This window comes from Bubalus bubalis, chromosome 8 (genome assembly GCF_019923935.1).
Source record: "Bubalus bubalis isolate 160015118507 breed Murrah chromosome 8, NDDB_SH_1, whole genome shotgun sequence".
NCBI classification, from domain to species: Eukaryota; Metazoa; Chordata; class Mammalia; order Artiodactyla; family Bovidae; genus Bubalus; species Bubalus bubalis.
The window spans coordinates 55,262,768-56,396,726 of record NC_059164.1 but is presented as its reverse complement, the minus strand read 5'-3'; the positions used below and the strand labels follow the sequence as shown (position 1 = coordinate 56,396,726).

Genomic DNA, 1,133,959 nt, shown 5'->3' with positions numbered 1-1,133,959 from the left:
TTGTTTCTACTAAAGTGGGCACAGGAAAAGGAATAATCCAGAACAAGTGGTTTACTTTGGAGAAACTGGAATTTCATACCTAAGCTTTTGCCATCAAATGACAAACTCTAAACTGGGTTATTAAAACCTTCAAAGAAAGTGGAACTTGCAATTACGTTTTCCATTTATTCTCTTTCTGGATACTGACAAGCTGATCTGTGCAAATCATTCAATATAAATCAAAGGACAAGACACTGGTACTTTGGGTTCAAAACTAATTCTAAAGATTTAAAAACCTACTCGGAGACTTAGATGAACCTGATAGCTAGAACTTCGAGAATCTCCTGAGTCTTCCCAGGTGGCTCAGAGATTTAAGAATCCAACTGCCAGTGCAGGAGACACGGATTCAGTCTTTGGGTGGGGAAGAGCCCCTGTAGAAGGAAAGGGGCAACCCACTCCAGTATTCCTGCCTGGGAAGTCCCATGGACAGAGGAGCTTGGCGGGCTAACAGTCCATAGGGCCACAAAGAGTTGGACACCACTTACCAACTAAGCAACAACCACAAATTAAGTAGATGGAGTTCCTGGCAACCAGGAGCTGACAGTCTGGAATGGAATGTATGTGGACAAACAAGACAAGTATGTGTGATTTTTATTATAATGGCATGTAATTACACATACAAAAAGAGTTGCTAAGTCTGACCTGTCACTAAGAGTCATCAAATGTACTTAAGAAACTGAAGCGATGGTACCCATGAACCTATTTGCAGGGCAGGAATAGAGATGCAGACATACACAACAGCCCTGTGGACAAGGAGGAAGGCAAGGGTGGATGAACTGAGAATGTAGCACTGACACGTGTACACTACCATGTGTAAATCAGATAGCTAGTGAGCCTCTGTATAGCACAGGGAGCTCAGATAGGTGCTCTGTGATGACCTAGAGGGGTGGTGTGGGGGTTAGGGTAGATGTGGGGTCAGAGGGAGGCTCAAGAGATTAGGGATATACATATATACTTACTTGGCTGATGTACATTGTCATCTGGTAGAAATCAACACAATATTGTAAAGCAAATATCCTCCAATTAAAAATATATTTAAAAATAAAGTATGAATACGAAATTCTAAAAAAGAAGCTGAGGTAGTCTGAAAACGTTATGGTATACTGTTTAACTCCAACTATCTGACACTCTGGAAAAGGAGAAACAGTGGAGACAGTCAAATGATCTGTGGTTGACAAGGGTTATGATGGAAGAGGGTACGAATAGGCAGAGCACAGAGGATGTTTAGGGCAGTGAAAATATTCTGTATGATATCAAGGTGATGCATGTCCTCATACATTAGTCAAACCCCATGAATGGATAACACCAAGAGTGAACCTGTTGTAAACTGCAGACTGGGTGATAGTGATGTGTCATTGTGGGTTCCTCAGCTGTAACAAATGTACCATTTGGGTGCTGAGATGTTGATAGTTGAGGCGGCTGTGCAGGTGTGGGGTCTCTGTAGTTTCTGCTTAATTTTGCTATGAACATAAAACTGGTCTTTAAAAAAGAAATAGACTTTTAAAGAAAAAGAAGATGGGGTAAAGCCTCAGAACATCCCATATTCTTCAAATTCATTGGTTAAATTCCAAACTGGATATTTGGCTTCCTATGTGGAGTTGGAGCCTGGTAGGCTGTAGTCCATGGGGTCGCTAAGAGTCGGACACGACTGAGTGACTTCACTTTCACTTTTCACTTTCATGTATTGGAGAAGGCAATGGCAACCCACTCCAGTGTTCTTGCTTGGAGAATCCCAGGGACGGGGGAGCCTGGTGGGCTGCCTTCTATGGGGTCGCACAGAGTCGGAAACGACTGAAGCGACTTAGCTTAGCTTATTCATACATACTTACAATTAGTAAGCAAAGAGTGCAAGATATCATAGAATAAATGTTTTTGAAATTCTCTCTTTACATTCTTAAAAATGAGGACTTTAAAGAGCTTTTGTTTGTGCTGGTTACATATGTCCCTACTTACTGTATTAAAAATTAACATAGAAAGTGTAGATATATGTTTATTAACTCATTTTTAAGATAATAAACCCATTGTGCTTACCCCAAAGAATATTTTTTAATGGTGACTACATTAAAAAAAAAAAAATAGTGAGAAAAATGGGTTTCTTCACATTTTTTGCAAGTCGGTTTACTCTGTTATGACAGAGCTGGAAGCTCACTTTGATTCTGCATTCAGTCTGTTGTGATATGTTGTAATAGCTAAGATATTATGGAGAAAACTGGCCCTCAATCAAACTCCTGGTTGAAAAATGAAGGACTTTGCAAATCCTGTAAAAGGGTCTCAAAAAACCCCAAGGGTCCTCAGACCTCACTTTGAAAATTGCTGCTAGATAGCATTTTGCATTTCATTGACTTGAATATCATGCATTCCCACACCAGAGTTTACTAATACCTGAAATTATAGCCCTTCACATATTCCACGTTAAAACTCGAACTTGACGGCTAACGTCAAACCCATCCAATTTCTGAAAGTTTTTTCAAGGCTTTTACTATAGCAACTCTGATGAAATTGATATTCTTTTTGTGTACATATAAAAACATTTGCAATTTCATGTATATCCTTCATTACAAACATTTTGGGGAAATTTTTAATATAAATTGTGCCATTTGGAAAAATGAAACCTTGGTATATGGTTATTAACCAATTTAGGTATACTTATAATGAACAATGCACAACTTTTACATAAGTAATATAAAAGTGAGCTTAAAATAAAAATAAAATAGGCAATTACAGTTTTATTTATTACCTAAATAAATACTAGGTTCTAAAGTTATTGCCTTGGAATAAAACTTTATATGTATAAACTTTCATTTTTACTACAAATGAAATAACTTAAGTGATCTATTGTGGATTTTTAATACAATTTCCAACTAAAAGGCACCTGGGCCACTCAGAAGAGTGTCTGATTTCAGCTCTGGGGAAGATACATACATAAATGTCTTGTGATACAAACTAAGGAATCCATTCATAATAAATAAGTGTGTCACAAGGTGACTGACCAAAATCAAAGGGTCTCTTTGGCTAAAGATGGGACAATCAAAAAAAGTAATAAATACTGTTGTTTGAAACACATTTAATCATGCTTCAAAGGAGGGAGACAAAAATTAAAAAACAAACAAAATTCACTAGACACTATTTCAAGTAACTAGAGCACACACCACTTATTCTAAAATTGTCAATTAAAAGAATTAGAACTTTCACTGTCTTTCTTGATTTAATTGTAATTCAGAAAACCAAACTGTTGTTGAGGGTAAGTTGTTTTTTTACAATATATGAAAGAAATTTCCAGAATTGGAAGGACCTAACAACATGGTTGTCTGTGGAGGCCTTACAAATAGCTGAGAAAAGAAGAGAAGCTAAAGGCAAAGGAGAAAAGGAAAGATATACCCATTTGAATGCAGAGTTCCAAAGAATAGCAAGGAGAGATAAGAAAGCCTTCCTTAGTGATCAATGCAAAGAAATAGAGGAAAACAATAGAATGGGAAAGACTAGAGATCTCTTCAAGAAAATTAGAGATACCAGGAGAACATTTCATGCAAAGATGGGCACAGTAAAGGACAGAAATGGAATGGAACTAACAGAAGCAGAAGATATTAAGAAGATGTGGCAAGAACACAGAAGAACTATACAAAAAAGATCTTCATGACCTGGATACCACAATGGTGTGATCACTCACCTAGAGCCAGACAATCTGGAATGTGAAGTGAAGTGGGCCTTAGGAAGCATCACTACAAACAAAGCTAGTGGAAGTGATGGAATTCCAGTTGAGCTATTTCAAATCCTAAAAGATGATGCTGTGAAAGTGCCGCACTCAGTATGCCAGCAAATTTGGAAAACTCAGCAGTGGCCACAGGACTGGGAAAGGTCAGCTTTCATTCCAGTCCCAAAGAAAGGCAATGCCAAAGAATGTTCAAACTACCACACAATTGCACTCATCTCACACGCTAGCAAAGTAATGCTCAAAATTCTCCAACCAGGCTTCAGCAGTATGTGAACCGTGAACTTCCAGATGTTCAAGATGGATTTAGAAGAGGCAGAGGAACCAGAGATCAAATTGCCAACATCTGTTGGATCACAGAAAAAGCAAGAGAATTCCAGAAAAACATCTACTTCTGCTTTATTGATTACGCCAAAGCCTTTGACTGTGTGGATCACAACAAACTGTGGAAAATTCTTCACGAGATAGGGATACCAGACCACTTTACCTGCCTCCTGAGAAATCTGTATGCAGGTCAAGAAGCAACAGTTAGAACTGGACATGGAACAACAGGGTGGTTCCAAATCGGGAATGGAGTATGTCAGTGCTGTATATTGCCACCCTGCTCATTTAACTTATATGCAGAGTACATCATGCTAAATGCCAGGCTGGATGAAGCACAAGCTGAAATCAAGATTGCTGGGAGAAATATCAATAACCTCAGATATGCAGATGACACCACCTTAATGGCAGAAAGCAAAGAAGAAGTAAAGAGCCTGTTGATGAAAATAAAAGGGGAGAGTGAAAAAGTTGGCTTAAAACTCAGCATTCAGAAAACTAAGATCATGGCATCCAGTCCCGTCACTTCATGGCAAATAGGTGGGGAAACAATGGAAACAGTGAGAGACTTTATTTTGGGGGGCTCCAAAATCACTGCAGATGGTGACTGCAGCCAAGAAATTAAAAGACCCTTGCTCCTTGGAAGAAAAGCTATGACAAACCTAGACAGCATATTAAAAAGCAGAGATATCATTTTGCCAACAAACGTCCATATAGTCAAAGCTATTGTTTATCCAATAGTCATGTATGGATGTGAGAATTTGACTATAAAGAAAGCTGAGTGCTGAAGAATTGATGCTTTTGAACTGTGGTGTTGGAGAAGACTCTTGAGAGTCCCTTGGACTGCAAGGAGATCCAACCAGTCAATCCTAAAGAAAATCAGTCTTGAATATTCATTGGAAGGACTGATGATGAAGCTGAAACTCCGATACTTTGGCCACCTGATGCAAAGAGCTGACTCATTGGAAAAGACCCTGATGCTGGGAAAGATTGAAGGCGGGAGGAGAAGGGGATGACAGAGGATGAGATGGCTGAATGGCATCACCGACTTGATAGACATGAGTTTGAGTAGGCTCTGGGAGTTGGTGATGGACAGGGAAGCCTGGCATGCTTCAGTCCATGGGGTCACAAAGAGTCGGACATGACTGAGTGACTGAACTGAACAATCCTTCATGAAACAAATGATTTAGGCAACAATCATCAATAGATAGTCCAATGTATTAGAAATAAATCTCATATCTTAATTATTTAAAACAATATCAATTTCAAAAATCAAAGCAAGCAGACAAAATAAAAATAAAGGTGCTTATATATAATGTTAATGTGCTATAATACCCAATTTCAAGATTCTTTTAGACACACTCAACAATTCAAAGGGAGTCAATGGAAAATAAAATTTTCTACATCTAGAATATTTGTTACAAAACAAAGATCAAGATCATCAGGGCAGTTTATGTTTTCTGTACTTTTGTTTATTTGTTTTGAGAATGATAACTGAAATGTTCATTTTTTAGTCAGCTTCATTGGGTGTTTATTTAGTGTTAATTTTCTCTTCTTAATTTTTTTCTATTATGAGGTAGAGATCATTATTATATGTTATTCAAATATATACTCTTTGCATTTTTTTGTCTTTTTATTAATAAATTAATTTGCTTATTTAATTTTTAGCTGCACCGGGTCTTGGTTGCTGCATGCATGGTTTCTCTGGTTTTAGCAAGCAGGGGCTGCTATTCTTTGAGGTGTGCGGGCTTCTCATTGTAATAGCTTCTCTTGTGGTGGCTTGCAGGCTCTAGGACGCCTGGGTTCAGTAGTTGTGGTGCATGGCCTTAGTTGCTCCTTGGCATGTGTTATCTTCCCACACCAGGGATCAAACCCATTTCCCCTGTATTGACAGGTAGCTTCTTAACCACTGGGCCATCATGGAAACCCCACATTTTTTCTCTTTATTTTTACAGAAAACCTCTGAAACTTTTAGAATAATCCTGTTAGTAAAAAGTGATACACTGCTTATTATTATGGTCACTCATCATTATCTAAAAACACGTAAATACAATAAAAAATTCATAATAATTTATGATTCCTGGAATTCCTGTTTTTTCTTAATCATAAAGTTATCTGTTGGGAATTTGAAATCACTGTAAAAATGTGAATGCACAGCCTGATGGCCTTATTAACAAAGTCTTTTTTTTTTTTGTCAATGATGTAGACCTTAATCAAAATTTTTTTCTCTCTCCAACTCGTATATCCAAACCTGGTCATTGTAGGCACTCTGATGGAGGGAAATCTTGACATATACTTAAACAACCTGAGAATGTTCAGCCTTTAGAAGAAAATGGCTTAGGTGAGAATTTGATAGCTATCTTCATAAACTTCAAGGGCTGTCCTGAACAAGAGAAACTGCATTTATTCTGTTAGACTCAAGAGGATAGAATTAGGATAAACGAGAGGAGTTATAGGGAAGAAAATTTTGATTTTGTAAATATATATATATATATATTTATAGAAGTTTTCTAACAACCAGAGAACTCTGAAAAGAGAACAGATTGCCTCAAGAAATAGCTATTTCCTGTCAAGGAAAAAGGCTGGACAACCATTTATGGGGGATATTATTAAAGAGACTCTTAAAAGTTTGTGATTCTTTCTGACTCTGTTATCTCATTTTATTCTCTTCATGAGATACATAAGATAAGTGTTAAAATTGTCATTTATGGTTAAGAATAATGAAATTCAGAGAGTTGTGTTGGTTAGGATACTTGGTAAATTGTAAAAGCAACTTGACCTAGCCTAAGCAAAACTGCAGGACGGTGTAAGTCGGAGTGCTATTTCTGAGAACCCAAGGCTGTGCTATTGTCACCCTGCTTGTTTACCTTCTATGCAGAGTACATCATGCGAAATGCTGGGCTGGATAAATCACAAGCTGGAATCAAGAATGCTGCATGAAATACCAGTGACCTCAGATATGCAGATGATACCACAATAATGGTAGAGAAACTAAAGAGCCTCTTGATGACAGTGAAAGAGGAGAATGAAAAAGCTGGCTTAAAACTCAACATTCAAAAAACTAGGATGGTGGCATCTGGTCCCATCACTTCATGGCAAATAGATGGGGAAAAAATGGGAACAGTGAAAGACTTTATTTTCTTGCACTTGAAAATCACTGCAGACAGGGACTGCAGCCATGAAATTAAAAGATTTTTGCTCTTTGGAAGAAAAGCTATGAGAAACCTAGACAGCATGTTAAAAAGCAGAGACATCACTTTACTGACAAAGATCCTTATAATCAAAGCCATGGTTTTTCCAATAGTCACGTACAGATGTGAGAGTTGGACCGTAAAGAAGGCAGAGCACTGAAGAATTGATGCTTTTGAACTGCGATGCCAGAGAAGACCCTTGAGAGTCCCTTGGAGAGCAAGGAGAGCAAACCAGTCAATCCTAAAGGAAATCAACCTGAACATTCATTGGAAGCACTGATGCTGAAGCTGACATTACAGGGTTACCTGATGCAAAGAGCCGACTCATTGAAAAAGACCCTAATGCTGGGAAAGATTGAGGGCAGGAAGAGAAGGGGGTGACAGAGAACAAGATGATTAGGTGGCATCACCAACTCAATGGACATGAGTTTGAGCAAGCTCTGGGAGTGATGAAGGACAGGGAAGCCTGGGGTGCTGCAGTCCATGGGGTCAAAGAGTCGAACACGATTTGCCAACTAAACAACGAGGGTAGTATAATGCAGCTAGGGACCAAAGCCAACAGAACTTTCTCTATGTCTCAACTCTGAGTCTCTGTATAAATTGCTTTGTTCTCTTTTTCTACAGATACATTTTCTGTGCCTCCCAGCCACATGGTAGGTAGAAATTCCACGCCTCCCTAGTTTACATCTCTGTCATTCAAGAGAACAGCCCAGAATGACTGACTGCCTCAATTATTTTGAACTTTATGGTACCAATTCATCACATTGTTCTCCCTTCTGATTCCTGTGCCAATTGATAAATAACCACAGTAAAACTGGATTGGATAATGTGACTTGAACTTGGGGCACAGATGGAGTTTTTCTGCAGCTTTCCTTTCAATTGAACTCACTTGGTAAAAGGCAGATCCTCTTGTCTGAAACTTTGAATTTGCAACAAGTGATACAAACATTTTGGAATTTTTTTTCTATAATTGTGGCACCAATGACCCTAGCATCTAGTTCTCTGTGGCAGTAGTTCCAGGAGCAGCTTCCAATCTCTGGTGTTACAGTCATGACTGCAGGCCAATGACAGCAGTTACATGTTACCCAGATTCTTTCTGCAGCATGACTTTGACTGTCCTGCTATGCTCGCCTTTAGTTGTTGCTCATTTTCTCCCAAGCCCAGTTTTTCAGGTCTTCTTGGGGATTCTGTGAACATTCCTAAATTCTCGCAATAATTATTTTTTATTTTCAAATATCCCAGAGCCGTTTTGTGTTGTTTACAACTAAGAACTTGCCTGTCTTACAATCAGCTATACCGATTGGTCAAACTTGTAGAGGAAACCTGATTGTCAGAGATTCACCCCATCAATGACAAGACCAATTCCCAGGAAAGAAAGGATCACCAAATACCCCCAAATAAGCAACTTTGGGCATAAATATTCAGTGAGTTGTTAAGGACGATAGAGGAGATTAATATCAGGAACCTAAAAAAAAAAAGTCTTAGCAATCACCATTTAGTTCATTCTTTTATCCCTGTTACCCTTGACTTGTAAATTAATAATTAGTAGGGGAAACTAGGGTTTTTGAATAGAAAGACCAACATAAGCAATTTTAGAGTCTCAACAGTTTACTCTTCCACCAAACTTAGAAAACAATGTAGAAGAAGGCTGAATTCAATTCGACAACTTAATTCTTTCAAACTAACTTGTCACTTAATTAAATTTTGTGTGCATCAACCCACTCCAGTGTTCTTGCCTGGAGAATCCCTGGGATGGAAGAGCCTGGTGGGCTGCCGTCTATGGGGTCGCACAGAGTTGGACACGACTGAAGCGACTTAGCAGCAGCAGCAGCAGCAGTACTAAGTCACTTCAGTCATGTCAGACTTTGGGACCCTATGGACTGTAGTCCATCAGGCTCCTCTGTTCCTGGGCAAGAATATTGGAGTGGGTTGCCATGCCCTCTTCCAGGGGGTCTTCCCAACCCAGGGATCTAACCAGTATCTCTTAGGTCTCCTGCATTGGCAGCAGCTTCTTTATCACTAGCACCACCTGGGAAGCCCCGCTTAAACTTTATTGTTTCTTTAAACTGTGTAAGCATAGCCTAAACTCTACTGTGCTAACATGGGAATAAAGGAATGAATTACTGTTTAAACACAAGTTTAATTGAAAATTGTGTTTAAAGTATTCGAATACTTTCCATCATGTAATATAAAATAAAACTGTGTGGTCTATCTATTTTTAGTGACCTATTTGATTTCTGTGAGGGAGATAATTTTTGAAATTGGGCAAAATTAAAAAGAAAGGGAAATAATGATTTGAATTATTAGTCCCAAATAAGATTTATTATTTGTATTTTCCTTATACATAACTAAGATTACATTAAAAATTCAAAATATGAAACACAAAGATTATTGAGCATAAATAATTAAAATTAATTAGAGTCTTAAACTGAGAACTCCTAGACTCCCGAGGATGTGGAGACTATTAGAAGTCTGTAAAGATTTCTCCTCTTCTTCCATTAGGAATAGCAGGAACAGATCATAAGAGTTAATGTTTAAATGCTTAAGAATGTGGGTTTCAATATTTTTGGAAACACCAAGCAGTCTTTTCTAAATTAATTGACAAGTGATTGTGTACTTGCAATACAGACTGGCTTTTTTGTGGTAATAAGCCACATAATATCTGTCTGAGAGATAAGCTATGAGAGAATTGTGAAAGAAACAGGAAGTATAATAGTAATCAAGTGTAGATTCTTGAGACAGCAATTGTATAAACTTCAGTGTTGAGAACTGATACATTTTACTCTTCACTTCATGGTTGGGAAGTATCTGTAATTCAGCTTCCAAATAAGAGAGACAAAGAGGTGTACTACACTCCTATGGAATTATATTCTGTTGAAACTTAAAGTGATCTTCGTGTATTAGTTAGCCAATGCTGAATAACAAGCCATCTTAAAACTCACTGGCTCAAAACAACAAACATATATGTCTGTTAATCTCTGTGGATTAGCTGGGGGTTGATCATCTAGTCTGGGCTCAACTGAGCTAATTCCATTCCATGTGTTTCTCATTCTCCTTGGATCACAGACAAAATAATAATAGTGTTTTTTAAAAAGTGCCACTTGAAGTCTTACTGTGCGCCAGATTTTGTGCTAGAAACACTTAAAAGTGTTACCTCTTTTACTCTTCATAAAAACATTGTGAAGGAAGTTGGATTTTTCCCACTCTTTTTTGGTTCTACAGTTCTTCCAGACTACTTTGTAGCCATTTTAGGGCCTAAAGCATTGCCCTCCACTGAAACCCAAAGATCTATGAGGAGCTTCAAGCTGTGACTAGACTCCCAGTAGACTCATCAAAGCTTAACCTAGCCTTGACCCTGGAGTCTCCATCAGTGAAAACTCCCAGAATGTTCTAGCTGCCTCTCAACCTGTCTCTGTTAAAGAAACTTAGTAAGTTGACTTTCAACGCTAGTAGCAAATTGCCTTCTATTCTACCAGAATATCCACCTCAACAGAGTGGACACGAACTTGGTGAAGGCATACTACGTAGAAGGAAAAGTGTGAGAGGGTTGTTAACTGCTCAGGGAGAAAAAAATAACCCACTATGAAGTAGATACTTTTTTTTTTTTTTTTTAATTTTACAGATAAAGGAACTAAAAAGAAGCTTTTTTAAGGTCATGAAATTAATGTATGATGGACTTGGAATACACAAATAGGTCTGCCTGACATCAAACTTCTTGTTCTTAACCACTCTGCTTTCTTCTGCCTCATGAAATAAATTGCTCCATTTTCAAATAGCCCTAACAATAAAAAGTTGCTCTTTTATATTCAGTGAAATTATTTTCCCTGTAACTTTAAGTTATAGATCTTAATTTGGTCCTTGAACACAGACTCATGCTGTTTTTCAGGCACTTTTACTGTATCATCTAATTTAAATAATACAGTAGAAGTGCCTGAAAAACAGCATGTGTTCAATAAAAATTAATTTAAATCATCCCCACAGTAGACGTAACAGTCATTGGTAAAATACTCATTGAGGCAGGGCCAGCACCAATTGTAGTCTCACACAGTTTGCACTTGTTCAGTTTATTCAGAAAGCTATAAGAAAATAATAACCTCCAGATATTTATATGTTTAACTCAGATAAACAGACAAACTGTTTCTACAACTTTTCCTTAATCTACTAGCTGAGTGACCTTGTCCAAAAGAGAAATGACTCCTAGATTTGATAAGCAACAGACAATTAGAATGCTTTGGCAGAGTGGAGAGGGAAAGAAGGTGAAATGACATTAAATAATGCTTCTTAAAATTAATAAATGTTTATCTGATTAATAGGTAAATATGCAATATTGACTTTCTTTATAAATGTTGACTTTATTAGTGGAAAAAATGGAATTTGTTCAAAGGTAAAACATAGCTTACATTAAAAATTTACTTAAAGCCACAAGGGGACTAAATACATAATCAGGATTGAAAAAGAGGTTGTTCAAGGATGATTTTCAAAAATGGTAAAATACAAATACAAAGTGAACATATGTTTAAGATTTTATTGAACTCATTAATTAATAAGGGCGATCTTGGGTGGCCTTAGCTTGCAAAGGGCTTGAAGTGGGATTTCGGTTTCCAGCCAGAGATTGAAGTCAGGCCGCAGCAGCTAGAGTGCTGAATCCTAGCTACTAGACTAGTGACCAGAGACGAGGCTTTGGCACATCAGCTTTATAGTAACACATTCCCACAGAGATGTAAAGTAGTGAAATAAGTGTTTATTATGAAGGAAAAGAGTGTAAGTGGATAGACATACAAGCAGGCCCAGAGAGAGCCATGCCCTCCTGGTAGTTTGAATTACTTATATGGGCATTTCTTCCAGGTTTCCTTTGGTTAGTCATCTCGTTTTGCTGGTTCTCAGTCTGCATTTGGTTTATCTCTGGGTCCTCCTGTATTTGCATGGACATCTCTTAGCTAAGATGGATTCTAGTGAAGAGGCCTATGGGTAGGTTGACATCACTCCCTTTTGACCTCCAACAACCCTCTCTGGGAATCTATAGTTGGAAAGACCTCCGTGACTTCCAGAATGAGAAATATGTGGTCTCTGTCTTTTATCTGGGTGGGGCTCAGCTCCACTCTAGTTCCTGCTATTATCTTCATCTTGGAGTATCTATCCATAGGGAACAAATTCCAGCTGCTCAGTCTAGGGCCCATCTATCTCCTTCCTCAAAGGAACCAGTAAGCTATTGCAGCCAGTTCAAAAAAGAATCAAAACAGACATATGGAAGGCAATTAGGAATCCTGAAGTAAATTTGCTAATAGATGCAAAACATAGAGATTCTATGAGCACTAAATTATAATGCTGGAATCATCTTTTCTATAGACAGGAACTCAGTTATGTCTCTATGACAAATTATTAACAAGAATAATCAGTCAGTTTTCTATAATATCCTGACTTATAAAATAGCTAAATCAAAGACAGTTCAAAGCACAGGCCCCAAGAAGATCAGATAACCTAAAGGGAGAGCCAGGTGATGTCAAACATTTCATTGAAAGGACACCAAGTAATCATGTCCATTTCAAAATCTTTAACAATTTTTCCTAATGGAGTTTCCTAACAGGACATGAAGGAGAAAAATTGGGAAAATCTTGGGTTAAATGAAAACTTGCATGCATGCATGCTTAGTCATTTAGTCATATCTGACTCTTTGCAATCCCATGGATTGTAGCCTACATAGCTCCTCTGTCCATGGATTTTCCCAGGCAAGAATACTGGAGTGGGTTGCCATTTCCTACTCCAGGGGATCTTCCCAATTCATGTCTCCTGCATTGGCAGGCAGATTCTTTACCACTGCACCAACCAGGAACCCCCAAATGAAAATTTACAATGCTTGAACTATTTTATATTTTTTAAAAAGACATATGACCATTTATAAGAGATGGAATAATCCAGAAAAATCATAAAATTACTTTTTAAATTTTTCTTTGTCACATTCTTCAAATAAACCTGGTTACTCACTAAGGTCAGATGCGAACTGGAAAAAAGAGAAAGATAAGGAAATTAATAAATTCTATTCATGTGCCTTCTCATTCATCTCCCACAAATTATATTTTAAAATAATAATTTATAATATTTTATATGTCTAGATGATCACTGACAAGCTGAAGCATTCCCTGATCTTGTCATGTTAAAAGATGATTGGTTGGAATTCAAAAATGGACAAAGAAAGTATTAAAATGGCCAATAGGCCCATAAAAAGATGTTTAACACCCCTAGTTATTAGGGAAATACAATTAAAAACCTCAATGAGATACTGTTTCATACCTGTTAGAATGGCTGTTATCAAAAAGCAGAAAATAACAGGTGTTGGTGTTGATGAGGTTGTAGTTCATTTGCTTAGTCATGTCCAACTCTTTGCAACCCCATGTACTGCAGCACACAAGGCTTCACTGGCCTTTACTATCTCCCAGACTTTGCTCACACTCATGTCCATTGAGTCAATGATGACATCCAACCATCTCATCCTCTGTTGCCCACTTCCCCTGCCCTAAATCTTTCCCAGCATAAGGTTCTTTTCTAATGAGTCAGTTCTTCACATCAGGCGGCCAAAGTATTTGAACTTCAGCATCAGTCCTTCCAATGAATATTCAGGGTTGATTTTTGTTGAGGATTGACTGGTTGGATCTCCTTGCTGTCCAAGGCACTTTCAAGAGTCTTTCAAGGGACTTTCAAGAGTCTTCTCTATCACCACAGTTTGAAAGCATCAATTCTTCAGTGTTCAGCCTTCTTTATGGTTAAACTGTCAGATCTGTACATGAGTATGGAGGCTAACAAACTGGACCCTGTATGCTTTGCTGAAGGGAATAGTAAGCCACCATAGAAAACAATATAGTGATTCCTCAAAGTTAAACATATGATCCAGCCATTCTACTTCCAGGAGTATACCCAAAAGACTGGAAAGTGGGAGCTGAAACAAATACTTGCATGCCAGTGTTCACAGGAATTGTCAACTAAAGGAAAAAAGCACAATGCAAGAGTTGTGGGTTTCAGTTTTATTCAAGGACCTTACTGAGGACTATAGCCTGGGAAACAATCTCTCAGCACTGAGGTAATGATCTTAAGATTATATATATATATATACATGTACATATATATACAGGCTTCCCAAGTGGCGCTAGTGGTAAAGAGCCTGCCTGCCAATGCAAGAGACATAAGAAATGCAGGTTTAATTCCTAAATTGGGAAGATCCCCTGGAGAGAGGAATGGCAAACCACTCCAGTATTCTTGCCTGGAGAATCCCATGGACAGAGGACCTTTATGGGCTACAGACCCTACCATAGGTTGCAAAGAGTTGGACATGACTAAAGCGACTTGGTATGCACACATATATGTATTACATAGATATATGTATATATCCAGTTATATCACTTTGGTTATAGAATGCTTGCAGTCAAGCATAAATCTCAGTAAAAGCTTACTGCTTGTCATGAGGATCAGGTACTTCAGTTAATGATTTTAGTGCTGTTCTGTGTATGCAAAGAGTTAAGAATCTGAGTTCGTTAAAATTTTTTCCAGATATATCTATAACTATCTAAGGGGTCTATTTTTCCAAAGCATGGAGTGCCTTACCTGTTTTCCATCCTGAATTTCTTTTAGGGTTTACTGTCAGTCAGCTAACATAGTGGCTAATGACTTGAAATTCCTATCCTCATAGAACTGGATAGTGAGCCATATTATTTGTTTTACACTGCATTATTTACAATAGTCAAAAAATAGAAATAATCCAAGTGCCCATCAACATAAGAATTAATTAACAAAATGTGGTTTATAGGGGAGGGAAATTTTCCTTTCACCTTTGTAGTCTCTGTGGCTGGGCCTATGAATTAAACTGACAGAACAGCTCAACAGGAGAAAAACATACAAATGTTATCTAATATTTTTCCATGTACACAGGAAATATTCAAAAGGAAAATGAAGACATTAGGTTCCAAAACTTGCATACCTTTTTAGACAAAGAATGAGAAATTGTGCAGGTGTGACAAGACATAGGGCTTTGGGTCAGGGGCAAAAAATTATGGGACAGCAACTTGAAATATATGAGGGAAACTAATGGAAGTTCTTTTAATAGGTTTGTTTTATTTTAGCAGAATTTGTACAGATCCATTTCAGTGTAGGCTCCCAATTTTGTGATAAAAGCATTCTTCTCTTCCTAGTACAGAGATGGCACCCCTCTAATGGGAAATTTTATGATCCGATTTTAAGTAGAAAAAGGAAGATCAGAGATCTCTTCCTGGGACTTCCCTGGTGGTCCAGTGGTTAAAGACTCCACACTTTCACTGCAGGAGACACAGGTTTGATCCCAGGTCAGGGAACTAAGATCCTGCATGACCAGTGGCGCAGCCAAAAAAAAAAAAAAAGGCAAAACAAAAGAGAGGGTCCTTCCTGCAGCTATTGCTTTTCTCAAGTGCTTTCAGCTCAAAATAATTAATGTGCCACAACGGCATATATTGTGGTGGCATGTTCTGTACCCTTTCAGTATGTAGATATTACAGAGGAGGAGCACTTTTCCTTCTACCCTTTTAGGGTTTTTAGCAATCTAATGAGCAAACTGACATAAGACAGAGTCACAGGAGAAAACCAGTTTAATTTTGTACATACAGGACTACTTAAAAATATAAGACCCCAAAAGGTAGTCGGGCAATAGAGGCTTATAAGCCATCCAGAGCTAAGGAATAGGATAGGGTCCTGGGTCTTCAAAGGGGAGGAAAGTGATTCCCAGGACAGTAAGAAGGGTGGATGTTTGGTGATTAGATGTTTGCCCTGCCATACAGATAGGTCATCCAAATACAAAGTTATCTTTGGTGATAGTGCTCTCTCTGAGCCAAGCCCCCTATCTAATTTCTTACAGATATTTAATAGGAAAGTTAAAAAAATTGTTTCCTAGGTTTTTGGGGCTTTAATTATCTTCAGCTCAAAATAACCCACATGCCAAAGTGATACATTTTGGGAAGGCTCATCTTGAACCCTTTCAGTACAATGAAATATCATTCAGCCTTAAAAAGTAATAAAATTCTGATACGTCATATAATCTGGATGAACCTTTGAAACATTGTGCTAAGTAGAATAAGTGAAGTACTGTAAGATTCCACTTACATGAAGTATCTAGAATTGGCAAATGTCTAAAAAGAGAAAGAATAGAGGTTTCCAAAAACTCAGGAGTGTGGAGAATGGGGTTATTGCCTAATAATGATGTGGTTCAGGACTCACTACTCTAAAATATGGCAACTTGCCATATTGAATATGAATATTCCTTTCAAGCTGAAGGAATCTGAGGATGACATGTGTAAGAAGGACTTTCTGACCTTCCCCTGAAGCAAGTTTTAAGACCCCTATGTGAGAGGTACCATTCCTATATCTGGAGAAAAGTCTCATCTCTAAGGAGAAGGGCACTGGGAAGAATCTGAACTAACTGGCCTTGCTAGATTCCCCCAGTTTACCATACTTGGCTCACCTTTGTCCTCTCACATCTTCCCACAGCTTTTCCCTCTTTCTTACATCTGGTATGAGAACACTAAAGATTAACCATTTCTTTGGGTCTTCATTTCCTTATGAAGTCTCCCAAGTCACATAAAACTTGCATAAAATCAATTTGTATGTTCTTCTCCTATTAATCTGTCTTTGTCAGTTTAATTTTCAGACCCATCCAGGGACCCTAAGAGGGTAGAGGAAAACTTTTTTCCTCCCCTACAATAGGCACAGAGTTTCTGTTGGGGATGATGAAAAGGTTCTAGAGAGAAACAATGGTGGTAGTTGCACAATGATGTGAACGTACTTAATGCCCCTGAATTGTACATGTTTAAAAGGTTAGAATGGTAAATTTTCAACATATATATTAGTGCACACACACCAAAGAAAATCACTAGTTGGAAGTCAAGCAGGTTTCAAAGTTCTTTCAGAGCTCCAGACATTCCAAATTGTCTTCCTTTTTTTCTTCTCATTAAGTTAAATAATTGTTAAGCATTTGTTGAGAACTTTTGTACCAAACACTGTGCTATGCACAGCAGAAAATTCAAAATAAGACATCTTTCTTTTCGTGAAATCCATCATTTAGTTTTCTTAAATTGAGATTAAGGGAAAGCTGTTCAATTTTTTATACAGTTTTGTGTTCTTTGTTGGGAAAGGCTTGTTAATAGGTGTGTGAAGGGGAAAAAATTTCTTTTACAAATAAATAATTAAACAAAGTTAAATGGATTTATTTTAAACAAGGGACTTCTTTAATATGCTAATGTGTATTTTGAATCTCCTAGACTGGGACGTAGTAAATGGCCCTCCTAAACTTATTTGATAAGGAATTCTTTGTTTTCTTGAAGTCCCATTAATTAACATCTCCCTTGTACTGCGCCTGCAGAAGCTGAGCTACAGATGTACCAGCTATGTGGGGGATTCTCTTTATGTGGGGCTCAATATGTGATGCAAGCTGTAATTATGATACAAATGTGCAGTTTATTTTATCCCTAAGTGTTCTAGCATGTGTACATGATGATTTTTAACATTTTTTAAAAATTAAAAACATAGATTAAATGTTAAATAGAGACAATAAAAGTAATTTTCTAAAGTAATTTCTTATTTCAACTGAGAGTTCTCTATCTCCTTTAGATGACTTTTAGAATTCTTTTTAAAAAGTTATTTCCATTTTGGAAAGAAAGACTTGCTAATGGAGATTTTGCAGAAAATGGGATGCTGGCTTTGTGGTCTGTAACTTTTAAACATTTTTACTTTTAGAAAAATAAAGCACCAATTCTCATTTTTTTTCCTTGATAAAAGTATTTCTACTAAGGTGTATTCCAATCAACAGCTATAGGACCTGTGATATTATCTATGCCTTTGGATAATTGCACTATATTTTGCAGCTCATTTAATCCATCATTTAAAATACATCTCCTTTTCCCATTACTAGACTTGGACTTCAAGTCATAACCTGCAACAATATACTCTCATTTTCTACATATTCTCTAATTTTGTACAATTTCTTCACAATTAATCATGGTGGAGCAATTTAAGTGCAATTAGTATCTGATTAAAGTCAAAGATACAGCAAATCTGAGCCCATTTCATGTTTATAAAATATTGAGTGAATGCACTAGGATATTCAAATAATTGCATGGGCATTGCAAAGGGATCGAGATGATGAAGCTGTCAAGATCAAATATTTGGCTGTCAGGTAGAAGGCCATTGTGATGGCGTGAAATGTTTATCATTGAAGGATAAAAGTCTACACTCAGCATGGGAAAGAGGAGTTAGCTGTGTAAATGCACAGTAGATGGAAGTGCAAGTTATCTGCAAGTCGCACATTTTAAAGCTAGGGGCTTCCTGAAATAGAGCATGACAATCCTATATGGGTTCAAGGATTAAAATCCTACTGGATGACTACAGACGCCTTCATGGAGGAGGATACATTTGGGCTGGATTCTGAGGGATCAACAGGAGTCCCCCCAATTATTCCAGATGGACGAAAGAGGCTGAGATATGGGAAAATACACAGGTGACGCTAGTGGTAAAGAACCCAATGCAGGAGACCTAAGAGACACAGGTTCAATTCCTGGGTCGGGAAGATCCCCTGTAGGAGGGCATGGCAACCCACTTCTGTATTCTTGTCTGGAGAATCCTGTGGACAGAAGAGCTTAGCTACAGAGGGCTACAGTCCATAGAGTTGCAGAGTCAGACAAGACTGCAGCAACTTATCACACAGGCAAGCACGCACTAAGAAAGTCATCTGGTGATGCTAAGGCTAGAGCAAATGAGAGATATGGAAGTAAATGAGACTAGAAAACAATAGATTAAGGCCAGATCATTAATGCTGACAATTTTAGACTTTATTCTCTAAGTAATTGGGAGCTGAGGAACGTTTCTGAGCAGAGGGCATGATCTGTGTTGCAGAACAATTACTCTGGTGGACCCACAGGGAACAGATGAGACTTGAATGAGGCAGTGGGGCTGGGAGGCTAATGAGGATGTTATAATTGTCTACCGAAAAATGATGAAGACTTGATTGAATGGAAAGGAAGCAATGAATAGGAGATTTCAAAAAGAAAATTGACTGAGCTTGGTGAGCAAATCAATTAGAAATGAATTTGTATGCAAAAAACAGAATTTCTGCTGTATAGGGCTTAACACATAGGCACTTATTTTACTCAAGAAAATGCAGGTGGCTGCAGGTGTTTGTGCAGAAGCTTGCCAATATCTGGGAAATTCTCAGTTCCCTTGGTTTCTGCCCCATGCTGCTGAACGACCCTCTGTTTCACAGCCAACTTTAGGTGTCATGGGCCAGAGGCTTTCTCACTTGTCAGCCTCAAACTGCAGTGAAAGCTGAGGAAGTTAAGGACTGGAGGGTCTTGGTTACCTAGGAGTGACCATGGTCCATAGCCAGGAGCTGATCACAATGTCTTTCTGGAAAAAGAAAAAAGTAGCATGGAACAAATAGGCAATGAATATTAGGTGGACAATTAACAGAATTTGCCCCAGTGACTAATTGGATATGGGGGTTTTGAGGATTGAATTGTGTTTCCCTAAAATTTCTTTTCACCAGAACCTGAGAATATGGCTTTACTTAGAAATAGATCCTTTGCAAAAATAAATAATGTAAGGACTGTGATGAGAACTTACTAGATTAGGATGAGCCCTGTGTACAATGAGAGTGTCATTGTAAATGTCAGAGATAAAGCCAGACACTAGTTAAAGTGATAAGGACAGGCTTTAATCAGTAACAAACCATCACAATAGGGAAGAGGCTCCTTTATAAATGAATTCAACTTCAACTTGTGCAGGGGTGACTGTATTAAAGAATAAAAGAGTTGGGAAAGAGAAAGGAGAAAGGTGGGGCATTGAGCAGCAGCCAGGAAGTGGAAATTTATGAAAAGTGGGAAGCAGGGGGAGGGAGGTTTGGTCCATGTGAAATCCATCTGCGTTTGTTGTTGTTGTTCAGTCACTCAGTTGTGTCTAACTCTTTGTGACCCCATGGACTGCAGCATGCCAGGCTTCCCTGTCATTCAACATCTTCTGGAGCTTACTGAAACTCATACCCATTGAGTGAATGATACCATCAACCATCTCAGCCTCTGTCACCCCCTTCTCCTGCCTTCAGTCTTTGCCAGCATTAGTGTCTTTCCTAATGAGTCAGCTCTTCAAATAAAGTGGCCAAAGTATTGGAGCTTCAGCTTCAGCATCAGTCCTTCCAATGAATATTCAGGGTTGACTGGTTTGATCTCCTTGCAGTCCAAGGGACTCTCAAGAGTCTTCTCCAACACCACAGTTCAAAAGTATCAATTCTTCGGTGCTCAGCTTTCTTTATAGTTCAACTCTCGCATCCATACATAAGTACTGGAAAAACCATAGCTTTAACTAGATGGACCTTTGTTGGCAAAGTGATGTCTCTGCTTTTAATATGCTGTCTAGGTTGTTCATAGCTTTTCTTCCAAGGAGCAAGTGTCTTTTAACTTCATGGCTGCAGTCACCATCTGGTGTGATTTTGGAGCCCGGAAAAATAAAGTGTCTGACTGTTTCCATTGTTTCCCCATCATTTGCCATGAAGTTTCAGGACCAGATGCCATGATCTTCATTTTATGAATCTTGAGTTTTAAGCCAGCTTTTTCACTCTCCTCTCACTTTCATCAAAAAGCTCTTTACTTCCTCTTCACTTTCTGTCATAAGGATGGTGTCATCTGCATATCTGAAGCTATTGGTATGTCTCCCTGCAATCTTGATTCCAGTTTGTGATTCATCCAGCGTGGCATTTCACATTATATATACTCTGCATAAAAGTTAAATAAGCAGGGTGACAGTATACAGCCTTGACCTATTTCTTTGCCAATTTTGAACCAGTCCATTGTTCCATGCCAAGTTCTAACTGTTGCTTCTTGACCTGCATACAGATTTCTCAGGAGGCAGGTCAGGTGTTCTGGTATTCCCATCTCTTTCAGAATTTTCCAGTTTGCTGTGATCCATACAGTCAAAGGCTTTAGCGTAGTCAATGAAGCAGAAGTAGTTGTTTTTCTGGAACTCTCTTGCCTTTTCTTTGATCCAACAGACATTGGCAATTTGACCTCTGGTTTCTCTGCCTCTTCTAAATCCAGCTTGAACATCAGGAAGTTCTCAGTTCACGTACTGTTTAACCCTAGCTTAGAGAATTTTGAGCATCACTTTGCTAGCGTGTGAGATGAGTGCAATTGTGCACTAGTTTGAACATTCTTTGGCATTGTCTTTCTTTGGAATTAGAATTAAAACTGACCTCTTCCAGTCCTGTGGCCACTGCTGAGTTTTCCAAATTTGCTAACATACTGAATGCAGCACTTTCACAACATCATCTTTTAGGATTTGAAATAGCTCAGCTGGAATTCTATCACCTCGACTAGCTTTGTTTGCAGTGATGCTTCTTAAGGCCAACTTAACTTCACTTTCCAGGATACCTGGCTCTAGATGAGCCATCACACCATTGTGATTATCTGGGTCATTAAGATCTTTTTGTATAGTTCTGTGTATTCTTGCCACCTCTTCTTAATATCTTCTGCTTCTGTTAGGTCCATACCATTTTTGTCCTTTATTGTGTCCATCTTTGCATGAAATATTCACTTGGAATCTCTATTTTTCTTGAAGAGATCTCTAGTCTTTCCCATTCTATTGTTTTCCTCTATCTTTCTCTGGATTTGTTAACTGTCACTTATCAGAGTTAGGCTCCTACCCTCACACAGAGATGGGAAGATAAGCCTATCATTAGGTGCTGCTGAAGCAAACAGGATGTCACCTAGAGCCAGGCATCCTGGAATGTGAAGTCAAGTGGGCCTGAGGAAGCATCACTATGAACAAAGCTAGTGGAGGTGATGGAATTCCAGTTGAGCTATTTCAAATCCTAAAAGATGACGCTGTGAAAGTGCTGCACTCAATATGCCAGCAAATTTGGAAAACTCAGCAGTGGCCACAGGACTGGAAAAGGGCAGTTTTCATTCCAATCCCAAAGAAAGGCAATGCCAAAGAATACTCAAACTACTGCACAATTGCACTCATCTCACATGCTAGGAAAGTAATGCTCAAAATTCTCCAAGCAAGTCTTCAGCAATACATGAACTGTGAACTTCCAGATGTTCAAGCTGGTTTTAGAAAAGGCAGAGGAACCAGAGATCAAATTGCCAACACCCGCTGGATCATCGAAAAAGCAAGAGAGTTCCAGAAAAACATCTATTTCTGCTTTATTGACTACATCAAAGCCTTTGACTGTGTAGATCACAATAAACTGTGGAAAATTCTGAAAGAGATGGACATACCAGACCACCTGACCTGCTCCTTGAGAAACCTGTATGCAGGTCAGGAAGCAACAGTTAGAACTGGACATGGAACAACAGACTGGTTCCAAATAGGAAAGGAGTACATCAAGGCTGTATATTGTCACCCTGCTTATTTAACTTATATGCAGAGTACATCATGAAAAACACTGGGCTAGAAGAAGCACAAGCTGGAATCAAGATTGTCGGGAGAAATATCAATAACCTCAGATATGCAGATGACACCACCCTTATGGCAGAAAGTGAAGAGGAACTAAAAAGCCTCTTGATGAAAGTGAAAGAGGAGAGTGAAAAAGTTGGCTTAAAGCTCAACATTCAGAAAACGAAGATCATGGCATCTGGGCCCATCACTTCATGGGAAATAGTTGGGGAAACAGGGGAAACAGTGGAAACAGTGTCAGACTTCTTTTTTCTGGGCTCCAAAATCACTCCAGATGGTGATTGCAGCCCTGAAATTAAAAGACGCTTGCATAGGATATATATTTAATATCCTAGATAGCATATTAAAAGCAAGAGACATTACTTTGTCAACAAAGGTCCGTCTAGTCAAGGCTATAGTTTTTCCAGTAGTCATGTATGATTGTGAGAGTTGGACTATAAAGAAGGCTGCATACAGAACTGATGCTTTTGAACTGTGGTGTTGGAGAAGACTCTTGAGAGTCCCTTGGACTTCAAGGAGATCCGAGTAGTCCATCCTAAGGGAAATCAGTCCTGGGTGTTCATTGGAAGGGCTGATGTTGAAGCTGAAGCTCCAATACTTTGGCCACCTGATGTGAAGAGCTGACTCATTTGAAAAGACCCTGATGCTGGGAAAGGTTGAGGGCAGGAGGAGAAGGGGACAACAGAGGATGAGATGGTTGGACAAGACTCAATGGACAAGAGTTTGGGTAAACTCCGGGAGTTGGTGATGGACAAGGAGGCCTGGTAGGCTGCGGTTCAATGGGGTCGCAGAGAGTCGGACATGACTGAGCAACTGAACTGAACTGAACTGAAGCAAACAGGAAGTTCTTTGGACAGCCTTGAGTTTAGGAGGGTGGACGAGTCATCCTAGGAATTTGACCTTGAACTGTTAGAAACCACACTAGTGTTTCTTCAAGTCTTTGTGTGTAGATGGAAAAGTGAAAGTGAAAGTTGCTCAGTCCTGTGCAAGTCTTTGTGTCCCCAAGGACTACAAAGTCCATGGAATTCTCCAGGCCAGAATACTGGGAGTGGTTAGCCTTTCCCTTCTCCAGGGGAATCTTCCCAACCTAGGGATCAAACCCAGGTCTTCCACATTGCAAATGGTTTCTTTACCAGCTGAGCCACAAGGGAAACCCAAGAACACTGGAGTGGGTAGCCTATCCCTTCTCCAGCAGATCTTCCCAACCCAGGAATTGAACCAGGGCATCCTGTATTTTAAGTGGATTCTTTACCAACTGAGCTATCAGGGAAGCCCAGATGGGAAGGGAGAATGTACAAAATCAATTGCTGAGTCAGCAGTTTTAATAGACCAAGGCTAAGGCCTCGTCAAGTAGAGGGCTTAGAGGAGCCTGAGCAGAGTTTGGTAAAAGGAGAGAATGGTTGTCATAAATAGAAAGTGGAAAAGGCCATGTGAAGATGAAGGCAGAGATCGGAGTTATGCTCCCCAAAATCAAAGAACACCAGGGGCCATCAGAAGAGACAAGAGGCAAAATAAAATCCTCCCCTAGAACATTTGGAAGGAGCGTGGTGCTGCCATTTTGATTTTTAATTTCTGGCCTCTTAAACTCTGAGAAAATCAGTTTCTGTTTTCTAACGACCTAGTTTGTGGCAAATTTTCCCAGCAGCTCTAGGAAACTAATATACACTTGAAGGAGAGGGAGACACTTTGAACCTTAGGAGTCTGGGAGGACATTACTACCGTGGCTTGACATGTTGCCTACAAGACATCTGGGAAATATTAATAAGGAGATGAGAATAAGAATTAATAAGGAGATGGCAGGGTTTGGGATTATGGATTTAGGCTTGAAGAGTGAATAATAATGAGACTTCTGGGGAAAGAAAAGTAAATTTCATCAAACAATAGTGTACAACTTAGACCATAATTGTAGTGCTTAATTGCCCACTTCAACACAGTTGTTTCCCTCCCATTTCCAAATTCTATTTCTGTGTGGTGGGGTGGAGAGAAAGCTAGCATCGTTGAAGGTTAATGAAATCTAGCTTATAAGAACCAACCAATTTCCACAAGTTTGGAAGCAGTCATTAGCAAAGCTTTAATTTCCCATTTGCCTTAGTAGCAAATTTAGCGGCCCTTTCTAAACTTCACCATGGATTGCTATCTCTATTAGTTGTTTTTTTTTTTTTTTAATAAGAAAACACCACCATAGTGTTGTTGCATCTGCAGTGTTCATAATATAATTCGTTTATATTTCTAGTATTGTATTTATCCCAATGCATTGTAATTATCATTCTGTCTCCCCCTCTAAATTGTGAGTTTGTTGAGAGCAATGATCCATATTTGTATCTCAATTACCTAACACAGAATTCAGCACTTAAATAATTTGTGTAATACTTGTTGCATCTATTGCAGTAACAATAGAAGCTAAGGGCCAGGCTCTGGAGCTAGATCACCTAGGATAAATTTTGGCTCTTACATATTATCTTTGTGACCTTGAGCAGATTACTTAACCTCTCTGTGCCTCAGTTTCCTCATTGTAATCTGGAATAACAATAAGACCCTCTGCATTAAAATTGTTGTGATGATTAGTAGGTACTCAGTACATGATCAAGATCCACAAATATGCTATTAGATTATTATGTAGAATAAAGCCTTCGGACATTCCATACTGCAATCCAAAGTAGGCCTTCCTTATTTTATTATTTTTTTATATCTTCCTATTTCCTTCATGACAGTATTATAATCTTTAGTTTAACTTACTTGTCTGCTAACAAATCGCATGAAGGCAAGAACCTTGTCTGTATAGTTTTCCACCCAATCCATGCTTAACACCTCATCTGCATACAGAAGAAACTAGTAACAGTTTGTTAAAGAAGTAAAATTGATGAATGTTCCATTTCATTCAATGATCTTTGAATGATCATTGATGACTCATCTGTAATGTTTAGTTGAAATCATTCTCACATAGCTAACATTTGTCTACTGAAAAAAAATTCACAGTCTTAAAGTTGAGAGGTCTATTTTATTCCACAGACAAAACTGAGGACTTACGCCTAGGACACAGTGTCTCAGAAACTCTAAGGGACTCTTCTGAAGGGGCAGAAACTAGGACATACAGAAGGTTTTGCAACAAAGACCAGGTAGTTGAAACGTCAAAAGAAGGAAAGAAAGTGAAATCGCTCATTCATGCCCAACTCTTTGTGACTCCATGAACCAGGTTTCTCCGTTTATGGGATTTTCCAGGTAAGAATACTGGATTGGGTTGCCATTTCCTTCTCCAGGGGATCTTCCCCACCCAGGGATCGAACCAGATCTCCTGCATTGCAGGAAACGTCAAAAGATTACTGTTAATTAAAGAATACCAGATATCTTAAGTTAAGGAATTGAGTCCTTTTCTGTATTTGAGGACATGCAAAGTCTGGCCTTAGTGAAATCAACCCTTTGAAATGTGCCTCAGCTATCTGGGGTCAGAATCCTGTGCTCAAATTGAAGACAGGCTTCATCCTGAGTCTCTTCAGGGTATATCATCAGAGGTGGCTGCAGTGACTGACTGATAGATAGAGGTCCAAGTCCAGTCTCCATCCTGAGTTCCCTCGGGGTGCACCATCAGGGTGACTGTAATGTGATGGCTTGACGGTGGCAACACACTTTGTTTACTGATAGTTCACACGCTGAAATTCCTTCTAACTTGAAATTCAAAGGAAAGTAATATGACAACAATAGGCCTTCAGCCAGCTCTGAGAAAGAAGGACTTCCTATTATTTCTAGGACCAACTACCTGAAAATAGGATAATATATCATTACAGGCATATGCTCATTTTATCTCCTATTTCTGCCCTTCAGGGCAGTTTTTGACATTGGAATAACTAACAATAATATCATGTTTTAGAGAAAGAATGATCACTCTCTTGTGAGAAGATTCAAGACAGGTTCAGGGGAGCAAAAATTGCCACCCCAAAATGTCTTGTTGGCATACAGATTATTTCCAGCTGAAAACAATGCCCAGGAGACTCAGGAAGAAACTTTGGCTTTCTCCTGGATGCCTAGAAGAATATAGATAGAAGACTTGTTCCCGGAAGGGAGCTGTCACCATAGAAAACTATAGTGTGAACTAAGTGTACAGACTATAGTCCTCAGTAAGATCCCGAATAACACTTAACTCAAAACTCTTACATTGTATGTTTTCCTATAGTTGACACTATGCAGCTGCTACTGCTAAGTCGCTTCAGTCATGTCCCACTCTGTGAAACCCCATAGACAGAAGCCCACCAGGCTCTCCTGTCCCTGGGATTCTCCAGGCAAGAACACGAGTGGGTTGCCCTTTCCTTCTCCAATGCATGAAAGTGAAAAGTGAAAGGGAAGTCGCTCAGTCGTGTCCGACTCTTAGCTACCCCATGGACTACAGCCTACCAGGCTCTTCCATCCATGGGATTTTCCAGGCAAGAGTACTGGAGTGGGGTGCCATTGCCTTCTCCGAACACTACGCAGGGTACCTGCCAAATATTGCAACTTAGCATATTAGTTATTTTTATCTGTTGAAATTTGAAAAAAAGCCATATAAAGGAAGGACTTTTTTACTTCCCCTGAAGCAGGTCATAAAACATTCAATGAGAAGTGCCCTCCCTATACCTGGAGGAAAGGAATATCCTAATCTCTAAAGATAGAGGGCCACAGGGAAGAATCCAAGTGCACAGTCCCTATCCCACCCCCATGGTCCCTCTTACTATACAGCTCATTCATACTCTTTATCTCATTGTGTCTTTCCAGAACTTTCCACTCTTCATCAAATCTAGCATAAAAACACTCAGGTTTAACCATTCTTTGAGTTTCCTTATGAAGCCTCTTGTGTCACATAAAACTTACATTTAATAGATTGCCATGTTTTTCTCTTGCTAATCTTCCTTTTGTTATAGGGTTTCCAACAGAGAACTTAAAAAAGTAAAGGAAAAAGATATTCTTCCTCCCCTCCACTGGAATAAAGTTTATGCGAATTTCCTTTTTTTTTAATATGATTCATATAGAGGGGAATTCAATGATGAAGAGTCAGCTGTTTTTAAAATTGATCCCTCTGTTGGGATGCTAAAAGGATTTGGAAAATAAAAACTAATAGAATCTTTACAATATTAAAAGTTTTCAAATCAAAATGTAAGCTAGTCTTATTTACCGTAAAGCCTGTCTCATTGCTTTGTTCTGCCATCCTTCTATACATTTGCCCGGAGAGGACAACAAACAAAGGATGAATATGTAAACATTTTAATCATTTCTAACTTGCCATCTGTGACAATTCATGGTACTGAAATCAGAAAGGATGGGATCACTTTTCCATTTCTTTAAGGTCACCAAGGACAGACAAGCTCAGGACATACTGTATTTGTCAGAAGCAAAAGAGATGACTAGGGAGATGGCAATGACAAATCTGTTCTAGGCTTAGCTCATTTTACTGAAGAATGTGTGTCCCCTTCTGACATTTATCAAAAGAAATTCAATTTTATAAAAAGAAGGATGTCAAATAATAGTACATAGCTAACACTCATTCTGCAGCTGTCAGAAGGCCAGATGGGGGCAAAAAGGAAAAGGGTAGATGGAAGAAAAAGTCATGCTGGCAAGAAACAGAAAGCCAAACAGGGTGAAAGGTCAGTTCTAATATGCTTACAGGCTTGAATACATTTCTAATTAAGTCACATAGCTTTGAGACCCATATTAGTGCCTACTTCACATTTTGGAACACTGTTTTTCATTTTCTACAGATACAAGGAATGACACAAAGTAAAGGTTTTGTGTCTGTGTGTGTATTTTTGTTTTTTGTTGTTCTTGTTTTATGTTTTTTTTTTTTTTTTTTTCTTCTACATCAGGGAAGAAAGCTAATGAAACCTGGTAAAATCCCACAGCACCAGGTACAATGAAATGTACCCCGTGGGCAGGCAATCTATATTTCTTACAGTGATGATGATGATTTTTCTTTGGCAGGAAAGGATATTATGGGTCAAAGAATAAAACCAAACGTTGAGACAGAGGTAGTAGAAAAAAAGAAGTCAGGTTAAGATCAAAGGAGGGGATTCTATTAGGAGACTAATGATGAAGCTGACAAAATACTGTAACAAGTGAGTGTTTTTACCATACTGCATAAAAATATTGGATTAAGCTACAAATTAAATCTCTTTCTCAGTAAGGGGTTTCTGCAGGACAGAAGCAATTAGGCCGCTGTCTAGTGAAGACAGGAAACTTGATTAACAGATCCAAAAAGACAGCGTAGGGAAGATGGGTTTAACACCAGGAGGTGAAACACCAACTGTTATGCAAATTGACTTTTCTCAAAATGTTGGATAATTTCAATCAAGGACTGAAATACACTTTTTTTTTTTTTAAACATCACTGTTCTCTGGCCTTAAACTCTACAATGCAGTTTCTTATTAAATAACTGCTACTGATGCATGCGTCACAGTCAAATTCCTGAGGTGGGTACTGAGACACTGCAAAACATTTCACCATAAAACTGATTTTTGCTTCTTTTCCAAATTTTCAAACATTCAAGGTGTTCTAGCTAAGGATGGCTGAGCAAGCAGCTTGTGGGACACTAGCTGTGAAGTGTTTGTGTCTAACCTTTTTGAGTCCCGTACTCTCTGTAAGGTACCTATTTGGTGCAGTCCAAGCCAACTTGTTCTTGTTTAGAATAAGGACTCTAAGGAGTGGCTACCATTTGGTAATGACAAAATACTTGTGTGTATTTCTCCCACAGATAAGACATTGTGCTAAAGCCAGAGACTGCTACTGCTACTGCTAAGTCGCTTCAGTCATGTCCAAATCTGTGCGACCCCATAGACGGCAGCCCACCAGACTCTCCTGTCCCTGGGATTCTCCAGGCAAGAACACTGGAGTAGGTTGCCATTGCCTTCTCCATTGTGTGAAAGTGAAAAGTGAAAGTGAAGTCGCTCAGTCATGTCCGACAGGCAGTCCCACGGACTGCAGGCTACCAGGCTCCTCCATCCATGGGATTTTCTAGGCAAGAGTACTGGAGTGGCTTGCCATTGCCTTCTCCAAAAGCCAGAGACAGGACACCAGAAATCCAGGAAACATTGTAACTATTTATTCTTCATTCTCAAATTTGTATTTACTGTCCTAGAGATTTTCAAATTCAAAGTCCTAAAAGTATGCAGAATATTTAAAAATGTATCTGTAATCGAGTATTTTTCCTTGAACAAAAATAAATCAGGCTCCGCAGCACATAAACCAGATCTTTCTATTTCTTCTTGGAAGATGTTGAGAAGAATTAAAATCATGTAGATGATCTTCTACGTGGAATTAATATAGTCATCTTCATACATATTATTACCAGCAAAGTTTTCAAGGTTTAAATTTTTTCATGAGACTGGCCACACACATTTGCATAAATCCTTTGATCCAGGGAATATGATCAAATCAACTAAATAAGTTAACATACCAACTTTTAACTCTTCACATCAAGGGTTGTCAAACTATTTCTCTGAAGTACCAGATAGTAAATGTGTTTGCCTTTGCATTCCAGACAGCCTCTCACAAGTACTCAGCTTTGTTCTGTAGAGACACAAAAGCAGCCAGAGGACTCTGCAGAATTAAACGGGCTTGGCTGTGTTCCAATACAGTGTTATTTACAATAACAGGCAATGAACTTTGGCCTGCAAGCCACAGTTTGCTGACTCATGCTTTATATCATTTTATCCCCTTCATTTCTTTTAATTTATCCTCTATCACGATGTCACAGCCTCGTACTGAAAATGCAGCAAAGCTGTGGCTACAGACCAATCATTGTAAACAAAGATTGCAGGGGAGGGGGAATGTGAAAATTTGTTTTAAAAATATGTACTAAATTAGTAATAGAATATACACTGAAAAACATTAGAGTTAATAGTCCTTTCCCCACCCTGCTGCTTGAGAGATCTTTCTAAAATGCAAATTTGATCTGGGAACTCTCTAGCTTAAAATGTTTTACCTGCAGCAGACAGCCAGCTCTTTAGCTTGTCACAATCGTCTCATCCCATGGCTGACCCTGTTTTCCTCCCAACTTCATCTCTTGCTATGTCTTCTTCTCACATTCTGTGCTCCAGCTACACGGAGGGAATCATAATTTCCATAGTGCTATGTGCATTCTGGCCTTCCAACACATGCACTGCTATTCACTGTGCTTGAAACCTATTAACAACACTGACCTTGCTAACTCCTTGAGGACTGAACTCGGGTGTCTCAGGTGACTTTTACTCCCAGCCTGTGCTATCAGAAGGTGACTATTTCCTTGTCTATTGACCCTGATAAATATTAAATTCTTGAAAGTTGAAACTGCATTTTTAAAAGCATGATGCCTAGCAATGGAGAACAATCCATAAGTAATTATTCAATCAATCAATCAGTCAATTAAATGAGCTTTCTGGGTCCCTCCACTTCATCCTATAAATATAATTGTTCCTAACAATAAGCAATCTCTTTTCTTTAGCATACCATCTATAAATGATACACAAACAACTAATAGAGAAATGAAAAAAAATTAGTTCAAGCAGTAATTTATATCCTATAAGCAGGGGGAAGTGTTGATAAAGTCAATTTGCATGCTTGCTTTAGCAGCACATATGCTAAAATCTGAATGATACAGAGATTAGCATGGTCCCTGTGAAAGGATAACCTACATGGGAAAAGAATCTGAAAAAGAACATATATATATATGTATGAAGTATGATGTGTTAGTTGTTCATTCGTGTCCAACTCTTTGCAGCTTCATGGACTGTAGCCTGCCAGGCTTCTCTATCCATGAAATTCTCCAGGCAAGACTACTGGTGTGGGTAGCCATTCCCTTGTCCAGGGGATCTTCCTGACCCAGGGATCAAACTTGGGTCTCCTGCATTGCAAGCAAATTCTTTACCATCTGAGCCAGCAGAGAAGCCCCAGATATATGTATATGTACAACTAAATCACTTTGTTGTACACCTGAAACTAATACAACATTGTAAATCAACTATACCTCAATATAAAATAAATTTTTTAAAACCGCTTTGCATTTACCACATAAGTAGGAATCTTTTCTCAACTGCTAATCATAAGAGAGCCAGGTTTTATATGAAGAGCAATTAAACATTTATAGGATCTACAGGAGACATGAACAGATGCTATTTAAAGACATCCAGAAGAAAAGACTACAGAAAAAATAAATTTGTGTTTCAGTGGGAAACTATGCATTAGACTTTAGCCTTTCATAATCTTTGCACTATTTTACAACTTTTATAATTGATGCACATGCACATTCTGTCTGGTCTGGAAGAGTTTCAATTGACCTCCCTCCATTCCTTTTTGTGCTGTGCTGTGCTAAGTTGCTTCAGTTCACTTCAGATCAGTCACTCAATCATGTCCGACTCTTTGCAACCACATGAATCACAGCACACCAGGCCTCCCTGTCCATCACCAACTCCCGGTGTTCATTCAAACTCACGTCCATCAAGTCGGTGATGCCATCCAGCTATCTCATCCTCTGTCGTCCCCTTCTCCTCCTGCCCCTTTAATCCCTCCCAGCATCAGAATCTTTTCCAATGAGTCAACTCTTTGCATGAGGTGGACAAAGTACTAGAGTTTCAGCTTTAGCATCATTCCTTCCAAAGAACACCCAGGGCTGATCTCCTTTAGAATGGACTGGTTGGATCTCCTTGCAGTCCAAGGGACTCTCAAGAGTCTTCTCCAACACCACAGTTCAAAAGCATCAATTCTTCGGCCAAGTTGCTTCAGTTGTGTCAAATTCTTTATGACCCCTAAGGTCAGTAGCCCGCCAGGCTGCTCTGTCCATGGGATTCTCTAGGCAAGAATACTGGAGTGGGTTGCCATGCCCTCCTTTCATTCCTTTTTACTTCATAGAAATTAGTGCCTTTTGACTTTTCCTATAAGCCAGTTACACCAACTACCTGATTCCCTCACTGAATGAGTAAAATAAAATCTTCAACACATGCTCACTTTAAAATCCTTATGAGAGTCATGATTTTACCTTTTCCAAAAAAATTATCTTTTAACAGTTTTGGAGGTTCCACTGAGATGCTCAGTGGATTTAGGCATCAGAGCCAGGAAAATTGCATAAGGAGAGAAGTGCACTCCATGGGCAACTTAGGCCCAGGTTAGTCTTCTCTTGGCTTCCAAAGGTAAACCCAAAATGGCAATAAAACTTTGCTTCCTCTGTGCTTTTCTAATTTTAAGTTGCCTCTCTACCAGTTTTACGTTTTGTGTTTGGATTTTGGGGGGTCAATACGTTCTTTCCCAGTAGTTGTTAGAAATTTGACTTCATGACCTGATCATTGATGATCTCTGTAAATGAAGTAATAATTAATAGAGAACCCAGATAACCAAGAGAAAGCAGAGAATCTGGCATGTGAGTCTTTTCTGTTTGTCTGTTTTGATACCTAATCAATTAAGAATTTTATGTCCATTCGTGAATTTTTTATTTCTGTGTTTACTCTTGACCCATGACTAAAATTTCAGATAGATGCTATAAGCTTTCTCCCTTTCTCTTTGTATATCTGTATGTCGCTATAATTTAGAAAGGCTTTTACCTCATATGTGAGGAGCCTGATGCGCTATGGTCCATAGGGTTGCAAAGAGTCAGACACTACTGAAGTGATTTAGCATGCAAAATTCTCAGAAAATAGGGAAATTGAAGTTCTCTTACTTTCAGTGTGGCAGATTTAAAAAGTATTCAGCTCAGAAATGTTTTAAGAGTTCACTTTCAAATAATTTAGTTAATGAGACAAGTTTAATATTACTGGTTTTATTTTTTGAAAGTGATGTCATCTATGATTTGTCATTATTAAGTAAAATACATAAGTATAGATGTTTACTTTACTTGAATATGTACTACCTAATCTTAAATAGATTCACTAATTAAATAAACTTACATTACTTCTACTTAATGTTTAAGATTATGAAAAACATAAATTTGTGTTTACCCAGATTAAATTATTATTCCAATAAATTTATGTCAATAATAATTATGTTTTGTCATATGTCAGATCAAAGATAATTTCTAAGAACTGTAGGTAACTTAAAACCTTGGAACGACAGTAACTTGAGTTAATTAATGGACATTCATTGGATAATTACTATAGCAGTATCTTAAGACAGTAAGATAAAATACTGAAATACTAATTATTAATCATAATTTCAAGTTAACATCCATTTCCTTCTTATTTTTATGAATCTGTCTCTTGAGTCGGTAATGAATGTGCTCATTTTTGCCCCTTGAGAAGCAAATATAAATGATGTGTGTGGTTCTAGAAAGCTGCGTTAGGTATGTTCATGGCCTCTGCAAATGTACTACAGAATGCTGGTGTGTGACAGACAATTATTCACTCCCCAATTTTTTTCTGTGAAATAGAAGTTAGCTGCTTTGGGTAAAAGTAATAACTGCTATATGGTTTACAGTATACTTAGGAGTCATAGCTTCAGAGAAATGCAGCTATGTATATACTATCATTTGGAGAGAAAAAGAGTAATTCTTTCCCAAAGGAGCTGGGCCTATGTGTTCTCCAACCCTCTCTGGGGTTCTCAAGCTTCTTGAGAACCCCAGATAATTAAAACTGTCTTTGAGATTTTCCAGAGGGCTCTTTTAAAGTCACAAAGATTTGTTCCTTCACCTTATAAAAAGAGACATGCAATAAAAAAAATTAGGTTTATTTGATATGCTATTGTTGATGAGTTATGTAAAAAGAGCCCTCAAATCAGAAAAGATGGTTAGCTTAATCTAGGTTAAATTTGTATGAGTGTAAGCTTGTTAATACAAACACTTCAGAAATTGAAATATAAATGTGGCATTTCTGGAGATTTGCTTATTCCCTCACTGTCAATAACATATTTCCATTTATCAGAGTCCTGGTGTGACTCTGCTTACTATCAGACAACAACAATGTAGAGTTATCATATAACTTATATAAGTTATATATATCATTATATAACTCTACAACAATGTAGGGTTATAATTTTAGCTATAATTTTTTATATACCAGTTTTATTGAGATATAATTCACATTCCGGACAATTCAACCATTTAAAGTGTATAATTCAGTGGTTCTTGGTATATTATACAACCATCAACACAGTCCATTTTAAAATAATTTTATCACCTTTAAACATTGTGTTGTAGTTGTTCAGTCACTAAGTCCTGTCCAACTTTTTGCGACCTCATAGACTACAGCACAGCAGGCTTCCCTGTCCTGCACTATCTCCTGGAGTTTGCTTATACTCATGTCCATTGAATTAGTGCTATTATCTAACCATCTGATCCTCTGCCACGCCCTGCTTTTGCCCTCAATCTTTCCCATCATCAGGGTCTTTTCCAATAAGTCAGCTCTTTGCATCACGTAATCAAAGTATTGGAGCTTCAGCTTCAGCATCAGTCCTTCCAATGAATATCCAGGGTTGATTTCCTTTAGGATTGACTGGTTTCATCCCCTTGCTGTCCAATTAGGTCTCAAGAGTCTTCTCCAGCACCACAATTTGAAAGCCCATTAACAATAATTCCCCATTTGCCTGCAACTCACCAACCCAGATTTGCCTATTCTGGACATTTCATATAAATAGAATCTTATAATATGTGATCTTTTGTAATTGATTTCTTCCTCTTAGTATCCATATTGTAAAATGTACCAACATTTCATTCCTTGTTATTGTCAGTTGTTACGCTGTATGAATATAACACACTTTACTTATCCATTCATCAGTTTGTGGGCACTTGGTGTGGTTATTTTATTTTTTGAATGCTGCTATAAATAGTTATAGGCTTCCCTGGTGGCTCAGATGGTAAAGTGTCTGCCTACAATGTGGGAGCCCTGGGTTTGATCCCTGGGTTGGGAGGATCCTCTGGAGTAAGAAATGGCAACCCACTCCAGTACTCTTGCCTGGAAAATCCCATGGATGGAGGAGCGTGGTAGGCTATAGTCCATGGAGTCACAGAGTCGGACACGACTGAGCGACTTCACTTTCACTTTTCACTTTCATGCATTGGAGAAGGAAAGGGCAACCCACTCCAGTGTTCTTGCCTGGAGAATCCCAGGGACAGCGGAGCCTGGTGGGCTGCCGTCTATGGGGTCACACAGAGTCGGACACGACCGAAGTGACTTAACAGCAACAGCAACAGCATAGATAAATATTAGAGATCCGAGTTTATATGTGGACATATGTTTTCACTTCTCTTGAATATATACCTTAAAGTAGAATTGCTAGGTTATATGGTAACTCTGTGTTTAACTGTCTTTATGATAACTGTATGTTTACCTGACAGACTGTTTTCCAGAGTGGTGGCTGTACCATTTTACATTACATACAGCTGTGTATGAGGATTCCAATTTCTCTACATCTTTGTCAATAGTTTCTGTCTTTTTGATTTTAGCCATCCTGCTGCTGCCGCTAGTCGCTTCAGTCGTGTCCGACTTTGTGCGACCCTATGGACTACAGCCTGTCAGGCTCCTCTGTCCATGGGATTCTGTCAGCAGGAGTACTAGAGTGGGTTGCCATTACCTCCATAGCAGGTAAAATCTTCCTGGATCAGGGATTGAACTCACCATATCCCATACATTAGCAGGCAGACTTGTAACCACTGGACCACTAGGGAAGTCCTTGAGAAATCTCCTCCAGGGGATCTTCCGGGCCCAGGGATCAAACCTGGGTCTCCTGCATTGCAGGCAGATTCTTTACCCCTGAGCCACCAAGGAAGTATCACTCTGTGATTTTGATTTACGCTTCCCTGATGGGTAATGATGTTGTGCATCTTTTCATCTGTTTATTGGCCGTTCTTATATCTTTTTTTTTTTTTTTTTGGCTCTTCTGGGTCTTTGTTGCTGTACGTGGGCTTTCTTTGGTTGCAGTGAGTGGTGCTGCTCTCTAGTTGCAGTGCTTTGGCTTCTCGTTGCAGTGGCTGCTTTCATTTTGGAGCATGCGCTCTAGAGGAGAAGTCAATGACACCCCACTCCAGTGCTCTTGCCTGGAAAGTCCCATGGACGGAGAAGCCTGGTGGGCTGCAGTCCATGGGGTCGCTAAGAGTCAGACACGACTGAGCAACTTCACTTTCACGCATTGGAGAAGGAAATGGCAACTCACTCCAGTGTTCTTGCCTGGAGAATCCCAGGGACGGGGGAGCCTGGTGGGCTGCCGTCTATGGGTCGCACAGAGTCGGACACGACTGAAGCGACTTAGCAGCAGCAGCATGCGCTCTAGACATGCAGGCTCAGTAATTGCTGCACACAGGCTCAGTGCTTTGGTGTACAGGCTTAGTTGCTCCATAGCAGGTAAAATCTTCCTGGATCAGGGATTGAACTCACCATATCCCATACATTAGCAGGCAGACTTGTAACCACTGGACCACTAGGGAAGTCCTTGAGAAATCTTTTTACAAATCCTTTGCCCATTTAAAAATTTGAGATACTTATCTTTTTATTATTGAATTGTAAGATTTCTTTGTGTAGTCTAGATACAAGTTCTTTATCAGATATACGTTTTGCTAACATATTCTCCCATTCCGTGGGTTGTCTTTTCATTTTCTTAATGGTGTCCTTTGAAGCACAATTGTGATGAGGCCCAACTCACCTAATGTTTTTTTGTCACGTGTATTTATGATGTTTTATCTAGGAAGCCTTTGCCTAACCCAAGGTTGCAAAGGTTTACCTCCTATATTTTGTTCCAAGAGTTTTATTGTTTTAGCTCTTATATTTAGGTCTATGTTCTATTTTGAATTAATTTTGTGTATAATATAAGAAAAGCATCCAACCTGATTGTTTTGTGTGTGGTTATTCAGTTGTTATATTTGAGAATGATGATAATTTAGTCAAGCATGACATGTACTTTTAAGCAAGTAACATTTTAGGCTTTACAAGCAAATGCTTACAAACCCTCCTGGGTACACTGGACTGACACTTTCACAGGATTCCCAGCCTTCCAGGTAAGTGTGGTAATTTACCTCCTGGTAGGCTCAAGAATCTTAGAATATTTGGGAGAACTGGAAAAGAGAGGAATTTTTCCACATTTCTAGGAAATGCAGGTGAAATCTAGGAGTGAGCTCTTACTTTAGTCTCCTAATCTCAGAATAGCACATGTCAAGAAGCTTTTAAAAGTCCATTCTGAAATTACTTATGAAAACTTACATTAAAGCAGATTTCAAAAGGCCTGCAGGGTGAAGAAGTAGTCTTATTGCCTCTGTATACTACCAGGGCAAATCTACTAAGACCAATCTTATTTTTGTAATCAAGAATAATCTTTTGAGATTATTTTTGATCAAAAGGGAAAATGCTGTAGAAAAAAAGTGTGTTTCAATGTAAAACTATACCATTATATGCATATACCTTAGCTTTCTGTATTAACACATGCCAGCCTTTCATAGTCTTTGAGCTATTTTACAACTTTTAAAAAATTGATAGACAATTATGTTCTGTTTTGTTTGATAGAGTTTCAATTGACTTCGTCTCTCAGGAAAAAAAAAAACACTTTTTCCTCCATTTGCTATTCCATTCCTTTACTCTACATAGATTGGTGCCTTTTGACTTTTCTTGGAACTAATATAACATTTGCCAGGATTCCTCATCAGATGAGTAAAGTAAAATCTTTAACACATGTTCATTTGTATATCTTCATGAGAGTCATGATTTTTACTTTTTTAAAAAAATTTATCTTCTAATAATATATTTCAGAATGGGATGGAGATAAAATCAAGTAAGAGAGAAAAGGACAATCAAAATGTATAGGTTTTGAATGTGTCTTATTTGAACAGTGTATAGATAGTATGCAAAGCCTCAAGGAGGTTGACCTTTACCAAAGTGATAAAACCAGAAAATGAGGGTGACATAAAGATAAAGGATAAACAATAATTAGGGCTTCACTGGTAACCCAGCTGGTAAAGAATCCACGTGCAAAGCAGGAGACCCTGTTTTGATTCTTGGCTTGGGAAGATCCCCTGGAGAAGGGATAGGTTACCCACTCACATTTTCTTGGGCTTCCCTGGTGGCTCAGATGGTAAAGAATCTGCCTGTAATGCAGGATACCTGGGTTAGATCCCTGGGTTGGGAAGATCCCTGGAGGACGGCATCGCAGCCCACTCCAGTATTCTTGCCTGGATAATCCCCATGGACAGAGGAGCCTGGCGGGCCACAGTCCATGGGGTCACCAAGAGTCAGACACAAGTGACTAAGTGCAGCACAGCACAAACAATAAGTAAAGAAAAGGGTTTTTTTTTTTTTTTTTTCCCACCAGGTTGAGACCTCTGGTAAAGATGTTACAATGACCAAAACCACATGAATGAATGTTCAATCCCATAATAGTCTCAAACTTCTAAATAAAAAAACCAAGAACTACCTTTTCTTATCTAAGAGAATGGCCAAAATTTAAAAGTGATACTGTCCAGAGCAAGTAAGGGGTGGCAGGAATAGGTTTGTTGTTGTTTAGTCGTTCAGTCATATCCGACTCTTTTGTGACCCCATGGACTGTAGCCCACCAGGCTCCTCCATCCATGGAATTCTCCAGGCAAGAATACTAGAGTGATTTGCCATTCTCTTCTCCAGGGGAATCTTCCCAGCCCAGGGATCAAACCCGGGTCTCCTGCACTGGCAGGTAGATTCTTTATCATTGAGCCACCTGGGAAGCCTAGCAGGAATAGGTACACTTCTGCTTTGTAAGTAAGTTATAAACTCTTTATGTGACTGTTTAGTAATATTTGTTAAAAACTTGCCTGGAAAATGCCATGGACAGAGGAGCCTGGCAGGCTACAGTCCATGGGGTTGCAAAGAGCTAGACATGACTTAGAAACTGAGCATGCACACACGTACCTTTTAACCCAGCAACTCTACTTTTAGATATTTAATCAGTTAAAGACTGGCAAAAGTATATGATAATATATATTCAGGACATTTATTTCTAGTAATGTTATAATAGAAAATTTCTGGAACACTCTCCATTTCCATCAATAAGGGGTTACTTCAGAACAGAGTACATATAATAATGTAGTTTGTAAAAATTATATGGCAGAAAGTGAAGAGGAACTCAAAAGCCTCTTGATGAAAGTGAAAGTGGAGAGTGAAAAAGTTGGCTTAAAGCTCAACATTCAGAAAACGAAGATCATGGCATCCGGTCCCACCACTTCATAGGAAATAGATGGGGAAACAGTGGAAACAGTGTCAGACTTTATTTTTCTGGGCTCCAAAATCACTGCAGATGGTGACTGCAGCCATGAAATTAAGGTGCTTACTCCTTGGAAGGAAAGTTATGACCAACCTAGATAGCATATTCAAAAGCAGAGACATTACTTTGCCAACAAAGGTTCATCTAATCAAGGCTATGGTTTTTCCAGTGGTCATGTATGGGTGTGAGAGTTGGACTGTGAAGAAGGCTGAGCGCCCAAGAATTGATGCTTTTGAACTGTGGTGTTGGAGAAGACTCTTGAGAGTCCCTTGGACTACAAGGATATCCAACCAGTCCATTCTGAAGGAGATCAGCCCTGGGATTTCTTTGGAAGGAATGATGCTAAAGCTGAAACTCCAGTACTTTGGCCACCTCATGCGAAGAGTTGACTCATTGGAAAAGACTCTGATGCTGGGAGGGATTGGGGGCAAGAGGAGAAGGGGACGACAGAGGATGAGATGGCTGGATGGCATCACTGACTCAATGGACGTGAGTCTGAGTGAACTCTGGGAGTTGATGATGGACAGGGAGGCCTGGCGTGCTGAGATTCATGGGGTCACAAAGAGTTGGACACGACTGAGCGACTGATCTGATCTGATCTGGTGTGTATGTATATATATATATATATATATATATAAAGTAGTTATCTTAGAGAGCTGCAACTAGGGAAGTCCACTACACATTTTCTGTTTATATGTTTGTATTACTTTTGTAACATCCAAAAATAATGTAGTGAAAATTTAACTGTAGGAGAATCCAAGCTTTTAAACTTGAGGCAGTATCTTTTCCGCTATTATGTAATGGACCATATCATACAAATTAGCTCATCTTTTCAATGCTTCATTGGAAGCTTATCAGCAGGAATGGGGAGGGTTGTACAACAGCTTTCTGAAATTGACCTACACGGAATGAAGAGAGGTCATTACTCTCAGAGGATTTTTCTGTGCATGTGCACAATACTCAGACTAGGATTTAATAAAGATCCATACACCCTGCCCAAACCAGTCATACCGTTTACTTTAACCAACTCCTTGTCTTTGGGCAAATAACCATGAGGAGTTTACCTAAATGATTTTGAATAACTTATGGACTATGGAATGTATGTATGTGTATGTGTATATATATGTGTGTATGTGCTGTGCTCAGTCACTCAGTCGTGTCCAACTCTTTGCACCCCATGAACTGTAGCCCACCAGGCTCCTCTGTCCATGGAATTCTCTAGGCAAGAACACTGGAGTGGGTTGTCATTTCCTACTCCACATATGTGTGTGTGTATATATATATATACACACACGCATATTTTTAAAATTAAAAATGACTAGTTGTCTTTTGACTGTAGTACCCAGTGAAGAACTAAGTTGCTGGAAGATGAATTAATGCCAAAAAATCTGAATATGCATTATGTAAATAATCACTTCCAAGTGAATATAATACAGATAGAATCAATATATCTTAAAAAGTTATTGGTGGAGTTAATTGATTGATTTCAAAGTGCATATACTCCCAATTTCAAAACAGGCTAATTTGAAGCTGACCCTTCAGTAGATACATAACATAATATCACTTTAAGAATTTAGATCGTAAGTTACACTAAAGTGCTATAGGAAATAGATTTGGTCAGGCAACCAAACCAATGTCACGGTTCAGTAACCATAAATACCATGGCAAATAATAGTAATTAACATTTACCATAGCCTCAGTGCATTGAAATTACTTCTGTCAGTTATACATCTGAGCAACCCAGTGACATAGGTTATGATTATCCTGGTTTAACAGGAGGTAACTAGGGGCACAGGATGAGAAAATGATTGATTCCAGATAATCAGTATGCAGATCAATCTTCTGGAGGACAGCTCCATATGTATTGATTTTGCAAAGCCATATTTTGGAGCCTTCTACTTATTGAAAAGAATTTTAGCGAAATAAATCAAACACAGACAGGTATAAGTCCCTCAACAAGGCTGTATATGTAAAAGAAATAACATAATAGACTTAACCAGGTTCCATTCCAAATTTGTTTGTTTGTTCAATATGTATAGTTTCCAACTGTTTTCTATTTACATTTAAGCTACAACAACAGACAATAGGAATATTGTGAAATAAAAAGCATGCGACCAGACTGTTTAAACTTCTTGTCAATGGTGGTGTGTAACTTTGTCATCTGTGGTTAATTCTCACATTGCTCAGGACTGGGCTCTGAACATAGTAACCAGTGAATCCTACTGACAGATCAAGATTACAGTAGGTCACAAAGGGATATTGGAGACTATTTCCCAGGAGGTGCTCAACAAATATTTATCTGTTGTATTATCTTCTGTGGAGGCCACAGAAGCTACGCCAATAATAGGTGGCACTTTCAGGACAATAATTCTTAAGAAAAAAAAAAGTTTCGTTTTTTTCCCCTTCATGGTTGGTTATCTAAATAGTTAAATATAGCCTCTTTTGCTATGGTACTTGTCCACCACCCTCCCCCTTAGAGAAACTGATTTCTGAATAATTTCTCTTGTACATGCATTTTAAAGGTGTGTAATTAACTGGTAACAGGTTGTTAGGTAGCTGATGAGGTGTGAACCAGTCACTAATTTGTTTTCTTTATTTACAACTTTCCTTGCACTTGAAGATGACAGCGCGGTGTTTTTCATTCCCTGCTTACTTCACCGGATTAAAAAGTGATTTGTGAAGCCATTTTTAATTCCTCAAATTCCATTAAAAAGGAATATCCAGGGGAGTCTTAATCAAGACATAATAGGCACTAAAATGTGATCACACAACAGCACTTCTAATGTGGCCCTATCAGCTAAAATGTTAAGGGATTGCCTCCAGTTAAGTGAATTCAGCCCTAACATCGACCTACAACTTCTGGAATAACCCTTATGCATTTGGCACTGGCTTTGTTGCGAATGTTTGCAGCTAACATGCTTCATTGTTTTAGAATTTATCACACGATCCACAGGGACAATTTGTTACAAAAGTATTATTATTGTATTATCACCAAAATAGTTTGCTTTTCCCTTCAAATTGCCTTGCCTTCTATTCAATATTAGATTTTTAAAAATCAGTTTGGGAAGAAATTAAAATAGAAACATAATGGAATGAGAATTGCTAAAAATACAAGGCTGAAATATTGAAAATGCAGCTAAAACAGAAATAGCTAAGTGTAGAGTCAGTAGGTAACCAAAAAAGGTAATTTGGGACCAGGGAGAATATTGTTATTAGATAACTTTGAAAATAAATAAGAATAAAAACTCTGTCCTGGCCTTTAAAAAAATATAACCAGAAAAGAAGTTATAGAATATGTGAAAACATATGTCCAAAATACCCGTAAGCCTTGGATAGACAGTTAACCAACATGCAACAAAGCATAGATGTTAGTTAAATGGTAACATTCCCTGTTTTACTTGTCAAAGCTACATCAATATTTCCATCTAGAACACTGTAACTTTCAGGATCTATTTCTAGATGCTGCTATGTCCTGGGGGCATCAACTCCAGAAGCTGCTATGGTGATCACTTTTGTATGATATCAACAGCCAATGTTTTTTGAGTTTTTGATTTATAGCAGGCATTTGTGGTTTTTTATCTTTTTTTAAAAAAATTATAAAACATTTTATTTGACCAAATATATTCAAAATATCATTGGTTTAACTTATGCTAATATAAAATTATTAATAAGTTATTTTACATTGTTTTCCAACTAAATCTTTGAAATCCAATATGAGTTAACACTCATATTGTTAACTGACCTCATTTCAAGTGGACAGCAGCACAGTATTACAGAGTGTCTTAGTGGCTCCCAGCAGGAGATGGTCCCCTGGCCAGCTACCTAAAACAACCCAGCTGCTCTCCTACCACATTACTTATTAATATTTTGTTCTCTTTACAGCCCTCACTAATACCTCAAATTATCTTATTTCCTTGTGTATTCTTTGTCCCTTAAGACAAGGACTCACCTTGAATGGTGCCCGGAACAGCATAGGCTCTCATAAGTGCTCAATGTACACTGTCCCATCTCCTCCAGAAGGGGACAACAGAGGATGAGATGGTTGAATGGCATCACAGACTCAGTGGACATGAGTTTGAACAAGCTCTGGGAGTTGGTGATGGACAGGGAAGCCTGGAGTGCTGCAGTCTATGGGATGGCAAGGACTTGGACACAACTGAGGGACTGAACTGAACTGAACTGTACACTGTCCCTGACTGAATCCATGTTCGGTCAGGCCCCTGGATCCCCTTACCCCCCTGGAGCTGCTCCTTGGCACACGTGGCCCACCCCCCTCCCTTCTTTCTCCAGGTCCATTTCCAGAGTATGGATCATGGAGCTCGTGTAGTGGAGCTCTGCCAGAAGACCTACCGTGACTTCCTGTAGGCTCTGCATTAAGTTCTTTATGGTATTAATTCATTGAATCTCCCCAGTGACCCCATGGATAGTACCTTAGGATGCTTATTTTATAGATGCAGGAACTAGGGCACAGTTTTACAGTTAAAAGTAACTTGCCTAAGGTTACAGAGTGTTGGGGAAATATAATTAAAATGAAATCTGCCGACCAAGAAAATCTTCCCATAGAGGTTAGAAGAGAAAGAAAACAGTTTTATTATCGAATAAGCATCAAACCAGAATGTGATGCACATCACAGGCAATCTGCTAACAAAGACAGAGCAGGTCTTATCTTTTTTACCCCTTTTTTGTAGTCAAACAGATACAACCATGACATACATGTTCTCAAGATAAATAATAGCTAGTCCTCAAGTAAGAGGCCTAGATAGTTTCTTTTGTGACACATAATTCATCTTAGATGTATCTAGGGATACTTAGATGTACATTGGGATGACCATCCATATTAACTAATTGATTTTATTCAAAGGAAACACAAACCTCTTATATTTTTATGACAGGAGAGTTTTGCAACTTGGAGCAAAGTGCCTAAATAAGGCATGCTTGCACCTTTCACAGAAATAAGGAGATAGTGGTGCTATCTCTCTCTTTTTTTTTAAATTTCATATTATTTTTCATTTATTGCCAAAACTTTGCACATGATGTTATCTTATATATTTATTTTCTTAAATTTTTATCGGAGTATAGTTACCTTATTATATTAGTTTCTGCTGTGCAGCAAAGTGAATCAGCTATACATATACATATAACCCCTCTTTTTTGGACTTCCTTCCCATTTAGGTCACCACAGAGCACTGGGTAGAGTTCCCTGTGCTATCCAGGAGGAACTCATTAGTTATATATCTTATACATAGTATAAATATATGTGTGAGCCTCATTTTCCTAATCCATCCCACTCCATCCCCCCCTTTTGGTGTGCTATCACTTAATATTTACATTTCACATGGATGACTCCTGGTCCTTCAGAAAGGATTACTAGATTGCAAAGCTGACAAAAAGCATCAGTTCAGTTCGGTCTCTCAGCATGTCTGACTCTTTGAGACCCCATGAATCGCAGCACTCCAGGCCTCCCTGTCCATCACCAACTCCCAGGGTTCACCCAGACTCACGTCCATCAAGTCAGTGATGCCATCCAGCCATCTCATCCTCCGTTGTCCCCTTCTCCTCCTGCCCCCAATCCCTCCCAGTATCAGAGTCTTTTCCAATGAGTCAACTCTTCGCATGAGGTGGCCAAAGTAGTTTTCAAAAAGATTTTTATATATTTCAAATAGAGGAGAAAGTACTTGTGATTAAAAGTTTTCTAAAGTAAATGCCTTAAAAAGAAGAGATGAGAAAAATTTATTATTTTTAAGTGGAAGAATTAAGTCTCTTATTTTTAATTTTTATTTGTCCTTTTAATAGCTAGTATGTAGTAGAATTAGAGGTCAAGCCCAGTTAGTGTGGTGTTAAAGTCCTTTTTTAAAATTATGTATTATACTGCCTCTATAAACTTCCTACTTGAGAGGAAATGGGCTGAGATAACTCATACATTCCTTCAATGGCTTTTTATTGAGCATCTACTATGTATTAGGCATTTTGCTAGGAATTAAGAATGTAATTATGGATAAAACAGGTGAGAGTTTTATCCTCATGAAACTTAGGTGGAGAGACCTATATTAAACAAGTAGTTTTCCAAATAAAACAAAATTATGGAAATTGAGAAGAATGAAAACTATGAGGTGTTTTGAAAGCATCTGACAGAATTTGAGCTAGCCTAGGTGGTCTGGAAGGCTGTTTAAGTTCAAAATGGAAAGTTTGATGAAGAGGAAAGGAAGACAATAAAGAGTTGATTTGAAGTTTGGAGTATTAAATAGTTTGGGAAGAATAAGATGAACAAGTAAGTATGCTCTAATCATTGAACACTTATTCTGCCAGAGTGAAACAACTCTTGATACAAAATATCATGTCCTTGTCTTTGATTGATTACACTGTTTTACAGCTTATAGAGAAAGCAGTTAAATTGTAGAAAATGAAAAAGGATAACAACACAAATGTTTCTTGTCCATAATATTGCAAGTGATTTTTTTTCATTAAAATCCAAATAAATTTTGTCTGGTAGAGTTACAGTTGATTTCCACCCAAAATATTACATTTTACTGCCCTATAAAATATCGTGTTTCCCAGGTGGTAAAAATCCGCCTGCCAATGGAAAAGGGGCAGGAATTACAGATTCAGTCCCTGGGTTGGGAAGATCCCCTAGAAAAAGGAATGGCAACCCACTCCAGTATTCCTGCCTAGGAATTCCCATGGACAGAGGAGGCTGGTGGGCTATAGAGTCCATGGGGTTGCAAAAGAGTTACACACAACTGAGTGACTGAGCACAACCACACATAGAATATTAACCAATTTGTATTTGTTGACAAGTTCATTTCAGAATTTCTGGTAGCCTCTATGTGTCTGTACTTTAAAAAAATGTTTGAGCTGGTTTTAACATCTTACTAGTTCCTTTCCCAATCAATGAGTTAAAATATTTGACATGTATTCATTGTGTATTTACACTTATAATTCTACCTTTTTGAAAATTATAATTTAGCAAGTGTTGGTGTAAAGTTTGATATCATAAATTCAGGCAAGGGCTCTTCCTGGTTTGACAATGAAAAAAATAACCTATGGAAACCACCTAACTCAGATGGAATCTGAACCCAACCAAAACCCAGACTGGGGCTCGAACCCACTGTTTTTTAGTTAAAAATCACACACTTGGTCTCAGGACTTAATGAAGCTCAGGTTATGTCTCACTACAGAAGGAATTCAGCTAGAGGCAAAATGATAGGAAGGGGATTTATTTAGAGACATACGTATTCCATAGACAGAATAACATCTGTGTCAAATAACACAGAATAACACAGAATGTCATCTGTGTCAAAAGACAAGAGTGGCCCTGGGAGAAGCACACTCTACAGACAGAGTGGGCCATCTCAGAAGGCGAGAGCCCCCAGTAAACGGGGTGGTTAGTTTTTTATGGGCTGGATAATTTTATAGGCTAATAAGTGGGACTTCCCTGGTAGCTCAGCTGGTAAAGAATCCACCTGCAATGCAGGAGACCCTAGTTCAATTCCTGGGTCGGGAAGATCCTCTGGAGAAGGGATAGGCTATCCACTCCAATATTCTTAGGCTTCCCTGGTAGCTCCAATGGTAAAGAATCCTCCTACAATGTGGGAGAACTGGATTTGATCCCTGAGTTTGGAAGATGCCCTGGAGGAGGGCATGGCAACCCACTCCCAGTGTTCTTGCCTGGAGAATCCCCATGAACAGAGGAGCCTGGCAGGCTACAGTCCATAGGGTCACAAAGAGTCGGACATGAGACACTGAGCAACTAAGCAGGACACAGCAATGAGTGAGAATATTATTCCAACTATTTTGGAGGAGGGCTGGAGATTTCCAGGAATTGGGCCACTGACCACATTTTGCACTTTTATGTTCAGCCTTAGAACTGTCAAGTTGCTAGTGGATATGTCATTTAGCATGCTAATATATTACAGTGAGCATATAATGAGGCTCAAGGCTTATTGGGAGTCAAATCTTCCACCATCTTGTGCCTAACTGGTTCTAACCAGTTATGTCATATCCTCAACAGCTATGTCCTTCTTGAAAAGGTTGTGCCCTGCCTCCTCTCCTGTTTCACTGTGACCATATTTTCATTATACGCCTCTGTGTAGATGTCACATGAAATGTACATCAATCCTTTAACCCTCCCCCTCAAAATGCTACTCCAGGAGCTTTTTCTTTAACCCTAAAGAAATTCTAAATTTAACATGACTCAAGGCGGTGGTGGGGAGGGGGGTGAACAAATAAACCAGAAAGAAAAAAATAAGCCATACAAAAAATAAGGAGCAGACATGGTACATATCAATGTATCAGCTGGAATTCTCCAAGTTGTACCTCTGCTCTCTCTAGGAAAAGACATTTTTCTTAACTTTTTATTTTATACAGGAGCTTAGCCAATTAACAATTTTGTGATAGTTTCAGGTGAACAGCAAAGGGACTCAGACATACATATACATGTATCTGTTCTCCCCTGAACTACTTTCCCATCCAGACCACCACACTGAGCAGAGTTCCCTGTGCTATACAGTAGGTCCTTGTTGGTTATCCATTTTAAATCTAGCAGTGTGTACATGTCCATCCCAATCTCCCTAATATTGCTTCCCCTCATCCTTCCCCCCAGCAACCATAAATTCATTTTGTAAGTGTGTAAAGTTTGTTTCTGTTCTGTAAATAAGTTCATTTGTATCATTTTTTTTTTAAGATTCTCCATGTACAGGATGTCATATGATATTTCCTCTTCTCTGTCTGACTGACTTTATTCACTGTGTCAATCTCTAGGTCCATCCAGTTCAGTTTCAATTCAGCGCTCATTCGTGTCCAACTCTTTGTGACCCCATGAACTGCAGCACGCCAGGCCTCCCTGTCCATCACCAACTCCCAGAGTCCACCCAAACCCATGTCCATTGAGTTGGTGATGCCATCCAGCCATCTCATCCTCTGTCATCCCTTCCTCCTCCTGCCCTCAATCTTTCCCAGCATCAGGGTCTTTCCATCCATGTTGCTTCAAATAGCATTATTTCATTCTTTTTAATGGCTGAATAATATCCCATTGCATATATATACCACATCTTTATCTATGCCTCTGTTGATAGACATTTAGGTTGCCTTCATGGGAAAAGACACGCTTGGCTCTATCATCTGGAGAATATTGTTGTATGGGTTGTGGCAGGAGTTTTGCTTATTTTTGTTCTCTGTTGTTAGGAAAGCCTAGTCTATCGGATGGGTCTATATTCGATGGCTAACTCCACACCTCCAGGTTGATGTGAAGGTGTAGGCATTTGTCTCTTACTAAATGGAAAGTGTACCTCAAAACGTTGGCCTGCCTGTGCTATCCTAATTCTTAGCATTGAAATCAATCCTATTTTTAAAAGGTAATCTTGTTTTAAATTAAATGGATTCCACGTTGGACATACTTGAGTATAAATTAATTACTAACAAGCCCCAGTAACTTTCTTGAGGTCACGAGGCTCTTTTTCTGCCTCCACACAAGTCCTCCACCAAGGCAATCATCATGATTATTGTTCCCTTTGCCAATTTTCAATGGGGACCAGCAGTGGAAGCCAAAGATACCCCTCTCTTATCACACCCATGAAGATACATCTTTTAGGGGGGGTGTGTTTTGGATGTGATTTTTAAAAACTGTTGTCCCCCCAATCTGATATGTTTTGCCAGCAAATGAATCCCACTCTTAAGAATTTCTAATCTATAAGAATAAAACCCAAGAGAGTGGATGTATGGAACTGAGGGGGTGGAAACAGTGTGAAGAGAGGGGAGGGGGTTTAAAGATGGAGTGTTGCTCAGAGAGGGTAAGCCTGGACAGGACATCCAAACGTAGGAGGCTCGGTGGTCCCTGGAACCCGGGAGACGGAGAGCATGTGGAGAGAGAAGGCCTGTCGAGCATCCACAACCTAGTGAACCCACTTTACACTTTCAGCCTGAGCTGGCCGGGTTCATTCACGATTAGGAGAAGCATATTCTGTGGACTTACATGGAGAAGAAATCCGTGTCTTCCTGCATCTGCAAGTTTTCCTGAAAAGGAGAGTCTGTAGCCTCCTCAGACTCAGACTTCAGACTCTGAGACTTCTCAGCCTTCACAGACTGCCAGTGGGGTCAGTGGCTCAAAATAGTCTCAGCCATTTTTCTCATTAATGTGTTCTTTCAATACCATTTTCTTTTCTTATCGCCTCCTCTCTAAAAACTTTTCCAATTTACTCTTCTGAGAGAACTTTATATCTTTGTGGCTATTCGATACTGTCCTTACATGCACTTCTTATGAAATCTGTCTTGGTTTGCAGGGACTTGGAAAGAATGGGATACCTGGAGAAAAATTGCCACAAACTAAGATACAGCTCAGGACAAGAGCCCTACTTCAGTTTAGAATATGGTGCTGGACTTGTTGACAGTATCAACGATACATTTAAAATCTGCAAAACACTTTACCAACACACCCACCAGCTTTTGTCCAAATGCCAAAGAAGAAAATAACAAAATGCCTTTCACAGAAAGGCATTATAAACACGATGGCGTTCAGCCCTGTTGCCATTTATTTCAGGCTGCTCAATGTTAAACCCTATTCATCTTCTTCTAGGAAGGGGCATTAGTAAATTGCATCAAAATGATTCCAGACTATCAGTCAGACTGGTTGGCCTGAACTCTCAGAGCAGTTAGACAAGTGATCATCTGCAATGTTATGGTGGCTTCTTATTATTTATTATGTCAGCCACGGGGGGAAAAGTGCCCAGAGATTTGCATTCACAGCAGTATGTGATCACATCTCCTCTTGTATGAAGAATTTCAAGAGGAAGATGATCACCTTGAAGTGCTTGATTGTAAGAAAAAGGTGCGTGTCTGTCATTAGTCGCTCATAATTGTTTTGGGTTAATTTTCTGCTGCAGGTGTTTTTAAGCATTCTGCTTCACATTATTCCAGATGTGTAGTTTCAGATTTTAGTGGAAACAACACAATTCAAAGCACATTCAAAGTATTTTAGTGACTAGAGAGCAATTTTAAATTCTGTTTACCTATGCTTTTTAGAAATGCTAGAAAAAAGTAATTATTCTCTGACAGACTGTTTCACATTCTGTCAAGAATGCTCAAGAAGAAAGGGCAGTTTCTTCTCATTTGTTTCTAAACAATCAAATAACGACTGTTCACTTATTTTGCTGTCTAGTCTATATATACATATTTATATACATAGTATTATGTGTGTGTGTGTGTGTGTGCGCGCGTGCGTGTGCATGCTTAGTCACTTTAATTGTCTTCAGTGGATTCTTTGCGACCCTATGGACCGTAGCTTGCCAGGCTCCTCTGTTCATGGAATTCTCCAGGCAAGAATACTGGAGTTCCCATGCCCTCCTCCAAGGGATCTTCCTGACCCAAGGATTGAACAGCATTTCCTGTGTCTCCTGCATTACAGGCAGATTCTTTACCCACCGAGCCACCTGGGAAGCCCATACCCATGTGTATATATGGCTAAAAATGTGAATGCTTTTAGATATCTACCATTTCAAATGTTTAATTAACCATGTACATCATCAGATATAAATCTTACTTGTGAATATAACAAATGTCCATTATTTAGGTTCTTTAGTCTGTTGATATCTTTGCTTTATTGACTGGTTGCTACAATTTGAAGAACATTTAAGGATGTAAGGTACCTGTGGATGGGAGGCAATTAAATTTCTCCTCTCTAGTATTGCATGAACTGTTTCAGGCTACAAGAATCCCATTTGCTAGATTACCTTTTCTAATAGACTTCCCAGTACCCTAGAACCAAGGTTAGTTACATTTCAAGGAGTGAATGAGAACACTGAAGAGTATTGTTAGAAGTCTAAAAATCAATCAAGAAAGCACTCACCTATGAGTTGACAGGTTCAAAAGACATTTGAGTTCAGCCCGAGCTTGCTGGTAAGAAGCCAGTAAATTGCTCTCTTTCAAGAAGGTTATGATTTTTTTTTTCCCCAGGATAATTTGATATGGTGTAGTAAATTACTCTCTATTTTAAAAAGTAGAACTCTTCAACTAAAGTTCCTTTGAGTAACAGTCTAAAAGTGAAGTTAGTGGCCTTCCAGACACCCCCTATCTACCTTCAAAGGAGGACCTGCTGTATGGACTCTGACCAGAGTTGATGAGACTCGGAGGAAATTTCTAGTAAACTGCTACATTATTCCCTTAAACTGTCAGAAAGTGAAGTCGCTCAGTTGTATCATTTGCTACCCCGTGGACTGTAGGCTGCCAGGCTCCTCTATCTATGGGATTTTCCAGGCAAGAATACTGGAGTGGGCTGCCATTTCCTTCTCCAGGGGATCTTCCCAACCCAGGGATCGAACCTGGGTCTCCCACATTGTAGGCAGACGCTTTTACTGTCTGAGCCACCAGGTAAGTCCTTAAACTGTCACGGGAATCTTAAATTCAAATTCATGAAAAACCAGAGCCTGCAGAGGGCATCCTAGGAAAACTAGCAGAGGCCAGAGAAAGTGGTTTCTCTGAAACCACTCAGAGAAACCTCAGAGGTTTCTTACCAGAGCCAGTGCCCCCAAATATCTATATGTAATGTGTAACCATGAAAGGAAATAAAAGTTCACATTGTCCCTCCCTTTCCAAACCAAAACCCATTGGTCATTGATCTTCCTGTCCTTGGAATAGCTATTCCTTTCTTCCTGTCTTATTTTACATTCTAGGTCCCTGGCTTTGCTTTCTGCCTCCCTGGGCCATGCAAGTTTTCAGTTCTTTCTATTGGCTGCCCTTTGAGAGCAACGCTAGATCTTGCAAAAAAATTATATATTTTGCACCCTTTTGGGAGATACCTCCTGAATCCAAGAGATTGTTTAATATTGCCAGAAATAATCATTGCTTGTCCCAGCAGAGACCTGACAAGATATTAGAAGAGATTTAATAACTCTATAACCATGACTTAAGCCAAATTGAAAACATATTCAGAGGCTGATAGAAAAAGAAGTTTTTTGGCCATCTCCACTTAGCTGAATGAAACAAGAGGGAAACATTCCAATATAGGTTGATGAGTGTGTCAGTCCTTTAGCACCAAGGCAATAACCCAGTTCTTTGCAGTATTGAGGTCAACTGTCCTTATTGGTGGAGAAGGCAATGGCACCCCACTCCAGTACTCTCGCCTGGAAAATCCCATGGACGGAGGAGCCTGGTAGGCTGCAGTCCATGGGGTTGCTGGGAGTCGGACATGACTGAACGACTTCACTTTCACTTTTCACTTTCATGCATTGGAGAAGGAAAGGGCAACCCACTCCTGTGTTCTTGCCTGGAGACTCCCAGGGATGGGGGAGCCTGGTGGGCTGCCGTCTCTGGGGTCGCACAGAGTCAGACATGACTGAAGCGACTTAGCAGCAGCAGCAGCAGCAGTCCTTATTGGGATAAAGAATCTGTCTGCCCGTGTAGGAGTTGTAAGAGATGCAGCTTCAATCCCTGGATTGGGAAGATTCCCTAGAGGAGGGCATGGCAGCCCACTCCAGTATTCTTGCCTGGAGAATTTCATGGACAGTGGAGGAGCTAGACGGGCTACAGTCCATAGGGTCGCAAAAAGTCAGACACCACTGAAGTGACTTAGCATGCGTGCACAAAGAAATCAAGGTACATCCCAGGCAGAGCTGCTTGTTGAAGGTGGCCTTGGGGAAGAGATCTCTAAGCGTTGTGGGGAAGATAAAGGCTGGTTACCCTGGAAAAGGGCTGGCTTGTGCCCCTTTTTTCTCTACAGCTATGACATTTGTGCAATGCCTTGAAGGATCAACTGGGTTATACATGGCAGACTTTTCTACTTGTCCCCAGGACTCCAAAATATGTCACCAAAGATGGAATTAAGTGGAACTAGCTGATCAGGATTTACAACTCCCTACAAATCCGGCTGGCTCTTTTTGTGCTGTCGGCTGTGTTTTGCTAAGTCAGTTTTCTGGCAGATAAGAAGCATGAGAATCTGACTACTGTGTTTGCCAACAGATTTACTGTCTTACTTTTGACCACAGGACTTACAAACATCCTCCAGGCCAGAGAAATGGCAAACACAGCATGAATCATAAAGCACAGCATCAATGCAGGCCCTCCCCATAGTCTTGTGTATCCCACTTTACATAATAGCATGTTTTAAAAAGTCTGAAGACAGCAACACTCTTGTAAATCAAATCATACTCTGCTATTGACTTTCTGTTTTATAAGATATACATTCCTACAGAGCATAAATCTTGACTTCAAAAACATTGTGAAAATTCATATTTTTAGCTGAAAAATAAAATTTTATAATGAGAGAATAGCATTAGATAGTTAAATATGATTTAAATATAATTGCTATACCTAATGAAAAAGTGGTTATTGTCAGTGAAGAACAGAATACTGCTGCTGCTGCTGCTGCTGCTGCTAAGTCACTTCAATCGTGTCCGACTCTGTGTGACCCCATAGACGGCAGCCCACCAGGCTCCCCCATCCCTGGGATTCTCCAGGCAAGAACACTGGAGTGGGTTGCCCTTTCCTTCTCCAATGCATGAAAGTGAAAAGTGAAAGCGAAGACGCCCAGTCGTATCCGACTCTCAGCGACCCCATGGACTGCAGCCTACCAGGCTCCTCTGTCCATGGGATTTTCCAGGCAAGAGTACTGGAGTGAATAGAACACTAATCATTTTTAAAAGTTCTCAAAGAACAATTTTTCAAAGTGTACACTTGTCTGTTTTTAAAAATAGGTTAGTTTCCTTCCAGTAACCTTTAAACTACAAGTAATAATGGCCAACAATAAAAATCTCAAACCAAACAAAATGACAGATAGCTCCCAACCTCCAGTAGCATTTGCTGTGTGCAAAGCACCATATTAAGAGATCTACATGGATTATCTAACTTTATCCTCACAGCAACTGACTGTTATTATTACTACTGGTGAAGATGTCTTAGATATACAGAGGTATGAATGTGAAGTATTAATTAGTTGCTCTGCAGTTGTTCTCAGAGTATATTGCTCAGACTGCCTGTGCCAGAATCATTTGCAGTGAAGTGAAGTTGCTCAGTCGTGTCCAACTCTTTGCAACCCCATGGACTGTAGCCTACCAGGCTTCTCTGTCCATGGGATTTTTCAGGCAAGAGTACCAGAGTGGGTTGCTATTTCCTTCTCCAGGGGATCTTTCCGACCCATAATCATTTGAAACCCTTAATAAAATTTTATTTTTTTAGACTCCCAACATACAGAGATTTGACTTCAGAGGTTTGAGGTGGGAATCTGGAATTTGTTTTTTAAGAAGCACTTCAGGTGATTCTGGTGCACAATAAAGTTTGAGAATCACTTGAGAATATTCACTGTTTTTAATTGGGATATAATTGCTTTACAAGTTGTATAACTCTCTTGATTTACAGTGAAGGTGAATCAGCCATATGCATACATATATTCCCTCCCTCTTGGACTGCCCTCCCACCCTGCCCCCATCCCACCTCTCTAGGTCATCACAGACCACAGAGCTGAGCTTTCTGTGCTTTACAGCAAGTTCCAACTAGCTGTCTATTTCACGCATGGTAGTGTATTTATGGGTCTTCTCTGGTAGCTCAGCTGGTAAAGAATCTGCCTGCAATGCAGGAGACCCCGGTTCAATTCTGGGTTGGGAAGATCCCCTGGAGAAGGCATAAGCTACCCACTCCATTATTCTTGCCTGAAGAATCCCCATGGACAGGACAGCCTGGCGGGCTACAGTCCATGAGGTCACAAAAGCACAACACAGCACAGTGTACATATGTTAATTCCATTCTCACAGTTTGCTGAACCCTCCTGCCCTGCCACCCTGTCCACAGATGAACTTATTTCCAAGACAGGAATAGAGAATATTCATTTTCAATGTAATTTTCATACCTACTTTTAATACAGGGACATATAAAAAAGGAAAAATGACACATAACACTACTCTTGTTATAAAAATTAAAATGTGCATTAAAAATTCCAGCAAAATAGAAAATTAGAGGTAATATATTCCTCTTTGCCACACTCTTCATCACCAGCACCCCTCCAAAACACATAAATACTCCTGATCCTCCAAATAGCCATATCAAGTTTCTTGTTAATCTCCAGAAAAATGTTGCCATCTATATGTGTATCCTTTATATTATGCCCAGAAACTGAATCATACTATGTTTTCTGTTCTCCATCTTTTTAATATATAACTCAAACTCTCTATAGAGCATATAAAGTTCTACTTCATTCTTTTAAACTGCTGCACAGTATTTCATTACTATATGCATTAAGGTTTAACACATTTTATCTATTTAATACATTTTATCTATCTATCTATTTTATTATTGTAAACAACATTGTCTGAATATTATAGATGATACATATTTATATAATGTTGACTGTGTTGTCTCTTTCAAACTGTAAATCTGGTATTAAAATTACCCAGGTAGAGACTTCTATGTTTTCAAAGCTTTAGATTCCTCTTTTAATCTCATTTCTGCTAGAGTGAAAATAAACATTTTTAGCAAGGATTGTTGTTGTTCAGTCACTGAGTCCGACTCTTCACGACCCCATGGACTGCAGCATGCCAGGTTTCCCTGACCTTCACTATCATCAGAGTTTGTGCAAACTTTATGATACCATCCAACCATCTCTTCCTCTGTTGCCCCCTTCTCCTGCCCTCTGTCTTTACCAGAATCAGAGTCTTTTGCAATGAATCAGCTCTTCATACCAGGTGACCTAAGTATTGGAACTTCACTTTCAGCAACAGTCCTTCCTATAAATATTCAGGGTTGATTTCCTTTAGGATTGACTGGTTTGATCTCCTTGCTGTCCAAGGGGCTCTCTAGCGTCTTCAGCACCACAGTTTGAAAGCATCAGTTCTTTGGCACTCAGCCTTCTTTATGGTCCAACTCTCACATCTGTACATGACTGCTGGAAAAACCATTGCTTTGACTATATGGACCTTTGTTGGCCAAGTGATATCTCTGCTTTTTAATATGCTATCTAGGTTTGTCATAGCTTTCCTCCAAGAAGCCAGTGTCTTTTAATTTCATGGCTGCAGTCACCATCTGCAGTGATTTTGGAGCCCAAGAAAATAAAATCTGCCACTGCTTTCATTTTTCCCCATCTATTTGCCATGAAGTGATGGAACTAGATGCCGTGATCTTAGTTTTTTGAATGCTGAGTTTTAAGCCAGCTTGTTTACTCTCCTCTTTCACCTTCATCAAGAGGCTTTTTAGTTCCTCTTTGTTTTCTGCCATAAAGGTGGAGTCATCTGCCTATCTTAAGTTGTTGATATTTCTGCCAGCAATCTTGGTTCCAGCTTGTGATTCATATAGCCTGGCATTTCATGTGATGTACTCTGCATATAAGTTAAATAAGCTGCTTGACAATACACAAGCAAAGATGGTTCATGTTAAAGAAGTTAGTGTTTTATTTGAGTGATTTATTTAAAGTTAATTACACTTAATTGTAGAAACACATAATCCAACACAGTCACAAATGTGTTTATGTAGAAACTCATAACAGGGCCACAAATGCAAAAGAAATAATCAAATAAATTGGAATATGGCAAAATGGAAGAAAACAGAGCTAACTCTTATTAAAACTATAAGACTACAGGATTAAAAAAGCCCCAGAAAGGAAAACTTAAGTCAGTAACATTATGAAGAGTAAGACTATTTAAGCAGTACTGATGGTTTCAAACATACATAATAACTAGTGAAAGATAAATGTATTCATTTGTTCAATAAACATTTGTTGTTAAGCACTGTGCAGAGTTTGAGGCTATTCAGTGGGAAAGATATAGGTCCTACCCTCAAAGAGTTTAATGTCTAAGGAAATACAGATACAAAAAAAAAAAAAATCAATTGCTTTTTTTAAAAAATGAAAAAACAGTGTTCCTTAGAAAGTCAATGATGTTTTCAGAGGAGGGATTTCCACATGGCATACAGGAAGAAACATGTATAGTCATTAAGGATTATAACAGCAGGGCAGTTAAAAATCAAAGCATACTTCTGAATAACTAACAAACCACAGAAGAAATCAAAAAAGAAATCAAAACATGCATAGAAACGACTGAAAATGAAAACACAACAACCCAAAACCTATGGGGTTTCAGTAAAACCAGTGCTAAGGGGAAGGTTCATAGCAATACAAGCCTACCTCGAGAAACAGGAGAGAAATCAAATAAATAACCTAACTGTACACCTAAAGCAACTAAAAAAAAGAAGAAATGAAGCACCCCAGGGTTAGTAGAAGGAAAGAAATCATAAAAATTAGGGCAGAAATAAATGTTCAGTTCAGTTCAGTCGCTCAGTCATGTCTGACTCTTTGCAACCCCATGAACTGCAGCACACCAGGCCTCCCTGTCCATCACCAACTCCCGGAGTCCACCCAAACCCATGTCCATCAAATTGGTGATGCCATCCAACCATCTCATCCTCTGTCATCCCCTTTGCATCCTGCCCTCAATCTTTCCCAGCATCAGGGTCTTTTCAAATGAGTCAGCTCTTCGCATCAGGTGGCCAAAGTATGGGAATTTCAGCTTCAACATCAGTCCTTCCAATGAACACCCAGGACTGATCTCCTTTCAGTTCAGTTCTGTTCAGTTGCTCAGTTGTGTCCGACTCTTTGTGACCCCATGAATCGCAGCATGCCAGGCCTCCCTGTCCATCACCAACTCCCCAAGTTCACTCAAACTCATGTCCATTGAGTCGGTGATGCCATCCAGCCATCTCATCCTCTGTCGTCCCCTTTTCCTCCTGCCCCCAATCCCTCCCAGCATCAGAGTCTTTTCCAATGAGTCAACTCTTCGCATGAGGTGGCCAAAGTATTGGAGTTTCAGCTTTAGCATCATTCCTTCCAAAGAACACATGAAATAAATGAAATAGAAACAAAGGAAACCATAGCTAAAATCAACAAAGCTAAAAGCTGGTTCTTTGAGAAGATAAATAAAATAGACAAACCATTAGCCAGACTCATCAAGAAAAAAGGGAAAAGAATCAAATCAACAAAATTAGAAATGAAAATGGAGAAATCACAATAGACAACACAGAAATACAAAAGATCATAAGAGACTACTATCAGCAACTATATGCCAATAAAATGGACAACTTGGAAGAAATGGACAAATTCTTTAAAAAAGTATAACTTTCCAAAACCAAACCAGGAAGAAATAGAAAATATTAACAGACCCATCAAAAGCACAGAAATAGAAACTGTAATAAAAAATCTCCCAACAAACAAAAGCCCAGGGCCAGATGGTTTCACAGCTGAATTCTACCAAAATTTAGAGAAGAGCTAACACCTATCTTACGCTCTTCCAGAAAATTGCTGAGGAAGGTAAACTTCCAAACACATTCTATGAGGCTACCATCACCCTAGTACCAAAACCAGGCAAAATGCCACAAAAAAAAAAAGAAAGAAAGAAAGAAAACTACAGGTCAATATCACTGATGAACATAGATGCAAAAATACTCAACAAAATTCTAGCAAACAGAATCCAACAACATATTTAAAAAGATCATACATCATAACCAAGTGGGATTTATCACAGGGATGTAAGTATTCTTCAACATTTGCAAATTAATCAATGTGATACACCACATTAACAAATGAAAGATAAAAAAACATGATTATCTCAATAGATGCAGAGAAAGCCTTTGACAAAATTCAACATCCATTTATGATTAAAAAAAAAAAAAAAAACCCTCCAGAAAGCAGGCATAGAAGGAACATATCTCAACATAATAAAGCCATATATGATAAACCCACAGCAAACATTATCCTCAATAGTGAAAAATTGAAAGCATTTCCCCTAAAGGAACAAGACAAGGGAAACCCTTGGAAAGCCCACTCTCATCACTACTATTCAACATAGTCTTGGAAGTTTTACCTACAGCAGTCAGAGAAGATAAAGAAATAAAAGGAATCCAGATTGGAAAAGAAGTAAAACTCTCACTGTTTGCAGATGACATGATCCTCTACATAGAAAACCCTAAAGATACCATCAGAAAATTACTAGAGCTAATCAATGAATAGCCAAATAGGAAAAGAAGTACGTCAAGGCTGTATATTGTCACCCTGCTTATTTAACTTATATGCAGAGTACATTATGAAAAATCTGGGCTGGAAGAAGCACAAGCTGGAATCAAGATTGCTGGGAGAAATATCAATAACCTCAGATATGCAGATGACACCACCCTTATGGCAGAAAGTGAAGAGGAATTAAAAAGCCTCTTGATGAAAGTGAAAGTGGAGAGTGAAAAGGTTAGCTTAAAGCTCAACATTCAGAAAACAAAGATCATGATATCTGGTCCCATCACTTCATGGAAAATAGATGGAGAAACAGTGGAAACAGTGTCAGACTTTATTTTTTGGGCTCCAAAATCACTGCAGATGGTGATTACAGCCATGAAATTAAAAGATGCTTACTCCTTGGAAGGAAAGTTGTGACCAACCTAGATAGCATATTCAAAAGTAGAGACATTACTTTGCCAACAAAGGTTCGTCTAGTCAAGGCTATGGTTTTTCCTGTGGTCATGTATGGATGTGAGAGTTGAACTGTGAAGAAGGCTGAGTGCCGAAGAATTGATGCTTTTGAACTGTGGTGTTGGAGAAGACTCTTGAGAGTCCCTTGGACATCAAGGAGATCCAACCAGTCCATTCTGAAGGAGATCAGCCCTGGGATTTCTTTGGAAGGAATGATGTTAAAGCTGAAACTCCAGTACTTTGGCCACCTCATGCGAAGAGTTGACTCATTGGAAAAGACTCTGATGCTGGGAGGGATTGGGGGCAGGAGGAGAAGAGGACGACAGAGGATGAGATGGCTGGATGGCCTCACCGACTTGATGGGCCTGAGTCTGAGTGAACTCTTGGAGTTGGTGATGGACAGGGAGGCCTGGTTTGCTGCAATTCATGGGGTCACAAAGAGTCAGACATGACTGAGCAAATGAACTGACTGAACTGAATCAATGCATATAGTAAAGTTGCAGGATAAAAAATTAATATACAGAATTCCCTTGCATACTTATACACTAACAATGAGAAAATAGAAAGAGAAACCAAGGAAACAATCCCATTCACCATTGCAATGAAAAGAATAAAATACTTAGGAATAAATCTACCTAAAGAAACAAAAGACCTATATATAGAAACTATAAAACACTGTTGATAGAAATCAAAGATGACACAAATAGATGGAGAAATATACCATGTTCATGGATCAGAAGAATCAATATAGTGAAAATGAGTATACTACCAAAAGCAATCTATAGATTCAATGCAATCCCTATCAAGCTACCAGCGGTATTTTTCAGAGAACTAGAACAAATAATTTCACAATTTGTATGGAAATACCAAAAGCCTCAAATAGCCAAAGCAATCTTGAGAAAGAAGAAAGAAGAACTGGAGGAATTGACCTGCCTGACTTCAGACTATACTACAAAGCTACAGTCATCAAGACAGTATGGTACTGGCACAAAGACAGAAATACAGATGAATGGATCAAAATAGGAAACACGGAGGTAAATCCATGCACCTATGAACACCTTTTCTTTGACAAACAGGCAAAAATATACAATGGAGAAAAGACAATCTCTTTCACAAGTGGTGCTGGAAAAACTGATCAACCGCCTGTAAAAGAATGAAACTAGAACAGTTTCTAACACCATACACAAAAATAAACTCAAAATGGATTAAAGATCTAAATGTAAGACCAGAAACTATAAAACTCCCAGAGGAAAATATTGGCAAAACACTCACTGACATAAATCACAGCAAGATCCTCTATGACCCACCTCCCATAGTAATGGAAATAAAAGAAAAAATAAACAAATTAAACTTAAAAGCTTTTGCACAGCGAAGGATACTATAAGCAAGGGGGAAAGACAGCCTTCAGAATGGGAGAAAATAATAACAAATGAAGCAACTGACAAAGAATTAATCTCAAAAATAAACCAGCAACTCCTGCAGCTCAATTCCAGAAAAATAAACGATGCAATAAAAAAATGGGCCAAAGAACTAAACAGGCATTTCTGCAAAGAAGACATGCAGATGGCTAACAAACACATGAAAAGATGCTCAACATCACTCATTATCAGAGAAATGCAAATCAAAACCACAGGGAGGTACCATCTCACACGGGTAAGAATGGCGGCTATCAAAAAGTCTACAAACAATAAATGCTGGAGAGGGTTCAGAGAAAAAGGAGCCCTCTTACACTTTTGGTGGGAATGCAAACTAGTACAGCCACTATGGAGAACAGTGTGGAGATTCCTTAAAAAACTGGAAATAGAACTGCCATACAACCCAGCAATCCAACTGCTGAGCATACACACTGAGGAAACCAGAATTGAAAGAGACATATGTAACCCAATGTTCATCATAGCACTCTTTACAATAGCTAGGACACAGAAGCAACCTAGATGTCCATCGGCTGACGAATGGATAAGAAAGCTGTGGTACGTATACACAATGGAATATGACTCAGCTATTTAAAAGAGCACATTTGAATGTGCTCTTTTATACAGTGCGAAGTAAGTCAGAAAGAAAAACACCAATACAGTATAGTAATGCATATATATGTAATTTAGAAAGATGGTAATGATGACCCTATATGTGAGACAGTGAACAAGACACAGATACAAAGAACAGACTTTTGGACTCTGTTGGGAGAAGACAAGGGTGGGATGATTTGAGAGAATAACACTGAAACATGTATTTTACCATATGTGAAATAAATCACCAATTCAAATTTGATGCATGAAACAGGGCACTCAAAGCTGGTGCACTGGGACAACACAGAGGGATTGAATAGGGATGGAGGTGGGAAGGGAGTTCGGGATAGGAGACACATGTACACCCGTAGCTGATTCATGTCAATGTATGGCAAAAACCACCACAATTTAGTAAAGTAATTAGCCTCCAATTAAAATAAATAAATTAATTTTAAAAATAAATAAAAAGAAATTAAGTTTTAGAAAATTCTATTCATCCTTTTAAAGCCAAACTGAAATGCCACCAGCATTACAAAGCCTTCTCCAATACAGCAGCCAAAATAAACCCTCCTCTAACATTCATGGACAGGGCAGTGTAGTTGGAGGTATGGTGGAGTGTGTTGATCTATATCTGTGTCTTGGTCACCGACACTGACTTCACATATAGGTTTAAACATCTGACCACTTCTTTGTGTTTTTTTGTGGCCATGCCAGAACTTTTACATATTGATATACTTTTTCCTCACTTACTTTCCTTTTATTTATACTTTTTCTTACTATTGGGCCATTGTGTTAAAAGTTTAAGAATTTCGTGTATAAATAGGTTATATTATCCATAAGTTTTCAATGTATGCAGGGGATATTACATATTCTTTTTTATTAGGTTGGTGCAAATGTAATTGATGTTTCAGACTGTGGATTTTAAATCATTATCCAGTGAACCAGTGAAGTTGCTCAGTTGTGTCTGACTCTTTGCGATCCCATGGATTATAGCCTACCAAGGCTCCCCCATCCATGGAATTTTCCAGGCAAGACTACTGGAGTGGGTTGCCATTTCTTTCTCCAGGGGATCTTCCTGACCCAGGAATCAAACCCAGGTCTCCTGCATTGCAGGCAGACGCTTTACCATCTGAGCCACTAAGCTCAAACACATCTGTATTAATCAAAACAAGAACCATTACAATCAACACATTTTTGCCAATGAGAAATAAATTTATTTATTCTTGTAGCATGAAAATCTGTGCTTTTGGATGTGATGAACTCTTGGAAAGCATTTTCTGCCTCCTGCTGGTTGTGGAAGCATTATTCCTGCAAAAAGTTGTTGAGATGCTTGAAGAAGTGGTAGTGGATTGGCTAGCGATCAGGTGAATATGGAGGATGAGGCAAAATTTTGTAGTCCAATTCCTTCAATTTTGAAGCATTGGTTTTGTGATGTGTGGTCAGGCATTGTTGTGGAGAAGACTTGGGCCCTTTTTGTTGACCAATGCCAGCTGCAGATGTAGTTTTCAATGATTTGCTGAGCATATTTCTCAAATGTAATGGTCTCATCGAGATTCAGAAAGCAGTAGTGGATCACACTGGCAGCAGACCACCAAACAGTGGCCGTGACCATTGTTGGGTGCAAGTTTGGCTTTGGACAGTGCTTTGGAATGTCTTCTCAGTCCAACTGCTGAGCTGGTCATCACTTTTTGTCACAAGTAACAATCTGATTGAGAAATGATTTGTGCAGAAAAAGAGAAATGACACTTCAAATGGATGACTTTTTTTGGTTTTCAGTCAGCTCATGAGGTACCCACTTATCAGGCTTTTTTATCTTTCCAATTTGCTTCACATCATAGAGGACAAGAGAATGATAGATGTTGAGTTCTTTGGCAACTTCTTGTGTAACAGGATAAGCTTTGATGATCCTCTCAGTTGGTTGATGTCAACTTTTGATGGCCAACTACTAGGCTCCTCACCTTCAAAGTTTTCATTTCCTTTGCAGAACTTCTTGAACCACCTCTGCCCTGTACATTTGTTATCAGTTCCTGGATGAAATGCATTGTTGATGCTATGAGTTGTCTCCACTGCTTTATGACCCATTTTGAACTCAAGAAAATAATTTGAATTTGCTTTTTGTCTAATATCATTTCCATAGTCTAAAATAAATAAAAAATAAACAGCAAATAACAAGTCATTAGCATTAAAATGATGTATAATATAAGCACATTTATTAAGAATTGTATTCCAATATCAAATGACAAATTTCAACAATGTAAAACTGCAACTACTTTTGCACTAACCAGGAGGAAAAGGGGACAACAGAGGATGAGATGGCTGGATGGCATCACCGACTGGATGAACGTGAGTTTGGGTTAACTGCGGGAGATGGTGATGGACAGGGAGGCCTGGCGTGCTGCGGTTCATGGGGTCACAAAGAGTCGGACATGACTGAGCAAGTGAACTGAACTGAACTGAACATTGTAAAAAGAATGTGTTGGGTCCTGATAAAGCTGAGAACATCTGAAAGAGATTCTGAAAAGATCTGTTCTGCTTTCATTAACTTCTAGTTCAAAGAATGATACTACCAGATACCATTTGCCCAAGCCAGAAATTGTGGCAACATCATTAAATTCCTCCTTCTCCCTGTCTCTCAATCTGATCAGTTGTTAAGACTTACTGGTTCCATCTCCATACCTAACGTCACAATTGCTGTAGCTCATCAGAGTCTCCTTATCTGTGAACGAGATTATTTCAATTCCACCCAATTTCCTGAAGATCTGATTATGCAACATTCTCATTGAAAATCCTTGGCTGTTCCCTATTGCACATAGTATAAATACTCAGCTCCTGAGTGTGACAAGTAAGACCTTTCATGATCTAATAGCACCTTCCTACCTAGTGTCATCTCCTATCTAGTCTCATCTCCTCTCACTCCTACAGTTCTCTCCTTGAACTTTCCACTTCAGCAGTATGAACTACATTTTGATTTTTTTCCCTTTGTAAGTATTTTATTTTTAAAAAATTTATTTTAATTGGAGAATACTTACTTTACAATATTGTGGTGGTTTTTGCCATACATTCACATGAATCAGCCATGGGTATACATGTGTTCCCCATCCCGACCCTCCCTCCCACCTCCCTCACCATCCATTCCCTCAGGGTCATCCCAGTGCACCAACCCTGGGCACCCTGTCTCATGCATCTAACCTGGACTGGTGATCTATTTCACATATGATAATATACATGTTTCAATGCTATTCGCTCAAATCATCCCACCCTCGCCTTCTCCCACATAGTCCAAAAGTCTGTTCTTTATATTTGTGTCTCTTTGGCTGTTTTGCATATAGAGTCATCATTACCATCTTTCTAAACTCCATATATATGCGCTGCCTCTTGAGAAACCTATATGCAGGTCAGGAAGCAACAGTTAGAACTGGACATGGAACAACAGACTGGTTCCAAATAGGAAAAGGAGTATGTCAAGGCTGTATATTGTCACCCTGCTTATTTAACTTATATGCAGAATACATCATGAGAAATGCTGGGCTGGAAGAAGCACAAGCTGGAATCAAGATTGCCGGGAGAAATATCAATAACCTCAGACATGCAGATGACACCACCCTTATGGCAGAAAGTGAAGAGGAACTAAAAAGCCTCTTGATGAAAGTGAAAGTGGAGAGTGAAAAAGTTGGCTTAAAGCTCAACATTCAGAAAACGAAGATCATGGCATCCGGTCCCATCACTTCATAGGAAATAGATGGGGAAACAGTGGAAACAGTGTCAGACTTTATTTTTTTGGGTTCCAAGATCACTGCAGATGGTGATTGCAGCCATGAAATTAAAAGATGCTTACTCCTTGGAAGGAAAGTTATGACCAACCTAGATAGCATATTAAAAAGCAGAGACATTACTTTTCCAACAAAGGTCCGTCTAGTCAAGGCTATGGTTTTTCCAGTAGTCATATATGGATGTGAGAGTTGGACTGTGAAGAAAGCTGAGCACCGAAGAATTGATGCTTTTGAATTGTGGTGTTGGAGAAGACTCTTGAGAGGAAGGAGATCCAACCAGTCCATTCTAAAGGATATCAGTCTTGGGTGTTCTTTGGAAGGAATGATGCTAAAGCTGAAACTCCAATACTTTGGCCACCTCATGTGAAGAGTTGACTCATTGGAAAAGACCCTGATGCTGGGAGGGATTAGGGGCAGGAGGAAAAGGGGACGACAGAGGATGAGATGCTTGATGGCATCACCGACTCAATGGATGTGAGTTTGAGTGAACTCTGGGAGTCAGTGATGGGCAGGGAGGCCTGGCGTGCTGTGATTCATGGGGTCCCAAAGAGTCGGACATGACTGAGCGACTGAACTGACTAACTAATGCGTTAATATACTGTATTGGTGTTTTTCTTTCTGACTTACTTTACTCTGTATAATAGGCTCCAGTTTCATCCACCTCATTAGAACTGGTTCAAATGCATTCTTTTTAATAGCTGAGTAATATTCCATTGTGTATATGTACCACGGCTTTCTATCCATTTGTCAGCCGATGGGGTATTAAGTCTCCCCCTACTATTGTGTTACTGTTAATTTATCCTTTCATACTTGTTAGCATTTGCTTTACATATTGAAGTGCTCCTATGTTGGGTGCATATGTATTTATAATTGTTATATATTCTTCATGGATTGATCCTTTGATCATTATGTAGCATCCTTCTTTATATCTTTTCATTGCCTTTATGTTCATCTATTTTATCTGATATGAGTATTGCTACTCCTGCTTTCTTTTGGTCTCCAATTGCGTGAACTATCTTTTTTAAGCCCTTCACTTTCAGTCTGTATGTGTCCCTTGGTTTGAGGTGGGTCTCTTTTAGACAGCATATTTAGGGGTCTTGTTTTTGTATCTATTCAGCCAGTCTTTGTCTTTTGGTTGGGGCATTCAACCCATTTACATTTAAGGTAATTACTAATAAGTATGATCCTATTGCCATTTACTTTGTTGTTTGGGTTCAAGTTTATAAACCTTTTCTTTATTTCTTGTCTAGAGAAGATCCTTTGGCATTTGTTGAAGAGCTGGTCTGGTGGTGCTGAATTCTCTCAGCCTTTGGTTGTCTGTAAAGCTTTTGATTTCTCCTTCATATTTGAATAAGATCCTTGCTGGGTATAGTAATATGGGTTGTAGGTTTTTCCCTTTCATCACTTTAAGTATGTCCTGCCATTCCCGTCTGGCCTGAAGAGTTTCTATTGAAAGATCAACTATTATCCTTATGGGGATCCCCTTGTGTGTTATTTGCTGCTTTTAATATTTGCTCTTTGTGTTTGATCTTCATTAGTTAGTTTGATTAATATGTGTCTAGGGGTGTTTCACCTTGGGTTTATCCTGTTTGGGACTCTCTGGGTTTTTTGGACTTGGGTGGCTATTTCCTTCCCCATTTAAGGGAAGTTTTCAACTATTATTTCCTCAAGTATTTTCTCATGCCCTTTCTTTTTGTCTTTTTCTTCTGGGACTCCTATGATTCAAATGTTGGGGCATTTAACATTGTCCCAGATGTATCTGAGGTTGTCCTTATTCCTTTTAATTCTTTTTTCTTTTTTCCTGTCTGCTTCATTTATTTCCACCATTCTATCTTTCACCTCACTTATCCTGTCTTCTGCCTCAGTTATTCTACTGTTGGTTCCCTCAGCTTTTCTACTGTTGGTACAATAACTAAAGTTATTGCATTATTCATTATTGATTGACTCGTCTTTATTTCTTCTCGATCCTTGTTAAACATTTCTTGCATCTTCTCAATCCTTGTCTCTAGTCTATTTATCTGTAACTCCATTTTGTTTTTAAGATTTTGGAACATCTTTACTATCATTATTTTGAATTATTTTTCAGGTAGACTCCCTATCTCTTCCTCTTTGGTTTGGTTTGGTGGGCATTTATCATGTTTCATTACCTGCTGAATATTTCTCTGCCTTTTCATTTTGTTTAGATTGCTGTGTTTGGGGTGCCCTTTCTGTAGGCTGGAAGTTTGTGGTTCCTCTTTATTGTGGAGCCTGCTCCCTGTGGGTGGGGTTGGACTAGTGACTTGTCAAGGTTTCCTGGTTAGGGGTGCTTGCATCTGTGTTCTGGTGGGTGGAGCTGGGTCTCTTCTGTCTGAAGTGCAATGAGTTGTCCAGTAGTGGGTTTTGGGGTGTTTATGGGTTTGGCATGTCTTTGGGTAGCCTATCTTTTAATGCTCAGGGCCATGTTCCTGCTTTGCTGGAGAATTATCATGGTATGTCTTGCTCTGGAACTTCTTGGCTCTTGGGTGGAGCTTGGGTTCAGTATAGGTATGGAGGCTTTTGGATGAGCTCTTCTCTATTAATGTTCCCTGGAGTCAGGAGTTCTCTGATGTTCTCAGGTTTTGAAGTTAAGTCTCCTGCCTCTGGCTTTCAGTCTTATTGTTACAGTAGCCTCAAGATTTCGCCATCCATACAGCACAGGTGATAAAACATCTAGGTTAATGGTGAAACAACTCTCCACAGTGAGGGACACCCAGAGAGGTTCACAGAGTTACATGGAGAAGAGGTGAGAGAGGAGGGGGATAGAGGTGACCAGGAAGAGAAGAGGGTGAGTCAAAAGAGGAGAGAGCAGTCTAGCCAGTAATCAGTTTCCTAAGTGTTCTCCACAGCCTGGAACACCCAGAGAGATTCACAGAGTTATGTAGAGAAGAGAAGGGGGAGGGAGGAGATAGAGGTGACCTGGGGGAGAAAGTGAAAAGTGAAAGTGAAGTCACTCAGTCATGTCCAACTCTTTGTGATCCCATGGACTGTAGCCTACCAGGCTTCTCTGTCCATGGGATTTTCCAGGCAAGAGTACTGGAGTGGGTTGCCATTTCCTTCTCCAGGGGATCTTCCCAACTCAGGTATTGAACCTAGGTCTCCTGCATTGCAGGCAGACACTTTACCCTCTGAGCCACCAGGGAATCCCTGGGGGAGAAGAGGGAGAGTCAAAATGAGAGAGAGCAATCAAGCCAGTAGTCTCACCCCTAAGTGAAAATGGGTACTGAACATTAGATTCTTAAAGGTACAAAATTGATAACAAATACAAAAAGCAAAGATTAAAAATCTAGAATAGAGGTTAGACTCTCAAAAATACAACATTAAAATACAAAACAAAATCAATCACAAAAATTATAATATATATATATGAAAATTGCTTTAAAAATAGGGTCTTTCTTTTTCAAGGTAATGCTGCTGCTGCTGCTGCTAAGTCGCTTCAGTCATGTCCGACTCTGTGCAACCCCATAGACGACAGCCCACCAGGCTCCCCCATCCCTGGGATTCTCCAGGCAAGAACACTGGAGTAGGTTGCCATTGCTTTCTCCATTTCAAGGTAATATTAGGTTATAAAAATGAAAATTAAAGGAGTAATAAAGAACTAAATTTTTAAAAAATTAAAAAGTAACAATAGTAAAAATGTATCTAGGAATTTCTCTGGAGCTGTTGTGGGCAGTGTGGGGTCAGTTCAATTTCAGATATTTCCTTGTTCCGGCTTGTACTTGTTCTCAAGATCTATAGGTCCCCTCTAATGCTTAGTCAATGTAAACTACAGGGTTTTAATCTGTTGCACCTGTCACTTCCAGAGTGATTCCCTCTTTATTTATTTTGACTTCCTCTGTTTGCACGTCTCTTCAGTGTCTAATTTCTGCCCTGACACAAGCGGGCGAAGGTGGTCACTTATTTAGGATCACTTGTTCAGTTGTGTTGTGTGGAGGGAGGGACACTGCAAACAAATATCGCTGCCATGTGGGGAGTGCTCCTGGTATATGGCCCACACTGGGTTTGCCCCAGCTCGCTGGTGTGTGCTTTCCAGGTCAACACTGCTCAGGTGCTCTGCAGGAGCACCATCCAGGGCGGGCCCTGCATTTCATGCACTTCCCAGGTCTAAGCCACTCAGGTTCAGGTTCTCAGGTACTCCACAAGGGCACAGACTCGGTCAGGCGTGCATTTTTTGCCCTTCCCAGGTCTGAGCAGTTCAGGTGACCAGGTGCTTGGCGAGTGCACTGTCCCGGTGGACCGTGTGTCTTAATCACCTCCCCGGTCCCGGCTGCTCGGTTTCCTGGGTGCGCTGTGACAGCACCGTCTCAGCTCTGCCACGTGTCTCCTCTGGGAAGCTGACCTCAGGCTGCTACGTCCTGGCAGATGTCAACTGTCCAGGATCCCAGGAAGATGTGGTTAGCAACTGGGAGCCTGCTCACAGTTTGGTGGAGAATGCTGGTCTAGGGTTGAGATTGCAGCAACCGCGTGCCTTCAGCTTCTGGCTGTCGCTCGCCTGCCTCTCTGCCTCCAGCGTGGGGCAGGGGCCAGTATGTAGCCGGTTAGCTCTCCTTCGGTATTCACTCAATCCTTTGTTCTGTGAGCGGGCCAGGCTGCGCATTAGATCCTTTCACAGGAAAGTTCTCTCTCTCTTTTTTTCCCCTCTCTGGCGATCCCACAGTTTGGGTTGCTATCTCACGTTATCTCCCTCGGATTGTCCTCAGGGCATTCAGACCCGGTCCTTACCCTAAGCACCAATGTTGCAGCCGCGCCTCCCTGTTCAGCCTCCCCTGGCTGGTGTCAGAAGCAAGCATCTGGGCTGCTCCTCTGCTGGCAGTTGTGATTAGGTGAGTATTCTGTGGTTTGTTTGTTTTTTTCTCCCAGTTATGTTGCCCCCTGAGATTCCAAACTCCCCACAAACCCACCTGTGAGAGTGTTTCCTCCTTCACGACTCTCTCCCCAGGGTGGGTTTTCAGCCCTAACTTTTTTGTTTATGTTTTTGTCTTTTATATTTTGTACTACCTCCTTCTGAAGAGAATGGGCTGCCTTTCTGGGTGCTGGTGTCCTTCGTGAGCATTCAGAAGTTGTTTTGTGGAAGTTGCTCAGCATTCAAATGATTTTTTGATGAATTTGTGGGGGAGAAAGTGGTCTCCCAACCTGTTTCTCTGCCATCATGGGACTGCCCTCTGAACAGAATTTTGAAATAAATAAATAGAAGAAGAAGAAGAAAAGAGCATTCCCAATACAGAGAAGAGTACAAAGAAGGCATGAAAGAGGAGAATACAGGGTGATCTTTGGCTTTGAAGGCTGAGTGACAAATTGATACTTTCAAATTATAGTGCTAGAGAAGACTCTTCAGAGTTCCTTGGACAGCAAAGTCACCAAACCAGTCAATCCTAAAGGAAATCAACTCTGAATATTCGTTGGAAGGACTAATCCTGAAGATGAAGCTCCAATACTTTGGCCACCTGATGTGAAGAGATGAATCACTGGAAAAGACTGTGATGCTGGGGAAAATGAAAGGCAAAAGAAGGGGGCAGCAAGGGATGAGATGGTTGGATGGCATCACTGACTCAATGGACATGAATTTGAGCAAACTCCAGGAGATAGTGAAGGACAGGGAAGCCTGGCAAGCTGCAGTCCATGGGGTCACAAAGAGTTGGACACAACTGAGCAACTGAACAAAAACAACAATGACAGAAACCCCACAGAGCTGGTTTATGAAGCAGCAGAGTATGTTCTGGTCAGTTCAAAGCATTTAGACTCTAATAATCTTGGTCAAACTTTATCTTGCTTTGGTAAGTTATTTGCATTAGTCAGCAGCTTGAATAATTTTATTTTCCCATAAATATTAAACAGATCATCTTTAAGCTAGCCCTGGCCCAAATGATCTCAAATTCCAAAGTGCTGAAGTATAAATTAATGAGATTTTATTGTCCAAATTGATAAAGTTACATTAAAGAGAGTTTGAAGGTAATGAGTGAATATAAAAATAGATTTCTTGTCTTTTCATATAATGTCAGGCTTGAAAGGATCAAATGAGGTATTTTGTACTTTTTCTTCTGGATAGTAATTCTGAGAAGTGGACATTTATGACCTCTGCTGCAATGATGTCAAGAAAAGAGAAAACAAAACAAACAAACAACAACAACAATAACAACAACAAAACAGGTAGGGGATAAGTAAAAGCTTGAGAGAAGAGAATAAATTCTGTTAAATTACTTCCTAAGAGGGCCCATGTTAACATTCTATCATTTAAATCATAGTTTCCTTTTTAAAATATAAAGATGTACTACATAATAATACCTAACAGTTCTAAGACATTTGTTAATTATCCTTACTAGAAGACAATAAAATATAAATTCCATTCAGGCAATATTCTTCTCAGAATAATTAACGTCTCTCTTTTTTTATTATTTTATGTTATTTTTTGCCTGAAATGTCCCATTAGGCTTTCAAAGCCTTACCCACCTTGTCTTCAGACATTCATTTGGCTGAGGAGTCAGCCGACAGAAAACAGGAATAGAACCCTCAGCCTAGTTCCACACATTTTAAGTCTCATAAATAATTGAGATAAATGGATGGTTGCTAGGCTGCAGTTGATTTCATCCTATCCCATTATAATGTAATTTAGGTTTGTTTAGGCTTTTTTTTTTTCTTTTCCTTTTTTGTAATCCTTCAGGAGCAAAGATTTTGGTGATTGAACTGCTATACATGATAGTACCTATTCTAAGGCAAAGGCTTTGAGGTGTTTCATGTCATTTCTTCTCATATCTCTGAGAAAAGAATGTAAAGAAATCCAGTGCTAGCCCCAGCAATGACAAAGTTAAAGAGAATGAGAATGTTGTTGCTGTTCAGTCACTAAATCATGTCCGACTCTTTGCAACCCCAAACTCCTCTGTCCGTGGGATTTCTCAGGTAAGAATACTGGAGTGTGTTGCCATTTCCTTCTCCAGGAGATCTTCCTGATGCAGAGACCAAACCCAGGTCTCCTGCTTTGGCAGGTATTCTTTACCACTGAGCCACCAGGGAAGCCCTGAAACTTGTTCTCCTTGGTCCCAGAGTGACTTTTAACTTCAAGACACTCAGAGCTGAGGGCCCCAAACTCAGTTAAATCAGCTCCTCAGGTGGAAATCAATACATGAAGGGAGTCAAACCTGAAACATGGTAGCACCGTGTACTTCAGCCCAGGAACATCAGGTAGGTTCTAATTTTAGATGGCAACTCTGATTGGTGGTAGGTATATAGAGCAGGGGCCTGCAAACTATGTCCAACAAACCACTGGACTACAGCCCATAGGCCAGATCCAGCCAGCCACCCATTGCTTGTAAATGTTTTGTTGAAACACAGCCATGTTCATTCATTCCTTATTGTCTGTGACTGTTTTCACCCTACAGGGACAGAGCTGAGTAGTTACAACAAAAACTGCATGGTAAGAAAAGCCTGAAATATATACTGTCTAGTTTGTTACAGAAAATGTTTGGTGATTCCTGGTCTGGAGTATTATGTTGGGAAGACTGCTGTCTGGAGTATTATGCTGGGAAGGCCTCAACTAGTCCTAGAAGGAAAGAATGCTAAGATTGATTTTTTCTGTCTGCTATGTTCATGGGGGAGGAGTGCCATATATTTTATCAAGCCTGCCCTGTGCCCTGCCCAGAAGGCAGAATATCATGATGGGAGGCATGAGATGGAAAAGAATAGTGCTGTGCTAAGTCACTTCAGTTGTATCCAACTCTTTGCTACCCTGTGGACTGTAGCCCACCAGGCTCCTCTGTCCATGGGATTCTCCAGGCTAGAATACTGGAGTGGGTTGCCATGCCCTCCTCCAGGCGATGTCCCAACCCAGGGATCAAACCTGCCTCTCTTATGTCTCCTGCATTGGCAGGCAGGTTCTTTACCACTAGTGCCTCCCAGGAAGCCCATGGAGAAGAGTTGCTTCGGCATCAAATCCAGAGCCTAATGATCTCCACCTGAAATAGGAGGATATTGAATAATAAGTCAGAAGACTTGGTAGCAAGGAAGCAGGAAGTGGTGTCAGGAAAAAGATGACTCCTCATGAGGATGATAGAAAACTTAGAAAATCAAGCCTATCGTTCAAAATATAAGTGCACTGAGTTTAGTTTTCTATACTATGGATTGAATTATACTTATTGGTGATACAGAAAATTTGGAGGAAATCTCTCTGAGTTTATTTAGGGAAAGGAAACAAAGCAGAGTGATAAGAATTCACCTTGCTTGAAAAAGCATGACTGCCTCCTTCCCGTGTGCCATCTTTCACAAGCACACACACACTCACACCCTTAGTCCTCCTCATCTCACAAAGCTGGCTGATTTCATTCAAATAAGGACACTTTGCCCTGAGATTCTGCAGTCAGAAGTGGAATATAAAGACAACCATTCTCTAGTGGCCAGTACTTATTTGTTTGAAATGACCTTAAACATAAAAAGCCTCTTGATGAAGGTGAAAGAGGAGAGTGAAGAAGCTGGCTTAAAACTCAACATTCACAAAACTAAGATCATGGCATCCAGTCCCATCACTTCATGGCAAATAGATGGGGAAACAGTGGAAACAGTGGCAGACTTTATTTTCTTGGGCTCCAAAATCACTGTGGATGGTGACTGCAGCCATGAAATTAAAAGATGCTTCCTCCTTGGAAGAAGAGCCTTGACAAACCTAGACAATGTATTAAAAAGCAGAGACATCACTTGGCTGACAAAGGGCCATATAGTCAAAGCTATGGTTTTTCCAGCAGTCATGTACAGATGTGAGAGTTGGACAGGACCATAAAGAAGCCTGAACTCCAAAGAACTGATGCTTTTGAACCACAGTGCCACAGTCCATGGGGTCGCAAAGAGTTGGACATGAGTTATTGACTAAACAATAACAATCAACAATAGGACTTGTGAATGGACAAAAGGAATCTTTTCACTACTCCTGGGTCTGAAGGGCTTATTTCTGTACTGCATAGAGTCAGAATAGAAATCTGACAGTCTAAAAGTGTCTGAAGATTTTTAAAACATTGTATTAGGGATGCTTGCAGTTGACATGCAAAAACTTCCGGTAAGATACAAACAATCTATTGATTGGCAAATTAATAAATAAGAGGTGTTGGATAGTCACCTACATATCTTTAGGAAGCAACCAGGAAAGTAAGTTTAATTTCTTTCTTTGACACATTGACAAAGGAAGAGTAATAGATATCATATATCTAGACTTCAGTGAGGCTTTTGCTACCATATCACCTGACATTTCTTTTCAACAAGCTGGTAATACATAGCTTGGCTCACAGTGTTGTCAAGTGGCTGAAGAGTTGCAATCAAAGAGGAGCTATCAGTGACTTCTTGTCATCCTGAGGACATTTATCAAGTAGTGTCCATCCATAAGGGTTAGTTGAGAGCCAGAGTCATCCACAGGGTGATGGAAGGGAACATAAGTTCAATAAATTTGCTGATAACACCAATCTGGAGCAGGCTTTTACACCTGGCAAGAGAGGAACAGTTTTCAATGACCTTGATTAAGTCGGGCTGGTAGAATGGAACAATCTCAAAGCCAGGATGCCAGGCCAAGACACAGTGGGCAGATTTTCTATGCAGGAGGGTTTATGGCATGTTGCAGTAAATGGCAGCACTGTTTTGTTTCCAAAATTTTCTAAGGCACTATAATTAATTAACAACTCTCCATGATGCCAAGTGGTTTAGAGCTACTTTTATTGTACTAGTTTTCTAATGGGCAAAATGGAAACTCAAAGACATGTCTCACCATATTCTTTATTTTTAATGTATATACTTTTAATTGAAGGATAATTGCTTTACAATATTGCATTGGCTTCTGCCATACATACATCAACATGAATCTCACCATATTCTTTTAAAATTTAATTAACTCCTAGAAAATGCCTGACAGATTTGTTGTTGTTGTTGTTTAGTCACTAAGTTATGTCAGAGTCTTTGTGACTCCATGGACTGTAGCCCAGCAGGCTCCTCTGTCCATGGGATTTCCCAGGCAAGAATACTGGACTGGTTGCCATTTCCTTCTCCAGGGAATCCTCCCAACCCAGGGATAGAAGCCACATCTCCTGCATTGTCAGGTGGATTATTTACCACTGAGCCACCAGGGAGATATTGGATGCAAGATGTTAGTTTCCCTCTTCCTCCTTGTTTTCCTATCCTTGTTAGAGTATAACCAGCAGCGGGAAGGGAAAGCTTAGAATTGATACAGAAAAGTTAAAAAGGATCTTCCTAGAAACATAAATACTGGCACTGAACCTAAAAATGCCCTCTGGTGTCCCCTTAACACTATCTTAACCATCAAGTAGAATACTTTTTCAAAGATTATTCAAAATTATATGAGTAGTTGTAAGAATTTTAAGACATTTACCTTCAGCGGTTATAGGAATCAGAGAATTATTGCTTGTTTTGCTTTATGGATCTTACAAAAACTTAGTATCGTTCATATAGTGGATACTCAACAGGTACTTGTTTTATGTTCCTTGTAAGTTGTCAGAGAAATTATTTTTTAAAAATCAGTGAGTGAGTGAGTGAGTGAGTGAAGTCGCTCAGTCTTGTCTGACTCTTTGCGACCCCATGGACTGTAGCCCACCAGGCTCCTCCGTCCATGGGATTCTCCAGGCAAGAATATTGGAGTGGGTTGCCATTTCCTTCTCCATGCTGCTTCATCACTTCAGTCGTGCCCGACTCTGTGCGACCCCATAGACGGCAGCCCACCAGGCTCCCCCATCCCTGGGATTTTCCAGGCAAGAACACTGGAGTGGGTTGCCATTTCCTTCTCCAGTGCATGAAAGTGAAAAGTGAAAGTGAAGTCGCTCAGTCGTGTCTGACTCTGAGCGACCCCATGGACTGCAGCCCACCAAGCTCCTCCATCCATGGGATTGTCCAGGCAAGAGTACTGGAGTGGGGTGCCAGTGCCTTCTCTGTCCTTCTCCATGGTACCCCATAAATATTGGCTTTCATCAGCCTCAGTAGCTGTAAAGTGGGGATCATTAGGTATCTACTTTCTAGGGCTACAAAGAGGACTTACAAGAAATAACACTTTTAATGAGATGATGTGGTTACCATCAATGAAAACCAGTGCTTAATAGTAATTCCAAAGCAGGTGTTCCTAATACCTTTGGGGATTAGACTTTTCTTTGAGAATGGAGGACTGGTAACAAGAGCCAGTGCGGTACCTAGAACACAGTTTTACTCATAAATTATTTTTGTCCATTTAAAAATTTATTTTATTCAAGTATAGTTGATTTACAGTGCTGTGTTAACTTCTATTGCACAACAAAGTGATACAGTTATACATATATATATATACACACTCTTTTTTTGTATTATTTTCCATTATGGTTTGTCATAGGATGTTGAATGTAGTTACCTGTGTTATATAGTGGAACTTGTTGTTTATACATTCTCTATATAGTAGTTTTCATCTGCTAACCCCAAACTCCCACTCCATCCCTCCCCGCAGATCTCCTCTGCCTCAACAACTGCATCTATTCTCTATGTGAGTCCGTTTTTAAATAACTTCATTTGTGTCATATTTCAGATTTCACATATAAGTGGTATTATATGGTGCTTGTCTTTCTCTTTTTGACTTTCTTCACTTAGGATGATAATCTCAAGGTCCATCCATGTTGCTGGAAATGGCATTATTTCATTGTTTTTTTATGGCTGAGCAGTATTCCATTGTATGTATGTGCCACGTGTCTATCCATTCATCTGTCAACAAACATTTAGGTTGTTTCCATGCCTTGGCTATCATGAATCATGCTGCTATATTTCAATCTTTATTGCTATAAAAAGATAGCCTGCTTGAATTTCATAAAGACAGATCAGTGGCACACCACTTAGATTTCCAGGGCAGAATGAACTTATCTTTGGTCAATATCTGTATTAAATGACAGTCGTGCTTGAAGGCTCAGCCGTTACTAGAGCAAAATTATTAGCCATCAGGAAGGGACTGCTAACAGGACCACTCATAAGTTCTTACCTAGGCTGAGATAGAAATTTAAGATTGTATTCCCATTAATAATGATTCTGAACAGACCCTGGTGCCTATAGCAGTGGAAGGGCAGCAGGCTAGGCAGTGAGAAAGCTGGAAGATGTTCTTGGCCAACTTTTTTCCAAAATAAACTCAAAGATGTTCTGTTATAAACACCTTCTTCTTGTGGAGGATAAGATAGTCTGCTGCTTCCAATTCCTTAAATTAAACTGAAGAAAATAGAGAACCACTGTCAAAAAAGAAAGTTTCTGGCATTTAACATCTCTTCCCCCGTCTTCACTCTCTGCCTATTGCTTTTACATTATGAAATAAACTGGCCAGTCAAAAGAGAGTCTCCCCACTCTCCAAACCTCAAAACTGAAGAGTCATCTAAGTTTTTATCTATACTCTTCTCCTCTAAGTCATTCTTGAATAGACTCTGATTAGGTTTTTCTTTTCTCTACTATACTCAAGCTCCTGTTAGCAGGACTCTGATAAACCTCCACATTGGTAAATCCAGTCACTAAGTCTCAGTCCTCATTACATTTGACCTGTCTGTTGATCATGTTCTTTATTTGGAACACTTCCTTCACTTGTCCTCCAAGACCTCACTTTCTATGGCTTTTTCTTCTACATCACTGGCTGCTCCTTCTTAGTCTCTTTACCTTGACACAGCTCCTCTTCTGACCTTTAAATCCTGGAGTGTCCCAAGACTTTGATCTCAGACTTCTCCTTGTTTCTATGTTTACCCTCTGGAGTATTTCATCCAATCTCATGAACTTGATAAACCACCTCAGTTCAGTTCAGTTCAGTCGCTCAGTCATGTCCGACTCTTTGCGACCCCATGAATCACAGCGCTCCAGGCCTCCCTGTCCATCACCAACTCCCGGAGTTCACTCAGACTCACGTCCATCGAGTCAGTGATGCCATCCAGCCATCTCATCCTCTGTCATCCCCTTCTCCTCCTGTCCCCGATCCCTCCCAGCATCAGAGTCTTTTCCAATGAGTCAACTCTTCGTATGATGTGGCCAAAGTATTGGAGTTTCAGCTTTAGCATCATTTCTTCCAAAGAAATCCCAGAGCTGATCTCCTTCAGAATGGACTGGTTGGATCTCCTTGCAGCCCAAGAGACTCTCAAGAGTCCACTAACAATTCCTGAATACATACCTTGGGCAGAGATCTCACCCCTGAATTCCACACTAAAATATCTAGCTGCTTTCTTGACCTTTCTGCTTAATTGTCTGATTGACACCTCAAGTGCAACATGTCCAAAACCAGTTCCTTAATTCACTCCCCTGTGTACACCCTCCATTTTTCCTCTCCCAGATTTTTTCATCTGAATAAAGTCAATTCCATTCTTCTACTTGTTCAAGACAAGAAACATGGGTCATCCTTGACTCCCCTCTTTCTTTTTCTGTTCTTCCAGCTCCACTTTTGAAAGATATCTAACTCTACTGTTCCATTAACCTTCATTTCCTGGTAGGATTATTGCTCTTCCACCATTTCTCTCCCTAACCTTTGCATGTACTGCCGGGGTCCAGCCCCAGCTGAGCCAGGGTATTCGAAGGAGAGACGGCATAGGCGAGGGTCAGGAAACAACTGCTTAATTAAACTTTAATTAAGGATATAAAGAGTAATAGAATAAGGATAGCTCAGTGAGGAAATTCAGTGGAGAAAAGAGGCTGAAATAAGGATAGCTCAGTGAGGAAATTCAGTGGAGAAAAGAGGCTGAGTAGCTTGGTTTACACGGGAGACCAATAAAACTTCAAGACAAGAAGTTTGCACCACTTACGTAGGCCGCAGGCGTCCTTCCGTTCTCCCGAAGGAGAGGAGACACTGAGGCCTCCCAGGTCGGATCTTAGAAGCCCAGGCATAATTAGCAAGCATGGTGGGTTCCGCGCTCCAGATGGAGACTCAGCCAGAATTTGGGAGAGAGAGTGATATGGGGAGACCAAGTTTCAGTGAACAAGGCCCGCACTTTATTTTCCAAAGTAGTTTTAATACCTTAAGTTATGCATAGAGGATAATGGGGGAAGGGGTAGAGTCATGCAGCAAGCCAGGCTTTCTTCCTGCAAACTTATCATATGCAAAAGTTCAGGTGATTGACATCATCTTCTGGCCCGGAGGCCTGTTAACATTTTAAGAAACTTATTTTTCTCTAAAGGTGATTATTCCAAAGTCAGGCACCAGCCTCCAAAAAAGCATTGGACAAAGCTGCATTTTACATTTCTATACACCCATTATATCAATCAATACACTGCCAAGGACACAGTAGGTAAGGAGTATGGAGACTTAGCAGCAAATATTGGCCCAACAAGTGAAAAACCCTTCACCAATACAATTTCTAATCAATCTTTTAACTACTCAAAGGAATCTGTGTTTAGGCAGTTTAGAACATCTCCTGCCTCTCACAGTTGGGAGGCTCTGAACAATCACATGTGGCTGGAAAAACCTATTCAGGCAGGCTAGAGGATTTCCAAAGGAGTTTTTAGGTTGAAACACTGTCACACCCAGGAATTATTAACTGGAGCTGTAAGCTAACTCTTTTTTCAGAGAGAGGTAGTGGGGACAGCCCCCTGTAAAGTCAGAGGTGTAGGTGAAAGCACAAAGCAGAAAGTAGGCAGACTCTGGTTTGGGGTGTAGATGCTCGAGAATTTCCAGGGGGACTCCTGAGGCTCGATCCCGCCTTTGCGTATGCCGAGCCTCCTTCCTCATGACCTTTGTCATGGGCGGAGTTCCTCACGCTGGCTCCCAGCAGTGATAGAATTCCAGTTGAGCTATTCCAGATCCTGAAAGATGATGCTGTGGAAAGTGCTGCACTCAATATGCAATATGCACTCAATATGCAATATGCACTCAATATGCAATATGCTGGCTCCCGGCAATGTACTCTATATACACACACACTCTAGTCTCTAGAGGAGCCTAAGGGAGCCTGCTAAAGCTTAAGTTCGATTATGCAAAGCTTCTGCTCACAACCTTCCCTTTGTTTTCCACTTCCTTCCAAACAAAATCTTTAGTCTTCTTTATGACCTCCAAGGCCCTCCATGGTCAAGTCCTGGGAACTCCTGGCTTCATCTCCTACCATGCTCCCCTGCTCACTCCTCTTCAGACCCACTGCCTTCCTTGTGTTTCCCTAATTCCCTGGACACATTTCTGCCCCACAGCCCTTTCCTTTGGTGCTTTCTGTGCTGGGATCTTCTCCCCCTCATGACTCTCTTTCACTTCATTTAGATTTCTGCTAAAACGTCACTTACTCCAAACACTTGATATAAAATCCCTCAGACTCACCTTATCTCCTCACTCTCCACCCTAAAGCAGGGTGACCATTTTAGCTTAATTCTTTGCATTTATCATCACCTGACTAATATAAATTTGTTTCCTTCTATCTCCTTCCACTAGGATATGAACTCCATGAAAGCAAGGATTTGGGCCTCTTTATCCTTTACTTTGTGGCTTCCTGGGTGGCTCAGTGGTAAAGAATCTGCCTGCCAATGCAGGAGACATATGTTTGATCCTTGGATTGGAAAGATCCCCTGGAGAAGGAAATGGCAACCTACTTTAGTATTCTTGGCTGGAAAATCCCGTGGACAGAGTAGCCTGGAGGCTACAATCCATGGAATCGCAAAGAGTTGGACATGACTTAGTGACTAAATAGTAACAACAACATCTTCCATTTTATCCTCAACATTTAGAACAGTGCTTTGCATGAAATAGGTATTGTCACATAAGTACTGCCTAGGACAGTTACTCATAGCTACAACCTGTGCTTCAGGAGATTGAACTGAAACTAGGACTAGTTGGGATACTTTAAAAAAATAATTCTATAACACTCAAATTTGTCTTTAGAATAATTCTGCAAAATAAGTGTGAATTCTTGGCCAAGACTTTTATTGTGGGTGTTACTTCTATTAAGACATAAAAAAATGGCTTTGGTAGTATATTCATTAGGGTTATCCAAAAAACAGAACCAACAGATCTGTGTGTGTGTGTGTGTGTGTGTGTGTGTGTGTAGAGAGAGAGAGACTTATTTTAAGGAATTGGCTCATATGATTGTGGAAGCTTGGCAAAGTAGGCTGGAAACTGAGGGAAGAGTTGTAGTTTGTGTTTCAAGGCAGTCTGCTGGCACAATTTTTTCTTTCTCAGGAGAGATCAGGCTTTGTTTTATTAAGGCTCGATTTTTTGTTGAGGTCTTCCCACATTACAGAGGGCAATGTGCTTTACCCAAAGTCCACCAGCTTTATTGTTAATCCCACACCCAGACACACACACAAAACTTTCACAGAAATATTTGACCAAAATCTAGGCCCAGCAAGTCGACATCACAGCTCTATAAAATTAGACCTCAGAGGTAAGTTATTCCATATATATATATATACATTGGCTTTGCCTCCTTTGTCTCTTCAATTATCTATAAGCTCCCTGGGCACATTGATTTTCAGGAGAGCAGGTGATTGATAGATGAATACAGCTCTCTTAACAGATTGACACCAGTAGCTCCAATTTCATATTTCTATTTGTTCACATGGATCCCTGATAAACTGTAATTCAGGCATCAGCTGAGGTCATCCTGCCCTTTCAAATTTAAATAAAATTGGTCTAAGTCTCTTTGTTCTGCCCTGTGGGAAAGCTAATGCTTTCCCTAGTATTTTCACGAAGGTCTTAGAGCTCACGTCTCTATGGATGCATCTGCTCTGAGTTCTCACTTCTGCTAACCTCTCAGTGTCACTTTTGTCTGGCCCCCATCCTCGCCTCTTCTCCACTTTTCTCTGCTAAGTGCTGACCCAGATGTGGATGATAGCCCCATTTCCTTCTTGAGAAAAGCACATAGATGGGGAACTAGTCTTTATCAAAGATTTGGGGAAAGGGTGGTTAAACCCCAACAAGGCAAGCAACTTTAAATCTACACAGCTCTAGCATCCAGCATAGCTTTCTCCTCTTTTATCTCCTACCCCCATCTTTGCTTCCTTCCATTCTCTGCTTTCCCTCACCACCAAATTTCTATTATTTCTTATAGATCACACCCTCAGGGGGCCTTATCTTCCCTCTGAGAGTGCTCTTTCAGTGTGTAGTCTTAAGTCAACAACAGCAACACTGCTTAAGGGCCGGGGCCAGCTGTTAAATGAGTTTTTCCATCTATATTTGAAAAGGTGACATGGAAAGTTCCAAATCCAAATCTACTTCTGTCTCTGAACTTGGATCTTCATGCACCAAAATACTAAAGACTTCCTGCAGTTTTTTTGCAATTTTATCCTTCCCCTGATTCTGCAATAAGCATTACCTTTTAAAAATTGAATGTGCTTTGCAGAATTCTACCTTTATACTCTTATAAGCAGATCATGGTGTAGACTCTTTGTAAGCTGAGAAGTAGTTAATGTATCTGAGCTGATTTATAGACAGACTTTTATTACAGTTATTACCTATTCTACTGTAATAGTTCTCTGCTTACATTATTTAAATCATTCTATATCCAGAATACTAGAAAGCAGAGTCTCAGTATTGAATTAGAAAATTTCAGAAACATCAAATTATAAAGTAAAGATGTTTGAATTTAAACATGCCTCAGTAAGTAAGTGCTCACTGTTTGGGTACCTCCAGCAGTATCACTAGCAATTGTTTATCAGTAAATCCCAAGACCTTAGTCTAATAGTTGCTCAAAATAGCTCTTTCTCATTGGAGTAAAAAGTGCATTGTGTAAAGTTAAAAATGGTGGAACATCTGGATCCAGGTGGAACTTTCAGTTTCTCAGAGAATCCATTCCCTTTATTTTGGCAAAAAAAAAAAAAAAAAAAAAAAAGCATTTAAGTGTTTGTGCACCAAACACTGTGTTAAGATATATATGAATTAAATAATTCACTTGTCATCACCACCCCATGAGGTAACTATTTTTATCTATATTTCAGATATGAAAATACTGAGGTTTGAGAAAGTTTAGTGACTTGTCCAAGATCATGAGATGCTGCCACCCTCAGGTGTATCAGAGAAGCGTGGTACACCCAGACCAGGTAATGGGGGCTAGTTTAATGAAGGATCTGCTTGTTGAGGTGTGGGCAGGGACAGGCAGAATCAGCGATGGGAAAGATGACCACCCCAAGGCCTCCAAGGCCGAGAGCAGGGAGCACTCCCTGCAACCAGGAGAGACCCGCAGCCACAGGAGAGGGGGTATCCAATAGACGCTGTCATCTTAGGGAGAGGAAAGCAGATACTGCCACATTGAGGCCCAAAAGAGCGAACACTGACAGAGTATACTCTGAACTCTTCAAGCCCTCTGATCTGCTAGTCACTAGCAGATAGTGCATCCTTTTGTTCAAACTCAACCCTAAGGTAGAGGGCAAAGGCACCTGTGAGGTACAGCTCATAAAGGTGAAACTTTTTTAAGAGTAGAAATGTAATGAATGTAAACCCTTCTTCCTCTTGGATTGCGCATCATGACTTTCTCAACACATGATCTAAAAATCCCCAGGTTGTATTGTTGAGAGAAGGTCTACAGCTTTGTCACCAAGGCAACGGGGCATTCATCAGGCTGTGTGTGATTTGGAGTGTAAATCTCTAACAGTAACAGCTGATGAGAGTAGACAGCAGTCATCCTGTAAGCTCTCGATTACCTGTGTTTTGGTAAAACAGGAGCACTAGGAGACTGTGTTATGTTCTTTAAACTGAATGCTGTGGCCCCACTTCATGCTTTGAAATCTTAACTTCCAGTGTGATGATAATCAGAGGTGGGGCCTTTGGGAGGTAAGTAGCTATGAGGGTGAAGTCCTCACGAATGGGGTTAATAACCTTATGAAAAGACAGGAGAGAGCGTGCTTCTTCTATGAGAAATTGGCAGTCTGAAACCCAGGAGAGGGCTCTCACTAGAATTTGTCCAAGCTGGCACAGTTATCTCAGACTTTTAGCCTTCAGATAACTGTGAAATCCTAGCTTGGCATACTTCTGTACAGAGGCCTGTGGTCAGCAGCATAAATGCCCCCTAAAGATGCCCACATTTTACTCCCAAACCTGTGAATGTTTCTCACATGGCAATAGGGACTCAGCAGGTATGATTAACGTTAAGGACCTGGAGGTGTGGAGATTAGTCTGAGTTATCCATGTGAGGCCAATGTACTCGACCAAGTCTTTAAAAGCAGAGAAACATGCTCAGCTGTGGGAAACCAGAGAAATAGCAGTAGGAGGGTGTCTTGAATCACTCTTGCTGGTTTGAAAAATGGAGGGAGGAGGCCGGGAGCTGAGGAACATGGGAAGACACTGGAAAAGGTAAGATAAGAAATTCTATTCCCGAGCCCCCTCTTGCCAGCACCTTGATTTTAGCCCAGTGACAATTATTTCGGATTTATGGTCTACAGAACTGTAAGATAGTAAGTTTGTACTGTTTTAAGTGGCTATGGTTGGTTGTTAGGCCAGAAATAGAAAAGTAATACAAGGCCCTTGATCTTTTTGTTTTGGGTTAGGAAATAAGCTTCTCGGTACATACATTTCTGGATGTGTGTTGACTGACGCCAAGATTTCAAAAGCTCCACACGTTAATCTTTAAGCATCGATTGGAAATATTCAAATTCTAGGGTAGAAGCTGTTTTCAATTGCATACCAGCATCACTTGAGAGTAGGTTGATGATTCACACTGTTGTTGTTGTTTTTTTTTAATATCTACCTCATCATTAGAAAATGTTTCATTTTGTGTGTAAGACAATCAGGGAGGGTAGTCTTTGAGAAATGGTCCCAGAACTAAGAGCCTAACTCCTGGCCACAGGTAAATAGAAGAGCCAAACTCCAAAAAAAACACCAACTGAACCTCAAGGTCGTTGATATACAGCACATCATTTGAGCACCAAAGTCATTGCTGGGTTGCACACACTCATGTCTATGGGTGTTCAATCTGTGTTCACCATAGAGGTAATCATCTGATGAATGTGTGCGCTTAGTCGCTCAGTCGTGTCTGACTCTTGGCGGCTCCATGGACTGTAGCCCACCAGGCTCCTTTGTCCATGGAATTCTCTAGGCAAGAATACTGGAGTGGGTTGCCATTTCCTTCTTCAGGGAATCTTCCTGACTGAGGGATTGAACCCATGTCTCCTGCATTGCAGGCGGTCTGTCACATTGCAGGCAGATTCTTTACCGCTGAACTACCAGGGAAGCCAATAAAACGCTGCTGCTGCTAAGTCGCTTCAGTTGTGTCCAACTCTGTGAGACCCCATAGACGGCAGCCCACCAGGCTCCCCTGTCCCTAGGAGTCTCCAGGCAAGAATACTGGAGTGAGTTGCCGTTTCCTTCTCCAATGCATGAAAGTGAAAAGTGAAAATGAAGTTGCTCAGTCGTGTGAGTCTTTGCGACCCCATGGACTGCAGCCTACCAGGCTCCTCCGTCCATGGGATTCTCCAGGCAAAAGTACTAGAGTGGGTTGCCATTGCCTACTCCGAATAAAACGCTAGTGCTCCTCAGATACCAGAATATTCTAATTGCTTTATGGAGCCACATGGGAAGTGTAAAGTGAGCTGTTTAAGCCTAAGACACCAGTGTCTGAGAGGTAAAACAGGTAAGAGGTTTGGGAAGGCCCGAATTATCCAGGTATGAACCTCAGTTTTTCTTGTTTTGATGTATACATGAATGTAACTCTCAGACCTTCCAGTGTACTGAAGGTAGGAGCCAAGAGAAGTTCATTCTAGTGTTGCAGCAACTACAGGATCTCCAAAGCACAATTCACACCACAGAACGAAGCTTATTTCCAGATTCTTCCCTCCTATTCGCAGGTGACACCACCTGAAAGGATGAGAGTCTGCTTTGATATTAGGCTCCCTTTGTTGTTTTTGCTTCAGACCTGATTTCTGAGTTTGAAGTTCAAGGGTTTTAGATGAAAAGAATTTTCAGGTTCATTAAGGGGTAGAGGGAGGGTCACGACACAGGAGCACCTGTTTCCAATCTAACAGAGGGGCTGCACGCTGAGGGGCTGATTAGACAAAGGCCAGGGAAAGAAAACAAAAAAATTGGCTGTAGTGGGATGGGGGATCCAAGTTTCACTGTGGTTGACAACTGTTTGTTTCAGGTTTGTAATCAGTTTCCCAAGGGAGAAAGAAGTGTTTCACTCTTCCCCCAAGATTGTTGTATACCCATCAGGGCCAAAAGGAGGATCCTGCAGAGAGACAGAGCAAGGACACACAACGTCACTCTCTGTACCTTTGTATCTGGCTGTTCTTCCGTATCCTTTATCATATCCTTTAAACCCGTAAATGTAAGCAAGTGTCTCCCTGAGTTCTGTGCATCATTATAGCAAATTATTGAATCTGAGAATGAAGTTGTGAGGATCACCGATTGGTAGGTGAGTTGAATAGTATGCAGGCTCCCAGGTGGTGCAGTGGTAAGGAATCCACCTGGAATTCAGGAATTCCCAGATTCAATCCCTGGGTTGGGAAGATCCCCTGGAGAAGGAAATGGCAATCCACTCCAGTATTCTTGCCTGGAGATCTCATGGACAGAGGAGCCTGGCAGGCTACAGTACATGGGGTTGCAAAAGAATTGGACATGATTTAGTGACTAAACAGCAACAATCTAAATGGAATCACACAAAGTAAACCTGTTAAGATGGGCTTTTTTCCATTAGCATAGTGATCTTGATGTCCATCTAGGTTTTTGCATGTATCGGTAGTTCATGCCTTATTACTGAGTAGCATTCCACTGTATGGATCTAACATTTTGTTTGACTGTTACCTCTTGAAATTGTATTCTGAGTTATTACCGTTTTGGCGCTATTAAAAATACTGTTGTGAACACTGATGTACAGGCTTTTGCATGAAATAAGTTTTTGTTAATCTGGGATAAATGCCAAGAGTGTTATTGCTGTGAAATTTACTCTTTGATTCAATTCAATGTCTAAATCACAAAAACACAGAATTTAAAAAAAAAAAACAAACCACTTCAGTTTCTGCAAAAAGATATGATTATTTAATTTCTTTTACAAACAAGTTTTTCTCCAGGTTTATTGAGGTATATTTCACAAGTGAAATAAGGCTTTTAAAGTGTACAATGTGAGGAATTGATGTATCTGATAAATGTATACACTGCGAAAGAATTCCTCCATCAGGTCAATTAATACATCCCTCAATACACATATTTACTTTGTTGAAAATATTTAAGTTCTTCTCTCTTCACAAAGTTCAATTAAATAATAGTGTTAATGACTATAGTCACCACGTGATACATTACAGCCTCAGACCTGATTTATTTTATAGCTATATAACTGAAAATTTGTACCCATTTGCAAACCTCTGCCTATTTCTCCCATCCACCAACCCCTGGCAAGCACTTTTATACTGTAAACTTGAGTTTGACTTTCTTTGAGATTTCATAAATGTGACCCCATTTGGCATTCTTTGCCTGGTCTATTTCACTTTGTGTAATAGCCACCAGCTTTGTCTATGATGTCACAAATGAGAGGATTTCTTTTTATAACTGAATAATATTCAGCTATTATATATGTAAATATTTGTATATTCACATATATGTATATACACATACATACATATATGTGTGCCACATTTTCTTGATTCATTTGTCAGTTGCCATGCACTAAGGTTGTTTCCATACCTTGTCTATTGTGAATAATGCTGCTATGAACATGGATGTGCAGATAGCTTTTTGAGATGATTTCACTTCCTTGGGATATATACCCAGAAATGGAATTGCTGGGATCATACAGTAGTTCTAGATAAAATTTCTTCAGGAAACTCCATACTGTTTTCCATAATGACTGTACTAGTTTACATTCCTACCAACAGTGTACAAGGGCTTCCTTTTCTCTACAGCCTGGCTTTATCATTTTTTGATAATTGACAGCCTAACAGGTATAAGGGGATGTCACCTTGGTTTTATTCTGCATTTCCTTGATAATTAGCAACGTTGAGCACTTTTTCATGTACCTATTGGCTACCTGTATATTTTCTTTAGAAAAATGTCTATTCAGATCCTTTGTCCATTTTTAAATTGAATTACTTGTCTTTTTACTATTGAACTGTATTCCTTACACATTTTGGATGTTAACTCCTTATCAGATATGTGGTTTGAATTTTTTATTGACATAACTCTTGAGAGTCCCTTGGACTGCAAGGAGATCCAACCAGTCCATTCTGAAGGAGATCAGCCCTGGGATTTCTTTGGAAGGAATGATGCTAAAGCTGAAACTCCAGTACTTTGGCCACCTCATGTGAAGAGTTGACTCATTGGAAAAGACTCTGATGCTGGGAGGGATTGGGGGCAGGAGGAGAAGGGGACGACAGAGGATGAGATGGCTGAATGGCATCACTGACTAGATGGACGTGAGTCTGGGTGAACTCCGGGAGTTGGTGATGAACAGGGAGGCCTGGCGTGCTGCGATTCATGGGGTCGCAAAGAGTCGGACACGACTGAGCTGATCTGATCTGATAATTGCTTTACAATATTGTGTTTGTTTCTGCTGTACAATGAAATGAATCAGTTATATGTATACAAACATCCCCTCTCTCTTGGGTCTCCATCCTACCCCATCCCCCATACTACTCACTGGGGTCACCACAGACATTGAGTAGAGTTTCCTGTGCCATACAGCATATTCCCACTGGTGTCTGTTTTAACTATTCTATGCCAATCCCAATATCCCCATTCATCCCCCTTCTCCCCCAACCTGTGTCCACATATCTGTTCTCTGTCTGCCTCTCTGTTGCTGCCCTGCAAATAAATTTATCTGTACCATTTTTTAGATTCCACATATATGTGCTAATATACAATATTTGTTTTTCTCTTTCTGACTTACTCCACACTGTATCACAGTCTCTAGGTCCATCCACTCTCTACAAAAGACCCAATCTCATTCCTTTTAATGGCTGAGTAATATTCCATTGTGTATACGTACCACCACATCTTTATACATTCATCTGTCAATGGACATTTAGATTGCTTCCATGTCCTGGCTACTGTAAATACTGCTGCAGTGAACATTGGGGTGCATGTGTCTGTTTGAATTAGGATTTTCTTTGGCTATATACCCAGTAGAGGAATTGCTGTGTCATATGTTCTATTTTTAGATTTTTTAGGGAACCACCATACCGTTTTCCATAGAGTCTGTCAGTGTACATTCCTACCAACAGTGCAAGAGGGTCCCCTTTTCTCCATACACTCTCCAGTATTTATTGTTTGTAGATTTTTTGATGGCGGCCATTCTGACCATGCAAGGTGATACCTCTTTGTAGTTTTTTTTTTTTTCTCTTTGTAGTTTTTTAAAAATTATTTTAATTGGAGGCTAATTACTTTACAATATTGTAGTGGTTTTTGCCAAACATCAACATGAATCAGCCATGGGTGCACATGTGTTCCCCATCCAGAACCCCCATCCCATCCCCCAGGGTCATCCCAGTGCACCAGCCCTGAGCACTCTGTCTCCTGCATCAAACCTGGACCGGCGATCTGCTTCACATATGATAATATACCCGTTTCAACGCTACCCTCTCAGATCATCCCACCCTCACCTTCTTCCACAGAGCCCAAGACTATTCTTTACATCTCTGTCTCTTTTGCTGTCTCACATATAGGGTCATCGTTACCATCTTTCTAATTTCCATATTGCATTTCTCTAACGATTAATGATGTTGAGCATCTTTTTATGTGTTTGTTGACCATCTGTATATGTCTTCTTTGGAGAAATGTCTATTTAGGTCTTCTGCCCATTTTTCATTGGGTTGTTTGTTTTTTTGGATATTTGGTTACATGAGCTGTTTGTATTATTTTGGAGATTAATCTTTATTATTTGCTTTGTTTGCAAATATTTTCTCCCATTCTGAGGGTTGTCTTCTCGTCTTACTTATGGTTTCTTTTGCTATGCAAAAGCTTTTAAGTATAATTAGGTCTGTTTGTTTTATTTCTGTTTTTATTTTCTTTAGAAGGTGGGTCAAAAAAGATTTTGATTCAATTTATGTCAAAAAGTGTTCTTACTGTGTTTTTCTCTGAGTTTTATAGTGTCTGGTCTTACATTCAGGTCTTTAATCCATTTTGAATTTATTTTTGTGTATGGTGTTAGGGAGTTTTCTAATTTCTTTCTTTTACCTTAGCTGTCCAATAACCCTTAATGAAGAGGCTTTCTCCATTGTACATTCTCACCTTCTCTGTTATAGATTAGTTGGTCATATGTGCATAGGTTTATCTCTGGGTTTGCTATTGGAAATATTTTCTTCCATTTCTTGGTCGTATATTCATTTTTTTGATGGTTTCCTTTGCTGGGCAGAAACTTTTAAATCTGATGTAGTCCTACTTTGGTGATTTTGCTTTTGTAGACTTTGCTTTTTTTTTAACTTTTTTCTACTTTTGGCTGTGCTGGGTCTTTTTTGTGGTGTGAGGGCTTCTTGTTGCAGTGTTGTTGAGGAGCACAGGCTCGAGACACATGGGCATCCGTTGTGGCACACAAGCTTCAGTTGTTGTAGCACGCTGGCTCAGCAGTTGCAGCTCACGGGCTCTAGGATGTGAGCTCAGTGGTTTGTGGCACATGGGCTCCGTTGCTCCTCAGCACATGGAATATTCTGGAACTAGGGATTGAATCTGTGCACCCTGCATTGGCAGGTGGATTCTTATCCACTGTGCCACTAAGGAAGCCCTGACCATCTATACCTGCGGTTATTTCTGGGCTCTCTATCCTAGTCCATTGGTCTGTGTGTCGGTTTTGATGCCAGTACTATGCTGTTTTGATCACTGTGTGTGTGTGTTAGTCACTCAGTTGTGTCTGACTCTTTGCAACTCCGTGGACTGTTACCCACCAGGTTCCTCCGTCCATAGGATTCTCCAGGCAAGAGTACTGGAGAACTGTGTAGCTATTCCCTTCTCCAAGGGGTCCTCCCGACCCCGGGACGGAACCCAGGTCTCCCACATTACACGCAAACGCTTTACCATCTGAGCCACCATCACGGTAGCTTTGTAAAGTAGAAACCAATGTGTGATACCTTTAGCTTTGTTCCTCATTCTCAGTATTCCTCCAGCTATTTTGATTCTTTTGTGATTCCATACAAGTTTTAGAATTGTTTTGTTTATTTCTGTGAAAAATACCGATGGAATTTTGATAGCAATTGCATTGAATCTGTAGCTGGCTTTGAGTATATGGACATTTTAGCACTATTAATTATTCCACTCCACCAGCACAGAACATCTTTTCATTTACTTTTGTCTTCTTCAATTTCTTTCATCATTTATAATTTTCATAGCACAGATATTTTACCTCTTTGGTTAAATTTATTCATAGGTATTGTTTTGGATGCTACTGTAAATGGAATTGTTTTCTTCTCTTTCTGTTCGGTGGTGGTATATAGAATTGCAAGTGATGTTAAATTGATGTGGTGTTCAGCAATTTTATTAAATTGATTAGTTCTGACAGGTTTTTTTTCGCATTGTCTTTTGAGTTTTCTGATTAAATCTCATGTAATCTGCAAATAGAGACAATTTTACTTTTTCTTTTCCCATTTGAGTGCCTTTTATTTCCTTATCTTGCCTAATTGCTCTGGCTGAGACTCCCAGTGCTATACTGAATAAAAGTGATGAGAGTGGTTACCTTGACCTTGTTACTTGTCTTGAAAGTTTTCAGCATTTTATCATTAAGTATAATGTTAGCCATGGATTGATATACGGTCTTTACTATGTTGTATTAAGTTCCTCTATACCCAGTTTATTGAGAGTTTTTATCATCAGTGAATGTTAAATTTTGTCAAATGCTTTTTCTGCATCTATTGAGAGGATTATATGACTTTTATCCTTTGTTATGTTGATATGATATATCACATTTATTGATTTTCAGATGCTGAGTCATCCTTGCATTCTCCGGAATAAATCATGGTGTATGGTTCTTTTAATGTATTGTTGAATTCAGCTCACCAGTATTTGTTGAGGATTTTTGCATGGTCAAATGTGACCAGAGCTTCCACTTGAAAACAAAGTTAGGAATAGGTGTGCATGATACATCTAGGGTAGGTATATTTAAATTTCAAGTATTAATTATTTTTTAAAAATTAGGCCTGACACTTTTTACATTTGTCCTAGGGTCAAGTTAGCAATGATATTTGTTTTAAAATCATGCGCCACAGTAAAAAAAAAAAAAAAAAGTGATGGTAAGATACTATTTAGCTTTCCCTTTCACAATTTTTGCTATATATGTGAAAGTAGCTCTTTAAAACAACTCAGAGTTTAAACATAATTTATAAAGCTCTAAATCACTACTATAAACTGGATAACATTATTGCTTGTCATGAGTAAAATATAAATGCAAATAAAGACTGTTGTTAAATTCCAGCTGGTTACCATTACTTCCCAATTTTTTTTTTTGGTTGTTGGAGATATTATCAGTACCAGAAAGATTTTAAAGATTTAATAACACCAAACTGAGACTTGGTGAAAATTAAAAGAATTTTGAATATTAAGAAAACTGAAAAAGAATAGAAAAAACATTTCCTTATAATAGTTCAACATATACATAATGCAGTTGCTGTGGTACCACCTAAAACCACCAGAAGTATCAAACAGCTGTGAAGCAACTAATATTGCATATCTTCCTCCACTAAGATTCATGTAGAAAATCTGACTTATGAGAAGATTTAGCTATGGAATAGGAGTAAAAAAATTCTTTATTTCACTAAAAGCTAACCTAGATAACATCTTTGGGATCATCCCAGTTGATCTGTTTTGCAGTATTTCTGCAAACATTTGTATTGTGTATCTCTTGATCCGTTGACCTAGATCTTACCACAGCATCTGCCTTCTACTCTTAGAAGCTAAGTTCATCCTTTGCAAAACTTCTTTGGCTCAATAAGATATCTAAGTACCCAAGCCTGGAGCATCATCCTGGGGGTGGCGAGCAAAACCTGAGGTGTGCACTAGGTGATGCTCCCAGGATTACACATCAGCAGGAACACACCTTGACCTCAAAGGTGAGAAGAGATCCAAACCCAGGCAGTCCTTCCCTACCACTGGCCAATGTGTCAAGCCAACAACCAGGTACTTGCAACATGAGAAAGATGGAAATCACAAGGCATCATGACAAGTGCAAAAACTTTCAAAGCTTTGAACAGCAGACTTTTGTAAGAATTGATCACATTATCATTACCCTGCAGGGAAAGCTTGGCAGATTCACCTCATTCCTGATGAGCCCTGCAGTTGCTCCCCAAGGTACATTAACCAGTGCTGCAGGTAGCAATCACTTGAGGACTTTTAAATGCCCACAGCCAGCCTCATTCCTAAGTACTGTGTTTTAATTGGTGTGTAGTAGTTACAGATGTATTTACAAAGAGCTCCCTAAATGGTTGTGAGGTGCAGTCAGGGTTGAGAGCCAAGAAGACCTCCTCCTCAGCAGACAGTGTCCACCCGTGGAACTTGAGCAGCAGTCAAGGACCCTGGACTGGATGAGGGATGGGAGGGTGAAGCAGGCACCTCCAGGGTTAGATGCCAAGAGTGTGCTGGTGGTTGCAGCAGGCCAGCTGTGCTGTCTACCGGGAAATAGGCAGCCTAGATTTCTGGGCCAGAGATTATCACTGTAATAACTGGTAAAATAACATTAGAAAGAAAATGGCTTTTAAAAATTCCCATGAAAAGTTTACCTTAGGTTAATAAATTAAAGATCTATTTGTTTAACTTGAAGCATCTTGATCTCTGCAGTTCACATCTCATGACTGGAAAGAGTCATCGGTTTACCTAGTTAGTACCATCTTTTCTTCATTTTTTCAATGTGCCTAGTTTTTTTTGTGATTTTGTTTATTTTCTTTCTTTGTTTTTTAATATTTTATCTGAAGTATAGTTGATTTACAATATGTGTTAGTATTAGGTGTACAGCAAAGAGATTCAGATATATATATCCTTTTTCTGACTTTTTTCTACATATAGGTTATTACCTACAGGTAGATTCTTGTTTAATTGCCTGTTGCTTTAAGCTAAGGTTATATGTGGACTTTTGAAGGTGGGATGAGATCCATGTTATCTAGAAGCAGACACTTCTCCGGCTATACTCTGTGTAATTTCTCATTTTCAAATGGCTGGTTACATAAAGTGGTGCTACTCAAACAGTATTTATGAATGAAACAGGGTAGGTAGAACATTGAATTTCAGCTGATTTCAAACATTTATTTAATAAAAAAGTATCATTTATTCAGATTCATAGGTTAAAAATAAGTAAAATGACTTGATAGAGTCACCCCCATCTTCCTTTGTTAGTGCCAGCAGAGGCATCATAGTGTCATTTGAAATTCTGGCAGGATCTGCACATCCTCTCCTCCCACAGGTTAGAGCTCCATGTGCTGATTCTGAGTGACAGGAACAAATGTCATTCCAATCACCCTCTCTGCAGGAGGAGGACTCCTGGGTGTGATGCTGGTCTTCTCCCTTGCTGGGGTATTGCAAAGCTTAATTAATGTTTGCAAAACACTTGGAGGACCTTCTATAGAAATCACTATGTAACTGCAAAAAATTACTGTGAGGGAAAATGCTAGTAAAATTTACTGGGAGAGGAAGGGAGTTTAACTGGTAAATCTTATGCTTTGCTTTGAAAATTATGTCAGACAGAAGCAAATCGATTTTATAAGCACCCAGGAATAAAGGGAGTTATCAAGAATAGTGGTCTATAAATTCAAGGTATTAAGTGTCATGGCTCAGTTTAATTTTGTTTAAATTCATAATATTAGTACAAACCTAACCACCTCCATTAAAACCATTTGTTACAGAGATTAAGATCTGCTGTTTATTTGTTCTGTCTTCTAAAAGAGCCCTTGTGCATGAAGATCTTTAGTTTTCTGTGAAGCTGAACCAGGAAACACACCCCAACCACCAAGATCATAATTGGATTTACTTTGAGGTCTTCCCTTCTCCACATATCTTTTGAATGCCTGTCAGTGCTGCCTATTTGTGTTTGATTACTTCTTGGGAAACTTCAGCAACATCATAAGCATTTTATTAGTTTTTTTGGAAACAGAACATCTGAGCTGAACTTGTTTATCTAGTAACACAATTTCATAACCATATAACTCGTAGTGGTTTCTCTACCTCCTGCCCCACCTCCCCCCCCAACCCCGTCCAGTCTGTCTTATGGTATGAGGTTAAGTACGAGGTTAATCTTATCTATTGATTCTCATTTCAGGGCTTTATGGATTAAATAGAATAATTATTTGAGCTAATTCATAGAAGCCAAGGTTTGCAAACCCTTGTTACTGTGTGGCTCAGGGCTTGAATGGCCAGATGCTGAGCAGCCAAATTCAGAACTGTGCTTTCTCGTGGGTCCAAAGCCAAGTCAGCTTACACCCCAACCTGCAGGAGCTACAGTCTAGGTCCCAAGGGCTATCCCTTGTCCAGGCTGTGAGACAACACCCCAACTGTTAGGACAGCAGATGGGCTGCTGCAGCAATGCAGGATTTACCAACATCTTTCTTTACCCAGGAAGAGCTGCTGATCCAAGACATTGCTAGAATGGATTGGAAGCTGTGACCAGGAATGAAATGGAGGGGACTGAAAAGATTAAGGTTCTCCAAGAGAACAGGCAAAAATATGGTAATGATTTAGTTAGGTCTCAGGTATGAACAAGTCTCAAGGTAAGAGGTAGGAACTGGACCCCTGGTCGTCAAACTAAGGCATGATGCTTGGACTGGGATCCAGAGAACACAGGGATGACGTCAAAGATGAAAGTGTTGCCAAACTGAACTTCATTCTGCTTGCCTGCCTCATTGTGAAGCTGATTTATGGACACCAGGTTATAGTGGAGGAAACTACAGTGTTTGCTGCAGGTACCAAGCAAGGAGAATAGCAGCTCATATTCAAAAGACCCAAGCTCTTTGGCCTTCAAGGAAGGCTTTTTAAAGGTAACCTTAGGGCTGAGGGGTACATGGTTGGTGGTGAAGCAACAGAGTGGTATTCCAGGAATCTTGATAATCAACCTTCTGGTTCCAACCAGTCTGGGGTTTATGTTTGTGGTCAGCATGTAGCCACCATCCTCCACCTGGGCCACTGTCTTAGTTTCTCAGAACAACTCAAAGATATGAGTCAGATTGTTGGGTATGTTCTTTGAGGAAAGCTAGGATTGTCTTCTTGCTGATCTAGTATAATTACTTCTCTTGAGAAAAAGGTTAATCATAAACTCTGTAGGGAGTTCAGTTTTAGAGGGAACTCAGGCTTCCCCTGTGGCTTAGCTGGTAAAGAATCCATCTGCAATGTGGGAGACCTGGGTTCAATCCCTGGGTTGGGAAGATCCCCTGGAGAAGGGAAATGTCACCCACTCCAGTATTCTGGCCTGGAGAATTCCATGGACTGTATAATTCATGGGGTTGCAAAGAGTCAGACACAACTGAGTGACTTTCACTTTCTTTTCAGTTTCAAAAGCAAGGAACAGGGTACAGAGGCAAGTTTTTCTCAGAGGGCAAGTGGCGACAGCTGACTTGTGTATACCATTGTTCTACAGCACTCATCTGATCAGGTCTCACTTCTGCTTACGAACCTTGAGTACCTCTGTTCCCGGTGAATTTGGGTTCTTGATGTCTCATCACAGCAACAGTTCAGTGAGAGAGAAAGTTATAGGTAAGAAGTGGATTTATTTAAAGAGAAACACACACCACAAGCATACTGTGGGCCATCTTACAAGGTGAGAGAGAGGCCCAAAATATGGTATGGTTAATTTTTATGGGCTAAGTAATTTTACAGGCTAATTAGTGGGTGAATTATTCCAATTATTTTGGGGAAGGGGTGGAGATTTCCAGGAATTGGGCCACCATCCATTTTATGGTCTTTGGTTGGCCTTGGAACTGTCATGGTGCTTGTGGGTGTGTCATTTAGCATACTAATGTATTACAGTTAGTGTATAATGAGTTTCAAGGTCCACCGGAGGTCAAATCTTCCACTATCTTGAATCTAATTGGTTCCAAGCAGTTTTTGTTATGTCCTTTGGATATGTCATTCTTTTAAAGGTTGAATCCTGCACCCTTCCCTCTTGATTATCCTCTTTATCTAATCCTTTTAAGGATTAGATAGGATCTATCTTTATCCTTTTATCTAATAATTATCCCTATTATCTTGATTATCTTCACCTTGATTATCCTCTGTGGTACAACCAGGACTTCAAATCTGACAATCCTGACTTTATCATGGCTTCCCAGGTGGTGCAATGGTAAAAAAAAAAAGTCTGCCTGCCAATGCAGGAGATGTGATTCAATCCCTAGGTCAGGAAGATTCTCTGGAGAAGGAAATGGCAACCAATTCCAGTGGGCTTCCCTCATAGCTCAGTTGATAAAGAATCCACCTGCAATGCAGGAGATCCTGGTTTGATTCCTGGGTCAGGAAGATCCCCTGGAGAAGGTAAGGCTACCCACTCCAGTATTCTGGCCTGGAGAATTCCATGGGCTGTATAGTCCATGGGGTCGCAAAGAGTCAGGCACGCCTGAGCAACTTTCACTTTCACCAGTTGTCTTGCCTGGACAATTCCATAGACAGAAGAGCCTGATGGGCTACAGTCCATGGGGTCACAAAGGGTTGGACATGACTGAGTGCATACATGCACACACACACACACACCACATATGCTACAAGACGCAGCAGTGGTAGAGAAACCAGCCTTCTATTCTTGTGATCCCTCTGTGCTCTGAGAAAAGACTCACTGAGGGACCAGCCTGACCTTGCCTGTTCCCAGATAAGACCCACCATTCCTCAGTGACTTGCCTGTTTTATAAAACCTTCAGTTTTCTTCCTTTCTGAGACTGTCCTCATTAATGAATGTTCTCTCTATTGCAGTTGCCTGAATAAATCATTTCCTTAACTGCTGGATGCATTTTCTTTCACAAGTCCAAACTCCTTAGAAGTTCCCAGAAGGCCCTTCATAGTCCAAGTCCAGACTCCCCTTTTGCTACTTTTCCAACAAGCCTAATCTCCAGCTCCATAGTCTACTTGCATCTGACTATTAGCACCATGTTCTCCTGGGTCTCTCTGCATAAGCTACACCATCTGTGCAGAACTCCTTGCCCACCTCATCTTCCAGCTAGTCCCATAGCATTGCTTAGGACTGAAATGAGCTCTTCCCTTCTTTTGGAAATCTTCCTCGACCCCCTCCACAACTCAGTATTTTGTTTACCTACATCAGAGTACTTACCACACTATTTTGGGCATACTGGGTTACAAGTCCTCCATTTACTTACCTTAAAATGGATAAAACACTATTAGACTCAGATATGTAGTGGCTGATGAGAAACAACTCTGTAAATGTTTGCTGGAAAAAAATCTGCCTGATTAATGATCACAGGTTTAAAGTGGAATGGCTATGACAGTAACCACCTCTGTGCTGTTTATGTGAGAATGAGCATTTCTGCTGCTCTGATTTGATTGACTTCTCACCCAGATGAGAAACCCTAATTAAATGTCAAAAGGGACTAACTTGCAAAGCATGAATTGTCTTTTAATTAAAGGGAGGAAACAATTGAATTAAATGACCTGATAATTATTTAAAGTGACCATGCTGAATCTTGAGACTCATCCTCAACCCTGGATTAGAGCTGGGGGGCAGGCATATAATGTCAAAAGCAGGGTCGCATGAAGGAAACCTTGGACTACCTGAATGAGAAGGTCCTTCCCTACATTCTTGTCTCTTTTACCTTCTTTCTCCTTCATATTTTAGTTTACTCCTTGCCAAATTATAGTCATTACCACAGAGGATGTACTGTAAAAATTTCTTCCATTCTTATGTCCCATTAATATTTTTTGTGGCTCGTGTCTTTTCTTAATGCACACAAAAGGCAAATTTGAGGTGACTACCTTAAACTAACCAATATTACTTGTCGTGAGCCAAAAGTCACCCCCAAAATATATAACATATCCTAGGTTTCTAGCCTGCCAAGAAATCTGCTCCACCCTGATAGAGCAGAAAAATTCAAATAGGGCCCCTCCCTAGGGTCCTGACTGCCTCTAGAGATTTCTCCCCTTGATTATCTTCTTTGGATGTGGTGAAAGGTTGTGTTTTGAAATTATCATTCAGGTCCTATCTAAAGCCAGGTAGCTAACAAGTCTGGGGAAGCAGTAAAGAATCTGCCTACCTGTGCAGGAGACTCGGGTTTGATCTCTGGGTTGGGAAGATCTCCTAGAGAAGGAAATGTCAACCCACTCCAATATTCTTGCCTGGGAAATCCTATGGAGAGGAACCTGTTGGCCCACAGTCCAAGGAGTCCCAAAAGTCAGAAATGACTTAGCAACTAAAACAACTAACAAGTCTCCATTTTAAGGCAAGGCAAGAAAAATTTAAACATAAAATTTTTCTGTTTTGACCTCTGCCCTCACCCCCAGTATGCATTGGGCATCTGCATTATGTGCTAACCAGACAGACCTTCTCAGTAGTAGAAATATCTGCTTAACCATGAACATCAGTTTTTTCTCCTTCTGGGGCCAATTCCTTAGGAGATAACATTCCTTTTTTAATTATGTAAGGGGTTAATGATGACCCACCACTCGCACTGCATGTGCAGACATCTTTGAACTCTATGTGCAATGCTAATATATCATTCCCCTTCAGTTCAGTTGCTCCATCATGTCTGACTCTTTGTGACCCCTTGAACTGCAGCACACCAGGCCTTCCTGTCCATCACTGACTCCCGGAGTCCACCCAAACCTATGTCCATTGTGTTGGTAATGCCATCCAACAGTCTCATCCTCTTTCGTCCTCTTCTCCTGCCCTCAATCTTTCCCAGCATCAAGATCTTTTCAAATGAGTCAGCTCTTTGCATCAGGTGGCCAAAGTATTGGAGTTTCAGCCTCAGCATCACTCCCTCCAATGAACACCTAGGACTGATCTCCTTTAGGAGGGACTGGTTGGATCTCCTTGTAGTTCAAGGGACTCTCTCTCTTTTTTTTTTTTTTTAATTTAATTTTATTTTTTAACTTTACAATATTGTATTGGTTTTGTCATATATCAAAATGAATCTGCCACAGGTATACATGTGTTCCCCACCCTGAACCCTCCTCCCTCCCCATACCATCCCTCTGGGTCGTCCCAGTGCACCAGCCCCAAGCATCCAGTATCGTGCATCGAACCTGGACTGGCGACTCATTTCATATATGATATATATATTTCAATGCCATTCTCCCAAATCATCCCACCCTCTCCTTCTCCCACAGAGTCCAAAAGACTGTTCTATACATCAGTGTCTCTTTTGCTGTCTCATATACACGGTTCAGAGAAGGCAATGGCACCCCACTCCAGTACTTTTGCCTAGAAAATCCCATGGACGGAGGAACCTGGTAGGCTGCAGTCCATGGGGTCGCTAGAGTCGGACACGACTGAGCGACTTCACTTTCACTTTTCACTTTCATGCATTGGAGAAGGAAATGGCAACCCACTCCAGTGTTCTTGCCTAGAGAATCCCAGGGATGGGAGGCCTGGTGGGCTGCCGTCTGTGGGGTCACACAGAGTCGGACATGACTGAAGTGACACAGCAGCAGCAGCAGCAGCATACACGGTTATTGTTACCATCTTTCTAAATTCCATATGCATGCGTTAGTATACTGTATTGGTGTTTTTCTTCCTGGCTTACTTCACTCTGTATAATAGGCTCCAGTTTCATCCACCTCATTAGAACTGATTCAAATGTATTCTTTGTAATGGCTGAGTAATACTCCATTGTATATATGTACCACTGCTTTCTTATCCATTCATCTGCTGATGGACATCTAGGTTGCTTCCATGTCCTGGCTATTATAAACAGTGCTGCGATGAACATAGGGGTACATGTGTCTCTTTCTATTCTGGTTTCCTCAGTGTGTATGCCCAGGAGTGGGATTGCTGGATCATAAGGCAGTTCTATTTCCAGTTTTTTAAGGAATCTCCACACTGTTCTCCATAGTGGCTGTACTAGTTTGCATTCCCACCAACAGTGTAAGAGGGTTCCCTTTTCTCTGCACCCTCTCCAGCATTAAGTACTTGTAGACTTTTGGATCGCAGCCATTCTGACTGGCACGAAATGGTACCTCATAGTGGTTTTGATTTGCATTTCTCTGATAATGAGTGATGTTGAGCATCTTTTCATGTGTTTGTTAGCCATCTGTATGTCTTCTTTGGAGAAATGTCTATTTAGTTCTTTGGCCCATTTTTTGATTGGGTCATTTATTTTTCTGGAGTTGAGCTATAGGAGTTGCTTGTATATTTTTGAGATTAGTTGTTTGTCAGTTGCTTCATTTGCTATTATTTTCTCCCATTCTGAAGGCTGCCTTTTCACCTTGCTTATAGTTTCCTTTGTTGTGCAGAAGCTTTTAAGATTAATTAGGTCCCATTTGTTTATTTTTGCTTTTATTTCCAATATTCTGGGAGGTGGGTCATAGAGGATCCTGCTGTGATGTATGTCAGAGAGTGTTTTGCGTATGTTCTCCTCTAGGAGTTTTATAATTTCTGGTCTTATGTTTAGATCTTTAATCCATTTTGAGTTTATTTTTATGTATGGTGTTAGAAAGTGTTCTAGTTTCATTCTTTAACAAGTGGTTGACCAGATTTCCCAGCACCACTTGTTAAAGAGATTGTCTTTAATCCATTGTATATTCTTGCCTCCTTTGTCAAAGATAAGGAGTCCATATGTGTGTGGATTTATCTCTGGGCTTTCTATTTTGTTCCATTGATCTATATTTCTGTCTTTGTGCCAGTACCATACTGTCTTGATGACTGTGGCTTTGTAGTAGAGCATGAAGTCAGGCAGGTTGATTCCTCCAGTTCCATTCTTCTTTCTCAAGATAGCTTTGGCTATTCGAGGTTTTTTGTATTTCCATACAAATTGTGAAATTATTTGTTCTAGCTCTGTGAAGAATACCGTGGGTAGCTTGATAGGGATTGCATTGAATCTATAAATTGCTTTGGGTAGTATACTCATTTTCACTATATTGATTCTTCCGATCCATGAACATGGTATATTTCTCCATCTATTAGTGTCCTCTTTGATTTCTTTCACCAGTGTTTTATATATATAGGTTTATATATATATAGTTTTCTATATATGCTATGCTATGCTAAGTCGCTTCAGTCGCGTCCGACTCTGTGCAACCCCATAGACGGCAGCCCACCAGGCTCTGCTGTCCCTGGGATTCTCCAAGCAAGAATACTGGAGTGGGTTGCCATTTCCTTCTCCAATGCATGAAAGTGAAAAGTGAAAGTGAAGTCGCTCAGTCGTGTCCGACTCTTAGCGACCCCATGGACTGCAGCCTACCAGGCTCCTCCGTGCATGGGATTTTCCAGGCAAGAGTACTGGAGTGGGATGCCATTGCCTTCTCCATTTCTATATATAGGAATATATCTACCTAAAGAAACTAAAGACCTTTCTATATATAGGTCTTTAGTTTCTTTAGGTAGATATATTCCTAAGTATTTTATTCTTTTCGTTGCAATGGTGAATGGAATTGTTTCCTTAATTTCTCTTTCTGTTTTCTCATTATTAGTGTATAGGAATGCAAGGGATTTCTGTGTGTTGATTTTATATCCTGCAACTTTACTATAGTCATTGATTAGTTCTAGTAATTTTCTGGTGGATTCTTTAGGGTTTTCTATGTAGAGGATCATGTCATCTGCAAACAGTGAGAGTTTTACTTCTTTTCCAATTTGGATTCCTTTTATTTCTTTTTCTGCTCTGATTGCTGTGGCCAAAACTTCCAAAACTATGTTGAATACTAATGGTGAAAGTGGACACCCTTGTCTTGTTCCTGACTTTAGAGGAAATGCTTTCAATTTTTCACCATTGAGGATAATGTTTGCTGTGGGTTTGTCATATGTAGCTTTTATTATGTTGAGGTATGTTCCTTCTATTCCTGCTTTCTGGAGAGTTTTTATCATAAATGGATGTTGAATTTTGTCAAAGGCTTTCTCTGCATCTATTGAGATAATCATATGGTTTTTAATTTTCAATTTGTTAATGTGGTGTATTACGTTGATTGATTTGCAGATATTGAAGAATCCTTGCATCCCTGGGATAAAGCCCACTTGGTCATGGTGTATGATATTTTTAATGTGTTGTTGGATTCTGATTGCTAGAATTTTGTTAAGGATTTTTGCATCTATGTTCATCAGTGATATTGGCCTGTAGTTTTCTTTTTTTGTGGCATCTTTGTCAGGTTTTGGTATTAGGGTGATGGTGGCCTCCTAGAATGAGTTTGGAAGTTTACCTTCTTCTGCAATTTTCTGGAAGAGTTTGAGTAGGATAGGCATTAGCTCTTCTCTAAATTTTTGGTAGAATTCAGCTGTGAAGCCGTCTGGACCTGGGCTTTTGTTTGCTGGAAGATTTTTGATTACAGTTTCAATTTCCGTGCTTGTGATGGGTCTGTTAAGATTTTCTATTTCTTCCTGGTCGAGTTTTGGAAAGTTGTACTTTTTTAAGAATTTGTCCATTTCTTCCACGTTGTCCATTTTATTGGCATATAATTGCTGATAGTAGTCTCTTATGATCCTTTGTATTTCTGTGTTGTCTGTTGTGATCTCTCCATTTTCATTTCTGATTTTATTGATTTGACTTTTCTCCCTTTGTTTCTTGATGAGTCTGGCTGATGGTTTGTCAATTTTATTTATCCTTTCCAAGAACCAGCTTTTGGCTTTGTTGATTTTTTGCTATGGTCTCTTTTGTTTCTTTTGCATTTATTTCTGTCCTAATTTTTAAGATTTCTTTCCTTCTACTAACTCTGGGGTTCTTCATTTCTTCCTTTTCTAGTTGCTTTAGGTGTAGAGTTAGGTTATTTATTTGACTTTTTTCTTGTTTCTTGAGGTATGCCTGTATTGCTATGAACTTTCCCCTTAGGACTGCTTTTACTGTATCCCACAGGTTTTAGGTTGTTGTGTTTTCATTTTCATTAGTTTCTGTGCAAATTTTGATTTCTTTTTTGATTTCTTCTGTGATTTGTTGGTTATTCAGCAGCGTGTTGTTCAGCCTCCATATGTTGGGATTTTTAATAGTTTTTCTCCTGTAATTGAGATCTATTCTTACTGCATTGTGGTCAGAAAAGATGCTTGGAATGATTTCAATTTTTCTGAATTTACCAAGGCTAGATTTATGGCCCAGCATGTAATCTATCCTGGAGAAGGTTCCATGTGCGCTTGAGAAAAAGGTGAAATTCATTGTTTTGGGATGAAATGTCCTATAGATATCAATTAGGTCTAACTGGTCTATTGTATCATTTAAAGTTTGTGTTTCCTTGTTAATTTTCTGTTTAGTTGATCTTTCCATAGGTGTGAGTGGGGTATTAAAGTCTCCCACTATTATTGTGTTATTGTTAATTTCTCCTTCCATACTTGTTAGCATTTGTCTTACATATTGCGGTGCTCCCGTGTTGGGTGCATATATATTTATAATTGTTATATCTTCTTCTTGGATTGATCCTTTGATCATTATGTAGTGACCATCTTTGTCTCTTTTCACAGCCTTTGTTTTAAAGTCTATTTTATCTGATATGAGTATTGCTACTCCTGCTTTCTTTTGGTCCCTATTTGCATGGAAAATCTTTTTCCAGCCCTTCACTTTCAGTCTGTATGTGTCCCCTGTTTTGAGGTGGGTCTCTTGTAGACAACATATGTAGGGGTCTTGTTTTTGTATCCATTCGGCCAGTCTTTGTCTTTTGGTTGGGGCATTCAACCCATTTACATTTAAGGTAATTATTGATAAGTATGATCCCGTTGCCATTTACTTTATTGTTTTGGGTTCGAATTTATACACCATTTTTGTGTTTCCTGTCTAGAGAATATCCTTTAGTATTTGTTGGAGAGCTGGTTTGGTGGTGCTGAATTCTCTGAGCTTTTGCTTGTCTGTAAAGCTTTGGATTTCTCCTTCATATTTGAATGAGATCCTTGCTGGGTACAATAATCTGGGCTGTAGGTTATTTTCTTTCATCACTTTAAGTATGTCTTGCCATTCCCTCCTGGCTTGAAGAGTTTCTATTGAAAGATCAGCTGTTATCCTTATGGGAATTCCCTTGTGTGTTATTTGTTGTTTTCCCCTTTCTGCTTTTAATATTTGTTCTTTGTGTTTGATCTTTGTTAATTTGATTAATATGTGTCTTGGGGTGTTTCGCCTTGGGTTTATCCTGTTTGGGACTCTCTGGGTTCTTGGACTTGGGTGATTATTTCCTTCCCCATTTTAGGGAAGTTTTCAACTATTATCTCCTCAAGTATTTTTTCATGATCTTTCTTTTTGTCGTCTTCTTCTGGGACCCCTATGATTAGAATGTTGTAGCATTTAATATTGTCCTGGAGGTCTCTGAGATTGTCCTCATTTCTTTTAATTCGTTTTTCTTTTTTCCTCTCTGATTCATTTATTTCTACCATTCTATCTTCTAATTCACTAATCCTATCTTCTGCCTCTGTTATTCTACTATTTGTTGCCTCCAGAGTGTTTTTTATCTCATTTATTGCATTATTCATTATATATTGATTCTTTTTTATTTCTTCTAGGTTCTTGTTAAAACTTTTCTTGCATCTTCTCAATCCTTGCCTCCAGGCTATTTATCTGTGATTCCACTTTGATTTCAAGATTTTGGATCAATTTCACTATCATTATTTGGAATTCTTTATCAGGTAGATTCCCTATCTCTTCCTCTTTTGTTTGGTTTGGTGGGCATTTATCCTGTTCCTTTACCTGCTGGGTATTCCTCTGTCTCTTCATCTTGTTTAAATTGCTGAGTTTGGGGTGTCCTTTCTGTATTCTGGCAGTTTGTGGAGTTCTCTTTATTGTGGCATTTCCTCACTGTGTGTGGGTTTGTACAGGTGGCTTGTCAAGGTTTCTTGGTTAGGGAAGCTTGTGTCGGTGTTCTGGTGGGTGGAGCTGTATTTCTTCTCTCTGGAGTGCAATGAAGTGTCCATTAATGAGTTATGAGATGTCTGTGGTTTTGGGGTGACTTTGGGCAGCCTGTATCTTGGAGCTCAGGGCTGTGTTCCTGTGTTGCTGGAGAATTTGCTTGGTATGTCTTGCCCTGGAACGTGTTGGCCCTTGTGTGGTGCTTGGTTTCAGTGTCAGTATGAAGACGTTTGATGAGCTTCTGTCAATTAATGTTCCCTGGAGTCAGGAGTTCCCTGGAGTCAGGGTTTGGACTTAAGCCTCCTACTTCCAGTTATCGGTCTTATTTTTACAGTAGTTTCAAAACTTCTCCTTCTATACAGCACCATTGATAAAACATCTAGGTTAAAGATGAAAAGTTTCTCCACCGTGAGGGTCACCCAGAGAGGTTCACAGCGTTACATGGAGAAGAGAAGAGGGAGGAGGGAGTTAGAGGTGACCCAAATGAGATGAGGTGGAATCAATAGAGGAGAGAGTGAGCTAGCCAGTAATCACTTCCTTATGTGCACTCCACAACTGGACTGCTCAGAGATGTTCACGGTTATACAGAGAAGAGAAGGAGGAGGAAGGAGACAGAGGTGGCCAGGAGGATAAAAGGGGGGAATGAAAAGGAGGGAGGCAGATCCAGCCAGTAATCAGTTCCCTAAGTGTTCTCCACTGTCCGGAACCCACAGAAATTCAGAGTTGGGTAGAGTAGAGAGGGGTTAGGGAGGAGACACAGGCGACCTGGTGGAGAAAAAGGAGAGTCCAAAGTGGGAGACAGCAGTCAAGCCAGTAATCTCACTCCCTAGTAAAAAATGGGTCCTGAAGATTGGGTTCTTAAAGGTACAAAATTGGTAACAAATACATAAAGGCAAAAATTAAAAATCTAGAGTAGAGTTTGGAATTTCAAAAATACAATGTTAAAAGAAGAAGGAAAAGAAAGAGAGAAAAAGAAAAAAAAGTCACAAAAATTATAAAGAAAATATAGGTACAAAATTGATAAATACCAAAAAGCATAAATTAAAAATCTAGAGTAGAGTTTGGAATTTCAAAAATACAATGTTAAAGAAAAGAAGGAAAAAAAAAAACAAAACAAAAACAAGGTCGCAAAAATTATAAAAAATATATATATGAAGTTTGCATTAAAAAAATAGGGTTTTTTTTTTTTGCAAAGTAATAGTAGGTTATAAAAGTGAAAATTAAAGGAGTAATAGAGGACTTAAAATTTTTTTAAATTAAAAAAATAAAGAATGATCCTAAAAATAGTAAAAATATATCTAGGACTTTCTCTGGTTTTGTTGTGGGTATTGTGGGGTCAGTTCATTTTCGGCTAGTTCCTTGGTCCGACTTATATTTCTCAAGATCTATAGGCCCCTTCCTATGAAGTTGGTACTAACCACAGGGTTTTAATCTATTGCCTGTAGCTTCCAAGGCGGTTCCCTCTGTTATAGCTTCTTCTGTTTGCTGGTCTCTTCAGTGTCTGGTTTCCACCCTGACACAAAGGGGATGGTGGTGGACACTTTTTTTTTTTTTTTTTTAGGCTCACTTGTTCAGTCGCGCTGTGGGGAGGGAGGGACGCTGCAAACAAATAACACTGGCGTGCACTCGCAGTGCCTCAGCCACACTGGGTCTGCCCCACTCACGGCACGTGTAGCCTCCCTGCCCACACTGCTCAGGCTCTAGGTTGCTCCACCAGGAACCATCCGTGGCTGGCCCTGGACTTCTTGCAGCTCCCAGGTCTAAGCCGCTCAGGTTCAGGCACTCGGGTAGTCCTCAGAGGCGCAGACTTGGTTGGGCCTGCGTTTTGTGCCCTTCCCAGGTCCGAGCAGCTTAGGTGATGAGGTGTTTGGCCAGCGCGGTTGCTGCGACTTATCGCCTCCCCGCAGCTCGGTTATCTAGGTGTACAACCGGTGCACCTTCTCAGGCGGATGTTGACCGTCCAGACCCCCAAGAAGTTTTAGTTAGCAAAGAAGCCTGCTTACAGTTTTGTAGATAATGTCTCTCTGGGGCTGCGATTGCCCCTTTCCGGCTCTGGCTGCCTGTCACCAGAGGGGGATGGTCTGCAGCCGGCTATCTCTGTTTAGTCCTTTGTTCCGTGCGCAGGCCTGGCGGTGTCTTCGGTTAGGGCTGGCTTTTCGCGTAGTAGATATCCCACAGTCTGGTTTGCTAGCCCAAATTATTTCGCTCAGATAGCGCTCGGGGTATTCAGGCCAGATCCTTACTCTAAGCGATGCAGCCCGCGCCGCGCCTCCCTGCCCAGCCCCCACTTGCTAGTGGCATATGCAGGCGTGTGCGCTGCTTCTCCACTGGGGGAGTTACCGTAGGGCTCGTAATCTGCGGGTTTTAATTGTTTGTTTATTTTTCCTCCCTGTTATGTTGCCCTCTGTGCTTCCAAGGCTCCACACAGATTCGGCAGTGAGAAGGTTTCCTGGTGTTTGGAAACTTCTCTTTTTTAAGACTCCCTTCCTGGGATGGAGCTCTGTCCCTCCCTCTTCTGTCTCTTGTTTTGTCTTTTATATTTTTTCCTACCTCCTTTCGAAGACATGGGTTGCTTTTATGGGTGCCTGATGTCCTCTGCCAGCATTCAGAAGTTGTGGAATTTACTCGGCGTTTAAATGTTCTTTTGATGAATTTGTGGGCAAGAAAGTGTTCTCCCCGTCCTATTTCTCCACTATCTTAGCTCCTCCCCCCAAGGGACTCTCAAGAGTCTTCTCCAACACCACAGTTCAAAAGCATCAATTCTTCGGCACTCAGCTTTCTTTATAGTCCAACTCTTACATCCATACATGACCACTGGAAAAACCATAGCCTTGACTAGACGGACCTTTGTTGGCAAAATAATGTCTCTGCTTTTGAATATGCTATCTAGGTTGGTTATAACTTTCCTTCCAAGGAGTAAGCGTCTTTTAATTTCATGGCTGCAGTCAACATCCACAGTGATTTTGAAGCCCAGAAAAATAAAGTCAGCCACTGTTTCCCCATCTATTGCCCATGAAGTGATGGGACTGGATGCCATGATCTTCGTTTTGTGAATGTTGAGCTTTAAGCCAACTTTTTCACTCTCCACTTTCACTTTCATCAAGAGGCTTTTGAGTTCCTCTTCACTTTCTGCCATAAGTGTGGTGTCATCTGCATATCTGAGGTTATTGATATTTCTCCTGGCAATCTTGATTCCAGCTTGTGTTTCTTCCAGCCCAGCATTTCTCATGATGAACTCTGCATATAAGTTAAATAAATAGGGTGACAATATACAGCCTTGACGTACTCCTTTTCCTATTTGGAACCAGTCTGTTGTTCCATGTCCAGTTCTAACTGTTGCTTCCTGACCTGCATATAGGTTTCTCAAGAGGCAGGTCAGGTGGTCTGGTATTCCCATCTCTTTCAGAATTTTCCACAGTTTATTGTGATCCACACAGTCAAAGGCTTTGGCATAGTCAATAAAGCAGAAATAGATGTTTTTCTGGAACTCTCTTGCTTTTTTGATGATCCAGCGAGATGGCAATTGATTTAGAACAGACTGGTCAGATGACTTAGGGCAGGCGTGGCATGGTGGGGAGGAGACTGAGTCTCACCTAATGGAAGTTCTTAGCTTAAATACTTGATTATGACTTACTTATGTTACTAACTTCATTACCTGTATTCTGCCTACTTTACCAGATTGTTTCTTCTAGATTTGTCTGTGCTGGGTCTTCATTGCTGCATAGACTTTTCTCTAGTTCCATCAAGTGGGGGCTACTGTCTAGTTGCAGTGCATGAGCTTCTCCTTGAAGTGGCTTCTCCCATCACAGAACACAGGCTCTAGAGTGTGCAAGCTCCAGTAGTTGTGGCACTTATTGCTCCCGAGCTCCAGAGCGCAGGCTCAATAGTTGTGGAGATGGGCTTAGTTGCTCTGCAGCATGTGGAATCTTCCCAGATCAGGGATCGAACCAGTATCTCCTGCATTGGCAGGCATATTCTTTACCACTGAGCCACCAGGGAAGCCCTAGATCATTTCTTGAATTACTAAACATGTGACTGAAACTCGGATCAAATTAATGATTAGGTGACTTGAAACAATTGACCAACTATGTAGTTCTATTAGATCAATGATTGTAATAGTGTAACTCTAGATATGGGAGGAAGCAGCTAAAGGGAACCACTTCTTGGACCATAACAGACTAATAAGACAAGTGGTCAAAAGGCTTTTGGCTCCTCTTAACAGAGTCTAGTACATTAATAGCTAATTGAGGCGCCTATCAGTGAAATCCTTGCCTGATGTGGGAATGAGCATTCCCAGCACTGTGGGACAAATTAGTCATGAAATGCCTCCCAAATTTTGGTTGGATAAAAAGGGAAAGGGTTGTGGCATAATGTTGCCCACAATTCAGTTCTACAAGAACCAAGCCATTAGCCACTTAGCCACTGTAGTCATTGACCTACATCACATCCTGCAAGGAATTCAGGGCAAAGATCAGGATGAAGCACTCTGTGCTCTAGGAAAATTGGAAGAATGGGGCTTCAGATAGTCAGATGTTTTCAGAAGCTACTTTTAATGAATTTGAATTCTTGTATCTTCAGTTCAGTTCAGTCGCTCAGTCGTGTCCGACTCTTTGGAGCCCCATGAATCGCAGCACACCAGGCATCCCTGTCCATCACCAACTCCCGGAGTTCACTGAGACCCACATCCATCGAGTCAGTGATGCCATCCAGCCATCTCATCCTCTGCCGTCCCCATCTCCTCCTGCCCCCAATCCATCCCAGCATCAGAGTCTTTTCCAGTGAGTCAACTCTTCGCATGAGGTGGCCAAAGTACTGGAGTTTCAGCTTCAGCATCATTCCCTCCAAAGAAATCCCAGGGCTGATCTCCTTCAGAATGGACTGGTGGGATCTCCTTGCCTGTATCTTAGAAACCACTAATCCTTTAGGGTATCTATTTCTAACGGCTTACAGCAACCTTCTACTGAAACGTGTATTTCATTGGCTGTCCTCCTTTGCCAAAATCACATATATACTGACCTCCCCCTTTGCCTTTTCAGTTCAGTTCTCAGAACTCTGAGAGACTGTCTTCCAAGTTATAACCTTTAGTTTGGCTTGAATAAAAATGCCCATTTTTTTCTTGATATCAACTATTAATTTTTATTGACACCATTGGTCATGCACCACTACTGATACGTGTACCACACTTTGGATTACATCGCTGGAGTTTTCAGCATCGAAACAGATAACAACCTTGTTGCTATCTGTGTCAAGTAGGAATTCCTGATTGTTTTTCATTTTTGTGCCTGGAACAATTTTGATTAATATCTTCCCTATTTTACTTTCCAACACTTTTAACTACTTCATCTGTGTTGCTCTGGCCCCTCCTTGTGCGCGCATGCTCAGTAACTTCAGCCGTTTCTGACTCTGTGTGACCCCATGGACTCCTCTGTCCATGAGATACTCTGGGCAAGAATACTGGAGCTGGTTTCCACGCCCAGATCTTCCCAACCCAGAGATCGATCCCACATCTCTTGCGTCTCCTATACTGGCAGGTGCGTTTGTTACCACTAGCACCACCTAGGAAGTGGGCCCTTCTTCATGTCCCTTTAAAACTCATGCTGTTAGAGTTTGGAGCTGACATTTGTTGTTGTTTAGTCACTAAGTCGGAGAAGGCAATGGCACCCCACTCCAGTACTCTTGCCTGGAAAATCCCACAGACAGAGGAGCTTGGTGGGCTGCAGTCCATGGGGTTGCTAAGAGTCAGACACAACTAAGCAACTTCACTTTCACTTTTCACTTTCATGCACTGCAGAAGGAAATGGCAACCCACTCCAGTGTTCTTGCCTGGAGAATCCCAGGGACAGGAGCCTGGTGGGCTGCCATCTATGGGGTCGCACAGAGTTGGACATGACTGAAGTGACTTAGCAGCAGCAGTCGCTAAGTCATGTCAATGAGCAAGTGCCTATTTTAAGGTAATTTACATGGTATATCTCTATTAATCTTCATAACAAACTTGAGAAATAAGTCTCATCCCTGTTCTAGAGATGCTGTGAAAATTCTGCTGTCCTATATAGAGCTAAGGATTTAACTGGCCCCGTTGGTTCACCCCTACTGGTGCTGCCTTGAGAATGAGTTGGAATTTTTTCAGTAGTCACCTCATGGCTGAGGATCACAGTCTTCAAGGACCATGGCCTTGAAGTTTCTGCTTGCTATATTCCAGGTGATAAAATCAAATCAGTATGCCCCTAGCTATTTTTCATTTTGGGATCACTATGACCATTTCATTCAGAGATGGCAGATAGGTTTCATCTGAATGTCAATGTTAAAACACAAGCAGAAGCTCTGCATTGGAACAGTTTCAAGGTTTCTCAGGAAAAGAATTAATTAGAAATATCTTCCATGGGTTCTGGAGCAGGGCGTGGCAGCACAAGTACCATGCATTTGTGATGCTTGCTGTAATCTTTTCTGGAAATACATCTGTGCTCAGTTGTTCCCAGTTGGCATTTGCATGCTATTTCCACAGTTTATTTATAATATAAAGTTGCTTTTTGGTTTCATATTATTTATTGGGCCACCCAAGTTTTAAAATTTAAATTCAATTTTGTGAAGGTGCTGACAAACCTTATTATTTCTCTCTTTACATAACCCAGTATTATCTACCTACCTAAGGTGATACAACATAAACTAATACAAATACCTAAGAGGGAGCAGCAATATGCCACCCCCCCAAAAAAAGTGCCACTTTTGACATATGGACTGTTTTGAGCTAAAGGCAATTAAGACCCAGCAAACTCAAGAAAAGTCTCTCTGCCTCTCTCAGTTGCCTAAAAGAATTTGTATAGAGGGCCTGGACCAGGACAAGCGTAACTTTTTTGTCAGAAGACCCCTCTGCAGACTTCCCTGGTTGTCCAGTGGTTAAGATTCTGAGCTTCCACTGCATGGTTTGGTCCCTGGTCAGGGAACTAAGATCCCAAATGCAACAGAAAAATAAAGATTTATTTATTTATTTTTAAAGAGAAAGCCTCACCTGCATGTCATGTCATACAGCTGTTTCCCTCACATCTGCTCTGGACATCTGCCTGTGATTTGCCTTCCTTTCCTTTGAAGCCCCAGGCTCCTCTCCCATCCTTTAGCTCAGATGAACATGAGCATCAGTTGCCTGGCTGACTTTGAATCTGATGTTTTGATAGGACTCCAGGATGTTCAAATTTTATTTTTCTTCTGTGAATCCATCTTATGTTGGTTTAATGATTAAGCCAGCCAAAGAATATAGAGGGTGTTGGAAGGAAGAAATTTTCCTCTGCCCTTCTAGGTTCTTCTTGCTGATATGAATTAAATAGATGTGAGGCAAATTAACAGGAAAAAAACAAACTGAAGCTTAATAACATGTTTACATGGGAGAGACTCATGATAACTGAGTAATTCAGCAAAACCGCTAAAGCTCTCACTTTGAATATCACCCTTAGCTACAGACGAAGGGCTTCCCAAGCAGCGGAGTGTTAAAGAACCCGCCTGCCAATGCAGGAGACACAAGAGATGTGGGTTTGATCCCTGAGTCAGGAAGATCCCTTGGAGTAGGAAATGGCAACCCACTCCAGTATTCTTGCCTAGAAAATTTCACAGAGAAATCTGACAGACTACAGTCCATGGTGCCTCAGAGTCAGACACAACTGAGCAGCTAAGCACACACAGCTATGGACAAGGGATGTTGAACATGGGTAGTCAGTCAGAGAAGTTACCAGGAAAAGCACAGTTAATAAGGGTAAATTTGTTATGCAGGTTTAAGTCCTGGCCTTCTCCATCTTTAAGCTCCTAATGAGACACCCTTACAAATGGAGATTTCTCATATGAGTGTAATTGTTTCTTATAAAACAGTAACTCCTACACGGTTATCAGTTTATCCTATGTCTGCTTATTTCTTAGAAAATAACCAGCTTAAAATATGCCAAAGAAATATTTTGGAATGGCAAATTTTGCTCCCCTATGAATGGAAAAAGGGAAGGTTTTCCTGCTTTACATGCATCATGGAAACAGCCACTAGAATTGTCTGTCTCCGTGAGATTTTATAATCTGCTAAAAATAAATTTCACAAAGTATATATTAGGCTTTGTCAATTTTTGTAATTGTGATTCCTAAATCCAAAATTGTTTACCTCTGAATTAAACAAGTCTGAAACCTACATGCATGTCTGGAAGCAACAGTTAGAACTGGACATGGAACTACAGACTGGTTCCAAATAGGAAAAGGAGTATGTCAAGGCTGTATATTGTCACCCTGCTTATTTAACTTATACGCAGAGTACATCATGAGAAATGCTGGGCTGGAAGAAGCACAAGTTGGAATCAAGATTGCCGGGAGAAATAGCAATACCCTCAGATATGCAGATGACACCACTCTTATGGCAGAAAGTGAAGAGGAACTAAAAAGCCTCTGGATGAAAGTGAAAGAGGAGAGTGAAAAAGTTGGCTTAAAGCTCAATATTCAGAAAACGAAGATTATGGCATCTGGTCCCATCACTTCATGGGAAATAGATGGGGAAACAGTGGAAATATTGTCAGACTTCATTTTTTGGGGCTCCAAAATCACTGCGGATGGTGATTGCAGCCATGAAATTAAAACACGCTTACTCCCTGGAAGGAAAGTTATAACCAACCTAGATAGCATATTCAAAAGCAGAGACATTACCTTGCCAACAAAGGTCTGTCTAGTCAGGCTATGGTTTTTCCAATAGTCATGTATGGATGTGAGAGTTGGACTGTGAAGAAAGCTGAGCGCCGAAGAATTGATGCTTTTGAACTGTGGTGTTGGAGAAGACTCTTGAGAGTCCCTTGGACTGCAAGGAGATCCAACCAGTCCATTCTAAAGGAGATCAGTCCTGGGTGGTCTTTGGAAGGAATGATGCTAAAGCTGAAACTCCAGTACTTTGGCCACCTCATGCGAAGAGTTGACTCATTGGAAAAGACTCTGATGCTGGGAGGGATTGGGGGCAGGAGGAAAAGGGGACGACAGAGGATAAGATTGCTGGATGGCATCACCAACTCGATGGACGTGAGTCTGAGTGAACTTTGGGACTTGGTGATGGACAGGCCTGGCGTGCTGCAATTCGTGGGGTCACAAAGAGTCGGACACGACTGAGCAACTGAACTGAAAATAAAATGGATTACATAATTCATTTCTGATTTCATAGATCAAGTTTTTTCCATTTGAAGAGCAGTTTAAATGTTCAAAAACAACTTTGGTTGTTTAACAAGAGATTTACCATTTAAATTGTTAACTTGGATTCAATAAAAGTGATTTTGAAAATTTATGGTTTTTAAGGTACCAAACTATCATTTTTCTTTCTTTATATACTTAAGGAGACCTCAGATAACTAGTTGGCAAATAGATTTCCAATGAGTATCTGAAAAGGTCATATTTTCTAATATTCAGACAAAATTCTTTTCCCTGATATAATTGTTGATATAAGCAAGGAATATGTATGGCAGAAAGGGAGTGGAAACATACACTTATTATTATGGCTAAATTTAAAACTGGTAGCTTGTGTTCTAGAGAGGGGAAGGCATAGGTGATTTTTCCCTATAAAAACTCTTACTCATAATTTAAGAGAATGAAGTTCTAAGAAGTATTTCATCTTTGAGTTATTCATAATTAGAATATTCTAAGCTTAGAATTTGCATACTGATTCGTAGTAAAAAGAAAAAAAAAAAAAAGTTGGTCCTGAAAACTAAAATTACCTGCTCTGAATTAGAGTATTTTCTGGGAGAGTTTTGCCTCTCTATTCCCCCAACCAAAGGCAGATGAAATAAGAGCAAGCAGAGTCATATGGCAGTCTCAAGAGAAAATTCATTTTAATTGCATTGATCTTACTTCATAAGGTTAAATACAATTGTTCCCCAAGTTATATATCATTTTTATTGAGGTTAATGTTGAGTCAAGATCTAATTTCAGCAGCTCCTTAAAGTTATTTGAACTATTTCCTCCAGCTACATGATGATACTTATTGTTCATTTGAAATTCCAATTCACGACATCTTATTCCATTCATGTGTAGTTGGATACGCTTTTGTGTTTCGAAATAAGAGTATGTGCTAGTCAAGCAAAGAAACTGAAGAGGACTTCAATTTCTGAACTATGGTCAAATTGATAACATAAAATAAGTTTGTGGTGGTTTAGAAAGCTTTTACAATCTGGCCTCACGTTGTTTGACACTGTTCCCACTAAGAGGGGACGTCTATACCCCTCTCATGGAATTTGGGTAGGTTTTGAAGATTTCAACAACAGAGTTCAGCAGAAGTAACACTGAATGCTCCATGAAAACTACAAAACTTGTTTGCTGGCAAACTGGTTGTGGTTGTTGTTCATTCCCTCAATCATGTCCAACTCTGCTATCCCATGGATTACAGTACACCAGTCTTCCCTGTCTTTCACTATCTCCCAGAATTTACTCAGATCCATGTCCATTGAGTTGATGATGCCATCCAACCATCTCATCTGTCACCCCCTTTTCCTGCCCTCAGTCTTCCCCAGCATCAGGGTCTTTTCCAGTGACCCAGGTCTTCGCCTCAGGTGGTCAAAGTATTGGAGTTTCAGGTTCAGTATCAGTCCTTCCAAGGTATATTCAGTGCTGATTTCCTTGAGGATTGACTGGTTTGATCTCCATGCTGTCCAAGGGACTCTCAACAGTCTTCACCAGCATCACAATTCAAAAACATTAATTCATTGACGCTTAGCCTTCTTTATGGTCCAACTCTCACATCTGTACATGACTACTGGAAAAACCATAGCTTTGACTATTCAGACCTTTGTCAGCCAAGTGATGTCTCTGTTTTTTAATATGCTGTCTAGGTTTGTCATAGCTTTTCTTCCAAGGAGGAAGTGTCTTTTAATTTCATGGCTACAGTCACCATCCACAGTGATTTTGGAGCCCAAGAAAATAAAGTGTCACTATTTCCATTTTTCCCCACATCTATTTGCTATGAAGTGATGGGACTGGATGCCATGATCTTAGTTTTTTAAATGTTGAGTTTTAAGCCAGCTTTTTCACTCTTATCTTCATCAAGAGGCTCTTGAGCTCCTCTTAGGTTTCTGCCATTAGGGTAGTATCTGCATATCTGAGGTTATTGATATTTCTCACAGCAGCAGTGTTGATTCCAGCTTGATCTTCATCCAGCCCAGCATTTCACATGATGTACTCTGTATATAAGTTAAATAAGTAGGGTGACAGTATACAGCCTTGGCATACTCCTTTCCCAATTTTGAACCAGTCTGTCATTCCATGTCCAGTTCTAATGTTGCTTCTTGACCTGCATACAGGTTTCTTAGCATGCAGGTAAGGTGGTCTGGTATTTCCATCTCTTTCAGAATTTTTCCACAGAGATTCCTTAAAAAACTGGAAATAGAACTGCCATATGACCCAGCAATCCCACTGCTGGGCATACACATCGAGAAAACCAGAATTGAAAGAGACACGTGTACCCCAATATTCATCACAGCACTGTTTATAATAGCCAGGACATGGAAGCAACCTATATGTCCATCAGCAGACGAATGGATAAAAAAGCTGTGCTATATATACACAATGGAGTATTACTCAGCCATTAAAAAGAATACATTTGAATCAGTTCTAATGAGGTGGATGAAACTGGAGCCTATTATACAGAATGAAGTAAGCCAGAAAGAAAAACACCAGTGCAGTATACTAACACATATATATAGAATTTAGAAAGATGATAACGATAACCCTGTATGCGAGACAGCAAAAGAGACACAGATGTATAGAACAGTCGTTTGGACTCTGTGGGAGAGAGTGAGGGTGTGATGATTTGGGAGTATGGCATTGAAATGTGTATAATATCATATGTGAAACAAATCGCCAGTCCAGGTTCAATGCATGATACCGGATGCTCAGGGCTGGTGCACTGGGATGACCCAGAGGGATGGTATGGGGAGGGAGGAGGGAGGGGGGTTCAGGATGGGGAACACATGTACACCTGTGGCAGATTCATGTTGATGTATGGCAAAACCAATACAATATTGTAAAGTAATTAGCCTCCAATTAAATAAATTTATATCAAAAAAAAAAAAAAAAAAAAGAATTTTCCACAGCTTGCTGTGATCCACACAGTCAAAGGCTTTAGAGTAGTCAATGAAGCAGATGTTTTTTCTGGAACTCTCACTTTTTCTATGATCCACTGGATGTTGGCAATTTGATCTCTGCTTGCTCTGCCTTTTCTAAACTCAGATTGTACATCTGAAGTTCTCAGTTCACACACTGCTGAAGCCTAGCTTGAAGGATTTTGAACATTACCTTGCTAGCATGTGAAAGAAGCACAATTGTCTGGTAGTTTGAACATTCTTTGGCACTGCCTTTCTTTGGGATTGGCATGAAAACTGACTTTTTCCAGTCCTGTGGCAACTGCTGGATTTTCCAAATTTGCCAACATATTGAGTGCAGCCTTTTAACAGCATCATCTTTTAGAATTTTAAATAGCTCACCTAGAATTCCATCACCTCCACTAGCTTTGTTTATATTAATGCTTCCTAAGGCTCACTTGACTTTACACTCCAGGATGTCTGGCTCTAGGTGAGTGATTACACCATCCTGGTTATCCTGTTCATGAAGAACTTTTTTATGCAATTCTTCTCTGCATTCTCAACACCTCTTCTTAGTCTCTTCTGCCTCTGTTATGTCCTTTATTGTGCCCATCCTTACATGAAATATTCCCTTGATATCTCTAGTTTTCTTGAAGAGATCTCTAGTCTTTCCCATTCTCTTATTTTCCTCTACTTCTTTGAATTGTTCATTGGGACTCTGAATTCTGTTGGGTATATCTTCCCTTTCTCCCCTGCTTTTTGCTTCTCTTCTTTCCTCAGCTATTTGTAAAGCCTCTTCAGACAAACACTTTTCCTTCTTGCATTTCTTTTTCTTTGGGATGGTTTTGGTTGCTGCCTCCCATACAATGTTACAAACCTCTGTCCATAGTTCTTCAGGCACTCTGTCTACCAGATCTAGTTCCTTGAATCTATTCATCACCTCCACTGTATAATCATAAGGGATTTGATTTAGATCATACCTGAATGGCCTAGTGGTTTTCCCTACTTTCTTCAATTTTAGTCTAAATTTTGTAATAAGTTCATGATCTGAGCCACAGTCGACTCCTGGTCTTGTTTTTGCTGACTGTATAGAACTTCTCGATCTTTGGCTGCAAAGAATATAATCAATCTAATTTTGGTATTAACCATTTGGAGATGTCTGTGTGTAGAGTCACCTCTTGTGTTGTTGGAAAAGGGTGTTTGCAGTGACCAATGTATCCTCTTGACAAAACTATTAGCCTTTGTCCTGCTCCATTCTGTACTCCAAGGCCAAACTTGCCTATTATTCCAGGTATCTCTTGACTTCCTACTTCTATATTCCAATCCCCTATGATAAAAGGATGTATTTTTTTGGTGTCTGTTTTAGAAGATCTTGCAGGTCTTAGAACTGTTCAACTTCAGCTTCTTTGGCATTAGTGGTTGGAGCATAGACTTGGATTACTGTGATGTTGAATGGTTTGCCTTGGAAAGGAAGAGAGATCATTCTGTCATTTTTGAGATTGTACCCAAGTACTGCATTTCAGACTCTTGCTGTTTATGAGGGCTACTCCATTTCTTCTAAGGGATTCTTGCCCACAGTAGTAGATATAATGATCATTGAATTAAATTCCCCCATTCCCATCCATGGCTATTTTAGTTCACTGATTCCTAAGATGTTGATGTTCCCTCTTGCCATCTCCTGCTTGACTATGTCCAATTTACCTTGATTCATGGAGCTAACATTTCAAGTTCCTATGCAATATTAATTACTCTTTACAGCATTGGATGTTACTTTCACCATCAGACATATCCACAGCTTAGCCTCATTTCTGCTTTGGTCCAGCTGCTTCATTATTTCTGGAGCTATTAGTCATTGCCCTCTGGTCTTTCCCAGTAGCATATTGGACACCTTCCAACCTGGGGGGGCTCATCTTCTGGTGTCATATCTTTTTATCTTTTCATATTGTTCATGGGGTTCTCTCGGCAAGAATACTATAGTGGTTTTCCCGTTCCCTCCTCCAGTAGACCATGTTTTGTTAGAACTCTACACTATGACCTGTCCATCTTGGGTGGTCCTGCACGGCATGACTCATGGCTTCGTTGAGTTATGCAAGCCCCGGTGCCACAAGGTTGTGATCCATTAAGTGGCTTATTTATTAGTTCCCCTCTTTTTGATCAAGAGTATCACAGTAATTCTAGACTTGTCATACCTTGATATGTTTGCTATATAGGGGGCAGTTAGCATGTCTCTTTAGTTCACAGGTTTTTAAATCAGGAGAAGTCATATCCTAGGAACTACACCCCGGGAGTCTCATCTACATCCAGACCTGATTTTGATAGCTAGACCTCAAACCTAAACTTGTAAAATCATGGGACTTTTGGGAGTTCTTGATAGAGAGTGAGTATGTTTTGTATGTCGTAAGAATTAAAGTATATTTACATATGTAAATATTTACATATTTATGGCCACTGGGTCAATTCGTAGAGGTTGAAAAGCTTAGACACAAATTCTTTGACACTGTTCTCTTTAAATGGTGAGGTGCTGTAGACTCCCCCAATCCACGAGCACCATTATCTTTTCATTTCTTGCGTCGTCTTCAGTTTCTTTCATTAATGTCTTAACATTTTTGGCGTATAGATCTTTCACCTAGTTGGTTAAATTTATTCCTAAGTATTTTGCTATTTTTGATGCAGTTGTAAGGGGAGTTGCTTTGTTTTTTTTCTTCTTTGGATAATTTATTGTTAATTAAAGAAATATAACTTATTTTTGTATACTGATTTTTTTAAAAACAATTTATGTGTTTTTGGCTGTGTGGGCTTAGTTGCTGCGAGGCATGTGGGATCTTCTAGACCAGGGATTAAACCCATGTCCTCTGCATTGGCAGGTGGATTCTTAACCATTGAACCACCAGGGAATCCCTGTATATTGATTTTGAAATCTTTAAGTTTACTGAATTTGATTATGAGTTCTAACAGTTTTTTTGGTGGAAGTTTTAGGATTTTCTATAAAAGATTATTTCATATGCAAATAGAGAAATTGTACTTCTTCCTGATTACTTGCATGCCTTTTCTTTCTGTTTTTTGGCTGCAGGGGTTGATTGTTCTGGGTGGAACTTCCAGCACTGTTCTGAAAGCTTTTAAGATTTTGCTATTGAGCATAGTGTTTTAACCATAGAGCATCTGGTATAATGTAGGCTTCTCACATATAGCCTTTGTTATGTTGAAGTGGGCTTCCTGGTGGCTCAGAAAGTAAAGAATCTGCCTACAATGCAGGAGACCTGGATTCAGTTCCTGGGTTGGGAAGATCCCTGGAGAAGGGAATAACTACCCACTCCTGTTGAAGCATGTTCTTTGTAGACCCAATTTGAGAGTTTTTATCATGAATCGATGTTTACTTTTGTTAAATGCCTTTTCTTAATCTATTGAGGTGATTGTGCTTTTTATTTTTCATTCTGTTAAGTGATATACCTCGCTGATTGATTTGCACATGTTGAACCATCCTTGTATCCCAGGGGTGAATCCCACTTGATCACAGTATATAATTATTTTAATGGGCTGTTGATTTTGGTTTACTAGTATTCTGACAAGAACTTTTTTGGTCTATATTGATCAGAAATATTGGCCTATAGTTTTCTTTTCTTGCAGTGTTCTTATCTGGCTTTAGTATCAGGGTAATGCCAGCCGCATAAAATGAGTTTGGGAGTGTTCCCTCCTCTTGCATTTTTTTTTCTTTTTCTTTTGGTGTGATTTGGGAGAAATTGGATTTAATTCTTCTAAAATTGTTGGATATAATTCACCAATGAAAAAATTTGTCCTGAGTGTCCTTTTATGACTAGTTTATTTCATTTAGCATGATATCCTCAGTTTGGTTCAAATCATAGCATATGACAATATTTCCTTTTTTAATGTAATTACATATAATTTCCATTTTATGTAAAAACCACATGATTCCACTTATATGGGGTATCTAAAACAGTTGAAATTGGAGAAACAGAAAATAGAATTGTGATTGCAAGGGGCTGAGGGAAGGAGGATATGGGAAGTTGCTGTTCAGTGAGTTTAGAATTTCAGGCACATAAGATGAAAATTTGGCCTTGGAGTATGGAATGAAGCAGGGCAAAGCCTAATAGGGTTTTGCCAAAAAAATGCACTGGTCATAGCAAACACCCTCTTCCAACAACACAAGAGAAGACTCTACACATGGACATCACCAGATGGTCAACACCAAAATCAGATTGATTATATTCTTTGCAGCCAAAGATGGAGAAGCTCTATACAGTCAGCAAAAACAAGACAGGGAGCTGACTGTGGCTCAGATCATGAACTCCTTATTGCCAAATTCAGACTTAAATTGAAGAAAGTAGGGAAAACCACTAGACCATTCAGGTATGACCTAAATCGAATCCCTTATGATTATACAGTGGAAGTGAGAAATAGATTTAAGGGACTAGATCTGATAGACAGAGTGCCTGATGAACTATGGACAGAGGTTCATGACACTGTACAGGAGACAGGGATCAAGACCATCCCCATGGAAAATAAATGCAAAAAAGCAAAATGACTGTCTGAGGAGGCTTACAAATAGCTGTGAAAAGAAGAGAAGTGAAAAGCAAAGGAGAAAAGGAAAGATATAAGCATCTGAATGTAGAGTTCCAAAGAATAGCAAGGAGAGATAAGAAAGCCTTCCTCAGTGATCAATGCAAAGAAATAGAGGAAAACAACAGAATGGGAAACACTAGAGATCTCTTCAAGAAAATTAGAGATACCAAGGGAACATTTCATGCAAGATGGGCTCATTATTTATTATTATTATATTGGACAGAAACGGTATGGACCTAACAGAAGCAGAAGATATTAAGAAGAGGTGGCAAGAATACACAGAAAAACTGTACTAAAAAGAGCTTCATGACCCAGATAATCAGGATGGTGTGATCACTCACTTAGAGCCAGACATCCTGGAATGTGAAGTCAAGTGGGCCTTAGAAAGCATTACTATGAACAAAGCTAGGGGAGGTGATGGAATTCCAGTGGAGCTATTTCAAATCGTGGAAGATGATGCTGTGAAAGTGCTGCACTCAATATGCCAGCAAATTTGGAAAACTCAGCAGTGGCCACAGGACTGGAAAATGTCAATTTTCACTCCAACCCCAAAGAAAGGCAATGCCAAAAAATGCTCAAACTACCGCACAATTGCACTCATCTCACATGCTAGGAAAGTAATGCTCCAAATTCTCCAAGCCAAGCTTCAGCAATATGTGAACTGTGAACTTCCAGATGTTCAAGCTGGTTTTAGAAAAGGCAGAGGAACCAGAGATCAAATTGCCAACATCCGCTGGATCATGGAAAAAGCAAGAGAGTTCCAGAAAAACATCTATTTCTGCTTTATTGACTACGCCAGAGCTTTTGACTGTGTGGATCACAATAAACTGTGGAAAATTCTGAAAGAGATGGGAATACCAGACAACTTGGCCTGCCTCTTGAGAAACCTATATGCAGGTCAGGAAGCAACAGTTAGAACTGGACATGGAACAACAGACTGGTTCCAAATAGGGAAAGGAGTACGTCAAGGCTGTATATTGTCACCCTGCTTATTTAACTTACATGCAGAGTACATCATGAGAAATGCTGGGCTGGAAGAACCACAAGCTGGAATCAAGATTGCCGGGAAAAATGTCAATAACTTCAGATATGTAGATGACACCACCCTTATGGCTGAAAGTGAAGAGGAACAAAAGAACCTCTTGATGAAAGTGGAAGTGGGGAGTGAAAAAGTTGGATTAAAGCTCAGCATTCAGAAAACAAAGATCATGGCATCTGGTCCCATCACTTCATGGGAAATAGATGGGGAAACAGTGGCTGACTTTATTTTGGGGGGCTCCAAAATCACTGCAGATGGTGATTGCAGCCATGAAATTAAAAGATGCTTACTCCTTGGAAGGAAAGTTATGACCAACCTAGATAGCATATTCAAAAGCAGAGATATTACCTTGCCAACAAAGATCCATCTAGTCAAGGCTATGGTTTTCCCAGTGGTCATGTATGGATGTGAGAGTTGGACTGTGAAGAAATCTGAGTGCCAAAGAATTGATGCTTTTGAACTGTGGTGTTGGAGAAGACTCTTGAGAGTCCCTTGGACTGCAAGGAGATCCAACCAGTCCATTCTAAAGGAGATCAGTCCTGGGTGTTCATTGGAAGGACTAATGTTGAAGCTGAAACTCCAGTACTTTGGCCACCTGATGCGAAGAGTTGACTCATTGGAAAAGACCTTGATGCTGGGAAGGATTGGGGGCAGGAGAAGAAGGGGACGACAGAGGATGAGAGGGCTGGATGGCATCACCAACTCTATGGACATGAGTTTGAGTGAACTCCGGGAGTTGGTGATGGACAGGGAGGCCTGGCGTGCTGCGATTCATGGGGTCACAAAGAGTCGGACACGACTGAACAACTAAAGTGAACTGAACTGAAGATTAAAAAGTTCTACAGGTCTGTTGTGCAACATTGAGCTTATAGTTAATATTCTGTACTCTTAACAAATTTTTAAGAGTAGATCTCATGTATTTTTACCACAATAAAAATAAACACATTATTAAATCATATCAGTACATTAAAAAATCATTAAGACACTCTAAGGTGTTTATATGTCTGGAGTCCAGTTTTTTGTAGATAATGGTCTCAAAATGTGCCCAACTGTATATGTATAACCCTCACAGAGCTTACAGGAACCTCACTTTGGTTCTGAGCACACTGTGGAGGAGATAACTGCTAGAGCTTATCTCAGAGTATTAAGGGGTCCTGGATCCATCGCCCACAGAATGTTTGGAGGAATGTATAATCTGGCACCAACCAGACTAAGATGTATTTAAACACATGAAGAGTTGTCTTTGGGCACAGAGACACTTGTTTCCTAAAGAATCAGTGGGCTAAGATTCAGCAAAAAAGCCTTCAGTTCAGTTGCTCAGTTGTGTCCAACTCTTTGCGACCCCATGAATCGCAGCACGCCAGGCCTTCCTGTCCATTACCAACTCCCGGAGTTCACTCAGACTCACGTCCATCGAGTTGGTGATGCCATCCAGCCATCTTATCCTCTGTCGTCCCCTTTTCCTCCTGCCCTCAATCCCTCCCAGCATCAGGGTCTTTTCCAATGAGTCAACTCTTCACATGAGGCGGCCAAAGTACTGGAGTTTCAGCTTTAGCATCATTCCATCCAAAGAAGTGCCCCAAAACTTCTCAATAAGAGAATACAATGTTTCATGAGGGGGTGAGATGAGCCAAGTAGCAGCTGTGTGGCCATCTGCTAGGAAAATCATAGGAAAGTCCCTTCCTGGTCTGAAACTCATTGACTCAGTGACAACACTTATCAATTACATTAACAAATTATTCTGTGTTAAGCACTGAAGTTTCAACAAGGACTCCCTCTATTTATTCTCTACTATGTGATGAATATTAGCTGTGACTCAGAACTTGGTAAAAAATGTCAAAACCTTCTTTAGAGACCTCTATGCACATTGACATGGTGCCCTGACACTCTGGCTTTCTGGCCTCTGCAGTTGGGGCCATGTAACCTCCTGCTTGGAGAACTGGGCTCTTGTGTCTGTGAATCAAAAAAATAAAAATTATTGCAAACCAGCATAGGAACCATGTAGAATTTCTCTTAAATTATAGCAGAGCTGTCTCACAAAATCCAAGGCAGGGAGTGTAGTCAAGTCTGAGGGAATCCAGACTGGGAGAGCCATCAGCAGCCATTCTGTTTCTCTCCAAGGCTTTGTCTGTCTCGCTGTATATCTCAATCTCTGGCCACGTGGTCCTTTTATACCTGTAATCAGCCCACTAGCTTCATGCTTCTGTCTGCAGATGAGTTATCTTGGCCTTTCCACATACAGTGCTGCCTCAAAGGTCTATATGCAGGCTTAAAGCCATGTCCAGATTTCTAAACTTCTGACAAAGGGTTTTGATTGGCTGAGCTTGGTCAGGTGTCCATACCTGCTCTGGATGCTCATCAGTGTGTGGTATATATGTGGTCTGGGGTTTGTCTCTATAGATAGAAGTTAGATCTCAGAGAATACAGCAGTTAATGAACAGAGCAGATACCTAAATGATAGGTTTTATCACAGTACTTGGTACATAGTAACTGCTAAATAAATGTTAAATTTAGATTAACTACATAGGATATAATTACAATTTTATAGACAACAAAAAAGTTGACCTGAGATAGGGATTCTGTATGGAGTGAACTAGGCTCATATATTAACTATGTAACTGGAAATTTATGGAATTCAAATTTGTGTCTCAGTCATAGAGAAGATTTATGGTTGCCAAGGTGGGGAAGGTTGGATCAGGAGCTTGGAGTTAGCAGATACAAACTAGTATATACATGCGTGTGTTGGTGTGTATGTGCTAAGTCACTTCAGTCATGTCCAACTCTTTGCAGCCCAATGGACTGTAGCCCGCCCTCTGTCCATGGGATTCTCCAGGCAATAATACTGGAGTGGGATGCCATACCCTTCTCCAGGGGATTTTCCCGACCCAAGGATTGAACCCACATCACTTGTGGCTCCTGCATTGCAGGCAGATTCTTTATCACTGAGTCACTGGGGGAAGTATATACGTCGGTTGGATAAACAACAAGTTCCTACTGTATAGCATAGAAAACCATATTCAATATCCTGTGATAAACTGTAATGGAAAAGAATATGCAAAAGAATGTGTATATATGTATATAATTGAATCACTTTGCTGTACAGCAGAAGTTAGCACAACACTGTAAATCAACTACACGTCAATGAAAAAAAACTGTCTAGCAAAGTTTCAATTTATAATATCACAGACTTCCAAGGTCACTATTAACAAGTCAAGTTTGTGATTTTTAAACTCGGTAATGTCAGAGATCTATTATAATTTTCTCCTAAATATCCCACTTATAGAACAGAAAAAGTCAAGAGTTCAATATGCAGTTCCTAATATATAACATTAATTTTTGGTTAAATATGATAGAGCTAAGCTACTTCCTTGAATGTTTCAAGTTTGTTCCCACATAATGACCAAAAAAATATAGTTTAAAAGCAAGAAGAAGAATTGCTGAGTATATTATATTTTTAAAGTCATTTTTGGAAAGTATTAGATAAACTTCAATATTTTACTTAAAATCATCTATCACTTCTCAGTGAAATTTTCATTGGGAATATCAAAACTATCCCAATGGGGTTAAAACAGGCCCAGAGGCTGAGAAATTTGCTTTACAATAAAATATAATCTACAGAGCTTGAAAGTCTGAGTTGATGTGATTCTCTTTTTATATGACAAAGCCAATTATAGGCATATCTACTTCCTGCTTGCTGAGAGATAATTTAAGCTAACATTATTTCATATAATATTATTTGGGAACTAAATACTTTATTTCTTAGGTAAGTAAAACTGTATTTGACTTCAAAGGGAGTTTCGCCCATCTTAGAAACTGGATCATGTTTCTAGGCATATTACCCTTATATGATCTCCTGTTTCTTTCTTCTTTTTAGTTCCTTGATGTCTGAAAATTCTGGTGGATGGTGTATTAATGGATAGGTGCAACTCCCATGTTAGTTTGTATTAATGTCTCTCCACTTTGTCACAACTGCCTAGTTTTTAAGAAAAAATTTGTTGGTGTACTCCTGAAAAAATGGACATCGTAATAGATATAATTAAAAAATATACCAATATGTATTTAAAATATTAGGGTATGTGTTACATAAGCAACTATAAAGTCCACAGCATTGGCAGAATGAACAGGAAAAAAATGCATATATTCTGGTTTTGCTCTATTGCACTAATAAATTACTTTTGAAATGCATGTAAGAGGGTAGAGAAGCCATACCAAAGGGTTGAATTTCACCAGAACTGATGAAATGCATTTCTTTGGCTCTTGGAATTCCTTTCAAATGAAAATTCTTAATCAGTCTTCCTTGCTTCTTTGAAGAGAGACCAGGTATCAAGCTTTCTCTCTTAGCAAGTAAGGTTAATTTTACTCAATAGATTTAATGCAAATTGATATTTTAGGTGAAGGTATCTAAAATAAAGGTCAAGACAATGCCCCAAACTGAATTTGGTTTCAAAGGGCAAATAGAAATTCCAGACTCATTTGTTTTCATCAATATTTTGCTGTACCCACAATGCATATCAAAATCAAATTCAGTCCCAACAGAGAAGTTTGACCATAGCTCTCTGATTTATAATGGTACCTGACTGTAAAATCAAAATATATCCATATGACAAGCATTTTCCATCCCATCCCATCCCCCTCCCTGCTGTCAGGCATCACTTCACTCCTGTTGGGGGGATGTAATGCCAAGCTCTGTTATTTGAGTTGTTTTCTTAATTAATTGAGATTATGTGATCATAACAAAGATTTGGCAGCAGTGGCTAGAACAGACTTATTAATGAGGATCCATTATGACCAGGTGGACTTTTTGACAGCTGATTTTTACCTGACAATGTGTATAAAGCCTTTAATTAGATAAATATAGCTAACAAGCTGACCTCACCATCTGCTGTCATTTCTCTTCCTGGGTAGAGCATTTCATCCATTGCCTATGAAATGTTAACCCTTTTCAGTGGAGGCCCTTTCAAACAGCCCTGCACAGACCTTACAATTTATCTCTCAGTATAGTCTGTGGTTCCATACGTCTCAACCTGTTTATGGCTGCCTAACCAGAAAACAATTTTCCAAAATCAGTTGGTGGAAATCTAAACAATTCCCTTCTAGCTCCAAAACCAAGGGAGTAAATGAAGCCCCTTTCTCTTTTATCCAGTCAATAAATCACTGCACATCAAAGAATTCTGAGGCTTGAAGTGCTTTCTTTGTTGCGGTGGCTGATGATAGGGTATAATAACGGCAGTGAGACAAGTAAACAGGCAGAGTAGTAGTCCTGTCGTACCCAATTTGAATCCTTTTCAGGACTGAGCTGTTCCTTTCCTCAGCCACTAGGAGTTGGGGAGAGTTGACTCACAGATGTGTCCTCTCCCTTTCCCCAGGAACTGCACTTGGTCAAAGGGAAATGCCTCGCACTGTTACATAACCTCTGCTCCAGAGTTCTCAGTGGGATTAGGTCAGGGTCTTTGGCAGGAGCATCTTCGTTCAACTTCTCCCTCTGTCTAATCTTGCTTTCTTTACTCCTTACTACTGTGTTCCTGAGTTCCTCAATAAAATCCTGTACCAAAATCTCTTTCTCAGAGGTTGTTTCCTGGACACTCAAGTTATAGCACCCAGTTAGGTCACAAGACCTTGCTTGCAGACAAATGTTGGACTTGGACCATTCTGATTTTGTTTGCCATAAGACTTTCTCCACATTTCTTTGTCTCTTTCCTGTGGGCAGGAGGGATTGTGTCTTTATTGTATGTTTCATTATGGACACACAGTGGTGATGGCTGCATGTTATCTGGATTCACATATATTCTCAATGCATCACTCATCCCAGGTACAAGTTAAGGATTTCAAGGGCACAAATCGACTTTGGAATGCCTCCTGTTTACAGCTTGCCCATTTCTATGGAGCATCCCTTTATTTCCTCCCTCAAATGATCATCCACTCGAACTCCTAGCAGCTCTCCTAAGCTATAGTTTTGCTCCCAATATAATGTGTGTACTTTGTGTACTTAAGGGTTCAGTTTTGGGGTGAAACTAAACCTAAGATGCTTCTAAGATATTCAAGAAGAGATTTCAAGTAAGCTATTTGATCAAGCAGTAGTGAAATTGGAGAAGGAATGATGTTAGCCTAACAGCACTGTATGAAACCGTGGGGATGGGGAGAGGATTTTCTAGGGGGAGAGGAAGGAGAGAGAAGAGAACTTATGATGAGCTTGAAAACTCATTCTTGAGGGCCTGGCAGAGGGTGAAAGGAATGAAAAGGCGACTGAGAAAAAGGAGCTTCACAGAGAAAACTAGGAGGGTGTGGTATTCTGGGAGCCAGAGTACTTCAAGAGGGCTGGTATGGTCAACTGAGGGTCTTTTAAGCAACAACTTTATTGAGAAATAATTCACATACCATGAAGTTTACACTTTTAAAGTATATAGCTCAGTGACTTAAGCATCTATTGTTTGTTGTTTTAGTCACTAAGTTCTGTCCGACTCATTTGCAACCCCATGGACCCCACCAGACTCCTCTGTCCATGGGATTTCCCAAGTAAGGATCCTGGAATGGGTTGCCATTTCCTTCTCTAGGGGATCTTTCCAACCTGAGGATCAAACTCGTGTCTCCTACAGGCGGGCAGATTCTTTGCCACTGAGCCTCCTGGGAAACCCTAACCATCTATTGCCACTAATTCCAGAATAGTTGGTCCCCTTAAAACCTGAATGGGCCTAATCTGGATATTCTATGTCAGGGGAATCATAAATTATGTTGTCATTTGTGATTAGCTTCATGCACATATGTTTTCAAGATTCATCAAGTTGTGTAGCATTATCAATACCTTATTCTTGTTTATTGCCAAATAATATTTTATCATATAAATATACCACACTTTGTTTATCTGTTATTCATCAGTTGATGAACATTTGAGTTGTTTGACTTTTTGGCTATTATGAATAATGCTGCTAGGATCATTTATATAGAAGTTTTTGTGTGCATATGTCTTCAGATCTCTCGCATATATTTGGAAGTGGAATTGCTAAGTCATACAGTAGCTCTAGTTTAACTCTTTGAGGAATGGCTAGATTGTTTTCCAAAATGGTTTCACTATTTTATATTATAGTATTTTACTCTCTTCAGCAGAAATGAATGAGGGCCCCAATTTCTCCACATTCTCATCAGCATTTGTCATTGTCCATCATTTTGATTATGGCTTTTCTAGTCTATGTGAAGGTTTGATTTGCATTTCTCTGAGGATTATGGATGTTGGGTATCTTTACATGCGCTAGTTGGTCAATTGTCAGTTTTCTTTGGAGAAATCCTGTGCTAGATTTTTTTTTAAGTCTTTATTGAATTTGTTACAATACTGCTTCTTTTTATGTTTGGGTTTTTTTGGCCAAGAGGCACGTGGGATCTTACCTCCCTGATCAGGGATAGAACCCACACTCCTTGTTTAGTTCAGTTCAGTCACTCAGTCGTGTCTGACTCTTTGCAGCATGCCAGGCTTGCCTGTCCATCACCAACTCCCAGAGCTTACTAAAACTCATGTCCATTGAGTCGGGGATACCATCCAACTATCTCACCCTCTGTCGTCCCCTTCTCCTCCCACCTTCAATCTTTACCAGCATCAGGGTCTTTTCCAATGAGTCAGTTCTTCACATCAGGTGGCCAGAGTACTGGAGTTTCAGCTTCAGCATCAGTCCTTCCAATGAATATTCAGGGCTAATTTCCTTTAGGATGGATGTGTTGGATCTCCTTGCTGTCCAAGGGACTCTCGAGAGTCTTCTCCACAGTTCTTCACTGTGCTTCTTCACCACAGTTCAAAAGCATCAATTCTTCGGCACTCAGCTTTCTTTATAGTCCAATTCTCACATCCATACATGACTACTGAGAAAACCATAGCTTTGACTAGATGGACCTATGTCGGCAAAGTAATGTCTCTGCTTTTTAATATGCTGTTTAGGTTAGTCATAGCTTTCCTTCCAAAGAGTAAGCATCTTTTAATTTCATGGCTGCAGTCACCATCTGCAATGATTTTGGAGCCCAAGAAAATAAAGTCTGCCACTGTTTCCCCATCTATTTGCCATGAAGTGATGAGACTGGATGCCATGATCTTAGTTTTCTGAATGTTGAGCTTTAAGCAAACTTTTTCACTCTCCTCTTTCACTTTCATCAAGAAGCTCTTTAGTTCTTTTTGCTTTCTGCCATAAGGGTGGTGTCATCTGCATATCTGAGGTTATTGATATTTCTCCCGGCAATCTTGATTCCAGCTTGTGCTTCTTCCAGTCCAGCACTTCTCATGATGTACTCTGCTTATAAGTTAAATAAGCAGGGTGTCAATATACAGCCTTGACATACTCCTTTCCCGATTTGGAACCACTCCTTGTACTGAAAGGCAGAGTCTTAACTAGTGTACCACCAGGGACATCCCCTTTGCTAGATTTTTAATTGGAGTATCTGTCTCTTATAATTGAGTTGTAAGAATTCTTTATATATTCTGGATACAAGTCCCTTACCAAACATATGATTTGCAAATATTTTCTCTCATTCTGTGGGCTGTCTTTTCACTTTCTTAGTGATGCCCTTTGAAGCATAAAGTTTTTAATTTTGATAAAGTCCAAGTTTATTTTTATTTTTTTTATTTTTTTTTAAATTTTATTTTATTTTTAGACTTTACATAACTGTATTAGTTTTGCCAAATTCAAGTTTATTTTTAATTTAGATGCTCCCGCTTTAAGTGTCATGGTCAACTGTATTTTGCCTGCTGGGAGAGATCAGGTAAAGTGAAGATAAAGAAATATCCACAGGTTTGGCAACAAAGAAGTCATTTGTGACCTTGGAGGGTTTGTAAAATGTTGTGGTTGGGCTCCTGAACTAAATTGTGAGGGACAATGGAGAACTCCTAAGGCAACTCATTGTCTTGAAGTCCATGGGGTATAAGAGGAAACAGTCTCCACTTGAGAGAGCTGCAACTTACAAGGGAGACATCTCAAAGGTATCACTTTTCAGTTAAGACAGGAAGTTAAAGGAATGTTCAGGAAAGAGATTAAAAACATTGTTTATCAGTACTGGGAAGTTAGAGAACACAGGGACGGGTTGGGGACTGGGGTGTGATTAGTAGATTGGGCCACTTGAGAGGAAGTCTGAACTGAATTCTAAATTGATCCTTTGTCTTTACATCACTAGAGCAAGACTCAAAATCCTGAGGTGATCTATCCAGGCCTCTTTCTGCTGGGGAGCATAAAGAGATAAGGTCTACCACTGTTGGCTTATATGATGGAAAATTGAACACTGCCTCCTACCAATACTACCCACAGTGGAGGCATCCTCCAGTTGGGAATGGAGATTGGTTTCTAGGTTGTTATTTCTCTCCAAACAGAAAATACACTACATAAACTTGTTCAATTTTTTGTATCTACTTTAAAAGAATGTTTTAGATAACATCTTCTTGACTAAGTGACAGATTCAATATCAAGTCAAATTCACATAGAAATATCTGCTTTGCCGTCACTTTTAACTATATGTTTGGTCTAGATGGTTTGAGGTATGAATTAAATCTGCCTAGATTTTGAGGGGAGAATGTAATCTTCAAAAGTATTTTTAAGGCATCATATATTCCTGGAGTTAAAGTATTTTCAACCCATGCACACACACTTAAAAAGACTCATTGAAAATAATCTTTCCTGTATATGTAAAAATATGCTAAGCATCTGCTTTGATTTATCCCATTCTACCTATGGCTGCTTGCTGCAGTATAAAAATCCAACAAGAAGCCTTTGGCAAACACAATTTAATTTTACTGACACACTTTCATCAATTCTCTAATTTAAATTCTACATGTGTTAGTTAGGGTTTAGTCTAAGCTGCTTAAATTCTGTGGATTAAGTTTGATTTTTTTTCCCCTTTCTCCCCACATAATAATCTAAATGTTCAAGGATGGGTAAATGGCTCTACTCCATGGCTAGTAATCTTTGCTTTCAGCGTGTGGTTTCCATCTCCAGGCCCAAGGCCCCTGCTATAGTTCATCCCATTTCCAACTGACAGTAAGGAGGAAAGGCTGTGGACCAGGGCAAACAGCTTGTATTTTTTTTTTTTAATTAATTATTTATTTTAATTGGAGGCTAATTATTTTACAATATTGTAGTGGTTTTTGCCATACATTGACATGAATCAGCCATGGGTGAATATTTGTCCTCCATCCTGAAGCCCCCTCCCACCTCCCTTCCCATCCCATCCCTTAGGGTCGTCCCAGTGCACCATCCCTGAGCGCCCTGTCTCATGCATCAAACCTGGACTGGCGATCTATTTCACATAGGGTAATACACATGTTTCAACAGCTTGTCTTTACATTAGAGTTGCCTCAGAATTTGCATACATCATTTATGATCATATCCCATTGGCCTGAATTTAGTCACATGGCCACTCCTGGTTGAAAAGAAGGCTGGGAAAAGTCTTTGCCATGAGTTCAGCTAAAACAAACAAGTTCTAGCCCTCAAGGAAGAAGGAAAAAATGGATACTAGTTTAGCAATGTCCACCAAATCAGGGGACAGCTAAAGTGTGAGAGTTTACCAGTTTTTTTCACAGCTCAATCTGTTGCAATAAAGCGCAGAGAGGAATGTCTTGTTGAACAAGAAACCTCTTCCTGTCTGTTCTTTAGAGGGAAAAAGCAATTAAACATTAGAGTCGAGAGCATGGGAACTATCTTGGTTAAAAACTCAAGCTTTGTTGTGTATTGGTTTTGAGACTTTGAGTAAATAATTTTGCTCTTCTGTGCTTTATTTTCTCATACGGATAATGGTGATGAAACATGCTTGGCACAGTGTCCAGGTTGTAGAAAGCATTCAATTTATATTAGTTTGTATTTTAGCAGCCACTAGGGGTAATTAATTGCTTTTAAGCTAACATTTATTGTTATTAAAACATCCTGAAATTGTTTGTATTAATATGCACATTTATGAACATGTATTAGGCTCCTAATAATTGGTAAATGAATGGATAATAAGTCAGTAAGGCCAGGAAACAGGTCAAAGTAATGACAGGGCTTTCTTTTCAGAGTCTGTCTTCTGAACAGACTCAGGGAGTGTGGTCTGGTTGTAATTGATAAGGAAAATAGGAGTCTTTAATTCTTTCCAGCCGCTGCCTTGTCTGATTAACACCATGATTTATGACTGTAGTTCCATGGGGGGAAAAATGATCTCAGCATTTAAGCTCGTAATTCCAAATGTGACACAGATGACCTGGACACCACTCACAGCAGAAAATAGGAAAGTAGCTTAATGTAAAGTCCAGTCTTTGAGGCCTTTTGTGGCTATCTTTGCTACTCAGGATCCACTCAGGCCTGACGGGCCCAACAACCTGTTTTGTTTTTTTAAAAAAAGCAGTATTTTTATTTTATTTATTTTTGACTGTACTGGGTCTTCATTGCTACACTCAGGCTTTCTCCAGTTGTGGCAAGCAGGGCTACTCTCTAGTTGCAGCACACGAGCTTCTCATTTTGGTGGTTTCTCTTGTTGCATAGCACAGGCCCTAAAGCATGGGCTCAGTAGTTGTGATGCACAGGCTTAACTACCTTGAGGCATGTGGAATCTTCCCAAATCAGGGATCAAACCCATGTCTCCTTCATTGGCAGGTGGACTCTTAACCACTGAACCACCAGGGAAGTCCCCACCACCTGGTTTTAATGCATATGTGTGGTTGACCAGATGTTGTTGGAATCATTATATCTGACGGCGTTCCCAAGGCACTAAAATGATGCCTATTTTTTTCATTTGTCTTAAAATAAGGAAACAAAAATTTTCATCTTTTTGTTGCTATTTCTAGTAGAATATCAACATTTGGGGGAGTCATATTTGAAGTGATGACTAGTCAGTGAAAAAGTGCTGGAGCATGAAGAATAGCTCAAGAAAAGATGGTACAGGGAACGTCCAAATTGCCACCTAGAAGCTAAAAATACGGATGAAGGGGCTCATTTAGGACAAGTTCATGAAGAACAATATCTCTGAGGTTGCATCTCCATGGGTTTGAGTCAATAAATGTTCATTTAATTCACTGTCAGTTCCTCGGAGATAGAAGTGTTGGGAAACTTGGCTCCTTTCTACCGAAGAAGAGTTTTTGAGTAATATCAAACAGGGATCTTGGAGTCCAAAGCTTCTTGTGATGAATCTATTGAGGTGTTATAATGAAACCTCCCAAATGTAGGTTAAAGTCTAGAGAAGGCTATTTTACAGTGTGGGTCAATGAGTGAACCAGGAGACTCCACCTCATCCCCTCTTCACCCCCTTGCTTGAGCTTGCCTGCTAAGTTTCTTTAGTCATGTCCAACTCTTTGTGACCCTGTGGATTGTAGCCCACCAGGCTTCTCTGCCCATGGGATTCTCTGAGCAAGAGTACTGGAGTGGGTTGCCATCTCCTCCTCCAGGGGATCTTCCTGAATCAGGGATGGAACCCACATCTCCTATATCTCATGCACTGGCAGGCAGATTCTTTACCATGAGCCATCTGGGAGGCCCCCCTCACCCCTACCCTGCAGAAATTGAGTCTATAGAACAGGAGGAATAATTCAGTGTTTTGACTAATGGAAAATAAAACATCTCTAAAGACATGAGCTGGATAGTAAATGGCAACTCACTCCAGTATTCTTGCCTGGAGAATTCCATGGAGAGAGGAGCCTGGTAGGCTACAGTCAATGGGTTGCAAAGAGTCAGACATGACTGAGTGACTAACACTTCACAACACAAAGACATAAGCAATAGTATATTGGGGGTAGAAATTTATATTAGCCTACAAATAATAAAGTATTCCAAAGAAGAATGCATCAGTGACTATTAGACCAATCTACATAAACATTAGGATTATATTCTGTGCTGTATTTTGATTTTTACTTTCATTTTCCTTTAACATCAACCACTCACTTCCACTGTAGCCTATGGACTGCTGATCCCCCAGAACTTCTCTGAAATAATCCCCAATACCCTACTCTTGACCCAACACTTCTCCTTCCAGCTCTCACTCATTCCAACATCTCTTCTTTGGCTTTATCCAAACCTCTAGTCACATTCCTCCAAGTCTGTTCAGATCAGATCAGATCAGATCAGTCGCATCAGTCGTGTCCAACTCTTTGCAACCCCATGAATTGCAGCATGCCAGGCCTCCCTGTCCATCACCAACTCCTGGAGTTCACTCAGACTCATGTCCATTGAGTCAGTGATGCCATCCAGCCATCTCATCCTCTGTCGTCCCCTTCTCCTCTTGCCCCCAATCCCTCCCAGCATCAGAGTCTTTTCCAATGAGTCAACTCTTCGCATCAGGTGGCCAAAGTACTGGAGTTTCAGCTTTAGCATCATTCCTTCCAAAGAAATCCCAGGGCTCATCTCCTTCAGAATGGACTGGTTGGATCTCCCTGCAGTCCAAGGGACTCTCAAGAGTCTTCTCCAACACCACACTTCAAAAGCATAAATTCTTCTGTGCTCAGCCTTCTTCACAGTCCAACTCTCACATCCATACATGACCACCAGAAAAACCATAGCCTTGACTAGACGAACCTTTGTTGGCAAAGTAATGTCTCTGCTTTTCAATATGCTATCTAGGTTGGTCATAACTTTCCTTCCAAGGAGTAAGCGTCTTTTAATTTCATGGCTGCAGTCACCATCTGCAGTGATTTTGGAGCCCAGAAAAATAAAGTCTGACACCGTTTCCACTGTTTCCCCATCCATTTCCCATGAAGTGATGGGACCGGATGCCATGATCTTTGTTTTCTGAATGTTGAGCTTTAAGCAAACTTTTTCACTCTCCACTTTCACCTTCATCAAGGGGCTTTTTAGTTCCTCTTCACTTTCTGCCATAAAGGTGGTCATCTGCATATCTGAGGGTATTGCTATTTCTCCCGGCAATCTTGATTCCAGCTTGTGTTTCTTCCAGTCCAGCGTTTCTCATGATGTACTCTGCATATAAGTTAAATAAACAGGGTGACAATATACAGCCTGGACGTACTTCTTTTCCTATTTGGAACCAGTCTGTTGTTCCAAGTCTTTTAGACCCTCACAAATTTTACTCCCTTCCCTGTATGACCCAACCTAGTTGATCCATTGCTTTATGTGTGTCTTTGGTCTTTCATGCCCCACTTTACCCCATAGTTCAACTATGATGAACTAATATGAAGGCAACTTTCATCTGCCCTCCTGGGAGTTAGGCCTTGAGCACTAAGTACTCCTGGAGAAAGTTACAAAATTGCACCAACTGATGCCATCACAAAATCATGATTTCTAATCTCAGCAGGCCCTCCACTACCTGATAATTCTTATATATGTTTAGTAACACACATATAAGTGTTTAGTGATGTCCTTTCTCTCAGCAAATAATTCTCCTTCTGCTACATGGATAAAACAGGACCACTAGTAGTGAGTTCTATAAATTCTTACTACATCTCTTTAAAAAACAAAACTGTTCGAGTCATCATCAAGAGTCTGAAATGAAGAGGCATCCCCCTCTTTACCTACTCTCTGAGTCCCTTCATATCTTCAAAAACATCTCCACCTACCCTATGTGTGTATGTATCAGGGGCTCAGTCAAGTCCATCTCTTTGTGACCCCATAGACTGTGGCCCGCCAGGCTCCTCTGTCCATGGAATTCTCCAGGCAAGAATACTGGAGTGGATTGCCTTTCCCTTCTCCAGGGCATCTTCCCAACCCAGGGACTGAACCTGGGTCTCCCGCATTGCAGGCAGATTCTTTACTGTCTGAGCCATTTGGGAAGCCTATCTTATAGGTCAGCTTCCCTACAGGTGACCTACCCTATAGGTCAACTATTTCTCTCCCAGATGCATCCTATTATTTCTGTTACAGATAGAATTTTGTCCTTCCTGTTTCTCCACTTTTCTGGCTTTAGTGAGATTGCCCTTACTGAAAACCCCAAAAGGAGCCCCTAGCTGGTCTTTCTGCCTCCTCCATTCTTTGCTTCTCCCAGTCTGTCCTCCTCAACTCTGTAAACTGGCACAACAATCTTTCTAAAACATAGATCTGAACATGCTTTTGTCCTGCTTAAAATCTGTTAGAGGCTCCTTTAAACCACTAGAAAAAAGTCCAAGATGCCTGGCATGGCAAACCATGCTTTTTGTAACTTTGTCCTTGCCCACCTCTTTAGCTCCATTTCTCTACGCTCAGTTTATTTCTAGGTGTTCCTAAAATTAGAGCCCACTTACCATCCCCGGAACACTCTTGCTTGCTCCCAGGTCTCTGCTTGTGCAAATTTCTCCCCCTGGAATGTCTTTTCCCTGCCATGTCATTCTTGGTAGTTTTTCAAGTCTTTGAATAAGGGAGCCCAACTCTGTGTTCTCTTCTGTCCCAGTTTACCCCAGAACCCCTCACTCTAAGTTAAATGCCTGAACACTACCATAACAGCCTCCTCATAATTCTTTTATAATCCTTATCATGCCTTATTTTTTATTCATCATTTTAGCTAGTTATGTTTTATAGAAGTAAATTAACCATAGATAAATTGAAAATAGATATAAGAAAAAAAGGAAAACCCAAACCTAAAATTCTTCTACCAAGATTTAGTCAATATTAAATTTTGGGCATACACCTAGACTATATTTCTAAGTGTTATATATAAATAATTATTTGATAATGGGTTTATATAGAGTATTATACTTGAAAACTTTTTTTCTATGATAAAGATTTTGAGTTAGCAGTGCTGTAAATATATTACAATGTCAGAAATATACATACATATCATAATTTTAATAGCTGCAGAGAATTAGTGTATACATATTTTATTAAAGCTATTCTGTACTGTTAGCCATTTAGAATATTTCAGATTCTTTATTATGATCAGTGTTATTCATAGAATATCTCAGTATTTTTTCTTATCAGTGTTGTTTATGATCATAGTTTTTTATTATCAGTATGATTATACTGATAAATATATACTATAAATACTATATATATGCTATAAATATAGTATAAATATATACTATAAATATTTGTGTACATTTATGATAAGGGCATTTTCTTAAACTTTTAGAAGTTCAATTTCTGGATGAAGGAGAATTTTAGAGTGTGCTGGTAATTATTTGTCCAATAGCAGAATCACCGTGTGTTTAAGTATTGGTATATTTCTCTTCCTTCCCATCAGGGTAGAGACTCCTACAAGCTAGAAACAGTTTTGTTATTTTCTTTGTCCCCAGGACCACACTTGGACGTATCACTGCCTCACATTGAACATGTCAGATTCATGTCATCAGGCTGATTACCTTTGTCTAGGAATAAGGAAACACAACACAGATCAGGATCATCAGCCCCAGACAAGCTTAATTCCAGTGTTTTCATGAAAATAAATCAAACCCAACAGCAAGAGAAACAGGGTATTTGAACCTATGCTTTTTGTGTATTCTTAATTTTTTATTTTATACTGGAGTATAGCTGATTAACAATGTTGTGACCGTTACATGTGCACAGCAAAGTCATTCAGCCATACACATCCATGTATCCATTCTCCTCCAAATGCCTCTCCCATCCAGGCTGCCACATAACATTGAGCAGAGTTCCAGGTGCTATACAGTAGGTCCTTGTTGGTTATCCATTTTAAATATAGCAGTGTGTACATGTTGATCTCAAACTCCCTAACTATCTCTTCCCCTCAACCCTTCCCCATGGTAACCATAAGTTCTGGAGCTATGTTTTGAATGGGATGTATATCACGTAAAGTCTGCATTTATGGGCTGTGTCACTCATTTGGTGATTAATCACTTGTTCATGCTCTTCATGGCACTTCTTGTGATTTTTTTTTTTTACTAGTTAATATAAATACCTCCACTTTTTTCTTAATAAATTCCTGTAAAATGGGTATGATTATACTTTCTTGTATGTCTAGAAGTTTGTGCTCTTAGTAGGCCCTCAGTAAATATTTTTAATCACCCCAATAAATCTAATCTTGACCATGAAACTGCTAGGGGGAAGGGAGGGACATGGGCCCCATTCTGCTAATGTTTTCCATCCCTCATAAAGGACCAAGTGAAAAAATGAACTGCTGCATATTAAGTGGCTTCAGTCATGTCCGACTCTGCGACCCTATGGACCAAATCCACCAGACTCCTCTGTCTATGGGATTGTCCAGGCAAGAATGCTGGAGCGGGTTGCCAAGCTCTCCTTTAGGGCATCTTTCCAACCCAGCTATCAACCAAATCTCTTACATCTCCTGCATTGGCAGGCGAGTTCTTTACCACCTGGGAAGCCCTAACTGCCTTCCACACTCATTAAATATAGCTGGAGGTGCTCTCTACTCCGGAGAAGGCACTGGCAACCCACTCCAGTACTCTTGCCTGGAAACTCCCATGGATGGAGGAGCCTGTAGGCTGCAGTCCATGAGGGTCGGACACGACTGAGCGACTTCACTTTCACTTTTCACTTTCATGCATTGGAGAAGGCAATGGCAACCCACTCCAGTGTTCTTGCCTGGAGAATCCCAGGGACAGGGGAGCCTGGTGGGCTGCCATCTATGGGGTCGCACAGAGTTGGACACGACTGACGTGACTTAGCAGCTCCCTACTCAGTGTCATTCATGGGTGGTAATGAGTGGATGATCTTGCCTGAGACAGCTGGTTGGCGTTGCTAAGAGTCATATAGGAGGTCAAGGACCATTTCAACGTTCAAATAAATGCATACTTTCTGTTGCCACCCAGCCTCCACCCTTCAGCCTATTAGTTTTTTTAGCACTATGTTCTTAATATTTTATGCATCTGACTTGAACAAATTTTCTGAATAACAGTCTTCCACCAGTTTAAGGAATATAAGAATGTTCTTTCAAAGGCAGTAGCAGGAATATGGGAGAAAAACGAAATCAGTCTCTGGCAGCCATTACCCACTCACCAGGTTGCTGCTGCTGCTGCTAAATCGCTTCAGTCATGTCCAACTCTGTGCGACCCCATAGACGGCAGCCCACCAGGCTCCGCCGTCCCTGGGATTCTCCAGGTAAGAACACTGGAGTGGGTTGCCATTTCCTTCTCCAGTGCATCAAAGTGAAGTCACTCAGTCGCGACCCCATGGACTTCAGCCCACCAGGCTCCTCCGTCCATGGGATTTTCCAGGCAAGAGTACTGGAGTGGGTTGCCATTGCCTTCTCCACTCACCAGGTTACTCAACTACTTTTGACTGGGATTCTGTAGCAGTCAAGCATTCAGGGTTCAAAATGAACCCCAGGCTTAGCCTAGAAAGGCTTTGAAATCACAGCTAAACATGATGAAATAGAGAGGAAGGAGTAAACCAGGTTGAAACTTACTACATGACATAAAATTAGTATTAAGAAACTACATCTCATTAAATATGTGAGGCTAAAGTGATAACTAATCAGCTCATTTCTGTACATTTTGACTCTATTTTTTAATTTTTAAAATTGAAGTATAGTTGATTTACAATGTTGTGTTAATCTCTGCTATACGGTAAAGTGATTCTGTTATATATACATTCTTTAAATATTCTTTTCCATTTTGATTTATCTTCAGATATTGAATATAGTTTTCTATGCTATACAGTAGTACCTTGTTTATCCATTCTATAATAAAAGCTTACATCTGCTAACCCTGTCATCTCACTCCATGCCCTCCCTCCTCCTTGGCAACTATCAGCCTGTTCTCTGTGTCTGTGATTCTGTTTCTGTTTCATAGATAGGTTCATTTGTGTCCTATTTTATATTCCACATAAAAGTGATTATCATATGGTATTTATCTTTCTCTTTCTGACTACACTTAGAATGATAATCTCTAGTTCATCCTTTAGACTCTTGGATTAGGAAAATTAAAGGTAGTTTCTGCATCTGTCCCATCTTTTTTTCATCAAGAGTAATGGAATCTCCAGGCCCTGGGCTCCTACCTACACCCATGTGATGCTCCATTCAGAGAGCTGGGCTTCTGAGAGAGTCAGTTCCTAGGCAGGTTGTTAAGAAGTCTGGGGTCCTCAAGGAGGAGAAAGGGGTCTGGAATTGTCAAGGAGGAGAAAAGGACAAACATCTTTTTTTCCCTCTACTTTCCTTAGTCTTAGTCACATAAAACATTTCACTCTTTAAGCCTGGATATGATGATTACACAACAAGCAACTCATTTTAAACTCTGTACTAAGGATTATATAACAACAATGTATCCTACTTGAGGACAGTTTCTCCTTCCTGAAAACCTTCTGGCTAATCCTGTTATTTTAAAATGCAAATTATGGGAGTGGGTCTAGTAAGATCCTTGAGACATTCTTTTAATTTACTGTAATAACTAATTGAAAAAGTACATAACTCCCTTGCTAACACTAGCAAGGGGGGCATTCTCTGTCCCCCTTCTGATGTCTATGTCAGAAGCTTTCTCTGTCCCTTTTTATACTTTAATAAAACTCTGCTATACAAAATCTCTTGAGTGATCAAGCCTGGTCTCTGGTCCCCAGGTTAAATCATCATCTTTAGAGATCACAAATCCTACACTGTTCATCATAAACTATCACTTTCACCTCCACTCCTCTTATCCTGATCCCCAGCCTTTGAGGTTTCATGAAGCAGCACAATGGGAAAATGGGGAACAGGAACAAGGGTATTAACTTTTAGTTGTGCAAGTAAAGATATTGGGGGAAAACCCCTCATCTACCACCACTAACAGTTCAAAAACAGAACACTGGAGCACCCTAGATAAAGGTCACACAAAGGAAGGTTTTTCCCAAGTTACAACAATTGGACATTTAAGCCAATATACTGATATCATGGGGCTTCCCAGGTGGTGCAGTAGTAAAGAATGCACCTGCCAATGCCGGAAATGCGGGAGACGCCAGTTCGGTCCCTGGGTCTGGAAGATCCCCTGGAGGAAGACATGGCAGCCCACTCCAGTATTCTCACCTGGAGAATTCCATGGACAGAGGAGCCTGGTGGGCTGCAGTCCATGAGGTTGCAAAGAGTCGACTGAGCACATATGTTATCGATATAATATTGTTCTTATTTTTTTCATTTTACAAAAACTGTGAAAACTTTATCATGGAAAAACAATAGAATTTGAGAAACTCCGTTAGCCCACACCTGCATGCCTGCCACTTTTCCCAGCCATAATCCTCAACATGCTCTCTTTCAGTTTCCAGTCTGCAGTTCTCTCCTGCTCCCCTCCCCAGGTACTTTGCCTCCTCTGCTTACACTCATCCATTTTCTTAATCCCATGGAGCACTGATTCCATTGTGGGCCAGTACCCATTTTCTTGCCTCTTACCTCTATTTCTGCCCAGTTCTCTCCTTTAAATTACGTTCCAGATGCCCTGATTACACTCCATTTCCAGGGGTTCCCAGCATTACTGAGTAGGAGGAATCAGTCTACCTCACTCAATTCCAGGAGACTGAAGAACTTGACCAGATCCAGGCCTGGGGCTGCTCCTGCTTCTCCTGGTCCCAGTGGATTTTCCCACTTCTAGATAATACTCTAAGTCAGTTGTTCCTTGGCCTTCTTTTCTAATTCTTTGAAACTTTATATGTGTGTGTGTGTGTGTGTATATATATATATATATATATATACACGCACATACACACACATTGTTTTGTTCAGTCACTCAATTGTGTCCGAAACTTTGTGACCCCATGGATGGCAGCTTGCCAGGCTTCCCTGTCCTTCACCACCTCCTGGAGTTTGCTCAGACTCATGTCCATTGAGTCGATGATACCATCCAACCATCTCATCCTTTGTCGTCCCCTTCTCCTGCTGCCTTCAATCTTTCTCAGCATCAGGGTCTTTTCTAATGAGTCAGCTCTTCGCCTCAGGTGGCCAAAGTATTGGAGCTTCAGCATCCAGGGTATGAATATTCAGGGTTGATTTCCTTGAGGATTGTCTGGTTTGATCTCCTGTCTGTTTAAGGGACTCTTAGAGAGTCTTCTCCAACACCGCAGTTGGAAGGCATCAATTCTTCAGCACTCAGCTTTTTTTATTGTCTAGCTCTCACATCTGTACATGACTACTGGGAAAACCATAGCTTTGACTAGATGGACCTATGAGGCAAAGTAATGCCTCTGCTTTTTAATATGCTGTGTAAGTTTGTCATAGCTTTTCTTCCAAGGAGCAAGTGTCTTTTAATTTCATGGCTGCAGTCACCGTCCACCGTGATTTTGGAGCCTAAGAAAATAAAGTCTGTCACTGTTTCCATTGTTTCCCCATCTATTTGCCATGAAGAGATGGGACCAGATGCCATGATATTCATTTTTGAATGCTGAGTTTTAAGCCAGCTTTTTCACTCTCCTCTTTTACCTTCATCAAGAGACTCTTTAATTCCTCTTCACTTTCTGCCATAAGGGTGGTGTTATCTGCCTATCTTGTAAAACTATGTGTTCATAAATTTAAAAAATTTAAAGTAAATACATCTTGTCACCCATAATTTCACTTCTTAAAACAACTATTACTATTATCACTTTGGTATATTTTTTAAAGTATGCAACTTTAAAAACACTGGTATAATCATAGTTTGCATATACATTATATTTTTCTTTTATATTGGAGTATAGCTAACAATGTTGTGTTAGTCTTACATGTACAGTAGAGTGATTCAGTTATACATATACATGTATCTATTCTTTATCAAATTCTCTTCCCATTTAGGTTATGAGAGTATTGAGCAGAGTTCCCTGTGCTATACAATAGATCCTTATTGGTTTTCTATTTTAAATATAGCAGTGTGTACATGTCAATCCCAAACTCTCAATCTATCCCTTCCCCACAACTAATCCCTGCTGGTAACCTTAAATTCATTCACTAAGCCTGAGTCTGTTTCTATTTTGTAAATAAGTTCATTTGTATCATTTTTTTTTGAAGATTCTGCTTTTAAGTGATACCACATGGTATTTGTCTTCCTCTGTCTGACTTTTTTTTTTAGTATGATAATCTCTAGGTCCATTCATATTTCTGGAAATAGCATTATTTCCTTCTTTTAAATTACATATTCCACCGTATATGTGTACTGCATGTTCTTTATCCATTCTTCTGTCCATTGATATTTAGGTTGTTTCCATGTCTGGGCTATTTTAAACAGTAGTGCTGCTATGAACCCTGGAGTTATGCATCATTATGAATTACAGTTTGCTCTGGATATATGCCCAGGACTAGGATTGCTGGGTCATCTGGCAGTCTATTTTTAGTTTTCTAAGGCATCTCCATACTGTTCTCCATGGTGGCTGCACCAATTTACATTCCCAGCAACAGTGTAGAAGAGTTCCCTTTTCTCCAAAAAAGAATTCTCTTTTTTCCAGATTTTATTATTTGTAGACTTTTTGATGATATCCACTCTGACTGATATGAGGTGATATCTCATTGTAGTTTTGATTTGCATCTCTGTAATAATGAGAGAGATTGAGCATCTTTTCATACAATTGTTGGCCATCTGTATGACTTCTCTGGAGAAATGTCTATGTAGGTCCCATAGGTCTTCTGCCCATTTTTTGATTGGGTTGTTTGGGGTATTTTTCTGATATTGAGCTACATGAGCAATTTGTAAATTTTGTCAATCACATTGATTGCAAATATTTTCTCACGTTCTGAGGGTTGTCTTTTTCATTTTGTTTATGGTTTCCTTTGTTGTGCAAAAGCTGTTGATTTTAATTAGGTTCCATTTGTTTATTTTTATTTCTATTTCCATTACTCTAGGAGATGGATGGAAAAAGATAGGCTGTGATTTATGTCAGAGTGTTCTGCTTATATTGTTCTCTAGAATTTCATAGTATTCAGTAGTACATTTAGGTCTTTAATCTATTTTGAGTTTATTTTTGATATGGTGTTAAAGTATCTTCTACTTTCTTCTTTTACATATAGTTGTCCAGTTATCTCAGCACCATTTAGTGAAGAAACTGTCTTTTCTCTATTATATAGTCTTGCCTTCTTTGTTGTAGTTTAATGGGCCGTAGGTGAATGGGTTTATTTCTAGGCTTTCTATCCTTTCCCAATTGATCTATATTTCTGTTTTTGTGCCAGTACCATACTGTTTTGATGATTGTAGCTTTACTGTATAGTGTGAAGTCATGGAACCTGATTCCTCCAGTTCTATTTTCTTTGTTAAGATTACTTTGATTATTAAAGGTCTTTTGTGTTTCCATACAAATTTTAAGAATTTTTTTTTTGTTGTTCTCTGAAAAATGCCATTGATAATTTGATAGGAATTGCATTGAATCTGTAGATCGCCTTGGGTAATACAGTCATTTTGACAATACTGATTCTTCAGCCCAAGAACATAGTATATCTTTCTGTTTGCATCATCTCCAATTTCTTTCATCAGCATCTCATAGTTTTTGGAGTACAGGTCTTTTGCTTCATTAGGTAAATTTATTCCTAAGTATTTTCCTCTCTTTGATGCAATGGTAAATGGGGTTGTTTTTTAAATTTATCTTTCTGATCTTTCATTGGTAGTTTATAGAAATCCAACAGACTTCTGGGTATTTATTTTGTATCCTGCAACTTTACCAAAGTCATTAATGAGGTCTAGTAGTTTTCTGGTAGCATCTTAGGATTTTCTGTGTATGTGTGCATGCCAAGTCATTTCAGTCTAGTTCAACTCTTTGCGACCCTATGAACTATAGCCCACTGGGCTCCTCAGTCTATGGGATTCTCCAGGCAAAGATACTGGAGTGGATTGCCATGCCCTTCTCCAGGAGATCTTCCTGATGCAGGGATCAAACCCACATCTGTTACATCTCCTTCATTGCCAAGTGGGTTCATTACCACTAGCACCACCTGGGAAGCCCCTTTCTATGTATCAGTTCAGTTCAGTTGCTCAGTTGTGTCTGACTCTTTGCAACCCCATGAATCATAGCACCCCAGGCCTCCCTTCTGGCACCAACTCCCGGAGTTCACTCAAACTCATATCCATCGAGTTGGTGATGCCATCCAGCCATCTCATCCTCTGTCGTCCCCTTTCCTCCTGCCCCCAATCCCTCCCAGCATCAGAGTCTTTTCCAATGAGTCAACTCTTTGCATCAGGTGGCCAAAGTACTGGAGTTTCAGCTTTAGCATCATTCCTTCAAAAAAACACCCAGGACTGATCTTCTTTAGAATGGACTGGACTCTCAAGAGTCTTCTCCAACACCACAGTTCAAAAGCATCAATTCTTCAGCACTCAGCTTTCTTCACAGTCCAAGTCTCACATCTATATATGACTACTGGAAAAACCATAGCCTTGACTAGATGGACCTTTGTTGGTAAAGTAATGTCTCTGCTTTTGAATATGCTATCTAGGTTGGTCATAACTTTCCTTCCAGGGAGTAAGCATCTTTTAATTTAATGGCTGCAATCAGCATCTGCAGTTATTTTGGAGCACAAAAAAATAAAGTCTGACTCTGTTTCCTGTAATTTACAAACAGTGACAATTTTATTTCTTATTTTCCAATTTGAATTTCTTGTATTTTTATTCTCTGATTGTCATGGCTAGGACTTCCAAAACTATGCTGAATAAAAGTGGCAAGAGTGGAATCCATGTCTTGTTCCTGATCTTAGAGAAAATGCTTTCAGCTTTTCCACCATTGAGTATGATATTAACTGTGGGTTTGTCATATATGTCCTTTATTATGTTGAGGTGTGTTCCCTCTTTGCTCACTTCCTGGAGAGTTTTTATCATAAATGGGTGTGGAACTTTGTCAGACAGTTTTTCTGTGTTTATTGAGATGATCATACGGTTTTTATTCTTGAATTTGTTAATATGGTGTGTCACACTGATTGATTTGAAGATATTAAAAAATATTTGCCTCCCTGGGATAAACCCCACTTGATCATGAAGTATGATCCTTTTCATGTATTGCTGGGTTCAGTTTTCTAGAATTTTGTTGATGATTTTTGCATCTGTGTTCTTTAGTGATATTGGCCTATAGCTTTCTTTCTTTCTTTTTTGTGTGATATCTTTGTTTTTGGTGTCAAAAATGATGGTGGCCTCATAGAATGAGTCTGGGAATATTCTTTCCTCAGGAGTTTTCTGGAACAGTTTCAGAAGGATATACATTAACTCTTCTCTAAATGTTTGATAGAATTCACCTGGGAAGCCATTTGAATCTGAACTTACGTTTATTGTGATTTTTAAAATCAGTTTCATTTTCAGTGCTTCTGATTGGTTTGTTCATATTTTCTAAGTCTTCCTGGTTCAGTTTTGGGAGATTGTGCCTTTCTAAGAATTAGTCCATTCCTTCTAGTTTGTCTAGTTTATTGGCATATACTTGCTTGTAGTAGTCTCTTATGATCCTTTGTATTCTGTAGTGTCCTCTGTAACTTTTTTCTCATTTCTAATTTTATTGACTTGAGCCCTCTCCCTCTTTTTCTTGATGAGTCTGGCTAAAGGCTTATCAATTTTGATAATCTTTTAAAGAATCTCCCTGCAATGTGGGAGAACTGGGTTTGATTCCTAGGTTGGGAACATTCCCTGGAGAAGGGAATGGCTACCCACTACACTATTCCTACCTGGAGAATTCTATGGACAGAGGAGTCTAATGAGCTATAGTCCATGGGGTAACAGTTGGATGTGATTAATACTTTTTCAAAGAACAAGCTTTTAGTTTCATTGATCTTTTCTATTGTTTACTTCATTTCTATTTATTTCTGTTCTGATCCTTATGATTTCTTTCCTTCTGCTAACTTGGGTTTTACTTTCTTTCTCTGGTTGCTTTAGGTATAAGGTTAGGTTGTTTGAGATTTTTCTTTCTGAAATAAGATTGTATTGCTATAAACTTCTCTCAGAACTATTTTTGCTGTATGCCATAGGATTTAGATCTTAGTGCTTTCATTTGTCTGTAGATATTTTTTACTTATTCTTTGATTTCTTCAGTGATTGGTTTCTCACTAGCATATTGTTTAGCCTCCATGTGTTTGTGTATGTGTGTGTGTGTGTGTGTGTTTTTCCCAGTTTTTTTGCTGATATTTGGTTTCTAATATCTCTTAAGTGTTGTGGTTGGAAAAGATGCTTGATATAATTTCAATTTTCTCTAATTTACTGAGGCTCACTCTGTGGCCCAGCAAAGACCCTGGAGAATGTTACATGTGCACTTGAGAAGATAGTGTATTCTGCTGCTTTTGGATAGAATGCCCTATAAATAGCAATTAAGTTCATCTGGTCTAATGTGTCATTTAAGGCTTGCGTTTCCTTATTGATTTTCTGTCTGGATGATCTCTCCACTGATGAAAATAGGGTGTTAAAATTTCTCCACTTTTATTGTGTTACTGTTGATTTCTCCCTTTATGGCTATTAGTATTTGCCTTATATTGAAGTGGTTCTATGTTGGATGCATATACATTTAAAATTGTTCTATCTTCTTTTTAAAAACTTCTAATTTTTTATTTGGATGCACCAGGTCTTAGTTGCAGTATGCAGGGTCTTCGATCTTCATTGAGGCATGCAGGATTTTTTAGTTGCAACATTGGACTTTCAGGTGCAGCATGTGGGATCTAGTTTCTCAACCAGGGATGGAACCAAGTCCCCTTGCACTGAGTGCAGAGTCTTAGCCACTGGACCACCAGGGAAGTCCCATTATATGATTACATCTTGGATTGATCTCTTGATCATTATGTAGTGTTCTTCTTTATCTCATCTTTTTAAAATCTATTTTATCTGCTATGAGTATTGCTACTCCAGCTTTCTTTTGATTTCCATTTGCACAGAATACATTTTCACATCCCCTCACTTTCAGTTGATATGTGCCCCTAGATCTGAAGTTGGTTTGGTATAGATAGCACATGTCCGGGTCTTGCTTTTGTGTCCATTCAGCCAGTCTATATCTTTTAATTGGAGCATTTAATCTGTTTACATTTAAAGTAGTTATAGATATGTATTTTTATTGCCATTTTTGTAATGGTTTTGAAGTGTCTTTTCTTCCCTTCCTCCTTTGATCTCTTTTCTCATGATTTGATGACTAATTTTAGTGTTGTCTTTGGATTCCTTTTTCTTTTTTGTGTGTATATCTATCGTAGACTTTTGGTTTGCCTCAAGGTTTTAATATAGCAGTCTAGATATAAACAAGATTGTTTTTGCTTGCTGGTCTTTTAATTTCAAATGCATTTCCAATATCCTGTATTTATGTTCTTCTCATCTCAAAAATTGCTGGCTTTGATATAATATTTGTGTGCAGATGATTTCCTACTTTTACTGTATGTTTGCCTTTACTGGTAAGCTTTTCCATTCATAATTTTCTTATTTTTAGTTGTGGCTTTTTCTTTACAGAAGTTCCTTGAGCATTGGTTGTAAAGCTGGTCTGGTGGTGCTGAATTCTCTTAGCCTTTACTTATCTGTAAAGCTTTTGCTTTCTCCTTTGAATCTGAATGGGAGCCTTGCTGGGTAGAATATTCTTGGTTGTAGTTTTTCCCCTTTCATCACTTTGAATATTTCACACCACTCCCTTCTGGCCTGTAGAATTTCTGCTGAGAAATCAGCTGATAATCTTATGGGAGTTGCCTTGAATGTCATTTCTTGCTTTTCCCTTATTGCTTATGACATTTAATCTTTAATTTTTCTTAATTTCATTATGTGTCTTGTGATTTTTCTCCTTGGGTTTATACTGCCTGGGACTCTGTGCTGTTTTGGACTTGGATGACTGTTGCCTTTCCCATGTTAGGAAAGTTTTCAGTTATTCTCTCTTCAAATATCTTCTCAAGTCCTTCCTCTTCCTATTCTTCTTCTGAGACCCATATAATGTGAATGTTGGTGTACATTTAATATTGTCCCAAGGTCTCTTAGACTGTCCTCATTTCTTTCATTCTTTTTTCTCTATTCTGCCCCACAGCGATGATTGCCACTATTCTGTCTTCAGTTCACTCATCCATTTTCCTGCCTCAGTTATTCTGGTATTGATACTGTATAGTGTACTTTCCATTTCAGTTATTGTATTGTTCATCTCAGTAACTTCTTTAGTTGTTCTATGTCATTGTTATACATGTCTTGTATCGTCTCAATCTGTGCCTCCATTCTTTTTCTGAGATCTTGGATCATCATTACTCTGAATTCCTTTTGAGATAGATCACCTATCTCAACCTAGCTGTTCTTGGAGAAGGAAATGGCAACCCACTCCAGTATTCTTGCCTGGAAAATCCTATGGACTGAGGAGCCTGGTAGTCTACAGTCCACGGGGTCACAAAGAGTCGGACATGACTAAGTGAATTTGTATTGTATTGTATTGTTCTTCTAGAGTTTTATCTAGTTCCTTCATCTGGGATATACTCCACTAACATCTCATTTTATCAGACTTTCTGTGACTGTGGTTACTGTTCTGCAGGCCATACAATTATAGTTCTTTGTGCTTCCTCTGTCTGCCCCTTAGTGGATGAGGCTGTCTAAGAGGCTTGTGCAAGTTTCCTGGTGGGAGGAACTGGTACCTGCCTACTCATGAGTGGAGGTGGGTCTTGTTCCACTGGTGGGCAGGACTGCATCAAGAGGTGCATTTATCAGGCAGTTGTTTACTGCAGCCTGTCTGCTGATGGGGGGGCTGTGTTCCCACCCTATTGGTTGTTTGTCCTGAGGCATCCCAGCACTGGAGCCTACAGGCTGTTTTTGTTGTCCAGTCGCTCAGTCATGTCTGACTCTTTGTGACCCCATAGAATGCAGCATGCCAGGTTTCCCTGTCCTTTACCATCTCTCGGAGCTTGCTCATGTCCATTGAGTTGGTGATGCCATCCAGCCATCTCATCCTTTGTCATCCCCTTCTCCTTCTGTACTTTGGCCACCTGATATGAAGAACTGACTTCTTGGAAAAGACCCTGTTGCTGGGAAAGATTGAAGGCAGAAGGAGAAGGGGATGACAGAGGGATGAGGTGGTTGGATGGCATCACCAACTCGATGGACATGAGTTTGAGCAAACTCCAGCAGTCAGTGATGGACAGGGAATCCTGGCATGCTGCAGTCTATGGGTCACAAAGAGTTGGACATAACTGAGTAACTGAACTAAACTCTCCTCCTGTCTTCATCTTCCCCAGCATCAGGGTCTTTTTTTAACGATTCAGCTCTTCGCATCAGGTGGACCAAGTATTGGAGCTACAGCATCAGTCCTTCCAATGGATATTCAGGGTTGATTTCATTTAGGATTGATTGGTTAATCCTCTTGCAGTCCAAGGGACTCTCAGGAATCTTCTCCAATACCACAGTTCAAAAGCATCAGTTCTTTGGCACTCAGCCTTCTTTATGGTCCAACTCTCAGATACATACATGACTACTGGAAAAACCATAGCTTTGACTGTATGAACCTTGTCAGTAAAGTAATGTCTCTGCTTTTTAATATGCTGTCTAGGTCGGTAATAATTTTTCTTCTAAGGAGCAAACATCTTTTAATTTTGTAGCGGCAGTCACCAGCTGCAGTGATTATGGAGCCCAAGAAAATAAAGTCTGTCACTGTTTCCATTGTTTCCCCATCTATTTGCCATGAAGTGATGGGACCAGATGCAATGATCTTAGTTTTTTGAATGTTGACTTTTAAGCCAGGTTTTCCCTCTCCTCTTTCACCTTCATCAGGAGGCTCTTTAGTTCCTCTTCACTTTCTGCCATAGCATGGCATTATCTGCATATCTGAGGTTATTGATATTTCTCCCAGCAATCTTGATTCCAGCTTGTGCTTCATCCAGCCTAGCATTTCACATAATGTACTCTGCATACAAGTTAAATAAGCTGGGTGACAATATACAGCCTTGACACACTCCTTTTCCAATTTGGAACCAGTCTGTTGTTTTATGTCTGATTCTAACTGTTGCGTCTTGATCTGTATACAGGTTTCACAGGAGGCAGGTAAGGTGGTCTGGTGTTCCCATCTCTTGAAGAATTTTCCACAGTTTGTTGTAATCGATACAGTACAAGTCTTTAGCGTAGTCAATGAAGCAGAAATAGATGCATTTTTGGAATTCCCTTGTTTTTTCTATGATCCAACAGATGTTGGCAATTTGATCTCAGGTTCTTCTGCCTTTTCTAATTCCATGTTGATCATCTTGAAGTTCTTGGCTCATGTACTATTGAAGCCTAGCATGGAGAATTTGAGCATTACTTTGCTAGCATGTGAAATGAGTGCAACTGTGCAGTAGTTTGAACAGTCTTTGGCAGTGCCTTTCTTTGGGATTGGAATGAAAATTCAACTTTTGCAGTCCTGTGACCACTGCTGAGTTTTCCAAATTTTCTGGCATATTGGGTGCAGAACTTTGTGATCTGGGATTTGATTTAGGTCATTCCTGAATGGCCTAATGGTTTTCCCTACTTTCTTCAATTTCAGTCTGAATTTGGCAATAAGAAGTTCATGATCTGAGCCACAGTCAGCTCCAGGTCTTGTTTTTGCTGACTGTATAGAGCTTCTTTATCTTTGGTGCCAAAAATAAAATCAGTCTGATTTCGTTATTGATCATCTGGTGATGTCCATGTGTAGGGTCATCTCTTGTGTTGTTGGAAGAGGGTGTTTGCTATTTCCAGTACATTCTCTTGGCAAAACTCTGTTGGCCTTTGCCATGCTTAATTTTTGTACACCACAGTTAAACTTGCCTGCTACTCCAGGTATCTCTCTTGGCTTCCTACTTTTGCATCTAGTCCCCTATGATGAAAAAAACATCTTTTTTTGGTGTTCTAGAAGGTCTTGTAGATCTTCCTAGAACCGTTCAACTTCAGCTTCTTCAGCATTACTGGTTGGGGCATAGACTTGGATTACTGTGATGTTGAATGGTTTGCCTTGGAAATGAACAGAGATGATTCTGTTGTTTTTGAGACTGCATCCAAGTACTGCATTTTGGACTCTTTTGTTGACTATGAGGGCCACTTCATTTCTTCTAAGGGATTCTTGCCCACAGTAGTAGAAATAATGGTCATCTGAATTAAATTCCCCCATTCCTGTCCATGTCCATTTTAGTTCACTGATTCCTACGATGTTGATGTTCACTCTTGCCATCTCCTGCTTGACCATGTCCAATTTACCTTGATTCATGGACCTAACATTTCAGGTTCCTATGCAATACTGTTCTTTATAGCATCAGACTTTACTTTTACCACCAGACACATCCACAGCTGGGCGTTGTTTCAGCTTTGGCTCAGCCTCTTCATTCCTTCTGGAATTATTTCTCCACTCTTCTCCAGTAGCATATTGGGCACTACCAATCTGGGAAGTTCATCTTTCAGTGTCCTATCTTTTTGCCTTTTCATACTGTTCATGAGGTTCTCAAGGCAAGAATACTGAAGTGGTTTGACATTCTCTTCTCCAGTGGACCACATTTTGTCAAAACTCTCCACCATGACCCATCCATCTTGGGCAGCCCCATATGGCATGGCTCATAGTTTCACTGAGCTAGACAAGGCTGTGATCCATGTGATCAGTTGATTAGTTTTCTGTGATTGCTGTTTTCATTCTGTCTGCCCTCTGATGGATGAGAATAAGAAGCTTGTGGAAGCTTCTTGATGGGAGGGACTGATTTTGGGGAAAACAGGATCTTGCTCTGGTGAGTGAGGGCATGCTCAGTAAATCTTTCATCCAATTTTCTGCTGATGGGTTGGGCTGTGTTCCCTCCCTATAGTTTGGCCTGAGGCCAAACAGTGGTAGGGGTAATAGCTATAGTGGACACCACCTTCAAATGCTTATGCCAGTATGTCACGGCTGACATGTTGTAGAGGACTGTTGTAGTCAGTGCCCCTGACCCTGAAGCAGGCCACTGTCAACTCACACCTTCACCAGAGAGTCCAGGACTCAACCGGCAAGTCTGGCTCCGTCTCTTTTAGGGTCACTGCTCCTTTCCCCTGGGTCCTGGTGTGCGCAAGGTTTTGTTGTGCCCTTCAAGAGTCTGTTTCCCCAGTCCTGTGGAAGTTCTGTAATCAAATCCCACTAGCTTTCAAAGTCAAATTCCCTAGGGGTTCTCAGTCCCTTTGCCTGATCCCCAGGTTGGGAAGTCTGCTGTGGGCCCTAGAAGTTTTGCAGCAGCAGGGACATATCTTGGTGAGACAGGCTGTTGGGCGGGGCCGTGTTTGGTGAGAAAACAGCAGCCTCCAGGAGTGCTCATGCCACCTTCAAATGGACTTGCCAGAACTTGCCAGAACTTTCCAGAACTGCCACTGCCAGTGTACTTGTCCATATATTGAGCCACCACTGCCCCTTCCTCTGTAGGAGAGCTCGCAGTATTAGCAGATATGTCTGATCCAATCTCTTGTGCAGTCACTTGCTTTTTTCCTTGGGTCCTGGTCTGCCCAAGATTCTGTGTGTGTCCTCCAAGAGTGGAGTTTCTGTTTCACCTAGTCCTGTGGAATTCCTGCAATTAAACCTCACTGGTCTTCAAAATTAGGTTCTCCGGGGACTCCTCATCTAGTTGCCTGGGAAGCCTGATGTGGGAGGCAGAACTTTCACTCCTCTGGTAGAACTTCTGCGGTATAACTGTTTTCCACTTTATAGTTGCCACCTAGAATGTATGGAACTTGATCTTACTGTGATTGTGCCCCTCCTGCTTTCTCTTGTGGCTTCTTCTTTGGCTTTGGATGTAAGGTATCTTTTTTTTTTTTTTTTTTTTTTGTCTGAAGGCTCCAGCATTTTTGTTGTTGGTGGTGGTTGGTGGTTATTTAGCAGTTTGTTGTGATTTTGGTGTTTGTGTTAGAAGAAATCACTCACGTTCTTTTAGTTTGCCATCTTGTCTCCTCTACCTCACCACCAATGTGCATATACTTTAAATCTTTTTTTCCTGCACTTTAAACACTATTAGTTTTTACCTCCTTGTTGTGCTTGTGTGCTTATTTGCTCAGTTATGTCCAACTCTTTGTGACCTCATGGTGTGTAGCCCACAACACTCCTCTGTCCGTGGAATTTTCTAGGCAAGAATACTTAAGCGGATTGCCATTTCTTACTCCAGGGGATCATCCCAACTCAGGGATTGAACCCAGGTCTTCTGCATTGCAGGCAGATTCTTTATCTTCTGAGCCACCTGGGAAGCCTTTCTTCCTTGTTACCTGACCTCAAATACATGTTTTAAAATAGCATATAACATTCTTTTGATTATATTTTATGTAACCATCTCCTTTAAAGTCCTAGAAATGACATTTCTAGGACTTTAATTTTTTGCCTGTTGCTTCTCCATATAACCATATTGCATTTTGAATTATTATTTTCTCATACATTTCCAGTAATGAATTATGGTTCAAAGGACATGATCATTTTTTAGATTTTGGATCTATTCTACCAAATTGCATTTCAAAAAGGTTATGCTTGGGATTTGGGGGAGAATGCTGCTACTGCTAAGTCACCAGTTGTGTCTGACTCTGTGCGACCCCATAGACGGCAGCCCACCAGGCTCCCCAGTCCCTGGGAATCTCCAGGCAAGAACACTGGAGTCGGTTGCCATTTCCTTCTCCAGTGCATGAAAGTGAAAAGTGAAAGTAAAGTAGCTCAGTTGTGTCCGACTCTTAGCGACCTCATGGACTGCAGCCCACCAGGCTCCTCCGTCCATGGGATTTTCCAGGCAAGAGTACTGGAGTGGGAAGCCATTGCCTTCTCCACTATTGTGCGGGAGAATGGATACATGTATATGTATGGCTGAGTCTCTTCTCTGTTCACCTGAAAGTATAACAACAGTCTTAATCAGCTATACCCCAATACAAAATAAAAAATTTAAATAAAATTACCAAAAAAAAGTTATCCTAATTTAGTGCCACTAACTGTATCATTGAGGACAACTTGTCACCATAGTCTTCCCAGAACTGGGTGCTATTATTTTATACATATAGCTAATTTCATAAGCAACAAATGTTACTTCATTGTTTCCATTTTTCTTTGATTAGTAGTTCAGTTAATTATTTTACCATATGTTTATGGTTCATCTTTTGTAAATGATCTATTTATTTGCCTGTTGGCATATTTTCTCCTCTCCTTTCTAATACCTCTTAACAGTCTTAGTACTTTTTAAAATCAATTTAGATGAATTCTTTACAAGGATATTAATACTGTCATATTTGGATAAAATTTTTTTTTAGTCTGTTTGCTCTTACATCTTGGCTATATTTTTCTTTGACTTATATATAAGTTTTGAAATTTAATGCCAACTTATAAATTCTTAAGCTCAGACAGTTGCCTGACCAAGGAGAAAAAAAAAAAGAGGGGAAAGTTATCTGAAGTTGGTAAACATTTACTTATATTTGTTCTTATCTTCAGACCTAGTCATCAAGATCAGTTGCTTTAAGTAGATCAAAGGTCAGATTCCCCTCACTTCCTCATCGATAAAGAAAGATTCAGAGGGAGATGAAGTGGGATCAACTCAAGGGTAGAAAACTTAATCCCAATGAAGGGGTTTCTTCCTTTTCTGGTTTTGCAACAAAGATTTGGATGAGTTGTGGGTGGTGAGGCAAGAGGTTGAGGTATAGTGAGGGAATGAACAATGGCTGTACCAGGAGACCCTCTGCCAAATTTCATTTCAGGCTTGAAGTTCTAATGCTCACCATTTTTTACCTTAAAAAAAAATTATTTGTTAATAACCTAATTTTCTCCCTCTTGAAGGGAAATAACATGGGACTGCTGGCTGTTGTTCCCAAGTCAGTCACACTAAGACCTGAGTGTTTTCTCGGGATGAGAAAATTCATGTTGTTGACGTGAAAGGAACTTGTGAACTGTTGATGTGTGCAGTGTTCTTTTCAGACATGCCTAAAAATTTTATCTATTGGCTGCTTCACGCTGCTACTAAAAAACAAGGAGGACTCAGCCCCTTAAAAATAATTGCAAATGACTTAGTGGACAGGCTTAAGTCATGATTGGAATTACAATGTTTGTATTACTGCCAATCGCTTCTCCCAGAGGAGTTTTATATGGGTCCAAACTCCTCCCCTTTACTCCCTATAACCTGTCGCACCCATGCTTTTGAAGTAGAAATCTTCTGGCAAGCTCTATATGTGTTTCTCAAAGAGTTCCAAATCCAGGTCTGCTTTGAATTTGGAAGGAAAAAAAAAAAACAAGAGAAGTGAAGCCAGTGTGGTGAACATTGTAGAAACCATTTAAAAAAAAATCTCTTAAAATAGGCAAATAGTTGTTTAAACCACTGTGAAAAACAGGAATGTCCTGCAGCCATTATTTCACTCTACAGAAGGCATTATTTTCAAGTTATTTCTTAATTTTTGCTTTTATATCTAGATTTAAAAAACATCTTAAATTGCTACTTTTTGATTGTCTTTAAATTTTAGGCATTTCTGATTGACATCCCTATATGAGAGAATTTGTTATTCTCCACATACATGTCATGGCCGATTAGTTCAGTTGGTTAGAGCGTGGTGCTAATAATGCCAAGGTTGCGGGTTTGATCCCCCTGCAGGTCAGGGGAACTTTTCCTTCTTACCACTCAAGGTGGTTACACATTTAGGTTTCCCTGATAGCTCAGTTGATAAAGAATCCGTCTGCAATGCAGGAGACCTTGGTTTGATCCCTGGGTTGGGAAGATCTGCTGAAGAAGGGATAGGCTACCGACTCCAGTATTCTTGGGCTTCCCTTGTGGCTCAGCTGGTAAAGAATCGGCATGCAATGCAGGAAGAACCCACCTGCAATGTGGGAGACCTGGGTTTGATCCCTGGGTTGGGAAGAGCCCCTGGAGAAGGGAAAGGCTACCCACTCCAGTATTCTGGCTTGGAGAATTCCATGGACTGTATAGTCCATGGGATTGCAAAGAGTCAGAGACGACTGAACAAGTTTGGCTCACTTTCACCACATACACACATCTTCCTTACCCTCATCTTTCCAATATAATTTGGAGTTACAATTTTACATTTCCAAGACTATGTAAATATGCAGAGGTGACTCCTTGGTATACTATAATTACATTTACTTATTTAAACATTTTTCTGTCCTCTCTGGAGTTTTTCCTTTCCCTTTGACTTGCATAGATTTCTAGGTACTTCTCTCAACCACCCCTCAACTGTCTTACAAAAGTTTCATCTCCTGTCAGTAAGTTGAAACACATCCAGCATTTCATCAGCCTCATCTTCTTGGGACATTTCACATGGCTGTTCAGTGTCCTCACTTCTAGGTCTTTGGCTTCTTCACTGGTTGTGAATGATGCAGGGGGGCAGGGTGGGGGGAGGTGCAAGGGTGGGGCGGTAAACTGGATAAGAGATGGTACTTGTGTTCAGAATGTTGGGGATTTTCTAGTATTCCATATAAATAGAGGATCTAAAGTGCCTTCTCTGGGATGAAGTATTTTCAGTAGGTGATATACTTAAGTGTTAGTGCCTGTTACTCTAATTTTGTCTTCTCTCTCCTTTTCTTTATAGATATCAACTTCCTTATACACAATTCTGTAAAATACTTAATTAGTGGAGTAATATTTTCTCAAATTTTAGGTAAAGCAGCAATATTTTCTTCCCACATAGCAAAAAATAATGGCATTGCTATCCAACCTTGGAAAAATATTGCTGGTGGCATTAAAATTGTTACAATACTTTTGAGAAATAATTTGCCAATATGCAAGATAACAACAAAAATCATCCTTCCCTTGCCTTTGCAATTTTAGTCTTGGATTCCATGTTAAGGAATTAATCTAAAACATGGAAAAAGCTGTATGTGCCAATGGTATTATTTGCATTGGTGAAAAACTGGAAATAATATCACGTCCATTAATAGGGGAATGGCTAAGTAAATGGTGGGAATATATACTTTGCTTTTTATGTACATGTAAAAATATGAAAATACTTACTGTACGGTAACATTAAACAACAACAACAAACTGAGTAGTCTGTCCAGTACCCTGTGACTATGACTCTGTTAAACATACACGTTGAAAAATGAAACCATCTACTCCATACCATTTACATGAACGTGACCTCCATATTCCAGCATTTGCTGGTATAACTTTACTCTTCCAGGAGTCTTTTTGCCGGGTAAATAACTTTATTTTTACGATGTAATTTGTCAATAGACTCATCAAGTTGTCAATAGAAATTATCAACTAACAGTTATGTCCTAAGACTGCTGTTTCTTACCAATCCTCAATAATTATATCGTGATCTGTACCCAGTCTTAAGCCCTGCTCCTTCAAAAGATCTACCTTAAACAAAACTCCAGAATTTCAGTAAAATCTGATCTTGCCCTTGCCCTTCTGAGATACTGCCAAAGCTCTGTTGAAGTGACGGTCTCTGTTATTTCAGTGGGCAGTGAACTCAGCCCTGTATTGTCGATAAATTACGTTGTGATACTTATGTTGGGATACATAATTATATAATTATGTTGGGGAACCAGAACTTAATGTAGGGAAAGTGTGTAATATATGCATAGAGAAAAGACAAAAGGAATATGTAAAAATAATAGTTATACTAGGGGACTGTCAAATTTTCAAGTTTTTTTTAATGGTATTATGTAATGAGGACAAGGTTTATTTCAGTTAATAACTAAGAAGACATTCTGGTAGAGCTATCTTTTAATGTGTAAAGATCAAATAAGGGCAAAGCTGTGTAACTTGTTATTTTCTTTGTTGTATTTTGTAGAACAATCAATATTAATCCAGAGAGAAGACTACTAGAGAAAGAAGCTATTCTTATTGTAATTAAGCTTGTAGAATCAAAACACTTGTGGATTCAGTGGTGATGAAAATGTTCCCCAAATGCTCTAAAATCACTTAATGTTGAGAAATAATCAGGAAGACATTGACAATGACCTTTAAGTGAGTTTTGGTACTTAATGCAACAGAGGCTTTAGCCAGTGGTTTGCTTAGCACTGAGTGACATAAATGTTGTAAATCTAACACAGCATAGATACAGCTCACAAAATTAAAAGCCAGGCTTTATTAGCAAATTTGGTAGTCCATGGACTTTGCAGTGTTAAATATATTTCCTGTCATTTTACGAACATCAGGGAGAAAGCAGGCATGCAGATAGTTTGTGCAGCTGGCAAAAGCAGCACTCAACTATTTCTTTTGTACATTTGGCAGTTATTTACACAGCTTCTGTTCAAGTAAGGATATGCTTATGACTGGAATAAAGACAGAAATACCAAGATTAATCAGGTACTTTTATTTAATATTTACCGTTCGCAGCAACCAACATGAACATCTGGGCTAACAGAATCTCTTGAAATGTTCTGCTATATAGCTGCTTCAGAAATACACGCACATGATCGACTGTTCATTGCCCCAATTTTGTTTTTTTAAAAATGGATTCAAGAGCAAATAACACTGATTTACACTGTGCCCAAGCACTAGTCAAGAAATCTATTAAATTACAGAAGAAAAGGAAATCAGAGCTTTGTTATCTTAAGCATGTCACCTTATTTAAATGGAAGGAAGGCTTTACTTCTTTAAAGCAACAGAAATATGTATCTTCCTATATATATAGATATATATATATATATACTTAAGGATGTGATTACAAACACAAAGTGTTATCATCAAAAGCAAAAGCTAGTTCAAGACATTTTCAATTGAAAAACTTGAAAGATACAAAGCTAAAATTCATGTTCCTTTTCTCTATTAAGAATACTTTCACTAAACATAAATATTTTAACATATATTAATTTTTCTGACATTCAAAACTGTAGTCAATATGGCAGAATTATTGTTAAAAGCACATATGTACAAATATTCTTTTTCCATACATAAAGTATTTGGCATAATTATAACAATCATACTGCATCCACAACAGTTTGCTTTTATTTTTAATTTTTTTTACATGTAATGGTATCTCTTATTAAAATTAACCAGTTATGTACAAAAATACTTGAACATTTATTATAGAAAACCTCTATAACCAGTCTCAACAGCATATACCTGCTGAATGGTTTCGAAGGGAATATAAAAAAGTGGTCACTGCCTTCTGGGTAAGCTATCAACAAAAACAAACACAGCTAAACTAAAATGAGCTTCCCAACAAAAGAGGGAAAATATTCAACAGTATGATTTAAAATACGGTTCATATCTATTGTCAGTTGAGTGTTATAAACAGTCAGTAAAGAAAACAAGATACAAAATACATTACTACATACAAGGTGCTTTTCTCTCTTCACACGCCTATGACTGCGGCATTAGCATCCCTGTCTAGATCTAAGATGCTACGTTCAAGCTAGAGCAGTCTACAGCCATCCTCCTCCAACAAAAGGACAACAGGATTAGTTCAGAAGACAAGCCCCACTGGTAACAATGGAGTTGTGAGGAATTTCTTATTTTGTGCAGGACTGAAAGTTAATGCCCTTGCCTTTTGAAAGTCCTTTTGCCATTTAATCATGCTAATATATTTTCTCTACTTTTTTTCTTCATTTACTCTATCGATTTAATACTGTCCTGTATTGATTCCTGAATTCTTGTTAATGGGACACATTAATTTGTGCCTACTTAATACACGAACATCTCTTCTTCAATGACAAATTGGGTAGCGGAAATTATCTAAGGAAGCACAAGATTCAAGTAAACATTTCTCCTGGGGTCTTTTGCTTCATCAACCTGATTGGAACTCTGGAAGTAAATTGCACCTTGAAAAGAAATACAGTAGATATCATGGTGTCAGGGTACTAAACGGTTTACCAACCAACTGGTAGAGTAGCTTCTGAAGAATGTAGACAGCAGTCAAGGTCAAAAGCAACCTTAAAGACGTATCTTTCAAGAACAAAACCGCTTCCAGTTCCAATCCTTGCAACTCCTTTAGTGTGTATCTCACTAGCCTGCTTTAACTTTTAATTATGGTGATATGCATTCATTTGTCTGTTGATAGAAAGAGTCAGAAATCTCACCTTATTTACAGAAGTCTTCTAAAGTAAGGACCACTGCCTCAGGATGTGCACTGACTTAATAAGCTTTCATGAAGTATCAAGTATTCAGTAAAAAGTATACAACATTATCACGCCTCGTATTGTTCGACAATATTTTACTGGTTGAGATTAAACTATGTAAAAAAAAAGTGAACATAAAAAGATACAAAAGAAGGCTTTATCACTATTTATCACTTTCAAACGAGAAACGGTGTAATGAAATTCAGCCATACTTGGGACATCTGGCGTTGGGGATCAGTAACTTTTAATATTGTGCAACATTCTATTAAGCGAGTTTAAATTCCATTCATCTAAAGACAAATCTGAGTTAAGTTATTAAAGTGCCTACACTAAAGATGTCTTTTCACCATACCTCTTAATGTCTTGTAAACGGCAAAGAATGCGTCGCAGGGAAATAGAAAAGGGACTTATAACTGGGAGACTTTTCGGGGCAGGGGCCTGGGCCGCGGGCCGGGGTCCGTCCTCCTGGTCCCGTTCTCCAGGTGGCCCGACCGCGCCGCCAGGGGCTTGGGGGGCAAGGCGGGCGGCTCGGCGGTGACGGGGATGGAGAGGCTGTGAGGTAGCGGCACGGGGCGCCGCAGAGTCCGCTCGTACACGCTGTACGGCGGCGGCGTCTTGCTCTCCTTGCGCACCGGCTCCTCCGACCCGCCGCCGTAGCCCGGCCCCGACCCCATCGGCGCCACAGACGGTTCATTCACCTGATTTTCGAAGCCTGAGGTCTCTGATGTGCTACACCGGCTGAGGGACGAAATCCCACTGCTGTAGCTGCCCGACAGCACGGGGGAGTTGGAGATGAGTCCTGGGGAGTGGTACTCCACGGGAGAGGGGGTGAAGGACTGCACGGAGCCCTGTGCGGAGGGGAAACGGCAGAGTGTTCAGCGAAAGGGTGATGAGCTCTGCTGTGTCCCCCATCAAAACCCAGAGTCTGAAGCCTCTCTCCTACACCCTTGGGGAAGGCATGGCAGGCCCTGCCCTGGAGACTTCTGAGCTCCTGCCAGACTCAAAAGCTTAAGCCTCGGGTTGGCAGCCCTCAGGCTATGTAGCCTGAGAGACCAGACGTTTCATCTGCAGTGTTTTTAAAAGCCTCAGTTGTTAATTTTGTAAAATAGGACGGTTTCCCACCAAATGTGCATTTCTTTAAGCACTGGAAGTTCTAACAACAGGGCTCACTTGCTCTTTCGGTAGAGAAGCTCTTGTTGCTGAGCAGGAGCTGGCCCTTTAGATGGGGCCTGAATCCGCCCGTTACCCACCGTTACCACATCACACAGAGGCCTCATTTGTTAACTGTCTCTTCTCACTGGCAGCAAGATCTGTACTTCCCTTTGGGCTTCCCTGGTGGCTGAGAGGGTAAAGAATCTGCCTGCAATGCAGGAGACCTGGGTTCCATCTCCGGGTGGGCAAGAGCCCCTGGAGAAGGAAGTGGCAACCCACTCCAGTACTCTTGCCTGGGAAATCCCATGGACAGAGGAGCCTGGCGGGCTACAGTCCATGGAATGACAAGAGAGTCAGACACGGCTGAGTGACACATACACACACATTCTCTCTCCCGCCTCTTTCTCCCTCTCCCCTAACAGCGCTCTGTGAACAGAGGGTTCTACTGGGAGATACTGCATCCTATGTACTCCTTGAGTCCATTCAGAGCCTATTAGCTCATTAAAGTCTGACAATAACGGAACCTCAACGATTTTGTTCAGCCCAGTGTTTGCTAAACTTATTTCACCACAGACCCTTTTTTTTTTTTTTCCCCTCATTTATCACATAATGGCCTATAAAACCAAGAAATGTTATCCTAGACTAATTTTACCTTGGTCTCTCTTTTTAAACACGAGAATTCTGGTAGACACAAATCCTTTCATTTATCAGGAGCCTCAGATCAAGAATGGCCAATTAAAAGATCCAAATTCACTGGTGTTTTTTGTTAAAAGTTAGACCTCAAGTGCAAAATAGGGCAGGTAAGCTGAGTCTTCTCCACGGGTTAATTCCCTCATTTAATTGCTGAAAAACACTCTTAAAATTGACTTTTCTGCATTCTAAGCACAGCAAGAGAAGGGGACGATGGAGGATGAGATGGTTGGATGGCATCACCGACTTGATGGACATGAGTTTGAGCAAGCTTTGGGAGTTGTAGATGGACAAGGAAGCCTGGCGTGCTGCAGTCCATGGGGTTGCAGAGTCAGACACAACTGAGTGAGTGAACCGAACTGAAGCACAGCAAAGCCAGTAACTTGGTAGCACTACGCCCTCTAATGTCACCAGAGTTACAACACAATGTTTCATCTTTTCAAAGCCTGATTTGTAGATACTGCTACAAGGCTACCTATGGCCAGCAAGAACACAGGCAGGTCTGTGGAAAAAAGAGTATATACCACTTTGCTAACTATTTGGTGGCTACTTGAATGTTTTCAACTCTTTGATCCTATTATTAAAAAATAATTCCTAATTTTATCTGATTACTAATTTGCAAATCAAGTTAAAAAATGCATATGTGAATCCCATAGCAACATGTGGGGTTCTTTGCTAGTAAGGGGAAATGTAACAATGTGGAAACACCATGTTGCTTTGTTTCCATCACATTAAGATAACAGTCTGTGGCTCCCAGGGTGAATGCGGTCTCATGCACTTTATGCTTAACAGCTGCATGGCAGTATGACAACCAAACCAGCAGATAATTTGCACCCACTAGCAAATTGTGACATCAGAAATGTCGGCAATGCAAATCACGCTTAAAAAATTTTTTTTTTGCAATTTTCTCCACTGCAAGGCGGGTGGGGGAGGGGAGGTTTCCTTCCAGAGTCTCCATTTCTACCAGCAACAATCCTGAGTACCACAGATGCACAGGATCACAATCTGCCCCTATGTGTTTGCAGAAGCTGATTTCTCTTTTTCTTTTACATTAGTTAGAAATGTCTCATCAACAAAAAGGAAACAGAGCATGCACATCCTAAATCATTCAGGTACAAATCATTCTTTCCGCAGTCGCAGTCACTTCATATTTAAGCCTCTGGTGTAGCAGCTCTGAACACCTACCTCTGAATGCACCAATAATCCTTGCAGCCAGCCTGATTCAATTTGGATAGAGACTAAATATTATTCTTTACCTTCATGAGGAATTTTGTATGTTTAAGAGATGTTAACTAGCCTATGTCTTCATATTAAATGTCTGACCTTTAAAGCTCTCCAGTTTGTTTCCCCGAGATTTTAAAATTCATTTTACTGTCTTGTTTTTCATGATCAAGTATGTATCTCTACTGTAAATGAAAGCCTTGCTATAATATCTTAAAAGAGAAAAAGTTTTGGGTTTGGCCTTTTCAAAATGAGTGAGACTGATGAAAAAGGCACTTGAGAATATTTAGTAGATCTTGATTATTTTATAACTTAAGTGTTTGTTTTTGATGTGCCTTAAACTAAAAGATAAGGCTGAAAATGTCGTAGAAGATACCTAGGGACCATTTCTTTCTCATTCAGTGTATATTCTCACTCTAGTTTGTACATTCTCATTGCCACCATTTGGAGAAAAAGGCTACTAATGTGAAATGAAATGGCAGACTCCCCAAAGGGAAAGTCTAATGTTTTCTTGCCCATCTTCCTCTCCCCCTTCTATGTTCTCTGCCTGGTCTTTGTAGATGAAAGCACCTCATTGATGTAACAGAGGAAAAAGTAGCAAGGAGCCAATTTCTAGCTCCCATCTAAACAAGAGCCTGTACCTTCAGTGGAGATCGCCCAGCAGGCGAGGGGGATACTGACGCCGTGTGTCTTGCTGGTGAAGCTGTGAAGAGAGAGAGAGATCATTTCAGTTCAGAAAACCAGATAGCTGACTACCTGAAAAAGCCCTCTGTGTGTACAAACCCATACGGATGATCCAGTGCACAAGGATCTAGGCAAGGGGGAGGGGCGTGGGTGGAGAGTCTAAATGGTGCCCACCCAAAATGGATTCCCCACAAAGAATGGCAGCTCCAAGACATGGGTAATCAGGGAAAAGTCACCAGAGCATGCATGATGGTTTAACCAGCTGACTGGTCCAGTGTCCTTTCCACTTCCTCAAAGCCCAGATGCTTCTCTGCCCCTTGGTCTATTTCAAAAGGTGCTTTTACGCGTGAGGTGCCAGGGAGCAGGCTTTGGGCTGAGCAAGAATGGAAAGACCCAGGTCACCCAGACAGCTCAGAATAGGTCCCTGGGAATGTACTGACATCAGTCTCCCCTTTCGCCACCCCCACCCCCCGCAATATTCCTGAAATTGACAGAAAACCCTTGGCCACATCCATATAAAAGGTAAGAAGTTTTCCATTTTTCTCCCAAATGTCTGTACTTGGGTCTTCCTTTATCTCTAGGAGGTGATACCCTATGGATGTCATCATTAAGGTAAGAAGAACCCTCTCTTTGTTTCTCCACCAGATTTTCAAGCCCTACACCTGGGACAAGGCCAGTGTGATGACACTGCTGTGTGTGCACTTGCGGACCAGATCCGGCTCTCTAAAGCGTGACCACACATGCCACAGCCAGCCATGACACTGTCAACCCGTGAGTATAAGACCAATTTCCCAGGTCTGCCTACAGAGTTTTCAGCGGGCTCAGGGGTTGCTGCTGCAACCCCTGCCATCCTCCCAGCTGCCAACCTCCCAGCTGTCACAGTGGGGTTTGCAGCTGATAAGAAAACTACAGAAAGGCCGAAGGGGAGAGAGACAGTTACAGATCCCGCCAACAGTGACCACACGGGATGACATGAGGGCAGACCATGACAGCAATCAGTGCAGAAGGGAAAGCAGCACTGCCAGGGTAACTGGGGAGAGCTACGGCCACCTGCGTGCTCTGGGTCTAAGGGACTAGGGAGAGTGGCTGGGCCCGCCCTCGGGGTTGTGCAGATCCATTGTGCGTGCCAGGGCACGCTGTCAGCACGTGCCATGTTCCATCGCCAGTTAGTGCTCCTAGCCCATCAGTTGTGGGGGTCGAGTATAGCATAAGAGCATGGACGTCTAGAGAAGCACAGCTTGATTGGGAAATGGTATCTTTATTGTCTGGGACCCTCTTCCTCTCAACTTAGGCATTCCCTGACTCCATCACTGTGGACTACCCAGCAGCCCCTGCACCCACTGCATGTTTAGAGTGATGTTTCTCCGGAAAAGACCTAAAATAGTTCTATCCCTGTCCTTGCCTACAAGGTAGAATTAGCCTAGGAACCTAAATACCATGAATATTATTGTCCCTTAGAAAACACTTTTCAAGTCTCCAACTTTATGGACACAACCGGGTTTAAACTGGAGGTCGCCTCAATGTACAAACATCATGAATAAAACACCAAGCACTGGTTGGTGAGTTTTAAACTTCCATGGTCACACTGACCTAGCAATGCATATTATCAAGTAAGGCTACAGTTATTTCTTGTTCTGTTTGAAGGTCTCACATGTTTTTCCAAATCTACTGGCAACTTCTAGCTTTGGAAAGTAAAAAACAAACTGGGTAGCACACAGTTTATTTTAAAAAAAGAGTCATTTTTCTTTTTTCGGTAAAAAAAAAAAAAAAAAAAAAAGGCAGCTAGAAAGATGTTAAAATGCAGCAAACGAAACATGGATGATCCATCCAGAAAAATCCATGAAAAACACAGCGTCATATTTTCTCATGCCTTTAGGCTAGTTGTATTTGTAAAGCTTCAAGACGACTCTAAATATAGGCGAAGTGTTGGAAAAGCTCTCGCCATCAACAGGATACAGTTAGTAAAGTGCAACAGCCTCCCTTAAAAACTGCCCTCATATGCAGGTCATCCAGCAATGGCTTGTTCAAGAGGAAAGGAGGCCCATTACTGTTATAAACTCAGAAAGGAAGTTTCTTGAGAATAATTTTCAGTGGTTCTCAAAATTTAGAAAGGTTTGGTAAAACACAGATTCTAGAGCTTTGGCCCAGATAATTTATCTGATTCAGCCGGTCTGCTGCTTAAACCACCTCCCTAGGAGATGCAGAGCCTTGAATGAAGCCTTATGAGAAAGATGACCGTGGAATACAGTCTTGTCTAAGCAGTAGGTGCAAGGTACTGGTTAGTTGTTCTCCACAAGCCTACCCAAATCACAGTCAATCCTATTCAGGGACAACCTGAAGCTGGGGCATCAGTCCTGCAGAAAGTGGCTGGAGTTAGCAGAGGTTGATAAGAATGAGGTGATTCAAGCGAAGGATAGAGAAAATGCTAGTGGTTCAGCAAGGTTAGGGTGCCCCCCCCCCCAATTCTGAGGATGATACCTAGGAGAAGAATGTTCTACAGTTTAGGAATGGTGCCCTCGTGGACTTAGTGTAACAAGAGTTGAGGAAAAAGAGGGAACATAGCAGATGAATTCTGTAGCTACTACTAAGGTTTTTACCTTGGACACACCAAATGCCTACCTTTCTGAGGAATTCAGGTCGGAGTAGTCAATAAAAGTTATTTTTATAAAAATTACTGTTAAATGCTTCAAATACCCACCAGTCTGTGTGGGTCGTGGAGGGACGGGGGGAGAGATAAGCTTCCCACCATCTGCCATGTTCTTGGCTTCCTTCCCACTGTCCAGGCTCCAGCTGCTAGGGGTGGGGTTCACAGCTGGAAGGGAATAACACAGCTAAAATCACATGGTCTACGTCACCCTGCGAGCACTCAATCTTAGAAGTCAGAAATATCCAGAATGAAAACATCAGCTGGATTACAAATAATAAGGAAACTTCCTAAATGCGAACCCTTTATTTAATTGCCCATCTCACAATTATAGTTGACATTTCATTGAGTGATAGCATGTCTCTCTTTTTCCCTCAAGCAGTCAGAACTACACATCTTGACAAAAGAGTGTAGAAACTTGAGATTTACAAATATGTTTAGATGCTGGATAACAGATGGAAGATGTAGTCATTCGACTATTTTAAAACGTGATTTTTAGTGGAATTTTCTGGGCAAATAGCACCCTAAAAGGGGGAAGGCATGGACGCTAATATCTCCACTGCCTGGCAGAATTACTGGCAAGGAATAGCCATACCACACCATCCTGCTGGCCCTTGTTCCTCAAGTCAAAGGGCTACAGTGGAGAACGTCCTAAAAAAATAATTTGGAATGCTGACAGTTTCATTCCTTTTTTGTAATCTACCTGCTCCACACTTCAGTAAGATGCTGAAATATGGAACAACCCCCTTAGGAACAAGGGCAAGACATACAAGGTTATAAATAGCTGCTCTGAGGGGAGGTTTACAAAATCAAGCCTTTAGAGAGCCAGTCTCTTGCTCACTGAGCAGACACTGTCACCTGGTGGACATAGCCAGAATTTCAACATTCCATGATTATATTAACCACTTTAATTGGATGGAACCACCACTTGTAAAAAACATTTCTTCTGGTCCTTTAAAAGGTGCTTTGTGGGTTTTCTTTGGTAGAAGAGGTGAGAAAACGATCACAATTCTAAGTTATCCAGACAAAGATCAATATTTGACTTGTAGCTGTAAAGCAAAATGTGTGTTTTAAAATAATTTAGGCTACAGTCTTGCTGATTCCTATCTCCCGAGGAAAGTTTTAATGTATTGGTGTACTCAAATGACAGTGCAGTCGAGATCTTAATGGGGACAATTAAAATGCACTTTACAGAGATATGTCATTAGTGACTTAATTTGCTGGCTCGGGGACTGCTCTGATTTTTGAGGCTGACTCCGGAAGGTGAACGAGTGCCTTGCTGTTAGCCCCCATCCCCCTAGCTGAGGAAGTCACAATTAATCCGCTCTTCTTCCTCGGCTGTGTTGCACAGACCCATGCTAATTGGCTATTAACTGCTATGCATATGTTGGTTTCTCATTTTCCATGTGACCTTGCAGCAGAGCACACTCCATTATGCACTGGGTCGCAAATTTTCAGTAGCATCTGAGTCACCCATGAGCAACAGATGAGCTGACTGAATGAGCTTGCTAAGGCAGACACAAAGTGGGACCGAGGATCCATCTGGGAAGGTGCTTACTTTCCTCACATTGAACAAGTAGCCTAATTGGCCACTTTGTTTCAGGTAGCACAGGGATTGCCTCCCTGACTCACTGAATGACACCAAAAGTCATTAAACAGGAGTCCCTACCTTGCTCAGATTCTGCTGTTAAATCCTACAAGAAAACAGTTTGTGAAGAATGTATTAGAAATAACTGTCTTCCATCTATCCCCTAAAGACAAGATCAGTCCTGACCATTAAAGGTCTGCACATCTGCCTTCCACAGGGACACAGGGGCGGCTGGAGGAAATGAAGCCAGAACACACTGTTACACATTCCACGACTGCCGCAGACGCTGGCTTCATACCCACCTTTCTCAGGAGCAGAAAGATTGGGGTCACTGCGTGGCAAGGCTCCATCTCCAATGTGATTAAACAGCAGCCTCTGGAAAGGCACAAGAATCTATTTTTATGAGATCTTCTAGAAAACGAGATGATTATTTTATTACCAAATGGTGTATGCTAGTGCTCAGTCATGTCCGACTCTCTGCGACCCTCTGGACCCACCAGGCTCTTCTGTTCATGGAATTTTCCAGGCAAGAATGCTGGAGTGTGTTACCATTCCCTACTCCAGGGAGTCTTCCCAACCCAGGGATCTAACCCTCAGCTCTTGTGTCTCCTGCATTGGCAGGTGGGTTCTTTACTTCTAGTGACACCTGGGAAGTCCTTACTGAACCTTTTGTTTTTAAAAAATGTTTCATATGCCAAAATAAGCCATATAAAACATTACTGGCTTAACATTGTTGATGATTGGCTTATCATTACTGAATTATTGTTCAATAATGACTCAATTATATTTAAGGGAAAAAAAGGAGAAGACCCTTAGGTGTTAAACAGTGTTTCTAAATGGTGTTTTAAAAGTCGATGCTGCTAAGTCACTTCAGTCGTGTCCGACGCTGTGCGACCCCATAGATGGCAGACCACCAGGCTCCCCCGTCCCTGGGATTCTCCAGGCAAGAACACTGGAGTGGGTTGCCATTTCCTTCTCCAATGCATGAAAGTGAAAAGTGAAAGGGAAGTTGCTCAGTCGTGTCCAACTCTTAGCGACCCCATGGACTGCGGCCCAGCAGGCTCCTCTGTCCATGGGATTTTCCAGGCAAGAGTACTGGAGTGGGGTGCCATTGCCTTCTCCGTTAAAAGTCTATATAGGATTTCAAATATTGGGTTGGCCAAAAAGTTCATTTGGGTTTTTCCATACCATCCTCAAATGAACTTTTTGGCCAACCCAATACAACTGGCAAATAAATTTTTCTAACAAAATATGGAAAAAATAAACAATAAGTAGCAGTTAAGCTACAGTGCTCTTTATAAATACAAATGCTAGACTGGCAATATAAAATGTAAGTAAGAAAGAAGAAATATTAGCTCAAAAAATCTCTAGTCAATGAACTTTACATTTTAAATCCTAGATTAGGTTAAAACATATGAAATGGTTATAGTATGTTGCAATTTTTAACCCACAAAAATGCCAGTTTTACATAGTTCTACCTAATATATTAAACAAAAGGCACCAAGTCCTCAAAAGTAGATACACCAGAGGAATGTGTATTATGGAAATTTTGGCAACACACACTGCTTCAAATTTTACCAAAAGCAGAAAACTTGAGAGGCTAATGAGGAAGTCTTTCAGAGTCCCCCACGCTGGTGACCTGCTCTCCAGGAGCAGAGGGAACAAACTGAAAGTCGTGACAAGGGGAAATTAAACCAGTCAGGTGGTTCAGGAAAATGCACTCGGGTACAGTTTCTACAACACGTCAGTGCTGTGCGGATGGGGTATCCTGGAACTTTTGGGAAGATCACACAATCAGCAAAGAGAAACCAATCCAGACAAATCCCCCTCATTCTCATCCATTTCCAGATGCAACTACAGCCTTCTGCCAGGATGGTGTGAAAAAACAGAAAATGAGCTGGAGGATAAATAACGATTATTCTCTGCTCCTGAGTTATCCACAAATAATCAATAAAATGCAGGGCTCCATAGGCATCTTTACCTTTGAAACCCCGCCTCAAAGTGCTTAAAGGGCCGAGAGGGTCAAAACGTTGGCCCTGTAGTCGCTGAGGCTGAGAGAGATCACTGCAGAGCAGGTCTGAGTTGGGTGGAGAGGGCTGCGGGGAGGCCCCAGGGTTTAGCCACTCCCTCCTCAGTGCATTTAAGAACAGCAGATGCAAAAAGACACGCTCTTCACTCTTGGATACCTCGGTAAGCCATCCGTGGCAGCCATGCTTCTCCTCAAGGATCTTTGGCTAATGTAAGAAGTTCCTTCAAATTTCTGCTACAGACACAGGCAAGCAGACCCAGGTGGTGCCAGTGGTAAAGAACCTGCCTGCCAATGCAGGAGGCGTAAGAGATACGAGTTCAAACCCTGGGTTGGGAAGATCCCCTGGAGGAGGGCATGGTAACCCACTCCAGTATTCTTCTTGCCTAGAGAATCCCACAGACAGAGGAGCCTGGTGGGCTCCTGTCCATGGGATCACAAAGAATCAGACATGACTGAAGCGACCTAACATGAAGTACAAGGAGTTCCTCCAAATTTCTGCTACAGACACATGCAGACAGACACCCCCACCCCTAACTCATTCACCCATGACCTCTCTTAATGTTCAAGTGGCAGCAACAAAATAGATAGAAGTGGGAAAAATCATTTCCCAATTCTCTCTCAGCTTTACTGCTCAGGCAACCACCAGGTATCCACGTCAGATTTGACAGTTCACACAGAAATTCCTAACAACAGGCTTGGGGCCGAGGTGGACTTCATCCAGCTGGACTTGTCAACACGGCCCATCTGGTGGTCTCTGGCAGCTACCATGACTTTCTGCAGCCCTGTAAGTAACATCCAGACTTTTCCTTGTTTCCTAGAATTTCCATCCCACAAACACTACCTGAGAAGGTTCTACAGGTGTCGGATAGATGGCACTGCATGGCCGCTCTCTTGGGGACAGGCAAGAGTTTTCTCTGGAATGTTTGTGTTTGTCAGACAACAAAGGAGAAGCTGAGAAGAGATGGAAAGAGAGGCTCGTCAGGGTGGGGGTGAGCTGGGATCATTTGGAGGAGAAAGCCTGAGCCTACGGGAGGCTGGAAGGTCCTCTGGGCACCCTCAGTCACCCCACACCTTGGCACTGACCTCTGGCACTCGAGGGAGCAGAACTTGTCACATTAGGCGAGGCGGAGTGAGTAGAACTCAAGCTTGAGGTAGATGGACTTGGCTGGAAAACACAAGAGCTGTTATCAGACAGGGCTTAAAGGCTGCAGACTACACTGATACATTTGAAACAAAATCACTTTTTTTTTTTTTTCAAAGTAGCAAAAAAAAAAAAAAAAAAAAAAGCCCATTAAGAATTACGGAAAAATCTCACTAACTCAGACCAGTAAGGATGCCTGTCTGAATTAATTTTAAAAACTGAGATTTTTTGACACCTGCCAAAGGAATGCCTTTGTGTTCAATTCAGCTCCATACAGCCTATGACTAAAGACCAGTCAGCAGCGGCTCCCTGACTAAAAGCACGAGCAGAAAGGCTCCCAGCCTCCGGCAGGTAAACAGGTGAGTGCCTCTAAACGGCAGAGAACATGCCTGTGCTTTTTCTCCAACGTATGTTCAACGCGTGAATTTGGCAATATGTATTATGCCCCCTTTCCAAAGACAGAGGTGAGGAAAATTTCAGCTGAGTCTTACCGAGTGATTATCGATGTCCTATTAGCTGTATCTAAACACAAATTTTTGTTGCAAGAGTTACACTGACATTTAAATCCCTAAAAACCTCTATTTTTCTTTAGTAAACAGTTTTTTATCATGGGAAATTTCCAACATATGCCTAAGTAGAGAAATCTTAGAATGGGCCCCTAAACCATATCTTCTTAAAGAAAAGAACAAAACACTTAGCAACGCTAAGAGGTAGCTGGTCGGTGGTGACAAGCTCCAGGACACCCGACTGAAGACCTGACTCAGAGGCAGAGCTCCAAGTTCCCCTCGTAGGGCCTGGCCAGGCTTGCCCACCGCTGGCTCAGGTCTTCCTCGAGTGGCCGGGGCAGCTTTGAGAGAATCAGCTTTGCAGACTCCAGGGACCAATAAAGCAATACAGGTGTGTAAAGGTTTGTCCTTAGGTCAAATTCTCGCTCGTAGGTCTGTTCCTAAGCACAGCAGAGTGAATGGAAACACTCATGATTGAGACAGAAAGGGAATAAACAGGACCAGACAAAAAGAAAACAGCTGATCAAGTACCTGCATGTTAAAGACTTCATCAGAGCTTTCTGATTGCCCTGTAATATTGCTTACTTCAGCAGACGCTTGTGAGGACAATGAGGAGGAAGAGTATCGGTTGACAGCTGGGTAACTTAATGGGCTGTTTTCAGGGAGAAAAAGACATGGTCGTTAACTCAGTCTCTACATTGCACTTTATCACATGCTGGCATGGTATAAAAACCAAAGGGAAAAAAATATATATACATCCCATTTTGTCGCCTCCCATTTGCCTCAATGTGATCAAACGTCTGAGTTTATTTCTCATGCTGTTGCTGTTTTACCAGTGGCAGATGTCTGCAGCTGCCTCTAGGGTTACTTATTTCATTAAGAAACCGCGTATTTGACAAATTGTGCCATAAAGAACGAGAGAATCGTTCCGGATCATCTTGTGGGAATGCCAAATTGTCAGATAATTCAGAATATGACTTACCTGCGTCGAGGAATTACCCTGGTACCATCTGGGCTCATGGAAGCAGGTGCTGAGTTTCTACACACACGAGGGCTTCCATTAGGAAAATGGACTGGACTGGCTTGTATACAAGCGGAGAATTCCTAAACAGGTAGTAAAGAAAATATTTCAGAATTGTAATGGTAAGGGCAGAATCACTCAAGAGGTGCTATGCTATACTAGTGCATTCTGATGGTCATAAAACCTTTATATAGGCGCTTAGGAATGTAAGTCATTAAGCCTTCCCTCATTTACTTTTTTGTTTTCATGAAAGTTAAGTGTGGCAAACCGAAGTCAGTGCAATTTTAATATTTGAGGGCTCTCGGGTAAAATTTTGGTGCAGTTTGGCAGACACACCAAAAGATGTCACTGTTGTATATTTCATGGTCCCTCTAACAAAAAGCAAATGGTAGAGGTCAGACTGCCCCCTGGTGGACCCTTTATGTACATACCTGGATCCCCAAGCTGGACTTCATCACAAAGAACTGGTCGACCAGCTTCTTGTGAAGAGGTCTCATATCCTGAGGCACAAACTTCTCGTGCACAGCCAAGCCAAATTCCAAAATCTGTGCCTTGAGAGTAACAGAAGGAAAAAAATCCACATCAGTGAGTACCGCCTTAAGTGCCTGCTGGGGATTCAAGCATGGTGCCCTGCATTTTGCATACATTACTGTTAACCTCCCCATCTGACAAGATAGGAGCAATCCTTAGTTTACTGCGGAGGACACTGAGGATCAGAAAATTCTGCATGCGCAGATGTAGCAAATGGACTTGTGGACACAGTTGGGGCAGGAGAGGATGGGATGGGTTGAGAGGGTAGCATTGACATACATTATAATGCCCTGTGTAAACAGCTAGCTAGTGGGGAGTGCTCTATAACACAGGGAGCTCAGCTCAGTGCTCTGTAATGACCTAGAGGGCTGGGAGGGAGAATCAAGAGGGAGGGGACATATGTGCACATATGGCAGATTCACGCTGCTGTAACTAACACAACACTGTAAAGCAATTAAACATAATTTTAAAAAAGAAAAAAAAATTCGGCATGTACTAAAGGACAAATGGGAATCTGAACTTAAGTCTGATTCCGAGTTAACTGTCCTACTACCCCAAGTTTCTTTCCCATGTATTTTCAATCCATAACAACAACCATATTAAACAGTTAAGCGTCCCTTTGGCCCCTTCCTGCACTTCTCAGGAGGGGGCAAAGGATGGGGGCTCCCTGTTAGTAGGGTCAGATGGTTCTCCCCTTAGTGATAAAGAACCTGCCAGCCAATGCAGGAGATATAAGAGACACAGGTTCAATCCCTGGCTCGGGACGATCCCCTGGAGGAGGGCATGGCAATCCACTCCAGTATTCTTGCCTGGAGAATCCCATGGACAGAGGAGCCAGTCGGACATGACTGAAGTGACTTAGCATGCACCACGTGGCACTCCCCAAGAGACCTCTTTTCTGGATGGCACTCTCGGCCATGTTCCCCTTCTCTGTCCCATGGGTTCCTCTGTCCCTACCCCTCCCTCTCTCAGATTTTCAGAACCTGTCAGGGAGGAAGGAACAAATGAGAGGGTATTCTGTAACAGTTGCTATGCTGCTTGTTTTTGTTAAAAAATATTATTCTTGTTCACTTATTATAATGCAAAAAAGAACAGTTCCTATTTTCAAAAAAGGTTTCCTGCTCTGAGAACCTAAACCGAGATGAATGTAAACATTCACATTTCCTTTGTACAGCTAGGTCAAAAGTGCTTAATTCCTTTGATGGGAGTAGCAGACATCTTTTACATTTAAAAAAATGCCCCACGCTACAGTGGTCAAAGGGACAAATTTCAGAGGCTGAGAGGAAAACAAATCACACATCACTACTAGACGGTCCTTTATCTTTAAAGCCCATGATGGTTCAAGTTTGAAAGCTTCAGGCCAGACATGAGTGGCTCGGCGGGAGTGAGAGCATCCAGTACCTTCCTAAGGGTCAGAATTGTGACAACTTTGCCTGTAATATTTGCATAAGGATAAAAACACCTTGAAATAAATGTCAAGTGAAGGATGTCTGAGGCACAAAGGGCAAGCCCGGTCTCTGTGGGGAGGGAAGAAGGATGGATTTGAGTCTAAGGGCAGAGCCCTCGGTCCTCTGCATCTTGGACACTGGCTGCGAAGGGCCCGGCCTTTTGTCCAGGTAATGCTGCAGGTTGGATTCTCCTGGAGGTAGGCTTCGGCATGGACATTGGGATGTTTGTTGGGGAGTATCCCTGGGATCACTGCCTGTAGGAGGGAGGGGCAGAGCGGGACTTGACCAAAAAGGAAACCGAACCTGCATGGCATCCTGAAAGCCTTTGCTGACCCCAAGGCAGCTCTGGATCTTGAATGATCTGTCACGGTTGCACTGTGTGTGCAACTGGCCAGGCTGGGCCTCTCCTTCCCGGTTACTGGATGCAGGTCATCCAGGAAGGTAGGGATATTAGGCTAGGTGACACTCTGCAGCAGAGGCAATGCTGGAGGATCTGAGAGGCTAAGGTGTCTTCCAGCAGGTCCTTTCTGGAAGGAGCCCTGGGGCTGTGCACCTCCAAGTCTACTAGACAGATCTCTGAACCACTTCCCAGAGGATCATCCCTCTCCAGCCCTGCAAAGACATGTAACTCGCCCAAGGTCACAAGGCTATAATGTGCACGACTTGATAGGATCTAATGCTTCCTAGGCCACAGCTCTTTCCACAGGGTCCCATGATGCAGACAAAAAACAAAGCTTCCTCAATCTTTTTCTTGAGAGACTTCTTCAGTCAGTTCAGTCACTCAGTTGTGTCTGACTCTTTGTGACCCCATGAACTGCAGGACGCCAGGCCTCCCTGTCCATCACCAACTCCCAGAGCCTACTCAAACTCATGTCCCTTGAGTTGGTGATGCCATCCAATCATCTCATCCTTTGTCGTCCCCTTCTCCTCCTGCCTTTAATCTTTCCCAGCATCAGGGTCTTTTCAAATGAGTCAGTCTGGACTGATTTTCTTTTGGATGAACTGGTTGGATCTCCTTGCAGTCCAAGGGACTCTCAAGAGTCTTCTTCAACACCACAGTTCAAAAGCTCAGCTTTCTTTATAGTCCAACTCTCACATCCATACATGACTACTGGAAAAACCATAGCTTTGACTATATAGACCTATGCCAGCAAAGTAATGTCTCTGTTTTTTAATATGCTGTCTAGGTTGGTCATAGCTTTTCTTCCAAGGAGTAAATGTCTTTTCATTTCATGGCTGAAGTCACCATCTGCAGTGACTTTCAAGCCCAAGAAAATAAAGTCTGCCACTATTTCCATTGTTTCCCCATCTATTTGCCATGAAGTGATGGGACCAGATGCCATGATCTTCATTTTCTGAATGTTGAGCTTTAAGCCGACTTTTTCACTCTCCTCTTTCACTTTCATCAAGAGGCTCTTTAATTCTTCTTCACTTTCTGCCATAAGGGTGGTATCATCTGCATATCTGAGGTTATTGATATTTCTCCCAGCTTGTGCTTCATCCAGCCTGGCATTTAGCATGATGTACTTTGCATATAAGTTAAATAAGCAGGGTGACAATATACAACCTTGACTTACTGCTTTTCCTATTTGGAACCAGTCTGTTCCATGTCCAGTTCTAACTGTTGCTTCTTCACCTGCATACAGATTTCTCAAGAGGCAGATCAGGTGGTCTGATATTCTGATCTGTTTAAAAATTTTCCACAGTTTGTTGTGATCCACATAGTCAAAGGCTTTGGCATGGTCAATAAAGCAGAAGTAGATATTTTTCTGGATCAGATCAGTCGCTCAGTCATGTCTGACTCTGTGACCCCCATGAATCGCAGCACGCCAGGCCTCCCTGCCCATCACTAACTCCCGGAGTTCACTGAGACTCACGTCCATTAAGTCAGTGATGCCATCCAGCCATCTCATCCTCTGTCGTCCCCTTCTCCTCCTGCCCCCAATCCCTCCCAGTATCAGAGTCTTTTCCAATGAGTCAACTCTTCGCATGAGGTGGCCAAAGTACTGGAGTTTCAGCTTCAGCATCATTCCTTCCAAAGAAATCCCAGGGCTGATCTCCTTCAGAATGGACTGGTTGGATCTCCTTGCAGTCCAAGGGACTCTCAAGAGTGTTCTTCAACACCACAGTTCAAAAGCATCAATTCTTCAGCTTTTTCTGGAACTCTTTTGCTTTTTCGATAATCCAACGGATGTTGGCAATTTGATCTCTGGTTCCTCTGCCTTTTCTAAATCCAGCTTGAACATCTGGAAGTTCACATTCATGTATTGTTGAAGCCTGTCTTGGAGAATTTTGAGCATTACTTTACTAATGTGTGAGATGAGTGCAATTGTGTGGTAGTTTGAGCATTCTTTAGCATTGCCTTTCTTAGGGATTGGAATGAAAACTGATCTTTTCCAGTCCTGTGGCCACTGCTGAGTTTTCCAAATTTGCTGGAATATTGAGAGGCTTTCTAACCCTTTTGATTTTAACTTGAGGGAAAGAGTTCAGTCAGACTGAATACAGCAGGTAAGAATCCTGGGGTGAGACAAACCATTCACAAGAGAATTAAAAATCAACAAAGGCTAAAGGCATTCCATAATCCTAAGTACTTGATGACCTAAGATGCTCACTTCATTTCAAGCATCTACATCAACCCTAGGGCCACAATGAGGATTTAACTTTTCCTCTATTTCCTTGCAGGTCAGCTTCAAGTAATCCCTCTTTTCCAGAAGCTGTCCAACTGACTCTTCCACCCACGGTCCTGGTCCACGGCCACTTCTCTCCCTTCAGTATCAATTTTGTGGACTAAGCCTACAGAGCATAAAATACGGACTAAAACCAGATACAGCCTCATCATTTCCTAGTCCATGCTTTGTTTCCTAGAACATACTTTATTAATTTGGCATCATCAAATGGAAAGAAATGCTTCTGTCACATTTTATCATATGTATTCCATTTTTCATAGATATAAAATGTTTCCTATTCATTTCCTATTGAACCCAGCCTCTCCACCATAATATCTCCCATAATGTATCTCATGTTTGAAAATGGTTTTCAAACCATTTTCAGGCCAGGAGCTATCAACAGGGGAAGAGAAAGCAACAGATTATTTACCCTAGTTCTTCATATTTGATGGAACCAAAGAAATAAAAGCCAACTGTGCTTCTGTAGAATTGAAGATGATGAGACTGTATCTAGTTCTGTCTATGTCATATGATCTACAGGCTTTGTCTACACAGTGTGATACTGTTTTAAAGCAAAGGGTATTATTGATTGCCCACTTCCTTAGTCTAACATTTAAGTACGAATCTCATTCATTCATTTACTGAATCATTCATGTTAAGTTGGCCTGAACTTATATGATCCCAAAATCTTGAGTGAAAAGTTGGCATCAAGTCTTTGGGGACAGAGCATTCAAAGAATGTTCCAAGGGGTGACATGTTTGCTATAAGGGGCTGCCATAGTCTATTAATTTTTTTGTTCCCCCCACTCCTACCCCACATCTAGGTGGGAAGAAAAAGTAGAAATTAGCAAGTCAGGATATATCACAACTGAATCTGTAACCGGTGACTGCTAGATCACTGACATATGGGGCTGGCCAAAAAAGGTTTTTTGACACAGCTTATGGAACAATACGGACAAACATTTTGGCCAACCCAGAGAAAACCATGTAGATGGGACCCTGGGCAGGCAAGCACATGTGTGCATGGAAGAGGGAGAAGACTTCTGCCCCCCTTACCTGCTCAAGCATCAGCTCTCTTAACCGTGCAATTTTCTCTCCATCTTCAGGGTGACTTAAGATATATTCTTTGACAAAGAATGCCTGGTAAGAAGAAGGAAAGTTTACTTCAAGAGGGTTACAAAGGAAGTAGAAGACACACTTATTATTTCTAAGGCTTCTTTAAAGAAATGACTCCATTATCCACCACTTTTGGGGGTTGGATGGAATGATTCAAAGTATGGCAGCTGGTCAGAGGGAATATAAGGAGGTGATTGTTAACAGGAAATCAGAGATTGCATGAACTTTGTATCTTTGGTAAAACAGATAGCAAATCTAAATCCATAAGCTTTTATGACATCATGTTGTTGTTCAGTCGCTCAGTCGTGTCTGACTCTCTGTGACTCCATGGAATGCAGCACGCCAGGCCTCCCTGTCCTTCACTGTCTCCCAGACTTTGCCCAAGTTGTGCTAAAGAATGTTCAAACTACCGGACAATTGAGCTCACTTCCCATGCTAGTAAGGTTATGTTCAAAATCCTTCAAGCTAAGTTTCAGCAGTACTTGAATCAAGAACCTCCAGATTTACAAGCTGGGTTTAACAAAGGAAGAGAAACCAGAGATCAGATTGCCAACATTTGTTGGATCATAGAGAAAGCAAGGGAATTCCAGAAAAACATCTGCTTATGACATGCTATCTTAAAATAAATTGCCTAAAGACTCAGAATGATCAAATAAGATTAGATTCTTTTATGTCCAAGAATCACTCTTTACTCAGGGAAATGGGTTTAGGTAGCCATTTATTAAACAATTGTGATATCTTCACTACTTTTATTCAAGAAAACACACACACACACACTTTTAACCTCAAAATATCACCTTCTGGGAAACACAGTCAGTGTGCATCCCCAGTGATTATACATTTGCTCTATTAAGCAAAGAAATCTGGTTGTATTGATTGTAGCCCTATGTCAGCAGGCTGATGTATGTGCATATCTTGATAAAAGACTTCTGAAAACTTAAGAAATCACAAATGTAAACTTTCACACAACAATACCAAATCCTTACCTCTTGATACCTGGAAACTCCACCATTAACCGCAGCATCTATAACTCCATTCAGGCACATGGTTAGGGGATTAATATTCTGCATCTGTCTTGTCTGACACTGACTAATCAGAGTCTTCAGCTGCTGATTCTTATTCTCCAGCACTTCAATGGCATTTTCCAGAGGACTCATTTCTACCTGAGAACAAATGAGCATAAATATATATTGGATTTTGTGACATTGAAGAAGAAAGACAAAGTAGATAATCCACATTCTGAATTATCTGTGCTCCCCTCAATATCTCTACCAGGGGCCATCAGTATAGAACAGACAAGGATATAGAAGACAAATAAGCTGTTTGTAAGCCCTGGGAAGAGAAGGTGATTATATTCACTGTCTGAAATGTGGTTCGAATAATCAGCAATCACCGATTATACATTAGCACTAAAACAGTTAATTTAATCCTTGAAACAAAATTCAAGCCTATGTATTTTACAATTTATTTTTTATTTTCTTTTGAAGGCTAAATATTCAAGGACCCTTCATATTCTTAGCATCTTTCTAGATACTTAATGCAAAGTACCACAGGAGATAACAAATGCATTTACAGATCCTCTGATGTCAAGGAGATTTCAGCCCAGTTGGGAAGATGGGACATATGCCTATATGGACCCCACATGCATACATAACAGCACCATAAGGTGGCACAGGATGGCACACAGTTGTGAGTTATAGAAAATAAGATAATCAGATATGCCGCAGGATCTATTTGTTCCAGGAGAGCCAAATAGAGTCATAGCGACTTTTCCATTCTGAGTTTTAATGGGAGACTCATTGTGAAAATGATGATACTGCTCTTCAAAGGTACAGCACTGTGACTGATACTGACATTGACATGCTCTTTGAAGAGAAGGTCTGCCAAGCTCTCATCTGTATAATAATCTAAGCTTAAGGATTATTAAGGAAGGGAAATTATTATCGGTTAAGGAAATAGTTTCTAAAGGTCACCTGAATCATCTTAAACCAACACTGAAAAGTACTAGAATGATTTGACTATGTCAAAATTCAGAATGTACATTTATCAAAAGACATTATGTAAGAGGACAGATAAACCAGAAAGTAGGAGAAGATATTTGTAACATGTAAAAATCATCAGTCTATGTCCAGAATATATAAAGAACTCTTATAAGCCATTTAGAGAAAGGCAAACAGCCCACTTAAATATGGACAAAAAACAAGCCATTTTATGAAGGAAGAAACCCAAATGACCAATAGACATAAGAAAAGTGTCAAACTGCATTTTTGATCTAAGAAGTGAAAACTAACAGCACACTGATATACTACTAAGCACTCAGCAGAACGGCAAAATAAGTATGACAGTAGCAAATGAAGTGAGAATGTGAGGAACTGAGTCTCTTAACTCCTGCTGTTGAATGTTCAAATCGGTTTCATCACTTTGGGATTATTTATTAAAGATGAAGATATCTATATATTTTGTGAGCCAGAAATTCTACTCCTAGGCATATATCTGAGGAGAAGTGGAGTAGAAGATCTGTATACATGTGTACTAGGAAACATGTACAAAATATTCATACTCATCTCCAAAACCTGTACATTCATCAAAAAAAGAATGCATAAACGTATGGAGGTATACAATGGAATAGTACACAACAGTGAAAACAAGTCACGTGTAATAACGTGGACTAATCTTGTAAATAATACTGACAGATGCAGTTATGCTAGAATATATACAGAATCACATTATTCCACAGGTGTACTTCTTTTTATTGTACTTTGCTGTACTGTGCTTCACAGATACTGTGTTTTTCATAAACTGAAACCCTCCATTGAGTCAGTCTATTGGGATCATTTTTTTCAACAGCATTTGCTCACTTCATGCTCTGTGCCACACTTTGTTAATTCTCACAATATTTTACACTTTTTCATTACTGTATTTGTCATGGTGATCTGTGATCAGTGGTCTTTGATGTTACTATTATAACTGATGTGGCATTTTTTTAGGAATAAAGTTCACATTCTTGAAGGTATACACTTTTTTAAGACAACGCTATTACATACTTAATACACTATAGTATAATGTGAACATCACTTTTACATACACTGGGACATCAACTAATCCGTGTGACTTGCTTTATTGTGGTAGTCTGAAGCTGAACTTGCACCATCTCCAGGATATGCCTTATAAAGTTTTAAACCACGTAAACTAAACTGACTTGTTTAAAGAGACATATATAGGTAATAAACAAAGCAAGAGAATGGGCACCATAAAAGCTATGATATGGGAGGGAGCGGTACACGAGGCCAGCAGGGTGCTACTGCCAATATGCCGTTTCTGAGCGGCGGTAAACAGGGTTTTATTTTCCAATTATTTATGACATTAAACTTTGAGATTACAAACGCTAACTCACAAAGAAGTCTGAGAGTTCTGATGAACTGAAAGTTAAAAAGTCAACAAAACCTCTTGGAAACAGAAAGTAGAACAGTGGTTGCCAGATGCTGGGGGATGGGGGAAAAGGGAAATGGCTGTTCAATGGATATTGCACAACAATGTGCATATAGTTAATACCACTGTATTATACATTTAAAAACAGTTATGATGGTGACTTGTATGTATTTTTGATCACAATTTTTAAAAAATTCATGCTTACCCTTTAAATGTTAGTAATATGAAGACATTTTACAAGTAAGCAAAATAAAATACAGTAAATACAGACAAACAATAACCTAGGAAAATACTTCCAACATATATTTCAGATGAATTATCAATATATCTCAAATACTGATGAAAACTATACAAAGAATATAATCAGTGCATTCACCAAAAAGTGAGTTAATATACGAAACATACCATCTTCACCAGCACTCAACAAATGCCAAAAAAAGCCAACCCTACTGTGACCACTTTTGGCCTAATATCTGGAAATTTTAAAATAATATACAGCACTCTGTGTTGAGAATGGTTATTCCCAAGAACAGTTATCTCCTCCAGACAGGGCATAAATTGATACATGCCATTGCTGATCCATGAGTCACTATTACTGATTATATGTTGCTGAAATTATTCTAAGGTGACGGTTAAAGAAGTGCATAAAGAATACTGCGTAGAAATGTTTATCAATAAATTATTTTCCATTGGTCCCAGATTGTGATCTTTAATTACTATCCACCACTGTAAAGAATCAGGAATCATAGGAGAAATGGTCGCTTTCAGGTCTGGGGCAAGATTGCACAAGTGAGTCTGGACTACCCAGACAGCAAGGAAGGCTTGTTAAAGCAGCTGGGCTGGCCGGCTGTCAATTCACTCTCCTTACTGGAGGGATGTCCTTGGGGAACAGGAAAGAAAGCAGGTGACTGAAACTTCAATATAGACTAACTTGTCAATTAAAGCTTCAATATAGACTAAGAGGAAGAGATGGTATCTATGGAATGCCCCTAGCAGAAGTCCCCAGCTACAAGATTGCTTACAGTAAATAAACCCAGAGTCCCTCAGGCATGCTTCACTAGAGAATGTCCCAGAGCAGTTTGACAACTCTCTGGAGTATAAATTGGAATGTTTCACAATTTAAATTTTATGATTCAAATGTGCCCTCTGTATGAGGAACTCTGTGAACTTCCCTTAGAGACTATGTCTCCAGATCTGAATTATTAGTGATACGGGAAAGAAGGACATGGAGGACAAAACTTGAGGTCTCAGATATCTCGCTGCTTCACCCCAGCCTCTTAACTGCCTAAAAGTTGTCAGTAAAGTTTGATGCTGATTCCTATGCTTGATTTGACAACTGGCCTGTGTATTACTTCAGTGACAAAGACAACTTGGATACTGTCAAAAGGACTGAAGAGCCAACCTGAAAATGCTTTCAATGGGCAAAATGGAACAATGTGAAAAGTAATGAGTAATAATTGCAGTGGATTGAAACAAAACAAATATGTTTAAATCCATGATGCTAAACAAAACTATCAAAATAAAACCCTCTTTGGTCACATTTATAGGGTGTTGTAAGTACTCTTGCCTGGAGAATCCCATGGACGGAGGAGCCTGGTAGGCTGTAGTCCATGGGGTCGCTAAGAGTTGGACACGACTGAGCGGCTTCACTTTCACTTTTCACTTTCCTTCATTGGAGAAGGAAATGGCCTCCCACTCCAGTGTTCTTGCCTAGAGAATCCGGGGGATGGGGGAGCCTGGTGGGCTGCTGTCTATGGGTTCGCACAGAGTCGGACATGAGTGAAGTGACTTAGAAGTAGTAGTAGTGGGTGTTAAGTCGCTTCAGTCATGTCCAACTCTCTATGACCCTAAGGACTGTAGCCCACCAGGTTCCTCTGTCCACGGGATTCTCCAAGCAAGAATACTGGAGCGGGTTGCCATGCCCTCCTCCAGGGGATCTTCCTGATCCAGGGATTGAATCCACATCTCTTATGTCCTCTGCATTGACAAGCAGGTTCTTAACCACTGGTGCCACCTGGGAAGCCCTTATAGGGTGTTAGGAAACCAAATTATTATTTTGAAAATTGGTAAATCAAAGGAAAGAAAAAAGTATTAGACTTCCTTTCCCATACCTTAGGGTAATCAGATTGTCGATGAAGGGATATTTCTCTTTATAGAAGTATTCTAATCAATAAATGAAAGAATGATAAAATATCACCCTTTTGTAACCTCTACTAGATTCCTGGACAGGGGCAATGATCAGTGCTGCTTGCCAACCACAGCATATAACACCTGAGAAGTAGTCTTGCAAAAAATAAAAAACAAAAAAACATTTTATTAAGCTTTTAGATCTAGCTGTCAATTTACCAAAAAATATAGGAACAAAGAAACATTAAGTGATCTCACTGATTCATAGTCTGCAAAATCCAGACTCAAGGAAACACTTCAGGATAAACAACCTGATTTCTTCAACAAAAGAGCTGCAAGGAAAAAATAATTTGGGGGAACCTATAGATCAAATGAGATCTAGGAGGTATTTCAACCAATGTGAATATGTGGCCCTTATCTGGGTCCAGGTTCAAAAAACAAATGACAAAAACAAACAAAAACCTATAAAATTAGAGAATTGTGAATAAATTGGATATTTTATGGTCAAGGAATTACTGTTAAAATTTTTAGATGGAAAATGTAAAGACAATAATGGTACTGTGTTTATGTTTCTGATAAATACACAGACTGAAATATTCTTATATAGTGTCTAGGACTGATTTCCAAACAATCCAGTGTAAAAGGGAATGGAGGGAGTTGTAGACACAAAATCGGCCTTTTTGATAACTGTTGAAGTAAAATAATGGGTAACTAGGTTTATTATATCTTGTCTCTATTTTTACATGACATAACTTTAGTTTTAAAAAGGAGACTGGCTGCTGTGTACAGAAGTGGCTGCAGCAGGGGGAGGCCAGAAAGGCAGAAGCAGGTGACCTCTTAGGAAACTACTCAGAAATCAGGCACTAGATGTATGGCAAAAACCACCACAATGTCCAAGAGTAATTAGCCTCCAATTAAAATAAATTAAAAAAAGGAATCAGGCACTGGATGTATGGCAAAAACCACCACAATGTCCAAGAGTAATTAGCCTCCAATTAAAATAAATTAAAAAAAGAAATCAGGCACTGGATGTATGGCAAAAACCACCACAATGTCCAAAAGTAATTAGCCTCCAATTAAATAAATTTAAAAAAGAAATCAGGTACCACTGGATATATGGCAAAACCACCACAATGTCCTAAAGTAATTAGCCTCCAATTAAAATAAATAAATTTAAAAAAGAAATCAGGCACTGGATGTATGGCAGAACTCACCGCAATGTCCTAAAGTAATTAGCCTCCAATTAAAATAAATAAATTAAAAAGAGAAATCAGGCACTGGATGTATGGCAAAACCCACCATAATATCCTAAAGTAATTAGCCTCCTATTAAAATAAATAAATTAAAAAAAGAAATCAGGCACTGGATGTATGGCAAAACCACCACAATGTCCTAAAGTAATTAGCCTCCAATTAAAATAAATAAATTTAAAAAAGAAATCAGGCACTGGATGTATGGCAAAAACCACCATAATATCCTAAAGTAATTAGCCTCCAATTAAAATAAATTAAAATTTAAAAAGAGATCAGGCAGTAGATGGCGCTATCAGAAGGGAGATGAGCAAGGCTCAGATGCTGGGTAATTTGGAAAGTACCTAGAGCCACACAACTTTCTGATGGATCTGATGTGAAGTATGATAACATTCTCTCTCAGTGGGTAAAGAATCCACCTGCAGTGCAGGAGACACAGGTGGGTTCAATCCCTGGTGGAGGAAAATGACAACCCATTCCAGTATTCTTGAAAAATCCCAAGGACAGAGGAGCCTGGAGGGCCACAGTCCCTGAGGTCACAGTCAGATACAGCTGAGCGACTAAGCACACACATGATAATATTGGGGCTTCCCAGGTGGCACTCGTGGTAAAGAACGCTCCTGTCAGTGCAGGAGTCATAGGAGATGCAAGTTTGACCCCTGGGTGGGGAAGATCCCTTGGAGGAGAGCATGGCAACCTATTTCAGTACTCATGCCTGGAGAATCCCATGGACAGAAGAGCCTGGCAGGCTATAGTACATAGGATCACAAAGAGTCAGATACGACTGAAGCGACTTAGCGTAGCACACAGCACATAAGAATACTGTCATTATCGTTAAGGCTTAGAAATACCATTATTTGTGCACTCTATTTTATAGCTTTTTCACCATGTTTAAAATGTTTTAAATAAGCTTATTTTTAATCAAAAATATTTTGTTTTAAAAACAATTACTGAGGAAACAGTAGTTCAAAGAGGCTTATCATCTTTGAAAGAATGGGATAATATGTTCAATAATGTTCCGGGGTTATGATTTACAGAATAAAGGCCCATTATCTCATCTGAAATCTTTGCTGCTAGATGTTTCAGAACTCAGAATTTTTCTGACTTCAGAAAGGTAACATAGCACATATAGTATATTACACCATCCTCAGGCAGGGTCTGAAGACGTTTCCTTTAATCAAATGTGTTAATATTTCTGTAGTAAAGTATATGAGTAGTCAAACTAAGTGAGATAAAGATCATAAATGGTCTTAGATTGGGTTAGGTATATTAACTGAATTTTGGAGTCAAACTTATAAACACATCTTTTGGTATTCAGAATCATTTAGAGTTTGGTAAGGTCCAAAAGGAATTTTAATTCACTGTGGCACATATGTCTTGAGTGCCCCAATCATCAGGACCTTCTACACTGGCAATTAAAGCAGGAAATCAACAACATGAATAGAAGGTGGGGATATGCCAGGCAGCAGGAATAAGAGAAAGACACGAGGTTGTCAGAAGTGGGCTGTGTTCAGGAAAAAAACAGCCCAGTTGGATTTGTTCTGTTTGACAGAGTCTAAGATTGCATATTCTAATAAAGTAGGCAGCTGCTGTTTGAAAGGCTGTGTTTAGTAACTCTCCCTTAATCACTATCAGCATGCTGCTTTTTATTAGCGGGCTGTGTGTGTGTGTGTGTGTGTGTGTGTGTATAATATTTCTAAGGTTAGGAACACTGGTAAGACTTCACAGAATTTACCTCTCTGGGTAGTAAGTAGTTGACAAGGCTCTCTGTATCATTAATGCAGCAAGGATGACTAAGAACATTCCTGTGGTTTGGGCCCATGCCATTCAGCAGGAAGCAAAACATTAAGACTTTCTGAGCAATGAACTCAGCAGCCTCTTCCACAGGAGGCCACAGGGTCCACCACGGAAGCAACCAACTCTGTGGACCTTTGATTCAGACTTGACAAGAACATACCCACACTGGTGTAATCTGCTGAATGGAGTGCAGTTTGTTAAGAGAGCTGTATGAATTTTTTAGCCTTGCAAAATGAAAATGCCATTAAACCCCTAGTGTGATTGAACAGAATAAGCTGAGGGTCGTTTCGATGCTTAGAGACTGCAGGTAGGACAAGCCATTCTTGGAAGACAATTTGGGTGGGATCTGCTCTTATGGATTCACTGACAGTGTGGGCTTGTTACCTAAAAAAGGAAGGGGCTACATTACATCTTCACAATTGGCACATTTTTCCATCAGGACTGTGGCAAAGGGCTGGCCCCTGACATAATGGATATGCCAGGGGTGGGAGGGGGGATTCTTGGGGGCATAGGTCTGTGGCTGACAGCAAGGGGCTGGGGCCTTGATAACCGTTGGGGAGGGGTTCTCACTCCAGACATGGCTGCCTTCCACAAATGCTCTCTCCCTTCCCACAGCAGGGGGAATGTTTTACAACCGAAGGCTCTTGGGTTCTGCAAGGAGATCCAACCAGTCCCTCCTAAAGGAAATCAGTCCTGAATATTCATTGGAAGGACTGCTGTTAAAGCTGAAACTCCAATAGTTTGGCCACCTGATGGGAAGAACTTACTCATTAGAAAAGACCCTGATGCTCAGAAAGATTGAAGGTGGGAGAAGAAGGGGACGACAGAGGATGAGATGTTTGGATGTATCACTGACTCAACGGACATGAGTTTGAGTAAATTCTGGGCACTGGTGATGGACAGGGAGGCCTGGCATGCTGCAATCCATGGGGTCACAAGGAGTCAGACACGACTGAGTGACTGAGCTGAACTGAACTGCTCTTTGGCTGCTGGGATTTCCACATTCTCAATGACACCCACTGATCGCCCCACTGGTGCTCAGGGAGAACAGCACAGCGGCACCCTTCTACTGTGGATGGGTACAGCATGGACCTACTGTGTTTCAGATACTGTGCTGGGCTTGACACTGGCCTCACACCGCTTATAAGGCTACAAGGAAAAAATATACCTAGCTTTGGAGTCAGAAAAATCTGGGTTTGAGTTTATGCTTTTTCAGTACCTTGCTACGGGATCTGTGGCAAAGGCTTTTAACCTCTTGTCAAAACTTGTGAAAAGAGGGGTAAGAATATGTACCTTGGACACAGAGAAATGAGAACCACAGCATACTGTTGGTGGGAATGTAAATTGGTTCAGTCACCTTAGACAATAGGATGGAAGTTCCTCAAAAAACTAAAAACAGAATTACCATGTAATCCAGCAATCCTATTCCTGGTTATACAGCGAAAAAAAATGAAAATACTAATTCAAAAAGATACACGCACCTCAATGTTCATAGCAGCATTCTGTACAACAGCCAAGATATGCAAACAACCTAAGTGTCCATCCACAGATAAATGGATAGAGAAGATAGAGGTGATGTATATAATTGCGTATATATACACACACAATGGAATATTACTCAGCCATAGAAAAGAATTAAATTGTATTATTTGCAACAATGTAGATGAACCTAGAGGGTATTATACTTAGTGAAATAAGTCAAAGAAAGATAAACACTCTTTGTTATCACTTACATGTGAAATCCAAAAATAAATGCAAATAACAAAACAAAAATGAATACATACCTTGTAGCTTTGACATGGTGATCAAATAAGATAATGTAGATAACTTTCTCCCACTGAAGATAAACACTGAAGGTCTCATAGCTAGAGTGGTTAGGGGAGCTGGAATTCCAGTTTCTCTAACTCAAGGGCCTAAGGTGTTGACATGCTGCATTCAGAGCTATTTTGGAGGGATCACTCGGGCTGGCTGGGCTAGGCCAATGGGTCCCCTTCCAGCTTTCATCATAGCAGTCAACATCACAAACTTCACTAACTTACTAGGAGTGTTTCCAGGAACTCGGAGTCCAAAGCAGAAGCAGTGAATACATGGCCTGACTCCAGGTGAACAACTGTGCTGAGCAAGTATCAATACTTGAGAGTAAGCTCTGATCCTTACCACTTCACGCTTCTCCACTTCAAACCAGCGGGAGATTCCAGGTAAACTCTGCACCAAGTAGAGTGATGTTCTTTCCACCCAGAGACTCTATGAAATGCAAAACAAATTAATTTGTTACCAAGTTCCCAAGTTACCTTCTTTCCAGTTACTGAGCAATGACTAATGTTTGCCATTCAATTTTACCAAGTTTTCAGTCTTTGTCAGCTTTTCTTTAGTATTCATTCCAGTCCTTCAGCAATCTCCTTGCACTCAGGAAGCTATCTCAGTAAGACATGCTATTTCATTGTATATAATCTGAAACTTTTTTCTGTGCAGAATACATGATATACTTCAGACAATAATCTTAAAAATGTAAAAACAGGTCATCACATTCTTTCTTTTTTCTCTAAATTTCTAATTTAAAGTTTCTCCACTCCTCAAGGGGGTCTAGCCATTTTTACTTAGAATGGAATATAGTATCGGCTAATCATGAGATTAGACAGAATCCTCAAGAAGGAAAGGGCTTTAGGAATCTCATAGCCTAATCTTTCTGTATTAAAGATGAAAGACATTAGCCCTCCAAAAGGCATGTGTACTGTGCTTAGCCTTGTCTGACTCTTTGTGACCCTATGGGCTGTAGCCCATCAGGCACCTCTGTCCACGGGGATTCTCCAGGCAAGAATACTGAAGTGGGTAGCCTATTTTCCAGGGGATCTTCCTGACCCACGAATCGAACTGGGGTCTCCTGCATTATAGGCAGATTCTTTACCAGCTGAGCTACCAGGGAAGCCCAAGAGGCATGTGACCTGCTCAAAGCTACATTCTCATCACCTGTACTGCCAGCCCCAGGACCCCTGCACTAGAATGTCTGGCTCCCCCATGGCTACAGTTACTGTGCCATCTGCACTGCTGTGATCCAGGAGGATCTGTACTTAGAGCTGGGCCTCCCTCTGACCAGGATGAGCACCCCCATGACACATGAAATCACAGGTGCCTTTGGTAAGAGCTGCTGTTGACAATAGGTCTCTCTTTCGTCAGCAGGCTTCTGCATTTCTGCTTCATGTTTCCTGGTTAAACAAAGTGTATTCCCATGTGTAGTAAACCTGACAAAGTTCCCGAAACTCTGCCATTCAACAACAACAACAACAACAAATCAAAGGATTTCTCTGTGCCGGCCAAGATCTAATGAGATGAATATGGCAGCAGCCCTGTGACAGGTGGCTAGAGCACTCTGCTGGTGATGAGGGGCGAAGCAGATCAAGAAGGGCTCAGGGGGCTTCCCTGGCGTCTCAGTGGAAAAGAATCTGCCTGCCAATGCAGGAGACATAGGTTCGATCCCTGATCCGGGAAGATGCCACATGCTGAGGAGCAACTTATCACGTGTGCGACAACTCTTCAGCCTGTGTTCCAGAGCTGGGGAACCCCAACTACTGAGCCCACATGCTCTAGACTGTGTTCTGCAACAAGAGAAGCCACCACAATGAGAAGCCTGAGCACCACAACTAGAGAGTAGCCCCGCTTGCTGCAATTAGAGAAAAGCCTGAGTGGCAATGAAGACCCAGCATAGATTTTAAAAAAAAGAAGAAGGGCTCAGGGAGAAGAGAGAGGAACAGTCCAGGTGCTGGGGGAAAATAGGAGGAAGCAGGCACACAAGGCATCCTGTGGGAGGAGGATTGTGCTGCATGGAGGAGGCGACACGTGAGCGGAATTTTGAAGAGTGAGTAGGAGTTTGCCAGGCGGAGAGCGGGGGAGGCGGTGCAGGCAGCAGGAAGCAGAGACGCAAGCGGCTTGTGAAAGGGCATGGCAGGAGATGGAGGGAGGGCTCTGTGCTGCCAGAGCTGATAGAGTGGGTGAGTGGGCTGCAGCAGAGATGAGGCTTCTGAAAGGGCAGTTTGGAGACAGATGCTGAGGGCTGTGAGCACAGGAAAAAGGAGCCAGATTTATTATTTTTTTTAAGGAGGGTTGCTACACCATTGATAAATATTGAAAGTGATGGCCAAAAGGAAATGTGGTGCAGCAGAAAAAGCAATGGAGAAGGCATCAGAAGATGTGCATTCTAGTGCAGGGTCTGGGGTATTGAGAATGCCATTCTGAGCAAGTCACCTGCCTGATTCTGGGCGACCTTGGACTTTCTATCTACTGGAAACTTGCAATGAAAACTATATTATACACTAATGATCTTTAACCAGTTTTGGAAGGCAGAAAGAAAAATTATCCAGAGGGATTAGAAAATGGTCATGGACCTTTTCAGTAACGTCATAGCGTTATTTTCCAGTGGTTTCCTGGCCTTGAGGTTTAACCCATCAATGTCCTTGACCAAAGGACTGCTTTGCTCGGTCTCATCGTAACACTGCAAAACTACCCAGCTTTCCCTCTGATCACTTGGCTGTGAGTGATTCTGGAGTTACTGTGAGGAGCACCAGGGACTGAAACTTAGGCAGGAATGACAAGCGAGTTCTCATCAATCACAGCTGATAGTATTAGAAGAACATTTCCCAGCTTCCCTGATAGCTCACTTGGTAAATGCAATGCAGGAGACCCCGGTTCGATTCCGGGGTCAGGAAGATCCCCTGGAGAAGGGATAGGCTACCCACCCCAGTATTTTGGGGTTTTCCTGGTGGCTCAGCTGGTAAAGAATCCGCCTGCAATGTGGGACACCTGGGTTCAATCCCTGGGTTGGGAAGATCCCCTGGAGAAGGGAAAGACTACCCATTCTAGTATTCTGGCCTGGAGAATTCCATGGACTGTATAGTCCATGGGGTCGCAAAGAGTCGGACATGCTGAGTGACTTTCACTTCACTGCAATGAAAGAAGCTAAGCCCAGTCATCCAGGATCCTACATTTATTTTACATTTTTGTGCTTGGAGGGAGATACTGGGGATCTGTATGGTCTCACTTTGTCACTGTTATCAAGGGAAGGGCAGATTATAATTTATCTGTGGAACAATTTCACCCCTTTCCCCCAGTAGGGCTGTGAGAAACCTTGCTCTTTCTGGCTGAGAGAACTAGCAAGGCTTATCAGAACTGAGGATGGAAAACTCAACCCATGCAAAGAATCTATGGTTGGTCCTCTCAGATGTCTGAGTTACACATCATTCTATCGAGAAAAAGCAGCAAAAGATAGCACAGTCTCTCTCACTGGGCCAGGAGCCTCCCCAGTGGTTCTATCTCAGAATCACCTGTTCCTTCAGTATCCTTTACTCATGCCAGTCTCCCGTATCTGAGAATAAATACCTGAGGTTCCCACAGTTGGTTCAACATGAATGAATGGAGGACTGAGCTGAACCCTGAGATCTCAAAAACTGGACAGACGACCACTGCCATTAGAGTCATCATAAACTTCAGGGCCTCCTCTGTGACCCAAGGAGTCAGAATTCCCAGGCCAAGAAATCTGCTTGGTTAGAAAACAACTCATGTCACCCTGATAAGTGGTAGAGTTTAAGAATAATTAGACCACCTTCTAGTTGTATCACCTGACTCTGTCTTGAGTAAATACTTAACAAGCATCTTGATAAAAAAAAGCTATTTGAGGAAACCATGTACCATAAGAATTGCTCAGTACCTTGAATTCATTCTCTTTATCTTTCGTGCCTTTGTGAAATGGTCTGTCGTAGCGGAATTTCCAGATGTGATTCACTTTATAGAAACTTTTGATGTTGTCTGGAACACCTTCTCTCTGAAGGACCTCCTGGCTTTCTGGGATGGGAGTCACGGCGTATATCTGCAAATCTAGGATTCAAGAGTCAAGGAGGGAACCTGATTTGGCAGACTCCCTGGGGCATCTGGCTTGACCTGAGCTATGGCAGAAAGAAAGGGATGGTGAATAAGCGAGTGTTTCTACTGGGGTAAAATCAAAACTGCCAAGAAGGTACCAGGAACTCAGTTCATAGCAAATCACTTCTCAAACTACTCACTTCTCAAAGCCTTAAATAAATCACTTCTCAAAGCCTTAAACTAGCTTCACATAGGTCATTTTGACAAAGTACCAGTTTGAAATTTCTATTTCCTGTGAATTCATTTATCATAGATTTTTTTTGGGGAGTGGGGGTAGGTTTGAATGGCTTGGATCCTAGGTACTAAGGATTGTATTCATTTTAACCCTTGTTTATGAGGCTCTGATCTTTAGTGCATGTATGGTCCTTTTAAAATGTGTTTGTAAAATAATGTATAAATACCTATACAACCAAAGACAGCAACCAGTACTGATAGTAACTCATATGTTCCCTGTCTCTAGCCTTCGCACATTTGAGGTATCCACTCTCCCAAACCTTGTATTGCATAAGCAGAGTGTTTAGTTATAGTTGGTATTTTTGAAAACTACATTAAAGGGGTATTATATTTACTTATAAATTTACCATCTTTTCTTCTCATTCAAAGAAAGATAGCAAAATCTTTTCCCTTAAGTAATTGCTTGCTTCTGGTACATTTAAGTTTCTACATTGGAATGGTATCCATAATTTTCAGGGGGGAATTTCTGATCTTCTTAAAATTGTCAATTTCAGGAAGAAAGAACAATTCATAAAGGAGTGCTGGAGTGAAGTTCCTTTGTCTCTAATGCCTGTGTAATTTCAGTTGAGTTGTTTATGTTTGTACAATGGGAGTGTCAATTACACGACAATTGTTAAATGCTGTCCGGAATGCCATGGCTAAGAGTCCCTGAAAGATACAGGGCTACCTCTTCTTCTTCCCTTCCATCCAGAATAAAAATATCAAGGGAAAACTGAGTAAGTGATATATGTCAATAAACATAATGCTATCATTTCCTTGAACTGAAGTAGTTTCTACAGGGTGTGTGTATGCGTGTGCGCACACGGGCACACTCAGTTGCATCTGACTCTTTGAGACCCCATGGACTGTAACCCAATAGGCTCCTCGGTCCATGGAATTCCCTGGGCAAGAATACTTGAGTGGGTTGCCATTTCCTTCTCCAGGGGATCTTCCCGATTCAGGAATTGAACCCACATCTCATGCAGTGGCAGGTGGATTCTTTACCAATGAGCCACCTGGGAAGCCCATTTCTACAGGGGATGCCAGAGGAAAATTATTCTGGGGGAAATCCCTAAAAAGGAACTTTAAAAGCAGGGTTGAGATATAGAAAAGCTGCAACTAAAAGGAAAAAAAAAATTCTCTTAACAGAATCCTTAAGGGATTTCTTTTCATTATGTCTCATGACATTATGAGAATATCTAGCATAATTCTGTTTGGAAGGAGCTAGGCTAAAATTAAGATGATGAGAAAGAAGGAGAATGAGAACAGGGCTACTGACAAGGGGCCAGTGCTTGAAGCACCTGAACAGAAACACTCTGCAGCCAAAGGCCAGCGGGACCTAGTCAGAATCTGGCCTTTCTAGGTGTGGATACACTGAGCTTCTGCCTGGAAGATGGTCTCATCGGGTTGGTTGGCATGCTGCATGGCGATGGCGTGGGGGAACTCGTTCAGCATTCTCTGCTGGAAGGCCTCCAGTCTTTCGTAGTCATGCCCTCGACACACAAACTCTTTATTCTGGAGGTAAAATCAGAAAAAGAAACGTTAGGACGGTGTAATTGAGTGCAGTCACTACAGAGAGAAGCCAAAATATGCAACACTGGCAGTAACTAAGCACAGACCCAACATCAATAGAATATAACCAAAAAAACCACACCGGAACAGTCGAGAATTTGTACGAATATTAAAAATAGAGGGCAAAGGTCAGAAGCATCACTCTCTATTGCTTCTAGTAAGTTCCACAGCATGCCTCACTCTTCCAGGTTCACCTGCATGAGGTGCAAAGGGGTGTCTGATTCTCAGAGCACCAAAGTACAAAACAAAGCAATCGTGTTCCCTCCAAATGTTAGTGAACACATGTTACAGAGTATTTTAAAAACTCTATAACAAAGTTAAGTGGGCAAATTCTCAATTTGGAAGAAAGCAAAGTAAGCACAATCCCTAAAAATACATTTTATGCATCCTTTCTATAAAGGTCACAGAGATCGGTCTTAACCCTTTCACTCCTCGATCCTTCCATGGAGAGGAAGGCCAAGCCGCCTGCACGCCAGCTCTCAGCAGGGCTGCTGCCGCAAGCATCCCTGCCACCCCTGACTCCGCTCAGCGTCCTGTAGCCAGGACCTCTGTTAACTGACTAAAGCCAAGATTGGGGACTTTTAAGGTCTTGCTAAATGTTGGACAAATTTTTGTCTGTTTCTGGTTTGTTTTTACAATACATGTAAATATTCTGTTAGTTAGGACTCTCTCATTCAGGTAAAAAAGGTGAAGGTTATCCTTGATGGAGGCCACAGAGCTGGCAGAATGGGAACCTTCTCAACAAGTACCTTCACGATCTGGTTATCGATGTGGAACAACTGTTCCTGACAGTTTAAAATGAAAGTATTAGTCACTCAGTCATGTCCTACTCTATGCGACCCCATGGACTGTAGCCCGCCAGCCTCCTGTATTCTCACCTGGAATTCTTCAGGTGAGACTACAGAAATGGGTTGCCATTCCCTTCCCAGGGGGTATTCCTGGCCCAGGGATCGAACCCAAATCCAGTGCAGGCGGATTCTTGACTGCCATGAGCCACCAGGGAAGTTTAATGATTGTCTAATGACAATGAAATTATAATTGTTAAGCACAGCCAGCACATACCTTATTTAACCCAAAGAAACTTGAGAGGCTGTCCCCCACCCCCATTTTGTAGCTGGGAACTGAGGATCAAGATCATTACATACTTGTCCACATGTATGAGATTTAAGCTCAGGTCTGGGTCCAAGGCCTTAGCTCCCACTGTTCTGAACGTGGCCTGGTACATAGAAAAACTCCTAAGAGCTACAGAGACCAAGAAAGATTGTGGGATAAGATGCCCTGAAGATCTTTAAGGAGTAAAGTGCTTCGTGGTCTGGGGAGTTAAGGCCCAATGATCTCAGCAGTTCTCAGCTCTGGGAGGTTTCTGTGCTTGCACCAAATGCACGGAGGAAGCACTCTGGGCCAGAGTGAGGAAGTTAGAAACCACTCTGGGAAAGGGGCTCAGGGTTGCAGCTGAGAAAAAGCAGCTGCAGGCAGAGGAACCAAGCAGCAGAACTGAGCTCTGAGAACCTGCCACAATGCCCCACGAGTCACTCAATAAACCAATAAACCCCTGAAAAACACAAGCTTAAGACAGACTCCTTAGGAATCAGGATTGCCCTCCCCACAAACAATCCTATATTTAAAATTTCTTGATTGAAGTCATACCTTCTGATGCTTTGTTATTTTATTTTGCTCAAAATATATTCAACAAGGACCTACTGTATAGCAAAGGGAACTCTACTCACTACTCTGTAATAACCTATATGGGAAGAAAATCTAAAAAAGAATAGATACATGTATCAGTTCAGTTCATTTGCTCAGTCATGTCAACTCTTTGCGACCCCATGGACTGCAGCATGCCAGGCCTCCCTGTCCATCACCAACTCCCGGAGTTTACTCAAACTCATGTCCATTGAGTCGGTGATGCCATCCAACATCTCATCCTCTGTCGTCTCCTTCTCCTCTCGCCTTCAATCTTACCCATTTCAGGGTCTTTTCAAAAGAGTCAGCTCTTTACATCAGGCGGCCAAAGTATTAGAGTTTTAGCTTCAACATCAGTCCTTCCAATGAACACCCAGGACTGATCTCCTTTAGGATGGACTGGTTTGATCTCCTTGCAGTCCAAGAGACTCTCAAGAGTCTTCTCCAACACCACAGTTCAAAAGCATCAATTCTTTGGTGCTCAGCTTTCTTTATAGTCCAACTCGGAGAAAGACTGGCCAAAGAGGCCTTGTGATTGCCAGCCTCATCCATACATGACTACTGGAAAACCATAGCTTTGACTAGACGGATTGTTGGCAAAGTAACGTCTCTGCTTTTTAATATGCTGTCTAGGTTAGCCATAGCTTTTCTTCCAAGGAGCAAGCACCTTTTAATTTCATGGCTGCAGTCACCATCTGCAGTGATTTTGGAGCCCCCCAAAATAAAGTCTGTCACTGTTTCCATTGTTTCCCCATCTATTTGCCATGAAATGATGGGACCAGATGCCATGATCTTTGTTTTCTGAATGCTGAGTTTTAAGTCAACCTTTTTACTCCCTTGTTTCACTTTCATCAAGAGGTTCTTTAGTTCTTTGCTTTCTGCCATAGGGTGGTGTCATCTGCATATCTGAGGTTATTGATATTTCTCCCAGCAATCTTGATTCCAGCTTCTCCTTCATCCAGCCCAGCATTTCTCATGATGTACTCTGCATATAAGTTAAATAAGCAGGGTGACAATATACAGCCTTGATGTACTCCTTTTCCTATTTGGAACCAGTCTGTTGTTCCCTGTCTAGTTCTAACTGTTGCTTCCTGACCTGCATGCAGATTTCTCAAGAGGCAGGTCAGGTTGTCTGGTATTCCTATCTCTTTCAGAATTTTCCACAGTTTGTTGTGATCCACACAAAGGCTTTGGCATAGTCAATAAAGCAGAAGTAGATGTTTTTCTGCTGTCAATGGGGTCGCACAGAGTTGGACATGACTGAAGTGACTTAGCAGCAGATGTTTTTCTAGAACTCTTGTGCTTTTTTGATGATCCAGCAGATGTTGGCAATTTGATCTCTGCTTCCTCTGCCTTTTCTAAATCCAGCTTGAACATCTGGATGTTCACGGTTCACATACTGTTGAAGCCTGGCTTGGAGAATTTTGAACATTACTTTACTAGCGTGTGAGATGAGTGCAATTGTGCCGTAGTTTGAGCATTCTTTGGCATTGCCTTTCTTTGGGATTGGAATGAAAACTGACGTTTTCCCGTCCTGTGGCCACCACTGAGTTTTCCATATTTGCTGGCATATTGAGTGCAGCACTTTCACAGTATCATCTTTCAGGATTTGAAACAGCTCAACTGGAATTCCATCACCTCCACTAGTTTTGTTTGTAGTGATGCTTCTTAACGCCCACTTGACTTTGCATTCCAGGATGTCTGGCTATAGGTGAGTGATCACATCATTGTGATTATCTGGCTTGTGTAGATCTTTTTTGCATAGTTCTTCAGTGTATTCTTGCCACCTCTTCTTAATATCTTCTGTTTCAGTTAGGCCCATACCATTTCTTTCCTTTATTGAGCCCATCTTTGCATGAAATATTCCCTTGGTATCTCTAATTTTCTTGAAGAGATCTCTGCTGCTGCTGCTGCTAAGTCGCTTCAGTCATGTCTGACTCTGTGTGACCCCATAGACGGGCAGCCCACCAGGCTCCGCCGTCCCTGGGATTCTCCAGGCAAGAACACTGGAGTGGGTTGCCATTTCCTTCTCCAATGCATGAAAGTAAAAAGTAAAAGTAAAGTCACTCAGTCGTGTCTGACTCTTAGCGACCCCATGGACTGCAGCCTACCAGGCTCCTCTGTCCATGGGATTTTCCAGGCAAGAATACTGGAGTTGTGTAAAGAGATCTCTAGTCTTTCCCATTCCATTGTTTTCCTCTATTTCTTTGCACTGATCACTGAGGAAGGCTTTCTTATCTCTCCTTGCTATTCTCTGAAACTCTGCATTCAAATGGGTATATCTTTCCTTTTCTCCTTTGCCTTTCACGTCTCTTCTTTTCTCAGCTATTTGTAAGGCCTCCTCAGACAGCCATCTTGCCTTTTTGCATTTCTTTTTCTTGGGGATGGTCTTGATCACTGCCTCCTGTACAATGTCATGAACCTCTGTCCATAGTTCTTCAAGCACTCTGTCTATCAGATCTAATCCCTTGAATCTATTTCTCATTTCCATTGTATAACCGTAAGGGATTTGATTTAGGTCATACCTGAATGGTCTAGTGGTTTTTCCTTACTTTCTTCAATTTAAGTCTGAATTTGGCAATAAGGAGTTCATGATCTGAGCCACAGATACATGTATACATGTAACTGAGTTGCTTTGCTGTATACCTGACACTAACACAACATTGTAAATCAACTATACTCAATATAAAATAAAAAAATTTAAATATAAATTTCCTTGATAAAATAATACATATCTTCTTGCATATTACTGAAGTCCCCAAATAAGTATCTGAAAACTGAAACAGTTCTAAAGCAATGCTTATATGTCACAACAGTTTGTAAAATTAGGGGAATGCCTCTAAGTGTAAGGTCATTCAAAGGTAGTAAGAAATCATTTTGGAATAAACATAAATTTGGGGACTAATATTTGAGTTATGGAGAAATAAAAAGGAGATAAGCTTTCTTTCCATCAATTATTTTTTAAAACCATAGTTTTGAGATATAGTTCACAAGCCATAAAATTTACCCTTTTATAGTATGCAATTCAGTTGTTTTTGGTATATTCACAGAGTTGTGCAACTATCAGCATTATATAATTTTCATTACTGCAAAAAGAAATTTGTACCCATTAGCAGTCACTCCCCAGCTCCCCCTCCCCTTGGCACCTGGCTAATCTACTTTCGGTTTCCATGGATTTACCTATTCTGGACATTTCATATAAATGGAATTGCATAACATGTGGCTGTTTGTAACTGGCTTCTTTCACTTAACATAATATTATCAAGGTTCACTCATTTTGTAGCATTATCAGTACTTCATTCCTTTCTTATTGCTGAATATTCTATTGTATAGCTATGCCATATTTTGTGTATCCATTCATCAGTGGATGGACATTTGGACTGTTTCTACTTTTAGGCAATTGTGCATAATGCTGCTGTGCACACTCATGTACATGTCTTTGTGTGGCTCTGGATGCTGGGAAAGATTGAGGGCAAGAGAAGGGGGCAACAGACAATGAGATGGTTGTATGACATCACTGACTCAACAGACATGGGTTTGAACAAACTTCAGGAGTTGTTGAAGGACAGGGAAGCATAGTATGCTACAGTCCATGGGGTCACAAACAGTTGGACAGGACTTGGTGACTGAACAACAATTTGTTAATAGTTAATTTTTAAAATTGTCTTTCTTTAAAAAGGAAATATATACCTATGGGATAAAAAATTCCCAAATAGTATAAGCATACAATAAAAAGTAAATATCTTTCCCATTCTTGACCTCAGTCATCCTCCTCAGACAAATCACTATTCAAAGATATTTTATGCATTTAAACACTGTCAATAAAGAACTCATTTTCCATGAGGGTAAAAAAAGCTACCTCAATAACACAAACATATCAATTTATTTGAGCTTCAAAAATTCTCTGGAAATTGATCACACAGTGAAAGGAAATTTTTAAAGTTGATATTTGTTTTTAAATCAAAGAACAGACTAGATAGAACCTGATCTCTTAAAAAGTCTAGTCCTGTGATTCCAAAGGGTGCAGTGCCATTTAGAAACCAACAGAGGGTGACGCTTCTCTTTCATTTAGAAGGAAATGCCATTTATTTCTAGAAAAGCTGTTTTCAAAAGGAAGATGATATATTTATTGGTCTATTCCAATTGATATATTAACAAAATTCATTTTATTAGCTGATACATCTCCTAATTTGCCAAATTTCCTTTAAAATTACGGCTCCTAAACTACTTCTGACTTTTAAAAATCTTCACACTTTTAATTACCACTAATCACACATACATGATAGAGTTCTAGGGTACTTTATAATACACTTGTTAGCTGAATTCAGAATTTGATAAGGGCTACAATACAACTTTTATGGGCTGCTTTCTCTATTAAAAATATTAAAAATCATACTGTATGACTCATTTGGTATAAAGACAAATAATATCAATAATAACCTAATGTACAATATACACCATTAAATAACAATCTAGTGTAGAGTATACACTATGGGATTCCCTGATGGCTCAACAGATAAAGAATCTGTCTGCAATGCAGGAGATGCAGGAGACGCAGGTTCAATCCCTGGGTTGAGAAGATCTCCTGGAGGAGGAAATGGCAACCTACTCCAGTATTCTTGTCTGAAAAATTCCATGGACAGAGGAGCCTGGCAGGCTACAGTCCAGATTAGATAGAACTGTCCATGGGGTCGCAAACAATCGGGCATGATAGTGTGCACTCATACCCATAATATACACTATAATATGTATTTTAACATTTTCTTTAAGCTGAAAGCTCACTGCTTTCTTCTGATTTTTAAAAGAAAACAGTTTTATGAACCATCTAAGAATATTATGGCCCCTAAGCACTGTATCTACTGTGCATAATGGATCAGGTAGCCCATTCCATTCTGTTTTATGGAATAAAACAGAATCATTGCATTATTTTGAACCAAGAGAGGAAGGGGTGGTCTGCAGCATGAGAATCATGTCTGGGCCCTACTGTGGGGTCTCCAGCCCTCTGCGCTGCTCACAGCTCCAGAATGTCCCTCCTTCTCCTCAGAACTTGCACCCAGACCCTGCACTCTGCAGGAGGTGGCTGATGACAGCCCAGGACCAGTGTGTCCACTTTCAAGACACAGTCTTTCAAATTCAGCAAGTGTTCTGAATTTGCCAGTAGTTTCGATTTGGAATCAAGCTTTTCTCTGTCTGCAGGAAGGTCCATCTGCAGAGCCGACAATGTATGTGGATCCTCCTTAACTCAGCAAAGAGATTTTATACCTAGGTCTGTAGTACCCAAATACATGGTTATTTCAATCAGTTAGATGACTGATTTGTTATTTGAGCATTTGTTTTATGCAATACTAAGTGAATCTTTGCCTATGGTGTTTAGGTATTTTATACATACATACACACACACATACACACACATGTATCTTCATTCTGAAAGGCAGATACATTAACGATTATTAAAGAAGCAATGAAGTCAAATGTTTCTCCTCTCTGTCCTCCTTCAAGTACCCCCATCCTGTATCTATTCATAGGTACCAACAGCTGCTACTGCTGCTAAATCACTTCAGTCCTATCTGACTCTGTGTGACCCCATAGACGGCAGCCCATCAGGCTCCCGCGTCCCTGGGATTCTCCAGGCAAGAACACTGGAGTGGGTTGCCATTTCCTTCTCCAATGCATGGAAGTGAAAAGTGAAAGTGAAATCGCTCAGTCGTGTCCGACCCTCAGCAATCCCATGGACTGCAGCCTTCCAGGCTCCTCTGTCCATGGGATTTTCCAGGCAAAAGTACTGGAGTGGGGTGCCATTGCCTTCTCCGACCAACAGCTAAAGGAAGATATTTAAGATTTAAAGTTTGTAATGAATTCACTCAATGTTACAAATTATTCCTGTCACTCCTCCTTAGTTGATGGAAAAGGTGCATTCTCGTCCTTACCAATGCTTTTGAAAGTGAAAGTGAAGTCGCTCAGTGTGTCCGACTCTTTGCGACCCCATGGACTGTAGCCTCCCAGGCTCCTCTGTCCATGGGATTTTCCAGGCAATAGTCCTGGAACGGATTGCCATTTCCTTCTCCAGGGGATTTTCCCAACCCAGGGATCAAACCCGGGTCTCCCACATTGTAGGCAGACGCTTTACCGTCTGAGCCACCACACTAATTTTAGGTGAGTATAAATGAGATGTTACAAACTGAAATGTTACGTAAGTTATTTCAGCACATAAGAGACCTGGCCGAATGCGAACAATGGTAAGAATGGAGTCAAATATTTTATTATCTGGTAGGTACCTTGGAAAGTCTCGAAAATTTCCCTTTGTAGAAATAGTTTCTACTAGCAATAAGTTGAATCTCTTTGTTGGGTGGCATTTATCTTGTCAAAGTCAGCTAGGACAAACAATGGTCCTCTGGAGCCTGGAGGCAGAGTTTCCACAAGATGTGAAACTATCGTGTTTTCTGCGGTCTGCAACTCCCAGGCCCTATAGCACCCGCCATTTTTCTCTAAGACTCACTCTATGGAAATTGCAGGCTGAACAGAAGAAATGCTACCAATTATACAAGGGAAACAACTGTAATTGCCAAAGATTGCTCCTAGAATATAATAAGCTTTGAAATGTAGGAAGAAAATTCAACTGATTGTTTGAAATCTTGGGAAATTATTCAGAACAAGGCATTCTATATGAGTATGATGTTTGCAAACTAAAAAGAGAATCTCATGATGTTATTACCTGCCTTAAAAGGAAAATATATCATTCATATCTTAGTTTGCTTGATTGCGATATCTATATTGGAAGCATGAAAGCAAATCAAGTAGTATATTACTTACTCTCAAGAAAAATGGAAACTTTTTCCCATAAAATCCAACTCTGAAGAACTCTGGTTCAAGACGTTGCTGGTCCATAATTTTGTCATACAAAGAGGCCTCCATCATCTAGCAAAGAACAGGGGGCGTTTTAATCATTTTATCTCATCTTTTAGCTCCACCACTTTATAGAAGAGGCTATTTCTTCTATTAAAATAAAGAGAATGTCACTTTAGTTCCATTTGCAGAAAAGAAGGTTGACTCCTTTTCTATGCTTTAAGGCAGAGATCAGCAAACTTACTCTGTAAATGGCCAGACAATAAATATTTCAGACCTTACAAGTCACCTAGTCCCTGTCATAACTACTCAATTCTTTGAGGTCCATAGGCTTCAGTTTCCTGACCTCTGCTTTAAAGGATCGAGTATATTACTACATGTTCTCACCAGAGGAAATGATTTCTATGCACATAGTCTATCAAAATATTTTCTTCACAATAAAAATTAACATGAACTCTTAAAGGCAAAATCTTTCTGGAGAATTCTTGTACTCACCTAAGCATTCAGTTCTCCTAGGTCATGGTAATTCAGGACATCTGGAAGATGTAACCTTGTACAGGTTGAACGGGGATAAACCAACAAACCAAACGGGGCCCATAGTGCAAGTGTTGTGGGGGCTGAAGGCTGTTAAGTGTCTTTGATGAGGTTGGAAGCATGAAGTACATAAAGATTATGGTTTTCCATTCATGGTATTATCATCCCCAGGGTTTCCAGAGAAAGACTAATATTGCAATTGAAAATATCTCCCCTTTCTCCGCCCCCAGTAACAGCACCCAAAAGAGCACTTGGCATGAAGTGCAAAGCTTTGAGTTTATAAAAATCTTAGTGACTATGGCACCCAAGGGCCCTCACAGGTAAACACTGTAACCTCGCTTCTGTTCCGGGGACAGGATGCAAAGAGAAGCACAGGGACATTTTTATATGAAACTGCAGTGCCTGCCAAAGCCAGCATGATGGGCTGAAGTTAAAACAAGGCTTTTCCTCCTTGGTTTTCCTGTTAGGAGAAATATCGATGAACTCCTGACATGAAATAGTACACTCAAAGTACAGGGCTGGCTCCTGCCAGAGGAAGAAGTTATTTGTGGTATAAGGGATACTGGGTTGTTAAAGGTTTATGAGTATTATCTCTTATATTACTACCTTGGAATGAAAAGGCAATATCATAATTTTTAAAAATATATATGTATGTACATATGTATATATAATCTGATGATCCTGTTTTAGAAGCCCTGAAGAGCTTAAATGTAACAAGATGATACAAAATGTTTGACCTGACAAGAATAAGGATGTGGAGTACCAGAGGGACTTGCTTGAACCTTCAAGAAGAGAAGGTACTGAATTGGCCAAAGTTCATTTGAGTTTTTCTATGATGCTTCGCAAGAACCCAAGCGAACTTTTTGGCTACCTCAATATAAAAGATTTGGATTAGGGACACAGAATATTAAACTCCTTGAGCTCTTGGGTACTAAGACCTTGGTTTCAGTTTTAGCAAATAAAAACATTTCTGAAGCTAAAAAGATTTGATACCTTCAGAAGTTAACCCCCAAATCTTTCAAAATGCGTCAGCTAGCCATTTCTCCTATTTTACTGCATGATTATGGGACTAAGGATGGAATATTACTGAGCTTTGTGTGTGAGTGACAAGCTCTTCCAACAAAAAGTATTAATCCTGGGTTAAATGTTATATTTCAGATGTAGTGTTTAGAATAGATCAACAGCTTACGTTTTGCATATTAATCAAAAGCATCACACAGGTCAACATGCTATTTCTCTGGATAAATAGAGGAGTATGCTTCAGAGGAAAGGTATCTTTCAAAAGCTTTCTACAAGACACATCAAGACGATCACAAAGTTGACTTCCTAGCACCATGTGGGGAAGTTAATCTACAAAAGGATTCCATAACCTGATTAGGATGCATGCAGGTACCTTACCCTCATCTTGCTCAGGTTTCTGTAATCATAGTAACTCTCGTACTGCTCTGCAATCTTCCGGCACAAGATGATGCCATTCTCCCAACACTGCGGACAAATGAATAACATAAATGTTAACAATCTCATGGCATTTACTAATTTCCACCCAGAGGTCAAGAGGGGACCGCTCTCAGATGATCAAGCCTTACTTCTTAACCTTTAAAACCGACCCTTAATAGTACCACTGCAATTTTAAGCATGAAAATAGCATGTAATTAACAAGTTCATTATTTAAAATATTTCGAGAGTTGAAAGTGATAACCTACAAATCATTAACATATGGTGCAAAAACAACATTTCCTGGTATCATCTCAAAACTATTATCCTGAAGATGTGGTGTACACACACACACATATACACTACAATATTAGTCAACCATCAAAAAGAATGAAATAATGCCATTTGTAGCAACATGGGTGGACCTAAAGACTATCATGCTAAGTGAAGTAAGTCAAGGAAAGATAAACACCATATGATATCACTTATATGGAATCTAAAATACAACCCATATCAACACATCTATGAGACAAAAACATACTCACAGACATGGAAAACAGACATGTGGTTGCCAAGCAGGGGTAGGGAAGGAATGGATGGATGGATTGGGAGTTTGGGATTAACAGTTGCAAACTAGTATATATAGGATGAATAAACAACAAGGTCCTATTGTGTGACACAGGGAACTATATCCAACATCCTGTGACAAACCGAAATGGAAAAGAATATGAAAAAGAATATATATATGTACAGATGAGTCACTTTGCTGCACAGAAGAAATTAACACAACATTGTAAATCACTACACTTCAATAAAATGAAAAAAAAAGTAATAATTTATAGTTAAAAATAAACAAAACGATCATGCTGAAATAACTGCAATTCCACAATGGCCAAGGAGATGAATGAGCAGCCCCTCAGGGCTGGGATATGCGGAACTGCCACTGACCCCTAAGGTCCAATTATCCACAGCTGGCTCAGTGGATTCCTTGTTGGCCCAAGCGTACTTGTAAACTGCAAGGGTCTAAGCCAGCTGGTTACTCTCAGCAGAAATGCAGAACTTCTTTGATCTAGCTCAGGTGTCTGCGAATTTTCCCACCAAACAGTAAATGCCTGAGGTGTTGTGGGCCATACAACCTTTGTCACCACTGCCATTAAACTATGAAAACATCCGCAGACACGCATGAGCTTGGCTGTGTTACAATAAAACTTTATTGACAACTGAAATATGAATTTCATATAATTTTCACAGGCCAAATACCATTCTTCTTTTTAGTTCTTTTGAGCATTTAAAAATGTAAAAGTGAGTCTTAGTTTGCGGGCTGAACTGAAACAGGCAGTGAACTGTTTGACCCATGGGCCATAGTCTCCAAGTCCTCATAAAGCACAGACTGCTGGGAATGGGCCAAGAGAGGTTCTATAACAGCTTATCTTACAGGTGGAAAGTTTACTGCAGGAGGACACAGAGGCATTTCTTTGCTATTAACGTAATGAACGGTATGTCAGTGTAGTTAGATAAATAATAGAAGAGGATAGCAAAGAAGCAATTCCCTTGCATCAAATTTTTAGGAGTACCCAATTATGTTTTATAAAAGAATGACAGCCACTGGGTGTATTTTCATTTCCTGTTTAACCTTGGAACTTTGAAAGATATATTTAAATCTAAGACATGTATCACCAAAGCATCCAAGTGTTCAAATCAACTGGGGTCAGATTCACGTTTTTTTTCAAGAGCATTGCAAACCCCTGAAGAGGGAGCAGGTGGCAGGGAGGTGACATGCTGAATTGCTTTATTAGCTCAGGGAGGTTTTCAATACCCCATGGCAACTCTGAGTATATGACGGGATGTCATAAAATTCTGTAAATAAATTTGGTTTCATTTATTTCATCTTAAAAAAAGTGGACTGGGACAGATTACTATGTGCCAATTTGGGGAGGTAGGGGAGGTGTGATAGTGGTTTTTCAGATAATAAAATGCCTGGATGTTGAAACCTCTAGATGAGGGTCTCTCAAGATGGGATTCAAGTTCATACACACTGGAATTTTCTGGAGTCCTTATTAAAATTGCAGAACCCCCTGGTGCAAGCCAGACCTACTTAATCAGAATTTGCAGGAGTGGGGCCTGGGAATCTTAATTTCAGTCAACTCTCAGGAGTTAATGCACACTGAAAATTTGAGGGCCCCTGCTTGAAGAGGTGGCCATCAATGAACTAGAAATTAAGGAGATGTGACAGTCACCTTGGGAAAGGACACAGGTGACTGGGGCTACTTACCTTGCCTCTGTCAAAGTTCTGGATGATGGCGAGGTGCAGGTGCTCCTTGCGCTGCCATTCCGTTTGCATGGGGTAGGTCAGGAATTCCCGGAGGGGCCGGTCAGACCATTCCAGCAGCTCATCATATAACAACAGCGTATATGCAGCCTCTGAAAGATAAGTGGGAAGCTGATGATCGAGACAGGACCCCAGTGCAGCTGGTTCAGGACAAGCTGGATTAAGTATTTTTTTTCTGAATTTCACGATACTGAAGAACACATGTCCAGGACACATGCAACGGAAGGTGAATGAATGAGAAGCACCCTGGGAGATGGAATTACTGGAAACTTGTGTTTGATCTTTTGGTTCTCTTTATTTTCTCTTTCTCTCCTTCCCGTCTATTCCCCCCCACCCCCACCCCCTACTGTTCATATGTACTGGCATAATAAAAATGTTAAGGATAGCTCTGTAGCTGGTTCAAAATGTAGGGGAGACATGCTTTCGTTTGCTACATAGGTTCACTGGTAAATCCCTTAGCAGGGGACTATGGGTAGTTTCCATAGGGCATGCTTTGTTGTTGTTCAGTCACTTAGTCATCTTCAACCCTTTGTGACCACATGGACTGCAGCACGCCAGGCTTCCCTGTCCTTCACCATCTCCTGGTGTTTGCTCACATTCATGTTCATTGAATCGGTGATGCCATCCAACCATCTCGTTCTCTGTCACCCCCTTCTCCTCCTGCCATCAATCTTTCCCAGCATCAGATTCTTTTCCAGTGAGTCAGCTCTTCACATCAGATGGCCAAAGTACTGAAGCTTCAACATCAGTCCTTCCAATGAATACTCAGGATTAATTTCCTTTAGGATTGACTGGTTTGATCTCCTTGCTGTCCAAGGGACTCTCAAGAGTCTTCTCCAACTCTACAGTTTAAAAGCATCAATTCTTCAATGCTCAGCCTTCTACATGGTCCAACTCTTACTTCCATACATGACTACTGGAAAAACCATAGCTTTGACTATATGGATCTTTGTTGGCAAAAAAGGGCATGCTTAAGAAACAAAAAATGATAGCTCAATTCTCTTGGCTAATAAAAGGCTGAAAAATGTGAAAGTGATACTGCAAGTCCCCTATATACAAATGAGTTCTGTTCTGCGAGTGTGTTCTTAAGTGTTATTTGTTCATAAGTCCACAAAGTTAGCCTAGGTACCCAACAAACACAATCAGCTTTATAGTGCTGTACTGTAATAGGTTTATAATACTTTTCACACAAATAATACATTAAAAAAACACAAAAAAAATAAAGAAAACATCTTTAAAGTGCAGTACCTTGAAAGTACAGTAGTATGGTACAACAGCTGGCACACAGGGGCTGGCATCGAGTGAACAGGCAAGAAAAGTTACTCACTGGAGAAGGGAGAGGAGGTGGGAGATGGCAGAGCTGAAGGATCGTCAGCAATAGGAGACGGAGGGCAAGCTGCCATTTCACTCACGTTGACATTGATGGAACACATGTTCACATCTTTGAAAGTTCGTATGTAGGGGACTTATTGTATATGTGTGTAGGGGTATCACAGTACAGACAGAATTTAGAAGGGGAAAAGCTAGAGAAGAGTTCAGAGAAGAAAACCTTTTAAAATCTATTAATAGCCAACAGAGAAAGGACCAGAAAGGGTAAAAGTATTGGATAAGAAGAGTGTGTATGTGTGTGAGTGTGAGAGAGAGAGAACAAACTGTGTGGGCTATGTACTCTGACACCCCCTCTGGCTGGCCCCACAAATCCTCAGTGATGGTTACTAAAGTCATGACATGTTTGGTGCAGGGGGAATTTCCTGGGGAAACATGTAAAGGGATGACATTCTATACATGTGTATAGAAACGGTGACCCACAGGCTTAAGCATGGTTGACGGGTAATGTATTTAATAGGATACTTGCCATTCTGCAGGTCTCTTCTTTTCCTGAACCATAAATATGGCCAAATACATCAAGAATGGGAACCAGAATTCACTGTCCCTGATGAAAGACTATAATAATTTTTTTCTCCTGACATTATAACAGCCAACTTACTTACTAAACTGAATAAAATGATAAAACCCTTATGTTAGGTATCCATTTACCTACCATCCCCACACATGTCTGAAAAGACAGAGTAGTAACTTTTATTTATTTATTTTTCTTTTTTTTTTCTTCTTTTCTACTGATTTTATTTATTTTTATTTATTTTATTTTATTTAACTTTACAATATTGTATTGGTTTTGCCGTATATCAAAATGAATCTGCCACAGGTATACATGTGTTCCCCAGCCTGAACCCTCCTCCCACCTCCCTCCCCATACCATCCCTCTGGGTCATCCCAGTGCACCAGCCCCAAGCATCCAGTACCGTGCATCGAACGTGGACTGGCAACTCATTTCATATATGATATTATACATATTTCAATGCCATTCTCCCAAATCATCCCACCCTCTCCCTCTCCCACAGAGTCCAAAAGACTGTTCTATACATCAGTGTCTCTTTTGCTGTCTCGTATACAGGGTTATTGTTACCATCTTTCTAAATTCCATATATATGCATTAGTATACTGTATTGGTGTTTTTCTTTCTGGCTTACTTCACTCTGTATAATAGGCTCCAGTTTCATCCACCTCATTAGAACTGATTCAAATGTATTCTTTGTAATGGCTGAGTAATACTCCGTTGTGTATATGTACCACTGCTTTCTTATCCATTCATCTGCTGATGGACATCTAGGTTGCTTCCATGTCCTGGCTATTATAAACAGTGCTGTGATGAACATTGGGGTACATGTGTCTCTTTCTATTCTGGTTTCCCAAGTGTGTATGCCCAGGAGTGGGATTGCTGGATCATAAGGCAGTTCTATTTCCAGTTTTTTAAGGAATCTCCATACTGTTCTCCATAGTGGCTGTACTAGTCTGCATTCCCACCAACAGTGTAAGAGGGTTCCCTTTTCTCCACACCCTCTCCAGCATTTATTGCTTGTAGACTTTTGGATCGCAGCCATTCTGACTGGCGTGAAATGGTACCTCATAGTGGTTTTGATTTGCATTTCTCTGATAATGAGTGATGTTGAGCATCTTTTCATGTGTTTGTTAGCCATCTGTATGTCTTCTTTGGAGAAATGTCTATTTAGTTCTTTGGCCCATTTTTTGATTGGGTCATTTAGTTTTCTGGAATTGAGCTGTAGGAGTTGCTTGTATATTTTTGAGATTAGTTGTTTGTCTGTTGCTTCATTTGCTATTATTTTCTCCCATTCTGAAGGCTGTCTTTTCACCTTGCTTATAGTTTCCTTTGTTGTGCAGAAGCTTTTAATTTTAATTAGGTCCCATTTGTTTATTTTCGCTTTTATTTCCAATATTCTGGGAGGTGGGTCATAGAGGATCCTGCTGTGATGTATGTCGGAGAGTGTTTTGCTTATGTTCTCCTCTAGGAGTTTTATAATTTCTGGTCTTACATTTAGATCTTTAATCCATTTTGAGTTTCTTTTTGTGTATGGTGTTAGAAAGTGCTCTAGTTTCATTCTTTTACAAGTGGTTGACCAGATTTCCCAGCACCACTTGTTAAAGAGATTATATTCTTGCCTCCTTTATCAAAGATAAGGTGTCCATATGTGCGTGGATTTATCTCTGGGCTTTCTATTTTGTTCCATTGATCTATATTTCTATCTTTGTGCCAGTACCATACTGTCTTGATGACTGTGGCTTTGTAGTAGAGCCTGAAGTCAGGCAGGTTGATTCCTCCAGTTCCATTCTTCTTTCTCAAGATCGCTTTGGCTATTCGAGGTTTTTTGTATTTCCATACAAATTGTGGAATTATTTGTTCTAGCTCTGTGAAGAATACCATTGGTAGCTTGATAGGGATTGCATTGAATCTATAAATTGCTTTGGGTAGTATACTCATTTTCACTATATTGATTCTTCCAATCCATGAAAAGACACAGTAGTAACTTTTAATACAATATCCATAAATGGTAATTCTTTTTCTTCACTTATTTGCTTTAAGGATAACTACACATATGGCTCCTAAGTAACACGTTACGTTCCAGTACTATAAGAAAGGCCTGGGTCCCCATCACTATTCTCTTGTCTTTTAAGTGTAGAAGTCCTGTAAGGCACAGGTTCTGGCTGTGTTTTCCTCTTTAATTACCTTTGGTGAGCTCAACCTAGTAACTTCAATGATTGCAGCAAAACTTTTCATCACCCACCAGCAGTCTCTTATTCCCCAGCATTCAGTGTGCAAGCTGTTACTAACACAAGTTTTCTTTAATGCAAATGATCACATTGCTCCCATGATTAAAACTAGTCAATGATTCTCAGTAACTATTAACAATAGAATGAATTTGGACTTCCTAAAGTGACACAGAACGCTGCCCATGATCTGGTCCGTCCACTCACATTTCCCCAATGTCCCCACTTATGACGGGTAAGAAGGAGACTGCTACTGTGAGCCTGCTACTGTCTCCCTAAAAAGCCTCCAGCCCCTCGACCCCATCATCACTTTTGCTGAATGCAACATGATGCATCCTGATCCAGAGGCGGCTGCCTGTCAGGGACACAGGCGCCTTCCACTGCATGGACACAGGCCCTTTCCTGGGGTGAGATGGACGGAGTGAATGTCTGCTGGAGGGTGTCAATTAATCGGTGGATGTAGAAGCAGCCAAATCTGCCATGATGTGGGTTGCCATGGAAGACTGCTTCACAGGGTTAGACAGATGATGATGATAACAAGATCATCAGAGCTGTGCTATATCTGAACAGCGTCCTCATTTTCCCTGAGGCCTCCTGAGATCACTTCCTAATCTTTAATTACCCACATACCCTTATAATGACAAGCATCTAAGAAAACCCCAAGGGCATCTTTGTTTTTCTGTCCACTCTTGCTCCTGTCACCTGAACAAACTAAGATTCCTCTCCCTTATCACACCAACTGACACCTGGGGTCCTTCACAGCCTGTTCCTTCAAGCCTTTAGCTGCTGAATAATTCCTATTTTCTCTTAATGACACAGCTCCAAAATGATCATCTTTGCCTCTCAGATTTCTCTTGTATCTCCCTGAGCTTTCAAAAAATATCCTTGAGACTAACCATGACACAGTGTAAAGGTGGAATAGTGAGTGGGGAGGCCAGAGGGAACCCCTTCCCACATCTCAGCTGCCCACAGGGAGGGACCGAAAAGGCAATGAAGGTGAAATTTACACAGAGAGAAAGTAGAGTGGTGGTGCCAGAGATGAGGGGAGGGGAAAATGGGAAGTTACTGTTTAATGTGTACAGGGTTTCAGATTGGGTGGATGAGAAGGTTCTGGAGACAGATGGTGGGGATGGTGGCCCAACAACATGGATGCACTTAATGGCCACTGAAGTGCACACTGAAAAATGGGTAAGATGGCAAATTTTATTTTATGTACATTTTGCCACAATAAATAAAATGAAAAAAGTGGGGAGTAATGAAGTGTTTCTAATCTTGTAAACTGCTGTTCAAGTAACGTTTGCCCTGGGAACGTCCAAGGGATGGCGGGAAGGTCGGGTGTGGGTGACCTGCCCCTGAGAAGGGCGGAAAAAGAAGTAACCACTGGTGGGCTTTTTTGTACAGTTCTTCTGTGTATTCTTGCCACCTAATCTCTTCTGCTTCTGTTAGGTCCTTGCTGTTTCTGTCATTTACTGTATACATCTTTGCATGAAATGTTCCCTTGGTATCTCCAATTTTCTTCAGGAGATCTCTAGTCTTTCCCATTCTATTGTTTTCCTCTATTTCTTTGCATTATTCACTTAAGAAGGTTTTCTTATCTCTCCTTGCTATTCCCTGGATCTCTGCATGGCAGAAAGTGAAGAGAAACTAAAGAGCCTGTTGATGAAGGTGAAAGAGGAGAGGGAAAAGGCTGGCTTAAAACTCAACATTCAAAAAACTAAGATCAAAGCATCCGGTCCCATCACTTCATGGTACAGAGATGGGGAAAAAGTGGAAACAGTGGCAGATTTTATGTTCTTGGGCTCCAAAACCACTGCAGATGGAGACTGTAGCCATGAAATTAAAACATGCTTGCTCCTTGGATGAAAAGCTATGACATCCAAGACATCCAAAACCTAGACAGTGTGTTAAAAAGCAGAGACATCACTTTGCTGACAAGGGTCTGTTTAGTCAAAGCTATGGTTTTTCCAGTAGTCATGTATGGATGTGACAGTTGGAGCATACAGAAGGCTGAGTATCAAAGAATCGATGCTTTCAAACTGTGGTGCTAGAGAAGACTCTTGAGAGTCCCTTGGACAGCAAGGAGATCAAACCAGTCAATCTTAAAGGAAATCAACCCTGAATATTCACTGGAAGGACTGATGCTGAAACTGAAGCTTCAATACTTTGGCCATCAGATGTGAAGAGGTGACTCACTGGGAAAGAACCTCATGCTGGGAAAGACTGATGGCAGGAGGAGAAGGCAGTGGACAGACGAGATAGTTGGATGGCATCATCAACTCAATGGACATGAATTTTGAGCAAACTCCAGGAGACAATGAAAAATAGGGAAGCCTGGCGTGCTTCAGTCCATGGGGTCTCAAAGAGTCAGACATGACTTAGTGAATGAACAACAACTGGCAGGCCAGCAGAGCAAGCTGACAGATGACCGAAGGGTGATGTGGGGAGGTGTGAAAACAAGTTACACCTGGAACAGAATTTGATTCCAGAAGATAACAATGTATATCAGGGGTAAACGGTGTGTGTGAAGGAAACTGCAGAAAATTTTCATTAAAGGAAACGTATGCCTCTGAGGTGTCAGCAACAGACTACTGAGGTTTCTGGAACACATCAGCATATCGAAGATGTTTTATCACAATATGTTGCATGTTTATTCCTATGTATCTTTAGAAGACTGCATTGCATACTGAAAAGAGAAAGATGACTCACATCCAAAATTACAAACAATGTTTTTAAAAGTGTTTATAATTTTGAACAAAAGGCCATCATCACATAATTAAATATATGGGCCATCTCATTCCATCATTTTGAGAATTGTACAGGGAAGGTATCAATATGCAGAAAGAAGTAACACAGGATAAATGTGGAGATGAATCGTGCAATGGAGGGCATTGTCACAGAGGGCTGGAAAGGATTAAGCCATAAGAAACAAATCCTGTAAAGACAGAAGTTTTTCCATCAATTCCACTTTCTCCAAGACCCAAAAAAATGAGGACAGAGGAGAAATGAGCAAAATGTTATACGGGAAAAGAACTTATTTCTTATGACTTTGGGGAATATAAAAACTCCAAGCTCAGTAAATAAATTAAAAAAAAAGATTTACACGTTTTCAAAATATAAGGCGACAGATTTGGAGTTTCAGAAAACCAAAATATATCCGTTACATATCTGCAAGAGCTTGTCCTCACTTCCCTCTCTCATTTCTTCTTCTTTTTTTTTAATGGGCTTCAAAATAAAGCAAGTCTACTAGATTGTTTTCACAGATTAAAAAAAAACAGGTTCACCATTTTCCTAATATTAGCTACAAACTACTTTAAAATGACTACTTAAACTTCTAGACAACAGAGTCAGCTAAAAAAGTCTTAGTTTATTTAATCAAAACTATCAGGACATCTGTGTGAAGAGATACCGGGGCTTCCTTGGTGATTAAGGAATTAACAATATTAAAGGAGAAAAATCTGCTCTTGGGGTGTTAAAATCTGAATGCATTCTTAGTAATGCATTTATTTAAATCTCACAGCACTAGGCATTAATCTAAGAACTGAGAAGACTAAGGAGAAAATATCATCTCTGTCCTCAAGGAATTTACCTTCAACTAAAGATCTCTCAACCTACCTACCTCCCTACTTATCAACACACACACACACATTTGTTATATAACTATGAATAAAATGATATGATAAGTACTTGAATGGAAATCTGCAAAAACTGCAATGGGAAAAGAGTAGAAAACATTAATTCAGCCCAAAGCTGGGGGTGCGAGCTCATGGAGTTGGTGAGGGAGAGAGAAGGAAGATAAAGACTTCATGGAAAAGATGATATAGGAGCTGGCTCTGAAGGATAAGAAGAAGGAACACAGTATTAGAGGTAAACAAGAATACATTAGGCTGAATGGACAGGTGTTGTTTCAATTATGATGGGCCTTGAATAAAGACTTTGAGCTTTACTTTGCAGAAGACATGAATTGACAGAGTTACATCTAGAGAAGCGGGTGACAAAGTTTTCTCAAAGGATCAGACAGTCAATAATTTAGGCTTATAGGACATACAGTCTTTGTTGCAACTACTCAACTATGCCATTTGAGTGCTATAGCAACCATATACAATATGTAATTAAGTGGGTGTGGCTGGAGTTTCAATAAAACATTCTTTAAAAAATCAAATGACAGGGCTGCAGGTTGAAGTTTACTGATCCCTGCTCTAGAGAATAACTTGGGATAGTTAAGAAGCAGTCCAAGAGAGAGACGATGAAGGCCTGATTGAGGCAGTGAAATTGGAAACAATAAGAGAGGATATGGCTTTCATTTTTAGGAATCAGAACCAATAGCACCTCATGAATGAGAGGTATCAAAGGTATCATAAAGGTCTCCAGTCTGAGTCAAGAACTGGGAACTTTTAACTTTTAAGTGGTGCTCTTAGCTGATATAGTGGAACTGTAGCTAAAGGCATGCTTAAATCCTGGGAACATGAGCATCACTTCAGAAAGTGTTCCTTTACTCTTTCAAAGCTGGGGGAGGAACCAAGATTCAGGAGTTCCTTGGAAGAACAGTGTGCCCAAAGACTAAGATTTGTAATTTCGAGATCCAATTAAAGGGTTTTCATTCTGGTTAAGATGTAGTATGCACGTTTTAGTTGTATTTTTCTCACTGATTCACCTAAAAACCCAAGACAGAATGTATAAAGCAACTATTGGAGAATTCTGAAAAGTAAACGAGAAGGCAGACAGAACAGGAAAATCAATACTTAAAGGAGGATGACAGAGTAGTGAGCTCCTTGTTTTTACTTTTTTTGCCTTTTGTATCTCCAGGCTTAGCCTTCTCTGTTTCCTGTAACTTCAAATGGAAAACAGACAGAAAAAGCTCCTTTAGTCAGAGAACTGGGAGAAGCACCCTCTGTGGGATGGGTACTTTCTATTCTTCTGGTCCACTCTGAGTCCCAGGAACAAAGCTGCAAACCCGCACTGTGGCGTCAGGGGCAGTCACGGTGGGGCAGTAGTGGCTTCCTCTTTTCTCTTTTCTTTCACTGCTTTCCCTCTACCAGGGAGGCTGACTCATAGTAGCTCATAGTGTGGAGGATCAAGTCTTGGCTCTGAGTACTCGGGCTCTGATTAAGCAAGAGTCTCAGGAAAAGGAGCCCTTGGGAGATGGTAAGAGTGAGAAAGATCAGAGAGAACAAGGAGATGGAGAAAGGAATTTTTAAATTATGTGTATGTCTTCCTGGGCTCACCCTTAAGCTGTACATGTATAGAATGAATCAGAATCAACCTAACAAAGATTCTGATAAATGAACTATGGTAGAGATAACTGCCCATGTCCCAGGCTCTCCCCAGGTGGCACACAAGCAGGAAAGACCACAAAAGTGTAGCAAAGGCTTTGAAAACTAAACTGACCTTCAAAAGGTAACTCAGGACTTTAGGTCTGAACTTAGCTGGATTGATTTTTTGAATATTTTAAGAAAACCCAGAATCTCACAATATTCAAAATGTCTGGGATACAATCCAAAATTACTTGACATTCAGAGAACCAGGAACACTAAATAAATCTCAAAGGGAAAAAGCAATTAACAGATGCCAACTCTAAGATGATTCAGTTTTTGAAATTATAGGCAAATACTATGAAACAGCTATTATAACCGTGTTACTTGAAGTAAAAGTGAACACTCGTGAAATGAGAAAATACAAATTTTTGCAAAACCACTGAAGCTATTAAAAATAGCTAAATAAACTTAGACAAATAATAAAAAAGTAAAAAAATTAAAACTTCACTGGAAGACCTCAGTAGTTGAATGGAAATGATAAAGAAGAGCCAATGGACTTGAAAATAGATAAATGGAAATTATCCAATCTGAAAAACAGAAAGAATAAAAAAATTGAAACAAAAAACCCCAAAACAGCACCCCAGGAAATTATAGAACAATACCAAATGGTCTAACATCCATAAAACTGGAGTCCCAAAACAGAGAATCAGTGCAGAAAATATATTTGAAGAAATAATGCCTGAAAGTTTCCCAAATTTGGTGAAAGAAATGTTGAGAGATCCAAGAGGCTCAGCAAACCCAACCAGGATAGATTTAAAAAAAACACCATGCCAATATATATACCATAATTGAAGTGCTGAAAACCAAAGACAGAGTCTTAAAGGCAACCAGAGAAAATTACACATTACCTCCAGGGAACAATTGAAATGACTACAGCTCTCACCAAAAACAATGGAGGCCAGAAGAAAATAAAGTTTTAAAGTACTGATACAAAGACACTGTCCAACTGTATCCAGCAAACATTTCCTTCAGGGATGAAGGTAAAATAAAGATGAAGGACAACTAAGAGTTCTTCACTACTAGATCTGTTCTAAAAGAAATACTGTAACAAGTTCTGGAGGTTGAATGAAAATGTTAACAGAGGAAAACTGAGAATTTCATGAGTGAACAAAGAGCAACAGGAATGGTAAATATCTGAGTAAATATAATAGATAATTTTTATCCTCTTAAATTCTTTAAAATAGGTATGACTTAAAAATTATGACATTACCTGATGGAATTTTTCAATGTACATACATATATGCTTATGACTATTACAATGTACAGTGGGGAGGTTGTAAAGTTCCTATATTTAACTTGAAGTGGTGAAATACTAACTCTAAATAGACTGTGAAAAGCTAGTTGTGTATTTTATAAACCACTCAAAAACCAAGCCCAAAACCAACCCCTAAAAAACTATGCCGAGATATAGTAAAGAAAAAACAACATATATATTCCAGTTCTAAATTCCAATTTTAAAAGGAGAAATGGTTGAGTCTTTGGCTGTAGTTTAAAAGACAGAGGAATTATTATGTTTAATATAACAGTGACCAGCCCACTTCCCCCAACCCAAGTCAAAAGACAAAATTACCTGTGAAATTCTGTGCTTTGACGTGCAGATCATAGAGTTTGTGGATGTAGCGTATATACATCTCTTCCTTGTTCAGTTCAGTCTTATAGAAGTTCTAAGAGAAAAAAAAAGAGTACAACTATGGATAATTTCTCAACGGTTAGGTTGGCAAGTATGTACCCTTTACTCTGCTTGAACTTTCATGTCTTGAACCAAGAAAATAGACAAATTTTTCTATATAAATGTCTTACAAAATTAAGTAAGGGACACAGTTATATATATATATATATATATATTTTTTTTTTTTTTTTTACATTTCTTTCCTTTTATTTTGGCTGTGCCGCATGGCATGTGGAATCTTAGTCCCCTGACTAAGGATAGAACCCACACACCCTGCATTGTTAGGGCAGTCTCAACCTTTGGACTGCCAGTCAAGTGCAAAACACAGTTATATATCTTTAATTCAACACTGTCTGTATTAAAAATTACCTATCAACAACTAGATAGGCTGGTAACTCCTGGGGCGATGTTATTACCACTGATTCACATTTCTTTTGCTACTGTCTATTGTTTTTTGGTTAAGTTTAACTGCCAATGAACTAGTCTAAAAATTCAACTAAAATATTAAAAAGATATAAGATATTAACCTATTTATTACATTTGATCACCGATAGTCAAAGGATATTTTCTTTCATCTTAAAATTATTTTATGGTGAATTAAAGGTTTCCAGTTTATGACTACAACATAAAGGGATTTGTAAGAGATTTTATTTCAAATTATTGTTACAAGGGTATGCTTACTGAAAATATTTGGTTTATGAAAACAAAGTATCTGGATCTTATTTAAACTTCTCTAAAATGTTTTAACATTCATCATCAAAAACTCAACTTTGACTTAACACATTATGCTGTCATTTTAAATGTTTACTTTACAGGCCTCCACATCTATTTCTTTATCATATTAGAAAGTATGTTAGTCCTCACTGAACTTAGTAAACATAGGAGTAAAAGTGTAAGAAGTTGGAATCCAGCAAAAGCGTGATGCTGTGAGGCTCTGTATAAGGCTCTTTGAGCGAGCAGATCACTGCAGATATTATGAAATCTCTGCTTCCAGCCATCTGAACTACTACCATTACTATCGCTATTATTTTGACAGATGCTACTTGGTGTGTAGAATGAAAAATGAATAGTGATGGGGAGACAAATCTGTTGACTTGAAGGAGTAACAGGTTTTTCTAGGGTGAAAGGCCAGGAATTTTAAACATTTTTAAAGTTGATTAGCTAGAGAGGGCTTTGGTTACGGACCAAACTAGCCAGTGTGGCTGCTTAACTGTACTTGGGCATGAAGCCTGAGGGCCTCCTGTCAATGTACTTTGTGGCCACTATCTAATAGGTATCCATTCTTCCATATGAGGACTCATCTAACTTCAAGAAGCTGACATGTAGTTGAACGCATTATAAAAAGATTATTTCCTCCAATTTATGCCATTATCCTTCCCCTTTCCTCTTGTGTCCTATATACCTTGGGTGGCACTAATCTTGAGTGGCTTCCCAGGTGGCACTAATGGTAAAGAACCCACCTGCCAATGCAGGAGACATAATAGACCTGGGTTCAGTTCGTGGGTTGGAAAGATCTCCAAGAAGAGGGCACAGCACCCTACTCCAGTATTCTTGCCTGGAGAATCCCATGGACAGAGGAGTTGGTAGGCTACAGTGTCCTGTAGATCTTAGCATTCTTTAAAAAGCTAGTAAACAATGCTCTTCACATCTCTCTTATTATAATCAAAATAATTTTAATCATCAAGAACTATTGTACCATAAACATAAATCTAACCACTCAATAGCAGACCTTTACATTATTAAGCAATGTTTTTTTTCCAATAGCTTTCTGGTAAGAAGCAAATTTCTTTGGGAACAAAAGAAGTGATCATTCTGTAAATAAATAATAGGTCTTTAAAAAAAAAGAAGAAAGAAAGAAAAATCTCTCAGTCAGCAGATGAGTCGCTTTCATGTATGTCTGGCAAAACTAGTGACAGAGAGAACAAAACAATAATTGATTTCCTAGTTTTAGTCATGTCAAAGATTACACATTTTTACCAGTCTAATAGTACCGTTTAACTCAGAGCTTGTAGAGAAAGTCAGAGTTCCTCTGAAGACAATCTGGAATTGATCTTTCCAAAGAGTTAAGAAAAATCTCCAGGAGGAAGTGAGTGATTAAAGAGAAGCATATTGCAGCTAGAAAACATCAAAAAACTTTCCATATGGAGTATAAGCTAAAAAGATCAGCTTCAGAGTTCTATATTCGGTCCTTTAATAATAAGTATTCCTGTGCTAGTTGAAATTAAAACAGTGTTCAAAGTGTTAGCATTTCCTATAAGGACTATTCTTGGTCAGTGCAAAACTAACAAGCTAGATTCTTTGTCTCATGTGAACACTGATGGGGGCCACTGATTTTATTGTCTCTGGCTTATTCCTACTGGGAAACTAGAGTAAACACGTTTAGGTCAGAATATTCAGTCTTTCATCTGAGGAAATGATATCTTCTGTTTATACCAGTTGAGGAAATGGACCCAGAGTCTACATTTAAGAGTGTACCTCTCAAGGTCACAGAGGGCGCTGTGAAAGCAGATGGAGACAATGGAAGATGAGTCCTTCATGAAAAGGTAAAGGCTTTCCTTTGAGGTTATTTATGAGATTTCAGGCTTGGAGCTGGGGGAGAGCCAGGATTAAGGAGACAGACTGAGAAAACCTGAAGATTATACAGCACTTGGCTTTTTTCCTCAAATATTGACGTACAAGCAGAGACATGGAAGGAGATCAGGCTGAGGACCTTGACCATGGCCAAAGGCTGGCAAACAGTGGGGAAAGCACAGAAAGGAAATTTAGAAGTGGGAATGACTGTGCTCAAGGTTAGACATTAAGTGCTAAGGGGAGAGGTAATGGGCTGACCTCATGAGCTTGGCCTGACGGCCTGCAGGTTACTATTGGGTCTGATAATAAAAATTATGGAAGAAACTGCATAAAAAAATTATGGAAGATACTGCATAAAAAAATTATGGAAGAAACTAGCTTGGCCTGATAGCCTGCAGGTTACTAGTGGATCTGATGATAAAAATTATGGAGAAACTCTATAACAAGAGGTGGCCTGACAAAAGATGCTCAGGTCTCACTATTTTTAGCAACTGGTATCAGAGGTGGGATGTAACAATTAAATGCAAAAATGAGAAGGAAGTGGTGGGTGTGGTTAAAAAAAAAGGATAAAGTCATATACTCAGAGATGAACAGTATAGCGAGAAAAGAAATTAAGGAAAAAGATAGTCCTAAGAAAGTAAAAATTCTGAGCTCTGAAGAGGGACTGTAAGGGGGAATAAACAAAACAAACAAAACAAATCTGTAATCAATGAGCTAAGACAAGACAGAATCAGGTTGGGGAAAAAACAAAATTTTAAGGTGCAGGCAAATAGAGAACAAAAAGGCATGGATGTAAGAGACTCGTGGATCAGAGTAAGAATTAGAATTGATTGTGCAAATACTTAGGATAGATGATGAGGTGTATCTATTCTGCAAAATAAGAAAAAGGAACCATGATATGCACAAATTTAGAACCAAAAGCAGTCACAGAGTATTGTATTTTAAATGTGATCAATGTAAATTATTAAAAGCATCAATTTATCCTACACCAAAATTTGAAAAAGGAATGTAAACGTATAGTCCTTCTTTTGCTCTGTAGTGAGAATACCATTCTATTTGATAATTAGTTATGAGAACTTTCAGGGTAAACTTTGTGTTCCCAGAACTGTTCTGCTATAGCCTATTATCCTTACGATATTGATTTTTGTTTTCCAAAATTTCTTGTTTGGATGAGAAACTATATGGTTATCCCAGTTATAGTCCAAACCTTAACCACAGATGGCTTTAATTTGCAAAGAAGCTATAGAGTGAAAATATGTGCGTTAAACAGGAAACTGTCATTTGTTCAGAAAGGAACATTAATGTTTATTAAAATCTAGAATAAATATAAGCAGGGTAGAAAGGAACTGTTTACACAGAATTGAAAAGACCTTTTTCCAGGGACATCATCTTTTTTTCCTAGGAGAGCAACAAAGGACTCCAGGGCAGAAAAACAATACAACAGGGAGAAGCTGGCATCACTGTGGGATCTTACAGTGGGTACTTTCTGCAACACTCGGGAGCTGAGAATTCTCTAGCATTTAATTCAAACTAAAGCAAAGAACACTTCTAAACTCTTCTAAGAAACATTCAGACACACTGCAGTGGCAAAACAAACAAAATACAGTATTTCTGAGAAAAAGCAAACATTAGAATGCAAGGAGGAAAAGGGAAATCATTGACTAACCAGGAGGCTCACGGTGCAGCCAATCTTTTTGCCATCTACCTCGCCCATTTTCATGCAGTCCCTAAAAACAAGAAGAAAGAGTCAGAATTCAGAACTTCCTTCCTAAGGGCAAACACAGTTTGTTCTTTTAGGGGAAAGAAAGAAACTGTCAGAGACTAGAGGCTATTTGTAAGTTGCTTTGGATCAAGGAGGCCAGAGCCCCAAGAGGCTTGGGTTGAGGGGGCTGGTCAGACCCTCCCTGAGCACCAACGTGGCTGTAGATTTCACTTCCAGGTGGGCTGTGCCCTCTCTCAATAGAGAGGGGCTAAGGAAGAGGAGTTATGGTGTAAAAGTAAACAGTAAAAGTAACAGTAAAAGGTGTGTCATAATACACCTTTTATTGGGCTGAAAAGGAGCCGGTAAGCCTGGCCATCAGCAGTAACAGTGAGGCTTTTTTTCTTAAAATACCATGCATTTAAGTGGGATGACCTGCTTCAACAGTTTAGATCACTTCAAAATCAAAAAATCATGTCTCTGAAAGGTAATGGTGTGAGTTTCATTCCCTCTCTCCTTCTATAAGAAAGCAGCATGGTTATACAATTCTGTTACACCACCGTTACACTAAAATGAATGGGTCTATTGGTTCTAATGGGTGAGTTTCAAAAACAGCAACAAAAGATTTCTTTAATAACAGGACTCTTTCAATTTACTAAAACTTTAAAAGAACTGCTGAAGAACCCAGAACAAAACATTAAAAAGGGAAAAACAAACAAAGAAGAAACTGAGCTAGCTAGTTAAAAGTCTGCTATTTTACTGCACAAGGTTCCATGGTCTGATTATCAGTTCTTTGAGTGATTAACTCAAGTGCAACTGTATTCTAACTCTTCGACTTCCTAACTGGAGCGCAGTGTATCTGAGAAACAGGGGCTTACCTGTAATCTAACAACCTCTCCATCAGCCGAGTTACAGTGGCGATTAAGGAAACGCCACTTTCTCTCCATGTTTCCCGCTCAATTTTCTTTAGTAGACTGGAAAAGAAAGAATCCAGGGCATTTTCAACATTTATTTTTATCAGTCACCATGACAACCATTTTACTTTCATCAGTACCTTAAATGCCTTAGCAACCACCGCAACATCTCACAAGTAGCACAATGCAAACAATGTCTTACCTAGGATAGGGACCAAAGAGTGGAATTCTAATCCAGGAAGCATTGACAAAGCAAATTGATTTTCAGATTATCCAAGTCATCAAATACGAACACATGCATATAAATCATACTTTCAAAATATGCAAGCCCCTCACAGCTCAAAGACATTGTTTCTTAGCTTCTCTCTTCCACTAATATTAGAGGCTTGTGCCTCCCCACAACAAACAACACTGAGAAAAGCAAAAACAGGAGTGCCTCAAAGTTTACTTTTAAGTAAGATCTTGCTTTAGTCACACAAAAATGTTTTCCTACCTCTCGGTGGAATGCATCTTCATCCAAGCAATTTTACTGCAATGCAACTGCTACAGGAAAATCCTTGTACAGACGGTATGACGTTTTGCGTTTTTTTCCTTTCACTTAACATTTGCCCACTCAATACATATTGTACTATCTGTGCACTCACTCAACAGTTTCATTCATTTTGTCATTAATCACCAAGGATTTTCTATGTGGTTGTTACAGCAGATTGATGACAAGTACCGAACCACATCTCTCCTCCTACATTTTCCCCCTAATCTTAAGCACCTTGGAGCAGAGGCACTGCTATGTCAACACAAAACAATAACAATCATAATCATTAGGATCTCTTTTTACTTTCACTCCCACCTCTAGGCAAATTAACCATATACTTGGCAAAAGCCCTTTAAGATTGAACTTTCCCCAAAAGAAAAAAAGAAAGAACATAGGCATAACAACATGAGGCTACTCTGTCCTCCTAATGATGATTATTTCTAAAATCTTGTTTCCCTCTTATCCTAGTTTCACGAATAACAGAGAGAGAAGACATTTTTTTTTTTCACAAGTACCATCTCAGACTAGCCTGTACTGTGCTTAGTAGGAAAAGAAGATAATTTGTCAAAGTTTTCTTTTTTTTTTTGGTCTTTGGGTATGTTCTCTCTCAATTGTCCTTCCTGCTCCCCCCACCTTCTTTTTGCCATTGCCATTCCAATGCCCAGTCTTCTGTCTTGGCTCCTCATCTGGTGCCTAGACATCCCTGATCATTTGTTTTTCTGGCTTATTCTGAACTGCTTCCTAAACTAAGGAGGGAGAGGAAGGGAGAGGGAACACAGGAAGGGATGGAGCCTGCCCTGACTAATCCCCCAGGGAAAAGTCCCCTACTTTGTTCTAAATGCGTTTTCTTAAAAAAAAAAAAAAAAAAAAAACCTCTGAAAAGCACCTGTTTCAAGCTTAAATGCCAAATTGGTATTGAACCAAGTACGCAAATGAAACTCTGCCTGCCAAAGCAAGGCAGGATGATGGAGAAATCTTCCCAAGTGACAGCCCACACCTCATATACTTTAGAGGCTGAAAAACACAGAACTCAAGTTAAGTAATAATTCTAAAAATAAATGGGAGACTTCTTTTATAGGCATGAGCTTCACTAACTTGCATAGCCTCTGGATGCAGTCAGAAATCAGAGCTACAGAATCCTCTTGTGAAAAGAAGCACAGCTCTGCAGAGCCTGCTGCCTTGACTAACCTGAGACTCAAATTATCAGGACCAAGCCTAGAACCCAATTCATCTGCTTTCTTGCCCAGGATTATTCCTTTTGTGGGGAAGCTGGCCCTCCAAGCTTACTTGATACACCTGGACAAGGAGAGGCTATCAGGCAAGAAGAGTCTAGATAACATGGGTGACACTGGTCTATAATTTGGTCTATAATCATGCCAGTGTGTCCATGCTGAGTACACAGGGAACTCATCTAGTAACAGTGAAAGTTTTCTACTTTTCTTTTTTTAGGCAAGAAGATGATGAATGGTTGCTACATAAACTAATGCACTAACTTTACATACATGTCACAAGAGCATAAATGATGCATCATTTCTTTATAACTTTTTTAAACCATTTAAAAAAACTGAAGTACAGTTAATTTACAATGTTGTTAGTTTCAAGGGTACAGAAAAATGATTCAGATACGTATATATACATATATATCTCCCTTTTTTTCTTTTCTATTATAGATTATTACAAGATATTGAATATAGCTCTCTGTGCTATACAATAGGTCCTTGCTGTTTATATATAGAAGTTCGTCTATGTTAATCCCAAACTCCTAATTTATCTCCCCACTACTCACTTCCTGGCTCCAAGGTGACTTTTTATTGCTAATGATAGGCAATTGGACTCCATGACAATGAGAAGCAACATAAATAACATCCTGCAGGACTATATACTTGCTCATTAGGCTTTTCCCCTCTGACAGAATGAAGGGTACAGAATTTGACCCTCAGTCTACATTTCTCTGTCTCGTAATAGGATTGTGTGGAGGCCAATGCTTTATATACATAGGTAGCTCAGATGGTAAAGCATCTGCCTGCAATGTAGGAGACCTGGGTTTGATCCCTGGGTCAGGAAGATCCCCTGGAGAAGAGAATGGCAACCTACTCCAGTATTCTTGCGTGGAGAATGCCAAGGACAGAGGAGCCTGGCGGGCTACAGTCTACGGGGTCGCAAAGAGTCGGACACGACTGAGCAACTTTCACTTCACTTCTTCACTTCAAATATGTGTGTGTGTGTGTGTGTGTGTGTGGGTATACAAAGCTCTATGAAATGATTTGGAGCCTTACTGAATTATTCAGAGCAACATACAATAAAGCACAGTGGAGGACTGAGGTGGAGGGTACATCTTCGGGAAATGCCCTTTATAAGCCCCGAGGCTGTCAGTGCTCTCACTGTGTGCTCCAACAGCACAGTCACTGATGCACCCTCAGCCTCAGAAGACCACCAAGCACAGGGAGATGCTCAATAAATGAGGCTGAATGAGTCAATGAAGTGGATGCTGGGAAGCAGAACTTCATTCTGATGCCTTATTCTGCATATCTCATGGGCAACAATGATCCACAATTTCAGCATTATCAAAACCAATAAATCCTGACTCTCATTTATTTCAAAAAGATGTAGTATGGGAAAATGAGGATAACATGAGGGTCAGGGAAAGATGAGTTCTTAGGAAGGACTGTACTATATAAATTTACAGTTTCATTCTAAGGAGGCTATTTTGGCAAGCATATACCGCATTTTCAGGAAGCGGTGAGCTACTTTCAGCTTCTGAACAAATTTTAAGAAGTTTTAGACATGAATTACAGACAGAAAATGAAAATCTGTACCACAATGGCATGTGTTCCCAATTCATAATGTGTGCAATGACACAGTGTGATTACCCTAATTCTTTGTGATTTCTATTGCCAAAAAAGCATTTTATTGTTTCCTGAAATATAGTTGGATTTTCCCTTTCTTTTCTGAGCCCAGGTAGTAATGACATTTAATTATCACTTTAGATTTTATTTATTCTCATGCTGATCATAAAAGTATGAAAGAGAAACATTTATAGTAAGATTTCTAGTGATATGCTAAAAAATCAAGAAAAGAATAAAAATCTCCAGTGAATGAATCAGGGACCTTAAAATAGTCCTAATTATAGAGGCTTAATATTTTAATTATTGGTTTGATTTTAATGTCAAGGTACATCTTCTATTTCAAGGCCATATTTACACACAAGCAGTCCAAATTGCATGCTCTCAGGCCTTTATTAAAGTAGATAAGAGGCACTACAGAGCTATGTGAGTGCTTATTAATCTTGTGAATTTATTATAAATAATTAATCACAAATCTCAAGAGATTCATTTCACCGAGTGCTTTCTCATTTTAGTTCTTTGTTCAAACCAAAGACTAGTAACGGAATTGAGAGTGGTTTTCAAAAGTAATTTATTATACTGGATGAGGTTTTAATCAGAATTCTTGCTAAACTCCAGCTGTCATGAAAGACAGATGCTTTGTACACTAGAATGAATGAGGGCTTGATGAATAATTATTAAAAGTTCCAGTTTAATTACAGTATCAGAAGAAAATGCCATTGTTCAGGATTCAGTACAAAGAATATATTTTATCAGGTACCACCACCACAAGAGATCTGTATACTCCTTCTTGGCTTTTCCCTTCAATATAATTTTCTTAAAAGCGTCAAGAATGATTTTAAATCAGGCAAGTTTAAATCTATCAACCATTAATAATACTTTTCAACCCTATATATTAATATATCTACTGCTCTAAATTTATGATCATAAACGAATTACAGAGTTTTCTATCTGGCTATCAGTGCTAAAGCAGTAGTATTTAGTTTTAGATTTACTTGGTTGTAAATACAAGGAAAAGCATATTTTGTAATAGAAAAATATATTGCTAAATTGTTTCTGCACTTCTGAAAGACCTGCAAACATTTCCCAAGCACAATCAGCTGGTTCTTCCTTCAAAAAGAAGCACTTCATAAGTATAAAAGGTTAGACAATGACTAAGAGCCTTAGAAAGCTGTAGAGAAAACAAGTGCTAGAATTAAAATCCTAAAGCACTGAAACCTTCTTATGTATTGTCTGTGGCCATTTTACACAGTGAATGACTACTCAGTACAGGCACTTCATCCTGGGACAGTGATCACAGTCTTACCTTAGTAAGGAAACCTCAAGTCTCCTTACAACACTCCATTACTTCTTTATCCTCCTTACAAATCCTAATCACAGAATCTACTAGAAATTATTTGCTTCTGTGATATTCTAGTAAGAAACATTTAGGAAGCAATTAATAATGCTGAATGAGCAATAAGTATTGCTGAATTAAATCAAGCGCTGAAGAACAGATGCCAACTAGGTTAATTTTCCTACCAGCGAATCAGCCAAGGACATCTTGGAAAGCATTGCACACAAACACAACAATCACACCTCTATTTTGTTTTCCTCTCCCACTATCTACCCAATTGAAAATAATTATCTTGCAGCCCCAATTTTAAAATAATTAGTCATGAAAAGAGTCAGATTTGTTATGTAACACTTGTAACCTGTCCTAATCAGAGATTAACACAAGGAGATATGTCTAATCATCAGCATAATAAGATCCATTCACCAGAGTTAAGCAATGATCCTTTATTTCACACTCCACAAAGACAAAGCACTCTGGGGAGACCCAAGCTGTCTTTGCAGCTCTCAGCTGCTTAGCACTGACACCCAAATCCCCCAAAAAGAATCAACTGGAGATACACATGTTACTCACATACTGTTGAAGAGCTCACGGTAGGTTTCATCACCTTTGCCTTCGGACATCAGGCTGTCCAGTTTGTCAATGAGCTTGGCTTCCACCTGAAACAGACCCAAATGTTACTCCTTTTCTTTCCTTCTCACGAGAAGGATTTTCTAGGCACATGGAAACATATTTATTTCTGCAAGGGAAAAAGCCACAGTAAATTTAGTGAATTTATCAGCTGTGGTTAACCGAAGACACCCTTTTGGAATTCTAGGGGGCCAATTTAGATGCAGGAACATGACTTCAAACTCCCGGTGGGGTAGTGTGTGCTGCCGCGAAAGACTTCTATTTGTTGATTCAAACACAAATGCCTGCAGCCCAGCTTAAATGTTTGAATTCTTTTTTTAGGAGCTGTAAAAACTGGCAAGTCTTTTTTGTTTTTTGCAAATCATGATACACACACACACACACACACACACATACATACATATAAGAACATCAGCAAACTACTATATCCACAAACATTCAGTTAAATCTTTGATGTGTTTTGTATCTATTTTCTTTCTCAAAACAGTTTGAGGTTGCACTAAATCTTTGCTGAAGTTGAGAATTTGTCCTAACCATGTACAGATGGTATTCTAAGTCAGCAATCGGCAGCATGAGACAGAAAGGACATATTTCCTGAAAACTGTAGTCAAAACATTTATATTTTCAAGAACATAAATCCTTTAGGACTTCAGTATCAGGAAGGCAGAAATAAATATCCCATCATCTCTTGGAGACAGCAGAGGGGACAGAAAAGGAAGAATTTCTGCAAGGCCAGAGAGTTAACAACTAGGGGTATGGAGGGATATCTGACTTTGTCAAAGGACTGAGCACAATTATTTCCTTTGAATCAAATTTCAATAAATGGGTAAAGAGATAAGGGAAGAGAAGTGGGTTTTCCCCAATATAATTTTTAAATAGGCTTTCATTCACGTATTGACACTCCTGAAAATAAATGAAGGTCTTGATACAGATGAAATGCCATGCTTGTTCTGTGTATGCATCCAGCTTGTTCGTACAGTTGACAATCATTTCTAAGACTTGAGAAGGACTCATAGGGAGAAGCAAGAAGCTTCCTTAATGCAGCAGAGTGCATACAGGTGAGTGCCATGACGGTGTGAATAGCTGGCCTGCTGTCTCCAATAGGAGTGACTTGCCCTGGCAAAGGCAGTTGATTTCTGCTATGAGATCTGGTTTTGGAATAAGAACAAGTGTCTTTCCAAAACTGGAGCCTGTGTCAAAGAGATCCTGTGTCAAAGAGAAATGATAGGCTCATGCTCATATTCTTGGAATTTCCTTTACAACAATTTTGACTGCTTTTCTCTTTAAATTAATTCTCAGCACTTCAAGCAAAGAGCAATAAAACATACTGTGCATCAAATGTTCAAAGCTAAGCCATTCACCAAATACAATGTGCAGACAATTGAGAGGTCAGCAATTTTAGGAATCATTAACCTTCTGATTCCTCTGTGTTGTGTCCAGCTGGGAGCAAATAAAGTTTCTGCTAGCTCTTAAACACAGACCTAGAAAATCACAGGATTTTTTTTTTTTTTTTTTTAGCTGAAAGGGAATGAAATGTTTTTTCCAGGGCTTCTCAGAGATTCAGGGAGACACAGTCCCAGAATGGTGTCCGAGGCTATGTATTCAGCTTGGAAGTAGGCAGCCTAGGTTGAAATCTGGTTCAGAGCTCATTCCTCAACTCGGAGCATCTCTGAGACACCACACTCACCTCTGAGGGAACTGAGACTCTTCTGACTGCTCTGAGAGCACATCCACCTACCTGTTTAAAATTGCCGCTCCGCCTCTGCTCCCAGTCCATCATATCGTGGAAAATAGGAATCATGACATTGCGGAGATCTGGCTGGGGTATCAAGGTTACTTCCAGGAAGGGGCCAATCAGGGCAGGAATGAAATGAAGCTTGTGCTCTCCTAAAATGAATGAAATATTTACCTTTCTGTAGATTTAGTTTTGGAGAAGGAAATGGCAACCCACTCCAGTGTTCTTGCCTGGAGAATCCCAGGGACGGGGGAGCCTGGTGGGCTGCCATCTATGGGGTCACACAGAGTCGGACACGACTGAAGTGACTTAGCAGCAGCAGCAGATTTAGTTTTAATAAGATTTCAGAAAATCATTGTTATACAACTTATTTAAAACTTGTGTCACAAGAACACGATCGATTATAGTTGTCTCAAGCAAGAAAATATTTCTCTAAGCAGCTATACAAACAGATTTCCATGTGTTAGTATTTCTGCATCATTTTTAATTAAAAAAAAAAAAAACCTAGGGATTTACCTTTTCACAGTTTACAAAAAGCCGTAAGATACAATTAAATATTATATAAATCATCAGGAATTGGTTGTGTATACTACTGCACATTCACACATTAAAATTCTTATGCAGTTATTAAAAATGAGGTTGAAGAAAAACACAGATGAAGTTTTTCAATATAATTAATTGTAAAAGCAAAGTACCACACAGTATGCAAAGGTGTAAAGTTTAAAAATAAAATAAAATTAAAAAAAAAAAATAAATAAAAAAAAGAATATATATATATATATATATGATAGTCTACAAGGTTATATCCCCTAATAGTAAGCACATTGGTTATCTCTGGGTGATAATATTACTGGTGACTTTTATATATGAAAAAGGTGGTTCCTATCTTCATTATGTAATTTGTCTTCCTTCTTTACATAATAAACATAACAGCCTAAGTAAAATATAAACATTGGCCCAAACAACAACAAACAGAACAATTTTCTGAAAAGACTACAGTGTAATAATAGTGAATTCAAAATGGTATTTAGCAAGTCCTGAAGAGTATACTGTGGACTCTGTGGGAGAGGGAGAGGGTGGGATGATTTGGCAGAATGGCATTGAAACATGTATAATATCATATATGAAACGAGTCGCCAGTCCCGGTTCGATGCACTATACTGGATGCTTGGGGCTGGTGCACTGGGACGACCCAGAAGGATGGTATGGGGAGGGAGGAGGGAGGAGGGTTCAGGATGGGGAACACGTGTATACCTGTGGTGGATTCATGCTTATATATGGCAAAACCAACACAATATTGTAAAGTTAAAAAAAAAAAAGTATACTGGGGATAATTCAGAGCAAAGGAAAGTGGAGGGTGGGGTGGACACAGATGATTTTGTCTAGCACATATGTGTTGAGTTCAGTCTATTACCCTAGTCATCCATGTTAAATCTCAGAGAGTTTCTATTTTTATAATAAACTGCACATTATGGAAAATGTACAATGCACATTTCATGCATGCACATTACATGCACAGCCTTTTGCATTATGGACGAAAGCATACGATACTGGGAGGCTGAGCAGAAGAGAGCTGGCTTCATGAAAAAGGATCATTTCCCTCTTATTAATTTTTCCATCTTTGATCTTTTTTTGTAAGTGTTGAATACACACAAAATCTTGCTGTTTAGACTTACTTGCCAATTTTGGAATTAAATATCTTCACATTAATTATCATTTTCTCTATTTTGTTTCTGTAGCAGAAGGCCTGAAGGTGAACACAGACTTGAACAGACATAAATCCAGGATGCAAACATACAATTTAAACTTGTACTGACTTTAGAGGGATTTTTAAAGGAAGGAGAACATGAAGAAGAGAATTTGGAAAGAAAAGGAAAATGATGGATGGGCAAACCCAAGTAGGTGTTGTGAAGTCACTGTTTTTTGTGACTGCAAACGCCTTGGGATATTTCTGACGTCTTCAGAAAGTGGTTCTCATCCTTTGTACTCAACATGGGATGATAACAGGATACAACTGTCAGGCCCCTCTGTATCTGAAAGTCCCTGTACATCAGTGATGCCACATGGTCCTTTCCTCTTTTCTTCATGTTCCATTGAAAGTAACTTCACAGTTTCTTATCATCTCTAAATTACTTATATATCAAGGCATCCATTACATGTGAGGAGGAAATGTGGCTTGTAATTCTTTTTGCTTTCCTAACTTTATTCTTGACCTGGGTAATATTTTATCTTTTCCAAGGAACTACTTAGTTTTCCTCTTCAGAGCAAGAACATGTCCCTCTTATTCATCAAAAGAAATGTCATTATTAATCTGCCCTTGTATATTTTCCTCCAAAAGAATGAATACTTCCAAGACCAACAAACTCAGTGTGGCAGAATATACAAAAACATCAATTCATGGTCTTCTCCCTGCACTTTCCCCATCCTCCCAACATACTCATTTAGAGCAGGTAACTAGCAGCCAGCATTTGCAATTCCTTTCTGTAGTTATTTTTGTCAGGGCAGAATGCAGAGCAACCTGAACTCAATCACTCTTCCTGTCATTTGCAAAAGTCTAAACCCACTCACTGCTTCTTCAAGATGTTCTGGCAAGCGAGGGGAAGAAAGAGAAAAGAGGAAAGGAGATTTCTGCAGAGATGAAGGCTGGCAAGTCTTGAGATCAGCCAGCCTTACTCTTATCTCTGCCCCTGCCCCAGGAAATGGCTGCAGGGCTTCAGAGTCTAGCCACAGGTGCTCTGCTTCTGTAGAGCCACGGACTGAAGGGACTCTGTACACAGGACAAGGGCCACCCTGGCATGTGACTAATAACCAAGAGGACCTTTCTGCTTCCTTGACACTGTGTAAGACACCAATCCTTTGCACACTTTTGGGGTGTGCATGGGGTGAGGGGGATGAGTGAAGCAGCAAATATAGAATAAAATGAAAACTCCTGCCAGCCAGATAGTCTTCCCACAGCTGCTATGGTGGAATGATATTCAGAACTGCTCCATTACAGAATTTTTATTTTTAATCTTCCCTGAGCCTGCCATCCTTTGACCTCCTAGCAAAGAACATCATTAGCATGCACTTAGTTTATTTACCACTATTTCTTTGAGCATCCATGAATCTTTTTAAAAACTCTCTTCCATTTATAAGCATTTTACAACACAATTTTCTCTTTTAAAATTCTCTTACTATGAAAAATCTCAAATGTACACAGAATTACAAAGAACAGTAAGATAAATCCCCACATTCCCATCATCTAGCTTCAATAATTATCAATTTTTTCTTTGCCAATTTTGTTTCACTTACCAACCCAACTATTTTTTCACTGGGAAATTTTAAACCACGTCAGAGACATCATAACATTCTACTTGTATAAACATCAGTTAGCATCTTTCACAGGCAGGTCATTTTATAAATACAGGACCACAATACCTTTATTACATCTTTAAAAAAGGCAGACAGTAATTCTTCAAATTAATCTAAAACCAGTCTATATTAAAAATTTCCAGATTGTCTTAAAACATGTAATTTACAGTTGGCTTCTTTCAATCACAATCCAAACAAAATACATATAGTATTTTGTAGCCTGATTTTCTATGACAGTAGAGAAACCATGTTGTTGTTTAGTTGCTAAGTTGTGTCCAACTCTTTTGTGACCCTATGAACTGTAGCCTGGTAGGCTCCTTTGTCCATGGGATTTCTCAGGCAAGAATACTGGAGTCATTTCCTAGGACTTTCCTGATAGTTCAGTTGGTAGAGAATCTGCCTGCAATGCGGGAGACATTGGTTCAATTTCTGGTTTGGGAAGATCCGCTGGAGAAGGGATAGGCTACCCACTCCAGTATTCTTGGTCTTCCCTTGTGGCTCAGCTGGTAAAGAATCTGCTTGCAATGTGGGAGACCTGGGTTCGATCCCTGGAAGTGAAAGGCTACTCGTTCCAGTATTCTGGCCTGGAATTTCACGGACTATAGTCCATGGAGTCACAGAGTGGACATGACTGAGTGACTTTCACTTTCTCCAGGGGGGTCTTCCCCACCCAGGGACTGACCCTGTGTCGTCTGCATTGGAAGGCAGATCCTTTACCACTGAGCAACCAGGGAAGCCATACCCACATTTAAATTATTGTGCAGACTGTATGAGGCTAGCCTTCTTTACTGAGAACACACTCTGGAAACAAAGAATCTGTGCAACTGTACAAGTTTTCCACCACAGAAAATTTTACTCTTGCCCAATCCACCATGCAAAATCTTGAGCTATGTATAGCAGCAGGAAAATAAACTTCACTTAGATTATTTCTTTTTAAATCACAGATTTAGTATACTTTTCCCATCTCTAATTGTCAGCCACATGGTCTTGTTTTGAAGTATTTAGGGCACCTGCTAGTTGGGCTGCTGGAGTTGTATATTTATGCACACATAGCAGCCTGTTAGGGAAGTATTGATTTTTCTACAGCAGTTACAAGACGCTGTGTTTGCAAATGTGGAAGAGGAGCCCACTTTATATTTAGTAAGGATATTAGTTCAACTAAAAATAGAAAGAAAAAACTTAACCTTGCAGCATGATGAATGGCAAAGGTGGGACACAGCAGCAGAGAATAACCTCTTTCTTTGTAGACTACTCTTGCAAGTATAGGTACAAATAAATAAAATTGAGGGGATTTGATGCTTTGCTCACTTTCACTTTTTATGGAGGTAACACTGGCTTATAAATTTTATAAATTTCATGTGTACAACACTATATTTTGACTTCTGTATACACTACAGCATGCTCATTACCAAAAATTTAGTTTCCATCCATCATCGAACGGTTGACCACTTTACTTATTTCACCCTCTTCTATCTCCTTTCAGAGGCCAGATGGAAGAAGCAAGACCTACAGCTCCACACCCTCCAGAATGAAAACCACAATCACAGAAAGCTAACCAAAATGATCATATGGATGACAGCTTTGTGTAACTCAATGAAGCTATGAGCCATGCAGGTCCACCCAAGACAGACATGTCATGGTGGAGAGTTCTGACAAAACGTGGTCCACTGGAGAAGGGAATGGCAAATCACTCAAGTATTCTTGTTTCAAGAACCCCATGAACAGTATGAAAAGGCAAAATGATATGATACTAGAAGATGAGCCCACCAGGTCAGTAGATGTCCAATATGCTACTGGAGAAGAGTGGAGAAATAGCTTCAGAAAGAATGAAAAGCCTGGCCCAAAGTGGAAATGATGCTCAGCTGTGGATGTGTCTGGTAGTGAAAGTAAAGTCCAATGCTGTAAAGAACAGTATTGGATAGGAACCTGAAATGTTAGGCCCATGAATCAAGGTAAACTGGACGTGAGACGGCATTCAAGCAGGAGATGGCATTTTAGGAATCAGTGAACTAAAATGGATGGGAATGAGTGAATTTAATTCAGATGACCATAATATCTTCTAGTGAGCAAGAATCCCTTAGAAAAGGAGTAGCCCTCATAGTCAACCTAAGAGTAGAAAATTCAGTACTTGGGAGCAATCGCAAAAAAGACAGAATAATCTTAGTTCATTTCCAAGGCAAATATCACAGCAACCCAAGTCTATGCCCCAACTACCAATGCCGAAGAAGCTGAAGCTGTAGTTCTTCTTCTTAGTTCTATGAAGAACTAAGATCTTCTATAACACAAAAAAGAGATGTTCTTTTAATCACAGGGGACTCAAATGCAAAAGTAGGAAGTAAAGAGATGTCTGGAGTAACAGGCAAGTTTCACCTTGGAGTACAAAATGAAGCAGGGTAAAAGTTAACAGAGGTTGCCAAGATAACACACTGGTCATAGCAAATACCCTTTTTCAACAACACAAGAGATGACTCTACACATGGACATCACCAGATGGTCAATATGGAAATGAGATTGATTACATTCTTTGCAGCTGAAGATGGAGAAGCTCTCTACAGTCAAAAACAAGACCTGAAGCTGACTGTGGCTCAGGTCATGAGCTCCTTATTGCCAAATTCAGGCTTAAATTGAAGTAGGGAAACCGACTAGGCCATTCAGGTATGACCTAAATCAAATCCCTTATGATTTTACAGTGCAGTTGAAAACCAGATTCAAGAGATTAGATCTAGTAGACAAAGTGCCTGAAGAACTATAGAAAGAGGTTAGTAACACTGTATAGGAGGTGGTGACCCAAAAGCATCCCAAAGGAAAAGAATTGCAAGAAGGCAAAATAGTTGTTTGAAGAGATCTTTTAAATAGCTGAGAAAAGAAGAGAAGTGAAAGGCAAAGGAGAAAGGGAAAGATATACACAACTGAATGCAGAGTTCCAGAGAATAGCAAGGAGAGATAAGAAAGCCTTCCTAAGTGAACAATGCAAGAAGTAGAGGAAAACAATAGAATGGGAAAGATTAGAGTATTGTTCAAGAAAATTGGAGATATCAAGGGAACATTTCATGCAAGGATAGGCACAATAAAGGACAGAAATGGCAAGGATCTAACAGAAGCAGAAGAAATTAAGAAGTGGCAAGAATACACAGAAGAACTGTACATAAAGGTCTTAATGATCTGGATAACCATGATGGTGTGGTCAGTCACCTTGAGCCAGACATCCTGGAGTTGTGAAGTCAAGCGGACCTTAGGAAGCATTACTAAGAAATGAGCTAGTGGAGGTGATGAAATTCCAGCTGAGCTATTTCAAAATCCCAAAAGATGATGATGCTGTGAAAGTGCTATACTCAATATATCAGCAAATTTGGAAAACCCAGCAGTGGCCACAGGACTGGAAAAAGTCAGTTTTCATTCCAATCCCAAAGGGCAATGCCAAAGAATATTCAAACTACTATACAATTGCACTCCTTTCACATGCTAGTAAGGTAATGTTCAAAATCCTTCAAGCTAGACTTCAGCAGTACGTGAACCAAGAACTTCCAGATGTACAAGCTGGATTTAGAAAAGGCAGAGGAACCAGAGATCAAATTGCCAACATCCATTGGATCATAAACATCGCAGAAAATTCTAGGAAAATATCTACTTCTGCTTCATTGACTATGGTAAAGCCTTTGACTGTGTAGATTACAACAAACTGTGGAAAATTCTTAAAGAGATGGGAATACCAGACCACCTTACCTGCCTCCTGAGAAATCTGTATGCAGGTCAAGAAGCAACAGTTAGAATCGGACATGGAACAATGAATTGGTTCAAAACTGGGAAAGGAGTACATCAAGGCTATATATTGTTACTGTGCTTATTTAACTTACAGACAGAGTACATCATGCAAAATGCCAGGCCGGGTAAAGCACAAGCTGGAATCAAGATTGCCGAGAAAAATATCAACAACCTCACATATGCAGATGATAGCACTTAAATGGCAGAAAGTGAAGAGGAACTAAAGAGCCTCTTGATGAGGGTGAAAGAGGAGAGTGAAATGCTGGCTTGCAACTCAACATTCAAAAAACTAAGATCATGGCATCCAGGCCCATTGCTTCATGACAAATATTAATAAAAGGGGAAAAAGTGGAAGCAGTGACAGATTTTATTTTTTTGGGCTCCAGAATCACTGCAGATGGTGACTGAAGCCATGAAATTAAAAGACGCTCTGTGGAAGAAAAGTTATGATAAAACTAGACAGCATATTAAAAAGCAGAGACATCACTTTGCCGACAAAGGTCCATATAGTCAAAGCTATAATTTTTCCAATTGTTATGTACGGATGTGAGAGTTGGACCATAAAGAAGGCTGAGGGTCGAAGAATTTGATGCTTTCAAACTGTGATGCTGGAAAAGACTCTTGAGGGTCCCTTGGACAGCAAGGGGATTAAGCCATTCAGTCCTAAAGGAAATCAACCCTGAATATTCATTGGAATATTCACTGAAGCTGAAGCTCCAATACTCTGGCCACCTGATGCAAAGAGCCGACTCAATGAAAAAGACCATGATGCTGGGAAAGATTGATGGAAGGAAGAGAAGGTGGTGACAGAGGATGAGATGGCTGGATGGCATCACCGACTCAATGGACATGGGTTTGAGCAAACTCCAGGAGAATGTGAAAGATAAGGCAGCCTGGTGTGCTGCAGTCCATGGGGTCTCAAAGAGTTGTACATGACTTAGGGATGGAACAACAATAGCAACTTCCCTTCCCATCTGGTAGCCACTAATCCATTCTCTACATGCTTATTTTGTTTCACTTTGTTTGTTCATTTATTTACTTTTAATATTCTTCATGAGTGAAATCATATGGTAAGTGTCATTGCCTGATTTATTTCACTTAGCATAATACCCTCTCAGTTTCAGTTTCAGTGAAAGTCACTCAGTTGTGTCCGACTCTTTGTTGACACCATGGACTATACAGTCCATGGAATTTTCCATGCTAGAATACTGGAGTGGATAGCCATTCCCTTCTTGAGGGGTTCTTCCCAAAGCAGAGATTGAACCCAGGTCTCCTGCATTGCAGGCGTATTCTTTACCATCTGAGCCATCACGGACACCCATAATACCCTCTGGGTTGTCAAAAATGACAATATTTCACCTTTCCTATGACAGAGTAGTATTCTGTTGTATGTATATCCAATCTCTTGACCCATTCATCTGTTAATAGAGAGTTAGGTTGTTTCCATATCTTGGCTACAATAAAAAATGCTGCAATGAATATAGAGGTGCATATATCTGTACAAATTAATTTTTTGGTACTCTTTGGATATCCAGAAGTGGAATTGCTTGGTCACATGGTAGATCTAATCTTAATTTTTTGAGGACTCTCCATACTTTTTCCATAGTGGCTGCACCAGTTTACCAAATTTATCAATTTATCAATGTAAATTGGTGCAGCCACTACAGAAAATTACCACCAACAGTATATGATGGTTCCACTTCTTTCACATCCTGTTCAGTACTATTACTTCTTATCTTTTTGATAACAGCCATTCTAATGGGCATGAGATCATATCTCATTGTGGTTTTGATTGACATTTCCCTAATAATTAGTGATGTTAAACATCTTTTCATGTGCCTGCTGGCCATCTGCACGTCTCCTTTGAAAATATGTCTATTCAGATTCTCAGCTCATTTTTTAATCATTTGTTGTGGTTGAGTTGTATGAGTGCTAAGTTGCTCAGTCGTTTCCAACTCTTTGTGACCCCATGGATTGTAGCCCGCCAGGCTCCTCTGTCCCTGGAATTCTCCAGGAAGAATACTACAGTGGGGTAGCCACCCCCTTTTCCAGGGGATCTTCCCGACCCAGGGATCAAACCTGTGTCTCCTGCATTGGCAGGGCAGATTCTTTATCACTGTGCCACCTGGGATGCCCCATATATTTGGATAATAACCTCTTACGGCACCCCACTCCAGTATGCTTGCCTGGAAAATCCCATGGATGGAGGGGCCTGGTGGGCTGAAGTCCATGGGGTTGCTAGGAATCAGACATGATGGAGCGACTTCACTTTATTTTTTCACTTTCATACATTGGAGAAGGAAATGGCAACCTACTCCAGTGTTCTTGCCTGGAGAATCCCAGGGACGGGGGAGCCTGGTGGGCTGCTGTCTATGGGGTCGCACAGAGTTGGACATGACTGAAGTGACTTAGCAGCAGCAGCAGCATTGGATATATGATTTGCAAATATCTTCTCCCATTCAGTAGGTAGTTTGTTGTTTTGTTGATTGTTTCCTTTGCTGTGCAGACATTTCTAAGTTTTATTTAATCCCATTTGTTTATATTTGCTTGTGTTTCCCTTGCCTAAGTAGACATACTCTGGACGATATTGCTAAGACTGATATAAAAGACTGTACTGACTATGTTTTCTTTTTAGGGTTTTATAGTTTCAGATCTTACATTCAAGTCTTTAATCCATTTTAAATTTTTGTGTATGGTATAAAATGAAAACCTTTAATTATCTGAATAAATTCTCCTTTAGCAAGAAAAACATTCAATATTACACATTTTTAGGCAATCCAAATTCTAATGTATATTGATATTCTTAAGTAACATGCTGACTTAAGCCATATGAGGGGTGTTAAAATAGTACCCTGAATACTTAATTTTTCTTAACATTTTTGTAAAAATATACGTTGGAAAAGAGGTTTTCACATTTCTAAACAGTCTCCAATTCCAGTGGTTGTATGGCAGCAATGACCTTTAAAATTCACCTCATGTTTTGGAAGGCTGACCACAACTCTAGGGAAATAATGCAGAAACTAAAGAATGAAGTGAAAATGTACACACACCTTATACTTGAACTATGTTATGCTGGGAATTTGCACTTGATTATAATGAGCCTTTTGTAACAGAGCGCTAGAGCTAGACTTTAGGGTTGGAAAAACAAAGAAAGGCTAGAGTGCTGTCTACAGCAGTGCTTTTCAATCTTTAGCCAAGTGCCTAAGAATCTCCTGGAGAACTTGGAAAAACTCAAGACTGTTGTGCCTCCTCTCAGGGGTTCTCAGAGACTTTGTTTCAGTGGTCTTGAGAGGAGCCAAAGAATCTGCATTTCTTACAAGCTTCCAGGTGATGCTGTTTACTGAGTGCCCTTGTGGTTGTTTAGTTGCTAAGTTGTGACTCTTTGCAATCCCATGCACTGCAGCCTACCAGGCTCCACTGCCCATGAGATTCTCTAGACAAGAATACTGGAGTGGACTGCCATTTCCTTCCCCTGGGTATCTTCCCAACCCAGGGATTGAACCCACATTTCCTGTTTGGCAGTGGGGATTCTTTATCACTGAGCCACCTGGGACCACTGTTCTAAAGAGCACTGACATCATAATACATGGGGATCAGCATGCTTTAGAGATTTTTTTTACATTGTTCAGGTTTCTGAGGAGAACAAAACCCAGAGAGGTAGACATACTTTTGTTAAAGTCAAAATAGAGGAGAAAAGTTTATGAAGCAAACAATGACATCTTTAATGCAACAAAAGGTACCAGTTTTATTTAGCAGGTCATGGGCCTAAGGGCACAGGTATGCAGGCTTAGAGAAAGCTTTGTGTGGAAATAACCACACATGGCTGTGCTAAGATTTATCTAGAAGAACTCAAGTGAACCTGTACAGGTCTTATCATTTGAGCTCTGACTAGAGCTTAAGCCACAACTGTATTTCAATGTAGCCTTCTTTGGAAAACTCTTTGCTAAATTAATGCCAAAAGCAATAGGGACATTCCAAGGGTCTTGATCTGTTTTTGAAAAGCAAAGACACAAAGAATCCATGAAACATGAAGACTGAGAGGAGGTGTTCTTCATATAAGACAAATTGAGGTTATTTTTCAGTTGAATCTAAACATATTTCATGGGCTTCTCTGGCTGGTTTTAGATAGTTGGAGGTTGCTTTCAAGTGGTAACTTGTTTTTTTTTTTTTTCCCCCTGAAATTATCAGTTAGCATCGAACACTGGGCTCAATTATATATAACAAGGTTTCTTCAAATTGCCCTGTATGTATTCTACATTTGAGAGGTATCTTGGTCAAAAATCACTTCTGTAACATGAATTGAAGTAAAATGATAAGGGTTCTATTTCCAGTTACAGAAAACAAATTTTGTCATTTTCAAGTTGTGTTTGGATAAGTCCAAGAGAACATACACTTTCAGGTCATTATATATTCAGTTCAAATAGGTCCATCACTTTAATAAATCACAAGGAAGAATTACAATAGTAAATGAATGCTATGAACTTAGGGCTTCCTGGATGGCTCAGCGGTAAAGAATGCCTGCAATGCAGGAGATGTGGGTTCAATCCCTGGGTGGGAAAGATCCCCTGGAGTAGGAAATGGCAACCCACTCCAGTATTCCTGCCTGAAAAATCTCAGGGACAGAGGGGCCTGGTGGGCTACAGTCCAAAGGGTGGAAAAGAATGGGACACAACTGAGCAACTAAGCAGAGCAGAGCTATAAACATGCATATTAACATGTCGAATTAAGTAAGTTATGACTTTCTATAAAAAAACCCAATGCCAATGAGATTTTAAAACAATGTTTCTTCTAAATATTATTCTTTTTTATGCAACCAGATCTGTGTCATCAATTTGCTGGATAATATGCTCTATCTGCTGTGGCAGATTAACAAAACTGGATCTAATTGTTTCTTAGCAACTACAGATGCTTTAAAATCCTTTGGCTATAGTTTTTATGATATAGGTCATTGGTTTCAAGATTTTAAGAGTACAGATGCTCAAGTCAATGTTTCATGAAGCTTATTTTAAATTCGTTATGATTCACAGCCTCAATTCAGAGTTCTAGAGATTCTGAGTTGCTATAATTCCAAATTCTAAAAGGTTAGCTCATTGCAGGTCGTACTGGAATAATGCTAGATTATAAAATTTGTCATTCAATGAAACACACAAAAGAAAGGTGATTTTTCAGATAGATACCAATTTGAAGAATCAGTTGTAGCCTTATTCAATGCCAAAGTGTCACTTAGTCTCTCTAGACTTCTTTATTGAATCAGACATTTGGTTTCAAATGCTGTCAGTGGTAAACTGTCCATCTTCATTTGTTTCCTTACAAGAACAGTGATAAGCTATAAAACAGGAGGTGGCTTCTGTTTTCACCACTTACCTAGGTTTTGCCACATGCTGAAAATTTCACAACCCATTGTTACCCGCATGTCACCATATCTGAAATAGAACAAAAATCAAACCTGATACAAAGGCTCCAGAAAAAAGAAGTTATCTGTGTCTTTTTAGGACACAATCTATCATTCTGAATTAAAAGATAACATGTTCTTAATTGAAAATGTTTAATGTACACATCTTTTACTGAGGTATAACTGACATAATATCATATTGCCTTTAGGTATACAACATAATAATTTGAATATTTGTATATATTGCAAAATTGTCACCACAGTAAGTCCAGTTAATATCCATACCATAACTAGTTACAATGTTTTTTCTTTTGATGAAAACTTTCAAGATGCACTTTCAATATGCAATGCAGTATTATTAACTAGAATCACAGTGTTGTATGTACATTATATCCATTCATTTTATAACTACAAATTTTTACAATGTATTAATACATGTCTTGATGCCTCTAATTCAAATTCACATATTAACCCTTGAGTGAAACATATTTGTCTCATAAGTTTTGGCTCCTATAGTATTTTTGAATCCTGAAAGACTGAGGACAAAGATTTCTAAATAAGCTCAAAATAGTGAAATTCCCAGAAAAGTTGCTTGTTATCCTCTTGGTCATTGCCCCTCCACTTTGATTTCTAGTTATGGAGATCAGATTTATTAATCACTCGAACTGAAATACTTTTTAAAAGGCACAACATTTGATTTGCCTCATATTCTTACCCAATTATACACTGGTACTTACTTTTCTAATACCTTTTTCTTTTTGGAAGGTGTAAACATCTCTAACTGCAGACACAACTGGTTTATAAAAATGACCGCAAGGTAAAAGTAGGAATCCCAGATCTACAATGAGAATGACATATTTAAATACTATGGGGTTACAAAAATATTTACAGGTGAAGTGACAAGATATCTTGGATTTGCTTCAAAAGCGCTAAGTGGATGGGGGGAGAGTTGCAATAAGATGGGCCATGAGTTGATAGTAGCTGTACCTGGGTATGGGTACATGAGGGATTCATCATACTATTCTCTTTACTTCTATACATCTGTGAAATTTCCTATAACAAAGAAGCAAACAAACTAGATACTATTTTTATATTGCTGTATCCCAAGTTTCCTGGGCTCTCTGGTAAATGCTAAGTGGTAGATACTTCATTTCTCTCATAACATGTCTGTCTGCCTCCAAGGAGGCTGAGGCATAAGCTGGATACCTTTATTTCAGTGTGATTTCATTTTGGAACCCTTTTTAATGTAGGACTCAAAAAAAAAAAGAAAGAAAGATACATACACTCTTTTGGATATGCTAATTGATTTAAATTCAGAGAGTACATAAAAATTCCCCACCCAGACAAATCTTCTAAGTTCTCTTACACCAAAAATGCATTAGAAAGAGATCAAAATAAAATTTCCAGAAATAAATGTAACCAAAAACATGGAGGACATAGGGAAAGAAATGACTTTTCTATTGACATCATGTAAAATTAAAGATTAATATGAGAAACCTTATAAAGAATTAATATATTTTATATATAAAGAGTGTTCACAAATTAAAAAGAATATAAAACTCTAAGTATTATGATGAACAAAAGAACAGATATCTCACAAAACATGAATTTTAGTCAATAATTAGTCAATAACTAATATAGTTAATGATTAATAACCAATGAATAATTAATAACATAACTAGTGAGAAATGTGGGCTTCCCCTTGGCTCAGATGGTAAAGAATCTGCCTGCAATACAAGAGACCAGGGTTCTATCCCTGGGTTGGGAAGGTCCCCTGGAGAAGGAAATGGCAACCCACTCCAGTATCCTTCCCTGGAAAATCCCATGGACAGAGGAACCTGGCAGGCTACAGTCCATGGGGTGGCAAAGAGTCAGACATGACTGAGCGACTTTACTTCATCTCAGTGAGAAATGTAAATAGAGCAAAAAATTGTTCCCCTTATCAAATTGCCCCCCAAAATGGTCTCCTCTAGTACTGGTGTACACCTAGGCAATCAAATATAATTGTTACAACCTTTAACTCAACATTTTCCTTTATAAATATTTATCCAAAGAAACAATTAGGAATATAAGTCAAATTTTATTTTGTAAGAAATACATAAAAAGAGCAATTTATGAGAATAAAACAGTAGAAACAAACTGAATATTAAAAAGTAATGTGGTGATTATGAAATTTTGATATTTTATTATAAAGTATAAAGCCATTTATTACGCAACCATTAAAATTCCGCTGGTTTCTACTATGCTTTTGGTATTTTCTAGTTCTCTGATAAGGAAATTTTATTGAATGTTTAGTATAAAAGATGTTATTTTTAAAAGAATGGGAAATTAAGATGTCGAAAACATAAAACACCACTAAGAAGGGAAACCAGGATAGGCACTGCCCATCTTTATTTACCATTTTTCATTCTCTATTTAAAAAATGGTATACGGAGAATTCTTAGAGACCCCGGCATATCATATTACATTACAAACTTACAGAGAGATCTGCCCTAAAGAATCTTACTAATTTTTCATTTTTTTTCTTTTCACTAGTTCATTCTAAAATATAAGAAGATAGAGATCTAAAGGAACTAACCAGTTTACTTTGTAAATACGCTCTTTACATAAACTCTATTTTAAAATATGCTTTAAAACATTATGCACTAAGTTCTTTTTGTCTTGCAGGGGATTAAAAAGAAAAAAAATCAAAATTTACAGTAATAGTAAAGCACATTCTTTCCTCTTAAGCACTATGATTTCGACCAGGTTGATGAACATAGTTATAGACCTAACTTATTCGCAAATAGAATGAAGAACTCTTAACATTATTCATAATTGAAACTAATATGCTCCAAGATTAATTTGAGGTAGCCAGAATAACTTTATTTTCTTATTACTAAGAGAAAGAAAATTCATGAGGAAATTTCTTGAGGGACAACGTAAAACCTTTTAGCTCAAGCAAGATAGTCATCTAAATGGATACTGACCTTATAATCAAAGTTTTCATTTAAGAAGTTCTTCCGAAGTGCATCTGACAGGTACAGAACTGTTGTAATAATGACGCTAGTGATAAAAAAAGAATACATTTTAAGTTGAAAACGTCACATTAGTGAAAACCATTTATTAGGCAAGAATAAAGTAATTAAGACAAAAGAAAACCTCTTCAGTAAACCTGTGGAACAATATTAGTTAATTCATATTAGAAATAAAAAAGAGGACACCCAGAAAAAAAAGTAAAAGAATCTATCACTGAAATGATATGCAGAAAAATCTATAAATTCATATGACTCAGAATTATATTGTCTTGATGTTTTACAATATTTAAATTTCTAAACAAAGCAAAAACTTTTCAATAAATTTACAATAGTCTATATTTTATTAACACGGACGAAAGTATAAAAACTTATAAAATACAGCAAAAGAGAGAGAGCCCAAAGATGAAATGGGCAGGCTAAAGCAATGGATTATATTGAGTATTTATTTGACCATCTTCTCTCTGCTCTCCCCTATTTAAGGTGTTAGTGGGCATGTAAGAGCTATGGGAGTCAGATTCCCTCTCCATGGTGACAAGATTGCCACTAAAGAAACCATTACAGACTGTGAAATTGTCTATATCCTAGTACTAAGCTGTGTGAAACTGACAGTGTTATAGCACTTTAGAGAAAGGGGCATCTCTGGGCTGGAGAATTAGGGAAAGCCGGTAAGAGAGGCCACATACAGTCATCTGTATCCTGCTAGGGAGATTAAAAAAGGATTTAGTAAGCTTCCTTGGTCAACTCTTGAGTTAAGCAATTTGTTCAAAATCTGCTCCTTTTTACGGCTACAAGAACATATGTTCAAAACTGAATGCAATTCCAATTGGCTCATTTAGTATCAGATAACAGCATTTATTGAAACAAGATAGGTCACTCCCCAAACCACCAGAAACAAAGCACCAATTTATAAATGATTGATATTTAAAACCTCTTTGGCCTTTCCTAAGATGCATGCATAAGGAAGTCTTTGTGATGTGATGAGGCCCTAGTTCTCATTACAGGACTTGTAATTGAAGGATGTAATTGTATGACCCTAGGTAAAATAACATGAAACAAAACAAAACACCTCATCAACCTCACACCTTGGTTATCCTACTGGTAAAATAGAGATTAAAAGAATATTTACTCATTAGAAGAATATTTATAGTTTTTGAAGAACATAAATGTTCATTATTGCAATCTATTGGAAAAGTCACTATTATAGTCTCCCTGTGGGGCAGGAGATGAATAACGAGGCTAAGGAATGGATAGTTGAATATGGAAGCTCAAGTTAACAACTTATTGACAGAGATATTAATACATCTTCTGTCACCTGTTATTGACTGGAGATGTTTCAGCATTCACTTACATAACAAATTGCTGGCCACAGGCATTAGCTTCTGCCAAAACCCCCAGTCAATAATGTGTTAAGAAGAAGAAAGAGAAGAAAGCCACCATTTTCTTGGGTACTTGCTCTACCATGAGCCAGCACTGTGTTACATTCACGTGCCTTTTAATATGTCATTTACCCCTTCCAATGAACCATCCTATGAAAGTCAAGCATAGGTAAAGCCTATGAGATTGAGAAGTCCTATGGTTTCTTCTGTCGCCCAAATGGCAGATATCAACAGTGAATTCCACATCAAAGAGACAAATCACATATATCAGAACAGTATAAAGTGACAACTGTCTATAGACACTGATGAAATCCATGCTGGTAACTGATTAAGTTTCTAAAGTAGTTCATTCAAATCTTGCTATATAAAACTAAAGCTTAATTATCAGAAAATGGAACGCTATCAGGCAAGAAACGGGCTCCTTGTCCAGCACCTATTGCATTGTTGGGCTTCTAAGTTGAAAGAAGAAAATTTTGCATCCTTAACAAAAGTTTTCCTTCAATAGTCAATGAAGAAACATACACAGAACCACGATACGTTTTGAGTTTCACATCAAAACGACCTTCTGGCCCGCAACTCTAGCTTGGACTGTTGTTCAGAACCAGTAACCTCTAGTGTTAGTAAAACATGACATATCTGAGATTTGGATTATTGGGCCCAATGCTGTGGAAAGGAGCCAACAAACTCAATCTTCCAAGTGCGATGATTCCTTGGCAAAGACTACTCATTTGTAATTTATATGCCAGATCCCAAACACATGAACAAAATCCACAGCTTCTTGAACAGCACTTGCTGGTAAACAAGGAGTCTCTCTGGCTTTATGAAGAACCTGTGAGCCTCTCAAGCTGACGGCTTACTGGAATCACTGGGGAGCTTTAAAAAACACAGATGTCTGGATCACACCCCAGAGATTTAATAATTGGACTGGGGTGCAATGTGGACCTCAGGATCAGTAAAGCTCCCAGGTGATTCCTATGTACACCCAGAGCTGAGAACCACTGCTCTAGACAAACCTTTTTAAAAGTTAGACAAACTTCCATGGGTACCTGGTGATCAGTTAAGATGTATATCATGATTCAGCAGGCTTGGGATAGGGCTAAAGTTCTGCATTTCTTACAAGCTCCAGGAAATGTTCACACTGTTGATTCACAATCCAACTTTTGAAGAGCAAGGCTCTGGAGAGGTCCAAGTCAGAAACACATTCCAAACAACACTGCTTTACATTCTCCTGCCTTTGAGAATTTTAGGCCAATGACTGCCGTGGCTCTTTAACAGGACATTCATCCTTGCTCTACACTGAACATCTCATCCTCTTACCAAGGGTGCTTTATCATCAGGCATAAGAAGTACAGGGCACAGGCCTTTTCAGGGGCTTTGGAAAGTACTGCATATGTTTGTTAGTCACTCGGTCATGTTCGACTCTGTGCAACCACATGTACTGTAGCCTGCCAGACTTCTCTGTCCATGAGATTTTCCAGGTAAGAATACTGGAGTGGGTTGCCATTTCCTTCTCCAGGGGATCTTCCCGACCCAGGGATCGAACCTGCGTCTCTTGCATTGCAGGAAGATTCTTTACAGTCTCAGTCATCAGGGAAGCCTGGCAATTTATTACATAGGCCAATACTTTAAAAAACAAAATGTAAAAACTGCTTTTCATTTTGGCATGCGGCAGGTAGTATGATGAGGGATAAGACCTTCAAAAATATGACTTCCCAGGGCTAAAAAGATCTTAAAATGACTATTTCAATTGCTTTTCATTTATGCTTATAATATTCAGCCCAAGTCACAGAGGCAGCTCCCAGAGCTTTTTATGCCTCAGCACTAAGACAGTTTCCTGGCATACAGGCCCTCAATCAGCTAAAAAGGCACATATATATTATGGCTCCTTCACTGTGGTGGAAACCTGTAGTGTTTAAGGATTTTTCTTTACTTGTTCTAATTTACCCAAAACCATGTGGCTCCTTTGGTTTTATTCTTTTACTCATGACTCAGTTTCTGAATATGTGGACTTTACAAATTTCAGGGCTCCAATTCAATAGCCAAGAAAGGTTTGCAATCTGTTACTACAAATGGTCAAAATACTGGTGTCTGCCATAGTAATGCAACCATAAGGATCACTTTTGACAACCCTAATCTATGGCACAGCATGATAAATGTATACATAAAAGAGAAACTAGCAGACAGGAAAGCAAAGCTCTTTCTTCAAGTTTTCCAGCTGCCACCTCATTTCTGGCATTTAGAAAGTATTTTTATGCAATGCCATCCTCCCTAGAGAAACCTCATCGTATAAACTGTCCTTTTGAAAACTACTTTAACCTGATAATCTGCTCAAGCAAAAGCCCATCTCCATAAATTATAAATGGACTGAATATTTTGGATTCCAATATCCAGTTTTTGGATAAATTGGGCATCAACAAGGTTAATGTCTGTGCACTGAAAAACTAAGGAGATCTAAACTTGGAGGATGACAAATTCCCTATAAGCTGGAGGGTTAAGAGGGCAGATCAAAATCCTGGATGGCCATCAGGGAAACTGACCTAAGCTGCTGCTGCTGCTGCTGCTGCTAAGTCGCTTCAGTCATGTCCGACTCTGTGCGACCCCAGAGACGGCAGCCCACCAGGCTCCTTTGTCCCTGGGATTCTCCAGGCAAGAGTACTGGAGTTAGCTGCCATTGCCTTATCCGTGGCCTAAGCTAGTGGTCCTCAAATGTCAGTACATGAGTAGTACCTGAAAGATACATGAGGCTTTAGGGTCTCACCAGAGGCTATGGCTTGGCAAGATCACGCCAGGGCTCAGCCACGTGATTCTGATGCACATGATCATTCATTTTGAGGTCTGGTGTTAGAGATGGAAAAGAAGATGATGAGAGCTGGAACTTGGTGAGCAATGATATTTGGGAAATTAGTCTATGGTAAACACTGCATCACCAAGGGCCTAGCCCAGTAAGTGTTTGCTGAATGACTGTAGTTTCAAACCAGTATTTAAATCTATGGTTTGTGATAATTATTTGCTGTACTAGGTATTTCTAAAGTGTAAGCCTTGTAGAACTTTTTATACTTTTCTATAGCTATTTTTTTTAAATAAACTTTTTCTAAGAACAGTTTTAGGCTTACAGAATTATTGCAAAGATAATACAGAGAGTTTCTGTATACGTCATACCCAGTTTCCCTTATTATTAACATCTATTATTGGTATGGTACATTTATCACTGTAAAGGAACCAATACTGTTTCTATGCATATTTTGAAGACGAGACTGAGATTAAGAAAGGCAAAGTTGATGGTGAAAGCCACTCCAAGTGGAGGTCACAGAATAAGCCAAAACAGGAAGGCAGGAAAAGAAGTGATTCTGCTTTTAGTCAGGGAGGTATGTAGTGTGGGTGAGGTCAAAAGAATCAACAAAGATTCTTGCAATGGAAGGATTTTTAAAATCCCATGACCTTCTCCTCTGGGCAGTGTTGGTACAAAATCACTCATGTGGCAACAGCCTCAGTTTTTGTTTGTTTGTTTGTTTGGCCTATTAGACTTAGATCCTAATGAACTCTTGCCTTTCCTCATGTATTCATTCTACCAACTCCTCACACCTCACCAGGAGATGGGGACAATTATTTTGTAAATATTTGCTTTAACTCTGGAAGTATGGCATATTTCTCTTAGTAATAAAGTTTTTGGTAAAAATCACTATCTTCCCCACGCCCCACCACAGTAAAGTTTTTAAAGATAATGACCCTAATAGAAAAACCCCACCGTCAACAAAAAGCAATAGTAATTATTTTTCAATGGGTCTTCAACAGACAATGGGCTTCCCTGGTGGCTCAGATGATAAAGAATCTGCCTGCAAGGCAGGAGACCCTGGCTCAATCCCTGGGTTGGGAAGAACATCTGGAGAAGGGAATGGTTACCTTCTCCAGTATTCTTGCCTGGAAAATTCCATGGACAGAGGAGCCTGGCAGACCTCAGGCTTCCCTGGTGGCTCAGATGGTAAAGAATTTGCCTGCAATGCAGGAGATCTGGTTCAATCCCCAGGTGGGGAAGATCCCCTGGAAAAGGGAATGGTAACCACTTCAGTATTCTTGCTTGGAAAATTCCATGGACAGAGGAGGCTGAAGGGCTGCAGTCCACGGGGTTGAAAAAGAGTTGGTCATGACCGAGGGACTAACACATTCAAGTTCTCACTTTCAAAAGATCATCTACTCTAACATAAAACTTTTCATAGTCAGCGTCACATACTTTGTCTTCCTTCCTGTTACAACGGATCAACACTCCTAGCTAAAGCCAAGCTTCCTGGTGGGTACTTTATCAGTGCTATCCTAAGTGTGGTGAGCTTCCTTCATTGAGAACGTCTCACCACAAAAAACAATGTCAATGGAACTAAACTGTATGCTTAGGCAGCTGACCTAATTTCCACTGCAAGTTGACAGCAGACAGTGCTACCTTCAGGAAAGGTGTTCTCAGACAGGCACGATGAGAAATCCTGTACTTGATCCCACCCCTACTGGCTTACCCAAGGACACTGTTTCTTCACTTAGGCCTGTTTTCTTTAGCACTATCAATATTTCTTTTTTCTGTGCCCTTCCTATCTGTAAACCAACATGCATAATATTCCATATTCAGAAATGAATCTTAGCATTCATATCTCCTTCCAGATATAGCCACATTTCTCTGCTCCTTCTTACAGCAAAATCTTCTAAAGAGCTGATAATTATTGCTTTCATTTTTTCAATTCCCATCTGCTCTCGAATTCACTCTGATGACTTTCATCTCTACCACTCCACTGAAACAGCACTTGTCAAGGTCACCAGTATCTGCATCCCACTGCCAAAACCCAGGGATAGTTGTCAGTCTTCATCCTCCAACCTCCCAGAAGCTCTTTACTGCCTTCCTTTATGAAATATTTCCCTCGTATGGTTGATATTATGCCCTTCTGGTTCTCATCTTACTTCATAGGCTACTCCTTTTCCATCTCTGTTGCTAGTGGCTTCCAAACATCTTGACCTTGGGAGGTGGGCATGTCGCAGGGCCCAGTCTTAAGTAGGCTTCTCTTTTCAATCTGTAGTTTCCTCTAGAGTGCTCTGATTCAGTTTGATGACTTCAAATACTACCCAATGCCAAGGACCTCAAATGTATTAGCATGTCACTGGTCTTAACTTCTCTGAGCTCCATATAAGCATGTCCAGCCTCTTTTCTTACATCTCCACTTCGGTGTCTAACAGCATCTCAAATTTCTGCTCAATAAAGGATCCCTCACCTCTCCCATTCCTCTCTGTATCTTCCATTTAAGTGAATGCTACCACCATTTGTCCTTCTATTGAGGCCACAATTCTAAGAGCCATCTTCAAACTTTTTTCTTTCCTGCCCACATCCAGACATCTGCAAGTCTTGTTATCTGTTTTCAAACAGGGGCTCTGTATCAACCCAGGGAGGTGGGGTGGGGAGGGAGATGGGGGAGAAATTTCAAAAGGGAGGGGATATATGTATAACTATGGCTGATTCATGTTGAGGTTTGACAGAAAACAACAAAATTCTGTAAAGCAATTATCCTTCAATAAACAAATAAATAAATAATTTAAAAAAAAATTGACCTTCCCACTACCTTCACTGCAATCCACCTGTTCAAGTCCTCATCATATCTTACCCAGATTGCTGTATTAAGCTCCTAACTGGTCTTTCCTGGTTTCTCCCTTGTCTCTTTACCCCCTAATATCTGGACCTTGTCTTCTTCCAACCTCATTTTTACTGGTTCCTTCCCTCCTGGCATTTCCTCCACACAGTCTTCCAGATCCTTGAATGTGCCATCTGATCATGCTATTCCTGCTGATAAGAAGCCTTCCTTTGCTGTCTACCTATTAACTCCTGCTACAGATTTCAGCTCGTTTCACTCCTTCATAAAAACTCCTCCTATTCCAGTCCAGAACAAAGTTCCTTTTACAGCCCCCCTCTCAGAACTGTGCTTTTTATCATGAGGACATTTATTTTACAGATTAGGCACTAGAAAATATTTACTCAATGAAGGAGTCAGTGAAGGAATGGATGACCTTCCCTAAGACTCTGATTCCATAAATCACTTATTTGCTATATATGTCTCATTTGAACATAAACTGGTGAAGGTAAATCAGCTAAACAATTCAGTGTTTGGTGGGAAAACACATACACACACACACAAAAGTAAATGTTTGAAGCCAACATGCAGAGAAGATAAACAAAATAAGGGTCTGAAATTTTAACTGCAGGGCTAGGGAATTTTTACTTTCCTCACTAAGCAAATCTTGAAAATATGTATAAAGCTGTGACTTTATTTTTGTACTGTATTTTGCAATGTGTATGGAAGAGGGTGGAGAGAAGCCTGTCTCAAAGTGTCCTGTATTTTTGGTACTCAATTTTCATCTTCCTTATGTTCCTTCTTTCTCAGATTGAGCAGTTGTCCTCATGTGAAACATCTACCAAGAACTTACAGTGGCCAGGCACAATTAAGCTTTGCAGGCAAGCAGAAGTCAACTTTCTTATCCTTGGGAAATTCAGCCTGAACACACAACGTGAGACATTCAGGTAGAAAAAAACAAAAGACCATACTAACAGCCAGGTATTTGTAAGTCATGGCTTTTGGTAGGACCTCACATAATGCAGAGAAGCTCCAGGATTTGGGACAGGACAGTTTAAAGATAGCATTTAACTGCCTTGAAAACACTGGAAGAAAGGACCAACATATAAAAGAACACATACTTTGTGGGATGAGCTATTCAGTTGAGTTCAAGTCTAGGTGATGATGACTTCTGGGCCAGTTACCAGCAATTTGACATGTATCAAGCATGCAAGTGGGTAGTAAAAGTGGAAGTTTAGGTGAAAATGCCTCTTTGAGGGGCACTTCTCAAATATTTCTCTAAGAAAGTTAGTGTCATGGAAGAAAAGGTGGTCAACTTCAGGGACCTAGATCTGGCTTCTGAAACTTGCTTCTATACAATTTAACAAAGTAAAACCTTTTAATTTCTGGTGTGGGCTCTTTAACATATTTAAAATATCTTTCAGAGATTTATTTCTCTATCAGTACAATTGATGTTTATATTTTTTAACAGATAAGACACAAATAGCTGAAGGTTTATTTCTGAACGTTCAGTTCAGTTGCTCAGTCATGTCCAACTCTTTGCGAGCCCATGGACTGCAGCACGCCAGGCCTCCCTGTCCATCGCCATCTCCTGGAGTTCACTCAAACTCATGTCCATTGAGTTGGTGATGCCATCCAACCATCTCATCCTCTGTTGTTCCCTTCTCCTCCCACCTTCAATCTTTCCCAGCATCAGGGTCTTTTCAAATGAGTCAGTTCTTCCTATCAGGTGGACAAAGTATTGGAGTTTCAGCATCAGCATCAGTCCTTCCAATGAATATTCAGGACTGACTTCCTTTAGGATGGACTGGTTGGATCTCCTTGCAGTCCAAGGGACTCTCAAGAGTCTTCACCAACACCACAGTTCAAAAGCATCAATTCTTCAGTGCTCAGCTTTATAGTCCAACTCTCACATCCATACATGACTACTGGAAAAACCACTATCACACAAGAAAGATCCCACATGCTTTCAAGGTTTGAATGGGAAATGACTATGACAGTTAAATGAGGAGAGGAGAGGAAACTGAACAGCAGAAATTAGGGGGTCTATTCCAACTTGGCAGGTGGTTCACAGGCTGTGGAGTCCTGTCTATGAATTAGGTTGGATATACCACAGCCAGACATCACCAGGGGAAAAGTAGTGCCAGATTCCTATCAGCACTGACTTGGGTGTCAATGGAATGATGGTACTGCATTCAGCAAAGTCTTACGACCTTTTTCTTAGACTTGCTATGGCACTAATCTTTGGTTTAAACACATTACACAGAGCTCATCTCTAACAGAACCATGCTCCTATTTAGCTACCATTATGGATGGCAATCTTGAACATTATAAGTTTACTCAAAAACAGAATCTGACTTCTAAGTCTGCTCCCCACTCACATGACCATAAAGTCTTGCCAAGTGTAGTAGAGATTTTTAGGTGGCGGCTGAGTGAGATGGCATTTCCTATCATAAGCCACATGATTGTCATGGTTTTCAGAAGCTCAACCACCACCTTTGTACAAAAGAAACAAAATGTTAAATTCACTTTCAGTCTGAATGTCTGCCACTGGAAATTCTAATTCAAGTCAAAATATCCCTGTGCACACAGGGCAGGCAGGATGACCAAACAATGATGCTGTACGATGATGATGTCAACAGCACAGACCCCTTCCTGTGCTGGCTCCCTGGACCACTCAACACCCTCTCCAGGTACCCAGAATACTTGCTGTTTGGTAATGAGGCCAGAAACATGACCAGTGGCTCCCACTTAAACCTGTAGCATCTGGACATCCAGATGAAGAGATATTTGATTCTACTCACAGATATCAAACTAAATATGCTAAACTCTAAAGAGAGCTATTTCAGGATTCTCAATTAGTCTTCAAAATGGAAAAGCTGTTTCTGTACTTATGTAAAATATAATATGCCATATTATACAATTTGTTACTTCACAAAGTTTTTAACACAGCATTTTCACACCTCCTCGTCTCTAAATGTGTACTGCAGCAGAAGCCACATTAGGCATCTCTAATCAACATCAAAGCCTATCTTCCTGGGGCTCTTACCTTCATCATATTTGGGTACCTGGGAAGGACAAATGGTGTTTTTGACCCATGAACAGATACCTGAAGAAGCCAACCTTCACCCCGAGCATGAGAGTTTAGGGGATGGAAGAAGAGGAGGAAGGAGAGGCAGGCAAATGTGGACTGGAAGGAAAGGATGCTTATGAAATAGGGTAAATTATAAGTGTGGAGATAAAGATCAAGCCACTTTCCTAAAAACAAACAAAACAAAACAAACAAACAAAAAAAAAACCCACTTCATCTTCATTTCAAATCCTGAGATAATAGAGGCCAAAAGTGTGAGAGCAGATAAACCCATGATGCTGTGCCCTCCAGGAATAGCTCCTGGAATAGAAGGCCGTTCTGACTATCCCTTACTCTCCTTCCCTGGTTCCTACTCATTCAACTATTGACCTCAGGTCATTTTACTTTTCCCCCCAATATGCTTAATATAAGCTAATTTTGTCAACATCAGTAACTCCCCAAATGTCTCTATCTCTTCCTGAACTTCCTTCAGAGCACTATTTTCAGCCTTCTGTTGGTCACATCACTCAGGCATGTAAAAGGAACTTCAATCTTCACCTGCCTAACTCAGGGATCCTATTTTATTCCCAGTGCTCAGCACATGGGAGATGCTGAGTGTATTCTCTGAGTTCAAATGAGTTAAGAAAGATCAGAAATGACTCAAGGGTCCAGAAACAAAGCTGGTATTAAATAACCTGTGGTACATCTAGTCAATGGAATATCATACAGCTACAAAAGAAAAAGAAACCATAAATGAATGAGGGACTTTCTACATATTGATTTGGAAAGATTGCCAGGATTTTTATGTAAAAGAAAGATTTGCAGGACAATTCATTTATTCTGCTACCTGCTAAGCTCTGCATAAAGGAACAGTGGAAGGACATGCAAGAAACAAATAAAAGTGGTTATTGCAGGCTGGGAGTAGGGGTAAATAAAGTAGGTGGGAGAGGGACTTCTCAAGGCATACTCTGTTACACAGTTTGATTTTTGAGCTATGTTAACATACTACCTGTTTAAAACAAATAGTAATGATTAGGAAAAGCAAGCAAGCAAAGAAACAAAACAAGTGAGACAAGTTGACTCAGAAGCAAAGAAAAAGAACTCCAGGATTTGGATGTTTCAAATTTGAGATAAAAGTGAATGTATCATTTCATATTCTCCTCTTCCCATATTCAATGAGTTGCAATTATCATCAATGTAAATGTCTTACTTGTTAGCCACCAAGCGCATGACAGTCCAGTCCTTTGGAAACATCTCTGGGCGTATCAATATTCGGAACACAGTAAATATCTGCAGCAGGAAATCCTTGGGTAAGGAGGAAAGAGACCATTTTACTGAGTTACTGTAATTGTTCACACACACACACAGAGCTATTGTTACCATTTCTAAAGCACTTACAGAGAAAGGAGCCCTACTCAATACTTTACCCAGGAGAAAAAATCATCTTTCCCATTCTCAGTGCCCACTTGATTTGCTACCCTTCCCAAACGTTCCTCCTTTCTCTTTCTCATGCATAGTGGAAATGACTCTTTGTTTTTCTCCACAAGCTCTAAACATTTAGGTTTGAGAAATAAAACAGAAAACTACTAACAGATTAGCAGGGAAATGTATTTTCTTTCTTCTATTATAGTGTCCTAAACTTCAGAACTTTTCAGTTCAAGAGAATTGCAAAGGGTCTTAGTTCAATTATGCTTTCCTTTAAGTGGGTGTTAGAATTTAGAAAGCTATGCTCATTGAAAAGCATCTTAGGCAAAAATCCATGTTTCTTAAAGGGCATTCTAAAAATGCAGGATTAATGGGACGCATGCAGGTTTATAGAATCTGAAGGTCCTAGGAAGAATAAATAGAGAGAGGGGTGTGTATGAAGCTGAGCCCAGTGACAAGTCCTTAGAAACTAAGAGTATGTCAAGGTATTCTTCACAAAGATGCCATACTAGGGGGCACTGGTATTTATGGAGATGGTATCTTTAAGCCGAGCACCTGGAAACACTCTTGACAAAAAGCTATTGTCAGACATAGAAATATAATTTCTTAAAACATTGTAAGAAACAGACCCAAAGTGCTGGAGCACATTATACTTAATAAGAACTCAAGAAGCTAACACACTGCAGGTAATGAGTGAAATGGAGCTTGCCCTATTCAAAAAGAGACAGGCTCAATCTAATTACGATTTAGATTTGTTAACTAGAAAACTTAGAGATAGTTTTGTAACTTAATTACTGTTAGGAAAATATATTTCACAATTTCACTGAAGGTAACAGTATGGTGTTGCTCAGAAAAACACCCCAAATATAAGAGTTTTACTTATCAAACCTAACAACACATTAGGTTAAACATGTAAGCCACTTGAAATTAAGATTATCATTGTCACCCATACCATCAGTAGACAGAAAGATCCTAAAAAGCTAGAAACACGTGGGAGCTGTGTGTGTGTGTTTACATATTCTAACAGCTTTCATCAAACCCATAAATATTTTGACAAGGATTTAATTTAGCTTCTTTGGCATCAGCACACATACACTGATGTGTAGTCCATGCCATATGGAAACATGCCCACTAGGTCATCTGTCTTTAAATGGTGAGACAGACCCTTCCTGTGTTGGCAGAATTACCACAGTTTCCCAAACATATTCTCCTTCAGGTCAGATAATTCTGGGCAACTCCCATTCTAGCCCTCCGTTGGGATAGGGGTCATTAGCACACCAAAACTGTGAGAAGCTCTTTTTAATGCATTTCTAAAACTTTTTTCAGTTTTCCTGTTGATTCTTCTGCGTTTTGCAGACACAAACACATATAACCCTTGCAAAAACTGTTTGCATTTACCTTTCGAAGTGCTATACCTCACTTTACTTTTCTGTCTTGATGTATTTGCTTAGATAGATATTTAAGAAAAATCCTGAAGGTGGGGAGTCACTTGTTTTTCATAGTTTACAAGTACTTTCGTTGGGAGAATGAAATGGCAGCCCACTCCAGTATTCTTGCCTGGAGAATCCCATGGACTGAGGATTCAGGTGGACTATAGTCCATCGGGTCACAAGGAGTCAGATACTACTGAAGCAACTTAGCACACATGCGCTTGTGTGTGTGTGCGTGCACCCTCAGTTGCTAAGTCATGACTGACTGTGACCCCATGAACTGTAGCCCAAATGGCTCCTCTCTCCATGGACTTTTCCAGGCAAAAAAACTGGAGTGGATTACCATTTCCTTCTCTAGTGGATCTTCCTGACCCAGGGATTGAATCCACATCTCTTGTTGCATCTCCTGTATTGGCAGGTGGAATCTTTACCACTGTAGGTTCAAAAATGCTGATGTTTCATCTTTTCTCCTCTAATCATTAAACAGAATTGGAAATTGGAGGCAGCACCCCTCACAGTAGGGAATAGGAAAGAGGGATGTCTGTTGCACAGAGGAAAAAAGAATGGCTGAATAATTGGCTACAGGAGGCAAGATATCTATCTTCAGGGCTAGGAAATTTGACTGCTGTTTTGTAGTGCAGGGGACAAAGACTAAGTTATTCCAGGTGTAGGACTGGCGACATACAACCTGTTTCTGTACCATCTTATTTTCCTATTCCCATTTATCTCATAAAATAAAAGGTGTGGCAGCATGGGGCCTTGGGCCAGAGCCTACAAACTGACATCAACCTTTATTTCCCTGAAGAAAACCTCTCACTACCTCAAGTAGCTTTTTAAGCTTCATCTACCTTTGTGGAACCAAACACATTCATTTGTAGAAATCTTATAATGAAAAATAAAAGAACATTATACTGATATCAGAAAATCTAGATTTTAATCCTGCCTCTGTCATTAACAAACTCAATGACCTAGATAATTTATTTAACCTCTCTGGAGCTGAACTCTGAGGCTTTATAATGCGAGGGATTGGGCTTTCCTGGTGACTCAGATGGTAAAATGGAGAAGGAAATGGCAACCCACTTCAGTATTCTTGCCTAGATAATCCGGTGGACAGGGGAGCCTGGTGGGCTGCTGTACATGGGGTTGCACAGGGTTGGAAATGACTGAAGCAACTTAGCATGCATGCATGCATTGGAGAAGGAAATGGCAGCCCACTCCAGTGTTTTTGCTTGGAGAATCCCAGGGACTGCGGAGCCTGATGGGCTGCTGTCTATGGGGTTGCACAGAGTCGGACACGACTGAAGCAACTTAGCAGCAGCAGCAGAGGGTAAAAAAAAAATCTGCCTGCAATGCATGACCCAGGTTCAATCCCTGGATTGGGAAGATCCTCTGGAGAAGGGAATGGCTACCCACTCTAGTATTCTTGTCTGGAGAATTCCATGGACAGAGGAGCATAGTAGACGACAGTCCATGGAGTCTCAAAGAGTCAGACATGATTGAGTGACTAACACTTTAAAGTCTCTTGTAGTTAGAAGAGAATAAAAATAATTAACACGGTCACTCATCTATTCATGCAGCATGCAGAACTTTTTATATTTCTGAACTGTAGGTTAATGTCTCACTGGATGGTAACACAAGCACATTCACTGTGGTACTTACACGGGTTCAGCAAGTATTCTTGTCAATTGCCTTGTCACAGGTTACATTTCAAAATCAGTTTCAATATTTTAAAGCACCAAGACCTGAATGTGAGGCTCAACATCCCATCGCTCTCCAAATGCAAGGGTATTTCCTTGTCTGTTCTAAGGACTTTTCACTAAACAAGAATGTCTGCACAGATAAGTGAAGTTATTTTGTGCATATGAACAATGAGTAACAGGTTCTTTTTAATATTTAAAAAAAGAACACTGTTGCAATCATACTCTGGTTTGGATAGCACACAGAAATAAGTGTTTCATATGCCATTATTTTAAAATTGGCAGCCTGGCAGCAGTTTATTTTTTGTTTGTTAACTTCAAATAGCACAACATAGTTATTTAATTGCATTGCTGGTTATTATTCAAATAAGGGATCAAAATTTAAAAAAAAATAGGGAGGTGTTATTTCACAGCAATAGTTGTTTTTTTTTTTTTTTTTTTTTTTTTTGCAGTGCAAGAGGTTCAAAGAAGAAGGTTCAGGTGAAAACCTTCACAAACAATAAAAAGTCTCAAATTCAAATAGAAAAGAAAGCAGAAGTAATTGCTATGGTGTTAGATAATCATTAACATTTATTCATTCATAAATATTGGGTGCTTTGATATGTGCTAGGCACTGTAAAAGAGGCTGGGGACACCTAGTGGGATAAAATATATTCTTTCATTTATTCATGCAAGAATATGTACACAGTACCTGCAACAGGCCACACCACAATGAGTGAGCTGAACGTGACCTCTGCCTTCCTCAAACTCAGTTTTGTGGGAGAGATGAGTGCTCATCTATTTAAAGATGTGCTACAAACTAGGATAAATCTGTGGGCCAGCTATTTCACTGCTTCCCTGATAGCTCAGATGGTAGATGACAGTCCATGGAGTCTCAAAGAGTTAGACATGTCTGAGTGACTAACAATTTAAAGTCTATTGTAGTTAGAAAAGACTAAAAATAATTAATATGGTCATTAATTGCAGTGACCATATTGCAAGTCATTACAATTGACCTGCATTGCAGACTTGCAATGCGAAGAACTGGGTTCGATCCCTGGGTCAGGAATATCCCCTAGAGAAGGAAATGGCAACCCACTCCAGTATTCTTGCCTGGAAAATCCCATGGACGGAGGAGCTTGGCAGGCTACACTCCATGGGGTCCCAAAGAGTCTAACAGGACTGAGAGACTAACACTTTCACAGGTATTTCACGCCAAGGAAAGGGAACCTCCCAGCCCCAGAGGCAAAACAGAACACAAGCTCACCCAGGCTGCAAAAGGAAGCGCTCAGAAATGGGGCGGGTAGGTGTATCAGTTCAGTTCAGTTGCTCAGTAATGTCCGACTCTTTGCAACCCCCATGGACTGCAGCACGCAAGGCCTCCATGTCCATCACCAACTCCCAGAGTTGACTCAAACTCATGTCCATTGAGTTGGTAATGCCATCCAACCATCTCATCCTCTGTCATTTCCTTCTCCTCCCGCCTTCAATCTTTCCCAGCATCAAGGTCTTTTCTAATGAGTCAGTTCTTCGTATCAGGTGGACAAAGTATTGGAGTTTCAGCTGCAGCATCAGTCCTTCCAATGAATATTCAGGACTGATCTCCTTTAGGATAGACGGGTTGGACCTCACTGCTGTCCAAGGGACTCTCAAAAGTCTTCTCCAACACCACAGTTCAAAAGCATCAATTCTTCGGTGCTCAGCTTTCTTTATAGTCCAACTATCACATCCATACATGACCACTGGAAAAACCATAGCTTTGGCTAGATGGACCTTTGTTGGCGAAGGAATGTCTTTGCTTTTTAATATGCTATTTAGGTTGGTCATAACTTTTTTTCCAAGGAGCAAGCATCTTTTAATTTCATGGCTGCAGTCACCATCTGCAGTGATTCTGGAGCCCAAAAAAATAAAATCTGTCACTGTTTCCACTGTTTCCCCATCTATTTGCCATGAAGTGATGGGGCCAGGTGCCATGATCTTAGTTTTTTGAATGCTGAGTTTTAAGCCAACTTTTTCACTCTCCTCTTGTACTTTCATCAGGAGGCTCTATAGTTCTCTTTCTGCCATAAGGGTGGTGTCATCTGCATATCTGAGACTATTGATATTTCTCCCGGCAATCTTGATTCCAGCTTGTGCTTCTTCCAGTCCAGCATATCTCATGATGTACTCTGCATATAAGTTAAGTAAGCAGGGTGACAATACTTGACATACTCCTTTCCCGATTTGGAACCAGTCTGTTGTTCCATGTCCAATTCTAACTGTTGCTTCTTCACCTGCATACAGATTTCTCAGGAGGCAGGTCAGGTGGTCTGATATTCCCATCTCTCGAAGAATTTTCCACAGTTTGTTGTGATCCACATAGTCAAAGGCTTTGGCATAGTCAATAAAGCAGAAGTAGATGGTTTTCTGGAACTCTTGTGCTTTTTCAATGATCCAACGGATGTTGGCAGTTTGATCTCTGCTTCCTCTGCCTTTTTTAAATCCAGCTTGAACATCTGGAAGTTCACGGTTCACATACTGTTGAAGCCTGGCTTGGAGAATTTTGAGCCTTACTTTACTAGAGTGTGAGATAAGTGCAATTGTGTGGTAATTTGAACATTCTTTGGCATCACCTTTGGGATTGGAATGAAAACTGACCTTTTCCAATCCTGTGGCCACTGCTGAGTTTTCCAAATTTGCTGGCATATTGAGTATAGCACTTTCACAGCATCATCTTTTAGGATTTGAAATGGCTCAACTGGAATAAGAAAAAGGTTGTACAGCTTTCTTTGTAGTGATGCTTCCTAAGGCCCACTTGACTTTGCATTCCAGGATGTCTGGCTATAGGTGAGTGATCACACCATCATGATTATCTGGGTCCTGAAGACCTTTTTTGTATAGTTCTTCTGTGTATTCTTGCCACCTCCTATTAATATCTTCTGCTTCTGTTAGGTCCATACCATTTCCGTCATTTATTGAGCCCATCTTTGCATGAAAAGTTCCCTTGATATCTCTAATTTTCTTGAAGAGATCTCTAGTCTTTCCCATTCTATTGTTTTCCTCTATTTCTTTGCATTGATCACTGAGGAAGGCTTTCTTATCTCTCCTTGCTATTCTTTGGAACTCTGCAATCAAATGGGTATATCTTTCCTTTTCTCCTTTGCCTTTTGCTTCTCTTCTTTTCATAGCTATTTGTAAGCCCTCCTCAGATAATCATTTTGCCTTTTTTGCATTTCTTTTTCTTGGGGATTATCTTGATCCCTACCTCCTGTAGAAGGTTCCAAACCTCCTCCATCCATAGTTCTTTAGGCACTCTATCAGATCTAATCCCTCGAATGAATCTACTTGTCACTTCCACTGTATAGTCATAAGAGATTTGACTTAGATCTCTCATTAGATCTGAATGGTCTGGTGGTTTTCCCTACTTTCTTCAACTTAAGTCTGAATTTGGCAATAAGGAGTTCATGATCTGAGGCACAGTCAGCTCCCAGCTTTGTTTTTGCTGACTATATAGAGCTTCTCCATCTTTGGCTGCAAAGAATATAATTAATCTGATTTCAGTATTGATCATCTGATGATGTCCATGTATAGAGTCTTCTCTTGTGTTGTTGGAAGAGAGTGTTTGCTATATCCAGTGTGTTCTCTTGGCAAAACTCTGTTAGCCTTTGCCCTGCTTCATTCTGTACTCCAAGACCAAATTAGTCTGTTACTCCAGATATTTCCTGACTTCCTACTTTTGCATACCAGTCCCCTATAATGAAAAGGACATCTTTTTTGGTGTTAGTTCTAGAAGGTCTTGTAGGTCTTCCCAGAAGCATTCAACTTTAGCTTCTTCAGCATTATTGGTCAGGGCATAGACTTGGATTACTGTGTTATTGAATGGTTTGTCTTGGAAATGAACAGAGATCATTCTGCCGTTTCTGAGATTGCATCCAAGTACTGCATTTTGGACTCTTTTGTTGACTATGATGGCTACTCCATTTCTTCTAAGGGATTCTTGCCCACAGTAGTAGATATAATGGTAGGTGGGTAGAGATACATAAAAGATGGATAGATAAACAGGATACTAACAATAACTATGGACCAAAGATAAATAAGCAAATAAAAAGACAAATGAATCGCCTACCTTTTCCCTGGTAAGCAGTTTGGAAATTCACCCTGAAGACAATGTAGAGACACTGAGGGACTTTATACATACATGTAAGAAGATCACACTCCTGTTTCATAAAGATTTTCTGACTACAATATACAACTCAATGTTTTGTGTTTAAATATACGATGGTATCAGAACAACACAAGATAGAAATCAGTTGTATATGAAACAGAATTGGTGAGGCACAGAAGAAGGCCTTTGGAGATCATGAAACCTCAGTTAAGAAATCTGGGGGAAAAGGCCTCACGAGGTACTGGACAGCCTGGGACACTGTCTCCTCATGTAAATGGGACAGTGCCTTCTATGTACACATTGCTGACAAAGGTCCGTATAGTGAAAGCTATGGCTTTTCCAGTAGTCACATACGGATGTGAGAGCTGGACCATAAAGAAGGCTGAGCACTGAAGAACTGATGCTTTCGAAATGTGGTTCTGGAGAAGACTCTTGAGAGTCCCTTGGACAGCAGGGAGATCAAACCAGTCAATCCTAAAGGAAATCAACCCTGAATATTCATTAGAAGGACTGAGGCTGAAGCTCCAATGCTTTGGCCAGCTCTTGCAAAGAGCCCTGATGCTGGAAAAGACTGAAGGCAAAAGGAGAAAAGAGTGGCAGAGGATAAGATGGTTAGATAGCATCAGTGACTCAATGGAAATGAATTTGAGTAATTTCTCTCCAGAAGACAGTGAAGGACACGGGAGCCTGGTGCACTGCTGTCCGTGGGCTAACAGAGTTAGACACAACTCAGTGCCTGGACAATAACAACATGATTCGACTATAGCCAAATGTTATTTTAAAAATATGCCACAGATTTCAAACATGTGACACCGTTGATTCAGGGTCTGAACTCAATTAAAGAGTGTTAATCAAAATTATCACATTGAAATTTATATCCTTACAGTTTACTAAGTAGATTATGCAAAAATAACTTCCAAATGGTCCTCAAGCTTCAAGAACTATACAATTTTTTTTGTAATAAAATAAAGACTATAAGTTGAAATAACTTCATGGAAAAAGATGGCTTCTGAAGCGATCAGACATTTATTATGAGGGTTGATTCACTCAATAAAGATTTAATGCTTAGGACACAGAGTCCTTACACTCAGAGAGCTCACAGTCATCAAGAATACAAGAAAACAAATGTACATGTTCTCACAGAGAGGGACTGTGGTCTGTGAAGCCTTCATTTTTAAAAAGTGACATCTGGGGCTTCCCTGGTAGCTCAGTGGTAAAGAATCACCTGCCAGTGCAGGAGACGTGGGTTTGATCCCTAATTCGGGACGACCCCACATGCTACAGAGCAACTAAGCCCATGCCCCACAGCTACAACTATTCAGCCTATGCTCTAGAACCCGGGAACTACAACTACCGAGCCCACAGTGCCCTAGAGCCCGTGCTCCACAAGAGACGCCACTGCACTGAGAAGCCCACACACCGCAGCTGGAGAGGAGGCCCCGCTCACTGCAAGTAGAGAAAAAGCCCACACAGCAATGAAGACCCAGAACACTGTAAACTAAATTTTTTTTTTAAATGACTCCTGAGCCAGATTTAAAGCAGAAGGTGAAACAGGAATTTAAAATTATCTATACAGTTTATGATGAATATACAAGTAATCACAGTAATCTTAAGTGACAGCAATGAAAGGTGTTTGGGAAGGGATGGAGGACAGTGAGGGTGGAAGGAAGATTGAGAATAAGGAAGATGATCAGGAGACTGGGTTTTGTCCTGCAGATAATGTTAAGGCCTCAGAGTTTTATAGATGGCTTGAGACTTGATCAGATATGACTGTTGGAAGCTGCTGCTGCTGCTAAGTCACTTCAGTCATGTCCGACTCTGTGCGACCCCATAGATGGCAGCCCACCAGGCTCCCCTGTCCCTGGGATTCTCCAGGCAGGAACACTGGAGTGGGTTGCCATTTCCTTCTCCAATGCATGAAAGTGAAAAGTGAAAGTGAAGTCGCTCAGTCGTGTCCGACTCTTCACGACCCCATGGACGGCAGCCCACCAGGCTCCTCCGTCCATGGGACTTTCCAGGCAAGAGTACTGGAGTGGGGTGCCACTGCCTTCTCTGCTGTTGGAAGCTAGTGGGCTAATATAAGGGAGACAATGAAAGGTAATAATAGTACTGTATCTAACTTTCAGAACATGTATACTCTCAAGCTTAAGGCAAGATCCTCACAGCTCTATATGAAAAGTCATAATCAACAAAAAACAGGAGTTTTACTGCCCTCTATATACATAAAATGTCAGGGATATGGACAAAACTTTAGCCCCAGTAGAAGGTGGGTGTATTACAAAGGGTGGGTTATAATATAACATTACTGACTATAGAAGGAAAAAACTCTAATCACTGCTTAGTTTTTGCTTTTGTTCATTTCTAAAATAATGGCAGGTTCCAGAGAAGGAAAGAAACAATACAGAGGCGCAGCACCGAGGGCCACGCTCCTGCACACTTCAGCTGACCTTGACTCACACACAAGGGCCCGAAGAGCAGGGAGAAGAAACAGCCTACTGTTCACGATGCTAGAAGCAACTCTGAGTCACTCTGCCAACACCCAAGCTCTCCAAGCAAGAATGGAGTTCAAACACGCAAGGCTTAGCAGATACTTGAGAACTACACACTTTCAACAATCATTTTGATTTACAGACTCATGGGGAACGGCTAGGCCAAATCTCTCTTTGAACTGATAAGAAGAAGAAAAAAAAATAATGAACAACCAAAACAGTAATTTGAAAATCTCAGTATATAATTTGTCAGCACCAAATAAGATTTAGAATGTGTATATCCCATGATCCAACAGTTCAAATTCCAGAAATTCATTCTACAGCAATAAGGGTGAAAGTCAATGGAGATCTATGTATTGACATTAAGATATACATGGCAGGATCCCTTCTTTATATTAATATATACATATGTATATTTTTGATAGAAGGTAGTTATTTCATTTTTTAAATCTTTTTATTGTAGTTAATTTACAATGTCATGTTAGTTTCAGGTGTGCATTGTATATACATACCACAACTTTATGCATTCCTCCATTGATAGACATTTAGGTTGCTTCCATAACTTGACTATTGTAAATAGTGCGGCTATGAAATTGGAGTGCATTGTAGCTTTTCAAATTAGAATTTTGTCTAGATACATGGCCAGGATTAAGATTACAGGACAATATGGTAGCTCTGTTTTTAGTTTTGTAAGGAATCTATACTGTTCTCCATAATAGCGTTCCAATTTACATTCCCATGAAGGATTCTTTCTAATGGAAAAAGTCATAAACATACTGAATGCTCACCAAAAGGGGAATAATTAAGTGTGGAACATTATGTAATGATATTCAGAAAAATGAATGATGCAGTGGGCTATATAATGTCCATGATACATTATTGTGTGAAGAGAAGTGCAACCCATATGAATAATATGATCCATAGGCATGTGGATGCAGCAAAGAAAACAGTCTACGAAGATACACCCTGAGGATGTCGATAAAGGACAGAAAAGGTATGGACCTAACAGAAGCAGAAGATATTAAGAAGAGATGGCAAGAATACACAGAAGAACTGTACAAAAAAGAGCTTCACGACCCAGATAATCACGATGGTGTGATCACTGACCTAGAGCCAGACATCCTGGAATGTGAAGTCAAGTGAGCCTTAGAAAGCATCACTACAAACAAAGCTAGTGGAGGTGATGGAATTCCAGTTGAGCTATTCCAAATCGTGAAAGATGATGCTGTGAAAGTGCTGCACTCAATATGCCAGCAAATTTGGAAAACTCAGCAGTGGCCACAGGACTGGAAAAGGTCAGTTTTCATTCCAATCCCAAAGAAATGCAATGCCAAAGAATGCTCACACTACTGCACAATTGCACTCATCTCACACGCTAGTAAAATAATGCTCAAAAATCTCCAAGCCAGGCTTCAGCAATATGTGAACCGTGAACTTCCAGATGTTCAAGCTGGTTTTAGAAAAGGCAGAGGAACCAGAGATCAAATTGCCAACATCCGCTGGATCATGGAAAAAGCAAGAGAGTTCCAGAAAAGCATCTATTTCTGCTTTATTGACTATGCCAAAGAGTTTGACTGTGTGGATCACAATAAACTGTGGAAAATTCTGAAAGAGATGGGAATACCAGACCACATGATCTGCCTCTTGAGAAATGTGTATGCAGGTCAGGAAGCAACAGTTAGAACTGGACATGAAACAACAGACTGGTTCCAAATAGGAAAAGGAGTTCGTCAAGGCTGTATACTGTCACCCTGTTTATTTAACTTCTATGCAGAGTACATCATGAGAAATGCTGGACTGGAAGAAACACAAGCTGGGATCAAGATTGCCGGGAGAAATATCAATCACCTCAGATATGCAGATGACACCACCCTTATGGCAGAAAGTGAAGAGGAACTCAAAAGCCTCTTGATGAAAGTGAAAGTGGAGAGTGAAAAAGTGGGCTTAAAGCTCAACATTCAGAAAACGAAGATCATAGCCTCCGGTCCCATCACTTCATGGGAAATAGATGGGGAAACAGTGGAAACACTGTCAGACTTTATTTTTCTGGGCTCCAAAATCACTGCAGATGGTGACTGCAGCCATGAAATTAAAAGACGCTTACTCCTTGGAAGGAAAGTTATGACCAACCTAGATAGCATATTCAAAAGCAGAGACATTACTTTGCCAACAAAGGTCCATCTAGTCAAGGCTATGGTTTTTCCTGTGGTCATGTACAGTTGTGAGAGTTGGACTGTGAAGAAGGCTGAGCGCCGAAGAATTGATGCTTTTGAACTATGGTGTTGGAGAAGACTCTTGAGAGTCCCTTGGACTGCAAGGAGATCCAACCAGTCCATTCTGAAGGAGATGAGCCTTGGGATTTCTTTGGAAGGAATGATGCTAAAGCTGAAACTCCAGTACTTTGGCCACCTCATGCGAAGAGTTGACTCATTGGAAAAGACTCTGATGCTGGGAGGGATTGGGGGCAGGAGGAGAAGGGGACGACAGAGGATGAGATGGCTGGATGGCATCACTGACTCGATGGACGTGAGTCTGAGTGAACTCCGGGAGTTGGTGATAGACAGGGAGGCCTGGCGTTCTGCGATTCATGGGGTCGCAAAAAGTGGACACGACTGAGCGACTGATCTGATCTGATCTGATCTGTGTTAACAGTAGTTACCTCTGGGGATTAGAATACATATGTGTGAAGGAAAAGAAGATATATGCTTTAATACTTTTAACTGGTAGGGTTATTGGGATTTTCAGTGTCTAATTCCAGTATCAGCTATGATTTTTCATTAATCACTCTAGAAAGTTAGCAGAGAGATCACTTTGTTGACAAAGGTCCGTATAGTCAAAACTATGGTTTTTCATTAGTCATGTATGGATGTGAGAGTTGGACCGTAAAGAAAGCTGAGTGCTAAAGAATTGATGGTTTTGAACTGTGGTGTTGGAGAAGACTCTTGAAAGTCCCTTGCACTGAAAGGAGATCAAACCCATCAATCCTAAAGGAAATCAGTCCTGAAGATTCATTGGAAGGACTGATGCTGAAGCTCTAATACTTTGGCCACCTGATGTGAAGAGCAGACTCACTGGAAAAGACCCTGATGCTGGGAAAAATTGAGGGCAAGAGGAGAAAGGGGCAACAGAGGATAAGATGGTGGGATGGCATCATTGACTCAATAGACATGAGTTTTAGCAAACTCAGGGAGATAGTGATAGAGAAGCCTCGCATGCCACAGTTTATGGGGTTGCAAAGAATTGGACATGACTTAGAGACTGAACAACAACAATGAGGCTTTATCTTTCCTTACTGATATTCCTTATTTATTCAATTTCTAACCTAACCAAAAAAAAAAAATCTCCCCAAACTCTCCCTCTGCTACTTTGGTGTTTTCAGACACCTGAAATTCACGACTAGAACTAGCTCATTTCTTTTAAAGAGGTGATAAAGGAAAAGGTTATACAATTTTAGATCAAAGATTTTGAGTTATGAAAGTATGGGGGAAAGTTGAGTTTTGCTGACTAAGCCAAGAGCTGGGACATTAATAGAATTCCTAGCCCTCCCAGTTTCTTGGGAATGAAACAGTATCAATCTTCACTGCAGGGGTTGAGGAAATGAGACTCTGCAAGCAAAGAATTTAGCACTGCATCTGGTTCATGGCTGTGAGGGTGAGGGTGAGGTAAGGAGGGACTCCATAACTATTAGCCATCATCACTGTTGTTTATATTAATACATTTCACACACATTTATAACTGAGTGATTTAGATGCCCTAATAACATAAAGGCATTAACAGAGATTGTTTTATTAGCCTTGATATCCCAGACATCTAGTCAAGGTGCTCAACAAACATTTATTGAGTCAACTGACTGACACAATAAAGTGATAATAGTACCTGCCTCGGAGAAGGCAATGGCACCCCACTCTAGTACTCTTGCCTGGAAAATCCCATGGATGGAGGAGCCTGGTGGGCTGCAGTCCATGGGGTCGCCAAGAGTCGGACACGACTGAGTGACTTCACATTCACTTTTCACTTTCATGCACTGGAGAAGGCAATGGCACCCCACTCTAGTACTCTTGCCTGGAAAATCCCATGGATGGAGGAGCCTGGTGGGCTGCAGTCCATGGGGTCGCCAAGAGTTGGACACGACTGAGCGACTTCACTTTCACTTTTCACTTTCATGCACTGGAGAAGGCAATGGCACTCCACTCCAGTACTCTTGCCTGGAAAATCCCATGGATGGAGGAGCCTGCTGGGCTACAGTCCATGGGGTCACACAGAGTCGCACACGACTGAAGCAACTTAGCAGCAGCAGCAGTGCCTACCTCATGGGGTTCTTTTCTGGATTAAATGAGTCAGTGCTAATCAACCTCTTAGAACAGGGCTGTGTATGTATTGAGTTGGCAAAAAAGTTTGCTCAGGTTTCCATAAGATTCAGTTCCATGAGACTAAATGTTTGCTTTTTGAGGTCCTCAGTTCCTTTATGAGAATACAAAGCCCACCGTCCTCTTAAGACTTTTGGTTTGAGGATCCATTTGGCAGCAAAACCAAACTACTTAGAAGGTCTTTATGTATTCCACCTAAAGTGAATATTTTGTTTAGCTGCAGAAGCACTGAGGTGTTTGATTATTCAGTGGACCCTTGACATTATGGGTTTGGGCAGTGCAGATTCACTTATACAGATTTTTTTCAATAGTTCAGTTCAATTCAGTTCTGTGCAGCTGCTCAGTCAGGTCCGACTCTTTGCGAGCCCACAGATTCCAGCACGCCAGGCTTCCTTGTCCATCACCAACTCCCAGAACTTGCTCAAACTCATGTCCATTGAGTTGGTGATGCCATCCAACCATCTCATCCTCTGTTGTCCCCGTCTCCTCCCACCTTCAGTCTTTCCCAGCATCAGGGTCTTTTCAAATGAGTCAGTTCTTTGCATCAGGTGGCCAAAGTGTTGGAGTTTCAGCTTTTCAATAGTAAATACCCCAATACTGCACAATCGTAGCTGGTTGAATCAGTGTATGTGGAGCTATAGATACAGAGGAAACACAGGTAGGAACCACATACACAGAGGACTGACCATAGGTTCCATGTGGGTTTTCAATTGCACATTGTTCAAGGGTCAAACTGTAGTTGCTACTGCTAGTACTCCTGGAGATGCTATAGGTGATACTACACAGTGCATGTGCCACATTATCTTATGGAATAGCAAACATTCTGATTTCTGCAATACATGTGGTATGAGGACTCTAGTTAAGGGACTGTGGACCACTGCAATCATCTTTGGAAAGTCTTGTAACATAGGTTTCAGTAGCATGAATATAAATATCTGACTTTGAAGAAAATTGAGAACATGAAAAACGTATATGCTAAAAGGTGGCATCTGAATTTTTAAAATACAGATGAAAACCAGATGACTAATTAGCCTTTCATAAGATAAATGCCTCCAGCCTGCCTTCACTCTAGTTATTTCCCTTCCAGTCTTACATTGGGCAAGGCGTAAGATTAATTGGGTCCCTCCTGCTGCTTTCTTAGGGACTTTCCCTGGTGAATTAGCACCTTTTTATTTTTATGTCTCCCTTTCTACCAGCTCTGATTATTAATATTTCAACATGTTTAAGCTTTCTCCATGACAAATATTCCTATAATAGCCCAAGTTCTCCTTCAGTAGACACCTTATACTCCTCTTGAAATACAGTTTACATCCACTACATCTTTTTCTTTTTTAATCCCTCAGTCTATGACACTTTGGCTTTCCACTCTTACCAATGCATTGAAAATGCTCATCAAGTTTACCAAATATCCAATAATTCCATAGTGCATCCAGATTGGTTTTTCTTAATATAAATGTGACCACGTCTGTCCCTTTTTAAAACCCTCCATAGTTTTCCAATGTCTTCATAATAAAGTCTATATATATTCAGAGAGGCTTATGTTTTACAACTCTCTTCTAAACTTCACAGTCAGTCCATCAATTCACAGATGCTGCCTGAATACCGACAATGTGTTAGGCAAGTTCTGAGCTTGAGGACACAGCAGTGAATCAGCAATAGTTTCAGACATCAAGAAGCTTATATAACCTAGTAGCTAGGAGTTGGGATATATATAAACAAAAATATTCCAGATGCTAGTAACTATTAATAATGGTAGAATGGCAGATGTGGTATATCAGGATATCTGGGTAACATTACAGCTGAAAGAAGGGGGTGGCAGAGGATGAGATGCTTAGATAGGCATCACCAACTCAATGGACATGAATCTGAGCAAACTCCAGGAGAGAGTGAAGGACAGAGGAGCCTGGTGTGCTGCAGCCCATTGGGTCACAAAGAGTCAGACACAGCTTCGCCACTGAGCAACAACATAGTTGAGAGAGCTGAATGTCTTAGCCAAACATGGCCAGCGCACTCCTACTCAGTTTTCAGCCAAGACTTCCTTTGGCAAGTTTTCCTCTAGCCTTGAGTTTGGGCTGGCTGCAATTCCTAGATGCTCCGAAGCACTGTGTGTTAACTCTATGTCTTCACCACTCTCATTTGCCTATGTCACTGCCATTACCTGTTTGATTCCACCCCCAGCAGGAACTGGCCTTTTTATTGCTGGTTACATAACAACACTGATAGCATTTGGTATGCCTGAATTGCTCAATCTATATTTCCTAAAGGACAGATGAAGTAATATCAGTAATTAATTTTCCTGATATTAGAGTCCAGTTTTGTTTTGTTTTTAGGGCCAACTATTTTGAAGAGGGACATTTGTCTTGTGAAAAAGTATGTGGCTGACCGAAGGAAAAGTCACATGAAACATTCCACTCATTATTTTCATTTGCTTTATTATTGTTATCATGAATATTAAAGCATAAAACTCAATACCTAGATTAAACAATTCATTTTTGGCTTATGCTTTTCCACTTTTTTTTTTAATTCCTAGGCTCTGTGAAAATACATAATCTTTTCCTATGTGAATTTTGAAATACGAAGTTATAAACTTTGTAAAACCTAGTGATTCCTCAGCTGTGTTAAATATTCAACTTGTGATGATAGTTCATAACTGCACAATTATTTTCCTTTTTAATCACATGGATTTCTGTATGTAGAGTAGATAAGCTCTAAGATCCATCTATCCATTTTAAATTATAACCTCAAGATTAAATATTAATACAAGCATGAAAAACATGATATTTTCAGGCTTGGACATATGCTAATCAACTGTCAAATAGATTATACCTGCCCAAATCTATTCTTTGTTTCATATGACTCAGCTTGTAAACTGATCCAAGGTAACTGAAAAATTCATCTGAGATCATACAACTTTTAAAAGTCAAACAGAAGTGATCCTTATGCACTGTCTATATTGAAACTATAAATATTGCTCTAAGACACCATTGTTCAGTCACTAAGTCATGTCCAACTATCTGTGACCCCATGGACTGCAGCACGTCACACTTCCCTGTTCTTCACTGAGTTTGCTCAAACTCATGTTCAATGAATCAGTGATACCATCCATTCATCTCATCCTCTATTGCATCCTTCTCCTCTTGCCCTCAATCTTTCCTAGCATCGGGGTCTTTTACAATGAGTCGGCTCTTTGCATCAGGTGGCCAAAGTTTTGAAGCTTCAACTTCAGCACCAGTCCTTCCAATGAGTATTCAGGACTGATTTCCTTTAGGATTCACTGGTTTGATCTCCCTGCTGTCCAAGGGACTCTCAAGAGTCTTCTCCAGCACCACAGTTCAGAAGCATCAATTCTTCAGCGCTCAGTCTTTTTTATGGTCCAACTTTCACATCTATACATGACTACTGGAAAAACCATAGCTTTGACTATATGGACCTTTGTCGGCAGTGATCTCTCTATTCTTTAATACACTGTCTAGGTTTGCCATAGTTTTTCTTCCAAGGAGCAAGCATCTTTTAATTTCATGGCTGCAGTCCCTATCTGCAGTGATTCTGGTGCCCCAAAATATGAACTCTGACACTGCTTCCACTTTTTCCCTATCCATTGACACCACGAAGGCTTTTAATCATGGAATTCTTACAGTGTAACTATATCCACTGTCTTATAATTTTTCATCCCTCAGTGATAGAGACAGAGGAGGGAAATTAAATAGCTTGGGAATCTCACTAGAGGATTAAAGACAAACAGAATTTTAAGAGGGTTTGTGAGACTGTTATAGGCTACTCACTCAAAAAAAGACAGTAACCTAGCAACAATCTGTACCACCTTTAAGGAAGATCAGGTGCATTCAAGTGAAAGACACACTCGACTTGTGAACAAGTCGTGATAGTTAAAACACAAGACAATAGATATGTTACACGAAGTCAGGAAGTTAATGGTCTTTGAAGAGCAGCATTTCTGTATGTAGTCAAGACAGGAATACAGGTAAAAGGGGAAAGAAACTATTTGAAAGAGGATATTATACCAAAATCTGAGATGAATTACTATATTTTAGTATATGTTAACACCCTTTTGCTGGAGAAGGCAATGACAACCCACTCCAGTACTCTTGCCTGGAAAATACCATGGACTGAGGAGCCTGGTAGGCTGCAGTCCCTGGGGTCGCTGTGAGTCGGACACGACTGAGTGGCTTCACTTTCACTTTTCACTTTCCTGCATTGGAGAAGGAAATGGCAACCCACTTCAGTGTTCTTGCCTGGAGAATCCCAGGGACAGTGGAGCCTGGTGGGCTGCCATCTATGGGGTCACACAGAGTCGGACATGACTGAAGAGACTTAGCAGCAGCAGCAGCAACACCCTTTTGCTAATCTACATGTGACTTAAACAGTGCCATGACAGTCTCAGACCACACGGGGTTCAAAGGCAGAACTGATGATGTAAAACCTTTATATCTACCCCCAAATGAGGAAGAAGGTAGTCTTTTCCCCACTTTTTCTTTGATTACAAAAAATGAGCCCTCTTTGTTCTCGGGGTTGCACTCTTGCTGGCCCACTTGTATCTTTCACAAGCGTCTTATGCTAATGAACTCACTGTTTGCCTATCACTTTGCCTCTTGCTGAATTCTTTCTGTGACAAAACAAAAGAACCTGAGCTTCAGTAAGTTCAGGTGAGAAGGTGAGCAGTTTCAATAGGAAAGACGGGTTTTGAGTCCCCTCCTAAGTCAAAGATTGTGGGTTCAAGTCCCATCTGAGAAGGAGGGTGGTTTCACCAGCACTAGAGAAACCCTTCCATTTTGATGGTGTATGTATAAAGCTGTCTGGAAACTGAAGCAATGGTAGAGAAATAAACATAATTAATGACAGATCATTCCTATGACTGAGGACAATCAACTTCTAAGATTTTAGTGAACAAAGGAAGCATTGTTGTTGTTTAGTTGCCATCTGTATACAACTCTTTGTGACCCCATGGACTGCAGCACACCAGGAAGCCTTAAAGGAAGGAAGCATTAAGGTTCCCTAAATCTTAGCAAAGATCAGACTTTTACAAACCAGACATCAATATTTCCTATTTAATGTTAGGCTGTCAGAGTAGCATAGCATAGTGATTAGACTACAGCCTATAGAGAATATCAAATATAAACTCTGCCTCCCTAGTCAGAATGTCGTAGCCAGAATTTCTCACTGTGGCTTTAGCAGGATGAAATCAGCTAAAATACATTCTCCCTTATTTTATATTAAGGTTATTTCTATTAAGATAATATATCCTCCTTTATTTTCTATTAAGGCAACATTACCACTACTAGACAGTCTATTTGATTTTGTCTCATTAGTTTTGCTACTCTATTTCTAGGTTACTTTATTGGACTTTGATGATAGGTGTTTCAAACCTTATATGCTTATCCAAAATAAGAGTTAATTTCTTGGCTTGGGTACAGAAATCTTAAAGAGTCAATTTACAGAAGAGCAAATCTGTGGATAAATCTGATAAACAGAATTTAATGGAATCAGATAAAGCAATGGTCAAAAAATTATCTGAATGATGATAAATAAGAAAAAGAGAAACTAAAAAGACATACTAAAGAACACCGTATAATGTCACTTACCCTTAGTTCTTCTTTTGTATTGAAACTATCAAGAAGCTGCTGATAATGTCTATCTGTCATTTGCCGTAATAGGGACAGGAGACAAGCAACAAACTCCCCCTAATGAAAAAAAAGATCAAGCATATTTTTTTAGCAAGACATAAAACAACATCAACAACTTACTTTCAACTCTCAAAGTGCTCTCAAATAGAACACTTAAAGAAAAAAACCCACTATGATCCAAATTTACCCCATGATATTGTCTTAATCTAAATTAACCATGATATTACAGTCAAAATTTCTCCCTGTGATGATGATCATTTACTTGGTACACAAGCATTTTATAATTTAGAGAGAGAGAGTGTGTGTGTGTGTGTTTAACTTAGGTGGAAGCTTTTCAGTAGGGCAGTAACTACATACACTTAAAGAAGGTGAGGCAATGAGGCCTCTGACTATTTATTAAGCATTTACTGTGCCTTGGTTCATTGTATCATTTAAGCCTCTTAATCAGTGCTATAAGGTAGGGAATATAATACTAATTTCTCTTTCTTTTTTTTAATTGAAGTATAGTTGATTACAATGTTGTGTTAATTTCTGCTGTACAGCACAGGGAATACTAATTGAAAGAAAGTAAAATATAGGTTTGGTGGGCTAAAAAGAAATTGGCAGAATTGGAGTTATTTCCAGCTTTTTATACTCCAAGCTCTTCCTATAACTTCCTGCTCAATATTTGAACTCCTATGATCTTCTCCAGCTCTTTAGAGGGCCTATCAGCTAACTTGCTGGGTGTAGAGAAAGCCATACACTGCATAATGTTGGTTTCAATCTCCTTTTAAGACCAGTTAATTTTTAAAAATTTTATTGAAATATAGTTGATTTACAATGTATTAACTTCTGTTGTACAGCAAAGTGATTGTTATATATGCCCTTTTTCATATTATTTTCCATTATGGCTTATCACAGGATATTGAAGATAGACCACTGTGCTATACAGGAGGACAATTTGTTTTTCCATCCTGTATATACTAGTTTGTACCCACTAACCCCAAATTCCCAATCCATCCCCCCCCCTTTTACCCCCACTTCCCTCATCAACCACAAGTCTAAGAACAGTTAAAGTTAATTGTGATTCTTTTGTGCTTGGGTGCTATGCAACTGACTCCTATAAAATCCAAATCTTAAAAATTAATAATGAAAAGGAAAAAAAATGTATAGCATCCATAGATTTGAGGAGTTATAAAATTGTTATCAGGCTTTCCTGGTGACTCAGAGGGAAAAGAATCTGCCCACCAAAGCAGGAGACACAGGAGATGTGGGTGGGTTAGATCCCTTGGTTAGGAAGATCCACTGGAGAAGGAAATGGCAACACACTCCAGCACTCTTGCCTGGAAAATCCAATGGGCAGAGGAGATCAGAGGGCTTCAGTCCATGGGGTCACAAAGAGTCAGACACAACTGAGTGTCTGAGCACACATACACACACACAAAATCATTATTGCTGACGCATTTCTAACTTAAAATATTGGTTTTCAATGAAACTTTTGCTCAGCAAAGAATTTACCTACTTTTAAGTACAATAGGAAAAGGAGTAAGTCAAGGCTGTATATTGTCACCCTGCTTATTTAACTTGTATGCAGAGTACATCATGAGAAACACAGGGCTGGAAGAAGCACAAGCTGGAATCAAGACTGCCGGGAGAAATATCAATAACCTCAGATATGCAGATGACACCACCCTTATGGCAGAAAGTGAAGAGGAACTCATAAGCCTCTTGATGAAAGTGAAAGAGGAGAGTGAAAAAGTTGGCTTAAAGCTCAACATTCAGAAAATGAAGATCATGGCATCTGGTCCCATCACTTCATGGCAAATAGATGGGGAAAGAGTGGAAACAGTGTCAGACTTTTTTTTGGGGGGCTCCCAAATCACTGCAGATGGTGATTGCGGCCATGAAATTAAAAGACGCTTACTCCTTGGAAGGAAAGTTATGACCAACCTAGATAGAATATTCAAAAGCAGAGACATTACTTTGCCAACAAAGGTCCGTCTAGTCAAGGCTATGGTTTTTCCAGTGGTCATGTATGGATGTGAGAGTTGGACTGTGAAGAAAGCTGAGCACCAAACAATTGATGCTTTTGAACTGTAGTGTTGGAGAAGACTCTTGAGAGTCCCTTGGACGGCAAGAAGATACAACCAGTCCATCCCAAAGGAGATCAGTCCTGGGTGTTCTTTGGAAGGACTGATGCTAAAGCTGAAATTCCAATGCTTTGTCCACCTGATATGAAGAACTAACTCATTAGAAAAGACCCTGAAGCTGGGAAAGATTGAAGGTGGGAGGAGAAGGGGATGACAGAGGATGAAATGGCTGGATGGCATCACCGACTCGATGGACATGAGTTTGAGTAAACTCCGGGAGTTGGTGATGGACAGGGAGGCCTGGTGTGCTGCGATTCATGGGGTCTCAAAGAGTCGGACACGACTGCACAACTGAACTGAACTTAACTGAAGTACATTTAAAACAGTATAAGCACAATAAGAGAGGTAACCAGTGGTAAGTGAATGTGGATTTAGAGAAATGCAGTTTAATTGGGAATTGGATTATTTGAGTTTTCATGGGAAAATATTATAGACTCATATGTACAACTTGAGACTAAAAGCTCAGAGAAGTGGGATTTACCAATAGCAGTAGCTAAGTCAAGACAGTCAAAGCCACCAGGCTATGGGAGGCCCAAGGATGCTACTTTACGGCCATGTTAGTGGTAAAGAATCCACCTGCCAATGCAGGTGATGCAAGAGATGCAGTTTAATCCCTGGGTTGGGAAGATCCCCTGGAGGAGGATATGGCAACCCACTCCAGTATTCTTAACTGGAAAATTCCATGGATGGAGGAGCCTAGTGGACTATAGACCACTGGCTTGCAAGAGTCAGACATGACTGAGAGACTGAGTGCATGCACACACACACACACGTGTGCATGCGCGCACACACGCACACACACACAGTATCAAGAGATGCAAGTTGACTCCTTGCATGTGTATAATAATTTGCAACACACAGATATGACAAATTAATATTTCTACACATTTTTTAGGACAAATATTTAAGAGCTCACCAGTATGGGCTAGCAGAAATACTCTCTAAGCTCAATATATTACTTTGTTAATGTCTGCACTTTTTAGCTGCTTTTATGTCTCAACCTGAAAACACAAATCTATTTTTCATTCAATTTTTGAAAACACAAATCTATTTTTCATTCAGTTTTTCATTTTCGGTTTTTCTACACCTTAACCACACTATCTCCAATGTATCTATGAGATTAACATTCTTAGACTATTTATTTCAACATACATTCTGTCTATGAATAGTGATATATCTTAAGTGACATTATTTTTAATGATTTTAGTAAATCATAAAAATTACTCAAAAATGAGAAGATTTTCATTAAATCTTTACAGTCACTGTACTAAGAGAATCTCTCTCTGAATCTGTATTATTGACTATTTATCTCTGTCACATCTGGTTTAGGCCCAATGCAAACAACTTGTCATGCTAATCTCTCATCCTGGCACATTTAAGACATGTTGTCAATTCCAATATCTACCTTACAATGTCATTTTATTTATTCACTTCATCAGTTTAGGAACATTTAACCCTGTTAAAAGGCAGAGATGTCCAATATTTCACTGACATATTTTTCACCTGTAATTTTAAAAGACTTTAAGTGTCTGCATGAAAGCTGTAGACTCATAATTTGTTAAAAATAAAAAATTACTGTCGGCCAAGGTTCAATTCATATTAATGTTGGAATTTAAGTAAAAATCACCTTTAGCAAGAACTCCACGCCACAGAGGTTGCATGCATATTACAACTAGATTGAGTATAATGGCCATTTCCACTAATACCTGGGAATACGGTTAGTAGATGGCTATAAGGTCTTCAAGAAACCTTCCATTATATATACCCAAATTTCCCCCAGAATTCGCCTTATAGAATTCTGTCTTCTTCTTCCCTCAAACACAGTCCATAGCACACAAAAACTTTAGACAAATGTAGAGCTATGCCTTAGACATGGCTCCTGCTGAACTGAGTCACACTCACTATGAATGGTGCTGAACAGAACTATGTACACAGATGCCTTTACCAACTGGAAGGAACTCTGGAGTCCAATAGATGCGGGGGTGAACACATGGCCATATATGCCTCTTTATAAAATCTGCTTCCATGTACAATGAGACGTTTGAAAGGAACTGATTACAATGGTGCTCTGCCCTCCCCCAACTCCCCTCAACTAGTGAGAGTATTTTAAAGCTTAAACAGCAGTTGGTAGAAGAACAAGAAGTACAACCCATTTAGGTGGTAAAAATAAGGCTACTGTTATCTGGAATTGTGACAGGAGTGGAAGCCAGTCGCCCTGTTGGTGTTACCAGGAGACAGGGTGACAGATGTGGCACTGACAGAGAGCTGAAACACGTCACCATGACACACGGTGGCCCGGCTTTTACCCACAGCATGTCCGCTTATAGTGGGCACTTTTTATGTAAAGACAGAAAGGTGCTCAGGGTAGGACTGCCATGGAAAAACTCCCTATTCAGAGAGCCTGTTCTCTAATTCAGAAAGAGGAAGAAATTAGGACTTCAGTGCCCAGAGAAATAACCTTGCCAATGATCAGAACCTATTTCTCACCTTAGAATTAGTTAAAAAGTAAGTAGCTCTTTTAGGGGCTTTCCTGGTGGCTCAGCAGTAAAAATCTGCCTGCCCATGCAGTAGATGCAGATTCAATCCCTGGGCCAGGAAAATCCCCTGGAGAAGGAAACAGCAACCCATTACGGTATTCTTGCCTGGGAAATCCCAAGGACAGAGGACCTGGAGGGCTACAGTCCATTGGGTCATGAGTTGGACACGACTTAGCAACTAAACAGCAATAATAAACAACAATAAAGCAGCGCTTAAAGGAAACTGCCTTCAGCAGGAAGCCCCTTTTCCTTGTCACTTTAGCAGAGATACACTATAACTAACTTTTAAACCAGGCACCCTCATGTTCTACTCATCCCCAGCCCAATACAGCTTTCAAATCTTTTAATCACACAATACTTTGCCTAACTTGTCCATTCTTTCTGTAGATCAAAGAAGTAGAAATGAAGAATAAGTAATGAACAAATGACCATATCTCTTCTCTAGCTTTCCCTTCAGTAATCTGAACAAAATGTGTGATCAAACTGTATGAACAAGATAACATCTAGAGGACGATCACAAGGGTTGGACAAGTCTGCACACAGTTGAAGAATGGTGGTGATTCTGACACCCTATCTCCATGATGAACTGAGGTTACTTCCTTGTTTCTTTTAAAAGCTTTTGTTGCTGAGCAGAATCTTTGGAGGTGGTTTTGGGGAATGCTGAGTTCACCATCTCCCCAGATGGCTGGCATTTTGATTAAAGGCATCTTTCTTTTCTACCATTTGTGAATGTGTAATTGATCTTGTAAACGGGAAGCAGCCGAACTTGATTCATTCAATAACAACAACAACATAGGTATTACTTCTACAATAATAATAATATTAGGGACTGGTGTTGCTACTACAATTACTAATGGCTAAAATGTACTGATAGTGCTTAAACACTTCTATAGATTTGATGAAACCCTCAAACTCACGTTGAGATAAGTACAATTACTTTCTCTATTTTAAAGGCAATTAAACAGAAGTTTGCCCAGAGCATGCACAGCTAATCAAAGGGCAGAGTAGGATTCAGACCAGGTCTGCTTGGGGATTCAAAAAAAAAAAAAAAAAAAAAACTATCTTGAAGCATAAAATCTATAAATCCAAGATACCAAACTATTTAAATGCATATTCCTTGCAAACTTCATCCCATATACCCAGAGTTTGGTTTGGTACATGGCAAGGGCCACAAAACAGCTATGGTGGGAAGGGTTTCACTTTATGTGATTTTCCTAAAATTGTAGCAAACCGGACAAACCCCCTGTCTGCCCAAACCCACCCATGAGCATCACTCACTGCTTTCTCAAGTCTCTTAATTTGCACTGATTATTATACTGTGAGGAGTTCTCAGGTGACTCAGTGGTAAAGAATGCACCTGCCAAGGAGGAGACACAGGTTCGATCCCTGGGTGGGGAAGATCCCCTGGAGGAGGAAATGGCAACCCACTCCAGTATTCTTTCTGGGGAAATCCTATGCACAAAGGAGCCTAGAGGGCTACAGTCCAAGGGGTTGCAAAGAGTCAGAAACAACTGAGCAACTAAACTACAGCATTACGCTGTGAAGACCTACAGGTCATGCATGGCCCAGAAAAATTTGACAGCTTCAACCCTGTTGATAGATACAAAGCAGTTTGACAAAGAGTTTTAGCTTTTGATCTTGGGCAGTCTTTGACCACATGGAGCATTTCCTGTGATTTTGTTTGCTCGGCTATTATAATTTTAGGACTGTGTTGGAGTTGTATTGCCAGGAAGCAGTTGAAATGTCACCAGCAAAACCAAAACGAAGGAGACTTTCTTCTGCTTTGGGGAAGTTGGAGTATATATGCTTTTTCCAATTCCATCTGCCAAGTACAACAAAAACCCCTCCATTATATATAAAACAAACAAGATGACTCTGGAAAGTGGAAAGAGAACAGGCCTGCTAGAGACCTCAGACCCAAGAAAGGACAGGGTGCTGCGTTCTCTGGGTTTTCTTTTTGCCTCCTATATCCTGCTCCTGGAGTTGAAGAAGCTGGCCTCCTTGAAATAACAGTAATTGCAACAATCTCCCTAACTACCCCCGCTACCCTCGCCTCTGCTCGGCATCTCCCAGAAAGCTTGCTCTCTTAAGCCAAAGCACCAGGAAAGGGTAAGTTTAACAAGACAAAACTTTTAGCAGTCACTTCTCCTGTAGCTCAACATCACAAAAATCTGGCTGTTTTCAAACCTGCAAGAGCCAAATGGGGAGTCCAGATTTCCCTCTTTACAAGGCTGTGATGGGATACCCCAACATCTGTCTCCAGAACGAAGAGTCAAATAGGGGGCAGGTATTTTCATGACCACTCATCTGTGTCAGTGAAGCCAAGGTAAGGAGCCTGGATTTCTGCCTCCAACTGCCCATCGTGAGTTGGCATCCTAACCCTTTCCTTGCTAAGTAGTGTCACATAAAGCCATGTGAAACAGAAGGTTTAAATAAGATCCAGAGTCTTATAATACAAAAATGTCCAGATTTCAACTGAAGATCACTCATCATACAAAAACCCAAGAAGATCTCAAACTGAATGAAAAACGACAAGAGATGTCAACACTGAGATAATAGAGATGTTAAAATTATCTGACACAATGAATATAAAAATCAACTCAAAATGGTTCACAGAGTTTAATGTGACATATAAAACTATAATACTTTTAGCAAAAGAGAAAAAAAACCTAGGAGATAACCTTCAGAATATAGGGCTAGACAAAAAGAGTTCTTAAACTTGACATCAAAAGCATGATCCATCAAAGGAAAAACTGATAAACTGGACTTCATCAAAATTAAAAACTTTTGCTCTACAACAAAAAGACCCTGTTAAAACGATGAAAAAACAAGCTACACAGTGGGATAAAATATTTGTAAATGACATATTCAACCAAGGACAGCAATCCAATTAGAAAAAGGAGAAAAGACATAAAAAGACATTCCACTGAAAGCAATATATAGATGGCAAAAAGTATGTGAAAAGATGTTTGGCCTCATTAATCACTAGGGAAATGCAAGTCAAAACCACGATAAGATACCACTACCCACCTATCAGAGTGTCCCCATCCTTCCCCACTCCCCAAAGTGACAACACTAAATGCTTATGAGGTTCTGAGAAATTGGGTCATTCATGATACACTGCATATATGAGAATGTGAAGTTATACACCCATTATGGAAATAGGTAAGGCCATTTATTAAACACCAAAATAGGCTACTACCATACAATCCAGCAACCATACTCCTGGGAGTATTTATCCTAGAGAGATGAAGAAGTATGCTTACATAAAAACTTGCATGCAAATGTCTATAGTAGCTTTGTTAGTAACAGCCAAATTCTGGAAACAACCATGATGGCTTCTGGTATAGCATATCTATAGCACATCCACACCATGAAAATGACTGAGTAAGAAAAAGGAACAGATATATAGATTTATATATATGTATATATACACATACACATTGACCTGGATGAATTTCTAGAGGATTAAGCTGAGTTAAAAAAAAAAAAAAAAGCCAATCACAAAAGTTATGTACTGTATGGTTCTACTTGTATTACATTCTTTTTAAAATTTTTTTAAAAATCATAGTCTATTTATAATGTTGTACCAATTCTCTGTTGTACAGCAAAGTGACTCAAGTACAGCATTCTTAAAATGACAAAGTAACAAGAAAAGGAGAACAAATTTTGTGGTTGACAGGCTTAAGGAGGAGGTGAAGATGGGAGAGAATTGAGTTTGGCTATAAAAGGGCAAGATAGGGGATTCTTGGGGTGGTGGAATCTTCTGCATCTTGACTGCATTACTGTCGATATCCTAGTTGTGATACTGTGCTATAGTTCTGAAAGATGTTACTATTAGGGAAACTGGAAAAAAGGTACATGGAATATCTGTATTATTTTTCACAATTGCATGTGACTCAAATTATCACAAAATAAAAATTTCAAAAAAACATGAGAAGACAGAACAAAAAAATTCAAAACAAACTCCCGCAAACTTTCAAACCCACAATGATCTCCAGTGGTTTTAAGAAAAAACAACATATTTTGAGCATTTACCATGGACCAAAGAGTTGCCAAATATACAAAGCTGACCCTATGAGGTAGGTGGCATTTTACACATGAAATTCCACCAGATCATGAGAAATTAATAGCTTGCTCTTCTTTTCTTTAATGAGGTAGTACAACTATTACATATATTAGGAAGTTTTTTCATACAATCTTTAACCTTTGTTTGTTAAAAGAAATTGAGTAACTTTACTTTCCAAACCCAGAGCTTGGCAGGAAGAACAAGGTAAATCTCAGCTCTGAAAGCAGAGAAAATAAAATGCCATACAAGATGGCCATCCTTAAGGCATTCAACCCTGGCAGGACAGCCAGGGTGGGCTTTCTTTTTTGTTGTTTGTTGTTTAGTCCCTAAGTCCTGCCCAACTCTTTTGCGACACCATGGTCTGTACCCCACTCTGTCCATGGGACTTCCCAGATAAGAATACTGCAGTGGGTTGCTGTTTCCTCCTCCAGGGGATCTTCCTGACCCAGGAATTGAACCTGCACCTCCTGGATTGCCAGGTGGGGTTTTTACTACTGAGACACCTGGGAAACCCTCTATTTCTTTAAGTAAAAGAAAAAAATATTATCTTCATCAGGAGTTAGGCAAACATTTTATGATAGTGGTTCTAAGTGCACGATTTGTAAAAATAATAGCAAAAGGCCGTCATTTTGGTTAATAACCATGAAAACTATAGCATCCACTCCCATTTCTGCAAGTGGTGTTTAGAAGAATGTTCTGAATCAGACCTTAAAAAAAAAAAGCCCACACTGGTCAACTGAATGTGAGTTTCAAATGTGAAAATTTATGTACCCATCCATCCACCTATATATCTCTCTCTCTACACACACACATATAAATATATATACAAATAAACTATCACATAAATTATGGCTTAATATTTATAACTCATGTTACATTAGATCCATAAAATAGTGGAGCTTGAAGATATCTCAAAATCACCAAGTCAAACTTCCACAATTTATAGCTGAGGAAACTGAACTCCCCCACCAACCTGCCACCAAATTAAGATCCTTACTAGCCATAGCAAAAAATTCACAATCAAAACTTAGGACCCTTGACTGCTATTGGTCTGTTTCACTGTTCTAACTTTCTCAAGCAATTTGATGAGTGAAAAGAGAATGGATAGTTATCAAGGAGACTGAGGATAAAGAGCCACAGATTAACTTGAATTGGGCAAAATGGGGGAAAAAAAAAAACTGGGCCAATTTGGGCTTTCTGCAATTAGAAAAATCTTAATCCAAGATCTTTTAACAAATATGCATCTTATTCCCATCCCCTGGTAAAACGAAGGTAAACTTACATACATTTGAAATGAACACAGATCATCTCCCAAATTCAGATTCCCCAGATTCTTACAGCAACCCACCCTCAAAGCAACTGAGGCTTTAACAACCACAACTCTGCAGTTTTACGCCATGGCCTTACCGTGACATCCTGGAACTGAAGCCTCATGGTGGAGCCAGATGGCTGCGGACGACTGGTGATCTCCAAGATGGTTCTCAGCAGGATGTCCAGCAGGCTGGCCACTATCACATCTATTTCCTCCAGCACAGATTTTTCCTAAAGGAAAAAGAAATAATGTGCTCAGGAAATTGTGGCCTAAAACAAGAGTCCTAACAAAGGACTTGAGCTCGTCAGTCCTGGACCTCCCCTAATTTATCTATGTGAATGACCTTTCACAGAAAACAAAAGGCACAGAGATGTTAACACCTTACCCAAGAGTATGTGACTCCGCAGTGCAGTGGGAACCTGGGATGCAAGTAAAAAGGTGGGGTGATGGTCTGGAACATACCCCAAACTAATTCGGAATATCAGCTATGCCACTAACATGGTGTGTGTCTCTCTGTGAGTTAAGTTTGCCTCTCTGGGCCTGACAGTTCACTAAACATCCCTCTTGGTTTTAAGGGTTTGTAATCCTTTGATTTCAGATTGTGTTTACATTTATTCTTCTCATCACTGGAGTTGCATGGGTCATTTTCCAAAACTCCTAAGTGTAAATAACTATTCCTATAAAGTGATTTTTCAGTTCAGTTCAGTTCAGTCGCTCAGTCGTGTCCAACTCTTTGCGACTCCATGGATTGCAGCACGCCAGGCCTCCTTGTCCATCACTAACTCCCGGAGTTCACTCAAACTCATGTCCATCGAGTCAGTGATGCCATCCAGCCATCTCATCCTCTGTCATCCCCTTCTCCCACCTTCAATCTTTCCAGTATCAGGGTCTTTTCAAATGAATCAGTTCTTCACATCAGGTGGCCAAAGTACTGGAGTTTCAGCTTTAGCATCAGTCCTTCCAAAGAACACCCAAGACTGATCTCCTTTAGAATGGACTGGTTGGATCTCCTTGCAGTCCAAAGGACTCTCAAGAGTCTTCTCCAACACCACAGTTCAAAAGCATCAATTGTTTGGTGCTCAGCTTTCTTCACAGTCCAACTCTCATATCTATACATGACCACTGGAAAAACCATAGCCTTGACTAGATGGACCTTTGTTGGCAAAGTAATGTCTCTGCTTTTGAATATGCTATCTAGGTTCCTTCCAAGAAGTAAGCGTCTTTTAATTTCATGGCGGCAGTCACCATCTGCAGTGATTTTGGAGCCCCCAAAAATAAAGTCTGACACTGTTTCCACTGTTTCCCCATCTATTTCCCAAGAATGTAAAGATTAGCAAACAGCATTCAGTCTGAATGAATGATGTTAGTTACAGACTGGACTTAATGTTAGTGGCCGTGGTGGGACTGCTCTCCCAAAGCAAAATGAATACTATCTAAGCCCCAGAACTTGAGAGAGAGCAAAATTTTAGTTCTTATTATACCTGCACCAGACAAAGGACTATGGTGACAAATGCTTTGTGTAGCAAGAAGATTACTTTTGAAAAGAAAACTTTTAGAAAGTATGAGTTTGAAGGACCCTTTTGGCTGGGATTTTATGATAAACTTTCTTACACTGGAAAGAAAACTACTAAAGATTCCCCCCCAAAACAGAGTTTCTGCTCTGACTTCCTTATCAGATAAGTGCAAAAATTGACCAAAACTTCAACAATGGAATGGGAGGAAAAAAAATCATCTCTACTAACACCTGACATTTTTGGTTTTCTGCAGTAACCTTTTAAACTTACTTCTCACTCTCAGCAATGAGAGTTAGCAAAAACATTCTCACTAGGCATGGTATGCTGCTGCTGCTGCTAAGTCGCTTCAGTCGTGTCCGACTCTGTGCGACCCCATAGACGGCAGCCCACCAGGCTCCCCCGTCCCTGGGATTCTGCAGGCAAGAATACTGGAGTGGGTTGCCATTTCCTTCTCCAATGCATGAAAGTGAAAAGTCAAAGTGAAATCGCTCAGTCGTGTCCGACTCTTAGCGACTCCATGGACTGCAGCCTACCAGGCTTCTCCATCCATAGGATTTTCCAGGCAAGAGTACTGGAGTGGGGTGCCATATAGCTGTACTTTAATGAATTGGGTGTGTAAAAAGCAATGGTCCCTCCTATGCAGGTATCTCACACCATACTTTCAGACACAGAGTTTCTGGCCTTTTTCTCTCAAGGGCCAACTCTGTTCCCACCAAAGAACCGATGCTTTTGAAATGCAGTGCTGAAGAAGACTCTTAAGAGTCCTTTGGACAGCAAGGAGATCAAACTAGTCAACCTAAAGGAAATCAACCCTGAATACTCATTGGAAGGACTGACGCTAAAGCTGAAGCTCCAATACTTTGGCCACCTGATGCAAAGAGCCAACTCATTGGAAAAGACCCCGATGCTGGGAAAGATTGAAGGCAGGAGGAGAAGAGGGTGACAGAGGATGAGACTGTTAGATAAGCATCACTGACTCAATGGACATGAGTCTGAGCAAACTCCGGACGATGGTGAAGGACAGAGGAGCCTGGTGTGCTGCAGTCCATGGGGTCACAAAGAGTTGGACATGATTTAGCAACTGAGCAACAACAACTGTTTCCACACTACTGGAGTCCTATGTCCAAGACTTCTACTGGAAGCACATGCCAGCTGACTGCGGAGCTCTTCAGAAGGTGATCGTAACTCCGAGGGAACAAAAATGGGGAAACGATAGCATGCTAGTAAGTGGGAGGCAGAGAAACAGGGATCCCAACATTCACTGCCAATCCTGCTTTGTAGAAGTTGTTACGGATGAGGCTGTGCAGTAAACAGGTGCAAACTGATGGAACTAAACTAGGACATCCTTCACACATGGACTTCACATCATGGACTCTGAACCATGAGCATGCAGGGGGTTACCCCCGTTTATAAGCAAGCATGCAATTTTTCTGTTGACACTGCATCGTCTAATACAAACTGCAATTCCTCAAGAGTCAGGAACATTGACAGGAATTCCCAGAGCCATGACAATGAAGTGATCAGTAACGGTTGTGGTGCAAGATACCACCAGGCCCATGGGCCTCTCTTTAGCTTTCACTATCTGCACAGGGCTTGGCCCAAAGCCTGTGGCCGAGCTCTGATCATCATCATCCAGTCTTTCACTGAATGGGCCCAAACAGACTGTCTTTGCAAGCAATAATTTATTCCTGCCACAGAGCATTTATCAAGATTAAAGACACATGTGGGAGGATTTGAGATTTCTAATTTTTCTCATTGGGTATTCAGTTCTTTCTTGAAATACAAGTTTAAGACATGCAGGTTATTTGGGGCTACAGCCATCCTACAAGGTTAAAAAAAAAAAAATTCCTTTAGAAGAAAAGTAAAAAGTCCAACACAGATGGACATGAAAGCAAGAGTCTCAAAGGATGATTCTTTGGTGTGCTTTCTCAGAAGACTTAACATTTTCTTTCCAGAAGCCATCTGATGGGCACTATATCCTATCACCTGTGTTTACTTACTGAGCTGTTTTTCTTGATGAGACAAAATACGTTGCTAAGGATCCGTGCACACATGATCAGGTCCTTCTGCTCTTGCAAGTGCATGTGGAGGTGATGTAACACGACAGGTAAGAGAATGTACCGGGAATCTGGAGGGAGAAGAAGTATTAGTGTCATATTTAACAGGCCCACGCAAACCTCGTGCAAATCCTTATCTACTCTTTAATTTTAATTGCTAAATTATTAACACATATAGTTAGAAAAGTACTCGTTCTACATAGTTGATACTGAAAAACAGTAGTCGCTTCTCCAACCCATGACTACTGGCCTTTCACTCTTTTATTGAAACAGGTTTTGTTTGTTTGTTTGTTTATTTGTTTTTACTACCAAATACCTAAATAGCATGCTTTTCTTGCTATCTCCAGACTTTTCATTGAGATGGATCATCGACTCACTTCCTATTATGGTAGATGAGAATTTAGTTTTTTGTTTTGTTTTTTAACCTCTTTTTCTTCTCTCCAGCCTCTTAAAAGAGTTATATCACAATTTCTGGCTAAATTAACACTTTGCATTTCCTGCTATTCTGATTTCCAACCCTTTCTCCATGATCAGATTTTTGTTTTATTTTTGTTTTTCTTTCTGAAAGCTTTCAGGAAATTATTCCTTGTAATTCAAAACTTCGCGATCATATACTTTGTTATGGCTCTTAAAATCTATAAACTCTTTAGTTCTGGGAACTTGCCTTGAATTATTTCTAGTATTATTTCCTTCCTGCTACTGCTAGTTCTTCTCTCCTCTGTCTGGAACTTTGACTACATTCATGTCATGAATATCTTAAACTATCTTCTACTTTTCTTGAATATTTTTTCATATTTTTGATCTCTAACTTGTCATAAGTATTTGAAATAGTAAGGTGATAAGTAATCTAAAAATTGACTTATATGCAGTATATATTCCAATATTTTGAAAAAGTAACAGTGAATATGCCTATTTTCCTGAAGGTTTATTTTTCAATGTGATGTCATTAACACAAAATTATTGCCTATCTTGGGCCCATAATGGGAATTTTATTTATAGGATGTGCCCACTTGCAAATACCCCAGCCCACCTTGCTTGGTTTTCTAAAAGATGTCATCTGTGAAACAATTCAAATGAATTAATTTTGGTTTATAAAAATCCATGTGTCTTATAGACAGCTTGTATAAGCTATAATCCCACCTTACTCATTCAAGGGAAAATGGATAAGCTAAATAACTCTATACCTATTAAAGAAACTCAACTTGCTATTAGCAGCATACAAGGAAAATTCCAGACCCAGGTAGCTTCTATGAGTTCTATGAAGCAATACGTAGAAGAAAGCATATCAAATATACATAAATCCTCCCAGAAAATAGAACAGGGAATACAATTAACTCATTTTATGAGGCCAGCATTATCTATGCCAAAATCAGTCAAAGACATTTTAAGACAAAACTACAGATTTGCTATCTCTCATCAACATAGATGCAAAAATTCTTATAAAATTTTAGCATAACACACATACAGTGATTAAATAGGTTTATCCTGGGAATGAATGATCGTTTTAACATTTGAAAGTCAATCAATCAATGTGATTCACTATATTAGCAGATGTATGAAATGTGAAAAATTCAGCATCCATAAATGATAAAAGGTGATAATTAAAGAATAATAGATAGTTTTCTCAAGTTTAGATAAAGGGCCTTGATGAAATACCTACTGTTAGCTAACATAATAGTAAAAGATTGAATGCTTTGTCTTTAAGATCAAAAATAAAGCAAGGAAGGCCAATTTCACCAATTCAACACTGTACTGGATTCCTAGCCAGTACGATAAGGTATATCCATAAGGGAAAAAATGTATGATCCTGTATGCTAATAAAAATTTTAAGTATTCACAATTCGGAAAGCGCCTTTATTGGTGTTTGCCTGACTTCTCTTGTTGTCTTCTTGATTTCTTTCAGTAGTGAGGTTGGCAGTTATATTTCTTTTAATGCCTGCCACCGGGCTACCAACACAGTGAGGTGCGGCCTGAGGTTTACCATCAAAACAAACCACATAAGTCACAGTCATGCTTCACTTTCAGAAAATGAACACAAAGGGTTAAAATCCAGTAGAACTCATTGCAGGCTTCCTTGCAACAGGAAGCCTTACCAGGGACTTCATTGAAACTGAAAGTGAAAGTCACTCTGTTCTGTCAGACTCTTTGCGATCCCATGGACTGTACTCCAAGCCGAAATACTGGAGTGGGTAGCCTTTCCCTTCTCCAGCTGATCTTCCCGATACAGGAATGGAACCGGGGTCTCCTGCATTGCAGGCGGATTCCTTACCAGTTGAGTCACCATGGAAGCCCAAGAATACTGGAATGGGTAGCCTATTCCTTCTCCCGGGGATCTTCTCAACCCAGGAATCAAACCAAGGTCTCCTGCATTGCAGGTGGATTCTTTACCAGCTGAGCTACCAGGGAAGCCCAATACTTATTTATAAAACAATTACTTGACAAAAAGAACCAAGAAAAGGAAACTGAAAGCTTAAATGACAGGAGTCACTGCCTAGTGATGCTTAATTAGAAAGGAAGATAAAGCTTGTCTGATATGTTCCTGCAGCCAGTGGGATTTGATTTCTAAAAATTCAATTTGCAATCAACTGTTAAGGAAATCTCTACTGCCAAAATGTAAGGCAGACAAATAATTGGTGTGTGGTGCCTGTGAAAATAAATGTATGAGTTGCCTGAAGATTTGCTGCTTCTCCATTACTAGGGCAATATTACCAATGCACATGATAGAATCGAGGGGTAAATGCCAAACGAACTGACTGGTTAAAATGCTAATTCTTATCTTTAAAACAAAACTCCTGGAGTCATCAAGAAGGCTCAAAGGAAAAAAGAAAAAGGCTCAAAGGAAAAACAAAACCCAGACTTGAACATACAGTAAGTTTCTAAACAGTAGAATCTGTTATGCAGGTTCTGTCCTTGAAAGGGTCAAAACACTGAGATTCAGATTCTCAGATAAAGCTCACTGTATGGTGTGTCTTTTTATTTTGTCTGTACACACTTGAAGAGATAAGCCAGCTCCCATTAGCAATTTCCAATAGGTGTGGGGCTAGGAAGAGGAAGCAGCAGCTAAGAAATGCTGATAAACTTCCTCCTTGATGTTAATTTCCAGGAAAGTTCTCATCTTTGTTCCTCTAGCAACAAAGCTTTAGACAATCATCCTTGTAGTCCTCTGTCCCCAAGTGAATGAGGGCTGTGAGTCCTTTAGGGGCATGCAGGGTTTCCAGCCACTCTCCACCAACTGTCTCAGTACAGGCTGGACACCAGCACGACACCCAAGCAGCTGCTCCATGGCAGCCTCAGGACGCGGAGATGGTACCCCAGGTGGGCAAGGGGTCCGGCTGTGGCACAGCTCTGAATGGAGCAGAGCTGCTGGCTGCAGGGAAGCACCAGCAGAACAAAAAGCCCTGAAATCAGAGCTGGTTTAGGCCTTTGTGATCCAAGATACCAGGAAATGAACTGCTAATGTCACAGACATCAACAGAACCTGCAAACTAGCCCTTCAGTCACTGGTGGACAGAAAACGCTCAGAATGGACAGGACTGATGATGATTTAGGGGCTTCCTGTCATGCACACAAAGTCAGTACCACACAGGTAGACAACAGCCCAGGGCTAGGGATGATCTCTGTGTGGCCCAGGTTTCTTATAGAGTGGTTTCAATCTCCCACCCTTAAAGCAAAATATTAAGGAATGCAGAGGAACCAGAGATCAAACACCAGCATACGCTGGATCATGGAGAAAGCAAGGGAGTTAAAGAAAAACATCTACTGCTGCTTCATGACTATGCTAAAGCCTTTGAGTGTGTAGATCACAACCAACTGTGGAAAATTCTTAAAAAGACGGGAGTTACTAGACCACCTTACCTGTCTCCTGAGAAATGTGTATACAAGTCAAGAAGCAAGTTAGAACCTGGCACAGAACAACTGACTGGTTCAAAATTATGAAAGGAATATGACAAGGCTGTATATTGTCACCCTGCTTATTTAACTCATATGTAGAGCACATCATGAGAAATGCTGGACTGGATGAAGCACAAGCTGGAATCAAGATGGCCAGAAGAAATATCAATGACCTATATGCAGATGATACCACTCTAATGGCAGAAAGTGAAGAGCAACTAAAGAACCTCTTGATGAAGGTGAAAGAGGAGAGTGGAAAAGCTGGCTTAAAACTCAACATTCAGAAAATTAAGATCACTGCATCCACTCTCATCACTTCATGGCAAATAGAAGGGGAAAAGCGGGGAAGCAGTGACAGATTTTCTCTTCCTGGGCTCCCAAATCACTGTAGACAGTGACTGCAGCCATGAAATTAAGACACTTGCCCCTTGAAAGAAAAGCTATGACAAACTTAGACAGCATATTAAAAAACAGAGACATTACTTTGCTGACAAAGCTATGTTTTTTCCAGTAGTCATGTATGGATATGTGAGTGCTGAAGAATTGATACTTTTGAACTGTGGTGTTGGAGAAGACTCTTGAGAGTGCCTTGGAGTGCAAGGAGATTAAACCAGTCATTCCTAAAGGAAATCAGTCCTGAATATTCACTGGAAGGACGGATGCTGAAGCTGAAACTCTAATAATTTGGCCACCTGATGCAAAGAACTGACTCATTTGAAAAGATCCTGATGCTGGGAAAGATTGAAGGAAGGATGAGAAGGGGATGACAGAGGATGAGATGGTTGGATGGCATCACTGACTAAATGGATATGAGTTTGAGTAAACTCCAGGAGTTGGTGATGGACCGGCCTGGCGTGCTGCAGTCCATGGGGACGCAAAGAGTTGGACACGACTGAGCGACTGAACAACAATTCCTGCTCCATCCTGATCCTGGTCATGACCTAGTACATAGCATTCATGAAGCATCTATCAAGTGTCTATTATGCACCAGGCACTGTTATGGAAGCTAGAGATAAAACTGTCTTCAAGATAAATAGAACCCATGTTATTTTAGGCTCTTCTTCTGGGATGAGGGGGGGAGAGACAGACTTGAAACAACTAAATCACCAATTCTTCAGTTATTACAGATGCATTAAGTTATCCAAGAAGTAAAAAGCCAAAGAATGAGACTGATGATGGGATGGGTGAGGCAGATAAGAGATTTCTTGAGAAAATGAGAGTTCAACTGAATCCTGAAGGGTAAAGATGGGTCAACTTGGTTCAGAAAGGAACAGGAGAAAGTCGGTTCCAAGTAGAGTGAAGTAACACTGAGACGGGACCAGGCAGGTGGGCAGGGCACTATCATTGTACTTTGAGGGGAAAAAGAGCATTCTTCATTCTTGCAACTCCATGTATCTTTACAAGGCCTGTCTGCTACAGTGTAAGCTGTGGTTAATAGAAAAGCTGTGAGCAAGTGGCATTTTCTAATGTGAAAGAAATTTAATTACAGTGCAAGAAAAGTCAATACTCAACTAGGCTTTACCTAAAGTTCAAAGAAAAGCTACAGGCACTCATCAATTGTAGTAAGATTTTATTCTTCAAGTCGTCAAATTAATAGATATACCATCACACATCCTTTTTTTATATTGTGGCCTAAAACGAGGGGGTAGGATGGACAGGTAGAGGCATTCGTTCCTAGAATAAACTTTAAAAACAGTCTTATGGGGACTTTCCTGTGGTGGTACAGTTGGCTAAAACTCCACGGTCTCAGTGCAGGAGGCCCAAGTTTGATCCCTGCTCAGGGAACTAGATCTCACATGCCACAACTGAGACCCAGTGCAGCCAAATATTAAAAATAACAACAACAAAGATGTCCTTAAAAAACAGTCTTATAGTCCACCTTCCTCCCTTTCTCCTTTACTTTTTCACTGCAGCCATCAAGTCCACAAAAGAGCTAATAGGGAACTGGGGAGTTTCTGGCAAAAGGAAAAAACAATGACTTCGGGGTACTTTCTTACGAAATCCCTGAGATGCCTGGCTTTTCAGTCTGTGGGAATAGGAGGTAGCACCAGCACGTTTCTCATCACTACACGCTCCGTGCATTTATGCTCACCTCTATTATCTACACTGTGGTTTGCCTGAGAAACTGCTCAATTACCCCGAAGTAAAAACATGTATGACCTTATCTTAGCAAGCAAATAGCTCGGGAATGACCGCAGACCTCTGCTGAACAAGTCAAGCACCAAGCGATGGGGCCCAGTGAAAATGGAGACAAAACCACAGTCCTCCAGAGCCTGCCCTGTGGTCTGAGAAGACTCAACATCCACCTTCTCATTCCCACAGCTTCACCTGCCTCTCAGCCCCCATTCTCCATGCTTCTGCCTCCCCCTGCCTCAACCTCCATCCTTCAAATCTGCTCTTTACTCATGGCAAGCTGTCTTCTCCAACATCACTGAGACCTTTTCCTGGCCTTCAAAAAACAGGAAGAATAGAATTGTGGGGAGAAAAGGAAAAGTGAGCAGCTCAACTTTTATACCTTAAATAAGCCTGCCTGGACCCCGGATGATTTAGATGTGGAACAACAAGCTGCTTAAATTTCAAATCTGAGCGAAGTCTTTCAGGTCTGATCAGCTACCCTAGACTCTCACCTTGCGGGACTCTACCTGGCTGTAGAATGTCTCCAGCCCTGAGGCTGCCCCTGCCCCTTAACTCAAGATGGCCTGAACCTTCCTACCACGTTTTTGTTGTTCCCTTCTGTGGTGTTGACCTTGTATGCCCCTCTTTGCCTTCTGTGAGTGTTAATTTCTAAGGTAAGCTCAACTGGAAGTATTCTGCAGCCATACTGCTTCCTTTGCATATCTCCTCCACTTTTTTTCTCTTTGGGGTTTGCACTGGTTAATTTTATATGTCAATTTGTGCCATGGGAGCTCAGGTATTTGGTTAAATGCTATCTTTGGTGTGCCAGTGCATTTCTGGATAGGAATTATGTGTGATGTAGGCTAAGTAAAGCAGGCTGTCCTCCCCAACATGGGTGGGCCTCACCTAATCCGTTGAAGCTCTGAATACAAGAAAAGGTGGAGTAAAGAAGAGTTTACTCTCTCTGCCTGTCATTCAGGTGAGATATCCACCTTTTCCTGCCTTCAGATTTAGACTGGAATTTATGCAAACACCTCTCCTGGTTTTTAGGCCTTGGAACTCAGACTGGAACTATGTCACCTACTTTGAATCTCCAGCTTGCTAACTGAAGATTTTGGGACTTCTCAGCCTCCATAAACACATAAGACAATTCCTTACAATAAATCTACACACACACACACACACACACACACACACACAATTTTTTCTCTGGAGAAGCCTAATATAGGATTCTAGTACAAAGAAAATTTTCAGAACTTTCTATCTCTCCTAAGGAGCTTGTAACATGTACAGTCTTGTTCTCCAAAATATTTTGAAATCTATTTTCTTAAAGCATGGGCTGACTGTACTCTGTACGCCTTTCTGGCTAAAATGAATGCCCCAGAAAATGAGATCACTTTCTCAGATCCTTCTCACTTCTCTATCACTAACCAGTTCATCTTTGTTGATCAGAATTCAGCTCAGAGTAGCAATTATCTCTGCCATACTCAGTGTTCTGAGCAATGCACCTGTCATTAAGGCCATCAAGAATTAAATACTTTGTCTTCAGCTGAATACATAGCCAGTTGATACCATGTAATGTACTTATCCCTATTTTATTTTCTCTGTTCAGATTTATAATTTTAATCAGCAAAGTGTCATTTGTAACTTCCATCTGGCCAAGATGTGTGTACTCATATAACTGTAGGACTTCATGTTCCATTTATTTTACTTCCAACAAGTAAATAAAATTCAGACTCCTGAGTGTTTTTGCCTTTCATATATGGAGCTACCATCACACTGCTTTTAAACTGTTCGTTTTACCCCTATGTAGTAGGCAGAATAAATTGTTCCCCTCAAAGACATCTACATCTTAATTCTCAGAACCTGTATATATGTTATGTGAATAGATTATGTTAAAGAGATTTTTCGGAAATGATTAAAATAAGGATGCTGAGCTGGGGAGATCATCCTGAATTATCTAGGTGGGACCCATGTAAACATAGAGGTCCTTACAAGTGAAAGCAGCTAGACAGAGTCAGAGATGTGAAGATGCTAGACTGCTGGCTTTAAAGATGAAGGAGGCAGGAATGTAGGCAGCCTCTAGAAGCTGTCAGAGGCAAGAAAACAAATTATTCCCTAGACACTACACAAAGGAATGTTGCTCCATCCACACCCTGATTTTAGGCCAGTGAGAAGCCTTTTGGACTTCTGCCCTACAGAAATGTAACATAAGAAATTTGAGTTACATTAATCCACTAAGTTTGTAGTAATCGCTGTGGTACCAGCAGGAAACTAACAGGTCAAAGTTTATCTATAACATGAATCTGATTTCGCCATAGTTTGGTGATGCTCTTCATGGTTTTTCCTTGTTGTTGTTGTTATGGTTCCTGGGTAATTTTTTTTTTTACCACTAGTGCCACCTGGGAAGCTCAGCGAGTCACTAAACAGCAAGCTAATCCCATCTTTCTGGGGGCAATGATGGAAGTCAGGCCTCTTACTAGCATCTGTGCATGTGCCTCAGTGTGTTCCATTGATCAGGAGTCACTTTGTTTCTCAGAAGTTTATGTTTCCCATAATTACCCTCCACGAGGAGTGTCCCACAGAACAAATGAAGCAGGCTTCCCCCCCCCTCCTCCTTCCACATCACTAAGCCCCAGCACTGGCTCCAAGTCTCTCCTCTAGGTCACGAGCACAGCCCTTTCAGGGTCCACGTTCCCTGGGTCTCTTGAGTCCTTCTATTCTGGCCCCAGTAAACAATCTCACCACCTCCCACAGAGACCCAGTATGATTTCTCTACCACCTCTTGGGCATCAGTAATCAACAGGGAACTGAGTCCACAGACAGAACACATCTCCCAGGGGCAATAACGAACAAAAATAATTTCCTTACATTTAGAAATGGTTTTCATTTATCTATGTTGCTCTTTTTGTGTCAGACTTTAACCCAACAAAGAATCATCTAGCCAGTAAGAGAGAAATATGGTAAAAATCACCAATTCCTCTGATAGAATAAACTCTTCTTAGTTTGGTAATTGATATTGACAGAACTGATATTCTAGTCAAATTTGGATGTCTAGTTGGGACCATCATCCTTTCTACTTCATACCGCCTATTCTTCGCCCTCAGTTCAGTTCAGTTCAGTTGCTCAGTCGTGTCTGACTCTTTGAGACCCCATGAATTGCAGCTCGCCAGGCCTCCCTGTCCATCACCAACACCCGGAGTTCACTCAAACTCATGTCCATCGAGTCGTGATGCCATCCAGCCATCTCATCCTCTGTCGTCCCCTTCTCCTCCTGCCCCCAATCCCTCCCAGCATCAGAGTCTTTTCCAATGAGTCAACTCTTCGCATGAGGTGGCCAAAGTACTGGAGTTTCAGCTTTATCATCATTCCTTCCAAAGAACACCCAGGGCTGATCTCCTTTAGAATGGACTCAAGGAAGCCCTAATCATCGCAGCAGAACCCTAGGGCTCTGAGGGGGACAGTCTGAAAACTACTATAAGAAGCATCTTTCTTTCCAGGATGAGATGTGTTTTCATGGGGAGAAATCAGAAGGCTGAAGCCTCTTTCACACTGAAACATTGTTATCTCAGAAAAAAATCAGAAACATACTAACAGTCTATCAACAGGAGAAAAGGTAAATTAACCACAATATACAAATATTCATTGGACTACTATATAACAGTAAAAAAGAACAAGAGCTATATCTAATAGCATGGAAGAATTAAAAAGTGCAATATTAATCAAAAAGAAGCACTCTACAGAATGACATTCAATATAATATTATATAAAAATTAAAGGATGAAAAAATTTTGAAAAGGTAAAAAATGGTATGTTTTTATAGCTACAGAATAAAGGCATAGAAAACAGAACCGAATCTGATAGTGGAAACATATATGAAGGAAGTGAGTATATACAAGAGGGCCTATTTCTATAATGACAAATCTCTTAAAAGATCTAAAGTAAATATCTCCCATTGCTGAGATTTATTATGCTCTAGTCTAGTTTCTATGTTTAAAGCATTTCACAATAAAATAATGAAAAAAAGGTTTCTTAACTATATTTTAGAACTATTTCAAAAATACAACACACACATACATGTATTCATGGGAAAAGAGATTTCTCAAAAATAATTTTTAAAAGTTTTTGATTCAGTGATAATGATGGAAACTTTTTAAAATAAAATTTAAAATGAGACTGGCATTTTATTATTTAAAAAAAAAAAAAAAAAAAACTAGAGGAAAACAAGATGTGCTTCCCTCATAGCTCAGTCAGTAAAGCATCTGCCTGCAATGCAGGAGACTCGGGTTCGATTCCTGGGTCGGGAAGATCCCCTGGAGAAAGAAATGGCAACCCAGTCCAGTAAATTCTTGCCTGGAAAATCCCATGGACAGAGGAGGCTGGAAGGCTACCATCCATTGGGTTGCAAAAGTCAGACACAACTTAGTGACTAAACCAAAAAAAATTATGACAAAATCAACTTAGCAAGTAGTCACTTGCTATTAGGATAAAATATATAAAAAATGACAACACACTGAAACTTTCACCCAGTTTCAGAACACAAATTGATGGAAAACTTTGAAGGACAAATGAGATAAACAAACAAGGATTATAGCAGGTTCCTGTAAGCATCTCTGAAAAGAAAAATTTTCAATTTTGTTGAACGTTAAAAGAAAAAAAAATCTACAGCAAGGAAAAAAGCATGCCCTACACTAAAACTTGTTGTGATCTGAATTAACAATTTAATTATTAGGATTTTCATTCTTTCCAGAAATAAAGTTTTAAGAGCCATACTTTTGTGTCTGACTATTTGATAAACTTATTCTCCCATCCAAATACACAATGCTTCTGAGAAAGAAGTTTTTAGTTTCCTTTTTGAATTGCTTCTGCTGACCTATGACTAGAAAATGTAAGTAATGGCTTTCTAGAGACACTGTTTCATCTGAGAGACCCAACACCTTACCTGGGTTGGTATAGAGCTGGCTTTCCACGGTCTTGCCAATGCACTGCAGTTTAACGGCCTGCAGGGCGTCATCCACGTGCACGATGGTCGGCAGACTGCCCAGGGTGTCCTGGACCAAGTTGGCCACCTCCCGGACGTCAAAGAGCTTCAACAGCTCCGAATACACAGCTGGGAAGGAGCTCAGAAACACAGCCTTTAAAAGAAGAAATTTAAGTCAATTCCCAGATATGCCCTGAAAAATCAGCTATAAAAATGTCAGTGAGTTTAAGACTGTGACAAATATTTTTAAATGGTAGGAAATAGAATGTCAAACGCTTCTGCTACCTAAATCTAAAAAGACTAAAAGGGCAAAATTTAGGGGAAAAAGGTATACCAAAACGGAGCAATTTTTCAAAATATGCAAAGGTACAACATAGTAAAAACTGGGAAATCCTGTAAAACCACTGACATTAGCAAAGTGATGGACAAAACCCCCACAGATTCAGCAGAAGGCAGCGTGATCAAATGGAAGGAATACTCAGCCAAGACCTGGATTGTAATTATTTATGTTTCATTCTTTTTGGAGAAGGTTTCTGAAGTGCTCATTTAAATCTCATTTACCTTTAAGAAGCCAAACACATTAATTCCCTAAAACACGCAATTTATGATTAAAGAAAAAACATAGGACGTCAGAAAGCATCAGAAGACCTAGATTATATGTAGGACTAGCTTGACTTCTAATCAATTCTGTGACCTTGGGCAAGTCATTTTAATCCCCTAGGTTTCAGCTTCATCACTTGTAAAATGCCAAGATCATTAGAATAATCCCTCAGGTTACTTCAAGATCTAATGAAAATCCAAAACTGTGTGTATTAAGAACAATATTGTTTACACAAATGAAGAAACCTGATCATTATTTTTTTAAAGAAAAAAAAAAAAATAGATGCTAACTTCAAACCCTGAAGGGCATACTTTAAAAATTGGGCTAAGACTGTACATCAAAACAAACTCAGCCTTTTGAAATTCCACAAAAAGAGGGCAGTGGAAAGAAAAATTGATCAACCACCTGGTGGAGGAAGAGGTACATGTTTCTAATATGCTGACATTCAATGGCTGTCGGATTTACCAATGAGATCTGACACCAGCAGAAAGTGGGTCAAGTCTACATATGCTGATGATTCAAGCACAGAATCAAATTCAAATTTGTGGACTTTGGTATCTACCTATATAACAGCAGCAGAAATATGTTGAAGAGCCAAGACCTGTTTCTGATGTCAGAACCATCAGAATGCTCAAGGTGCTAGGGTCAACAGCTATGTTCTCCCTTTGATTTTTAAAAATTATAGATCTACTTGAATGCTTTTAAAATTAATAACCTGATATTTTTTGGTAAAGACTATATTTATATAACCTTCATTTTACTCTGCAAAGAACTGAGTCATAAGATGAAGTTTAAAAAAATTAAATGAGGCCAGCTTTCTGATCACTAAAAAGTCACCTAACTTGATGTTCCTCATAAATCCCTTAATGTATGTGTCAATTCTTTATTTATACCTCTTTATTTCAAAAAGATATTTGTGCCTGCAGTGTAAGATGCAATTATTAAAAAGGATAAATAAAAAAGGACCTTGTGATGAGGGCAGAAAGATATTTGCACAGGTATCTAAGCTAAAGATTTTTACTGCAAATAAAAACACGATATTGTTTTGATCTTCCTGGTATCCAAGACAAAAAGAGAAAAGATAATTAATAGGAATTTGCGGCAGGGTCTCAGGGCTCAATGCCTTCCACCATTCTTCTTTTCTTGGGGTTCCCAGGGTAGAGAGCTGTCCTTGGAATGGACTACAGACAGCTGAGTTAGCCTTCTGTCCTGCTCCCAAGGACAGAATTATTAGCAGGCTGGGCTTAGGCCAGGATGACCAAATGAACCACCTAGCAGTGAAGCAACTTAGCAGCAGCAGCAGCAGCAGCAGTATCAGCTCTACAGAGCAGCTGTCTACTGATCCAACTGGAAGGATTGCTGGGATGGCCTATTCTGCCTCCAGGAGACAGAATTTGCTGAGTTGTAACTCACATGGAAAAAATCCAAAATGGAGCAAGGAAACTGGGATTTTTGTGTTTAAGGCAAGAATCTGGACCAATGGCTATCCTTGGCTCTGGACACAGTAGGCAGAGTTCCAAGATGATCTCCAAGAAATTTGTCCCCTGATGCTGTTCCCACACAGAAGTGTTCTCTGACACGTGGGGGAACTCAGAGATCTGAAGCATGAGAAAGATTTGATAAACTGTGCCTGGCTTTGAGGATCGGAGGGGCCATGCACCAAGGAATGTGAGTGGTCTCCAGGAGCTAAGAGCACCCAGCTCCTTCTCCACCTCTGGTTGACAGCCAGCAAGGAAATGGGACTCTCACCCATAAGGAAACTGATTCCTGTCCAAAGTCTGAAAGATCAAGAAGGTGAATTCCTCCCGAGAGCCTCCAGATAAGCCATCAAAGCCAATCCCCTGCTTTTGGTTACAGGAGACCCTAAGCCAAAAATCCGACCATGTCTTTTTGATCTACAGAATCTGACCTGATAAATGGGTTTCACCTAACACCATCATGGTCATTTATTGTGCAGTGACAGTAACCTAACATATTGGATCAATCAGATTAGTGACACCTTCCATCTTAGAAGAGACAGCTATGAAAGTGTGGGGTCAAAGGGGGACTTGGAATGGGAAAAAGTGTTTAAAATTCTCCTTCCTCCCAAAATATAGAGGGAGGAAGGAGAATTCCTCTTTGCTTAATGAAGAAAACTAGCCACTTCTTTATATAAATTTTCTCTTAGCATCAAACTAAAAAACTATGTACACATTTTATATATTATCTCCTGATAAAAAGCTAACAGTCAAAAAATAAGAATCAAATATGATTCTTTGAAGGTGCGAAAATTTCACTATTTAAAAAAAAAATATTTTAATTTTTCTTTGGCCATGCCCCAAGGCTTTTGGGATCTTACTTCCCCAAACCAGGGATACAACCTACACCCCCTGCATTGGAAGGTGAAGTCTTAACCACTGCACATCCAGGGAAGTCCCATTTGCTTCACTATCCTGATGGAGGGGTAGAATTTAGAGAATCAAGAGCAGTTGGAGGTTAAATATAGAAAAGGAAGCTGCTCTATATCATGGCTGTACCTCAGAGCCCAAATCTCTCAGAGAGACGGCTAGGATTCAGTGTAACGTAACTAAGGTAAAAGAATGTTTCTCTAACTTTAAAGAAGGAAAAAAATCTCAGGAGTCCATAGCAAGACATTCTTATTTGAGAAACCATGACTTAAGGTTACTCTTGAGAGTAGGAGAATATTTTTCAGTTGTGAATTAGGTACGTTGTATCCTTGATAGAGGTTTTTCTTTTTTTTTTTAAAGAAAAATCTCAAAATGAAAACTGAAATTTTTAACAGTTTTTATAAAAGTAGTGAACTTCTGAGAATTTTGATCTAAAGGAAAATATGGTTAGCCTGTTGGAATATCCTTTTCAAATATCACCAGCTGATAAGTAAGGTTTGATTAGTTGGCAACTTGACATTGAGATCTCTGGCAAGTCTCCTAAAGTTCAGTGATTGTACCATTGACAAGAGAAGCCAAAATGATATTAAAAGAGCCTGTATCCTTACCCAGGGGCTTCCCCGGTGGCTCAGTGGTAAAAGAATCCACCTGCAATTCAGGAGACGCGGGTTTGATCCCTGCGTTGGGAAGATCCCCTGGAGAAGGAAATGGTAACCCACTCCAGTATTTTTGCCTGGAAAATCCCATGGACAGAGCAGCCTGGTAGGCTATAGTCTGTGGGGTCGCAGAAGACTCGGACATGACTTAGTGACTAAACAACAACATCCTTACCCAGATGGAAGGTAAGTCCACCTCTGCAAAGAAGAAAGTAACAAGAACAGCTCCCAAATAGTCAGAAAAACACGGCATTGTTATTGGAGGGGGGTTGTACATTTCTAGTGTTTTGCCTTTATATATAATGCCTTCCAAATGGCAAAAGACACCAAGTTACAACAATACTCCTAGGGATCTAATCTCCCAATATCCCGTTTTGTATCCAAATTCACAGTGATTGTAAGTCTCAAGTCTCCAGGGGAGTGTAATAAGGAAGTTGCTTCTCCATCTGACAGGTTTTTAAATCAAGTTATTAAAATTAAACAGGTACAAGAAGTATTAAGAAAGTGTAGAGAAAGATATTCAGAATGATCTCTCAGCACAATGACCTCTCAGCACACTATTTGAAAAGTAGATAGATCCTGTTCTTAAACAAAACACGAGAGCTACTCCTGGTAATATACTTTGGCAGCAACCGCTGAGCACTGGTGATAGAAAATAACTCCCAGGATGATTAGGGCCAACTGAAAACAAAACAACATGCAGTTTAGCCGAGACCAGGACAATGAGCCTCAAGTGCATGGATTAAAATAGAGTACGTGGGAATTCTCTGGTGGTCCAGTGGTTAGGACTCACCAGTCTCATTCCTGGGATTGGGTTCCATCCCTGGTTGGGAAACTGCTCACACAGTGTACCAAAAGAAAAAAAAAAAAGGCAGGCTTGGGGAAAACAACTGCAGCAGATTGCTGCTTTTGTTGCTCAAAGCAACACTCTCTGTGACCCCACGGACTGCAGCACATCAGGCTTCTCTGTCCTCCACTATCTTCTGGAGTTTGCTCAAACTCATGTCCATTGAGCCAGTGATGCCATCCAACCATCTCATCCTCTGTCGCCCCCTTCTCCTCCTGCCCTCTGCTGCTGCTAAGTTGCTTCAGTCGTGTCCTACTCTGTGTGACCCCATAGACAGCAGCCAACTAGGCTCCCCCGTCCCTGGGATTCTCCAGGCAAGAACACTGAAGTGGGTTGCCATTTCCTTCTCCCCCTCCTGCCCTCAGTCTTGCCCAAATCAGGGTCTTTTCCAATGAGTCTGCTCTTCACATCAGGTGGCCAAAAGACTGGAGCTTCAGCATCAGTCCTTCCAGTAGCAGACTAGCTAGAGAAAAATTCCTCCCCACAGGTGACATTGACAGGGTGTCTCCAATCATCAGCGTGAGTTCTAGAAACTGGAATGGAGGCCGATGCAAAACCCCATTCAGGGTGACAACAGTCCAAAGAAAGACATTACCACCTTTTGCTCTGCTGGTGCTAGAAGCTGGGGGGCTTTTTAAAAGGCTATTCCAAGTCAGTTAAGCTACAAATATAACCTGGAGCTATAAAATGCTGATGGAGAAAACATTCACTTAGGCGGCTAGGTAAAAATAAATGAATTGGACTCATTTTTTCCTCTATTCAGCAGAGATGAAAAAACAATTACCTGTGATTGAGATAATGCTCCAGATCCTTTGCTTTCTTGTGAAAGAAAAAAACGAACTGACATGAGCAGTTCCTGAATGCAGCAGCGAAATTCCTCCTCATTCTGTCCTCCGGTGGCAAGGGAAAACAGCCTTCGAGACTGAACAATATACTTAAAAATATATTCTTGGGCCTTAAAACAAAATTTTTAAAATGTTAGTTTCAAAGAAAATCAAAGGTATTTATTAACAATGACACTACACAAAACTATAGTATATCATTAGACTTTTAAATTATTGATTGAAGTACTAAGGCCCTGTGCAATTTTTGAATAGTATTTACTCATAGCAAAAGAGCTGTTTTTCTCTAATACCTAATGAGAGGAAAAGTATAGATAATTTTTAAATTCTATCTAATTCTTAACGTTAAATGTTTTTGATCCTCAGATGATTTTTTTTTAATACAATTAACAAAGATATGGTGGTCTGTTTTTCAAAAATAATTCTGCTTTGCTGGTAGGTTCTCTCGCCACTTGCATTTTACCTTCAATCAGTCCCAAATGACAAATTTATAATGAGCAAAATGCTTGTTTTTTAGAATGTACACCTATTTACTTTTATCTACTGACATCAAATACTATGTACTCAATTACAGAAATCAAAAGGCTGCCAAGGCTGTTACTGCACAATCCTCTTAAGAATCTATTGACAGATGGGAGGTAGGAGAGGGGTTCAGGATGTGGGGGACACATGCATATCTGTGGCCGATTCATGATGATGTATGGCAAAAACCATCAAAATATTGCAAAGTAATTGCCCTCCAATTAAAATCAATTAATTAATTTAAAAAAGAATCTATTGGTAGATTCTTTACAAACATGTTGCAAGAAAGGTATCAACATCTTCATATATACAGAGCTTGTAGGGCCCAGAGATATGTGCAGTGTTAAACCATGAGACACTGTAAAACCTTAGGTTTCCTCATTATGATTCCTGCTAAGCCATCCTCCAGGCAAGAATACTGGATTAGGTTGCCATGCCCTCCTCCAGGGGATCTTCCCAACCAAGGGATTGAAGCCAGGTCTCCCACATTGCAGGTGGATTCTTTGCCATCTGAGCCACTAGGGAAGCCCATGAATACTGGAGTGGGTAACCTATCCCTTCTTCAGGGGATCTTCCCAATCCAGGAATTGAACTGGGGTCTCCTGCATTGCAGATGGATTCTTTACCAGCAGACCTACCAGGGAAGCCCTTAAAATGTAAGACAAATGGTTCTCAGATGGTCTCTGTCAGTGGTAGAAGCAAGAACAGGGAACTTCTAAGCTTAACTGCTCATCTGCAGTCTTGTCTTCTCCACCCTTCCTTCTAGATTTCAAGTGTTCAGAGCCTGGAGGACTAAGGATTTAATGCTAGGGAGGTTCCAGTGAGTCTGGCAAAGTTCTTTTCAAATCTCATCATCTCTGGAGCAGCCACAAACTGATTAAGATCACTGAATTGGAATGTCAGTGATTAATAATCAGCAATTACTGCCTGTGTTGAGGAAACCAATTTGCTTAGGCATCACCACGCAGCAGCACTGTTGGGCTACGATGTGCTATCCACAGCGTGTCATTACCTTCAGCACCTCCTGGATGTGCTCTTGTCTCTCCGCTTCTGTGATCCGGTCCACATACCACTTGAGTACTTTGATGAGATCTCTAAAATACAGGGGAAATGTGCAGAAGGTACAGTTGGTCTCATTCTCAATTAGAAGCCAACAAATCACATGCTTATTTTTATCACAAGGAGGCATTTTCCATCAGTTCTCATGTTTCTGTCAAACTGTTATATTATGATAATTTTACAAAGTCTGCATATCACCATCATTACCCCTTTTTTGAAGCTGAAGAGAGAAACAACATTTCCTCCCAGCAAGATTCCTTTCAATCTGGACATATTCCATGAGTCCTGCCGCTTCTGGCCATGCTTCCAACGGGTGAACACAAATATCAGAAGAAAGGCCAGGGGAGTGTCTGAATCTGACTGCCATGGTCGATCTCAGACAACTGCTAATTAGGATTTCCTCCCCAGTGAAATCCTAATTTGGATAAAATATTTAGCTGGAGGCAAAATAAGGTGTGGGGAAGGATGAAGATACCATCTCCTCATTTCAAATCACACCCCATGGACTTAACAAGCCAATTCTCTGACCTGTGGGAAGAATGAGGCTTACCATCAGAGCATGTCCTAGCAATTTCCAGAAAAGCCAAGTTTTATTTTTTCCAAGTAATTTCTGGAAGTTTTATTGTTTTAAGAAACAAAAATGGAATTAACCTCCACGCCTCAAATTCTCAAGATTGCAGTCACGTGACCTTTAACAATGGCCAGTTCTTGGTGTCTAGAAAACAGCAATTTTTAAAAATTTTCTCTGTCCGAGGAGAACTCATGGTTGTTTCAGTCAGTATATGCTGATGGGAACACTACTTTTGAGGATGAGTGGTTATGATTCTGGCCCAAGAAGATTCCATGGGCCTTATTTGTCTTATTAGAACTGATTAGCTGCATTCCTGGCTAATCTGAGACATTACACCACTGTTTTCTAGTTTCCAGAGACAGTGTCACTTGGAACAGTGACCCCTCACACCAGGGCCCAAACTGTTAGGTCAAGGGCAAAACTATCCTTGCTCAAACATTTCACCCTCTGAAAAGCTCATGTCGGTAGAAGGTCAAGTCTTGCAAAAATGACTCCATTCACTTAAACATCAGAGGTGTAAATCTTACCAAGCTACGGAAGCAAATAACCAAAGGAACTGGATGAAATGCTTACCTGGTTACCTACTATCTTTTATACAGCACACAGATGGGGGAAAAGGGCAAAGCCCTGATTCCAAGCTCCTTTAACACACTTCTGGGAATAGATGACTGCGTGCACATGCCCAAAGGTGAGATAAGTTTTTATCTTATACATATAAGATAAGATAATAACATATAAGATAAAAACCTTGGCAGCTGCTGTATAACATAGGGAGCTCAGCTCAGTGCTCTGTGATGACCTGGGGTGGGATGGGGGGTGGTGTTGGGAGGCTAGGGAGAGGATTTATGTATACATATAGCTGATTCACATTGTTGTACAGCAGAAACTAATACAACATTGAAAAGCAATTATCCCCTAATTTAAAAAAAAAAACAATTATAAACTAAAAAAAACTGGCAGAATAGCAATAACAGCAGTGGACTGGGGAGATGGAACTTTGGGGTACATTTCAGGGCTGTATTTAAGCAGGCCCATGACCAGGAAGATGTCACCCATAGGACAGAAAGAGAGGAGTTGTTATCTTCTAGGCTACATGTAGGCAGGTACCAGCTACAGCATGTCATTATTCATTCACTTTTAGTCTTGCTTATCTTATCTGAGTGGATAAGAAAGGAGCAGCGGTTAAAATGGCAGCTGGTAACAAAGGATAGAGCCTAATAACTGAACCCCTTGCATCCATGGGCCAGCTCTTCATACGATCAGCACAAAGCTTAGTGTCTGGCATGCAGGAGGCACTCAATAAATATTAACAAATGAATGAACAAAGGACTTTAAAATGGTATGATGGCAAAGGCTGTTTTCCCATTATATTTCTTTCTTAAAGACATCTAGAATTACCAAGGAGTGTGATGATTAAATGGGGCTCTTGACTGTCAAAATGAAATAACCAGGTATTTTAGACTACAGAAGATCAAGTGAAACAGAGGCAAAAAGAAAACATTATATTTTAGGTTTCAGGACTAGAACTCAGGAAGTTCTCCCCCCGACCCAACCTTTTAAAATCAAAATAAGTTTCAGCCATCAAAAAAAGATGTGTGAAAAAGGGAGATACTGTCTCAAGAGACACTTGAGTAGCTGTGCTTCATTTCTTCCTACATTCTCTTTTAAATTTTCCTATATAGCTGGTTCTGCTTTAAAAAGTTCAAAAGAAACTGTTTCTAAACCAACTACAAGATAAAGGACCTTACCTGTATGCAAGTGCCCCAGCAAAATGACTCTCAATGTAAGTGTCCATTACAGGTTTAAAATGATGAAATTTGCTATCTTGCAGCAAATTGATTATGTGAACCTAAAACAAAACAAAACAGAGTTTTACAAAACTGAATGCAAACCAAGACTTTTTTGGCAGGGGGAGTGGGACGGTTTCTTTTGTTTGTTTGTTTGTTTGGTTTTGATTTGGGAAGGTTTCCTTTCAAGTGAGCTCATTCTATTAAGTGCACATTCCTAAAACAGTCTTATGAAAGTCAATATTTAAAGACAAAATTAAGGTATAAAGTTAATTTAAACTCACCAATGAATCAAACACTTTAGACCCATATTTTTGGGAATTTTCATCTAAAATTCCAAATAAGGTATCCAGTGTATCTTGCAGAAACTGTTAGATAAAGAAGTAAAAGCATAAATAAAATATCCTCTGTCTTTCCCCTCTAAGTATTCTTTATCCCACAAATTTCTAAGAGAAGGATAACAGGATGCATTTACCTTTACTATCTCGGAGCCATCAATTTCTTTTAATTTAGAGAGACAGCCTGTGATCTTGTCTGGGTGGGTTCTCCATTTCAAAAGATCAAGCATATCACCTGTCCAAACAGAAAAGGAAGATTAGTTGCCTTGATAGAGAACAGGCTCTCACAGGAAAGCGTTCTAACTGGTAAACAGTGAATTCTTAAATATGTTGCCACGTGGTCACCCAAACTGCAGGCTCCCCCAGACTCCAACTAACCCTCTAAGATGGCATTTATTACAGTGTGTTCTCTTTTTCCCTTCCCAGTGCTCTTGACTGACAAACTCTTGCTTATCCTTCAGTTCTCAGGCTACTTGTATTTGCCCAAAGACTGTAAACTCCAAGAGAAAAAAACCACATTGAGCTCGGCCCTAACTTAGTGCTAGCACTGGAACAGAGCAGGCACACAGCAGGCAGTTGGTAAGTACTGCTTGGAGAATTTTCTGCCTCCTCCAATTAAACTGGGAGATTCTTGAGGGCTGGGAACCCACTTGATTCACTTTTCTGCTCCCAAGTCATAGCACTCTGCCAAGTAACCAATTCCATTTGGCAATGAAGGTCTTCTTGACAATGTGACCCAAACCTGGCATGACTAGAAGGTTCCTGCACAATGATGCCAAGCCATGCCATGCCAAGTTGCTTCAATCGGGTCCGACTCTTTGCAACACTATTGACTGCAGCCCACCAGGCTCCTCTGGCCATGGAATTCTCTAGGCTAGAATACTGGATTGGGTTGTCATGCCCTCCTCCAGAAGATCTTCCTGACCCAGGGATCGAACCTGTGTCTCCTGCATTGGCAGATGGGTTTTAACCACTGAGACACCTGGGAAACCATACAATGATGACAAGTCCAGTCAACTGTGAGACCAGCAAATGAGCCCTTGGACCTGACAGGGCCAATTCCTAGACTCTGTGACCATCTTCCACCCTAGACTCTGGGCAAGAGCAGGTCTCAGCTCTTCAATTCCCTTTTCTTTCTGACCTGACAACATGTGAGCCCTGTGTCCAGCAGAGTCCTCAGGGAACCTCCTCACTGGTGAGGGAATAAATCCTTTCCTCCTCCTTCCTGGGCAGAAGCTCCTGCACATGGTGCCCATCTTCACTGGTCTCCAAAGGGAACAAGGAGTCAGTGGCATCGGAGGCCAATGACAGCAGTAACAACTGACAAGGCTCATGGAAGCAGGACGTGCCCAGGGCAGGGGAACCTGGCAGGGCTATTCTCCTGGTGCCAGTGGGGCTGAGACACTAGAGAAGCCAGGAGAGGTTTTCTGCTTCAAAGCACTTGTTTCAGGCGAAACTTGAATGGGACTTGCCAAGAAGCAAGAAAGACAAAAAAAAAAAAAAAAAAAAAAGCAAACACCAAACACAATAACAAATAATCCAAAAAAATCAAGGAAGTAGTTATGATGAGAAAGAAAACATGACATAGTAAATAAAGATCCCTAGGTCAGGAAGATCCCTTGGAGAAGGAAATGGCTATCCACTCCAGTACCCTTGCCTGTAGAATCCTATGGACAGAGGAGCCTGGTGGGCTGCAGTCCATAGCATTGGAAACAATGGAGCATCTAACACACACAGTAAATAAAGAGAAAAAACATAAGACTCTCAAGAGGAAATAGAAGCAACTTCCACCAAAGCCAATTTCAAAGGAAAAACCACAAAGGAACCAAAAGTAGGAAACTTAGCACTAAATAGGAACGTTTTTCTATAACAAATAGGGGGAAGAGGAGGAGGAGGATTTAGACTTAGAAAAATGAGGGAATTTTTCAAAAACTGACATTGAAAAAGAAATTTATGATTATTTTCCTAGCAGAAAACCCTGAAAATGTTGAACATTCACATCTAACTCAGATGCCCTGGAGGTATGATTGAAACATTTTAAAATATGATTGGTTATATTTAGATGAGAGAGTCTATAGGGTGAGACCAGCTGACCAAAGAAAGTTCTCCAGGATTCTCCTGGTCTGCTTGCTGGCCCGCTCGGACTTCCCACATCTAGCTTCAGGGTGCCTGCCGCCTTCTCTGGCAGCCCCTCTTTTACAATTTGCGCTACCATTTACTTCCCACTCCCCCTCCCATCCAGCTCTGTCCCCTCCTTCTCTCTCTCTGCCCTTTAGAATGAGGTCTTTGCAGGAGCGTTCAATGTGAGGGGTGGACCCTGTGCAGAGGAAGAAGGAGGCTCTACAGGCTGCAAAGTGGCATCAGTAGAGGACAAGGAATAGGACTGTCATCAGCAGAGCCGGATAGCAGATGACAGCGGTCTGGGATGGGGCGCTTCATCTTTCCTGCAAGAAGTCTGAGGAATTGTTAGACTGCTCCCATTGGAGCCAAAAGGAGAATAATGTGTTATACTTTGTCCATCTGGACACAATTAATCATGTATGCCATGTACTCAGAATCAAGTCAAAATTATCATCTCTTAGGTCTTTATTTTAGCCATTTGAAGATACATCAGTTGCAAATTTGCAGCTAGGACCTATTACTGAAAATGAGAATTTTATACATTCCATTCAACTATCATTTAAGTGTGTACTGACTGTATGCCTGATCTGCCAAGAGCTATAAAATAGGTGGATGACCTGACCCCTACTTTTTTTTTTTTTAAACCACAATCTCAGGAAGAGACTGAAGAAACTACCCATTACTGAGGGGAGAAGGAGATATGGAGCAGTCGGTATTGGCACAAATGTTAGACTGAATTTAAGCATTGTTTTCATTTTTTCTTAATGTTTTAAAAAGTTCTTTTTAACAGTCCAAGAAAGCTAACAAACAAGTAAAGTGATTCCTTTTCTGATCCCCATTTTTAAGAAACTTAAAATATTTCCTTGATCTGGCAATCACAGACGTCCAGTCCAGCCAGTGCATTAGCCTCATTATGCTATCTAAGAATGACACTGGAACACACAGAACGTGTGTAGACAGACACACTTTAGAAATCCTGAAATGCAAATCTGCTCTAGGAAACTGTCCTAGAGACCACATCACTTACTAAATGCCCAATTGTAATGGAAATGGGATTTGTATATTTTCCAAGTCGAGTAAAATGAATACAAAAAAAATTTAATTCCAATTTGGAAGTGGATTACTTCTACACAGAGACATGTGTCTAGCATGAAAATTTCAGAAAAAAGAACTTCCTTCCTTCCTTTGTCCCATGTCTTTAAACACACTATTCATTTCCTGCCTCATTTTGAGCTGTCCAACATTGACAAGGTTAATCAAAGTCACAATGGTAATTAAGCACTTATTAGTCTTCAATAATGTGTCAAGTGTTGCTTTCTATATAGCGAGATGTTTAATGACTTCGTGAATAGTTTATTTACTTGAAAAATGTTCTCTGCTTTTACAGAGCAGCAGCTTCTAGTTATCAGGATTTGTTTCCCTCTGTCTTATGTTCACATTTCTGTCTAATAGCCTAAACCCTAGAACTAGAAATAATTAAGCAGGCAGGGCCAAATGTTTTCATGGCAGAGAATCTATTGTTAGGCTTATATCTTTGGAAGAATAATGGCCCCCAAAGATGTCCATATTCTAACCCATGGATTTATCTTAACTGACAAAAGAGTTTTACAGGTGTGATTAAGTTAAAGATTTTTTAAATGGGGTATTATCCTGGATGATTTGGTGGAAGCACTCTCATCACAGGGGTCCTTAAAAGATGGAAGATGATCAGAGTCAGAAAGATCGAATATGCTTTGTTGCTGTCTTAGAAGATGGAGAAAGGGGCCTGTAGCCAGGGAATACAGGTGCTTCCTAGGAGCTAGAAAAGGTAAATAAAGGGATTCCCTCCTAGAGATTTCAAGAGGGAATGTGGCCCTGCTGACACCTTGATTTTAGCCCGGGAATAAGACTGCAGACTTTCTACCTCCAAAATTATAAGATAATAAATTATTGTTGTTTTAAGCCAATAAGTTTATAGTAATTACTACAGCAGTAACTGACAACTAATACTGGCTGAAAATAATCTAATGGAGGCAGAGAGTTAAATACGAATCAGATTCTTTAGAGACACACAACTCATCCATGGATTCATCCAGGATGAATGAAAATAACACCTAAGGGAGTCAAAAACGTTGATTTTATTATTTTCACAACCTCTATGGGGTTAGACTCTTCTCACAAAAAAAAAATGCCTGAGATTTGGTAAATGCTGTTTAGTCATAATAGAATTCTGTCAATGAAGGTTTTATTTACGTAAGATCATTAACCATTGAATACTGATAGTCTGATGTAATAACTTAATTTGGCAATAGCTACCTTCAATCAAACTTACTAAAAATAAACTACATAGTTTATTTTTAGAAATATGTCTCCAAAAATACCTCTGGAAGGGGATAAATGAAACCCAATATAAATGTAAAAAAAATAATTTGCCAAGGTCCTATATAAATACAGTAGCACTGTTTGACAAATTGGATGGTATCATTAAAAGTGGTCATTATAATAACGCCAAAATTTGCTTCTTTTCTCATTCCATGTTCTGAGAAAAGATATGTATTTCTTACTATATGGCACAGAAGAAACAACTAATAACACTTTAAAAAGTTTAAGCACAGGAGCATTTTTCTTGCCTAACAATACAGAGCCCTGATTTACTATGATTTGGCTTCAGATTTTTGACTTTACATGGGTACAAAAGTGATATGATATCATTTAGAAACTATACTTCAATTTTTGAGTTCAGATATTTTCCTGGGTTAGCTACATGCAGTACAACAGCCTCCTATGATGCTGAGCATTGAGCCTCAGATGCCAGACAGCCAAGTGATCATAAAGGTAAAGAAGCAATATGGTTATTAATACAACCATTCTGTTTTTCACTCTCAGTACAGTATCCAATAAGTTATGCAAGACATTCAACATTTTATTATAAAATAGGCTCTGTGTTAGAGAATTTTGCCCAGGTGGAAGCTACTGTAAGTGTTCTGAGCTTGTTTAGTGTAGGCTGGGCCAAGCTGTATGACACAGAAGAAAGAACTTCTTTTCTTAGATGTTTTGTGGTCGTGGTGGTATGTGCATGCTCAGTCATGTCTGACTCTTTGCAACCCTATGGACTGTAGCCCACCAGGTTCCTCTGTCCATGGAATTCTCCAGGCAAGAATACTAGAGTGAGTTGCCAGTTCCTGCTACAAGGGATCTTCCTGATTCAGGGATCGAACCTGCATCTTCAGCATTGCAGACAGATTCTTTGCCGTCTGAGCCACCTGGGAAGCCCCATGATGCTTTGTAGGTTAGGTGTAATAAATGCATATTCTACTTATCTTATTCAAGTTACCATGGGCTTATCAAAAGAATGTAACCCAATCCTAAAGTCAAGGAAGAGACATACCTTATTATAAAGTGATTGTCTTCAACAGAATGAGACTAATTTTATTATATGGCATTCAGGATGCTTTCCAGAAGCCTTACATGGCAACCATGAAGAATTCAAAAATATTTAATTTACTTCCTTCATTACAGACAATGCTTTCAGAACAATTTGCCAAGGAGAAAAGCTTGCTTTCTTAATCATAACTTTCTAAACAATCACTGACATAAAAAGTAATGCTAGAATAGAAAAGTAATATCCATCTAATTAAACAGAAAACAGCATTTACTCTGAAGCCTGCAATTAACACAGTTTATGAAGCAAGAGAGATTAAGGTGGTGGTAATCTTTGCCTTTTTTTTTTTTTTTTTAAGCAGCTGGGTTTTGATGGTTTATTTGAGGACTTGAGTATTGGGTTCCAATACCAGGATACTTCTGTAGTCCTTAAACTATACACATTTAGCTGTTCGTTGGGTCACAATTACTTTTATTTTATTAAAAACCACAAACAGAAGGATCAACAACAATTTTTCTAGTGCAAAGTTCTTAAATATAAAACTGATGTTTACAGAATATCCAACTAAAATTCACATGAGTACTTAAATACAGGGGCTTTCAAATAAACCAGTATTATACATTACCGTTTTGTGTGAGTTTTGTGGAACAGAGAAAAGATGTTATCCAAAAAGACTCCTTTGTGGCCTTCATGGCTTGATTATTATTCCCAAGGAGAATGCCCTTGGAAAAAGGAAGTTTGAGGTAGCGGGTAGTATCCTGAAGATTTGTGTTTTCTTCACACTGTAAAAAAATATTTTAAAAAATGGAAGGGGAGAGGTAAGAGACCTCTTGAGAATTATTAAGCATAATATCCATTTCTAGTTTTTAAGAACTGGGAAATATTCCAAATATCATTACAAACAGAATTTGGCTTTTAAGTAAAATGCAACAAAAATGTCTAAGAGGAATAACTCACTTATTTTGGATGCAGACCCATTTGGGTTTGAATTCTATCTCTGTTACTTCCCACACAAGTAACTGTATCAAGTTATTCAGCCTCTTATGATTTCCGTTTTCTATCTCTATGACCTCACTGTGCTGCCAAACAAATTAGATTACATGAGGCCTTTACATAGAGTCTGATACATTGGAAGTGCTCAAGAAATCATACTGCAGTGACCATAGCATATTTAAAAATCTTTTAACTGGAGGATAATTGCTTTACAATGTCGGGTTGGTTTCTGTCATACAATGCGAATCAACCATAACTATATATATACATATATATCTACACACACACATATCCCCCCCATCTTGAGTCTCCCTCCCACCACCACCCCTCATCCCACAACCATAGCATTTTAAAAAAGTGCTTAAATTATTCCCACATCTCCTCTGAGGTAGATATTAAACAACTCCTTACTTTGAAAACAGGCAATTAAAGGACTCTGTATTTCATGATAATCTAATAATCCTACTATGGTGAGAAATCCCTACAGAAAATGTCAGCAACAAATGTAAAAGAAATTATAGGTTTTAAAAATACAGTTTCATATTCCTAGTGTAATTCTTTCTTTAGTCGAGGGTTGTCGCTAAATGCTAAAATCAGCAGGAAAATTGTTGATGAGCAAATGAACATTCAACGCTATCACACAGATTCCCTCCTACTGGCAAGGGGACAAATATAACTGCACGTCAGGGGATTGGGCTGTCGGCCCTCTGATGCAGGGCAACGAAAACAACACATCATCCTCGCAATGCATTCCTCCCAAAGCTGTGGAGCCTGAATGGGTGACACCGACAGATTCAGCTTCTACTTCACAGAAAATACAAAGGACAGGGCAACATGCCGAATGCTATGGGGAAGCAACCAGACAAACCCAGAAGGTGGCACTTTCTGTAGGATGCCCGTCTTTGACTCCCCAAGTCAAGTTTTGTGGGGTAAAAAAAACAGGATTACTCTAGATTAAATAATACTTAAGAGATATGTAAGAGCCAGATACAATATAATGGCCCCGGATTTGGACAAACTTGCTGAAAAGGATTTTCTTTTGGAATTGATACATTGACTAAATTCTAGATGAGATAAAAAAAAATTGGAAAAGTCATTAACTGGCAAAAGTAAATAAAAAAATAATAAGGTCCTATTGTATAGCACAGGAAACTATATTCAATATCTTGCAATAAACCATAATGGAAAAGAATATTAAAAAAAGCATGTCTATTACATGTGTATCACTGAGTTACTTTGCTGTATAGCAGCGATTGGCACAACATTGTAAATAAACTATACCTCAATAAAAAAATAAAAAATACATATAATGAAGCAACCGAGATATCCTTCAGTACATGAATAGATAAATGTGGTACATCCAGAAACCAGAAGACCATTTCAGTGCTAAAAATAAATGAGCTACCAAGCCATAAAAAGACATGGAGGAAACAATGCATATCACTAAGTGAAAGAAGCCAATCTGAAAAGTCTACAAACTCCATGATTCCAACTATGTAATATTCTAGCAAGTGCAGAACTATGAAGACAGTTAAAAAAAAAAAAATTAGTGGTTTCCAGAGGTTGGGAGTAGGAGAAAGGATGAACAGACAGACCACAGAAGATTTTTCTAGGGCAGTATGATATTATGATGATAGATACATGTCACTATACATTTGTCCAAATCCACAGAATACACAAAAACAAGAGTGAAACCTAGGGTTTCCCTGGTAGCTCAGTGGTATAGAATCCATCTGCCAAAGCAGGAGACATGGGTTCGATCCCTGATCTGGGAAGATCCCACATGCTGTGGAGCAATTAAGCCCGTGTGCCACAACAACTGAGCCTGTGTTCTAGCGGCCAGGAGCCACAACTACTGAGCCCACGTGCCTCAGCCACTGAAGCCTGTGCGCCCTAGAGCCTGTGCTCTGCAACAAGAGAAGCCACCATGATGGGAAGCCTGAGCATAACTAGAGAATGTCCCTCACTCTCTGTGAGTAGAGAAAAGCCTGCACAGCAGCAAAGACCCAGCACAGCCAAAAATCAAGAAAAATAAAATTATACATAAAAAAAGAGTGAACCCTAGTAAACTAAGGGCTTTGGGTAATGATGATGTGTCAATGCAGATTCAACCTTGGTTAAAATAAATATGCACCATTCTGGTGAATGATGCTGACAATGGAGGAAGCTACACATATGCCGGGGCAGAGGGTGGAAGGGAAGTCTCTATCCTTTACTCTCAACTTTATTGTATACTAAGCTACTCTTTTAAAAGTCTACTAAAATAAATAACATCATCTGGGTAAAAAAAAGTTCATACAGAAGAACCTCCAGAAAGATATACCCTAAGGGGTAACATCATCATATACCCTAATAGTTAACATCATCTGAGCAATCAGAATACGGTGTTTTTATTTTTGTTTATCTATATACTGTTTCTGTAATGAAGGTGACTTTAAATTAAAATTTTGAGAAAAATATATTGCAACAGATATAGAATCAGTATAGCTTACCTTATTTTGAACTAAATAAGTTTAGTTATGCTAAACTTAGTATTTAGTTTAACTAAATAACTAAATTTAGGAACTTTATTGTTTTTAATGTATATATTTATTTTTAAGGCTAGTGTCTTGGGAACAGGTAGGAAATTAAGCACAGAACCCCTTTGGTATTCTAGGCTAATCTGTGTGATTTACAAACATTTTTAAATACTAAATCTTTAAGAAAGACAACTCTAATAAGCTTAGAGAAACAAAATCAGAATATTACAAGATGTTCTTCCCGGCACACCTGCCCAGTAACAGGAGGACCGATAAACACAAGAAACTCTCTTCTCACGTTATGGCTCCAAATGCTTCGGCAAGATATTTCATTTAGACAGAAGAATGCATATATAGTTTAGACATAATTATAACGTGAACACTTCAGATGCTTTCCTGAATAAAAAGTGCTTAGCAATGTAAAGTTCTGGAGCCTGGGGTCACCATCCCCTCTCCTCAGTCTTATTCTGGTATCAGGGCTTGGAGCACAGCATCCTACACTGGCCCTATTTTTTTCTGCCTGGATCTTGTTTGTAGGGTCAGTAACACGCTCTGGTCCCATCTCCAGCGTGACCTGTATTCTGTATGTTGAACCACTCCTTCCTATTAAAACTGAAGCTTCATACAAACCCAGTCCAGACACCATCCAGTTATTTCCAGGTTTCTTCCCCAGCAGCTGGAGCGTGCCCTGGTCTGGTATGCTCTATCTGTGTACAGAAATCCTAAACTATAGATTGCTTTCTTATCCCCATCCCCACAAATGACTGCCTGGTTCTTGAAGACTTCTGGAAACCTCTTAGAATGTCTGCTTGCTGAACCCCTGTAGCTCAACCTGCAGTCAAGGATCAACCACTTCTGTGATTGAAGATGCGCTGGCCGTGTTCTGCCCATAGGGGGCACTGTGAATAGACACCGTGGCTGCCTTTACAGGGGGCAGTCACTGTGGCCAGGTGAGCACCACCTATTATAGTTCACTGCACTTCTCCCCCAGCCTAGGGGCAAGACCTCAGCATCGGAGTCTCTCTGATTTCGAGCTGTGACATCTTGATACCTTCTTACAGCTGAACTCTATCACCGTTACTCAACACAAAATACAGTAGCTAATACAAACATTACTCTGGACACAGAAGTTAAGACCTTCCTTCCACCAATAATACCAGTGTGTTTTTTGTTATGTGTTGTGTGTATGTTGGTGCTGGTGTGGGGAGGAAGTGGGGAGGATGGGCAGGAATTCTACCTATTAATTTAGTAAAGAAAAGTACATAATAACTCTTTGGTCTCTATGAACTTTTTGCTTTAGTATTTACTGTATTATAATATTTACTAATACTAGGTGTTCAAAATAGATTTTTTTTTTTTTTTTTGGTCCAGTAGGAGTCAAAATCATATGTTAGGTATGGGGTTAGAGTTTAAATCTATTTCCAAAGAACTTAAGTGGCCTGCAGAGAAAATCTCACAGCCTGCCTTTTCTTGTCCTCTGAGGTTTTTCAGCATGCATCCTCAACACATCACACAGCACTAGAGATTTTAAAGGCAATCCAAGCAACCGTCATTCTGTTGATGTTGTTCAGTTGCTAAGTCATGTGCTAAGTTGTGTCTGACTCTTTGCGACCCCATGGTCTGCATTTACATTTATTTACATGCATTTGCCATCATTTACAAAGGCTTACTAAATGTCAGGCTAAGCACTCTGCATGTGTTTTTTTTACTCTGATAATAATCCTATGAGGCAGAACATCATAACCTGAGGAGCTTATGTGATTTGCTCAATATTACAATGTTAGTAAGAATCAGAGACAAGATGTGAACCAAAGTTCATGCTCACAACTACTATACAAAATAGCAGTCGTGACTACAGTGACTCTTCCACTGTTGTTTTAACCAGGTTTTGAGTTTTGCTGTAACAAATTTAAAATTAACACATAACATATTGAATGGTAGGTATGGTTAAGAAAGATCACCCCCAAGATTTCATTTTTCACACACACAAAGTATGTTTGTGGGAAACACCCTGGGAGAGAGCTTAGAGTGGTCTTTGGAGCTGAAATACTTTCATACCTAACAAGCCTATGAGTCCTACAGTGAAATGGCTGGTCTGTGTTCTGAAACCACCCAGGGAGCAAAAGGGATCACGTGATCTGGATGCAGTGGGGAGGAGAAGCACATAGGAGCAGAGAAGGCATGTCACGGGAGCCTAGGAACACAACAGATGAGTCAGAGATAATTTGTTCATTCACTGGATGAAACAGAAAAAAAATGAGACTGAAGAGCAGTGAAGACTAGAAACAGGTTCCAGAAGATAGGCCTGTAGGCACGGCAGATGTTGCAAAGGGTTAAGCCAAAAAGGTTGTCCAGACTCTCTAGAGGAAATGCTCAGCTCACCAGCAGAAGCCAGGGAGTAAGAAAGAGTCAGCCGTGAATTTCTCGAGCATTCTTCTGCCAAGTTAGGAGAAGAGTCGGACTGTGAGGAGGAGTCTGAACAAGGGTACGGATGGCAGAGAATAAATGGGTAGGAGCAATCTTCCCCCAGGTGAAGGGCTAAAAGTCAAGGAAGTCACAGAAATGAAGCTGGTAAAGTACAGCATGGAAATATCAGTGCAAAAGAGTTGTGGCTGGATGTCTGAATGCCTGTGAATCTGAACAGTAAAAAACTGCAGTTTTGCACAAAACTACATCACTGTGTTTTTTGATGGATGGTTTTGTCACCACAGTAAAACGCAGTTACATCCCTAAACCAATGAGTAGTTAAATACAGATCACTTGCATTCTGGGGAATACCTGTAATGCAACTATTTTTGTTTTAGCACAGGGATGATTTTTTTTCATTAAATCCAGTGTGGGCACGGAACAAGGCAACATGGATATTAGAATAAGAAGAAATATCCACCCCTCCTCTTGCAGCAGACACAGACAAGCAAAAGTCTTGCTGGTATTATGTCAGATGGGGGAGACAGACAGAGAGATGTGGGAACGATTAATTGAGCCATTTTTCTAGGAGAGACAAGGCCAAATGACTACAACCCCCTGAGGTTGCACCTGGATAATGGGAACAAAACAATGTCACTGTCACAGAAAAGGACAATTCTGTGTTTGCTTTGATAGGGTGGGATCTGTGCAAGTCATTGTAAAATGGCATGAAGTTAATTTATTACAAATTAGAGAAGAAGGAGATGAAAGCCAGCCTGCTGCTTTACTTGAGATTGAAATCAGATCTGACAGGAGGGATGGACTCCCTATTACTAAAGAAGAGTTATAACAAGGGCTCTGTGGCAGCAGTAGTAGCCTCTGTCTTCTTTGAGATGATATAACCTGGCTCACAATCTATTTCTTTGCCCAGAATTAAAATCAGTTGGTGGAGCAGTGAATTGTGCATCACACCCCAGGCCACTTTTTGCCCAGTCTTGAGCACAAGAAAGAGATGCAGTGGTCAGCCACCGACAGTCATCCAGAAAAGTGATAGGTGCAAAAATGCAAGCTATATAATTGAGAGAAAAAAACAAGAAATTTCTTCAGATATTAACTGGTACAGAGATTCATAGTATATTAATAAAATTAAGGGGCCTGTAAGTTTCAGGATGTAGAGAATTAAATTAAAAGCTATAGTAAGTTAGACAATCCATTTGAAACTACTGCCAGTTAATTGAACCAGATTTATCAACAGCTGTGGCAGAAAAACAACTTCTTCTGGGGATCCTTTCAACATGACTCATCATTCTTAATGTCAGTATTAAACATGTATTAAAATTCTACTATTTGAGTCTTTTAATTCAGTATAAAGAATGTAACATGGAAGTAAAAACTGTACCTGTACATGAGGGCATTACATGTCTGACCTCTGCACTCATTTGTTAAGACTGATGACAAAGCAGCAGTAAAGACCCCTGGATTTTAGCTCCACCAGGGAAGTAGAGAAAACTCTGTGGGGGGAAAAGGCTATTTGACTTCAGTCATAAAGACTAAGAGGCTTGCCAGGCAAGGGACAGAAAGACAGGTTATACAGAAGAAACAAAACATATAAAGACACTGGGGGAGAAAAACACATATATAAGATGATGAAGATATGGCAACTAAATGCAATGTGGGTTCTAGACTGGATCCAAGAAGAGAAAAATAAAAGTACTGGAAAAATGTGTAACATCCAAATAAGTTTTGTGTTAACAGTATTCTACTGAGGTTAATTTAGTTTCAATAAATGTTCTGTGGTTATGTAAGATGCTAACATAAGGAGAAGTTGGGTGAAGGGTATATGGGAATTTTCTGTACTATTTTTGAAACTCTTATCTAACTGAAAAAACAACTGTTTTAAAAAAATACAGGTGTAGCCAGACAACTATATGTAGTTGAGTGTGGCTAAATGATGTGATTTTTTTTTTTAGGACCAAAAAAGCCTTGGGACTACTCTGAACTTCTTAAAGGAGGAAAACTCGGGCTGATTCTGATATCTGTCTCTGGTTCAAATTTCTTAAAGAACCACCAAGGAGGAGGCAGTGACTGGTCATGAAACCAAGTGTTTAGATGGTGAGGTAAAGTGTGAGCAGTCAAGAAAAACTGAAGGTTTCAATTCACCACAGGAGAGGATGGAGATGGAATAAAAAAATTCAGTTCTGGACAAGCCAAGTTAAGAGGTATCTCTGGCAGATCCCACTGAAGATGCTCAGTAGGCTGGTAAAAGCCCTGAACTACAAACCCAGATCTGGACATCATCAGCAGAGACATAGCAAATTAACCCACAGAAGTGGGTGAGATGGTTCCAGAGTGTAGAAGACACAGATAGAGTCCAAAGATTAGATCCATGATAACACCAACATTTAAGATGCAGATAAGATGCACACTAGTATATACAGGAAGGATAAACAACAAAGTCCTACTGTATAGCACAGGGAACTATACTCAACATACTGTGATAAGACATAATGGAAAAGAATATGAAAAAGAAGATATATGTGTATAGCTGAGTCATTTTGCAGTATAGCAGTAATTAACACAATGTTTCTAAGTTAACTATACTTCACTAGGGGATTCCCAGATGGCACTAGTGGTAAGAATCCATCTACCAATGCAGGAGACAAGAGACAGAGGTTCATCCCTGAGACACAAGAGATGCAGGTTCGATCCCTGGGGTGGCAAGATCTTCTGCAGCAGGGAATGGCAACCTACTGCGTTAGTCTTGCATGGGAAATTTCATGCAAAGAGCCTGGCAGGCTACAGTTAATGGGGCCACAAAGAGTTGGACATGACTGAGTGACTGAGCACATGCAACAAAAACATACTTTACTAAATAATTTTTTTTTTTTAATACAGATAAGAGAGAAGAGTACTCAAAGGAGTAGAAGGATCAGACTCAGGAGAACACTGTCAGACCACGAAATGTGGGATTTTCAAGAAGGGCAATCAATAGTATTACACATCATAGGGAAGTCAAGTAAGGGAAGATTTAGGAAGTGTCTAGAAGGTTGGCCAGTGTAGGTGCTAGTGACCTTGAGGGGAAAACTTCATTTGAGCTTCGAGGACAGAAAGTAGCCCAAGGGACAAATGGGATGGAGGGAAGTAGAGACAGTGAGTGAAGACCAGCCTTTCCTGCAGGTGGCTTACATGGGACAGGAAGAAACAGTGTGGTAGCTATTACAATGTAGTTTGTCTTTAAAGAAAAAGGGCTAGTAGAAGGAAAGAAATTATAAAAATTAGGGTAGAAATAAATGCAAAAGAAACAAAAGAGACCATAGCAAAAATCAACAAAGCTAAAAGCTGGTTCTTTGAAAAGATAAATAAAATTGACAAACCATTAGCCAGACTCATCAAGAAACAAAGGGAAAAGAATCAAATCAACAAAATTAGAAATGAAAATGGAGAAATCACAACAGACAACACAGAAATACAAAGGATAAGAGACTACTATCAGCAACTATATGCCAATAAAATGGACAACTTAGAAGAAACAGACAAATTTTTAGAAAAGTATAACTTTCCAAAACTGAACCAGGAAGAAATAGAATATCTTAACAGACCCATCACAAGCACAGAAATCGAAACTGTAATCAGAAATCTTTCAGCAAACAAAAGCCCAGGACCAGAGGGCTTCACAGCTGAATTCTACCCAAAATTTAGAGAAGAGTAAACACCTATCCTACTCAAACTCTTCCGGAAAATTGCAGAGGAAGGTAAACTGCCAAACTCATTCTATGAGGCCACCATCACCCTAATACCTAAACCTGACAAAGATGCCACAAAAAAAGAAAACTACAGGCCAATATCACTGATGAACATAGATGCAAAAATCCTTAACAACATTCTAGCAATCAGAATCCAACAACACATTAAAAAGATCACACACCATGGCCAAGTGGGCTTTATCCCAGGGATGCAAGGATTCTTCAATATCTGCAAATCAATCAATGTAATACACCACACACATTAACAAATTGAAAGATAAAAAACATGATTATCTCAATAGATGCAGAGAAGGTCTTTGACAAAATTCAACATCCATTTATGATAAAAACCCTCCAGAAAGCAGGAATAGAAAGAACATACTTCAACATAATAAAAGCTATATATGACAAACCCACAGCAAACATTATTCTCAATGGTGAAAAATTGAAAGCATTTCCCCTAATTTCAGGAACAAAAAAAGGGTGCCCACTCCCACCACTACTATTCAACATAGTTTTGGAAGCTTTAGCCACAGCAATCAGAGAAGAAAAAGAAATAAAAGGAATCCAGATTTGAAAAGAAGTAGTAAAACTCTCACCGTTTGCAGATGACATGATCCTCTACATAGAAAACCCTAAAGACTCCACCAGAAAATTACTAGAGCTAATCAATGAATATAGTAAAGTTGCAGAATATAAAATTAACACACAGAAATCCCTTGCATACCTATACACTAACAATGAGAAAACAGAAAGAGAAATTAAGGAAACAATCCCATTCACCATTGCAATGAGAAGAATAAAATACTTAGGAGTAAATCTACCTAAAGAAACAATAGACCTATATATAGAAAACTATAAAACACTGATGAAAGAAATCAAAGAGGACACAAATAGATGGAGAAATATACCATGTTCATGAATTGGAAGAATCAATATAGTGAAAATGAGTATACCACCTAAAGGAATCTATAGATTCAATGCAATCCCTATCAAGCTACCAACAGTATTTTTCAGAGAACTAGAACAAATAATTTCACAATTTGTAAGGAGATATAAAAAAACCTCGAATAGTCAAAGTAATATTGAGAAAGAAGAATGGAACTGGAGGAATCAGCCTGCCTGACTTCATGCTCTACTATAAAGCCACAGTCGTCAAGACAGCATGGTACTGGCACAAAGACAGAAATATAGATCAATGGAACAAAATAGAAAGCCCAGAGATAAATCCATGCACCTATGGACACCTTATCTTTGACAAAGGAGGCAAGAATATACACTGGAAAAAAGACAATCTCTTTAACAAGTGGTGCTGGGAAAACTAGTCAACCACTTGTAAAAGAATGAAACTAGAACACTTTCTAACACTATACACAAAAATAAACTCAAAATGGATTAAAAATCTAAATGTAAGACCAGAAACTATAAAACTCCTAGAGGAAAACATAGGCAAAACACTCTGACAAAAATCACAGCAGGATCCTCTATGACCCACCTCCCAGAGTAATGGAAATAAAAGCAAAAATAAACAAATGGGACCTAATTAAACCTAAAAGCTTTTGCACAACGAAAGAAAATATAAGCAAGGTGAAAAGACAGCCTTCAGAATGGGAGAAAATAATAGCAAACAAAGCAAGTGAAAAAGAATTAATCTCAAAAATATACAAGCAACTCCTGCAGCTCAATTCCAGAAAAATAAATGACCAAATCAAAAAATGGGACAAAGACCTAAACAGACATTTCTCCAAAGAAGACATACAGATGGAAAAAACTGGAAATAGAACTGCCATATGACCCAGCAATCCCACTGCTGGGCATACACACTGAGGAAACCAGAATTGAAAGAGACACGTGTACCCCAATGTTCATCGCAGCACTGTTTATAATAGCCAGGACATGGAAGCAACCTAGATGTCCATCGGCAGATGAATGGATAAGCTCTGGTACATATGCACAATGGTATATTACTCACCCATTAAAAAGAATACATTTGAATCAGTTCTAATGAGGTAGATGAAACTGGAGGCTATTATACAGAGTGAAATAAGTCAGAACGAAAAACACCAATACAGTATACTAATGCATATATATATGGAATTTAGAAAGATGGTAACGATGACCCTATATGTGAGACAGCAAAAGAGACACAGATATATAGAACAGTCTTTTGGACTCTGTGGGAGAAGATGAGGATGGGATGATTTGAGAGACCAGCACTGAAACATGTATGTTATCATATGTGAAACAGATTGCCAGTCCAGGTTCGATGCATGAGACAAGGTGCTCAGGGCTGGTGCACTGGGATCACCCTGAGGGATGGGATGGAGAGGGAGGTGGGAGGGGGTTCAGGATGGGTGACACGTGTACAACCATGGCTGATTCATGTCAATGTATGGCAAAACCCACTACAATATTGTAAAGTTATTAGCCTCCAATTAAAATAAATAAAAGAAAAAGGCTTTAGAGTGTTAAAAATCTGATAACACTGCCAGAAGAGAGGAAACAAGAGGGAATGCTAACAGAAGCAAGCTAAGGGGAGCCAGGAGAAGAGGAAGATCCTGAGAGAAGCAGGTGGAAGCATTAGCCTTGAAGGGAAGGAGTCTTGCCCCACCCCTGAGACAGGAAGCAGGAAGGAAAGGAAGGAGGCAGATAAGTGTGCAGGTGGCAGAGGAGAGAACACATGGATTTAAGGAAGTTCCTGTCTGATGGTTTATGTTTTCTCTGTTAAGGACAGGGGAAGTAGTGAGGCAGGCAGAATGGTAAAGTCTTGTCAGTAGTTGTTATGAGGATTAAGAAGGGAACTATGGACAGAGGTTTGTAACCCCATACAGGAGTGGGTGACCAAACCATCCCCAAGGAAAAGACATGCAAGAAGACAAAGTGGTTGTCTAAGGAAGCTTTACAAATAGCTAAGGAAAAAAGAGAAACAAAAGTCAAGGGACAGAGGGAAAGATATGCCCAAATGAATGCAGAGTTCCAGAGAATAGCAAGGAGAGATAAGAAAGACTTCTTAAATGAACAATGCAAAGAAATAGAAGAAAACAATAGAATGGGAAAGACTAGAGATCTCTTCAAGAAAATTGGAGACAACAAGGGAACATGTCATGCAAGGATGAGCATGATAAAGGACAGAAACAGCAAGGACCTAACAGAAGCAGAAGCGATTAAGAAGAGGTGGCAAGAATACACAGAAGAACTATACAAAAAAGTCTTAATGACCCAGATAATTTTGATAGTATGGTCACTCAAATAGAACCAGACATCCTGGAGTGTGAAGTCAAGTAGGCCTTAGGAAGCATTACTCTGAACAAGTTAGTGGAGGGGATGGATTTCCAGCTAAGCTACTTCAAATCCTAAAAGATGATGCCATTAAAGTGTTGCACTCAACATATCAGCAAATTTGGAAAACCCATCAGTGGCCACAGGACTGGAAAAGGTCGGTTTTCATTCCAGTTCCAAAGAAGGGCAGTGCTAAAGAATGTTCAAACTACTGTACAACTGCACTCATTTCATATACTAGCAAAGTAATGCTCAAAATCCTTCAAGCTAGGCTTCAACAGTATGTGCACTGAGAACTTCCAGGTATACAAGCTGGATTTAGAAAAGGCAGAGGAAGCAGAGATCAAATTGCCAACATTAGTTGGATCACAGAAAAAGCATCTACTTCTGCTTCACTGACTATGCTAAAGCCTTTGACTGTGTGGATCACAACAAACTGCAGAAAAATTCTTAAAGAGATGGGAATACCAGACCACCTTACCTGTCTCCTGAGAAATCTGTATGCAGGTCAAGACACAAACTTAGAACTAGATGTAGAACAACAGACTGGTTCAAAACTGGGAAAGGAGTACATCGAGGCTGTATATTGTCACTCTGCATCATATGAAATGCCAGGTTGGATAAATCATAAGGTGCAATCAAGATTGCTGGGAGAAATATCAATAACCTCAGACATGCAGATGATATCACTTCACTGGCAGAAAGTGAAGAGGAACTAAAGATCCTCTCGATGAAGGTAAAGGAGGAGAGTGAAAAAGCTGACTTGAAACTCAACATTCAAAAAACTAAGATTATGGCATCTGGTGCCATCACTTCATGGCAAACCGAAAGGGAAAAAGTGGAAGCAGTGACAGATTTGGTTTTCTTGGGCTCCAAATCACTTCGGACAGTGACTGCAGCCATGAAATGAAAAGACACTTGCTCCCTGAAAGGAAAGCTATGACAAACCTAGAGAGCATATTAAAAAAGCACAGACATCTCTGCTGACATAAAGAGTTGGACCATAAAGAAGGCTCAGTGCTGAAGAATTGATGCCTTCAAAATAGGGTATTGGAGCAGACTCTTGAGAGTCCCTTAGACAGCAAGGAGATCAAACCAGTCAATCCTAAAGGAAATCAACCCTGAATAATCACTGGAAGGACTGTTGCTAAAGCTGAAGTTCCATTACTTTGGCCACCTGATGCGAAGAGCCAACTCATTGGAAAACGCTCTGAGGCTGGGAAAAGACTGAAGGCAAAAGGAGAAGAGGGCGACAGAGGATGAGATGGTTAGATAGCATCACGGAATCAATGGAATTTGAGCAAACTCTGGGAGATAGTGGAGGACAGAGGAGCCTGGTGTGCTCAATCTATGTGGTCACAAAGATTTGGACATGATTTAGTGACTGAACAACAGAGACAGTAACCAGGACAGGTAGAAAGTTGCCATGTTGTATGGAATAAGCCTTATAGAGAGAGGGCATGGAAACTCTACAAAAGGATGGAGAATGGTATCTTTACATGCACTGGGGCATTTAAAGAGATCTAGAGTCAGGACACTGAACATGAGGCTTCAGAAGAGGAGCTTTCTCTACTTCAGAGGCCACACAGGAAGCTCTCTCATCAGGAGAGCCAGAGATCAGCAAAGGCAGAGATTTTAAAAGATTGTGTAATAGTATTAATTACTGAGAATGAAAGCACTTGCTGCCCATCACATTAGTAGCCTTCAGGGCTGAGACCAAGTCCACTTATTAAGTTATCTTAGCTTTTTTTCCTTTCTTTTTCTTTGCCTGATTTAGTTTGTGCTGGACTGTGTTAGTCGCTCAGTCATGTCCGACTCTTTGCCACTCCACGGACTATAGCCTGCCAGGCTTCTCTGTCCACGGAATACTCCAGGCAAGAATACTGGAGTAGATTGCCATTCCCTTCTCCAAAGGAACTTCCCAACCCAGAGATCAAACCCTGGTCTCCTGCCTTGCAGGCAGATTCTTTACCATTTGAGCTACAGGGAAGTCTGGTTTGGCTTACTTTTATGCTAAATTTACCAGGCTATTTACATTTTAATTTAATTTTGCAGGTGTATGCTACCTAATTTCTCTCATAGTCTGTAACAAAACAAGGGTCATGTGACCAGTGCTCCTATGCCTAAGCCCAGGGGGGACAGATATGTTTTGTGCTTGTCTAAGATTTATTGCTCATGATTATGGGGTGTCCTTGTGGGGTTCCCTTGTGACTCAGCTGGTAAAGAATCTGCCTGCAATGCAGGAGACCTGGGTTCAATCCCTGGGTTGGAAAGATTCCATGGAGAAGGGAAAGGCTACTTGCCGGGAGCCAGCACGGGAGTCCCTGCCCATAACAAGGTTATGTGGGAGAGTTCTGGTGGGCAAGGCGAGCCAGAATTCAAGGGGTGCCCCTCTGGGCCTGCCTGAGCGTCTACCCCAAAACCAGAGTCTGCCTGCCTTACTGCTTTGTGCTCTCACCTATACCTCTGACTTTATGGGGGGCTGTCCCCCACCACCATCTCCCTCTCTGAAAAAGAGTTAACTTACAGCTCCAGTTAATAAAGTTCCTGGGCACAACAAGAGTGTTTTAGTTCACAAACCCCTCAGATGGCTCTCTAACTTGCCTGACAGGTTTACCCGGACTCCTACAGCTATGCATACGATTGTTTACAGTCTCCCAACCACGAGAGGCACAGGAAGCTTAAGATATTCAAATAGTATAGAGCCTCTCGGAGAGTTAGAAATTGTCAGAATAGAACTAGTAGAATATTTCATTGTTGAGCCAATGCTTGCTGCCAAGTTTCCACATCCCCTGTATTGTATCCTTGGAAGTGTATTAATTAATATAGTTGGTATGTAGAAAAAATAAGTAGTGGCCTTGGTGTTAACAACTTTAGACCCTTAAGGTAATAAATTCTTTCCTTTGTTGTAAACCCACTGCACCTCTGCCCTATAGGAATGCAACTTTAACACCTTCAGAGGATGGCGCCAAACTTTAAAATAATTACTCTTAGAGAAAATAAGTCTTATGGTTGACAAACCTTTGTTAGAGTCATAAAATGTTAGCAGGCCTTCTGGCCAGAAGATGATGTAAATCACCTAAACCATTTGTATATGATACGTTTGCAGAAAAGAAACCCTGGTTTCGATAAGGATCAAAGACTGCTGACTTTGCATGATTTCACACCCCCTATTATCCTCTATGTGCAACTTAGGGTATAAAAGCCCCTGTTGAAAATAACGGAGAATAAAGCTATGGGCCTTGCTCACTGAAGCTTGGTCTCCCCATGTCATTCTTTCTCTCACCTCCTGGCTGAATTCCCATCTGGAGTGTGGAGGCTCGTCAAGCCTACTAATCTTGACTGGACTTCTAAGATCTGACCAGGGAGGCCTTAGTGTCTCCTCTCCTTCAGGAGAACAGGAGGACGCCTGCGTCTCCTACGTAGGCCTACGTAGGTGACACAAACTCCTTGTCTTGGAGTTTTATTGGTTTTCCACGTAAACCAAATTATTCAGCCTCTTTTCTCCACTGAATTTTCTCACTGAGCTATCCCTATTTAACCACTCTTTATATCTCTAATTAATACTTAATTAAGCTATCGCTATTCTAATCGCTGACGCCGTCATCTTGAGGGAATCCCTGGATCCAACCGGGGCTGGGCCCCGGCAGCTACTCATTCCAGTATCCTGGCCTGGAGAATTCCTTGGACTGTGTCATCCAGGGGGTTGCAAAGAGTTGGACATGACTGAGCGACTTTCACTTACAGGGGTGTCTCTTTCAGAATTGTTGGAGAAGTATGTAGAGTTTTCTGCACAGCAAGATGGGTGGCAAACCTATCAGTCTATTAAATTTTTCAGCCTCCTGTCATTTTTTCATTTTACTTATAAATACAAACATCATATAGGAAAGGATAAGTGGAAAGTAACTCAATCTGAGAAATTCACCTCAAAGATGGTAACTAGTGCAGAGAGGCTGTGCTGGACTTCTAGGGACCAGGTGGGAAACTGGAGTATAGCACAAGAAACTGAAACATTGCAGGGAAAAAACGAGACACAAAGCATTTATGAACAAATTTCTAGGGAGCAAAAGTGATGAATTCATCAAAGACTCTTGCAATCTAGGCCATACATTAAACTAATCCCTTTCCAACCAGGATACATGATCATGCTCTATTTAGCTGATTTCTTATCTGGCCCTTCTCTTGCTCAGAAGCAATAAATCCCACCCTAAGGAATCAGATTCTCTACTAAGTAAATCCCCAGTCTGGCTGAGTTGGGTCACTTGAGTCATAGTGGTGTTAATCAACATAATGAATTTGCAAACCCAATTTCTTTAAAAGTAGACTATATTATTACTTGTTTATCTATACATACAAACTAGACCCAAGAGTATTTAAGCATGTACTTCAAAGAAATAAAAATCCTTCACTAGAATAGTTAAGAATGGAAACTTGAGTACAGTTAATAAACTTCCTACCCTTTTTTGGACCTTCATATTATTATCCTTAACAGACTTGACTCTTGGAAAATGAATTTTCTTAAGCTTATTATTTCAATCTCTTTTCTTAACTTTGCTTTCCAGCAGGTAGCTGGCAATGAGTAGCCAAAAATATCTCTACAAATTTAAGGAAGACAACAAACCTAGAAGAATGCAGCAAAATAACAAAACTTAGCAAGACTAAATGCTGTTACAATCAACTTAGGAAGTCCAAAGACAAGTTTTGGACTTAGCCATCAACAACTTGGAGATATGACTGATGTCCTCAGAGGTGAAAAGGGGCCCTGGAAGCACAAAATCTTTAATGATGACTAATCAAGTTCTTTCACTTCCCTTTCTAAAGCTATAATATTTGGATTTTTGTAGATTTCAGAGGTTATCTCCATGGAGTACCACTGCAAACATACTATCAATTATGTAAAGGTGAAAATGACTCTGAAAGGGAGCTTTGCCCTCAGAATTCTTTAGCTCCTGCCCTAAAGGATGAGTCCAGGTTCTTGCCAGACCACTGACTGATAACAACTTTGTCACAATGATTTCCTTAAAACACACTCAGAAGTCCAGTCACTGTCACAAGGGGAAATTATTATCATAATTTTAGGCCCAAATTAGGCTATTAAACAATTTTCAACATACCACTTTTTTTTTTTTTTCCTTAGTTCACTGCAGAAATGAATCTTCTAAACCAGAACCTTACATGAGGAGGAAAGTAGATTTTATATATCCTACTATGAGGGATTCCCTGGTGGCTCAGATGGTAAAGAGTCTGCCTGCAATGTGGGAGACTGGGTTTGATCCCTGGGTTGGGAAGATCCCCTGGAGAAGGAAATAGCAACCCACTCTGGGAAAATCCCATGGACAGAGAAGCCTAGCAGGCTACAGTCCATATGATCTTATAAATAAATCAGTTTTAAACTTTATGTAGCTAAATTTATACATTTGGGGTGTACCTAATTTCTAACATTGAAGAGGCATCATGAGAAAGGCCCTCCTTCCCTTAACTTTCTAAAAATGTTCATTCATATTATAAAGGCTCTTACAGTTTTATTTTTTACATTTAATTGGAATTTGCTTTGGTATAAGAAGCAAGGCAGGAATCCAGAGTTTAACTTTTCCCTGCAGCACCTATTGTGGCCATCTCAATTATCTCAACATCACTTATTAAATGGACTATTTTTTTACCCAGTAATTTGAAATCTATTCCTCTTCTTAGCTTCCTTTTTTGTTCAAATTTTTAAATTAATAAATTCAAGCCTGTAATTGTCAGTAGGCTGTGAGACTGCCCATCATGGCAGAGGAAGAATAACATTATGCTCATAATATCATTTTATAATCATAACCCACAAGTGCCCTTAAGTAGAAATTGAACTTCTTGGCTCAGTACTATGAAAAAGAAAACCATGGCATCAACTAGATGAAAAACAAAAGATGTTATGCTTGGCAGGTATTCCAGTTCTCTTTAAGCAACACTGAATAATCCTAATCATAAGACTCAGTTACTTAGGGTTGTTCTGCAGAGCTAATGCTTCCTCATGGGTCTACACAACGTAGGCCTGCCCCGCATGAGATGATCTACAGATACCATCCTGAGCCTCCTTTGTGATGGAGGGAGATCACTGGGAAGAGCTGCTCTTTACACTGTTGATGCTCAAATAAATTTTCTTACGCTTTCTGTATCAGAATTCTGTGTATTCATTGAAAATTTGTTTAAGGGCTTGAGATGATTCAAAGCTCCACTTTTGAGAAAAATGGTGGTTCTGTCCAAGGCATCCTGACAGACCCCAGGTAATGGAGTAGAATGAGCCTATGCCTGGGAACCAATACCAGTTGGATGCTAAATGCTCACACGGAGAAGCAAGCCTTGCTACCTGTCCTCCCGGCATTTTAAGCACATTGGTATCTCTAATCAGCAACTAAGAGTCTTAATATTATTTATACTTCTTTAGAGGAAGTCAACCCAGACTTGACTGGAAAGTTAGTACCTGCCACCCAAAAACACCCTCCAATCCACAGGTGAGACAGCCTACATTGTGAAATGTCATGTACGCTCAGTCGTGTCTGACTCTCTTCGATCCCATGGACTGTAGCTCACCAGGCTCCTCTGTCCATGGGATTTTCCAGGCAAGAATACTAGAGTGGGTTGCCATTTCCTCCTCCAGGGGATTTTCCTGACCCAGGGATCAAACCCACGTTTCTTGCATCTCCTATATTTGTGGGTGGATCCTTTACCACTGTGCCACTTGGAAAGCCTTGTGACATGTCATAAAGAAGTGATTTATTCTTCTAAATATTATTAGGAAGTTAATAATTACCTTAGCCCTGCCTTTTCTGTGTGAAGATTTAATGGTACACAGAGTCAAGATCACAAACATTCACATCAAGTGCCACTTATGTCTTTTGGAAAACTGTAGCTGAAGACACAGCCTGTTATATTACCCATCTCACATAAAGGGGCCACAGACCTTTATTTATATAAATAGATCATCTCACATGTCTAGTGCATTTAGCTCCTCTGTGTGCCTCAGTGTTACTCTACTTGAAAATATTTATTCTCTGTATTTTAACATCACAAATTCCTTTAAGTCACTTTTGAAGTCTACAGAATGTATGTGTCAGAAATGGCGGAACTTTAATGGTCTTATTCACCACTATATTCCCAGTTGCTAGAAGAATGTCTGCCCCATGGTCTGTGGTAGTCAATGTGCTGAACAAACAACCAGAAAATAAATGATTCAAGAAATATGCACATACATATCAATGCACAAACAAAAATTACCCGGTGTCTTATGCATGAACACTCATTTTACCAGCAATAATCCAAATGTAAAGAAAGTCTCTGTCATATCCTTCCTTCACTCAGTGTATCTTCACTGCACATCTGCCACATGCCAGAACCCCTCTGACTCAGCTGCTGCTCCTGAAGGGCTCCTAAACCTACCATGGTGAGTTGAGGGGTCATCAGACAACCATCTGACAATGTAATGAGGACAATGGTAAGAGATTTGTGCAGATACCTGGAGAACTCATGGATGGGCACATAGTCAGCTGGGAACACAGAGAGTAGGAACTAGGGTGTGGGGACTGTTTTCCCAAGGTTCTGGCCCAGGTGAGCCTCTGCAGATGAGGAGGAGCCAACTGTTGGGAGACAGGGGAAGCATGACTGCAGGAATGTCACGTGGAGCTGGGGGGAACCAGCAGGTAGGAAGTGACTGGAGCATTAGGTAGAGGACTGGAAATGGGATGATGAGGCATAAGGGCGGAGAAGGCAATGGCAACCCACTCCAGTACTCTTGCCTGGAAAATCCCATGGATGGAGGAGCCTTGTAGGCTGCAGTCCATGGGGTCGCTAAGGGTCAGACACGACTGAGCGACTTCACTTTCACTTTTCACTTTCACACATTGGAGAAGGAAATGGCAACCCACTCCAGTGTTCTTGACTGGAGATGGGGGAGCCTGGTGGGCTGCCGTCTATGGGGTTGCACAGAGTCGGACATGACTGAAGCGACTTAGCAGCAGCAGCAGAGGCATAAGGGAGAAGGCAGCCCGACATACCTGAAAGCCTGCCATTTCCACTGTTGGCAATGGGAAGCTTTTCCATGGGTTGAAGTCAGGCAGGGGCCTGGTAAGATTTGCACCTTAGACAGGTCACCCTAATGGCTGACTGGAAAATGAACTAAAGGGAGAGAAGGCCCAGGGAGGCAGGACTAGTGAGCCCAGGTGAGAGCTGACAAGAGCCTGGAAGAGTGTGTGGTTACAGAAATAGAGAAATGCAAAGGAGAAAGATTTTGTAGAAAATCATATACTTTAGTGCTTGATTTCATAGTTGCAACTGCTTCTGTTCTATATTTCATTATTACTAGTATTCTCTGATAATTCCTAAGGATCTCTTGTTAGGTGCATTTTCTTTTTATTGCCTACTACACTATATTTTTTTTCCCCAAATCTTTGCATGCCAATTCTTATGGCAAAAAATAGAGTAACAACCACTGAAGTTGTCATAACAAGGAACAGCTACTTACTTCTCCCTTGCTTTGTGAGAGCAGCAAATAAGACAAACAGAAAGGTGACCTTGCAAAATCTGCTTCTGGGGTACACAGATAAGAAAGCAAGTACTGGGAATATTTTAAAAATATTAATATATTAAAATATTAAAAACCTTATTTGTAAGGTTTATCTAATCCTATCACAGCCATGGATAGGATTTCAAGGTCACCCTATAGACTTAACCAAATACCGTTATTTCAATTAAGTTTAAAAAAAATCTTTAAAATACGTGTCAGAATATGATAGAATCTAGAGATACTACTCTCAAAAATGCACTCTCTCTGCCAGCAATCATCCAAAAGAGTATCTTTGCAGTCCGTTTCTTCTCTTTTCCAGAGTGAGGATAAGACTGTGAGTTAGTACTTCTGCCCTGTTTTTCACAACTACCCCAACCTCTGACTGATGTTACCTTATGCACAATGAGCTCATGTGTGCCATCTGGAAGTGTCCTACCATCTTCCTGCATCAGGGGAACAAAGGAGAATCCAAACAATTTCTTCTCTCCTTTCTCCTTTGCTGTAGAAGGGGGAAAAAAAAAAGAATCAGTTATTTCAGTGTATGCTTACACACTGTGTTCAGACACACAGATTGGGGACATGAGTGATCATGAAGAAATAGAACACTCCCCACCCCTCACCCCACACACACATCCGCACCCTTTATACAATGAAGAGCAGCTCTTATGATGGGACTTCTGTCTACAGTGGCCACCCTCTAACCCCATAGTCCTGCCTCATAACCATAAGTTATATTCCTTGACTAATTTTCTTCAAGGGATTCACTATTTGAAATTATGTGTTTTGTTTGTTTGTTTTTTGAAGTTGTAGATTTCCTGTTTCTTCTCCTCACAACCCAACCTCCACCCCTTCTCATAAGCACCACAGAGGGCAAGATACTTGTCTGCTTTATTTTACTCTATGCTTGGTATCTCAAAGAATGCCAAGAACATAGTAGGTTCCCAACAAATGTATGGAACATAAATGAATGAGTGAATGAATGAACTCTCCCTACAGCCACATGTATAAACAGAGACCTCTGAAAGCCACCTCCTTGGAATCAGGCACACAGACAAACACAAACTGCAATCAATAGTTGATAAGAGCTTACTGCAGTAGTATTTGTGTGCCAGAAATGAGGCAATGAGGTTTTCCGATGAAAACCCAACTGAATTACAATGGCTAGAACAAGGGTCATTGGCAACTGTTTACAGATAAGGAAACTGAGAGGTCTATCACAATGTTACCTGCTCCAGACCTCTTGTGTGCCATTCTAGTACTTTCCACCCAGCTTCAGCTTCTCCAAAAATGAAGACCGTAAGAAAGAGAATCTGGTTTGTTCAACTGGACTCTGCCCTTGTATTTAGACGTGCAGAGGAGTTGCAGGCTGGCAGCCGTCATGCGCTGGCCTGTTATTCTTGCCTACACAACTGCGGAAGTGGCGGTTTTACTTGACAGAAAAATCCAGCTTTGGGATACAGTAAGCCCCATGCTAGAGGAGTCAGATATGGAAATCCTGAGGATCGGACAAGAGACTCTAATAATAAACACATTATCCCCTTCCAATTGTTTCTGGCATTTAACCACAGGGATGTGGAACCCTGTGCACAGAGTAATTTTAGCTGGCTGGCTTAGGTTCCTAGCATGAGGGCAGCCCTGAATTGTGATTACAGTGAAGGATTTTCTTTTTAAATCATTAATTTCAAGCCTAGAGAGAAAATGGGGAAATACCAACAGTCTTCAAACAAAAGTCACAGCAAAGATCTCTGGAAAGAGATTTATAAGTCAGTGAGTGTGCTGGGTATGGAACTTGTGATTTAGAGGGCAAGACTTATTTAGAAATAATTTCTTAAGTTGCTTTGACTGTCTTTTTGGTGTGGTTTTCGGTATTCAATTTGGAAAGATAAAAAAAAAATTCCAAGATGCATAAAATTAGCAAAGGTAAGGAACAAAGCAATAGCTTCCCTAAATTTGCCCTTGGTTATAAAATAAAAATAAATACCAAGTAAAGTTTAAAGTACATAGCCTTTTTTCCTAAGCTATTAGATCAGGATTAATGAACTAAATAGACTATTATGTATAATATGTATAATACAATCCCCTTTTATTAATAAAACCCCTGAATCTATGGATTCCACCTCTTGACTTTGCAATATGTTTCTTCTTGTAGCTCAACTTGAACAATTCTGCCCCCTGGGACCTCCAATATATCAACTCACCACTCCTTACCCCTTCACTCCCACCTCCCATTTCTATGGCCCATCATTCTAATCACCTCAGTGAAAATACCCTCAACACTCCCCCTTCCACATGTCCACTCATAACACTATACCTTGGCAGAATCCAATTTGTGGCTTATTCTATGCCTAACCTAAGCTTAATTAACGCACACTAATAGTACTTTGGCCACCTCATGCAAAGAGTTGACTCATTGGAAAAGACTCTGATGCTGGGAGGGATTGGGGGCAGGAGGAAAAGGGGACGGCAGAGGATGAGATGGCTGGATGGCATCACTGACTCGATGGACGTGAGTCTGAGTGAACTCCTGGAGTTGGTGATGGACAGGGAGGCCTGGCGTGCTGCGATTCATGGGGTTGCAAAGAGTTGGACACGACTAAGCGACTGAACTGAACTGAACTACAAAAGCATCCTGGGACAGGCAAACTTTCGTTTACCTAATCGGCAGACTCCTCTACTTTTCTGGACAATAATTTCATCCATTCTCCTTGTCTCTCAAGCCTCTAATACCCTGATACTTTCACTTTCAGCTCATGGAGAGAGAACTCCTTCACACCCTCGCATCCACCTATCACTCACCTGCATCTGCCCTCCTAGCCCGGAACTGCCCACGCTCCCACCCAAGGCTAATTTTTATCCTTGAGTCCTAGGTCCTGTGCTCCTTCCCCAACTCAAGAACACTGCTCCTACAGGTGTCCCCACTCTCTACATCATCAGGTTTTCCTCTCTACTGAATTATCTCTCCCAAACAAACATACTTTAAAAGTTCCATTTAAAAAAACAAACAACAGCAAAAACTTCCTATGACCTACTTGTTCTATAGCAACTATCTCACATCTCTGCTCACCAGTATTTCTTATAGCAAAGCTTCTTAAAAGATCTGTCTGTACTCACTGCCTGTCCTTCCTTTTCTCCATCTTACTCTTTGACTCCAGTCAGCTTTCAACTCCACAAATCCAAGAGAACCACCTGTCAGGTTCAATGACTTCCATGATGCCAAATCAGGAGATCATTTCTTGGTCCTTATTTTATTTATCACTGGCACCTGACACATGATCAATCCCCTTATGAAAAGCTTTCTTCATTTAGTCTCCTAGGTTCTATTTTTCCTTGATTCTCCTTCAACCTCACTGGCTATTCCTTTTTAATCTACTTAATGATTACTTCTCACTCTCCCCAAATCTAAATGTGTCAATGACCCAAGGATCCATCCTTGGACTTCCCTTTGCTATCTAAACTTTTTACGTAGACATCTCGTCCAGTCTCCTGGCTTTGAAAACCGTGGATATCTGTGATATGCTGGAGCTAACCTGTACTGGTTCACAAAACTGACAATATGTATCTTCCCTCAACTACAAGATCAGTGATGTCATGTTGGCAGCTTGAAATTGACCATGGTGGGAGTATTTACCCCATGGAAATCAGCAAATGCTATAATTTAGGGCTTCCCCTCCCCTCTCCATCACTCTGAGTGCAGGTTAAATATTTACAGCACACCAATGAACTACATGTTCTCATTATCAAGTTTAAGTCTCCAGCTTGGATCTCATTCAACTGTCTACTTGATGTCTTGAATATCTAATAGACTTCTCAGACTTAGCATATTTAAAATGGAATGTTTGATTTTTTCTCTCCAAACAGATTCTTCCTGTTGTCTTCCCCACTTCATTAAATGACCCCTTCACTCTGAGACCAAAATCTTGAGATCAACCTTGAATTTTCTCCTCCCTTCACATCCAATCTGTCAATAAATCTGTATAAAAGAATCAAACCACTTAAATCTCGTACTTGGAATTCTGCAAAAGACTCCTGAATGGCTTTTCTGTTCCCATCTGGCCCACCTACAATCTATCATCCATACAGTGGGCAGACTTAACTTCAATCTAAAATCTCTAATGCTTCTTTATCACTCCAAATAAAGTCCAAAGTCCTCCTTCCCATGACCTAAAACACAACAGAGGATCTGGTTCTGCTGCTCCCTCTCTGGTTCTCATGTCCAACTCTCTCACTTGCTCATTCTGGCCTCCTTGCTATTCCTGTAAAGTGCCAATCATGTTTGAGAATGCACAGTGATATAGATATATACAAATCAAATATGAATCTGAGCCAATCAGAGGCTTTCCTGGTAACTTCACATGCCTAGGAAAGTTCCCGAGGGTTCCCTTGAGCTGTCTAAGGGCTGGATCAGCTCCTGGCTGAAAAGACAGCACATGGGTCAGGGGTGCCTAAGACCACACAAGCCAGTCAGGCCTTTAATAATGCATCTCCTCTTTCTGTGTAGTCTTCCTAGGCTGTAAAAGTGATGAATTGATTTTTATGAAAGTGATCATCTTAAAAAAAACCTTGTAGATTTCTACAGCTACTTTGTTTCCTCCTTCTTTTTCATCTCTTTCCATAGAGGTTATGGGTTTTTTGAGAATGGCACCATTTACCTCCCAGGATTCCATTCACCTCCATTTCTTTCTCATGGAGGTCTCTGGTTTGTGACACACTTTCTACAGACTATGCCACACTGTTGTTTCAGCTTAGTAAGCAGTACCCAACATAACAAGGCCACGGAGACACTCCATCCACTTACTGGAACAATGCCGAAACTCGAAGCGGATGTGTGCACCCCTGAATTTATCCACGGGGATAGGAAGTTTCAGCAGCTCGGACCACCTGGGGCTGTTGTTATGATAAAGCACAAAGGAGTGGTACTCGCTAGCCGGTGGCTCTCCAGAGCCGAAGGATATAAAATCCTGACAAAGGAAACATGCAGGTTAAAGACAGCTTCATTTCAAGATGATTTTGGAAGGAGCAGAACAATTGCTTTGCTGTGTCTGTGTGCTCCCAAAACAGCACTTAATGTGAAATTACTTCCTCAGTCCTCTTCGGGGCTGTTCTGCACCTGCTTCTGCGGGCAGGCTGTGTTTGGTTCATCCTGAGGCTGGTCTCCCAGGGCCTAATTGCTCAAAGGTGGACCTCGGTGACACATGCTAGCTGAGCAACTGCGTGCCCAACTTGGAGTCAACTACAAAGCAAAATTCTCAACCAGCCACAGCCAAAAGCCTTCTGTGCCTTCCTATAAAACTCAGTAAGCCCCGGGGCTCCCATGAAATACTTCTTCCACAAAGGAATCTGATATGATCACCCCGATTAGCAATACTCTAATCTCCACGTCCTATTTTGGTCATAATGAAAATATGTAGGATTAAATATGGGCTCAGACACTAAAGAATGCCTGCAATGTGGGAAACCTGGGTTCAATCCCTGGCTAGGGAAGATCTCCTGGAGAAGGAGATGGCCACCCATTCCAGTATTCTTGCCTGGAGAATCCCATGGACCGAAGAGCCTGGAGAGCTACAGTCCATGGGGTCGCAAAGAGTCAGACATGACTGAGCAACTAAAAAAAAACCCAACTCCACAAAGAAAAAGTATACCTCTCCAAAACTATAACAGATGAAAGGGAAAAAAATGAAATGGGATAAAAATGCAGAATTTAAGGAGTAGCTGCTATGAGGATGTTTTTGACATGATTAATTAAACAAACTGAAAGCTTATTTCCCATCTTTTCATGATTAAAAACAAACAAACAAATTACATGGGGGTGGAGAAGAAAAATAAGATTGAAAATACTGCAAATCATAAGTTAACTGACTGCACTAAAGATGAACCCAAGGCAAGGATGTGAAATTGTTTTACCAAAAAGAATTCAGCATTAACGTACCTTCAGGGTCTGGCCACTACTCTCTACAATGAACATCGTAACTTCCACGTTTCTGGCCACACTTTTTCCTCCTTTCTCAAATTCTCCCCTTTCTATAGTGATATATAAATCATTCCGCATTTCACCTAGCAGAAGAAGAAAATTGAAACGGCATTATATATATAGTAGGAAGTATAATAGAGTGCTCTATCAAGGAAAAGTTTAGTTCATAAAAAATAGTGTTAGAGCATACAACATACAATATTTATACTTCTATAATAAGATCCTCACCCTTACTGCCAACATCCAAGGAAAGCCAAGGCCAGCCTCTGCTAGCTTGAAATTAGCAATACTGAAAACATACATTTAGAAGGGAAATAAAGGACCTGGGTAGAAAGGTGCTGTTCAGTTTTACCATTTTTCAACATTTCCTTCATTTCATTTATGAGGTGTGATTACAGAATGACAGCTGAGCAGGGGTGGTTCAAAGCAACTAGTCTCAATACTTTATAGTCAAGGCACTTACAGAAGAAGAAATACTTAAGTGGAAGAAAATGATAGGACTGCAAAGGGTACAGTTACAATTTCAATCTTCTAAATTTCATGGACGAAATGATCTCACCCCTGGAAGAATCCAGATTAGTGCTTTACAAACACAGATGTAGAATAATTCAGTCATACAGAGACATTTGGCTTAATATTTCTTGCCATCAAGCTATAAAACAAATGAGAAAGGCCCTGGATTCAAACTGACTTAGTCTATGTACACATATATCATCTATTGTTTTTTCTCCATTGGCTATTTATGAAACTTGAATGCTTTTTCATTTTGCCCCTTTCTTACTACTGCAAGGAAAAAAAAAATAGAAATTGTATGCCAACTGGCAAAGAGAGGCAAACACGCTTGACAACCTGCTTTTATTTCTCCTGTAAGAATTAAATTAGGGGTAGGCAATAAGTGGATACGGACATGAGAAGTAAGTCAACAACGTGTGACTAGAAAGTTTTTGAAGGTAAATACTGGCGAGGTCAGCAAGGTTGAATGTACTTTTACTTAACACCGCTTCCAAACATTTGAACACTCAAAAGCAATACTGCTTTGTTCTAATTAAAAAAAAAAAACACCTCTCCTTAAGAAAGCAAATCACCAAAAGGAACAATAACCATACAAATGTACCCACATTTGGGAAATTTATCAAACTTTCTGACCAAAATGTATATAAGAAAGTACCCGAGCTTTCAAAACTATGGGGGAATACCAGTGTGCATGGCCACCTTCCTCCACAAAGGGGGACTTTGAATAGAGCATCATTTGCAAATGACCTTGCCTGACCAGGAAACAGATGGGCCACAAAAGGGAGACACTGAGTAAGTTCTAAAAAAGATGAAATCTCACGCCCTCTTTAGAAAGTGTATGTAAGGAATACATTAATGGAAACAACTGATACAGTGGTCTCTGTCTTATGAATTTCTTAGTTCTCTCATGTAGCTCCTACAACCAACTTGAGAAGGCAATGAACTTGGAACTCCAGGAGAAAAGCAACATATTTCAACACACACATTTGCATGCTCTGAAAGTTTTCTGGTTTAACCATCTCAATTTTTTTAAAAAATTAGGAAATTATCCCACAAATTTCACAAATTCTCTACAGTTTTATAACCTGATTCATTTAATTACTATATATTTATCATTAAGTTTCTATATATTTATATATATATATATATTCATACATACACACATACATTCTCAACACTATTTATTTTAACAATTCCAATGCAGAATATAAGCTCACCAACTATGTCTTCCAAATTCACCAGTTTCAACTCAAAACAGGCCTGCAGTGCTAATGGTCTGCACATGTGCTATTTCAACAACTGTCTGAGGGGAAATTCTTGACAATACTGTTCCCATGAACAGATTTGCCAGGTAAAAAAACAATACAAAAATCAAGGTACTTTAGAACACACACCCCCCACACAGCAGTAGGAAAATTCCTTTGCTTCTGGAGTAGGTGACATATGAGTGGTTGAGGTGACACACAGCCTATAGAACACACACTGATTAACGGGAAGTGTAGCTACAGGGGCTTTTACCTTAGAAATTTCTCATAATGAGTGATCAGCCTGTCCAAACCACATGGGGATTAACTGTCCTGGAAATGAAGAGTAAGTGCTTCTTGGGAGGGGGACTTCCAACACTCATCTATTGGCAGGGCCAGTAATTCTGGCTTAAGCAAAGTGGAGGGAGGGAGGTCTGCAAGACAACCTGTTTCTCGCTGTGTGCAGGCTGGGCCCTGCAGAGCAACAGGGATGGAGGGAGAGTAAAATACCACCAGGGCCACGAAATTCTTTCTCCATGTATTCATTTAGCAAATAGACTGTGAGCACCTACTATGTGTCAGATGTTATCTTAAGTCCAGCAGACTCAGCAATGGACAAAGCAAAAATGCCTTCGCAGCAGAGCTTAGAGTCTAGTAGGAAAAGATTTTGAACAAAGAAGTAAAACACAGAGCACCCTGAATAATGCTAAGAGCTATGGATCAAAGTGAGACAGAGAAGGGGACAGGGTGCTGAATGAGGCAGAGAGGCTGTCCCATGAGAGAAGCCCTCACTAAGAGGATGAGACATCTGTGGAAGCGAGGCTGTCTTTCCAAAGGGAGGTTTCATATGGCCTTCGCTTCCCAAATGGACCCCTGCAGCTGGGTTAGCTTATAACTGAGCTGGATTCTTCTCTCTTTTCTGAGTTCAAATAAGCCTAAAGAATGTAGGGTCTCGGGAAGACTGGAATAAGGAGATCTGGATTCCAACTTTCCCTGCCACTGTCTCCTGTCTGTGACATTAGTCTAGACAGGGCAAGATAAACCTTGGGCCTCACGTGTCTGTGTCACTCAAGTGGGAGGTGGTAAAGGCAGGGGTAGGGGTGGGAGAGCCAGTAGCAGGGACAAGATTGCTTTGTTATGTTTCCTTTTCTGTAGAATTTCTAGAATACAACACATTCATAAATAAAAACACCTTATACACACATTGTACTTTTCTGTTCTTTAACTGCCACTGTCCCTGAAACCCTCTTTATCTTCCCCCAAACTTTTTTTTAAAATTTTTATTTCGCAAAGTTTTTAGACTAAAGTAAGATTTCTCTGAAAAGAGAAAACATGACAAGAACATTTCTCCTGGATGACATTCTACATGCGTCCACCCCCCTCAGCAATCCATAGCTTGCTGTGTTCTAATACTGCAAGGTGCTATGTTTTGCCAAAATATGTTGAAGGATAAAGTTGAAACAAGTGTTAATTAAAGTCAATACACTTGAGGTTGACTCTAGAGAAAGCCAACCTAAAGGAAACTAATAAGCCCAAATGATGTTAAGAAAGCAAATCCTGGGTAATTAAGAGAGAAATCATAAGGTGGGCATGAAATGGAGTCATAGCACCAATCATGAAAAGCTACTTGCCTGACAATGTTTATTAACACCTTGCACCTCTTAAATTTATTACTCTGTAAATTTGACGCGCTTGACACTTTCCTCTGTTTCACAGGCCCTGTTTCACTGGGAAGCCTTCAAAATATCACTGTAGATGACATAAAGATAAGGCCACAGAAGTAGGAACAAATTCAAAAAGAGTTCAGTAACTACAATCAAATGGGGTTGATTTGTGGCTTATCCTCAATGGGCAACAGGCTTTTATCAGTTCTGTAAACCTGGATTCTGTCCTATGAATGCCTTGGATAAAGTCACAGAGGACAAGCTCATCACATCAAGTAAAACACTGTCCCCAGCCATAGGGGCTAGTCCAGTGCCTCTTCTGTGCTAGAAAATTATTGTCACTTCTGAAGCTGGAAAATAAAAGTTTCCGTACTTCTTAAAAACAAAAGACTATATGTAAATGACTATAGCATTTTTGTGAACTTAGATTATGATGATGGTGCTTAGTAGTAGATAGACAGACAGTAGTCAGGTACTTTGCCAAATGCTGTAAGTAGAATATCTCATTAAATCCTCACATAAACCTTATAACAAGGTCCTATTATTTCCATTTCACAGATGAGGAAACTGAAGTACAGAGATTAAGAAACATGTCCAATGTATTACCAGTATCTCTGTTTACCCATGAAAATGTAATTCAACAGGTAAGAACATTCATCAAATAAGCTAGCGTAATTCAGCCTTTGCCTCCAAAAGACCAATGCCCTAAATAAGGGAGATATTAGTCCCACCCTAATTGGCCAGACCAGTTGTCAAGCAATGATTTCATTTCTAGGAATGAGACAGAACATGTATGCTTCAGACCATAAACAACACAGAGAAGGCAGTCATCAGTGGAGAGATGAGGGTGACAAGAAGTTAACTGAACTTTGAAATGTTGAGGTTACAAGCAGAAAAACTCAACCCAGTGGACAGAAGGTAAAAGGAAACTAGTTCAACATGAAAAGTCATTTGGAGAGATGACATGAGATGTGATGATGTGATCTTGGCCATTTAAGTACTCAAGTACAGCCAGGAAACCATCCCCTAGGACCCGAGGAAGAAATTCATGCACTGGACATGTAGCTGAGCTGGATGGCCCTTTGTGTGTGTAGCAGGCACTTCCTTACCTCCCCAAAGATGTCCAGGTCCTAATCCCATGAACCTGTGAATATGTTACCTTACATGACAAAAGGGGTTTTACAGACATGATTAAGTTGAGACTCTTATGATGGGAAAATTTTCTTTGATTATGAGAATGGGCTCAATTTAATTTCAAAGATCCTTATAAGAGGGAGGCAAAAAGTCAGAGTCAGAGAAGGAGATACGATGAGAGAATTGGAGGTTGAATGATGTGGGGCCATGAGCCAAGGAGTACAGGCCACCTCCAGGAGCTAGAAAAGGCAAGGAAATGGATTCTCCTTCAGAATCATCAGAAGAAATACAGCCCTGCTGATTCTGGGATATTAGCCCAGAGAGACCCGTGCAAATTTCTCACCCCCAGAACTGTAGTCCATTTGCATTGTTTTAAGCCACTCCATTTGTGCTGATCTGTTACAGCAGCCATAGGAAATGAATACAATATGCCATGCACACTTAAACTTCCATCACCTCAGGACATCTTCAAGGAGGGGACAGAGCAAGGGGCAAGGGCAAGCTTCCCAGGTAATTGAAATCAAAGCAAACCACATACAAGGAAAATTTATGCATGGGATGAAAAATTAACTTTGGATTTCTCACATGGAGTATGCTTGAGTAAAACATACCTGGTGCTCTTGTTTCTGTTTTATTTTAAAAGAGTACTCTGAGATGTTGAACTTTTGAGGGGGTAGATTTTTAATTTTTTTTTAATTTAAATTTATTTATTTTAATTGGAGGCTAATTAGTTTACAATATTGGAGGCTAATTAGTTGTTTTTGATGACTATCAAACAAGCACTGGCAAATGAGCAACAGCAGTCATGAGGGGCTTTCCAGGCAGTGGTGCAGAGAAAAAGGAGCAGGAACAGGGTGCCCTTTACACTCTAGGACCACACATGCATCTCTGATAGTAGCAGTTGGGGAAAGTCCTACACCCACAGGCAGTGGGGCATGTCAGCTTCCTAATCTGGGGGCACCAGCTCTCTCCTTGGTCACTGTGGCATTCGTTGGTTAAGAGACCACCATACCCTTGGTAAGGGCATGATCAGGGGGTTCAGATTTAAAAAGGCCAGTTGCAACTGTGTGATGTAGAGGTCCATGACTTGGCCTGGGGGGTGGTGAATTTTAGTTAGATTTAGGATATATTTTTTAGAGAAGACCAAGTCAAGTAGGTTCCTACCTCTTTCTCTAAAAGAATGATTATTTGAGGCAATTCCATCTGGTGATGTACATATCTCTTCCAGTAAGTGGTAAATAATACTAATAATATATATATATATATATATATATATTTTTAAAAGAATAAAACTATATATCTTCTTAAATGGGAGGCAAATATACCTACAACATTTTTCATTCCCCAGTCTTATAAATCATTATCTAGTCAACTTTGACCAAATAGAAGCTTGACTTACCTGAACTATTGCCTAAAAAACAAAAAGGAGGCTTACTTTTGAAGACACTTGGAAAATAAACTTAAATCTTGAAATCACTATCACAGCTACTATTGCTAGCAACCATTTGAAACATAGGCTCTGTTAATAATTTTTAGCAAGGTCTTCTAGTCTCCAAATCTCAACCCTACATGGCCCCATCATTCTACGACTTCCCCATAATTCCTTGTAGGATTAGGAACTTTAAAGATGTATTAAAAGTGAATGCATTGGAAGGTATTAATTAGAGTGGCTCAGTAGCAATGCAAGAGACACAGGAGATGTGGGTTTGATCCCTAGGTCAGGAAGATCCCCTGGAGGAGGAAATGGCAACCCACTCCAGTATTCTTGCCTGAAGAATCTCATGGACAGAAGAGCCAGGTGGGCTACAGTCCATGGGGTCGCAAAGAGTTGGATGCAACTGAGCCACTGAGCACACACACACAACAAACAGGGACAGTTTTACTGGTTGTTATGTGAGAATCCATGGACAGAGGAGCCTGCTGGGCTACAGTCCATGGGGTTGCAAAGAGTTGGACATGACTAAGCGACTCACACACACACACACACACACACACACACACACACGAGAATGAGTCTCCAGGAGAGTGTGTACAGGTAGGGAAGATAAAGTATGCAGACCAGGATGACTCCATAAACTCAGAATAAGAGTGGACCCTTACGGTGGGAGAAGGGCATGGCCTGATCGCCCATGACATGCCTGACACATCAGCCGACTTTGTTCCAAAATGTCTGGTGGGTGGAAAATTACTCCTTCCTGATATTCAGCAAAGGTTCAAGCTCTGCTTGTACAGTCTGTTAAGACATTTAGGGCTTGGCTATTCAATCCTGTAATCACTGCCACACGTGGCAACTGAATCCTTGAAATGGGACTTGGCTGAAAAGAGATGTGCTGTAAAGTATAACAGTTACCAGCCTTCAAAGACTTAAGTTGAAATAGTGTAAAACAACTCATTACAAAATATTTATATGGACTATCTATTAAAAGGATATTTTGGATGCATTGTGTTAAATAAAATATACTGTTAAAATTAATTTCATCTCTTTCTTCCTACCTTTTTTTCAAGTGGTTACTGGAAAAGTTAAAGGTACATTTGTGGCTTGTATTGTATTTCTATTGGAGAGCACTGATTGAAACATTTTCAGCGCCCTCCCTCTCATAAGCTCAGAGACCAGACCATGGAACTTTCTGCAGGGTTATTTGGTTTGTAGGTGGCAGTAATGGAGCTTCACAGAGGGAAAATTTTCTTCTCTGGAAGTTCGGTAGGGCTAAGAAATAAAGTGCTGAATGACTGACCCTTAGTAACAGAGGACTTCGTGACAAGGCAAAAACAGAGGGGCAGGTTGCCTCTTTATACCAGATGACATTCCAGAGATCAACCCGTGTAAAAGACAGACTAAGAGATGAATCTCTATTTCCATGTTTTTCCCATTCCAAAAAGAGTTTGGCATTGATGACATTCTGTGACCCTCAAGAAAAGTTGTGTGTATGTTCCCATTAGTGTCTGGACCACAGATAATTCATTCTGCAGAAAGGCAGTGACTAAGTTAATGAAGGTCCTGTAGGTATAAACACATGCCTCACCCATCCTGACCTCTATCAGAACACAAATTAACCCTGGAGGACAAGTCTAGAGAAAGGGAAAAAAAAAAAATCACATTAGCAGACTGTCGGTACAACACTGGGATCAGAAATGCTGTTCATATACGTTTTTCTCATGGAAAACTCAGCTCAAATTTTCATCAAAGCCACGAGTGAGAGAGTGTAAATTAATCAGCAAGTCATAATTCTGAAAATAAAGAAAAACAAAACAACGACTGTTATGTTTGCCAATGTAAAACATTCCATTGAGTTGTAAAGTTGCTTTCTTTTCAGCTGTTTAAGTTTATACACACATCTCTCCTTTCTTCATCCAATTTGTAAGACTCAGAAGCCAAAGAAGAAGAAAAAAATGGAAGAAAAAGAAAGTGCTTTAAAAAAAATCTCTTGCAGTCTCAGGCACTACAGACATGTGTCTGGGAAGATTGAGTCCCTGGTCAGCATCACGTGGTGCAGGGAAGGGAAAGAAGCAAGCCTGATTCCACAGTAAGTTCATTTCCATCATTAAAGCCAGACAAGAGCTGCGTGAGCACAGCACATCCCAGACAATTATTCAGCCAGTGAAGTGTCATGTTGCTTAATATTTTTTCCATTTCTCAATGATACTGCTCGGAGACCAAGCTGAGGAATTCTTCCAGCAGCTGGCTGCATTCTGTTCTAAAATATGTTTTTTATATTCGATTTACCCATCAATTTGCTTCCCAGTGGGATGAAATTTTTTTCTTTTCTGCTGAAGAGGAAATACTAGCTATTTATAGCAACTGAAGGAAATAATGAATGGTTCCAAGAGCCAATGGATAACATGCCATCAAGTAAACAGTGCTATAAACAGTCATTTTTGACAATAGTAACAGGAGATGCTCAGGCAGAGTGGGTCTTTAAGCTGGGTCAGGTCATCTCAGGAAACTTCCCAGGCTGTTCTCTTAGCCCTCCCTGCGTGAGTGATTTCCATCAGGAGATCAAATGTCATAGCGATCAATGCCGGTCAGTTTCTGCAACATGTTAGGTCTTTATGGATAACAAGCCCACCACTAACTCTTACAGCTGTAACAGGGGCCTCGTCTGAAGCAATATTCATGGTTCGCTTTTTACACATGGGATTTAAACAGCGACTTAAAGGATCTTGTTTCTAAAAATATTGTCAACAATTTGAGACTGTTTGGTTTTTCTATTTTTTTGCTCGGTTGTGTAGGGTAGAATGCAGAACCCTACGAAAGACTATTACTTGGCATTTACTTTGATAGTGTGAGTATCCTTAATCTCTACCCTTTTCACTCGGAAACACTTTTTGGGATTTTCCTTTGGAGTCTCCTTTGGTTGCTAATATAGATCTGATGTACATATACAAATAGAACTAAAAATACATATGGTATTTGCATACGGCTGCTTAGTACATACATATATACTTCTGGTGGAAAATCCTCCAAGAAAGGCTAACCATTGCTTAATAAATGTTCTTATCAAAACTTGTAAGGATTTCCCCTAAGTGACTTCAATAATACTTCCCACCAAAGGGTAAAATATTTTCTGAATTCAACTTCAGTTTTCCTTCTTATTATGGTCATAATGAAAAGCAGGCATGGCCCCCACAAGTTATCCATCCTGATGTGAAAAAAATGTAAAGATTAAAAAAAAAAAGAATTAAGTATTTCAATTTATTCTTTAGCACAGCCCATTTGAACTCTTTGAAGCTGACAGTTTGAAAACTTTCTCAAGTGCCAAAAGGAGACAAAACAGCCATATTTCATCATGTGGTTCATTCTGAGTCACTTACCAGGCATAATAATATTAGAAAAACCCAACTTCCTGGTGATGGATACTCCATGAGAAAATACTGATGAGTATTCCCTTCTGATTTGTTCAATGTCTCCATGCAAGAGTTGTAAAGAAACAGCTAAACCTAAATTAAATGAGACCAGAATTAAAAACAGAAGGATAGAAATAGCATGAACAGAAACTGAAATTGTTTCAACAAGTCCAAATCTATGGTATCATTGTTTTAAACTAAAGATTAACATTTAGACAAAATTAACAGAGTCTATAAGACAAATATCTAGAGAACACTTTTCCAACTTGACCACCTTAGTTTATCCACTTATAAAGAAGGTCCCTAGAAGCTGGAAAAAACTTGAACAGAACACTAAGAAGAGGAAGTTTGGCTGCTAGTCCCAACACCCACTTCTCCATTCCCTGCCTGACAGAAACACCCTTGCACCAAACTCATCCTTGCAAATGGCAGGGGCATTTCAGCCCTGGAAGACACTGAACTTAAAATGGGAGTTCTAATTTCTTAAAAACTCTATAAAGTCTGTAAATAATTTCTTATCAAATATCATATAGATGAGCACAAATCTAAAGACATTAAAATTCAAGGATTTTAAGGATATCCATAGAGCTGTTTCTTTCTTTTCTTTTTTTTTTTTAAGTAAGAAAGGTCATTAAAATGAAACCAACATTGTATTCTTAATATTATATATGGTACAAACTAATAATCACATTATTTTCCACCAAGCATATATAACAAAATGCAGGCCATTTAGATAAACAAAAGGAAATTTAGTCAGTAAAACGGTAAAAATTATTTTTTTTGTTACCCCAATTATAGTGACATGACCACAGTAGAATATATTCAAGACACTGAATGACACATTTTTCATACCTCATTTTTCCAAACCTCAGGCAAGAGCTAGAGAAAAAAAAATTAATGTCTTATCTTTTTTAATGTTTCCCTATTTTCAACATGCTGCTTCTCTTTTAGTTCCCTATTCCTTTTTCCATCTATTATTTTTAAACTAAGAAAAAAAAGTCCATCACTTACATTAGTGATAGAAAATGAAACCAGTCAAAGGTGACTTATATTTAAAAAAAAACTTTCAAGCATCATTAACCTGAACTCAAAATGAATGTGGATGATGGAATCAAGAGGATGATCAAACCGTACTCTAAAAATCCTCCATCTACATTCTGATCACCTTTTTCACTCAATAACACCCTTACTATTGTGCCACTTGTCATTCCCAATTCCTAACACACAGCACTACAAAGCTAATTGCCAACATACACCATAAGCCTGGCAACAATCAGGCTGGGATGAAACAAATGTAAGATATTTGCCATTCATCTAGATTAGGATCTTTCTTTCACTCCCCTTCAGCAATAAGAAGCAACAATAAAAGCAGTGCTCTGTTGGAAAAGCATTATGCTCAGAGAGAAGATGAAGCCTTTCCTGGGGTGCAAGCCAAACCAGGATGAGGCATACCGAAGGGGCAGTGACATAAGCAAAGAAGGCCAGGATGCGGCTGCGTCACCGTGTCTTCTGGTGTGTGGATCTAATAGAATGTTGGTGTTGGAAAGTTGCTTTGAGAATTAGATTAAATCTGGCAGGCACTCAGGAACTTTAATTAAATCTTCATCTTATTTTTACCTAACTATCTTTTAGCTCACTCCCCACCCTCACCCCACATGAGCTGGGTGACTGAGGCGATAAAATGGAGGCACATCAGCCCTCTGAAAGCCACATGGACTGAAGCAGGGGAGAATGAGCAGCCTGGATGGTTTGATGGTGACAACTTTGATGTGGTACCATTGGCTCCTTTTAAAACCCAGAGGCAGGCGAACGAAGATAAACTAACAGATGTTATAATCCATCTGTCTCAGCAGCTATTTCTTCTTGACTCACGCTCTCCACTACCCCCACCTCATTACTGGTGTCTCTGTTCTCCTCCTACTTCTGTCCTTTTGCCTTCAAAACATTCACCCACACTGTCACCATCATCATGAACATCATCAGGGTCTGGTATTTGTACAATAGCAGTGTGTGCCAGATAGGGTATGTAATAACAGTCCCTCCTGCTGGGTAGAACACTGTTGCAGTCCTGGGGTACTATCAGCAATGCTTTCAAATAGAGAATCACATGCACTAAATCCCTGAGGTCCTGTGATGTTTTGCAAGAGCAGGTCATTTTATTAGAAATTCTCATCAAAGGACCTGATCAGAGATACTAGCAACCTTATATGGTATGTATAAAGTAAGAAGAGAAAAGAGAAAAGAACTAAACAATAATGAAAAACAGATCCTGCAATTCAGGATAGAGGTTGTAGGAAGGGAAAGTGACCAGGATTCTTGTTTGGCTCTACTGGAGCCAGAATTCATTTAACCATCAGTGAATTTATATATATATATAGTTCCCAGGTGGCTCAGTGGTAAAGAATCTGCCTGCAATGCAGGAGCCACAGGAAATGCAGGTTCTATCCCTGGGCTGGGAAGATCCTCTGGAGGAGGACATGGCAACCCACTCCACTATCCCTGCCTGGAGAATCCCATGGACAGAGGAGTCTGGTGGGCTACAGTTCAAGGGTTGCAAAGAGTTGGACACAACTGATGAGACTTAGCACTCCTATGTCTGTGTGAGAGTGTGTGTGTGTGTGTGCTGAAAGGATAGACAATGAGAAAATAAAGGCATTCAATCAATGTGAATGTTAAAGACAATTGAACATAGGAAATAGAGAAAAAATATGTTTTCACGGAAGACATAGATGTAAGCATGAACAAAAAAAATGCCTCAATGTTCTCCAGACAGCCAGAGTCATAGAGATGAGAGAATGCAAGAGGATAGAGAGGATCCACGTAGGAGACAATGAACAGAAAGGAGCCAATGAGGCAATGAGGAAGTGAGGAGGGAAAATAAATAGTATGGAGAAAAATAGTACAAAATAGTATGGAGGAAAAAAGAAAACCAGACATTCTAGAGTTGGATGCATTCTAACATTTGGTTAGAAGATATAGCAGTCTGAAGGTTTAGAAAGACACAGATGAAAGCCCAGGATAATGATTTCATTTGTTTGGCCAATTGATATCAATTTGCAGGGAGGGCAAGGTATTGTTGAAGTGACCCAATTTCTTCAGTATGAAGAACTCACAGAGAATTAAGAACTAGGAAGGTCAGGTGGGCCAAGAGCTTGACCACAGTGTACTTGGCTCTTCCCAAATAATCTATTTAATTTCCATAAAAAATCACAACGCATAACAAATAAACTTCAAAGAGTGGGAAGTCAAAGAAACATGATATAATAGTGAATCCACAAGGACCAGCCCACCAAGAGCCATAGCAATATTATTTATTTTTCAATCAGGGAAACTCCTGATCCTGTTCTTCTAGTGGTTCTTAATTATGCTGACTACAATGAACAGGTTGGACAAATGACTCACTAGATAATAAGAAATTCTGTATTAACATAAAGAAAATATTCTTCACTATAAAGGGGAGACTTATCAAATATTCACCTATTCTGATGACCTGAGGATTCATCCTCTTCTTTCAGAAGAGTAGCTCAAGATGTAAGGCATGTTCACAGAGCAGTATTTTCTTCCTATTCTCTTTCTTATTAGATCACTTTACTATCCTCACCTTACCCGTCTCTCTAGAGCTTCAGATCAGATCAGATCAGTCGCTCAGTCATGTCCAACTCTTTGCGACCCCATGCATCGCAGCACGCCAGGCCTCCCTGTCCATCACCAACTCCCGGAGTTCACTCAGACTCACGTCCATTGAGTCAGTGATGCCATCCAGCCATCTCATCCCCTGTTGTCCCCTTCTCCTCCTGCCCCCAATCCCTCCCAGCGTCAGAGTCTTTTCCAATGAGTCAACTCTTCGCATGAGGTGGCCAAAGTACTGGAGTTTCAGCTTTAGCATCATTCCTTCCAAAGAAATCCCAGGGCTGATCTCCTTCAGAATGGACTGGTTGGATCTCCTTGCAGTCCAAGGGACTCTCAAGAGTCTTCTCCAACACCACAGTTCAAAACCATCAGTTCTTTGGTGCTCAACTTTCTTTATAGTCCAACTCTCACATCCATACATGACTATTGGATAAACCGTAGCTTTGACTAGACAGACCTTTGTTGGCAAAGTAATGTCTGATTTTTAATATGCTGTCTAGGTTGGTCACAGCTTTTCTTCCAAGGAACAAGTGCCTTTTAATGTCATGGCTGCAGTCACCATCTACAATGATTTTGGAGCCCAAGAAAATAAAATCTGTCACTGTTTCCATTGTTTCTCCATCTATTTGCCATGGAGTGATGGGAACAGATGCCGTAATCTTAGTATTTTTAATGTTGAGTTGTAAGCCAGCTTTTTCACTCTCCTTTTTCACTTTCATCAAGAGGCTCTTTAGTTCCTCTTGATTAGATTAGAGATGCTTAATATTTTTTGATGAATGGATTAAAAAACTCTCCCTGTTCATTGCTTCCTATTTTCTTTTTCATTATGAACCCATTTTTCTACCTTTTATTTAGTCTTTTCCTGATAGTTTATTATCTAAACTTCTAGCAAACATGGTTTAGGGAATACACAAGTGATGCTTAGAAATGAGTCCTCTAATACTGGGCTTGAAAGAACTGTTCTCTGTTTTAAAAAGGTGATGAGAGGAGATGATTCCCCAATGAGACAGAAAAATCTAAGCTTAAACCAATGAATTTAAATTAACTCAGCAGTTTGGAAAAATCCATAGCAATGAAATCCAGGGTAAGTACCCAGTCCCAGGGGAGGAGCCTGAAAAAAGGAAATGTATAATCGTTCCACACTATCATGTTCACTCCCACAGTTCATGGGATTCCTGTGAATAAAGCAACACCCACTGAAAATGGGCCACAGTAAAATGACAACAGCAACCATCCATCATAAAATAATCAGCAATGAGGGAAAGGGAGCAGATATAACAAATCATGTCTTGACTTCCATGGAATACTTAAAACTTAAACTTCCAAATGTCAGGACCTATGTACACACCCTTCCTTCCTGTGGGAGCACCGACTGGAGTGTTTACCCCTCCAGTTTGGACCTCCCTGGCACCCAACTCCAGTACTCTTGCCTGGAGAATCCCATGGACGGAGAAGCCTGGTGGGCTGCAGTCCATGGGGTCGCTAAGGGTGGGACACGACTGAGCGGCTTCACTTTCACTTTTATGCATTGGAGGAGGAAATGGCAACCCACTCCAGTGTTCTTGCCTGGAGAATCCCAGGGACAGGGGAGCCTGGTGGCTTGTCATCTATGGGGTTGCACGGAGTCAGACACGACTGAAGCAACTTAGCAGCAGCAGCATACAAGTCATCAGGGCTTCCCTCATAGCTCAGTTGGTAAAGAATCTGCCTGCAATGCAGGAGACCAGGGTTCGATTCCTGAGTCCAGGAGATCCTCTGGAGAAGGAAATGGCAACCCACTCCAGAACTCTCACCTGGAGAATCCCATGGACAGAGGAGCCTGGCAGGCTACAGTCCATGGGATCGCAAGAGTCCGATACAACTTAGCCACTGAACCACCAGTACCACCATACAAGTCAGCAAGACGTCCCTTCCTTTCTCTGAAGCTTTGTTTTCTATTTCTTACCACATTTTGGTTATAATTTATTCATCATTTTTATGTGTTTGTAGTTGAAGAGAAAATTACAAAAGGCAGTCTACCATGTTTCAAAAGCCAATTTATTTAAAAATCTTTGCAATCCCTATTGTCTCCCAATAACACAAGCAGTCTGTGAAGAATATAGACTAGTGTGCCTTCAATGCACAATTAAATTGTAAATGGGTAAGTTAATTAAGCGAGCAAAAATTTACTCTATTTATATAGTATTTAAGAACTAGCAATCTCACAAATATTTAATTCAAAGACTGCCCTTTGCTTCAAAAAATTTACAAATGTGCCAAATTAAAGTATGAAATAAAATCATAATAGATTAAGTAACTGACTTAAAAGATGCAACAAGTACGTGACACCACACAATTAACATTTTTCTTTTTAATTCTGATTTTCTATACAAGCACAGAAGAAAAATGGTAGCATATTAAAGTATATTTTCTGCAAATACATATGCTAAAAACATCTGAGCTAAGAATAGATATGATAATAGTGCAAAAATATCATCACAAGTGGGGTATCCAAAGATCACATTACAAACCCAAACTAATAACAAACAAATTTCTGAAGTGACCTATAGGGGAGGAAACGAAGAACATAGTTGGCATATATCTATTAATCCTGAGTCATTTAATTTTCTCACTTAGAAATCTCATGAAGTTTTATGATCAAACTGAAATGGTCTTTTCTTTTCATTTTCAGCATTTAAAAACATCCACATGCTAAGAGAAGGCGAAAAAACTTGCTTCATTTACTTTTTCTCGAAATAAAGTGTGGCAAAGAGAGAACCATGAATTAGGTTTTTATCTCAATACAGCCAGAATACTGTAAAATTAAAAGAAACTCATTTTGGAGGATAAGACTAATTGAACAAGCTTAAAAGATTTGAAAAAAAAATATCATCATATATAACATAGCAAAATCTAAATGAAAGAAGGCAGGGAATAATTTATCAAAGGAGGAGTCTTATTTATTTATTTTTTTTTAGAATGGAGTAAAGAGAAGACATAAAATACAGCAGGGAGTTGTGAGCAAAGACAGAAAAACATAGAATGGGTAAAAGAAATGCCTTTGCCTGGTTTTGTTTTGAAATCACTAAGGTCTTCTGGTTCCTAGCAAAATTACTGAAGGCTATATCACTAGTTGAGAAACCCATATGCAGGTCAGGAAGCAACAGTTAGAACTGGACATGGAACAACAGACTGGTTCCAAATAGGAAAAAGAGTACGTCAAGGCTGTATATTGTCACCCTGTTTATTTAACTTATATGCAGAGTACATCAGGAGAAATGCTGGGCTGGAAGAAGCACAAGCTGGAATCAAGATTGCTGGAGAAATATCAATAACCTCAGATATGCAGATGACACCACCCTTACGGCAGAAAGTGAAGAGGAACTAAAAAGCCTCTTGATTAAAGTGAAAGAGAAGAGTGAAAAAGTTGGCTTAAAGCTCAACATTCAGAAAACGAAGATCATGGCATCTGGTCCCATCACTTCATGGGAAGTAGATGGGGAAACAGTGGAAACAGTGGCTGGCTTTATTTTTTGAGGCTCCAAAATCACTGCAGATGGTGATTGCAGTCATGAAATTAAAAGACGCTTACTCCTTGGAAGGAAAGTTATGACCAACCTAGATAGCATATTCAAAAGCAGAGACATTACTTTGCCAACAGAGGTTCGTCTAGTCAAGGCTATGGTTTTTCCTGTGGTCATGTGTGGATGTGAGAGTTGGACTATAAAGAAAGCTGAGTGCCGAAGAATTGATGCTTTTGAACTGTGGTGTTGGAGAAGACTCTTGAGAATCCCTTGGACTGCAAGGAGATCCAACCAGTCCATTCTGAAGGAGATCAGTCCTGGGTGTTCTTTGGAAGGAATGATGCTAAAGCTGAAACTCCAGTACTTTGGCCACCTCATGCAAAGAGTTGACTCATTGGAAAAGACTCTGATGCTGGGAGGGATTGGGGGCAGGAGGAGAAGGGGACGACAGAGGATGAGATGTCCATCGGCATCACCGACTTGATGGACCTGAGTTTGGATGAACTCCGGGAGTTGGTGATGGACAGGGAGGCCTGGAGTGCTGCAATTCATGGGGTTACAGAGTCGAACACGACTGAGCGACTGAACTGAAGTGATATCAATAGTTCAATTTCTAATACTGTCATAAAGGCATACATTTCTGAGGTATGAACATTTACAGTACCATAACTCTATGTGGCTACTTATTCCAAAATCCAAAGAAGGGTATATTGGGTTGAAGGTGGAATGTAGGGGGAGACATGAAAGAGAGGCTGGGCCAGAGACTGAAAGCCTGCCTTACAAACTGCACAGGAAGGAGTTAAGCTGGCATCACAAGTGATGAACTGATAAAACTTGAAATGGGAAATGAGATACAGAACAAGTTTTTATATGACAAAGAGGATTCTGGCAGTACAACAAAAGAAGACTTGGCAGGATACAAATTATGGCTAAATTTAACAGTCTAGGTGAGAACTAAGGAGAGATTAAAATTAATATCATTGGTTATCATAGAGGATAGGCATGAACGTCAACGATTGTTTTGAGCACACAGAGACTGTGAAAGTAAACCTATATCTGAAACCAGTTTCTTCCACTCAGTCTCCAATTTCTTCTTTTTTCCACTCTTATGAATTAATACTGCAATCCTGAATCTACAGGTTTCAAACTTTTCAAAAATCTCTGACATCTGTCTTTAATGTCTTCAATAACCTGTCCCAGGTTTTATTCCAAAATGACCATCCAAGCTGCTGTTTATCTTGTTAATGTGGCAAAATTCATCAAAAATCTCATATTCTTCCTTAATAATCCCATTTCTAAGGCTTTATTTTAAAGTCATATTCTGAAATACAGGAGATGTTCTTCACATTATTACTTACAAATGTGAAAAAACTTGAAACCATTTGAGTCCAACAAGCAGGGTTGGATACTGAAATTAGGGCCTTAAATCTCAAAGCTAGAAAAGATAATGCAACCTCCTTAGATTTCAGTAAATTATTTTTTATTTTTAATGTTTTCCTATTTGGTACTAGGAAACCAAAGAAACAAACTTAAGGCAAACATCTGATAACTGTGTCTTTGATTCATTCATGAAATAGATGCTATTTGTTAGTCATTAAAGAATTGGGCATTTTAAAATTTAACTAGATTAAAAAAAATTTTAAGTAATACATGCATATGTCAAACTGTACTAAACGTTCTGTTATGGAAGGAAATGTACTTCCTTACCTCAATTACTGAGTTCTGTTTACTAGAATTAATCCATGTTTAACAACTTCTTGAGTATCCTACCATAATTTTTCTTTTTTAACTGTGATAATTGTCATAAAGCAATCAAACCAGAAGTTGAGATAAAAATAATAAAAGATAAATGGTTTTAGAAGTCATTTCTGAAAGAGTAACATTCAAGCTTGGAAAGAGAAACAAATGGCAATGCAAAAAATGGGGAGACAGTGCTCCAGACAGAGGAAAGAGCATGTGTAAAGATCCTGCAACAGAAAAGAGCTTGGGGTGATGGAGAAGATGGAAGAAGGCCACTGTGTCTGAGCAGAGTCAAATGAGGTTGCAGGGGAGACCAGAAGATAAGCAGCAGTCATGGAAGCCATGATTCATTACTTTTATTCTAAATGCAACAAGGGGATGCCTCCTGGTGGCTGAGATGGCAGTCTACCTGCAATGCAGGAGACTGGGGTTCAGTCCCTGGGTCCAGAAGATCCTCTGGAGAAGGAAATGGCTACTCACTCCAGTCTTTTTGCCTGGGAAATCCCATGGACAGAAGAGCCTGGTGGGCTCAAAGAGTCAGACATGACTGAGCGACTAACACTTAACACAAATGCAACAAGAAGTCATCGGAGAATTTTAAATAAAGGAAACATGATTCAATTTGTGTTTTAAGAAAGTATTCTTAGTGTTGTCTGGAAAATGGGATCAGAAAGAGGAAGAGTAAAACTGAGGAGTCATTGAGCTTCCTGGACGTGAACATCAGCTTTTTATCAAATCTGTAAAGTTTTTTGTCAATATTTATTTTTAATATGTTTTCTGCTCCTTTCTCTCTCTCCTTTCCTTTTGGTACTCTCATTTTATATGTTGGTGAGCTTGGTGGAATTTTTCTGAGGTTCTGTTCCTTTTCTTTCAGTCTTTTCTGAGAAAAAAAAATCCCCCCCCCCCCCATGTCCACAGTTTTCAAGAGTTCCTATAGGTTTAAATTCCTGCAGAGTGTTTCAAATAAAGCCATTTTCTTTCAGGAGAGCTTCTTTTTATAAACTGCCTCTTCCCTGGGCCAAATCTATGATCCACTGCTCCAGAACTGGAGGTGGGTACAGCAGTCCATTCTTTAGAGTGACACCCCTGCTTTATGTGGCGAAAGCTAGGCTGGAGCAGTAACCTCTGGTCTCCTTGTGTGGAATCTCCAGCCAATGAGTGAGCTGGAGCAAGGGCAATTGATGCCTCAGTATTCTCAACTCTCTGTGTCTGGGACAGAGCCTCTGCCTTAGAGTGGCAGCCAGATGGTAGTAGGGAGACCCCAACCTCTGAGCCACTTCTGCCAGGAATGTAGCCTGTGCAACTCACAATTAATGGAGGTGAGAGACACTGGAGGCTTTCACTTCTTGATAAGATACAGTATCCCTTGACTGAGAGCTGAAAGGAGCAGCAGTCCTACCCTCTTGGCCACAAAGCACCCAGAGCAGAACTTCCATCATGATGAGTAAGGCCAGGTGGAAGGGAAGAAGTCGACCGTAACACAAGCGGCACAAACTCTCTCTGTTCTCACCAAGATTTAATATTATTCTTTTTTTTTAAGCAATTCTTATTGGAGTATAGTTACTTTACAATGTTGTATTAGTTTTTGCTGTACAGCAAATTGAACCAAGAGATATACATATAGTATATCTATCAGAGTAAAACTGATGAGTCATTGAGCTTCCTGGATGTGAACATCAGCTTTTTATCATAGATATACTATACGTATATCTACATCTCCTCTTTTCTGGATTTCCTTACCATTTAGGTCACCACAGAGCACTGTGTAGTTCCCTGAGCTCTATAGTAAGTTCCAGTATTTTATACATAGTATCAATAGTGTATATATGTCAATTCCAATCTCCCAATTCATCCCACACCCCCTTCTTTCCTTGGTATTCATACATTTGTTCTCTACATCTGTATCTCTATTTTAGCTTTGCAAATAAGTTAATCTGTACCATTTCTGGATTCCACTTTTAAGTGATGTTATAGGATATTAATTTTTCTATTTCTGATTTACTTCACTCTGTATCTGAGTCTCTAGGTTCAGCCATGTCTCTGCAAATGGCACAGTTTTGCTCCTTTTTATGGATGAGCAATATTCTGTTGTGTATACGTACCACATCTTCTTTATCTGTTTCTCTGTTGATGGACATTTAGGTTGCTTCCTTGTCCTGGCTATTGTAAATAGTGCTGCAGTGAGTACTGGGGCGCATGTATCGTTTTGAATGATGGTTTTCTCCCGGTATACGCCCAGGGGTGGGATTGCTGGGTCATATGGTAACTCTATTTTTAGTTTTTTAAGGAAACTCCAAACTGTTCTCCATAGTGGATGTTATCAGTTTATATTCCTACCAACAGTGTAACAGGGTACCTTTCAAAATCCATACCCTCTCCAGCAATTTTTGTTTGTAGATTTTTTTTGTTAATGGCCATTCTTACTGGTATTTTGATTTGCATTTATCTAATACTTAGTGATGTTGAGCATCTTTTCATATGCTTTTTGGCCATCTGCATGTTTCCTTTGGAGAAGTGTCTAGGTCTTCCATCCACTTTTAACTGGGTTGTTTATTTTTTTGATATTGAGCTGCATGTGTTGTTTGTGTCTTTTAAAAATTAATTTCTTGTTAGTTGCTTCATTTAAAAGTATTTTCTCATATTCTGAGGGTTTTCACCTTGTTTATAGTTTCCTTTGTTGTGTAAAAGCTTTTAAGTTTAATTATGTCCCATTTGTTTACTTTTGTTTTAATTTTTTAAATTAAGTATTAAATTTTATTCTTCAGTAAGTATTTCTTCATTTGCTGTATGTGCTCAAGAAAATTTTCAGACTTTAATGCTTTTTTAAAAATATGATTATTACTAGTTATAGTTTGGAGTGAGTCCATGCAGCGCCTTATGCTGCCATTCTGGGGCAAGACTCTGAAAACATTATTTCTTGACAGTACTTGCATACTTTGTGTTTGGTAGGCAGGGGCCAAAGGGTAAAATCTAATTGTCAGGATTTCTCAACATGAATGATAATTACTAACATCATCTGGTGTCAGAAAAACTTCCTAAAGGTGATTATCATTAGATCCTTCCATAAATTCACCTTCAGTAAAATCTATTAATTTCTGAAATCCTAAGACCTCATTATTATCAGAGCAAGAATTTTCACTTCTATTCCCTTCTTTGTGCTTAATTTACAAAATCCATCATCTGAGTTTTGCTTTGGATCCTACAGTATTTTATGTTGTGTCTATAAGTTAGTAAATTGACTTTTAAAATAAAACACCAGAAGCATAACTTTCAGGGATACATCCTGGTTGCATCAAGCAGTAAAACCCTGACAGGATCCGGCGAGGTGTTCACACAGCTAAGTCAGCCACAGAGTCTCAGGGCCTCTGGAACACAGGGAAGAAAGGAAGCCAAATGTCTGCTAGGAGTGGTGTCCCGTGAGGCAACACTGTTGGAAAGTGAGTCAGCTGAGGAAAACCAAGAAGCATTAGGAGGAGATTAGAGTGTAGAAATGGACCAGGTTCAGTTCAGTTCAGTTCAGTCGCTCAGTCATGTCTGACTTTGTGACCCCGTGGACTGCAGCACGCCAGGCCTCCCTGTCCATCACCAACTCCTGGAGTTAACTCAAACTCATGTCCATTGAGTTGGTGATGCCATCCAACCATCGCATCCTCTGTCACCCCCTTCTCCTCCTGCCTTCAATCCCTCCTAGCATCAGGGTCTTTTCAAATGAGTCCGTTCTTCACATGAGGTGGCCAAAGTATTAGAGTTTCAGCCTCAGCATCAGTCCTTCCAATGAATATTCAGGACAGATTTCCTTTAGGATGGATTGGTTGTATCTCCTCACAGTCCAAGGGACTCTCAAGAGTCTTCTCCAACACCACAGTTCAAAAGCATCAATTCTTTGGCATTCAGCTTTCTTTATAGTCCAACTCTCACATCCATACCGGACCACTGGATAAACCATAGCTTGGACAAGGTTAGATGAAGAATTAAAATGGGAGCCATGACAGCACTGCAGGCCCTCTGAAATGTGTGTTCACTGCATGACTGAGGACGCTGAGCTGCTCAAAGCCTCCCACCAGCAAGACCACATTACCCGAAGGACACATATTCTTTAATGTTTCCATACTGAAAACTAGACACTTATGTCTTTAATGCTGCAAAGCTCAAATCTCCTCTTTCAGATACACTTTCAAAGCCATATAAAGTAAACAATAAAAAAAAAAAATCACTCCTCTTTCTAAAGGGTCATATCTTGATTTCTGACTTTCAGCTTGTATTATTCAATTTGTGAATAAGGAAGCTAACAGCAATAGGTATAAACTGTCTGATGAAATAAAAATTCGTATTTCAAGGCAAGACAAGAAAATTTTAAATATAAAATTTTTCTATGCCTTTTTGGGCCTTTCTCCCCTCCTGCATGCCTTGTGCATCTGTATTACAATGTATTAATCAAACCTCCCCAATGGCAGAAACACCCGATCAACCATAAATTAGATCAGTTTTTCTTCTTGCAGTGCCAGTCATGTAACTCCTTGGAAGATAACATTCTTAATCCTGTAATCCTTCTTAATCCTGTAAGGTACCAACCACTCACCTTATATGTCAACTTTATGTACAGTGCCAATATACCATTTCTTTTAAAGACAGCAACTGGTGCAGAACAGACCACTCAGATAATCTGGGCTGAACCTAATTGAAATTCTTAGTGTAAATACTCACTTATGACCTGATTAATGTTACTAGCTATACTACTTGTTGGGCCTCCCAGGTAGCTCAGTGGGTAAAGAATCTGCCTGCAATGCAGGAGACACAGGAGACTAGGGTTCAATCCCTGAGTTGGGAAGAACCCCTGGAGAAAGGCATGGCAACCCACTCCAGTGTTCTTGCCTGGAGAATCCACGGACAGAGGAGCCTGGCGGACTACAGTCCATAGGGTTGCAAAGTCAGACACGACTGAAGCGACTGAGCACACATACAACTTGTATTTTCCCTATTTTACAAGATTATTATTTCTTGATCACCAAGTGGATGACTGAGCTAATAATTAGGAGACTTGAAACAACTGACCAAATATATAATCCCATTAAGACCAATGATTTTAAGAGTATAATCTAGATACCAGAACAAACAACAAGAAGGAACCATTCCCTAGAGCATAAGAGAGTAATAAGGCAGGTGGCTGAGAAGTTTTGGTTACTGTGAACAGGACTTAGTCCAGAAATAGCACACTGAGTGGCCCAATAACAAAAGCCTTGCCTGTCCTGGGAATGAGCATTCCTAGCTCAATAGGACAAATTGGTCATAAAATGCCTCCAAAACCTTGCTCAAAATTAAGACTGAAAGGGAAAAAAATAAAGCATGGTACCCATCATCCAGTTACATAAGAATCAAGTGACTGCAACTCTTGACTTACAGTACAGGGCAAAGATCAGGATGAGGTACTTGTGCTCGGGGAAGACTGGCAGAACTGGTCCTCACAGATTATTTTCAGGAGAAAATTTTGTGAACCCAGTTTCCTGCATCTTCCCATACTTAGAAAAGCACCAATAACTAAGGTATCTATACCTCAAGAGTGGCAGTAACCTTCTACAAAGATGTTTGATTGCATATACCCCTTTGTCTAGATCACATGTACACTGTTCCCTCCATCCCCCAACCTTTACTTCTTCAGACAGGTCTCAGAGCTCTATGAGAGATGGTCTCCTGGGTTACAATTCTCAGGTTGGCCCAAAGAAAATTTTCCATTTTTTTGGTAGTATGACATAGTCTGTTTCTTTAATTTATTATTAATTAGAAGATCATTATTTTATAATATTGTGCTTGTTTCTGCCATACAACATCATCATTTCTCTTTTAGATTACTATGAATTAATTTTTTGTTGACGTATTTTAAGTCTGGTGTGTGTGTGTTAGTCGCTCAGTCGTGTCTGACTCTTTGTGAACCCGTGGACTGTAGCCCACCAGGCTCCTCTGTCCATTGGATTCTCCAGGCAAGAATACTGGAGTGGGTAGCCATTTCCTTCTCCAGGATTTAAGTCGTAAAGGATGCAACTCTAAAGGAGGAGGAACAACAGGCTGACCTTCAAAAAATCATTACCCTGATATATCTGCATAGTAACACTATCCATTGGGATGCTGACTTCCTAACAGGTAAAAGGTATGAGAAATATGGGTACAAAATCTCGTGATTTTAACTGCTAGCCCACAGATCTGCTATTTCCAAGTATTGGGAAGGCTTTTATGTTTTTCTTAAAGAAGTGGTTAGCCCATGGCTAACAGTTATTGAGAAAATATGATTGAAATAACACATAATAAGTCATGGAATATCAAACTAAGGCATATAAGCAACATCTGGAATTGTTTAGTTTCATCAAGTCTTAACCAGAAAAGAAATTTATTGACCAGAAATGAAAGACAAAGACCATTGGCATATAGTGGAAGCTATAATTGTAGGAGTGGATGAGACTTTTCAGAGGGAATTAACATTTTTTAACAAAGAACTTTCACCTTAAAGTTTCCATACTTATTTTTAAAGGCAAACACTGAGGATTAGGTTAACGGATAAAAGGTTGTTTATCTGCTTTGTATTGTAACTATTACTACTTATTGGTAATTTTTTCAAAGCACACAGTAAGCCACTGGATAAAAACAACTTTTTAAAAGTATATATAGAGCATGGCATAAATGAGTGTATGTAATATCTGATGTATTTAATTTATTGAAATACTTGTTATAAACTACATTTTTTTCTATGTTGTGTATTTTTTCCTATGCAGTAAAGAAGGTAAGATGGTTGGATGGCATCATTGATTCAAGGGACATGAGTTTAAGCAAACTCTAGAAAATAGAGAAGGACAGGGAAACCTGGCATGCTGCAGTTCATGGGGTTGCAAATTTGGACATGACTGAGTGACTGAACAGAAATATCTAAATTGGCAAAATATAAGTAATTTAGACAATAAAACAAAGCTCTAATCACTACTTCCATTACCTTATAATTTGAGTTTGTGTTTGTGTTTTTTTTAAGTACTACATGAAGTTTTACAAATACCTTCAGTAGGTAGGTTTGGTCACTAAGTCATGTCCTACTCCTGTGACCCCATGGACTGTAGTCCGCCAGGCTCCTCTATCCGTGGGATTCTCCAGGCAAGAATACTGGAGTGGGTTGCCATACCCTTCTCCAGGGGATCTTCCTGACAGGCATCCTGCACTGCAGGCAGACTCTTTACCAACTAAGCCACCAGAGAAGCATATTTTAATATATTTTGAACTCTATCTTTTTTCTTCACTGTCATGAAAAGAAAATGGCTTAAAGGAATCTAAAAAGATATGACAACTGCATGCAATACAGCCTGAGTTCCTTTTGTTATAAAGGACATTGAGAAAATTGTCAAAATCTGAATAAGATCTACAGATTAGGTAAGACAATTGTATCAATGTTCACTTTCTGATTTTGATTACTGTACTGTGGTTATGTTGCCATGTTCTGCGTAAGTAGAGATAAAGAGGAACAATTCCTATAATTTGTTCTGAAACAGTTCAGGTGGGAAAAAACATATGTAAGTGTGATATATATGCATGTACATATACATGTATATGTGTGTATGTATAAACATCAGGGGCATTAATTCAATCCTTAAGAATTACACCAATTCAGTAATAGCAAATTACTATCTATAGAGAGAGACTATATAAGATACACACAAATATATATATATATATATAACACACAAATATATATATATGAATAAAGTGCCTGTGTGTGTGTGCATGTGTAGCGAGAAATAAAGCAAGAGAAGGATAATGCAAATATAGCGAAATGTTAAACTTTGAGAAGTTACATATTTGTTGCACTATTCTTAAAACTTTTCTGAAAGCAAAATTATTTCAAAGCTAAAAACTCAAAAAGAATAAAAATAAAGCATGATTTAATACTTGTGTGTGTGAGCTCAGTAATGTCTGACTCTCTGTGAACTTAACGGGCTGTATCCTGCCAGGCTCCTCTACCCATGGAATATTCCCAGAAAGAATAGTGGAGTGGGTTGCCATTTCCTCCTCCAAGGGATCATTTAGACCCAGGGATCGAACCTAGGTCTCTCGAATCTCCTGCATTACAGGCAGATTCTTTTACCCCTGAGCCCCCAGGGGTGCCTTCGTTTAATAATTAGGAAATTCCAAAAGTGAGCCAAAAGGTCATATACTATATGTCTAGCCAATAGGTGGTGCCAATGAGTACCAGTTTTCTTTAAACAATATTAGAAAGCAAAGTTTCTAAGTGCAGTGTTTAAAAGTCAGGAGTACTGACACAATCTTTAAGAATTACACCAGTTCAATACTATTGAATTAAACAACTACCTGTCTATGTGAGGACAGGATGCTCAACTCCCCCAGATACAGTCTAACTCTCTCAAAAGCCTCCTTTCACCTCAGTTAAATGAAGAACACCATTTACTTTCTGCACAGAATTAAAGTGCCCTCCTTGTACAAGTAAGTGGGCTTCTTATCTAGGTAATTCTGAAGGAGTTTCACCTTCTGTGGGGATTAAAATGTATAACCGGCAGGAATGCAATCACAGTGCTTATCTGGCTAAGGGAAAAAGCAGATTGTAAAACTGACCTGATTAGCAAATATGATTTCTTCTAGTTGTAAGTTACATGTACAAACTACAGGAAATAGGATTTCATAAACACATAGATAATATGAAAAGATTCTGACATTTCTCTTAGGACATACTGAACAGGAGCCAAGGATTTTTACACAAGTTATTTCAAATAATAGAACTGAATGTGTCTCAGGAAATCATATTGGCTCAGTCTTATTTCACATTCCTAGAATTCAACTCCTAATGTCTATCAGAGGTGACGTTAATAATAACCATTTGCTCAACAAACTTCAACCAGGCTAATTCTAATGACTATTTTTAGAAGTTCAAATTCTCACAATATGATTTTTGGATTTAAAAATTCTCGCAGAGTACAACTTTGGAAATTTTGAATTACTACAATGAACTAAATCTAACCATACAGACATGTTAATTCAATTATATTTTTACCTTTAAAAGTTAAATGGATCACCTGAGATTTTCTTCCAGTTTCTAAACCCAATAAAGATAGTGGTTAATGTACCTTAGCAACACAGGTCTTAGGTTAGAGGGGGAGAAAAAACCTAGTTATCTAGACAACTCCTTTTACCTACTAAATAGACAAGATTACAACTCCAAAAGATAGAAGCACATCAATGAAGCATAAAAGGCCTGAAAATTAGGTGGTAGAATTTGATTCTAAAACTAATTTCAAAGTTATTCTTTTTTTCTCTTTTTAGTATAATGACCAAGGAACAGCAGGAGGAAAGCAGGGACTAAAACAACACTTTATTGAGTGAATTTAATTCTCTTGAAAACATTTGACTGCACTGCTTCCATTTAATCAACTACTCCATGGTCCAAGGAGAAAAAGTCAACATTTCACTGTGATAATTTAATCATGAGGCATCCCAATTTCCAACTTCAATTTCCTATACTCTTGTTTCCCCCTTAAGTACGCTATCAGATGCCTCCCTTTCAATAGTAAAGCCAAACAGCTCCTAAAACTTTATCCATTATTTTTATAATTGCCTTCCCTCAAGACAGGTGACAACAGAACAATGTTTCACTCTACAAGAAGAGTGGAAACTTAAATGGAAAGAAAGAGTAAAGAGTTCATTTACTAATTTTTAAAAGTTTCTGTCTGAGCTTTTTCTCTCTGCAGCAGTATTTTGGCATGACAAGGCTTAGGGCTGGGATTGCCTTTGCTGTGAGAGAGCTAGAAGGGACCAGAAGGAGACCAAAGGAATAGAAGGTGAATTGATGCTGGCTGGGTACAGCTGGCTGGGACTCAGGCTTGAAAGGAGGGGGAAGGCGAGGAGTGGGCTGTAAGGATAGGAGGGCAGGCAGGGCTTTGCAGCTAAAGCCAAGCCTGAAGAGTATATATTCAGCTATCTAGGAATCTCAGCATCAAGACAGGGGGCAAAATGCAGGATTGATTCTGCCAAAGCAGAGAAACCCTGCTAGGCAGGGTTGTATGGTAAAATGGTTTCTTTTACTCTTTCCAAAGATGCAACAAGTAGTTTTTCATTTCAGTACAATGGATGTAAACACAACAGGTAACACCCACTGAGCATCACTTCAGTCAGGACAATGATAAATTCAAAGGATCCAACAACAGAAGAATTGTAAGGCACACTGGAAAGAGCAAAGACCTGGGAGTTGACAAGGAGTTTGGAAACAAGTATATTGGAACAGATCAACACACTTTGCTTAGTCAACACTGCATCTGTGATCGTAAGGAGGGAAGGGACTACATGGGAAAAATCAGGTCAGGGTTAGTTTTATATTTCTTTATTCACATAGGAGGAAAATGCAAGCAAATTAAAAGTAATGGGACTCTGGGAGAGAAAGAAAAAGATACACAATGGCTACAAACTTCTCCACCCAAAGTTAGTGGGCAGAAGCAAAGGAGTAAGGCATAATGAATGTGAGGCATCAAAAGAGCTCAAAAAGGAAATTCTTTAAATCGAGTCTAGAGCAGCACTGCCTAATAGAACTATGAATATGAGCCACCTATGGGGCTAGTAACCACTTAAAAAATAGAAACAAAATTAACTTTTGTAATATACTATGTTTAGACCAATATATCCACAATGTTACCTTTGAACATATAATCAATGTAAAAATTATTAAAGGGCTGTTTCATATTCATTATATATGTATCAAGTCTTCAAAATCAAGTATGTATTTTACAAGCACTACACACTTTAATGACATCCCCAGTGGCTCAGCAGTAAAGAAATCGCCTGCAGTGCAGGAGACCCAGGAGACACGGGTTCAATCCCTGGGTCAGGAAGATCCCCTGGAGAAGGAAACGGCAACCCAATCCAGTATTCATGCTACAAAAATCTCATGGACACAGGAGCCTGGCGGGCTACAGTCCATAGGGTCGCAAAGAGTCGGACACAACTAATCGACTGAGCATGCATGCTCACACTTCAATCCCAGTGCTATACCAACCTCATGTCTAAGGCTCAATAGCCACAGGTGGCTGGTACCTATCAAGGTGGACAGCACAGGTACAAAATATATTTAATGATAAACAATAATCCATGGCATCAAGAAATACCAAAAAGTCTGTCACAAGTAATGAATTTGGTTAGAAGTTTGTCAATGAATTTGGCAAGAAAAGTTTTAAAAAAAACACTAGGCCTACCATCTTACTGAAAGTACATTTAAAATAAATCGCTTGGTCTTTACACAATAAGTGCTATTTCAATTCTTTCACAGAAAAATTGAAGACAAGTGTACACAGCAGTTTCTGAGGTATTCTTCTTATTTCAAGTTATATTCACGACTAAAATCTCCTGGTCCTTCAGAGACCTTTAATAGCAAGTGCAAGTATTTTGTTTATTTAGTGGTAGATGGAAGATTTTGTGCGGATCAAAGGAAGCCAAGTTCCCTCCTTTGCTCTTGGGAAACTGAAGAGAAAACTGACCTCACCATTCTTTACAGACTGAAGTGCTGCCACATGAATTAGCTGCGAATATTTATGGCTCTCAAGTGACCAAACCACAGAGATTCTGTCTGCAGTTACTTTGTGGGTTGTTTTGGGCTGGTGATGTGGGATCGTCATATGCAAAGGGTCCTCTGTTCATGGGATTCTCCAGGCAAGAATACTGCAGTGGGTAACCGTTCCCTTCCCCAAGGGATCTTCCCGACCCAGGGATCAAACCCTGCAGGGTCTCCTGCACTGTAGACAGATTCTTTATTGTCTGAGCAACAGTAGAATCTGCCTGCAATGCGAGAGACCTATGTTCGATCCCGGGATCAGGATGATCCCCTGGAGAACGGAATGGCAACCCACTCTAGTAATCTTGCCTGGACAATTTCATGGACACAGGAGCCTGGTGGGCTACAGTCCATGGGATTGCAAAGAATTGGACACAACTGAGTGACTAACGTTTTCACTTGGCCTGGTGAGATGTACACAGGTCTGAAGAAAAGGTGGTCTAAATTTAAATTCAGGTTCTTTTAATTGCCAGGCAAGTTGGACTATAACACAACCATCTATATTCAGGGTACTTTAAAGATCAGCCATAAAAAGCAATGCATTCAGTTCAAATACCAGTTGATTTAGAAGTTTATTTAATTAAGGCACACAACTTCATAGTTTATTCTGCTTCAACGTGGGTTTGAAGGTGGGACAGGAATAATATTCACCATGTTTTTGTATAACTGATCAAACTTAAAGATGTCATTCAATATAGTATACAACCTACATATGCTATAGTGTAAGTCTAGTATATTACTAGTGTAAGAGTATGCGCCACCTGATATATGCTTCTCTGGTAGCTCAGCTGGTAAATAATCTGCCTGCAATGCAGGAGACCCTGGTTCGATTCCTGGATTGGGAAGATCCCCTGGAGAAAGTAAACATTACCCACTTCAGTATTCTGGGCTGGAGAATTCCATGAACTGTACAGTCCATGGGGTCTCAAAGAGTCGGACACAACTGAGTGATTTAAACCACTCAGTGATTTAAACTACTTGTATTATATATAATTTATAATGCTATATTATATTACAGTTCCTGCCGGATAGCATGTATATGCTTTTCTCTATATAATACTACAGCTATAGGCAGAGAAGCATGTTTTTCTTGGACCTTATTGACAAAAATTTCTGTTCATCAAACCCATTCCACACAACTGTCATGAATCGACGCATATTTGTCATTTGGTTTTCAGCAATCAGCAACAACCTGGAGATCCCAAGACTAGAGAAAAAACTCAGATACTCTACCTTGACTCAAACCAGAAAAGAATATATCTTTTAGAGTTATAGCTATAAACCTATCATAGAATAAGGCGATATACCAGCATGTTGACCGAGCACTTTTAGGGAGTGAGTAGAGAGAAAAACAAAGGGCTGAAAATTTTCTTCTTTACAGACAAATAAAACAAAGCAACCTAAATGAAAAGTGTAGGGAGTCAGACAGACCCATATACTCACCTGCATTGGAGCCAGTCAAATTATAACGTGCATTCAACTTCTTGATGATATTCTCGTGGATTTGGTACCACTCACTCTCTGTATTACACCTGTGAAATCATGGCCACTCTGTTAAGCTTTGATGACGCATGAGGTGACTTTCCTACACACCTGCCCCTTTTCATATAACCACTATAATGTACTTCCTTAAACCTCCCTGCAGTTCTCAACACAGAGAACATGGCTTGGCTTAGCTGCCCCAAGATAGGCAGGAATGACCGTATCTGGTAATGCATGACCAACTACTTCATGAAGTGCCTGAGATGAACAATTCAGGTTATGAGAAGCTCAGAGAACAATGCATGCAGTGGAAGGAAGTATAGGCTAAGATCCTGACTCCCTGGATTTGGATCCTCACTATTAACTGAGCTATGTTCTTTGGGTGAGTTACTTATTCTGTGCCTTGATCTGTTCGTTTGTGAAATGGGGGTAATATACTAGAACACTGAACAAGCTTGGGTTTAGGATAATCCCTGCATAAAGTAAACACTCAGTAAATGTTATTTCTCGTTATTGAATCTCCACCTATTATATCATGACCAAGTTGGCTAGCATCAAAATGCAACTGAGGTTAACACAACCTGCACTGGCAAAAACCTGGTGGGATTTACTGAAGGGTAATTAAGGTAACTCTTCCAGACTTTCTACTTCTAGGCCAAAAGGCGTTTCTCCATCTCTCACTCTGACAGCCATCTGACCTTAGTCTTTCAGCTCTTGTCTTTCACCAGCTCATGCTAGAGTTCACCTAGGAGACTCTGAAGATTCTTGAGAACTGGATCTGGGACTGGTAGATACCTGTGTTCCCCTCAGTACTTTGAACACTGTAGGTGCTTAAAGAAAATACTGGCTACATGAATGACTGAATGGATATCCCTCTGACTGTTACTCCTGATGATTTGTTATATCTGGGTCTGCTCTATTCTTACTGCTGAGACTGCCCCAGTTAGGCTGGGGAGACCCTCCCTCATCTGAATGTGTTTGTAAATTCACTACTATCTTTCACTAGCAACAAAGGCTCCCTCCCAAGGGTCCTGACAATCAAAGATTCTATAACTATCAATCAAAATAGTCCACCCTATAGTGACTTCCTCCTTGTGATCTCATCTGTAGCCAATAATTCACAATGTGCTTACATATTTATTTATTTCACCGCCATAAGCTTTTCCAGGATGAACTGGATGGAGGCTATTTTTGAACCAGTTAATGGTAGGATAGCAAATAAGAGCACTGACGCTGCTGCTGCTGCTGCTGCTGCTGCTGCTAAGTCGCTTCAGTCGTGTCCGACTCTGTGCGACCCCATAGACGGCAGCCCACCCGTCCCTGGGATTCTCCAGGCAAGAACACTGGAGTGGGTTGCCATTTCCTTCTCCAACGCAGGAAAGTGAAAAGTGAAAGTGAAGTTGCTCAGTCGTGTCCGACTCTTAGCGACCCCATGGACTGCAGCCTACCAGGCTCCTCCGTCCATGGGATTTTCCAGGCAGGAGTACTGGAGTGGGGTGCCATTGCCTTCTCCACACTGACACTGAGAAGGCTGGAAAATTAAGGTGAAATAAAACCATTCCACTTGTCCAGCTATAAGATACCAAATTGCCACTTAGTAGCCCTTGCTCCTAGTTTTCTTAGTTCAGCTCAGTGGGGAAGGAAGAAAGATAGCTTGCTTCCTATTAAATAGTTAAGGGACTCTAGAATTCATGCTTTTAACCTACAAAACTCCAAATAAAATAAAAGCTCCTAAAGTATGTGACTGAAGTATCTTCCAGGCTCAGACGAGGTATTTCTTGCTATTCTCTGTTTGAGTTCCAGTTTGGTCTAAGGATTTGGTCACCTTAACAAATAGAAATTTCTTCCAAATTGTTTCTAACAGTCACTCCTCTAAAATGTTTTAATAAAGTCTAGCTTCTTTTTCATCTACAATAACTGTTTTGACTGCCTAGCTTTCATCCTGGAATGGATTCATAAACTGCTGATCTGTAATTTTTAAGGGATCTCTCTTGCATCAAGAATAACCCCAAACCTTATTTGATATTTATGAAAAAACAGACAATAACTACAAAGAGCAGTACAACTTAATTTTAGGAGAATGAGTATCTCCCACAGAACTGGAATTCATGGGTCTTCCTTGGCTGGTTGCATAATCAAGAGGGATGCAAGCAACTCCAGGTCCCCCAGTTTTCCCACTGACAAGATAAATCTAACATTTCCTATGCATACCTAGAAAGATCACTCAAAGAAACAAAGAGATTGAATTTGTGAGAAATTTTAGTTTTTCTTAAAAAGCAAGGTCACCTAACAGCATCATTGTCACATCACTAGACGGTGGTGTGAAATAACACCCTGAAACGTACGACCTGGTAACATGAGAGCTCAGGTTCTGAGTTAGGCAGTCCTGACTTCACAGCTGGTTCCTGTTCTGATTAGTCAGGTGATTTGGGGTGCTATTTAGCCTCTCTGTCCCCTTATGTGGAAAACAAAGCCAACAGCGTCTGCTTCATGAGTTTGTCATGAAAATAAAGTGACATGACACATGCAAAGTGCTTATTAACATGGTTCCTTGCACACAGTAAGCACAAAGTAAATGGTGGCTATTATCATTAGTATTGTTGCAATTAAACTATGTTTCACAATCACCAGTAAAATTTAGAAAGGGGATTATACTGGATTTAAGCTCCACCATGGGCTGGCAGGCATCACTGACTCGATGGACATGAGTTTGAGTGAACTCTGGGGGTTGGTAATGGACAGGGAGGCCTGGCGTGCTGCAATTCATGGGGTCGCAAAGAGTCAGACACGACTGAATGACTGAACTGAACTGACTGAACTGATGGGATAAAAGAGCAGCATGCTTTACTACCCAGTAGTATCACCAAAAGTTTTCAAGTTTAATATCAAGGTCACAGATTTTATCACTCTTAGAAGAGACAAAGAGAGTTTCTAGTCCTAAACCACAGCCTGTAAGTGAATCTTTGTCAACTGATCAGCAAACATGTGGTGCAGGTCCCAGGGCCTCCGGGTAGAAGATGGATAAATCCAAGAAATCCTGCAGCTGTTGTCCAAAAAGCAACCTGAGGTATACGTCCCACAGGTAGTGGGCCACGTGGGTCCCCTCCACATATGGAAAAACCATTGGCACACACTGCAACAGCCGGAACAGATAACAAAAGCAAGCTCACTCACAGAGGAGGTCAGCAGTGTGGTCCTCAAATCAGGAATGCGGATCCCAGATCCCCCATCCCCCAGTGCATCTGCTCTGAGGATGTCACTGTGCGTCATCCCTCCATTGTCAGACCTGTGGGCAGGTGCTCAGGGAGGGGCAATCGAAAACCATGTGCCTTTTTAAAAACTTAGGATGTGGAGTACATTAAGTGGATTTTCTTCGTGGAATGTTCAAACTGAACTGTATCTGCTGCCACTGACCCTCAAAAGATGCATAAACCACGTTCTGAGGATCTTATTTGGAAATAGGGTTTTTACACAGATAATCAAGTTAAAATTAGGCTGTTTAGGGTGGGTCCTAACCCAGTATAACTAACTAGGCCCATATAAAAAGGGGAAATGTGCTTACAGAAACAGATACACACACCTGGAGAAAGTCATGTATGATGAAGGCATACATCAGGTCATGCATCTACAGGACATCAGAAACCGGGAGAGAGAAGCAGGGAACAGAATCCCCCTCACGGCCCTCAGAAAGAATCAGCATAGCCAACACTGCGATCTGGGAACTGTGGCTTCCATTACAGTGAGACCATAAATGTCTGGCTTAAGCCTCCCTGTTTATGGTGCTTTGTTAGGGAAGCCCACAAATGGGCTTCCCTGGTGACTCAGTCAGTAAAGAATCCTCCTGCTATGCAGGAGACCTGGGTTCCATTTTTGAGAAGATCCCCTGAAGGAGGAAATGGCAACCCACTCCAGTATTCTTGCCTGGGAAATCTCATGGACAGAGGACCCTGGCGGAATATAGTCCATGGGGTTGCAAAGCATCAGATATGACTTAGCGACGAAGCCACCACATAATAAACTAATAATACATAAAGTAAGAGGGGAATCACCCAATCTGAACTTCCTTTTTCTTAATTATAATTAATTTATGTTAAAAACTATTTCCATTTTCCAAGAACAAATGAACTTTCTGAGGGTAAAGATATAACAGGTTTTAAATTCTTGGGAGGTATTCTATGCAGGGGATGGTCCATCCAGTGGGTAAGCTATCTATTCTTTTTGGTTCTCAATTTCATAATCCTCCGAAAGGCAAATGACGATTTGTAGGCTCAATTGTAGTAGGCCTAGAGATGATTAAGTTTTTGAGGAATGGCTTAAACTCTGTGCATCCCTGGCTCTTCCATTACCCACAGAAAGCAGGATTCACCACATAAGATCCCCATGTACCCCCATGCCCACCCCAGCCCACATCATGTGCAAGCTTCTTACATGTACACTTTCAGAATGAGGTCATCTTTCGTCTCTCCAGTCAGCAGGTCAGCAATGCTAAGAACTGCACAGCCAAAGGGTCGCCGGTACTGGACACTGCAGGCATTCTTTTTTTCTCCTGCCCCCATTCGACCTGTTCAATTAAAAAGCACACCTCGTTCAAGGAGCCATTTGATTAATCCAGCTTAAGACGAGACACATACAGCTTTAACATAAGCCATATGAAATGTAATGGGTGGTGGTAAAGACACAGATTTGGAGCAACCGTTGCCTCCATTCTGAACTCTCCCCTCAGACCACATAGTTGTGTGACCCTGGGCATGCAGTGCAAACTCTGGCCATTGGCTGTTACCTATAAAACATGAAGACTGAAGCTGAGCCCAGGTGTGGGTACCCTTACCGAAGCATTCATGAAGGCACCCCAGGAGAATCGCATCCAAAAAGGCAGTAGGGGTGCCTATTTCATTTTCTACTTGTAAGATTCTCCATATTTCAAAAAGTGATTTCAAACATTTCACCTCTGAAAAGAAGTGATTTGAGATTACGTGACGGTATAGCAAGTAAGCACAGGTGAGCAAATGAGCATGTTTTCCCGACTCAGTATGCAGGCTGAGATCTCCAGGGATCCTTTTTTATCTCTGACATGGTTTCTACTTGTTTAAATTGTTAGGCATTTCAAAATCTGTGGTTGAGATACTGTTTTAATTTATTGTTGCATTTAATTACCAACGGGTTATTTTGAAAACTGAAAGCAAAAAGCACACTGGAGCTGTAACATAACAAGTTAACGGGAGGAGAAATAATGAAAAAAGTCTGCCAGTCTGTTTCCAGATGCTAGGGAACAGATCTGTACGTTGTTTCCATCTGACTGAAGTCCTCCTACAGCATGTCTGCATGGCTCTAGTACTTTCCAAATCCAATGTTAAATAGAAAAATAGGAAGGAATGGCAGTATTCAATTTGGCTTTCATTCTTCAGTAATAAAGGAAAATTGCCCCTCTGATATATCAACTTCAGAGTAATATTTATAAATAGAAGCTGGAATACCACTTAATGGTGGTAAAAACCACAGAAAAAAAAAACAAAAAAAAGAAGAGGACTTCCGAAATAATGAAAAGGATTTTTCCCTTTTGAAGTCCCTTTTGAATAATTAATGTATGACAGCCTTGGAATGTACTTTCTTGGATGATGTTTCATTTTTATTGATATATTACTAATATATTGATTAACAGGCCTAAGGATAATAAGAATGCTGATTTACAATGAAATCATGTACTAGACTCAACACTATAAAGAGAGTTGAGAGGACTCCTCTGAGATCAGGGGCCGGTGTTTACTATGTGACATGCATGGGTTTGGAGAGTCATTAGGTATTACCATATAGGTACAGGGTTTCCCAGGTGGTGCAGTGGTAAAGAATTCACCTGCTAATGTAGGAGACGCAAGAAATGTGGGTACGATCCCTGGGTCGGAAAGATCCCCAGGAGGAGGAAATGGCAACCCACTCCAGTATTCTTGCCTGGAGACTCCCATGGGCAGAGGAGCCTGGCGGGCTGCAGTCCATGGGGTTGCAGAGTCAGCTACAACTGAGAGCACATACAGGCAGCACAGGGGCTCACGTAGGTACAGGCTTATTAGCAGGGTGAGTTCGTAAACCTGACAACTGGGAATTCAAGAATAGTAAGCAAAGCAAGGACAATAAATGTAATGCAGGCTGTAGTAGGACTAACAATTATTAGGGCAAAGGTTGTTCCTCCAATTACATGAATTAGGAGGTGTCCAGCTGTAATATTAGCTGTTAGCTGTTAGTCATATAGCTAGGGCTTCTGGTTGGGTAATATGCAAATAGTTTCAATAATTACAAATATACTGGTAGGAGGAATGGGTATTCCCTATGGTAGAAAATACATTAGAGATGCTTAAGTTTTATGGTGAAAGCCTATAATGATTGTTCATGATAAAAAAGGGATAAATATACCTAAAATTATGAAAACTTGTGTAGTGGGTATAAACAAATGTGGTAAAAGACCAACTAAGTTTGTTGGGCTGATAAATAAGCAATATAAGTATTTCTGTTCAGGCCTGCCCTTTATAGTTATGAATGGCCATTATCTGTTTTGTTGCAAGTTGAACCAATCACTGCTAAATAGAAATCATGCAGTTATTTATGAATCTAGTGTGGGGAAACTATTTATCTTTATTTCCTCCCCTTCTTTCCGATCAAAGACGAGGCCTCAAATTCCAGGGCAGGTGCTGTTACTCCAGCTCTCGGCAGCCAGTGCAGGTCAGTGCGCCCTTTTCTTATTAAGTCTATACAAGGAATAATCTAGAAAAAGTTCTTACTCTTTTTAGAATAATTTTTCTACTTGCCCCTGATAGACAAGGATCTTCCACTCCTTTATTTCACTGAAGCAGATTAAATCTTAACTTTTCTGAGTTTCTTACCTTCATTATTACTGGACTGATCATCAGGCAAGTTTTTGCAGTAATGTCAATATAGAATTAATTCGATCAAAGCTTAGGGAAGGAAGGTAGGTAATTTAGGATTCAACATTCATTCTGATGACTTAATGATCATAAATAGCTTAGTAAAATATACAGCCACTAATCAAATGCCAGGTATTTGAAAGGCAGCCCAGTGATGGGTAATATTATGCAGTCGTTTCCTCAGCGGTATCCTGGGAGTGAAGGACAGAGATACCCAGCCCATGGGCAAGCAAGACATGTGATCATTTTCTACCACCAAAAGCCTGTAGATACTTTTCTAAAAGTTCTGAAAGCTAAAGTGGTTTACTTTTTATCTCAACCTTGTAGAAGATTATGTTCAAATTGTATCCATGTTTACATGAAGATATCCAAAATCACATTTTACATTAACAATTGCTGTGACAAATTTGAATAAATTTTTTAAAGACCAAAAAGAATTCCATAAACTGCACCCCTGCCATCCTGGGCACAAACAGAGGCTCTATCTCATAAACACACAGAAACATACATTACAACTTTGCCAGTTTTAAAGACTTTTTCCAATTTCTACACCCCATACTCATGTATAAAAAGAAAATTAAAACAAAACCAAAGACAGTTTACTTATTTATTTATTTCTACTGCCCCTCAAATATGAAAAGAAGATAAAATTAAATGGGTTTTTCAGAACAGACTTTTATGAGGAAAAAATGCTTAGAAAATCTTTGTTGAAACAACGTTTTATAGTCTCTCTCAATGCAAAATGGGGTCATCGTGTGTATAAAATAAAAAACCATAAAAAAAAAAAATCACCATGCGGGACTGCATGGTGAGATATCACTATTCTGCAAAAGTTTTCCTCAGCAAGTCGTGTAACAGTGAGGAAGGAGAAGCCAGTTCTCAGTATCAGTTGGTTAGCTTTCCTAGAGAAATGACTTAGGTTCCACCATGTATTTCCTCTGCCATAAAATGCCTGCTTTTAGAGGTCTTACATGCGTAAACCTAGTGACCATATTTTGGCTTTGATATGCAAGGGCATCATAGAACACTGAAAGTGTGTTCTGCAAGAGGTTAGTAAGTGTTACATTATATTAAGTGTTTCCACAGTCAAATCAAATCTGGAGAGAGCTAGGGTCAATAAAGTTAGAGAAGCAATTTTATTCTTCCCTGTAGGATTTCTCAAAACTCTTTAATAAGCTGATGAAATTATACAAGTAAAAAATACATATACAGCATTCAATTTTCCATAGTCTTTTTCTTCTAGCACCTTGTGTAATAATGTTCTGCAGCCTTCCACACTTTGGGAAATGCCAGTTGGTGTAAAGTTTTCATAAATGTGTAGAAAATCCAGCTCCTAAAAGTTTAATGTATGCTGTTAACAGAAATTAGAATTTGAGTAGACAAATACCAAGTGTATGAATCCAATATTTTTAGAAAGTCCAATAAAACAAAATGAAATGCAGCAAACTAACTAATGACTTATATGGAGAGAGAACAAACTCTATTTATGGCGGTGTGAGAGTCTGGGGAGACCAGAATCCCAAATTCTGCGAATATGGGATTCAGATCTTGCTTGGACTTCTTTTTGATCCAGACAGCACATAAATCACAAGTACACAGAAACCTCTCGGCAATTCTCCCCGTCATGCTCCTATCACACCACGTGTCACACCTACCGATTCGGATGATGTGCACAGTGATATAGATGTCCTTTCTGAGCTCGCTGCTACCCAAATCCTACCAAAAAACAAAGTCTGGTCATTGTAGAACTCATCCTTTAGGCAGAAACACTTGAAGGGATAGCACATTGTTTTAACAAATAACAGAAGAAAGACAAATATGAGCATTCTTGGATTTTTTGGGGCAGAAGCACATAATTCAAATCCTGTTCTAAAAATACCACTGTGATCAACTTTACTGTAAGCCTACAGATGTCAAATAAGACTTAAAAAAGAAAACCCATTCTTTTTTCAGTCTTCAGCTCACTCATTCTTTAAATATTTCTTAAATACATACTAAATACCACGTGCCACTCTGAGCCCTGTCACACTGGGCTTCAGCCATAAAGAACAGGCTCTCATACACACTGAAGGGACAAAGGTGTGACTATGAAAGCTGGCATTCAGATTTCAGGGCATTATTGTAATTTACACTCTTCCCTGGTGGCTCAGACAGCAAACAATCTCCTGCAATGCAGGAGATCCGGGTTTGATCCTTGTGTCTGGAGGATCCCCTGGAGGAGCAAATGGCAACCTACTCCAGTATTCTTGCCTAGGAAATCCCATGGACAGTGGAGCCTGACAGGCAAAGAGTCAGACACCACTGAGCAACTAACACTTTCATACCACTTTCACTGTAATTTGTGTGTTATTTACAAAGTTTCAGCAAATCTACTATGTTCCCTCATAATAACTTACGTCTCTTAAATAAGATAAAGTACTTAAGAAAGAATCTGCCTCCTTGATAAAACAAGATCCACTTACCACGAAGAGAGAGCAGTGTCGTTCTGGTTTATCTGGGGCTTTGGGAAGCCCGTTTCTATTTAGCCTCAAGAAAAATCTCTCGCTACAAGAGAAAAGAAGTTGAATATTTTTAGAATTAATTAATATTTAAGGACTCATCACCTTTCTAGCTGCTCTTTGTCCTAAAGGTTAAACTCAAAATTTTTTAGGCTTTTCACTGATATCAAAACTGTGTATATAAATTAGAAGAGTACCCAAGACAGTAAACATTTGCTTCACTTCTGACAAAGCTGGCAAAGCAGAATGTGCAAAAGCAGAAAACATACATATGCAAACAAACAAAAAAATTAACTTTTATAAAGTTTCCATATCCATGAAATCATCACTATTACTTTAAAAAGTAGAAACAAGGACACTAAAAGGAAAAAATCTGACTTAACATGTTCTGTGTATTTGTACCTAAGATTATTTTTCATGCTTTGCATCACAGTATTTACTTCACATCATACATGAACATTATTCCGAGTGCTAACAATCCATTAGAAGGCTTAGTATTTTATGCTCTTTGTATACCTGTGGCGGATTCATTTTGATATTTGGCAAATCTAATACAGTTATGTAAGTTTAAAAATAAAATAAAATTAAAAAAAAAATAATAAAGCAACTATACTCCAGTAAAAGTTAAAATTAAAAAAAAAAAAAAAAAAAAAAAAAACCTAATCCAAAACACAAAAAGAGAGACCAGGTAGTGAAACCTGAATATTCTTTGGTCCACAAAGGAATAGAAGACCTCACAATGCCTGCAGAACTTGCAATTCAAATTGCAGCAACACCTGGATTTAAATACAAATAATGCTGCTGATCAGCCACTAATTCAAGTCATTTCAAGGTAATGTGTTACAATATTTATATTAAAAAATAAAATAAAATAAGTATCACCTCTGCCCCCACATTAGTGTACCAGCTACCACAAGCTTCTGAATTTTAATATCCTGGTGCCCAGTATAGAATCAAATGGCTGGCTGCCTCAGGCAGAGAACACACAGCTAAAATCTCCAAAATGTGAAATTAGCAAATGGCTAGCCTTGGTCAGTAGCTTCCTTCAGTCTAGGGGTCAAGCTGAGAAAGGGAGAGTAAGGCATTAGGAAGGCTCAGACCCTTCCAAGTCTCCATGCATATTCATCACTTGGTTCTTGCCATAAATAATGGCGCTGTCTTCCAAACTCTCCCTTCTCCCCATAGGGGGAGAAATGAGAACCTTAATCAGATCTCTAAGGAAGCATATGGTTTTAAATTTATGGCTGTTTTGGAACATTTTTATTCTTTTGCCATCTAAATCAAGGCAGATATATTTAACAGATTCAACTACCTGGCTCACCCTGCCCTTTTTTAATGCCTATCCCTGATCTTCCACACAACAAAGGGCAAGCAATACACATGTCTATGGGGTCACTTCCTGCACCTATTACCTATCTGTTATTCCACAGAGCAGTGGCTGATGAGATCTGATGAGGAAAATATAACTTGCTGCAAGGATTCTCAAATGAAGCATACAAAGTTCCCATATAATTCTGAGGCAGAGGCTGGAAATGACAGATTCTACCAAGACTGCAGAGTTAAATTAATCTTATTCAATTGTCATTTACTATAATTCATAGCAAAGGACTGCAAGCTCACCTCAGAGTGGAAGAATATTCACTATTATTTCAAATTTAAGATGTACTAAAAGGAAATGTACAAAAATTCATCTTGGGGAAACATGAATTACACTTTAAAATAATCATACACTAGGTAATACTATTTCTTTAAGAAAATACTATTGTCTGTTTGAGAATGGGCACTCTGCTAAGGACTTTACATGGATTAACCCCTTTTATCCTCACAATGCCCTTGGGAAGTTGGTACTCTTATTATGTCATTTTATAGTTGGGAAAACTAAGAAATAGTAAATAGTTTTGTCCAAGATCACAGAGCTGATGTGTGACTGAGTAGGAATTCTATGCCACATAATACCTACCTTCATTTGAATGCTATAAAATAAATTCTTTCTCTGCTTCATAGAATAACTGAGCATATTTACAGAACATTGAGATACAGAAGAAGTCATTTATCTGTAAGGGACACCCACTGACTCAGTGAAGCCTGGTCCTAACTCTCTCCATACTCTTTCTGGGCTAAACTTGATTTAGTAGGTTTCAAAGCCATCCCTGGTTTGAAAGTGTTCTTTCGTAATTTTTTTAATGAAGTATTCTTAGAAAAGTGATTTTGGAAATACATTTTACTAAACAAATGTGAAGCTTCAGAAAGATTTAAGTATTTGGTTTTAGTTGGTCAAAACTCCTGAAGTTTAAGACCAATATTTGGTTTTGCTTCTTGGTCAGCATCTACTGACGTATTTATTGATTATAATTTAGCCCAAAATGAAAGCAGTGTGATCATTTTCCCCTCCTCTGATTATAGGCAGCATGCTCTATTCTATATTTTTGAGGTGCATTTATGTTTGAGACTCCTCTTTATCCAGACGAAAACATTTGAAACAAATGCCACTTTATCTTCTGAAGGATCAGTCAAAATGATAAATAACAATAATATTAATTACAAAAGTCAATACAGCATTCCAGATATTGAGACCTTAACTTTAATGTTGATATAAAATACTATTTTATATTCACAAATTTTATCAATATTTTGGTGAAATGTTTTCTAAAGCATTCCATTTCAGGGATTCCTTTTGCCCTGTCACTATTTTAATTTCACTAGTCTAGACAGAATCCTGATTATGCAAGTATTATATCATATCCTGTTTCAGAAAGAATATCAATATTTACTTAATATCCCTTAACTTAAGCATGCCTTCAGTCTAAAAATAGACTGAAGATGGGTAATACGGAGAAAAAAGTCATGTGCAATTTTCTTAAAACACAGACTTCTAAGAGGGGGAAAAACTCTCTTATGGTCAATTAAACAAAATCTTTTTTATTCATCTGGTGACAAGTTGTTGGCATACAAATTCAATTTCTTTCAGCTTTGGTGATAGAGCAACCACTTAATTGGCAAATGGTTTCAGAAGAAAAAAAAAGAACTATAGCAACACATTTCAGAATCTTTGAATTACAAATAAATACCCACCCACATGCTCACCAGGTGGTATTAGTGTTAAAGAACCTGTCACCCATCTGCATGAGACGTGGGTTCAGTCTTTGGGTCCGGAATATCCCCTGGAGGAGGGCATAGTAACTCTCTCCAGTTTTCTTGCCTGGAGAATCCCATGGACACAGTTCAGTTCAGTTCAGTCACTCAGTCGTGTCCGACTCTTTGCGACCCCATGAATCGCAGCATGCCAGGCCTCCCTATCCATCACCAACTCCCGGAGTTCACCCAGACTCACGTCCATCGAGTCAGTGACGCCATCCAGCCATCTCATCCTCTGTCGTCCCCTTCTCCTCCTGCCCCCAATCCCTCCCAGCATCAGAGTCTTTCCCAATGAGTCAACTCTTCACATGAGGTGGCCAAAGTACTGGAGTTTCAGCTTTAGCATCATTCCTTCCAAAGAAATCCCAGGGCTCATCTCCTTCAGAATGGAACGGTTGGACCTCCTTGCAGTCCAAGGGACTCTCAAGAGTCTTCTCCAACACCACAGTTCAAAAGCATCAATTCTTTGGTGCTCAGCTTTCTTCACAGTCCAACTCTCACATCCATGCATGACCACAGGAAAAACCATAGCCTTGGCTAGATGGACCTTTGTTGGCAAAGTAATGTCTGTTTTTGAATATGCTATCTAGGTTGGTCATAACTTTCCTTCCAAGGAGTAAGTGTCTTTTAATTTCATGGCTGCAGTCACTATCTGCAGTGATTTTGGAGCCCAAAAAAATAAAGTCTGACACTGTTTCCACTGTTTCCCCATGGACACAGGAGGTGACAAAGAGTCAGACAGGACTGAGTGATAAACACTTTCACGCTTTCACACACTCACACACATTTGGAGAATGCCAATATGCTGCCTTTAAGGCCAGGGAAGAAACTAAATAAGTCAATGACATTCCACCATGGCACATCTTCTAAAATTCTCTCAAAAACTTTTGTGGCCACCCACAAAGATATTTTCAACTTTCAACCGTTGAGTCAAAGAGTGGCAACTCTGATCAGAAAACAAAATTAGTCTTTGTCAATTTAAAAAGTGTCCTATTACCAGCCTGGAAGAGAAGGGGAGGTTGGGAGAGAATGGATACATGTATATGTATGGCTGAGTCCCTCTGCTGTCTACCTGCAACTACCACAATATTGTTAATTGGCTATACTCCAAGAAAATAAAAAGTTTAAAAACAAAGCAAAAAAAGTGTTCTATTATAAGATGTGCATACTTACTATTTCCATTCCCAGATATCAGCTAATGATTTGGTACCTTCTAGATATTTAAAGACAGAACAAATACAATCTTTTAGGAAAAAAATACAAATTATTGGGTAGCAACGTTCGCTGTCTTCCATATAACATCTTTTACACTTCATGGCAGCGAAATACATGAAATTCTCCAGGGACATATCAATCAATGGCACCTTACCATCAGATGTGAGAGTCACCTAATTAACTTCAAGACCACTCTAGATTTTAGTCCATGCCATGTAACTCTGTCCACCATGCACATTCTAGGTCTTTATTATAACAACTATATTGTAATGGAAGTATCTATGGTGACATATTTTCAAATGGGAATGCTTCCTTCGTCATCATCAAACAATGAATTAGCACATAGAACACTTTCAGCAACACTGAAGAAATGGGATTTGATATTATTACCAGCAGAGAAAAATCATCATTTGACTTCCCCTTACAGTGCTGTGTGCTCCCAGAGGAAATTTCACTGCCAGAGAAATTTAGTGTCCACCTGAATTCCTTGTGTGAGTCATTATGAATCATTGTGTGATAAATCAACAAGAGTAAATTGTGTCTTTGGAAATAAAGAATGAAAAATCACAATTATTTCTTATTTATAACGTGCCTTCTTCTAAAAAGGATTTGAGAAAACCAAGATAGTGAAGTAACGGTGGGCACATTCATTCCCAGATATCCCGGGGAAAAATAGTACAACTCAAAATACACCCCATCCTGGTGTACATACCCTTCCTTTACACAGATTTTTCTCTAAGTTTCACAATCACCCTATAAGGGAGGAGCCCCTCCCATCCCCATTTTACAAATGAGAAAGCTGGAGCTTGGAGATAATGGGTAAGTTGGCCAAAGTTGCACGGTCAGTCAAGGGTGGAGCCAGGAAATTAATTTCCAGGGTCTGATTCCAAAGTCTCAGGTCTTAACCACAAAGCTATCTTCATAAGAACAGAACACCTCATAACAGACACAAAAAGAGCAAGTCTAACCATATCATGTGAACCCAGGGTTTTTATTGTGAATATGTACAATAAAATAAAAAAATAATTATTAAAAAACTCATGAAGCCAGACAAAAATAAAGCAAGCCACAAACTTATCTGTATTTAGGGAGTTTATTTCAACAGCATAGTTGGTAGAAAAGTTCTTACCAATGATGCAAATAACGTGGGTGGCACAGTAGAGATCTGAAGACCCTAATGGCTTCTCTTCTCAGCAGGATAAGATGCTCCTATCTTCCCTCTCCTCCTTCTAACACACAGAAGCAGCTGTCCTTCTAATGGCCCTACCTAGGGTCTTGGAGGCCTTCTGGACAGATGTGGGAGGGTCCTCCCAGCTTTCTGAGTCATCATATCAAGTGGCTCTCTGATACAGCATTCCTAGGACAATCATTTGATTTCATAGAGCAATGTACCCATAGTTAGGGATGACCAGCATCAAGGACATTTTTGTATTTCTCTATATGGATTTTTGTTTATAACTCTATAGGTCCCCTCTCATAAGAAGCAATGTACCTAGAGTTAGGAATGCCTAGTAGTTTAATGTTTGTGAAAGTTACACAATGTATAGCTACCTAGTGGTTTAATGTTTGTGAAAGTTACACAACATATACTTTATCCAGTAATTTATGATGATAATATATTGAGGTTGAAGTCTGATTAATCCACAAAAATTGCAAAGAATACTTTCAAAATCATTTTGGACAGTTAAAACACTGAAATAAATTGATGTTCTCCAAAAGCAACAGTAACAAAAGAGAGAAAACTTGGATGGTTGTGTTCTGGTACACAAACTGGAAAAAGAACTATCTGGTTCTGTTGTGCTTATACTTTATAGAGGGCTTCCCTGGTGACTCAGCAGTAGAGAATCCACCTGCGATGCAGGAGACACAGGTGTCATTCCTGGGTCGGGAAGAGCCCTGGAGGAGGTCACAGCAGTGCACTCCAGTATTCTTGCCTGGAGAATCCCATGGACAGAGGTGCCTGCCAGGCTACAGTCCATGGGGTTGCACAGAGTCAGATACAACTGAAGCAACTTAGCACACAGGCATGCATATTTTATAAAACAGCTGTACCAAAAAAATACCCCATGTAGCATCTTTGAAAGAACCAAGTTCCTTATCTTAAATGTAACTGTGCTGTGTGTGAGGAAAATTACTATTTATTGTACACTGAGTAGTCATGCAGGGAGATGCGCCAAGAGCCAAGGAGGAAACATTCAGAGCAAGAAGATGGAAGGAGAAGAGGAAGGGGAAAGGCTCTGCTGAGTTGACTCTAGGGCCTCTCCCCAAAAGGCCATGGTATACGATAGATGTTGATCTCCGTGCTTCTATTTCACTGTTTATCCGGCATTTTCTCAAATGCTTTCTGATTGACTAATATTGTAAGCTGCTTCCAATAACCTGCGCAGGAAACTGTTACTATGTTCTTTCCTAGGACAATGGCAAAGGACAACCCAAGGAGCATTCTAAATAGTCACAGTACCAGAAGCTGGTACTGTCACTGACCAGGCAAGATACTCTAGCAAAGTGAGAGGAAAGTGCGCTAGCTGCCCTGGGGTGGCCACTGGACCAAAAGTTTCAGTGTTCACCATGGCACAGAAGAAGGGACTCTCGTCCAGGCCATCTGGTAACATGGGTGTGCACAACATTCCCCTGGGGAGCTGTAGAAAGCCCAGGTCCCAGCCTAGGGATCCTGACTTACTGTACTATGGATGTAAAAGCTCCTTGAATGTTTAAAAGCACAGTCACAGTTAACCGCCACAGTTTTGACCCAAATGCTTAAGCCCTAATGAGTCAGAATTGCTGACTGTCCTTTATGACCATCACATACACCAGGAAACAGGCAACACATGCTTGATATGTTCAGGTCAATGACTTCTCCCCTTTCATCTCCCAACATATGATGGATGCAAACAAAGTGTTTCCTTGTCAATAAATAAAACCTCAAGCAAGTCTTCCTAGAAAAAGCTATTAATATGCTTTCTAATTTTAAAAGTAAAGCAACACATGGGTCAGAGCTCTTCTGACTAAAGGGAAATGAAACAAGAAGCATCACTGATACCAGGATTTCCACAGTAGTTTACGTAAAGAGCAGACAGATTCTGAGTTTTCTTTTTTAATATTACTGTTCAAACCCAGATTCACTTGACAAATATTTGAAGTTGAAGGACTAAGCAATTAACTAAAAGGATGCTTTGTAAGGACAATAAAGGATTTTGCTTTAGTTAAACAATGAAAGGGAAGATAATTTTTTAAACTACAGCCAATGCTGAACATCAAGCTGATTCTTTCTTACTACTTAGAATGACTTAAAACCATTTCATGTTTTTGTTTTTGTTTTTCCAGAGTATAAAGCTAGTTGAATCAGAACTCTTTTTAGGAAGGTAAAACTCAAAAAAGGAGTGCAGTTTAAAGTTACAAATAAGTGATGTACAGACCAGCTGCAGACCAGTATACAGACCAATGAATGAAAGAAAAGATTTGGATCAACTGTTGATTGGACAAAACCCATAATGGCAATAAGTTCTAAAAAGTTGATGTTCTAAAAATCCCATTGTTGAATTCAAGTAAAATCCTTAGAAACAGTTTAACTGTGCAACTGAGCAACTCAGGAAAATACTTGCTTGTGTCTATCTCTAGAGAACTCATTAAGAATTTCACTAGAAAAAAGTTCCTCAGAGAGGTAACTAAAAGTAGGTGATGAGGCGATCTGGTCAACAGAACCAGGGACTGTGAAATAAGAAAGCCTGTTTATAGGCAGAATGTCTTATGCTTATTCCTGGAATTTTCATTAATTTGATTATGGTAAACACTGTATCTGTGACATTTCGTGAGGGAGGAATTGCTCTGATTTATATACAGTAATTATTTTGACCTTTCTAACAATGGTTCTTTGTTAGGCAAAGTATCTATAATAAGGAATCTTGAAAGTAAAGCAAACCTGAGCTCTTTATAACTACTCTGGGTTGAAGCATGCAGTTCTTTGCAAAGGTAAAGGAAACCTTTATGAAAACAGAATAAATAATGAAAATCCAAGTAATTCAAGCCCTGCAAAATCAGTAAGTAAAATGTCTTTCATACATCTATCATCTCAAAAATATGTCCTAAGTTTTAAAATGAAATAAGCCAAAATCAAATGTCCCTTTCAACAGCTCACTGATACTGACAGATTCTTTATATTCATTACAACTTTAAAAAATGAAAATGTATGGTGGTCACCAAAGGAGAAAGGAATAGGGGAAGGGGGGATAAATTAGGAGTATAGGATTAACAGATGTATACCACTATATATAAAAATAGATAAATAATAAAGATTTGCTACAAAGCACAGGGAACTATAATAATCTATAATGGAAAAGAATCTGAGAAAAATATATGTATGTCTATAATGGAATCAATTTGCTGTACATCTGAAACTAATACAATGTTGTAAATCAACTACAATCAAAAAATTATCAACTATACTTCATCATTAAATACTATTTATTAACTAGATGATGCATGCAATAGGACTTTCTAAAGGTCAAACGCTTTTTCTTTTTAACCAGGGAGCTACAAGGCCTCTACATTGATATGCAAATATTCATGTGTATGAGAATAAGTACATTATTTTCTGAAGAGCTCTTCAGTGTTCATAAGTTGGAAAATGCATTGAGAAGTTTAGGAAGCACTGCTCTAGACACCACAAGTATTTTTTGTAAAATGAAAACAGCATATTGATTACCATGGACAGAGAAACTCTAGCGTTTAAAAATAATTCTTGACTTCAAGCTTAATAGTCTTTCGAAGAACAACAGAATGTAAGTTTTGGGAGGGCAAGAATTTTTAAATTTTTTATTCATTGATGTGTCCCCAGTGTCCAGATCAGTGCCTGGCTCTGAGAAGGAGACCAGTAGTTGTTTGCTGAATGAATGAAGATCAGTGATTCAACAACAATAGCAGGTAATCTCTGATGCTCAACAGAAATAAAAAGATGCAGTCTCTGTTTAGCTTTTTTGTCAAAGATCTCCAAATGGAAGTACTTAGGAGAAGATAATACACAGATTTTCCTCAGTTTATAGGGTTATGTCCTGATAAACCCACTCAGCTTCAACAGAGTACTATAGCTCACATGGCTAGCCCAGGGAAAGATCAAAATCCCAAGTACAGTTTCCAGTGAATGTTCATTGCTTTAACGTTCATCACTGTAAAGTCAAAAAAACCCTATTGAAACACTGTAAGTCAAGGACAGTCTATAAACTTATCTGCCAGCTTTTATTTACTTTTTTTTTTTTTAGAACAGATTTTGCAAATGCTCCCATAGATGCTCCCATAGAGACATATCTAAGAGCAAAGCTCTGATTCACACAAGCGCGCATGAAAGAAAACGATCGGCTTTTCTGATGCACTCAACCTTGAGTTCTCTCTCTTATCAAGAAGCACATCCTCACTGCAATGGAAGGAAAACAGCAAAAATTAAGACAATAACGACATGATCTTTTCATACTTTGCCTCAACAATAGTGAGAGATTTGTAAATTACTTTCAATGGCAACCCACTCCAGTATCCTTCCCTGGAAAATCTCATGGACTGAGGATGGAGGAGCCTGGTGGGCTGCAGTCCATTAGGTTACAGAGTCGGGCACGACTGAGTGTCTAACACATTAACTGCATTAAGGCCCAGCCTGTGTAGGGCATTCTGCAAGGTTCTGGGAACAGAAAGATAACAAGAGGGTATCCTTACCTTCAAAAAAGGAACTAACTAGGGCCATATCATGAACAATTCTATTGTTGGTGTTGAATCACTTACAAAACAAATGTCAGTGAAGAGCAAAGAAGTCCTGGCAAGGTGGGTTGCTCTGTGTAAGCATGATTTAGTTGGTAGCGAATTTAGGGAAACTAAATTAATCTGAATTCCCTCTAGGCAGCAGACACAGGGCAGAGGAGGAAAGACACAGCTGATCAGAATCCTGGTGAAAAGAATACCAATCTGGTCATCCTTTAAAACACAGAAATGTGGGTTAAATCTGATCAATTTCTAAAACATTGCACAAAGTACCATGAGTCAAATAGGCTGCACAGTGTCTGGAGCTAAAGGGAATGAGAAAGTCAGTCTAAACCCACTTAGTCTATGAGTTTTCAGTTTTCTACCCCTTAAAATTCCAGTCACTTTTTCTTATAATAACATAATAATTTACAATTTCAGAAATAACTGGAATTGTGTGGCTCTTAAAATGCTACAGAGAAAAACAGTGGATCACTTGTTCTTGCAGCATGAACATAGTTATTTGTTTCTTTTAATTTACATCCTCCTCCTGGCTCATTTCTGAAAATCTCTCCTATTAACATCATTATACCTCTAAAGCAATACTTTTTTGTATGCAACATAATGTAACCAAAGAATCTGATTAACTTCGAAGTGACAACAATCTCAATTTTTGTGCACCTGCTGGAAGAATCAAATGATGGAAAAGATGTGGGAGAGTGGAAAGCACTCATGCCTTTAAACAGGAGGCCCGAGGGAAGGTCACTGTGGGGTCAGTGATGTACAGACACCCACAGAGAAATCTGTGCCAGCTCGTCTAGACACAGCAGGAAGCATGCTGGGCCGTATGGAATGGTTGATGTTGCCACAATCCAAAGAGGACCTCTGAACGCCTTCTTCTATTTCTGTTCTCAGTCATGCTCCCTGCATGCATGGCCAGTCAGAAAATTTCCCCTCCATTACTGCTTTACTTTGGAGAGGTTACAATTTCCAGTTAATTTTATAACACAAAACTATAAAAAGAGATCTACACCAACCCTCCTTCTACATTCCAAACAACAAATGCTCCTAATTTATGTAAAAACATAGATGCTGAATTTGTGTGATCACACTATAGTAAGTTGTAAATGAGGTATGAAATGAGAAATTCTAGCACAGTGCTCGAAGAATTAAAAAATCACATGTGCTCTCTTAACTGTGTTATGTACTATAATATAGACACAAAAACATTAGCATTTTTTCTAAGAGTGGACTAAATAACTATTCTCTCCAACAGCTGTAAGGCCTTGAAAAAATTTTCCAGTACATAAGTCTTTTCAAAAGAAGCCTGAGTTCTTTAATTTTCTCTCAAAAATGAAAGACTTTTAGATCGTGTCAGCCTCTGAAGAGACCAACTGGAAGTTATGGTTGTAATTTCTTTAATTCTCTCCTCATTATGCTAGATTCCCATTCTCAGTTTTATCCAAATGTGATGTGTCAGGCTCCAGCTCTACCACCTGATAGCTCTTTCCTGAGCACACCTGGCAAAAAGTAGCTAACTCGGGAGCCAGGAGTCACCACCAATTTCAGACATCTCTCTTGCAGGGGCCTTCCTGAACTCGGCAAGTATTCATCAGTAACTCACTTCCTATCACATTTTTGCTCAAAGGCCACTGACCTTGTTTGTGCAATTCACTTTCAGCCCTGAACTCCCTTTCCTTCTCTTTTCTGCTCTCCAACAGCAGCTCATTTTGTTCCTCCACTTTTCTTATAAAAGGTCAAGGCCACAGACCCATGCCCTCTTTTCCATTTCAACATCTGAAACCCATTTCACTGCCCTCCCTTCCTCCCACATTAGTAGAAGCAGCAACCTTCCTCTTTCTCAAAATAAATTTCTTCAAGTGTGTCCTGCATCCCTTCTGCCATCTGCTCCAGAAGTCACCAGTGAGTCTCCAGCAGCGTCTCATGCTACTGGCATCCCACTGCTACTTCTATGACTGTAAGACAAGTGAATGAATGAACAAGGACGTGGCGAGAGGTAACACGCTATTCACGTACCTGTAGAAAGTCCTCACCTTTGGGAGGACAAACCTCTATTATTATTATTTTTAAAATTTATTTTATTGAAATACAATTGATTTATGATGTGTTAATTTCTGCTGTATAAGCAAAGTGCTAGGTTATCCATATATATATGTATATATATACATACATTCTTTTTCATGTTCTTTTCCACTATGCTTTATCACAGTATACTGAATTTAGTTCCCTGTGCTATATAGGAGGACCTTGTTGTTTTGGACAAACCTCTATTAATTCAGAGTTTCTGGGAACCTGGTCCTTATATAGACATAGGATTTTGCTTAAGCACATAAGGTATTTCCTCTCACAGAACATTCATCTTCTAAAAGTCGCCTATTTTCTTGTATATATGAGTCAGACTTTACACTTTAAAGACAATATTACTATAATATATTTGTTACTATAATACTGAATGTCCTAGACCTTCAGAAAACATTCCTGTTAAGTTCTGCCAAATACAATATCAAAAATATTATTGTCAGTTCATAGGAACCCAGGAATATTATTCCAAGCAGAATGGAATCCAAACCATGTATGGGGTTAACGGCTAGATCAGATTAATACATCTATCATCTTTCAAAGAAACTGAAAAAAAGGACTGCCTTCAATGCTTTACTGTTTGTATGCATAAAAAATTGATAATTTTAAGGAGGTAATTCATTGATCAAACACACTATATGCTAAAAGGTAAACCAAGCACCCACAGATCCTATATCATAGGAAATTTACACCATTCAATTCTGCCACACTGCTCCACCTATTTCTCTTTGTTCCTTCTTTCTTTACTCTTCTTTCTCCCTTTCTTCCTTCTCCCTTTTTTCTTTCTTTTTTTTCTGTTGTTAAAGTATTTAAAAAAAAAAATCATATCCCTGGATGCCATTCCACATGTTTACTAGTCTCTCTAAATCTTACGCAACTATAATAACATACACCTTAAAAATTAATAATAATTCCTTAAAATATATGACTTCTTTAAGAATTCAAGACCAAATACCACATATCATTTCTGGTTATGTTAAAGTGCATTTCCTAGCTTTTTGTTTTGTTTTACATCATCATCATCATAGCTTATAATTACTGACCAATGACCCAGTATCAAGCATTAGTCTAAGAAAAGTATATGCATTAACTCATGTAATCCTAAAACAATTCCATGAGATAAGTACTATTCTTATCCTCACTAGCAGACAAATAACAGCCATAAGAGACATGAACTCATTCGCTGAGGCTGATGGAGCTACTGAATGACAGTGGTGGGTCCTCTGACTATAGAGTCTGACCATTTATGTACTACAGAATGGTACCTATAAGACATGATATACATCTTGAGTATGGAGAGTATTTCAGATATATTTCATGATCCAGAATTGGGTCATGTAAAAAAAAAAAAATCTGCGAGCTACGACATGGAAGCAACCTAGATGTTCATCAACAGATGAGTGGATAAAGAAGTTATGGTGTGTGTGTGTGTGTGTGTGTGTATAATGGAATATTACTCAGCCATAAAACGGAAAGCATTTGAGTCACTTCTAGTGAGGTGGATGAAACTAGGGCCTATTAAGCAGAATGAAATTAGAAAGAGAAAAAGAAATATCATACATTAACACACATATATATATATCGGAGAAGGCAATGGCACCCCACTCTAGTACTCTTGCCTGGAAAACCCCATGGACAGAGGAGCCTGGTAGGCTGTAGTCCATAGGGTCGCTAAGAGTAGGACATGACTGAGGGACTTCACTTTCACTTTTCACTTTCATGCACTGGAGAAGAAAATGGCAACCTACTCCAGTATTCTTGCCTGGAGAATCCCAGGGACAGGGGAGCCTGGTCGGCTGCCGTTTATGGGGTCGCACCGAGTTGGACACGACTGAAGCAACATAGCAGCAGCAGCAGCAACACATATATATGGAATCTAGAAAGATGGTACTGATGAACCTATTTGCAGGGCAGCAATGCAGACGCAGACATAGAGAAGACTTGCGGACATAGCTGGGGAAGGAGAGGGTTGGGACAAATTGAGAGAGTAGCATGGAAACATATACATTTAACAGATAGCAAGTGGGGAATTTGCTGTATGACTCAGGGATCTCAAACCAGTGCTCTGTGTCAAACTAGAGGGGTGGGGTGGGAGGTAGGAGGGAGGCTCAAGAGGATGGGGACATATCTACCTCTAGGCTGTTGATGTATGGCAGAAAACAACACCATAGTGTAAAGCAATTATCCTCCAATTAAAAATAAAAGAAATCTGTGCCTCACCAATAATATTCACCACTTTTTCTTAAATGACAGACTTGAGTACACCAAAAAAGAAGTTAGTTTTAGGCAATATAAAATTCATACAAAAATGAAGCATTTAATGAAAATGGAGAGTTTAACTGTGTGATGGTAGAAAAAAACATAAAACTTCAGTCAAGTAAGTGAGTAAGGCACCAGCGAGAAAGTCAACTTTATTTGAACTTAATTACTATGAAAAGACTTTTTGTATTTAATCACCAGGATAAGGCTTTTTTAGAAGCACTACTCTGCTGCTATTTTCTCAAATAAAAGCCCACGCCAGCAGTTTGCACAGACAAGCAGAACTATAATAAGCTGAGAACCCATTGGCGGCACTTAGTGGTAGGAATGTTAGTCGCTCAGTTGTGCCCAACTCTCTGCAATCCCATGGAGAGGAGCCTGCTAGGCTCCTCTCCATGGGATTCTGCAGACAAGATTAGTAGAGTGGGTTGCCCTTCTCTAGGGGATCTTCCCAACCCAGGGATCAAACCTAGGTCTCCTACATTGAGGACGGATTCTTCACCACCTGAGCCACGAGGGAGGCCCTGGTGGCACTTAGGTCATATTAAATATATTCTCTGATAAGAATGAAATACAGTAACTGATGAGCCCTAAAACTTAGAATACAGCAGTAACCAAAGTAGCAAAACTTATATGGGAAATAGTCAACAAAAGGACTATATCATTTTCACTGGCCCATGTAACTTACACTCTGTTGTAGATTAACTGACATATTAATGTGTAAATAGGGCTTCCCTAGTGGCTCAGATGGGCAAAGTCAACTGAAAGCCTTCTGAAAGGATTCATCATTCAAGAGGCCATTAAGAACACTTGTGCTTCATGGGAAGATGTCCAAATAACATTAACAGGAGCTTGGAAGAAGTTGATCCAATCCTTATGGGTGAGTTTGAGGAATTCAGAACCTCAGTGGAGACAGTAATTGTACATGTGGTAGCAATAGCAAGAGAAATGGAATTAGAAGTGGAGCCTGAAGATGTGACTAAATTGCCACAATCTCACATTTAAACCTTGAATGGATGAGAAGTTGCTTCTTAAGGATGAGCAAAAGTGGTTTCTTGAGATGAAATCCACTTCTGATGAAGATGCTGTGAAGATGGTTGAAATGATAACAAAGGATCTAGAATATGATATAAATGTAGTTGATAAGGAGGAGTTTGAAAGGGTTGACTCCCATTTTGGAAAGAAGCTCTGCTGTGGGTAAAAGGCTATAAAACAGCATTGCATGCTGTAGAGAGATCAATCATGTAAAAAAAAAGAGTCAACAAATAGAGCAAATTTCACTGCTGTCTTAGCTGAAGAAATTGCCACAGCCACCCAAGCCTTCACTAACCACCATCCAGATCAATCAGGAGCCATCAATATCAAAGCAAGATAGTTCAGTTCAGTCGGTCAGTCCTGTCCAACTCTTTTGTGACCCCATGAATCGCAGCATGCCAGGCCTCCCTGTCCATCACCAACTCCCGGAGTTCACTCAGACTCATGTCCATCGAGTCAGTGATGCCATCCAACCATCTCATCCTCTGTCGTCCCCTTCTCCTTCTGCCCCCAATCCCTCCCAGCATCAGAGTCTTTTCCAATGAGTCAATTCTTCGCATGAGGTGGCCAAAATATTGGAGTTTCAGCTTTAGCATCATTCCTTCCAAAGAAATCCCAGGGCTGATCTCCTTCAGAATGGACTGGTTGGATCTCCTTGCAGTCCAAGGGACTCTCAAGAGTCTTCTCCAACACCACAGTTCAAAAGCATCAATTCTTCGGCGCTCAGCTTTCTTCACAGTCCAACTCTCACTTCCATACATGACCACAGGAAAAACCATAGCCTTGACTAGATGGACCTTTGTTGGCAAAGTAATGTCTTTGCTTCTTAATATGCTATCTAGGTTCATCATAACTTTCCTTCCAAGGAAAGTCTTTTAATTTCATGGCTGCAATCACCATCTGCAGTGATTTTGGAGCCCCAAAAAATAAAGTCTGACACTGTTTCCACTCTTTCCCCATCTACTTCCCATGAAGTGATGGGACCAGATGCCATGATCTTCGTTTTCTGAATGTTGAGCTTTAAGCCAACTTTTTCACTCTCCCATTTCACTTTCAACAAGAGGCTTTTTAGTTCCTCTTCACTTTCTGCCATAAGGGTGGTGTCATCTGCATATCTGAGGTGATTGATATTTCTCCCGGCAATCTTGATTCCAGCTTGTGCTTCTTCCAGCCCAGCGTTTCTCATGATGTACTCTGCATAGAAGTTAAATAAGCAGGGTGACAATATACAGCCTTGACGTACTCCTTTTCCTATTTGGGACCAGTCTGTTGTTCCATGTCCAGTTCTAACTGTTGCTTCCTGACCTGCATACAGGTTTCTCAAGAGGCAGGTCAGGTGGTCTGCGATTCCCATCTCTTTCAGAATTTTCCACAGTTTATTGTGATCCACACAGTCAAAGGCTTTGGCATAGTCAATCAGGCAGAAATAGATGTTTTTCTGGAACTCTCTAGCTTTTTCCATGAGCTAGCGGATGTTGGCAATTTGATCTCTGGTTCCTCTGCCTTTTCTAAAACCAGCTTGAACATCTGGAAGTTCACAGTTCACATATTGCTGAAGCCTGGCTTGGAGAATTTTGAGCATTACTTTACTAGCGTGTGAGATGAGTGCAATTGTGTGGTAGTTTGAGCATTCTTTGGCATTGCCTTTCTTTGGGATTGGAATGAAAACTGACCTTTTCCAGTCCTGTGGCCACTGCTGGGTTTTCCAAATTTGCTGGCATATTGAGTGTAGCACTTTCACAGCATCATCTTTCACGAGAGTTGGACTGTGAAGAAGGCTGAGTGCCGAAGAATTGATACTTTTGAACTGTGGTGTTGGAGAAGACTCTTGAGAGTCCCTTGGACTGCAAGGAGATCCAACCAGAGGGCAGACTTTGGGGCCACATGGCTGGCCTGCCACTCTGCTTCACCTCTTACCAGTTTGGTAAACTCAGGCAAGTTTCCTGACCTTTCTGTGCCTGACTTCCTCACCTATACAATGAGTGCATACAATATATTTCAAGTATTTAAAACAAATTCTGGCAGACGTGCTTAATAAAATGCTGGCTGTTTGATTCTTAGAGGAAAGAAGTTAAATGAATAAATTCTAGCCAGTTGTCTGCCTTATGAAAGGAATAAACGTATTTCTTTGCTAATCAAACCTCTACGGGCTTTGTACATGTTGGACACAACTGAGCGACTTCACTTTCACTTTTCACTTTCCTGCATTGGAAAAGGAAATGGAAACCCACTCCAGTGTTCTTGCCTGGAGAATCCCAGGGACGGGGGAGCCTGGTGGGCTGCCGTCTATGGGGTCGCACAGAGTTGGACACGACTGAAGCGACATAGCAGCAGCAGCAGCATTCCCTGAATTATACCACCTTTTGCCTACTAAATTTCATTGTTTGGATTGGACTTCAAATGCTGAAAAAGAAAGAAAAATCATGATCCAGTCTCTTCAGCAAATAAATTATAAGCAATCTAAAAGAGAGAGAGGGCAAGGAAACTACATATGAAAGGTGACCCGTGAAACTTATCAACCATGCAATGGGTGGACTTTATTTGGGTCTCATGAATTACAAATTCCTTATTTAGAATCAGTAAAACAATAATCATCGGTCAATAGCAGAACAGAATACTGACCAAAAACAGATATTTGATGATGTTAAGGGAATATTTATTTGGGGGTGTGGCAGGGAAAGACAGTGAAGCCTGGTGTGCTGCAGTCAATGAGGTTGCAAAGGGTCGGACATGACTTAGTGACTGAACGACAAGAATTTTTTTAGAGTTTTTTCTTTTTTTTTTCAGATAGGTGTACCCTGAAATATTTACATATGAAAATTTGATCTCAGGGATTTGCCTCTGTATAAGCTGGGAGCAAAGAGGAGGACTGGAAAAATATGTGCTGAGTCGATCACTGTTGTCACTGGTGGTGGGTCTGTCTGTGAAGCTTTATGACACTATTCTACTTTTTAATACATCTGAAATTTTTGAACGTAAGAAGTTTTAAAAAAAAAGTATGAGTTGCTCTTCAAATTCTCACACATCCATTGCTTTCTCTAAACCTCATCTGTTATAGGTGATAGTGATGTTATTTACCTCATTGTTTCTAAGATTACATGCCAGAGCACACTGGAGGGTTTATCTTACAGCCTGCCACGTGGTAAACCTGCAAATGTAACTCAAGGAAGTGAGAAGCAGTTATAATCTCTGTATGTATGCAAATCAAGAAATGAAAAAAATATACTGTTATACTTGAAGGAGAAAAACTGCTAACGAGAAAAAAATAACCCACACATCTCACACTGCATTCGCTGTTGGGCATAAGAAGAAATACAACAATGCCTCAAATATCTTATTTTGGCTTTACACTACCTTTTTCTGAGAAGATGCAACTATTTTGCAATGCTCAGCTCTGCCAGGAGCAATGAAGGAAACAAGACTTGTCACCAGTTTCAAGATGAAGAACAAGACAGAGGTTAAGTGAAAGGGTCAGGGTAGCAGCATTCAACTGCAGAGACAAGAATCAAGCCTGTCCTCAGATCTGTGCATCCCAAGGTCTCTTCAAAAGGTAAGTATGAATCCAAGCTACTCATAGCAAGGTTTTGAACACTCCCTAAAAGAATAATCACCACCATCTGAAACTTCAGAAAGTTAAGAAAAGAAATCTGAGATCCTTCCAAACACCTAGTAATTATGTGTTTTCATTCTTCCTCATTCTTTTGTCAATCAGCTTCATAGAGATGATGAGTTTGAGAGCTGGGAGCCCATGGCCAAATTCATCAAGTGGAAGCAGGAGAGAGAGATTCAGGCTTGATTTCTCCTAGGGTCATTCTATATCATGTGTGTCACAGAGGGAAATGGAGGCTAGAGAGAGAGGGGAAGCAGGAGGGGAGTGGTAGAGGGAGGAAGGGGTAAGATGGAGAGAGCGGAAGCCTGGAGGGTGGAAGAGGGAGTCAGGCACAAATATAGCCCAATCACATCACAGGCCCAGCTCCCAGGCAGAACCTATGAACCACTGAAACAGTATTTTGGAAATTCTGCATCCAGGTTTTTTTCTTGCTTTCACCAAGTAAACAGGAATAAAAGAGGAGGAACTCTGTCAATCAAAGCCTGAAGGAACATTTCAGAAAATCTCAAAATGTTTATAACAAGACAAAACTGAAAGACAAGCTAATATTAATCTTCAGATCAGATCAGTCGCTCAGTCGTGTCCGACTTTTAGCGACCGCATGAATCGCAGCACGCCAGGCCTCCCTGTCCATCACCAACTCTCGGAGTTCACTCAGACTCATGTCCATCGAGTCAGTGACGCCATCCAGCCATCTCATCCTCTGTCATCCCCTTCTCCTCCTGCCCCCAATCCCTCCCAGCATCAGAGTCTTTCCCAATGAGTCAACTCTTCGCATGAGGTGGCCAAAGTACTGGAGTTTCAGCTTTAGCATCATTCCTTCCAAAGAAATCCCAGGGCTCATCTCCTTCAGAATGGACTGGTTGGATCTCCTTGCAGTCCAAGGGACTCTCAAGAGTCTTCTCCAACACCACAGTTCAAAAGCATCAATTCTTCGGCGCTCAGCCTTCTTCACAGTCCAACTCTCACATCCATACATGACCACAGGAAAAACCATAGCCTTGACTAGACGAACCTTTGTTGGCAAAGTAATGTCTCTGCTTTTGAATATGCTATCTAGGTTCATCATAACTTTCCTTCCAAGGAGTAAGCGTCTTTTAATTTTATGGCTGCAGTCACCATCTGCAGTGATTTTGGAGCCCAGAAAAATAAAGCCTGACACTGTTTCCACTGTTTCCCCATCTATTTCCCATGAAGTGATGGGACCAGATGCCATGATCTTCGTTTTCTGAATGTTGAGCTTTAAGCCAACTTTTTCACTCTCCACTTTCACCTTCATCAAGAGGCTTTTGAGTTCCTCTTCACTTTCTGCCATAAGGGTGGTGTCATCTGCATATCTGAGGTGATTGATATTTCTCCCGGCAATCTTGATTCCAGCTTGTGCTTCTTCCAGCCCAGCGTTTCTCATGATGTACTCTGCATAGAAGTTAAATAAACAGGGTGACAATATACAGCCTTGACATACTCCTTTTCCTATTTGGGACCAGTCTGTTGTTCCACGTCCAGTTTTAACTGTTGCTTCCTGACCTGCATACAAATTTCTCAAGAGGCAGATCAGGTGGTCTGGTATTCCCATCTCTTTCAGAATTTTCCACAGTTTATTGTGATTCACACAGTCAAAGGCTTTGGCATAGTCAATCAGGCAGAAATAGATGTTTTTCTGGAATTCTCTTGCTTTTTCCATGATCCAGCGGATGTTGGCAATTTGATCTCTGGTTCCTCTGCCTTTTCTAAAACCAGCTTGAACATCTGGAAGTTCACGGTTCACATACTGCTGAAGCCTAACTTGGAGAATTTTGAGCATTACTTTACTAGCGTGTGAGATGAGTGCAATTGTGCGGTAGTTTGAGCATTCTTTGGCATTGCCTTTCTTTGGGATTGGAATGAAAACTGACCTTTTCCAGTCCTGTGGCCACTGCTGGGTTTTCCAAATTTGCTGGCATAATGAGTGCAGCACTTTCACAGCATCATCTTTCAGGATTTGGAATAGCTCAACTGGAATTCTATCACCTCCACTAGCTTTGTTCGTAGTGATGCTTTCTAAGGCCCTCTTGACTTCACATGAAAATATTAATCTTAGGTCAATGCCTTTTGAAAATTACTGGCAAAGGGGAATGTATATTCCTCAAAAACTTTAGCTGAATGGGAATGAGCAAAAGCGTGACCTCCTTTCTCCATTTTACATTCCATACAGTTCATTAAATATTTTTAGAGACCATACATGACACAGACAATGTTACAAAGCCATTGGTTAAATTACACTACCTGGAAACCAAGCTTTCTAATACACTTAAATGTGTAAGCAGGTATTATCTCTAAGGAATCTTTCACACCTCTAAAGTCAGTGCTAACCTGTAACATGAATCCTTTTTTCAGGCCTTTATCTTCCCTTTTTAGTGGTGTTGATTTGGGAAGGGGAAAGGGTCTTTTAACTCACTGACTCATTTCCTGCAACAGTGTATAAAGTAGATTTGAAACTGTATTCCCATCATTACTTCCACACCTCATAAATCTTGCACTTGCTGTATAAGCCAACACCTTTAAGCTATATGGACACAGTTCACTGTTAGGAAGTAGAAAGTATACTTTCTAGCAGGCAATGAATAACATATAACCTAATTCAAAGATTTTATGGCTATAATTGCATTAAAAATAAACTTCACATAGATTTCCTTAAAAAAAGATTTTCTTTTTACCAGAAAAGAAATACTCCAGGATTAGTTTGTGTTTATAAAATAATATGCAGCTCATTGTTGCCTAAAACTGTCAACACTTATTTTAGTATTATTTTTTAAAGTGTGGTACAGTTGGATCATTATGTGTGATTTGTGGTATAATTTTAATTCTAATTTCAAATTAAAATTTTTTCATGTAAAAGATGGTGTGGATTGTGCTCAACTTTAACACTAAAAAATTTTTACACATAAAGAAGTCTCAAAAAAGGTTAAGACTTCTGGATAACAACCAAAACATCCATTGTAAGTTTTTCTTAAATACTGAAAACTTGCCATAAGAGAACTACAACAGGTAAAACAGAGAAAGAAAAAAGTGTATGTGAAAACTGTTTATTATTTCCTACCTCTGAAACTCTAATGGAAAGGTTTCCAAGTATTTAGTTTTGCCTCAATATCATTTGATGTAAACAGTGTAAGAATAATTTAACTGTTTACTGAAAATTTGAAAAATACAATGTATTGACCTTGAGATGCAAATGAACTTCAGGGTTTAGAGATATTATGTCTTTTTTTGCATTATCAACACAAAACAACTCAAATAACAGACCTGCTATCAATGACATATTTTCATTTAATAATAATTATGGTCCTATGGCCTTTTTGAGTTTTTCAAAACAAACCTTTTCATGCCTCATCTCATTTAATTTTCAGGGAAACCTCTAGAAGGTAGGCAGCTTAGAAATTCATAAAGTTCTAGAGATGAGACAATAGGCTGATAGAGTAAAAGTGTATAAGGTCACACATCCCAAAGTTTGCCAGATGCAAATACCCACCACTCCACCATTAAGAAATTCAAGTCATACCTCCACATGCATTTACCTGATTGGCCGATTCTCTTTACTGTCAAACAGTGAAAAGATGACCTCAAGCTCCTCTCCCAGGTTGGAACACATGAGACTCTTCATCTGCACAAAGAGGTGGTGACTGCTGGCCTGCACTGGGGTATCTTTCTTCCGATGTCGATGCTCCATCTGCATGACACCCACCCAAAAACAAGATCAGCGTGGACCGAGGGAAACAACAGACCCCAACAAACTAGTTAGCTATGGTGTGATCATAACGTCCTGTGCTATTTTTTTGGCAGTGGATTTGGTATCCAGTTGGATGTTAAATTCCCAATTTTCTTTCAACGTCTACTGAAGTCTGCAGACCATCAAGAATCCTGCTTTAAGAAGATTTGTTTCTTAATTATTAACATTAAAATGATACCAACTCACAGACAGCATGAAATGCAAAGGATTCTACTGGTCCCTTGTCAACTCCCAGAGTGAGAACAAATTATTGGTCATCTTTTAAAACATCAGACTAAATTAAAACTCTAACTGATCATTTCACTGATGGGAGCTAAACAATGTAGCTATGATTTCACTTTTCTCATAATTAACAGTTCTTTTAAATTATACTAAGTTTTGGTAGTTTTCCAAGACAGGCAGTGGCAAATGATATTCAATCATTAAAAAAGAAAATGCTTCTAACCTGATGTGGAGATACAGGGAGGCAGACCTACAAAACTCAGTGAGTGTCTAAAGGCAGGAATAGTCTCTGTGTCCATCTCTAGTTTCTCTTTTAATACAGCTAGCCTGGGCTACACATGAGAGGTGGGACCAGAAGTAAGAGTTCCCACATGCTAAGGAAGGAAAGGAATCACCCAGGGTTCCAGGGGTGAGAACATGGAAATGATCATTTATTAGCATGTTTGTTATGTGTCTATAACATGCCCAGCACTGGGAATGCGATGATGGGTAAACACAGAAATAGCGTATGCCCTTGTGGAGCTTTTCTACTAGGGGCAACACCTATCAACAAAACTGTCCCACACGCAGATAGAAAACTGCAACTATGATGAATGGAGGATCTGACTTGTGTCTGAGCAGTCAGAGAAGGCATCTTGGGAAAGCAACACTTTAACTAAGAGCTAAAGGGTGAGAAGGAATTATGAACCATCTAGATAGTGCTTCTCAAATTACCTGCAGACAAGGACCAGGCTGTTTTCCCCTCTAATCTACTGCAGGTTAATATTTTCATAAAATACAATCAAAATGTCATGGCAATGTCAAAACGTCATAAAGACTTCTGTACATTTACTCACCATTTTTCTACTTGGATCAGTTACAAACAGTTCATGATTCAGCCAGCTCTTGGACCACACTGAGCAGAACTGGCCCAGGGTGAGAGCACAGGGAAAACATAGAAAGGCGGTGTACTAACAGAACAGCTGCTAAGACCGGGATGATTACTGCTTTCATAACAGACTACTAAAGAGGGCACTTCTTGTGGATCACTTGACAATTGAAAGAAAGGAAGGAAGAGAAAAAGAAAGAGGGAAAGAAAAAGCTTGGTGCTTAACTCCAAAGGAGTCATATCTTTGCTTGAAGTTAAGGTACAAAACTCTATGTCTACCTCAGCCACCTTTTAATGTTTCTAAGTATAGTTCAAAAACTAATGACTAACTAACCAAGATTTGAATGCAAAAAATGCTATTTACATTTACAGTTATAAATGCAACAACATAAAATCACCAGAATTTTTTTTATGCTTTTATCATTTAATCTGAACCACTTGAAAAGTAAGTAGCTTAAAAAATGCAATTAATATATCTATAATTGTTGTATACTCAACAGGTACACTGAGCACGCCTCTGTAAAAGTGAGGAGTAAGTGCATTTTATTTTAAAGTGGAAGTCAACATTGTGGTATGTGTTGGCCATAATTACCAGAAAAAGCTTCCTGGAGAGAAAAAGAGCGTAATTCTTTTTTCTATGATGGTTGCTCTATTTTTCACTTTAAATATTCTTTATAACAGGGCAAAGGAAGCATCATACATTCATAAAACTCCATCTCTTTAGTTTCTCAAGTAGTTTTTATTTTCTGAAATTGCTAATTTATTTACTGATTTACTTAAAAGTTCAGGGTAACAAAGCACCAACTTCTATGAAGAAATGAGTAACTACTCAAGGTTAGAGCTGGAAAAACAGATATAAGAACTAGGAGATGTCTGGTCTTCACTTCAAACAGTGCAAAGTTCCCAGCATCCATCATGACATTCACTAAACACTGAACGGAAGAATTAGCTCCCTTACTCATGCAGAGAATCCAATATATCTAGATCAGTGGTTCTCAACCTTGGCTGCACTTTAGAATCACCAAGAGAGCTTTTAAAAAATACTTATGTCCAGGTCTTATCCCAGAACAATTAAATTAGAATTTCCAGGGGGTGGGGGTCCAGAGAGGAGAAGTTTTAAAAGCTCCCCAGGTGATTCTAATGTGCAGTGAGGGCTGAGAATCACTGATTGAGATCACGCGAAGAGAGACGCAAATCCTAGCAGATTGAAAAATGTATTGTTACAGCTTTTGTATAATTACTGCCTTGAAACATTTGGTCTCTGAAATTACCTCTCTTCCCTCACCTATAATGTTTCCAAGCCTGAGATGGATTTGAACTTGAGTAGGTTATGAGGACTTGTTTATCTTTTTGGTAATTTACTACTTTGGGGAAGTGCTAAAAATATCTCTGTGAAGATATTATTGCAACAGCAAAATGAAAAAGGTAAGTCCATACTTCAAGAGCTATGATTTGATAGTTATAACACACAGACAAAGCTCTGTCTCTGAAATAGACAAATCTATCCCTGAAATAATTTATGGTTACAAAGGCACTTAGCAGTTACTCTAAATGTACTTACATTTTAACTAGACCTTTGGGGAAAGAAAGAGATGTATTCCAAAGACTTAATAAAGTGATACAAATTTTTGATCCTTACCAATGCATCAATTACTGGGTGAACTGTCTGTATATACCAGGGTTCTTATCTTCAGCACTACTGATAATTGGGGCTGGTTCTTTCTGTGTTGTGAGAGCTTTTTGGGATGTTTACCATCTTCTGGCATGTACCCACCAGATGCCAGTAGCACCTCTCCTGACCCCCTGCTCCACACCATCCCCAATTGTGACAATCAAAACTTGTCTACAGACATTGCCAAATGTACTCTATGTTCGACAACCACTGGCCTACCCACTAAGGATCACACAGCAAGCTGCTAACGTGATCTTACAAAAACAAAGAAAGTTTCCTAAAAAGATTCTCCTTATGCACAAATTAACTAGAGAATCTGGCCAATAAGGTCCTCTTTATGTGCCGAAGGATCGAGCTCTGGTCATTGGCAGTAAACCAAGTGGACATATGTTAACACTGTGAGGCTTAGCACATTTCACTGCTTAGATGAACACAATTAGGTGAGAAAGATCTGCTAACAAGGCTATCAAAAAACCGAAAACAAGACTTTCTTTTTTTTTCTAATGATGCAATATGGAGTTAGTAAGATGCAAATACCTGTGTTTCAAATATGACATGGCAAAGATAGAGCAAAAGAAGAGAAGTAGCAACAATTAATCCAACATCCTGTGTTGGGGCATTTTACCTCCATGACAGGATCCTTGATGCATGAGTGACAATAAATCACTACCCCACCCCCAGCCACACGGGATTTGGTGGTGGTGCCTGCCCACTCTCCTAGGTGAAGTCAGCACGGTCAGTCATGTTTACATAGAGAAAAGGGCCAGTGCTACAGACAACCTGATTACTGCTGTGCCAGGACATAAACAGGAACTCGAAGCTGCCTTAGAGAAAAAACATGTCCTTCTGAAGTTTATAATTATTTGAGGTTTCCTGGAGTATTGTCTTTACTTAAACAGTAAAATGCAAAGGAGGGGGAGAATCCCAATTTCATTTAAAATCACAATGTTTCTGACAAATGAAGACTGTGGACTAAGTTCTGAGCTATAAAAAAAAAAAAAAATCCTTATCATCTGGCAGTCATCACAGCCCAGATGAGACCCCAGAATCCCATCAACATAACACTCCCAGCAGCCACAACTAAGAAATTGGAATGTCCAAAGAGACGAAATAAATTTCTCATCCTATAGATGACATTAAGTAAAAAGCAGATAGATAAAATTACATACATACAAAATCAAACTTGGGAAAATAAAACATATTTTTGTCAGATACTGTTAGTCGGTTATCAAATATCTGACATCCCTAACTATATATGGGGATGTGATCATGCCCTAGCCAAAGAAATATAACGGCAAGTATTGTGTGGGGTTTCCAAAAGGGCTCATAAAGTAGCTGAGTCAACTGAAAGAAATCATTCTCCTTCCCACTGTTGGAGAGCAATGTAACAGCTAGAGTTCTTGCAGCCATGTTGTACTATGAAGCATCCTGGATAAAGGATCCTTTTTTTGCTTCTGACATCATGAATCCACAAACAAGCCCAAGACCTGCTGCCTGGGCTTGTATACTGTCAAAGAGAAATAAATTTCTATCATGTCTAAGCTTTTATTATTTATTTCATTGAACGCGGTCAAATCTAATTTTAAGAAGTAGCATAGTAAAATTCACTCAGTCATGTCTGACTCTCTGTGACCCCATGGCCTATACAGTCCATGGAATTCTCTTCTCCAGGAGATCTTCCCAGTCCAGGGATCAATCCCAGCCTCGTGCATTGCAGGCTGATTCTTTACTAGCTGAGCCACCAGGGAAGCCCAAGAATACTGGAGTGGGTAGCCTATCCCTTCTCCAGTGGATCTTCCCAACCCAGGAAACGGGGTCTCCTGCACTGCAGGTGGGTTCTTTACCAGCTGAGCTACCAGGGAAGCCCTAAAGACACAGCATGTAAGGTAATAATTATTCTTGCCACCATGCCTCTCTAACAAGGATGAAATAAAGATGAGAAAAGAATGAAGACTGACTGAATGCTTAGGTGCTTTGCAAATATTATCTAACAAGGAAAGGCAGTTCACATACATGTCTTATTTAATCTCCCAAACAAACATGATAAGAATGATTTCTCCATTTAATAAACGAAGAAACTGAAGCGCTGAAACATTGAGCAATAAGTCCAAGATCAGAGAGCTGGTAGAAGGAAGAGATGAAATTCAAATCTAGTTTTTTTGATCTACAGCCATGGTCTTCTCATAATATCATAATGACTTCAAAACCATTAAGTGATTGCTTATTGAGTGCAAAGCACTGTACGAGATGATTTCAGATGTAACAAAGGGAGGTAAGACATGGTGCTCACTCTGAAGAAACTTCAGACTGATTGAGCAATTAAAACAAAAATGAGAGACAAAATTTGATACCCAATAGTTAAATAAACTATAATAAAAATATCCCATTAGAGGATGTATCTGACAAATTCTAGTGATTTTGTTATATATACATATATATATATATATACACACACACATAAGCTAAGAGTTAGTGATGACTTTAAACTTTACTTTTAATCATCTCTGCCCTCCTCCCTCCAACCACTCTTTAACTGTGTTTTTGCTCTGTGCTTGACACTCCACTTAGCACTAATATCACAGAAGGGTGCAGCATGAAACACCACTCTCAAGAAGCTCAATGTAAAGGAAATTATACACAGAAAAAGAATTTATTCCAACTGACATAATGAGCGTTAAATAGTATGAACATATTGATGACAAAGGAAAAAAAACTGAATGTGGTATTAAAAATCACTTTCTCAAATCAGACATATGCATACTGGATTTATGAATTATTTTTTTTTCATGTTTTTCAGATAATCTCAGGTCAAGAATAATCTGCGATTCTATGAAGAATGTTATAAATTTGGAAAGTTACCTCCAAAGAGGCAGGATCTTCCAAAAAAGGAATCTAGTGTTGACCACAGCCATTCCTCCTTGGAACATTATGGAAAGATACAGCAGTAACTAGAGCAAAGCAAAATTACACCCGGGATGATGACTGAATGTCTTTCCAGCCACAATTTTCTTTGATTTGACGTTTTAAAAGAGCTTAGTGAATAACAGGGACTTCCCTGGTGGCTCAGTTGGTAAAGAACCCATCTGCAATGAATAAGACCCAGGTCTGATCCCTGGGTCAGGAAGACCATAGAGAGGAAATAGCAACCCATTCCAGTATTCTTACCTGGGCCATCCCATGGACAGAAGAGCCCTGGCAGACTATAGAGCCTGGGGTTGCAAGAGTGAAAGATGACAGCGACTGAAACATCACCCCACCAAGGAATAACAAGAGATTAGGTAAACTGTATACAAATATTAAGAATAGGAGGCAAAATACAAGACAGATGGATCATTCAGGGAACCTAGATGCCAAGTAAATAACTAGACTGTAACCTATCATGTAACTAGGTAAAAACTCAAGTCATGGGTGATGTCGTGGTGGGCGATATGACCAAATATCTTATGATTAGTAATAAGCTTCAGTACTTAGAAATGGTCTTGGAGAGATGGGAGCTAAGACCAGCATTTGGAGACCAAGGAGGAGACACTTTCAGGAGTCTGTGCATGTAGTGATAAGATGGGAGGGAAGGGAGCTAACACGCTGATGAGCACTAACTGGAAACACAACAATGTCTTGATACACAACAGATAAATATACAACTTGTGAGCATTTCACTAATCCAGGCAAAGTACAAAGATTTAGGAAAAGAACTTAAAACTTCTTTGGCTTTACTTCCTAGTGCCTGGGACTTGAGGGCTCAGTAGGAATGTCAGGTAATTCTGAGACAGGTAAATTATCTCAGTTTTGTACTTGGGGCAGGGTCACCTCAGCTCTCAATTCTCTTTACTTGCTCCAGATTAAACCTGGAACATCCTGTTCTTACAAAATCAAGAGAGTATGAAAAGTGTCATGGAAACCACAAAATTAGCAGTGAGACTGCGAGCCACAGATTCCTATACCTACCAATCGGTAGAGCTCAGTAATGCTGATGTCCTCTGGATCCACCATCGCATACTCTTTCCTAGGCACCAGGTCCAGTCCCAGTTGTCTAGGGAACAAATTGCAAATGTTTGGAAGAAAAGTCACCTCAACAGAATATATTTAAAATAATTATCTGTACTGTATCACTCTAAAAAAAATTCAATACATCACCCTTTGTGCTTCTCTCACCCAAACTTTTTACCTTATATTAACCCTTTATGGTGCTCGGACTAAGTAAGGAGGCTGAACACTGGGTATAACTTGAGAAACAGAAGATTACAAAGGCAAGGAAACAGGGATGGGGAGGGGATGGGCCGGCCCTCTTGGTGCAGCGCTTTTGGCACTGGGGGCCTTGATTCTACAGAGTGGGGAGCCTTTAGCACCCTGCAAACTATTACCACAGAAACCCTTCCTCATTGTGCTGGCCTGGAAACTAGACATAGACATCATTTTGTTCTAGATCACAGAGTTGAGGAGAGGGAAGCCTGGCCTTGAGGATTTGACCTGGCAGCAGGGGTTGGTTTTATGTTAACACAGTCACTGAACTGCTCTGGGATATCAGGAAGGAAGAATGAATTGATTCTCCCTCCACTATCATCATCACAGGAAAGTCAGAGGACAGCACAGGGCTCTATGGAGAATGGAGAAGCTGCCATTGTTGTAACTCTGTTTGAGGCTTTCAGGCAAGAACACTTCTTCTGAAGGCTCTGATAGGGAATGAGATGACTATCTCCTCCTCCTCCCAAGCTTCCTCCACTTTTTTTTTCCCCTTTAAGTAAGAAAACTATATTTAAAGGAATACAGTAAATGCACAATCTGTAAACTGTAAGACATTTTAAATAAGTTGTCAAAGAAAGCAAAATCAGACCTCTGAAAATTCATGAATTTGATGATCTAAATAAATTATATTGCTCATTTTTATACATCCCATGTTTTACCAACTTACCATAAATTAGCCATAGAATTGCCCAAAGCATAAGCTGGAACTTACATGAGTCAAAACTGAGCCATGATTGAGTCATAATTAATGTTTTCCCCTCTTTTCCCTTCCTTATGTCATTATCTTCCTTCCTAAAACTGAAAAAGTATCATCTTCTTGCCTGCTCTGTATTTCTAAGCTATTTTTGATAAGCTAACTTCATCCAACTTTCTTCCTATTTACAAACTAGTCTTTTAAAGGAGGACTGGCATGATGACTAAGAGCCAACATGATTCAGAGAACCAAGTTTTTTTCAAAACAAAAAGGAAAAACATTCAAAAACATTCAAAACATGAAAGATGGCCAGCCTAGGTCATGGTCAAACAGTCTTCAGATCTACCCCTCAAAGGGCCACCCCATCACACACAGTGAGACTGGAGGCTCCCTGCACATGGCTGGCATATCCCATCTCTCAGGAAGTGCTCCGTGCTGTGAATCACAGTGGTCTGGAGTGGACAGGGCCTTAGATCTCTTCTGGCTCAACTTATTCCTTTGACAAGCGACAAGCGAAGAAACTGAAGTCAAGGAGGACTCAGGAATTTGCCTCACATCTTAAAAGAGGAGAGTTCCCAGTTCAGTGTCTTGCTGTATTCCACTCCTGCCCTTGATTCCCCACAAGGAATGAATCTCCCCGAGATTAATGAATTAGGGCTGCTCTCTTGACTGTCTATAAAAGGATGAATGGCACAGCTCACTCGGCAAAATAACAGAAGGACTCTGGACAAGATAGAGGTTTAAAATGTGTTATATACTTCACTCCTGTAGTATATGTCTTAGCAGGAATCAAAACTGCCTTCTGATAAAGTGATGTCCTACACTTAAAGGAAGCATTACTCTTGATTCCAAATTGGTTTTTCCAGATTCAGTAAGGGGCAAAATCATCTGTCGTATCTTCTTTACTGCCTTCTTCTTTCCTATCAGCTTTTCTTTTTTTCTGTTGCTCTAAGATGCTCTGATCAACACAGGATCACAATAAACTGTGTGGATCACATTAAATTGTGGAAAATTCTGAAACAGATGGGAATACCAGACCACCTGATCTGCCTCTTGAGAAACCTGTAAGCAGGTTAGAAAGCAACAGTTAGAACTGGACATCAAACAACAACTGGTTCCAAATAGGAAAAGGAGTACGTCAAGGCTATATATTGTCACCCTGCTTATTTAACTTATATGCAGAGTACATCATGAGAAACACTGGGCTGGAAGAAGCACAAGCTGGAATCAAGATTGCTGGGAGAAATATCAATAACCTCAGATATGCAGATGACACCACTCTTATGGCAGAAAGTGAAGAGGAACTAAAGAGCCTGCTGATGAAAGTGAAAGAGGAGAGTGAAAAAGTTGGCTTAAAGCTCAACATTCAGAAAACTGAATCATGGCATCATGATTCTGGTCCCATCACTTCATGGGAAATAGATGGGGAAACAGTGGAAAGAGTGTCAGACTTTATCTTTTGGGGCTCCAAAATCACTGCAGATGGTGAATGCAGCCATGAAATGAAAAAACACTTACTCCTTGGAAGGAAAGTTTTGACCAACCTAGACAGCATATTAAAAAGACGAGACATTACTTTGTCAATAAAAGTCCATCTAGTCAAGGCTATGGTTTTTCCAGTGGTCATATATGGATGTGAGAGCTGGACTATAAAGAAAGCTGAGCGCCGAAGAATTGGTGCTTTTGAACTCTGGTGTTGGAGAAGACTCTTGAGAGTCTCTTGGACTGCAGGGAGATCCAACCAGTCCATCCTAAAGGAGATCAGTCCTGGGTGTTCATTGGGAGGACTGATGTTGAAGCTGAAACTCCAGTATTTTGGCCATCTCATGCGAAGAGTTGACTCATTGGAAAAGACCCTGATGCTGGGAGGGATTGGGTGCAGAAGGAGAAGGGGACGACAGAGGATGAGATGGCTGGACGGCATCACCGACTGGATGGATATGGGTTTGTGTAAACTCCAGGAGTTGGTGATGGACAGGGAGGCCTGGCTTGCTGCGGTTCATGGAGTTGCAAAGAGTCGGACACGACTGAGCAACTGAACTGAAGATGCTCTGAAGGTCCAAACAGTGAATGGGGACTTGGGGAGAGAGGGAGGCCATGACCTTATAGGATACCGAGGGACCACTTATCTTCCTACACTTGAGCCCACATAAGCCTAACATCATAGTCTAAGTTGGCTTATTCTAATTTCTCACCAATATATTAACATTCATATTTAGCACAATATCAGCCTCGGTCACTGCTTTAAGTGACTAGATTTTGTATTTAAAGTACTTGGTTAGTATTTTAGATTAGTCAGTTATGTCTTTTTTCTTTTTTTTTAAGAGCAAATCCTGGTCAAGATCAGCTTTTTATCAAGTTTTCCCAAGCAGCTCCTCAAAAGACACTAACATATATGCACAGGCAGAATTGGGGCAGTAAGGAAAGCCACCCCTCACCCTTTCCCCACCACCACCCAGGATACCTGTCCCTAAGACTTTTAACAGAAGCTATCTCCCTCCACATAACATCAACAATCTATTACCACAACAGCAAAGAGGGATGTATTTAGAAAGAAAAACACATGTCAAACCTAAAGCCTTTTTGAAACAAGATGTACTCTCAGTGTGGAGAAAGAAATGGCAATCCACTCCAGTATTCTTGCCTGGAAAAGTCCATGGACAGGGAAGCCTGGTGGGCTTCAGTCCATGGGGTTGCAAAGAGTCGGACACAACTGAGCACAGTAGTAGAACTCTCAGTGGAAGTCATGTATCTGACTGACCCCAGAGAACATTTTGTATTTCCTGAGCACATGCACACTGTCAGACCACACAGGGCAGTTGAGAACTGACAACATCCTGGGACCCACACCAGCCCTAGAAGATGTGGTTGTCAGCTCTATCAGTGACAGTCTGCACTAAGCCCCCCAAAGGAGAAAACTGGAAAAGCTTCCTCTGGTGTTTTCCAGAGATACAAGCACACGGTGGCTCACACCTCTGTTGCAGTCACACCCTCATGTGCACCCACCGGAGCTTGTCCCTGCGGTGGCGGGTACTCACTCGTTGCCCCAGTCCAGGCGGGCGGTGATGTGGCGCTTCACGTCTTTCATCCGGTCATGGGTGAGGTGCCCCACCAACACCTGCCGCCGCAGATCCAGGATTTCATTCATGATATGCCACAGGCGGTGGAAGAGATCACCTTCGTTTCTCTAGGAAACACGCAAATGCGGAGATTCAGTGGTCAGACACCGGACATGGGGTAACCACAGAGGAGCAGAGGGCGGGGCCCGTTTACCCTCTATGTGCTGGGCCCTCTGAAGACAGACTGCATTAACTCTCACTTCCCTACACCCTTTCATCCTGTTTCACAATGCTGCCCTCCTGCTCAAGAATCCAAATCCAACTTCGCTTCTCAGGCTCCCCAAAGCACACATCATGTCACAAGATCCTGATGACATCTCCACACCTGAGTTTGGCCTGATCTCTGACTTTACATTCTCTACTTCCCTTTCCACCTCAAATCCTCTCTTTCTTTGCTGCTGCTAAGTCACTTCAGTCGTGTCCGACTCTGTGAGACCCCAGAGATGGCAGCCCACCAGGCTCCCCCGTCCCTGGGATTCTCCAGGCAAGAACACGGGAGTGGGTTGCCATTTCTTTCTCCAATGCAGGAAAGTGAAAAGTGAAAGTGAAGTCACTCAGTCGTGTCTGACTCTTTGCAACCCCATGGACTGCAGCCTACCAGGCTCCCCCGTCCATGGGATTTTCCAGGCAAGAGTACTGGAGTGGGGTGCAATTGCCTTCTCCGTCTCTTTCTTTAGCTTCATCCAATTCTACTGTCCTTCAAGGGTACAGCTGACTTCCAACTGCCTCAGGAAATCGTCCCTGACAGCTCTTGCTCACATGCTTTTCTCCCTTCTCTGAAGTACGGCTGCATGTAATGAAAGCCAATTCAAAGGAAAATCTTATTTTTGAATTACTTCTTGTGTGTTGGTCTTGATGCTTTACTGTTTCCCATCAGAAGCTGGGTACATAAAGGACTCTAACGCTCGTTCATTGATAAATTTTCACTGCTACCATCTGGCCAGTATTTAGACTTTAAAAAAATGTTTTCTTTCTTACTTATTAAATTTTCGTGTAAATTCAAGCTAACCTCTTGTGAAATTCATTAAGCGAGGACGATTAGTTGGAAAGATTGGTTCAACTCCTGGCTTCAAATCTTGGTTTTCCCACTTAACTAGTTTTATAGGCTTTGAGTATGGCTTTTGTCATCTGTGAAACACGCACATGGAAGGTTATTAGAGATAACATTTGTGAAGAGAGCCAGATAAGACAGTGATAAAGAGCACAGACTTGAAACACGAACTACCTCACTCGGCATTCTAATTTGGCCCTTCACTGGCTAAAAACCTGTGGCAATGTATCAACCTCATGGAGCTTGTTTTCCTATCTGCAGAGTGGCTATCATAGGACTTATCTCATAGGCTTGTTATGAAGATTGATGACTTCATATATTAAAACTCTGAACGATGTTTGAACCACAATAAATACCATGTAAGTATCAGGTGTTACTAGTGGTGTTATCATTACACTTTTGATCCAGAATAAACTTATAAACTTAAATCCAGATCCTTTTATAAATACTGAATCTTTATCAAAATCTAGGTGTATGTCTCTTACCCACAGATATTTAGGGTAAGCCTTTGGTAAGTATTTCACCTTTCATTAACTCTTCATCTTTCTTAAGCAGAAGCTATGCTTTCACTTTCTATGAAAACTATTAATAGGCTATATGAATAATGGTATGAAAATATTGAGATTATCATTTACCAGAAGTCCTCTACAGAGATAAGCTGCCAAAAATATAAAATTCTGTCTAATCATAAAATTAATTTTTTTTTATTATTTTACAATATTGTATTGGTTTTGCCATACATCATCATGCATCCGCCACAGGTGTACACGTGTTCCCCATCCTGAACCCCGCTCCCACCTCCCTCCCCATTTCATCCCTCTGGGTCATAACATTCTTTAGGGAAAAAAAAAAAAAGTGGAGATGGATCTTCTGCTTCATTGATGCTTGGTGACTGGAAGTGTTTTGGGGAACTGAGTAGGTTAGACAATGTGCCAGTTGAGCAAGAAACATTCTCCATGACACCATCCCTGATCCTCTGAGCTAGACATAATCTTGCTCTCAATTCCTATAGCACTCTCTTGAGCCTGTTCTTCTACGACCTCTCACTTTTTCCTCATGTTATACACTCCCATACAAGTCATTACAAGAGTGCTATAATGCAATACTACTGTAAGTCACTGGTCAATGCCTGTGTTCTTCACCTGATGTGAGCTCCAACCACAGTGGCTGAGACTGCCCTGTGTAGTCCCAGCAGCTGGAGAATGAAGGAATAAACACCTTGATTTAAAGGAGCTTTGGGCTTCCCTGGTGGCTCAGAGGTTAAAGCGTCTGCCTGCAATGCAGGAGACCTAAGTTCGATCCCTGGGTAGGGAAGATCTCCTGGAGAAGGAAATGGCAACCCACTCCAGTATTCTTGTCTGGAGAATCCCATGGACAGAGGAGCTTGGTGGGCTATAGTCCAAGGGGTTGCAAAGAGTTGGACATGACTGAGCGACTAACAGTTTCACTTTCTTTCTTTTTTTTTTAAATTTTATTTTATTTTTAAACTTTACAAAATTGTATTAGTTTTGCCAAATATCAAAATGAATCCACCACAGGTATACATGTGTTCCCCATCCTGAACCCTCCTCCCTCCTCCCTCCCCGTACCATCCCTCTGGGTCGTCCCAGTGCACTAGCCCCAAGCATCCAGTATCGTGCATTGAACCTGGACTGGCAACTCGTTTCATACATGATATTTTACATGTTTCAATGCCATTCTCCCAAATCTCCCCGCCCTCTCCCTCTCCCACAGAGTCCATAAGACTTTTCTATACATCAGTGTCTCTTTTGCTGTCTCGTACACAGGGTTATTGTTATCATCTTTCTAAATTCCATATATATGCGTTAGTATACTGTATTGGTGTTTTTCTTTCTGGCTTACTTCACTCTGTATAATAGGCTCCAGTTTCATCCACCTCATTAGAACTGATTCAAATGTATTCTTTTTAATGGCTGAGTAATACTCCATTGTGTATATGTACCACTGCTTTCTTATCCATTCATCTGCTGATGGACATCTAGGTTGCTTCCATGTCCTGGCTATTATAAACAGTGCTGCGATGAACATTGGGGTACACATGTCTCTTTCCCTTCTGGTTTCCTCAGTGTGTATGCCCAGCAGTGGGATTGCTGGATCATAAGGCAGTTCTATTTCCAGTTTTTTAAGGAATCTCCACACTGTTCTCCATAGTGGCTGTACTAGTTTGCATTCCCACCAACAGTGTAAGAGGGTTCCCTTTTCTCCACACCCTCTCCAGCATTTATTACTTGTAGACTTTTGGATCGCAGCCATTCTGACTGGCGTGAAATGGTACCTCATAGTGGTTTTGATCTGCATTTCTCTGATAATGAGTGATGTTGAACATCTTTTCATGTGTTTGTTAGCCATCTGTATGTTTTCTTTGGTGAAATGTCTATTTAGTTCTTTGGCCCATACACAGACACACAAATCAGATCAGATCAGTCGCTCAGTTGTGTCCAACTCTTTGCGACCCCATGAATCGCAGCACGCCAGGCCTCCCTGTCTATCACGAACTCCTGGAGTTCACTGAGACTCATGTCCATCGAGACAGTGATGCCATCCAGCCATCTCATCTTCTGTCGTCCCCTTCTCCTCCTGCCCTCAATCCCTCCCAGGATCAGAGTCTTTCCCAATGAGTCAACTCTTCGCATGAGGTGGCCAAAGTACTGGAGTTTCAGCTTCAGCATCATTCCTTCCAAAGAAATCCCAGGGCTCATCTCCTTCAGAATGGACTGGTTGGATCTCCTTGCAGTCCAAGGGACTCTCAAGAGTCTTCTCCAACACCACAGTTCAAAAGCCTCAATTCTTCGGCGCTCAGCCTTCTTCACAGTCCAACTCTCACATCCATACATGACCACAGGAAAAACCATAGCCTTGACTAGACGAACCTTTGTTGGCAAAGTAATGTCTCTGCTTTTGAACATGCTATCTAGGTTGGTCATAACTTGTCTTCCAAGGAGTAAGCGTCTTTTAATTTCATGGCTGCAGTCACCATCTGTAGTGATTTTGGAGCCCAGAAAAATAAAGTCTGACACTGTTTCCACTGTTTCCCCATCTATTTCCCATGAAGTGGTGGGACCGGATGCCATGATCTTCGTTTTCTGAATGTTGAGCTTTAAGCCAACTTTTTCACTCTCCACTTCCACCTTCATCAAGAGGCTTTTGAGTTCCTCTTCACTTTCTGCCATAAGGGTGGTGTCATCTGCATATCTGAGGTGATTCTCCCGGCAATCTTGACTCCAGTTTGTGTTTCTTCCAGTCCAGCGTTTCTCACGATGTACTCTGCATAGAAGTTAAATAAACAGGGTGACAATATACAGACTTGACGTACTCCTTTTCCTATTTGGAACCAGTCTGTTGTTCCATGTCCAGTTCTAAGTGTTTCTTCCTGACCTGCATACAAATTTCTCAAGAGGCAGATCAGGTGGTCTGGTATTCCCATCTCTTTCAGAATTTTCCACAGTTTATTGTGATCCACACAGTCAAACTCTTTGGCATAGTCAATAAAGCAGAAATAGATGTTTTTCTGGAACTCTCTTGCTTTTTCTATGATCCAGCATATGTTGGCAATTTGATCTCTGGTTCCTCTGCCTTTTCTAAAACCAGCTTCAACATCAGGAAGTTCATGGTTCTCATATTGCTGAAGCCTGGCTTGGAGAATTTTGAGCATTACTTTACTAGCGTGTGAGATGAGTGCAATTGTGCAGTAATTTGAGCATTCTTTGGCATTGCCTTTCTTTGGGATTGGAATGAAAACTGACCTTTTCCAGTCCTGTGGCCACTGCTGAGTTTTCCAAATTTGCTGGCATATTGAGTGCAGCACTTTCACAGCATCATCTTTCAGGATTTGGAATAAATAGCTCAACTGGAATTCCATCACCTCCACTAGCTTTGTTCGTAGTGATGCTTTCTAAGGCCCACTTGACTTCACATTCCAGGATGTCTGGCTCTAGGTCAGTGATCACACCATCGTGATTATCTGGGTCATGAAGATCTTTTTTGTACAGTTCTTCTGTGTATTCTTGCTGTCTCTTCTTAATATCTTCTGCTTCTGTTAGGTCCATACTTCAATTAAAAATTAATTAAAAAATTGAAACTCAAAAGAAACTTGAGGAACTCCATGGGCAGAAGGAAGAGTCCACTCAAGTAGTCAAAGAAATTACTTACCTAAGGAAGATATAATACAAGCCAAATCTCATGTGGCAGGGAGACAGCCAACTCCTGCTTAACATGACCACCAACCACCATGTGAAGGGCACCTGTCTTGCTTTTGGGGAAGTTGTTCTGATGTTGTCCAGAGGGATGGGCTTGATTTCCTAATAATGTCACCTCTAGCACTTAAGTTCAAGAGCACATTGAGCTGAGAAGAAGTTGGATTTACAAAAAGAAAAACCAGTCGGTCTGCTCTCCCTTTCAGAAAGGGGTAGCCAGAACAGTGACATACTGCAGCACCCTCCCCACTAATGCACGAAAACAGTACATAACTGTTTTGATAGCTAGTCAGAAAATGATGCCTCTTTAAAAACTAGATGTTAAAAAAATGGATAGTTATGAAGACTTCAGGAAACATGAAAAATGCTTTTAATTTAATGTTCAATGAAAGAGGCAGGGTACAATATTAAACACTTAAAATAGAAAAATACATGAACATTTTTACAATATATCAGAAAACTTCTGCAGCATTTATCTACAAAAAATGAACTATAAGTATTTTAGCGTTGTAGAGAATGAGCAAGTTCTGATTTGCCTCAAGATGGAAATAATATAAATTTTGGAGCAGCAGACAATTTACAGCCAGGTTTTCCTACTTAGCTTGTGACCCTAGATAGATTATCTCTGATGAGATTTGAGAATAAAAACTACCTGGTAAAGATGCATGGAAGAGAGCTGTGCAATACCCTGCCGAAGGCCTGCACAAAGGTACTTGGGAGAAGATGACCTGTATTTCACCTACAGTTTTAGTTGTTACTGCTATTTTATTAAGTGATACTTTAAAGGACATTATTTAGACCATGATCAATGTACTGAAAAAAGCAAATAGCACTTCTTGAGCATCTACCATGTGTTTTTTTTTTAATCCTAAATGTTCTACGTTATATTAAGATAAAGTATATCTCATATACTGGTTACCACTGACAACATATGAGTAGCTCATCAAACACCTTCCAGTGGAGACGCTAGGTGCCTTAAAGCTGTTAGGGAAGACCATGGACAGCATCCCGATACACTTATGCATGATGAACTTGAACCAAAACATTTATATTAAGAAAAGAAAAACCAAAAGGTCCAACAGACCCAAGCCAGCCAAATTCTCAAGGTTAAAAATCTAGTATCTCCAGGTTAAATTTTATATTGGTTCCTAAGAGAACTATTATTCTAGTCTTCAAAGAAACTTTGAAATAATCATTTATCTCCATCACTCAGGATGGTAGAAGGTGAGGAAGTTACTCTAAGAGCTTACAACACGTAGATTTTCAAGCCAATCAAGTAGTCCCCAAAATAGATGCTCGCAGCCTCAAAAGCAGGTAAAAATAGCTAGATAAGGCAGAATTAAGAGGAATTCAACTTTGATCCTCACTGGCAGCTACATAAAAGGGAAAGTGCTCATGCTTTAGCTCAATTAATGGTTCATACTTACACGGTCATTATCTTTATGGTGGGTATTTAGGATGCAGCGATTTGCACATTTCAGTTTTAATTTTCATCTTAATGTCATGCAATATTAAGTGAAGTAATACTTGGATTTTATTCTTTCCAAGACAAATGTTTAAAATCTAAGACGGAGATCTGCATTTCCTTTGTACTCTCCCAGCCCAGAGCCCGAGTTCAGTTATCCTGACAGCGCATTTACTGCACCCCAGCAAAGCCTAGATGCCACGTTTCATGTAACATCATCTTGTGGATTTTAGTAGTGAGCCCTAAAGCCACCAGCTCCAGGAGGGCATGGTCAGAGAAATCCAACATCAAATGGGTTTTTATTAGTGACTTTTAAAGATTTTCTTGCCTCAATGAAATATTCTATTGCATTTTCTATGGAGCGGAAAATAAAAATGGTCATTCTTTGTCCATGTCCCTCACTAATTTGGATTCTTCTCTTTGACAGGCTATTTCAAATCATGTTGTCAGGATAAGTACACCTTTGTATTTTGAGCACATCCCTTCAAATGACTAAGCTGTTCTCTAAATTCCTTTGAAAATCAAAGAAGAAATAAACTCATCTTTCCCCAAACATCACCCCCAATTCCCCAGACAGTGGATCAGTGAGGATGCTAGATTTCCATGTGAATCCCAGCTTAGTCATAGTCATTTTTCAACTGCTTGGCCTCCAGTAAGTACTTCCCTCTCATTTTCTTCATTTGTAAGCTAGGGATGATCATAGTCTTTATTTCCTTGAGTGGTTGTAAGGCTTAAATAAGATACTACATATAGAATAGTTCTTACAGGGTTTGCAACACAGAAGGTTCTCAGTAAGTATAATATGTAAATAGGTACGTGTTTGTGTGAGTGCTAAGTTGCTTCAATCATGTTCGACTCTTTGTGACCCTATGAACTGCCAGGCTCCTCTGTCCATGGAATTCTTTAGGCAAGAATACTGGAGTGGATTGCCACGCCCTCCTCCAGGGGATCTTTCTGACACAGGGATCGAACCTGCAACTTTTATGTCTCCTGCACTGGCAAGCAGGTTCTTTACCACTAGCACCACCTGGAAAGCCATATATATACGTATATACCCAAAACACTGACTCCTTTTTTTCCCAAGAAACATTCCTTTCTCTTGTAGTTCTAGAATCTTCTCATTGATTCTAAATAGACTATCATTTTTAGTATACCTGAGCAATGTACAGAGAATTAGAATATAATTGAATGTCATCATTATGAAAATTATATTGAAAAATAAGCTTCTCTGTGACAATTAAAATTATTCAGAAAGCCTAAATCTAGGTTCCATGTAAATTATCCTATTTGATTAGATGCCAGGAAAGTAATTTTTTACTTTCATGCAGCTTGAAAAAGAACTTACAAAATCCATGCTGGATGGACACAGGGATAAAAATCAGACTATGTTGTATTAAGCTCTCTATCCCTGATTCCCAGAGGAGTGGGAGTGACTTACAGCAGGTGCTCAGATAGTAGTTGACACTCACCCCTGTTAGGTATTTCTTGAAACAATTCTCTACTGAAAAAATGATGCCATTAAAAAGTTACGTACCACATAGAGTTGTTTCCACATAGTTCCCCAGTCTCTTAATGTTGATGTCATTTCTGTGATCACAGAGTCTTCAGTGGGAATAACCATTTCAAATTGTCTGTGAAATTGAACAACAAGTATATATGCAAATGACATAGACAGTAATCTTCTTTTAAATATTCTAAAAGACCAACTAGGAGAGGAAGCTGCCTAGTTATTTTTGGTTCTGCAAACAGAAACCAGGATCTGAATATGAACTCGTGTGAGGAATGTGATGTGCGTTATGGCAGGACAACAGCAGAATGGCCAGCCATTCCCCTGGATCAAAGTTTAAGCAGTGTGGTGGAGCGACACTACCAGCGAGGTTGTGCGCCAGGCACAGTTGGATCTCTGAACAGCCACTCACTTAAATTCTCCAAGCCCAAAAGTCCTTGTATGTAACCTGAGGTTACCAGGCCATCTAGACTGTGAGATGGCTCTTGCCTTCCAAGCGCTATGGCCATTGGGCTCAAAGAAAGTGAAAGGCTCATTCAATGATCAGGATATGATGGCTGCAAACATCCAAACTCACTCAGTATTATAAACAACTCGACACTGAGGTACTGACTGAATACTCACTTGATCTCATTAACACCTCATTTTTATTACTTCCAAACAGGACCATGAAAAATGATTACTGGTATCAGTAATGTTGTCATGCATCTCAGAAGTTATAAAGGATTTAAGACATCACAGGTATTTGAATATCCATTGCAGAATGCTCCTCTCCATGATTAGGGCAATATATTCCTTCTATTTCTTTTCTATGTGTCAGAAACTATACTTGGAAAATAGTCATACCAATATTAGCAGGGTATCTATGGTGGTCCTGATGTTGAGAATATATATAAGGAGATGGAGAGAAAAAACCAGATTGAATTTGTCTTCTGCATCCTATCTTTGACATACAATAATCTTTATTTTTTCATTTCTCATTTCTTTTTTCTAAATTCTTCATTTTTGTGCAGGTTAAAATGGGTAAGTGCCTTTAATTCTACTTCCCAAAAGAATGCTAATTGACTTTACTGAGGGGGATTATCTTCTTCATTTGAGTATCTTTTTCTAAGGACAATATTCAGTGTTCAGTGGACACTGAACCAGGTTATGCAGATGATTAAGGGAAATTTTTATTTCTTATCATGAGGCTATTAACTGTTATGTGTTCCTTCTTGATGTTAAGTCCAAAGTGTACATAATTGTCTTTTGTAAAGTTTTCTCGGCAAGTATGGAAATTAAAATCTTGCCTTGATTTCTTCACCAACAAAGCCTCATTTCATACTGCTGCTAAAATACCCTATGAATATTTTACTTCTTTCTAGAGCTTAAACATAGCTGAAGATGTAAAACCAGAAATAAAAGTAAACAGTAATATATGAACTTTGACATATACAGAACCTTTTATCAAGTCTACATAATTGACATTTTCAAATGGTAGTGCATTTATTTTGCTTTTCAAGCAGCTGTTGCAATTTAAATGATGAGTATTTGGAGACAGACATTATAAAATGATAGAATGCAAAGTCTGGGCAGGAACAATGAATTCCCAAGAAAACTCAACAACCTACTTAACATTTAAAAACTGACATGACCACAGCAAGAATTAAACAACAAAGAAGTGACCTCACCATTCACAAACTATAATTAAAGGACCCCCACCCCGCACCCCCATCAGTTTTGCACTGCTCTGAGACCCAGGAAAGAATATCAAGGCAATTTAGTCTGTGGGAAGTTGGTCTGGGGTTTGCTCAACCAAAATGTACATTTTTAAGAAGCACAAAATTGCCATTTTAGGTGAGGCAGCTGTTTCCTCTTAATTATACCAAAATCAACATTCAAACGGTCTGGCATAAGTAGCTGCCCCTGAAATTATATTCTGTTGAGTTATTCTGAGATGTACATTGCAGTTGTTTCGTCCTGGTGGGCCATCAGTCTGCTAATCCCCTTAAAATAAGACAGGCAACATCAAAAGCCTAAAGAGATTGCTCTCTTGGAAAGCAATCATCTGGCAATAGGTATTCTCGAATGTTTTCAGGTTAAAGTTTTTCTTCCAGTTAACGTCCTAGAACCTAAAGTCTCCATCAATTCTAACTTTTTTTTATTTAAGAAAATAAACTTTGGTTCTATCCTGAAGTTCTCTTGCTGTATAATGCTTATCATGCCCTGTGTCAGGCGTCGAACCTACACCAAGTCTTAAACTAACAGGACCAAATTTTGAGACAATATTATCCATCTTTAAACTTCCTCAGAATCAAGGGAGCCAGATATTCACCAGTTACTGACTAGGACAAACAAACAAGGTCCTTATTTCAATTAAAACTCTGTCCCACCACAACACATTTTCAGAGAGAGAGGACTTAAACTACACAAGTGATGCTTGACATCATCTTTGCTAGCATGCTGTCTATTTTCTCTTCCTCAGTCTGCATGTAGGATGGGAGAAGGGTGGCTCTCTGCTCTGGAGGGTTTTTGGGATCGGGGTTGGGTTTGGGGCAAAGGCAGCAAAGAGACTGGCTGCAGGGGTTGGCCCAGGTGGATCCTTTAAGGGACAGGGTAGGAAGACCCAGATCACTAGGCCAGAAAGGTCAGAACAAAGAGTAAGCGTGTGTTTTCTGGACGGTCCCTTGGTTTACTTGAGGAGGGCTGGATAGACACTGGTTGGAGAACTCCAAAAGGACTGATAACTCTGCTTGACTCATTTCTGGTGGGTTATATCTGCACAACATTTCTGAAGGACACACATTTATTAAAAGAGTAATAGTAGTGGCAATTATTAGTATTAGAAATATATTTTCAATCTAATATTTTAAGTACTTACTACTACTACTACTATCAAAAAAGGTCTTAATGACTGGGATAACCATGACAGTATCATCACTCACCTAAAGTCAGACATCCTGGAATGTGAAGTCAAGTGGGCCTTAGGAAGTATTACTACAAGAAAAGCTAGTAGAGATGATAGAATTCCAGTTGAGCTATTTCAAATCCTAAAAGATGATGCTGTTAGAGTGCTGCACTTAATATGTTAGCAAATTTGGAAAACTCAGCAGTAGCCACAGGACTGGAAATGGTCAGTTTTCATTCAAAACCAAAAGAAGGGCAGTGGCAAAGAATGTTCAAACTACCAGACAATTGCACTTATTTTACATGCTAGTAAGGTTATACTCAAAATCCTTCAAGCTAGGCTTCAGTATTATGTGCATTGAGAACTTCCAGATGTACAAGATCGGTTTAGAAAAGGCAGAGGAACAAGAGATCAAATTGTCAACATTCATTGGATCACAGAGAAAGCAAGGCAATTCCAGAAAAACATCTTCTGCCTCACTGATTACACTAAAGCCTTTGACTGTGTGGATCACAGCAAACTGTGGAAAATTCTTCAAGAGATGGGAATACCAGACCACCTTACCTGTCTCCTGAGAAACCTATATGCAGGTCAAGAAGCAACAGTTAGAACCCGACACAGAAAAATGGACTGGTTCAAAATTGGGAAAAGAGTACGTTAAGGATGTATATTGTCACCCTGCTTGTTTAACTTATATGCAAAGTACATCAAGCGAAATGCCAGGCTGGATGAGTCACAAGCTGGAATCAAGCCTGCCAGGAGAAATATCAACAACCTCAGATATGTAGATGATACCATTCTAATGGAAGAAAGTGAGGAGGAACTAAAGAGTTTCTTGATAAGAGTGAAAGAGGAGAATGAAAACTCTGGCCTAAAACTCAACACTGGTCCATCACTTCATGGCAAATAGATGTGGAAAAACTGCAAACAGTGACAGATTATATTTTGGGGGCTCCAAAATCACAGCAGACAGTGACTGGACCCAATAAAAGATGCTTGATCCTTGGAAGGAAAGTTGTGACAAACTTAGACAGTGTATTAAAAAGCAGAGATGTCACTTTGCCAACAGAAGTCAAAGCTGTGGTTTTTCCAGTAGTGATGTATGGTTGTGAGAGCTGGACCATAAAGAAAACTGAGCATTGAAGAACTGATGCTTTGGAATTGTGGTGATGGAGAAGACTCTTGAGAGTCCCTTGGACTACAAGGAGATCAGACCAGTCAATCTTAAGGGAAATCAACCCTGAATATTCATTGGAAGGACTGATGCTGAAGTTCAGCATCAGCTGAAGCTCCAATACTTTGGCTACTTGATGCCAAGAGACAACTCATGGGAAAAGACCCTAATTCTGGGCGAGATTGAAGACAAAAGGAGAAGGGGTTGGCAGAGGATGAGATGGTTGGATAGCATCACCCACTCAATGGACATGAATTTGAGCAAACTCTGGGAGATTGTGGGAGACAGAGGAGCCTGGTGTGCTGCAGTTCATGGGGTTGCAAAGAGTCAGACAGGACTTAGCGACTGAACAATAACAATAACACACAAGGACATGTTTTTAAGCCCAATTAGGAAAATAATGGCAGACTCAGCTACTTATGATCAGTAGTGAATCTAGGAAATTCCTGGGTTGAGATATGACTCAGCATCTGATGGCTATGACTGCTTGCTTCCCTACACAACAGGAAACCAAGAAGAACCAAATCCTTTTGTTTAAGATTAGGTAGATTCCACAATTTCCAGGCAATGAGAGACCTCCAGTGCCCTAGATTGTACTGCTGTCCAACATACAGATGTGGTTCTTTCATTTTCTCCACAAACTGCCTTAATGTCATCTGTCTTTTATCTAACAACACAAACAATGCCAAGAATTGATTCATTTTTTCAAGACAATAAGTCTTTCAAATTCCAAAATAGGCAATGATTGTATGAAAACTCTCCATCAATAAAATTTATTTCTTACCCTTTGTTCTTTACACAGGCATTTTTCAAGTGAACGTAGCTGGAAGGAAATATACCCTGGAAGAGAAAATGTGAAGGTTATGTCTATTACAGCAGAAAAAATTTCATAAGTCATATATATAAAATATCACCACACAACCATAACAATACCAGGAAGATGAAATCTCTAACACATTCTCTAGGTGAAATCTATTGTAGCTTAGAACCAGTCATTTTATTTTGAATATTTATCAGTTTACAAATTTAGAGATACTTTAAAATAAATATAATCAAAACATTAAATCCCACTCAAAAATATATTCTATATATAACAGAAATTATTTTTATTTTCAAGAGTTCTATATGGAAAGCACGTTAAATAAATTTTTTTAATATTGCAGTTTTGAAAAAAGGGGTTTTAGTTTTCTTCTTTTGGTTGTAGTTCTTTTTCTTCTCTTCAAACTACTCATGTGTCTATTTGAAAATACATACTAAAAAAATACCACTACTACGAATTTAGAAACAGTATGTATATTACATGTTTAGGAATGATCCTTAATGAAAACATAGCAGCAAAGCATCCCCGGGCTGCCATTCTGATGGAACAAAAATTAAACAAAAGAAGACAAGCCAGCTTAAAGCTCTTTATTGTAGGGAAAGGCTAGGGCAAGGAAATGGTTCCTTTGTTCTAAATGAGAAATTGAAAAAAAAAATTTAAAAAAGAGCAATTTTATTATCCATTAAATGACAATATTCTCTGAATGATTTTTTATGTACAATTAAACGGAAAATTCAATTAAATATTTAGGAAAAACAAATGTCATTTGAATACATTATCACCACTGTGGGTCCAAGGATAACATAAAATTTAACTAGCAAGCTCTGTATATACAACAGTAGTAAATAGGCATAGGTTTAAAAAAAAAAAAAAAACACCATTTTTTTCCTTTGGAATTTAAATTTACCTCAATATGGTAGGAACAGCAAATTACAGTAATTATTGGAATTAACAAGAAGTCAGAAATTGAAGTTCTTTAGAAGAGAAATAGAAGCAAAAAATCTTAACACTTTTTAAAGTATGTTCTAAATGAAAAATATTGAAGTTACATATGCATGTGCCTGCAGATGTCCAAAAATAACTTTAAATGAGAGCTAAAGTATAGACTCTCCTTTAGAATGACCTAAAATAAATGAAATAAATTAATTAACACAGTTGGATGATCCAGGAAAACAGGTATACTGAAACAGAAATGCAGGCAAAATAGATTAGATAACTTATATTTTGGAAATAAGAAATGACACATTTTCTTATCTACAATCCTTAGAAAACCAGAATTAAACCAAAAAATGAACATGGCATGTAAGAAAATATTAGTGAATGTGGGTAGCATGGGTAAAGATGGGAAGATAGGAACAAAGTTGAAAAATATAGAAGTAAGGATTAGTGTTAACATCATAAACTACACAAAGGAAAGGAAAAGAAAATTCATATTACTTCCTACTATAATTCCTTAGGATTTATATAAATATATAACTGATAATGAGTCAGGTTTTGTCTGGAATGGTAAGAAAGATGGACTCTTTATAATTTGATTTTCCCACATTTCACCTCCTCACACCTAAAGGGACTCAGAACATACCTAAAATAAACCACTCTCCACATTAACTTTTACAAATGATATCACAGAAAACAAAGATTAAATACCTCTGTTCATTATTTCTTTTGGAATATATATTTCTGCTGCCTGAATTTTAATTTAGCTCTCTGCAAAACTCACTTCAAAAAGATTTTGTTTATATATAATGAGCTTATTAAGGTCTTCTCAGTATAAATTTCAAGAGCTAAACAGGATTATCATTTGAATAGTGTGTCTTAAGTATAATCCAAGTTCAAAGGAATTTCCAAAATTATGAAAATCTGTATTGCCATTTAGTATTTCAACTAAGAGTCCCAACTGTAATTTCAATTGTATAATGAAATAAAGTAAATTAACTGTTTTTCTTAAAAATCCCATAATTACAGTTAAAAGCAATTATTTTTACCTTGATATTTGGGTTTTTTAAGGCAAATCCTCTGTACCAGCCTGTGGAGAAATAATCATGGTCATATTTCAATAATTACAAGACTTTGAAGAAATGATTAGAAATCAATGTATCCTTTGCTGACAGAATTTTACCTTACATGAAGATATTCTAGGTATAAACATGTGGGAGTTGGAAGTAGGCTAGACTATAAAAGTCAAGTGACTACAAGTTTAAGTCTTCTATCAATAAAATCATTTAAAAATTGTATTGGAAATATACATAAAAAATACAAACATGCATAATGGAAGTAAAGGTTTGGGAATCAGAGTACTGGGCTTAAATTCTGGTTTTACTATCAATAAGTATTAGCTGTTGAATCTTGGGCAAGTTAAGTGACCTCTCTGAGCTTAGTTTCATTCCATTTTATAAAATGTCACACTATATCTCAAAGAAATTTAAGAATCTACACAAGATTTAATATAGTTCCAAACTGTCTTTGCCTGAATACAAAGCCCTGACTCTACCACCAAAGACCAGTGCTTAGCCAGCAATTCTGTACTGAGCTCACACATCGTCTACCATCTTGGGTAAGGATCAGTCTGATAGCATAAGAAGAAAGAAACCAGGTCTCATCCACTTAGAGCATTAATGGCATGCTTTCATCCAGACAATGTCCCATTAACTGATTCACCATAATTTTTATTCGCAGAATGTCTACTACTTAACCTCCAAAGTGACTCAATCAGTTTTACAGCACCGTCCTTAAGGGGGAACATAACTTTTTAGAGTTTAAAACAATTACAGGGTATACATATATATATGAATTTATATAGCTAATATACGTGTGCTGTGTGTGTGCTCAGTTGGTTAGTTGTGTCTGACTCTTTGTGACCCCATGGACTGTAGCCCTCCAGATTCCTCTGTTCATGGAATTTTCCAAGAAAGAATACTTGAGTGGGTTACCATTTTTCACTCCAGGAAGCTAATATACAGCTTCCTATAAATGTATTCTTTTCAACTTATTGTTTCTTCAACTATAGTAACCATTTTGCTTATTAGAAGAAAGTATTTTATCATAAAACCAATGTTCTATTGAATTGAATCTTTTTGATTAATTGAACTTTTAGAAAGAAGTATTTGAGTTTTGTATTTAAATATTTTTGTTCCTCATAAGTTTTCTTAAAAAAACATTTTATAAAACATCATTTTATAATCAGCCTGGAAAAAGTAGAATGAATTAAGAATTGCAATCTCTATAATGTCAGGATTTATTAGATTTCTCAAAGACATCCACCCAAGAAATATATCTATTCTTAAACAATTATTTTAACAGTAACCAAAACTTCTTGAGAATTGCAGAAATGTCACAGTGAGGTTCCTGTCCAACTACACCATACAGAAAGGTTTTTACATTACAAAACAGCTCCCATTAGCTGAGACGTATATTTTCACCCATTCATAACAGATTTTATATTTATCTGTAAACGAAGTGGAAACAGACAAACTATATCTGGCAATGACAGAGAAAAATCTTATATTTTTAAATATATCAGTGACACTGGACAAAATAAATGTCCATGTATTACCACCATTTAATGACAGGCTCTAAATAAAAGTAATAGTTCTATTTGGGAAAACACGATTTTATCAATAATGAACCTTAATATGATAGAGTCTTACCATATTATAAATTCCTAATAAGGACAATGTATTGAGAGGAAAACCATATCTTTGGATATGCTGATGGGACTTTACAATATGGCCATTTCGTTAAGAAAAAAAAGAGTAGTCATTTTATCTGGGATCTTTTTAAGGACTAGCATTTAAGGATGTTTTGTTACAAGGAACAGAAGCATTTGAGAACATAGTAGGTTGATTTAATGAGGTACCTCTTATATAAATTAATCATACAAGTTCACTTAACATTTCAAATGGAGTAAATAATTTCAGTCCAAATTTGGGGGAGGTGCGGAGGAAGAGGTTACAGAACTAGAGCAGAGTTGGCCAGGGCAGGAGTCCCACCCCAAGGAATCTGGTTACCCAACTTTGGTTAAAGCATTTCTGCTCTGGACCTCTGTTTCCTTCTGTCCTGGGGAGCCCACCAGACACTTGACATTCCAAGAAAGGCCTTCGAGTTTGGCCCTGAGTCATGAACTCTCATAAATTCAACAGTCTCAATTGCATCTAGCGAATATAAATAAATAATATTAGGAAAAAATATAATCAGCTTAAAAATACCAAACAATGTTTTCCCATAAGCCAAATATTGAACATGCAAGAAAATAGTTTTGTAAAAAATGGTTCACTGTGACTAAGGGGAAAATCCTAGAGATTAATAGAAGTATGAAAAGAATCTGTAAATTTTATGAGCTGCCCAATGCTGAGGAGATTGTTTACCCAACTGCAATCAATACTAGTCTACTTACCATCACACTTCTCCAGGATCTGAACTGTATCTCCAATTTCTAATGACAGACCATATGGCACAGTTCCTCGAAAACTGGCAATGACTGTAAGAAACGACACAGAATATATGGAGATAGTCATGTCAGTTATGGCCAGTTATATTGCTTACTATTGCATGTTACTGATCAGGAAAAACGAACGTGAGCAGGAAATACACACTGATAGTTGGAACTGGCTGTCATATTTTAACGTGACACATTTTGGGAGAAAACCAAAGTTTACATACTTTGCTAACTGTTTGGTCAAACAAGTGTTATTAACACAAATTTCAAAGGTGTGATAGTTACTAAGATAGTAGACAAAATATCAACATCACCAATAACATACGTAAGCAAAGATACTGCCTGAAGAGCTGCGCCAGGAGTGTCCCTCTACCTCACTGCTACAATCACTCCCCATTCAGAAGCCCATCCCATGGTAGTGACTCAATAAATATGTGTTCAATAATAGATGAGGACCATATGTCTTACTTATTAATAAGCTTGGTTGACCTTTCTGCTATGCTGTCTTCGGGATATTTCTTTTCCATACACCGTAAGGTCCTCAAGAGAAGGGACTGTGTCCTCACTACTCACTGCTCACTACTGTGCCCTCAGGGTCTAGCCCAGCACACGGTGTTAAAGCAGTCTTCTTCTCCGTAGTAATCAATGGTAATGATTACTTCTCTCCCCTGGGTCTAAACACATGGCCAAAATGACAATTCCCACATGCCTTAGCTCTCAGATAATTTGAACTGGGGGAAAAGGGGGCACACAGGGAGGAGTCACCGTTTAGCCTTACCTAATGTTTACAGACTGACTGGTTTCTGAAACACGGTGCGGGGCTGGCAGGACTAGGATATAATACCAGAGATTAACCATCCCTAGGCTGCAGTCCATGGGGTCGCTGAGGGTCGGACACGACTGAGCGACTTCACTTTCACTTTTCACTTTCATGTATTGGAGAAGGAAATGGGAACCCACTCCAGTGTTCTTGCCTGGAGAATCCCAGGGATGGGGGAGCCTGGTGGGCTGCCTTCTATGGGGTCGCACAGAGTTGGACACGACTGAAGTGACTTAGCAGCAGCAGCAGCAGCAGGCAATTTGAGGGGTTAAGAGAGAATGAAGGACAGAGATTTTTCCCAAGAAATTAACACCTGAGTCATAAGAGAGACAAGGCTAGAAAATAAAGAAAAGGACCTCAACACACAGAAAGAGAAGACCCATTTCCTATTAAATATTTCACATGCTGAAATCATCTTGCAAGTCACATCCAAAAAATGATAGTAGATGCTTCGACTGCCTGATTTTTAAAAGCTCCCAACTTTGGAAGTGAATTTTATAATTCTCTCTCTTTCAGATCGAATCTTTCAGTGAGATTTAGAAACAACACCAATCCCCCAAATAAATTATTGTTACTGCTATGAATGTATTTTAAAAGCCTGGAGGAACACATGAATCTGTCAAAAATCAAAACATGTCAATAAGTAATGGGCTTTCAGAGAAGTCTAAAGCCATTTTATGATCTTAAAACAAAATTAGCAGTAGCAATCAAAACACAGGACAGAAAACAGATAAAAATAACTACACAGTAACCAAGTTAAAACATTTTAGATAAGCACTAATCCATGATGTCATTTTCTAACTATAACCATAAATACCCTATGACCTCATGTTGATAGCCTCAACAGTGTTTGCTTGAAAAATAATCAAAGGTCTGTATCTTGACAGATTACTTCAAATAACTTTCAGGGACCTCTTCTTAAAAGGAATCAACAACCAAATAGACAGTAGATTGAGTACAATTTAAGACTCCAAGGCAAACTTACCCTCAGAATTGCCTTTTTACACTCATGAAGTTACCTTAACCTCTCACAACCCTAGAGGTTCAACCCTGCACTACTGATGCTTCTCTTAGAGGTCTAAGTGTGGGTGCCCTCACTCAGCTCTGGGTATAGCTCTGACCACTCACGAATGCCCATGTTAACTCCCAGGCAGCCAGGAATACCTCCCCTACGGCTGGTGGCTCTCGCCTGCCCCATCACCTTCTTAAACATGGCGGTCCCACTCACTAGCTTCCCTCTTCACCACCCCTCCAGGCCTCAGCCCTTCACCTCACTGCTCTGAAACTGCTCTCTCCCCACTGTCACCACCTTCACATCACCTTTCAGGAGGCCATCCTCTCTTCCACTACTTCTCTCATACCTTCCAGCCTTCTACTGTAGATCTACTTTCTTAGCCCTCTTTTTAAAAATTTACTTATTTTCGATTGGAGGATAATTGCTTTACAATATTGTGTTGGTTTACGCCATACATCAGCATGAATCAGCCATAGGTATATATATGTGCCTTCCCTCTTGAACCTTCCTCCTACCTTCCTCCCCATCCCTTCCCTCTATGCGGTCACACAGCAAATTTTCACTATCTATTTTACCTAAGATAATGTATATTTTCCATGTTACTCTCTTAATTCGTCCCACCCTGTCCTTCCCCTACAGCATCTACAAGTCTCTTCTCTATGTCTGCATCTTTACTGCAGCCCTGCTAATAGGTTCATCAATACCATCTTTCTATACTTCATATATATGCATTAATATCCGAGTTAACTTTCTTCTTAAATGTTGATGTCAAACAGGCTAGGTGTAGGGACTTCCCTGGCGGTCCAGTGGTTAAGACTTCAAGATTGAACTGCAGGGAACACGAGTTCCATCCCTGGTTGGAGAACTAAGACCCCACATGCTGAGTGGCCAAAAACAGACAAACAAAAAGGCTGGGTGTAGGAAAAGAACATCAAACTTGGTATCATGAGATGTGGGTTTGATTATTAGCTGTGTGATTCGGTGCAAGATACTAATCTCTCAGAGTCTCCATTACCTCGTCAGGAAAATGGGGTCAATGATAAAGAAACTGCAAAAGGTAGTAAAGGATTAAATAAGGCTTCTCAGAGCAGACTTTCTTGATATACATCCTCTCACCCCAATTCCATATGCTCATAGCACTATATACCACTTAACCAGCCTCCCTGATTTGTGCAAGTTTTGGAAGGATGTCTCCTGCAACAGACTGAAAATTCCATGCATATAAGGACTAGGTTGGTTTCAGTTCCCAGTTGTCTATATAACTCAGTATAGAGCCTGGCACACAAATTGCGCTCAGTAAATAATCACTGAGGGAATGAATGAGGGCAGAGCCATTACTGTTAAGAGTTCTGGTCTTAGGCAGTCAGGTTCCTTTATTATGGGCAATTCTATTTTAAGAGGGCACACAAAATTCTAAGAACCAAACTATATTACCTGTGAAAACTCATTCTTTCACAGAAAATGTTTAACATTGGGATGACAGGTTGTCTGGGTCATAACTGTGCATCATCTCATTTCTTACCCTAGGAGCCTATGTGGGTGAATTCTGACTTCACTCTTCACCTATATAATATCTGATAACTATTAAAGGTGAGCTATTATGTTCTTCAGTCTCATTGAGCTTCAGATGCCTCCGCTATAAAAGAAGGAGTTGAACAAGGTGAACTGAAAGGTCCCTGCCAGCCTGCAATTCTGAGTCTGGAAGAAGTCTTTCAGCTCAGCACTGACAGGGTATAATATATAACTGAAGCACTCTGTCCCCAAACCAGCCTTGCTTCAGTTTTAGTCACTGCCTGAGTTCTGAAAGAATGGACATTGGTCCCCACCGTCTGATAAAGCAGAAGGGAAGGTCTGCTCTCAGCATCTCCTACAAAGTCCTTTACCACTGCGCTCCCGTTACTTTCCAGGCTCCCATCCCACCTACCTCTCCACACAATGCCCTCCAAACTACCATATCCAAATCTTCATCAAGCTCTTTCATGCAGAAGTCAGTGCCTTTATGCGTATTATCCCCCTTGGGGGCAGTTGCCTTCCCCACCTCTTCCACACAGGGAACTACAAAGTAGCCTGAGTTGAAGGTATAGCTCTAAGGTTATTTCCTGATGCTACCCTTTCTCTTTCCCCATCCTTGGACCCAAATGAAATCAATTATTCTTTTATCTATGCTCCAAGGGTACTATGACCATATCTTAAATAGCGCAAGGTATTACATACACTTGACTTATCTTTGTCTTTCTACTTGAAAACTTGAATTGTTTTGAATTCATCTTCCATACACCAGCATAGGATTATGTTAGTGCATGAACAGAGAATGAATAAACATGTGGAATGAATGAATGAAGCCATTGAAAAATGGTACCCAAGTTTTAACAGAGCCAGAGAATGTCAAGGGCACCTCTCATAACTTAAAATGTCAGAAATATATTAAACCATATATCGTATTGGAGAGTAACACTTTTTTAAGATATAGTTCAAAGCAGGACTTTGATCTTTACCTTCTAAAATGGCTAGCCATTTCCAGTCTTTGAATTACACAAGTAATTCCACCTTGCAATGTACTAAGCTCATGAATGGATGGATAAATGCTATTCTATTTATGCTTCAGGTTATGCAATTGAAAGGGGAAGGCAGTTCTAGGCCAAAGAGCAAAAGATTTGAAAATATGATTGACTCATGTTTACTAATGGTAGCATATAGGGTATCATAAAGGAAGGAAAACTGGTTTCACAAAGCAAAGATTCAAAGAAAACTCAGTTATTCATGAAATCTCAATCTGCATTTCTATCAAATGCACTTGAAACATATGGAATGCTTAGATTCCTCTCTGGATACAACTTTTCAAGTAAGCCCCCAAATCCTCCAAGCATTTTTGCATGAAACAAGTCTACAGTTGAAAATTCATCTTGCCACCAGTTGTTATAAAGTAGCTTCAAATGAAAGTCTTCTCGTCCTATATTTCCAGGGGCATCCCAATAATATTTGGGTTTACTGAACATGACCACATACTGTCTTGATTCCCTTGTTTATTTTCTTATAAATTGAAAAAGAGCTACAGAAAAGATCATAGAGAATGAATGCTTCATGGAGCTGGAAATACAAAGGTTCAATGCTATTGTTTCAGTCCTAAGGATCCTGAGAGTACAGTTTTAAACAGACATAAAAACTACTGTACGGTATTGTTCTCATCTCTGCCCATTTGCGACTATGCAGAAATTTATTTGGATTAATAAACATGTATATAAACATAGCTTATGTTCCAGTCTTTTAAAATTATATGTGGGGAATTCCTTGGCAGTACAATAGCACTCCATGCTTCTAATGCATGGGGCACAGGTTCGATCCCTGGTCAGGGAACTAAGATCCTGCATGCCACACCCCTTCCCCCAAAAAAACTAGCTAAAATTATGTGTGTAAACTGAAAGTGTTAATTAAATGTATAGCTTAAGCATCTTGAAAATCAGAAACAGTTGCCTCTTACCACATATTATTCCTTTACATAATATCAGTTTAGTATCTAGTGACTTTACTAAAAATTAAATGGTTTTGAAAAGCATCCTATCTATAACTCACCAGTGTTTTCTATGAAGACAGTGAAGAAAAGCAAAATTGTGCTGTGAAGCAGGAACTTATTTCTCAGTTTCAGTGACATTGCTTGCTCTTGTAAAGAACAAATTCATACTTTAAAACTTTTAAACTTAGTATGGAGCAATTCAATCACAGAGTTGTGACTTTTAAAAGCAAAAACAGAAACAAATTATAAAAACTACTAGGAGACAATCATGAAGCTCTACATCACAGATGATACCATATTCATCATCATGATCAAAATAATATTGATGATGATGCTACACACCACAATTCAAGTCAAGCCTGGCAAACGCTGCCCTTGCCCTTTATGGGTTGACAATCTAAGACGAATGGAACATAATGTGGGGAAAAAAAATAATGAAATATTTTGTTCCTTGTGACACAAAGGAAGTAAACTCATCCCTCAAAGTCAAAGTTTTGGCTTCATCTTTCTGATAAAAGGATTTCCAACTCAGAAACAGGTTGTGGTCTGAAAGGTCACTTGGAAGTTATTTACAACACAGAGCACGATGGATGCTATTGTTCTCGAGTTCTGAGACTATCCCATGGAATCCCATTTAACACAAAATAAATGAAACTCCTGTTTTTCACAACAGAAATGAGCTATGACTGCACCAGAAATTAAATAAACATTTTTATGGGAGTAGCTGTAAAATTCTGAATGCTGGTACTTGAAGCATGTCAACAACAGTGAGAAGACAGTGACAAAAGCAGGGCTTTGTAAAGGAACTCGGAGGACATTTACAACCGGGTCTTTCCATGTTCACGTGCATTTCATACTGTATTTCACTCTGGTTTGTCACCAATGTATATCGACATTCAGGTTTATCAGCTTTATGAGTATCATTGTGTGTGTTTGGGGCACACACAAATGGAAAAAAGCGGGGAGGAAAGGGTAGAATTTCTGAAGGGTCAGAAGATTTTTTTTTTGGATAAGAGCTGGAGGACACAGTGAAAAGGGAAAGAGGATTAAGCAGAACTAAATTCTTTTTCAGGGATTTTACTTCATAACGTAGGAAACAGCGGAAGAAGAGGACAAGGGGTCATCACCTCTGCACATGCACAAAATTCTCCTGTAGGGAAAGATAAAATATGATGGGGAAATCCAAGTTAATAGTCTTATCAAAGACACCACCTTATTTTTTAAAGAGCTGTCTGGATAGGCCTTGAGGGAAGATGAAATAGAAGTCATCTGGAGATTTCCATTGGTATGATCACAAGTGCAGGATAGAACTGTCTTTGTCCTGTAGCGCCTTAACATCTTCCCCCTCCATGAGATGAAGATAAGAGCAAAGGGGTCATTTCTACCTTCAAGGGACTCCCAGCTGGCCATCAGTATGACAGCAGGCCATGGGAGCAGGCGGTCTAGAAAGACTGGAGAAAAATTTCAAAGGAAATGTGGGAGGGGGAAATGGGATGCCTGCTCCTGAATATGGCTTTGATACTGAAAATGAACTCCATAGGAAAATCAAAGGAAGCCTCACTATGCTCCATCTTCTCGTCCTCATAATTGCCATGCATTTGAGATCAGTTCCATTCTGTCTATGCAGGCAGGCCTGTGGGGCAGACATATGCACATCGACCAACAGGACTCCATTCTTATGCCACAGGTACCATGGTCAGGCCTTCAGACAGGTCACAGGACTCTCTCGGGTCTGACTTTGAAAAATCAGAAGTGCGTGGAATAAAATGTATTCATTTCTGACATTTGACAAGTGCTACTTGAAAATACACTGCTGTCCTTGACTGTTAAGAGGACATTTCTACCAACTGCAGAACTCCATTCTGCTTGAACCACTGCCCTCTGGACTCCAGGAAAACATAAAGTAAGGTCGTGGGTTCGGCCACACCAAGACTCCTCTTCAGAGATGGATGGCATTTTCTCCCAGCTGCAGAGAGCATGCGTGCGGGCAGTCAAGGGGCAGCCTTCTACGGTTGCCTCAGCTGAAAAGAGTGACTTGCCTGAGGCCATGTCCTCTTCCCAGGTGGCCTGCGCCCAGTGACTATGAGGGCCAGGCCCCCCTGCTGCAACTCTGAAGGGCCGCTCCAGCTGAAGCTGACAAAGGCTGTCCCTGGGCCAGCATCACGGGTCATGTGCTCTCTCTGCCCAGTTGTACTTCTCCCCTGCTCCTTCCACTGGTGTGACACCCAAGAACACTCTCTGATACACACCCTGCAAGCTCATCTCTGCATCTCAGAGTCTGCTTTCTGGGGAGGCCAACCTGCTCCAAGCTTACAGTGTCCTGTGTTCAGAACTGACTTCTTGCCAGATTCATTTTCAAGGGAGAAGGAAAGCAGCCTTGTTGAAATACTATCTGGTGGTTTTGCTAAGTTCTTTGTTTATTATTTCTGATCTTCTATGATGGGGGTGTTTCTATTCCCATTTTAGAGATAGAGAAGAGGAAAGAGGCCAACAAGGGAACGAATGAACATCAGGAGGCACTGCTCCACACAAAGATTTATTTGAAGATACTGTCACTGTGGCAGGAAAGGAACCCGTTTTTATTCCCCAAAGAGTCATAAACATACTCTTCCCCTTGGTTTTAATGTTGCAAAGGCACTTTCCTAAGTGGCTACAAGAACAACTGAAGGTCAAACAGTAAAATTCTGAACTGATGACTGCATCCACCCATCAGTACTTCTAAAAACAACTTTCAGATGATAGAAAAGGTTATGGTTTTGGTCAGCTGCCAGTCAAAAGGAGCATCTTGGAAAACACAGAGTTTAAACTATTATCTCAGAAGTATCTTAGCCCCAAGGAAAAGGAGACAATATTGAAAGCTCACAGTACTGCTTTTTGGGGGGGGTGGGGGTGGGGGGAGCGCAATATGGGTAATCTTAGGAGCTGACCAGGGATTGAATCTGTTCCTCTTGCACTGGAAGTGCAGAGTCTTGGCCCCTGGATCACCAGGGAGGTCCCCTAAGGGGACAATGCTGAATAGGGAAATGAAGGACCTGGGTTTAGCTCCACTACTTACGAATCATGCAGTCTTGAGTCCTACTATGTGCAGGCAGAAGGACATTACCTGCCCAGACTAGCTCCCAGAAATGTCATGAGGATCAAACAAATGTATGAGAACTGGATTTGTAATCCTATAAATGTAAGTAAATACAGGCTATTCTTTTTTTCATAGTCCCTGTTAACTGGAAGCTTGGAGACTAGTTCTGAATCTGTAACAGACAAAAATAACGTTTCCGTTCACAATCATTAAATCAAAAAGCCTTGCTTCGTTTTGTGATTACAGATTCTCAGAAACCACTATTAACAAGTTAAACTTGGAAAGATTCAGGTTCAACTGCTTCAGAGGGGAAAGAGGGCTGGTACTATTGCTTTTTCTGATAAAACAGGAAAGCATCTTTGGCAAATGAGACAGATTAAAAAAAAAAAAAGGTAACAGAGTTAAGATTTTCCTAAAGTGCTGAAGCAGAGACAGGAAGGGAAGAAGATTCAGCTTTTAATACACACTCTGCCAAACAGTGCATTATTTGTCCTAGGAATACCAGACAGCATCAGGAGTAAAAATTACAATGCAGACTTCATGCCACAGAAAATAATAACTGCTTTCCCCACACTCCAAGGGAAAAGTTTTCACTAAGAAGTAAAATACCATTTCCCAAGCCGACATATTAAATCTATCACCAAATATTTGGTTTTAAAATATATATATATAAAATGTATAGACATGTATATAAATAGTTACATAAAATATATTTCCTTTCCCAATGTGAGATGGTTAATGCTAAAATTATATCCTTTAAAAGAATTTTTGAAACATACAATTTTCAACACTTTTTTTTATACTTAATATTTTGCTGTAAGGGAAGAAAAAAAAACAAAACCCTGTTACATCTTTCTGTGCTCTGTTCTGATTTCTCTTTCCAAGTGCTACTCAAAGTCACAAAATGGCACATAAGAACTCAAGTGGTACATCTGGGCCTAGCCATCTAGCCATCTCACCCTCTCCCCCTGCACCAGAGGGACTCACAGGTCACCCCCAAATGTGTGTGCTTAGTCGCTCAGTTTGTGGCCAACTCTTTGTGACCCCATGGACTGTAGCCCACTAGGGTCCTCTGTTCAGGAGAATTCTCCAGGCAAGAATACTGGAGTAAGTTGCCATGCCCTCCTCCAGGCAATTTTCCCAAGCAGGGATTGAATCCAGGTCTCCCGCATTGCAGGTGAATTCTTTACCAGCTGAGCTACCTCCAAATGGGGAGAGGTCAATATGTTCTCACAGTCTCTTCTAATGTTCTCTCCCACTTAACAGTCAGTTCTGTCTCATTTGGTTATTTGTCTGGCTCACACAATAAAGCACTCTAATTTTTTCTTCCACTGCTGCTGCGGCTGCTAAGTCGCTTCAGTCGTGTCCGACTCTGTGTGACCCCATAGACGGCAGCCCACCTGGCTCCCCCGTCCCTGGGATTCTCCAGGCAAGAACACTGGAGTGGGTTGCCATTTCCTTCTCCAATGCATGAAAGTGAAAAGTGAAAGTGAAGTCGCTCAGTCGTATACGACTCTTCGTGACCCCATGGACTGCAGCCCACAAGGATCCTCCGCCCATGGGATTTTCCAGGCAGGAGTGCTGGAGTGGGGTGCCATTGTTTTCTTCCACAGGATTTTCTTTTTTCAACTTGAATTTGACTTCCATTCCCAATACTCACCTCTCAAGAGGTCCACTGGGATATTACCTGCAAACCATGTAACTTCCACCAGACGAGAACCAATCCCATGTTCTTATACTTTATTACTCCCTCTTCTCCTTTGATGAATAAGCCAATTTCCAATTTTGAACAAACACTAGTTCTGACTTGTTTTGACCACTGAAAACAAGTCAAAAGCAATTTCTCTAGAAAATGGGAAGCCAGTGAACAGGTCAACGGAGAAAAGGAACAAAGTTCACAGTTCTCTAAGAATCTGGTGCCTCCATACTTTTCTAATCTCAGCCTTTACAAACCAGAGTCAACAGTCACACTGAACCTCTTAGCTGGGTCTTAGCAAGTGCTGTAAATGCTTTTCACTATAGTCAGGATCCCCTTTTGCCTGTTTCCAACAGATTTTCTTCAAATCACCTCCAGCCTCCTTGACTCCATGGTACCCCTCCCATTTACATCTCTCTAACACTTGAGAAACCTCTATGCAGGTCAGGAAGCAACAGTTAGAACTGGACATGGAACAACACACTGGTTCCAAATAGGAAAAGGAGTACGTCAAGGCTGTATATTGTCACCCTGCTTATTTAACTTCTATGCAGAGTACATCATGAGAAACACTGGGCTGGAAGAAGCACAAGCTGGAATCAAGATTGCCAGGAGAAATATCAATAACCTCAGATATGCAGATGACACCATCCTTATGGCAGAAAGTGAAGAGGAACTCAAAAGCCTCTTGATGAAAGTGAAGAGGAGAGTGAAAAAGTTGGCTTAAAGCTCAACATTCAGAAAATGAAGATCATGGCATCTGGTCCCATCACTTCATGGGAAATAGATGGGGAAACAGTGGAAACAGTGTCAGACTTTATCTTTTTGGGCTCCAAAATCACTGCAGATGGTGACTGCAGCCATGAAATTAAAAGATGCTTACTCCTTGGAAGACAAGTTATGACCAACCTAGATAGCATATTAAAAAGCAGAGACATTATTTTGCCAACAAAGGTCTGTCTAGTCAAGGCTCTGGTTTTTCCAGTAGTCATGTATGGATGTGAGAGTTGGACTGTGAAGAAAGCTGAGTGCCGAAGAATTGATGCTTTTGAACTGTGGTGTTGGAGAAGACTCTTGAGAGTCCCTTGGACTGCAAGGAGATCCAACCAGTCCATTCTGAAGGAGATCAGTCCTGGGTGTTCTTTGGAAGGACTGATGCTAAAGCTGAAACTCCAGAACTTTGGCCACCTCATGCGAAGAGTTGACTCATTGGGAAAGACTCTGATGCTGGGATGAATTGGGGGCAGGAGGAGAAGGGGACGACAGAAGATGAGATGGCTGGATGGCATCACCGACTCAATGCACATTAATCTGAGTGAACTCCGGGAGTTGGTGATGGACAGGGAGGCCTGGAGTGCTGCAATTCATGGGGTCACAAAGAGTCAGACATGACTGAGTAACTGAACTGAACTGACTAAACACTTAACTATATCCAGCATCTCTAGGTTTGAGATCCCCTTAAGTTCCCAACACCACCAAGTGGCTACTCAATAAACACTGATCAAAGTAACATGTGTACAGTTTACTCCTTCATTCACCTTCTATGTGCCAGCACTGTGGCTGGTACTGGAAAGACAATGGTGAAGGAAACACTTTACATCTGCTTCCCTTGTGGTTCAGATGGTAAAGAATCTGCCTGCAATGAGGGAGAGCTGGCTTCGATCCTTGGGTTGTGAAGATCCACTGGAGGAGGGAAAGGCTACCCACTCCAGTATTCTGGCCTGGGAGAATTCCATGGACTGTATAGCCCATGGGGTCACAAAGAGTCAGACACGACTGAGCGACTTTCACTTCACTTCACCTAGTTCACAAGTTACGAGAAAGAATGTTTTCCACATCTTTTCGTTCCTAAAAAATTCAACACCGAATTTTATATTTCCAGTGATTTTTTAATTGTAAAATTGTTTTTATACAAAACCAGCACATTTATAATTCTATCATTCTTGTGTGGGAGAAAAAATTAAGTCTATTGTCCATTTTCTTAACTTTCAATTTTTAAATTGCAGATTTATATTAAAAAAAAAAAAACCTATGAAAAGGGACAACCCAGAGGGATGGTATGGGGAGGGAGGAGGGAGGAGGGTTCAGGATGGGGAACACATGTATACCTGTGGCGGATTCATTTGGATATTGGGCAAAACCAATACAATATTGTAAAGTTTAAAATAAAATAAAATTTAAAAAAAAAAACTATGAAAATAGTATAAAATTGATTCAGCCTTCACTTAGTTTCAGAAAATGTTAAGATAGTAAATAAAGCACACTTGCCAAACCCAGGGCTTCCCTCATAGCTCAGTTCGTAAAGAATCTGCCTGCAATGCAGGAGACCCCAGTTTGATTCCTGGGTTGGGAAGATCCCCTGGAGAAGGCATAGGCTACCCACTCCAGTATTCTTGGGCTTCCCTTGTGGCTCAGCTGGTAAAAGAATCTGCCTGCAATGCAGGAGACCTGGGTTTGATCCCTGGGTTGGGAAGATCCCCTGGAGAAGGGAAAGGCTACCCACTCCATTATTCTGGCCTAGAGAATTCCATGGGCTGTATAGTTCGTGGGGTCGCAAAGAGCTGAACACGAGTAAGTGCCTTTCACTTTCACTTTCTTCCACTTGCCAAAACCAAGAAATTAATGTTGATATAATATTCTTAACTATCTTACAGCTTGTATGCAGATTTTACCAACTGTCCGACCAATGTCCTTTGGTTAAGGGTTCAATCTTGGATTCCACATTACATTCAGTTGCTTTATTTCTTTAGTATTCTCTCATTTGACAGGTTCTCAGTCTTTGTCTTTCATGACCTTGATGCTTTCCAGAATACTGTCCAATTATTTTGCAGAAAGTCTCTGAATTTAGTTTTGTCCGATGTTTCCTCCTGATTAAGTGTAGGATATGTAATTTTGGCAAGAATACCACAGAAGTGATGCCGTGTATCTGCTCGGTGTACCTTATCAGAAGATATACGATGGCAATGTGTCTCATTGCTGGTGATGTTAACCTCGATCACTTGGTTAAGGTGGTTTCTCCACTGTAGAGTTACTACTTTTTTCTTTGCAGTTAACTATAGTGTCTTGTGGGGACATACTTTAAGACTATGCAAATATACCATTTTTTTTCCATCATATTTTATAGCATCCATTGATGATTCTTGCCTGGAACCCTAGCAAATTTAACTCTGGTGTTTTTTCATAGGGTTATCCAGACACAACTGGTTTATTTCAATTGCAGGTAAAACCTATAATGGGTCCTTGTTGAAGCTGGCACAATATCCTGACTTCAGCCACGATGCCTTGATTTCCTAAGCAGAAAGCGTAGAACTAACACCACTATCACCACAGGTATTCTTGACATGACCTACTCATCGTATCAAAAAAATCTCAACCATAACATTTCATTCATTTCAGAAAATGAACAGAATTAACATTTTTGCTTAATTTTCAGTATACTACTTGGTCTCCTTAAGTACTTCTTTCTTAACCAAAGAATGGATATGTGCATTTGGTAAAAGATAGCTTTTGAACTATTTCAGCCAATATTTTCAAGAAAGATTGAATGGGCTTGTCACTAACTATAATCATTCACAGGTTTGAATTAAGCTTTTCAGTCTTTACTTATAGGTCACTGATAGGGAATTGTGGGAAAATCTTCAATTTCTTTTATTTCAGTGAGAGAATCTAGTCTTCTGTGACGGCTAATTTTATGTGTCAACTTGACTGGGACATAGGGTGCCCAGATAAAGCATTATTTCTGGGTGTGCCTGTGAGGGTGTTTCTGGAAGAGATGAGCATTTGAATAGGTGGACTGAGTAAAGTAGACTGCCTTTCCCAAGATGGGTAAACATCACCCAACCTGCTAGAGGGCCTGCATACAACAAAAAGGTAGGAGGAGGAACTGGATCTCTCTGCTTGTTTGAGCTGGGACCTCAAACTTTTCTCATCCTGCCTAGGACTTAAGTCATTGGCCCTCCCGTTCTCACAACGACATCACTGGCTTTCCTGGGTCTCTGCTGCTATAATCATGAGATAATTCTTTATAGGAAGTCATATACATACATAAATATATCCATATACATATGCACATGTATATGTATGTATCTGTATATATGTATGTATCTTATAGGCACTTCCCTGGTGGCTCAGATGGTAAAGAATCTGTCTGCAATGCAGGAGACACAGGCTTGATCCCTGGATCAGGAAGATCCCCTAGAGAAGAGAATGCCTACCCACTCCAGAATTCTTACCTGGAAAATTCCATGGACAGAGGAGCCTGGAAGGCTACAGTTCATGGGTTTGCAAGAGGGTCAGACACAATTGAGTGACTAAACAATATCACATATGTATTCTCTGGAGAATCCTGACCTAATACACCCTCCTAATGACTGTGTACAATAATACTGATTTTACACTAAAGTCTTAGGTTCCCAACAGTTCCTTAAGTTATTGATTCTGGGATACTACATTAGAACTGATTATAAAAATCTTACTTAAACTAAGACATTGACTACAAACCAGAATGTCTAACTTATAAGTGATTTGTGTTTCGAAAATTTTATAAAATTGGTTATTTAAAATGAATGGATTCTCAAGCTACCATGTAATAGTCTATTTGATTGATGAAGCAACTGAAACAATCATTCCACATGCAATGAAACTTCAGGGATGGGAGGGGTTTATAATCCGGGAGACGCACTATGTGCAGAGGTGGAGAGGTACTAGTTAATGTGGAGAGAGAAGGTATACTCTTAATTCCTTCCCAGTACCATAATGCTCATCCTGGACTCCTATAAAACCCCATGCACGGGGAGCACCACCATACTTCAACTCTGTGGTGACCTGGTGATCCATCTACACCCCTCAGCTCCCTCAATACAGACTATAATTATGAATCCATCTTGGCCTTCCTTCATTATTTCCTTTTCTCCAGGGAAACACAGCTGTATTAGAATATCTCACTCAACCTCTCTCCCACCCCTATCCACAGGGCAGACCCAGTAGCCATCTGACCAGTGAAACAGGAAGGAGTGAACATCCAAGTCCTCCGGAATCTGGCAAGAGCCCAGCCCAAACATTCTTTAGACTCAGAGTATTAGAACTGAAAGGACTTTACAGGAGTAATGACATCATTATATATGTGGTATTTGTAAACCTGGTACTCATGTGGCTTATATTATCCAGGAAATTCACTGAACCCTGCTATTTCTACTTTATAAATTCTCCATGAAATCTTTCTGCTTCCCCTCAATGACTATTTTTAAAATTAAAAGATATTAAGAAAAGAAATGCTGCCCATTTATCATTGAGATTTTAATGATAAGTTAAGCCAAAACTCATGAAACTGTAATAGCCAAATCAGGGAACCAGGATAAAAACTGAACATTACCGACTCAGCACTTATCAATTATAAATGAACTTTTAAATCCTTCCTTGGGGTTTTTAGAGGGTGTCATATTCTCTGGGGATCATGCCCTCTGATCTTTGACTCTTCCAATTTTATGAACTAATGAAGCAGTTGCTTCCCACGTCTTTCTTCTCACTGTAAATTTCAGCTAACTATTGGTCCCAGGTGTTGTCTACAGTAATTGAAATCTGCACTCTTTGTTAGCAAATTGATGCGCTATTGAAAAGAAACTTAAAAACTACCTACCCCCTTAAACAGACTTCTTTTTTTTTTTTTTTTTTAATACAGATTCAAAATCACTGTGCTTGGTTAAAATCTTTGTAATTATTTGTCCTTTCTCCCCTCTACAATGAAAGTTGCCAAGAAAATTGTTTTCCAAACTATCTTCAAAAACAGACAACAGGTCTGGTGTTAGGGCCAAACCCAGACATTCATTTCACAATATGTTAATTAGGAGCAATCCATCTATTGCGATTCTTTGGTTTGAAGGATAATTCTGCATTTGTTTTTATTTTTCTGAGCACCACTGGAGGTGACTGAGTTTGCTCGTGAACTAAATCTGACAATGTGAATGCCCTTGAGGTTACGTACAAAGTGAGTGACTTTAATATTCCAGCCAGCACGGACTGAAATAACAAATGCCCAAAGATGATAAGATTAAAAATAGAAAAACATTTCAAACAACATAGAAATTTCTATTTTTTGAAAGATAACTCTAATTCCCCAAAATAACCTCAATATAAAAAAATTAAATTGAAAATGTGATGGATTCTTCCACAGGTATGTGGGAATTTGAGGATAATTCCATTTAACAAAGAAAAATGAGGAGGTCAAATTCCTAAGCTTACTAGAGAAGTATATCTACATGAAATATACATATTAGAAAGTATGGCTATTTCTTCTTTTATTCATGACTATAATTAAAAGTATCTTATTTTAGAACTTCTGGGAATAGTCATATGTTTTATAAAGCATTGACAATTTACTGAAAGTTTCACTATTACTAATAAATGTAGGTGAGTGTAATGATTCTTAAAGTTAAAAAGCTATATATTGCATTTTCATTTATATAAATGAATAATTTAGCTATTTCTAATATAAATACATTGCTCTAAAGCTGATCAGGACCCTCATAGGCTATCAAGACCCCAATAATAATATGCTTAAAAATCTTGAATCTATCAACTTCTTATAACATTCAAATACAAAAGTATAAATGAATAAATAAATGTTCTTGCCATCTCTCTTAACTCTAGTTCTGACAGCCGAGTGAAATATTAGCAAAAGATACTTTTTCAAAGATTTTTCAATCATTGAGTTTTAAGATCTTTGTGTTCCAAATATTTGTGCATTTAAACATTTTCAGTGAATCCAGAGTAGTATGTCTACCTAAAAGAAAACCCAGTTTAAGAAATTCTACACTTTTCTGTGAGTTCTTCCTAAAAACATTCACAACAAGGTCAACTTTTTTTGTTTATTTGTATATATAGGAGAAATTTGTAGTTCTAAATTATTTCATGCCACGAAATTTCAATTTACAATTAGAACTACATAGTTAAAAATAATAAACCTTACAGGGAAAAACTTCCCTACACTGTATTTGAAGCTGTGTGACAGATGTCTTAGGTTTCCTCAATCATCTCATCCCTGCCACCTGCCCCAATTCTGACAGACACTTATAGTAAGCAAATAGAACATATTAACCAAAATCTCATCAAAATAGGTAAAGTGGATCTTTTCTTACCTCCATCAAGCTAATATTTTCATTCTTTGCCATAAGATTGAAACTTTTTTAGTTCCTGACACGTGCAGAAAAAATAAATCATCCTGTCAGTTTCCCAAAGACTAGTGAGGTCCTGCTAGAAGTAACATATGTCAAGTTACTTAATGTGCATGCATCTCAAAGCCCCAAGGTGAAAAAGTTCAGCTTCATACAATTCCCCAGATATGGCAGGTCCTCCTGTTTGTTAAGAAACAAAAAACCATCTCTGATGCCCTTCATTTAGTCTGCAGCTTGCACCTACTGGCCTTATGAAAAACAAACATCTGATTTACATTTGTTTCTTGGAAAATGAATACATATCAATCATTTATGGAAAACAAGTCTTTGGCTTAAATGATCAAACCTGCGGTATCCCAAATCCGAGGGCCTTATAAGATCATATGGCATAGAAATGGGTTTTGTTTTCTATGCCAAAAAACCACTGGTAGCCCACAAGTAAAAACTTTAAAAATGTAATGAACAGGCAAAAGCTGGGCAGGAGGGTTAGGGAGCTAGAAATAATGACAGGGTGTGGTAGCTTCTAATCACAACGGCCTGGCTCAAGGTGAACATTCTCTCTGGAGATCAGTTCCTAAAGACTTTCAGGATCTACACAATAGTGTAGTTTAAAATTCTTAAGGAATTCGCTGGTTTCCCAGTGGTTAGGACTCCTCCACACTCTCACTATCGAGCATCCAGGTTCAATCCCTGGCTGGGGAATTAAAATTCCACATGTCATGCTGGGCAGCTAAAAGGGAAAACTATAAAAAGAGTTTATATAGTGAAACTAAAAAAAAAAAAAAAAATCCTGTGAGCTGCAACTAACACCCAATGCAGCCATATAAATAAATAAATATTTTAAAATAATAAAATTGAAAGTAAAAAAATAAAACTTGCCATCGACTCATATAATCAAAAAGAGAACTTTCCTCACTCTGTATTTCTGCTCTCTCTACTCTCCACTCCTGCTACTCAAACAGAATACTGTCATTGATAAGTTTCAACATCCAGGAATCTGGGAGGGTGGTTCTTGGATTTACCAGCCCACACTGGATTCTCTAGCCGAACAATATGTTTACATATTATCATTTGTATTTTTCTTTCCCAGTAATTTCCTTTTTTTCCTTCCCAGTAATTTCCTGTGCTCCTTAGCCCTCCTCCCACCGAGGCAGCTGAATTGTTTCTTGGGGACAACAAAACAAAGGAGACATGCTCTGTCTTCCACTTCCCAAACAGACATGGCTCATTTCCCAGTCAATAGTTGTGAAAGTCAAGGCTTCCGTTTGCCAAGGCTTTCATTAACAAGGGCCTGGCTTTACTGGGAGAAGTGTACTCTAAATTCCTAAGGCTGTCCTTTAAATATCTAAATTAGAATCTAGAGATCTCAGAGTTCTGCTATAAACCACAGAGCATGAAAGATGCAGGATGGTTTCCCAATATGGAAGGAGAAAATCTCTACCAATCTAGGAAGGGAGAGAAGGGGGAGAGGGAAGAAAGAGTTATTTGGGGTGTTGTACACAAGCATAGCTCCTGCTTGGTATCCAGGACCCAGGAATGGGGAAAAAGGTTGAATAGATTCCCTGATGAAATCTGGAAATTGCAAAGCAAAGTGGTCTGTGTTCCCTGCTCTGTGGTACTTTGCAAAGGTACCACAATAAGAACACTAACCAAAGTATAACAGAAATGATAGCTGCTATGAGTTGGATCTAAATACGGTAACCTTCCTCCCTCCCCTCAAAACGATCTCTCCCAGTTCAGAGGACAGTAGCAGGCAACTGAGAACACAAAATCACATTCCTGCCAGGAATCCAGAGTCAAAAGCCCAGAGTCTGCATTGAATGAAGTCTGCAAACTGAGGCCTGAAGGGTCCACAGCATCTGCTAGACCTAAGGTGGAGGCTTAGTGAGGATGGGAAATGGCCCATCACCATGTCCCACCCCTGGCCCAGCCCTGACCCATCACCATGTCCCAAACATGGATGGTACACAGAGGGCAAGGGCCAATACCCAAAGTCACTGTAATTTTTCTCCTCTAAATTATTTTGGCCCAGAAATCAGCCCTTTTGATTTAGCATGAAAGAAAATCAATCAGCTGCTAGAATGAGTATCATGAGCTTCAGAGTATGGACTTCAGCAAACCTATCCTGTTAGTTCAAAATATCCCTTGTTAGTTCTTGGCCATGTGGTATAAAGGTGTGGTAAACCCCAGAAACATGGGATCTTATAGACACCTAAGACAAGACACCTGTCTTCAAAGTGCCTATACCTTGGTAAAGAAAAAGGGCAGATACAAATGAAAAATAGGTAAAAAAGCAATCCTGTCAATCCTTTGACCAGCTTATTAGAAAAAGAAAGAAGGAGTGTGTGAATATCATACATGGTTCTCTGGTATAAACTGAATTAAAAAAAAAAACTCCCTAGGCTACTTGGCAGTTCAGGAGGAAGTGTAATATCTTCCATCAGGCAAGTTACACTGATCCAACTCTGTGAGTCTGAGTGGCAGCTTAAGCATTTTTATCATCTGCAAAGGATCTCATCATCATTTCCATAAATTCACCCACATCTACTCAGTAAGCTACTTTCCCTGCATCTTTTCACAGCTTCTTTAAAATCTGTGTCTTTTCATTGACTTACTGCACAGACTGCTCTGGTCTAAAACTTCCTTGAACAATTCTAGAACTGTTCCTATCTGCCAAACACAGCTATGCAAAAATGGACCACAGCTCTTCTTCACAGGTGTACTGCCAAGCACCTTCTCCCTGATTTCCTAGTTTAAATAAGCCAGTTGGTCCCCACCACCCACAGACTACAGGATGGGCATCTGGAACAGTCTTCAGAAAGCCTAACATCATGTTTAGGGCATATAAAATGTGGTTTTTATAAAATATTCACTTGATTATTTAAGCTAATTAATATCAAAAAGGTAAACTGAGAAAGACCACATGTTAACAGCAGGAATGCAATTTCCTTGGTGCTAGTCTGTATCATGATGATGTGAGAAACACCTAGAATGGAAAGTTTTACCCTTCCCTCTCCACATGCAATCTCCTTTATCCCCACCTGGGTTTCCCCCAGAGGAAGCTATGGTATGAGCTTAGAATCAGTAAATGTTTATTAAAGATCTACCATAGACTGAGCACTGCTCTCCGTACCGAGCCAGGAAAAAGTGAAAGTGAAAGTCACTCAGTTGTGTCTGACTCTTTGCGACCCTATGGACTATACAGTCCACGGAATTCCCCAGGCCAGAATACTGGAGTGGGTAGCCTTTCCCTTCTCTAGGGGATCTTCCCAACCCAGGTCTTCCACACTGCAAGAAGATTCTTTACCAGCTGAGCCGCAAGGGTAGCCCTTCCCTCTACTGAGCCAGCAGCATCCACAAATGCACTGTAATGACTCCTCTCAGCAATTCTCTGCAATAGCTACTTCTATCTCTTCCTCATAGAGGAGGAAGGCTGGGCTTAGACAAGGGAAGTCATTTGCTTAAGGTCACAAAGCTCGAAAGTGGTACCTAGGAGAGTTCAAACCTCATTTGGCTGATGGATGTCCCAGCTGCAATTGCTGTTGCTTGAGTAGAGAACAGGTACCACAGCCATGGTGAAGAACACCATTGGACTTCTGCATAGATGAGGCTGTATATTGTCACCCTGCTTATTTAACTTATATGCAGAGTACATCATGAGAAACGCTGGGCTGGAAGAAGCACAAGATGGAATCAAGATTGCCGGGAGAAATATCAATAATCTCAGATATGCAGATGACACCACCTTTATGGCAGAAAGCAAAGAAGAACTAAAGAGCCTCTTGATGAAAGTGAAAGAGGAGAGTCAAAAAGTTAGCTTAAAACTCAACATTCAGAAAACTAAGATCATGGCATCTGGTCCCATCACTTCATAGCAAATAGATGGGGAAACAATGGAAACAGTGAGAGACTATTTGTTTGGGCTCCAAAATGACTGCAGATTGTGACTACAGCCATGAAATTAAAAGCCGCTTACTCCTTGGAAGAAAAGCTATGACCAACCTAGACAGCATATTAAAAAGCAGAGACATCACTTTGCCAGCAAAGGTCCATCTAGTCAAAGCTATGGTTTTTCTAGTAGTCATGTGTGGATGTGAGAGTTGGACCATAAAGAAAGCTGAGCACTGAAGAATTGTTGCTTTTGAACCATGGTGTTGTAGAAGACTTGAGAGTCCCTTGGCCTGGAAGGAGATAGAACCAGTCAGTCATAAAGGAAATCAGTCCTGAATATATTCATTGGAAGTACTGATGCTAAAGCTGACACTCCAGTACTTTGGCCACCTGATGTGAAGAACCGACTCATTGGAAAAGACCCTGATGCTGGGAAAGATTGAAGGTGGGAGAAGGGGACAACAGAGGATGAGATGGTTGGATGGAACCACCAATGCGATGGACATGAGTTTAAGTAGGCTCCGGGAGCTGGTAATGGACAGAGAAGCCTAGCATGCTGTAGTCCATGGGGTTGCAAAGAGTTGGACACAACTCAGCTATTGAACTGAACTGATAGATGAGCTCAAATCCTATTTCTGCTACTTATTCACCAAATGCCCTCATCAAGCTATCTTTCTTACTGTGCCTTGGTTTCCTCAAAAAGTGAGGTGATAACAGTATCTGCCTCACAGGGTCATATGTCTGTGGAGAACAGGGAAGGACTCAGCACAGTGACCAGTATACATGTGCAGTCAGTACCTGTGAGCTGTGACCATTTACCCTTCTACCACCATGACTACCATCCCCTGGCTAGTAGTAACACCAAGGAATGTTTCCTTGATAAAATACTTCCAGTACGTCCTTCATTTCCCACCTGTGATTTACTGGCTATAATTTTCTATTAAAAATAAGCACACTAAGTTAAAGGTCCATAAATTGTCCCAGAAATAAAGTACAACTTCTAATCTCAGGGAAGCCTTTTCTAAGGAGCCATCCTAATGGGACTTCCAGAGTTACTGCAAGAAGTGAGGAAGGCATGTGGAAGTAGCAACCCAGAAGCTGACAGGTACTATGACACAGTGTTAAGTTTCTGCAGGGCACATGGCAAAGGCCTCTGTTTCCCACCTAAAGATTTGGCATCGACTCCCATTCAGGTTGTAAAGAGCATCAAAGAAAATCAGGCAAGGATACGGGACAAAGCTGCATTTCGCACTCATCCAGATACATCACCTGCTTCTCACGGGTCAAAAATCTCAGTAACAAAACTATTTAGATAACATCATGCCTTCTCATTCCAATAACAGAGATTTTAGGTTATTGTGCTTACTATTTTTAAAATCAGTAACTGCAAAGGCTTTTTTCTCCCCCTAAACTTTGTCCTTCGAATCAAACTAGAATTTTCCTAGAATACTAATGAGAGAGAGATGGGCATTTTGTACTCCATCCCCTTAAAGATGGTTGTGTGCATTATGTCTGCAACTTGAAAATCTACAAAGAAAATCCTCAACTTGTCAATTCATTATATGCCTTTGAGGAATTAACAAAAATAAGTCTCAAAGACAGGCTTATTCTTTAATTTACATTCTAGTTCTTTTCATGTCATTACAAAATAAAACTTTGATATTTAGTGTTGCTAGCTGCTAGCCAGGAGACCAAGTGATACCAACACATAAAAATATTTCTTTTCTTTGGTTTGTTAGCCATGTGCTGGTCAATAGATTTCCCTCTTAAGCTGCTTTGCTTATGCCCTTCAGAGTCAAGAAAATATTTATCATGTACACTTTGGTTCATCTTCAAGAAAGATTGCTTATGTGCATGTCTTTTAGAAGACATGATCAAGGATACAATGCTTTCAATGTTCTAATTTTAAAAAAGCTTCATAAAAATAATCAATTTGCCCTAAAAACTTAATAAGTATATAATTCACATGTTTCCAGAGACCTTTGTCGGCCTCCTGGCTTTATACATCATCTAAAGGCTAATGATTCCCACACTGATCTATCTACATGGGACCTTCTGGAATACCAGATTATTATATTCAACTTTTTGCTTGGTTTCTCCATTAAACTGAACTCTTCATCTCTCCTTCCCACATGACCTAGCTCCACACTCCAAAGCCTGTTCTACTCTCAGCCATCCATCTCAGGAAATAGGACTGCCATCTCCCAGCTGCTCAAGCTCAAACCTAAAAGTCATCCTTGTCTCTCTTCTCTTACACCCTTTAACCAACCCATCAACAAATCCTGTCCTCTACTTATAAAGCATATATCGAGCATGGTCACTTGTTACCCTCTCTAACAATAACTACCATCATCTCTAACCTGAATTATTACATTCAGTCTCCTAAAACCCTCACAGCTTCCAAAACCTTGACTTTCAAATAGTGAATTCACCACACTGCAGCCAGACTGATTTTTCTAAAACTGAAGATAGATCATGCCATGTCTCTGTGCAAAATAAACACAACCTCTTCCTCGACTGTCCATTGACATTGGTTATTTTCATCTATTTTGCTCTTCTGATCGGTGCTGCCATCAAGACCTGTATTTTTAGCCATGCATAATGTCAAATTAGCAAAGTGATACAAAATCTTTCACAAAATTAGCAAAGTGATACAACTCCTTCCTTAGTATTTCATGCTACTAAACACATTTACAAAATAACCAAATTTCCAAGTTTAGAAACTTGGTTTACATAACACAGCTGGTCACTGAGAAAGCACTAATCAACAGAAATACAGAAGATCAACCTTAAGTACTCACTGATGATAGTACAGATGTCTTCCAAATGCTGACACAGCCAAATCCTCGACATTCACTCAGCACCACCCATATGTTGGCACTGTGCTGGGGGCGAGGGAGCCAGCCAAGTTTTGTTTTTGTTGTTGTTTTTTTTTTTTAAAGCTGCTGTTTCTACCTTACCCTCACTGAGTTCCCTAAGCTCTCACAGAGCTTCCAATTCAGCTCTATTCTATGCACATGAACTCATCACCAGCTCAGAGACACCCTGGGCGAAGACAAGGATGAAAAACAGATCCAGCTTCTGATCTAAATTGTGGATGGTAGCCACACACTGTTTAGAGCTGTTTTGAATACGTCTTGGCCTTTCTGTCTCAGTTCTAACTGCTGAGTTATCAGACCAGCCAAGGAGAGGACAACCTACTCTCCCAGGACGATCCACTCCTTTTTCGGCCATCCGTATGCTCCCTTCTGCCTCAGTACCTCAGACGCTGCCCCCATTCCAGTGACAGTGTAATCTATCCCCAGCTGAGCTAATCAGGTCTCTCGCCCACAAAACCCTTCGATGACCTCCCTGTAACTGCCAAGATAACATTCTCATCGTCAGTGACCTGGCCCCACTGCCTACCTTACTTGAGGACCTCCTCTCTCATCATCCTTTATCTTCCATCAGTTCCTTGTAGTTCTGCTCACTCATGGTGCTGTTTCTTAACTCTTACTGGCTCATGTGGGCCCTGGTGCTGGGAACAGCCTTCAGCTTTTCACTGCCTGTTTCATTCTAAATCATTTCAAATTCAGCAGAGTGTTACCTCCACCCAGGCAGCCTCCCCTGCCCACTCCTGTACACCGGCAGAGCTATCTCCTCATTTGCTTAGGCTTGACAACCAAATAGGTGACTGCACAGACAAGAAATGGATTCCCATCTTCCTAGAATGCTGTGAAAACATACTACTTTTCCAAGAGCGAAAGCACTTTGTTGGCCGAGTCCAGGCCAGAGGGTGTGTCCAAAGGATCAATCAGTGTATGTCTGAAAACTTCTACCCCACTGTTCCTAACACAGACCAATTTCATCTCACTAGTAGGGGCTCAGCATTTCTTGGCTGCATTGCAATTGCCTGATTATACCTTTAAAAGATCTAGTTAACCTCTTCTTTTAAAGAATCAGCACATGGCTGAAATCAAGCGGGAACAATTTTAACCCAGAAGGAAAGCTTTCTGCAAGAACCTGGATCAAGTGAAATGAAAACTTGGAGAAGAATGAACATCTCTAATGACCCTCTGCACAGCGAGTCACAGCAGCACTCTGAGTCTAATTGCCTCCCCAGGCTCCTTTAGTCCATTTCTCTCTCAGCATGGACAACACACATTTCACACTGAATCATACCACAACTCTAATCATTTAAAAATAATAATGCTAGAGCTAGCATTTTCCGACTGACTACCCAAAATGTAAATCAGATACCGAGCCAGGCTGTTCCGGCGATATTATGATACAAAGGTATGGATACATTCTGAGTTTTTCCTCCTTTCTCTAAGCACCCAGCTCCTTTCAGCTGCCCTTGAAGGATCTGTCACTGAGCTCAGAAATGTTTCTTCTCATTCCTTAGTTCTGTGTCCCATCACTGTACCCACAAGATTCAAACCAAATCCGGTAACTTAATCGTGAATGCACAACTACAGAAAGGCTAACCAGTTGCTCCTGGGGGCAGAGGCACTTCAACCATAACCTCTCAGCTGAAGGACACCCACCTACTCTCCCATTTGACCACATCTGACTTCCTGGGCACCCACAGGAGCCTTTTGGACCTCTCAAATTATGTAGCATAGGACCTCTTCTTTCATAGGGAGTTCTGGATATAAATCTGCTCTATCAAAATGAAAATCCTAAGCAGCCTTAAGGGTCAAGAATGGGGAAATATAGTTCATAAAATGTCACCATTTATTTTCCTCCCAGGACAAATGGTTAGTGCTGGCAACATCTCCTGCGAAGTCAAACTGACATTGGATGAGAACACTTATTAACCCCTGAACTTCCATGCTAATGTGATGGACAAAACTTGTCACTTGGGTTTGGATAATCTAAAATGTCAGCCAGCAGTCACTCTTGAACTTAGGTGGAAATTCATTAGTTCTAACAGACAGCAGTGTTAATGAAGACGGTAACTGTATTCAATGGGTGGTTTATTTGCCAGTGTCCATGGAAAGAGATACTCTGATGGATGAATTTGATCCCATGGAATCCTTGGAAGTACAAGAGTAAACTACTGAAGCATTACAGAAGAAATTATTTGTGGTATGGTTGAACCTAAACAGGATCACAAGTCATTGTTTCTCTAAACATGTCTGACAATTAAATAGCCATAATATTTCAAAAAAGATCCAAATGTCTAAAGCACCGAAAAATATAACTTTCTGGTTCAAAACAACTATTTGGTTTCTTAATATAAGCAAACCAGTTAAGTGTGCAAACCACTACATCTGTAGGAAAAACTGTACTGAGAGCAAAGTCAAGAACTTTGCTACTGGTGTGCTGTGTCTCTCATTTAAATGCTGGTTTCACATTCATAGTGATCAACCCAAAGTACCTGCACCCTGGTTTTATAGAAAGCAGGTATGATGCCCTTTAAACCTAAACTAGCAGTTGGGCATGCAACAGCAAGTTCTACAGTATCTATTTCCTAAGGAAAACACACATCAAGATGGTGAAGAGGCCGGCCTGAAAGCTCAGGTTGGGTGTGAACAGCAAATCTTCACATCTGCAATACACATATCCCACTGTACAAACACAATCACCATCCAAAGTCAACCACAGAGAAAACACTTGGCAGTGCTAATGCTGCCTCAACTAATACAGCTAAGTAATGGATTCACACTTCCAAGTGTATCTAAACCACAATGAAATTACAAAAATCATGAAACAGTAAGATAGGAAAAGGAGTATGTCAAGGCTGTATATTGTCACCCTGCTTATTGAACTTATACGCAGAGTACATCATGAGAAACGCTGGGCTGGAAGAAGCACAAGCTGGAATCAAGATTGCCGGGAGAAATATCAACAACCTCAGATATGCAGATGACACCATCCTTATGGCAGAAAGTGAAGAACTAAAGAACCTCTTGATGAAAGTGAAAGAGGAGAGTAAAAAAGTTGGCTTAAAGCTCAACATTCAGGAAACGAAGATCATGGCATCTGGTCCCATGACTTCATGGCAAATAGATGGGGAAACAGTGGAAACAGTGTCAGACTTTATTTTTCTGGGCTCCAAAATCACTGCAGATGGTGACTGCAGCCATGAAATTAAAAGACGCTTACTTCTTGGAAGGAAAGTTATGACCAGCCTAGATAGCATATTCAAAAGCAGAGACATTACTTTGCCAACAAAGGTCCGTCTAGTCAAGGCTATGGTTTTTTCAGTGGTCATGTATGGATGTGAGAGTTGGACTATAAAGAAAGCTGAGTGCTGAAGAATTGATGCTTTTGAACTGTGGTGTTGGAGAAGACTCTTGAGAGTCCCTTGGACTGCAAGGAGATCCAACCAGTCCATCCTAAAGGAGATCAGTCCTGGGTGTTCACTGGAAGGACTGATGTGGAAGCTGAAACTCCAATACTTTGGCCACCTCATGCAAAGAGCTGACTCATTGGAAAAGACCCTGATGCTGGGAAAGACTGAGGGCAGGAGGAGAAGGGGATGACAGAGGATGAGATGGTTGGATGGCATCACCGACTCAATGGACATGAGTTTGGGTAAACTCCGGGAGTTGGTGATGGACAGGGCGGCCTGGAGTGCTGCAGTCCATGGGTTCTGCACAACTGAGAGAGTCGGACACGACTGAGCGACTGAACTGAGCTGAACTATAGATGCAAGATGGCTGGAGGGAACACACTTGCACCACGTGAGCCTCAATTTTTCTAATCACTCTACATGGCACCTGTAGTTTAAAGGGGATAACTCCGCCCAGCCCACCAACGAACCGAAATTAACAGATTCTTTGCTCCGACTTTAGCAAGAGCTGATGAGAAAGAATATCTTTCATTCTTTAGGGACTTGGAGCTCTAAGAGTCGTGAAAGGCTAGAGCCACATGGAAAGAGCTGCTAGAAACATAAGTGTTGCTAGAGGGATGAAGAGAGCTCTGATGATACAGTGACCTCCTGGATCTAGTAGTTGCTGTTACAAAAGTTAGCACTTAAGATTTCTCAGTTTAATGAATGTTTTTTAAGTTCATTTGGGGGTTTGATGCTTTGTAACTAAGAGTACTGGGCATATACCATGGCAAATACTCAGAGAGGGATGCAATGAGAGACAAGGGATGGAGTTTTATAAGGCAGAAGTCACTGATGTGTATTCTCTTATGACTTAAAGTTCATCATGGTAAACCATGATGTGTCGGTGCCCTTCATTTAGTGCCACTATACCAGAATAGAGTGGAGGGGGAAAGAGCAGGACTATAGAATGAGTAGCAGAGGCACTATACAACCATGGTCATTACTAATAACAACTAGGCTACAAAATCAGAGCTACCAGCAACCATGAAAAAGCACGATACTGGATCCATGGATGCTGAAACAGGAGCTGGTTCAGATCCTGTCTTAGTCAGTTTGGGCTGCTCTACCAAAGTGCCATAGGGACTGGGTGGCTTATAAGCAATAGAAATTTACTTCTCACAGTTCTGGAGGCTGAAAGTCTGAGATCAGAGTGTTAGAATTATCTTCCTGGTTTGCAGATGGCCAACCTCTCACTGAATCCTTACATGGTGAAAAGATAGTCAGCTAGCTCTGGGAATAAGGGCACTAATCTCATTCATGAGGATTCCACTGTCATGACCTAATTACCTCCCAAAGGCCTCAACCTCGAAATATCATCATACTGGGGTTAGATTTCACCAGACAAGTTTGGAGGGAACACAAAGATTCAGCAAGTAAGATCCCCAGCAAGTAAGGTTAGCCTTCAACTCAATTCATTGTTGACTCAACTAAGACATCCTCCATTCAGTCAGTCAATGGATTCCCTTTCTCGTCTGCTTCTCTTCAATGCAGCTGGAGTATCACTCTCCCGCCTCCTTAAGGTTAGATGCCAGAGAGTTTTTTCTTCCTTTAGGAAACCTTAATTCCATTCTCTACTTCAGTTCTCTTCCCTTGTCCTTCTCTCCCTGCCTCCCTCCCTCTCTTCATTCTCTCTCATCTATCCTTCTTCACATCAGCTTTATTTTGTCAAAGATTAAATCTTCTTACAAACTTCTCAAAAAAGAAAACCAGGCCCGGTTTTTTTATAAGCTTTCAGAGTGTGTCCTGCTTTCTAAGCTTTAATCATGTTGGAACCTCTTACTTCACTCCTCACCCTCCTCCTTTCCCTCTCTTGAGCTGTAACTCATGGACTGACTTTGTTTCAAAGAGAATTTGCTATGTGTGGTTCATCATTTCCAGCCTCTTCAAATTAATCTCATTGCTACAGGGTGATTTCCTGCTTTACTCCAAGAACATTTTTTAAACCATTAGATTAACCCTTGAAAAATACAGACTTCTGAGTAAAAATGCTGACAAACCAAAATTAAAGTGAGGTGAACACATCATTAAAATGTCTCCAGTCAAAATACCAAAAGACACATGCAGGGTACATTAGAAACTCAACTCAACCATATCAAATGATATTGCTTCCTGAGAGGCAAAACACAAAGCATGTCTACCAAAAAAAGAAGGCAGTGGGTTTGCATGACAAGCCTGGCCATTATCTCCATAGGAACAAGGCTGGAAAACACAAAGCACAATTGCTGAATCCACTGCAGTCTGCAGCATGCAACTCACCAGAATTTTTAATCTTGTCAGAAGACCCTTAAGTAGGTCACAGCAAGCTTAAAAAATTTTGACAGCAAACAAAGTGTGATGGGTGACAATGTGTACATCATCTTGAAGGGAAAGTCAGTATTTTGTTATTCAGACCAAACCTCAGCAACATTAAAATTATTAAATATTTAGGAAGAGCATGTACAAAAATATCTACTCCAACAGAAACTGAAAGACTATTACACTGTCTTAAACTAAAATATTTGCTAACTAATTAGGCTTAAAGTGCTGTTTACCTAAAATTGGAAATTCTAAGTGAATGGCTAGAAACATCAAATACAATTAAGAAGTGACCTATGCAAGTGAGTTGATTAAATAAAACTAAATCTTTAATTTCTTACTAGGGTGACATCTCATGTAATTACTGTCCTTGGCACTTTCATGTCTGGGGCTGCTTGCTTTGTTCTTTTATAAAAATTTTTATTGGAGTATAGTTGCTTTAGAATGTTGTGTTAGTTTCCACCATACAGCAAAGTGAAGCAGCTATACATATAGTCCCTCTTTTTTGGATTCTTAAAAATGGCTTTTTGCTGTTTTGGTATTCATCGCAAGGCACCAAAGCATTGAGAAAGACCTGACTTAATCTGAATTCCTCCCTACGTGATCCTGTGTTGCAGCTGAATTCCTCTGAGGTATGTGAATACCATATAAAATAGTAAATAAGGAAGTGGCTGAAAGGCAGACTAGATTTCATCCCATTGCACTGTGACCCTACCTTAGTTACTTTTGTCTCATTTCACCCTCATGTAGCACACTCATCTAAAAAGGGAAGATGGATAGGGAAGGGAGGAAAAACAATGTCCAGTCATCCCTCAGTACCTGTGGGGGACTGGTCCCAGGACTTCTTGCAAATACCAAAACTTGAGGATGCTCAAATCCCTTCTGTAAAGTGGAGTAGTCCAGCTGACCATCTGTATCCACGGCAGGTTGAATCCACAGATGTGGAAGCCATGGATATAGAGGGTCTACTGCATCACCTTTTATTTGTAGCATCAAATTAACATTTAAGTATTAACTAATTTTCTCCAACATACTTTTACTTTCCATAAGAAGAATACATTCCAACTTCTGAGACGAATTTTTTTTTATTACAACATCCTGAGTTAATAAAACACTCATTTATTTAGCTAACAAATGTAAATAAAATAAAACTCACTGGAATCACCTCTGACTTCAATCACTAAATGTATCTTTTTTCAGCTATAAGAAATCTGAACAAACAATCCAATGAGACATAAAGGTATATTTTACCTTTTAATTTTAATTTTTAATTAAAATAATTGCAAATGTTTCTGAAAAGTTCAATATAAAGTAAATAACTCCAAAAGAAATACAGTATCCTAACAGACAGATAAAAGAGAATTTAAAAATAGGCCAAACTCCTTTACCTTTCTAGACTAGAAAAAAATTTGCTAACAAAAGCAAATATAAAAAAATGACTATTTCTCTTGTTAGCTATTGTTTGAAACCTGAATGTGCTAAGTCGCTTCAGCCGTATCCGACTCTTCGCAATCCTATCTGCTTGTAGCCCACGAGGCTCCTCTGTCCACGGGATTCTCCAAGCAAGAATACAGGAGTGGGTTGCCATTTCCTACTCCAGGGGATCTTCCTGACCCAGGGATCAAACCTGAGTCTTCTGCACTGCAGGGAAGTTCTTTACCATCTGAGCTATCAGCAAAGCCCCAACAGGAAGATGAAAAAGCCTAAAACTTCAAATTTATAAATGGAGTTTCAATGCTCCCAACCCCATCCCTTAAAACAAAAGAAAGCCAGACAAAAAAACCCTCTTTGGGAGGGTAGAGGTAAATGTCTTTTATTCTGAAGGCACATACTATGTCCTACTAACAAGTTTGGCATTTTCAAGGTGTGCCTTAAAATTCTTCCTGAAATTTGCCTATAATGCTTTCTCATCTTCATTCAAAACTTCAAACCTTCCCCTCTTTCAGGCTGTATCACTGCAGCATTATTCTCCTGACCTTATCAGAAGTCCCCAAGATTGGGCTTCTCTTTCAACTCTACCAGTTATGACTATTGGATCAACTTTAGAGGATACACATTTCTTTAAGCAGTTCTGCAAACAACATGGACACAGACCCAGTGCTAGATTACAAAGTACATACTCATTGTGCCAAGTAACACAGTCCTTGGAAATATGAATCACTACTTCACTATTGGGAGATAATCTTCTTTATACTTTTAAAGAAATAATCTTAGGAGAACAAGGAAGCTCAACTTAAAACCTGTATCAGCATTAATGTTTCAGTGTTAAATATAGTGCTCAGTCTGGAAATATCCCTAGAAATATAAGTCTTAAATGATAGCATCTCAATGGACAAATCCTGCAATAAAGGAGACCATTTTCAATTCATGGGCTAATCTAGTATGCTTTTGATTGGATTTTGGTTACAAGCCCTCTCTCAAAGCTCTATTTTTTATTTAAGTGCCTAATATTTCCTCCTGCATACATGTATGGGAAAGAGAAAGCAAGAGAGATCCATGTTTGTTTTTTGGTGAGGGAGAAGAGAATGAGCAAAGAGAGAATCTATAATGATGAATCATTTGACCAGCTTTACTTTATAATGAACTGGGTAAAATGTTAGTCACTCAGTTGTATCTGACTCTTTGCAGCCCCATGGACTGTAGACCACCAGGCTCCTCTGTCCATGGAATTCTCCAGGCAAGAACACTCGAGTGGATTGCCATTACCTTCTCCAGGGATCGAACCCAGGTCTCCTGCAATGCAGGCAGATTCTTTACCGTCTGAACCACCAGAGAAGCCCGAACTGGGTAACAGCAGTAGAATCAAACAGGATTACTGAATCTATTTCCTCAAAGGGCTAAGTGGAAATTTTAAAATATCTTTTTAAAGTAACTAAACAAGGAAAGGAAATGATGCATGTGCCTGCCATCTTTTGAAAAGTGCAGCTGAGAGATGGAGCAAGACTCTGAGCACTGCATCCAGCATGGCCCTGAGTCCTGTTCGCATATTCTGCCTCAGAAGTGGTGTTGAGGAAAAGAATAATCTGATGAAACTCGGAACATTCTTACTCAAATGCTCTCAATTGGCGAGAAGCTGACTTGGAATTAGAAGTCTTAAAGGAAAAAAAAAAAAATCCATGAAACTAGAGTCCTGTACTTCGTCAAGTGCCCCAGGCTAGCCACATCCCAGGATTCTAAGGAGAACTGGGGTCAAGCTGAACCAGCTGCAGCTATATGGAGTGGACAGGGGCCTAGAATATTTAAAAATTAGTGGAAAAGAAAGTTGATCCAGATAGGGTGACCAACCTTCCTTGAGACTGAGAGGGTTTCCTGGGACATGTGACTTACAGTGTGAAATTGGGGAAAGTCCTGGAGACAGCATGATGGTTAGTCATACTAGATCCAGGTCCTCCAGCAAAGACTGTACTCATCTCCAGGGGCATTCTCCTCACTCTTCCACCCTTGGGTTATGAGTACTGCAGTGAAACTGACAGCAAGCCCTCAAACTGGAGGCAGGGATTTAGAAGATAATTTAGTCCCAGGCAAAGCAGAAACAAGATCAAGTAAATTCACTTCTATTTGATCAGAACAAACAGATGATGTGGAGAGTGGCCTCTATCATGCATGAGTGACAAGAAATAAGAACGATTATAAAACTCTGCTAAAACAAAAATGCAAAAAACGGATCCAGCATGGGAACAACAGATGTGGAACTAAGACTGTAAGGAACATAACCCTAGAAACAGACAACTCTCAGTGAGTGTTTTGCATTCTATTAAAAACTTCCTAAGACTATGAATTCTATAAAACAAGGACTCAAAGACTAGAAGAATCAAAGACAGAACAAAAGTTGAAAATGAAAGGAAAATTATCGATATACAGAAATGCACACAAAACCACAGTATTATGTACTTAATAAACCAATTAGAAACATCAAGGAGAAGAAGAGAAGAAAAGCCAACTAATGGCCCAGAGTAAAGGTTAGAGATAATCACACTGAATGAGGCAAAACAAAGGAATAAAGGGACCTAGAGAGGAGGTGATACATGGAGACTCTAGGTAAGAAAATTAAGGATGATTGTTGTTCCTGAAGTAACACACACAGGAAAGAGAAAAGAAGGGTTTGTATTTAAAAAGTAGAGGCTTACAACACACTCGCCCCAAAGCTCTTCAAATAAAGAACTGAAACTGTAAATCAAAAGGACATTCTTAGGCCAGGGAAAATTTATACACAGTAAAAAAAAAAAAAAAAAATCAAGCAATAGCTTCAGTTATTGAATATAAGAATTAAACATTTTTCAGATACCAAGTATGAAAAAACCAAGTCATCTACTAGAGGGAGAAAGAAAACAAAACTAGGCTGACTACAGACATCATCACAGTAATATTCAATGTTGAAGACAGTGTAGCGTCTAAAGACAGGCCATGTCTTAACCGAGGAAGCTGAAGAATATTAGATCCAGCTAATTGACAGTTCAAGTATAAAAGCAAATGGCAAACATTTGAAAACTCAAGAAACAGGATATCCATGTGTCTTCCTTTAGAATAAACAAACCCAAAAAACTGCTTGACCATAAAATCTGGATAAACAAGAGATGAATCCAAATAAAGAATTCAGAAATGGAAAAACTGTGGCAAAAGGACCCATGGTTCTATTTAAATATAGAACTAAGACTAAACAACTAGGGCATTATGATTGCAAATCAGAGTATGAATGTTGTGAAGCCTGAAAAAAGCAAAACTAATATAAGCAACATAAGGGCAGGTGGGAGGAAGAATAAGTTTGTTAATTCCTCTTGTTTCTGAGCAGAAAGACAATCCATAACAGCTCAGAGGTTTAAATTGAGTTTGTTTTTTCAAACGTTTAAGTTGAGACTTAATTATATACAATAAAGTATACAGCTCTTAGGTGTATAGTTTGATGGGTTTTGACAAATATATACATTCATTTAACCAATATCCCAATTATCATAAAGAATACTGACATCATCCTAGAAACTTCCTTTCTAGTCTATACTCCATTCATCTTATAGCAACCCCTCTTCTAATTTCTATCACGAGAAACAGTTGTACATGTTCTAGGACATAATATAAATGGGTTTATAGAATATGTACTCTTTCGCGTCTGTCTTCTTGGCTCAACACAATGTCTATGAGTCATTCATGTTGTTGCATCTTAACTATGAATGAATGTGAAATGACTATTCTTGCATGAATCTTTTTGTGGACATGGGGTTTCATTTGGGGGAGAAAATTACAGTGGAATTACCAGATCCTCAGATAGAGGTATATTTAATTTTATAAGAAATACTTTCCCATAGGGTCTATACCATGTCACATTCCTAAGAATGTAAGAATAAAGAATCCCAGCTGTTCCACATCCCCGTATCTGTGAAAGTGAAAGTGTTAGTTGCTCAGTCATGTCCGACTTTTTGCATTCCCATCCATCATGATCTCCATCCATGGAATTCTCCAGGCAAGAATACTGGAGTGGGTTGCCATTCCCTTTTCCAGGGGATCCTCCCAACCCCGGGATCGAACCCAGGTCTCCTGCACTGCAAGGCAAATTCTTTACTGTCTGAGCCACCAGGGAAGTCCATGTCCCCATATAAACTTTGTATTTTCTGTATTTTTTATTTCAGCCACTCTAATGGTGCACAGTGGTAAGACTATGATGGCTCCAATCTCCTAATGGTCCTTCTTAACTCTTTGAATTACCTTGGACGCATTATCTTAGATATTAATGATTTTTAAATAAAGAAACTTAATCAGAAGTTCAAAAATTCCTCATTTCACTTCATTGAATATAATGCTTTAACTTTTAAAATAACATGTACACACACTATTATAAAATTATTTGTGCCCGTCTACCTATATCCAGTCATTCATCCTTCTATTTATAAATTTTCAGATGCTGACATTCCCCAAATGATAACAGTTTATTTCTGGCAGGTAAGACTTCGAGGTGATTTGTAACTGTCTTCTTTATATTTTTCTATATTTCTTGAATTTTAGGAAAATGAGCACATCTCCTATTTTAGAAAAATTGTAAAGCTGTTTTCTGTTTTAGTGGGGACTGGACACCATATAAAGTCACATAGAGGAAGATACGGATATGAAATCTAAATATTTTTGAAAAAATAATTAACAAACATATCAACAGGTCATCTCTATTCTGAGGACTTTGATTCTTCAAAAACTTTGTAAAGAGGAGCAAAAGGAGAGGCCTAGTAGTGATGAATACTAATGTCATCTTGCCACAAAAATGAATGAGGACTGAAGATCAACAGGTCAAGCGAGGTCGAGAACAAACAGCTTGGAAGTGGCAGAACCGTCACACCAGTGCCATGGCTGGCTGGGGAGCTTCAGCTGCACTCAGCACAGGGTACACCCTACACCGTCACTGAGTATGTGTCCTGAAAATCAACACCAGTAGGACCATGCTTCTCCCCCAGCTGGCAAAGTAACAGAAATATAAAATCCAAGTAGAAGTGGATAATCCTCAATCAGAGGTGTAAGTCAAACCCTGTCTGGTTATATGGATAGGACCTAACTTTTAGCTAGAGCTAACCAGCTAGAGCTGATTTCAACCCTTGCTCCTTAATTATCAGCTCTAATGTTTTGTGACTATGAAGAGGATCATGTCTGTTTCACTCAGTAGAAACTTATTAGAAAACCAGCATATTGGACCGAAGTCACTACCTTCTGGACCAAAGAACTGATGCATGAAGTTCACTCACACAGAGGTGTTCACATGACTTAAGATGGGTCCTTGGCTTCTGAGCAATGGTTTAGTCTCTTCACAACAGAGTAAATAACAGGAAAGGGATTTAAACGAGGGAGTCAGAACACAAAAGTAGGAGTGTTTACATTCACATACCATAATATATTGTACGATTTCAGGCTTAGTGAATATCCAAGCTTCCCCAGAATCATCATCCATATTTAAACACAGACTTCAAATGCATTCCACTCTTAAGAATAAGTGATGTTAGAATTATCTCCAGCTCTTACATTATTATTTCACTGGAAATATATTTACTGATTACCCACAGTGTGAGGAACCCTGCCACAATGCCTGCTGATAAAGCTGAATTATCAAGCACTTACTGTGCAATGAAGAAAACTGAAGGTTATAGAGGATTTCATTTGGGAGCCTTAGAAATGCATAAATCTAGTTATAAGCTATTATCCATTTCTTTTTTTCTTTATTTCTTCTTCTTAAGTAATTGCCTACTTGAAATCTTCTGGCTTTTATATTATTATACCTATCTTTTTTTTTAAAAAAAAAAAAAGGCTTGATTGTCACTGTTGAGTAAAAATCTAGTTAGCCTCGCAAAGAGATGACTGGACTTGCTGGATTTCACATCTGTGGGTGAAAGGAGACTTCAAACCTACGTTTTCTCACTCTCAATCGTGTGCTCTTTCCACTAACCATTTAGTCCTAGTTATCATCAACATCTTACTTTGGCCACATGTCATTCATGTTTTCCAAAAAACTGCACCGGCCTGGGGCAGCAGAGATCTAGACATGAAGGCACTCCAGATGACAGGGTGTTAAGACAACTGGTTTCCACAACCCCTTCTTGTCTGATGCCTGTGGGCTTCAGGGACATTCCCAACTGCAAAGGTCTCATCTTGGGATAATTGGGAAGCTTCTAGAAAGTGGCACTTGAAGAGGTTTCATCATCTGAATATTTTAATCTATCCTTAAAGTAACTCTGAAAAGATGGATATAGGAAGCAAAGCTTTCTCTTTCTGAAGGATTCCCCAATTTCCAAAGAGCTGAAGACCTGCCCTAGGGCAACCTCTGCACAGACCTGTGGACTAGATCAGATGTCTCCTGTTTCACCTGCACTGTGTTTTCAAACAATTATGACTACTATCAAAATTTGAGAATTAGGAGTCTTTCATAAATAAATTAATTTTAGCTTTTCTTGAAAAATGAGAAAATCCAGTTAATCAGAGTCCTTATTTCCCATACTAACAATGTAATTTGATTTAAATAAAAGCTGGCCTCTTTAGATGAGAAAACAGCCTCTGAATATCCCTAGTACTTACCCCTGGCCATATCTACTCATGCCTGGCACCAATAAACATTTGAATTTTCAGTCTCCACTACAAATCAAGTGCATTCCACTGGTAACTGCCTTATTCATTCTGCATATATTTTCATTAATAAAATGTGAATGACTCAGGCACAGCCTCAAGCCATCTTATATGTAGCTCACTGGTTGGGAAAATAAAGACTCTTCACATATGTATGCTGACCCAATTTAAAACTGGGTCAAAATACTTTACAGAGAAAATTTAATCAATATGAAAGAACAATAAGTGATTAAGTGGAAATCCTTCAACAGGATTCTCAAATGATCAAGATTAAATCTCTAGCTTCCATATTATCAAATCTTATCTACTGATTAGAATACTAAATAGAAAGGCTTTCATACTGAATGACAAAAATATGGGAAATGATGCCACAGGTAGACTCTGCACTTTTGCTTTAAAATGTCCAATAATAGGGGTTCGATGAAATAATTCATAATGTCCACACAGAAGGATACTAGCATTAAGAATGATGTTATACAGAAGGAAATTTAACTACATGAAAAACTGACCAAGATGTTGATAGCTTATGGTGAACAGTGTTGGATTCATGATCTCCGAAGATTTAGCTTCTTCAGGACCAGGGACCAGGCTTGATCACTCAAGAGCTTTTGTGTAGCAGAGTTTTATTAAAGTGAAAAGGGACAGAGAAAGTTTCTGACACAGACATCAGAAGGCGGACAGAGGGTGCCTCCCCTGCTAGTTTTGGAGGCTGTTTTAAGTCTGTTAGAAAGTTATTAATCAGTGAGACACCTCAAGGCTTGAAGGAGTTTCACCAGGCCCCCTCCCACAATATGCATTGTTGAAATAGGATGGCATGAGGTGTGTCATCCCCCAGCCATAAACAACTGATATGAATACTCGTTTGTTGAGTTATTATTAGCCCAAGGTTTGAGAAAAGGAAAAAAGTTAGCTTAGCAATCATTTTGAAGAAAGGCAAATTCCAAAGCACATACAGTTTCATTAACCTAGCTTAAGAAAAACATTTCCATAAGAAAAACGCATTGGTTAGCTCAAGGTTTGAGAAAAGTTAAGTTCAGGTGGAACCAGGTGTCATCACAGCAACACAGAATTTTAAGAGACACTTGCAGCCTGTTTCCTCCGTTTGGAGACCCCTGGCCTTCCTGCCGTATCATTGTATCATTCAATGAAAGGATCACATTCTAAAATAGTATGTTTAGTGTAACTCCTTTTAAAAAATGTATAAATTATACATACATGCATTAAGAATGTACAGTTATATATATGAGACTCTATAAACATGCAATTAAAAAGACAGAAAGTACATATAATGTCTAAAGTAGTTATCTCTGGGTGATGGACTTGGAAGTAATTATTGTTTTTCGATTTTTTTTTTTTTTACATTTTTAACAATAACTAAATATTATTCTTTAGTAAGGCAGTGATAAACATACCAGTTCAGACTGAGATGCAGCCCTAAGTTGAAACCATTAGTTGAGGCATCTTATGAACTATTTTCCTTGGGTTTAACAGGAAAACAGTGATGAACACTGCTAATAAAAATCCTTCCAGAGTTTCTAGTACCCATCTATTGTGACAGGAAGGTCACAGAATGCCCAATTATTATCTCTCAGGAGAGGTAAGGTCGTGAGGTGTAGCTGTCAAAGTAGATAAGAATACACAAGTATAGGAGTTAAAAAATATATTTCCCCTGACCTCAAGGTAATGGGGAAGAAAAGAAAATGAGGTCATAGTGTATTTCCATATTAGTCAGCATTCTTCTATCCAATCACAATCTTGAACAAATTTTACGTATCAAAATATGATATAACTCAATGAACAGACAAATTTCAGATGAAAGCAGGGTCACCAACAAATCCACCATTCAATGGATAATGAACAATTTTGAAAATGATTGCAGTTAATTACTTTGACTCATAAAACTACTATATAACAACAGACCTGGGCATAAAACCTCCAGTCTTCAAATTGTAAACTTGATACTGTTTCTACTCTATCACTCTGCCTGTTGGTTCATTTCACCATAAGGTTAACACAGGACTATAGAGACTTTTCAGTTAGGGTTCCTGTGCTGCTATTAACTCTTATTTTGGCAAATACACTCCATTTGTAAGTTTCCTTTAAGGAGAAAACTGACATGATATCCATGATCCCTCCAGCCCTAGAATTCTATGATTTGACAGCAGACAGAACATATTTGCTTGGGCCCCAGACTGACCCTTTTTACTTCTGGAGAGTCAAGCGGTACACGCATTGGTTTAACAGCACCAGTCTGTGGGTTTATAGGGGTGCAGCTGTCAAAGTAAATGTTCTCCAGTCCATAACAGGATGAAAGTCCATAACCAGCTGCAAGGTGATAAAGAGTGATCATCTCCGAGGATGTTAACTTATCATTTTAGTGACTCCCCAACTCTGCTCACTGGAACAGATATCACTGCAGTCCAGAGTAGTCAACGATGGGGAGATATTATTCTCATGCTTTATGTGCCTTGGGACAGGAAGATCAGGCCAATATATGAAGAAGGATACTGGACTACAGACCAGAAAGAATCAGGCAGTTAGCAAACATGACTGGTAAAACTCATATCCAAGACAGCAAAGACTAATAAAATCTATAGTTATATGAGAAAAGACTAGGCCAGTATGTGCTGAGTGATAATTCCTTGAATATCACATGACAAGAATTAGAGCTAATACATCAGGGTTGGGGAGGGGAAGGTAGTAGATAATGCACATGCCACACAAAATTACATCTTTGCTGTTCAACTGCTTGCTATAGGAATAACCGATTATCCACGGGCAATAATAACTCTATTCACTCACCTTACCTGACAATCAGCATGTCAGGCAAAAGAGGAAAATAAACAGACATCATTACCTACCCAATGAAACAGAAAGAGACTTTCACATGTCTTGACCAAAATGATGTCATTAAATCTCTTTTATAATCAAAAAGAACCTAATCAATAATCTCATCATTCCCTCTGAAAAACTTAACACTTTCACTAACAATCATAATCAATTCTTCTACATTGAAGAGACTGCTATAAATCAATTCTTAACCACAAAGGATGGGAGCCTTAAAAACAGGAGCTTACTTGTTTTGATCCATATACAATGATGCATTGATAACATAAAAACACACCAGTGAGAAATTACAGTGTAGATAACCAAGACATTGTTTAAAATGCTAAAGGCTAGATTAAGATCTCTATTAAAAAGAAATCCATAAAAGCCATCAATGGAGAGAATAAGGTATCACAGAATCATGAATCTTTAATGAAGAGGCAGATAAGCCACTCTCACAGAATACAGTCAATTAAAAGAACAAAATGATGCAAAAGAGCAGAGTTTGTTTCCAACTAATTACCAGCACCAGGAGATTCAAATGTCAGCAAGAGAACAAACTTGGATAGAAAGGATATGAGAATATCTGACTGCAATAGGGTTTATATGTAGTATTTGAATATTCCCAGATACCTAGCCAATTCTGGGTCTCCCAGAAGTTGTAGTGAAAGTGCTTAGCTTCCACTCTAAAATTAGTTATTATTATTACTGCTGCTGCAGCTTCACTTGAATAGCACTAACAATCTAAAAGATATTGTTTGAAGTGCTATATATATATATATATATATATACCCTGTCAATTAATCTTCCCATTTACTCTATGAGGTAAGTACTATTATTGATCACATTTACAGATATGGAAATTGAAGTGCAAAGAAACTAGGTTATTTATCTAAGGTCACACACAGGGTGAGTGAGAGATCCAGGATTAGAACCGTAGGAAATTTGCTCCAGAATCTGCGCTCTTCAACACTGCCCAACACCTCTGCTACCATCCTCAGCTTTTATGTTAGTGGAGCTCCACCTATTCTATTACTACGGCAACATGGATGGTGAGCTGTGCACTGAGATGGAAGTAGTACTGATGATGGGTTGAGTGACATGGCTGCCACCAACATCCTGTGTGTCCTTGGGCATCGCATTCTACTTTTCCAGCTTTAAAGTCTTCATTTGAAAAAAATATGTTCTGTGTTAGATAATGCTAAATAGTATTTCTTTACTGCTCAGAAATATACATGAATTTTGTTTCTTCTCCTTTCATTATAATATGCCATAAGACATTTATACCTCTTAGCTCCAACTCCTCCCTTCACTTTACATCCATATAGTCAAGTACCTACTTGATATCTGCATTTATGTCTAACCTGTGTATTAAACATACCAGGTCCAAAATCACATTCTTTCTTCCTACCCCCTCCTCCAAAACCCCTCATTCCATCCTAGTTTCAAACTCTATACTAAACAGAATTCTATCAGCTGTAAAGACCAAAAACATTAGAACCATCCTTGATTCCTTTCCTTTTCCACACCCTACAACCAACCCTTCGGCAAACCCAAGTATGCGTCCTTCTAAATATATCCTGAATTCTACAGAATTCTATCAGCTGTAAAGACCAAAAACATTAGAACCATCCTTGATTCCTTTCCTTTTCCACACCCTACAACCAACCCTTCGGCAAACCCAAGTATGCGTCCTTCTAAATATATCCTGAAGTCTTAAACTGACCACTCTCACAACATAACTAACCCCACCTGAGCCAGAGCTTGCGGTACTCTCTCACCTGGACTAGTGTTTCAATAGCGTCTCATGGCCCCCCACCACCCGCAAAGCTCCTTCCCTTGTTTCACAGGACAGCAATGGGCCAGATTCCTTCTAACACCCAAGTTCCTCAGATCTCTCCTATACACTGAATCCTTCCCATCTCACTCACATTCTTCCCACCACGGTAACGGTAATAAAAGTCAGGTGATCTGGCTCCTCCCCCTACCCCTTCTCTGGGCGGAGCGAACTTTGCGCCATTCTCCCCTGCTCATTCCACCGGCCACTCCACTCTCTCTGTGATTCTACAATCCATGTCAAGCACACGTTCTTTTTCTAGTTTTTATACTGCCTCTGTCTAGAACACTTTCCTCACATGACTGCATGATTATGTTAATTTTTTTAAGGTTTCTGCTCAAATGTCATTTTACAAAAAAGACTTTCCTAACCAGTGGACAATATAGACCTTTCCCTTTGTTAAGAACTATCTCTTTACATTAATTCACTTTTATAGCATTTACTAAATAACCCCATCCCAGCAACCCCTCATTGTTACCTCCATGAGACAGGGAATTGTTTCCTGCTATGAACACACAGACTGTGATAGTATCTGACAAACAGCAGATTCTCAATACATACTTATTAAACAAACAAACAAACCAGTAAGTGATTATTACAACGTGGTATAACAATCATTTGACACTAAACGTCCTTGGCTGAGGACTAGGATTAAGTCTTTTTATCCATATGGACCCAAAACTCAGCACTTACCTGAAAGATAATAATTGCTCAGTAATATCTGTCAAACAAGCAAGGGCATTTTCCTCCTGAAACATATGAACTCCTTTCTATGACATGTTAAGGGGTTTCTGTCATAGTTTAGTCGGTAAAGAATCTGCCAGCAATGCAGGAGACCTGGGTTCGATTCCTGGGTGGGGAAGATTCTCTCGGGAAGGAAATGGCAACCCACTCCAGTATTCCTGGAGAATCCCATAGACAGAGGAACCTGGCAGGCTATACTCCATGGGATGGCAAGAGTCAGACACGACTTAGTGACTAAACCACCACCACCACATGACATGTTAATAACTAGTAGATTTAAAAGCCATGCCCCTAAATCTGATAGGCTGGTGAAAGTTTGCCATTTTGTTCAAGACAGCACTGTTGACTCCCTCCCACACACACAAAAAATCCTAACATATATCAAAGGTACTGCCCTTAAGAAGGATATCATTTAAAAGATGAGAGAATATATGTCAACTGCCATTTGGCACAAAAAAATATATATTAAAATGTATGCTTCATGATGTGAAGAAAAATAATAGTACATTTTCATGGAACAAAAAGCAAGCAAATTCCCCTTAGCTATCATTTATCATTCATAAGTTTATATTCATGGCATATTGAACAACTGCTTAGGGAAATCATTGCTCAGTACCCTGTTTCTTGCATAACAACTGTATTTAACAAAAAAACGGACAAACTTGTCAACAGAAAACCTGCATCTGATTTGAGCTTTTTTCTTTGCTGGATATATGTCTAATTTGTTAGATTCTGGGAGCTTTTATTAGTACTAGTGGAAAAAGTAATCCTGGCCAATTATACCTTAAAATTGACACAAGACAATATAAAAGGCAATAAACAATCAAACCCATGTAAGCAATCATCATCTGTACAACCTTTGAATTAACAAAAAGAACATCCATCAGGGAGCAATGGATACCAGTTAGCCTTTGTTCAAACCCGGGGCTCGTGCCAAAGAACCAAGTTTCTCGTTTGTCCCAGCTAGAGATATTTAAGAAAATTCAGACAGTAGAAAAAATCAATTCAGGGAAATTGTACCCTTGTAATAAAGGATGCATGCATGCATGTATGCTAAGTCGCTTCAGTCATGTCTGACTCTTTGCGACCCTATGGACTGTAGCCTGCCAGGCTCCTATTGAACCCACACCTCTTATGTGTCTTGTATTGGCAGGCAAGTTCTTTACCACTAATGCCACCTGGGAAGCCCCATAATAAAGGATAAGGGCCAGGAATAAAGAAGTAAAAAACAAGGGAAAGGAAAATAGTCTCCCAGAAAGCTGACAAATGGGAAAAGAAAAAAAAAAATCCTTCAGTGAAAATTTACATCTAATACTTCAGTCTCCAACTGAGATGGAGTAATAGGAACTAGATATAATCTTCCACCTGAAACAACCAAAAAACTGAATAAAATCTATGTAACAATAGTTTTTAATACAATGGACATGAGACATCAAAGGACAGTGATCCCTGAGAGATGAGACACACATGGGGTTTCCCAGTTTTCTGCCCTGAAAGACAGTCCAGGCCATAGAGCCCTGAGAGGAAGCCCGGATGGAGTCCAGCAGACTCCTTGAGTTGAGGAAATAGAGTTGGGGGTCTGGGAGATCAAGGAAGCTTACAGAAGAAGAGAGGACAGAGTTACAAAGAGAAAGAACTGCACAGGTCTGCAGAAGGTCTACCTCGAGTACTTAGGAGAAGACCGATCAGTGCAGGCATGTGAGGAAACCACATGAGTGTGGGGCGGGGCAGGAATCACCCTGAGGGATTAGAAGAAATAGCGTCTGGAACTCACACAAGACCTGTTCCCAACAGTCAGACTGGAAATCCTCATAATTCATGGGATATTAAGTACAGAAGGGTTTTGCCTCAGTATTGGGACCAAATATTTACACACCTAACAACTGATCTTCAAAATGAATCTAAGTCAGATGGGCTGGAAAGAGGATGGGCTTGGAGACTTAGAGACTTAAATCTGAATATTAGTCATACCACTGCTAATTTTATGATCCAGGGCAAGTGATTAAAACCCCTCATGAGCATCATTACTTTATCTATACTAATGACAACCTCAAACCGACCTATTTTAAGGATTTAGGAGGATTTGTCTCAACACTTAGCATGTCTGATAAAGAGCAGGATCTCAGAACTGGTTGTTCTCACTTCCTTTTGCAAAATCTATTGTAGCATTCCTTCTAAAATAAGAGATTCGCCATCATAAACAAAATCTGGCATTTTCTCCCAGAATTTAAAGATTTTCTCCTAAAAGTCTTTAAAGTATTGGTCATCTTTGGATCAGTCTTGTTTTGTTTAAATTTTATGGGCAGCCTCCTGCTGAGATAAGAGGCAAGTGGACCAGTAGGGGGTAGCTGTGTTCCCATAAATGCCAAAGTCACTGGATTTATTCCCTGACTTGAAATGAACTGTTCCCTGGTGGCTCAGACAATGAAAAATCTGCCTGCAATTCAGAAAACCTGGGTTCAATCCCTGGGCCAGGAAGATCCCCTGGAGTAAGAAATGGCTACCCACTCCATTATTCTTGCCTGGAGAATCCCATGGACAGAGGAGCCTGGTGGGCTATAGTCCATGGGGTCACAGAGTCCAACATGACTGAAGTGAGTTAGCACGTCATCTGCATAGGTTATAGAACATTATACTTATGCAGAAAAAAATACTTTTCAGTATTGAATTCAAATTTTTCTTCCACATTGTCAAACAACTATCTATGTAGAAAATGAAAAGTAGCCATTATTATCAATGACTTACAAAAGTAGTCATGATAGTCCTTTCTTAAACAAAAGTCAAATAAATTCACTGGGAAGTTATTTAAAAAAAAAAACCAACAACAGATAGCTCCAGCTTGTAGTGCAAATTTCCTCTTTTACCATTAACTTTCACAATAAGGACACTGCTGATTGAAATAAACTCTGATTTTTCACTGATTTAAAGTCTACATAAGATTTCAACTCATCAACACAAATTATGATTGCCAAATATTACTAAAATGCAAATTCTGAACCAAAAATATCTATGGGCTGTTTTATGTTTAGCTCAGTATTTCACAATTAATAATTTCTGATTCAGTAATATACAGATGAATCAGTGATTTGTGAAAATTCTTTGCAGCTTTGCAATATGGCCTCAGTTCAGTTCAGTTCAGTTGCTCAGTCGTGTCCGACTCCTTGCGACCCCATGAATCGCAGCACGCCAGGCCTCCCTGTCCATCACCAATTCCCGGAGTCTACTCAAACTCATGTCCATCGAGTCAGTGATGCCATCCAGCCATCTCATCCTCTGTCGTCCCCTTCTCCTCCTGCCCCGGGTATTAATTCTAAGAGTAAAATACAGCCATTGCTCAATTTTTTTTTTTTTTTAAGACAGTATCAGGTACACATATTAGTGCTATATAATACTACATACAATACTAACCTCACACTAATATCAACTGGTAGTACGATAAAAAAAAAATAAGGTTTAGGGAGTTGTGGCAATGGAATAGAAAAATGAGGGTGGACAGGGATTGTAATGAAAAGTTTCAGGAATGTGTTGGGAATTCGTCAAGGCTTTGGGGGTGGAAGGTTAAAAAACTCTCAGAGAGGATGTGGTACAACATTTCAGCAGCAGGATTTATTCATATGATGGAGAGAAAATTTAGTGGCACCAGATTACAAAAAACCTTGAAGTTTCTGCATACACATTGGTTATACTTTTCAGGTAGGGAAGTATCCATGACACTAAATTACAGATTCTTTTCAAATGACCTCTTTTATTGAGGAAAAGAGGAGCCAGGAAGAGTGAAGGAGGAATTAGGAGATGAATAAGTAGGCTCAACACCTTCTGCTGTTAATTTCTGAAATAAGAGATCTAAAAATGATCGCATTTTCAGAGAAGCCATTAACAGGTCAGAAAAAGATCAGAGAAAAGAATGATATTTTGCAACAATAAAAAGTTTAATTTGCACCTGGCTGCAAATATTTTTTCAATAAAAATTTGAGAATATGAAGGAGAGAACCTCTAGAGTTGTTCAAATGATACTGTATTATTATGTGAGATGATTTGATAGCATTATGAAAAATATTAAGGCATTTTTCAAAAAGGCAAAAAAAGAAAATGCTTATATCTTCCCAAGGTTATTCCAATTTATTTTTCAGAAGCCTCGCTTTTAATTAAAACCTTAAAAAGGTCAATCTAGATAGCTCCCTATATATTCATATCTGTATTTATGGGTCTATGTTCATATTTATCTTTATGTATATATACAGAAGGAAATGGCAACCCACTCCAGTATCCTAGCCTGAAGAATTCCATGGATGGAGGAGCCTGGTAGGCTATAGTCCACGGGGGTCACAAAGAGTTGGACACGACTGAACTATTTCACTTTCATATATACAGACTTTTAATTTTATTCAAGTATAATTGATCTACAAGGTTAATTTCTGCTTTATAGCAAAGTGATTCAGTTACACACATATATGAGACAGGTAATTTTTTATAAATAAGTACCTGCTCAGTCACTAAATCATGTCTGATTCTTTGTGACCCCATGGACTGTACCTCTCCTGGCTCCTCTGTTCATGGAATTTTCCAGGCAAGACTATATGTATGTATGTATATGCTAAGTCACTTCAGTTGTGTCTGACTCCTTGAGACCCGATGGACCATAGCCCACCAGGCTATTCTGTCCATGGGATTCTCCAGGCAAGAATACTGAAAGGGGTTGCCATCCCTCCTAAAGGGGATCTTCCCAACCCAGGGATTGAGCTCACATTTCCTATGTCTCCTGCATTGGCAAGTGGGTTCTTTACCACTAGCACCACCTGGGAAACCACTTAGATGTGTGTGTGTGTGTGTATACATATATACATAATACATATATTTAAGCTATCTTTTAACATCCAGATTTCAACACTCCTCTTAGAGAAAACTCTATAAATATGTGTTGCATTCAGTAGAATTTTAAACTTTCAACATTCTTTCCTATTCCCCCCCTTTTTCCTCCTTTTGGGGCATATATGGTATTACAGATTCCCATGCTAGATTTCTTTGAAACCAATTACAAAGTTACGTTATTTCCATACTGGATCATCAGGCCTGTGTTGGGTTAGAGTTGTTTCCAAACATATCAATTTACCATCTGTATTTCCACTTTCTGTCATGATGCCCTACACCCAGCCCCAGACTATTACATAACAAGTTCTGCTGTTTCCCACTCACCCACCAGCAATAATGGCTATAGCATCCTCACAGCAGCCACTAGACTTTGAACACCTACTCCCTCCCACCACTCCCGTTTAGTATGTCCATTTAGTGATTCCACTCTCCTCTCTGATATTATTAAGCTCTTTGCTCTTCTTCTCACTCTCATGTTACAGTTTTACAAACTAAAGCTCAATGAAAGTTGCATAATTTATACCACATATAAGGCTCGTCTGTTTTAGAATCACTTAATAGAACGCACACATATGATTCCAATTTCTTGCTCTGCTTTCCATATCACCAAACTGACAGTTTAAAGGCCAAGAGAAAAGCCAGTTAAATACTATAGTCTCCTCCACCCCGAGTTTATTCATCTAAATTATTATTATTTCCAAGGACTCATATATAAAAAAGATTCAATTCTCTTTATTCAAAACCTGGAGCTAATAAAAGCACTCATTCTTACTGGCCAGCCATCATTCTGGAGAGGCAATAGCAGTCCATAAACCTTACTAATTATAGTACAATATTTGGCCACATGCAAGACCCCAGGGTGCTATTTATATTCTACTCCTCAGATCAAGTTCAAGGGTTTGAAGTTCAAGGGAAGGGCAAGCAAGGTGGCACACTCAGACTTCACTGCTACAGACCATATCACAAAGCAAGTAAGCACACCCCTGTTCACCTTATGACTTGACACATGTGCATATCTTTAAAGGGGTTTTTCTGTAAGGGAAAAAAATTATTCGACTTATTTCCTCCCTACTCCAATCTCTTGTTTTTCAAAAGTTTAAGAAGTAACTCTGCCCTCTCTCATGAGAAAGCCCCAATAATTAGTACAACCCAAGGGGGTATCCAGCTTAATTGCAAAGTGACACAGACATTGCAACAACAACCAAAAAAGGCTCTTTCCAAACACTTGACAATACTCAATTTATGCTATAAAATAGGAGGATTTGTCTCCATGGCTTATTTAGAATTTCACTTGCTTTCTCTCCCAATGGTATGTGTGCAATAACTAGATCTTGCAAAACCAGTTAGGTCTGTCAGAACCTGAAGGAGAGAGGTCCCAGGGAAAGGAAATGTAAGCTATATCATCATCACCACACCATGAATCAATCCCTCAGGCTGGAACCTGACCCAAACACCTGGGGAAAAGAGGAGTAATGAAAGATGAATCGCAAGTGAAGAGGAGAGCTGGTCAGGAGGAGGCAATGGTGGCTAGAGGGGCCAACCACAGCTGTGCAGGAGCTCAGCCTGGAAGCTTCTCCAGATCCTCCTGTGTGTGAGGTCTCAAGGCCTCTTAGGAAGCACTCCTGCAATGGGACCAATGAACAAATTAAAGCATTCAGGAAGGGGACATTCAGAACTACCTCCATTTCTGGGCCAGGCAGCAAAATAATGACTCCTGCATCCTGTTTGGGACTACAAAACCTTTAATTCCTCAGATAAGACTCATTTAATATCACTTTCCAATTTCAAAATAACGAACTCTATCATTACACACCTTGATAAATCTCCATTTGTCCCTACCACAACTGACCTCAATTTCCAGAGAACACAATCTTCATTCTCCAAGTAATCCCAGCATGAAACCCCTGATCAAAAACCACACAGAAGTCAGGACTGTATTAACTGTTAACTTAGAAAGAGAACCTGGATGTTCTTTTCTAAACTAGCCTCTGAACTTGACAACAGATCTACAAAATAAAGAAATAAAGATGATTTATTTACCATTTCTTACAGAGAAAAAAGATTTTTTATGTAACATCAGATTTACCTGTCTCTACTCTCAAAGCAAGTCTAAATCATTCACTGCATTTTGAATTCACTTACATTTATTTAGAACTTTCCTTCCAAATATATTAAGGTTGATTTTTGAATAACAATAAAATAGGGCATATTTTTAGAGCCCTTGTACTTATTCCAAAAGAGATTAAAGTAATTTAAGCTATAGACACACACACAATATAATGGGAATTTAAAATTTAACTTGTTTAATGCAAAAATAAAATGTAAATTAAATATGGAGCAAAGGAAAATAAAGGCAAGAAAGCAAGATAAAGCCAGGAGTAGGCCTGGTGTCAAGAATGTATCCCATGCATTTCCATACACTGCAAGATACAACAGATGGAACTGAACACCATACCAGGCTCAACACAAAAGATGGAGCTGGTGCTAAGCTCTTCCTAAAGGAAGGCAAAGAGGGAAATGGGATCACTGATAAGAATCTCGGGATCCAGGAGAGAAAAACGAAGAGACAGCAAAGGAGAAGTACAGAGAGATCTGATACTAAGATTAGACAGAAGTCTTTCCTAATTATCGTGAGTCAAACTGTGCTCTGCTAGCTCTGCCTGGGAGCGAGGAAGGGGCAGGTGGGAAAGGAACGAGGCAGGTGAGGGCAGATGAGTTCCCAGTCCTTCAATGCTGCTGCCCCAAGAAGAGCAGCTCTGGGTGTTTTTACATAATTGGCCTTTGTGCAAGAAGTTATTGATGGGAGGAAGAAGTTAGGTGGCTCTACTTTAAATAATAAATTTACAACCGCTGATAGAGTCAGGTCCACAAGATGAGCCACTGGGGAACAGGAGAACAAATGAGGATTTCTGTGTGTGTATATACTATATATGTATATATAATATATAATTTTTTTACCTTAAAAATAAAGGACCTTAAAAAACTAGGAAGAGAATTATAATATGACCCAACAATCCCACTACTGGACATATACCCTGAGAAAACCATAACTGAAAGAGATACATGTACCCCAATGTTCGTTGCAGCATTTTTTTACAATAGCTAGGACATGAAAGCAACCTAGATGTCCATCAACAGATGAATGGATAACGAAGTCGTGGTACATATATACAACAGAATATTACTCAGCTATAAAAAAAAAAAAGAACTCATTCGAGTCAGTCCTAATGAGGTGGATGAACCTAAAGCCTATTATATACAGAGTGAAGGAAGTCAGAGAGACAAATATTGCATACGAACACATGTGTATGGAATCTAGAAAGATGGTGCTGATGAACCTATTTGCAGGGCAGAAATGGAGACACAGGCACAGAAAACAGACTTGTGGACAGAGTGGTAGAAGAGGGTGGGATTAACTGAGAGAATAGTATGGAAATATACACACTACTATATGTAAAATAGAAACCAAGCGGGAATTTGCTCTGTGACACAGGAAGCTCAACCCAGTATTCTGTGACAACCTAGAAGGCTGGGATAGGGTGGGAAATGGGAGGGGGGTTCAGGAGAGAGGGGTCATGTGTATACCTGTGGCTGATTCATGTCGACACATGGCAGAAATCAACACAATGCTGTAAAGCAATTACCCTCCAATTAAAAAAAAATGTAATCCCAAAATAAAAATAAAGGAAGCTCTCCTAAAGTCTCATATTTGAGCTTTCCCTGGTGCATTCCCTAAATCACATGCTACTGGAACTGTGAGGTGTGGCATGAAAAAAGGGGGTTCGCCCAGAGGAAAGAATCCACACAGTTTTTTGTTCCCAGCATATGGTGAAAACTGCAATGCACCTGGGCCTGGCTAAGCAGATTTATAAATAAGATTACATCAGTTGAACTGAACTCATTTACAAATGTGCAAGTGGCTTAAAAAGATTCCTGCAAAGAAAACATGGATTAAGGTTAGCACTAATATAAGCACATGCAAACAGACAGAAAATGGACCTTTCTACGGATTTAGCTTAATCAGCCATATGTTATAGGTAGAAATTGAAGATCCAATCAGATCTGAACATAAGAAGGCAAAATCAGATTATGTAACACAGGCTGGAATCAGTATTTATAAACTAACCTTCAAATATCTATATCAAAAGAAGTAAGCTTAGGTTAAAAATAATGAAGCATATTTAACTGCATTGCTATCACTAAAATTATATGAATTTGTTACCTGATTAAAAAGACTTTATAATATTGATAATAAATAACACAGTTTATCTTATGTGTTTTTGGAAGAGCTTTATGCTCTGCTTAATAAGAATATATAGTACATAGGTATAATTTGTAAATTAAAACACATATCCTGTGAGTGTAGACACCAATTTTCTATTAGTGGAATTTCACTAATATAGGAGATACTGTATGAATTATATTCAACAGAAATGTTTGAACAGTGTTTGGATAGATCCTTGAAGAGAAATAAGTCCGGTAGCAGTGACAGCACCTTATCTTTGCATTCCCCCTTTTTATTCCTCTATCTTCACCTCTGCCATGGCAAATGTTATTTTACAATATATGGTCTAGGCAATTCCTTTGTTTTTAATAAATCATTAAAACCTCTGTTATAAGGAACAGCAAGCATCACCTCCTCTACTGCTGGAGGTTTCAAAAGCAGTATGAAGTGATAACAATGTTATATGCCTAAATTATTTTCGTAGTATGAATTACCCTAGCCTAATTCACATTAAATTTCATTTGTGACCTTTCATCTAAGCCACGCTGCTTGATTAGAATCTCTGGTATGTCTTTCCAACCCTTTCAAATGGTTGCTATCCTGAATGGGGTTCCATAAACTAAATTTGTCACCTGATCCCTGTTTCATTAACTCAATCATGAACACATTCAATATTGAGTCCCTTGGGCAAAGCCCTCATGTAACCAGTTCTCAGATCTTCAGTCAGGCAAGAGCCTTGATTATAGGCTTGTCTGCTGTCTCAGAGGAAACAGGGACAGATAATAAGCACAAAGACAACAGAGTAAAGCAGGAGAGAAGAACGGGAGAGAGGAGAAAAGGAAAAAAGTGAACTCTAGAAGTAGGCTCCATGGGGATACACTGACAAAAGTCAAAGCCTGATTCCTCTTCCTTTTCTCACATCTCTGAGGCTCCCACTATAAAACTGGGAAATGAGAGTGAGGAGCTCTGGTTCAGACAGGAGAGAAAGCTCTTCCTAAGTCATAGGTTAAAACTGAAAGAAAACCTTATTTGGGTTAAAGATGAAAATCTAACCTGAGGCCATCAGGGGTTCCTTATCTACTGTGGCCTAAATTTCAGAATCTGAAATTTAGATTCAGAAGTTGGACCTTCTTCAGAACCACTCATGGCATTCTTAGGCAAATCAAATCACAATAATATTCTTATATACATGTGACAATTTCACAGTCACAAAATTATACTACATTTCAGAATTTTTTCACTTCAGTGAAAACCATCCTGACCAAACTTAGGAGCCTATTCTCTTTCACATATCAAGTCAAGATGTGATGATAACAAGCATCTTGCATTTACCTTCAATTTCATTTAACAGCAAAAGTGATATACAATTATTTTATCAACTCATGATATAATTGATCAAAGAGAATTCTAGACATGCAGCCCTGACTAACCAACCCTGTTTCCTTAAAGAAGTGTCCACACTGGATTTATCAGCAATAGCCCACTAAAGCAAGACTTTTTTGATTAATATAAAAATTAATTTAAGATAAACATGGACATAGCCAAAGAAAAAGGATGAAAGCCATGGGATGCAGATACAGTTACAGAGATGAGGATATGAACACTTTTGCATGGCTGTGTCCAAAACTTGGAGAAATCCTCCTTTTCAGACACTTGGATTTACAATACTAAACTCCCCTGCAGTGCAGTGCAGACAACCACTCGCAACTGCTGCTGTCAAGGTCTACGCCAACTCAGAAGAAGAAAGAGAATGTATTTAAGAAGTTAATAAACTTTTTTCTTGAAAATTAAAATGAAGAATTTAACTTTTAAGAGAAAGCCTTAGAAAAATTCTTGGTTGTAACAGAAAGAATTAAGATCATTTCCAAGGTGGTGACTAAAAGGAGCACCACATTCAACTCAGCAGCTTCACAGGCTTGACATCAAGCCCACTAGCAGGTTTCACCGTTAGGCAGAGAGAAAACACACGTGCCAAGCACTGCCAACTCCACCAGAGAGACGACTTCATCTCCAACTCCTTTAAGGAGAATTCCAGAGAAAAAGAATAAAAGAGTTTTCCTCCTTGATTTTTAATCCATTTAGAGGTTAAATGTACGACCTAAAAGGAAAAGAATGGCCCGAATTCACAAGATTATGAGGTCATTGAGATGATAATCTCTTATGTCCCACTTTACCACTTGTTCTCTCTTTTGCGTTCCTTCATTTCACACACAGAGATACTTTCCAATATAAAAGGGAAAGGATGGAGTTAAAAACTGCTCACCTCCCCCAACCCATCTGTGCATGACTTTCCTACAAAGACAAGATCACACACATGTAGATCACCATTTCCAATAATCACCACTTTGGGTGGATGTGTACAGGCCCTGGAGAGAAGGGATCGCTGTGCACCCTCTGAAAAGCAGCTGCATGCTGTCCCAGCTGGCTTCCCCAGCACCCGGAGGACTGCAGACATGGGTCACACCAACAGGCAGTGGTAGAATTAAGCCTCAGAGACATTCACAGTCACAGGGACTGAGAGCCACACTAGAAAAGCCTGTCCCAAAGTGCCAGGCTTCTGGTTCACGAGGTAGCTCAAGACAGATGCCCAGAAGCCAGGATGCAGACAAGGCTTTTCCTTCAACGGAGCTTACTTAGCCCTGAGCCTGCTACACACCAGCCTTGCTATCACCTGCAATCAATCCCACTATCCCTATTCACTATCCCATCCTTCCGCGTGATACAGAACGGGGGGTTAGCACACACAGCAAAGTCTTTCTAAGTTCTCTCTGGCCACTTAAAATGTCTTCAAGATAAACACACCAAAGTCTTGCTTGAAAAAGAATCATCAGTGTAACTGTGATTTGTAGTAGCCTTTCCCAAATTTTATTTTGTGGAAATAACTTCTCTGGGAAAATGTTAATAATGTTACACACACACACAAGTGTATACGGTTTTTTTTAATGTTAAGAGATTCTTTTGCTGGAGAGCTTCCCAGTGTCTTTGTTATGATAATTTTCACTGGGAATTTCCCAGGGAAGAATAAAGTGGTGATAGTGGCCGTGATGGAAATGTTTACTGAGTGCTTCAACAAAAGCCAGAGCAGCAGCATCTAATTTTTTTTTTTTTAATTTTTTTTAACATAAATTAGCTTATTTAATTCTCAAAACACACCTATGAGTAAGTAAAATTGTACAGTATAAAGACAAGGAAACAGACTCAGAGAGATCATCATAACACAGCTAGGAAGGAGCAGATCAGAAATCTGAATCCAGATCTGGCTGAAGAGTACTGCTTGCCATCCATCCATCCATCCATTCATTCATTCACACAGTGAGCTAGGAAGTATTTACTATTAGTAAATATTAGTTAGGATACTCCTGATATGTATTTCTCTCCAATAATAACGTTGATAATTATGACATCTATCCTCCTACCAACCTCATATTTTTGTAAATGTCCAACTTGCATGAAAAAGCTTGAAAAAAAAGACTCAATGAATATCCACTCCTCCTGTGAAATTTACTTTGTGTAAAGCAAAGTAAGTTTCAAAGAGGAAAAGAACATAAGGAAATCATGGAAGTGGGAAAATGCATTATAAACATTCATAAGACTTTCTGAAGGGGCAGTTCTGTCTCCAATAAAAGCAAGGCTAATTTTTCAAATCTTATATTTTATACCAAAGTAAAGGCAGTTGTCAATACGTGAATGAATATTCAGCTCCTTAAACAGCACCTCTTTATGAATATATTGTCAGGATCATTAAGATGTGCTAATATACCTTTATTGCTGCTCTATCCCCAGCACCAAAAATGGTGATAGCTCGAGCTGACATTAAACAATTCTATTTGAAAACGAGTGCATAAACAGAAGTATACATCCTGTGAGTTTTACTGTGTCCTCCCTGATGGGACCACAGTGCTCATCATCTTGACCTCATGCATATACTCAGGTTCAGCTGGACATTTCCACACAGATGCTCTCCCTTCCTCCCTTCCCACCAAGGACAGAGAAGTTATAAGCAGAAAACTCAGTAATAATGAGAGTCCACCTCAAAGTCACAAAGTATGAAAAATTCCCCAGTTTAAAATAAATCACCATTAAGCAAAAACATCTACAATACCTTCCACTCTGACCAAACTGGAAGAAAACTCTCTTGAAACTGAAAGCTATGGTTCTGAAAGGCCTGGAGAATACTTAGCCTACATTTACTACCTGCCAGCCTTTCTCCACAACCTCCTATCCCCCTTCACTCCTGCAGGATACAATCATAAACATGAAAAGCATTTTAACCAATGGGATGCTTAAGGTCTCTTCACCTCTTATCTTCTACTTGATGCTCTTTTTATCTCACTTGCACCCTCCCAAAGATGAATAGACAATGAATACAGACTCTGCTTGTGTTCTACAGTTTTGCCAGGGTAGGATTGGGAGACTTACATTACAATGTGAGCATATCTTGATTTGTTTGTTTTGGCCACGCCACATGGCTTACGGGATCTTAGTTCCCTGATCAGGGATCAAACCTGGGTCCCAGCAGTGAAAGTGCCGAGTCCTAACCACTGGACTGCCATGGAATTCCCATTGTAAGCAGAAAAGAGGATAGTGAGAAGGACATTAGTGGGCATCTAAACTCTTGTTCTTTCCTGTTTTTTCCCCAAAGAGGAAGGGGCTATCTTTGACAGTTCCCCATCCTGTGAATCCTCCCTTGTGAACAGAAGGTGTAGCCGTGAGAACAGGCTCTGTCACTCACACGTGAGATTTGATTCGGCAGTGAACTATGTGAGAGAAGAGCCAGGCCCAGGACACCCTCAGTGCTGGGACAGGTGATGCAGAGGTGTGAGGACAGGAGTCACACGTGTAGCAGCTTCACGGGTCGCGGCAGAGGTGGTGTGGTTAGGAGGCTGGCGGCAATGGCAGCTCGCTCGTCAGGCTAGTCCCGTGGGGTGGTTCTAGGAAATGTTCATGGAAATGTAGCCTGGAGCGTGTTTCTGCATCTTTTCAGAGAGTCTGTAAGCCAGCTAATATCCCATAACAAATCCCATTTAAACCAGCTGGGGCGGATTCTATTATCTGCATCAGAGAACTCTAGCAGATGCAGAACTCTGTGCAAATGAAAGGTTTTGAAGCTGCAAAATATCCCGGTAAGTGGAGCAAAAATTTCATAAGCCAGTTCCACACCACTTAGCACAGCTCCATCGACATGAGAGGTTGTAAGGACACTAAGCCAGTCTCTCTTTTGCTTATGGTTCTTTCAATCCAAAAAGTAATACAGCTTTCTCTCTTGGTGAGAAAACAGGTGTTTTGTCTTGTTAGACAGCTCCTATTATGATGGGGGACTGTCAAGTACAAGAAGGCAGCTCGTGTGGGCTGAACTGTCACAAAATAGAGCTTCTGGCCAAAGATCAAAAAAAAAAAAAGAACATTAAAAGGTCCATGGCACTCCCACGTGATAAAACTTCAGGTGTCCAACTTCTGTTCAAGGACAGAACAAACATAAACAGTGGCCATTCACATCTGACACTGAAAGCAAATGGCCCAGAAGGTCACTCTGGTTGTTTCCAGACGGTAAGTTCATGGGTGATTTCGTACCCTTTCCTTTTACCTCTCTTTTAAAAAATGTTACACAATGAATATTATTACATTTATAATCAGGAAAACTAATCATATTAGTTAAGAAATAATCCTATTCCTAGAATCGAACTGGAAAGTACCATGACACCAAGTAAACAAAACACACTGGCAGTCCAATGTCAAGGGCCTGCCAAGGAAGGCCATGGAGACAGTGCATCCGACTCGCTGAAGGGCTGGCCAGAGCAATGCCAGGCATCCTAAGAGGGGTAGGGGGCAGGAGCGTGGGTATGAGTTAGCTGGGGAGGTGTTCCCAGAGGAGGTTCAACTTCAGCTAAGTTGTAAAGGAATGGAAAATATACTGGGCAAAAAAAGTAAGTCTCGTACATGCTCATGGAGTGATAACTGGAGGGCTAAAAAAAAAAAAAAGAAAGAAAAAAAATGTGTAAATGACATGGTAAAGCACTGGGCCTGCTGCTTGCTGCAGAGAGGCATTCATTTCTTGCAGGAAACAGGCAGGGACCGGTTTCCTGCCGGCCCTCCTAGAGTTGATAGCTTTGACTGGCCTCTAGCACCTACACGGAAGAGGAAACTCCCCAGAGCAGCAGAGAGGTACAAAACATGCCTTCAAAGCCCGGCCTTTGAAATCCCCAGGAACTCTGACATCCTTGTCATGTGACTGCCACGGAGAGCCACAGCAGACACCTATCAGATGAAGTCTGGCTATCTGCTGGCAGGCGCAGCTTCTTTATTTACATTTTTTGTGGAAGATACTGAATGACTTTACAGGGTGACCACATTCCATCTCGCCTATTACTCACTGTGCTTAGAGTATTCATCTCGAAGCAGGTATGTAATTATATAGAGAGTCAAGAAAATTATGCATGGCCACACAATAGGGAAAGGGAAAATGGATTGAAGGAAAATATAATAAACACCAGATCACTTAGTTCCTGCATAGTAAGTGGTTCCTATTTGTTTCATTGCTACTGGGAATGGTACTAAGAAGACTAGGCTGTTGTGTTCACAACCTAGCATTACCAGTTAGTAACAGACGTGTAACTTCGCTCCAAACAAGCCCTCGAGGTCAGTTTCTTCAACTATAAAATAGAAAAAATGTCTTATATCCCTCATCAGTTCACTGAAATGATCAAATGATTGATTCTAAAGGATCCTGTAATGGTTCTGAAGGTTCTCTTTTTCTAGACTGTTCTGGATCAGAAGAGGTAAATTAATACAGTGATTTAGAGCACTGGCTTTGGGTGTAAATTCCAGCTCCATCCCTCTGGGTATGTGAATGTGGACAAGTTATTAACCTCTCTCTAAGCCTCAGTTTCCTCATCTGTAAGACAGAGATAATAATATCTATCCCATAGGTTTATTATGAAATTAAAAAAAAATAATACACACAAAGTGTTTAGCACAGTTTCAGACACATTACAAATACAAATTATTATAAATAATGATAACTTTTGTCTTGAGCAAGGATCAGCCTATTATGTAACCTAAAGAAAAGCATGCCATCCCATATTGAAACTTTCAGTAATCTCCCCACTGGCTGGAGGGAGTCTCACCTTTCTAGAGACAGAGGTGGTATCCTATTCATTTCTATATCCCTGGGCATCTCCCACAGGGCCCTGCACTTGGGGGCTGTCCACACTTGCATTCAATTAATGGTCCCAAATCCTTCTTGTGGATCCAGAGACCCTCTGATAGGAAGTGGGATCTCTGTCTCACTGGATTACCCCCAAGTGGTTCACCAGGGAATCACTTCTTTAACGAGCTACCATGAAAGTACCCAAGTGAAACAGTTCAAAACAACAAAAAAGAGCAATATTAATGAATGATCTCATTAGGATGATTTCCCAACTTTCATCTCTCATCCTTCCATGTTAACAAATTAGCCTCCTTCAGAGTAGTAATAAATGTGCCTGCCACTTAAAACGCACTGTGAGAGCCTTGAATTAACACTGACTGGCTATTCTGAGCACCCAAATGATTACCTGTTGCCTGACATGAGTACTGCCAGACAGCGAATAAAACAAACAATGACCTTAGGTCACCGGCTGGATGCAGCCTCAATGCTTTTCTTCTAAGACTCAATGCTTTTCTTCTGAGAAGAATAAGTTAACTTTGGCCCTGTAGGCTAAATATAACTCTCACACCTTTGCTCTTCTCATTTGGCAGTCATATGATCAACAGTAAGAGTAACTTCTTTAAATCTCAATTCTGCCTCTTGTTGGAAGATTTTGAGAAAAGGGCTTAAGTTCTCCAATTCTCAGTTTGCTTATTTATTTATGCTGCTGCTGCTGCTAAGTCACTTGAGTCGTGTCCGACTCTGTGCGACCCCATAGAGGGCAGCCACCAGGCTCCCCGTCCCTGGGATTCTTCAGGCAAGAACACTGGAGTGGTTTGCCATTTCCTTCTTCAATAATATTGGAGAAGGAAATGGCAACCATATTTATTTATAATAGGGAGGAAATAGGACCTACCAGTCTCCTAAGAAGAGAAGAGCGAGCTACCTATCTCTCCTTCCATCTCGTGAAGACACAGCAAGAAAAGCCCCCTCCAAGATCGCTGACCATGCCAGCACCCAGATCTCAGACTACCAGCCTCCAGAACTGATAGAAATAAATGCTTATTGCTTAAGCCATCAGTCTACGGTCATTTGTTACAGCAGCCCAGACTAAGACATGACTATTGTTGGCAGTCGTGGTGGTGGAAGAGAAGGATGTGCCAAGATAGACATGGTTGGGGTCACAGCACAGATGAAGAGCACCCAGTTCACTGGGGGGACACAAAAAAGACTTCCTGGAAAAGGAAGGTATCGCCGATTCAATGGACATGAACTTGGGAAAACTCCGGGAGATGGTGAGGGACAGGGAGGCTTGGTGTGCTGCAGTCCATGGGGCCACAAAGAGTCAGGCATGACTTGGCAACTGAACAACAAAAAGAGAAGTAGTCAAACAGACAGAGACGAGGGAACATGAAAGATGTCAAACCGAAGATGGCATTTGCCCACAGGTTCATTTTACTCTGAAGATTGGGAGAGGATGTAGCTGGATGGTCCACACTTGGGTGAATTTTTCTTTGAGCAGCAGCCACTGCTCATCTTAGGCAGGAAAGTGCTTAGAGTGAAGCACTGGAGCAGAAGATGCTTCATTCTACAGAATTTCTTGCAAACAAATCAGTGTTTGGGGTTACATGACAGACAGAAAGACAATTTGTTTTACAAAGCTATTCTGCTTTCTAAAATAATAGCGTGGGTGATAATATGATTTTACCACAGCCCACAGTAGGACTCTCCTCCCAAAAATCTGACATTTTTATTCATGTCTGACACGGGCATCTTACACCATCTTTTTTTTTTTTTTCCTCCTCTTCTTAACCATTATTACTTAGTTCTCCTTCATTTTATCTTCCTCCCAACTAGCAGTTTTAAGTATTTTTGGATGAGGAACTTCTACCTTTTGTATTAATATTTTCCACAACCCCTGCCTGGCAGAGTGTACTACACATGTGAGAAGGATCAATAAGTGCTAACTAAAAGAAGAATTTTTTTAGCATCCTTATTAAGGATAGTTTGAAATTTCAATGACTCTACCAGATTTAAGTTATAAATCTTTATGGCTCCACCACCTGAAGGCAAGAACACTTTTTTTAATTATAGTTCTATTACTTCTCTAACTGGAATGAACTCAAGAATGATTCTATTTCAATAGGAATGTTATATAAACTGACAAAGTGTTACATTCTCAGAGCAGTCTTCAATCTTTGCAAAGGAATGCAAGTATAATCCTCTTAAATATTTTCTAACCTTTGAATTTATTATTATTCACAATTACCTGCCAAATACTTACCTTCTTACTTGCGTGTCCTTGCCCTTAGCATGGAAAATTAAAAAGTACACTAGCTTTACAAAAATGTACCAGGAGCAATATTCAACACTGTTAGAAATAAAGCTGGAAGGAAACTGCCATCTGAGCCTTGTCAAAGAAAGAGGAGCCTTATTTGACATTTTCAGTTAAAAAGATTAGACTGATGAAACCCCAAATTACTCCTCTTTTTATATGTTTAAGATTTTAGTGGAATTTTCTTGACTCTCTTAAATTCATGTGAAATACATACCCCTTCATCCTGCTGAACTCACTTTTCTAAAAACTGTTGGGAAAATTCATCCCTGAGTCATAACCTGCTAAATGACATAGAGACTAGGAACCCACAATACCTTCAGGTCTTTTTCTCAATGGCTCTAACCAAAGAGCTCCCATTTCCAGTTGGAAAGCTCTAATAAACCTTAACAGTTATATGAACTCAGAAAGTACAAAGTGCTCACAGATTTACTATCTCTTTAGAAATTCTCCTGTGTTACAAAAGAAAGAAAGAAAAAAAGAAAGAAACTATCCATGACCAGATTATCAGCTTGCAAAATAAAATAACAGGCAGGCAGTCAACAATTTGCATTTCACTGAATCTCTACTGAACACGCCCGCAACCAAATACGGATGCTAGGCCCTTGTGATCCAGGTTCACTTATCAGAAACCTTAGCATAAGACATATCATGTGATTCAGTATGTTTCCAGGCTTCGCCAACGTGGATTAAATATCAAGTATTACTAACCTTCCCAACAGATAAGGATCAATGTTAATATCTCTGCACCAACATGTAAGAATATCATATCAACAATTTAGATTAGGTTTTACTGTCAAATAAGTAGATGGAGATTTTACAGGGATTTGGGGATGACAGGTAAATGATACACTAGTAATACTCCTGTATCAAGAAGCTCATGGTCAGGTAAAGATGACAATAGTTATTTATCCCTTGAGTCAGTTAAAAGCCATTACCCATTAGCTCCAAGTTCACCCGTCTATGCTCTGTTCTGGGATGCTAGGTTCAGCAAACCCCATTTCTGCTTTGCCAGATGCTGGCTCTTCTGCCTTCCACAGGGACATCCTGGGAGACTAGAAGACCAGGGAGGGAGAAGCGACACACTTCTTTTGGTGGGTGGATGTTCCCACGTGACCTCCTGTCTGTTGGCAGTTCCTGTGATTATCATCCAGGCAACACTTCTTCCCCTGGGCAATGGCCAGTCCCTCCAGCAGCACTGGGATCCAGTTGGCTGGATTCCACACATCAGCAGAGCAAGCCACAGCCAGAGATCGCAGCAGAAGCTAGCTCCATGCTGGATCCTGGCCCACAGGGACTCTCAAGCCAGGGCACCACCTTCACCTCAGGTTGATTTCAGTTCTGCTGTTGTTGCTGTTCGGTCACTCAGACATGTCCGACTCTTTGCGACACCATGGACTGTAGCACGCCAGGCTTCTCTGTCCCTCACCATCTCCCGGAGTTCGCCCAAGTTCATGTCCAGTGAATCGGTGATGCCATCCAACCATCTCATCCTCTGTTGGCCTCTTCTCCTTCTGCTTTCAGTCTTTCCCAGCTTCAAGGTCTCTTCCAATGAATGGGCTATAGGGCCCTACAATTCTGTAGGGTCCTTCTTCAAGCTTCTAAGTTTCAGTAACCTAACCTCTTCTTGCCACTAGCCCCCCACCCCACCCAGAAGTTTCTCAGGTAACACAGTTATACAAGTTAACAATCCTTTATATTAAAGTATCTCTGTTCAGGTAATTAGTGTGGTTACTGTAGCTGATTGGACTCCTGCTGACATGCAACCCCAGAGGTGCTATAATAAATCTGGAAACGCAGATTATGAAACAAAATATTGTAACAGTGGGGCCAGGGAAATAGTCTGAAGAGCTAATTGTTGAACTAGAACCTTACAAGACAAGAAGGAATTCACCCAGTAGAAAATGGGGGAAGGGACATTCTGATAGAACAGAAGCAACCACACAGCAAAGGCAGAGCCTTTGTGAGCAGGGCTCACAGAATTTTTGCAGGGGAGGGGAAGGAGGCAAAGGTGGAGACAGACCTTTTGCTTGTGCTCAGAAATGTTTGCTGGAGACAACAGAGAGTTGTCGGAGACTCACATGCAGTTTCCTGCTGTTTGGCACAGTGCTGATGGTAGTGTAGAGGGCAGCTTGCAGGGGAGTGCAGCACAGAAGAGAACTCGGAGATCAGTTAGACAGCTTAATGCTAAGATAGTCTCTCCTCTAAAAATGCATATAATTTAGCAGGAAATTCAGACACAGCTCATTAAATACTATAATTAAATATAACTAGATCCCAAATATTGAGCCATACTCATTGGCAGCAAACAATGGAATTTTAGTCCACTTCAAAAAGTGGTGTGACAACTTTAATTTCTGAACTAAAGATTTTCATCAAAAAGTACTTCCACATAGATCCAACCCCCCTCCCACATACACACAAAACCACGATGAAACTTGTGATTATGCAAATATTAGTGGGGCTAAACTTTGCCTTAATTAAGGAAGGAAGAGAGGGAGGAAAGGAGAATAGTTCCCTAGAAAAACAAACACATGGTATAATGGGAATAAATTCTTCCAGTCCAAAAGAAGCACCCAAATAAATGCAGTGACTACCGATCTCTTAATTTTCTTTGTACTCTTGTAGCACTTACAATTTTAATACAATTATCATTGACTTGTTTCCTTGCATTATCTGTTATTTTATATTCTCTCAAATGGTAACCCATTCCAGTATTCTTGCCTGGAAAATCCCATGGACCGAGAAGCCTGGTAGGCTACAGGCCACGGGGTCACAAAGTGTGGGACACGACTGAGTGACTTCACTTTCACTCTCAAGTTAGATCATAAAGTTACTTTGTCAAGAGAAAGAATCACATGTGACATTTTTGCTATATTCTCCTAGAGTCTTTCACAGTGAATAAAAAGTCCTAAAGTATTTTTTGTTGATATGTATACTAAACATATTTTCAGATATAGGTTTAAAGAACTCTTTAACAAGTGGAATGTGAAATTATGTTTTTAGAATAATTCTCAGCAGTTTGAATAGTGTGATTTATTTACTTTTGCATTCCCTGGAAACAAGCATAACTTTTTGCTCATAGTAGGCATGCAATAAATATTTTCTGATTTGAGTTGTCTGAGAGTCAAGGGTCATTAAAATATTTTGAAATCTAATTCTTCATTAGTTTAGGATCTGGCCAACCAGAGTTAACAATGACAAACTGAATTTGGCAAAAATAGTTAAAATTTTTGGAACTCATTTTCATATTAAATAGGTTATTTAAAAGAAAAAAACAGATAAGGAAAGCTTAGGACACATTGGCACACTCCCACAGATTATTTGATGATCAAAGACATCTGGCTTCTTTGATTATTTATGGAATTCTACCCTAAGTATCACTTGATAACTCCAAAATATGTTTTGCAATATTTGGACACTCTCCAGGCGGCTGGTTTAATTTACATTTCCCCAAACACTCATCCTATTAGGAAGCTTGATTATTATTTCTTTATGGTTACAATTAAGTCCTAAATTCTAAGCAAAGTGTGTTCAGAGTTTTATGAAACAAAATGAAATTTTTAAAATTTCATTTTTAATTTAAAATTGAAATTAAGCTTTGAGCCACTCAGTTTGTCATTAAATCTCATTTTTCTTTGTATGATGTAGAGAAGAACTAAGCTTTACATAGAATTTCACTTTTTCAGGAAAAAATACTACATTTAATCAAGATATAATTAAATACACTAGTTCTTAAAGATTGACAAGTACAAGTATTATTTCCAACAGCATACAACAAAACAGTATAGGTTGGAGATTCTTTTCTCCAAGAGATCTGTTAAACATAAACGTCAAGGTGATTATGGTAAGTAGACTACTTAGACATGTTTACTTTTATTCAATGTGATGCCAAATGAGAAAAAGGCAGAAAAAAGTCAGTAGGACTAGGAAAGAGCAATTGAATGCCAACCAATATTCAACAGATGAGGTTAATGTCTGTCAGTAGTCAGAAGTTAGAAATTCAAACACAGTATACTTTTCTGACCAAAGTAACCTTTGGAATAAATCTTTTCCTCATCCCCAACATGAATGATTACAGAATAAATTAAATTATACAAAAAGGAAAATGCTACAAGTTAGCCAAATATCCTACTAGCCAAAAAAAATGCAACATATTTGGCTCCCTATGAACATTCAGAACAAAAATGCAATAGTATTCACATCTACACAGTGGGAAAAATAAACCACATAAAAGGAAACCAAATTAGAACATGCTTTATTTTTTACTTCTTATAGTATAAAAATATTTTAGAAGTTCCCTGGCAGTCTAGTAGTTAGGACTCCACACTTCAAATACTAGGGACACAGGTTCAATCCCTAGTTGGGAAACTAAGATCCCACAGGTTGTAGGGTACAGTCAAAAAGAAAAAAAAAAAAAAATTTTTAATGTTTATAGAAGACAGCAAGTCTTTTTGATAATAATTGTGTACAAAACAGAAAATTATAAATTTTAAAGTACATGGTAATGCCATGTACTTAAGAATGATGGAATAAGTATTTTGAAAAAGTCTTTCACTAATAAATCATTTATAAGCATTCTATAATGAGTTGCAGTACCATGTATTATGAAATCTTACTTTAAACCATGGTATGTAACAGACGGCCTTGGAAAGAGCGCTGATCATTGATATATAGATATAGATATAGATTTCTGTATATGTTGTTGTCGTTGTTGTTCAGTCCCTAAGTGATGTCTGACTCTGCAATGCTGTGGACTGCAGCACACCAGGCTCCTCTGTTCTCCACTATCTCCTGGAGCTTGCTCAAATTCATGTTCACTGAGTTAGCTGTGCTATCTAAATATTTTTTAACATGCAGTTTTGTCTAAAATAATATGGCAACATTTTATGCTGAATGTTGATACTAGAAAGCGTGAAGTAATATTTATAATTTTCTGCAAAGTTTTCTCAAATTCTTATAAAACACTATTCATTTTAATACTCTGGGGAAGTAAACACTATAATCAGTAAACTTAAAGGGTAAAGGGTAGCAAAGAAATGTCAAAGCAGTCCCAGAAGAAGAATAAACATCAATTATGCTGTGGTAACCCACTCCAGTGTTCTTGCCTGGAGAATCCCAGGGATGGGGGAGCCTGGTGGGCTGCCATCTGTGGGGTCGCACAGAGTCGGACATGACTAAAGCGACTTAGCAGCAGCAGCAGCAGGTATTCATGACAAGTACAAGGCAAAGTGAGTAAAATTCTGACTACTTTATTTATTGAACATTTTCATAGATGCTACACTTTATTGATAAAGCTGGCAAATATATAAAATTGTTCTCTACTAAATGGGTGTTGGTAGATGGATTAATTGAAAATATATACATTTATCAAATTCTTTTTAGAATTTTAGGGTTATCAGTGTATGAAAATAATTTTGTCTCCTTTTTTTAATTAAGTGACAATTAATTGGCACCTAAGTTAGAACTTTCCTTAAACAAAAAGTGCCTTTTATTTCACATTCTACCCTACTTTTCTCAATATATTCTGCCCCCAGCTACAACTCACACCACTTGTTCAGTCACTCAGCCAAGTCCAACTCTTTTACAACCCCATGAACTATAGCCCATCAGGCTCCTCTATCCATGGAATTTCCCAGCAAGGATACTACAATGGGTTGCCATTTCCTTCAGGGGATATTCCCTACCGAGGAATTGAACCCTTGTCTTCTTCATTGGCAGCAGGTTCTTCAGTGCTGAGCCACTAAGGAAGCCCATCTAATACCACTAGAGATGTCCTATTTCCTTACATGAAACAGAAATAGCCTATAATCGCCCAGAAAAATACTTTTTCCTATTATTAACTCTCCAACACTTTGATTACTATGAGTAAAGTACTATGAGTAACAGTTTCATTATTTTGTGAGAACCTTTACAGCTGCAAATAGGGCACAGAATGACATAGTGATTTCAGGATAGCATATCTGACTAGACTGGATTGATGGCTATTATGAAAGGAAAGTGATTTATTATGAGTTTGTGAGACTATAAGGGAGAAAAATGCTGTAACACAGCTCCAACCTTCTTCCCCAAAGACAATAGAGTCAAACAGAACAGATACACTGATGTCACTCTTTAGGATGTCTACATAAGCTGGCTGGAAAGACAGGCAGAGACTACAGGTGGTCTAGGTGAGGAAGAGCTCAGAGGAGCTCATGCATCTTACACGTCCTTTCCCTTGAAATCTGGGTCTCTGTTTTAAACACGTATCATTACTACCATTATGTATATTACAAAGGATTACACAAGATGGTATCAGGGGCTCCTCTGATGGCTCAGCAGTAAAGAATCTGTCTGCCAATGCAGGAGATACAGGTTCGATCCCCGATGCGGGAGGATCACACTTGCTGCAGAACAAAGCCTGTGTGCACAAGCACCACAACTAGACAGAAACCCCGGCTCGCCGACTAGAGGAAAGCCCACAGAGCAGTGACGACCCCGCACAGCCAAAAATAAATAAATAAATAATTTAAAGATGATGTCAGGCAGGAAGAATGAGGTACAACAAAGTATTTCCTAACAATTATACAAATAAGTGTACAAACTGAGGGAGACTTGCCTTACTTGCATTTTGTGTAGATAGAGATCCTAGAAGTTTTACCTGACTAAAAGTTCAGTCTGAGGCAATGGTGTCATGTGGAAGTGCATTTGCCACAAAAAAAAACAAACAATCTCCCATAATGCTTGGGCCACTATCTGAACTCCAGCATTCTGTACAGAGGCGATTAAAACCCCCGCTGTACTCTGCCTGTAAGTTATATTACCTGCGAACTAGATTTTAAAATTTTGGCCATAACATATTCAAGGGCACTGGCAAACTGCAGCAAGCCTAGAGCTGAGGAAAAACAGAAAGGAGTCTAGAGACATTGTCCTACAAGGTATGACAGAAGTAAATGAAAACTCAAAGACCATAAAAGAGAAAATAATTCAAGAGTTGACAGAGAGATGTGGCCTTGGTTAAGCCAATTAACATCTTTGCGCTTTAGTTACCAATCTGTAAGACAGAAATCACAAAAGCACCTATTTCACAAGGCTGTTGTGAAGATTAAATAAACTAAAACAAACACTAGAATAGTAGCTTGCACATAATTCATCTCATTAATATAGTGCCATCATTAATAACATCATCTTCATTTTTTTCTATAACCTCCAGAGGGCAGAATTAGTAGCAATGGGGAAACATTAAAGGAAAACAAATATTGACTGGATATTAGCCATAAATCCTGCTTTGCTGTTTTGAGGATTCCATTCCATCTCTTCAATTTAATTTAATCAAGTTGCAGTCACTTCAGCTTTTAAATGCCCATGCCTCCTTGGTTATCTAAGTTAAATTTCTATCAGAAGAACTAAATTTAGATAAATTGCTTCTATAAAGATTATTTACATTTCAAACAATACTCTAACTTATCTAGTAATTAAATATAGATCATTAAACATTTTTTAAAAGTTGGATTTGCATATAAAATACAGAGTGAAAGTCATTCAATCGTGTCCAACTCTTTATGACCCTAGGGACTATACAGTCCATGGAATTTGTCCAGCCAGAATACTGGAGTGGGTAAATGTTCCCTTCTCCAGGGGATCTTACCAACCCAGGGATCAAACCCAGGTCTCCCACATTGCAGGCAGATTTTTACCAGCTGAACAACAAGGGAAGCCCATAAAATACAGAATGCTCAAATAATTATGAATTTCATAAAAATGACAAATATGTTTTTAGTATAAGAAGGTCCTGCAAATTCCATGAACACACTTTAGCTTAAAAAAATTTTAAATAAAAAATTTCATCATATAACTGAAATTAAAATTTAACTCGGTGATTTGTACATTTATTTGCTAAATCTGGCAAAGGTTTCAAAGGGTCAATGTTAACAAAACTCAGTCACTGAAAAAAAAATTTTTTTACCAAGTTTTTTGAAGATCCTTTAACAATTTAGATGTTTTCTAACATGGATAGGGAAACATTATGTATTTACCACTTTGTGTTTAACACTATTTAGGAAAAATTTCCTTCCTGACACATCCTTTAGTCATATCTCAGATTTCTGGTGCGAGCTGAAATTGCTCAAGAGGAGGGTAGGATCAGCCATCTACTTGTGGCAACTTGCAAGAACATCACTTCCCACTTGGCTATAGGAATACAGACCTTGTGGTCAATTTCTGTTTTCACCTCCGTTAGACAAAGATAACACAGTTCCTCTGCTACAACTATATTTACACAAACAACGTACCCAAATATTTGAAAATGACCATTGTCAAAGAACACAGCTTCTATCATCTTCCTCAGGCTCTATCAATAGAGCAGTAACAAAAGTGCTGAGACGTGAAAGGGAGTGGGGTACTGTAAAAAGCCTACAAAAGAAGAAGTGAAACAGGAAGAAGGAACCCCAACTCAGAAGAATGCAAGTCCAGAGGATAATTCAAGGAAGCAGTGAGGTTTGGAGGAGCCAGGCAGAATGTGGGCAAGCTGTATTTATATGACTCAGTTTCGATTTGACTGCTGCTTCTCAAAGTTGTAGGGAACAAACTAGACAGTCCATACAAATTATTCTGCACACTACAAAATCTTTAGGACACGCTGCTCATCATGGTCACGAATCAAGATGACTTGAACCCAGGGCTCAAAGTGAGGGTAGATGTCTAAGAAGTCTGAGAGGGAAAGTGCCCACAGAATTCCTGCAGGACAGACCAGGTAGACAAAGAACATGGCAAGAATGACCTGCAAGTGGGACTCTTCCTGGTAGTTCCCTTGAAGGAAGCTATTATATCTTCATACATTCATGGTCTTTGATATTTATTTGTATCTATTTTATCAGCTCCCTCAAATGTTTTACAAATTGTAATAGGAAGAAAAAACAAAAGACAAAATCTTTGTAGTTCCAAATTCCTAACACAGTACTCCACACACAGCTGACGTTTAATACACGTCTATTAAATTAAACGATTAACCGTCATTCCCTTTAGAGGACTAAGAAAGATGGTAACTAAACTTGAGACTCAAGAATGAAAAGAGGGAAAACTACATGAAGTACCATAATTCAAAAGGTCAAGACCAAAGGAAGCGGATCACAGGGTAATGGGGCACATGGCATCGTGCTCATGGGTGCATCCTCAAAGCGGGCCTAGACTTGAGTTAGAGCCCTACTCTGCTTCTTACCAGCTACGTGACAAACTGCTGATCCTCTCTGCACCTCCAAACCCTGGGTGCGTCCAATGGATGTTGGAGGAATACTTACCAAAGAGTTGTGGGAATTAATGAGATTCCTGACACATGTAGAGTCCTTAAAACAGTGCCCAGCATGGAATAAACCCACAATAAATGTTAAGAGAAATAGTAATAAAATATTTAAAAAGGAAAACCTTTTTAAAAACCTTTGTCATGCCTGGGATGAGAGAAAATCTATGTCAAGAGAACCATGCCTTGTGGGATCCTGAATACATGATATTTTACCCTGAAATTCTCATAAATCATGATGTCAACGGTGGTTGTAACAGCCATCACTACATCCTCATCTGTGGATCTGGAAGAACCCTCGAGGTAGGGTTTGGTTAATTCCACAGGAGAGTCCTGGACAGAAGAATGGCTAGAAACAGGGGCAGTGGTTTCTGTGGTACAAAATCTACCTTAAAAAAAAATTTTTTTTTTTCTTATCTCTACCGAGGGATGACAAGATTGCAAATCCCTCAGCAGGCTGGGATTTCCCATCAAGTCCAGCATCAAAGTAGTTTATTACAAAATTCTTTTTTCTTCCTATAAGAAACTGAAAGGCCAAAGGAGACTGTATTGTTAAATTAAACCCTTAGCTAACATACACAGGGAGGCACTTGTGGAAGTGGCAACTCCACTTCCCTCTCCCACTTAGAATACATAACATTTACTACATTTAAGGCTTTACACACACACACACACACACACAAGTCAGAGAGGACTCAAAGGGAGAGAAAAATACTAGCCACCAACTACTGAGACATTTCATATCACACATTACTATGATGTTGGCAGTGCTTTCCTTGTGCCTGAAAAATACACAATCTTGTAAACATGGTAAAATCCTACCCATGTGATTTAGTTAAAAATAAGCCTTGAATTAAGAAAATATGATTTACTGTGGAACATATTTAAGTAAAAAATTCTACTACTTTTAATTCATTATGGAGATTGTGAATTTAAAGTCCTTTCGGTCTGCTTTGTGAACAGATTAAGCACATTGAAAATTAGCACTAATTATAATTAGCATTGATCATACCTCCAAATAAATGTTCTAATTTTTATAATGTACTTTTTTAAAGTAGGTTCAAAACATTAATTTTTTTTTTAAATGCCTTTCTCCACTGATTGCACTAAGGTAAAGTAAATTTCAATGCATCGTAGGCAAAATGATTAGAAATCAGGAGAATTTTGAACTAATAGGATTTTAAAATAGTTGAAAATAACTTTATTTGCTATTTGATTGCTACCACAATTCTTCAAGCTTTCACTTTGATCATCTCCACTGGCTATACTTACAAGCACCCAGAGACTAGGCAATTTGCCCCTGCTGTTCTGTGAGTTGGTTGAAAATATAAGATTAGAACCTGAAAGTCTAGAGTTACTAGTATAGTGCATGACCCAGTTACTATAAGAAAATGAATTAACTTCTGTTTCCTAGCAGTTTACTTTTACATATTGAGTTACCCTCTTACTCCCAGAAGTCAAATTTCTGGCAACATCAAGGATTCTTTTTAGAACAAATTGTATACAGAAAAGTAAAGGAAAAGTTTGCCAAGTACCCAAAACAGCCATGAAAATGCTTCACTTCCCAGGAGAAGGCCTGAAATCCTCATACAGAATTTATTTATCCTTACCTAAAAATGTTTCTTAAAAGACTTGTTTATCTGTGGTTCAAAATAAGCAGGTTGAAAGTAGTACTGATGTCTGAGCAACTAAAGGTACAAATAATAATTGTACATAAAGTAAAGCCATGTTAGATAATCATATCAATGACTCTGGTTAGTATGATCAAATACATTGGTGTTTAGCAAACTCTTTCCTTTCCCACATTTATGAAAGAGGTGTACTTCTCTGTGTTGCTGATGTTAGGTTCAGTATGTGACCTACTTTGACCAATGGAATGGAATCAGATGGATACAAGAAGAGACTTGAAATGTGCTTGCACCCTTGGACTAGCTCCATTGTATCTCTTCCATCACTGTAAGAAAAGCTTTCCTTGGTTTGCTGCCCCTACATACTGGACCCCATAACCAAGCCCAATCCACAGTGAGAATGCAAGGTCAGATAGGCTTGCAATATAACCTACTAGAAAAATCCCTAGCCAATCCCTCAGCATCTGGGGAAATGAGAATGAATGAAAATCATTTTAAGCCATTGAGTTGTGGGATTATTTGTTACACAGCAATAGCTGTCTGATGCAGACATAAAGAAAACTTTAAGAGATGTTTCAACTGTCTCTGCTTAAGGCAGTTACATTTTTAGTAAAATTTTTATCAGGAGCTATTAAAGTATTTTTAAAGTTTAGCATTTGAAGAGAGTAACTTTCAACTGAATGGAAAATTCATTTATATGAAAGCATCCCCAAGCCACTACTTAACAACATAATACATAGTTCTTATGAGCTGTGTGTCCAGAAAAAGAAAACGAGCACTTTCTTTAAATAAAGTCTGCTTAGCTTTGCTGAACTGTTGTCCTGGATCCAGAGTTATTATACTTCCATCTGAGATTTCACACTGATGGTAAGAAATAGTCACATGATGCTGTGGACTGAGTAAACAAATCAACCACACAGGAAACTTCAAGGCCTGCATAGTGAAAATGAAAGAAAACCCTTGCTTTCTCAAAAAATCCTGTTTCACAACTGCACGGCATGAAGTAAAAAATTGAGACGTAATGCCAGAATCCCATGGATATGACTTGCTGCCATTTTGATGTTACCAACCACTTACTGGGCATTTCCTGTGCATGGCAGGCCTTTGTACTGGGTGTTTTACTGTTATTACTTCAAGTAAATCATACAGCCACTCTAAGAGGTCTGTATTATTACCATCAGCACTTTAGAGAACTGGAAAAACAGAAACGTAGAGTATGAATAACGTGACCAAGCTGTAGAGCCAGGAAGTGGTCAGGGGATTTGGAGCCAGTATGTCTTACTACAGACCAGTGCCCTTACTCATACCCTGTTGTATGAGAAAACAGTTCCAGAATCATTTTAACATCAGAACCTGCCATAGAAATCTTACGACAAAGCTACCTTCCAACCTTTCTCCTCAAAAAGAAGATCTAACACAGTGACATCTAGAGAAGTACTTGATTGCTCCCTCTCAACCCCCGAATGCCTACTTGTTGTCAGATACTCAACATGCCCACAGATATATTTCCAGCACCCTTTAGAAATCAGTAAACAGGATAAGATTTGATCCATTCTTGATCAAAGATTGATAAGATTGTGTCAAAAAGACACAGGGGTCAAAGTGGCCTAAGACAAGGCAATTTGAAGAAAAAGAATAATGACTGCAGTAGATAACCAAGGTCTAAAAATGTATGAGTTCATAATAATACTTACAGGAAAGATTTCATTTCTCTTTACTACAGGTTGCAAGGATACAAATTTATTACCCTCCAAATTTATAAACATGGAAAAAGAATCAAGCATTTATCTTGTCTCTTTTGTGCAAACTGTATGTCAAGGTACTCAAACAGGGGGAAATCCTTTTTATATGAGAATTCAGTCAATAAATGTAGAAGACATGACAGAATTAGAAAAATCAGCATTATCTAATTTCAAAGAGAAAGAATGGATCTAGGCAATGATTATCAATGGATACTACATTCAACCAATACATTGGCCACTTGATGCGAAGAGCTGACTCATTTGAAAAGACCCTGATGCTGGGAAAGATTGAGGGCAGGAGGAGAAGGGGACAACAGAGGATGAGATGGTTGGATGGCATCACCGACTCAATGGACACGAGTTTGGGTAAACTCCAGGAGTTGGTGATGGACAGGGAGGCCTAGTGTGCTGCAGTCCATGGGATCGCAAAGAGTCGGACATGACTGAGCGACTGAACTGAACTGAACATTTATCAGGTGAGAGGAGAATCAAGCTGACACGTCCTGATTGAGTAACCCTGAGTAAAGCCAATGAAGGAGGGACAGTCAGACAGCAAGTTCTTGTTGAAGGAAGGTAAAGGCACACAGCACCAATTATGAGATATTTTTCCCAAAGTAAACAAACAAGGCTGAATCTAATCACATCTCTAGGCCTAATATTCAATTTACAGCAAATACAGGTTGTAGAGGAACCAGTGAAAGATTGATACACCATGAGAAAGCCACCAGCTAAATCCGCAATATGGACATCTGAATCTACACATGAGCTCATTTTGAAATTATTTATTTCAGATCAGGACTTGAACCCATGTGCTGGGACTTGAACTCAGCCAAATCCTTGCTTGGGACTCTAACCAATGTGGCTGGGACTCAAGCCCAGTCAAAACCCATGGTCTTTCTCCAATTGAGATCAAAGATCTGGTTTCAGAACCTAATGAAGCTCAGGTTCTTGATGTCTCATCGCGGAAAGAATTCAGTGTGAGACAAAGTGATAGGTAAGAAGTGGATTTATTCAGAGAGAAACATTCCCCACAGAGTATGGGCCATCACAGAGGGCTACAGCAGTGGCCCTAAAATGTGGCGTGGTAAGTTTTTATTTTTATGGGCTGGGTAATTTCATAGGCTAATGAGTGGGAGGATTATTCCAACTATTTTGGGGAAAGAGTGCAGATTTCCAGGAATTGGGCCACTGCCCACTTTCTGGTCTTTTGAAGGTGCCTTGGAACTGTCATTGTGCCTCTGGGTGTGTCATTTAGCTTGTTGATTGAGGATCAAAGTCTAGTTCAAGTTCACTTGTCTGCACCTTGGACCCATTTGATTCTAATTGGTTTATGGCATGTCCTTGAGTTATGTCACTCTTTCAAAGTGACATATGCCCTGCCCTCTTCCTTCCTGTTTCAATTTTGCCAATAAGTCAAAAGTAGGAGGGGGAAAAACCAGAATAGCTGGGAAAGAAGGACAATAATAAAACAAAAGATTTAAGAGACCAAATAATCACTTCAAAATGTAGACTCTGTTCAGATCCTGATTTGAGAGAGAGGTAAGGGAGCAAACTATAAAACATATCCCTTCTCAGGCAGCATTAGTGGTAAAGAACCCACCTGCCAATTCAGAGACATAAGAGACACAAGATCCCTGGGTTGGGAAGAATCCCTGGAGGAGGTATTCTTGCCTGGAGAATCCCATGGACAGAGGCAGGCTACAGTCCATGGGGTTGCAGAGTCAGACATGCAAAAAAACTGAAAAAACTGAAAAAACTTAGCATGCACGCATAGGCTGACTCTTATATTAATCCTTGGTATTAATATTCATTCTATTAGGTATGATGAAATAATAATTACTTTTTAAAAAAACAATCCTCAGTTAGAAGTACACACTGAAGACTTTTGAGGTAAAATGACATAATATCTAAGATTTGCCTTAAAGTACTCCAGAAACAGGAAAAATAAAAGGACATGATGTCATGGTATATAAGATGTAAGATTAGCAAACTGTAGCTAATCCTTGAAGTTCAGAAAATACATGAAGATATATTATACTACTACTTCAAATTGTTATGCTAAAATAATGCATAAAAGGAAAAAAAACAACGAACACATGACAGCTAAAACTCTTTTAGTTCTAGGGACTGTTAGTCATGTTTCACTTAGTGTTTACTTGCCTCTCTGGTCTTATTCTTTGTCTTCAAAATTATCAGTTTAGTTCAGCCACTCAGTCATGTCCAACTCTTTGCAACACCATGGACTGCAGCATACCAGGCTACCCATCCATCACCAACTCCCAGAGCTTACTCAAACTCATGTCCATCGAGTCGGTGACACCATCCAACCATCTCATCCTCTGTCATCCCCTTCTCCTTCTGCCTTCAATTTTTCCCAGCATCAGGGTCTACTCCAAGGAGTCAGTTCTTTGCATCATCAGGTTGCCAAAGTATTGGAGTTTCAGCTTCAGCATCAGTCCTTCCAATGAATATTCAGGACTGATTTCCTTTAGGATGGACTGGTTGGATCTCCTTGCAGTCCAAGGGACTCTCAAGAGTCTTCTCCAACACCACAGTTCAAAAGCATTAATTCTTCGGCGCTCAGCTTTCTTTATAGTTCAACTCTCACATCCATACATGACTACTGGAAAAACCATAGTTTTGACTAGACAGACCTTTGTTGGCAAACGAATGTCTCTGCTTTTTAATATGCTGTCTGGGTTGGTCATAGCTTCTCTTCCAAGGAGCAGGCATCTTTTAATTTCATGGCTGCAGTCGCCATCTGCAATGATTTTGGAGCCCCCAAAAATAAATTCTCTCATTGTTTCCATTGTTTCCTCATCTATTTGCCATGAAGTGATGGGACTGGATGCCATGATCTAGGTTTTTTGAATGTTGACTTTTAGGCCAGCTTTTACACTCTCCTCTTTCACTTTCATCAAGAGGCTCATCAGTTCCTTTTCACTTTCTACCATAAGGTGGTGTCATCTGCATATCTGAGGCTATTGATATTTCTCCCAGCAATCTTGATTCCAGCTTGTGCTTCATCCAGCCTGGCATTTTGCATGATGTACTCTTGCTTGCTTGCTAAGTCACTTCAGTCGTGTCCGACTCTGTGCAACCCCATGGACTGCAGCCTACCAGGCTCCTCCATCCATGGGATTTTCCAGGCAAGAGACCTGGAGTGGGCTGTCATTGCCTTCTCCACATATAAGTTAAATAAGCAGGGTGACAATGTACAGCCTTGACGTACTCCTTTCCCAATTTGAAACCGTCTGTTGTTACATTTCCAGTTCTAACTGCTGCTTCTTGACCTGCATACAGATTTTGCAGGAGAAATTTTCAAAATTTTATATAATTTTTTATAATTATAAAAATTATAATTTTTATAATTTTCAAAAGTATAGTTTTGTATTAAATAACTAAGTTTGAGAGAAATGTTTCCTCAAACAAGAGTCAGTGAAACAAAAATTAAAAAGAAATAGAACTGAGAGCATGAAAATTCATTCACTTAATAAATATTTGAGTCCCTATTTGACTTCTCATGAGTCCAGGGGGAAATCTGTGGAAGAGACATAGGTTCCTCTCGTTAAAATAGTGGTTGCTAAAAATCTGGCAAATATCAGCTGCTCCCTTAGGGTCAGGAATAAGGATGTGGTAATAGATGCAATTTCCTAAATCAACTTTATAAAACTTAACTCCAGAGTCATATCAAACTGATTCTGACAGGGATTTATGCTGAGCCCAGGCCATTCTGCACCAGCTCATTAAATGTTAACTGTGAATCAAGTGTGTGCGAGCAACCTAAGAAGCTCAGTCATCTCTGACTCTGCGATTACACAGACTGTAGCCCACCAGGCTCTTCTATCCATAGGATTCTCCAGGCAAGAATACTGGAGTGGTTGCCATTTCTTCCTCAAAGGGATCTTATTGACCTGGGGATCAAACCTGGGTCTCCTGCATTGGTAGGTGGATTCTTCACCACTGCATCACCTGGGAAGTCCTTGAACAAAGCACATGCAGAGCTAAATAGTATCCAAAGACCAGAATGGGGATTTATCACAGTTCACATGGTCAGGAGTACCAGGGAGAGGAAAGCAAAAATGCTCAGGAAGACTGGAACATTCCACCATTACCACCACCGCCTCCACCCCCAGAGGAAAAAACAATTCAAGACAGACAGGATTTCAATGAGGAACACTGTATGCTAAACCCAGAGCAAAAAGGAAGAAGAGTCAGAAAAACAAAGAGGAAATTCTTCGGATTATCAGTTCTACATTTTGTGGTGCAGACAAGACAGCTGACCACACCAGGGCTGTGGTAAAGGATTCCATGTTTGACATTTCAAGATGCCAGTTTAGACCACTTTAGTCTCCAACATTAATCTCTCTTTTTCGATGGCAGAGTTCATTCGGTGTCCTACACTGAAGGATCATGTTAACTGCGGCAGGATAACCTCCTATTAACAGCACACATTTGGAGCCGGATGGCTTGAGACTGTATCCTAGCTTTGCCACCTAGTTGCTCTCTGACCTTAGAAAACTTCCTTAACCTCGCTAAGCCTGTTTCCTCATCTATAAAATGGAAATAACACTAGTACCTAGGGTGTGACATTTAAGGTCTGATTAAATAACATGTTTAAAGAGCTTACAGTAAGTGCTTGTTATTATACAGTGTCTATGTAAAAGACACTCTAGATTTTGAAGATTTGATTCTTAAAAAAAAGAATGTAGAGTATCTAAATTTTTATGTGTTTACATATAGAAATAATATTTTGAACATATGGGGTTAAATAAAATAGTATCAGAATTAATTTCACTTTTACTTCTATCACTTTTTAAACTTTTTAGTGTAGCTACTAAGACATTTAAAATAATATATGTGACTGGCATTCTACTGGACAGGACTGCTCTAGAAGGTTGATCTTTGAAACCAGAGATCCATCATCTCTCCCCCTATCCAGAGCTGCAAATTAGGTTTACGAATATCTGTGTATATATGGTCAATAACATAATCTCCACACATTCCACAGTCCTGTAAAGAACAATGATTTCCTTAGGTCTTTCTTCACCAAGAGAAGGCTCTGCCCATCTATAAGCCTTCGGCTGACAATGTACATGCTCCTGAGATCTGAAATGAATGCTGGTCCCTAACTGACACCTAGGATCTTTCCTGCACCTTCCGAAGGCATCAAGAGTTGAAAAGCATTAAGCCTATAAAGTCCATTTCATAAGCTTGTTATCTTTTTCTGAGTATCATCAGAGCAACCTAACCAGCCTTATCTCCCTACTCCCCATTTGCTTACATCAGCAAGCCATTCTATCCTAGGTGGGATGCTCACAATGACTTACAGAAAAACCAAATCTGAGCACTTCGCAAGCAAACTGCCAAAGCAGGGGTCCCCAGCTTCCGGGATCTAATGCCTGATGATCTGAGGTGAAGCTGATGTAATAATAATAGAAATAAAGTGCACAATAAGTGGAAAGTGCTTGAATCATCCTGAACCCATCTCCCCCTCCCCCAGGCCATAGAAAAACTGTCTTCCTCGAAACTTGTCCCTGGTGCCGAAAAGGTTGGGACTGATATACTAGAGGTTTCTGGGTATATCCTTCTAGAGTCAGGCCCACTCTCAGCTCTGCTCTCTAACACCCTACATCTTCACCAAGGCTGCTTGTGCAGTAACTTTGTTTAATCAATGAAGATGCCAGGGACTGCCATGAATTATTTTTTACCTGACTAACATACTGCAAATATTCTTATTCTGCCTCATGCTCATCTACCATGGAAGATGTGGGCTACAGCGGTCTGTCACATGCAAGGAAATAAATGAACATTCACTGAGGGCTTATCACGTATAAAACACTATTCTGAGTTATCACATTTTATTTTTCAGTCCCCTCAACAACTCTCTGAGATATGTTTACTTACACTTTCCCACAGATGAAGATGTTAAAATTCAATTATATGCCCACAAAACAGCTCCCTATAGCTCTGACTTGTGCATACTTTTGCTGTTAAAGATCAGAGACCTCTAGCCAAGGAAGCGACAGCCTGTCTCCACCTGAACAGGAAGAACCTGGGCTCTGGCTTGTCCTTGGACCTGCACAAGGACTTCAGCCCCAAGCATCCAGTGTCTTCAAAGCAACATGATGAAAGCACTCAGGTGAAAAACACTTTCTCCAAAGGCTACTGCAGTGTGAGACAACTAAAGATGGCCTGGCCTCAAAGAGATGGAGATTTGCATTAAACTTCCCTTCCTTTTCTTTTTTAACATGCCTGGCAGGCAGCAGTAGATCAGAAAGCCATAATCACGATTCCAGTTTTGAAACCGCACTGTCCTCCTTCCCCAAGAAGATGGAATAAAACACACAGCCAGCAGGCTCTGGGTACCAGTAAATTACACCCCACACCTCTGGATGTCAGAGGGGTGTTGCTCTCAGCAGGCATGTGGGAGAAGTGGGGACAGAATGCTGAAATCTGTACCAGCCCAGAAACTGAAGGTGCCCTAAGGAATCAGACCCCAGTTTACCAACAAAAGATTTACCTTTTCTATCCTTCACATATCGGTGTCATTATGGAAGATTTCACATACTGGTGTCATTATGAAAGATTTGAACACATATGGAGATAATTATATCAGGAAGCAGAAAAGAAAGTAGCCCAAACGCAGTGGAGGGGTGTCACAGAATTCTTAAAGAGGCAGACAGTTCCCCTGCGGCTTGAAAGAATACAAGTGGGTACATTATTACCCAGAAATCGTCTAATGGTCACCTGATCACAAATAAACATGAAGGCATTCTTGTCCTGTGTGCTGTCTCTCAATGCCCCTTCTATTTCCTATTACCCCACAAATCGCTATTCTTATTAATGCTATAATTAATTCTCTCTGGGCAACAAACCTGTTAAAAATATCATTTAAGCTGGTCTGCAAACCATCATTAATATTCTCATCACAAAAATACCTATGACTTAATACTACAGCCAGAATTAAAAGTCATCACGTGTTTCAAAAAGGGAAAAAGACAATTATATTAATATTCTCTCTGAAGTTAGTGATGACTGTGCCCCTGATTGATTCATGTGGGCCAACAATTCTAAGAAGCAGGACCCTTTTCTCTGCTTTAACACATTCCTGCAGTAGAGTGGGCAGTCAGCAAAGATGTGGTTTCTTTTAAATGAGAGATGCTTTATAAGCAAAATTACCTTTCTATAAGGAAACTCTTATTACTATATCATTTCAAAGATTAGTGCAAAAGATCCAGTGATTTTGATCCTTATTTTTAAGAAACAGAATGCCCCATACCCCATCTAATATGCAATTAACTTTATAAAACTTGCCTTTAAAAAATTCTATTGAAATATGAGGTTAAGGAATTGAGCCATCAGGATTATTGATTCTTATAAAAAAAAATAGTGACAGTCTATGATATAGGAAAAATAAAAGGAAAAAACTGTTGAAAATGGTTATTTTTAAAATCTAGAAACTGTAAATTTAGTTTCTATCTTGAAAAAACATACTGAGCCTAGATATAAGACCATTTGATTTACCTGGAGCAGGCAGAAAAATGTACTTAAAGTGACAGATGATTAGAAAATATTTATATTATAATGAACATTAATAGGACTTTTCAAAAGCACATTCATGCCATCTTTCTCTCAAAAATATTATAATTTATTTAATTCCACCAAGATAATAAACTTCTTTCTTCAAAAATATTGGTCTATCATAGGTTAAACTAACAGCCATCACAAGGGGAAAAAATGCAGTTATATCAGATCAGGGCTCAGGGATCAGCCACAGGGAATTCTCTCTGTGACATGGTGGCAAGCTATACAAATGAAAAGGGAATATGAGAAACAGAGCTGAAATACAGCTTTGTAAATTACACCAGCTTGGTTGTGACTAACTTAGCAGAAAGAAATACGACAACTATCTATAAAAATAAAAAATACATGTAGGGATTAAAAATATATACATTATATACTATATACATTATAATTATATACATTAAAAACTATATACATTATAATAATAGAAATTATCTTATATACATTATATTTAATAGAAAATGACAAAAGCAGAACCAAAAAAGTTCTAAAATTGACAACTGATCAACTCTTAAGGCTTATATTTCAATGATTATAACAGAGACTATCATTAATTTTTAAAAATTTTCCCATTTAACTCCTTTCTTAATTTTATTATTTAATTGAAAGATAATTTCTTTACAGAATTGTGTTGGTTTCTGCCAAACATCAACATGAATCAGCCATAGGTATCACTAATTTTTGAATAGCAATAAAATGACTTACAATCCTGAAAAAAAAATTTCTCTATTTTACTTACCATTGATCAGCCTTTCAAATGTAGAGTGCTAAATTAGGCTTTTTTATTTTATACAGAACATGGACAAGCTGGAGTCAAAGAAAGGCAATATACTGTGTTGAGAGGGTAATGCTGAATCATGGAGACACGGATAAAGACATTCAGTTGCTGCTGCTGCTGCTAAGTCGCTTCAGTCGTGTCCGACTCTGTGCGACCCCATAGACGGCAGCCCACCAGGCTCCCCCGTCCCTGGGATTCTCCAGGCAAGAACACTGGAGTGGGTTGCCATTTCCTTCTCCACATTCAGTTGCTAAAAGAAAATAAAAGACTTGAAAAGGAAGAAATAGGGAATGGTTGTTCAATTGTTGTAAGAAATACTTAGTTTAGATTTACTTGAAAATCAAAGGAGAAATGGTGAACAGGACATAAAAGGAAGTTAAATCTCAAAGTTTTAATATATTAAAGAGACAATATGTAATTAAGTGTCCCATGACATTTCTTAAAGTTGTTTAACTCTATGAATCCTATGGACAGAGAATTCAGCAAACATTTCATAGAAGTCTTCTTTCTCCTATTGGTTATAGTGATAACTCTCTCAAAGAATGGTTTCATTCTTTCCAAAACATGTATGCTGATTTGAAACTCTTTCATAAAAGTTAACTGAGGTAGAGGGACAAAAATAAAAGCAAAAAATCTTAAGAAACAATAAAACATTTCAACAAATTCCCTTAAGAACACTGAATAAGCAAGTTTCATGAATTTAGGTGTATCCAGAACTGAAAAAGCATGGGTATAATTAGGCCTTTCTGAAGCAAATTCTACAATTATATAAAATTGTGTGTGGGCTATATTTTTAGGCCATTCCTTTACTAATCATGTATCATGAACCAATTTTATTTTCTTCTCTCAACTGATAATGTGGCTCTCAAGAAGTTGAGATCAGGTCTCACTAATCTCTCTGTCAAAATACAAAGCATTGCCTGACATCCAGCTGGTGTTCAAAAAACGTTTCTTCAGCCAAAATGAATTCTCATACCTTTGAATTCCACACAGGAGCCACGACAGTGTTAAATGTCAGTGAGGTGCTCTACAGTGAGTGAGATATGGTTCTGGCCAAACTCAAAGACCAAGATGTAGCTGACTAGTAAATATCCCAGTGAGAAGAACAGAAAAACACAAGCCAAGCCAGCATGACATGGGCAACTGGATGTTCCAGCTTTGGACCACAAGGTACAGCCCTGAGAAATATAGGAACAGAGAGTCAACTGGTTGCAACAGAGAAGTAAACCGTCTGTGTAAAAGAGGCATAGTAGCAGGGGTTTAGGGGCAAGATTCAGTCATTAAGGGGTCTATCTATAAAAAGCAGGGCACCAATACAGAATAAATGCAATGCATATCTGACAGAACACACCAAGGCAGGGTATAGGAATGAACACAGGACCTGGTAACCACAGCTAAAGCCAACTCTCATTCAAATGAAAAAAAGAAGCAGCTTACTCAATAGAACCCAAGTGAGCCAATCAAAAGAAAACAAGTGGTAGAAGAATACTGGTCCTAAGTCATTAAAATGAGGGTTTTTAGATTCTGGGGGCTAGGAAAAGGGTTATTTTCAGATCCAGGGAAAGTCTAAACATACTAAAATGTTTTAAAAGCTCTAGGGTTAGGGACTTTCCTGGTGATCCAGTGGCTAAGACTCCAGGTTCCCAACGCAGAGGGCCTGGGTTCTATCCCTGGTCAGGGAACTAGATCCCAAATGCTGCAACTACGACCCGATGCAGCCAAATGAATAAATAAATAAAGCTCTAGGTTAATGTGCAAAATAGAGAGCAGTGGGAAGCACAGGAAGCGCAGCTCAGTGCTCTGTGATGACCTAGATGAGTGGGACGGGGGTTGGTGGGAGAGAGGCACATGAGGGAGGGGACATATGTCTATTTCTAGCTGAACCATGTTGTTTACAGCAGAAAGTAACACAACATTTTAAGGCAATTATCTTCCAGTTAAAATTTTAAAATTTTTTTTAAATTTAAAAGAAAAATAAGCTCTAGATAAAGGGATGAGGATTCAGGTTGTTTCACAAGCCTTCTGTAGACTAAACTTATGTTTTGAACATTTTTTAAAATATCAACATGGTACACTTAGCCACACATATTTCTGGAGATTTATAGAAGTGAACATATAAACAGAACTCTTAAGAAGTTGTGGGTCTATAAATTCAAGGCCAACTGGTATTCCCTAAATTGAGAACAACGTATTAATAATATTCCTGTCATTAGGCCAAGATGCAGAAGGGACTGCTAAATGTCAGAATGCCAGACTAACTCACAGTTCTAACAGAGTTAGGACACCAGGGGTTTGCCCATAGGAAGCTGAAAAGTTTTGGTGACAAAGGATTCCACAGTGTATTAGAGCATGGAAATTTTGTTATATAATCAGAGCTTTAAATACGCCATACAAATAATACACTCTTTGAGGAAATGCTTTCCTTCTCTTCTGCCTTTATCTCAAATGGTTTCATCCTGCACAATGATCAGACACTGCTCACATGTAAGTAAATACCAAAATTAAAAGTCATAAGTGCTAAGGACTTCCTTCATGGTCCAGTGGCTAAGACTTCACACTCCCATTGCAGGGGCCCAGGTTCGATCCCTGGTCAGGGACTTAGATCCCACATGCTGCAAATAAGACCCAGCACAGCCAAATAAATAAAAATAAAAGTAAAAAGTAAATACTTTTTATAAGTCATAAGTGCTAAAAAATGCAAAGATAATCCACATTCCTCTACTCATATTCTCTAAAATATAAACTACCACTAAAGGAGATTTTATTTCTTATTCTATAAATTATATAATTTTATAGTTAAATTATATAATTTCCTTTAGCAGTGAATAGTTTAATATATACATAATACAATGTGAAAAAAGATCTAGACCCAAATTAACATATACTGAACTTTAAATAATCCAAGAAATATTTGTACAACACTAAAAAGTGCAGAACAAATTTAAATTTCTAAAACTTGCTATCACTATGTACAATCTAGAATGGCAAATAAAAGTCCACATAAATAGCAGACATTAGCCCTGATAACCACGTCTGTAGTAGGATCCTCCACACACAAGCCTCTCTTTAATAAGAGCCCCTTATTCTCTTTAACAGGAAGAAAAAGTTTATTGTATTCCTAAACACAATTGATAATTTGTATTTACTTGTTTGTTTACTCATCCAATGCCTGTCTCCAGGACTTCACTGTCTGTTCCATGAGGTCAGGGAAGGTGACAGTTCTGTTTACCACTAAGCAACTATCCTAGCACGTGGTAGGTATTCATTAAAATTGATAGATTGATTGGCTGAATCTGTGAGTAAACACTACTTTCTTTTAGGTTGACAGATCTTATATAGACACAGCAATCAGAAAAACGTGCCTTTCAAATCAACCAAGTACAAAGAAACCCCATAATGTGTATGCACAAGAAAAGTAACAGATACAATTAAATAGACAACTAGCTAGATGTGGACACAACAGCAGATAAAACTACTCCCTCACCCACATTTACAAATATATTTAGAGGAATTGAGTACATTAATATATTCCTAGTGACATAACTGTTGGCAAGACTTAAAAATCAATGAAAAAATAATGAACAGGTTTTGTTTCTGTAGATTTATTATAAAAATTAAATACTGATAAATATTTGCAAACAAGGACTCCAAATAGTATTTTATCCTTTTAATTCTAGGTTATTATAATTTTACAATCAGATCTTTATTTTTAGACTCCATGGAATAGTATAACAAAAATAAACTCTGGCAGTGAAAATGAGTCGTGTTTCAAACCTACATATGCCAGCTATCATACCTCCTTCCAACTGTGAATAAGGAATATTACATTATGCATGAAGTATTTAATAGAATGTTTTGATATAGTTACAATTCAGGTATTGTTAACTATGTAAAGCACTTGTTAGAAGTATGAGGGTCTCCAGGGAAGTGAACGTGGTGTGTTTTATGGAAGGATCGGATGAAGGAACACACAAAGTGAAAAGATTTCACTTTCGGCATCACTTCTAAAGATGAGAACTGTTAAGTCAGCAATCCACCAAAAAAAAAAAAAATCTACTAAGAATTAACAAGCAATTTTATCACAAGCAGACAGTGCTTAGGTATAAATTCAGCTCCATTATCCCATCCCAATGTAATATCATGTTGATTTACTATATATTTCACATGCTAGTTAGAAATTCATCTATAAAATAGATCTCAAAATGTCTTTTGAATTAAGACAATGATGACCCTACCTACGTCATAGCTCTGGTCTCCAGAGGGGTGAAATATGTGCTATCAAGTAGGAAGGCTTGATTTTTGCATGCGGTTGCTTAGCATCAAGTACTTTTATGTCAAAAGACAAATGGCACCAATAAAACAGCTTATTTCAAAGGCTACCAATCAGCCCTAGAAAAGTCATGACCCACTGCCAACTTCCTGGAGCAATTCTCAGTTGAATTTGATATTTATTGTTGTTATGATTCTCCACACAATGAATCCCTCAGAACCCCTGTCCCTTGGTAAATTTAACTCCAATACTTCACTTTCCAGCTATAACTTTTTTTCCTTTCACCTACTGGTAAATCTACTCATTTTCCTTTTGTCTTCAAATAGAACTGCAGTTCATTCCTGAACGTCTACATTTTATGCCCACTGACTAATTTCTCCTAATCTTGTGTGTGTATGTGTGCATGTGTGTGCGCACATGCATGTGCACGCACGCGCACGCAGTGGGCTGCTGATGCTCTGGAGGTCTTTTCTCAGACTCACATCCTCCACCACCTCCCCCAACAGAACAGATCTGTCTTTCTCCTCGCAACCTCCCCAACAGTTCTTGTCCTACTTCCCAATTCTGAATGCTCCTCGTTCTGCAACTGATATATCTGTACCCCACTGCCAGTCTGAGTTTCTGAGGACAGGATATATACTCAACCACAACACCTAATTAATAGCAGGTCTCAGTAAGTGCAAGATTGTGAGCAAGTGGCTGAGACACTGAGAAGTAGGTGAGAAAGAAAGAGAAGCTAGAAACATTGCAAGTTCTGAAAGCAGGCACAGCACAGCGGTTAAGAAGAAAAACTCCAGAACAAACTGCCAAGGTTCAAATCCCAGCCCAGCCATCTTCTAGTCCTCAGGAAAAGTACCTAGCCAGTGAATGTCACGAGGAACACCTGAGTTAATATACGTTAAACACTTACAAAAGTGCCTTTAAGGATTTTAAACATGCTACATGCTGGAAATTAACACAGTGGATTAGCCCTTTAAGAATTCTAGTTTCCCTAAGCTAATAAAATCTTTTAAGTTATTAGTAAAAATCACAAGTTCAAAAATTTTTTACAGGTTTCTTATTGAAAGGAAGCAAACCCACAGATGCTTAGACCTCTGCCTCTGGTAATGCCGATTCGTGCACTCCTGAGTTCACACGTGAAAACCAAGAAGTCACTTAAAATATAAACAAAATTAACTCCAGTTACATGAAACACTCCATTTTTTAAACTTATCAATTATACTCATTTTCTCCACACTACTATAGAACAATAACACATCATTAGCTTTTCTAATTCTCAGATTGGTGGCGGTGGTGGTGGTTTAGTCGCTAAGTCGTGTCCGACTCTTGCGACCCCATGCACTGTAGCCTGCCAGGCCCCTCTGTTCATGGGATTCTCCAGGCAAGAACACTGCAGTATGTTGCCATTTCCTTCTCCAGGGCATCTTCCTGACCCAGGAATCGAACCAGAGTCTCCTGCATTGCAGACAGATTCTTTACCAACTGAGCTACAAGCCCCCCATATTTGGGGAGCAAATGGGAAGTAAAGAACAAGGTGGAATTTTTCTAACAAGACTAAGATGCAAAAGTACTGAAAAATGAATGGGAACTTGAGTCCAGAGAAGTCAAAAATCACAAATTCAAATCTCCTTCCCACCTGTTGAATCTCAGCCCCAGACCCCTGAGAGGCAATAAGAAAGCCCAAAGGACCACCTCATAAACTGGGCAGGCGCGTGTGCTCAGTCACTCAGTTGTGTCTGTTTGCAAGCCCATGAATTGTAGCCTGCCAGGCTCCTCTCACCATGGACTTCTCCAAGCAATAAGACTGGGGTGGGTCATCATGCTTTCTCCAGAGGATCTTTCCAACTCGGGGATTAAACCTACGTCTCCTACGTTGCAGGTGTATTCTTTACCCATTGAGTCACCGCCTGGTCAGAAGACTTATTTAGTCAAGGGAATCAGAGCTGCAGAATATTTGATTATGGCCCTTAGTCTTGGTGTACGATAAATTGATGAAAAACAGTCTGTCTACAGGATTTTTTTTAAAAAAGGATAAACTCATGAGTGCTCTTGTCCTAAGAACAGCCCTAAACAATCATTCCCTTCTTCTTTTTTCTTTTAGATATAAGCTTATTTTATTTTTTGGCCACTCTGTGCACATTCAGGATCTTAACTCCTTGACCAGGGATCAAACCTGTGCCCCCTACAATGGAAGCTGAGTCAACCACTGCCACTGAGTCAACCACTAAGAAAGTCCCAGTTCCCTTGATCTGAGACCAAGGACGCAGTCCTGCTTATCCCTGTGGGACAGGACACAAGGCCAACTTCTCAGAGGTAGACCCATCTTATTAGCCTGAGCTTTAGGACAAGACAAGGAGAATACACCCAAGTTCCTATGCCCCAACTGCAACTCTCTTCTCCCTTCTGAGGCCAGTGCTTCAGGGAAGGCTCTTTAGAAAGTCTAGGTCTGAATCTTTTCCTGGTACTGTGGCCATTAGAGAACACAGGGTAGGTGGGTTAATGCCTTCTCAGTCTTATAATGGTACTTTCATAACTGATGTGTTATTGCTACTGTGTGTTCTGGGATATGAATCATAACACACAGCAATTATTACTGAATTACTTTCAAGTACACCACTGAAACAGAATGCCTCATTAACCAGCCCTGCTCTCTCCATCAGCAAACTAATCATTTAAAGAGGGAGGGCACTCTAAGACGAAGGGGGGGGGAAACGCCCAACTCAGAACCTTTACAGCTTCTTTGCACGTAATTGTAGACCAAGACTTGGGAAGCCTAGCTCTCTGATTGCAAAGGAAGCACCAAATCTCAAAATTATCCTTGGCTGCTAACAAACCCAGAGAATCAGTCATCAGAAGGAATCTGCTTTATCCTTCCTTCCCATATTGGACACCATGATGTAGAATGGACAGGTAGAAAATACCATTTTTTAGGAGAAAAATATCCAAATCACCTCCGTATTTTAAATTTGTGCTAAAGAATATAGTAAGAATATTAAAAGTATAAGGCAGAAAGGTTCAAAGTGCTTATAATCTGGGACAGGTGAGAGGAAAAATGGAAGAATAGACTAAAAAGTAAATTTGGAAAAAATATAAGATACTGTATGATTAACCCAATGTGAAATGGTGTGATATATCAATAATAAGCAGTAAAGGGAATCAACCAAGCATGAGATCAGTAATGTATGGAGGATGATAGTTTCAAGAATAATAATTATGACACAAGAAAAAGGTTAAAGCCTCATTTTAGGTGATTATCTAGAGAGTATTAGTTTAATAATCTACTGGTATCATTAAAGAAATAAGAAAAGACCATCAGAAACATGTCAGAGACCATATTGAGGAATATTGAGGATGTCATTCTGTGTTTGTATCTTGGAAGAAAAACTCCTAATCCCTGTTATCTAGTAAAATGATCTGAAACACGCTCAAGTTAACACACAGTTGACAGATCCTGTTAATCTTCCTTATTTACCAGTTTTTAGTTATTTTCAACTTTTCTCTAAATAAACAATGGAAAATTATAACAAAAAACATAGCAATCATTTTAAGGAAACAAATTTAAAAATTAGTGTGAAAATCTAAAACTCTCCTAAAATAAAGAAGTAGACATAAAGCATGAGGAAAGCTGAGTAATGAGTACACGGGACTTCTCTATATTGTTTTCAAAACTTCTTACAAGTGAATAATTATACAAATATAATTTTTTTTTTAATCAGGAGAACAAAATCAAAATCCAAACATGATAATTATATGAGTTGACCTGAGTAACCATGATGAAGTTTCAAATTTGGTTCTAAGCTTCTTTGAAGCAAAGGCATAAAACCTGCAAACATTAAGAGAAATTCCTTATAAGAATCTTTATGGCTACATGAAGGATGGGAAGGCACATAATGGGCAACGGACTCCACAGCAGATTCCACTGGGTGGCTCCTCATTGATTATTCACTGGTCTGAATGATTATGCTGTCCCTCCCCTGTCCCCTGTAAATTCATACCTTGGATCCTAACTCCCAGCATAACTGTATTAAGAGATGACTAGGTCATGAGAGCAAAGCCCTAATGGCTGGGATTGCACATGTGAGTGCTAAGTCCCTTCAGTCGTGTCGGACTCTTTGTGACTCCATGGACAGTAGACTTCCAGATTCCTCTGTCCGTGGATTTTCCGGGCAAGAATACTGGAGTGGGTTGCCATGCCCTCCTCCAGGGGAATCTTCCCAACCCAGGGATCGAACCCATGTCTTCTGCAACTCCAGCGTTGGCAGGCAGGTTCTTTACCACTAGCGCCACCTGGGAAGCCCAATGACTGGGATTAGTGCCCTTATAAAAGAAGTCTGAGAAAGCACACCTGCCTCCTTCCACATTGTGAAGACACAGCGAGAAGAGGGTCTTTTATTATCCAGAAAGTGGGCCTTGATCAGACACCCAATCTGCCAGCACCTTAATCATGGATCTCCCAGCCTCCAGAACTGTAAGCAATTAATGTCTGTTGTTTATAAACCATCCCATTTGTGGGATTTTTGTAATAGCAGCCTGATCAGACTAAGACATGTATACAGTCTTCAGCAAGAGAAGAGAGCAGCATGACATTCAGGTTCAGCTCAGGGAGGTGGCAATGCAATCTACAGGGACCTGGTAACTTGGGGCATGAATGGATACAAGTCTTCAGGCAAACCTGAACCTAAAAGCCCCCTCCTCCAGATAAAAGCTGTCAGAAAGGCTGAGGGCACACTCTAATCTACACCCAGAGATTGATATTTCAAACCTCTGATGAGGACAACTCTATAAACACACAGAAGATCAGACTAGCAGAAAGCAGAGCAGGACCTTGCAAATCAAATTGAGAAACTGAACCAGACCTTTCCAAACAAAGCATGCACCCAGAGGTGGAGTGCTGAGGAGGCTGTGGGCTAAACAAGACATTTTCTTGCACAGCAGCAAAGATTCTCCCCTGACACACAGAGACGTATTTGACATCCCCCACACATTGGAGAACGGCAGAAATGCTTTGAACCTTATGGATTTTTCAAATGGGAATAACCACTTTCTTAACATAACCAATGATAACTTCAGAAACATTCCTAAGGAACATCTAATTCTGAGTAGCTAGGCTTGCTGATGAATCCTTTGATGTCACCAGCCCCAGAAAGCTGAGTGAATTGGCTTGTTACACCCAAGCATTATTTAACATTTGCCAATCGAACACAGAGAATGACTGCCAAAGGCAATGAAGATTCATGTGTGGATTTAAAAGGTAGATGTATTAAGTTCTGTCTTGACCTCTATTTTCACCTTGAGTTTATAAGACTGAAAGAAGGTATATAAGTATTACTTAAGTCTGAAGGAAGAAGAGTAACATAGCATTCTGGCAATGTTTAGTTTTTATAAATTACTTGGCAACATTCAGCTAAATCCATCAAGAAACTTTAAGTACCCTGTTTTGGCCATAGATCATTTCCATGAAAGTATAATAATAACATTAAATTTCTGAAGACTTTATTTAATTAAATTTAAATCCAGCAGATCCTTATTGACTATTTATTATGTATGAGGCATTATATTAAAATTCAGTAAGTCCATTTGTACAAGGCCCTACCTTAGACTTCAAATCCCTCACAATTTAACCAGGGAAAGGAAAGAGGAGAAGACATGTAATGTATAAGGAGTCACTGTTTTGGACTGAACTGTTCCCACCCCCCCACCCCCACCACCAAATTCATATACTGAAGTTCTAAGCCCAGGACTTTAGAATATGGCTGTATTTGGAGACAAGGCCTTCAGGAGGTCAATTAAAGTTAAATGAGGTCATGTGTGGGGTACCCTACCCAACCTGACTGGTGTCCTTCTGAGAGGAGGAAGACATCCCAGGATGCAAGGGAGATGCATTCACAGCAAAAGTGACCACGTGAGGACACAAAGGGAACTCTGCAAGTCAGAGGAACAGGCTTCAGGAGAAATCAACCCTGCTGACACCCTTGATCTAGGACTTCTGGCCTCCAGAACTGTGAGAAAATAAATTTCTGTAGTTTAAGTCACCCAGCGTGTGGTATTCAGTTATGGTCACTCTAGCAGACTAACAGAGCCACTCTGAAGGGGGAGGTAATGATACATACCGTAAGAGGAAAGTGAACTTTTACTTAACTAAAGGAATCAGGAGAGGCTTCATGGAAGCTCATGGGATGGATGGGTGAAATTATGAAACATAAAGGGGCGGGAAGCGTGGGGGGAAAAGAGTCACTCCAGGAATAAACCATGATTCCAGGGTAGCAAAGAGGCCATTTAGAAAGCGGCCAGTTGCCCAGTTTGGTGACATTCTAATTTCCTGTGGGCAAGGAAGTGAGACCCTATTAAAGGCATACTTTAGCAAAGGGCTTTGAATGTCAGCATGAGGAATGTATTCTAAATTTGGTAGAGGCAGGGCTGCACATATAAGAAATAAACTGTCGATTATATAGCCCTAAGTGCAACAGGAAGGATTATTTCTGAATATGAAGAAGAGTCTTATATACAGCAGTGAAGTTAATAAAGTTTCTCAGTTTTTCTTTTTCAAAACATACACGCACTAAACTTTCAAGTTTAAATTTATTACAAATAGTCTAAAATTAGAGTAATACAAACATTTCTGGGATTACATCCTTAGATAGACATTGATATTATTTCACTGCAAGCTCATCTGAATTCTGAAGAGCTTGCAAAAATAAATGTTACTCTCTAAAAAAGGATACTAACCCGAAGACTAAATACATATTCATTACATAATCTGTTAGGTGTCACACACAACACTGGAGTGATACATATTTTTCTAGGAAACTGAATAGAAAAAAAAAATGACTGAACTAAATAAACCCGTCATGAGAAGCATGCTAAGTTTGATAGTACAAGGAGACACACTCCTCCTGGATTGAAATTTTCACCTCAATTAAGAAATGAGAAGGTGTAATACTTTACACCATTAACTGAACTATTTATTATCACACCATTGAGGATACTCTTAGATCACTCTCCTGGCAATGAGACATTTATTTATACTCCCTTAATTTGCCGACTCCAGTGAAACTCAGATAATTAAAAGGGTAGTTAAGACTCAGGTCATTAGAAGAACATTGGCCAAACACAAGAAGTTTCCGGTGGTACCAAAACAAACTAAAAACCCACTTCAGGAGCTGACCTTTCCTCATATCCTTTCTATTTATTACAGACAAATATCAAAATACCCATACGGTTGCATTCCAGTGGGAGGAGAAACCCAACAACTGCTAAATCGCATCCATGGATATGAATGCTATAATCCCACTTCATAGGGATTTAAGCTCGTAGAATGTAGGGAAATTCAATCTGCAGCAAATAACACCAGCCACCTTTTCTCTGCATGCTGCCAGGAACCAGGGATGTAAAGTTAACCAACCTCTTCCAGTATCTGGCCCACTTTTATTTATTGGAGGAGGAGAAAAGGAGAAAGAAAAAAAAAAAAAACCAATCATTATACCATTTCTAATAACTGATGTGAGAAGAAAGGGCTTTGCTATTCTTCAGGGATCTCTCTCAGAAAGAGAAGTTTCCTTCACTGAGGAGAAAGAAATGACCTCCCTTCCACATGGTAACACTGCACTGGCATGGCCAGGAGGCTGTGGCTCCTCACGTGCAGCAAAGGGACAGACGCAGTGCCCAAGGACGCTGTGGCACGGGCTCCCAAATGCCCTCTCGGGCCCCTCCCCAAGCAACACACACACACACACACACACACACACACACGTGAACAACAGGGGACTCCTTGCCAACTTCCAAACAGACAAGATGAAAGATCTTTGCTGATCAGGTTTCCTTCCTCCAGGTAGGATTAAGGAGGAGGCAACATTGAGGTGGCAAGCCACTGGCCAATTCAATTCCTCCATAGTCCCAAATGAGACCCAGAGAACGAAAAAAAAAAAAATATATGGTAAGCTTAAAATATAAAAAGCAAGACTGTTCTCTTGAAGAAAATGCTATATAAAGTCAGGCAATGCAACTCTCACACAACCAGCTTTCATTACAGAAACTTCTGGGCTACCTGCTCTCTCAAGGTAAAACTATTGAACTAAAAATAAGATTGTATTGATTTTTAGGGATATTGTATCTCAGAAGAAAAGGAAAGTCCTCAGGTGTTAAGAAACTTTAGAGGGAGGCTGGTTATGGAACAAAAGCTACACATTTGTGAGCGACCAAGGTGCATTTCTATATATAGCAATATTTTTCTGTTAAGCTGCAGTAAAAATCATCTTTGAATGCAGTATTTGTATCCAAAAGCAAAGTCATTTGCAGATGGGTGCCCAGAAAAGTCAAAGGATGGCAAAATGTGAAAACGAGCCTCCAAATCTCTTGAAGCATTTTTTTTTCATCAAACTGTAATATATTAACTTAACAGATTTCTTTCCAATAAAGGCTTAAAAAAAAATCAAATACCAGAAAACCTTGTCTTAAAACACTGTTAACATTTGTAGAACTCCATTAGGATTAAAATAAAATTCTAAGGCAAAGAGTATTTCATAAAATTGTGCAGAGGGATGTGCCTCTCTCCACCTACACGCCTCACTCTGCGGATTGAATTCATAGTGATACAGGTCTGCTACCCACCCATCCAGCTCAGAGCTTGAGGCTTCAAAGACAGGACTAGATAATTGTATTTCAAGAAACTAAATAAAATAGGATATGAAATATTTATGTGTTATTACCCCTGTATCTCCTACCCCTGTAGGAGAAGGCGGCAGCAGAGAATGAGATAGTTGGATGGCATCACCAACTCATTGGATATGAGTTTGAGCAAACTCCAGGAGATAGTGAAAGACAGGGAAACCTGGCGTGCTGCAGGTTGCACAGAGTTGAACACGACTTAGGGGCTGAACAGCAACAACCCCTGTATCAGGTCCCAGACACTGGGCCTTTCTAGGGAAGAGCGACATGGCAGACAGATCTTCAGGCTACCTCCATCAGCAGACGAAGCAGAGCAAAGGCCGAATCTGGCAAGCATCATGCATAGTGGGGTCATCCAGAAATCTCTCAGCTAAGACAGCAGTCCTGTTTGCAGAGGCAACCTGGTCCCTGGTTGGGTGACTTGCTGATTATAGCCTTTTCAGATCAGGCACTCCCCATTCCCATCCTTTAGACACTCTCACAACAGACCCAAAATCCATGCTCAGGGAAATCGGACATGTATTCAGCTGGAGGGTGCTCGCAGTTCACATGCTGCAGGAGGAGCCTGTCCTCTAGAGTCCATGCAACTCCCCTTCCACAGTGAAATGCAGCTGTCTGCGTCTTCCCCATTCAGAATGCACCTGAACCTCAGCAAGGAGAAGTCCCACGTATGTCCCATCTATTGCTCTCCTCCAAGCTCCCCTCACCTTTCCAATACCCACACTCAGGTCTTCACACAGCAGAGAGCTGGATGTGCAGGTGACTCACATGAGAAAAGGGTGCAGCCTTTTCTGAAAAGCACCCACAACAGGTAGCATCACCTGGGCTCAAGAAGAGTTGGCCCTTTCAGCTCTTCACATCTGGACTCTTGGTCCTGCCTCAGCAGCTAGTTCTTGACAGCATTCAAATACACCAGATGACACTGAGGAAGGGATGCAAACTTCCTAGGGAAGAATGGACCCACTTCAAGGGTTCCAGATAGTCTAGGAAGGTCTTGAGGTGTGAGCAGTGAACACGCAGACATTCCCTTGTGAGGTTCCAGGGAGAATGGATACACATGTATCTATGGCTGAGTCCCTTCACTGTTCACCTGAAACTATCACAATATTGTTAATCAGCTATACGCCAACACAAAACAAAAAGTTAAAAAAAAAAAAAGACACTCCCTTATGTGGGGAGGGGATAAGGGATTGCTTTAGCTCCAAGTATTTCTGCCTGCCTGTCCTCAGGCCATAAGTGGGACTCCTGGTCTCAAAGCTGTTTACATCAGGCTGAGAAAAACACTGTAATTATACAAACTGGTGAAAATCATTAATTTACATTGACATCAGTTACTATACATAGAACTTCTGCCTGTGTGGGGCATTTTTGCTAGTCATTTGTTATCTTGTTTTAATTCCAACTAGTAATTTCTATTTTATATAGTTAGACATCTTCTGCAACTTTCCACTGAATAGTTTTTAATGTTTATGAAGTTTTTATTCATAAAACTTGTCACTCCATAACACTTCAGTTACCATCCTTGGCTTTTGCTCTCAGAATGCCTGTAACTAGGACCCTGAACTGCAGAGGTCCTGCTTCTACGTGTAAGGGTTAGGGCTGAAATTTCTGTACTGGACAGGGTATGACCTGCCTGTCTAACCTCGGATCACTAGCTATTTTAATTAAGTATAGACTTCTTCAATGGCACCCCACTCCAGTACACTTGCCTGGAAAAGCCCATGGATGGAGGAGCCTGGTGGGCTGCCCTCCATGGGGTTGCTACGAGTCGGACACGACTGAGCGACTTCACTTTCACTTTTCACTTTCCTGCATTGGAAAAGGAAATGGCAACCCACTCCAGTGTTCTTGCCTGGAGAATCCCAGGGACGGGGGAGCCTGGTAGGCTGCCGTCTATGGGGTCGCGCAGAGTCGGACACGACTGAAGTGACTTAGCAGTGGCATAGACTTCTTCATTCATAAAGAAAAGATGAGTAGTCTACATGGTTTACATAATCCTCAGAAGAGTCTCCAAGGGCCTCTACGTTGCTCCTCAGCCTCAACGCGGAAAAGGATTTTTCCACATTCATCAAGAAGATTCCTCCATGTAAACTGTGAGTGACTGGATTTTGCTAAAGATTTCACAGAGAGAGGTGCCAGAGTGTTTATACCCACACAACCACACCAAGCCTTGTAGGCAGAGCTCGTCTCAAAATTTTCTTTTCAGCCTCTGGACGCCAGTCTACGGTCTCATCGCCTTTCCATGAGAGGTCTTTGATCCTCATTGGCTTTTGTGCCCCCTTGGGGACATTTTCAGGGACCTTTCCATCTCTCCCATTTTCCTATACAGAAAAACTTGGTTCTAATCCAGTTTCTACCTCTTATCTTGTACCCTTCACCTAGCACTTAACACCGTCTTCGAGGCCATAATGGGCTATCGCTGTGAGAGAGCTGATTCTATGCTCAGCAAACCACAGACTTCCCACAACTAGGATCCTTGAAAGGCGGAGATGTTATTACCAAAAGGAAAATTAAAAATTACAACTACTGAATATCCAATAAAAAACCAAGCTTGCAAATTAAAAAACAAAAAGCAAAAAATTATGTCAGAGGCTATGGTGAAAGAAGACATGATTAGGGAATTCCTGAGGCAAAGTGGGGTGCAGGCCACTTTGAGCAATTTATAATCCAGAGAGCTCTGTCCTGAGTTCTCAAATACACGGACTAGTACCTGAGACCAGGAAGACAGGTCCCAAGTGAGCAGAAGCACCAGAAGAACTGGGGCCCTGGTGAAAACAACTGTACAGAGAAGGCAGCTAGGCAAAATCCAGTGGCTCTCACAATGAGGTCAGGAGCCCCAAGTGCGCTAACTTTTGGAACCATACAAGACTTCTTAAAAAAGCAACAGAAAAGAAAATCATGATTATTAAGAAAAGGGGAAAAAAAAAACTTGGGAAAATGAATTTCTCTGTATCATAATGCCATCCCCAAACAGAAAAGCTTCATTAAGTTTAGCTTCATGTCAAAAGATCTGATAAAGGATTAAGACAATTTTATATCAGGATCCAGCCAAAAGCAGAATATCATTCTCCTTTAGCCTCCCCGCCTCCCCACCAGCTCCCTTGGTTGACTCTTATTTCTCATTAAAAGGACTAATGCTAAGTCCATCAGGTCAAAACATCTGTGCAGTTTTTTTGGCTTTTTGACTGATCATGCCTCATGCAAGGGCCAAATCCTGCAAATTTGACCTACCTCATAATGCTCTTCGAATGAAGGCATGAATACATGAGCCATCTCAGTTAAGCCCTCATGACAGATTCACTCCCAATGACTAATACTGGAAAATCTTGGTTCACTTAAGAGAAACAGAGCTTCCAAATGCTGATACATCTCATCATACAATAGCAAGATATCACAACTCTCATCAGAAAAGTTTTAAAGTATTGGTACACAAGTGTGCACTGGCAGATAAAAATCTTTGAAATTCTCATTTTTGCTCAAGAGGGCAAATTGTCTCATTGGCAGTAACTGCTGTCTTGAAGTGACAGACCCATGTCGTTCACTTCCAAGAAGATGTCTGCCAAATACTCAAGACTGCATGACTACAATATGTTGATTTGTCTTCCACGTAAAAAGGCTGTTTCCTGGGGGGGGGGGGGGAAGCAGCCAGTACAGTCTTCAGCTCAAACATTTGAGTGAATGCTTTTCCTCCTCAAGACAACCAATATTGTCTGCATGCAGCAGAAGTGCTTTAGGAGTGCTTCCTCTATTGCTGCACGGACTATTAAAAAGATGTGAACCTGAGGTTTGAGATTTTTACTGCTCCATCAAGGATATTCTTAAGTGAAACTGAAACCTCTTCTGTAGGTGCACAGAAATGAAAAAGAAAAATGAAGACTACAGCTCGGTGCCATGGCCTTGATTTGTGCTAAGGCACCAAAAGTTGTCCTGGCATGGCTTTTGCACCTGACAGTATAAATGTCAAATCCAGTTAAAAAGGCAAATAACATCTTAGTATGATGAAAATAGCTTTGTCTTGGCAGACCCTCCCCCAGAAAAGTCCCCCTGCAGATTTCACCTTTCAAATGCGTTCCTTACAGGTCTTCCTGTCTCTAGTGAGTTATACAGCAGATCATTTTTATCTCAAAATGCTGCCACAGTCACCTATCTAAAGCACAGATATCTCTTCCTCCCTTCTACATCAAAATCATCTGAGTCCTTCCCACTGACAACAAAACTAACTGCAGATTCCCACATGTACATGAAAGATATCCAATGAGGTTGTTTAAGCTGCTTTTCCTGCCTGACTCCTCCATCTCTTGCATTTATATTCTCTTGTCTAGTCAAACAAAACTTACGTTCTTCCCAGTTGGGCATTTATTTGCTTCTTTAATTTCCTCTGCCCAGAACGCAGCTGTCAATATCCCACTGTTACTTAAACCTGTGGTCCTCACCTCCGCTGCATGTGAGAATCCCACGGGAGATTCAGCGAGTTTGATTTAATTTGAATAGGGCCAGGCCTGAGGATAGGTGCTTTTTAGAGCTTCCTAGGTGACATCCAGTTGAGATCCAATGAGTCCACCTTATATGCTAGTGCCTGAAAGGAAAGCGTTTCAGATTCCTCCAGAAGCACAGGTGCACTTTTGGGGGGATACCTGAAGCCATCTGTTGTCATCTCCTCTGTAGAGCATCTCATTTCTGTCTTGTAATCTAGCTCTTGTTCTGTTTATCTCACCTCCCTGCTAAGCTGCACAATCCTTTGAGACAGCACCTCACCGCACTCCTTGCTGTGTCCCCTGCAGTGACGAGCACAGAGCTCTGCCCAGGACACAGATTCAAGACATAAAGTTTACCATTTTCACTATTTTAAAGCATGCAATTCAGTAGCACAAAGTATAATCACAATGCTGTTGCACCATCACCACTCTCTAGTTCCAGAATGTTCTCCTCACCCCAAATGGAAACCCCACCTCCATTAGCAATCATTCCCCATAACCCTGTCTCTCCCAGCCCCTGGCAACCACTCATTTGCTGTCTCTATGGATTATATATAGATAGAGTATGGAAGCCAATGTGTGTTTATCTATATACAGTTGACCTTTGAACAACATGAGTTTGAACTGTACTGGTCCACTTACATGTAGATTTTTTTTTTCAGTAGTAAATACAATACTACACGACCACTGGCAGTTGAATCCACAGATGAGGAGCCTTGGATACAGAGGCCCCACAGATACAAAGGACCAACTATAAATTCTATGTGGATTTTCGACTATGTGCAAGGTTGGAGCCCCAACTCCCACATGATTCAAAGGTAAATTGTGTATTTTATGTATCTTCATATGTGTATGAAGTGTGTGTGTGTATGAGTGCTCAGTCGAGTCTGAGTCTGTGTGACCCCATGGACTGTAGCCCACCAGGCTCCTCTGTCCATGGAATTCTCCAGACAAGAATACTGGAGTGGGTCGCCATTTCCTTCTCTAGGGGATCTTTCCAACACAGGGATCAAACCTTGTCTCTTTGGTCTTCTGCACTGGCAGGCAGGTTCTTTACCAGCTGAGCCACCAGGGAAGCCCATATCTCCATATGATATATGATAAATATATACAAGCATTGATGTTATATATCAGAGTTCCCACAGCCTTCCTTCCATCACTTCACAGTGACTCCCACACTGTAGCTCTCTGAAGCCCACCTTCACAGTCAAACTTCAGGTCTTTGCAGTGCCATATTTTTGCAGTAATTATGTATGTCTTAACTGCTCAACATGTGCAAAACATACTCCCATTTTTATTTGGTTCCTATCTTTATTAAAAAAAAAAGTGTCATTGATTACATTTTTGCATGTTGGGTCCCAACTTTCCTCATAAGTGCTGTGGGTTTTGTTATGCAATTTTGTGCAGCATGGTGATTTGTTAAAATTCAAGAGTTGCATTATAGCAGAACTGACTGGATGACTTTTAATTCCAAGTAGAAGCTTGGGTCAAAGACCAAGCTTTCATGACCTGCATCTTCCTTTGAGTCAATCCTGGATATACAAACAAAGATGTCAATGCACTCATTAAAAGCCTCTCTCCATTCAATTCTCTTTGAAACTTATTCTCACACCATCGTAAGTATAATAGGAATGGCCTTCTACTCCACAGTCAGAAAAATCCATGCAAGATTTCCTGCACAAGATGCGGTGCTGTTGTGTAAGAAAACTCTCTTCGCACTTACCAAATCATCCCCATTTTCCACAAAAATCTCTGCTTGCCAATTTCTTGTTTACAAATGAACGATACCAGAACCACGGACACAAAATTTAAAACATCGTTTCTCTGAAAATCCCTGGAGCTTACTTATACTATACTCAATTTTCTCCATCTTAAAGTTTAAAGAATTTATGGGAATTATTGAGTAAGTTATTGTCACAATGAAAAAGACTGAACTGAACTACTTCAAGTGAAAATCAGAGATGCAAGATGACAATCAGAGATTTCAGATTAATTTGGGAAGCCCATTTTGGCCTCTTACTGTACCCAAATATTCCACTTAGTTGAAATTAATTAATACTTCACCTAAAAGTAAAATAGGACTTCCCTGGTAGTCCAGAGATTAAGACTCCTGCTCCCACTGCAGGGGCTGAAAGTTCGATCCCTGGTTGGGGAACTAAGATCCCACGTGCTGCACAGCCAACAAAAAAAGGTAGAGTAAAAAATACTCATTGGCTCTACATTATATATATAGCAATAATTGCCCCCAAAGCTGTCCTCCTGGACTTTATAGTCAGGTGGCCACTAAAACTTCACTGCTTACTGTGATTCCCCCTCCTACGTCCCCCTTCTCTGTAATACAGCCTGTGGGGCTAAAACTATCTTCTCTCACTCCTCGAAACCCAGTCCAGGGACTATCTTCAACCTATGAATCAAACAGGCCTATTTGGAAAACACAGAAAGTGGCAAGGAGGGAAGGAAGCTCTGGCAATTGTCACTCCTCTACTCCACCCCTCCTGCTACTTCCCAAACTACATCTGCTGGGTACATGGAGCCGCAGCCCAACTGCTTCAATGTCTACCCAGTAGATGCATGGAATCTTCATTTCCCCCTCAATGTTGAGGTGTCTTTCCTCTGAAATCTAAATGTTCAGTGTCCACAGATAGCTCTTATATGTCTTCATCTTTTTCTAATGACCTTGTGCATCTTAAAATGAGATTAATGGACTTCCCTGGTGTTCCAGTGGTTATAACCCTGTGCTTCCGATGCAAGAGGTGCAGTTTGACTCCTGGTCAGGGAACTAAGATTCCACATGCAGAGAAGTGCAGCTAAGGAAATAAAAACAAATTGTAAGAATTAAAAAAAAAAAGAGTTCTCATATCTTTTCCTTTGGGAGATTTGGTTGTGTTGTTTCAAAATTCCCCAGTGGTTAACCAGTCCACTGGTTAAGACTCCAAGCTCCCAGTGCAGGGGGCATGGGTTTGATCCCTGGTCAGGGAACTAAGATCACACATGCCACTTGGTACAGTCCAAATGAGAGAGAGACAGAGACAGGTTGGGGCCAGAGCTAGTCACTCTTATTAGCTGCCTGTTTCCAACCATTCCAATTCCAATATAGAAACATCCATAGACAACAGACAAGGAGTTAATGTCAGTCCATCAAGGCCCCAGTACAGGAGACAGGAATATCCACTTCAAGACAAGAAGTGGAAACCATTGCAGAAAAGCAGAGGAGAAAAAAAGTCAGAGGAAGACAGGGCACTGAATGAATGGCAGAATCCCAAAGGCTTTGCCAGAAGCCCCCTCCCCACCACCGCCAAGCCCAGGCAGTGGGTGGAGGGGTGCAGGAGAGGTTAGAAATGCCTGCCCTGTGGAGTGAACAGTCCCTAGCCCTCCAAAGTGAAAAAACCAGCACTGTTTCAGGATCTCACTAGGGTTTTAAGATCTACGGTGCTATTGACACTAGGATGCCTCAGGCACATCAAGGTTGGCCCACGAACCTAATACTGATCAGAACACAGATTACTATTATTATCTATAGTAATGTGTGTGCCAACTCCATTCAACTGCATCCTAAATGAATTTTGGAAACACAGCACTTTCATGAAGAAGCAGTCAGGATGCTGACAAAGCGTGGGCTCTCAAGTCAGACAGCATGTGCAGTGTCGAGCTCCACGCTCTGTGGCCTTGGTCTCAGGCAGTCAGCCCACAAAGGCTGCATCAGTGAACTAGCAGCACTCACAGATTGAGCCCTACTGTACGCCAGACACCATGCTAGGTATTTTATGTATGTTCTATCCTCGTAATAACACTGCAAGATTCAGTAACTTGTCCAACATCACAAATGTAGAAAATGGCAAAGCTGAGATTTGAACCTAGGGCAGCCCGACTGCAAATCTCATGCCTCCTTCCTGTCTCAAATAACATTTCTACATTATATATGATAGATTATATTTCTACATTATATATGATAAGTATGTATGATAGATATCATGATATATGACATATGATACTCGTCTGTCAGTGAAGAGTCTCTAACTTTCAAGCAGTCTTCGTCCTTCTGGGGGCAGGAGTAGAACTTCCTCCTGTGATTAGATTCAATGAGGTCCCCTCTGGGTTCGGCTGAGCACAGAGTCCTAGCACTGCTTAAAGAGGTCCACTCATACTCTCCACTGATAAAATATTTAGTGATATTTCCTACAAATCCATGGGGACAGCAGTTCTTTTTGACCGCTTCATGCTCTCACAGTTACAAACCTCTTGGCATTAGGTTCGATTCCCTTGAACTTTCAGAGCCTTCTCACTTCTATTATCTCATCAGCCTCGTCGAGGAACCCCCAACCACTCCGCAACATAAGAGAGAACAACATCACAGTTTGAAGACCTTCACTGTTCACAAATTATATTGCATTTGCACATTTCAGGAGAGAAGAACTCCAGGCAGGAAGACTCAGAGACCAATATGTAGATACTTTAATCTGTAAGTCCCCTCTTAATGGCTGCCTTTCATTCCTCTACATGAGGCATGCGGTTTTGACCCCATCCATCCACTGAGACTGTTCTCATCAAAGTCGCTGATGATGTTCTGGTGCAAAATGATAACTGAACTTATTTAATATAGAGAAAGTTACCTTGTATCTGAATATATAGTATAAAAGTTCTCCAACACAACTATACTTCGATCAGTTTCTCCATCAACTTCTTTTAGTATACGATTTACACTTATTCTTGAGTGCGAAAAATGCAGCAAATAATATTAATTAAATTGTTTTGTTGGATATTGTCACATTTGACTCTTTCTTGCTACTGCTAACAGATCCTATCTTTTTATTTTTAATTTTGATAGGTCATATTTGTCTAATTGTGGCAAAAAACACAATGGAAAATTGACCATCTTTAACCATTTTTAAGTGTCAGTTCAATGTGTGAAGTATATTCATATTGTTGTGAAGCAGGCCTCCAGGACTTGTTATCCTGCAAATCTGAAACTCTATACCCAGTAGAGAGCAAATCCTCATTCCCTCTTCCTACCCTCTGCCCCCTGGAAACCACAATTCTACTTTCCAGTTCTATGAATTTCATTACTTAAGAGTTGAGTCATTATGTTTTAAGACTGTATCTTACAAATAGTATTTAGTTGAATATTTTAAAACCCAATCTGAGTCTTTACCTTCTAGTGTTTAGCCCAAATATATTTACTGAAACGACAGATATGTTTGCATTTATTTTTTATATTTTATTGAATTCTTTTTGTGTGTTTCTGTGCTATGTACTTTATCTTCCACTTCATTATAAAGACTAGGTTTTTGCCTGCTTTTATCTATTTTAGTATTTTGGAAGTTGAACTCTATTTTTATTTTACTGGTGGCTATCTTTAAGTTCTCAAATACATCTAAACCCTTTATTCCTCTGATGATGAAATCAAGAGCAAGATCTCTTGCCATTCTCTCACAGGCAGGGATAGGAAATTTACCATCATCATCAACAGAGTGGCCTAAAGGGATGGGCTTTGTAAAAAGTACCACAAACAAACTTTTGGCCAAAAGGCAAAATAAAGGTCTAGTTACTAAACTTAGTTTCCATTAATCATTTCTATAATTCAAGCATCTGGAGTTTTAGCTATTAAAATAGGAAACCTCTTATCCCTATATAGAAAAGGAAATAATTTAATACATTATTCCACCAACCATATCAACTATTTAATAAATTGTCTACCATTTACCCGAGAAATATTAATGGTAAACTGTACATTCTTAATCAAGCATGGCCTTGAACTATCTTCTTACTATGTCCTTCTGTTAGAACTCAAGTCACACAAACTAATTTTCATTCTTGCCTAAATCAGCTGTAACAGGAAGGAAGTGAAGTGACAGTCGCTCGGTCGTGTCCAATTCATTTCAACTCCATGGACTACATAGTCCATGGAATTCTAAAGGCCAGAATACTGGGATGGGTAGCCGTTCCCGTCTCCAGGAGATCTTCCCGACACAGGGATCAAACCCAGGTCTCCCAGATTGCAGGTGGATTCTTTACCATCTGAGCCACAACGAAAGCCAAATAGGGAAGAAAAATCTGCTTCAAAACTAAAGAATATATTCTACATTCTGATGGAAGGACTCGTATCTATATAGAAGGAATTTGTCTAGAAGTAACAGAAGAGGCATCCACAGTTAAGTGGCATCCCTACTCCTCTGTCCTGTACTAATTATAATCAGGACTTTACCATAAGAATAGGGTATTCATTTTCCTGATCATGGAGAAAACATTCTAGATGATATCAAAACACAACATTCCCTGTAATTTAGTTTTATGTGTAACAATCAGATAAGTGAGAGAAGTGGTTAACCTGGACACATTTTGTCATTTTCATTTAAATAAGAAATGAATTAGCTGCTGTAGTCCACCTGTGACCTTTCAGTCACATTAAAGGACACTCCACCAGAGTGACCCTTCTTTTGGCCAAGGTCCAAACCCCAGCTCTATTTCTCTTTTCTCCAGTTTAACAGAGGGAAGATAATAGTTTGAAAACAAAATAACAATAAAAGAAGGAAGGTCTAGCTGGCCACGTGACTTGGGAAACCTCATTTCTCATTTTAAAAATGAGAATAATATCACCAACTACTTCATAAAATCATTTTAAGACTAAAATAAAATAATGTATTATCAACCACCTAGCATGGTGCCTGGCCTCTAACAGGTATTCATTAAATATTGTTTCTCAAAAAAAATAAACCCTTGGTCAATTTCCTTGTTTATAAAGACAAATCCACATTCATTAAGGCAATACATTCATAGATATATTCCATGTATAGTTTACATTCTTTTTATTAAAATCACTTCCCTAAATATAACCTTGATGTACTCCTTTCCTGATTTGGAACCAGTCTGTTCTTCCATGTCCAGTTCTAACTGTTGCTTCTTGACCTGCATACAGATTTCTCAGGAGGCAGGTTGGGTGGTCTGGTATTCCCATATCTTGACAAATTTTCTACAGTTTGTGGTGATCCACACAGTCAAAGGCTTTGGAGTAGTCAATAAAGCAGAAGTAGATGTTTTTCTGGAACTCCCGTGCTTTTTAGATGATCCAACAGGTGTTGGCAATTTGATCTCTGGTTCCTCTGCATATCCTAAATCCAACTTGAACATCTAGAAGTTCAAGTTTACGTACTGTTGAAGAATAGCTTGGAGAATTTTGAGTGTTACTTTGTTAGCGTGTGAGATGAGTGCCACTGTGCAGTAGTTTGAGCATTCTTTGGCATTGCCTTTCTTTGGGATTGAGATGAAAACTGACCTTTCCCAGTCCTGTGGCCACTGCTGAGTTTTCCAAATTTGCTGGCATATTGAGGGCAGCATTTTCACAGCATCATCTTCTAGGATTTGAAATAGCTCAACTGGAATTCCATCACCTCTACTAACTTTTTTCATAGTGATGCTTCTTAAGGCCCACTTGACTTTGTATTCCAGGATGTCTGGCTCTAGGTCAGTGATCACACCATCGTGGTTATCTAGGTCATGAAGATCTTTTTTGTATAGTTCTTCTGTGTATTCTTGCCACCTCTTCTTAATATCTTCTGTTTCTGTTAGGTCCATACCATTTCTGTCCTTTATTGTGCCCATCTTTGCATGAAATGTTCCCTTGGTATCTCTAATTTTCTTGAAGAGATCTCTAGTCTTTCCCATTCTATTGTTTTCCTCTATTTCTTTGCATTGAATGCTGAGGAAGGCTTTCTTATCTCTTTGCTATTCTTTGGAACTCTGCATTCAAATGGGTTTATCTTTCCTTTTCTCCTTTGCCTTTCGCTTCTCTTTTTTTCTCAGCTATTTGTAAGGCCTCCTCAGAAAATCATTTTGCCTCATTGCATTTCTTTTTCTTGTGGATGGTCTTGATCACTGCCTCCTGTACAATGTCATGAGCCTCTGTTTATAGTTCTTCAGGCAGTCTGTCTATCAGATCTAATCCCTTGGATGTATTTGTCACTTCCACTGTGTAATCATAAGGGATTTGATAGGTCATACCTGAATGGTCTAGTGGTTTTCCCTACTTTCTTCAATTTAAGTCTGAATTTGGCAATAAGGAGTTCATGATTTGAGCCACAGTCAGCTCCCGGTCTTATTTTTGCTCACTGTATATAGCTTCTCCATCTTTGGCTGCAAAGAATATAATCAATCTAATTTCAGTATTGACCATCTGGTGATGTCCATGTGTAGAGTTTCTCTTGTGTTGTTGGAAGAGGGTGTTTACTATGACCAGTGCATTCTCTTGGCAAAACTCTGTTAGCCTTTGACCTGCTTCATTTTGTACTCCAAGGCCAAATGTGCCTATTACTCCAGGTATCTCTTGACTTCCAACTTTTGCATTCCCATCCCCTATATTGAAAAGGACATCTCTTTTGAGTGTTAGTTCTAGAAGGTCTTGTAGGACTTCATAGAACCTTTCAACTTCAGCTTCTTCACCATTACTGGTCAGGGCATAGACTTGGATTACTGTGATACTGAATAGTTTGCCTTGGAAATGAACAGAGATCATTCTGTCATTTTTGAGACTGCATCCAAGTACTGGATTTCAGACTCTTGTTTACTATTATGGCTACTCCATTTCTTCTAAGGGATTCTTGCCCACAGTAGTAGATATAATGGTCACCTGAGTTAAATTCACTCATTCCAGTCCATTTTAGTTCACTGATTCCTAAAATGTCAATGTTCACTCTTGCCATTTCCTGTTTGACCACTTCTAATTTGCCTTGGTTAATGGACCTAACTTTCCAGGTTCCTAAGCAATTTTGCTCTTTATAGCATCAGGCTTTATTTCCATCACCAGTCCCATCCACAACTGGGTACTGTCTTTGCTTTGGCTCTGTCTCTTCATTCTTTCTGGAGTTATTTCTCCACTGATCTCCAGTAGCATATTGGGCTCCTACTGACCTGGGGAGTTCATCTTTCAGTGTCTCGTCTTTTTGCCTTTTCATGCTGTTCATAGGGTTCTCAAGGCAAGAATACTGAAGTGGTTTGCCATTCCCTTCTCCAGGGGACCACGTTTTGTCAGAATCCACCATAACCGGTCTGTCTTGGGTGGCCCTACAAGGCATGGCTCATAGTTTCATTGAGTTAGACAAGGCTGTGGTCCATGTGATCAGTTTGGTTAGTTTTCTGTGATTGTGGTTTTCATTCCGTCTGCCCTCTAATGGATGAAGACTCGATGGTTAAGAACCAACTCGATGGACATGAGTTTGAATAAGCTCGGGAGTTGGTGATGGACAGGGTGGACACAACTGAGCAACTGAACTGAACTGAAATACAACCTGTTGAATCTTTTAAAAGATAGGCTCCACTTCAACCTATTAGTGTACTAACAAGTGATACGAAATGAACGGACATAGATGAAACATTCATATAAAAAATGAGTTTCACTTCCCAAGTATAAAAAGCTCTTACGGAAATTTCCTATGTGAGCATAGCCCAAAAGCACTGAGTTAAACCAGGTCTCCCTGTAAAAACAATTAACCTAAAAGCCCACAGCTCCACCAAGTTTGAAATTAAAAACAAGCCTGAATTATATATTTTAAAGGTTATGTGCCTGATGAAGAGATGGGTGAGTTCACTCTCAGGTGATTGTAATATCTAGTACTTTCTACAATATCTTTATGATCTAAATTACAGTGTGTGGGGAAAATCATATGCTTTAGAAACAATGCCTCCCTGCCTCCCCCCGCAACAGGATGACCCAAAGCCTTCTCTATCATGTCATTTAGAGCAATTATCCTGCCTCTCAAAAATCCAAACCAGCTATTTAAAAAATACTAAGGTTAGTTGGATTCCTTCTTTCTGAAATGTGAGGTGATCTTGTGTGTGTGGTTGCTTCCACTGACCTCTATACAAAGCTTAAGAGTACTTCCTAGTGGAGCTGGCTCCTAATGAATGCAGCGAGTGTACCTGCCACTTCAGCTACACAACATGGTGCAGAAAATTGTATTTGAAAAAGCAGCTGACGCCAACAAAGAGGTATAGGTTAATGATGAGTGCACTAGAGACAGACTGTCTAGGTTCAAATTCCAGCTTCCCAAGACATGTGCCTGTGACCTTTGTCAAGTTCACTAATTTCTCTATGCCTCAGTTTCCCTTATCTGAAACTAAGTATTATAAGAATACCTAGCCATGGATTTGCTGTAAAGTTTAAATGAGACAGGTAATCCCCACTCATCAAGCATGGCATCACACTCAATATGTTATCAATAAACAGAAGGCTCATCACACTATTCTGATTATAAAGAATTATCAATGAATTTTTGTCTCTTCTGGAAAACTAGAGCTACTGAAAATATTAGCCATTTCTATTCACCATAAAAACTAATCCAAAAGGCACCAAAATCCTCAGAGACACAGAATCTCTGAGCACCTACCATAATCCAGAAAAACAGCCTATTATCATGCTAAATCCTCCCAATAGGCCAGTGAATTAGGTATTATCATCTCCAAATTAAAGATGAAGCTAAAACTCAGATAAATAATCACAGCTAAAATGGAGGAAGAGCTGTGAGTTAAACACCATCTCCTTCACTCCCATATCTATATCCACACATGAGATCAGGTTGTTCCCCTTGGTGTCTGATACTAACATATCTCACTGAATGTGTGCCAATGAAAACACTGAAGAACGGCAACAAAATAAACCAATATTGCATAACCAATAAGTATGTGCACATGTATCTTTGTTAAGAAAGCCTGAACTATGGCTCATGTATTTAAAGCAGCATTCAATTAGACAAATAGCACCATAAACACAAAATTTAGGTAGTCTCTTAATATGTCTCGGCAAGGGAAGATCCAGTACCATCTTCCTCCAGTCTTACAAGATTCAGAATCCCATACCCAGATGTTTTCTCAGTGTTCCATTACTACCACCTTGAAAACTGAGCCCTCTCAGACATTGCTAGTGAAAATTTAAAATGGTTTAGTCACTGTGGAAAGCAGTTAGACAGTTTCTTATAAAACTAAATATGGATTTACAATATGACCTAGCAACTATACTCTTGAGCATTTATCCCAGAGAAATAAAATTTGTGTGCACACAAAAACTTGTATATGAACACTCGTTGCACCTTTATTCATTATAGCCCCTAACTAGAAACAACCCGACTGTTCTTCAAGGGATGAATACTTAAACAAACTCAGATACAACCATACTACAGATCAGTACTGTTCAATAAATAGGGATGAACTTATTGATACATGCAACAATTTGTGTGGACCTTAAGGCATTATTCGTAGTTTAAAAAAAAGCCGATCTCAAAAAGTCATATACAGTATAATTTTAATTAGATACCATCTTCAAAATGACTAAATTATAGAGATGGAGAACAGAAAAGTAGTTACCAGAGGCCAGGAACAGTGGAGTGATCGGTGAATGTATAAAGGAATAGCTTAGGGAAGGTCCTTTATGGTGATGAACAGTTCATATTATGATTATGGAGGTGGTGACATGAATCTATGCATAGGATTAAACTGCACAGAAATACATACATATATACACACTAGAGCATGTACAGACTGAACAAGGCACGTGCCAATGTCCATGTTCTGGTGTCGATACTGTATGACAGCTACAAAAGATGTCATCATTGAGGGAGATGGGTGAGGGGAACACAGGCCTCTTCACGTACCAGTAACTTTCAATGAGTCCATAATTATAACTAATTCCAGAGTAAAAGTAAAAAAACAAAAAACCAAGCAGTTTTTTAGCTTATCCTTATATGGAACCTTCTAAACAGCCTGAGCAACAATCTTCCCTTCATGAGGCTGCGATTGTTCCAAAACTCTTAACACTAGCAGCAGCCTGGAGACTAGAATCCATGTCAACTAACTCACCATCCAATTCTCCATCACAGCTTTTATAAGGGAAGACAATGAAAACACAAACGTATTAACACAGCCATCACAGTAATACTGTTAGTTACTCAGTTGTGTCTGACTCTTTGCAACCCTATGGACTGTAGCCCTCCAGGCTCCTCTGTGCATGGAATTCTCCAGGCAAGAATACTGGAGTGGGTAGCCATTCCCTTCTCCAGGGGATCTTCCCAACCCAGGGATCGAACCTGGGTCTCCTGAATTGCAGGAAGATTCTTTACTGTATGAGCCACCAGGGAAGCCCAACATAGCCATAGGCTCTGGCTTTCAGTAATGCCATTCCCTCAGTGTCCAATGCTTGGGAATCTTCACCCAAAGGAACAAGGCCATGAATACATCTAGACTTGGAAGCAATCGACTCTGCCTGAAAAGGTCAGGAGAGACTTCTTCCAAGATGGGAAACTGGAGCTGAGTTTGAAGGTTAAGAAGAACGTCACCTGGCAGAACTGGAAAGAAAGAGCATTCCAGGAAGTGACAGGCCTGGGACAACACCTCAGATTTAGAAGGCTGCAAGGAAGGGGGAAGAGGGTGTGACAAAGGTGCAACGTAGCCGTGGGAAGAAAGGGGCAGAAGGTCTTAAAAGCCCATAGTGCCGTGTTAAGAGCAGAAAGTTTTCAAGTTCAAGGTTACATATCCACCATAAACCACTGAGGACAGGAGGTCTCTTAACACTTCTCTTTTATTTTGTTTAAGATACTTACATAATACTTCTTTTCCTCACATGTGTATTTTCTGCTAGTTAATATAAACAAGATATCATGGTTCTAACAATTCTCCCAATAATTATGATAATGTGATGCTTTGTCAGTTTGTCTTCTGACTAAGCAAAGCAAGTAGATTCTTTTGGGGAAGTAAAATTAAGCCAAGGAGGAAAGATATCAAAATCACCACCCCAAATTATGCACTAAAGCTAATCTCATTAACATATTCCATGCATGTTTATTTTTAATCCAATCTTACCTTTTCTCAAAGCTTGTTTATTCTCTAAAAATAAATATAAGCTATGTTTTAAGTTAGTAAACTGGAAAAAAATAAAATGTTCAGGGGGTGAGTAAAAATACAGAGGAATCCTGCCACAAGGAACCCATAATTCTTGATTTAAATTTAACAGCTTTGTTCACTGTGGCAGTAAAGTATTAACGGCATTGCAAAGTTGAATTCACATGGGCAGTAATTCACAATCTCTGGAACAGAGTCTTTATTTTATGTCAAGTCATTACATCAGTAAAAGTTACCAAAAATAAACCCATTTGACTTTCAGCATTTTAGACAATAAATAGAGTCTTTTCTCCCAATGTCAAGTTAGCTTTGAAATATGCAGGCTTATTAACAGTGAAAATCTCCATGACATCAAAGAAATGGTACACCCTATCTCATAAATATATCTCATAACTAACAAATATGATTCTGTTTGTGAGGTGTCTTCTGTTCTTTGAATTAACCTAAAACCCCAAGTATGAAATACACGCTTTGTGCCGAATGAGGTCAGCTCTATGTTCAGCGCTTTAGATTGTTTTCAAATGTGCTTTGGCCCAGAATGGATCAATCACTCTGCAATGACCATAGCATAGGGTACACAAAGTTGTGGGATACCCCATCTACCTGGGGAGGGCAGAAGGAGGCAAGCAATTCTAGGGGATACAAGGATGCCACTTAAAGGTCAAACATCAGGGTGGGTCATTCACCTACAAGAAGTACTTAATGCACCAGCCCCCACCCCCCAGCTTATAAGAAAGGAAGGAACCAACTACCTTCACATCTAATAAACCATGGACTTAATTAGGAATAAGTCTTATTCCTTTTGTGCTTCCCTCGTGGCTCAAACAGTAAAGAATCTGCATGCAATGCAGGAGACTTGGGTTCGATCCCTGGGTCAGGAAGATTCCCTGGAGAAGGGAATGGCTACCCACTCCAGTATTCCTGCCTGGAGAATCCCATAGACAGAGGATCCTGTCAAGCTACAGTCCATGGGGTCACATAGTTGGACTCATCTGAACAACTAACAGCTGGAGTCTTATGTCTTTTCATGTTCTCAGTCCCTACAATGCTGCTCAATATGCTTTTGGACTAAATGAGTGACTGAATGGATGCATTGGTGCAATGCAAAAAACAGTTAAAAGATGGTACAATGCATTATTAACTCACTTATTTTTTTGTTATCAAAATTTATCAGGTGCTTGTTATGAGCCAAACCGCATGCCAGCTAATAAGAAAGAGACAATAGGAGACAGCAGATAGATGACAGCAGGGAAAAAATAGGACCAAACAGAGAAGAAAGGGAAAAGGATTAAGGCTGGTCCTAACAAATGTCATGATTTCAAACTGATACACTGGTTCCGGGACAGAAGGAGATACTTTTAAAATTCTGTCCCTGGAAAGAGATTGATGTCCTGTGGGGAGAATAGGCAATGTCTAAAGGCCGAAGACTAACTCACATACAACAGGCCTTCATCATCACTGTGAGGCTGAAAGCTTTAAAAATCTCATTTCAGAAGTATTTATTAATCCTGCACAAAAGCTCAGATGAAAGGGATGTGCGGAGGGGGCCTGGCAGTTTCTCAGAATCAGTGGATTCTCGTGGTGTCTGGTTTAAGACTCTCACTTAGATAGGATCCCTTACCCCATGTAAATTGGCCCCCTACTTCAGAGCCAGGGGTCATTTTCTCTGTGGTCAGTTTGTCTTAACCACAGGGATTCTTAAAGAGGCTTAAGCCACACAATTTCAAAGGCACGGTTTTGCTTCAATTTCGGTTTTGCTTCAAATTTGGTTCAACACAGTCAAAGAACAGATTACCATCCCAAAAGGATTTTGAGCTATCATGAACAAAAGAATGGAACTTAACCAGGAAAAACCTGGGGGGAAAACAGGACATTTGGTCATCCCAGCCTGGTGGCAGCTCGCACAAAGGATGCAACGTTAAAAATAGAATCAACAAACATTCACGTGGAGATGGTATCTAGAAACAGGACAAAGACTGATGGCATCCCTCCCCTGAAAGGACCTTGAAGGAGGAAGCTAGAGACACAGGCATGCATGCACACAGCAAGACATTTGGAGAAATGTTTCAGAGATAAAAAAAAAAAAAAAAAAAAAAGCCCTTGGTTTTGCTATTTCACCTACATTCAATATCCCTGGTTACAGAGTAGGAGGGAGCATGGGACAAAGAGAGGTTATTAAAGGATAAATAGACTATTCTCTGGTCTCAGGGACATTTACTCCTGATTTATACTGCTCTTTGGGCACTTGGCCCCACAGTTTGCAGACCCATTCTCCTTGCAGGGTTCATTAAGCACAGAGGCCCATACAAACCAGTCCTTTTTCTCTATCAGAAGTTCTGAATTTCACTCCCAAGTTTCAACTGACAATGGATGGAAGTGAAATGGATGAATTCAGACATTTAGTATTCAGGTTCCCTAGGATTTAGAATCCCAAATTTCAGAATCACCACATACCCTTAAATCTCAAAAGAATCATCGACATCTCTAATACTGATATACCCCTGAGATTTAATCTTCTTTCTGTTAAATGGTAAAGTAATTAGAATAGGAAAAAGGAGTCCAGAATGGCGGAGGCTAAAAGACAAGGAAGGGAAAAGCCCGTGAAAATAGAACAAAGGAGGGTCTGAGGACCGGAGTGAGGACCTCAGGTAGAACAAACAGCACTCCTGGCTCCTCTTCTTCTATGCTTTTTCCTCCCCCTGGGCCTGCCCTATGTAAATTGGGCTAGCCAGGAGTGCTGTTTGTTCCACCCGAGGTCCTCACTCCAGTCCTCGGACCTTCTTTTGTTCTATTTTCATGGGCTTTTCCCTTCCTTGTCTTTTAGCCACCACCATTCAGGACTCCTTTTCCCTATTCTACCTACCTAACAATTCCAACCTAATTCCCATAATACAGACATAGGTCACACCTCTTTCTATCTGAAGTGTTGCAGGAGGGTGAGGATGATACAGCCCTGTGTGTACCTGTGGGAGCCAGTGAGCCTCCAACACACAGGAGCATGTCTAGAAAGAAACCAGAATAGAAGCCGGGACTGATGGAGGCAGAACATCATCTTATCATTCCATGAATGTTTATGTCATGAGTCTTCTCAAACTTCCTCAAATAAATAAGCCAGGTTTTCTTGTTTAATCTTTTAATTGGGCCTTTATTTTACATCTCTTTGCCTGAATGAAGGATACTCTAAAAAGGCTGCCTGAATATACACTTATAAAGGACAAAGACTGCTTTTTTTGGAAAAGCACTATATACAAGCAGGTGTTTATTACTCTGAATCGGTGGTTCTTGAACTGTGAGTTGTGTCTCATTTACGGTTCCTAAAATGGCTCGTGAAATTGACTTTTTGAATGGAATAAAATGCAAGGGAATGAAATAGAATGGAAAGGAAAATATTAGAATGTATCACATAATGTCAGGCTATTATTTGGTGAAACTTTTACTATAGTGCTGACCCAAGACTTAGTTTTTAAAATAAAAAACAACTACTTTGGATGATGTCAAACTGCTCTTGCATTTTGAAAAATATAACGTACTATTGATAGGATTCACATTACTCTGAATTTCTCACTCCATTACAATGCTTCAGAATCATTTCAGCTATAATTAGACAAGTCTCAAATCCTTCACAGTTTAGTCTCAAGATAAAGAAAACTAATAAACTGGGTTGCGGCTTTACAACCACATTCCTGTCCCTGAGGCATGGACCAGCAAATGGAAGAAGGTGTAAATCCACCATCCAAACCATCAAGATCCTGTATCTCTTAAAGCAATCTGTTCCAAAGACATGGCATCCTGACCCCATGAACTGTGGGACAGACCCAATGAACCACAGAAGGGTTTTTACTAATATTTTTAAATGACTTAAAAAAATTATAATAGATAAAATATCTAAGACCAGAAAAATAAAGTAAGTGTACTCTAAATACTCTAAAATATGTATATCAAGTATGTTTCAAAAATCTCCATGTGTATTATGTTTTTAGTAAGAAAAATGCCTGACCTATGATTCAATCAGGCATCTCTGAATATCAGTAATATTTCATGATAAAAAAAATTTACTTCCATAATTTTCTTAATCAGTATTTATCCTTGATTGCTGCAAAACTTATTTCATCCTTATAACATACATACACAAATAAACTTTAAATAAAAATACAATATTTAATAAATTCCTTTCTGTATAATTCACTCTTTCTACATCTTTAAATCAACTTTGCTTTAATGAAGGCATAATTATTCTAATTGGAGCTCTTTAAATTGATCCTTTTACATTGCTAAATTAAAAGTCAGTGTATTTTTCAAGTAAGTATGATTCAAGCTTATTGATAAAGGTCATGGACTAAACATTTAAAGTCATTTAAAAATCGCTAAAAGCATGCAAGTAAAAGGCTTATTATTAGCTACTTAAGCTTTTCCTTCCTCTCCTTCTTTACGTTTTTGTCAGAACTAGGGCATTAAGATATCCCTATCTATCTATCCATACATCTCTCCATCTAGCAATTAATCGTCTTTCTTTCTTTATACTTCCCTAAAGTGAAGTGAAGTCACGCAGTCGTGTCCGACTCTTTGCGACCCCATGGACTATAGCCCACCAGGCTCCTCAGTCCATGGGATTTTCCAGGCATGAATACTGGAGTGGGTTGCCATTTCGTTCTCCAGGGGATCTTCCCAACCCAGGGATCGAACCTGGGTCTCCTGCATTGTAGGCAGACGCTTTACCATCTGAGCTACCAGGGAAGCACACATACTTCCCTGACATAGTACCATATATACAGTAGGTACTGGAGAAAAAAATTTCTGAATTGAAAGATTGTAAAAGACATTAAATTTATTCTAACATTAATTACAGCCTAACTTATTTATTAATTTTATCCCCTAAAGCAAGTTCTTTCTACCTCTACAACCTATCCTCTTTAATCAATAGGAAGCCATCAATCCAAGCATTGACTATTATATCCTCTCAATTGACAGCTTGCTGCCTTGATTAAGCTGCATGAAGACTATTATTCAAGGAATTCAAGAGCATAGAAAAAAGAAATTCAACCATCAGAAATATTACAAACAAAAAACCCTTCTAACTCTCTTTTCTAAATGTTCTATAAAATTCCAGTCATTCCTCTCATCAAAAAAGTAAATCACTCCAGAATAATGGAAAACTGAATTTTGTTGTTTTCCCAGGAATATCTGAAAGACCAGTTGAAAAGACCAACGGGTACAGAAAATAATGTAAAACATCAACTATCCCTATCAATTCCCTTCCACATTCATCTTAATTACAGGCAATCTTCCCCCAAATAATCATCTAAATCTACAGCCGAAAGGAGAAAACCAAGTGTTAGACAGCAGTTAAAAGTAATCATATTTTTCTCTTGTGTCATACACCATTGCCACAGGTATAAAGCGGAATTATTCTGACCAATTTCCAAAGATGTCACTGTAAATTAAACATACTCACAAAAGTTTTTATCTCATTGTGGTTTCAAATCAATAGTTTACAAAATTTCAAAGTTCTGAAGAAACTGAGAACAGAATAAATAAAACCTGTTTTATGTTATACATTTAAAAAAAATATATATATAGAAACTATGAAGAATAGCAACACAGAAAAAGCCATTATCTACTTGTAGATTTTTCTTTGTGGTTTATTTCACGTCTCCAATCCCAGGCTGGCTTGTAAATCACTCAGCCTAAAATCATGGCACAATTCCCACTCCCACAGACAAGTACAATGCACTGAGGGAACACAAAATAATTTTTATTAGTTTAATCCAGACACTTATGAAAAGATAAGCCTGCTATGAAATGCCGTAGTAATTTATTCACTTATTCACATATGCATGTAACACCAGCTATGTGTCGAGCCCTCTGCTGGAGGATGACGTGGGGGAGGAGATGTGCCTCCACCCCTCCAAGTTTATAATCAGGTGGTAGAAAAAGGACCAGATACAAATAACCAGAGGTCAAGGTCAAATGCTGTAAATAGCACTACAATGAAATAAACAAGATTCTCTAGGAGGCAAGAAGGGGCCAATTATCCCCCGTTTATGTGATCAGGCAGGTTTTTTTTTTTTTTGCAGTAGAACACATTTAGAATGGGTTTTTAAGGATGAAGAGGATTTTGAAAAGCAGAGATGGATGGATAATTTGAAAAATGAGAAGAGAATGCTGACACTCCTCAGAGGCCTGGTATATATGCTAACACCAGGCTCTGAGCTTGTATGTATGGTATCTCATAATCCTATTTCAATGGGGAAGGACAACAGGATTCAGTTACAGGATCTGAGAAGAAGCAAAAAGGCAGGCAAGGTGAGATGAATAATAAGTAAAGAATATCTCCAGTGTTAATAAGCCAAAAAGTCTGAACTTCAGCAGAAAGAAAAATGGAACTCAGTACTTCAGTTCCCTCATCTGTATAATGGGCCTAACAGCTATACCTGCCTTGCAGGCTTTTCATATGATCAGTGCATGGAATAACATACATAAAATCTTTTATACAGTGTTTGGCACATAATCAACACTCAGTTCAGTGTTAGCCACCAGCATCATTTACCCCTAGACTAAATAATTTCCTCCCTACCATCATCCTCCAAATCACATGGTTTCTAAGACACTTGCCCACTTCTTGGTCTACTCCAACCTGCCAACATCCTCCTAAGATATGGTTTATCCAAAAAGGAACCAACATACTCTCAGTAGTTTGGCTGGAATATGATACGGAAGGACAATTACTGCCTGTACTCTCAACAATGAATAGAGAGAACAGGCTATGGTCCCTTTGATAGAACTAATGTAGAATGACCAGGAGAGAATCTGCAGATGAAATGTTACAATTTAAACATTCAGGTAACACGCGTAGAGATCAAGGATGAATACTACAAGGGCAGAATACCATAAAGACAGAGGCCATGAGTGGTCACTGACTCCAAATAGCTCAGAGAAACTCATTATATGTCCAGATTCTGAGAGAAGCCACTCGAAGCATTCCTGGCCATACCCGGCTCCACCAAAACTGCCTACCCTACCCTGGCAGCAGCAGCAGCTCCTGTAACCAACCGATACACATTCAAAACCAGGGCCTCAGGGATTCAGAAAACAACCGCAAATGGCAATGGAGTCTAGTTACCTCTAATTAACAAAGAAGCTACCTCTTGCATGTAAAGTAGGAAGCATGAAAATAACCCCCAAAAGGTGTGATTCCTTTGAATAAAACCATTATGAGCCCCCAAAGCAAGGCAGTCTGTCACAGGAAAAAAGAGGTACTACTTCCAGTGATCCCAATAATCCCAATAGAAGTAACCATTAATCCCAATAGCAGGCACTCCCATCATTTCTTTATGCAACACTGTCATCAGAAGTATCGTTTTTGAAATATTAAGGACAACCTGTGGTAAGACCCAGCTTAGGAAAAGGACAGAGCTAAGTTAACCTTAAAATATGGGAGAAGGCAATTTCATTTTATCTAACCTAAAATGAGAGGGAAAAGGAAAACTATCAAATTAAATTCAGCAGCAGGCTGATAATTCTGTAGCCTGGTGTGACAAAACGGTACGTGCTTTACAGGTTAACAGTGATAATTAAAAGTTTTCGGGGGGAGGGTGTGTGGAATCAAAGCCATACAATTAAGAGAACCAATAAAGATATGCTGAAAGGATAGTCAAGTCATTGATGAGGAGGAACAAAGAAATAGCAGAGTCAGGTGGCTTGAAGAGAGAAGAGACACCGCTGAGAGAGCAATTGATGGCTAGACCATGCAGCTCACCACGGAATAAAGAGAGGATGTTAGTTACGGGAAAAGTAAGAATCAAGGGACTGTGAGAGTTTCCAACAAGGCTCCAACCAAACTTAAAAGTTTCTCCCAAGGAACAGTTTACAGAGCAAGGAAAATTTTTAGAGTATCTCTAGGTTTTAGTTACTGTCCCATTCAACCTCCTTGGGGTTAAGTAGAGGAAGACACGGCCCAAGTGACCTGCCTAAAGGCTGCCAAGTTAAGGTACTACCTGAGCAGAGATTGGACATCCAGCTCCCAAATCCAAATTCACTGCCCTTCCTTCCTAATGACCTTGTCCAAGAATAAAAATTAATACAGCTAGAATTCTCTTAAGAAAAAATCAAAGCTAATCTTCATGGTTCTAATGAAGGATACAAGTAGAAGATTAGTTGGAATAACAACCCAGTCACTTCAAGGCTCTATGATCTGCCCTTAAACAGGAAGCTCTAAAAAGGAGAAATATTGGCACCTCTACTGGTCACCTGTAAGATACTGTCCTTCATGCCAAGCAGCCACTGTCCAGATTGCACCCAGAGCCCACGATCTCAGCTCTTATATGCTTGCTCCTCAGCATGTTAGTATGTCCCACACAGAACATACTCTTTGAGATTAAAGCTCTGAGGCTGAACTCCTGGGGTTTTTGCATCATTCCTGAAGATTATTTTTGGATCTTCTAGCCAGTCTATTTTTTCTCAGAAATAAAACATAAATATTCAGGATTTTAAGTTGTCATAAATTAGCACAAAACACACAGAAATAGAGTCTTAGGGCTTTATTCAAACTCCCTATTCACCTATTCTCCACAAATGAAAAACTAAGCTTAGAATCATCCTGACTGATGCTTTACAAGAAATAGTAATGCAGAGACAGACATACATGGAAGATTGTTTTTGCCTTGTGTTTCAGCTTCTCCTTAGCAGCTGCGGAAAATCTCTAGGAAACAAAGAAGGTTTTGAGAGGATTCCCTTTGAGTTCTGCTGGCAGCCTTCCAATGCACAAAGCCACACAGAGGCTAACAATAGAGACAGGTATTCAGAACCTGCATTAATACCTGACCTGAAGCAGGAACAGCACACACCTATACACCTGGTTTACAGGAGGCTCTACAACTGGTGTAGAAATCTAGTTCTTCTTACACATCCTGTCTTCCTCCAAAACTCCTCTAAGCATCTGCAATAGTCTCTACCCTGAATGCCAGAGCCAGTACTGACAAACCCAGGATCTCCATTACACCCTGCCTGGAGGAAGCATCCTGCGTCATTGATCACAGCATTCAGCCTCTTAGATCCCAACTCAGACACAGCAGCTTTATTTGCAAAGCTCAAGGTTCTCAGAGTTTTTTACGTTCAGCTCCTCCAAAAAAATCCTAAATGCCACCACTATCCTTTACTATAAAGAACAGAAAAAAGGCTATAGGTACCACATAGATATCATAAGATTGCTCCAAAAAACATAAACTGGGATGGTTTGTTTTATGTGTCCACTTGGTTAAGCTATGGTATCCAGTTATCCAATCAAATACTAATCTAATCAAAACTAACTGCTCTGAAGATATTTTATGGATATGGTGACACCTATAACATGCTGACTTTAAGACAATTATTCTAGATCATGTGGGTGGGGCCTCATCCAACCATTAGGAAGGCCTTAACAAAAACACTGAGGTCCTGAAGAAATTCTGCCTCGAGACTTGCAGCATCAATTCTCGTCCAAGGGTTTCCTTATATATAGAGAGAGATAACATAAATACAAACACAGATATAAAAATCTCCTACCAGTTCAAGTTCTCTGGAAAGCCCCATTGCTGATATATAATCCAGTTCCGTATTTGTATCACTGCAAACCCATTCAAATCAATTGTAAACTCAAATGTTGATGGGAGGCCAAGGAGGTAACATCACTGGGAAGAAGTGAGTGGTAGACATCAGATAGCAATACACAGGCTGCCTTAGTGCCTGGAAGACATGAGGAAGTTGCTGGGAATTGCACTGAACGGTGGATACGTCTATCTACAGGAGACAGCAGTGCTGCCAGGCTGCAATGGGGAATCAGTGCCAGTAGATGTTCCATTTGTTAAAGAGAAGCCAGAAATCCATACTTTTAAAAGTTAACCCCCCACCCCAATCAAATTTAAAGCATCCTATAATCCAATCCTTCAGAGATCAAATAAAACAAGTCTGTGACCCAGAAGAGAGAGAAGGAAAACTGGCTCTACAGATTCTACATACATTAATTCATTCAGTCTTGAAAACATTGTCATAAGCAGGTACTCAGTTCAGTTCATTTCAGTCGCTCAGTTGTGTCCGACTCTTTGAGACCCCATGAATCGCAGCACCCCAGGCCTCCCTGTCCATCACCAACTCCCGGAGTTCACTCAAACTCATGTCCATCGAGTCGGTGATGCCATCCAGCCATCTCATCCTCTGTCGTCCCCTTCTCTTCCTGCCCCCAATCCCTCCCAGCATCAGAGTCTTTTCCAATGAATCAACTCTTCGCATGAGGTGGCCAAAGTACTGGAGTTTCAGCTTTAGCATCAGTCCTTCCAATCAACACCCAGGACTGATCTCCTTTAGGATGGACTGGTTGAATCTCCTGTACTACTATTAGGCTATTTTTGCAGATGAGGAAAGTGAAGCATGGTCACATGATTAATAAGTGGGGCGGCCAGGATGTCAATTCTGGCAGAAGCCACAGACAATTTTGCTTACCTTTTGTCTACAGTTCTCATCCTGAAGAGCTTGAAACTCTGACTTTTCATTTCTGGATGTTATAATAGGCTCATAAGGACAGCCATAGAAACTTTACAAGTGGAGAAAATGTGACACAGAAAACTAAAGACGTATTGAAGGGTTCACCCAAGTAGTCAAGCCAATAATTAAATAGATGCCTCTCTCCTCTGCCTTTCAACTCAGAAGGTACACCATTCTCAGGGAAGCTAATCACTATTGCATTTCTAATGAATGGCCTGGCTGGGCTTTTGTATTATTATAATTTACCAAGTTTTAAATTAAACATTTTAGTCACCGAGAAACAGTCAGTAGAAAACATAGTAACCCCAGAGTGTCCACCACTTAGTTTAAAAAATTAAATGCCACAAGTACACAAGAAAGCTCACCAGTATTTTTTTAACCACTTACAGAAGAAACCAGAATCCGAATTTTGTATCATCTACTTGTATGTGGCAGTGTTGACACTATTACTTCACATGCAAGTACAGAATGCAATACTACTTTGCATGCTTTCAAGCCTGAAGAAAATGGCACCATAAGGTATATATACTCTTCGGCAACTTGTTTTTATTTTCTCACTGTGATGCATTTGACATTTATTTCTCTCTATACTGTGTAACATTCCATTGTATGACAATAACACAGGTTATATATCCATTTGTTTGTTATTAGATATCTAGTTCACATTACGCACAAGGCAACAAAACACGTTCTTACACGTGTCTTCTTGTGGACAAGAGGTGACAATCTACTACGGTCATGAGTCAGATACATTAGGAATTCTGTATAATTTAGCAATTCTCCTGTAATTCTAAAATTAATTCAAAATAAAGTTTTGCTTTGTTTTTTTTAAGAACATTTTCTTGAGGCCACTCAAAGGAATCCTTCCATATGACTGCAAAGCTTTATGTTAAATATCAAACACAGATGAGGCCTCCACAGTCAGTGGGCACAAAGAGGCTGCCTCCTCAGCACCCAAGCCCAGAAATGTCACAATCCACCATGTGAACGTGGCTGCTTAGAACGCCTCAAATATCTGAGCTTACATACGGTCAAGTATGTTAAGTAAAATCAAAGCAATTCCTTGCATATTTATGAACCAAGACAGGAAGAAGCTATTTAAATTGAAAAGATAGCAAAGACTCACTAGAGTCAAAAAGCCTCTCAAGCTATAGCACCTCTCTATATGTTATGACTTGTCTTTTTCGTAGGGTAAAACTGAATCTAAGATTTAATTCTATGCATTCGAGGCACATCTAAAAGTTTGAGGCCCCTTAAAGTATGAAACAGGAAAAAAACTCTCTGAGTTCAAACATTTCTTCCTTCTCTTCTTATTCTTTCCAAGAGGGCAGATTCCTTGTGCTATGAGAAAATCGTGTTTACGTAAAGGTTCAGAGTGTGGGACTGACAAGAGCTAATGCACCAAATCCAAGCCCAGCCGCCTCCCCTAGGAAGCCTGCCAGGACTAACCTCATCCGAACCACATCACTCAGCTCCCCTTCTCTCCCTTCGGACTTGCACATTTTCTTTGGCCTCAATCACTTAGTACTTGTGGATGTTTTGATTGGGATCATCCGTAAGTTCCTGTTATGTTGTTTTGTCTTCCTACATAGATTGTAAACTTCTTGAGGCATTATGTCAGTCCACCAACAAGGGCAATTGCCAAAATATAGCAGAAAGAAGCTGAACTGGAAACTAGGAGAATGTTTAGTTTCCAGTAAGATCTCTGCAGCCACAGCCTAAGGATGTTATCATCTTTGGGGAGATTTAGATTCTTCAAACTCTTTCTTCAGTTTCTGAGACTATTGCTTCCCATTAGATTCTATTTATAGATCATCCATTCATTTCACTTTCTTCTACTGACAGTTTATTACATGCAAGATACAGGAACCCTGGGAGATTTAATCTTTGCCAATAAGAAACAAATGATTTTACTTTGCTACCTCCCCAAATATAAGTAGCTCACTATTAACCAAAGATTACTTAATAAATGTTCATTCAAGCATCCAAGTGATGAAGCCAGTGGCTGGGGAATAACAAAGCTCAGCAGATCCTTTATCTAAAGGGTGTTTTCTCTATCTAGCCTCCTCAATCGTGGCCCACACTTGGGAACAGTTTGACATTTTAGCACCATATGGCTCAGCGAGGATCCAAAGGCCACACTAAAACCTGCCAGGCCGCCTGGCATTTCCCACACTTGCCCATGCAGGCGGCAGCAGGCACCCAGCTCACAGCTGCAGCCTGAGTCAGGTCTGGGGGGACTGGGGGGCCCTAGCAGATGCCAGGTCAGCAACAGCCAGAGCAGCAGCCACAGAGTTTTGTGGTTCAGCACCACAATGCCAAAACTCATAATCCAATGCCCATTTGCCCAGATTTCTGGCACAGCTGTGAAAATACCCTGGTGGTTTTGGAACCATGTGTCTTTTCGTCAGAGGAATCTCATAATCGCACCCTATGCCAGAATGCCATCTCTCTGAAGCACACCACGGTACACTCACTCTCCAAGAGATGCTTGCCAATATCAAGGAACCTACTGGGACTATCAGGATAGACAAAGAACCAAGATGTGAAGAGGGTTCCCACCCCATAACAACCTCCTTTTCTGAAAGCCTGAGCTTCATCATCAGAGATTTGTTTCCTACTAGATTATAAAACACCTTTTGCTTGTTAAAATTTCAAAAAGTGCTATACTTTGTAAGTTATAAATTCAGACCTCTTCTTGTGCCTCTGTAAGAGCAGCTTGCTCTGTGATGAAACAATATTTATGTTGTGAGAAGGAGCCATGTAGGAGCCAAGGCAGGGATGGGGCACCTCGCAGGGGATCAAGGTTGTAGGTGTCAGAGGGGAGGGAAGGAGCAGCAGGAAAACAGTACAGGAAAGGGCGGGTGTAAACGGAAGACTCTACTCAAGGGTTGTAATGAGGGTGTTTTATAAACCTAAGTGTTAAGGATCAGGCTGTGATCAAGGAACCATGTCCCTAGGCAATGCTTTGCTCTAACTGGCCATGTCTCATTTTTCCAGGCCTTAAAATCTCTCTTAAACAACACACACAGGCACATATACATGCACTAATAAACTCCTATCCTAGACCTGAGATTGGTTCAGCTCACATAAAACCGACTACATGCAAGCATATGCTTTTCAGGAATAGGGCCTCAGGGCTTGCGATACTGCAATATTATATATTAAGAGATACAACAGAAGTCTTCTCGGTTTATAGTACCAAAACTGGCTATTCAGAGGATGAGAAATTCCAGAGAGACTTAGCATTCCTTACTTAGTAACAGCTAATCTATATAAAAAACTAACACAGTCATTAAACAAGATTTTTATACTTCTTCAGGCTCACCTAATTTCATCCTTCTCTCTAGTAAGCTCTGCATTCTACTAGACACACATGCACTCCAGGGATGATTTTAGAAACATGATTTGCATGGAAATGTTTATTTTCATCTGACTTAGACTCTAAAGTCAGAAGTCTAGGTCACAGCAGCCAAGTCAAAAAATTAAAACAAAGCAAAGCAGGGGCATGAGAGCAAGTATACAAAAATAAGACAATCTATTATTTGACATCACTCAAAAGCAGAGACATTACTTTGCCAACAAAGGTCCGTCTAGTCAAGGCTATGGTTTTTCCTGTGGTCATGTATGGATGTGAGAGTTGGACTGTGAAGAAGGCTGAGTGCCGAAGAATTGATGCTTTTGAACTGTGGTGTTGGAGAAGACTCTTGAGAGTCCCTTGGACTGCAAGGAGATCCAACCAGTCCATTCTGAAAGAGATTAGCCCTGGGATTTCTTTGGAGGGAATGATGCTGAAGCTAAAACTCCAGTACTTTGGCCACCTCATGCGAAGAGCTGACTCATTGGAAAAGACTCTGATGCTGGGAGGGATTGGGGGCAGGAGGAGAAGGGGACGCCAGAGGATGAGATGGCTGGATGGCATCACTGACTCGATGGACTTGAGTCTGAGTGAACTCCGGGAGTTGGTGATGGACAGGGAGGCCTGGCGTGCTGAGATTTATGGGGTCGCAAAGAGTCAGACATGACTGAGCGACTAAACTGAACTGAACTGAAGTTCTTTTAAACTGCATACTTCATTAGAACATGCTCAAATGTTTATTTCCAATATAGAAAGTGAAATAACTGGAAGATACAATATTCTAACAGGATAAAACATGGTCCCCACAGTGAGTGGCCCATGTAACAAATCTGAAGATCTGACATCTAAAGTCACAATGTGGCAGTATTTATCAAACACTAACAACATCCATCAGTTTTTGCAGCAGGAACCCAAGGTGACATTACAGAGGAACTCAGCTTTGGGAAGCAGCTGGATATTAAATGCTTTGCAAGAAAGATTTTGTAAAATCAGCCCTTTCTATGGCTGGCACAAGGAGGAGTTTTGAAATCTCCAACACAGAGCTACAGAAGACCCCAGAGCTTGGTCATCCTACAAGGGTTTACCAAGCCCTTCCTTAACAAAGAGCCAAAAGTTGATCCCTTTCCTTTTTGGCTACCCCAACTTCAGGAGTGCCAAACAAAAGGCAGGAATTTCAAGATCTGAACCTGGACTCTGCTATTACTAGAATAAACATTTTTTAATTCCCCAGAATTAATTTTTATGCATAACCATTTATAGATACATCAATCAGTACATGCATGTCACTTTACATTCTGGCCTCATCCACTTGACCAGTAACTTTTATCTTTTGGCTTCACAAAGACTCGACATTCTTATTGTTACTGGAGATTCTGCCTAAAAATACGTTCTTTTGGAATGACTTTCTACCCATTTCCATGCCCAACACTTCCAAACACCCTCAAAGGTAAAAGTCATCAGTTTGCCTATTAGGCTGCAGTCCATGGGGTCGCTAGAGTCGGACACGACTGAGCCACTTCACTTTCACTTTTCACTTTCATGCATTGGAGAAGGAAATGGCAACCCACTCCAGTGTTCTTGCCTGGAGAATCCCTGGGACGGGGAAGCCTGATGGGCTGCCATCTATGGGGTAGCACAGAGTCGGACATGACTGAAGCGACTTAGCAGCAGCAGCAGTATAAAATCTGACAAAAACACATCAGCTAAACAATGTGAACTAAAATAAGGGAGTTATCTGGGAGGTAAGGGAGACTTCACAGAAAAGCCTTGAGTCACAGAAGCTCTAAACTGAATTTAACTACTTGTAGTTACAGGTGAAGAATCCACCCTTAACTACACAGGAACAGTCCCCAGGAGCAAATGTGGATTTGGACAAGGAGAAGTTTCCATCAGGAGTCGACTGGAAGGCCTTAGTTTAATTACCTCTCCATCTTCTCATTCCACCCAGCTTCTTACTTTCCCACCTCATCTCACAGCCCCCACCAGCTCTCCTCTCGGGCCTCCTACCATCCCTTTGCACAAGCACACTCTCACTCTCCCTCCTCCGCACTCCCATGGCTAAATGTGCTCTGCTTGCTGTGTCTTGCTTTCAGCATCCAGCTTTCCAATGAACTGTCATGAATCAACATCTTTCACTAGAAATTTCTGTAGACAGTACTGTCCTATAGCAGCAGAAGAGCTAAAGAAAGTCTGCTCTTTTAAGACACATAAACCGCAGACAAAACCAAAGAAGCTTCGTCGCCAGAGTCAAGAATACAGAACAGATTCTAGCGATGCAATTGATGCTGAACTTCTCAAAAGTCTGTCTCTCTGCTCTCCAGAGTGCAGGCAGAGGGGTGCGGTGCAGAAAAAAACAGAAGCATGGCAAAGAATCAGAACCAACAGAGAGCAGGGTTCCTACTTTTGTTTGCCCTAGAACTCTTTGGCAATCTGGTGAAGTCTAGAGATCACTTCTCAGAATAATCTTTTTAAAAGCATAAAAACATAGGACTTAAAAAGGAACACAACTGCACTGAAAGACAGTGATAAAATTATTTTACAAAAGCAAATTCTGATACAGCTGCCTTCTTGCTTCTCTATTACAACACTGACTATCAGGATGTAGTGGCATATTTCATAAGTACTATAATTCAAAGGCTAAATGCTACTGTGATTTGTTGCCTACATTCATATTTAAAAGGAAATGCTAGATTTCACTTGGGGATTAGAGAAAATGAAGAATTTTTTTCTTTTCCCATCCAGGTTTAGAGAGTCAGAATTCTATCCATGGGCTCCCTGGTTAAGAGCCCCTGCCACAGTTAATTCTTCCCAGATCCTAACTTAAAGAATGACCTCCAAGTTCATGTCGATGCAAATCCAATGCCACATTCAATTCAGCCACAATTTGGCACACAACCACTGGACAAAAAGATGGAACATTAGCTCGTGTTGTGTGAATACAGTGGAGCCCCTGGAGCCCTGAAGTGCGATTCCTGGGAACTAAAGTGGACGACTCTGGCCAATGAGTATGCTGGTCCTTCCTTCAACAGGTAGGTGCACCATTTCCCTTATTCCTAGACATTAATTTTGAACTTTCCAACTGAAGATACATAAACACATCTATGTGGACTCTTGTATCACTGTTTCCTAGTCAAAGACAATAGCATCTTTTTAACTGAAACATTAAGTAAAAGCTTTATGGGGGGGGGGGGCGGGCAAGGGGAATGCAGTATTAAGTACATCCATGGATCTTGAGATGCATACAGTTTCCAGACATTACAGTATAGTGGGAGGGGTAGAATGCCTCAGACTTAGAACTGAATAAAAAAAGACTGTAAGTGATTTTGTTATTCTGAGTATGCCAAATAGTTGTGCTTAGGCTGAAGATACTTGAGAAGTGAAATGTTACATAAAGTCTCAAAGTATTAGGCAACAGATTTTATGAATTCATGGAATCTATTTAACCAATGCTTATTCATATTTTAGTCTTATACAGAAATATGCCAACCAATCAGCTCAGCAAATACCCATTATTATCATTTTCAGTATTTAATATTTAAAAGAAGCTTATATAATGCCAGGTATTATTCTAAACACTTCATAAACATTAACACAATTAATTTTCAAGACAAGCCTATGAGATGGTAGATAACATCCCCATCTTACAGATGAAGAAACTGAGGCACACAGAGGTTGAATGATTGGCTCAGATTCATACAGCTACTAGGGCTTCCCAAGTGGCCCAGTGGTAAAGAATCCGCCTGCCAAAGCAAGGAGACACAAGAGTCGCAGGTTTGATCCCAGAGTCGGGAAGATCCCCTGGAAGAGGAAATGGCAGCCCACTCCAGTATTCCTCGCTGGAAAATCCCACTGGACAGAAGAGCCTGGAGGGCTACGGCCCCCTTGGCTGCAAAGAGTCGGAAACGACTGAGCACACATGCGCACATGCAGCTACTAAGTTGCAGAACTCTGTTTGAACCCAGGCAGTATGGCTGCAGGATCCACAGTCTCAACTATGCTCCATGGCTTTGTCTTGCTCAATTCCTGATTACTGGAACAACATCTTCTCATTTCTTTTTCTCACATTTTATGAAGTGCTATTTGCTAACACATCTCTTTCTGGCATGTGGATAAAGAGACTCCCCATGGAAATTTTTCATGCCAGTCAACAGGGACTTTTGATTCTTTAACATCTGTGGAGTAAACGATGGTGCAGCTATAGGATCAGTCCCAGGCTCTGGAAGACAGAGTCATTGCCATCCCTTTGTCATTACCAATTCTTGGTTTCCCACTTGAATATATCACTATTTCTATGCTCAAGCATTGAGCCCACAGGCTGATATAAGTCCAGGACTAAGGAAAAAAATGCAGAACAATCATGTTTTCAGTAATTGGGCCTTTCAGAGTACCGATTCAGAGCACACATGATAACTTTCCTGTTATCACTCACATGCCAACATGGGTCTGATAACTTCTCTATGTATGAAAATACAGGGTCTTAAAAGCTTCCCATGTAGGTCAACTGGTAAAGAATACACCTGCAATGCAGGAGACCCCAGTTTGATTCCTGGGTCGGAAAGATCCACTGGAGAAGGGATAGTCTACCCACTCCAGCATTCTTGGGCTTCCCTCATGGCTCAGCTGGTAAAGAATCCACCTGCAATGCGGGAGACCTGGGTTTGATCCCTGGGTTGGGAAGATTCCTTGGAGAAGGTAACAGCTACCTACTCCAGTATTCTGGCCTGGAGAAGTCCATGGACTGTACAGTCCATGGGGTCATAAAGAGTCGGACATGACTGAGCAACTTTCACTTTCAAAGCTTCTATAGAAAAGAAAACATCTTACAAAGAAAATTAGAAGAAAAGAACATTATAAAAAGTATACAGAGCTTTCTATTTTGCAGAAAATAAGACTATCAAAGAACAGAACTTCCTTCATCAACAGGAGAACCGAAGTTCACATACACTCAGAACAGAAGGTTCATCTCATATTCGAAGATATCATTTCTGAAGTTCCTGTTTCCTGGATTCAGTGTATCTGGAAGAAGGATGAAAAATATTGGTACAGAAAACAGAAATAGAATAGAATTTGGCCAAGCCACCAGATCTGCTTGGCAAGTACCCAAAGACATAAGACATGCCCTAAGGGCAGCCCCCAGAGATGTCTGGGTCAGGTTCAGCGGCATGTGCTGGGTGCATCTTCCGGGAGAACGGGAAGAGGCAGTGGCTGCTGACACTCAACTGCGCATTGCCGGTGGGCCAAGTGCTGCACATGCGCACTATCTAATTCTCTCAAAAGCGCTGCTGTCCACCACTTACAAAACAAACAGCTGATTTCTTAATTTGCCTAAAATAACAAAACTAGTTAAGAGCCTACGCCTGGATTTGAACCTAAGTGGGAATCCAAAGCTTTCAAATACTTCCTTGCCCGAGGAATTTCTACTCCTAAGATTGGAAGACTACCTTTTTAATCAAGCATCTCCCAAAATGACCACAGCATATTGTAATTGCAGTGATAAGTGCATAAAACCATGCAAATGTTTTATTATAGTTGGCAGAAATATCAAAGAACAAATTACCCAACAACCAGGTAGTTTATAGGTAAATAGTTCCAATGTTCTCAATTATCTTTATTTCAAGAATGAGTCTTTTTTAATAGATACACAAAACAAACTTATAGTTACCAGAGGGGATAGTGGGGGTGGGCATGGGGGGTGGGTAGGGAATAAAATACGAGTTTGGGATTAACATACATACACTGCTGCTGCTGCTTCTAAGTCGCTTCAGTTGTGTCCGACTCTGTGCAACCCCATAGACGGCAGCCCACCAGGCTCCCCCATCCCTGGGATCAAATAAACAACAAGGACCTACTATATGGTGAGCCATATGCAATGTCTTATAATAACCTATAGTGGAAAAAAATCGGAGTCATTTTGTTGTACACCTGAAAATAACACAACATTATAAATTAATTTCATTTTTTTAATTGTTCAAAACAGAATGAGACTTTCCGAGAAGTGTAAATCAAACCAATGAGATATCACCTCACACCTGTCAGAATGGCTATTATCAAAAATTCTACAAAAAACAAATGCTGGAGAGGATGTGGGGAAAAAAAGGAAGCTCTCAAGCACTGTTGGTAAGAATGTAAACTGGTGCAGGCACTATGTAAAATAGCATGGACATTCCTCAAACTAAAAACAGAACTATCACAGGACCCAGCAATTCAACTCCTGGGTATATATCTGGAAAAAACAAAAACCCTAATTGAAAAAGATATATACATCCCAATATTCATAGAAGCACTATTTGCAACATATAGAAGCAACCCAAGTGCCCAACAACAGACAAATAGAGTAAGATGTGGTATAGTAATACAGTGGAATACTACTCAGCCATAAAAAAGAATGAAATACTGTCCTCGAAGCAACATAGATGGACCTAGAGAACATTATGCTTAGTGTAACAAATCAGACAAATCTGAGTATCATTTATATGTGGAATATAAAAAAATACAAATGAATGTATGTGTAAAGCAGAAACAGACTCAGAGGGATAGAAAACAGACCTGCTGTTACCAAAAGGGAGAGGGAAGCAAGGAGGGACAAATTAGGGGTATGGGATTAATAGATACACACTATGATATATAAAACAGATAAGCAGCAAGGGTATTCTGTATATACAGTGCAGAGAATTATAGCAGTTATCTAATAAAAGCCTGTAACAGAGTATAGGAAGAAAGAAAAGGGAGGAAGGGACAAAGAAAAGGAAGAATTTTTCTTCATCAATACTAGTTTCAGGTTTTTGAGTTCCCAACTGTCAGCCTCCACCCCATCCTTAGAGATCAGCCCTCATAGAGTCCTGTACTGAACCATTTCCTTCAAAAAAGAAACAAAGCCGAGTATTTCAATAGCAAGTCAGTCCCCCTCCCACATGGAAATCTCCTGATGTAGCCTCATTTTCACTCACAGACCTTCCCCACTTTCCCATCATCTGTTCAGCTCAGCAACTGCTCATCCCTTGAGTCTAGTTTCTGATACACCTCCAAGTTCTCTGCTCTGGCATGTCTCATGGCCCTCAGCAGCAGCGTGACTTAACAAACCCCATCCCCAACCTCCCCAGGGCCTTCAAAGTCCACCCTGGGACCAACAGTACCTTCTCGGGGCTTCCATATGTTCAGATGCCAATTCCTAGTCACCTCCTTCTAAAACATTAGTAAGACTAACACCATCTTCACAACGTAATTACAACACGTCGCCTGGCACCAGCCAGACTGGGGATGCTGAAAACCTTAAGAAAGCATATCTTCAAGATTGGTCTTCCAGAGTTATCAAGTGGAGACTGGGAAACCAGTCCTATATCTAAAGAAATATAAAGTGGCACTCAACTACACAGGGAGTAACTTAATTCTGGGTACTTTTCTTATACCTTGGAGACAGTTCCTAGGAGAGATGATGCAACAGCCATGTCTGAAGCAGTTTTACAACAGTCAAGATCTGCACTTAGAGCCAGGTCAGCTGAGTAGCTGAAGCCTGGGGCTGTGGTATATGAACCTGAGCAAGTGGCCCATACTCAGCAGCCACGTTAATTTCTTGCAGGCTCAGTTTCCTCACGGGTACAATGGCAACAATAATAATACCTACCTTATAGGACAACAGTGAGCAAATAAAATAACGCATGTTAGGTACTTGACACATCACTTACTGCGCTCATCGCCAAATTGTGTCCAACTCTTCGGGATGCCATGAAATGAAGACCACCAGGTTCCTCTGTCCATAGGATTCTCCGCAAGAATACTGGAGTGGGTTATCATTGCCTTCTCCAGGGGATCTTCCCAACCCAAGGATCAAATCCCCGTCTCCTGCATTGGCAGGTAGATTCTTTACCACTGAGCCACCAAGGAAGCCCCTATTACTTACTAGCAGTAGTTTTTTTTTTTTTTTTTTTTTTAAAGAGTAACTCAGTAGCATACACACTTCACCACAACTTTCACACAGCCAGGGTAAGAGACGGTTGCAAGACTGATTTAACTTTTAGTTAAATGGGAAAGCAGGCACATTCGAGACGCAGACGGACACCCCTGTGTGTGGAGCTCTTCATCAACACACACCTCTGAGTTATGCACAGTAGTGGAGCATCTTTTCCCAAATCTCACTTTTATGTTGAGGTTAAATTCAGCAAACATAAGCTTCTTTTATTGTGGGCCTCTAAATGCTTCTCTCACAGAGAGCTCTGCTATTTTTGCTTTTATCAAATGCATATCTTTTTTCAATAAGAGAAAAGTTCAAAAAACTGCAGACATGTGGTTGAACATAAAGGTTTCTATGACCCAACCACCTACACAAATTTGATCATGAAGAAAAGAACTTGTGTGTGGCTGTAGATTGAGCTTGATAAGAAGAAAGCAGTCACACACAAATGCAGATTGTAGAATACTTTTAACTACAGCAAAAACTGCTGCTGATTTATTACAAAACAAACTCCAACTAATTTCAGCTAATATGCAATAAGCTGATGCCTAGTTGAATTTGAGACAGAGGGAAAAACTAGAATCCATTCAGAGATGTACAAATGAATGCTATTTTTACAAATGCTCTATTTACCTAAAGGCACATGTTCAACTTTAAGTTTAGAAGACCTCAAGAAAAAAATAACTCTTCCATTTACTATGTAAGTAACAATCTCAGAAAATGGACAATTAGACCATTGCATGACAGAGAATATTAGCATTTAACAAACTCGTCTAAAAATATAAGCACTAAATACTTTTAGCACAGCTGGCTTCTGAAGACTTCAATATTAACAAACAGACTTAATATTCTTGATTTACTACAGATTTTTTCCATCAAGTGAAATAGTCATGAGGATGATAATTGGGCCCACATGCCTCCCAAGGACACAGTTCTGTGGTGTGATGGGGAGAAAGTCACAGAGCCCCACAGGACAGCCGTGCATACTGCAAGTCTTAGCCTGCAGTATTGGAAAGATTTTGTTTCCGCAATTCAACTAAAAATAAACAAATGGGGGTATGCACAGTCTCAGTGTCCCCATCACAGATTTTAAACCAGAAAAAACTCACCAGTTACTCAAAACGTACCAAAGATTGACTCTTAAGAGTATTTTTACAGTTTACATCCATCAAGCTGAAGGACATATCTTGAATAGCAAAAAATGAAACCATTAACATTTATTCAAACTAAGGTGCTATGAGAGTAAATGTATAGTCTATGATGTAAAGAGAATGTAAACATATTTTTATGTTAAGTCATTTCAATAACATGTCACCAATAGGATCAGTGTTCACACAGGATACTGGTGTCAGTTTCAACAGTAATTCAAGGACTACAGTTTGGAATGGAAGATGGGAAATATCTATATAAAGTTATCTTTATACATGAACATTATTTTACAATAAATTGCGTTTACATTTTCAGGATTTTGCATAATAAATTCTCGCATTATGCTTGTGCTACCACCAATATGTGGCTTCCCTGGTGGCTGAGCAGTGAAGAATCCGCCTGCCGATGCAAGAGACGCAGGTTCAATCCCTGGGGGAGGAAGATCCCCTGGACATGGAAACAGCAACCCACTCAGTATTCTTGGAGAAGGCAATGGCACCCCACTTCAGTACTCTTGACTGGGAAATCCCATGGATGGAGGAGCCTGGTAGGCTGCAGTCCACGGGGTCGCGAAGAGTCTGACACGACTGAGTGACTTCACTTTTACTTTTCACTTTCCTGCACTGGAGAAGGAAACGGCAATCCACTCCAGTATGCTTGCCTGGAGAATCCCAGGAACGGGAGCCTGGTGGGCCACTGTCTCTGGGGTCACACAGAGTCGGACACGACTGACGTGACTTAGCAGCAGCATTTTTGCCTGGGAAATCCCATGGACAGAGGAGCCTGGCGGGCTACAGTCTTTAGGGCTGCAAAGAGCTGGACACGACTAACCGACTAAATGGCAAGAACAATCACCACTATGTACTGTCTTGTTGAGCTTTTAAGGAATTCTCTGTACAACACAGGAAAAATAGTGTGAATCAATAAAATGAGACCATTTCAAAATTACATTTAATGAAAAGGCAGAAAAAAATTTTTAAACCATAGAGCTAGTTTTTAGCAAAACTTTGGACACATAAACAGGCAACACTAAATTTAGATCAGCATCCACCAGTTGCTGAATTTTTATTTGTTTCAGATTGTAAGTTAAAGCTCCTAAGAAGGGAGATGATTCCTACACTGAGAAGTCAGAAATAACCAAAATAGATGATAGTCATTTGTAAGTTATACTATAAAAATGAATAGGCAATTACCAACTTATCAATGTATGTTATCAGCTGTGTAAAATTTACCTCTGAGTTTTTCAGAGCATCTCCAGATTCTAGCAAATATTGGGGTGGCCAAAAAATTCTTCCAGGTTTTTCTGGAAACAGTTATAGGAAAACCCAAGTGAAATTTTTGGCCAACCCAGTATGTTTCTCCTTCAGCTAAACCATATTATGGGTTAATTTAGTTTGGTGGACCATTCTGGGAACAAATCCATTATTTATAACATTATTTCAACTGGAAAATTAATTGCCAGTTCCAATATAGAATGTGGGATATGTGTGAAGGACACATTGTCCTCGCAAAATAAAGAGATCACCCTCCAATTTCTACCAACTGCAGTTACTGAATCAACAAGTGATGTGCACAAGGCATCATACGAGGTACTTTGGGGGACCAAAAGCAATAATATTTCAGTAGAATCAGCCTTCAGTTTAAAAGCTAGCAATAATAAAAACAAACCATTGAGACAGAGGTGACAAACTTCCTGTCAAAATACTCTAATGACGTAGCAAATTTTTAATATTGTTTTAGGTGAAAAAAAATAAGTAATCTTTAAATGACACCATACCCAGAGAAACTGTAGGTTTGAAAGTTACAAACATCACTAATCAAGACCGTGCTACCTTCCCAGCTAAGAGCAACATCTCCATTCTGCTTAGATCTTGTTTGAATGACTCCTTTTTCTTTGCCCTGGGTTTCTGAAATAAAGAATACTGTGAAATTCTACAATGATGTTCTACATTTGTCACAACATCCTTCTAGGCCTTACCAGTGAAAGTATTAGATAACTTCTCCCTTTCATGAATAAAGATGGCAGCTGATACACAGAGTACTGTCTACTACATATCAAGACAACTGTTCTCTGCTATAGATGTGCTAAGACGGAGACTGGTATTTATTCCTCCATGAGATAAAGACTCTCTCATTTCCCAGGAAGGCTGGCTCAGAGTGAACAAGTTCATAAAGTGAAGACAGCTCATGGAGTCCATGGCATCAGGACTCCTCCTCCCCAAACAAAGCATTTTTCATCACATCATCATTATCACTATTGACCCTCTCTCAAGAACAAGGTCTGTCATTGAAAGTGCACACCAGAGACGTGAAACAAGCGTGCCCTTAAGGAGAGCTGGGCCTCATGCAAAACCTTGATGTTCTTTAGATTCAAAAAGGATTTAGAAAAAAAGGATACAAGACACAATGCCACACTGACATTTGGAAAGAACCGGTAATTTCCCAAGGACTACCATCATTTCATTTGAGATTCCAATGATTCTGACAAGCAAGGCAGACATTACTATCCCAATTTATTGATGAAGAAACAGATAAGGAAACTGATAAACTTCAGAAGGTTAAATGACTTCTCAGAGATCCACAGTAAAGCATTTTTTCTTTTATAGGACACTGTCTCAGTCGTTAAAATGATGTTTTTTACTGAACTACTTTAAAAAACCATAATAATAAAATATATACACATTAGGTTAAAAACTCCTTTTATGTATCCCCGTCCCCAAAAAGTCCTTTAAAAAGTCTATTTTCCCTGTGCCATAAAAATTTCCTGAGGAGAATGCTAAGGATTTTGGTATTCATCAGAATATATTCTAAATTTCAATTCTGACTAATTTCTCCCCATTCTGGTTTATCCTTCTCCAAATGAATTAAGACCTTGCGGTAAGGAAATATTAAACAGATGTAAAAGAATAATTTGTAGCTGGGAGATACATCTTGGCACTTACCAGGCAAAGAAACAAATCATTACTCTTCTATGCCTGACCTATTCAAGATAACAAACGCTCTTTGGGTAATATTCCACATATACTAGTATCATGATTCTGCTGCAATCACCAACCAATGGGTTATGCAAGCCCTCTCCTCTCTTCAGTCAAGAGGCTCTAGACTGTGGACAATGTGGATTGTTGTTGCTGTTTAGTCACTCAGTGGTGTCCAACTCTTTTGGGACGCCTTGGACCATAGCCCTCTAGGCTCCCCTCTCCATGGGATTTCCCAGGCAAGAAAACTGAAGTGGGTTGCCATTTCTTCCTCCAAGGGATCTTCCTGACCCAGGGATCAGACCTGCATCTCCCGCATTGCAGGCAGATTCTTAACCACAGAGCTACCTGGAAAGCCCAGACTATGGGGATTGCAGAGTTCAAAAAGATAGGAGAGTGCATGAGTGGCTAAGAGTAAGTAGAACTCAAGAGTTCCAATAGTATTTCTAGGTGTATTAGTAATGCTACCAACGAAGATAGTGGATGGGCACTTTAAAGAACTCTTCCAGAAGCAGCTTCCGGGCCAGCCCTGTCCAACAGGACTTCCTGCAACAGGGACGTGCTCTATATCTGCACTATCCCATGTGGTACTCTCGAGCAACACATGACTACTAAACACTTGAAATATGACTGCTGCTGCTGCTGCTAAGTCACGTCAGTCGTGTCCGACTCTGTGCGACCCCAGAGACGGCAGCCCACCAGGCTCCCCCATCCCTGGGATTCTCCAGGCAAGAACACTGGAGTGGGTTGCCATTTCCTTCTCCAATGCAGGAAAGTGAAAGGTGAAAGTGAAGTCATTCAGTCGTGTCCGACTTTTAGCGACCCCATGGACTGCAGCCTACCAGGCTCCTCCATCCATGGGATTTTCCAGGCAAGAGTAGTGGAGTGGGGTGCCATTGCCTTCTCCACTAGTGCAGCAGAAAAATACATTTTCAATTTTACATAAATTTACTTAAATCTAAAGACCAACATATAAACAGCCCAAGTCGAGAGCAATGACATTTCTCCACGCAGGAACCTCAGCACAGTTTGTTTCACAGAACTCAGACCGCAAGGCACCTGGGTGTAATGAAAACAGCATGGGATTTGGAAGCTGACAGACTAGGGTCCGTAACAAGCTGTAAGTTTACTTAATATTGAGTCTCAGCTCCTATATCTCTATGGTGCAGATCTCAACATCCATTTCTCAGGATGAGTGAGAGGGAAGGGCTTCCCTCCCACTAAGTCTAGCACACAAAATAGTCTGTAAAACAATAGTCCCTCTCCCCTACCATTCTACCCTATCTCCTTAATCCAAAAGAACTGTACACTTGGAACCTACCAGGCAATTATGAGCTAGAATTTCATGAGCAATCAGAAAAAAAAAAAAAAGAAAAAAACACCTGAGCTTCTTAGAAGTAAGGTAAGGAAGGAAAAAGAAAATCACACCTGGCTAACATTTTTTAACTTGGCAAAAAATTTTACAGCAACAAAGAATTATAAACTGTACTCATTTTTCAATATTTGGTTAATTATAAGTGTACTTTATTTATGGGCTGGAAAGCTAAAGCATGTTCCTCTCTTATCTCACAAAGCATAACATTCTATAACAGAAATGATAAAAACCACATAATGTTGTTTCAACATTACTTTATATGATACAGTGTTCACAAGAAGCAGATTGGAAATTCCCTCATATCCGTGTAAAGGGATGAGCTATCCAGCATTTCTCTAGTGTTAAATGTTTGAATGATTGTAAAGTGGATAGAGTTCAAGAGGAACTACTGATATCCTTAACTGTATACCTGATCTTAGTGATTATTAAATGGAGAAGGCAATGGCATCCCACTCCAGTGCTCTTGGCTGGAAAATCCCATGGACGGAGGAGCCTGGTAGGCTGCAGTCCATGGGGTCGCTAAGAGTCATACACGACTTCACTTTCACTTTCACTTTTCACTTTCCTGCATTGGAGAAGGAAATGGCAACCCACTCCAGTGTTCTTGCCTGGAGAATCCCAGGGACAGGGGAGCCTGGTGGGCTGCTGTCTCTGGGGTCGCACAGAGTTGGACACGACTGAAGCGACTTAGCAGCAGCAGCAGCAGCGATTATTAAAAGACTATTTATACACACAAACATTATTCACAATATTCCATGTGGTTTTATTTGCAATGAATAATGTGGACAACAACTTTAGCATTCCTTTCCAGTGGAATTATGTAAGTAAGCAGAGACACATTCATTCAATGGAATTTCATGTAGTCATGAAGAGTTTATAATGAGAGGTGTATAGTATAATAAATAAGATTATAAAATTCCATACAGCATGTCTTGCCATGCTGTCATTCCAGTCGTGTCTGACTCTTTGTGGCCCCATGGACTGTAGCCCACCAAGCTCCTCTGTCCATGGGATTTTTCAGGCAAGAATAGTGGAGTAGGTTGACATTTCCTCCTCCAGGGGATCTTCCCAACCCAGGGAACAAACCCACATATTCTGCATTCCAGGCAGATTTCTTACTACTGAGCCACTGGAGGAGCCCATATACAGCATAATTCTTTAAATTAAAAATATATATGGAAAATTAAATTTAAATTAAATTAAAAATATATACAGAAAGGTGAAGAAATTAATATTAATAAAATTAATAATAATAATAGAAATTAATAATAATAAAAATAACAGTTTCATTAAAAGTTGGAGCAACATATAATTTTCCCCTCACACTTCTCTCCTGTCTTCCTAGATTTCAGTAATGAGTATGTATGACTTTGAGGGTGGGTGGTGGGGCACAAACGCTTTTAAAGTTATTCACTGTGTTGGAGCCCGAATCATCTCTGTTTCCCATCATTTGAAAGCAGTTCACTATACGGGGGAAAGACAAGAGCTCAAACCACAATACCTCAAATGTTTTTTGGCCACCGGCAGCCTGGCAACCAGGCAACGAGAGTGATTACAGAGTGCTCAGCCCACACCCTCCCTGTGGCCACCACTGGCGACAGCATCTTCTCCTCCGTGCCCTGAATGATGGCATAGCAGGTTCTGCACAAGCTGCTGGCTTGCTCCCCAGAGATAGGAACATTTTAAGGGGGAAGAAATAGCCTCCAGTAGCAACGACACACCTAAGTAACCTGCTTGAAAGGTCTTCATAGGGTCCCAAACTTTCTTTTTAAATGAGCTCTGTGGTCTAATCATTTTTGGAATAACTATTTGGAGGAAAACCACGGCAACAGCTCAGAGAATGGAGCTGCTAACCCAGACTGGGTTGCTGAGGAATACCTGGTTATGGAACTTACATGTAAACAGAAGTTAAACAGGCAAAGAAAGGGTGGGGTGTTCCAGATGGAGGAACAGTTACGAGATGTCACAGGACTCTCAAAACCAGGGGAGTAGCTTCAGCTAAAGCTAAGGTCCAAGGCATGTGCTGAAAAGCCTAAGAGGGGAACCTGGAAATGCAGACACTGTCTAGGTCATGAGAACATCCTGCATGTCAGTTTCATGAATTTGGAGATGATCCTATCCAATTAGTGACTGATTTGAAAGGGTGTGATGATTTGCAGCTAAGAACTATCCCATCCCTTTGCTGCAGTCAGGAGGATGAACTGGGTGAGTGGAGAGCCTGCTGAGAGGCAGGACATGTTGGTTGTGACTGCAATAGTTTAAGAAAGAGATAAGCCTTAAGCTAAACAAACAAATGTGGGGATAAGAAAAGAAGGGCAGATTTCAGAGATATCTCAATAGTAGAATCCACAGGATTTGATGAACTGATAGAAGAGGAGGAGGGAGAAAGGAAGGAATTCAAGTCCATAGGATTCCTAACTAAGCTCCTCTGTGCCACAAACTGCTTTTCTAGTGTGGTAAGGCCAAGCAATGCTTCTCAGAATGTTTTTAAGTGCATGAAATAAAACACACAGAATTAAAAGAAACTAATAACATCTTAGGAAGCATTATTACAAACAAAGCTAATGAAGGTAATGGAATTCCAGCTGAGCTATTTGAAATTCTAAAAGTTGATGCTGTTAAAGTGCTACACTCAATATGCCAGCAAATTTAGAAAACTCAGCAATGGCCACAGGACTGGAAAATGTCAGTTTTCATTCCAATCCCAAAGAATGGCACTGCCAAAGAATATTCAAACTATGGCACAACTGCGCTTATTTCACATGCTAGCAAGGTCATGCTCAAAATCCTTTAAGTTAGGCTTCAACAATATGGGAACTGAGAACTTTCAGATGTACAAGCTGGATTTAGAAAAGGCAGAGTAATCAGAGATTAAATTGCCGATATCTGCTGGATCATAAAAAACAAGACAATTTCAGAAAAACATCTACTTGTCTTCATTGACTACACTAAAGCCTTTGACTGTGTGGATCACAACAAACTGTGGAAAATTCTTAAAAGAGATGGAAATATCAGACCATCTTACCTGCCTCCTGAGAAACCTGTATGCACATCAGGAAGCAACAGTTAGAACCAGACATGGAACAACAGACTGGTTCCAAATTGGGAAAGGAGTACATCAAGGCTGTATAGTGTCACCCTGCTTATTTAACTTATATGTAGAGTATATCACATGAAATGCCAGGCTGGATGGATCACAAGCTAGAATTAAGATTGACAGGAGAAATATCAATAACCTCAGATATGCAGATGACACCACCCTTATGGCAGAAAGCAAAGAGAAACAAAAGAGCCCTTGATGAATGTGAAAGAGGAGAGTGAAAAAGCTGGCTTAAAACTCAACATTCAGAAAACTAAGATCACAGCATCCAGTTTCATCACTTCATGGCAAACAGATGGGGAAAAAATAGAAACAGTGGCAGATTTTATTTCCTTGGGCTCCAAATCACTGTGGATGGTGACTGCCACCATGAAATTAAAAGATGCTTGCTCCTAGAAAGAAAAGTTATGACAAACCTAGTCAGTGTTATTAAAAAGTAAAGACATTACTTTGCCAACAAAGGTCCATCTAGTCAAGGCTATGGTTTTTCCAGTAGTCATGCACGGATGTGAGAGTTGGCCCATAAAGAAAGCTGAGTGCCGAAGAATTGATGCTTTTGAACTGTGGTGTTGGAGAAGACTCTTGAGTGTTCCTTGGACTGCAAGGAGATCCAACCAGTCCATCCTAAAGGAAATCAGTCCTGAATATTCATTGGAAGGACTGATGCCAAAGCTGAAGCTCCAATACTTTGGTGACCTGATGCGAAGAGCAGACTCATCAGAAAAGACCCTAGAAAGACTCATTAGACCCTAACAGACTACGAAAAGATGCTACGAAAGACTGAGGGCAGAAGAGGCAGACAGAGGATGAGATGGATGGATGGCATCACTGACTCATTGGACATCGAGTTTGAGCAATCTCCAGGGGACAGGGAAGGACAAGGAAGCCCAGCATGCTGCAGTCTATGGGGTAGCAAAGAGTTGGACACGACTTAGTGACTGAACAACAATAATACCAAAATACATTTCTCCCCATGGAAGCCCTAAGAGCCTATGGCTTTCAACCTTTAGTTCATCTCAGAATCACTAGGAAGGCTTGTTTAAACAGTTGTTGTTGCTCCTCTGTCTGTGGGATTTTCCAGGCAAAAACAGTGGAATGGGTTGCCATTTCCTTCTCCAGGGGATCGTCTGGACCCAGGGATCAAACCCACATGTCCTGCATTGGCAGGCGGGTTCTTTGCCACTGAGCCACCCGAGAAGCCCAGAACAGACTGCTGACTAAATAAGATACAAGGGTATAGTGTACAACACAGGAAACATAGCCAATATTTTATAACTATAAATGGATATACCTTTTAAAAATTGTGAACTACTAGTCTGTATACTTGTTTGAGTACGCACACACACACACTTGAAAATTATAAAATATCATACATCAACTACATCTCAATTAAGAAATAAAACAGATTTCCAGACCCCCACCTCCAAGTTTCCATGATGCTGATGATGCTGGTCTGGGGAACACACTTAGAAACCATTTACCAGGGTGTTACCCAGCTTTCTGGCTAGAAACATAAGGGGACTAGTACCACTGATATGCTTGCTTCCTTCTCCATCCCCAGAGCCTACAGCTTGGTGTACGTGCATGCTATGTCGCTAAGGATGTGCAATCATTTCCGAGTCTTTGCGACCCCATGGAGGTGTAGCCTGCCTAGCTCCCCTGTCCATGGGATTCTCCAGGCAAGAATCCTGGAGTGGCTGCCACTGTATGAATTCAATAAGTACTCTGTGAACAAATGAAGCAGCAATACAGATATAATAGTGAATTTAGTGCTTAATATTTGGCTAGGTTATAGCTTCATTTTTTTTAATGCTTTTTCTGTAATCCTTGGAAGTCCTGAAGACAATGGATTACACTGTTTTGATCCAATTTACAAGTCTTGATTCAAGTCCTTACAAGAATCAGAAAATGACCTTCAAGTTGCCAGTTATATTCCTCTATATATAAGATAAATACTTACAGGCATGCATTTACATTTTAAAATATTACTTGGGCAATTGGTAAAAATGCTGAATCCTCTTCATTCATATACAAGGAATCTCTCTCTTATTAAGGCATACAGTGTCAAACACTGAAAATTTCAAAGAAACTATCAGTTTTAATAAACTCAGCACAGTTCAAAGAACTGTCCATAGAGAGATTTTAGGGAATCTTTTGTAATAAATAACTAAAAACTATTTTCACTTAGCATTTCAATAGTTTAGTTATAACTGGATGTTTCTCTAGCTCCTGACAGTGCTTTAAAAAATCTTTTCTTTCCATAATATTTTCAGTATTCCTGCTCCATTCTCATTTACTATAACCACAGTGTAAAGTTTACACTAAAGGTAAGATTTAGCACAGATTCCCCTAAGTTACTATAAGCCAACTAAAAGAACCCAACTATTGAAGTCCACACGTATTCAGGAGGCCTGCCCGGCACTGGTTGCTATGGAGATTGCAAAAGCCAAAGAGAAAGCCAAATTTAGCTCTGGGAGTAGCCTTACCAAATCCCTTTGGTATTCTACCTATGGGGATATCTCCACAAACACATCCATCTCAGAAATATGTTATCTTCCCTTGGAAAGAAGCACTGGGACCTTTCCAAGTCCACTTGTGTGTTTTAAGTTGCTTCAGTTGTATCCAACTCTATGGACTGTAGCTGCCAGACTCCTCTGGCCATGTGATTCCCTAGGCGAGAATACTGCACTGGAGTGCCTTGTCCTCCTTCAGGGCATCTTCTGGACGGAAGGATTGAACCTACTTCTGTTAAGTCTCCTGCACTGGCAGGCAGGTTCTTTATCATTAGCACCACCTGGGAAGCCCTTCCAGGCCCACACCATTATACAAATTATACAGCCCCACCCCCATCACTTGCCTGGAGTTGTGTTATTTTTTTCCTTCATAATCCGGCTCAAACCTGAATTTCTTTGCCCCTAGCTCCCATCACCCCTGTTCACCGGTCTGTCAGGCAGGCCTCTATAGCTGTCCCTCATCTTTCTCCCCCTCCCCAGAAGCTGCCTGCTGCACTCCCACCACAAAGCCTTTACCACATTACCCTCTCTTCCTCAGACACATTCCTGCCCCAAGCAAGATTCTAGATCTGGCAACAGAGGTCCTCTGTCATTTGATCCCAACCTGAGTTCCCGACTAAGTTCCTTCCTGCTTCTCCAAACAAACTCTTCACTCCAGCCAAATTGTTCTGCTTCCTCTGATCAAAACACGCCTTTTGGCACTTCAAGTAAGAAAAAAACAAGAATATTTATGCTGGGAAATTACCGCACAGTCATTACGTCAATGTGGTAAATAAGAATACTGGTTTGCTTATTAATCTAGAATACATGCTCACAGCACACACCTGGAGGGTGGAGACCCTGAAAGGGTGACGCGATCATGACTTGTGAGGGATTCCTGTCTGAGCTTCAGTGCTAGAATCATGTAAGCCAAGGGTGTCTTCTTCAACAGTAATGAGAGCAACAGCTCTTAGTAAGCCAACACCCTGTGCCTGGTATTTAATTCACATGGCAACCCTGAGAAGTAGGGAGAAGGCAAGAAGTATCAACCCCATTTTAAGAGGCAGAAACAGAGGTTTTAAAAATAACAGGTAGCCCATTAAAGATCACACCACTCCAGGGTAGGATGGGCTTCATACTCAGGTCTGTGACTTAAAAGAAAACTTATCAGAGTTACACTGGGTGGGAGAGTTTCTGGTGATTTTTATGTTTTTGATAGTTTCCTGTCAAATTTTCAAATTTTATACAATAAACTTTCATTATCTTTTAGAATCTAAAAAAAAAAAAAATGCCATTTGCTTCCATGTTTCTTTTGCTCGGTTTCCTCTCTGACAATGATACCCTGCATCTAGGGAAGTCTTACTCATCTACTGAGATATAGCACATGTATGACCCCTGCTACCCCAGGAGCCTTCCTTATCCCAATAAACAATCCCCTCCCCACTTTCTACAGACTAAACTGTCACTATTTCAGATAACTGTACATACTCTTCTTGGAGTGACTGTAAGCTTCTGCACGATTGTGTATCACACTTCCCAACACCTGCCCATCTGTCCACCACAGCACACTTGCACTCAGAGCAATGCTCCATAAATAACCTGACTTCGGGGACCATGTCTCTGGGTCTCAGTACATCTGCAAACTAGGCTCCTATGGTACCTCTCTAAGGGCTTTTGAATACCAAATGAGATAACAAAATGTTTCTTTGGAAAACACTCTATAAGTTGAATGCAAAGGACAACACCACTGGGGAGACAAAGGTGCTTTCACAAAATATCAGAGACCCAAACAAGGCAGCAGGCTCTCAAGCTTGATGGTATCGGATGCCACAGGAATTCCAAGACAGCAAGGACTGCTCCAGGCACCAGAGGATTCCCGAGGAAAGTCTTCCCTAGAGAGGAGGCTCTGAGGCCAGCCCTGAGGGAGGTGCAGGATCTCTATTAACAAACAGAAGAGGAGCAGCTAAGACGGAGGAAGCCTACAAAGCCTGCCCAGTCTCCCTGAAAGATCTTCATCTCCTAGAAAGTCACCAAGAATCTGTACTCAGCAGTCAGAGGTTACCTGGAAATCTTGGGGAAAGTGCTGGGTGGTCTCCTTCAACAGGCACCACTCCTTCCCCAGCAAGAGGTCAGCGGACACCGTAGAAAAGGAAACACAATGTTCCTTCAGCGGGAACAACGATAAATTTGTTAAACCTTAGCATTCTATACACTTATCTTTGTAAATGACTAGTACTTGGCCATGGTTTCCATTAAAGGATAAATTTGTTAAACTTTAGCATTCTATACACTTATCTTTCTAAATGACTAGTACTTGGCCATGGTCTCTATTAAAGCACCTATCATCCCATTCCTGCGTTCCACAACTTTTTCCTGAGAATGCAGGCTTAGCAAATATTTTCATGGGCTAGCATGGACTCTGGATTCTATGAAGCAGGACCTCAGGCCCACCATCAGAATCACCACTGTGATCCTGCGATTCCTCTGACATAGGCATGTAACTAATATTTGCAGGGGGGACAGAAAGAATTTCCAACTAAAGTGAGTCATAGGATTTTAACAATTAAAAAATAGCTTTGAAAGCAGATGTACAGAAAAGGCCAACCAGTGTCAAATTTCCTTTTTTTTCCTTTCCTGTTTTGTCTACCAAGTGATAGCTAGTCTCCAAAAGTACCCCATACAGAAATATTTCTAGAATATTTGTGTAACATGCTTATCACTACTAATAAAAATTTAACATATGAGAAGGCTAAGAAAACACTCCTGTGGACTACTGAATTTGCTGTACTTGTTTAGAAAACTGACACATATGTCTGCTGCAGAATCCTAAACAAAAGAAACCAGTTTCTTGCACTTCACCACGTAACCTGGTGGCGAACAGCACAAAACAGTCTGGGCACACAGTAACAGGAAGGAAAGCTAAATACATCTTTCATGCCCAGCATGGAAAATCTAATGGAGGGCTACATTTCCGATAAATTCTAATTAGACAAGAAAGGGAAATAAAAGGATTCTGCTTTGATCCTGGGATCTGTCTTAATCTTAGCATCAACCTGTATAACAAGAAAGCAGCTTATTAATTCTGCATTCCTATTTCACACAGCAAAGCCTTTTAGGGTAAAACAAAATGCAGTCCATGTTGACTGTCTAGAAAGACTGGGTTAATTTATGTGATGTTAGGGATGCCTTATTTATGGAAAGGAGGTAGGTTAAGCTCTCCGGGGGATAACAACTTCAGCTCTGGAAGGGTCTCTCTGGACCACTTAAGCAGTATCAATAGTTCACTTACGACATTTACACATCTTGGTTAATGTGGCATAACAAAACTGGAGGGACTTTGTGCCAAACTGATTTTTTCCTCTGTGACTGTAAGAAACGGATGACAAAAGCCTTCATCCTGAGCATGCTAACTAAAGAGTATAGTATACTGAACTCATAGTTGCTACGCCCACCCAGATTGGTTTCAACTCTCCTCTTAAGATTGGGAGAGTGGAAAGAGGATACATCATTTCTACTGTAGTGGTTAAAAAGTGCATTGAAAAAAAGGCTTATTTTCCATCATACTATATGTAATAAAGTTTGGCTAAAAATTATGATTAATTTTTTTATTTTTATTTTTTTTACTGCATCACAATTTTTATTTTGCATGTTCCCAAAGAGAGTAAGTAACTCTAAATAGGGTGAAACCTTATGTATCTGGCATCAAGAGAGTAGAGCTCTAGAGGAGTGGTTTCCTGAATAACAAACACTCTGCCATTCACTTGCCTGGAGTGGAAGTGTCTCTCCTGCCAGCACTCTTCCCCTCGGCCTCCCCTCCTCCATTCGGCCTGGCCTGGCTGGACTGTCACTCATGGTATCCAGGCCTCCTGGTAGCATGTGATCCAAACTGGATCAATCACAGCCAACAACTCCTGGACAGAGTGGCACATCAAGAAGTAGGCATGAGACGGAAACAGTATCTGCACTCTTTCACTTAATTTTGTGTAGAGTCATTGAGAGGAAAAGGGTTTGTTTTCTCTTTTATCTAAAAACCCCAACCTTGTAGATCTGGAGCAAAACCAACAGAAAGAACCCTAAGAAATTCCACTTAACCTTCTGGGTACTGCTTTGCCCCCAAGTCAGCCAGGCCTTTGAATGACTCTTTACATGATCAATATTTTCCAGATGGGTTTTTAGGACTTGCAACTAAAAGAATTGCAATTCAATGTCCAGACTTTATCTGATTTAAAGTTTACCTGATATTACAGGAAAACTTCCCAAAATAAGCTGCATGCTTCTTAGTTTAAGGAAGTAAGCCATAGTATACATAATTTAACCTTTTCTTATTGATCTAGTCAGTTAAATGGTAATGTATGTTCTCAAGCACTACTGAATTATCCAGGTATACCTGACTTCACTAACTAGGTCAATACTGCTTTGTATCAGATTTCTGGGTATATTACATTTTAAGCAACATAACACTGCCTGAGTGAGTGGGGACCAGATGTGAATCTGTCCTCCCTTGCAGTTGCCTCTACTGCCACAACCCAAGACAACAGACCATGCACAGACCAGAAACCATTTACTAAAGGAGAATAAATTAAGACATGCCAAGCTAGTTGTGAATGACTAATCACACCCCGTCCTTTGTCACACATGGGACAGAGCTTCACAAGTTACAAGACAGACAAACAATAAGATGGGGAGGTGGGGAGAGGCAGGAAGTACATGCTACACAAATACAGCCACTCTCACAAAGCCCAACCCCATGCTCCTCATTCTGCCCTGCCCCCCAACCCCATTCCACTGTTTCTCTATGCACAACACACACCACCACACCACTGCCCAGACTAGGCTTAATTTCTCAACTTCCCAAGGATAACTTCCCAGAATTGGTCTAGCTCTTCTTTTTGAGCTAGATGGACATCCTGCTAACGTCACCCAAATTCAGCTGATGGATGGTAGTCTCTGATTTGTGTGTCCATTCTGGACACAATTAGAGGTAGCCAAAGAAATTCTTTTTACTTACTACTTCATTGTTTATTTAATAATTTATTTGACTTCCCTGGTGGCTCAGATGGTAAAGCATCTGCCTACAGGGCGGGAGACCCAGGTTTGGTCCCTGGGTCAGAAGATCCCCTGGAGAAGGAAATAGCAACCCACTCCAGTACTCTTGCCTGGAAAATCCCACGGATGGAGAAGCCTGGTAGGCTACAGTCCATAGGGTTGCAACGAGTTGGACACGACTGAGCGACTTCACTTTCTTTAACAAACATTAACATAGAATTTAGCAGAAATAAGGCATACTTTTCTAAGCACTTTACACATATTCATTAATTTAGTACTCATAATAAACCAATGAGGGAAGTACAATTATTTTCCCATTGTGCAGATGAGAAAACTGAGGCATACAGAATAACTGCCCCAAGTTTGACAATAAGTAAGTGGATCTGAGATGAGGCTGTCTTGGGAGAAGAATCTATACTGTTAATCACTATGTCACAGAAATTTTCAAAATGAGGACTGCATGAAGCTGGGCATGCACATATTCCAAATGACTTTAATATACATTCATCTACCCATTCATCATTCATTCAAATGTTCTGAGCATCTATTATGTGCAAGACACATTTTAGTCTCTGAGGAGATAATAATGAACAAAACACACAAAGACCTTGCCTTGAGGAGTTTATATCTGATCCTATTAAGATTTCCCTGCTCATCTCTATCACTTACAAAGCAAACAGTGTTTTTATACATAATTTTATTCTTGTTATATAGTCTATATATTGCCATATTAATAGTACTCATCTGATAGACTTTATAAAAACTGAATAACAATAATCAGAGCTATTGCTCTTTAACCTATCTGGATCACTTATTCACTCTGTGTCAGGAACTGTACTAAACATGCATTCTTTCATTTGTACATATACCTCAAGCCTATGTGCTCTATCTAAAGTTCAAAGATGGATATCTCATCTACCCAATCTTGCAATGGTCCTGAGAGCTTATATTATGCTCATTATTTACAACTGAAATTTTCAAAACCCTTCCATAGCATTAAGCGTGTCCCACAGTGTGTTAAGGGCATTGCATGTCTTACTTCATTTAATATTCATGGCCATCCTGAGGTGGATACTATTACTCCTTTATACAGATGAGGAAGCGAAGGCTCAAAAACCTAGTAAGTGGCAAAGCCATAATACAAACCAGGTTCTGCTTGAGCTCCACTACAGACTATTGGAAGAATATTACCCATTGTGACAGACACATTATTACAACCTCACAGGATAAAGAAGTATCTGTAAAGAAGTAAAGAAATCTTTATCTTTCTAAACACTAACATCAGTATAAACTGCCTAATTAATAATAAATACTAATACTAATGATTAGAGATTAATTCGTAGAAATGCAAAAAAGCAAAATGGATGTCTGAGGAGGCCTTACAAATAACTGTGAAAAGAAGAGAAGCGAAAAGCAAAGGAGAAAAGGAAAGATATATCCATCTGAATATAGAAGGAGTTCCAAAGAATAGCAAGGAGGGATAAGAAAACCTTCCTCAGTGATCAATGCAAAGAAATAGAGGAAAACATTAGAATGGGAAAGACTAGAGCTCTCTTCATGAAAATTAGGGATACCAAGGGAAGAGTTCGTGCAAAGATGGGCTCAATAAAGGATGGAAATGGTATGGGCCTAACAGAAGCAGAAGATATTAAGAAGAAGTGGCAAGATAACAAAGAAGAATTATACAAGAAAGATCTTCATGACCCAGATAATGAGTGTGATAATCATCAGTGTGAGTGTGATCACTCACTCAGAGCCAGACATCCTGGAAGGCAAAGTCAAGTGGGCCTTAGGAAGCATCACTACAAACAAAGCTAGTGGAGGTGATGGAACTCCAGTTGATCTATTTAAAATCCTAAAAGATGATGCTGTGAAAGTGCCGACCTCAATATGCCAGCAAATTTGGAAAACTCAGCAATGACCACAGGACTGGGAAAGGTCAGTTTTCATTCCAATCCCAAAGAAAGGCAATGCCAAAGAATGCTCAAACTATCGCACAATTGCACTCATCTCACACGCTAGTAAAGTAATGCTCAAAATTCTCCAAGCCAGGCTTCAGCAATACATGAACCATGAACTACCAGATGTTCAAGCTGGTTTAAGAAAAAAGCAGAGGAACCAGAGATGAAATTGCCAGCATCCACTGGATCATCAAAAAAGCAAGAGAGTTCTAGAGAAACATCTATTTCTGCTTTATTGACTATGCCAAAGCTTTTGACTGTGTGGATCACAATAAACTGTGGAAAATTCTGAAAGAGATGAGAATACTAGACCATCTGAGCTGCCTCTCAGAAATCTATAAGCAGGTCAGGAAGCAACAGTTAGAACTGGACATGGAAAAACAGACTGGTTCCAAACAGGAAAAGGAGTACATCAAGGCTGTATATTGTCACCCTGCTTATTTAACTTATATGCTGAGTACATCATGAGAAACACTGGGCTGGAAGAAGCACAAGCTGGAATAAAGACTGCCGGGAGAAATATCAATAACCTCAGATATGCAGATACCACCACCCTTATGGCAGACAGTGAAGAAGAACTAAAGAGCCTCTTAATGAAAATGAGAGTCAAAAAGTTTGGTTAAAGCTCAACATTCAGAAAACTAAGATCATGGCATCCAGTCCCATCACTTCATGGCAAATCGATGTGGAAACAGTGGCAGACTTTATTTTGGGGGGCTCCAAAATCACTGCTGGAATCAAGATTGCTGGGAGAGATATCAATAACCTCAGATATGCAGATGACACCACCCTTATGGCAGAAAGTGAAGAGGAACTCAAAAGCCTCTTGATGAAAGTGAAAGAGGAGAGTGAAAAAGTGGGCTTAAAGCTCAACATTCAGAAAACTAAGATCATGACATCTGGTCCCATCATTTCATGGGACATAGATGGGGAAACAGTGGAAACAGCAACAGACTTTATTTTTGGAGGCTCCAAAATCACTGCAGATGGTGATTGCAACTATGAAATTAAAAGACGCTTACTCCTTGGAAGGAAAGTTATGACCAACCTAGATAGCATATTCAAAAAAAGAGACATTACTTTGCCAACAAAGGTCCGTCGAGTCAAGGCTATGATTTTTCCAGTGGTCATGTATGGATGTGAGAGTTGGACTGTGAAGAAAGCTGAGCCCCGAAGAATTGATGCTTTTGAACTGTGGTGCTGGAGAAGACTCTTGAGAGTCCCTTGAACTGCAAGGAGATCCAACCAGTCCATCCTAAAGGAGACCAGTCTTGGGTGTTCATTGGAAGGACTCATGCTGAGGCTGAAACTCCAATACTTTGGCCACCACATGAGAACACTTGACTCATTGGAAAAGACCCTGATGCTGGGAGGGATTGGGGGCAGGAGGAGAAGGGGACGACAGAGGATGAGATGGCTGGATGGCATCACTGACTCGATGCACAGGAGTTTGGGTGAACTCCGGGAGTTGGTGATGGACAGGGAGGCCTGGCATGCTGCGATTCATGGGGTCGCAAAGAGTGGGACACGACTGAGTGACTGAACTGAACTGAAAATCACTGCAAATGATGACTGCAGCCATGAAATTAAAAGACGCTTGCTCCTTGGAAGAAAAATTATGACCAACCTAGATAGCATATTAAAAAGCAGAGACATTACTTTGCCAACAAAGGTCCATCTAGTCAAGGCTATGGTTTTTCCAGTAGCCATGTATGGATGTGAGAGTTGGACTACAAAGAAAGCTGAGCGCCAAAGAATTGATGCTTTTGAACTGTGGTGTTGCAGAAGACTCTTGAAAGTCCCTTGGACTGCAAGGAGATCCAACCAGTCCATCGTAAAGAAAATCAGTCCTGAATATTCATTGGAAGGACTTATGTTGAAGCTGAAACTCCAATACTTTGGCCACCTGATGCGAAGAGCTGACTCATTTGAAAAAACCCTGATGCTGGGAAAAATTGAAGGCTGGAGGAGAAGGGGACAACAGAGGATGAGACGGTTGGATGGAATCACTCACTCAGTGGACATGAGTTTGAGTAAACTCCAGGAGCTGGTGATGGACATGGAGGCCTGGTGTGCTGCAGTCCATGGGGTGGCCAAGAGTTGGACATGACTGAGTGACTGAACTGAACTGAATATTAATATTAAGCAGACCATTAATTTGGACTTCAATCTATGAATAGAAACAAAAATTGTCCACTATATGGTCTATAAAGTGGATTGCTTTCTTTGGGTGACAAATTCCAGTATGAGATTATACATAATAATGAGTAATTATTAATGTAACATAATGGAGAGGATATAGATAAAATGGAACTCTCCCACACTGTTGGTGGGCTGTAAATCAGTGCAACGACTGTGGGAAACAGTGTACAGGCTTCTCAAAAAATTAAAAATGGACTGCCATATAATCCAGCAATTCCACTCCTGGCAATATATCTGGAAAAAAGAAACAAAAACACTAATTCAAAACCATAATGTTCCTAATGTTCATAACAGCATTATTTACAATTGCCAAGATATGAAAACAACACAAGTGTCCTCAGTAGATTATTAATAAATAAAGATGTGGTACATATATACAATGGAATATTACTCAGCCATAAAAAGAATGAGATTTTGCCATTTGCAACCACATGGATGAACTTGAAGTGAAATAAGTCAGCAAAAGACAAATACTATATATTACTTATATGTGGAATCTATACAACTAGCAAATATAACAAAAAAGAAGCAGACTCACAGATAGAATGAACGAGTGGTTACCTGTGAGGAGAGGTAAGGGGGAAGGGCAATACAGGGGTACAGGATTAAGAGGTACAAGCTATTAGGTATAAAATGAGCTACAACAACAAACTGTGCAACACAGGAAATACAGCCAATACTTTAACTATAAGTAGAGTATAACCTTTAAAAATTATAAATCACTCTACAGTACACCTGTTAAGTTGCATAATATTATATAGCAACTATACACCAATTTTTAAAAATTCTTCTGTTTTCAATAAAGGCAATAGCAATGAAAATCATTAAATATTTAAAGTAATTTGTTTTAGGTCCTAATAGCTGTTTGGAAGAATAAATTCTGATAATTATAAATGTTTCAATTCTCATTAATGAAATCCACTGCATATTTATTGAGGCAGGGGTAAGAGAGATATATGTGAAAGGATGTATAATTTTCAAGGTTCCCATCAGACACATCTCCAGTAGTTCTCAACTACAAAAGAATTCATCAGTGGACAAAATTTCTTTCAGTCAAATGGCCTATAGCTGGACCAATGTGCTGGGGTCTCAATTAAGAGTTGTTATTCTTTAGGAAACAAAACCAGGAACAGTGATCAACCTTTTACTTCCCTTTTCCAAGTTCTTCCAAGGAATTTTTTTGGAAACTGATGTTGATGCCAGAAGAAGAACAAACAACATACATTTGCAAGTGAAACAGAAAAACAGAAGCAGGTGGTCAAGTAGCTAAACCGGCAACGCATCTAGCCAGAGCTGGATGGCCTGAATTCAGCCTTGACTGAGGTCACCAGCGACTGCCCAATGCACAGCTGCACAGCGGCCAGTCCTTCCTGTACAAGAAAATGCTTGTGAAAGACAAGAAAAGAGATGTCCAAGAAAATACACATGAACACAGAATCTGTTAGTGCCATATGACCATTAGAAAATCAGCCCACTGGTTTACAATGCTCATGGCTACAAGAGGAACAGCAAAGATACCAAAAACTTTTGGTGGAGATGGGTCATGTATATTCAGAGAATGTAAGGTATCAATCATCAAAACTGTCCATCTCTCCACCCCTCACTCTTGGTGATCATCCTTTATAAAGTTCATGGTTCATTTTACATGCTCTAGGACTCTGTACTGTTAAGTTAATCACCGGTTCACACGTAAACGTGAGAAATTTCACTACCCACTCTAGGCCTTGATTGTTTTTTCAGGAAAAAAAAAAAAGACATACAACTGACCTCTGAACAATAGGAATTCAAACTTTACAGGTTCACTTCTATGCAGATTTTTTTTCAACTGTAAATACTACAGTACTATATGATCTGCAGTTGGTTAAATCAGAGAATTTGGAATGGTGGATACAGAGGAACAAATATAAGTTACCTTTGGATTTTCTATTGCACAGAAGGTTGTCATGCCTACCTCCCGCATGGTCCAAGGGCCAACTGTACTAGGCTAAATAATCTCTAAGGCTTGTTCAAGCCTTTTCATTTCATCATTATAAAATTAAAACATCTTGACTTTCTTCTATGCCACCAAATTCTTCACCAGCTCCTGTCCTCTTCACTCTCCATGACTCTAGATAACAACTGTCCTACATGTTAAAACCTGTTGACTAAGATGCATAATACAGTCATGATCGGGGTTCACTCAAATTAAAATCTGAAGACCATACCACACTTCTTAATCACTGAATTCATCACACATTACATATTCTGGCAGAAAAACTCTATTCTTCACGAGTATTTGAAAATAATCTCTGTTTGGAAGAAAAGCTATCTGGCATTTGCTAGTAAAAGAAAAAATCAAGTATTAACCAAGTTTTAAATATAACATCTTTGATCCGTCTTAGGAAAAGTCCCCAAAGTAGCTCATCATTTTTGGACAAACTGCCAGCTCATATACAAAATGTTCCTCTATAAACCCAGTTAAGTAATACAAGGAATTAGGGAAGGTAAGCGCTGACCATGGCTGATGAAAAAAATAATTTTTAATTCTACTTGCAGCTCTATTTGTAAACCACTGAAGAAGAAAATCAGGTACATCTGTGTCCCCGTTTGGGTCAGAAGTCCATGAAAATCTGCAAGTTAAGCATGGTGATCTGAAAAGAACCCAGCAGCCTGGGTGGTCCTTCGTAGGAAGATACCTACACACACATTTATGTTATCACTATCACTCTGAAGCCACAGTTTTCTAAGTAAAATAGTTGCAACACAACTTGAAGGATGAAATTTTATACACTGAAATTAAGATGCCTCTTAGGAAAAGCTCATTTAAGTCTCTGAAGGATTAAAGGGAGAATTTTACGACCCAAATATTTGATCTTTTAGAAGAAGCACTTTCTATGGGGGAAGATTATCAACTCTTCTGTGGTTGACTCCACGAAGAAATTTGTGAAAAATATGACAATAGCTAAGGGACATAGAATTAGGCAAGTAAGTCTAAATGATGCATGTGTGGACCATTCAAGGCCTTTCCCTTATAGCCTTGGATGAGAGACTTTTGGCCCCTATTCCAAAGTACCAATCAAGACTGGGAAAAGCAGAAATTTTTATTTCTCAACTGCATAATGGTCATAGCTGATAAGACAGCAAGCAGATAGAACACCTCTGTGCTTCACCAGCTGAAATGTAAGGAACTGACAGGTGCCTGCACTGGGTGGGCTTACCTGTAACAGGCACCCAGGAGAGGTTATATTAATCTTAACAGGTGAGCAACTCAACTAGATGCCACGAAGTCTATCAGCACTTTCTTCCTAAAGCAGAGGTTCTTAGTTCTCTAAGGCCACTGATTAATATACAATCACTATTAGTTCAATTATTACAGTCTCCATCTTCATACGCAAAGCCCACAGCAAACTGCAAGGAAGAAGTGCTGCAAAAAGCAACAAAGAAAATTACAAGTGATAATCCAATAACAAAACAGGAAAGGAGTAAAGTAAAAGCAAGGAAAACATTCAAAAATCATGTATTTGGGTTACTTATTATAGTAACAAACGCTGCAGAACAAGAATTGCTTTCATAAATAATCATGACCTTGATTAGTTACACAAAAGGTCAAGCTACATTCAAAATGTCTAAGAGGGAAAGGATAATTAACATGTTTTACAAAAATTTTCTTAAGAAATATTTTTAATTAGGGTGCTAAAGGGAAAACCTTAGGTATCCAGAAAGTCTGATAAAATGCTTTAACCTAAGAAATGTTAAAGCCCACAGCTCCCTATGAATAATTATCAAGATATTGAGACATGCAGAAATGTTGTCAGCTATTGCCTCAGAGGACAGAATACTCAGAAGCAGTACCATATGTGCTAAAAAGGGTGTTTTTCCAGCACAATGCTCCAGTCAATTCCACCTTTCAACCACTGCCATGCATTTCAAATGTGATTTATCAATGTGAGAAATCTCTATTGTCACAGAACCAAAAAAAAGGCTAAAGTGACATGAACATGGATTTGACCCACTTTCACTAAATACCCACACCCCCAGGGGCTTCCCCAGCAGTCTAGTGGTTAAGATTCTGCCTTCCACTGCAGAGGGTGTGGGTTCAATCCCTGGTCAGGGAACTAAGGTCACACACGCAGGACACAGCCAAAAATAAATAAATAAAAATTATTAAAAATAAAAAAAAATACCCTCATTGCCACACTCTACTTTCTAATTCTAAATGTTAGAAAGCTTTCACAAACAGTCCTGATCCTCCTTCACAGCCACTATTTTAGGATCATGCTTCAATGGCATAAGCTTCCACATTTCATATAACATTGGCAAAGCTGAATGGCTCACTTCTGATATTAATTTTCCCTTTAAATGGAAAAATAATCTAGTTCCTCTAAGAAATAACTAATGAATACCATTTAAATTTGCTTGAGAGAACAGACTAGCTATTGAAAAGAAAAACTAAGTCAGTGATGGCAATGAGAAAGTATTCTGACCATGTCATATTTTATTTCACTAAATATCCATAAAAACAAGTGTTTTTTTTTCTTTTTATACTTAATAGGTATTTTCTTTATCTTTAATAATAGACTGTTTGATAACATGGAAAATCACATAATGTTAAAAAGATGTAAGTTATAAAGCACAATAATGTCAAAAAACACAATGAACAGACCACAAGATCCAGGATCTGGAGCTTTATCAAAACTCTGCATCCATCCAGGTATACCTCTCCCAGATCCCTGCCTCCTAAGATGATTCATTCACATCCACATAGAAATGTTCCTGTATTATCATATTCGGAAAATACACTACCAAATGGGCTTCCCAGGTGGTGCTGGGGTAAAGAACCTGCCTGCTGCCAAGGCAAGATACCTAAGAGACTTGGGTCCAATCCTTGGGTCGGGAAGAAATCCTGGAGGAGGGCATGGCAACCCACTCCAGTATTCATGTCTGGAGAATCCCATGGACAGAGGAACCTGGTGGGCTAGAGTCCACTGGGCTGCAAAGAGTCAGACATGACTGAAGCAACTTAGCATGCACACCCACATACTACCCTGCTTTATTCACTTGCTTGGCTGTCATGAAAAAATACCACAGACTGTATGCACGCCTTAAAATACAGAAACTTATTTTCTCACAGTTCTGAATGCTGGAAGTCCAAGGTCAACACAGTTAGTGGGAAGAGCTGGGTTCCTCTAAGGCCTCTCTCTTTGGCTTGCAGACAGCCACCTTCTTACTGGATCTTCACATACTGTCCCTCTGTGCACACAAGCTACTGGAGTCACTCTGTATATCCCAATTTCCTTTTCTAACAAGGACACCAAGCAGACCGGATTACTACCCACTCTAAGGCTTCATTTAAATTAACCATCTCTTTCAAGGCCCTATCTCCAAAGACAGTTACATGCTGAGGTACTGGGAATTAGGGCTTCAACATATAAACTTGGCGGTGGGGTGTGCAGGGTGGGGACACAATTCATCCCATTGTTGTTGTTGCTTAGTTTGCGAAGTCATGTCTGACTTTTTTTTTTTCATGTCTAACTTTTTGCAGTCCCATGGGCTGCAGCATGCCAGGCTTGCCTGTCCTTCACTGTTTCCCAGAGTTTGCTCAAACTCATGTTCATTGAGTAGGTGATGCTATATCCAACCATCTCATCCTCTGTCATGCCTTTTTCCTCCTCCTTCATTCCTGTTATCACTGACCAAATGAAATTCAAAGCAAATATTCCAATACGTTTCTGGTGCTGTGTATCTCAGGATTCTTCATAGCCGTGTAAGGAAATAGTCCATCTAGAAAGCCAATATTCATTTAGCCACAAGAAAGGCCCTCAAAAACGAGAAATACTTCCAGAATAATAAAAATGTATCTCGTCTTTGTGGGCTTACTATAGTGTGCCAGCCTCTCTCTTCTGGTCCTACAGTAGTTCCCTGTAAGAAGAGAATTTTGACCAAATCACTTGAGATCTATCCTCTATCTCTGACAGAAACAAACCTTTAGAAGCATACAATCTCAAATAAAGGCCAGATAATGCCATTTCCAGCATATGAAGAGAACAAGTGACTTTTAGTTACTGTTAGTGTTAGAGGTAAAAATCAGGACAATTGCTCCTTCCAAAGCCAGACTATACAAATCAACTAAAATTACAGTAATTCACATTTTCAAGTGTTTATTTTCTGCAACAGAGATAAATTCATTAGCTTGCACTCTATTGTTAAGTAGAAGAACCATACTACCAAAAAGTACATATTACACAATCCTGTTACTAGAAAGACTATATCAAATACAAAAATAAAAAATATAAAATACATGAAGGATAGACTTTAAAAAATAACAGTAAGTTAGTCCTGGTAGTGAGAATATATATAAATTTCGATTCCTTTTCTTGACTTTTTGATAGCTCCACATTTTCAACCAGGAAGTATAAAATCTTATTTTTTGCTATGGATGTGCTGGTAAAAGTGACAGTCTACTGTCCTGAAGGACCCTCATGGGCAGACCTTAGCCACAGTCTCAGATCCAAACAAAATCAAGAAAGAAGGAACTAGAAGAAGCTTAATCACCTCCTGTGACTGTTTCATGACAACAAGTCTGATCAGATGGATATTTATCATTTCACTGATACCAAAGACATCTGGCATGTCAACAGCTCAAAGGCCAACCAATGATTACCCAGAATCCAATGTAATCCCTCTGACATTCTATACATTTACCTGATTAATTTAGTGTCGGATTTTTATGGGATTTCTGTTCAAAAACCAGGGAGGAAACAAACCGCTAAAAAGCATTATCTCCCTTGTGCACTGGGTAAGAAAGAAACAGTCAAAGACATGATGTCCCCCCTCCTCAATTTATAATTACTTTTCCATGTTTCCACACAACGGTTTTAAGTCAAGGAAAGGAGGGAAATGTCACTTCTGGACAATAGCCCTTGTTGTACTAAATTATTTTCCATGGTCTCTTTCTAAAGACAGCTGTTTTGTAGGTAGCAGGTCCTCTTATCCTGGTTCCCTAAGGAATCATCTCCTAAAGAGATTAATAACAGAGCCAGCCAGAGGAGGCTCTGAAGCCTGCACTGCTCTTTTAAAGACAGGCAGCACTTAGTTCAAAAGGGTTCCACTGGGATCCAGTCTGGCTTTCCAGATAGTTATTAGTTGGGCAATATTTAGGAATCACCGGCTCCCAAAAGCTACCACACACACTGAATACACCACAAAGACCTGCCAGAGACCCAGGTCATGGCTGTATCAGCCAAGAGAAAGCCTGGAAATTCCTGAGGACAGGCGCTGGCCCAGCACAATGCCACAGCAAGACATTTTCACTAGAAATTCCAAGTGGAAAATGGCCTCCAAGAAAGTTACCTAAGCAAATGTTACATCCAATAATACCGTGACCAAAGTAAGTCTAGAAGAGAGCAAGCAGGTATCTGTGCAAGCTGACAGCAGGGGGACTGGGCCTCCAGGAGCAAGAATGGCAGGTAACTCACAGGACATCTCAGAGAGGACGGCTCTGGCCTTCCCAGCACAGGCTATCCCCTCCACTGTGCCTTTACCCACCTCCCCTCCTCTACACCAATTCCCTCCCCATTCGTCAACCCTGTTCTGCTCTGCTCTGGCCTGCCAGGTTTGGTGTGGAGCATGGCCAGGACCATGTCATCTGCAGACTCTCAATCTTGACCATCAGAAGTCCCTCCACTTTTCAGTTGGCTAGGAGAGACTGTGAGATCCCATCAGACGTTAGTATATGGCCCGAGATGGTCCCTATCGTCTAAGAACGTCTAAGAACATGTGGCAGAAACTGCCACATGTGCACACATTGAATGGAAGAGACTGCGATGGTCCTTGAATCACACTCTGCCTTTCCTAGCTTGATCTGTTCTCCCCCAGTGACCTTAAAGACACACAAACTCCTCCAAATCACTGCTTAAGGGTCAGCTGCGGGCATTCCATCACAGAAAGGTACGTGTGTGCCGCCTTGCACACAATCACAAACTCACCGACTTTTACTTCTAGTATAAGGACCCCCAAAACTTTCTCTTTACCATCACACCATATAATCACACACAGAGACACATACAGACATATCCATATATATACGAAAGACAGCTTGATTTTAAGGAATAAAGGTAGGCTCTTAAATAATACAATAATAATAATTATCATTACTAGTTTAATTTAAAGTTCTCACCACCTCTTCAGGATAGTAAACAATGCTTCTCCCGGTACCTTTCTTCATGTGACCCCAGAGGGCTTCAGAGATGCGTAACATCTCCTGATTTTAAGGCTCTGTCACTTTCATATTGTATTAATATTCTAGGATGACAAGCACCTAGTTCTCACTAGATCTCAGTGTTTTCCAGAAAGTTTTTGCTTGCCTGTCTGCTAAAAGAACTACAACCACGTTTCCCCTTGCACACATTTAAATTGACACCTAAGTTTTTTCGTCTGAAATTTCAACAGTTTGAAAGAATTAAATTTCCAATGCATCATACAATGCATCTGAAAATTAAGTATGATTCTTTAAAATGTATCCAACTTAAAACACCAGAGCCATTTGATGTCTATTATTATTCATATACAAACTGAAAAGCTCTTGTATAGCAAAACTTTTCATTGTTCCTTATTCCCTTTGAATTTATATGTCCATTCCAGTATCCTCAAAGAATTTTATCTTAACATAAAATATTTCTAACATTTGAAGATTTTGTTAGTCATTCTATCAAATATCTCTGCAAATTAAGGATGTATAATATGTATATGCATAATTTACAGAAAATGTCATATATATGTAAATCTTATGATCTCAAGAAACTTTAAAAATTTACATATAAATATTTTATGGTCACAGGATCTTTAAATTTCCATACATAAAAATGTAAACATGAGTATCTAAATTTCCTGTAACCATAAGAGGCTCATTTTTTCACCTGAATTGATGTGCATTATTTATTAGTTATATACAACTAATACCATAAACATTACAATTTTATAAATGATTATTAAAATACAAATCAGTTATTAGAAATGCATCAATTAATGAGATGAGTTACTTCTTCCAGTTAAATTAAGCATCTATAGACGAATATGGCTAAAATGAGACAAAATTCAGCATAAATTTTATTCCTATCTGCCTCTTCCTCTTTTTTAATATAAAAGCTGAGAAAATTTGTTTACACAAATAACTACATGGAAATTCAAATTTGTCATGATAATTTTCCTCAATAGTTTGAATTGCTTCTGGGACATAGGCCAAAAATAATCTCTGGGTGATCTATCATCAAAATTTTTTTTAATGATCAACTGACAACTCAATTAAGTCCTTTTTCAATTTATGGAAAATAAAGGATTGGACACCACCTGAATTGCAAAAGTATTTGTTATCCTGTCATTAGAGTCGTTAATTTTCATCAACACCAACACCACTACTTCTTCAATCATCCCTTTGTCTGAAATTCAGGAGTCTGGAACTCTGAGTCAGAGGACTGCCTGGTAAGACTAGAGATGTGAGAGACTGGCCAGAGACAGAAGACTTATTTGAGAAGGGAGTGGGAGGAAAAGGAGACTACAAGTACTACAAGAACATTTATAAAAGGTGAGATCTAAAAACAGATTCCCTGAAGTCCACTCACACTCATCACCACATCATACTCATCACAAGTCTATAGGTCCGTGAACCCCTGTCTGAAGATCTCCTCTGACCCTGCTATGTTCTGTTTTGTTCTGATTTCATGGATAACACAGGGTTGGGAGTCTTGTCCTTCCCTCCTACAGTAATCCAATTCTGTCTGTCACCTCTCATTTTACCCTCCCATTACTAACAATACAAAAATTTCAATTTCCGTTTATTAGGAAAAAAAAACAAAACTCATACAAACAATGCAAAATCAGTCTCTTACAAACAAAGATTTGGCTTTTTCAGAATCAAAACAGAAAAATCTGTATTGTGCACAAACCTGCCAATTACTGTATTTTAATTATAGCCCTTTTTACCCCCCTGGAGTCTTCTAACCACCAAGTCCTGCTCAGTAACAATGTTGTAGCTGCCTCATTATAGTAAGCTGTCTCCTGAGTATCTACTTCTTTAACCAAATACATTTGCTCTGAAAGCACAGTGCTCACTGCTGATGCTACACTTAAGACAAAAGCAAGTTTAGTGACTTGTTTGTGTTTAATGAAATTACTGCACAGATGCTGATCATCTAAGTGTGAGAAGCGTGATATACCACTCTGCATCAAGACCTTGGGTAAGGTCATCCTTTTGGGACCTAGGTTATAGAAACAGTGAGGTAGGATAAGGGTGGAAGGGAAAAGAATTTTCTTGCCAACCAACTTCTAATTCCAGTCAGACGATTCACAGCCAATTAAGCTTCAGGGCACACAATTACAGCAGACCAAGTAGTTAGGCAGAGAAACTGGGAATCTGTGTTGTCCCTAAAACGTGGTTCCTGTCTTGCAGTTATAGACATCAGCCACAATCAGGACACACTGGGGAATGTGTCACGAGTTTATGCTCAGTTATCACACAACCCAGAGTGCAAATTACTGTACCTGTGTGTCCTTGGTCAAGCAACCCTTCCAAATCTCATATAGCTCTCCTGAAATATGTGTCTGTGTGTTCAGTTATTAAATTAAATCCAACTCTATGACCCCATGGACTGCAGCCCACCAGGCTGCTCTGTCCATGGGATTCTCCAGGCAAGAATACTGGAGTGGGTTGCCATTTCCTCCTCAAGGGGATCTTCCCCACCCAGGGAATGAACCCACATCTCCTGCACTACAGGCGTATTCTTTACCACTGAGCACCGGGGCTCCCCCTCCTGAAATATAGCGATGATATTAACAGCACCTACTTCACAACGTTATTGTGAGAAGCAGACAAGCTAATAATCCACTTAGAAGCACTTAACCCAGTACATGACAAATGGAATTGTTCCTTATACCAGTAGCTATTGTTATTAATGAAAATACTCCTACACATGTGCAAACCAATTTCTCTTAAAATCAATTCCTAGATGATATGTCAAGTACAATATGGGAATACTGATTTTTTCCCACAGAAATTTGAAATAAGCCTTTTCATAAGGTTAAAAAAAAAAAAAAAAAAAGAGTTGCCCTTTGGGGGAAATCCAAATCAACATGACATGTGAAGTGAAGTGAAGTCACTCAGTCGTGTCCGACTCTGCGACCCCATGGACTACAGCCTACCAGGCTCCTCCGTCCATGGAATTTTCCAGGCAAGAATACTGGAGTGGGTTGCCATTTCCTTCTCCAGGGGATCTTCCCGACTCAGGGATTGAACCCGGGTCCCCCGCATTGCAGGCAGATGCTTTATCATCTGAGCCACCAGGTAAGCCCATGACATGAGGTATGCTTAAAATAAAAAACACCTGCTTTGCAGAAATGCTGTTCTTCATGCTGTGGGGGCACCAAGGGCAGTCTCTTGGGCATGACTGGCCACCAGCCGTCACCTGCTTAGCATAAGCTGTATACAACACATCCTATGACATTCATCCCCTGGTACTTTCAATCATGGTAAAACAGCTGTGGGACCATGGTCAACCCAATAAACAAACTGTTTTCAATGACCACTATCAGGATTAGGACAATCTCAAAATGCTTATTGATACCAGAAGCATTCTCTCATTCCTAAGATCTTCCTGACGGCTGTTTCTGGTCTCCTTCTTCTTTATCATAGCTACAGATGAAATCAACACAGTGTTATAGCGGTACTAGTACTAAAACTTGCAGTGTTTTCACTGTAAGCTGTAAGGAGGAGTCTGGCCACATCACTTGCCTATGTACTTATGAAGTGAAGCGTAAGGTGTACCTTTCTGCTTACTTAACTGTGAATGGTCCTAAGTCATTCTAGAATATAAATAAAGAGCTTTCCCAGAAGAGAGTTAAGGAGGGGAGAAGATGAGACATTAGCAAGGGAATGAGGGCGCTGTGAGAGAATTCAGCGGCCTCAGTGCCCTGATCTCCCAGCCGCACGTATTCAAAAGATGCACGTAACAAAACTTTTCAACTTCTCTGCTTCTAGCCTCCACAATTTAGCCAGAAACAGAAACATCTTCCAGAAGGAAGTGCAGAGAAACACTAGGAAAAGAGCTGAATTGGGAATATACCTTCTCCTCCTATCAGTCTGCAAGCACCAGACACACACACCACACACACGAGTCCCAGCCTACAAAGCAGCTGCCTGAACTACAAAGACAGAGCCATCATTTTGTTGCTGCTAGCAGCTAGTCATGTGGAAATGACTGGTTTGCATGCTTTGAAAAAAAGTGAGGCAAAGAATAAAAATAATATTTTTATCCATCACACTTCCCTTCAATGGTCCCTTTCATTCTCAGTTCAGAAGCACAGAAGAGTTCGAACACAGAATATATGTGCAAAGGACTGTAGGCTACTAAACTAGGGGTTTGTGTAAGATCTCACTACACATACCAATTCACAAGAAATCAGGACAATATTTATTATAAAGGTTACCTGTAAGATGCAGCAACTTCAGACATAAAATGAACCTATGATGATTAAAAAAAAAAAGAAGAAAAAAAATTTGAATTGTGTGTGCCTGTAGCCAACTTCTCAAAAGTGAAAAGTACCCAAAAAGTTAGAATGCTTATTTAGGAATAGAAATAGACACAGAGGTGACCACAAGAGAAAAGATTCTATGTAAACTCTCTAAAAACCCTCCCTTATAGATATTGAGCAATACAGGGTTAATGTACCATTATTCATTACAGAGTTTCAGCAAAACACCCAACACAAAGAGTTTTCTTTTAAACCAAGATACAAACATAAAAAACCTGAAATGAAGATGCTTGGCACTCAAAGAATCCCTTCAAGAACACAACTGCTTCAAAAGGAACTTTTTCTAGAATCACTATTTGATTTTTAACTGACACAAACAAGGGAACCTTGAAACCCTTTCTTCCCCATCTTACAGATACCTAGCTTAATTAGCAATATGGAAACAAAACTGGCAGTTCTACCGTCTAGATTTAGGAGATTAGGACAGCTTTATTGAAAAGCCTCAAAATCAGGAATGTGCCAATGAAACAGGTATCTGAAATGTGTGATGAATATTAAACTTACACTGGTATCACTTTAGCTTAAGCATAAACACTTTCAATTTAGACTCTTCCCATTATTCGCACTTCTGGTAAGTAGTTAGGAAACTGACAAGCTGTCAATCCAGTTTTAAAAGGCAAGGGGAGGGGCACAAATCAGTTTCTTGTTCTGTAGCAAGTTCAAAAGTCTAAATTTAAAAGAATATGACTAGCAAACAAAATTCCAAAATGAAAACTAAAATTTGAGAACTTGAAGGTCAACCTGAGCAGCTGTCAGCATGACAGACCCGGAGTTCATTAGGCAGAAAATGGACCAGACGAGAAACAGCACCCACTGAGCCCAAGGCTGGGCAGCACAGAACACAGCAAGGAAGAACCCAGCTTAGCCAACCCTGAACCCCCTGGTGGCTACCAAACCTCTTCCTTCTCAAATCAACTCAAACGATCAGAGACCTAGAGGCACAGCACGCTCTGATACACAAAATCCCCTTCTTTCTTCAGCAAACAATCTAGTACCCCATAGAACACAATCTGGGATCCGTCCAGCATATCAGAAAAAAATTCTGCTCTTCCAGCCTTGAGATTTAAAGTGAGCTGATCCTGTGAGGCCAAAGATTTCCAAAAGGGAATCTGAGGGCATGTAGTTAAAGGCGCTGGTCTTTCCTTAGAAAACGCTCAGAGAAGAAAAGAGACGGAGATAAAAACACAAGCTGGAGAGACACTTACGGAGCTTTCTCAATTCCACGATGACAGAGTAAGCTTCCTGCCAGTTTGTGTGAGACACTGCCTCAATCATGACATCCTTCTTTCAAGTAGCTGGGGTCCCCACAGTGCCACCCAGGACTTTGTGGCTTCTCACTGCTTCTCTGCTTTCAAGGGAGGGGCTGGCAAAGGGGGCTGAAGTACAGACTCCCTAATCGATAACTGCCTTGCCCTAGTCTAGGAAGCATTCCCTGGCTGTGAAGCTGCAAAGGTGGTTTTCCTAAAGTAGGTGAAAATGATATGTTATAGCTGCACTTTAAAAGAATGGAAGATATTTCTTAATAACACAGGGAGTTTCTGTATAACTTACACTTAACTATTCTTGAGCAAGTGAATCCTACATGACAGGGTAAGCTAAAAGATCACCAAAGTCAAACATGACTGATTTTGCTCACCTGGTGTACTGACATCACTTTTATAGACTAATATAATACTAGTGATAATATCCAATGTCAGCACGGGAAAAGCAAAGCAGGTTGGTGGAAATATAAATGGTAGAGGTTGGGGGGAATATAATTTGTCAAGATAAATTATAAAAAGTTTTAAATGTGCGTCCCTTTTGACAAAGCAATTATACTTCCAAGAATATTTTCTACAGAGATATTCATATATGTATAACTACATGAGTGCATATAGTTGCATATTAATATAAAAGCAGACTCTTTGAGGCAGTATTGTTTAGAAGAACATAGTCCAGGAAACCACAAAAAGAGGTTTAAATTATCACACAATCCGAATGTGGAGTGAAAGTGTTAATTGCTCAGTCGTGTCCAGATCTTTGCAACCCCATGGACTGTAGCCTGCCAGGCTGTTTTGTGCAAGGAATTCTCCAGGCAAGAATATTGGAGTGGGTAGCCATTCCCTTTTCCAGGGGATCTTCCCAACCCAGGGATCAAACCCAGGTCTCCTGCACTGCAGGCAAATTCTTTACTGTCTGAACCACCAGGGAAGCCCAGTATGGAACAGTATGCAACTATTAAAAAGACTCACAATTAACTATTATTATTATTGTGAATTAATTATTCCCAATAACCAAGGTATGAAAACAACTAAAATGTACATTGAGCGATGAATGGAAAGGAAAAGTGGTATATGCATACAACGAACATTCAGTCTTAAAAAAGGAAGAAATCCCTGCCATTTGTAACTGTAATATGGATGGACCTAGAAGACATTATGCTAAATGAAATAAGTCAGACACAGAAAGAAATACCCTGCATGATTTCATTTATATTTTGGATCTAAAATATTCAAACACGTAGAGCAAAGAGTAGAACGGTGGTTTCCAGGGACTAAACAAAAGAAAGAATGGGGAAACAGGAAGCATGATTACAGGGTTGAAATGAATGGGAACCTCTACCTTTGTATCACCAACGTTTGGCACTTTTTGAATTTGATACCATATGTTGTCAAATATATTTAAGAGCATGCATTATGGAGCCATGCCACCTGGCTTCAAATACCAATTTTATACCCTTGTTCTGAATAATCTTAGACAAGTTACCTGATCTCTGTGCCTCAGTTTCTTGAGCTAAAAAATGTTACGAACAGCACACATCCCATAGGTTGTTCTCACACACAAACAATGCTTATAACAGTATAGGCACATAGTGAGCCTCAAATTTAAGGATTATAGTTATGATTATTATAAATTTTAAAATATATTAGTTTATAAAACAGCTAGATTTATAATGTATACTTACATGAACAGAGGTGATCTTTTTTAAGCCACAGAAAATAATGTGATCACATTTTTTAAAATATACACACCAATAGAACAGAAAAGGATCTGATGCTCCACCCCAAACCATTAGCAATGATAGCTTCTAAAAAGGAAAGCAGAGAAAAAGGTCAAGGGAGACTTCAGCTTCATAATTTACATTCTTCAGTACTATTAAACTTGTAATCATAAGCAGGTGAGAGAAACAAAATTTAGATCTCACAGAGCATCAAAACCTCATTCCATTAAGGCAACTAAAGGAGCAGATATATGTATATGTATGTATATACACTCACAGTATCCCTTTCATCCACTGGAGAAATAGAGGAAGCCGGTCAAACCAATGGAGATCAAAATGTCAGCTTTTGACATTTACGACCACAGGGAAGGATACAATTGAGTGTGTAGACCTTTGGCTCACTACCAAGGCAGAGCAAACAAGACCTAGAACAGCAGACGCAGACCACAATGAGAACACAACTGTGCCCTCTGGGGTTGTGCAACAGGACCACCAATGGACTACACAATGGCCTCGTTCAAATGAGCAAAAGGAACTGCTTGGGTCCCAGCACAGCCGGCAGGGCCCAGCGGAGCACTGGCTGGCTTCCAAATGCCACTTGCCCCCATTATGCAGTACACAAACCACCTTACTCTACACAGGACCCGGCTGACACTCCCCTAGATTGAGTTTAGGTCAGGAACATGCAGGCCTCCAGCAACATCACTAAGCTCACAAACCAGAAGGCAGATCCCCCAGGGACAGGAAGGATTGAGCCAGGGCACTCTGGTCCCCAGGCTCACACTGGCCGACCAACTGCCAATCAAACCAGGCAGGGAAGGAAGGAGAGAAGGGGCAAAGAAGGAAGAGACTGTTATATTAGTGGAGTTCTCCACTTGGGAACAGGAAGAAAATAAGTGCTTGCTCTTAACAAATATACTGGCAACATAAGGTATTAGAATTTTATAAATCAGAATAGCAATTAAACATGGAAACTAGAAACAGCATAAGAAATTTCAAACATAAAAGAGTAATGGAACAAGTATTCCAGACCCTACTAATAACCTACAAGCTGTGGACTTTGACTTTTGTGTCTTAAGAAACAGTAGACATATTCACTGACTTGTGACCTTATGAGATGAAGCCTATGAGGGCTTTGCAAAGAGTAAGTACATCATAGGCATTTGAGACAGGAGAGTTCTTTCTTCTAAAGGCTTGTACCATCCCTGGCCCTGTCCAGTGAAAGTCACCAGGACTTCTCAAATACTTGTCAAAAACAACACATTTCCAAACACCCTTGGGAGTAGGGGTAGTGGATGAGTGTTGAGAGTCACTGATCTAAACTGGAATAAGGCAACATGTCAGCTACATGTTGCAGTTTTAAGATGATGATAATTTATATAGAAGTCGCCTATGTGTAGCTCCCCAGTCATTCCACACACACCTTTAGCTTCTTTGCCTTTACTTATACCATTTCCTTATTTAGGGAAGTCTTCCCATATTTCTTCTTCCCCCTTACCTCCTACAATTCCTTCAACTCTATTCAGATACCACCTTCTCCAGGACACTTGCCTGCCCTGACAGAAGCGGCCCTTCCCCTGGACATACCTGCCTCTCCCAGGACCACAATCAGTGATCACTTCTCTGCCTTGTCCATGCAGATTTGAGCCCCTTGGAGTTCGCTGTTCATCTCTGGAATCACAGCACAGTGCACACGTCTAGTGCGTGTACCTAACACATATTGAATGGAGAAGTCAATTTCCTGGGGTCCAAAATCCCTCCCCTCTTCCATGTTAATACAGCACCAGCACAGCACCTGGCAAAAGAAGACCTTGTAAATCAGTGACTATCCCAAGAATATAGTTAATTGGGTGACCATCACTTGCTAATACATCGGGGCAGGATCAGGCTATTTCAAACCTTCCTTCCCTCCCTCCCTCCCTGCATCATCAGTGGGCACTTTCTGTGGGTGCTGCTCGAGGCAATTTCTTCACAGTGCAATGTACTTTCCACCACAGCCTCATACAGGAGCATTATGCAGGAAACACTAGCATCTGGGCTAACGCCAACTGATTCGAGGTTTAATAAAGCATGTGCTCCAGCTTGTCTCTCATTTCTCCCTTTCTCTTTTTTTTTTTTCTTTTTTTTTTTTGGAGACAAAAGGTGCAAGCTACTATCTTTGTTTTGGCTCATTCCAGGCAATATGTCACTGACCCTTCTTATCTACACCCAGCTGATTCTTGGAGATTAGCTGGTGATTCCTTCCTGATAGTAGATCTCTGTTCCTATGGTCACATGCCTTGGACACTGGCTCCTGGAACTGTGAGCCAAGTCTTTCCCAAGGGACCTTTAGAAGTCTTTCTTCTTCAGAAACACCTGGGTGACCCCTACACCACCCCCTTGGGCCTTGTGGAGGGTCTTGAGAGAAGCAGATATGGATGGTATCATAAGCAATTACTTTAACTAGTGCGGACTTCCATCTTGAACACAGGGTCATTCGTCCATAATAATGTTTGTAAAGGCCTTTATGATGTACACAGCTTCACAAGAATGATCTCACCTGATCATGATAATTACCCCATGAATAAGCAAGGATGGTATTACTACCCTTGTTTACAGAGCAAGACACTAAACCTTCCCATTAGTTTCCCTTAAAAGGACCCTTAACACGCTATTTTTTTTTTTTTAAATGACATGGACCGTAAAAATGATAAAGAATCCATTTGCATACTCAGTCATGTCCAGCACTTTGCAATTCCATGGACTGTAGCCCACCAGGCTCCTCTGCCCATGGGACTTTTCAGGCAAGAATACTGGAGTGGGTTGCCATCTCCTCCTCCAGGGGATCTTCCCAACTCAGGGATCGAATCTGTCTCCTGCGTCTTCCACCTAGGCAGGCGGATTCTTTACCACTGAGCCACCTAGCAAGCCCAAAGAATCTATGACTGCTACTGCTAAGTCACTTCAGTCGTGTCCGACTCTGTGAGACCCCCTAGACAGCAGCCCACTAGGCTCCTCTGTCCCTGGGATTCTCCAGGCAAGAATACTGGAGTGGGTTGCCATTTCCTTCTCCAGCGCATGAAAGTGAAAAGTGAAAGTAAAGTCGCTCAGTCATGCCCAACTCTTCGCGACCCCATGGACTGCAGCCCACTAGGGTCCTCCGTCCATGGGATTTTCCAGGCAAGAGTACTGGAGTGGGGTGCCATTGCCTTCTCTGAAACAGGTCACCAATAATACTGTACTACAGAGTAGGCAGGATATACATCACTTGCAGCATGGTGCTGAGGTTGGTCTGTGGATGCAGCAGCAAAGTACAGGCTTCACGCTGGTGTTTTCATCTAAAGATGGTGGCCACTCATCAAGATCTGGTTGGATCTACTGTCTGGACACACATATGCACAAAGCATGTGGTAGATGGTCAAAATTACACAGAGGTGGAAAATAAGTATTCAGAGAAATAAACTGAGATAGTTCTTCAAATGAACAGTAAGTAGATCTGGGCTGTCTTGACCAATGAAATTTGATTTATGCTCCACTGGTCACTTCATCTGCTGTGCCTTCACCATCTCATTCTTAAAAGAGGAGTAGCTCTCTCCTAGCCGCCTTATAGGAGGATAAAAAGATCTAAAAGGACAAGTGAGAAAGCACTGTAAATAGTTAAAAGCCCCACAAAAATAAAACAGGCTATTACTATTTTATACACAGGGAAGTTAGGATGTAAGCAGTCAAGTCACATTCTATCAGGCCCAAAGAATTCACAAGGGAATCCAAACATGGGTCACCCTCAGACAGCTATCTGGGGTAAAAGTCACTTGAAATGAAAGAGGCGCTCAGCCTGACTGCAATACTTGCACAATGATTTATAATTAGTTTCCCCTCATACTGCCCAGATCCCCCTGACCCAACCCAAAGGTCCAGCAGGTCTCCACTGTTATGCACTTCTACTTTCCTAATCTGCCTTTCCCGCATTATGACGGCACAGTCCTAAACTGCCTTTCTTAGGTGGTACCTAGTCTTTTACACATCCCCTGGCAAATGGCGACTACCACAAGGTGGGAGATTACCTGCCACCATTGGCAGCAGTTGAGGGAAGGGGTCACTTTGATGCAGGGGCCATCTAACCTGCGCACTTAGGGATGCTCCAACCCCAGGCTCCTGCAAACACTCCCTAAGTGTCTGAGTCTCAGTCCACACTTCTGTTGAGCCCTGTGACAGTGATGGGCTGAGTTGGGCTGGAGAAGCTCTCTAGGACATCAAGGGAGCTCTCAAGGGGAACTGATGGTCAAGGGCCCAATCCAATGCAAAGATTTCAAAGTCACAAGCTGTCCAACCATTAGCCTTAGCTCTGTGTCAGTAGCCACCTACACCCCTTTATCCCAAGGGACCTGCCTGTTGCAAAAAATAAAAAAGTACAATTAAATGCTGCAATAATAACTACGCCTTTTGTCAACAGTTTAACTTGAGGGTAATTGACACCCTCCAGTCCCACACTACAACCCCCAACACAAAACAAAACAAATGAGCAAAAAGACCTGACTGGAGAGACACTAACACTATGGAAAAGGCATGACAGCAAATTACAGTTCCATACCTCTTTTGAGATCGTGGGCTGGTTCTGTCACATTTCTGTGCCTCAGTTTCTCATTTATAAAAAAAAAAAAAAAACAATAATAACAGCATCCACATCATGCACTTGTCAGGAGCATGAAATAAAATATCATGCAGATAACCTGGGCAGGGTGCCTGACACAATGTTCACTATTATTATAACAGCAAGGTACCGCCTGTAATCAACTATATCATCACAAAATATTGTTGCATCAACAATTTGACACCAAATTAACATTAGTATTTGAGGAGGAAATATAAATATAAGAAATGTCCCATGGTGCTTAATGAGACACTCAAAAAAAAAAAGGAAGTTTGCAGTATTTGAACATGATGTTCACCAAATATATCATAATAATTTTCCCTCTTGGAGATATTAAAGACACCAAAATGGTTAGTACCTTCTTTAAAGTACAGCAAGAATTCTGTGAAGGGGGAGAGAAACTCCAGGGACATATAGAAGAAGCTGCTTACATTAGAGAAACAGAAATCTTCCAGCAAAAATGCTATTATTGTATTAAAAAGGAGGGGGGGAGAAGGCAGAGGGTCTCTAATTACACTTTTTTTTAACAGATACTAATGTTTGTTTCTCTTTTTTAAAAAAGCTAATACAAGTTAATATTGATGCCTAAAGAAAAAAGTTATATTTTTAAAAGCTAAACATGAGACAAACTAGCATTTGTCAATTACCCTTTTCTTTTAAATCCTGTTTAAAATGTGCAATGTGCAATTGCCCAAGTAAATTTTAAGTATGCCAAAACACTGAGAAATTACAAAACTCAATACCAAAATAATTCATGTGTTACAACCATAATTACTTCTATACTAAGAAAATTATTATCCTCATAAGAAAATTCTGGCAAATTGCTTCAAACATTGCCCTTCTGAGTGCATCTAGGAGGAATAAAAGGAAAATTCAGAATTCAGTCATTTTGATGTCCCCATGCCTAAGAAGACGTTGTCTATGTCAATTGGCTACATGCAGTCATTTTAAATGTCTGTGTAACAGTCACATTTCCTTGGTTTGGGAGGTCTTTCCTCCCCTCCCCCATTTTCATTTTCACAGATGTTTCCGCGGAATACAAAACAAAGGAACGCTTTCTTCTTCTGTTTCTGTGCCCTCTGCCTTTTTGTAAGTCTTTGTCTGATCTACTGCAGAGAGCTACGGCCAGAAAGGAAATGGGAAGAGAAAGTGGGGGAAGGAGGGTTTGGTTCTGCCCTCAGAAGCCACCATTTCTCAGGTGGAAAATAAGACTGTCATGCCACGATGACATTTTGCCGTGTGTCACAATGATTAATAGTCCTAATTTTTTCCAATTAGGGAAGTAATCGCAACCAGTCGGTGGAATCTGACCAATTTTACATAGTGTGATCTTTGAGTGCTATAATTTCAATGTAGAATAAGATCTAAGGTGATTCTTTTCCTTTTGACAGCTAAGTGTAATATTGTATTTCCATCCCTGAGTTCCTTTTTCATATCTAAAAAAGAAAAGAAGCTTTTCAGAAATAAATTATTTCCAAATCTGACCTCCTTCACCAATCTGCTCTCTATGAATTGGTACACTGCAATTCAAAAAGGGAGTATGGAGTTTAGTATATTCAAATGAGTATGTTAATAAACCTGGCAATGCCTTAGTAGGGACAGAAAGACTTAGGGGAATAGAGTGCTTTTATATGATACTTATAAACACTTGCCAAATTCACAGGACCAAATTCCACAGAGAACTGCCCAAGAGCATAAAAAAACCACAAGGCTGCACAGACAGTAAATTGTCTGGCAGAAGAGACCACTACAAAGAGTAAGTATCTCATATACTTCACCTTCAGTTACCTAAACACAAACCAAAACATTTCAGATACAGAATATTCCAGACAGTTCCACTGATATCTCGTCAAATGACGGGCCAAGAAAATGAACTTAAAATGAATTTCAAGCAAACTTGAAAACCACCTCATCCAATTCTATAATTTTAGAGGCCCGAAGAGAGAAATGCTTTCCTACGGTTCAGACAATTATTATGAAGGAACCAAAATTAGAACCCTAAGCTCTTACTTCCATAAGACAAACTTATAAGTACATAATTTATAGCGTGATGGTATCAAATGGTTTTTCAGACATGCAGAGCTTTATTACATCAATACAAATGGTGCAAACTGTGCCACATGGCAAATGTGCTCTGGAAAATGCAATAGTTCCACGACAATTCCTAACCCCAAACCAGATTTCTCTCTACCACCAATCAAAGCAGAAAGAGGTGAGCTCATCAGGAGAATTCTGACAGGAGTTATGAAGCCTGTTGTAACTGAAATTTACCTGTAATACTCCAGTCTCATGTCAAGGCATTCTGCTGTGTCAATGGTTTTCAAATTTTGGTTTTCAGAGTAAAGTTTTCCTGTTTTTGTTTTTTTTTTTTTCTTTAAATGAGCTCTTAAATAGAACCTCAACAGCTAACATCAATAAAATCAGCATTTTATCGTAATAAGTTTATATTTTCAAATATTTATCTGCTCAGTAGGGCTCTCCAGGTGGCGCAGTTGGTAATGAATCCACCTGCCAATGTAGGAGACACAAGAGACACAGATTTGATCCCTGGGTCGGGAAGATACCCTGGAGTAGGAAACAGCAACCCCCTCCAGTGTTCCTGCCTGGAAAATTTCATAGACAGAGGAGCCTGGTGGGCTACAGTCGATGGGACCACAAAGGGTTGGACATGACTGAGCACGCATGCACAAACACACATCAAATCAGTCAGTGAGGACACTGATCAGGGTTCCTATGAGCCCATATCACTCCACTATGCAGATCAGAAAGAGGACATCGCTCCTTCCCAGCTGAGACTTTCCCAAACCCAGACACCTTGTACAGGGCACATTCTGCAATACAACACATGGGACATGACAGATGGCTTCTAATAAAAAGTTCTAATGAATAAGGCTTATCCCATGAAGACAAAAATTTTAAATAGGAAGTTATAAATGATAACTGTAGTCTCTCTCTTCAACATGCCACATATCTCTATATTTCGTTTCTGTTGCACAGTAGAGTGAAAAATGATGTTTCTTGCCAATGGCTAGTTGCATATTTGATAGCAGTTTTGTTTCTGTCTTTTGATAGTAGCTTGCCTTGCCTTGCAATCTCAGGATGCTCTTATTCTGAAAAAGCAGAGGTGGGAAATTTTTGTTGCAAAGTTGAATCACTTAGCAGTTAGAAAAGCACCCCAAACTTGGAAGAAGCACTAAGAATGTCTAAGATACACAGTTCACCAGAGAATTGTCTACAGTTGACTGGAACATGGTGACCAGAGCATGTAAAAAACAGATATGCCTGAGCATCTTCTGGTATTTAAGTGTAATCCAAGCCATGTTACCATGACAACTGGACTTATAAACACTCTTGAAAATTTAGACTTGTCCATACTGACTCAAAGGTTTCCCTGATGGCTTAGATGGTAAAGACTCTCCTGCAATGCAGGATCCTTGGGTTAGGAAGATCCCCTGGAGAAGGAAATGGCAACCCACTCCAGTAATCTTGCCTGGAGAATTCCATTGACAAAGGAGCCTGGAAGGCTACAGTCCATGGGGTTGCAAAGAATCAGGCATGACTGAGCAACTATCACTCACATAGTGACTCAAATAAAATTTATTTTTATAATTTATCATAAATTACAATTTATTACAGTAAGAACAGAAAATACAACAGGAAGAAAAATCCAGTCCTATCTTCATGGAGTTCATGGTTAGAAGTAGGTTTCTTTATGAAATAGCACTCACAACTTTCTGGTTTTTATTCTCCATCTGGATTTTTGGATGGCAATTTTATATGGTCACAGAACAAACAGAACTATGCCGGCCCCATGCTTCAGAATTTCTGTAGGTAATTTTAAATACTTTTGACAAATTCTGTCACTTCTCTGGCAGTTACTTATCTCCTCTGGATCAGCCCTGTAGGATGTAGGGGGCAGGCCATGATTAGTCTATTTGACCTCTTTTCCTCAGAGCCTTGTTTATACACTCTGGACAACCTGACAGATAAACTCAGCAAGAAACTACAACACGCTGAGCTTAGTTTTCTCCCTCCTCCAAGGAATTCACTGGCTACGGTCTCAAGGACTGTGTCCCCATTACATTCACAGGTTGAAATCCTAATGGCCAATGTGATGGTATTAGAAGGCAAGGCCTTTGGGAGGTGCTTAGGTCATAAAGACCCTGTCCTTGTGAATGGGATTAGTGCTCTTGTAAAAGAGACCCCAGAGAGCTCCCTGATCCCTTCCACCATGTGAGGAGACATTGAGAAGTCCGCAAGCCCAAAGAGGGCCTTCGCCAGAACCCGGCCAGGTGAGCACCCTGACTGTAGATTCCCAGGCTTGAGAACTATGAAAAATCAATTGCTGGTGTTTATAAGCCACCCAGTCAGCAGTATTTTGCTGGAGCAGCCTGAATGGACTAGAAAACCATTTATTCATTGATTCACCACTTACTGAGCCTGCTAAAAGCTGCTGCTGCTGCTGCTAAGTCACTTCAGTTGTGTCCGACTCTGTGCGACCCCATAGATGGCAGCCCACCAGGCCCCGCCGTCCCTGGGATTCTCCAGGCAAGAACATTGGAGTGGCTCTGTGCTACCCCCCAGGGAATCAAATGGACAGAACAGCACCGAGGGCTTCCCCAGCCTGTAGCAGGGGTAGATGGCTTCAAACGATAGTAACAAGAGCCCTGGAAGAGGGCTCACAGATGTGGAATAAAGAACGGTTTTCATTTCTGCCAGAAGGAGTCAGATGTAGGAGCTTTTAGAGAAGAGACACCCCAGTTAGGTTTTCCAGGTAAAGATCCGAAGGAGGATGGACCAGCCAGGCTGAGTGCAAGCCAACTGCAGAGACCAAGAGTCCAGACGCAGCTCGGCACCTCCGAAAATCTCTACCTAGTTCCCTAGCATGGAGCTCAGGGTGCAGGAGAAAGAAATGCCCAGTACAGGACTGGACAGCAGCTGGGGGTCAGTTCAGGAAGGGCCTGACGCGCATTTGACTTTGGACTCTATCCTGACTGCACAGGAAACATTACAGGTATTTGTTTTTGTGTTTCCAAATGAAGTACAACAAATTTGGCCTAGAGAAAAGATCATTCGCGGTTAAAATGCAAGGCATGTGCTAGAGAAAGAAGGGACTACAAGTAGGCGACAAATGAGGAGGCTATGGCAGTAGTCCACACAAGGGGTGCCTACCCAGCACACCCAGCTTACTCATGGCATTTGATCCTCAGCCCAGCAGGACGAGGCTTCTCTGAGCGTGGATGGGGCCCAGGTCCATGCAAGGCAAGAGCTTCCCATATCAGAACCACCAGCCTCAAAGACTAGGGTTTCCATGGCTGTTCCAATCAATGCTGATCAGCCCTCCCTCCCAGCTAGCTCTCTTTCTTCGAGTCCCACCATCACTGAGAACTTGCATTTTACTCCAGAGTTCTTCCTTGGTCCTGGTTACACTTGGCCAAGGTCCATCCTCACTCACAGATGCACACTTTTACTTCCTTCCTATCATGCAGCCTTGTTTGGTGCTTGGCTCTTGGCCCCCATATTTTCCCCAAACCTTCTGGTACCCAGCCATTTCCTGACCCACTGCAAGGCCCCTCCAGCACAACTGGGATCCACATGCCCCACCCACAGGCAGGCAGCACAGCAGTACATGAGGGGCTGACCATGACCACCAGAGGCTAAGGCTGAAGTGAAAAGACAATGCAGATACTTACTTCATATAATACTGGAAGCCAGCATCTTATACAACAAGTAAGGTATAGTGAGCAATTTCTTCATCACTGTCCACAGAACCCAAAGCCAGGGGCTAGCCCTCCAGATTCTGACCACAGGCCTCTCTGCGAGAGGCCACAGGCTTCAGACTTGGACTATGTATCCAAATTTCAGTCAGTCACCTTGAACAAATACTTGCCCCTCTAGGTTTGCTAAGGCTTCAGTGTGCATACATGGCACCAATCACACAGGCCTAACCGCTGGAAAACTTGCATCTTGAGGCTGGATTTTCCTTTGCCTACCCACTCTTCCTGGTAACACAGATGATGCAGAATCCACCTGCAATGCAGGAGACCTGGGTTTGATCCCTGGGTTGGGAAGATCCCCTGGAGAAGAACATGGCAACCCACTCCGGTATTCTGGCCTGGAGAATTCCATGCACAGAGGAGCCTGGCAGGCTACAGCCCATGGGGTCACAAAGAGTCGGACAAGACTGAGTGACTAAGCTGGACACAGTACCCACTCTTAGTTAATACTGAATCCATCTTCCTTCCTCTGCCCAGTCTTAGAAGGAAATCACAAAAAAAGACAACCCATTGTCCAAGATACTTAACATTGTTTAGGTGACAAGAATGAGTCCAAGGTTGGGGGAGGGGAAAGTGGAAATTACCCAGTAGGAAGAGGAAGAAGGTTTTCCAGCTATTTAAAGTACAGCTCCACTCAGGTGTTTATACTGGACAGTCTCAGCAGCTGGTGACTCATTGTGTAGGGAGTATCTTAAAATGAACCTTCTATTCTTCTGGATAAGTTCTGAGTTATCCAGGATATGAGACACTCCCTCCTCGGGGCTATTTCCTAAGGCTCACAAGTGAATAGCATCACCATTTTGAGTCCTTATCTTCCTTTTAAAGCTTGAGGGAAAATATCTCTTAAGCTTCACACTAATTTCTCTCTGATATATTTATATACTGCCTTACTAAGCCCACCTGGGGCTTCCCAGGTGGTCCTAGTGATAAAGAATCAGCCTGCCAGTGCAAAAGATGCAAGAGACGTGGGATCGATCCCTGAGTTGAGAAGATCCCCTGGAATAGGAAATGGCAAGGCACTCAAGTATTTATGCATGGAAAATTCCATGGACAGAGGAGCCTGGAAGGCTACAGTCCATGGGGTCGCAAAGAGTTGGACACGAATGAGTGACTGAGCATGGAGCATTACCAAGTAAATAATAAAAAAAAGATAACACCTACCTTGAAAAAAATGTTTTATGAAAACTAAATAGAAAACCAAGAAATATTTCTTGCTTCGTCATTTGTCCAGGGACTCAGTTCTATACCTATTCATATGCCCCCATAAAGTTAGCACAATGCCTTATAGACAGCAGGCACACACAATAAATTTTTCCATCAATGTGTCACAGGATATGCCTTTATATTTATCATCACTAAAGAAAAAAAAAATGTGACAAACTCTTAACAGGATGTAGTATCTGCAATCAGGAAACACATACTTAAGGACAGAAAATGGAAAAAAAAATTATCTAATATTATTTATTCCCTTTAGGGACTTGGTATGTACTATATCCAGGCAGGCCTTTCAAAAACAAAGTACACTTGAAGTGATGTCTCCAACCAAATTTCAATATAGTAAAACTTCAACAACCTGTTCTAAGTGCTAACCCAGACAGTTAAACTTATTGACCTGAGTTTTTCATAAATAATTATAGCAGGGAGAAATGACTCATTTCAAGACCCTACTTTTACTGGTTTCTTTGAAAGAACCCAAGGTGATTTAATGACTTAAGATGCTATGAGCAACTCTACATAAATGCCATTATTCAAATAAACACATTCCTGCAGTTACTGGTAGATAAACATCATCAAAAAGTGACTCAATTAACTCTGTGCTTCCAAGGGCAGACTAAGGGAGTTAGACCTCAGACCACAGAAAAGGGCTACAGCGATGACATGTCTTACACAGAGGTCCAGGATTCTGCTTCTATTTTCTTTGTTCCCTCTTCCTACAGTGCCTAAAACTGCTCTAAGCCATTCTATTAGCTCAGGCTGCCATAGTAAGATACCATAACCTGGGTGGCTCAACAGCAAAAATTTATTTTCTCGCAGTTGTGGAGGCTGTAAGTCCTAGATCAAGGTCCAGCCTGGTCAATTTCTGGTGAGGGCTCTTTCTCTGGCTCACAGATAGTCTCCTTCTTACTATTTCCTCACATGCTTTTTCTTAGGTACATGCATGCTTGAATTCCTGGAGAGAGCTAGCAAGCTCTCTAGGGTCTCTTTTTATAATGACAGTGATCCAATTAGAACAGGGCTCCACCCTCATGATTCATTCAACCTTAATTACATCCTTTCTTCAAATACAACCAGGCTGGGTGTTAGAGTTTCAACATAAGAATTCTGGAGAGACACAAATATTCAAACCTAGACAGCATATTAAAAAGCAGAGACATTACTTTGCCTACAAAGGTCCGTATAGTCAAAACTATGGTTTTCCAGCAGTCATGTATGGATGTGAGAGCTGGACAATAAAAAAGGCTGAGGGCCGAAGAACTGATGCCTTCAAACTGCGATGCTGGAGAAGACTATTGAGAGTCCCTTGGACTGCAAGGAGATCAAACCAGTCAATCCTAAAGGAAATCAATCCTGAATATTTATTGGAAGGACTGATGCTGAAGTTGAAGCTCCAATACTTTGGCCACCTGATGTGAAGAGCCAACTCACTGGAAAAGACCCTGATGCTAGGAAAGATTGAGGGCAGGAGGAGAAGGGGACGGCAGAAGACAGGATGGCTGGATGGCATCACCAACTCATGGACATGAGTTTGAGCAAACTCTAGGAGACGGTGAAGGACAGGAAGCCTGGCATGATGCAGTCCATGGGGTCACAAAGAGTCAGACACGACTGAGCGATTGAACAACAAACATCTAGTCCATAACACCCATAAAGAAGCAATTATCCCCCATAATGGCTAAATAAAACCTCTTCAAGTTCTTGACCCTCTACATTGATCAATTTCTCTTGCATAAATTATCCCAAGACTCACATTCTCACTGGAGAGAGTTTATAGGACAATGGTAAGTGAGCAGTGATATCAACATTCATCTTCTAAACAAACACTTCTTGGAAAGAACAGTATTTTTTATCTTGGACGAATTTGTTTGAAGCTCTTTCTCAAAGAGGAATTGGGGCTCTTTTCCAAAATTTGTATCCCACAGCCATCTGATAACACCATTCTGTGAGTACTGGGAAAAAAACAAAGCGGCGACATCACAAGTAATCAAGCAGGTTATAGCAAGGAAAGCCATTTGGAAACTTTTTTTTTTTCCCCACTTTGAAACAGAAAAATTTTCAGACATTAAGTGACAAACTAAATTCAGGCCTTCCAGACTCAATTTCCACCAATCTAACCTCTAATCCTGAGAGGAAAACTCTATATAGGAAATAATGCTCAGCTTATAAAAGAGTTTATATAATTATTTCTGATTACAAAAGAAATTCATGTTAACTTTTAAATTATTAAAAAGTAGAAAGTCTAAAAAAAAAAATGCCACCCCTCAATGGTAACAATTGGTTGTAATAACACTGCAATATGTAACTTTGTATCCCAATTCTTCACTTCTTGAATTTTCTCATTTTAAAACTAATTAGCATATTTTTTATATAATTTATACATAATATTTCCTCTTCTAACTTGAGGCCAAGAACGTAAATGGTTGGTTTTCTGAATCAATTTATATAAACTATGAATGGGAATATTAAATGAAATGTAGGATGCAATTAATACAAATATGATTTTCCTGGGAGAAAAAATTGAGGAAGGGGCTAAGGGCTAACTTTTACCCTTATGCGAAGTTTTTATAGGAACCCTCATACCTTGTTGTTAGTGTTCATCATCCACATTTCTGGAGAAAACTCTCAGACATTTTTCTTCTTTTGGCTCTTTACAGAACTGCTTATGCATGTTTGGATTTTCTTATTTCGTTGAGAGCCTGGCTAAACCCTGAGCTTATTATGGAAGCCCCCCCAGATCTTCAACCCATTCTGGACATCCTTCGAGAAAGGCCAAGGCTTCCTCCTCTTCCCAAGATAGTAAGTACTGTTTTCTCCAGGACCTGCGTTAGGGCTATTTTTAGTTGCCTCACACAAATTCAGGCTTCTCAGGTGGCTCAGCGGTAAAGAATCCACCTGCAGTGCAAAAGACACAGGAAGACACAGGTTCGATCCCTGGGTGAGGAAGATCCCCTGGAGGAAGAAACGGGAACCCACTCCAGTACTCTTGCCTGGGAAATCCCAAGGACATAGGAGCCTGGCAGGCTATAGTCTGTGGGTGGCAAAACAGTAGGGCACTACTGAGCGACTAAACAACAACAACATACAAATATATGCCCACGGCCCCGAACACGTTCACCCCTGGTGACCAAGGCAGAGATGATCTTTTACATTCTGGAGAAAAAAAACACCTAATCTCTGCATTTCTGCTTAAAGATTTCAGGGAGACATGTTTAGAGAAATAACTTTCCTGTAGTCCAGTGGTTAAGACTCTACACTTCCAAAGCAGGGGTAACAAGTTTGAATCCTCGTCAGGAAACTAAGATCCCAAATGCTGTGCAGCACAGCCAAAAAAACAAAACAATAATAGATTACCTTTATTTTAAAAATGCCCAATTAACACTAACATAAAATGGAACAATAAATTGCTTGGTTTAAGAAAACAGTTCACAACTTGGGGGAGGAATGGTTATCAAATTCACCCAAGAAGACATGCAAATTTCATAACCAGAAGGGTTCTCACCAGCCTCGATCCCACTAACTTCCCCTTTCTGGCACACACACAGGGGTCATGAATGGGGGTGGAAAACAAATACACATGTGTGACTGGCAATTTCCCAAAGCCTTCTATGTCAATGTTATGCTTTCTCTCTTCTTCCCCAGCTGAGAAGCAGCCATGTTTTAGTTCATTACAGAGTGACAGATGCCTGTTTCTGGATTTAGTTGCTTTTCTTCTTCGATAGGGACACAAATGTGATCCTGACTGATGCAACCTGAGTCTTGAACCTTCCTGCGATACCAAAGCCAGGGCTAAACATAAAGGAGTATGTTCAGTCCCACTTACAAGTCTTCCTTCCTGGAAGAGGTGCACAGCTCCAATCCAAGTTCTCAGTGATAAGCCATCCTGTACCATGAAAAACTGTTGGTTGCTAAGTCGTGTCCAACTCTTTGCAACTCCACAGACTGCCAGGTTCCTCTGTCCCTGGAATTCTCCAGGCATTGCAGGCAAATTCTTTACCATCTGAGCCACCAGGGAAGCCCTCCATCCTGTACCATGTGTGAAAGTATAGTCGTTCAGCCGTGGCTGACTCTTTGCAACCCTATGGACTGTAGCCCACCAGGCTCCTCTATCCATGGAATTCTCCAGGCAAGAGTACTGGAGTGGGTAGCCATTCCCTTCTCCAGAGGATCTTCCTGACCCAGGGATCGAACCCAGGTCTTATGCATTGTAAGTGGATTCTTTATGGTCTGAGCCACCAAGGAAACTGCACCATGGTTTACAGCAATTAAGATGAGATTATCTCTTATTCCATTACTTCTTCCTCTGTACCCAACAGACTGCAAGCAAAACTATCGATATAATATCCAGCATGCTTTGTTGCTTCAGTACTTCATAGGTGCCCATGAAATCACACTTTGTATGAAGGCCACAGTATACCTGTCAAAGCCAGAACGATGTTCTCAAAGACTCTTTCCACCCACCCACCTTCCTGTCCCAGCTGTTTCTACACATGGTCATCTCTCATACAAAGATGAGATGGAATGAGAGGGACTAGAGATACCTCAGGTGGTGAAGGACACACTCCATGTTGAAGGTATTGACCTGGCCTCAAACTTGGTGATGGTAGAGAGGAGCAATGGGTCTTCCTGCCCAGGTCACTGAGGTCCCTGAAGCTTCTCTGTTAAGGAGGGAAAGCAGAGGGAAGCCACCAACTGGTTTTCACAACGTAGTTGCACCTGCCTTGGAGAAACTGCTCCTGAATTTGGCAGTTGGTTTTCTGTCAGACTTCATTTCTAATATCATTAATGTCTGCCTCTTTGTGTACATCTATCAGTATTTCAGTGGGAGGTTATGACAGGCTACATTAGGAAAAAGGAACATAAAGCTATCTTAAGCTGGAATCCCTCAGTTCAAATCACATATTTTTTTCAGGAGTACAGTGATGTAACTTTAAGAATTCTAAATCTGACCTTGTGGTTCCTAAGATATATTACATATTTACCACACACACATACACACACAGTCTGTAGGCACAAATACAGTGCTTTGGGTATCTGAGCATTTTCCCATTTCCAGATGTGTGTATACACTTAGATGCTGTTTGAGGGATATATAAATCATGTTTGTTGAAATACTGTTTGTGGTTTCTGTTTTTCAACATCCTGCTGGGGAAATCTCACAAACATGCAAAATCTGGCATGAGACATTTGCTTCAGAAAGAACTGTCAGAGAAACAGAAGTAACTTATGCCTTAACCAGGCAATGCACCAATGGGAAGCAAGAAAAAACCATGAAATCTAGCTTCCTACCAACTCAACGTGACAGCTAATCGTTCTTATTTTATAGTCCCCAGATATCCGTATTAATAAAGTGCTTCGAGATGACTGCTCTTGGAAAATTCAGGCTCTATCACTTTAAAACTTAGACAAGCAGACTACTTAATCAAAATCAATACAATTAATAAAGTGGAACGCTTCCGTTATCACACCTAAATCAAATGACTCTCTAATCATGCTCTTTAGTCTATAACCTCTCTCCTATTCCTGTCTATGCAGATATCGCCACCTGAATGTTTGATGGGGATGGCCAAGTCTAGGAAGCCAAACAAAATTTTTAATCCTATGCTATAAACCAGCCCCATCTGCAAAAACGTCTCTTTTGTTGAATGGCACCTATGTTCAGCCGGGGCTTCCCTGGTGGCTCAGTGGTAAAGAACTCATCTGCCAATGCAGGAGACTCAGGTTCAATCCCTGGGTCGGGAAGATACCCTGGAGAAAGAAATGGCAAGTTGCCCACTTCAGTATTCTTGCCTGGGAAACTCGATGGACCCAGGAGCCTGGCGGGTTATAGTTCACTGGGTCACATGAGAGTTGGACACAACTTGGCAACTAAACAACAACAATCTATGTTCCCCAACTTGTCCAAGCCAGAAATCAGGAAGACATCCGAAACTTCTTCCTTCCCCTAACTCCTCACATTCAATGATACGCCCTATTTTTCCATCTTCCAAACATCTTAGATTTATCCACATTCCACCATGGAGGACTGCTCACCTGGTTCAGGAACTTATCTCTTAACCTCATCTACTGCAATAATCTTTCTTAGATCACCTTTATGTCACCTCCATCATCCAGAAGCAACAATGTGCATGCTTTAAAGGTGCATAATGTTCATATTTCCAACCAGGAGGAATTTTTCAAAAAAGAATTTGATGGTAATCTTTATATTCTAACAATTCTCACCTGTGCTTAATTGTTGACTACATCTTCTCTATATGCTACACATTAACTACCATCTTCTCTATAATGCTATGCATTTTATGGAATTTCAATCACTATCCTTGTTTCATTTATTTTGTCACCTGACACTAGGTACATGGAATGTATTTTTTTTTTTAAACATGGACCATTTTGAAAATTGTTACTGAATTTGTTGAAATATTGTTTATGTTTTGGCTGCAAGGCATGTGGGATCTTTGCTCCCTGACCAGGGATGGAACCTGTATCCCCAGGATAGGAAGGCTAGGTCTTAACCCCTGCACTGCCTGAGAGGTCTCCTGGAATGTATTTTAGAAATAGCATTATTTATGGAAGTCTTTCATTTTATGACTATAAGTATTCTGCTGTGCTGATAATCAAAAGTGATTCAACTATTCCTATATTGGAACTGATATTGTTTCACAGACCACATGGCAAAGAATAACTGTGCATAAAGTGTTTTGCCACTATTGATTTTTTTTTCATGTAGACCTTGAGGGGTGGAATTACTGATTCAAACTCCTGTTTTTGACCATCATGTTAGGCAACACAGCAGAGTGGCTAAGAAAGCACACGCTAAGACTTTTGAGGTTCCAATCCTAGTTCCACCACTTCCTGCATGACCTTAGACAACTTACTTAACCTCTCTATGACTCAGTTTCCTGTAAAATGAATGAAAACTGAACCTTCTCTTATGGAGCTGTCACGAGGATTAGACAGAAAACGCATGACAAGCTCTCAGAACAAAGCTTGGTGAAAAGCAAGTGCTCCACAAAGCCTATTTTACATATTTATACACACACACACACACACACACACACACATATACATACACCTTCATTTCCAAAAGGATTACGTTAATATTTAACACAACCAGTAGAATACTGCATATCAGTTTTACTGCAACTCTGTCACCAAAAGGCATTAACACTATTTTTGGTAATTCTTACTTAGTAAATATCCAGTGTATCTTAGCACACATTTTTTTTTAAATGCCAAAGAGTAAAACAGTTGTTCCTTAAGTACATTTATAGTGCTTAAATAAAAATAGCTTGGGGGACATTACTTATTTATTCTTTAGTACTCTGACCAAATAAGCTTACCAGTTTATGTTTTTAAGAAAACAAGTTACATGAGTTGCCTTGTTTCTTCTAATAATGATCAGCAATACATAAAAGGATGGAAAAGAATGATGTGGGTGACCCTTCAATTGGCAAGAAATTAATAGCTCATTAGATTCATTCTTCTGCTATAGTGGCCAGAGATCATTGTCAAAGGAAATTATATATATAAAAATCCAAAATTGGTCATTATGCAGTTGATCCCAGCCCTTGTCAAAAAGACCCTAGCAGAAAGACACACATAACCTGAAAGAAACAATTTATGCAATGTATGTGATGGTTTTGGATACTTGTTCCATAGTTAATGAGAAATATTATATAAAAAGACAAACTTTGATTTATATTAGAAGAAAAAAGTATGATTAAAGTCTAAGTTTAAATACAAATACATATTTGTCAAAAAACAACAACATAATGAATGAACTTAACTAGAAACCCAACAAGGCCTAAATTCCAGTGCTTCCTGTATCACAAATGAGGTAACTAGGGCAGTGCTATTCAAACTATCAGTGAGGACCCACTGAGTCATTAAGTAAAGTAAGTGACAATCTTTTTAAGTTTATAAATAAATTTATTTTATGCGGCATACCTGACATACAACATTCTATTAGTTTCAGGTGTACAACATAATGATTTGGGTGCTGTATGTATTTTTTAAATGAAAAAGAACAGGAGGTCACAGAAAGTATGAATAAATACTGTTTCACTTATATGTGTGTAGGGTGGTCCTGGGTGGTGCTGGTGTCAGGAAATGAAATGAATTTCCTATTATGGATGACAGTTAAACAATATCAAAATTCAAGAGTATCTCATTTTACTATGCTTCACAGATACTGCATTTTTTACAAATTGAAAGTGTGTAGCAACAACCTTGCATTGTCAGATGATGGCTTGCGATTTCTCTTTTTATTTATTTATTTATTTGTTGTTTTTCTTTTTAAATTAAGGCATATACCTAGTTTTTAAAACATAACACTATTGCACTCTTAAAAGACTACAATATAGTGTAAACATAACCTATTTGCACTAGGAAACCAAAAAATTTGTGTGATTCACTCTATCATGATAATTTGCTTCATTGCAATGGTCTAGAACCAAAACTGCAATATCTCAAACGCATGCCTGTAAGTCATTTAATCTCTGTGAAGTTGTTTCCTCATCTCTTAAATGGAAAGTATTCTACCTCAGAGAGTAGATTCAAATAAAATAATTTCACATCTTTTTAACTATAAAACATTGCATTAATATGTTAAGGTTATAGCATTATGGCTGGGTTCCTTAGAGTTAGTTTAATGCTTCTCTGCTGTATAAGTTCACAACATAAAATCACTATGCTAGAACTTAGACATACTGTATCAAAGATAATTCTGCAAATGTAGTCTCCTGAAAAAAATGGAGCTAGAGACAGGAAATCCTTAAGTTTTTGGAAATTGTTATAATCTCCGTTGTAGTTCTGACTATACAGCCTCTGGGGAAAAAAATAAGACTAAAGAAGAAAGGCAGTATCTCAGTGTCACTGTGGGGCCTTATGAAAGAATCATCACTTATGAGAATGACCAAAAGGGGGATATGTTTACAGGCTGTTCCCAGAGGAGGCCAGATCATGAATGTAAGCTGCCATCTCACTGTCTGCACAGTCCTTCAGTGATACTTTACTTGCAGGTATAAATCACTGCTCTTTGCTTCCCACTGAAAGTTTAGAATCCTGTGCCAGTCTCTAAATGCCACAAACAATTCCAGGCAGCACATCTTTATCTAGCTACACATGTTATCTGCACACATCATGGTACCACAAGATAAGAAACATCTCTCAAGACTGCCAGCTAACAAAATTGAAAACAGCTAAGACCAAAGGTACACCCCCTCATAACTCTTCCACACAGGCTACCAATAAAGCACGCTTCTGAAGGAAAAGACATTCTAAAGATCCTGAGTAAATAAGAGATGGTACCTCTCCCCATAAAAATAGAAAGGACTTTTAAAAGGAACAGAATTCCTACTTTACTATTGTTTAGTTACTAAGTCATGACCAACTCTTTTGTGACCCCATGGACTGTAGCCCACCAGGCTCCTCTGGGATTTCCAGGCAAGAATACTGGAGTGGGTTGCCATTTCCTTCTCTAGGGGATCTTCCCAACCCAGGGATCAAACCCACATCTGCTGCTTGGCAGGTAGATTCTTTACCACTGAGCCAACTAGGAAGCCTGAATTCCTACTTAGATGATTTTAAAAACCACTTTAGGATAAGTTGAAGACAGGAATGTTTGTGAAGACTCAGTGATATGGGTATGATGACACTTCATTTTTTAAATGATATCTGTGACCTTCAGATCAGTTTGTTCTGAGTTTTGTTTCCTGTAAGCCTTAGGGATTTTTTTGCACTGATCAATCCAGCCAACATTACCCCTCTAAGCCTAACCGGGTTCACAAATGTAAAACATCTGGCCCGGTTGAGAGGCTCAGTTTGTAGCTCACAAAGGCTCACGGGCTCACCTGGGAATGCTGCACGCATGCCTGCTGAGCAAATGAATGTAGAAACAGATCTGCAATGGCCCTAACTTTCTCTGTGACTAATTCCCATCACTTTAAGGAAGGAGGGGACGGGGACTGTGACAGATGAGGATGTATAGAAGGCAGATAGTGTGAGGAAAGTTGTCAGGCGGTGATCAAGAATGTTTTAGTCACTGCCCATGGAGTTCCTCCTAGAGAGAGAGAATCAAACAGCCTGAATCAGCTTGGTTCTGGCAGCCTGCCAGGTAGCTTTTGCTTACCTGTGATCTTAGTTGAAAACCATGTGGGATGTGTCACAGCAAAAGTGCCTTTCTCATAACAATCTCAACACAATGGAAATATCTTCCTAACCAAAGGACACACTTGTTTGGAAGAACTCCACCGAATTAATACTGAGAAGAACCTTGGATATTCTTCGACTGTGTGTTGAGACCCTGGAAGGTTAGGTGACTTACCTTAGGTCACACAACTGGCAGCAAGCACTGTCTTGACTAAGACCAAGAGCTAAACAGACTCTCCCAAGATAAAATATGTCTACAATTGTGCCTATTAACACGCTTTCAAAGAGACAAGGTTCCTTACTACTCAGAACTTTAGTTAAATCACTATACCTGTCTACTACCCTAGAACACTTAGATATATGACTAAGTATGCATTGTTTTAAGACCATTCATCAATTAAATGGATGGGATAGTGCCCACACATCAGGTTTGAAAAGGAATTCCTATCTCTGATACATCTTACTACAGGTATGAAATTTAAGTAATTTTATCCATATTTATAGTATGTTGCTTGAGACTGAAACAATAATATATAAAGATACACAATTCTCTCATAAATAATGAGAGATACGTATGTTAGAAATATACAATGTGCATGGAAACTTCAAGCATTCAAACTTACAAAGACAGATTTATATCAAAGAATAAGGAAATTGATTTACTACTACACCTGATATCAGCAAAACATCTGTGCCCATAAAATAAATTTGAGTACTTATAAAAAACTAGAAAGAAAAGCACATACAGTAACCAAGTTTATAAAAAAAAAACAAAAACAAAAACGTAGAGCATGTGTGTTTTAGTTGTTCAGTATAAGCAGCTACAAATAGTCCTTTATGTGGTGAGAAATAAAGTCCACATAAGAATCCCTGCAAAATTTTCACCACACACACACATGTAACAGATGGAGTCTAAAAACCAGCTAAGCATTTCATAAGCCAAATGCTCAAAAATTAATAATATAAGGTGGTAACAATCCTGTATTATATTGCATACATGAGCACAACAGATCCCCACCCTCTGCTTTCACCTCTCATCTCATCCCACCTTTCTCCAAACGTGTGCTCACCCATCTACATCCCCTACTCTGCAACCAAATCACAACCACCCAAAGGCGAGGTGTCTGCTGCAGCCCAAAACACTTGACTGATAACATCCGGTTTGCCATTCCAGGAAATCCCAGAGCATGTTTTAATCCTCTGCCCACAGCTTGCAAAAGAAAAACGAGAGAGGATCTAATCGATACCAGCACCCCAGCTGTGACCTGGCACATAAAGAAATCAAGAAAATAAATCCCATCCATAATCTGTATAATTTAACACTTGGAAGAAAGCAACATCTGGGATCAACTCCAAGCGGGACAGTGCTTCTGGCCATGTCTGTGCTTCCTGCACTGAGTGCTAAGCCGGTGACAAGGGGACACTCCACGTCCTCAACACTTCAGCAAAAACAATGTCTCCTCCTAATAAGAAGTAATCTACACCCAAAAATGAGGCAGGTGAAGAGAAGGAAACATCTACTCCTTGCCAGTTGAGCACCTGATAAAGGCTCCCCTTACATTTCAAAGACAGGGAAAACTGGAACTCCTTCCCAAAGGTGGGTCCTGGGCAAACTATTGTCTTGCTGACCAGTCGAAATCCAAAATGAAAGCTCATATAATACAGGGGAATGACTTTGTTTAATCATACAGCCCTTTCAGGACACTCCAAAGTCCTATCCCCAGATGAAGTTGGGGGGGGGGGTGGAATCCTCTGTAATTATGACTCCCTCGAAAGGCTTTCCAGATTTTTTAAATTACAGGAAAATGAACATAAGCAGATACCTACATATCATCTAAATCACTAGATCTACACCCAATTTTTAAAAAAGTAAACCAATAACCAGGACAGGGCATTATAGGAAACTATATATTATGTTTCCTTAATACTATATATTAAGTATTATATCATAATACTTTCTCTGTCAAACCTTCTGAGAGGTTACAATTGCATTTGGCTGCTTCAGGCTTGTCAGAGAGCCTTCCTTTTTAATAGTCGCAACCTAAAAGGAGTAACTGTCAAGGGGCGACCCAGCTGAAATCAAACAACAAAAACGAGAACTGTAATCCGCCTGAAATGGGAGGAGGGAAAGGAAGGGAGACTCCTGTATTCATCCGTCAATATTAATGTCCTTTGTTGTTCACCTTTACACAGAACAGCGAGCGCTACCCTGCTCCTTTTCCTCCTAAAGGAAAAGGATAGTGTCAGGGTAGTCTTTCCTAAAAGCTGTCTCGTTGCCTCGAAGATCCAAGCTTTCGGAGTCTCTCTCCCCATTAACACTCCACAGCTGTCCTCCAGCACCACCCCCACCATGAGCAGAGAGGGTGGTCAGAAGTAAAAACATTGCTGAAATACCCGTTCCCCTCCAAAGACCAAAGAGCAGAGCGGCGCAGATGTTGAAATTTACTAACCCCCGCCCCACCGCCTCTCCGAGCGCGCACACACACACCGGGTAACCCGGGATGGGAGGGAGGAGGAAGGCTCGGGCCGGACTGTCAGAGCGGCTCTTCTAAGGACGGTGCCACATTCCGCACTCCGGGAATGTGGAAGGCAGAGGGAAGGTTCTGCGCCTCCCTTCTGTTTTGGGGATGTTCTCTCTGCGCGACTGTTGTCTCCCTCTCCACCCTGGGAAGTCGTTGCAGCCCTTGCCATCTTTAAGGTAAAGGAGAAGGAGGGAGAGGAAAGCCGTCCGTTCTCTTCTTCCAACTTGACACACACACGCCCGGTAGCCACTCCAAACTCCGCAGGCAGAGCCCGCAGCAGGCGGGCTGGCCGCGCGCTCCCTGCAGCCGTCCCGGCGCTCCCTCCGGGAGCCCGTGCCTAGAGCTCCCATCCGGCGTTGAGGGGCGAGACCCCGACGCGCAACCCTCTGCCAGGAGGTGGCTGAGCAAAGCCCCTAACCCGCAGCGCGATGCCAGAATTAGGCATTTGCAGCCGGGCTGAGAAAGAGGGGCACGGGGGCAAGGACGCGAAATTCGCACTCGCTCGGACTAGGACAAGAGCAGAATAAAAGTTCGCCCCGCGGAGACTCACCCACGCCGTATTTCTCGTGCTCCGTAGGTATCCACATGGCTAAACAGGGGTCCGGGGTCTTCAGGCTTTGTAATCCCCGCGCCCCTTCTCCGGCTCACAACAATGCACAGCTCCCGAGTAGTGGCTGCAGCGCTGGAGCCCCGCGGCTCCGCGCGGGCTGCGGTCGCTGGGCAGGGTCTGCGCTGTAGGCTCCCGAGCCCAGCGTTGACACCGCGCGGCCGAGGCTGCGCCGCCCGCCGCTCTCCCGGCGGTGGCTGCTCAGAGTCCTCCGACGCGCTCCCGGGAACCCGGAGGCGCAGTCATTGTTCTGATTCACTGAACTAAGCGAACACGCCGGGGCACTCTCCGGCGCACCCCCGCCCGTCAGCGCCTCTTCTAGCCCTCCCTGCCGAGCGCCCCGCAGCACGCTGGGAACTGTAGTTCTGCAACAGCTCCATCCCGGAAGGAGGAGGGGAGTTAGCTGCTAGGGGCGGGACTACGTCCCGCTCGCCACGTTCTATTGGTCCAGATCGTGACGGCACGGAGTGGGCGTGGAGGAAGAGCCGCGTCAGTGGGGAATTCGCTTCCAATCGCGTTTCCATTGGTCCCGCGCCTGTTCTGCGGCCCTCTTTTTTTTTTTTTTTTTTTCCTCAGCCGAGTAATGGCTGCTCCCAAGACCCAGGGGGCTGCTACCCAAGGGGAGGAGGACAGTGATAGCAACCGTGGTGGAGCCGGAGGTGTCAGTCATGAGGGTGAGTACGGTGCCTCTGAGGTGCAAATGGTTTTTTGTCTTCGTTTCTTTCCAACCTGGAATACAGCTGACTGCTGGACGGACCTCAGCTCCGTCCAGCCACTTGCGCGCGAAGGGGCCACGGGTGGGGCCCCGCGGGACAGGAGGGGGTGAGAGGAAGCTACTTACTGGAGACTGTCTGGAAGGGAAGAGAAAATGGGATGAAATGGCCTTATCCGCAGCCAGGGAAGTTCCCTGGGTTCTGTCCTACGTTTGGAGCTCCCACCTTTACTCTCGCTGCCGAGTGGGCGTGGGTCAAGGTTTGCGCGTGTGTGATTGTAACTCTGGAATTAGCTGTCTTCTTTCCTCGCCAGTAGTCTACCCTCGCCTCGGTTTGCTTGGTTTGGCCTCGGGAGATAGGTTTTATTTGGGTTCGGGCGGATTATCATTTGCAGACTGGTTGGTCACTCTACAGATATTTCTCAGTTGTTGGCTGGAGCAGCCTCTGAAGGGAAAGTCTGTATGACTCTCACAGCTTCTTCCCCTGTCAACTGCCCCGGGCGTTCTCTAGGATTGAACGTAGAGCCTGGAAGATCTTCCCAAACTCTGGGTCCTTAGAGCAATAGGAAAGGAAATGGTAATTTGTAGTCATGGCTTCAAAGAAAGTCATCACAGCTACTTTGGCTTTGCTTGACTTTCCGGTTGTCTTCTGACCCAGTATAGAGAGCAAATTTGAAAGCTACGGAAGAGGTTATCTTTAGAATCCCTAGCCCTTTTCTTTTGTTCTTCTATCCATCTATCATCTATCCATTTATCAATGAGTCCTATCCGACTCTTTGCATCCCCATGGACTGCAGCACTCGGGGCTTCCCTGTCTTTCACTGTTTGCCTGAGTTTGCTCAAACACATGTCCATTGAGTCATTGATGCCATCCAACCATCTCATACTTTGTCGCCCCCTTCTCCTCATGCCCTCGGTCTTTCCCAGCATTAGGGGCTTTTGCAGTGAGTCAGCTCTTTGCATCAGGTGACCGAAGTATTGGAACTTCAGCATCAGTCCTTCCAATGAATATTTTGGGTTGATTTCCTTTAGGATTGACTGGTTTGATCTGCTTGCAGTCCAAGGGACTCTCAAGGGTCTTCTCCAGTTCCACAGTTTGAAAGTATCAATTCTTTGACCCTCAGCCTTCTTTATGCTCACATCCATACATGACTACTGGAAAAACCATAGACAGACCTTTGTCAGTAAAGTGATGTCTCTGCTTTTTAATACACTGTCTAGTTTGTCATAGTTGTATCCTTATAGTCTGTGTATCACCAACATGTGTATCCCTTCTCTTTTGGTCTGATACATAATTTTTAACATAGCTAGTTATCTTTTTCCTTTTGATTTTTTTTTTGTTTGTTTGTTTGGCCACACCGTGCAGCTTGCAGGGGCTTAGTTCCTTGACCAGGGACCCAGTCTAGGTCTGCTGCAGTGGAAACTCTGCCCTCTGCAGAGTCTTATCCACTGGACTGCCAGGGAAGTCTGTTGATGTTTTTTCAGTTAGGTCAGTTTATTTCTCTTCCTAGTTTCTTGTCTTGTCACACCAAAAACTTAGAGTGCTAGACTAAAGGGTACAGAATAACAGACAAGTTACAGTTCAGTTTGGCTCAAGCAGACAGATCTTTTATTAGACAGACACTCCTAAAACATGGGAGCAGACTGACTCCAAGGGAGCTCTCCTCTTCCTTCCTGTTGATCCTGTTTGATGTCCCACTTTTATACTTCCATGCTCTTCCTTTTGCCTATGGTGTGTGCAAAGTAGAACTTGTACCCACCACCAGTCCATGAACGGGAATACAAATGGGCATATACTCAAGGCAGATTGACAATTGTAAGTTATGTAACAGCAGGCTATGTTGTTTATGTCTTCTCACAATTCAGTCTGTTATGATTAGATGTAGAATGTTCATGAGCCCTTACTGGGCTCCTAAGTGCCTAAGGTTACTTGGAGAAGCCCCTTGTTTATTTTGTATCCACTCACTGTGTGCCTAGGGCACATGAGCAAGAGTTGAAAAGTCTCTGGTTATTTTGTAGCATATCTATGAGCTCCAGCTTGCATCCCTTTCAGCCAGGCCTCCCCTGTTGCTCATGTCCAACTTCCTAACATAACAAATGTGGTTTGAGGCTTAAATTTGGTTCTTCATCCTTGTCATTGTTTTTTTGTTGTTGTTGTTAATTTTTTGGTTTGTGCTTTCATGGTTAAATTGACATTTAGTCTTAAATTTTTGTCTTAGCACAGAGTTAGTGCTACTTCTTCCCACTTCAATGAAACCCCTAGTTCTGAAATTATTTCAGTACCTCTTTGGAGAAATTTTTAGTAAGCTCCATTCTTAAATATTGTATTATATTCATACCCTAAACAGTTCATTTTGGGATATGCCACATAGTCAACTCTTATCTTTGGAGAAGGCAATGGCACACCACTCCAGTACTCTTGCCTGGAGAATCCCATGGACAGAGGAGCCTGGTAGGCTGCGATCCATGGGGTCACTGAGGGTCAGACATGACTGAGCAGCTTCACTTTCACTTTCCACTTTCATGCATTGGAGAAGGAAATGGCAACCCACTCCAGTGTTCTTGCCTGGAGAATCCCAGGGATGGGGGAGCCTGGTGGGCTGCCATCTCTGGGGTTGCACAGGGTTGGACACAACTGAAGCGACTTAGCAGCAGCCCTTATCTTATAGTAACATACTAAAGATTTTCCAGATTCTCAAACTTCCAAAAGGCTACCTGTTTAACATTTGAAGGTGGAATCTTTGGTAAATTTATCTCACAAAGTAACTCATAAAAAAGAAAATTGGGTATGCCTTTCAAAAGCATTGTGTAACTTTTAAGTACATTAGTCTTTTTAAAATTATAAAACTTTTAATCATCAAGAGTTCAAACCATTCAGAGGTGTGTAAGGTAAAAAAATCAAAGTTCCTGCACCATACACAGTCTCAGTCCCAAAGTAACAATTCTTGGGGGTTTGGTAAGTATTCTTTTCAATAAATTTTATGTATGACACGCATCTGTATGGTTTTGATTTCTTTTGAATAAAAAAGGATCATTCAGTGTAAGCTTAAAGATCTGCCACCTTCTTTCTTCCAGTGTTCTATTATAGACATTCTTCCGTGTCAATACATCTGCTGCTTCACTGTTTTTAAGAACTGTGCCCGTAGTATTCCATGATATGAATGCACCATATGTTAACCATTCCTCTGTTAATGAACATGTAAGTGTAGCTTTAGTTTTTCACTAATGTAGTGAACAGCTCTACATACGTATCCACTGTCCACTGGATGTGTGTGTGTGTGTATATATATATATATATGTATATATATATATATATATATATATATATATATATATATATTGAGAAATTAGGTCAAAGGTGACACATGTTTATAATTGTGATAGATGTCAGATTTTCCCCTTCAATGGTGAGTAGACATTCCCACCAGTAATAATATGAGTATCCTTTTCTCCCAGGGATGGGGGGAGCCTGGTGGGGTGCCGTCTATGGGGTCCCACAGAGTCGGACACGACCAAAGTGACTTAGCAGCAGCATCCTTTTCTCCAGATCCTTACAAAACTGTGATGACCATCATTAATTCAGGATCAATGTTTAGATGACTATTAGAGTGAATTGAGTATCTGATGGAAAGCATAATTTTCAGTTCAGTTCAGTCGCTCAGTCGTGTCTGACTCTTTGCAACCCCATGAATTGCAGCACGCCAGGCCTCCCTGTCCATCACCAACTCCTGGAGTTCACTCAGACTCACATCCATCGAGTCAGTGATGCCATCCAGCCATCTCATCCTCTGTCGTCCCCTTCTCCTCCTGCCCCCAATCCCTCCCAGCATCAGAGTCTTTTCCAATGAGTCAACTCTTCACATGAGGTGGCCAAAGTACTGGAGTTTCAGCTTTAGCATCATTCCTTCCAAAGAAATCCCAGGACTGATCTCCTTCAGAATGGACTGGTTGGATCTCCTTGCAGTCCAAGGGACTCTCAAGAGTCTTCTCCAACACCACAGTTCAAAAGCATCAATTCTTCGGTGCTCAGCCTTCTTCACAGTCCAACTCTCACATCCATACATGACCACTGGAAAAAACCATAGCCTTGACTAGACGAACCTTTGTTGGCAAAGTCATGTCTCTGCTTTTGAATATGCTATCTAGTTTGGTCATAACTTTCCTTCCAAGGAGTAAGCGTCTTTTAATTTCATGGCTGCACTCACCATCTGCAGTGATTTTGGAGCCCCCAAAAATAAAGTCTGACACTGTTTCCACTGTTTCCCCATCTATTTCCCATGAAGTGATGGGACCAGATGCCATGATCTTCGTTTTCTGAATGTTGAGCTTTAAGCCAACTTTTTCACTCTCCACTTTCACTTTTATCAAGAGGCTTTTGAGTTCCTCTTCACTTTCTGCCATAAGGGTGGTGTCATCTGCATATCTGAGGTTATTGATATTTCTCCCGGCAATCTTGATTCCAGCTTGTGCTTCTTCCAGCCCAGCGTTTCTCATGATGTACTCTGCATATAAGTTAAATAAGCAGGGTGACAGTATACAGCCTTGACGTACTCCTTTTCCTATTTGGAACCAGTGTGTTGTTCCATGTCCAGTTCTAACTGTTGCTTCCTGACCTGCATACAGATTTTAGATTCCAGTTTATTTTCAACGAAAGTATTGAGCAGTGAATTTGCTATCTGTACCAGAAAAGAATTCTTCACCCTGATTCAGAACTGCCCAGTAGTCCTACTAATGGTTGGTTTTTAGGTCATAAAGTAAAGCTGTCATTAAAAATTCCTTTGATAACCCATGTATCATGTGACTTTATCCACATTCTTTTCAAAGTCTATGAAGTGTCATACAAATTTTGGGTGAAACTACAGATGTTAAAAGTATGCATATTCATATTTTTTGTTAAGCAGCCAGTTCGGTTATCAATTATGTCTTTCCCTGTAAAAATCTTTAATTTCTTGAAAACTGTCTCTTGTAAGAGGTTTCCCTCTAATTCTAATTAAAATGTCAATCTGTGTGTTTAATATTCTGGGGCAGAAGGGACTATGGAGTCTTTTTATAGAAACCCTAGCAATTGTGCAAGATTTCTGCTGGACTGAGTCGCTTTGTGGTGTGCAGGCAGGTGTGACACCTTCCACACCTTCTGTGTGCCAGACTCCATCTTCCTTCAGGGAATCCTCTGATCGTACACACCACCACCTTCCAAACATTCAAACAGTGACTAGGACTTCATGTTTTTCCCTAAAACTGGGAACAGATAATAAATAGACTCAACATTTGTCACATTTGGGGAGGTTACTGGGGAAATTTTTCTAATGGTGGTGATTTCTTCTGACAGTTAAACTGTGCTTTCATATTGTAGCATTCTGATAGAGTCAACTTTTTTCCCTACAAATGCATGCCCAGGAGATGATGATCAGGATAATGCTTCTTTGGACTTACGATGCATATCCCCCAAGCTCCAAACTTTGCTTTTGGGACCAAAACCATGTCTTTTGTTTTTGTCTGCTTGACCCTGTTCTTGTCACCTTGTCAGTGTTTAATAAATGTTTGACCAGAACTGAATTCTAGCCTGGATGATTGCAAAACCTTCATATTGATCTCACTGATTCTTGATTTTGCTGTTCTTAATCCACCTTCCAAAACTCAAATGTATTCATGGATCTTCACTTCACATCTTCAGTGTAACTCTAACGCATTGCATTTAAGGTTCTTAATCCACGCTTCCAGCCTCATCGTCAGACACCCTGCTTCCCTTCCCAAATCTCCATTATCACACTTAACATATAATTATTTGTTGGCAATTTTGTCTACACCAGTAGACTGTGAACTTCTTGAGGGTAAGAGGTGTCTTATTTTATTTTTATACATCCAGTGCTTAATCAGAACTGTGTGTAGTAAACATTCTATAGCAATTTGATGATTAGAATCTGTTTGAAATTCATCCAAAGTGCTTAAAATGACTGCTGTTTTAAGCAGAGGAATTGAAGAAGAATAAAAAACTGTAGATGTTGTGTGCTTGTGAAAGTTATACATACTAATTGGAAAGTGTAGAATATCATCATGAAGTGTCAACTTGGTCAGAGATAATCACAGTTAGCATTTTGGCATAGTTTTTCAGTCTTTTTTTAGGTGAAGGGTTAGTTTTTAGATAATGATTAAATTTTTGAAAGCATGCTTCGGATCTCTCCTTTATAACCTTGAACTCATAACTGAGTGAACTACTACACAAACCTTGAAATCTGTCTTCCAGTATCTGTGTGGCTGTTACCCAGTTTTCCACAGGTTGTCATCTTTCAGAATTAAGGCTTAAGTCCAGTCTCATATATTTGACATGACAGTGGAAGGAAGACTAGAGCCTATCTTGGAAAAACTGTATTTAAATTTCAATTCTGACATTTAGTAGCTGTGTATGGTAGATTTATTGCACATTTGCTACATTTATGAAAACATAGCTGTAATACCTACCTTGCAGAGTTTGTGATTATTTCATTGAATTTTATATTTATGAAAGACTGATATACTTCCTTTTATAAGTTGGAAATCAGTAAACATCAGTTGAATTTAAAGATATGCCTAATTGAACTGTAAAACTGCCTATTCTGATTCACTTAGAAGCAATCCAAATTATGGTGTAACCAAGGGGAAGCTTAGGAATGTAGTGGTGATAACTGCTTAGGCTGCCCATGCATTCTTAGGGCTTGTCAGAGTGTCTGTTGGTGCTCTGTACTGGTATTGCAACTATGTGCTCTGAAGGCCTTTTGTATTATCTTCTATACCCTTTCTCAGCTCTGCCCAGTGCTGCCCCCTCATACCCAGCTCCCAGCTCTTCACACATACACCACCCACATTTAGACTCATGGGCAAGAAGCTCAAATAACCTTACTTACACAGATGGCCTGGAAAGTACAGGCCAGAGGGTGTGAAGGAAGAAAAAGAATTATAGCTGCTAGGTTTGATGTAAGGTTCTGAAGGGGCCTTCTTTAGAACATCCTTTGTTTTCCTTTAAAATGTACATAGGACCCAACTTGTAGGCTATTAAGAGGAGATATTATAATAATGATAATGCTGATGGTAGCTAACATTTGTTGAGCAGTCATTGTGCCAAGTACTGTTTCAAATGCTTTTGGAGATCTTATTTTGTCTCACAGCATCCCTGGGATAGATATTCATATTATCCCCTTTTTATTTACAAAGGAGGAAACTGGTGCAAAGAGCAACTGGCACAAGGTCACACAGTAACTGAAAGAGAACTTTTAGTCCAATTACTATTAGAAAGATGTCTCATAGTAACTAAATTCCACTGGATGAGGTCTGAAACAGACTTTCCTGAAACATAAATTTGTTCTAAAGCTTGTGTTACTATAGAAAAGCAACATAGTATGAGTTCAGTTCAGTTCAGTCCAGTCCCATCCGACTCTCTGCAACCCCACAAACCGCAGCACGCCAGGCCTTCGTGTCCATCACCAATTCCCGGAGTCTACCCAAACCCATGTCCATCGAGTCGGTAATGCCATCCAACCATCTTATCCTCTGTCGTCCCCTTCTCATCCTGCCCTCAATCTTTCCCAGCATTAGGGTCTTTTCAAATGAGTCAGTTCTTTGCATCAGGTGGCCGAAGTACTGGCGTTTCAGCTTCAACATCAGTCCTTCCAATGAACACTCAGGACTGATCTCCTTTAGGATAGACTGGTTGGATCTCCTTGCAGTCCAAGGGACTCTCAAGAGTCTTCTCCAACACCACAGTTCAAAAGCATCAATTCTTTGGTGCTCAGCTTTCTTTATAGTTCAATTCTCACATCCATACGTGACCACTGGAAAAACCATAGCCTTGACTAGACGGACCTTTGTTGGCAGAGTAATGTCTCTGCTTTTTAATATGCTGTCTAGGTTGGTCATAACAACTTAGGATCAAATCCTGGTTACTTAACCAGCCACAGGCAAGTTAAACAGCCTCTGATCTTCAGTTTCTCACCTATGAACAATGGGTGCTAATCATGTCTGTCTTGCTGGAATAGTAAAACAGTTAATGAAATGATGGGTATAATTCCTGGTCTTCAATAAATGGTGACTTTTATTTCAGTCATAGGTTCAGGAACACCTCCAGCATGTGTGCCAGTGGTGGTACAGGTGCTGATTTTGAGTGCTACAATTTTAATGTCTCTTTTTCATTTTATGACCAGGTTTCTAGTAAGGAATTTGGTCAGTCCTTGTAGTATCAGACACTGAGTTAATCTACACTTCTTATTATACTGACATAGATATTGCATTCATGCAGAAGAATAGCTCCAGCCTTCACAACACATACACATATACAACCCAGCTTGAAACACTGAAGATGATATTGACCAGACTGATAATAAAAATCATATTAATACTTTCTTGATGCTCATCACTGTTTGATACCTGAAAACTCTTTCCTCTCCAGTTGGAAAGATGAGCTGAAGGAAAAGTCTTTCCCTAAAGGACTTTCTGCCAGGGTTCAAAGAGTTCATTTAAAAGGGAAGCGAGCAGAGGTAAAGAGAATCAGTTAATGTATGCCAAAAACTATAAAATAAAACTGATTCTGTAAAAAATAAAATAGAAAAATAAAAATCATACTTTGTTCTATACATAAATTCATGAGCATTTAATAAGAAGTGTACCTAAACTGTCCTTCCAGCCATTGAATCTTTAAATACCTCTATTAACTGTTCATGGGGAACTTGGCCACAAACTGGGGTTCAGTTTTGCTGTGATTTATTTAATAAACTTATGAGACCTAATGGATTGTCATTTCACTGACAGTGCCTTGAAGAATTGCCATCTCTTGCTGAAACAAGTGTGTTGTATTGATTTCATTGACCCAAGGGTGAGCAGGGCAGCTTTTTCCAGAAGTGATGGATTTGACTGATCAGTCTTCTGCCTTTCTTTACATCTCAGCCAATGGTCTTTGTGACCAGTGTCATTTATGTGTAAAATAGCCAACTGGAATTGGGTGCTATCTTCAGGAACCAAGCAAAGTTTCTAGTATTAAACAGGACTTAAACCTTTGCTTCATCAAGAGTACAGAGGGAGATTAGGGGGGTTCAACAATAAATGGTAGAATATTTTAAGTATTAATAATATAATCTAATATGGGATAATTTGGGGCTTTCTTTATGTGTAATATATTTAAATTAATACATTGAGTAAAAATATGTGGAAGGAAAACCTGGATTAAGAGTTAGAAATCTGGGCTTTGATCCTGAATTTGCTGCTTTGTCACAGTGTGAACTTGGGGGGAAAAAAATCATTTAACCTCTCTGAGCCTCAATCTCATAAAAATGCTGCAGGTTAATTACCTTACTGATATTATTGGAAGGTTGAGTGAGGCATTATATGTGAAAGCACTCTGTAAGCTTTGATACACTATGAAGATAGAGATGAATGATGTTGATGAAGATACATCACAAGAGGCAATTGTGAGTCTTTGGAATTGGATAAGCTGGATTCCAAAGTATTTGTGAATTAAAACCTGTGTGACCTTTAACAAGTCATGTGACCTCCCTGTTAATCATCACAACTGCTGCTACTACTGCTGCAGTCTGGAGGTAGAACTTTAAAATGATTACAGGCTAATTAACATTAGAGTTTGAATCAAGATGTATCCCTGATTTTATTATAATGCCTTTGAGGACAGGGACTGTCACGTATAGCTTTGAATCACCTCATCTTCTGGGACAGTGCTGTGGTGTGATGGCATTTGCTGTTGGATGGGTTGTGACTGTTGGTCAGCTCCATGTTTGGTGCTGTATGGCGGCACAAATGAAGAAGAACCCCTGGCCTTATCTTTGAGGATGTTTCAGTGCAGTAGGTGGGGCTCTACATTCATATTTTACCAGAGCTAATTGGAAAGTCCTTTCTGTTTCCATATTGTACTCTGGGAAGAATTGGAAACATTTGAATCTGCAATTTGTATTCATTGACTGAGGAGCTGAGCAGAATAAAGCTTTTGAACGCGGTTATTTTTAAAAGAAAGGAAATGCATGCTCCATCTCCTGGTTTCCCTAACACTGTCCTTATTTCGTGGTTTTTTTTTCCTAAACTGAAAGATGAACCCTCCCCCAAGTAATTACTGAGGCCCTGCCTTTAACAATTTTTTTAGTGGTTTTATTCAAAACTTCAATTTGTTTTTTAAGAGAAGGACTTCAGAATTGTAATTGTGATTATTTATTTAACACAGTCTTTCTGTTATGTAACAAGCTGCTATTGACCAGTAATAGCCAATTAGAAAAGAAAATAATCTTGTACCACAAATCGTAATTACCATTATAAAGCAAATAATAGCAGGAACTGTTGCTGAACAGTAACATAACATCAATCAAGCTATCTTTGCTAAAGCACCATACAACTAATTTTCACAAATGGAGGAGGGAAGAGGAAAGTGAAAAAGAGTCTGAAAGCTTATTGGAAGTGCTTACATACTAGTTGATGGATGACTTTTGAAAGCTTTATAAATATGCATCCTCATGAAGGAAAGTAATGCTGTAATCTACTGGGACTTTGAGTTATTTTTCCAGCATCAGTGATCATAGACTATATTGTTTGGTGGTGAGTTCACAAGGAGTCAAAAGATCTGGGTTTTAATCCCTCTTCTGCTTCTGACTGGCTCTGTGGTTTTAGAGAAGTTATTTGCACTCATATTTAAGATTTCCTGGTATGTAAATGGGGGAATTCTTTACGTTAGCATTCTTTGAACTGATCATCCGTACATCCACAAAAGAAAGAGAAGGTAGACTTAACATCTAGGGAGCCTAATTATACATTAATTCTAGAGTCTGTGTAGAAAGAATATATATATATATATATATATATATATATATATATATGGATTTTCCCTTAGGAATTAGATACACATTAGTTGCACATGTTGATGTTACTAATCACATGTATCAAGTTAGAAAATTGGTGCAGAGCCACAGGCAACAGGTAACTTCTAGAGTCTCTTAATCCAAGAGATTATGGATGGATCATTATGACATGTCTCATCTTACCCCATCCCCTCTCCTTTCCATATTTTAATAAATGATGCAAATCTGAAAGGGCTTTGATAGAACTGAGAATTAGTTCATTCAAAAAATTGTATTAAGCATCTACTGTGTGCAAGCTTCTGTATTTTAGATGTGGTAGAATACAAAGATAGAAAGAAGATAAGTCTTGCAGTCCAGGGTTTTATGGCCTAATAGGGAAGATAATGAGGCATAAGTACCTGTATTACAAAGTAGAAAGTGTTAAGGACCATCAGAGTGATCAGGATAGAGTTAAGCAAGAAAGAGATTGTACCCAGCAGGTGGTGCTGGGCCTTGAAGTTGAGTAGGATTTGAACATGCAGAAATAAGGCAAGGCATCCTAGGCTTAGGCAAAGGGAGGGAACAGTGAAAAACTAAAGGCATCTGCATCAGGTAACAACTCATTTCATTTTGCCCCGGGAAAATGTTAGGTAAATGGAACAGTGAAAAGAGTTTTGAACAGTTTGAAGCAGATGATGTGGTTTCAAATGTTAGATCCTTACTCAGCAGACTTGAGGAAAGGAAATGGTAAGATCAAACTTTAATCAGATAAAGATGTACTGAAGAGGGAAAGTTGAGTCAGGAGGCATTGGTATGTGCCAGAGAGAGAGATGCTGAAGACAAGGGTGTGTGTTCAGTCGTGTCTGGCTCTTTGCAGCCCCATGGACTGTAACCTGCCAGGTTCCTCTGTCCATGGAATTTTCCAGATAAGAATACTGGAATGGGTTGCCATTACTAGACTTTAATTATATGCTCTCTTTAATAAAGTCAGGTGATCCATCAGTCCTGTAAGGAAATTCCTGAGATTTGAAAGACATTCCAGGACAAAGCAGGCTGTGTATGGAGATTCTTTCTTTGACAGGTTGGGGTTTGCTTGGGCTCTATCATAAGGAAGTTCCGGAGAGGGTAGACAGAGAACTCCATAATGATGACAAAACAGGCATCAGAGTACAGACAGGTAGAAAGTCTGGTATCTGGTAGTGTTAAAGAAAACCAGAGCTGGACAGTAAAGTAGTAAAAAACAGATTTTATTCAGCAGTTATTGGAATGGAAGGGAAGAGACCACAGTATAGAACTGGACTCAATTCTTAGTTTAAAGAAAGGTAGGGATTTTTAGACAAGGAACAGGTTTGGTAGGATAGGTGATAGAAAATTACTAATAGGAAACATTAGGGCCATTCTGGTGTAATGGAGCAAAGGGTCCATGCACCTGTGGTGCAGAAAGCCAAACTCTTGAACAGCAAGAGTTTGCAGCAAAGTCAGGATTTATCTCCGGGCTCCAAGCAAGAGAAACAAGCCTCAGAAACGCTCCAACTTGGTCTTGGAGTTAGGGGTTTTTTAAAGGGGAAGAAGAAAGAAGCTGGTTGTGACATTTCTGTGACATTTATTAATCGTAGTTTTGGGAGATAGGATGTCTCTGGTTTACAGTTCTCTGGCCAGGTGATTCATGGCTCCGGGGGTCTGTTAGCTCATCTTGCCCTGGGGAAAGAACCTGAGTTTGTATGTTAATGACAATATCAACAACAGCAATTTTAGTCACCTGACTCTGGTTGTTTAGTGTTCAGTTAGCACAGGATTGAGGTCAGAGGGGACACAAAAGGGAATCAGTTTTCAGATAGAGAGGTTAATCATAAACTCAGCAGGGCAACTGCATTTTAGGAGGACACAGTTTCACCGGTTATGCAGACTCAACAAGATTCTTGCCACGGGCCTGTCAGGGTAGTAAGGTATCACCTGAAGGATAGTAGAGACAGAGGAACCCCATCAGAGATGGAGAATGGGGGATTCTCTTCAGACTGACTTACCAGGATTCTTGCTAAAACCTGTCTATGCCGGTCTAGCATGGCCTGATCAAGACAAAGATTCAAAAGAACCTGACTATAAAGTTTGGTCAAGAAGAGAGTCTTTGTTAGTAACAGGAACACACCCACAAGAAAACTGGACTTGAGAGAGACAGGATTCAAGTCAGTTAAAAAGCCTTAGAGAAACAGGTTTAGAGGGACACTTATTCTGGGTGACGTATCAAATCAGACAGTTTACAGAATCAGGACAGCAGGTTCAAGGCTCAGTTACTAACTAAAAAAGGTATACAAGTTGAGGCTTCGTTCTAAGAAATTAGTCACATGCCCAGTGACTAGCATCCCAGACCCAGATGGAGATGAAGCCAAAAAGACTGAGTTGGTTTAGAGCCACTGGCTCAAGGTGGTCCCTGCTGGAGCAGAGCCAAACTGTTGGTGTAGGGCCCCTGCCATGCTGACTGGCAGTGCCGGCGGGGCCCTAGCTCCAGGCAGCTCATTACAGTTGCCCATCTGGCCACTGAACTCCTAACCCTGCACTCATTAATCCTGAATAATCAGCCAGTTGTAATATAATTCTCAAGTATAAGGTGATAATAGCCTTTCTTTTTCATGACCCCTGGAGTACATGGGTATTTGATGCCACAGAGAAAGATTCCTGTTTTGGATCTTTTTCCTTTTGAAACATCTTAAGAGTTTTTTGACAAAACAGATGAAAATTCTATTGTTAATAAGGTATTTTTAAGTATCAGTTGTTATTGTTGTTTCCATAAATAGAGCGCAGTTTGGTTTTACTTTCATTTAATGAAACTCAGAGTACATCCAACCATATAGATTTACATGTTCTTAGAGTCTAAATGAATTTAAAAATGAATTAAACCTGTAAGTAATGGACAAAAAAGAACTTCATTTCTTTGACATCATACTTTGAGATACATTCATAGAAAATTGTGTTCTTGTTTTGGTTCATCTGTGTGATAGAAGTAGGTAGGACTGATGTGAATTTAGTATGCTATCTATGTTTTTAGGGATAATATTTCAGGACTCCATTGATTTCTAAGGTGGAAAAAGTATTTTAGCCAAAGAGACTTTCATGTGCAAATACTGAGTTAAATAGAATCTCAAAGCATTCTTCAGGACTTTTTAGCCTACAAATTTTTGTGGCTGTTAAAGAGGTAAATGTTACATTACAGTTTCCCAAATATTTAACTGCACTATCTTTTTCTCAAATAGCACCTATTAACATTTAATGAAACCCTAGTGTTCCGTGGAATTGGATTTGGCAAATGCTAATCAGGGTCATCTCCTCCATAAACTGATCATATTTATTGAGAGCTTAGACACCCTCAGTAGTTCCATCTGTAAACATCTTCAAGAAGAGATTGTTCACCCTGTTTCTATAATAACAGCTATAACCATTGTTGTTCATTTTATAGCTTTCTTGTTTTACTTCAGGCCCTTAGTGGAGAAGAAATAAGTGTAGAGTGTTAAACACAGGGTAAAAACAGTAAATACAGCTATTTGTTCTATCTCAGAGAGATGTGACATCCTCTAAGGAGCATTCCTCCCCGCCATCCCCACCACCCCACCCCACCCCCATATTCAGAAAGCCAAAATTCTTTTGAAAACGTTCCAGGAAGCATTGAAATAAATATTTGTATAAACAAAACCTACCCACTTTAGCACAATATGAGAACTTCTCAAATTTTCTTTTGTTTATTTTAGTGTCCTACTCTTAGTATATTTGAATTAAGATTTGAATATTGAGCGATATTAAAGGAAATTGTTCCTAAGTAACCAATCTCTGATCTACTGTTCCAGAGCACTCAAGCCTATGCTTTTTATTAAACCAGGTAACCATAGCTATTTAATGCATTATTTAAGGTTATAAAATTTTAATTTACATTCTCCTATCAAGTTTCATCAACTTCAAGAATGTAGGTTGGTTGCAGTTTTCTTCATTGCCTGTGTTTGGCATCATTGTCAGAAATGTCAGAGTTTCTGAATTACTGTTTATAATGAAATGATGAATCCAGACATCTCTTTGATGTAAAAATCCACAGCTAGTGTGATGCAGAGGAATTTTTTATTGAAAGTTTTTTTTTTTAACAACTTAGAAATGATTCATGGGGCCATTGTTATTCACTTCTAGTTAGCAGTATTCAGAGCCAACTGGCAAGTCTCCATTTCCTCAGGATTCTCACTTTTAAATGTGGTTTCAAAGTAAACTGATTTAGGCAAGCAGTGTGTAAGTGAAACAACTGGATTGCTCTTTTGTCACCTTTTCTAAAAATTATGTGTTTGCTGGCCTTTTTGATAGTATATTAATCAGATTCTGAATTCACCTTATTTATAGATATCAAAAATTATTAGAATGTTATCAATATTTGCTGATCTTCGGACCCTTCTGTGAAATGCACACATACTTGTGGAAACTCAAACACATTTTCATATACTTATGGGCAACATTTTTTATGTTATATCCTTCATAAGTTACACTTCATAAATATTATAATCCTCATTATAAATATATACCTCCTCCGTTTTTCTTTCTGGGCTATTCATACTCATTTTTCAAATCTTAGCTGAAGTGTCACTTTTTATGTGAAGCTTTTCTTGAACCATAGTGTGAATTAGCTAGACACTTCTTTGTAGCTTTAATCATATTACACTTTATAATTATCTAGGAGAATCCCATTACCTGCTTGTAGAGAGAAAAATTTTAATGCTAGTAGTTCCATTGATATATATTATGTTCATTTTCAAGGGCTGCCTGTAACAGATCACACAAACAGGGTGGTTGAAAGCAGCAGAAGTTGATTCTGTCTCAGTTCTGCAGGCCAGAAGGCAAAAATCAAAACGTCAGCAGTGTCACACTCCCTCTTCTCTAGAGGAGAAGCCATTCCTTGCCTCTCTCAGCTTCTGATGGCACAGGGCATTCCTCGACTTGTGGCAGCATAGCTGCAGTGCCTGCCTCCGTCTTTAGCCTGTCTGAGAGGTCAGGTAGGCTTCACGAGGAGGTGTGACATAGGCAGGGGTCTTTGCCGGGTGGGGTGGGTCTTCTTAATAGTGGAAGCTGCATGAGAAAAGGCATGGAGAACCCATACACCTGCATATTATCAAAGCCTGAGATAACACGGTAGAGGAGGAGACAAGGCTAGAAAGGGCACAATGGCTGTATTAAAAAGGAGTTTCTGGGCCATGCAAAAGAACTTGGGTTAACTCCTACATGATGAGGAGTGCTTTAAGGGTGACAAACATGAATCAGATTTTCTGGAGAGGAATAGCCTTGGGACAGTTCTAATGTAAAGATGAATACAGACTTCAGAGGCTCTTGTGAGACTAGCACATTCCTCGTGTAGTCCATACTGGGTGCCGAGCTAAGTGTGCTTGTGCATGCTGCTCAGTTGTGTCCTAGTCGTTGTGACTCCATGGACTGTAGCCCTCCAGGCTCCTCTGTCCTTGGGATTTCTCAGGCAAGAATATTGGAGTGGGTTGCCATTTCCTTCTCCAGAAGATCTTCCCTCTCCAAGGATTGACCCTGCATTTCCTACGTGGGCAGGTGGATTCTTTACCACTGAGCCACCAAATAAGTCTCTCTAAACCATCAAGATTGCTGGGAGAAATATCAATAACCTCAGATATGCAGATGACACCACCCTTATGGCAGAAAGTGAAGAGGAACTCAAAAGCCTCTTGATGAAAGTGAAAGTGGAGAGTGAAAAAGTTGGCTTAAAGCTCAACATTCAGAAAACAAAGATCATGGCATCTGGTCCCATCACTTCATGGGAAATAGATGGGGAAACAGCGGAAACAGTGTCAGACTTTATTTTTCTGGGCTCCAAAATCACTGCAGATGGTGAGTGCAGCCATGAAATTAAAAGATGCTTACTCCTTGGAAGGAAAGTTATGACCGACCTAGATAGCATATTCAAAAGCAGAGATATTACTTTGCCAACAGAGGTCCATCTAGTCAAGGCTATGGTTTTTCCAGTGGTCATGTATGGATGTGAGAGTTGGACTATGAAGAAAGCTGAGCGCTGAAGAATTGATGCTTTTGAACTGTGGTGTTGGAGAAGACTCTTGAGTGTCCCTTGGACTGCAAGGAGATCCACCCAGTCCATCCTATAGGAGACCAGTCCTGGGTGTTCATTGGAAGGACTGATGCTGAGGCTGAAACTCCAATACTTTGGCCACCTCATGAGAACACTTGACTCATTGGAAAAGACCCTGATGCTGGGAGGGATTGGGGGCAGGAGGAGAAGGGGACGACAGAGGATTAGATGGCTGGATGGCATCACCGACTCAATGGACATGAGTTTGGGTGGACTCCAGGAGTTAGTGATGGACAGGGAGGCCTGGCGTGCAGCGATTCATGGGGTTGCAGAGTCGGACACAACTGAGCGACTGAACTGAAACCATCATATAACCTTCCAGTCACAAACCAGCTATAATTTCTCTCCGCCTATAGGAAAAATCCCAAAATGAAAGAATATTTTTATTCAGGACTCCTCATGGCCTGGCCCCACTAATTTAATATGCTGCTTCTCAACCATGGGGATAGCTGTGAGTTTTCTTTTTCTCCCTTGTTTGTAACCACATTTCAGGTGTGAGTCCCACATTAGATGATTAAGAGGCAGAGATGGAAGAGTAAAGCCTGCTCATGAAGCACTCACTAGACTCTGTCATATGGAAATCTACACTTTTAAATTGTATTTTCTAGATGAAAGTATATTTTTGAAGTTGTGTTTTTATTATTTCTATGATTTTTTTCTTTTCTCAGAAAAGTAGATATATTTTCCATAATTAAAAATGAGCATATACCCCTGAAATTTTTGCTTTGATCCATGTCAAGTTTTGCCAAATACTCCTAATTAAGCTCCAGAGTTTTATACAGATTGTCTAAGAATTTTCAACCAAGACCTCACATCATTTGAGAGAGAAGATGATTATGTATCTTAAAAATTGTGCCTGTGTGTGTATATGTAAAAAAAAAAAAATGTTGATGTGTTAATTGGAGTGAAGTTTAGTCTGATTAACCCAAATGGGGAAATGCTACTTTGTTGCTGTAAATTTTCTCTTATTGAAAACTTACATACATATGTAATGCAAATCCTTAGCTCTGATTAAGCACAGCTGATAAGTCCAAAGTCATCCTTTCAGAGGTATTTAGTCTTCTACTGTAATACTTCTTTTTAGTGATAAGCTGCATTTTGTGTGTGTGTGTGTGTGTGTGAGAGAGAGAGAGAGTAATCCAGTTACTTCTGAAGTGTCTAATGAATGCCATCTGTTCCTAAAGATAGACTGCAATTTTTCATATTGCTTTTTTGTGCTTCCATTTCCACATTCCCCTGTTTTTCCATTTTGATAATTTATTGTTGTAGAGATTACTTCATTGTCCATAAATGTCCTTTACTGTTTTTAACATGAACGACATCTTTTTTTATTTCTGAAGTAAGGAAACATCAGCATGGTACTGTTTTATATCGTGTATTAGGATCAAGTCACCTGTAAGACTTTACTAATTAAAAGAATCTTTTGGTTGATCTTTTGGCTTATCTTATGTATTCCTTCTTAATATCAGTTGCATTTGCTTGAAATCAGTAATTTGTGGGAGAGGAGTTTAATCTTCTATTTCAGAAAAACAGACAAGATAGTAGTTTCCACTTCATTAAGAGAGAAGATTGGTATCAATTTAAAATATTCTGCTATTTTCTCTAATTCTCTTAGTGAAAATGGAGTAGTATCCAGGGACTGACACCCCCTTCACCTAAAAAAGGGTTTTTTCCCCCTTAAACTATAGTGTTTTCAAAGCCTTTGTCCCATAAATGTAGTATATTAAAGACTAGGTAGATTATTTTAGAAGTGAATAATGAGATCTGGGGAATCAAGATAGAGATTTCAAGTCAATATAATTGGAATTAAAGTCTCAGGGGAAGACAACATGAACTGAAGGAAAAAGGAACAAGGTATCAACTAGACAATAGAAGAAACTTTGTGAAATCAAATAAGATATGTTTCTTTGGAGAATAAAAACAAAGCATCCTGTCTGGAATAGTTTATAGATTAACACGTAAATTCATGTAGGATGATGTTCTGAATTTTCAAGTGTTCCTCTGCAGTACCTACTTTAAGTTGATTTGCCTTCTTTGAATTAATTTGAAAGCCAGATTACAAATAAAGTATTGAGAATTGAGCCCACTTCTCTGAAGTTACTGTAAGTGTAGACATATGTGTGCACAAATGATCCACAGCTAGTTGATGATAGTCTAGGCATTGTAAGGGATGGGTAAGAGTTGAAACTGCTTGCTGTCTGGCATATCCTCTCCTCAAGATCCCCTTGAGTCCTGAATCTGAGTAATAATAGCAGTTTTGTTGTTAGAGAGGTTGTGTATCATATGCTTTATGCAGTGTCCAAAGCAAGAGTCTAGTGATGCATTTCTTACCCCATCATCCTCACAACACTAAATTTTTGGCTGTAGCCATTGGAGTACCATGTAATCTTGAGAGTGATGGCGGGTGGTTCCAAAACCTAAGGTTACTTTTCCCTTCCATTATCGCTGCATATTTTGAGAAATTTTGTCATCTTCATACCAGTCTAACCTTAACTCATAGTCTCTTTGCCTAGAATCTCTTTTCCCTGACATTCTACTTTATGTTGTGTAGTCAATAAGTTGTGTCTGACTCTTTGCGACCCTATGGACTATAGCCCACCAAGGTCCTCTGTCCATGGGATTTTCCAGGCAAAAATACTGGAGTAGGTTGACATTTCCTCCTCCAGGGGATCTTCCCTACCCAGGAATCAAACCCAAGTCTCCTACCTTGCAGGTGGATTCTTTACTGCTGAACCACCTAGGAATCCCTTTCTGCTTTATAACCCTACTTATTCCTCAAGGCCAGTTTAGATAGCACCTTCACCTTTTCAATGAAATGTTCCTGTTGACTGCTTGCCGCTGCACAAAAGGTAACCCAGCATTTTCTTTTCTTAGTGTTTTATTTCCAGCATCAGTTTCTGATTTCAGCTCCCATTTTGGGATTGTGACTTTAATACATTCTGCTCCAGTATTTTATGTTCAGATGCTCAGTCAGTGATATCAGCATTACACCTGACATAACACTGGCCACTTGGATGGTATTAGACATGTGTCTCCTGTATGTTCAGGTCTGAAGCTGAGGCACCATTGAATTCATCTTCTTTCTCCTGCCTTTTACTATTGGAAGCTACTGTCCTTGCAGAGTCAGGGCACTGAGTGTCCTCCACAGTCCTCCCCATGTTGTTAGCAGGTCATATTTTCCGGAACATCATTCCATGCTTGATTTCGTTGTATCACTTCAGCTACATTTAGAAGATAAGCAAGTTACTGAGTAAAAATTGCAAGTCATACTTTTAGCAAGCAGTGCTGTCATTGGAACCCCCAAATCTGTTTACTCTTAGTGCATTACCATTCAGTTCAGTTCAGTTCAGTTCAGTCTCTCAGTCGTGTCCGACTCTTCGCAACCCCATGAATCACAGCTCGCCAGGCCTCCCTGTCCATCACCAACTCCCGGAGTTCACCCATTATACCAAAACATATATTCTCTCATGTTATCATTTTAATATCTCTGTTTGAATGGATAGCATTTTTAGGTAATTTCTGTGTATGGTACAAAGAAGTGGCCCAGCTTTTTCCTTTTGCATGTGGACATCCAGGCGTTCCAGCACCATTTGTTGAAAAGACTGTTGTTTCCCCAACTGAATTATCTTGGCATCCTTGTCAAAAATCAGTTGATTATAAATTCTGAGGATAAATTTATGAACTCTCAGTTCTCTTCCATTGACCTGTATTGATCTTTTTTTATGCTAGTACCACCCTGTCTTAATTACTGTAGCCTTTTAGAAAGTTTTGAAATCAATTAAATGTGAGACACTCAACTTTGTTTTTCTGTTTCAAGATTTTTTTAACTTACCTGTTGATTTTTTAGCATTTGAGAGCAAAAGAATGACAGATACCAGCAGTGGTAACCCTTTGTTTTACCATAAAATAATCTCTTGAAATCTCTTCATAATGGGCTATTTTCAGGTGCTGTTCTTTAATTACACTAGACCCAGGTAATAATTTGGGGTAGATGGTGTCTGAGCCTTTCTGGGCTTTAGTTTCTTCTTATTAGATATTGAGTCCATTAGACAGTCTTGCATCCCCCGGTAGTCTTTCAAAATGTAGGGTCGATAATTTCTTACTTCCTTCTGTAGTGAATAGGTAAATAAAATATAGATAAGAAAGAGGATTTCCTGGGAGTCAGTATTATTGGAGCACCCAGGTTGTACAATTGAAGTAAGTATTAGAATGAAAAGCTTAAATGGTTTGAGTGCTTTGGTAAATAGCTTTTTTGATCCTGAAAATTCTACATATCTTTTCACTAACAATCACTGACTTTCCATGTTTAAAATTAAGCACAGTCTAATAGTTTAAACTAGAACCCAAATGACACTTTTAGAAACATTTATACTATAAAACCCTGGTAGCTTAGATGGTAAAGCAGCATCTCCCTATAATGTGGGAGACCCGGGTTCGATCCCTGGGTCAGGAAGATACCCTGGAGAAAGAAACGGCAACCCACTCCAGTATTCATGTGTGGAAAATCCCATGGACCGAGGAGCCTGGTAGGCTATAATCCATGGGGTCGCAAAGAGTCAGACACGACTGAACGACTTCTGTGTGTGTGTATACTATAAAAGGAGGTCTGTCTGTGCAAATAAGATATAGTTCCTGTGACAGTGAATGCATTATTAAACCTGATTAAAACATATATTTATATTTCTTTGTCACCTATATTTCTCATAACAGGCATTCTTCTAGGCTCAGTGTAACCTATTGAGGTTTGAAGTCGTTTTTTTCTGTTGTAATTTTAGATCATGATATACCTTTCTTCATCAGGTTGGTATATTCTGGTACAGGTGACTTTAACTTCTTTAGAATTAAAACAAAACTTATTAGATATGAATTTTTATATAGAGAGAGGTACATTTTCTTTAACCAGATGGTTTTTAAAAGTAAATATTAAATATTCTGTAATATATCTTTCTGATAAGATACCTGAAAATGTCTATGTTTATGAAGTCAGTTAGATGCCTAATTGTATTAACTATCTAGGTTAAAATTTATGGTCTTGTGATCAGTTGATATGTTTCTTAAAACATTAATTTACATTTTCTCCATGCATTAAATATAATTTTTATAATTTAGTAGTTTAAGGCATAATAATATAGAATTATTTGTGTGATTAGAAAAAATTTTCAAAAGGCAGTTATGACCAGTTGAACTGTAATGTGTTGTATACACTGCTAATCTAAGAAAAGAAGCACAAATTCTGTTATTTTATTTCACTTTGAATACCTGGTTACTGGCATACAGGAGCTCAGATTATGTCCATTGAACATTTATTTCTGTTTACAATGTTCAAAAAAATTCTTTTTCTCAATCATGTTCTTTTTAACTAACTTTCTGTTCAGGAACTTAATTCCTCTTCTTAGCTTTCTGATGGGTTTGTGACTACTTTTCTCCCAGTCATTTTTCCTCATAGTTTCTTCAGGTCCTCATTTTCTCTTTTCAGTTGTCCCTTCACATCCACCCCAAGCCACTGACAGCTGTTAACTCATACATTGCTTTGGGATCCACAGCTCTGAGGTCTAGTGCAGCTGGGTGAAGATGAGAAAGACTGTGAGCTAAAGTTTCAACCAACCTTTTCACACGGGTTGAAAGTGAAAGAAGGAAAAGTAAAGAAGGAAGAACAGGCAGAGGAAAGGAAGTGAAGAACAACGTGGGCTCTTTGTGGTTGTGACCTCTTAGACCTTGTCCTGATGTTCTTTCCATACCATTCCAAGGGAGATGCTCCATTCACAGTTGGTTTGCTATGATTGCCATAATACAGTACCAACTGGATACCTTAAACAGGAGAAATTTGTCATCTCAAAGTTCTGGAAGGTTCTAGGACCCACAACAGATTTCCCAACCTGGCGATCCAGCAGAGGGACTGAGAACCCCCAGGGAATTTGACTTTGGAGGGCAGTGGATTTGATTAGAGAACTTCCACAGAACTGGGGAAACAGACTCTTGGAGGGCACAAACAAAACCTTGTGCGCACCAGGAGCCGGGAGAAAGGAGCAGTGTCCCCACAAGAGACTGAGCCAGACTTGCCTGTGTCTGTCCAAGAGTCTCCAGCAAAGGTGTGGGTTGACAGTGGCCTGCTGTGGGGTCAGGGCATTGAATACAACAGTGCAGTCATAAATCCTTTTGAAGGAGATCTCCATTACTGTCATTACACCTACCATAGTTTGGCCCCTGGCCAAACAACAGGAAGGGAACACAGCCACACACATCAACAGAAAATTGGATTAAAGATTTACTGAGCATCCCTGCCCTCTCCCCTCCCCTCCCCCCCACCTCAGAAACAAACCCAGATTCCCCCACAGTCACTCTCTCCCATCAGGAAACTTCCATAAGCCTCTTATCCTTCTCCATCAGAGGGCAGACAGAATGAAAACCACAGTCACAGTAAAGTAACCAAGCTGATCACATGGATCACAACCTTGCCTAACTCAATGAAACTATGAGCCATGCTATGTAGGGCCACCCAAGACAGACGGGTCATGGTGGAGAGTTCTGACAAAACGTGGTCCACTGGAGAAGGAAATGGCAAACCACTTCAGTACCCTTTCTTTCAGAACCCCATGAACAGTAAGAAAAGGCAAAAAGATATGACACTAAAAGATGAACTCCCCAGGTCGGTTAGGTGCATAATATGCTATGGGAGAAGAGTGGAGAAATAACTCCAGAAAGAATAACAAGACGGAGCCAAAGTAAAAAGAACACTCAGTGGTGGATGTGACTGGTGATGGAAGTAAAGTCTAATGCTGTGAAGAACAATAATGCATAGGTACCTGGAATGTTAAGTCCATGAATCAAGGTAAATTGGAAGTGGTCAAGCGGATGGAAAGAGGGAACATCGAGATTTTAGGAAGCAGTGAACTAAAATGGACCAGAATGGGCAAATTTAACTCAGATGACCATTTTATCTACTACTGTGGGCAAGGATCCCTTAGAAGAAATGGAGTAGCCATCATGGTGAACAAGAGTCCAAAATGCAGAACTTGGGCACAATCTCAAAAATGACAGAATGACCTCTGTTCGTTTCCTAGGTAAACTATTCAGTATCACAGTAATCCAAGCCTGTGCCCTAACCACTAGTGCCGAAGAAGCTGAAGTTGAGTGGTTCTATGATGACCTAGAAGACCTGCTACAACTAACACCAAAAAAGATGTCATTCTTATCATAGTGGACAGGAATGCATAAGTAGGAAGTCAAGAGATACCTGGAAAAACAGATAACTTTGGCCTTGGAGTGCAAAATGAAGCAGAGCAAAGGTTAACAGAGTTTGCTAAGAGAATGCAGTGGTTATAGCAAACACCCTCTTCTAACAATACAAGAGACGACTCTACACATGGACGTCACCAGATGGTCAATACTGAAATCAGATTGATTCTATTCTTTGCAGCCAAAGATGGAGAAGCTCTACACAGTCAGCAAAAATAAGACCACAAGCTGACTGTGGCTCAGACCATGAACTCCTTAATGCCAAATTCAGACTAAAATTTAAGAAAGTAGGGAAAACCACTAGACCACTTAGGTATGACCTAAATCAAATCCCTTACGATTATACAGTGGAAGTGAGAAATAGATTCAGTGGGTTATATCTGATAGACAGAGTTCCTGAAGGACTATAGATGGAGGTTTCTGACATGGTACAGGAGGCAGTGATCAAGACCATACCCAAGAAAAAGAAATGCAGCAAGGCAAAATGGTTGTCTAAAGAGGCCTTACAAATAGCTGAGAAAAGAAGAGAAGCAAAAGGCGAAGGAGAAAAGGAAAGATATACCCATCTGAATTCAGAGTTCCAAAGAATAGCAGAGAGATAAGAAAGCCTTTCTCAGTGATCAGTGCAAAGAAATAGAGGAAAACAATAGAATGGGAAAGACTAGAGATCTCTTCAAGAAAATTAGAGATACCAAGGGAACATTTCATGCAAAGATGGGTACAGTAAAGGACAGAAATTGTATGGACCCAACAGAAGCAGAAGATATTAAGAAGAGGTGGCAAGAATACACAGAAGAACTATACAAAAAAGATCTTCATGACCCAGATAATCACAAAGGTATGATCACTCACCTTTAGCCAGACATCCTGGATTGCCAAGTCAAGTAGGCCTTAGGAAGCATCACTATGAACGAAGCTAGTGGAGGTGATGGAATTCCAGTTGAGCTCTTTCAAATCCCAAAAGATGATGCTGTGACAGTGCTACACTCAATATGCAGCAAATTTGGAAAACTCAGCAGTGGCCACAGGACTGGGAAAGGTCAGTTTTCATTCCAATCCCAAAGGGAGGCAATCCCAAAGAATGCTCAAACTGTTGCACTCATCTCACACGCTAGCAAAGTAATGCTGAAAATTCTCCAGGCGAAGCTTCAGCAGTATGTGAACTGTGAACTTCCAGATGTTCAAGGTGAATTTAGAAAAGGCAGAGAAACCAGAGATCAAATTGCCAACATCTGCTGGATCATAGGAAAAGCAAGAGAGTTCCAGAAAAATATCTGCTTTTGCTTTATTGACTACGCCAAAACCTTTGACTGTGCGGATCACAACAATTAGGAAAATTTTTCGGGAGAATGGAATACCAGACCACCTTACCTGCCTCCTGAGAAATTTCTATGCAGGTCAAGAAGCAACATTAGAACCAGACATGGAACAACGGACTGGTTCCAAATTGGGAAAGGAGTATGTCAAGGCTGTATATTGTCACCCTGCTTATTTAACTTATATGCTGAGTACATCATATAAAATGCTGGGCTGGATGAAGCACAAGCCAGAATCAAGGTTGCAGGGAGAAATATCAGTAACCTCAGATATGCATGTGACACCACCCTTATGACAGAAAGCCATAAGAAGAATTAAAGAGTCTCTTTATGATAGTGAAAGGGGGGAGTGGAAAAGGTGGTTTAAAACTTTCAACTTAAAAAATTCAAAAACTAAGGTCATGGCATCCAGTCCCATCACTTCATGGCAAATAGATGGGGAAACAATGGAAACAGTGACAGACTATTTTCTTGGGCTCCAAAATCACTGCAGATAGTGATTGCAGCAATGAAATGTCCCTTTGAAAGAAAAGCTATGACCAACCTCGACAGCATAGTAAAAAGAAGAGACATTACTTTACTGACAAAGGTTCTTCTAGTCAAAGATATGTTTTTTCCAATAGTCACTTATGGGTGTGAGAGTTGGATCATAAAGAAAGCTGAGCACTGAAGAGTTGATGCTTTTGACCTGTAGTGTTGGAGAAGAGTCTTGAGTGTCCCTTGGACTGCAAGGAGATCCAACCAGTCAATCGTAAAGAAATCAGTCCTGAATATTCATTCATTGGAAGGACTGATTCTGAAGCTCCAGTACTTTAGCCAGCTGATGTGAAGAACTGACTCATTGAAAAAGTCCCTGATGCTGGGAAAGATTGAAGGCGGGAGGAGAAAGGGACAACAGAGGATGAGATGGTTGGATGGCATCACCAGCTCGATGGACAAGAGTTTGAGCAAGCTCCAGGAGTTGGTGATGGACAGGGAAGCCTGGCATGCTGCAGCCCATGGGGTCTTACTGGCCATCTTTTCATTCCTTGGCTTGTAGGTACATCATCTGTGCCATCACCTTCACATTGTATTCTGTGTTTGTGTGTGGCTTTCTCTGTGTCCAAATATCCCATTTCTATAAGGATACCTGTCATGTTGGGATTATGACCTCTAATGACTCATTTGAACTTAATTCTGAAAGACTCTTTTCAAATAAGGTCAGATTCTGAACTATACTAGGGACTAGGACTTAAATGTGTCTTTTTGAGAGAACACAATTCAACCCATAACTTTGGACATCTTATAAGTTCCATGCCCAGAACATCCTACATCAAGACACTCACCTTCTTTGATAAGCAGTTTCCACAATGGAAGGAGGTTCAGGGCAAGTATCATTAGGAAATCAGTGACCCTTGGGATTTCCCTGGTGGTCCAGTGGTTAAGAATCCACCCTCAGGCTGGGGATGTTGGTTTAATCCCTAGTGGGGGAACTAAGATCCCATATGCTGTGAGGCAACTAGACCCATGTGCTACAATTAGAGAAGCCCAAACACCACAGCAAAGACCCAGCACAGCCAAAAAATAAAATTAGTGGACCCTGATTGTTTATGCATCATAGTTTGCCTGTGGTTTAAAAGGACGTTTACAGTAGAATGTTAGGCTTCACTCAGTTTTAGCAAACAAAAATGCCAGTCTCCATGGAAGTTTCTCCCCCGTTTTCTGTTTCAAATTTTAGTTCTTTGATTTTAGAAACGAATTTATACTACTAAATTCTTAATTATGTTTGTACAACAAAGAACCAAGATTTATCATATCTCAAATTTGATGTTGAATGCCTAGTAACGTAGACTTCAAATAAACCTCCTCTTGGAACTTCTCTATTACAGCATCTCATGTGAAGACTTCAAGATATCATATTCACCTCCGTGAACGTTCCTTGTCAAAATACCTGCCTGTCACCTCCCTTCACAAGACACCACTCAGTAGACCATCTTGGGCTTTACCTGTTTAGAGTCCTGCTCTCCTCTCTAACTTCCTCAAGGACAAAATCAATGTTCATTCATTGTTCTGTTCCCAATAATTAGCCCAGTTCCTGAAACATTCTGTGTAGGTGCTTCAGAAGTACTCTTTAGTTGATTTGCTTCTCTGTGCACTCACTCACCAATTCTGCAAACCTGAAATGCTGAATATCTTTAGTGTCTTACTGGATCTCATGGTCAGGATGTTATTCATATTGACACTATACTTAAATGAAAAGGCCTAAACACTTTTGAGGAGTATGCTTCATCATTACTTTTCAGATAAGAAAACAGAGCTGGAAAGTTTCAAATGTTTTGTCTGAGGTCATTGGCAGAGAACATTGCAGGTCCCTAGATTCTAGGCTTGTTATCCCACCTGACTTCAGGAAACAGGCAGTTAGAGACACTCTGGGCATATATATACATATGAGAGTGTGTGCATGCTCAGTCATGTCTGACTCTTTGTGACCCCATGGACTGTAGCCCTCCAGGCTCCTCTGTCCATGAGATTTCCCAGGCAAGAATACTGGAGTGGATTGCCATTTCCTCCTCCAGGGAATCTTCCTGACCCAGGGATCAAACCTGTTTCTCTTGTGCCCCCTGCACTGGCAGGCGGATTCTTTACCACTGAGCCACCTGGGAAGCCCCTAGGTATGTGTAATGTACTCTTTTGCCAGGAAAGAGTTTTTTTTTTCTCTTCTCAGTGACTCAAGAAAACCACAGCTCTACTCCTGTACTAGACACAGGAACAGTACCATGCTGTCCTGCTCTCTTCATTCACCCTTTTAGGAAATGCTTAAAGAACAGCAGGGCCCTATGGTGACAAAGACACTTTATTCTCAGCTCAGTGTTCCACTTGGCAGCCTTGTCTTTCTTCTCCTTAATTGCAATAAGCTAACCTCTTGCATCTCAAATGTCGTCGTAATCCAAAGGAAATAACCAAAGTGAATGTTTTGTTGTACATTCCTTAACTAATGAGGTAAGAGAAACATAAGGAATGGGTCTTAGCAGTGCATGTAGTTTAGGAAAATGTAGTAATTTGTATTTTTGTGCATCAGTGTACAAAAATTTTTGTAAACCCAAAAGGCATGAATAGAGTTAGTAAGTATATGTCCCAAAACTGATCCAGTGCCACAAATTGCTAATTTAGGTGGCTTGATTTAATAGGCGTTGAAAAACCTCCATTCCACAAAAATCTCTCTTCTTTTCTGCTGATATTTAAAACATCATGTCTTTATCAGTCCATTGCTTTGCATTATACCCTACCTTCTGTGAAGCATTGATTTTAAAAATCTGACATATTCATTGCAGAGAGGCAAAACATCGTGTCACTCACCTCAGTAGAGGTCAGCTCAGCATGAATTTTACCAGTTCATTTACAAAATGAATTTTAAAATGAGTCAGTCAACAAAATGGACTCCTTTTGCTCATTGCTGAGCTGAGCACACTGGGGAAAAAAACTTATTGTAAGGAGCTTCCGGTATAATTTATGAGACAAAACATATATACATGAAACAAAAATGCCAGTAATAATATTTTATTGAATAACAAATGATTTGGTACATTAGAGAGATGTGTTTCTCAAACTTTATCCTTAAGCAGTAGAACTATTTTCCAAATTATCTTACACAAAATCCCAATATATAAAACCTCTGAAAGTTGGGCTTCTTTAGTTAGAGAGAGTTGGAGGAAGCCAAAGGAGCCATCTGCTCCAGGTGTCTTTCATCCCTGAAGGGATTCCTTGGCATCTAAGGCATTTGGGATCACAAAAGTCATTAAATTTAAGACTTCCCTGGTGGCTCAGTGGTGAAGAATCTGCCTGCCAGTGCAGGAAACATGGGGTCAATCCCTGATTTGGGAAGATCCCACATGCCACAGAGCATCTAAGCCTGTACACCACAACTATTGGGCCTGTGCTCTAGAGCCCGCAGGCACAACTGCTGAGCTCATGCGCCACAACTACTGAAGCCCTTGCGCCCTCGACCCCATGTTCTACAGCAAGAGAAGCCACTGCTGCAGAAGGCCTCATCCTGCAGCTAGAGAGTAGGCCCAGATGCCCAGAACCAAAGAAAAGTACATGCAGCAACGAAGACCCAGCACAGCCAAAAATAAATAAATAAATAATGGTTTTTTGTTGTTTTTTTTTAAAGAAATCATTAAATTTAGCACACAAACATGGGGTGAGTTGACAAGAAGGGAAAATACACTCTGGGTCTGACAAGGAGCGGAAAATCCCAAGTAGGAATTCCTCCTCAAGTTGTTGTAAAAAAAAGACATAGTCAGTATGATGGACAGTGAGAAAAAAACTGGGTTAAGGTAGATAGGTAGACATTAGGTCTAAGCTGAAAAGGCAGGCATAAAAGTTGAGATTTGTTGAGAAAGAAAATAGGGAGGCACTAGAACTTAATCTCAGAGAAGGCGATGGCACCCCACTCCAATACTCTCGCCTGGAAAATCTCGTGGACGGAGAAGCCCGGTGAGCAGTCCATGGGGTCGCGAAGAGTCGGGCACGACTGAGCGACTTCACTTTCACTTTTCACTTTCATGCATTGGAGAAGGAAATGGCAACCCACTCCAATGTTCTTGCCTGGAGAATCCCAGGGACAGAGGAGCCTAGTGGGCTGCCGTCTATGGGGTTGCACAGTCGGACACGACTGAAATGACGCAGCAGCAGCAGCAGGGCTTAATCTTAGGAACTGATGAAATGAAAGCAGACTTGAAGAGGGAAGATTGGTAGCAGGTGCAAGATGGTTTAGAAACCGAATTGATTCTTATTCTCAAGTTATTCCTTCCTCTCTGTCTCAAGTTCTTCTTCCTCTCTTCCTCTTAGTTTCATTAGTTGAGAAACTGCAAGCAGCCCATCCACCTATCCTCCCCGCTTCTCCATCCACAGAGTATGTGTGGTCCCTGCCTGAGCCTTCTGTTTCCCATTCTGTGCAAAGGTGAATCTAACTGAACAGAATGTGCATCCTTTCCACATAGCCCCTAGCCTTGGGGTCATCATGCCTAACCGATGCCCAGTAAACCCCATAATGCCACTTTCCTTTCCTCTTTAGATTTTATTTCCTTCCCTGAATTCTGCATCTTCTGAAATCGGAAAGATTTGTATGTGAATCTTTATAGATCTCCTTATTAAAGGAGAATTTATACCTTAATTTACATAAGTGCAGGAAAATGGGCGATATGACTTGACTGTTTTCTCAGAAATGTTTTTTTTTTAATTCAACAATTCCCTCTTTTCATTTTCTTGTGTACTGATGATTCCTCGCCAGTTGGTCCCCATAGCAACACTGGATAATGCTAATGAAACTGCAACATCTTAAGCTCTCTCCCACAGAGCATCTCTGTTAAAATAGCCATGAAACACGGTTGCATTTATTATTTTCTTTGCTTAAAAGAAATTGCTATTTTGGAATCTTTCCCATGATCAAGGCTTAACTTGCTAAACTTTCTGGCTTGAATTGGAGCCTCTGATTTAGAGAAGATTTTTCGAAGGTGATAAACCACAATTGGAATACCACTTCCTCCCCGCCACATTCATGCCCCATGTTGGTGTATGGTGGTGGTTCTCAAAATGTGTTTCCCCAGCAGCAGCAGCATCTGGGCATGTGTTAGAAATGCAAATCACTTGCCACATACCTTTTGAATCAGCTACTCACGATGGAGCCCAGTGCTCTGTTTTTATATATAATAGTTTATTTACTATTTATTTGGCTGTGCTGGATCTTCATTGCTGCGAGGGCTTGTGACAAGTGTCTAGTTGTGACAAGTGAGGGCCTCACTCTAGTTGCAGTTTGGGGGCTTTTCATTGCTGTGGCTTCTCTTGTTGCAGAACACAGCCTCTGGGCCTCATGGGCTCAGTAGTTGCAGTTCCTGGGCTCTAGAGCATAGGCTTAATAGTTTGTGGCACATGGGCTTCATTGCTCCTCAGCTTGTTGGATCTTCCTGGAACAGGGATCGATCCCATGTCTCCTGCTTCGGCAGGTGGATTCTTTACCACTGAGCCACCAGGAACCCCTAATACTGTTTTAAGAAGTCCTCCAAGTGATTTGGATGCACACTGAAGTTTGAGAACCACTGGTGTAAAGTATAAATAGAACTGTAGTAGGCAACAGCATCACATCCAGTTTGCTGGATTTTGCTAACACAGTTAGAAATTATTTTACTTTTTGTTTCTTAGAGCACCCAAATTTGTTTATACTATGAAACATTGGCTGAATATCAATTTTTGTTAAGATAAAATATGACAGTGGAGAGTGTAATTGATTTTAGCTCCTGAAAATAAATGTTTTGTGATCCTTATTTATCCATTATTAACAGGCATTTTAAAAAGCTAATTAATTGCCAGTAAGTCTATGACAATAGGTAATGGCTCAGACCATAAAAGCATGTGGTGGTTTTTGTTTTTTGTTTCTGTTCCTTATGTGAAGATGCTGACACATATCTTCCTTTTTGAAAGGAGTGCAATTGATCCTTGAACAACACCATGGTTAGGAACTCTGACCCTCCACACAGCTGTAAATATGAATATAACCAAATTCACAACTCCACATCTGCAAATTCAACCAACTGCAGATTACATAGTGCTGTAGTATTTACTATGGAAAAAATCCACATATAAGTGGACCTGTACAGGTCAAACTCGTGCTGTTCCAGGGTCAACTGTATCTTAAATAGTGCCTTTTCTGCTTATACTAATTCATCCTTTATATGCAGAAACACACCAAAAGCAGGCAGTAAAAGCAAGAATCTTTGGGAGGCATGATTTAGAGAACAAAAGGTAGAAATCAGATGGAACAGAGAAGTGCAAAAAGGACAAGTTTATTTTGTTATATAAAGTTTTAAGAGGCAGAAAAACCTCAAAATATAGATATCCAGGCAGAAGTTTGAGCTGGAGACAGGCACTCTGAAAGTTAAGGTATTTTAAGCTGATGGTTATCACAGAGCTGAACCATTTGTATACCAGGATGTTGGAATGAGACCTGAGGAAGTTGTACTTGTTGGTGATTAGGTCCAGTCTAAAAGCCAGACTGTCAGGCATTAAAAAATGAGCCAAACGGGGTTCAGAAACCAAGATAAGTAAGATTCCCCTGGTTGGGAATCCAGAGGTTGATCCAACCAAACATTACAAACAGAGGGATTCTTAACAGCACCTGGCACTTGCTCCTTCCTCTTGATCACCACTGTCCTAATTCAAACCCTCTCTGTATCTCACCAAGACTGTTGCTATTGCTTCCATATTGGGGTCAGATCCCTGAGTATTAATAATATTCATCAGAATTCATTCATCATATTCATTAGTCAATTCAGTTGCTCAGTCGCATCCAATACTTTGCAACTGCAGCACGCCGCTTCCCTGTCCATCACCAACTCCCAGAGCTTGCTCAGATTCATGGCCATCAAGCTGGTGATGCCATCCAACCATCTCATCCTCTCTCTGCCCCTTCTCCTGCCTTCAGTCTTTCCCAGCATCAGGGTCTTCTCCAGTGAGTTAGTTCTTCACATCAGGTAGCCAAAGTATTGGCACTTCAGCATCAGTCCTTCCAGTGGATGAATATTCAGGACTGATTTCCTTTAAGATTGACTGGTTTGATCTCCTTGCAGTCCAGGGGACTCTCAAGACTCTTCTCCAACACCACAGATCAAAAACATTGATTCTTCAGTGCTCAGCCTTTTTTATGGTCCAGCTCTCACATCCATAAATGACTACTGGAAAAACCATAGCTTTGACTAGACGGACTTTTATCAGTAATGTCTCTGCTTGTTAGTATGCTGTCTAAGTTTGTCATAGCTTTTCTTCCAAGGAGCAAGCGTCTTTTAATTTCATGGCTGAAGTCACCATCTGCAATGATTTTAGAACCCAAGAAAATAAAATCTGTCACTGTTTCCATTGTTTTTCCATCTATTTGCCATGAAGCGATGGGACCGGATGTCATGATCTTCATTTTTTGACTGTTGAGTTTTAAGCCAGGTTTTTCAGTCTCTTCTTTCACTTTCATCAAGAGGCTCTTTAGTTCTTCTTCACTATCTGCCATAAAGGTCGTGTCATCTGCATTATCTGAGGTTATTGATATTTCCCCCAGCAATCTTGATTCTGGCTTATGCTTCACCCAGCCCGGCATTTTGCATGATGTAATCTGCATATAAGTTAAATAAACAGGGTGACAATATAGAGCCTTGATGTACTCCTTTGCCAACTTTGAACCAGTCCATTGTTCCATGTCTGGTTCTAACTGTTGCTTCTTGGCCTGCATAAGGTTTCTCAGGAGGCAGGTAAGGTGGTCTGCTACTCCAATCTCTTTAAGAATTTTCCACAGTTGTTGTGATCCACACAGTCAAAGGCTTTAGTGTAGTCCATGAAGCAGAAATGGATGTTTTTCTGAAATTCTCTTGCCTTTTCTGTGATCCAACAAATAGTAATATTCATAGTCCCCTGAATATCCTGTCTCTGCCTTTCTTACTCCTCGAAGTGCCTATGGCCACCATGTTCTCTCCAGCTAGGTGCGCTTCTCTCTGTTACTCATATTTGCCCTTAAGCTCTTAGTTCAAACAATGAACTTCTTCAACTTTGATTGACAGACTTAGGTGCTCTTTGTACCCTGTATTTTTCCCTGTACTTATACTTACCATTATTTATAACAGATGCACACATTTTGTAATTGTGTCTCTGCTTGTACTTTGGTAGCTGGATCCATGCTTTCATCTCTCTAATCCTTTCTCTTGGCTTGGTGTCTAGACTGTAGATTTTCAATAAATATTTTTGAAGTAAATAAGAGATTTTTACCTACTATAGGCATGGCAAACAGATTTTGGATTTTCTGAAATAATTCTAATTTGAAGTTTTTTTGTCCTTTTCTGTCAACTAGTCCAACTCCAGCTGTTTCAGTAACCCCAGATTTATCTCCTAAATGTCTTACATGCAGATATCACAAAAATCCTTTAAATAAAATTACATTATACCAGGGATCTGGAAAGATGGAAGAAATGGAAGTATATATTAGGCATTTAAGAAAATCTCCAGGGAAGTCAGTCCATTAGTGAAATCTGAAAGTGGGAGTTTAGAATAGGATGTTTCTTCTGTGCTTTTTTGAGGTGTTTAATTAATATAATTCTTGGACTGAATTGGTCAAGCCTTATAGAAAACCGCTTCTGTTCTTTCCTGTCATTGCATTTCCATGTTATTCCAAAATTCAAAGTACTAAGGGAATGTGGTTGGAATTGAGAAATAAAAAGAAATTCCAGATTCTTTCCATGGGTAACAGATTGTAGTGCCCTTTAATTTACCAACAGCATCTCAGAAAACAATATGATGTTTTGTTTAAGAATCTTTGCCAGATTTCTGAAGATTATTATGTTGAGTATTTTTCCAAAGGGCTTGCATATATCACTGACTGCAAACATCATGTCTTGATGGCTGTCAACAATAAACACTCATATTTTTACCTACTAATTCCATTCAGATATTTCTAAATAGCTTTCCTTGTTTTGTTTTTTTGTTGCCATAGTTATTCTTGCTTCAGCCTCTTTGATGATCATTCAGTTAATCAAATGAATACTCACTTAGCATCTACTGTATGCTGGGCACTGGGCTGGGGGATGGAACCAGTTTTAAAGTGGGAGAAATAGACTTTAGTGGCATTTCGTCTCTCCATATCATAATTTGTGGCTTCAGATCTTTGGTGAAGAGAACTGGGTATAAAATAAGTATGTATAGCAGAACCCAGGCCACAAATTCGGTGAAATTCAAGGGGCCGCCAGATAACAGAAATGATGGAAGCGGGTAGAAAATATCACTCTAAATTACTGCTGTCTTCAGCATGATTTTGGAGTAATAGGGAATGGTGAAGATCATGGCAGGTGGGAACGTGCCTCCCCTACCTGAGGAAGCAGCCGTCCAGATCTGAATTACTGACATGTGGAAATGGACTCCCAGTGTTGTCAGCATCTGAAATTATTATATTTAATGTGTAATGTACTCTTTCAGTTTTAATGGTGGTAGCTAACTGATACTAAAATACTGTACATATCAAGTAAAATATATCAGATGGGTAGATTTGGCATGAGGCTGTTAGTGTATAGACTCTGAGAATCTGAGCTTCCTGTGAATAAACTGCATGAATTTTAACATCTAATTTGAATACACAGCAGCCTTTTTTTCCCCCCTTCCTTGTTAGAATTACCAGATTAAGCAAATGAAGATAAAGGTTGCTGACCAGTTTTATTTTCAGTTCAGATAACCAACTGATAACATTTTTATTATGTACCCCAAACATTACTTAGCATATACTCGGCAATATCATGCAGTATTTGGAACATACTTATATTAAATCAGTATTCGTTGTATATCTGAAATTTGAATTTAACTGGGCATTCTGTATTTTATCTGACAACCCTATTCTTACTGCTGTCTCCTGTTTTGAATTTAAATTTGCCAGATAAATGACCTATTGGTGAAATATTTAATCATTTTTCCTATTCATTAATAATTAAATAATTAAATTTTTAATTTTTATTAAATGATGACTCAGTGTAAGCTGGGCATACCTTCAAATAGGAATGGGGTTTTTTTGTTTCTTTGTATTGTTTTTAAATTTGGCTGTCTAATGGGGAAACCTTCTTATTTAGCTGTTATATTTAAACTTCTAAAAATGTTTTTTATAACGTTTTACTGTTTTGGCACAAAAATAGTAATTCTTTCTGTAGTTCCAGTGAATATTTTTATCTATTTTTATCCCCATGTTACCAGCTTGCCTTTATGACCTTAAAAAAAAAAAGAAAGAAAAACAAGCTATATCTTTGTAAATGTCCTTTCCATGTTAGCACATTGATTTTTATTTTAATCTTTGAAAAGCTAAGTTCTGAGCACTTTGCTTCAGTAGTATTCTCCCTGATGCCCACATCACTTTGCAATGCTTTTGTACTTTTTGAGATTCTCCTATTCTTCCCTTCGTGATATTAACCATCTGTATTAATGAGATAATAAACCAGGCTTGTTGCTAATGAATTGATTCATTCAACTGCTAGATTTAATTAGAAAGACATTTAGCATGCCAGCAGATGTTCTGGTTTTGTTTAATTGTCCCCAAATACAATAAAATAAAATACAATGAATTTTTTTGCTTTTGCCTAAATTAAGCCAAATTAAGATTTGTTATTCTATCATGTATTATAAGGGACTAAATGATGGAGTTTTGTTACCATTGTATTCCAAATATCAGAAGGAAAATCAGTTTCCTTCTAAAAAACACTCACCTAACTCTAATTAGCACAAGAGTAAAGTTGAGGAGTGAAGAATATCTGGACCCTCAAAACTGTATAAAAGAAACTAAGCCAGAGATACATCCCAAAGTTATTTTTTCCCCCAGTACTTTGATAGGGGGTGTATCTTCTAAATTATTAACCATTAAAAAAGTTACTTAAGGACTATAATTCTGGAGACACTATCTAGTGAAGTTTTTTAATTGCTTGCTTTTCATAGTTTTGAGTGCAATCTTCAGTGAGACTTTTATTTTTAAAAAAGAGAAAAAGGAAAAGGCAACGTTTTAGGAGAGATTTTGTTGTTCAGGGCTTTTATTAGAGAAATTGGCAGTGAAAGTTTTGAATATGTTAGTGCATGCCCAAAATCTCAGACAAACCGAGCAGTCCTCACTTTGGGCCTTCAGCCTCTAGCATGCCCTTCCTAGAAAAGAAATTAAAGGATTCTATGCAGTATCCCAGATATCAAGTCAATCAGTCAGTTCAGTCGCTCAGTCGTGTCCGACTCCTTGCGACCCCATGAACTGCAGCACACCAGGCTTCCCTATCCATCACCAACTCCCGGAGTTCAGCCAAACCCATGTCCATTGAGTCCGTGATCCCATCCAGCCATCTCTTCCTCTGTCGTCCCCTTCTCCTGCCCTCAGTCTTTCCCAGCATCAGGGTCTTTTCAAATGAGTCAGCTCTTCCCATGAGGTGGCCAAAGTATTAGAGTTTCAGTTTCAACATCAGTCCTTCCAATGAACACCCAGGACTGATCTTTAGGATGAACTGGTTGGATCTCCTTGTAGTCCAGGGGACTCTCAAGAGTCTTCTCCAACACCACAGTTCAAAAGCATCAATTGTTCAGTGCTCAGCTTTCTTTATAGATGCTGTGAATTAAGCATTACTCAGACACAGGGTAAATTACAAATATATTAGGGGAAAAAAAATCTTAAAGTATCAAATGATAAGTTCATTCGTCTTGGGCACATAGGGGCATAAAGGCTTGCCATGGTAGTTAAAGAGAAAGAGGAAGAAGACAAGAGTAATTCCTTTCACCCTTCTAGCTTAGCTTTCTTTGCTTCTATTTTTTGTTTGGTAGTCCTTTTTGTTTAAAAATATGTATATTTTTAAAATTAAGGATCATAGTATGAATATGGGTTTGTTCAGTTTCTTCCTGAGTATTTTCCCATCCCACTAAATCTCTCAAAACACATTTTTTGATGACTTGCTTTGTTTCTGTAATTCATTTAGTCATTCTCTTATTGTTGGACATTAGGTTGGTTTTTTTTTTTTCTATCATTAAAACCAAAAGGTATTCTTTAGTAAACCTTCCAATCCTGCTTTTACACAGCTGTTATTTCTAGGAAGCAGTTAGCCTTAGTTCAGTTCAGTTCAGTCACTCAGTTGTCTCTGACTCTTTGCGACCCTATGAATCGCAGCACGCCAGGCCTCCCTGTCCATCACCAACTCCCGGAGTTCACTCAAACTCACATCCTTCGAGTCGGTGATGCCATCCAGCCATCTCATCCTCTGTCGTCCCCTTCTCCTCCTGCCCCCAATCCCTCCCAGCATCAGGGTCTTTTCCAATGAATCAACTCTTCGCATGAGGTGGCCAAAGTATTGGAGTTTCAGCTTTAGCATCAGTCCTTCCAAAGAACAACCAGGAGTGATCTCCTTTAGGATGGACTGGTTGGATCTCCTTGCAGTCCAAGGGACTCTCAAGAGTCTTCTCCAACACCACAGTTTAAAAGCATCAATTCTTCGGCACTCAGCTTTCTTCACAGTCCAACTCTCATATCCATACATGACTACTGGAAAAACCATAGCCTTGACTCGACGGACCTTTGTTGGCAAAGTAATGTGTCTGCTTTTGCATATGCTCTCTAGGTCGGTCATAACTTTCCTTCCAAGGAGTAAGCGTCTTTTAATTTCATGGCTGCACTCACCATCTGCAGTGATTTTGGAGCCCCAAAAAAATAAAGTCTGACACTGTTTCCACTGTTTCCCCATCTGTTTCCCATAGAAGTGATAGGACCAGATGCCATGATCTTAGCTTTCTGAATGTTGAGCTTTAAGCCAACTTTTTCACTGTCCTCTTTAACTTTAATCAGAGGCTTTTGAGTTCCTCTTCACTTTCTGCCATAAGGGTGGTGTCATCTGCGTATCTGAGGTTATTAATATTTCTCCCGGCAATCTTGATTCCAGCTTGTGCTTCTTCCAGCCCAGCATTTCTCATGATGTACTCTGCATATAAGTTAAATAAGCAGGGTGACAATATACAGCCTTGACGTACTCCTTTTCCTATTTGGAACCAGTCTGTTGTTCCATGTGCAGTTCTAACTGTTGCTTTCTGACCTGCATATAGGCTTCTCAAGAGGCATGTCAGGTGATCTGGTATTCCCGTCTCTTTCAGAATTTTCCACAGTTTCTTGTGATCCACACAGTCAAAGGCTTTGGCATAGTCAATAAAGCAGAAATAGATGTTTTTCTGGAACTCTCTTGCTTTTTCCATGATCCAGCGGATGTTGGCAATTTGATCTCTGGCTCCTCTGCCTTTTCTAAAACCAGCTTGAACATCTGGAAGTTCACGGTTCACGTACTGCTGAAGCCTGGCTTGGAGAATTTTGAGCATTACTTTACTAGCGTGTGAGATGAGTGCAATTGTGCGGTAGTTTGAGCATTCTTTGGCACTGCCTTTCTTTGGGATTGGAATGAAAACTGACCTTTTCCAGTCCTGTGGCCACTGCTGAGTTTTCCAAATTTACTGTCATGTTGAGTGCAGCACTTTCACAGCATTGTGTGCTGGTTAAATTTTAATATTCACATTACATTTCAGAGTGTAAGGAATGCAATAGTTTTCAAAAACTAGGGCAAGAAGAGAATGAAATCAGGGTTGGCTAGGCAGAGAGCAAAGGTTATGGAACAGAAAGTTGTGCCTTCTGGTTGCTGTACCATCCCAACCTCTGTGATGAATAGTTAGAGCATAGATGATTGCCTTTTTCTTCATCTGAGGTTTACTTCTTACAGATTTGCAGTATTTTTCTTTTAGTTTTAACTGTTCTTCCAAGGTAGGATTGTTAATATCATTCACATACAACCATGGAAGCGTATGTGAGAAATGGATTAGGCCCTGTGATGGTAGGCTGCCATAACCCCTAATAACAGTCTCTACGCAGAACTTGCCTCAGTGTTTCTCCTACATAGAAGGTTGCTCAGGCAGATTGAGATAATTCCAACCAGTATAAAACTTGAGGCATTAAGTAGCTTCATGAATTTTGAGTGTCTTTCTGGGAACAGCATTAGAGTATTTGAATTCCATGCTGAGCCTCCCCTATATATATTATGGTGTTGTCTGCTTCAGCCAGGTACTTGGGTGGTTGGAATGAAGGTTCAGCTTTGACATTTGCCTTCAAAAGTAGTCATAATGTACCTGGAGACCAACTGTATCTCATTTCACAATTCATGAAGTCTGTTTTGGGCTTCCCTGGTGGCTCAGTCCTCTTGAGAGAAGATGAGCAGCACTGGGCCCACTCACCCCTCCCTTTTTTGTTCCCCACTTTGGTTATGTGTTGTTACTTTCAGAATTGCACTTTTTTCACCTTGTCATAGTAGCTGCCAAAGTGTGTTTTTATAAACATGGGGTTCTATAGCACTGGCTTCCTGGGGCAGAGGAAAGAAAGAAATGTGTGTTGTACAAAATAAGTATGTTCATATGTTTAATAAAATAGTTCTATTATTGGAAAAAAAAAAAAGAATCCACCTGCAATCCCGGAGACCAGTATTGGATCCCTGGGTTGCAGAGATCCCCTGGAGAAGGGAACAGTTTCCCTCATAGCTCAACCGGTAAAGAATCTGCCTGCAATGCAGGAGACCCTGGTTCGATTCCTGGGCTGGGAAGATCCTCTGGAGAAGGAAATGGCCACCCACTCCAGTATTCTCACCTGGAGAATCCCATGAACAGAGAAGCCTGGCAGGTGCATTCCATGGGATCACAAGAGTCTGACATGACTTAGCGACTAAACCACCACCACCCACTCCAGTATTCTGTCCTGGAGAATTCTGTGGACAGAGGAGCCTGGTGGGCTACGGTCCATGGGGTCGCAGAGTCAGACACGACTGAGTGACTTTCACTTTCACTTTACTTTCAAAGTCTCTTTTACCTAAGAGCCAACAATTAGGTTTTCTGCTTATTAAAAACAAACAAACAAAAAAATGAGAGGATGCTAAATAAATTTGCTAAATTCCGTAAAGAGTTAATGAATGGCATTTTATATGCCTAGCTGTGTCTACTTTTTTATTGTATTTTTGACTTTTCAGATCGAGAATGGTGATTATATTTAACCCTTGAACAGCAGGGTTTTGAACAAGGAGAATCTATTTACACCTGGATTTTTTTCCCGTAGATACAGTAGTACTGCATGATCCACAGTGGCTGCTGTTGCTGTGGAACCACAGAGGAGTGCCTGCTGTAAGGTTAATGCGGATTTTCAGCTGCAAGGAGCTTGGTGCTCCCCACCCCTGCCTTGTTCCAGGGTCAACTGTACTTCATTTGGACCCTGATTTCATGCTTTTTCTGGGAGAAAAGAATGATAATTTGTATGGAAGGTGGAAACAAAAATCTCATTTTCTAGTGTTAACCTCTCCCCTAATTTATTTTTGTGCTTCTTGTATGAATTTTACCAGTAACATTTGGTCCCAAATCCTTACATTCTTTAACCTTCATGGTCCCTTTAGAATTGTGTTTTTATGAGTTTCTTCGTAATCTGCTCTCCATTAAAAGACACCAGTGGTCATTTGTTTAATCCTCTTGAATATCAAAGCCTTTAGTCAAAGCTTTTGTGTCATTGTGTTTGCTATTACTTGAATATTCTGTAATAAAAGACTTTCTTAAAGCAAGGTGACCTGAACTACACTTTGTTCCAAATAAAGTTATTTCATTTTTAGGTAACATCCTTTGACTTATACCAAGGCAATAAACATTTTTAAAATCTACTTAGTTTTTTAAGCACTGTGGTGGTAGAGTCTTATCCTCTACTAAACATTTATTCTTTTGTTCAGGGTCTTGTAGCATATGAGTACCAAGGGTGTATTCATTTCCTGTAGAATTTGGTGTTCTCTAATCATATTTCTCTACAATGAATCCTGTACACTGCTTTCAGCCTCAGTTGAGTTCAGTTGCTCAGTCGTGCCTGACTCTTTGCAACCCTATAGACTGCAGCACACCAGGCTTCCCTGTCCATCGCTGACTCCCGGAGCTTGCTTTCAGCCTGCCTGCATTTAATAGCTCTCCTCCTTCCAACAATCTGCCCCTTTAGTTTTCCGGCCTTAGTAGATTTTATCTCTCTAAATGTTCTGTCTTCCAAATTACTGAGATGTTTTAAAAAGCAATTGAATTTAAAAAGATTGTTATTGAGCCATGTGTATAGACTGCTTGCCCACGTTTATGGATTGTAAAATGGTCAAGCTACTGGCCAGGAATTTTCAGCTTTATATTAAAGCTCAGAAACAAAGCCAAGGGGAGAACAGTATAGGGAATGTTGTCATTAAAAAGAGAACTTTGGAGTTAAAGTTCCCATGGCAGATATTATTTTTAGTTTCAATTTTTTGGGTTTTTTTCCTTTTTGTCTATTTGCCTTAAATATTTTTTATCTATGAAAAAATTACTTCATGTGATTTATTTTCTGCACTAATATGTTAAAAGCTTAATAAGTTAATTAAAAAGCTTAATGAGTTAATTATATTAATAAGCATCATTTAATGACATAAAAAATTTGTTCCATGGAATTATCTCTCAATGTTTTGTAAACAATATAGATGATTGTCTGTTTTTAAAAATATACTTTGTCTTATTACTACAAAAGTATGCTGTTATTCATATTTAGAAACTCTTCAAAGCTTGTTATTTTAAGTTTGTTTCAGTTAAAAATATGGATACTGTTGCTTGTAAATGTTGATGACTAGTACTGCCTAACTTCAATAGGGACTTTGCCATTCACGGTGTCCATAAAAAGATAATAAAAATAGAAAGGAGCAATAATAAGCCATTATATGCTGTATTTAAATAACAATATTTCTATGGTCATGAAAGGAAAGAGGGTGTCGAGCTCTCTCCATTATAGTCCAAATATTAGGATATTTGTTCAAGGAAAGTATAATGACTCCAAGGTAAGGTTCTGGAATCGGACTGCCTGGCTTCCAATCCTCTGCATAACCCTTTGGTCAAGGAGGTCATTACTTAATCTCTGAATCTAAAAGCTGGATTTATTGTTGCTGGTCTTGAAAGGCATAGTCTTTCTGACAAAGCAGAGTGCTGATCATATTTTGGGTTTGGGGAACCATGGTGATCAGAGACTGTTGGACTCTCAGAAGCAGTACTGGAGGGGGTGTTGGTAGACCTTTAGCTACAGCAGTAGAGACATCGAATGAGGCTGCTGCCTGTTAAGTAATTTTCAGAAGTATGGTAATGGATTGAGTTGTCACTGACCCATTCGGAGGAGTTTAAAACTGTGATTCTCTTACTAAAAAAAATAAATAAATAATAATAAGACTGCCTTGCTTATAGAACATTTTCTGATAATTATATCAGAGATTGTGTATGAACTTCCTAGCCTAATGCCTAATAGAAACAACCCATCATCTTCATCAATCTGGCCTTAAAGAGAATAAAGGCCTTAAACTATAAAAGCCCAGCTTTAGACCATTAGATCGTCATATTGGGGCAGTGCAGCACCTCTAATTTGCCTCATTCCCCAGAGTTGCATAGTACATGATGTTCATTTTCATTTTTATGTGTGCTTAATACACGACTTTACACTGTCAGCATTTTATGCAGTGTTTATTTCACCTTTAAACAGATATCATTTGCTTTCTACACTAGCAGGCTTTTTGTGGATTTGGTTTTAGATGATTCTAGTCCTAACTACTCTTAGAGAAAAACTGAATTACTTTTCTAATCCAAACATTGTTATGACACAGCAAGCTCTCCCCACCTTCCTCTCTAGTCTAATTTTTTAAACTATATGTCTTGCTTACACCTTAATGGATCCTCCAAAGCAATGTAAGCATTTCACTAGAAGATTTTGTGGTGTCAGGTCAGTAGGCCTTTGGTTCTTAAATTGCATCACCTGTTAAAACAGGTTGCTTGTTAAAACACAGGTCTCTGGCCCCCATCCCTAGAATTTCTGATTCAGTAGGTCTTGGACGGGAGCCCAATGATTTGCATTTCTAGCAAGTTTTCAGGTGATGCTGATGCTCCTAGTCCAGGACCACACTTCGAGAACTAATGCTCTAGGCATTGGTACATGATTGGTCCTTAGACCCCAGTTATCACTGGTCATAAACACAAGATTGTTTATACCAGCCACTCAAACTCAGTGATTTAACTTGTGTTAAGTAATTATTTATAATAACTTTAGATCAGTTGAAAGCGGTAATTGCTCTTGGTTAGTGGCTAACAATCAATGAAAGTATTGCAGAAATGTCTTCAGGCTTGAGAGAATGGGACAAAGGCAGAAATAATTTTTTTTAAGCAAATTTTTTAGTAAGATTAAAAAAAAAAAAAAAAACAACCAGCAACCCTGACTTTAGTAAAATGCAGGGTGCTTCCTCTGGGCCCTAGCTGGAGTCCAGTTGAGAGAAACATTTGAGGAAAGGCTGTATCTGTAAGCAGGAATAAGTCACCCTTATAATATGGCCCTACCTGTGGGGCCATGTTTCCCTAGAGAGGAAACAGCTAGAGATTGTTGACTGTCTTTCCTGACTCTCTTCATATCAGAATAAAAGAAAGGAATCAAGTTTATGTTCAGAGTCAAGCAGTATGATGTCTAATTCCCTCTGCTGATGTCACCTTTTATTAGCTAGGGACCATAGTACTCTTGCCTGGCAAATCCCATGGATGGAGGAGCCTGGTAGGCTGCAGTCCATGGGGTCGCTAGGAGTCGGACGCGACTGAGTGACTTCACTTTCATGCATTGGAGAAGGAAATGGCAACCCACTCCAGTGTTCTTGCCTGGAGAATCCCAGGGATGGAAGAGCCTGGTGGGCTGTCGTCTCTGGGGTCGCACAGAGTCGGACATGACTGAAGCGACTTAACAGCAGCATACTTTCTTTGCCAACTCCTTAATAAAAGATATAAATGATCCACACTAAAATATTGGTACCCTTTGACCTAGAAATTCTGCTTCTCATTAATAATTTTTATTAATCCTAAGAAAATTATTGTTTTAAAAAGGGCAGGGATTTAGTTACACTTATATTCACTGATTTTTTTTTTTATAATAGCAAGAAATCTGTGAACTGTTATGTTCCAAGGTTAGAATACCCTTGTTATTCTAAGTGATTTTATACAAGACTATTTAGTGGTATGGAAAGTTCCTTACGGCATATTAAGTGGAGGAAAAAAACATGTATGAGGAAAGTATTTTGGGGATTTTTACAATTAGGGTTAGGGTTAAGGTTATATGCTGAGATATATATTAAGAAAAATCATTATAATGTTAATTGTGCTTATTTCTGAATGGTTTTGCTTAAATGTTCTACAGTGTACTCATTTTTGTTGTCTGGAAATTTTGTTTTAGAAATATATATGACAAACTATTTTAGTGAGAATTTTAATCAAAATATTACACCAGTCAACGAAGAAGTAAATAAAATAGCTGAGAGTACTTTCTTACATTTTGTTTTGAATAAGAAGGAAAGGTGAAAGTTGCAGAACAATTCTGGATGCTTCTCTGTAGGGAAGAAAGCTCAGCTTTGTCAGAGCAGAGAGTGCAGAATGAAGCTACTGGAGGCAATCATGTTGTTGACTCTGCTCTGTCAGCCTTTAAATGGTAAAAACAAATGGAAACTGTGAGTAGTATTGTCATCTTACTACAGGGAAAGGCAACTCTGCCTATTATCAACATTTCTGCATTTATTTTTTTAATTCTTAAGATGACAGTATAGTTACTATCTGGCCAGTGGATCACTAACAATGGTCCAGGCTTATCATTGGCTATAAAATCACAAACCAAGAAATGATGACTTTTTTGGACAGTGGGTAAGAGTTACAGTAACTTCTGAAATATCCAGTAAGATATTTGAAGACCTCACCAGTGTATTATAACAAACTGACTTTTGAAAATAATTATAAGGCTTAGGTTTGTTGAGCACTAAAAACCCCATTGAAAGCTCTAAAGTTTTACTGTACTCCTAAAACAATTGCTTACCAGAAATAGCAGTGCCAATAATGTGTTTTGTAAAATATCCCTTGGCTATTTATAGGTATAGGTCTTCTCTTCGGGAACTATTGATGTCACACATATGTTCGATTTTGAAGAACTCATTCTTATAATCCCTTAATACACCAGAACAGTGTATTTATCTTAATAAATGTAGAACTCGATAAATGTAGAACTCTTTAATATCAATGAACTTTCTACACTTTATTTTTTTTAATAAGAATTTCTTCAACCCAATGGCTTTCATCTGGATGAGTGGTTTACAAAGCTTCCCAAATTATTATAACACTATCCCCTTCCCCCGCTGTAAAGTACACGTTTGGAACACAGCAGAAGTGACAGCTGGTAGTGAAATTCAGAGTGAAGCACCTTTCTGCTCTGTGATAGATTGCTTTGACCACTGCTATATCCTCTTATAGTCGTAAGTATATTGGATGTGTTAAACAGAATTATTATCCCATTAACTTATTTTATACAACCCAAATAACTTATTTTGCCTTTTCTGTTTTAATTAGTAGGTATTGTGCATGATCAATATTCAGTATTCAGTGGAGTGCTGGGACTTGGAAAACCTCATGTCTTTTGATGCTGTTCAGTTCAGTTCATTCTCTCAGTCGTGTCTGACTTTCTTTGTTACCCCATGGACTGCAGCACTCCAGGCCTCCCTATCCATCACCGATTCCCAGAGCTTGCTCAAACTCATGTCCATAGAGTTGGTAATGGCATCCAACCATCTCATTCTCTGTCATCCACTTCTCCTGCCTTCAATCTTTCCCAGCATCAGGGTCTTTTCCAAACAGTCAGTTCTTCGCATCAGGTGGCCAAAGTATTGGAGATTCAGCTTTAGCATCAGTCCTTCCAATTTGATGCTGATCTTATCTTTATTGATTTTATCAATCAAATATTTCCCTATCGTGTTTTAAGTCTTATTTCATATGTGCTTTAAAGCTTTATAGAGTCAGATCTGAGAACGAAAAGAGGTTGAGGAATGGAGGGAAGAGAGCAAGGGCAATGAACAGCCCTTTTAATAATTGCTAACATGTGACTTGGTTTGCTGGCTGTTTGCAGTGTTTTTGTTTTTGTTTTTTAATCTCTTGCCTGCTTCCAAAAGATCTCTTCATTTTTTTCCCCCCTTTCCTGTTTTTCCATTCTTTTTTGTAGTGAAGCTCTCACTGGTAGGGAATATCTGCTGACTGGAAGAGGACTGGGAGGTCTGAGTCATCAGATCTGAGAAGCATAGGGGGAAACAGGGTGTTCTCTACTATTGATGTCTCATTCCACGAAGGGATCTGAGGCCACTGCATTTTCAAAATAATAGTGGTGGCAGCTTGTTCCATTGGAGACCTTACCCAAGATTTCCCAGCATGCTCCCTCTGATAATTGAAATTCTCAAGCAAGTGGAGCTCAGCATCTCCTTTCATGGAGAAAGCTGAAGTTTTGTTAACTCTGGCTCAATGTAAGACCCATCCAAATGATTCTGAATGGTTTTGAGTGGATTTCTGAAAAGTCTAAGGTACCTCATGACAATTTGGTATGAAGGTGAGTTTATCTGTATGGTCCTTAAGGATTTACAGTGTGTTTCTTTTCTGTCTTTTTCTGTTGTTTTTGTATAGAGTTTTATCCCACATAGAATCATGTGGTGAAAACTTGAAATTTGAAGTAATTTTATAACACAGGAATTACAAAGAGTAATTTATAGAACATTGCTTCTGAACTTTCTTTTTTTTTTTTTTGCATGTCCAAATTAAAATCCATAGTGGATTTTGTGGAATGATGTAGCTTCAGATCAAAGTAAATCATACCAAAACTAGGGGTGGGCTGCAATTTTGTCAGTATATATAACTCTTTCCATGGGTTGCTTATTTTGAATTGCCGTCAGTTTTTTAAAGGTAATTATTGTATATCTATTTCAGGTGGTTTAGATAAACATTTAGTGAGGTTTCATTGATTTGCCACTTAATGACTTCAAATGCATGGTCACTTGAGCACTTTGTTTTAATCTAGATTTCTTGAGAGGTTTCTTCACTTTTAAGACTCTGCACCTCTTTGATATTCCATGTGTCAGTGCCCTGAATCTTACAGACTGGGACTCTTGAGTGACACCTGCTGTCTTTCTCTATCTAGTATTTTTCCCTCAGAATGGCAATTTTATATCTAGATTTGGGGGGAATAAATCCATTCCAGTAAAATTAGTTATAAAGCTTGTCCTGGTAAGACAAGTACTATTTTGTCACTGTTCTGCAGAATAAAACTGGAACTGCACTGGGGAAGGACAAAGCCTCCTTATTGACTTGGCTATAACGTGATGCAGAAACTGTTATGATGGCCAGTCACTTGACATAATGAGCATTGGCCTCTACAAGAAGGCTTGTTGTAATACTTTACTAGGGAGACAAGATTTAAAGTAGAAAAAAGCTTTTAGGTCACAGTTTTCTTATCCCTAAAGTGGAGTTTTGATTCTACGTCCTCACTAGCTATAAGCTGAGATGTGCTATAGCAGAAGCACTTTTTCTCTGTGTGGAGTAATATGATTCCCTAGCCCACGGGTCCTTTTATTAAGGGTTTTTCTAAAAGCTGAGCTATATTGTCACTAGATGCCCTCCTCTGTCCCAGTGTGAAATAGTGACAGTCGCTCAGTTGTGTCCAACTCTTTGCAACCCCATGGACTATACATATACAGTCCAAGGAATTCTCCAGACCAGAATACTGGAGTTGGTAGCCTTTCCCTTATCTAGGGGATCTTCCCAACCCAGGGGTCAAACCCAGGTCTCCCGCATTGCAGGTGGATGCCCTACCAGCTGAGCCAGGAGGGAAGCCCTAAAAATACTTTGTTATGTACAAGCAACAAAGGTGCTTCTACTGTAGTAACCTTATATGCATTCCTGAAAAACTTTGCATTCTACTGAAGCATGCAGTACAAATAGCCTTTGTTGGGGGTGGAGGCTTGGAGATAAGGGTAAGGATAGATGACTCAAAACCAACAGAACTTTGTAAACCAGAGCAGTCCTAATAAAAAGAGCAGCATGGTTAAGTCTCCACTGGGTTTACATTCAGAATCACAGTCCAGTTAATTCTGTCATTGAACATGGGAATTCGCACTGCCTCCTTCAAACTGCAGCTCCTTGGAGACATTTGCTCCTAAAGAAGATCAATTTTATCAAAATTAAATATGCGACTCAGTGTGTAGACATCTATCAATCAGGTATTTTGTTTTAAGACTTTTTTTAAGAACAGTTTGAGATTCACAGCAAAATCAAGAGGTACAGAGGTTTCTCATATACTCCTTACCCCAATACACGAATAGCTTTTCCCATTATCAACATTATTCACCAGAATGGTACTTTTTTTTTTTTTAACCAAGTATGAACGTACATTGGGGACTTCCCTGGTAACTCAGATGGTAAAGCGTCTGCGTATAGTGCGGGAGACCCGAGTTCAATCCCTGGGTCGGGAAGATCCCCTGGAGAAGGAAATGGCAACCCACTGTAGTATTCTTGCCTGGAAAATCCCATGGATGGTGGAACCTGATAGGCTGCAGTCCATGGGGTCTCTCAAAGCCCATTGTTTATTTTGGACTACATAGTTCACCCTTGGTGTTGTACATTCTAAGGGTTTGGACAAATGTGTAATGGCATATATCCACTATTATAATATCATACAGAGTATTTTCACTGCTCTAAAAATCATCTCAGTTCAATTCGGTTCAGTCGCTCAGTCGTCTCCATGAATCGCAGCATGCCAGGCCTCCCTGTCCATCACCAACTCCCGGAGTTCACTCAGACTCACGTCCATCGAGTCAGTGATGCCATCCAGCCATCTCCTCCTCTGTCGTCCCCTTCTCTTCCTGCCCCCAATCCCTCCCAGCATCAGAGTCTTCCTATGTTCTACATAATCATCTGTTCCCACCCCCATCCCAGCTACCACTGATCTTTTCATGGTCTCCATAGTTTTGCCTTTCCAAAATGTCATGTAGTTAGAATCATACACTATGCAGCGTTTTTAGATTGGCTTCTTTCACTTACTCATATGCATTTACGATTGTTTCGTGTATTTTTATGTCTCGATAGCTCATTTATTTTTTAGTGCTGAATAATATTCCATTTTCTGGATTGTACAAAGATTGATTTATCCACTTGCCTACTGAAGGACATCTTGGTTGCTTCCAAGTTTTAGCGATTATGCTTAAAGCTGCTGTAAACTGTGCAGATTTTGGTGTGGACATCAGTTTTCAACTCCTTTGGATAAACACCAAGCAATACGATTGCTGGATTGTGTGGTAAAGTATGTTTAGTTTTGTAAGAAACTGTCACACAGTCTTCCAAACTAACCATAGCATTTGGTGTTCCAGCCAGCAATGAATGAGAGTTCCTGCTGCTCCATATCCTCACCAGCATTTGGTGTGTTCATTGTCTTGGCCATTCTAATAGCTGTATAGTGGAATCTTGTTTTAATTTGCATTTACCTGGAACCATATGAATTAGAGCATCTCTTCACATGCTTATTTGCCTTCTGTATATCTTCTTTGATGTCTGTTAATGTCTTCAGCCTCATATAATATTGTGAATTAACTATACTTCAATGAAAAAATTAAATGAAAAAGTAATAAAAATCCTCAGCCCATTTTCTAACCAGGCTGTTTGTTATCTTGTTCAGTTATAAGAGTTTTTGTATATTTTTGGATAACAGTCCTTTATCGGGTATATCTTTTTCAAATCTTTTCTCCTAGTCTGTGGCTCAGCTTCAGCTTCTTATTTTATTGATACTGTCTTTTTCAGATTGGAAGTTTTTAATTTTAATGAAGTTCAGCTTATCAGTTATCTTTCATGGATCCTTTCTTTAGTGTTGTCTCTAAAAAGGCATTATAATGGTCATCAAGGTTTTCTCCTCCGTTATTATTGACTTTAAAATGAGCAACATAAAAGCTGTAAGTCTGGTTTATTCAGTTTCTTACTAAGGACTGTTGCCCGGAAGACAGCCTCTCAGCTCTGAGAAACCTTTCCAAAGAGGTAAACAAGGACATATATTTATGATTTTGGCAAAGGTGATATATACAACTAAGCACTCCTCTTGGTAGAAGGTTGCTGCTAATCATGAGGTGTAGATATATTAGTTAATGGTTTTAGTGCTTTTCTAAGTATAGGAAGATACGAGAATCCAGGTTCATTTAAAAAAACTTTCTCCTGAAAATATCTCACTATCTGAAGGCCTGTTCTGCCAGTTTTCCCAGAACAGAGTGCCTTTTTCCTGATCTCCCTGAACTCCTTTCAGGGTGTGTTGAAAGTTAGCAACCATGGTGGCTAATTACTCAGTCCTTATAGAGCTGGATAGCCAGTGGCATCTTTAGTTAGCATTGTTGTCTAAGAGTTTTACAATTTTGTGTTTTGCAATTAGATCTTTGATCCATTTTAAGTTAAATTTTTTCAAGGTTGTAAGGTCTGTGCCTAGTTTCTTTCTGGTTTTTTGTTGTTTTTTTGTTTTTGTTTTTTTTTTTTTTTTTGGCCTGTGAATGTCCATTTGTTCCATACCATTTGTTGAAAATATTCTCTTTGTCAGTCAGGTGTTTTTTAAATACAGGAAGAAAAGTCATTGCACCTTGCTCATCTGCATTATCAGCTACCTTGAATAGCTTGACTTAATGGAAAGAGTAGCAGTCTTGAAGCCCCTGCTTGCTATAAGGAAGAACTTAACTAGAATTCTCAGGAGTTTTGTTAAAGATTGTTATATATTGCTCAGACTTTCTTTAAATAATGAGAAAGCATGCTGTGAGTTCTTCAAATCATTATTTTGCTGGGAAAAAAATACACATGAGCTAATACAACTTTTGTGTTAAGCTGACATTATTCTTCAGTTTATCCAATGTGTATGAGCAGGTTTCCCCCATCCCTGTAGCTCAAATGGTAGAGAATCTGACTGCAATGCAGGAGACCAGGGTTCGATCCCTGGGTGGGGAAGATCCTCTGGAGAAGGGAATGGCAAGTCACTCCAGTATTCTTGCCTGGAGAATCCCATAGACAGAGGAGCCTGTCGGGCTACAGTCTTTGGGGTTGCTAAGAGTTGGACACCACTGAGTGACTAACACACACATGAGCAGGTTTATATTAAAGAAACATATTGTAATGACTTTAATTTGATTACCTTTCATAAATACAGTACTTTCTTTCTTTGTGCTCTTGTGCTTCGTCGGTCAGTAGTGTCCGACTCTTTGCGACCCCATGGGCTGTAGCCTGCCAGGCTATGTCCATGGGGATTCTCCAGACATGAATACTGGAGTGGGTTGCCATGCCCTCCTCCAGGGAATCTTCCCAACCCAAAGATCGAACCCACGTCTCCTGCATTGCAGGCGGATTCTTTACCATCTGAGCAGCCAAGGAAGCCCTTTCTCTCTTTAGTCAGCTTATTATCTACAAAATATAATTTTATCTATCACAAAATAGCCCTTCTAAAACCTATAGAAAAGATGTTGTTTTTCTAAAAACCAGAAATCATTTTTTAATCTTCCTCCATAAAATGTCTGTCATTTTACTCTTATACTAAATTATGAAGTCATAGAATTGATCATAACAGGTTTTCCTTATAACAGTACTTTGTGGATGTACATAAAACATGTCCCACTTACCATAGAGTGATTGCGTTAGAATGTCTGTGTGAAAAACAGCATGTTCCCAAAGCTCCCTAGGTGAGTTATAGGTACTGTCAGGTTTGAGAATCACTACCTGAAAATAGAAATAGTTAAAGGTATTTATTAAGTATCATTTTTAGTAAAGTTGCATTTGGACATCACAAGGAAGCCAGCACTAGTCAGATTAACTGCTGGCAAAAGTCTGTATTTGCTGTTGCATGAGTAATTTGCAACATGTACAACCTTATGTTGACTACCTTCCACCTATTTTAGAGATACAAAATTTATATCATTTTTTGAATTAATTTTTGTAATTATGAGGTAAACCATGGGAAAATAGTACTATATTGAAATTCTAAGACTAAAATCTGTTGTGTGTTTTATTGTCCAGCAGTTTTTTATTTCCCCTTTTTTTGTATTGGAAGTCAAGTGATTTTTGTGATACAGTCACATTAGAGAAGATTATTTTGTATTGTGGAGGTAGGATTATACTAAACTGCACTGAAGATACAAGAGCGGTTGTCAGTGGACAAGTAAATTAAGAATTATTTCCTTTAATTGTCCTGAAATAAAATGATCGGATCTCAAGTGTTTTGCTGAAGCTTTTTAAGAGACTACTCATAAGTATGTTGTTCTAAAAGCAGCAGCTCCAGATAAGGTGTAGAAAAAGGATTTGTTAAAGACCTCAGAGTAAGACCAAACAACTACCCAAGCAGGCTGGCGAGTGACTGGAGCCAAGAAATGCATGCAGGGCTTCGGCATTTCACTTGGTGGATACAGGCTGCCTTGGCATTACGCTTCGTTCTTTTCTCTCCTCTGGTTCTTTGGACATTCTAGGTTGTGTGAGATGTATCTGAACATGACCAGCCTCCCTGGTGGAAAAGATACGAGTTCCTTGAAGGCACAGCCGCTCTTCATTTGCTCCCCAGCATCTAGCACAGCCTTTTGCCTGAAAGTGGGCTTGAGGGAAAAATTACTTTCTAGAAAAATATTTTTATAAAACTGAATGATACAGTGACTATCAGCTAAGACTTTGCCTAACTTTTGGAAAGTTTCTATTTCAATATCAGGGCTTTAGAGGCAATCTGTTATTATTTTTTATCCTCATATTCTTCAGAGCCTCATTATTACAGAGCTGCTTTATTGCTTAGAAGGCTGTTATAAAGAGGTCTTTTACTATTTCTACAATTAAAATCTGTCAGACGGAATCTCAGCTGATTTATCCAGTGTCAAATAATCTAGTAAGTACTACCATAGCCAAGGTCCACTGTATTAATAATAGATTTTCTTCTAAAGGAGTTAGAATAAATTAGTAGTTGTTACCTTTAACAGATCACCCAAAGATCAAAAAAGAATTAACAGATTTTCTTAGTTTTACAGTTTGTCATTGTATTTAGTATTAAAAATAGCAAAGTTGCTTGTCAAAAGAGCAGAGAACATATTCAGTTAACATGTTCTTTTCTCCACATGAAAAATCCATTCAGCACACGTACTGATTTGAAACTACTGCTTGTCTTTATTCTACATTATTAATATGTTTGGGACATAAGCCAAATAAAGAAATGTATCCGTAGAACTGTTAACAACACATTTCATTAAGTGAAAGGAAAAAACCTTAATTTTTTCAGGGAAATAATTGACATCTGATATATACATACATATATATGTATATAAGAGTGAAGAAGTAAAATGTTCTAAAACAAGAATTTGAATCAGTGGTATGTGGTGCTTTTGAGAAGTTCCTATTTCTTAATGTACTTTTCTTTGCCTAAAAATATTTTTAGCTTGTTCTGTAAACAAAACTATTTATTGTACTAACAAATTATTTATATTGATGAATTAAGACACCAGACATTAAAATTAAAAGATGACATAGCTCTTTAATTTTTTAAATAGAAATATATTAGTTCCATAACTCAGAAAAAAGTATAATTCTATCAAAAACACTAATTATACTTGATAAAGAAATATCAGATAGGTATTTACAATTTTCAAGTTGCCAACCCGTTTCATTAAAATATTGACTAGAATATTAATTCCAAGGTAATTGCCTGTCAAATCAAATCAGTTAAATTAGGTTAAACCCAACTTCTGTGGATGCACTGTGAAATCTCCACTGGACACCACTTGTTTAGAAAGCATAAGGTAGGCAGATAACCATCAGGTGTTTATGAGTCAGAATTTACCCTTCCTTCTTTTCCATCTTTTCCCTCCATGTGTGCATGCTACCTGCTAAGTCGCTTCAGTGGTGTGACTCTGCGACCCTATGGACTGTAGCCAGCCAGGCTTCTCTGTCCATGGGATTCTCCAGGCAAGAATACTGGAGTGGACTGCCATGACCATCTCCAAGGGATCTCCCTGACCCAGGGATTGAACACATGTCTCCTGCGGCCCCTGCACTGCAGGCAGATTCTTTACCGCTTCAGTAAATAAGAGTATTCACCAGTTAGCTTTGTTTCTCCGTTCATGCCAAAAAGTCTTGTTTATCAGTGTCTTTTGTTATATTGGTCTTCTGTCAGGATCATCAGCATTGTTTGAAATAGGTTATCCTGGTTAACTAAGTTTTCCATTAACTGAGGTGAAATTTTTAATACCTTTTTTATTTCCAGATTTATAGTCCCAAATCCCCCATGTCTGCCTCTTGCCTACTACTGCCTTCTACTGGTGGGAGGGAGATAAACTTGAAGACATAATTCCTATTTGTTGCATTACTTAGAATGAAATACACACACACCAGAGCCTTGAATTCTACTTACACACACATATGCACATACACACCAGAGCCTTGAATTCTACTTACACACACATATGCACACACACACACCAGAGCCTTGAATTCTACTTACACACACACATGCACACACACACAGCCTTGAATTCTACTTGGAATCCCAGCACTTCTATCAGATAAAAACTTATAGTAGTTTATATTGAAATACTCCAAGGTATCTTTGATGGTATACAGTCAGAGCAGTAGAGGATGTGAGATATCAGTGATATGAGGTAGCATTTAAAGTAATAACACAGAGTATGGTTTTTTAACCTTTCATTCCAACTCCTTTTGGATTTGAAATCTCTCCTTGCCAATAAAGTTTAGCATTAGAGAAAATATTTCTGTTGAAATGAATATACTTAACCATATGTGTTTTAAAGTACATTTTTAACAGTAGAAATCTTGTCTGGCTTAAAATCTACAAATAATCATTTATCATATTAATAAGAAAGGATTTATTTTTATCCATTTACTTTCTCTTCCTAGGATTTATTTCCCTCTGAAATGTCACGAACTTATATTTCAAACAGCTGTTGCTTTCACATTATTGTTACTATTGCATTATTAAAGTAGACACTACTAATTCCTCTTTATGGAATGGATTAAGATAAGAATGAATCATGTATAAACCAGGCAAGTAATCGATCGCCAAGAAAGCTGCCTGAGAAAGGAGACTTAATCACAGTTCACCATGAAGTAGTTCTGAAAGTACAAATTTGTATCATGAAAATGAGGCACCAGCCAACATTTTGGATTCTGCACAGCCTTCATATTACAGGAATGCAAAGGAGCTTAATATCATCTCATGAGTTGTAATCTGAGCAGGAAATCAAGCCATTTCTGCAGCCACTAATCTACTACATGGTACAAGTCTTTTTGCCCCTTTGGTTAAGTTTATTCCTACATATTGTGTTCTTTTTTGATGCTATTATAAATTGAATTGCTTGATTTTCCTTTTCAGAAAATTCATTGCTGGTATATAGAAGAAACACAACTGATTTTTGTATGTTGATTATGTGTCCTGCAACTTTGCTGAATTTGTTTATTAGTTCTAAGCAATTTTTTCTGTGTGAGTAACCTTTATAATATTCTACATTCAAGATTATGTAATCTGCAAACATCACTTCTTTTCTTATTTGGATGCCATTTTTGTTTCTTGTTTGTTTCTGACCTAGTTTCTAGGACTTCCAGTATTATATTAAATATAAATGTCAAGAGTGGGCATCCTTAATTTGTTCCTCATCTTAGCGTGAAAGCATTCAGTTTTCACAATGATTATATATGATGTTCACTATGAGCTTTTTATATATGGCCTTTATTATGTTAAGGTAATCATCTTTTTTTTTAAAGGTAAGCTCCTTTTTTTTCTAGTTTATTGAGTTTTTATCATGAAAGGATGTTGAATTCTGTCAGTGCTTTTTTTCGTCTATTGAGATGGTCCTGTGATTCAGAGCTTTCGTTCTGTTAATGTGGTATATACCACACTGATTGATTTTCATATGCTTAACCATTCTTGCATCCCAAGGATAAATTCCATTCAGTTATAATGTGTGATCCTTTTAATGTCCTCTTGAATTTGGCTTGCTAGTATTTTGTTGGAAATTTTTGCATCTTTACACATTAAGGATATTAGGCTGTAGTTTTCTTGTAGTGTCTTTGTCTAGCTTTGGTATCAAAGTAATGCTGACCTCATAAAATGAGTTTGGAAGTGTTCCTTCCTCTTCAGTATTTTGGAGAAGTTTGAAGATTGGCACTAATTCTATAAGTGTTTTATAGAATTCTTCTGTGAAGCCAAAAGGAACACCTGAGCTTTTCTTTGTTTTTCCTTACCAATTCAATCTCCTTATAGTTATAGATTTTCTGCTTCTTTGTGATTAAGTTTTGGTACATTGTATGTTTCTAGGAATGTATTCATTTCTTCTAGGTTATCCAATTTGTTGGAGTATAATTATTCATGGTACCCTCGAATGATCCTTTGTATTTCTGTGTTATCAGTTATAGTATCTCCCTCTTTCATTCCTAATTTTGAGTTTATCTTTTCAAAACACCAACTCTTAATTTTGTTGACTTTTTTCTATACTTTTTCCTATTCTCTTAATCTCTATTCTCTATTTCATTTATTTCATTATTTCACTCATTTATTTCCCTTCTGTCCACTTGAAGCTTGGTTTGTTCTTCTTTGACTAGTTCCTTGAATTACAGTTTGTTAATGTGAGATCTTCCTTTTAACATACATGTTTACCAATATAAACTTCCCTGTAAATACTGGTTTTGCTGCATCCCACAAATGTTTGTATCTTCTGTTTTCATTTTGTTAGGACTTGCTTTGTGACCTAGTACATTATGTTGCTTCCCTGATTAAAGACTTTCAGGATCTACTCACAACTTTCAAATTAAATATAAATCTTTGGCTTGGCATTAAGGTTCATCAGCACGTGATCTGCCTACTTTTACAGCCTTTTTTTAATGAGACTCGAGCACTAATTGAACTATTTGGACTTTTAAACAACCTATGTGTACTTGCTGAAATTCTTTACCTTGGAATCCTCTATGAAGACACCCCTTTATTTCTCCAGATTTATTTTTTCATCCCTATCCTTAGCCCTTGATGTATATGATCAACCTCACTTATAATTGTTGTATAGTTGTCTCATATTTTCTTCTAGACTAACAACTTTTCATGGTAGGGGTTTTTACTAAAGACCTTTGTGTTTCTTAGACAATCTAGAATATGCCTTATGCATAATAGGCATTCAATTTTTAAATGGTAAGTTTAATCAAAATTTTTTATCTCAGGTAGCAAGACTTAGTGACTGAGTTAAAATGAGCTTGCTTTACTTCTTTCTTAATTTTATCTGTCACAGTCACATTTAGGAACTCAGCAGATAGCATATTTTTATTTAAGAAATTTTCAATGTTAAAGATTGGGGTAAATAAATGCATTCGTAATCTCTCATTCTTTTGTATATTTTCTTTCAAACCTTGCAGTTGTGTTTGAATGTATGTACATGTATGCTTGTATATGTGTGAGGAATTGTTTGCAATTTATTGTGGATTAGGCTCTTTTCAGATAATATCAAACATGTTTGTCAATATCTCTCCATTGTTTTCATAATTGCCAGTTAGCAAATTCATAGTGTTATGCGGCACAGATTTGCTATGTATTATGGAACAATTTCCATTTGCATGACATTTAGGTTGTTTCTATTACTTTACTTTATAGATGATGCTATAATAAAGTTTTCATAGCTTTTTGCCTGTTAAATTAGCTCCTTAAATTTTCAAGTATGGATTTATTAAATTTCAGGGTTGAATGTGCTGTTAACTTTTTCATACCAGAGGACGGATCAGACCTTCCACCGGTATCGATGTGTCTACTAATCCAGCGCAGCCTCATCAGCTGTCCCGGTGTGCTGCTGAGGCTATGCGACAGTGACGGTTTACATCTGTCCCCACACACACTCCCACTCTTAGTAGGAGTTTAGTAAATTGATCTTTTAAATATTGGGCCTCATTACTTTACAAAATGAATTATTAGCCCCAGGGTAGTTAAATAAATATCTTAATTATACCCTTATTCTGAGCTTTATAGATTAATTATAGTTAAATCCTAGACCCCATCTTTGCAGTTTTCCAAATGCATCTGCAGGGGAGCCACTCATGGAAATCAAAGAACTGACTTGTTTAGAAGTAGAAGGCCATTTTGTAGTGTAATTTTACTTTTAAGAATTTAGAAATCAATAAACCTTGGAGTTTAATTTTTTCAGAATAAAATCAACACATAACCAATGAATTGATTAGGCATTTAAATCCTCTGGAAAGACATGGTTTCTTCAGATCAAAAGCTTAGAGAACAAGCCTGAAAATATTGTCCAGGCTTGTTAAAATATGTAAGTAAACTATAATCAAAGGCTTCCCAGGTGGCTAAGACAGTTCATAAACTGCCTGCAAATGTAGGAGACATGGGTTCAACCCCTGGGTCAGAAAGATTCCCTGGAGGAGGAAATAGCAACTCACCCCAGTATTCTTACCTGGACAGTATTCTTGTCCATGGAAATCCCATGGACAGAGGAGCCTGGCAGGCTACAGTCCATGAGGTTGCAAAAGAGTTGAACACAGCTGAGTGACTGAGCATGCATGTAAGCTATAATCAAATAAATTACACTAATATCTATAAAGAACAAATGTAAAGAAAATGTTTACATAGGAAACTAGGAGTTTATAGCATTTTCAGAATTAAAACAGCAAACACACAAAAAAATACCTATCTCAATATCCCAGTTTTTATGTCCCTCTGGAACTAACACCCCCAAAAGATGTCCTTTTCATTATAGGGGACGGGAATGTAAAAGTAGGAAGTCAAGAAATACCTGGAGTAACAGGCAAATTTGGCCTTGGAGTACAGAATAAAGCAGGTCAAAGGCTAAAAAAGTTTTGCCAAGAGAAAGTGAAAGTGAAGTTGCTCAGTAGTGTTCGACTCTTTGCAACCCCGTGCATGGACTGTAGCCTGCCAGGCTCCCCCATCCATGGGATTCTCCAGGCAAGAATACTGGAGTGGGTTGCCATTTCCTTCTCCAGGGGATCTTCCCGACCCAGGGATCAAATCCAGGTCTCCCACATTGCAGGCAGATGCTTTAACCTCTGAGCCAAGAGAATGCGCTGGTAATAGTAAACACCCTCTTCCAACAACACAAGAGAAGACTCTACACATGGACATCACCTGATGGTCAATACTGAAATCAGATTGATTATATTCTTTGCAGCCAAAGATGGAGAAGCTCTCTACAGTCAACAAAAACAGGACCAGGAGCTGACTGTGGCTCAGATCATGAACTCCTTATTGCCAAATTCAGACTTAAATTGAAGAAAGTGGGGAAAACCACTAGACCACGCAGGTGTGACCTATCAAATCCGTTCTGATTATACAGTGGAAGTGAGAAATAGATTTAAGGGATTAGATCTGATAGACAGTGCCTGAAGGACTATGGACGGAGGTTCATGACATTGTACGGGAGGCAGCAATCAAGACCATCCCCAAGAAAAAGAACTGCAAAAAGGCAAAATGGTTGTCTGAGGAGGCCTTATAAATAGCTGCGAAAAGAAGAGAAGCGAAAGGCAAAGGTGAAAAGGAAAGATACACCCATTTGCATGCAGAGTTCCAAAGAACAGCAAGGACAGATAAGAAGGCCTTCCTCAGTGATCAATGCAAAGAAATACACGAAAACAATAGAAAGGGGAAGACTAGAGATCTCTTCAAGAAAATTAGAGATACCAAGGGAACATTTCATGCAAAGATGGGTACAATAAAGGACAGAAATGGTATGGACCTAATAGAAGCAGAAGACATTAAGAAGAGGTGGCAAGAATACACAGAACTATACAAAAAAGATCTTCATGATCCAGATAATCACAATGGTGTGATCACTCACCTAGAACCAGACATCCTGGAATGCGAAGTCAAGTGCGCCTTAGGAAGCATCACTATGAACAAAGCTGGTAGAGGTGATGGAATTCCAATTGAGCTATTTCAAATCCTAAAAGATGATGCTGTGAAAGTGCTGCACTCAATATGCCAGCAAATTTGGAGAACTCACCAGTGGCCACAGGACCAGGAAAGGTCAATTTTCATTCCAATCCCAAAGAAAGGCAATGCCAAAGAGTGCCCAAACTACCACACAATTGCACTCATCTCACACACTAATAAAGTAATGCTCAAAATTCTCCAAGCCAGGCTTCAACAGTACGTGAACCCTGAACTTCCAGATGTTCCAGCTGGTTTTAGAAAAAAGCAGAGGAACCAGAGATCAAATTGCCAACATCTGCTGGATCATCAAAAAAACAAGAGAGTTCCAGATAAATATCTATTTCTGCTTTATTGACTATGCCAAAGCCTTTGAGTGTATGGATTACAATAAACTGTGGAAAATTCTGAAAGAAATGGGAATACCAGATCACCTGACATGCCTCTTGGAGAAACCTATATGCACGTCAGGAAGCAACAGTTAGAACTGGACATGGAACAACAGACTGGTTCCAAATAGGAAAAGGAGTACGTCAAGGCTGTATATTGTCACCCTGCTTATTTAACTTATATACAGAGTACATCATGAGAAACGCTGGACTGGAAGAAACACAAACTGGAATCAAAATTGCTGGAGAAATATCAATAAGCTCAGATATGCAGATGACACCACCCTTATGGCAGAAAGTGAAGAAGAACTAAAAAGCCTCTTGATGAAAGAGGAGAGTGAAAAAGTTGGCTTAAAGCTCAACATTCAGAAAACGAAGATCATGGCATCCGGTCCCATCATTTCATGGCAGATAGATGGGGAAACAATGGAAACGGTGACAGACTTTATTTTGGGGGGGCTCCAAAATCACTGCAGATGGTGACTGCAGCCATAAAATTAAAAGATGCTTACTCCTTGAAAGAAAAGTTACAACCAACCTAGATAGCATATTAAAAAGCAGAGACATTACTTTGCCAACAAAGGTCCGTCAAAGTCATGTGTGGATGTGAGAGTTGGACTATAAAGAAAGCTGAGCGCCAAAGAATTGATGCTTTTGAACTGTGGTGTTAGAGAAGACTATTGAGAGTCCCTTCAGCTGCAAGGAGATCCAGCCCATCCAACCTAAATGAAATCAGTCCTGAATATTCATTGGAAGGACTGATGCTGAAGCTCCAATACTTTTACCACCTGATGTGAAGAACTGATTCATTGGAAAAGACCCTGATGCTGGGAAAGATTGAAGGCAGGAGAAGGGGATGACAGAGGATGAGATGGTTGGATGGCATCACCGACTCAATGGACATGAGTTTGAGTAAACTCCGGGAGTTTGTAATGGACAGGGATGCCTGGCGTCCTGCAGTCTGTAGGGTTGCAGAGAGTCAGACACAACTAAGCGACTCAACTGAACTGAACTGATCAGTTAATTAGATGATCATATGAGAGTAGGAACTAAACCAGTTTTATCTGGATTGAGTATATCACCAAATTACTGCTTTTTTTGTTTTGTTTTCAGTTTCACTAATAGTGTGGTGATACTGGAGCTTCCCTGGTGGCTGAGATAGTAAAGAAGCTGCCTGCAATGCAGGAGACCTGGGTTCAATCTCTGGGTCAGGAAAATCCCCTGGCGAAGGGCATGACTACTTAGAGTTTGCAAAAGCAGGTTTCAGGGATTTCTTAAAGGGGAAATGATATGTGGGGTATACTGCAGGTCCTTACAAAGGAATGCTGGAAAAGTTATCAATTATTTGTTGACTTGGGCTTTTATTCTCTCATTAGACTTAAGACCGACAGAAACCTCAGTCATCTTATTTTTTCTTCCAAGTACCAGCAGCCAACTGTTTGTTTGGCAGTAATGATATATTGTAAAGTCTAGGACTACCCCTCCTAGCACTTAGGTATGTTGTAAATTCGTGACTGCTTTGTTCCCTGGATAGAACCTTGCCACTCAAAGTGTGGTTTATGGATGGATGAGTGGGCTGACATCATCTGAGAACTGAGACATGCAGAATTTTAAGCCTATCTGCCTCCTGGTTCTATTTTGTTAATTCATGTCCTCCAAGAAGCACACGCCAAGATGGGATTTGACATCTTAAGAGATGTGTTAGGGAAGACGCCAAAGGGAAAAAGGAGAAGTAGGTCTGACCTGTGTGAAGGAAAGAGCTAAGGGAGGATTGTGTAGGATCTAAGAGTTTAGCACAGTACTAAGCAATTTTCTGGCAAGCCAAGGGAGAGTCCTCCAGCCAGTGTTAGAACTAGTAAGGCAGAAGTTCCATCTCTCACAGGAATGAGTCTGCCTTCCTATTTGTGCTGCCTCCAGTCATTTACTGAGAGCACTGTATGGAAAGCTCTGCTTCAGTGGAAGTGGGATTTCAGAGCACAGCACTGAGACCTTCTTTCAATTACGGTCATAGCAGCCAGAGATCTCATTGGCACGTTTCCCTGGCCATGACACCTTCTGAATCAGGTGCATCAACAAAATCTCCAGGTGACTATGTGCACATTAAACTTTGAGAAGCACTATTCTAGAATAATAATTTGACACTTTGAGGATGTTACCCGCAGTCAATAAAATTGTTTATGATCGGCATAGCATCTCCTCAAAAATGCAGTTCTTTGGGGATAGTATTTTTCACAGTTCATTTGAACAGAGTTGCTGTTCAAAGTGAGAACTAGAGCAGATAATTTGTTGTTAATTTGTAACAAATGTGTGAAGCCAATTTGGGGCCAAAGCAGAATTTCCAAGATGCTTTGCCTGCTTGCTGAAGGGAGCTAGATACAATTTACTTCCTCTGGCCTTTTAGAGTTTAAGGTTCTTGTAACAAAGAATTATATATTTCTGCTTCTGTTCTCTTTTTACCACTTGGTAAGATATAAATATGATTCTTATGGTGACTGCTGGAAATAAACTGTTAGGAAAATCTTATTGAGTTGCCTCTGCTGATACAGGGCTTAGTATTTGAGGGGCTCACTTCAATCATACTAATTTACATAAACTATTTACTTTTTTTTTACAATTTGCATTACTAATTTACATGAAAAATCGAGTACTTTTTAAATCACTAATTAAAGATAAAATACTTTTACTACACTCAATAGTATTTTTGGTGATCTTGGAATTCAATGTAATTTTTATGTCATTATTTGTTAATTAGTAGTGGGCTGTTGCCCCAAGGGCGACAGCACTGAAGATCTGGCTATAAATAAAGTTGGACTACTCTCAGTCTTGGGCAGAGAAAGTTCCTCTAAAGACAGACAGCCACAGGTGTTCCCTAAAATAGAATTTACCTAGAAACTGAGTTAAAGGTGTAAGAACCTCTGGTCCACTATCAGCAAACACTTGTCAAATGTAATCTATGTTTCAGGCACTATATAATTACAACAGAGACCTGGAAATCAGTAAGACTTAGTCCTCAACCTTGAAGAATTCACAGAGTACCCTAGTGGCAGAAATATACCTGAAAACAATTAATTACAGCAGAGATATTTGCTGTTGTTGAGCATAGAGAGATGGAATAGGTCAAGCAGCTGGGGAGCTGGCAGACACAAAGAATGGTACAAATGCATCACATGAGAAACTAGTAATGCTGTCTTTGTGCACCAGGCCTGTCAGAAATATCTAAAATTCTGAGCAGATCACCTGAGCTATCTAAAACTTAACTTATTACCATCCCTCTCACAAAATAGGGCTTCCCTGGTGGCTCAACTGGTAAAGAATCCACCTGCAATGCGGGAGACCTGGGTTCCATCCCTGGGTTGGGAAGATCCCCTAGAGAAGGGAAAGGCTAGCCACTCCAGTATTCTGGCCTAGAGAATTCCATGGACTGTATAGTCCACGGGGTTACAAAGAGTCGGACATGACTGAGCGACTTTCACTTTTCAGTAAATAAAAATCCTGCTTCTTTACATGTATTCATAGAATTGTGACTGGTACCCCTATTCATACAGCCTTTTCAGACAGAAACCTGAGAGGCTTCCTCATGTCCTTCTGCTTTACTCCCTGTGGCCAACATTACTCAGGAACTCTCAGTTTAATCTTCAGAGCCTCTTCTCTGTTCCTCCCTTCTGAGCACTGCCTCAGACAAGCTCTTAAACTTGAACATCTGCAGTAGTCTTCCCACTGGTTAGTCTCCCCCATCTTCAGACATGACCTCTTTCCAATCCATTCTCCCCTTATCAGTTTAAAACAGGAGTGGCCCTTCTTCCTGTAGGAAAAGGCCTAAACGCCTTAAGGAGTTAGGTATAGGTTGAGAGATCAAAAAAAGATCTTAATGACCCAGATAACCACAGTGGTGTGATCACTCACCTAGAGCCAGACATCCTGGAGTGTGAAATCAAATGGGCCTTAAGAAGCATCACTATGAACAAAGCTAGTGGAGGTGATGGAATTCCAGCTGGGCTATTTCAAATCCTGAAAGATGATGCTGTGCAAGTGCTGCCTTCAATATGCCAGCAAATTTGGAAAACTCACCAGTGGCCACAGGACTGGGAAAGGTCAGGTTTCATTCCAATCCCAAAGAAGGGCAATGCCAAGGAATGTTCAAACTATTGCACAATTGCACTTATTTCACATGCTAGCAAGGTCATGCTCAAAATTCTCCAAGTCAGGCTTCAGCAATACGTGAACCAAGAACTTCCAGATGTTCAAGCTGGATTTAGAAAAGGCAGGGGAACCAGAGATCAAATTGCCAACATCCATTGGATCATAGAAAAAGCCAACACATTAGAAAAGACCCTGACACTGGGAAAGATAGAAGGTAGGAGCAGAAGGGGATGAGAGAGGATGAGATGATTGGGTGGCATCACCGACTCAATGGACATGAGTTTCAGCAAGCTCCAGGAGATGGTGAAGGACAGGGAAACCTAGACGTGCTGCAGTCCATGGGGTCGCAGAGTCAGATGCAACAGAACAACATGGGTTGAGAGTGCTACTAATGCTTGAGGGCCAAACTGCTTGGATTCAAATCCTGGCTCTACCGTTTACTAGCTGTCTAGGGCAAGTCACTTAGCCTCTCAGTGACTAAGTTTCCTCAACTGTAGTATAGATGTAGAAACTGACTCTCTGTCATAGGATTATTGAGGGGGTTAATTGACTCAATACTGTACCTGTAAAGTGCTTAGGAGTGCCTGGCACGAAGTCAATACACTGCTTGATGGTGGGTACTCATGGTAGGATAATAGTACACAGAGAACGTGCCAGGTAAATAAAGATGACCAGTACTCCCCTTGTCTTCCAGAGACTAACAATCTGAAGGCAAACAAATTAGGTCTTATGATCAATGTTGTCAGAATTTGAGCACAATCCTAAATGATCAGGGAATAAGGAGAAATTTATTAACTCTTGTAATCTAAAATTGTTCTGTTAAGTTTTTTTTGTTTTCCGGATACATAGTAAGTCAACTTCCCAAATACAACTTCAGTTCAGTTCAGTTCAGTCGCTCAGTCGTGTCTGACTCTTTGTGACCCCGTGAATCGCAGCACGCCAGGCCTCCCTGTTCATCACCAACTCCCAGAGTTCCCTCAGACTCACGTCCATCGAGTCAGTGATGCCATCCAGCCATCTCATCCTCTGTTGTCCCCTTCTCCTCCTGCCCCCAATCCTTCCCAGCATCAGAGTCTTTTCCAATGAGTCAACTCTTCGCATGAGGTGGCCAAAGTACTGGAGTTTCAGCTTTAGCATCATTCCTTCCAAAGAACACCCAGGACTGATCTTCTTTAGAATGGAGTGTCTCTCAAACCACACGTTCCTCATACATAAAATTTGAAGACTCATGATTTTGTTCCTGTATACACTTACAGTGACAATAAGCAACTGGTTCTAGTACGTGTGAACATTTAGGTCCAATAGTTTGAAAAAAAGAGAAACTGGCATTGAACGCATATACAAAAGGGAAGACACATGATCCACAGACGAATAGTAGAGAGTTTGCAGTAAAGCCTCAGGAAGTAATAACAGTGGTAGAGCTACCGCTGTAGTTATCTGTAGTTAACCGTAGAGATGACTGGTTGAAAAAGATCCTGATGCTGGGCAAGACTGAAGGCAGAAGGAGAAGGGGACGACAGAGGATGAGATGGTCGGATAGCATCACCGACTCGATGGACATGAGTTTGAGCAAGCTCTGGGAGTTGGTGATGGACAGGGAAACCTGGCATGCTGCAGTCCATGGGGCCATGAAGAGTCGGACCAGACTGAGCAACCGGATTGAACTGAGTGATAACTGTACCCACTGGTTTTTGAAGTGTGTGGGCTGCTGAGGTTTGAGAGTTGCTGGTGAAGGTGATATGAGGGAGATTGCAGGACACTGGGAGAATATATGTAAATTCAGTATGTCTTATAAGTACATATGAATTCAAAACTGAACACAGAGTTTGAAGAAGAAATACAGATTGAGGAATTGCCTTTTGATGTTAGAGGCAGAAGAATATACTGTTTGAATTTGGGTTCAAATTACTAGTTCAGTTCAGTCGCTCAGTCGTGTCTGACTCTTTGTGACCACATGGACTGCAGCACGCCAGGCATCCTTGTCCCTCACAAACTCCTGGAGTTTACTCAAACTCATGTCCATTGAGTCGGTGATGCCATCCAACCATCTAATCCTCTGTCGTCCCCTTCTCTTCCTGCCTTCAATCTTTCCCAGGATCAGGGTCTTTTCCAGTGAGTCAGCTCTTCACATCAGGTGGCCAAAGTATTGGAGTTTCAGCTTCAACATCAGTCCTTCCAATGAACACTCAGGACTGATCTTTAGGATGTACTGGTGGGATCTCCTTGTAGTCCAACGGACTCTCAAGAGTCTTCTTCAACACCACAGTTCAAAAGCATCAATTCTTCGGCACTCAGCTTTCTTTATAGTCCAACTCTCACATCCATACGTAACTACTGGAATAACCATAGCTTTGACTAGATGGACCTTTGTTGGCAAAGTAATGTCTCTACTTTTTAATATGCTGTCTTGGTTGGTCGTAGCTTTCCTTCCAAAAAGCAAGCATCTTTTAATTTCATGGCTGAAGTCACCATCTGCAGTGATTTTGGAGCCCAAAAAAATAAAGTCTGCCACTGTTTCCATTGTTTCTCCATCTATTTGCTACGAAGTGATGGGACTGGATGCCATGATCTTAGTTTTCTGAATTTTGAGCTTTAAGCCAACTTTTTTACTCTCCTCTTTCACTTTCATCAAGAGGTTCTTCAGTTCTTTGCTTTCTCCCATTAGGATGGTGTCATCAGCGTATCTGAGGTTATTGGTATTTCTCCAGCAATCTTGATTCCAGCTTGTGCTTCATCCAGCCCAGTGATTCTCATGATGTACTCTGCATATAAGTTAAATAAGCACAGTGACCATATACAGCCTTGACATACTCCTTTTCCTATTTGGAACCAGTGTGTTGTTCCATGTCCAGTTCTAACTGTGCTTCCTGACCTGCATACAGATTTCTCAAGAGGCAGGTCAGATGGTCTGGTATTCCCATCTCTTCAAGAATTTTCCACAGTTTATTGTGATCCACACAGTTAAAGGTTTTGGCACAATCAATAAAATGAAAGTAGATGTTTTTTCTGAAACTCTCTTGCTTTTTTGCTGATCCAGCAGATGATGGCAATTTGATCTTTGGTTCCTCTGCCTTTTTAAAACCAGCTTGAACATCTGGAAGTTCATGGCTCACATATTGCTGAAGCCTGACTTGGAGAATTTTGAGCATTAGTGTACTAGCATGTGAGATGAGTGCAATTGTGAGGTAGTTTGAGCATTCTTTGGCATTGCCTTTCTTTGGGATTGGAATGAAACCTGACCTTTCCCAGTCCTGTGGCCACTGGTGAGTTTTCCAAATTTGCTGGCATATTGAAGGCAGCACTTGCACAGCATCATCTTTCAGGATTTGAAATAGCCCAGCTGGAATTCCATCACCTCCACTAGCTTTGTTCATAGTGATGCTTCTTAAGGCCCATTTGATTTCACACTCCAGGATGTCTGGCTCTAGGTGAGTGATCACACCACTGTGGTTATCTGGGTCATTAAGATCTTTTTTTGATCTCTCAACCTATACCTAACTCCTTAAGGCATTTAGGCCTTTTCCTACAGGAAGAAGGGCCACTCCTGTTTTAAACTGATAAGGGGAGAATGGATTGGAAAGAGGTCATGTCTGAAGATGGGGGAGACTAACCAGTGGGAAGACTACTGCAGATGTTCAAGTTTAAGAGCTTGTCTGAGGCAGTGCTCAGAAGGGAGGAACAGAGAAGAGGCTCTGAAGATTAAACTGAGAGTTCCTGAGTAATGTTGGCCACAGGGAGTAAAGCAGAAGGACATGAGGAAGCCTCTCAGGTTTCTGTCTGAAAAGGCTGTATGAATAGGGGTACCAGTCACAATTCTATGAATACATGTAAAGAATGCATGTACAGTTCTTCTGTGTAATCTTGCCACGTCTTCTTAATATCTTCTGCTTCTGTTGGGTCCATACTATTTCTGTCCTTGATGGAGCCCATGTTTGCATGAAATGTTCCCTTGGTATCTCTGATTTTCTTGAAGAGATCCCTAGTCTTTCCCATTGTGTTGTTTCCTCTATTTCTTTGCATTGATCGCTGAAGAAGGCTTTCTTATCTCTTCTTGCTATTCTTTGGAACTCTGCATTCAAATGGGTATATCTTTCCTTTTCTCCTTTGCTTTTCACTTGTCCTTTTCACAGCTATTTGTAAGGCTTAGACCATTTACTAACACTGTGATTTGGGGAAATTATTTAATTTTTTAAGTCTGAGTTCTCATCTGAAAGATGGGGGTTGTGATAATACTAATCCAAAAAGGAAGTTAGGATTGTGAAAGTTCTCTAAACACTTTGCTGGTAATTTACAAATAGCAAACATCTAGTAAGGTTAGTTCTTGCTGTTGGTGGTGATTATTAATATATTGTTTCTTTTCTTCCATTAAGATAAGTGAATTTACAGATATTTCAGTCAAATTTAGGAGAAGAGCATCTTCCTAGATGGCAGGTTATTGTCTACTTAGAATATGCTGCCTTTTGTTATCTTATTCTAGGGAACGTAAAATATAGTTGAGTTTCATAAGCATATCCCTATCTCTTTCCTCACCTATTTTTCACGTGCAGGTTTAAGTTCCTACAGAATTTAACATGTAACTGAAAAATATATCCTACAACTAAAGAGCTATAGAATTCCGGAAATCCTTGATTTCATTACCTAATTTATGAATGTAATAATTGGTAACATGCCAGTTTTACTAATAATGCTTTTAAAGGGCTGAAACATTTTTCATATTCTCCCTATTGTCATATGTACCCTGTTTTCTCTTTCTTGATATTTAATAATTTTATGTAACTAAAATAAACAGTTTGATTTAGTATCCTCTATTATGAGTGATGTGTTAGAGGACATTCCTTACAGGACACTTTCCCGAAGCTCACTTAAACTCCTCTGTCCCATGCTCCCATAAGCGCTGTACATTCCCTGCTTCCCTCCCTCCCTGCCTCCTCTTCTCTCTCCCTCCCTATCTCCCCATCTCTCTCTTTCCCTCTCTCTCTCTATCCTTTTAACTTTTCTGCCCTTTAGCCTTGATGGTAAGAATAGTATCATGCAGCATCAAACAGGAAACAGCCAGCACTCAGTAGATATTCAGCTAGGTTTTGTTGAGTGAGTGAATGAATGCTGCCCTCTTGCATCATTTATCCAGTTCTGAGACCGGGGTCAGCAGTGTACCAGTAACTGATCAATTAGTTATTCATTTAAAAAGGCATTTAGGAATAAGGTAAAGTAAAATAAAAAATAAATAAAATTTAACATAGAATTAAATAGTAACCTAATTCCAGAGACTGCTGTCTGTGAAACAGCTGTCTTTCTAAAGTCTAAAGCTGTCTTTCTAAAGCCCTTCTTCAAATGCCAAATGCCTTCCACTAGTTACCTGGTTGCTAACTACTCAGTAGTGTGCCTGCAGTGACAGGTTCAGTCTAGAAGACTGAAGAGAAATCGTGATAAAACTCTCTAATTCAAGGCCCTTAATTCAGAGCTATAGCTCTTAAACACCTCAACTCTTAAAGATTCTGTAGGTGATGTTAGGGAAAGGAATAATGTAGACATGAAAAAGGTTCATCATGTATGTCTAGTGATTGAGCATTCATCTCTTTGTTCACAAGAACTTGAATTATGATATACAACTGTGTAATAAGCAAATGATAGACATAAATCAAATCACAAATTGCCACCTGGGCCACCCAGCACATGCTGTGTCAACCCAATGTGAGACTTACCTTCTTCTCACTTGACAGATAATCAGAGACAGGAAAAAGTTTGCAGGTGCAACAGGAAGCAGCTAAAAAGATTGTCCTGGCATCACCTGTAGCCTCAGTATATACCATTTACCTCCCAGTGTCATGACTCTCGGCCATAGGTCGCATTTGAGACTTAGAACCTTAACCCAGCATGCTGCAGCCTAGCCCTCAGGTCCCCCTAGAGTTGCTGCCATTGGCCACTGTCCAAGAATGAGGTTGCACAGCTGTCCTGACAAATGAGTTTCCCCCATTCAAGCCAGCAAATGGAGAGTTTGAGCTGCTTTGTAATACTCCTTGCCTCTGGGTTGCAGAAGCTGTTTAACATGTAATAAAGTATCTTGCTCTCTGGTACTGTGTATTTTCTTTTAGAAATTATGTAAACATCTTTAGGATCCTTTTAATGCAGGAGGCGAGAAATCATCCATCTAAAGGGAGTTGATTTCAGCTTTTTTCCTCTTTCTTTTTGTCTCTCCCAGACACTAAGGATTATATCCTGGAGCCGCTTTCTCTGCCAGAAAGTCCAGGTGGCACCACCAGCTTAGAAGGTTCTCCATCTGTGCCTTGTATTTTCTGTGAAGAACATTTTCCTGTGGTTGAACAAGACAAACTTCTGAAACACATGATTATTGAACATAAGATTGTCATAGCTGATGTCAAGTTGGTTGCTGATTTCCGAAGGTAAATTTTGTTTTCATCCATAGAAGAATTAGGTTTACTAACTTAATTATTCCTGTAAAAATATGAAAATTCATACTCTTTTTCAGGTTTCAACTTAGCCTTTTTTCAACTTTGAGCTTATTTGCATTCTTGAGCAAGTTCTATTTGAAAATGTTACATACTGTTGTATTTCTACAAATTCTGGAAGCAGATCAACTTTCTAAAGGGTTGATAATACTCCCTGTACCACATCTCATGAAATTTTTGGCATTGTTGGTCTCTATCAGAATGATGTCCTTTTTATATTTCAGGATACACACATTCTCCAGCTAAGTGAGTTCTTCCTGACAGCCCAAAATAAACTTGGTAAAAAAACAAAAAAAAATTTTTTTAAGCCACCCAAAGGGAGGTTTGGGGGAAATGGGGATCTTGAATCTTAAGTGTTATGATAAAGTTGAAAATCAGAAAAAGACTGAGTCTTTCAACAACCCATAGGGGTATAAGGGTATAAAAGGAGACAGCAGCTAAGATCAGTGACTGAGGTGCTTAGAGGAAGAGGGTGAGGAAGATGAAGAGAAGATAGGTGTGAGTGGTTGAGTAACTGCCAACACTGGACATGGTGAGAAATGTAGGAACCTAACCTGTATAGCTGGATCCTGAAGTGAGCTAGACTCACTAATTCTAGACCGATTCTCAGAAGTGATTGTCTAAGAGACATGCCTTCTCTGAAGCAGGTATAATGGAGTAGTTATGTGTAGGTCATTATTAGTTGAAAACACCTTGCAAACAATATGGTGGTAGTTAACTAGCTTAGTATAGTTACTGAAAGCACACATTTTGGTGTATCTGGTAAAGTCCCATTTTGAGATGTTCTGCATCTCAAACATTAGAATAGCCTAATTCTATTAGAATTAGGCTACAGAGCATTAGAGTAGCCCAGATATTGTAATATCCTTGCATCTAAATATCTGATATCCTTCTGATATCATCTGATATCAGATATCCTTCATACCCAATAAATAGTGGCCAACTTTTTAAGTATATTTTGATTACAAAAGATATATTTGAAGTCTTAGTTTTTTGCAACTAGAGCTTAAGTTTTCAATAGGCATTTGTTGCTGACCTGAAGATCTAATTATGGTTTGTAAAATTTGTTTTGAGAAATTTTCATTTCAGATTCTAAGTACTCTAAACTTCTAGAGTAACAGTTTGTTTTTTAAGGACAAATAACCACAGTGCCCACAGGGGTAATATTAGCTATTCTGTAGCCCTTTTGTCCTTCTCAACTGCATAGCACCTTTTCTGAATGTCTGCTGTGTGCCTCCTGTGTGGTGGCTGCTTTTATCCACTTAGCATTGCCACTCAGCACTTAAGTAGACTTGGGGCTGTATGCTTAGGGGGCATAGAAAGGTATATGAACAATATATGTCACCAGCTCCTAGAATGAGCTTTTTTTTTTTTTGGCCACACCATGAAACACTTGTGGGAATCTTTGTTCCCTGACTAGAGGTCAAACCTGGGCCCCCTGCAGTGGGAGCATACAGTCCTAACCACTAAACCAGCAAGGAATTTCCTAGAATAAGCTGATCTTTACAAGCTTTACAAGCTTTTACAGTGGAAAAAAAGTGCTTCTCATTTTCATCCATTGTTCTTTGTTTTCAATTAAAATATTTTTATGTGTATGTATGTATGTATGTATATACGTGTGTGTGTGTGTGTATGTGTTTTGGGAGTTTTCTCTTACATGATACAAAGTTGCTGCTGCTGCTAAGTCGCTTCAGTCGTGTCCTACTCTGTGCAACCCCAGAGACGGCAGCCCACCAGGCTTCCCCGTCCCTGGGATTCTCCAGGCAGGAACACTGGAGTGGGTTGCCATTTCCTTCTCCAATGCATAAAAGTGAAAAGTGAAAGTGAAGTCGCTCAGTCGTGTCCAACTCTAGCGACCCCATGGACTGCAGCCCACATGTAGTCAGATCTGTTGATTTTGTTTTAGTCACTTCTTAAGCTAGAGAGCTTTGAATTGTTTACTTATTCAAATAACCATTGATAGGAGTATCAGCTAAGTAATGCTTTTCTAAATTTTGTATCACTTGGCTTTTCTTTGATGTAAAACTATATTTCTTTACTCTTTTGTGTGATATAAATGCAAATTCTCCCTCAGAAATTGCAGAAAAATGTGATGATCAGTGATAATTGAGTAATGCTGAATTTTTCTTTCTTTTCTAAAATCTGTAAGGAATGTCTGAATCAGAGTTTGTATTTTATCCTTTGTACTTAATGTAAGATAGCTGAGTGGCTATATTTGTTCTAATCAATCTCTCTTTTTATCATTGTTGTCAATCTTATCTGTATGTGGGCAGGAAAATCAAATTATTTGCTAGGTCTCAGGGCTTAAGAGTTAACAATCAAATGTTATGATCAATCACATTCTAAATGCAACTATGTAATAAAATGGATGCTTTAATTAAAAAGAAAAAGATGCTTGTCTGATAGAAGTGCTTTCTAAATAAAATATGTAGTTAGCGTGTACTTTAAATTTGGAAATCTAGATTTTCCTTGTTAATTATTCTAATTAAATTAGTTGCATTCTCAGGAAGTAAAAACATGATTAATTCAAACTGACCAGGAATGTATATGAATAAACTTTAATACCTTTTAAAATATTCAGTCTCCTTTAGGTACTACCTGCCTACTGTTTAAGTAAACTAAAAATTCCTCTCCAAAACAGTACAAGCATTGACTACTATGATCAGAATTAAACTGGAATCTTTTCAGCATTATATGACTTTTTCTTAACAGTTATTGAGGGGAGGAAGGGACAGTGAGAAGTTCAATTGGCATGAATTAATTCACTCAGAACTGCTTTATAGGTTGAATAATTATTATATGTAATAATTATTATATATGCTTCTCAGAGAAGAGTTGTTGCTTCTGAGTACAATAAGTAATAAAGATGATAAATAGATAAGAGATGCATTTACCTCATCCTTTGTAAGAAATAAGCTCTAAAGTTTCATGTGGAATATATTTAACATTTTCTTTATTGGAACAAAGTAACAGTAAAACTTTCCAAGAGCAAATAAACAAAATCTCTCCTTTGATCCATTTATTAACATAGCTATTTATATAAGCTATTTGCTAGCTTTATTCAGTAGATAAAATTTTTCCAGAAGAAAAATGTTAACTCCTAATTCTTTGCTCCTTTCTATATTAGATTCCACTCATTCCATGCTACTTAATTAACAGCTATATCTCAAATCTTTATGCTTCTGTCAGTATCACACCAGTTACAATGGGGAGTTGGACAGGGAAGATGATATTACTACAAAGATTTCTGGTTAGACATGATTAAAATTCTTTGAAAGAAAGTATTTGCTGATGACCAAATAATTACTTTTATGGCTTTTTAATAAAATATGAAATGCTGTGACAACTATCCTCCAAATAAAGGGTTCATACCACATATTATTTCTGGGCTTCCTTTATGTATTGGGTGGCTGCAACTGTAGCTTAACTAAAGAAGTAGGAAAAAAATGAAGAAGTATTAAATGATTTCTTAACATGGAACAATAAGTTTTAGTGGGTAGAAAAAAATGCCACAAATGCATGTGTTGAACATCTGCTATCTTTAAGACATGTCTCGGTTGAAGACAATTTATCTGAATGTTGTTACCAACCACAGGAAAATGGATATATTGACACTTCTTAATTCTGTGGTAAACTAAAAGTACTATTATGTGAAAACTGTGATTCATCTTAAATCTAGACTTAGGTCAAAATTTGTTGTAGTTCAGAGCTGTTCATTTAGTATACCATAAGGTATGATAATGTATTTAATTTACATGGTAGTTTATGATAATATTTCACTTTTGTAGCATGGCTTTTTTCATTTGATGTTGGTGTCGCCCAACCTTTGATCAGGAGGAGACCACTCAAATGACAACTTTGTGTCTATTGGACTGACCTCTTACCTGCATTATTCTCTTTTCCTCAGAACTGCCTAACAACATCTCAGAGATGTTTCTAGAGATGGTGTCTAAAAAACATCCTTTCCAGAATTCATAACTACTTGTTCATGGAGCAATAAAATAACTTTTAATGAATGGAAAGGCCTCTAGACTGTGAGCATATAACATTTTCTCTCCCTTCACCCCATGGGAAGCCTTAACAATTTGAGGAGCATAACTGAGGTTCTGTCAGACAGGCTCTCTCCATGATTTTAAGTCAGCTGCTGTTAGTTATCATGTCCCTTGTGCCTACCACATTGAGGTAAACAGTGATACAAAGCAAATGTGTGACGTGAGGCTTCTCTTAAAAGACCGTGGAGAATAGGAGTGAACATGGAAGTCCTTGGAGACTCAGAGCCATTGACTTTTGGGATCAGGACTTCAGAAGAATTAGTGCCACTGTAGGGTCTCTCTTGAGGTCTTCCCTGGTGGCTCAGTGGGTAAAGAATCTGCCTGCAGTGCAGGAGACCAGGGTTCAGTCCCTGGGTTCAGAAGATCCCCTGGAGAAGGAAATGGCAGCTCACTCCAGTATTCTTGCCTGGAGAATCTCTTGGATAGAAGAGCCTGGTGGGCTACAGTCCATGGGGTCGTGAGGAGTCAGACACAGCTGAGTGACTTTCACTTCATTTCAGAGTCTCTCTTGCCTAGTCAAGCAGTTCCAATTTCACAGCCCCAAACAGCTGGTGGTGTCAGCTTTCAGTACCTACACAGGAGGTTAGGAGCAGTTCAGATCAAGAGCTGCTTTTAGGTAGTATGCTTTTCAGAAAGGGAAGACCTTCCCCCTCCCTTCAGACTTCATTTCTGTACTTTGGTTTTGCCCTGTCAAAAACTTTTTCCATGGGCTCTAAGGAAGTTGAGTCTCTCCATGGTCTCTGAGGAAATTCTTCAACTATCCATTACAACTATTCATATAAACCTAGAGGCTTTCTCCTGCTTTCTTGTTCTGAGGTTCTTATGTAGATTGGCCCTCAAGTGACAAGAGAGTCATGATGTTGTAGAAGACTTAAGATTTGGAGACAACAGATCCCAATTGGAAAGGTCACGGTTGTGTGACCTTGGGCGGGTAGGGTCTCAGTAACAGTAGCAGCTCATAGTTCTCATCCTCTGATCACTCTCCTCTTCCCCCACCTCAGGCACCTGTGTGTGCCTTCTGACACTACTAATACAACTGTTGTAACTTGCTCATTACACGTTTGGTGAAACGTTATCATTGTTTTTGTTGTTGTTTTGGATGCCAGGATTTCTTTGGAATAAACAAATTCTTTATTACTCTAGTTTTATCTAAATATGTTATTTTTCCTTATAATAATAGCTGCCATTTATTAAACACCCAGAAGGTGGGTGCTGCTTTACATGTATCATCCTATTTAATTATCAACAATCCATTTTGCAAATGAGTAAGCCAAGTTTCAGAAGTTTTAAAAAACCTTTCAGTTCAGACTCATATCTCTAAAGGCAAAGGCCCTGCTTCTCTATTCACTGCTGCCTGCGGGGCTGGTGTAATCAGTTAATAAAACATCAACTGTGAGGGTTTGACCATAGGTTTAATCTGAAAAGCTAAACTACTTCTAGCTCACGATTTGTGCAGGTAAGAGACTCGTATTGTGTTGACTCTGTTACAGAATTGGTCAATGACAGTTCACAGGACAGTCTCATCACTAGTATCTGCTCTTATCTAGTCATCAGCTTCATGCAGTTATCATTGCCTTTTAACAAACTGTAGGCTAATGGGCTGGTGACTATTCTGTTTTCCCCAGAGGCTATCATCCACTTCAGTGGAATAGTAATCAAGAGTGATGAACCTCTCCTTGATGTATTCTAGTGGTAGCCATGAGGGAGCTCCAGATAAAACATGACTCTTCTATTTTTTAAAGTCAGTTATCTCAGCACCTGGTCCTGCTGTATGAATTTGATTAATCATGAAAATAGATGTCTGTGTATTTCAGTTTGGAAGAACGATCCATCTTCTATTCCTGACATCTCTAATGGACGTTCTCTTGTGGTCCTTCATCCATGTCACCACTCTGCAATAGAAAATATACTAAGGGAAGAATAAGAAAAGTGTCTGGGAATGTCCCTTTTATTCTCTTAAGTCTTCTCTTGCCTTTTATTTCTCTTTCCCCTGGAGAGGGAAAAAAAGCAACTAGTGGGAAATGGAAAGGAGGAAAATGAGAGGAACTATGTAGGATAACTGGGAAGTGGAAGGTTGCTGAAGCTGGCCAGGATGGCAAAGGAAACAATATGTCTGCCTTTTATAGGTGCTTTTCCTCTTTCTGTGTACTTCAATGGATCTGAAAGGCTTTCTGCTCTGATACTTCTAATGTGGAGGCCAGTAAGCTAGCCATAGTGTCGTAGTTCATTATTTATACTATTTATGGTTTGAGGATGAGCTGGAGCCTAAGATACATCATTTTCAGATCTCTTAAAATAAGGTCTAGCACTGTTTTATAAGGAAAGGGTTCTCCCCCTTCTTACCCATCCAGGTTGATAGCATGGTTATACATGAGAAAAATGAACTAAAGCATGTGGTTCTGTTGTTACACATTATTCTTTTACTTCTTTTACTTGTATATTCTATTCATGGTATTGTCATCCATTTATATTTTATATAAGCTCATGTCATGGTTCTCTCTTTCTCTCAGACCTCTCTCCCAGCACATGTTTTTTCTAATATATAATGTATGTCCTTTCTATAGGGGACTGTAGGTTTGGGAAATTAAGGACAGAATAAAAAAGAGCTGAAATACTAGGGGTTGGAGACTACTTAGAGAACTTAGAGGAATCTTTAGATACTCTTCTATCTCTTTAAAACATTTAGTGGGGACCTACTGTATGCAGAACACCACTTAGTGCTGTATCAGGCCATTTAAATGTATTCTTTCTGTGTACTTGATCTGTTTCACTAAGTTCCATCTCTTTCACAGGTTTTGGTTCTTTGTTGTAAGGTTCTTTTTTTTATCCATCGACCATGTATTCTGATAAATAGTCAACTATATATTCAACTTTTCCATCTCCTTTCTCCTCCATGAAGGAGATCACATTCTCTTCTTTGTATAATTTGATAAATGGGATTGCAATTGTCAGTGTAAATCTTTTTAGGTAAATGGAAAGATGAACAGTTTGTTGAATCCTGTTATCTTTCTCCCTCTTTCATCAAATGACACAGGTCTGGGTATTATGCTTTGCTTTTAAATTTAGCCAGTATCCTTCTTATAACTCAGCTCATTAGATACAGGAATTGTAAGCTTGGCTATTTTTCAAAAAGGTAAATTTCCCTCCTTTCAGATTCAGCATGGGCAATATGGAATTGTTCTATCTTGTTAGATAGATATTGAATTTAGACAGACCTTTTGTTGCATTGTCATCATGATCTCTTTTTTTGATGTATAAGGTAAACACCTAACTTTGAGTTTGTTGGAAAATGTGTGATGAAGCCTTTTTAATCATTGTTGCATTTTAAATTCACATAAACATAGATGTGATTTTCAAAAAAAACTTCATTATTACATAAAAGTAATTCATTTTAGTTTTCCTGTATATCTGTTTATTGAATTTGCAGATGGTAAAATGTAATCATTTTCATGCCCTTACAGGGTAATGTTATTTCATTAAATATTTCATGGTTCTACAGTGCTCTGCTGCCTTTCTATTTGCACATTTTCTAGCAGTTTTCAGTCAACATTTGATTTGTTGCTTTAAGATAATTAAATGTTCTTATAAAATCCTATCATTCTCAAGTAAGTAGTTCATTGCCTCTTCTCACTGTTCTTTCTTTATGATTGTTCTAAGGTACATTTTATATTGGAGGAAAAGGTTCACTGAACAGCCCATTACAGATTTTTGTAGTGTGATAAGAATCAATTCTACAGCTCCATCTGGTAAGTGTACATCTTGACTACCATCTTTCCCCTGCAATCCAAAAATTCAAATGAATAATCTTTCTTTAGTTGTAATTCTCTAAAATAATAGCTAAAATTAAATTGTTCTGTTTATATTTTCTAATAACTTCAATGAAGCTAAAACAGAACTATATCCCAGAAGGATTTTTTTTAAGAAATAAAAATTTTTTTAAAAGTAAAAAATAACATTTCTCATTTATTTTTCTCATATCTCAACAGAAGAACAAGACAATTATTTTTTGTTATGTGATGTTTTACCAGAAGATAGAATTCTTAGAGAAGAACTTCAAAAGCAGAGACTGGTAAGTAGTAAGAATTATTTTAAACAATGAAGAGTATGTTGGAAATACAGAATCATTTTTGTTATTGTTCTTTTTGTTTTTATTTTGGAAACTTTCAAACATACACAAAAAAAGAGATAATGCATAAAGATCTTAAAACAGAAAAAGTGTACACTTGATTGAAGATTAAAGCATTTCATGTTAAAAATGCAGAGAGAATTTTTGGCTTTGTTTTGCTTCCTGGATTATCTTTAAAATAACAACAGAGCTTACACATTTTAGTGTAATTTTAGTTGCCTGACACATGCTAGGGTTCAGCAGTCATGGAAAAATGCCCTCAGCTAAAATTGAGTTGAATTGATTAACTTTTTTTCACCCACTGGAATGTGCTATGCAAGAGCACTTCTTTTATTACTCTTTATGAATTAAGCATATAGTTTGATGGTAATACCCTTTCTCATTTTCAGCCTTAACAATAAGTACACTAATTTGAAAATCTCAGTATCTTTTCAAAAGATAACAGCATATACAATTGTGAAAATTTTCATTTTCAGAAGTTGAATAGAAATTGATTAATTTTTTGAAGCTACTAATTTTATTTAAAAGTATCCAATTTTCCATTATTTATCAGTAAATCTCAACTATTACTTGAAAATGACTGGCTCTTTTTTTCTTTTTTTAGTATTTACTGAAGTGTTTCCTGTATCTCTGGACTTGGGTAGATACGTTGTAAGAGAAAGTTATGATTTCAGTATTTCTGCTAAATCCTCAAGAGATCTAAGAGGAAAATAATTTCTGTCTACTAAAGTCATAAGATTTGAGAAAGTCCCCTGAAGCACATTATATTTTGTAAACATCCCAGCTGTTTATTTCTCCCATAAGCAGAGATGGTATTGTTGGATATTGATTTATATATAAGAAAAATTATGCTTTTCCTGTAGCAACAAACCCAGTGAAGAAAGAGGACTTCTGTTCTTTCCATGTAATATATAAGAAATCTGCAGAATCAGGATAAATTCGCTATCATTTTATGAATTTTGTTTGGTAGTACTTATTCACAATTTTTTATTTCCATGAATTTTTTCACTCTTACAATGGTCTTAAGAATAATCAGCTGTCATAATCCTAGTACACCTATAGGTTTTTTTATAAGAACTTAAACTGTACTACTTCAGCAGTTACTGTTACTCAGTACACAGAATCTTTGCTGTATGCCTGTAGATAGATTCAAGTTTCCAGAAATATGTGCATCTATAAAACTGAGATAACCTTTTAAGACTCTGACACCAGCTTCAGCATATGGGCTCTTTCCTCACACCACCAAACAATTCTCTGACACCAGCTGGATATTCTGTTGATACAATACAACTCAATCCTGACATTGTCTATCCAAAGATAGCATCAGATGCCACAGGTTAAGGGCTCAGACCTGAAAGACTGACATCCACTTCATATGTTGTTCAGTCCCTCAGTTGATGCCTTGCGACCCCATGGACTGCAGCATACCAGGCTTCCCTGTCCTTCACCATCTTGCTCAAACTCATATCCATTGTTCTCTAGGTTTGTCATAGCTTTTCTTCCAGGAAGCAAATGTCTTTTAATTTCATGGCTGCAGTCACTATCTGCAGTGATTTTGGAGTCCAAGAAAATAAAATCTGTCACTGTTTCCATTGTTTCCCCATCTATTTGCTGTGAAGTGATGGGACCAGATGCCATGATCTTCGTTTTTTGAATGTTGAGTTTTAAGCCAGCTTTTTCACTCTCCTCTTTCACTTTCATCAACAGGCTCTTTAGTTCTTCTTTGCTTTCTGCCATAAGGGTTATGTCATCTGCATAGCTGAGGTTTTCTGATATTTCTCCTGACAGTCTTGATTCCAGCTTGTGTTTCATCAAGCCCAACATTTCTCATGATGTACTCTGCATTTAAGTTAAATAAGCAAGGTGACAATATACGGCCTTGACGTACTCCTTTTCCTATTTGGGACCAGTCTGTTGTTCCATGTTTGGTTCTAACTTGCTCCTTGACCTGCATACAGGTTTCTCAGGAGGCAGGTCAGGTGGTCTGGTATTCCCATCTCTTGAAGAATTTTCCACAGTTTGTTGTGATCCACACAGTCAAAGGCTTTAGCATAGTCAGTGAAGCAGAAGTAGTTGTTTTTCTGGAATTCTCTTGCTTTTTCTATGATACAACGGATGCTGGAAATTTGATCTCTGGTTCCTCTCTCTGCCTTTTCTCAATTCAGCTTGAACATCTGGGAGTTCTCGGTTCACATACTGTTGAAGCCTAGCTTGGAGAATTTTGAGCATTCCTTTGCTGGCATGTGAAATGACTGTAATTGTACGGTGGTTTGAACATTCTTTATGTATCTACTTCATATACCATTCACAAATCAAGGTTGTTCCCTGTACTTCTGACCAACTGGCTATAAACCTCTATAAAATGGTTCTGACGACCACCCACCTTCCTTGGTTTTGGTTCACAGAACTCAGGAAGCTAGTTTACTCACTAGATTACTGGTAATGATACAAAGCATGCTAATGAATGTGGACTGACATCCAGATGAAAAGATACTTAGGGAGATACCAAAGAAGCTCTGTCCCCATGAAATCTGAGGCCCACCAAGGCAGCATGTCCAGGTGGCTCAGTGGTAAAGAATCTGCCTGCAGTTCAGGAGATGTGAGTTCAATCCCTGGGTCAGGAAGATCCCCCTGGAGAAACTGGCAACTCATGCCTGCATTCTTGCCAGGAAAATCTTGTGGACAGAGGAGCCTGATGGGCTACAGTCCTTGTGGTGGCAAAGTGCTGGACATGACTGAGCGACTGAGCAAGCACACGTGCAAGGCAGCATGTAGACATGTTCTGATTCATCAACCTGGAGGCTCTCTGAACCATGTCCTTTTGGGTTTTTCTGGTAGGCTTCCCAGGTAGTGCTTGGGTTTTTATAAAAACCTCATTAAATACTAGGCGTGATTGATTAAATTATTGGCCATTGAGGGCTATGAAGTTCCAACCTTCAAAATCACATGGTAGGCCTTCATCCTTAAGTTGCCTATGTGCTCTCCAAAAGTCAGTTCATTAACATAACAAGAAACACTATAGCTCTCAACACTTAGGAAACTCCCAGCATTTTAGGAGCTAAGTGCCAGAAGTGGGGACTAAAGCCAAATACATATTTCTTATGACAAATCACAACATCCCTTCTTTTTAGCAACTTTATACTCTGACAAATTGGTAAATTTGATGAAAGTGAGCATTATGGCAGCTTAAAAGAGAAAAAATGATGAAGTCAATTCATACATACTTGGATATTCACTGAATTCCAACTTAACTATATGTTTATACAAGGTGTAATTCATGTCATAAGAGAGTGTAGTATCTAGAGAAATAAAGGCAAATGTGTTATCTCAGGAATGGAGATAATGATAGAACATAGGGCTTGTGAAGATGAAGTGAGATAATGCATGTAATATACTTACCACAGTACCTGTTAGGTAGAAAGCGCTCAGTAAATGTTGCCTGTAGTACAAATAACAATAATACTGGGACTTCCCTGGAGCTCCAGTGGTTAAGACTTCATGCTCCCAATGCAGGGGGCATGGGTTTGATCCCTGGTGGGGGAACTAAGGTCCCACATGCCTCACAGCGTTGGTGTGGCCAAAAAAAAGAAAAAAATACAATAATATTGTGTCTTAACAGTGAGATTGATTTGGATATTTGAAGAGTTGTAGAAAAAGAAGGAAAAGGCATGTGGATCTATACTGTTGTTGTTCAGTCGCTCCATCATGTCTGACTCTTTGCAGCCCCATGGACTGCAACACACCAGGCTTCCCTGTCCTTCCCTGTCTCCTGGAGTTTGCTCAGACTTATGTCCATTGAGTCAGTGATGCCATCCAACCATCTCATACCGTTGCCCCCTTTTCCTTCTACTGTCAGTCTTTCCCAGCATCAGGGTCTTTTCAGTGAGTTGACTTTTTGCATCAGGTGGCCAAAGTATTGGAACTTCAGTTTCAGCATCAATCCTTCCAATAAATATTCAGTGTTGATTTCCTTTAGGATTGACTAGTTTGATCCCCTTGCTGACCAAGGGATTCTCAAGAGTATTCTCTAGCACCACAGTTTGAAAGCATCGGTTCTTTGGCACTCAACCTTTTCTATGGTCTAGCTCTCACATCCATACATGACTACTGGAAAAACCAAAGCTTGACTATATAGACCTTTGTTGGCAAAGTGATGTTTCTGCTTTTTAATACTCTTTCTAGGTTTGTCATAACTTTTCTTCCAAGGAGCAAGTGTCTTTTAATTCTAAGACTGCAGTTACTGTCTGCAGTGATTTTGGAGCCCAAGAAAATAAAGTCTGTCACTTTGGAAATTGGCAATGACAACAGGATGTCTTTTAGGTATAACAAGCTCTACAAATCAGTAACAGACATTTCCAGAAAGAAACCCAAATGATCAAATGAAAACTTTCAACCAAAGCAATAATACACCTTTTTCCTTCTATCAAGTTAACAAGATTTGAGAAGAGTAACAGTAAATGGTGGTAAGGATGTTAAAAGACAAGCACTTTTTTAACCACTTTAAATAGTGTGCATTGGTATACTATACCTGAAAGGTGCTTAAATGTAGTTTAAACCCATTAACTTGCTTTATGGTAATGGGTATATAATCCATTCTGTATTTGAATGATCTCAACTCAGTGTCAGTAGGGTCTCAAGTCCATGAGAGAGGACCCTCAAACCAGAGCGGCATTTGCCCTCCTGATTTGCATTAGTGATGACTTGCATTGGTATCATTCATCTGGGCTCTCTCATTTGGAACTCTAAAGAAAGGATTTAGTGTAAATACCTTTGTATGATTTGCTCTTAGTTCAAAATGGCTTTGTAATTTCTTTGAGGCAGGAATTATGTCTTGTATTTAAATATCCTTCAGTAATACTCACTATACTGCTAAGTTCATGTTAGTATTTTTTACAAACTTCATTTTTTTTTTAAATTGTTTCTGAACAAGTAACAGAGGTATATAGAGTCTAAATGATCCACCTTTTTCCATTTGCTTCTAGACCTCACTGGTTCCTTGTGACATTTATAAGATTTGTCTGTGTTCCTAGGTTTGTTTGGTTTTTTTTAAGGGCTTGACTCCTACTTTACATTTATTTGAACTTTTTCATGTACACTCTGAAGGGAGAATGACAGAACTAGGAAAGATTTTTGAAGGTTTGAAGAGCTTGTACCCCTTCCTCCCTTTAGCTTCCTTCTTTAAAAATATTCCCTTGATCTCATCATTCTGTCTTAATCTCTTCCAGTAATCCTTTCCCCTCTTTTGTTTTAAATGGGTAAGTTTTCCAAGGTCCCTGTATGCAGGCTTATAAATACCACTGCTATGTTGATGGCTTAAATTTTGGTGCTGCCACAGAAATAGGCGGTCAGAGTCAATATCCATTGATTGAGTTCATCTCCAGCTTTCTTGCTGGCTTACCTCTAAATGCCAATTCTAACTTCCGATTTGTTGAACTTTTCCATATGAATCAATGGTACCTTAATTTTAATGTGCCTAAAACTGACTTTGTTTTTATCTAAACCAGAATTTGCAGTTTGCTTGTTTTCCTCTTCTTACATAATGGTACCACCATTTCCCTGGTCACTCAGTTTGGAAATTTCTGAAATTATCTTTAACTCATTTGCACACCTCAGTCATTTGTCAAGTCCTGTCAGTTCCAACTCTGAGTCCTGTATCCATACTTTTCTTTGTGCTCCTGGTGCCTTTTATGTTACCTTGTAAATGGAATCACCTCTCTAATCAATTGGCATTGCCTTTAGAAGTTTAATATTAAAACACATAGTAGATCACTTTATCCTCCTAAAACTTGCAGTAGTCTTTTTCACCTACATATTCTTAAGCTTTTCTGGGCTCAAACTACATTTCCAGTATCTTTCTCCAGTTTTTTTTTTGTTTCATTTACCCAGGGTCCAGTTTATTCATTCATTTATTTAATATTTATCTTGCACCAGACCCCGTTCCAAATGCTGTTGACACAGCAGTGGGTGAGATAAGCCACAGCCCCTACTCTTTTAGAGACTGCACTCTAGTGAAAACACTCGTATCTCACAGTTACTTGTATGTTAGGTGCTTTCAGGAATATGCTTCATCAATCAGGAATGCCAGCCCCACCTGTGTAAATAACATACCCCTCAAGACATTGCTCAAATACCACACTTTCCACAAAAACTTCCTGATGCTGCCAGTCAGAATTAATAACCTTTTCTAAACTCTATTAATAACAGTATTTTACTTGGCTTTTCAATTATAGTTATTTAAAAACCTTTCTTCCCTACTGGATTAGATGCCTCTTTAATGGTTGAGACTGTCAGGTTCAGTTTTATATTTTCTCTGAGCCTTGTTCATAAAGTATTAACTTAAGTTTGATCCTGAAGTATTGGTGTGGTATTTCTATAGTGCCATATATTCAGATCTCCTGGATTAAAGGAAGAGAGGTAAAATAGCTGAGGCAGACATACTTAATCATGGCATACACTTTTCACTTAAGCATAAAAAAAAATAATACTAGTATTTTTACATTTGCCCACAGTAGAAGATAAATGACACTCATAAGTTCTCAGGGCAAGATATAACTTTTAATTAAATTGGGATGAGGGGAAACATCCATTTAGCTGCATCAAAGTGGATTTTTTTTTTTTTTTGTCGCTATTATAAATGTCAGCCTGAGAGGTCATTCATGACAACTATAAATATTTTATGAAAAATTTAATCTATATAACAATTTGTTCCTCTGGAGAGAAACAGTTTTTTTGTTGTGGTTGTTTTTAATGCTACTTCATATATCCCACCTCCCCCACCCCACAGTAAAACAGCAAAATGAAATTATATATCCCCACTAAAATTTTTCTCCCTTGTGCCACTTTTCATTATAGATTTCAGAGATTTTTAATAAAGCATCAAATTATATCAGTGACTTTAAAGTAAAATATATTTTTACCTTTCTTGCATAATTCCTAGCTTTGTAGCATAAATTTTATAATTGCATCTAGAGTAACTTTCCCAAATATAAGATGTTTCCCATTGACTATAACATTATTATTAACAATGCAACAGAGATGAAGTTAGCTTGAGTGCCCTTTGAGTGATATTAACCTTTATTTTAGTTAATGTTTTCATTTAGGAAACAAATATAAGCACAGTCTGAAACAATACTAAACTGAATCCTAAAGTTTACCACTTTGAACTTCAACAAGAACTTAAAATTTACATGGCAATTTGTACATCCATTGGCTCTGTGAGATCACTAAGGCAATACCATAATCTCTGTTTAGATGGAAAAACAAGTTTGAAGATACGAGGAGATGTGCTCAAGGCCTCAGTTCTGTTCTGTATTAAGTAGGAATGAAAGAGCTCAAGCTCCTGTTTTCCAACCCCAAGCACCATTCTTTACCAGGATCCTTTATCAAATTGGAACTTCCTTCTATAAGCAAATGTAACATTTTAAAAATAGCCAGTTTTTAGAATTAATAAAAGTGGATGAACAGGGAAATAAATAGTAGTATTCTGTTTCCATTGCTAAGATTTTTTTTCATCTAATTTCTTGTTATCTTAGGTCAGTGGTAAATAGAAATTCTAATTTCTTTCAGCATAAGCTACTTATGGCCTTCCCCAGTGGCCCAGCAGTAAAGAGTGTGCCTGCAATGCAGGAAACTCAAGTTCAGTCCCTGGGTCAGGAAGATCCCTGGAGGAAGGCATGGCAACCCACTCTTATATTCTTACCTGGAGAATCCCATGGACAGAGGAGCCTGGCGGGCTACAGTCCACAAGGTCGAAAAGAGTCAGACATGACTGAAGTGACTGAGCACAAGCAAAAAGCTGCTTATATTTTCTTTTAAAACTCGAAGATAATGTGTTTTTTAAATTTCTTCTATCTTAGGGTATACCTGACCCTGAGTTTAGCCAGTAAAATACTTTCTTAGGTAGATAATACTATACTGATTCAGGCTGATAGCCTCTCTCTTCTTTAGTGTAAAGGCAAGTACGTATTTCACAGTTTCCCATAGCACCTTTCAATTGTTTTGAAGTCTGTCTTTTCTTGCCTAGGTAGGGTAGAGTCCCTTATATCTTTAATGCAAATAGAAATTAAGAAACTTCTCTAGCAGTCCAGTGGCTATGACTTCACCTTCCAGTGCAGAGGGTCTGGGTTCATTCCCTAGTTAGGCAGCTAAGATCCCATACACCTCATGGCCAAAAATCCAAAACAGAAAACAGAAACAATATTGTAACAGATTAATTAAAAATCTTTTAAACGAAAGTTTCATTAAGAAATGTAGTTAATCCAAGTAGTATATACAATAAGAAATAAAGTCTTGAATTTTTAAGCGATTTAATTAATTAAGAAAAAAAAATTGGGCTTTTCTAGGTCTCATGTGTTTAACTCTTGCAATTTTTTGTTCTGTAGTTCAACTTCACTTTTTTTTCATTGTGATGATCTGTTCCATGTAAATGGTTCCATGTAAAAGCTGTATAATTTTTTTTCTCTTCTAGTTAGTTTTTTAAAGATGTTCTCACTGTCCTGTCTCTTCCCTACTCTTCAAAAGCCACCTCATGGAGATTCAAAGTAGGAGAAAAATACTGACAGTGTGTCCTGTGTACCAAACAGATGGTTATTGCCTTCATCTTTGCAGTTTCAAAAAGGGTGGGAGGTACTGATATCTTTCAAAAAGGTGACATATTAGTCAGATCAGATCTCATGGATTTGGAGGAGTGTGTATCATCATCCAGTTAAGAAATTTTTCCCTGGCTTTTTTGTTTTACTGTCTTCATTTAGTCATTGACGTGCATTTTCTTAATCATTTAAAACATCTTGATATTGCCATAAACTTAACTTTTCACCATCTCAAAATGCAGAGAACACTGGATTTTTACATTTAAGAAACTGTATTGTTTCTTTGATAATCCTTGTTTTAATGCAGTTATTCCTGCCTTTACCTGCAGAGATGTGTTTTTAAGTATATTGCATGAGTTACATTGCTAACATAAACTCTAATGCTTACATCATCAGATTCTGGCAGGCAGGTTAGTCTTTCCCAGGGTTATCTAGCAATTTTTGACACTTAAGAGAGCAATTCTTTGGTAAAAAGTAGCTTTTTACTTTACCCCAGGTCAGAGAGTTTCTAAAATATTTAAGTTACAGGCAGATTCTGTCCTGAAAGTGGTTGAAACAGGACATCAATATCATATATAAAATTTGTCCATGTTTCCATTTTACTTCGTTATGTACTTGTCCCCTAATCCTTATATTATTAATGTTACTGAGCTTTTTATACTTTAATTTTCCCATTTTGAGAGTTAGATAAAATAAAGGGTATGATAGAAAAAAAATATGCTTTTACTATAAGTCTTTGAGTACTCATGTGTCCAGTTCACATAACTCTAGTATTAAAACTTGCCGATACTTTCAAATTTATTTAAAATAAAAATCCAGCCTCCTTACCAAGATCTCAAAGGGTGGTACCTGTTTCCCTCACCCACTCTCTTTGCTCACTGTGTCCCATCACTCTGGCCATGTCTCTGTTCCTCAGATACAGGAAGCTCCAGCCAGCACCACTTACTATTTATTCTACTTGGATTGCTCTTCTCTAAAATCTCATGGCTTTTCTGAAGGGAAAGGAAGAGATTTTGGAGATGGTTGTATCTGAGATAAGCTTTTAAAATGGATCTATAGGTTAATGAATGCCTTTGGAATGCTTCTGGAACATAAAGATATTTAGAGTAATTCAAATGGATGACTGGAGTGATTTAAGAAAAATTGCCTTCTGTGGATCATTGATTTAGCTACCAGTTACAGTGTGGATACTAAAAACTTATGTTGACTGGTTAATTTACTGAAGTCTTTTTTCAGTGGGTAGGAAAAATTTAAACCTATTCTGAATTTGAAATTATGAACAAGAAGAAGTCATAGGTTGCAATGCCCAGTGTAAAACCAAATGTTTAGTTAACTTTTAAGAAATCTTGGCTGAATAAATGGCCTGTGTTTTAGCCAGTTGAAGTGTCCATGTCACCTGTTTTCACCAAAAAATAGATCTATCCATGTTATTTTCAAATCGTTTACTCTGGTTGGTATGGGGGATGAAGAATAAGAAGTAGGCAGCAGACTTCTTTGATTGCTTTCTTTATTACCAGCAATGGCTGACATACCATTCTTCATACCTTGATGTCTCATACCATTCTTCATACCTTGATGTCTGTTCCCCAAAGGAGTGCCAATCCAGAATCCCCAGTGCAGTGCTTGGAAGTAGCAAATGTTCCCACTCTTTAAGAGCAAAGGCTTCTCAGGGTTCCATATGTGTATCAAGGGCTTTGTCATTTGGTATGCCATCTGGGTTTTGGTATTGGAAACAAGTTACTTCAGAAGAAAGCTAGTGACTCATTTGTATTAACAGTACAGACATTTTTCTGCATCTGCCTCAAAAGAATTTTTATTAGTTTTCTTTTAAGCCTCCATTTTGTTGACCATCTACTGCTTCATTTTTTACCCTGAACTTCAATCAGTAGCTGAAAGCATAAACAAATTCTAAACTGTTCCAGGATTTATTCTTCTTCAAGGTATCTCCTCCTCAAAGATTCCCAAACACTCATGTTTTATCCATTTTTATGGATAAATATTTTATCCAAATGTTTTATCCATTTTTCTTGTGAGGATCTTTCATAATCCCAGCATGTAAGCAAAAAGTGAATATACTGTGGACCTTTACTGGGCCCTGGTGTGCACAATGGGCTGAGGCTGGTGCTGCAGATCTCCTCCATCTGCCTTCTTTCCTTGCTGTTCCATCAGCTTCTGGCTACACCTGCCCCAATTTTAAAAAGACAGACCTTCATCTCTGTAAATTTTAAGCATTGTAAGTTTTTTTTATTTTATATTTAAATCCTTTTATACCAACATACATGCCCATAACTTTCTTGAATGTTCTAAGAAAAATGCACTGTCAGACTTGCTTAAAAACTTCCAAGTTAGAATCTTCCGGGTCTGACTTCATATCCAGCTCTTATACCACAAAACACTCTTGTACACTCAGAAAGAACTCAGTAATACTCTAGTTTTACTTCTTAGTATCCCTGCCCCTATCTGCCAGCAGTGCAGACCTCTGCTTTGTATCAGTGTGGTACAGCGGTCCCTCCCCCAGCCAGCAGCTAAAGAACTGATGGAAACTAGCAAGGTCCCAGGAAGCAAGCAGATTTGAAAACAAAGGCCAGAAGCGGAGTTTTAATAAAGTATTCAGACAGTAATTTGAATAGAGCATTTATGTGACAAAAACAGAACTGTTAAGCAACAGGGAACTAAACATTTTTCATACAAAGTTAAAAGCACATTGTATTTTCTTCCTGACTACTTGCCCAATCCTCATCTCTTCAAGAGAGACAAGCTTCATCTAAATTATTTCATCTGATTGATGATTGTCATTTAGAACTTTATTGCTACTTCTGTTTCAGGTATTCCTTTGAAAAAGGTGTATGGATTCATTAAATATTCTAATATATTATCTGCAGATTATAAGGTAAAATCAAGCATGTTATCTGCAGATACTTTTTAAGTTGACTTGTCTTTATACTTAGAAATGTCTCTTAATAGTAGGCTTCCCTGGTGACTCAGATGGTAAAGAATCTGCCTGCAATGCAGAAGACTCATGTTTGATCCCTGGGTTGGGAAGATCCCCTGGAGAAGGAAATGGCAAACCACTCCAGTATTCTTGCCTGGAGAATTCCATGGACAGAGGAGCCTGGCAAGCTATAATCCATGGGGGCACAAACAGTCAAACATGACTGAGTGACTATCACACCATGGAAGGGCCATTGTTCATGTGTCTTTGCCCTACTGCCAGGGTTTCTCCTGAGATCTTGATGGAAGCCTGTGGAAAAGACCTGGATCCCCTTGTGTCCAGGACTCCCAGGGCTCTTTAAAATTTCAGCTCTTTTCTTCTTTCTTGCCCTTTTCATCTCTTGTTCTGCCAAAGGTGAAATAGTTCCTGTATCCCTGCCTCTCTTCAGAGAGTTTGTCACCTTTTGGAATTCAGTTTGTTTGGTTGCCTTTTGACTTCAGCTTTCTTGGAGTCAAAGTAAGTTGTGCAGGGTTTTTGTTTAGGGTTTGTCTTTTTTTTTTTTTTAATCCAACTTTCTTTCATTGTAAGGATGTTCTCTTGTGGCTTTCCTCATCCTAAGCAGAGTGAAATTCTTCCTCCCTCTGCAGTATTCTTGCCTGGAGAATCCCAGGGACGGGGAAGCCTGGTGGGCTGCCGTCTATGGGGTCGCACAGAGTCGGACACGACTGAAGCGACTTAGCAGCAGCAGCAGCTGCTTTATTTTAATTAATATCTAAGTGATTCAGTTCAGTTCACTTCAGTTGCTCAGTCGTGTCGACTCTGCGACCCCATGGACTGCAGTACACTAGGCTTCCCTGTCCATCACTAACTCCCAGAACCTACTCAAACTCATGTCCATCACATCAGTGGTGCCATCCAACCATCTCATCCTCTGTCATCCCCTTCTCCTCCCGCCTTCAATCTTTTTCAGCATCATGGTCTTTTCCAGTGAGTCGGTTCTTCGCATCAGGTGGTCAAAGTATTGGAGTTTCAGCTTCAGCATCAGTCCTTCCAATGAATGTTCAGGACTGATTTCCTTTAGGATTGACTGGTTTGATCTTCTTGCAGTAAGGGACTCTCCACTGTCTTCTGCAACACCACAGTGCAAAAGTATCAATTCTAAGTGATTAAATGCCACTTTTGGTTAAAGTAGATGCTTCTCCTTTTTCATATAATTCAGAAAGATATGCACACATATGTATTTGTCTACTAAAAGAGACAATTGGCCTTACTAACTAGTTGTCATGAATAAATTCCAAAACCTATTATTGTTTAATATCTAATCTTGGCCTTTTGACATAGTTATCAGTGAATATTAGATTAGTAAATTACTATGTTTAATGTACCTTGGTATACATTTTGCTGGAAGTTTGTCATTGGAGGATGTGCCAACAAATTATGTCACTCATTGGCAGGTGTTCTTTGGGTACATTCCTGACAGCCCCCAACTTACCCCCCCACCAAAATCAGGGCTGGGCAACTGGTGACACCTTCTTTAAACTTTAATCTGTGTTAAACATTGTGACCATGATAAATGAAGTACAACTTTGGAGGCTAGTAGTTGGTATTGGGGGGTGAGATGGGGAATAAAAATGATTTTTCTTAGGGGACTCTTTTTTTATCTAGTGTGTGGCTGTCTCCTTGAGTCATTTTTGACAAAGAATTAAATGACTTCCCACTGTCAACTCCTGTTCATGTTTAGGACTCTGCAGCTTTTATAAGACAGAGTCAACTCAGATGTCTCCCAGTTGCCTTCTAAGGCCAGTGGCTGTGCATCCAAGTCAGAGCTTAGAAAAACAACAGTCAAGCTACTTGACTGGAAGGACAAAGTTGAGAATATTATCAACCAATATTTATAAAAGCCATGTTCAGGGAAAATTTTTTTGAGGAAGGTCACAGTTTTTCTAGGAAGTCTTAAACTGTCAACCTCCATTCAGAAGGAAACAGCTATCTATTGTACCCCTCTGCATTGCTACCCCTCTGCATTGCTCTCACTAAGTTTCGGGATATGCTTTGGCATGAGAGCTGGCTTTGGAGAATCAATATGAGACACAGTCTATCTTGTTTGGTCTATTTGTTCTAAGTATATGGACTTCACTGTAGCTCAAAAGGTAGAAGAACCTGCCTGTGATGCAGGAGACCAGGGTTCAGTCTCTGGGTTGGGAAGTTCTTCTGGAGAAGGGAATGGCAATCCATTCCAGTATTCTTGCCTGGGGATTTCCATGGACAGAGAAGGCTGGTGGGCTACAGTCCATGGGGTCACAAAGAGTCAGACACGACTGAGCGACTAACACACACACACATTCTAAGTATATTGCCCATTCTATCACATAATATACTTACTATTAATGGCTTCTGACTTCCCAGAGTTAGGCCAGACTTCACAAGACTATCCTTTCTTCAAACAGCAGCCACAATTGCGGGGTCCGTAAGCTGCCTTCACTTCTGACCAGCTGACTGCAAATTCAAGAGGTTCCCACTATGCCCCCTCAGGTTCATTAGTGTGCTATAATAACTCACAAAGCTCAGAAAAGCCTACATTTATGATTACAGATTTTATTGTAGAAATAAGTCCAAATCAGAACCAGCCAGAGAGAGATATAGGATGAGGTCTGGGAGAACCCAAAACGCAAAGCTTTCATCATCCCCAGGGATGTATTGCTCTTCTGATGCATCAGTGTATAGCAATGCACACAGTATTATATTATAACAATACACACTCAGGAAACCTTACCTGAGCTTTGGTGTCTAGAGTTTTTGCTGAAACTCCATTAAGTTTGATTGATTGACTCACTGACCACATGATTGAACTCAAACTCCCATTCCCCTCCCCTTCCTGAAGTCAGGCTGATGTCCTGTGGTTCAAACCCTAGCCAACTGACCACATGTTGGTCTTTGAACATGGCAGTCCCCATCCTGGAGCTATCTCATTAGCGTAAACTATCAGGTGATGTCAAAAGGCCCACGAGGAGTAACAAAGACACTCCAAACACTCAAGGAATTCCAGGGCTTTATAGGTTGTCGCCTAGGAACAGGGGACAAAGCCAGCAAAATTCTTTGTTACATGAACTCCTGTCCAACTGTTTCCCTTTTCTAAGAAAGCCAATAGCCAAATTTGAAGCCCCTAGAGGTTTGAATGTGTGGATGTACATTTATATTTCTTCTTTTTTTTATCTTCAATTTGTGTGTCCATCCACCCTAATTTTTTCTTTCTTCCTTTACTAATTTTCTACTATGTTGTTTTATAACCACTTGAAATACTTAAGAAAACAAGATGGAGGTGTAAATTAAATAATCCCAGATACCTCAGAGATAATCCATGGTTCTAGAAATGGAAAGCAGGAGGAATAAGGAGTTCTGCTGCCTTTCTGTGGAGCCTTTGGGCCGCTGTTCTAACTTTGGTAGGGAGATTTGTGGTGTTCTGTATGGGAGGAACGCAGCTAGGCCCCTGGACTGAGAATTCCTAGCAGGTTCTGACATGCTGCTGCCTCTAAGCTGGTTGGGAGGGAACCTTAGAAGTGTGCTCTTTTCTCTCATAGTCACTTGTGTAGCCATTCAGCCAGGAAACTATTACGAATCTAATATATCAGTATCTATGAAATGTTTTCGATATCGTATGAATAACATTAACCTTAGTTTTACTTCCTTATGTTAATACAAGCTGTTTCCATTGGATTTGTCATTTAAGCATCAGTTTTTTCTTTCCTGTATATAAATACTTAACCTAAATGGACATTTTCTAAATTGCTTTTTCCCAAATTGGCTGATTTTTATAATGTCCAAAGTAACTCACAAATTTCATTTTCTACCTACATGTCAGTCCCCTATGACTATGTTGCATGCCATCTGCTATGTCTGCCGTTTCATTGATGTTTCCTCTTATTCAGGTTATGAATAAAGATGCAACACTATGTGCTGACCCCTTTGCTACCATTCTTGACATTTTAAACCAATTACACAAACATACAGCTTGTTATTATGACTCTTTGCTTAATACATCAGTTGATGTTGTATTCTTACAACTATGATTCTTATCCAAGCCTATTTTGTAATGAAAATTTTATCTGATTTCATCAGCCACTTTGAGCAGTTCAAACAGATAACATCTGTGACATTCTCTTCATCCCTCTATTCTATAAATCCATGAATAAAATCTAGTATATCTACCTAGTATGGGACTTTTTTAGAAAAAATAAAAGCACAAAAATGGTGGCTTGGATGTGCCATCAAAGATGTCATAGAAAGCATCTTTGTGATGCTTTCTATGGATTGTCTCCAAAAATTATATTTTTGTTTGTAAATGACTTCAAACGTAGCTATCATTAATCCTAACCAATACCAATCTTACCAAAGGAAGAAAGGAAAAAAGGAAGGAAGGGCAGGAGGAAAGGGAAAAAAAAGAAAAAAAGTTGTTCTTATTTGTCACAAGTGTCTTCCACTGAGTTTCTTCCTCACTAATACTTCATCAGCAGTGCTCAACATGTATGCTACAGAATAAAGAAATACAGAATCCTTAAAGCTCTGTATTGTTTTATCTCATCATACCAAGTTAGCAGCAATGGAAATAAGGGTGGAGGGGCATAGTGGTGACGTGGCTGTCTTTCACCTAGATTTTTGCTAACCATTCAAGAGGTCTGTGTAAGTAGAGCTCATTGGAAGCTGAGCACTTCCATTCAACAGTATTGTCCATATACTTTAGAAGACCATTATTGAGTTGGGAAAAACTTCCCTTTTCCAGACAGCAGAGTTGAGGTACCAGGCTGTTTAGTTATTTTGTGGTTTATGATTCAGAGGGTGGGGGAATTGGGTGGGGAGAGAGGGATTTGGAGGCAGAGCACCTAACAAACAAGTGAAATGTGTGAACCTAGGAAGGTCTTGGTGGGAGCTGGGGAAGAGATGAGCAGTTAAAGACATACTTGAGGCAGTTGAAGAAATCTAAGTATTACCCAGGTGTTAGGCACTTTGTTTGGAATTGTTGATTTTCTTAGATACAATGATAGTAGCACTGTGGTTGTATATAGGAGAATGCCCTTATTTTCACTAGAAGAATGCTGAAGTATTTAGGAGAGAAGTTGTGAAGTCTGCAGCTTTGTTGCTTTCAAATGGTTCAGCAAAGCAAGAGGTGTTTAGTGCTAAATACATATGTGTGTATGGTGTGTGGGAGGGGAGGAGAGAGAGAGAAGCTGTGGCAAAATGTGAACAGTTATTGAGTATAGATACTGGTGATGGACAGAGGGGCCTGACATGCTGCGGTTCATGGGGTTGCAAAGACTCGGACACAACTGAGCAACTGAACTGAACTGAACTGATTTGGTATACAGATGTGCATTGTACTAGTCTTTCAACTTTCCTGCTTGTGAAATTTTTCACAATTAAAAAAATAAGTAAAAGAGACAGTGACCGAGTTACCTGACTTGAGTAGCTTCCAGGTTTACTATTTGGTGTTCTTGACATAACTGTCAGCAGAGCCAATTTCAACAAATAAATAACTGTCTCCTTAATTTGCTGAATTGATAACAAGATGAGGAAAGCTATTATAGACATAATAGTTATGGAATTAAAATAATTTCTTTTTCATCTTCACATGATTTATGTATAAGTAAAATTTGATTACGGAGAAGGCAATGGCACCCTACTCCAGTACTCTTGCCTGGAAAATCCCATGGACGGAGGAGCCTGGTAGGCTGCAGTCCATGGGGTTGCTAACAGTCGGACACGAATGAGCGACTTCACTTTCACTTTTCACTTTCATGCTTTGGAGAAGGAAATGGCAACCCACTCCAGTGTTCTTACCTGGAGAATCCCAGGGACGGGGGAGCCTGGTGGGCTTCCATCTATGGGGTCGCACAGAGTCAGACACGATTGAAGCGACTTAGCGGCAGCAGCAGCAGCAAAATTTGATTAAAAGTATATCAATATATATTTGGTGTATATATTAAGAAATAATAATTTCCTATTTGTTTAATAATATACAGACAGACAATTCATAGAGTAGGCTTTATTAGAGTGGATAAGAGGGAAAGCATGTTGCCATTATTTTATTTCTTAATATATTTAAAGAATAAAACAAAAACAATTACATTCTACTTCAGTATACTTAGATTCTGTAATTGTTGGATTTATCATTCTAGTTCATTTCCATATCTTGACTTGCATCTCCTGTTTTTCTCAAAAAGTCATCTTAGTGACAAACATGTAATTATGCTTTTCAGATATATACTTATTAAAGGGCTTCCCTGTGTTTTGCTGAGAGTTTTCACTTTCATTGTAGGTTCAAAGGATTTGTTAACAAAATAAGTCACTCATTATGTACAAATAAATAATACCAATATTTATTAGAGAATTATCTAGCTTACTTGCAATATACTAACATTAAAAGAAAAAAGGGAATAGAAACAACAGAGGATATATATCACGGAGTTGGGTGTTGACCAACATCCAGACTTAAGTAGGTGCAGCACGGAAATCCTGTGCTACAGCACACCTGGAGTCCCAGTTGGGAAAGGGTCCCAAGCACTGCATCCGCTCTGTGGGTGAAACTTCAGAAGTTTGGGGTTCCCGGTTGTAATCTTAGGATGCAAACTGATAATATCATCAATCTGTGAGCAAATTGCAGCTCTTGTTTCATTATAATGCTATTTGCTCTATCCTGTAAAACTTGAGTGTTAAGCCTGGGGCTTGGTTGGCCAAACCCCCTCCAGGGGCTCAACAGTCCCAAGATTTGTCCCATATCTTATCTATGGTGCCGCAAGGCTTACACTCACATCAGGGCATTGTCCAGGCAGCTTAGAAGCAAGGTCAGAGGCCTGCTGTGCTTTGTCTCTTAAGACTAAACAAGCCATGATCTTAGTTTTCTGAATGTTGAGCTTTAAGCCAACTTTTTCACTCTTCTCTTTCACTTTCATCAAGAGGTTCTTTAGTTCTTCTTCACTTTCTGCCATAAGTGTGATTTCATATGCGTTTCTGAGGTTTTTGATATTTCTCCCGGCAATCTTGATTCCAGCTTGTGTTTCTTCCAGTCCAGCGTTTCTCATGATGTACTCTGCATATAAGTTAAATAAATAGAGGGACAATATACAGCCTTGACGTACTCCTTTTCCTATTTGGAATCAGTCTGTTGTTCCATGTCCATTTCTAATTATTGCTTTCTGACCTGCATAGAGATTTCTCAGGAGGCAGGTCAGGGGGTTTGGTATTCCCATCTCTTTCAGAATTTTCCATAGTTAATTGTGATCTACGCAGTCAAAGGCTTTGGCTTAGTCAATAAAGCAGCAGCAGATGTTTTTCTGGAACTCTCTTGCTTTTTCAATGATCCAGCGGATGTTGGCAATTTGATCTCTGGTTCCTCTGCCTTTTCTAAAACCAGCTTGAACATCTGGAAGTTCACGGTTCACGTGCTGTTGAAGCCTGGCTTGGAGAATTTTGAGCATTACTTTACTCTGTGTGAGATGAGTGCAATTGTGCGGTAGTTTGAGCATTCTTTGGCACGGCCCTTCTTTGGAATTGGAATGAAAACTGACCTTTTCCAGTCTTGTGGCCACTGGTGAGTTTTCCAAATTTGCTGGCATATTGAGTGCAGTAGTTTCATAGCATCATCTTTTAGGATTTGGAATGGCTCAACTGGAATTCCATCACCTCCACTAGTTTTGTTCGTAGTGATGCACCTAAGGCTCACTTGACTTCACATTCCAGAATGTCTGGCTCTAGATGAGTGATCACACCATCATAATTATCTGGGTTAAAATAAACTGGGTACACAGTTTTTCTGTGTTCTTGCCACCTCTTTATAGCCTATATGAAATGCTAATAAGAATTGGCATAAGAAGTGCCAGTCTTTTATGAGTAAGAGATAATCAAGTGTTTTATGAACTCCTCTCCTTTGAGAATTTTATTTTGATTTTCAAGAGAGTATTCAGATCTGTAGTGTGTTTGTTGTTGCACCAGGGGTATAAACTTAGTTATCTTGTGTTTTTAAGACTCTATTGTAATAAGTTGTGCATAAAGGAGCTCATATTCTGTTAGTAGAGATGGTTGGAAGCTCAAGGATGCAAATAGAACAGAGCAGTTTTAGCTACTTGCCATTAAAAAGTGGCTTCTTGCTTTACTGCCCTGTCTATTCCATGCTCCTTCTAATTCACCAAAATGCAAATGAGGCTCTCCTAAGAGGAGTCTTGCCTGGAAAATCCCATGGACGGAGGAGCCTGGTAGGCTGCAGTCCATGGGGTCGCTAAGAGTCGGATACAACTGAGCGACTTAACTTTCACTGTTCACTTTAATGCACTGGAGAAGGAAATGGCAACCCACTCCAGTGTTCTTGCCTTGAGAATCCCAGGGACGGGGGAGCCTGGTGGGCTACCGTCTGTGGGGTCGCACAGAGTCAGACACGACTGAAGCGACTTAGCAGCAGCAGCAGCAAGAAGAAGTTACACACAGCTTCAGGTGTCTACCCTTAGGTTGTATCAATTAGGGTCAACTGATAAAACTTAAATTTGGCCAGAGTAAACTGTAGATGGCTTGGTATCACTGTGGTTTAAACTCAGAAATGTGTTATGTTTGTGCTAATCAAAACCAGGGAAATGTTCAGTAAGATATTTCTTTAGCCAACTTTGGGTTATATTATCACCAGCCTGAGAAATAAGAGCCAGAATGATGATTTTAATAAATGTGTACTGGTCTCATAGTCCAAAAACAGGAGCAGGCCAAGAAAGTATTGCTCAGCCTTACTGCACGGTGTTTAAAGTGATCTTTATCAAGAGCATTATCTGTTGGTTTTTTGTTTTGCTGCTAACATAGTTGTAAATATAGGGCTCTGAGATGTGTTTTCTCTCTTTTAGTTAAGCTATACATGTTTATCAAGGTTCGCTTTTCCTTTAATTTGACTTTTACTGTCACTTTCAGTTTTTATGTAAGATTCACTTAAAAAGCAATAATTAAAATTTTCTGATACATCAACTTTACTCCCTTTGTTTCTTTTGCTTTTACCTATCCACCTGCCACCAACAGAAAGCCCTAAGCTTCATGAAGTAAAAAGTGTTCTTTTATATTTGCTGTGTGCCTGTAGTGTTGAGCAGGGTCTCTCCATTCTGTATGTCAAGAGTTCCAACATACTGAGTCCAGTGCTATGACTTCTAGAATCCCCATTAAGCTTCACAGCCCCTGGAACTCCCCTATCAGGCCTCACAGAGTCTTCTCCTATACATTGGTTGTGGTGGTGGTTTAGTCACTCACTTGTGTCCAACCCTTTCGATCCCATGGACTATAGCCCACCAGGTTTCTCTGCTCATGAATTTCCCAGGCAGGATACTGGAGTGGGTTACTGTTTCCTTCTCCAGGGGCTCTTCCCAACCCCAGGATCAAACCCATGTCTCCTGCATTGCAGCAGATCCTTTACCACTGAGCCACCAGGGATTACCCCTATATGTACAGAGCTCAGTATTTGGACAAAGATACAAAGAATCCCAGTCCAGGTTTCTTGAGCTCCTCTAAAGCTTCTTCTCTCTAGTACCTTGTCCCACAAATTTCTCTTGCTTTTAAAGTATGCTAAATGCCAGTCTTTTTTTTTTCTTCTTTTCTTTTTTCTTCTCCACCAACTGAGGTAGACACATACCCTTCATTTGGGTTTAACTTCCCTTTGTTGTGATTTGGAAAATACTACCCAACAGAAAACTGGCAATGTATTATTTATTTTTACTCATCCATCAAAGTGCTATTATCCATTTTCTGAAAACAGATACAATATATGAAGCAACTTGTTTTATAATAGTTTACAGGGGAAGGGGAAGTCCAGTATCCATTATTTTCATCATGACTGAAAGCAGAAGTTGATTAAATTGATTTTTTTTTTTTCTTCAGTGGATTAATATTTCTAAATGTTTGGTGATAGATTTCCAGAAGTACCAATGAAATTTATTAAGCTTCTAGATACTAGCTCCTTTTTAGGCTGTCCTACAAATATTTATAGAATCAGTAATGGACTTTATGAAGTTCCTATTTTGAGCTTCATGTTACAAGGGTAGCTGGAGAGTAGTATGCAGATGTAAAATAAGAACAGCATAAAACACTCTCTTTTAATTTCAAAGAGTTTTCATATCCATTCAGAAAATAAAGCAAGCAAAAGAGATGATGGTAAAGCAATTTACCAATCATAGGGGAAGTGAGGTCAGATGACCTCCTTAGTTACCAGGAGACCAGTAAAGGGGCACGCCCCTCACTATCCCTTTGATAACAACAATCACTAGCTGGGGCCTGAGGCTTGTGTGTAGGAATGTGTTATGTGTTGTTATTATTCAGTCACTCAGTCATATCCCACACTTTGCGACCCCCATGGACTGCAGCACGCTAGGCTTCCCTGTCCTTCACCACCTCCCAGAGCTTGCTCAAACTCATGTGCATTGAGTCGGTGATACCATCCAACCATCTCATCCTCTGTCACCTACTTCTCCTGCCTTCAATCTTTCCCAACATCAGGGTCTTTTCAAATGAATGGGCTCTTCACATCAGGTGGCCAAAGTGTTGGAGCTTCAGCATCAGTCCTTCCAATGAATATTCAGTGTTGATTTCCTTTAGGATTTGACTTGTTTGATCTCCTTTTAGTCCAAGAGACTCTCAAGAGTCTTCTCCAACACCACAGTTCAAAAGCATCAATTCTTCGGCACTCAGCCTTCTTTATGGTCCGTCTTGTACATAAGATAGAGGTGAAGCAGGGACTGGTTAGGCAGGGGATGTACAGAGAGCAGGAGAACAGCCATCTTGAGTGGCCTGACCATACATGTGTGCAATCTGAATTCTTTACACAAATTTCTGATCTTATCCTGTAAACAATGCTGTGAGGTAGTATTTTCATCTTAAATTGAGAAAACTAAGTATTATAGAGGTTAAATAAAATATCAAGTACAAGTGAGTTGTAATTGTTGTTCAGTCGCTAAGTGGTGTCCAACTCCTTGCAACCCCATGGGGTACAGCACATCAGGCTTCAAATCTAGTTCTGTTCAATGTTTCAGAGTCTGAACTCTTTAACTATTGTACTGTAGTTCAGAGCTGACTACATGGCAGAAATAGGAATGAGCTTGGATCTTAAAGAACAGTTAATATTTATAAGAATGAAAAAGCAAAGAGAAATAAAATCACCTCAAGGAAAAGCAATGTATAGAACCACCTTGACTAGAATAGGATGTTACTGGTGCATATTTTAAATTATATGAATTGGAAAGTAACAAGATAATTATACATGAAAATAATTCTTTTTTTTTTTTTATGAAAATAATTCTAAGAGTTTTTTCTACCTGCCAAAGAGAGGGTGAATATGGTAGAAAAAAGGATTAAAATCAGGCAGACCCTCTAGGAGACTTACTCATAGTAATCTCATAATGACTGACTAAAGATTGGATTCAGGGTGATGGCATTGGGATTGGAGAGAAGTAACATGAAAGACAGATCAAGTAAAAAACATTGATCAGAACTTGATTACAAACTAAACTGAGAATTTCAGAAAGGAGCACATTTTTACTTTTGGAAGAGAGTGAGATTGGGAGATGACTGATAAAGATAGGAGAAAGGACAAAGTCGGGAAAGGATGGTAAGACCCTGTTGACTTTGTTTCCTGCATAGCTATCCAAATACTATGTTGTCCGGCATTTAACTGTATGGACTTGAAATTTAGGTACCAGAACAGGAATGCAGAAATTTGAAATATCATCAGTGTTCATTTACTTCCTTTGTGCCTCTCTCCAGTTTCCTCCCAACCAGACCATGACATTTTTCACTAGCTAGCTATGCATTTATTATAGATAACATAATGTATCTGTTTTTCCTTTACAGAAAGAAATTCTGGAGCAACAGCAACAAGAACGAAATGATAACAGCTTTCATGGCATTTGTATGTTTTGCAATGAGGAGTTCCTCGGAAACAGGTAGCTGTTGTATATGTATGTAAATGTTACTGTTTTTCATCTGAAAACTTATCAAAATGCTGACAGTGGGTGTTTTAATCTTATATAGATTAAGTTACATGCATTGGCTCAGTCCCCTTTCATATATCCACAGTAATTTTTTTTTAAATGTACCAAACATCAAAGATGGAATGTAGTTGCTCTAAGCAAAGTAGGGGAATAAATTTTTTTAAAAGCCAGAAATAGATTTCTGCTTAATGTTGTAGGGCTTTTTAAAATCCGTTGACAGGCCAAGACCATGTGCAACAGATGTGCCCTTCTGTATTAACTTGTAAACTCTAAACCTTCAGCAGCTTTTGGTGTTTTATTTTTAAACATTAAAAATGATAAAGATCTAAGGGGGAAAATAAATGGGGAATTGGTAATTCTGTCACCAACCCCAACTAGCCTAAAACCAACTGATTATACTCTGATTCAGTTCTAAAACTAATCACATAGAGTTAGCATCAGACTCCACTGGAGAAGGGATAGGCTACCCACTCCAGTATTCTTGGGCTTCCCTTGTGGCTCAGGTGGTAAAGAATCCGCCTGCAATGCATGAGACCTGGGTTCGATCCCTGGGTTGGGAAGATCCCCTGGAGAAGGAAAAGGCTACCCACTCCAGTATTCTCGCCTGGAGAATTCCATGGACTATATACTCCATGGGGTTGCAAAGAGTTGGACACAACTGAGCGACTTTCACTTCACTTCACTTCACTGTGGGTTTAAGGGCATCATCCCCTACAATACTGCCCCCTCTTTAGATACCACACAAGTTCAGAAATTCCCTTGGACAGCTGCACTTTTGACCAACTGGCTACAAATTCAGGGATTTCCACCAATAATTTGCTTAGGTTCATTAATTCACTAGAATGATTCACAAAACTCAGAAAAGTGTTAGCCATAAAAGATACAGATCAGGAACAGTCAGATTAAGAGACACATAGAGCTGGATCTGGATGGGTCCTAAACACAGAACTTCTGTGCCTTCTCAAAGAATCAGAATCTATCACCTCCTGGCACGTCAACCAAGAATCTTCACTGAGTTTTGGTATCCAGAATTTTTACATGCTTCATTATGTGAGCATACTTAATTTAATTATGGAACTTAGTCTCTAGACCCTCTCTCCTCTCTGGAGGTCAGGGTGGCTCTGGGTCCCTAAACTTTGATCACTTAGTTATTTAGTCTTTATGGCAATTAACCCCTGTTCTGAAACATTCTAGAAGCCTACCACAAGTTACTTTATTGGTATAACAAATTCCAAGGGTTTTTGGAGTTCAGTGCCTGGAACCAAAGACAAAGACCAGACAAATTTCTTTTTATACAACAGTAATATTTACAAGTGTACATTAAATACAAGTCATGAAGTTGTAACCTCTAGGAAATGGGAATAGTTTTAATGACAACATAGAGTGGACAATCATTCTGCTGCCCACTTGAAGGAAAGCAGTCTTTAGTTTAAAAAAAAATGGCTAAGCACAGTATCCGACATTGTTGTCTGAAAAACATTGAAAAGGAGAGGGTAACTATTTGTTTGAATTTAGAAAAGGGTTTGGATGAAGCATCAATGTTGAAAACACCAGTTATGAAGATTTGATACTCATATAGATCAGTTAGCATAGAGGAAAACCTATGCCAAGGCCAGTCATTATGCTTTTAACACTGTCTATTTCAAAGAGATTTATGGGGATGGCAGTGAGGACCAGCTATCTATCAAAAAGTTTACCAAGCACTGCTACTTCCTTTTAACATGTTATTTCTGATTTAACATTAAGACTATGATTAACCCAGTGAGGAGCCATGTGACTATTATTAGGAATCTCTAGTATTAAAAATCTACAAATATTTTTGTTTTCTATAGCTTAAGTTTTTTTGATAAATGTAGATACTGACATGATTTGAAATATATATCCATATAGTAAACTCAGGGATACATGGGTATCAGGATATAATGAGTGAAAGTTTGATAGAGAAAGGCAGTCAGCCTGTTGCAGAGACAGAAGTTTGCTTTATCTTGCACCATACAACTGAGTGCATGTGCATGCGTGGGTGCTCACTCTTCTCCGACTCTTTGCAACCCCATGGACTGTAGCCTGCCAGGCTCCTCTGTCCATGGAATTTACCAGGCAAGAATACTGGAGTGGGCTGCCATTTCCTACTCCAGGGGATCTTCCCAACTCAGGGATCAAACCTGCGTCTCCTGCGTCTTCTCCATCGGTAGGCAGATTCTTTATCACTGCACCACTTGTCACAGCTTTAACCAATGATAAAGAAAAGCAATGTCTTATTTTTATAAAATGTCCCCTTTCCTTCTGCAGCTCTTGTTTATGAAAAGTCTGTTTATAATGAAAGATCGACAATATAACCTGATTCCAGCCATGCATGATATTAGCAATGTTTGGGGATTATATTTGTGTTCTTCCAGCCTGGGCATAAAAACAATAGAAAAACATATGGCGTGGATAATGGTCAAGGATAGAAAAATGAGGACATTCTTGCTATCCTGTGTTAATGTTTATTGTAGTGTCATTACTGATGAGATGGGATTTACTTACACCGTTTTTCTGTTTATTTATTAAGTTTTTAAAAATTTCTTTCCTCCATTACTGCCTTCTTTTTTGGTGAGTAGACATTTTCTAGGGCACCATTTCAATTCCCTTGTTACTTTTACCTTATTTTTTGAGTTATTTTCTAGTGGTCTACTCACGATCCACTATAATTCACTGGAGATTACAACTGACATTTTAACTTAAAACAGTTGAACTCAGATTAATACCAGTGTAATTTCAACAAAACACAGAAAAATTTGCTCCAAAATGGCTTGCTCCTCCCCCGCTCCTTTGTGCTATTATTGTCACATAAATTACATCTTTATACATAATAAGCTGATTAACATGTCTTTAAAATTTTTGTTTCATGCAGTTATTTTTATATCAGATATGGGAAGAAAAGATTTATAAGCAAAAATTCATTTACACTGCCTTTTATATTTGACTATGTGACTACCTTTACCGGTGCTTATTTTTTTAATGTATATTTGAATTACTATCTAGCATTATTTTATTTTATCCCAAAGGATTTGTTTTAGTTTCATATTGGGCAAGTCCTTTAACAATGAATTTGCTCAGGTTTTCTTATCTGGGAATGTCTTGATTTCATCTTCATTTTTTCTCTTGGTATGGGTCTCTAATTTATTCTACATGAAGTTTATCGGGCTTCTTCAATGTTTCAGTTAATGTTTTCCATCAAATTTGGGGAATTTTTAGCTGTTATTTCTTCAAATATTATTTCTGCCCCTATCCTTTTTGCTTTTGGGGAATCCTATTATACATAGATTGGTAGATGTAATAATCTCTGAGGCTCAATTTAATTTTCGGCATTGTTTCTTCTTCTGTTCTGCAGACTGAAAAATCTCAGTTGATCTTCAAGTTCATTGATTCTTTGTTCTCCAGTTCAAATTTTCTTTTGCGCCCTTCTAGTGAATTTTTCATTTCAGTTACTATACATTTCATCTCCAGAATTTGTATGTTTTGTTGAATTTCTATCTTTTTATTAGTATTCCCATTTTGGTAAGGGTATCCTTCTTATACCTTTTTTTGATTATTTAGTCATGGTTTTCTTTAGTTCTTTGCACATATTTTTATAATCGAATTTATCTTATGATCTTTGTCTGTTATGTCCAACATTTGGGCTTACTCAGAAATAGTGACAGTTTCTTTTGACTACTTTCTTTTCATATGGTAGGCCATAGTTTCTTTTCTTTGCATGTCTTGTTTGTTGAAAACTCAACATTTTAAATAATGTGATAACTACAGAAATTAAATTTGTCCCCTACCCAAACAGAGTTTTTGTTGTTGCTATTTGTGTATTTAGTGAGTTTCCTGAACTAATTCTCTAAAGCATGTATTCTTTGTCAAGTATGGCTGCTGAACATATCTACTCAGCTCAGTGTTCAATAATGATATGGCAGCGAGCCTTGAGAAAACATATCTTCTTTCCTTTGCCAAGGAGTTCTGTGTTTGGCTTGGGACCTATCTTCAGTGCTCCATCAGTTTACAGCTCTGCCTTAACCTTCACTTCCTGCTTGTATAGAGTCTCAGAGTCAGTCACTGGTAAGAGATTAGGGTCTTCTCAGGCATTTCTTTGGGATGCACACAGCCCTGCACATGTGTGTTTCTAGATCCTTAGAAGTCAATCCCCTATAATCATCTCATTCCCCAGATTTTCCTTTTAAGTTTTGTGACCAACCTTTCATTTATCCCAACTGATACTGCTTCAGGCAAACTGCATTGTTTAACTATGTAGGGAAACCTTTATTCCTACAGTGAAACAAGGGAGAAATATTTGAGAAAGGAAAAATGCATTGGCTTAGCTCCCGTCTCCTAACTTATGGACCCTAGATATCAAGCCTTTAGGTCCCAGAGAAATTGAGAGCAGTAATCTCCCATAAGTACATTCAGTACAACTCTTAAAAGTGAGAGATCCTAATGCCACACAGACTAGGGTGAAGTAATTCTTAATCCTCCTAATCCATTCATAGGCCTTGAACCAGCTGTTAATGATTGCTGAATCCTTCCAGGTACAATATAGGGTCTGGATCTAGAGGCACTGAACTCTGCCCCAGCACAGCCTTGAGGTTAGGGGAAGCTCTCCAACCGTCTGCCTCACAGCCTGCCACTCACCCATCCCAATCCCTGCAAGAGGACCCCACCTCTGCTTCTGCCTGGACCCTTCCACAGCCTGGGCTTCATGCCTGGAACCCCTGGAAAAGTCCAGCTCTGTCTGGGCTGTCCCTGGGGGATCCCCTTACAGGCCCAAAAGGTACTGTGGAGTAGTCCAGCACATGCTAGTTTTATTCAAATTTGTCTACAATACTTAAGTGGTTGGACAAATGGACATATGAACTATGAGATTCATAAATGTGTCTATTATATAGTAAAGAAAAAAGTCAAATATTTTCATGAAGGTGGATGCTATATTTCACTTTCTGAAGAGAAAAAAAAAAAAAAAACAATGAAAGCAATTTGGGGCCAGCTCCAGTACTCTTGCCTGGAAAATCCCATGGACGGAGGAGCCTGGTGGGCTGCAGTCCATGAGGTCGCGGAGAGTTGGACACAACTGAGCAACTTCACTTTCACTTTTCACTTTCATGCATTGGAGAAGCAAATGGCAACCCACTCCAGAGTTCTTGCCTGGAGAATCCTGGGGACGGGGGAGCCTGGTGGGCTGCCGTCCATGGGGTCGCACAGAGTCGGACACGACTGAAGCGCCTTAGCAGCAGCAGCAGCATGGGTCTAAACAAGTTAGAAAAAATAAACTGTGTAATGTCACTGTACATAGTCTGTCATTGGTATGTGTACTAATAAGTCCCCCAAAACTGTCACCTTTGTTTTATGAACTAAATTTGTGGCAAACACCCAAAGTATATAGTTTACACATAAGATTTTTTCTGTGTAAAAGTTACATTATATTACATAAATTAAAATTTTCCTTCTATACATGCACGGACCAAAAAGATGGTCATTGTGTATGCAAGTTATCATAACCCTTACATGAAATTAGATATGTGAACTGTGGATTCCAGTTTTGCATCCAGTGATAAGCTAACTAAATGTCTGTGATCCTGGGTTATATTTGTTTATATATTTCTCTTGAGCAGTTGTTTCTTCCTCATTAATTGGAAGAGTAGGCAAAGCACATTTATTTAATAGTTTAAAGGACAGATACTCAGTTCACCTCCTGCTCAGTGGCAGATTGTGGAACAAATTTGGACTCCCTTTAAAGAACTGATATGCTTGCTTACATGCATATTATAACACAGACTTCCCTGGTGGCTCAGTGGTAAAAAAATACACCTGCCGATGCAGGAGACACAGGTTCCATCCCTGAGTTGGGAGGATTCCCTTTAGAAGGAAATGCCAACCCACACTGGTATTCTTGTCTGGAAAATCCCATGGACCGAGGATCCTGGTGGGCTACAGTCCATGGGAATAGCAAAGAGTCAGACATGACTTAGCGACCAAACTTCATAAGGTATTAACTCTTTCGTAGCCCAAATGTGTGTCGCCATGTTTAACCTTTGCTTGTCTTCTAATTAGTATTGTTATCATTATATAAATGATACTCCTGACCTGATTTGTTCCTAGATGAGTTATAAATAATGCAGATTGCTCAAATTTCTTCCTAGATCTGTTCTTTTGAACCACATGGCCAGAGAACATGCTTTCAACATTGGATTGCCAGACAACATTGTAAACTGCAATGAATTTCTGTGTACATTACAGAAAAAGCTTGACAAGTAAGTACATTTTTCTGAAACACAACCTAAAGCTATCTTAATCTTGGACTCCACTGTGAATTTTTAAAAATTAATAGTCACAAGTAATTAAAGAAATAGAATTTTCTCATTTCTCATGTTGGAGGAGTTCACATTTTGTATTACAGTCTTTATTTTGTGTAGATCATATTGCCTTTTAGTCACCTTTAAATATAAATGTCATATGTAGCAAACAATGTATATACCACTGTAAGGTATGTTATATAGGGTATGAAATATATACTTACCAGCATAAGAAAGAGAATGTTATTATGTCCCTTGAGTCTCCCTTTGTTCTCTTCCTCGTTAGTATCTCCCTGAGTAACTACTATTCTTCACTTTGGATTCCTAATTTCTATACTTCTCTCTATAATTATTCTACACATTTAGTAAAGTCAAATCCCTAGATACTATTCAACTTTAGGTGAAACATAGCATCCTGCTTGTATTTTTTTAACTTTAGTGTTAATTTACATTTATATATCATAACACTCCACTTTTCTTGAGGTTATATTCTGGCTGTTTAACTTGTAGAAATAGAATAAAATTCTCTACATTACCAAAATGTCTTTCAAAAATCTGTTCACTCTTCTTTCTAAGAAAGGGCTCAAGATTTTACTCTCAAACCCTAGTTTTATTCACTTAAATATAGTACTAATGAATATGGTGTCTCAGCCCACATTTGGAGCAATAACATTGAGCAAGAAATACCCATTCTAAAATTCTAAATTCAAATTCTGGTATCAACAGTACATTAAAACAAGTCTCTTCACTCTTTTAATGAATGATCCTTCATTTATAAAATAATACCAGGTGTGTTCTCTAGCAAGACTAGCAGTAATCAATATCCTTAATTTATTTCCCATAAATTGTTTACTATAAAAGAATATAGTTACTTCTGTGGCATAAAAAATAATTGAGATGTTGTTTGGTAAAGATGGAAAAGAATTCAAAAATAGCAACAAAAACTTATTTCAGTCATTTTGTTGTCAAACCCAAGTTCATGTGCTCAACACACAGTGAGACCAAGCAAACCAAAACATCAGTTTAACACAGAAAGGTTTATTGCAAGGGCCACACAAGGAAAACAGGTGGCTCATGCTCAGAAGACCAGAACTCCCTAATGGGTTTCAGGGAAGCAATTTTTTTATTTATTTAGTTTTTAATTGAAGGATAATTGCTTTACAGAATTTTGTTGGTTTCTGCCAAACATCAGTCATAGGTATATGTATGTCCCCTCCCTCTTGAACCCTCCTCCTATCTCCTTCCCCAGCCCACCCCTCTAGATAGTCACAGAGCCCCTGTTTGAGTTCCCTGAGTCATATTGCAAATTCCCCCTGGCTCTCTATTTCACATATGGTAATATAAGTTTCCAAGTGACTCTCTCCATACATTTCACCTTCTCCTTCCTTCTCCCTCCCACCACCCCATGTCCATAAATCTGTTCTCTGTGTTTGATCAGCTTATGTACAATTCTCTGATTGATTGATGTTGAGGTAACAGGGCGGTGTCACAAGGGTTAACATTATCAATCCTCAGGTTCCAGTAGATCTGGAGCCCACATGCACATGGTCATCAGGAACTTCAAGAAGGAACTAAAGATTGCATGACTGCCATATGGCTGATTTACTATTCAAATTCATGCAAGTTCTCCTGACCCAACTGCTGTTTTTGTCACTACATGTTCCTATCTTGTCAGCCATTAATTCTTGAGATGGACTTTTGTGACTCAGAGAAGGCCTGGAAGGCTGCAACTTTTCTGCAGGCAAGAGGCAGGCAGAGGACATGGTGGAACGGTTGTGTCCTGGGAATGCCCCATAGTGTCCTGCTTGGTTATAATTTTAGTGTTTTTATGAATTCTTTGTGACTAGAAAGTAGAACTCTTATGACTGTTGGGTAAAAGTTCCAGGCAGTATCAACTTAGTTCAGCTTAGTATGAGAAAAGACATTGCTAGTAATCTGTTTGAAATTGGTCATTACGTCCTCATTAGGTAATGATTCCCAGTTAGGGGAAATACTCTAGCAGAAGGAACATGTGAATGATAAGATAATAAAAGTAGTGCTTACTGTGTGCCATGAATATGCTAGATATTTTATTCATATATATATAAATAAAGCATGGTTTAAATGTGTTCATATATTGTTCATATTTTGTGTAAATTATTCTCATGGTTATGAATTTATATGTATACATTGTCATAAGTATTCTCTAAAATGTAGGTGTTATCTTCAGGTTAGAGATCAGAAAATGAGTGGTAACAGAGATAACAAGTAACTTGACCAAGTCCCACAGCTGGAGTTAGGAGTTAGACCCTGCAAACCAGGTCACAGGATTTGCCAAATCACAGACTACTCATTACACTCAGTGGAAGCAACCAGTGCTAGGTATCATTATAATTATTTGAAGAACATACCTTCATTTTCATTTTTAGAATAGATAATTCCATTAGTAAAGCACCAAAATCAATTTGGGTAATTGATATCTTTATCTTAGTTTTAACTAAATAGCCAAGTTGGTCAGTATAGCCAACTACAAAATAAACCACAACACACATCCTCTAAAGCCAAATGAATAAAGTGAGAGGGATTCCAAAAAGGATATTACATCCCATTTGAAAACTCTATGAGACCTAAAAAATGAGTAAATTTTAAGACCCAGTAATAATAATAAAGGTCTACTGCAACAGCTATTCAAGGGTCTTATTTAATCTCGGTGTTTGTGTCTTTCTTGTAGCTTGCAGTGCTTGTATTGTGAGAAGACCTTCAGGGACAAAAATACACTTAAAGATCATATGAGGAAAAAACAGCATCGTCGGATCAATCCTAAGAACAGAGAATATGACCGATTTTATGTCATCAATTATTTGGTAAAGCTTTCTTTTCTGTTCATAATTTAAAATTTGATTGCCTGTCTACAAACATCAAATGTGGTTGAGGAATACTTTCAAGCAATGGTTAGTTTACAAAAGGTAATGTGATTTGATTTGTCTCTGATTTGCCAGGTGTTTATATAGTAAAAGGTTGTGTCTCTAGAACTCGTAGGGATCTTGCTCAAATAAATAAATGTAAAACATCTGGATAGCCACACATTGCCCCCCATTTACTGTCTGTTACCTTGAGCACAGGGACTTCTATATTCTATATACTGTTGTATTCTGTATACTATATGTATGTATGTATGTTAGTTGCTTAGTCGTGTCTGACTCTTTGCAACCCCATAGACTGTAGCCCACCAGGCCCCTCCGTCCATGGGATTCTCCAGGCAAGAACACTGGAGTGGGTTTCCATTTCCTTCTCCAAAAGGAACTATAGAAAGAAAGAAAGTGAAGTCACTCAGTCGTGTCCAGCTCTTTGCGACCCCATGGACTGTACCCTACCATGCTCCCCCATCCATGGAATTTACCAGGCAAGAGTACTGGAGTGGGTTGGCATTTCCTTCTCCAGTATACTATATACTTCTGTATATATTAATGCAGGGACTTCTATATTCTTTTCTAAAAACATTGTTGTCTGGGTGTGCTGGGTGCTGTGCTAGATAATCGTTTATAGTCTCTTCACTCATTCCCTTTTCCCCCATTAAAATATCTTCGCCTTTCTTTCCCACAAAAAAAAAAAAAAATATATATATATATATATATATATATAAAACTAGTAGGATGAATTGATGGGGTTATCATGTCAAGGATTTTAAATATTTTGTAAACTCTCCTTGCCCAGAAACCTCTGTACCATTTACTGGCCTCTGGAGATTACAGTCCTTTTTGTGTAAGGAGAGGTATTCAGTTGGAGGCAAATTTCCTTCTCTTTAGGTGCATTTGGAAATTTAAAAAGAGATTTTTGATTGACACACTGACTGGAGAGTGCTACCGGTCCTGCCCCCAGTCTGCTGATCTTTATTTTACATATACATAGCAAAGGAAGGAAACTCTTGTGGGAAGAGAGACCCTTTCCAGGGGCCCAAGAGTGGGCTCTTGTCTAACACTTGGAAATGAACTGTCCAAGGAGATTCTTGTGCTGACAAAGCAAGAGACTTTATTAAGAAGGGGCACCAGGGGGAGAGCAGCAAAGGGAACCCAGGAGAACTGCTCTGCCACATGGCTCACAGTTTCAGGTTTTATGGTAAGTGGTTTAGTTTCCTGGTTGTCTGTGGCCAATCATTTTGATTCATGGTTATTCCTGGTGGTGCGCACATCTCTCAGCTCAAATGGATTTCAGCAGGAAGGATTCTGGGAAGTTAGTAGGACATATGGACTGGCATCTCCTCTCTCCTTTTGACCTTTCCTGAATTCTCCCAGTTGGTGGTAACTTGTTAGTTCCACATTACTTCCCAGGACCTCCTGTTGTATGATAACTCATGCAAAGTGGTTGTTACCGTGCCTGTCTAGGATTGGCTGTTTCAGTCAGTGGTTCTCTAACAAAACTACTCATGACAAGAGAAGGAGTTAAGTAATTCTGCATTGGAATTGAAAGAAAGATGAGGAGTTCCAGTTCTGACAGCTTTCTAAAGCAAATAGAAAGTGTTTTTTGCTCTTAATTTGAAAGAATTTTTATCCAAGTCCATTGGCCACAAAAGGCATAATTGATAATAATGAGCCATTTTATCTATTGGACAGAAAGCATATTCTGAATTATGTTGGAAGTCTCTGCTTTAGGATAAAATTTTTGGCTGTTCTAACTAATCCTTAGCATATTAAAATAAAATTCCCCTTGAGAAATAAGTTTAGCATGTGTTTAAAGATTGTCTCTGAAAGGTTGCCGTGGTTTGCTACAAATGTTTTACAACCAACTAAAGGTAAAGGCACCCTTTGAGTCTTTCAATCTTCTCGTGAAACCACTCAGTCATTAATTCCTAGAGCAAACGCTACTTCAGGGCCCAGCCCAATCCAACAGGGAATGGGCTTCAGTGTTAGCTCTAAGAAATATTCAGCTACTGCAGGAAGCCATGGAAGCAATTTAATGTACTTCCTTTTGGGGCTCTTTTAAGCTAATAGTCAAGAGCTTAGGATTAGCAGAACATTGTATATAGCTGGAGGTGTTTATCTTTTAGAGGAGACTTCAGAGAAACTGCTCACTCAGATTCTGCTGGCACTTTTAGAAAAGTTCGATACGGGCATCAAATAGTGCGACTGTGAAAACTGGAATTATCCGTGAGGACCAGCTGGCTCTAGATGAGTGTGCTGGATTGTACTGCCCACGGAGAGCCCAGATTTCATGTGGGATGAATCGTGGCTTGAAAGAAGTACTTCAAGAGAATGTAAAGGCTTTAATAACATATAAAATGAAAATTAAATCACTTCGGGGTAATATTGATAGATTTTTTTTAAGGCTTTTGGTGGGGGGGTGTTAACTTTTTATTTGGGGAATAACTGGTTAACAATGTTGTCATAGTTTCAGGTGGACAGCAAAGAGACTCAGCTGTACGTCGTGTATACATATCCATTCTCCCTGGTTTGGTTTTAATTAGCAGCTTTTTAGTACCTACTATGTGCCAGGTACAGGCTTCCCAGGTGGTGCTAGTAAAGAGGTAAAGAACCCTCTTGCAAATGCAGGAGACGTAAGTGATCCAGGTTCAGTCCTGGAGTCAGGAAAATCCCCTAGAGGAGGGCTTGGCAACCCACTCCAGTATTCTTGCTTGGAGAATTCTACTGACAGAGGAGCCTGGCGGGGCTGAGTCCCATAGGATCGCAAAGAGTAGGATGTGACTGAAGCAACTTAGCACTCATGCACAGATGTGCCAGGTACTGTCTTAGGTATTTGTATTAAGTCATTTACTCTTAACCACACCCCTGTGACACAGGTTTTGTCATTATCCTCTTTTATAGATTAGGTAACTAGAGCATAGAGAAGTTGAGTAATTTTCCCAGCGTCACATAGCTAAAGCTTTCTGCATCAGTTTCCTTCCATTTTTCCTCAGTTTTTACAATTAAAATAGTACCAGTACCCACCTCTTATACTTTGTGTTGGTTTGGGGATTTGGTCAGTTAATGGTGATAAATTCTTAATGATCTACACACATACACACCCTTTGCCTATTATTTTTTATACCAAAGTAGAAGATGACCCATGGTCAAGGTAAAGCTGACTTTAAGGGCTCTAACCCACAACCCTAGCCATCTTAGCTCTCTATGCTTTTCCATTGAGGCCAAATACAATAAAGTGTTTTGTTTCTGGATTTTTTTATTTTGTTTGTTTTTTTCCTTCTTTGACCACACTACACAGCTTATGGGATCTTAGTTCCCCAACCAAGGATTGAACCCATACCCTCGGCAATGAAAGCTTGGAGTCCTAACCACTGAACTTCCAGGGAAGCCATAGGAAAGATTTGTTTTAAAAAACTTAAAAAGTGTTGTGATGCCTTGTTGTTGTTGCTCAGTCACTCAGTTGTGTCCGACTCTTTGCAACCCCATGGACTGCAGCATGCCAGGCTTCCCGGTCCTTCACTATCTCCCAGAATTTGCTCAAACTCATGTCCATTTAGTCAGTGATGCCATCCAACCACCTCATCCTTTGTCATCCCCATATCCTCCGTCATCCCTGTATTCTCCTTCCCCCAATCTTTCTCAGCATCCAAGTCTTTCCCAGTGAGTCAGCTCTTCGTATCAGGTGGCCAAAGTATTGGAGTTTCAGCTTCAGCATCAGTCCTTCCAATGAATATTCAGGGTTGATTTCCTTTAGGATTGACTGGTTTGATCTCTTTGCTGTCCAAGGGACTCTCAAGAGTCTTCTCCAGCACCACAGTTTGAAATCATTATTAATTCTTCAACACTCAGCCTTCTTTGTGGTCCAACTCTCATGACCACTGGAAAATCCATAGCTTTGACTATATGGACCTTTGTCAGCAAAGTGATGTCTCTGCTTTCTAATACACTGTCTAGGTTTGTCATAGCTTGGAAATGATTTAAACTTAGCTTTGGAAAGAATTGAAAAAGCTAATAACATCTCTAAAGATGTACCAGTGCCTTAAGCTAGAGGAGTGCTTATCAGAAGTATCAATCTTAACAGTGTTCTTGGAATATTATAAATCAAGGTATAAAAAATATGTAGGCTAAACAGATTTTTTTAAACTGTTCCAAATATTAATAGTGTATAGTTAGAGAAAAATGAGGGCCAATGGTTTTTCATTTTAGTTTTCTTTTAGACTTCATTAATGAAAATACTTATTATCAAGACTAAACTATTCTAAAAGTTTAATTAAACAGTAAATACATTGTTTGTTTTTTCTTAAGGACTTTAAAGAGCAAGACAATTTTTTATTGTTATTTTATAAATTTTTGGCTGCGCTACCCAGCTTGCAAAATCTTAGTTCCCCAACGAGGGATCAAACTCAGGCCCTCAGCAGTGGAAGCTCATAGTCCAAAACACTAGACCACCAGGGAGTTCCTGCTTTATTTTTTTTAAGGATTAACAAGAAGAAAAACAGAAATGAGAGACATTCATCGTTTATTTCTCTGAGGGAAAAAGCTGATATGAGTGCGTGGATGTGGGCAAAAGATTGAATTGTTGTTTTAGTAGCTAGTGTCTGCACATCCATTTCTCACATCCTCTTTCTTTCAGAAGAAATTTCATTGACTTCATACATTCTATAAATTTTTGAGTGCTTTCCAGGTACCAGATGCTGGTGGAACAGAAAGAAAAATATGGCAGAACAGCTACTACTTTCAAGGAACTTAGAGATTGGTGTGAGAACCAGATGTGTAAGCGCATTAATTTCAACACTTTGTAATGGTGTGTACAGAATTAATGTTTTGACCTCTCCTGTAGTAGATCTATGTGGTAATTGAGTCATGCACCCACAGTGTCCCACTTTGGAACAGAATTTTCAGACCAGCAGTAATGGAAGCATCCAGGGTATTCCTGGCAAGATACACTCTGAGAGTCATAAAAGGTGGGAGATCAATAAACGATGTCCTGATCCCTGGTCAGGACAAGGAGGCTGTTAAGGGTCCCTTTTGGGCTCAGTAAATTGATAGATTCCATCTTCTTTCTTGGGAGAAATAATTTGCCTGTTTAATAACTCATATCAGTTTTTTAATACTGATAGACTTGCAAATAAAATATATTAAAGGTCTTTTGCATAATCTAAATTATCTGCTTAGAGTTTGTGCTTTGTTTTCTCACAAACAGAAGGGTTCAATGGATTGGGGGTTGGGGGGGGGAACAGCTGAAGGGACAAGGTCCCAGGCAGTTTCACGTTCAAATACTCTTGCCTCAGAGGGCAGCAGACTGCTTGACATGATCTTCAAGGCTTCAGCTACATGTTCTGTAGGCGCTCATGGCTCAAGGCCTGAGCTTTACTAAAGGGAAGTATTTTTGCAGTGGCATAGAAAAGAAATGCAAAAAAGCAAAATGGCTGTCTGGGGAGGCCTTACAAATAGCTGTGAAAAGAAGAGAAGCGAAAAGCAAAGGAGAAAAGGAAAGATATAAACATCTGAATGCAGAGTTCCAAAGAATAGCAAGAAGAGATAAGAAAGCCTTCTTCAGTGATCAATGCAAAGAAATAGAGGAAAACAACAGAATGGGAAAGACTAGGGATCTCTTCAAGAAAATCAGAGATACCAAAGGAACATTTCATGCAAAGATGAGCTCGATAAAGGACAGAAATGGTATGGACCTAACAGAAGCAGAAGATATTAAGAAGAGATGGCAAGAATACACAGAAGAACTGTACAAAAAAGATCTTCACGACCCAGATAATCACGATGGTGTGATCACTGACCTAGAGCCAGACATCCTGGAATGTGAAGTCAAGTGGGCCTTAGAAAGCATCACTACGAACAAAGCTAGTGGAGGTGATGGAATTCCAGTTGAGCTATTTATTCCAAATCCTGAAAGATGATGCTGTGAAAGTGCTGCACTCAATATGCCAGCAAATTTGGAAAACTCAGCAGTGGCCACAGGACTGGAAAAGGTCAGTTTTCATTCCCATCCCAAAGAAAGGCAATGCCAAAGAATGCTCAAACTACTGCACAATTGCACTCATCTCACACGCTAGTAAAGTAATGCTCAAAATTCTCCAAGCCAGGCTTCAGCAATATGTAAACCATGAACTTCCAGATGCTCAAGCTGGTTTTAGAAAAGGCAGAGGAACCAGAGATCAAATTGCCAACATCTGCTGGATCATGGAAAAAGCAAGAGAGTTCCATAAAAACATCTATTTCTGCTTTATTGACTATGCCAAAGCCTTTGACTGTGTGGATCACAATAAACTGTGGAAAATTCTGAAAGAGATGGGAATACCAGAGCACCTGACCTGCCTCTTGAGAAATTTGTATGCAGGTCAGGAAGCAACTGTTAGAACTGGACATGGAACAAGAGACTGGTTCCAAATAGGAAAAGGAGTTTGTCAAGGCTGTATATTGTCACCCTGTTTATTTAACTTCTATGCAGAGTACATCATGAGAAACACTGGACTGGAAGAAACACAAACTGGAATCAAGGTTGCTGGGAGAAATATCAATAACCTCAGATATGCAGATGACATCACCCTTATGGCAGAAAAGTGAAGAGGAACTCAAAAGCCTCTTGATGGAAGTAAAAGTGGAGAGTGAAAAAGTTGGCTTAAAGCTCAACATTCAGAAAACGAAGATCATGGCATCCGGTCCCACCACTTCATGGGAAATAGATGGGGAAACAGTGGAAACAGTGTCAGACTTTATTTTTCTGGGCTCCAAAATCACTGCAGATAGTGACTGCAGCCATGAAATTAAAAGACGCTTACTCCTTGGAAGGAAAGTTATGACCAGCCTAGATAGCATATTGAAAAGCAGAGACATTACTTTGCCAACAAAGGTTCGTCTAATCAAGGCTATGGTTTTTCCTGTGGTCATGTATGGATGTGAGTGTTGGACTGTGAAGAAGGCCGAGTGCCGAAGAATTGATGCTTTTGATCTGTGGTGTTGGAGAAGACTCTTGAGAGTCCCTTGGACTGCAAGGAGATCCAACCAGTCCATTCTGAAGGAGATCAGCCCTGGGATTTCTTTGGAAGGAATGATGCTAAAGCTGAAACTCCAGTACTTTGACCACCTCATGCGAAGAGTTGATTCATTGGAAAAGACTCTGATGCTGGGAGGGATTGGGGGCAAGAGGAGAAGGGGATGACAGAGGATGAGATGGATGGATGGCATCACTGACTCGATGGATGTGAGTCTGAGTGAACTCCGGGAGTTGGTGATGGACAGGGAGGCCTGGCGTGCTGTGATTCATGCGGTTGCAAAGAGTCGGACACGACTGAGCGACTGATCTGATTATCATTTTTTTGATTTAAATTTTTTTAGTTTTAAAATATACAAACCCATCTGTAACAAAAAATTGTTGTTGTTTAGTCACTGAGTCATGTCCAGCTCTTTGTGACCCCATGGACTGTAGCCCACCAGGCTTCTCTGTCCATGGGATTTCCCAAGCAGGAATACTGGGATGGATTGCCATTTCCTTCTCCAGGGGATCTTCCCAACCCAGGGATCAAACTCACGTCTCCTGCATTGGCAGGCAGATTCTTTACTGTTGAGCCACCAGGGAAGCCCCAACAAAAGTAGGTTCTTAACCTATTTTTCAGTTTTGTTATAATTCTCTCTACTGTAATTATTTACATTTAAAACACTGTATGTGTTTCTGATGGATTTTTTTGTGTGTAAGCATATGTAAGTCTGTGAGTTTCAGGGATGAAAGGGTGCTGGGTGAAAGGGACCTTTTTCCCCACCCTCTCATTGATCATAAGCCATCTGATGCAGAGGTTTGAGGAGGTGTTCTGAACATCTATACTGACATGCCTTCCCAACTTTGTTTTTGTGTGTGTGTGTGTGTTCTTCTCTTTCCTGATATGATTCATTAGTAGGCATAGTGTCTTAATCAGAGACTAAATTTTTTTTTCTCTTTGTGTCTTGTTCTTATAATAAATCATACATTTAACTGTACCAAGGCAGAGCACTCTAGGAAAGTCACATTCAAATTACTTGTTTCCTATTATACTAACGAACACAGAGTTCCATTTTGTTCTCAAGCGGTAAATGGTTAGTGCTGTATTGCCTAGATAAATCCCTGTGTTGTGCTTAATACTGAGAAAGCTGTAAAGTAATGCTTTGACTTTGGAAGTTTGACAGTGAAAGATATTTTTCATCATTTTGGGCTCAAAACATTTATTGATAAGTAACATTTTCATTGTTGAATGGTAATACCCCAAATGACCCATCCTTGAGTAATATCTTGCAGCAGTGGCCTTCAGTCTGTGTCCACAGAGACCAACCAATGCATAAAAGATTTAATTCATCACCAAAAATTCCATCTAATAAGAATCCTGTTGGCAATGGTGAGGCCATTCTTATTGTTCATAATGATGCTTAGACACTTCATGACGACTCTGGGAAGTCCATTATGGAGTCCAAATTAACTGTCTCTAATGACGTTATGGTAAATCTCTGTGTGTCTGAGTTTATGCATCATTTAGCTGATAGATAATGACAGCTGCAAAACCTCTCATTAAGTTGATGAATGATAGATGTTCTTTTTTCTCTAAATCATAATGGCTCTTGTAGTCCTTTGTGTTTAGTTAAATGAATACCTTCCTTAAGAAAATGTTTCTAACTGAGAGTAAATTCTGGTAATGTTTTTCTAAATAAAGGATATAAAACAGGGGTATCTGTATTATATCAGGTGAGGTTGGACTTGACAGTTACCATAGTTTAACTGCTTGGAAAAGTGCCCAGTAATATTTCTCTGTATCCCTCTTTAATGCAGTGTCTGCTTTTGCACGGCACAGTGGGAAGATTGAGTAGAGAGAGAAGAAAGGCCAAGAGAAAGAAAGAAATGACTCAAGGGAGAAAAGAGACATGGTTGGGCCAAAAGAAAGCATTCCTGCTCATCACTGCATTAAGTTTTGCTGAAACTATGACTAAATTTGTCTGACATAGCCCTGCAAAGTGGAACTCATCCATGAACTGTAAGAGATAAAAGGGATTTGAGTATATATTTGAGTACCAACTATTACTTGGTACCATGTGATTTTTATACATTAACTATTTACTCAACATGCACAAAAGTTTTGAAGTAAGATCTAAATTGGCATCACATTTTTTAGATGTTTTCAGTTACAGTTCAACTCAAAAAGATAATTTCTAGTACCCACTGTGTGCCCGACTCTGGAAATATAACAGTGAACAAAACCCATGTCTTCACAGACATTCTAGTGTGGAAAACAGAAAATAAGAAATCAGATCCACAAAATGATTTCAGGGTATGATCAATGCTTTGAAGAAAAATAAAGCGTCCTAGCAGAATAAAAAGTAACTTGAAAGAGGGGTGTTTTAGACAGTGTTCAGAAAAAGCAGTGGTAACGTTCAGGATGACGGAACCACGTCAGGATATGTGAGGCGAACGATGCCAACAAGTGTAGAAGTAACCAGGTGAAAGTCGGTTTGCTGTGTTCAAGCAGGAACCAAAGAGTGGTCTGACCAGAGCCAGCTAAGCATGAGGAAAAAGTGCTGGAACACAGTGATAGAGAGGGAGCCTGGCAGACCATGGAGGCCTTATAAGCCATGGGAAGACCTCTGCATTTTGTTTTGAGTATGAGAAGCCCTGGGAGGGGTTAGACAAACAGTGAGGTACCCTGTAGAAAGTTCACTATGGCTGCTGTCTGGGAAATAGACTTTTGGGAACCTCAAATAGAAACAGAGTCCAGCTAGGAGAGTCTCTCTCAAAAGATATTAGTGGTTTTTCTAAAAGATCCCTAAGAGATTCCTGTGTACATCCAGGGCTGAGAAATGCTAATTTACATTTAACAGAAAAGAATCTGACTGAAAGGTTATCTCTGCTTCTCTGAAAAAGAAAAGCATATTAAAATGTTATTAAACATTATTACATGCTTTTCAAATGTTTGATTTAGGATATATCTGAAATCCTAACCATTTAGGATATATCCTAAATCCTAAACTTTGAGTTAGAATATATCATTTCTTACCCTGAAATAACAACTTTACTATATTCTGCTTTTATTGTTTTAAAACCATTTTCGTTTAGGTACTGTCTTGTTTTGTTTTGAGTTCAGTGTCTACTTTCTCTTTCCTCTCCCCTCTTCCCCCTTCACCTCCCCTCTTTATCTCTAATCCCTCTGTTCTTCCTTCAAAGGAACTTGGAAAATCATGGGAAGAAGTTCAACTAGAAGATGATCGGGAGTTGCTAGAGCATCAAGAAGAGTAAGACTTATTATTGATGGTACTTAATCACAGTATTTTAAGAGAAGGAAAATAGTTATTTATTTTGATTTTAAGTTACCATTCTGAAAAGACAGAATAAAAAGAAAGAGAACCCTTTCTGTAAGCCATGTGTCCTTTCATGTAATATAGCCAAAACTTGAAATCAAAATAACTTTTGATACTTCATACCAGTCAGAATGGCCATCATCAGAAAGTCTGCAAATAATAAATGCTGAAGAAAATGTGGAGAAAAGGGTACCCTACTACACTTTTGATGAGAATGTAAATTGGTACAGCTACTATGGAGAACATTATGTAGGTTCCTTAAAAAACTAAAAGTAGAGCTAGCATATGATCCAGCAATCCCTCTCATGCACATATGTCTGGAAAAGATGAAAACTCTAATTTGAAAATATACATGTACCCCAATGTTCATAGCGGCACTATTTACAGTAACCAAAAGATGGAAGCAACCTAAATGTCCTTGGACAGATGAATGGATAAAGAAGATACGGTATACAAACAGTGGAATATTACTCAATCATAAAAAAGAATGATATAATGATATGCCATTTGCAACAACAGATGGACTGAGAGATTATTATACTAAATAAAGTAAGTCAGAGAAAAACAGATACCACTTGATATCACTTATATGTGGAATCTAAAGGTATGATACAAATGAATTTATTTACAAAATAAAAATAAACTAACAGACATAGAAAACAAATTTATCTTTACTAAAAGGGAAAGGGGGTGGTAAATTTAGGAGTTTGCTATTAATAGATATACACTCCCATATACAAAATAGATAAACAACAAGGTTCTACTGTATAACATGGGAGATTGTAGACAATATCTTGTAATAGCCTTTAATGGAAAAGAATCTGATTAAAAAAACATTTTTTATCAAATATTTTATTAAAAACATATGCTTATTAAATGATTTTATATATATATACACAAATATATACATATATAACTGAATATATACATATAACTGAATCACTTTGCTACATAGCTGAAACTAACACAACATTGTAAATCAACTATGCTGCTGCTGCTGTCACTTCAGTCGTGTCCGACTCTGTGCGACCCCATAGACGGCAGCCCACCCGGCTCCCCCATCCCTGGGATTCTCCAGGCAAGAACACTGCAATGGGTTGCCATTTCCTTCTCCAATGCATGAACGTGAAAAGTGAAAGTGAAGTCGCTCAGTCGTGTCCGACCCTCAGCGACCGCATGGACTGCAGCCTACCAGGCTCCTCCATCCATGGGATTTTCCAGGCAAGAGTACTGGAGTGGGGTGCCATTGACTATACTTCAATAAAATTAATGATAATATCAAAATAAGTTTGACATAATTAAAACAACTGTTATTCCAACTAAATAGTGTTTTGCTACTACAACTGATCGTTGAACACACAGGTAATATATAATTCAGAAAAAATATACTCCAGAATTCTTTACTCGTTAGTTCATTGATCCCTAGACCTTAAACTGATATGATATTTGAACTCTCCATGCTCCTTACTGTTGGAAAAGAGAACATAACAACTAAATTGAGGTTAACTTTGTTCTGTGTTCATCCCATTGATGACTAACTTAAAACATTCACAGCTTCTTTGCTTGAAATTATAAGCTCGAGAAGTATTCTTTTCAACCTAAAAGAATTCCCCATTATTCATCTTCCTCTCACTCAAAGCTGTTCAGCCTTTTGTCTCTCCTGGGATTTTGCTTCTCCTGGTTTAGCAGTGACAAGAAGTTGACAGTATCTCAAAAAATAAATGCAAGGAAGGGAGAAAGTGGTAAAAAGGCCCTGTATGCTTTTTGATATCTGCCATCAAATTTAACACTTGCCCCATTTAAAATGATCTGTATTTCCCACATGAAAGGTACAAGGTTGCCTTTTTAAAATACGCCATTTTTCATGCAGAAACACACTCTGGGCACTGACTGCACCTCACAGCTGCGCACTTAGTGGCTGCAGTTAATGAGAGCATCCCATCTCCTGATATGTCTTCTCTGCAAATTAAGGCTGGCTGTCTCAGAAAGACATGGTGCTGATTTTGTAGTGAAATAGCTGCTCAGAAAGAGAGGCAAATATAAGAAAATAGAGCAGCACCTGTTTGCTATTTATATTAATTCCATGGTGCTACTTTGAATTTCAAAAATTGTATCAAAAAGTCATAATATAATATGACAGTCTTTACAGAAATGCCAGAGTTGAAAGAGACTGGCAGGGTTTCTTAGGGAGCAGAAAGTAATACCAGGTCATTGTTCAGTATATCCTTGAAGCTCCATGTTTGCCATTTTATTTTTAACACAGTGACTGGTCTGATTGGGAAGAACACCCTGTGTCTGCTGTCTGCCTATTTTGTGAAAAGCAAGCAGAAACAATTGAGAAATTATGTGTCCACATGGAGGTGAGATACTTTGATTCATTTGACATTTGTTTTGTTGTTCGGACAGGGAGAAGTTGATGATTACTGCAACTTCATCATCTTATACCTTTGTCTCTTGATTATTTTCCCCTTCCTTAAAGTGCTGTAAGCAAAATGGGAGTCAGGGAGGGTCCATCAAACAGAAGCAGAACTAGGGGCAGTTAAGTGGAATTCACTGAACCTGGGTGAACTGTTAGTTTGGTATTTCACAGACCACTGATGCCATCCCACCTCTGAGATGTTTACGAGATAGTTCTGCCTTAACCTGTAGGATCTGCAACCACAATTAACAATACCCGGGATGTGGACAGTTTCTGAGTCTTTTTCCCGGTGCTTTCCGTGCTGGTGAACAAGGAGAGCAGGAAAAGAGAAAGTTGCCTTTTACAGAGCCCTTGGGAGGGATGGAGGTGGAGAGGGCACAGGGTGTGGTTTTACAACTCCCTCAGTTACCAGGATTTGAAGAGAAGAAATTTGAGGACATTACCAGTTTGTGTTTTCTCTTCTGCGTGCTATTCTTTTGTTATATTGGGAGCTGAGTTGAGTATAATAGAAAAATATTGCTGGATTATTCTGATGTGCCCTCTCTCCCATCCCCCTCACTCAGCTCTGCAGCAGTGGAGCAGACTCTCCTGTTTGACCCACCTTCATTCTCATTCATAAAAACTGTTCTTAGTTCAGTAAAACTAGGACTTGGAAGGTGTTCAAAAGGCTATGGGCATTTACTCAAGAGGAAGGAGAATCATTTTGTCTGAAGCAGGTTGTCACTAGTACGTATGTATAGTTTCCAGTCTTAAATATCCTAATCTCATAATATCCTAGTCTCTTTGAATTGAAAGGTGCCTTAGTCCCTCTATCCTGTGTAAGAATTCCCTTTGCAGGATCCTTGACTGGTGTCCTCAACCTCTGCTGAGTCACTTTCAGTGATAACATATCATGGAATTCTTAATTATCCTGCCTGTGGTGCTACACAGAATGCCTTCACAGAGAGTTAGATGGTCTTTATTCTCTGTAAGCTTGTAAGTTGAAGCATTTACCCAGATGGGCGATTGCAGGAATGGAACAGAATAAAAATAAGCTTGTGCATCGTAAAAGTCAAAAGACATGTAATTTGTGGGAAGATATGAGTGAGGAGAAACTTGCAGGTTTAAACACCATATTTGACAGTATAAAAGGAAAAGCAGAATATTTAAAATTACCTATCTACTTGTGAAGCAAAGGACCTATAGTCATAATTCTAGTCCAGACACAGAGTATAGTAGGGCTACATTTACCTAGAGACTGAGGACTCTTGTCAGACTGCAGAGTGCATACAGAGTAAATGATAAAAACTGGAGATACAAGCTGTGAACAACTAAAATGTTTTAATTGATTGACATGACTTGTTTGGACTGTGCTATATAAAGCAATTAGATGTAGATTTTGAAGACTTTGAAAACAGATGATGAACTGAGATTGAGTTCTGCAGTGTTCAAACTCCTGTGAATAAGCTGTCTGTTTATACTTTCATCCTGAAAGATTAAATAATGTATATGCTCACAGATACATTCATTCCTTTTTTTAGGATGCACATGAATTTGATCTCCTCAAAATAAAGTCAGAACTTGGTAAGTTTGATTCGGAAATTGTTTTCCATGATACTGCTTTTTTTCATACACTATCCCGTGAACGATGCCTGTGTTCTGCAGTTGTGATTGGAGAGTGTACAAGCCAAAATGTGTCTCTCCACAGATGGTCTCAATGGGACTGCCTGAAACAGTGATTCACAGTCTGAACTATAATATTCAAATATGGTTTTGATTTATAGGTCTTTTTCCTACATATATGATGTCAAATAAAACAGGGCTTCCCAGGTGGCGCTAGTGGTAAGAACCTGCTTATCGGTGCAGGAGACATAAAGAGACGTGACTTCAATCCCTGGGTCCGGAAAATCCCCTGGAGGAGGGCTTACAAGTTAATGATTAATTTCTATCGTAAAGTGTAGGGGGCTAGTGGAAAAAAGCATGGATTTTGAAGTCAGACTGGAGTTCACAGTCCAGCTCCAGCACTTACTAGCTGTGTGACATTGGGCCTCAGCTCAGCAGAATGTTATAGAGAATGAATAGTGTATAAAAGACACCTACTGCCCTGCTTGGTAGTGTTGCTTGAGTGTTTATTATAGATGTACTCAAGTAGATCACCATGATAGAAAAATTAGTGTCATGAAGATGTAAAGTACTGACTTGCTAATATATCCAAGACCATAAAAAGCTCAATGCTGCTGCTGCTGCTGCTGCTAAGTCACTTCAGTCGTGTCCGACTCTGTGCGACCCCAGAGATGGCAGCCCACCAGGCTCCCCGGTCACTGGGATTCTCCAGGCAAGAACACTGGAGTGGGTTGCCATTTCTTTCTCCAATGCAGGAAAGTGAAAAGTGAAAGTGAAGTCGCTCCGTCGTGTCCAACCCTCAGCGACCCCATGGACTGCAGCCTACCAGGCTCCTCCATCCATGAGATTTTCCAGGCAAGAGTACTGGAGTGGGGTGCCATTGCCTTCTCCGAAAAAGCTCAATGCCCACCCCTCAACTCACCAGCTACTTTCCTAGACTCTTGAAAGTGTTACTTTACTTTATTGCTCTTATACACATGTATATGTGTTGTGTATGTAATAGGTTAATAGTCAAGAACATGGGCTGTGGAGCAAACAGCCTGGTGTCAAATCCTGGCTCTACCACTTACTGGCTATGCAGCCTTGGACAGCTTCCTGATGTATAATGTGGATATGGTAACACCTATGTGGTAGGGTGTTACGGAGATTAAATGTATTAATGCATGAAAAGTGATTAGAGCAGTGCCTGGTACATAAGCACTATATAAGTACTGGCTGTTATTATTTTCTGTCTGTGCTTTAAATCTGCACTGCCTCTTCAGGTTGGTTAATAAAGAGAAGTGATTCTTTAAAAAAAAAAAAAAATTTCAACAGTGTAAAAATGGGTCTGACCAGTTGTCTGATGATTCTGTATACTATCATTTTCAGGATTAAATTTCTATCAGCAAGTGAAATTGGTCAATTTCATTCGGAGGCAGATTCACCAGTGTAGATGCTATGGCTGCCATGAGAAGTTCAGGTCCAAAGCAGACTTAAGGACTCATATGGAAGAAGCGAAACATACTGCGCTGCTTCCTGAAAAACAGATATGGGATCAACCACAGTGAGTTCTGCTCAACCAGACATATATTTCTTTGCTCCTTCTCCATTTTCTCATCCATTTATTTAATTCCTTTAAACTTAAAGATAAATGCAAGTCTATTGTAAAAAGTAAAAATCTTCAAAAACCTTGGTTTTAAAATAATCTCCCTGTTACAGATGTAATCAACTACTTCAAATTTTATGGTGTAGTGATATGGATAGCTATAGATAGATATAGAAATATAGATTTTTAAGTTATATTTTGTTAAGAAAGTATTTTAAAGCATCTTCTATATCCACTACACATCTATTGCATCATTTTTAATGGTTGCCAAATATTCCATTGTATGGATGTTACCCTAATTTGCTAGATGTTTAGGATTTTTATGTTTTGCTCTTCTAAATAGATGCATATGCCTACATTTTTGCACACTTACATAATTATTTCATTTAGATAAACTCATCTACTAGGGCTACTACTAGGGCTTTTGATGCATGTTTTGCATCCTGGTGCTTTTAAAAACATCAAGCATTTGTTCTTCTAGTATGTACCTGTTGAGATGGTCGCAGACTCCCAGGTATCCTTTGCCAGTCTCACCTTCTGAGACAGTTCTCTAATCACTCTGGATAATCTCAGTTGAGGGAACCTCTGGGAGGTTGTGGGGTTCCAGCTCCAGAGAGATTCCTCTGTTCTCTAAATCAGAGCCCCCAGGAGTCTAGGCAAAAAGCTCTAGTTTTTCCTCTTTAGAAAATTCCAGATTTATGAGAGGCAGAGTCAGCCCTGGACTAACCTGAGACCCAGTTCCTATAATTCTTCTTATACAAGTCAAAACCTTTATATTTCAGAACTAACTCCACAGTGTGTCCAGAGAAGGAACCAGAGTAATAGACTTAAAATTCTATAGATGTTTTTAATTTTTTTAATTTATAATGAAGAAAATAGTGATGATTAGACTGGGGGAGGCGGGGGACTCCACACATGGAAACAGTTGTTTTTATTGGATATTTGAAGGAGTAGTGTGTGAAAGAGTAACTGTATTTGAACTTTGCTATCCCTAGGGGAGAACTGAAACCTTTGAATAGAAATGAGAGGAATGTCGTTTTTAGCTTTATATAAGGAGGTTTAAATTGATAGCTAGAGCTGCCTAATAGTAGAGTAGGCTGCCTTTTAAGATAGTATCTTGTTATGTTAAATATCAAGCAAAGGCTGAAATGCCAGCTAACAAAGATACTAGTAAGACTGATGTCAGCCAATAAAGGTCAAAGTAAAATTAATTCAGAAGTTCTCTCCTTTACAGCCTTTGCAAAATGTAGTTGAAACTGTTGGCAAAGAAACCCAGCAAAATTGTAGTACCGTGTACATTCAACTGCTGAGAAATTTTCTAGATAATCTATAGTTTTGGTTGTTCAGTCTATTTGTGGTTGTTTTCAGGTATTACTTTCCAACTTATGAAAATGACACTCTGCTATGTACACTGTCTGACAGTGAAAGTGACCTGACAGCTCAGGAACAAAATGGAAATATTGCCATCATTAGTGAAGATACATCTAAACTGCATGCTTTGAAACAAAGCAGCATTTTGAACCAGTTGCTACTACATGAGTCCTTGAAAAACTAGAAGAAACTGCCACAGAAGCAATGTTTCATGTTTTCTCCTGTGAGACAGACACGAAAGAATACTTTAAAGTTGAACGTCAGCAAAGGATTAGTCCTTGGTAAAATAAAACTTTTAAAAAATGATTTTTTTCCACAAGTAAAGTAGAAACTAAATAAAATGAAGGCTTTTTGTATTTGGGCTCTGAAGTTTTATTATGTAATCATTGTAACTCATATTTATCTATAATAAGGAAGACATATAAATCAAAAAGAAATGAAATGTTCCAATTATTTATACACCTGATTTCAACCAGTAGTTTCAGTCTCTTCCCCACAGACTTTCTTCATCCAACAAGTCACAAAATTTGATGGATGTGTACTTTTTGTACTCCACTGGGTCAGCTGTAAATGTAGTGACCAGCAGAGGAGCCACAGAAGAGAGGAACAGTGGGCAAAATCCTGGACAGTGCACACGCTGGACACTATTTTGGAATAATCAAGATCTGACTATATTACTATTATTGCTTTCCACTTAGAGTTACTAAACTGAAACTCCTTAAAAATGGACTTCAAGACAACTTCACTTTCCCCTACAGTGTGTACATGGCTAACAGATAAGTATCATTTTTTTATAAACATGACCACAATACCATTATAACATTTAAATAAAATTAGCAATAACTTCCTAATATCATATGTTTTCCATTGCCCCTAGTTGAAAAGTGTGTTTCGTCTCCTGCATCTAGTGCTGTCAGTCTGATGCACCATTATAAAGTTCACCATCAAACCATTTTAGTGTCCATTGGTATATATTATCTAGAATATTTTTTTAGGGCTTGCAAAATGGTAATTTTCTAATTCCATCATTTCTTTACCAGTGGGTTCTTTACAACGTGGGTGCTCGAGAGCACTGGAATCTGAAGTTCTAGTTTTCTTTTTTAATTTATTTTTTAATTGGAGGAAAATTGCTTTACAATATTGTGTTGGTTTCTACCATACAGCAACTCAAATCAGCCATAATTATACATACATCCCCTCTCTCGGGAGCCTCCCTCCCCTTCCCCCACCCCTCTAGGTTATCACAGAGCACCAAACTGACAGCAGCTTCCTACCAGCTATCCATTTTACACATGATCGTGTTTATGTCAGTGCTACTTTTTCCATTTTCCCACCCTCTCCTTCCCCCACTGTGTCTACGAGTCCATTCTCTACATCTGTGTCTCCATGCTGAAGTTCTAGTTTTCAGTTATTAATGCCAACTTATGTAGGCATTCCCCCAAGACTAATCTTGAAGTTGTATGGTATGACTGTGCAGAATCTCAAGACTAATCTCCCACCATGTGATCCAAAATTGACTAGAATTGTAAATTATATGAACTCTGGCCAAGGCCCCGTGTAGGCACCCATAACAAGGCTTTTCATTGAAAATCAGCAAACAATAAATAGAAGCCCTTATTGAACGAAAAAACTATCTAAGTTAAAGACACAGGTTGTTTTAAATAAAACAAAAGTCAGGCTTCTCTGGTGGTCCAGTGGTTAAGAATTCTCCATGTAACGCAAGGGACACCAGTTCAATCCCTAGTCCCAGAAGATCCCACATGCAGTGGAACAACTAAGCCCATGGGCCACAACTACTGAGCCTGCACTCTAAAGCCTGCAAATTGCATCCACTGAGCCCACATCCTGCAGCTACTTAAGCAAGAGCGCCTAGAACCTGTGCTCTGAAACAAGAGAAGCCACTGCAGTGAGAAGCCCGTGCACCACGATAAAGAAGAGCCCCCACTCGCCACAACTAGAGAAAGCCCGCACACAGCAACAAAGACCCAGCACAGCCACAAAATTAATAAATAAATCTTTTTAAAAAAGAAAAAAGGTCAAGAAGGTAATTATCCTGTGCCTGGAAACTTGGGTCTCTAGAAACCAGATTTGTTTGTGAAATCAAGGAATGTCTGGAGTGTTCCTAGAATGTGCTTCAGTCTCAGGACAGGAACAATGACAGGATGAGAACAAATAAATGAAGGATAATTTGGCTTTAGAAGGAGAAACCTTTTTTGGAGATAAAGTTGAGATCTTACAGAACAGATTCAATACACATTAACAGAAAAGTGAAATTGAAGGACAGACCATCAATGTCTGTCCTGTACTTGAAGGGACACTATACTGTACTTGAAGTTTCATTCATTTAAGAGGTTATTTCTTAAATTGGTAGATATTTGGTGGGACCATCTGGAACATAAGGACAGAAACAATTAACTTAGTTCCAAGGAAATTGAATAAGAATATAAGCAAAGTCTCAGTGAACTGTACCAACTGTCCCAGAGGGAGCACGTAGCACAGATATAGGCCACTACTGGGCAGAGTGCTCTATTAGAGCTACGCAGAGCATCCTTGGAAAGAACCCCTAGGGAACTGTGCCTTCAAGACTGGACAGTGGTGCCAAATGTACCTGAACGTCTGGACCATTTGAGAGAACAGCGGGCCAATGCAAGTAAACTATTCACGGGATTATTAAAGGAGTTTCCAGATGTCACTATAATTATACATGGCCTTAGTGCTGCCTGTGCCCAGAGGGAGCACACCTGAGAAATTTTGAGAATTAAGACTCTAAATGAAGGCAACAAGAAAGGTGAAACATAGTAGGAGAGAGTGACCAGGACAATGATAAATGAAATACAACCCTGAATTGGCATTAGCCCAGTCAAAAAATCCATGCTGAATATCTAACTTGGAAAAGTGAGAGTGCCCAAGGTTTTTTTGAACAATGATTGCCTTTGAGCAGACCAGAATCTAGTAACTTATCTCTCAGAACAAAAGACTCCATTAGACAAAATCTAGGTGAGAAAGGTAACACTGTCTGGGCCAGAAAGGAGACTTAAGTTTTCTAAAAAATAAAAGGGAAGCATCAGATCCAACAAATACTATTAGCCTATATGTGTTAGGGAAGGAAAGGGATCAACTTAAGAAATAAGTTATACTGTGACAAACTGAGCTGTTCCTCCTAGAAAGCTGTAGTGAGGAAATCAAGCACTAGGACATATCCACTATTGCTGGAAAAGGCAGAGCAGAGAGGAATACTGCTGGAGGCCTGGACCAGTCAAAAGCAGGGGAAGTTCTGGTGTGCTGAGGAGGCTGGCCAGAGGTATGTGTCCTCACCACCGCTCTTAGTCTGGTAGTCCAGTTCCCTCTAGTATTTATTTATTTGTAGTCATAATACTTCCCTGGTAGCTCAGATGGTAAACAATCTATCTGCAATGAGGGAGACCTGGGTTTGATCCCTGTTAGATCCAAGTAAGATCTCCTGGAAAAGTGAATGGCAACCCTCTCCAGTATGCTTGCTTGCCTGGAGAATTCGGTGCACAGAGGAGCCTGGTGAGCTACAGAGTTGCAAAGAGTTGGACACAACTAAGCTACGTGGACAAAGGAGCCTGGCAAGCTGCAGGGACACAGAGAGTCAGACACAACTAAGTGACTTTCACTTTCCTTTTCACTTAACAATAATAGTAATGTTTGGTTGGATACATGGCTGCCTAGAATGAAGACTGCATTTCTCAGCCTCTCTTGCAATACAGAGTATTGGCGTCCTTGTTCTATTGTATTTTGCTATATTAGACTTCTCTGATGGCTCAGACAGTAAAGTGTCTGCCTATGATGCGGGAGACCTGGGTTCGATCCCTGGGTTGGGAAGATCCCCTGGAGAAGGAAATGGCAACCCACTCCAGTACTTTTGCCTGGAGAATCCTATGGATGGATAAGCCTGATAGGCTACAGTCCATGGGGTTGCAAAGAGTTGGACACGACTGAGTGACTTCACTTACTGCATTTATCAAATACTGCATTTTCTACAAATTGATGTTCATGGCAGTCCTGCATCAATCAAGTTTATCAGCTCCATTTGTCCAACAGCATTTGCTCACTTCATGTCTCTCCCATTTTGGTAATGCTCACAGTATTTCAAACTTTTTCATTATTATTGTACTTGTTATGGTGATCTGTGATCATTGATCTTTGATGTTTCTGTTGTCATTGTTTTGGGATGCCATGAGCACACCAAAACAGCCCATCTCTCTCTTCAGGCCTCCCTATTCCCTTTTACACAATGTTGAACATAGGCCAATGAGTAGCCCTCTAGTGGCCTCTAAGTGTTCAAGTAAGAGTCACATGTCTCTCACTTTAAATCAAAAACTAGAAATTATTAAGCTTAGTGAGGAAGGCACTTTGGAAGGTGAAATAGAAAAGCTAGGCCTGCCAAACAGCCAAATTGTGACCACAAAGGAAAAGTTCTTGAAGGAGATGAAAAGTGCTACTCCAGTGAACACATGCATGATAAGGCAGAACAGCCTTACTGCTGATACACGGAAAATTTTAATGGTCTGGATAGAAGATCAAACAAGCCACAATATTCCATGAAGCTAAAGCCTGATCCACATCAAGGCCCTAACTCTCTTCAGTTCTCTGAAAACTTGAGAGAGGAGAGGAACGTGCAGATGAGAAGTTTGAAACTGCCAGAGGGGGTGGTTGATGAAGTTTAAAGAAAGAAGCCATCTTCATCACATCAAAGTGCAAGGTGAAGCAGCGAGTGCTGATGTAGAAGCTGCTGCAAGGTATCCAGAAGATCTAGCTAAGATAATTTACCAAGGTGACTATTCCAAACAACCGATTTGAGTGTAGACAGAGCAGCCTTGTATTGGAAGAAGATGGCATCCAGGACTTTCATAGCTGGAGGACAGATGTCAATGCCTGGCTTCAGGCCTTCAAAGAACAAATTGACTCTCCTGTTTGGGCTAATGCATCAGGTGACTTTAAGTTAAAGCCGGTGCACATTTACCATTCTGAAAATTGTGGGGTTCTTAAGAATTATGCAAAGTCTACTCTACCTGTGCTCTGTAAATGGAACAAAAAGCCTGTGTGACAGCGCAACTGTTTTACAACATGTTTGACTATTTTGAGCCCACTCTTTAGATCTGCCTAGAAATAAAGATTCCTTTCAAAATATTAGTGTTTATTGACAATACACCTGGTCACCTGAGAGCTCTGATGGAGATGTGCAACCGGATCAGTGTTTTGATGTCTGCTAACCCAGTATGCATTCTGCAGCCCATAGATCAGAGTCATTTCAAGTCTAATTTTTAACAAATGCATTTTCTAAGACTCTAGCTGCTAAAGATAGTGATTCTTCTAATGGATCTGGGCAAAGCCAGTTGAATCCTTCTGGAAGGAATTCAACATTCTAGATACCACTAAGAGTATTTGTGATTTCTGGGAAGAGGTCAAAGTATCAACATTAACAGGAGATTGAGAGAAGATTCCAATCCTCGTGGATGACTAAGGAGTTCAGGACTTCAGTGGAGGAGATAACTGCATATGTGGTAGAAATAGCAACATAACTAGAATTGGAAGACTGAACTGCCGCAACCTCATATAAAACATGAATGCAAGAGAAGTTGCTCCTTAAGGATGAGCAATGAAAGTTGTGTCTTGAGATAGAGTCTGTTCCTGGTGCAAATTCTGTGAAGATTGTTGAAATGACAACAGAGGATTTACAATATTACATAAACTTAGTTCATAAAGCAGCAGCAGGGCTCAAGTGGATTGACTCCAATTTTGAAATAAATTCTATGTAATAGGTTAATTCTATGGATAAAATGCTATCTATGGAGTTGCACAGAGTCGGACACGACTGAAGCGACTTAGCAGCAGCAAACAGCATTTTATGCTGCAGAGAAAGCATTCGTGAAAGGAGGAGTCAGTCATGAGTCAAACTTCATTGTCCTATTTCAAGCCAGCCCAACTTTAAACAGCCATCACCCTAATCAGTCAGTACCGTCAATATCAAGGTAAGACCTTCCACCAGCAAAAAGATTATGACTCACAGATGATGGTTAGCATTTTTTAGCAGTATTTTTAAATATCTGAAACTAATCCTAATACACCTAGAAATTCAAGCTGCAGAAATGTCAACAACAGCTTTAGGTCAGGAGCCTGCTGAGGACATTTTCCAGCTGAAACAAACTGCGGGGAATGAAGGAAAAGCTCCCCTTACATGGGAGGCTTCACACGCCCAAGTGATTCCACAGCAAAAGGCAATGGTAGGAGCCACTGTGTCATTATTTAAAGCCCAGATTCCATGGATCAGGGAATGTTGGGGACAAAGGGTTGAAAGGGGAAATGGAAGTTAAGGGGTGTTAAGAGTCAAGGTGGGAAAGAAAGATCTCACAACAGACTCATGAGTGGCCTTCCCATCATTGCTATTTCTAAACTTTGCAAGAATGCAAAAATTATGGGGAATAAAATAAAATCTTCTTTACCCTCTTAGGTTCTCTGGCTGGGTCTGCACAATAGTCTGATAACAGACATATTAAAATGAGAAAAGACCTACAAGTTTCTTTGATGTTACAGGTTTTACATGATGAGGGAGTTTCCCAGAAAGAGAAAATTCACAAAGAAACAGCTTAAACTTGGAGGTTTTATATCATTTGAACAAAAGGTTACATTTAAAAAGTGTCAAGGGTGCATGGCTAGCTCAGTCAGTAGGGCATGATACTCTTAGAAATGCGAAGACAAATGGAAAGGACTTGGGAGCTTCTAGGGGCAGCAAACTGTAGGAAGGCAAATATATGGGAAACCAATGGTAGCTAACTAACCTAGTTAGTAAGGTTCGCTTGTGTAGACTCATGGGGCCAGCCTGTCTCCTGTATTACTGGAAGTTGTCATTCTTTTTCTGGTATGGACAGTGAGGGGCTGGCACTGGGATGGGGAAACCTTCACATAGAAATTTGTGATACCGTTTTTCACAAGATAGGAGACAGCAAAGAGCTCATATTGTGCCTGCTTTTGCTCAGTTGCCTTCAGCTCAAAATAATCCTTATGCCAGAGGGCATATATTGGGATGGTGTATTCTGACCTCCTACAGTCTCATATGTCACCCTGAGAGAAATATCTGTTGATTCTTCCCATGGGATTGGCAAAATATGTTGCCAGCTTTAACTTCTTGAGGGAGTTTCCTCCCAGTTCAGTTTGTTTACAGATCAAGGATTTCAGATAACTTACACAGATGGACTAGCATCCTGTGAAGCCCAAATCAAGATGACACTGAGTCTCATTTATGAAAAGTGCAAAGTTCTGGAAGCATCACTTTGTCTTGATAACTACTTGAAGGTCTTGGTATTGATTTTTTTCCTATTGTTTCATTTTGTTGGTGTTGAGTGCTTTGATGATACTCCTTAAAAAGTGAGGTATAATGTAAATGTGGTGTTTAACTTCTGAGACTCTGAAAAAAGCCACACTGGTGGTTCTAATGAGACCCTGGCCAAGCTGCTGAAAGAACCACATATATGAAGAAACCCTCTGGTCCACAATGAGCAGAATTAGGGACTTCTCTGGCAGTCCAGTGGTTAAGACTTCAATTCCACTGTGGAGGGCACGGGTTTGAACCCTGATTGGGGAACTAAGATCCTACATGCTGCCTGGCACAACCGGGGGCAGGGAGGGGGGGTGGCAGGCAAGAATTAGAAACTGGGAAGGATGAATTTTAGGCTAATGCCTTTTAGCTTTAACTCAAGCAGAAAAGAGAATCTAATCTTAGAACTCTGATTTCTCCCTGGGAAGTTCACAATGGTAGAGGGGTTGTATTTAAATTGGGAACATCAGTATTTTACTGGAATGCATGCATGCGTGCTAAGTCACTTCAGTTGTATCCGACTCTGTGTGACCCCGTAGATGGCAGCCCACCAGGCTCCCCTGTCCCTGGGATTCTCCAGGCAAGAACACTGGAGTGGGTTGCCATTGCCTTCTCCAATGCATGAAAGTGAAAAGTGAAAGTGAAGTCACTCAGTCATGCCTGACTTTTCGAGACCCCATGGACCGTAGCCTATCAGGCTCCTCCGTCCATGGGATTTTCCAGGCAAGAGTACTGGAGTGCGTTGCCATTGCCTTCTCCATGTTACTGGAGTATTTTCTCCTAAAACATCTTTATAATGTTATGTAATCTCCTGGCAGAACCTCTGATAGACTGTCCTAAACAACATCAGTTCAGTTCAGCCACTCAGTCGTGTCTGACTCTTTGCGACCCCATGAATCGCAGCACGCCAGGTCTCCCTGTCCATCACCGACTCCTGGAGTTCACTCGAACTGTTAGATATAATTCAGAATGAGAAGTGAAATGGGGAACTTTCAACTGGGTTCAGCATGGCCTATGATTACTTCAGTCACTAAATTGCCTTTTTGGGGCTATAGCTACACTTTTCACCACCAGGACCAGGAGAACACACAAAGAAAGTGTAGTGGCCATTTGGGTGGAAAGGGTGGGGGTATGCTTATGGTGGGGGCTACACTGTCATCATATTAAAAGATGATCTCCTGCAGGGGAGCCAGTCACATTCTCAGTCGGCCCAGAGTGTAATGGTTAAACCCAGGGAGCTAAGAGGATAAAAACCTGAGGAATGTTGGAAGGAGGGAACTCCTTTCCCCTAGCATCTTGTTTCTATGAGGAAAGGAATCCATTACAATAACATTCTGGGTTTCTTTCTGGCCCCACTCATTCCTATAAGGGAGGAATGAATTTTCTAACGGGAAATTTGGAGAATAGGAGCTCGGCATGTGTGACGCAGCCCCTTCCTCCTCCTTTTTCTCTTTGGGATCTGTCTCTGCAGAGAAAACACATCCTGTTCTGCTCCTCCTTTCTGCAGACTTCAGAGTAGCAGGCTCTGCCAGGGCAGTTGGAGTCCTTCAGCTGTCCAACACTATGACCTTGTGCGTAAGACTGCCCAGCTTTGGGGTTCAATGTTAGAAAACTCACTTGCCCACAGCTGTAAGCCATGTTTTTGAATATCATCTTTATTAGCAATAATGGTGATATTTCATCTCCACCTGCTTAACTCATGTTTCAGCTGGCTCTTCTGTAAGGTACAGTCTCTCAGCAAATGGTAGGTGTGGCCAGGATTACTAGAAAACTACCTCTCAGAGAATTAGCACTAAATACACTAAGTCCCAGTAATCAGGAGACAAAGTAGACTTAGTTCCATTCAGGACTAAGGCTGAGCATTAAAGCCCTGGAATGCTGGCTGCATGTATACTTTTTGAAAAGCCTTTGGAACTAAAGTCTTAGGCTAAGTCCCACCAGAAACAGACCTTAAGAATTTGAGGACAGGTGGTCAATTTGAGAGGTAAACCCAGGAAATACCAGTTCAGGAAGTGAAAAATAAAATGGAAGCAACACAAAACAGTGCATTAATGAAGTTTCTGCTATGGGAACAGGGCTTAGCCTTACTGAGTACCTCTGAGAAATTGCATAGAACACTTGTTAGAGTTGCCTCCCACCTACCAGCACCACCAAGTGGCAAAAAGCTGGGGATATTTGTCCACCAACTCCACTGGTCATAGGCTGAGCCTTGCACATAGGTCTGGTGCCCTCAGGAGACTGGAGAACACCCTCACCCAAAGTCGGAAGAAGCTGTAATACAAAAGGGCCTGAACAGTAACTGCTACAACTACAGATGCTGTATTATCACAAAAGTAAATGTTTTGTGTAGACCTTAGCAGTCCTCACAGCTTCTCCATATTGACCTTCAAAACAGTGTTGTGAGGTATCTAGTCAGGAACTTGGATCCTAAACAGGAGTAAAAAGAGGTCAAGATAACTGAAGATCAGAGAGATGGAGCGAAGCACAACAAAGAAATCCATGACAAAATAATATATGGAAATTCAAAATGAGACAAAGCCAAGTTCCGAACTTCTTTAATGAATGAAGGAGTAGGAATTGTTTTTGAGAGGATGGAGTCGGACTTGAATGAGAACAAGAGTAAATACTTTGCTGAATTTATATGTAGAATTAACATACCAGTCCACTTCTATCAAGGGCATAAAATCGCAGCTATTGTTTGCTTAGTCTGCAAAAATAGCCACCCTACATCCTTGAAGTTTAATCCAACTATTTCTGTATGCTTTAGATGATGGATAGCTAAAGGATTAAACCAGGAGCTGTAGTTGAACTTTTATGCCTTATAATTGATACTTTGAAAAGCTAAAGCACGTTCAATTCCTGAGGATAGCAATTTGCAGGATTGAATGGCATTGCAAGCGTGTTAATTCAAACTGAAAACATTCAGCTAAATTAATATTAATCTCACAGTGTTCTAATATTCAAGTGAAGCTGTGTCCTTTGGGCTTGTAAAATTAGACTACAAAAAAACATTTTTGAGGATATTTTCAGTCACTTGGATACACGGTGAGCACACAGTTTTACTAAATCAAACTAGTAAAACCATGTAGATTACGATTTTTGAAAACATTAGAAGAACAAAAGAATGTGCTGTGGTAAATTGTAAATAGTAAAAAAAAAAAAAGGAAGAGAAAGTGAAAGACAAATCAAAAAATAAAAATCATTAATTGCTTACTCTCACAAAAGGCAACTCACTTCAATGCCTCTGTTGCTGACTACAAAGATGAAGTCCAAACCAGTAGCCATGCCATTGGGATTGACCCCGGCCCTAGCTTCAAGGGATTCCTGCTTGGGGTAAGAATGTCACTGCAGAGATTGGGTTGTGCAGAGAGGGGCACAGCAAAGGCCTGCCCATCATGACTGGTGCAGGTTGACACAGAGTGAAGGTGAGGAGTTCTGTTATGCTGCTTAGGGAAGCTAGACCATCCCTTTCCTTTTGTTGAAAAGACACCTGTACCCTGGTTGCTGCCAAAACCACCTTTCAACCTTGAGAGAAACTAGCCCAAAGACTGTCAAGAGAAGGGCGAAGAAGAGAATTCCTGAGAAATTAAACCAGACCCCTCACCTCAAGGTCCCCTGGACTTTTCAGTTCCTTGGGTCAATAAATCCTCTTTGTTATTTAAATCCTCAAAGTGGATTTTCTATTTCATACAGAGAGAGCTTCCCATCAAACGTGGAGGCAAGTCAACTTCTTACACGATCTCCAAAGCCCTCAAGAGTTTCACCTCCACCCTCCTTTCATGTCACTCTCCTGTGCCCGCTACTCTCCAGGCAACCGGGCCTCCTGTTCACTGAACCGACATCGCTTTTCCTACTTTGGTGTTGTCAGCTCGTATTCTCTCCATCTGTATGCTGTTGCCCCAGCTCTTTAACATTAGTGTCTCCTCAACATTCCACCCTCACTTTGACCTGCCGCACCTCCTGGCCCAGCCCACTTTCTATCCCTGCACTAACTTGTCTGAGGCCAGTGCGGTTTCAGCAACCCCATAAGAGAAGCAGAGGGGGACAGTCACACTGTGAGTTGGAAATAGTCTTGGGTGCAACAGGCAAATATTGTATTTGATCTCCTTCCACTGTCACCTCTTGGAAGAAATTATACAGTAGATTTGTGGGGATATCAAGTTTTTCTAGACTTCCCTGGTGGCTCAGCAGTAAAGAATCCTCCTGCCAACACAGGAGACATGGATTCCCTTGGAGAAGAGAATGGAAACCTACTCCAGTATTCTTGCCTGGAGAATCCCATGGACAGAGGAGCCTGGTGGGCTACAGTCCATAGGGTAGCAAAGAGTCAGACATGACTGAGTGACTAAACAAGTTTTTCTGGATTTAAAATGGAATACAAGAGGCTGCTCCCCAGGAGACTAAAGCCGGACTGCACTTTGCTGCTGGCTATGTGGGTGGAGAAGGTCTCAGGCTGAGAGCTGGTGGAGGTAGGGCACAAAGAGAAGGTGAGAGGAGAGACAGCAGCAAGACAGTAAAGATGAGGGAAGCTGCAGGGGTCAGAGAGGGCAGACTGTCCAGTGCAGAGAGAGTTGAAGAGGACTCTGAGGATATTTTGATGAACAATGCAAGCTGTCTTCCTTAAAAACATTCCTTGGGAAACAGAAAATAGCTTAGAGGTCACCAGGGGTTGCGAAGGGGGAATGGGAGTTACTGTTTGACGATTATAGAGTTTCTGTTCAGTGTAAGGGAAAAGTTCTGGAAATAGACTGTGGTGGTGTTGCACAACATGTGAATTTAATTAATGCCATTTAAAATGTCAAAATGGTCAATTGCATGTTAGGCATATTTTACCAGTTTTCCAAAAAAATACCAAAAAAGAATAAATTTTTTAAAAAAAAGAAAGAAAAACTAGCTAATTGTGTAAAAGATGAACTGGAGTAGGTCCGGCTTACGAAGGAGCATAGCAAATTAATCTGATCGGAAGGTGACGAGAACTTCAATTAGGATAGTGAAAGTCAGAGAGAAAGGTTGAAAACGGAATGGTCAGGATCAAATGCGTCTGGTTTTGGACCCTGCTGAGTTTGGGGGTGTATGGTGGATACTGCCCAACTCCCTGCTTCAGGACTAAGGGCTGCCCTGAGTGCAGGTTGATAAGAGCCCACAGCTGCAGCTCTTCTGGGCATTGTCGTTGGCCAAATGGTGTTGTATTATACAAGGGGTAGTGGAAACTTTGGAGGAAATGGTTTCTACCAGAAGGAGGGAGTGGTGGACAAAGAAGGCAATCTGCGAGTCTCCTTTGGATTTGGCAGCATGGAAGTCCGTGGTGAGTTTGGAAGGAGGAGTTTGTGCAGAAGGACAAGGTCTGGATCACAGCAGGATGGAGGCCACGTGGGAGGCAACAAGGATGAGCTGGGCCTGCATCTGGAAGGAAGGGTAGGAATTAGGGGCAGGGAAAGACCTGCCAGGCAGGAAAACAGTGTGAGCCAGGGAACCTAGGCTGGGGAATCACTCAGGTTAAGTAGAGGAAGTCAGGGGAAGGCAGGAGGGATGGCTAGAGAGGTGGGTAATACCAGACATGGCTATGGGGTTTTAGCAGAATTAACCAGGCTGTCTCCACACATATGCCTGAGTTCCAGAAACTGTCCTCTGGTGGGCACTGGGCATTCTCTCCCTAGCGTGACCCTGACCATTCATGCCGGGTGAATGTTTGACTACAGTCCCTTGGACTCCATGTTTATGAATGCAGGCATAATACATTTTCTGAAGTGAAAGAGTTTATTTCTGTTGTGTGTGTGTGTGCATGCTCAGTTGCATCTGACTCTTATGACACCATGGACTGTAGCCTGCCAGGCTCCTCTGGAATTTTTCAGGTAAGAATACTGGAGTGGGTTGCCATTTCCTACTCCAAGGGATCTTCCCAACCCAGGGATCGAACTTCCATCTCTATGTCTCCTGCATTGGCAGGCAAATTCTTTACCGCTGTACCACCTCAGGAAGTATTTAATACATCTACCAAATTGCATCCATTACAGCTTCTGCCACTGTAAATTTTCTTTTGTGACCATTGTTTTTATCAAATCTAATTACCCTTAACAAATATTTACAGACCTAAATTTTATCAAGGCAATTTGGTCTTTTTGAAAATCTCTAACAAATTGTACAATGTGACATTTTAACCATCATCAGTTCTATTTTGAGATTATTCTCTCTAATAAAATTCATTAAGACTAGGAAAAGAATATTCCTTGATGAAAATTTGTTGTCAAGGCTTCTGGAGTTGATCTGTTTTCTTTTTGGATGTACCAGGCAAAACCTGGACCCAAGAAAGCCTCATGGTAGTCCAGTTACAAAGGGATAAAAGAAATTTCAGCGTGATACTTAATATTTCCTGTTATCAATGAAATTCCAAGGCACTAATTAAAGAGTTCTTTTAACTCTCCATGCCCCTGCCTTACAATCAATGAATGATTTAAGCCCTGGCGAGAATCTGGCTTATTAATTTAAAAGATAGCTTTCATCTTTGTACATTCTTCTTTCCCTCAGAAAATGACAATATAGTTATTTAAATCTCCCTTGAAACCAATGACAATATTAATCATGTTTTTTAAATGCCTTGGTTAGTGAAATTCTTTCAGTAGCATGTTATTACCCCAGCCATTGAAGTAACCTGGGTTAAATTATAAAAGCAAGCTCTCACCATGGTACGTATAATAAGCAGACTTTCTTTTAACAAGTGCCCTAGCAGTTTTGAGTCCAAAAGCCTATGAACCAGGCTTTGTAAACACAGCATATTATTAGTAGAGGCTCTTGAGTCAGAAGATCCTGGGTTCAAATCTTGCCTCTGACATTGATCAGCCGCAGAACCTTTAAAAAGTGAACTTTAACTTCTCACAGCTGCAATTTTCTCCTTTGTGAGATGGGCATCTTACAAATAACAATGGCTATCTCGTAAGTTTGTAAGCTGGTGCTTAGCACCATAATAATAATGGCTGCCTCATAAGTTTGTAAGATCATGCTTAGCACATAGGAAAGGTTTAATAAATATTAACTTTTGTTATGATGGATTTATTCCTAAATCCTGTGGGAGGCACCAGGAAAGTTCCTAAGGGTGTGGTGGCCATCGCCCTGTGGCGTTTGTCATCCCTCTTACAAAGAGCCTTTGTCTGAGCACAGCCCCTCCCATTTATCACTCCCTCCTTTGTGTTGTCTTTCTCAAATTCTTTTCCTCTTCAAAGCTGTCCTTGATGTTCTTTCTAACTTGATTTCATCAATATAAAAATACTCACAGACATGGGCACTCATGATACTACTACTCTCTGTACTTATGAATATGTTAGAACTTTTCCCTAAGAAAAAATGTTTTAAAAATCATTATTCATTTGGGCTGCTCCACACACACCTTCCCTAAGGATGGTTCTGACTAATATCACATGAAATGTACACCTGGGCAATAAATTTCAGGCACCATCTCTGGAACTCCTACCACGTGTGAATCACTGGAGAGCTGCTACCACAGCAACATGTACAGGTGTAAGGCTTAGTCATGGCCCTAGCATGGTCCTCTGTGAAGAGCATCAACCATCCCAGTACATACAATGCTAATTTGTCACAGCTGTGGGAGTTGGTTTTTCCAGGCAGACTGTGATCTCACTGCTGGGATAATCCAGTTGTCAAAGCCCTGTCTGGGGACCTGGGGCTCTGGAGCCAAATCTCTAACTCCCATCAAGATTCCCCACAGACAAAACTAGATTATAGAAATAAGGTAAAAGAATGGAGATAGATGATAATGATAATAATATTCATTATTAGTAGTGGGAAAGAAATTTAAAGCACTGCCTGAATTTCCACAGCTCAGTATCAACATTTTGTAAAAAGGTGCAAGATCACTGCCTCCACTTTCTTATGTGTATTTCAGAAATAATAGAACCTATCTCATATGGGTGTCACAAGAAGTAAATAAGGTTGTATTTCTAAAGTGCATCCCCTAATTCCCACAAAATATCAATGGCATTTTTTGCATAAATGGAAAAACTCTATCATAAAATGTATATGGAATCTCAAGCAACCCAAATAGCCAAAGTAATCTTGGAAAAGAACAAGATTGGAGATCTCACACTTCCTGATTTCAGGCCATATCACAAAATTATGGTAATCAAAGCAGTGTGGTGGTAGCATAAAGACACACAGGTGTTAGCTCATAAGTCATAGAGTTTCCACCATGTAGGAGGCATTTAATAAATGTGCTATCATCATCTTCATCACCATGAATCCTGGTTATAATTACCCATTTTTCTCCCAGCCTCCTCCATATTCTGAATATTGATGTCAGTCATTTAATTCAGATTCCTTCCTTTACTTCTTTATAGACGGAGTCTGCCAAGTTTTGACTAAGTATAAGGAGAAATGTGACTTAGGTAGGGATTAAATGAGGAAGAACAGGTTCCAGTCTCATTACGCCACAAGGAGTCAACCTGACAGAATCTTCTCTACCTTCCAGGGTTTTGATGGAGGTGAAAGAGGAGTGAAAAAGCTGACTGAAAACTCAACATTCAAAAAGCTAAGATAATTGCATCCAGTCCCACCCCTTCATGGCAAATGGGTGGGGAAAAAATGGAAGCAGTGACAAACATTATTTTCTTGGGCTCCAGATTCACTGCAGATGATGACTGTAGCCATGAAATTAAAAGTTGCTTGCTCCTTGGAAGGAAAGCTATGACAAAGAATGCATTAAAAAGCAGAGACATCACTTTGCCAACAAAAGTCTGTATAGTCAAAACTATAGTTTTTCCAGTAGTCATGTATGGATGTGAGAGTTGAACTATAAAGAAGGCTGAGCATCAAAGAATTGATGCTTTCAAACTGTGGTGCTGGAGAAGATGCTTGAGAGTCTTTTGAGCTACAAGGAGATCAAACCAGTCAATCCTAAAGGATTGAATATTCACTGGAAGCTCTGATGCTGAAGCTGAAGCTCCAATACTTTGGCCACCTGATCCGAAGACCTGGCTTATTGGAAAAGACCTGGATGCTGGGAAGGACTGAGGGCAAGAGGAGAAAAGGGGGCGTCAGAGGATAAGATGGTTGGATGACATCATTGACACAACGGACAGGAGTTTGAGCAAACTCCAGGAGATAGTGAAAGACGGGATGCCTGGCATGCTGCAGTCCATGGGGTCACAGAGTCAGACAGCCAGTCAGTCAGTTCAGTCACTCGGTCATGTCCGACTCTTTGTGAGTTGGACAAGTATTAGAGCTTCAGCTTCAGCTTCAGCATCAGTCCTTCCAATGAATATTCAGGACTGATTTCCTTTAGGATTGACTGGTTGGATCTCCTTGCAGTCCAAGGGACTCTCAAGAGTTTTCTCCAACACCACAGTTCAAAAACATGAATTCTTCAGCACTCAGCTTTCTTTATGGTCCAACTCTCAAATCCATCCCTAACTACTGGAAAAACCAAAGCTTTGACTAGACAGACCTTTGTCGGCAAAGTAAGGGGTCTGCTTTTTAATACAAATAAGCAACTGAACAACAACAAAAGGGTTCTGAGTAGAAATAAAGGAGCTGTCTTTGTCCCACAACTGGCAGTTACTGGATGCTGGTCAGCAAGTCTAAAGGCAAAGCCATAGCTCACACAAAGCCAACTATGGAACCTTGGGCCCTGTTAATAACTTACACAGAATCTTCAGTGTATGTATGGCCAAATGGTATTTGTATTCTTGAATGCCACACTTCTGGGTACATTCTCAATATCTGACAGCACAGAGTCTAAAACAAACAGTCTAAAGGAGAATTTCATTGTGTAGGTAATTTCAGAGCATCCTTGAGGTCAAGAAATAAAATGTTGGCCAGATAGCTCAGAGGTCAAGATCTGGGCAAGTGTTTTTCACTGCCTCCAGCTACAACTACTCCTGGTGTTCAGAAAGGCTTAACAAGAATCAGGACAATTTCTGAGTGTTTACCAGCAGCTGCCAGAATTGTGAGTTGACATTCTCTTAGAGCAACATTTTTTTTTAATTTTTTAATTACGGGATAGTTGGTTTAAAATATTGTGTCAGTTTCAGGGGTACAGCACAGAGAGCAACATTATTTGGTGTCCTGGGTGGAAGCTGTTTTCTTTTTTCTTCCCTGAAATAATAGCTACAATTTAAATATCATCAACGGTAATGATCAAATTTGAGTTTCATTTTATGTTGCAAAATTTGTTAGTCCCAGCTTACTCTACTCATGCCATTGTAAATCTACTACTGCTGACTTTTATTTAAAGGTCTTTGTGTGGGAGATGGTTTTTCTTCAACTCTATTTGTTACCAGGAGATAATTATATATTCATCAACCTATACACAGGTATAACTCTTACACACACAGTCAAGGAAGGACTGTCAGGCGTCCTTCTCCATCACATGCTGCGCATTCCATCACAGGTGGATTCTATCAGAGTTTCCCTTCTCTTGTGTCTCAAGCACCACCAAGGCAGTTGGTGACTGCTCTCACACTCACACACTACAGCAGGGAGCTGTCACCTTACTGGGTACCTGGATCCTTGGTATTTGCAGCTGTATACTGGGGACCCCAGGGCAACCTGAGCTTTCCAAGGAATTTACATAATAAAGGGAGAGTTTTCTGTTTTCCCAGGAATTGGGTCATAATGAAAATCAGGCCACTAGTGTACCCCCCTCATACCTTCCATGGAATCGTGGGTTGATAAGCATTTAGGCACCAGCCGCAGGCGTGCACACCTCGGGACTTCAGTGCACATGAATTCAGGATGTCTGAGAGAACACGAAACATCAGGGACTGGGTCTGTGCTACAGTCTCAATTGGAGATTAGGAACCTGGGGTCCCTGAACTTTCCCCAGTGGCTCTCTGAATATGAATGGGAAAAATGATATCTTTATTGCCATTAACCTTAGTCATAAAGTCAAATTTAGTACTTCCTTCCACTGTGAATATAGGCAACAAATCACAGTAGAATTAGCAGTGCTTTTGAGCATAGAAATCACAGGTACATTCATATCACATCCAGCTGTCACAGACATCTCAAAATGCCATTTACATTCATTACTAATTCAATAGTTACTTTACCCACCACTGGATCTTGTTGTTGAATGCATTCATAATGATGCACATATATTACAGTATATTAACTTTCATTAGTATTTTTATGACTACATTTAACATATGTGGTTTCCTCTGTATGTAATTTTATTTGCAGTGTGTCTCCAGGTGTCCAGAAAACTCTGGAAGAAGACTGGCCCCTGGAAGAAATGATCAGTAGCCCAAGGACTTCTGGTCACAGCACTGTGCAGAGATCTTCCAGTGTTCTTCAGAAGGCCATCCTGTCTCCATGAGTCATAACCAGGGCTGTTGTTCCCAGTACATCAGTGAGCATCAGGAAAATATTAAATGCTCCTTAACTGGTTAGTGAATAGGCACTGGTCTGAGCTCTCCGAGTGCCCTTCCACCTCTCCAGACACCCTGGCTGCAGGAATCCCTGGTGAGTACTAAAGCAGAACAGGCTTTGAACCAGCTAAGTCTTCTGCTGCCTGAGGTCGTCCTGCATTTCCCCCCCACCCCATCCACCTCCCACCATTACTGCCAGAGCTATCAGACTCCAACCCTCCTGGAAGAGGGACTGTTATCTTGCAGGGAAACAAGCCCAGTACCCACCTGACCACCCCAAGGCTGCAGCGTCCTGCTTGCCTTGCCTTTTGCACGGCCTCTTTGGGCCCATAGCGTTGAAGTATTTTGACTATCCTCCTAGTCACAGTCACACTCCCCTGCCCCTACATCTCTGCCACTTTCACAAGGGAGATATGAATTTGTACTTGCTGACATGTTGTGTGAAGGGCCCCAAGGTCCCACTTCTCTATATTTTTCTAAAAATTCTACCACTGGATGAACCCAATGAAATTCACAAGAACGACAGTGTTGCACTGGAAAAGACCCTGACGCCGGGAAAGATTGAAGGCAAAGGGAGAAGGAGGCAGCCGAGGATGAGATGGTTAGATAGCATCACTGACTCAATGGAAATGAATTTGAGCAAATTCCAGGAGATAGTGAAGGACGGGGGAGCCTGGTGTGCTGCAGTCCATGAGGTTGCAAAGAATCAGACAATAACAATGTTGCCCGGAAGGGGAGGCAGCTTGTAGGGGAGGCAGCTCACAGGTGCTCTGCCTCTACCCTGTCCGCTGTCATTCACTGAACTAAACCCTGAACTGGGGCTCAAGCCCTGTGTGGTCCTTGGAGGACTGAGGCCCCAGCGTTCTCCTTGGCTCTGAGCACATATCTACAGATGACCTTCACTAAGATCTAGACTCAGATTTCTGAGTGAAAATGGCTAAATAGCAGCTCTCCATTACCACCTATGGGGCTTCCCAGGTGGTGCAGTGGTAACGGATTCGTCTGCCAATGCAGGAGAGGCAAGAGACATGGGTTTGATCCCTGGTTGGGAAGATCCCTGAAGTAGGAAATGGCAACCCACTCCAATATTCTTGCTGCCTGGAGAATTCCATGGACATGGACAGAGGAGCCTGGCGGACTGCGGTCCACAGTGTTGCAAAAAGCCAGACACAGTTGAGCACAAGCACCTGACCACCACCTATATGACACCTCACACACCAAAATAAGGGCCTTTTCCTAACTCACAGCTCTCACATAGGTAGGTAGATAGCTTCATTATTGCTTTAAAGTAAGGAAATTAACACAAAACTTTGGAAATTTCTCTACTGATCCAAGAATGTCCCATTCAAACATTTTGTTCACAGGCTGGTATATTATTTCAGACCCTAAATGGTGAACAATGCCTTTTGGATGTGCGGATCTCTGTGGTGAGCTGCTGAGCTGTTGCTAAGGCAGCCTGGCTTGAGTGTCAGCTGGGAGTGGCTTTCCGGCTGCTCCAGTGGGCCGGGCACTCAAAGTCAAAATAGCTGAGTGGATTTTCTCTCTGTCGTTTCCAAGCTGCGTGCCCCTGGGGAACCACTTGGGTTTCCAAGCCTCAGCTATGTATCTAACCCAAAGTTGGTGTGGGGTTTAAAGGAATGTAAAAGGCCCAGCCCATGGCTAGCATATAATAAAGACTCAGTCATTTGTTATTTTTGTTATCTTGGACTGAACCAAGGGGTTGCATGCAGCCAACAGTCTGTTTGGAAGGGTAGAGGGAGGGCTCAACTTTGTTATTATATCATTGTTGCCTGAAATTCTTCATTATAGAGGCATTCTTGAGGCTAATAACTTTTTTAAAATGCAAATAGCTCTAGGGTTTACTTCATTAAGCAATTAGCTGTCACTGTCACTGAAAGGATATGTGTGATTGGGACAAAAATATAACCTGCGATTGTCCACAGCTTCCCCTCCTCTGGAGACTGGCAGTGAATGAGGCGAAATATGCTTTCAAAGAGAGAGAGGATGAGGGGGAGGGGCAGGTCCATAGTCCTGGATCCCCAGGGGTTCCTGCCAGGTAGGCCTGAAGTCTGGGGCCCACTTTCCACTGTGCAGCCTGAGGAGGAAGAAAGTGCTTTGGGGAAGCACTAAAAAGAGAAAACTTGAGGCAGTTAAAGTTTAGAAGAAAGTTGGTGGGAGAAGGGGGACAGGGACTGTGATGTACCACTGCTGTGGTCGACATAATTCGTATTCCAGGTCAGGTGCTCCAGGAGCAGGACTAAGATGGAGTCTGCGCTATGAAGACTAACCAGTCGGTACATCTGGGAAAAGCGTAAAAAGGTCTTTCATTTGATGATTATTTTGCACCCTAGAGATTGGGACCCCATCCTGTCAGAGTAATGCCAATGACCATACTTCAGCTGTGCCCTCAACCGACCGTTTTGAGGCTTTCTCGTGTGGGCAACTTCTGAGAGATGTGGAATGTGCTGCAGCCTGCGGAGCCCATGGTCCTGGGCCCACTCTTGCTCTTCTGCTGGGATGTGGTCCCACAGTCTGATGTGATGTTGTATGGGATCTCATACCAGTGGATCAAACACTCTGTAAGCCCTTAAGATAGTGGTCATGACTGAGGCCTACAGATGGAAAAGGCAAATCTGTATCCAAAATACGTGTATATTCTTGAAGTGCTGGTTTGTCTAGGTTTGAGGGGGCCCAGTATAGTCAATTCTTTACAAGTTGGCCACTTGGTCTCTTCAAGGAATGGTGTCATATTGGGGGCTGGCTCATTGCTGGTCTCTGTTCAACAATGGTAATTATTAGCCTTAGGCCCTTCTCTTTCCACTCAAAAGGGGTGACCAGTACAAAGATTTATCTTGCTAAGTGAGAGTCCATACTTCTGGCCCTTGAAGCACCTCCATCTTTGCCTCTGTGGCCAGAAGGGCTTCTCACATCACAGCCTGAACCTGCTCTAGAGCCCTTTCCCGTTTTGCAGTCCTCAAAATCCAGCAGCCAATCACCTCACTCGGTACATGAGCCATGAAACTATCATTAGCTGTAGAAAACAACAGCTTCAGAATCCAGACAGGCCTACCAGGCATTGTGCATCCTTCTTCATGGTAGATGGTAAAAGATGCATAATTTGTCTTTCCCCTAGAAGGGGATTACAGCATAACCCTGACCACTGAGCTATAAATGTAGCAGGCCCCTATATATTCAGAGTTTTATCTCCCATCTCCTGGAACATCTGTGAAGGTATTACCAAGGCCTCTAGCCTGTTGGTCACCTCTTGCTTGTCTGGCCTAATCAACATAATGCCCATAATGTAATTCGTAATTGTCATGTTCTGAGGAATACCAGGATAGTACAGAGATCTCCTATAATATATCTATGTAATATATACAAAAGAGGGCAGAAGTTTACATAGCTCTAGGGTAAAACTAAAAATGTATATTGTCCATTTGATATGAATGTGAACTGTTTTTGACACGCCCCCCCCCCTTTTTAACAACAACAAAAAATCCCTAACTTTATTTAGCCTGGTATTTCCCAAACCTAGTGGCTCATGGAAACTTCTGCATACTTTGTGGGATAGTCCACAGGATACCAGTTTGGGAAGTGCTATGGGGTAAGGTTCTGAAAGTGGAGGAAGGGGTCTCCAGGAGAAGCTAAGTGGCAGGATTGAGCCACGGCAAGATTCCAGTGCCAAGAGAGGAGGAAAGGAAGCAGCTGAAATGCCGGGGCTAAGGGCCCCAGAGCATAAGGAAAAGGCAAACGGGAGAGAGCAAGGGCAGGGTGGATAGAGAAGGGCAAGGAGCTGTTTGGATGCAGAGAGGAGAAAGGAGGTAGCGGCAACTCTGAGCATTCACATCTGGGGAGAGAGGAAAGGAGAGAGAAAAAAGGGGGTGAGGAGCAGAGGATATCCCTCACTCTGCACATTAATTTGTGAATGAGGGGGTCTAAAACCTGTGGCTTTCCCAAGTGGGAGCTGATCACCTTTCTTGGCTGTGATAGAAAAGTCATTCACCATGTCAAGACCACAGGACATATTCCTGAGGCCATGTTACTTTCTTAAGCAAAGATAGTGGCTGTAATTTAGGCTCCTATGTGGTCGTGCTTTTTGTGGTCTAGCAGGAGTCAGCAAACCTGAGCCTGAGAGTCACATCTGCCTGTTTTGTATATTAAATTTATTTTATTTAAAAAATATATTACTGTGTTTTTTGGGAATCCAGCCACATTTACAAATTGTCTATAGTTGCTTTCATTCTGCTGCTGCTAAGTCGCTTCAGTCATGTCCGACTCTGTGCGACCCCATAGACGGCAGCCCACCAGGCTCCCCTGTCCCTGAGATTCTCAAGGCAAGAACACTGGAGTGGGTTGCCATTTCCTTCTCCAATGCATGAAAGTGAAAAGTGAAAGCGAAGTCGTTCAGTCTGTCCGACTCCTGGCGACCCCATGGACTGCAACCTACCAGGCTCCTCCATCCATGGGATTTTCCAGGCAAGAGTACTGGAGTGGGTTGCCATTTCCTTCTCCAATGCATGAAAGTGAAAAGTGAAAGCGAAGTCGCTCAGTCTGTCCGACTCCTAGCGACCCCATGGACTGCAGCCTACCAGGCTCCTCCATCCATGGGATTTTCCAGGCAAGAGTACTGGAGTAGGGTGCCATTGCCTTCTCTGGCTTTCATGCTACAACAGTAGAATTGAGTAATTGAAACAGGAATTCTATGACCAGCAAAATCTAAATGTTTATTATCCTTATCTTTATGGAGAAAGTTCATTGACCCCTGGTCTACAGTATCTTCCAGGCTCCATCTTGTTTCTTCAGTGCCTGGATTAGCAAATTAGATGGAGATATTTTGGGAACCACCACCCCTGCATCTTTTTTATCGTTAAGAGTGACACTAATCTCTACTAATCTCTACTTTTTCTCCCAGGATGCAGAATCACTGTCTTTAAGGGAGAAGGGGTTCAAGAGCCTTCCACATGGCCTTTCCCATGACAGCTCTTAACCCTGCAGGCCGAGGACTTGATGTGGGAGTTACACCAATTGCCAAGTATGTCGATCTAATTGTACATTAGGTGAGAGGGGAACAGAGCACAGGGTGGGTTCATGGACACAGTAGGCCACCAAGCCAGGACTTGGCTAGGATTTCATCTGTTATCTAGGCTTCATATCATGTCTCTGAACCAGGGGCCTGTGGTGATGCTTCAAATCTCTGGATAAGCATCTCCGCAAATCTTGTTCCAGCAGTCCTTGAAATGTCCAGGAATTCCCCTTTGCAGTTATCTGAGCAAATGCCACATGATACCTTGAAGGGGGAAAGGTTTCTGTATTGTCTTCTCAGGTGGGGAGCTGGAGGGGTGATAGCTACTAATAGTGTAGGTGAACAGCTTCTCTAAGTCTGCAGGCTCAGCAAGTTCAGAGGAGTCTGAAAGTCAAAAGCTCAGGGACCTTGATTGGATATTAAAGCCTCCTGAATTTGGCCCTTGGCTTTCTCCACCCTCCTAGAGATGAGAGCTTCTTCATATACACTTAAAGAAGCCCTCTGGCTTCCATTCCTAGCTTTCGGTTGCCTCTTACTGTCCTTCAATGTTCATTATCTTTCTGTAGCGCATCACTGACTCGTAGCTATCACTAGCGATCACATCAATACTCTTATCCATGTACCTGCTCTTTTCTCCATACATCTCAAATGCCTGATAAATCATTCTAGCTGGTACCTTCCCTTCTACCCGTACATGCTCCCAATTCACCACAGGTGAAAGTTTTAACAGTTAGGCCATCACCTTACCCCAGAGCTGTGTTCCTCCTACCAGTAACTGGTGTCCTCACCACCTGCCCGAGGTAACTGATAACTGCTCCAGAACCCCATCTTATTGCCTACTTTGTCAGACTACTCCTGGTACAAACTCATATAGCTTGGGTTCTCTGGAACTGGATGCTGAGATGGGTGTAAGATGTTTATTAGGAATCAACACCTGTGAAGGGAGGATGAAGGAAACAGTATTGGGCAGAGATTGAAGCTGAACTATAATGCAGACTCAACAGAGCTTTGGCCAGTTTGGCAAGGAACTGTGGAGCGAATGTTCTCTGCCAGACCAGAATGAATGTGCCTTTAAATCTCCAATTTGCTCAGTCAGAGAACGTGGGCTGCCTTGGAAAGGGAGAGAACTCAGGAGAAGCAGCTCCTTGCAGCTGACTGCACCACATGTTCCTCCTTCTACTCCCAGCTGGGAGGAAAGTCCTTCCTTCCTTCAGAGGGGTTTGGACCATGTGTCTGTGTGTCTACCCCAACTCCTTTTTTGAGAAATCAAGGAAAGAACTTGAGTTATTGTAAAATGATGTTTGGGGTTGTTAATCTGCATTTCTTGAGTGTGGCACCCCTCAGAGACTTCAAGGATAAAGCATAATGGCTGAGGAATTATGAAAGAATCAGTGCTCTAGAGTTTGGGCAACAGCAGTTTGTAGGAATGAAGAGAGACATTGCCTGGGAAAGGCACTGGGTTCTTGACAGAAGACCCAGTTAGGAAGGAGAGGGAATAAAAGGGAATAGGAGGATCCAGGAGTCAGAATCTGCCTATCTTACAAGAGTGTCTTGTGTTAAAAAAAAAAAAACAAACAGATAAAAACAAGGGTGAATGAGGGTGGGGAGCAATGGGAACCCTCATATATTGCTGATGGGCTGTAAAATGGTATAGTTGCTTTGGGAAAGAGTGTGCATTTCTTCAAAAGGTTAAATATAGAAATAATGAATGACCCCAAAATTCCCCTCTGTGTCAAACCCAAGGGAAATGAAAATGTTATGTCCACACAAAAAATTGCACATGACTGTTTATAGCAGCGTTGTTAATAATAGTCAAAAAATGGAAACAACCCAGATGTCAATCAGTTGCTGAATGGATAAACAGAATGTGATATGCATTAGAACATTTTTCAGTGATCAAAAGGAGTTAAGTACGGATACATGCTACAGTGTGGATGAACCTTGAAGACATCATGCAAAGTGAAAGAAGCCAGTCACAAAAGACCACATATTCCATGATTGTGTTTATATGAAATGTCCAGAAGAGGAAATCTATGGAAACAGAGAGGAGATAAGTGGTTTCCAGGAGATGAGGGAAAGAGAAATAAGAAGAGGCTGTTATCGGGTACAAGGTTTCTTTTGGGGTGATGAAAATGTTCTAAAATTCATTTTGGCAGTTTCACAATTCTGAGAAAATACTAAAAACCATTGAGTTGTGTGCTTTAAATGGGTAAATCATGTGGTATGTGAATTATTTCTCAATAAAGCTTTAAAATAAGGAAAGATTTCAGTCAAAAAAAGATAGCTTTGCATTGACCGACCAGAGCTGTCTCTGAAAGGTGTTGCTGGTTGTGAGAATGTGGTATATTTTATATCAGTTTTTAGGTTTGGATTTCTAAGATTATTCTTCCAACATTCGACATTTTTTGAAGGTAAGCATCAGGAATTTGAGCAAACGGTTGCAGAGGTTAGTGGTGTCTGACAGATGTTTGTGATTGTGGCATTTGCAGCCAAGCTTCCCATGGGCATGAGGAGAAACTTTCCTATATACCGTAGCCAAGGATTGTGCAGCTCCCTAACACCAGAGACACCTGAGATAATCCATTCCCCTACCCATCCGCCCATCCATTTATTCACCCACCTACCCACCTACCCATCCATCTGCCCACCAATCCATCCATTCATCCATCCATCCACCCATTCATCCATTCAGTTACTAGTACCTACTGTGTGTTAGACTGTGTGTAATTATTGGAAACACAGTGAAGAATCCTGTAGTTACCAACTTTATCCTTAAGCTTAGAGTATAGTGGTAAGGAAAGCAGATAAACAGATCATTGCAATACAGTCTACTTCACATGCTGTAAGAGGTGAACATAGGAGTTATGAATAAAAATAGGTCCACCTTGATAATCAGCCCTCTCAGTGCTCACCTTATACAATCATCTTCCTATACAGATGAACTCCTTTAACTTTCCCTTTTCCTCTTACTCCTTAATAACCATTTCCCCTTACTTTAAGATATATCCTGTTAGTGAGAAATCAGAGTATCAAATTTTAACTGTATATATTAATAAAGTACTCTTGGGATGTTATAATTTTGTATCAAATCCTTGCTGATATAAATAGATGACTGTAGTGTCAAAATCACAGTCACATGGATGTTCAGGAAAAATTGTAGCAAGAAATCCAAGTTTATTGAAATAATTGGATTAATTGCCTTCCCTTCTGTGGCTTGGGGTTTTTCTCCCCCTAACAGCTCTCTTTAGAGAAAGTTTTATCGTCTAGCTCTCTGCATCTGTCTCTATCTGTCTTAGATGGCTGGTATGGGTTTTCCTACATGCTTCTGATGGTTCTGTGAAATTGTTTGCCATTACGTCCTCAGCTCTGTCATGGTTTGAGATACTTTGAAAGAAGAGTGGTTCATTGCTGACTGCATTTTGTTGACCACATCCTCACTTGTGTCAATTTACTTCAGAGTTCCTTTTTTACCATCTTATCAGTCTTGAGATTTTAAGTTTTATGGACACTTTGCCATAATTTATTTTGATGTATATAGTCTCCCAATTTTTTAAAAAATTTATTTATCATTTATTTATTTTTGGCTGCACTGGCTTTTTGTTGCTGCAGGCAGGCTGTCTCTACTCATGGTGAGCAGGCTTCTCATTGCTGCAGCATCTCCTGTTGCAGAGCATAGGCTCTAGGGCCCTCAGGCTTGGTAGCTGTGGTACTCGGGCTTAGTTGCCCCAAGGCATGTGGAATCTTGCCCAACTAGGGATCAAACCCTGGGTCCCCTGCATTGACAGGTGAATTCTTAACCACTAGACCACCAGGGAAGTCCTTTAGTTTCCCAACTTAGAAGAAACCAGTGGTAGTCATACTTCAGAAAGATCTGGGCAAATTCTGAGATTTTGAGTCCTTTGAAGTAGGGCACTGAAGGAGGTGTGCTATTTCTAGTTTTCTTTGTAATATCTCAGCATTGAAAATCCAAAAATGAAAAGAATTTTAAAAATACTATATAGATATAAATGGGGCTTCCCCAGTGGCTCAGCAGTGAAGAATCCACCTGCAATGCAAGAACCACAGGAGACATGGGTTTGATCCCTGGGTCACAAAGATTCCCCTGGAGGAGGGCATGGAAACCCACTCCAGTACTCCTGCCTGGAGAATCCCCATGGACAGAGGAGCCTGGCAGGCTACAGTCCATAGGGTCACAAAGAGTCGGGCATGACTTAAGTTACTTAGCTCGCATATAGATATAAATATCACTTTGAGAGATGATTAAAAGGGCAACTGAGTGCTATTGATTTATCAGTCTGTCAGTTTGTTCAGTCGCTCAGTCACGTCCGACTCTTTGTGATCCCATGGACTGCAGCACACCAGGCTTCCATGTCCATCACCAACTCCCAGAGCCTACTCAAACTCATGTCCATTGAGTCGGTGATGCCATACAACCATCTCATCCTCTGTCATCCTCTTCTCCTCCCGCCCTCAATCTTTCCCAGCAACAGGGTCTTTTCCAAATGAGTCGGTTCTTCACGTCAGGTGGCAAAAGTATTGGAGTTTCAGCGTTAACATCAGTCCTTCCAATGAATATTCAGGACTGATTTCCTTTAGGATGGACTGGTTGGATCTCCTTGCAGTCCAAGAGACTCTCAAGAGTCTTCTCCAGCACCACAGTTCAAAAGCATCAATTCTTTGGCACTGAGCTTCCTTTATAGTCCAACAAATGACTACTGGAAAAACCATCGCTTTGACTAGATGGACCTTTGTTGGTAAAGTAATGTCTCTGCTTTTTAATATGCTGTCTAGGTTGGTCATAGCTTTTATTCCAAGGAGCAAGCATCTTTTAATTTCACGGCTGCAGTCACCATCTGCAGTGATTTTGGAGCCCCAAAAATAAAGTCTCTCACTGTTTCCATTGTTTCCCCATCTGTTTGCTGTAAAGTGATGGGACCAGATGCCATGATCTTAGTTTTTTGAATCTTGAGCTTTAAGCCAACTACTCTCCTCTTTCACTTTTATCAAGAGGCTCTTTAGTTCTTCTTTGCTTTCTGCCATAAAAGTGGTGTCATCTGAGTATCTGAGGTTATTGATATTTCTCCCTGCAATCTTGATTCCAGGTTGTGTGTGCTTCACCCAGCCTGGCATTTCACATGATGTACTCTGCATTAATAGGACAAATTTAAATATTTCATAATAATTTTTACAATAAGGATGCTGTTATAATGCTTGAATATGATATCTAAATTTCAGTGTGTTTCCAATCTAAGTATTGCTTTAAAAATTATCTACAGTTCCAGTGTTTCAGCCTCAGCAGGGCAGTTTCCTCAAACTGAAACTAATTAAGGAAAAAACTTTAATTACTCAATAATGATTTACTAATTTAACACACTGTCTATAGAACTAAAAATATGCAAAAATCTTGATTACAACTACATTAGTGGTTTTATTGAAATGAAGGCCAAAAAAAAGTGTGACATAAATACAAAACACATTGTGTATTATGTACATCATTATCGTATTACTCTTCAAACATCACGAAACCATCAATGGACCACCCTTATTTATCTTTTTTTGTCATTAAGAAACTTATTTTTCAAGGTAGGAGAAGAGAACATATTTTATTTAACAGTTTGTTAGTTTGATTTATGGCTTCTATATCGTGTATGGCCCTACCCTGAACAAGCCTGATCTCTTTGTGTAACTTCTACGTGTTTTGACTTAAGAGTCTGTGGGCCTCCATTTCTGCTCTTGGCCCAGATTCCACAAATGCTTGAGGGAAACCTACCCCACCCCCTATTTCTTAGGAAAAAAAACAACACAATGTTCATGACTTTAACTTTTTTTTTTTTTTTTTTTTTTTAGAAAAGGGCAGGGACTTCCCTGGCAGCCCAGTGGTTAAGACTTCACACTTCCAGTGCAGGGGTCTTGGTGTTCCATCTCTGGATGGGACACTAAGACCCCACTTGCTGTGGAGCACAGCCAAAAAATGTTAAAAGTGAAAAAAAAAGAACAGCTCAAACATTGAAAAAATCTACCTCTCCCATCCACCTCATTCCTACCTCTGCCTGCAAACCCTTTCCTGCATAACCATGTTTTTTAATTTCTTGTATTTTGTACACAAATAAAATCATATGTAAATATGGCTTCTTATCTGCTCCCCAAGTGTTAGCATGCTATGTACATCACTCTTTTCCTACTTAATATTGAAGACATGTTGGAAATCTTTCCATATTAGCATACAGGGAAGTTTCTCAATCTCTGTAAACAGCTGTATAGCATCCATTAGTTGAATGTACTGCATATTATTATTTAGTCCCATGTTAATAAGGACATTTGATTTATTTCATAACTGTTACTATGATAAACAAAACTACATTGAGTAAAATTCTACACTTACCATTTTTGCTTGTTTGTCTGCAAGTAAATCTGTGGGAAAAGAATGACAGGAAGTGGGATCGCAGCATTAAGAGGAACAGCAATGTTTCTCTATAGTGACCTTAGAGGTGAGTGAGTTCTTCATTGTTCAAGAGTGTCCTTCTTCTGGTAGCATGGTCACCATTGCCGTTCTTTCTCTACTAAATGCCAGCAACACCCTCTCATCTCAGAGGTTAGCTGGTGTGTGCCTTCTCACCTTTCTGACTTTCTCTGAGCAGCTATCTACCAAATGTGTCCATGGAACATTTATAGGGAATTGAGTTATGATATATCCTTTTAATAAAATATCATTTGTCCTATTAAACCTTCTTGTATGCTAGGCCCTGTTCTGAGTACTTTACATTTAATATGCCTTTGATCTTCATAACACTCCTATGAGATAGACAGTGTTGTTACATTTCACAGATGTAACCAAAACTATAGTTACAGTAGTTGATTGAACAGTGCATGAAATATGTAACATCTTGATCTCATACTTAGATATTACTGATTATAATCCAGTATAGTCAGCTCTTTTAAATTATCCATTATTACTATTTATTTGGGGAGAAGGAAATGGCAACACACTCTAGTACTCTTGCCTGGAAAATTCCATGGATGGAGGAGCCTGGTAGGCTACAGTCTATGGGGTCGCAAAGAGTTGGACACGACTGAACGACTTCACTTTCTTTCTTTCTATAGTTCCTTTTGGAGAAGGAAATGGCAACCCACTCTAGTGTTCTTGCCTGTAGACTCCCATGGACAGAGGGGCCTGCTGGGGCTGTGGTCTATCGGGTTGCAGAGAGTCGGACACGACTAAGCAACTAACACACGCTATTTATTTGGGCCAGAAGAAAGCATCCTCTGAGGTTTTTGGCTCTATGCCTAAACATTTTAGTGTGGATGATAAAATTATGCCAAATTCTATAGTAATATATATATATATGTATGTACAGACACATATATGTGCACACACACATATTTTTAAGGATTTCCTCCTTGTATGAGGCAAATGTTCTACTTTATCAACCTGTTAGTGAAACTGTTCATTTTGGTAGGAAAACATGAAGTACATGAGGTTTAATAAGTAGTTTCTAGAAAGCCGTATGGCTGTTGTTGTGTAACTGTTACTACAAGATTGTTATTGCTCAATTAGCTCACTGCAGAGGAGTCTTCTGCTGAGACTGCCATGGATGGCTGTCTGCATTGGATGGTTTGTCTCCTTAGCTGTAGGAGGAACCCAGCAGTTCCCTCTGGGGGCTCACCTTGGGGACGTTGCTGTACTATGCTCTAAGGAAGCATCTCAGGTGTGATTAATCTCTTTTAGACTGGTTGAAAATGAATTTCCATAGCCTAATTTGGAAAAAGAAAACGCCTTTTTTCTTGTTGATAACCTCAGAAACAACTCTTAAATATGCAGAAGTATAACCACTTTCTTGAGTAGTTTGAAACCGGGTGAAAAAATCCCTTTTGATGGTAGCTCTCTCTCATTCAAGCAACCCCTCTCTTGTCTTTTGCCTCAGACCCAGCCCTTAGTTTTGTGTTTGCTGCTGCTGCTAAGTTGCTTCAGTCGTGTCCAACTCTGTGCGACCCCATGGACTGCAGCCTACCAGGCTTCTCCGTCCATGGGATTCTCCAGGCAAGAACACTGGAGTGAGTTGTTCAGCACAGTTCTATAATAGCTATTTCTTGCTATTTGCCTTGGTATACAGTATTGAGCTTTCTTACCTTTTTCCCAGCACCAATACACTGTAATTTATTTAGTTTATGTTTAAGATAACACTTATTTGCTTTGTAAAACCCAATTATAAAAATAAAAGGTACTCAGAATAAAAAACATGGGGACCAAAGACTCAAAGACTCAAAAATACAAATCACCTCTACTCCCTCCAAGAGATGCCTGTTGTTCACATAGGAACATGAGCTGTGATTGAATTATACATAGCTGTACTTGACATTTTTTAATTAACATAATGCTCTTTTACTGCTTCTCTTTGGAAAATACATTTAAAAATAGAGAAAAGTTTCAGACACCTTGAAAGTTCTGAAGAGTGATAACATGTTTGAGGAGCAAGTACTTTTTCAGTTAGTTTCCTAATTAAACATTTTGCTTTCTTCATTAAGGCCCTTGTTCAAGCAGCAGAAAACTAACTCTTGCTAAATTAAGCAAAAGATGTTCTACCAGAAGAATATAGCAGTCTCATGAGATTGAAGAGAAGCTGAAGAACAAGACTTTTTTTTTAGCCAGACTGTGCGGCATGCAGGATCTTAGTTCCCTGACCAGATATGGAATCCACACCCCCTGCTGTAGAAGTGCAGTTTTAACCACTGGACTGCCAGGGAAGTCCCCAACAGGGCTTATAAAAAACAGGGATTTGGCAGTCCTGGCCTGGCCTTCCTTACTTGTTTGCCCATCTTTCCTCAAAAATCAAAGTACCATGAGAAAGTGTTTTTTTTTCTTTTGTTTTCTTTCACTGAATTTAAGTCATATAAAACTAGTTGGGAGAATTCCCGAGGTCCAGTGGTGAGTCTTGTAGCTTTTGCTGTCAGGCCCTGGGTTTATTCCCTGACTGGGGAACTAAGATCCCTCAAGCCCTGTGGTACAGCCAAAAGAAAAGAAAAGGAAAAAAAAAAAAAAAACAAAAAAAAACAACCCTCAAAACTAGCTGGCCTTGGTGATAGACTGACTATGGGTGGGGATGGAAAGGAGTCAGGAATGACCTCCAGGTTTCTGGCTTCCATAAATATATTGCTAATGGAGGATGAAAGAAGACCAGGCTGGCTGTATCTTAAGAGGGGTTAGATGCATGGCTTGGTTGGGGACATGCTGAATTTGAAGTGCCTTGAGACATCAAAAGATGTGAAGTAGGCAACTGGATACATGGGTTGTGCCACCGCTTTTCTATCTGCATCTCCAGCCTCCTCTCCACACTGCCTGCTGTCCTGGGAGGCTCACCTGCAGCAAACAAGTCCCTTTGCTTTTGGCTTTAGGTTGGGTTAGTTCAATGGGGAGAAATTGCAGAGGATCAAAGGAGGAAAAGGAGTGAGGCAGGTCTTTATTTTCCTGGTTCTTCCCTGCAGAGTTGCCAGCTGACTGCAACCCTGAACCAAATGTCATTGCTCTTCTCAGACAGCCTCATCCACCAAGCCCTTTCTCTCTAGGGTCCAGTAGTGCTCTTGCTTGTTTCAGAATACTGTGCTACTTCCAGTAATTTTCCTATGTTCTGTCCACCTACTCAAATTGCACCAATCTGAGGGTGCAATTTGAGTGATACTCTCATTTCCAGGGTCCTGGCTGATACATATGTTGTTATTTATTTACTAAGTTGTGTTCAACTCTTTGTGATCCTGTGGACTGCAGCATACCAGGCTTCCCTGTCCTTTATGATCTGCTGGTGTTTGCTCAAATTCATGTCCATTGAGTCAGTGATGCCATCTAACCAACTCATCCTCTTTTGCCCCCTCTCCTTTTGCCTTCAATCTTTCCCAGCATCCGGGTCTTTTCCAATGAGTCAGGTCTTCGCATCAGGTGGCCAAGTACTGGGGCTTCAGCTTTAGCATCAGTCCTTCCAATGAATATTCAGGGTTGATTTCCTTTAGGATTGACTGCTTTGATCTCCTTCTAGTTCAAAGGACTCTGACACTTCTTCTCTAGCACCACAGTTCAGAAGCATCTGTTCTTTGGCACTCAGCCTTCTTTATGGTTCAATTCTTATATTCGTACATGACTACTGGAAAAACCATAGCTTTGATTATATGGACTTTTGTTGGCAAAACGATGTCTCTGCTTTTTAATACATTCTCTAGGTTTGTCATAGTTTTCCTTCCAAGGATCAAGCAGTTTTTAATTTCATGGCTTCAGTCACCATCTGCAGCAATTTTGGAGACCAATAAAATAAAATCTGTTACTGGTTCCACTTTTCCCCCATCTGTTTCCCATGAAGTGATGGGACCAGATGCCATGATCTTGGTTTTTTGAATGTTGAGATTTAAGCCAGCTTTTTCATTCTCCTCTCGCACCTTCATCAAGAGGCTCTTTAGTTCCTCTTTACTTTCTGCCATTAGGGTGGTATCATGTGCATATCAGAGGTTGTTGATATTTCTCCCAGCAGTCTTGATTTCAGCTTGTGAATCATCCAACCTGGCATTTCACATGATGTACTCTGCATATAAATTAAATAAACAGAGTGACAGTGTACAGCCTTGTTGCACTCCTTTCCCAATTTGGAACCAGTCAGTTGTTCCACGTCTGGTTCTAACTGTTGCTTCTTAACCTGCATACAGGTTTCTTAGGAGACAGGTAAGGTGGTCTGGTACACCAATTTCTTTAAGAACTTTCCACAATTTGTTGTGGTCCACATAGTCAAAGGCTTTAGTGTAGTCAATGAAGCAGAAGTAGCTGTTTTTCTGATATTCCCTTGCTTTCTCCATGATACAACTAAGGTTAGCAATTTGATCTCTGGTCCCTCTGTCTTTTCTAAACCCAGGTTGTACATCTGGGTTGTACTGCTGAAGCCTAGCTTGAAGAATTTTGAGCATAACCTTGCTAGCATGTGGTGTTTCCCCAGTGGCTCAGCTGTAAAGAATCCACCTGCAATGCAGGAGACACAGGTTCGATCCCTGGGTTGGGAAGATCCCCCGGAGAAGGAAATGGTAACCCACTCCAGTATTCTTGCCTGGGAAATCCTATGGACTGAGGAGCCTGGCAGGCTACAGTTCATATTGTAGGTCTTCACAGAACCAGTCAACTTCAGCTTCTTCGGGATCGGTGGTTGGGGCATAGACTTGGATCACTGTGATGTTGAATGGTTTGCCTTGGAAACAAACTGAGATCTTCTGTCATTTCTGAGGTTGCACCCAAGTACTGCATTTCAGATTCTTTTGTTGACTGCAAGGGCTACTCCATTTCTTCTAAGGGATTATTGCCCACAGTAGTAGATATAATGGCTTTCTGAATTAAATTTGCCCGTTCCCATCCATTTTAGTTCATTGATTCCTAAGATGTCAATATTCAGTCTTGTCATCTCCTGCTTGACTTCATCCAATTTACCTTGATTCATGGATCTAACATTCCAGGTTCCTATGCAATATTGTTCTTTATAGCATCAGACTTTATTTCACCACCAGACACATCCACAACTGAGTGTTGTTTCTGCTTTTGCCCAGCTGCTTCATTCTTTCTGGAGCTGTTAGTAAATGCCCTCTGCTCTTCCCCAGAAGCATCTTGGACACCTTCCAACCTGGGGGGCTCATCTTCTAGTGTCATACCTTTTTGCCTTTTCATACAGTTCATGGGGTTCTCCAGGCAAGAATACTGGTTTGCCATTTTCTCCTCCAGTTGACCACGTTTTGTCAGAACTCTTCAGTATGACCTGTCTGTCTTGGGTGGCCCTGCATGATGGCTCATAGCTTCATTGAGTTACACACATCCCTTCACCATGACAAACAAGGCTGTGATCCATGAAGGGAAATAGATGTGTACAGAACTCACAGCACAGGTGTAAGGCTGGAGATGTATTTTGTGAATCACCCGTTTTTAAAAATAACAGAAACTGATGTGGATTACATTAAATTCTTTTGTGGGGAAGTGTAGTCAAGAAGTGGAGAGTGTTTAGGACTGAGCTTTAAGAAATTCTGTCTTGCCTCTCACTGAAACAGGGCAGTGGAAAGAAGAACCTGATGAACAGAGACTCCAGGGACCACCCTGGGAGGGAGGCACCAAGTCTTGACCATCCACCGTGGCATCACACAGCAAAAGAGAAGAAATTCACTAAAGGGAAGTCAGAATGACATTAAAATGGTAGAATGAATGCTTGGAGGCTGGATGCAACACACCTATATACACCTATACAACCGTTATGCAAACATACCTACATAAGTTTATTGAAATGGAATACACATATTTTTGGTCTGTCAACAAGATTAATTCTGTTGTGTGAGTGGCAGAAAATCCAAAATGGTAATAATATAAACAAGATAATTTATCACTCTATTATGTAAACAAAGTTTGGAGGTAACTCAGGGCTGTTTTAGATAGTACTCATGGTGTAGGGATCAAGCTTCCTTTATCTTGTGATTCCACCATCCTCCTAGTACAAGTTCTACCTCATGGTTCAGGATGGCTACTTGTGGTTCAGTCGTCTTGTCTGCATTCTAGTCAGCAGGACATTTTTCAGATATTGCACACAACACATGTCTCATTGGCCAGAACTTGGATATATGACCATATCTACTGGTGAGCTACTGAGAAATAGCTTTGCTTCAAATGACCATGTGCCTAGCTTAAAACCAAGAGTTCTAATATAAATCAAGTAGGCTGGGACTTCCCTGGTAGTACAGTGGATACGAATCTGCCTGCCAACCCTGGGGACACAGTTTCCATCCCTGGTCTGGGAAGATTCCACATGCCATGGAGCATGCATCACACCCACTGAGCCTGCGTGCTGCCACTACTGAAACCTGTGTACCTAGAGCCTGTGCTCCACAACAGGGGAAGCCGCCGCAGTGAGAAGCCAGTGACTGCAAGGAGAAGTGGCCCCTGCTGGCCACAAGTAGAGAAAGCCCACACAGAGCAACAAAGACCCAGTGAAACCAAAAATAAAATAATAAATAAATAAATGATTTTTTTTAAAAAGGAAATGGAGAATGGAAATTGGAACACCACTAGTGGTCTTTGCCAAACATGTTATTTTACAATGTATTTTCATTTTCATTCAAAAATTGTCCCACTTTTGATGACTCTTGCCAGCTATAGTTATTGTATAATATTCTTCCATGTAGGTACTATGTCTTCTAATCCAAAACACCCATGAAAAACATTAGATAACATCAAGGATCCAATATATGGCTAGTACAGCTTAAGAAGATTTTTTAAACTAACTTGGCTTGTCCACATATCTTACTACATTAGCTGTAGTAGTGAACATCTTTCAGCTAAGTGCAGCCTGGCTGCAAAAGCATGCCTCCTGAAGCTAGTTCTGACTGTAGAATTTTTAAATTCATGGGCACATTTTACACCCTGCTTTAGGCAGATGTTAACATGCACATGTTACCCCTGGCTACACATCAGTTTCTAGACAGGAATAAACTACCCATTGCTTCTTTTTCTAGGAGGCATATGATGCTGTGGTGAATGGGGCCATAAATTTCTGCAGGAGATGGAAATCCCACAGTAAGCACTCATTACCATGTCTTTGGACTGCCTTTTCCCATAACAAATATGGTCAATTTTGTTTATGGGGATGGTAGGGAAGGTAGTCATTGGCTCAAAGAATTTGGCTCTTTAAGTCAGAGTAAAGCAAACAACAATTTTCTTATGCAATGTGGAATAGAAACTGTTTCAAAGTCCAGCCAAGTGTAGATTGGGAAGGTAATAAGGTAGCAAGATTTTTCTCATTACAGTGGGTCTATTTACTTCTTATGTAGGCATTTCATGGCTTAAGGGATCAACAACAATCTGTGGCAAATTGTCTTCAAATTCTAGAGTTATCAAACCCTGTCTTGCTGCTGCTGCTGCTAAGTCGCTTCAGTCGTGTCCGACTCTGCGGCCCCAGAGACGGCAGCCCACCAGGCTCCCCTGTCCTTGGGATTCTCCAGGCAAGAACACTGGAGTGGGTTGCCATTTCCTTCTCCAATGCAGGAAAGTGAAAAGTGAAAGTGAAGTCGCTCAGTCGTGTCCGACTCTAGCAACCCCATGGACTACAGCCTACCAGGCTCCTCCATCCATGGGATTTTCCAGGCAAGAGTACTGGAGTGGGGTGCCAACATGGCAAAGAATGTAGCATGGTGAAAGAGGCTTGTAATAAAAACAGTATTTAGTACATAAGAATTTTGGTAAGAAGCAAATGAAACTATGAATGACAAATACCATTATCAACTTTAGACTGCTCCACCAGTATTATTTTAATCATCTTCTTGTGTCATGGCTCCAGCCCCAATGTTATTATTTAGCCAGCAGGAGTTAACATGTATTAGTCTGATATAATTATTAGGTCCCAGAGAGTTCTAGGTTATTAGTCCCAAAGGTGCTATCTTAACCAGATGGCCAAAAGGTTGTGTGCAGCTCTGTTCAGTGGGAGAATTGGTGAGTCATCATGTAATTCTACCCGTTTGTGTGGGTAGAAAGTTGTTTAATTTGAACCTAGCATCAGCAATTACAGATATCTCTGGAACATTTTTAAAAGAACCTAATAATTCTCTAAGATTATAAAACAGTAACAAAAGTTGGATAATACCAGTGTTACTTTGGTTCCTGGTAAGTTCTGTCTTCTTACAACTTTGCTCATTGGTGACAATAGTTGAATAGATTATGGAGCCTAATTATCATTGACTTTGTATCTCCATGTAATAGCTTGCCACATGCTGACTTGCTAACCAATCCATGATAATACCATTGTACACAGAGTAACAAGTAGAATGATTTCCCCATATGTTACGTAGAAAGGATCTTCAGAATTTTTTTATGAATAAAACAGTGAAACTGCTGATAACTGTCTTAGTTATCTTCTGTTGTATAATAAGTCACCCCAATCCTAAGAGACTTCAAAGTATTCTTGTGGGTCAGGAATCCGAGCATAGCATGGTTGCTTGCCTCCAGGTCTGTCAGGAGTTTACAATCAACTGTCAGCTGGGGTTGTGATCTCATCTAACAGCTCAGCTGGGGGTAGTGCTGGGGTCCACCCTAAAGCTCACTCACGTGGTCATCGGCAGGCCTGAGTCACCTGTCATTAGGGCCTTTCCATGGGGCTGCCTCATGACATGGAAACTGGCTTTTCATGGGGCCAATGAGAGAGAGAGAGAACCAGAAGCTAGTCTTTTATAATTTAATCCCCAGAGTAGCATGTTATCCCTTCTGCCATATTTCATTCATTAGAAGTGAGCCAATAAATCCAGTCCATAGCACTGGGAGGGAGTAAACAAGGGCATGAATATTAGCTAGTGGGAATCATTAGGGATTATCATAGAGGCTTCTTACAACAATGGCACTGGAGTTTTATAATTTTGAAATAATTATTTGGCAGATGGTCTTCAGTTTAATAAATTATTTTGTTTTTACATAGTAGCTAATGTTGAATATTTGTTAATGAAGTGAGGTTAGATATCTGCTGATAATTTCCTAGAATGTGCTTAATGTCAGCTCAAGTTTTATGATCTACTTGGAGGCACTGAGCCTGTAAAATCTACATAGTAGTTTTTATAGGTTCATTACAGTTCATCTAGTAAATTCTCTTTCAGTAAATTAATTAGTAAACTAATTTCTATGCCTCCCATTTTGTAATATTTATTTTTTTAATTGAAGGATAATTGCTTTACAGAATTGTGTTGGTTTCTGCCAAACATTAACCTGAATCAGCCTTAGGTATACATATGTCCCCTCCCTCTGGAACCTCCCTCCCACCTGCCTCCCCATCCCACCCTCTATGTTGTTACAGAGCCCAGGTTTGAGTTCCCTGAGTCATATAGCAAATTCCTATTGTATGCCTCCCATTTTTTAAAAACTAATGAGCAGAAAGTATATTTTACATGGTAAGAATTTGGGTTATTGTATATTTGGCATGACTGGGCTAAATGTTACTCATGATTTCTAAACATAAAACAAATGTGTGTGTGTGTGTGTGTGCATTCATGACTTGAATCTCTAGGTGCTTATATCAATTAGCAGAAGATACATTATGATAAAATCAACCAATATCATTTTCTTTTTGCCTGAAGAACTTTATTTAATATTTCTTTTAATACAGGTCCTCTAGCAATGAATTTTCTCAGTTTTTATTTATCTAATGTTTTCTTTGAGTAAAGCATTCTAGCATGACAATTTTCTTTCAGTATTTTAAAGATATTGTACCAGACTCTTCTGGCCTGCATGGTTTCTGATGAAAAGTTTGCTGTCATTCTTATCTTTGTTCTCTGTACATAGTGTTTCAAATTTTTCTGGCATTTTTTTAAATGTATATTCTGCCTGGAGTTTGTTGAGATGTTCAGATCTGTGGACTATAGTTTTCATCAAATTTGGAAAAATTTTGGCCATTATATCTTCAAATATCTCTCCTCCCCCTTCCTTCTGAAACTCCAACTACACGTTCATTGGACTCCTTGATGTTGCTGACAGTCACTGATACTCTGTGTGTGCACAAGTATGTTTATCTTTTTTATCTCCGATTCATGGATAAGTTTTCTATTGCTGTATAACAAACGACCACCAACTTTGAGGCCTAAAATAACACTGACTTATTAACTCACAGTTCTGTAGGTCAGAAGTCTGGCATAGTATATGTCTGGATTCTTTGCTCAAGATCTCACATGATTGAAATCAAGGTGTTAACTGGGGATGAGGTTCTCATCTGAGGCTAGCATCCTCTTCCAAGCTCACCGGTTGTTGACAAAATTCATTTTCTTGGGGCTGTAGAATTGAGGTCCCCATTTCCTTGCTGCTTCTCCGCTCGTTGCTGGTCTTTGCAAGTGGAGGCTGCCCACATTCCTTACCACATAGGCTTCTCCATTGTCAAGCCAGCAGTAGTACTTTGGATATTTCTCCTGCTTTTGATCCCTTACTTCCTCTTTGTGACTATCCAGAGAAGCTCTATGCTTTCAAAGGCCTCTCATCCTCAGGTCAGACCCACCTGGATGATCTCTCTTTTTTTAACATCATCTGTATCCTCATGCTTAGTCACTCAGCCGTGTGTAACTCTTTATGACCCCAGGGACTACATCCCACCAGGCTCCTCTGTCCATGGGATTCCCCAGGCAAGAATACTGGAATGGGTTGCCATTTTCTACTCCAGGGGTTCTTCCCAATCCAGGGATTGAACCCGCATCTCCTGCACTGGCAGACAGATTCTTTACCGCTGAGCCTCCTGGGAAGCCCCATCTGTATCCTAGAATATAACAATCACCAGAGTGGAATCCATAATATTCATTGTCTTGTGGATTATATTACATGCACATACACAAGACACAAAATCTTTGGGAACAGTTTAGAATTCTGCCTAGCACAGATAGTTTTACTGCTGTTTCTTCAACTTTAGTTATCTTGTCTTCTGCAGCATCATTCTTGTAATCAGTCTCATTTAGTATATGTTCCAATCAGACATTGTATTTTTTATCTCTAAAAGCACCACTTAGGTCATTTAAAAATCTTCCATTTCTTTCCTTGTAATGGTCATGGTTTCCTCTACCTTCTTGATAAGAGACCACATTTATAAAAACTGTTTCAGCATCTTTGCTAATTCCACCATTTTCTTCATTTCTGGCTCTATGGTTTTTTAATAAAAATTTCTCTTGGTTATAGATAATATTGCATGCTTCTTTGCATGCATGGTGATTTATGGTTAGATATTGGACACTGTGAATTTTACATTTTTGAATGTTTGGTTATACTGTATATTTTAAATTGTGTTGGATTTTGTTTTGGCACACAGTTAAGTTACTTGGAGTCAGTTGGATTCTTTCAACTTTTTGCCTTTAAGCTTTGTCAGGGCAAATCCAGATTTGCTTTCAGTCAGGAAATAACTTAGCCTTCCTGCTAAGGTGGTACACTCTTGATGATTCTTCTTAATGCCCTATGTATGAAAAACTTTTCCACTCAGGCTTGTACAGCAGAAACCATTCCTAGCTCTGTGAGAGCACAGGGAATTGTTATGCCTTCTCATTTTCAGTGGGTCTTTTCCTTGCCTTGGGTAATTTCCTTTCACACAAGAGGACAGTAGAACTCACCCAAATACTTGAGGGTATTTGTAGAGTTCCAGAGCTCTCTCTTTCTCAGCAACTCCCTTCTTTCTGGTAATTTGTCTTGAAAATTCTACTTGCCTTGGCCAATATCTGCTTTTCAGCTCAAGAAGACTTCTGGGATCTGTTTGGGTTCCCGTTTTTACTTTTTTCTGTACTGCAGCCTGGAAATTACCTCCAGGTAGTATGGTACAATTGTACGGCTGACCTTGTTTATTTCCTTTCTTTCAGAGGTCATGGATCTGCTCTGCCTGTTCTCCAATGTGTGAAAATAGTTGTTTCATATATTTTTTCCATTTTTTCTACCTATTTAAGATGAGAGAATAAATATGGTCCCTGTTATTCCATCTTGGCTTGTAGTGGAATATTTATGATGAAACCAAAATAAATATAGAATTTTACTTTTAAGAACTTTTAGAGTATAGCATGATCTTCATTTTAGGTCTAATTGAACTGTAATTAGTCTGCCTTTCAAATATAAAGCCTGGACTAAGTATTAGGATGCAGTTGCTTCTCTGTGTCTTGAATAGTGAGTTCACATAGGAAGAAGGTATTCAGGAGGTTTTTGAAAGAGTAGGAGAATGTTAAGAAGAACATGGAAGAAGATACAGTGTCAAGGAAACTGTTGGATTGGCTGGGTTCTTTGATTCAGCAAGTATTCCCTGAACAAACATTTTTGTGGAGTCCCTCTTATCCTGGCTTTCCCACCGGCTGGAGCAAGCCAAGGATCAAGTGCAGCCCCGTATGGCTAGGACCTTTGGACTCCCAGGTGCTTCCTCTCTATGTGCTCAGGAACAGCTGTGACTGCCTCCCTCTTTTCGTCCTTTGGATGCCATTGTTAAAAGTCAGCACCATCCTTAGATCCAGGCGAGATGGTTTTCTGTCCTGAGCCCTGTGCTTTCAACATCTGTATTTCACAGATACAGAAAACATAAGTTTATTAAAAACACACAATATCCTGTCACTGGGATCCAGAGCTCAGCTCTGATGTAGTACTGTGTGTAACATCATACATCTACTCTCATGCTATTCAGGACCCAGGGAAACACTTATCCACAACTCGTGCCCAGAGTGCTTTTAGGCAACAGGTGATGGCATCTGGGTGTCCTGAGAGTCTGTGTTTGATTATAGTAGATGTTAGAGATCAGTGCTGCTTTGGCATGAGGATTTGAGTAGCAGAGATGTGTAGTAAAGAGAAGACAGATTAACTGTTGAGTACCTCCTCTCAGATAACTTGAATGTAATAGGTTCTCGCACAGGGAAATATCATTTTCCAGTTGTGCTGAGTGCTCATGTCCTTGCTTTTCCTCATGTTCCAATCTGTGGTTCCAGAGCATAGTTTACAGCAATTGCATATGGTAGCCAAGAAATAGTTTGCAGGATTTATTCGTATTGTTTTAAAATTTGTTTATATGTAGGCCTAAATGTAACATGAGTAAAATGCAATGCCAGTTCTTTACACTGTTGACTAAATGGTTACTAAACACTAGAACATTGTGCCAGTTTGAGTCTTGCAGGAAGCAAATGCCAATTCAGAGTCGGGAGTGCAAGAGATTTATTTGGGGAGATGCCTGTGGAAGGCACAGGGAAGAGGGAGCAGGAGTGGGCAGGAAAAGCCTTTGGACCACCAAGTAGATCTAATACCTGTGAAAGGAGACAGGAAAATAAGGAAATTTGGGTAGAAAGTCTCAGACTTCAGTACAGCTCAGAGAAAATCTTGACCAGCCCAATAAAAAGTAAATTTTAGTTTTACCTGAGCCCTTGTTCCTAGTGGACTTGCCTGGTGGCTCCGATGGTAAAGCATCTGCCTACAATGTGGGAGACCCGGATTCAATCCCTGGGTCAGGAAGATCCCCTGGAGAAGGAAATGGCACCCCACTCCAGTACTCCTGCCTGGAAAATCCCATGGACAGAAGAGCCTGGTAGGCTACAGTCCATGGGGTCTGTAAGAGTCGGATACGACTGAGCAACTTTCTTTCTTTTGTTCCTACAAACATTAAGATCTGTGGAGTTTCCATTTCTCTCAGAGCTAAACCTCTTTGCCTGGCCTGTTTTTTTATGCCCACTTTGTTGTTTCAGAAATCTGATTCTTAACTTTAACTTGTCCCAATTCATTTAAAATGTGCCAGAGCCCCTTATCCTGGCCCAGGCTGTGTCAGATGGATAGAAGGAGGGGCAAAATGGGAGGAATCAAATCTCATGGCAGTGGGGGCAGGGGTGGCGGGAAGAATGAAAAGACTGGTAGTATTTGGTGTAAATTTTGCCAAGATTGAAACTAGGAAGGAAGAGTGAATGTTATAAGGCAGGAAAAACATATTGTCTTCAGAGAAATTGAACACTGAACTTAATGACAGCCCACAACTGATATAGTGAACTTTTTATCTTAAAGAGAAAAGTAGTGTAACGGAGAAGGAAATGGCAGCCCACTCCAGTGTTCTTGCCTGGAGAATCCCAGGGACGGGGGAGCCTGGTGGGCTGACGTCTATGGGGGTCACACAGAGTCGGACACGACTGAAGTGACTTAGCAGCACTTAGCAGCAGTGTAACGGATCCACTCTTAAGACACATTTGCAAGTGTTGTTTTAAGGTGTCAAACAAATCAGTGCATGCTAAAAAATATTAATAAGAAACCTTGAGCTCATTCTCAAGATTTGCGTCAAATTAGACCCACCTGGCTCTGTTACTGTTTTCAAAAGGCTAAATGCTTGGCAGACAGTCTAGGTATTTGCGGAAATTTTAGAATTGCATATATTAGAGCAAACTGGTTGTCTCCAGAAAGTGGCTCTTATTGGGAGCACTGAATTACTATGTTACTGTGCGAATGAATACAAAATAATGGGTGCAGCATCCAGATGGCAGCCCTTACAAACTGTTTGCCTTTGGAATAGTCACTTGACCTCTCTGTGCCTTGGATTCCTCATCCGTAGCAGAGGGATAATGATAGCCTTATCTCCTTTAGACTACGGTGATGATGAAATGAAATTATACATGTGAATAAAACACTAGAATGGGCCCTGGCACCTACCAACCTTTCAATAAGTATTGTTTATAATGATTGTTTCTTTATCCATCTGTATTTGCTCCCTTCCATGGATTAATTATACTTCTAAGCTAAGCTGGCTGCCTTGCAATATGTGTTCATTAGAAGAGTGTTGAGTGGATCCGTTCAAACTTATCACCTCTACAAATTACTAAAATAAAACAGCTCGAGGATCCTGTGATAATAGCAGTAGATCACCCTTGCAGCAAAAGATGAGGTGGACGAGGGTGCATCGTGCATTTAAATCACTGCCATCAATCCACCACAGAAGTTTTGAAATGATTCTTCTAAAGGGCATAAAAAAAAAGTTTCTTTTTCATGCCTGTTCTTGACATATGCTACAGATGCTATGAAAAACAAGGACAAGAAGTGGGAGGTAAGAGTTCTTAGATGAGATTTAAGATATTACTTGCCAAAGAGTTTTGGTCTGGATTTCTTATATTTCAAAATTGTGTTCCACAGGTCTCCATAGCGACATCTTGAAGTCGACTGAGTGGCTGATGAGAAAAACACATGGTTCTCTCTGACACTCTAGGGCCTCCGCTCTGCTACTATCCACCATTCACCCCAAAAACCAAGGAGCCACGGGACCAGAAATCTATATATTCCTTTGGAATTCTCAATTGGTAATAGCAACAGGGAATATGGGAATTTGCAGGCCTTGAAAGTAACTTGAAATCATTAAATCGAATTCTTTTTGACCTGGTTAGATTTGCTAAGATTTCTTTCTTCCATTCTGGCTGACCTCACTATGGATTAGAAACCATAATCTCTCCCATTTTTCCCCAGGATTCAATTCTGAATATTTTTCCTTCTTGAGATGCAGACCTTGGAGGACTAGACTTAAGATATGCAAGTCCATCCTTGCTAGCTTCTCAGCCCACCTTTGAGTTCCATGTCTGAAGAATTATTCTCTCCTCAACACTGGACATTTCAAGGGAGAGGGAGCTTGCCAGGAGGGAATGGCCTCATCCATTATGTCTGAGGATAACCCTCTCTCTGAGAAGACAGCTTAGGGGAGCACAAAGGTTCCTAAGACAAATTTCACCACCTCCAACACTCACAGAGGGTGGTGTGCCGTTTGGAAACACTGCCACCGTGAGACAGGCCTCAGCTCTGAAAATGCAACTCTTCAGTCTCTTCCAGGCTCAGCATCCTGGGTTCCATCCACTTGCTCATTTATCAAGGCTTGGAATTTTCTCCCTCTTCTCTTCACAATTCTTAAATTGCTTTGGGGCCACTTGCCTCTAAAAGTGAGGCCTCTGGAATGAAATCCTTGACTCCAGGTGTGTTGTGACAGAGCCAGGTAGATAAATGATAACCAGTGAGGCAGATTATTTCAGCTCAGGAAGCTTGCAGAGAAATCCTAGACTATAGACTATATTCAGTAAGTACTTTTGTCTGTTCTTAGAATGGTTAAGGTGTCCAGGCAACCATTTTCATCTTCCTGCTTTGAAGTTCCAGGAAGAACTTGACTCACCTACTATAAGCCTCTCACATTTCTTTTTCTCTATCCTGGCTGCGCTGGGTCTTAGCTGTGGTGCTAAGTTATGGGCTCTTAGTTGCCACATGTGGGCTCTTAGTTGCGGCATGCAGAGCCTAGTTCCCTGACCAGAGATTGAACCCGGGCCCCCTGCATTGGAAACACTAGCCTCTCTTATTAAAAAATTTCCCCATCTCCCCCAAATCCTGCGTAAGAATCCAAACACTTTGTGCTATAGGAAAACTGACAGAACTGGCCCCCAGGTAATAAGATATTTTCAGGAGAAATTTTTTATGAACCTGGATTCTTACATCTTCCTATACTTAGAAAAGCACTAAAGCATTCAAAAGAAATCTGTTTCTCATGACTAGTAACAACATTCTGCCGAGATACATGCTTGGTTGCACATACCCTCTTCACCAAAATCACATTTATACCAACCTCCCCCCTTGTTATTGGAATATAGTTGATTTACAATGCTGTATAAGTTTCAGGTGTATGACAAAGTGATTCATTTATAACATACATATTTATATATGCATTCCTTTTCAGATTCTTCTCCTGTAAAGGTTATTACAGAATATAGAATAGAGTTCCCTCTGCTATACACTAGGTTCTTGTTGTTTATCTGTTTTATATATAGTGGTGTGTATATCTTAATCCCAAGCTCCTACTAATGTATTCCTCCTCCCAATAGTAATTTTTCATTGACCTATACTCTTAATATTTTTCTAATTTTCTGCAAGTATGCCAAATTTCAGTAGACAAGTCTGTTTGAACATTTATCTTGCATTGACAGTGACAACTTCAGTGGAGTTGTTGCTCAGCTACAACCTCTGACAAGCTTAGGAATCCACACACGCATGTGGGGAGTGTCATTAGCCACACGAGGACATGCCACATGGTTTCTGTAAAGCCGTGGTGAGCGTACTTATGTGACCTAGGGGTTCATTTGCAATCACCATTAACCAAAATAATGAGGCCACGTCTGCATACCCTGGAGGGTCTAACAGAAGAGTTAGAGGTTTTAAAGGGCTGCAAGTGAAAGAATTCCAGCTGCTAAAAGGCTTATGATTTGATAATGAGAATGCAGGGGTATTTGTAGGGTTTTTTTTGTTTGTTTGTTTTGTAACTTCAGACTCGTTAGGGTTTTTAGAGCCAAGATGTATATGAACTCTTGTTGAAATCAAAAAGAGTCAGTTGGACTGAAAAGTAAGCTAGGTGACTGAAGGGCACTTCAGTCACCTATAGAAATAGGTACTTTTGTGTATATATACTCATGTTTGCCTTATGGCTTAAATACCAAGGATAGTGACAAATAGGTAAGACCATTTATATCTTGCCCCTCATTATCACTCAAATCACTCCCTGGTAGAAAGTGTCTTACTCAAACAGAAATAAAAACTTCCCTTTGGGGATATGATTCTGTGTTTCTAGGTATTAGCAATGGTCTCATCAATTGTCCTATAAATCCTTTAGCCCATCTTGACTATTCTGGGTACCAGTGGCAGTACCATGCTTTGATTGAATATCTCTGCCTTAACCTAGAATACTTCTTTATCTCGTTTGGATGACCGTGAAGGTCACGCCATGTCCTTGCTGTCTTTGGGTGTTTCCTTTTAAAGAAAGATGGTTAGAGAAAGTGACCTTCTGATACACTCCTCATGGTTTAACATGAGGCACCCTAGCTGTTTTCTGTGAAATAAGCAACTTTCCCAAACAATGACACTTATTCATCATTAAGGCTTTCACAGGGAGGTAAAAGCACCCTTTCAAGTTAAAAATAGGTTAACCAAATTTGCCGACTGCTCATTTTAGTGTACTGTATTACTGTGCAATTTGAAAGGTAGACAGTCTCGTGGCTTACAGCAAAGAATTTGCTTGAAGGTTACAGATTTTTTGATGGGTTATAAATGGGATTTCACTCACAGGGGCAAATCTCTCTTGTAATCCTGAAGGCATTATTTTTTAAAACTGCACAGTTACTTTATGCACAATAGTTTTGACATTTTATCAGCATGCAATTAAAATCCCTTTGTCTAAGGTTCTGGCTCTCAACTCTTGAATAGATAGGAGCCAGAATGAACTGTGTTACGCGTTTCAGAAAGAAGAAAGAAATTAATCTGACAACTGGTGCGATTCCATCCTCAAAAGGGAGTGAGCAGCGCAGTGCTGCTCTCTGTCGGGCCGCTGTGGAAACATACAGGATGCATTTTGTTTGTCCGCCAAGAAAGTCTTCCCAAGGAAGTGTCTCCAGTCACTTCCCTGGAAATAGGCTGGCTGATTATTCAACACAGAGACTTTTCTTTCAGCCAAAGGACAAGAGAAACCCAGTAAGCTAAGTAATAGAGCAGAAAACAAAATATGTTAAAACTCCTCTGCTGGGAACTGAATGCTTCTATCTCCCCAAATTCATATGTTGAAGCCCTAATCCCCAGTGTGATGATATATGGAATGGAGTCACTGGCAAATAATTAGCTTATGAAGGCACAGCCCTCGTGAATGGGATTAATGCCTTTATGAAACAACTGCTCTCACCTATATTGTAAATCAGCTGTTTATTTCATGCGTGTATGCTCAGTCATGTCTGACTCTTTGCAACTCCTTGGACTGTATAGCCTTCCAGGCCCCTCTGTCCATGGGATTTTCCTGGCAAGAATACTGGAGTGGGTAGCCATTCTGTTCTCCAGGTGATTTTCCCGATGAAGGGATCAAACCCAGGTCTCCTGCATTGGCCGGCAGGTTCTTTACCACTGAGCCACGTGGGAATCCCCAAATCAACTATATTCCAATATAAAATAAAAATTCTTTTTACATGTTCTTTTTGCATGGATTTAAATGATCACGAGATTTTTCTCCTTTATTCTGTTAATGTGGTGTAGCACATTTATTGATTTGTAATTGTTGATTCATCATTGCGTCCTAGTGATAAGCCACACTTTGTCATGGAGTATGATCCTTTTATAATGCTGTTGAATTAGGTTTGTAAGTATTTTGTTGAGGATTTCTCATTCAGTTGGTACTGTGATCTTAGACTTCCCAGCCTCTAGAACTGTTAGAAATAAACGTGATCTGGTCCTGGCCAATGAAATATAAGAGCAAGTCAAGGGATGGGGGAAGTGTTTTTCCTCCCTGAGAAGAACAAGAGATGCAGGAGAAGAAAGCTACATTTGCCTTTTCATCCCTCCCTGCTTATAGAGCTGGTATGTGAGGCTGGTCTGCCTGGGACCTGGCAGACATCTGGAGACAAGCAGGTTTTAATTCTCTGGATGAAACCACTGAACTGCCAACCACCCTGGAAAAGCAATTCTGAACTTCTTGTTCCTTATGGTTTAAGCTCCCTTTGGTTGACTCTTCTGTTCATTAGCACTGAGTATGTTTCAGCCAATACAGATGGTCTAAAGTATGGGCAGGAGATAATGCTTCCTTACTCCACAGCCTACAGGAGTATTGGAACTAGCTGACCTACCTTCTGTTAATTGTCTTCGTTGCTACATTGATTGTTCAATGACCTAAGAGCCCCAAGGATCATGGCTCAGTAAGACTCAGGGATGTGTAGAAGCAGGCTGTATCTCCAAGCTGAAGCTGACTTCTGAAATGTGGTTTGAACAGCACCAAAATCCTCCACTCAGCATATAAAATAAAATAAAATGAATGTCCTTATATCCTGCTTTCAGGTTTGAAAGTCTATTGGTAGAGATTTATTTTCTCAGGGTCTTGTCTTCATGCTGCTGCTGCTGCTGCTAAGTCGCTTCAGTCGTGTCCAACTCTGTGTGACCCCATAGACGGCAGCCCACCAGGCTCCACCGTCCCTGGGATTCTCCAGGCAAGAACACTAGAGTGGGTTGCCATTTCCTTCTCCAATGCATAAAAGTGAAAAGTGAAAGTGAAGTTGCTCAGTCGTGTCCGACTCTTTGTGACCCCATGGACTGCAGCCTACCAAGCTCCTCCATCCATGGGATTTTCCAGGCAAGAGTACTGGAGTGGGTTGCCATTGCCTACTCCGTTGTCTTCATGAGTCTTTTCTTAAATTACACATTTTCCTGTACAGAGACTAGTATCTTACACTCTTATTAGCTCACATGTTAACTGAGATGGGGAAACAGAAGGCAGGGACAAAATGAACAGTATTTTAGGATCTACGAGTTGGTTAGGATCTTTGAGATCACCTGCTCTCATACTTTTCCTTTCATAGATGAAAAATTATGTGGACCAGAGAGGTTCGGTGGTTTACCCAGTTAATCTCCACCTTAGAGCCAGAACCCTGGTTTCTAGGCTTCCAGTCTGGGGGATTTTATACTCTCCTGCCATCCTCAAATTAACTGTGTGAATGGCACACTGGCACATTTTAAACACCTGGAGGAACTTTGCTGCAATTTCTATATGTGGGTCTGGAGTCTGTGGGTTTAAAACTTCATTTGAATAGGAAAGATTGTTTTTGCAGCATGAGAAGAGCTGATGGACCCTGGAGGGAGCAGACATGTAGCCGGTGGCCTCAAGAGTTTGCTGAGGTCCAAGCCTGCTCTTGCTCTCTATCTACTGGAAAGGGCAGTTCTCACTAGTTGTGCCTCCATTTTTACTTAGCTGGTAGATTAAACAGGTTTGTTTTTAATAAACAACCCATTTAACATTTTGACATTTGTTAGCCCATTTTACCAAACATGTTGTATTGACAATAGCATTAAGTTCTTCAGAGATATCTGTTTCTGAGACTTATCATATTAATCACTGCTATGTATGTTTATTGAAGTTTTAGAGCCTTTATGGGATCTTCAGACAAGAGTGTTTCTCAAAATGTTAGGTCATATTATTCAGACATATTCTTATATTTTTGTCAAGCATTTAAGGATCTATAAAGAAATGCATGTACCATTTAAAGAAAGTGTGACTTTCAATTTTAAAACAGCAAGAATTTGTTGAAACATCAACAGTAATCAATCTCTGCTTTAGACATGCAGTTTTTAAATATATTATTTTTCAAAATGGCTACATTTGTGATTATTTTTGTTGTTTGCTTTTGCAAAGACATACCTATCTACAGTCCTTCAATTCCTAACATTTATAAAACCATAAATTCTGGAACAATTTCTGTGTTCTCTTGCCCTCTGCTGGCTAAATTGAGACGTTTTTTGGAAACACATCCATCAGATACCTTATGATCACCAATGTACACCCTCTGACCTGTTCAGTTTTAGGTCCATTTGGCAAAAGTCTCCTTAATCTTTATGCCAGAGGTAAGAATCTACCTTGAGGCTCCATTTCTCATCAAGATACCCATGACCTGATGGTTCCAGCTCAGGACACATGTCCATTCTCAACCATCTTTCTTATTTACCTCTGCATCCTTTGATTAGCACCTTATTGTATACTGGACTATTCCTGACTTGTCTCTACTGCATAATTTAACAGATATATCAGTGTGTAAATATAAGCTGTATCATTCTGTCTTGGTTATTAATTGCTTGGTGTTTGTCTTGTTTTCTGAGTGTGACTGTCAGTTCTCTAGGCCTTCATCCCCATCAACTGAATTTAGAAGAGGCCTCAGTCATGGAAATCAAGCCTTCACACATACCCTAGACTTGCCTGGAGTGATGCAGGAACCCTCATTCTGGCTGTGACCTGCCTTCCTGGGCATCCCCCAGTCTCCTTGCACTGGTCAAGATGGACCACGCACACTTGGGTAAGATCAGCCCTTTCCTGGAGAGCTCAGTGGAGGAGCGTGAACCGGCTCACCATCTTAGACCTGATTCCCCCCTCTCTCCTGCTGGTGGTGAACCCCAGCTAATATTATTTAGGTTCTTACGTTCTGCTACCCTGCTACTCTCTCTTCTCTTCTACCCAGTTCTCACAAGTCTGATGTTCTGGGGTAAACTCTGAGAGACTGCTACTCTGGATTTCTACTTTCCTATTTACATCTAAATTAAAATTTGCATTCTTCTGTCTCCTAGTTATTCTGAAGGTACAAGCTTTTCTCTCTCTCTGTATTAATCTGTATCTTTTTTTCCCCCAGCAGGAGGGTATGTGAGTAGGTTTGAATTTGGGTGGCTGGCATTATTTTCCTATGGGAAAGCTGCAGAAGTTCTCTTTTGATTTCTTCTTTTTTGTTGCGTGTGGTTTTCTCGGTGAGCTGAGTGAGAATAGGGGAGGAGAGAAAGAGAGAGTGTGAATAGCTGTCTAGAGGAGCAGGAGGCTGAAAGGCAGGACAGTGTGACTGCCCATGAGCACAAAGGTACCGCTTGAGGTTTGTGGTAATAAATGTAAAGTAAGACCAGTCAGTATGATCATGGGCTTTTCTCCAACCACGTTCAGTTCAGCTGCATCCTGTTGTGGTTTTGCCAAATGAGTACAAAGAAATGTGCAAACAGATAGGAGGAAAACTTCAAAGCTCTCCTGTGAAGGACAAAAGTAGAGTTGAACAAACAGGGAGACACACCATGTTCTCGGATCAAACAGCACAGTGCCAGATGCCAGTTCTCCTCAAGCTAATATGAACATTTATGATGACTCTGTTAAAAGTGACCTTTCCCCACTTACCCCCCCACACTGGAATCAGAAAAGCTGATTTCGAACAAGAAAACTCAGGAAAACTCTGAAAAAAAAGAAAAGCACACTGGACAAAAGATATGAACAATCTGTTCAAAAAAGGAAAAAAAAAACAAAAAACAGAAAATGTCCCGTATGTATCTAAACAGCTGCTTAATCTTGCTTGTATTAACAGAAAATTGAATTATAACTGTTTTAAAATATAAATGTTCACCTATCTGACTGGCAAAACTCAAAACGTTTGATAGTACCCTCTGTGGGTGAGGCTGTGGAGAAACAGGCATTCTCATAATTGCTGGGAGTCCAAAATGGTCCACCCTCTATGGAAAGTAATTGGGACGGCAGAGCCTGCTGGGCTGCCGTCTATGGGGTTGCACAGAGTCGGACACGGCTGAAGTGACTTAGCGGCAATACAGCTGCACATGCATTTGCCTGTTGACTTAGCAGTTCTATTTTTAAGAATCCCTATAAATTCATGACTAGTGCAGAGACTTGTTCATTTTGACATTGTTTTTATAATTGCAAAAGATTATAAACAATCCAAATATCCACCAATAGAGAACTCATTACATAAAAAATAGAAAAGCTGTTTAAAAAAATGGCTCTATATTTAGGAGCTTGCTTTTGCAAGATTCAGCACCAAGATTAGATAAGTAAATAACAGGTATAGAGCCCTACCTTTTGTATAAGGAAATAAAAATGTTTGCTTATTTTTGCCCAAAACAAAGGTCATGGAATAAATCAAAAATTAGTAGATAAGAAAGAAAAGAAAACAGTAGATGGCTCTCAGAAAGTTAGTAAATATGATTTCCTAGAAGGAGCAGGAGAAAGGGACAAAGAAGACAGAGGAGGAAGTTACACTTCTCTAAATATAGTGAACAGTGGAAACAGCTTACAAATGTTAAAACTAATAATAAAATAAAACGAAAGAGGAAAATAAAAGTAAACCCTAACATTGAAAATAAATAAATTTCATGTGAATAACTGATTGAAGGACCATGTATGTTTCCTTGTTGAGCGTCCACTTGTGAGCTTTCCTGGTAAGGCTTCCTCTTCATACTCTAACCATGGAAAGCTGTGGAATTTGTACAGCTTGCCTCAATTTACTGGTTGCTTTCTGTTGTCTATCTTTTCCTACTGAATAGTCAGCTCCATTGGGTGGGGGTTGGTATTTGTTTTGTTCACTGATGATCCAAACAGCTCACACAGTGTCTGGCATATGGTAAGAACTCAATAAATATTTGTTGAATGAATTAAGCACTTTGTGGGCAATGAAGCCATTTCTTTCTCTCACTCTCTTTTTTAAAAAAATTGAAGTTTAATAAAGACCTAGGGTATAGCACAGGGAACTCTAGGAGTATTGTGAAATGGCCTATATGGGAAAAGAATCTAAAAAAGAGTGGATATATTTATATGTATCACTGACTTACTTTGCTGTACACCTGAAACTAAGATAACATTGTAAATCAACTATATTCCAACTTTTTAAAGACAAAGAATTTAAAAAATTTTTAAGTAAAAGCATAGAAAATTGAAGTATAGATACTTTATAGTGTTGTATTAGTTTCAGGTATACAGCAAAGTGATTCAGTTTGTGTGTGTGTATATATATATGTATTCTTTATATATATGTATTTTTTCAGATTCTTTTCCATTATAGGATAAGATATCAAATATAATTTCTTGTGTTTTACAGTAGTTCCTTATTTCCCCTCTGTTTTATATATAGTAGTCAGTTCAGTCACTCAGTCGTGTCCAACTCTTTGCGACCCCATGAATCGCAGCACACCAGGCCTCCCTGTCCATCACCAACTCCCGGAGTTCACTCAAACTCATGTCCATCGAGTTGGTGGTGCCATCCAGCCATCTCATCCTCTGTCATCCCCCTCTCCTCCTGCCCCCAATCCCTCCCAGCATCAGAGTCTTTTCCAATGAGCCAACTCTTCGCATGAGGTGGCCAAATTATTGGAGTTTCAGCTTTAGCATCAGTCCTTCCAATGAACACCCAGGACTGATCTCTTTTAGGATGGACTGGTTGGATCTCCTTGCAGTCCAAGGGACTCTCAAGAGTCTTCTCCATCACCACAGTTCAAAAGCATCAATTCTTCGGCACTCAGCTTTCTTCACAGTCCAACTCTCACATCCATACATGACCACTGGAAAAACCATAGCCTTGACTAGATGGACCTTTGTTGGCAAAGAAATGTCTCTGCTTTTTAATATGCTGTCTATGTTGGTCATAACTTTCCTTCCAAGGAGTAAGCGTCTTTTAATTTCATGGCTGCAATCACCATCTGTAGTGATTCTGGAGCCCAAAAAAATAAAGTCTGACACTGTTTCCACTGTTTCCCCATCTATTTGCCATGAAGTGATGGGACCAGATGCCATGATCTTAGTTTTCTGAATGTTGAGCTTTAAGCCAACTTTTTCACTATTCTCTTTCACTTTCATCAAGAGGCCTTTTAGTTCCTCTTCACTTTCTGCCATAAGGGTGGTGTCACCTGCATATCTGAGGTTATTGATATTTCCCCAGGCAATCTTGATTCCAGCTTGTGCTTCTTCCAGCCCAGCATTTCTCATGATGTACTCTTCATATACGTTAAATAAGCAGGGTGACAATATACAGCCTTGACGTACTCCTTTCCCGATTGGGAACCAGTCTGTTGTTCCAGGTCCAATTCTAACTGTTGTTTCTTAACCTGCATACAGGTTTCTCAAGAGGCAGGTCAGGTGGTCTGGTATTCCCATCTGTTTTAGAATTTTCCACAGTTTATTGTGATCCACACAGTCAAAGGCTTTGCATAATCAATAAAGCAGAAATAGATGTTTTTCTGGAACTCTCTTGCTTTTTCAGTGATCCAGTGGATGCTGGCAATTTGATCTCTGGTTCCTCTACCTTTTCTAAAACCAGCTTGAACATCAGGAAGTTCACGGTTCACGTATTGCTGAAGACTGACTTGGAGAATTTTGAGCATTACTTCACTGGCATGTCAGATGAGTGCAATTGTGCGGTAGTTGGAGCATTCTTTGGCATTGCTTTTCTTTGGGATTGGAATGAAAACTGACCTTTTCCAGTCCCGTGGCCACTGCTGAGTTTTCCAAATTTGCTGGCATATTGAGTGCAGCACTTACCCAGCATCATCTTTCAGGATTTGAAATAGCTCAACTGGTATTCCATCACCTCCACTAGCTTTGTTCATAGTGATGCTTCCTAAGGCCCACTTGACTTCACATTCCAGGATGTCTGGCTCTAGGTCAGTGATCACCCCATCGTGATCATCTGGGTCATGAAGATCTTTTTTGTACAGTTCTTCTGTGTATTCTTGCCACTTCTTCTTAATATCTTCTGCTTCTGTTAGGTCCATACCATTTCTGTTCTTTATCGAGCCCATCTTTGCATGAAATGTTCCCTTGGTATCTCTAATTTTCTTGATGAGATCTCTAGTCTTTCCCATTCTATTGTTTTCCTCTATTTCTTTGCATTGACCACTAAGGAAGGCTTTCTTATGTCTTCTTGCTATTCTTTGGAACTCTGCATTCAGATGCTTATATCTTTCCTTTTCTACTTTGCTTTTCACTTTTCTTCTTTCACAGCTATATGTAAGGCCTCCTTAGATAGCCATTTTGCTTTTTTGCATTTGTTTTCCATGAGGATGGTCTTGCTCCCTGTCTCCTGTACAATGTCATGAGCCTCTGTCCATAGTTCATCAGGCACTTTGTCTATCAGATCTAGTCCCTTAAATCTATTTCTCACTTCCACTGTATAATCATAAGGGATTTGATTTAGGTCATACCTGAATGGTCTAGTGGTTTTCCCTACTTGCTTCAATTTAAGTCTGAATTTGGCAATAAGGAGTTCATGATCTGAGCCACAGTCAGCTCCCGGTCTTGGTTTTGCTGACTGTATAGAGCTTCTCCATCTTTGGCTGCAAAGAATATAATCAATCTGATTTCGGTGTTGACCATCTGGTGATGTCCATGTATAGAGTCTTCTCTTGTGTTGTCGGAAGAGGGTGTTTGCTATGACCAGTGAATTCTGTTGGCAAAACTCTATTAGTCTTTGCCCTGCTTCATTCTGTACTCCAAGGCCAAATTGGCCTGTTACTCCGGGTGTTTCTTGACTTCCTATTTTTGCATTCCAGTCCTCTATAATGAAAAGGACATCTTTTTTGGGTGTTAGTTCTAATAGGTCTTGTAGGTCTTCACAGAACCGTTCAACTTCAGCTTCTTCAGTGTTACTGGTTGGGGCATAGGCTTGGATTACCATATTGAATGGTTTGCCTTGGAAATGAACAGAGATCATTCTGTCGTGTTTGAGATTGGATCCAAGTACTGCATTTTGGACTCTTTGGTTGACCATGATGGCTACTCCATTTCTTCTAAGGGATTCCCACGCTGGCTGCGATGGACTGCGCAGAAGCATGGCCGAGAGGAGCTACCCCTCGCTCAAGGTCAGGGGCGGCAATCGAGAATGCCAGGCTGCGACGGCACAGGAGCGGCCTAGAGGAGCTACCCCACATCCCAGGTCAGGGGCAGCAGCTGAGACTACCTACCCCATGTCCGAGTTCAGGGGCGGCAGCCGAGATGAGCTACCCCACGCCCGAGGTCAGGGGTGGCGGCCAAGAGGAGCGACCCCACGTCCAAGGAGTGGTGGCTGCGGGGGCACAGGAGGGCCAAGAGGAGCTACTCCATGTTCAATGTCAGGAGGGGTGGCTGTGAGGAGATGGCCCTCCTCCAAGGTAAGGAGCAGCGGCTGCGCTTTGCTGGAACAGCCCTGAAGAGATACCCCACGTCCAAGGTAAGAGAAACCCAAGTAAGATGGTAGGTGTTGCAAGAGGGCATCAGAGGGCAGACACACTGAAACCATAATCACAGAAAACTAGCCAATCTGATCACACGGACCATAGCCTTGTCTAACTCAATGAAACTAAGCCATGCCCGTGGGGCAACCCAAGATGAGCGGGTCATGGTGGAGAGGTCTGACAGAATGTGGTCCACAGGAGAAGGGAATGGCAATTCCCTTGAGTATTCTTGCCTTGAGAACCCCATGAACAGTATATAGTAGTATGTATATATTAATCCAAGACTCCTAATTTATTCCCCACCCCCCAGCTATCCCCTTTGGTAACCACAAGTTTGTTTTCTACGTCTGTAAGTCTATTTCTGTTTTGTAAATAAGTTCATTTAAATCATTTTTTAATATTGCACATATTAGTGATATCATATGATATTTGTCTTTCTCTGTATGACTTCACTTAATAAGATAATCTCTAGGTCCATCCATGCTGCTGCAAATGAAAGAAGCTGTTTCTTGGATGTTCTTTCTTTAATGCTCCAAAGCTAGTAGCAGGCTAGTACAGGAATTGCTAAATAAATATTTTTGTCTGAGCCCAGATGATTTTAGCATATTTCTGTCTCCAACTATACTTCTGTCCTCATTGTTGTTATTCATGTCTGGCCAATAGCCCAGGACCCCATCACTGGGGCTTTATCTGCAGCTGGCAGTCCCTAGCAGCCACGACATTGCCCAGCTTCGTGCTGTGTGACTGTGGCCCAAACTGCTAACGATTTACTCTTTCTCCTTTTGTGTACAAGCTTCCAGCTGAGCTGCTTTGCAGATATTTCAGAAGTATGTCTCCAATTCTTTCTAGTCAGCTTTAATGACCGGCAGTGAATGTTTGGGATTTAGAAATGTCTCTCTTTTTCAAATGGCATTATACAAATGAAGAAATTTCTTTCAGTAGGTCATATTCCATAATAAGCTCGATAGATCAAACTCTCACTAAGAATAGCATCAACCTTCCTACATTCCTCTCATCATTTCATTCTCTCTGTAAAATTCACTAGCAGGCTTCAGTTTGGAGTCCACTTCTTAGAAAATTTTGCTCTGGGAGTGATTTGAACTAACTTGGATTTGAATTAATTTATCTTCTTGGGGCTCAGTTTCCACAATTTCAGCAACACCTATGTTTCCAAGTTGCTGGAAATGCAAGCAAATATTTATGTCAGTCTTCTAGCACAGCGCCTGTTCTTGGCTGAAGAGTGTTGTTAATAAAAACAGGCCTCCTATTCCCACTAAAGATTGTAGGAAAAAGGGATTGGAAGGAAATATCAGTATATCAAAATGTGGACAGTTATTACTGTGGGGTGTTGAGATTATTGTGCTTTTTATCTTGGCGATTTAAACTTTCCTGGGCTTGTCATATCTTGTTAAATGATTATATAGTAGTTTTATAATCAGAAAATGTTAATAAAATGATCATTTTTATAACCTTTAACAGTTAACATTTTTTTCTCTTTCCATTTTTTATAATCAGAAAATGTTAATAAAATGATCATTTTTATAACCTTTAACAGTTAAAATTTTTTTCTCTTTCCATGATTCTGTCCCATTTCTCAATAATTCACAACAAAAAATCCAACTAACTAAATGAATTCATGTTGGTTCATTTCATTAACAACCAAAAGAATTGATATGAACACACCAACCAGGACCCGAAGAAAAATCAGCCTGCAAACAAATGTGAATAAGAATGAAAACTGAGGACTTGATCTTTGGCACAAGTGTTGGAGTAAATCAGAACTTGTAGGACCTAGTGAGCAGATGACAAGTCTTTACTAGGTTGGTGCAAATGTAATTGCAGTTTTGAACTGTGAATTTTAAATCATTATAACTAGGCTCAAACACATCTTTATTAATCAAATTAGGAACCAATGCAGTCAACACATTTTTGCCAACAAGAAATAAGTTTGTTTATTCCTGTAGTGTAAAAATCTATGCTTTGGGATTCAGTGAACTCTTGGAAAGCATTTTTTTTCCTCCTGCTGATTGTGGAAGCATTTTACCTGCAAAAAGTTGTCAAGATGTTTGAAGAAGTGGTAGTTGGATGGCAAGAGCTTGGGTGAATATGGCAGATGAGGCAAAATTTTGTAGCCCAATTCGTCCAACTTTTGAAGCATTGGTTATGTGACGTGTGGTCAGGCACGTCGTGGAGAAGAATTGGGCCCTTTCTGTTGACCAATGCCAGCTGCAGGTCTTGCAGTTTTTGATGCCTTCTGTTGAGCATGCTTCTCAGATGTAATGGTTTTGCTGGGATTCAGAAAGCTGTAGTGGATCAGACAGGCAGCAGACCACCAAACAGGGACCATGACCTTTTTTTTGGTACAAGTTTGGCCTTGGGAAGTGCTTTGGAGCTTCTTGTTGGTCCAACCACTTAGCTGGTCATCGCTTTTCACCACAAGTCACAATCTGATTGAGAAATGGTTTGTTGTTGTAAGAGAAGATGACATTTCAAAAAGATGATTTTTTTTTATTTTCAGTCAGCTCCTGAGGCACCCACTTATCAAGCTTTTTCACCTTTCCAACTTGGTCCAAATGCCAAATGACCATAGAATGGTCAACATGGAGTTCTTCAGTGACTTTTCATATAGTTTTAAGAGAATCATATATTTTTAAACAGAATCAGCTTCAGTGATCCTCTCAGTTGTCAATTCCCAATGGTAAGCCGCTGCACTCCTCATCTTCAAGGCTCTTGTCTCCTTTGCAAAACCTCTTGAACCACCACTGCACTGCATGTTTGTTCACAGTTGCTGGGCCAAATGCGTTGATGTCGCGAGTTTTCTCTGCTGCTTTATGATTCATTTTGAGCTTGAATAAGAAAATTGCTCAAATTTGCCTTTTGTCTAACATCATTTCCTATTCATTGGAAGGACTGATGCTGAAGCTGAAACTCCAATATGCGAAGAACTGACTCACTGGAAAAGACCCTGAAGCTGGAAAAGATTGAAGGCGGGAGGAGAAGGGGACGACAGAGGATGAGATGGTTGGATGGCATCACTGACTCGATGGACATGAGTTGGAGTAAGCTCTGGGAGTTGGTGATGGACAGGGAAGCCTGGCATGCTGCAGTCCATGGGGTCACAAAGAGTCAGACATGGCTGAGTGACTGAACTGAACTGATTTCCCTAGCCTAAATAAATATAAAATAAACAGCAAGTAATAAGTCATCAGCAAAAGAAAAAAAAAACCATAAAGTAAGAAATGTGCATTAAAATGATGTATAACATAACCACATTTATTTAAGAATGTATTCTTGTAGCAAATGGCAAAGTTCAACAATGCAAAACCATGATTACTTTCGCACCAAAATAATATTTCTTTATTTATGGCTGTGCTGGGTCTTCATTGCTGTGCAGGCTTTTCTCTAGTTGAGGCAAATGGGGGCAGTCCTCTAGTTGTGATGTGCAGGCTTCTCATTGCAGTGGCTTCTCCTGTGGAGCATGGCCTCTAGGGAGCATGGACTTAAGTAGCGCAGCACGGGCTCAGCAGTTGCAGCTTCTGAGCTTCAGAGCACAGGTTCAGTAGCTGTGGCTCATGGGTGTACATGACCCATGGCATGTGGGATCTTTCCGGACCAGGGATCAAACCCATGTCCCCTGCATTGGCAGGCAGATTCTTTACCAGTGGGCCACCAGGGAAGCCTGTAAGTTTTTTAAAGTGCTGGCTAACAGAGTGGCCTCCATGAGCCAGAGAGTAGAATTGGGGGTGCATGTCTCCTGTGGAGAGCTGCACCCTCTCTTTGCTGGGAAGGGATCCTCTTCAGTGGCCCTTCTGTAGGGTCATGCATGGAGCAGCCAGGCTGGAAGCCCTCCCCCTTGCTACAGCCACCCTTGGTGGTCAGTTTGGAGAAAGATGTCATGGCCAGGTTGTGCATATCCCCACAACCAGATGGCTGTGTTTGCATCACTGGGTGGGGGGAGGTGGCTGAGGTTACTTATCAGAGATTGGAACTCAAGAGGGAAGGAAGTGGCTGAATTGGTGGCTGCTGCTCTTTGGACTGCCGGCCACTCCCACCTCCTGTCACTTGCAGGGGCTGTGGTCAGGGTTGCAAGAGGAGCAGTGGGGACAGAGGAGGCCTTTGTGACCACTCAGACCTTGTGCATGAGACTTCAAACCACTCCACATTTCACAACTGAGGAAATAGGAAGTGAGGGCTTAGAAGGGAGTGTGGGGCTGGCAGCTGTACACTCAGGACTTCAAAGGGCAGGTATTTTTGTCAACACAGGTTCTCCGGTTAGTGAAGATGCTGAAATGCATTTCCTGTGTGGCTCTATTTTAATAGGGTGTTGATCAGCTCGCTAACTCTGGACATTTGCAGCCTGATTCAGAGGTTTGCAGCCTGAAAATCAGAACCAACCATTCATCTCACAGTCCTACTGCATAAAACAAGGGTCAATTAGTTACCAACACTGATATTTATTATAGGAGAATTTATAACAGAGAAGAGATGACAAGCCACCTCCATAACTCTGGCAGCACCCTCAGACTGCACAGATCAGATTAGGAAATTCATCATAGAAATAGATGAGTAGTTGCACTCATCTATCTTCTGCAAAACACATCTAATTTTTTCCCTTTCCTTCATTTTCATCCATTTCCACTATGAGCAAGTTTTTAAATTTGTTTCCCCCTTTCCCCATTCAGCTCTTTTTAAAAAAGAACCTGAACAATGTTCCCAGGAAGAAAGCACCTTTCTCTGCCCAGAGCCTCCCCTGATTAGCAGGTGGAAAATCCCAGGTAAGAGCACCAGCACATTTGGCTGTAGCTCAAGAACTGAGGTTGGGAAGTTCATGCCCATGGAAGGAAAATAACCAGTTGGATCAGTGGGCAAGAGATGAGAACATAAATAGACCTGAGACAAAGAAAAGGTCAGCTGTAAGTGGGTCAGGAGATCAGAGTGGACAAGTAGGCTCTGGAAGGGACTGCCATAGAGAATTTCAGTTCCCACCTCACCCTGGGGGCTGGATGACTCAGCATTTCCTATTATTACTATTATTAAGGCCAACCTCAGAGGCCCTAGCAAGGCTGACTGCTGTTAAAACTGGACTGTTCTCCTTCTGGCCTCTGGTTCATTCTAGGTAAATGTAGTAGAAGGCTGATCCAGAAGGGCTGTGTAATTCATCCTGATGTTTAATGCTCTTTTATTCTTTTTTTTTTTTTTTAAATCTTCACTCAATAGCCCAAACTGGTCAGGGTTTGCGTGGGCTGACATCAGCTGCTTTATCTGGTCACATTGTCACCTAATGCTGCTAAGTCACTTCAGTCGTGTCCGACTCTGTGTGACCCCATAGATGGCAGCCCACCAGGCTCCCCTGTCCCTGGGATTCTCCAGGCAAGAACACTGGGTTCTCCAGGCAAGGGGTGGGTTGCCATTTCCTTCTCCAATGCATGAAAGTGAAAAGTGAAAGTGAAGTCGCTCAGTCGTGTCCGACTCTTAGCGACCCCATGGACTGCAGCCTACCAGGCTCCTCCGTCCATGGGATTTTCCAGGCAAGAGTACTGGAGTGGGGTGCCATTGCCTTCTCCGAATAAGTAACCTTTATTCGTGATTGCCAGGTGCTGACATTTCATGAAGACTTGACAGAAACATCCCTTTTAATTCTCAGAAGCAGGCCACAAGGTAGGTGTTATTATCTGCATTTGCAGATGAGAAAGCTGAGACTTAGAGATGTTCATTGCTCAAGGACTCAGAGTCCAACTTGAGCCTTTTCACTTAAGTCTGTGCTCTTCACCTGTACCCTCTACCGCCTGGCAGAGATTAGAAATGGTTTACTGAGCTTAAACACAAATCAGAGGGTGATCCTGGGCAGGAAGCGTGGAGAAAATGAAAAGCACACAGCAGGCCAGGAATGTGACAAGAAGAGAAGGATAGAGGGAGGGAAGCACGTGCTACTGGTGGAAAATCAGGGTGGGAAAACCACTGCTCCTTTGTGGGCACATAAGGTCCTCCCTAGAGGTTTGTTTAGCTTGCTAACATGTCTTCAAGATGGACAGGTTCTGTTATCTTCACTTTTCATGTATGTGTTCCATGGACTTATTACCTAGACGATCGCTATTCTTCCAGCCACCAAGGGACCGATGTGTATTCAGTGTGACTGGAGAGGCATCTCTCATACTGTCACTCCATCTCCTACCCTCCCTGGAAATTTCACTCTTCAAGTAACTGGGTCAGGCTGAAGAGGCTGGGCATTGTCTTCAGAAGGTTATTGTTGAAATGTACATTTTTCCTTCAAAGTCAAGCTCCGTGAAAGCAAGGATTTTGTCTTGCTTGCCTTACATCCCTAGGAACGTAGAAAATGATCTTTATAAATGGAATTAAGAATGTATAAATAAATGAATGAAAGACATGTACAGGAGGCAGAGTGCCCCTGAAAGCCTTTGCTGATCCATTCACTTTGCAAAGTAGAAAATGGGGAGGAATGGGTTGCAGGGAACATGTTAAGGGGAGGTGTGGTGGGGTAGGATTAGGGATGGGAAACTGGATCTTGGGGCCTTAGGGCAGGAGACATTGGAGAGCTGGTGGGAAGTGTCACGTCCCCAACCCACCTCCTCTCCACTTCAATATCAAGGCCTCTGTACTGTCCTCTCCCCTTTCCTGCATTTTCAGGAACAGAGTCTTGATTTACCAAAACTTAAATCATTAGTTTTAATTCTTCTCCAGCATTTTTATGAGCATAGATATTCCTCCTTCAAGAAAAACAAAACAAAGATGAAACCTGGTTTCACTCTGTAGTTCTTTCTAAGACATCACCCTAAGAAAACCATTGACATCATATCATTCTTCTCCTCAAAAGCTTTGTCATCTTGTCAACAGCCTTTTGCCAAATTAACATTTTTACCTTGAGGCTACCTTTTACCTCCTTTCTCGGAAATGCTCTCCAAATGTTTATAGTTTCAAACATCCCTGTCTGCCAAAGGAAGCTTTGGCCCCTTATGACCTACCTACTGTAGAGCTGCTTTCGTTGCAATTACAGTTGGCCCTTGAACAACATGGGGGTTAACCCATATACAACTTATGGTCAGCTCTCCATCCTCAACTTCTCAGCATCTGCATATTCAACCAACCACTGACAGGGTGGCACTGCAGTGTTTACTACTGAAAAATACCCTGTATAAGTGGACCCACACAGCTCAGTCCCAGTGTTCAAGGGCCAACTGTATCCTGTTGAACTTTGTTTACTAGCAATCTTCTTGCTTTATTTTTATACCAGTTGTGGCTTTTCTATCTTAAACATGTGTGCGATCTCTGACTTGGCGCTTCAGTGGTGACTGGTTTTGGGACTGTCTCATACCCACAGAAAGCCTCTGGTATAAGCAGACATCACTGTATATATTATGGCCCTGGTGTACAGCCAACATGTGATGACACTTTAAAATTCTGATTTTTGATACTATTAAGTCAAAAGACAGTTTGTATTTTAGAATGTTCATTCTGGGCTATAAAGCCTTGCACGTTAGTTATTCAGTCGTCCCAATATCTGGAATATGACATTCTGTCAACTGCAGTCACAGAGCTGTCCCGGACCATCCTCTCATCTGAAAGAAGAGTTGTCATTTTTTGCTGCATTGCCGCCTGATGAATGGCTTTGCAGGATTGTTCTGCTATCTGAGCAGCTCCTACTCCAGGTATGAAAAATCTAATTTCACTCCCTAGGCCTTTTTCCCATAATGTCCCTTCTGCTTCAACAGATTCCACTCAGACACATTAAAATGGGACTCATAATATCGATTTATTATCTTAGCAATCTCAGTAAACAGGGCAGTCTCATTGTTTTTTTTTTTCTTCAGAGATAAGGCAGGCCTAGCATCTTCCTTAAAAGAACATACTGTATGGCCTCATGTTACAAAAATTGTAGCTTGGTTCAAATTCCCACTGATAGTCCTTCAGTTTTTCTTGTAAGGAGATAACTTATTATGGAGAAATGGTGTTACATAAATAAAATAAAGCTAGAATGTTAATATTAGGAGACAGTTCTGAACTTGGAAGCACAGTGCTGATGTTACATACTGAATTTTTCTTATCTCCTCCTTCTCAGCATCTTCATACTACTTCTCTCTGTCTCTCTGTTACATGTTGGCATATACAAATCGAAGGTGTGATGCAGCTGATAGTACCTGCAGAAGTCGAGGGCCTTCTCTTGGATAAAGAGATTTGGGTCTGCCCATCGTAATTCCACAATAGGAATTTTGAACCAAACAAAAAATTCTGATTCTAAGTGACATAGAATGGATGCAACCTAGGGCTGCAGGACTTGGGAGCCCAATTCTTTTTTGGGAAAATACTGTTTGTTATATTGTGATTCTCTTCTGTAGCCCTAGCCTTCTTATCTTTGAGGCTTTGTATATGGATGGTCGGAGTAAATTAAGCAGGAAGTGAAGTCTGGTAGCAGCCTAGGAAGGTAGTTATGAGACGAGAGAGGTGACCTGCTGAGAGCTGAGCCTGGCTTCCTGCTGCTCCCTGAGAACAGACAGTGGCCAGTGCAGAGGTGGGAGCAGGCAAGTAGTCCTCAAGGATTCTCAGAGGTACCTGGAAGAATAACCTGGAAAAAGATAAACTTCCTTTTTGTTAAACGTGGCATGAGCTCTGACCTTATTGGCCTTGGAAGACTAGCAAGGTCTCTGAGCTCTGACTTGCCCAGAATAAACCCTGCTGAACCCATGTCCAGGAATGGGGCCATTTCCCACCTCCCTTCCACACACCCACTCACTCCTAGCTGCCTTTCATGCCATTTCTGTCTCTTCCGATGGGGACTGCCCAAGTGAGAGGAGAAACCTTGAAGTATATTATATAAAGGGAGCAAGGAGAGTGTCAAAGACTCATGTCGAAGACTCATCTGTTTGCAGCTTGGTACCCCCAGAAGTGGCCCTGGGCACTGGAAGCCTGATGTCTGAAATCGAGGGTTCTCCCAGCATCCTGTTTCATACAGGTCAGCACCATGTTTCTCAGCTAATTGATACAGACACCTCTGCCCCACCCCCCACCCCCTGCCATCACCCGGAGGCCAGTATGAGTGGAAGGGCTATTTCTCAGAGCTCCTTCAACTCAGTGTTTTACATCATTATTCCTTGAGATGGATGGAACTTGTTAGGTTCATTTCTTTCTTTCGTCGTTCTTTCTTCTCCTCTTCTTCCCACCTTCTCTCTGCCCTCCCTTCTTTCCTTCCTGCATCCTTGGTCCTAGGAAGTTTTCTGCCCAGTATCTTTCAAGCAATGTTGCTGCTCCTCCCAGTGCCCTGTGTACCCTGCAGTGGCTAGAAACGCTCCCACCATTAGACTTAAGAAGCATACAAGGAGTCAAGGAAGCTCAAGTCTAGGCCTCAAGGTTACTGCTTAGATCTTTTTGCCTAGAAACGATTATATGAAGACATAAAACGTTTTAACTCTATGTCCTACTATTTATTTTGAATTAAAAATCTCAATATATAGATATGTGAAATTCATGTTGATAACTCAGCATAACAGCCTTGGACTTTTCCCTCCTCTTTGATCAGTAGTACTCTGATATGGTTTATGGAGTCTGCTTTCCTACCGTGGAGAACAAGGATGATGTGTGTTGATTTGGAATGCTTAGGTGAGATCACCTGGGAGCCAAGTTACAGATGACGTGTAATCATTTATCTTTAGACTCCCAGCTTTGATTTATCTGTCCTCCACCCATTCCTCATCTTGCACTAATGGGATTGTAGTATCCAGGGCAGTAGAAAATGCCCTTGTCCTGACATCCACACTTTGTGTTTCTATACTATCTGTATTTGTGACAAAAGTCATTGAGGCTATCTCCTTTTGCCTAAATATTAATAGGTAGGAGCAGAAAGGTCCCAGTTATGAAAGCAGTATTTGGAAAAAAAGACTGATTCTGTTCATTATGCTCTTTTTGGAATCTCTCTTTTTTAGCAGAGGTGGTGGGTGGGGCAGGGGTGGTGGTGGTGGGGGGGAACCTGTGCTGCACAGCATGTGGGATCTTATTTCACCAACCAGTGATTGAACCTGTTCCCTCTGCAGTGGAAGTGCGGAGTCTCAACCACTGGACTGCCAGGGAATTCCCTGGAACCTCTTTTTGACATGGAAATTCCCATCATCTGTGATCTCAGATTCTTGGAAAGCAAGCATGGCCATGTTCTGTCGCTGACATAGATGCATTTGTTCCTAAATATTTTATCCATTTTGGTGTTTTCCACATCCTTAGTGCTCCATAAATAGTTATTAAACACATGATTCTTGCTGCCAGTATCAGTGTTGCTTTGGAGATATTAGTTTAATAGTAGAAGGTATTAGTCATTGGCCGGTCATACAACCTCCTCTTACAATGTCCTCTTATTGCCTCTTCCTGTAATTACATGATAAATACATGGGTGTGGGTGTTCATAGCATTGTTTTTTGCTCATAGCATTTTAAAAAATGATTTTATTTATTTATCTTTGGCTGTTCTGGGTCTTCGTTGGTGTGCGGGCTTTTCTCTAGTAGTGATAAGTGGGGCTACTTGTTGCCGTGGCTTCTCGTGTGTGGAGCATGCGCTTTAGAGCATGAGGGCTTCGGTACTTGCGGTTCCTGGGCTCCGGAGGACAGGCTCAACAGCTGCGGCGCACAGGCTTAGCTGCTCTGAGGCATGTGGGATCTTCCTGGATCAGGGATCAAACTGGTGTCTCCTGCATTGGCAGGCAGATTCTTTACCACTGAGATACCTGGAAAGCCTGCTCATAGCATTTTTAATCCAATTTTTTCATATCCATTTGAGAATCAAAAGTCAGTTATTGTGGCCTACTTTTTACCAGGCACCGCAACCATGACTAGCACTTTATATATACATTCTTTGTAACTTTTACAGTAGTGTTGTAAGGAATGACCTTCATTTTTTCATTCATTCGTTGGTCCATTCAGCAAATGCTAGCTTCTGTGTTAGAAGGTAAAGACATCAGTCAATGAGACAGAAAAAAAAAAAAAAATCTAACATTCACAATGCTTTGAAACTGAAACTTAGAGAAGTGGCTTGTAGTTAGGGGACACACCAAACGACAAGCTGGGATTTGAATCTGTCCAGTCCCAAAACTCTTGCTGCCTCCAAAAAATAGTGTTAGTCGGTTACAAAGAACCCAAGAGCCAGTCATTCACAGCTTCATTTGTTTTCAAGCCTTCAGACCAATCTCATATGTTCAGTGTCATTATCTCCACTTCACAGGTGAGGAAATAGGACTTGGAGATGCTGAATAACTTACTCATAATCTTGCAGACAGACGGTTCCTGGGCCATGCTGCTTCTATTTGTCCTCTCTGCTGCCTGTGTAGCAGAGAAGGTTCACAGGCGCTGCCCAGCAGGAGTTTGCAGGACAGCAGAGCATTACAACACAAAGTAGAATGGAATAAGGCCACAAGAAGAGTATAAACAAAGGGCTGTGGGATTGAGCAGGGGTTATTTTAGTCTAAGGAGTACTTGAAAACAGAGGACAAGGAAAAGCGCTCTGTTTACAATTTACAAGGTATCATATTTCAAGCAGGAAATAACATAGTATTCTAAGTAAAAACATAATAAATAGGAGTTAGAATTATTTTACTTCTCTTTTTTGCCTAGTAAGTGTATTCATTATATAAAATTTATTGAGTGGCTGACTGGGTATAGTACTGTAAGAACAATTCATTTTCAGAGATGTTAAATTGCTAAAATAATGTGGATCTTAAAATCAATTCATTTTATTTATTTTTTTTAGTAAGAGTATGTCTTGGTCTGTGTTCAGATGTTTTAAGTAGAGAAAGTAGAGAAGGGTCATAACATATTTTCACTTTCACTGGGGTCCCAGCAGGGCTGTGTACAGTTGTATGATTTGTGTACTACACAAAGGTACGCAGCTGGATAAAGAGGGTACTGAAATCTAGTCTGCATTTCCCGTGCCCAGCAATGCTCCCCAACACAAGACTGCCTCCTTCCCAAAAGGAAGGTGCCTTTTAAAATTTTGTACGAGTAAGAAAAGATTGTTTATGGGTTTGCAGTGACCCTGGGTCCCACAGCAAGAGCAATAATAATGGTAAGGTAGCACCCAGGGTTGAAGGTGCTTAATATGATGTTTTTTTATCTTCCTACTGTAGACTTTAAAATACCATAGGAGTTTATTACATTCTAAATTAAATTTAAGATTAACTTAGTAATTAAGTAATAACCAAAAACATTGTAAAATCTGTTAATGAAAAATTTTATTGATTCCATGTTATTACATAAAACCAAATTGTAATGTGGGATAAAATGAAACAACTTTAATTCTCAACTACATAATATTTTTGCATGTAATTTCAGAGATTTCACAGACCATCTAAAGCCCATTTTGGACCACAGATTAGCATACCTATATTATGGTACTGAATGATTCAAAAAGAATTGACAATATAGTGTGTTTATGGTATTTGTTTATAGCAAATATAAACCTGTAGTTGAAACCTAATACTTTCCCTATGGCTAAACACTCAAGACGTCACCACAGTATGTATATTTACTGGTTACTGAGTCATCCATTTTGGAAGTGTTTAATTCTTTTTGAAACCCTCTTCTCATTTAACAACTTCCTCAGAGAAAGTGCCTAGATTTGGGTGCTATTGTGCCATGAATACATACTTATTGTGGCTCACGTTGCAAGGTGCCTTTTATAGGCTGGATTAATGGTGAACAGAGTAATTTGAATTTATTGGATGACAATAATTTTACTTTAGATTTCAATAAGTGATGGTGGTATTACCTCCCCACTCCAGCACTCCCTCAAAATCAGATCCACAGATCCAGAGTGTCTCTGAAAGGTTCAGAGTTGTCATAGTGACCATGAAATTACGAGCAACTCCAGGGCTCATTCTCATAGAAAGGCAAGTTTCCCAGGACAATGAGTCATTATTGAAGCCGAGAATGCCTCTAAATGGCTCCCTTATTAGACCAGTCAGTGTGAGACTGTAGAACATCCATCTGGCAGTGTGGTTATCATCACTAGCCAGAGGCTGGCTTCCACATCACAGACTATGTCATGAAACTGTCATGTTAAGTGTTTATTTTCCTGGCCAAATGTCATTTTTAAGAACTATTTCATCAAAGAGTTTGCTGAAAGGAGACTGACTTGGGATTTTTATCATAAGCCAGATGAAATCTGCTGTGGGTGGATGGGGTACATGTGTGTTAAGTCACTTCAGTCGCATCCAACTCTTTAAGACCCTATGGACCATAGCCTGCCAGGCTCCTCTGTCCATGGGATTCTTCAGGCAAGAAAACTGAAGTGGGTTGCATGCCTTCCTTTAGGGGATCTTCTCAACCCAGGGATCAAACCTGAGTCTCCTGCATTAGCAGGCAGATACTTTACCACTGAGCTAGCAAAGAAGCCCAGTTTAGAAACTAGCTTTTTATAAAGTTTCAATTGGTTTTTATTAATATGAACATTCATATTTAAATGTGCCACTGATTTTGAAATGTTTATATATTTTGTGCGTGCGTGGTCTGTTGTGTCCAACTCTTTGCGACCCCATGGACTGTAGCCCACCAGGTTCCTTGGTCCATGTGATTTCCCAGGCAAGAATACTGGAGTGGATTGCCATCCCCTTCTCCAGGGGATCTTCCCAAGCCAGGGCTCAATCTCCTGCATTGGCAGGTGATTTCTTTAACACTGAGCCTTCTGGGAATCCCTTTATTTATTTTACTCTCTATCAATATTTTTCTTTTTAAAGGTATCAAATAACGATGACTGATTAGACCCATTTTCTTAAATTTTTCCTTTGTCAAAAATGGGAATATTTATTCAAAGAAGACATGACTGCTAGGTGCAGGAAATGCAGTATGAGATGAGCAGGGCACATGGCAAGCATTTTGCTTCCCTGCCTGGAACAGCAGGGATAACGTGACTGCAGGAGGGGATTTTTATGTTGGAGATATTCACTATTGATGAATCAGCGGGTGGCTATTTTCCTTACCTTATACATTGAGGATCCAAATGTGTTTGTTGAAATTTTACTCATTCACAAAGTATTCAGTGAGTGTGTCGTCTGTGTCAGTCATAGAATTGGGTGGTTGGGATACGAAGATAAATAGGAGTCTCTGTGTGCTGAGTCCTAGGTCATCCATGCTTCCAGTACAGGCAAAGGTTGATGTGAGAACATGAAGAAGGCAAGAATCAGTTTTAGCTACAGGGTGGCTGTGAAGTCTGAAAATGAAGATATATTATTAAATAAAAAAAAGATATATTATTTCATCCTGAATGGTAATATAAGTTCAATTCAGTTCAGTTGCTCAGTCGGGTCTGCTCTTTGTGACCCCATGGACTGCAGCATGCCAGGCCTCCCTGTCCATCACCAACTCCTGGAGTTTACTTAACTCATGACTATTGAGTCAGTGATGCCATCCAACCATCTCATCCAATTTTTTCATTCTTCTTTCACTTTCGTAAAGAGGCTCTTTAGTTCTTCACTTTCTGCCATAAGGGTGGTATCTTCTGCATTTCTGAGATTATTGATATTTCTCCTGGCAATCTTGATTCCAGCTTGTGCTTCTTCCAGCCCAGCATTTCTCATGATGTACTCTGCATAGAAGTTAAATAGCAGGGTGATAATATACAGCCTTGACGTACTCCTTTTCCTATTTGGAACCCGGCTGTTGTTCCATGTCCAGTTCTACCTGTTGCTTCCTGACCTGCATGCAGATTTCTCAAGAGGCAGATCAGGTGGTCTGGTATTCCCATCTCTTTCAGAATTTTCCAGTTTATTGTGATCCACACAGTTAAAGGCTTTGGCATAGTCAATACAGCAGAAATAGATGTTTTTTTCTGGAACTCTCTTGCTTTTTTGATGATTCAGAGGATGTTGGCAATTTGATCTCTGGTTCCTCTGCCTTTTCTAAAGCCAGCTTGTACATCTGAAAGTTCACGGTTCATGTACTGTTGAAGCCTGGCTTGGAGAATTTTGAGCATTACTTTACTAGCGTGTCAGATGAGTGCAATTGTGCGGTAGTTTGAGCATTCTTTGGCATTGCCTTTTTTTGGGATTGGAATGAAAACTGACCTTTTCCAGTCCTGTGGCCACTGCCGAGTTTTCCAAATTTGCTGGCATATTGAGGGCAGCATTTCACAGTATCATCTTCCAGGATTTGAAATAGCTCAACTGGAATTCCATCACCTCCACTAGCTTTGTTCGTAGTGATGCTTTCTAAGGCCCACTTGACTTCACATTCCAGGATGTCTGGCTCTAGGTGAGTGATCACACCATCATGATTATCTGGGTCATGAAGATCTTTTTTGTACAGTACTTCTGTGTATTCTTACCACCTCTTCTTAATATCTTCTGCATCTGTTAGGTCCATACCATTTCTGTCCTTTATCGAGCCCATCTTTGCATGCAGTGTTCTGTTGGTATCTCTAATTTTCTTGAAAAGATCTCTAGTCTTTCCCATTCCATTGTTTTCCTCTATTTCTTTGCACTGATCGCTGAGGAAGGCTTTCTTATCTCTCCTTGCTATTCTTTGGAATTCTGCATTCAGATGGGTATATCTTTCCTTTTCTCCTTTGCTTTTTGCTACTCTTCTTTTCAAAGCTATTTTTAAGGCCTCCCCAGACAACCATTTTTCTTTTTTTGTATTTCTTTTTCTTGGGGATGGTCTTGCTCCCTGACTCCTGTACAATGTCACGAACCTCTGTCCATAGTTCATCAGGCACTCTGTCTATCGGATCTAGTCTCTTAAATCTCTTTCTCACTTCCACTCTATAATCATAGGGGATTTGATTTAGGTCATACCTCAATGGTCTAGTGGTTTTTCCTGCTGCTGCTGCTGCTGCTAAGTCACTTCAGTCATGTCTGACTCTGTGCGACCCCATAGACGGCAGCCCACCAGGCTCCTCTGTCCCTGGGATTCTCCAGGCAAGAACACTGAAGTGGGTTGCCATTTCCTTCTCCAATTCATGAAAGTTAAAAGTGAAAGTGAAGTCACTCAGTCATGTCTGACTCTTCGCGACCCCATGGACTGCAGTCTACTAGGTTCCTCCGTCCATGGGATTTTCCAGGCAAGAGTACTGGAGTGGGTTGCCATTGCCTTCTCCTGTGGTTTTCCCTACTTTCTTCAATTTAAGTCTGAATTTGGCAATAAGAAGTTCATGATATGAGCCACAGTCAGCTCCCAGTCTTATTTTTGCTGATTGTATAGAGCTTCTCCTTTGCATCTTTGGCTGCAAAGAATATAATCAATCTGAATTCGGTGTTGACCATCTGGTGATGTCCATGTGTAGAGTCTTCTTTTGTGTTGTTGGAAGATGGTGTTTGCTATGACCAGTGCATTCTCTTGGCAAAACTCTATTAGCCTTTGCCCTGCTTCATTCTGTACTCCAAGGCCAAATTTGCCTGTTACTCCAGATGTTTCTTGACTTCCTGCTTTTGCATTCCAGTCCCCTATAATGAAAAGGACATCTTTTTTTATGTGTTAGTTCTAGAAGGTCTTGTAGGACTTCATAGAACTGTTCAACTTCAGCTTCTTCAGCATTACTGGTTGGGACATAGACTTAGATTACTGTGATATTGAATGGTTTGCCTTGGAAATGAACAGACATCATGCTGTCATGTTTGAGATTGGATTCCAAGTACTGCATTTTGGACTCTTTTGTTGACTATGATGGCTACTCCATTTCTTCTAAGGGAATTTTGCCCACAGTAGTAGATATAATGGTCATCTGAGTTAAATTCACCTATTCCAGTCCATTTTAGTTCTCTGATTCCTAAAATGTTGATGTTCACTCTTCCCATCTCTTGTTTGACCACTTCCAATTTGCCTTGATTCATGGACCTAACAATCCAGGTTCCTATGCAATATTACTCTTTATATCTGTGGACCTTGCTTCTATCACCAGTCACATCCACAACTGGGTGTTGTTTTTGCTTTGGCTCTGTCTCTTCATTCTTTCTGGAGTTGTTTCTCCACTGATCTCCAGTAGCATATTGGGCACCTACCAGCCTGGGGAGTTCATCTTTCAGTGTCCTATCTTTTTGCCTTTTCATACTGTTCATGGGGTTCTCAAGGCAAGAATACTGAAGTGGTTTTCCATTCCCTTCTCCAGTGGACCACATTTTGTCAGAACTCTCCACCATGACCCATCTGTCTTGGGTGGCCCTACAAGGCATGGCTCATAGTTTCATTGAGTTAGACAAGGCTGTGGTCCATGTGATTAGATTGGTTAGTTTCCTGTGATTGTGGTTTTCAGTCTGTCTGCCCTCTGATGGAGAAGGATAAGAGGCTTATGGAAGCTTCCTGATGGGATAGACTGACTCAGGGGGAAACTGGGTCTTGTTCTGATGGGAGGAGCCTGCTCATTAAATCTTTAATCCAATTTTCTGTTGATGGGTGGAGCTGTTTTCCCTCCCTGCTATCTACCTGGGGCCAAACTATGGTGGATGAAGATAATGAAGATAATGGTGACCTCCCTGAAAAGATCCCATGCATGTACTGCTACACTCAGTGCCCCCAACCCTGCAGCAGGCCACCACTGACCCACACCTCTGCCAGAGACTCCCAGACACCCACAGGAAAGTCTGTGGAGTCATTGCTCCTTTCTCCTGGGTCCTGGTGCACAAGGTTCTATAATACAAACAGACCATTTATTATGTATTTGCCTGTGTTTTCAGACGTGCTGGCTATCTGTAAGAAGGTCAGGAAAGACTTTAAAGAAAAGATAGTTGACTAGGGTCTTGAATATCAAAAGTTCACTGGGTTTGGGGAAAGGGATTGGGAAGACATTCATGGTTGAAGGAAAAGTGTATTTGGGGGAACTGTGAATGATCTTGTTTTGCTGGAGTGTAGAAGATGAGACAGAATACATGGGTAGGAGGCAGATTTCAGAGGTTTTGGAAACCATTCTAAAGAGTATGGATTTTACACTACAGGCAGGCAGGAGCCAGTGAAGGGTGACAAGCCAGGCAGTAACATGGTTGTTCAATCAAAAAGTATTTATGGCATGTCCACTACTTTTTAGACCAGTGCCAGGTGCTGTGCTACAAGGATGAATTAGATACAAGAAACTCAAAATGTATTAAAGAAAACTATAAGCAAGTTAGTGCAATGGAAGTCATGGATTTACTGAAATGATATCATTATTATTATATTTATTGGGGTTTCCCTTGTGGCTCAGCTGGTGAAGAATCTGCCTGCAATGTGGGAGACCTGGGTTCAATCCCTGGGTTGTGAAGATACCCTGGTGAAGGGAAAGGCTACCCACTCCAGTATTCTGGCCTGGACTTTCACTTTCACTTACTAAGTTCCAGGCTTGTACTGAGTGCTAAAATGTATTGTCTGATTTAATTTTCCCAATAACCCCCAAAACACTAAGGCTTAGTGCTATTTTATAGAAACTGAAGTACAGAAATTTGGTATAATTTGCCTCAGGTAAGTGGTGGAGCCAGGGTTCAAATCCTAATGGTCTGACTCCAGAAAATGCCCTTTTTACCACTAAGGGCTATGCTGCCTCCCCATGACAGAAACCTCTCTGATTTCTAAGAGTACTAGGGGCCACATGAGCCATTCTGCAGAAACAGAAGTAGGATCTGGAAAATCTTCATGAAGATAGTGATGGGATTTCTCTTATGGAAGATCACTCTGTCCACTTGGAGCTGAGCAAGACCAGCAGCAAGAAGGTGATTTAGGAGGTGGGTTAACAGTTGGCAGTTATCAGTGAGAATGAGGGTAGGCTTCTCACTTGGATATCAAGGTGGATAGTGGAGCCCTTAACCATGATTTATAATGCCAAAGGAGAAACAGGTGTCAGGTAGGGGCAGAGTAGGTGTGTACATTTTTAATTTGTTGAATATGTGGAGTTTGTGGGGGCGGTAAATGTCAGTAAAAGTCAGTGACTGGATACACAGTATTAGAATTTAGAAGAAATATCAAAGCTAGATATTACATTGGGTGTCATCTTTGAAGATTTAAAAACTAACAAATTTGTTAATTGATGGTATCTAATGAATCCCAGGGATGGGGGAGCCTGGTAGACTGCCGTCTATGGGGTCGCACAGAGTCGGACATGACTGAAGCGACTTAGCAGCAGCAGCAGCAGTGTCAAATCAGAGCTATTGATTCTATCTAAAAAATTGGGGCAAATATAACAAATGGATAATATCACTAAAAAGTAAACAGTAGAGCTGGAAAAATGTGCCACCCCATTTTAAAGAAAACATGTAGGCAGGTCTTCTAGCTTCTGATGTGAAAAAAAATGGTATTGTAGCTCTGTGCATACCTTTGGGCGAGGAACACCAGGGATGGGGAGAAGCTGGATTAAGATATAAGAGGTAGAACCTCAGAGAACAAGAGTAGGGAAAGAACATTACTGAATGTTGCCTTAAGCAGAGGGAGAGCACAAAAGTATAAAAGATGTTGGTTTGCTTCCTATTTTGAGAGCTCATTGATCAGCCTGAGGCTTCTTAAAATGCATGCTGAAAACCAGAACTAGGAGACAAAAGGCAAATTTGCATGGATGCATGAATGGAAATAATTTGAGACTAGAAGATACCCCCTATATAAAAAGTCTGGGCTATTGAAATCAGGCCAACAAAAAAAATAATCTTGAAAGAAATTACAGTTATAACCTATATGTTTAGAATTAAATTAACCCTATTATCATGTGGGTAGAGTACATTTTATTCCTTTGGTCTTTAGAATATAGAGAGGGCATCATTGCCCATCCATCATGGCAGTCCTTGTTTAGAAGGAAGACTACGATTCATGAATCATCAACCTAAGCATAATGAAAGTTAGCTACCTGGGATACCAGTGACAGAAAAATTGATTCCTCCCATTGAAAGATGTTTCAGTTACAAAAATTCTGATGCCAATTAGCAATAGCAACAAATGACCCTATTAAGAACATTAAGGGAAATACAAACTCTTAATGAGGAATGCCAAAGATGGAGAAAGAAAAGGATACTGGGGGGAAAAGCCCATAAAACACTTGTACATGATAATGGTGGGGGTGGAGGAAAGGAAATTCTCCAAAGAAAGTTTTAACAGGGTGTTCTTGGACAGAATTCTGTGGAGGCGGCATGAAGTGGGCAGTGGCACTGTGTTGGTACATTCTCTGAACAAAACAGCAGATGACAGGAGTGAGGATTTCAAAGACATTTTCTCTCTTAAAGCATATGGGAGTTTTAAGGGTTGTAGGGGAAGAGTTGGGGGATTATTTTTATTCAACTCACTTTTAAACACATATAAGAATGTTAGAAATTGCCAAATGCTACCATCTTTTTAAGGGGATGATTAGATATAACATATCAGTTGGGATACTTTCAGCCCCAAGTCACAGAAATCTCCCGTTAAAATTGACTGAAATATTGAGGGACTTTATTATCTCACATAATGTGTGGTATAGGGGTGGTAGGTGGTGCCAGTTGCTGAGTGATTTGGTGAATGATTCAAAAATCTCATACAGGTTCTCTCAGGGAACTCAGACTGGGGCTTTGTAACTAGAGTGGTGGGATAGTGATGGAGACAGGAGGGAAGTTTAAGAGGGAGGGGACACAGGTATACCTATGGCTGATTCATGTTGGTGTTTGGCAGAAACCAACACAATACTGTGAAGCAGTCATCCTTCAGTTAAAAATAAATAAACTTATTTTTAAAAAGTCTCACAGGTTCTTTAATCCTTTCCTTTGGCCATTCCTTGGGGCTTCCCGGGTAGCTCAGTTGGTAAAGAATCTGCCTGCAATGCAGGAGACCCTGGTTTGATTCCTGGGTCGGGAAGATCCGCTGGAGAAGGGATAGGCTACCCACTCCAGTATTTTTGGGCTTCCCTGGTGGCTCAGCTGGTAAAGAATCTGCCTGCAATGGGGGAGACCTAGGTTCGATCCCTGGGTTGGGAAGATCCCCTGGAGAAGGGAAAGGCTACCCACTCCAGTATTGTGGCCTGTAGAACTCCATGGACTGTACAGTCACAAAGAGTCGGACACAACTGAGCGACTTTCACTTTCACTTTTGCCATTCCTGGATGTTAACTTTCTATGCCCTCATGGTCACAAATGACAGCATTCAAAGAAAGAGAAAACCATCTTTGCATTTGCATTTCTCTTGGAAAATCCTTCTGTAAAACCCCTCACCACTTAGACCTCACTGACTAGAATTATGTCTAAGTGTCTAAGACTAAACCAACCATTTGTAAGAGGAATCAATCACGGGATCAATGATGACCCAACTCCTGGGGCTGAGGCCGGGTTCAGCCTTTCCTGAAGCACCTGGCTACTCACAGTAGGTGGGCAGTCTGGACAAAACTGGACTTTTGTGAATGTGGGAGGGTCACCTAGTTTTGGGATAGGCAATCAATGATGTCTCGTACAAAGTAATTGCAAAAGCCTTTCTTGAATGGAATGAAAAAATATTAAATGTTTCTTATTAATAAAGTTTGGTCTTTTAGTTTGTGTTCAGTGGCCAGTTTTGTCTTATTTTTGGTAAAATAATTAAAATGATAATTTTAGATTTAATATTATTTCAGTGTGATAAACCTAGTATGGTCAGTTTAGTTTGGCTTAAGTTTTTTAAAATAGCTTTTCAGAATTCTTTTGGCTGGATTGGTTCACAGTAAATATCACTGATGATGAATGAAATTTGGCAGTTCACTCATTCTCCATAATTTAGAAAAATGCTAACATGCCTCCAAAGTGTTGGAGAATCTGTTCCTACTTCCTACTGCTTTTCATCTGAGACTAAAAGATAGGCTTTGCAAATCCCACTTGCCACTACCTGGACAGTTTCCTGGATTTCCCAGAGACACTAGACTCAAGAAAACAGGAGGAGTGCCAAGAAGAATTATCAGTTACTCTGGCTTGTAACTGACTAGACCTAACTTAAGCAAAAAGAAAGAGTTTATATTTTAACAGTTCAGGGTTGTATCTTGGAACCCAGAGCAGGAATTCAGTTGAGTCTTTGGAAGTTCTGCTGTCTAGAAGTGGAGGACCACTGGGAGCTGGGCTGTTCGATCTCTTGTCTCTACTTCTTGTTATAATCCTACTTCATTCTTTTCTTTCTGCAAATGCTTTAATGTTTTTTCATGTCTGTAGTGGGCAGATGAGAGTCACTTTTTACTGCTTGATATGACTTCACCTCTGCTTAAAAGACTAGTTCAGACCTTCAGTGTCTCTCAGTTCTGATTCAACTGTGGCTTAGATGAAGCATCTCATTCAAGGTCACCCAACTAGGAAGCAGTAGAAAAGGCATTTTGACTGTAGGTCTGTTTGGATCTAAAACTTGGTGACCTTACAACAAAATATGCGAGCACTAGTGAGATTTTGGGGAACAGTGCTTGATAGCTTGTTGACTCCATCCATTTGTGTTTAGAGATGAACCTGATTTGGGGGCTTGGTACAGTTGTTCTTCTCACTGCCTCTGTCAACTCCAAGCCAAAAGAGCTTCCCTTCCCATCATTAGAGGAGTCACTTCTTTCTTTGACTTAACACAAAAGAGTATCTCATCATTACAGAGTAGCTGACAGTTTCCAAAGACCACATAATAATCTCCTTTTATTTTACAACAGTCCAGTGATGTAGTATTCTGGAATTATTTACTCCCACTTACAGATAAGGAAATGGAGGCTCACAGAGGCAAGGTGATTTGCTGTAGTAGAAAGACTGAATTCCCTAGGGAGTTGGACTAGTTGCTTAGAAGACGGAGCTCCTTGGTCATGTCCCTGGGGGACCCAAGTGGGCAGAGAGGGCAGGACAGCCACCGGTCACCTGGTGCTGAGCTCTCTTGCTAGACTGGGGACCCATGAGGCCAGATACTTTGTTCTCACTCACCTCTTAGTTCTCAGGTTCTAGCACAGTATTTGGTACCTAGCAGATTCTTGATGTGGAGAAGGCAATGGCACCCCACTCCAGTACTCTTGCCTGGAAAATCCCATGGACGGAGGAGCCTGGTAGGCTGCAGTCCATGGGGTTGCTAAGGGTCGGACACGACTGAGCGACTTCACTTTCACTTTTCACTTTCACGCATTGGAGAAGGAAATGGCAACCCACTCCAGTGTTCTTGCCTGGAGAATCCCAGGGATGGGGGAGCCTGGTGGGCTGCCGTCTATGGGGTCGCACAGAGTCGGACACGACTGAAGTGACTTAGCAGTAGCAGTAGCAGCAGATTCTTGATGAATGTTTGTTGAAGGAATATGAGACTTTTCTAAAAATGATTAACTATTCAATATTTGAATGAACTGCCTTGAAAAGTTCGGTGATTCCTAGCACTGGCAGAGTTTAAGATGGATAAATATCTGCTTGCTAATTTTTAAAAACTTTTTTATTTTGTGTTGGGGTATAGCTGATTAACAATGTTATGATAGTTTAAGGTGAACAGCAAAGGGATTCAGCCATACATATCCATGTATCCATCTCCCCCAAATGCCCCTCCCACTCAGGCTGCCACATAACACTGAGCAGAGTTCCATGTGCTATACAGTAGGTCCCTGTTGGTTATCCACTTTAAATATCGCATTGTGTACACGTTCATCCCAAACTCCCTAACTATCCCTTCCCCTCTGTCTTTCCTCCTAGCAACCATAAGTTCGTTTTCTAAGTCTGTGAGTCTGTTTCTCTTTTGCAAATAAGTTCATTTGTATCATTTCTTTTTAGATTCCATATGGAAGGGATGTAATACAGTATTTCTCTTTCTCTGTGTGACTTACTTCACTCAGTATGACAATTACTAGGTCCATTAATTTTGCTACAGATGTCATTAATTCATTCTTTTCAATATCTAAGCAATATGCTGCTGCTGCTGCTGCTAAGTCGCTTCAGTCGTGTCCGACTCTGTGCGACCCCATAGACGGCAGCCCACCAGGCTCCCCCGTCCCTGGGATTCTCTAAGCAATATTCCATTGTATAAATGTACCACATCTTCTTCATCCATTCTCTGTCAGTAGATATTTAGATTGCTTCCATGTCTTGGCTGTTGTAAACATTGTTGCAATGAATATTGGGGTGCATGTATCTTTTTGGATCATGTTTTTCTCCAGATATATGTCCTGGAGTGGGATCACAGGGTCATACAGTGGCTCTATTTTTAGTTTTCTAAGGAACTTCTATACTGTTCTCATAGTGGTCTGTTTGCTAATTTTCAGTTCAGTTCAGTTCAGTCCCTCAGTTGTGTCCGACTCTTTGCGACCCCATGAATCACAGCACTCCAGGACTCCCTGTCCATCAACAACTCCCGGAGTTTACCCAAACTCATGTGCATCAAGTTGGTGATGCCATCCAGCCATCTCATCCTCCATCGTCCCCTTCTCCTCCTGCCCCCAATCCCTCCCAGCATCAGGGTCTTTTCCAATGAGTCAACTCTTCGCATGAGGTGGCCTAAGTATTGGAGTTTCAGCTTTAGCATCAGTCCTTCCAAAGAAATCCCAGGACTAATCTCCTTTAGGATGGACTGGTTGGATCTCCTTCCAGTCCAAGGGACTCTCAAGAGTCTTCTCCAACACCACAGTTCAAAAGCATCAATTCTTCAGCACTCAGCTTTCTTCACAGTCCAATCCTCACATCCATACATGACTACTGGAAAAACCATAGCCTTGACTAGATGGACCTTTGTTGGCAAAGTAATGTCTCTGCTTTTCAATATGCCATCTAGGTTGATCATAACTTTCCTTCCAAGGAGTAAGCGTCTTTTAATTTCATGGTTGCAATCACCATCTGCAGTGATTTTGGAGCCCCAAAAAATAAAGTCTGACAGTGTTTCCACTGTTTCCCCATCTATTTCCCATGAAGTGATGGCACCAGATGTCGTGATCTTCATTTTCTGAATGTTGAGCTTTAAGCCAACTTTTTCACTCTTCTCTTTCACTTTCATCAAGAGGCTTTTAGTTCCTCTTCGCTTTCTGCCATAAGGGTGGTGTCACCTGCATATCTGAGGTTATTGATATTTCTCCCGGCAAACTTGATTCCAGCTTGTGCTTCTTCCAGCCCAGCATTTCTCATGATGTACTCTGCATATAAGTTAAATAAGCAGGAGAAAAGGAAACATATAAGTATCTGAATGCAGAGTTCCAAAGAATAGCAAGGAGAGATAAGAAAGCCTTCCTCAGCGATCAGTGCAAAGAAATAGAGGAAAACAACAGAATGGGAAAGACTAGAGATCTCGTCAAGAAAATTAGAGATACCAACGGAACATTGCATGCAAAGATGGGCTCGATAAAGGACAGAAATGGTATGGACCTAATAGAAGCAGAAGACATTAAGAAGAGGTGGCAAGAATACACAGAAGAACTGTACAAAAAAGATCTTCACGACCAAGATAATCACGACAGTGTATCACTCACCTAGAGCCAGACATCCTGGAATGTGAAGTCAAGTGGGCCTTATAAAGCATCACTATGAACAAAGCTAGTGGAGGTGATGGAATTCCAGTTGAGCTGTTTCAAATCCTGAAAGATGATGCTGTGAAAGTGCTGCACTCAATATGCCAGCAAATTTGGAAAACTCAGCAGTGGCCACAGGACTGGAAAAGGTCAGTTTTCATTCCAATCCCAAAGAAAGGCAATGCCAAAGAATGCTCAAACTACCGCACAATTGCACCCATCTGACACGCTAGTAAAGTAATGCTCAAAATTCTCCAAGTCAGTCTTCAGCAGTACATGAAGCAAGAACTTCCAGGTGTTCAAGCTGGTTTTAGAAAAGGCAGAGGAACCAGAGATCAAATTGCCAACATCTGCTGGATCATCGAAAAAACAAGAGAGTTCCAGAAAAACTTTACTGATTTATTGACTATGCCAAAGCCTTTGACTGTGTGGATCACAATAAACTGTGGAAAATTTTGAAAGAGATGGGAATACCAGACCACCTGACCTGCCTCTTGAGAAACCTATATGCAGGTCAGGAAGCAACAGTTAGAACTGGACATGGAACAAAAGCCGGGTTCCAAATAGGAAAAGGAGTATGTCAAGGCTGTATACTGCTAATTTTAAAGGCTAACATTTATTGAGCATTTATTACGTGCTGGGCACTGGGTTAAGTGTTCTACATGTATCATTTCATGTATTCCTCACTCCATTCCCCTGAAACAGTTTCTATTATTAAACAAAGGCATAGTGAAGTGAAATGACTTGCTCAGGAATCCATTGCAAGTTGTGTGGCCAGGGTTTGAAACCCTGAAAGACTAGTTAGAGATCTGAATCTTAGTCATGTTGTCCAAGTGTTTCTAGATGAGACAGGACTTCGAAGTAGATCACCTCTTAAATCTTTTTCAACCTGGAGATTCTCTGATATTTTGGCCAGAAGGTTGGTGCTACCACATACAGGGAAAGCAGAGAAGGAGAACTGGTTGTATAAGGATAGAGGGATTGGTAAAGGGCAAATTGATTTTGATTTTTTTGGTATGAATGTCAGAGGATATCCAAATGAAAAAGTCCAACAGTATCTTTATCTTGAAAGAAAAGATAATTCATATGTGTGCTGTTGCCATGAAAAGCTCTTCAAGTACAAGATATCATAAAAATTACTGCCTTGTTGTACATATGATGTTACTTATAGCTCACAGTACTCCTCTAACACAGCCTTACACTGTATTATGGATAATACCATAGCTTTGAGAGATAAGCAACAGTATCTTTTTAGAAAAAGACAATTGAACTTACTCTTACTGTCCTTTATTTGTCAGACATTTCATTAAATTGAAATGCAATTTCAGAACTGAAAGCCATAAAGAAATGTCTCCAGAATAAGAAAAAAGGCAAATAAAATATATTTTAAAGCTTCAGAGTCCTAACTAAATTTGCCACGGTATCCTTTCTTCCTTTCTTAAAACAAACAGGGACCTCAAATTTAGCATGTTGCATTATCACCATTCCTAGCAACAAAACAAAACTTATAAACATTTAAGAAAGTAATGTAACCTAAAACATAACAATGAAAATTCAACCTAGAGGGGTGGGATGGGAAGGGAGAGGGGAGGGAGGTTCAAAAGGGAAGGGATATATATATATACCTATGGCTGACTCATGTTGAGGTTTGACAGAAAACAACAAAATTCTGTAAAGCAATTATCCTTCAATTAAAAAATAAATAAAAATTTAAAAATTATTTGATTGAAAAATATTGCTCTTTGACAATATAATTCTGCCACAGCCTTAGAAATATCAGAAAAATATAAATCTACTGAATAATCATCAGGCAGTCAGAAACTCTAGAGACTGAGAGACACTATAAAAAAGTAAGAAGGCAAGCTTTTGTCCAGATGGACCTGTGCTAGCAGGACTGCACACGTAGCCCGCGACTCCTAGGAACGTGCAGTCAGGTTCCTGTGTAACCAAGGCCAGCCAGGGGTAGCCTTGGAGTCACATGGGCCTGGGTTTCAATCACAGACTCACTGTTTATTAATAGTACGCCCTTGGGGAAGTTTCAAAACTTGTCTAAGCCCATTTCTTCATCCACAAAATAGAAAGACTAATCTTTCCTTCCAGGGGGTGTTGTAAGAAGTACATGACATGACATGTGTGAAAAGAACCTAGAATGAAGTGTTCTTAACACACACACACACAAGGGCGAGAGAAAACTTTTGGAGGTGATATGATAGATATGTTTTATGGCATTGATTAGCTGATGGTTTCACAGGTACATACTTATATCCAAATTCATCAAATTGTATACATTAAACATGTACAGCTTAAAAAAAAAACTTTTTATTTTGTATTGGAGTATAAGCAGTTAACAAATACAACCCACTCCAGTATTCTTGCCTGGAGAATCCCATGGACTGGTGGGCTACTGTCCACAGGGTCACAAAGCGTCAGACACGACTGAAGTGACTTAGCATAGGCAGTTAACAATGCTGTGATCGTTTCAGGCGAACAGGGAAGGAACTCAGCCATACATACACATGTACCTATTTTCCCCTGAACCCCCCTCCCATCCAGGCTGCTACATAACATTGAGCAGAGTTCCATGTGCTATACAATAGGTCCTTGTTGGTTATCCATTTTCAATATAGCAATGTGTAACATATACAGCTTTTTATATGTCAATTATACCTCAATAGTGGTTTAAAGAAAAAACAATAACCCTAAATAACACTAGCGACAGAACCGACTTTTGGTAATTGTTCGGTCTCATCCTTTCCCCCACCTTAATTTCTTTGCCTTTAAGAAACTAAGATGTAGAGGAAATTGACTCTCTCATTGAATTAAACAATTAGTGTCTATCAGGCATACTGTGTACAGGTATACAGGTTGTTCCCTGCTAAGGTGAGGAGGGTGAATTCCAGTCCATTAGCACTCATCAAGCTGGGTGCCGGGGCCTCTCTTTCTAATTTGCAAAAAGGTGCTACATGTGTTTGTAAAGCCCCAGCATCTGATTCAGAGAGAATGAATTTGAACTATGCCCACTTTGTGACTGATGGGAAATGGACAAGTAATCAAGGGTTACGATACCTATAATTATAATGTTACTACAGGGAAGGTACTATAGAACACAGAAAAGAGACATTTAAATAAGATGGCATGAAGCATGGAGTATTCAGAATCTGTGACTTAAAGGATGGTGGCGGGGAGCACAGATTGTGGAGAATGTTCCAGGCAGAGCAGTGACATTGAATTATTTATCCATTTATTCATTCAGTAAATACAAATTGTATAGCTACCAAGTTCCAGTACTGAACTTGAAGAAAAAAACAGTAAATAAAAGAAAAACTCCTTCCTCAAAATCCTAACATTCTGGTGGAGCAGAAGGATGATGGTGATTGAACTAGAAAAATAATAGGTAGTGGAGCCCTGCTTTAGGAGAAGAACGCAGGCCAGGCAGGGGGTGGTGTTGGTGGCGGTGGGTTGGGTTGGTTTGGGCCCCTCTCTATTCTCATGTGGAGAGGGGCAGGCATAGTCAGGGAGGCATCAATTTAAGCTGAGGTTTAAATGGCAACTGTAGGAAGCTCGTGAGATAATCGTATCAGGCAGAGGGAGAAGCGGCTACAAGTCTTAAAGTTAGTTGCTCAGTTGTGTCTGACTCTTTGCGACCCCATGGACTATAGCTCACCAGGCTCCTCTGTCCATGGAATTCTCTAGGCAAGAATACTGGAGCGGGTAGCCATTCTCTTCTCTAGGGGATCTTCCCAGCCCAGGGATCAAACTGGGTCTCCTGCATTGCAGGCAGATTCTTTACTGTCTGAGCCACCAGGGAAGCCTGTTACAAGTCTTAAGGGGGGGTGAACTCTGTTTTCAGTTGGCAAAGAAGACACTTGAGGTGTGTCTGAAGTGGCATGGGAGAGAAGAGGCTCAGGAGACGAGACAGAGAGGTAGGCCAGTACCAGACCTGTGTGAGCATGGTGACCTCACAGACCTGCGAGGCGTCCCATATGGGAGGAGGGAAAGGTCTGTGTTATTAGGGGAGGACAGGTGGGTTGGGAGAAACAGGCAGGAACCAGATGATGACAAGTCTTAGCTGGAGAATCTGGGAGGCATTTTTTTCCACTTAAAGCTATGCAAAGAATTCCAAGAAAGCCATGACTAGTCAGTCAAAGAAATCCTTCCATGTTTGTCTTTCATACCAAGACTTGAATACCAAGTCTTATTTGTGTTCCTTCCAAATCCTCAATGTATAGACCCCATGAGAAGTTAGTAAGTAAAGTAAAGTCGCTCAGTTGTGTCCGACTCTTTGCGACCCCATGAACTGTAGCCTATCAGGCTCCTCCGTCCATGGGATTTTCCAGGCCAGAGTGCTGGAGTGGACTGCCATTGCCTTCTCCAGGGGATCTTCCCGACCCAGGAATCGAACCCGGGTCTCCCGCATTGCAGACAGACGCTTTACCCTCTGAGCCACCTGGGAAGCCCAATATGAGAAGTTAGAAGCCTTCTCAAGTGTGACCACACATTCAGATTAATGTAAAATTTATTTTTGCAATATGATGGTGACAACTGTTAGGAGAAATGTTAAACTGGGTAGGTTGTGTTTTTTAGGAAGATTCATCTTCCTCTGATTTCAAGAAGAAGAAATACATAAGGTCAAGTTGGTAACAAATAGGTAATATTTATTTATTAGAATATTTCCTCTTATATCCGTGATCTTCATTCTCATCAACAAAACCTCAGATTTGATTATCAACGAGCTTAACTAAAAATCTTGTCTTCTAGACTCCCGTGTGAGTTGGAGTCATATTTGACTAAAGTGTAATTGTCGAGATACAGGCTGAAGTCCCTGCAGAGGCAGAGTCTGGCTGGGAGAAAGCCTTTTTGTTCTGTTCCCCTTTCTTCCTGGTATTTGTATTTATTTTGCGACTTACTTGATATGGTTTGGAGTCTTATAATTTCTTCAAATATGTTGCAAAACCAATACATTGAGTTAAGGACCACTGTTTTATAAGGTCTATGGGTACATTTTTCAGGTACTTGTACTGATTTGGAACTAACTGTGGATGTAAAAAGATAGTAAGATGATTTTATCAAAAATACCTCATAGGCTTCATTATACTGAAAGTGACGTCCCATGTATGTAATGTTTCTGCTGTTTCTTGACCCAGAAAAATCTAGTCAACAGGTATTTCTCAAACATTCATTTAACACATACTATCTGTAATTACAAAGATGGCATGACAGACAGATGATGAAAACAAGGTTCTCATTTTTAGGGAGTTAATTTCACGAGATGACAGATGTGTTTACAAATAAATGTAAAACAAGTATGTATATGATGTGGTAGGCCATGACTAGGCTTGCCCAAGAAAAGCCTCTAAGTGGATGTGAATGGATGCAGATGAAAGGGGTGTGCCCCAAATGCAGGCAAAGCGCAAGCTTCAAGGCTTGGAACTGGGACATGAAACCTGGGTGATCTGGCTCAAAGAGTAGCAAAATCATTGCTTTATGAATAGAATGAGTTGTTTCTGAAGGATGAAGAGCCTGGGGTTATGGAAGGTATAGTTCTATGATCCTCCAGTCTGGGGTCATCTCACTCAATGTGGGCCAACGCCACTGGGCTTCAGATGCACAGCCATCAGTCGGAGCTGTGTCCACCAACTTGCATCCTTATCAGGTTTACTTGCTGCTTCAGGATTAAACAAAGTAAAAGCAACCCTGAAATGTTGCCCTTTGAATAGGATGTGTGGCCTGTGGGGATATAATAAGTGCCATAGGTGCATTACAGACAGTTTTAAAGAGTTTTAAGAGTTGTGAGGAAAAAGAAACATTTCTGGTTGGAGGCTTCATGAAGGAAGTAGAATTTTTTTCTTTTTTAAATATTATTGAAGTATAGTTGATTTATAATATTGCATTAATTTCTGCTGTAGAGCAAAGTGATTCAGTTTTACATATATATACTCTTTTTCATATTCTTTTCCATTATGATTTATCACAGGATATTGAATATAGTTCCCTGTGCTATACAGCCAGACCTTCTTGTTATCCATTCTTTTTTTTTTTTTTTTTTAATTTTTTTATTTTTTAGGTTCTTTTTTTTTTAATTTAATTTTATTTTTTAACTTTACAATATTGTATTGGTTTTGCCATGTATCAAAATGAATCCGCCACAGGTATACATGTGTTCCCCATCCTGAACCCTCCTCCCTCCTCCCTCCCCATACCATCCCTCTGGGTCATTCCAGTGCACCAGCCCCAAGCAGCCAGTATCGTGCATCGAACCTAGACTGGCGACTCGTTTCATATATGATATTATACATGTTTCAATGCCATTCTCCCAAATCATCCCACCCTCTCCCTCTCCCACAGAGTCCAAAAGACTGTTCTATACATCAATGTCTCTTTTGCTGTCTCGTACACAGGGTTATTGTTACCATCTTTCTAAATTCCATATATATGCGTTAGTATACTGTATTGGTGTTTTTCTTTCTGGCTTACTTCACTCTGTATAATAGGCTCCAGTTTCATCCACCTCATTAGAACTGATTCCAATGTATTCTTTTTAATGGCTGAGTAATACTCCATTGTGTATATGTACCACTGCTTTCTTATCCATTCATCTGCTGATGGACATCTAGGTTGCTTCCATGTCCTGGCTATTATAAACAGTGCTGCGATGAACACTGGGGTACACATGTCTCTTTCAATTCTGGTTTCCTCAGTGTGTATGCCCAGCAGTGGGATTGCTGGGTCATAAGCAGTTCTATTTCCAGTTTTTTAAGGAATCTCCACACTGTTCTCCATAGTGGCTGAACTAGTTTGCATTCCCACCAACAGTGTAAGAGGGTTCCCTTTTCTCCACACCCTCTCCAGCATTTATTGCTTGTAGACTTTTGGATTGTAGCCATTCTGATGGGCGTGAAATGGTACCTCATAGTGGTTTTGATTTGCATTTCTCTGATAATGAGTGATGTTGAGCATCTTTTCATGTGTTTGTTAGCCATCTGTATGTCTTCTTTGGAGAAATGTCTATTTAGTTCTTTGGCCCATTTTTTGATTGGGTCATTTATTTTTCTGGAATTGAGCTGTAGGAGTTGCTTGTATATTTTTGAGATTAGTTGTTTGTCAGTTGCTTCATTTGCTATTATTTTCTCCCATTCTGAAGGCTGTCTTTTCACCTTGCTTATAATCAGAAATCTTCCAGCAAACAAAAGCCCAGGTCCAGACGGCTTCACAGCTGAATTCTACCAAAAATTTAGAGAAGAGCTAACACCTACTCAAACTCTTCCAGAAAATTGCAGAGGAAGGTAAACTTCCAAACTCATTCTATGAGGCCACCATCACCCTAATACCAAAACCTGACAAAGATCCCACAAAAAAAGAAAACTACAGGCCAATATCACTGATGAACATAGATGCAAAAATCCTTAACAAAATTCTAGCAATCAGAATCCAACAACACATTAAAAAGATCATACACCAGGACCAAGTGGGCTTTATCCCAGGGATGCAAGGATTCTTCAATATGCGCAAATCAATCAGTGTAATACACCACATTAACAAATTGAAAAATAAAAACCATATGATTATCTCAATAAATGTAGAGAAAGCCTTTGACAAAATTCAACATCCATTTATGATAAAAACTCTCCAGAAAGCAGGAATAGAAGGAACATACCTCAACATAATAAAAGCTATATATGACAAACCCACAGCACACATTACCCTCCATGGTGAAAAATTGAAAGCATTTCCCCTAAAGTCAGGAACAAGACAAGGGTGCCCACTTTCACCATTACTATTAAACATAGTTTTGGAAGTTTTGGCCACAGCAATCAGAGCAGAAAAAGAAATAAAAAGAATCCAAATTGGAAAATAAGAAGTAAAACTCTCACTGTTTGCAGATGACATGATCCTCTACATAGAAAACCCTAAAGACTCCACCAGAAAATTACTAGAACTAATCAATGATTATAGTAAAGTTGCAGGATGTAAAATCAACACACAGAAATCCCTTGCATTCCTATACACTAATAATGAGAAAATAGAAAGAGAAATTAAGGAAACAATTCCATTCACCATTGCAACAAAAAGAATAAAATACTTAGGAATATATCTACCTAAAGAAACTAAAGACCTATATATAGAAAACTATAAAACACTGGTGAAAGAAATCAAAGAGGACACTAATAGATGGAGAAATATATACCATGTTCATGGATTGGAAGAATCAATATAGTGAAAATGAGTATACTGCCCAAAGCAATTTATAGATTCAATGCAATCCCTATCAAGCTACCAACGGTATTCTTCACAGAGCTAGAACAAATAATTTCACAATTTGTATGGAAATACAAAAAACCTCGAATAGCCAAAGCGATCTTGAGAAAGAAGAATGGAACTGGAGGAATCAACCTGCCTGACTTCAGGCTCTACTACAAAGCCACAGTCATCAAGACAGTATGGTACTGGCACAAAGACAGAAATATAGATCAATGGAACAAAAAAGAAGGCCCAGAGATAAATCCATGCACTTATGGACACCTTATCTTTGACAAAGGAGGCAAGAATATACAATGGATTAAAGACAATCTCTTTAACAAGTGGTGCTGGGAAAACTGGTCAACCACTTGTAAAAGAATGAAACTAGAACACTTTATAACACCATACACAAAAATAAACTCAAAATGGATTAAAGATCTAAACTTATGACCAGAAACTATGAAACTCCTAGAGGAGAACATAGGCAAAACACTCTCCGACATACATCACAGCAGGATCCTCTATGACCCACCTCCTAGAATATTGGAAATAAAAGCAAAAATAAACAAATGGGACCTAATAAAACTTAAAAGCTTCTGCACAACAAAGGAAATTATAAGCTAGGTGAAAAATTTTATTTTGTATTGGAGTATAGTTGATTTACAATGTTGTTAGTTTAAGGTGTATAGTGAAGTGATTCAGTTATATATATATGCATATATCTATTCTTTTTTAGAGTACTGAATACAGTTATTATAGAATATTGAGTAGAGTTCCCTGTGCTATACAATCAGTCCTTGTTGACTATTTTATATTTAATAGTGTCTATATGTTAATCCCAAACTCCTAATTTATTCACTGTCTGCCTTTCCCCTTTGGTAACCGTAAATTTGTTTTCTAAGTCTGTGAGTCTGTTTCTGGTTTGTAAATAGGTTCATTTGTATTGTATTTTAGATTTCACATAGAAGTGGTATCCTATATTTGTCTTTCTCTAACAGAAGGAAATAGAATTTGAACTAAATCTTGAAAGATGAATAACATTCTAAGGTGAAGGTGGGAGGAAGAGCATTACAAGAACACTGGACAATGAATGATCAAATGGAGGTAGGAGAATAGAGCTGTGTACTGGAAATGAGGAGCAGGGCAGTGTGGTTGAAGTACAGGGCATGTACCAGGAAGCAGTGAAATATGGGCTGCAGAGGGAGTCCAGACCAGGGGAAGAGGACTGGCATTTAATATATTGGTTATGGGAACCAAAAATGTTTTTGAGCAACTACTAAACCATGTGAATTAGTAAAATAGGGAAGATATCAATAAATGTGGCAACATTATCATGCATGAGATAGCATAATTCCATGCTGCTGCTGCTAAGTTGCTTCAGTCGTGTCCGACTCTGTGCGACCCTACAGACGGCTGCCCACCAGGCTCCCCCTAATGCCATGAGATCCTTTAAAATACCCAAGCACCAACTGAGGTCATGTGTGATTGGAGAAGAGCTTATGAATTCAGGAGTTTTATGGAAAAACTGATTGTTTTAGGGAAACCAGGTTTCAATTTGGGCATATTGGAGGATAGCATTAATTGTGAACACATAAAAGGAAGACAGGGAGAGGGAAACGCAGTATTCTAGAAGCTGGATTGAGTGCATATGGAACATTCAGGTGCAAATATGCTACATGCCATTCAAAAGAAAATAAGAGAAGCAGCTCAGGAGAGAGGTGAATGGGGGATGAGTCACCTACATTGAAGTGAGTCAGTGAGTTCGGTCTGTCATAAGCATAATATATGAACTCAATAACAGGTTCTAAATATGTAACAAATGTAACAAGGAAGACAGATCTTAGACTCACCTTGGAAAATAAAACAAAAAAACGCTGAGATTATTGGTATTTATAGCTCATGTTTGTTTTACCAGCTGTTAAATTCCCCAAACCCAATACTTATCCCAGACTGACCTCCTAACTGGCAGGAAGAATTGTCAAAGGACAAATTCTTTCATCGAAATCTGAGTCGCCAGATCTTTCTAGTCTAGACTAGGAGAAATACAAGAACTACACGACTAAGATTGTCAATGTGCCTTGTGCTCGGTGGTGTCCGACTCTGTGATCCCATGGGCTGTAACCTGCCAGGGTCCTCTCTCGATCGGATTTTCCAGGCAAGAATACTGGAGTTGGTCACCATTTCTTTCTCCAGGGATCTTCCCCACCTAGGGATCAAACCCAAGTCTCTGTCTTCTACGTTGCAGGAAAGAAGGGAAGGGAAGCCCCAGCAGATTAAAGCACATCTTTTTGAAGGTGAGGGGAGGCACATAGCCCTGAACCACAATTCAGTTATAGATACTGATGATCGCTAAACTAATTCAACTACTAAAACCACAGAAATGTTCCCAAAGAGGGGATTCTGTGCCAGGGCAGAGGCCGCAAGCAAGGGAAACGTTAAAGAGAAGAACGCGAGTCTCGAGTCAGACCAGTGACGCGGATTGCGTAGCTCCCACTTGGAAGCTGGCTGTCATCATGTGGCATACCCGCAGCATTGCTCACCGCCGGCGGCCACCTCCGTCAATTCCAACGCTGGGCCGCCAGCAGGCAGTGGAAGAGTCACGAGAAAGGAAGCATGTGCGCAGAGAAGCCAGTTGGGAGGAGCTGGGAGGCGGCTCCACGGGGCCGACTACGTATCCCATAATTCAGCACACAACGAAGACCGGCTCCCCGGGCGCCGCTGGAAGACTTGCGGCATGGGCTCTGTGGTGAGCATCTTTGGCCCGCCCGAAGTCGGCCTTTGGTGGGGAGACCTATGGGGATTGGCTAGTGAGAGTTCGAGTCCCGCCCACGGATGGTGACGACAGGCGGCGGTCCTACTACTTAAGGCGTCGTGGCCTCGCCCGCCCCGCCTTAGCTCCCGCGCTAGAGAGAAACATGTATCGTTTCCGATCACAGTTCTTCACGGGGATTTCTGCTGCCGCCATTGCCCACTCTTACCCGCGCCGCTTCTCGCCTCTGTTGTTAGCCGAAGACTCGCCTCTCAGCCGCCCGTCGCACAGACGCACGAGTAAAAAGTGCAGCTCCATCGGCTGATCCTCGATAAGCTAGAGTTTAGGCGGCACCGGGCGTCCCACGATGCCGAAGAATAAGAAGCGGAACACTTCCCACCGCGGTGGCAGTGGTGGCGGCGGTTCAGGGGCAGCTGCAGCGACGGCGGCGACAGCAGGTAAGAAAGTATCCCCGCCGCCGGCATCCCAGATACCGGCCGGGTTGGCGAGTCGCTTAGCCTTGGGCACCCTGGGAGTTGTAGTTCTATGCCTCTAGACGTATGCGTTGGCGGGGCGCCTGGCGTGGCCGGCGGACTACGCTTCCCAGCGTGCCCTGGGAGCCGAACCTCGCGCGATTTGGATCTGGCGTGCGAACCGAACTCTTGGGCACCGGCCGCGGGGCAGGGAGAGGGGCAGATGGGTTCTTGCGCCTGAGAATGGGTCGGGGTTGGGGGTGACTGGGAGCTGGGCGGGAGAGGAAGTGTTTTCAGAGACTGGTACTGGCTCTCTAGAGCTCTCTTTGACAGAGGGTGGTGCTGAGCTCGGAGTTGTGTCCATGCTGTCACTGGTCACCTTTGACCACTCGGCTCCAACATGGAGTTCTCGGGAATGCCAAACGTCCGGCGGGTTTGGACCGGCTCTTGCGTCACGCGGCCTGGGCTTTGGGCGGTGGAGCCGGGGTGACGCAGAGGAGCCCATGTGGCATCCAATTCGGCTGCCTTTCTGTGCATCCCACGTGTGCACCTGGCCCGGCCGAGGCGCCAGAGGCTGGGATCCACTGTCCCAGCGTAGACTCTGCTCCTACCTCTATCTGGCACCCGCACAAATCCCGAGCCCCCAGCTCTCGGGCGACCTGTCGAAGCCAGCTCCTACTCCCGGGGGCAGAAACTGCGTGCTCCTTTGTGCTGTATTTTGTAGGTTCTCCGCTGGGAGCCCGGAATAGGCGGGAGTGGTGAGGAGCTCAGATTGCAGTTAGCCAAAAGTTTAGTTAGGTTTTTTTTTTTATTATTCCTCATTGCAAAGTCGAAACTTTTCCTGGATGGGTAGGTGCTTAACTGAATTAATGATTTTTTAGTCCTAACTATACGGCTAAGAAAAAATGACTTCAAGCAAAAACTCCAACGAGACACACCATGCTGAAAGCTAGTGTTAAACCCGGTAAAGTCATCTCACTTAATAATTGCTTTATTGAAACTTTGAAATTAAAATAACCTCAGATGTTATCACATCGAATCTATTAGCCATATATATTTGTGAATACTATTGCTACTTTAACCCTCAGAATGATAGGCCTTTGTTCTTTAGCAAATAAATAGGCCAGTCTTTTTTTAAAGAATTGGCAACTGATATTTAAAAAGCAAGACGAAAGCTTGCTATCATGTATTAAATATTTAATAATTGACCGTAGAAATGAATTATTATAGATGCAGCCCCCCTCTTTTTATATCTTTATTTTGATTGAATGCTTGCTTTCGGTGCTCATGAAGTTCATTCTTGATCAAAATATAAAATACATCTAGTTGCTCTGTGTGAATTGATACCTCTTTACCTTTCTGCTTCGTCTTCTCGTCAGAAGTAAACATTTAAATTCTGTCTAGAAAGTCCGTATTAATTTTGATTCTTCAAGTTTACCTTTTGTTGAAACAAACACAGAGATGGAGCAAGCTAAAGTCATTTTGAAAATGGTAATGGCCTCCTTGATTCGCTAAGGAACATGTATTCCCTTCTGAAGCTTCCTGTCCAGCCTCCTTCCTTCCTGGTACTTAGAGAATAATCTCAGAAGGCAGTGGGGGGTTGCCTTTCAAATTTTACTTCGAAATTCTCATTTGTGACTTTTCAGCAGCAGGAAAACAATTCTTTGATAGTTTATAAAACTATACATGCTTTGACTATCTTTGGACATTTACACTAGAACTTGTTAGCTGTGCTTGCCTCTGATTGGGGCTTGGGGGTGAGATTTACTTTTTGAAAAGGTTAAGTTGGTTCCACCTGAATATTACTTACTCAAATAAATAATAGTTGAGTAGAAGAGATGGAAAATTTTCACAAACTTGTACTTAAAAGTCTCTTACCTTACTGGTATTTTTAAATATCATCTGTAGAAGAAATGGGATTCATATGATATCTTCACAGGTACAACCAAGAAATAACCAACTTCTGTCTATCGTTTTAGATTTCCCATTTAAATACTTTTTAAGTTAGTGGAGGGGGTCCAGGAAGCTAATAAAATTGACCTGTTGTTCAAGTGTGTGTGTTTTTCATAGCACTTATTTTGAAGAGAGCATTTTTAGGAAAGAACAAAACCTTGTTAGTAAGAAAGCCCTTTAAGAAGTAAGGACTTAATGTGTCTAAAGGGCCACCTCATCAATGGTACTTAAGAACACAAGGTTGGTAAGTGTGACCTATATATTAGATACTCTTACAGGGTTTTTTCCCCTTGATTTTTTTTTTTTTTTAATAATCTCTTTCCCCTTGAACTTTGGGAAATCATTGAAACTTAGAGAAGGGAGCTGAATAACACCTGGATAGGAAACTCTTTTTGACAGTTTAAAAATAGGCTGAATGTGAAAAATAAAAGATGATTTGTGAATAAATATTAGTAGAAGTTAAGCAGATGACTCAACTATTGCCATGACTTCAGATCATGAAAACACATGAAGACAGATCCAAAAATAGAATATGATGTCATAGGTCTTTGTTTATTTGTTTGTTCTTTCCTAAGCACTATGATTAGGAAGTTTTGGTGTCTTGGGTTCATTGCTTATTCTTTATACTTCACTTCTTTGATTGGCACACTTTATTCTCTTTTGGAAAGCAAGCAGATTTGAAGGCTACTTGCTTCCTGTGTTGATTTAAAAATCTGCTAAAGCCTCATCTCTGTTTTGATTTTTTAAAGTTATAAAAAAGACAGCAACAGGCTTAATTATACTCAGAATTTTTGAGAAGCCTTTCTTGCTGCTGCTGCTGCTAAGTCGCTTCAGTCGTGTCCGACTCTGTGCGACCCCATAGACAGCAGCCCACCAGGCTCCCCCGTCCCTGGGATTCTCTAGGCAAGAACACTGGAGTGGGTTGCCATTTCCTTCTCCAATGCATGAAAGTAACAAGTGAAAGTGAAGTCACTCAGTCCTATCAGACTCTTAGCGACCCCATGGACTGCAGCCTACTAGGCTCCTCCGTCCATGGATTTTTCAGGCAAGTACTGGAGTCGGGTGCCATTGCCTTCTCCGAAGCCTTTCTTAAGATGTATTAAATGATACAGATTTCTTGAACATAGGGACCTAAGAGATATTTAGTGCAATCTTTGATTGGAACTTGGAGTTAAATCAGGTGACTCATGGTCACTTTTAGGGTGGAATTGGGGACTTCTTTTAACTCCATACTCAGTGTAATTGATGACAATAATCTTTCTATTAATATGAAATTCCCACAAAACAAAAATAATTAGAAATTACAGTGACTAGGAATATAGATTTATTCCTTAGATTAATGAAATTGAGAGGAAGATTCTGGTTTAAAAAAAGATTTTAATTTTTTAATAACAGCACTGATATTTTAAAACTTTTGGGTATATTAGAACATTTCTTTTGAACGTGATTTGTCTAACAGGCTTTTTATGCTATATCAAATACTGAAACGTCTTTTTAAGGTCTTAAAATTCGACTCTTAATTGACCAAAAATACACAAACTTTGCAAGAGCACTATCTATCTTCCCAAGGGAGTGACTAGGAACAAATGTTAACGTGTGCACCCATCATAGTAGGAAAGTCATCATCCAGCTTAGTCACTAGTCACTACAGTAAAGTAGGTTTTTAAAATACTGTAGTCATTTCTGAAATTAGCATGTGAAAAAAGTCAAGTCTTGAACATTGCTCAAAGTCTTCAAAGCAGATTCCCAATTTTAAGCACACCATGCTTACAATTTATCAGCTTGCACCTTGCCTATAATTTTTTACTTGCAAACATGAGACAACTCTGTTAAGAGGACTCTTGAATAGATGCTTTCTCCAGTGGACTTGGCCCTGTGAAGTCCACCATAGAGTGCTGGTAAGGAGGGCCTCTGTGCAGTGCTTTAGGACCATTTCATAGTCCTGCCTCTTAAGAGATTTGTATGCTAGTTTGAAAGACTTCTCAGCTCTTCTGTCTTCCATAACTTGGGAACAAAAATCCTGTAGCTCGCTGCACTGGGTATCATGTAGATAGTCCATCAGAGCTCTTAGTATTTTCTTACACATCTTACCAACGCTGTAGCTCTTTAGTGATCAGTCACTTCATCCAGTTGCTGTCATTATTTTCTGTGCCATGTTGGATCCACTTGTCAGCATCTAAAACTTCTATCTTAAACTTTTTGGTCCTCTCAATTCAAATTGTCTTACTTAAAACTACCATCCCACAACTCCTCAAATTTCACTTTGTATTAAGACATGTGTAACCTAAAAACTAACCCATTCACCAGTTAATGTTATTCTCATTGGAAAATACATTTGTCTTATTTTTATGTTGATCTATTTTTATCATCTTCATGATTTGAAGTAATTGGGAAGTAGTTTTTTTATCCATAATGCTGTTTTTTTTGTTGTTTTTTTTTTAGCAAAAATGGTCACATACTAGATGATTGATATATTTCTGCAGTTGATGTATATTGTAAATAGTTGGTGCTCTGAAATAATACATAGTAGGTGAATTGACTTATATTAGGAATATTTAAGTGTGTTCTTTTGTGAAAAAAATTCTCTCTTAGTAAGTTTGGGTTTTTATTGCTGGCTTGTTTTTAAGTAAGTTTTAAAATTCCCAAGTTAAGTATTTGCATATATGACAACAAAATCATTTACCTCCACTCTCTTTTACCTACTAGGTGGCCAGCATCGAAATGTTCAACCTTTCAGTGATGAAGATGCATCGATTGAAACAATGAGCCATTGCAGCGGTTACAGCGATCCTTCCAGTTTTGCTGAAGATGGTATGAGTTTTCAGTTTAGATTTGCGACGTTAGATAAAAGGATGTTTTAGGTCCAGGAATTCTTGTAGCTAAGTATTCTATTACTTTTCCCTATCTGCTTTTTTCTGTTTAAAGTACAGTGGTTGGTTTTATTATTCCTTAGGGCCAGAAGTCCTTGATGAGGAAGGAACTCAAGAAGACTTAGAGTATAAGTTGAAGGGATTCATTGACCTGACCCTGGATAAGAGGTGGGAATTACTGGAAGCTCTTTTCATTCTGGGTGATTTTGATCAGCCACCTTTTATATAAAATATGTGCAGTTATTTCTTTGAGCATTATGTTTTCCTAAAACTTGATTTGTTTACTTTGGATATTTTAGTTTTTTGTGCTTTTGGGCTTTTAATGTAGATAGGAACATGCCACTAGAATTTAGATTAATAGATTAGTTGTTGTTCTAGAATAAGAGCACATATCTGTGTTTGATAATTGTTGTGTATTTGTTGAATTAAAAGTTAATCTTCAACTAGAAAGGATAACTATTGAGAAATACTAAAGCCAGATTGTTTTCTTACTTAACAGTAACTCTGGAACCAAATTGAAACAAATGGAATTAAAAACCCCAGAAGATGCAAACAGGATCTCTGGACTTTTGTACTGTTAAAAAAAAAATACATGTTTACTTGAATATGTAATGTAGAAGAACATGCCTTATACGCTGAAACTATGAAGTACTATGTGGCCATTTAATGTTGTGGTTATTAAGTGAATAAGCATAAAAATGCTATGATATGTAGTAGGGTGAGTTGTAGATGAAAATTAAACTATTATTTGAAAAGTGATGTGAACGTGAAAATTATATGTTAAAAAATCTATAAATAGAAAAAATTTAGAGGAAATTAGGCTTTTACAAGTCTCATTGACTGATGGTACACTCCAGCTGTATCTTCTTTCTCTTATATTTTCTTTTAAATAGTGCGAAAACAAGGCAGGCAGCCCTTGAAGGTATTAAAAATGCACTGGCTTCAAAGATGCTCTATGAATTTATTCTGGAAAGAAGAATGACTTTAACTGATAGCATTGAGCGCTGCCTGAAAAAAGGTAATGTCCTTACTTTACACAGTCACAGAACCTAAAAGGAATTTTCTACCTTCTGTGCAGTAACATTTGTTAATAGCACTAAAAGTCTGGTTCACTCTTGTAACCTTGTACGTGACAGGGAATATATCAGTCTTGTTAGAAATGAAAATCAAACTTGTTAGCTTTTGAAACTAGTTTCAAAATGTAAAAATGTAGTAAGCATTTGAAATTAGGAAAGATTGGGGTGGATTGTCAACTTTAGTTGTATTAAAAGAGGTGTTTGCCATTCTCTTGTACATAACAAAGGCTTGAAAACTGTGTCAAATGTCAACAAAAAGAATTATTTAAAAACCCATCCTGCTTCATTTTTCTAAAATTAAAACAGTATCATAATTATCTACCTCATTTTCTTATTTAAAACATTGATCATACTTTCAGTTACATCATTTCAGAATATCCCTTGGAATATTTGAATTCTTGAACTTTGTCATAGAGATTCTAGAATTCATAGTAGGATCTCTATGATGAAAGAACTTTTGAGAATAAAGAGAGACCTTAAAGATTAAGTCTAGTATTATCAAAGACTTTCAATTTTAGAAAATGCCAGAATTCAAAAGATTTGGGGATACCAGCTTAATTATTTTGCCAAGTAAGAACATTTGTCTTTATTCTCATTTTCCCTCAGGTGAAAGCTTTGTCAAGAATGGGTGTTTGGAAACCTTTGGTCTAATCTACCACTCACTGTGCAGAGAAATGAAAGGCCTAGGAAAAGCGAGACTGGTCTAAAGTTATATAACTTGTTATTGGTATAGTTGATAGCAGAGCCAACTTCTTTGAGATACTACAATGGCTTTGTTAAAAGTATTTATATTGAAACTGTATCCTATAAGGTAGTTGGACTAGACGTATTAAAATTTCTTTACAACCTGCATAGACATTTATCAAATAATAATTTAAATTCAAAATTTATGCAAACCCTTTGGTGTGTACAGTTCTCAAGAGAGTTAATTTACACTTACCTTTATATTAACATGCTTCCCTGGTGGCTCAGACAGTAAAGAATCTGCCTGCCATGCAGGAGACCCAGGTTTGATCCCTGGTCAGGAAGATCCCCTGGAGAAGGAAATGGCAACCCACTTCAGTGTTCTTGCCTAGGAAATCCTATGGATGGAGGAGCCTGGCAGGTACACTCCATTGGGTTGCAAAGAGTCAGACACAACTGAGTGACTTCATTCACTCACTCAAACACTTATATTAATGTATTTGTATAGTTTTAAAGACTCTGTTATTTATAGTTGGCTGTGCCATGCACCTTATGGGACTTTAGTTCCCCGACGAAAGATCGAACGAAAAAAGCCCTCTACACTGAGAATGTGGAGTCCTAACCACTGTACCACCAGGGAATTCCCAAGAATACCTGTTTTTAAACCCTTGCTTATTTAAAACAATATTGGTGGAGGAAAGTCCTGAAGATTTAGTTTACCTCATGGGCTGTGTACATCTGAAATGCTTGACAAGTTATTTCAAGGGTTATTTGTGCACTATTCTGTGAGTTCATGAAGGACTTAGAAAGTCAGATTAGCTTGAAATGCATTATTTTGCTGACCTGTTACAGTACTGTTCTTTAAAATAGGTGTTAATTTCCATTTTACAGATGAGGAAGTGTTTTGAGAATAAGAGTAATTGGTTGAAGGTCATTTGGCTAGTATGTGATAGATCTAGGATTCAAGTGTGGCCTGCTTCCAGAGCTTGAGCTCTTTAACCTCACTAGATTTATAGGTCATGCCAAAGCCTTGAGCATACTTTGAGTTTCATAATTGGTAGATGCTATTTTGAAATAGAACAAATTTGGGAAATTGCTGCCTTAAGAAGTCTACTGAAAATGATTTGTCATAATTGCTGATGACTTCTTTTATAGGTAAAGGTGATGAGCAGCGTGCAGCTGCAGCATTAGCATCTGTTCTTTGTATTCAGTTGGGCCCTGGAATTGAAAGTGAAGAGGTTTTAAAGACTCTTGGACCAATTCTGAAGAAAATAATTTGTGATGGAACAGCTAGTATCCAGGCCAGGCAAACTGTAAGTACAGAATTTTTAAATTATAGATCTATCTAGGCATGATACTCAGACCTTGTGATAATCGAGGAAAATAGCATCTTCAAAAATATAGAAGGTTTTTATTATCATTTTATTCTCATTTGTTTTTTAGTGAGCAGACTCAATATGACAGTTCTTTTCTTAAATTTTCTGTTTCTCAATAGAACATCCCTTATAGAGCAGTCCTTATGAAAGAGCTGAGTGCTGTAGTTACATGGGTGGATTTGGTTGATGTAGGGAAAGCTGACTTTTGAAATATTCATCTGATTTGGGGGGTTTGGAAAAGCTTTCATTTTCTAATTGATATTTACCACTTACATACGTAAGATTGTGAATTTTGGTGGAGTTGGTTGTTGGTTTCTGTTATGCTAAATAAGCGATTTAAATGATCACACAAAGCATCTTTTGCTTTATCACAAAAATATGAGGTAGTCTTAGTGGATTTAGGAAGTGGATTTGAATCTTAATGGGTATTAAGAATCTTACGAGCCTTAATAGGTCATAAGAATTTATTGTTAGTGAATTTGAGTCTTAAGCTGTTTTTCTAGCAAGAGAACCAGTTTGTTGAAAACTTTTTAATACTAATTATTAGCCTCCTCTTTAATGTTACTTAAGGTAAACGATGGGCTCTCCTGGTGGCTCAGTGGTAAAGAACGCACCTGCAATGCAGGAGCCGCCGGAGACTTGGGTACTTTCCTGGGTTGGGAAGAACCCCTGGAGGAGGGCATGGCAACCCACTCCAGTATCCTTGCCTAGAGACTCCCATGGACAGAGGAGCCTGGTGGGCTACACCCCACAGGATCGCAGAGTCAGACACAACTGAAGCAACTTAGCATGCATGCACCCAAGGTAAATGACATTACTGTTTCTATCAGGTAAACCCTGACGTCTTAGTGGCTTAATAAAAGTTTATTTTTTGTACATATCAGTGCCCAGTCAGGTCAGCAAGGTCCCTCGGCATGTCCATCTTGCAGCTCTGCCCTGCGTCTAGGTTCTTCTCAAGTGGCAGCCGTGGTAGTGAGACGAGGAAAGCTGGAGGACAGAGGCAGGTCACTTTGGCTGAGAGTTCCTTGCTTTACCAACTGTATATATAGATGCTGGGAGGAGTCTAGAGGAAAAGGAGTCGGAGTTTGGTAACTTTATAGGAATCTCTGCCCCCCAGTAGTTCTTTACCTTTCTGTTCTTCCTTTTCGGCTAGTTTCTTGCAGCTTTAAAACTGCCCAGGAGTATTAGGGGCATTTGAAATGTTTGACAGAAAACACTATTGATTAGGTATTTGGGGCGATCACTTAGTTTTGGTTGCATGTGAGTTGTTGTGGTTATCCAAGGCACTGTCTTCATCCTTCTCACTCTTGCTGTGAATATAAAAAAAGCAAAATTCTGGCATTCTTCTGCATATTAGTAGAAGGAATCTTTATTAAATGAAGGCAGTCCTACTTTTTTTCTCTTAGGAGATGTGTCCTGGCTTCTGCTGCTTACTTAGGAGAGGATTACATATTGAAATTTTCTTTTACTGAGAATAATGCTTCAGCTACTTTCGAATTTTAACAGTGTCTAATTTTTACAATAACTTAATGAGAATAAAAGAGTGGCAACAAACAGATTAATATTACAAGTGTCCTCATAGTACTGAAACAGAACTAGCTGAAATTGGAGGCATGTGAATGATGCCTTTAAAGACTTACACCTTAGTGGTACTTGGAACAACATGAGGGCATTTTAGTGATAACGTATGGAGAAAAGGGAATTGAAGAGTAATAAAGCCTTATAAATTTCAAATTCTGCTTTTAAATAATTAGCACAAGTGTTCTGAGAATTAATGGCTCCTATAATGTTAGAAGTAGATTATATATAAATATACTGAGTCTGTTTTATTAGGTAGGTTTTACCTTGGAAATCTTGGATGTCTTGTTGTTCACTCGCTCAGTTGTTTCCAGCTCTTTGTGACCCCATGGACCGCAGCACGCCAGGTTTCCCTTCACCATCTCCCAGAGTTTGCTCAGATCGATTGATGTCCATTGAGTCAGTGATCTTATCTAACCTTTTCATCCTCTACCGCCCTCTTCTCCTTTTGCCTTCAATCCTTCCTAATATCAGGGTATTTTCCAATGAGTCGGCTCTTTGCATCAGGTGGCCAAAGTATTGGAGCTTCAACTTCAGCATCAGTCCTTCCAATGAATACTCAGGGTTGATTTCCTTTAGGAATCACTGATTTGATCTCCTTGCAGTCCAAGGGACTCTCAAGAGTCTTCTCCAGCGCCACAGTTTGAAGGCATCAGTTCTTCTGTGCTCTCAAATCTGTATATAACTGCTGGAAAAACCATAGCTTTGACAATACGGACTTTTGTCGGCAAAGTGATGCCTCTGCTTTTTAATATGCTGTCTAGGTTTATCTTAACTTTTCTTCTAAAGAGTAAGCATCTTTGGAGTTGGCTTGAAATGATCTGCTGGATTAATGAAGGAAGACCCAAGAAAAATGGAGTAACTTTGCTAAAGTTGAACTCTTAAGTTTACTAGCAGACCTTACTGGGTTTTAGCTGAAGCCCACTTCCCTTAACTCTTAACCCTGTTTTTTCCTTCTTTTTATACTATACTTGGGACCTAACATAGTCATGTAGCTGATAAGTTTTTCACGTTGAATTTATAAAAGCAGGAATATGTAAAATTAATAAGAAAATGGCAAAAATTAATGTCTGATTTATTTTTTGCTTTTTTTAGTGTGCAACTTGCTTTGGTGTTTGCTGTTTTATTGCCACAGATGACATTACTGTAAGTAGAGAGCCTTTTGAATCCAGTTATTTGCACATTTCTCATTTAAGATGGCACTCTTATTTCCTGCTCTTATGCATTAGGAGCTGTATTCAACTCTGCAGTGTTTGGAAAATATCTTCACCAAGTCCTATCTCAAAGAGAAAGACACTAATGTTATCTGTAGCACCCCTAATACAGCACTTCATATCAGCTCGCTTCTCGCGTGGACATTATTACTGACCATATGCCCAATCAATGAAGTGAAGAAAAAGCTTGAGGTGTATGTATTTTTTGTTCTTATTTTATAAAAACAAGAGTTATTGATATAATTGGTTGTGTTCACATAGTAATGACTGGCTGTTCTCCAGGCATTTCCATAAACTTCCAAGTCTCCTTTCTTCTGATGATGTAAACATGAGAATAGCTGCTGGTGAATCTTTGGCACTTCTGTTTGAATTGGCCAGAGGAATGGAGAGTGTAAGTATCTGATGGGTGAAAATGCCACAAGAACCATTATTCTGTCATTACCCTCACAATTAAGAATTGGATGATAACTCAAGAGCATGGCCCACTTGAGAACCTAATGATTGGTTGTCCCGCTTCTTGGCAGTGATGATGTAATACTTAATAAGAGCATAAACCAATAGTGGTTGGTTGGTAGAGCAGTATTTGAGTGTAGTTCATTATACTTAATCATTGTTGCCTACAGAACTGAAGTTTAAGTACACTCTTATTACTCATGGAGAGTTGTCCTGTATAATCTTTTGGATCTGCTTGGATTTCTCAGACCTGAGACACATTAAGGTAATTCAGGCACTTATAATAAATGTCAGACAAATGGATGAAATACGATGTCATTGTAGGTTTGGGATTAAGTCAGATGAGTTTAGTTACCATCATGTTTAACTTTTCTAAGCCAAGTGTGTTATTTGTTCAGTCCTATTCGACTCTTTGTGATCCTATGGAATGTAGCCTGCCAGGCTCCTCTGTCCATGGGATTCTCCAGGCAAGGGTTGCCATTTCCTTCTCCAGGGGACCTTCCTTACCCAGGGATGGAATCTTGGTCTCCCACATTGCAGGCAGATTCTTTACTGTCTGAGCCACCAGGGAAGTCCTTTCTAAGCCAAAGATGAAAATAAACATGTCCCTTTAGCCTGGGACATGTGCTTTGTAGTTTTCTACCGCTGGCCACTCATGGTTGCTTTTTTTCTTTTCTTTTTTTTTAAATACCATAATTTTGCTTTTGGAGGTATTTGAGTTTGTGGTAGGTGACCAAGAGATGATCCACCATCCTGGTGGTATTCCAAGTTTAGCACTGAAAAGTCCTATGTCCTGAAGCCTTTATCTTAGGCTAGCTCTATGGAACAGTTGGTCACCCTGGTTTGTGACCTCTGTTGTGAATCTTGGGTTACTTCCTAGCTGCTTTTCAATTTAAGGAGAAAGATGATTTTTTGGAATGATGCTTTTCTGCAGTTAAAGAAGTTAACAGTGGATAATTCTAAATAAGATTAATACATGTTTTGAGTTGCCTTGGTTTTTCACATTCCATTCTTGGCCTGTGTTTGGCTGCCCCCCACCCACCCTCCTTATTTTGAAAGATAGCTGGTATGAATGAAAAGTAAGTTATTCACACTTCAGTAGCAAATGAGTCTCCATATGTGAGAAATTGGACTCAAGTTTAGCAATCAATTTAATTTTATTGAACTAGTTAATAACTTCTTAACCTCAAGGCACAGAAGCCGGATGTCCTAGTTTTTAACCTTGTATTCCTCTACTGACTAGAAATGGTAATTTCTTTTCTTTTTCCTTTGAAATGCATCCTAAAAGTGAACTAATGATGCAGTTTAAATTATATATGTTGAATTTGTTTAAATTTGCATAAATGTAAATAGTATTGCCACCTGCATATCTTACCTTCTCTGACTTAATAAGTCATATGTGATAATCAAGAGCAGTCACTCAAACATGTTTAATTTGACCAAATCCTTGTCAAAGACAAAAATGAACTGTGTTATAAAACAGAACTTAAGTGTTTTGTTTGCTATTTTTGTTAAGTAAGTTTTGTGTTTGTTTATTTTAAAAAATATTCATTTATTTATTTGGCTGCCTTGGGTCTTAGTTTTGGTGGGTAGGCTCGTCGTTGCAGTGGGCGGGCTTCTCTAGTTGTGGCAGGTGGGCTGCAGGGGGCGCAGGCTCAGTTGTGGTGCACCAGCTAGTTGCCCTGCAGCATGTGGGCTCTTCACTGACAAGAGATTGAAGCCACCCCCCGACATTGGCAGGCGAATTCTTACCCACGGGACCACCTTGGAAGTCCTATTCTTACCTTTAAAGTGGAGGTGGTAACAGTTAACACCTCACAAGTTGTTGGAACAGGTGCCAAGTACATACAGTGTGCACAGAAGTGTCACTCAGTCATGTCCTGCAGCTTGGACTGTATGCATGGGGCTGCATGGAGCCCGCCAGGCTCCTCTGTTCTTGGGATTTTCCCGGCAAGAATCCTGGAGTGGGTAGCCATTCCATGAGTTGTTGGAACATGTGCCAAGTACAGTGTAAGTGGTAGCTATTCCTGCACTGTTAGCTGAATTGCATATCACCTCCCCCTTGCTAGTAGTCTGCTGCTGCTGCTGCTGCTAAGTTGCTTCAGTCGTGTCCGACTCTAGTAGTAGCCTTTTTGGTGCTCTCTAGTGCAACTTAAACTAAGAGAAGGACTATTTAGTGGGTTAAATTATAGGTCTGAGGGCCACGTGATAAACTAATTCTGGAAATTGTACCAAAATACAGTATTCTCAGACCATCCCTAATTCTCCCTGTTCCATCTTCCACCTAAGCTGACAGGGGCAGTGCTTCAGGACAGAGACACAGTGGAAATAAAATCTGAGGACTCAAAACACATTTCCCAGGCCTTAAATCATATGCTTTTCACTTCTTGATTTTTATAGGATAACCGGCTCATGTAAAAATGTCTCCATACCCTGACAAAGACATTCTGCCTCAATTAGCAGGAGTGAAAAGAATAAAAGTCTTTGTAGTTGAGTAGTCAGATAAAACCATTCTGGAAATAGTAATCAGCGCTTTGCAGTGAAGTGGGGAGGGATCAAACTCTGTTTTAATGTTAGGCTTCCCTATGTTTATTTCTTAACACTTAGTACAGCTTATTTCATTTGGTTTACAATCAGTGCTCCGGTGACTACTATATAGAAAATACTAGTGTAGGGCATGATTTTTGTGACCATCAGCATCTCATCTTGTGTACTTGAACTCAAGTTTTCTGTGGTTTCATTTCATTTTAATTCCACTCAACTTTTGAAACCATTTTAACTTATCACAGCTGTTATTTTAGTATGAAATAATTATCTTTAGACCTGTTGAAGCATTTAAATTGTTATACTGAAACAGGCTGTATAAAAGAACTATAGCATAATGGATATTTATGTACTGTGTTTTATGTATTTTTAGAATATATAAATATATGTTACTTAGGCCTTTCAATAAACTTACGAGATATGGGTGGTATTAACTATCCCCTTTTTATATCAGATTCCTCTGATTAAAAAAATGTCTGCTGGGAGATAAGATTCTTGAGAACCACTGGCAGTGATTCCCAGTTCTTAGAACAAATTACAGTAATGCATAGTCTGGTTAATTTTTGGTGTATTCTCCCATATATATATTTAAATCTTCCATACTTTTTTTTTTTTTTGAGAATAGTACAAAAGAACTAATAGCCTGTGAAATAAGTAGGAAACTGTTAGTCCCTAAAATGTACTTGTTTCTACAAGTAAAACAATTCTTATTTTGTTATGATGGAATCAAATTTAGTGAAATATAAATACAGACATCAACATAACATTGAACTGTTTTAATAATAGCTTTTCAGTTTTGGTAACCATTTTTCTAGATGAAAGTCTTGTTAACAGGTGTCATTTCCAGCTAATTCAGCCATAGGAAGTTGAATTAGAAGATGAAAGAAAACATTCGTTAGAACAGTTAAGAATATACAATCTCTAAAATACTGATAATAAGAAAATACTTGCGTACTTAAAAGAATATCTCTGTTGATTCCAAGCTTATTTTCCATGAGTGTAATAATCTTTTTCATTTTAGGCATTTACAGAAATTACATCTGTACCTTTTGACATGGAACAATTAATAAATATATACAGTACAAAGTGAAGAATGCCCGAAATAAGAGTTTTCTTGTTTTAATAGAATAAGTTAAATGATTGTTACCACTAATGCAAAGGTTAATGACTAGAGCTGGAGATGTCTCACCTCCTGTCTGCTTTAGTTTTGGTCAACTAAATAACTCTGAATCATTGCTTAGTTTTTAATGTGGTTGTAAAATTTAATTAGAGACTAAAAACACCCAAAATAGACTTCTGAAAAGTATAGCCATTTAAACTGTAATAAAGAAGCCTATAGTCAACTTAAGATCATAGCAAATAGTAATATATTTTGTGGCTTCCCTCCAAAAGGGATTAAAATATTTTTCTTTCTGAAATAATTTAATCACTTGAGTTGTGCACCTGATGTAAATACTTGGTTGCTTATTTGAAATGTGGCCAGTAAATTAGAAATTAGGAGCTTTAAAAAGCATTACTAATAGCTTTGCTCTTTTGGTATAAAGAAATTTGGAGTTCTGGGAATACGTGCCTTGGGGTCTGGGGAACCAGAGGGTAGAAACTATATTGATTTATGTGTATCTGACTGTCACTGAACTTGGAAGTCCCAGTAACATCTTGAATACAGTTGGAACACAGTAAGTGTTGGTTGAGTGTATCTGGATACACTTAGAAGAGGAATGTTCATTATTTGGTAGTAGTGTATCATCTTGTAGACAGTATTTCTGGATTAAATTTTTGCCTGTTAATAAAGTATTTTTCTGACCAGGACTTTTTTTATGAAGACATGGAGTCTTTAACTCAGATGCTTAGGACTTTGGCTACAGATGGAAATAAGCACCGGGCCAAGGTAGACAAGAGAAAGCAGCGGTCAGTGTTCAGAGACATCCTGAGGGCGGTGGAGGTAGGCTTCTTAATGCTTTAATAGTTAATTAATTCTTTTGAAATTAGATTGTTTTAAGCCAGACTTGTCAGTTGGGTGATTTTGCTGGTTGAACTTCACCTTTGAGCTAAATAATTTCCTCATTTTAAGACTGAGCAGGTTTTTAACAACAAAAATGAAAAAAATTTCTTTTTAAACAAAGGAAAAATTAATTCTGATGTTATGAAGGCTTTTTTTTTTTTTTTCTTTTGTTGTTGTTGAAAAAGATAAAAAAGATTCATAGTGATAGAAATGTACTTCACTTTGGCGTACTTGCCATCATTCAAGACCTGGTGCTTATCATTAGCACATAGATACTTAGTATTGTATGAATAATGAATTTTTTTGTAAATAGTAAATTATTGCCTATCCTTCAGTACCTTTAAGCAGAGACCTTTGTGAGCTTCTTGGGAAAGCTAGGTGCTGAAAGCTGAAATAACAAAACCCAGCATATCATTTTCTGATGCTTGAATCCTTTCTGTAGACCTCTAACCTGCTTTAGCCTACCTGGCAAATAAATTGATTTAGAAACCTTTAGGGCTTATAGTGTATGGTTAAGGATAAGTTTCTTCGATAAATGTTAATAGGGAATTTCTTTCAAGAATATTAGTAAAGAGTCATTCAGTGTAACGTGTATGAAATTTTAGAATGGGAACTTAAAAGAAAATACTAAAGCCCCACTCAGATCCAATTTTCAAGTGTTCCAATGATTCTTACGTAGTCTGCTTAAGAACTACTCTCTTCATTTTAATTTACATTAAAAAAAGTAAAACCTAGGGTATAAATTAGTATACAGGTCCTCTGTGATCTAAATTTTTGGTTAATGTTAATACTAATTACTTTATAATAATATTTTATGTTAACTCAGATAATACTTTATGTTTACTCAGGATGTTATTTAAAAAACAAAATGAGAAAAAAAAAAAAAAAAAAATCCTGACTCGAACAGAGATACATACATACTAAGCATCTTGTTGGTCTTATAATCAGTGTGGTAAAATCCCCAAATAAGTGATTTTCTTGAGTGGAATTTAGAAATAAACTATTCCTGTATTTAGATCCTGTAGCCTCCAAAAGATAAAATAATGACATGTTGTAGATTTTCTGGATTATAACTGATTTCAGATTTTCTGTCTTTTTGGGTCCTCTCTGGGTAACAGATGTTAAGGCCGGTAGGATCCCACAGACCCTGTTGACAGGTCCCTCAGCCCAGGCTGGTCATGGTAGAAAGTACTGACTCTCCTGAGAAAGATACATGTGAAATCTCAATGTGAACCAGTTTTAACAGGCTTCTTGTCTCCTCCCTCTGCCCCCCACCCCCTCTTCTATCAATGGAAATGAAAGCCCTGCGTTTGCCTCATATTCTGTCCTCTGGTGACCTCCCTCCCAGGCCTTTCCCACCCTCTCTTCTTCATCTCAGAATTTCTGTTCCTTCTTTGCCCTTTGATTGGTTCCCTATTCCTGCAGCTCAGCTTCAGTCTACGTGCATGTCTCAGAGCCTTGCTCAGTGATCTTGTCTCTTTTCTTATATTGAAACCCAGCTTTCTTTGAGGGACTCTGCTTCCTTGTTGGATCTTGTTCAGTTGCTATAGAGAATGGTCCATTTGGGGTGTGGTTGTTTTGCCACGCCATTTCTTTTCATCCAAAACCCATTTTGAAGTTCATGTATTAAATTGGTAAACATTTGATATATTGGTACTTTGACATACAGTTTTGTTGTTTTGGTCCCAGTGTAGGTCTTTAAACAGTACAATTATCTTTTTAAGGAAAAATGGGGACCAGGGGAATAGTTAAAAAACAGGAAGTAGCAAAGCTGGAGTCTGGACGCACTGCACTGTGCTGTCTTTGAGGGCCAAACACTGCGGGTAGGTCCAGAGAGGGAATGGAAAGTGTCAATGAGATTTGTCACTTAGGAGGTCATTCAGTTCAGTCGCTCAGTCGTGTCCAACTCTTTGCGACCCCATGAACCGCAGCACACCAGGCCTCCCTGTCCATCACCATCTCCTGAGGTTCACTCAAACTCATGTCCATTGAGACGGTGATGCCATCCAACCATCTCATCCTCTATCGTCCCCTTCTCCTCCTGTCCTCAATCTTTCCCAGCATCAGGGTCTTTTCCAATGAGTCAGCTCTTCGCATCAGGTGGCCAAAGTATTGGAGTTTCAGCTTCAGCATCAGTCCTTCCAATGAACACCCAGGACTGATCTCCTTTAGGATGGACTGGTTGGATCTCCTTGCAGTCCAAGGGACTCTCAAGAGTCTTCTCCCAACACCACAGTGACCTTTATAAGACCAGCTTCAATAGAATGATGGGAGAAAAACCAGACTGAAGTGGATTGAAAAGTGAATGGCAGGTGAAAAAGTGGAGATAGTGTGTCTTGACTTAAAAAACATGGCTGTGATGGGAAGAAGAGAGCTGATTACTGGATTGTAGGAGGGTTTGCTGTTTTAAATGCTAGAGACAGTTTATGGGAAAAGGAATCAATGGAGAAAGGAGCCTTTGAAAATAAAGTGCAAGATTTGTGGTATGAGGCGTTGAAAGAATAATGATTAGTCTTGAACTGGGGAGGAGGGCCTGTGATTTAAGAGAGACGAATAGGTAAGGATACACATGATTATAGGGAGTTCTTTCCTGGTGTCTCTGTTTTCTGAAATAAGAAATGCTGAAATAATAGAATCATACTGTTTTGTTGTTGTTGTTTTGAGCTGTTGTAACAGCCCAAGCACTGTATATGCTTCACAAAACATGCTTATACCTCTAATAGTTCTATGTGGTAGACGTATAGATAGCCTTTACAGGCAAGGGAACAGACCCAAACAGGTTAAATTACTTGCCAAAGTCACAAGCCAGGGAGTGGCATATCCATGTGAATCTAGCATTCACATTCTTTTTTTATTACATAAGATCCTGTGTCTGCTGAGAGAGGTGGGGACTAAATAGACGTGGGGAAGGCAATTGGATAGGTCCTGCCCAGTCAGATCCCATCGCTTTGTTTCTCCTGTCTCTGTGGAAATCACTTCCTCCCTTCCTGGGTGTGTGTGTGTACTCAAGTCACTCAGTCATGTCTGACCCATAGACTGTAGCCCTCTAGATTCCTGTCCGCAGAATTTCCCAGGCAAGATACTGGAGTGGGTTGCCATTTCCTCCAGGGGCTCTTCCCAGCAGGGGTGGAAACCATGTCTCTTGAGTCTCCTGCATTGGCAGGTGGGTTCTCTACCACTGCACCACGTGGGTTACTCTTCCTTACTCATGATTTATTAAAATATAGAGCAGCTATTTTGTTTTTGTCTCAAGTTCTGTCAGTATTCTGGATTTCTTCTCTGCTCATTTGGAAAACCCTATTCTGTATTTGTTCCTGTTTCCATTTCACTTCCACCACTACCTCTTCTTGCCCCATGGTTATACTTTAGAAATTGTCTTCTGGCAAAATTATTCCATTTCTGAAATCATAAATGTTATCTCATTTTCTTAATAAGAATCTTCAAAGGCCCTCTGAACCCTCTAGTTGCTTCTCCTCCTTTTTGGTTGGTCTGTTAGTTAACACCATTTGTCTTTACTTCCTTTCCTAGATTTCTGCTTCCCTAATTTCACCACTGTCTTGTGGGGGCATCTTGTCTTTCTGACTTGTCCTATAACCCTCCCTACCCCAATCCTAAACCATACACGTATCTGACTTTTCCAGCAAGTTTGTTGAGTGCTTTTGAAATGAAAAAACATTCACAACAAGGTAGTTTTGCCATGTCTACAGCAGCTAGACAAATTCTGCACTCTTTATGTAGGATAGTACTTCTACTTTCTAGTCTGTTCATATTTCAGGGATGGAGGTATTGGTTTAAACCATACTATTCATTCCAACATGTATATGTATATTTAGAAATTGTGTTTATGTAGGATTTCTTTAAATCATCTTGGTTCCTCTTAACATTTTTATTCTTCTATTGACCAGGAACGGGATTTTCCAACAGTAACTGTTAAATTTGGTCCTGAAAGGATGTATATTGATTGCTGGGTCAAAAAACATACATATGACACCTTTAAGGAGATTCTTGGATCAGGAATGCAGTACCACTTACAGGTGAGTGGGTGACATCCTTTCTGTGTGTTTGCTTTTAAATTAGAGAGTAGTTTTGGATCTACCTCACTTCACTGCTTTTGAAATTAGTTTGAATATACAGACTGTTTTCAGTATATGTTATGCACAATGGCAAATTTATTTTTGAAAGTTGAGGTGAATACATATGAAACTGTCCTTTTTGTTTTTGTATAGTGTAAGCTTGGTGGGGCATCTCTTTGACTGTTGGAGCACTATTGACATCTCTGTAGGAAAGCAACTAGTTTGACATAGCTTTCTTGAATTCAGGGCATTGGAAAACAGTTTGGTCTTATGAGAAACAGAAAGAAAACAAGTGACATACATTCATATTTATAAACTCCACATAACTTCTGTTAACCAGAATTCAGTTTATGTAGTAAAAAAAAGAAAACTGATGTTTAATACTGAGCCTTATTGCCTCTTTTATTTCAGTCAAATGAATTCCTTCGCAATGTATTTGAACTTGGACCCCCAGTGATGCTTGATGCTGCTGCATTGAAGACAATGAAGATTTCTCGATTTGAAAGGGTAGGTTTGGTTTTTGTTTTCAAGAGAACTGAATGCACGGAAGTGGAGACAAAGCTTTGATTCTGCCAGGTGACAGGCATTTAGCTATGTTTGTAAACTATTTAGTTCTCCATGGTGTTTCAGACAGAGCTGGACTAGTAAGTATAGAAGAAACGTTAGTCCATTTAGAGTATGGAGGGTTAAGAAGAGAAATTTTTATCCATAATCCTATTAACATAGAAACTATTTTCATTTTTTATTTCCCTTTGTTCTGTGAAGTTTATGTATTTAAGGATAAATACTGACAAAAGTGCTTCTTTCATATCTGATGACTGAGCCTAAACTTAGTACCAGATTCATTTTACAGATGAGGAGAACAAATGTGCTTAGAGAGTTTATAACATTAAATAGTGATTAATATTATTTGGCTTCCCCAGTGGCTCAGCAATAAAGAATCTGTCTGCAATGCAGGAGACCTGCATTCAATCCTTGGGAGGGGAAGGTCCCTTGGAGAAGGGAATGGCTACCCACTCCAGTATTCTTGCCTGGAGAATTTCATAACATTTCAAAAATCCTTATTATTATTTTTACTAAGATAAAATTCACATAACATAAAATATAGTGTACAGTTCAGTGGTATTGAATACACTACAGTGTTGCACAACCATCACCGCTATCTAGTTTCCAAACATTTTCGTCACCTCAAAAAGGAAACTGAGGTTCATTAAATGTTCACTGTCTGTTCACCTCTTCTTTCCCCGCAGCTGCTGATAAGCAGTCACTAATGTGCATTCTTTCTCTATGGATTTACCTGTTGTGGGTATTTCACAGACAGAGAGTCATATAACGTGACCTTTTGTGACTTTTTTTTTTCCACTTAGCATGGTGTTGCCAAGGTTCATCCACGTTGTAGGGTGGTCAGTACTTTAGTCCTTTTTGTGTCCGAATAATCCTCCGTTGTATGGATACACCACATGTTTATCTCTTTGTTAGTTTGTGGACATTTGGCTTGTTTCCACTTTTGATCCTTTTAAATCGTGCTTTTTTTGAACATAAACTTACAAGTTTTTATTAGTGCACCTGTTTTCAGTTCTTCTAGGAGCAGAGTTGCTCAGTCATGTGTAATTCTGTTAACTTTTTGAGGAACCACCAAACTGTTTTCTACAATGACTGCAGTGCGTTTTACCTTCCCACTAGCAATATGAGAGTTCAAATTTTGACATCCTTACTAATACCTTTTTTTGTTTTTAATTTTCCTTTTAAGTTTTAGCCATCCTAGTGGATGTGAATTGTTTTATTGTATGTTTATAAAATCTTTATATTTAATCACTTTGATGGACATATAATTGATTGTTGGGCATTTTAAAACTTTCTAATAAATACTAATATTTTTACATTTATTTCTCTTTTGGATTATTTCTTGGATAAAGTCCTTGCATGGAACGATAGAGCTTGATTATGATTTTTGAGATGTATTGCCAAATTACCTTCCAAAATTATTCTACTATTTTTAATTATTTTCAGTGTTGAATGAATGCCTGTAGCTATTAAACACATATTTGACAATATTGGTTTTATTATTTAAAAAATTTTCTTGACATTTTACGTTTGGTTATTTTTTTCATACAGAATCGTCATGTGTTAATCTTCTCCCTCATTCTTTGTGTCTTTTAAACATATAAAGTATATCTAAAGTCAAATTAGTTCATTTCTTTCCTTTCAGTCCATGGCAACCCCACGGACTGTAGCCTGCCAGGCTCCTCTGTCCATGGGATTTCCCGGGCAAGAATACTGGAGTGAGATGCCATTCATTTCCTTCTCAGGAGATCATCCCAACCCAGGAACTGAACCCCGGTCTCCTGTATTGCAGGCAGATTCTTGATACCACTGAGGCACCAGGGATGTATATATGTAGTTTTAGTAGTACTTCAGTGCTTATAAGCAAGTTAGTTCCCTGTTCCTTCCTTTCTCATTTCTCAGGATTTCATTTCAGCCTTTAGTTTTTTCCTAGCACTTTGGTTTCAGATTTCTAAGTAAAATGCTTATACAGCTATTTCTTTATTTGAGAGGTAAGGATTTCTGCCTTTTTAGTTCTCCCCCCACCCCTTTTTTTTTTTTTGCTAAATCAGCATCATTGTTTACATTATAGTCACATTATAATCTTTTTTCTTACTTTATAAGAATATCTAAAACTTTATTGGCTCACACATATTTTCCTCTTTTCCATTTCAGCATTTATATAATTCTGCAGCCTTCAAAGCTCGAACAAAAGCTCGAAGCAAATGTCGTGATAAAAGAGCAGATGTTGGAGAATTCTTCTAGATTTTTAGCATTTGAAGACCACTTTCTATTTCCCCTTTTTTTTTTTTTTGTAATTTCTAATGTATTTAATCTCTAGAGACAGTTTTTATCTTGGTCAACAGATAGCTTTTGTAGTAGGGGTTATATTATAATTTAATGTATATAGTATTGCAGATGGTAAGTCCTGTTTATTGAATATTCTTTGTATATATAATCACTAAACATAAAGTGTTTGTAATGTTTGGTCATTTTCTATTTATGAAAAAAGCAAACATAAGGTTTTTCACTTGATTTCATAATGAGAAAAACTGTTAGCCAAAATTAAATTTCTTATGCTGTGATTATCAGAAATACTGATTATAATGATATAGATACACAAAGTTTTTAACTTAAGATCTTACACAGATGAGTTCAGGATACAATTTTGGGAGCTAGATCTGGAAAAGCTGCTGTTATTTTCAATTTTAAGTGGAACCTAATAATTTTGTCACTAGGATCAACAAAAGGAATTATACCATGTGGCCATACAGCTGGACTTACAGGCCAATCAGTCCATCCGTTGTTCATGATGAATTAATGTAAGCCAGAAAAGTTGCTAACCTTGACCACTGAGGGCAGTAACACTAATTTTATCTGCTGTGTAAGACCTTGTGCTCTTTATTTTGAAATAAAGATCTTTTCACACTAAAAGTGCTTCTTTTCTAATAGAAGAAACATTTATGAGTTTATATATAGAGTTCAAAATGATAAAGTGGGGTATGGAGAGTAAAACAGAACTTCCTCTTGTATATTTGGAAACATGAAAATAAATGAAAAAAATGTAGCCGTATATCGTTGACATTCCAGCTGCTTTTAAGACCATTGTTTCTTGGTTGCCCCATGAGGTGCTTTTTTTTTGACTTTATGGGAAGTTGTAGGCATTTTGACAATGCACTAGGATTTTTTATTATAAAACTTTATGTTAAAATGACATTGCACATGGGGTACACAGTAATAAGAGGGGTGGAAGAAGCATGAAAATAAGGACCAAAATCCACAGGAATTTTTTCTAAACTAGTCTTCCTCTGCCACATCTTCAACCCCTCCTGGAAGGTCTGATGCGCCCCCTATTCGCTGCCTCATGGAGCTGTTGCTGCTGCTGGGAGGGTGAGTTCCAGCCCTCAGATATAATGCAATGGAAAACAAACTTGGAATCTCAAACCTGGGGTTGCATGTTGTCTCCTCTTTATATTCCAAGTAGTTTAGGACCATGGAGAAGAGATTGTAAGTAGTATTTTTTCTAAATTTTCAATTTACTATATACATATTTTAGAATATTAATGAATTTTTATTAAAGCAATGTTATGGGGGTGGTGTAGTCACTAGTTGTGTCTGACTCTTGGCGACCCAACAGACTGTAGCCTGCCAGGCTCCTCTGTCCATGGGATTTCCCGGGCAAGAATACTGGAGTGAGATGCCATTCATTTCCTTCTCAGGAGATCATCCCAACCCAGGAACTGAACCCTGGTCTCCTGCATTGCAGGCGGATTCTTGATAGCACTGAGGTACCAGGGATGTGTATATATAGTTTTAGTAGTACTTCAGTGCTTATAAGCAAGTTAGTTCCCTGCTCCTTCCTTTCTCATTTCTCAGGATTTCATTTCAGCCTTTAGTTTTTTCCTAGCACTTTGGTTTCAAATTTCTAAGTAAAATGCTTATACAGCTATTTCTTTATTTGAGAGGTAAGGATTTCTGCCTTTTTACTTCTCCCCCCCAACCCCTTTTTTCTTTTTTGCTAAATCATCATCATTGTTTACATTATAGTCACCTTATTTTCTATTCATTTCTGAACTGGATGGTTTCCTGTGCTTACATTACCAATCTCATAGGACATCTTGTCTTGGTTTTATACACACATCATTTAACTCTTCCAGAACAGTTCCAATAAGTTTGTAAAACTCTTTAATCTCTTTGTCACATGGTCAAAGCCCAAAAGGATATTGAATTCCTTGTTGTTTCAGTCTAGACTACTTTCTCTCATCTGAGTGTACAGCTGTTGCTTGAGACTCCATCCTGGGATCTGTTTTCCACTCAAGTTGGATTCCACATCTCCTAGACCCCATGTCTTTGCTATTAGATTACTTCCCTGTTAAAATGGAATGAGTGAAACTTCTGGGAATGAGTGTATGGGAAGTTGATTATGTTGAAACTTCATGTGTCTAACAGGTACTTTGGCTTGGTATATAAAATTCTAGGTAGAAAACCAAACTTGGGATTTTGAAGGCATTGCTCTACTCTAATTAAAAGTGTTGCCACAATGTCTGATGTAGTTTCACTTTCTGATTTATTTTGTTTTGTTTTGTTCTTTGAATCTCTGTCTCTGCTGTAAAAATGTTTGGTACTGTGTTTTGGTAGACTGGCGATCTGGGAAATACTAAGTTCTTGACACTACCCTCCCATCCTCCACAAGGATGCATGTACATTGTCCATGATCTGGAACTCCCATGAAATGTTAGAGTTGCTGGATGGAGCCTCTGGCCTTACTTCTTTTTCTTTCTGGGAGAGATTGTAACAGTTTTCAAATCTTGCTGTTGCATTATATTTTTAGCTAACATGAAACTACCTGCCTGTATTTAGCTGTGTGCTTCACTGTTGCCTTCAGTTCCTGAGCCTGCTTGAATTCTGTAGGATCCATCACTTACTCAGCAGTGATGGTCCTGTGACTGTCTGCTAAGGTACGTACCAATTACTCTCTCCTTCCTATATTCAATACATTTGCTGAAATCTTGCTCAGTATCGTTACCTCCTATGTTTATTATTATGTCTCTATAACTTTTATTCTGCCTTTTTTACTGGAGTTTTGGGAGGAAGAAGAGGTAAGCAGGTATTAAATTTATAGATGGGTGCCTTTTCATGAAATTGATGGGTAGTTGCTAGGCAGGATAACAGGGGATTCAATGTGAAAGTGCTTGAGTTTTCTTCAGAGCAGTAAGAATGGTGTATGATAGACCAATTTATTCCTTGATACTGGTTAACCTTGCTGGCTTTCAGGAATTTAAAATGGTCCCTGCCTAGTAAGTTCTTTGAGGTTTAGTCATTCATTTTGAATCAGTTGGCATCTTTGACAAGTCTTTGATAGCATATGCTTTAATTTCCTGGGAATGAGATATAATATTTGAAAGAAAAACCCAGAAATAGTTGAAAATATCCCCCAATTGATCAGTTCTTGTGAAAATACCTGTTTTCTTCTTTTGACTCAAAACTCTTCAGGATGTGACCTTTTAGATACGTAGCCGATAAAATGAAGTAGATTGTCTTGTTTTGCTCTTAAGTGGTTCTCCAGAAGTCTACCTGGTCACACAGCATAAAAAACCTCATCCCCCTCTCTGGTGTAAAATATGGTTGAATCCAGACTTTGGTGTGAGGAACTGTTAATTTCCATTTTCCTCATCCTTAAGGGCAAAAGGGGGTGACTCATACTTCAAGGGTTAGGTTTACAGGAGAGAGAAAAACACATAGTCAGTGTTCATACGGAGAAGGTAATGGCACCCCACTCCAGTACTCTTGCCTGGAAAATGCCATGGACAGAGGAGCCTGGTAGGCTGCAGTTCATGGGGTCGCTAAGAGTTGGGCACGACTGAGCAACTTCCCCTTCACTCTTCACTTTCATGCATTGGAGAAGGAAATGACAACCCACTCCAGTGTTCTTGCCTGGAGAATCCCAGGGACAGAGGAGCCTAGTGGGCTGCCGTCTATGGGTCGCACAGAGTCAGACACGACTGAAGCGACTTAGCAGCAGCAGCAGTGTTCAAAATAAGCCTTTTTTTCTTTAAAGAATAGATGGTTTAAAACAGATCGCGTAGTTGGGAGATTAAAGCTGAACATGATGATTAAAATAGCAAACATTCTTATTTTTTGAAGAAATTTTGCATAAGTTTTAATGCATTATGTGCTTTGGAGAAAAAAGTTACTAGTTACAGTCTTTCTTCATGAATTGGTCCTCAGTTATAGACGAAACTTTAAAAGGTGACATTCCTTTTAAAAGGAGAGTGAGGTCTATAATTTTGTAGAGCAAACATTTTCTAATTGATGTGCTCAAGGCTGAATTAATGTCTGTCTCAGTCCAGTTAGTTCAGTTGCTCAGTTGTGTCCAGCTCTTTGCGACCCCATGAACTGCAGCACGGGAGGCTTCCCTGTCCATCGCCAACTCCTGGAGCTTGCTCAAACTAATGTACATTGAGTCAGTGATGCCATCCAACCATCTCATCCTCTGTTGTCCCCTTCTCCTCCTGCCTTCAAACTTTCCCAGCATCATGGTCTTTTCCAGTGAGTCAGTTCTTCACATCAAGTGGCCAAAGTATTGGAGCTTCGGCTTCAGCATCAGTCCTTCCAGTGAATATTCAGGACTGATTTCCTTTAGGATTGAGTGGCTTGATCTTGCAGTCCAAGGGACTCTCAAGAGTCTCCTCCAACACCACAGTTCAAAAGCATCAATTCCTTGGTGCTCAGCGTTCTTTATGGTTCATCTCTCGCATCCATACAGGACTGCCGGAAAAACCATAGCTTTGATTAGACAGACCTTTGTTGGCAAAGTAATGTCTGTCTAGTCATGGCAATAGAGAGTAGGATTATAAAGGGTTATATATCTGTTTACCACTTAATCATTAGTATCCTGCCAGGCTAGTCAGTCTGGGGTGGTGGGCCTGTGGTATTGTCTCACCACAGCTGCTTTTCTGTACCAGAGGGCACATGCTCCTTGACATGTGAGAGGGAACCACATCAGAGGCTGACATTCCTGAGAAAGGAGGATGTGTTAAAGACTCACAGAATAAAGCCTTTGAAAACAGAAAAGTTGATGAGGTGAAGTGCTTCTACCACCGGCAGTGGGGACAGTGGGTCAGTAGCCATGTAATCTCCCACGCACCATCCCCTTTTGTAGCTGCTGGAAGCCCTGGAGTCCTCTGACCTGCTCTCATCCTGGTTAGACTTGTCACAACCTTATTCTCTTCCTGTTGACTGTCGTCCTCTGATTGGTCTGGAGTCTTGTGTGGTTAGCTGTCAGTGGCAGCTCCAGCCTGCTTCCCCATATTTATACATCGGAACTCCCCGTGACAGAATGCAGGAGCTGTGTCAGGTTCCATATCAGCCAAATAAGGACATAAACCTCGGTCCAGTAAGAACCTCATCAGTTACCAATTAAATCAAGGCATGGTAGGGGTTTTTTTTTTCTTTTTTTCTTTTTAAAGGATAGTTTCAGTAATATATTTATTTAAACCTTAGACATTATCGGAAAAAATCAATATTTGGAATCTTAACTGCTTGGCTAAATTAACACTGGATATAGACCAACAGTTTCACGCTGGGGTTTATGGGCCTTCTAGGAGCACCCCTGTGCTGAAGGAAGGCAAAGAACTACAGAATTTCTAGAAAGTCGTATAGTTGCTTCTGAGTATTTCCCCCCCCCCCCCCGGCAACCCAGCAGTCAAAGCTCAAGGTTTTTGTAAGTAATTTGCATGCTGTTACTCTCAAGAGACTGAATTCTGATTCTTGAGGTTGAGATGTCTTTTGTTGCGTGTGCTGTGTGCTTTTCTAACTTGTGATAGAAATGAGTTAGACTTGATTTTAAAAATTACTTGCTGAATGTGAAGAGGCACTGACTCTAAAATGGAATTAAAGAACAAATTACCATGACTCACTCAATAAAGCTTCTATTAGCTTTGAATTAAGCTCTATTATAACAATTCTGATTTTGTAGCAAGCAATACCCATGTGAGTTATTTCTGTGGTATGATACCAAGCACCTTTGGGAAAAAGTAAAGAGCAAAGCAAACTTTCATAAACAATTACATTGGTCAGAATGTTTATTAGTAGGCAGTTAAAGAATTCTTAAAAGACAAAAAGAACCAGCTGTTAGCATTGATCTAAATTGGAGAAAAATGAAATTACTTACATGTTTGCACTCAAGGTATTAATATTAAAAAGGTTCTGGGAAACAGGTGCAGCTTTGCAGATTTGCACAGCACAGTCAAGAAGGAGGGTTAAGTTAGAGAAGGGCAGAATTTAGTAACACTCTGGCTTTTCCAGCCGTGCTGGTTGTTCTCAGATGCCCCTCATACGGGAATGCCAAAGATAGCAACAACTGGGTGTCAAACAGCTGTGGGTCCTGGTCTGAGGGCCATGTGATCTTGTATCCATTTACTCATAGGGTCATTTGCTGACTCTTACCGGCCAGGAATCACTCCCCAACTTGGTTTTCTCACTGGCTCTTTATTTGCCATTTGAATGTTGCACTTAATTTAAAAATGCATTGAAATAGCATCTATAGTATTTACATTGTGACTTTACCCAAATGATTATTCCTTTCAGAGCACTTTTCATTCTAAGTTGTTTGTTATCTTAGTGATTTTGGATTTGATGTTGCATTGAATTACTTAAGTTGACAGCAAGGCTAGTAATTTGAAGATTTTATTAGCTGCATGGCTCTTAAGTCAGTTTTTGTGGCTATGATTTTCTAGCTAGTCTTCTACTTTGTAAATGCTGATTAAGCCTCAGTATGAGATTTAAGCAATGGCAGTTACATTCCTAAAGGGGAAGCTAAGGCTCAAGGATGGCAAGTCAGATCCAAAAATGAAGCATGTGTCAGCTACCAAGCCTAAAATAGAAGCCATGTTTAAATGATCCTGTGATGTGACACAACCTTTATGCTTCATTCAATATTAGTGTTTGGGATAGCAAAGTGTAAAGTGATGATAAAATATAAAACCTTTTTAAAAGAGTAGTTTAGAAATTTGTAACCATGCATCAGTCAACACTTTTGGTTTTATCTATGAAAGAATAAGATTTGATTGATCTCTTAGGCCCTTCTGCTCTATATGCTGTCTTGCTGTCTTTTTTAAAATTTCTGGTCACTCAGAGTCATTCCCTTCAGAATGCTCCATGAAGTATATTTGGAATTCAGTATATCTAAAGTGCTTCAGTAGTATCTTATCTAAAATATTCAGGGAGTTAGTTGTTCTTGTTAATTAAAATTTCGGAATAACTGAAATGCCCTTTTAGTTTTAGACTGTAAAAATTAACTAGTCCATAACTTTACAAGCTCACTGCTTTTCTTAGCTAGGGTTCTGGTGGCATTTTTTTTACAAGTACTAATAGGTTTTTAGGTATTACTAGGAAATTGATGGGTTTTAATGTTTTTAGAATTTGTTTATTAAATGACTGATTACCATTTACCATTTCTGAGTTTTGTTTCTCCTAACTCGAATCATATTTCTCTTTATTTGGTAGCTGGGTATTAAACAAGATTTTTAAAATGTTAAGAGGAAGTCAATAGTGTGTTGCCATATATAGGCAGACATGAAGCTTATTGCATTGCTTTTACTAAAGTTCGGATGGATATGAGGATTTTTAACCTCAGTTTTATGTTAGTGTTTTTATTATTAACAGCTTCAAATTCTTTTGGAAATAGTGAGATTTAAATCCTAGATAAAATATTTTAGGTATTGGCTTCTAAACTTGGCACTGGACATTTGAAGAATAGAATGGGTACTTAGCCTACAGAGTGCTCAGTTGAGGAAATCAAAGAAGTAAGCAAATAAATGTGATGAAGTAGTACAGATGTTATGATGGAAGAATGTACAGCATCCAGCAAGGACAAAGGAAAGACAGGTTGGAGGTGACATTTGAGCTGAGTCTTCACAAAGGATTAGGGAAGGTGGTAGAGAAGAAAGGTCACACAGGGAAGGGGCAGTGATCTCAGAAGCCAGAGGCCTGCTTCCAGCTCGGCACCTGGCTAACGTGTGATCTTGGGCATTTACCTTCTGAACTTCAGTTTCCTCATTTGTGGAAAGACAAGGGGCTAAATGAGAGCATGTCTAAAATCCTCTCTCAATCAAAACATCACACATCATTATTAGACTCATTTTATGAAAAGAGATAATTGTGAAAGAGAAAGCTTTGATAGCAATTGAAATTTGTCTTCCTAGAACCTTCTTTTCATGTAATTAAAATGCCACAAGTTCTCTGTTGTGCTAGAGAGACAACTTAAAATGAGAACTTTTCGATCTGTTCTGATTTTTTCAGTGTAGCTCTAACTTATGCTGTCATTAGAGAATATTACCTTAAATGTAAACCACAATTTCAGAATTACTATGTAAGTGGCCAAAATCTAAGAGAGCTCGGGGGAGGAGACCTCAGAGGTCCTGAAGTTTAGCCTCCAACAGCTTCAGGATTTCTCTCTGTATCATCTCAGTTTGCTAAGATTTTGTCTTGAGGTCTCAGAGCCAGTGTGTAATGACTAAAGAATACATTTAAGATATGAACTTCTAGCATATTGAGGGAGAATATAAAAAGTATAGTTTTGTATTAAAAGCCTATTCTATTAGAATAGCTCACAATATTTTCTTCTTTTAGAATCTTTATGGCCACAGGCTTGCTTGGCATAATTTTGTCTTTTTATGTGTTTAAGCATAGTCTTCTTGCACAAAGGATTTGAGAAGTCTCACCAGAATATGAAATATTTAAAAATCAATTACAAAATTAAAGAAAAACCCAGGTAAAATATAGACAAAATTGAGAAATCTGAGCAGGAGGAAGGAGCATGTTCTGATAAGCAGGGTATTATAGCATTAAAATTGTGGCACACACTTGACTCTGAGCTCCCTGGTAAGCAAAGCAAAAAGAAGAGTTACAGTGTCATCCCCCAAAGGAAAAGCTAACTTTTCTAGTCCTTCTTCATCTGGCAGTCATATGTGTCGGTGGGTCTTCATGTGCTGGCCCAGCTTCCTGTGGGCTGTGATATGAAGGCCAGCTCCCCGCCCAGCCTCTCTGGTTTAACGGCAGTGTTTTCTTCCAGGGACAATGAAACGTTCTTCCCAGGACAGTGGCTCTCGCAGCATTCCTGAAGATAGAAAGCTTTATATTGTGGATTCCATAAATGATCTGAACAAACTAAACCTCTGTCCTGCCGGATCACAGCAGCTGTTCCGTACGTGTGCCCTCCCAGGCTTGGCGGCCAGTCCTGGCTTCTAGGTCACCTAAAAATAGCCAGCGCTGAGCTGGGCCTGTGGGTTTGGTGGGGGTGGGGTGGGCATTAGAGTTGCTATTTAGTATTAGGCAATGTTTGCTTTTGCTCTCTGAATACTTGCCAGGCTTATGGGCTTTCCTGGCTCTTAAGCAGGATTCGAACTCTAATCTTCAAAAGTTCTGAGACGTTTCCTCTGGAGTTTCTCTCCCTGGGAAGGAGTGGAGGCTGTGAGATGGCCTCCCAGAGGCTAATTCATGCTGCTTGGCTGCTTCTGTGCCCTCTGGTGACCACAGCCAGGTCACTGAGTGTGCCCACTCTCCTAGACAGGTCTGACTTCATAGCAGATTGCTGAGAAAATGTTCCACACTTTTATCTAGTATAACAAAGATCATTCATGTTCTGTTGGGCAGAAAAGTCATCTTCATCTTTTTAAATTTACAAATCTCCTCAATGAACACGTTAGAAGAGGGGGAAAATGAAACAAAAATATGCTAAATACTAAATGCTACATGTGTATCTTGTCCCTTAAATATTATAAATGAGTTCTATCAGGTTATTTGAGCCCCATCTTTTCTAGTTTAAATGCTGACCTTCCAACTCAGAGGATAAACGTCTACTTGTTGATGTTTCACATGTACTCGAAACTTGTACTGTCCCAATTTTATGTCTATTATTTCTCTTCTGTATCCTTTTTGAATGCTTGTTTCTCTCTCTCATTCATTCAGAATTTCACCGGTTTTTACTACAGTTGGTCTTAATAAAGGTTGGTGTTTGAGTGCCAGCTTATGCCTTGGCTGTGATTAGGAAGGAAAAGCTGTGGAGGGTGTGAGGCAGGATGTCTTTATAAAGTATGGGACCTCTGCCCCCATCTCTCCGTAATCAAGTAGCAGAGGGTGTGGGGCTGATACATAGTAGGAGAAAATACAGAAGGTAATTCAAGGGTCTTCATGATCCTGAGTTTCTATATTTATTTTGCAATTTAATTTGGGTGTTATTAAGCAAATAGACCTTACAAAGCAGCGACCAAATGCAGGCAGTTCACGGTTTGGGTGAGCCAAGCTTGTTGCATTCTCAGTTCAACCGCAAAGCATTGAAGAGAATCTTGCTTTCAGATCATGTCCATCCTGAAAACAACTTTAAGAAACCAAGTACATCAGGCTCATTTTGATGTTGTTGTGTAATAGATGTAGGAATAGCTGGTTATTTTAATAGGAAATAAAGTTTTCTGGGAGATACCTCAGAATGCTTAGACTTTCCCTCAGAGTTAGTGACCCGTTGCCAGCTGTGTTGTATTCTAGGGTCGCTTTAGGGAAAAGGGCAATAGAGCCTCTGTCACTCCGAATCCTTCTTTACACCACCCCACCCCCGCCCCATGCAAAAGAAAAATCCATGTCCGGCTACATCAGTGTTAACATGATTGTCAAAGAATTTTCCAAACAGGAGTTATAGAGACAGCTTGACCAGGCTTGTTCTTTGAATATACTAATATAAAAGAAGGTGAAAAATTCTCAAAGAGCACTCGTGCAAAGACATTTCTAAAGCATAAGTCTCTTTTCAGAGTGATCAGAGGGATAAGGGGTGTATCCCTTACTCACATCTTTTTTTTTTTCTCTTTAATTTTATTGGAGTATAGTTGATTTACAATGTTGTATCATCTTACATCTCTAACACTGGGGGACTGTAAAGTTCACTGATAGCCTGTATGCTGAGGAGTCCTGTTTTTTTTGTTGTTGTTGTTATTTGTTTCACATCAGCTCTAGAGGAGAAAGTCCAGGACGTCAGCACTGATTCAGGAAATGGAAGCCACAGTCTGTTTTTGGTGGGGCTGATCATCGTGCTGATTATCAGCCTGGCACTGGTTTCCTTTGTGATATTTCTGATAGGTAGGTACCATTGACACTCTTTTCATCACTGCTTTGCCCTTACTTGACAGCTGGTTGTTTAGCTTTGCTTCCATAAGGAGGCCGTGCTTCCTGGCATCCAGTACTGCCACTGGAGGACGAGAGGGCACGGATGCCCAGGGCACCCTGCCGCTCTGGGTGGGTCACTGGCGCACACAGAAACCCTCCATGGCAGAAGTTCACAGACTTGGATATTGTTTCTGTACCACTTTAATTTCTCACCCAGAGTCCCTAGCTGCTAATGGTAGGCAGCTTATCCTAGTTAATTCTGGGTTTTCTTATTCCAAGACACAGTTTCTGCATGAATTTGGCCTGTAACTTTCAGTCACCCTCCCAGTTTTCCTTACTTCTCTGAAATCGGTTAGAAGCATCAGCTGGGCTTGTGCAAGGGCCCAGAGGCAGGGCTGGGCTGTGAGGTGATCACTTGTCCATTGCATGACACTGTCTGGGCTGGTGTCTCGCCTGCCCTTGTCCTGGGCCCTGCATGTCCACCTTTGAGTGGTGGCATATGCTTCCCCACACGGCTCCTCGGCCAAGAGATCCCCCGAAGTCTCAGTGCCACTCTCTTCTCTGCCTCGGGTTGGGGATGGGTGCTGTCCACTCAGTGCTGCCCTCTCCTTATGCGTGTTGCCCCGTCAGGGGAGCCCCCCGTGTTCTCTCTGAGCAGTCCCCTGTAGACCACCATCTGGAGTTACTTCAGTTCTCTCCCGCACCCACTAAGAGTGGAAGAGCCTGAGAGGAGGGAGTGATCCTTGATACCCTTTTGCCTGCATCCACCACACTCTTTTCTTCTGCCCTGCAGGCCTTGTAGCCTTCACAAAGCCTAAGTGAGAAGTGGATTCCATGTGTTTGAAATGCCTCTAATTCAAGTTCACTCAGGATTAGTGGAGGTAGCAGTGGTGGTGATGGGAGGTGGGCAGAGGGCATGACTCTCACAGCTTCTAACCCTTTTCCTCCCCAAAACTTCATCTCCCATCCAGCTTAAAGCTCTATCTCTGTTCTAGGTTTCAGAGCTGGCATGAAGGGTGATGTAATTTAATTGCTTCTCTGTCACCTTGCTAATGCCCTTTTGCCCTTAGAAGCTACAGTGTGAACTATCCTGACAATAACGGTGCCCTTGGATCTGATTATTCTATGGAGGAGGGTTGGCCCTGAACCTGCTGGGCTGGAAAGAGGGTGTGGATTACTCTTCAGAAATGTTATACCTCAAAAGTGGATGCTGCAAATATCATCCCACCTCACTGTCTGGGGAAATGACTGAGTTAAACTAGTGGGAAAATGCTATACAGGGCTCCAGTACTCTTGCCTGGAAAATCCCGTGGATGGAAGAGCCTGGAAGGCTGCAGTCCATGGGGTCACTGAGGGTTGGACACGACTGAGCGACTTCACTTTCACTTTTCACTTTCATGCGTTGGAGAAGGAAATGGCAACCCACTCCAGTGTTCTTGCCTGGAGAATCCCAGGGATGGGGGAGCCTGGTGGGCTGCCGTCTATGGGGTCACACAGAGTCGGACACGACTGAAGTGACTTAGCAGCAGCAGCTATACAGGGAAGCAGCCCAGAGGGACTGCTCTCTTTTGTGGGAAAAGACTAAGGGTAATAATAATTTAAAATGTGATGTATTGGGTTCTCACTGTCTCCCAGGCACGATGGTAAACATTCATGTCTGCTCACTACCTCATAACAATTCTATTGTGTGGGACCTGTTGTTATCTGGTTTTATCAATGCTGAAACTAAAGTTTGGAGAGATTAACTACTGTGCTGAAGGTCCACAGACGAGGGCGCCTAATCCGGGCTCAGAGACACCCCTGCCTGACATCAAATGCCATGTTCTTTATTACCATCTTGTACCCTCTTCTACGAATAGGATTTATTTTATGTTTGCTTCTAGGGTTTTATATTGAGGGCAAAGTCATATCAAGAAACAGAAAGAAGATGTGAATAAAGAAGAATGTCTTTTTATTGGACAATTACTCTGTGCCAGATGCATTAAATTCATTATCTTAAATCTTTACCCTTCAAGGTAGTGTCTAATATTTCTATTTTACTGGTGAAAGGTGAAAGCCCAGAGAGTTTAACCCTCCCTGTTTATTCAGCTAATCCGAGGCAGGACTGGGATTCATACTCTGGCCCATCTGCCTCCAGAACTCCTGGCACTCCACTGCCTTTTGTAGTAATAATAAGAGGCTTCCAGTGGTTTGCAGATAAACTTTAGCCCAACCTAAGACCAGAGTTGGCACGTGCTTGCATGCTTAGTTACTCAGTTGTGTCTGATTCTTTGCGACCCCATGAACTGTAGCCTGCCAGGCTCCTCTGTCCATGGGGATTCTTAAGGCAAGAACATTGGAGTGTGTTGCCATGCCCTCCTCCAGGGGATCTTCCCAACCCAGAGATCAAACCCAGGTCTCCCGCATTGCAGGTGGATTCTTTACCATCTGAAGCAACAGGGAAGCCCTGTTGGCACTGCTGCTGCTGCTAAGTCGCTTCAGTTGTGTCCCACTCTGCAACCCCATAGATGGCAGCCCACCAGGCTCCCCCGTCCCTGGGATTCTCCAGGCAAGAACACTGGAGTGGGTTGCCATTTCCTTCTCCAATCCTGTTGGCATAGGCCCCTGTAAATGAACTTGGCCTGTGCTCATCTTTGAAGAGGAAACCTTTCTGCTCTCACTGGGATTTGGTACAGATTTGTATCATTTTAACTCAAGTGTGAGAACTTATATCTGGCATTTTTATGCAAGAGAAATAGGCTATTTTACACTGATTACATTGATTAAACTATTGGACCTTGTGTTTTTGTCACAATCTCTGTTTTAAAGAGGAATACCAGACAGCAAGGGTAGATTACCCAGGATGCCTACCTGCCTCTGTAGTTTTACAGGGGCCAAGCAGTGTTAGACACTAGGCCTGTGGGATGTGATTAAGTATTGCCTTCATTTAAAAAAGGGTTCTATGGTCTAGTAAGTTTTAGAATTGCTAGGTTAGTAATACTCAAGGTATTTTATTTTACTTTTTGTGAATTTCCAAAATGCAAGTCAGTATATGATTTTTCTCTAATGTTTTTGCATATAGAATCCTTTTTCTCTTTTTGAATTTAATTTGGAGCTAATATATTGTGGAACAGACTTAATCCAACATGCCTGCTACTCCCTTTTGCGTTTAACTCATATAGAAGGTTCCAGAGAGGGGAAAGGATGTCACGTGCTGTGGATTTACTTGTTTCACACTTTTCTCCAGGAGCGAGTGGTATTGCTTCTGTCTGGCTCTGCACCAACACACCCATGTTCTAGAGCACAGTTCATCCAAACATAATTTGCAGACACAGAGGGGCGGCGGCTTCTGGGCAGCAGCTTGTCCCGGGGCTGGAGGCTGCAGCTCTGATGCCTCCCGCAGTAGTTGCTGGGTAAACTCGCTGCCGTGTCACCACCTGCATTAGTTCCTGAAAGTATCCTGGAAAACACTTGCCTGAAATGGAAATGGTACGGAGTCCATGTATTACATACTGATTTTGTGCTGCCTTTCTTGGAAATTTTAACTGCCAGGTAGGCCTCAGAGTGCTCCAGTCCCTGGCTTACTCAATACCCAGGGATTCTCTTTATTTTGGAAATATGGTCTCTCTGCTCTCAGAGTAGCTGGGGAGAATTACTATTATACATTCATTATGGACTGGTAATTTAGAACCAGGAGACCTATGGGTTGGAACCCAAAATATCTCACCCCCAAATGATGAGGGAAAAACCTTTGCTGAGAACGGGTCTCAGAATGAGACAACATAACAATCCCTTCTCCGGGGATAATCAGACACTGGCAGTTTTCCTGTGGTTGTTCATGCAATGTCTTTCTCAGCCAAAATCTGAGCAGAGCTGCCAAAGGTAGTCGAGTCTGGCACAAAAGGGTTGTAAAAATAATTCACTTCATAGAAAACTTCAGCAGTTTCTCTCCCGGGCCTCTGGGCTGCATGGGCTATTGGAGCAGAGGATTTGCTACGAGGGCATCTCAGCTCCCAGCTGAACACCCCCATGGGCTCTGATGAGTCTCGATGGAACACACTGGAAACCAGCATAACACTGTCTATTTTTCACTTTTAAGTTCAAACCGAAAACAAGATGGAAGATGTGTCAAGACGGCTAGCAGCTGAAGGAAAGGACATCGATGATCTTAAGAAAATCAACAGCATCATCGTAAAGCGACTCAACCAGCTGGACTCAGAACAGAGCTAAAGAAATGAATCGTCCAAGAGCAACTGCTAACACCTGAGCTTCTCACGGTCCAGGGAGGGTGTAGGGATTAAGAACCACCAAGGGTATTTGTGGGTCTTGAAAGGCTGAGTTTCAATTACAGGGATGGGAGCAACCCCAAGGCAAGGGGGCCTGGGGGCAGCTGCCAGAAAGGGGCTCGTTTTGTGGGAGTGCCCTTCAGCTTTCATGGGCTCAAGGGTGGCAGGCATGGGGCAGAAACAACAGTAAGCGAGAAAGGGCATTTGGCTCTGCATGTGCAGCTTTTACCAAAGGAGATTTGTCACCAAAATAAGGTCACAGTGGCCAGTAAAGTTCATGGCCTCATGTATCTTTATGAACTCTGGGGAAAGCCTAAGGGATTCGTTGAATTGTTTGTATTCAAGGGGATCAGGTGATGATTCTTTCCAATAAAAGAGATTCTGCTCAGGTGATTATACTTGACTCTTACTTCTTCAGGGATGGGGGATGGATCGACTCAGAGCTATCTGCCTACAGGTATTTGTTGATAGTAGTTAAGTGCATATGGTAGAGTGGGGACCACAAGAGAGAGCCTGAGTTATTCAAATAATGTTTATTGAGCTGTTGCTTTTTGCAAACCACTGTATTCTACAGAAGTTTACATTCAATTGGGGAACAAAGGAGATACGTAGTTATATAGAGATATATAAGCTTTTTGACTTTCTGACAGGAAAAAAAATCCTTCAGCAACCTGCTGATTAATTGTGCAGAAATCTGCTGGGTTTATAGGTTATAGGTTTATTAAATTGCAGTGAGAAATTGTATATTTGGAATATTTGGAACCTGCCTTGTTTCAGCACAAAAGGTAAGGCACAGAGTTTGTGAAATTAGACATGCTTCAATATGAGTTTGAAAGCACGAATCTTAGAAAATGTTTACTATAAATACATTGTGTAAGTCTGTTGTGTGAAATGTATTATTGTTCTATCATTTTGGGTTCATTAAAAACATTTGAGTTTATTCTAAAGTTATATACATACATAAAAACACATTTTATGACAGTAAATAATTAATGAAAAAAACACAAGATGTTTCACCTATTCATTTTTACACTCAACTTTTTTTTAAAGTTAACTTTTTAATGTATTTAATTAATTATTTTTTATTGAAGGATAATTACTTTACAATATTGTATTGGTTTCTCCCATACATCAACATGAATTAGCCATAGGTATATGTATGTCCCTTCCCTCTTGAATCTCTCTCCCACTCAAAAACATTTGTACTGCATAGTTATTTTTTTTAAATTGATGTCGTGCAGGATATTTTAAAACTCTGAAATTTGTGTTTATTGGAAAATTGTTATTGACCTGCTGATGTGGTGTGGCGAAATTATTTGTCAAGAATTGTTTTGACATTGTGTCGGGGCAACAGATGAGCTGATGCAGCAACTCTCTAAAAACAGCCATTTTTCTTTGAACTCATTTGTTCTTGTAATGCTTTTTTCCTCCCTTTCTACCTACACAGTGGATATTTTGTGCTCAGTAATAAATGATCTTTATGGTAAGAAATGTATGATTTTTATAATGTGAAGTAGGATAGTGTCTGATGAATCATTTCATCCATCTCTTTGGATCCATCCTGTTGGATCTGCATTGTCCTGCCTGTATGGTGTCTATGGAGCCGTAGTCATCACACAGCCTGGGGCACTCCAGGCAGCCCGCTCCAGGTATTTGGATTCACAGACTCACAACTTCTATTGATGGTGTTTTATGTTTTAAAATACTGCTGGCTACATGTAGTCTTCTTTTTTGCAACACAAGGATTTAAATTTGCTATTAAAGCTATTATTGGAGCAACTGGAATAATCTGAATAGGGTCTGTAGGCTAGATAATGGTATTATATCAGTGTTAATTCCCCGATTTAATAATCATATCATGGTTATATGAGAATCTTTGTTTTTAGAAAACACACATGTATGCATTTTAGGATAAAGTGACATTATGTCTTCAAAAATGGTTCATAAAATAAAAGTGTGAAAAAAAAAGAAAATAAAAGTGTGTGTGTGTGTATAAAGGCACTATAGTAAATGTTAACATTTGGAAAATTTTTATTTAATAAAATCATGCAGCAACCTAGATGTCCATTGACAGATGAACAGATAAAAAGATCACATATATATAATGGAATATTACTTAGCCATAAAAAGGAATGAATTTGCATCAGTTCCAGTGAAGAGGATAAAACTAGAGCTTGTTATAAAGAGTGAAGTCAGTCAGAAGGAGAAAAACAGATATCATGTAATAATGCACATATATGGAATATAGAAAAAATGGTATGATTAACCTATTTGTAGGTCAGCAATAGAGACACAAGGGCTTCCTGGTGGCTCAGATGGTAAAGAATCTGCCTGCAATGTAGGACATCGGGGTTCAATCCCTGGGTCAGGAAGACCCCCTGGAGAAGGGAATGGCAACCCACTCCAGTATTCTTGCCTAGAGAATTCCATGGACAGAGGAGCCTTGCAGGTTGTATAGTCCAAGGGGTTGCAAAGAGTCAGACATGACTGAACTAACACTTCCAATAGAGACACAAACAGAACAGACTTGTGGGCATAGTGGGGGAAGGAGCAGGTGGGATGAATTGAGAGAGTAGCACCGAAACATATACCTTACCATATGTAAAGTAGGTAGCCAGCAGGAATTTGCTGTATGACGCAGGGAGCTCAACCTGGTGCTCTGTGGCAACCTAGAGGGGTAGGATGGGGTGGGAGGTGGGAGGGAGGGAACATATGTATACCTATGGCCAATTCATGTTCATGTATGGCAGAAACCAACACAACACTGTAAAGCAATTATCCTCCAACTGAAAATTTTAAAAAATCATGCATTTTTTCCTTTAAAAAAATAGCTGATGTATAATTGACATATAAATTTGTATATATTTAAGGTCTATAGTGATGTTTTGATTTATGTATACATTGTTAAATGGTCACATAATTAAGCTAATTGACATATTCATCACCTCTGCATATATTTGTATGAATGTGTGTGCTGTGTATGGAAAGATCTAAGATCTATACTCCTAGAAAATTTCAAGTATACAACACAGTACTGCTAAACTGTTGTCACTATACCGGACATTAGGTCTTGAGAACTTGTTCATCTTGCATAGCAACCTTCATAGCTTTTGGTTACAAGTAGCCTCTTGGCAGTCAGATCTGGTGGTTGAGACATGGGCTGGGGAACCCAACTGTCTGATTTGTCCTGGTGCTACCATTTACTGCGGCTCTGGGGAAACTAACCTCTTTTCCTCTTTCATCAGTAAAGTTGGATAATTATAAAATCTACTGTTACTATTGTGAGTCTTAAAAGAAATGATAAATGGCTTACAACAGTGTCAAAAACAAAGTACTCAATAAATGCTGGTTTTTATTGTCATTATTATTGTTAATGTTAACAGTAGTAGATGTATAAGAGAAATAACTAAATTTAACATTTCCTGATGGGGCCTTAGGGCTAAATGTTTTTCTGCTGCACATCCTGATCTAATCTGACTGGGGTGGTGGAGTAAGAGCTTTTTGGCAAAACAACTTAAGCTAATTTACAAATTCTTGTTGTTCAGTCGTTAAGTCGTGTCCAACTTTTTGTGATCCAGTGGACAATCCAGCATGCCAGGCTCCCCATCCTTCACTGTGTCCAGGAGTTTACTCAGATTCGTGTCCGTTTAGTCAGTGATGCCAGCCAACCATCTCATCCCCTTCTCCTCCTGCCCTCAATCTCTCCCAGCATCAGGGTCTTTGCCAATGAGTAGGCTCTTTGCATCAGGTCGTCATAGTATTGGAGCTTCAGCATCAGTCCTTCCAATGAATATTCAGGGTTGATTTCCTTTAGGATTGACTGGTTTCACCTCCTTGCAGTCACAGGGACACTCTAAAGTCTTCTGCAGCTCCTTAATTCCAAATCCTCAATTCTTTGGCACTCAGCCTTCTTTTTCCAAGCCTTCAGTTTATAAGAGGGGGGTCAATATAAGACAGAGGATTGGTTGTTTCCTAAATGATCTAGTCTGAAGAACAAAAGGATTTGCATTTGCCTCCCTGAGTGGAGCCAGGAGTTATCTGTCTGTCCTGGATTAATGCCTTGCCCATGAAGTACAGTGGCAGGAGGGAGCCAGGACAGGAAAGGAAGGCAAAGGAGTAGATAAAGAAATAGAAGGGACTGTGTTTTGTATGTTTTTTTGGACTTTGTATATGTTCACAAGAGGCTCAGAAAGAGATGATTTTTTTTTTTTTTTTTCCTGGCAGTGGGCTCTGTCTGCATGCCCTTCCTGGTGTTACTGTGATGGAAGGATTACCATGTCTTCTGACCCCAGGGCCAATGCACTGCCTCATCCATCGTGAGGCCCCTAGGAGAGCCTTGCTGTAGCTCCTCAGATGGTTCTGATTGGCAACCACCTGTGGGTGAGCCGGGCCCAGCCCCACACACCACACCCTGCTGTGACACCTGGAGACCATTGGGGTGTGGAACAGCCTGGAAGGAGGAGGTTCCAGCTTCACAGTGTGGTTGCCGGCCGCAATTTAGGGAACACGGGCCCTTCTCTCTCCTGGAAAGACTAGGGTCATCTGGCCAGAACTCCACCAGTGAACTCCAGTCTCCAAAGCAAGGCTCTTGGGTAAGAACAAGAAAACCAGGAGAGTTAAAATAACACAAAATAATAGCTTTTCTTCTTTTTTTCTAACAGCAGTCTGTGATGGAAAAGAGAACAATTTTGGTGTGTGTGACATTTGGACTGAGGCATCTTGGGGAATTATACTGCACAAACCATTGTATTATAACCCATTTTTATGTCTTAGAATGAGAATTTTAATGGAAACAAGATCTCTCTGAGTATAAAATAATTTTATTCCTGCTTAAAATAATGACCCCATTTAAATTCAGTAGAGGATGAGCAAAAGAAACAGATCATCAGAAAAGATTAGTAATCTATCCCCTCTGTGAATGAATTTGCCCGGAAGAAGCTGTGAAAAGGAGAAAGAATTCTAGGACTATGAACTATCTTTCAACAGAGTCAGGAAATATTTTCTTTTAAAGAGGAAATTAAAAATATTCTTATTGGAATCCATATGTCTACTTACTCTCATTTGGTGAAGATAAAAACTTCTCAGTAAATTTTTTTTATAGGGGAAAACTTACTGAAATATAATTTTGCTTTGCAGGAAAATGAAAGGATTAAAAAAAAAAAAAACAGTGAAAAGCAGCTCAGAACAAACTTAATTCCCTCTAGTGAGCAAGCATTGGGCGTATACGTGGTGCCCACCTGTGTGGGCTGACACTGCAGAGGATTTAAGGGTCTAGGGCATCATCCTGCCTCCAAATGGGTTTCTGATCTGGTTGTGCAAATAAAATGTGTAAGAAACCAGTCATGATCTGTTACCATGACAGGAAAAAGCAGATCTGTGGCTGTCCAACGATCACCTGGGAGACCTAAACCCAGGTTCTTGGATCCTACTCTCCATGATTCTGACTTAGCAGGCAGGGGTTGGGATTGGGGATTCATGGTTTTACAAAGCTGCTGTGATGAGTCTGATGTGCAGTTTGGTAGAGTGGCTGGACAAATGATGGATTCAGTATAAGCTTGTGTTTGGATTCTGTATCTATGCATAAGTTACAGTGAGGTCTTCACCTCTCTTGACTCTGTTCCTGACTTTAGAGAATTTTGTCTGTAAAGTGGGAGTGTTTTGCTGCTGGTGAGAACCAGGAAGTTGATAAAGTCTTTCAGGCTCTGTTGTTTATAAGTCACTAATAAGTTGTATATAAATAGGGGGACCGTCTGATCATCTGTGGTTATTAGTTTTAATCCCTAGGGAACACTATTAGTCTCTTGTCAAGGACCCGTAAAAGTCTTCAGAAGAACCCTCCATTTCTTCCTGCACATAGCTTTTCTCTTTCCTCTCCCTTCCTCTCTCCTTTCTCAATGTGCTTGGCTGAGGCTCCACTTTAAGGGGCTGTTCACTTGTCTGGGGGGCCAATGGATGGCTATTCTAATAGCAGAAGATGTGAATGAGAACCTGGGAATACTGAAGGGTGAGGAGTCTGTCGGAGGAAGCCAGACAAGGGGTCTGCTCCACTTTCTGTCCCAGGAGAGCAGACAATAATTATTTTTGCAGTAGAAGCTTTGCAGTATCATGACCTGGGGGCTTCCTTGGAACATGAGACACACAGGTCTGGCCAGGCTGGTCGACTTTCCGGCACTTTGTCTTTTTCACAGGTTGAAAAAATTGTGATCAATCTTGATCTCAAGACACAGATTTCGGTTTTGTTTTTAGGAAAAGTGATGCTGCTCAGGGTCCTTAGAATCCCCCTGCCCTGACCCCAGTTACATCAGAATATGCCTCGTGGTCGTTTGGAATGGGACCTTCCTATCTTGTGTATTTTCATCTGAAGACGTTTTATGGGTTCTTGGACAGAATATTGACATTTCCTGGGTACTGAGAATCACATCTAGAAATGGTCACCCTCCTCTTTGATATAACAGCTTTAAGTGACTCGGAGTTTGTGGAATTAAAAAAAATCAATACCAAATAGTCAGTAGTCACCTGGAACCAATGAGTGATGGGTGGTGAAGTGAGTCCAGTGATTAGTTCAGTCTTCAGCACCCGAGGAGCAAAACTGTTGAGACAGACAGGGGCTCGATCAGCTATTAGGCGTTGAGGTGCAACTCTTTAAACTGCAAGGATTAAAAACCTATCCAATTTAGTTGCATTTTCTGTTTTTTTAAGAGTTCATTTGGATACAACTTGTGTTACCTCTAAATTTCTCACCATCCAAGAGAAATTAAACTGCACGTAGTGAAAGTGGAAAGTGAAAGAAGTCGCTCAGTTGTGTCTGACTCTTAGCGACCCCATGGACTGCAGCTTACCAGGCTCCTCCATCCATGGGATTTTCTGGGCAACAGTACTGGAGTGGGGTGCCATTGCCTTCTCCCGAGGAAGGTGACATTATTGATCAAAAACAGAGAAATTTTAAATTTTGTTCTTTCTCTTCTTTACTTCAAGGTTGGTCTTGCCAGTAAAGTATGTAGGGATTTTTCTGTAGACAATTGCTTTTAGGCCAGGAATGTGGGGCTTCCCAAATGGCAGAGTGGTAAAGAATCTGCCTGCTAATATAGGAGACACAAAGATGCAAATTCAATCCCTGGGTCAAGAAGATCCCCTGGAGTAGGGAATGGCAACCTACTCCAGTATTCTTGTGTGGAAAATTCCATGGATAGAGGGGGCTGAGGGACTACAGTCCATGGGGTCGCAAAGAGTTGGACATGACTGAGCATGCACTTGCCTCGTGGGGAGTAGGATATAAAGGTTAATAAGGGCAGAAAAGGCCCCTTTGGAGTGATGTACATATCCCACCTGTCAGGCTGTGGCACCTTAAATTTTCCTGGATGGCAAATGCTGCCTGTGTCTCCTCCACACATAAAGAATAAATGGACTGTGGAAACAGAAGTCATGATCCTAATTTCTCTTTGTTTCTTGGCCTCCTCTGATTCTCACATCCTCTTTTAAGTTGTGAAACATGATTCATTCTTCATGCATGAATCCTCAAAGAAATGGATTGTAACAAGCTTATTCCATGAGGAATATCCTTCCTGAATGTGGAATACTGCTGCTACAGAACATTTATTGTCTGATGAAAAAACAGGGCAGGTCAAACAATCAAAAAACTAGTTAATAATTGAATTACGGTTTCTTGAATGCTAAAAATGTTTAATGTTTCATGCCCCGAAGTGGTTTCAAATATTGCCACCAAAAGGCTAAGTTAGAATTCTATTCCACATCCTCCTCACTGATCCCACCCAACTTAGCAAACTTCTTTAATATTGATGAGATGGGGTCAACTTCTGAATTACTGTAAATCCATTTAGGGACTCAAAAACAGTTTCTTATAGACTCAAAAAATAGTGATGGAAAAGACATTAGCTAGCCTTTGAGGTACATTCCAGGACCTATTTTTAAACTTCATTTAGAACAGATGACAGAAAACCCAGGTTCTTTCCAGAATACTTGTGGTAGTCACAAAGGAATCATTCATAATTGTTTCCTCATGCCCTCAGTGAAAGCTAGAGGGCATGAGCCTAGAACTTCATGTGACCCTCTCAGATTTTGCCTTGTCATTGTGTATTTGTGCTTTACCTTTTGCATGATGTTCATATCTGGGCATCCCCAGGCTATAACTGATGGCTCAGTAATGGGAATTTGTGTAACTGGATTAAGCTAGGATGGGTTTCCAGGCTGCCTGCATTGCCTCAACTTGCAACAGAGCCAAGTGGTGTGGACTAATAGGAGAGGAGGGACATCTGGTGGCAGTTGGTTATTTCAGAGGAAGGAGGACAATTTGAAGGAAGAAAGAAGGCAAGAGTTAAAATACAGTGTGTGATGCTGAAGGGAGAGTGAATGGTTGCATCAGACATAGGACAGCTGGGGGCCACACCTGGGAGAAACAGCCACCCAGCCAGGGGGCCACCTTCATGGTGGTGAAGACGGTGGGCTTTGGAATCGAAGGACCTGCCTTTGAATCTGGACCTGTTGCTCACGAGCTGTGTGACACTGGCTGAATTACTTACCCTTTCTGAGCCTTGGCCTCATCATCTATAAAATGAGAAAAATACCTGTCTTGCAGTGTTGTCGTGATGGACAGAATGACACCTAGCGCTTGTTAAGAACTTAGTTAATGAGAGTGGCCATTCCTTTTCTTATTCACATAAAGAAGGTGAGTAGGGTTTGAGCTAAGGGAGAGATTTTCTGCTGATTCTAGTGACAGTCTGGTAGTTCTTTTGGATTTGGAGAAATTCCTTGGAAGGAGCCTCTCTGACCCCACTTTTAGGAAGGTCCACACAAGGTAACCGATTGCCAGGCATCTGATGGGAAGTATCTTCCTATGAAACAACAGGAATTTATTAAGTTCTAGTGTCTTTTCACCATGCAGACATACTGCCCTCCTGGAACTTATCCCTAAGAGGGGAGACAAGATTACCACACAGAGGCAAAACAAGAGATAAGGCATGGTTAGGTTTCCAATTTTGTGGCCCCGAGACTAAGAGCTGGAAAAATTCAGAGGAAGGAAGGCATCCTCCTGGGCAGACAATAGGCTGGCCATCACTCCTGGGAAAGTCTCCATTCCCTGGAAGGTTGGGATGGTTGGTCATTCTACCTTCAGAGAGAAGGTTGATGCCATTTGGAAGATTTCTCCAGATGGCCACCTTTTCTCTCTATAGACCTACCTATGCTGCTGCTGCTGAGTCACTTCAGTCGTGTCTGACTCTGTGCAACCCCATAGACAGCAGCAGCCCACCTATGACCTCACCCCAACTATGACTTCTTCTCAAGACTCAGGTCAAGGTGAACTGAACTTCTATCTTTGATCCCAATCTCTTTTCCTAACCTGGGACCATGCTCTGATTAGTCAATCTGTCCCCTTCCACTAGCTCATTCTTTTCCTGTAGATATTCGTTTAAGACCCATTCACAGAGATCTTTCTCCCTTTACGCCTACTGGCCACTATCTTTTGTTCTTACTCTCCTTGTCTAGACTTCTCAAAATGACAGCCTACACTCACTGTCTCTTATTGTTTAACCTCCCATCCATTCCTCAAAGCATGGTGCAATCTGACACTTGCACCTGTCCACTGAAACTGTCCTTGTTAAGGTTATAACGGATGGCCTCATTGCTAGATCCCATGACCATTTCTCAAACATGTTCTTTTTTCCCTGATAAATTTATTTATTTTTGGCTGCACTGGATCTTTGTTGCTGCACATGGACTTTTTCTAGTTGCAGCAAACAGGAGGTACTCTTTAGCTGTGGTTCATGGGCTTCTCATTGTGGGGGGTTCTCTTGTCATGCAGCATAGGCTCCAGGGTGCGCAGGCTCAGTAGTTGTAGTGCTGGGCTTAGCTGCCCTGCAGCATGTGGAATCTTCTCAGACCACTGATCAAACCCATGTCTCCTGCATCAGCAGGTGGAGTCTTAACCAGTGGACCACCAGGGAAGTCCTCAGACTTCTTCACAAATCTTTTTGTTGCGTTTGACATTGTTGATCATTCACTTCGTGAAACTCCTCAACCCCTTGACCTCTGGGTCAGCACTCTCCTGGGTTCCTTCTGTACTTCTAGGGTTTCTCTTCTATTTCTTCCTAGTGCCCCTCTTGCTCTACCTGCCTCTTTATTGTTGCTGTTCCTGCTCTTCTGGATTACTTCATTTTATGTTATCGAATGCCTTTTTTTATTTATAGATGAAATTCTTCATATATTTCTTCAATCTAGATCTTTCTACTGTGCTTCAGGTATAGAGTTAATTACCTGTTCAGTATCCAGACTTAGATAAACTCAACATATCCCATATAAAACTAATCGCCTTTCCCCATGAAATTTACTCTTCTTGTATCCCCTGGCTTAGCTGGGAGCATCACCATCTGCAAACCAGAACCTGAGGGCCACCTCTGCTCCCTTTTCCTTACTTACCATACACAATTTAGCCATCAAGGTTTTTTTATTTTACCTTCTATTAATAAATCATTTCTCACATCCATTCTTTCCTCCCCCTACCCCCGCCCCCAGCTGTGCCCTACTTAGGCTCATTACTGTTTGAATGAATGATCACAACACCTTCCTAACTGGTTTCTCAGACTCAAGGTTGGTTTGTTTCAAGTTCTCATTCGGCAAGGTCATTAGAATAATCTTTCTAAAAATGTAAGTCCATATTCTCCCTGGTAAAAAATCTATGCTGCTGTTGCTGCTAAGTCACTTCAGTCGTGTCCGACTCTGTGCAACCCCATAGACGGCAGCCCACCAGGCTCCCCCGTCCCTGGGATTCTCCAGGCAAGAACACTGGAGTGGGTTGCCATTTCCTTCTCCAATGCATGAAGGTGAAAAGTGAAAGCGAAGTCGCTCAGCCGTGTCCAACTCTTAGCAACCCCATGGACAGCAGCCCACCAGGCTACTCCATCCATGGGATTTTCCAGGCAAGAGTACTGGAGTGGGGTGCCATTGCCTTATCCTGCAGTGGGTCCTTGCTCATAGCATGTCATTTCTACTGCAATGTCTTCATTCATGGTGTCCCTTCTGTTTGGGGGGACCTTTTCTAATCCCTCCCTCTCAACACCTCTTCTTCAGATATTCAGACTCTTCTCAGACAGAGTCTCTAAAACATTTTTGGATTTATTACCTCAGGGAGACTTACCCTAAAATTTTCAGGCACCAGAAAGACTTGGAGTTGGGCACACTAGATTATTATCTTGGGTCTGCTTCCTGATAGCTGTGTGGCTTTGGGAAGGGAGCTTAACCTCTCTCCACCTTAGTTCTCTTTATAAAAGTGAGAATGAAAAAAAAAAGTGAGAATGATAATCATCAACCTAATGGTATGTTTGAAGAGAAATAACATGCTTGTGAAGCACTTAGCATAGCCCTTGGCTCATAGTCAGTTTTACCAGGACTCTAATCACCATGGCAATAGAAACCATGTCTTAAAAAAAAAAAAAAAAAACAGTTAAGGCAAAAAGGAAATTTATTGACTCACAGAACCTGGGTCTCAAGGACAACTGCAACTAGGAATTCATAAACCATCAGAGCCATCCTACTCCTTTCTCGATCCTCTGTCTTCTGTGTGTTGGCTTTATTCTTTTTAATTTTTTTTATTCGCCTACAGATTTATCCTTCCAGATACAAGAACCATGGCACCAGCAACTTCCGGTTTAATGTGAATGTCTTTCTTATTCATCCATGAATCTTTAGTGCCTGACAGTGTCTGGCAACAGAAGGAGACTTTCTGAATAAATGATTAAAGAAACCTCAGCTATTAGGGATGTATTTATGTACATATGTCTTTCCTACAATTTTCTGCTTGTTCATAATATTTTGGGATAAAAAGTCTATCGTTCTCCTAGGCCTTGAAAGCCCACTCTCCTGTTTAATAGTGGTAGCTCTTTACTCATCAAAGGCAGATTGTGGATTCTGCAAGAAGAAAGGTGGTATAATATGGAAAGATTTGAGTTGTCAGTTGAACAAAGAAAGACTTTATTAACATGGAGTGTTAATGTCAGCCTCTAAGGAGGAATCCACTGCTTGGTGGACTCTGACCAGGCTGAGTCAGAGGCTGTCAAGTCATGTCTTCTTTAAACATATGCCTGCTGTCCTGGGGCGGGATAACTGTGGGAAGCTCAGTTGTCAGGGAAGACAGGAAGGGGATCTTGCAGAGAAAGGAGGTGAGTGGATTGCCTTTGTTATTGCTTTAGTCTCTCTGCAGATTTGTCTGTTACTTCAGACGTGAGGGAAAAAAGACACTTTGCCAATAGTGGTAAAGTTCTTTACACTCTGAATTTATTGCAGGATCAACAAATTTGTGGGTGCCTGGTGCAAAATGGAAAGGCAGGCCCCTTGTCTGTAAATTACTAAGAATTTCAAGAAGGCAACAGTAGAGCATTAAACCAAGCCCAGAGTTCTGTGCAAATGAAAAGGGTGCCTTGCATTTGCTCCAGTATTCTTGCCTGTAAAATTCTATGGACAGAGGAGCCTGGTGGGCTACAGTCCATTGGGCTGCAAAGAGTGAGACACCACTGAACATTTAGAGCGGTTCTCCAAAGCTCATCTGAGAGATTAGAAATAAGAGACATTATGGATCTATAGCCTATGGTATTACTTATGTTATTCTTTTTAGTTACTGGTTTATATATTCTATTTTATTTTTATTTTGGACTTCCTGACATCCCCTGCAAAGCTATGATCTATATCAGAGATATAATCTGTCCCCTGCAATTTGCTCTCTTTTGCTTCCTTTTTAGAAAGTTAGGTATACATGGAAAGATACTAAAGTTGAGTACTCCCATCGAACTGTCTGCCTTGCATTTCCCCCGCAAGATCAGGAGAAGAATGCTTGCTTTTCCATGAAGGGATTTAAAGGTACAGAAGACAAAAATATAGTTGTGTGTATTTTTATATAAAAAATTCATTTAAAAAGCACATGAATTTTACTAGTTCAGTGTGTCAGATGCTTCTGCTTAGGCCAAAAGGGAATTTCTTTGAAGGACATTGGTTAATGTGAAGAAGTCTGAGAAAAAATTGGCAACAAGCCTTCAGAAATGAGAGATGGAACTTCTGCTTCTGATCAAGACTGAGTAACTGGGAATGGATTCTAGAGTGTGAAATATGAACGTGCAAGATGAATGAGGAAACAGGACACTCTATTTCATGGTGCAGGAATCCCAAGGTGAACCAATCAAATGCTGGGTGATATGCAAGCACTGGAATATTCTAGCAGATAAGCAGACAAAGCATAATACATACCAGGCAGGATGTTGGAATACCAGCAGTATTATTCTTGTGTCCCTATTGACAGAAGTTTTTTTTCTTCTACCCTGTCTGTAGTCATCGTGGGCTGGGGCCAGTGATGGCATGAACTAAAACTAAGATAACATCTGGAAGATGAAAGCAATTGTGGAAAAGTGTAAAGATCTTATTTTTCTTTCAAGGTCAATTCATGTTGATCTCGTGTTGGAATAGACTGAGGTCTCCCAGGAAAATTTCATTTTTTTCCTTCCTCTTCTCTCTTTCTCTGCTCCATTGCCTTAGCCAGATCTTCGGTCTATAATTTCTGTGGCAAGTTTTCTGCCTTCAACACGATTTCCTGTGATAGAGTAGTCAAGCTAAATGAAGCATCAGGAAATTCATACCTATGAATAAGCAGAATTGCTGTGTGTTCATTGTAAACAACCTCAAAATCTATTGAAAGAAGGGGATCCTGCTTCACAGACTTCAAGGTGAAGGTTACATTTTTTCTGAGTTTGATTGACTCCCAGAGACAGATGTGGATGTGAGTTTGTCTTGCTCATCATGTGCAGGAGATTAAACCTGTGCCTCCTGTCACCTGCTTGTGCCTATATCGTGATGTCATCAATGCTAAACACAAAAATGGAAAAAAGTCCTCACAGTGGATGGAGATCTCCGCATTTCCCAGTGACTGCTTCCCACCTAAGAGGTGGTAACACGGCTGAAATCTCTGAGGCCAAAATATACACAATCTTTCATTGCTTAAAGGTGGTGTTTTAGCAGCTCATTCCCTTAAAACCTACATATGTAACCAAAGGCAAACAGCTCCTGCATTCTGAATTCTAAAAAGGATCTAGAGTGAAGGATGGAGATTTTTTCCACTAGGTGGTAGGATTTTGCCATGGTCCTAAGTCTCAATGTGGAGAGGAGGGAAAGTAATTTGAAATTAAGAAGAGTTGAGTCAAGATAGAAAGTGACAGTAATAATGACACTACACACAGATTGAATAGATTTTTTTTTTCTTGGCACAAACAGAGAAAATTACTCCTAATGCTATTCTTGAATTAAGCAAAAATAACACAATTAAATGATTCTAAAATTTCAGAATAAAACTGGGACTTTAAAGTTCACTCTTAGGGTGTCTTAGTTTGTAGTTTATACTCTTTAATACCCATTGAATTATTTTCCTTTTTTTAAAAAAAATTGAAGTATAGTTGATTCATAATGTTGTGTTGGCCTCTGGTATACAGCTAAGTGATTCAGTTTTATATATAAGATTATGTATGCATAATATAAATATACTGGGCTTCCTCAATGGCTCAGTGGGTAAAGAATCTGCCTTCAGTGCATTAGATGCAGGAGATGAGGGTTTGATCCCTTGGTTGGGAAGATCCCCTGGAGAAGGGCATGGCAACCCACTCTAGTACTCTTGCCTGGAAAATCCCATGGACAGAGGATCCTGGCCATAAGATCACAGAGTTGGACATGACTGAAACTACTGAGCACATATAAATATATGTAATATATGAAGCATTATATATATAAAACTATATATATATTTTATACTATATACATACATAAAACTATATATACATAAAAATATATGTAATATATAAATGGTTATATATATAACTATATTATATAAATATATTTTTCATATTCTTTTCCATTATGGTTTATTACACCTGTTGAACTTTATATCGTGTGTGTGTTTTACATATTAAAAAAATCAGTAAAAATTTGAGTCTTTTAATTTTTTAACCATCTTTAATGTTTTCAGGACTTCAGTCCTCTCCAGTGGTTGAGTGTCTTTTAGCAAGTATGTCCCTCCAGCATTTGCCAGAATTTGTTGTTTTATTAACAATGTCTTTTTTATATTAGTGCTTCTGAGAATGAAAACTCAGAAGACTGGAGAGAGAAAAATCTCAAAAGATAAAATTATTTACATCAAAACAGTTTTCATTGATTATCTAGTTTCTTTCTAAGGAAATCATTTGTCTGATTATTTAATGCTATTATATTGATAACAATAATTATTGTGCATCCCACAAAATATGCTTCTAAACTATCACTCCTAGTACTAATTAGGAAATAAGGTTAGATAATATTCCATGTTTTTGAAGTTTTTGCTTGGCCAAGGACTTTAAGTGTTTATATTTCCATCCGGTTTCTCTGAATAAAATCTTGTCTCCTTCAGTTCAGTTCAGTCTCTCAGTCGTGTCCAACTCTTTGCGACCCCGTGAATCGCAGCACGCCAGGCCTCCCTGTCCATTGCCAACTCCCGGAGTTCACTCAGACTCACGTCCATCGAGTCAGTGATGCCATCCAGCCATCTCATCCTCTGTCGTCCCCTTCTCCTCCTGCCCCCGATCCCTCCCAGCATCAGAGTCTTTTCCAATGAGTCAACTCTTCGCATGAGGTGGCCAAAGTACTGGAGTTTCAGCTTTAGCATCATTCCTTCCAAAGAACACCCAGGACTGATCTCCTTTAGAATGGACTGGTTGGATCTCCTTGCAGTCCAAGGGACTCTCAAGAGTCTTCTCCAACACCACAGTTCAAAAGCATCAATTCTTCGGTGCTCAGCTTTCTTCACAGTCCAACTCTCACATCCATACACGACCACAGGAAAAACCATAGCCTTGACTAGACGGACCTTTGTTGGTAAAGTAATGTCTCTGCTTTTTTTTTTTTTTTTTTAATTTTATTTTATTTTTAAACTTTACATAACTGTATGTCTCTGCTTTTGAATATGCTATCTAGGTTGGTCATAACTTTCGTTCCAAAGAGTAAGCATCTTTTAATTTCATGGCTGCAATCACCATCTGTCTCCTTAGGAAAACTCTCTTAATTTTCCATATCCAGTAAATGAGGGTTTTCCTAGTGGCTCAGGTGGTAAAGAATCTGCCTGCAGTGTGGGAGACCTGGGTTCGATCCTTGGGTTGGGAAGATCCCCTGAAGAAGGGAAGGGCTACCCACTCCAATATTTTGGCCTGGAGAATTTCATGGACTGCATGCTGCTGCTGCTGCTAAGTCAAATATTTCAGTCATGTCCAACTCTGTGTGACCCCATAGATGGCAGCCCACCAGACTCTCCTGTCCCTGGGATTCTCCAGGCAAGAACACTGGAGTGGGTTGCCATGTCCTTCTCCAATGCATGAAAGTGAAAAGTGAAAGTGAAGTTGCTCAGTCATGTCCAACTCTTAGTGACCTCATGGACTGCAGCCTACCAGGCTCCTCCGTTCATGGGATTTTCCAGGCAAGAGCACTGGAGTGGGGTGCCATTGCCTTCTCCATGGACTGCATAGATTAGATTAAATTAGATTAAATAAGGTTAGATAATATTCCATGTTTTTAAAGTTTTTACTTGGCCAAGGAGTTAAAGTGTTTATATTTCCATAATTAATAATTAATCTTTAATTTTCCATATCCAGTAAGTGAATCTTCCTGATCCTATCATCATTGCCCTGTGTGACACCCTGGCCCTTCTCCTTGGATCTTTTGAGAAGCATATAAGACTCTCTTGAAAACAGGATTCAGTTCTCACCTCAGTAGTTTTGGGTCAGGCTCTATGATTAATTATTAATTTTAGGCCTTAGATAAAGTTTGGCTAGATATTGTTTCTTTGAATCCTTTTGTAGTCTAAACTCATAGTGTAATTTACCATCCAGAACATACTCCTGACCTTTTGTCCTTTCTGCTATCTGGATCTTTCTTCCAGGGCAGAACTTGCTTTCCTTTCATGAAAAATTCACAAATTGAAAGCTATTTTTGTAGTGGAATGGGGCTTGGTCTCTTGTTAACCCTCTCATTGATTTGAGGTACTTCGCTTCATACAGTAAAATGACACATCTGACTCACTGGGTGTGTGCTCTGGACTTTTTGTCCCGTTGTATGCTGTTTTCAGAAGGTCTGCTTGTGCTCTTGTGGCACTCTTTCATGGGTTATTTGTTGAAAAATTATTATTGCTTGCCTTTTTTTTTGTTAGACACTGCATAGAGTGCTGAGGAGATATAGATACCTAATGTAGTCTCTGACTTCACAGATAATATCTAGCATAGGGTACAGAGGAGTGAGTTGACAATGATAACAGAGTACAAAAAGTTAGAATGGGAAGGGTGCAAGATGTCACAGGAGTCCAGAGAATGGGAGTCTAATCCGTACTTGGATGGCCAGGAAAGTGTATCAGCTACTTGCTGGGTAACAAACTGGACGAAAACTTAGCAACACAATGCCACCATTTTGTTACACTCATAGAATTCGGTGTTCAGGAATTTGGGAAGAGCACAGTGGGATCAATTCTCTGTTTCACAATATCTGAGACCTCAGCCAAGAAGACTCAAATGGTGGGGGTAACTTGATGGCTGAGGGCTGGAATCATTGGTGTTTTCACTCACGTGTTGGCACCTGAGCAGAGGGTATCAACTGGAACATCTGAATATGGCACATTATATTATTTGAGGGCCCCAGATCAACAAATCAGGAAGGACATTTCAAGGGCCTAGAGATCACCTCCCAGGAGCCAACGACAAAGGCCAGACCTCTATTTTGGGTGAGGTTAATTCTTCATTACGCATTGGGTTTCTGCGTAGGGTTCGTGGAGGGAAAGTATGTCTGGTGATTGAGAAAACAGAGGTGGTCTTGTAAGAAATAGAGCTAGGAAGTGGATAAGGTTGGGAGATGAGAACAGAACAGAGGAGCATGTTCCTGAATTGCGCTTTTGTGTCTGGCACAGTCCCACATCCAAGAACATTAATTGACTTCAGAATGGCCGTGGTGGTGGAGCTGGCAACCCTGTCCCAGCAGCATGGGAGGTGGTCAGTGGCTAAGGTGGGAAGTGCAGATGGTTTCAAGGCCCCAAAGACAGACAGTGATGGAGTTTCTGGGGCACCTATATCCACATCTTACCCTGCCCAGCAAGTCTCAGATTAGGAAAATGACCTCTGAATAGCCCTCCTACTAGGCACTTTGGGGGCAATTGCTCTTCATAAATGTCTCCAGTAACAAACCTAATCTTTATGCAGAACATAGGGTATACAGATCTCAAACTGGCTTCTCTCGATAACTTCCAAATAAATGTTCATTTTCCTAGCAGACCCATAACACTTCCTGTTCACAACAACACTTACTTTATTCGAGTCCAAATTTGCCTTTGATTTTTCTTTGTAAAGATATTTTGGGGATGAACAGAGCTAAAAAGCTTTCCCTGGGTATGCTTCTGCTTTCAACCAAGAGAAAAATTCCCAAGACCCCTGGGCCCTCTCGACTACAGAGTCTTTGAATTGCCATTGCTTTTGCCTGGAGCCTTCCTGATGATGGCAGCAAAGCTGTAAATTAAGGAAGAGCCAAAGCCAGGAATTTTAGTGGGGCTCTGCAAAGCTCTGTGCAAATGTTCCTGGAGCTTGGAAAACACAAGTTCTCAGAGAGGTAACAGGCTGGGCTGCTGCAGGAGCCCAGAGGCTTCTCCTCTCCTTCCCTTGTGGGGGTGGGGAGGTGGGTGTAGGGTAAGGGGGTAGGGGGATGGAGGGAACAAAGCATCGAGTCCCTCATTCTCCTGAGAGATTGCAAAGCTCCCTGACTGTCTTCCATCCTTGCAGGGCTGGGCTGTCTATGTGTCTCTCTGAGTTTGGAAAGGAGATGAACCCCCAGTATGTGCTGTTTCTCAGAATTTCCCACACTCTTAACAGAGTCTAAAGTTGGGAGGAAGGGACCTATTGGGGTCCCTTCCAGAGGCCAGTCTCTCTGACACACTATCCAGCTGACCAGCCACTATTAATATCCTCACAGTTCTCTGCCAAGGGTACCACCTTCCCATGTCCCCTCAACTCTTCTCCCAGAATTACCTGTATGCAAATCTAATCAATAGGTCTTAGTGAGGCAGAGACCAGATTGGTAACTGTATCTGTATCACAAAGCCTAGAAGAGAGGTGCAGCCTTATCTGGCATATGGGGTGACAACCTTCCCTTCATGCATCTATTTGCCTCCACTTGTGCAACAAGGAGCCCCATAGGATGCTGTCCTTGAGCCTTGTTTATTTGAGAGAAACTGACAGCTGTGTTCTTAGTGAGTGGCATCACCTGGGGCTAGATCTTTCACTGACGAGTCAGTGGAGTGGCTTCACTGCCTGATTGTCATGAGCTTCATACAGAACAGAAAGGGACTGCTTCCTCCAAATAGAGAGTTGCTGGCAGGCAAAAATGGGAACCATCTACTGCTGTTGATTGATAGCAAGATGTTAGGTAAAGAGTGGAAGAGCTTCTCTCACTATAATTCTGTGCACTGTGGCGCTTGATCCAACCCGTATCTTGGATGCTGCTTCTGAAATGGGTTGGGGGAGACCCCCAAAGGCTGAACTGGTGATGAAATGGTGAAGGGAGGGTGACCTGGCTTCCTTCTGTGGGTTTGCAGATGAATTATTGGGTCCTCTGTTCTGCCTTTCCCTGCGAGTGTCTGGAAACACTGGTGTAGGGCAGGGCAGCAGTGGAGCCCAGCGACTTTCTCCTGTGAACTGTCACCCACACAGACCTCCCTTGTCTTGCACATGCTGCTTCCATCCAGGGTGTGGAGAAGGAGTTCCTCCTTGGGGCAATGAGGAGACACTGGATTAATCTGACTCATTCCGTTTTTAAAGGCTTATTTTTATCAGTTGTGGATGAGATGGAGTCAGAAGGTAGTTGATGTGGTTTAGGTTTGAGTGGTAACAAGCCTCCTATTTCCATTCATGATGATCAAATGTGGATGGGTTTTGGGGGAGAAGGTAGGACGAGAGCAGGCTTACAGAAAGGAGGGGAGGGCCCGCAATGGGAGGTGGCTCCAGGCAGAACACCTAGAAAGCAGGGAAGATTTATAGCCATAGGTGCACGAAGTCAACAGACAGGGCAAGGAGGAAAAGACATCTTCCCAGAAGGAAAGGCTGTGGATGGAGATGGATGGAGATGCGTAAAGGAAAGAAGGCTCAATGGAGGATTTGCAAGTCAAGAGTGATTTAATAAAACAGCCATATAGAAAAAGGGATTTGAAGAGAATTGTGATATTTGTGAATCAGCCATTCAGATAAATAATTTTAGCTGTCATGGTAGAAAATGTGCATTAGTTTATGGGGTGTACAAAGTAAAATCTAGGATGCAAAGATTAGAGATGGATGTCCCCTGTCACCTGTACTTTGATAATCTGATTCTGTAGCCCCTTAACAGAAGCTAACTTACATTTATTCTATGTTTACTATGGGCCAGGCATGAGGCTAACCATGTGACTAGGATTATCTCATTTAATCCTCATAACAAACCTATGGACAGGCGCTATCTAAGCAATGTTTAAAAAATAATTTTATTTATTTATTTATTTTGGACTGTGCTGGATCTTATTGCTGCTTGAGCTTTTCTCTTGTTGCAGTGAGTGGGGGCAACTCTCTAGGTGTTATGCACAGGCTTCTCACTGTTGTGACTTCTCTTGTTGTAGAACGTGGGCTCTAGAGCGTGCGGGCCCCCGTAGTTGCAGCATGTGGGCTCCAGAGCACAGGCTCAGTAGTTTCGGTGCACAGGCTTAGGTGCTCCATGGCATGTGGGATCTTCCTGAACCAGGGATAGAACCTGTGTCTCCTGCATTGGTAGGCAGATTCTTTACCACTGAGCCACCACGGAACCCTTAAACAGTTTATAGTTGGAGGAACAGGCTTAAGGAGCTGGCCAATTGTGTGAAATCACAGGACTGGGTTTTGGAGCGCAGTGGCTGGATTCCAGGGCCAGGGGATAGAACCCTCTCACGCACTCCCACCTGCCTCCTTGGCCCAATGTATGTTTCCTTGGGCTGCCATCACAAAGGACACATCCTGGGTGACTTAGAAGAGCAGAAGTTTATTGTTTCACAGTTTAGAGAACAGAACTCTGGGGTGAAGTTGTCAGCAGGCCCACGGTCTCTCTGAAGGTGCTCAGAAAGGATCAGTTCAGGCCTCTCTCCTCGTTTCTGGTAGTGTCCTGGCTTGAGTAGTGTAACTCACATCTTCACAAGACATCCTTCTAGTGCCTGTCTCTTCACATGGTGTACTTTTATGAGGACATCAGTCCTACGGGATCAGGGACCCACCCTCCACCCTCCACCAGGATGACTTCATCTGGACTAGTTGCACTTGTAACAATCCTAGTTCCAAATCAGATCATATCCTGAGGCACTGGGGGGTTAGGATATCAACACATAGATTTGGGGGAGGAAGGGGACACAATTCAACCCTTAGCAACACCCAGGGAGCCACAGACAGGGGTCCTGCCTCCAGGCAGTCCTCTCGGCCTATTCCTGCTTCTGCCTGGGCCTCTGGCAAGGTCGCCTGTGCTGAAGGGGCGTCCCTCTGGCTCCATTGCTGGCTCTGGGGCTCAGCTGTGGCACGTACGCTGTCACCATGGGCTTGGCTGGATAGGCTGGAGTCGTTGCCAGGGGCACATTTGTTCTTCCCCTGCCAGCTGCATCTTTCTCATCACCACTGTGTCTTGCTGACTTGCTGGCAAACCTCCTGCTCATCTTTGTTCTCTGTTTCTGTCCATTGTCTGCAAAATAGACTCCAAGCCTCCAAATGTATGCTTGTGTGTCTGCAATGTCCATGTAATTGTTTAATAGGTTCTTTTGGAAAATGACTTCATCCCAGTTGCAGGTGCCCTGTGATCCATCTCCCCCTTTCTGCCTGTGGCCTTAAAAATTGGTCTCCCCCCTACCTGCTACAACTCCATGGAGGGACATGTAAACAGCATACCTGCTTGGGGGGTCCCACAGTCTTTGAGAATGAAATTATCAGCATTCTTTCTCTGTCTTTGACTGACTTTAAGAGTGGAGGCCTGTTGATCTAATTTCCTGGCTGGTTTCTATGCAGCAGCATATTGGATAGAAAACTGTGATTTGAATGACTCTATTAACTCCCCAGAAAAGCCAGCCTCATTGTTTTCCCTCATCTTTTCGATTTGGAAGTCTGCAGAGGACACATACAGTCACATTCCCCTTTCCTGTAGAATGTTCCAATCAGCAGCCAGCATAATGAAATCCAATTAATGTGTTAGGCTGTTGTGATTCTAAAAATATTTCACATCCCCTGGAGGGGCTGCGGAAATTGGAGGAATCAAGGTATTATAGCAAACTCATAATTTGCAGAGAGGTTCTTCAATCATTCTGAAGGTGGTAAATTTGTTCTTGAGAAAAAAAAAAATAGATCACCTCTTCAAAATGAGGCTGTCCCTGCGATCCTGTTGATGATCCTTTCTTCAGACGCCGGCCCTTGCATGCAATGTAGTGATCCCTTGGTTTGGATATGTATGAATTATTAAGGTCAGTTAATTAACACATTTTTCTTCTGCTGAAGTAATTAGACGAATAGAGCTCTTGCCCTCTTTTCTGGCTTCACTGGCAATTGCTCAGGGCTGAACAGAGGCAGTAAACATATTGCCACACGGATGTTAACCAGAGAAGTAATTTTTTGGTTTTCATGTGATTTCTGAAGCATCTTCCCTGCAATCTAAGGCAGCTTCCACCTGGGGAGCGAAGCAGGAGGGCTGTGGGGAGCTGGAGGGGAGAGAGGGGGTGAGGAACAGGCAGCAAGTCTTCACACAAGGCTGCTGGAGAGCATCTTCTAGATGCCCGCTATTCACATGTCGTTCTGCCCAATTTTAGGCTTTGCATCTTATAAATTTGTGCTTCCCTCACGAAGGCTCTGTATCATTTCTCCAAAGGTTATTCTCCAGTGTGAAGAGTTATTACAACTGCATGTATTAATATTCCAAGGTCATTTTCTTTCTGTTCCCAGTGTAGCCACAGAGTTCATAGTTGCCAGAAATTAGAATTTGGTATGTGCAAAGTGATTTTTTTCCTGCCATTTGTGTTTTCTGATTTTCTAGGTCATTGGTTCCCAAGACTGGCTCTGCATGAGAATCATCTGGGGAGCATAATAAAGGGCAGTTTCCCAGCCTTTGACTCATGTTCCTGGTCTCACAGTCTCTGTGGACAGGGCCTGGAAATCTGGATTTAAAAAAATCTCTCAGAGTGGGACTTGCTTGGCAGTCCAGTGGTTAAGAGTCTGAGCTTCTACTGCAAGGAGCCCGAGTTCAATACCTAGGCAGGGGGCTAAGATCCCACATGCCGCATGGCATGGCCAAAAATAAATGAATAAAGTGTATACAGTTCAAGGGCTTAAAAAAAAATATCTCCCAGGGTGAGGCTGATTCTCAGTCAAAGTCTAGGAACCACTGTTCTTTGTAATCATGTAAATGACAAAACAGCATCTCTCCTGTTCTCTGCTGACATTCTTCTGGTCAGGGCTGATCTCCAGTCTAGGAAGGCCCCTTGATCCCTGGGCAAACATGCAAAGTGGCTTGGTCTGTGGGTGTTACAGGTCTTCGTTTGCACCACTTGACCTTTTTTTTTTTTTTCCTTCTATGGCTTCTGCCCACCAAGACAACCAGAATTTTATGGAAATTATCTGCTGTGAGAAGGCTGATTGACTGAGATCACAACCATAGAGAAGAAGGATAAGACATAGTTTCCAACCACCAGCCTTCCCACAGCATCAGTTTCCTCACCTGCAAAATAGATTTAATAATAGCAACCCCATGTGACTGTGAGGGAGAAACTAGTTGATGTATATGAGAGTCCTCAGTAGATTTTAAAAACACTGTATCATAGAAGCTGGTGATGATAATTTAGCCAAACTGTGATTGAGGCAAGGGAGCAGAATGGAGGCTGGACAAGAGAGGAGGCAGACACTGTGCTGTCTTAGGGTACATCAAGGGGACCAGCGGCATCATGCCTGGGCCATGGTATACAGTCCGTAAGTAAGTGTTTCCTTGCAATCATCGTCTTGCTGAGGATTTATGAGGTTTTTTGATAATTTCCCCCATCTTTTATACTTCATGGTCATTTTTGCTGAGTTTATCAATATTTTGCCTTCGAAAATATTGTGCATGCAGGGGAAGGTCCCCCGTGGTGTGATTCACCCTAGCTTCACACCTCCCAGAATGGCCCCAAAGACAGGTCTATGTGTGGGGGTGATGAGGGAAGGGCTGGTCACTAAGACCAACCTTAGGAACTTGGAGATTATTTGCACAGACTTGCTAGGGCTCCCAAGAAAAATGTGAAGTGAGAATTATGACTGGTGGTAGGGCTCAGAGACTGTAAAGGTTAGAATTCACGATAAAAGCTGTGATTGAAGACGTACCCAGCTTTGGGAGCTCTTGAAGACAGCAGAGTTGAAGCTAGGGCTCTGTAAGTGGGATACTGGGTCACGCTTGTTGTCAGGCAGGAGAATATCAGATTCCAAGGGCTTTGTATGCATTACCTCATTTAAGCCTTAAAACAGCTCTGAAGCAAATAAGAGGAGCATATTATAAGGGGAGCATAATCTTTTATCTGTAATTCTGAAACCCCAAAATCTTTGAAAGTTTTTTTTAGTAACACATTTGAATGTGAAACTGACCTGAAATCTTTTGACAGGAAAACCTGACTTGAACTTATGTGAAGCTATTTATAGTTTTGACTTATCCCAATCAGTGTGAATATTCATATGTTTTGCTGTAGAAATATTAATGGATTTGATTACAGGGAACTGCGTCAGACCTTGCTGTTTGTGTTGGATAAAATATGATAAGGGCAATGTGTTACTGTCCTGTAATCCAGAAAATCTAACTTCTGGAAACACATCTGACTCTACTCTGAGTTTGGGAGAAGGGATTTACATTCCATTCTCTGCTTCTATAGAAAAACTAAAGCTCAGAGAGGTGAAGTAATTTGTCTGGGGTCCCAGAGCGCCTCCATTGAGAGCCATGGTTTCCAACATAGGTCTGTTTCGAGCTGTTCTGCTAAAAACTGCTGTTTCTGCTTGGTTTTAAATCATGTCCCCTGAATCTCTCCTTTTTGTTACCCTGGTTTTGTGAGTAGGCCCCAGGAGGAGGGGTGTGTGTGTGTGTGTGTGTGTGTGTCTATGAGTGTGGTGGGGATTCTCACATTGATTCACTCTCCACTCCAGAAACACTTTATGTTAATCCTAAAACGGAAGTCTGATAATATTACTCATCTGCCTAAAATCTTTCAGTGCTGCTGGAGAACCCAGTTCAAACACCTTAGAATAGGACGTAAAATCCTCTCTGAACTGGCACTCGCCTGACGGTAGCAGCGGTGCTTAAGAGTGCGGACTTGACTGGATTGGGACGTGAAAGCCTCCTTTGCTACTGCCTAGGTGTGAGTGACTTTGGGCACGCTGCTTATTCTTTGCCTCAATTTTTTTTTTTTTGGGGGTCTGCAAAATAATGGTAATGGAATCATCTACCACCTGAGGCTGTGTGAGGAGTGAATGAAAAGCAATGTAAACTATTTAGTATACACGATAAGCACTCAGGTGATCTTAGCTGTTGTTATTACTGCTTCCCCAGCCTTTAAAAAATATTGCCTGGCTTTATAGAGATATTATTGACACATAACAATGTGAAAGTTTAAGATGTACGATGTGTTGATTTGATCTCTTGAAACTTTTCTCGTGCTGCCTTCTTCCTCTCCCACCAACCCATGTCTTGACTCTTCCCCCAGAACATGGAAGACCACGGCTACCTCCTTGTTTTCACTAACACTTTTTCCTTTGTCCTATTGCTTACTGGCATGTCAACCATCTGTTCATATTTTACGACTCAGCTCAAGGGACATCCCCTTGAAGATTTTCTGAACTTGCCCTCCTCCTCCCTATCCTTTGGGCCTCCCTGTCGCTACATTTGTATTTCATGGCCACCTACAATGTTTTAAAGTTCTTCTTGGTGTGCTGATTTGTCTTTCTCTGAATTTTAAGGACCTTGAGAACAAGTTGTATAAATATATCCCCAGTCCCTGGCAGAGTCTAACACAAGTCACGTAATCAATGTGTGTGGGTAAATGCTATGGAGATAATTCTTCTCCATTTGGTAGGAATTTCTGCTTTGGATGCTATTTACAAGTAGTGGAACCCACTCTTACTAATTTGAACTGAAAAGGAATTTATTAAAAGATATGAGGTAGCTCACAGGATTTCCAAGAAGCCAGAGACTGGGACTGGGATTTTTTAAGCCAGGAACAAGATGTAAGCTATGTCAGTTCATTGTTCTGGGGTACGTCTTCTTGCCATGCTGGTCCTGACACTGAGCATGCACACTACCTCTAGCTCATCCCCACTGCTGCCTCTATAAGTTTGCCACCCTCCCTGATCCTCACCAGCAGGTGGTCATGGAGAACCCAGGTGTTGACTTCTAATTGTGTTGCTTTCTTCCAAGTTGAAATCTCCATGGATGCACCTGATGGGTGGAGCGTAGGTCACATGCTTATCCATAGCCTGCAAGGGAGGCTGGTGAGGGGAAGACATCTAATTTGAGAAAGCCTGGGTTCATTTACTGGGTATGACCACCACAGAAAGGGATTTGGAAGATGCTGAGGGGCCAGAATGTCTCATGTAGAAAGAATGGCGTTGACAGCCAGAATTTACACCAGTGGTGGAGGAGTGGTGGGTGAACTAGGTCGTGAGTAAGAAGGTTTCCTGGGCAGCAGAAGGAGAATTTTCATAGACTTGGAGTGGGAAACTCCCAAGACTCTGTGGGGAAAATGAGGAAGACATTTGAGCTGAAAGTTCTAGATCCTGGCTTTTCCCACCTGTGTTCATCACTGCCTGCTCGCCATCAAGACTGATGTCTGGAGGAGTGAGGATCATGTTCATGCATCACAACTGCTCTTCTCTCTGAATTGTTAACTGTGAGTCATTCATTGGTAGCAAAAGAAAAACAAAAGAAGGAATTATTTCTTGTCTAAGCCACTGCTGTTCAACAAATGTTCTGTATCTGCGTTGTCCACTGGCCACACATGGATAGCACTTGAAAGGTGGCTAATGTGACATAGGAACTGAAATTTTATGTTAATCAATTTCTTTAATTTAAACGTAAATAGACACAGGTGGCTAATGGTGACCTTGTCAGATAGTGCGCATCTAGATGATTTGACCTGTTTAGGAAGGCAAGAGGTTTCACTTTTTTTAATATGGAAAAAGTATTTTCATAACAATTGCTACTTCTTGAAAAGTAAAACCTTTATTGATAAAAGTGTTTCATAGCATGTTGACTTAGCAACAAACAAATGGTAAAATACTAGATTTAATCCTCAGTAGTGATTCCTTACTTGAAGCTTTGTTAAACTAAGAATCTAAAAGCTAGAGTTGGCAATAACAGTATTTTCCTAGTAAATCACTTTGGAAAACGCTATTATTTGCTAAAATTAGAAAAGAGTCAATAGTTAGGACTCCCCACCGCTGCCTCTGTAAGTTGACGGTCTCTCTTGCCACCCTACCTGATCCTCACCAGCAGGTAGTCATGGAGAACCCAGGTGTTGACTTCTAATTGTGTTGCTTTCTTCCAAGTTGAAATCTCCATGGATGCACCTGATGGGTGGAGTGTAGGTCACATGCCTATCCACAGTCTGCAAGGGAGGCTGGCAAGGGGAAGACATCAACATGCTATGGAACAATAAAGGTTTTACTTGCCAAGAAGTAGCAATTGTTACGAAAATACTTTTTCCATATTAAAAAAAGTGAAACCTCCCCTGTAAGTCAACTTACAGAGGCAGTGCACATGCTCAGGCCATATATAAGAGCCACTTTGGTGGACTTGTGATAACACAGACTCCAGGGTCGTACCCCAAAGTCTGAGATTCTGTGGGTCTCAGGTGGGACAAGAATTGATGATTCTAGCAAGTTCTCAGGTGATGCTTCTGCTGCTGGGCTGGGGCAACATTTCAAGGACCTCTGACTTAGGAAACTCTCTGTTCAACAATAAAATTAAACCAAGTTTTGCATTGTAGGGCATTTCTGAATCTTTCATCTACACATGTTACTCTGGTACTCTGAAGCTCCTAGGGGAACTATGTATGCAGCACATCACATGCTGATTAGTTCATAAAACCCTTTTCTCACTGAGTATCCCATAGGCTAGAGTTGGAAAAACACAATTCTATGAAATTCTGTTTAGTTAAACATAAAGCTTAGTTTCCCATTCTTCTGCTTTGTCTATGCAGTCACAGAAAAGTTATTCCCCGGGGCTCAAATCTGAGATGGCTTTTCTTTTCTATCTGTCCTCTCCTCACAGGAGGGCTCATCTAGGGCCATGGTTTTAATGGCAGAGGGACACCCAATTTGACATCTCCACCCAGTCTCTCCTCTGAACTCTACAGACTGTATCTGCTGCCTACCTGGCATTTTCATCTGAAACAGAGCACATACTGAGCTGAGCTCATGTTTATAGCTCCCCACTGATCCAATCTGACTCTTCTCCTGGTTTCCCCTTCTCAGTAAATGGTATCACCATCTGCCACATGTACCATCATCAAATTCATTGGCAAGATCTGTCATTTCTGCAAAAATAAAGGTGTATGTAAGAGTATATGTATATGCACTTACATATACATGAACACTGCCATAATACATATCTGTATATAAATATACACACTCGTGTATATATATATATATATTTATATTTGTATCTCCTTTTATCTGTCGATAATGCTACATGCTAGTTCAAGATAGGAGCCATCTTCAATTATATCATCACATTCTTTTTTTAAAAAATATGATTTTCTGGGCCATGCCATCCTGGAGGTTAAAGTGGGGTTAAAATATAAGAGAAGATAGAAAAGTATTTCTTCAACTTTGCTCCCGTCTGTAATTGTGGAAACTCAAATGGTCCTTAGGTCTTTCCAGCTGGTTCAGGAAGATGATGAAATGTTTTGCGTGTGCTCAGGAGCTGGTTCTCTTTGTCAGCCTACCCACTCTTCCTCCTGTTGGTGTGGTGGGATTGCCCATCAACCAGAGAGGAGCCCAGATGCAGGTCATTCTCCTACTTCTCCATCCCAGGGAGAGGGGAGTTCCACACGGTGCCCAGCCTGCTCGCTCTCTCTGCTCTATTGAGCTCCATCTACATTCTTCTGAAGTGGGATAGGAAAGGATACTGAACTCCTCCATATTCTCCATCTAATTGGAAATTCAGTGAAATAGGTCAGATTTAGTAGGTCTGGGGTAAGTGTAAGGATCTATGCTGTCTTCATGGTAGGTAGAAGCCATTTGAATTTCCTTCCCTGTGGGATTTTTGCCTAGGAGAAAACACAACCCAAAGACCAGCTCTTTCTTTCCAATTTTGTTAAAACCTAAACTCACTGAATAGCTGGTCTGGTAGCTGACTCTGGTCCCAGCATGATTTCTTGTGAAATATTTGAAACAGCTTTCTATTTCTTCTCAATTTTCTTGCAGCTCTCTCTTTAAATTAGATTTCTTGTTCAAAAATTTCTTGCTTGCCTGGCATATAATTGGTGGGACACCATGTACCTCCCTAATACCCTCATTATCATTAGTGACTGTTATTAATTAATTGTTTCCAAAAAGAATCCTTCAGAAAGCTTTGCTTCTTGGCAAGTACTATACATTGCTTTCAGAATTACATCAGTTATTTTAAGAACCATTTATAGTCCATTTGGCTATGATTTATTATATAATGTTATTTATTCAATTTAAATTTCAGCACAGTGTAATAATCATGGTATTTCAAAAATATGGATATATGGATGTTTGCTTCTCTTTATATAAGTAGGTAAAAGGATAATCAGTCTTTTCTTCTCTAGAAGTGACATAAAGGAAAAATGTAATCTCTCTCCTCATGTTAGTATTTTGGGAAATGGTTTGGAAATCAGAGTTATTTAAATATTAGATACAAATGTGCATTTTTATGAACATTTCTCCATTTAAATGTTTAAAACATTTCTCTCCACTTAAATGTTCAAAAATTCTCATTATATCTCTTCAAAAATAATGATTAGAGGAAAAAATCCACTGTTTAGGACAAAAACAACTTAGAAACTTATCAATTTTTCCTGTTATCGTGAAGCTAATTTGAATAATTTTTTTAAACAGTTCATTAACTGATCTAAAACTCCCATTCAACTGAGGGACTGACATCACCTGTGTATTCATTAAAGTTGAAATGGTTGTGATTATGTCAGCTTCTTTTTTCTCTCCTGGAGATAGCTCTTACTCCCCTGTGGGGCACAGATCTGTGCCTGATATTCAATTGCATTAGTGGTAGGGAGCAGTGATGCTTCTGAATTCACAGAAGACTGAGTGCTGAAATTGCCTTCTGTCCCTTCTCTTCCACACTTGATTTTCCTGTGAACTGTTCATCACATTCTACCCCAATCCTGTGATTCACAGCATTTAAACAAGTCTTCTTGCTGTCTAGCTTCCCCCTTTAAAGAACATGGCTGTTTTTCTTCTTTTCTTTCTCCTAAGTTAAGTTGCCTCTGAAATTCAGAGTTTTCTTGCAGGAGACAGTTTTTCTCCCAAGAAACAATTTTTACCTGCAGGGAGCACTTTGTACATCAAATAGAAGTAGACTCCTTTGGGATACCTGCTCACAATAACCACCCACCTCACCTTCATGTGGAAGCTGTCTCCCAGTCCACAGGGGTGGCCCCCAGGAGCCAGGCTGATACCAAGTCTTGACTACCTCCTCTAGCATAGGGGTTAACACTTGACCCAACCTGAGTCTACTGTGGTCGCTCTCCTCAGAAAGTGAGAGTGGGATTCATCTCTGTGAATGCGCAGAATTTCATCTCTGTGAGTGACTTCCCAGCCTCCAGAACTGTGAGAAATAAATCTGTGGCCACCTAGTTTTATGGTGTGTTGTTAGAGCAGCCTGAATGGACCAGGACACGGCAACAGCAGAGCACAGAGGTACCTGAGGAAATGAGGCAGGCCTTTAGAGCCTGGGTTTGGAACTGGCACACTTTAACATCAGCTTCATTTTGCTTTCCTAATAAGTCAAGGGTTGAACACAACATTAAGATGTAGATAAATATACTCTGCCTCTTGGTAGAACTATAAGTCATAAGGCACGTTGCATGAATATGAGGCCTGAGGGATGAGTGGTGGCCAAGGAGAAGGATCAAAGCCAATGATATAATCTATTACACACATGAACTTCGGGTTTATCTGTGGGGTGACACATGTACCCCTATGTGGGCTAGAAAATAGATAGAATGCATTTGCCCTCTAGGGCAAAGCAGGATACAAAGGACAAAGCAGATACAAAAAATCAGAAAGAAGGGAGAGAGAGCTCTGATGACTTCCCTGTTACCTATTCCAGGTCCTTTTTTTTTAAGTTGAAGAACAGTTGCTGTATAATATACTATATGTTACAGGTTTGCAATACAGTGACTTGCAATTTTGAAAGTTCGGCTTCAGCATCAGTCCTACCAATGAATATTCAGGGTTGATTTCCTTTAGGATTGACTTCGAAAATGGAAAAGCAAAGAGGGAATTGTCTATAGATGGAAGAGAGAAGGGCAGAGCTTCTTGCAGCCAGACAGTCATTTTACCACACAGGGAGGTAAAAGATCAGTGTGGAGTGGATGAGGATTACGCGCAAGTCCACCCAGGACTGACTGACTGCACTCAGGCTTGCTCCAGAGTGTTCTTTTTTTTTTTTTTTTTAACTTGACTGTACTGTGGGATTTTAGTTCGCCTACCAGGGGTCAAACCCATGCCCTGTGTATTGGTAGAGTCGAGTCTTAACCACTGGACTGCCAGGGAAATCCCCCAGAATGTTTTTATATCCATCTCATCCAGTTCCCTCAGGGCCCATTTGCTCTCCAAAGTTTCAGCTCTAAAGTAACTGGCTTGAATGATAGTGGGGGCTCAACTCTTAATGGGAAAGAAATAGATCCTGAGGCCTCTCTCCCATCACCCAAGGGAATGTTTGGCTAGCTGTATTTCAAAGAGCTGTCTATACTTGGCTTCTTGAAACTCTGTCTTCCTGGCCCTCTGTGGCCACACAGCTGCTTTCCTTTATGCCTCTCAGGCTTCTCCTCCTCAGTCTCCTCTGCTAGTGGGTGTCTCAGGCCTTGGTCTGAGGCCATTCTCTCTTTAATCCATAGCCTGTCATCCATGCCTATAGCACTGAACACTGGAGTAAGATGTCTATGTCCATGTTCTGTATTTCATTGCCTACTTTCAGATTACCATTCAGCACCTCAACTTTAACATATCCCCAATTGGACTCATCATCTTTATCCTCAAACTTGCTCCTTTGAGTGAGTAAATGATTGAATTATGGCTTTCTGTGGACAGTGCTGTAATCAGAACTGGATCTAATGGTGAAAGTGTTAGGTAAAATTCAGGCTGTTAGGTAATGTAGGGTAGTCTGTATCTTATAAACGAAACTGTGATTTATTTAAAAATCTCTCTCTCTGCCTCATATTGTAGACTCAGCAGAGAGGAAAATTCCCCTGTTGCCCCATTTTCTATTTTCCCAAGAAGGAGAGCTCCTCAGAGGGTGGTAAGGGAGAGGGCGAGTGAACTATCTTTGTGTGTGTGTGTGTATGTGTGTCTTAAAAGGGGCTTCCTTGGTGGCTCAGATGGTAAGGAACTTGCCTGCCAATGCAGGAGATCTGGGTTCAATCCCTGGGTCCAGAAGATCCCCTGGGGAAAGGAATGGCAACCCACTCCTGTATTCCTACCTGGAGAATCCCCATGGAACAGAGCGCCTTAGAAAGAGGAGACTTTTCAAAGGGTGGTGAAGCAGGAGAACTCACCTTGGAGACAAATCAAGACAGATTTTTGTGTGGGAAGGTCGAGATCCTGGAGGTTGAAGAGTTGAAGTGGCCAGTGGTCTACCATCTACCTGCCTTCCTGATGGAGAAGGGAAATGGAGGCATTTCTAGTTCTGTTGGAGGAAAATGTCTGGGACTGTGGGAGGACTATTGTCACCTGGTGAGGCTGCAAGGCCTTAAAAAGGTCCTGGAGAGGGCTCACCAGGAAGTACTTGGCCATGGACTGTGGAGAAGGTTTCCTTGGCCGAACTTGGAATGGTGGGAGTGGAGTTGCCATGGAAACCATGGCTGCAGGCACTACCCACAGGGACTGAGAATCAGACCTCCCTCCTCATTTTTCTAGATCTTGTAAGGTCTGGGATTCCTGTATGATCCTAGGAGATGGTTTACTTCAAAATCCACAAATACCTAATTTCTTTTCAGTCTTATTGAGTAAGGAGGAGGAGTGGGCTTGAATCACATCTATTTTGAAATATTGCTTTTGGAGGGTTGGGAGGCATTTCATTTCTATTGCATTTGTGATGACATCAGATCACCCCACACGACTGTCTTCTGTGTTTCTGGTTGGACCCAGGCAACACATCCCTCATCACTGAAAGAACCAAGGACTCAAGCACGCAGAATGCAAACTGGCCATAAAAAACAAACAAACAAACAAACAAACAAAAAAAAAACACTTAAAAATACTTCAGTGTCATTCTAAAGGAGAGCCTTAAATCATGTTCATTAAATGCTAATATTATTTTCTAAGTATTTGTCATTTAGTAAATTTGTGGTTTCTGTCTGGGAGACAAGCATGGTAAAAAAAGAAGAAAATTGTTCTTTTGTTCCCCCTTTTTTGGTCTGAAATCAGGACTATTTATTGGAAACACATTTGAAGCATTATCTATAATATATTGAGAGTCTCCTTTGCCAAGGCACTGTGGCATCTGTCTGAAAACCATGATAAACAATGTGGGGTAGGGGTTGGGAAATGCAGAGACAGAGACAAAGAAGTCTTGCAGATCCCTGGACTGAAATTACTGAACTAAAATAACAGGAAATCTGTTCACAAGAGGCATTTCAAACACTGTGGAAGGGTTATCATTCCCATATTGTGGCGACAAGGAATCTAGCAAAGCAATCTAGCTCTTGGCCTTAGGGCTGCCAGGCCAGAATATTTTACATGCTGGTTGCCATGTTTCTGTGGCTCAACACCAGCCCAGGGGAGGGCCTGCAGACTGAGACTGAGCCTGTAGCCCAGGTCATTGGTGGAGGAAAAGGGTCAGATTCTAGACTGAATGAAAATGAGATCATATGCAAAATCCCTCCATTAGTCAGACACTTGCTAGATTATAGTTCATCTATTTTTGGTCAGAGCTCTTTAGTAAAATAGGGTAGAAAGCAAAGAGTTTTGAAGAGACTAAGATGATCAAGAGATAGAAAGTACAGAGAGTCCTCATTAACCATCGACCCAGACCCTTATTTCTGTTCAAAATTTACCAAGTAGAGGTATATATATATCTTACGGGCTTCCCAGGAGGTGCTAGTGGTAAAGAACCTGCCTGCCAGTGCAGGAGACATAAGAGACATGGGTTCAATCCCTGGGTCAGGAAGATCCCCTGGAGAAGGGCGTGGCAACCCACTCCAGTATTCTTGCCTGGAGAATCCCATGGACAGAGGAGCCTGGTGGGCTATAGTGCATGGGGTTGCAAAAAGTCGGACATGAAAAAGCAGCTAAGCACACATGCTCGCAGAGGTATCTTACAGATTTTATGTTTCTATTAAGATGGATTTTGGCAATATCGACTTAGCAATTAGGATAATTGCTGCTTGTGTCAATTTGGCCTTTACTAGAGTCAACAAGAAAGAGTTATTGAAATATTTTAAAGAAAATCACCATGCTTTTACATAATTATTCTGCTTTTGGCTTAATGTAATATTACAGATGTGTTTGAAGCCCTCTTTGCACCTTTTGCAATTTTACTCCTTTTTCTTTTCCAAAGCTAAGCCATTATCTTGAAATGTGTGTGTTTTTCTGCCTGAACTACTTTAAAAACATATACTGTATTTGTATCTATAAACATTACAATTATTTTGTTTGTAAACTTGAAATAAATGATATAGTGTAAAATCATGTCCTACATATTATTTAACTCAATAGCAGATTTTTATTAGTAGCTCACTCCAGTACTCTTGCCTGGAAAATCCCATGGACGGAGGAGCCTGGTAGGCTGCAATCCATGGGGTCACTGAGGGTTGGACATGACTGAGAGACTTCACTTTCACTTTTCACTTTCATGCATTGGAGAAGGAAATGGCAACCCACTCCAGTGTTCTTGCCTGGAGAATCCCAGGGACGGGGGAGCCTGATGGGCTGCCGTCTATGGGGTCGCACAGAGTTGGACACGACTGAAGCGACTTAGCAGCAGCAGCAGCAGTTATTGAGATATAATTCACATGCCATGCAATATTCACCCAATGGCATAAACAATGTCATGGTTTCTAGTATATTCAAAGATATATGGAGCCATTGCCATGATTTTTAGGACATGAATATTTTCATCATCTGAAAAAAAAGAAAACCTGTGCCCATTAGCTATTGCCACCCCATTTTCCTCTCTTCTGTCCTTCTCGGAATCCTAAGCAATCATTAACATGTTTTATGTCTCTTAGATTTCCCCATTATGGACATTTTATGGGAATGAATTCATACAATATTTGGTCTTTTGTGACTGGTTTCTTTCACTTAGCATAAATGTTTCCAAGATACATCATATTGTAGCATATATCAATACTTAGATCCTTTTTTATAGACAACTAATAGGTCAGGAAGCAACAGTTAGAACTGGACATGGAACAACAGACTGGTTCCAAATAGGAAAAGGAGTACTTCAAGGCTGTGTATTGTCACCCTGCTTATTTAACTTATATGCAGAGTACATCATGAGAAACGCTGGGCTGGAAGAAGCACAAGCTGGAATCAAGATTGCCGGAAGAAATATCAATAACCTCAGATATGCAGATGACACCACCTTTATGGCAGAAAGTGAAGAGGAACTCAAAAGCCTATTGATGAAAGTGAAAGTGGAGAGTGAAAAAGTTGGCTTAAAGCTCAACATTCACAAAACGAAGATCATGGCATCCGGTCCCATTACTTCATGGGAAATAGATGTGGAAACAGTGTCAGACTTTATTTTTGGGGGGTCCAAAATCACTGCAGATGATGACTGCAGCCATGAAATTAAAGACACTCTTTGGAAGGAAAGCTATGACCAACCTAGATAGCATATGCAAAAGCAGAGACATTACTTTGCCAACAAAGGTTCATCTAGTCAAGGCTATGGTTTTTCCTGTGGTCATGTATGGATGTGAGAGTTGGACTGTGAAGAAGGCTGAGCGCCGAAGAATTGATGCTTTTGAACTGTGGTGTTGGAGAAGACTCTTGAGAGTCCCTTGGACTGCAAGGAGATCCAACCAGTCCATTCTGAAGGAGCTCAGCCCTGGGATTTCTTTGGAAGGAATGATGCTAAAGCTGAAACTCCAGTACTTTGGCCACCTCATGTGAAGAGTTGACTCATTGGAAAAGACTCTGATGCTGGGAGGGATTGGGGGCAGGAGGAGAAGGGGACGACAGAGGATGAGATGGCTGGATGGCATCACTGACTCGATGGATGTGAGTCTGAGTGAACTCCAGGAGTTGGTGATGGACAGGGAGGCCTGGTGTGCTGCGATTCATGGGGTTGCAAAGAGTCGGACACGACTGAGGGACTGAACTGAACTGAATATTAGTTTCTGTGGATAAATCACATTTTGTTTGTCCCTTCATCCTTGATAAACGTTTGAGTTGTTTCCGCCTTTAGGCTGTTGTAAATAATGCTGTTATAAACATTTATGAACAGTTTTTGGTGTGGACATATGTTTTCTTTCTCTTGGGTATATACCTAGGAGTGGAATTTCTGGTTCATAGGGTAACTTCACATTTAATCATTTGAGGAACTTATAAACCATTTTCCAGGGTCTGTGCCATTTTACATTCCCATCCATAGTGTATGAGAGTTCTTATTTCTCCAAGTGCTTGTTAACACTTGTTATTATCTCACTTTTTAAAGGCTAGACGTTCTAGTGGGTACTCTTTATGTATTCTGGATATAAGTCCCTTATAAAATATATAATTTGCAAATATTTCCTCGCATTCTGTGAATTGTCCTCTCACTTTCTTCATGGTATCCTTTGAAGAACATTCTTGATGAGAAAGTTGCTCAGTCATGTCCGACTCTTTGCGACCCCATAGACTGTAGCCCCCCCAGGCTCCTCCATCCATGGGATTCTCCAGGCAAGAATACTGGAGTGGGTTGCCCTTTCTTTTTCTTATGCTTTTGGTGTCATATCTAAGACTCTACTGCATAATTCAAGGTTGCGAAGATTTACCTCTGTATTTTCTTCTAAGAGTTTATGGTCTCATATTTTTGTTTTTGATCCACTTTGAATTAATTTTTGTATTTTGTGTGAGGTAAGGGTCCAATTTCATTCTTGTGTATGTGGTTATCCAGTTGTCTCAGCATCCTTTGCTGAGAAGACCATTATTTTCCTATTGAATGATCTTGGCACCCTTGTCAAAAATCAGTTGGCTCTCTCTCTCTCTCTATATATATATATATATTTCTGAACTTTGAATTCTATTCCACCAATCTATAAGTATATCCTTGTACTAGAACCATACAAAGATTCATTCTTTGCTGTTGGTTTCTGATAGACTACTTTAGAATTAAAGCTGTTCCAGAGCAGTGATTCTTATCCTGGCTGCACCCTGGATACCCTAGGGGAAGTTTTATAAAAATACTGATGCCTGGTTCCAACCCCTGGAAATTCTGGTTTAATTTGTCTGGGATGTAGCCTGGGCACTGGGACTCTTAAAAACTCCCCTGATGCTTCTAATGTGAAGTCAAAATTGAGAACTACTATTCGTGATTAATGCCTATATTTATTGGCCAAAAGTCTCTATTAGTGATGGGTGATAGAATACAAGTTTAAGTAGCTTAGGAAAAATAAAGAGGAAGACCTCCCTGCGGTCCAGTGCTTAAGACTCTGAGCTTCCACTGCAGGGTATGTGGGTTTGATCCTCGATTGGGAAACTAAGGTCCCTGCATGACACATCCACCACCCCCAGAAAAAAGAGGAGAAAGATTTACAAGTTTATAAGATCATGGCAGTTGCAGAGCTAGGAATAATTGCAGTCATTCTCTACCACAGCAGTGAGCCCTCTCCAGAGACTCGTGGGAAGCTCTGAGCTCATCTTGTAATAGCTTCCAGTGATGAGAGTGTCTTTTTCCTCATAGCTCCAGCAGGGGAAATCTCCAAGAAAGGCCCTGTTTGCTTGACTTGGGTACCCGTCCTTCTCTGGACCAATCTTTGTGGCCCACATATGGGCAGGTGATTGGGAGGAGGGCTTGTTGGACAAACAGAGAGTAATTTAGACTTTGGTTAACTTTAACTTTCTTGAATATATTCATAAATCTGATAGTAAGAACAAGTCTCTAAGAGTCACAAGAGAGATGTAAAGGCATTCTTAAATATTGTGTTAAATTATGTTACTCATTTAATAAAATTCATAATTTGGTTTTCCTTGGCAAGTTGCCTAAGCTTCAGTAAAAAGATACTAGGAGGAGGGAAGGATTATTGCTGAAGCTAATATGCTGAAAGTGATACCAAGGGAGGAGAAAGGTAAGTTATCTTGTAAAAGTTCAGCAACTTTTCCTGTTTAGCTAAGGGGTAAACAGTCCTTGAGGAAAGCCCCAGCAAGAAATAGCTATAAAAAACAACTTTCAAAACTTGGAGGGGAAAGCATGGGAAGGATAATAGGAAAGCTTTGGAATCAGACAGTAGATGTCAATTCTTAATAAAGATATATGCTTGATGTTAAATAAATTAATCTTTCTAAATCTCAGTTTCTCTATCTGCAGAATGGAGATGGTGCCTAGTGTATAGGATCATTGAGGAAGTTCAGTATTACGCATCAGGCATACAGTAAGTGCACAATAAATGTTACCACTTACCATTTCCATCCTTTCCCATAATAAATAATGATCATAATGATGATGATGTGTTTATAAGCAAGGTTGTATTACATCTAGTGTACCGTGTATCGAGACGGTAGGCAAATTTTCATGAGGTTGACAAAAAGATGGCTCAGATTAAAGGTTTAGTTCCTAAAGTAGTAAACTTTATCTAGAAATTTCCCTTATACAAATAAGACATTGCTCTATTACTATAACATAAAGGAATTTGGGGGTGTCAAATTTATACTCCCAACAAAATGTAGTCTCTAACTTATTTGTTAACAGGCAGACGGTTTGTCAACCTTCCATGCTTTCTAAGTTTTCCCACTGACCTGAAGCTGCTTTGGGCCAGCTGCTGAACAGTGGGATCAACTCTTCTCTGCTTCAGGGAATCCATGAGCCTTCTGGCTGACCCAAGATATAAGTGCAGAGAAGGACATCTGTATCCTGAGTCATTGCTATGATGGAGGCTTCCAAGAAGCTGCACACCAGAGGCTGCTCTTGGATACTTGGGCCTGAGGTCCTAGAGAAGGACCTCACACCTTGTTCATTTCTAGACAAAACCTCACTTGGGTTGATCTGATCAGGTCTTTCTCAAACTCTCCCTTTTCTCCTGTCCATTGTCTCCTTCTGGTTTCCTTGCAAGCTCTCTGGACTTCCTTCTCACCACCCCACCTCCTTTCCTGCATGCCGTGTGTTTCTCTTGGTTCTCTCCTACTCATTTACACTGATGGAGTCAACTACCAATTATGTGTAACCACTCACAGATCTATGTTTCTAGACCTCAACCCCTCTCTTGACTAGTTTTCACATATGCAACGTTTGTATGCTTCCCACTGGCTGTCTCCCAAGCACCTCTAACTCAGCATCTTTTTCATCTTTGCTTCCTCTCACCCGAACCTGTATTTCCAGTACAGTGAAAGGCATGTCTATTTACTGGTCATGTAACCCGGAAACCTGGAAAGTCATCCCTCTCCCTGTTTCCATCCAATGTAATGAATAATACTAGTAGCTGATATTTCTGCTAGTATTATTAAACCAGAATTATTAATAATACAGAGCCATAATTCCCTGGATCCAGAGTCCTGCTTTTATTTTCTTTTCTGCCAGCTTAACTGCCAGCCAGTTTTCAGGTCTTACTGACTTTACCTGGATAACTATATTTTAGATCCTTCTTCTTGGGCCTGTCCTTTCTATCCCACTCTTAATGCCTTAATCCAGTCCTCTAAATGGTCTCTCTGCTCTGTTTTATCTTCTTTCAACCCTCTCCACATTGTAGCAAGATCTGAACCCCTTTATGAGACTGACTGCAAATCAAGTAAGCCTTTGGCATTTACCCCCCTGAATTAGACTGCTCCTTTATACACTCTCAAATCAGTGTCTCATGCAATACTCTACTTGTCTTCTCTTTCATTCTACAACCCCAGTATGATGAACATTTTAATTCATTGTTTTATATGGTTCAGATGGTAAAGAATCTGCCTGTAATGCAGGAAACTAGGGTTCTGATCCCTGGGTTGGAAAGATGCCCTAGAGAAGGAAATGGCAACCCACTCCAGTATTCTGGCCTGGAAAATCCCATCGACAGAGGAGCCTGGCAAACTTCAGTCCGTGGGGTCATAAAGAGCTGGAGATGACTGTCAATTTTAAGCAATTGACACAGTAGTTCATCAGCTGTTCTTTCAGAGCTCAGTCTCACCATATTTAGTATTCACAGAGGGTTCATTTCAGCTTTCCTCAGTACCTTGTTGAGTTCCTCCCAGCTGCAGCTCTCATTGACAGAGATAAGTGCTGTGGTGTCAGGGAACAGGTGAAAAATGGTCCCATAGTCTCTATCGACACAGGGATTGACATGCTACATTACCATGGGAAGGCGGACTCAGTTGAGAGCTTTGGAAGAGCTGGTGCTTAGTACAGACAGGCTGATTTTCAAGTAGAAATGTGTGCTGTATATGTGAATCTTCCCCACGGAGCTATCATGGTTAATTAAGAACAGGGTCATAAGATCCTTGATAACCAATAATAAGCTATGCTGTTTGGCAAACTGAGGTAAACAGACTCCTTTCTTTAAAAAAAATTAAGATGAACAAAAGTTTGCCAGAATTTGTTAATTTGCTACAATGTGGAGTGACTTTTAATGAGCTATAAAAACCCATTGCCGCTGCTGCTGCTGCTAAGTCGCTTCAGTCGTGTCCGATTCTGTGCGACCCCATAGACGGCAGCCCACCAGGCTCCCCCGCCGTCCCTGGGATTCTCCAGGCAACACTGAAGTGGGTTGCCATTTCCTTCTCCAATGCATGAAAGTAAAAAGTGAAAGTGAAGTCACTCAGTCGTGTCTGACTCTTCGTGACCCCATGGACTGCGGCCTACCAGGCTCCTCTGTCCATGGGATTTTCCAGGCCAGAGTACTGGAGTGGGGTGCCATCGCCTTCTGCGATAAAAACCCATTACATGTTACCAATTATTTTCTAGAGGATTTATGGAATGTTTAGGATCTTAGAAACTAGACTATTTGAGTAATTAACAAAGACTACAAAATTCAAAAAGTAAAAAAAAAAAATATATATATATATTATAAAAATTATCTCTTCCCCAGAGGTAAACCTGTTAACAGTTTCTTGTGTTTTCAGAGATAGTCTATTGTAGGATAAATTTGAAAGATTTTTTTAATCAAAACAAGCATATCCATTTCTCTAATACCTAATGGGTTGCCTGGTTTTTAGTAGGTATTCTATAAATGCTGATTAAAGGAAACTGTTTCTGAGTAATGGTTTAGTAAATTTCATGAAAGTATTTTTCTTTCAAGTTAAAATTTCCCTTTGGTCATCACATAACAAAAGCAACACAAAATTAAGCAATGATATGACAAAGTGAAAAAGAGATGTGTACAATCTGAATTGCTTTATTACAAACCAAAAGCTAACATCATATTCAACAATGAAAGGTTTGAGATTTCTCGCTAATAGCAGGAACAAGACAAGGAGGCCCACCCTCACCACTCTAATTCAACACAGTAATGGAACTCCTAGCCAGAACAATGAGGTTAAAAAATAAAAAAGGTTTCAAAGTCATCCAAATCAAAAAGGAAAAAGTAAAATTGTCTCTCTTTGCAGATGATATAATCCTTCTTGTTATTGTTATTTTTGATTGCACTGAGTCTTTGTTGCTATGTGGAGTTTCTCTAGTTGCGGTGCATGGGCTGGCTTCTCTCGCGGAGCACAGGCTCTAGGCACGTGGGCTTCAGTAGCTGCGGCACACATTGTTCCAAATGGCCAGCAGGCACACAAAAAGATGTTCAACATCACTGATTATCAGGGAAATGCAAACAAAACCACAATGAGGTATTACTTCACACCTGTTAGAATGGCTGTCATAAAAAAGACAAGAGATAACAGGTGTTGGTGAGGATGTGGAGAAAAGAGAACCCTTGTACACTGTTGGTGGGAATGTAAGTTGATGTGGCTACTATGGAAAACAATATGGAGGTTCCTCAAAAAATTAAAAGTAGAGCTGCTGTTATGATTCAGCAATCCCACTTCTGGGTATATATTTGAAGGAAGTGAAACTACTCTCTTGAATAGATATCTCCACTCCTATGTTCATTGCAGCATTACTTAAAATAGGCAAGACATAAAAGCAACCTAAGTGTCTAATGATGAATGAATGGGTAAAGAAAATGCAATGTGTGCACGCACACACACACACCCATACACTATGGAATAATAGCCACAAAAAAGAAGAAAACCCTCCTTTTTTGTGACTATGGGTAGTTTTTATGGACATTTTATTAAGTGAAATAAATCAGAGAAAGACAAATACTAATTGATATTACTTATAGTGGACTCTAAAAAGACAAACTTATAGAAATAAAAAGTAGAATGGTGGTTGCCAGGGTTGGGTTCAGATGAGTGGGAAATGGCAACCCACTCCAGTACTCTTGCCTGGAAAATCCCATGGACGGAGGGGCCTGGTGGGCTGCAGTCCGTGGGGTCGCTAGGAGTCAGACACGACTGAGCGACTTTACTTTCACTTTTCACTTCCATGCACTGGAGAAGGAAATGGCAACCCACTCCAGTGTTCTTGCCTGGAGAATCCCAGGGACGGGGGAGCCTGGTGGGCTGCCGTCTATGGGGTTGCACAGAGCCGGACATGACTGACGTGACTTAGCAGCAGCATCATAGTGGACTCTAAAAAGACAAACTTATAGAAATAAAAAGTAGAATGGTGGTTTCCAGGGTTGGGTTCAGACGAGTGGGAGAAAGGGGAATCTTGGCCAAAAGGTACAAACTTCCAGCTATAAAATAAATAGATTTGGGGGAGCTAATGAATAGCATGGTGACTATAATTAGTGATACTCTGTCATATACTTGGAAGTTGTTAAGACTTAGACATTAAATATTATCACCACACACACACACACACACACAATTATTTGAGGTGATGGGTGTGTTAACTGATCTTATTTGGGGATCATTTAACAACATGTATCTGTATCCAGTCGTCACATTGTACACCTTAAATTTATGTGTGTTATATATCAATAATATCTCAGTAAGGCTGAAACAAATACCTTTCAGAGGAGTCAAAGATTTTAACATAAAAAATAAAACAATGGAAGTCACAGAAGAAAACATGAGAGAGAACTTCCTGGGGAATAGGGAGTGAAGGAGGCTTTTTTCACCATAGATTTTTTTATACTTTATGGATGTTGTACATGTATATGTATTACCTAGTCAAATGTTTTCTAATAAAATGAAATAATTAAGAGAGTTCAGAAATAGAACTCTCCTAGTTCTGTTAGTATACTCTTAGATTTCTCTGGGATTGCTTGATCATACGGTAGTTTTATTCCTAGCTTTTTATAGAAATCTCCACATAGTTCTCCATAGTGGATGTATTAATATACATTCCCACCAACTGCGTGAGAGGGCTCCCTTTTTTTCATATCCCCTCCGGCATTTATTGTTTGTAGATTTTTTGATGATCACCATTCTGACCAGTGTAAGGTGATACCTCATTGTAGTAACTGTCTTAATTCTAATAGTATATAAATAGAAATATTGTATACATTCAAGTGATTTTTGACAAGCATGCTAATGTAATTCAGTGTTGGAAAGAAAAGATGTCTTTCAACAAATGCTACAGCTATTGAATATCCATATGGAAAAATAGTAGAGTCCATCCTAATCTCAAACCATATAACATTTTATTAAATTTTCGTTTACAATTGGAAGATAATTGCTTTACAATGTTGTGTTGGTTTACGCCATACACCAATGTGAATCAGCCATAGGATACATATGTCCCCTCCCTCTTGAAGCTCCTTCCCACCCATGACCCCATCCCACCCCTCTAGGTTGTTGCAGAGCACTGAGCTGAGCTCCTTGGTTATATGGCAACTTCCCACCAGCTATCTATTTCACATGTGCTAATGTGTATGTTTCAGTGCTATCCTCTCACTTTGTCTCATCCTCTCCTTCCCCCACTGTGTCCAGTCTGTTCTCCATGTCTGAGTATTCCTCCCCTGCAAATAGGTTCATCAGTACCATTTTCTGGATTCCCTATCCATGCGTTATTTTTATACAATACTTTTTCTCTCTTTCTGACTGATTTCACTCTGTATGATAGGCTCTAGGCTCATCCACTTCACTAGAACTGACTCAAATTCATTCCTTTTATGGCTGAGTAATATTCCATTGTATATATGTACCACGACTTCTTTATCCACTCATCTGTTGATGGGCATCTAGGTTGCTTCCATGTCCTAGCTATTGGAAATAGTGTTTCAATAACATTGGGGTACATGTGTCTTTTTCAGTTATGGTTTTCTCAGGGTATATACCCAGTAGTGGGATTGCTAAATCATATGGTAGTTTTATTCCTAGCTTTTTAAAGAAATCTCCACATAGTTCTCCATAGTGGATGTATCAATTTACCTTCCCACAAACTGTGTGAGAGGGTTCCATTTTCTCTACATCCTCTCCAGCATTTACTGTTTGTAGATTTTTTGATGTTGGCCATTCTGACCAGTGTGAGGTGATTCCTTTTTGTAGTTTTGATTTGCATTTCTCTAATAATCAGCACTGTTGAACTTTTTTTTCATGTTTGTTGGCCTTCTGTATGCCTTTTTTGGAGAAATATCCGTTTAGGTCTTCTGTCCACTAAAAAAAATATTTATTTGGTTGCACCAGCTCTTAGTCGTGGCATGTGGGATTTAGTTCCCTGACCAGGGATCAACCTGGGCCTGCTGCATTGGGAGTGCAGAGTCTTAGCCACTGGACCACCCGGAAAGTCCCCTTCTGACCAGTTTTTTGATTGGGTTGTTTGTTTTTCTGATATTGAACTGCATGAGCTGCTTGTATACATATAAAATTTCTGACACAGGTTGATGATAGTCCTAAACGTAAGAGCTAAAACTATAAGCTTCCAAAGGAAAACATAGAAGGAAATATTTATGACCATACATTAGTCAAAGATTTGTAAAAGTGAAGGTTGCTCAGTCGTGTCTGACTCTTTGCAACCCCACGGAATATACAGTCCATGGAATTCTCCAGGCCAGAATACTGGAGTGGATAGCTTTTCCCTTCTCCAGGGAATCTTCCCAACCCAGGGATCGAACGCAGGTCTCCCACATTGCAGGCGGATTCTTTACCAGCTGAGCCACAAGGGAAGTCCAAAGATTTCTAAGGCAGGACACAAAAAACATGAAGAAAAAATCGATAAATTTAAATCCATTACATTTAAACCTGCATGTATTGAGCAAGTCATCTCTTCTCTCAGCTCCCAAACTGCTCCTCCAGTCCCGGTTTTGTAATAATGAAGCTGCAAACTAAACATTTCTTTGCCAGTTAGTGTAATGCCAGGCTTTGTCAGTAGAGGGCACTAAAGTAACATTGCAAGATGATAGCAACATGAACTTTTTGGGGTAATGGAAATGCTGGGCGCTAAAATGGTTGTCCAGCATCCCATGCAGCTGTTTAAGATTTAAACTAGTTAAAATGAAAGTTACTAATTCAGTTCCTCAGTCCCAAAGCCATTTCAAGTGCCCAATAGCCAGTGTGGTCAATGACTACCAAATTGAACGGGTACAGAACATTTTCATCATCACAAAAAATTCTGTTTGATAGCACTGCTCTGTATCTTCATTGTGTTGAATGGTACACCACTGTATACATTAATCAAAATGCATCAAACTGTACACTTAGAGTTAGTTTTATGTAAATGACACTTCAACAAAAATTACTGTTTGAATAAAAAGGTGTTAGTGTGTTAGTCTAGGGTTTTAGTCATTTTTATCAGTGAAATTGTACTATTAAATAAAAGTCTTACAAACATCAATGTTGCCACCCACCCCTCTTTTTTTGTTTTTGTTTTGCTTTTTTTTGAGCCAGGAGCAAGCAATGCTACAGTCTTCAGTTAACATTTATTCTGCATTTCCATTTTTAAACCAGATTTTCAATTCTTATCTTACTTTAGAAAATTAAAAGCATATCCTTTGGAGAGTCAAACAATTTAATAACCATTTTTTCAATGCTATTCATAAAGTTTGATGTCCTATGAGAGCTGCCAACAATTTAAATCTTTCTCTAAGATGGTTTAAGCAATTATTAAAAAATTATTTGATGCATGAAATAAAATATTCCTATCTAGCTCGATTCCCAGATGTTAGATGATTGCCTTTTCCAGAAAAATGAATAGCTTTTGAGTGACAAAAACCATGGAAATAACTCGATGGAGGGGCTGAGGTATGTTTTGTTCAACAAATTGTATCTTGAGCACCTGAACAGAACCTGGCACTCAGTAAGTTTCTGGTGAGTGATTGATTTGGGTGGATGAATGAATTCAGGTACTGGGGGAAATCTGTAATTAGTTATAGACTTTGAGACATGGTATACACCACAAGCAAAGAACAGAAGAGAACTGGAGAAATGCATAGCTATTATTTTTTAACTGAACACCTCCCCCAAATTTCTTTTGACTGAGTACCTGGGCAAATTTCCTGATTTCAAATCCATTTCCTAAAGCAAAGGGCAAGCTGGATGGCACATTTTAGGCATTTAAAATAGCAAATACCAGCTTCTGTGCATCTATATACTTTAAACATTTAAAACAGGCAATTGAACTCCTACCTCAGGGACTTCTATCCAGCTACCTGCCTAGGCCTTCCTTTGCTATCCCCCAGAGATGAAGTCAATGTACTTCAATCCACTCTCTCCTGGTCTTATTTTTGTATCTGAGTGATAAGAACTGCTCCTTTCCTCAGACACCACTGATAGAAACCAGGGAGTCTCTAGAGGAAGATCTCTTTTTCCCACCTTCTACAGCCAATCAGTTGCCAGCACTTGCTAATCCATTGTAAACTGGAATGTCTCTAGTTGTGTCCAGAAGTATCACTGGGGGTAGATAAAGACTGGAAGAACAGACTGGAAAGTTGGAATTGATGGTAACTGGGAAGTGGAGGCTCTCATAGGGTGCATTCTCAGAAAGTGGCCCCCATTTTCCTGCAGTAGTTGTTAAAATTATAATGAAAATTGCTTAGAAGAAACAATGTGAAGGGAAGACTCTAATATGGAGAAAGTAGTTGGAGCAATGGTAACATTTTCACTTGTTATCTTTTCTAAGCAGCCAATGACAGAGACAGATTCATTCTTTGTTAAATCCTTTGTCTCTAGTCCCACTTCTATTTTAGTTCTTTTCACATCTTGATATCAGTGTCATCCTCATAAAATCAAAATTTTAATTCTTCCCTACTTACAAACCTTTAATGGTACTCTTTGATAACCAGTAGGATGGCTAGAATCAAAAAGACCAATAATAGCAAGTGTTGACAAGGGTGTGGAAAATCATACACCACTGGTAGGATTATAAAATGGTACATCACTTTGGGACTAATCTGGCTCCCTTGAATCATTAAATGTGAGTTACCATATAACCCAGCAATCCCACACTAGGGTATATACTCAAGAGAAATGAAAACTTATGTCCACAAAGAAACTTGTACACAAATGCCTATAGTTGAATTACTCGTAATAGCCAAAAGGTAGGAACAACCCAAATATCCATCAAAGGATGAATGGATGATAAAAATATAGTATATCCATATAACAAATATTATTTAGTTATAAAAAGTATGAACTACATGATACATGTTACAACAAGGATGAACCCTGAAAATATTATGCTAAGTGAAAAAAGCCAATTACAGAAGACCACATATTACATGATTCCATTCTTATTAGATGTCCAGAATAGGCAAATCTATAGAGACAAAAAGAAGATTGGTGGCTGCTTAGGACTAGTGGATGGAGAAGGAAATGGCAACCCACTCCAGTATTCTTGCCTGGAGAATCCCATAGACGGAGGAACTTGGCAGGCTACAGTCCATGGGGTTGCAAAGAGTCGGACATGACGGAGCGACTAAACCACCACAGGACTAGTGGAGAGCATGGAGTATGATGATTGACAGCTAAAACTTGTGGGTATTTTTTTTTTTTGAGATAATGAAAATATTCTAAAATTTTGAGTTGCATGCACTTGTGAGTATATTAAAAATCAGTGAGCTGTACATTTTAAATAGATGAATCATATGGTATATGAATTGTATCTCAATAAAGCTACTAGAATAAACACATCTAAAAATCTTTTGTGTTCTACATAGTAAAGCACAAATTGATCAGTTCTGCATTCTGTGCAGGGCTGGCTTCATGCTCAGAAATCCTCAGAAATATTCCATCACTGGGCTCCACCATCATGTAATCAGTCCTGACGGACTCTTTTTCATCCACATACAGTCCCTGGATGTTCCAGACCTCTCCTAGTGTTCAATTAGCTCTTGTTGATGCTGCGTCCTCTGCTCGGAATGTCTTTCCCAATTGCCCTTTCTTTCTGAGTCCTGCCAAACAAACGCCTACTTATCTTCCAGGTCTATTCACTGGTCACCTCCATTTCAATACCTCTACCCAACCTTCCTGGGCTGAATTGATGTCTCTGTCTTTTGTGCTCCACTCTGCACCTTGTACAGAAGTGTCTCCCAGCATCTCTGGAACTTGTTTCTCATGTGTTTCTTTATCCCTGTTTAGACTGTGAGTTTTTCATTGGCAAAGATATTGCCATTTTGTTTTCCCTCCACAACTTCTTGCTGCTTGACTCTGTTTGACATCTGCTGGCTCATCTCTGCCACATACTAAAACTGAAGCTTAAGAGGAAAGATCAGAGTTCTATCTTGGTTTATTTCACACCCTTCCCCTGCTGCTCTGTGGTTCTGTGTATTCTGGTAGCTGCAGATAGCCTCCTTCCAGATTATCTGTCCAAATGATGAATCTGACTCTGAGCTCTGGCCCCTGCCAACAAGCTTTTGGCTATGCTGTGCATGCACCCTGTCTGGTCCCTTTGGACTTGCACCTCTGGAAGTTGACTGCAGAACTGTGTACTGGATTGTGAACCTTGCTGGGTTTCTCCAGTTCAACTAGATAGCCCACACTACCAACTGTGTTTTGATTTTAAACTGAAGGGACCAAGAGCTGTGGGCACTGCCGAAGCTATCCCAACCCAGCTCCTGGTTCTGTGTTCCTAATCAGCCTTATCTTATGTTAGTTATGTCTTGGCACATTTTCCTCTAATCCTAACTGCAACTTCTACTGGCACAGTTTTCTCTGATCCTTTCTCTTTCTTTTTTAAAAAATAATATTCTAAGTATTTTTTAGAAAATTGAAGTATAGTTGATTTAGAATATTGTACTGATTCCTGTTACATAGCAAAGTGATTTAGCAATATATGGGTTTACTCATAGCTCAGTTGGTCAAGAATCTGCCTGCAATGCAGGAGACCTGGGTTCGATTCCTGGGTCAGGAAGATCCTCTGGAGAAGGAAATGGCAACCCATTCCAGTACTCTTGGCTGGAGAACCCATGGACAGAGGAGCCTGGCAGGCTACAATCTATGATGTTGCAAGAATTGAACACGACTGTGCAACTAAGCACAGCACATACATCAGTTCAGTTCAGTTCATTCACTCAGTCATGTCCAACTCTTTGCAACCCCATGAATTGCAGCACGCCAGGCCTCCCTGTCCATCACCATCTCCCAGAGTTCACTCAAACTCATGTCCATCGAGTTGGTGATGCCATCCAGCCATCTCATTCTCTGTCGTCCCCTTCTCCTCCTGCCCCCAATCCCTCCCAGCATCAGAGTCTTTTCCAATGAGTCAACTCTTCTCATGAGGTGGCCAAAGTACTGGAGTTTCAGCTTTAGCATCATTCCTTCCAAAGAAATCCCAGGGCTGATCTCCTTCAGAATGGACTGGTTGGATCTCCTTGCACTCCAAGGGATTCTCAAGAGTCTTCTCCAACACCACAGTTCAAAAGCATCAATTCTTCGGCGCTCAGCTTTCTTCGCAGTCCAACTCTCACATCCATACATGACCACCTGGAAAACCATAGCCTTGACCAGACCCACCTTTGTTGGCATACATATGTTATGTTTTTTATGTTCTTTTCCATTGTGGTTTATCACATAGTTCCCTGTGCTATACAGTAGGACCTTGTTATTTATCCATTCTGTAGAAACAAACCCAACCCTCCAACTAACCCCAAATTCCAGCTTCATCCCTCTCCCAGCCCTTTCCCCCTTGGTAACCACAGTCTATTTTTTATGTCTGTGAGTCTGTTTCATAGATAGGTTCATTTGTGTCATATTTTAGATTCTACATATAAGTGATATCATATGGTATTTGTCTCTTTATGACTTACTTCACTTAGTATGATGATCTCTAATTCCATCTATGTTGCTGTAAATAACATTATTTTGTTCTTTTTTGTGACTGAGTAGTATTCCTTTGTATATATGTACTTCATCTTCTTTATTCATTCATCTATCAACGGACAGTTACGTTATTTCTGTGTCTCGGCTATTGTGAATGGTGCTGCTATAAAGGTAGGGGTGCGTGTATCTTTTTGAATTATAGTTTTGTCCAGATATATGCCCAGGAGTGGGATTGTTGGATCGAGTGGCAACTTTAAATTTAGTTTTTTGGGGAACTTCCATAATGTTTTCCATATTGGATGTATCGACTTACATTCCCACCAACAGTGTAGGAGAATTCCTTTTTATCCACACCTTCTCCAGCATTTGTTATTTGTGAACTTTTAAATGATGGCCATTCTGACCTGTGTGAAGTAATACCTCATTGTAGTTTTGATTTGCATTTCTCTAATTTAGTAATGTTGAGCATCTTTTCATGTGCCTCTTGGCCATCTGTATGTCTTCTCTGGAGAAATTTCTATTTGGTTCTGCCCATTTCTTGGTTCAGTTGTTTGTTTGTTTTTGTTATTGAGTTGTATGAGCTGTTCGTATATTTAGGAGATTAAGCCCTTGTCTGTTGCATCATTTGCAAATATTTTATCCCAGTCTGTAGGTTGTCTTTTCATTTTGTTACAGTTAACCTTACTGTGCAAAAGTTTGTAAGTTTGATTAGGTCCCATTTGTTTATTTTTGATTTTATTTCTATTGCCTTGGAACATGGACCAAAGAAAACATTAGTATGATTTATGTCAGAGAGTTTTGCCTATGTTCTTATTTAGAAGTCTTATGTGTCATGTCTTATATTTAAGTCTTTAAGCTATTTTGAGTTTATTTTTGTGTATAGTGTGAGGGTGTGTTCTAACTTCATTGATTTACATGCAGCTGTCCAACTTTCCCAACCATCCTTGCTGAAGAGACTTTTTCCTCACTGTATAATTTTGCCTCTTTTGTAAAAGATTAGTTGCTGTAGATGTGTGGGTTTATTTCTGGGCTCTTCATTCTGTTCCATTGATTCATATGTCTGTTTTTGCATCAATATCACACTCTTTTGATTACTGTAGCTTTGTAGTGTTGTCTGAAGTCTGGGAAAGTTGTGCCTCCTGCTTTGTTCTTTTTCCTCAGGATAGATTTGACAATTCTGTGACACCTCCTCTTTCTCTGCCTTACAAAAGTGTCCTGTATTTATACCAGGTGCATATGATTGCATCAAATAGACTGTGCTGTGATTATTGTCTGTCGCCTGTCTCCCTCTCCCACTAAGTATAGTCTAGAGCTTGTCAACAATTTTTTCTATTTTGACACATTTCATTTACTGGCATACCCACCATGGATTTATTCAGATAAATTGTAACTCCACCCCTTCTATTAAGATATACAGGAATGTATATCATGATGCCAGTAAATGAATACAAAATGATTATAGGGATAACTGAATCCATTCTCATCTTTTAAAGTAAATATTTCACAAACTTTAGTACTTTGTTATTAATAGAAAATCATTTGTGCTAGCCTTCTGAGGTGGCTGCACTATTCCAATGTGCTATGGGTGCCTCTGGGTAGGACCATGGGTAACTGAGAGCTGAAGCTACATCACAGGTGTCTCTGAAAACGCAGCCCCTAGCACACTTCTGGATTACAGCAGGTGTCCAGTGCATAGTTGTTAATTTGTCATTGGTTGATGAATTATAAAGTAAAATTAATTTTTAAATAATTCCCTGGGTTTTCTTAAAAACAAAAAGGAGACTAAGGGTATAGCTGTCTTTATGTCCAGCTGTTTAAAGGCAGCTTCTAAGGCCAAAGTTCTTTAGAATTGGGTTTTCTTTCACAATAAGGCCCTGAAAGAGATTGCTATTCAGGAGAAGTAGTAAACAACATAGTTAATGAGTTGGTTCACTCCAGGCATGTTATTACTTTTACACACTGGTGAGTGATTTCGAGACTATAATTATGGGTGTTTTTTGGGTATCCATATAGAATCCATTATGTGAATTCGTAAATCTACTTCATATTCTTTTGGTCAGATGCTCATGTAATAATACTTCTAGGGTATGATTACTTCAAGGAGCTCACAATCACAAATAGCACAGTAGAAATAGCTTCTGTCTAAGAGAACGTGATGCTAATACTGTGTTCTTTACTATTTAATGTGTGGTTTTATCCTAGTCACTTTGCTTTGCTGAGGCTTTAAAATGGGAGTTAAGTGAATAGTCTCTAATCTCTTCACTCATTCTAAAATTCTTGAGTGTAACAAGTGTTGATAAGACTTTAGAAAGTACATGGACAGATTGCTTCCCTACAAAATGAGAAAAAACAATTGTAAAGTTTAGTCAAAATCTTTACATATCCTTCCAAGGTGAAAAGACTGGTGCCTTAGCCCATGAATCACAGGAGACACTGGGCTCCCTGTCCATTTCTAAAAAAAAATGGATACCTAGCCTGGGGTTGGGAAAACAAGGTAATCACTGGAAGGATCCCTAATTTGCCACATGACTCGTACTCATGGATTGTGTCTTGGAGTGGCTCCATAATTAGAGCCAGACAAGATCCTTCAGGGAGTATAGTAGTGTTTGGATTGGAGTTTAGGATTTATGAATCTGTAGGCATCCTCACCAGGCTGTGAGATGTGTGAGAGGGCAGTCTGTCTAACTTGAAAGATTGATGTGATGGGAACTGGAGTCCAAGTGAAAGATGCATCTTTGAGGGCAGAGAGACATACCTTCTATTGTAACATGAAGAAGAATGGAGAAACAAGTATTGAAACAGGCAGGTTTCACATATGGAGGTGAGGATATGAGGGCATTCCCATCTAATAATGTAGGTTTTCTCATGAAGTGTAAATCAAGGTCATCAAGCAAGAATGAAAAGGGAAGGTGGGGTAGGAGGTTTTTTGAGAGGGAAGGAGATATGAAATGATTGTGTTAGAGAGTGAGAAAGTGAGCTTACTAAGGAAACACTGTAGACATTCCAGTATGTGTTGCCTGCCCATGTGAGATGAGTGTTCATGAATTTAAATGATGTGCTTTTGCATCATCAAGATACAGGAAAAGTGGATATTCAGGTTCAACCATGGTTTTGTTAAGACAGTACTGTCAAAGGCAAGAGCATACAGGGACTGATAGTCTTGATGATAACCAAAAGAGATAGTTGAAGATAGAAGATGGGTAGGTTAGTAACAGACAGAAGGTCAAGACTGAAAATTGTAGCAGTGGAGGAGATTGTTAATAGAATAAGTGAGCTCAGAGAAATAGAAGGTGGGAGCTAGAAGTGGGATGTTGAAACATTATGGAAGGACTCACGATATGGTCATAGGAATGGCTGACTGAGATGCTGTGGAAGAAAACGTCCCTGGAATTGAGGTGGTTGAGAAACTGAGACACTGAGATGTATGATGGGTGATCTGTGTGGATGATGTCATCACTTTAAGAATGATGACGGAAGTTGTGAAGATAAGGAAGAGCCCAGTCTAAGATCTCTGTTGTAATCCTGTCAAAGAAGGAGAGAAGTAACTGGAGATAACACGATGGTAGCACTGAGAAGGTAGAACAGTTATTGCTGGCTGGATGAGCTTCAAAGCCAAAAAGGAAGGGGGAATGATTTGAGGTTATATTGGGAAGCATGGAGTATGATCTACCTTCCAACCCTTTTGTATGTGCAATGTGAGAGGGAAATAAATAGCCTCTACTTGAGAAAGCAATGCTGTTAGGAGGTGACCTGGTTTCATTTAGGACGAAGAGAAGGAATGTTCAGAAAAGACATTGAAGATAACAGTGTTTACTGATGAGGAATTTTGAAGAATTCAAAAGCAGCATTTGGAAGGGAAGATGGAGTGGTTTGGTGGATCAGATTCAGGGATGTATTGAGAGAGGGGAAAGTTGATGATGGTGGAAGAGTATTGAACTTCTCAAAGGGCAGAGATAGAGTCATGGATGAGAAGTCTCTACCCTGAGAGGGCCCAAGGGTCTCAACACTTATCTCAGTGACAAGACATCTTGGGAACCTTACCTTTATGTACTTTCTATATTGAATTGTGGGGACTTTTAGGTAAAAGTAGGAGTAAAGCAAGCCTCTGGGGCATGAACTTATTTTCAAGTTATAATTATGAACTTGTGGTTCAGGTGGAACTTGTTTCATAAATGTACTGGTAGAAACCCTTAGAGTTCAGAAAGTGATAAGGCATTGGCAGTAGGATACTATCTAATAACATACAATAATTGATTAAATGAAAACATCACTTCTTTTTTTTTCTCTCCACTGTAAGTTCTTTACCTGGTTTAGATTTTTGAGAGGGAGAATCCATAACTTTCACTAAATTCTCAAAGTGGTCTTTGGACCTCCAAAAGATTACCAACCACTGATCTACATGATCAATCAAACATTAAACATTAGGTGAGTTTCTTTTTCTCTGAATTAATTGAAATTCACACTGGATTTACTAAGTTTTTGTTATCACTTGGACACAAATAATTAATCTTTGGTTTACAGATTTGAGTTCTCTGTGAACTCTTGTTACAGCATAACGAAAAATACTCTATAGAGAAACCTTAGTAATTTCCCATAATGACTAAGAGAGCCTTTTTGGTGTGCTGCACTTCATAAATCAATGAGCAAATAAACACAGGGACAGAGTAAATAGACAAGGGCATGCTATCCCTGTGAATACACTTGATTGCATAACAAAAAAAGTAACCATGAACTATTTGGGATGTACATTAATGGTTTGAATAGTACTCTGCACAAAAACAAACCCTTCATTAACAGATTTCATTGGAATTGATGATAATTCTGACCTGTCGTCAGAATTTTTATCTTTGCATTAAGAAAAATGTGTTGGATATGAACATTAATCATGAAAGCAAAGGAAATGAACAGCTTACTTGAATGAAGTCTCTTAGTCCAGTAAGCTATTTTCAAAAGCATTTGGAAAATCATACTTAGGGTATCTGAATAGTAGCAATGAATGTGTTAATGACAACTGGTTATTTATTTACTAAAGAACTCATAAACATTTTCTAAGAACCACAGCCCTACTTCACTCCCCTGCCAGTCCACAATGTATGCTATAAGCCCAGTGCGCCCTCCACTTAGAGTAAATTTTTTACAGTTAATCAATTTTAGGTTTTTCTTCTCTCTCTAATCCATAAATATAAAAATAGATGATAATTCTATTGTAAGAGAATATTTTGACATAGATATTCAGTCTTGTGAGTTACTGAAACTAATAGTTTCCTTTGTCTTGTGATAATTTCAAATGACTTGATATGATTCAAAATAGGTTAGATAAATGGAAGCTTTAAGTTAAGGTTTTATTTTACTGTTCTTAGGACAATAGAAGGTTAATCAAATTATATAATATTATAAGCTAAAATAATAAAATTTGGAATACAAGAATAAAACTCTCTCTATAATATGAACTGGATCATCTTTAATTCCCAATACGTAACAGAGGGCCTGGCTTATTGTGAGTGCTCACAGAATATTTTTGATAATGAGTGAACAAAATATAAACATTTTTTCATACATTTTTGATGGCTAGAAACATTGGCAGTTTGGAGAGACATTGTATTATAAGTCTTTTTGTGGCTCAAACTATATATAATTAAAAATTCACATTTAAATTAACTTGGTATATATAATTAAGGACTTTCTGACTAGTGTGTATTTTCTAAGCCAACTGTACATGATCAGCAAATACTAAAACTATTATTTACTTATTTACATATGGATGCAGGAATACCTAATAGTCAAGTAAATCATGGTTAACCAACCAGATTCTTTTCAAAAATAATTTTATATATTTGTTTTCGGCTGTGCTGGGTCTTCGTCACTGCGTGGGCTTTTCTCTAATTGTGGCAAGCAGGGGCTACTCTCCAGTTGTGGTGCACTGCCTTCTCATTAGGAGAAGGCCATGGCACCCCACTCCAGTACTCTTGCCTGGAAAATCCCACGGAAGGAGGAGCCTGGTAGGCTGCAGCCCATGGGGTCGCTAAGAGTCAGACACGACTGAGCGACTTCACTTTCACTTTTCACTTTCATGCATGGGAGAAGGAAATGGCAACCCACTCCAGTGTTCTTGCCTGGAGAATCCCAGGGACAGGGGAGCCTGGTGGGCTGCCGTCTATGGGGTCGCACAGAGTCGGACACGACTGAAGCGACGCAGCAGCAGTAGCCTTCTCATTGCAGTGGCTTCTTTTATTGCTGAGCACAGGCTCTAGGGCATATGGGCTTCAACAGTCATGGCACATGGCCTCAGTAGTTGTGGCTCCTAGTCCCTAAAGCACAGATTCAATAATTGTGGTGCACAGGCTTAGCTGCTCTGTGGCATGTGGGATCTACCTGGATCAGGGACTGAACCTGCATCTGCTGCATTGGCAGGTAGATTCTTTACCACTGAACCACCAGGGAAGCCCCCAACTAGATTTTATATCTAAAAAATCTTGTGATATGATTCAACAGCAAAAAGACAAATAACTAAATTTAAAAATGGACAAAGGACATGAATAGACATTTCTTGATAAGATGTACAACTGATACATGAAAAGATGCTCAAAAGTCGCTAGTCATTAGGGAAATGCAAATTAAAACCACAATAAGACATAATTTTGTATCTATTAGAATGTCTATTATCAAAAAGATAAGACATAGCAAATGCTGGCATGGATATGGAGAAAAGGGAAACTTGTGTGCTGTTGGTGGGACTGTAAATTAGCACAGACACTAGGGAAAATAATATGAAGGTTCTTCAAAAATTAAAAACAAAAAAAATTAAAAACAAAACTATTGTGTGATCCAGCAGTTCCACTTAGGTGAGTATATCCAAAGGAATGAAAAACACTAACTAATAGAAGACATCTGTGACTCTGTGTTCATAGCAGCATTATTTACAATAGCCAATTCATGGAAACAACTTCAGTGTCCATCAACAGATAAATGTTTAAAGAAGTTATGGTGTGTGTGTATGTATGTATATAGACATACGTACACATGGATTATACAATGGAATATTGCTGCTGCTGCTAAGTCGCTTCAGTCGTGTCTGACTCTGTGCGACCCCAGAGACAGCAGCCCACCAGGCTCCCCTGTCCCTGGGATTCTCAAGGCAAGAACACTGGAGTGGGTTGCTATTTCCTTCTCCAATGCATAAGGGTGAAAAGTGAAAGTGAAGTTGCTCAGTCATGTCTGACTCTCAGCGACCCCATGGACTGTAGCCCACCAGGCTCCTCTGTCCATGGGATTTTCCAGGCAAGAGTACTGGAGTGAGATGCCATTGCCTTCTCTGACAATGGAATATTACTCAGCCATAAAAAATGAGGAAACACTCAAGCCTTAACAGGCTTCTCTGGCTCTAAAGTTCCAGAATGCTCACAGGAAAACACACTGCTGCTGAAGTAAGAAGCTTGGTGCTCTGTTTACATACTTACTCAACAGGCCTGAAGCACCAACTGGCTTATTCCTCCAATTGTAAACCCTTGGGAGTAAGCTACAGGGGCAAGAGGGTTCAGTGACTTGCCTGAGCCCAGACCAAACTGTATTTTTCTGCTAGTGTTTGAAATAGAATTAAAAGTCTTTAAGATTTTACATTATTTAGCCTTCAGTAGATTTTCAGATACCTGACCTTTAAACTATCTGTCCTTCCCTTTGCTTTTCCATGATTGGCCTTATTTATGAGAATAACTGGAACTTTAAATCTCCTACTTTCGTTGTCAGTAAAAGAAGCAAAAATGAGGGCAATAAAAAGTCTTAGCTTCTATTACTGAATCAACGAGCGATCCTTTCCTATCTAAGCAAGCGCATGTGACAGTAAGCAGTGGTCTGTAGCAAGCATCATCATCACCTAAAGGCCAGCCAGCAATTCTGTTACAAAATCTTCTGAGGTAGTTTGTAATTTGGTTGTTTTAATTAAACTTTACCAGCCTAGATTACAGAGGGGAAGTACTGGGAATTTTCCACTGAACTGTCACTCTAAGTGTTTTACTGTGGATTTGATATCAGAAATCATAACAATATTTAATGCCAGATGATTGGCATAACAATGATCTTGACTAACAGCTTGTGAGTTGGGAAGTTAAATTAAAATTGATGTGCTTATCTGTCTCTTGAACTGTCAAATCAACACATGCACCTTTTGCTTTCAAAATTGCTGCATCTTGGGGCAGTTGGCTGCAATCAGTAGTTAATTCTGTGTATTTTAGCAAGAGACTAGGTTGATTTTGTTTTCCTTTTCTTCTCTTTGTGATCTTAGATAAGGATAATGAAAATGATGATATTGGTAAATTTCCAGTGCAAACTGGGGCCATAAAGAGATGAATGTCTAGAAGAATATTTCCTTGGCTTAATTAATCTGTTCAGAGAGATTAGGAAATGTAAAGCAGCTAATAATGTCAATGGCTACCATTATTATTTACTCTGTGCTGGGTACTAGGCTAAAACCATTCCTGCATTTACAACTTGGAGCCACTCTTATAGAGGAAGATAATAGCACCACTTCACAGGTGATGAAATTTGCTCAGATCCCACAGTTAGCAAGTGGTAGATGTATGTTTTCAACTTCGGTTTGCTTAACCCTGGGTACCATGTTTTAAACTATATCATAATGCTTCCTGTCACAAACCACCCACTCTCTACCAAAAATCAAATTCTTTTTCCAAGAGTCTAGGTTATGGTGAGGCTCTTTTAAATGTTGTCTTTTATCTATAGAAAAACTATTTGTTCTAGAGCTACATACAAAAAAAAAAAAAAAGAGAGAGATGAATATTAAACATTCTATTCACCTACTTTTAGCTTAAGAACAATCATAACACAATGTAATTTTATAAAACTGAATATTATTATTTTTATTTTACTTCTATATTACAGCTGGACGGGAGGGAGAGAGAAGTGAGGTGAAGCAAAGAGAAGATGAAAAGGAGAAATGAAACGGAAGGACTAAGAAGTTGAGGGGAAAGGAAGACTGAAGGGAGTGTGGAAGGGAAGCATGGAAATAATTCCTAGTAACAGTGAGGAAGGCTCATGTGCCCTCTTTGACCATCACTACTGAGAATTTTTTTTCCATGCCTCTCTTTAATCAAGGTCTTTCTTTAACATGATCAATTTCTTCCCTCCTTTGGCTTCATCTACTTTGCCTTAAAAAATACACAGTTCCCTTCAAACATGAAGACACCTTCCCTTGGTCTTGAGCCCTTTCTAACCCTGGTTGAATTAGTGATTGACTTGAGATACAAGCTCTGGGTATCCGTGTACTGGGCATTAACTGCTAGGTTCTAGGAGTACAGAGTAGTACAAGAATAGATACTTTCCTTTTCATAAGCAAAATTTCCAAGTCATTGGAATTTAATCATGGGCAGGTACGTGTCTCTAAGACCATACTTTATAATGATAAATCCATTAAGAATAAAAATCTGCTGAAACAGATTATAGTGTTAGGTAGATAGATCAACCAGCATAGAAATTTCTTTCCCTTTTTAAAACTTGTTTCTTCTTTTTGTTGACTGTGATGACTATCTTCGTTTTCTTTCTGTCTGCTTATTGTGACAGTGTGGTACATAACCCCTACTAAGTTGTGCCTTGAATGTCACCAATTACTTCCTTATTAAAAAATCAAATTTTTCTTTTACTCTCATACTTTCTCTTCCTTCTATCGTACATATTATGTGTATTTATTATATGATACTCCACCTCTTCTCCACACCCTCAAATTATTTCTTTCTAGAACTATTAGCTCAAATCATCCTTGTTTAGGAAAGCTTTATCTCAAACTGGAGGAGCTTGGTTAGAAAAGCTTTATCTTGGGCAAAGTTTAATAAGTGCAGCTTGCTAAATTTGGGAAAAGCTATTCAAATTGAGGTTCTGAGTATTATAAGTCATATATTCAAGTCCTAGATTACATTCTTTTACATCTGGAATATACCCTCTAATGATGATGGTTTCTCTCCTGAAAGGAAATTTGGTCTTATGTGCAATTTTTCAGGGGGATTATTTTATATTTGACACACATATATCAGAAGTAAGCATGGATTTTAGAAATCTTATTTAAAAATTATTGAAGTATAGTTGACTCACAATATTTATTTCTAGTGTATAGTGAGGTGATCCAGTTATACATATGCGTACATTCTTTTTCATATTCTTTTCCATTATGTTTTTTCACAGGATATTGATTATAGTTCCTTGTGTTATATAGTAGGACCTTGTTATTTATCCATTCTATATATAATAATTTGCATGTACTAATCCCAAACTCCCACTCCATCCTTTATCCACCCCCTTATTCCCCATTGGAACAGGCCTGTTCTGTATGTCTGTGAGTCTGTTTCTGTTTTATAAATAAATTCATTTATGTCATATTTTAGATTCCACATATATATGATATCATATATTATTTGTCTTTCTCTTTCTGACTTACTTCACTTAGTATGATAATCTCCAGGTCCATCCACATTGCTGCAGATGACATTATTTCATTCTTTTTTATGGCTGAGTAGTATTTTACTATATATATGTGTGTGTATGTGTATAATATATATATATGTGCTTAGTTGCTCAGTTGTGTCCAACTTTTTGTGACCCCATGGACTGCCAGGCTCCTCTGTCCATAGGGATTCTCCAGACAAGAATACTATGGTGGGTTGTCATGCCCTCTTCTAGAGGGTCTTCCCAACCCAGGGATCGGAGCCAGGTCTCCTGCATTGCAGGTGGATTCTTTACCATCTGAGCCACTAGGGAAGCCCATACATATACCACATATTTTTTATCCATTTATCTATCAATGGACATTTAGATTGTTGTGATTATTATATGTCTTTATTATAAATTAGAAATCTTATTTTTTGACATTCAACGATTTAGGCTTTTTAGCTTTTTGGTATAGGGGTTGGGGTTCTGAGGGGAAAGTCCAACTTTTCTAAAAGTAATCTAAGTTCTAACTTTGTCCCATCCACCTTCTCTTATCTTAGAAAGAAGACTAGCAAACTCCCTCGATTTACCATAAGAGCTTCAACAACAGTATCCTCACTAGGAAGGCACAGACTGTCTGCTCAAATATTAGGTTACAGTTTGCATATCTTTTAACTCCATTTTGTGTACACTCATTGTGGAGTTACTTATTTTGGGAATTGAGTATCCCATGAAGTTGGTTATCAGATTTATTATATCAGTAGATATAGTTCCTCCTTGCATTTCTCTTTAGAATTTTAAATTTTTTTAATGATTCTGTAGATTTTGCTTACTGATATAGTAAGCAGATTTGGGTTGTGTCCATATACAGAAGAAATAAGTGGTTGAAAAGAGGGAAAACAGTTAATATGGTCATTAATCTATTATAGGGGCTTCCCTGGTGGTTCAGATGGTAAAGAATCTGCCTGCAGTGCAGAAGGTCCAGGTTAGATCCTGGGTTGGGAAGATCCCCAGAGAAGGAAATGGCAACTCACTCCAATACTTCTTGCAAGAATTCCATGGACAGAGGAGCCTGGCAGGCTACAGTCCATGGGGCAGCAAAGAGTTGGACACGACTGAACAACTAGCGCTTTCAATCTATCTATGTGGCAACAGTGGAACAAGTTTATATGGCAACAAGTCTAACAATCTCAGACTTTCCATTCCAAGTATGACAAACAACTGGTTTGTAAGACTTCTATTCTTAATTGATTCAATTATCATTGTAAAATATGGTTTAGATATCTACCAGCTCATGATTAAATGCTGATTCATTATGCTGCCTCTTCTGACAATTTGCCCTTAGAAATTTTCCAGTAGAAATGAAATCTTGAATGAGTATTAGCTAATTTGAGAAACTTGGAACCCAAATGAAGGATACAGAGCCAATTTATATAATGAAGTTCCAATTTATTCAGCTTTAAAAGACTATACAACATTTGGGCTATGAAATTCTTAAGAATATAGTTTAGACTTGGACTCAGTAATAAATATCCACATTTACATTCATTATGTATCATTACTACTCCAGAGCAGGTTAAGTCTGAGTTTTATTAGTCATGAATAAAGAATAAAAAAAGAGATAATGTATGTAAACACACCTAGTAATTTCTATGTAACTGTTAACAATAACAGTTACCGTTTTAACAGTCAGGCTAACTCTGCATTGTCAATGTAAGAAGCATGCAGTCCGTGGTAGCTTATTGGTCAGGATGCAGACAAAAAATAAATGGCTCACTTAAACCAAGTAATGGAGGAGAGCTTAGTAAAAGGACTGCTTACAAAGGTGTATGGAAAGAGGGCAAGGTCAAAGTAAACTAGCAGGAAATGGTGAAGCACAATAGAACTAAAAATAGTAGAGAAATGTCATCTCTCTAGGCCTGCAGAAGCAAGAAAAGGAGAAGTTACTGGAGCCCAGGGAGAGAAAGCAGCTGTAGGAGTCTGTCTGAGAGATGTTGTCTTTGGTAGAGGGACAGAGTCTCACCATGGTCAAGGGGACATGTAGCTAGTCTCACTCTTCTCTCTCTCACTTTGATCTGCTAGTGTCTCCCATTGGTTGGACCAATCGGAGGCCAGGAAGCAACACAGCCCATAGATACATTTCATACACATCAGCCTCTGGAACACAAAGCAGGGAAGAGAAGCATCAAGAGTGAAATTGCTCTGGAAGAGCAAGTCAAATATATCCAGCTCACAGGCTAGACTTAGCTATGGCCTACCTTAACTTATTTGGATCATTTAACTTTTATTGGCCTAGATAGCATTGTTCCTTCCTTTGAATGCTACAATTACTTCCTTCTTGACAAATGCTTCTTTTACTCTCACGTTTTCTCTTCTTTCTGTTGTGTATACTGGATGATATCCGCTACCTTTTTTCCCACCCCAAGTCATTTGTTTCTAGAACTATAGCTCAAATTTCCATTCCAATCTAGAAAAGCTATATTTTGAACTATTTGAGTTTGGCTTCCTAAATTTGCAACAATCCACTCAAAGGGAATTGAGGTTTTATATTATGCTTCCCTCCCAAAAGAAGGGGTAAAACTTGGAAGAGATTTTTGCCTTAGGTGAACAGTTGGACTATAATCTCCAGAGTCTATGAATATTGTGAGTTACAAGAATGACAATATTGGTAGTATGTCGAAGTATACAGTACTTGTCTTTATAGATCACTTTCTGCTGTACCAACCTTTCTTGAAAACCATCAGGCAAATGGGAAATAGAAAAAAGTCACATCTTCCTGAATTTATACAGGAACTGCTGAATCAGGAAATGTTAAGCTATTAGAAGATTTTGACTCTTAAAAACACACCTTATAAAAGTATCTAACCTTATTAGCTTTGTCTTCATGTGGATAGAGTTCATGGATTATGGCTTTTGTTGAGTTTATCAATATACTTTGCCAAGATGAGATTACCTTTAAGGAGGAGTAAATTGGCCCCCACTTTCTCTTTGATCTCATCTGTCATTATTCCTTTTAATACCTGCAGTGCACACACACACACTAGACACAATCCCTTAGACAAACATACTCCACCCCACCATATTAAGCCTCCTTCTTAGCTCTTAAGTTTTGCACACACTGTTCCTACTACCAGGGATACTCTTTCTACTCCTTGTATTTTTCCTCTTCTGCCATTCACCATAATGTATTATGTTGCTTACTAATGATATTATGCTGTGAACACCCTGAGAATAGAGGCTATTTCTTACTTGAAAGTGAAAGGGTTAATCACTGAGTTGTGTCCAAGTCTTTGCAACCCTGTGGCCTGTAGCCCAAGCTCCTCTGTCTATGGAATTCTCCAGCCAAGAATACTGAGTGGGTTGCCATTCCCTTCTCCAGCGGCTCTTCCCAACTCAGGGATCAAACTCAGGTCTCCTGAATTGTAGGCAGATTCTTTACTGCCTGTGTCACCAATTTCTTACTTATTCATCATTAAATCTCCAGGACCTTTTCCAGTGCTTGGCATAAAATAGTTTCTCATTATCTGTTGAATTAATAAGTGGATGAAAGAAATAGCAATGGGAAAGGTTTTATTCACTGATGTTTATTCTCAAGTTCTGCTTAGGATGATCTCCTTTGTAACTGTGAAAGAAAATTGCCAAGTGCCTGAATAATTCACAAATACAGTGTAGGTCCTGCATAAGCCGCAGAACAATGGCCAGCATGTTGCACTGTGAGGGCTCCAGATCTGTGAAACAACTGTGAAGAAACGGGCTCTACCAGGGCTGCCTAGATTAGATGCCCACCAGAATCCCTTCAGGTTACTTATTACATTTACCGAAGCCAGGTCTCCGACCTCCCAGACCTTCCGAGTCAGCATCTTAGCTGGGCGGGGGGTGGTTCTGAGAGTCTATGTTTTATCATCTGTCCCTACCAACCCCCACGTGGTGGTTCTGGCACACATTCAAGCAGGACAAGGTTTGCTTGATCCCTGAAAGGTCTTGAAGCTCCCCAAGGACTTGTGAGCTTGCCATGGGCATGAGCCATCAACAACCCTAAGTTTGTAAATAATATTTGTAAATATTTAGTTTTATGTTTTAATTTTTTATGACTTGTAGACTTTCCCCTGGGGAAATGTTTAATTTCTTTTTCTGCTTTGTATTGCAGGGTCTTATTCACTTCATTAATATTTAATCGAAGAATCATACTGAGCTATTTCCAGACTCTGAGTGGAGGGAACAGGGTACTGCCTTCCCAGCGGAATTCTGATTAATGCACCATCTCTGTGGTCCCTGAGGATCACCAACTTCCTCATCCCCCAACTATACATATTTATTCTGTGGAGAGGGAGGCAGAAAGTTGGAGAAAGGTAAGCACTGCTGAGCACTGTTGAGATATGCTGGATAGTGGAATGTTAAAACCTGCTTTTGCATGTCTGTAAGTATGAGTCTACTTGTGTGTCTCCATTGAATCACCCAATATAGTTCTGCCTCTTTGTTTTCACAATCACTTACTTTTATTGGAAAATTGGTTGTTGTAAAATTAAGCATATAACTTCACTGGAGATCTCTGCTAAAACTTCCTAATATGCAATCAAGTATTAAAAACAATTGCTCGAATCATTTTGGTTAGATGGTTCTGGTGATTCTTCTATTTAGGCTTGTTATTAAAGCCAAGTGAGTCATTTTCTTGTTATAGCCCTTTTTAGCTCAACACATGATCTTCAGAAAAGTCAACAGACCTTTCCTGATGGTCACCCAGTGGCCTTGCTGTTTCTCCACGTGAATGTGATATTGAATATTGTACAAAGCTGCTTGAAAAAGATATAAAAGAAGCCTGACATTTAAGTTTACAGAATAGTGGATTAGCTATCTATTTCTATCGAACAATTTACCATGAAGTGAGTGGCCTACCACTCATTTATTAGGTAAACCAAAAGTCTGGCAGGAACTTGGCTGAGTTCTCTGCTTAGGGTCTCGCAAGGTGAAAATCAAAGCATTGGTTTGTAACAGAGGAACAGTTCTTGTCTGGAGGCTCAGGGAGGAATACACTCAGTCAGGTTGTTGGCAGAATTCACTTCCTCCCAGCTGTGAGACTGAGGTTGCCACTACTCTGCTGGCTGTTGGCTGAGGGGTTCTCAGCTCTTGCAGGCTGCTCTCTGGTCCTTGCACCATGCCCTCTCCATTTTCAAGGCTAGCAATTGTGTATCAGAAAGTTTTTCTTGCCTCAATGCTACCAGCCAGAAAAAAACTCTGCCTTTAAAACAGCTGATATGATTAGGTCAGGTCTACTCATATAGCCTCTATATGTTAAGGTCAATTGATTTGAGGATTTACAACTTAAAAATTCTATTACAGCAGTACTGAGATTATTATTCAATTGAATAACTAGAGGATAGGAAATCCATCTTGAAATTCTGGCTAAAACAGACAAGAACAGTATTTAAATGATAAGACAATCATTATCATTTATAAATATATATAATCTATATTATACCTGCAATCTATATTATTCAGTTTTTATTAGCTGATAATATGGCTGGTACCTTTGGGAAAAACATCAATTGTGACAGTATATGATATCATTTGTACCTTATATGTAAGCCAGAAATTAGGGTACAGGATATAAAATCTTTTACCAAATTTAAAGATATACTTCCTCTTGAATTTTGAATGAAATAGCTCATCTCTAGAGACCGGATTTTCAGGTCATTTGAAGGTTCACTTTAATGCCAAAATCACCTAGAAATTTCCTGATAGTTACCTGCCAGGCCTGAGGACTCATTCTTTCCTAAGTCTGTTGCCCAGTATCAAGAATTCATTTATAGACAGCTATACAGATAGCTAATACAAAACCCCTGTTCTGATTGGCTTATATTTAAAACCACAGATGCTTAGTGAAAAGTCCTTTTCCTGAATAACTCCACAGGCCAGCTAGCACACTGTATCATTAAGTTCTTGTTAAATGTGTGTGTGTGCATATATATATATATATATATATATATATATATATATATATATCTTCAATAGCGTAGAAGAGCAAGTAAAGGGGGTCTGTTAGGACAATGTACTTAAAATCAGTGAGAGAAAATAGTTTTTACATTGAGTAGGCTCCTAAGAACTGGGTCAAAAATTATCATGTATAGTGGAACTATGAATTTGCATACTGAACTTTGAACTAAGATAAAAAACTATAGCAAGATGTGCAGAGAAGAGGGGGAGACTCAGGAGAAGGATGGGACCAGGAAAGTGCCCAGGGGAAGATGGCTAAAGAGAGCTTAGGGCTGGGATGAGAAAAGTAGTCCACATTGGCCAGAGTAGGGTTGTGTTTCATAGCTGGGCATATTCTGAGCTTGAGTTTGCAGCAAGCAGTGAGTCAAACTAGAAAGAATGCAGAAACGAGGAGAAAACAGACAATGGAGGTCAGTGGTTCTTCAATTTTAATTAAACTTGTTGGCCTCCTTCTTACAAAACCCCACACATATAGCTTATGTCTAATTCTGAGCTCCATAGCAATCGGGACTCTCTACAAATGTTTAGATCAACAGCCACCCAACACAGACTCCGGATTGGATGCAGACCCAACAAGCCCTGAGACCATCTACAGAACTATAATGGGACAGCAATCAGCAGCAGGCACCAAGATCTTTGATTCTGAAGTTACCCTCTTCTCTCACCAGGAATCTCCTTATACACTCTGGTCACTTACAAGTCAGTCTTACAGTTTAACCCTTGCAAGGTTCAGAAGGATTGAGGTTACAGAGGGTGGACTTGGGCATGTAAGACAGAAAAAAGGATGAGTCCTAACATTTAGGTTATAGTCTCAAGCTGATCTGATGGATACCTCAACTGGAACTACCTCCCATTTTTTCCTTTACAAAGTCATATCCTCCTTAAATGTTTCTGGCTCTTCTATGGTCAAATTCTTAAACCTGCCCATCTGAGAAAATTGTGGAAAGTCTTTTTAAGCTGGACGTTCACACAAGCTTATTTAGTTTATATTCTTGAGTATTTAAATAATTAAGAAGGAGCCTCAAGAAATCGTCAAATGAAATAGGTACCTAATAACTGATGAAATACAAATGACTTTGAACTAGAGAGACAGAGCAACAGCAGACAGCCTCCAAGGCAAGGTATTCAAGAGAAACTATTAAAAATATCATGTGGGTTTGTCTAGGGACAATTGTTAAGAAATCACTAGAATTTTAAGTGCCACTTTCTCCTCTCCCTTTTATCAAATCTGTAGCTGGAAAATGTATGCCAGTAGAGAAAGTCATTGATTATGAGTATCTACACTGTGTCCACAGAGGCCTAGGAATTATCCACATAGACTCTTCCATCAGAGTGGATGATCCTGGCCTGTCTGCTTGTTACACTCACACTTGGGGTTCAGTATGTCGGTTATTCTCAACTGGTATCATCATTGGTGGCTAAAATTTAGCTTCAGGAAGAAATGATTTGGGGAGTTTTAGTTTACTAAGCATGTCATTGCAGTCATTACAGGTTGGTCTGTGTTCTGAGCTGTTTCTTTTTAGGAAGGAGACATTGCTACTGATGATGACCAAAATGAATGCTTTGGACTCCTTCTTAGGACTCAAGTACAAGGACAGGTCAAGGAAGAGACTTCAGAAATGAGGCTCTGTTGGGGAAATCTATTACAACAAACGTGTTTGGAAAGATTCAGCTACTCTCCTAGTGAAGAGTCATTTGCATTGAATGTGAGCTAATTGATGATGTGGCAACTATAATTCATAAATCATTTAATATTTGATTGTTATCCTTTTTGTGTAGGTGAGCAGGTGCCTGTCTATAATCCTAAGCCACAAATGTATTCAGGATGTGAAGTGTTCTTAGTTGCAATATTTCACTGATGTTTATAACTCTTTGAAGTAGGTAGGGAAATTATTAAGGCTATCATCTTTAAAAATTGTATATCTGGGCTTCAGAGAGATAAAGTAACTCGTCCTAAGTTACATATGTTGTAAATAGCAGACCTAGGACTTGCACCCAGTCTCCTTATTCTTGTATACTTGCAAAGGCATTTTTCCTCCACCATCCTCAGGAAAGGTGTTCTATGATTCGTTTTTCCAGAAGTGATAGCAAGACCATGCATTTTAGTGATGCCCTTGAAAGCCCTAGTAGCAACACCCATGTCACGAGTGAGTGGTACAGCCTATGTGCTCAGGTGGGGCTTTTCTGGTTTCTAATTTTTATTGTAGTATAGTTGATTTACAATGGTGTGTTAGTTTCAGGTATACAGCAAAGTGAATTAGTTATACATATACATACACACACTCTTTTTTTTTTATGATTCTTTTCCCATATAGGCCATAACAGAGTATTGAGTAGAGTTCTCTGTGCTGTGAAGTAGATCCTTTTAGTTATCTAATTTATATACAGTGGTGTGAATATATCAATCCTAATCTCCCAACTGGGGCTTTTCTTTAAAGGGATGTTAACCAGCATATTGTTACAGTCAAAATCATGTTCTATTCAACTTTAGTAGATGAATGTAAGTCAACTCCAATGAAATGCCTAGAACAGTGCATGACGCTTCATAGACACATAAAAATATTTGCTGAATTCATTGTTCTTAGTGTTACATATAAACTTGAAACCTTTATAGAGTGGGTTTCATCTGAAGAGTCTATTCATTAATTCAACAAATATCAAGGCTTGTTCTGTGTTTGGCACTGCTCTGGGCTCTAGGAATTCCATGGTGAAACAAAGATTCCTGTTTTCATGGAGTTTATGGTCTAGTGCAGAGGGACAGATATTTAGGAAGTAGGAACATGTCATACATGTCAGTGATCCAAAGAAAATATATATGAATCAGGTGATAAAATGGCTGGGTCAGGGGCTGGATGAGCATTTCAGAAAATTCTCTTCTGAGGTGGTAACATATGTGCTGAGACTTGAATGATGCGATGGTGCCTGCTCTGCAAAGATCTGGGTGATGGGCTTTCCAGGAACGATTCTTAGAAGTTAAGAAGCTGAGTGTGTTTCAGGGACCAAAAAACCCAGAGGATCAGTGATGTTGAAGTGTCCTAACTGAGCAGACAAAGAGAACACAGGAAGGATAAAGAGCTAGTCAGGGTTTTATAGATCATGATAGGAATTTGAAATCAAATTATACTCAGAAGTTACAGGGAAGTTTGAAGTAAGGTAGTCATAAATCTGATTTGTATTTTAGATGATTCAAACTCTTCTGTAATGAATGGACTGTTATAAATCTGATTTGTATTTTTAGATGATTCAAACTCTTCTGTAATGAGTGGACTGTGGGGGGCAAGGGAAGTGGATTCAAGTGAGGGATGCTGGTGGCAAGGCAGAGAGAGTGTCAGTGGAGGTGGTGAGAAATGGTAGGGTTGATGTGTGTAAATTGGAAGTAGGACTTGGTTGGTTTCATAGACTAGGAGTGGAGCACAGGGAGAGATGAATCTGGGATGTTTCCTAGGGTTTAGTCTTGAGCACAAGGAGGATGCTAGTGTCTTCTTTTGAGGCTCAGGATTTTTGGGTGTGGAAGTGGGGATGGAGAATCAAGAATTATTGCCCAAGAGTATCTTTGCCGTCAAGAAAATTCTGTTGTAAAGGGAAAACCTGAAGAACAGAGAGAACTAGGATGTCACAGTGAAAAAGTGAAAGTGTTAGTCATTCTGTCATGTCTGACTCTTTGTGAGTCTGTGGACTGTAGCCCTCGAGGCTCCTTTGTCCATGGAATTCTCCAGGCAAGAATCCTGGAGTAGGTTGCCGTTCCCTTCTGCAGGGATTGAACCTGGGTATCTGCATTGCAGGAAGATTCTTTACTGTCAAGATTAGGGCTTTCTTTGGTTTCTCCCTGCTGGGGAATGTAGATCCAAGAAATGTATTTTTAACTCTTTGTGTCTGTTTCCTTTCTTAAGGGGTGGCAAGATTAAATATATAAGATGCATATGCACAATAACTTTCCCCAAGAGTTCTGAGCTCCTTGGGTTTCAGTGTTATACAAGTGTGAATGATTCCCCCAAAGGTCACACAGTGTATCTCCTTGAGAATGATTTATGTTAACGGCTCTAGCTGTTTATCTCTTCAGCACCTCTGCTGCCAGGAATGGAAAGAAAATCCTGAGACATCTTATTCTTCATTAGACGACAGGGGAAGTGGTTTATAGTCCCTGTCTAAGTTATTAATTAACCACTTAGCTTGGTTGTATACTAAAATATAGGGAATCCTTTCTCCTCATCTTGTAGGAATATTGAAGAAAGCAAAATATATGAAATAAGCAATATAAGTGTGTACCTTAATGAAAAACAGTACTTGTCTTCCCGCTGCAGTTTCGTCTTCACAAAAGTTAAGTCAAGGCTTTGAGCATCTGTTAACGTTTGGTTATAATTTAATCAACCTTTCATTCACTGGGGTGAAACAAGCTGTTACCAGGAAATAGTATTTGTGTGCCAGATAAATGACTTCCCTAGATTCATCAAGGACTCTAGATGGTCTTAGATTGGCACTAATAATAGGAGTAATGAGTGAAGTTAGCCAGAATGATTCTCTCTCATACACTGATATGGATTTTTTTTTTCCTCTTCAACATATTTAACGCTCAGAACAGATCAGTCGCTCAGTCGTCTCTGACTCTTTGAGACCCCATGAATCGCAGCATGCCAGGCCTCCCTGTCTGTCCATCACCAACTCCCGGAGTTCACTCAGACTCACGTCCATCGAGTCAGTGATGCCATCCAGCCATCTCATCCTCTGTCGTCCCCTTCTCCTCCTGCCCCCAATCCCTCCCAGCATCAGAGTCTTTTCCAATGAGTCAACTCTTTGCATGAGGTGGCCAAAGTACTAGAGTTTCAGCTTTAGCGTCATTCCTTCCAAAGAAATCCCATGGCTGATCTCCTTCAGAATGGACTGGCTGGATCTCCTTGCAGTCCAAGAGACTCTCCAGAGTCTTCTCCAACACCACAGTTCAAAAGCATCAATTCTTCAGTGCTCAGCCTTCTTCATAGTCCAACTCTCACATCCATATATGACCACAGGAAAAACCATAGCCTTGACTAGATGGACCTTTGTTGGCAAAGTAATGTCTCTGCTTTTGAATATGCTATCTAGGTTGGTCATAACTTTCCTTCCAAGGAGTAAGTGTCTTTTAATTTCATGGCTGCAGTCACCATCTGCAGTGATTTTGGAGCCCACAAAAATAAAGTCTGACACTGTTTCCACTGTTTCCCCATCTATTTCCCATGAAGTGATGGGACCAGATACCATGATCTTTGTTTTCTGAATGTTGAGCTTTAAGCCAACCTTTTCACTCTCCACTTTCACCTTCATCAAGAGGCTTTTTGGTTCCTCTTCACTTTCTGCCATAAGGGTGGTGTCATCTGCATATCTGAGGTTATTGATATTTCTCCCAGCAATCTTGATTCCAGCCTGTGCTTCTTCCAGCCCAGTGTTTCTCATGATGTACTCTGCATAGAAGTTAAATAAACAGGGTGACAATATACAGCCTTGATGTACTCCTTTTCCTATTTGGAACCAGTCTGTTGTTCCATGTCCCGTTCTAACTGTTGCTTCCTGACCTGCATATAGGTTTCTCAAGAAGCAGGTCAGGTGGTCTGGTGATAGGATACTGAAAGAGAAACTCCCTAGGTCAGTAGGTGCCCAATATGCTACTGGAGATCAGTGAAGAAATAACTCCAGAAAGAATGAAGGGATGGAGCCAAAGCAAAAAGAATACCCAGCTGTGGATGTGACTGGTGATCAAAGCAAGGTCCGATGCTGTAAAGAGCAATATTGCATAGGAACCTGGAATGTCAGGTCCATGAATCAAGGCAAATTGGAAGTGGTAAAACAAGAGATGGCAAGAGTGAATGTCGACATTCTAGGAATCAGCGAACTGAAATGGACTGGAATGGGTGAATTTAACTCAGATGACCATTATATCTACTACTGCAGGCAGGAATCCCTCAGAAGAAATGGAGTGGCCATGATGGTCATCAAAAGAGTCCAAAATGCAGTACTTGGATGCAATCTCAAAAACGACGGAATGATCTCTGTTCGTTTCCAAGGCAAACCATTCAATATCACAGTAATCCAAGTCTATGCCCCAACCAGTAACGCTGAAGAAGCTGAAGTTGAACGGTTTTCTATGAAGACCTACAAGACCTTTTAGAACTAACACCCAAAAAAGATGTCCTTTTCATTATAGGGGACTGGAATGCAAAAGTAGGAAGTCAAGAAACACCTGGAGTAACAGGCAAATTTGGCCTTGGAATTTAACGCTCAAAGACCGTCAAAAATTTTTTTTGAAATTATTTTCTATTTTTATTATTATAAAACTATAAAATATTACCAGTTATTAAGGGTATTTTCTCCATGAAGAATTTTGCTCTCTAGCCCAAACTTGCATACTGCATTTTATTTATTTATTTTAAATTTAAATTTATTTATTTTAATTGGAGGCTAATTACTTTGCAATATTGTATTGGTTTTGCCATACATCAACATGAATCTGCCATGGATGTACACATGTTCCCCATCCTGAACCCCCCTCCCAACTCCCTCCCCGTACCATCCCTCTGGGTCATCCCAGTGCACCAGCCCCAAGCATCCTGTATCTTGCATTGAACCTGGACTGGAGATTAGTTTCTTATATGATATTATACATGTTTCAATGCCTTTCTCCCAAATCATCCCACCCTCTCCCTATATATAGAAAACTATAAAACACTGGTGAAAGAAGTCAAAGAGGACACTAATAGATGGAGAAATGTACCATGTTCATGGATTGGAAGAATCAATATAGTGAAAATGAGTATACTACCCAAAGCAATCTATAGATTCAATGCAATCCCTATCAAGCTACCTATGGTATTTTTTCACAGAGCTAGAACAAATAATTTCACAATTTGTATAGAAATACAAAAAAACCTTGAATAGCCAAAGCAATCTTGAGAAAGAAGAATGGAACTGGAGGAATCAACCTGCCTGACTTCAGGCTCTACTACAAAGCCACAGTCATCAAGACAGAATGGTACTGGCACAAAGACAGAAATATAGATCAATGGAACAAAATGGAAAGCCCAGAGATAAATCCACACACCTATGGACACCTTATCTTTGACAAAGGAGGCAAGAATATACAATGGATTAAAGACAATCTCTTTAACAAATGATGCTGGGAAAACTGGTCAACCACTTGTAAAAGAATAAAACTAGAACACTTTCTAACACCATTCACAAAAATAAACTCAAAATGGATTAAAGATCTAAACGTAAGACCAGAAACTATAAAACTCCTAGAGGAGAACATAGGCAAAACACTCTCCGACATACATCACAGCAGGATCCTCTATGACCCACCTCCCAGAATACTGGAAATAAAAGCAAAAATAAACAAATGGGACCTAATTAAACTTAAAAGCTTCTGCACAACAAAGAGAACTATAAGCAAGGTGAAAAGATGCCTTTGGATTCCCAGCCTTCGGAATGGGAGAAAATAATAGCAAATGAAGAAACTGACAAACAACTAATCTCAAAAATATACAAGCAACTCCTGCAGCTCAATTCCAAACATTTTAAAAACCCTAAACCTGTTAGACTTTTGACAGATGAGAATTTAAGGCATTGAAGGGGTGGAGGGCTTATCTAAATTTAGGCTGGAATTAGACTCTGAAGAATCTACATCTATTGTGGGTAAAAAAGTAGAAATTTATTTCCAATGACTAATGCCCCTCTTCCCTTATCAGAATCATACCCCTCCCCCAGTGGGCCAGGGCTTTACTGTGTACACTTCCTGAACCTCTCATTTTAAAAGAAAATGTTGTCAGTATTGAATTCATGATTGAATCAGACTGGTCAGAGTTTGAAATATTATTGCTCCAGATGGGATTTGAATTTGGGTAGATACTCAGGGAAATGCTTAGATTAAGGGGGGAAAATGAGTCTTTGACAGTAGACTTTTAGTCACATGGCCTCTGGTTGGACATGTGTTTGAGGCAAGGAGCATCTTCCTGGCTTCCCCAAGTCATATCAAATCAAAGATCGTCTGCTTTGTCATTGTAAAGACTCATCCTGGGAGAATGAGCCTCCATTGATCCTCTGAAGTCCAAAAGCAATAGAGATCTGAAAGACCTATTCTACCACCTGAAGGGCTTTCTGTAAAACAAAAAGAATATTTTTATTCGAACACACTCTGTTAAATATTATGTATATACATGTATTTGAGAAAAATAGCAAAATATCTCTCTTAAATCCTCCTTCCTGCCACACTTCCTCCTCACCACTGGTCCATAAATAAAAGATAGCTGGTTAAATTAAATCTGATACCTGGTTGTACACTAATGACTGAGAGCTTACCTTAGCATAGTGGATCTCAAACTTGAGTGTGCAGTATGCATCAGAATCACCTAGAGAGCCTGTTAACACACAGGTTGCTGGACTCCATCTCTGGAGTTTCTGATTCAGTAAGTCTGGAGTGGGCATTGAGAATTTCCCTTTCTTACCATATCTGGAGGTGATGCTGATGCTTCTCATCTGAGGACCATATTGTGAGATATACTGACTTAACCTTCATGCTCATCTGACTCCCTCTCACTTGAGTCTCTGTTGGGATAACAGAGAGTGGATGTTGCAGGAACCAGAACTTCCACTTTGAACCAAAGGACCTAAAGACTCAAAACTTAATCCCTAAATTATTTCCTACTTTAATTTTGTCCAGAACATTTATATCACACGACTTACTTTTTAAGAGTTAAGAATTGTATCAACCTAGACAACTCCCCCAACTTGTAATAATACCAGTTCTAGAGACCCCACTCAGCTCAGTCAAACGTACCTCTGTCTTATTGTTGTTGTTCAGTCACTAAGTCATGTCTGACTCTTTGCAACCCCATGGACTGCAGTGCACCAGGCTTCCCTGTCCCTCACTTTCTCCTGGAGTTTGCTCAAATTCATGTCCGTTGAGTCAGTGATGCTATCCGTTTCATCCTCTGCTGCTCTCTTCTCCTTTTGCTTTCCATCTTTCCTAGCATCAGAGTTTTTCCCAATGTCATCTTTCTGCATCAGGTGGCCAAAGTATTGGAGCTTCAGCTTCAGCATTAGTCCTTACCATGAATATTCAGGGTTGATTTCCTTTAGGATTGACTGGTTTGATATCCTTGCAGTCCAAGGGACTCTTAAGAGTACCTCTGTCATGGACTAAGCATCTCTGATATGTTAGAAATTTGTGTTTTTGTTTGGTTCAAAAATCAAATTGCAAATTGATCTTGTGCTGAGTCTTAATACTCTTTAGTGGATTGATAAAGATGTAATGACCTGGTGTTGCAATTACCTTCAGCAGCATTGTGCTATTTCTTCAGGAGCTATTTCAAATGTCACCTTTCCATGAACCCTTTCCCATATCTCTCAGGCAGGAGGGAAGCTCCCTTGCAAGGTCCATACCACATTTAATTCACACATTGTTGTTTATCACAGGAAACCACAATATATTCTACCACAGGTCTATTACCCATAGATTGTGAGCTGTTCAAGGAAGGACGAGCTGTAATTTTTCATAGCATCAGGGCCAGTTAAAATGCCAAGTATGTAATAGATATGTAATAAACGTTGTTAAGCAAATGTGATTTTTAAAAAGTTACCGTGAGACAAACATCCATAAACAGCTGAAGAGAAGAACCATATTCTATCAATAATAGTACACCATTTCCCTTTTGGACTAACTCGATAATATTCAATTTATTAATCTTGTGGCTTTTTTGAAGTTTAAAGATGAATGAACTGGTGATGAGTAAACAACTGCTTTTGACTGTTAAAAAGATATCATTTATTATAAAACTAATATATGGCTATTGTAGGAAATCTGGAAAATATAGAAGAGAAGATACTTTAAAAATCACCCCTGATTCTACATTCAAATTCAACAACAAATATATATGGTTAGGGCTAAAGTCCCTTTTTTGTCTTCTTTCCCCCCAAATATACCATGTTAATGATTTGATTTACCAATTTTACATAGATGCTGCTGCTGCTGCTGCTAAGTTGCTTCAGTCGTGTCCGACTCTGTGCGACCCCATAGACGGCAGCCCACCAGGCTCCCCCGTCCCTGGGATTCTCCAGGCAAGAACACGGAGATCCTACTTAATACATTGTCCTTGTACTTGACTTTTCATTTAATATTCTATATTTTGATTACTCTGGGTACAAATATCATTAATTTACATTTTATTAATCTATTTATTATCAGGATAAGAATATTTTTATGTTTCTGTGTCATTTGACCTCCTAGTTCAGTTCAGTTGCTCAATGAAGTCCAACTCTTTGCAACCCCATGGACTGCAACATGCCAGGCTTCCCTGTCCATCAACAATTCCTGGAGCTTACTCAGACTCATATCCATTGAGTCGGTTATGCCATCCAACCATCACATCCTCTGTCGTCCCCTTCTTCCACCTTCAATCTTTGCTAGCATCAGGGTCTTTACCAACGACTCGGTTCTTCACATCAGGTGGCCAAAGTATTTGAGTTTCAGCTTCAACATCAGTCCTTCCAATGAACACTCAGGACTGATCTCCTTTAGGATGGACTGGTTGGATCTCCTTGCAGTCCAAGGGACTCTCAAGAAGATTCTCCAACACCACAGTGCAAAAGCATCAATTCTTCAGCAATCAGCTTTCCTTATAGTCCAACTCTCACATCTATACATGGCTACTGGAAAAACCATAGGTTTGACAAGACGGACCTTTGTTGGCAAAGGAATGTCTCTGCTTTTTAATATGCTGTCTAGTTTGATCATAGCTTTTCTTCCAAGGAGTAAGCGTCTTTTAATTTCATGGCTGAAGTCACCACCTGCAGTGATTTCGGAGCCCCCCCAAAATAAAGTCTGTTACTGTTTCCATTGCTTCCCCATCTATTTGCCATGAAGTGATGGGACCGGATGCCATGATCTTAGTTTTCTGAATGTTGAGTTTTAAGCCAACTTTTTCCCTCTTCCCTTTCACTTTCATCAAGAGGCTCTTTAGTTTTTCTTTGCTTTCTGCCGTAAGGGTGGTGTCATCTGCATATCTGAGGTTATTGATATTTCTCCCAGCAGTCTTGATTCTAGCTTGTGCTTCATCCAGCACAGCATTTTGCATGATGAATTCTGCATATAAGTTAAATAAGCAGGGTGACAATATACAGCCTTGACATACTCCTCTCCTGATTTGGAACCAGTCCATTGTTCCATGTCCAGTTCTAACTGTTGCTTCTTGACCTGCATACAGATTTCTCAGGAGGCAGGTCAGGTGGTCTGGTATTCCCATTTCTTTCAGAATTTTCCACAGTATGTTTGATCCACACAGTCAAAGACTTTGGTGTAGTCAGTAAAGCAAAGATGGACACAATAAAGGACAGAAATGGTATGGACCTAACAGAAGCAGAAGATATTAAGAAGAGGTGGCAAGAATACACAAAAGAACTATACAAAAAAGATCATGACCCAGATAACCATGATGGTGTGATCACTTGCCTAGAGCCAGACATCCTGGAATGTGAAGTCAAGTGGGCCTTAGGAAGTATCACTATGAACAAAGCTAGTTGAGGTGATGTAATTCCAGTGCAGCTATTTCAAATCCTAAAAGATGATGCTTTAAAAGTGCTGCACTCAATATGCCAGCAAATTTGGAAAACTCAACAGTGGCCACAGGACTGGAAAAGGTCAGTTTTCATTCCAATCCCCAAAAAAGGCAATGCCAAAGAATGCTCAAACTACCACACAACTGCACTCATCTCACATGCTAGCAAAATATTGCTCAAAATTCTCCAAGCCAGGCTTCAATAGTATGTGAACCGTGAACTTCCAGATGTTCAAGCTGGATTTAGAAAAGGCAGAGGAACCAGAGATCAAACTGCCAACATCCGATGGATCATCAAAAAAGCAAGAGAGTTCCAGAAAAACATCTATTTCTGCTTTATTGCCTTGACTTCCTTAGCAAAGAAAATTGACAAGCTACAGAATGTCTTCATTTCCCTGATCCATTTATTTCTCACATTCCACAATTTTAGACCTAGAGCCATCTGTTCCCATCCAAAGAGTAATAAACTTATCTTCTCCAAACTATGGAAATACTCTAAGTTTGTAAACTTAGAGATATTTGTCCTGTCTTCCTCCTGGAGACATTTATTATATTTATATTCCAAAGGGGAAGAGCCCATCACCCCTTTCCTTTTGTTCCCAAGGAGAGTTTGCTTATTTCAGGGAAGAAAATGTCTTTCCTTCTCAGGAGAGAAATAGGGGAAGCAGGTGTCCCCATATTTATGGGGCTTCTTGCCTACAGTACAGTCCCCTGTATATGTTGGATGACAATTGTCAAGCTCTCATTCTATCATCCCAAGAAGAGGAGGAATTTGGACAAAGAGGAACAGTGTGGTTATTGTAATTAGCAGTCCCTGCTCCAGAAATCCTGTGCCTGTTTTCAGGATACTATGAATAAATAAAGATATTAAAAACCAATCACTTGTTATTTCATATAATGGCCAGACTTAAGTCATTTAAGATGTTTTCTTAAATGCTTTTGAAAGCATTCAAGTTATCTACATTTTTCACAAACACAAATGATGCTTCATTAAACAAATTTCTGTAAATCTGATTCTTAGAAGTGAAAATGTTCAGTTAAATGGCATGTACATTTAAATTTTTGCAGATATTAAAAAAAATAGCCCTCCAAAAAGGCAATTTATACTTTTATCAACTGTGTATATTACCAATTAATTTTTTTCTAATCTAATTGATAAAAATCACATTACTTTGTTCCAATATGCATTCTACTCTTTACTAGTTGGGTTAAGAATATTTTCTTTGGGAGGAGGAGCCAAGATGGCGGAGGAGTAGGACGGGGAGAACACTTTCTCCCCCACAAATTCATCAAAAGAGCATTTAAACGTCGAGTAAATTCCACAAAACAACTTCTGAATGCCGACAGAGGACATCAGGCACCCAGAAAAGCAGCCCAACTCTTCGAAAGGAGGTAGGAAAAAATATAAAAGACAAAAAAAGAGACAAAAGAGGGAGGGACGGAGTTCCGTCCCGGGAAGGGAGTCTTAAAAAGAGAGAAGTTTCCAAACACCAGGAAACCCTCTCACTGCCGAATCTGTGCCGAGCTTTGGAAGCACAGAGGGCAACATAAAAGGGAGGGGAAAAAAAAAAAAATAAATAAACAATTAAAAATCGCGGATTGTGAGCCCTACGGGAACTCCCCCAGCGGAGAAGCAGCGCAGACACCTGCACACAGCATTAGCAAGCGGGGGCTGGGCAGGGAAGTGCAGCACGGGCTGTGTCCCTTAGAGTAAGAATTGGGCCGAATGTCCTGAGCGCTATCTGAGCGAAATAATTTGGGCTAGCAAACCAGACTGTGGGATATCTACCACGCGAAAAGCCAGCCCTAACCTAAGACACCGCCAGGCCTGCGCACAGAACAAAGGACTGAACAGAGATAGCCGGCTGCAGACCTTCCCCCTCCGGTGACAGGCAGCCAGAGCCGGAAGGGGGCAATCGCAGCCCCAGAGAGACACTATCTATAAAACTGTAAGCAGGCTTCTTTGCTAACTAAAACTTCTTGGGGGTCTGGACGGTCAATATCTGCCTGAGAAGGTGCGCCGGTTTTACACCCAGATAACCGAGTGGCGGGGAGGCGATAAGTCGCAGCATTGGCGCCCGCCAAACACCTCATCGCCTGAGCTGCTCGACCTGGGAAGAACACAAAACGCAGGCCCAACCGAGTCTGCGCCTCTGAGGACTACCCGAGTGCCTGAACCTGAGCGGCTTGGACCTGGGAGCTCAGTCCAGGGCCGGCCTCTGATTGTTCCCGGCGGAACAACCTAGAGCCCAAGCAGTGTGGGCAGGGAGGTTACACGCGCCGTGAGCGGGGGCAGACCCAGTGTGGCCGAGGCACTTCGAGCGCACGCCAGTGTTATCTGTTTGCAGCATCCCTCCCTCCCTCCCCACAGCGCGGCTGAACAAGTGAGCCTAAATTAAAAAAAAAAAAAAAAAAAAAAAATAGGGTCCTCCACCGTCCCCTTTGTGTCAGGGCGGGAACCAGACACTGAAGAGACCAGCAAACAGAAGAAGCTATAACAGAGGGAAACGCCTTGGAAGCTACAGGCCATAGATTAAAACCCTGTGGTTACTACGGATTACATAGGAAGGGGCCTATAGATCTTGAGAAATATAAGTCGGACTAAGGAACTGCCAAAAATGAACTGAACCCACAATACTCACAACAAAACCAGAGAAAGACCTAGATATATTTTTACTATTTTTACGATCAATCTTTCTTTCTTTCTTTTTTTTTTTAATTAAAAAAAAATTTTTTTAAGTCCTCTATTGTCCTTTAATTTTCACTTTTATAACTATTACTTTGCAAAAAAAAAAAAAAAAAAAAAAAAAGACCCTATTTTTTTTTTTTCTTCTTCTTCAACAAACTTCATATATATATTTTATAATTTTTTGACCGTGGTTTTTTTTTTTTTTTTTCTTCTTCTTTTTCTTCTTTTCTTTAACATTGCATTTTTGAAATTCCAAACTCTACTCTAGATTTTTAATTTTAGCCTTTTGATATATGTTATCAATTTTGTACCTATAGTTTTTTTCATAATTGCTGTGACCTTTTTTTTTCCTCTGTTTCTTTCTCTTCTTCTTTTATATAACATCGTATATCTGCAATTCCAAACTCTACTCAAGATTTTTAATTTATGCTTTTTGGTATTTGATATCAATTTTGTACCTGTATTTTCTTTATAATTTTTGCGACATTGTTTTTGTTGGTTTGTTTGTTTTCTCTCTTTATTTTTCTTCTTCTTCTTCTTTTTTTTTTTTTTTTTTTAACGTTGTATTTTTGAAATTCCAAACTCTACTCTAGATTTTTAATTTTTGCTGTTTGGTATTAGTTATCAATTTTGTACCTGTAGTTTCTTTATTACTTTCACGACCTTGTTTGTTTTTCTTTGTTCGTTTTTTCTCTCTTTCTTTTCCTTCTCCTTTTCATTAACATCGCATTTTTGAAATTCCAAACTCTACTCTAGATTTCTAATTTTTGTTTTTATGTATTTGTTACCAATTTTGTACCTTTAAGAACCCAATCTTCAGGACCCATTTTTCACTAGTGTACGAGATTACTGGCTTGACTGCTCTCTCTCCCTTTGGACTCTCCATTTTCTCCACCAGGTCACCTGTATCTCCTCCCTAACCCCTCTCTACTCTACCCAACTCTGTGAATTTCTGTGTGTTCCAGACGGTGGAGAACACTTAAGGAACTGATTACTGGCTGGATCTGTCTCCCGCCTTTTCATTTCCCCCTTTTATCCTTCTGGCCACCTCTGTCTCCTGCCTCCTTCTTCTCTTCCCTGTATAACTCCGTGAACATCTCTGAGTGGTCCAGTTGTGGAGTGCACATAAGGGAGTGACTACTGGCTAGCCCACTCTCTCCACTATTGATTCCACCTCATCTCATTTGGGTCACCTCTAACTCCCTCCTCCCTCTTCTCTTCTCCATGTAATGCTGTGAACCTCTCTGAGTGACCCTCACAGTAGAGAAACTTTTCATCTTTAACGTAGATGTTTTATCAGTGGTGCTGTATAGAAGGAGAAGTTTTGAAACTACTGTAAAATTAAGACCGATAACTGGAAGTAGGAGGCTTAAGTCCAATCCCTGACTCCAGGGAACTCCTGACTCCAAGGAACATTAATTGACAGGAGCTCACCAAACGCCTCCATACCGACACTGAAACCAAGCACCACACAAGGGCCAACAAGTTCCAGGGAAAGACATAACAAGCAAATTCTCCAGCAACAAAGGAACACAGCCCTGAGCTTCAAGATACAGGCTGCCCAAAGTCACCCCAAAACCATAGACATCTCATAACTCATTACTGGACATTTCATTACACTCCAGAGAGAAGAAATACAGCTCCATCCACCAGAACATCAACACAAGCTTCCCTAACCAGGAAACCTTGACAAGCCACCTGTACAAACCCACACACAGCGAGGAAACGCCACAATAAAGAGAACTCCACAAACTGCCAGAATACAGAAAGGACACCCCAAACTCAGCAATTTAAACAAGATGAAGAGACAGAGGAATACCCAGCAGATAAAGGAACAGGATAAATGCCCACCAAACCAAACAAAAGAGGAAGAGATAGGGAATCTACCTGATAAAGAATTCCGAATAATGATAGTGAAATTGATCCAAAATCTTGAAATTAAAATGGAATCACAGATAAATAGCCTGGAGGCAAGGATTGAGAAGATGCAAGAAAGGTTTAACAAGGACTTAGAAGAAATAAAAAAAAGTCAATATATAATGAATAATGCAATAAGTGAAATTAAAAACACTCTGGAGGCAACAAATAGTAGAATAACAGAGGCAGAAGATAGGATTAGTGAATTAGAAGATAGAATGGTAGAAATAAATGAATCAGAGAGGATAAAAGAAAAACGAATTAAAAGAAATGAGGACAATCTCAGAGACCTCCAGGACAATATTAAACGCTACAACATTCGAATCATAGGGGTCCCAGAAGAAGAAGACAAAAAGAAAGACCATGAGAAAATACTTGAGGAGATAATAGTTGAAAACTTCCCTAAAATGGGGAAGGAAATAATCACCCAAGTCCAAGAAACCCAGAGAGTCCCAAACAGGATAAACCCAAGGCGAAACACCCCAAGACACATAGTAATCAAATTAACAAAGATCAAACACAAAGAACAAATATTAAAAGCAGCAAGGGAAAAACAACAAATAACACACAAGGGAATTCCCATAAGGATAACAGCTGATCTTTCAATAGAAACTCTTCAAGCCAGGAGGGAATGGCAAGACATACTTAAAATGATGAAAGAAAATAACCTACAGCCCAGATTATTGTACCCAGCAAGGATCTCATTCAAGTATGAAGGAGAAATCAAAAGCTTTTCAGACAAGCAAAAGCTGAGAGAATTCTGCACCACCAAACCAGCTCTCCAACAAATACTAAAGGATATTCTCTAGACAGGAAACACAAAAATGGTGTATAAATTCGAACCCAAAACAATAAAGTAAATGGCAACGGGGTCATACTTATCAGTAATTACCTTAAACGTAAATGGGTTGAATGCCCCAACCAAAAGACAAAGACTGGCTGAATGGATACAAAAACAAGACCCCTGCATATGTTGTCTACAAGAGACCCACCTCAAAACAGGGGACACATACAGACTGAAAGTGAAGGGCTGGAAAAAGATTTTCCATGCGAATAGGGACCAAAAGAAAGCAGGAGTAGCAATACTCATATCAGATAAAATAGACTTTAAAACAAAGACTGTGAAAAGAGACAAAGATGGTCACTACATAATGATCAAAGGATCAATCCAAGAAGAAGATATAACAATTATAAATATATATGCACCCAACACGGGAGCACCGCAGTATGTAAGACAAATGCTAACAAGTATGAAAGGAGAAATTAACAATAACACAATAATAGTGGGAGACTTTAATACCCCACTCACACCTATGGATAGATCAACTAAACAGAAAATTAACAAGGAAACACAAACTTTAAACGATACAATAGACCAGTTAGACCTAATTGATATCTATAGGACATTTCATCCCAAAACAATGAATTTCACCTTCTTCTCAAGCGCACATGGAACCTTCTCCAGGATAGATCACATCCTGGGCCATAAAGCTAGCCTTGGTAAATTCAAAAAAATAGAAATCATTCCAAGCATCTTTTCTGACCACAATGCAGTAAGATTAGATCTCAATTACAGGAGAAAAACTATTAAAAAATCCAACATATGGAGGCTGAACAACACGCTGCTGAATAACCAACAAATCACAGAAGAAATCAAAAAAGAAATCAAAATTTGCATAGAAACGAATGAAAATGAAAACACAACAACCCAAAACCTGTGGGACACGGTAAAAGCAGTCCTAAGGGGAAAGTTCATAGCAATACAGGCACACCTCAAGAAACAAGAAAAAAGTCAAATAAATAACCTAACTCTACACCTAAAGCAACTAGAAAAGGAAGAAATGAAGAACCCCAGGGTTAGTAGAAGGAAAGAAATCTTAAAAATTAGAGCAGAAATAAATGCAAAAGAAACAAAAGAGACCATAGCAAAAATCAACAAAACCAAAAGCTGGTTCTTTGAAAGGATAAATAAAATTGACAAACCATTAGCCAGACTCATCAAGAAACAAAGGGAGAAAAATCAAATCAATAAAATTAGAAATGAAAATGGAGAGATCACAACAGACAACACAGAAATACAAAGGATCATAAGAGACTACTATCAACAATTATATGCCAATAAAATGGACAACGAGGAAGAAATGGACAAATTCTTAGAAAAGTACAACTTTCCAAAACTCGATCAGGAAGAAATAGAAAATCTTAACAGACCCATCACAAGCACGGAAATTGAAACTGTAATAAAAAATCTTCCAGCAAACAAAAGCCCAGGTCCAGACGGCTTCACAGCTGAATTCTACCAAAAATTTAGAGAAGAGCTAACACCTATCCTGCTCAAACTCTTCCAGAAAATTGCAGAGGATGGTAAACTTCCAAACTCATTCTATGAGGCCACCATCACCCTAATACCAAAACCTGACAAAGATCCCACAAAAAAAGAAAACTACAGGCCAATATCACTGATGAACATAGATGCAAAAATCCTTAACAAAATTCTAGCAAACAGAATCCAACAACACATTAAAAAGATCATACACCATGACCAAGTGGGCTTTATCCCAGGGATGCAAGGATTCTTCAATATCCGCAAATCAATCAATGTAATACACCACATTAACAAATTGAAAAATAAAAACCATATGATTATCTCAATAGATGCAGAGAAAGCCTTTGACAAAATTCAACATCCATTTATGATAAAAACTCTCCAGAAAGCAGGAATAGAAGGAACATACCTCAACATAATCAAAGCTATATATGACAAACCCACAGCAAACATTATCCTCAATGGTGAAAAATTGAAAGCATTTCCTCTAAAGTCAGGAGCAAGACAAGGGTGCCCACTTTCACCATTACTATTCAACATAGTTTTGGAAGTTTTGGCCACAGCAATCAGAGCAGAAAAAGAAATAAAAGGAATCCAAATTGGAAAAGAAGAAGTAAAGCTCTCACTGTTTGCAGATGACATGATCCTCTACATAGAAAACCCTAAAGACTCCACCAGAAAATTACTAGAACTAATCAATGACTATAGTAAAGTTGCAGGATATAAAATCAACACACAGAAATCCCTTGCATTCCTATACACTAATAATGAGAAAACAGAAAGAGAAATTAAGGAAACAATTCCATTCACCATTGCAACGGAAAGAATAAAATACTTAGGAATATATCTACCTAAAGAAACTAAAGACCTATATATAGAAAACTATAAAACACTGGTGAAAGAAATCAAAGAGGACACTAACAGATGGAGAAATATACCATGTTCATGGATTGGAAGAATCAATATAGTGAAAATGAGTATACTTCCCAAAGCAATCTATAGATTCAATGCAATCCCTATCAAGCTACCAACAGCATTCTTCACAGAGCTAGAACAAATAATTTCACAATTTGTATGGAAAAACAAAAAACCTCGAATAGCCAAAGCGATCTTGAGAAAGAAGAATGGAACTGGAGGAATCAACCTACCTAACTTCAGGCTCTACTACAAAGCCACAGTTATCAAGACAGTATGGTACTGGCACAAAGACAGAAATATAGATCAATGGAACAAAATAGAAAGCCCAGAGATAAATCCACGCACATATGGACACCTTATCTTCGACAAAGGAGGCAAAAATATACAATGGATTAAAGACAATCTCTTTAACAAGTGGTGCTGGGAACTCTGGTCAACCACTTGTAAAATAATGAAACTAGAACACTTTCTAACACCATACACAAAAATAAACTCAAAATGGATTAAAGATCTAAACGTAAGACCAGAAACTATAAAACTCCTAGAGGAGAACATAGGCAAAACACTCTCTGAAATACATCACAGCAGGATCCTCTATGACCCACCTCCCAGAATATTGGAAATAAAAGCAAAAATAAACAAATGGGACCTAATTAACCTTAAAAGCTTCTGCACATCAAAGGAAACTATTAGCAAGGTGAAAAGACAGCCTTCAGAATGGGAGAAGATAATAGCAAATGAAGCAACTGACAAACAACTAATCTCCAGAATATACAAGCAACTCCTACAGCTCAACTCCAGAAAAATAAATGACCCAATCAAAAAATGGGCCAAAGAACTAAATAGACATTTCTCCAAAGAAGACATACAGATGGCTAACAAACACATGAAAAGATGCTCAGCATCACTCATTATCAGAGAAATGCAAATCAAAACCACTATGAGGTACCATTTCACGCCAGTCAGAATGGCTGCAATCCAAAAGTCTACAAGTAATAAATGCTGGAGAGGGTGTGGAGAAAAGGGAACCCTCTTACACTGTTGGTGGGAATGCAAACTAGTACAGCCACTATGGAGAACAGTGTGGAGATTCCTTAAAAAACTGGAAATAGACATGCCTTATGATCCAGCAATCCCACTGCTGGGCATACACACTGAGAAAACCAGAAGGGAAAGAGACACGAGTACCCCAATGTTCATCGCAGCACTGTTTATAATAGCCAGGACATGGAAGCAACCTAGATGTCCATCAGCAGACGAATGGATAAGAAAGCTGTGGTACATATACACAATGGAGTATTACTCAGCCATTAAAAAGAATACATTTGAATCAGTTCTAATGAGGTGGATGAAACTGGAGCCTATTATACAGAGTGAAGTAAGCCAGAAAGAAAAACACCAATACAGTATACTAACGCATATATATGGAATTTAGAAAGATGGTAACAATAACCCTGTGTACGAGACAGCAAAAGAGACACTGATGTATAGAACAGTCTTATGGACTCTGTGGGAGAGGGAGAGGGTGGGAAGATTTGGGAGAATGGCATTGAAACATGTAAAATATCATGTATGAAATGAGTTGCCAGTCCAGGTTCGATGCACGATACTGGATGCTTGGGGCTGGTGCACTGGGACGACTCAGAGGGATGGAATGGGGAGGGAGGAGGGAGGAGGGTTCAGGATGGGGAACACATGTAAACCTGTGGCGGATTCATTTTGATATTTGGCAAATCTAATACAGTTATGTAAAGTTTAAAAATAAAATAAAATTAAAAAAAAATAAAAAAAAAATAAAAAAAAAAAGAATATTTTCTTTGTTTATTTTTCTTGTATATTTCCTTCTCTGTTCATTGCTTGTTCTGATGTTTTGCTCATTTTCTACTGCATTGTTTTCTTAGTGATGCAGAGATCATTATACATTATGAACATTTATATTCATCTGCTTTCTATACTGCAAGTATTCTCCCCCTGTATTTTGCCTTTTTTTGTTTATTGTACTTTGTTCATGGCTTCTGCTATATAAAAATTTTATGTAGTTTGTCTCTCAACCTTTTCCTTTATGGTTTCTGACTTTTCTGTCTATCTTATTGGGAAATGTAAATAAACCCCCTTGGTGAGATTCTAGCACTTTTGTAGCATGCCTTCCCTGATAGCTCGGTACATAAAGAACCCACCTACAATACAGGAGACATGGATTCAATCCCTGGTTCAGGAAGATCCCCTGGAGAAGGAAATGGCAAACCACTCTAGTATCCTTGCCTGGAAAATCCCATGGACAGAGGAGCCTGGCAGGCTGTCATCGGTGAGGTGGCAAAGAGTCAGGCACAACTGAGTGACTAACACTTTTCATGCTAAAGACTAGAAAGTAGAAGGGTAGAATGTAAAAGACTACATTTTATAAAACCCATCAAAACTTGGGTTCTACATGTGAACTAGTAAATATTCAGCATTAAATACCTAATATTAATGTTTGTTTGTTGACCTATCTAATATAAACATGTCTTAGAGTAATTGGAGAAGGCAATGGCACCTCACTCCAGTACTCTTGCCTGGAGAATCCCATGGATGGAGGAGCCTGGTAGATTACAGTCCATGGGATCAGGAAGAGTCAGATAGGACTGAGCGACTTCACCTTCCCTTTTCACTTTCATGCATTGGAGAAGGAAATGGCAACCCACTCCAGTGTTCTTGCCTGGAGAATCCCAGGGACAGGGGAGCCTGGTGGGCTGCCGTCTATGGGGTCGCACAGAGTCGGACACAACTGAAGTGACTTAGCAACAGCAGAAAATCACCTCCAGTAGTTAGAAGATGGACATGAGGTGTGGCTGTGACTGTGCTATTCTAGCTATTTCCATAGGCGAGCGTGGTAGAAGGGGCACTGGTTTAGAGAAACAACAGTAGTAGAAACCCCAATTCCTCATTTTTACTTTCATGAATATCAAGAAACACGGTGGATGGTGGTGCAGGGATTCAGTTAGCTGGTATGGAAAGGATTGAAGTGGAACAGTGTTTTGTTAACTTTTTATTTTATATTGGAGTATAGTTGATTACGGAGAAGGCAATGGCACCCCACTCCAGTACTCTTGCCTGGAAAATCCCATGGACAGAGGAGCCTGGTAGGCTGCAGTCCATGGGGTCGCTAAGAGTCAGACACGACTGAGCGACTTCACTTTCACTTTTCACTTTCATGCTTTGGAGACGGAAATGGCAACCCACTCCAGTGTTCTTGCCTGGAGAATCCCAGGGATGGGGGAGCCTGGTAGGCTGCCGTCTATGGGGTCACACAGAGTCGGACACGACTGAAGTGACTTAGCAGCAGCAGCAGCAGCAGCGTGTATGTGTCAGTCCAAAACTCTGTAACTTTCCCTTCTCCCTTACTTTTCCCCCAGGTAACTATTAGTTTGTTCTCCAAGTGTATGAGTCTATTACTCTTTTGTAAATAAGTTCATTTTTATCACTTTAAAAATTCTGCATTTAATACAATATTTCACTTTCTCTGGACTTCCTTCACTTAGTATGACGATCTCTAGGTCCATCCATGTTGCTGCAAATGGCATCATTTTATTCTTTTTAATGGCTGAGTACTTTTCCATTATATACATGTACTATATTTTCTTTATCCATGGAGTGTTCTAAAAGTTAGCTGATTCCCCCACTTCTGATCATGGAGTTTTCTGACCACAGCAGAGTTTGTTACTGATTATTTTGTGGTGGGCCATATCTGCAGTAAAGTTCTGGAAATCTTTTTGAAAATTCTGATCAGATCTTGTTCCACAAATCCTTTCTGATAATTTTTAAAGCTTTGTGCATGCCTAGTCATTCAGTTGTGTCTGACTCTTTGTGACCCCATGGACTGTAGTCCCCCCAGCATCCTTTTGTTCTTGCCTGGAATTCTCCAGGCAAGAACACTGGAGTGGGTTGCCACTCCCTTCTCCAGGGTATCTTCTCAACCCGGGGATCAAACCAGGGTCTCCTGCATTGCAGGCAGGTTATCTACCATTTGAGCCACCAGGGAAGCCCATTTCAAAGTCTCAGGTTCTCTATATTTAATTGTTTCTGCTTAAGCCAGATAGAAGAATTTCTGTTATGTTCAACTGAATCCTGATTAACATTCTTGGCAATACCTCCTTGAAGCTGGATACTCATTCTCTTATATTTTATTTTAAAACTTTTGTAGTTGTGGTTTTTCATTCAAATTGGGACTATGTCTGGAATTATTTTTGTGTTTGATGTTGGATAAAAGTATAATGGATAGTTATTAGTTCCAACAAAATTCTTTGAATAATCAATTATTTTCCATAGATCTCAAATGTTACATTTATCTTATATCATATCCCACATACACAGATACAGGAGTACATTAAGGTCCTTTATTTTATTCTACTATTTATTCTCGAAAGAGTTCTCTATTAAGAAATACTACAGGGTTTTGATTACTGAAGTTCTTCAAAGTGTGCTTTGAAATCCATCATGGCAAGTTGCCTATCATAACATAAGTTTTCTTAATGTCCATAGATGATTTTAACATTTATATACATGGAGAGGAATAAGGGTTATCTTTTCATGCTTCATGAAAGTCTCTTTGGGATTTTATTTAGAAGTGTCTTGAACTTTTAGATGAATATGAGAATGGACATATTTATATTAATAATAATGATTATTTTATACTTTACAAAAATTAATTCATTTAATGCTGATAACAACCCAATGAAATAAATATTATTTTCATTTCCATCTTAACAATAGCAGAGAAAAGTTAAATAATTTATACTTCTTATACAACTAGAAAAACAGTGTATCCAGAAACATAGTATGTCATTTCATTTAATCAAGCATTTAAATATTTCCTTCAATAAAGTTTTGCAATTTTTTTCTCATAGTGTTGACACATGTCTTGTAATGTTTATTCCCAGTTGTTTTATGGGATTTGTCATTAGTGTGAGTGAATATTTTCCCCATTACTCTTCAAATTTGTTAATGCTGGCATGCAGAAAAACAAGCCACGTTCACATGTTGATCTTACATTTGGTCATCTAACAAAATTTTCCTGTTTGTTCTCATAGTTTTAAAATGGGTTGTAAGTATTGCATATTCACTGTGATAACTGATAAGCCAAATCCAGAGCACCACATACAGATGTGTACACACACACAAACGTGTGTACACACACATGCATACACAAGCACACATGAGCATGCACGGTATGCTGCGGAGCGCACAGGATCTCAGCAGGCACTTGGAATCTCAGCCCTGCAGGCTGAGTGTCTCCAAGGCCTTGATATTTGTCTCTCCAGCAACAGGATCCCGGCCAACTCAGAGCCACAGCAACATACCAGTTGGCTCAGGTCATCCTGCACCCTTCAAGTCACCACCTCTGTGAAAACTAGTGTATTCCTCATTTGAGTTCTCAGTCAAGCTGTTATTTCAAATTCCACCAAGTCAAAGCCCCCTTTTCTCTGCCATCTCTTAGACAGTCTAGTTTCAATACCGCGGGGTGCGAGGATGGGACCAGATCTTCTAATCACACAGCCTTAATACCTCCAGGGCAGCCAGTGCTTGAGTTTAGCTAATGTCTCCTTTACTAGCCTGGAAACATAAAAGCTCCATCCTTGCTACAGGTAGGGAGAACCTAGACTGTAGCTCGGTTGTCCTCTTGAGAAGGGGTAACACGTTCTTTTATTCCTAACTAACCAGACTAAAAGAGTGGGAGCAAAATTCTTATTAATTTCTTACAGAGCATCCTATTCTCTTCCTATTCCTGAATTAGTAAGTTTGTGTCAGAAGTAGGTTTGGGATTTTTAAAGCTCCTTTGTCAGCATCTATTGCAAGATCATAAAAAATTTCTCTGTATTTTTATTGATATTTATACCAGGAGTTAATACACATACCATTGTTTAACAGTTTAACCACACTTTTATTCTCTGAAACATCCTGCTTGGTCTTGACATATTCTTCTTGTTATATGCTACTAGTTTTTCTCTGAAATTAAAAATTTTTTGTTTACTTTTATAATTTTATGTAAGATTTAGAAAAGGCTATTTTTTGCTTTTTTGCTCAATTTGGTGTTATGCTAACCTTATAGAACAAGGAAGGAAGTTTTATATTTTTTCTATGCTCTGAAACAATTCAAATAAAACAAAAAAGCAATCTGCTCTTTCAAGGTTTTGCAGAAATCATCCATAAAACATGGTCTGGGACCTCTGCCTTTTTTAAAAGGCAGATTTTTAAAAATTACATTTTCAATTTTTTCCATGGCTCTTTCTTCAGTTTTATATCTTCTCTGATACTGTCTTGATAATCTTTAAGTCCCAAACAGTTCTTTCCTCTTGAATTTTTAATTTGTTAATTCTGCATGTATTATCTTTGGCTATGTTTTCATTCTTATTTCTGGTGTTACTTCTCTCTCTCTCTCTCATCAGAATTACCAGAGGCTTATGAATTTTATTGGGCTTTTCAAGGGACTAACTTTAATCTAAGCTTACCTTTGTGGGTTATTTTCTATTTATTTCTGCTTATATCTTTTAAAATTCCCTCATAAATTTTTTGTTTGTTTGGTTCTCTTTCTTTCAGCTACAGTTCAAACCTTACTGCATTTATTTTCTGTCTTTCTTGCTTTCTAATAAATGTGCTTAAGAACGTGTATTTCTGCTGATTTCTGCTTTGGCTACCTGCCATTCAGGAAAAGTGCCATGCTCTCACTGATGTTGATTTTATAAGTAACTTCAGTGACTTCTCCTTTAACGTAAGAATTACTTAGAAATGATTTTAAATATCTCAAAATGTCTTTATTTTATTCTCATACCTGTTTTTCAACAAATGATTTCAATTGTGCTCTTTAAAGATCACAAACAGGTAGTGAATGTCCTTGGGCATTTTGTTGTTTGTATAGTTGGGCAGCTCCTGCACGTTTTTCATCTGCCCACTTAACTATTCCTTTATCAGAGACAGATACCATCCACAATCTTTCTGATACCCGTGTTTTTAACTAGCGTGCCTTTTTAAAATTGAAGCAGTGGAATTCGATACAAGTTTACAGTTGTTTCATTCAAGAATTAACTCACCTTCCTCAGCTTGAGATATTGAACAAGTAATGACATGGCCTTATCCCATCCTTGTGGATATATTTTTCATTCAAGCAATTTCAGATTCCAAGAAGAGATCCATTTTTCTGAAGAAGGATCTTGATGAGAAAGTAAACATACAGGGACCTCACCTTGCAGTAACAGACCAAAGTGGCAGCCTTGATGATGTTTTGTATATAATGACAGAGAGTGGTGAGTTGCTTTCTACTCCCTCACTTTTCGTCAACCAGACCTTGTCCTTTTCTTTTCAAAGAGACTGAGTTCTATGCTGATACGATTGAAGTCCTTCTGTGGTGTTGCTGTGTGGCCTTTTGTAATAAATACACATCCCTTCAAGTTAACTAAACTCTGTTTCCGGAGTTCAAAAAAATAAATAAATAAAATACAATCTCCCTAAAAGAAGCAAAATGCTAGCAAAGGGTGTCTTTCTCCCATATTTGAGGATGAGGAAGATTCGTACACCTGCCTGGCTCCTCTTAGTTCTTCAGGGGACAGAAAGAGCAGTAGCCTTCATCCAGGGGATCAAGGATCTCCACATGCCAAGCTTTATCTAGAATTCTCAGTCTAGTCTCCCCTTCCTTCTAAGCACTTTTGCTGTTGTTCCCCAGCTGTTCTGTGGTTCATCTCTCTCCATCAGGACTGGCCAGAGTTTCAGCCTGCCCCCACTCTCTAAGCCCAGGAGCCATTGGCTGGAAAGTGGTGTGACAGACTGAATATAAGAGAATAGAGACCAGTTCACCTTCCTCTCTCAGACTGCCAAATTTTTGTCAGTCTCAACAAGCACAGAATGGCATTTCCTTATGTTAATTTGACTTTCTTCAATGACTATTAGGATTGGTCATCTTTTAAACAGCCCTTCTCTTTCTCTTTTTAAATTGTTACTTTCTGTTACCATTTTCCTGTTGTTTATTTTTTTCGAAGTATTTGTAGTTGTTCTATAGCATATATATTCTGGACTAGCCCTTTTATCTATTTTATTGATATAATTGATATATTCATATATGAGTTTAAGGTGTATAGCATAAAGACTTACATACATTGTGAAATGATTGCCATATAAATTTAGTTAACATCCATCACCTCGTAAAGACACAAAAAAAGAAAGAAAAAAATTATTTTTCCTTGTGTTGAGAACTTTTGGATTTATTCTCTTGGTAACTTTCATATATACCTTATAGTATTATTAACTACAGTCATGATGATGTACATTACATTCAGTACTTATTTATTTCATAACTGAAATTTTCCATTTCCCAACGACCTTTCATCCAGTTCCCTCATCTCCCTTCCCCTGCCTCTGGTAAGCACAATTCTGATTTAAAAAATATATATAAATTATGTACTTATATTTAACCTATGGAGAAGGAAATGGCAACCCACTCCAGTGTTCTTGCCTGGAGAATCCCAGGGACAGGGGAGCCAGGTGGGCTGCTGTCTCTGGGGTCGCACAGAGTCGGACACGACTGAAGCGACTTAGCAGCAGCAGCAGCATATAACCTATAAATATATACATGTGTACCCTTCCAACAAGGATATTTTTATTGTTATATTTTATTGTTTTTTTAAGGCATTTTATTTTGTGTTTGGGTATAGCTGCTTCACAATGTTGTGATAATTACAGGGGAACAATGAAGGAACTCAGCCACACATATACACCTGCCCATTCTCCCTCAAACTTCCCTCCTATCCAGGCTGCCACATGACATCGAGCAGAGTTCCATGTGCTATACAGTTGATCCTTTTTGGCTATCCATTTAAATATACCACAGTGATCTTTTTTTTTTTGAGTTTTTTTGTTAATTTTTTAGATTCCACTATAAATATGGTCATACAGTTTTTGTCTTTCTCTGTTTGACTTATCTCATTTAGTTAATGGCCTCAAGGTCCACTCATGTTGTCACAGGTGACAAGAGCCCCTTCTTTTATATGGCTGAATAGTATTCTATTGTGTATATATGTGTAAATATCACATATATATCATATTTTCTTTACCCATTCATCCATCAATGAACACTTATGTTGTTGTCATGTTTTAGCTATTGTAAACAATGCTGTTATGAACACAGGGTAAAAATATCTTTTTGAATTAGTATTTTGATTCCTTCAGGTAAATCCCCAGAGTGGGATTGCTAGATCATATGAGTTATTTAAAAAAAATTTTGAGCATACTGTTTTCCACAGTGGCTGTACCAATTTATGTTCTCACCAACAGTGCATGAGATTCCTTTTCACCCCATCCTTGTCAACATTTATTATTGCTTGTCTTTTTAATGGTAGCGGAACCCCACTCCAGTACTCTTGCCTGGAAAATCCCATGGATGGAGGAGCCTGGTAGGCTGCAGTCCATGGGTCGCTAAGAGTCAGGCACGACTGAGCGACTTCACTTTCACTTTTCACTTTCATGCATTGGAGAAGGAGATGGCAACCCACTCCAGTGTTCTTGCCTGGAGAATCCCAGGGACAGGGGAGCCTGGTGGGCTGCCGTCTCTGGGGTTGCACAGAGTCAGACACGACTGAAGCGACATAGCAGCAGCAGCAGCAGCAGCAACCCTTTATGGTTAATGCACTGTAACTCTCAGTTAGTGGTTTGTCTTCGCTTTGTAGTGTCTGTTGTACAGTTTTTAATGTTAATCTAGGTGGTTTATTTTTCCTCTTTGACGAAGGAAATAAAACTGACTGAGGATGCTCTGTCTTCTCTACTGCCTCCAAGTCCTAGGAAAATTTGGAAAGGGAAAATTGATGATTCACTTCTCTGACTACAATAATAAATAATAGGCGATGTTAATAGGAAAAAAAAAAAAACACCTCAGGCTGTTTTAACATTTTGATACTAGAGCTTTAAAAAGCTGCTTAAATGTCAATTTGTGCTAAATGACAGGCTCTAAAAGAGGCCTGCAAAATTAACTGTCAAGGTTATAAATCCCAAGAAAAAACCTAAACCTTGGGTCACATGAATGTCTGCCAGGACTGGGTAATTTTCACTTTAACCACTTTTTAGTTGACAGGAGTAATCCGTAAATGTCGGAACCTTATTATTTACAGGACAGGGTGGCTGAGTCATCTTGATAGTCAGAGTGAAGAGTTTAAGTGTATTGTTGATCATTTTAATGCTGTAATATTAATGGGGAAGACACACACAGAAGGAACAGAGTTGAAAATAATGGGTCTAAAATATTAATACTAATGTTTCATCTAGAGAGAAGGAGGTTTCTGCCCACAATGGTAACTACTTTTACATGAAAGCTCATTATCACATAAGGATGCAGATTAGATTAGAAATAATAAAGATGTCAGTTTTTACATTTCAAAAACAAAAGTGAATCCTTTCATACAAAGATGTTTCTGTGATTGTGTATCTTATGGCCCACATTCTCACCCCAAACTGCATACTTAACTCTTGATAAAAATATGCATGTGTTTCTAGTTCACTTATTAATTTTGAGAACTTATATCATTTTTATTAACCAATTCAAAGTAGTGACTTTGGCTATAATTAGCATTATTTTTTATTCATTTCAGTTCAGGCACTCAGTCATGTCCAGCTCTTGGCAACCCCATGGACTGCAGCACACCAGGCTTCCCTGCCCATCACCAACTCCCGGAGCTAGCTCAAACTCATGTCCATTGAGTTGGTGATGCCATACAACAATCTCATTCTCTGTCATCCCCTTCTGCCTTCAATCTTTTCCAGCATCAGGGTCTTTTCTAATGAGTCAGTTTTTCGCATCAGGTGGCCAAAGTAGTGGAGTTTCAGCTTCAGTATCAGTCCTTCCAATAGATATTCAGGACTGATTTCTTTTAGGATTGACTGGTTGGATCTCCTTACAGTCCAAGGGACTCTCAAGAGTCTTCTCCAATACCACAGTTCAAAAGCATCAATTCTTCAGCACTCAGTTTTCTTTATAGTCCGATTCTCACATCCATACATGACTCCTGGGAAAACCATAGCTTTGACTAGACAGACCTTTGTCAGCAAAGTGATGTCTCTGCTCTCTAGGTTTGTCATAGCTTTCCTTCTAAGGAGCAAGTGTCTTTTAATTTCATGGCTGAAGTCACCATCTGCATGATTTTGGAGCCCCAAAATATAAAGTCTCTCACTGTTTCCATTATATCAGTGCATAATATTGGAAAAGATAGACTCTAATCAACCTCTAAACTAATAATTGAAGAAACTTATTTCTCTAATCTTTTAAAAGTGACCTCCTACAAGCTCCATTCCTCTTCTAAACTTTTTAGGGCAAGATTCCCATATGGCTCTAGTGGCAAAGAACTCTCCTGTCAATGCAGGGGATGCTAGAGATGCAGGTTCCACCCCCGGGTCGGGAAGATCCCCTGGAGGAGGGCATGGCAGCCCATTCCAGTATTCTTGCCTGGAGAATCCCATGGACAGAGGAGCCTGGCAGGCTACAGTCCATAGAGTTGGACACAACTGGAGTGACGTAGTATGGACGCACGCATATAAGCCCTATGTCATGAGATGGACCCTTCTCATAGGACTGGTCTTTTATTGGCTCCACTGTTGGGGGAACCAGCAGGCCAGGTGCACCTAGAGTTGATCAAGTACCTCCTGTTGTTTCTGGATGATGATCTGTCACCCAATTCTACATGACCTTGATCCTAGTGCCATCTTCCAACTTATAGACTTAATGCACCCCAACTTGAACTTGGACTCTAGGCAGCCTTGGTTCTGCAGATGGTTCTTGTTTCTTCATCCTTGGCATCAACCCCAATCCAGTTCTTCAACCTGTTCTAAATGGTGATAGGTAGCAGTTTTAAATCATTATAGAAATGTTCTCTCCCAACAGTTTGTTCTTTTTAATTGTAAGCATTGACATGTTGATGGGAACGGGGACAAGTGTCACCTTCGGCTCCCTCAGTGCTTTTGTCTCCCTTGGGTAGGTTGTTTCCACCTATTTTAATGCTAGGAGCTCTTCTCCCTCAGACGGTCCAGCTCTCGGGGGTGGGGACGGGTGGGGATGGGTCTCAGCTTTCAAGTCAAAGGCTTTACATTCTTCTCCACAGTGGGGCAAGCCCCAAATTGTCCAACCCAAAGCCCAAGCTACTCTCTTGGGAGGGAAAAAGAAAAATGCTTTCCTTCAAGGACAGACAGGAGTGGATGGAGTAGAGGTGGGGCACCCCGAGAAGTTCCCTAAATGATATAAAATCTAGGGAGGCTGTTTTCATAGTTGTTGCTGTTATTGTTGTTATCATTGTTAGGCTTTTCAGACTGCACTCAGAAAACTCAGGTTTGCTCATCCAAACATACCTGAGCTTCCAGGATAACAACGCTTCAGTTCACTTCTCTTCAGTTCAGTTGCTCTTTGCAACCCCATGGACTGCAGCACACCAGGCCTCCCTATCCATCACTAACTCCTGGAGTTTACTCAAACTCATGTCCTTTGAGTTGGCAATGCCATCCAACCATCTCATCCTCTGTAATCCCCTTCTCCTGTCTTCAGTCTTTCCCAGCATCAGGGTCTTTTCCAATGAGTCAGTTCTTTTCATCAGGTGGCCAAAGTATTGGAGTTTCAGCTTCAACATCAGTCCTTCCAATGAACACTCAGGACTGATCTCCTTTAGGATGGACTGGTTGGATCTCCTTGCAGTCCAAGTGACTCTCAAGAGTCTTCTCCAACACCATAGTGCAAAAGCATCAATTCTGCAGCAATCAGCTTTCTTTATAGTCCAACTCTCACACTCATACAAAGTGAAAGTGAAGTCGCTCAGTCGTGTCCAGCGCTTTGCGACCCCATAGACTGTAGCCTATCAGGCGCCTCCATCCATGGAGTTTTCCAGGCAAGAGTGCTGGAGTGGATTGCCATTTCCTTCTCCAGGGGATCTTCCCGACCCAGGAATTGAACCCGGGTCTCCCGCATGCCGGCAGACGCTTTACCATCTGAGCCACCAAGGAAGCCCAACATGACTACTGGTAAAAACATAGCCTTGACAAGACAGACCTTTGTTGGCAAAGGAATGTCTCTACTTTTTAATAGGCTGTCTAGGTTGACTATAACTTTCCTTCCAAGGAGTAAACATCTTTTAATTTTATGGCTGCAATCACCATCTGCAGTGACTTTGGAGCCCCCAAAAATAAAGTCAGTCACTGTTTCCACTGTTTCCCCATCTATGAAGTGATGGGACCAGATGCCATGATCTTAGTTTTCTGAATGTTGAGCTTTAAGCCAACTTTTTTACGTTCTTCTTCACTTTCTGCCATAAGGATGGTGTCATCTGCATATCTGAGGTTATTGATATTTCTCCCGGCAATCTTGATTCCAGTTTGTGCTTCTTCCAGTCCAGCGTTTCTCATGATGTACTCTGCATAGAAGTTAAATAAGTAGGGTGACAATATACAGCCTTGATGTACTCCTTTCCCGATTGGGAACCAGTCCATTGTTCCATGTCCAATTCTAACTGGTGCTTCTTAACCTTCATACAGATTTCTCAAGAGGCAGGTCAGGTGGTCTGGTATTCCCATCTATTTTAGAATTTTCCACAGTTTATTGTGATCCACACAGTCAAAGGGTTTGGCAGAAATAGATGTTTTTCTGGAACTCTCTTGCTTTTTCGATGATCCAGCGGATGTTGGCAATTTGATCTCTGGTTCCTCTGCCTTTTCTAAAACCAACTTGAACATCTGGAAGTTCACAGTTCACGTATTACTGAAGCCTGGCTTGGAGAATTTTGAGCTTTACTTTACTAGTGTGTGAGATGAGTGCAATTGTGTGGTAGTTTGAGCATTCTTTGGCATTGCCTTTCTTTGGGATTGGAATGAAAACTGACCTTTTCCAGTCCTGTGGCCACTGCTGAGTTTTCCAAATTTGCTGGCATTTTGAGTGCAGCACTTTCACAGCATCTTCATTTAGGATTTGAAATATCTCAACTGGAATTCCGTCACCTCCACTAGCTTTGTTCATAGTGATGCTTCCTAAGGCCCACTTGACTTCACATTCCAGGATGTCTCACTCTTAGGTGAGTGATCACACCATTGTGATTATCTGGGTCATGAAGATCTTTTTTGTACAGTTCTTCTGTGTGTTCTTGCCACCTCTTCTTAATATCTTCTGCTTCTGTTACGTCCATACCATTCTGTCCTTTATTGAGCCCATCTTTGCATGAAATGTTCCCTTGGTATCTCTAATTTTCTTGAAGAGATCTCTAGTCTTTCCCATTCTACTGTTTTCTTCTATTTCTTTGCATTGATCACTGAGGAAGGCTTTCTTATCTCTCCTTGATATTCTTTAGAACTCTGCATTCAAATGGTTATATCTTTCCTTTTCTCCTTTGCCTTTTGCTTCTCTTCTTTTCACAGCTATTTGTAGGGCCTCCTCAGATAGCCATTTTGCCTTTTTGCATTTCTTTTTCTTGGGAATGGTCTTCATCCCTGTCTCCTGTACAGTGTCATGAACCTCCGTCCATAGTTCATCAGGCACTCTGTCTATCAGATCTAGTCTCTGTAATAACACTTAATAGGTGTTAAAAGTTCTCTCCCAGGGCTTTATGTGCAATTCATCCTCAGAAAAGGAGCTGACCCAGAGGCACACAAACAGAAGAGAGACATGGAGGAAAAGGTCGTATGAGGAAGAAGGCAGATACTGGACAGTAGTCACGAGTCAAGACAAAAAATACTGAGGATTGCCAACAGCCACTAGAACTAGAACTCGAGGAGAGTCATGGACCAGATTCTCCCTCAGAAACTCCGGAACAAACCCATCCTCCCATCCCTTTATTTAAGACTCTGGCCTCCAGAACTGTAAGAGGATAAATTTCTGTCATTTTGAGCCACCAAGTTTATGGGACTTTGTTACCAAGACTGTCACTGTGGTAGTTAAACAGTCATGTTAAGAAGGGATAAGGCTGCTAATTTATTTCTGGTGTCCTTAATTATTTTGATGATATAGCACTACCATTTGTAAATCATTTATCAAGCATTTTTAAATTCTAGTTTAAGACTATTAAAGCAGCCCAAGTTGCAGATTCATCTTGACTGAAGTTATGGCAATGTTATTTGTCTTTGTTAATGCTGCAACAGGGAACAGACATATAATGCATTATTTCCCTCTTTTAAGTAATATTATTTTAAACTTAAACAACTGAGTAGATGGAGCAATATTTTTCATAGACTTTGAAGTCTTGAACCTGAGATATTTTTAGGTAGAAAAGCTGAAATAGACAATCTTGATGGATGGTGATGCTATTTTCTACGTTAAAATTTCTTTTTAGCTTTTTAATCTTAAAAAACATGTATGAGAAAATTCTTGTTAAACAGTCAAACAATATAAAAGTATACGGAGAAACAAGTGAAAAACTGGAATTTTCTTTTTATGAGTATGTTCTCTTTATGTATTATGAGCACAACTCCTTGTCTGTTATTGAGTATTTTCTGATACTCTGTCTTCACTCTCCCCTTTTAAAAACTTTGTACATTATACCATATAGAGGTTTGTTTTGGTGTTGTCCAACTTATTAGATTTTTTTTCTTGATAGTTTCTGCATTTTGTGTCTGTCTTAGGAAGATTTAGACACATTTGTGTCTGTCTTATCAAGATTTTGAAATTTTCTCATTTAAAAAAAATTCTTTTGCGCTTAGATATTTAATTTTATGTTTGATAGGGAGAAGATATTGAATTCTCCCCACTCTAAGGTATAGCCAGTTGTCATATTATGTGTAGAAAAGTTCTTCATTTCCATACAGATATTAAACATCAGCTTCATCAAGTATTCCACTGTGGAAATGGAGTACCAACGAGCATCCGAAGGGCAATTTCTGGACTCTTTAGTTTGTTTCACTGATCTGTGTTTGTTTATCTCAGTGCCAATTCAATATTCTTTATTATTAGGGCTCCAAAGTATATTTAAATAAATGTTAGGGCAGGTCCTCTCTTATTCTTTTTATTTTCAAACATTTCTGGATATGATTGAGTATTTTTTTCCTTCCAAGTGAACTTTAGAATAAGCTTTTTAAGTTACATACACAGCAAAAATCCTGTTGGGATTTTGAATAAAATTATATTAATTAAGTTAATAATAACTCGCTGGGAGAAAACCATTCAAGAACAAGGTGGGCCTCTGGATTTATTCAAATATAATTTTATGTCCTTCAGTTGAGTTTTGTATACTTCATATACTTTTTAAACAGTCTTATAGGTGTCTTCCTATATATTTTATATTTCTTTTGCTATTATAAATAAATGGTAGCTTTCCTACTATATTCAAATAATCGATTATTACTAGTATATTACAAATTTATAGATGTTTTTACATCTGCCTGTGTTACTACAACAACATGTTACTAACCCCTCTAAAAACCTCACAGTTTTTCATTTGGTTTCTCTTGATGTTCTAGGTAAGCAAACATATTTCCTTGTAACTAATGATAGTTTGATCATTTTTCTATTATTTATCTCATTTATTTAATTACCTAACTGCATTGGGCAGGATCTCTGGTACATGGTTGAATAGTTCTAGTAAGAGTAGACATCTTTGTCCTGTTCATGACATCAAGTGGAATTACTTCCAGTGTGTTCACATCGGGTATGATATTTGTTCTTTGTTTCTGGTAGATATCCTTTATGAATTAGGAAAAGTTCTTACTATTCCTGGCTTGATAACATTTTATTTTGTGTTATTTTTAGTCAGTAAGAGATGTTGAATGTCATCAAACAGTCTTGGGCCGTGAAACTGATAGTTCTTTTTTAGTCTATTTGTCTTTGAATCACATAGATAGATTTATTAATGTTAAATTATCTTTGCATTACTGGTATAAACTCTACTTTGTCAGCAAATTAGTCCATGTGTTTAGTTACAAGCAACAAAACCAACTCATGCTAAGTTAAGCAGGAGAGCAGTTTGTAGAAAGCAATCAGAGAAGGAATATCTGGGAAGTCAGAAGAATTGGGCTGCATGATCCAGAAGAAAGCCTTACATTATTTCAAAGAACTGGTCCAGTGAAGATACACTGCAGAGCACAATGCTGCAATTTTTATCACTTACGCTGGTCAGCTGATACTTCCTTTGGCTCCATCATCTTTGTGCTGGGATGTAGCCTCTATTGCCCAACAAATGGATTCTGAACAGTCCCTGCTTCTTCATACCAGTTGCTTCCAACTCAAAGTCTGGAGTTGTGGTACCAGATGAGCAAAGCCTGGGTCATATACCTCTTACTCTAGCTTTGGGAGAATTTGGGAAATATCATATATAGCATGGGGAGCCTCTTTGATAGGAGATTGGGAATTCCCTAAATAAAGGACTGGTTGTCAGACACCAAGCAACTCAGAGGAATGACTAATGTCTCTGATAGTTCTGATGTGTTACTTTAAAAACAAACTGCTGGGTTCTGTTAGATAACATTTTATTTAGGATTGTTACATCAGTGTTTTTAAATGAGATAATTTATAGCATTCTATTTTTGAGCCATCCTTATTTTTGATATAAAGTTAGGCTGTTGTTATAGAATGATACGGGAAGATTTTCATGCTTTCTATGCTCTGAAAGGGTTTATATAACATAGTAATTACCTGCCTTTTATAGGTTTAGTAAAGCTTATAAAACCATCTGGGATTGGAGCCTATTTTTAGGACAGAACTTTGAAAATTGTTGCAATTATTTTTACAGTTATTGCTATAGTCACACTTTTCTCTCTGTTTCAATTTGATAATCTATATTTTTAGAAAATAATGTCATCTATATTTTTAAATTAGTTGACATTAGAAAATTTAGTATTTTTTTGTAATATAGACAATCTCCTCTGTATTTGTGTTAGATTGGTACAAAAGTAATTACAGTTTGGACTGTGAATTTTAAATCATTATAACTGGGCTCAAACACATCTTTATTAATCAAAATAGGAACCATTACAATCAACACATTTTTGCCAATAAGAAGTAAGTTTCTTTATTCCTGTAGCATAAAAATCCATGCTTCAGGATTCAACAAACTCTTGGAAAGCATTTTCTGCCCCTTGCTAGTTGTGGCAGTGTCTTCCCTGCAAAAAGCTGTCGAGATGCTTGAAGAAGTGGCGGTTGGTGAGAGGTCAGGTGAATATGGCAGATGAGGTAAAACTAAATAGCTCAGTCTGTTCAGCTTTTGAAGCAGTTGTGTGACATGCGGTTGGGCGTTGTTGTGAAGGAGAATTGGGCCCTTTCTGTTGACCAATGCCAGCTGCAACTGTTGAAGTTTTCTGTGTATCTCATCGATTTGCTGAGCATGCTTCTCAGATATAATGATTTTGCCAGGATTCAGGAAGTTATAATCGGTCCGATGGGCAGTAGACCACCAAAGAGCGACCATGACCTTTTTTGGGTGCAAATTTGGCTTTGGAAAGTGCTTTGGAGCTTCTTGGTCCAACCACTGAGCTGGTCATCAATGGTTGTTGTATAAAATCCACTTTTCTTTGCATGTCACAGTCTGATAGAGAAATGATTCATTGTTATCACATAGAATGAGAAAAGACAATAGGCACTTCAAAATGGTGATTTTTTAAAATTTTCAGTCAGCTCATGAGGCACTCACTTATCGAACTTTTTCACCTTCTCCAATTTGCCTCAAATGCTGAATGACCTTGAATGGTCAATATTGAGTTCTTTGGCACCTTCTTGTGTAGTTGTAAGAGGATCAGCTTTGATGATTGCTCTCAATTCGTCATTGGCAACTTCCAATTGCTGGCCGCTGTGCTCTTTTTCAAGGCTGTCATCTCCTTTGCAAAACTTCTTGAACCGCCACTGCACTGTACGTTCATTAGCAGTTTCTGGGTCAAATGTGTTGTTGATGTTGTGAATTGTCTGCTCTGCTTTATGACCCATTTTGAACTCGAATAAAAGAATCACTCGAATTTGCTTTTTGTCTACTGTGGTTTCTATAGTCTAAAATAAATATAAAATAAATAGCGAGTAGTAAGTCCTTAGCAAAAACAGCAAAGTGAGAAATGTGCATTAAAATGATGTATAATATAATCACATTTATTTAAGAATGTATTCCAATATCAAACAGTAAATTTCAATAATGTAAAACCACAGCTAGTTTTGTACCAACCTAAGAAATATCTCTTTTCTCATTACTAATGGTATTTATTTGTTTTTTTCATTTATTCTAAACAAAAGATTCAAAGCTATTATCTATTTTATGGAGCTTTTCAAAGTGCTATGTTTGATTTTATTGATTGGTTTAACTCCTTTATGTTTTCTATTGCATTCTTTTAAATTTAATTTTTATGAATTCCTTTTTCCTCTGAAGATATTTTATTATTGTTTTTCTAGTTATTTGAGAAATTAACTTATTTACTTTATTTTTTCCTTAAAATTACAAATTACATCAAGCAAATAAGACTTTAGAGAAGGATATGTCTATATTCCCTCATACAACTTAGATAAATCTTAATATTTTGCAATATTTGCTTCAGAGACCTTTTTAAGAAACAAAATATTTCAGCTAGTAAATCCCATATATCTTTCACAAGAGAAAACTACTCCCCTAAGCTATACATTCATCATGCTTTTCTATTTGCTACGTTTACACGTGCCCACAAGCAACATAGAGTTTACATAGTTTTTAAGATAATACTGTATGTATCCTTTTGCAAATTGCTTTTTCTAAACACATAATGTTTAATTTTATCTATCAAAATAAATGTAGCTCCAATTTATAAATTTGAGCTACTCTATGGTTTCCTTTGATGAATGGGTCACAATTTATTTACAGTATCATGCTGATAAATCTGAGGGAAGAAATGCTTTATCTATAATACTACTAAAATAAGCAGAAGAACGACTGTAGAAAGAGATATTAGAGTTCAGACATTGCTGTAAGAGTACAGTGGAAGTGTAATAGTGAATGTGTTAGTTCTTGAGTTGTGTCCGACTCTTTGCAACCCCATGGACTGTAGCCTGCCAGGCTCCTCTATCCATGGGATTCTCCAGGCAAGAATACTGGAGTGGGTTGCCATTTCCTACTCCAGGGGATCTTCCTGACCCAGGGATTGAACCTCCAACTCCTGCATTGGCAGGCAGATTCTTTACTGCTAAGCCACCTGGGAAGCAGGCAGAACTTCAACTGACATCATTCTTGAAAATTGACGACTTCTTTTGCTGTTTCTTTGTCAAAAGATTCAGAAATTTTTTTTGTGGGACCCAAATGAAAACCACCTAGATAATGTAATTGATGTTTTAATTAAAGTTTATTTTTCAATCAGTGGCTATAAATTTTGTAAAGCCTGTTTATTTTCAGTCTAAATTTAGAAAAATAAAAATAATTTTTAAAAAGTTGGATTTTTCTGAGGTTAGGTAGGGATGACTTCAAGTAGTTCTTGTGAATGCCCTCAACTTTTGTTCTTTTAGAATGTAAGGAATACTGATTTTTTGTCTACCTACTTTCTTATATTTTCCTTGTATTTTTTTCCTCTTTCTCTCATCTGTTACATTCTACCTTAACTGAATATAGTACAGACCTAAAATATAGAATGACTTGATGTTCCCTGTTCTAAATTTTAATACGGAATATTTCTATTTCCTCTTCAGTATAGAAATTGGTTTTTGATGGATTTTTACTTAGGTCAGAAACCTCAATTTAAAAATATATGTATGTGGGTCTTCCTTAACTGATTTAAGGATTTGAAAGTAAAATAAATCCCCTAAAATTGGTAGCTTTATGTATTGTTTCACAGAAGCCCTGTTCTATAGGGCTGACTAAGCTGCTTGGTTCGTCTGCATCATGGCATCAAATCTTTCATTAAAAGCATTATACAGTGTCTCCACATCAAAATTACACATATATATCTCTATATATAGATATGTATATGTATACACACACATATGTATCTATATATACTTTAAGATTTCAAAACAACTCTTTGGTTCTAAATCTTTTGAACTCAAGAAATATATATGGATTATTAAAAATAGATTTCTTTAACTTTAGGCATGTTATTGTAGAGCTAGAAAAAAAAAGTGCAAATAATGTTGCTAAAGCTGGAAGACTAAGAAAAAATGGTTGACACGCAGAGAATAAGAATGAACTATAGCATTTTGAAATGTATTATCAAAATGTATTTAAAATTTGAAAGCAAAACCTAAAAGGCAGAGTTAGTTTCCAAAAGATAGGGTCAAAGAATTTGAAGCGAATCTTGCCATTCATAAATGTTCCTCAGAGGAGATGTCAGTGGGTGAGGAGAGCAGAGAGATGGATTTCTCTTTACTGTCTTTTCTTGTCAGCTGACTTGGGAAAATGAGGAAGACAGCCTGGAGTTCCCACTCACTTCTCTGTGACGTAAATCGTAGTATTGAAGTAAACTGCTGAGACTTAAGTCACTCCTGCGTTGAGTGTTTCCTCTGTGTCAGGCAGCCCCTGTGCAACATTCTATACGCTGGTGAACTGAATAGATATAGGTCCTGCCCATAAAGGGACTTCCTGTCTGAGCCATTCATTTGTTTGAGTACAGAGGGAATTTTATTTTTTTTAACCTATTCTTTCTAGACTAGAGGGTTTTTTTTACTGCTTTGTCCCTCTATTAAAAATCTGGAACTGATCTCAGGTGGCCTCAGCCTGCAATGGCTTGGAGCAGGGTTTGGGTTGGACCAAGAGATTGGGCCGGGTCACAGTGGTGAACGCACCAGATTCTAGCCTCTAGACCAGTGGTCAGTGACAAGGGCCCTGGTCCTCTGGCTTTACAGAAAAGAATTCCCACAAAGACGAAAAGTAGTGAAACAAGTGAAGTATTTATTAGGAGGACAAAGAGTACAGTATGTGTGGATAGACACACGGGCAGATTCAAGGAGAGTCCCTGAGTCACACCCTTGTAGCAGTTTGGATTACTTTTATGGAGTATTTCTTCCAGGTTTCCTTTGGCCAAGTATTTTGATTTGCCTGGTTCACAGTCTGTATTTGATATACCTCAGGATCCTCCCATGTGTGTGCATGCATCTTTTAGCCAAGATGGATCCTACTGAAAGAGCAGCTGAGTAGACTATCCCTTGACATGACTCTCCTTTCACTTCCGAGGAGTCTTTTCTGCGCATGTGTGGTCAGGGAGGTCTCCAGACTTCAGAATGAGAAATATGTGGTCTGTGCAGTCTCCAACCTCCTCCCTTAATTGCCCTGCTATTCTTGTCTTTGGAGTTTCAGTCAATAGACAATGACTCTCCAATTGCTTAACCCTGGGGGACCCATCTGCCTTCTGCCTCAGAAGCTGTCATTTGTCTTCTGCTTAAAGGATGAATGTGTTTTTTGTCTTATTTAGTGGCCTTTCAGAGACGGACTCAGTGAGCATGACCCAATTAATAACAGTAAGACAGAGGCAGCTGGGAAGGTGCATGGTGTAGGCTCTTCCTGCACCCTGGCACTGGACAGACACTGGAGGACAGATATGTGCCGGCTGAGATCTCATCCAGTAGGTAAAACATAGTGCCTAAGAATAACAAACGCTTGCATAGCATTTAGTATGTCCCAAGCATAAACAATGTTTACTCCACATCATAGCCCCACGAGGTAGACACTAGAGTCTGCCTTTCTGTCTTAATTCAGGAATAAAACAGATTCAAATAACATGGGGTAACCTCTTAATTGGGCTTGCCTGGTGACTCAGATGGTAAAGAATCCAGATGCAATGTGGGAGACCTGGGTTGGGAACATTCGATCTCTGGATTGGGACAATCCCTTGGAGGAGGGAACAGCAACCATTCTTGCCTGGAGAATCTCCATGGACAGATGAGCCTGGCAGGGTACAGTCCATGGGGTAGCAAAGAATCGGACACGACTGAGCAACTAAGCACACACCCTCTTAATTAATTCCATTTTAGGGATGAAGAAACCGAAGCACACAGAGGTTAGTGACTTGCCCAAGGTCACATGGTTGGAGAATTCATGGTTCAAATCCAGGTAGTATGGCTTTAGAATCTGTGCTCTTAACCACTGCACTATTCCCTCCCCACCAACCTCAGTAACTGCTTGCTATTAAATTTCCAATACTTGTTTCATCCCACTTGACTTATCCTGCCTTAAGACCTCAGAATCGTCCTGCCTTGGAATTGGCCATACCTTTGAATGAAAAGTGAAAGAAAAGTGAAAGTGAAGTCACTCAGATGTGTGCGACTCTTTGCGACCCTGTGGACTGTAGTCTACCAGGCTTTTCTGTCCATGGGATTCTCCAGGCAAGAATACTGGAGTGGGTTACTATTTCCTTTCCCAGGGGATCTTCCTGACCCAGGAATCGAACCCAGGTCTCCCGCATTGGAGGCAGACGCTTTAACCTCTGAGCCACCAGGGAATCTCTTTGAATCTACAAGGGGATTTTAAATAGAACAGTATGTATCTCTATCTAGAAGGTTTGTGATTGTTGCCCTGTGGCTACTGTACACTTTATTTGGAGAAGCGGGGGCAGGGTGGTGAGGAGGGGAGAGAACTTTGCTGCTCCTTTGCCTTTAGGGTTACTTTTCTACTTTGACAATGGGTTATGTGAACTGATATCCTGAGGGCAAAATAATGGTCATTCCTTGACCTTCAGTCTTTTTGAGTGTTGTGGTTCATGATTCCTAGCTGTTTAGCTTGTTGGCCTGGGTTCTGACTCCCCAGCATTGTCCCAAATTTTGGTCTCTTAGACTTTTTATTTCTTCCTTTATATGATTTCTTCTACAGCAGAGATCCTCAACCTGGGATCATGTATCCTTAACGCTTTGGCTAGAGATGGGGAAGCCTGTGAAATTCTTAAATTGTATACAGACTTCTATGGATATGTGTCTGGAGGTATTTCTTTTTTTTCAAGATGGAGAGAGCCTGTATTTTATTAAATTCTCAGAGGCATTTCTAGCTATGAAACCAACCTAATTTTATAATCTGCTCATTTTTAATCTATTATGTGTATATTAAGTAAACTGCCTTAAATTATTTTTAGAAAGGTATATGATAAAAATATAAAATCATAACTTATTTGAAGGATTCATCATTAATTTTTTGTGTCAAACAGACTCTAATGTTGTGCTATGGTTTACATTAACCATCTATACCCAAATATAACTTCTCCATTCATTTTTGGGAATGTTTAAAGTGATTGTGATCCAAGATGATATCAATCTATTAGCAACTGTGTTCTACCTGAGGAAAATGGTAGAAAAAGATGGGAGAGAAAGAGCCTAGGAAGATGACATAGATTTTGAAGGAAGGGCTTCCCTGATAGCTCAGTTGGTAAAGAATCGGCCTGCAATGCAGGAGACCCTGGTTGCATTCCTGGGTTGGGAAGATCCACTGGAGAAGGGATAGGCTACCCACTCCAGTATTCTGGCCAGGAGAATTTCAAGGACTCTAGAGTCCATGGGGTCACAGAGAGTCAGACACGACTGAGCAACTTACACACACACAGGTTACAGTTGAAGGAAGGAGTGATACCACTTCTGAAAAGAAAGGATGGAGATAAAGAGAGATTCTAACATGGACAGAAGGTGAGATGAAGGAATACACAAGTGATGGCTCAATATTTCCAGGAAAAAAAGAAGGCGAAGATTTGAAGTATGTGTAAAAAATTAAAAAAGGAACTGGGTTTAGTTCATATATATATACACACACACACACACACACACACACATATACACACCCTATTGAAATGATGAGAAGACTCAATAAAAGAGTAACAAAAGAAAAAAGTTAGGCTGTCAGTTCAACAGTTCAGCAAACTTCTGTGAACATTACCACGATAAGATGCTCTGTAGGCACAGGGTCAGAGAAGATACAGTCCCTTTTCTGTGGGTGTCTTGCTTAACACAAAGGCTACCACCAGGGCCTAGTTGGAAGCAAGTGAGAGTGAAATATTAGCATAAACCCCTGGCAATCTTCAACAATGTTTGTTGGATTTAGGAGGAGAGGAAGTTGAGTTAAAGTCTTGAAGTTTCAGGTTTACTTACTGACCTTATGATATGAGTGTTCCAGGCAATAACGATCTTTGTGAACAGGCCATTAGACTAGGAAAGATGTATAGACTAAGGGAAAACACTGTTCCTGTGTGGAGGGAATGGAATAGGTGTCCAGAAAGATGGTGCTGCTTTGCTGGGGACCATCAAATTAGAGATCTGCTAAGTGATAAGAGGCCCCACAGTTAGGTCCTAATGGTGGGTCACTGAGACAGTGTGGAGGGATGCTGATGACCAAGAAGTGTTCTAAAGATGTAATAAAAGGGCTTGCGCATGTCATAAGGGCTTGCGCATGTCATAATATAATCTAAAGAAATAGGAAGCACACAGGGGTTGCCCCCATAAATCTGAGACCTAGACATGTAAGGTCCTGCTCTTGTGTAAAGATCTCTCAGTACAGGAATACTGATTCTAGAATCATCTCCATTATATTGGTTTATCTTTCTAAGGCAGTTGTTTCCAAGCTGCCATGAAGATTCATTACCTTTTCTTGGCTCTTCTTTTCTCTGGCCTCTTATCTGCTGCAGGTAAGGTTTTAGCCATAATAAGGGAAGATATACGGGAGGAGCCACATAATACGGGAGGAGCCGACACAGATGAGAAGTCTGTGAAATGACACAAAAACCATCCATCGCCAATGGTAGTCAGTAGATGCTCAGTGAATATTTTGAATGATTCAATCATTGTTTCTTTACAGATAACCCCTTGAGAATAGAATAGAATTTGGAGAATTCTAAGATTCCCTTTCTTTTTGATACCAAATTACTTATTTCAGCTATGAGGTAGAATCTTATTTCCAAGGGGAAATCTTAAAAAGAATGACTTTGAGACCTTTAATCCAGGGTCTTCTGACTCCCAGTACACCATACACATTTCACTAACACTGCTGCATTTTTCTGCCTATCTTAAGGAAGGTACAAACGGCGTCCATTGCACAGACTTCTATTGTGTGTCTAAAATGTGTTAATCCATGTAAAGGACCTTTAAGAAGTACTTGACAGCACTTAAGAAATGTTAACTATTATTATCATTACTACAGTTTTTACCTCTTTAGTTGATTCCCTTTAGTAATTTTTCCTTTCAGTTCAGAATATCCTCAGTCAGGATGAGCTCAGAAAAATATGTGACTTTATTGTTCATCTTTAGAACTTCAAGTGCCCATAAGATGATAAGGGGTTGATAGGACTAAGAATGGAAAGCAAGGGATGGAGGAGAGAAATAGTATCAGGAAAATGGAAACATAGATGGTACTAAGGTTAAAAGTGGGAGGAACATCAATGTTGGCACTGGGGATTGGACTGATAGATTTAGAAAGTTTTGGTGCCATTAATAGCAATGAAAATGCAGGGACAGGGAGCTGGTTGGGAAGGAAGCCAGTTAAAATGATTTTAGAAATGATTACTTTCAAGTGACAGTAAGACATCCAAGTGGAAATAATCTACTAGACAGACAAGTGGAGATACGAAACAAGGAGAAAGCTTGTGGCTAAAGATAAACATTGTGGGACCTACCCAAGGGTACAACAGTTGCGGTTACGTGAATAGGCCACTACTTCAAGGGTACTTCTCCTCTCTCCTCTTTCTGGCAGGCATGTTGTATTCTGGGCATGGTGAGATGACAAACACTGTGTATTAGCGGAGGACAAAGGCCGTGCCAGAAACCAGCATTCTCTTTTTCTTTATCCTCCTCTCCCTCTCCTGTCTACTTTTCTTGCGTTCACTTTGCTTTTCTCTATTTTTCCTGGTCTTGTACTATAAGGAAGTTTGTAAGTTGCATACAGTAAGTGTTCTAAGGCTAAGTAATTAGGAAGAAGATTCTGGCAGAGGAAAATGAGCTTAGTAAAAAGTGATTTGGAGCAGTGATGATATTGTGTTCCAAAATGATCCCTGGGGGAGGCAGCTGAAAGTGGAGGAGAGAGGAAGTTGATGTGCGTTTCAATTAGGAATGGAGTAGTTCCTCCTGAGACCCCTCACCTCTTCTCTTCCTGTTCTCACTTGCCTGGAATGGCAGGACATCCAGCATGGCATGTCTACTATTGGCCATTCTCCTGGGATCATCCTATGTTGCTGAGATTCAGTCCAAAGGGAGGGTGATCAGTCTTCTATACCTAGTCAGGAGACATGTAGTGTCAGTCTGTTCCTTCTGAACTGTATTTTTAAAATCTAATTAAAAATTATTTTGTTCCCATGGGCCATTGTTACTGGTAATTCCACAAGTCTTTATATTTGAAGTCTCTGCTAGAACTTGGTGAAGTATCTGCAAATCAGTGTGGTCTCCTGTTTTAGCTTATATGTTTATAAATCTGCTTAATTTCAGGAACTGAAGATGATCATGTCCTCTCTAGTTTTCTGGAGTGTAAAAATCAGACACTGTGTGATTCTTCAGATGAAAAAGAAAACTGCTCTTACGCTAACAAGGAGGTTGGAATATGTGTCTTGCACCTTAGAAAGCATGGAAAGCGAATAGTCATGAAGAAATAGAAAATTAGGAAGACAAATCAATCAACTCCCTTGTCTCATTAAAAAATAAAGTCAGTCTTCCTTTCTCTTTTTGTGACACATTTACTGAAAGTTTAGACAAAAGTTGATCAAGGAATAATGAGAGAGGACATTTTCTCTTTAGTTCCAACAGATCAAAGAGTATACGTTACGAAAACAAAAAAAGCCCGGTTCTGTCTGAATTGGGGTGAAAAGCTTAAGGGAGTGTGAGATGCAGTAGAAAGGACCTGAAGAGGCATTTATACTGTGTGTATGAGATACAGAAAGGGTACATGGGGACAGGTCATTAAATTTTACTGTAGATTGTGAAGTCTTCCCTACCTGCTTTGCAGATTTTGGTAAAGTCTTGAGTTGCTTTTAAAAAAATTATTTATTTATATTTGGCTGCATCGGGTCTTCGTTGCTTCATGCGGGCTTCTTCTTGCAGTGGCTTCTCTTGTTGCGGAGCAGTCGCTAAGCCCACAGGCTTCCTGTAGGTGCAGCAAGTGGGCTCAGTGGTTGTGGCTCCCTAGCTCTAGAGTGTAGGCTCAGTAGTTGTAGTGCTTGGGCTTAGTTGGTCGGTGGCAAGTGGAATCTTCCCAGACCAAGGATGGAAGCTGTGTCCCCTGCATTGGCAGGCCAATTCTTATCCACTGTGCCACTAGGGAAGTCCTTAACTTGCTTAATGATTATTTTTGGCTCAAACTCTTTAACTGTAATTAACATGTTAATGTTTGTATCATAACCTGTGATTCCTTTCCCTGGCTTTTTATGCCAAATACCCAAACACCACTAGGGCCTGGTAAAGTAGGAAAGTGATTCTTTGAACCCTGTTCCTTCAGGCCTATTGGTGCCTATGTTGCCCATTGTATCTGTAGCAAATATAATCCCTGCTTGGCGTGTTAGACAGAGCTGTCCTCCCCAACCACCCAAGTTCTCTGATTCCAGTACATCAGCTTCCCTCTGAAACGGCTGTCTTAGCCTTTCAGAAAAAAATGTGACTGAACACATCCAATTTGGGTAAAAAAGACCAACTGCATCTTAAATAGAAAGCTTAGCGCTTGTAAGTGAATTTTAAGACTGTACAACTACGGTGAAGAATTTCAGGCAAACATGAGTCTATCAGTCAAAGTTCTGGCTGGAAACAAACTCACCATTCAAAGAGGTTCCCAAAGGTCTGGGCGGGGCTACCGTCCTCCACCAGCGCCCTGTGGCGGTGGGGGCGGGGAGGGGGAGTGGCTTAGCAACTTGCGCAGAAGCCTTTCCCTGGTGCTCTGCATCTAGAGGCTCACAGGGAGCAAGGGAGAAGCCGTTCTTGGACACAAGCACAGCAATATAAGCGAGAAGCACAGGTAAAAATTAACAAGGAAACAACAGTAATTTGTCTCATTATTAATAGAAAAGTGGGCAGCAGTAGGCCAATAAGTGGAAATATCGGTCCGGATGTGCTTCAAGGAGAGAGTTTTTGTTCAAAGAATTTAGGGTAGCCCCCGCAGGCTCTGCCTTTTGAGTCTAGGTGGCCTCCTAGAGGGGCACCGTCCTTTCTCAGGGTCTGCCCCTCCCCTTCTCCCCAAGTGAATGGTCCTCAGGGTCCCTCTGTGACGTTGATAAAGGTGCCCAGGAGGGAGATGTGACAGTGACTCCCTTCCATTCGCATTCTCAGTCTTCTCTGCTCTGGCTGCCCTCAGGCCCAGCCCCAGAGCGTCAGAAGTCCTGGTCTAGCTGGTCCTCAGCGGAACAGTGGGCGAGGCAGTCCCAGCTGTAGAACGCGGCCCTCCCGGCACTATGCAGGGCTCTGACCAGTGAGTGCAAGTGCTCCTGGATGAAGGTAACTGCACTGGGCTAGTGGGGCTGCGGTGGGAAGGCCAGGTTCCAGATGCTGTCAGCGGCCAAGGCTGAGCCGGGCTCTTCTGTTCCAGTTCCCACAAAGCCCTCCTTGCCCTGTGGGTCATTGAGATTATAGCCCAGTTCCCAGTGTCCTGAGAAACATGGATGTATCAAAAACATGTAAAATGTACTGTTCAGATTTTGGCTGCTATAAGTGCATCATTTTCTGGTTTCTAGACTAGTCTCTGGAGAAGGCAATGGCACCCCACTCCAGTACTCTTGCCCGGAGAATCCCATGGGCGGAGGAGCCTGGTAGGTTGCAGTCCATGGGGTCGCTAAGAGTCGGACACAACTGAGTGAGTTCACTTTCACTTTTCACTTTCATGCATTGGAGAAGGAAATGGCAACCCACTCCAGTGTTCTTGCCTGGAGAATCCCAGGGACGGGGGAGCCTCGTGGGCTGCCGTCTATGGGGTCGCACAGAGTCGGACACGACTGAAGCGACTTAGCAGAAGCATACTGGTCTCTGCAGCTGCATCCCCACCTCCCTAAATGTAAAGAGGTGGTTGCTCTAGTTTTCCAGGTGGCCTCCCAGCCTCAGGCTTGCTCTCACATTTATTCCTCATTGTCCACCAAAAAGGGGTGTGCATGTGCGTTTGTGTGTGTGTGTGTGACTTATAGTCTCTGGGAAATGAGTGCCAGAAATTCCCCTGCACCTTACTTTTGCTTTGGCAAACCAGGCCACACCAAAATTGCAGTCCTTGAGTCAGAGGGGCCAACAAATTAGAAAGGATGGACTGCTACTCCTATGTGGCTATGTTGTAAGCTGGATGGAGTTGTAAATGGTAGGGTTCCTCACCTCCACTCCCTCTAAACAAGCAAGCAAACAAGTAAAAATGAAAAGCAATGGCAGAGACAGCCAGGCAAATGATGATAATTAGCACTGATAGTACTTCTTCAATTACCTATGTGAGGTAGGTAGTATTTGTCACTAGTGTACAGATGAAGAAACTGAGGCAGCTGAGAGGTTAAAGAACCTGCAGTTTCCAAGGTGTGAGGCCAGGATTCAAATCCAAGCAGAAACTTGAACTCATTCTCCAGACAAAGCAACTGGAAGCAATGTATCATGATAACTCCTGGAAGAAGTTCATTGGAGGCAAAGCTGACTAGCTTGAGTGAATTAAAAGTTGTGGGTCCTTTAATTTCTGTACTAGGGGATGTGTTAACCTTTTAAATACAGCAGTACGCAGCTGGAGACAGCAAAAGAATCTGCAGGTATTAAACAGGGAAGAAACCAATTTTAAACCAGAAAAATTACTTTATAATATCTTGAAATGTAATACAAGGGCTGCAATCTCTTTTAAGAAAAGTAATTATGTATATTAATATCAGAAAGATATCATTTGGAATAAACCCTGATCTAGTCACATTAAGACTAGACAGTGAAGCCAAAAGTTCTTATTGCTCTTAAAATAAGGCTCTGCCATGGTCATTATAAGGGTGACCATCAAATGCTAGAATTTAATATGACTAAGCTAGATAATGTATTAAATTTTTTCCTTCAAGTTTTAGGTTTTTGAATATTACAGTGAACTGCTGAACATTCTAAACCAAGTAGAAATATACCAGATACCCAACTCTGATATTCCTTTGGCCCAACTGGTAATTTTTAACTTTCTTACCAAAGAGTGTTATTTTGGGTGGTGATAAGATGATTCTTGAAAATAGAGTTGAATTTCTGCAATGAAAAGTGTAAACTGTGTATTATGATTTTCATCACTGAGTTTTGTTTATTATTATTATTATTCTAAGAAGTACTTGGCTGTGAATACAAACTAGGGTTTTGTTTGTTTGTTTGTGATTCAGAACAACTAGTGAGACTGGATCAGTGTCATCATTAGGCCTTTGTTAAATAAATATTTATGCAGCCTCATTCCGTTGGATTTGCCTTTGCAAAGAATAGAAAAAGTAAAAACTAAAGTAGTAGATAGAAAAGCCTGATCTATCCGCTCTGCTCAAAGAGTGTACAACCTAATGAGGCTGATAAATAGACAAACTTTGTAGTGTTGAGATCACCAATTTTCCAGAGCAGTGCTTATCAACAGGGTCTGCACATTAGACCCACCTGGGGAACTTATTAAAAAAGCTTATAAGAAGTTCAGATGCCCTGGTGTACATCAGAATCTCTGGAGATGTCACCCAGGTTGTGCAATTTCAATGGGCAGTGAAGTTGGAGCAGTTAGCATATCTATGAAAGTGTTAGCCACTCAGTTGTGTCCAACTCTTTGCAACCCCATGGAAGGGGAAGCCCACAGGCTGCTCTGTCCATGGAATTCTCAATACTGGAATGGGCAGCCATTCCCTTCACCAGGAGATCTTCACAACCCAGAGATCGAACCTGGGTCTCCCACATTGCAGGCAGAGTCTTTACTGCCTGAGCTGCCAACTGTAGCACCTTGTTAATGAATTTCATTCTTTTAAAACTTGAGAAAAGCCTTTTAAACATGAGCCTGAATTTAAAACACAGGTAAATTTTAACGTGGGGATCACAGAAGCAGGTGTGGGGTTCTTTTAATACTTTTTTTTTGACTACAAGAGGGAATAACTAGGAACTAAGATGGTGTGACTTGCAGGCAAGAAAGCAATGTGTAAAAAGATTTTTAATTCATTGTGATACTTTGAAACCCAATGCCTTAGATCAGGGGAAGGAAAACATCTGAGAAAAACTTGATTCATGGCAGTGTCTGAACATGGCATGCTCATCACTATGACTTGAAACCTGAATGTGAAAAGAAGTCTCATCAAACCCTGTTGTCTTTCTTGCGGAGACACTAAGATGGCTGATTTTACAAGCACTCACTGGTTTTGGTTTTTTTTTTTTTTTTTGGCTCTAGATGATTTTCATTTATTCACATATTCAGACTTAAATAACTCTTCTGATTAACTTATTTTCTTTTTCTTAAAGATATTGAAGAGGTAGAACTTAAAGCTCTGCCAAGTGCTTGAATGTGTACTTTGAGAGCTTTATCGGGGGATCTTCTGTGATGATGCCCTTAATTTTGCCAACCCACACTTCTCTTAGCATCTGAGTGGTACTCCTCCTCCTTAGAAAGCCACCCACTTATTCTGAGCTCAATAGCAGAGATGGAGTTTTTGTACTTAAGAGCCAAGATTGGTTTTCAAAAGCTCTGTGAAACAAGCTATAACAAAACAGAAATTAGCCCCAAGGCATTTTCCCCAATAAGTCTCTTCCAGTCCTCCTACCACCAAATTGAGTTTAGAAAACTTTAACAAATCATTGTCTAAGCCATTAGTTACTAAAAATTATTAGTTGGAGATTTTGAATGCCTCACTTTTATTAAATACCATAAATTTTGTTGGTTTCGTGTTTTTTTTTTTTTTTTTTTTTTTTTTTTTTTTAGAAAACCTAAATTTATTTATTAAGCTATCACAAAGACAAAACAATTTTCTGAAATACTTTGAGAACTTCATCCCAATTCTTCTTGTTCTTTTACAGAAACTGACCTGAGAGGCTGGCAATGAAAGGATACAACCTAAGCGGTTATAACAGAACAGACTGATGAAACATGGTGAAAGGAGCAAAGGCTAGGCAGGAGCATTTGTGTTAGTGGTAATACGTGTGGCTGGGCTGTTTCTGAAGAGGCTCCCTAGAGTTAACTGACTTGGGTCCCCAGTTAGTAAAAAGACCTTTATCTCTGTGGAAAGTGCAGAGATTAGGATTTCTCCGAGACCTCTGTTTTTCTTTTTTAAGGAGTTAAGGGTATCCTTAGGCCCTAAGGAGTATAGCTTAGATTCAGCCTCTCTTTCCCACGCAGTCTACCTACACCTTCAAACGCCAGCGCATTTCCACCACGTAGTCCTGCTAGGTTTTGAGGATGCATATAGTGAAGGTGGGAATCATAGGCCTACTCAGAGGGTACACCTAGACACAACGGTTTGGGATAAATCATAAACTACAAATACCCTTCTGGTTAAGTTAATTCACCTTTGTTAATAAAGGTCATAGTTTCTTGTGCTGGTGACAGCTTCTTGTCTCAGTATACTCTGTCTCAAGAAAGAACTGGTTCAGGTAAGTTTTGGAGAAAGAACAAGACTTTCATCAACACCCACTCCACAGTGGAAGAGGCACCAAGTTCTCTCCTACAGTTATGAGCAGAATCCTAAAGCAGCATCCACCATTTTCAGTGATCAACATCTGCATCCTCAAACTGTCCAGCAACTGTTGGTGTAGTATCTACCTCCATCCCATCTTCATAATCTCTTATTGAATCTTCTGTCCGGACTCCAGCCATGTTATACTGGCTGCTCACAGACTGAGAAAGCATTCCTTCCAATCTCTCCAGTGTGGCTTGGCCTTCTGCTGTTAAATGGGATAATCCTTCTTCATAGGTATAAAATGTAGGGATGTCCCCCTGCCCTTGTTCATGGGCTTCCACATCATATTCGTCTCCATTGTAATCATCTGAATCTTCATCCTCAGGATCTGGATGCAAAGCCTGGCATTCACACATTGCAGTGAACATTGCCTCCAATGCTGATTTATCACTAGGCACAAATCTGAATTCAGAAATAGGTTCAATGTCATCATCGCTATCTTCCTCTTCTTCATCAGCAACCGATTCTTTTGATTCTTCTCCAAATTTGGCATTCACCATAACATACAGATGCTCTCGTGGATAGGCATTTAGGTCCCTGGATACTGCATGCAAACTAATGGTGGGGTATTCCAGGGAGAATCCTAATCCAGAACCATCTAACCAAGACAGGCGGCTTTCAGCGATGTAAAGGGTGCCGGTGCCGAGGCCCTTCCCGTTCAGCACAGCCTCGATGTCTGGTTGCTGCTGCCGTAGGCCCTCAGCCGACCCAGGCGGCGGGAAACTTCTGAGGAAGCTCATTACTGCGAGGAGCGCTGAGACACCGGCTGGTTTCGTGTTTTAAGAAAGAATAACAAGCCCATTTAAATTTATCAGGTAGCACATATTTAGAGGAATTTTTTTTATCTGTACTAAAGCTGTAGTTTCAGACAGTGAAATTCAACCTGTTTGCAAATAATTGGTTTCCACAAATGTTATTCTGAGTATATATTGGCAGTGATATCTGAAGGAAATACTTCAAAACAATAAAAATGGAAATTGTCATGCTTAAATAAAAAGTTATTAGCCAAAATTATTTTAGAATATATTACCCAAACCATCTTGGGCCTGACCACCATTTGAATACATATTCATACTTGAAAAAACCCTGCTTGTTGAATTGTTGGATTGTTGGTCAGATTTAGAATTCCTTGCAACCTGGCTTTCTATTCCTCACAGTGATAAGGGACATTATTCAGAGATCATGGTTGCCTTTCATGATACCTCAAAAAGTTAAGCTGTCACTTAGACATCTCTACCTTTTTTATGCATTGGGTGTAAGGCATATGCTAAATAGGTTAGCATGTTTAGAATTTACTTCTTGCACTTCTCATTTGTTATCAATTCCCATTTTACAGATGAGGAAACTAAGGCACAGAAATGTTCAATAGCTTTCTGAGGTCATAAAGTCAGCAAGTGGCCATGCTGAGATTTAAACATTGGTAGTTTGACCCCCCCTTAACCACAACAGAATACAAAAAAAAAAAAAAAAAAAAAAGAGCCAAAGCTTTTGAGTCTAATAGCTTGAGAGAAGAGCAGTATTACTAATAAAAATTAAAGAACTAGAGAGATGATCTAGCCTGGATTCTTGGCAAAGGGAGAAGGAGGAAACAATTGATTTAATTTTGGTCATGTTAGAATGGCATGATGTCAGAATATATAAATATCTGTCCTAGAGACAGATGTATGTGACTAGGGCAGAACCTGCACGGGGATGTGGATTGGAAAAATCTTTACAACAGAAAATGTAGGTTAATAGATGAGAAAGTGAGATTTTTTTTTTCCCCCAAGAAAGTGAATATACAGAAAGAAGAGCAGAGGAAAAGGAGTTGAACTTTATGTTAAATGCAGAGTTAAAATGGGGCAAGTAGAAGAGAAGTTAGAAGCAATCATAAAAGGGGATGAAGAATGAGGATAGGACTAAGACCCCACCCACGAGAGACTTTCCCAAAAGATGAGCATGGGATATAAGTCTTTCAGAGAAACGGAGGAGAATGAAGAAATGCAGATTTGGTGACTTCCACAAACTATTATAAATAGTAAGTATCAGTAGCAGTGGATATTGCTACGCTTTATTTTGTCTTACTTTTTAAAAAATTTTATTTTGTTGCTGGTATCTGATTTAAAAAGATATCTTATTAAGGTAATAAGATATTAATAAGATATTTAAAATCTTATTGTTTTTGACAGGAAGAGTGAATGATTGCTTCTCTAAGTGTTTCTGAGTCAAGCCTTAGAAATCTTGGCCAGAACTTAAGCATCAGCAAAGTCAGAGAACCACATGAAGTTAGCAGTGAGAAGGCCCTCAGCAGTGCATCCTGGTTCATTTCATCTTATTGGTGGGAAAGTCGAGATTCAGAGTGGTTGAGTGTCTCCCACCTGAGATGCTTTCTACAATGGGCCTGGAGGTTTGAGCCAGATCCAGGTCCCTCCTCTTTCTAATGTGTCTCCATGTGGCTTTGGAACAATAGGGAGAGTCAGTTTAAAGCCTTAGGCTCTCTTCTGACTAACTTATTCAGTCCTTCCTTGACTTCCACAGGGGACTGGTTCCCCACCCAATACCAAAATGCTTGACTGCTCAAATCTCTTATATAAAATGACATAGTGTTTGCTTAATATCTATGAACATCCTCCCATATATTTCAGATCATCTCCAGATTATTTATATTACATAATACAATGTAAATGCTATGTACATAGTTATAAATACAGTATAGATCTGTGGGCATGGAAACTGCAGTTTCAGAGGGCGGACTGTACCTTGAATTGTGCCAGTGTCACAGAACAGAGGGAGACCCTAGACCAAAGGAAGAGATTTTTAAAGAACATCTTTCATTATTTTGAGCTGGGACTGAACCCACGTCTCCTGATTGGCAGGTGGCGGTAACTGACTGACAAAAACTTCCACGGTATCCAGGAACCTAGAGGAAATGTGTGTCTTAATTTCAAAGAAAAGCAATGCCAAAGAATGCTCAAACTACCACACAATTGCACTCATCTCACACGCTAGCAAAAGTAATGCTCAAAATTCTCCAAGCCAGGCTTCAACAGTATATGAACTGTGAACTTCCAGATGTTCAAGCTGGATTTAGAAAAGCCAGAGGAACCAGCAATGGCACCCCACTCCAGTACTCTTGCCTGGAAAATCCCATGGACAGCAGAGCCTGGTAGGCTGCAGTCCATGGGGTCGCTAAGAGTCGGACACGACTCAGCAACTTCACTTTCACTTTTCACTTTCATGCATTGGAGAAGGAAATGGCAACCCACTCCAGTGTTCTTGCCTGGAGAATCCCAGGGACGGGGGAGCCTGGTGGGCTACCATCTATGGGGTCGCACTGAGTTGGACACGACTAAAGCGACTTAGCAGCAGCAGCAGCAGAGGAACCAGGGATCTAATCGCCATCATCCGTTGGATCATTTAAAAAGTAAGAGAATACCAGAAAAACACCTACTTCTGCTTTATTGACTACGCCAAAGCCTTTGACTGTGTGGATCACAACACACTGAGGAAAATTCTGAAAGAGATGGGAATACCAGACCACTTTATCTGCCTCTTAAGAAATCTGTATGCATGTCAAGAAGCAACAGTTAGAACTGGACATGGAACAGCAGTCTGGTTCCAAATCAGGAGAGGAGTATGTCAAGACTATATATTGTCACCCTGCTTATTTAACTTATATGCAGAGTACATCATGAGAAACTCTGGGCTGGATGAAGCACAAGCTGGAATCAAGTTTGCCAGGAGAAATACCAATAACCTCAGATATGCAGATGACACCACCCTTATGGCAGAAAGCAAAGAAAAACTAAAGAGCCTCATGATGAAAGTGAAAGAGGAGAGTGAAAAAGTTGGCTTAAAGCTCAATATTCAGAAAACTAAGATCATGACATCCAGTCTCATCACTTCATGGCAAATGATGGGGAAGCAATGGGAACAGTGAGAGACTTTATTTTTTGGGGGCTCCAAAATCACTGCAGATGGTGACTGCAGCCATGAAATTAAAAGACACTTGTTCCTTGGAAGGAAAGCTATGACCAACCTAGACAGCATATTAAATAGCAAAGATATTACTTTGCTAACAAAGGTCCATCTAGTCAAAGCTATGATTTTTCCAGTAGTCATGTATGGATGTGAGAGTTGGACTATAAAGCAAGCTGAGTGCCAAAGAATTGATGCTTTTGCACTGTGGTGTTGGAGAAGACTCTTGAGAGTCCCTTGGACTGCACGGAGATTCAACCAGTTCATCCTAAAGGAAATTAGTCCTGAACATTATTGGAAGGACTGATATTGAAGCTGAAACTCCAATACTTTGGCCACCTGATGTGAAGAACTGACTCATTGGAAAAGACCCTGATGCTGGGAAAGACTGAAGGCAGGACAAGGGGATGACAGAGGATGAGATGGTTGGATGGCATCACCGACGTGATGGGCATGAATTTGAGTAAACTCTGGGAGTTGGTGACGGATAGGGAGGCCTGATGTGCTGCAGTCCATGGGGTTGCAAAGAGTTGGACACGACTGAGCAACTGAACTGAACTGTAAGCTGCTGCTGCTGCTAAGTCACTTTAGTTGTGTCCAACTCAGTGCAACCCCATAGACGGCAGCCCACCAGGCTCCCCCGTCCCTGGGATTCTCCAGGCAAGAACACTGGAGTGGGTTGCTATTTCCTTCTCCAATGCATGAAAGTGAAAAGTGAAAGTGAAGCTGCTCAGTTGTGCCAACTCTACGCAACCCCATAGTCTGCAGCCCACCAGGCTCCTCCGTCCATGGGATTTTCCAGGCAAGAGTACTGGAGTGGGGTGCCATTGCCTTCTCCCGAACTGTAAGCTAGTGCATACTATAAAAGGATGTGTCTGCCATTTCAAACCACTAAACTCCTAGACTAGTGAGAGTTTGGAGCTGTACTGTGTAGGGATCTATATCTAAAACGTGTCATCATCGACTCATGAACTTGCTTTGACTTATGTGTCTTTGAACTGGTGTCAGTGGCATGGAGCTTCCCTGGTGGCTCAGATGGTAAAGAACCTCCTTGCCAATGCAGGAAATGTAAGAGATGCAGGTTCGATCCCTGGGTCAGGAGGATCCCCTGGAGAAGGGAATGGCTACCCACTCTAGTATTCTTGATTTCTTGCCTGAGGAAATCCCATGGACAGAGGAGCCTGGTGGGCTACAGTCCATAGGATCGCAAAGAGTCAGACATGACTGAGTGACTAACACACACACATACTCACTCTGTCTCTCTCTCTCAGTGGCACTAGGGAGCCTGAGGCTGCTTCCCTGACATGGATGATATCAGTAAAAGGGCAGAAAGAACTTCTGTTTTATAGTTTAAGGTTAACCAAAATCGTGCTACTTAAAACAACAACAACAAAGCAAAAACAAAACCACTTAAGTATTTTGACACCATTTTTTCCTTCCAGTTCTATGAGGACCATTTTGATTTAGCAGTTGCTCTCCAGAACCTGAATCTCCACAAGAAAGTCATCTAGCGATTAACAAATGCCTCAAGGATAGCCTCCATACCAAAGGTGAACCTGGGGGCTATTGCTTAGAATTTTCAATAAGGTGAAAGTTGTAGGAGTATCATGCATCTTTTTATGACAATCATGAACTTCCAGCAGCAGTTTCCATGGCATCGTGTAAAATCCATGAACTACTCCAGCCTAGAAAACATAACACATTGCTTGGTTCCTATCAGGCATCACCATAAACCATTTTTCTGAATATTTTATACTACTTCTTGCTTTGTTGCTGCTGTATGTTCTATGTTGAGGTCATGTATATTCTATGGTCATGTATATTCTATGTTGAGAATTTGAAAAATCTTCTATATTTCCTAAAACAGAGATATCACTCTCAAATAATTAAATGAGAGAATTTTGTTAAGAACCGAATTTTTCTTTTCCATTAAATTTGTGTCTAATAAAGTAAGCTTGGGCTTCCCAGTTGAGCTAGTGGTTAAAAACCCCCATGCCAATGCAGGAGACATAAGAGATGTGGGTTTGATCCCTGGGTAGGGAAGATCCCCTGGAGGAGGACATAGCAACCCACTCCAGTATTCTTGACTGGAAAATCCCATGGACAGAGGATCCTGGTGGGCTCCAGTGCATGGGGTCACAAAGAGTCAGACACGACGGAAGCAACTTAGCATGCATGGACACACGAAGTAAGTTAGGGGAAAATTATAAGCTTAGGGAGAAATTAGCCCTTCTGACTGTTCTTCAACATCATTTTATTATACTTACATTTTATTTGTATGATTATTACTTCTAAAACTAAACTTTTTCCCTGAGCACTAGGCATGTTTGGGGCCAAATGCTAAGCACTGCATGTAAATTATCTCACTCAGTTCTCACAAGAAACCTAGGAGACTGGCAGGAACCCCAGTAACTTAATACAGGTGGGTTAGAGGAAGCCCAGAGTGACTGTATTGAATGTAATGAGCCTAAAGTCAAGAAGCTGGTAATGAGGGAAAGTTCCCTGAAGTCATCCCACTGCTTGAGTCTGAAAGGAACAGAGGGAAGGGCGTGGTTTTTGGAGCGTCTCCTCTGTGTAGGGCACTGTGCTAGTTACTTCCTTGCTGATTCTGTTGCATCCTCACAGCCTCACTAGGTAAAGCTTGTCATTTACATTTGCTGTTTTACAAATGAGGAAACTGACTTCCGGTTCAAGATGGTGGAGTAGAAGGACATGTGCTCATCTCCTCTTATGAGAGCAACAAAATTGCAACTAGCTATGGGACAACCATTGACAGGAGGACGCTGGAACCCACCACAAAAAGATACCCCATGTCCAAAGATGAAGAAGCCACAATGAGAAGGTAGGAGGGGCACAATCATGATAAAATCAAATCCCATACCCACCGGGTGGGCGACCAACAAACTTACCAAAAAAAATTCTCCCACATTGTGAAGGTTCTGAATGACACATCAGGCATTCCAGCCTGGGGATCTGTCAAAGGAACTGGGAATCCCCGGGGAATTTGACTTTGAAGGTCAGCAGAATTTGATTACAGGCCTAGGGGTTTCCATTCTTGGAGGCTCCATTCTTGGAGGGCACACACAAATATGGAAAGTGAGGCTTTGGGGGAATTAAATACTTTATTAAATAAAGTCACACAGCTAATACGTCGCAGAGCTAGGAGACAGATTTAGCTATTTTCAAAGAGGTCATTCCTAGTCAACCACATGAGAAACCTTCTTGCATCTCTTTTTCCACATAGAATTATAAGACCAAAATGTGTTGCCTCTTTTTATAGCTTTGTACAGGATAATATGTACATTGGATGTGAAGACTCTCAGCTCTGTAGATTCAAGCTGAGTTAGACTTTGAGGTCCAGCTTGGAGAATTCCACCAAGGGCTCAACATGATGCCCAGAGATTTTATTGAACGCACAATCTAACGTCTTGATAATTTCATGTTGAATCTCAATTTAAAATAAATTGGAAAAAATAGATTTGACACTCTAGTTTAAAAGAAATAGCACTTTAAATATGTGTAGGAGGGATTCAAGCACAATGCTAAAGTTTTCCCAGTCAAAAATGTTCTCTCATTACTGATTAGATAACAAGTGAAAAATAGATTTATCATAATTTAGAATATGTTTTTCCTATAAAATAATTTTTTGAAGAAATTATAAGAGAGAAAAATGCTATAAGAAACCTGGCTTAAGACTGGTATCATAGTATATTTATTCAACAAATATCTATGAGTATACTTTTCTAGGGCTGAAGATACAGAAGTTAAAAAAGCAAAATCCTGGCTCTCCAGATTACTTTCTAGTGGCAAAGTGCAGACCATAAACATAAATGGTGTATCAGAGGGTGAGCTGTGCTATGGAGAACAATGGATAACGGGAGAAAGGAAATCTGGAATGTAAGAGGAGGTCATTATTTAAATAGAAAAGTCAGAGATCTCCATGTAAAGTGGAACCTAAAATTTCTGCCTGAAAGCAATCTTGTAAAAATGTGGGATAAATAAAGGTATACAAAGCTCCCTGTGCTGAGTGGAGAGGAATATTATTCTATTTTGTAAATGAGAAACAGATCTGGATTAACAAGGTTGCATTCCCTCAGTTCCTGCTAACTGGCAGAGCGGAATTTGAACTCAGTTTTTCATCTTCCTGCCTTGCAGTGATGCTATTTCCTATGGGTATTGATCACCCTTGGGCAGACAATGAAGATAATACTTGCTTGCAAATGAACCTAACATAAATGCTTATTTTTCATTTTCATAAATTTTTCTATGTGATGCATTTGTGTTTGAAAGTATGGGAAAAAAAGGTGCTAGTTGCTCAATCATGTCCAACTCTTTGCAACCCCATGGACTGTAGCCTGCCAGGCTCCTCTGTCCATAGGATTCTCCAGGCAAGAATACTGGAGGGGGTTGCCATTCTCTTCTCCAGGGACTCTTCCTGACCCAGGGGTCGAACCCAGATCTCCCGCATTGCAGGCAGATTCTTTACTGTCTGAGCCATATTTACTGTTAACTGTAATTTTTATGTTTGTTAAATGCATTTTTAGAAATTATAATCTCTAAGGATGTGAACTGATTTATATTAATGTGTCACTGATGTTGAAGTTTTTTTAATAACCTCTTAGGTTTTCACATTGTTTTTAAAAATTGAGTGTTATTATAAGAAACATTTATGGAATAATGGCATAAGTTAGCCCTGAAGGAATAGCAGGAATTCTGGAGGAGTCCTGTAGAGTCCTGTTAAGATTAATAAAGGTGGTGATTTAAAATGAACTGATTGTGCTCATCTATTACAGTTTAAAAATATTGTTAGATATGTTGTGAGGGATTTTTATATTAGGCAGTTCTAGCTGATGATTCAATTGCTCTTAAAAACTGTACCACCAAAGAAATGATAGAGAAAAGTATTTTATTGTCTGTAATCAGAGCTAATGATGACATATGAAAAGAACATTCAGTTATAAGCAAAAAAGTTTTACCCCAGGATAATTGGCAAATACAAATAAAATTTCTTTCCAAAATGAAGTAGAAATATTAAGGAAACAGTAAAAATGGGTTTGTGGTTGCTAGTAATCATAGAATGAAATTAAAAGGCAGAACAAGTTATTTTTCTACTCAAAGGAAATGATTGAGAACAAACAATGAAAATGATATTTTTTATACCTTGCAAGTGGGAAGATAAGTGATACAGCCCTCAGGGAAGGCAGCGTGGTAACGGAAATCAAGAGCCATGAACAGATTTGTAATGCTTTAACAAGCAAGTCAATTTATTGAATGTATTCTACCAAATTAAGCTAAAGGAAAAACTTGTTGAGGAAGATGTTCCTTGTGGTATTATTGATAACAGGAAGAAAAATTGGAAGAAAAAAATAACCCACAATAATATCTTAATAGGTAAGTTGAATGGACCTACTTGTTAGACTATGCAATTAGAAGAAATGATCATGAACATAGCAACATAGAAACGCCTTAATAAGTGAAAAATAAGTACATGAAATAGAATGCAGGTTATTGTTATAGCTATATACAATTATGTAGAGAAGACTGAAAGGAAACATATAAAATAATTTTTGATTTTTTTCAGATGGTAGGCTTACCTATTTCCCTATCTATTTTTGAATATTCTGTACTATTGTTCAGTTCAGTTCAGTCGCTCAATCGTGTCCGACTCTTTGTGAGCCCGTTAACTGCAGCACGCCAGGCCTCCCTGTCCATCACTAACTCCTGGAGTCCACCCAAACCCATGTCCATTGAGTCGGTGATGCCATCCAACCATCTCATCCTCTGTTGTCCCCTTCTCCTCCTGCCCTCAATCTTTCCCAGCATCAGGGTCTTTTCAAATGAGTTAGCTCTTCACATCAGGTGGCCAAAGTATTGGAGTTTCAGCTTCAACACCAGTCCTTCCAATGGACTTGTTGGATCTCTGTGTAGTCCAAGGGACTCTCAAGAGTCTTCTCCAACACCACAGTTCAAAAGCATCAATTCTTTGGCACTCAGCTTTCTTCACAGTCCAACTCTCACATCCATACATGACCACTGGAAAAACCATAGCCTTGACTAGACATCTCTAGATGTCTCTGCTTTTTAATATGCTGTCTAGGTTGGTCATAACTTTCCTTCCAAGGAGTAAGCATCTTTTAATTTCATGGCTGCAGTCACCATTTGCAGTGATTTTGGAGCCCAGAAAAATAAAGTCAGCCACTGTTTCCCCATCTATTTGCCATGAAGTGATGGGACCAGATGCTATGATCTTAGTTTTCTGAATATTGAGCCAACTTTTTAACTCTCCTCTTTCACTTTGATCGAGGCTCTTTAGTTCTTCTTCACTTTCTACCATAAGGGTGGTGTTATCTGCATATCTGAGGTTATTGATATTTCTCCCCCCAATCTTGATGCCAGCTTGTGCTTCTTCCAGCCCATTGTTTCTCATGATGTACTCTGCATATAAGTTAAATACTATTGTTATAATGTTTTAATAATAAAAATGTTAATTCATAATATATTAATATTTTTCACTTATTTTACAGTAATGTTGGCTGTAAATATGAAATTTCTTCCACACACCAAGATTTTCAAGAATGGCATATTCTCAATGCAATATGTGGTAAGATGCATTGTTTCTCTCTGAATTGGGCTGATACTAATTTTCAAGCTAGTAAACCTGTTTCCTGTATGATACTAAGTTTCCACTGGAGACCTTACACTCGCTCTATAGAGGCAGTAATTAACAAAAAGCCATTATTTTGAAATGTCAAGTGTTTCCTATACTAAAATGTTTTTATACTTTCATAATTTACAATCAGCTTGATTAAAGCACTGCATCTTCAAAGTGCATTGAGACAACATCTTCATATTCTCAGGAAAAACCCAGATGTTCAAGTACAGAACTTAATCCCAGAGATTCAAATATAGAACTCCTATTTTTGAGGAAGGTACTACTTAGAAAAATCATGCTTTGTGTGTCAGGAGAGATGTACTTTGAAATCCAAGGTTTTCATCCCTTGGAAGATGAATGAAGATGCCTTTGTTTTTATCCTTCACCTCCTAGATTTCCCAAAACCTAATTTGGAGAGAAATCCACTTCTGTGGGTTGAGGAGAGAAGGTTGCAACAGAAGTTACATTAGTTGAGTGAATAAATGATTTAATAAATCCTACAGTGTAGGATGCAGCTGTTTTTCATAGGTGGGACTCTTTAGGAGGGGAAAAACCTGGGAGGGGGGAGTGTTCATAGACCTGGCCCAGACTAGAGCTAGAAGCAGATCTCTGACAAGGATTCTAAAGCTGTTGTTATTCAGTCACTAAGTTGCAACCCCATGAACTGTAGCACGCCAGGACCCTCTGTCCTCTACTATCTCCTGGAGTTTGCTCAAATTCATGTCTATATAGTCAGTGATGCTATCTAACCATCTGATCCTCTGCCACTCCCTTCTCTTTTTGCCTTCAATCTTTCCCAGCATCCAGGTCTTTTCCAATGAGTCAGCTCTTTGCATCAGGTGGCTAAAGTATTGAAGCTTCAGCCTGTTGAGCAACAGCCCTTCCAAACAATATTCAGGGTTGATTTCCTCTAGGATTGACTGGATGAGGAAACCCAATTGGGAATGTGGTGGGTGCTGCACTTGAGGTCAGGAACCAAAGAGATGGATTTAGTCAAGAATAAAGTTGAATATAGTTAGAGGTCCATAGACCCTGCATTATTAGGCTGGCCAAAAATTTGGTTTGGATTTTTCTGTAACATCTTACAGAAGAACTTGGATGAAGGTTTTGGCTGACCTAATATCTTTCCTATAGTCTCCCATGAATACTGTCTTCTAATAAATGGGACCCAGCTATTTCTTTGCTAAGAAATTGAGGTAGAAAGAACCTGTGTAGGTAGAGTAAAATCCAGTATTTTGACAGACAACTTTGACAGAGGTCACTTTCATGCCTGAATATTAAGGAACTTAACCAACACATGTATGCACTGCTGGCTGGAAATGGACCAAATATTCCAGTTAGAATAAATACTGATAGAATATACAAAGGATCAAGTCTGAATATGGAGAGTAATTGTTTCATAGGAGCTATACTTAACAGATTATACCGAAGAGCCTAATCTGCACCTGGACCTAATTCCTAATATAGATGATGAGATTTTAGACTTTGAGCTGATGCTATAATGCAATGAGACTCTTGAGAATCTTGAGAAGAGATAAATGCATTTTGCATGCGGAAAAGATGTGAATTTTTAAAATTTATTTTTTAATTGAAACAAAATATTGGTTTGATTTCTTCCATACATCAACATGAATTAGCCATAGATATACATATCTCCCCTCCTACTTGAACCTCCCTCTCACTTCTCACCCTTTCCTACCCCTCTAGGTTGTTACAGAGCCCCAGTTTGAGTTCATACAGCAAATTTCCATTTGTCTATTTTACATATGTTAGTGTATATGCTCCCACGCTGCTCTTCCCATTCTTCTCACCCTCTCCTTCCTCCCCCTGCCCTTGTCCATAAGTCTGTTCTCTGTGTCTCCAATGCTGCTCTGCAAATAGGTTCATCAGTACCATCTTTCTAGATTCCATATATATATGTTAAGATACAGTATTTGTTTTTTTCTTTCTGACTTACTTCAATCTGTATAATAGGCTCTAGGTTCATCTACCTCATTAGAACGGACTCAAATGCATTCCTTTTTATGGCTGAGTAGTATTCCTTTGTATAAATATGTACCACGGCTTCTTTATCCATTCATCTGTTGATGGACATCTAAATTGCTTCCATGTCCTAGCTATTGTAAATAGTGCTGCAATGAACACTGGGGTACATGTGTCTTTTTCAGTTTTGGTTTTCTCAAGGTATCTGCCTAGAAGTGGTATTGCTAGGTCATATGATGGTTTTGTTCCTAGTTTTTTAAGGAAAGAGATGTGAATTATTGATTCCAGAGGGTGGACTATGGCAAAAAGACTCTAAGGTGGCCCCCATGACCTCTGTTTCCTGGTGTAATTAACCTCCTTTTCCTGGACTTGTGACTTACTTGGTTCTAAACAATAGAGTATAGCAAATGTGTAGGAATGTCAGCCTAATGATTATGTTGTGTTATGTTATGTTAGAATCTGTCTGGCTAGCTGACTTTCTCTCTCCACCTGTGGTTTTTAAACAAGTCAGCTTCCATAAATCCTATAACTTGCAAGGAAGTGAATACTTCCAACAACCACATAAGTGATGGATCCTTCCCCAGTTGAGTCACCAGGCAAGAACCCAGCCTTGGCCAGCATCTTTGTATTGTAATTTTTTTACTCAGCAATAGATAACTAATGCATTAGCAAAGGAGGCAGAAGCCCCTAATAATATCCAGTTTCATCCCCAGTCTATAAAAATGGCTAAAATATTAAGTTTTAAGCAGGAAACTATTACATTTCATCTTGTCAAGATTTGTCAAATCTTTCTAAAGTATTTTAATAGGCTTCTATTCAAAGAAGTAAAGATTTATTAAAGCCAGTTTTATTTTCAGATTGATCTTCTATTTTCTTCTCTAACTCTTTTATATCTGCTTATCTTCACTTCCAATTCAAGCCATGTCCAAAGCCAACCCTCCTGATCTGATTTGAGGGTAGTAGGTCCTTCAATAGCATTTAGATTTCACTGGCTCATTTTTATAAAAAAAAATCTTTTTCTTACTTTATAAATCTGTAAGAATTTCAGCATGTCCTGTTGTACCTTTTCAGTAAATTGAAACCACCTGTAAACATCATATAAATTAATATTTATCAGAATATTAAAAGCATTTAATTTCAAGTTAATCCTTGGCAATAAAATGTGAAGAGAGAGACTATGGAAAAATACACTTGCTTTCCACCTTCTTTACATTGACTTAGGATATAAGAGAGAAGCAATAAAAGATGCTAATAAAGCTATTTCTTTGAACATTCTTAACCTGATCAATTTTAATGTAAATAAATGACTAGTAATAGTGTGGTATTCCTAAAATTCTTTCCTTTATTATCTCTGCTTGCTATTATTTAGATATTGTAATTACTTCTCCCGATTTTTATGTATGGGCTTCCCTTGTGGCTCAGCTGGTAAAGCATCTGCCCCAGTGAACAATGCAGGAGATCTGGGCTCAATCCCTAGGTTGGGAAGATCCCCTGGAGAAAGGAAAGGCTACCCACTCCAGTATTCTGGCCTAGAGAATTCCATGGACTATATAGTCCATGGGGTCACAAAGACTCAGACATGACTGAGTGACTTTCACTTTTACTTTCATTTTTATGTATGTACCACTATATATTTCCTTGACTAGTTTTTAAGTTAGTAAAAATTGTGCATCTTGGGATAGAAGAATGAAATATAGGAATCCTTAAGTTAAAAACTATTATATCAATAACAGTAAACTATAACTTATTTATTACCATATACTGTCTTCATAAAATGTGCCTTTACAAGCTTCACTTTCTGTGAAATAGATTGATGAAATGTTGTGTTGACATTATTAATAATTTATCACCAAATGATATACGCTTTTTTCTGAAAATATGGGCAGAGCTAATGTATGTAATTAATGAAAATGCATGGAGAAGATGGTTGCAAATCTATAACTTGAGAAGCCTAAAAGATATCTGTTGCAGTTGTCTTGCTTTGCAGGTGAGAAAACTAAGGGGCACGGTTCACATGATCAAGTTTGGACCACGTGAATGGTGCTCCTGAGTCTCCAGAGCGCAGTCTGCTTGGCTGCACGGTTAGTACAACCCTGTCAGGTAATGGAACTCATGGAACAAGAATCCAGATGTCTGATCTCCTGGGCTGGGGCTCTTAAAACTGTGCGACTTTAGCCTGACTTGTGTCTTTTTTTACTTGTTTTGATTCTGGATTTCTTTTAAGCCTAAAGATTAACCACGTTAAAAAAAAAATGAGTTTTATGTTTTCCAGGAAGTGTATTGTATTAGAGCTCTTCTGTGGAATTCATGCAAAGAAACTAAAAGAGCCATTTATGATTTAAACTCTGGCCTCCAGCTAAATCCTTCTCACATTTGTACCTTAATATTGAGGGGCTATCACTAAGTCTATTGGAGATGAAAATTATTAGTTTGAGTGTAAAGATCATGAAAACGTAAACATAATTTTCAAAAGCTTCTGACCTCACTAATTTGAAATGAATACATATTCCTTCTATTGTCTAATGTTTTAACTCAAATGAGAAATGTGATGTGAAAAGCACTGTATTAGTGATTATAATTTGGTGGGAGAAATTTAGAAATTATTGCATCATGATAGCACTGCCCAAGCCACATTATAAAACAAAATAAGGCCCTGTATACAGAAGTGATGTAAAGGTATGTTGTATCAACTCTCAAAGTAGAATGTACTAGCATACCCTTTTAATATATTAATTCCCTGTGAAAGAAGATATTTAAATCTTTACACTTTAAAGTGTCTTGGAAAGAAATGCATGAAAGAAATGTTTATTTTTACATTTGTTATTTCGTTGTCATATTTCTGGCATCTATCCATTAATTAAGCATGAGATAAGTTGCAAATAGTCCTTTTACTTTTGCCCCAAGCCTGCTTTGCAGAATCTGAAGCTACCTTTTGATGTTATAGGAGAGGCACTCTTGGGATGACCTGAAGTAATCTTGTGGAATACTTGGAGTTCAGCTGAAAAAAAAATTATAAGATTTAGTCCTTTTGTTTAAGTAGGTTTCATATTTATGTGAGATCACATAGTATCATATAGTATTTATCTTTTTCTGTCTGGTTTACTTCACTTGGCATAAAAAATTTCGAGTTTCATTTATGTTGTTTCAAATGGCAAAATTTTCTTCTTTATGGCTGAATAGTATTCCATTATATAATGTGTGTATATACAATTTTATTTATCCATTCATCCATCAGTGAACACTTAGATTATTTCCATGTCTTGTGTGTGTGCTAAGTTGCTTCAGTTGTGTTGACTCTTTGTGACACTACGGACTGTAGCCTGCCAGGCTCCTCTGTCCATGGGATTCTCCCAGCAAGAATCCTGGAGTGAATTGCTGTGCCTTCCTCCAGGGGATCTTTCTGACCCAGGCATCGAATCCGCATCTCTTACGTCTCCTGCATTGGCAGGCGGGTTCTTTACCACTTGTAAATAATGCTGCAGTGAACAAGGGGGTGTGGTTACCTTTTTGAGTTAGTGATCTGTTTTCTTCAGATAAATACCCAGATGCAAGACTGCTGAATCATACGGTAGTTCTGTTTTTAATTAATGCGGACCCTCCATACTGGTTTCCATTCTGGCTGTGCCAATCTACATTCCCACCAGCAGGGCACAAGTTTTCCCTTTTTTCCACAGCCTCATCAACACTTGTCACTTCTTATCTTTTTGATAATAGCCATTCTGACAGGTGTGAGGTGATACCTCATTGTAGTTTTGATTCACATTTCCCTGAAGATTAGTGATACTGAGTACCTTTTCATAGACCTGTTATTTAAATGTCTTCTTTGGAAAAATGTCTATTCAGATCCTTTGCTCATTTTTCAAATTAAATTTTTTTTTTTCTGTTTGTTTTGTTGTTTTTTATGCTGTTGGGTTATATGAGTTCTTTATATATTTTGGATAGTAAGCCCTTATCAGATACGTGGTTTGCAAATATTTTACCCCACTCTGAGATAACCTCATTTTGTTGTTTCTTTCGCTGTGCAGAAACTTGTTAGTTTGATGTGGTCCCATTTATTTATTTTAGCTTTGTCACTTGTGTTTTAGGTATTGTATTTATTAAATCATTGCCAAAACCAATGTCAAAGAATTTGTTTCCTGTGTTTTCTTCCAGGAGGCTTATGGAAGCCTTAGTAAAGTCTTTATTGTGTAGGGCTGTCCTGTAGTTTCAAAGATGCTAGCAGCATCCCTGGCCTCTATCTAGGAGATGCCAGTATCACTGTCTCAGTTGTCATAGCCAAAAGTGTCACTAGACATTGCTAAGTGTTCCCTGGGGAAGCAAAATGTCCCCAGTTGAGAATCACTGCTTTATTCCTCTGTTTGGATTTATGTAAGGTTTTTGAAAAAGAATATGAGTGAAAACAGTCTTAGCTCCTGATATTTGAGAGTGCATACGTAAGTTAAGTGTTTCCAACCTTGTCAAGCTCCAGACCTCTTATAAACTGGACAGTTCTTGCCTGATATCATTTCTCTTTTGTAATAACTTGTCAGAAAGTGGCAAGGAGCTGCAGCTACATGGTGATATTCTGGCTTTCTGTTTAGCCTCTTTTCCTGGAATGTAGATGTGTAGGCATATGATTTGCCTTCCGAATTATTGCAGGAGATATGTGTGAGTGTGTGAGTGTGTGTGTGTGTGTGCATGTGTGTGTGCATGCAGATGCACATGTTCAGTCACTCAGTCATGTCTGACTCTTTGGGACCCCATGGACTGTAGCCCACCAGGCTCCTCTATCCATGGGATTTTCCAGGCAAGAGTACTGGAATGGGTTGCCATTTCCTTCTCTAGAGGATCTTCCTAACCCAGGGGTCAAACCTGCATGGATCCCCTGTGTCTCCTGCATTGGCAGGTGGATTCTTTACCACTGAGTTACCTGGGAGGCCCTATCCTGGGAGATACTGTAACCAAAAGTTTTGCAGCAGCAGAACAAGAGTCACCAGATTTTTTTGCTTGCAGTGTCTGTGTTCTTTATTCCTGCTATCACACTGCTAAGCCAGTACCATATTTTAGGCTTTTATAATGGCAGCACTCCACTTCTGAGTATCAGTCTCTGTTACAGGAAAAAATAAGCCATTTGAGAATTCAGGGGAAGGAGATTTGGACAGAAGGAACAGTTAGTGAGAAAGTGCGAAAGTGGGTGCACACTGGGTCTCGTTGAGGAACCAAAAGAAAGCCATGTAATGGACTTAGTGGAAAAGGGGTGGAGCAACCTGAGATGAGATCACAGAGGTAGGCAAAGCCCAAGTAGTAGACCTTTCTACCCAGTGTAACTTGTTCTAGGAGCAATGGGAAGCCATTGGCATATATTAAGTAGAGAAGGGGAAAACGAAAACAACTTGGGTCATTCTGGCTACCACGGGGGAAATGGATTATAGGGAAACTAGAAAAGAAGCAGTAGTCCTATAAGAAGTTCATGTGGGATATGAGAGTTGCTTATATGTGGACTGTAGTCAAAGAGATAGAAGGAAATGGATGGATCAGGGATGTTTCAGAGAGAACACTAGAAGACTCCTTGATAAACTGAATATTCAGTGTAAAGGAAAAGAGGAGTGAAGGATAGAGGAATAGGAAGGATAGGAAAAAGAGGAATTCCTGGATTGTGACTTAATAATGGAGGAATAATGTTTTACTTTATTTAATTGAAAAAGATTCAGAGATAAAAACAAGAATTTTTTTTTGTCAAATTAAATTTGAGATGCCATTCATCAACTCTGTGCTTATATTAAGGGACCAATGTGCTGTATGGTTCAAGATTTCCAGAAAGAGGTAAGGCCTAGGAATTTTGACTGGAGATTCATCAGTTTTTGATGATATTGAAAGCCATCATCCTAAATGAGGTCGTTATTGGAGAATGGAGAAGAGAAGGTAGTGTAGGAGAGGTTCTGCGGGTTGCCAGCATTTCAGCTGTGAGTACTGTAGGAGGGACAAGTCAAGGGAACTGACAACACGTAGACTGAGGGGCAGGAACAAACAGAGACTGGGAGTCTGGGATGTACAGTGAGAGGTGAACCTTCTTTCTATTCCTGATTTCCAGTTCTCTTGTCAGTAGCACTTTGCAGGGTATCCTTCCAGGAAATGTAAGCAAGTGGTTTTTTCCTAGAGGAGTCATAGTCTTTAATGATACTCAAATCCAAATAGAAGATACCATAATATTATTCTGCAATTTGCTTTCTTAACAGTACATCTTTCCACATTAATATGTAAATGTTGACCTCTTCTATGACTTCACAGTACTTGAAACTTATCTTCAGAGTCTAAGCAACCCTCCAATTATCAGATGAGTCTTTTTTTAAAAATACTCTATTTACATACACATACATCCAAACACGCTCATGATAATAATATACTGAATAAGAAGCTACCCAAACATGAAGCATTCCAGTTTGAATTAATGAGTACTTGGAGCATTAGCTCTGACCTTAGCTTAAAGATTTAATAACTGAGGGCTATAGAAAGCCAGCAACGGTTTTTCTCAATCTCCAGAAGAGAAAATGTGGAAAAACAAGGGACAGTATTCTCTTGTACAGGTTTCATGTACTCAAAAGTAACAGAATTAAATGAATACCCTCTGACAATGCAGTGGAATGGAGAGCTATTTTAATCATCTAATCATAAACCCTTGCTTCGGGGATCTTTGTTCCACTTAAGTAAATAAAGCAGCTTATTTTGGTTTTATTGAGTTATAAGTAGAGTCAACCTGCTGTTTTCTGAAAAAGTTAATAATCCTGGGTCTAAAAAACTTCTTCTACAAGTATTTCTGAACAGTGGTGTTTATTACTGCAGTGAAGCAATGAGTTGCATAAAAAATGAATCACTGGTTGCTTACTTTATTATCAAACTATTCAGATTCATTTATTAGATTGCTTATAATTGGAAAACAGCTTTTTGCACCACAGAAATAGACTTTTATATAATAATAAGTATACAATTAGTCACCATAAACAAACAAATGACTTAAAACAATAATGACTGTTGAGATGAAAAATTTCCCACAGTTTTGTTCACCCAGTGATCATTGCATTTGGGCATCATTAATGAAGCATTAGCAATTCACATGAATGCAGTTGAGATGTCATTTTTTTCTTTAATAGGTTTGTAAAATATGCCCGACTAAGAAGCATTTCTTAGATTTTACAGACTTCAACAGTCCTAAAATGGTTGATTTTTATGACAAGTAAATGCAGTAATGAGAGGAATTTTAGTTACTTTAAAAAAATTCATTGTTATCATGAAATCAGCTTAATTTGGGGGGCTCTGTTGGTATAAACATGCATCAACACCAAAGCCTGAGAGCCTGGGGAAGGAAGGGGACTCAGTCCTGAACAGCTAAATCAGGTCCGCTGTGTCCCTTTATCCTGAAATTATGTTCCACATCCACACAATGCTCCCACCCCCATGACTTGAGTCCCATGTCTTCCCTGAAGGGCTCTCATTCTGATCTGATGCACAAGCTTCCGATGGCTTCAGGCTTTGCCTTCCTCTCACTATTCTCCCCTCCATCTGGTCAAGCTTGTGTGTGCTATCAAGAACATTATCCTTAAAATGTTTTTGCTTATACCATCTTTGCTTTTCTTCTCCTGGTAGAAATTTGTAAAGAACAGGATCTGTGTGATTCTCTCAGCTCAGGTCAAGTCTCTGTCCGCTGACTGTACAGAAGAAGAATTCCTCCTGGGGCATACTTTGTTTTTATCACAGATTGCCATGTACCCAGTCTTGTCCCTCAAAGTAGCATTAATATTTTGGTTTTTTTTTTTTCCTTCAAAATGTTGTCTTCCTTCTTTAGCCCACTGTACTGTTTTCCCAAGAGGCATGTTGATTTCTGGCATTTTTTTCCGCCTTAGTTCCAAATTGATCTGGTTTTAGATAATATTTCTCCAAGGGTAAGGTTTGAGTTTTGGATTCTTTCCAATTGTCAGTACTGATTGTTATTTGCTATTTTTTTTGTTTTGTTTTTGTTTGTTTGTTTTTCCATCAGGTTTGTGGATAGGCCTCTTCAATTCTGCACCAAACTACCAATGACCAGAATACAAGCTCCCCAAGAGTGAGGATCTTGCTTTATATGCCACTCTCTACCCAGTACCAGACTGATTTTGAAGAATGAATGGGTCTTACACAGTAGTTTTAGGGGTATATTGAATGTGACAGGATGTGTCAGGTATCCTTTAAGTCTTTTAGAAGCTATATTCAGTGAGTGGTGTGGACCTACTAGACTAAAAGCATCAGGGTAGGGATGTGTCTATTACAACCCACAGCTTCTCATCCCGGTGAACAGTCCTCTTTCCAATCCATGGTCTCTCCTGCCCACTCAGCTTCTCACCAAAGGCTGCCTCTGGACCCCCTCAAATCTTAGCCAAGTGCTGAGAATTACAAGGGATGAATACCAGTTTAGGTACTTGGCCTGACTCAAATGAACCCTGTATGCTAAATGTTAAATACTTATATATAGTTCCTTTCCACAAGATGTCAGTTCAGTTGCTCAGTTGTGTCCAACTCTGAGACCCCATGGACTGCAGAATGCCAGGCCTCCCTGTCCATCACCAACTCTCGGAGTCCACCCAAACCCATGTCCATTGAGTCAGTGATGCCATCCAACCATCTCATCCTCTGTTGTCCCCTTCTTCTCCCACTTTTAATCTTTCCCAGCATCAGGGTCTTTTCCAATGAGTCAGCTTTCCGTATCAGGTGGTCAAAGTATTGGAGTCTCAGCTTCAACCTCAGTCCTTCCAATGAACACTCAGGACTGATCTCCTTTAGGATGGACTGGTTGGATCTCCTTGCAGTCTTCGCCAACAAGAGTCTTCTCCAAGAGTCTTCTCCAACACCACAGTTCAAAAGCATCGATTCTTTGGCACTCAGTTTTCTTTATAGTCTAACTCTCACATCCATACATGACTACTGGAAAAACCATCACTTTGACTAGATGGATCTTTGTTGGCAAAGTAATGTCTCTGCTTTTTAATATGCTGTCTAGGTTGGTCATAACTTTCCTTCCAAGGAGTAAGCATCTTTTGAATTTCATGGCTTCAGTCATCATCTGCAGTGATTTTGGAGCCCCCCCCCCCCCAAAAGTCTCTCACTGTTTCTACTGTTTACCCATCTGTTTGCCATGAAATGATGGGACTGGATGCCATGATCTTCGTTTTCTGAATGTTATGATTTAAGCCAACTTTTTCACTCTCCTCTTTCACCTTCATCAAGAGGCTTTTGAGTTCCTCTTCACTTTCTGCCATAAGGGTGGTGTCATCTGCATATCTGAGGTTATTGATATTTCTCCCAGCAATGCTGATTCCAACTTGTGCGTCATCCAGCCCAGTGTTTCTCATGATGTACTCTGCATATAAGTTAAATAAGCAGGGTGACAATATACAGCCTTGAGGTACTCCTTTTCCTATTTGGAACCAGTCTGTTGTTCCATGTCCAGTTCTAACTGTTGCTTCCTGACCTGCATACAGATTTCTCAAGAGGCAGGTCAGGTGATCTGGTATTCCCATCTCTTTCAGAATTTTCCATAGTTTATTGTGTTCCACACAGTCAAAGGCTTTGGTATATATAGTCAATAAAGCAGAAATAGATGTTTTTCTGGAACTCTCTTGCTTTTTCCATAATCCAGCGGATGTTGGCAATTTGATCTCTGGTTCCTCTGCTTTTTCTAAAACCAGCTTGAACATCTGGAAGTTCACAGTTCATGTATTGTTGAAGCCTGGCTTGGAGAATTTTGAGCATTGCTTTGCTAGCGTGTGAGATGAGTGCAATTGTGCAGTAGTTTGAGCATTCTTTGGCATTGCCTTTCTTTGGGCTTGGAACAAAAACTGACCTTTTCCAGTCCTGTGGCCATTGCTGAATTTTCCAAGTTTGCTGGCATATTGTGTAAGGTACAGTTCAGGCCAAGGCACAGAAAAGGAGAGATGACCTCAATGGAGGTAGGTTACCTTCATTCAGGCAAAGAGGGGCAACAGTCAGCCTAATGACCAGGCTGAGTGCAAGAGTGATCAGGGAGGCTTCATATTTAAAGGGAGGTTTGTGGAAACGTTAAGGGAAATATTAGTCAGGTGGGACGTTTTGGGTATTCTTTAGTTGAGATGGCATTTGTAGTTGAACGGGGGTGGGAGATTTTGGGCAGGGGGTGATAAGTCCCCTGAGCAGGGGGTGATAAGTCCCTGGCAGATGTAGGAGATGGAAGGTTTCTGGGCAGGGGAAATAAGTCCCAGGTAGATACAACTGGCCCGGAGCATCAGGGCAGGACCTAAAGTTCGGCTTTTTTTCTCCAAAGTTAGATGATTCAGCAAGGGCCTTTGAGACCATTGTTTTCTTTTCTAAGCCCAAAGACTCCTTCATTCCAGACCCTGAAATCATAAAAAAATGGGAAAAAGGGAGCCATATCTCTCTGGCTACTTCCTGTTGGATGGAGTCAATGGTTCTGGGTCTGGAACGGAGGATTGTCCTAGGGCCCAGGGTCTCCTTTTCCTAAGGTTGGGCTGAAGCTTTTGAGAAGAAAAAGGGTCTTGACCTCGTCTCGAGAGATGGCCTGAATCCGTTCTTGGAGAAACCTTTGAAAGAGATTGAAGAGACAGGGTCCAAATAAGAGGAATAAAATGATAAGTACCAATGGTCCCAAAAAGGGAGCAACCAAGGGAGGGCGAGTTGGAACAGGTTTTGGGGAGTGTAAAGCTTTTGTAACTCTTTTCTGCAGCATTCAGTTCTGTCTCTACATTCTTTGACTCTGCCCTGGACTATGCCCGTTTCATTTACAAAATATCAGCAGTCCTCTCCTAGAAAAAGGCAGGTCCCTCCCTTTTCTGTGGTGAGAAGGTCCAGGGCTCGTCTATTTTGTAGGGCCACAGAAGCTAATGAATTAATTTGTCTTTGGACTGAAACAAAGGACTCCACTACCTGCTCCATATCCTCATTAAGTTCTTGGGACAGCTTGTAAAAAATGGGCCGAGGTCGAGATGCCCCCAGTCCTGGTGCCTAGGGCTGCTGCTATGCCGGTCCCAATCAGAAGCGGGGCTATGACAGCTCATTTTTTTCCTGTGGGAAAGTTCCCCTTGGGGGTAGACTATCTGTTCTACCTCTTCTTCTTTGAGGAATGTTAGACATGGGGTCAGGAAGACCAAGAAGCAAGGTCCAGGGGGGTCAAGGGGGAGACATGAATATGCATCGGTCCTGCAGAGAATGAAGATTCCTGGGTTGGTGCAATTATTTGTGCTGTCCCAGAGAGCCCAAGTGCAGAAGGAGGGAGTGGAGTTTGTAAGACCAGTGTAGTTGGGACTAGAGTAGTTGATACAGGTTAGGTTTGAAGAGGCTGAGAGTAGGACATTGTCAGAGACTGGTCCAAAGGATTGTGTGGTTTTTTGTTGGGAAGGGGAGGTATAGTTGCCTTGTCACAGCCAGGTTGAGGGTAAGGGAATTGCTCTGTGTGGTGAGGGAGATGGTGACATGCTTATCCAACACTGGGATGTGTGTTGCGTGTACTGGAACAATTGGAAAGAAGAGTTGAGAGGGCAGGTAAGGTGTTGGTTGCCAGAGGGAAGTTTTAGGAGAGGCTGTAATTGGGAAAGGAGGTCTAGGTGTTTATAAGACTCAGGGGTTGCTTGTAACCAGGATATTATGTTCTTTATGGCTTGTTCTTTTTTCTTTTCCTGATTTTTGCCTAGTACCCTGCCCCCATCTGAGTACCCCCAGTGGGTAATGGGATAGAAACATGTTTCTTCCATTTGGCTTAGGGCAGGTGCTCGTGAAACTCACTCTCTTTTGTACTTTAACAGTGAGTAGGGATTTGGACTGCCCCCCACCCCACCCCGAGGTTCATGGTGCATGGTCTTGGAGCCATATTATAACATGAGGAATGAACATAGGAATAAGTGTCTGAGCAGGGGCAGAGACTAGACAGAAGGCTGGGGAGTGCAGCAAGGATAAGGAACAGGGGAGTCATGAGTCTGTTAGTTAGGCAGTGCAGAGGAAATAGCACCCTAGGAATAGAACACAGCTAACAACGTAGGCGATACTGATGAAGAGATGAAGGATAGGTTACCAGTCCTGAGGGGAGACAGTTACTAGGCCTATAGCAAGGACTAAGATTAAGAGTGCAGTTATAGTTAGAGAGACGGGGAGAGGCCAGTCAGGGTGAGGGGCGGAAGGCCCCAAGTTGGTGGTTGCTTGAATCTGAGGAGGAACAGTGTTCATTAGGATGTAGAGTGAAAGTAAAGAAATCAGTTTCAACTGGAGTCAGGCTGTAGAAGGTTCCCTGGAGCCGCAGTTGAGACACCAGTGTAGTCAGGTCTTTGAAGGAGGTTCCTGTCGGAGCGCTGGTCCAGAGGTCTTGTAATAGTTGGGTCAGGAACAGTTGTAAGTTGATGAGAGTCCAGGTCATTCACTGTCTTCTTGGATGGTTGACAGAGGTTGTCAATGGGTGAATTTTAAGGAGGTGGGTCCTGTGAGGGAGACCTGATGGGGTCATTTAAGGAGGGCAGCGCAGGGTTGGAGGTGACCCGTTTTAGGCGAGAGAGGTGTACCCAGGAGGTGACCTTCTGAGTTTAGCTGCAGTTGGGGTAAGGAGGATGATTTTGAATGGTCCCTGCCACTTTGGGGTTAGGTCACCCTGGGGATTATCAGACAGATAGACCATGTCTCCAGTTTGTAAAGGGGGCAGGAAGGCTTGGGGGTCAGGGGCGGGCAAGTTGTGGTTGACGAATTTCTAGAGGGCATTGCAGAGTTCCGCCAGGAAAGGGGAGTGTAGGAAGCTTGGTATGGGAGGAGGTCAGGGGGAGTCCAGGAGGGAGCATGAGCCTTCGTACATCACCTCAAAGGGGCTCAGCCCCAGGGGCTTTTTGGGCAAAGCCCGCACTTTGAGGAGAATAATCAGCAAAAGTTTAGTCCAATCCAGATGTACTTCGAGGGTTAGTTTGGTAAGGGTTTCTTTATTCTATTCATCCTTTCTACCTTTCCTGAGGACTGGGGACGGTATGGAATGTGAAATTTCCAGGATATTTGTAAGAATTGGACAAGTTGTTGGGTGACCTTGGATGTAAATTCCGGGCCATTATCAGACTGTAGGGATGAAGTCAGGCTAAACCTGGGGATAATTTCTGTGAGGAGGATTTGGGCCACGGGTGGGCTCTTTTGTTTGTAGTGGGAAATGCTTCTTACCCATCCCAAAAAGGTGTCCACAAGGACCAGGAGGTATCTGACTCTCCAAACAGGGGGCATATGAGTAAAGTCTATCTGCCAGTCCTGTGCTGGGAGGCTGCCTCGCATTTGATAGGTTGGAAGGATGTAGGTTTAAGGTTGGAATTGGGATTAGTACGTTGACATGTCTGACAGGAGTGGGTAAGGTTATCTAAATATTGTTGGTCAGCAGTGGATATGGGGAAGTGGTTACAGAGGAACTGCTGGAGTGTCTTGGATGAGGGATGAAAAAATGAGTGTAGATAGATTTCTCTGGTGGTGGGAGGGTCAGATGGAGTCAGGGCTAAGATGACAGGGGACAGGGCTAGCTCCTTTGCCTTCTGGTCTGCAGCATTGTTGTAGGCTGATATGAGACTTCCCTTTTGATGTCCCCTATCATCAAAGTGGAGGATGGCAGCTTTGTCTGGTAAGAGTGCTGCCTCTAGAAGTTTGTGGATCAGGTCTGAATTAATAATGGGGGATCCCTTTTGGGTTAGGAAACCTCTTTCTCTCCATATTAGGATGTTTGAGTGAAGTATGTTATAGGCATATTTGGAGTCTGTGTGGATGTTAACCCTTAGATTTTTAGCCAGAGTCAAAGCTCTGGTGAGAGCTATCAGTTCTGCCTGTTAGGAGGTGGTGTGAGGTGGCAGAGGTGAAGCTTTAATTGTCTGGGTCCCGTGATTGTGACAGAGGTCACCCTGGAAGATGGTATATCCTTCCACGAAGGGTGGGGATTTGTGAGAGCTGCCATCAACGAACCAGTGTGGGGTGTCTGGGTCTAAGATGGGCTGATCCGTTAAATGTTGGAAAGGGTTTTGGGTAAGATCTACTGTTAGGTTGTAGCTATGTAGGAGAGGGTCTGTTGTAGAGGCCGTGTGTAATAAGCTGGCGGGGTTAAGCAGAGAGCAGGGAGAGAATGAGAACTGAGGGTCGAGGAGAAAGTCATGTAGGACCTGTACCCTGGAAGGGGGAAGGGAGAGGAAAGCCCGATGTGATAGTAAGTCTCAGAAGGTGTGTGGAGAACAGACTTAAAGGGGCATGTCTAGAGAGTTTGCTTTAGGTACAAGGGCTGCAATAGCAGCCATGGCCTGTATACAGGGAGGCCACCCCTTGGTCACCGTGTCAAGCTGTTTGACAGATAGGCTATGGGAGCCCAGATGTCTCTGGCCCGCTGACATAGAAGTCCCAGGGCCTGTCCTTGGTTGGAGTGGGCAAAAAGAAAGAATGGTCTGGTGTGATCTGGCAGGTGGAGAGTTGGCAATCGGAGGAGGCTCTGGGTGAGCTGGCGAAGAGGATTGGCCAGCAAGGAGGGGTTAAAGAGGGGCTCATCCAGACATCCTTCAGTTGCCTCATAGAGCGGCTTTGCAATGAGGGAGAAGTTAGGGATCCAGATACGGAAAAAGTTTAGGAAGCTGAGGATAGACAGGAGTTTCCTTTTTGTTTTTGGAAGTGGACAGTTAATCAAGGCCTGGATTCTATCTGGGGGAATAGTTATTTGTTGGTGGGATATGGAGAGACCCAGGTAGGTGACGTTTGTACTACTTGGGCCTTGGATTGGGACACCCAATAACCCCAGGATCCCAGGGCCCCAAGGAGTTTGGCAGTATGTTGGAAGCAGAGTTTTCAGGCTGGGCTACAAAGGAGGAGGTCATTGGAGGGTGTGACTTGGGGCTAGGTTGAGTGTCTGTAGGTCCTTTTGTAAAGCCTGTCCAAAAAAGTAGGGGCTGTCTCTGAACCCTTGGGGGAGAACTGTCCATGTTAGTTGTTGGGAAACATGAGTCTCGGGGTCTTGCCAGGTGAAGGTGAAGAGGAGTTGGGAGAGGGGGTGGAGGGGGATGGTGAAAGAGGCATCTTTGAGATCTAATACCATGAAGTGGGTTGCAGTTGGGGGTATGGTGGACAGGAGGGTGTAAGGGTTAGGGACTACTGGGAATGTTGGCGTGATGGCCTCATTGATTTTTTGAAGATCCTGGACCAGTCTCCAAGAGTTCGGTCCCTTCCTCACTGCCAGAATAGGGGTGTTGTGTGGTGAATGGGTAGGAATTAGGATAGAGGCTTGAAGAAGACGGTCTATGATAGGCTTAAGGGCCTCCAGGGTGAGAGAGTACTGTTGTTGGGTGATTATAGTTGAGGGGTCCTTTAGGGTAATGTGGACTGGGGGATGATGTTTGGCTATGGATGGGTGGTCAGTGTCCCAGACTTGGGGATCTAAGGCGGATAAATCCAAGGGAGGGTCAGGGCTGAGGGATAGGGACAATCCAGGTGTTATCTGCATGCAGAATATAGAGACTGCATTGAGAGGGGTATGGTAATAAAGACCCCCAATTTGGATAACAAATCTCTCCCTAGGAGTTCCATTGGGCACTGAGGCATTATGAGGAATGAGTGTATGAGGTCGATTTTCCAAATTAACAGAGTAATGGAGGGCTGATTTTTGGCCTTAGGGAACTCCAGAGACCCCCTTGATAGTGAGTTCTGAGTTTTGAGTTGGGCCAGAGTAGGAAGTTAAGAGAGAGAAAGCGGCTCCAGTGTCCGCTATATAGGAGGTCTTTTTCCCAGCCACTACCCCGTCTACTCTAAGTCCTGAGCTCATGGCTGGGACACGGGCTGGGGGGCTGGAATCCAGGCCCCATTATTGGAACAACTTTTGTAGGGTTGGGCTGGGGTTCTGGGGAGAAGTGGTGATTTCCCTAGAGGCACCAGGGCATCCCTGTGGACATTCCACTCTCCAGGTCTGGGAGATGGGGACCTCCCCAGGGGTGCCAGGGCATCCCTGGGGACAGTCCATCTTCCAGTCTCCCCATTGACCACAGGTTGGGCATGCTTTTGGGGGGGGGTGGGCCATGGGTTCAGGCATCCTTTGCCCAGTGTCCTGACTGGCTGCATCAGAAGCAGGGTTCAGAGCGGTGGGGGTTGGTCTTAAGTCCTGGTCTGGGATGACTTGGGCCAGGCTGATCTCTTCCTTTAATTGCTGCTGCCAAAAAGGCATATTTAGCTTTTCTCTCATGGTCTTTTTCTCTCTTAGCCTCCTCTTCTCTATTATTGAACACCTTGAAGGCTACTTCTAGAAGGTCTCTTTGGAGGGTCTCAGGGCCCTTCTCTAGTTGTCAAAGCTCACATCTAATATCAGGGGCAGACTGGCTGATGAACTGAACATGAAGGTAGAGTAACCCAGCAGGAGTTGTGATATCTAGGTTGGTGTACTTCTGGACTGCCTCTGTGAGGTATGCCAAGAATAAGGCTGGATTTTTGTCTGCCCCTTGGGTGATTTCCCTGACTTTATCATAATTGACATGGATACGAGTATTTTTATGCATTCCTTCTAGAAGGCAGGTAATCATATGATTGAATCTCCTGATACCTGTGTCACTGGGCTGGTAAGTCCAGTGGGGATCTAATTGAGGTGCCGCCTCATCAGCAACTGGGCTATCCCAGTCTTGGTTATGTAAGTGATCAGCATGGGCTTTCGCTGCTTGCCAGATATGGTCCATTTCATCTGGGGTGAGAGTGGCATTTAGGGTATAATATACGTCACTCCTGGAGGAGGCAATGGCACCCCACTCCAGTACTCTTGCCAGGAAAATCCCATGGATGGAGGAGCCTGGTAGGCTGCAGTCCATGGGGTCGCTAGAGTCGGACACGACTGAGCGACTTCACTTTCACTTTTCACTTTCTCGCACTGGAGAAGGAAATGGCAACCCACTCCAGTGTTCTTGCCTGGAGAATCCCAGGGATGGCGGAGCCTGGTGGGCTACTGTCTATGGGGCCACACAGAGTTGGATGCGACTGAAGTGACTTAGCAGCAGCAGCAGCATACCTCACTCCACGTGAGGTTATAGGCCTGGGAGAGTCTCAGGAATCCTTTTCTGTATCTGGTAGGATTTTCAGAAAATGATCCTAATTTTTCTTCTATCTGGCTCATGTCTGACAATGAAAATGGCACATGGACTCGGGTGGGGCCCTCTGGTCCTGCCACCTCTCTGTGGCAGGGAGGGGAGGGAAGGGGGGAGGGGGAGTCGGAGAGATGGGGTAGCGGGGTTGAGGGAGAGTCAGGAAAGGTTTCAGAGTCAGTAGGTGAGTTGGATGAGGGGGAAGGAAAGGGTTGGCAGGGTGGCGGTAGCGAGGGGACTCCTCCATAGGGTTGAACTCCGGGGGTGCAGAAGGTCACTATTGGCGGTTAGTTGAAGAGGAGCCCCTTTGCTTGGGAGGCAAGGCGCATAGAAGGACCTCCTGGGTGGAGCAGCCCTTGCATAGGGAGGGCCTGCTCCGAAGGGCCCAAAAGGCTTGGGCATATGGGACCTCCGACCACTTGCCATTCCGTTTAAGGAAGTCAGTGAGATTTTGAAGAATGTTAAAGTCAAATGTGCCGAATTCAGGCCAGCGGTCTTGATTGTCTAGTTGGTATTGAGGCCAGATCTGTATATAGAGTGGTTTTAAGCCGTTAGCTTTGAGTTCACTAAGAGCGGTTTGAGATTTTTGAGAACACAGGCCAGAAGGGATTCTTTTGGGACAGACTGGCTAGACCCCATAATTGAAAGGCAAGCAGAGGTTCCTATTGGGAGTTCAAGTCATCACCCGTGGTCTCAATAGGAGTTATGAGAAGAGAGCTCTGTGTCGAGGTGGAGCATCCCCACCGTCGCCTACATATTGGCCTTAGGCCGGGGGTCCCTGGGACCCAGAGAGGACTGAGTTCTAGGACGTCTCTAAAACACCGTCTGGATCTTACCTTAATCTAGGGGCCGGCTTGAGTGGAGTGTTGCATGTAGATTGGTCAAATGGCAAGAGTTCTTTGTTCCAGAGGTGGGGGGGGGGGGGGGGGGAGAGAGAGAGAGAAAGAGAGAGAGAGAAAGAGAGAGAGAAAGAAAGAGAGAGAGAGAGAGAGAGAGAAAGAGAGAGAGAGAAAGAGAGAGAGAAAGAAAGAGAGAGAGAGAGAGAGAGAGAGAGAAAGAAAGAAAGAGAAAGAAAGAAAGAAAAAGGGGATAGAGCTGGAGGCCTGGAGGTAGGCAAAGCACCAATAAAACCTTAGGAGGAGGCTTGTACCGCTTACAAAGGCACTTATGAGCCCTGGCAGAAAGTGAGCTTGGCAGGTGTTCACGCTCCCAGACTCTGGGAAAAGGGAAAACAATGAGAGGGAGGGAGAGTGAGAGAGAGACACACACAAGTGCCTCACTGTCTCCCGGGTTTTGGCACCGAAAATGTAAGGTATAGTTCCAGCCAAGGCTGAAAAGGAGAGACAACCTCAATGGAGGTAGGTTACCTTTAGTCAGGCAAGGAGGGGTGACAGTCAGCCTAATGACCAGGCTGAGAGGGGTTGGGGAGGCTTCATATTTAAAGGGAGGTTTGTGGAAATGTTAAGGGAAACGTTAGGTGGGACGTTTTGGGTATTCTTTAGTTGAGATGGCATTTGTAGTTGAACAGGGGGTGGGAGGTTTTGGGCAGGGGGTGATAAGTCCCCTGGGCAGGGGGTAATAAGTCCCTGGCAGATGTAGGGGATGGAAGGTTTCTGGGCAGGGGAAATATGTCCCAGGTAGATACAACTGGCCTGGAGCATCAGGGTGGGACCTAAAGTTTGTTTTTGTTTTCTCTGCAGTTAGATGATTCAGCAAGGGCCTTTGAGACCACTGTTTTCTTTTCTAGGCCCAAAGACTCCTTCATATTGAGTGCAGCACTTTCACAACATCATCTTTTAGGATTTGAAATAGCTCATTTGAAATTCCATCACTTCCACTAGCTTTGTTCGTAGTGATGCTTCCTAAGGCCCACAAAAAAGGCTTTTCTTCCATCATGTAATTTTTTTTCTCACTGTGAACAGTTATGTGTGTGTTGACTAAAGAGGTGTACTATGCCTGCCTGCTGTGTCTGGCCTTGAGTACAATCATGACAAATAATCTCTGCCCTCATAGGGTTTATGCTCAGGTGAGAGAAAAAAAGGAAATATAAATTATTATCTGCAGCCTGTTTTGATGGATTGGGTAGAAAATTTTCAAATTCAGTATATCCTGCAGGATTCAGGGATTATTGACAACAGAGATGAAAGTTCAGACAAGTTTTTGTGTTTTTTTCCCTTACAGATTGTAGGAACAGATTGGTGATTGTTTTTTAAAACCAAAATGCTTTTAAAATTTTGCCTGAAATACAAATGAAAGTTATGCATAAAATTTTGGGGCTTTGGTGAGGGGAAAAAACATAAATATTTGACATCCTGAGTATCTTTGTGTGTTAGGAATCTTTTAATGCCTCTTTTGTATGCACTTAAAGATTCACACCAGCTATTCAGTTCATTGAATTTAGCAGCTGTGTCTTCTGCTTAGCTACTAGTTTATTTTTCCCTTATTCTTTGAAAATGAATGCTGTATGCAAATTGCTAAGTATGCTTGGTGTAGGCATACATGGTACAGTCTGGAATTGTTGAAATGCATTTCACCTATACAGCTGTTCCATGGAAGAATGTTAACAATGACATTCTATTTACTACACCAGGAAAACTTGCTGTGTTCATTTTAAATCATCATCTTTTCAAGTTGGTATTTCCAATGCCTTATCAAGATTTTTGCAATAGGAAATTTAAATTCTGCATTATTGTTTTAAAAATAAGTATTTTTCCATTCCATTTCCATTTTACTCCATTTTCTGGCAAGCTACTAATCTCACTTTCTTTGAGAAACAAAGTACTGCTTTGCTTTTACACTGGTGGTCTTTATTTGTCCTCAGGAGCCTGCTGGGAACCATGCTCTGCGCAGGTTTTTAGATATTTGATCTGGGATTTAATGGAATTAGAAAACAGAAACATGTGGAAGCATGACTTTCTCATCATCTTTCTTCTTCTGGTAACACTAGAGAGAGATTCACAGCTTGTCTTGTTTGCATGTGGCAGCCCTCAGTGCTTTCCTTGAGAGAGGAAGAAGAGTGTGATCCAAGGTCATCCACACGTTACCAAGACAGGCATTCTGGGCTGACCTACAGTCCTGTGAGCAGAGGGAGTGCGTGAAATACTGCCTCTACCTTTATCAGGCCCTGTTAATCTTTGCAGAAATGCAAGCCTGTAGAAGGCTGCCCTGCACAGGTTTCTTCCAGTCCCCTATCTGGGTATCAGGAAAAATGTGCAAGTAGAACAAGAAAAGTAGAATCCCATAGCCAAATACTTACTTGCTCACCCTTCTCGATCTGGGTCTTACCTTAATTCACCTTTTTTTCTTTGTGGCTTCAGGTCCAGATAGAAAGGCACGTACACTATCTGAAAGTGAAGTGTTCTACATGTGGGGGGGTATATCAGTTAGTGGTTGTTGGTTGCAAGCAACAGACAGATAAAAAATGAAGTAGACCATTTGGCTTCATGTATTTGAGAGATGAATACATTAATGTATTATGGCAATGGCCTCATCTTAACATTATAAATATACTGTAAAATGCTCTTCCATAAAAATATCCAAGTAAAACAGAATCTAGCACACAGAAAAGAACCCAATACTCTTGCTTTGGGAAGAAACCTGGCAATGTGTATCAATACCTAGGAAAATGATCAAGCCCTCTGACATAATCTTAACAATCTTATAGCAATCAAAAAGGTTTGTTCTTGTATTAGGTTTATATTTTTGGTAAATTTTCAAAATGCATATAATATAGACTTTCATTTGGAGAACAACTTCATAAATTATGATTCTGTGAAATTCAAAATTTAATCAGTATTTCAAAATATTTCTTGAATAGCTTTGTGACCATGGAATTTAACCCTGTCCAGTTTGTGACTTCAAAAAAAAGTCAAAGTGAAGTCGCTCAGCCGTGCCCGACTCTTTGCGACCCCATGGATTGTAGCCCACCAGGCTCCTCCACCCATGGAATTTTCTAGGCAAGAGTACTGGAGTGGGTTGACATTTCCTTCTCCAGGGGATCTTCCTGAACTGGGGATCGAACCTGGGTCTCCCGCATTGTGGGCAGATGCTTTATTAGTGTTGCAGTAATCAATCCCAAAGGGTACCATTCCCTAAGATGTGTGAACTCAGGCAGAGAAACTTTTTGCACAGAGTGCTGGTTTAGAGCCAGCTCGCTGATTTTCTGAAACTCACAAACATACCGCTGCCTTCAGCTGAGGGTGCTTTTCACTTGGAATTTGGATCAAATTTAGCACCAAAAGTCTTCTGAAGTGAAAGGTCAGCTATTTAATAGAATAGTTTTAATTAAATGATAATGGCTTTTGTGTTGTATAAAAAGAAAGTAAGCAAGTTCCAAAATGGAAGACTGAATAGCTAATTCTAGTGAGGAAATCAGACTTATGAACACAGCAAAGTTCTTATTAATTGCTTTCTTTAATGAAAATTTGTTTTGTTCCATTTACCTCGGCATTAACTTTTATAAGTGAGTGTATTTTTATCCTCTATTTATATTATGTTTTTAGTTACAATAGGTGTTGCTGAGTCATCTCACTCAGAATGTGAAAAATAGAATAGGAATACTGAAGATAGATTGTTGTTGCAACTTGAGATGAACTTTAAGTACATTGATTAAAACTCAATATTCTATTTCAATATTCTTTTTCAAAACCAAATTTTTAAGCCAGATATATTATTTGAAGTCAAAATTATTTTTCCTTCAAAATTACCCATTTATATTGTCAAAACTGAAAATGTTTATTTCTGTGAATAGAATTATGGATGTTCATTATTGAGTTTATGGTTACTATGGTTAAACAATAAGAACCAGAACAATTTTGTGAAAATTTGTACTCAAGTGAAATTAACAATGGAATAATCAGCATATTTCATGTGCACATAAACAGATATGGTTACCATTGTTTACATTCAGTTTAGTTCAGTTCAGTTCAGTCGCTCAGTCGTGTCGGACTCTTTGCATGAATCTCAGCACGCCAGGCCTCCCTGTCCATCACCAACTCCCGGAGTTCACTCAAACTCATGTGCATTGAGTCGGTGATGCCATCCAGCCATCTCATCCTCTGTCGTCCCCTTCTCTTCCTGCCCCCAACCCCTCCCAGCATCAGAGTCTTTTCCAATGAGTCAACTCTTTGCATGAGGTGGCCAAAGTATTGGAGTTTCAGCTTTAGCATCAGTCCTTCCAAAGAACACCCAGGGCTGATCTCCTTTAGAATGGACTGGTTGAAGCTCCTTGCAGTCCAAGGGACTCTCCAGAGTCTTCTCCAACACCACAGTTCAAAAGCATCAATTCTTTGGCACTCAGCTTTCTTCACAGTCCAACTCTCACATCCATACATTGGGATCACTTATTAGTGAATGGATTACTGACTCAGGTCCTTGGACTCTAATCAATAGCAATCAGTAAGAGGTATCAATTGCTATGGGTACTTAAAAACAAGTGACAGTTATCCTTGCAGGCTCCCCAAGGAGAGCAGGCTGGAGGTTCTTAAATGGGCTATGAGGGTAGGGATAGACAGTTGGCTCAAGCTGGAAGGGAGACTTAGGTGGTTTGCCCACCTCATTGGTGGTGCTGTGTGTAAGCGTCATGTGCCCTGCTTTTGTGCCTGGCATCTCACAGGTGGTAGTGGGTTTTGGCACTTTTGTGACTAACTGCACATGCATGTAGTTATTTTTAGTCCCTTATAGTTTCTTGTGTTCTGTTGCTCCAGGAGACCTTTGTCCAGGTACAGGCACTCCAGAAAAGGGTTCGGTCCCAGCCTATCTCAGTAGCTTCCATCTTTTGAACATTTACCTACCAGCTGCCTCTGCTTCTTTCTCACTTTCACCTTTTATAAAAACTTAAAATCTTTCTTTTAACCAAATTACTCTATTGAAAATGTTCTGAGAAATCCAGTGATTTCCTAATTGCCATTGCTAATAATTCTTAACATATTTTTAAATGTTTAACATTATACTTTGAAAAATGCCATTATAACTGTACATCTCAGTGAATTCTCTCTTCTAAAGGTAACCACCATCCTTAACTTTATGTTTTAGTTTTGTTTGATTTTTTAACTTTATATAAATATAACGCACAACTCCCTCCCCCATTTCTTTTGCTTCACATGGCATTTTGAAATTCTTCTATGTTACTAAGTATATCTATTTATTTATCTTTCTATGGAGTATTTCATTATAGAATATAATTTATCCATCTTACTGCTGATGGACATTTGGCCTTTGACCAGGTTTTGGCTGTTGTGAATAATGCTTCCATGAATTTTCATGCTCGTATTTCTATTGAGTTATATATTTAGGAGTGGATTGCTGTGTCATAGAGTGAATAGTATCAACTGTTGTTGATAATGCCAGAAAGTTTCTTAAAATGGTGGTCACAGTTTATGCCTCTACCAGAGCTGTGTGTGAGTTCTAGTCCTATAAACATGTTATTTTGAGTCTTAAATTTTAACTGTTTTGGTAGGTAACTAGTTATATCTCATTGCTTTTCAACTTGCATTTCCTTAATTACTAGTGAAATGTGTCACTTTTCCCAAGTATGTTGTTTACTGGGATTTCCTCTTATCTGCAGAGATGGTTCAGGGCTCATGCTCATTTTTTTTTTAATTAATTAATTAATTTATTTATTGTTTAGTTTTATTTTATTTTTAAACTTTACATAATTGTATTAGTTTTGCCAAATATCAAAATGAATCCGCCACAGGTATACATGTGTTCCCCATCCTGAACCCTCCTCCCTCCTCCCTCCCCATTCCATCCCTCTGGGTCGTCCCAGTGCACCAGCCCCAAGCATCCAGTATTGTGCATCGAACCTGGACTGGCAACTCGTTTCATACATGATATTTTACATGTTTCAATGCCATTCTCCCAAATCTTCCCACCCTCTCCCTCTCTCACAGAGTCCATAAGACTGTTCTATACATCAGTGTCTCTTTGGCTGTCTCGTACACAGGGTTATTGTTGCCATCTTTCTAAATTCCATATATATGCGTTAGTATACTGTATCGGTGTTTTTCTTTCTGGCTTACTTCACTCTGTATAATAGGCTCCAGTTTCATCCACCTCATTAGAACTGATTCAAATGTATTCTTTTTAATGGCTGAGTAATACTCCATTGTGTATATGTACCACAGCTTTCTTATCCATTCAACTGCTGATGGACATCTAGGTTGCTTCCATGTCCTGGCTATTATAAACAGTGCTGTGATGAACATTGGGGTACTCGTGTCTCTTTCCCTTCTGGTTTCCTCAGTGTGTATGCCCAGCAGTGGGATTGCTGGATCATAAGGCAGTTCTATTTCCAGTTTTTTAAGGAATCTCCACACTGTTCTCCATAGTGGCTGTACTAGTTTGCATTCCCACCAAGAGTAGAAGAGGGTTCCCTTTTCTCCACACCCTCTCCAGCATTTATTACTTGTAGACTTTTGGATCGCAGCCATTCTGACTGGTGTGAAATGTTACCTCATAGTGGTTTTGATTTGCATTTCTCTGATAATGAGTGATGTTGAGCATCTTTTCATGTGTTTGTTAGCCATCTGTATGTCTTCTTTGGAGAAATGTCTATTTAGTTCTTTGGCCCATTTTTTGATTGGGTCATTTATTTTTCTGGAGTTGAGCTGGAGGAGTTGCTTGTATATTCTCGAGATTAGTTGTTTGTCAGTTGCTTCATTTGCTATTATCTTCTCCCATTCTGAAGGCTGTCTTTTCACCTTGCTAATAGTTTCCTTTGATGTGCAGAAGCTTTTAAGGTTAATTAGGTCCCATTTGTTTATTTTTGCTTTTATTTGCAATATTCTGGGAGGTGGGTCATAGAGGATCCTGCTGTGATGTATGTCGGAGAGTGTTTTGCCTATGTTCTCCTCTAGGAGTTTTATAGTTTCTGGTCTTATGTTTAGATCTTTAATCCATTTTGAGTTTATTTTTGTGTATGGTGTTATAAAGTGTTCTAGTTTCATTCTTTTACAAGTGGTTGACCAGATTTCCCAGCACCACTTGTTAAAGAGATTGTCTTTAATCCATTGTATATTCTTGCCTCCTTTGTCAAAGATAAGGTGTCCATATGTGCGTGGATTTATCTCTGGGCTTTCTATTTTGTTCCATTGATCTATATTTCTGTCTTTGTGCCAGTACCATACTGTCTTGATAACTGTGGCTTTGTAGTAGAGCCTGAAGTCAGGCAGGTTGATTCCTCCAGTTCCATTCTTCTTTCTCAAGATCGCTTTGGCTATTTGAGGTTTTTTGTATTTCCATACAAATTGTGAAATTATTTGTTCTAGCTCTGTGAAGAATGCTGTTGGTAGCTTGATAGGGATTGCATTGAATCTATAGATTGCTTTGGGTAGTATACTCATTTTCACTATATTGATTCTTCCAATCCATGAACATGGTATATTTCTCCATCTGTTAGTGTCCTCTTTGATTTCTTTCACCAGTGTTTTATAGTTTTCTATATATAGGTCTTTAGTTTCTTTAGGTAGATATATTCCTAAGTATTTTATTCTTTCCGTTGCAATGGTGAATGGAATTGTTTCCTTAATTTCTCTTTCTGTTTTCTCATTATTAGTGTATAGGAATGCAAGGGATTTCTGGGTGTTGATATTATATCCTGCAACTTTACTATAGTCATTGATTAGTTCTAGTAATTTTCTGGTGGAGTCTTTAGGGTTTTCTATGTAGAGGATCATGTCATCTGCAAACAGTGAGAGTTTTACTTCTTCTTTTCCAATTTGGATTCCTTTTATTTCTTTTTCTGCTCTGATTGCTGTGGCCAAAACTTCCAAAACTATGTTGAATAGTAATGGTGAAAGTGGGCACCCTTGTCTTGTTCCTGACTTTAGAGGAAATGCTTTCAATTTTTCACCATTGAGGATAATGTTTGCTGTGGGTTTGTCATAGATAGCTTTTATTATGTTGAGGTATGTTCCTTCTATTCCTGCTTTCTGGAGAGTTTTTATCATAAATGGATGTTGAATTTTGTCAAAGGCTTTCTCTGCATCTATTGAGATAATCATATGATTTTTATTTTTCAATTTGTTAATGTGGTGTATTACATTGATTGATTTGCGGATATTGAAGAATCCTTGCATCCCTGGGATAAAGCCCACTTGGTCATGGTGTATGATCTTTTTAATGTGTTGTTGGATTCTGATTGCTAGAATTTTGTTAAGTATTTTTGCATCTATGTTCATCAGTGATATTGGCCTGTAGTTTTCTTTTTTTGTGGGATCTTTGTCAGGTTTTGGTATTAGGGTGATGGTGGCCTCATAGAATGAGTTTGGAAGTTTACCATCCTCTGCAATTTTCTGGAAGAGTTTGAGCAGGATAGGTGTTAGCTCTTCTCTAAATTTTTGGTAGAATTCAACATGCTCATTTTTTAAAAATGGGTTGCTTGTTTCTTATTGATCTGTGATTATATGTGTACCCATATCTCCTTCTAGTCTGTGGGTTGCCTTTTTTTGTCTTAACTGTGTCTTTTGGTGAATATATATTTTTACTTTCAATAAAGTCATATTTGTCAATTTTATTTTATTCTTAGCACTTTGTATGTTCTATTAAAGAAGTCAGCCTCTTATCCTGAAGGCATAAGAATATTTCCTATACTGTCTAAATATTTTATTGATTTGCCTTTAAAAATCATTTCTGACCATTGTGGGACTACAAGTACAAACCAAACAAGGCTTGTAGGGACATTATTTAGTAAAAGTGGAGTGTCTTAAGTTTGATGAGTCAAGGGCTCAAGCAGTTTTTACTTAAACAGAAAGTTATATACTCTAAAGTTCAGAAGAAGGAAGATATAAATAACATTTTTAGAAACAATGGTAGTTCATCCTGGCAGCTGTGAGCTTTGTGATTTTCCACTTAATTGGATTGAAATATTCCTGAGTGTAGTCAAGAATGAGTTGCTTGGGCATGTCAGGAATGTCAGTCCAGCTTCACCAAAAACCATCAGTGGGGGGCCAAACACCTCACACAGAGGAAGAAGGGCTTTGAACTTGCAAAAAAGGCAATCATCTCAACTAAGAAATATATGGTTGGAGAAAATCATAGTCCTTGTTCTTTTCCATTCAGCTGGAGTTTTATCTGAATCCTGGTGTGTTTGAGACTTAACAGAAAATAAAACTTGAGTCATTTACTTGAGAGATAAAAGTATTAAAGGAAATCATTTTTACTATTACTTAAAGTGGAATCAATTCTACAATTTGGTTTCTTTTTCTTTTCTTTTTTTTACAACTCCTGTTTTACACTTTCAGTTAGTAATACTTTCATGTAATAGCTAACAGATGAAATAAAAGTATATATGTTATGAAGATGGATATAATGGTCTCACTTGCCTTGTTAAACTAACTTTCTGTTAGTTCAGACAAAATAGTCCAGTGCTCTCAGTTAAAGAAATTAATAATGGTTCAGTTCAGTTCAGTCACTCAGTCGTGTCTGACTCTTTGTGACCCCATGAATCGCAGCACACCAGGCCTCCCTGTCCATCACCAACTCCCAGAGTTCACTCAAACTCATGTCCATAGAGTTGGTGATGCCATCCAGCCATCTCATCCTCTGTCATCCCCTTCTCCTCCTGTCCCCAATCCCTCCCAGCATCAGAGTCTTTTCCAATGAGTCAACTCTTCACATGAGGTGGCCAAAGTACTGGAGTTTCAGCTTTAGCATCAGTCCTTCCAATGAACACCCAGGACTGATCTCCTTTAGAATGGACTGGTTGGATCTCCTTGCAGTCCAAGGAACTCTCCAGTCTTCTCCAACACCACAGTTCAAAAGCATCAATTCTTCGGCACTCAGCTTTCTTCACAGTCCAACTCTCACATCCATACATAACTACTGGAAAAACCATAGCCTTGACTAGATGGAACTTTGTTGGCAAAGTAGTGTCTCTACTTTTTAATATGCTATCTAGGTTGGTCATAACTTTCCTTCCAAGGAGTAAGCATCTTTTAATTTCATGGCTGCAATCACCATCTGCAGTGGTTTTGGAGCCCAAAAAAATAAAGTCTGACACTGTTTCCACTGTTTCCCCATCTATTTCCCATGAAATGATGGGACCAGATGCCATGATCTTAGTTTTCTGAATGTTGAGCTTTGAGCCAACTTTTTCACTCTCCACTTTCACTTTCATCAAGAGGCCTTTTAGTTCCTCTTCATTTCTGCCATAAGGCTGGTGTCATCTGCATATCTGAGGTTATTGATAATGGTTAGAATGGTCACAATTCCTGGAAAAGGGCAAGACTTGAACTGAATCTTGAGTAGGTTTAATTTTAGTCATTTGAAAGGACTTGAGTAAAGAAATGATAGCAGTGTGAATTACTAGGCTGGGTTCTTGATGGGTGGGGGATGGTGGGAACATTCAAATTTAAGTGAGGCCTGATTTGGAGGGCATCAGAAACTAGGGAGAGGGGTGTGGACTAGATACATCAGGAAATGGGGAAAACTGTTAGAGAAATTGAAGAGTGATGAAAGCATTGTTTAAGAAAGGCTTACTGTGCAGTTGTGAGTGGAAGGAACAGACATGGTGAGATTCCGTGAAGGGCAGGCCAGCTGAGGATTGATCATGCGGACTGCACAGGGGCTTTCAAATCAGAAAAGCCTGGCTGTGTTCCCAACTCTGCCATCTAGCCTCTCTAAGCCTCCTTTTCCTGGTGTTAACCAGTAATCTTTTGCTGGCAAGTGATTGAATCTCACTTCAATCTGTGTTAAAACAAAAGGTATTGTATAGTAAACTGGATTAACTCCCAAAGCTGAAGGAAAGCTGAACAGTCAAGCTAAGGCAACTGCAGGAACTCAAGAAATGAAACTAGAGATTTAAAACCACCAGGATTCTCTCTTCCTTTTTGGGGAAGAGGTGTAAGCAGATTTCACTATGAAGTAGGGGATGTGATAACTGGTAACCGTTGCTCTTCCTGGTTTCTTCACCAAGAGAAAAGGACTCTTTCTAGAGCCACAGTTCTAAGTTTTGAGAAAAAAAAAAAAACCTAGCTTATGACCTTAGGCAGGTTCCTTAACCTTTGTGTGCTTCTGTCTCCTTATTTGATAAAGTGTGAAAATACTAGGCCCTGGGATTTCTTTGGAAGGAATGATGCTAAAGGTGAAACTCCAGTACTTTGGCCACCTCATGAGAAGAGTTGACTCATTGGAAAAGACTCTGATGCTGGGAGGGATTGGGGGCAGGAGGAGAAGGGGACAACAGAGGATGAGATGGCTGGATGATATCACTGACTTGATGGACGTGAGTCTGAGTGAACTCTGGGAGTTGGTGATGGACAGGGAGGCCTGGCGTGCTGCGATTCATGGGGTCGCAGAGTCGGACACGACTGAGCGACTGATCTGATCTGATGGCATAGTGCTGTTATGAGGATTAAATACCTTAAAATATTGAAACCATTTGGAATAGTTGCCAGCACAAAGCTATCTTAGTTGTTGTGTCGTTGTCATTGGCTCATCCCCAGCCCATCATTACAGTTCCATGGTTGACCTAGACATGCCTGGGGGGAGGGTTAATGAATGTTCTGTTGTTGGGAGTGGGGTGGGGTAGGAATAATGCCCCAAAGGACTATAAGAGAGAGGAAAGTGGTCCCAGGCAGGCAGAAACAATAGCTCTCCTCCACCCCTCATTTGTAAAAGCTTTACTCTATAATGTAACTTTTAGAATTAACAGTCGTGCATGTAAAGTGCCTGTCCCATCTCAGGCCTTTAAGAAATGTCGGCTATGCAATCTGCACATGAAAAAACCAAGGAAGGCCTGGACTGGACACCAGTTATGGGAATTAATGAAATATTTTGAAGGAAAATCAGATAGACTTGGATTGGTTTGTGGATTGTATTCATGGTGGACATAGATTGACACATGTTTTATCTTTTGTCTGTGCTTTACAGCAAAGAGCAGTCATATCCATGTACATTGCATTAAAAATACAGGTTTCGATACTTTGTCCTATGGGTGGGAGGGTTTCCCAGTAAGAGGTGCATCCTGCAGTCTCTCCAGCTGGGTAGTATTCAGTCTATTTTAATAGAATCAGGCTTTAGCCTCCTGCTGGTCCCCTGGGACCTGGGTTATAGTTTCTTCTGTTGTCGGGTCCCAGCAGACAAGGTAGTATCTATGGTTGGCCAAAGAAAGAATGCGAATCCAAGCAAGTTGATGGGAAAGGAATCTTGTTTTTATGAGGCTCATGGGGGTGTTGTGGCTCTCCCCAGTTGCTACCAGACCTCCCAGACATTTGCTCTTTGCTCCACACCAACATTCACATTATTCAAAATGCAAACCAACATTTATATCATTATATTTCATGATTCACAAATTTGGGTCTATGGGCTTCTACTAATTAAATCAGCACTCTTGAGGTTGTGTTTTTAAAAATCCATTATATGGTGCATTGAGAAGGGAAATTAGGCCCAAGAGTGATAATCCCAGTCCATCTCCAGGCTCAGAAATGAGAGAGAGGCCTAAGTCAAAGAAGTGACTTCGGGTCAGAAGTGGGCTTCGGGTGAGAAGTAGGAAGCTGTCTTCATTCCAAACCCTTCGGAATGTGCAAATAAGCATGTGAAGATCTTTGTGTATATGATGTGCTCAAAATGAGCACAAAAAACTAGATTTCAGCAAAACTTACCATTGTGACATAGCTCTGAAAAAAAAAATGCATGTGAAAGAAGTTGTGTAAGGCCCTGATTTGACATATATTATCCTTACCAAAAAGAAAAAGCCTAGCATTGAAACATGTACAATATCATATAAGAAACGAATGGCCAGTCCAGGTTTGATGCAGGATACAGGATGCTCGTGGCTGGTGCACTGTGGGATGACCCAGAGGGATGGTACGGGGAGGGAGATGGGAGGGGGGTTCAGAATGGGGAACATGTGTACACCCGTGGCAGATTCATGTTGATATATGGCAAAACCAATACAATATTGTAATGTAATTAGCCTCCAATTGAAAATAAGTAAATTTATATTAAAAAAAAAAAAAGCCTAGGAAGAGAACGAGGCAGAAAAACTGAACTTGTGCTTTGTCCTACAAGGGCCTGGCAGACCAGAGGGAATTAAAGAAAGGAGGTTGGGAACGAAACAGGGAAAGTCAAATGTAGGGGGCAGAAAAAAAAAGCTGCAAACACTTGTAAAATGGGAGATTGTGAGGTATCTTTGCTTTAAGTTGATATTCTCTAACATGCAGAGAAGTAAAAGAGGAGTTACTATTTGAGATGTTTATTTGCCCTCATGTTAACTGTTTATGACACTCATTGACTAGAGTATTATTTGACACACAAAATGCCTAGCTTGTACTTAATCTTTCTCATTTCTTTACAGTCTTAATAATCCCCAGGGCTGCCACATACACACAGTTCACCCTGGCCCTCTCCACACACTTGTGTATATATGTATAAATATAATACCTCTTTTAGAGAAGACGAAAACAGTGCTGATCACACTCATTTTGGGGGTGTGCCTGTGGAACACTTAGCTCATTTACTTAGTTACCAGTTTCATGTGAACTTTATGATTAATGCATCAGTTCACTTTGGAATTCAAGGCTTCTATATAAATTAGCTAATTGTATTGACCAAATGAATTAATAATCACAGTCACCATCCTAATTAATCAACAGCAGCAGAAGCAGTAGCAGAAACTATTTCCAGCTCTCTACTATTTTATAATTGACAAAGCACTCTCACAGATTTATCTTGTTTGATAAATGAGCCTGCAGTGAGTGCAGCATGCCTTCAACTGGCTCTTTATGTAAAGAAAATGATACATCCATGCTTTTTTCACAACCACAGAGCTCAACTCTGTTCCAAAGCCTATTTGAATAAAAAGCTTCAGTTCAGTTCAGTTGCCCAATCATGAATTACTCTTTGCAACCCCATGGACTGGGAAGCATGCCAGGCTTCCCTGTCCATCACCAACTCCTGGAGTTTACTCAAACTCATGTTCACTGAGTCAGTGATGCCATCCAACCATCTCATCCTCTGTTGACCCCTTCTCCTCCTGCCTTCAATCTTTCCCAGCATCAGGGTCTTCTCCAATGAGTCAGTTCTTTGCATCAGGTGGCCAAAGTATTGGAGTTTCAGCTTCAACATCAGTCCTTTCAATGAATATTCAGGACTGATTTCCTTTAAGATTAATCGGTTGGATCTACGTGCAGTCCCAGGGACTCTCAAGAGTCTTCTCCAACACCACAGTTCAAAAGCATCACTTCTTTAGCACACAGCCTTTGTTATGGTCCAACTTTCACATTCATCTATGACTACTGGAAAAACCATAGCCTTGACTAGACAGACCTTTGTTGACAAAGTAATGTCCTGCTTTTTAATATGCTGTCTAGGTTGGTCATAGCTTTTCTTCCAAAGAACAAGCGCCTTTTAATTTCATGGCTGCAGTCACCATCTGCAGTGATTTTGGAGCCTAAAAAAATAAAGTCTGCCACTGTTTCCACTGTTACCCCATCTATTTGCCATGAAGTGATGGGACAAGATGCCATGATCTTAGTTTTCTGAATGTTGAGTTTTTGCCAACTTTTTCTTACATGGACCAAATCACAATCACAACACAAGTACCATGATTTAATTAATATTAGAGACAGGATGAGAGCAGTTTAACATCCATAACTACAGTAGCCTGCCTGCTGAGCACTGGACTGTTCACAGAGAAGTACACCCGGCTCCAGTGCTGCTGAAGAAGAAATGGAATGATTCCAATGATGCTTGAAAAATGTTGTGTGTTTAGCACTCTTTCCTTTTGTGATTAATTTATGGCTGATTATCATTTAAAAACAGTTTTTGGCATGATGTTTCCTCACAAGTTTGCTGTTGTTCAGTCACTAAGTCATGTTAGACTCTTGGTGACCCCATGGACTACAGCACACCAGGCTCATCTGTCCTCCGCTCTCTCCCAGAATTTGCTCAAATTCATGTTTATTGAGTCGGTGATATCTGTCTAACCACTTCCTCCTCTGTCACCCCCTTCTCCTTTTACCTTCAGTCTTTCCCAGCATCAGGATCTTTTCCTCTAAGTTGGCTCTTCACATCAGGTGACTAAAGTATTGGAGCTTCAGCTTTAGCATCAGTCCTTCCAATGAATATTCAGGGTTTATTTCCTTTAGGCTTGACTGCTGACCTCCTTGCAGTCCCAAGGGTCTCTTGAGTCTTCTCCAGCACCACAATTCAAAAACATCAATTCTTTGGTACTCAGCCTTCTTTATGGTCCAACTCTCACCACTCTAGTGAGGGTTAATTGATATAATGGCACCCCACTCCAGCACTCTTGCCTGGGAAATCCCATGGACGGAGGAGCCTGGTAGGCTACAGTCCATGGGGTCGCTAAGAGTCGGACACGACTGAGTGACTTCACTTTCACTTTTCACTTTCATGCATCGGAGAAGGAAATGGCAATCCACTCAAGTGTTCTTGCCTGGGGAATCCCAGGGACAGAGGAGCCTGGTGGGCTGCCGTCTATGGGGTCACACAGAGTCGGACACGACTGAAGCAAGTTAGCAGCAGCAGTAGCAGCAGCAGCATATATTTACAATGTACACGTTGATGAGTTTTGACATACATGTGTTCTTGTGAAACCATTAGCACAACCAAGATAATGAACATATCCATCACTCTGAAAATTTCCTCAGTGCCCCTTTGTAATTCCCTTCCCACGGCCCCCTCCCTAGAAAACCACAGGTCTGCTTTCTGTCACCACATAGAAGTTTGCATTTTCTAGAGTTTTATATGACTGGAATAATACAGCATGCACACTTTTGGTCATGTTCTTTCACTTAGCATAAATAATTTGTCCATGTTGTTACAGTGTATAAAGAGTTCTTTTCTTTTTTTTTTTTTTTGCTGAATTGTATTCCATTAGGTAGATAATCTATAATTTGGTTATCATTCTCCAGTTGATGGACTTTTAGTTTTTTCTAATTTGTGTTCTTACAAATAAAGCTGCTATGAACATTTACGTACAAGTCTTGGTATGGCTGTAGTCTTTCAGTTATCTTAGGAGTAGGATAGCTGGATCATATGGTAAGTGTATGTTTAACTTTTTAAGAAACTACCAAACTGTTTTCTAAAATGGAAATCAAGCAGATTGTTTCAATACAAACATTTCTTCAACATAAATTTTAATTTGCGACTGTTTGAAACAGTTGATTCCTGGTATGTTGGTGTGTATTGTTCAAACTAATTAATACAATTAGTCTTAATTGAGTTGATGTTTTAAAATTTTTGATTGACATGCTAAAGTTTGCTCCAATAGATTTTTTTTTGATCTATTGAGAGCTAATATGCTGAATATGGTCTCATTATCCATTTGCAGCATCCATTTCATTGCATGGGATGTCGCACAAATTTGTCAGTCATTTGCTCTACTACTTCTTCCCTTGTTTATTTTGAGGTTAATAGAATTTTTTAGGATTTTCATTCTATGGAAATTTTAGTTATAAATACAGATTAAATGAAACTGGGGGTCTCGGAAAAAGATTCATTTCTGATACACATCTCCTTAGAAACAAGGAGTGACCAAGTTTGACACACAAGCTATAGAACATATAGAGAGTTGAATGCAAATTTACAGATGCTTGTCCCCAGCCCTGCTTTCCTACTCTTTGGGGCTTACTTCCCTTAACATGAAAATGGATATTATCCCCATTCCATACATGAAACCAACTTCCCAAGTGGCTCAGTGTGAAAGAATCTGCCTGCAATGCAGGAGATGCAGGACACACTGGTTGGATCCCTGGGTGTGGAAGACCCCCTGAAGTAGGAAATATCACCCCAGTATTCTTGCCTGGGAAATCCCATGGACAGAGGAGCCTGGTGGGCTACAGTCTATGGGTCACAAAGAGTTGGACACAACTGGGTATGAGTGTGATGCCTGGAACCAGCAACCCTGCCCCTTTACACGTTGCTGGAGATTTGGGGGCCTCTGTTCCCTTGTTTTAAGCTTCTGCTTCCTCTGAACTCTTGCTCTGTCTCCTGTGTCTTGCCTTTTGCAACTGGTTTCTTCCATCTTCCCCACATCAACATAGATATGAAGCAGCTGGCTTTTCTTCAATACAGACACAGGGCTCCTGTCTATTGCAGAGTAGTATTGCAGCTTTGGGGACACAGAGGACATAGGAGGAAATGTTAGTTGCTCAGTCATGTCCAACTCTGTGCAACCCCATCGACTGTACCCTGCCAGGCTCCTCTGTCCATGGAATTTTCCAAGCAAGAATACTGGAGTGGGTTGCCATTCCCTTCTCCAGGGGATCTTCCTGACACAGGGATCGAACCTTGCTCTCCTGCACTGTAGGCAGATTCTTTACTGTCTGAGCCACCAGAGATTGTTTCGCAGCACAGCAAACAATTGAATAAAAAATTGAACATTTTTTTTGGAGGTCTTTAATGATCTGCCTTAGACAATTTTTGCCTGACACCATGTTGTTGTTCTCCTCACTGTTTCTCCAGACCTTCATCAGTCTTCCCTTCTCTCAGCTATCTAGAACTTCTTAATACCTAAAGGTTTTCAGAAGTGCCTATATTTCCTTGCATAGACTAGAGCAGTGCCTTTCAGTATGCACATGGATCACCTGGAGATGGTGTTAAAGTACAGATTCTGATTCAAGTGTCTGGAGAAGGAATGTTGCATTTCTAACAAGCTCCCAGGTGATGTTGGTTCTGCAAGTCTAAGGGCCATGCATTTAAGAACCACTGGCCGGGAACATTCAACTCTGGTCTCTATCCATTTCTGAGCATTTGTCTATTTCAATGGTTTTCAGCTTGGGTCACTTCCCCGCCTGCCCGCCCCACCCCCATTTTTGGTTATCAGAACTGAGGGGGGAGTGTAACTTTAAAAATTATTTTGTGTCTTTTTTCCTTCTTTGTAAATGAAGTGTTTAGAACAAAGGCTGTCATATGGTCAACATCCAATAAATGCCATGTTGTCATTAATTTTCTTTACTACTGAGGCAAAGAGGTGGTAGGGATTTTTTGGTGAATTTGGGAAGAGCTACAGAGAAGGAAGTAGAGGGGAGAATAATTCTTTTCTCTTTTGAAGAGAAAAGAATAATTTGCTATATATCCTTTTTGTTACAACAACTCTACTAAAAATAATAGGACAAAATTCTATGCGGTTAATAATTATGACTACCAATACACAGCTTCAGGCCTCTTGAGTCAGCATGAAAGACAGTCCCTTTGCTTTAGGAAGAACTTGAGTCAGGATCAAGAATAGTCCAAATAGCTAAAGGAGAAAAATGTGGGAAGGCTTTCATTCGACATTACTCAACATAGTATGTACTGAACACAGTGATAGGTGCCGGCAATGCAGTGATGAGTAAGATGACAATGTCTTGTCCTCTGAAACTTATTTATTGTTCAGTGAAAAAAACAGAAAAGAAAGCAAGCAATTACAGTGTGTTAAGGACAGGGTGATTAGAGAGCATGCATTTTGTGTTCAGCCTAGGATTTATTATGTTTTTCTGAAAATGTTGAAGGAAAATGTTCTGAAATTTTTGATGGTAACAACTGTAAGGGAGAAAGTTGTTGCTATTAAATACCCTATTCTTTTAAAATTCTTTATTTATTTATTCTTGGTTGCATTGGGTCTTCTGGCTGTGTGTTGGCATTCTCTAGTTGAAGCCAGTGGGGGCTGCTTTTCCTAGGTATGCAGGCTTCCCATTGTGGTGGCTTCTCTTGTTGCAGAGAACAGGCTCTAGGCATTCGGGCTTCAGTAATTGTGGGTACAGGCTTAGTTGCTCAGTGGCATGTGGAATCTGCTCACACCAGGGATTGAACCCACGTCCCCTGTGTTGGCAGGCAGATTCGTATCCCTTATTGCATCACCAGGAAAGTCCAAATATCTCTTTCTTAAGATTTCACATGGGCCATGCTCCTTTCCTGCAGACTCCAGGTGGAGCATGTGACTTCCCCAGGAGTCCCCACCAAGCTTGCCCCCTCAGCATTCCTTCACTTCCCACCCTATGCCAAGGGACAGGTTGGGAAGGAGGCATCTGTGACAATTTCCTGTGGCCATGAAAAGTGGTTTTGGTTAACTTTGTGAGGATCCTGTGAAAGTAATGGACTAGTTGTTCTCTGTTAATGAGATTCCAGAGAAGATGGAGAAATGGCCTGAGGTTCTTGAAGAATTGTGGCCAACTAGCTTCACTGTTCACCTTGTCCTCTCGTTCCTTCACTCCTGAGCCAAGTCTTAGCATCTCCTTTTTGCTCCAGAGTACAGGTTGTGTATCTCTAGTACAACAAAGACTTACATCTGCACTCTAGCTCAGCTCCATGCCCTAGTCCTGAACAGGCTCACGTATCACCTTACTTGATCCATACCTGCCTCCTTTCATTTAGAAAAGCCTTCACAGAACTGACTTAACACCATGCCCTCCCTTGGTGATTTTCTCCCTTTGGTGATCAATGCTTTGGCCATATGAAGAGCTTTGTGTATGTGTGTGTGTGTGTGTCTTTTTAAGGAACCACTACTAATACCGTATCTATTGCATTACTCAGTAAAGATCAGTGTGATTATTTTCCCAGAATTTACTGCCAGACAAGTAATGGCCTCTGGAGAAAATAGTATACATAGTTACAGCTGCAAAGCCACCTGCCTCAGCTGCAAGGAAGTTCAGAGCTCAATTTAGTACTTAGGCAGAGGATGACATCATCCTCAATTTCCTTTATTTCTATTAATTTATACTCTGTCTTAATTTTATTTCCCTGTGTATATGTGTACATGCCTTTTCTATAAGAAGACTGGATTCTTTTTATGAAAGTAGGAAAGATATAAATTCTGTATTTATTTTTAAAGTGATAATGTATTTGATAATGTCTACCATTTTTAAAGTCATCCAGGCTCAAATTTTATCCTCCTCTCCTCTCCTAAAGATATGTCACATCAATTTCTTTTTTCTCTAGAAAATCTTTATAGTCATTTTCCCCCTCTCCATCCCCATTGCTCCTGCTGAAGTCCAGGTTCTTACCATATTCCACTGGGTTATTACAACTTCCTTCTATCTGACTGTTTGGTCTTAAGTGTACCTGTCCCCTGAATCTAGCCTCAATATCCATGTTCAGTAAGTGCTAATTTCATCATGCTACTCATACGTTTAAAAACTTACAATGATTCTCCATTTGTTTGCTAAGTTTTACTTTTGCCAAACCCCTTGGCCATATCTTGCTTGCTTGTCTCTTATTTCCTTTTAACTCCTGTTATCCAAACTCGCTTCTTGTTTAACTTGTTCCCTACCACCCTGTACCTATCTCCAAACCTTTCTCACCAAGGATGCTTTCCTCCCCACCCTCCCCTTGTCAGCTGTAATGTCTTTTTTTTTTTTTTTAAGTAGTATTATTTTAACAAGTGGCTTCAGAGTTTCTCTTAGGAAAAGAATCATCTTTGTTTAGGAAACATAAAAGCTAAACTTTAATAAGTTGCTTGGAGTGAAAGATGGAATATTGAAGGCTTAGGTGAGAAGCAGGTAAGGCAGAAAAGGAGTACCTGATGTCTCTGCGCTAGAGATGAGCAGAACTAAGAACGGGAAGGAACAGAAGAGGGTAAAGGGCAGGCTAAGCAGAAGGTGAAGGTCTTAAGAACAACAGAGTTCAGTATTGAATTTGAAGTTCTTTGCTGTGATGGAAATACCCTCCTGGTTTTCTCCAGACTTTGCTTTCACTTGCTTTCTAAGCACAGGCCTAATAGGAGGGTTTCCTGATAAAAATCACAGAAATGAGCTGTTTCTCACTTGACTCAGTGCAGAACAGAAGATTGTTTTCTTTTGAACTAGATTTAAAGCTCCTCGATGGCAGAAATGACACATTAATTTCTTTGAGGTTCTTGACAAGGTGAGGCAGAGAGCTGAGAAATTACCTACCCAATTTACTAGTTACAAAACTTGCCCTCAGGTAGATGTGATGAACAATTCCCATGGATATTTACAACTGGCAGAGTAGATAACATACCCACGTGTTAAGAGGAAAGTAAACTGTAAATCATGTTTTTAGGAAGTGAGCTACATTGTTCTCATTTACAGAAGAGGTGAGCAAACATTTTCTGTTAAGGGCCAGATGGTAAATATTTTTGTCTTTGTGAGTGATAATAATGTCTTTGTCACAAGAACTCAAATCTGTGTTGTAATGTGAAAGCAGCCATACACAGTAAGTAAACAAATAAGCATGGCTGTATTTCAATAAAACTTTATTTACGGACACTGTAATCTGAATCTCATATATTTTCATGTCTCATAAAAGATTATTCTTCTTCTGATACTTTTCAACAGCTTAAAAAGGGCTTCCCTGGTGGCTCAGATAGTAAAGAATCTGCCTGCAATGCAGGAGACCTGGGTTCAATCCCTGGGTTGGGAAGATCCCCTGGAGAAGGGAATAGCTACCTACTCAGTATTCTGGCCTGGAGAATTCCATGGACAGAGGAGCCTGGCAGGCTACAGTCCACGGGATTACAAAGAGTCAGACACAATTGAGTGACTTTCACTTTCACCAGCTTAAAAATGCAAAAACCATTCTTGTGGGCTATATAAAAATAGGTGACAAGCCAGATTTGTCACTGAGACCTTGGTGGGTAACCCCCAATTTAGAGAATCTATCTTGTTTGCTCATGTGTTTTATGAAGTAAGCTCTTATTTTAAAAAATCTACACTCAAAGCTCTTATTTTTTAAAAATCTACACTCCACTCTGGGGATTCCATGCATAATTTTGTTGGAAAAGTCTTCCTGCTTAAGAAAAAAAAAGATATGAGAACTCTTAATAATGACTTAGACCATTATCAAATGGTTTTATTTCCCATGAGTCACTATTAGAACTGTGAACTGTGCATCAGAGCAAGAAAATATAAATGATTCAGACACGTGGTATGAGAGAGAACATATGTGGGGCATGATTACCTAGGCATTTGTATATTTGATGGTCACCTTTCATACACTGGGTTTTTTTTCCCAAATCTCTAGAGCAGTTGGAGACAGTTTCAATTAACCGTATGTCCATTTGTGTCTTTGCCAGTCTTGGAGAACTTAAAATGTATCTATGTTAAATTTGTACAACATCCCTGAGCTTGATATTTGATGACTTTAGGAATATTATGTAAGTTTTTAAGACAAAATTCAAAAGACTATTTTGGCTTCAGACTGGAAATAATGCAAGATTGTAGTTTTCTTACAGAAATTCTTAAAGTTAGAGTTTGACTTGCCTCAGGAAGAAATTCATAATTCAGAAATTTCTGTTTGCTTTTTGGAAACCTAGAGAAGCTTGAGTCTAACTCATATACTATCAAATTTTTTTTTTTTTGCATTTTCTCCCCCAGGAGTCATTTAACTATAAAATCTCATTAATCATTTTCATAAAAGGATCACAATATACAGAAGAGATTATTGTAAACATTTTTAAAAAATCATTCTAACTCATGTTACATTGATTATACCCTTGACTCACTGTAGTTAGAGTACATTCTGTTCTAAATTTGTCCCAAAGGGCTAGAGAGAAAAAAAAAAAGATAGAAAAGGATCATGGTACCAGAAAAGCGAATACACTTCCATAAACCCATAGAAAAGAGGCATAGGTATGCTCATGCCAAATAAATGTGCATGTCTTAGGACCAAATATAACATGAATCATAACCCGATTCCCGCCCCACCCCAGTGTATATCAATGTGATTTGCCTTCTTATTGCTATATTGGATTATGTTTAGAGAAGGTAACAATTTCATCCAGTTTAAATATTTTCTTTTTTTCCTATTATAAGTAGCATTTACTCTTTTTGTGTTAAAAATGTATGGAGTTCATATCACATTTAAAATAGCCAAACAGTAAAGAAAATGCGAAGAGTTGACTCATTGGAAAAGACTCTGATGCTGGAGGGATTGGGGGCAGGAGGAGAAGGGGATGACAGAGGATGAGATGGCTGGATGGCATCACCAACTCGATGGACGTGAGTCTAAGTGAACTCTGGGATTTGGTGATGGACAGGGAGTCCTGGCGTGCTGCGATTCATGGGGTCGCAAAGAGTCGGACACGACTGAGCGACTGAACTGAAAGAAAATTGAGGCAAGGAAAGAAAACCGTTACATTTGGCTTATTAGAATTGTCTTTCTTCTAGATTTTTGTGGTCTCTGTACATCCCTCACACTATCATTGTGGCAGAACTATCAGAAAGACATACTTCATCTTCTAACAAGATGTATTCAGATCTAGGTATGTACACTTAAAGGGGGGGGGGGGGTAAATGTTAACTGGATAAATGTTGATTCTGAAGCAATTAAAGCCAATGATAATTGAATAAAGATGGGCATGTGTAAGGTTTCCAGCTAGGAGCAAAGCTGCCAGAAATCTCCACAGAAACAAAAGACAGGTTGGCTCCTAGCTGTGATGATGTTTAGTGTGTCAGTTCAGTTTTGAAAATCCAATCAAATTAACTTGTAAATAAGTAAAATTATGATTTGGTAGGTTGACTTTTTAACCTTTGTTTAAACCAGTTTTCTATTCCTTAGTTATAATCTGTGTATTAGAAAATAATACAGTGATTAGAAGTGAAAGGTTATGAATGATAATAAATCAAAGAAAGAAAGAGAGGGAGACAGACAGGAAGAGAAAATAAGACAGACCTTGAGAAAAGGAAGAAAGTCCCTTACGTGGGCTTCTGAGAATGACTGGATGATCTTTCCTTCCCCTACTATCTAGATTTCAAGATAAAATTCACTCAGTTGAAGAGTGAATTCAATTTTCAGTTTACAAGCTTGCCAAGCAGATTACTAAACAGCTTGGGGGATTGTTTGTTTGTGTTTATGTTCTCAGGCAATGCTAGAATTAATTTTAATTGTACATAGTTAGATTCGAGGGGTGTTAAGTGTTAAAACCACAAATGCAATGCTTTTGATAGTTTCTGCCTACTCCCACCATGATCCCTAAGTAGCATATTTGGGGAAAATAAATATGTTTCTAAAGTTTAATAATTATTTCAGAAAATTTCCCTAGTTAAATCTTAGTCAATCATAGTCAAAGATAGGCATCACCAAATTATGGCTCATGGGTCAAACCTAGCCAACTATCTGCTTTTATAAGGTCCAAGAGTTAAGATAGCTTTTTATATTTTTAGATGGTTGAACAAAATTGAAAGAATATTATCACAAATAGTTTTTACATGAAAATAATATGAAATTCCAATTTCAGTGTTCACACTAAAATATACTGAAACTTTGGTTTGAAAATCTGTGTTCCAATGTCTATTCATCATTTGTTAATAGGTTGTCTATGGCTGCTTTTACACTGCAACAGCAGATGACTAGTTGAGACAGATACCTTATGATCACAGAGCCTAAAATATTATTTACTTCTGGCTCTTTTTAGGAAAACTTTGCCAATCTTTACTCTAGAATAATCATGTCCACAAACCATGCATGTAAGTTAAGGAAAAGATGAAGAGGGAAAAAAAGCCCAGTTATTGAATGATACAGCAAATGTAAATTGATCTTAGGCAAGTCAGTATCTCTGGTCTATAGTTGCCTGGCCAAGAGATTGTATATTAATGGAGGAAATTAGAGTGGAAGACTATAAGTATCATAAGGTTTAGACTAGATCTAGAGTTTATTTGTATAAAATGGGAAAGACTAGAGATCTCTTCAAGAACATTAGAGATACCAAGGGAACATTTCATGCAAAGATGGGCTCAATAAAGGACAGAAATTGTATGGACCTAACAGAAGCAGAAAATATTAAGAAGAGGTAGAAAGAATACACAGAACTATACAAAAAAGATCTTCATGACCCAGATAACCATGATGGTGTGATCACTCACCTAGAACCAGACATCCTGGAATGTGAAGTCAAGTGGGCCTTAGGAAGCATCACTATGAACAAGGCTAGTGGAGGTGATGGAATTCCAATTGAGCTATTTCAAATCCTAGAAGATGAAGCTGTGAAAGTGCTGCACTCAATATGCCAGCCAATTTGGAAAACTCAGTAGTGGCCACAGGACTGGAAAAGGTCAGTTTTCATTCCAATCCCAAAGAAAGGCAATGCCAAAGAATGCTCAAACTACTGCATAATTGCACACATCTCACATGCTAGCAAAGTAATGCTCAAAATTCTCCAATCCAGACTTCAACAGTATGTGAACCTTGAACTTCTAGATGTTCAAGCTGGTTTTAGAAAAGGCAGAGGAACCAGAGATCAAATTGCCAACATCTACTGGATCATCAAAAAAGCAAGAGAGTTGCAGAAAAACATCTACTTCTGCTTTACTGACTACGCCAAAGCCTTTGATTGTGTGGATCACAAGAAACTGTGGAAAATTCTGAAAGAGATGTGAATACCAGACCACCTGACCTGCCTCTTGAGAAATCTATATGCAGGTCAGGAAGAAAAGTTAGAACTGGACATGGAACAACAGACTTGCTCCAAATTGGGAAAGGGGTATGTCAAGGCTTTATATTGTCACCCTGCTTATTTAACTTATATGCAGAGTACATCATGAGAAATGCTGGGCTGGATGAAGCACAAGCTGAAATCAAGATTGCCGGGAGAAATAGCAATAACCTCAGATATGCAGATGACACCACCCTTATGGCAGAAAGCAAAAAACTAAAGAGCCTCTTGATGCAAGTGAAAGAGGAGAGTGAAAAAGTTGGCTTAAAACTCAACATTCAGAAAACAAAGATCATGGCATCTGGTCCCATCACTTCATGGCAAATGATGGGGAAACAGTGGAAACAGTGAGAGACTTTATTTTGGGGGGCTCCAAAATCATGCAGATGGTGACTGCAGCCATGAAATTAAAAGACGCTTGCTCCTTGGAAGAAAAGCTATGACCAACCTAGACAGCATATTAAAAAGCAGAGACATTCCTTTGCCAACAAATGTCTGTCTAGTCAAAGCTATGGTTTTTCCAGTAGTCATGTATGGATGTGAGAGTTGGACTATAAAGAAACCTGAACACCGAAAAATTGATGCTTTTGAACTGTGGTGCTGGTAAAGACTCTTGAGAGTCCCTTGGACTGCAAGGAGATCCAACCAGTCCATCCTAAAGGAAATTAGTCCTGAATATTGATTGGAAGGACTGATGCTAAAGTTGAAACTCCAATACTTTGGCCACCTGATGTGAAAAACTGACTCATTGGAAAAGACCCTGATGCTGGGAAAGATTGAAGGCAGGGGGAGAAGAGGTTGACATGAGATGGTTGGAGGCATCACCGACTCAATGGACATGAGTTTGAGCAAGCTCCAGGAGTTGGTGATGGACAGTGAGGCCTGGCGTGCTGCAGTTCCTGGGGTTGCCAAGAGTCAGACACAATGGAGCAACTGAACTGAACTGAACTGAAAGTTTATTTTGTATATATAATGGGATTGGCACTGGTTTCAGTTCCATCTGTGGGATTTCACCCTTCTTCACTAGAACTTGTGCTGGTTTATAAACAGCCACAGTTACATAGGTGAGGCTGCCTTATAGACAGTGATATAAATGTCAAGAATTAGGATATAGTTTAAATATATCCATCCACCAAAAACAGCTAATAAGTAAATGTGAACACTCCCTGGAGAGTCTGGAAGGATGGGAAGGCGAAAGGGCATATGTGTTTGGTGGGACAAGAGAAAGAAATGGAGCTAAATTTGCATTTTTTTTCATAATGGGAAATCAATAGATGATGCCTAAAACAAACCCTTCCCCCAAATCAAGAAACAACAATACTAATATATTGTTAGATAGAAGTTGATAATGGCCAAAAGACATCTAGAAAAGATTAACATGGCTGCCTCTCTGGAGGGGAAAATGGAGTGACTAGGGGCTGTATTTTGATCTTGTAGCACTAGTTGAGTCTTAAACTGTGTACAAGTATAGTCCTGACAAAAATTAAAACTTAAAAAATTTAGTTTTACCTGGCTTTGGAATGGAAAAAAAAATAGCTAATAAATGATCTCTAACTTCTTTTGATTGTGTGCCATCAGCAACAAAATTTATGGAACATGGTTCTCATTCTTTTTTAAAAATAACTTTCAAAAGTTATTGGAAGTAGAGCTGCTATAAACATTTGTATACAAGGTTTTATGGACGTATGCTATCATTTCTCTTGGGTGTACACCAAGTGAGCCAGGACTTAAACTGGAAGTGGGGAGTTTACTTTTCCCTCTGAGTGATACTTCGTTCTATGAGCTGAGTGCTCAGTGGAGGGAATGGAAGTAGCCTCAGGTCTTCAGCTTGCCTGTCCTGGCTTGGAACCTCTGATATATAAGCTACCAATGAATCATGGCAAAGGGGATGTGGGCCTCAGCATTCTTAACATGCTATAACTAAGGCAGAGCCTGCATCCCACTGGTGGGTGATGGGTGGAAGAAGAGAGGCCCCACTTCTCAGCCGCATTCACTCATTCACTCGGAACAGGTATGGCGGCAGGATGAGAAATGTTGACATTGGGCTTCTCTTGGCTGATGGCCTCTAGCTGGGCCCTGAGGGGAGAGGGAGCCCTGTGCGTCTGCACCAGTCTGCAGAGTTTTTGTGTCACTGAACTGGGAGAGAATAGTAGAGAAGTAAACATTGGTTCAAATATCACAGTCTCTGTTGTTACTAAGTTTCAGTGGACTTTGAATTCTCTATTTGCTGTGTATCCTTCAGACCATTTCCCATGACTTTGTGGTTGTTTTTGTTTGTTTTAAATAATTTTCACCAGTTTCACTAGTGAAATAGAAGTTGGTCTATGGAACTCCTTACAATATCTTGCTGGAAATAGAATTTAATTTTAGTTAATTGGAAATCACACTCATGCACACATGTGTATACATACATAGATGCTTTACTAGTATATTATGCATGTTATAAGTAGGTTACTATATACATTTTTGAATGATAAAATTATTTCAAATGAACTTTTTAGAAGGTACTTTGTATTTATTTGTGGTACAAAGTATCTCACTGTTCTTTTCAGAAGTCTTATAAGTGATTATAATGATACTAATATTTTTAGTGAGAGTAGTTTGATTGAAATGCTTCTTTGTTTTTAAAGTCCTGATTTTGACAGAGGAGCTAAGATGGCAGAGGGGTAGGACGGGGAGAACACTTTCTCCCCCACAAATTCATCAGAAGAACATTTAAACGCCAAGTAAATTCCACAAAACAGCTTCTGAATGCCGGCAGAGGACATCAGGCACCCAGAAAAGCAACCCATGTCTTCGAAAGGAGGTAGGAAAAAAATATAAAAGACAAAAAAAGAGACAAAAGAGGGAGGGACGGAGCTCCATCCCGGGAAGGGAGTCTTAAAAAGAGAGAAGTTTCCAAACACCAGGAAACCTTCTCACTGCCGAATCTGTGCCGAGCCTTGGAACCGCAGAGGGCAACATAACAGGGAGGAAAAATAAATAAACAGTTAAAACCCGCAGATTACGAGCCCTACAGTAACTCCCCCAAGTGAAGAAGCAGGGCAGATGCCTGCATCCGCCATTTGCAAGTGGGGGCTGGGCAGGGAGGCCCGGCGCGGGCTGCATTGCAAGGATCTGGCCTGAATACCCTGAGCGCTATCTGAGTGAAATAATTTGGTCTAGCAAACCAGACTGTGGGATATCTACCAGGCAAAAAGCCAGCCCTAACCTAAGACACCACCAGGCCCATGCACAGAACAAAGGACTGTACAGAGATAGCTGGCTACAGACCATCCCACTCTGGTGACAGGCAGACAGAGCTGGAAGGGGGCAATCGCAGCCCCAGAGAGACATTATCTACAAAACTGTAAGCAGGCTTCTTTGCTAACTAAAACTTCTTGGGAGTCTGGATGGTCAACATCTGCCTGAGAAGGTGCACCAGTTGTACACCTAGGTAACTGAGCGGCAGGGAGGCGATAAGTTGCAGCAATCGCGCTGGCCAAACACCTTATCACCTGAGCTGCTCGGACCTGGGAAGGGCACAAAACACAGGCCCAACCGAGTCTGCGCCTCTGAGGACTACCCGAGTGCCTGAACCTGAGCAGCTTAGACCTGGGAGGTGCAAGCAGCTCAGGGCTGGCCACAGATGGTTCCCGGTGGAGCAGCCTAGATCCTGAGCAGTGTGGGCAGGGAGGCTACACGTGCCTTGAGCGGGGGCAGACCCAGTGTGGCTGAGGCGCTGCAAGCACATGCAAGTGTTATTTGTTTGTAGTGTCCCTCCCTCCCCACAGCGCGACTGAACAAGTGAGCCTAAAAAAAAAAAAAGTGACTGAACAAGTGAGCCTAAAAAAAAAAGAAAAAAAGTGTCCACCACTGTCCCCTTTGTGTCAGGGCGGAAACCAGACACTGAAGAGACCAGCAAACAGAAGAAGCTATAACAGAGGGAACCGCCTTGGAAGCTACAGGCAATAGATTAAAACCCTGTGGTTAGAACTGAATACATAGGAAGGGGCCTATAGATCTTGAGAAATATAAGTCCGACCAAGGAACTAGCCGAAAATGAACTGACCCCACAATACCCAAAACAAAACCAGAGAAAGTCCTAGATATATTTTTACTATTTTTATGATCATTCTTTCTTTCTTTCTTTTTTTTTTTAATTAAAAAAAAATTTTAAGTCCTCTATTTTTCCTTTAATTTTCACTTTTATAACCTACTATTACTTTGCAAAAAAAAAGACCCTATTTTTTTTTAAAAACAAACTTCATATATATATATTTTTTATAATTTTTGTGACCTTGTTTTTTTTTTTCTTCTTTTCTTTAACATTGTATTTTTGAAATTCCAAACTCTACTCTAGATTTTTAATTTTAGCTTTTTGGTATTTGTTATCAATTTTGTACCTATATTTTCTTTATAATTTTTGCGACTTGGTTTGATTTTGTTTGTTTGTTTGTTTTTTTCTCTCTTTCTTTTTCTTCTTCTTTTTTTTAACATTGTATTTTTGAAATTCCAGACTCTACTCTAGATTTTTAACTTTTGCTTTTTGGTATTTGTTATCAATTTTGTACCTATATTTTCTTTATAATTTTTGCGACTTGGTTTGTTTTTTCTTTTTTCTCTCTCTTTCTTTGCCTTCTTCTGTTCTTTAACATTGTACTTTTGAAATTCCAAACTCTACTCTAGATTTTTAATTTTTGCTTTTATGTATTTGTTACCAATTTTGTACCTTTAAGAACCCAATCTTCAGGACCCATTTTTCACTAGGGAGCGAGATTACTGGCTTGACTGCTCTCTCTCCCTTTGGACTCTCCTTTTTCTCCACCAGGTCGCCTGTGTCTCCTCCCTAACCCCTCTCTACTCTACCCAACTCTGTGAATTTCTGTGTGTTCCAGATGGTGGAGAACACTTAGGGAACTGATTACTGGCTGGATCTGTCTCCCTCCTTTTCATTCCCCCTTTTATCCTCCTGGCCACCTCTGTCTCCTTCCTCCTCTTTCTCTTCTCTGTATAATTCTCTGAACATCTCTGAGGGGTCCAATTGTGGAGTGTACATAAGGAAGTAATTACTGGCTAGCCCGCTCCCTCCTCTGTTGATTCCACCTCATCTCATTTGGGTCACCTCTAACTCCCTCCTCCCTCTTCTCTTCCCATGTAACACTGTGAACCTCTCTGGGTGGCCCTCACGGTGGAGAAACTTTTCATCTTTAACCTAGATGTTTTATCAGTGGTGCTGTATAGAAGGAGAAGTTTTGAAACTACTGTAAAAATAAGGCCGATAACTGGAAGCAGGAGGCTTAAGTCCAAACCCTAACTCCAGGGAACTCCTGACTTCAGGGAACATTAATTGACAGAAGCTCATCAAATGCCTCCATACCTACACTGAAACCAAGCACCACACAAGGGCCAACAAGTTCCAGGGCAAGACATACCAAGCAAATTTTCCAGCAACACAGGAACACAGCCCTGAGCTCCAAGATACAGGCTGCCCAAAGTCACCCCAAAACCATAGACATCTCATAACTCATTACTGGACACTTCATTGCACTCCAGAGAGAAGAAATACAGCTCCACCCACCAGAACACCGACACAAGCTTCCCTAACCAAAAACCTTGACAAACCACCTGTACAAACCCACACACACCGAGGAAACGCCACAATAAAGAGAACTCTACAAACTGCCAGAATACAGAAAGGACACCCCAAACTCAGCAATTTAAACAAGATGAAGAGACAGAGGAATACCCAGCAGGTAAAGAAACAGGATAAATGCCCACCAAACCAAACCAAAGAGGAAGAGATAGGGAATCTACCTGATAAAGAATTCCGAATAATGATAGTGAAATTGATCCAAAATCTTGAAATCAAAATGGAATCACAGATTAATAGCCTGGAGACAAGGATTGAGAAGGTGCAAGAAAGGTTTAACAAGGACCTAGAAGAAATAAAAGAGAGTCAATATATAATGAATAATGCAATTAATGAAATAAAAAACACTCTGGAGGCAACAAATAGTAGAATAACAGAGGCAGAAGATAGGATTCGTGAATTAGAAGATAGAATGGTAGAAATAAATGAATCAGAGAGGATAAAAGAAAAACGAATTAAAAGAAATGAGGACAATCTCAGAGACCTCCAGGACAGTATTAAATGCTACAACATTCAAATCATAGGGGTCCCAGAAGAAGAAGACAAAAAGAAAGACCATGAGAAAATACTTGAGGAGATAATAGTTGAAAACTTCCCTAAAATGGGGAAGGAAATAATCACTCAAGTCCAAGAAACCCAGAGAGTCCCAAACAGGATAAACCCAAGGCGAAACACCCCAAGACCCATATTAATCAAATTAACAAAGATCAAACACAAAGAACAAATATTAAAAGCAGCAAGGGAAAAACAACAAATAACACATGAGGGAATTCCCATAAGGATAACAGCTGATCTTTCAATAGAAACTCTCCAAGCCAGGAGGGAATGGCAAGACATACTTAAAATGATGAAAGAAAATAACCTACAGCCCAGATTATTGTACTCAGCAAGGATCTCATTCAAATATGAAGGAGAAATCAAAAGCTTTACAGACAAGCAAAAGCTGAGAGAATTCAGCACCACCAAACCAGCTCTCCAACAAATACTAAAGGATATTCTCTAGACAGGAAACACAAAAACGGTGTATAAATTCGAACCCAAAACAATAAAGTAAATGGCAACAGGATCATACTTCTCAGTAATTACCTTAAACGTAAATGGGTTGAAGGCCCCAACCAAAAGAAGAGACTGGCTGAATGGATACAAAAACAAGACCCCTACATATGCTGTCTACAAGAGACCCACCTCAAAACAGGGGACACATACAGACTGAAAGTGAAGGGCTGGAAAAAGATTTTCCATGCAAATAGGGACCAAAAGAAAGCAGGAGTAGCAATACTCGTATCAGACAAAATAGACTTTAAAACAAAGGCTGTGAAAAGAGACAAAGACGGTCACTACATAATGATCAAAGGATCAATCCAAGAAGAAGATATAACAATTATAAATATATATGCACCCAACACGGGAGCACCACAATATGTAAGGCAAATGCTAACAAGTATGAAAGGGGAAATTAACAATAACACAATAATAGTAGGAGACTTTAATACCCCACTTACACCTATGGATAGATCAACTAAACAGAAAATTAACAAGGAAACACAAACTTTAAACGATACAATAGACCAGTTAGACCTAATTGATATCTATAGGACATTTCATCCCAAAACAATGAATTTCACCTTTTTCTCAAGTGCACATAGAACCTTCTCCAGGATAGATCACATCCTGGGTCATAAATCTAGCCTTGGTAAATTCAAAAAAATTGAAATCATTCCAAGCATCTTTTCTGACCACAATGCAGTTAGATTAGATCTCAATAACAGAAGAAAAACTATTAAAAATTCCAACATATGGAGGCTGAACAACACGCTGCTGAATAACCAACAAATCACAGAAGAAATCAAAAAAGAAATCAAAATTTGCATAGAAATGAATGAAAATGAAAACACAACAACCCAAAACCTGTGGGACACTGTAAAAGCAGTCCCCAGGGGAAAGTTCATAGCAATACAGGCACACCTCAAGAAACAAGAAAAAAGTCAAATAAATAACCTAACTCTACACCTAAAGCAACTAGAAAAGAAAGAAATGAAGAACCCCAGGGTAAACAGAAGGAAAGAAATCTTAAAAATTAGGGCAGAAATAAATGCAAAAGAAACAAGAGACCATAGCAAAAATCAACAAAGCCAAAAGCTGGTTCTTTGAAAGGATAAATAAAATTGACAAACCATTAGCCAGACTCATCAAGAAACAAAGGGAGAAAAATCAAATCAATAAAATTAGAAATGAAAATGGAGAGATCACAACAGACAACACAGAAATACAAAGGATCAGAAGAGAGTACTAGCAACAATTATATGCCAATAAAATGGACAACGTGGAAGAAATGGACAAATTCTTAGAAAAGTACAACTTTCCAAAACTCGACCAGGAAGAAATAGAAAATCTTAACAGACCCATCACAAGCACGGAAATTGAAACTGTAATCAAAAATCTTCCAGCAAACAAAAGCCCAGGTCCAGACGGCTTCACAGCTGAATTCTACCAAAAATTTAGAGAAGAGCTAACACCTATCCTGCTCAAACTCTTCCAGAAAATTGCAGAGGAAGGGAAACTTCCAAACTCATTCTATGAGGCCACCATCACCCTAATACCAAAACCTGACAAAGATCCCACAAAAAAAGAAAACTACAGGCCAATATCACTGATGAATATAGATGCAAAAATCCTTACCAAATTCTAGCAATCAGAATCCAACAACAGATGAAAAAGATCATACACCATGACCAAGTGGGCTTTATCCCAGGGATGCAAGGATTCTTCAATATCCGCAAATCAATCAATGTAATACACCACATTAACAAATTGAAAAATAAAAACCATATGATTATCTCAATAGATGCAGAGAAAGCCTTTGACAAAATTCAACATCCATTTATGATAAAAACTCTCCAGAAAGCAGGAATAGAAGGAACATACCTCAACATAATAAAAGCTATATATGACAAACCCACAGCAAACATTACCCTCAATGGTGAAAAATTGAAAGCATTTCCTCTAAAGTCAGGAACAAGACAAGGGTGCCCACTTTCACCACTACTATTCAACATAGTTTTGGAAGTTTTGGCCACAGCAATCAGAGCAGAAAAAGAAATAAAAGGAATCCAAATTGGAAAAGAAGAAGTAAAACTCTCACTGTTTGCAGATGACATGATCCTCTACATAGAAAACCCTAAAGACTCCACCAGAAAATTACTAGAACTAATCAATGACTATAGTAAAGTTGCAGGATATAAAATCAACACCCAGAAATCCCTTGCATTCCTATACACTAATAATGAGAAAACAGAGAAATTAAGGAAACAATTCCATTCACCATTGCAACGGAAAGAATAAAATACTTAGGAATATATCTACCTAAAGAAATTAAAGACCTATATATAGAAAACTATAACACTGGTGAAAGAAATCAAAGAGGACTCTAACAGATGGAGAAATATACCATGTTCATGGATTGGAAGAATCAATATAGTGAAAATGAGTATACTACCCAAAGCAATCTATAGATTCAATGCAATCCCTATCAAGCTCCCAATGGTATTCTTCACAGAGCAAGAACAAATAATTTCACAATTTGTATGGAAATACAAAAAACCTTGAATAGCCAAAGCTATCTTGAGAAAGAAGAATGGAACTGGAGGAATCAACCTACCTGACTTCAGGCTCTACTACAAAGCCACAGTCATCAAGATAGTATGGTACTGGCACAAAGACAGAAATATAGATCAATGGAACAAAATAGAAAGCCCAGAGATAAATCCACGCACATATGGATACCTTATCTTTGACAAAGGAGGCAAGAATATACAATGGATTAAAGACAATCTCTTTAACAAGTGGTGCTGGGAAAACTGGTCAACCACTTGTAAAAGAATGAAGCTAGAGCACTTTCTAACACCATACACAAAAATAAACTCAAAATGGATTAAAGATCTAAACGTAAGACCAGAAACTATAAAACTCCCAGAGGAGAACATAAGTAAAACACAGGATCCTCTATGACCCACCTCCCAGAATATTGGAAATAAAAGCAAAAATGAACAAATGGGACCTAATTAAACTTAAAAGCTTCTGCACAACAAAGGAAACTATAAGCAATGTGAAAAGGCAGTCTTCAGAATGGGAGAATATAATAGCAAATGAAACAACTGACAAACAACTAATCTCAAAAATATACAAGCAACTCCTCCAGCTCAATTCCAGAAAAATAAATGACCCAATCAAAAAATGGGCCAAAGAACTAAATAGACATTTCTCCAAAGAAGACATACAGATGGCTAACAAACACATGAAAAGATGCTCAACATCACTCATTATCAGAGAAATGCAAATCAAAACCACTATGAGGTATCATTTCACGCCAGTCAGAATGGCTGCGATCCAAAAGTCTGCAAGCAATAAATGCTGGAGAGGGTGTGGAGAAAAGGGAACCCTCTTGCACTCTTGGTGGGAATGCAAACTAGTACAGCCACTATGGAGAACAGTGTGGAGATTCCTTAAAAAACTGGAAATAGAACTGCCTTATGATCCAGCAATCCCACTGCTGGGCATACACACTGAGGAAACCAGAATTGAAAGAGACACGTGTACCCCAATGTTCATCACAGCACTGTTTATAATAGCCAGGACATGGAAGCAACCTAGATGTCCATCAGCAGATGAATGGATAAGAAAGCTGTGGTACATATACACGATGGATATTACTCAGCCATTAAAAGAATACATTTGAATCAGTTCTAATGAGGTGGATGAAACTGGAGCCTATTATACAGAGTGAAGTAAGCCAGAAAGAAAAACACCAATACAGTATACTAACGCATGTATATGGAATTTAGAAAGATGGTAACAATAACCCTGTATACAAGACAGCAAAAGAGACACTGATGTATAGAACAGTCTTTTGGACTGGGTGGGAGAGGGAGAGGGTGGGATGATTTGGGAGAATGGCATTGAAATACGTATAATATCATATATGAAACGAGTCGCCAGTCCAGGTTTGATGCATGATACTGGATGCTTGGGGCTGGTGCACTGGGACGACCCAGAGGGATGGTATGGGGAGGGAGGAGGGAGGAGGGTTCAGGATGGGGAACACATGTATGCCTGTGGCGGATTCATTTCCATATATGGCAGAACCAATACAATATTGTAAAGTTTAAAAATAAAATAAAAAAAAAAAATAAAGCCCTGATTCTGATTTAGTTTGTTTTGATACTTGGTTTTAATGGTGAATTATCTGGGAAAATAGCTAAAATGAGCTCTAGATCTGAATGGAAGAAGTATTTCATTGGATATACTTACTAAATCACTTAATCCTATTTAGCAATGAAGTAGACTTACTGAAATGTGTCTAGTAAATTTCCATGTTCCCTATCACTATACCACCTTCCCTATGCCTATCACTTGTTTTTGGAAATGAAGTTGGATGTTTTGCATTTTAATATTTTTTTTTTTCGAAAAGGGGCTCAAACCCAGTGAAACTCTTCACTTGAAAGATTTTTAAACAAATGATAATGTTTCAAAGCTTTTAAAGTGTTCAGACATAAAAATGTATCTCCATGATATATTTCATAGGTTTTGCCCCAAAGATTGCATAGTAATGGAAATATTTTCAAATATATGTTTTCAAAGTACTGTTTATATAGTGCAATTTATTTTGAAAGACTTTCCTTCAAAAATCTGGTGCTTTCTCTTTTTTACCTTTAAAGGACAGATTAGGTGTGTTCACTTGTTTTAACACATTTGATGGATAGCATATTACTTACTGCCACCAGTCATCACATTTTTCTCAGGGAAAGAGAAATATTCAGCATCTTTAAATCTGGTAGTTCTCTTAAGTATGAGATAACCAGTGAATCTCTGCTTGAAATTTAAAAATTTACTATCAGCTGCTCATCTTTTTCTAATATTAGGAATGTACTATATTTCAACATTCTGTCTTTATATAATTAATTGCATTGCTATATGCTTCAGCATTTTGTTCACACCCAACTTTACTACTTTGTCTGTAATAGTGACCTAAAATAATCTATTGAAAATTGTTCCAGTTAAAGTTGCAGCTCCAACTAACATAGTTTTCCCACAAAACATTTTTTCAGCCTAAGACACCATTTACTGTTGAGACTGTATCTTCTCTGATGCATCTTCCATTTGTTGACTCACAAAACAGCAGCTCTGTGTTTCAGATTGTAGAGGCTCATTCGTAACAATTATGGATGTATATACTCATATTTCATATTTCAAATAGTATTATTGGTTGTTTCTTGCTTCTTTTTATTTTTGGCTGACTTCCTGTCAGATTTAATTTCATCATCGTTGCTTCTTCATTGCAGCATGGCTACGAAGGGCTTATATTAGGAATAGAAGAATCAGGTCTGCATTTTCTTACTGTTTACCTGTATTTATATTATTAGGGCTATCTTTATTCCTTGTTTCTTTTGCAGACATCTTTTAAAGGTCTTTATTCATTTTGTGAAGGTTAGTTTCATCAAAATTAGAGAATATAATCTGGAAACTACAAGGTATGGCAGTTTCTAATCACAGAAGGATTTGCTAACTCACCAAAGGAATTGTACCTTACCAACTTTAAAATACCACTTACTATGTGCCAGGTACTATTTTAAGCATTTTATACATATTATCTCATTTAATCCTCATAATTATCCGATGGCATAAGCACAATTATTTTCTTAGTAGGGACTGAAGTCCTGGAGCTGGGTTACTCTTAACTAGTACACTCAGCTATCTCTGCTTATTGAACAATTATTAGGAAAGTGTAACTTCAGTTGCAAAGACCAGTGGAAAATCAAGTCCCAAACCTCCTTCTTGATCTCACTTCTACCAAATCCAAGGTCAGAATTCCTTTAGCACTTCATTCTAGGTATCAAGCCCTCTCAGAGATCACTCTATTTTCTCAAAATAAGTCTGCCCTAGGGGATGTTCTGGGAATACAAGTGGAATTAGAATATTGTTTTATTCTGATTAAAATAATGTTTATTCTGGTTAGGATAAACTCTGCTCTTAGGAAAATCAGGGATAGGGAGATAGGAAGTTATTAGAAATTAAAGAAAAAAGAGAACCTGTGCTCCCAGGTTATTAGAACCTGGTGATTAGAAGAAAGAGGACAGTTCAGTTCATTCACTCAGTCATGTCTAACTCTTTGCGACCCCATGAATAGCAACACGCCCGGCCTCCCTGTCCATCACCAACTCCCAGAGTTCACTCAGACTCACGTCCATCGAGTCAGTGATGCCATCCAGCCATCTCATCCTCTGTTGTCCCCTTCTCCTCCTGCCCCCAATCCCTCCCAGCATCAGAGTCTTTTCCAATGAGTCAACTCTTCGCATGAGGTGGCCAAAGTGCTGGAGTTTCAGCTTTAGCATCATTCCTTCCAAAGAAATCCTAGGGCTGATCTCCTTCAGAATGGACTGGTTGGATCTCCTTGCACTCCAAGGGATTCTCAAGAGTCTTCTCCAACACCACAGTTCAAAAGCATCAATTCTTCGGCGCTCAGCCTTCTTCACAGTCCAACTCTCACATCCATACATGACCACAGGAAAAACCATAGCCTTGACTAGATGGACCTTTGTTGGCAAAGTAATGTCTCTGCTTTTGAATATGCTGGTTGGTCATAACTTTCCTTCCAAGGAGTAAGCGTCTTTTAATTTCATGGCTGCAGTCACCATCTTCAGTGATTTTGGAGCCCCCCAAAATAAAGTCTGACACTGTTTCCACTGTTTCCCCATCTATTTCCCATGAAGTGATGGGACCAGATGCCATGATCTTTGTTTTCTGAATATTGAGCTTTAAGCCAACCTTTTCACTCTCCTCTTTCACTTTCATCAAGAGATTTTTGAGTTCCTCTTCACTTTCTGCCATAAGGGTGGTGTCATCTGCTGGTGATTAGAAAAAAGAGGACGAGAAGGAAACAAAGTATGCTTTGGAGGGAAAGCAAATGGACTCAATACAGGTCCTATATGTTTGAGGTCATGGGAAGGAGAAGGATGGCAAGATGATAAAGATGAAGGACAGAGGATTTGTTAGCAAAACTAGGGATGTGAGGAGGAGATGTAGATTTTTAAAACTCAATTTCATTTTTAACCTTTACTTGATTTTTTAAAAACCTTTTTATGATGAGAAATTTTAAATGGATGCCAAAGTAAAGATAATTATGTGCATGACTCCTTGCATAAACATCACCAGCTTCAACTCATGCCTCATTTTGTTTCATCTATAACCCCCAGTCCCTTTCCTGTCAGAGGATTTAAAGGAAAAATCTTACATGTCACATAATTTCATCCATAAATATTTTAGTGTGCATCTCAAAATGATGTTTTGAGATGTCTTCAATACTGTTAATTGCACATAAAATTTAGCATCAAGTTCATAATATTATCACTCAGCGTTCAAGTTTCCCTGATTATACTATAATGTTTCCCAGCTTTTTTGAATAAGATTCAACATATTTTCCACACAGTTGATATATCTCTTAAGTCTCTTAAACTATAAATGTCCCATACATTTCTCTCTTTAAAAAAAAAAAAAAAGCAGTTTATCTGTTTTAAAAAGTGAGTGGGTATTAGGGTAAAATGATGATTTGGTATTGCTTATACTGTGTCAGGGAGAAGGCAATGGCAACCCACTCCAGTACTCTTGCCTGGAGAATCCCATGGATGGAGGGTTAGGCTGGTAGGCTACAGTCCATGGGGTCACTAAGAGTTGGGCACGACTGAGCAACTTCACTTTCACATTTCACTTTCATGCATTGGAGAAGGAAATGGCAACCTACTCCAGTATTCTTGCCTGGAGAATCCCAGGCACAGAGGAGCCTGGTGGGCTGCTGTCTATGGGGTCACACAGAGTTGGACACGACTGAAGCAACTTAGCAGCAGCAGCAGCATACTGTGTCAGGGAGAAGGCAATGGCACCCCACTCCAGTATTCTTGCCTGGAAAATCCCATGGATGGAGGAGCCTGGTGGGCTTCAGTCCATGGGGTCGCTAAGAGTTGGACATGACTGAGCGAATTCATTTTCACTTTTCACTTTCATGCATTGGAGAAGGAAATGGCTACCCACTCCAGTGTTCTTGCCTGGAGAATCCCAGGGATGGGGGAGCCTGGTGGGTTGCCGTCTATGGGTCGCACAGAGTCAGACATGACTGAAGCGACTTAGCAGCAGCAGCAGATACTGTGTCAGAGGTGCCCGTTGACCATCTAGGTAGAACTACTGTGAAAAAAGTTGACATGGTGGGTCAGGAGCTGGGGTCAAGATGAATTATATTGATTTGGTAAATATTTGAGCATTGGTTTATAGTAGAGTCATAGGAACAGATGAGATCACCTCCTGAGAGGCCACAGGGCAAGAAGAGGACTGGATCAAGAGCTGGGCATGGGAAGAACAAGGACAGCAGGGCCAGAACAAACCAACGGAGGAAACTTCTTCAAGAAATGTTGTCAACAGTGCCTGTCTGTGAGCCAGGACTAAGGGAGATGAGTGACCAGTGAATTCAAGTGAGTGCTTACCCTGAGACCTCCAGCAGTCAGGAAGAGGGATAGCACACAACTGGAGGGAACTTAGATTTGTTTTGCTTTTAGAATAGTGGAAAAAATAACCAGTTGAGAAGGAGAGACTTATGGCCTCTCCCTGGAGAGGGAGAAACAGTGGAGATGGGAAAGAGTCATCAAAGGAAAAAGGCTTTGGAGGTTCTGCTTGCCATGGAAGCAAAGACACATGTAGTGAAGTTGACCTTGGGAAGGTGGAAGGGTCTGTGCTCTCTGAGTGTGGAGGGAAGTGAGACAAGCTGGATGAAGAAACAAAATGCCTGGGAATAGAGAGGAAGGGAAGCTGAAGGAGTCCATATGGAGCGGCCTTCATCTCCCAAGAGATGAGAAAAGTTGGGGGGCAAAGAACAATAAATAGTGCTTTTTCTTGCTAACCTGTTCTCTATTGCTAACCTTATAATTAATACCAACATGAAGGACAAAGAAGTATGGAGTTAGTATGTGTCCAAATATTTAACTTAAAAAACTACCTCATAGCTGTGTATTCAACCTATCTCACTTTGGTGCTCATGTTGAAGGGAATTCAGCTTGTGCAAACTTCATTGCTCTTCTAAAACTTTCCACTCTCTGATACATGATCTGCTTGACTCTGGTAAATTTTGAAACATGGAGCATATCTCACTATCTGAACACCCACTAAAAAGGAGAAGACTATTGTTATGAGCTGAATTGTGTCTCTTATCCCCTGAAATTTGTAACCCCAGTAACTCAGAATGTGACTGTATTTGGAGATAGAATCTTGTTTTATCTATCTATTTATTTATGGCTGCACTGAGTCTGTTGCTGTGCACAGTCTTTCTCCAGTTGCGGTACCCGGGCTCCCCATTGCAGTAGCTTCTCTTGTGGAGCACCAGCTCTAGGGCGCACGGGCTTCAGTAGTTGTTGCATTCAGGCTTAGTTGCCTTGTGGCAATGTGGAATCTTCCTGGAACAGGGATTGAACCCTTGTCCCCTACATTGGCAGGCAGATACTTAACCAGTGGACCAGCAGGAAAGTCCTGGAGTTAGAATCTTTAAGAGGTGATTCAAGTAAAATGAGATCATATATGTAGGTCCTAATCCAATATGACTGGTGTCCTTATAAGAAGAGAAGATTGAGGATGCAGAAATACAGAGGGAAGAGCATGTGAGGGCACATGGAGAAGACAGTCATTTACAAGCCAAGGAGCGAAGCCCTTGGGGGAAACCAGCCCTGAGATACCTTGACTTTGGACTTCTAGTCAGCAGAATTGTGAGGAATAAATTTCTGTTGTTCAAGCCATCCAGTCTGTGGTACTTTGTTATGGCAGCCCTGGCAAACTAACGCAAGTACCCTCCTGTGAAAGTCATTTGCACCCTGCAGACATTGGAATATGGCTCCCTATAGCAACAGCCACAGCTGCAGGAGCATAAACAATCATGGCCTCAGGTAGCACTCCAGTGGAGAGCGCAGAATCGTCCCTACAGGCTGAATAAATGCCCTCTCTGAAGTCAGCACAGTTTTCTCTGGAGAACTCATCAGAGCAAAGAGGGTGCATTTAATAAAGGCTGATTCGATGTGAAAAAGAACTAAAAGGAAATTGATGTATTGTGAGAAATGAAACTGGATTTTGGACAGCCAATAAGTAAAAAGCTATTTAATGCAGTGTTTTGGTTTTTTTTTTAACTTAACAAATAATCATTAGAGTCTTTCAATTTTACCAGATGATTATCAAGCCTGCAGAGCATTGCTTTTCTCTAACATGTGCAAAATCTAGTCATAAGACTTTGTTTTCCTCCTTTGTACTGCTAATTCCCAAGGTTTATCAGTTCAGTTCAGTTAAGTTGCTCAGTCGTGTCCGACTCTTTGCGACCCCATGAATCGCAGCACGTCAGGCCTCCCTGTCCATCACCAACTCCCGGAGTTCACTCAGACTCATGTCCATCGAGTCAGTGATGCCATCCCAGCCATCTCATCCTCTGTCGTCTCCTTCTCCTGCCCCCAATCCCTCCCAGCATCAGAGTCTTTTCCAATGAGTCAACTCTTCGCATGAGGTGGCCAAAGTACTGGAGTTTCAGCTTTAGCATCATTCCCTCCAAAGAAATCCCAGGGCTGATCTCCTTCAGAATGGACTGGTTGGATCTCCTTGCACTCCAAGGGATTCTCCAGAGTCTTCTCCAACACCACAGTTCAAAAGCATCAATTCTTTGGCACTCAGCTTTCTTCACAGTCCAACTCTCACATCCATACGTGACCACTGGAAAAACCATAGCCTTGACTAGATGGACCTTTGTTGCCAAAGTAATGTCTCTGCTTTTCAATATGCTATCTAGGTTGTTCATAACTTTTCTTCCAAGGAGTAAGCGTCTTTTAACTTCATGGCTGCAATCACCATCTGCAGTGATTTTGGAGCCCCCAAAAATAAAGTCTGACACTGTTTCCACTGTTTCCCCATCTGTTTTCCATGAAGTGATGGGACCAGATGCCATGATCTTCGTTTTCTGAATGTTGAATTTTATAGTTTCCCCCAATTAGTCTCCTTATTCTCTTCAGACTACATTTTTTTTCCCACAAGAGATAATTGATAAGGAATGGAAACAAGATAGGGAAAGCATGTGGAGAATTGCAGTGGACCAAATTGGGAAACTCAGCAGTGGCCACAGGACTGGAAAAGGTCAGTTTTCATTCCAATCCCAAAGGAAATGCCAAAGAATGCTCAAACTACCGCACAATTGCACTCATCTCACACACTAGTAAAGTAATGCTCAAAATTCTCCAAGCCAGGCTTCAGCAATACGTGAACTGTGAACTTCCAGATGTTCAAGCTGGTTTTAGAAAAGGCAGAGGAACCAGAGATCAAATTGCCAACATCAGCTGGGTCATTGGAAAAAGCAAGAGAGTTCCAGAAAAACATCTATTTCTGCTCTATTGACTATGCCAAAGCCTTTGACTGTGTGGATCACAATAAACTGTGGAAAATTCTGGAAGAGATGGGAATATCAGACCACCTGACCTGCCTCTTGAGAAACCTATATGCAGGCCAGGAAGCAACAGTTAGAACTGGATATGGAACAACAGACTGGTTCCACATAGGAAAAGGGGTACGTCAAGGCTGTATATTGTCACCTTGCTTATTTAACTTATATGCAGAGTACATCATGAGAAATGCTGGACTGGAAGAAGCACAAGCTGGAATCAAGATTGCCAGGAGAAATATCAATAACCTCAGATATGCAGATGACACCACCCTTATGGCAGAAAGTGAAGAGGAACTCAAAAGCCTCTTGATGAAAGTGAAAGTGGAGAGTGAAAATGTTGGCTTAAAGCTCAACATTCAGAAAACGAAGATCATGGCATCTGGTCCCATCATTTCATGGGAAATAGATGGAGAAAAATAGTGGAAACAGTGTCAGACTTTATTTTTTTGGGCTCCAAAATCACTGCAAATGGTGATTGCAGCCATGAAGTTAAAAGATGCTTACTCCTTGGAAGGAAAGTTATGAACAACCTAGATAGTATATTGAAAAACAGAGATATTACTTTCCCACAAAGTCTATCTAGTCAAGGCTATGGTTTTTCCAGTGGTCATGTATGGATGTGAGAGTTGGACTGTGAAGAAAGCTAAACACTGAAGAATTGATGCTTTTGAACTGTGGTGTTGGAGAAGACTCTCCAACAAGTCCATCGTAAAGGAGATCAGTCCTGGGTCTTCATTGGAAGGACTGATGCTGAAGCTGACACTCCAATACTTTGGCCACCTCATGCGAAGAGTTGACTCATTGGAAAAGACTCTGATGCTGGGAGGGATTGGGGGCAGGAGGAGAAGGGGACAACAGAGGATGAGATGGCTGGATGGCATCACTGACTCAATGGACATGAGTTTGAATGAACTCCAGGAGTTGGTGATGGACAGGGAGGCCTGGTGTGCTGTGATTCATGGGGTCACAAAGAGTCAGACACGACTGCATGACTGAACTGAACTGAACTGAATACATTGCTGTGGATGAGGTGGGAGATTATGTGATTATCTTAATAGAAGCTCTTAAATCAGAAAAAGGAATCTGCCAAATGGCAAGGGCAAGAATTAGGATTAATTAAACTGAAAAGAAATGAATCTTGGTCTGGTATCTTCTGTTGTTTGCCTTAAATAGACTTTGTCCTCTGGTCAGTGGACTCATTCTACTTGAGATTGATAAAATTGCAGTAGGATCTTTAGGGTATGATAGCACTGGGTATGCTATTAATTGTCTGACATGCATGACTAATTCACTTTGGTGGTTGCCAAGTATCCTAGATGAGAGTAGAAGGTCACACAAGGCTCTAGTGAAGCTCTGTGCCCCCCAGGGATGTTTAAGCATTTTCTTGACTGGTGAGTCCTAAACCTAGTGAAATGCCTCACTCGGATTAGTTTTCTTCTGTAGAGAAACAGAACACTGTCCTTCATGTATATAGAGAAGGTAATAGAACTGATAGGCCCCTTTGGATTCAGTTATAGAGACTGGGGACAGTCTAGATTGGTATGTCCTCTGAGCAAGCTTGTTTAAAAGGAGACAAAAACCAACTATTGTTAACTCTCTATTATTTAAAGCAGCACTATTCTTAACATCTTTTTGCTGCACTGTCTTCAGTTTATGCTGATATTGATCTCCTTTGGTGCTGTTTTAAAAGCTTCGTAGGGATAGTATTAACAAGAAACAAATTGATGCTTATGAACTGTGGTGTTGGAGAAGACTCTTGAGAGTCCCTTGGACAACAAAGAGATCCAGTGAGTCCATCCTAAAAGAAATCAATCCTGAATATTCATTGGAAGGACTGATGTTGAAGCTGAAATTCCAATACTTTGGCCACCTGATGCAAAGAGCTGACTCATTAGAAAAGACCCTGATGCTGGGAAAGATTGAAAGTGAGAGGAGAAGGGGACGACAGAGGATGAGATAGTTGGATGGCATCACCAGCTCAATGGACATGAGTTTGAGTAAACTCCGGGAGTTGGTGATGGACAGGGAAGCCTGGCGTAGTGCAGTCCATGGGGTTGCAAAGAATTGGACACGTCTGAGCAACTGAACTAAACTGAACTGAATTCTTGGACAGATGTGACATCAACAGACTTAAGTCATGGGAAAAGTGTGTGGGTGATTTGGCATTGAGGAGGCCAGACATATTAGTTTAGCCAAAGCAACTTCACATAGAATCATGAGAAATGTGAAGAAGTGCTCTGTCCTCGCATCTTTTAATCTGGTGTTCTGTTAGCCAGCTTCTGTAAATTGTAGGAGAAAGGCAAGACCTAATGCTTTATAAAGGGTGTGCCATAGTTTATCTTCTGGGTGTCTATTTCCCAGAGGGATGGTAAGCCATAAAGCTAGTAGTAAAACAGTAAAACTGGGGCACTGCCCTGCCTTGCTGAGACCAGAGGCGATAGTTCCCATTTTAGCCTGTAGCAAGCTATCACTCATCAGCTAGTTCCCATGCAAGCCTCCATCCAAAAAATAAAATAAAAACACAAAGCAAAAAGCTCAAAATAGAGTCCCATAGCCAGAAGACACACTCTACTCAGCAAGTGCAAGTGAGGGAGGGGGCAGGGTTCCAACTCAAGCTTACCACTTGGCCACCCTAAAATGTGCCCAGTGACCTCCTTTTACTTCCTGGGTCCTTTGAACTTGCAGCTTCCTTGAAAGTAATCCCTTGCAATAGCAGCCTTCTTTTTGAGTCTTGTTTTGGGCTCTTGTTTCTGATTTCCCCCAGAGATCTGATTTTGTCTACTTTTTGTTTTTCAAGTATTCCTCAGAATTTTTGATCCCTTTATTATTATCTAGTGCTGTTAATAATTTATTATTTTCAGAAATACATTTTTTTTCTCTTTCCTGGAGGTTGGAAGGCATAGGGAAGTTTGCCATCTTGATCCAACTAAAGATGAAGATTTATTTTTGAGAGGAAATTAGAGTTTACAGGAAAAATCCAGCTATTTACACTAGGTGATAAGCTATCATCTTACCCATGAGTGCTGGATATTTAAATGACTTAAACAAATATTTTAGAAAATGATTTTCTAGGAAAGCATTTATACCAAGGTTGTAAAGATCACAGTTACTAAAATTATGAGATTATTTTCATATTGTATTATTATAAAGAGGCTTCCCAGTTTATATAGAATTAAAATTCTTTCATGTTAAGGCAGAGGGAAAGTTTATTTATAAAACAGAGGGACTAGCATTGTATTAAGTTTACCAAACAGGTGCTTACATAAATATTCTTACATTTTCCCGTCTACTCTAGTTAGATGTTCCATATTACTTTGCAGCTGGTTTTTCTATACTTGCTCCATGCTGAAAGTTTTAGCTGGTAACCACTCTAGAATGTAAGAAGTAGCAAGCTCTTTATTGTTAAACATACACATACACATGTCCATTTGACTCTTTATTATACTTCAAAATTTAGAATTAAAGTAGTTTAAATACTGTGGGTACAATAATAATTGACTGTTCTAGTGGGCAGAAAATCAGTAAAGATGTTTTAGTTAAACTGAACATTTCTGTCGATCAACTGTCAATCAGATTTAACAACAGCAGGATATGCATTCTTCTCAAGCTCACATGGAACATTCTCAAAGATAGACTACATTCTAGTAATTAATACAGATAAAACATAACTCAACAAATATGAATGTATAGAAATCATGCAAAGTATGTTTTTAGACCACAATGAAATTAAACTAAAAATTAATTACTGAAAGAAAGCTGGGAAATCCCCACTAAATGGAGATTAAACAACAGACTTCTGAAAAATACTGTGGGTTATAGAAGGCTCTAGAGAAATATAAATGTTCTTTTAGCAGAATAAAAAATGAAAACACAACTTGTCAAAATAGTGAAATGCAGCAAAAGCAGTGCTTAAAGGGAATTTCATAGCTTTGAATGCATATATTAGATAAGAAAGATCTATAATCAGTAATCTAAGCTTCCACCTTAAGAAACTAGACAAAGAATAGTAATATAAACCTAAAGCAAGAAGAAGAAAATAAATGATAAAAAATTAGAGCATAAATCAATGAAATTGAAAATAGGAACTTAACAGAGAAAATTAACAAAATCAAAGCTGGTTCTTTGAAAAGATAACACTGATAAACCTCTAGCTAGATAGCCAAGAAAAAAAGAAACAAGACACAAATTATTACTATCCAAAATGAAAGAGAGGCCATGACTATTACTATTAATCCCATGGACATTAAAAAGTTCTGTTTATCTGATGGAAACCTGAATGAAACACATACATTAAGTTCATACATGTATGTAAAATATAAGGTATGAAAGAATTTTCACCAAAATCTATAAAATGGTTGGGGTGGGAAGGACCGGGGATAGAGCTTGAACTTAGATTTTAGTCATCATTTTTTTTTTTCTTCTACCAAAAGATTTCTTGTGCAATTAAAAAACACTTTCCAAAGAAAAGCTGAAACCCTGGAGAACCATCTAATCAACAATACACAAGGCAAAAATAAATGTCAACCAGGTTTTAAACCAGTCCTTCATCCAATATTCTTCTTCATGAGATTGTCGAAATAACTAACTGTAGTCATGTGTCACAGAGGTTTGGAAAGCAAACACCGGCTGGAGGACTATGGAGCTTCTTGCCACAATATTTCTCCTGTGTGTGAGTCTGTTCCCGCAGTATCCTTCCCTTGGCTCCTTTTCCTGCAGTTTCTCTGCATGGATTTTTTTTTTCGCCTCATCCTCCTGGTAGCTACTTTCTGTCAGCCTTTCTCCCTTCCCCCTCTGGCTACCTGCCTCTCTTAACTCCTCCTTTCTGAATACTTATAACCACATTCCTGAGTTAAAAAGCAAAACTCTTCATCGTTCTTTGTTGAGGGAGGGTCAGGAGAGGAAGTATTTACATTCTTGGTTAAATTCAGGTCTTTGACTGTTGATCAGTTCTTTCCTGAAAAGGTAACAGTATTTTCTTCTTCCTGTTCACGTGCACAATCATCGTGCTTGTGGTGGTTTTGTATCTCCTTCTACATGACATACACAAGTGTTGATGGAAAACTGCCTTTATCAGTAAAGAAGTGCCAGCTGGTGCCTGAGTGCTTAGACTGACTATTGCTCTTGAATTGAGTGCTGAAAACTTGATAATAAAACCCAAATCACAGAAGCATAAACACAGCTGCTTATGCCTATAAAGTAAGTGGCTTACAAGGGAAAGCATAATCAGTAGAATCCAGTGTTTAGTCAATTACATTAACAGCAGACAAATAGAAATCATATGTATTTGACAGGAGGCCATTTTAAGAAACTGTGTATTTGTATGCTGCAAATGTAATGTGACATCTTACAAGGAATGTGATCCATTATTCATGAACTTGAAGAAAATACAAAGAACTATCCCGAAAAAACAGAAAATTTAAATTCTGTTAAAAATATATGAGGGTTTTCTTATTGAAATATAGTTTATATACAATATTATTTTTTCCAGGTATGAAATATGATTCACTATTTTCAAAGGTTATACTCCATTTATAGTTATTATACTGGCTCTATTTTCTGTGTTTACAATACATCCTTATAATTTATCTATTTTATACATAGTAGTTTATATATTAATACAAACTTAGTCCCCTACTCTTATATTGCCCCTCTCCACTTCCTTCTCCCCATTGGTAACCACTAGTTTGCTGTCTGTGAGTCTGCTTCTTTTTTGTTGTAGTAAAAAATGTGAGGATTTTATTTCTAAAATTGATTCAGAGGTTTATTGTTTAAGTGATTATAACCAGAAATTTAATATCTCTTAAGTATGCCAGAGGTATTATTCCAGAAAACACTGTATTTGGGGGAGTGCCAAGGCTTTAAGAAACACAATCAAAATCAGAACTTGAACTGGGTTGGAGAAGGGCCATGGCAAATAGACCCAGCAGAAGGTGGGAGATGATGAGGAAGTTTCTTCAAAGGATGATGGAAGGTAATCCGTGAAGGCAGCTGGACCATCGGGAAATCTCATGAGAGTACATGGTCAGAGGTCAAGTCAGAAAGCTAAAAAAAGGCCCATTGCTGGCTTATTGGTGGGGTTTTGGCCTTTGGGGTCAGAACACACACAAAAAAATCACTGATGAAAAAGAATCTGGAAAGACCCCTGTACTGGGACTTGGGTACAAAGATGCTGCTACTGGAGTTGGAGATCAGGCTGGAACATGGTACCAGGACCATTTTTAGGATGTCCAGACCTAAGGTACAGTGGCGGTCATTTGGTTCTTAAATTCTACTTATTAAGGACTATTGGGAGAGCCTGGAGTGGGGCTGAGTCTTCAGGTTCCAGGTACATTGTCATAATTACAACTTCTGTGGAGTGTGGGACTGCCAGTTGCAAATGAAATTTTACTAATCTGGTATAACTGCAGTCGTGATAAATCGTTGAAGGATAAAGGTCCAGTTTGTGAAAAATTAGTAATGGCAAATTTCACAAGGCATTTTTGAAAGGCTTCCTAGATTTCAATTATTATAGGACTGGAAGTCCTTAAGGTATCTGTTAATAAATGATAGATAATAATAAGTAAATGGATAATAATAGATAATAACAAGTGGGTAAGGTGCATGGTTGTATAATTAGCAGAGATTCCCTAAAACTGTGCATGAGTCAATTGCATTTGAAACACCTGCTGATGCTTTAAGAAACTCCCAGGCCTGCAGACAGCCTAAGGAATCAGTATCTGAGAGAAAGCCTAGAAATCTGAATTTTCTCCAAAGTGCCCAGGGAACTAAAGACAACTCTCCTTAGAGCCCTGTCAAGTTTATTACTCATAACATTTCATCTGCTCCAAACAATTTGGAAGTTTGAAGACTATTCTCACAAATAGTTTAGGCATTCCTTTCCCAATAGTATCCTATAAAAACATAAATACATCTTATTATATCACGATGTGTATATCCCGGTATATCATCTTTAGCTCAGTGCTTCCCAGAATTATCATGAATTCCAATTTAGTAAGTCTAAATTAGGGAACTCTTAATTCCAGGAAATCATCCCCTTAAAATCCTCCTATTCCTCTGCAGTTGCACTATCCACCCCCGGGGTACATCTTTCCATGGCAACAATGTCCTTGAACAATCCCAACTGTGTCTTTTTTGATGTGTACTTTATTCTTCACTATCTTTCTGGTCATGTGGAAGTAGTTTTGGTCTGGTGTTGATGGGAAGTGAGGAGAAGCCTTAATCCACTTTATCAGAAGGCAAGGATTTTACATGCAGTCAGATTATTTTTCCAGCTACAGGTGAAGACATAGGTACTTGACTTTGCCGTCCGAGTACATTTCCTACCCCTAGCCCTCTGAGCAAGTCTCTCTGTCCAGCTGACAGCTAAAAATGTTTTCTAAGTCTGTTCACAACCCCTGGTGATCCCAGACTCCTGCATGGGGAGTCAGAAGACTGAAGTCTTGGTTTTGCCTCCAGGACTAGCCAACTGCATGGTTTTATACAAATAGCATCATTTCTCTGGGCTTTATTTTCTTCTAGTGGTAGGATCAAGGGTTTGAATCATGATTTCATTTTCTATTTGTGTAATCTAGGGCAAATTATTGAATACCTAGGGCCTCAATCTCCTCACTTATAAAGCAGAGATAATAAAAGAGCCCACCTTAGAGTAGTTGTGGCAGTTTGCTCAGATGGTGCCTGAAAGTGAAAAGTGCAAGTGTTATTCGCTCAGTCTTGTCTGACTGTTTGCAACCCCATGGACTGTAGCCCACCAGGTTCCTCTGTCCTCCACTTTCTCCTGGAGTTTGCTCAAACTCATGTCCACTGAGTCAGTGATGCTTATCTAACCATCTCCTCCTCCACACACATACACACACACACACACATTCTTTTTCAGATTCTTTTCCCTTATAGTTATTACAAAATATTAACTGTAGCTCCCTGTGCTATACAGCACATCCTTGTTGGTTATCTATATGTAGTAGTGTGTATATGTTAATCCAGGCTTCTCAGGTGACACAATGGTAAAGAATCCACCTACCAATGCAGGAGATACTGGAGGTATGAGTTTGATCCTTGGTCAGGAGGAGCCCTTGGAGAAGGAAATGACAACCCATTCCAGTATTTTTGCCGGGAAAAATCCATGGACAGATGAGTCTGGCAGGCTACAGTCCATGGGTTTGAAAAGAGTCAGACACGACTGAGCATGCACGCACACATATTAACCCCACCTACTAATTCTTCCCTCACCCCACCTCCTACATTTCCCTTTTAGCAACCATAAGTTTTATATGTCTACAAGTCTCTTTCTGTTTTATAAATAAGTTCACTTTTATCATTTTTCTAGATTCCACATATAAGCCATATCATATGATATTTGTCTTCATCCATGTTGTTGTAAATGGCATTATTTTGTTCTTTTTAATGGCTGAGTAATATTTCATTGGGCTTCCCAGGTGGCTCAGTGGTAATGAATGTACCTGAAATGCAGGAGACATAGGTTTGATCCCAGGAAGATCCCCTGGAGAAGGAAATGGCAACAAACTCCTGTATTCTTGTCTGGGAAATCCCATGGACAGAGGAGCCTGGTAGGCTACAGTCCATGGGGTCACAAAGGAGTTGGACATGATTTAAAGACTAAACAATATTTCACTGTATATATATACCACATCTTCTTTATCCATTTATCTGTTGATGGACACTTAGGTTGCTTTCACATCTTGACTATTATAAATAGTGCAGCAGTGAACATTGGTGTACATGTATCTTCAAATATTGGTTTTCTCTGGATATATGCTCAGGATTCACTTACTAGTTTTTAAGTGAAATCAGGACTTTTTAAAACAAAATGTTTTTAGGAAGTTCCCCTGTGATCTTGTTGCAGACAACAATTTGAGACCCACTAGCTGAAGAGGTGAGGAAGAAGTGAGATAGTGGGCCAGAAACAACCAGAGAGACTGGGCGATGGCAGGGCCTTTGAGCACCAAGGCAGGACTGACTGAGCGCCATGCCCACTCTGTAGTTTTAATCCCTTCTTTTTCAGGTGGGAATTTTCCATCTTTGGTGAGATCTAGCCTGAAAACAACAATCAGAGAAAGTAATCATGTGGGAATTTCCACTTGATTCCCATAAAATGTAAACTGAGAATGGCTAAAAAAAAAAAAAATTAGGACAGGTATGGCTCTTAATATTGATACCTAGTAACAGCTCAATATCCCAAGCACCAGGGCTGGTCTTCGCCCTCTTTCTGGTGTGGGTTGTCCACCACAGGTGGGAAATGCAAACTTTGATTGATGTGTGAATCCTTTAGGTTGCTTCTCACACCTGATCTGCAATCATTGTGACACGTTGACTTGGTTCATGTGGTTCAACTTCATAGGAATATTCCACATTTCCTTGAGCTCATACTGATGCTAAAGAAAAGGTTATGTTGTATTGTGAGAAAGCCAGCCAGACTGCGTGGTCTTCTGAGATGGTTCTTTGTTTCTGTGCTGTAATGATTGTGGTCACTGGTTGTGATATGGTGAGTGTGTGATTAATAAAACATGCAAAGCCTAATGATCTCTGGCTGTCTAAGCTAAGAGAAGAGAATCATAGAACTGAGAAATTCACAACTCTCATTCTTGGTAACATGCTATAAAGCACCATCAGATCAGATCAGATCAGTTGCTCAGTCGTGTCCGACTCTTTGCGACTCCATGAATCGCAGCACACCAGGCCTCCCTGTCCATCACCAACTCCCGGAGTTCACCCAGACTCATGTCCATCGAGTCGGTGATGCCATCCAGCCATCTCATCCTCTGTCGTCCCCTTCTCCTCCTGCCCCCAATCCCTCCCAGCATCAGAGTCTTTTCCAATGAGTCAACTCTTTGCATGAGGTGGCCAAAGTACTGGAGTTTCAGCTTTAGCATCATTCTTTCCAAAGAAATCCCAGGGCTGATTTCCTTCAGAATGGAGTGGTTGGATCTCCTTGCAGTCCAAGGGACTCTCAAGAGTCTTCTCCAACACCACAGTTCAAAAGCATCAATTCTTCAGCGCTCAGCCTTCTTCACAGTCCAACTCTCAGAATTTGTTATTTGTGTCTCCTGTCCCCAGTGGCCACAATCGACAGTTTAGAAAACTGTGGAAAGATTATCCACAAAACCCTGAAGATAAAAAGTCCAAAGGCATAGCCTACGAAAGGTGAATAAGACTTCTACTCACATACTGATTGCTTTCTGACCAAATTCTATGTAACACAGAGCTCCAATTTAATTAAAAAAAGATAGTCTCATAGTGCGGGTCCATTTTTGGCAGTATTATGGGTAAGATATTCTGAAAAGCTGCCCTGCTGAAATGCATATAGATCCTGAACAACGAATATATAATTTAAAAATGACTGAGTTTGCAGGGAAGTAAATTCTGAAGAGCAAAAGAAAAAACTGTGAGCTGAAATCAAGGCTGTAAGTAAATAAAAGCCAGCCCGTCCTGGAGCAAAGTGTGTGGGCTCAGTAGCTGCCGCTCGTGGGCTCCAGAGCACATGGGCTTCAGTGGTTGTGGCACTTGGGCTTGGTTGCTCCTTGGCATGTGGGATCTTCCTGGTCTTCGGATGTAACCCATGTCCCCTGCATTGGCAGCCAGGTTCTTAACCACTGGACCACAAGGGAAGTCCAAGAAAGCAAATTCATGTTTGTTTGAGTGAAAGTCTGCAAACACAACAAACAGTAGTTTAGATCACATGAAATTCAGATAATGGGACTTTCCAATATTGACAGTAAAATAGCTACCTAAAGAAATACAAGATAAAATAAAAAGAGGGAGAATGCAAAAAAGAATATTGGCAAACAGAATCCAATACTACATTATGAAACTCATGTGTCATAACCACATGAGATTTATTTCCATGAATGCAGAGTTGATTTAGCTTTTTATATTTAGTAATAGATTTACCATATTAATAGTTGGAGGTGGAGGCACATTTTTTAAAGTTTTATCGAGATATAATTAACCTGCAATAAGTAGTACATATTTTAAGTTTACAATTTAGTAAGTTTTGACATGTGTATACACTCATGAAATCAGTACCAAAGTCAGGATAATGAAGATATCCATCACCCACAAAAGTTTCCTTCTGCCATGTTGTTATCCTTTTCTCCCTTCCTTCTTGTGGGTTCCCTCCCTCAAGTAACCTCAAGTAATCCTCGTGTAACCATTGATGTATTTCCTGTCACTGCAGATGAGTTTACATTATGTGGAACTTTTTGTAAGTAGAAACACAGTGAGTGCTCTTAAGTTTCCTGGCTTCCACTCAGCATGATTATCTTAAGGTTCATTCATGTGTGTGTCAGTGATTCATTCCTATTTATTTCGGAATGTTGTTCCAGTGGTTGGTTCACTTTAGAAAATTAGTGGTAGGTCCTCTCTAGTGGAGTGGGTTTTACCTGCTGCAGGCTAACAGGCAGTGGAAGAGCAAGAAAGCCCTCCACTTGCTTCTTGAGACGTGGCTCAACAGTCTGTGTGAATTCAGAAGCACCAGTAACCCTTAAGTTTGGATCATCTCCCTGGAGTGAGTAGAGCTCGTATGGGAAGTGGTCTATGGCTCTAACTTGTCCTGGTCTGTGTTTGCAGTAAGCCAGGAAGATCTGTGCTTCTCGGTGTTTCCACTGGTGGACACGTTGGGGGATTTTGCCACATCAGCTGGATTTTCTTCTTGATTCCTTCTGAAGAGCCAAAATGAAAAAGCTTGGTCAGTCAACTCTGGACAGATCCCCTCCCAACTTCATCATGGGAGCTCAGAAGGAAAGTAACCCAGCTTTTTTGCTGCAGATTGTATTATAGGATAGGAGGAAGGAGAGAAAAGAGTTTTGAAATGGGTCACAATGATTGGTACCCATCTACCCACTAGCATGCTTATCCTTCCTTCTATTTCTTATAAAATGTTCATTCGGGGGAGGAGGATACAGAACAGAAAGCAAGAAAAGAGTTCAGGAGAACTCACAACTCTTCAAAGCTAAAGGAGCCTGTAGGTATGCAGCAATTTCCTCAATCATCTTTTATACTGAGTCAGCCAAAAAGTTCATTTGAACTTTGCAAACATGAAAAAAACTTGATGGAACTTTTTGGTCAACCCAATACTAAGGTGCAGACAGTCCCAAACAGGCCTACAGGAAGGCAGGACCAGAGAAACTGCCACAGGGCCTCCGTAAAGACTGTAGATTTGAGAGAGGGAGTCAGAACCATCCAGAGGTGAATCCAGTGATTGGCCTGTTCTGATATTCCAGGAAGCATTGAGAAGAGCCAAGACAAACTGAGGGTCAGGACAAACTCTGAGTAGGTGTAGGGAATTACAAAGTGTGGAACAGGAGACAGGGAACTAGCATCTGACTGTTAGGAAAAGTAAGAATGACTGATAATGGAAGAAGTAAATCAATGATTTTCAGAATTGAGATGTGTATTAGCCAAGGTCATTGGCCTTGTCACCTCTTGCAACGAACTCCCTTCCAGCACTGGTTCCTGGAAACAGTTCTCAGGCTGTCTCAGGCAAACTGGCACGGCTGCTAGGGGAATGTGGTAGTGTAAGGAAAATTTACTTTCTTAGTGATATTCCCCAAAAAGCAATTATGTGCTTAAAGAAGTCTTTTTTAAAGAAGTTTTTTGAATGGTGGCTCTTCTAGTGTCTTAAAAATTATTTTATTTATATACAGAATTCCTGCTTAGGAACCAATGTAACCTATTTTTGAAAGTACAGTAGTCCTTGTTTAGCCACAGTTTTGCTTTGTATGATTTCAGTTACCCATGGTCAATCATGGTCCAAAAGTATTCAGTTCAGTTCAGTCACTCAATCATGTCCAACTTTTTGTGACGCTATGGACTGCAGCATGCCAGGCTTCCCTGTCCATCACCAAATCCCAGAGCTTGCTCAAATTCATGTTCATTCAGTTGGTGATGCCATCCAACCATCTCATCCTCTGTCAACCCCTTCTCTTCCCACCTTCAGTCTTTCCCAGCATCAGGGTCTTCTCCAGTCAGTCAGTTCTTCACATCAGGTGGCCAAAGTGTTGGAGTTTCAGCATCAGTCTTTCCAATGGATATTCGGGACTGATTTCCTTTAGGATGGACTAGTTGGATCTCTTTGCAGTCCAAGGGACTCTCAAGAGTCTTCTCCAACACCACAGTTCAAAAGCATCAATTCTTTAGTGCTCAGCTTTCTTTTAAGTCCAACTCTCACATCCATACATGACTACTGGAAAAACCATAGCTTTGACTAGACAGACCTTTGTTGGCAAAGGAATGTCTCTGCTTTTTAATATGCTGTCTAGGTTGGTCATACTTTCCTTCCAAGGAGCAAGCGTCTTTTAATTTCATGGCTGCAGTCACCATCTGCAGTGATTTGGGAGCCCCCCAAAATCAAGTCTCTCACTATTTCCATTGTTTCCCCATCTATTTGCCATGAAGTGGTGAGACCAGATGCCATGATCTTCGTTTTCTGAATGTTGAGCTTTAAGCCAACTTTTTCACTCTCCTCTTTGATTTTCACCAAGAGGCTCTTTAGTTCCTCTTCACTTTCTGCCATAAGGTGGTGTCATCAGCGTATCTGAGGTTATTGATATTTCTCCTGGCAATCTTGATTCCAACTTGTGCTTCATTCAGCCTGGCATTTTGCATGATGTACTCTGCATGTAAGTTAAATAATCAGGGTGACAATATATAGCCTTGACATATTCCTTTCCCAATTTGGAACCAGTCTGTTGTTCCATGTCCGGTTCTGACTGTTGCTTCTTAACCTGCATAAAGATTTCTCAGAAGGAATGTCAGGTGGTCTGGTATTCCCATCTCTTTTCCATAGTTTTTAGTGATCCACACAGTTTTCAAAGGCTTTGGAGCAGTCAATAAAGCAGAAATAGATGTTTTTCTGGAACTCTCATGCTTTTCGATGATCCAGAGGATGTTAGCATTTTGATCTCTGGTTCCTCTGCTTTTTCTAAATCCAGCTTGAACATCTGGAAGTTCAAGTTTCACATACTGTTGAAGCCTGGCTTGGAGAATTTTGAGCATTACTTTGCTAGTGTGTGAGATGAGTGCTATAGCGTGTGAGATCAGTGAAAAAATATTACATGGGAAATTCCAGAAATAAACAATTCATAAATTTTAAGATGCATGCAATTCTCTCTCATCAACCTGCCCCATCCCACATGGGACATGAATCACCCCTTTGTCTAGCATATCCTGCCCAGTAGTCATTTAGCACAATCTTGGTTATCAGATGGAGTCACAGTATTTTAGTGCTTGTGTTCAAGTAACCTTTATTTTACTTAATAACGGCTCCAATGTCCAAGAGTAGTGATGCTGGCAACTTGAATATGCCAAAGAGAAGCCAAAAAGTTCTTCCTTTAATTGAAAAGATACAAGTCTTCAACTAAAGAAAAAAAATTGTATACCAAGGTCGCAAAGACCTTTTATCTGTGATTTTGTGAAAAAGGAAAAAGGAATTCATGCTAGTTTTGTTGGTGTACCTCAAACCACATATTATAGCCATAATGCATGTTACATGCTTTGTTAAGATGGAACAGGTATTAAATTTGTACAAGATGTTTTGAAAGAAAGAGTGATCACATTCATGTAACTTTTATTACAGTGTATAATAATTGTTCTATTAACCATTATTACAGTGTAGTAATTATTCTATTAGCTATTATTATTAATCTCTTACTGTGCCTGATTTATAAGTTAAACTTTATCATAGATATATGTGTATAGGAAAAAATAGAGAGAGAGTTCAGTACTGTCTGCAGTTTCAGATATCTCCTGGGGGTCTTAGAATTTACCCCCAAGGATTAGGGGGCCTGTTGTAATAATCACTGTAATTTCAACATAACTGTAACCCCCACCCTGAGGATCTCTTTAATGCAGATAAACAGGAGCTATATCTGTAAGTAGTTACAGCAGCAATAGCAGCCAAAAATAATTTGGCTTCTGTGTATCACAGAGGCTGTTCTGAATGCTTTCCAAATGTTAATTTATTTCTCACAGCAGTTTTTTGAGGCAGGCATCATTATTCCCATTTTATAGAATGACCTGTTTGCATGTCACTGGACTAACCACACTTTCATTAGACTAACAGGTTTTTTTTAAATTGTTTACTTATTTGGTTTTTAATTTTGGCTGTGGTGGGTCTCCAGCGCTTTCTCTAGTTGTGGGGAATGTGACGCTTCACGGCAGCGCACAGGCCTCTCATTGCGTGGCTCCTCTTGCTGTGGAGCACGGGCTTCAGGTGTGTACAGGCTTCAGCAGGTGTGGCACGCGGGCTCAATAGTTGTGGTGCACGGGGGCTTAGCTGCTCCATGGCTTTTCGGATCTTCCTGGACCAGGGATTTAAAAATTTGAACTCTTTTCATCTAATGATATAAAATTAGTTATGATGATAGCCCTATTTTTTCAATCAACTTCATTAACTAGAGATGTTTGGAGGGTCATGCACTGAGAAAAGTATCTTAAGCAGAATGTACATTTAATCTCCTCTTTTGAAAAGAAGTCATTTCAACTTGCTTATGAAAGAAGTAATGTTTAATTATTCTGGACACAGAGCAGAGTGTTCGGGCGTTGTTTTTGTTTTTTAAGATAACTCTCAGTGACTTCTGGCTTCTCCATTTTGGTGACAATTTGCGCTGGTTACCTAGTGCAATTTACATTCTGTTAAGCACAGGAGATAGAATAAACAAATTACACTTTTGAATTAATTGTTCTATAAGTTGGGTAATTCTAAAAATGAAACTGGCTCTAACCAGTTTGGTTTTTAGAAAATTTGCCGCTTTAGCAGCTGTCAGACTATGAAAAGATCTCATTTTATTAACTATTATTTTATTAAGGAGAAATTAAGTATGAAATGTATGCTGAGTTATAAACAGCATAGAAATGACTTCTTGGCTAAAAAATTTACCGTACCAGTCTGACTTGGGCCCAGTTGATAGCTGGAAAGGGTCTGCTACTGCTAAGTCGCTTCAGTCGTGTCCGACTCTGTGTGGCCCCATAGACAGTAGCCCACCAGGCTCCGCCATCCCTAGGATTCTCCAGGCAAGAACACTGGAGTGGGTTGCCATTTCCTTCTCCAATGCATGAAAGTGAAAAGTGAAAGTGAAGTCACTCAGTAGTGTCCAACTCTTTGCGACCCCATGGACTGCAGCCCACCAGGCTCCTCCGTCCATGGGATTTTCCAGGCAAGAGTACTGGAGTGGGGTGCCATTGCCTTCTCCGGAAAGGGTCAAGCATTAAATCTATATCTTCCATCAATAATTTGGCATCATGTTCCATTTTATACTATAACCCATTTTCCTACATTTCTTTCCATCCACTGCTCTTGAAAGGAGGAGTGAAGAGAGGGAGATGAAGGGCTTAGTATTCCTGTGGGACAGGTCCAAACTGAAGACAGTAATGGGAGATACTAGGGGACTGGGCCTCACAGAGAATATGATGAGAAAGATTAAGTGCTTTGACAATCATGTAGTGCTGCAAAGAGCTCTTAGCAAGTGAGCTGGGCACAATCCTTCATCTTGACTTTCCTACTCTTCAGCCTTCCTTTAGAGGAGCTCCATATTGTCCTGGCTTCTGAGAGGATCCACGCTACATCCTGCTGATTGTCACATTTTTAATACCAACCCAAATCTCTCTTCTGAACTGCAATTGCATATGACCTCATTGCCTGTCCAACACCTCCAACATGAATATCTCTGGAGGCAGTGAACAAAAAAGCAAAAAAAAAAAAAAAAAAAAAATCTATCAACCTAGAACTTTTATTCTAGCCCCTACTCAAAAATCTCCCAAACACAGGGGATATGGGTGTACCTATGGCTGATTCTTATTGACGTATGACAGGAAAACACAAAATTCTGCAAAGCAATTATCCTTCAATTAAAAAAGTAAATAAAAAAATAAGAAAAAACTTTCCAAACAGAAATCATATACTTTAAACTTGTCTAAGTCATTCAGCTGCACTGGCTAAAAATCACGTCTCATTAGTTCTACATTTAAGGTATTTTTCCTCTTCAGTGCCAACCCAATTATCCAAGAAAGCCATCATTTCTCTTCTAGGCATCTATAAAAGATTCCTAATAGTCCTCCTTCATCCACTTTTGTTCTCCCCATCATCTAACCCAAATGGTTATTTTCTTTTCCAGGAGTGGTGCTTTTAAAGTGCAGGCTGGTCATAGCAGTCCCTTACTTACAAATATTTCAAATACAATTTGAATAAAATTCAGAGCCTACCAGACTCAGCATGACCTGGCCCCAGCTTCCTCTGTAGCTTTCTCCCCTTTATGCTCTAAGTTCCAGACACAGTGACATTCTGTGAGTTCCTAACTATGCCAAAATCCTTTGCACTCTAGTGACACACGCCTTCCCTTTGTCTCTGTTAACTCCAAATTATTATCAGATCTCAGGTTAAGCATCATTTTTTGCTAGTCTACAATTCCTGCCGACTACTTGTCCCTTTATATGTACATTTGTAGCATTTTTTTTCATATGCTTGCCAGCATTGTAATTACTTGTGTGATGATCTGTTTAATGTCTATCTTTACCATTAGGCTGTAGCTCCATTAAGGTAGGAACTTTATCCATCTTTTCCACCACAGAATTTCCAGTGATAATCACAGTGGGATAGTAGACACTCATTGAATATGTGTTATATTTATTCAATGCAAGGAAAGGCTTCTATAAGCCAGTATTACAACACTAATAAGAGGTTATTGTGGGAAAGGAAGGAATTATACTAGAGTAATTATAAAAACTAATTTAAATAAAATTTTTATTTTCCAGATAAGAATAGTGAATAAATACAGAATGCTGCAGGGGAAAATGAGTGTTGATAGTGCATAACCAATAGGAACACGACAGACATTGTAGCAGCTCCAGCCTGGATAGAATGAGAAGGGAAATGTCATGAAAGATGAGAAGTGACTTTTGTATTTATGAAAGGAACTGCAGACCGCATAGTGATTATAGGGACCTTCCTGCACCAGGTATTTTGGAAACTATGATCTGCATTCAGATATTCAGATGTGGTGGAATACAGTTGTTTAGGAGAATCCCAGGGATGGCAGAGCCTGGTGGGCTGCCATCTATGGGGTCGCACAGAGTCGGACATGACTGAAGCGACTTAGCAGCCGCAGCAGCAGCAGAAAGTAGTATAAAATACTTGACTGGGGAGGGTAGGACTCTAGGCAGCTGATATGTGGAAAAGGCAGAAAACACTGAATAGTTTGGCCGCAGGTAGATGCCCGTGAAGATTTTTCAACCCAGTTTAGAGTGCATAAATATTTCATAAACTGAAAAGCTTTAAGTTTGAGCATGGTCCTGTACTGGTAGAACATGATTGTCTCTTGCACAGATGTCCTGTTGACTTCAGATTTCAAGAGAATCATTACTTGCTGTGCAGTAATGATTTCATGATCAGAAAATTATGTCTCAAGGCTTAGAATCTTTTAAATTATTCAAAAATCTTCTGAAAGTTTTCTTTTTCAGCTTCAAAGACATGGTTTATTTTGTTTTGGGGATGAGAACATGTGTCTATAATTCTGAGAGCTTGTTCTTTTATGAAAATAAATCAAGATAAATAGGTTATACATTTGGGAACATGGGAAGAATGTTTCCTGTGTTTTAATCCCAAAATGTTGAGTAAAACATTCAGAGTCTGCTCATTGCCAAATATTACATCAGTAGACCATGAAAGCTCTACTAACATGGAGCTCTTAGGTCAACATTAAAAACAGTTGTGAAGTTTTAAGTTGCTTTTGTTAAGCAGTTGGTTTTTTTTTTCCCCCAAAGACAACCTTGATAATAATGCACCTTCTTTCATTAATTAAGCTATGATAAGATCTGAATAGACTTCTGGTTTCCTATTTCCTGTAAAAGACCTAAGCTTGAACAAAGATATATTTTGTCTTTCTCTTGTCTGGTATTAACAATAAACAGAACGACTTTTTCTTTCCTGCTTTTTTTTTTTTAAAAATGTGTAACCAGGCCTGACTGGCTGGTTCTGTTGGTGAAGGGGTCATAGAGTTTATAGTGTGAAAACAGTTGGGACCTGAGGTTGGAAAGAACAGCCTCCCCCTTTGCCTGGCAGGTGGCTTTGATGGTAAAAGAATCTGCCTGCAATGCAGAAGACCCAGGTTTGATCCCTGGGTTGGGAAGATCCCTTGGAGAAGGGAATGGCTACCCACTCCAGTATTCTTGCTGAAGAACTCCTTGGACAGAGGAACCTGGTGGGCTATAGTCCATGGGGTTGCAGAGTCAAGGACACAACTGAGTGGCTAACGCTTTCACTCCCTGCCCACCGCCACCCCCCAACCCTACCAATCACCAACTATGGCAGAGCAGCTTGGACAGTGACTGAGGAGCAGGGGTGGGAGACATGAAATCTGGGGGCAGCAAGAGAGACAGTGTTAGTGCAAGAAGGGCCGAGAGGCTACACGAATAACTGGAGTACAAATCTCTGTCTTCCACATTGGTCTCCATAAACATAGAGATAAGTTTTTCTCCTTTCCCTGTCTGTCCCTTCTGCTCCATGCTGCTTGCCACAGTTCTGGCTCCTTTTTCTATGTGAGGGTGAAGGGAAGGAGATGATGAGTGAGTCATCACCCGATTGCAATCAGACCCACCTCCATAAGCTTCTGGAGCTTCCACATTATTGCAGGATTCTTTAAGTGTCTGCTGAGTGCCAGGGTTCTTCAGCATCTGTTCCAAGATAAGCCACGTGGCCAGGTCACTCATCTATTGCACCTTGGCCATGGCCTATCTCTTCACATCTTCAAGGCTGTTGTGTTGGTGGTTCTGTAACACCGTGTAGCCATGGTGACTGTCAGCTACCTGCTTACAGTTGGAGTCCAGGTCTAGTGCCTTATAGTGGACATCCATGGCTTTTGTATAGTCCTTTGTTGATTTTTAGGGAAGCTGCTTTCCATGGATAACCCTTGGTGAGAGTCAGTTCTAACTGGATATATTTCTCACAGTCCTTGTGTGCAGCTGAAACTCCAGGAGTTCGATGGAGCAGGCAGCTCACTTGCTGTACAATTTGGTGTCTCTCAGATTCCCATTTGATGGTTTCTGGCCTGGGGATAGTCCCCTTTCTGCATATATTCATTACCTTTGTTCTGGGTTTATGCAGTCCAGGGTTTGGTGCTCGGCCAGAGACTTGTAGAAATGGACGGCATACTTTCCTTCCATGGAGTAGGCCCTTCCAATATGAGTGTAAGGTTTGGCGATCTGTTGCTGATACTCTTCTCACTTGTTTAGCTGCTCTTCAAAGGCCTTCTCACAAATCTCCTGACTTTCACTCTGGTCATCCTTTGTGAAGTACCTGGCTCCTTGATTGGTCATGTGAGTCATGTTGGTGGGGTCTTGGTGTTGGTTCTGTCGTACTATTTAAGGCTGAGTCAAAGTTTTGTTGTTTTTTTTTTCTTTCTCTTACAGGCATCCTTCCCCAACTCTTTTTCCTCCAGTGCCTGCTTCTTATTCTCTGGAAGATTTTCTTCCATTGGCTTTGGCTTGGTCTCCTTTTTGGGAGAAGACAGTGGTGGTGGAGATGTCTCAGCTTCTTTCTCCTCATCCATACTGCCCAGATCACCTTGGAGGAGACACTGAGGGTAGTCATGACCTACGGATCTTGCAGTTTTAGCCCGGGTCAGACGGCCTGTTGTGTGTTGCCCTATCAGTTCCTGGTAGGTAGGATCCATGAGCAGTGTCCTTGTCCCGGAATCACTATCCAACTTCTGGTATAGATCAGACATGATGAAAGGATTCTTGAATTTCCTCTCTGCTGACCAGGGCTCCATATTCTGTAAACCATCTTTGAGCTGAGGATTGAGGATTACTTGCTTCATGTTTAAACTCTTGTCATAGGTTTGAGTGGTGATTTTTGAATGAGTTTAAAACTCAAGAGCTACGGCTTTTGGGGAATAGAGCCCTTGCCCCAGTCAGGTTTTAAGTCAACAGTTTTGTCACCATCCTTGTAGCCTTCTGATGATCACCTTTCTTGGTGAAGGACACGGAGCAACTGCTGGAGAGCACACGTCTGGGGACCTAACTCACTGTTTGAGGGCAGCACTGTGGTGCATCATCCTTGTTGCCAGCACTCAGGGCCTCATCACCTTTGGCTTTAGCTCATTTATCTTCTCCATAGCCTGGCCTCGCCAAACCCATTCAGTAGGTTTGATCTGCTCTTGTTCTCAGCCTAGAACTTTTAAAAAGATAGTTCCCAGATACTCTGGAAAACAGTTTGGCAGTTTCTTAAACTAAACATGCAACTGCTATAACACCCAGCTGTTATACTCTTGAGTGTTTATCCCAGAAAAAATAAAAACTTGTCCTCAAGTAAAAACATGTAAATGAATGTCTATGACAGCTTTATTTGAAATAGCCAACAACTAAAAACAGATCAAACTTTCCTCAATGGGTGAATGACTAAAGAAACTGGAATTCATATCCTTGAATACTACTCAGTAATAAGAAAGAAATGGATTATTGATACATGCAACAATTGGAATGAATCTCCAGGGTATTGTGATGAGTGAAAAGAGTCAATCCAAAAAGGTTAGCTACCATCTGTATGATTTCATTATATAACATTCTTGAAATGACAGAATTATACAAATTGAGGAGAACTTAGTAGTTGTCAGGGATCATGGGCAGGACAGGGAGAAGAGTGGGAGGTACAGTGAGGAAGAGAATTGAGTGTGATTAAAGAAGGGCAACCTAGGAATCCTTGTCATGTTGAAAATATTCTGTGTCTTTGTTTATCCCTCCACTTGCCAGTGGACATTTGGATTATTTCCAGTCCTTGGCTATGATGACTAATGCTGCTGTGAATATTCATGTACAAGTCTTTATATGGACATATGTTTTCATTTTCTTGGGTAGTTGTCAAAGTGTGAAATTGCTAGATAGTTGTGGTGGTGGTGGATTAGTCACTAAATTGTGTCCAACTCTTGCAACCTCATGGACTGTAGCCTGCCCACCTCCTCTGTCCATGGGATTTTGCAGGCAAAAATATTGGAGTGGGTCGCCATTCCCTTCTCCAGGGGATCTTCCTGATCCAGGGATTAAACCCAAGTTTCCTGCATTGCAGGTAGATTCTTTACTGACTGAGCCACCAGGAAAGCCCCAGAGAGTTGTAAGTTAACTATAATCATAGTAAGCTAATATTTAACTTCTGAGGTGACTGCCAAAATGTTTACCATTTTACATTCCTACCAGCAGTGTATGAGGGTTCCAGATTCTTCTCATACTTGCTAACACTTCATATTGACAGTCTTTTACATTACAGCACTCTGATGAGTTTGGAATGGTATCTCGCTATGATTTTAATTTGCATTTCTCTAATAATTAATGAGGTCTTCCCTGTAGCTCAAATGGTAAAGAGTTCTCCTGCAATGCAGGAGACCAGGGTTCGATCCCTGGGTCAAGAAGATCCTCTGGAGAAGGGAATGGCAATCCACTCCAGTATTCTTGCCTGGAAAATCCCATGGACAGAGGAGACTGGCGGGCTACTGTCCGTGGGGTCACAAAGAGTTGGACATGACTGAACAACTTACACTACTAATGATTAATGATATTGAGCACCCTTTCATGGGCTTATTAGCCATTCATATATTTTTCCTAGTGAAATTCTTGTCAAATCTGTTGCTCATTTTTAAATTGGGTTACTTGAATTCTTATGATGGAGTTTTAAGTGGTTTTTTTTTTTTTTAATCTATTCTGGATATCAGGCATATAACTTGCAAATGTATTCTACTAGTTTGTGACTTTTTATTAATGGTGCTTTTTGAAGAGCAAAAGTTTTTAGTTTTATGAGGTCTTTCCAATTTATTAATTTTCTATTTTATTGATCATGATTTTGGAACAAAAAGGGTTCCTAAGAAATCTAACCCAGTATCACGAAGATTTTCTCCTGTTTTTTCTAGAAGTTTTATATTTTTAGCTCATATATCTAGATCTGTGATCCATTTTGAGTTTATTTTTCTGAATGTTATAATGTGAAGATCTGAGGTTTTTATTTTCATATGGATATTCAGTTATTTTAGTACCATTTTCTGAAAAGACTTTCTTTTTCCTATTTAATTGCTTGGCACTTTGTTGAAAACTGATAGACCATAAGTATAAAGGTTTATTTCTAGACTCTCCTGTTACATTTATCTATATGTCTATTCTTAAGCCAACACTCCAATGTCTTGATTATAGCTTTAGTTGGGAGTTTTGAAAAAAAAAATGCAAGGTCTCTAACTTTTGTTCTTCAAATTTTTTGACTGTTCTGGGTTCTTCGTTTTTCCATATAAAGTTCAGTATTGACTCACCCATATCTACCAAAAAACTTGCTGAGTTTTTGATAAGGCTGACCTTGCTTCTATAGATCAATTTGGGGAGAATTGCCATCCTAACAATATTGAGTCTTCCAATCCACGAATGTGTTATATCTCTTCTTTCAGTTAGGTCTTTACTTTCAGCAAAGTTCGTGAGATAAAGTGTATGTCTCTTCCGCTGTTTGTTCATAACTATTTTATTCTTTTTGAAGCTATTGTGAATGAAATTGTTAATTTTGTTTTCAGATTGTTCATTGTTTTCATAGATATATAATGTAATTTTGTGTATTTTATATCCTGAAAACTTGCTAAAATGATTTTTTAGTTTAAGTACTTTTTTTGATTCTATAGGGTTTTCTGCACCTAACATCATGCCATGTGCAAATAATAAAGTTTTATATCTTTCTTTCTAATCTACATTACCTTGATTTCTCTTATTATTAAGTTGGCTAAACCACCAGTACAACATTGAAGTAGAAGTAATGAGAGTATAGATATCCTTAACTTCCCCAATCAGGGAGAAAGCATTCGTTTTCACCAGAAAGAATTATATTAGCTATATGGTTTTTTGAATTTTGTGAGGGTTTGTTGTATGGAGAAACTCAAATGAACTTTTTGGCTAACCCAATATATTCTCCGTTGGATAGAATGTGGGTGGCTATATGCATCTTAACTTACCACAATCTACACAGTAGATTAAATGAATTGTGTTTAATTTATCTATGTCCGTTTTGACTTTTATGTCTGGTTGTTCTATCCAGTATTGTAAGTGGGGTATTAAAATCTCTAATTATAGTTATTTAATTGTCTATCCTTTGTTTGGTAAGTGTAGACTAAAACTGATTTATTTTCATGATATGTTGATTCATCATTATGAAATGTCCCTCTGTCTTTAGTAATATTTCTTGACTTAAAGTCCATTAATCTTAATGTAGCCACTCCAAGTATATTAATGTCCTTTTATTTTTGACCAGTTGTGCCTTGGACTCTGTACTGTGTCTCCATAGACAGCATATAATTGGATAATTGCTTTTTTAATCCAGTCTGACCATATCCGCCTTTCAATTAGAGTGTAGTCACATTAATGCAAGTATTGATTTCATTGAAAATGTCTGCATTTTGCTATTATCTTCTAGATGTCTTATATTGTTAGAAAGTTGAGATGTAGTTGACTTAACACTTTATTAATTTCAGGTGTACAGTGCAATGATTTGATAATTATATTGCAAAATGATCACAGTAAGTTAATAGTTAACATTTGTCACCATTGTTACAAATTTTTTTGTGTATGTGTAATGAGAAATTTAAAGATCTACTCTCTTAGCAACTTTCAGATATGCAATAGAGTATTATTAACTCTAGTCACCTTGTTGTACACTACATCAGCATGACTTATTTGTTTTATAACTGGAAGTTTTTATCTTTTGACCCCCCTTCGCCTATTTCGTCTACCTCTAATCCCACCTCTGGCAACATCAACCTATTCTCTCTAGCTATGAGCTTGGTGTTTGGTTTTGTTTCTAATGTCCCACATGTAAGTAAAACCATATAGTAGTCTTTGACCTACTGCACTTAGTATAAGGCTCTTAGGGTTCATCCCAGTTGTTATGAATGGCAAGATTTCCTTCTTTTTATGGTCAAATAATATTCCATGTGTGTGTAGCACATCGCCTGTGTTCATTCATCTATGATGGATACGTAGGTTGCTTCCGGATCTTGGCTGTTGTAAGTAATACTGCAGTGAACATAGTGGTGCGTGTGTCTTTTCAAGTTAGTGTTTTTGTTAGATAAATATCCAGAAGTGAAGTTGCTGGATTGTATATGGGAGTTCTATTTTTAACTTTTTGAGAATCTTCCTGACTGTTTTCCGTAAGGCTGCACCAATATATGTCACACCAACAGGGCACGAGTGTTCCCTTTTTTTCACCAACACTTGTTGTTTCTTGTCATTTTGATGATAGCCATTCTAACAGGTATGAGGTGCTATCTCATTGTGGGTTTCAATTTGAATTTCCCTGATTAGTGATGGTTGAGCATCTTTTCATGTACATGCTGGTATGTCTTCTTTGGAAAAATTTAAATTCAGATTCTCTGCCCATTTTTAAATCAGATGGTTTAATTTTCTTTCTATTAAGTTGTATGAGTCACATTTTGTGTTTATCTGTTCCTTCTCTACAGCCTTCTTTTGTGTCAAACTGTATTATTTTAATTCCTCTGCCAAATTTTTAAGTACATTTTTTTTAGTTATTTTTTTAGTGATTATGCTAGGTATTATTTTTACATCAAAATTTATCACTATGTACATCAGATTAAAACAGACCTAATTCTGGTAAAATAGCAGCTTTACTCTCAGGTAGCCTCCCTCTTTTTTGTGGTATATAATATCAATTTATATTCTAAACCCAACAATATAATTATTGTTTCATACAATCTTTTATCTCTTAGAGTAGTTATAAGAAAAATAAGAATTTTTATACATGTTTATAGTTATTCACATATTTAACATTTCTGGTGCTCTTTGTTTCTTCCTGTGGATTCAAGTTACCATCCTGAGTCATTTCTTATTAGTCTGAAGGACTTTATTTAGTATTTCTTCTTAGGCGGATCTAAGTTCTCTCAAAGTTTGCTGCATTTAGATTTCTTGGTTGATAGTTATTTCTTCCTGTACTTTAAATATGCTATTCCTCTGTCTTCTGTGCTCCACTGTTAAGGTAATCCAAAGTAAATTTGGCTCCTACCTTCTTTTTAAACTCAAAATTCAGGTCCTTCCTGCTTCATGATCTTGGTTTTTATGTTGTCTGTTTTTTTTTACTGTCTTGGCCATATATTTCCTTATAGTCCTGAAAACACCTGAGCCTTGGTTATTGTGCATTATGAATGGACTAATCTGTGGAAGAAAAAGTGAACTTTACTTTTCCATGATAACAGTGATGATGAGAAGGCAATGGTGGCTTGTCAGAAAGTTGAAAATTAAACTTTGTGCAGAAAATAATTGCTGACTCTTAATGTAATATCTTTCTGTATAGAACTAGCAGTCTTTCTATCAACTTTAATTTTTTTTTTAATATTCCGATAGCATTAAATAAACCAGACTTCTAACTGGGTTTAGTTTTTAACCTTCTAGGACCACCATCCTCACTTTATTTACCATTTTCAAATAGAAAAATTAGCCCTTGGGAGGAGCTAATGGAGCTTTTCTATTCATGTGTAATTCATGCAGTCATGGGTCTGACTAACATAGTCCATTTACACATCCAAAGGAAGCAAATGACAATCTTAATGATACGAATTTTACCAAAAATTAAAAATGGAATAAAACAATGCTTTACATACTTGTTTGTTAAAAGAAACATTATACTTAACAAAGCTTGATCTCATGGGAAGACTTTTGAATTAAGAGCTCAGGAGGAATGTGTGACAATCTTAGGATGCATGCTGCTCCATGTAAGTAAACATATTAGGAGACATGAGACATGACCTGGTGTCTATCATTGTATCCATTAAGATCTAGTCATGAGACTAAGTCAGACTATTTATTTAACAGAAAATAGAGCGTAAGTAATTATCAATTAGGTGTAAAGTTAATTTGGTGACTGAAAAGGCAAAAAAAGAGAAAATGAGGTAGCAGCTGCCTCCCTTAGAACTGAAAAAACAAGGAAAAGATGTTAGATGTACTTAAAACCTCTCTCTCTCACACACACACACACTAAAAACCTCTCTCTCACACACACATATACACACCCATAATTGGCAGAGCTTAATAGGGAGCCAGTAGGCAAAGTGGTTTGCAAAGTCCCCACTCCAGCATCACATAACACAGTTAGAAGGGGAGACAAAAACCTACTAACTGGCACATTTTCTTAATCCTAAACAAAACCTTTTCCCTACCTATCCAGTTTCCCCTTTGCCTAAGGTTACCGGAATATTCTGATAGGAAATAATCAAATATTATTTTGGCTTATTGTTTTTCCTATAATTTTAACAAATGTTGAATTCAAAGTTGACTTTCACTTTTTTATTTTGGGGAAGGATAAGTAGGAAAGAGGGGAAGAATTACTTTTTATTCCCATAATGGATATAGTTTTACTGTTGATCATCTCAAATATGTCAAAGATATGTGGAGTATAAATTGTAAATAAGTAAAATTTATTAAATTTATTTCATAAAATCAGTAGTGCCAACTAATGAAAGAGATTCTCAACAATTCCAAATTGTCTGACCTGGGTATGGGGCTGTGCGGTTTTAACAGTGAATATTTCAAGCTAGACAGCCGGACATGATGGAAGGAAGAGGAGATAGTTTGAGCAGATTCATCATTTCTTCAATCTCAAATGCATTTCTCATTCACCTGAGGGCCACCAACCTAAAGGGATGCCTTCTGATTTCAGGACAGAAAAGTCTCTTGGGAGATACAGAGAATGACAAAGTACATACATATTTAAAGTAAAAGACCAAGATTTCTTTAAATTAAAAGCCCGATAGAAATAATTTTACTCTGAAATCTTCAGAGAATTAGGAGGAGTCTTTAGTGTTTTTCCCTTTAACTGATATTTCTAAAACTAACGGCATCTTTATCAGTCTAGATATGAAAGAATCATTAAAATTGCTGCAAAAAATATATACTGATACATCTTACATGATAGTACTTAACATAAAACAGAACGCTTTTACCCTTTGGAAAGCTTGTTACATAAGTACATTTAAACATAGAACTGTCCTCCCTGCCATCAAAAAAAAGTCTATAAATTCCTAAGGATCCTGAAACTCTTGAGTTTAAAAGTTTTGAGGAATTAGGAAAATGTAGGTTATACCTCATCCCCTCCACTCCCCTGCTAAGAATGGTAGTTTTCAACATAACAGTCTTGCAGAAGGGAAGGGTAGAAAGATATGGGTTATATAAAATTTTTCCTTGGTGACTTTGATATCCTCCCCCTCTCACACAGCAGGTTTAGAACCTGGTGGGAAAATGCAAACATGAAGGTAAAGAATTGTAATATCTGAAAATATTTTAAAAATATTTTCTGTTGGGGGCTGGTGTGAGGCACTCCGCCCATGGCAAAGGTCATGAGGAAGGAGGCTCGACATACGCAAAGGTGGGATCAAGCCTCAGGAGTCCCCCTGGAAATCCTCGAGCATCTACCCACATAACCAGAGCCTGCCTACTTTACTACTTTGTGCTCTCACCTACACCTCTGACTTTACGGGGGGCTGTCCCCCACCACCTCTTTCGGAGAAGGAGTTAACTTAGAGCTCCAGTTAATAATAATTCCTGGGCGTGATAGGAGTGTTTCAACCTACAGACTCCTCTGAAGGTTCTCTAGCCTGCCTGACAGGCTTGTCCGGCCACATGTGATTGCTCACAGCCTCCCAACCGTGAGAGGCACGAGATGCTTTAAACCTTCTAAAAACAGGTTCCTTAGAAAAGTTAGAAAACCATTAGTATAAGTATAGTGGGCTGATTAGAAATTGTATTGGTGAAGAGTTTTTCGTTTGTTGAGCCAATGTTTACTGCTAAGTCTCCACATCCCCTGCCCTTATACACATTAATGAATATATAGAAGAAATAAGTATTAACCTTTGATATAAATCACGTTAGACCTTAGGCCAAGTAAATTCTTTCCTTAACTAAAACCCACTACACCCTCACCCTATAGGAATGTAACTTTATTTGAGTGACGTCTGTTTTAAGAATAATCACTCCTGGAGAAATAAGTGTTGACTGACCGCTGTCACAAGGAGAGGGTCATAAATTGTCAGCAGGCCCCCTGGCCAGAAGATGATGTAACACCCCTAAGACCTCTGTATACATTTGTGTGAAGCACCTGACTTTAATAAAAGTCAGGACTGCTGTCCCCGCGTGACTTTTGTATAACATCTCAGTGTATAAAAACAGACTCTGGAAAATAAAGAATTGGGATCAGTTCCTCAAAAGACTGGTCTCCCATGTCTCTCTCTCTCCCACTCTGGCTGAGTCTCCATCTGGAGCGTGGAACCCGCCATGCTTACTAATTATGCCTGGGCTTCTAAGATCCGACCGGGGAGGCCTCAGTGTCTCCTCTCCTTCGGGAGAACGGAAGGACGCCTGCGGCCTACGTAAGTGGTGCAAACTTCTTGTCTTGAAGTTTTATTGGTCTCCCACGTAAACCAAGCTACTCAGCCTCTTTTCTCCACTGAATTTTCCTACTGAACTATCCTCATTCTATTACTCTTTATATCTTTGATGAATAAATAATTAAATAGATCACAGACACCGTCCCCGCTTCGAATACCCTGGATCAGCCGGGGCTGGAGCCCAGCAATTTTCATCTGATTGTTTATGATTATTGTTTTGCATTATGATAATGCATAATGATAACCAGAGCACTAATAGCCACCACCGCCCCCTGCCCCTCAAATATCCTCATTCATAGCTGGGGATTAAAATGGCCCATCAAGGCAAGCAGCTCAGAGTAGCTGGTGCCTGCTCAGTCGCTTCGGTCGTGTTTGCGTCTTTGCAACCCCATGGACTGTAACCCGTCAGACTCCTCTGTCCATGGGCTTCTCCAGGCAATAATACTGGAGTGAGTTGCCATTTCCTTCTCCACAGAGTAGCTGGAATATGTGACAAAGAATATTAGATTGCACAAAACAATAGAATAGGAATGAGGACAAAATTTTATCAGGTGAGGGCTAATGTTAGCTGAGATAGAGCCAAAGGACATGGAAATCAGAGCTTATGGGGCTGCACTCTTAGTACTCACAGGAGGTAGTGGACCTGCCAAGCAGCCAAGAACTGCCCCAGTCTGGGGCGCCTCTCTGGGGAGAGAGCCCTGTGAACAGGCTTTCATTGTTGGTTTTTCTAAAATACAGCCCAAAGGCTCATGTTGCCAGGTCACCAGCCCATCTGAGGGCTTTTCCTTTTCTTTTCCTGTTTCTGCAGTTTTGAATCCCTTGGATTTAGAAAAACAGTCTATGAAACAGCCAATATTATTTCCACATTATTTTAACATCATTGCCTCATACGTCTCCAGTATTAACTTATTTATGTTAGAAAAGCTAGAGATTATCATAGTGAAGAAAGCCAGACAGAGAAAGACAAATATTGCATGATATCACTTATGTGCGGAATCTAAAAAATAATACACGTGATATCACAAAGCAGAAATAGTCTCATAGGCATAAGAACACAAACTTACCAAAGGGTAAAGGGATGGAGAAGGGACAAATTAGGAGTATGGGATTAACAGATACACACCACTATATATGAAATAGATAAACAACAAGGATTTATTGTATAACATAGGGAACTATATTTGATATTTGATATAATATCCTATACTGGAAAAGAATCTAAATACACACACACACATACACACACACCCCTATTCACTTTGCGGTACATCTGAAACTAATTCAATATTTTAAATCCACTATACTTCTGTTAGGAAAACTCATTATAGAACAGACTATCAGAATAACTTTGATATTTTTGGTCTCAAATTTTTATGGCAAAACTTTTTACAAATATATAAAAGGGGTGTAGAACTATATTAAACCCTTGGCATTTTCAGAATATTTGTGGTATTCTCTGCATTCATTTTCACAAAATCCACATCATATGGGTTTAAATTAAGATAATAAATGCACTGCAGTCTATAAAGTTGTTGTGAGGATTAAATGACATATAGTAGAGCACTGAGCAAGACTTTAAATGTCAGAGGCTGAAAGTCTGCAGTTCAGTCTTCTATTAGGGAAGAACCCACTGATGGGATCCACTAATTGAATTAATGATTGGCTCCACTGTAAAGATTCTTCAAGACTTCCTGAATATACTAGAATTCCTCCAAATGTGCTTCTGTGCCTTTGATGATAGAAAACTTTTTGCCCTCAGTTTGAACAATTGAAGAGAGACAGCACATTGGTTAGAAATTAGATTTCTCAGCCAGACCACCTAGATGGGATCCTTCTGTTTCCTACTGAAGGATCCTAGTGATTTATCATAGCCCTCTGCCTCATTTTCTCTTTCCTGAAATATTGATAACAACAGTACCTCCTTCACATGATTGTTGAAAGAAATCAATGAGTTAACATATACCAAGGCTTACAACAGAGGTTGGCTATGTTAGCTATCCTCTAGGGGTAAAGTAAAAAATATCTCCCAAATCAATCTGGTTTCTGGACATTTATTTTTAACTTAGTTGCAGTAATGGCAAAGCTAGCCTTAACAGTTTTGTCACACCTCCAACTATAAACAAACTATCAAAAGCATGTTTGCAACCTAGTTTTCTACTTTTAAAAAATATGGCTCTCTATTAAAAGAAAAAAAGAGCTATTCCAAACAACTCTAAAAAGCTCAATGGATTATTTACTGAGACTATGGAATTGGCATTTTAAAACCCATTTGGAAATCTAATGTTTTTGGCTCACTGTAATCTGCTTTGTTTTGATGTGCAGCAATTTCCAAATCTGTTATCTTTCGGTCCGTGACAAATATGTTGGTGATGCAGATGGCCTCACTGCAGTATTGTCAGAAATGTTGGCTGAAAGATGCTGTGGAAATATGAAAAAAAAGAAAGCAATGTTACCTCGATTTTCCAAAAGTACCTTCATGATATGTTGGTGATTTTTAAGGTCAATTCAAATACGGTGGCAATTATAGTTTCCACATTCGACATTTAATCATTAGTAATTTGCATCACAAAATAGTACTGGCCCAGCAGCTCTGTTTCCTCTTTGTGAATTAGTCTTTAATTATTCTCACTGATGATGCAGTGAGCATCACCGTGTGACTAGTTCACCTTATAAAGCTTAATTGTAAGTGTGTATAAAGACTGGCAAGAGCTCATAAATGATGAACATAGGCATTAAAAATCAATTGCTGATAGAACTAGGACGTAAAGTTAATGAGGCAGTTCATGTTTCCTGGTAACTTTTCATCTGCTGCGTGAGAATTTCCATTAGAAACAGAGCTAAGGTCCAGTGTGTCATCCATTTATCTTTTCTAGTGACAATTTTTCTTTCTCCAACTTGTTCTCTTGTAATGGTCTTGGGACAAGCTATAGTCACTTCAGCATGTCAGTTCAGTTCAGTCGCTCAATCATGTCCGACTCTTCACAACCCCATGGACTGCAGCATGCCAGGCTTCCCTATACATCATCAACTCCCGGAGCTTGCTCAAACTCATGTCCATCGAGTCGGTGATGCCATCCAACCATCTCATCCTCTGTCCTCCCTTTCTCCTCCTGCCTTCAATCTTTCCCAGCATCGAGGTCTTTTCCAATGAGTCAGTTCTTCACATCAGGTGGCCAAAGTATTAGAGTTTCATCTTCAGCATCAGTCCTTCCAATGAATATTCAGGACTGATTTCCTTTAGGATTGACTGGTTTGATCTCCCTAGAGTCCAAGGCACTCTCAGGAATCTTCTCCAACACTAAGTTCAAAAGCATCAATTCTTCTGTGAACAGTATGAATAATATAAAATTAACAGATTAGTATAGAAGGCACTAGGGATTAAGCAGTAGGAAAAAAAAAGTGACAGAAATAAAAGTGAATGTACCTGGAAATAAGTGACTTGAAGGAAAACAATCAAAATCTTCCTTTTTTATCATTTGAGCAACAAAGTTCTCATTTTGTGGTAAATAGATAACACAATCCTCATTACTGAAAGAGCATAAAAATAAATTGAATACTTTTAAAAAGCAATATGGTTGGAAGATAACAGTGCTGTGTAAAAAATCATAACCAACAGCAGTTTCTTCTTGGGAAGTCATTAAAAAAATTGATTAGCATGTTTGATATTCTTTGGCATAAATTAGATTTTATTTTGCACAAATCTTGGCTGGAAATGAATTTGCAAATTAAAATGTCTTCTAATGTAATTACATTGTCCTCCCGTATAAATCATTTCAGAAATGAAAACTCTACTTTTAACAAGAAATGAATGCATATTCTTGGCAGAATTAAATGGATATCCAAGTAGAAACTGAAATGCATATGCAGTGTGGGCCACAAAATGGAAAAATATAGGGTGCATAGCATCTCTGTAATGCTTGCTTTGGATATAAGTAGCTGTGCACATGACTATAGGCTAAGTTTGGTATGTTTGTCTTAAAAATCTGTTTATTTAACTTAGAGGAATCCTAGGAATTTTAATTTTTAAAAGTTGGGTTTGTTGCAAAACGTTTGTCCATCTGTTTCTTCTGAGCGGTTAAAAGCTTAAGATATATTTAAACAACATGACCAAACTAGACTTATAAAATGGTAGGAATTGTGTCATGGTGGGATGTATGCTCAGGTTGGGATGAGTTTGAACTGTTTTGAATCCTGTTTGGTCGCTTACTGACTGAGCACCCTCTGGCAATCCTTACCTCCAAGTAGGGAGTTCATTGTGAGGATAAAAAGATAGAATGGATGCAGAGTGTCTTGTTGCTGCTCTGATACCTAAAGTGTTCACGAAGTAGCATTTTTAAACTGCCATTTTTGGGAACTTACTAAAGAGGACTTCTTAGCTTCCCTAGTAGCTCAGTTGGTAAAGAATCCACCTGCAATGCCAGAGACCCCCGTTTAATTCCTGGGTCAGGAAGATCCACTGGAGGAGGGATAGGCTACCCACTCTAGTATTCTTGGGCTTCCCTGGTGACTCAGCTGGTAAAGAATCCGTCTGCGAGGTGGGGGACCTGGGTTCAATCCCTGGGTTGGGAAGATCCCCTGAAGAAGGAAAAGGCTACCAACTCCCAGTATTCTGGCCTGGAGAGTTTGAAAGAGTTCGACATGGCTGAATGACTTTCCTTTTCACTAGGACAAAGTGATTAAGTCAGTTACTCTTTTCTGTCAGACTCCCATGTACTGTGCTCTAAGTCTTAAAACAGTAAATGTGGATTTAAATCTATCATCTTACATGACTTCTATTTATCCTGCCCTTTCTGTGTTCTTTTTTCACCTCTTTTTTTCTTTTTTTTATGAAAGTCACAAGTTTTAATTCTAGTTTTTCCTCTGTTAGTCTGAAAGTTAGGTATTTTTTAATCCTAGAAATTATAAGTTAATTAGTACTTTTAACACTCCAACAGGAAAATACAATCAATATGCTGTTATTTACCTATGCTTTTAATACTCTCTATACTTTAAACCCTTGGAGAGGGAATGGCAACCCACTCCAGTATTCTTGCCTGGAGAATCCCATGGACAGAGGAGCCTGGCAGGGTACAGTCCATGGGGTCGCAAAGAGTTGAACATGACTGAGTGACTGTCATGATACTTTAAACCACAGGTTATAGATTTACCATGTATTTATGGTTCTCTTGGGAATTCTTTGCTTCCTGCATAGCTAACCTTCTAACCAGTATCATTTGCTTCTGCCCAAAAAATATACTTAATTCCTAACTGAAGGTCTACTGGTAGCAAATTCTCTAAATTTTTACCTTGTTCAGTGTCCAACTCTTTGCAACCCCATGGACTACAGCACACCAGGCTTCTCTGTCCTCTGCTATCTCCTGGAGTCTGCTCAAATTCATGTCCATTAGGTTGCTGCCTAACAATGTCTTTATTTCATGTTTGTTTCTGAAGGATATTTGTGCTGGGTGTAGACTTTAAAAAAAAATTCTATCTAGTTTTGGTTCTGCTGGATTTTCATTGCAGGGCACAGGTTTCTCACCGTAGTGGCTTCCTTTGTTGAGGAGGACAGGCTCTAGGCAAACATGCTTCAATAGCTGCAGCATTCAGGCTCAGTAACAGTGGTTCCTGGACTCTACAGCACAGGCTCATTAATTATGATACACAGGCTTAGTTGCTTCACGTGGACTCTTCCCGGACCAGGGATCAAAACCATGTTCCCTGCATTGCCACGTGGATTCTTATCCACTCTGTCATAGGAAGTCCTGGGTATAGACTTCCTATGTTGGTCATTATTTTCTTTCTGCATATTGATTGTGTAATTCTATTGCCCGTTGATTTTTCTTGCTGCTGTTGCTTAAATAATGTTATTGCTGCTGCTACTGCTAAGTCACGTCAGTTATGTCCGACTCCGTGCAACCCCATAGGTGGCAGCCCACCAGGCTCCTCCGTCCTTGGGATTCTCCAGGCAGGAATACTGGAGTGGGCTGCCATTTCCTTCTCCAATGCATCAAAGTGAAAAGTGAAAGTGAAGTCACTCAGTCATGTCTGACTCTTCACGACCCCATGGACTGTAGCCCACCAGGCTCCTCCATCCATGGGATTTCCCAGGCAAGAGTACCAGAGTGGGTTGCCATTGCCTTCTCCAATAATGTTATTAGTATACATTTTGCTTCTTTGAAGGTAACCTATCCTTTAAAAAAATACTGGTTGCTTTAGATTTTTCTTTTTTTTTTTTTCTCCTGCAATTTCACTCACATGTCTAGATATAGATTTTTTTTTTTAATTTTAGCTTGATCAAAATCTAACACTAAAATAATTCCTTTTCACAACATAGTTAACATTATAAGATCATTTCTAGTTGCAAATACATGACTTGCAAAAAACTAATTATAACCATAATTTTCTGCAACCCTAATATCCTCTACACTAAAAATGATTTCTGTGCTTATAAAATAAGGGAAGATGGAAATCTGTATTTATTTTACACCTATCTCTGAATAATAAACTGTGAGTTTAACATTTACTACTTTTTTTTAGGTTTTCCATTCCTATAGGTATGAGATTAAAAACAAAGGGTGACTGACCAAGGATTCAAAAGCAATTGAATGATTGTAATGAAGCTTTTGGGCGGAGGACTATCTAAAACCAGTTGGTCCTGAGAAAGAGGGGTATGAAAACAAACTGTTTTGAAGAACTTTGAAGTTTAATTTTAAATATTTTAAAATTATCCTGTGATTTGGTTTTGACCCAGCAGTTACTTAGAAATGTGTTATTTTTCTAAAACTTTGAAGACTTCTGTAGATGCCTTTTCATTATTGATTTATGTTGTCATAGAAAATATTTTGTTTGATTGCAATCATTTGTAATTTAATGAGACTTACATTTTGGCCCAGCATATGGTCTATCTTGGTAAACATTCCAAGTGCACTTGAAAAGAATGTATGCTCTGCAGTTGTTGAATGTACTCTAGAATACTAAGAACAGTTCTAGAATACTAGGAGTATCATTTAGGTCAAGCTGGTTAAATGCATTGTTCAAATCTTATATAACCTTCCTGATCTTCATCTAGTTATGCTACCAATTAATTAAAGAGCAGTATTTCAGTCTTCAAATATGACTATAGATTTTCTTATAGTCTGTCCATCTATACTTCATGTATTTTGAGGCTCTGTTATTAGGTGCATGAACATTTATGTCCTTTTAATAGGTAGATTCTCTTTATCATTATGGACTATTTCTACTTCTGCAAATGCCCTTCATCTTCAAATCTGTATTATCTGATATTAATATAATCATAATAGTTTTCTTATAATTAGTATTTGCATCCTTTCCCTATCCTTTCCCTTTAAGAATGTGCAGCATATTGTTGGACCTTGATTTTCATCTAGTCAGGTGGTTCTCAATCAGGGGTGATTTTTTTAAATTAATTAATTTTAATTGGAGGCTAATTACTTTACAATATTGTGGTAGTTTTTGCCATATATTGACATGAATCAGCCATTTGTGTACATGTCCCCTGGTCCCAAACCCCCCACCCACATCCCTCTGGGACATCCCATTGGGTTGTCCCAGTGCACCGACTTTGAGTGCCATGTTTTATGCATCGAACTTGGAGTGGTCATCTATTTCACATATGGTAATATACATGTTTCAATGCTATTCTCTCAAATCATCCCACTTTCACCTTCTTCCACAGAGTCCATAAGTCTTTTCTTTATATCAGTGTCTCTTTGCTGTATCGTATATAGGGTTGTCATTACCATCTTTCTAAATTCCATATATATGTGTTAATATACTATATTGGTGTTTTTCTTTCTGACTTACTTTACTCTGTATAATAGGCTCCATTCTCATCCACCTCATTAGAACTGACTCAAATGCATTCTTTTTGATAGCTGAGTAATATTCCATTGTATTTATGTACCACATCTTTCTTATCCATTCGTCTGCTGATGGACATTTAGGTTGCTTCCATGTCCTAGCTATTGTAAACAGTGCTGCGATGAACATTGGGGTACATGTATCTCTTTCAATTCTGGTTTCCTTGGTGTGTATGCCTAGCAGTGGGCTTGCTGGGTCATATGGCAGTTCTGTTTTCAGTTTTTGAAGGAATCTCCACACTGTTCTCCATAGTGACTGTACTAGCTTGCATTCCTACCAACAATGTAAGAGGGTTCCCTTTTCTCCGTACACTCTCCAGCATTTATTGTGTATAGACTTTTGATAGCAGCCATTCTGAACGGTGTGAGATGGTACCTCATTGTAGTTTTGATTTGCATTTCTTTGATAATGAGTGATGTTGAGCATCTTTTCATGTGTTTGTTAGCCATTTGTATGTCTTCTATGGAGAAATGTCTATTTAGTTCTTTGGCCTATTTTTTGACTGGGCCTTTTATTTTTCTGGTATTGAGCTGCAGGAGTTGCTTGCATATGAGATTCTTTTTCAGTTGCTTCATTTGCTATTATTTTCTCCCATTCTGAAGACTGTATTTTTGCCTTGATTATAGTTTCCTTCATTGTGCAAAAGCTTTTAAGTTTAATTAGGTCCCATTTGTTTATTTTTGCTTTTACTTCCATTAATTTCTGGGAGGTGGGGTCATAGAGGATGTTGCTGTGATTTATGTCAGAGAGTGTTTTGCATATGTCTTCCTCTAGGAACTTTTTAGTTTCTGGTCTTACATTTAGATCTTTAATCCATTTTGAGTTTATTTTTGTGTATGGTGTTAGAAAGTGTTCTAGTTTCATTCTTGGTGGTGGTTGACCAGTTTTCCCAGCACCACTTGTTAAAGAGATTGTCTTTTCTCCATTGTGTATTTTTGCCTCCTTTGTCAAAGATAAGGTGTCCATAGATGCATAGATTTATCTCTGGGCTTTCTATTTTGTTCCATTGATCTATATGTCTGTCTTTGTGCCAGTACCATACTGTCTTGATGACTGTAGTTTTGTAGTATAGTCTGAAGTCAGGCAGATTGATTCCTCCAATTCCATTCTTCTTTCTCAAGATTGCTTTGACTATTTGAGGTTTTTTATGTTTCCATACAAATTGTGAAATTATTTGTTCTAGTTCTGTGAAAAATACCATTGGTAGCAGGATAGGGATTGCATTGAATTTATAGAAGGCAATGGCACCCCACTCCAGTACTCTTGCCTGGAAAATCCCATGGACGGAGGAGCCTGGTGGGCTGCAGTCCATGGGGTCACTAAGAGTCGGACACGACTGAGCGACTTCACTTTCACTTTTCACTTTCATGCATTGGAGGAGGAAATGGCAACCCACTCCAGTGTTCTTGCCTGGAGAATCCCAGGGATGGCGGAGCCTGGTGGGCTGCCATCTATGGGATCGCACAGAGTTGGACACGACTGAAGCGACTTAGTAGTAGTAGTAGTAGTAGTAGAGTACTATACTCATTTTCACTATATTGATTCTTCCAATCCATGAGCATGGTATATTTCTCCATCTATTTGTGTCCTCTTTGATTTCTTTCATCAGTGTTTTATAGTTTTCTATATATAGGTCTTTTGTTTCTTTAGGTAAATTTATTCCTAAGTATTTTATTCTTTTTATTGCAATGGTGAATCAGTGAAGGGAATTGTTTCCTTAATTTCTCTTTCTGTTTTCTCATTGTTAGTGCATAGGAATGCAAGGAATTTCTGTGTATTAATTTTATATCCTGCAACTTTACTGTATTCATTGATTAGCTCTAGTAATTTTCTGGTGGTGTCTTCAAGGTTTTCTGTGTAGAGGACCATGTCATCTGCAAACAGTGAGAGTTTTACTTCTTCTTTTCCAATCTGGATTCCTTTTATTTTTTTTTTTCTCTGACTGCTGTGGCTAAAACTTCCAAAACTATGTTGAATAGTAGTGATGAGAGTGGGCACCCTTGTTCCTGACTTCAGGGGAAATGCTTTCAATTTTTCGCCATTGAGGATAATGTTTGCTGTGGATTTAACATAGATGGCTTTGATTATGTTGAGGTATGTTCCTTCTATGCCTGCTTTCTGGAACTTTTTATCATAAATGGGTGTCGAATTTTGTCAAAGGCTTTCTCTGCATCCATTGAGATAATCATATGGTTTTTATTTTTCAATTTGTTAGTGTGTATTGCATTGATTGATTTGCAAATACTGAAGATTTCCATCCCTGGGATAAAGCCCACTTGGTCATGATGTATGATCTTTTTAATATGTTGTTGGATTCTGTTTGCTAGAATTTTGTTGAGAATTTTTGCATCTATGTTCATCAGTGATATTGGCCTGTAGTTTTCTTTTTTTTGTGGTATCTTTGTCTGGTTTTGATATTAGGGTGATGGTGGCCTCATAGAATGAGTTTGGCAGTTTACCTTCCTCTGAAATTTTCTGGAAGAGTGTGAGTAGGATAGGTGTTAGCTCTTCTCTATATTTTTGGTAGCATTCACCTATGAAGCCATCTGGTCCTGGGCTTTTGTTTGTTGGGAGATTTTTTTTTTATTACAGTTTAATTTCTGTGCTTGTGATGGGTCAGTTAAGATTTTCTATTTCTTCCTGGTTCAGTTTTAGAAGGTTATACTTTTCCAAGAATGCATCCAGTTATTCCAAGTTGTCCATTTTATTGGCATATAGTTGCTGATAGTAGTCTCTTATGATCCTTAGTATTTCTGTGTCTGTATTTCTGTGTTGTGATTTCTTCATTTTCATTTCTAATTTTATTGATTTGATTCTTCTCCCCTTTTTTCTTGATGAATCTGGCTAATGGTTTATCTATTTGATCTATCTTCTTAAAGAACCAGCTTTTAGTTTTGTTGATTTTTTGCTATAGTCTCCTTTGTTTCTTTTTCATTTATTTC

General features: G+C 39.9%; 5 protein-coding genes, 6 long non-coding RNA genes, 1 other non-coding gene and 2 pseudogenes across 18 annotated transcripts; 10 read left to right on the top strand and 4 right to left on the bottom strand.

The window, feature by feature from the left end:
- Positions 1 to 31,269: 31,269 nt before the first annotated feature.
- Positions 31,270 to 31,370, top strand: LOC112586679 (annotated as a pseudogene).
- Positions 31,371 to 98,273: 66,903 nt separating this feature from the next.
- On the top strand, positions 98,274 to 99,410 carry LOC123334723. Its single transcript, XR_006552787.2, has 2 exons — positions 98,274 to 98,334; positions 98,767 to 99,410. It is a non-coding gene; the product is annotated as an uncharacterized LOC123334723 (long non-coding RNA).
- A 62,909-nt stretch (positions 99,411 to 162,319) lies between these two features.
- DOCK4 (dedicator of cytokinesis 4) lies at positions 162,320 to 636,982 on the bottom strand. Of its 4 annotated transcripts, none has more exons than XM_045166403.1 (52): positions 636,492 to 636,982; positions 440,803 to 440,886; positions 438,395 to 438,435; positions 436,374 to 436,429; positions 431,556 to 431,652; positions 423,211 to 423,359; positions 419,182 to 419,266; positions 412,263 to 412,414; positions 389,598 to 389,679; positions 388,791 to 388,851; positions 384,650 to 384,782; positions 380,183 to 380,271; positions 358,253 to 358,378; positions 348,844 to 348,968; positions 347,713 to 347,875; positions 343,310 to 343,416; positions 322,064 to 322,220; positions 316,094 to 316,191; positions 315,903 to 315,986; positions 315,580 to 315,680; positions 313,214 to 313,295; positions 311,622 to 311,792; positions 306,308 to 306,500; positions 295,303 to 295,430; positions 291,884 to 292,018; positions 281,700 to 281,798; positions 261,782 to 261,876; positions 250,481 to 250,556; positions 248,249 to 248,349; positions 247,484 to 247,542; positions 235,010 to 235,158; positions 233,215 to 233,300; positions 227,898 to 227,993; positions 226,987 to 227,047; positions 222,651 to 222,744; positions 211,587 to 211,735; positions 209,279 to 209,365; positions 207,314 to 207,418; positions 198,622 to 198,763; positions 196,824 to 196,990; positions 193,283 to 193,369; positions 183,509 to 183,685; positions 182,463 to 182,546; positions 177,194 to 177,313; positions 176,724 to 176,845; positions 176,327 to 176,393; positions 175,178 to 175,259; positions 174,936 to 175,045; positions 172,368 to 172,440; positions 170,532 to 170,645; positions 167,791 to 167,852; positions 162,320 to 164,934 (listed from the first exon to the last, which is right to left on the bottom strand). In XM_045166403.1, the coding sequence occupies exons 1-52, from the start codon at positions 636,526 to 636,528 to the stop codon at positions 164,494 to 164,496; spliced, it is 5,841 nt and encodes a 1,946-aa protein (XP_045022338.1). In that variant the 5' UTR covers positions 636,529 to 636,982; the 3' UTR covers positions 162,320 to 164,493. The 4 variants fall into 4 exon arrangements, with proteins under 4 accessions (XP_045022338.1, XP_045022336.1, XP_045022337.1 ...); XM_045166401.1 differs by having other exon boundaries at positions 176,273 to 176,393; positions 636,492 to 636,976; XM_045166402.1 differs by lacking the exon at positions 636,492 to 636,982 and adding an exon at positions 439,068 to 439,137 and having other exon boundaries at positions 176,273 to 176,393; positions 440,803 to 440,842.
- On the top strand, positions 174,742 to 181,559 carry LOC123334721. Its single transcript, XR_006552783.2, has 3 exons — positions 174,742 to 174,878; positions 175,503 to 175,594; positions 181,424 to 181,559. It is a non-coding gene; the product is annotated as an uncharacterized LOC123334721 (long non-coding RNA).
- On the bottom strand, positions 558,649 to 558,720 carry TRNAC-ACA. The gene has a single exon. It is a non-coding gene; the product is annotated as a tRNA-Cys (tRNA).
- Positions 636,032 to 767,675, top strand: ZNF277 (zinc finger protein 277). 2 transcript variants are annotated; one of them, XM_006073277.4, is made up of 13 exons: positions 636,032 to 636,117; positions 637,125 to 637,222; positions 708,844 to 709,045; positions 716,821 to 716,909; positions 717,150 to 717,232; positions 740,666 to 740,757; positions 746,964 to 747,074; positions 749,827 to 749,959; positions 760,209 to 760,276; positions 762,606 to 762,702; positions 764,282 to 764,324; positions 765,732 to 765,906; positions 767,317 to 767,675. In XM_006073277.4, exons 1-13 carry the CDS (start codon positions 636,047 to 636,049, stop codon positions 767,501 to 767,503), a joined length of 1,449 nt encoding a protein of 482 aa, XP_006073339.2. In that variant the 5' UTR covers positions 636,032 to 636,046; the 3' UTR covers positions 767,504 to 767,675. The 2 variants fall into 2 exon arrangements, with proteins under 2 accessions (XP_006073339.2, XP_044802604.2); XM_044946669.2 differs by lacking the exons at positions 636,032 to 636,117; positions 637,125 to 637,222 and adding an exon at positions 684,614 to 684,741.
- A 16,390-nt stretch (positions 767,676 to 784,065) lies between these two features.
- LOC102412561 lies at positions 784,066 to 812,791 on the top strand. Of its 2 annotated transcripts, XR_006552782.2 has the most exons (5): positions 784,066 to 784,613; positions 785,849 to 786,130; positions 790,949 to 791,068; positions 803,117 to 804,629; positions 812,685 to 812,791. It is a non-coding gene; the product is annotated as an uncharacterized LOC102412561 (long non-coding RNA). The 2 variants fall into 2 exon arrangements; XR_003110950.3 differs by having other exon boundaries at positions 784,066 to 786,130.
- A 12,648-nt stretch (positions 812,792 to 825,439) lies between these two features.
- On the top strand, positions 825,440 to 828,017 carry LOC102412336. Its single transcript, XR_003110948.3, has 3 exons — positions 825,440 to 826,870; positions 827,569 to 827,748; positions 827,959 to 828,017. It is a non-coding gene; the product is annotated as an uncharacterized LOC102412336 (long non-coding RNA).
- Positions 828,018 to 828,054: 37 nt separating this feature from the next.
- Positions 828,055 to 833,778, top strand: LOC123334720. The gene is made up of 3 exons (XR_006552781.2): positions 828,055 to 828,109; positions 830,645 to 830,708; positions 832,595 to 833,778. It is a non-coding gene; the product is annotated as an uncharacterized LOC123334720 (long non-coding RNA).
- A 26,742-nt stretch (positions 833,779 to 860,520) lies between these two features.
- Positions 860,521 to 885,154, top strand: IFRD1 (interferon related developmental regulator 1). Of its 2 annotated transcripts, none has more exons than XM_006073274.4 (12): positions 860,521 to 861,839; positions 866,514 to 866,618; positions 866,761 to 866,845; positions 867,571 to 867,695; positions 869,593 to 869,750; positions 872,487 to 872,537; positions 872,621 to 872,799; positions 872,888 to 872,996; positions 877,410 to 877,544; positions 881,510 to 881,638; positions 882,089 to 882,184; positions 884,396 to 885,154. In XM_006073274.4, the coding sequence occupies exons 1-12, from the start codon at positions 861,749 to 861,751 to the stop codon at positions 884,483 to 884,485; spliced, it is 1,353 nt and encodes a 450-aa protein (XP_006073336.2). In that variant the 5' UTR covers positions 860,521 to 861,748; the 3' UTR covers positions 884,486 to 885,154. The 2 variants fall into 2 exon arrangements, with proteins under 2 accessions (XP_006073336.2, XP_006073337.2); XM_006073275.4 differs by lacking the exon at positions 860,521 to 861,839 and adding an exon at positions 862,649 to 862,818.
- Positions 885,155 to 885,299: 145 nt separating this feature from the next.
- Positions 885,300 to 1,013,656, top strand: LSMEM1 (leucine rich single-pass membrane protein 1). The gene is made up of 10 exons (XM_045166400.1): positions 885,300 to 887,178; positions 893,295 to 893,426; positions 895,220 to 895,348; positions 899,454 to 900,425; positions 903,865 to 904,232; positions 938,437 to 938,500; positions 964,867 to 965,068; positions 1,008,454 to 1,008,607; positions 1,009,013 to 1,009,091; positions 1,013,429 to 1,013,656. Exons 2-4 carry the CDS (start codon positions 893,300 to 893,302, stop codon positions 899,582 to 899,584), a joined length of 387 nt encoding a protein of 128 aa, XP_045022335.1. The 5' UTR covers positions 885,300 to 887,178; positions 893,295 to 893,299; the 3' UTR covers positions 899,585 to 900,425; positions 903,865 to 904,232; positions 938,437 to 938,500; positions 964,867 to 965,068; positions 1,008,454 to 1,008,607; positions 1,009,013 to 1,009,091; positions 1,013,429 to 1,013,656.
- A 5,934-nt stretch (positions 1,013,657 to 1,019,590) lies between these two features.
- On the bottom strand, positions 1,019,591 to 1,020,352 carry LOC102410470 (methylosome subunit pICln). The gene has a single exon (XM_006073270.3). It carries the CDS (start codon positions 1,020,330 to 1,020,332, stop codon positions 1,019,619 to 1,019,621), a length of 714 nt encoding a protein of 237 aa, XP_006073332.1. The 5' UTR covers positions 1,020,333 to 1,020,352; the 3' UTR covers positions 1,019,591 to 1,019,618.
- Positions 1,020,353 to 1,026,338: 5,986 nt separating this feature from the next.
- LOC112586489 lies at positions 1,026,339 to 1,078,301 on the top strand. The gene is made up of 4 exons (XR_006552779.1): positions 1,026,339 to 1,026,391; positions 1,030,074 to 1,030,150; positions 1,073,349 to 1,073,443; positions 1,078,243 to 1,078,301. It is a non-coding gene; the product is annotated as an uncharacterized LOC112586489 (long non-coding RNA).
- A 35,025-nt stretch (positions 1,078,302 to 1,113,326) lies between these two features.
- LOC102414083 lies at positions 1,113,327 to 1,114,868 on the bottom strand (annotated as a pseudogene).
- Between the last annotated feature and the right edge of the window lie 19,091 nt (positions 1,114,869 to 1,133,959).

Excerpts from the sequence above, each read along its gene's own strand:
- ZNF277 (XM_006073277.4), top strand. The coding sequence starts at position 636,047 with ATGTTCTCTCTGCGCGACTGTTGTCTCCCTCTCCACCCTGGGAAGTCG. Across the intron at positions 637,223-708,843 it reads CGGAGGTGTCAGTCATGAGG|ACACTAAGGATTATATCCTG; the intron begins GTGAGTACGGTG and ends TGTCTCTCCCAG. Across the intron at positions 765,907-767,316 it reads CAGATATGGGATCAACCACA|GTATTACTTTCCAACTTATG; the intron begins GTGAGTTCTGCT and ends GGTTGTTTTCAG.
- DOCK4 (XM_045166401.1), bottom strand. The coding sequence starts at position 636,528 with ATGTGGATACCTACGGAGCACGAGAAATACGGCGTGG. Across the intron at positions 347,876-348,843 it reads GTAGTGGCCAGACCCTGAAG|GATTTTATATCCTTCGGCTC; the intron begins GTACGTTAATGC and ends TTCCTTTGTCAG. Across the intron at positions 261,877-281,699 it reads ATACAAAAGAAGAACTAAGG|GATTTCCTGCTGCAGATATT; the intron begins GTAAGTGACATT and ends TCCTTACCCAAG.
- IFRD1 (XM_006073274.4), top strand. The coding sequence starts at position 861,749 with ATGCCGAAGAATAAGAAGCGGAACACTTCCCACCGCGGTGGCAGTGGT. Across the intron at positions 877,545-881,509 it reads ACATCCTGAGGGCGGTGGAG|GAACGGGATTTTCCAACAGT; the intron begins GTAGGCTTCTTA and ends TCTATTGACCAG. Across the intron at positions 881,639-882,088 it reads GAATGCAGTACCACTTACAG|TCAAATGAATTCCTTCGCAA; the intron begins GTGAGTGGGTGA and ends CTTTTATTTCAG.
- LSMEM1 (XM_045166400.1), top strand. The coding sequence starts at position 893,300 with ATGAAACGTTCTTCCCAGGACAGTGGCTCTCGCAGCATTCCTGAAGAT. Across the intron at positions 893,427-895,219 it reads CGGATCACAGCAGCTGTTCC|CTCTAGAGGAGAAAGTCCAG; the intron begins GTACGTGTGCCC and ends GTTTCACATCAG. Across the intron at positions 895,349-899,453 it reads CTTTGTGATATTTCTGATAG|TTCAAACCGAAAACAAGATG; the intron begins GTAGGTACCATT and ends TTCACTTTTAAG.
- LOC102410470 (XM_006073270.3), bottom strand. The coding sequence starts at position 1,020,332 with ATGAGCTTCCTCAGAAGTTTCCCGCCGCCTGGGTCGGCTGAGGGCCTA.